This window comes from Canis lupus, chromosome 24 (genome assembly GCF_003254725.2).
Source record: "Canis lupus dingo isolate Sandy chromosome 24, ASM325472v2, whole genome shotgun sequence".
Lineage (NCBI taxonomy): Eukaryota > Metazoa > Chordata > Mammalia > Carnivora > Canidae > Canis > Canis lupus.
The window spans coordinates 17,469,732-18,545,726 of NC_064266.1; the positions used below are offsets into that span (position 1 = coordinate 17,469,732).

The 1,075,995-nt window shown below is 44.2% G+C and overlaps 26 protein-coding genes, 5 long non-coding RNA genes and 4 pseudogenes across 104 annotated transcripts; 20 read left to right on the forward strand and 15 right to left on the reverse strand.

The window, feature by feature from the left end:
• Nucleotides 1–13,029: 13,029 nt before the first annotated feature.
• Nucleotides 13,030–13,222, forward strand: LOC112674301 (U4 spliceosomal RNA; annotated as a pseudogene).
• A 39,990-nt stretch (nucleotides 13,223–53,212) lies between these two features.
• On the forward strand, nucleotides 53,213–134,720 carry RNF24 (ring finger protein 24). 4 transcript variants are annotated; one of them, XR_007405709.1, is made up of 7 exons: nucleotides 53,213–53,453; nucleotides 97,656–97,805; nucleotides 113,145–113,187; nucleotides 115,353–115,394; nucleotides 126,561–126,748; nucleotides 127,720–127,799; nucleotides 128,727–128,785. XR_007405709.1 is itself a non-coding variant. In XM_035706090.2 (7 exons), the coding sequence occupies exons 2-6, from the start codon at nucleotides 97,663–97,665 to the stop codon at nucleotides 127,736–127,738; spliced, it is 435 nt and encodes a 144-aa protein (XP_035561983.1). In that variant the 5' UTR covers nucleotides 53,213–53,453; nucleotides 97,656–97,662; the 3' UTR covers nucleotides 127,739–127,777; nucleotides 128,727–128,865. The 4 variants fall into 4 exon arrangements, 3 of the variants coding, with proteins under 3 accessions (XP_035561983.1, XP_025325187.1, XP_025325186.1); XM_035706090.2 differs by having other exon boundaries at nucleotides 127,720–127,777; nucleotides 128,727–128,865; XM_025469402.3 differs by lacking the exon at nucleotides 126,561–126,748 and adding an exon at nucleotides 79,656–79,791 and having other exon boundaries at nucleotides 53,284–53,453; nucleotides 128,727–134,720.
• Nucleotides 83,506–84,054, reverse strand: LOC112673649 (ATP synthase subunit g, mitochondrial-like). The gene has a single exon (XM_035706091.2). It carries the CDS (start codon nucleotides 84,028–84,030, stop codon nucleotides 83,725–83,727), a length of 306 nt encoding a protein of 101 aa, XP_035561984.1. The 5' UTR covers nucleotides 84,031–84,054; the 3' UTR covers nucleotides 83,506–83,724.
• LOC125753575 (40S ribosomal protein S27-like) lies at nucleotides 115,401–123,731 on the forward strand (annotated as a pseudogene).
• A 2,753-nt stretch (nucleotides 134,721–137,473) lies between the features above and the next one.
• On the reverse strand, nucleotides 137,474–164,276 carry PANK2 (pantothenate kinase 2). Of its 7 annotated transcripts, none has more exons than XM_049100718.1 (7): nucleotides 163,229–163,357; nucleotides 150,608–150,960; nucleotides 146,512–146,765; nucleotides 145,031–145,207; nucleotides 143,278–143,401; nucleotides 141,548–141,673; nucleotides 137,474–138,040 (listed from the first exon to the last, which is right to left on the reverse strand). In XM_049100718.1, the coding sequence occupies exons 2-7, from the start codon at nucleotides 150,713–150,715 to the stop codon at nucleotides 137,990–137,992; spliced, it is 840 nt and encodes a 279-aa protein (XP_048956675.1). In that variant the 5' UTR covers nucleotides 150,716–150,960; nucleotides 163,229–163,357; the 3' UTR covers nucleotides 137,474–137,989. The 7 variants fall into 7 exon arrangements, 5 of the variants coding, with proteins under 5 accessions (XP_048956675.1, XP_035561982.1, XP_048956677.1 ...); XM_035706087.2 differs by lacking the exon at nucleotides 137,474–138,040 and adding an exon at nucleotides 142,234–142,389; XM_035706089.2 differs by lacking the exons at nucleotides 146,512–146,765; nucleotides 163,229–163,357 and adding an exon at nucleotides 164,137–164,276.
• A 21,961-nt stretch (nucleotides 164,277–186,237) lies between these two features.
• Nucleotides 186,238–203,625, reverse strand: MAVS (mitochondrial antiviral signaling protein). 6 transcript variants are annotated; one of them, XM_025469406.3, is made up of 8 exons: nucleotides 198,191–198,268; nucleotides 195,778–195,847; nucleotides 194,783–194,969; nucleotides 193,204–193,378; nucleotides 191,858–192,030; nucleotides 191,042–191,195; nucleotides 188,665–189,167; nucleotides 186,238–187,781 (listed from the first exon to the last, which is right to left on the reverse strand). In XM_025469406.3, the coding sequence occupies exons 3-8, from the start codon at nucleotides 194,897–194,899 to the stop codon at nucleotides 187,341–187,343; spliced, it is 1,563 nt and encodes a 520-aa protein (XP_025325191.1). In that variant the 5' UTR covers nucleotides 194,900–194,969; nucleotides 195,778–195,847; nucleotides 198,191–198,268; the 3' UTR covers nucleotides 186,238–187,340. The 6 variants fall into 6 exon arrangements, with proteins under 6 accessions (XP_025325191.1, XP_048956678.1, XP_025325193.1 ...); XM_049100721.1 differs by having other exon boundaries at nucleotides 195,735–195,847; nucleotides 198,191–198,236; XM_025469408.3 differs by having other exon boundaries at nucleotides 197,480–198,196.
• An 8,313-nt stretch (nucleotides 203,626–211,938) lies between these two features.
• Nucleotides 211,939–218,250, reverse strand: AP5S1 (adaptor related protein complex 5 subunit sigma 1). 6 transcript variants are annotated; one of them, XM_049100723.1, is made up of 4 exons: nucleotides 218,124–218,250; nucleotides 217,481–217,680; nucleotides 216,851–217,042; nucleotides 211,939–215,193 (listed from the first exon to the last, which is right to left on the reverse strand). In XM_049100723.1, the coding sequence occupies exons 3-4, from the start codon at nucleotides 217,024–217,026 to the stop codon at nucleotides 214,767–214,769; spliced, it is 603 nt and encodes a 200-aa protein (XP_048956680.1). In that variant the 5' UTR covers nucleotides 217,027–217,042; nucleotides 217,481–217,680; nucleotides 218,124–218,250; the 3' UTR covers nucleotides 211,939–214,766. The 6 variants fall into 6 exon arrangements, with proteins under 6 accessions (XP_048956680.1, XP_048956681.1, XP_048956682.1 ...); XM_049100724.1 differs by having other exon boundaries at nucleotides 218,114–218,218; XM_049100725.1 differs by lacking the exon at nucleotides 218,124–218,250 and adding an exon at nucleotides 218,039–218,115.
• Nucleotides 218,251–226,671: 8,421 nt separating this feature from the next.
• Nucleotides 226,672–243,269, reverse strand: CDC25B (cell division cycle 25B). 3 transcript variants are annotated; one of them, XM_025469416.3, is made up of 16 exons: nucleotides 235,796–236,095; nucleotides 234,834–234,943; nucleotides 234,157–234,208; nucleotides 232,268–232,309; nucleotides 232,018–232,054; nucleotides 231,670–231,792; nucleotides 231,439–231,561; nucleotides 231,103–231,237; nucleotides 230,669–230,749; nucleotides 230,376–230,552; nucleotides 230,111–230,206; nucleotides 229,558–229,620; nucleotides 229,299–229,397; nucleotides 228,949–229,082; nucleotides 228,156–228,267; nucleotides 226,672–228,008 (listed from the first exon to the last, which is right to left on the reverse strand). In XM_025469416.3, exons 1-16 carry the CDS (start codon nucleotides 235,993–235,995, stop codon nucleotides 227,868–227,870), a joined length of 1,725 nt encoding a protein of 574 aa, XP_025325201.1. In that variant the 5' UTR covers nucleotides 235,996–236,095; the 3' UTR covers nucleotides 226,672–227,867. The 3 variants fall into 3 exon arrangements, with proteins under 3 accessions (XP_025325201.1, XP_048956686.1, XP_025325200.1); XM_049100729.1 differs by lacking the exons at nucleotides 234,834–234,943; nucleotides 235,796–236,095 and adding an exon at nucleotides 243,252–243,269; XM_025469415.3 differs by having other exon boundaries at nucleotides 231,439–231,792; nucleotides 235,796–236,101.
• A 370-nt stretch (nucleotides 243,270–243,639) lies between these two features.
• CENPB (centromere protein B) lies at nucleotides 243,640–246,557 on the forward strand. Its single transcript, XM_025469417.3, is given in 2 exon segments — nucleotides 243,640–244,397; nucleotides 244,399–246,557. Coding segments are annotated over 2 exon segments (1,821 nt in total). The 5' UTR covers nucleotides 243,640–243,905; the 3' UTR covers nucleotides 245,728–246,557.
• A 154-nt stretch (nucleotides 246,558–246,711) lies between these two features.
• On the forward strand, nucleotides 246,712–252,833 carry SPEF1 (sperm flagellar 1). Of its 4 annotated transcripts, none has more exons than XM_049100730.1 (8): nucleotides 246,712–249,094; nucleotides 250,511–250,622; nucleotides 250,958–251,114; nucleotides 251,305–251,344; nucleotides 251,459–251,519; nucleotides 251,727–251,850; nucleotides 251,967–252,070; nucleotides 252,369–252,833. In XM_049100730.1, the coding sequence occupies exons 1-8, from the start codon at nucleotides 248,986–248,988 to the stop codon at nucleotides 252,691–252,693; spliced, it is 1,032 nt and encodes a 343-aa protein (XP_048956687.1). In that variant the 5' UTR covers nucleotides 246,712–248,985; the 3' UTR covers nucleotides 252,694–252,833. The 4 variants fall into 4 exon arrangements, with proteins under 4 accessions (XP_048956687.1, XP_025325204.3, XP_048956688.1 ...); XM_025469419.3 differs by having other exon boundaries at nucleotides 251,967–252,060; nucleotides 252,365–252,833; XM_049100731.1 differs by having other exon boundaries at nucleotides 252,365–252,626.
• A 7,557-nt stretch (nucleotides 252,834–260,390) lies between these two features.
• C24H20orf27 (chromosome 24 C20orf27 homolog) lies at nucleotides 260,391–274,337 on the forward strand. 4 transcript variants are annotated; one of them, XM_025469426.3, is made up of 6 exons: nucleotides 260,391–260,413; nucleotides 268,228–268,344; nucleotides 269,746–269,888; nucleotides 272,321–272,507; nucleotides 273,331–273,453; nucleotides 273,687–274,337. In XM_025469426.3, exons 2-6 carry the CDS (start codon nucleotides 268,326–268,328, stop codon nucleotides 273,785–273,787), a joined length of 573 nt encoding a protein of 190 aa, XP_025325211.1. In that variant the 5' UTR covers nucleotides 260,391–260,413; nucleotides 268,228–268,325; the 3' UTR covers nucleotides 273,788–274,337. The 4 variants fall into 4 exon arrangements, with proteins under 4 accessions (XP_025325211.1, XP_025325210.1, XP_025325213.1 ...); XM_025469425.3 differs by lacking the exon at nucleotides 260,391–260,413 and adding an exon at nucleotides 260,894–261,050; XM_025469428.3 differs by lacking the exon at nucleotides 260,391–260,413 and adding an exon at nucleotides 260,895–261,050 and having other exon boundaries at nucleotides 272,321–272,459.
• A 396-nt stretch (nucleotides 274,338–274,733) lies between these two features.
• Nucleotides 274,734–294,157, reverse strand: HSPA12B (heat shock protein family A (Hsp70) member 12B). 4 transcript variants are annotated; one of them, XM_025469423.3, is made up of 14 exons: nucleotides 294,044–294,157; nucleotides 288,498–288,557; nucleotides 286,718–286,815; nucleotides 286,497–286,547; nucleotides 285,568–285,692; nucleotides 282,322–282,508; nucleotides 281,908–282,012; nucleotides 281,491–281,607; nucleotides 279,474–279,648; nucleotides 278,437–278,523; nucleotides 277,906–278,010; nucleotides 277,531–277,789; nucleotides 276,930–277,033; nucleotides 274,734–276,292 (listed from the first exon to the last, which is right to left on the reverse strand). In XM_025469423.3, exons 2-14 carry the CDS (start codon nucleotides 288,538–288,540, stop codon nucleotides 275,655–275,657), a joined length of 2,094 nt encoding a protein of 697 aa, XP_025325208.1. In that variant the 5' UTR covers nucleotides 288,541–288,557; nucleotides 294,044–294,157; the 3' UTR covers nucleotides 274,734–275,654. The 4 variants fall into 4 exon arrangements, with proteins under 4 accessions (XP_025325208.1, XP_025325207.1, XP_025325209.1 ...); XM_025469422.3 differs by having other exon boundaries at nucleotides 294,040–294,156; XM_025469424.2 differs by lacking the exon at nucleotides 286,497–286,547.
• LOC112673428 (40S ribosomal protein S30-like) lies at nucleotides 282,920–285,317 on the forward strand (annotated as a pseudogene).
• A 16,267-nt stretch (nucleotides 294,158–310,424) lies between the features above and the next one.
• Nucleotides 310,425–341,371, forward strand: SIGLEC1 (sialic acid binding Ig like lectin 1). Of its 6 annotated transcripts, none has more exons than XR_004809217.2 (23): nucleotides 310,425–310,582; nucleotides 316,274–316,348; nucleotides 316,612–316,971; nucleotides 317,229–317,525; nucleotides 318,894–319,160; nucleotides 319,473–319,727; nucleotides 322,157–322,456; nucleotides 323,157–323,414; nucleotides 324,169–324,489; nucleotides 324,749–325,003; nucleotides 325,155–325,457; nucleotides 326,726–326,986; nucleotides 327,148–327,459; nucleotides 328,219–328,470; nucleotides 328,775–329,044; nucleotides 329,134–329,385; nucleotides 329,699–330,001; nucleotides 330,643–330,903; nucleotides 331,914–332,216; nucleotides 332,916–333,018; nucleotides 333,400–333,465; nucleotides 334,169–334,311; nucleotides 341,119–341,371. XR_004809217.2 is itself a non-coding variant. In XM_025469430.3 (23 exons), the coding sequence occupies exons 2-22, from the start codon at nucleotides 316,300–316,302 to the stop codon at nucleotides 334,274–334,276; spliced, it is 5,160 nt and encodes a 1,719-aa protein (XP_025325215.1). In that variant the 5' UTR covers nucleotides 310,425–310,582; nucleotides 316,274–316,299; the 3' UTR covers nucleotides 334,277–334,311; nucleotides 341,119–341,371. The 6 variants fall into 6 exon arrangements, 5 of the variants coding, with proteins under 5 accessions (XP_025325215.1, XP_025325214.1, XP_035561993.1 ...); XM_025469430.3 differs by having other exon boundaries at nucleotides 333,400–333,469; XM_025469429.3 differs by lacking the exon at nucleotides 341,119–341,371 and having other exon boundaries at nucleotides 333,400–333,469; nucleotides 334,169–335,511.
• ADAM33 (ADAM metallopeptidase domain 33) lies at nucleotides 334,305–356,497 on the forward strand. The gene is made up of 23 exons (XM_049100776.1): nucleotides 334,305–334,311; nucleotides 342,298–343,089; nucleotides 345,280–345,359; nucleotides 347,587–347,663; nucleotides 349,399–349,477; nucleotides 349,678–349,754; nucleotides 349,840–350,029; nucleotides 350,471–350,536; nucleotides 350,621–350,692; nucleotides 350,872–351,038; nucleotides 351,123–351,207; nucleotides 351,282–351,424; nucleotides 351,936–352,113; nucleotides 352,226–352,315; nucleotides 352,548–352,743; nucleotides 352,853–352,961; nucleotides 353,051–353,249; nucleotides 353,342–353,419; nucleotides 353,499–353,607; nucleotides 353,687–353,834; nucleotides 355,128–355,219; nucleotides 355,413–355,487; nucleotides 355,757–356,497. Exons 1-22 carry the CDS (start codon nucleotides 334,305–334,307, stop codon nucleotides 355,448–355,450), a joined length of 3,072 nt encoding a protein of 1,023 aa, XP_048956733.1. The 3' UTR covers nucleotides 355,451–355,487; nucleotides 355,757–356,497.
• Nucleotides 356,498–357,055: 558 nt separating this feature from the next.
• LOC112673667 (uncharacterized) lies at nucleotides 357,056–361,987 on the reverse strand. Its single transcript, XR_003144969.3, has 2 exons — nucleotides 361,415–361,987; nucleotides 357,056–357,186 (listed from the first exon to the last, which is right to left on the reverse strand). It is a non-coding gene; the product is annotated as an uncharacterized LOC112673667 (long non-coding RNA).
• Nucleotides 361,988–362,000: 13 nt separating this feature from the next.
• Nucleotides 362,001–365,022, forward strand: GFRA4 (GDNF family receptor alpha 4). The gene is made up of 6 exons (XM_049100778.1): nucleotides 362,001–362,054; nucleotides 362,463–362,827; nucleotides 362,987–363,096; nucleotides 363,191–363,325; nucleotides 363,987–364,078; nucleotides 364,251–365,022. Exons 1-6 carry the CDS (start codon nucleotides 362,001–362,003, stop codon nucleotides 364,329–364,331), a joined length of 837 nt encoding a protein of 278 aa, XP_048956735.1. The 3' UTR covers nucleotides 364,332–365,022.
• A 7,496-nt stretch (nucleotides 365,023–372,518) lies between these two features.
• Nucleotides 372,519–534,075, reverse strand: ATRN (attractin). Of its 4 annotated transcripts, XM_025469459.3 has the most exons (29): nucleotides 533,607–534,074; nucleotides 494,267–494,350; nucleotides 490,197–490,310; nucleotides 483,947–484,075; nucleotides 479,672–479,877; nucleotides 478,419–478,587; nucleotides 467,298–467,388; nucleotides 465,729–465,972; nucleotides 463,773–463,956; nucleotides 462,540–462,694; nucleotides 458,650–458,734; nucleotides 452,503–452,723; nucleotides 450,417–450,538; nucleotides 449,220–449,358; nucleotides 447,384–447,574; nucleotides 444,355–444,574; nucleotides 442,773–442,958; nucleotides 441,747–441,980; nucleotides 436,995–437,132; nucleotides 434,472–434,565; nucleotides 432,279–432,331; nucleotides 427,783–427,877; nucleotides 424,745–424,823; nucleotides 422,768–422,925; nucleotides 405,396–405,457; nucleotides 388,149–388,227; nucleotides 383,801–383,908; nucleotides 379,741–379,855; nucleotides 372,519–377,019 (listed from the first exon to the last, which is right to left on the reverse strand). In XM_025469459.3, exons 1-29 carry the CDS (start codon nucleotides 533,978–533,980, stop codon nucleotides 376,895–376,897), a joined length of 4,254 nt encoding a protein of 1,417 aa, XP_025325244.1. In that variant the 5' UTR covers nucleotides 533,981–534,074; the 3' UTR covers nucleotides 372,519–376,894. The 4 variants fall into 4 exon arrangements, 3 of the variants coding, with proteins under 3 accessions (XP_025325244.1, XP_048956690.1, XP_025325245.1); XM_049100733.1 differs by lacking the exons at nucleotides 494,267–494,350; nucleotides 533,607–534,074 and adding an exon at nucleotides 490,422–491,049; XR_007405710.1 differs by lacking the exons at nucleotides 372,519–377,019; nucleotides 388,149–388,227 and having other exon boundaries at nucleotides 533,607–534,075.
• On the forward strand, nucleotides 409,809–418,541 carry LOC112673429 (protein FAM133B-like; annotated as a pseudogene).
• On the forward strand, nucleotides 475,877–479,454 carry LOC112673670 (uncharacterized). The gene is made up of 3 exons (XR_003144970.3): nucleotides 475,877–475,951; nucleotides 478,250–478,329; nucleotides 478,975–479,454. It is a non-coding gene; the product is annotated as an uncharacterized LOC112673670 (long non-coding RNA).
• Nucleotides 534,076–534,181: 106 nt separating the features above from the next.
• DNAAF9 (dynein axonemal assembly factor 9) lies at nucleotides 534,182–724,388 on the forward strand. Of its 5 annotated transcripts, XM_049100735.1 has the most exons (39): nucleotides 534,182–535,173; nucleotides 549,430–549,848; nucleotides 569,262–569,364; nucleotides 605,555–605,634; nucleotides 608,785–608,904; nucleotides 612,360–612,484; nucleotides 613,575–613,671; nucleotides 614,538–614,644; nucleotides 620,566–620,643; nucleotides 632,496–632,594; nucleotides 636,866–636,921; nucleotides 640,768–640,903; nucleotides 644,475–644,556; nucleotides 645,756–645,792; nucleotides 649,595–649,682; nucleotides 650,850–650,926; nucleotides 652,651–652,695; nucleotides 653,068–653,113; nucleotides 656,292–656,403; nucleotides 657,194–657,264; nucleotides 658,687–658,737; nucleotides 659,328–659,415; nucleotides 669,484–669,587; nucleotides 676,325–676,471; nucleotides 677,561–677,649; nucleotides 678,065–678,166; nucleotides 678,444–678,561; nucleotides 680,539–680,627; nucleotides 682,284–682,442; nucleotides 688,388–688,513; nucleotides 700,066–700,103; nucleotides 708,901–709,036; nucleotides 711,661–711,747; nucleotides 715,415–715,521; nucleotides 715,819–715,893; nucleotides 717,651–717,856; nucleotides 719,152–719,217; nucleotides 720,317–720,410; nucleotides 721,014–724,388. In XM_049100735.1, exons 6-39 carry the CDS (start codon nucleotides 612,470–612,472, stop codon nucleotides 721,124–721,126), a joined length of 3,141 nt encoding a protein of 1,046 aa, XP_048956692.1. In that variant the 5' UTR covers nucleotides 534,182–535,173; nucleotides 549,430–549,848; nucleotides 569,262–569,364; nucleotides 605,555–605,634; nucleotides 608,785–608,904; nucleotides 612,360–612,469; the 3' UTR covers nucleotides 721,127–724,388. The 5 variants fall into 5 exon arrangements, with proteins under 5 accessions (XP_048956692.1, XP_048956693.1, XP_025325246.1 ...); XM_025469461.3 differs by lacking the exons at nucleotides 534,182–535,173; nucleotides 549,430–549,848; nucleotides 569,262–569,364 and adding an exon at nucleotides 583,155–583,319 and having other exon boundaries at nucleotides 721,014–721,169; nucleotides 722,309–724,388; XM_049100734.1 differs by lacking the exons at nucleotides 534,182–535,173; nucleotides 549,430–549,848; nucleotides 569,262–569,364 and adding an exon at nucleotides 583,155–583,319.
• A 7,130-nt stretch (nucleotides 724,389–731,518) lies between these two features.
• Nucleotides 731,519–742,798, forward strand: SLC4A11 (solute carrier family 4 member 11). 8 transcript variants are annotated; one of them, XM_049100737.1, is made up of 20 exons: nucleotides 731,519–731,677; nucleotides 733,471–733,518; nucleotides 735,690–735,842; nucleotides 735,965–736,014; nucleotides 736,308–736,539; nucleotides 736,623–736,704; nucleotides 736,880–737,003; nucleotides 738,799–739,014; nucleotides 739,098–739,191; nucleotides 739,301–739,426; nucleotides 739,503–739,616; nucleotides 739,708–739,840; nucleotides 740,101–740,174; nucleotides 740,520–740,838; nucleotides 740,915–741,021; nucleotides 741,109–741,277; nucleotides 741,375–741,548; nucleotides 741,736–741,931; nucleotides 742,018–742,187; nucleotides 742,349–742,798. In XM_049100737.1, exons 2-20 carry the CDS (start codon nucleotides 733,488–733,490, stop codon nucleotides 742,410–742,412), a joined length of 2,628 nt encoding a protein of 875 aa, XP_048956694.1. In that variant the 5' UTR covers nucleotides 731,519–731,677; nucleotides 733,471–733,487; the 3' UTR covers nucleotides 742,413–742,798. The 8 variants fall into 8 exon arrangements, with proteins under 8 accessions (XP_048956694.1, XP_048956695.1, XP_025325251.1 ...); XM_025469466.3 differs by lacking the exon at nucleotides 731,519–731,677 and adding an exon at nucleotides 731,786–731,947; XM_025469467.3 differs by lacking the exon at nucleotides 731,519–731,677 and adding an exon at nucleotides 731,787–731,947 and having other exon boundaries at nucleotides 740,583–740,838.
• Nucleotides 738,568–740,521, reverse strand: LOC125753576 (uncharacterized). The gene is made up of 2 exons (XR_007405712.1): nucleotides 740,311–740,521; nucleotides 738,568–739,871 (listed from the first exon to the last, which is right to left on the reverse strand). It is a non-coding gene; the product is annotated as an uncharacterized LOC125753576 (long non-coding RNA).
• A 2,568-nt stretch (nucleotides 742,799–745,366) lies between the features above and the next one.
• Nucleotides 745,367–756,334, reverse strand: ITPA (inosine triphosphatase). 5 transcript variants are annotated; one of them, XM_025469473.3, is made up of 8 exons: nucleotides 755,838–755,991; nucleotides 753,301–753,358; nucleotides 753,145–753,209; nucleotides 752,451–752,524; nucleotides 751,608–751,639; nucleotides 750,926–751,041; nucleotides 746,995–747,071; nucleotides 745,367–745,842 (listed from the first exon to the last, which is right to left on the reverse strand). In XM_025469473.3, exons 1-8 carry the CDS (start codon nucleotides 755,901–755,903, stop codon nucleotides 745,701–745,703), a joined length of 630 nt encoding a protein of 209 aa, XP_025325258.1. In that variant the 5' UTR covers nucleotides 755,904–755,991; the 3' UTR covers nucleotides 745,367–745,700. The 5 variants fall into 5 exon arrangements, 4 of the variants coding, with proteins under 4 accessions (XP_025325258.1, XP_025325257.1, XP_035561997.1 ...); XM_025469472.2 differs by lacking the exon at nucleotides 755,838–755,991 and adding an exon at nucleotides 755,575–755,751; XM_035706104.2 differs by lacking the exon at nucleotides 752,451–752,524 and having other exon boundaries at nucleotides 755,788–755,961.
• Nucleotides 745,839–747,654, forward strand: LOC125753577 (uncharacterized). Its single transcript, XR_007405713.1, has 2 exons — nucleotides 745,839–746,241; nucleotides 747,448–747,654. It is a non-coding gene; the product is annotated as an uncharacterized LOC125753577 (long non-coding RNA).
• Nucleotides 756,335–760,026: 3,692 nt separating the features above from the next.
• DDRGK1 (DDRGK domain containing 1) lies at nucleotides 760,027–773,040 on the forward strand. 2 transcript variants are annotated; one of them, XM_049100741.1, is made up of 9 exons: nucleotides 760,027–760,211; nucleotides 761,388–761,594; nucleotides 763,419–763,535; nucleotides 763,765–763,862; nucleotides 766,832–766,954; nucleotides 767,243–767,281; nucleotides 769,866–769,922; nucleotides 770,634–770,682; nucleotides 771,055–773,040. In XM_049100741.1, exons 1-9 carry the CDS (start codon nucleotides 760,121–760,123, stop codon nucleotides 771,219–771,221), a joined length of 948 nt encoding a protein of 315 aa, XP_048956698.1. In that variant the 5' UTR covers nucleotides 760,027–760,120; the 3' UTR covers nucleotides 771,222–773,040. The 2 variants fall into 2 exon arrangements, with proteins under 2 accessions (XP_048956698.1, XP_048956697.1); XM_049100740.1 differs by lacking the exon at nucleotides 760,027–760,211 and adding an exon at nucleotides 760,604–760,861.
• A 13,421-nt stretch (nucleotides 773,041–786,461) lies between these two features.
• Nucleotides 786,462–796,884, forward strand: LZTS3 (leucine zipper tumor suppressor family member 3). 8 transcript variants are annotated; one of them, XM_025469479.3, is made up of 5 exons: nucleotides 786,462–786,681; nucleotides 791,578–791,803; nucleotides 792,312–792,789; nucleotides 793,109–793,972; nucleotides 794,319–796,884. In XM_025469479.3, exons 3-5 carry the CDS (start codon nucleotides 792,331–792,333, stop codon nucleotides 795,015–795,017), a joined length of 2,022 nt encoding a protein of 673 aa, XP_025325264.1. In that variant the 5' UTR covers nucleotides 786,462–786,681; nucleotides 791,578–791,803; nucleotides 792,312–792,330; the 3' UTR covers nucleotides 795,018–796,884. The 8 variants fall into 8 exon arrangements, with proteins under 8 accessions (XP_025325264.1, XP_025325265.1, XP_025325259.1 ...); XM_025469480.3 differs by lacking the exon at nucleotides 786,462–786,681 and adding an exon at nucleotides 786,831–786,967 and having other exon boundaries at nucleotides 791,578–791,838; XM_025469474.3 differs by lacking the exon at nucleotides 786,462–786,681 and adding an exon at nucleotides 786,831–786,967.
• A 1,939-nt stretch (nucleotides 796,885–798,823) lies between these two features.
• On the forward strand, nucleotides 798,824–810,552 carry FASTKD5 (FAST kinase domains 5). Of its 4 annotated transcripts, none has more exons than XM_049100744.1 (3): nucleotides 798,845–798,953; nucleotides 801,374–801,480; nucleotides 807,838–810,552. In XM_049100744.1, the coding sequence occupies exon 3, from the start codon at nucleotides 807,875–807,877 to the stop codon at nucleotides 810,302–810,304; it is 2,430 nt and encodes an 809-aa protein (XP_048956701.1). In that variant the 5' UTR covers nucleotides 798,845–798,953; nucleotides 801,374–801,480; nucleotides 807,838–807,874; the 3' UTR covers nucleotides 810,305–810,552. The 4 variants fall into 4 exon arrangements, with proteins under 4 accessions (XP_025325270.1, XP_048956701.1, XP_048956699.1 ...); XM_049100745.1 differs by lacking the exon at nucleotides 798,845–798,953 and adding an exon at nucleotides 799,235–799,370; XM_025469485.2 differs by lacking the exon at nucleotides 801,374–801,480 and having other exon boundaries at nucleotides 798,824–798,953.
• Nucleotides 798,824–841,284, forward strand: UBOX5 (U-box domain containing 5). 5 transcript variants are annotated; one of them, XM_049100746.1, is made up of 6 exons: nucleotides 798,846–798,953; nucleotides 821,964–822,120; nucleotides 832,223–832,317; nucleotides 834,113–835,313; nucleotides 837,436–837,597; nucleotides 840,554–841,284. In XM_049100746.1, the coding sequence occupies exons 3-6, from the start codon at nucleotides 832,264–832,266 to the stop codon at nucleotides 840,760–840,762; spliced, it is 1,626 nt and encodes a 541-aa protein (XP_048956703.1). In that variant the 5' UTR covers nucleotides 798,846–798,953; nucleotides 821,964–822,120; nucleotides 832,223–832,263; the 3' UTR covers nucleotides 840,763–841,284. The 5 variants fall into 5 exon arrangements, with proteins under 5 accessions (XP_025325274.1, XP_025325277.1, XP_025325278.1 ...); XM_025469489.3 differs by lacking the exon at nucleotides 821,964–822,120 and having other exon boundaries at nucleotides 798,824–798,953; XM_025469492.3 differs by lacking the exon at nucleotides 821,964–822,120 and having other exon boundaries at nucleotides 798,824–798,953; nucleotides 840,559–841,284.
• A 4,601-nt stretch (nucleotides 841,285–845,885) lies between these two features.
• On the reverse strand, nucleotides 845,886–848,552 carry LOC118352308 (uncharacterized). The gene is made up of 2 exons (XR_007405714.1): nucleotides 848,384–848,552; nucleotides 845,886–846,209 (listed from the first exon to the last, which is right to left on the reverse strand). It is a non-coding gene; the product is annotated as an uncharacterized LOC118352308 (long non-coding RNA).
• Nucleotides 848,553–858,211: 9,659 nt separating this feature from the next.
• LOC112673372 (arginine vasopressin) lies at nucleotides 858,212–859,972 on the forward strand. The gene is made up of 3 exons (XM_025469030.3): nucleotides 858,212–858,399; nucleotides 859,475–859,676; nucleotides 859,794–859,972. Exons 1-3 carry the CDS (start codon nucleotides 858,277–858,279, stop codon nucleotides 859,970–859,972), a joined length of 504 nt encoding a protein of 167 aa, XP_025324815.1. The 5' UTR covers nucleotides 858,212–858,276.
• Nucleotides 859,973–868,579: 8,607 nt separating this feature from the next.
• On the reverse strand, nucleotides 868,580–869,623 carry OXT (oxytocin/neurophysin I prepropeptide). Its single transcript, XM_025469031.3, has 3 exons — nucleotides 869,088–869,623; nucleotides 868,809–869,010; nucleotides 868,580–868,683 (listed from the first exon to the last, which is right to left on the reverse strand). Exons 1-3 carry the CDS (start codon nucleotides 869,373–869,375, stop codon nucleotides 868,628–868,630), a joined length of 546 nt encoding a protein of 181 aa, XP_025324816.3. The 5' UTR covers nucleotides 869,376–869,623; the 3' UTR covers nucleotides 868,580–868,627.
• Nucleotides 869,624–890,018: 20,395 nt separating this feature from the next.
• On the reverse strand, nucleotides 890,019–892,073 carry MRPS26 (mitochondrial ribosomal protein S26). Its single transcript, XM_025469494.3, has 4 exons — nucleotides 891,712–892,073; nucleotides 891,471–891,617; nucleotides 891,254–891,377; nucleotides 890,019–890,548 (listed from the first exon to the last, which is right to left on the reverse strand). Exons 1-4 carry the CDS (start codon nucleotides 891,921–891,923, stop codon nucleotides 890,411–890,413), a joined length of 621 nt encoding a protein of 206 aa, XP_025325279.1. The 5' UTR covers nucleotides 891,924–892,073; the 3' UTR covers nucleotides 890,019–890,410.
• Nucleotides 892,074–892,129: 56 nt separating this feature from the next.
• Nucleotides 892,130–897,719, reverse strand: LOC112673447 (uncharacterized). Its single transcript, XM_025469060.3, has 5 exons — nucleotides 897,628–897,719; nucleotides 896,851–897,007; nucleotides 896,532–896,649; nucleotides 893,339–893,488; nucleotides 892,130–893,222 (listed from the first exon to the last, which is right to left on the reverse strand). Exons 1-5 carry the CDS (start codon nucleotides 897,717–897,719, stop codon nucleotides 893,014–893,016), a joined length of 726 nt encoding a protein of 241 aa, XP_025324845.1. The 3' UTR covers nucleotides 892,130–893,013.
• A 1,928-nt stretch (nucleotides 897,720–899,647) lies between these two features.
• Nucleotides 899,648–1,070,804, reverse strand: PTPRA (protein tyrosine phosphatase receptor type A). 6 transcript variants are annotated; one of them, XM_025469495.3, is made up of 22 exons: nucleotides 1,070,560–1,070,784; nucleotides 971,268–971,346; nucleotides 970,249–970,590; nucleotides 961,889–961,915; nucleotides 946,312–946,396; nucleotides 945,024–945,097; nucleotides 944,691–944,827; nucleotides 931,455–931,545; nucleotides 930,435–930,511; nucleotides 926,057–926,093; nucleotides 923,467–923,564; nucleotides 922,212–922,331; nucleotides 921,292–921,458; nucleotides 920,658–920,793; nucleotides 919,819–919,968; nucleotides 918,566–918,659; nucleotides 918,194–918,270; nucleotides 917,584–917,718; nucleotides 907,164–907,289; nucleotides 906,932–907,083; nucleotides 900,717–900,852; nucleotides 899,648–899,957 (listed from the first exon to the last, which is right to left on the reverse strand). In XM_025469495.3, the coding sequence occupies exons 2-22, from the start codon at nucleotides 971,338–971,340 to the stop codon at nucleotides 899,883–899,885; spliced, it is 2,409 nt and encodes an 802-aa protein (XP_025325280.1). In that variant the 5' UTR covers nucleotides 971,341–971,346; nucleotides 1,070,560–1,070,784; the 3' UTR covers nucleotides 899,648–899,882. The 6 variants fall into 6 exon arrangements, with proteins under 6 accessions (XP_025325280.1, XP_025325282.1, XP_025325281.1 ...); XM_025469497.3 differs by lacking the exon at nucleotides 906,932–907,083 and having other exon boundaries at nucleotides 1,070,560–1,070,796; XM_025469496.3 differs by lacking the exon at nucleotides 961,889–961,915 and having other exon boundaries at nucleotides 1,070,560–1,070,782.
• Nucleotides 1,070,805–1,075,995: the final 5,191 nt, after the last annotated feature.

Sequence of the window (1,075,995 nt, forward strand, 5' to 3'; positions counted from 1 at the left end):
CTGGATTTGCTGAGTCCTAGTGAACATCAATAATAGATTTTTCTATATAGGGCAACTAGGTGACAGGTGGGCATTAAAGAGGGTACATGATAAGATGAACACTGGGTGTTATACTATATGTTGGCAAATTGAATTTAAATAAAATTTTAAAAAGTAATAGGTTTTTCCAAACAAAGTTGGAATTTTTAATAGTTAGCATTCAGGAACAGGAGTATGGGATTGGGGCCCTCCTTAATGTGGCCCTGGGTCATGTACCTTGGCCTAGATCTATCTATGTGTCTCATTGCATCATGTTTCAATTTCAGCACAAACCATGACTGATACCAGGCTCAGAGGAACAACTCTTACTCTGTGACCATTGGGTGTGTGGCTAAGCAGTTGCAAGGGACCTGCAGTTGTCATGTGGCCTGCTGAGGTTCACACCTCTAAAAGCAGATGGCTCAGCTTTAAGGGGAAAAGACACCATGGCCCCCTCAAGGCACTGACCCAAAGCTATTCCTTCAAAACTCATTCTTTACCTCCTTCTTCACCTAATACAGCCTGGCCACCTTGGAACCCACCTAAAATGCCCTTCTTTTTTTTGGTAAAGATTTTATTTATTTATTCATGAGAGACACAAGGAAAGAGGCAGAGACATAGGCAGAGGGAGAAGTGATGCAGGACTCGATCCCATAACCTCAGGATCACACCCTGAGCCCAAGGCAGATAGATGTCCAACTACTGAGCCACCCCGGTGTCCCTAAAATGCCCTTCTTAATATGACTTCTTTCACTCAGCATAATTATTTTGAGATTCATCTATGTCGTTGCAGATATTAATAATTTACTTTTATTCCTGGGCAGTGTTCCCTTGTATACCATAATTTGTTTACCTATTCATCTGTTGGCAAACATTTGGGCTGTTTACAATTTTTGCCTATTACAAATAAAGCTGCTATGAACATTCACATCAGGTCTTTGTATGAACATTTTCTTTCTGTTGGTAAATGCATAGGAATGAAATGTCTTGGTCACATGATAGGTGTATCTTTAACTTTTTAAGGAATGCCAAACTCTTTTTCAAAATGGTTGTATAATTTTCATTCCCAACAGTACTGTATGAGAGTCCCAGTTGACCTTCACCCTCAGTGACACATGTTGTGGTCTTTCTCTTTATTTGAATTATTCTAGTAACTGTAAAGTAAGAATTCATTGTGTTTTATTTTACATTTCCCTAATGACTAACTAGGTTGAATGCTGAGCTTTTTTTGTACATTTATTTGCTACCTGTATCCTTTCTTTGGTGAAGTATCAGTTCAAATCTTTTGCCATATTTTGTTGAATTGCTGGTTTTCTAATTAGTTTTAAGAGTCCTTTATGTGTTCTGAATGAGTAATGTATTTTTTAAAGATTTTATTTATTTATTTATGAGAGACACACACACAGAGAGAGAGAGAGAGGAAGAGACACAGGCAGAGGGATAAGCAGGCTCCATGCAGGGAGCCCAACATGGGACTTGATCCCAGGTCTCCAGGATCATGCCCTGGGCTGAAGGCGGTGCTAAACTGCTGAGCCACCTAGGCTGCCCATGAGTAATGTATCTTTTTTTTTTTTTTTTTTTTTTTTAAATTTTTTTATTTATTTATGATAGTCACAGAGAGAGAGAGAGAGAGAGGCAGAGACACAGGCAGAGGGAGAAGCAGGCTCCATGCACCGGGAGCCCGACGTGGGATTCGATCCCGGGTCTCCAGGATCGCGCCCTGGGCCAAAGGCAGGCGCCAAACCGCTGCGCCACCCAGTAATGTATCTTGATGGTCTAAACCTACCTGGCCAATATGGTAGACCCTAGCCATATGCAGCTATTGGGCACTGGAAATGTGACTGATCTGAATTGAGATTTGTTATTATAAGTATAAAATGCACAGCAGATTTTGAAGATTTGGTGCCCAAATATTGTAAAATATATCCTTAATTAATTTGTATATTGATTTCATGTCAAAATAATAATGTTTTGAATAGCTTGGGTTAAATAAAATATATTATTACAAGTGATTCCATTTCTATGTTTTCAATGTGGCTACTAGAAGACTTTGAATTACACATGACTGCTATACAGTACTTTGAACCAATCATAACAATATTATTCTATATTAGGGTTCTCCATAGAAACAGAACCAATAAAAAAAGAACTAGAACCAATAGAATTGATTGATTATAAGGAATTGGCTCATGTGATTTTTTTTTTTAAGATTTATTTATTTATTTACTCAGGGGAAGAAAGAGAGGCAGAGACACAGGCAGAGGGAGAAGCAGGCTCCACGCAGGACTCGATCCTGGGTCTCCAGGATCATGCCCTGAGCCAAAGGCAGCGCTAAACCACTGCACCACCAGGGCTGCCCGGCTCATGTGATTATGGAAGAAGGCAAGTCCCAAGTACTACAGCATGAGTCAGAAAGCTAGAGACCCAAAAGAGACAGTGGTTTAGTTCCAATCCAAGTCCAGAGGCCTGATAACCAGGATCGCTGATGGTGTGGTTCCCATCCAAAGACTGGCAGGCTCCAGACCCAAGAAGAGCTGATGTTTTGGTTCAAACCTGAAAGCAGGAAAAAGTCCATGTCCCAATTTGAAAGCAGCCAGCTAGGAAGAACTCTCTTTCACTAGAGTGACAGTCAGCCTTTCTGTTCTATTCAGATCTTCAACTAAATGAAGCCTACATTAAGGAGGGCAATGTGCTCTACTGAGCCAACCAATTTAAATGTTTATCTCCTAAAAAACAAAAACAAAACAAAAAACCAAAACCTCACAGAAGCACCTAGAATAATATTTGACCAAATATCTGGGCACCCCATGGCCAAGTCAAGTTGACACATAAAATTAAGCATCATATGATCCATTTTTCCAGCCTCCCTTGAAGCTAGAACCAGTGACCCAGTTATGAGTAATGAGATGTGAAGGGAAATCTGCTCAGGGAGTCCTAGAAAAACTTTTGCTCCCATAGAAGGAGACACAATTACCACCTTCTTTATATCTCCCCAGCTTACATGTAGATGTGATGCTTACATCTGGAGTAGCCATCTTATGAACATGAGGTAACAAATAAGGGGAGAGCCATCAACGTGGTAAGAATAATGAAGCAGAAATATGGAAAGAGCCTGAGTGCCTAATGATATTTTGGTTCACTAAAACAATACCAGCAATTGGCTTGCCTTTGGATTTCTTCTTAGGTGGCTAAAATAAACTCCTATTTATTAGGTTCACTGTTTGTCCTATTTTGTTGTTGTTACTGGCAGCCAAACATATTCCTAACTGATTTTAGAAGAACAGTAGGCATTATTTTAGGCATTAGGCATTGCAACAGTAAATAATATCCTTAGGATGGGAAGACTCATTTTATTTATTTTTAAAGGTTTTATTTATTTATTTGAGACAGAGAGCTAGAGAGAGAGTGCAAACAGGGGAAGGGGAGGAGAGCGAGAAGCAGACTCACCCCTGAGCCTGATGTGGAGCTCGATCCCAAGACCCTGGGATCAAGACCTGAGCCAAAGGCAGATGCTTAACAGACTGAGCCACCCAGGTGCCCTGGGAAGATTCATTTATAAGGGGGGGGGAGGGTCAATGTGTAAACAAGATAATGTAAGATTGTGATAATTTCTATGAAGGAAATAAATAGAGGGAAGCTGACTGTAGCTCCTTTGGTTTTTTATTATATTTTATGTATTTATTCATGAGACACACAGAGAGAGGGAGAAGCAGGCTCCTGGGGTGTAGGGGGGAGGAGAGCCTGATGTAGGACTCGATCCCAGGACTCCGGGTCACAACTGGAGCCAAAGGCAGATGCTCAACCACTGAGCCACACAGGTGCCTCAGCTCCTTTGTGATAAAATAGTTAAACTGAGCTATGAAGAACTGAAAAAAGAGCTAGCCACACACACATGAAAAAAGGATTTACCAGGCAGAGGGAATAGCAGGTGATAACACTCTGAGATGGAAAAGGGCTTGGCTGGTTAAGGAACTGAAGGAAGACATGGAACAAGAGGAAGCAAGGGCGAGAGTAAAAGGGGGTGGCTGAGTGGTTGAGCGTCTGCCTTCAGCTCAGGGCTTGATCCTGGAGTCCCAGGATCGAGTTCCGCAGCAGGCTCCCTACAGGGAGCCTGCTTCACTCTCGTGAATAAATAAAATTTTAAAAGTCATCATTTAAAAAAAAAAAAAAAGGAAGAGAGTAAAAGGGTGAGACTGGAGAAACAAGCAAGCCCCAGATCATGAAGGGTTTCAGGGGGCCACAGGACATAATTGGGACCTTAGGTGCAACAGGAAAGTCTTGAGGGCTTTTGTGTCATACATGGTGTTAAGTAAGAGAATTCTAGGTGCAATGTGGAAGCTGGAAGACCAGTAGGAAGAGAATGAGGCAAACAGAAGAAATAAAATAGAAAATCACATATGAAGTTACATATCTAAGATGGGACATAAGATGGAAATTCATAGGCAGCAAGATGGATGCACCTTGAGACACCAACGCTCTCTCAAATTTGTAATTATACTGGGATGCCTGGATAGTCAATTAAGCTCAGATTCTTGATTTCCGCTCAGGTCATGACCTCAGGGCTAAGATCGGGCCAGAGGGGCTCCACATTCAGCCGGTAGTCTGCTAAAAGTTTTCTCCTTCTGCCCCTCCCTCCACTTACTTGCCAGGGCTCTCTCTCTAAAATAAATAAATCTTTTATTAAAAATCTGTAAGTACACTAAATCCACCAATGACCTCAGATTAGAGGAACTGATTCTCTCCACTTGAAAGAAGAGGAATCTGTGATCCAAAGAGGTGATGCCTGGCTCAAGACCACAGAAATCACTCACAGAATGAACCAGCTCCTTCACCCCAGTTTCCATGCCTGGGCCCTCATGAACCCCAAGGTTTTCTGAGCCAATTACCATGCATTTAATGGGGGATTTTAAACCCACCAAGTCCTTTGCTCGGACAACAACCCCCAACTTTGCCAGCAACAAGTGTTTATCCTCTCCCCAATCCCAGCTCTCCTCAGTCCCAATCTTCGTTCCACTTTGGGGGTAAAAAAGTAGGCTAGGGGAGAAAAAAAATCGATTTAGGAGTCACCGAAGTTCTCACCAGATGCACGAGGGGGCGAAAGAGAGCCAGCGGCCGGGCTGCCATCCTTTCCAGGCTCCCAACCCCCGGAGGAAGTGGAATACGGAGCGGATCGGAGGCCCAGCTCTGGGCTGGTTTGCGTATGCAGGGGCCGGGGGGGGGGGCGGGGGCAGGAGTACGGCAACTGCTCGCCTGGCCTCCTATCCACGGTGGGAAGGACCTCGGTCCCCCGCACTGGTAGGCCGAGCGTGGCCGGGGCCGGAGTCCAGCCTCGGCGCTAGGACTCACCTGGGGAAGGGGGCGGGGCCCACGCGACTCAGTCAGCCATTGGCTGCGGGCTATGGGGGTGGGGCCGCAGAGCCGACCGAGCCCGGAGCTGGATTTGGGCAAATTCTCCGGGGAAGAAGGCAGCGGTGACCCAGCGGCCTGCACCGAGCACAGCAGCTGCGGGCGATGCACCAGCTTGTAAAGGAATCTGGGGGAGGTACCAATAAGTGGCCGCTTTAGTCCCCTTTCCAGTGTACTCCTGTCCCCTGCCAGCCTCTCGCGCTCTTTCCAGGGTAGGAACTGGGGAGCCTATCCTCATGCGGACCCAGACACCGGGAGAGAATTTTCATAGCAGCTGGACAAAGTCAGTGGGACTCTAATGGGTCCTGAGACCAGGCCTCCTGCACAGATCCTCTTGCCAAGCCCAGGGGAATCTCTCTTGCACAACATTTGCCGGTCTCCTATTTCCTGCCTGACTACAGAGGGATTAGGTCATGCTTTTAGCTTTTGACCTACTTCTTTTTCTCCAGAGGACCAGACTAACTTTTTCCTTTTTATAGCTTTGTAAAAAAAATAATAATAAGTTTTTTAAAAAGAGTCCCATCCTCACTACTTTATCACTTAAACCAAAATGGGTTTGTGGCTTTTAACTAAAAGAATGCTTGTAACAGCAGGAATACCTCACACCAGCTAAAATATCATTCCTCCTACCCCACCCCTAGTGGCTTTGGGAGCCAGCTAAGCACCATAAAGTTTGAGAAAATAAATGTCTGCATTCTGAATCTCCTGCCTGTGATTGAGGAAACCCCCACTCACTGGGTCAGCACAGAAATTACATGAGATTTTTTTCACTCCCATTTCCAAAATTAGCGGCTTTGGATGTTTCCACCTAGGTCTTTGAGTCCATAGCAAATGATGCAAGGAAGGAAGAACTATAGAGGATTCACACTGGCGGTGGTGTTGGCAGCAATGTGCAGGGGTTAGGGGCATCATAGGTGGTAGTGGTGGCCATGGTGTCTCTCCCCCACTCACCCCCCAGATGCTCCAGCATTGTGGTTTTGATGGTAGTGCTGGCTGTCCAGCCCTCACCACTTGTCCTTGTGTAATCTCTGGGTCTAGTTGTCCAGGGGTCCTGTGAGGTCATCAATACCCTTTGATTAGACTCCTTTTCTGCTTTAGTCACTCAGCCTGTTTCCGCTGCTTGCAACTCTGACCTGACTGATACAGGGTCTTTGAAGGGTTGGGCAAGGAAAGGTGATAGGATCTTGATTTGATCTGACTTGCACTTTGAAGAAATCCAAGCACAAGAGAGGGCAAATGGGAGTAAACCAGTTAGAGCAACATTTAGGGCTCCTTGGGCTCAGGCAGTGGCAGTGGGAAAAGTTGAATGGAGCTTTAAAGGTGAAATCAAATTGCCTTGGTGATGTAGTGGCTCAACCTGTGTGGATCCCCAGAAACCACTTCATTGCACCAACTCAAAGACCCCCAGGCGGCTAGTGGAGCTGGGGAGCTGGGAACTGACCTGGGACCTCTGTTTTGCCTCCTGTGAATAAAGATACCCCAGAACACAGTGAAAAAGGACAACTTATTGGGCAAAACTTCATCAACTGACATAATTTTCACATCTTCATTTTGCATCTTTGCTTGGCAGAGGCATCTAGGCCTGATGGATACATAATTATCCTCTTTCTATTCTGAACTATTCTAATGGGAGGGAGGAGAAGAGGAAGTGAAGACTTTTCCCAAGACCTAGGCAGAACCTGCCCCATGTCTTCTTTCCAGGGTGGGGGAGTGGTTGGGGAGAGGCTATAGATAAAGCAGGTAGACTTGAATGCATGAAGACCTCACACTTCAACCTAGTTATCTGGGATGCCTATCCTTTCTGGCATAAAAAAAAAAATCTATCTTCCCACGCACCTCTTCATCCTCATCCCACCTACCTCAGGTATCCCCACCGTGGAGGCAGCTCATCCTGGGCTTTCTGTCAAACAATGTCAGAACATATTGGGGGATAGATAAATCCATCATTGATCCAGAATATGGGGGCTCAGGACCTCTCTGTCTACTATATCTGCCGGGAGGTAAGGGCCAGCACCAGGTACAGACACAGGGAAAGGATGTCTGAGGGATCTTCTAGGGAAGCCTTGCTGAGAGGCACAGAGCCTTGGGGAGAGAAGGGGGAGCAATGGGAACTGGCAAGACCCTGCCACACTCACCAGTTCAAAGTGTGTGCTCATCTGACTCTCATGAGGCTCTATGCTTGCAATTCTGGGCAGGCACTTGCAGAAGCAGGGGACTTCTGGGGGCTCCCTCATTGATAGAAGCTATAGTCTGGCAAAGACCATGCCGAGAGGAGGAGGCAAAGGGGTGAAGGTCAGGCCAGACGAAGAGGGGCTGAGGAAGGTCATTGCATGACTTGATACTCTTGGAATCTGTCCTGATCATACAGAAGTGGACTTGGACAATAATGAGGGCTGGGGAACTGGCGGTATCTCCAAGGATGCTAGAGGGAGACATGGCCCAAGTCCTCCACTGAGGTCTTCCGTGATGAAGACGCTGCAGAAAGGAGGGCAGAGCAGGAGAGCTGGTGAGCCCTCATTCCTGTTCCCATCTGAGAACTGGAAGGACCCATCCTTGGGATGTGTGGTTGCCTCCTGAGCCTGGGAAGACACTTTATCAGAGAGCTGGAAGGGGCTGAGGCTGGCCACCAGGGGGCAGCTGTGAGCCCCACAGTCTTGCCAACCTGCACAGCTCCTCCCTAGGGAAAGCAAGCCAGGCCCTGGCTGGCTGAGACCTTGCTTTAAAATTCCAGCCAGGGCGCCTGGGTGGCTCAGTGGGTTAAGCGTCCGCCTTAGCTCAGGGCATGATCTCGGCATCCTGGGACTGAGCTCTGCGTTGGGCTCCCTGCTCAGCGGGGAGTCTGCTTTCCCTCTCCCTCTGCCCCTCCCCCCACACTCGTGCTCTCTCGAATAAATAAAATCGTAAAAAAAAAAAAAAAAAAAAATCCCAGCCAGTACTCCACTGACCCCATGAGGTATCCCCAGGTTGGAAGGAGTGAGATGCCCTCCAAGAAACCTTGTCCCAATAGGCAGACCCCTAACTAACCCAACCAGGTTTCAGCACTAAAAATGAAAAACAATGCTATAATAATGTGGCCTTGGTTATCCCTGACCTCAGACTGCCCCTCTAAACCCAATGCAGTCCCTCATTTATTCATGAGCCCTTTCGTGAAGATGATGCCAAAAGCAAAGAAAGAAGCCCCTGCTCCCAAAGCCAAAGCTAAAGCAAAGGCTTTGAAGGCCAAGAAAGCAGCACTGAAAGGCATCCATAGACACATCAGAAAAGAAGATCCACCTGCCTTCTGACAGCCCAAGACACTGTCTCCAAAGTCAGCCCAAATATCTTAGAAAAAGCGCCCCCAGGAGAAACAAGCTTGACCACTATGCCATCTTCAAGTTCCCCCTGACCACTGAGTCAGCCATGAAGAAAGTAGAAGACAACAGCACACTTGTGTTCATCGTGGATGTCAAGGCCAACAAGCACCAGATCAAACAGGCTGTGAAGAAGCTCTGTGACTTGATGTGGCCAAGGTCAACACCTTGATCAGGCTGGAAGGGGAGAAGATGAATGTTCAACTCGCTCTTGACTGTGATGCTTTGGATGTCGCCAACAAAGTTGGGATCATCTAAACTGAGTCCAACTGCCTAAATCAAAATATAAATTGTTTTCACCATAAATAAATAAATAAAAATAAAATCACAATAGGGTGCATTCTTTGACCAGCAATGCGGAGAGGGATTTTGTAGCACTAAATGCTTACATTAGAAAAGAGAAACAAGAAAAAGAAAAGGGGAAAAAATCCAGTAGAAAGAAGGAAATAATAAAGACAAGAGCAGATATCAATAAAATTGAAAGCAAGAAAATCTGAGTGATAAAAGCAATAAATCAAAATGTTGCTTCCTTAAAAATAATTGACAGATAAACCACTAGCAAGACAGACAAAAGAAAAGAAGGAAAAGACAAACTACCAATATTCGGGAAGGAACAGGTGCTGTCATTATGGACTCTGAAGACATTGAAAGAATAATAAAAAAAAAACACCATGAACTCTACACAGAGAAAATTGACAACTGAGATAAAATGGGCCATATTCTCAAAAACCACAAGCTATCACAATTCCCCTTCCCAATATGAAATGGATAATTTAAGCAGACCTTTAACTAGTAAGAACATTGAATTCATAATTTTATTTTTTAATTTTTTAGTGAATTTTTTGTTATGTGAATTATATCTCAATTTCATTTTTTAAAAGATTTTATTTATTTATTCATGAGAGACAGAGAGAGAGAAGCAGAGACACAGGCAAAAGGAGAAGTAGGCCCCATGCAGGGATCCCAATGCGGGACTTGATCCTGGGCCAAAAGCAGGCATTAAACTGCTGAGCCACCCAGGCATCCCGAATTCATAATTTTAAAACTCCTCCCCCAAAAAAGAACTATCTGGACCCAGATGATTTCACTGGAGAATTCTATCCAATGTTTAAAGAAGAAGCAACATCAATTCTAGACAATCTTTTCCAGAAAGTAGAAAAGGAAGGAACATTTCCCAATTCATTTTGTGGATTCAGTATTACCCTAATATCAAAAATAAGCAAAGACAGGACAAAAAAAGAAAACTATAGACCAATATCCTTCATGAATATAGGTGCTAATGTCCTTAACTAAATATTAAGACAGATATTTAATTTTTAAATTTAATTTTTAAACAGAATTTAAAACATATTTTAAAAGACATATATATGTATATCATGACCAGGTGGGGCTTAATCCAGGTAGAAAGCCTGCTTTGGTTCTTGAAAATCAATGTAATTCACCATATTACCAATAAGAAAAATGATATCAGGGCGCCTGGGTGGCACAGTCAGTTGAGCATCAGGCTCCTGGTTTCAGCTCAGGTCATGATCTCACAGTCATGGGATCGGGTCTCACATCAGGCTCTGTGTTCAGCGAGGAGTCTGCTTGAGATTCTCTCCCTCTCCCTTTGCCTCTCCCACTCATGCTCTCTTCCTCTCTGAAATAAATAAATCTTTTTTAAAAATCATTTTTATGTTTTTTAAGATTTTGTTTATTTATGAGAGACAGAGAGAGAGAGGCAGAGACACAGGCAGAGAGAGAAGCAGGCTCCCCACTGGGAGGGGACCCAGGACCTCAGGATCAGGACCCGAGCCAAAGGCAGACACTCAACCACTGAGCCCCACAGGCATCCCTAAAAATCCTTTTAAAAAAAAAGAAGGAAAATATCAATTGATGCAGAAAGGTGTTTGACAAAACCCAACATCTGTTCATAATAAAAACTCTCAGGGGCACATGGGTGACTCAGTCGGTTAAGCATCCCACTTGGCTCACATCATGATCTCAGGGTTCTTTTTTTTTTTTTTTTTTTTTAATTTATTTATTCATGAGAGACCCAGAGAGAGAGACAGAGACATAAGCAGAGGGAGGAGCAGTCTCCATGCAGGGAGCCCGATGTGGGACTCGATCCCGGGACTCTAAGATCATGCCCTGAGCTGAAGGCAGCACTAAACCACTGAGCCACCTGGGCTGCCCTGATCTCAGGGTTCTTGAATCAAGTCCCACCGGGGGCTCCATACTCACTCAGCAGGGAATCTGCTTGAGATTCTCTCTCTCCCTTCGCCCCTCCTCCCACTCACTCATTGTCTCTCTTTCTATCAAATAAACAAATCTTAAAAAAAAAAAAAAAACTCTCAGAAAACTGCGAATAGAGAGAAATTTCCCCAACTTGACAAAACATATCTACAGAAAGGTACCACTACAGAAAGGTACCACTAATATCACAATTAATGGTGACTGAATGCTTTTCCACTATGAAGAGGGACAAGGCAAGGATGTCCGCTCTCACCAGTGCCATCCAACATAGTACCTGGAAGAATTAAACCATGCAAAAAGGCAAGCAAAATAAACAAATAAAACATACAGATTGAAAAGAAAGAAGTAAAAGTCCTCTGTTTGCAGATTACTTGATCACCTATCTAGAAAATCCTAAGGGATTTACCAAAAACAAACAAACACCCCAAACAAACAAAAAAAACCTTCTGGAAGTAATAAGTGAGCTCAGCAAAGTCGTAGCATACAAGACCAACATAAAAAAATCAATTGTATTTTTTTCTATCTCCATGCACTCAGAAAATGTATTGGAAAAACAAAACACCAGCAGGGGTCTGGTGGGAGTCCTCACGACAGAATGTAACAGGCTGGCAAAGAATATACAGAGTGGAAGAGGCAAAAGAGTGAGGGTTAGGCCAGACCAAGGGGGCCTAGTAGGGAGGTAATTCCATGACCTGATACTCTTGGAACCTATCCTGAAGATACAAAAATGTCTTTAGAGAGCAAGTGAGCTTGTGAGCTGGGTTTTTTGGGCATGACACTGAAAGCATAGGCAACAAAAGCAAAAATAAACAGTGGGACTACATAAAACTAAAAAACTTCTGCACACCAAAGGAATCAATCAGAATGAAAAGACAACCTACAAAATGGGAGAAAATATTCACAAACCTATATCTGACCTATCCAAATAGTGGTTAATATCCAAAATATATAAGGAACTCATGCAACTCAATAGCAAAAACAAAACAAATAACCTGATTTAAAAACCAGGCAAAAGGCCTGGAGAGTAAAGGGATATTTTTCCAAATAAGTCATGCAAATGGCCAACAGATACGTGAAAAGATACTTAACATTGCTAATTATTGGGAAAATGCAAATCAAAATCACAATGAGAGATCATCTCACTTCTTTCAGTATGGCTATTATCAAAAACACATGAACTAACAAGTGTTGGCCAGGGTGTAGAGAAAAGGGAACCCTTGTGCAGTGTCAGTAGAAATGTAAATTGGTATAGCCACTATGGAAAATAGTATGGAGGTTCCTCAAAAAGTTAAAAATAGAACCACTGTATGACCTGGAAATCTCCTTTCTGGGTACATATCCAAAGAAAGTGAGATCAATATCTCAAAGAGATATGTGCACTCCTGTGCTCATTGCAGCATTGCCTACGATAGCTAAGATATAGAAACAACCTAAGTGTCTATCTACAGATGAATGGATAAAGAAAATGTGGTATAGGGGAGGCTAGGTGGCTCAGTCCATTAAGTGACCAACTCTTAATTTTGGCTCAGGTCATGATCTCATGGTCCTTGGATCGAGCCCTACGTCTGGCTCCACTTTCAGCAGGGAGTCTGGTTGAGGATTCTCTCTCCCTCCTTCTCCTTCTTCCCCTCTCCTGCTTGTGCACTCTCTTTGTCTCTCTCTCTAAAATAAATAAATAAATCTTTTTTTAAAATGTGGTATTTATATACAATGAAATATTATTGGACATCTTGTCATTCACAATATGGTAAACCTAGAGAACTTCATGCTACGTGAAATAAGCCACACACAGAAAGACAAATACTGTTCAGTCTTACTTACGTGTGGAGTCTAAAAAAGTCTAACTCATAGAACCAGAGAGTAGAGTGGTGTTTACCAAAAACTGGGGAAGGGGGTCAGGGGCAATACTGGGAACTGTTGCTCAAAGGGTACAAACTTTCAATTTTAAGATAAATAAGTTCTGGAGATCTAATTTATAGCATGATGATTATAGTAATATTATATTGTATACTATATGCTAAGCTTTGCACAGTGGCAGTATCCTAGCCAATGAGGTTTATCCAAGGTGGGATTACTGCTAGTTGAAAACTGTATATTATATGTTAAAAGAGTATATTATACGTGTTCTACCACACACAAACCCAGTAACTATGTGAGGTGATGGATGTGTTAACTAACTTGATTGTGGTAATCATTTCACATGTATTAAAACATCATGTTGTACACCTTTAAAAGGAATTATACAATCTAAACACATATAATTTTTATGTGTTAATTATACCTCAATAAAACTGGAAAAAAGGCAATGCAATTTACAGTTGGTATAATTTATTTGTTTATAATAAATGAGACGTTTACATGTAAATTTAAGAAATCATGTATAGAACTTGTATACTTAAAACTACAATACTAGATTAAAGAGATTTTTTTAGATTTTATTTTTTAAGTTATCTCTACACTCAATGTTGGGCTTGAACTTAAAACCCCAAGATCAAGAATTACGTGCTTTACTGACTGAACCAGCCAGCAGCCCCAGAAATTTTTAAAATCTAAATAAATGGAGAAAATGGAGAGAGATCATATGTCCATGGATTGTATTCACTACAGTAAAAAAGTCAATTCTTCCCAAACTGATACGCAAGTTCAATACAATTCCTGTCAAGATCTTTTATATAGACAAGATTATTCTCATATTTGTATGGAAAGGAACTAAGACTTTGAAAAGTAATAATATGGTGGGAAGAGTTAATTCTATTCGATGATAAAGCCTAATATATAGCTATAATCATTGAGACAGTATATTATTGGTGGAGAGATATACACATAGATCAATGAAACAGAATAGATAATGCAGAAATAGCCCCACACAAGCACAGCCAACCTATCTTTTTTCTTTTAAGATTTAATTTTATTTATTTGTTTGTTTGTTTGTTTGTTTGTTTGTTTGTTTGTTTTAGAGATAGAGAGCAGAGGAGCAGAGGGAAAGAGACAAGCAGATTCCAAGCTGAGCTCAGAGCCCAATGCAGGGCTTAATCCCAGACCCTGAGATCAACACCTGAGCTGAAATCAAGAGTTGGTTGGTTAACGACTTAGCCACCAAGACACCTCTAGCCAACTGATCTTTGATGAAAGTAGAAAAGCAATCAAATAGAGAATTTTTCAAAAAATGGTGGTAGAATAATTGGATATCCATGGGCAAAAATATGAACCTAGTCCTAAACCTCACACCTTATACAAAAGAGTTCCTCAAAATGGATCACAGAGTTAAACGTAGAACTATAAAACTTTTAGAGGAGAAAACCATCAGGATCTAGGGCTGGTGATCTAAGAGTTTCTAGATATGACACCAAAATCTTAATTCATAAAATCAATAAGCTGGATATCATCAAAACTAACAACTTTTGCTTTGCAGAAGATACTGTTAAAAGGATGAAAATACAAGCTACACTGTGATAGAAAATATTTGCAGACCACATATCTAACAGAGAATGCAAATCAGTATATATAAGGAACTCTCAAAACTTAATGATTAAAAAAACAAACAATCCAATTTGAAAATAAGCAAAAAGGGGCACCTGGGTGGCTCAGTGGGTTAAACAAGTGACTCCTGGTTTTGGCTCAGGTCATGATCTCAGGGTCATGAGATCCAGCCCCTATCAGGCTCCACGCTCCATATAGAGTCTGCTCAAGATTCTCTCCCTCTCCCTCCCCGCCACTTCTCCCCCTATTCACATGCTCATAATGCTTGCTCTCTCTCACTCTCTCTCTCTTTCTCTCAAATAAATACATAAAATATTTTTTTAACTGAGTAAAAGACATGAAGAAATGTTTCACCAAAGAAGATATACATTATGGTAAATAAGCCCATGGAAAGATGGATAGAGATAGAGATATCTATGTCAAATAAATAAATAATTAAAAAAAAAAAAAAAAAGGCTGTATAGGGGCCACTGGGTGGCTCAGTGGTTGAGCGTCTGCCTTCAGCTCAGGGCGTGATCCTGGAGTCCCGGGATCGAGTCCCATGTCAGGCTCCTTGTATGGAGCCTGCTTTTCCCTCTGCCTGTGTCTCTGCCTCTGTGCGTGTGTGTGTGTGTGTCTCTCATGAATAAATAAACAAAATCTTAAAAAAAAAGGCCATATAAGATATCACCACACACCTATTAGAATAGCTAAAAAAATTTAAATTGTGATAATACCAGATACTTGAAAGGATGCAGAGAATCTGGATCTCTCATGCACTGCTGATAGGAATATAAAATTACAGAGCCACTCCAGAAAATAGCTTGGCAATTTCTCAAAAAATGAAGCATACATTTATTGTACAGCCCAGTCATTGTACTCCTGGACATTTATCCCAAAGAAATAAAGAGTTACATCCACACAAAAGCCTGTCAAAAGTTGATCATTGCAGTTTTCATTATAGTAGCAAAAACTAGAAACCACCAAAAAATCCTACAACAAGTGAATGGTTAAACAAACTGGTACATACACACCAACTGGTACATTCACTACTCAAAAATGAAACAATTGGGGCAGCCCGGGTGGCTCAGTGGTTTAGCGCCGCCTTCGGTCCAGGGTGTGATCCTGGAGATCCGGGATCAAGTCCCATGTGCTCCCTGCATGGAGCCTGCTTCTCCCTCTGCCTTTGTCTCTGCCTCTCTCTCTCTCTATGTCTATCATAAATAAGTAAATAAAATTTTAAAAAAATGAAACAATTGATATATTCAGCAACCTGGAAGGATCTCTGGGATGGGGCAGGGTACAAAGGATCACATCACTGTATGCTTCCACTTGCATAATCTCAAAATGACAAAAATATAGAGATAGAGGACACATTAGTGGCTGCCAGGGATTAGGGATGATAGAGGAGCCAATGTGATTACAAAGGAGTAGCGGGAGGGAGATCTTTGTGTTGATGAAATACTTCTGATTCTTGACATGGGTTGTGCAAATCTATACAAATGACAAAATAACACAGAACTATACATACATTATATCAATGTTAATTTTCCAGTTTTGATACAGTACCACAGTCATGTCAGATGTAACCATTGGGGGGAGCAGGATGAGGGTTACAGGACACATGAGACATTTCTGTACCATCTTTGTAACTCTCTGTGAATCTATAATAATTTCAAAATAAAAAGTTTTTTTTTTTAAATCAATATAGGATAGTTCATAGTGATGACAGCCTGGGTTAGACTGTGTTGGCTTTGAAGTTCCAGAATGGGAGAAAAGCAAGCATATATTTTTGGTATGTGGGAGAGGGGGAGAAGAACAGAACAGACATATGAGTTTCAACTGTGGCTTACACATCTTCCGTCTTGGTGGCAGAAAGTGGCAGGCAGGCTGTAAAGACCTAGAAAGTAAAGGCTCTAAGGACTTCTTACATAGCATTTCCTGGAGCTTAGGCGGGGGGCGGGGGGGTGGGTGGCTTTTACCTCACCATGGGGTTACTCTCTGTCCAGAAGGCAGCCAGCCTCTCAGAGCCATGACGTCCCAGAAACAGATCTGTTTTGGTCCTTGGCAAGCCTCTGGACCAACTTCTGTGACCAGGGAGCTAAGACTCCGAGAAGAGCAGCAACTTTCCAAATATCACACAGTTAGATTATTGCACCAGAGTGAGGACATGAATAACTCTGACATCTGAGCAAAGATTGAAGGAGTTTGGTAGTGAGGTAGCAGGGTAGTAAAAGAGGCTGTGGGGAGACCAGCTAAGAGCCACTGAAATAGTAAAGGGATCAGACAAGAGGATTCAGAACTTAGAGATTGAATGGGGTGGGGAAGGGGGGAAGAGGAGATATGAGAGTAGGAGACATGCCCAGGCTGACCTTAGCCTTCTGGCTTGTACACTAGTTGGATGAGGCAGCCATCTTACCAGGACATGGAGTAGTGTGTGGAATACTCCCCAAAACTGGATTTTGGAAGACTCTGGGTCCTATCTCCAATCTTCTCAGCTTGAGGTCCCTGGGAGACAGACATCCAGGGAGAGTTGGGAGAGTTATTTAGGAAACACTGTGCTACTTGAGTCCAGAGCTCCAGGAAGAGGTCCACATAGGTCATTGGAATAACCTTAGCACCAGGCAAGCACATGAAAAGAATGTCGAATTCCATCAGTCATGAAAAGAATGGCTGAATCCAGGCAGTAAAGGAACACGAAGAGAGGAGTAGTTCACAAAATTCTGAAATAGCCCATCAAGTTGGCAAAAGGTAGCCCAAGAACTGGGCATGGGAATTATTAAAGTGGCATTGATTCCTGCCATCACATTAACAGATTAGAGACAGAAACTAAGAATCAAAGCCATCCTCTAATAAATGTAGAATCATTTAAAAAGTGTGTGGCTCCCAGGTTCAGTTCAGGGACCCTCTATAGCCTCCCACCTCCCCAGCCAGATTGCACCCCCACCCCGAGTGCTTCCTTTATAGAAATTCTGGAGCTGTAGTGCCTCTTCTCACATCCAGCAGGGAACCATGATTCAGGGCTAGGCAAACTGGCACGAGAACCCTTTGGTTCATCCAAGTCCGCTGCCCTGGGTCCCAAGTCTGCTTTCACAGACCATTTGCATGTTAATTTCCACTGCTCTGCAAACCCTGGATTCTTCTATAAAGGGCTAGTGCCTCTTTTTTCATTTCATTCTCATCTCTTCACCCATACTCCTAGGTAATGTGGGCTTTGGTGATGAAAAAAAAAAAAAGAAATTGTCTTGTTTGTGGGGTCCCTAAGTTCCTGTATTCATTCAAAATGTAGGGATCCCTGGGTGGTGCAGCAGTTTAGCGCCTGCCTTTGGCCCAGGGTGCAATCCTGGAGACCTGGGATCGAATCCCACATCGGGCTCCCGGTGCATGGAGCATGCTGCTCCCTCTGCCTGTGTCTCTGCCTCTCTCTCTCTCTCTCTCTCTCTCTCTCTCTCTCTCTGTGTGACTATCATAAATAAATAAAAATGTTTTAAAAATGTCTTATTGAGGCTTAGAAATCCATTATGGGAATGCAGGCTGCCCTCAAGAACTGGGGACTCTGTTATTTTCTCCTACCTCCATTCTCTAACACAGTCCATATCATGGGGAGAGGGCACAACCCCCAGGCTCCTGGGTGGGAAACTGAGCTGGTGGGGTAGGGGGAAAGGATTGTGGTCTAAGGACCCATACGCGCAGTCGAGGATTCAACTCCTGGGGAGGAGCCCACCAATCAGAACTCCCTGCAACTCAGTTGAAGTGACCTATTTATTCATAAAGCCTAAGGCCAGATAATAAAGGTCCTTAACAGGTGAAGGGTGAGTCCTGTTTCCTGTCCTGGAAAGGAGGAAAAGTGTCATGGGACCACACTCTGGAGACTGCCACTGCCTTGGCTTCATGGTACAAAGCAGATCCCTCACACACTCCCTGCCCTGCCAAGGAGACTCCAGTATGAGAAAAAGATAACCCCTTGGCTTTGGAAATCATTCTTCATCAAAGTGTTTCTGTATCCACTGTGCTTGAACTTGACACACCAGCTGAGAGGCTACCTTGAGGATCCTGAACCCTTGTTTCAGGATGTATAAAGTAAAGACCAGATGATTCCTTTAGTCCCTCCCATTGGGCCTAATTAACCCACACCAAGCCACACTGTTCACTGTGGCTGGCCCCTGGGGCAGAGCTACATTCACTCAAGAACCCATATACTCCAGCCTGGCCATGGCCCCTCTGCACAGCCTCTTGAGCACTGCAGTCTTCTTCTTCTTCTTCTTCTTCTTCTTCTTCTTCTTCTTCTTCTTCTTCTTCTTCTTCTTCTGCTGCTGCTTTTACAGCTCCACTGTGAATGAAGCCCCCCCAGGGATACTCAGGACTCAATGCATTAATCTCAAGACGTCAAAATATGTGCATATGCTGCTCTGTGCAGAACAAAGCAGGGATGACTGCATTAATCCCTGAGGCACCAGCCTCCAAAATGGCCCCTATGACCCTCCCTTCCTACTCTTCATGACTTCATGCAGAACCCTACAACACTGAATAGAACTGATAAATAGTTGGTAGGATATACAGAAATGTCAGTATGTATCTTCCAAAGCTAGGTCATGAAAAGCATTGCAGCTTGGCCTCACTTTTTTGGATCACTTGTTCTGGGAGAGGCTAGCCACTATGTCATAAGAACACTCAAACAGCCCTACAGAGAGGCCCATGTGGAGAACAGAAGCCTCTCACTAATAGCACTAACTTGCCATATGAGTGAGCCATATCTTAGGAACAGGTCTTCCAGTCCTATCAAACTTTCCTGTTGGCTGGCCATCAAATTGACTATAACTTTATGAAAGACCTCCAGCCAGAACCACCCAGCTAAGATGCTCCTGGATTCCTGAACCACAGACACTATGAAGATAATAAGTGTTTTTTGTTTTCTTAAGCTGCTAAGTTTGGGCTTAATTTAATACACAGCAGCAGATAACTAATATCTACATCATAACTAACATGGGATGTTTCCATTTCTCCTGGGTAAATACAAGTAGAATGGCTAGGTCCTACAGCATATGTTTAACTTCATAAAAAGCTGCCAGTTTTTCAGTGGTTGTTCTATTTTATACTCCAGCCTACACCACATGCCAATCCAGCTGATTTTCTTCAAGACCCATCTCACCAAAGACAAATAACATTGCCTTTGATTATAGGACCCAGCAAGGTGTGGGACCCTCATCACACCAAACTGCTGTATCTTCCTCCCTAGCTCCTTTTCTTTATGAGCCAACCAATGTTCCATTGCCAGAATTGGAGTGACTCTCTGGTCCTTCCACAGAGTTGGAAACTTCCTGCCATCTGATCATGTGCATGGCCTTGATCATTCTGTACTTTAGAATTGCCAAAACCTTTCCCACATGTGCCTGGAGTTCCTACAGACCTGATCAACACATGGACACAAATGAGGTTGCATTAACAGGAAAGATACACATCTCATGGGCTTTTATTCCCATCTGCAGACCACAGGTGCTTCAGGGCCCCTCAATTGGTCCAGTTATTTCTGAAAGTCTCCGCCATTCCAGATGAACTTAGCATAGTGACTCCTCCTAGAAAGCCAAGTCCTTAGAAGCCGCTGAGGGGCAACACCTCACCACTGCTCCTGCCAGAGTACCCTAAAGATCAGCACTGTGGTCCCTCCTCAATTCCATCCATTCATGCCCTTGCACTCCCCAAGTCGCCAACCCCATGCTGTGATAAATCTGGATATCATGCAGAAATGTGGGGAGGATCCTTGTACTACATTCTGTCAGTGCCCTGACCAGATCCCCTTTCCCAAGACACTGTATTCATCCACCAGCTGCTATGAGGCATCCCCCCCTCCTGAGAATTGCCCTTGACTGATGGTAACCCCAGAAAATCATACTCCTCACCCTCTGCCCAACAACTGATTGAAAAAAGCCTGCCCTGCTTGCTTCAAGGAGGGGACAACCCTCTGGTCCGTTCACACCCGAGAGCTCTCTGTGGGATCAGGGAAAGGCTAGATGCCAGCTGAGACCCCATCTTTGCTGTGCATCTTCTCCTGCCCTGTCCTGCTGTCCTCCCTCTTTTCTACACTTCTCTGAGAGCATGTCCTCAATAAATCACTTGCTCAAGAATTCCCATTTCAGCCTCTTATGCCAGAGAAGGAAACTTTGTGCCCAGTAACCCACTATAACCTCACTTAGGCCCCAGGACCTTCCAAAGGCCCTCATGAAATGAGCTCCTGCCTCTGCCTGTATTCCCCCTCTGCAAGCCTTGGGGCAGTCCATGGGCCAGGTAGGAGTAGAGATACCACACCATTTCTCTCACTCCACTCCTCCTCATCTCCACTCATCTCTCCTCGTGGTAGCCCACCCACCAGCTGCCACATGAGCCATTTCCTGCATGCAAAGCTGTCTTCCTGCTGGATGCCACCCACTAGGACACCCACTATAATATGAATATATGATATATGAATATATAGTGTATTCATCTGACCTTCAAAACAATTCTGTTCAACTGCTATTATTAACTCTCCTATTTTACTAGTGAGGAAGCCAGAAGCAATTTACTGCAAAGCTCACGAAGCTTACGCTCACTTGCCTGGCCTTACAATTTTGTAATCCTAGTCTTGTATCATTCTGCTTAAAGAGGACTCCCAACTTACATCAGCCTTGGGCCCCCAACACCTAACTTCATCCTTGGAGAACCTGAGGCTCTGAATGGTAAGGGATCTTACCTTACCAGGACACACAGTGTACCTTACCAGGTACACACAGCTGCTGAGCAATAGAAGCAGAATTTGGCCCAGGTTTGGTTCCAAGCCTATTCCTGTGCTCTATCCTATGATGCATCCTGAAGCTCTTCCCGGCCTACTGGGCAGACATCGCCCTTGGTCACCCTCAACCCCCAGCATGCACTTTCTTGGCTGCCAGCTGCCAGTTGCCACCCACCCGCTCTGCTCTGGTGTATTACTGTAGGAGCCTGCCAGGCCAGAGTGTGCTTGGCTGAGCTATATTTAAATATCAGGGTGGAAGAATGTCTGCATGCATGCCCTCAAGGATATAGACACCCACAGAGCCTTATTATAATCTGAAACAGGCCCTCTGTTTGCCTCTGTGTCTTCTCCATCAGCCAAGATGACAGGCTGATAGGGCACCGCAGAAGTTGGACTGTGTATCAGTTAGTTTTTGCTTTGTAACAAACCACTCCAGAAACTAAATGGTAACAACAACTACTTATTTAGCTCACAGTTCTGTGGGTCAGCAATTTGGTCTGGGCTCTGCTGGGCAACTTTATCCTGGCTGGGCTCCCTTGTACATATGCAGTCAGCTGCCAGATGGAGTGGTACCTGGCACCAGTTGACATGAGTCATCTCTGCTCCAGATGGTCCCTCGTCCTCCAGTGGTCAGTCTGATTGTTTACATGGTACAGGGCAGAATGCCAAGAAAGTGAGTGGAATTCTTCACTTTCACCACATTCTGTGGCCCAAAGCAAGTGACAGGCCAATCCTGGTGGTTAATTTTAGACTAATAATCTAATTTTAGATAATTCTATCTAGATCTAGGTCAATTAATGGATGGATCCTTTTGGGTCTGTTTCTCTAGAGAACCCTGATACACCAGCCAAAATTCAAAGAATGAAGAATAGATTACTAATGGGAGAAGCTGCAAAGCCACATTGCAAAGGGTGAGGGCATAAGGAGGGAAAGGGTACAGCCATCTTTGATAATCATCAATCATAGGCTAGGTTTAGGAATAGGATGGGATTTCATGGGGGTTCTGCTGGGCCACTCAGGTGGAGCTTCCAATCACCCCTACCTCCTGTTGGGTATCAAAGACTTCAGGAACAAAACTATTTCTAAGCCTCCCTGAGCAAAGAGCAACTCCACATCTGGATTTGAAAGTTTATCCCCCCCTCAGACTAAGGTCTCCCTGAGGGCTGTACTGTTTTCCACTATCCAACTCAGGATTCAATGTAGAATAGAAAATTCAGATGAAAGAAAGCTGATCTTCTCCCCCTACAAGATACAACAGGTTCTGAGAACAGCCAATAGCCTGATTCCTCCATGTTTTCTCCAAGTGGTTGGCACAATGACTGGGATGTACTGAGCCCCCATAGGTGATCCTTGAATGAACAGACAACCAAGTGGTTAACTCATGCTCAATTCTGAATGCACACAGACTTCTGTGCTAAGTCCTGGGATGTCTGCTCCCTACTATACAAAGGGTCCCGGGTCCCAAGTAACCAGGACAAAGGATAGGGGGCTCAGACCTTCCCAACCCACTTCACAGTCCCCTTGAGAGCCTTCCACACTGACTCCATTCCATTCTGTCTCTGCCTCTGCTCAGCACACACTGCCCCCACAGCTTGACCAGTTGGCCACCTCCAAACTCCTGGCCCCACTCTGTTGCTTACCTTCCTCCCAGGCTCCATAAGCCCCACATAGGCACTTGGTAAGGAAGCCAAGTCTTGACACATGTGCATGTTCCTACAACTCTTCCTTTCCCTAGATATGGCTCTGGGCTCTGGGTAGACTAAGGATGTGGGGAATATTCAGGGGAGAGAATGTAGCAGGTGGGCAAGTGGGGCAACTGGAGTTGGCCTATAAGACACTAAGGGCAGGGCCTTTCATGCTTAGAAGACTCATGACGGCAGGGGCTGGTCCCACATGCTCTGAGCTCTGGACTCCCAACTGTCACAAAGCTGCTATGTGATGTGGGCTGTCGCTTTGCTTCTGTTTCCCCATCAGTCAAAAACAGAGGATAATTATCTATAATGTATTTCTACAGGCATCACGCTCATCTCCTTGGGGCCTTACCACTTCACAAAGCTCCAGCTATCTTCCTACTCAGGTCTACACCTGAGAGTTTTCCTTCCTGAGCTGCGGAAAGCCAGGTAGCAGACGGCAAGTGCCAGGGAATTAGCATGCCTTGGAGAGCCCTCCATCTGTAACTCACAGGAATTGATGGGTAAATACCCCAGCTGCCTCACCCCTCAGACAGGATAACTTTGGGGTACATGTTCTACTCTGAGTCCAGAATTCTCCAGCAGGACTAAGCACATGCTGCCGACAGTGGAACTGCCTCCATAACTGCTTCCTTCCTGTCTCACTTCCCCATTCCCCCTCAGTGCGTTGAACTACTTGCAATCAAATCTTTGTCTCTCCCTCCTGAAGACCCCAAACTAAGACATCATTCCAGTCCTGTCTATGCCACAATTAGCCTGTGATCAAGATCATGGAAGGGGCTACCAGCAGGTGTCTGGACTCACAACTGGGCAAGGGACTTCCCAGATCCACTCTGGATCAAAAAGCCATAGAGAGGTCTCACTCATAGTCATCCTGGAATGGCCACCAAGTCCTGAAACTGAGGACAGCAGATGCTCAGCATCAATATTCTAGAATGAGCAGTCAGTGAGTCACCATCAGCTGGGCAGCCCTGACTCCTGGCTTACTAAGAAGCAGCAAGACTTGCTCTTCCATCATCACCCTAAACAAAGGACTGGGGAGGAGTTGAGGAGTGGAGTAGGGAAGTACAAGGGAGCCAGGAGTTCCAAGCTAAGCAGGGGGATATTCACTGTGTCAGTTTGCAAGCTCCTCCAGGCCTGGCCAGAATTTCCTTCTATATCCTGTCCATTCCAAATCTCTACCTCATCCCTTCTCTCCACCATGATGACTCCACGTTGGGCTGCCTGGCATCTTCCACCACCTCCTTTCCCACCTCTCTATCTGCTATCAGCCTCCTATCCACCCCCATCCATCCTTCTAAAGTGGATCTTTCTAAAACAGGCCAGCCAACTACCAAAAGCTGTCCGTGGCCTGTGTTGGTGTGGCCTATGAGCTAAGAATGGCTTTTACATTTTTACATTTTGTTTTTAAACAAAACAAAGAAAGCTATGTGACAAAGACGTTTGCCAAATCCAGTTCTAAACCATAAATCTCAGCCCGCTTAAGGGAGTGGCATTCCTGCTGACCTCGTCCCACACACTCACCCCTGCACACCCTAGGACTTCTCTCTGTGCCTGAAATACCCGTCCTTCCTTCCTCATGTGCCTGGAAACTACCTACACTTCAAGTCTCATTCTAAGTGTCCCTATGACTGAGCATTGGCCTGTTGGCCTCAGGCCATGCCTTGACTTCCCCTACTCAGCTCTATATGATGGGGGCTGGCCCATAGAGACTCCTGTATAGGTTGGATCACAACTAGATTTGGCCAATGGGTGGGAGATGGGAGGGCAAGAAAAAGGAAGAAGCCAGGATATTCCATGGTCTCCAACCACAGCTGAATCTCGTCTATGGTTCCTGCTCCCAGTAAACCCACCATGGTTCCCATTGCCACTGGGTCATCCAAGCCCCAGTAACACTACCTCTTCTCTCCTCCTCCTTCCCAGGGTCATAGCAGCTTCCTGCTGTTGCTTACCTCTGGACTGTCCCTGGATGATTTCTCAGCTCTTCCATTACCTATGTAACCAATTCTCTGCATTTAATTACCTCTATTAAACCCTGGTTTCTGTTTTCCTGGTAGAACTCTGACTAATACACCATTCCTTCAGGCACCACTGACCCCAAGACAAGCTCAGGCCCCTGCAACTGCTCACATAGCACCCTTTACTCATCACTGTAACAAGCAGGCATTGGATGCTTCTGGTGTTCTAGGGCAAGGAGCAGCAAAGCATGGCCTACTGGCCAAATCCGGCCCACTGCCTATTTTGTAAATAAATTTTTACTGGGACACAGCCACACCCACTCATTTAAGTATTGTCCAAGGCTGCTTTCAAAGGCAAAATTGAAGAACTGCAACAGAGACCATGTGGCTCACAAAGCTGAAAATATTTACTATCTGGTCCTTGATAGAAAAAGTTTGTCAATCTTGTTTCAGTTAGGTCCTGGCTACTCAAAACATCACCTGGGGCCCAACAGCCTAGCTTCGCCAAGAGCTTATAAGAACCCCAGAATCCAGGACTCCACCCCACCCCCTAATTGAGAATTTGCATTTTAATAAGATCCTCAGGTTGATGCAAGAACCACTGCTGAAGTTTGAGAAGCACTCTAGAGAATCCACCCCTTTTTCACAGTACTCTTCATGCTCATCAGAAATTATCAACCATCTAATTGTGCATCTTCCTCTACCAGGGGAGAGCACAGGGATTAGACTGAACTTTTCTGCTGGTCCCCAGCACTTGATTAGTGCTGGGTGCTGGCCCAGAGACGATCAACCCATGGACTCACTGATAAATAAATAGTTGAAGAGAGCCATGGAAGCTAAAGGAAGAGAAAGTTTTTCCTTTTTTAAAAAAAAAAAAAAAATTATTTTGGGGGGCACCTGGGTGGCTCAGTGGTTGAGCATCTGCCTTTGGCTCAGGTTGTGATCCTGGGGTCCTGGGATTGAGTCCCACATCAGGAGCCTCCTTCTCCTTCTGCCTATATCTCTGCTTCTCTCTGTGTGTCTCTCATGAATAAATAAATCTTAAAACAAAAAATTTATTTTCTTAAGTACTCCCTATACCCAATGTGGGGATCGAACTCACCACACTGAGATCAAGAGTCATGTGCTCCATTGACTGAGCCAGGCAGGCATTCCCTAAAGGAAAGAGTTTCAAAAAGAAGAGTTACTGGGACACCTGGGTGACTCAGTGGTTGATCGGCTGGCTGCCTTCAGGGCATGATCATGGAGTCCTGGGATCCAGTCCTGCACCAGGCTCCCTGTGGGAAGTGTGCTTCTCCCTCTTCCTGTGTCTCTGCCTTTCTCTGTGTCTCTCATGAATAAATAAATAAAATCCTTTAAAAAAAAAAAAAAGAGCAGTTAATATTTTTTACATTTCAAGTTGGCAAAGATCAGGAATTTGTTCATACATGGAATTGGTAGAATAGGGCAATAGGCCCTCTTACACCTTGTGAGCACAACCTCTGCGGGGAGGTTGATTTGACAATATTCACCAAAATTATAAAAGCATGTTGACTTTGACCCTGCATTTCCACCTGCAAGCCTCTGCCTTCCTGATAGACTCGCACCTGGAGGAAGTAACAGGATACCAAGGTATCCATTGCACTGCTGTCCACAAGGGCAAAAGACTGGACACAACCAAGTGTCCTTCGACAAGCGGTTTGCTCAGTAAGTTATGGTATATAATAAAAGTGTGCAACTTCAAAAAAGAAATAACTGGGGCCTACCTTTGAGGCATGCAGTTAAGTGAAAAAGCAAAATACAGAAGATGACTGTATCAGATAATACCCAGGACAGGGCAGGGAGAGAGGAGAGAATATATGGAGTTATTTGCATATTCATAAAATATCTTGGGAGGGATGTACACGAAAACCAAGAGAAGTGGTTGGCCACAGGAAGGGAGCACTGCATTGTGCCAGGCGAGGATAGGAGATTTTTCCGTTTACCCTTTTATACTTCCGGTCCAGTGCCTTACTACTCAAAATGTGGCCCACAGACCAACCAGCATTGGAATCACCTGAGAACGAGTTAGAAATAAGAAATCCCAGGCCCCATCCCAGAGGGACCGAGCCAGAATCTGCATTTGAACATGAGCCCTAGGGAATTTGAGTGCAGCACACTTTGATACACACGGGTCCATGCAACCAGAAAACTCGCTCCCAGCAGCACCACCTGGTTTTGCATGGCCTGCCACTAATAAAACAGCTGCCTTTCCCCCTGTACTGGGGCTCCGTCCCAGTGAGACACAAGGGGCCAGGCTGTTCCCATTAAGGGGGAGGTTTTCAGCAGCTTCTCTCAGGCCTTGGCTGGCCCAGAGCCCAGTGCCCTGGCAGGTCCCCAGCCAAGGAGACAGCTCACTTCCTCCTCCTGGAGCCACTGGGACTGCTCAGAACGGAAATATTTGAGAGTTCTCCACTCCCCTAGTTATAAGCTCTTTCCAACATGAATAAAGACGCATCTGTCTGGCTCAGGTTTATTCGTAACTGGTATTTATTTATCCATCCATCTGTGCCTCTAGGTCCCTGGTACCCTGACCCAGTGGTGAGAGGAAGGCAGGGGAGGGAGTGCACTGAGCAGGCCCCATTGGAGAAGGAGGGAGAAGGAAAAGCCAGGAGCTTGGTGGCTGCCTCTGCATCCCTGATCTGCCTGACCGACTCCAAGCCACATCTGGAGGCCACATCTGGAAGCAGTGACGCCACTGGACTTCTCAGAGCAGCAGGGAGGAGGATGAAGCAAGGAGTGGAGGAGCTGTGTTGACGTAGGTTCAGACCACCCAGGAGTGTGCAATTGGAAGGCTAAGCAGGGAGACTAACCTTTCCCACCACACTCCCCCCACTGACTCCGGCTCTCTGAGCCCGACATCTGAGGGAGCACGGAGCTGGGAGCTGCCATGAGTGAATGCCCTGCCCTGAGGCTGTCCTAGGCCTTCCCCTTCCCAAGCTGGAGGGACTCCAGAAGGCCAAGACCTCTCTCTTTCTGGATCCTTCTACTCCTTCCACCTCCTAGGCAGCCCTTCCACTCAAACAGAACCCCAAGTCCTCATCTTCTCCCTTCATGCACCCTCCTAGGTCCTCCATAGGTCCCTCAGGGACACCATCCCTAAGTGGCTAATGTCTCTCAAATGAAAAACAAAACCAAGCCATAAAACCACTCAGAAGTGAACAGTCCAGAAGAGTTGACGAAACGCTTCCATGTACTGTGCCTTGGTTTGTGGCACAGAGCCCAGGAAATTTCAGAGGACTTGACAAGGTCTCCCAGCCTAGAGGCGGCAAGGACCACAGGGCTCAGATGCACATGCACACTGCTGTCTCCCACGGCCTCGGGTGCCTTCCAGTGCGGGGCTCCGCATCAGACGGGACTCTCTCCTGTGGCCACCTACCCACATCCCAGCTCTGGGAATGGTTATGCTAAGAGTTCAGTGCGGGATTAGTCATGACTGCCAGGATTGTAAACAGAGCAGTGGGCCTGTCGTAGTGCTCGTTTTCCTCCTGTGTTCCACTGTGAGGAGGCCAGTGTGTGCGTGCATACATGCATGCCCCCGTGAGCTCGCTCTAAGGCACAGTTCACACCTTGGGTTTGGTCTCCTTCTCTTGCTGAGACCCAGGCTCGGTTTTGCCCCAGGTGACATTCCGCAGGTAGGGACATGGGCCCCTCCTTCCTTGAAAGCTGCTCCTGCCCAGTGCTCCGTCTGGATTGTCAGGATCCAGCTCTGTGAGTTCAGGACAGGCCCCTATGTCCAGCGAGATTGGTAGGCCACAGTCTACACCTACCAAGCTGAAACTGGACTCCCTGGCTGGGCCAGCTTGGCCTGCAGCTGCCCTCAGCAGCTCTCCCCACCCTTCCAGGGGGCTCTCCCTGCCCTCTGGCTTTCCCTCGTGAATTGGGCTGGTCATGGGATAAGCTCCCTCTGGCTGCCTGATCACCAGTGTGGCAGGACTTGATGAACCAGAGTGACTTAGGACACTATCCAGGTCTCTCTGACTCAGCCCTGGGCTCTTTCCACACAGCATTTACCAGGCAGGGCGCTTGATCACAAACCACAAAAATGGCTCAAAGTAGCCCAAGCAGAAGAAGGATTTATTAGAAGATTACAGAGTGACTTATGGGATTGATTAGAAGGACTGACCACTGGAGGAATGTGGCTGGGCGCTGCCACTGTTGGCACCTCTGTCTCTGACTGTGGCCGTGTTCTCTGCGCTTTCTGCTTTCTGTGGCCTCATCTCAGACTCTGAGCTCTGGGAAGCGTTCCAGAGAGGCCGAGCTCGTTTCTGGATTTGCACTCTCTCGTCGCTGGAGAAAGCAAGTCCGCAGTGTGAGGTGCCCCAAGTGTAAGGGGAGGCTTCAATATGGTGCAACAAAAGAAGGTGAGAAGTACCCCCACACCACTCCATCCTTTTAGGATCTGTTATAAGGAGCTGGGTATTCCAAATAGACCCTAACTTCAAAGGTCATTTGTTCTTCATTGTGCCTTTTTTTAAAATTGAAGTTTAATTTACACACAGTAAAATGCATGCATCTTAAAGATTCCACTCAATAAATTTTAAAGGCCTGCTTATATACTGAGAAACCACCACCCAGATCAAAATATAGAACATTTCCATCACCCCAGAAAGGTCCTATATGCCCCTCCTGGTTAATCCCAACATCCTCCCCAGAGGAAATGACTGTTCTGATCTTAGCTTAGTTTAGCCTGTTTTTAACTTCATTTAAAAGGAATCATAAGGGGATCCCTGGGTGGCTCAGCAGTTTAGCGCCTGCCTTTGGCCCAGAGTGCGATTCTGGAGTCCTGGGATCGAGTCTCACGTTGGGCTCCCGGCATGGAGCCTGCTTCTCCCTCCTCCTGTCTCTCTCTCTCTCTCTCATAAATAAGTAAATAAATAAATCTTTAAAAATAATAAAATAAAATAAATTAAAATAAAATAAAATAAAATAAAAGGAATCATAAGAGGCGCCTGGGTGGCTCAGTCAGTTAACCATTTGACTCTTGATTTTGGCTCAAGTCATGGTATCAGGTTGATGAGATCAAGCCCCAAGTCAGGCTCCCTGCTCAGCAAGGAATCTACTTGAGAATTCTCTCTCTTTCCCTCTGCCACTCCTCTCACTCACATACATATTCTCTCTCTCTCTCTCTCTCTATGTCTATCATAAATAAATAAATAAATAAATAAATAAATAAATAAATAAATAAATCTTTAAAAAAAAATCCTATATCCTTCAACCAAGCCATCAGCAATCCCATGATACATGCCTTCCAAACACCTGACTACTTATCTCCTCCACTGCTACCAGCCAGTCTGGACCACCATCACCTATCACCTGGCTTGCTGCAGAAACCCTCTCCTTGTTTCTCTCTCCACCCCGAATCCCTATCCCTGGGTGATTTCACCACAGAGCCCCATGTGGAGGTTAAGCAAGACCATGTTCTGCCTTTGCTTGAAAATCTCCCATGACTCCTGCCCCACTCTAAACAAAAGCCACAGATATCCTTCTAATGTCTGCCAAGCCCTTCAGTGATCTCCCCCTGCCACTTCTCTCCTGTCATTACCCCTTCCCTTTCTCCTCGGTCACACCATGCATGTTCTTTTAATACACTAAGGATCCCCCTGCCTCTGGACTTTTGCACTGGCTGTTCCCCTGAATGCAAAGCTCTTCCTCTCATGTCCACATGACTCCCTCCTTTACCTTCCTTCAGCCCTATCAACTTTACCAGCTCTATATATTTTTTAAGATTTTATTTATTTATTCATGAGACACAGAGAGAGAGAGAGAGGCAGAGACACAGGCACAGGGAAAAGCAGGCTCCATGCAGGGAGCCCAACATGGGACTCCATCCCAGGTCTCCAGGATCACACCCTGGGCTGAAGGTGGCACTAAACCACTGATCCACCTGGGCTGCCCCACCAGCTCTATTTGTCTCTAGAGCACTTACCACTGTTTGACACAGTCTGTTTACTAGTTGACGTGTTTGTTGTCTGTCTGTCTATCATCAGTATGTCAGCTCCACAAGGGTAGGGCTTTGTTAGTTTGCACATGTCCCCAGTGCCCCAATATCATCAGCCTTGTCATAGGCACCAAACAGGAGACACAGAAGGGCATAGGGTGCGCACTAAAATGAGAATCAAGTCTGGCATCTTCCTACCCTGAGCTCATTATCTGCATGTTGGATTCTTGAAGAGATTGCTAAGGGCATTGTTTGGGCTCTCTCTGCTCCCCACCTCAGTGATCTAGCTCACTTTGGCCCACAGTCTGACAGCCTGTGCGTGTCCAGCGCAAGCTCAGGGTTTGGATGAGGCTTTGGGAAATGGTGAGGAGGAGCCCAGCCTGGTGTGTAGGTGGAGTGTGGGCAGGCAGCATGAGCTGTTGTGGGGTAGTGCCCCTTAGGTGAGATACGCATAGGGGGTAAGGATTTCAACATCTGAATTTTGGAGGAACACAATCATTCAGTACACAACACTGTCTATATGACCTTGGGTAAGCTACTTAACATCTGAACTTCAGAGATGATAATAGCACCTGTTGGGGACGCCAGGGCAGCTCTGTCGGTTAAGTGTCCAACTCTTGATTTTGGCTCAGATCATGATCTCAGAGTGGTGAGATCAAGCCCCACATTGGGCTCCGCACTGGGCATGGAGCCTGCTTAGGATTCTCTCTCCCTCTCCTTTTGCCCCTCCCCGCTTCCTCTCTAAAAAATAAAAAAGCAATAGCACCTGTTTCATGGGGCTGTCGTGAAAGTAAATGAGATCATTTTTATAAAGCAATTACCACCGCACCTGGTCTATGGTAAATGTAAAATAAATATTTACTATTTTAATCATTAGGGTTCTGGTCATTCAGTCCAGGGACAATGCATTCTATGCCCCTAGGGGGTGGAGCAGAGTGGGGCAGGGTGAGTCTGGCTTTTTAAAGAGAACTACACACTGGAAAAAGTTAGGCTGATCTGATTTTCAATGAATAGACTCACTTGAGCTCCGTGGGATTTGGAGACCACATGAATAGCAGATAACTGCTTTTGACTCTTACCACTTCTGACTGCCAGTACCAATGATTTTTTTCCTTTCTCTCTCTCTCTCTCTTTTTTTTTTTTTTTTTTTTTGCCTGAGAGCTTTCTCTGATTGCTTGACTCCACCCTGTCCATCTATAACCAGGGAGTTAACATCCTACCCTAGTCACTCTCAACTAATGACTGGTGGGGGTTGGCATATAAATAACCCAGCTCCCTTGCCCCTTGGATGCCGTAACACAGATGTGTGCCCTGCACTGTCCCTCAGCCTTTCCTCAGCAGGAGTAAGCTCTAGGCACCTACAATGACAACCTACTTCAAAATCCACCTTGCACAGGCTTCCTTCTCCTCCCTGTCTCACTTCCTGAATTTCCTGTAGGTGGTCCTGGGATCATCTTGCAAATAAGCTACTTTACTCTTGTACTACTTGTACACTCCTTTGTCTCAGGGTCTCCTTCTGAGGGTAGTGAAGCCTAAAAGTCCATCTTTGATGAGACTAGTCCTGCCAAACTAGTGGTCATCTGGAAGGTCCACACCAAGCTTGACCTCTGCCCAGTAATACAAGCTGCCTGAAAAGAATAGACCCTTTGGGCTGCTCAATCAGAACCATCTCCATCCCCAGGCATTTTAGCTAGAAGAAACCTTAAAGACAAATTTTCTCCCCTTTAAATTCCTCCTTGCATACTCACGCAGGGACTCCTACGTGATGGCTGTCAAGCCATCTTGACCTTAGGGCAAGGATGACACATACGTTCTATCTCAAGTGCCACCGCTGATCAAAAAAAGAAGCTACCTGAGGCTCTATCTGGGGTTACAGTTCACAGATATACCTAGTGATGTCTGCCTTGAGCATTGGAGTGAGTGAGCGGTGGCCTTATGTCTACCACCCTGGCTCTGGAAGCAAATTATCTCCTTCATGGTAAAGTTGGAGGAATTTTTCCTTAGCATTCTTCATCCAGCTATCTCTGCCTCTTGATGGTCTACTTCCTTCCTCTGACTTGTCCCATCTCAGACAGCAAGCCTGTCTGATGACCATGGCCACCCATTTCCTGGATGAAGAAACTGAGGCTCTGAAACATTAAGTGAACCTCCCAGCATCACATAATTTATAAGGATAGAACAGAGCTTTTTATTCAGGTCTACGTGACACCAAAACCCCCACACTATATTCTTTCATAGAGAAGGCAGTAATAAAGGTCTTTAACAAAAGAGAAGAGCCCAACATGTCTCTTTTTGTTAAGAGAAGCCTTCAGCCAGGGGTATCTGAGTGGCTCAGTCAGTTAAGTGTTAGACTCTTGATTTTGGCTCAGGTCATGATCTCAGGGTCATGAGATCGAGCCTCACATCAGACTCTGAGATCAACGGGGAGTCAGCTTGGGATTCTCTTCCTCTCCTTCTCCCCTCCCCCACTCTCCCTGCACATGCATATGCGCTCTCTCTCTTTCTCTCTCTCATTCTCTCTCAAAAAGAAGAAGAAGAAGAAGAAGAAGAAGAAGAAGAAGAAGAAGAAGAAGAAGAAGAAGCAGCAGCAACCTTTAGCCAATGGGCACCCCTTTCTTTGTTGTCTCCTCCAGCCAGGTGGAGTGGAAGTTTCTTTGGGGGCCAGCGAGCCCCCCTTTCCAACCGTACCTTCGGTAATTTCTCTGCCAGGCTCTGGCTCCACTTTCTTGGGTCCAGACTCTCTCATCTCTACCTGGGACAGCTTGTTCTCACTTATTTGCTATCCTTGAGCAGCTGACTCTTAGAGTTGGAGCTGGAAGCCTCCTAGGAAAGCTGAAGGCAATATTCTAACTGGAGCAGGCATGACTGGAGCACTCCCAAACCTCTAAGTTATGGAAAAATCCAGCAGAGATCTTCCCAGGGTGATGAGTCAGCATTCCCATAGGCAGGGGGCTGTGAATGGGGGCTCGGACCACAGCCCAGTCCCAGAGCCTGCTGACTAGGCATCCTGCCCACCCGGGTCTGGCTCACACCCACTCCCAAGTTGTAACTCAGGACTTCCAGTACATTCCTATTACTGCACATCTGGCCTCCTGCTATTGAAAGCTGTGATCCTCTGCTCTGAGAAGCCTTAGGCATGAGACCCAGAGACCCATGTTCTCTTTACCCACAAGCCTAGACTTCAACTTGCCCCTCCCTGGCCTGGTGGAGGTACCTAACTGGGCAGCTCATTGCTGGTGCCGGGCTTTATGGAATAAGACAGCAGCAAGGGACAATAAGCAAATGAGGGAAGGAGTGTGACAGAGTCACCACCCTACTAAAAGCTAGGATTCTTCTCTTTTTCTCAGATGAGACCAGAGTCCTTCAAGGATGCATTCACCCCGGCCAGCTTACCACTCCCAGCTATGGACAACGCAGGAGTTCAGTGAGCCATCTTTGAAGTCGACTTGACCTGGCTTTAAATCCCTCACTATCAGGTATCTTAGATTGTACTCTCTAGAATCAGAACCTGAGATGGGGATTCTTGGGCACATGATTTACTGAGGATACAATCTCAAGAGAATGGGAGAGAGGGAGGGAGGCAGGACAAGGTAGGAGAAGATGTTCAGCAAGAGTAGGGTCTCAGCTGGTGACTAACCTCTGACTGATCCCATAGGGAGCTCTGGTGGGTAAATGGTCCAGCAATGTCTCCCTTTGAGGTAAGTAGGCCACACTTTTGTACCCCTATATCAACTAATCATTGTCCATCCCTGGAGGTTGGGAGCCGTGGCAATAGGAGAGGAGGGTGTAGGTTCCCAGAAGGTGCTGATAAAAAGCAATCCCATCAGCGACAAGCCATCCTCCAGAGAGACTCTTAGGTGTCAGTTTTTAGCCATCTCCCTGGCAGCAGCTGGAGGAAGGGGTCACTGGCAGGGAAAAGAGATCCAAGCAGGTCATCCACATTTGCTCTTACACTGGACAAGATTCAATTGACTCCTCTGTGAAAGGAACATAAAACTTACCAGACACATGGTAAGTGTTGGGTAGTAAGCACAAGGCCCCCAATAAAAGCTAAGTAAGTCCTCAGTTACCAAAAGCTACCATTCCTATTGCTTGGTGAAGTCATTTTAGAAAGGTTAATTTTATATGTCAACTTGGCTTATCATAGGGCATCCAGATATTTGGCCAAACATTATTCTGGATATTTCTGTGAGGGTGCTTTTAGATGATACAAACATTCAAATCAGTGGGCTTTGAGGAAAGCAGATTACCTTCGGTAATGTGGATGGGCCTTGTTCAATCAGTTGAAGGCCTGACTAGAGAAAATATCTGACCTTCCCTGAACAAGAGGAAGTTCTGCCAGCAGACGGCCTTTGTACTGGAACTGTAACATCATCTTTTTCCCTGGGTCTCCAGCCTGGTGGCCCACCCTTCAGATTTTGGCCTTATCAGCAGCCTCCAAAATCTCATGAACCAGTCCTTTCCTCTTCCCCTTACCTTCCCCCACACCCTCTTCTATTCTGCATCTCTATGTATATTGAATTGGTCCATTTCTCTGGGGAACCTGGACTTCTACACATAGAAAGGAGAGTAGGATATGGGCAGCTCAGGACTCAACAGCATTGTCCAAGGGCATGGCCCTATATACCACCTAACCGTCCTTGTAGGTAACTTATGATATTCCAAATCCCCACTTGTTCTGAGGCTTAACTCTTGGGAATCAAGACAGAGCCCCACTCTTCCAAACGGCCTGGCATCCACTCAGCCAGCTCCTGAAGCAGCCCCTTCAGGTAGGCACTGTGGTCCTGAGGGACCTTCCACCAGTCCCCACCAGCTCTGCCTCCTGCTTCTGTGCACTCAATCCCTCCCCAGCCTAAAGTGGTAGAGACATGAGCAGAGGGGTGAATCCCCAGAAGAGAGAAAGAGATCCAGAAGGGGCAGCACTTGCCAGAGTGCGCTGCTCCCACTCACTCCTGGTGTTCTCACCAGGATGCTGAGGACTCAGGCCATCTCAAGGGGACACAAAGGAATGCGAGGATGCCCAAATATCCTCCCTAATTAGCTTAGACTCTATAGTGTTCCTTCCTTTCTTCCTGCACTGAGGGCTCCCAACCCTTCCATATGTCATCAGGACCAACAAATGCGTCATTGTGCCCTGCCTCTGGCCTCCACAGAGAAGTTAGCACCTTGGGCAAGGGAACAATGGTGACTACTTTACCCCCAAGAGGACACCCTAGAGCCTTGGAGCGTGACCTTGCTGACACCTTGATTTCAGACTTCTAGCTTCTAGAACTGTGAGAATAATTTTCTCTGGTTTCAAGGCACCCAGTTTGTGGCAGTTTGTAATAGCAGCCCTAGGGACCTGATACAGTGAGTCTACTTGCCAAAGTGCCAACCTCTAAATTTCTGAGGGAAGTCTGAGGATCAGATTCCAGAAATTGGTGGCCACACCCAGGTACTGCCCTCCTTAGGGAATCTGTCAAAGCAGCCAGCTGCACTTGCTCAGGCCAATTTTCTACCTCAAAACCACCATGGCCCTAATGAAATAAAGGTTCAGGGAGGGTTAGTTATTTGCTCAAGGTCACACAGCTAGCAAGCAGTGAGGGTAAGGACTTGAATTCAGGCTGATTTGAAAGCCTAGATTTTCATGACATAAACCCCAGAGAGTATCCCCACCTGAGACCATCTAGGCAGGCTCATCTTCAGAGCTCCATCTCTGCTGGCTCATCTCACAGATGTTTCGTGCCATGAGTCAGAGAAGCCAAAGATTTTATGAGCCCTCTAATGGGCTAACTACCTGATAACTTGATTATGCAAAAAGCCACATGTGAAACTCCCGCCCTCATAACCACATCATTTATAAGGAAATGAGTCTACCTTCTCCTGAGGCCTTTGGCTGCCTGCCTTTCATGAAGGCTTGGTGGAACTTTTCAGGCTCGAAGGAACAACAAAGAGGGGCTCCATTCCATTTCCCTCAGCTCCCAGCTCCAGAGAGCCTCAACTGCCCCAGGCCCAGGTCTCCTTCCAGTCTGGGCCTCTCTGCTGTGGGGACCACAGGGAACAGATGTTGAAGAGAAGACATGATGGGGGTGCTCGAGGGAAAGAAAAGGGAAAAAGGGGAGAAGCTGGTGACAGAATAAAGAGATGGACAGGCAGACAGACGGAAATGGGGCCTTTCAGCTCCTGCTGCTCATAAGCTGGGGCTGAGACAAAGCCTACCAAGTGAAACAGGAGTCTGTCCTCTCTGTTCCGGAACACCAGATCCAGACAGCAAGGCCAGGTCCAGAGCAGGATGGTAGCCAATGTGAGCTGCCCACCTCCCACCACCACCATCTCCACCTCCAGCTTTCAGGGTCTGGACTCCTCATTTTTCTCTGATTCTCTCTGACCGCAGTATCCTTCCCGGCTTCTTCCTGCCCTCCCCATGCACCTTAGGAGTGTTTAGCACATGCCAGGCATGATGCTGGAAAACTGAGATGGGCAAAACCACACAGCCCTGGCCTCTTGGAATCTATAACCAAGTCTTCCATCCTCCTCTTCTTCCTCCAGTTGTCCAGACCCCAGTACTCCCTAGGCAGCTCTCCTGCCCTCCCCCCTACTCTTTTTCTCACTACAATGTCATCCACTCTCCAGATGTCACGTGCCCATCAATGGGAATGTCTGTCCCTAACCAACACTGCCTTCACAGACTAGCCAATTCTCACCCATCTCAAAAGCCATCTCCTGAAAACAAATACTTTTCCTCTTTCTCTTTTTGTTTATGACCTAAAAAAAAGAGAGAAATTCAAAAGAGTTAAAGTTCCCTTTTCTCCCAGAGTTCATCATTCTGCTGATTAACAAGAATATAGCACCTACCACATGCCAGGCCCTGCCCTAAGCCCTTTATATACATTAACTTGTTTAATTTTCCAAATAGCACCCAGGAAGTAGGCACTATTATGCTATTATTTGCTCATAGTTACTTCTCCTCCTGTCCTTGCTCTGGTTCTCTGTGAGTGGAGCATGCTTCCTCTTCTCCACTAATAACAGCCTGGTGATTTGCTTTGGCCAATGGAATGTGGATGGAAGCAACATGCTGTTCTGAGCCAAAGATTTTGGAAAGCATCATGTGTTTCCGCTTTTCTCTCATACACTTGTGACCTTTGCCTTGAAAAGAACACACCCTGGATAGTTACTGATGTAGACACGTGGAACAGACCTTAACCCAACCCGCAGTCTGGAGCCAAGCCCAGTAGAACCACAGACAACCCATAGATGTGAATAAAAAACAAATGCTTATGGTTGTAAGCCACTGAGCTTCAGGGTTGTTTGTTATACAGCATTAGTGCAGCAATTGCTGACTAATATAATTGTCATTTCCCATCTTACATATAAGGAAAGTAAAGCCTGTTGAGGTTAATTAACCTTTCTAAGTTACATAACTAGTAAGAAATGGAATGAGAATGCAAATCCAAGCAATCTGGTTGCAAGTCCTGCTACTCTATGTTGACTCTCTCACCATTCTTGAGCACATTTACACTGATACACACACACACACACACACACACACAAATACATTATATTATTTTGCATGTTTTTAAACTTTGTATAAATTGAAACATTATGCATGTTGTTATGTAGCATGCTTTTTACACTTCAATGATACTTGTAACTCTTATTCCTTTTACCCTGCTGCATTCCATTGTGTGAATGTATCCAATTTCATATGAGATGAACATCTTATTTCCAGTTTCCCCTATTCCAGACTATGCTGCAACAAACGTACTTGTGTTCATATTCTCTTACACATGCAAACATTTCTCTAGGATATATGGCTGAGAGTGGAATTGCTGGGTCATAGGACATGTGAGTTTTCTATTCTACATTACCAAATGGCTCTCCAAAGCCCTATACCAATTTACACTCCATTGAGCTGGGTATGAGATCATTTGCTACTCCACATCCTCATTTTTGTGGACGCTGTGTGGTGCCTCACACAGATCCCCTTTGCTGGCTGGTACACCCCTGGCCCAGCTGCTGTGCATGCTGCTGCTAATGGCTCCCAGATGCCTCCTTGCTGCAGAATTGCCCTTGGCCATGGGAGTCTTCCATCTTGTATATTCCAGGCCCAGAGTAAGCCCCTATTCATCTTTGCTTTTTGAATTGGGTCCAAAGAGTAGGAATTAAAAATAGAAGCAAGAGAAGGAAGTCATGGTCACTGTCTCCTCCAGCCCTGGTCCTCTGAAGCTCTAGGACAAAGGAAGATGTGGAGAGGGAAAGAGGAGGAAGAAAAGAGGGGAAGGCTCCTAGGAAGAAGAGGGTGGGGAACATATGCTTCAAAGCCACTTCCCACGTCAGGTGGGATAGAGGGTGGAAACTGGACAAGCCCCCCTCCGCAGATGATGAGGATACTGAAAACCACACACATCATCCCCTGTTTTGCTTCTGTCACTCCCTCCTCCATACCCTTGTCTTTCCTTTTCTTCCACACTGATCCCCCGAATCCACTCGCTTACCTCACTTGCTCACTGTATCCACCGTGCAGCATCCACCGTGCAGCAAACATTGCCCGGTGCCCTGTTCAATGTTTATTACACGAATTCTCAAATTAATCTAATTTTATATGCACAGAGGACTTTTAATAGGGGACAAAATGCTTTCCTGAAGTGGCAAATATCATTTTCCCCTGCCAGTTAATAAATTCTACACTCATACTCATCACACACAGGCACTTCCAACTGAAACCACAGTCCTATTTCCCATAACAAACCTAGTTTCTCTTTCCTTTCCCCCTCACTGGTCTCAGAGCCCCGCCTGCTCCCTCTCTGCAATGAGAAGGTTCCGCCCACCCTCTGCTCTGCCTGGAGCCTCAGACCACACTCCCTTCCTCTGTTTTTACCACATGTGCACATTCTTGGCAGCCTTTAACACTTCTCTCTGTAAAATCCATGGGCTCCACCCTCACTCCCTCTCTCTGCAGCCCCACCTCAGACAGGGCCACTTCCTCAGAAGTAGACCCGCCCTGCCTGTCTCCTCCTTACTCCTCCTCCTGTTCCCTCCAGGCCCCTTTCACTGTCATGTTCATCTTGCTTCCTCCAGCTCCCTTCCTCACCCACCCCCACCATGATCATGTATGCACACACGTGCACACACTCTATAAATATGTACTATATATAAAGCCAGTGAAATAGGTCTTCTTTGTATCTCTCCATTTCATTTAATAGCCTCTTTTTGCCACCTTTCTCTCCCTCACAGTGCTGACTTCCTCTGGAGAAGTATTGCCATCTCATGGCCTCTTCATTCTAGACTCTTGACCATGGGTGCTATGGTAGGCAGAATAATGGCCCACCAAGATGTTCCTGTCTTAATTCTCAGAACCTGTGAATATGTTACTTTCTATGGCATAATGGTCTTTGTGGTGTGATTAAATCAAGGATCTTGATATGGGGGAGATTATCCTGGATTATCCAGGCTGGGCCCAATGTAATCACAAGGGTCCTTATAAAGGAAAGAGACAGGAGAGTCAGATATATGATGATAGAAATAGAGGACCTGGGTGGCTCAGTTGGCTGAGCATCCAACTCTTGGTTTCAGCACAGGTCATGATCTCAGGGTCCTGAGATTGAGCCTCTAGTCAGGCTCTGTGCTCAGCAGAATCCACTTGAAATTCTCTCCTACCCTCTCCCTCTCCACACACCACGCTCCATGCTCATGCTCTCACTTTCTCTCTCTCTGTGTCTCAAAATAAATAATATTTTAAAAATAAAAAAGAGGGGCACCTGGGTGGCTTAGTGGTTGAGTGTCTGCTTTGGCTTGGGTCGTGATTCCAGGGTCCTGGGATGAAGTCCTACATTGGGCTCCCTGCAGGGAGCCTGCTTCTTCCTCTGCTCTGCCTCTGTCTCTCTCATGAATAAATAAATAAAATTAAAAAAAAAAAGAAAAGAAACAGAGGAGAGAAAAATAAAGAAATTTTAAGCTATTACACTAATGACTTAAAAGATAGAGGGGGCGGGCACAAGCCAAGGAATACCGGAAGACTCAAGAACTGGAAAGAGGCAAGGAAACAGATCATTTCCTAGATAGAACCTCCAGAGGGAACACAGCAGCCCAAACCTTGATTTTAGGGCAGTGAAACCCCTTTTGGACTTCTAATCTCCAGAACTACAAGATAACAAATGTGTGGCATTTTAAGCTACTTTGTTATGCAGCAATAGGAAACCAATTTGCCCAGCTCTGGGTAGTTGTATAGTGTTCTGCCTGAGTAGCTGTTTACCGTCGCCTTGTTCGGTACTGCCCTAGCATGATGCCTTTGCTGGCTGCAATCTCTATATGACTGAAGGACAATGGCACCCATTAGCAGATGGCTTCATTTAGGTTCCCCAGAAGCAGACTTACAGACAAAAAATTGGATCCAAGTAGTTTGAGAGGTGATGCTAAGAAATATTGTTAAGGGAGTGGGGAAGTGAGACAGGGAGGGGGAAGGCAGCCCCTAAGGGTACCTTACCAACCAGTTACCAATACAAGCAACTAGAGTTCCATCCCACAGAGGAATTCTGGGAGCCAATGAAGAACATGCCCTACTCCCCACCCTAGAAGGGAAAGGGAGCTAGAGTGTGATGCATCTGCTCCCATCAGTTATTGGTTGAGGGCTATACGGGGGGGTGGGAGAATGTTTTAATCTCTGGGTACACACACGGAGCCACCTCCATGCTTTGAAAAAAGTGCTCCAGCAAAGAGATGTGGATTTTAGCCACAGAGCACACTAAACTACTGAGTTCCAAGCAGTGAGGTGGGTAACTGTCCAGCCAGCAGTGCATCTTCCCTCAAAGAGGAGGCACCCCCATATCGTTGGCTTCCACATCTTTCTTGACTAAAGTAGAAAGGGTAGGGGCTCTGGTTTCTAATCCAGGCACCTCTGTGGGATTCTGTAACCTGTCTCTCACTTTGGGTTTGTCTGGTGTTTTATCATGATTAGAGTGAGGCAAGAAGCAATACTGTGCCCTTCTCAGCTCATCATGTCAGAGGTATGTAATGTCAATATGACTATTACTCGTGATCTTAACTTTGATCCCTTGGTTATAGTGGTGTCTGCAGGGTTTCTCCATGTCAATATTTTCCCTTTATAATTAATAGGCATGCTGAGGAGATTTTGTTTCTCATCAAATTTTCACCTAATTTTTACAATCATCAATAGATCTTGCCTGCAACTGTTATTACTATAGGGTTTGCCTTGTGGGGATTTTTGACTTCCTGCATTTTAGACCTAATTGTAAATTCTTTTGCACCTCAGTTTCTTCATCTGTAAATAGGGATAATACTTTCTCCTGCTAGAGACAAAGAGTAACACCACATAAAAATAAAAAGATCCATCCAAAAGGAAAGCACGAGGATCCTAAATCTGTACATGCTAAAAAGAGCTTCAAAATATATGATGCAAAAACTGATAGCATTGTAGAAAGAAATAGACAAACTCACAATGCCAAATAGAGACTTCAAGCCCATTCTCAGCAAGCGATAAAACTTTTAGAAAATCCATAAAGATAGAAAAAAACTCAACGTCACCAACTAGCAACATATCCTAAGGCTCTAAGGGGTTCTGCACCCAGCAATAGCAAAACATACATTCCTTTCAAGAATTCATAGGATGTTCACCAAGATAAACCGTATCTGGGACCATAAAACAAACCTCAACTAATTTAAAATAATTGAAAACATACATACAAAGTATGGTCTCTGACCATAATGGGATCAAAGCAAAAAATCAATACTGGAATGACAACATTAAAAGCTCCAAAATTTAGAAGCTGACCACACATCTAAATAATCCATGGGTCAAAGAGGTCTCCAGGGACATTATTTTTAAGTTGAACTAAATTAAAATGAAAACACACACATCAAAATTTGTGGGATTCAACTAAAGCAGTGTTGAATGGGACATTTAAAGCACTAAAGGCTTATATTAGAAAAGAGAAAAAGCCTCAAATCAATAATCTAAGCTCCTACCTCGAGAAATTGGAAAAAAGGACAGCCAAATAAACCCAAATGAGGCTGAAATAATGAAATAATAAAGAGCAAAAATCAATTAAACTGAAAAACAAGAAAACAATAGAGAAAATCATTGAAACAAGAAGCTAGTTCTTTGACGAAATTAATGAAGTTTATGAACTTTAAGAAAAGAAGAGAGAAGACAAGTATTACCAGTTTCAGGAATGAAACAGGATTTCACTTCATTCCTGAATCCATTAAGAAGATAATGAGGGGAATGCTGGTAAAAGATTTATGTTCATGAATTGAACAATTTAAAAGAAATAAACCAATTTCAACCTACCTGGCTACCAAATTTCAATCAAGATGAAGTAGATAATCTGAGTAATCCTAAAACCATTAAAGAAACTGAATCTATAATCTAAAAACTCCTTCAAAAGAAATCTCCAGGTCCATATGGGAATTCCAACAAACATTAAAATTCCAACAAACAATTTATACCATCTCTTCCAGAAAATAGAAGTGGGAACATTTTCCAACTCATTTAGTGAGGCTAATGTTATTCTGATACCAAAACCAGAAAAAGACTAGAAAAAGAAAAAGGAGAAGGTGAGTAGGCAAAGGAAGAGAAAGTGAGAGTTATTAGATGAATACGTTCTGGGGGTCTAATGTACAGCATGGTGAGACTATAGTTAACAACACTGTACTGTATATTCAGAAGCTACTAAGATAATAGATTTTAAAAGTTCTCACCACACATACAAAATATTAAAGGGGTGCCTGAGTGACTCAATCAGTTAAGCTCCCAACTCTTGGTTTCTGCTCAAGGCATGATCTCAAGGTATGAGATTGAATGAACCCTGTGTCAGGCTCAAGATCATCATGGAATCTGTTCAAGATTCTCTCTGTCTCCCGCTCTTCCTGCCCCTCACCCCTGCCCCTACACGCATTCTCTCTTTCTCTCTCTAAAATAAATTTTAAAATCTTTTCAAAAAGTATCCTAACTATGTGAGGTTATAGATGTGTTAACTAATCTTCCTGCGGTAATCATTTTGCAATATATACATATATGAAATCACTATGTTTACACCTTAAATTTACACAATGTAATAAGTCAATTATATCTCAATGAACCTAGGCAAAAGTAAAATAAAATTTATATGGAAAGGCATAGGGCACAGAATAGATAAAATAACTATGTAAAAGAAGAAAAATAAAGAGGAATCAGTCTACCCCATTTAGAGAGTTATTATATAGCTATAGTAACCCAGACTTTGTGGTATTGGCACAAGGATTAGGCATGTATATATGAATGGAAATATGCCCAACTGATTTTTTACAAAGGTACAAAAACAATTCAACAGAGGAAGGATAGCCTTTTCAATGAATGGTGCTGCAACAATTTGACATCCAAAGGCAAATAACAACAAAACTCAACGTAAATATAACACCTTATACAAAAATTAATTCAAAATGAATCATGGAAAAAAAATGAATCATGGACTTAAATGTAAAATGTAAAAGTTTAGAAAAAAACTTAGGAGAAAATATTTAGGATCCAAGGCCTGCTAGAGTTCATAACTTGACACCAAAAGCACAATCCATAAACGGAATATTTGATAAATTGGGCTTCATCAAAATCAAAAACTTTTGCTTGATGAAGGATCTTAAGAGGATGGAAATAAAAGCCACAGACTGGGAGAAAATATTTTAAAATCACATATCCAACAGGAGACTACTATCTAGAATATATAAAGAACCCTGAAAAGTCAACAGTAAAAAATCAAAACCAAACAAAAACCCCACAAATAATACAGTTAGAAAATGAGCAAAAGATTAACTAAGCGTTTTACCAAAGAGGTTCTACAGATAGTTAATAAGCACATGAAAAAAATGTTCGACATCATTAACCACTGGGGAAATGTGTTCAACATCATTAGCCACTGGGGAAATGAAAAAAACAAAACAAAACAAAACACAAAGTTCAACATCTCATTAGCTACAATGAGATATCACTACACATCTACCAGAATGGCTAAAATAAAAAATTGTGACAAACAAAATGCTGGTGAGAATGCAGAGAATTTGGATCACTTCTACATTATGGTGGGAATATCAAATAGTACAGCCACTCTAGAAAACAATTTGGCAGTTTCATCAGACATTGCATTGTTTTGACTATTCATAAGAGCCAAAGTTAGAAACAATCAAGATGGGACCAACTCAGCAGTTGGGCTTCTGCTCAGGGCGTGATCCAGGAGTTCCAGGATCGAGTCCCGCATGGGGCTCCCTGTGAGGAGCCTGCTTCTCCCTCTGCCTGTGTCTCTGCCTTCTCTCTGTGTCTCTCATGAATAAATAAATAAGATAAAAAAAAAAGAAAGAAAGAAAGAAAGAAAGACAGACAGAAAGAAAGAAAGAAAGAAAGAAAGAAAGAAAGAAAAAAAATCGAGAATCTTTCAGTGGGCAAATGGTTAAACTATGGAATACTGCTCAGCAATAAAAAGTAATGAACTATTGATACACACAATTTGGATGAACCTCCAGGGAATTATTACATGTAAGTAAAGCTAATCCCAAAGGCATCACATTGTATAATTTCATTTATATAACATTTTGAGATAACAAAATTATACAGATGGAGAATCTAGTAGTAGGATTTAGGGACAGCATAGAGTGGAGTGGGGTGGCAAGGATATGGGTATGATTTAGAAGGGCAGCACAAGGGATCCTTGTGGTGGTAAAATTCAACTATTGTGGTGATTACATGAATCAACATTTGTGATAAATTTCATAAAATGAAATACATACACATACCTGTCTGTAGAACTGGAGAAAACTGAGTAAGATTGGTATATTGCATAAAGGTCAATTTCCTGGCTCTACTATTGTGCTATAGTTATACAAGATGTTACCTTTGGAGGAAACTGAATGAGGGGTACAAGGATCTTTCTGTATTATTACTTACAATTTCATGTGAATCTATAATTATCTAAAAATAAGAAATTAATTTAGCTGCACCTGGGTGGCTCAGTGGTTGGGTGTCTCCTTTGGTTCAGGTCATGATCCCAGGGTCCTGAGATCAAGTCCCACATCAGGCTCCAAAATCTGGGGGAGAACTGAAAACAAGATTAGTAGTAATTTCTGGCTAGTGTATAAAACTAAATGCATTATGTTAAATGAAAGAAGCTGGACTCAAAAGACTTTATACTGTATGATTCCATGTCTATTATAAAGGAAAGATAAGACTATAAGTAGAGAATAGATGGTTTCCAGGGCTAAGGGGAGGGGAAATGGATTGACTACAAAGCAGTAGCATGAGAGCATTTTTTTAGGGTGATGGAACTGTTTTGTAACATGACTGTGGAGGTGGTTACATAACTATGTAATTTTCAAGACTCATAGAACTGTATATCATGAAGAATAAATTTCACAGAGGCACAGATAGCCTTAAAGACACGTGGAATTCTTGCGCATTCAAGACACATGCCCTTTCCTGACGTTGACAGAGGATGATCTAGAAGTCCAGGAAGGGAAAGAGACTTTCCCTTTCCTGTGAAGTAGCACAGCTACTTCAAGACAAACCCAGGACTAAATACCAAGTTTCAACAGTATTGGCAAGAGCTCTTTCCAATCATAAGTGGGGTCTCTGTCATTTAGCCAAAAGACCATACCTTGAAGAAAAATTTGTTATAAAGTGGTACATTGTCAGTGGTCATCTTGGGAATGACAATATTTAATATATCTGTGTCTTGAGTCCTGTGCAGCAGTCCTCCAACATTCACACTATCTCAGCCTCACAGGGATTCCCAGACTTCCCCACCATGTTGGATCTCCTTCTTCCTGTATTCTGTCATTCTATTTGGTTTACTCCCTCATTTTGGTAGGGTACATCTTTTAGTTACTTCCAAGTAAAGAAAGCATGAGACTGCATATCTGAAAGTCTTTATTCTACTTAGTTCTTGGTTGACAGGTTGGGCGGGTATAGAATTCTAGATTGTAAACAAATTTCCTTTAGAATTAGAAAGATATTACTCTAGTATTCTACTTTTCAGTGTTTCTGGAGCAGTTCCAGTGAAGAGAAGTCTGAAGCCACTCTGATTCTTGAGACTTGGCATATGACTTTTCTTTATTCAAGCTTGTGAGTTTGTCCCCAGGGTTCTGAAATTTCACAAGTATGTGTATTGGTTGGGCCAATTTTATGCAATGGTCTAGGCACACAATGAACCCTTTCAATCCGGAAATTTGTTTTTTTCAGTTTGGGAAAATTTTCCTCGAATTATCTCCTTAGTGATTTCCTCCCCTCTCTGGAATGCCTGGTATTCAGATGTTAAACCTTCTGGACTATTCCTCTTGCATTCCTCTTTTATTTCCTATTTTTCATTGTTTTCAGTCTTTTGGATCTATTTCTGGGAAATACTGAGTTTTTCATTTCCGCTATCATGTTTGTTTTAAAAGCTGATTTTTGTTTTCTGTCTTCTAAAACAGTCTCTTATGCTGTTTCATGTATCATCTCTTACCCTCTTACCCTTGAGAACAAGTCCTGGTTTCTTCCCAGTGACTTTTTTTAATGTTTATTTTTGTTTTTAATTTGCTTGCTTATTTGTTTGTATTATTTGTTCCTTCTCTTGCTGTTAGCCATTTTCCTCAGATATCTGGTAACCTGTAGCAGATGTTACGGTGTCCTACCCAATACCCCAGCTGCTGGGAGTGTTGGTTACTAATGGATCAGAGCTGCCCCCTTCTCTAGAGAATTGACCTCAGCCAGGAGCTGCCTTGCCTGGGAGATTGGCCTCCTCCCTGGCAGCCCACAATCAATGATTGATTAGTGTGTGGCACAAAACAGCCCTCTTACTTCATGGTGAAATCAATCTTGTGGTGCAATTCATACTCCAGGGCTCTCTGTGGGATCAGACTGAGGCCAAGACCACACCCTTGGCTCAGCCACTTCTGGAGGAGGTGAGACATGAGGCATGGGGAAGGCTTCTCCTGAGAGCCCACCTCTCAATACATCACGTGCTCCTGAATCTTCATTTCCATTCTGTTTCTAGGGAACCTAGCACATGATCTTTGGCTGTCTGCTCTTGATTAAGACTAAAGACCTTTCAAAAGCTTATTAAAAGTGTGGTAGTCAGACTTGTCAAGTCAGAGGTTCACCATAGGGAGCAATGGGTTGTCATTTATTGGAAATTCTAATGTCAGTATCCTTAGTTCTTTCCTTTGGGGCCGATCAGAATTCCAGAGACAAGGGGTGGAGTGTGGCTGCAAGGGATTTGGTAAGTGAGCAAAAAAGAAAGCTGAGAATCTATATGCGGTGAGTAAATATGCACTTCATGCCCGTTCTTCACATGAAACCTTTGTTTGAAGCCATCCTGGTGCATGCAATCCAGAGACCTGTTCTACCCTCCCTGGAAACTACATCTCTAGCCATCTGCCCATTGGGAGTTGGGGCTCTACAGCACGGAGGGAGGTAGAAGGGAACCAGGACTTTAAATGCTTTCCAGTCACCTTTCATCTGGTTTTTCTGATTGCAGCTTGCTCCATTCCAGAGCTATTGCAGCTTGCTCCATTCCAGAGCTACCCAGGACACCAATTCCTTTTTTGTTTGTTTGTTTTTTTGAGTTTTTGTTTTGTTTTGTTTTGTTTTGCTTTTAGGATTTTGCTGTGAAAAACGGGCTGTTCTTAGCTTTTCCTGGTTTTTTGCTTTCTTGAGTCTGCTAAGTCAATCACCACTCATCCATCTGTTTTCCAGCTTACAAAATTCTTTTTGCCATGGTTCCCCCTTCTATTCTCTGTCCTTCTCTTTAAAAAAAAAATCCCTCTAGAATAGTTTTAGGATGTTTCAGGGAGGAGCAAAAGTAGATGTGTAGGGTCATTTCACCATCTTAACCAAGGGGGGGTGGGGTGGGGAAAGAAGCCTCTGGTGGTATTGCTCAAACATATTGCCTCCCAGCATTGCTCTTCTGGTGTCCTTCTTTGGATGACAGACAGGCAGGTGAGAACTCTCTGTAAGGGAGCCACAGGCCGGTGATGGAAGTTGTGCCCCATGGTGGAGGACAAACTCCACCACAGAGTTCAAGGTTCTTGCCCCAGTCATGGTCTTTGCCTGTCTCCAAGCCTTCAGTGGGCATGAGGGACTGAGTCCCAATTATGATCATATGGGTTAGAAGGGTGGCAAGACAAGATAAACCAGGGAAGCCTGCTTATAGGAGGTGCTACAGCAGCAGGAGAAGCAAAAGATACTGAGTCTCATCTTTCTAAGGAGATAGTTCATTCCTTCTAGCTCTTCTTCTATGACTCTGTGATGCCAGAAGTCATTCCAAAAAACCTGCCTGCTTTCTTGCTCCCTCTCTTTCTTTCCTGTCCCTTGATTTGGGATGAGGTGATGATGGTAGAGAGCTGTATGGGTAGACTGGATAGGTTCAGATGGGGGAAGAACAACTATAGTTCCTTTTTCCTAGAACACTTTGTGGGCAAAGTGATCACCCTACTTCACTTCCTCTTACAAGCTCAGACCTCAGAACAAAGAGAAAAAGTAGTGATACAATTGGGTAAGAGAACTCAAGAAGGGCAGGAATATGGTGATGGTGGGATTCTGACGGTGGTGGTAGTGGCAGAGGCAGGAAAAGCTGAGCTAGGTAGCTTGCCTTGCTGCACAGCCATAATCAGAAAGTTCCATCATGGTCATCTAGAAGCAACAGGAAGATGAAAGTCAGTAGATAAATATTCCACTCTCCTCATCATTTGAGAGGACTGTGCCACAAGGTTTCTCTGAGTTGCCAGCAGGATGGAAACACTGTTGCCCATGCCAATAACAGGCTCATCAGCCCACGTTGGTATTGGCTTTTCTCCTTTCCATATCCTGCTTTCCCATTTCTTCAGTCTTGTTTCCTGTGGTTACTTTCTAAGTGAATTACCTGCATCCCAGCCCTTGTCTTGGACCTCTTTTGGGGAGAATCCACACTAAGACAGGTGTACTCTAATCCAAGAGTTAGTCTGAGCAGGCTGCACCACCCCCTGGAAAATTGCACCTTCACTTCCTCCATCTGAAGCTAGTCTCAGGTAACTCTTGGCTGGGATCCTGAACACATTTATATTTTCAGGGCTCTGAGTTCTGTTTGAGTGATTGGGCCTGTGGGGGCCAGAAAGGCAGCATGGATTGCTGGTGGCTGAGGACAGAATCTATGACTTCTGTTTCTGAGGGTGGATGCAGTCTTACCCAAAACTACCTTGCCCATAAAAGTCTCCACTTCCTCCCACACTTGCACTGTTTCACAGTTGTGTACACACATCCTGCATCAAGAAGCAATTCAGGGCTCTATGGGCAGGGTCACATCCACATGTGCTACTGGGAGGGTTCTTGGAGGAGGAGGCCCAGTAGGAGACCGGAATTCTCAAATGAAGAGGTTCAGGGAACACAGGAGCATGCCTCAGGCTCTCACAGAAAGGGTGAGACTCCTCTGCTGACCCAGTGCAAAGGGTCAAAGCATTGATTGGCCAGCCCTTGAAAGGGTCATTCAGAGGTCTAGATAGCTAAGCAGCCAAATCATTGGCCAATATGAGGAATGTTTTTCTGGAATAGTGCCCATCACTCAACAGATGAATAGTCCTCACCAAGAGGAGATGATGGGCAGAGGGGTTGGGCTGAGGACAGACAACCTTTGATTTCTAGCTTCTCTTTGACTGACTTTTGCTTTTTTTTTTTTAAGATTTATTTATTTATTCATGATAGACATAGAGAGAGAGAGAGAGAGAAAGAGAGAGGCAGAGACACAGGCAGAGGGAGAAGCGGGCTCCATGCCAGAAGCCCGACGTAGGACTCGATCCCGGGACCCCAGGATCATGCCCTGGGCTGAAGGCAGGCACCAAACCGCTGAGCCACCCAGGGATCCCAGACTTTTGCTTTTATTCATCATATAGTCATTTGGCAAACTTGTGTTGATCCAAGATGACTAGAAGCAGCCCTTGCTCCCATAACAGTTACCATCCAGAAAATTACTGTTCCAAAATTGGTCACTAACACTGGATTTAAAATTCAATGTTATTTATTTTCCAGAAGGTAGAGGAGTCTTGAAACACTTTTGACCATGTAGGTAAGGGCAGTTTTCTGAGTCATGGGGTTGAAGTGAGGAAATGCTTTAAATGAAGTATAATGTAGGAAAAGGACGAGAGGGCTGAGGGAAGAGGAAAGAGAGAGCTATCCTCCGAAGTTCTAAACAGTGAAGCCTTTCCCATTCCTCTACCACAAGGAACAAGGGCCCATGTCAGCTGAGAAAGCCACTACTACTTCAAGTTCTGGATGTCTGCTGTTTGAGGGTACCCCCTGATTGCCCAGATCTTTCTTAATGTGCCCACACTCCACCCCCACATGTGTTTTGCCTAGGTGGGTATAATGATAGGGATGTAGAGTCTTCTGTATTAGTAGGCAGATAGGATCATGGATCATCTTGTGAATCTCCAGCTGGAGACCAGACCACCAAAAAGTCTGACTTCTCTCCCAAGAGGAACAAAGAACAATCCACTACTCGCTCTCTCTTTCTCTCCTGAGTTTCATAAGGACAAAGGACCTGAAGCTAAAAACCACTCCACCCTCCAGCCTACAGCCGGCTTGGACTAGAGAATTTCTAGCTAAGCTTTTTAAACAAACAAAACAGGTTTCCTAACACAAGGCAGTTAAGGAAGCCACAAGAAGGGAGGGAGAAAGAAAAGAGAGTTCAGCTTTTCTTACCCCTGTGGAATCTCCCTGGCCCACCAGGGAACATCACCTCCCCCAGCAACCATTGCTCCCTAATTGTTTGCCAATCACCTGCTAGATCTCGAGGAGACATTGTTCCCACTGTTGGAAGGCTCACATTTTGCTGAGGGAGGAAAATACTAGCAAATGACTATGAATCCTAAGTGTGCATAGGTCTGAGAGGGACTTGGGTACAGGACTCAGGAGGATTCCAAAAGAAAGTCTGTCAACAAGGTGGGGAAAGGAAGGAAGACTTCATTTTAAAAAATGACTCTTGAGTGTTCCTCGAGAAGTTTTGCTTCCCTAGCAAAGAGAACATCATGAACACAGGCACCAAGGGTGAAACACTATGGTACTGTTCTGGAAGTGCCTGGAAAATAAGGGTCAAAGTACTAAGTGGGGCACTTTAGAAAAAGACGGTAACATGGGCAGATCTGCACATCCTGAGAATTGATTTGCATGAGTATCAATGGGCCAGGAGAGAGACCAGGAGGCCTGGTTTAGACAGAGTGACAGGTATCAGCAAATCAGAGCTGGGAAGGCCCTTCTGACAACAGCTCCCATTGAGACCTAGAAGGGAAAGGAGAGAAAGAAAGGGCCCCTGAGGTTCTTGGCTTGAAAGGCTGGGGGTAGGTGTTGACAGCCCAGCTTTAGAGGAAGAGTGGGTCTCCCACATCCTTCCTTTTGCCACACTCTACAGAGCATGTGCCTCCAAACATCTCTCCAACTTTGGGCAACTGTAACAACTGGATAACTTGTTAAGGTGTTCACTGATGTTTCTGTCTTTATTTCCCTTTTGCCTTGGAGGCTTATGGTTTACCAAAGCTCATGGTTTGCCTTGGAGACTTACAGTTTGCCAAAGCAGAAGTAATTTGTCTACAGGCACTTTCCGTGATAACTCTGTGTCCCAAATTTAAGCCATTGAGTTGCTTATGGTTAACGTGAGGGAAGCCTGGAAGGTAGGAAAAGAAGGAAAACCTCAGAGGGGGACATGGAGACTAAGCTGTCCCTCACACTCAACTGAGGAACTTCAGAAGGGAAGGCTGTAAGGCCTCCTGCAGGCTCCCAGCATCACCAAAGATTTCCATGGCCTACGAGTGGCAGAGCTGAAGGGCTAAGACCAGGAGGGTGTCTCCACAGAACACACTGCCTACCAAGGATGAGAGGCCTCTACAGGTCCTTGGAGCTGCAAAACCCTAGGCCTTGATTTTAGAGAAATCAAGGTCAATTTCTTGCCTGCCCTGTGGAATGAGAGCTGGAGGCTGCCAGGTGAATGCAAATAAACAATGTAATGCGCTGTTTCTTGCACACGCTTCTCTCCACCTTCTGGGTGGATTCCGGGTCTCATCTACCGCTGTGGTGCCAGCGTTCAGCGGAGAGGACCTGCTGCTGGAGAGACAGATGGAGGATGGGGGCGGCACGTACGGTCTTTCCGTCAAACTAATATAATGGGCATCCCTGTACCCTCGGAGATTGGGAGGCTGGGTTCTAGGACGGAGGTAGCGTCCCAGACTCTCACTTAAAAAAAAAAAAATGTTCATATACATGTCAAAGTACTAAGCAGACGAGGGAGTCCTCTCACCGCGGCAGCTCAGCGGGTGGAATCGTTCCCCCACCCCCAGGGGGCGGGGCGGAACCAGGCCGGCCACCGAGCGCCGCGCCTGCGCACTGCAGACTCTGAAGGCACGGCACCCTCAGCTGGGTGGGCGGGAGCTGCCCGGGCATCCGGGTCCCTCACCCCGCCCCCGCTGCATGAATGAGAGGCGCGGCGCCCGCCCCTCCCCCGCCGGGCCCGCCCCTCGTCGGGGGCCGCCGAGCGCAGTCCGCCGCCGCCACCTCAGCCGCGCTCGGTCCCGAGCGACGCTCGCCCTCCGCCGCCTTCCTTCTGCCGCCCGGCGCTGACGGTCCCGCACGCCCGCCGCCACAGCCGGCGCGCCCGAGTAAGTGAGGGTGCGAGGGCGGGGCGCCGGGGGCACTTGCCCCCCCACCCCCCCGCCTGAGGCTTAGGGGACCCGGCGGCTCCGGGCTTGGGATGCTGAGGAGACCGTGGGCCCGCGCCGGCCTCCCCCATTCACACTCCGGGCGTTTCGGCGGGGACGAGGAGGGGTGGGGCCGCGGCCCAGGCCGGGAGGGACGCGGAAGGGGGAGTCCACCCGGACCGGAGGCTCGGTCCCTCACAAAGGGCGGCGCGCGGCTGTCACCGGGAGGTCACAGAGGGAAGGCTCGCGGCGCCCCGCGCGCCCGTGCCCGGCGTCGGCCCCCGGGCTGGGGAGGCGAGGACGAGGATGGCGAGGCCGGCTGCCTCCGCGCTGCGGTGGAGAACGCGCCTTGGGGGGCGCGGCGTGGCAGTGTTTTCCTGGTCCCCACCTGCCCCTCCCCTTTCTTTGTGGCGTTTGTCTCGTGCCCGTTTGTCACTGAGGAGGGCTGTGGGCTGGGGTGAGACCTACCGCCTCAGCTTGCTCGTTAAAGTCAGGTGGGGGCCCCTATCAGTGGGCGGGGGGCGTGTGTGCGTCCCCACACCGGGGAATTAAGGACCCTCCTTTGTTTCCGGAGACCTAATTGTGTGTGTGTGTCCGTCCGTCCTCCCCTATGATATGACAGAATCCGAGATCATTAAAAAGGATATGAAGAAAAAGAGATATTACTTTATCAGACCTTCACCCAATTCTGTCCCTGATATTCTTTCAAACAATATTTTGTTTCTTACTGTAAAACCAGTGCGTCTTGTTGATTGAAAATGACTGTTTTTATGTGTTCGTTGGAAATTCGTATTCTCAATATATCTGTATACCTAGAACACTTTACTTTTTGGGGTTTAGGTAATATATGTGTGTGTGGGGGGGGAATACTCCAGAACATACAGGACACTGCTTTCTGGGTTTAGTTCATTGGTAATATGTCCATTTGCCCATATACACGTCTACTGAAATACTCCGATGTATCTAGGACGCTGTCTTCTCAGCTCCTCAGTAGAAGCAGATTTTGTTTCTCCGTCTCCCTGTGTTAAGAAGGTGGTCCAGCAGGTTCTCTCCACCTCCTTGCTTTTTTCTTCTGAGTGCTTTGGCAAAGGGTTTTATTGCATATTACCCTGGCATGCGTCCTTGCTTTGATCTAAATTTTCCTGTGCTCTGTTGTCTGGTTGTGTGGCCCAGCTCAATGGCTCCTCTTACAGGACTACTGGAAAACAGAACACCTTTTATCCTTGTCCTCATCCCCGAGAGAGAAGGAAGCTCTGCAGGTTCCCACAGACTTTGGTTCCAGGGGTTGGACTGCCTGAGTTTGTTGGCTTGATAAAGTTATGAAGAGTTACAGTTGATGCAGACCAATTAAAAGGAGGCATTTGTAATAGTACCAGTTATTCTGTGGTATTTCATTTGGACCTTTTTCTCTTTTTAGACCAGATTTAATTTTTTTTAATTTTTTTTAAAGATTTTATTTATTCATGAGAGACAGAAGAGAAGCAGAGACACAGGCAGAGGGAGAAGCAGGCTCCATTCAGGGACCCCGATGTGGGACTCGATCCCGGGTCTCCAGGATCAGGCCCCGGGCCAAAGGCGGCACTAAACCGCTGAGCTACTACTGGGGCTGCCCTAGACCAGATTTTATAAGTTTTAAAATATTGTTGGTTGCATTTTCAGTTTTTTTTTTTTTTTTTTTTTTACCCTTTTAATTTTGCAGTGATAGGAAATTAGCTAAACTTGTTTATAAGAAACCCATTTCCAGGGACGCCTGGATGGCTCAGCGGTTTAGCACCTACCTTTGGCCCAGGGCATGATCCTGAAGATCCGGGAAGTCCCACATCGGGCTCCCTGCATGGAGCCTGCTTCTCCCTCTGCCTGTGTCTCTGCCTCTCTCTCTCCCTCTCTGTGTCTCTCATGAATAAATAAATAAAATCTTTAAAAAAAAAAAAAAAAAAGGAACCCATTTCCAAAGTAGATTTTTATTCTGATCTTTTATTGAAAATAGTGATGGTAAAATTAAGAGGATCTTATTGGGTGATAGGAATAATTGATCCAGTTTTAAGATTATCTTTAAGATTATTTTTTAATCACATGTATTTTAATTCCTGGTAATTTTTAGTGCAAAATGAAATCCAAACTAAGCGGTCTTCCACAGCATCTGTTTATGAATGTTCCTCTATTAAAAACATTTGCTTTTAATTTGAAGGGGAAATTTTCCATTGGCTGGATAGGAATATATTATTCTTGGTACAAGTTTTATGTTAGCATAGTCAAATTCTTTTTTTGTAAAAGTCAAAATTAGTAAAGGTGGGTTTTTCAATTTGGATAACTTTTGGTTTTATGATGTAGAATTTAAATAAAATTTTAATATCAATGAACTCAAAATAAGTTAACTTAAAAACAAGGGCTTCATTAACTAGTGTCACTAATATCGAAGCAACCCCAATACCTTATAACTGCTTGCATGAGACTTTTTTTTTTTTACGAATTCCCTTAAAACAAACCATAAGGGGAAGTCTTAGATAAACAGTAGTATAACCGGAATAATCACTGAAACAGGCTTGCATAGTACTGCAGTATTGTGGAACTTTATTTTGCAAGAGTGACTTAGCTAGTATCAAGAAAGGAACTTAAAAACATCTTGGCCTTTTTAGTCAGCATTCTGTTAATCAAAATCTTTACCAACCCATAGTTTAGCATTTCTGTAGTATCATGTTTGAAGAAAAATTCTAAAGTAATTTCTGTATCATGAAGATAGATTAAATTAACTGCTGTCTTAGTAGTAAGTATATCCTTTATATTAGCAATACTAATATTGTTATGCCAGTGATGGTGATAGAATGCGTGGTAACACTTTGTTACTTCAAACTGCAAAATATTATTCCCCCAACAATGTCTGATAACAAAAAGTAGAGGGTTTTTTTCTGTTGAGCATTTTCAACTGTTTTTTGTGTCAAATGGCAGCTTATTCTAAAATCAATAATAATGTTATAATGTATTAAGCTATATGAAATTGCCATATTTTAAATTGGGGAGTAGTTTATTTATTTATTTATTCGGGGGGGCGGGGCAGAGACACAGGCAGAGGGAGAAGCAGGCTCCATGCAGGGAGCCCGATGTGGGACTCGATCCCCGGTCTCCAGGATCACACATCGATCGTCGGTCTCCAGGATCACACATCGGGCTGCAGGCGGCACTAAACCGCTGCGCCACCGGGGCTGCCCTAAACTGGGGAGTAGTAAAAAAAAAAAGCAACTTCAGAATGCTGAGCTACTTTCAACTCTGCAGAGAGTATATACCTTTATATTTACTTTGTTCTTAATGTATAAGCTTATTTCTTGATTTTCCATCTTTGAACATCACCTATGGACTTCTATTTTGGAAGTTGAGGACTTGGTTGTCCTACATAACCATCCTTCCATTCCCCACTCATAACTGCAGTTCCGAGTCAAATCAGTATTCAGTATTTATATGACTGTGACAATGTACCTGGTACTCGCAGATGACCCATATAGAGTACTAGTATTACATTTTCTGTCTTTTTTTTTTTAAGATTTTATTTATTTATTTATGAGAGACACAGAGAGAGAAAGGCAGAGACACAGGCAGAAGGAGAAGCAGGCTCCATGCAAGGAGCCTGATTTAGGAATCGATCCCGGACTCCGGGATCATGCCCTGAGCTGAAAGTAGACGCTCAACCGCTGAGCCACCCCGGCATCCCGCATTTTCTGTCTTGTACAACTTTTGTTTCTCTAAATTAATTACCTCTTTTGTTTTTCATTTGCTTAGTTTTCTTTGCACCAATCACTGATTCATCCTCAAATTCTGACAGAACTGATAATCTTTCAGTATTTTCAGGTAATCTGTTTTCATTTTTTTTCTGCCTATTATCTAGGACTTCCTTTGTCGTCATCTTGGGAATTCTTTTTGCCTTTCTCCTATGTTGGATCCTTTATTTCCTGAATCCTATGTCTTCCTTATTCTGTTTTACAGGGCACATATAAACTGAAATTCTTCCTGAATTCAGAAGTTGCATATCTGGAAATGTCTTCATTTAACCCTCACACTTGAATAGTGGTTAAGCTAAATATTGAATTCTAGATTGAAAAGAAGTGTCCCTCTTTTGAAGGCGCTGCTCCAATCCAAGTCTAATCCCCATTCCTATTTTTCTCCTACCCTGGAAGATTTTTAGGATCTTTCTGTTTTAGGATCTCAGTTAACACAGAGAAAGTTTCTTCAAGCAATGAAATGCAGTCACCTCTGGAATGTATAAGAAGACTATCAGATGCATTTTTAAAAATCTACCTTATAATAGTGGCAGAAGCATTCATGAACAAAAAGAAATAATTTTTTTGGGGGGGAGAAATAATATTTAAGCTTCATGACTAAATATGTCATGACTAAGTATGACAAATATATGATTTATAAGAATTTTTTGTGAGATGGTGGAGACAAATGGGGCTACGTGGGCCACTTCTTGATTGAACATTGTTAGTGACTATGACATGGATACATTTTTTTTTTTAAGCCATGATTTTTTTTTTCTATTTACAGCTGTTTTGTCTCTCATCTGGTTTTTCCATGAATGCACATAAGTGGTTGGATATTAGAGAAACTTCAGAGTCATGACCAGAAATCTGAAGTGGACTCACAGCACTATCCGGGAAAGCTATCAGATTCCTAATATTTTTTGTCTGTAACTATTTAGTAATTTCTTTCCACTCCTTAAACTCATGAGCAGCCCACACTTTCCCATGCAGATAAGCAAGCTTCATATTTCATTGAGGTTTAGAAGTGATTGGACAAGGTACCAGTCAACTTCTCATCAAATCTAGGAATCCACCTTCCTTACTGCCCATGTTTTATGTTTTCTTCCTATCAGAGGCAGCTTCCCTCCATTCTATATTCCTCCTCATACCTAGTCAAGGACTTGACTCCTGAATTTGGCTCTCTTTTGCATCATCAGCAGCTCTCCAGGGCACCATCCATGTCAGCATACACACATGTTCTGATGTTGCCCATCTTTAAAAATAATTTTAAGGAGCACCTGAATGGCTCAGCAGGTTGCCTTTGGTTCGGGTCATGGTCCCAGGATCCTGGAATGGAGCCCCAAATCAGGCTCCCTGCTTAGTGGGAGCCTGCTTCTCCCTCTCCTTCTGCCTGCCACTCCCCCTGCTTGTGTGCACTCTCTCTCAAATAAATAAATAAATAAATAAATAAATAAATACGTTTTAAAACAAATCATTTTTAAAATTACAACAAAATTAAAAACAACTTCCCCCTGACCTCCCATCCATCCCCTTTATTTACCTTTATGGTTAAATGTCTTAAAAGAGAAATACACATTTCCTTCCTGTTTCCTCTGCAAAATGTATCACTCTCTGAAATTCTGTTGTTAACTGATTTTTTTTGTGCGTCTTACCCCCACTAGAACATCAGCTCCAAGACAGCAAGGACTTCCATCTGTCCTGTTTACCTGTGTCCCTTAGAATAGCAAACAAGCACCATATCTATTCAATATATGGGCAAAAAGGGGCAAAATGGACATTTTTAATCTGGCAGAATAGCTCTTTTTAAAAATGTCTGACAAAATCAGTGTTTAATTTTTTTAATTACCACTTAAAAAGATTTCTTTATTTGAGATATAGAGAGAAAAAACATGAGCAAGCATGAATGGAGAGAGTGGCAGAGGGCAAGAATCTCAAGCAGACTCTTGCTGAGTGTGCACCCCCTGCCACCCGCATGGAGGTGCTCTATCCCAGAACCCTGAGTTCGTGTCTTGAGCCAAAATCAAGAGTCAGGCACTTAACCGACTGAGCCACCCAGGGGCCTGTAATTATACTTTTCACTAAGAGTTGAAAAAATTACAAAGACTATATTAATGATAGAATTTTTCCCTATATTACATTTCATTCTTTCATAAGTATAACAACACAGGCAGTTTTGCACTGGATTCTTGGAGCAAGACTGCTTGGAACTGAATTCCAGCTGTTGTAATTTAACCATGTGACTTTGGAGGGATTTCCTGAAGACTCTGTTTTTTCATCTGCAAGATAGAAATAATAGTACCCACATCCTATATTTGTTGTGTAGATGAAATGAAATAATATGTAAAATGCTAAAGTCAGTACTTGCAATGGGGGCAGTGAAAATTAAAAGTATAGTTATTATTTATATTAGCCTTCTCCAGTTACTAATATTCAATTTAATATTTTTGCTCAGAGGAAAAAAAAAAAAAATATTTTTGCTCAGAGTACTTCTATCTTATAAAGTCTATTGGCTATAAATGCAACTCACCTGTTTTGTTTTTTTTTCTAATCCCATGTGTTAGATTAGTAAAACGATCAGCAATTGACAAATGAACTCCCCCCCCCCTTTTTTTTTAAGAGAGGGAAGTGAGGAGGGGCAGAGGGAGAGGGAGAATCCTACACAGACTCCATACTTGGCATAGAGCCCAATGTGGAGTCCAATCCTGAGATCATGACCTGAACCCAAATCAAGAGTCTGACGCTTACCTGACTGACTCAGGAATCATGACAGATGAGCACCCTGTAGCACTTCCCAACAGTTTGGTCACTTGATAAATCATTTTCATCACTTGATAAAATATTGTTAATGTCAAGCCAAGTCTTGTTCTTTATTTGGCTTGCATGGAGGAAAGATCCTTTCTTCATGTTATTCCAGATTAAGTTTTCTTATTTCTGGAAATGGAACTTTTAAAGCACCCAATATATCATTAACAGGTTTTTAATTAGCTATAAGAAAAAAAAAGCATCTGGAAGATACTGTTGTCTTCACTTGGTAATTGGCTGGTAAGATGAGTATATGTAGCAATACAAAGTTCACTTTTAGGGCCACTTGAAGGATACAGACAGGCTCTGTAGAAGTTCAGAGTAGTGAGAATCATGTCCTATAAGCCTCAAAGAGTTCTTAACAACTTTGCTACGTGTTAGACATGCTAAACATTTCTGTTTAAGCCTATTTCCTTATTATTTGGCTTGATCTTTGTTTTGAAAGTTTGCTTAATAATCATGGGAATAGTTTAGATTTTAAGGTAGATAATACACAATCTAAAATTGAGAGCAACTTTTAACTTTAGTAATTATTTCGTGAAGTAATTGACTTAGTTATTCTTCCTCTTTCTTTTCTTATCTAGGTAGGCAGTGGGGATTCCTCCAATTATCTGAGCATTTCAGACATCAGAGTATAGTGCTGGGTAAATTGAGGGTTCGAAAAGAATGCCAGATGGTTTGAAAGGAATTGTGAGCACTCCAACTAGTGCGGTCCATCGAAAGCCAGCTGGCTGAGTTTCCTCTGCTCTGGAGGTAGGAACCAGACACTTTGTTCCATGCCAGCTGGCCCAGGAGTAGCTGGCCAGTGGCCTTACTTTTGGTTAGCCATTCCTGGGAAAACCAGCCTGGGCCCTCCATCTGCCCTGAGAACAGTGTAATGCCAGAGAGTTGCTCTGTGCCTCCATGGTACTCCAGACAGTTGGAGCAAGCCTGAGTGGCAAGGAAAGAAAGCCACTTTTTAGATACCATTACAAGTGAACCTCACCTTAAGTTGTAAATTTTCTCTGAAAAAGTGAAATGCAACTTGAATTTTTATGCATTTAGTGTGTTTGGTATATTAGGGTTGCTTACTACTAAAGTAATTATAGTGAATGTTTTTATATTGTAAATAACCTCCATTTTACCCGCTTTCCAAGTTCCTTTTTTTGTTGACTTTGCTTAAAGGGAAGTTTGCCTTTTCTTTTCATTGTCATCTTCAAAAGTTTTGGTCATTCAGGTTAGTAAATTTTCATCCTGTCATAAAGCTTGCTTCTATATAAACTATAGGCTCCTGTGGAAGGTTAATTATGTATGTTGCCTTAAAATCTGTGTCTCATTTTGTCTGTTATTTAGGTTTTTCCAACTAGGTAGGTGTTTGGATCATTACAGTTCTTCCATTAGTAAACTTAATGTCGGAATAATTTAACTGAGAACAAAAGAAGTGCAAATATGGCATTATATAAGCATTCAGTTCATTTGATGATAATGCTTATTGAATTCTAAAAAGTAATAATTTTGCCGCAGTCAGTATGCTTTATGTTACTTTCAATTCTTTTTTCAAATTTGGAGATTGAATATCTATGTTCATTAAGTTCCTATAGGCAAACCAAAAAATTATGAACTTCTTTTTGGTTCTCTCCCAACTCTGAGCATGAGAAATTCTCAGTGGTATAAACTTCAAATAGAATCTAGGTGTCCTATCCAAATAGGCTCTTCATCGTGAACTGAAAAAGCTTGGCAGATAATGAAACACCAAAGTATGAGCTAATGTAGTTTATAGGAAATGGGTGGGAAGGGAAATCGAAGTTGTAGGCTTTCATTCTTTTCCTTTAGCGCAAAAGAAATTGCAGACTTCTTCAGAAATATGCTAGAAATCTCCTGCTTGGCTATAATTAAAGTTTTTACTTAAACTTCTTGTCCCTAAAAAGAGGCCAGAATGAATTTTTGTGGGACTGAGAATGATTTTTTAAAAATCAAATAACAGTATATCAAAAGCCAGGGACAATATTATACCCGGAAAATCATCCTTCACATTAGCTTCACATGCATTGTTTATTTACTTCTTACAGCAGCCCTCAATGAATTGTTTATAGATGATAAAAGGTCAAAGAAGTATATCCTGTTCAGGTTCACAAAGTCAGGAGCTGGATTTAGAACCTGGGCTTTCATCCTCCAATCCACCACATGTCGCAGTTGGTGATGTAAGCTTCACAGGAATATAGCTCTTTCTTAATCAGATGCTATCTATCCTGCACTGGCACTTTCAGAAGACTATTGATAAAGGAAATTCAGAGACTGTTGCAGAAAATAGAATCAATAGAGATTTGGGGAGGCTCTACATATTTTTAAATCTTCTCTGATGCTCTTAAAATAATTAGCCATTGCAGAACAACTGCAATAAACAAAAAATGAAGTAAATAAAAATAATTTCCTATATAGTATCCTAGTGTTGTCACAACATATTACAGCAAAATTGGTGGCCTGTGACAACAGAAATTTATTCTTTCACAGTTCTGGCGGCCAGAAGTCTGAAATCAAAGTGTCAGCAAGGCTGCTGCATTACCTCCAAAGACTGCAGGATAGAATCCTTCCTTCTTCCAGCTTTTGGTGGAACACATTCTTTGGTTTGTGGTTACATAATTCTAATCTCTGCTTCTCTCTTCAAATAGCCTTTTCTTCTTTCTCCTGTAAAGACACTGTCATTGGAGTTTGGGTCCACCGAGATAATCCAAAATGATCTCATCTCCAGACTCGTAACTTAATTATATCTGCAAAGACCCTTTTTCCAGATATGGTCATATTCACAGGTTCTTCAGGTAAAGATGTGGACATACCTTTTGGAGGGCCACCATTAAGCCCACTACCAGGAGTAAGAACTTCTTTGGTAATAATTTTCATTTCCACTGCTGTATCACACAGAATCCCAGATTAGACAAGCTTTTGGTATAGACCATGATACAAAATGGGGAAAGATATTGGAAGTATAGGTTAGAAGACAAGTTTAGAGGAAGGTTTAGGGAATCAAGGAAGATTTCATGAAAGTTGTATTGCTAATGACAGATCATGAAGAATAGAATTGTGATAGCCTGGAATGTGCAGATAGTGGAAATACCCAGAACAAAGATAGTGAGGCATATTCAGGGAACCGTAACTAATGCATTTGACTAAAGTGTGGTGCTTAGAGAAATAGTAACGAATGAGGTTGAAAAGTCTGAGCTAATTCACAGGAGGCCTTTAGTGTTGAGTTGAGGAATTTGTACTTTGTTTAGAGTTGCTTGTCCAGAACACTGTATTACAATGGTTTCTTTTCTGTTTTTAAGATTTTATTTATTTATTCATGAGAGACACAGAGAGGCAGAGACATAGGCAGAGGGAGAAGCGGGGTCCCTGTGGGAAGCCTGATGCGGGACTCGATCCCAGAACTTAGGGATCACAACCTGAGCAGAAAGCAGACCCTCAACCACAGAGCCACCCAGGCATCCCTATATTACAAAGGTTTCTAATAGGGGCCTTCTGAGCTATGATAAAACTTTTGGGAAAAAAATTACATTTTTCTTTCTATAAAAAGATTTTCAGAGGGATTCATAACGCTAAATATAGGTTGAGAACCATTGTTGTATTAGAAATGAAGCGTTTTATGCTTTGAAGGTGTTTCTGGGACATTATTGATTTTCTGTTTGGTTTGCCTTGAACTACTTGGAAGATAATAAAATAGAACTCCAAAGAGCCTTAGTCAGCACTGCAGTGGAATATGTGATGAATGTTGCATACTAAAAGTTAAAATACTATTTCAGGAGAGATGTGAAGTAGGTCCAGGGTTCTTAGGAAAGTGATCAAATGATTACACAAAAGGAAAAATTCACAACATTCAGTTCAAAATGCAGCTGCGACTTCTGTTTTGTGTCTCAATTTTCTCTATTTCAATTCACTACCATTTAGAACTCCAGAATTACATAAAAGCATGACACAATTCTGAGGAGAGGAAACCAACAGCTGCGTTCTTAAAAGTTTTTATTTTTTTAATGTATTCTATAAAACTGCTTGTTCTCTGCTGTGGGTTTTCAGTGGAATAATCTACTTCAGGAATAAAACAATATATTACATAGCTGTTTGAATGTCTTTGTCCATTTAGTTTGCTATAACAAAATACCCTAGCCTTGGTGTCTTATAAACAACAGAAATTTCTCACAGCCCTGAATACTGAAAAGTTCAAGATCAAGGCACCAGCAGATTCAGTGTGTAGTGAGAACCCACTTCCTACTGCATAAATTGTACTTTTCACTATCTTTTTGCTTTGTCATCGTGTAGTAGATAAGGGTAAGGGAGCTATCTGGGCCTCTTTTATAAGGGCACTAATCCGAATCATGAGAGCTTCATCCTCAGATACCATCACATTGGGGATTAGGTTTCAATATATGAATTGAGGGTTGGGAGATACAAGCATTCAATCTATAGCGCTGACCATATGATACAGGGAGAAAATCAGTGTTTTTCTATATAACTCAATTTCTAAATTATCAACTACCATTGATTTTTTTTTTTATTGATCCATTTATTTTCTCCTTTAGATTAGTATTACTTGATAGGTTTACCTGTACTGTTGTTATTCAGGCTTCTCTGCTAGTGAGATTCTTCTTTTTCATTTATTTATTATAAAAAGTTATAAATACACTGAAAAATAGATAGTACAACACACTTCCATATGCCCATCACTTAGGTGTTCAACTGTTATCATGGTTTTGCCACATTGGTTTCATTTATCCTATTTTCTTTCACCTTCATTTGCTAAGGTATTTTAAAGCAAATCTCTAGCATTTCAGTATAGGTATCCTGATATATTTCTAAATGCATCTCTAAAAAAAAAATAAAGATATTATAGAACCAAAATGCCATTCTCACACCTAAAATTAACATTTATTCCCTGGTGTCATCTATTAGACCGAATTCAGGTTTGCTTCATTGTCTCAAGAATATCTTGTTTTAGGGATGTCTTATGCACACCAGGATTCAAAGTTTCTGAACCATATTTGATCATTTTGTCTCTCATGTCTAATATGATCTAGGGCAGTTCCTCTTCTCATCCTCTCTCCCCACCTTTTTAGATGTGTCATGGACTAGTTATAGGAACTGGGTCATTTGCCCTATGAATTTCTCACATTTGAGATTTGTCTGTTTTGTCTTGGTGTCAGTGTGTTGATGATCTATTCCCTGTATTTCTTACAAATGGAAGTTAGCTCTAGGGGCCTGACTAAAATCAGACCTCAGTGTTTTGGCAAGAATGTTTAGGAGGTGGCTAATATTATATCATATCCAGAGGCCTGCTGTATCTGGCTATGCCACTTGTAATGCTACAAGACCCCACTGATGGTCATGTCAGTATCAAATATTCCATCCATTGTGGCAGAATGGTGAAATTGTTATCTCTTCCACATTTATTAACAGGAATTCTGTAAGGAAGACTACCTCATCAAGTACGGCCGTTTGAGGTTACTCTGAAATATGCTTTGTGTGAGAGACTGTCAAGTACTTTCATAATATCATGTTCTTGGTAAAAGATAGTGAGTTGGAATCAGAATAAAAAGAATTGAGAATCTTTCGTTTTAATGAATTTTACAATGAAATTCTGAGTTCTATAGCAAAATGTGAATGAGTGCTTTTCTTTTACAATTAAGAATATGGACCCCAGTTCTCTGAAAGTTAAAGGTTGTATATGTGAAAGCCTGTTACAGACTAGAATCAAGTAGTGGAGAGGAAAGAGTATTAGATTAGGATTTAAAAATCAGGGGATTTCTAGAGTCAATTTGGCCCAGCTCCTGAATGTCTAAATCCATCCATCCTTTATAGGCTGAGTATTTTGTGTAAATTTCCCTAAAATATTGTCAGTGTTTTCATGAAATTGGATGTAGACTAAAGAAATCAAAGTTGTATGTTATAGTACAACTTAATGCTTAAATATCTTTAAAGACAGAATTCTTTATTGAATATCATTCTTTTTATTTAAATTGTACTTTATGGGAGTCTGTTGATCAGCAAGTCTCATAATACCTCGTTTAAACTTCATGTCTTCATGTTCTCATAGAGTAGAACTACTGAATCAAATAGTACTGAAAAATGGCATATTTATTTGTCCTGTTCCATTTTACCTTAAGCCAGATCGTTTTCATTCATCTTCTGAATTTGTTTGTTGTGGGGAAAGTAACCTTGATATCAAATAAAAATTAAAGGGATGCCTGAGTGGCTCAGTTGGTTAAGTGTCTGACTTCGGCTCAGGTCATAATCTCAGGGTCCTGGGATCCAGCCCTGCGTAGAGCCCCATGCGGAGCCCAGCCTTGGGCTCCAGGGTCAGCAGGGAGTCTGCTTTTCCCTTGATCTCTGCCCCTTCCCCCAACCCATGCACTCTCACTCTGTCTCAAATAAATAAATAAAATATTTTAAAAAATGAAAATAAGCCAATGTTCTTAGTTTAGTGACCATCTCTAGAGAGCCTCTAATGTTATTTAAGACGTTTAAAAGTTTATGCTAGTATGATTTCTCATAGGCAAACCCTTGCTATGGTTATACTGTGTATTTTTAAATAATAATACTGTGGGTCTTTTCTGAAAGACAGAGAATGCTGTTATAAAAGGATACCTCAGGGGATCCCTAGGTGGCGCAGTGGTTTGGCGCCTGCCTTTGGCCTAGGGCGTGATCCTGGAGACCAGGGATCAAATCCCACGTCGGGCTCCCGGTGCATGGAGCCTGCTTCTCCCTCTGCCTGTGTCTCTGCCTCTCTCTCTCTCTCTCTCTCTCTATCATAAATAAATTTTAAAAAATTTAAAATAAATAAATAAATAAATAAAAGGATACCTCAAAAGACCATAGATAAAATCAGTATGCTTATTTTTAGTCAGTTGAGCTAAGATTCAAAGCTAATTACTCATCAGGTCTCTAAAATGATTTTAGTATTGAAAATTACATTTTCCCCAGGTTTTAGCATCAAAACAAACCAAGAAACAAAAACAAGAAAAATCCATTGCATTTTCCTACCTGTAGAACAGATGCTTTTGGAACACCTGTTCCAAAGAAAGGTTCTTCCTACTCTCTTTAAGTTGTATTTGCTGAGTAATAGGGTTACTATTTCACTATTTGGATGAAGATAGTGCTATTTTTTATTTAATTTTTTTTTTAAAGAGCTCTCTAGGCAATTGTGTTTCAGCTGTTGCCTCCTCACCTTCATTTAATGCAGCCAGAAGACCCTGGGCTTGGACCCCACCATGCACCCTTTGTCCTGTTCCCTTGCTTGTTAAATGCTGTGTGTGCTAGAAAGTCGTGGAGCACTGAATTAGTGGGGTTGAAACTCTGCTCTTTGAAGGCCACAAAGCTAGTATATTCTCCTTCCTCCCTCTGCCGGACACAGAATGATTTTTGTCTTTTAAGGAATTTCAATTATTTCACCCAGTATGCTGCTTGGATTTACCATCTTACCTTTATTCAGGTCAATAAATGCCTATTGAGTATCTTTTAAGTACCAGGTATTGTTCATTCTGAATTTATAGAAGTTTCATATCTTATGGTAAGAAACTCTTATTGAATAACTTCAGTACATTTAATGAAGTTAAGGTAAAGTTCAGTTCTGAATTTATTAGATTTGAGGTTGTAACTCTAATGTTTTTTTCTGACATTTTAAATATGATCTAACTTAGAAGTTCCTATAAAGCAAATGAAAACTGGCTCCTTATAAGGAATTTCAGTACTTTCTGCAGGCTAAGATAACTAACCACAAATGCAGTGAAATCAGTGGACCTGCATTTAGATTTTATTCAGACTAACTTTCCAACTCTCAAAAACCCAAGCATGTATTTTTTGCATAGTTAGTTCCAAGTTTATTTTCATAAAGTCAAAAAAGGCATGTGATATTTAAGTTTTGGCCCTACTATTTGTTAACTGTCTGGCTTTGGTGAATCACTACCTCTCTTAGCCTCAGATGGAGGTAATTATGATGGAATGCTTCAGAATTATTAAATTTATAGCTGAATTCAGAGATATTGTGAGTATAGTCTATCTCCTTTAATAAAGTGCTCTCCCAATGATTTTTGTTATTAGACAAGGGATGGGACATGGAAAGAGTGAACACAAGACCAAACAATCTTTGCTACATCTCAATTCCCTCCTTTACATAAGGATGGAACCAGTTATGCTGCATTTTAGCCTGGCTACTGAACTGTGGCTGGTTAGAGGTTCCATTCCAGTGGTGGTCAGATGATATTAAAAAAAAAAAAAAAAAAAGTTGTTACTACTTAACTGCTCTACATACTTTCTTAACTTTTTAGGAGACTCTGGATACATCTTTTCTGATGGTTAAGTCGGCTGTCTCTGCCCCACCCCCCTTTTAAAACAGCTTTTACAAGACATTTATAGCCCATATATTTAAAGTGTATAATGCAGTGGCTTTTGGTATATTCAGAGTTAGGCATTCATTACCACAATCACTTTTTTTAGAATATTTTCATTATTACCCAAAAAGAAACCCTTCACCTTAAGCCATCACTCCTCAATCCTGCCACCATCACCCCCCCCCCCCCCCCATTCTCCACCCTAAGCAGTCACTAATCTACTCTTTCAGTCTCTATAGACTTGCCTATTCTGGGCTTTCATATGAAAAGAATCCAGCAAGGGACTCCTGGGTGGCTCAGTGGCTAAGCCTCTGCCTTCAGTGTGATCCTGGAATTCCAGGATCAATTCCTGCATCAGGCTTCTTGCAGGGAGCCTGCTTCTTCCTCTGCCTGTGTCACTGCACCTCTCTCTCTCCGTCTCTCATGAATAAATAAATAAAAATCTTAAAAAAAAAAAAAAGAATCAGACAATATGTAGTCCTTTGTGATTGGCTTTGTTCTACCTACCATGATATTTTCAAGGTCTATCTATGTTTCTCTTTTATAATGAAGAGATATTAAAGTTCCTAGCAGCATACTGACCTATCCTGTGGGAAGAAGAGATTAAATGATTTTTTTTTTAATAAAGTTGATTCATATTCCAGGACTGGTTGTCAGTCACAAATGATGAAAAAAGCACTGTAAATAGTTACTGTAGCTGCAAACCAAAGAATGGTGTTCTAACACTGAATGTGGAAAAGATTCATGTCTCAGCATTCTTTTTAGCTGCATTTGTGTATGTGAATAATGTCATAATTATTGGTACATCATTCAGTATGGATAATAAGATAATAATAACTCTGTGGGACTAATGTAACTAAAACGGTTGCACCACTGTTGTTTTTATTGGCTATTTTCCTCTTGTAACTAATTTTCCTGCTAAATATTCTGCATAATTCAGACATTATTATAAAATGTCTGTGGGTACATGCTAATGTGTTTTTTTTTAAGAGTTTATTTATTCATGAGAGACAGAGAGAGAGGCACAGGCAGAGGGAGGAGCAGGCACCATGCAGGGAGCTGATGGGGGACTCCATCCCAGGTCTTCAGGATCACACCCTGGGCGGAAGGCGACGCTAAACCGCTGAGCCACCCAGGCTGCCCCTAATGTTTATTTTTATGTGAGCTTGATGAGCTAAAGCTTAGGTGTTTTATTTGGGGATAACCAATGATTATTTGTATAAATGTTGGAAGCAGGATGCACAGAAATATAATCTTCAGAGCATATTCCCTCCAATTTTGTGGATGTAGTTTAAAAAGCAGGGTGGTGGTGGGGGGAATAGCCTTTTGACTTTGAAAAACCCAGCCTCTCTGTGCCTCAGGTTCTTCCTCTGTAAAGTAGAGCAGTTGGACTATGATAATTAGTACTGATGATCTTTAACTCTGTGGCTCTCTGAAGGTAATTGGCAAAAGTATTACTGATGGTCCTAGAATACTTCCTACATTGCATCAAGATGTTAGCATTGTAATGCAGATTTCCTGTGCTCTAATTAGTTGTCTAATGTGGTGTCATGACAGAAGGCTAATGATTTGTCTTAGCAAAAATCATATTTTTCTGTACTAGAATTAGAAGCCATGGTCTATTATTCCAAATGGTCTGTTAATACAAAATAATTTAAAATAACACTTACCTAGAACATCTGTATATTAGATAAATTGGTTCAGCTATGAGTGGCAAAAAACCCAAAACAACAAAGTGGCTTAAAACATTAAATTATATTTCTCACTCATGTAAAAGTTAGCATAAGTCTGGTATGGAGCTTCATGGCATCAGGGACCTCTTACCAATTGTCCCTTTTTCCTTTTTGGCACTCTACCCTCTCTCTTGGGTGTAAACCATATTCTTACTGAGCAAGGTGGTGGCATCTGCATTACAGGAAGCAGGATGGAGAAAGGGATGAAGCAGAAAATAGAAGGTACCTTCAGTGCCCTGTAAGCATGATTTCCATATATTTCCATGTAAATCCATGAGACAGGTGGCCATGAGTAGCTTCGAGGAAAGCTAGGAAGTATGGCCATGTGTCTATTTTATTCCAAATTCTACCTACCATGGAAGAAAGGGAGAAAAGATATTGGGAGGTGGGGAGTCTGCTAGTCTGGTTAATGATTAACAAAGGGAAAACTAAGGGGCATTTGCCATTGTATCTTTCCACCAAAGAAGTGTTTTATATTTCTGTACATGATCCTGGTTCTTAAAATGAAAATGTCATTTTACAGGTGAAGAGCTGACAATGTAATGGGAACATCTCAAGAATATATGATTCTCTTTTCTGTAATTGAGTTAATGCACAGAATCTTTCAAGAGAAGACTGCTAGATATATTTCATAGTTTGAATTCATGAACTGATATTATGATTTATGAGCTAGCCTCTTGTGAGTTTGGTTAGTATGGATTTTTCCCACTGAGCCCAGTAGCCCCTAAGAAAACTGATCAAACAGAAAGTAGACCTAACCCTAAATATACAGTGACTTTACTTACTTTTACAGGGCAGGAACATATGCCCTGTAAGACTTCATCTGACCTGAGCCACCCATCTCTTATCCTTGATCTTGAAGGGGGAAAAAATTACAAACTTGTAAATGTCTTTACTATATCCATATACAAAGTCAAAATAATAGTATTTTGCATGATGAAGATTAGTAGTGGTCTTATAAAATGTTTTTATATAGGAAAGAACTTCCAGGGCTAATGATATTGCAAGTCTTGACTCTTAAAAACTCATTTTGAGAGAATTATTCACTGTTCTGGAATGGTTGTGACCTTTTCAGAATTTTTAAAAATCCAAAATCAGCAGAACCAGACTCACCCCCAGAATATTGAACTAACATGTTTCATTTGTGCCATTATCTCAGCTGTTCCATAGTCTGCCTGAAATCAACCTAACGATGAAGTCTTCTCATATCTGTCCTAAAAGAACAAAGTGATCCCAGTAAACAAAGGAGAGACTTTGAGGCCATGCATAGGACCATAATATCTGGGATCCCTGGGTGGCGCAGCGGTTTGGCGCCTGCCTTTGGCCCAGGGCGCGATCCTGGAGACCCGGGATCGAGTCCCACATCGGGCTCCCGGTGCATGGGGCCTGCTTCTCCCTCTGCCTATGTCTCTGCCTCTCTTTCTCTCTCTGTGACTATCATTAATAAATAAAAATTAAAAAAAGGACCATAATATCTAGAAACTTAAGGTAATTATCACCAGTGTCAAAGAACCAGGCAGCCTGAATACTTTGCTGGTTTCATAACTATTTGGGATTTGCTGAGTTAGTTGTGAGCATCTTAGATGCTATTTTATGACTGTAGAATTCTACAAAATTAAGATCTAAAAACTGATAGGCTTTTCATTTACACAGATTAGACATCTAGAAGCAGTTGTTGAAGATATGTAGCTAAACAAATTCAGAATTCCCTACTCCAAATCACTTTAGAAAGCAGTCCACTCATGGCTCAGGCTCAAAGATTTGGGTTGAAACAAAGTGGCGCAGGAAATTGTAGCCTAGGCTCAAATTGTCCTTGATGCAAGAAACCTCAGACACCAACTCAATGCTAACCTCACACCACAGAACTAGAGAAGATCTTGATAATGCTGATGAACACTCTGTACCAGGTACACTTTCCAGAGACAGATGTTGTTAACTTACCACATGAGGAAATTGAGACTTGCCTGCAGTCCTAGCGAGGGGAGTAGCTAAAGTTGACTCTACACTTAATGCCTCTTCTTATGGCATCATCCATAGAGCTTACTTATTGTGATGGAGCCCTCTGATTTACCATCATTTCCTGGCTGGTGAATTTCTAAACCACATATATATTGCTTTCTCTTATTTTTAAGGTTGTACAATAACAGACTCTTCAAACAGAATCTTTTTCATTTGTTAGCTTGTTCCTGTTTTATCACTCTAGAAGTGCTTGTGGTTTATTTAACTTTTTTAGGTTTTAGTACATATAATTTATGCCTTGTAACTTTTCTTCTTCAGGGATTCATAGTTCATGTAAAAATTCTGAAAAACCATTACCTTTACTGGGTAATTGAGAATTCCCCATTAAATTTCTGGAATTAATGTGCTCAAAGAACTCTCAAGAATAGGAGGTAACCTGTAAAGGTTTATAGAGAACCTTCTTGCCATGTATCCCAAAGTAACTTGGATAGGGTCTAGAGACTGCACTTTCTCAGTGGTTCAGGGTTTGAATTAGATCACCCACCACTCAGCCACTTTTATGCTACAATTTACAAAAGGGGTCCCATATATAAAGGAAATTATATATATATATATAAAGGAAATTAGTGCCTTCTAATAACCTTTTGTATACTTGAATGTAATTATTAAGTTAACTTACCTATAGACTGAACAAAATCACATCCTTTAATTTAAAAACAAATTTATCTTTCATGACTGCTCCGTTAAACAGAGTTGTATTGATTTCTGTCTGGTACTCTGTGTTTTTCCAGGGTATTATAATTGTTGATAAATTTTCTGTGGGCAAATGCTTTAAATACAACTGGCTTCTCCAGAAGATGTTTACCCAACATTCCCCTTTATTTAAAGACTGACTCTTTTTCTGTCTTTAGGGCCACTCTTGCTCCTTATTTCAGGATATTTTCTTGGTTATTGCATACACTCAGCAATTCCCAAGGCAAGTTTTCAATATTCAGTGCTGTTTCCAGAAATGCCATGACATTTTCAGAATAAAATAAGCTTTGATTAATTTTAATTTAAAAAAAAAACAGTTCTTTGTCACAGATTGGAGAAGACTAAAGAGACATAACTAAATGTGACATAAGATCTTGGATTGGATCCAAGAAAAGAAAAAGAACATCAATAGAAAAACTAGTGACATTTGAATCTGCAGTTTAGTTAATAGTATTGTACCAGTGTTGATTTCCTGTCCTTATACCATGGTTGTGTAAGAATTTAACTATAGAGGAAGCTAGATGAAGAGTTTATGGTAACTTGTGCAACTTTTCTGTAAATCTAAAGTTATTTCAAAATCAAAAGTTTAAATATATATATATATATATATATTTTTTTTTTTTTTCCACAGTTCCAAATTGGCAATTCTGGTGTTCGCCTTTCTTGAGTTTCTCTCAAAGGCACTGACAGTGACCCAGGATGTATCAGCATACTGACTGCCCAAATGAGCTTGTCATAGAAATCATTTTATTTGTGCATGCATTCAAACACTAATAGTCAGATACAAGCTTAGTAAGGTCTGTGGAAGGCAGCAAAATCTCATGGGATTCAGATAGGAGTTTCAGTCCCTCTTCCACCACTCAGTGGTTTCAGTTGGGAGTTAACTGGACTTTTTAAGTCTTAATTCCATCATCTGAATACAGAGTATAATACCCACCCCACAGTGATTTTAAGGATTAAATAAAATTTATGTAAATGCTACCCATAAACTCTAAAACACTATGCAAAATGCTTATTTTGGTTCATATCCTAAAGAATTGTTTGAAGAAAAAGGATTCTCCAGTTTCAGTAATTTTTGAGGTGATTTTTTTCCTAGATTAATTGTATTGCAGCACTGAGTGCAATCAAAATCCATAGGAGTTAACATTTATAATTGTGCTAATAATATTTTGAATCTTTTTCATTAACAATCATTTTGAGGGCAGCCCCAGTGGTGCAGCAGTTTAGCGCCACCTGCAGCCAGAGGAGTGATCCTGGAGACCCCTGAGTCACATCAGGGTCCCTGCATGGAGCGTGCTTCTCCCTCTGCCTGTGTCTCTGCCTCTCTCTCTGTCTCAATAAATAAATAAATAAATAAATAAATAAATAAATAAATAAATAAAATCTTAAATATATATATATATGAAACATTAAAAAAACAATAATTTGAGCTTGAACCAATATGATTAAGAAACATGAAGCAGTAAACTGAATATTATATATAGTCTATTTAACATAGAGATTTACATGCACATTATTTTTTCTTATTTAAGCCAATGTCTAGCCCTTTTGCTTTAGAAGTCATAACACTAAGAAAAGAATTTCAAATATGAAAGCTCCAAATTTGTTGATTTTTCCTGAAATTTAAAGTAAAAGCCATCAATGGAATCTATGTAGCTATTTTCAAGAAAGACCCTAGAAAGTTAAAATGTTCAGTCTACTAATTATATGAGACTTGTAATCCTGTAGTTTGTTTCCAAAAGTTATTCTATAATAAATTGGAAAAAAGGAGCTCAGTCAGAATATTTAAGTAGTGCTGCCAACTGTCTGTGGTAAAATTTTATTTTTTAATTTTATATCTGAGGGGTGTAAAGTTGGTTCTAGTCCATATTTTAGATGGTTAAATGCTCTGATTCAGTGTCTGGTGGAAGGCTGCTGTGTCACTTCAATCATATGTTAATTCTTCTTGCTGTGTCTGTCTCCTGATTTAGTTGCTTCACTAAAGCAGCCTCACATAGATCAACCAGGTTCTTTTTAAAAAAAAATCCCAATCTAAAGCCAAGACCAAAAGATCAAAGCAATAGAAGATCTTCTAGTGAAGTCAAAGCTGCTCATCAGTAGTCCCCAAGTGCTTACCTTTGAATAAGAGAAAAATGAAAACGATGAATTGTTACTGAATTGGTAAAATAAAGTAAAATCCTCAAGGAATGCATTTTCCAATTCAGTAAAAAGTAGTTTATTAGGAACAAATGGAGACTTCCTTAATATATGGTGTCAATGTGTCTGTCTCTGTGTCTCATGCTATGAACATTCTATTTATTGATAAACAGCAATCTCCTAAGATTACAAATAAGACAACAATATCCATTGTATTTTTAACATTGTTCTAGAAATATTAGACAACTCAGAGAAGAAATATATTTACTTGTAAAGGAAGAATTAAGATCATCATTAAATAATTAAGCAAATGTCGATTTAAGATGGGTAGCTATAGGATATTTATCTAATAAATCTTGTGGAAAATTTTCCTCACCATGTCTATCCAGATAAGGCCAAGATTTTAAACAGGTCCTTGAAATAATAATCAAATTTGAAAAATCCTTACAAATCGTTACAAATAAACACAGGGAACCTTTTTCTATCTCCATTTACAATTAAATTTCTTTTTTATTCTCTTATAATAAGTAATATGTTCACATATTATAAAATACAAAAGGTATTTTAAATAGCTATTCAGTGAAAAATCAGTCTTCCAGCCCTGTCAGAAATAGTCACTGATACCAGTTTTTTATGAATATCCTTCTAAGAGACATGTTTGACATATACAAAGCTAGCTTCTCAATCTTTTTACATTTATGGTAATGTACCACATAAACATTTTTATACCTTGTTTTTATTTTGTTTACTTAGTGATATTATCATGAAATGATGACAGATCAGCACAATCTACATTTTTAAAATCTTTTAGGGGCACCTGAGTGGCTCAGTGGTTGAGGATCTTCCTTTGGCTCAGGTCATGATCCCAGAGTCCTGGGATCAAGTTCCGCATCAGGCTCCCCGCAGGGAACTCGCTTCTCCCTTTGCTTGTGTCTCTGCTTCTCTCTATGTGTCTCTCATGAGTAAATAAATAAAATCTTTTTTTTAATAAATAAAATCTTAATAAATCTTTTTTTAAAGCTTTTTAAAAAATCATCTGGTGCTCATCATGACAAGTGCACTCTTTAATCCCCATCACTTATTGCATCCATGCCCCCACACACCTCTCTTCTCATAGTGGTCAGTTTGTTCTCTATAGTTAAGAGTCTGTTTCTTGGTTTGCCTCTTTTTTTCCCCTTTGTTCATTTGTTTCTTCAATTCTACATATGAATCACTGACCTTCACCTCCGAAACAATAATATGTTATATGTTAATTAACTGAATTTAAATTAAAAGTTTTTTAAATTCCACATGAGTGAAATCATATGGTATTTGTCTTTCTCTAACTGGCTTATTTTGCTTAGTGTTATATTCTTTAGCTCCATCCATGTTGTAAATGGCAAGATTTCATTTTTTATGACTAATATTCCATTGTATATTTATACATCATCTTTATTCATCAATCAATGGACACTTGGGCTGCTTCCAAATTTTGACTATTGTAAATAATGCTGCAATAAACATAGGGGTGCATGTCTCCCTTTGAATTGGTGTCTTTGTATTCTTTGGGTAAGTACCCAGTGGTGTGATTGCTGGATTGTAGGGTAGTTCTATTTTTAACTTTTTGAGGAACCTCCAGAGGCTTTCTAGAGTGGCTGCTCCAGTTTGCATTCCCACCAACAGTGCAGTAGGGTTCCTTTTTCTCCACATTCTCCCCAACACCTGTTGTTTCCTGTGTTGTTGATTTTAGCTGTTCTGACAGGTGTAAGGTGATGAGAGCTCATTGTAGTTTTGATTTGCATTTCCCTAGTGATAAGTAATAGTGAGCATCTTTTCATGTGTCTATTGGCCATCTGTATGTCTTTGGAGAAATATCTGTTCATGTCTTCTGGTCATTTTTAATTGGATTATTTTTTGGGTATTGAGTTTTAGAAGTTCTTTATATATTTTGGATACTAACCCTTTATTGGATATATTATTTGTAAATACCTTCTTCCATTCCATAGGTTGCCTTTTAGTTTTGTTGATTGTTTCCTTCTCTGTGCAGAAGCTTTTCAAAATTTTGGTATAGTCCCAATAGTTATTTTTGCTTTTGTTTCCCTTGCCTCAGGAGACATATCTAGAAAAAAATTGCTACAACTGATGTCAAAGAAGTTACTGCCCATGTTCATTTCTAGGATTTTAATAGCTTCAGGTCTCACATTTTGGTATTTAATCCATTTCAAATTTATTTTTTTATATGTTGCTGTCCAGTTTTCCCAACACCATTTTTTAAAGATTTTTTATTTATTTATTCATAGAGACAAAGAGAGAGACAGAGAGAGAGAGAGGCAGAGATACAGGCAGAGGGAGAAGCAGGCACCACGCAGAGAGCCTGACGTGGGACTCCATCCAGGGTCTCTAGGATCACGCCTGGGGCTGCAGGCGGCGCTAAACCGCTGCGCCACCGGGGCTGCCCAACACCATGTTTTTTGTTCTGTTTTGTTTTTTAAAGATTTTATTTATTTATTCATGAGACACAGAGAAGGAGAGGGAGAAGCAGGCTCCATGCAGGGAGCCTGATGTGGGACTCGATCCCAGGACTCCAAGATCACGCCCTGGGCTAAAGGCAGGCACTTAACCACTGAGCCATCCAGGTGTCCCTTGCAACACCATTTTTTGAAGAGACTGTTTCCCATTGGATATTCCTCCTGCTTTGCCAAAGATTAATTGGTCATGTAATTGTGGCTTTATTTCTGGGTTTTTCATTCTGTTTCATTATCTTTGTGTGTATTTTTGTGCCAGTACCATACTGTTTTGATTGCTACAGCTTTGTAGTATAACTTGAAGTCTGGAATTGTGCCTCCAGCATTGTTTTTCTTTTTCAGGTTCCATACAAATTTTAGGATTGCTTGTTCTGGCTCTATGAAAAATGTTGTTGGTATTTTGATAGGGATTTCATTAAATGTAGATTGCTTCGGGTAGTATAGACATTCTAACAATATTTTTTCTCCCAATCCATGAGCATGGAATGTCTTTACACTTCTTTGTCATTTTCAGTTGCTTTCATCAGTATTTTATAGTTTTCAGAGTATAGGTCTCTCACCTCTTCAGTTAGGTTTATTCCTAAATATCTTATTCATAGCATTTTTTTTTAACAATTGTAAATTTAGGCTGTGGTGATAAACTATAACCAGTTACATATTTAGGTTGCTTCTAGCCTTTTGGCTATTATAAGCAGGGCTGCAAAGACCCTGGTACATATGTGGTTTTGAGTACACATGTAAGCATATTTGACTGTTAAATTATTGGGGCACCTGCATGGCTCAGTCAGTAAGCATCTGACTTTGGCTCAGGTCATGATCTTGAGGCCCTAGGATTAGCCCCATGTCTGACTCCCCACTCAGCAGGGAATCTGCTTGTCCCTCCCTCCCTCTCTGGCCCTCCCCCCAGCTCACAAGTATAGGTACATGCACACTCTCAAGTAAATAAAATCCTTTTTTTTTTTTAAAGGAAGTTAAAATACTAAATGTAGAGTTGCTGAATCAATGTAAATCCATGTATAATTTTGCTAAGTTCTCGTGGAGGCTGATAGTTTTACTAATTGGCAATAATGTATGAGAGTGCTTGCTAATAAGTAATATCAACTATTGGGTAATATCAACTTTATGGTATATTAGATTCCTATATGAATTTGGACTGCTCTTCAGCTTTTTTGTATCTACCAGGGTAGGCTAGGTTATACCATAGTAACAAACAACCTCAGAATCTTAGTGGCTTAAAAAAATCTTAGTGGCTTAAAAAAATCTTAGTGGCTTATAATAAGAAATATCTTTCCTTTTGGTACAAGGCCATTAAAGGTCACTTGGAAGTTCTGTGCCATGACTTTCACTCAAAAACTTTGGCTAACAGAGTTGCTGTCATCTTGAACATTGCTGGTTGTCCCGGCTAAAGGAAAGAGGGCTCTGGAGAGTCTCACACCATCAATACAGTCATGCATGTATTGACTGTACATACAATGTACAGTCAATGTACATGAAAAAATGAAGGTGGAAGATGGAAAGATGAAGGTATTTGGCAAACAGCAGCTATGATTAACTACCATATCTCTATTCTGTCCTGTTAATCTGTCGGTTCATATGGTAGAAACACAAGTTTTTCTTTTTTGGAATGTGTCTGGCTGTTCTCTCATTTTCATATTTCCTATTGAACTAGAATTAGCTTCTCTAACCACCTTCTGCCCTCCAAAAAAGCCAAATTCTGTCAATATTTTTTATTTTGTTTGCATTAGATTTAAAGAAAATTGACATCTTTATAGTATTGAGTTTCCACTGCCAAGAAGTAGATACATGTTTTCAATTATTTACATCTTTTGTGTCTTTCATATTAATATATTGTTTATATTTATTAATAAGTATTCTTTTTTATTTTACTATCATCTGCAAATGGTTATTTTAATACCTTCTTGATAATTAGGTTGGTTTTCTTGAAGAAGTAGAAAAGATATAATTCCTTGAAATAATTTCTCAAATAACATATCCATTACAAAATCGAAAATTTTTTCAAAAAAGTTAATACTGAAGATTTTTCTTTTCATAATCCATCTTTGTATTCTAGTAAATAAGTAGATTACCATTACCCCAACAATAATCTATTTCCTCTGGCAACTGGAAGCTTTTACCAAATTTTTAAGAATTATATTTGTTTTATGCTCTGCAGGTGTCTATTATGCCCACATGCACAGGAACTCAGGAGATGATGAGCCATTAATGTAGAATATGATCTATCTCTAAAGAAAGAGGCTCACTGGCCCATTCATCAAACTTAAGAGATGTTGAAAATTAAACATCCCCAGGTAATTAGAGTTTTGAGTGACATAGGCATTGTTCTCCTATTGCATTTTGAATTCTTTTGTTGTGAGAAAAAACATGTTGTTTTCTTGGGGGAAAAATCCGATTATTTCTAAAAGTAAGCAGGTATTGTATTACACCTAAGGTTTGTTTCATGTTGAGAATGAGAACTTCTCATTGCATCTTATTTCTTTTCACTGCCTTTGTAATTCTGATGTGAAGTATTTTCCTTCCTTACAACTTGTTTCTCATTTCATACTCCTTTTATCTCAGCATTACTCTCCTCTTTTCCTACAATCCATACTCTTTAAGAGTTCCATCCTTAGTTAACCACAAGACTGTGAATTAAATAGAAGTTGGTCATTAAGTGCCGCTAAGAGATTATTTGTGAAATTATAAGGCATTTATGGTTGTGCTTGGGATAAAGGTCAGAGAGGAATAGAAGACATCAAATTTGAATACCTCACTGTTATCAAAGTAAATCTCATAAAAATTTGATGGAATGGGGCACCTGGGTGGCTCACTTGGTTTAAGCATCTTGCCTTCGGCTCAGGTCATGGTCCTGGGGTCCTGGGATGGAGCCCACATCAGGCTTTCCTGCTTAGGGGGAACCTGCTTCTCCCTCTCCCCACCCCCTGCTCATGCTTTCTCTCACTATCTCTCACTATCACTGTCTCAAATAAATAAATAAAATCTTTATAAATAAATAAATAAATAAATATCTGATAGAATGATTTAAACTGAATATGGAGACTTTATCATTACACAAAAATGGAGAAAAAGTCTTTATAGAGCCAACACAAAATAAGTAGTGGGAATATGACAGAGTAAAAAGAGACCCACTAAAATAACAAACATCTGAAATATAAAATGTTTAAGGAGACAGACTTCAGTTGTGGTCAGCAAAGATAGCACCACAGCTTGAATTTAGAACCTGGGCAACACCAACAAAGAGAAAAGCTTTATGTAAACCCAGAGAAAACAATGAATAATGAAAAATAAGAAAAAAAAAACTAAAATGCAGAAGGAATGGGATTATCAATAATAGGGCTGAAAAGGATAAATGACACAGTGACTATTAAAAACTGGCTAGGGGTAGCCCAGGTGGCCCAGCGGTTTAGCGCCGCCTTCGGCCCAGGGCATGATCCTGGAGACCTGGGATAGAGTCCCATGTCGGGCTCCCTGGATGGAGCCTGCTTCTCCCCCTGCCTGTGTCTCTGCCCCCACCCCCCCCCCTCTCTCTGTCTGTCATGAATAAATTAAAAACAAAAAAACAAAAAACAAAAAACCTAGCATTAATAGCATTAAAAAAAAATCCTGGTTAGAATTAAAAAAAAAAAAAACCTGGAAGCATGGTGATAAAAGTATTTAAAAATTTATATCCCTTAATTTTTTATTTATTTATGATAGTCACAGAGAGAGAGAGAGGGGCAGAGACACAGGCAGAGGGAGAAGCAGGCTCCATGCACCAGGAGCCCGACGTGGGATTCGATCCCCGGTCTCCAGGATCGCACCCTGGGCCAAAGGCAGGCACCAAACCGCTGCGCCACCCAGGGATCCCAAAAATTTATATCCCTTAAGAGAAAAAATGTCATAGGAATAGTGGAGTGGTCAATAAAATTGAGGCTAACTGGAAAAGATCAAGATTAAAGTACAGATGGAGGGATGCCTGGGTGGCTCAGCGGTTTGGTGCCTGCCTTCGGCCCAGGGTGTGATCCTGGAGATCTGGGATCCAGTCCCACGTCAGGCTCCCTGCATGGAGCCTGCTTCTCTCTCTCTGCCTGTGTCTCTGCCTCTTTCTCTGTATCTCTCATTAATAAATAAATAAAATCTTTTAAAAAATAAAATGAAATACAGATGGAATGGACAAATAGGTTATAATAAATCCTATATAACTAGTTTTTTGTTTCTGCAACTCTGCTTTAAATAATGGCAGGGGAAGGGGGGTGTTGCAAATAGGAAGAAAACTCCAGTAAAAGAAAATTTGAAGTTATTGTAGAGAAAACCAGACTTTTGCCTACAGATTGAGAGTTTGGCATGTACTTATTTTCCAGACTTGACACTTAAAGCCAGTATACTTATGCAGCCTGGGTAACTCAGTGGTTTAGCGCCGCCTTCAGCCCAGGGCATGATCCTGGAGACCTAGGATGGAGTCCCACATCGGGCTCCCTGAATGGAGCCTGCTTCTCCCTCTGCCTGTGTCTCTGCCTCTCTCTCATTCTCTCTCTCTCTCTCTGTCAATCACGAATAAATAAATAAATCTTTAAAAAAAGATTTATTTTTATGCAAGCAGTTAGTTGCACCTACCCTAAAAAATTTTCCATCTTAGGCTCCAAAATAAATATGCAAAAAGCAGTAGCTTTTTACTATGCCAGGAATGACCAGCTTAGAAAATATAATGGAAGAAAAAAGAAAGAAAATAAAATAGAAGAAAAGATCCCATTTATAATAACAACAAAAATATGTATAATAACTGGAAATAAACTAAAGGAAAGTATAACTCCTATATGAATAAAGCTATACAAATCTATTGAGAAGCGTAAAGTAAAACTAGAATAAATGAAAAATAAGGTCCCTAAAATAAGCTATAAATTTAATATAATTTTAGTCAACTTCCCAACAGTATATATTTTTTAATTTATCTAAATTTAATTTAATTAACATATAGTATATTATTAGTTTCAGAGATAGAATTTAGTGATTCATCAGTTGCACATAATACCCAGTGCTGATTACATCAAGTGCCCTCCTTAATGCCCATTACCCAGTTACCCCATCCCCCACCCACCTCCCCTCCAGTAACATTCGGTTTGTTTCCTATAGTTAACAGTCTCTTATGGTTTGTTTCCCAACAGGCTGCTTTATAAATTGCTTATGTGAAAAAAGATGGTATAAAAAAATAGCCTTGAAAATATTTTTTAAGACTATTAATGGAAATAATGTTCTATTGTGTATGAATTGTTGGTATGCTAGAACTGTATTAAAGCAAAACATTGGGAGCTGAAGCAGGCCATTATCATAGAAAAAGGGGAAGGGACTACAAGATCCAGGAACAGACTCAGGCATATATAAAAGTGACTCTGGGGGATCCCTGGGTGGCTCAGTGGTTTAACGCCTGCCTTTGGCCCAGTGTGTGATCCTGGAGTCCCGGGATCGAGTCCCACATCCAGCGCTCTGCATGGAGCCTGCTTCTCACTCTGCCTATGTCTCTGTCTCTCTGTCTCTGTCTCTCTCTCTCTCTGTCTCTCATGAATAAATAAATAAAATATTGTTTAAAAAAGTGACTCTGAAAAAGGTAGAATTTTTTTTTAAAGATTTTATTTATTTATTCAGGAGAGACACAGGCAGAGATACAGGCAGAGGGAGAAGCAGGCCCCATGCAGGGAACCCGACATGGGACTCCATCCCGGGTCTCCAGGATCACGCCCCAGGCTGAAGGCGGCACTAAACCTCTGAGCTATCCGGGCTGCCCAAAAAGGTAGAATTTTAAGACAGAAGAGAAAGAACTTTATAAATGCTATTGGAACAAATGACTAACCATTTGGAAAACCAATTTTAGGTCTTTTTTCCATGCAGTAGTTTCAAGATGGATTACAAATTTATTTATTTTTAAAGATTTTATTTATTTATTCATGGGAGACACAGAGAGAAAGAGAGAGAGGCAGAGACACAGGCAGAGGGAGAAGCAGGCTCCATGCAGGAAGCCTGACGTGGGACTCGATCCTGGGTCTACCAGGATCAGGCCCTGGGCTGAAGGCAGCGCTAAACCGCTGAGCCACCCGGGCTGCCCAGATTACATATTTAAATAAATTTATTTGTTTGTTTGTTTGTTTATTTAGATACATTATCTTATTTTATTCAAATACCAGTCTGATCACATATGGTCCAAGAACACTCAAATAATAAGCCACATAGAAAGAGATGTTAAAGATTGGTCTTCAAACATTATAGCCAATGATGCCACGCTTGCCTATGATCTCGCCAACATAAAACCACATCCACACCTCGTTGGCCACCAAACCATTCAGCAGAGCTTCCTTAACTGTGAGCTGTTTGAAGCTACCAGTTTGAGCACTCTTGACTATTTTTTTCAAGCTCTGAATAGCTGTTGGGATCTCAGCAGGGGTTGGAGGAACCAGCTCAACCCTGGCATAGTGCCAAAATGTGGCCAATCGAGGCTTCGAGTAAGTCACAGCAGCGTTCAGCAGCGCCAGAGCGGCGAGGTTACGGACGAACTGGGCCATGGCTCCCAGAGGGACGTCCCATCCCCCGCACGGCCGCTGAATACATATTTAAATTTATGATGCAGGGCAGCCCCGGTAGCGCAGCGGTTTAGCGCCGCCTGCAGCCCAGGGCGTGATCCTGGAGACCCTGGATCGAGTCCCACGTCGGGCTCTCTGCATGGTGCCTGTTTCTCCCTCTGCCTGTGTCTCTGCCTCTCTCTCTCTCTCTCTCTCTCTCTGTGTCTCTATGAATAAATAAATAAAGTCTTAAAAAAATAATAAAATAAATTTATGATGCAAAACCATGTTGGTATAAAGAATATAGATGAGAATTTCTATAATCTCAAATCAAAGACAAAAACCATAAGCGAGGGTCACAAACTTTGCGCAACAGGGCCAGGTAGAAAATTGAATTATTCAAGTGCACTTTGGTAGAAAACAAAATCATGTAATCCTTGATTTCTTTTATTTTTTGATAGAAGTAGAAATATTTATCTTCTTTGAGAAAAGTAACAGGATAAGTACAACAATAAGTGACCACTGACATTTGGTTCGGAGTTAGGGAGTGTTAGGGGGTGGTGGAAATTGTGACAAAGGAGAGCATACTGACCAAGGCCCAAGGATGCACTCACCCTAGTATGTAAGAATATCTCCTCCTCTCCTCCCTCCCATTTGTCCAACAACATGGCAGCTTGGAGGCCCCAAGGCCACTGAGCAATTGCTGCCATGCAAGAATGAAGCCCAGAATCATCAGATCTTCTGATCTTTTTCCGTGTAAAGCTAGTAGACATTGCAAATTATATATAAAATCTCCCAAATTTAAACTGTTATCTCAATTTTTATAACTTTGTATAGGCCAAACAAAATATATTCACAAGGCCAGATTCAGCATATAAGCCTCGAGTTTGTGAACTCCACTGTATAGTTTTGGTTTTGGCTTCATGATTATGCTTACCTCTTTAAATGAGTTGGGATGTGTTCTTTCTCTCAACCTCTCTGTCTGTCTGACTATCTCTCTCTGTATCAGTTTATCTGGCAGAGGAATTATCTGTACAAGTTTAGATGGAGTTCCACCTCCATTGCCATCAGGTCTGAGCTTTTATTGTGAAGACAGAGTTCTATATTTTCAGGATTTCTTCTTGAGCCAGTTTTGGTTGTTCATATTCCTGTAAAATGGTACATTTAATCTAGGTTTAAGTAAATTCTCTTATAGTTTTTTTTTAATATCAGCTTATCAGTAGCTTTTATCTCTTCCACACTTTAATATTGTATTGGTTAGTTGGTTGATTTCAGTTCCCCTGTAGATATTTTGTTTGTTTTAATTCACCTATTTTTGTTTGACCTATATTAATATCTTCTGTTTTATTTTGTTTGATTTGTTCTTTTTCTAGCTTCCAAAGTGAATTCTTTTGTTCATTTATTTTGATAATTCTTTTTAGATTGATAATATAAGATTGAAAATACGAATTTTTCTCTTAGTACAAGGCTTTTTCCTCCAATGTGATTAATTTCTAAATGGTCTGTAATTTGTTTTGATTACCTCTTGAACCCACATCATTTCAAAGATTATTTTTTGAATTTCCAAGTAGTTAGTTTTCTTTTGTTTACCTTTTGTTGAGTTAATTTTTCATTATGAGCACAGAATGTGATCTGTTTCTACCCTTTTAAATGTTCCTTATAACATAAACAATCAATTTATCTAAACATAGATATTCCAGAGTCATTTGAAAAGAATGTGTTTTCCTGTAAGACACAAAGTTCTAAATGTATATTATTTGTTAATGATATTTTTATATTCTCTCTCTCTTTTTAGGCTCCCGTGTTTTTACCAAATTCTTAGTGTGTTTCTAATAATGTTTGCTTCTGTATTTTGATGCTGTGTAAAGGTTTGTGTTTGTTATCTTTTTTATTTAAGATTTATTTATTTATTTATTTATTTATTTATTTATTTATTTATTTGAAAAAGAGAAAGAGTGCACAAGTGCAAGGACAGAGGGAGAGAATCTTCAAGCAGACTCCCTACTGAACACAGGGCTCAATATGGGGCTTGATCTCACCACCCATGAGATCTCACTACCCACCCATGAGCCTGAGCTAAAATCGAGTGTCGGATGCTCAACCAGCTGAGCCACCCAGGTGCCCCATTTCTGTTATATCTTATTTGGTTACATATACAGCTCTAATTTTTTAAATCACTATAAGACATCATTGTTCCTTGTAACCTTTTTCTGCCTTCATTTCTACTTGTCTGAAATTGGTACTCCTACAATATTTACCTGCAGTATTTTTACTCATTTTCTTATTGCCACCCTCATTTAGAAGATTCTTAGAATTGTTTTCAGTGTTTTCTTATAAGTAGCATATAGCTGATTATTGTTTTTATGTAGTCTTAGTCTTTTAATAAGGAGATTTAAACCATTTAATACCCTCATAATTAACTGCCTACCATTTTATTTTATATTTCTTTAATTTGCTTTCTTATGCCTACTCCCTTCCCTTTTTATCCATTTTAGATTTTACTAAAATGATCCAGTTTTCTTTGCTTCATTTTCTTCTCTCCTAGTCATGCAAATTATACATCCAATTTGTGGTTCGCTACATTTTAACAAACATATTGTGTTGTTTGATTTTTTTTGTTTAGTTTTTTTTTTGTTTTTTTGTGTAGATGCTTTTTATCAAGTTGATGAAGTTCCCTTCTATTCCTATATTTCTAGGAGTTTTTATATTGGGTGGATGTTGAATTTTGTCAGATGCGTTTTTTTGCATCAATTATCATGGTCATGTGATTTTTAAATTCTTAAGCTATTAATATGGTGATTAAATTGACTTTTAAAAAATATTAAGCCAGCTTTACATCCATGAAATAAGCTCCACTTAGTCCTAGTGTAAAATTCTTTTTATGTTGATGAATTCTACTTGCTAAATTTTGTTGAGAATTTTTGTGTTTATATTCATGAGACACTATCCTTATCTGCTTTGGCATCTGCTTTGGTCTTAAAAAATACCAATTCCTCTCTCTCTGTGTCTCTCATGAATAAATAAAATCTTTTTTAAAAAAAATCACACCTATTTATTGTATTTATAAGATTTTATTTATTTGAGAGAAAAAGAGCATGATCAGGGGGAAGGGGCAGAGGGAGAGGAAGAAGTAGACCCCCTGCTGAGCAGGGAGCCCAATGAGGGACTCAATCCTAGGATCCTGAGATCATGACCTGGGCTAAAAGCACATGCTTAACCAACTGAGCCACCCAGCTGCCCCAATATAGTTGTGATTTTATTTTTTATTTTTCTTTTAAAGATTTATTTATTTATTCATGAGACACAGAGAGATAGAGAGAGAGAGGCAGAGACATAGGCAGAGGGAGAAGCAGGCTCCCTGCAAGGAGCCCCATGCAGGACTCTATCCTGGACCCCAGGATCATGCCCTGACAGAAGGCAGACGCTCAGCCACTGAGCCACCTAGGCATCCCTAGTTGTGAATTTAAACAATTAAATGTTAGCACTGTGGGAAACTTGGCAAAATATAAGAAAGATCTGGGCAGCCCAGGTGGCTCAGCAGGGGCAGCCTGGGGGGGCTCAGCGGTTTAGCACTGCCTTCAGCCCAGGGCGTGATCCTGGAGACCTGGGATCGAGTCCCATGTCGAGCTCCCTACATGGAGCCTGCTTCTACCTCTGCCTGTGTCTCTGCCTCTCTCCCTGTGTCTCTCATGAATAAATAAATAAAATCTTTAAAAAAAAAAAAAAAAAAAGGAAGATCTGTTATTTTTTACAACTACCTATGAATCTACAATTATGTCAATAAAATATCAGGGAAAATTGTTTTATTCAAAAAAGAGAGTGAGAGGACAAATCTGCAAGTCTACAAGTAAAATTGTGGAAGGTTGGAGCTGTGGAGAATTAATTTGGGGGAGATAAGAACTGCAGGTGCTGTGGAGGGGATGGAGCTCTGCTTATGGAAACTACCACAGGTATCATAAGCAGTTTTAGAAGTCCACCACCAAGGTCATGCCTGGCTTAAAGGTGCTTCAGTGGGGAAGGAGGGTAGAGATGTGGGAGCAGACAGCACGGACTGAGGATCCCATGGGTCACAAGAAGGAGTGGTCCCAACATGCTGCACTGTTAACAGGCATAGGAGCAGATAAAATTATGGAAAATAATGAAGCTGAAAAGAAGAGGGAAAGAAAGATAATGGATCACGAAGTTGGACTTAGGGAACTCAGTGACGTATTAAAATGTAATAACATTCATTTCATGGGAGTCCCAGAAGATGCAAAGAGAGAAAAAGGGGCATGTTTATTTGAGCAAATTACAGCTGAAAACTTCCCTAATCTGGGAAAGGACACAGATAGCAAAATCCAAAAAGCACAGAGAACTCCCATTAAATTAAACAAAAGCCAGACATTGCCAAGGCATTTCATAGTCAAAATTCACAAAATACACACACAAGGAAAGAATCCTGAAGGCAGCAAGGGAAAAAAAGTTCTTAACCTACAAGGATAGACACATAGTCGCAACAGCCCTGTCTACAGAATTTGGCAGGCCAGAGGGGATTGGCAAAATATATTCACTGGGCTGAATGGGAAAAATACGCAGCCAAGAATACTTTATCCAGCAAGGCTGTCATTTAGAATAAAAGGAGTGATAATTTCCAAGACAAGCAAAACTAAAGGAGTTCGTGATCACTAAACCAGCCCTGCAAGAAATATTTAGGGGGACTCTGGGGGAAAAAAAGACCAAAAGCAACAGACTAGAAAGGAACAAAGAACATCACCAGAAACACCAACTTTACAGGTAACACAATGGCACTAAAATATCTTTCAATAATCACTCTGAATGTAAATGGATTCAATGCTTCAATCAAAAGACACAGCATATCAGAATGAATAAAAAAAAGAAAAGACCCATTGATATGCTGCTTACAAGAAACTCATTTTACACCCAAGACATCTGCAGATTGAAAGTGAGGTGGTGCAGAACCATCTACATCATGCTAGTGGACAACAAAAGAAAGTTAGAACACCATACTTATATCAGACAAACTAGATTTTAAAACAATTCTGTAACAAGAGATGAAAAAGGGCACTATATTATAATCAAGGGATCTATCCAACAAGAAAATCTAACAAATTGTAAATATTTATGCCCCTAGTGTGGGAACACCCAAATAGATAGGTAGGTAGGTAGGTAGGTAGGTAGATAGATAGATAGATAGATAGATAGATATCAATTATATATATATATCAATTAATAACAAACAACTCATTGATAATAATACAATAATAGTAGAGGATTTTAACACCTCACTTACAGCAATGGACAGATAATCTAAGCAGAAAATGAACAAGGAAAACAATGGCTTTGAATAACATACTGGACCAGATGGACTTAACAGATATATTCAGAACATTTCATCCTAAAGCAGCAGAATGTACATTCTTTATGCATACACATGGAGCATTCTCCAGAATAGATCACATACTGGGTTGCAAATCAGCCCTCAACAAGATCAGAAAGATCAAGATCATACCAAGCATATTTTCAGACCACAATGGTATGAAACTTGAAGTCAACCACAGATTTCATTCTGATTCCCAAGTAATATTCCACTGTGTACATATACCACTCTTCTTTACCCTTTCATCAGTTGATGGACATTTGGACTCTCCATAATTTGACTGTTGTTGATAATGCTGGTATAAGCATCAGGGTGCATGTACCCCTTCGATCTGTATTTTTGTATCCTTTGGGTAAATACCTAGTAGTGCAATTGCTGTGTCATAGGGTAGTTCTATTTTTAACTTTTTGAGGAAGCTTTGTACAGTTTTCAAGAGTGGCTGCCCCCGTTTGATTTTCCCACAAATAGTGCAAGAGGGTTCCCCTTTCTCCACATCCTTACCAACATCTGTTGTTTCATGTGTCTGTTAGACATCTATATGTCTTCTGCCCATCTGTTAACTGGATTATTTGTTTTAGGGGTGTTCAGTTTGATGAGTTCTTTATAGATTTTAGATACTATTTATCAGATATGTCATTTGCAAATATCTTCTCCCATTCGTAGGCTGCCGTTTAGTTTTGTTGATGGTTTCCTTCCTTGTGCAGAAGCTTTTATCTTGATGAAATCCCAGTAGTTCCTTTTTGCTTTTGTTTCCCTTGCCTCAGGAGACGTGTCTAGTAAGAAGTTGCTGCTACTGCTGCTGAGGTCAAAGAGGTTACTACCTGTTTTCTCTTCTAGTATTTTGATGGGTTCCTGTCTCTCATTTAGGTCTTTCATCCATTTTTTTAAAGATTTTATTTATTTATTCATGAGAAACACACACAGAGAGAGAGAGGCAGAGACACAGGCAGAGGGAGAAGCAGGCTCCATGCAGGGAGCTCGATGTGGGACTCCATCCCGGGTCTCCAGGATCACGCACTGGGCTGAAGGCAGAGCTAAACCACTGAGCCACCCGGGCTGCCCCTTTCATCCATTTTGAATTTGTTTTTGTGTATGGTGTAAGAAAGTGGTCTAGTTTCATTCTTCTGCATGTTGCTGTCCAGTTTTCCCAACACCATTTGTTGAAGAGATTGTCCTTTTTCCTTTAGCTATTCTTTCCTGCTGTGTCAAAGATTAGTTGACTATATAGTTGTGGATCCATTCCTGGGTTCTCTATTTTCCATTGATCTATGTGTCTGTTTTTGTACCAGTACCAAACCATCTTGTATGACTACAGCTTTGTAATACAGTTTTTTTTTTAATTTTATTTTATTTATGATAGGCACACAGTGAGAGAGAGAGAGAGGCAGAGACACAGGCAGAGGGAGAAGCAGGCTCCATGCACCGGGAGCCCGACGTGGGATTCGATCCCGGGTCTCCAGGATCGCTCCCTGAGCCAAAGGCAGGCGCCAAACCGCTGCGCCACCCAGGGATCCCTGTAACACAGTTTGAAATCAGGAATTGTAATGCCGGACAGCCTGGGTGGCTCAGCGGTTTAGCGCCACCTTCAGCCCAGAGCGTGATCCTGGAGACCGGAGATGGAGTCCACGTCAAGCTCCCTGCATGGAACCTGCTTCTCCCTCTGCCTGTGTCTCTGCACCCCACCCCTCTCTGTCTCTCTCTCTCTGTGTCTGTCTCTCATGAATAAACAAATAAAAAGATCTTTAAAAAAAAAAAAAAAAGGAATCATAATGCCTCCTTGATTTTCTTTTTCAGGATTGCTTCAAGTGTTCAGGGTCTTTCGTGGTTCCATACAAATTTTAGGATTGTTTGTTCTAGCTCTGTGAAAAATGCTGGTGATAGTTTGATAGGAATTGCACTAAAAGTGTAGAGTGCTTTGGGTAGTATAGACATTTCAAAATTGTTCTTCCAATCCATGAGCATGGCATGTTTTTCCATTTCTTTGTGTCCTCTTTTATTTCTTTTATAAATGTTCTATAGTTTTCAGAGTATAGATCTTTTACCTCTTTGGTTAGGTTTATTCCTAGGTATCTTGTGGTTTTTGGTGCAGTTGTAAATGAGATTGATTCCTTGATATCTTTTTCTGTCTTTTCATGATTGGTGTACAGAAATGCAACAGATGTCTGTATGTTGATTTTATATACTGTGACTTTGCTGAATTCTAGAACTGGTATCAGTTCTAGCAAATTTTTGGTAGAGTGTTTCAGGTTTTTTATATAAAGTATCATGTTGTCTGCAAATAGTGAAAGTTTGACTTCTTCCTTGCTTTTTCTTTCTTTTTGTTGTCTGATTGCTGAGGCTAAGACTTTCAGTACTATGTTAAATACTAATGGTGAGAGTGGACATTATCATCTTGTTCCTGACCATAGAGGAAAGGCTCTGTTTTTCCGATTGAGAATGATATTAGCTGTAGGTCTTTCATATATGGTCTTTATGATGTTAAGGTATGTTCCATCTATCCCTACTTTCTTGAGGGTTTTTATCAAGAATGGATGCTGTACTTTTTCCAATGCTTTTTCTGTATCTATTAAAACAATCATATGGTTCTTATCCTTTCTTTTATTAATGTGGTGTGTCACATTGGTTGATTTGTGAATATTGAACCACCCTTGCAGCCCAGGAATAAATCCCACTGGATCGTGGTGAATAATTCTTTTAATGTATTGTTGGATTCAATTTGCTAGTATCCTGAGAATTTTTACATCCATGTTCATCAGGGATACTGCTATGTAATTCTCCTTTTTAGTGAGGTCTTTGTCTGGTTTTGGAATCAAGGTAATGCTGACCTCAGAAGGTCACAGTAAAAATTTCTTCCACGAAATCAATAACAAAAAAATGGATAACAGGAATTTTGTATAAAAAGAAATATCAAGGGATTAAACCATAACATTGATATATTCAAAGATGAAGTTAATGACCTTTAAGAGACCATAACTATAGATAATATGATAATTAGAGCAAACTGGGAATATAATGTGAAGTATTTTCTATAACTATTTGTTAAGAGTCTTTCAGGGGTGCCCAGGTGGCTCAGTTGGTTGAGTGTCTGACTCTTAGTTTCAGCTCAAGTCGTGATCACAGGGTAATGAGATCAGGCCCCATGTCAGGTTCCACACTCAGTATGGAGTCTGCTCCAGCTTCTTTCTCTCTCCCTCTCTCCCTCCCCTTCCCCCAACTCACTATATCACTTGCTCTCTTTTTTTTTTAATTTCTTTTTTTTTTTTTTATTTATGATAGTCACAGAGAGAGAGAGAGAGAGAGAGAGAGAGGCAGAGACACAGGCAGAGGGAGAAGCAGGCTCCATGCACCGGGAGCCCGATGTGGGACTCGATCCCGGGTCTCCAGGATCGCGTGCTGGGCCAAAGGCAGGCGCCAAACCACTGCACCACCCAGGGATCCCCATCACTTGCTCTCTTTAAAAAAAAGTAAATATTTTATTTTTTAAAGGGTCTTTCAAGGACCTACTGAGTAACCAGATACTGAATGTTAAAGAGTACATACTCTGTGATTCCATTTAGCTCTGAAATTCTAGAATAAGGAAAATTAATCTGTAACGATAAAAATCAGATCAGTGATTGGAAGTGGTGATTAACTGCAAAAGGCTACAAGGGAGCTTTCCAGGTAAATGGAAATGTTTTATGCCTTGATTAGGGTTGTGATTAACATGGGTGTGGTGTGTTCATTTGTCCAAACTCTGACCTGTACACACAATATGGGTGCTTTTTTAAATGTAAATTATGTCTCCTTTTTTTTTTTTAAAAAAAAAAAAAGGTTTTGAAAGCCTAAAATAATTTTTCCTGAGGACTTTTGTGTTATAAGACACAAGTATGTGGGGTTTTTGTTTAATAGTTTGTGAACCATAAATTGTAAAATACAGGGATCCCTGGGTGGCGCAGCGGTTTGGCGCCTGCCTTTGGCCCAGGGCGCGATCCTGGAGACCCGGGATCGAATCCCACGTCCGGCTCCCGGTGCATGGAGCCTGCTTCTCCCTCTGCCTGTGTCTCTGCCTCTCTCTCTCTGTGTGACTATCATAAAAAAAAAAGCTCAGAAAAAGAGACACCAATAATTAGATCACTGTATTTTACAATTTTTTAAAAAATTTTTATTTATTTATGATAGTCACAGAGAGAGAGAGAGGTAGAGACACAGGCAGAGGGAGAAGCAGGCTCCATGCACCGGGAGCCCGACGTGGGATTCGATCCCGGGTCTCCAGGATCGCGCCCTGGGCCAAAGGCAGGCGCCAAACCGCTGCGCCACCCAGGGATCCCTTTCTGAGCATTTTTAAAGCAAAAGTAGAATGCTAACTACTGGGAAGATGATGATGTGGTATTGTCCAGGGAATAGTAACTGGCCTACCTAGGAAGAATGTGGCTTCTAAACACACTTCAAGAAACACTGCTATAGGGGGTCCCTGGGTGGCTCAGTGGTTTAGCGCCTGCCTTTGGCCCAGGGCACGATCCTGGAGTCCAGGGATCGAGTCCCGGGATCGAGTCCCGTGTCAGGCTCCTGGCATGGAGCCTGCTTCTCCTTCCTCTTGTGTCTCTGCCTCTCTCTCTCTCTCTCTCTATCATAAATAATAAATAAATAAATATTAAAAAAAAAAAAAGAAAAGAAACACTGCTGTAGCCTTTCTGGCTGTGGTGCGTTATGTTTAACTCAGGTCTTCTATGCAGCCAAATCTTGTACTCTGTCCCTTTTGTATATCGATGTGAAATCCCATTGCCCATAAAATATTCAGATCTTCCCATCTCTTTCTTTACTTTTTTTAAATAACCTGATTAGATGATTTAAAATTTAGGCTAAGACTAGAGATTTCATAAGGAAGTAAAAGGTTTTTATGTGAATGAAGTCAGAAATGCCAAGTAAGATCCAGCAGTACACTGTATGTTCTGTTTTTCTTCTTTACTTCCACAGGAGCAGTTCCTAAATAATTTTTACATTTGTAATACTTATATAACAAAGTATGCTTATTACTAGGATGTTAATGGTGGCTCTCTTTATTTTATATTTTTAAAGGTTTATTCATTTATTTTAGAAAGTGACTAAGTGGGGGGGGGGGAGTAGCAAAGGGACAGTGAGAGAATCTCAAGCAGACTCCTTGCTAAGCATGGAGCCCAACATGGGGCTCAATCTCCTGACCCTAAGATCATGACCTGAGCTGAAATGAAGAGTCAGCTGCTTAAACAACTGAGTCACCCAGGCATTCCAATAGTGGCTCTCTTTTTAAAGATGACCTTATTTTAAAAGATTATTAATACTCATTGCTGAAAAGATATTATGATGAAAATATTATAAAACTAAAATGTCACTAGACTAGGATTAACATCTTAGAATAATATACCAACTATTTAGACTTTTGGACCAACATTTCGGTTGTATCTAAGCAATTTCATTTATCAAAAGAAATGGAGAAAATTCCTAAAATGTATTTTGCATCAGCATATCCTCTGCCAGCCCTACCCCTAATAGGTTGTAAGGCCCTGCCAAGAAGAGAGAACTCAAAAGAAAGTCTCAACATCCAGGTCTCAGGAGTACGGAGGTAGATGTCTCTTCCCTCTAATGACACCCCTACCTATAATAATACTCTGCTTGTCTGTGTACCTGTTCAGAATTCCTCAAGTTTGTTGGTGGTGCCACCCAGTGTAAGGACTCCTGAAGGGCAACATTCTCACACCACTGACACACTCCTTACTGGCCTATGTTGATGGCTGCCTTTAGCCAGAATAAGTTGCCAGTTCCTGCCTCTGGGGATCAGGTTGGCAGGCCACTTGACACAAAGGTTGACAGTGTGTGCAGAGGAGCTCCCTGAGAAAGGAGGATTTGGTGAAATCCTCACCAGAGACTTGATCTTTGTTAGGGCTTCTTTTATGTTCTTTTACTCAATGTCACCCCTCCTCTTGTCCCTGCCAAAATGTGCATAAACACACACAAACAGACTAAAACCTTTGTATTTTGTCCTAACTCTTAGAGTTTTATCTGAGTGAAAAAACACTTGCAGAAAATGGCTAAAGGCTCTAAACTAAATATTACCCACAACTTCTGTTTGAAAGTTCTCAGAGAAGAGTTTCCATGGGAGGCAATTGTCCTTTCCATTCATGGAATTTGAACTGTGTGGTGATCTGTAAATATCACCAAACAAATTAATAGAAATAGCCCCGTTTTTAACATTTAAACAATATTTACTATTTTCTGATTATAAAAACAGCACATGAGAAAGACCATAGAGTATATATATAGGCTGTGGGTGCACTGGCTTTGGAGTTGGAGAAGGCATGGCTCCTGTACATACTTGGTCAGTCATGAGTATGTGACCAAAACTCTCTAAGCTTTGGTGGCCTTATCTACAAAATGGGAGATACGGTACCTATATATAGAGGTATTTTGTGAAGATAAAATAAAGCCAGTAATAAAATGTTTAGAACAGGGCCTAACTTAATAAAGGGAGCTTAAAAAAAAAAAGGAAAAAAAAAATCAAAATGACTAAACCACAAGCCGCTGTTAACATTTTGACACGTTGGCTTTTTTCTGCCATACACACACATACCAACCAGTATGTTCAGCCTTTTCCAAAATTGGGATCATATTTTATATACAATCTATATAGCCTGCTCAATTTTTCCCACATATCTTTTTTTTTAAGATTTATTTATTTATTTGAGAGAGAGAGAAAGAGCACTTGAGTAGGGAGAGGGAGAGAATCTCTAGCAGACTACCCACTGAGTGCAGATCCTGACTCAGAGCTCAATCCCATGGCCCCAAGATTATGACTTGAGTCAAAATCAAGAGCCAAATACTTAACCAAGCCACACAGGTGCCCCGCACCTTACTACTTTTACTTATTAATTTCCAGCTTCTAATAACTTATACTAAGAAGTCAGCAGCTGCAAAGGACAACTGCATCCCATGGAAACTCTTCTCTGAGAACTTCCAAACATAAGTAATGGGTAATATTTAGTTTAGAACCTTTAGCCATTTTCTGCAAGTGTTTTTTTTTTTTTTTAAAGATTGTATTTATTTATTCATGAGAGACAGACACAGAGAGAGAGAGACAGAGACACAGGCAGAGGGAGAAGCAGGCTCCATGCAGGAAGCCTGATGTGGGACTTGATCCCGGGTCTCCAGGATTACACCCTGAGCTGAAGGCGGCGCTAAACTGCTGAGCCACCCGGACTGCCCTGCAAGTGCTTTTTTACTCAGATACATAAAATTTCCTTTTTCATACACTCAGGCAACCCACCCACATATCTTTATATTTCCCTTGACAGTAAAATTTACAGAAACATGTTCATGACCTCATGGTACTATAACATTGATTCAACATAATTAATCTTTACCTCCTTGTGAGATATCCGTTGTTTCTAATATTTTACCATTATTAATATTGTTACTTTTTAAAAAATATTTTATTTATTTATATGAGAGAGAGAGTCCACAAGCAGGAAGTAGGGGCAGAGGGAGAGGGACAAGCAGATTCCCTGCTAAGCTGCTAAGCATGAAGTCCAACATGGTACTCGATCCCAGGACCCCGAGATCATGACCTAAGCTGAAGTTAGATGCCAACTGACCCAACTGAGCCACCCAGGCACCCCTAAAATTACTGTTTTAAAGGTTACAGAGCTTTTAAAATCTTCAGACTTGGGATCCCTGGGTAGCTCAGCAATTGAGCGCCTGTCTTTGGCCCAGGGTGTGTTCTTGGAGTCCCAGGATAGAGTCCCGCATGGGGCTTCCTGCGTGGAGCCTGCTTCTCTCTCTGCCTGTGTCTCTGCCCCCCACCCCCTGTCTATCATGAAGAAATAAATAAATAATCTTTAAATAAATAAATAAAATAAAATCTTAAGACTTGTTCTGTTTTGGGGGATGTAGGGTACTTTCAGGTTGAACTTTTTCATATGTTTGATGATGCCTGGCATTGTTTCAGTGAAATATCTTTTTATGAATGAATATAACTTGTAAAGGTTTTTTAGGTAGGCTCTCAAGCTTCTAGAATAGTGCCAGATACATAGTAAGTATTCAGTAAATATTTGTGGCATGGTAAATGGATGAATGGAAAGAATATTACCTCTTTATAATATTTGTTTCAGATGGGGTCAAGTCTTTTTTTGGGGGGGGGTCAAGTCTTAATGAAATTGTTGCCTTTGTCTACAAAGATAATGCTATCTTGGTTCTTAGTCTTAACAACCTAATTTTTTTCCATTCTTTTCTTCCCCCACAGTTCATCCATGAGCTCGGATTTCCCACATTACAACTTCAGGATGCCTAATATTGGATTCCAGAATCTGCCTCTCAACATATATATTGTGGTCTTTGGCACTGCAATATTTGTCTTCATCCTTAGTTTACTCTTCTGTTGCTACTTGATTAGGTAATCAATTTTCATTCTATGTTACTTCAATATATGTTAAACAACCAATTATAAATCAGCTATCTGCCCTTATGTTAAAAAATTATATAAGTGCAAATTCTTTTTTAATTCGTTTATTTATTTTTTTTTTAATTTTATTTATTTATGATAGTCACAGAGAGAGAGAGAGAGGCAGAGACATAGGCAGAGGGAGAAGCAGGCTCCATGCACCAGGAGCCCGATGTGGGATTCGATCCGGGGTCTCCAGGATCGCGCCCTGGGCCAAAGGCAGGCGCCAAACCGCTGTGCCACCCAGGGATCCCCAATTCGTTTATTTATTTAAGCAATCTCTACACCCAGTGTGAGGCTCAAACTCATGACCGCAGGATCAAGAGCCACACGCTCCTCTGGGTAAGCCAGCCAGGTACCCCAATAATTAGCAAATTTTCTAAAATTAAGGCTGCTTAACATTTTAACCTCTGTGAGTTACTTACTGATCAGTTAAAACACCTTTATGAAGTCTTCAATCCTATTTGCTGATTAAATGTTTTACTCTATAGAAGAAAATTGTCCTCATTTATTTTTCTAACATATTAACACCTGGTCCAGGTACACTTATGAGATTGTCTGTTCCCAAGATTTAATCTACATTCACAGAGATTTAGTATCTTTTCTTTCTTTTTTTTTAAGATTTTATTTATTTATTCATTAGAGACACCGAGAGAGAGGCAGAGACACAGGCAGAGGGAGAAGCAGGCTCCATGTAGGGAGCCTGATTCAGGACTTGATCCTGGAACTCCAGGATCACTCCCTGAGCCAAAGGCAGATGCTCAACTGCTGAGCCACCCAGGTGTGTCCCTTCATGATGTCTTTTCAAGGAAGGTGTTGCATCATTGTTAGGTAAAATCATTAGGGATCAGAAAACAATGTCCAAGACATGATCTAAGCCTTTGAACAGGTTCTCGTGGTCTCTTAAAATTTTAAGCTCTTTTGGTCAGGTGTTCAGGTGATTGATTTTCTATATAAAACATTAAATATTCTACATGACACATGTACAGAAAATTGATAAAGGATAGAACCTCACTTGAAGGAGTAATAGATTTGGCCAGTAAAGATTCACAGTTGACTTACTCATAATTGTTTAAGCAAACATCTTCCTCTTTTTGAGTTTTAAATTGGGTCTGATTTTCAAAGCAAAAACTCAGACTATAAAAATTCATATTGTTTTGATTGTACTGTATTGTTGAAAGTTTTATGAGTAAAAACTAGAAAGCTGGGTTTTATTAAACAACTATACCTCTAACAATTTTTAGTGTTCACACGGTATGTGATTATGGTTAAGGTAAATACTATCATCACATATCTTTTAGCAATAATTAATTGTTGCCACCAGTGACCACTCACTGATGGACAAATTCAAATGAATTTAGTGTGTATTTCTGATATTCTGACAAGTGAATGTATGTTCTTCATAGAAAGTGAATCTTTTCTGAAGCTCTCACAAACTGTAATCACTTCTTTTTCACAGGTATGCTGGATGGTTATGATTTTTAGGTCTCAGAGTAATAAACACTTTAATATAATTATAGGATTTTAATAAGGAAAAGCTTTTTTAAAAATCTATTTCTAGAAATTTCTTTTTTCCAGCATTTCTTTAATAGTAGTTGATAGGGACCTGGGTAGCTCAGTCTGTTAAACGTCTGCCTTCAACTCAGATCATGATCCTAAGGTCCTGGAATCAAGCCCCACATCTGGCTCCCTGCTCAGTGGGAAGTCTGCTTCTCTCTCTCTCTGATTCTCCCCTGGCTTGTGCACGTGCACGCGCTCTCTATCTCTCGCTTACTCTCTCAACTAAATAAATAAAATCTTGTAAAAAAAAAAGTTTGATAGGGGTGCCTGGGTAGCTCAGTCAGTTAAGCATCTGCCTTTGGCTCAGGTCATGATCCCAGGGTCCTGGGATCAAGCCCTGCACCAGGCTACCTACTCAGCAGGAGAACTTGCTTCTCTCTCTCCCTCTGCTGCTCCCCCTGCTTGTCCACTCTCTCTCTCAAATAAATACATAAAATCTTTAAAAAATAAAACAAAGAGGATGCGGAGAAAAGAGAACCCTCTTACACTGTTGGTGGGAATGTGAACTGGTGCAGCCACTCTGGAAAACTGTGTGGAGGTTCCTCAAAGTGTTAAAAATAGACCTGCCCTACGACCCTGCAATTGCACTGTTGGGGATTTACCCCAAAGATACAGATGCAATGAAACGCCAGGACACCTACACCCCAATGTTTATAGCAGCAATGTCCACAATAGCCAAGCTATGGAAGGAGCCTTGGTGTCCATCGAAAGATGAATGGATAAAGAAGATGTGTTTTATGTATACAATGGAATATTACTCAGCCATTAGAAATGACAAATACCCACCATTTGCTTCAACGTGGATGGAACTGGAGGGTATTATGCTGAGTGAAGTAAGTCAATCGGAGAAGGACAAACATTATATGTTCTCATTCATTTGGGGAATATAAATAATAGTGAAAGGGAATATAAGGGAAGGGAGAAGAAATGTATGGGAAATCTCAGAAAGGGAGACAGAACAAAAAGACTCCTAACTCTAGAAAACGAACTAGGGGTGGTGGAAGGGGAGGAGGGCGGGGGGTGGGGGTGAATGGGTGACGAGCACTGAGGGGGGCACTTGATGGGATGAGCACTGGGTGTTATTCTGTATGTTGGTAAATTGAACACCAATAAAAAATAAATTTATTAAAAAAACAACAACAAAACAAAAAAAAAGTTTGATAAATGCTATGTAAATATTCAGCATTTTTTTAAAATTAGGGAATTAGCCATAGCAAAAATAGGACCTCACAGTCTTAAAATATTTTCTGTGAGGAAGAAAGCACAGGACTGCTGATTCTTTTTGTTCCTTTTCTCAGACCTATTAAATTTTTTGGTAATTGCCCTACAAATAGTGGTTTTTAACTAAGAAATCTGTGAATTTAATATTTGAAACCAAATTATATTTTAAAAGAAGATAAAAATCACAAAAATGTAACAAAATATTTTTAAAGATTCATTAAAGAAAGGGTTTTATTTTTTTTAATTTATTTATTTATTCATGATAGACATGGGGTGGGGCAGAGACACAGGCAGAAGGAGAAGTAGGCTCCATCTCAGGAGCCCGACGAGGGACCCGATCCCAGGACCCCAAGATTACTACTGGGCCAAAGGCAGGTGCTAAACCGCTGAACCATCCAGGGATCCCCAAAAAAAGGGTTTTATATATATAAAATATTCTAAACTAGCTCATAATATAGTTTTTATTACTATGTCAAAGATTTAATTAAGCCTTTAATCTTCTTGTTTTAAGAAAAACACTAATATACCTATTGTGATTCTGAGTAAATTTTTTAAGAAATCAGTTGTGAAACACCATTTTACTTCATTGTATTCCTTTTAATAATCAGGCAAATAGGTAAAGAGAAAGGAAAAATTGATAACATTTGTTTTCATACATTATCAGTATACTTCTTTTCATCCTTTCTGTATGCTTTATTATTTAGCTAACAGAGCAAGTAAATAGGGATCTGCAACACCAAAATAAAATTGTCTTGCCTTATCAGAGGAACAAGTCATGTTCAAACATTTCTAAACTTCATTTACAAGTCAGTGGTACCATTTTGAAAATTAAATCATGATGTAAGGAACTTTTCCTTTCTGATGATCCCAGTTTGTTAACTTTTAACCTTTCCTATGTTAAATTTGGATTTAACAAGTCATTTGCAATTAATTTGGAAATTCATAAATTCAGCTCCTTTAAAATGATCCTAGCCCATTTTTTAACATAACTTAAGCTCTCTAGCACCTTTCCAAGGGGGGCTCTTCTGTTCTTAGGCAGAGATCCCTCTAGACACACCAGATTCATCAGAACCTTAGGAGGAACACAGGAATTAGGTCTGAACAAGACACCCACCACCAACCACAATCTTACACAATACTGTATAATAGAATCTGCTGCCTATGATAGGGTTATGAATAGATCATTACGAAAACACAAAAGGAGGGCATCTTAACTTCCTAGCAATGATACTATTTTATAATGAATCATGTAATAGTCTGTTATCTATTTCTCTGCCCCAGTAAATATTTGTCTATTCTGTTTACTGTATCCCAAACAGTGCAGTGCCTTTGGTACTTAATAAATGTCTGTTGGGTAAATCAAAGAATGGTGTCCCTAGTAGGAAGTTATTAGATATGCATAAAAGTAAAAAAATCAAGAAACAACACAAGAAAGGTATTTAGAAACAGAAATAAACATCAAAATAGTGAGCTAACAGAGATAGGGCAGGGCAGCCCAGGTGGCGCAGCGGTTTGGCGCCGCCTGCAGCCTGGGGTGTGTGATCCTGGAGACCCAGGATCGAGTCCCACATCGGGCTCCCTGCGTGGAGCCCGCTTCTCCCTCTGCCTGTGTCTCTGCCTCTCTGCCTCTCTCTCTCTCTGTGTCTATGAATAAATAAATAAAATCTTTAAAAATAAATAAATAAATAAGTAAATAAATAAATAAATAAATAAATAATAAAGAGATAGGGCAGGGACACCTGGGTGGCTCAGTTGGTTAAGCATCTGCCTTTCACTGGGGTCATGATTCCAGGGTCCTGGGATTGAGCCCTGCATCGGGCTCCCTGCTCAGCAAGGAGTCTGCTTCTCCCTCCCTCTGCCCCTCGTACTTGCTTGTGTTCTCTCTCTCTCTCAAATAAATAAATAAAATATTAAAAAATAAATAAATAAAAGAAAGGGTAGAGGGCTGATTTTTTTGTTACTAATTTTGTAGAACTATATATGACTTTGAAATTTGTGCATATGAAAAAAATTTGTGCATATGTAATTTTGATAAAAATATAAACTAAAATTAGGGGGAAGGCTATGAGTTACCTAATAGAAATTATAAGGTCTTGAATCAAGATAATGACAATAGAGCTAGAGAGAGTGTTATGGATGGTTGTAATATTTGGGAGGTGAAAATGAACAGAATTTGGTGACCAGATTTTTTTTTTAAAGATTTATTTATTTATTCATTCAGAGAGAGTGAGAGAGAGGCAGAGACACAGGCAGAGGGAGAAGCAGGCTCCATACAGGAAGCCCGATGTGTGGGACTCCATCCCGGGTCTCCAGGATCAAACCCCAGGCTGCAGGCGGCGCCAAACCGCTGCACCACCAGGGCTGCCCTGGTGACCAGATTTTAATGATGGACAGGAAAAGATGTGCTTAGAATTTTTCCTGGACTTCTGGTTTAGGGAGCTGGGTAGCAGTCTAGAGATAAAAAATGGATAGGAAAGTTTGGGGTGGAAAGATGATAAATTCCATTTTAGATATGAGAGGACTGAGTTTTCTGTGTAACAGTCAAAATATTTAGTATACAGTTGGATAAATAGGTCTCTAGCTTATAAGAAGTCTGGTCTGGAAATAGGGGGTCATGTAATGAGGTTGAGGTTGAGGTCAGGAGAGTCCTAGAGAGAATGTGTATAGTGAAATAAAATGGCTCCAGGACAGAATCCTAGGGAAACGTTGATATTTAAGAGGAGCCCAAAGAAGAGACTCAGAGGGGACAGCAGAAGATAGGAAGAAAATTATGAAACAGGTACCCCACAATTAGGGTTTCAGTGGATTGAATCAGTTATGTCAACTGCTCCCAGGGATGTCCAGTAAGAAGAATTGAAAAGTTCCCATTACATTTGATAATTAGGTTTGCATCTATAATTTTAGTTTGAAAAGTTTCAGTAGCATGGATATAGGGGTGATGAAAGGTGGGCTGTAATGGGGCAAAGCCTGACCAGCAGGTGAAAATGAATACAAGAAATATGACCTCCTCTCTGAGGAATCTTGGCTGAGAAAAGATGAGGTTGGGTAGTGTAGGGGTGTGGTATGCTGTAGAATCAAGGGAGTATTTTGGTCTTTGTTTTAAGAGATTTGGGCATATTTGTAAATAGATATAATATTAAGGAGAATGAGCTAGTTGTGGAGGATTTGTGAGAAGGAATGAACCATGGAGGTGAGAAGAGACCCACATAAAAGTTATAGTGGTATTAGGTCTGAGCAGGAGAGTACCTTCTTAAGACAGAGATGAAAATAATTGTAGTAGACGATATATGTGTACAGGTCTTCCTCAGCTTATGATGGGATTACATCCCAATAAACTCGTGATAAATTGAGAATATCATAAGTCAAAAATGCATTTAGTATATCTAACCTACTGAATACTATAACTTAGCCTAGCCTACCTTAAACATGCTCAGAACACTTAAGGTAGCTTACAATTAGGCAAAATCATCTAACACAAAGCCTATTTTATAATAAAGTATTGAATATCTCATTTAATTTATTGAATACTGTACTGAAAGGGAAAACTGAAAAAGGTTGTATATGCACAGAATGGTTGTAAACAAATGGCTTGTTTACCCTCATGATTGTGTGGCTGACTGGGAACTGCGACTGCTACCACTGCCCAGCATCCCAAGAGAGCATCAGACAGCATATTGCTAACCTGGAAAAAGATCAAAATTCTAAGTAAGGTTTTTACGGAATACATAGGACTTTTGTACCATCTAAAAGTCGAAAAATGCTAAGTCAAACCATATTAAGTCAAGGACTTGGAAGTATGTGGGGCTGGGAGCCAGAGCTTGCGTATCTGATAGACTCTTCCCTTCACTCTAAAGTAGTTGAAAATGTCATGGAAGGAGGTGGTAGGATAAAGCTTGAAGACAGTGGCAAGTGTTTGAATGACTACTACATGGAAGCCTGAGATACTGAGTGTGAATAGGTGGAATCAGAGGACAATGTGGAGAGTCTAAGCTGAGAGTGATGACCACAGATTTATTGTGGCCATAACCTACATGGTTTTATCATTTTCACCAGCATTCAGCATTGTTAATCACACCCTCTTAGATACTTCTTTAGAAATCGATATTTATTCAGCACTTACTGTGCTTTAGACCCTGTGCTCTGCATTGCAGTTGAACCAGGTAATTTTATTATCTTTATTTTACAGAAGTTAAATAATTATCTTACAATCACACACATAAAAGTTGGTTAAAGCTGAAACTCAGACCAATTTGGGTCTGACCCCAGAGCATGTGCTCTTAACCTTAAAAAATTATTTTTATCAGGCTTCATTTCAAAATAACCATTTCAGAATTTCATAATCACTCTTACAAGACAGATTTGCATATTGGGGATATTCTAAAACTGGTTTCTTTGTTTTAATTTTGAACCTGGAATTTTTTAGTGAAGACAGCACCTATTTTGCTTTTCTTTTAAATACTGGATAACAAACTACATAAGAAAAAAATATTATTCCCCATTCTCGCCTCCTTCACCAAAAAAGTCACAACCTCTATTATTAGTATGTTCCCTGGAAGGAATAGCAAAAAGATAGGTGTTAGATGCATAGCAAATACAACATAAATATTAGGTAATTAATGGGACTTGGAGTAAAGGAATGATCAGAACGGTGAAGTTAATTTAAGTAGGATTTCCTAGAAGGGATAAATGATAAACTATGGATTAAAGAAAAAGGTGAGCACAAATTGGCCCATGCTGTGACTAGAAGTAATGATGCTTTGGGAAAATATGTAGATCCAATTAAAAGAGTCAAATAAGCAAAATAAATACAGATCAAGCCTCATTTTAATGAACTCTGATGGGATTCATTTTATTCCTTTACATAAAAATGTACTGCATGCTTTTCTTGGAAAATAAGCAGACCAAAAAAAAAAAAAAAGCAGTAAGGATTATAGATGATTTGAACTACATGATTAATAAATTTGACCTAATTAAGAGAAATTTTAGTTTTAAAATTATATATTACACAGGGGCACCTGGGTGGCTCAGTAGTTGAGTGTCTGCCTTTGGCTTAGATTGTGATCCCAGGGTCCTGGGATAGAGTTCCACATCAGGCTCCCAGTGGGAGTATCTGCCTGTATCTCTGCCTCTCTCTGTGTGTCTCTCATGAATAAATGAATAAAATCTTTTTAAAAATTATATATTACACAAAGACTGAAAACCAATTACATGTTTTCCTTTAATAGAGCTGTAAAAAAACAATTAAATCCAAAGGAAAGTAGAGGAAGAAAATTTAAAAAGTACAGAAATCAGTGGACTAGAAAACAAATGTATAATAAAATCATTGAAGCCAAAAGCTGATTCTTTGGAAAGATTAACAAAATTAATGAATCTCCAGAAAGATTGTTCAAGAAAAAGAGGAGAAAAAACCTAAATTACTAGTATCAGAAATAAGGGGCCCCTGGCTGGCTCAGTCAGTAAAGTGTGTGACTCTTGATCTCAGAGTTGTGAGTTCAGTCCCATCATAGAAAATAGAGATTACTTAAAAATAAAATCTTTAGGGGATCCCTGGGTGACTCAGCGGTCAGGCTTCCTGCATGGACCCTGCTTCTCCCTCTGCCTATGTCTCTGCCTCTCTCTCTCTCTCTCTCTCTCTCTCATGAATAAATAAATAAAACCTTTAAAAAAATAAAATAATAAAATAAAATCTTTAAAAAAGTAAATGAAAAAGAGGACTGTATACAAATCCTACAGATATTATCAAAATGGATATTATGAACAACTTTATGCCAATAATTTTGAATTTTTAGTTGAATTGGACTTTTTCCTAGAAAGAATATAATACATCAAACTGACACAAGAAATAGCATTTACGAAAACCAACAACTAACATCTTACTCAATGGTGAAAGACTGAAAGCTTTCCCCGTAAGAGCAGTAATAAGACAAAGATGCCTGTTTTCACCACTGCTATTCAGCATTGTACTAGGAGTTCTGGCTAGAGTAGTTAGGCAAGAAAAAGAAATAGAAGGCCTAGGAAAGAAGGAAGAAGGAACTATCTCTTTTTGTAGATAACATGATTCTATTTAGTATTCCAAATCCCATAGAACCCACACACCAAAAAAACTAGACCTAACATATTAAGCAAACTTTCACAGTACAAAATCAACACACAAAAATCAGTTGTGTTTCTATACACCAAGGAATGATCTGAAAAGAAAATAAAAGAAACAATCCCATTTACAATAGCATCCAAAAGAATAAAATTCCTAGGAATAAAATTAACCAAGGAAGAACGAGACTTGTACATTGAAAACTACAAAACACTGCTGAAAAAAAATTAAAGACTTAAATAAATGGAAAGTGTTCTATATGTTCATGGATTAGAAAACTTAATATTATTAAGATGGCAGTACTTCTCTAGGCAACCTACAGATCCAGTATACTTCCTCTCAAAATTCCAGTAGCCTTTTATATGGAAATAGAACTGACCCTCAATTGGTTAGGAACTGCAGTGGCCCCTGAATAGCCAAAACAGTATTGAAAAAGAGAAAAGAGGAAGACTCACGCTTTTCAATTTCAAAACTTACTACAAAGCTATAGTGATCAAAACATTATGGTACTGGCATAAGAATAGACATTTAAAAAAATGAAATGGATTTGAGAGTCCAGAAATAAACCCAACAGCTATGGCAAATTAACTTTTGTCATGGGGAAAGAATAGTCTCTTTAACAAATGATGGGACAACTGAGTAATACATGCAAAAGAATGAAGCTGAACTCCTACCTCACATCCTATATAAAAATCAACTCAGGGACGCCTGGGTGGCTCAGCCGTTGAGCGTCTGCCTTCAGCTCAGGATGTGATCCTGGAGGCCCGGGATCGAGTCCCACATCAGTCTCCCTGCAGGGAGCCTGCTTCTCCCTCTGCCTGTGTCTCTGCCTCTCTCTCTCTCATGAATAAATAAATAAAATCTTTTAAAATAAATCAACTCAAAAATAGATCAACGACCTAAATATTAGAGCTAAAACTATAAAACTCTTGGAAGAAAATAGGTAAGTCCTGGAGCACCTGGGTGGCTCAGTGGTTGAGCATCTGCCTTTGGCTCAGGTCGTGATCCCAGGGTCCTGGGATGGAGTCCTTCATCACGCTCCTTGCAGGAAGCCTACTTCTCCCTCTGCCTTTGTCTCTGCCTCTCTTTGTGTGTCTCTCATGAATAAACAAATTAAATCTTTAAAAAAAGAAAACAGGTAAGTCCTAATGACCTCAGATTGGCAATGACTTAGATTTGACATCAAAAGCACAAGCAACAAAAGAAAAATAGATAAGATTTACAAATATTAAAAACATTCATACATCAAATAATGTTATCAAGCAAGTAAAAATGAAGGGAGCACCTGGGTGGTTCAGTCGTGTCTGACTCTTGATTTCAGCTCAGGTCATGAATTCAGGGTCATGAGCCCCATATCGATTCTGCTCAGCATGGAGTCTACTTGAGATTCTCTTCCTCTGCCCCAATTCTAGCACATTCTCTCTCTCAAATCTTTAATTAAAAAAAAAAGAAGTAAAAAAAAAAAAAAAAGAAAAGTAAAAAGATAACCGACAGAAGAGAAAAATATTTCCAATTCATATGTCTTTTTAAAATATTTTATTTATTTATGTATTTATTTATTTGACAGAGAGTGAGCACAAACAGGGGAGCAAAAGAGGGAGAAGCAGGTACCCCACTAAGCAGGAAGCCCAGTGTGGGGCTTGATCCCAGGGTCCTGGAATCATGAATGGAAGGCAGATACTTAATTGACTGAGCCACCCAGGCGCCCCTCCAATTCATATATCTGATAAGACTTTAATAAGCAATATATTTTTTGAAAATTTTTACAATTCGTCGACAAAAAGACAACTGAATTTTTAAAAAGACAAAGGACTTAAATAAATAACTATTTCCCCCAAAGAAGATATACGAATAGCCAACAAGTACATAGAAAGATCAACATCCTTGGTCATTAAGGAAATGCAAATTAAAACCATTACGAGATAACCACTTCACAACTTCCAGGATGTTGTAATCAGAAATATGGAAAATTATAAGTGTTCTTCATAGAAATTGTGTAGAGAGAAATTAAAGAAGATCTTATAAATAGAGGAATATATTATGTTCATAGGTTGGAAACTGTCTTCCAAAGATGTCAGTTTTTCCATAGCTGATCTATAAATTCTATATACAACCTCAGTTAATAATCCAACAGATTTTTTTGTGGAGACTGACTACCTCATGAAATTTATATGGAAGTGCAGAGGATCAAGAATAGCCAATACAGTAGTTAAGAGCAGAGCGTGACTTACACTGCCAGACCCGAGACTTGTTTCAAAGCCCTACTACTTAAAACAGAATACTATTCACCTAGGACCCAGGACTTGGTTTCTAAATACTATTCTCCAATAAAAGGAGCCAAGATTCCTTCGAAGAAGTAGTTTTCCACAACTGGGGCACGGAAAATACAAAATGAGCCTGGAACACCTTTTGGTACCAGTAACCAAAGACATGCATGGAAACAGATGAGGGCATGTTGAAAGGACACAGGAGTCAACCTGATGGAGCTTCTAAAGGCCAAACCTAGATCAGTTTGAGCAATAAAACAAATGTGACCATATTGAATTATAACCCATAGACTAAAACAAATACAGGGATTAATACTGATAAAAATAAATGAGGAAGAAAGGATATCTCTTCTACACAGAAGAATTCCAATGAATGCACAAGGAATTAGGAAACTGTAAAACCACCACCATGCAAACACTACAGTTCTTGTTACAAGTAAGATGGGTGCTAAAATCAGTGGGCAAAAGATTGAGCAAAAAAAAAAAAAGGATATTTGCATAGTTTCAGCATCTCCCCGCAAGATACTTATCTGTCACAAAGAGAAAAATAGTAACTTTTTACAGTGGAGAGACCCAATAGACACCAGCATAACCAAATGATCATGGTTAGTGTGTCAAAATCTTGAAAGTCAAGGGAAAACTAAAGAATTGTCAGAGATTGGAGGAAGCTAAAGATACATAAATACATGAAAGGTAGGATCTTGGATTGGATAATAAAATAGGAAAAGGACATTAATGGGAAAACAAACTAGTGAAATTCAAATGAAGTCTCCTATTTAATATTATGACAGTATTAATGATATATCCGTACTAATTTCCTGGTTTTGATCATTGTACAATGGTTGTGTAAGATGTGAACATTGGTAAAGCTGGGAGGAAAATATAGATGAATTTTATTTTTTTGCAGCTTTTCTTTAAGTTCAAAATTATTTCAGAATAAAAGTTAAGAGAAAAATTAATGTGGCAATGATACCAGGTGCATTCATTTCCCAGGACTGCTGTAACTAAGTACCACAAAACCAAGTGGCTTAAAAATAACAACTTTCATGTCACAGTTCTGGAGTCTAGAAATTTGAAATCAAGGTGTCAACAGGCCTTGCTCCCCACCTCCTCACCTCTTCCTAGTTTTTAGTAGTTACCAGAAATCTTTGATGTTCTTTGACTGGTACCTTTATGATTTCAGTTTGTCTCTGTCTTTACCTGGCCTTCTTCTCTGTGTCTCTGTGTGTTTTCTCCTCTTCTTCTAAAGGCACCAGTTGTATTTGATTTAGGATCTCCCCTAACCCCAGTAAGACCTCATTTTAACTACTCTACAAAGACTCTATTTCCTTTGAAAAAAAAATTATTTATTCATGAGAGACACAGAGAGAGGCAGAGACATAGGCAGAAGGAGAAGCAGGCTCCCCATGGGGAGCCCGATGCAGGACTCGATTCCAGAACCCTGGGATCATGACCTGAGCCAAAGACAGATGCTCAACCACTGAGGCTCTAGCAGACATGAATTTTTGACACTATTCAACTCAGTATACAAGAATAGGCAAATAGACCGATGGAACAGAATAGAAACTTTAGAAACAGGCCCACATATTGGATCTGATTTACAACAGATGTACCACTGCTATGCAATAGGGAAAATAAGGTCTTCAATAAATGAATCAAGTGAAAATCTGCATGTGGATAAAAAGAATCTTGACGCCTTCCTCGCATCATATATAAAGACTAATTTCAGATGGATCATAAGTAATTTTAGTTGGATACCTAAATGGGAGAAGTAAAATAACAAATTGTTTTCATAATATACATGAGAGAATATCTTCCTAACCAAGGGGTAGGCAAAGATTTCTTCAACTGGACACAAAAAGAACTGACATTATTGGGAAGAGTTTATAAATTAGTGTGAACTTAAATTTTAAATTAAAAGCTTCTGTTCATCAAAAGATACCATCAAGAGGCAGCCCGGGTGGCTCAGCGGTTTGGCGCTGCCTTCCGCCCAGGGTGTGATCCTGGAGACCTGGGATCGAGTCCCACGTCGGGCTCCCTGCATAGAGCCTACTCCTCCCTCTGCCTGTGTCTCTGCCCCTCTCTCTCTCTCTCTCTCTCTCTCTCGTCTCTCTGTGTTTCTCATGAAGAAATAAATAAAATCTAAAAAAAAAAAAAGATACCACCAAGAGAATGAAAATGCAAGCAGGAGTCGGAGATAGTTGCAGTACATAGACCTAACAGAAGACTTATATCTAAAATATATAAAGAACTCCTACAAATCATTAAGAAAAAGGTAACTCATTTTTTAAAGACAGGCATTTTATAAAGGAAGTTATCCAAATGGACAATAAGTATATAAAAGGGTTCTAAACATCATTTGGGAAATTCAAATTAAAACAAATGAGATACCACTGAATAACTTACCAGATTGGCTAAAGTTTTTTAACTGATCCTACCAAATATTGGCAAAGATGTGAAACAGCTAGAGCTCTTGTGCATTACATGTAAGAGTAGGTAGGAATCAGTACAAGCATTTTAACTAGCAGTTCTACTCCTAGGTATGTACTCGACTGAATTGAGTCTATATGTCCACTAAAAGATACTGTAGAATTTATGTAGCAGCTTTATAATAGCCCCAAACTGGAAGTAACCTAAATATTCATCAACAGTGGAATGGATAGTCTTATATTCATATATTGGAATACTATATGTCAAAGAAACTACTGCAACCATGTGTATGGATTTCACAAGTAATTGTTAGCTAAAAGAAGTCAACACAAAAAGTATATATCAAGGGGCAGCCCCAGTGGCGCAGCGGTTTGGTGCCGCCTGCAGCCTGGGGTGTGATCCTGGAGACCGGGATCGAGTCCCGCATCGGGTTCCCTGCATGGAGCCTGCTTCTCCCTCTGCCTGTGTCTCTGCCTCTCTCTCTCTCTGTGTCTATGAATAAATAAATAAAATCTAAAAAAAAAAAGTATATATCAAATGATACATTTATGTGAAGTTCAAAACAAGCACAGTTAATCTGTAATGATAGGAATTAGGATAGCAGGTACCTCTTAGGGATAGATATTGATTGGGAGGAGTCACTTTAGGGGTCCTGGAAATGTTCTATATCTTGAGCTGAGTGATAGTTACGTGTGTGTGTGTGTGTGTGTGTGTGTTTAAACATTTAGCTGTATTTTTTTTTTTTTTTTAGACTTCGAAAGTCCAGATTTCTTTGGGAGAGAGAGAACACAGACGGGAGGGCAGAGGGAAAGGGAGAAGTAGACTCCCCACTGAGCAGGGAGGCTGACATGGGGCTCCATCCTAAGACCCTGGGATCATGACCTGAGCTGAAGGTAGGCTTAACAGACTGAGCCACCCAGGCACCCTATATTTATCTGTATTCTTAAGATTTTCATACATTATTAGATGGATGTTATACTTAATTTTTTCATTAAAAAATTGATATATTGGGCAGCCCAGTTGGCTCAGCGGTTTAGCGCCGCCTTCAGTCTGGGTCATGATCCTGGAGACCTGGGATCGAGTCCTGCGTTGGGCTCCCTGCATGGAGCCTGCTTCTTCTCCCTCTGTCTGTATCTCTGTCTCTGTGTGTGTGTGTGTCTCTCTCATGGGTAAATAAATTTTTAAAAAAATCTTTTTTTAAAAAGTGATATATTAAATATTATTGAAATAAATAGACTATCACCAATATAAATAGAATTGAGGCTTCTTCATTAAAATATTTGTTGTGTTGGGGATCCCTGGGTGGCTCTGCGGTTTGGCGCCTGCCTTTGGCCCAGGGCGTGATCCTGGAGTCCTGGGATCGAGTCCCGCATTGGGCTCCCGGCATGGAGCCTGCTTCTCCCTCCTCCTGTGTCTCTGCCTCTCTCTCTCTCTATGTCTATCATAAATAGATGAATCTTTAAAAAGATTTTTAAAAATATATTTGTTGTGTTAAGATTTGGTTTTAATGAGATTTCACTTAACATTTGGATAACATAACATTTTATGGTTCATTGGCTACTTTCTCATAACATGGTAACAGATATGTCATTTGGGTGTTTTTCAGGATAAATATTTTGGATTTTAAACTAAATGATATAAATTTCAAAAATCTGTTTAAGAATTTTATCAAATTGTTACATTGGAAACCTCAATATTGCATTGCTCATTTCTGTCTTTTAGGCTAAGACATCAAGCTCATAAAGAATTTTATGCCTACAAACAGGTAAGAAATTTATTTCAGATTGGCTTTGATAGTTTTTTTGTTGTTTTTTTAATCAAAAAATGAGAACTTAGATTTCCACTCATATTTTAAACTGGAACTGGATTTACTTGTGTTCATTTTAGCATTTCACTTCCAGTTTGCAAAACAAAATAGATCAACTTCACTTTAAGTATTTTCTATCTTAAGTATTTGAAGTTATATATATATATATATATAGATAGATAGATAGATAGATAGATATAGTTATATATAGTTGTATATAGTTATAACTGTATAACTGATATATATATAGTTCAGATGATATAATAATATAACAGAGAACTTTAGACAACATTGCGAAAAGGAAATGTTATGGCTTATAGTCCTTAAAGTTACTTTTAATCTAATGGAGTTCAGAGATTTCACTAAATGAATTTTTTACCTCTTCCATTAGAAGACATGTCAGTTCCACAGAGGTGACCAGTTGCATTATAGTGATCTCATCTCCTCCTTTCTACTAATGTTACCTTACATCATACCACCAGAAGTCAAACTACTGTGTCATTGCTGTTAACCACTACTCTTTGTACTATCATTCCTTTGTTGATTTGTTCTTTAAGGGAATAAACTTAGCTTTTCCTGATGGCCAAGTAAAATTTGTTTTTTCTTCCATGTGTCATCATCCATGAACATTTTACCACTGACACCAAACAGTGGGCCTAGGTGTTCCTTAATCTTCTTTTGGCCTAAAGTATGAAATTATTTTTATTGTCCTTAGTTGTTTTTTTTGTTTTTGTTTTTGTTTTTTGGTTTTTTTGCTTTCTGGTTTTTGGGGTTTTGTTTTTGTTTTGTTTTGTTCTTGTGGGGTCGTGGAGCAAGCTTTAGTTTATTTGAGTTTTTAACCTTGCTGACACTGATGCTATAGGACCACGTCACCATTTTAGGATTATGTATCTCTGTCTATCTCTTGTTTGTGCCTCTTTGAAATCTGAGCTCATTATCAAGTCTCTTAGATGTCCACACTGATGTTCATAGATAACCCCATGCTCTTCCCCATAGGTCTCATGTGGGATTCATACAAAGTTGAATGTCTTGGTTTTCTAAATGAATGAATCCTTTTGTTTCAATATTATCATAAACTTGACAACCTATAAGATATTTGTATGTAAGCTAACTAGAAAATAAAATTGGCATTGGTGGTCATTTAACAAGTGAAATTGACTGATAGAATTAATAGAGTAACAAGACAGTAAAAGTGGTCTTTAAAACATACTGAATTGGAAATTTAGTAAATCCTTGGATAGCTGGATATAGCTTTTGTTTGTGATTTCTGAAAATGTGATTTTCCTTGAAAACCATTTTTGATTCAGGAATATAAGATATTCAAAACTGGGAGATTTTCCCCAAATTTCACTTGCCTACTTTTTCACTTTAAGAATGGCATATAGTTCTAATAAGCTCAAATTTTTTCTTTTCCTTTTATTTTTTTAAGGATTTTATTTTTTTAAGTAATTGGTATACCCAACATGAGGCTCACACTCACAACCCCGAGATCAAGAGTCACATGCTCTACAAACTGAGCTAGCCAGGCACCCCTGGAAATTTTCCTTCTAAAAAATAATCTACTGCCCTCTTATCACTTGTCATTTTTTTAAATTGGTTATCTAGGCACCACAAAATCAGGTTAGAGACACCTGGGCGAATTTTAACTTAATTTACATAACTCTGGGTAGAGCTAAAATTTTCTAAGGATAATGATGTATAAAAATAAGCAAAACTTCCAAGATTAAGCTTGACCTTGTTTTTTTAATATTTTATAAATTAATAATCAGTTCCCATCCACCAGTACTATGTCTTAGTGAATCATGAGGATCAATCTCATTTATTTTCCTCCTAAATTAGCACTTAGTCCAAATAAGCATTTATTTATGTCTTTTCCTGAATTTTAATCTATACTCAAAAGTATTTTAAAATTGCTTTTCAGGAGAACATTGCTCACTGCTCAAAATTTTTTAAAAATGTTGCTTAAAAAATATATGGCTACAATGTTCTATCTCAATATAAGAGAAATTTGACTGGGAGGAGAAATGAGCTACATATACACAAAAGGAAAATGTATATGAGTATAAAGAGAAAATTTTAAACTATAGATTTAAATGGGCATAACATACTTTTTTGTCTAACAGGTTATATTAAAAGAGAAAGTAAAAGAGCTGAATTTACATGAGGTAAGTTGCCTATAAGTATTTTAATCTTGAACTGTTATCTAATGAAGTAGTATGCTGTGGTATGCTTAACCATCTTTATTTTCAGAAGTTAAAAAATGTTAGGCTTATTTTGATCAACTTGCTAGAATATTTGAGAGTGAGGTCCATAAAAATCAATTGTGAGATGAATCTCAATCATGAGAAGATTTCTAATAGAGATGGTGCTAATATAAGATTTCATCACAGTAGGGATGCTATGTGCTGTCCCTGATATGAGTAGGAAATAGATATAAATTAGGTTTTCTACTCAAGACGAATTTTTTTTAATTTTTTATTGGTGTTCAATTTACTAACATACAGAATAACCCCCAGTGCCCGTCACCCATTCACTCCCACCCCCCGCCCTCCTCCCCTTCTACCACCCCTAGTTCGTTTCCCAGAGTTAGCAGTCTTTACGTTCTGTCTCCCTTTCTGATATTTCCCACACATTTCTTCTCCCTTCCCCTATATTCCCTTTCACTATTATTTATATTCCCCAAATGAATGAGAACATATAATGTTTATCCTTCTCCGACTGACTTACTTCACTCAGCATAATACCCTCCAGTTCCATCCACGTTGAAGCAAATGGTGGGTATTTGTCATTTCTAATAGCTGAGTAATATTCCATTGACTCAAGACGAATTTGCACTAATTTCACTCTTGAAAATGTTCCTAGTAATCTTTTGTATAAATGGTACAAAAGAGGTAGTGATTGCTTCATGGGGGTGGGGTTTCGGGGAGATAAGGCAAGAGGATAGAATAGAGAAGAACCTAAGAGGAGATATGATTCCTTGGGATTGCCTACTAATGTAGTTGCATGGTTGGTTTCCAGGTGTTCATTATGTTATGATGCTTTGTAACATAAATACAAAAGTGTGTGTCTATCCTGCTGTGTGCTTTCAGACACATGCCTGGAAGAATTTCCATTTTACTCCTTGTATTTCTGACTATAATTGTTGAGAATTTTTAATTTCAGGGTCCTTTTCTCTTCCTTCCTCTGAGTTTTTGAATTGGTTTGTAAAACAAGGACTTGGAAAGCTGCACATTACATTATCTATTTTATATAACTGTGGGGCAGCTACACTGCAGTCTCCTCAAAGAGAGTTAATTTGTGAAATTATTTGAATAATAATAAAATAATGGTTTATATTATTGTAAAATATTTTGAAAATGTCTACTACTCCTTTGTTCTTTTTGCATATTTTTTTTTTTATCAAAGAGTTGGTTACAGTGTTTTAGACCTAACCTTGGATTAAACCCAAGCATCATTTACTGTTTGATTTTTAAATTTTCCCAAATTAACATAAAGTAATAGAGGATGATCTCTTTTCTGCTTGGGGTCTCATTGAGGACCATAAATACAAAGATGACATTCTGACAAATGTTATCAATATTAAAGAACCACGTTCCTCATGAGCAGAAGTCTTCCTTATTGGTTTGATCCACTAGTTTAGAATGGGTCTTTATCTGAATGAGTACATTGTGTTGCATCATTATGTATCAAAGTTAGCATCCCATTTGTACCCACCCATTCCAATTTTGCTGAGTCTGACCAGCTACTGATCCCCTCTCCCCATTATTTGAAACTGGTAACTGGGAAAACCTAACTTTGCTCGACAGCTTGTTTCTAGGGGCAATCCTGTATTTTTTGCAATTCATCTGGTCCTTTCCAATTACATTTCTTGGTGATGAAACTATTTTGTCAGACTTGTGTGTGTGTGTGTACATTACTGTAGCCTAATAATATAGCTTGGTCCTGTGTAAGCATGTGGAATTTCAACATGGATACTGTTATTAGTGAATAATTACAATAGTGAAAAATCAAAGACAAGTTAAGTGTCCGTCAGTGGTGGGTGAATACATAAAACACCATATACTGGAATATTATTCACCAAGAGAGGGAGGGAAGGAAGGAAACCTGATACAGTGATTGATTCATACAATGAGGTACTATAAAATAGGTAAAATTAAGTATTGAGCTCTGTCTGTAAATGTGTCAATTGGGATAGATCTTTAGTGGGATGCAAAAAAGCAAGTCACAAAGTGATATAAATGCTTATATCACATATGTAAACTAAAATAAACACTATATTGTTCAAGGATTTATATGCATACTACAAAGTATTTTTTACTGGGTTTGAAAAGGACATACAGTTATCTGGAGGGAGAGAAGAAAAAAGATTAGGGGAAGTTGATCGAAAGAGATGTTAGTTTTGTATGTAATGGATTCTTAAAGAAGGAAAATAAGCTAATATATTACTTTTTTTAAAATTTTTATTTATGATAGTCACACAGAGAGAGAGAGAGGCAGAGACATAGGCAGAGGGAGAAGCAGGCTCCATGCACCAGGAGCCCGACGTGGTATTCAATCCCGGGTCTCCAGGATCGCGCCCTGGGCCAAAGGCAGGCGCCAAACCGCTGCGCCACCCAGGGATCCCGCTAATATATTACTTTTAAAATAATTTTAGAGTTGGGGTACCTGGGTGGCTCAGTTGGTTAGGCATCCAACTCTTGATTTTGGCTCAGGTCATGATACTAGCGTTGTGAGATTGAGCCCACACTGTCAGGCTCCACACTGGGTGTGGAGCATCCTTGGGATTTTCTCTTTCCTTCTTCCTCTGTCTCTACCCACTCCCCTCTTCAAAAAAAATAATAATAATTTTAGAGTTATTGAATACATAAAACATGTCAGACACTGTACTAAACTACAGACACACAAAGAAGCATAAAATACTAATTTCTGCTCTTAACCAGTTAATAGTCTGGTAGAGGAGACTCTAAATGAGAAAGTCACACTGGAGGGTGCAGAAGGGTGCTGTGTGTTATGTGGGATATATGCTGAGAAGTTCTTGAAAAGGGTCTGATATTGCAGTCATACAGCTACTTCTTGGCTATTGCTCCCCTAAGGGAGCTTTCCTGGGACCTTGCAGACTCAGATGCCCAGACACCACCCCCCCCCACCCCAGCTTCTTAGACAGTTGGCTCTGTAGCTGTGACTATATCATTTTTGTTTAACTTTTTCTACCAGTATAGGAGTCAAATAACACTTATACTAAGTGAAGCCAAGGAAATACTATATACATAATCAAAACATAAGAATATATTGTCCTTCTATAAGGAAAAATAATTCTCTCAGTACCCATAGTCTTCCCTGTTTTTATTTCTCCATCTTTTATATATATATAATTGAAGGCCCTTTCTTCAAGTTTTTTTTTTTTTAGAGAGATTTTAATTATTTATTCATGAGAGACACAGAGAGAGGCAGAGACATAGGCAGAGAGAAAAGCAGGCTCCATGCAGGGAGCCCGATGTGGGACTCCATCCTGGGACTCCAGGATCACACCCTGGGCAGATGCTTAACTGCTGAGCCACCCAGGCGTCCCTTCTCCATCTTTTCATAGAGACATAAATCTAAAGGAGATCTCTAAGAGAAACAATAGAACAATCATGCAGGTGGGTTAATAAATGGCATCTAATGAAGTCTTGGTGTCAAGAAAAGGAGAAGGGTGCTGTGGAAGCTGAGACACACTGGGGCATGCAAGTCCTGTTAAAGAAATTGCCAGCATTCAGATCTAGCTGATTGTTGCCATGGGAGAATACAAGCCAGTTGTTGCCAAATCGGTTTCTTCAAGAAAAGCCTGGGAGTCTTGACATTAGTTTATGATCTGCTCTCTATTTGCATTTAGTCTTTGATTTGTTCTCCACAGTCACCCAACTTTAGTTTTGGTGAGTAGTTGCTTTCTCCATTAAATTTCCTTTGTCAGAAATCAAATGGCCATATTTAATGACTCTATTTCTGGATTCTCTATTCTGTTTCATTGATTTATACACTCATTCCTTTTTCAATATCACATCTTAATGTAGATTTACTAATAAAGCTTACTGTAGTTTTATTAGAAGTCTTAAAATGAGGCAGTGTGATTCCTCTAACTTTATTCTTCTTTACTAAAACTGTTATAGCTTGTCTAGTCCCTTGCTCTTCCACATAAATTGTCGCATCAGCTAGTCTATATTTCCAAAAAAGAATAAATCCTTCTGGGATTTTGATTTGTATTGCATTAAATCTGTATAAATCAGGGGGAATTTGGCATCTTTACCATGTTGCGTCTTCTAATCTATAAACACATCATGTCTTTCTGTTTATTTACTTATTTGTATAAGGCTCTGTTAGCTGCATACAGATTTAGGATTCTTAGGATTGTGTCTTCTTGATGAATTGACCCTTTATTGAAATTGTAATATCCCTCTTCATCTCTGGCGGTTTTCTCTGCTTTGAAATATTTGCCTGATATTAATATAGCACCCCCAGCTGGGGCGCCTGGGTGGTTCAGTCAGTTAAGCATCTGACTCTTGATTTTAGCTCAGGTCATTATCTCATGGGTTGTGAGATCAAGCCCTGTGTTGGGCTCCCCGCTCAGTGGGGAGTCTGCTTGAAGATTCTCTCCCTCTGCTTCTCCCCCCTTTCGCTTTCTTTCTCCCTCTCGCTCTCTCAAAAAAAAATAAAATAAAAAGAATGAACTCCTTTTTTTTTTAATTTTTATTTATTTATGATAGTCACACAGAGAGAGAGAGAGGCAGAGACACAGGCAGAGGGAGAAGCAGGCTCCATGCACCGGAAGCCCAACGTGGGATTCGATCCTGGATCCCCAGGATCGCGCCCTGGGCCAAAGGCAGGTGCTAAACCGCTGCGCCACCCAGGGATCCCAAGAATGAATTCCTTTAAAAAAAATACATAGCACCACTAGCTTTCTTTTGATTAATGTTTGCATGGTATGTCTTCTTCCATCTTTCTATTTTCAATCTACCCTATGTAATTATATTTGAAGTGAGTTTTCTTATAGATTGCATAAAGTTGGGTTATGGTGGGGGTTTTTTTCTTTAACCCATTCTGCCAGTCTTTGTTTTAATTGGTGTGTTTAGACAATTTTTGATGTTTGGAATTAGGTCTGCGGCTGTATTGTCTTCTGCTTTTCCCTCTGTCATTCTTTTTCCCTATTCCTGCTTTCTTTGGGTTATTTGAACATTTTTAGTAATCCATTTTAGTAATCAATTTTTAGAATCTATTGTCATTTTGACTTTATCTTTTCTATGTAATATTTTAGTGGATTACAAAGAAAATACTCAGAATCCGGTTTTTAGCACTTCAATTGAAATGTAGAAACCTTCCATATACAGATACCTTCACCTTTTTCCCTTTATGCAATATCTGTCATATTATGTCTGTGTACATTGAAAATCCCATCAGGATGTTATATTTCTTTTTATTTATAACTGTCAAAGCCTATAGAAGGTACTGACAGTATACAGGACCCTAGAGATTGAGTGGGTAGGATATAGTAGTCCCTCCCTTCTATCAAGGAACATTGATCCCATGGGAAAGAAGGTTACAAGTTAATGAGGTATATAGAGTATGGATCAAGGACACAAACACTTAAGGACCATTGAAAGGACTACCCACTATACTTCAGTTTGGAACAGGAAAGTTGGATCTTTCCTGAATAGCACAGCCATATTTAGGTTGCTTTCATAACTCTCAAAGATTCCAACCTTAAATGACTCCTCTGAACTAGAAATGTTGCCTCTGCAGAAGATGTGATACCCTCATAACCATTCAAGGAAAGGTATAATGATATTGAGTGCCCACCATAGGATCTGTTTAAAGAAAACCATTGGGCATCCCGGGTGGCTCAGTGGTTTAGCACTGCCTTCAGCCCAGGGCGTGATCCTGGAGACCCGGGATCGAGTCCCATGTTAGGCTCCCTGCATGGAGCCTGCTTCTCCCTCTGCCTGTATCTCTGCCTACGTGTGTGTGTGTGTGTGTGTGTGTGTGTGTGTGTGTGTCTTATGAATAAATAAATAAAATCTTTTTAAAAAATAAAAATAAAACTATTTTGGCTGAATCACCTGAGCTATGGGTCATTTTCATTGTGTGACATTGTCTTCCCCACATAACTCTCCATTCCCCAGTTTGCATTTGAGGTAAATTTATAGACTGTTATCAGCCACCTGGAAATTATCAAAGCCTGCCTTCTTAGGCATTTTAGAGATCGTGCACTAGTTGGATACTAGTCCAATATACATTCTATAGTCCCCATAAAGCCATTGTTTCCTCAAACATGTCTTATTTACGGATATAATCTCTGTGTCATGGAATGGAATCAGCATACAAGGTGGCAAGATTATCAAGATGTCCATTACTTCATATAATTATCTTTTAAGAGCAAGGGAACTCACATTTAAAAAAAATTTAGATAAGAGAGTATTATTCCTTATTTTGCATTTGTAGAAACTGAGATTTAAGGAAGTTGAGTAGAGGGGCACCTGGGTGGCTCAGTCTGTTAAGTATCTACCTTCAGCTCAGTTCATGATCCTGGGGTCCTGGGATTGAGCTCCTCATTGGGCTCCCTGCTGAGCTCTCTCACAAATTAATTTAATTTAAAAGTCAAGTAGAATGGGCATGGACGTGTTATCCAGCTTCTGAGCATGGAGAAAGAATGTGACTCTAGCTTTTTCCATGGTGACAATCTCCGCACAAGAACATGCCCCTCACAAAGAATCTTCTCCATCCCTGTCCAGAAGAAAAGAGGAAACATAAGATGCACCTAGTGCAGAGCCCCACTTCCTAATTCACAGATGTGATATGCCCAGGTTGCTATAAAATCACCACCAGATTTAACCATGCACAAATGGTAGTTTTGTGTGTTGGCTGCTCCACTGTGTTCTGCCAACCTACAAGAGGAAAAGCAAGGCATACAAAAGGGTGCTCCTTCAGACAAAAGCATCCCTAAAAGCACCCTGAATCAAGATGAGTGGGAAACCATCCCAATAAACACATTTTGGACACAAAACAAAACCAAAAGAGCATGACCCTATCTGTTTGAGTCTGGAGCCATTACATTATGATGCTTACTGCCCCCATAGACTTGAAATGTCTGCTGTTCCCCAAGCTGCAAAAAATTACTTTAGAGGTACTTGACCCACCACCTTCCTTCTGCTTTCTGCAGGTACCCATCAGTTAAGAACTTTTCTGACTTTTAACATGTAAAACGGGCAAACTCAAGTACCTATAGACTGACCAGTCAGTAAATATATATCCCTATCCCAGCTTCTGGCAGAGCTGATATTATCTTAGGATATATTCTTTGACTTAAAAAAAAAAAAAATGAAGAGTGATGAGGAAGTCTTCCTATCTCATTCTATCAGGTCCTTAGTGTCAAAAACAAAGGCATCACAAAAAAAGAGAACTCAAAACCAATATCCCTTATGAATATAGGTGAAAAAAATCTTCAAGAATACTAGCAAACCAAATCCACAAGCATATACAAAGAATTATATACTGTAACCAAATGGAATTTATCCCAGGAATACAAAGTTGGTCAACAAAGGAAAATCAGCCAATATAATACACCCTATTAACAGATAAAGGGAGAAAAAAACCACTTCAATAGATGCGGAAAAAGCACTGGACAATAGTCAACATTCTTTCATGATAAAACCATTCAACAAACTAGGAATAGAAGGGAATTTCCTCAACTTAATAAAGGACATCTATGAAAAACACAGAGCTAATGATGAAAGACTGAAAGCTTTCTCCCCTAAGATCAGAATAAGATGAGGATGTCCCTGCTCTTACCACTTTTATTCAACATTGTACTGCCTAAGCAGTTAGGCAAGAAAAAGTAATAAAAGGCATACAGACTAAAAAGGAAGAAAAAACTATATTTGCAGATGATATAAATTTATAAAAACTGAAAACTCTATAAAATCCACCAAAGATTATGAGAGCAAAGGAATTCAAATGTCTAGAATACAAGACAAAGGAAAAAAATAGATCAATTGAACTTCATCAAAATTTAAAAACCCTTGTACTTCAAAGGACATTATCAAGAAAGCAAAAACAATCCACAGGGAGAAAACATTTGCAGACCTTGTATCTGATAAGAATCTAGTACCCACAATATAAAAAAAACTGTTAGTACTCAATAATAAAAAACCTACAAAATAAAAAGATCTGTAAATATTTTGGATCAGTCCTTTCATCCTAACAAGGTCTTTTGCAGAACAAAAGTTTTAGTTTGATGAATTCCAGTTTATCAATATTTTTTCCTTTGGTTGTTTATGCTTAGGGGTGATATCATGCTTTTGATGTCTATGGATGTCCAGTTGCTCCAACACTCTCTGTTGAGAAAGTTATCCTTCTGCCATTGAAATGCTTTTGCACCTTTGTCAAAATCAGTTGGCTATCTGATAAGGGATTTGTGTCTAGAATATTTATAAAGAACTCTTACAACTAAAAAAAAAAAAAAAAAAAAAGAACTCTTACAACTCAACAATAAAAAGAAAAATAACCCAACCAAAAAAACGGGCAAAGAATTTTGAACATTTCTCCAAAGAAGGTATACAACAGACCAATAAGCACATCATCATTAGTCATTAGAAAAATGCAGATCATGGGCAGCCCGGGTGGCTCAGCGGTTTAGCGCCGCCTTTGGCCCAGGGCCTGATCCTGGAGACCCGGGATCGAGTCCCACGTCGGGCTCCCTGCATGGAGCCTGCTTCTCCCTCTGCCTGTGTCTCTGCCTCTCTCTCTCTCTCTCTCTCTGTGTCTCTCATGAATGAATAAATAAAGGTTTTAAAAAAAAAAGAAAGAAAAATGCAGATCAGAACCTCAATGAAATACCACTTCATACCATCTAGGATAGTTATAATAAAAAATAATAATAATCTGATGATATGGAGGAATTGGACCCTTCCTACACTGCTGGTGGGAATATGAAATTATGTAACCACTTTAGAAAACTGTTTAGTAATTCCTCAAAATTATAAATATAGGGGCACCTGGGTGGCTCAGTCGGTTAAGCGTCTGCCTTCGGTTCAGGTCATGATCCCAGAGTCCTGGGATCAAGCCCCATGTCGGGCTCCCTGCTCTGTGGGGAGCCTACTTCTCCCTCTCCTCCCTGCTCATGCTCTCTCTCACTATCTCACTCTCTCAAATAAATAAATTTTATAAATTTTTTTAAGTTAAATATAGTTACCATATGATCTAGCAATTACTCCTAGCTACATATCCAGAAAATTAAAAACTCAAGTTACTTGTTTAAAGCAACATTATTCACAGTAGCCAAAAGGTAGAAACAATCCAAGTAGCCATCAACAAATGAATGGATAAGAAAATATGGTATATCCGCAATACTATTTAGCTTTAAAAATGAATAAAGTATTGACTCATGATACACCATGAATGAATGTTGAAGGAATTGTGCTAAGTGAAAGAAGGCAGACAAAAAAGACCACATATTGTATGATAGCATTTCATGATTTCATTCCATTCTGGAAATGACCAGAATAGAAAAATCCATCAAAATAGAAAGTTGATTAGTGGTTGCCAGGAACTGAGGAGAAGGGGGAATGGGGAGTGACTATGTATAGGTGTCAGCTTTGGGGGCAGGGAATGAAATGTTCTGGAATTAGACATAGTGGTGATAGTTGCACAATTCTGTGAATATACTAAAAACTGCTGAATTGTATACTTTAAAGGGATGAATATTATGTGACCTACATCTCCATTTTAAAAAGGTATGGGAAATTACACTGGAGAAACAATCTTAGTGAAATACTGAAAGATAAAGCCGATTTGCAAAATATGATCTATAAAGTTGTAAAATTAGGGGATTCCTGGGTGGCTCAGCAGTTTAGCACTTGCCTTCAGCCCAGGGCGTGATCCTGGAGTCCCAGGATCGAGTCCCACATCAGGCTCTCTGCATGGAGCCTGCTTCTCCCTCTGCCTGTGTCTCTGCCTCTCTCTCTCTCTCTCTCTCTCTGTGTGTGTGTCTCTCATGAATAAATAAATAAAATCTTTAAAAATAATAATAATAAATTTGTAAAATTAGAGGGTGCCTGAGTGGCTCAGTCAGCTAAGCATCCGCCTTTGGCTCAGGTCATGATTTCAGGGTCCTGGGATTGAGCCCCTCATCAGGCTCCCTACTCAGCGGAGAGCCTGCTTCTCCTTCACCCTCTGCCACTCTCCCTGCTTATGCACATGCTCTCTGTCAAATAAATAAATTTTTTTTTTAAGTTATAAAATTAGTTCAGCCCTTCACATAACTTGTGAGAGAAGTCAGATCTGAGTCTTTTCTCTTTGTGACTGCCTTTCGCTTCTGGACACCTTTAGCACTTAACATGTCAGAATTTATCTTTTTTTATTTTTTCAGGTGTCTATGGTTTTGGAATTTAAGTACATAATAGTATATTATAACCATTAATCATCCATTTTGAAAAGGCTACAAATCTAATTTTGGATCCTTGAAAAATAAGCAAATTAAAATGAGTGGCTTGACCAACTTCTTGCCCTTTGGTAGGATCAGTGCTGAATCTCCAGAAGCAGAGCCAGCAATCCTGACCCACTTTCCCTCCGTGTGCTAGGAAGAAAGCTTGGTGTTTAAGGCCGAAGGGTCTGTTCATATAGTCTAAAAAGTGGGAACATCATCCCCTTTTATAGATGGGAAGCTAAAGGCCAAAAAGACCATCCCCAAGGCTACTGCTACTGTCCTATCTTTACCCACAGCTTGTTCTCAGCCTTCCTCCAAAGGTCAAAAGTTGCCTTTAAAAAAGTGCTCCCAGGGTGGGGGTGACTGGGTGACGGGCACTGAGGGGGGCCCTTGATGGGATGAGCAATAGGTGTTATGCTATATGTCGGCAAATTGAACTCCAATTAAAAAAAAAAAAAGTGCTCCCATCACGAAATTTAAATAAAAACAACTGGTAATGGTAGACTGCCTTACTGCCTTCTCAGCCTTTCCCTCAGTCTGAACTGATGACAGTAGGGCAGGTAGTGTCCCCACCTTACAGATGAAGGAACAGAACTTGAGAGGCATCATGATGGCAGAGGTCCCACAGCTAGTGGGTGTCTGAGCCAAAGCCAACTGTCTTGCCTTCTCCCCTGCTATCTCCATTGTAATGCTGAACCTGATAAGACAGTTACCTATTTTCCTCTTCCTGTGAAGATCCTAGCTGCTGTATACACAAGGCCCTGTGAGCTCCCCAGAAAAGGGTGCTGGAAAGCCAACATTCACAGCACTGGCCGTGGGGCACCAAAAGCCATGTATCTTGTGACATAACCTAAGAAGACTGGGTTACATGTTACAGGTTAAAAAACGAGCAACAGGGAGGCCATGTCAGCAGGATGGACAAGAAATGATGATAGTTGAACCAGGATCCCTGGAGATGGACAGAGAAGCAGGGAGGAGTTCAACCTTTGGGCAGGAGACAAGTGATACAGCAGCACATAAGTGCAACAGACCTGAGTCCTCAGCCAGGCCCGGCTACTCGTCAAGGTGGTTATGGCTCTGAGCCTCTGTTTCTCATCTGTAAAGTAGGTATATGCAATGATGTTTAATGTCCCTGGGCGCTGTTATATGCCCAAGAAATAGTGGTTGAAACCCAGCACCTGATTGTGAAGGAGGCCTCTTTCCAGGCAGTGGAGCCTGACCACCTGTCAGAATGTGATCCTGGCCCCATCTTACATTTTCAAAAGTTTAACTTCTTGAATAACTTTTTTTTTAATTGCAAAGGACTCTGCTACTTTTTTTGTTTTGTTCTTTAAGATTTATTTGAGAAAGAGAGAGAGCATGAGCCAGGGGGTAGGAGCAGAGAGAGAGGGAGGAGACTCCTTGCTGAGCAGGGAGCCAGATATGGGGCTCCATCCCAGGACCCTGGAATCATGATCTGAGCCAAGACAGCCAGCTTAACTGACTGAGCCACCCAGGCGCCCCAATTGAATAACTTTATATATGACGACGACACTGACAGGACAGGGCCATGCAAGGGGCCCCAGGAACTATAAAAAGCATGTTTCTACAGGCTGTGTCATGGTTTATATTTTCTACCTTTGGTGAAAAACCAAAGGAGAGCCCCAGGGCATTAGCTGTCCCCCTCAGGGGCTGTGCTGCTAAACAGGTAAAGCACTCCTTGGGAAAGTCAGCCCCTCACCCACCACAGGAAAATTGCATTATGTTCAGCCTATCTACTGAGTATAAACCTAAGTCAGAGTCTTCTGACACACCGAAGTAGAGGAAGCTGCCTTTTGCTATCTTCTTCTGTCCATCATCTTGAAGACCTATGACAGGAAGAGCAGGAGACTCTTCTTCAAAAGACCTGGCCCATTCGAGCCTGTTTCTTTCACTTAAGGAGTTATGGAACCTTGTAAGTCCCTTCAAATGGCTGGCCTCAGGGATCTGCACTTTACTTTGGGGCCTGCAAAAGTACCTAACAGACACTTTATCTTATCTGTGAATATGTCTTTCAGCTCTGTGCAGTGTGTCTAGAAGACTTCAAGCCTCGAGATGAGTTGGGCATTTGTCCATGTAAGCATGCCTTCCACAGAAAGTGAGTATTGGTGTGGAATTTTTTAAAGGGACCTCAGTTGGGACGCCTGGGTGGCTCAGCGGTTTGGCGCATGCCTTCAGCCCGGGGCATGATCCTGGGGTCCCAGGATCAGGTCCTACATTGGTCTCCCTGCATGGAGCCTGCTTCTCCCTCTGCCTCTGTCTCTGCCACTCTCCCTCTCTCTGTGTCTCTCATAAATAAATAAAATCTTTTTTAAAAAATAAAAATAAAATAAAGGGACCTCAGTTTGAGGCACATCAAGCAACATGTGGGCTTGGGGCAGTGCCAGGCAAGCTTGACAGCTTCATGATTGATCTATAATGCAGAAAGCTGAACTACTCTATAGGGTGAGGGGTGTGCAATTGTACATGTGACATAAGGGATCCGGGTGGTGGAACATGACCACGAGGCAGGACTTTGGGCACAGGGCCAGATAAGCCCACACCTCCTTAGAGCCCAGGCTAGAAAGAGCTACTTAACTGGAACTTTCCAACAAAAGTTTCTATTACTAAAAACTTATTTTAATCAAAACCATCATTATTTTAAATCAAGATAAAGTTATGAATACAAATAGCGTAAGATCATCTCCCATGCAGACATATTAATATTCCCTCTTCTTTCACAATTTTCTTTTTATTTCTATTAAAAAGTTATTTTTTCTACTTCCCACCACCCTCCTCAGTATATTTCATTCTTTAAAAAGTTGTGGATAATTTGAGGATATTGCACACTGACTGCGGTTTCTTAGTATCACCTTTTGGAAGACTAGGGGCTCTGGTCTGCCTGTTGGTGGAGCTGCTTGGGACCTGGGTGTTCACATGGCCCCCAGCAATAAGGGACAGAGGTGTTCAACCCATGAGGCATGTGGGCAGGGGGCACCATAAGTATGGGCCTCACATCTTCCTCCTGTGTTGTCTTGCCCTGCAGGTGCCTTATTAAGTGGCTGGAGGTTCGGAAGGTGTGTCCACTGTGCAACATGCCAGTTCTGCAGCTGGCCCAGCTGCACAGTAAGCAGGACCGTGGACCACCACAGGGGCCCCTGCCTGGGGCAGAGAACATTGTATAGCTCCCCCAAGGATCAAACTGCTGCGGGATCCGATGTCCATGTGGAGTCAGGAGGAACACAAGCGGTCTCTGTGTTGGCTGCTCTACCTGGGGCACCAGCTGCCACTTCCTTGCCTCATGAAGAACTCGGGCCAGCTAAGCTGGGAACCCAGACTTCTGGGTCTTGTGACAACCAAAGCACGCTGACACTACCCCATGCCAAGAGAAGAGGAGCAGACGATGAATGAGCCTTCAGGTTATGTTCAAGAAATTTCACGAGGGTCTCTTGCTGACGCCATTACTCTGTCTCCCAGATACTTATCTCCGTATCAAGGTGAATCTTTATCAAGCAGAAGGGAAGATAAACAGAACTGTTAGAGAAGGGAACTGAGAGCAGGTCTTTAAAGCCACCCCCACCCCCCACCTTGTGGACAGATGAGCTTCTATGCAGACCATGCATGCCTTTGCAGCAGCAGACCCTCCTGGCAGGCCCTGAGCCAAGTAAAACCAGCAGTTACCTCAGCTGAAGCACGACTGGTTGCCAGTAATTGGTGAGGCAGTGCCAACAAGGCTTTTCACATTATGTTCCTTTGATAAGGTCATCTTGGAACCCAAGGGCTTTGGTTACCAGAGCAGCAGTGCCCCTCGCCACCCCTTTTCCCTCAAGTTCACAACACTTGCTTATCAAATCATCTAAGAACATTAGATGTGCTCAGAAAGGCCTGGTCAGAAGCCATTTCCTCTTATTTACCCCCGTGACTCCCCAATGAGCCCCAGCCAAGCTGCCCATGAGGAGCCCCAGCCAGGCAGGGTTGGGCCTCTGAGCCCATGCTGTCCCTGTGACCCAGGGGACCTCAGAGTGCCACCCATGCCCCCATGTACACAGCGTGGTTCCAGAGCAGCTGCTAGTCTCAGCCCACTGCCTTGGTAAGGAGCTGCTGTGAGCTCCTCATAGGGCTCCCAAAGGGAGCTCCTTCCTGAGAACGACTAGTCTTCCCAGCCCTGCTGAGATGGGAGGATGCTGACCCCCTTGCCTCGCCCCCTCCTTCCCTGTTTTCTTCCCTCTTACCCTGTTTCTACTTTAGAGAAAATGCCTGTCGTGACTTTCTAACAATTTAAAGCATCTGAAATAAGATCCTTATGTAATTCTGAAACCAGGGATCCCCTTGAAATTGTAAATAGTGTCAGGAAGCTCCTGCAGGGTTCACCCGCTGGTGTGTGCCTCACTATTCAGACTTGGAGAGGAGTAATTGAAAGTGTCTTTATAGGAGAGAAGCAAACACATGCTGCTCTTTGGCTTTCTGTCCAATGTTTCTAGAAATGACTCCAGTCTGTTTGGATTCATGAATACTGTACAAATTAGCTATCGGAAGTGGCTTTAGGTCAGCTAGAACGTTCTTTTCCACAGCCCTGCTTTCTACCTCCACCTGTCAAGGGTGGACTCCTAGTCAACAGCTTTGCCTCTGCTCCATGCCCCAGGGGTGAGTGGGAATATCTCATTGGAAATGTGGTCTGCGTGGTTTGGAGAGAGGATGGAAGAAGCTTTGCTATTCTATTCACGGCATGTCTCCAGGGATTTTTCCTGGAATCCGTCTTAGAATGGGAGAGGAAACCTGTCCTTGGCTCAGGTGCCTGGGGTCAGAGGAGGAAAATCCCCCACGAGCCTAGGAAAGTGCTGGGCAGAATCCAGCTTGGAAAATTACAAATCCAGTTGGTCAGCATTGGCGGTTTCCTCCGTGTGACCTATTCATGGCACGCCAACTGGCTGCTGCTTAAACAGGGCAAAGGAAGTGTGGGTATCTTTATATGAAAGCCTTAGCCTGTTGGGCATCCTTGAAGAGAACCTTTCGTGCGCTACCTTCACCATTTCTGGGTTCTGTGTTGGTAGCACGATGGAGTTGAATTCTGCAAAGCACCCAGTTTACAGTGAAAGGTTTCCAGTGACCAATGTGAGAAATAAGCCTGCTTCTGGAGTAGCCTCATTAGTGGCCAACACCATTTCCCATGGAATGGCCCTGGGACAAATCTCACCTTGTCGTTATGGGGTTCAAACAGTAAAGAGAATTTCTCCCCTCAAAGGAGGAATTCTTGTGCTTTAATCTGCAAATGATTTCAGCTCACAGTTTCAGCAGGATTATTACCGATTGGTTGCAGCCTTTTCCTATTCCTGTGCATCAGTATGAGGAGACCGCCCCACAAGTCTCTGAATGTGTAGGGAGGTATGAGGAGTTTGTTTCCCTGTATCCCAGGAAGCCAAAGTCGACATAGTGCATAGTTCCCGCTGGCCGTTTGAGAAAAGCCAAGAATGCTGTGCACTCTCCACTGGGCACCAACCCCCCTGAGGTTCCATTAACATGACCTCGACACCTGTGAGGTAGAGTGCTTTTTAAATGCAGCTCTTCCGTCAGGGTGGGGCTGGCTGTGGAGCGGTCAGTGTTCCTCTGCTCCTACTCACTGTCCTTTCTGGGCTCTGTGTCTCACTGCAGCATGGCTAGTGCCACTCACAGTAGTTCATGCGACTCTTAGTAACACAACCTGAAGCACTCACGCCCCACATTGGGTCCTCCTCCAGGACTCTGCACTGCCAAAACTGCCAATGGCCAGTACTTAATTTACATCTTCCTTTTATTCTGATTAAAACACAGCTTTCTATGGCCAAATTTAAATCTCCATCTGGACATTTTTTTTAAAGAATGAATTAAGGGCCCCTTCGTATTCTTGACACAGGCTAACACAGTGAGGCACCCTAGCCGCATCGGTCTTTTGTTGGTGACCTTTTGTTAACTGTAGACACATGGGGATTCTGCTGTGCTCTTGGGCCACTGGCTGGTGACATGGCAGTTTTTCTACTTTCTCTTAATGTGTCTTAAGCAGGTCAAAGATTGGATGTTACTTGTGTGCTGTGGGTTAAAAGAACCTAACTCAGCCCCAACTGAACTCCATGGGAGGCTGCATCATTACCTAGTTATTGCTAGGGGTACAGATGAACTCAGCTGGCTTCAGAAACAGGGAACAAAACCAGCCTGACTTGATTCCTGAATGAGTAGGCCTAAGATACTGTCCTCTGCCACTTCTCTTTGCCACAGTGTGATTTGGCTGGGCCTGTCCTTAGCCAGCCAGTAAGGTCCTTGTAGCTTGTGCCCACCAAGGTAGGGAACAGGACAAGACAGAAATGGCCAGATGGGAGCAGATGGCCCATGGGGAAGTCTGGGGTGAGGAATACAGGGTACATCCTATCTTTGCCAGATAGCCTGTTCATGATATGTCTTAACAAATGAAGATCCTTTTCCCCAGTGCCAAGTCCCTTGGGCCCATTAGAGGAAGGGTTTGTCCCTTTCCACAGCCCTACTTCAAAGCCTGTCACCTCCATGGCCTGGTCCTGCTCTAAGCTATTCTGAAGAACTGTAGTAATTTTCTGGAAGTCTGAGAATTACAAAATGAACACAGGGAGGTATCCCCAGAGCTCCAGACAGAAAAAGTGCTCAGTGATTTGAATCACCCCATGCCATCCAGCAGCTATTTGTCTTTATGTAAGTTAGCCTCTCAAAGCTGGTTTCCTTATCCACACCTAAGAATTTTAATAGCATCTTCGCAGGTTCTTGTGAGGACCAGCCGTGTCCCAAGTCTGGTGGGCAGTAGGCCTGGGGTTGTGAAAGCTCCTTACTATAGGCAACATCAAGCAGGTCACCTGGGGCTCCTCAGTAGTTCGGGTGGCAACAGAACCTCAGCAGGAGCCTCCTGATGGACACGTGCTCCCCCTGGGGTCTGGGTTTGCCTGACTCCCTTCCTTTTCCTCTTGAGATCTTCCCTAGTCACCTCCGTGAACCGTTGCCCATAGTGCTCCCTGAATGCCATTCCTTAAGTTTTTGAATAGTTCACAAATCATAGTCTTCCTTGCATCCCTGACCTGGCAAGCCCAACTTTATCACCCTTCGAATGCTTTTAGTTTGTTCCATGTAGATCCTTCCAGTGACCACTTGTGCATATACCAGTGAATACACACATGTGCTTGTGTGTACATAATTTTTTTTAACTCATGTGGTACCAGACCAGTATATCCAAGGACCATTCCTGTTAATGGGCGAAGAGCCATCCCAGAAGGCAGAGTATCTATAAAAAGTGAGCCCATAACTGGGGGATGTTTTTGCAATCACATTCCTTTTTGAATAAGGCATTACTTTTTATTGATTGCAGCAGATACTGGAATTCTAGTTTCCATACAAAGCAGAAACATCAATCCCTCCCCGGCCCTTACCACACACATGCTCGGATAATATGTGAGCACAACCAGTTTCCAGACTGGCTTTCTGGTTTGTGACAGGACACTCAAGAGTAGGCTCTGCCCCATTGCTGAGAGCAGCAGTGCAGGCCTCTGGTTCAGGTCCAGCAGCCTTTGCAGGAGCCTGAACAAGCTGCTCCCTGCCACCCCTGCCAAACCCTGAGGAGGTGATGTCCAGCTCCAACTGCCATTTCTTAGGCGAGCTCCTGTGTTTTTGAGGCAGCAGTTTGAGAAACAGCAGCAACTGAAGCCTGACGCAACCTTCTGTTTGGGGGTAGGGGGGAAAGATGTCTCAGATGATGCTAAGCAGGTAGGTGGATGGTCTCCTCAAAATTAACCATAGATCAACACAGTGTCCATATTTGAGGTCATGGTTTTGCTACCTTTCCCTCCCCACTCTATATGCACAAAAGAAAATGCTTCCCATAGAATTTTCTCCATTTGACAATAGAAATGACTCCACCAGTCATATCTTCTTTCAAGGAAAAAAAAAAAAAAGTCCGTTTTTGCCCCTGCAGGAGATAAAGCTGCTTCCTCCAAGTATTCCTGTGAGAAGGGGCAGGACTCCTGCCTTTTGGTCCTCGCCTACATCCCTGGCATCCTGCCTTCCCTAGGATTAAAAGTGCAACGTGGGCCCTAATCTGAAACTTGAAGTTTATATGAAATGCCACCCTTCTGTTACTTGAGTATCTCGTCCTAGGTTCAACGGTCTTCCACATTAGCTGTTACGAACTTAAGAGATGAACAGGTCTAAATTCTGGTGAAATCTGCAGTTGAAAACTGGAAGTGGTTTTTAGTAGATAAAACGAATGAAAGATCCCACAAGCCATGGAATGTGCTTCCATTTGAGTGGGAGTATTAGGAGAAAAATAGAAATAGAGGGGCTTGTTCAGTGTTCACCTTTATAGCCCAACTTGTTGCAAGATGCAAACAGTTCCACTTTTAAACCAAGCATTGCACCCTTGGCTAACTAATCCAGCACTCACTTTGCAGCTCTTGGGTCAGGGAGAACACCCATCCTGCTCCAGGGACATGGACCTAGCATGTGGTCCCCACCAGTGTCAAGGGACCTGTCTAGTCTGCTGAAGCTCCCCTCTGCTCGCTGTGCCAGGACAAGCCTGGTGGACCTGTGTCTAGGGCCAGCTGCACCTGGGCCTTCCATGTGCCCCTCCCCTCCCAGACCCTGCTAGAGCAGGTGGGGCCAGTGTTAGGAAGTCCCTCCTGGTGAGGGCCTGGTCTTCCAAAGTGTTCCTGATAACTGTCCTCTCTGCGTTTCTATGACATCATTGCCGCAAGGGGGGTAGTTTAAGTCCTCTAGTTTAGCCTACTGGGTTTTATTCACTAGATATTATTGTATAATTCCCTCAAAAAAAAAGGTTTATGAAATGCTGAGCCTCAGGTTTCATAGACGTGTTTGTACACTAAGAATTCTGCAGCAGAATATTTTTAAACATTCGCAGTTTTTTGTAAGCTATATTTTTGTATATTTAATTGCTATTTTAAAATTTTAATGCATTTTTTGCTAATTACTCTTGTTTTAAAAACAAAACATGCATGTAATGGACTTAAATGTAAATAAAAAGCAGGTTTTGAAAATACTTTGAGTATGTACCCTTCAACTCCAAGGGGCCTGAGGTCATCTACACCCCACTTAAGCCTGTTTAGCAAGAGTTGGAAAGTCCAGGTGAAGGGCTCTGATCAAAGTGAGCTGGTCACCAACAACACAGGATTGTGATGAAAGAGTTTGTGGCCTGCACCTCCCATGGGGTGGGGTTGCGGGGTCAAGGGTGAGGAGAGCACCAGGTCACAGGGAGAAAGAGGTCAAGGGCCTACCTGCCACCCTGACTTCAGCACTGCAGATATGGCTGGACACACTAGTGCTCTAACCAATATGGACCACAGTGCTCAAGGGGGTTGAGGTGGTGGACTAGCCCACATGTTCCCCCTCTAGCTACAGCTCAGGCTCACAAATATTCGTATTCTGTTAGAAGAAAACACCTCTTGGACCAAAGCCATCCTGTGGCAACTGCCATTGCCCCTCACCACCCCTCACTAGGGTCCCTGCAGGTCAGCTTTGACCTAGTAGCCTGGGGGAAAGCGCTCCCCTCAAGGCCATCCCTGGCCCTGCCACAAATCTGGGCCACTTCTTAAACCCCCTCTGGATGCAGGTGCCTGGAGAACAACTCTTCTCCAGCAGCCGGGGCTGCAGACCCTGCCAGCCCCTTCTCGGACCACTTTCTCTGCAGCCTTTTCCTTCTCTGCCCATCTTGTAACGGTTACTCTCACTCTACCTTCACGCTCACTAGAGTCCCATCTAGATACACATCATTCTCAGGTCTGAAATCTCGAATTCCAAATATCCAGCCGCCTTTCTGTATCAGAATCATGGTCCAAAGCCAAGCCTCCCCAACCAAGCCTGGGTGCCCTCCCAGACTCCCTCATCCTAGCCAATCCCCACGTCCCAGCACTCAGCCCTCTGCGCCGTCTCTTGCCCCAGTCTTGGTTCAGGCCGCCCCTCACACATGGAAGGGGACCCTCGGACTACCTCAAGGGCAGACTGGGAGGAGCGCTGCTGGAAGGGGCAGTGGTGCCTGGAGAGAGGAGTTTGTTTACGAGCATCTCACAAGCCTGACGTAGTGAAGCGACAGTAAACTGGGATCAGGCTCAGGGAAGAGAATGTACAGAGATGGCCTTGGGAACACTCAGTGGTGGAGGGGAAGGCAGTCCCTGCCTGGGGCCACAGCTCAGAGGCAAAGGCTGGGAGGGGCCACCACCTTGACGACTGCTTGGGGAGGTCCGCCACCGCGCCTGTGTCCTCTGAGGAGCAGCCGCCGGCACAGCGCAGGCAGCAGCGGCCCAGGAGGCAGAGGGAACCGCGAGCGGGAGCGGGCCGCTGTGTGAGAACTGAGGGCACGAAGGCTTAGAGGCCACTCACTGGGCGCACAGGAGGCGGCTGAGCACAGAATGCGGCGAAGTCAGGGAGGCAGCTTCTCAGGGGCAGGAAGGGCGGGTGCGCGGAAGTGGAAGGAAGGTCCGCGCTGTGCAGGAGACGGGCTCCGCCTGCCCGAGCTGTGTGACCTCGGGGTTAACACACGCTACAGGGAGGCCAGCCGCGGGAAGCTCTGGCTGCTCACAGCCTCGTGAGCACAGCCCGCGGTGCGGGGGCCAGGGCTCCTAGGAAGCGGGCTCCCTCCCTCCCTCCCTCCACTACCTTCTCTGTGCATCAGCGAGTAGGCAGTGACACTCTCTTTGGAGGTTGCGCAGAATGTGGGGCCTCCAAGCAAGCGTCTGAGGGCTGAGGGACAGGATTAGAGGGGCCTCCGGCTGAGGACCCCAAGCCCCACAGGGGTGGCAGCAGCAGAGAAGCCAATCACCACCCGGAGGCCACAAGTCCCATCCCCGCAGGGTCCCCCCAGTTCTGCTGCCTGTGCCAGGCTGGCAGCACCAACAACCCACAGATGCCCAAGTGCGTGAAGGGGCGCCCGTGGGAAGCTGCTGCCCACAGGTGGCACATGCCTCTGCTGCCCCCACGTGGCCAACACAGGAGGTGCCAAGGGATCCAGCCCTCCTCCCTTAGCGACCAGGCCTGGCCCTTGGGTGGCCCTAGGCCCTGGACCCTTCCCTTCTGACCCTTGGAACCTTCCCTCCAGATCTCCCTCCCCCAGGCACAAAGAGGCTGTAGAGCCTTGAGGCTTCTTTCTAGTTCAAAGGGTGCTTTATACAGACCCTTTGTTACCTTCAACAGCGATGCAGGCACAAAAATACACAGAAGACTCAAACGTTGCTCTATCTCCAAGGGGAAGGGTTTTTTAAATTATTCTGCACAGCAGAAAGAAAACATTCCAAGTCAATCTCTACCAAGACTCCATCTTAAAACCTGACTCTGCTCAAGCGGCCTTTCGAGCCTGCATGTGCAGCCCTCGTGCAGCCCTACCGAGTCAGCCTGCCTGGCAATTTCTGGCAAGTAAAGACCCCAAGTGGGAGGGGAAGGGGCAAGTCTTCGCCCTACCCCCCACAAGTGAATCAATGGACTTCAATTCCTCACTTTCTACCAGCCTGAAACAACCAAATTCTCCCTGGTTCCCTGAAAAGACGGCATTTCAAGTGGCCCCTTTTGTCTGGTTTAGTCTCCAGGTGTGCTTTTTCTACTAGCTTACACTCACTTCTGACAAAATGACCTCCACCCCACCCCCTGCCGTCCCCCAGGAAATTCTGCCTAGGGTAGACGAAGCCCCATCTTTCCAAACAAACCTCCCCAGGATGTGCAGTGTGGAGAGGAACCTGGAACTGCCTTTCCAAAAGTTGCTTAATTGCCAAAGTTTCAAATACAGAATTACTCTGCCCAATCAAGTTCATAGAACCTTGAAATAAAACATGTTTTTCAGTATGTTCACACAAAGGCTAAATAGCACACCAGAGTTAATGCACAGATGATGATCTCCAAGGCCATATTAACATTGTGATTAGATTACAACATGTAGTGCCTGCCTTACATCTAGCAAGTTCGACAGGACACAAAACCGCAGTCAGCTGAACACAGAACAGCCCACCCCTGAAGTGGCTCCAGTAAGGACACTGAATTTCACAAATACGTGGCAGGTGTAACAAAGCTATACTGAAGAGCAACTTCAACACAGCAGATCCTCACTGCCACAGACATGGTCCACTTTTTTTGTATCTTTCCTTACTGGTTAATAGTTTAGGCTGAATTTTTAAGGATTTATCTTCATGACTTAGAAAAATACACTTGTCCTTTCTTGCTTTGATTCGGGTAGTACACAATCACAAAATTGAATAAGTCTCTTAAAAAACAAAAGTTCACAGATCCCATTGTGGAATGTTCCAGGAACCCCTCCCCGGGTAACGATCAGGGGATCTTCAACAGCTCAAGGAGTGCTCCAACGGCTCCAAAATAACCCTGGAAAAAAAGTACACCAAAAATGAGAGCAATTTTCCTTTGACTTACTTATATTACCATAAATATGATTACTAGTATTAAAGCCAACAGTGCCCTTAATTCCTGACACCGGTTCCTTGAGCACCCATTTTGCTGAGCCCAAGGCCAGCCTGGGAGCAGAGCAGCTCTGAGGAGCTCCCAGGCTGGGGAGGAAGACTGGATGTACAGGACACCCTGGCATGCCAGCCTGTGAGACCAAGGCCCATGGTTGGGGCTGCAGGAGCTCTGGGGCCCACACTGGCCCAGTTACCTCTGTGAGCGCCAACTGAGCGGTCTCCTGCAGGAATAGGATGGGAGAAGCTGCAGAGGCCTGGTGCATTTCCAGACAACTAAGGACTGAAGGGAGGATGGGACATGAAGTGCAGCAGAGCAGAAGAGCTGGGGTGGTCGGGGTATGCTGGTAACGTGGGGGAGGGGGAGCTGACAGGGCTGGGGATGGAAGGGAGACCGCGAAGAGGGGGAGGTGGATTCAAGACCTGCCTAAAGACGGGGAAGAAGGCAGCAGGGAGGTTCAGGTCTCTCCCATGCATCCAGTGACAGTGCCCCTGAGAACAAACAAGGACACAGGAGCAAGAGATGCAGTGAATAAGGAGGGGTTCCATCTGGCCTGGGCAAGGCCGAAGGGCCCCAGGTGGCCTAACAGCCACACCCAGGAAGTAACTGGATGTCTGGATCTGGAACAAGACCGTGGGCAGGGCAGCACTGGCAGGAACAGGCAGTGGAGGCATGGACAAGAGTGCCCTGATGCGACACTTGGTGGGGGGCACAGATGGGAAAGCACCATCTGCAGAACAACAGAGGAGCCAGCAGGGAGGGTGGAGGCATGGCTGGAGGAGGACAAGGCTGGACCATCGCCAGAAAGACTCAAAGTCAAATACAATCAAGAACCAAGACATTAAAACCCAGAAATAGAAAGAAAAAGAACTGAATGTAACAAAATATGAGATAAAACCCACGCTGGCAGAAAGGGCAGGACGGCAGGAATCAGAGCAGAGTAATCCTCCGATGGTCCAGAATCCATCAAGGTCTCCAATGGATGATCAGACAGCCAAGCACTTTCAGGAAGAGAGAAAGGACTGAAAAAGGAAAGTGGGAAGGAAGATCCTGAAAGGCCTGCTCGCAGACTGAGAAGGATGAGCTAAGAGGCTAAATATCAGAAGCAACAAAGAAACCAGTCCAGTTTCCCAAAGAAAGCTACTCCAAGAAACTTGTGGCCAAACATAAGAACAGCTGAAGCTGAAGCCTCTCCTCTCCCTGTTTCCTGGCTTAAAAACAGGCAGCCATAAACCATGTGTAATGAGAGTCGGCCCACAACCCCACTGGCCACCCGGCCGAGCAGGAGGAAGGGATGATGAGGAACCCCACCACCACCAGAGGACAGACTCACGGCTTTGTTTTCAGTGGCTTTTTTAATATACATATAAAGATTTTATTTATTCACAAGAGACACAGAGAGAGAGAGAGAGAGAGAGAGAGGCAGAGACAGAGGGAGAAGCAGGCTCCCTACAGGGAGCCCAATGCGGGGACTCCATCACGCCCTGAGCCGAAGGCAGATGCTCAACCACTGAGCCACCCAGGCATCCCTTTCAGTGGCTTTCTGTAACTTCTATTTTACAACAACAAAAGATGAGAAGTTAACCATTATAATGAGCTCCCCTGAAGACCAGGACCCAGCATGAAGCAGAAGCTAGTCAGCTGTTACAAGCTGCCAAATGCTGAGAACAGTACAGAAGGCTGACAGGAACCCAGACAAAGCTCTCACAGTAGTTAAACTGACTTCAGTGTGCGAACAGTTCTCAAGACCTCAAGATGCAGAGAGCCTAAAATATCAACGTTTTCCCTTAGCACAGTAGTCGACACCAGAGTCCAAGGCCTGGACACCATGGGAGGAGAGGCGGCAGGGCTGTGTCAGAGCCAGGGAGGAAAATGAAGTCAGCAGGCAGGAAGGAAGAAAACACGTCAAACCGAGGTTCCAGAAGGTGTTCAAACTTATGGTGTGAAGATTTAAAAAAAGACAAGTTAACCTAAGAAATGAATTCACGTTCCACCTACCAAACGGTTTTCAAGAGGTAGAAATGGAGGAGGAAAGTTCTACTATGATGTGAGATTAAAGAGTTTCTTTTTATTCTAATGTAAAGCAAAATAAAGGATCAAAGATCACAAAAAGATACATATAAAAGGTATACGCAACTTAATGATAATTTGGTACCAATTTATTAATAACATTAAAAGTAAGAAAATGTTTAAGGGTACAAACTCACAAGTGGTAAAGAAGCTGGAAGAGACCTGATGCCCAGCACCCCCACAGCAGCAGCGCACTGATCTCAGGCTGAGCTGCACGTGTGGCGGCACGTAATGCGTCACAGTAACACATACTCCTTCAACTTACACAATGCTACGTGGCAGATTCATTCAATTAGTTTTTAATAAAACACAGTTAAAAATTAGATGACTCAACATGAAGCTTTTGAAAAGGGGTATTTGTGCACTTTGAATTTTAACTCTGAACTGAAACCACTTAAAAAGGAAAAAGAGCAATTTTATAGGGAAAAGCAACCTTGGTGGCAGTTCAGATCTTTTTTTTTTTTTTTTTTTTTAAGATTTTATTTACTTATTCATAGAGACAGAGAGAGAGGCAGAGGGAGAAGCAGGCTCCATGCAGGTCCCCAGGATCACACCCCAGACTGCAGGCGGCGCCAAACCGCTGCGCCACCGGGGCTGCCCATGGCACTTCAGATCTTATTGTCAGTTCACGTAACTACTGGTAAAGTGAACGTGCATGAACAATTCTGAAGCCTTCATGAGAACACTATTTAAAATCCAACAACACTGGAAAGAAACCATTCCACAGCCCCACCACCAAGGGGACAGAAGAAAGGTCCCGCGCCCCAGCTAGGGTTCTTTTTTCACCCGAGCTGGAAAAACAGAAGGGCACCTTCCCACAGATGATACCAGGTTCAGTGATTCAATGATTCTCTTCCATTTTGTCATTTCTAGCTGGTCTAGGTGTTAAGTGTGGTTCTAACCTTGGAATATATTTTTGTTTGTTTTTAGAACATGCGTTTTAAATAAGTGGCCCAGGAACTCTACCAATACACAAAAACTGACATCAAAATGAAAAAAGCAGAACCCAGAGTAAATGCATTTACAAAATAAGCATAATAGGAAAAAATATAAAGAGAGTTCAGAAAAGAACATAACATTTAAGATATAGGTGTTCCTCAAGCTTCCTTTGAAACTGCTGAAGCTCACAATTAAATTAACCAAAAATTTCCCTTGCATTAAATCAGGTAAAAAATGGCTTTTGAATATTACAATCAAGGTTAAACCCTATATCATACTTTTACAAAAAAAAAAACAAAAACAAAAAAAACTGAAGTCTATTTCACGTTTACTTCAAGTTCCAAAACAGTGGGAACTGCATGCCCTGCATGTTAGTAACATATCCCAAGAAGTAAGTCTGCTTACCTCGTGTTCCGAAAAAAGTGCTTTCAACTGCCCCTTGGACCAATAATCCAAAGCATATGCCAAAAGTCGCATGGCGATCGTATTAATTCTCAAGAAATTTCCAACAAATACCACCTGGTTAATGTTCTGAGCACATCAAAAAAAGGCAATTAGTTTTCATCTTAACTTCTGTTCTCTTGTAAAAGCTACCCCAAAACAGAGCACTATGTGCATGGTCTTCAGCAGCAATTTGCTGAGCAAAAAATAAAAAAGTATTTACTTTTAATCCATTTAGTCCAAGGCTACTTAAACTTGAACCCAGACAACTCTGGACCCACTTCAAACCATGCCAGAAAATGTCACAAGAGAAAACAAATTAGGAAAACCATTTGTATTAAATATGACAAATAACTGCTATTAATGTTTTATACAGAAAAGTAAAAAAAAAAAAAAAAAAAAAAAGACCCCAATTCAAAGAAGGAAATTGACAAAAATATGCAAATTGTACAAGAAATACAATGGGAAAAAATTCAATCTCACCAGTAATCCAAAAAAGGAGCATCTTAAACCTATTAAAAGTTAGCAGAACAACTAACTGAAATTTCACCCCAACAATGAGCCCAGTTGTGGTAACTGATCCACTCATTCAGTGCTGAAGAGATCTGAATTAGTACAGCCCTTGTGCAAAGTGCCTTGGCAATACCTACCAAAACTCTTAAGTATGGTCATATTCTTTAGAGAATCTCATCTCACTCCAGAGTTATAAGTTCCTTATCAGGAATAAAATTCAACCAAAGAAAAGCTTCACACTTAAAAATGCCTTCCTGCAGAGCGATCACTGGCAAGCAACCAAATGCCCAGCTCTATGTGAATGATGATACAAAAACAAATCAAATATACAGCAGTGAAATTTTAAGTAAGTAAAAAATATAAAATGGTATGTACACCCACACAACTAACAGATCTTAGAATATATAAGTACAGGAAAAGGAACATGCAATAAAGGAAACAGTAACTTTAACATATTCAAATGAAGAATGCTTTTAATTACTTAATGCTGATACAGTTATCTTTTTAATTAAAAAATGAGACAATCCTTTTGTACCTTTCAAAGCCTCCTTAAACCGCATGCCTACATAATCAAACAGAGTATTTTGAACAAAATTGTGTAAATAAGGACAAGCTGTAAAGCTGCACCTCTGGACCCCCCAGGGAAGGCCATTCTCGGTTCTTTCATAGCCCTGTACAATGCTGCTTGACCTGAATGCTACAAGGCAGCACTGTAAAGAAGCTGAAAGCACAAAGACAGCTCTGCGGCGGTGGATGGGCACTCCTCGGCTGCCCAGTCTTCTCCAGCTTCAGCGACTTCCTCCAGGTGCCTTCCCAGGGACTCCAGGGCTCTATGTGGAGCATGGGACCTCAATCTGACATGGCTAGCCATCACCGCTACCCACAGTCCCCTTCACCCGAAGTTCTGACTGCCTTCCTACCTTCCTACTTTCTCCTCAAAAGATGTACTTTTACTTCTAGACAGTGGCAATATTATTTATCTTCACTGAGAAAAAAAAAAAAAAATCAGTGAAGTTTAGTCTACATTTGAAGAGCTTTAACTTCGCCAATGAAACAACTCCACCCCATACAACTACACTTAGGCACTGTCCGGATAAGACAGACGTTGTACACAAGGTGAGGCCCGCTTAGTAAGTTCTGCATTTTCCTCAGAGCATCTAAAGAAATCCACGTCCCCTTACTTCATTAAGGGCACACATTCTTGCTATTGAGCCAATGTTGTTGGTGATGGTGATCAACATTGCTCTGGCGAGGTCCTCTTTACTGACTGCCTCTCGCTTCTCCTTGCTCATCATGTTTCCAAAGCTGTGAAGGGAAAAAATATATATATATCCACCTGCTGAACCAAAGGCTACACAGCCCAACAGAACTTGAATGTTAACTCTACTAAGATAAATGTGACTTCTAGGGCTACATTGTTCAAATCTTCAAACTTTTTATTACAAAATAACAGAGCATCTGCTCAAAGAGTAATGCAAAAGCCCTCCAGTGTTGTGAATAAGCAAATGCCTTTCCCTCACAGATTCCAATAAAATCTAGCTTTGTTAACAGATCTTTGCACATCTAGTTAGATCTGATCAGATCCACACTAAGGCACCACGGCTCCTTCTGCAGTCAGGGACAGTTCCAGGAATTAGCAATTCATTCCCAAATGCACAGCCATCTTGCTTAGCTGAATGGTCACATTTGCTCTGGAAAACTGCTTCATCAGAGCAATACAAAAGCAGACAGTAAAGTACCAGAGTAAACTCCTTAAGAATTTCAGATTTCCCTGGAAGATAAAGTACTTCAAAGTACTTTACCAGCAGAATTGCTACATTAATAACTGTGAGCAGAACACAAACCCAATCAGAAACCAAAGTGAACAATATGCAAATGCCAAAAATCAGAACATAACATAGATAGCATTTACAAAGTCCTTGGAATTAGTCCACAAGCATGCTATGTATGCTCCTTTTCTATAATTAAAAATCACATTTCAATACAAAGAAAACAACTCTTTTTCTAAACAATCTAGAAATGAAATTTAAAAAACAGTTCCTGGGGCATCTGGGTGGCTCAGTCAGTTGAACATCTGATGCCTTTGGCTCAGGTCATGATCTCAGGGTGCTGGGATCCATCAAGCCTCTGGTCAGGCTCCCTCCTCAGCAGAGAGTCTGCTTCTCCCTCTGCCCACCCCTTGCTTCTCTCTCTCAAATGAATTTTTTTAAATCTTAAAAAGTAATTTAAAAATTAAAAACCATTTTATTTACAATGGCATCAAAGAGAATACTTAGAAATATATTTAACAAAAGTAGTATAACAACTGCACTGAAAATCACAGCTATAAAACATCAGTGAAAAAAAAGCAAAATTCTAAATAAATGGAAAAACACTTTATCTTAGATCAGAAGACTTGATAAGGTTAAGATGGCAATAACTCCCCAATGTAAGCTACAAATTCAGTACAACCCTATCAAAATCCCAGCTGCCATTTTTGCAACCACTGACAAGGTGATCCTAAAATTCACCCAGAGATTCAAAGTATTGATTCATGCCACCATATAGGTAAACCCTGAAAACATGCTAAATGGAAAGAAGCCAGTCACAAAAAACGCATATTATAGGACAAAATTTATATGAAGTGTCCAGAATAGGCAAATCTATAAAGGCAGAAAATATATTGTTTACCAAGGACTGAGGTGGGGAAATGTGGAGTGACAGGTAATGGACAGAAGGTTTCTTTCTGGGATGATGAAAATGTTCTGAAATTAGATTATGGTGATGACCGCACAATTTGGTAAATATACTAGAAACCACTAAATTTTACACTTTACACAGGTGACTGTAGAGTATGTAAACTATAGCTCAATAAACACTGTTTAAAAGAAAAAAGATACACCCAATATTTAGTATCTTATTCCTGTCTTTCTTAGAACACACACACCCCCTTACCTTGATGCCACAGCCCAGCCCGGCAGTCCAAACCTCTCATAGTCCCCTCCATAAATGTCTCGAACTAGTTTATCCACTTTGGTGCTATCTCCACGAGATGCCATTTCAAGAGCTTCTTCAAAAGTGGTACAGCCAGTAAGAAGACAGCAGAGACCAAAAAAAGTTCCTCCTCCAAGACTGATTAAAAACAAACAACACAGTATTTTAAAATTTTAAAAATAAGAACAGGAAGGTAGTATTTATGAGCCCAAAACCACGTTCATACATCAACCCACTCTTGTCCCAACCTAATTAATTGCGCAGATGCCACTGGCAGGCAAGTCTGTGGAAAGATAAAAAACAAGTTGCCTGTCATATACCTTGAGGTTACATATTCACGTGAGCCAACAAACGAAATAGCAAAACACAGGGCCCACATCTCTGCCCACGTCCCCACCCACGTCCCCAGTGCAGTTTGAGCATCTGCTGAGTGTGAGCAGCTTCGGGACCAGGTCCACCCACCATACCCAGGCCATGCTAGCACCTCCCTTCCTTTGTCTCTCCAAAGCCCTGGTCACCCTGGCTTATCAGCCCCCCACTTCACAAAGAATTCCTCCCTTAATGCGTTTTCTCCCCCAAAATTACTCATCTCATTTTTTAATTCACACCTGTTAAAAAAAAAAAAAAAAAAAAAAAACTGGTCTATCCCAATCCCCAGCTCCTTGTTTTGCTTCAAGTGATTCCTAATCCTTAAACTGCAACATATTCTTTTTTGCCTGCCACTTTTCTGCCACTTCTCTTCCCCTTTCAGTCTGCCCAATTATTTATCTGTTGCTGAGTACACCTCACCTTCTAGATCTCAAACCATCCGGTGGATGGGCGGGTTATGTGTGCACATGTGTACCTGTATGTATAAAATATAGGCCAGTTTCAAAGCTGGGTCTTGCCAAGACTTCTTTTTTTTTTTTTTTTAATTTATTTATTTGTGATAGTCACACAGAGAGAGAGAGAGAGAGAGAGAGAGAGAAGCAGAGACACAGGCAGAGGGAGAAGCAGGCTCCATTCACCTGGAGCCCGACGTGGGATTCGATCTTGGGTCTCCAGGATCGCGCCCTGGGCCAAAGGCAGGCGCCAAACCGCTGCGCCACCCAGGGATCCCCCTCGACTTCTTATAAATGCTACCTAGTAGCTTTGGCAACTTTACAATATGTGCACACAATACACTGACTGAGGACAGGGACTTTGGGCTCAAGGAGTCTGTCAATGAGATATTTTATGGAACTATAATAATGAAATCCTAAGCAATACAGATTTTTTAAAAGTAGGTCATGATGTGAGAATTTTCAAAGAGAAACTGCATTTGCTTGCATAATCCCAGAGAAAAAATTTTGACTTAATTTTAACAGATTCTTAAAAGCATATGGATACACAATACCTGAAAATTCACTTGTAACCCATTATGATATCAAGAATAAACAATAACCTTTACATAAAAGACCTACCTGGTACCCGTGACCCGCTTGTAATTATCTTTGGAATATACTGCTAAAATGCTAACCCCAGAGCCAATGTTCACCAGAAGCAGAGGGTATGGATTTTTCAAATCAAATGGTAACTTCTGACATTTTTCAGCATCAGCAGGGTTTTCAAAGTAATAGCACTGTGACCGTCCATTGAATCCAACAGAGTCAATGTATAAAATTCCTTTTACTAAACAATCTAGTTCATCAAGTTTGCAAAGCTGAAGGTCACCTATCTGTAATGAAATAAAAATGTATTCAGACTTTTTAACAAGCCAAACAAATAGAAACTGCTTAATAAGACATCCCTCCACATTAAATAAACCATAGAAGTGCTCACAGATGTGGATTTATAACACAATTCACAGAACAGACCTGAAGACAACAAACATCAGGATGGACTGACGAGACAGACCCAAATCCACCTCCCCCCCCCACCCCCGGAAACCACCACAACAGCGGAGACGCATGCCCAAACCCAAGCAGAGAAAGAGAGGTCTCACAAGGAATGTTGAGTCAGGAGCACAGGGGAGATCACAGCCCTGTAAGAAAGCCGACTCCAAGAAATTCAAGTGACTCAAACACCTGGTGACACACAGCAGGAACTACAAGGACTCTGATATCTGCCTTCCCGAAAGACCATCATCTTCAAGGTTATGGAGCAGTACCAAAGTAGGCCCCACTTTATTATTATCAAACAGACATCAAAGGGCTGAAAAGTGTCCAAATGGAAGACAAGATTTTTTTACTATCTAAACCAATTACAGCCCCTGAAGGATGAAAAGATTTTAGCAGTATAAAAATTTTAAACTGTTATCAATTTAATCCCATTTAAATAAAAGAATGATTATTCTTCATATTAGGGAGCACTGGAAAGCAATTAGAGTGAAGAGGACCTTCAATCAATTAAGAATGAAGTGGAAAAAAAAAAAAAAAAAAAAGAATGAAGTGGAAAGATCCCAAGACATGTTATCAAAAAAACAAGTTGAGAAACATTTCATAAGGATGATACCTGCCTGTTTTTTTTTTTTTTTAAAGATTTATTTATTTATGATAGACATAGAGAGAGAGAGAGATGCAGAGACACAGGAGGAGGGAGAAGCAAGCTCCATGCCGGGAGCCCGACATGGGACTCGATCCCGGGACTCCAGGATCGTGCCCTGGGCCAAAGGCAGGCGCTAAACCAGTGAGCCACCCAGGGATCCCCACCTGCCTGTTTTTAAAGCCAAGTTTATACACAAGTGTATGTGTCATACACAGTCATGCAAAGAAAACTAGAGACATATAAAGTTCTAACAATGGTGACTCTGGAGACACAGCATAAAGAACACCCCCAGGTCACTCCCTGGACTTCCAACCCACGTGACAGATTACGAGCACAAATGCTCCATACACATGACAAAGGTAAAACTGCTTCAACCCACTTAAGGCACCTATTTCTGTTTACAATCAGGTCTAGCCCCGCAAATTTCCCCCCTTTAATTCTACTCACTTGTCAATTTCTTCAGTTCCACAGCAGAGAGGGAAGTTAACAAATACCTTCATCTTAATCCTTAATTAATCCCTAAGTGAGAATATTAAATTACTCCTCTGACCAAACCCAAGCTCCTGGAGTGTTCATCACCATTCCTACTATACCTGCTCATGCCCTCCCTGCCGTCATGAATTCAAAACCAGCCTCCTGACACATGAATCTCAAGTGCCAGCATTTCCATTTCTAGCTTTTCATTTCATCACTTTTCACTGGTAGTCTACTGGAGCCCAAGTAGTTGGTCTCCTTTGTCTTCCTATAATTTCCTCCTTTTCCTTCCTATAATCCCTGTCATCCTGAAATGTCCTCTAATTCCTAATGAATCCCCATCTCTAAATGAAACAGGTGACTGAATGAACAGCTGATTTCACTAACACAAAGTACTGATAATGTATGAGCTACACCAACAAGCACACCCAAGTATGCTAGGAAATCTAATTCACATTAAAAAAGCAACAGGGTAAACTCAATATTTTAAAAAATATTTCACTGTGGTTTACTAAACACTAGTCACTCCTAATACACAAATAGCATTCTATGGGCATTTCACTTTCCTACGATTTTTCAAGGACAAAAATGGTGCATATAAAAGGAAACTCCCCCAGCCTAAGAACAAATTCCCCAGGTCTAAAATCCACTTTGCACCCTCCCCTTGAATTACCACACAATGCTGAACCTCTGGGAACAGCTGAATGGTTTGCAAATATGTTCCAAAGGGCATAAAGGGCATCTCCATTAGGATCCAGGGCCCACGGCAGCCTGGGTGGCTCAGCGATTTAGTGCCTGCCTTCAGCCCAGGGCATGATCCTGGAGTCCCACATCAGGCTCCCTGCATGGAGCCTGCTTCTCCCTCCTCCTGTCTTTGTCTCTCTCTCTCTCTCTCTCTCTCTCTCTGTGTCTATCATTCATAAGTAAGTAAGTAAATAAATAAATAAATAAATAAATCTAAAAAAATAAAATTAAAAAAAAAAAAGGATCCAGGGCCCACTATGAGGCTTCCACAAAGGAGGGAACCATCTCTCCTCCAGCTACACTTCCCTTTTACTCAGAGGTGGAAGAGAAACCACTGAAAACCAACCACCAAAAGAAATTCAAGCAGAGAATATAGAAACTTGTTAAAAAGAAATTCATGTCAATTCTGTATTATGGTCACTGATAAGAGAAAGACAGGAGACAGAAGACCAAGAAAGAGGACAAAGTCACAAACCATACGATGACACACAGAAAAAAAAAAAGGAAAGAATGACAGAGGCAAAGGCAGAACCTCTGGAATCACATTCTCATTAATGGCATTAAAAACATGGTCACTGAAGATATTTTCAATCTATAATGAACCCTGAAGGTCCAGGTCTTGGCCAACCCACTGGTCTACTCTCCCACCGACCCTACCCCCACATCCACCTCAAAGGACATAGCCTCAAGACCTTGCACAGTGTTCACTAAATGAAAAAATCAGATACCCACTGGCATCCCCAGGGTCCACACATGATTCAGAGACTCCTATGACAAGAGCACAAAACGCATCAGAAGGCATCTGGAGAGAGGAGGCTCCTCTGTTAACTATTTCCAACAAGCCCTAAGACCAAAATGCCACTGCTGTGGACCAGAGTTCTTTGGTTTTTTTTTTTTTTTTTTAATAGTAAACCTGCCAAGAAACAATGGAGGGGGACAGGAGAAATTATATAATAGACAAGACTGGAAACAATTTTATGACATGAAATGACATTTTAAAAATTATTTTTTAAATTTTTTTATTATCTTTTTAAGTAGGCTACACACCTAAAGGGGAGCTTGAATTCATGACCCTGAGATCAAGAGTCACATGTTCCACCGACTGAGCAAACCAACTGTCCCCAAATTATCTTTCAATGTCATTGTTGAAGACTTTTTTTTTTTAATAGTGATCTCTACACCCAACATGGGATGGGGCTCAAACTCACAACCCCAGGATCAAGAGTCTCATGTTCTCCCAACTGACCAGCCAGGTGCCCTCATCATTCAAGACTGAATGACATGTTCCTCATTAAGTAGTTCTTTGGTCTGCTTATCAAAGCTTTGCTACTTTTCCACACTGGAAGAACAAAATGCTATGCTTTCATTGCTGCTGATTCTCAACTTAGCTGAATCAGGCAAAAAATAAACTCCACAACAAGCTCTAGATGGCTAACCCCTGGCTACCACTCCTCTAGCTAATCTTAATCTGACTTAAGAAAATTCAAGTTCCATTAAAAACAGAAATGATTCCACCACTTGCTATTGGTATTATTTTTAACAATCAGATTATGCCTGGGTGGCTCAGTTGGTTGAGCACCCGGCTCTTGGTTTTCACTTGGGTCGTGATCTCATGGGTCACAGGTCGTGGGATCAAGCCCCATCTCAGGCTCCATGCTCAGCAGGGAGTCTGCTTAAAGATTCTCTTCTCCTTTCTCCCTCTGCCCCTCCCCTGCACATGCTCATACACACACTTGCTCTTTCAAATAAATAGGTAAATCTTTTTTTAAAAAAATCAGATTACCATAAACTGTATATAAGCTGCAAAATACATACTGTGAGAAAATCCTGCTCAAATTTGTACGCTCCACCTCCAGTGGCACAAAAGACAGTGTGGAGACTTGAGAAGTTTTTATCTCTGCCCATCTGAATAAAAGCAGGCATGTCATGAGTGGGAAAGCGTATAAAGTGCAGATTGCCCTTGCGTCCACACAGAGTCAGGTCCTTCAGTTCCAGGTGCACATCCCGAATACCTGTGGACCCATAAGCCACATTGGAGGTCAGGTACTTCCGAATGCTTTTAAGACTTTCCACCTCTTCCTCCTCTTCTTCAGCAGTGATGTCTTTGGGCTCAAAATAAACCAGCTTGACCAGGGTTCCACCAATATCCAAGCCAAACCATGGAAAAACTAAATGGAGAAAATAAAAAAAAGAACTTTTTTAATGAAAACTAAACATAAATGTACTAGATTAGCAAGCTATTCATACCTTGAGGTTTCCAAGGACTATAAATATAAAAAGGGATTTGGGAAAAGAAATAGGATTCTGATTTGGAAACACAGCTTTAAAAAAAAAAAAACCACAACGATCAGGAAAAAAAAAATCAGATTATTGCGCCAATCAACCCTCTTGTACAAATAAGCCTAAACTGAACTATGAAATATTTAAAAATAACAAAATGACTACCTCAACTCTGGGGGAGGGGGATTGAGAATGAAAATCTACATCCTAAAAAAAAAAAAAAAAAGAAAATCTACATCCTTTCCCTTGGCTTAAAGAAGAAATGTTAAAACTTTTCAGAGCTCCAGTTTATTTTTTAATTTTTTTTAAGATTTATTTATTTACTCATGAGACACAGACTGAAAGAGAGAGGCAGAGACACAGGCAGAGGGAGAAGCAGGCTCCTCGCAGGGAGCCCAACGTGGGATTCGATCCTGGATCCCAGGATCACAACCTGAGCCAAAGGCAGGCACCCAACCACTGAGCCACCCAGGTGTCCCAGAGCTCCAGTGTAATAAGCAACCTGGGGTAGAGGAAATTCCCACGTAACACGTAAGCTCCAATGGTCAATTTGTCTCTTGAAACTTGATGTCCCCAAAATAAAAGGTTTCAATGGGATAGGCATTTCAGAGTTACAGGTGTTCCCAAAAAATCCTTCCCAAAAAATGGCTTCGGGAGATCAGATCAAGGTGGACTGCACAGACATGCATGCCTTGGCTCCCAGCTTAGACCATAGAAATTCTAAAGATAGAGCTTTACTGATATATTATTTTCCAAAATAGTTCTGGGAAACAAGAAATGATACAATCAGCAGAACTAAGTTGATAGAGGCATTAACTGTCCAGAACCATCAAAAGAGGAATGCTATAAAAATTGGGAGCAGCTATGAACATTCAGAACGCATAGGGGTGCTCCACCAACATGTACATAGGGGTGGCTGCCATAGGGAAACAGGGGCAGGCTCTGTGGTCATGGATGATCTGGTGGGGAATGCATCTGGCACAACTAGACAGACCAACTACTTCCCCATCTCCACCGTCCCTGCTCTTTGCACCCCACCTCCACCCCGCCAGGCAAAGTCTTCAATAAACACAGGCACTTAAGCCAAAAACTCAGAATGGCTCCCAAGTAGCTACTATCACTCAGAAGAAATGAGGAGCCCCTATATCTAGCCATATATCCATACAATCCATCCTGAGACACAGGTAAAGAGACATTGCATCTACTGACAGAACAGCAATCCTCAAAATAGAGATGATCACTTTACAAATTAGGATCACCAAAAGGGAAATCTAGAACACAAAAATGAGAAACTAAACATCTGAAGAAAGAATTGCAGGAACAAACAGTAGACTTAAAAATAATCATGATTATCTTCAGAGATAAAATGAGATCTGATCCATGAAAAATGAATAAGCTACCACAAGGAAAAATCAGAAATTAAGAAATGTTGGTCACCTGTGGCTGTGACTGCAAGAATCTACATGTGATAAAATTATACAGAACTAAATATGCATACACAAAAGAGTTTATATAAAATTGATGAAATCTAAGTAAAATCTGTGAACTGTATCAATGTTAACTTTTCAGTTGGGGGGAGGGGAGTGAAGCTTTCCAAAGAAAAAAAAAAAAAAGGACAAACTACTATATACTTAACAGATGAATCATAAAAAACAAGCTAAGTAAAAGAAGCCTTGCACAAAAGGCTACACACCATATGACTGAATTTACATGAAACTCTAGGAAACACAAAGCAATCATTTCTGCATTTGATAGGAAGTAGATCTTGGCTAGGGGAGGAAGGGAGGGAGGGACTGTACAGGTACAGAAGAAAACACTGCAGTGCCCAAATCTTGACTGTTGGAAAGATTTGAGGGGAAAGCTTCACGGGTGTATACAATCTGTCAAAATGTATGGAACTGTACACTTGAAATGGGTACAGCTGCTTGTGTGTAAATTATACCTCAATAAAGAGTTTTATAAAAGAGAAAAAAAGGAACAAATCTATTTCCAAAATAAAACTCACAGATATATTTAACAGCAAAATGGGCACAGAAAAAATAAATGGAAAACAAAAGCAAGAAATTCTCCCAAAATGCCTCTCAAATATAAAGGAAAGGTAAATATATACAGAAATACAAAAAAAAAGAAAGAAAGAAAGAAAAAAGAAAAAAGAAATACAGAACCAGGAAGTCCGGTATATACCTTCTCTGAGTCCCAGAAATTTCCTGGGGGAGACAGGGAGTAAAGACATAAATCTTCAAGTTCACTAAGTGTTAAGAGGAATTAATGGAGAAAGGACAGACTTAAGACACATGCTATTGAAAAAGTCATGAAATCAGGACGCCTGTGTAGCTGAGCTAGTTAAGCGGTTAAGCAGCTGCTGGCTGCCAGCTGCCTTCCAGCTCAGGTCAGGTCATGATCTCCAGGTCGGGCCCCTTGTCAGGCTCCCCAGGGGAGTCGGCTTGTCCCTCTCCGTCTGACCCTCCTCTGCTCATTCTCTTGCTCTCTCTCAAAAAATTGAATAAAATATTTTTTTAAAAAATTTTTAAAGAAATAAAGAAATCCTAAAAACTTCCAAAAAAAAGAACTGAATTCCTTCAAAGATACACAAATCACATAAAAGTGGAATTAGATTTTTCATCACCAACACAGATGCTAGAAGACACTGGAGCACTGGCTTCAAGGTTAAAAGGAAAAAGATTTTGAAACATATCCAGCAAAATCAGCTTTCACGGAGGAATGCAAAAGAAATTTATTTTTAAGATTTATTTATTTAGGGGATCCCTGGGTGGCTCAGCGATTTAGCGCCTACCTTTGGCCCAGGGCACGATCCTGGAGTCCTGGGATCAAGTCCCACATCGGGCTCCCAGCATGGAGCCTGCTTCTCCCTCTGCCAGTCTCTGCCTCTCTCTCTCTCTATCATAAATAAATCTTGGGATCCCTGGGTGGCGCAGCGGTTTGGCGCCTGCCTTTGGCCCATGGCGCGATCCTGAAGACCCGGGATCGAATCCCACATCGGGCTCCCTGCATGGAGCCTGCTTCTCCCTCTGCCTGTGTCTCTGCCTCTCTCTCTCTCTCTGTAACTATCATAAATAAATAAAAATTTTAAAAAAATAAAAATAAATCTTAAAAAAAGGATTATTTATTTATTGATTGATTTTATTTATTTATTCGAGAGAGAGAGGCAGAGGCAGAGGGAGAAGCAGGCTCCATGCTGGGAGCCTGATGTGGGACTCAATCTGATCCCAGAACTCCAACTCCAAGATCCAGCCCTGGGCAGAAGGCAGGTGCTCAACTGCTGAGCCACCCAGGCGTCCTCAAAAGAAATTTTCACACATGAAAGAGCTCAATGTTTACTAGTCAAAAACCTTCTCTAATTAGTAAATGCATTCCAATATTACAAAGAACCCAAAAGGTATGAGCGCTTTAAGAAACAATGATAAGCAAAGGAAGCAGCAATACATGTGACTTTCAAAAAAGTCAGCAATCTGGACTAAAATACATGATTTCAACACAGGAAGTTGAAGAAGGAAGAGAAAGGAGAGGGAAGTGAAGCAAACTGCAGGTTCTGTCTTGATGGAGGAAAGAAGACACACATTCTGATTAATTCTAAATAAAAAGAAAGAAGTGATGGTTTAAATGCATCAAAATTTACAGGTAACTCCAGAAGAAAAAAAAAATGAACATATGACCTTCAAACAACTATGGAAAAAAAATCAGTTCAAAAACAAAAACAGGGCAGCCCAAGTGGCTCAGCGCTCAGCGGTTTAGCGCCTGCCTACGGCCCAGGGCATGATCCTGGAGTCCCGGGATCAAGTCCCACATCGGGCTCCCTGCATGGAGCCTGCTTCTCCCTCTGCCTGTGTCTCTGCCTCTCTCTTTCTCTGTGTCTCTCATGAATAAATAAATAAAATCTTTATTAAAAAAAAAAGATTTCTTTGAGAGAGAGTAGTGAGCATGCACACAAGTGGGAAGGGCAGAGAAAAAAGGGAGAGAGAATCTCAAGCAGACTCTGTGCTAAGCACAGAGCCTGATGCAGGGCTCGATCTCATAAGCCTGAGATCACAACCGGAGCTGAAACCAAGAGTTGGGCAATCAACTGCACCACCCAAGTGCCCCAAGCAGAAGGGCATTATTAAAAATAAAAGCAAGATGTAAATGAAATTAGAAAACACCATCACCATCATGAACAAAGCCACAGTAGAGCTGATCAATAAAATCAAGATTTTAAAAAGCCATTAAAACAGACAAATTTCTGGTATCCAAGAAAGAAGATACAGCTTTTCCTTAAAAAAAAATAATAAAAAATTAAAATAAATAAATTCAAAGTTAAAAGAGTATATACCCATGGGGCACCTGGGTGGCTCAGTCGGTTGGTTAAGTATCTGCCTTCAGCTCAGGTCATGATCCCAGCATCCTAGGATGGAGACCCAAATCCCAGCTCAGCAGGGAGTCTGCTTCTCCCTTTCCCTCTCCCCTGCTTTTGTGCTCTCTCTTGATCCCTCACTCTCAAATAAATGTTTTTTTAATCAAAAAACAAAAGCACTGAGAAATTTTAAAAAGATGTCAAAGATCCATCACCTAAAGAACAAAAAAAGCACCAAGTCCTAATGGTTTCCAGGCAAACTTTTAAGAGCTTCTAGAGCACAGAAAAATCTAAAAAGATTCCTAAGTCATTCTAACCTCATATCAAAACTAGAAAAAAAAATATCTCACAACAAATTGTATTAAATTATTAAACAGGGGGACCCCTGGGTGGCTCAGCAGTTTGGCGCCTGCCTCCGGCCCAGGGTGTAATCCTAGAGACCTAGGATTAAGTCCCGCATCAGGCTCCCTGCATGGAGCCTGCTTCTCCCTCTGCCTGTGTCTCTGCCTCTCTGTGTGTGTCTCTCATCAATAAATAAATAAAATCTTTTTTAAAAAATACATAAATAAAAATTATTAAACAGCAGAATACAGTTATGCAGGAGGAGTAATACATCATGGTCAATAGAGATTTTTCTCAGTACACAAATGATGTTTTTTTCTTTCTTTTTTTTTTTTTTAAGATTTATTTATTCATTCATGAGAGACACACACAGAGAGGCAGAGATACAGGCAGAGGGAGAAGCAGGCTCCTCGCAGGGAGCCTGATGCGGTACTTAATCCCAGATCCCTGGATCATGCCCTGAGCCAAAGGCAGAGGCTCAACCACTGAGCCACCCAGGCATCCCCAAAAGATGGTTTTCACATTAGAAATTACCTCAACAGAGTCCAAAAAATTAAAATTAAGAGTATCAATTAAAATAACAGAACAGAAAAAAAAAAAAAAAAAAAGCCTGTAAAATAACAGAACAGGGCAGCCCCAGTGGCTCAGCGGTTTAGTGCCACCTTCGGCCCAGGGTGTGATCCTGGAGACCCAGGATTGAGTCCCACATCCGGCTCCCTACATGGAGCCTGCTTCTCCCTCTGCCTGTGTCTCTGCCTCTCTCTCACTCTCTATCTCTCATGAATAAATAAAATCTTTAAAAAATAAAGTAACAATAAAAAAATTTTTAGTATGTGGATAAAAAAAATATACAAATACCAATAGCTTTTCCTATATAATAAGCAAAACCCAACAAGAAAATGACATGGAAAATGTCACATATAACAATACCTAGAAATAAATCTTAAAACTATGTACAATCACTATTAAAATAGTGTACTGAAAATCATAGCAGTGTAAAGATGTACATTGTTCCAGGAAAAAGCATTGAGTATTACTAAAATGTCAATTCTCTTGACTAATGTCAAGTTAGTCTAACAATGTCAATGCAATTCTAAAGAGAACACTGTGATTGACTGCCCCCAGCAGCCATTCCACATCAGTCCCAGGGATAGTCCTCAATCTTTTTTCACACCTACAAAAATTCTACGGACAGGCCTAACCCAGCCTGGCACAAGTCATGAAAGTCTGTCCCTGGCACTTACAAGAAAAGTTTCTTCACTTAAGAACACAAGAGCACTGAATATAATGGCAGCAAGGAAATTTGATTCCTGTTTTTCTATCTGCAGCACCATTCTTTAACTATCAACTGCCAACCTTGTGTTTACCAAAGACACAGCACTCCACCAACAAACATATCACATCAACAGGGTTGAAACCTGAAGGTTTGGACATATCTAAGACCAATGGAAGACTGTAAATTAAGCTTTACTCCCATTTCTTTAAGAAACTGAAACATTAATATATGGCTATTATATTTTAAATGATCATCTATTAACAGCCAAGCACTATATTAGACATTTGACTATATTAGCTTATTTAATGTTTGCAACAACCATATAAGGCAATTACTATAATCATCCCACTTTACAGAATAAAAAATGAAACTGTAGGGGCATCTGGGTGGCTCAGTCAGTTAAGCAACCAACTCTTGATTTTGGCTCAGGTCATGATCTCAGGGTCCTGGGATTGAGTACTGCGTCCAGCTCCACATGGGGTGTGGAGCCTGCTTAAGATTCTCTCTCTCCCTCTCCCCCTTCACCCCCCTCCAAAAAAAGCAAAATAAGAAGACAGAAGTGCAAAAGAGCCCAACGTCACAGTCAAGAAAAGGCAGAGGTGGGACTCAATCTTAGACTTGCTAAAAAGCCTCTTTCCACAAGTACCTATACAAACCTAAGAGCACAGAACACATATAAATAAAATTAAAAAGCAGTTGAGTAAAAATCACTTACTTAAATAATTAGGAGGATCGACAATATATATAAAGAAAAATAAGGAGGGATGCCTGGGTGGCTCAGCAGTTGAGCGTTTGCCTTTGGCTCAGGGCAGGACTCTCGAGTCCCGGGATCAAGTCCCACATCAGGCTGCCTGCATGGATCCTGCTTCTCCCCCTGCCTAGGTCTCTGCCCACCTCTCTCTCTCTCTCCCTCACTCTCTCTCTGTGTCTCTCAAGAATAAGTAAAATCTTAAAAAAAAAAAAAAAAGGCTTAACCAAAACTCAGTTCATATGCTCATTATAGCCATTAACCACTTCAGGATTTTTCTGTGTACTCATCAAACCATTTACATATCCAAGAATGGAGAAACACTGAGAAGCATGGGAGGTCCATTAAACACAGGTTCTCTGATAATGGCTGTGAGAATTGTGTCGGACCACAAAATTTTATTTCTCAACATTCAGCCTGTCCAAAGGGGTTTAGATTCCTATCACTGTCAGCAAGAGTGCCCCAGATATTATAATATAATGAACACTGTAATAAGCTTTCCAATACTTGTTCAAAACACTGTGCTTCTGGTGGGAAAAGTCATGGAAAAAGGAACTTTTGCTATATCACCACATTCTTCCTATCTCACCAACAGAACACCTATTTATCACTTCTAATTAGTGAGTCATACCATTAATTTTAGTGCATTTGCAACCCTTAGCCTATTTCCTGATGTAAGGCCTCATGGTACTCAATCTAGACAATCCATACTTGACTTAGGACACATTTCTAGAAAGAATTTACTCTCCATCACAGGTTTTACGTAAAACCATCTGTAGCATCATGTCTGTCTCATAATGGTTCTCAACAATTGAAATGCCTTCCAATGGAAAATAAATGGTTTATAAAAGTGTTCAATTTTCCAACATTACAACTACATCTTTACCAGACCACAACTGGTTAAGATATTGCAAACCCAAACCTCAAGGCTGGTCTATGCAGCAATCCTTGGCCCCACCTTAAAAGACATACTTTAATAATAATTATTCTTATTCCCAAAATAGTTTTAACTTGGTGACTAGATCCTTATAAAATATTATATATTATCAAACCACCAGACTCAATAATAAATTCTACATTCAGGAAATATAAACACACAAAACCTAATAAACTACTTAGAAACTAAAGATGGCTTCCACTTTTAGAAAGAAAACTTCAAGCCATTATTTAGAAAAGGGGTCTTCACATGGTAGTCAGTCTTACTGACATAAACTGATAAAGAACATAATACAATGACAAAGAACAGTACCTAAAAATAAAGATACCCCATGATATGAACCTGAAAAATGCTCACTAGGTTATAAATTTAAGCCCAATAAACATCACTGTTCTTTTAAATGACCAGTCAAAATAACTATTCTTTTCTAACAGCCTACAGTCTATTGTATTCCTTCTCTCTCCTTTTAACATGTGTTTAAGCAAAAGATTTTTAATAGTATACATCACTTCTTGCATACGATACCCCAGTAGATAAAAAGAGGGCAGGGATACCAACACAGAACAAACATATTGCCTAAACGCATGATTCATACATATAGCCCCTAAAATAACATACCGTACCATTTTACACAGCTGCATAATTGGACTATTTTTAGGCCCTGCTTAATGCTTCACATTTGTTGTACATCCAGAATGAAGGGCCAAGTTACTTTGATTTCATTTAGATTTAAAGTTGATAAAGAGGTTAAAAAGCATCCTTTCCCATTCTGTCTCTCAAAAACAGGCTATAAAGCAACAGAAATCTTTTTTCCTGAGCTCCTAACAGGCAGCCTTTCCTAATTCCCCAGCTGAAGATGAAACACTGTACCTAATAAGGGGCAGTCTCCCAGGGCCCCAGCACCACCAATTCCATCCTGCCAATACTGATGCTCCCCAAAAGCCAAGGATAACCAATCCATTTGCCAGGCTAGTATCGTCAAGTTACAAACAAAAGCTTTATTTTCTAGATCAATGGCGGTTAAGGATACTCCATGACTGGTATGAGTCCAAAAGCAGTATGTCCCAAAGATCTCTCTGGCGTGCTACAACATGCTTGAGAGTCCCCTGCAAAGATCCAGCTCATGCCCCGACCCACAAGGCACTCTCATCGCAGGTTCCCACACCTCCTGCACATCTGCTGCACATGTGGGACCCTCAATTAAAATACATGTTCTCTTGTTACATGCCTGTACACATTTGTCAAAATTGCACATTTTGCTGTATGTAACTATGCCTCAATAAAATTTAAAAGGTTAAACAGATGTTTAGACTCTTGCAGACCTGAAGGGTTTTTTTTAAGCTTCTGAGTGATTCCATGCGAGAACTGCTCTGCATTACACTGCATGTACCTTCCCCCACTCAAAAATGGGAAGAGTCAAGAACACTGGTCTGAAGTCAGACATCTAAAAAGACAGCTCCATTATCAACTCACTATTATGCCCTTGGACAAAGGACAAATTTCACTAACATTGTTTCTTCATCTGGAAATCCAGGATAAAAAAATACCTACCACACAGGATAGCTGTAAGACTTGAATGATATGTCTATAAAATATACAGCAGTATCTAACATAAACAAGTAAGCACTATATAGCTATCATTAGCATCTTTGTTTCCATCATGTTAAATCATTCTTTACTTGGTATTTCTCTCAATCTCTCAATCTCTCAATCCTCAATCCTAGGAGACAGTCCACCTAATCTAAAACTTCCAAAGAACTTCTTAGCCAGAGACATGCCTAGCCTCCCTAATGCCTGTGTTAAGTCCAGGATGAGAACAGGTTTGAGAATCACACTGCTCTAGGGAACATGTGTAGCAAACAGGACTGCAACCAGGGCCCACAAGAATTCCTAAAATAAAATGAGTAGCTCCTTCTAGTTTCAAATGACAACTAGTCTCCTTCCTTTAGACAAGTATTGTAAGGACATCAGAACCGGGCTTGTTAATCTCAAAAGAATGGTGGCACCACCCTATACCCAACTTTCCCAAAGATAAAATCAGAGATTTAGTCTTTTTTCAATTTTCTCAAAGTTAAAAACCATTCTTGGAGGGTTCAGCAATCAACAGGATGCCTCTCCATCTAACAGGTACATCCCTGAGTAGTAAAAGAAAAAACAAATGGAAGAACAATACTTTGTTTATTTCTTTGGCAGGTCTCATTACCTGAGAGAGAGCTTTCATGATTTATCACAGAAAGCAGTAAAGGGAACCATGGCAAATATCAGACATAAAAACAAAAAATAAGTCCTACAACGTATTTGTCTTCGTTCCTTAAAAGACATCTCAAAATCACCTTATATGCTACCCCATTCCCCATTATAGTCTAAACCAGAGTTTTCCAGAGCTGTCTAAGCCACCTGTACCTACACAATACGACTTTTAAAATGCAGCTTCTTAGAACTCTCTCCAGATTCTGATTTTTAAAAAAAAGTTGGACCCACGGAATCTTCATTTTTAACTTCCAAGGTCATTTTTATGTTCAAAATTTGGAAGCACTTCCACAGTAGCTAGAAATTTTCACCACCAGGTAAACCTTGAATACAAAAGATGAAGATTATGCTTGGATTTAGAGCAATGAAGAAACAGCTAACAGAATATGAACAATTTAATAAAGCACAGTGGTTAAAGAGGATGTATGAAGCTGGACTTCCTGAATTTACATCTCTATTCCACCTCTCAAAAGCCATTTTACAAGAGGCAAATGTGCCAGAGTTTTTTCATCTGTAAAATGAAATACTACCACCTACCTCAGAGTTATGAGTACTAATGAGTCATTAAAGCTCTCAGAAGAGTTCAAAAAAAAAAAAAATTTTTTTTTGAGGAGTGCTACCCTTGAATTTTTTTTTTTTAAAGATTTATTTATTATAGACAGAGAGAGGCAAAGACACAGGAGGGGGGAGAAGCAGGCCCCATGTCAGGAGCCCGAAGTGGGACTCGCTGGGTGGTTCAGAGGTTTGGCGCCTGCCTTTGGCCTGGGGCGCGATCCTGGAGTGCAAAAATTTTTAAGAGTACCTGAACACTGCAAACACCCAAAATACAATACTCACTTAGAATCCTTATGGCTGGGGATCCCTGGGTGGCTCAGCGGTTTAGCACCTGCCTTCTGTCCAGGGCGTGATCCTGGAGTCCCGGGATCGAGTCCCACATCAGGCTCCCAGCATGGAGCCTGTTTCTCACTCTGCCTGTGTCTCTGCCCCTCTCTCTCTCTCTCTGTGTATCTCATGAATAAATAAATAAAATCTTAAAAAAAAAAAAAAAAAGGAATCCTTATGGCCAATGGCCAAAAAGAGCTGGCTGCACGGCTGGGATTCTTATTTGCTAAGTCTCTGGAATTTACATCCATTTCTAACAATGTAGTACAAAACCATTAAGGAATATTGTACATTGCTTAAAAATCAGATGCTTCTCAAATAAAAAAACAGACCAGGTAACTGGCTCGAAAAATGATATAGGTTGAAAGCAGTTAATCCCTCTTCCAATAGAAAAGGACAAAATAATCGAGACTCCCAAATTTTTCACAGCGAAACAGGGCTACATTTAACATTTAATCATCCAACCGCAGAAGATAAAAGTAAACCAACCAGGTGGTTGGGCTAAGATAGAAGATAAAGACCTCACACTCATCCTGCCACTTTCCCTCACTCTTATAATCTGCATTTAAAACAAGCTGATTTCCTGAAAGAGAAATTTGGCAACGACAGAAAAAAAAATCTAACCCTATGTAAAATGACACTATGTGATAAAGCTCATACTAGAGTATTAAGACAGTGGATACTTTCAACAGTAGCAAGGGCTGCTAGACAAGAGCACCTGAAACGAAGACCTGAAAAGCAAAGGAAATATCTGGACTAGACCACAATGCAGAAAAAGCAGCCTGATAATAAAATGAAGAAACGGATTCTCCGGAAAGAGCACGTGCAACTGCCAAGGCGAGATTCCCTCAAAAGATAAAGCCTTCATGCCCAGAATGCTACAGTCCTGAATCGTGAGTATCAGCAAATAAATGCAAAGAAAACAGACGTATCTGGCGAGAAATGACCCGAATTCTCACGGGAGGAAAAGCAGCCAAAGCTTAAGTGCACAGAATACGGAATCCAGTTTTAGGCCTGCAAGCAACTCAAGGGCCAGTGAATCATTTTCCAGGAAGCCTGAAATCTTCAGATTAAAGGGATTGGAAACCCACGGAAGACAGACATTGGCGATTCAAAGGATTGAGGGGGAGGGGAGGCGGTGGAAAGAGTCAAAAGCAGCCTACCCAGGGATAAAATCACGTGACTCGCGGGCAAAGACTACCCAAGGAGCCAGGAGCTAAGGGGCGGGAGAGTCCTGGGTAAAGCCCCTCCACTTCCCTAACCCGGGAGCGCGGACCAATGCGCGCGAGGGCTGGGGGCGGGCGGGGCCCGAATCCCCGATCCCCCGAGCTTGCACCCAAGGCCTCCAGTCGGCTGACAGCCCCTGCACCAACCTGGGGCCACCGTGCGGGGGCACTGTCCCCGCACCGGCGCGCGGGAAAAACGGCCGCCGGGCCGGAAGGGGGCAGGGCGAGTCGCGAGGACGACCCGCCGGGCACTTACGCTGCCGCTTCTTCCTAAGGCTTTCGACGCGCTGGCGGGAGACCGAGGGGGCGCCGCTGTAGGAGCCAGGCCGGCTTCGCCGAACGCCCTCCGCCGAGGCCGAGGCCGAGGCCGAGGCGCCGACGGGGGGCTCCGACGCGCTGCTCGCCCGGCGCCGCAGCAGCTCCCGCCGCCGCCCACCAGGCCCTCCGGGCGCCGGCTCCCCCGCCGACGAGGCGGAGGCGTCGGCCGCTCTGCCGTGGCGCTCCGTGGCCATGCCGAGCCGGCCCGCTCCCATCCGCAGCAGCCACCGCTGCCGCCCGAGCCAGGCCCCCAGCGCCGAGCCCCTCGTCGCCTCCTCCGCGGCAGCCCAGCCCGAGCAGAAGCGCACCCTCCGCCGGCCGCCTCTTCCGTTGCGCCAACGCGCAGCAAGCCAATCCGCATAGGCCGGGGGCGGCACGACGGCCTCGCGCCCAATCGTCTCCCTCCCTCGAGGCGGATCGACCGCGCCTCCGTCCAATGAAAGGCTCCCGGGCCGGGGCGGGGCGGAGAGCGGCGGGGGAGGGGATCCGCGCTCGGCCGCTGAGAGGCGGTGTTGCCGAGGGGAGCGTGATGGCGGCGCCGCCCAAGGTGGGTGGAGGGGCCGGCGCGCCCGCCCGCGCAGGTGGACGGACAGGTGCGCGCCCGGGCCTCCGCGGCCCCCGCCCCCCCCCCCCCCCGCCGCGGCGGGGCTCTCGCGGCCCGCACCCTCCTCCCGCCCAGCGCTGTGCCCCCCGGCGTCTGGCCGTTGGCGGGGAGGGAGGCTTGAACCGCGGCTGACCTTAGCCTTTGTCCGTCGCCTCGGTGCCGCCGTTGCCGTCGAGACCGCCAGCCCCTCCGCGCTACATTTTTTTTTACCACCGCTCTGTCCCCCAGCGCGGCCACGGGCGCGTCAGCGCCGAGCCCCGCGCCGTTCCGCCTGCGTCGGAGAAATGTTCCGGGTACCAGAAGGAATGAAAGGACTTGGGGCTGGTCTCCATGGCAACTGGGAGAAAGAGGTGGGTTATAAATCCGTCGCCACTCTCCGGTGCTGAAGGCGGGGGTGTGGGAGCCGGGGAGTGGGGTTGGCCTTGAAGGACGGTCTGTTCTCCTTTTCGGTGCGGCGCCCTGGGGGGACGCAGATCTGGTGGCTCCCTTGGAGCCTGGGTCGTTAGGAGTGCGGGCGCGCGCGTTAATCGTTATCTTCCCTTTGCAGGGGGGTGGGAGGCGGCGGGACCATAGTCCTCTCCAGCCCTGAGGTAGTGACCACTCATCTACCGAAGGCCCTTTCAACCATTCCTCTCCAAAGGCTACCCTAGCCTGAAATGATCCCGCCTTGTTCTTTACCCTCAAGGCACTCCCTCGCTCCATCAAGTTGAGCGGGACAGTGGGCTTTTCTAGCTTGCTAATCATTGGTAAGTGCCTCCCTTGGGACGCTGCAATGTTCCTTGGACGATAGCCCTCATTTTCTTCACCTTTCCAGTAGTGACTGCTAGTAGCCGGCTGAACAAAAAAAAAAAAAAAAAAAAAAAAAGATGAGCTTCTCTATTGCCTGTTGAACAAAACTAACCATGTTCCCTCCAAACTAGCCCCCCTCACTGTAGGGATAACTCTGGAAACCCTATATCCAAACTCTGGAAATTCCAGCTCCTGCAAGAAGCCACCCCAGATGGTTACTACAAGAACCAAGAACACCTGTAGCTAGTCTTCTAAATCTCGGTGCCCAGTGTGGCCTGTCTACCACCCCTCCCCCACCACCACCAATATAGTCCTCCTTAACCTGAGGGAGCTTTCATCCAAGCGGTGAGTTCTGAAGAATCAGGAATCACTCTCATCATCCAAGGCTGCCAAGATGACCCCCAAGAGCAAAACAACACCTGAAATATGGTAGTTTGGTTTTTGGCTTTTACAGTGTACAAAGTGCCTTTACATGTCATTTAATCCTCCCAGCATCACTGGGACGATGAAGAAAACTTAACCAGAGGCACACAGCTTAAAAAATGACAGAGCCTGGATTCCTGAGAAGTTCACCTGCTCTCTGCCTTCCAGTAACCAAAAGACACAGATTCAGTAAAATTCCAATAAGTTACTAGAAGGCGTTTTGTCCTCCCAAATAAATATGTCTCTCTACTCTCTGGTGTGAACCTACAGTTTGTGGCTATCATTGAAGTTTATCCAAAATAACAGATGAAGGATACGCTAATGGCAAGACGTTTATAATCCTAAATGAAAACTGCAAATAAATTGAGCAAAAGTAACCGGACATGAAAGAATACATACCGTATGATTTTTATAAAGTTCAACGTTAATAAAAGATGTTAGAAGTCAGGATGATGGTGTTTTGTGGGGGAAAGGGAAGAGTAGTGATGACAGGACAACAGAGAGACTTCTCTAAGACTGGGAGTGTTCATTTTCTGTAGTCTCGGTGGTGGCTACGTAGGTGTGTTCACTGTAATATGTCATCAAGACGTTCACTTGTGCACTTTTCTGTATGTTTTACTTAAATAAAACATTTATTTTAAAAAAATAACTTGAAGATTTGTCCTGGAGCATCGTTGGTTTTTGGGAGTTTTGTTTTTCCAAAAGTTCATACGAAAGTAGTGATTAAGAGGTTTCCTTTCTCTCTGGTTATTATAACAGTTTATAGGGAGAGTATCATTAAGTATCATTTTCTCAGTTATTTACCCTTGGGGAGAACCAGCTTTCTGGTATCACACCAGAATAAGAAGCACTGAGGTCATAGTAAGCATAGTGTTTTGGAGGAACTAATCAAATTCTAAAGTAATAATCTGCAGATCTAGAGCCATTTCAGTGACAAAACATCACACAGAATACACATCTACCATATTAGGTGCCTTTTGCTAGGTCAGAAATAAGCCCAAAACTTAGTGGCTGAGTAATAAATATATATTATCTCAGTTTCTGTGGGTCAAGAATTTAGGAGTAATTAGCTGGGTGGTTCTGGCTGGGGGTGTTTCATGAAGTTGCAGTCATTTGAGGGCATATGGGCTGGAGGATCCACTTCCAAAATGGCTTATTCACGTGACTGGCAAGCTGTAACTAGCTTTTGGCGGGAGGCCTCAGCTCCCACAACATGGGCAGGCCTCTTCATTGGGTTGCTTGAGTGTCCTCACAACATGACAGCTGGCTTCTCCCAAAGGAAAAACATGGAGAAGTCACAGTATCTTTTAAGATCTAGCCTAGGAAGTCATACTCCCATCATTACTGCAATATGCTATTATACAGATCAGCCCTCTTCAAAGTAGTTTATACTACACAAAGATGTGAATACCAGGAGGGAGAGAGTCATTGGAGGCCATGCCCTCTGGCCCCCAGAGGATGTGAAAAGATTCACATCCTCATCTCTTAGAACTTTCTAAGAGCCAGGGGCCAGACCATCTCTGAATGTAGAGCTTTCTTGCAGCTAAAGTAGAGCATCACTGGGGAGTAAAAATTTAAAAGTATGATCACAAGAGTACCAAGCCACAGAGATCTAGACCAACTTCTTTCCCCTTTCACTGGTCTGTATTAGTGCCAGGAAGATGAAAAGCATAAAATCAGGCCCCTTTCAAACACAAGGTCTTTTTTCCAGAGTATAATGGTGTGGAGAATTTGGGAAAACCTTACTTACTATCTCTCCCTATTCATAAAGATGAAAAAAACATAAAGTTAGTAAGCCCCTAGACATTATTCCAGGGCCTGACCCCTGGCCCAGAATCCACTACTGAAGAGGGATAGGAATGTATGTTATATGTGCATGTACACACACACAGTATAGCTAGCATGTGGCATTCTGGTGGTCTCACCAGGGCTCACAGGCAATGTGAAAGTGTTGTCTGCTTTCAGACATAAGGCTTAACTTGTCTCAGGGGAAGAGAGACAGAAATATCCAAGATGAGGGACGGCTGGGTGGCTCAGCGGTTGAGCATCTATCTGCCTTTGGCTCAGGGCGTGATCCTGGGGTCCTGGGATCAAGTCCTGCATCGGGTTTCCTGCATGGAGCCCGCTTCTCCCTCTGCCTGTGTCTCTGCCTCTGTGTGTGTGTGTCTCTCGTGAATAAATAAAATCTTAAAAATCCAAGATGAAATAGAGTTTAGAGCAACTCAGAGTTTCCTAGACATGGAAGATCCTATCCCTTCCCAAGTATTAAAAGGCTTGAAAACTTTTCTTTTTTCAAGCTCACAACCTTTCTTATCTTTTTTTTTTTAAGATTTTATTTATTTATTCATAGAGAGAGAGGCAGAGACACAGGGAGAGGGGGAAGCAGGCTCCATGCAGGGAGCCCGATGTGGGACTTGATCCCCAGTCTCCAGGATCACACCCAAGGCTGCAGGCAACGCCAAACCGCTGTGCCACCAGGGCTGCCCCTTTCTTATCTTTAAATATCCCTGATTTGGATACTATTACCAGATAACAACTAATGACTTAGCACTACGCTCAAATAAGTCTGGGAAATATAAGGTAAGCTTAAGTGCTTCTTCTTAAAGGTTTTTTTTTTTTTTTAATTTTTATTTATTTATTTTATGATAGTCACAGAGAGAGAGAGAGAGAGGCAGAGACACAGGCAGAGGGAGAAGCAGGCTCCATGCACCGGGAGCCCGACGTGGGATTCGATCCCGGGTCTCCAGGATCGCACCCTGGGCCAAAGGCAGGCGCCAAACCGCTGCGCCACCCAGGGATCCCCCTCTTAAAGGTTTTAATACGCTGAAGGGCATGATGTATCTCCAAGAGGAAGCTGAGGTATGTAGCTATCTTCCAAATGTAATTGACCGTGGAATCCTTTTTTTCACAGAATCTTTTCCTTAGACACACTTTGGGAAATTCATCTCTGGATATACAAATCACTCGCATCTCTGTTATATTAAAGACAGGAAAGATCTAGTTCTTTCCGTTTTGAAAGCCTGGTGGTGGGACGCGTGGGTGGCTCAGTGGTTGACCATCTGCCTTCAGCTCGGTCATGATCCCGGGGTCATGGAATCAAGTCCTGCATTGGGTTCCCCATGGGGAGCCGACTTCTCCCTCTGCCTGTGTCTCTGCCTCTCTCTCTGTATGTCTTATGAATAAATAAAATCTTAAAAAAGAAAGCCTAGTGGCTTACTTATTTTTAGAGAGGAAAAGGGGCAGAGAAAGAATTTTTAAGATTTTATTTATTTATTCATGAGAGACACACACACAGAAAGACAGGAAGAGACACAGGCAGAGGGAGAAGCAGGCTCCATGCAGGGAGCCTGATATGGGACTCGATTCTGATGTGGGACTCAATCCCGGGTCTCCAGAATCACCCCCTGGGCTGAAGGCTGAGCCACCCGGGCTGCCCAGAGAGAGAATCTTAAGGTGGCTCATGCCCATCGCTGAGCCCAACATGGGGCTCCATTTCACGACCCTGAGATCATGACCTGAGCCCAAATAAAGAGATGGATGCTTAACTGACTGAGCCATCCAAGTGCCCCAGGTTGACCACTATTATTATCTTTATCCCCAATTAAACCTTCAGTAGCCCACCCCCACCCTACCCCTGTTACCTGCAGCTTCACTTTCCCAGGCTTTAGGGACTTGAAGTAGTCAGCCAGGGCCTTGAGTAGATGATCTTCCTTCTGAAATACTGTCAGAAGGTCACTAGTAGCCAATGGCTACATCACAACACTTACACCATTCCTCTCACTTCATCTCATCACGTTGGTATTTTATTATCACATCATCACAAGGAAAAGGGTGAGTGCAGTCTAATAAGAGGCCACATTGATATAACTTATTATGATAAGCTCTTATAATTGTTCTATTTTGTCATTATTGCATTAATCTCCTACTGTGCCTAATTTATAAATTAAACTTTATCATAGGTGTGTATTGACAGGAAAAACCTGTATATATAGGGTTTGGTACTATCTCTGGTTTCAGGAATTCACTAGGGGTCTTGGAACATATCCATTGCAGACAAGGAGAAACCATCTTTGTAAAAGCATCTATTTTCTGAAAACAAGTTTGTTCTCTTTCAACTTAGCTCCCCTTTCCTCAGTTCTCTTAATAGCGCTGCCATTTCTGTTCCTCTAGGCAAGTGAATCTTCCCTCTCATGTCCCCCTTGAGTCCAGCACTGTTCAATAGAAATATAATGAAAACCACATGTGTAATTTAAATTTCCTAGTGGCCACATATTTAAAAGTAAAAAGAAATGGGCGAGGGGATCCCTGGGTGGCTCAGCAGTTTCGCGCCTGCTTTTGGCCCAGGGCGCGATCCTGGAGTCTCCCATAGAGTCCCGCGTCGAGCTCCCTGCATGGAGCCTGCTTCTCCCTCTGCCTGTGTCTCTGCCTCTCTCTCTCTCTCTATGTCTATCATAAATAAATAAAAATAAATATTTAATAAAAAATGGTCAAAATTAATTTTATTAGTATATTTTATTTAACTCAAAATATCCAAAACGTTAGTATTTCAACATGTGGCACTAGTCACATTAAAAGTGATCAATAAAAAAAAAATAAAAAATAAAAAAAAATTAAAGTGATCAATAGGGGAACCTAGCTGGGTCAGTATGAAAAGCACACAACTCTTGATCTCTGAGTTGTAAGTTCAAGCCCAATATTGGGTATAGAGATTACTAAAACTAAATAAACAACAACAAAAAATATGATCAAGGGACACCTGGGTGGCTCAGCAGTTGGGCACCTGTCTTTGGTTCAGGTAGTGATCCCACGATCCAAGATCAAGTCCTGCATTGGGCTCCCTGGGAAGAGCCTGCTTCTCCCTATGCCTATGTGTCTCTCTCTCACTCTGTGTCTCTCATGAATAAATAAATCTTTACCAAAAAAAAAAAAAAAAAATGTGGTCAATAGCCACAAGTGTCTAATTTGATAAAATTAGACCAAAAAAAAAAAAAAAAAAAAAGCTCTGCTCATTAACTTATTTCAGTTGCCTCCTAAATGTTTGTTCTGCCTCTGGTTTACTTTCCAGGCCCACTGCTCCCAGATTAATCTCATTAAACCAATGTTCTGATATAATCTCTCCTGTTTTAAAGGTCTTCATGAGGGGTGCCTAGGTAGCTAGGTCCGTTGAGCCTCTGACTCTTGATCTCAGCTCAGCTCTTGATCTCAGGGTCACAAATTCATTCCCCACCTTGGGCTCCACGCTATGTGTGGGGCCTACTTAAAAAAAAAAAAAAAGAAAAAAAAAAAACTTTCAGTGGCTTCTTGGCCTACAGAACAAAGTCCAAAACACTTAACATCCAAGGAGTCCCACATTTAGCATCTTTCCATTTTTCCTCATTACTTTCCATATGCTTGCACAGTGTGTTCTAGCAAAATGAATCTCCCAGTTCTCCAGACAGACTCAATTCTTACCCAGATGTAAAACTCATCCTTCATCTATACGAAATTCCTTCCCACCACACTTCTGCATAATCAAAATTCAACCCAACTTCCATGGCTTAGCCCAAAAGATACCTCCTTCTTAAAGTCTTCACTGATTACAACAGTTAGCTATGAACCTTCCAATATTTTATAATGTGTCACTCAATTACATGTATCACATACTTCCCTATTTTAACATTCTTGGTGTACATGTTTTATAATCTCAGATTATGAGAACTATTAGGATAAAAACTGACATCTTCATATTTCCCACAGTGCCTTTCACAGAGTAATACACAGTGTGTTAACAAATGATCACAGTAGCAATAACAATTTTGGGATCCTTTAAAATACTAACATCTTTGTAGTAGACAATGTTTCATACCTAACGCCTCCCAATCATTCCCTCTTCTCCCAGAAATCCCTCTATCTACCTGTCAATTAGACCCCAAGGGCCATGTTTGTATTGGAAAAACACACCACCTTGAAACAGGGACTCACTTCTCAAAGTGTGATGCCACATCCCCCATGCAGGCAAAGGAACAGAGAAAGCTGATCTATGGAGAGACCCAAGAATGAACAGATGCACAGAGCAAAACAGAAAAACAAGAGTACTTTCCCAGTTCTCCCAGTCCTGCCCATTTTCATCCTTTCCTGGGCTGATTACTTTCCTATCTTTGGGTCCCTTCCTATAACATTAAAATATTTTAAAGTATTTTTTGTCTCCCTCACTCTTTTTTTCCTAAGTCTAGCTTAACATTGTTTTCTCTTACTTGGAACCAGAGTCTTAAAAACAATAATGATGGAAACCAAGCCCTCATTTTGAAGGCTACTTATCCTGTCCTCTCCCATGATCCACTATTCTGAGTGAAAGCGTTGCTACCGTAAGGGCTCAGAGCCTATTTCTCAAGGATCCTCAGATTTCAGGCAGCTGAAGAGACAAATACAACAAGAGGAATATTATCTACCTTATTTTGGCAGATGGAGGCTACTGCAGAACTTTATTGTCCTGTCCTTAAAGAATCCCTGTCGCTGGTCAAATTCACTGAAAGAGAACACCCATCTATATTATCACTAAGTTTTTAATACTTCCCAGGTGATCCCAATGTGCAGTCAATGCTCAGATGGAGTTCTCTAGGCTAGCTTTGCTTTGGCATAATTAGTAGTTTGTAAGAAATGCAGAATCTCAAGCCCCACCCCAGACCCACCTTATCTGCAATTGTAGCAAAAGCCACAGGTACATACATACATACACACATACATACATACATACATACATACATACATACATAGATGTATTCAAGTCTGGGAAGCACTAGTTTAGAACACAGGCTTTGGAGTCAGCCAGACCTTGGTCCTGATCCTACCTGCACCAGCTGAGTGATTTGGGGTAAGCTGCTTAACCTAGCTACACCTCAGCTAATAAAGGATGACAGGTCCACACAATGGAATACTATGCAGCCATCAAAAGGAATCTGTAGTATCTTTAGATACTATGGAGGGTTTCCCACACTATTCTAACTGAAAAAAGTGTGAGTGTATATTGTCTATTTTAACAGAGAGATAAATGTAATGAGCTTTGGGGAAAGTTAAGTAAGATAATATATGTAGAGCAGTTAGAACTGTTTCTGGTAGGACACCTGGGTGGCTCAGTCAGTTTAGGTGTCTGTCTTAGCTCAGGTCCTATTCTGAGGGTCGTGAGTTTGAACCCTATGCTCCATGATCAGCATAGAGCCTGCTTAAGATCCTCTCTCTCCCTTTCCCTCTACTCCCCACTCCCTGTGCTCACTCTCTCGCTAAAAAAAATAATAAAATATTTTTTTAAAAATTCAAGTATTATGAAACCTCACATCATTTAACTTTCCCTGATTGTCATTTTTGCTTTTATAATTGCTGTGTTGAATTCATTTTCCAAACAAGGTCAACTTACTGCATTTCATTGCTTTGTCTCTTAAATCTTTTTTAACCTGTTTCCCTCCATTTACTTTCTTTGTACTTTATTTATTGAATAAACCAGGTTGTTTGCCCTACTGGATTCAGCAACTATTACTGATACTGCTTAATGGTGATACAGCCAATATTTTATTAGGGACTGCAAAATTGTGATATTCTAATTCTTTTGTCTCTTCTGCACTTAGTTAACTAGAATTCTTTCATAAAGCAGAAGTTTCCCCATTAGCTCTTTGGTATCATGAAGTACAACTTGTACAAAATTGTCTTTTTCTTTTTTAAGAGTTATTTATTCACTTGAGAGAGAGGGAGAGAGTTGTGGGGAGGGGCACGGGGAGAGCTATAGACTCCCAAGCAGACTCCATGCTGAGTGTAGAACCCAATTCAGGCCTCAACTCCATTATCCCATAATAGAGCCAAAAACAAGAATCAGACTCTCAACTGACTGTGCCACCCAGGGGCCCCTGACTCTTTTTTAATTTTTTTAAAGATTTTATTCTTAAATAATCTCTTCACTCAACATGGTCTTAAAAAAAAAAAAAAGTTAAAAAAAAAAAAAAAAGTTGCATGAGGTACCTTGGGTGGCTCAGTCTGATGAGTGCCTGACTCTTGGTTTTGGCTCAGGTCATGATCTCAGGGTAGTAAGATCAAGCTCCTTGTAGGACTCCAGGCTGGGCATAAAGCCTGTTTGATATTCTCTCTCTCCCTCTCCCTCTGCCCCTATTCAAGCTCACTCTTTCTTTCTCTGTCTCTGTCTCTCTTAAATAAATAAATAAATAAATAAATAAATAAATAAATAAATCTTTAAAAAAAAAAAAAAAAGATCAAGAATTGCATGCTCTACCAACTGAGCCAACCGGGCATCCTGTTTTGTTTTTGTTTTTGTTTTCAAGGCAGGATTGATTCTTTATTTACCAGTTTTCAGAATTTTTTTTTAATTTTTTTTTAATTTTTATTTATTTATGATAGTCACACAGAGAGAGAGAGAGAGAGGCAGAGACACAGGCAGAGGGAGAAGCAGGCTCCATGCACCGAGAGCCCGATGTGGGATTCGATCCCCGGTCTCCAGGATCGCGCCCTGGGCCAAAGGACAGGCGCCAAACCGCTGCGCCACCCAGGGATCCCCCAGTTTTCAGAATTAATTGGTTTTCTAACATCTTCTAGAGGTGACTAATGAATTATTTTCTCTTTAGTGTTATTATGAACTCATGCATTTTAAAACATATTTGATGAATTTCAATCCATTGGAATCACTCTTATTTTTTGATGTTCAAATTGTCCCACATTTGGCCAATGGAAGCCCTTCAGATTGACTCCATTATCATTTAAACATGATACTAGTAGTCTTTTTTAAGATTTTATTTATTTATTCATGAGAGAGAGACAGAGAGAGAGAGAGGCAGAGACACAGGCAGAGAAGCAGGCTCCATGCAAGGACCCCGAGGTGGAACTTGATCCCAGGACTCCAGGATCACACATTGGGCCGAAGGCAGGCACTAAACCACTAGCCACCCAGGGATCCCCAATACTAGTAGTCTTAAATAGCTTTCTTGCTCTCTGGTATGACAAGAGGTTCCAGCCTCACCTCTATAAATTTCCTGTCCAGGTCTTGAATCAGACATTTCTCCGAGGAGTAATTGTTCCTATCGGTAAGAAATGATGTTTAGAAGCCACAATTTGAACAGCAGGAATGCACATTGCTACTGGCTTATTCACTGTTTCTAGGCCCTTTTGACAGAGCTGGAAAATGTATTTTTTTTAATTTTTATTTATTTGACAGAAGGAGAGAGAGAGCACAAGCAGGAGGAGCAGGAAGGGGGGAAGCAGGCTCCCCACTGAGGAAAGAGCCCAATGTGGAGCTCGATCCCAAGACCCTGGGATCATGACCGGAGCTGAAGGCAGACACTTAACTGACTGAGCCACTGAGGAGCCCCAGAAAAAAAAAAAAAAAAATATATATATATATATACACACACACACACATACATATGTATATGTTTTCTTAAGATTTTATTTATTTATTTGAGAGAGAGAGAACAGAGGGAGAGTGAGGGGGAGAAGCAGACTCCCCGCCGAGCAGGGTGTCCGATGCAGAGCTCAATGCCAAGACCCTGAGACCATGACCCAAGCCAAAGGCAGATGTCTAACCAGCTGAGCCACCTAGGTGCTCCAGGAAAGTATATTTTTAAAGAGAAAAATGTATCACACATTTATACTGAAATTGTTCCATTCATTTTTAAGGCTATAGAATTTTTACTTAATTTCTTTGGTTTTATATTTCTCTTTTAGCTTGCCCTGAAAATCTAAGTTCTTAATGATATTCACTACTTATTTGCTTTATCATTAGAGATAATAGCTTCAGAATAAAAATATCAATATTATTACCAAGAAGATGATTACTAAATACTATTGAAGATTTCTTTGCAGTTTTTTTTTTTTTTATCCTAAGGATATATTGCACTAGGAATGAAAAATCAAATTGTTGTACTTTAAAGTTGAAATTAGGGGAACCCTGGGTGGCTCAGCGGTTTAGCACTGCCTTCAGCCCAGGGCCTGATCCTGGAGAGCTGGGATTGAGTCCCGTGTCTAGCTCCCTGCATGGAGCCTGCTTCTCCCTCTGCCTGTGTCTCTGCCTGTCTCTCTCTCTCTCTCCCTCTCTCTCTCCCTCTGTGTGTGTCTCTCTCTGTGTTTCTCATGAATAAATAAATAAAATCTTTAAAAAATTTAAATTAAATTAAAAAGTTGAAATAATTTATCTCTGTGTGATTCAGGCATTAATTCAATACACAATTGAGTTCTTTTTGCCCCATTTTGATTTAATTTTAGAGATATAAAAAATATTTTTAAGTTATATTTATTTAAGTCATCTCTCCACCCAACATGGAAGTGATCACTTCCCATAACTTTTGTAAATTACACTCAAGGACAATTTACCAGGACACAGGGACCATTGGGAGTATCATTGTAGAAGTTTTCTGCTATAGAAAGGGAAGTTGGCTATGGTCTGCAACAGAGCATATGTATTAATTCTTTGTCTCAACAATCCCATTTCTAGAAATCTAAGCCAAAGATACATTGGCAAAAATAAAGATGTATGTACAAGGCCAATCATTATGGCACACTTTGTAAATAACAAAAGACTGGGGGGCATCAAGGTGGCTCAGTTGGTTAAGCGTCTGCCTTCAGCTCAGGTCATGATCCAGGATCCTGGCATAGAGCCTAACATCTATCTCCCTGCTCAGCAGGGAGTCTGCTCCTCCCTCTCCCTCTACTGCTTCCCCCAGCTTGTGCTTTCTCACAGGCATGTGTACTCTCTCTCTCTCAAATAAAATAAAAATAAAATCTTTATTAAAAAAATACCAAAGACTGGAAATAACCCAGGTGTCCATTAATAGGATATCGGCCGAATAAACCATGGTATCAGTGCTTCACAGTTGTACGTGAGAATGAGAAATATCATACTGCTATGGACTGAACTACATGATGTTTAGTTAAAAAAAAGTGGAAAATGTATAATCTTTTATTTAAGAAAAAAGCGAAGCTTTTAGTTGAGTTGGGTCTTGGTATCCCATATGACTACTGGGAGAGGACTTGAAATGCTTGGGCCTGATCTCCTTTGGACTTTGCCCCACATAGCTTTCCCTCTGCTGATTTTGTTTTGCATCCTTTCCTTGTAATAAATCTTAGCCACGAGTATTACTAAAACGAAAAGACTTGGACTGGAATCTCTATTTTCATGAAAGAGTAAACCAAAAATTAATTGAAAAATTGGTTACCTATAAAGAAAGGGCAAAAATGGAAAGGAAGGTTCAAGGATAGAAACTAGACTTTTCTTCATGTACCTTCTTTCGTAGATTTGACTTCGGAACCATGTTACCATTTTATATAACTCTATAACAAAGTTAAATTTATGATGTTTTATATCTTGGGCACCTGGTTGGCTCATTTGGATGAGCATGTGACTCTTAATCTTGGGATCATGAGTTTGAGATCCTGGGGTCATGACCTACTGGGACTTAATCAAGATAAGAAGCTTCTGCACACCGGAGGAAACAACAAAACTAAAAGGCAACCTGTGAAATGGGAGAAGATATTTCCAAACAACATATCAGATAAAGGGCTAGTATCCAAAAATATATAAAGAACTTAACAAACTCAACACCCAAGGAACAAATAATCCAATTTAAAAATGAACAGGAGGGGATCCCTGAGTGGCTCAGTGGTTTAGCACCTGCCTTTGGCCCAGGGCGTGATCCTGGAGTCCCGGGATCAAGTCCCGCATCGGGCTCCCTGCATGAAGCCTGCTTCTCCGTCTGCTTGTGTCTCTGCCTCTCTCTGTGTCTCTCATGAATAAATAAATTAAATCTTAAAGAAAAATAAAAATGAACAGGAGACATGAACAGACATTTCTCCAAAGAAGACCTACAAATGGCTAACAGACACATAAAAAATGCTCCACATTACTCATCATCAGGAAACAACAAACCAAAAGCACAATGAGATGCCACCTCACACCTGTTAGAATAGCTGAAGTTAATGACTCAGCAAACAACAGAAAGGAGAACCCTCTTACACTTTTGGTGGGAATGCAAACTGGTGCAGCTGCTGTGGAGAAGAGTATGGAGGGTCCTCAAAAAGTTAAAAATAGAACTACATAGGTTACATGGGGCACCTGGGTGGCTCAATCAGTTAAGTGTCTGCTTCCAGTTCAGGTCATTATGCTGGGATCCTGGGATTTAGCCCCCATAGGTTCCCTGCTCAGTGGGGAGCTTATTCTCCCTCTCCCTTTACCCCCCGCCCCCTAGGTTGTGCTCTCCCTCTCCCTCTATCTCAAATAAATAAATAAATAAAGTCTTAAAAAAAAAAAAAAAAGAACTACACAGGGCACCTAGGGGGCTCAGTCAGTTAAGTATCTGACTCTTGATTTCCGCTCAGGTCATGATCACAGTGTTGTGGGATCAAGCCCCATGTCAGGCTTTGCCCTCAGCTCAGAGTCTGCTGGAGATGCTCTCTCTCCCTCCCCCTTCATCCCCCGCCCAGCCCCGTGCAATCAATCAATCAATCAATAAAATCTTTTTAAAAATAGAATTACCTTACAACCCAGCAATTGCACTACTAGGTATTTATCCAAAGGATACAAAAATACTGATTCAAAGGGATACATGTAACCCAATGTCTATAGCAGCACTATTAACAATCGTCAAATCGCCTATATATATATATATATATATATATATATAGGCACATTACTCAGCCATCAAAAAGAATGAAATTTTGCCATTTGCAACAACATGGATGGAACTAGAGGTTATTATGCTAAGTGAAATAAGTCAGTCAGAGAAAGAAAAGTATATGATTTACCTCACATGTAGAAACAAAACAGGTGAACATAGAAGAGAAGGAAAAATAAAAACAGAGGGAGACAAATCATAAGAGACTGTTAACTACAGAGAATAAACTGAGGGTTGCTGGAGGGAGGTGGGTGGGGGATGGGCTAGATGGGTGACAGAGGGCACTTGGGATGAGCACTGGGTGTTGTATGTAAGTGATAAATCACTAAATTCTATTCCTGAAACCAATACTACACGATCTGTTAACTAGCCTGAATTTAAATAAAATCTTCAAAGAAAAAAAAGTCTCCTCAGGAATGCAGTGATTCAATGAGTCAACACTCACCTTTAACAAGATCTTTAGAGGAGTGGTATCTAAACAGAAGTTTGAGAAACTCTGGCCTAATAATTCTGTTTGGTTTGGAGTTTTACTCTTTTTTTTACAGCAAGCACATTTTCATGTATTATCTGTATGTAAAATTGAAAGATGTTTTGGGATGCCTGGGTGGCTCTGTGGTTGAGCATCTACCTTTGGCTCAGGGTGTGATTCCGAGGTTCTGGGATCAAGTCCCACATTGGGCTCCCCACAAGGCGCCTGCTTTTCCCTCTGCCTATGTCTCTGCCTCTCTCTCTCTCTGTCTCGTGAATAAATAAATAAAATTTAAAAAAAAAAAGATGTTTTAAAGAGACTAGATTAGGGGTGCCTGGCTGGCTCAGTTAGAAGAGCATACAATGCTTGATCTCAGGGCCATGAGTTTGAACCCTATATGGGGTGTAGAGATTACTTAAATAAATAGAAACCTTTAAAATAAGATAGACAATCGATCGACCAATCGATAGATGATAGATAGATAGATAGATAGATAGATAGATAGATAGATGATAGATAAACAGACTAAATTATAAAGAAGGTGAAAATTCAAGGAGTATTGACCACTGCTGGACTGGGTGGGAAGGAGTCCCCTGAGCCAGACCAGCAAGTAACAGGGTGCCACACACCCTGAGAGCTGAGGTACAGGTCTCTGAATAGAAAACTCCTGACATGAAGGCAGGAGAGAAAAGGAGGAGAGGTCCTAGATGAGCCCCCTAGATTGAAAGTTCTGTACTGCAGTAGCCTCACTACAAGCAGACATCTGGCCATAGTAGACCCTCATAATTGCAAGTTGAATGAAGAAAATATCCAAGGATCTAAAGTTCTAGAAGCCATAACAGCAGAATGACTGCAAATAAAAGTAGGAAAAGAAGTCATTCTTGCAACAATTACCAGTTTCTCTCTCCCATTCCTTTGGACAGGCCTCCTACAAGAAGCCAATTTCCAGCTGCATGTGATAATGGAAGGGTTTTGCTTTCTTCTTATGTTAAATACAAGTGAATTGATTAAATAGAAGACAGTGTCTGATTGCTAGGAAATCAGTGACTCAGATGGCATGGAACGGAACCCGGGGAGTGAGAAAGAGAAAGCAGAAGGGGGAGGAAGTCCATGCAGCCATCCACGCCAAGGACACTCAAGGGCTGATGGGACCAAGCCTTGGAGGAAGAAGGATTCGATATCACTGGGTCCAGCCTCACTATTTCTGGGCCCACAAGGATAAGGGATGCCAGGAGTTGGCTGTGGACCCAGAACTAGAACCCAGGGCCTCCTCCCCTTCTTCACCTTCCCCTCACCCCCTGCTTTCTCTGCCCACCTCCACCCTTCTTGCCGCGATCCCTACCTCCTTTCTGAGTACACTTTCCATTATGGACATTTAACTTCAATAAAAGTTGTATATGGTGGGGGTGGGCACTGTGGGTGCTGTCTTTGTTTATATATATATATATATATATATATATATATATATAACATTGAGTACGTAGAAGAAAGACATTCAGTACAGACTTTTATTTTTTTAAGATTTTATTTATTTATTTATTCGAGACACAGAGGCAGAGAGACAAGCAGGCTCCATGCAGCTAGCCTGACATGGGACTTGATCCTGGGTCCCCCTGGGCTGAAGGCAGTGCTAAACTGCTGAGCCACCCGGGCTGCCTCAGTACAGGCTTTTAAAATACAAGCAAGGAAATGGGAATTTACCCTGCAGAGTTTGAGGCAAGCTGTGGGAACTTAGGAAGCCTAATATAAATGAGAGGGATCTAACTAAAGAAGGCTTCCAATAACAGCTAGGCTTGAAGCCAGGCCTTAAAGAAAAAGACCCTTGGTGGGTGTAGCAGCTCAGCAGTGACTTTGGGCAGAGCACTCTAACTGCAGGACTCACCCTCACAGACAGGCCCCCAGGTTCTGGGGAGGGATGGGGAGCTGGAGGAAATATGTATGTGCCCACTTAGCTGCCATCCCAGCAGGGGAGCCCCCTCTCAGTGTCCATGCTCTTCTCTCTGAGAGACTGAATATACAAAAGGACAGTGGTCAAACCATATATGACATTAGAACTCGGACCCCAAACCTCTGCAGCAACCAGCCTGGAAAGCCAAATCACTGTAGCAGTAAGTGGGCCCGGAACAACCAGGACTCAGTGTTTGCCAGCTTCTTCCCAGTCCCCACCACTCCGTCTCTACCAACTCAGGACCAACCAGAGAAACCAAATATGCTCCCCAACCAATCCCAGAGGTGCCCCTTCTATTAGCCAGTCGCCAGTGTCCGGGGCAAACAACCTCCAATCATAACACATCTGGAGCCTCCCTTTCTTTCCCAGTTTAACACTTACCCCCTCCCTGCCTCTGAATCCCTTCTGGCCAAATGCAAGTGATGGTGGATGACTCTTCTGCAAGCTCTGAATGAACAGCCTGTTTGTTCTCATTTGGGGGATCTTGATTTATTTCTGTATCTCCAACAGGGAGTCTGGACACAAATGGAACATACTCAGGAATCATATTCTACCTCCAGATCAGGAGGCAGAGCCACCTGCCAGAATGTCTCTTCCTGGCTCTATCCCTCCCAAAGGCAACTGGTCTCTCAATGCCATGGACCATTTTTGCTTATTTCTTATTTTTTATGGGAATAGAATCCTATAGTGAGGGCTTTTTGTGTGTGTACTGACTTCTCTGGCTCAACATCAGGTCCGTGATATTTATCCATGTTGTGTAGAGCAATATGTTCATTCGTACTCATTGCTCTATCCTGGTATTCTACTTTGTGACTTCACCACAGCTTATATAGCCACTCTACCTTGGAGAGCCCTTTGGGCTGATACCAGTTTGGGGCTATTATAAACAGTGCGATTAGAAACAGTCTTGCACTAAAAAAAAAAAAAAAAAAAAAAAAAAAAGACAAGAGAAACATTTTTTTAAAAATATTTTTTTATTGGGGTTCAATTTGCCAACATATAGAGTAACACCCAGTGCTCATCCCACCAAGTGCCCCCCTCAGTGCCCATCACCCAGTCAACCCAACCCCCCGCCCAACCTCCCTTTCCACTCCCCCTTGTTTGTTTCCCAGAGTTAGGTGTCTCTCATGTTTTGTCACCCTCACTGATATTTTCACTCCTTTAAGAGAAACATTCTTGCACATATCTTGGTAGACATAAACTCTTGTCACTATTGTGTTCATACCCAACAGCAGAATTGCTACATCCTAAGTTATGCATATGATCAATATCAGCAGGATAAAAAAAATATATCAGCAGGATACTGCCAATTTGCCAACAGTTTTACCAACTTCTCTTCCCCTAAATGTCTATAAAAGTTTCAGCTGTTCTGTTTCCAACACTTGATCTTGTCAGAAACTTTCACTGTAGCCTTTCTGGTTGGGTATGTTTGTAAATTTATACTTTGTAGTCTTCTTATTCCCTATAGGCTCCAAGTGGTACTGTTTCCTGGATTTAGTTGTAGTAATTATTAATATTAAGGAACCAATCAATACAACACCCCACCCTTGCTTTAGGAACACTCCTTTAGACGACCTACTATTGTGTTGGTAACAAAGTAATGGAAGGGGGCCCTTAGAGTGAGGTCTTTGCTTTGTTATTGTATCTCTAATGCCTTTCCCAATACTCTGCACAGAGTAGGTACAAAATATTGTATAAATACGTGAAGGTATGATATGAAAGCCTATTTATCTACACCCCACTTTGTGAGTCATTTCCAACCAGTGGAGGATAGGCAAGGGTCTACCTCATTTTAGGCCTTAGACCTGGTGCTGGAGAATCCTTTACATTTTTAATTATTATTTTTTCTATTTTTAAGTAATCTCTACATCCAACGTGGGGCTCGAAACCATAACCCCGAGATCAAGAGCTGCACTCTCCATTGACTGAGCCAACCAGGCACCCCCTGGAGAACCTTTTTTTTTTTTTTTTTTAAGATTTTATTTATTCATGGGAGACACAGAGAGAGAGAGAGGCAGAGACACAGGCAGAGGGAGAAGCAGGCTCCATGCAGGGAGCCTGACGTGGGACTCGATCCCGGGACTCCAGGATCAGGCCCTGGGCCGAAGGCAGGTGCCAAACCGCTGAGCTACCCAAGGATTCCCTGGAGAACCCTTTAATAAACATTTGCTACACCAAACTGGCTTCCTGAGGCCTGGCATTTTGGCTTGTGCCACCCTGCTTGATCTCACACACCCTCAGGCCATCAAGCCTAGGCCCACACATGATGATTATAGTCCTATTGTGAGACTATTAGGTATAATATTGTACATTATTACACTACTCCAACATCAGGCAGATCTTGGCACAGTGTGCAGGAGAGTGTTGGTGTGAAATCTCACTTTAAATGGGGTCGCCGGGGGCACCTGGGTGGCTCATCAGTTGAGCGTCTACTTCGGCTCAGGTCGTGAGCCCAGGGTCCTGGGATCGAAACCCTTGTCAGGCTCCTGCTTATTGGAGAGCCTGCTTCTCCCTCTCCCTCTACCTGCCATTCTGCCTGCTTGTGCTCTGTCAAATAAATAAATAAAATCCTAAAAAAAATAAAATAAAAGTTAATGGGGTTCCCAGCTCCAGACATGCAATCAGCTGCAGGTCACGAGCAAGCATAGAAAACATCTAGGTCTGGGGCTCAGCAATCAGAACTTTCCTTTGCATTGTCTCCTCTGGTCCTTGCTCCCTCCTGGTCTTGCAGACTAGCTCTACATTGGGTCATAATGGTGCCCCTCACACAGGGTTGAGGACTGAGCAGGTTAATCTGCGTATGGCGCTTAGCCCAGCACCTGGCGCCCAGCAAGGTATGGGGTCAGCAGCAGCCCTGTGTATCCCTTTTGTTGTCACCCGCAGCTGCAGGCATGTGGAATGCTGGGGGACCATGTCCAACACCAGGTGATGTTGAGAGGTGGAGAGGTGCTACACATCTCATCAAAAAATAATAACACCCCACAGAAAGGTGGGGGGAGGGGAGGACATGTGATTTTCATCCATGGAGAGTAATCACTTCAGCACAGATTAGACGGGGAATGCCGAACACTGCTTTCCCTGGCGGGGGGCGGGGGGGGGGAGGGGAGGTGGGAGCAATTCATGGAAAGCAAGTGACCTCAAGGCCTGAATGACTCCATCCTAAGAGATTCCTGTAAGAGCAAGAGACGTGCAATGGAATTTGAATCTGGCCCAGATGGGTAATTTCTGCCCATCAGAACTGGAGGAGGCCCCTGGTGCAACAGGTAAGCTGCCACTGGACACACCCACATGTCGCCTCTGTGGGACAGGAGCAGTAGCCAGACCCCTTAAGGAGCTTGTCAGTGGAGGCACCCCCTTCGGTCTCCTCTAATACAGGGACTCAATGCTCTCACTCTTTGAACTGGTTCAAATGGGATGTCACCCATTTGTCACAGAGGCCAAGAAACTAAGAAGGGAATGCCTAATGCTGCCTTGGGAGGAAATAGGCCTTTATCAAAAAATTCTCCTGATCAAGCATGCCCCTTGGCTGTCTGAAACCCTCAGTCTCTGAGTTACAAAAGGAACCTGAACAGAAAGGGAACTGGGGCAGCCCAGGTGGCTCAGTGGTTTAGCGCCGCCTTCAGCCCAGGGCCCGATCCTGGAGACCCGGGATCAAGTCCCACATCGGGCTCCCTGCATGAAGCCTGCTTCTCCCTCTGCCTGTGTCTCTGCGCCTCTCTCTCTCTCTCTCTCTCTCTCTCTCTGTGTGTGTGTATGTGTATCTCATGAATAAGTGAATAGAATCTTAAAAAAAAAAAAAAGAACTGGGCAGGGGTGAACAAGACTGGCCACTGAGGACATCATTATTGAAGCTGGGTGATGGGCACATGGGGAGGTTTCATCCTATTTCCTCTTATAGATATTTCTTAGATACGTTTCCTTATATTCTATTTTTATTTTTAAAATTTTATTTATGAGAGAGACAGAGAGAGAGGCAGAGACAAAGGCAGAGGGAGACGCAGGCTCCCCGTGGGAAGCCCAATGTGGAACTCGATCCCAGGACTCCGGGATTGTGACCTGAGCCAAAGGCTCAACCACTGAGTCACCCAGGTGTCCTCTATTTTTCTATTTGAAAGTTTTCCAAAATAAACATTTCTTGAGGGCAGCCCTGGTGGCTCAGCAGTTTGGTGCTGCCTTGGGTCCAGGGCCTGATCCTGGGGACCCGGGATCGAGTCCCGCGTGGGGCTCCCAGCATGGAGCCTGCTTCTCCCTCCACCTGTGTCTCTGCCTCTCTCTCTCTCTCTCTCTCTATCATAAATAAATGGATAAATCTTAAAAAAAATTTTTTTTCTTTAAGAAAGCTGTGAATAATCTAAAGCCCAGCAGGGTGAGGAATGTCTTCTTGATCTCTGACCAGAAATTTCCCCTAAATCCAATTACTCTGAGCACATATAGCAAGGAAAATAAGGTGAGGGTATAGCATTGTTCTGGTTCAGTAGAGTCAGTAAACGAGGTCTGTGTTTTCCAGGGGAGAGAAGCTATGGTGGCTCTTGGGTTTTGAGGGAAATATTTCAGCAGGAGAGAGAAGGTAGAGAGGGATTGATAAGCATACTTTGACTGCTGGTGAGTCTGCTTCAAGCGATTGGGATAGCACTAGGCCTCTGGCCCCACCCCAGCCTTTACACTGAAGTGAAGTGTGTTCTCCCAAATCTCCAAGGATAGGGGGCTGGGTCTGACACTGGGGGTAGAGGTTCTCTCTCCCTTCCTAGCCTCCACATGGTCCAGGCCATGGTAATGAGGGTAACCTGTCTGTGTCACCCTCCTACACACACCCTCCTGCAGCTGAAAGCCACACTCCAAATCCGGGATTCCTGGGATCTGACACATCTTATGGACTACCCCAAGCCCTCTCCTGGCCACAGGCCTCATTACGCTGGCCAATTCCCAATTCTGCCTGAAATTGGCATTTTAGAGGCCTTCAGTTGTCCACAGCCAAAATAGGAATGCTGTTCCATGTAAGCCAGATAAGGGCTTCTGGGAAGTATCATTTGAATAGTGCCTGGTAGATCCCTGAATGACTCCCACACACCTTACCTAAAGGGGTCTCCCATACGGCTGGTAATTGTGCTTCAAATTCCACTAGCAAGGGTTACCTGGGTGGCTCAGTGGTTGAGCATCTGCCTTTGGCTCAGGTCATGATCCCAAAGTCCTGAGATCAAGTCCTGCATCGGGCTCCCTATGGGAACCCTGCTTTTCCCTCTGCCTATGTCTCTGCCTCTCTCTCTGTCTCTCATGAATAAATAAAATTTTAAAAAAGACAAGAAATTCCACCATCATAGCAGCATCTTTTGGGACTACACATTGCTTTCTTGAGATACTCTTTTTCCAAAGCTATCCTGGGAGAGCAACACATTAAATTGGCATGAATTGTTTACTGAGCCGGGTATCTGAGAGTGAGGGAGATCACAGAGGTCTAAGAGCAAGGGTGATGGCAAGTGTTGCAGACAGCTTGGGTAGGGACTCTCAGGGTGTAGGCTGTTGGGTTCGGAGTGAGGGTTGAAAAGTTTACAGGGAGAGGTCATTAAAAGTAGAGGTCACTGAGCACCCTAAGGCAGTACAAAGAAAGGCTGTAGTAGCCAAAGCAGGGTATAGAGCCTACCAGCTGACAGTTTGGGGGTGCACCGCTACCATCCCCAGGATCTCTCCAGGGAGCTAGTCTTTGCCTCTTGCAGAGCACAGGAATGGAAGCAGCTCCTGGGGCTCTGGTGCCTGCTTCTTGTCCAGAGATGGCTGCCTCAAAAACTCCATGAAGATATTCCCCAATCTATCTGGCTGCTCGGGGCCAACCCTCCCCCTACCCCAGTAGACATGCCTCACTCCCCTCTCCCAGAGCTGCCTCCTAAGGTGTAACCAAGTGCTGCAGCCCCTCCACATTTGTAACAACACGTATCCAATCCTTAATAAGTGCCAGGGACCATTTTAAGATTGATGTAGATAAACTCATTTAATACACTAGATCTATCTTTATATACCTATAAAATTTTACTATTCATCTCCATTTTACAGCTGAGGAAACAGAGGCACAGAGAGGTTAATCAAAGGCACAGAGTGACAAAACAGAGTGAGTGAAAGTCAGAGTGGGGTGCAGCCCTGGGCCACCCGACACTGCAGAGTAGCACCCTTACCCACCAGGCACTCTGCCTCTTATAACCCTCAAGTCTACCAGGCAGGGCAGGGGACAGGGGGCAGCTGTCAGTGTTTACCTACTCTGAGTCAGGCATTTGACAAACACTCATATGCTTCAATCTCAGAAGAACCAAGTGGAGATGAGCCATGATACTCACTGTCCATGTGGGGAAGCAAGACCAGAGAAGTCTGATCATCTGCCAAGGCCACACAGCCCAGGAAAGGGTGGGCCTGAAATCCAAACCACCCAACAGGCTTCTCCTCCCCAAATCTTCCTCTCCTGACCCCACCAAGCTCAAGAACATGGAGACCAGAAGGGAGGGAAAAGGAAGGGGGATGAGGCGGGTGGAGAAAGACTTCAGAGGCAGGCCTTAGTCTAGCAGCTGCCTTATGTTCCCCAGGGGTCCAGGAGAACCTCTGGACCTCCACCACTTCTTGGGGGACCTCAAGCAGCCATGTCCCTGGAGATAGACCATCCTGATGATCCTACAGTAATGGCTGAGCTTTTGGGGTCTGGAGGAAGGTCCCATGGGGTCCCTCACCCTGCATATCTGGCTAGCCACCGGATGCCAGGGCAGGATGGGGGACACTGCTGATGTTGCTGCACAATCCAGCAGCATCTCCTGATCTGTGGACTTGGGCAAGTGGGTATACAGCCTAGATGGGGGTACCTCACTTCCTCCAGAGAATAAAGGTGACAATCCAGATTGCAGGATAGGCAAGGTCTGGAGCACAGGGGGAGGGCATGAGCTGGGACAGAAATCTGGCCTGAGGCTCCCCTCTGACCCCTGGCTCTGCCAGCCCCACAAAGGGGACAAGGCAGGAAGACAGCATAATCCTTGATGTGGCTAAACATCCCAGGGGGAAGGGAGCTGATCCATGGCAGGGAGGGCCCAGGGGCTTCACTGGAGCAGGCGCCGCCTATATAGCACAGCCAGGAGCATGGCCAGAAACACCCCCGTGGTGGCTACCCCAAGCCACGGAGCCCAGGAGCTGGCCTGGACGGGCTCCTCCTCGACTGTGGGCTGTGGAGTGGCACGTGGCCCAGGATTATGCTCCAGTAGGTCAGCGCTGGGATCCTGGACCACTTGGATCCTGATGGAATCCACCGACTGGTACTCATTCTCCTCTGGGGCATTGTCAGGCCCCGCGCCCAAGGACCTGCTGTAGCTGAGGGCCAGGTCCGCAGAACAGCCCGAGAATGGCTCACTGTCCACCTGGGAGGCCAGCCTGCCTGGCTTGCTCAGCTCCAACTCAGAGCCCCAGCCAGCAGAGCTACGGTCTAGGCCGGGCAAGCTGTCTCTGGTGGAAATGTCTGTGGGTACTGGAGCCGTTGCAGTCTCCTGGGAAAGAAAGGAGGGGCTAGAAGGGACTGGAGATGACTCCATTCCTGGCCAGAGTGTGAACTAGAATCCCAACCCTCTAATTTCCAGCCCATAGTCCAGTGAGGAAGCCACACCCTCTTGGAGACTCAACCCATTGATTCTGCAGGAGGGCAGTGGGGAAGGGGGGGCGGGGCCTGAGGCTCTGCAAAGGTATCAGTAGTGACTTCCTTCAAGGCACCCCTCTCCCTACTCCCCGGCCTGCCTGTGAGCTCACCCTCATGCCCTTCCCTGGGCCCTGGGTGGCTGTGGCATCATCCTTCTGTGACATTTTGCCTAGGCTGAGGGCTATGGAGCAGCCACAGGGTCAGAGGCCTGGCCATGTGCCTGAAGGGTCCAACGGACTTGGTTCCTCTGTCAGACCGCAGCAGCAAGGCCTCAGGTGCAGGCCCAGAGGGGGCAGCTGTGGGGGGCTGGGTCAGTGTGGCTCCCTCAGGCTGCTTTAATCCAGCTTAAGACTGCTGTCTGTAAAGCCCTGGTCACAGAAGGGCAGACTGGATATCCTAGGGGCAAAAATCAAGGCACTGAGGCAGACAGGCCACCCTGCTCTACCCATCACTGTTCCGTCTGCCAAACAGCACTGCTGAGTTTAACCAGGAGCTGCAAGCTCTAAACAGGCCACCCAGCCCTCCTGAGGCAGCAGCACTTAAGAGCTCTAATGATTATTAGTATTCTAAAGGTGGTGGTGTGGTGTCTGGACAAGGCTAGATCTCAGCTCTCTCCCTACACCCTCAAGAAGAAGCCATGGAACAGCCCAGGCTAGAGGCTGAATGGAGACTAGAAAGGGTCCAAGAACAGGGCTTGGGGGGAAAGCCTGGATCACTGCTAGAAGGGAGAGACTCACCCCTGAGGGTACGTTGCTGCTGATGCTGGGCACTGTGTTGGCAGGCCCCTTGCTGGGCACTGTGCTTGCGGACATCTTGTGGTCAGGCACCAGGCCAGCAGGCACTCTGGGGGGCACTGTGCCCGCACGTGTTGAGTTGATGGGCAGTTTGGACGGTGGTAGACTCGTAGTGGGCATTGTACCAGAGGGTTTTGAGCTGGCAGGCAACTTGGAAGGCGCCATCCTGTCAAATGTTGAGTGGGTAGGCACCTTGGAGGGTGCTGTGCTGGTGGTCAGTGCACCAGTGGACACCCCTGCCATGGTGGAGCAGATGGTGGCCTCACCATGGTCGCCAGCAACCCCTGCAGAGGCCGAGCCAGGGGAAGAGGAGGTAGTGCCGGTGGACAGAGCTAATGCTGAGGGTGCAGGCAAACGGCTGGCCCTGGGGATGGAGCGGCTCAGGGGTTTGAAGGAGACAGTTGGAGACACAGGCCCACGGGCTGACGTGAGGCCGGAGGCAGTGCCTACAGGTGGCAAAATAAAAGGGGAAACACAAACCACAGGACCGTTACCCTAAAATCACAGTCGCCTTGGGATCAGAAGGCTGAAGAAAAATCTCTATAGCCTAGCTCAAGTACCTACTGCATCCAGGCCTCCCAACCTCCCAGCCGTGGAGTCCCTCTGGTCATTGTACCCCAGGCCCAACGGTCCAACTACTGCAGGTGCACCTGTGGTCCTCTCTATCCTTAGTTCGGGACCTAAAACTGCATCTATTCTCTCATGAGAGTGAAATGATCCTTTCCCCTGACAGCATCTAGGAGTTTGCAGATCGTTAATTATCCTCCGCTCTTTCTTCTCCTGTCTGGAACACCCCCCCCCCCCTTTCCTCCTGCGTCTACTCCCTAGCTTGGTACAATTTTGGATGCTCCCGCCTCTGCCACCTTCCCCTCCCCGACCAGCAGGAGCCATCCTGGACCAGGGCGAGGTGGCTCTAGTAGAAGAGTTCACAGTAGTCATATGGCACCAGAGGGCCCCCCAGCCCCAAGTATGTGCAAATCTCCCAGGAGGCCTAAGGACTCGAGGGAAAGGGGGGCAGGAACAAAGCCAACCTTGAGAGGAGGGCCTGAACTAGGGCAAACAGGAGGGAGCAGAGGATGATGATTACCCATGGAACCTCTGAGAACACACATGTCAGGCTCTAACGCTGACAAAGGCCTGGAGTAATTCGGATGTACCACCTCACTGCCCCCAAAACCTAACACCACAGAATCTTTCAGGACCCATGTCCATGCATGTCCTGATATCTAAGTGCCCTCTGCCTCCCTGGTCCACTTCAGTCCCCTGAAGCTCCCATTTCCTGAAAGGTGTTCTACTGCAAGCTGACACTGAACAGCATAAATGGGTGCTTGGGAAAGGTTTTTGGAGTGACATGGGCATAGGGCGCTAAGATGGCTTCTCTGAGCCTTTAACTGTTCCCGTGCCTTGTGGCTATCCCAGGGACACCAAAGGCAGGGAAGACCATAGTGCTCCACAGAACACAGTTTAGGAAATAACGATGCAGAGACATGCCAGCCTGAGAGGTCAGAGTGGACAGCTCTATATTCCCAAGGTGGGGGTGCAAAGATCTAGTGTGGGGGTCCGGGCCCTCACCTGATGAAAATAATACTTCCTCTGGGGGCTGAGAGGCTTTAGTGGTTCACTGGCAGCTAGAGCCCCTCTTGGGGCAGGGCAGTGCCTAAGGGTTCCCCTGCCAGGAGATGGCCCCGGCCTTCTGCACCATCCTACAGGTCCTGGAGAACCCCTGCAGTGTCAGTCCCCTTGGAAGAGTCCCTAATCCTTTTCCTCTAGCTATATCCACACCTTCTGCAATGTGAGATGGGGTCTGGCACCCTACTCCTTGACTCTGCTAGCCTCGTGCTTTGCTCTGGCCCACAGAATAAGGTAGGAGGAAAGCTGTCAGTTCTGAGCCTTTGTCCCAGGAGCCTGCTCTCTCAGAATTCTGCTCAGCTGCAATGAAAGAGACTTATCTGGTGAAGGATGAGGACTCACTGAAGCAAACCAAGGGGCCCCAGCCAAAAGGCTTACGCAGAGTGTGCATGTGTGCCAGTGTGTACACAAGAGGGAATTTAGCCAAGATCTGAAGAACTACTCTGAGCCAGCCCAAATTGCTGACCCACAGAATCAGGAGGGAAATAGTCCTATCTTAAGCTACTAGATGCTGGAATGGTTTGTGACATGCAAAATACTGATATGCCCTCTAAGGATTCGGGTTGCTCCCTGAGGTATATCCTCTTTATTCCCACCCTTGCCTCCTGTCCATGGAAGCCAGAGGGGCAACTCTAGTCTTCACCCTCACTGGGAGGTCAGAGAGGCCTGTAACTCCAGATTCCACACATACCTGCTATATGGGCACCGCCCAGCCCTGTATCCTGCTCCTGATGCCCACTGGCAGTCAGAGGGTTGACAGCTGCCATGTCAGAGGAGGGCTCCCGGGGGCCAGCTGGCCTTCTCACAGCCCCAGAATGGGGCATCTGGGGGACTTTCTTTGAACTCTGCAAGAGGGAAAATAGAAATGAGGCAGTTGCTTCTCCCAGAAATGGGCATCTCCTACAGGCCTCAGCCCGTGCCAAAAAGCACAGAAACCAAGGAAGCCCCTGGCCCTGGCTTTGGTCCTTGACAGACCCTCTGCCTACAGAAACCTACCTCATAGAAAACACAAACCATCCCATGGGGAGACTCTATTCATCTGCCTGCCCCATAAAAGGTCTCCCTCTCTGAGGCTGCTGCACAGACCCCTTTCTTGGACTTCAAGTCCATGGTCTGGTGTTTCCTGGACACACCCCATTGTCCGCTTATCACATCCAGATAGAATCAGTCATTTTCCCCCTGAATTTGACTTTGCTGGCAATGATAACTCCATCCATCCCCTTACTTCCAGCTTTCCCAGTATCCCTCCACTCATGGTTCCCCGGTCCCTCAATCTAGTTCAATATCTCATCACATGAACCAGTGCAAAGACCTCAAAACTGTGACCTCACAGCAGGTTGATAAGAGGGTTGGGGGCTGCCACAGGGTGAAGCCCTGGTCAGCAGTCTGAAAGCCAATTTGGAGCATATCTCCATTGAGGAAGCCCTGAGGTTCTGAGCAGAGATTAGGCATGATTTGTGATGGAGACACAAAAGCAGGGGGCCCAAAGTAGACTGTGAGGACGCACCTCTTCCAGGGACTCTGGTAGCTGGGTGTCCTGGACAGGCAAGGGGAAACTTGGCTCCTCCTCTCTGTAGCCGTTGGTGGGTGTACTGGGGGCCACAGCAGGTGCAGGGGGCCCTGGAACCTCAGCAGGAACTAACTGTGGCTCCGCTGGGGCTGGGGGGTGGTTTGAGACCCCTGGGGGACAAAGATATAGTGATGTCAAGGGACACTAGGAATGCTCCCAGTGACAGGAGAGGCCTAGGTGTTCCTGGCCCCCTGGATTGATAACTCTCAGCCCCCTGAAGCTCCCAAAGCTGTCCTGATGTGGGATGTACTTAGAAGAGACAAGATTCACTGAGTGGGAGACAGTAGCAGGAAGGAGAAAGAAGGGAAGGAGGGAGGGAGGGAGGATAACAAGGAGGTAGAAGGGATAGGGCGAGCACATGGGGCACCTCACAAGCCTCTCACCACCTAGACTAGGGTCAGCAGTTGCCATTTCTCTGTCCTCTGGCATTCTGGAACCCAGTGGCTCTCTCTTCCTCGTTGTGGATGGCTGTCACCACTAACTGACCCCTCAGAAAAAAAGAAAGGAAGGGAAGGAAGGAAAAAAGAAAGAAAGCCAACAGGAGACTATTATAAGGCTATAAATCTGAGCAGGGTCTCAGGAGCTGTCTCTAGTTTGAAACATAAGTAGGGCTGGCTTGAGTTTTCTTCCTGTTTTGACCCCTCAGATCTGTCGTCACCAGATCCCTCTGGGCACCTGGCCTGGCAGGGAGCATCGAGAGGGGGCTAAGGAGTAACACAGCTGGGGTGGAGGACCTAGAAAGCTCCAGGGTAAGCTAGGGGGAGAGGAAGAGATGAGGGAAAGAAAAGGAGGAATCTATGAGGGATAAAGAGGAGACAGTGAAGGGAGGGGAAGAGAAGAGAGGAGTGGAGAGAGGAAGGTAAACTGAGGGTGAGATAGGAGGAAGTGAGAAAGAGGTGGGAGGCAAGTGTCGTAGCCACATAAATTAGAGGAAGCCTCATTTGCTGAGCACATGGGAGGTGTCCAGCCCCAGCTAAGCACTCAACACGCCATCCATCATCCCTTGGTATCCACCACAGTCCTACGATGTAGAAGTCTGGTCGTTAGTCCCATTTTACAGAGGAGAAGACTGAGGTTTAAGAGAAATTAAGGGACTTTGCCAAAGAGACATGGTTAGCAAGAGGCTAAGCTGGGATCTACACCCAGGTTTGTCTACTGCCCAGGCATGGTGGGAGGGAGGATGTCAGAGGGAGGCAGGAAGTACAGGGGGGAGGGGACAGGCTGAATGGAGGCCAGGGGAACAGACATGGGTTCCATGAGGAGGGCCAGGGCAGGAAGCTCACCGGACAGGTTGCTCTGGTAGACACGGGCCACTTCGTCAGCCAGACTAGCCAGCTCACAGACCCTCAGCGCCTTGATGAAGGATTCTACCCAGCCGGTCCGCCGCCGAAGGCTGTTAAAGAGCTCCCAGAGGGTGCCCTGGTTCCCCCAGAGCTGGTAAGAGGCCCGCAGTCGATCCTGGAAGACACAGCCAGCTGCCCTGCTCAAGCCAGGTGGCCCTGGCCCCTTTCCCACTCGGGAGAGGATAGCTGCAGAGGCTCCAAGTAGCCCCAAGAGCGAAGCAGCCATCTGAAACTAGGTCAGAGCCTAGGACAAGACCAGTGTTTGAGGCGGGTACCAGGAAATAAGCTCTTACTATGTGCCAGGCCCCACACTTGGGGCGCTGCAAGAATTATCTCATGTAATGCTATTGCCCCTACTCTACTGGTGAGGAAGCCGAAGTAAGTACTTCTTACTTAGCAGAAGTAAAGAGCCTACAGACAGATCCCAGTTAGTCTATCCCCAAAACCTATGGTTTGTTTATGCAGCCCCCAAGGCAAAAAGAAAGGGTTTGGATTAGCAGAGTAGGAAAGGGTGTAGAGGGAACAAAAGATAAAAGGGGGCAAAAGGGACAGTAAGAGAAAGCCAACCCTAATAATCAGGAGCATGGGGCCCTGGAAGATCCTGATAAGGAATCTCAGGGCGACAGGGGTTCTAGATCCACTGAAATCCCACATACAGATGAGCAACCAGACAGCAGAAATGAAAACCCACAGGAAACATTTACTGCAAAATGAGTCACAAGGCATCCCCACAAGCCCCCAGATACAAGGGAGGGGGCCGGACACCACCACCTCCCCCCATCAGCCACAGGCCTGCGGCGCCACCACCACCACAGCTTCGTGGTGGAAGCAGAGTGCTGGTGCCCTCTGGGAGCAGCTAAATCTAGGAGGCGGCCAGCTCCACTTCACTTGGGGCCACAGCAGAGCAGTCTGGCTCTCGTGAACTCTCGAAACAGAGCCCTGGGCTCCCTGTCAGGACAGGGTCCCCTGACAAGGAGAATGGAGTCAACACAGCACGAACAACGATAAGAAAGACAAAGTAAAGTCCCAATGGAAGCAGGAGATGGGACTGAGGCCCAGAAATCTCAGGCAGCCAGCACCCTATATTTTAGCACTACACCATATGGACACGAGAGGGAGCTCAGCCACGTCGCAAAGGCCAGCCTGAATCACACTTCATTCTCCGAGTTAGAGAAGCATCAAGGTCAAGAAGCAGGATGGAGTGCCCAAGTGGCTCAGTTGGTTAAGCAGTTAAGTGCCTGCCTTCAGCTCAGGCCATGATCCCAGGTTCTGGGATCACGCCCCACATCGGGCTTCCTGTGCGGGAAGAGGAAGTCTGCTTCTCCCTCTCCCTCTGCTCTCTATCTCAAATTTAAAAAAAAAATCTTTAAAAAATTTAAAAAGAAAGAAAAGCAGGATGCAGATGACAGAGAAGGAAGGAGTTGGCCCTGGCTCTGGGCAAAGCTCTGGCGCCCCTGCCCCCCCCCCCCCCCCCCCCCCCCCCCCCCCGCCCCGGGTCAGCTGTCACGCCCCTGCTCACCTGGTCGCTTGTTGTAAGGCAGGACAAGTAAGGGAGTATCTCCAGAACATGAATACGGCCAAAATTGCTGAAATGGTGGCGGATATACTCGTAAGTCTTGTCCTCAGCAAACGTCATCGCTGTCTAGGTTCTACAGTGACACAGAGGCTCTGGCCCATAAAAGGATGGACGGAGAGGGAAAAAAGGACTGAAAGAAAACACACCACATATGGCAACAGAGTTGGGAGTGGGGTTGGACAGAAGGCAATCACTTCTCTTTCTCAACTCTCTGCAATGTTTGCTTTTTTCTTTAATCAACCAATTTTATTACTGCCTGAGTCCCAGAGGCCCTCAATAAACCTACTTAAAAATGAAATTGATGACCAAAAGAAATCATATCCGGGAAAGAAAAAAAAAGAAATCATATCCAAAAGAAAGAAAGAAATCAGATCCAGATCTAGGCCCCATTTCTGCCCGCCCTGCAGGTTGGTCAGTGTTGGGGAGGGTTCTGACTCCCTGCCATGGTCCCAAGGTCTGTATGTGTCCCTAGTCGCTGATAGCAAGAGGACTCCACCAAGGACTGCTGCTTCTTTGGGGTACACTAGAAAAAAGAGAAAAAAGCCCCAAAATAATAATAGGATCATCCTACTTTAAAGGTCAAGAAAATGAGGTACCAAGAAATTAAGGGGCTTGCTAGTTAGCAGAAGAGCAAAGATCAGAGGTCAGGTCCTTTCCAGAACATGACCGCAAGCCCACCATTAAAGCTTGCCACATACATGTTCTTAGGATAGGAGGCTAGTTCCACTCACCGTATGATCTAGGGCAAATTACCGGCTTTCTACAGTCTTCTCTTTACCCCTAAAATGACTCAGAGGGCTTGTTTTGACAATACAGTAGCTCAACTGCATAAGCCTGACATTTACAAGTGCCTCAATTACTAGCAATTGCTACTACTTGCTTAGGTAGGACTTACCACAATTTGCAATTATAGATGGGGTTGTCTGTGAGTTCCTTACCTGCCTCCCCCTCAGGGAGAGCTGCAGGGAATAAGAGGGACAAGATCTCTGCCATCATCCAATTTATATTCTATTGGGGTGGGACAGATAACAAATCAGTAAACACGTACATAAATAAGAATTCCAAATAGTAACCAAGTTATGAAGAAAATAAACCAGGGTTTTGAGACAGAATCCCTGGAGAAGGACGTGCTGCATGAACAGAGGTGGTCAGGTAAGTCTTTCTGAATTGGTGACATTTGAGCTGAGCCATTCTGAGCTGCAAGATCAGCATTTTGGGCGGAGGGCACAGCAATTTAAAAGTCCTAAGGTGGAAATGACCTTGGCATGTTTGAAGAACAGAAAGCAGGTCTGGGTGGTCCAGGTTTAGAAAGCTAAGGGGAGGGGAAGGGATCAAGGTCAAGGAGGTTCTGAAAAGTGGTGGCTCATGTGCAGTGTTGCAGGAAAGGACTCTGGGGGTTGTTATTTTTGCTTTGGGGGGTTTCTTGGAGTGAAATGGGAAGCCACTGGGGGTTCTGAGCAGAGAAGGGAGAGGATCTGACTTATGTTAAAGACCTCTCTGGTAGTTGTGAGGACCTGGATTGTACAGAGGCCAGGATGGAAGCAGGGAGACAATTGGGAGGCTGAAGCAGGGGGCCACAGGATGGGTATGGCCAGAATGCTGCCCATGGAGATGGTGAGAGGTGGCTGGATTCCTAGTGGGTCCTGGATGTGGGAAGTGAGGGAGAGAGAAGAATCAAGGATAACTCCTCAGGCACTAGGTAGATGGATGGTGCCATTTAGGCAGGCCAGAGAATCTGGTGGAGAAGCTGTGGTGCAGAGAGGATTCCAAAGCTCCATTTTGATCAGGTGATCATAGTGTCTCAAGTCTGAGACACTATGACATGTCCAAGTGGGTTTTCTGGGAAGAAAGGGGTCAGAAGAGGAGCCAGACTGGAGCAAAAATGTGGGTGTGTGGCTTGGGTGGGACTCTAGAAGATAATGTTGCAGAGCAGAGCTGGGGCCACCAGTCTGTCACCCATATGGGAAATGGGGCAGTAGTCCTGTCTGCTGGCCTCATAGCCTCATGTGGCATGCCTTGCTCTGTCAGCCACCAGGTGCTACATTATTGGTGTGGCAAGTGTCAATGACAGAAGTCAAGAGGTTCAAGAAGATGGGGCAGGGGTCCTCTGAGCGTTCAGGAGATGAGCAAAGAACTCTAAGGTGGCTAAATGACGCTTTTCTCCTTTCTTTCCATGGCATGTGGGGAGGGACAAGGATAGAGTCAGGTGATACATTCTTCTGCATCTGAGCCGCAGCCCTAAGGACAAGAGTTTGGGGGGTATGGAAGTAGAACATGCTCCAACCAAAAAGGAAGGAAGCCCATATTTGTTCATATTTATTCATGATCTACTATAGGCAGGCACATTCTAATTTTCTTTCCTTTAGGAGAGGAGAAATGATGCTGGGTTGTACAAACAGACCAGTGGCCCTAACAGGATTTGAACCCAGGACTTGCTGTCTCATTGCAGTTCACCATACACCTTACAGAACATAGGGGCTGCTGCAACAAGTGAGACTCACAGCCCCAGAGGGACCAAGGCCACTGCCTGGGTGAGGGGAGTCCTCAGATGGGGGTGTGCCAGGGAGGCTGAAAGACGTAGTCCCTTCTCTTGTAGGAATAGTATGTAAATCATTCAGACAAGGCTGACTGCATGCTAACCTGCCCTGTTCGGCAGTCGCAGTTCTCAGATCGCTGACTGTCCTTCCAGAAGTTTTTAAGGCTCCACAGCGTGCACAGAACGTCGTTTTTTGGTTGTGTTTTTTTTTCCCCCAATGTTTTCCTAGCAGCTCCTTCCGGTCTCAGAGAAGGGCGGACTGACGCTGCGAGAAGTTCCTACCTTGAATGCCCCGGACGCGCTGAGTGCGTCCCGGAAAGAAATAACCACCCGGAGGAGAGAGGCGAGGCCTCACTGATTTGGCTCCAATTCCTGGAAGGAACCAGGCCCGCGGAGGGAGGGAGGGAGGCTGTTCTGGTCAGATGTCACCACCGAGAACTGTCAAGGCCCGGGGGAGGACGGCGGCCTCTAGGCGCGGCCGCAGCTCCGGGAGGTTAGGCCTCGCCCCAGGGTCACCCCCGGCCTGCGGGGCGCTGGAGGCACTCAGCAGCCAGCGCCTGTCTGCTCCCCCAACCTCCCCTCCCGCCCGAGCACACGACCCACGCCCCCCCGCCCCGCCCGGCGCTGCCGCGAAGCGCGGCGCCTCGGGACCGGCTCTAACCCAGCCCCGCGCAGCCAGTCCCGTCCCCGGACCCCCGTGCGCCCCGGTGGGCTCCGCGTCCCGCTCCGCTCTTGCCTCCGCTGACCACCGCTCCGAAAGCCATCGGCGCGCCCAGAGCCCAGGGGACCGACCGCGCCCGGGACGGCTAACTTACCTCGGTAGCCACTACCCGGCTACCCGCGGACCTCCGCAGACACCCCGGAACCCTCCCCTGCAGGAGGGGGCGCGGCAGAGAGGGGCGGGACCGCGAGGCCATTGGCCAGGCGGCGGGGGCGGGGCGTGGCGGCCAGCCTGAGCCACTGGGCCGCGGGGGTGGGCGCTTGGCAGTGGTTCGAGGGCCTGGACCCGCGGGACAGGCGCTCCGGGCAGACCTAGGCTCCTGCTGGGGCGCAGAGGATCAGATTATTTTGTTTGTCCAGAACAAACTTCCAGGGGAAATACAGAATCTGGCTAGAACTCAAGTGGATGACCGACCTCGGAGTCAGTGCTCGGCTGGGTCCCCATGCTTCCTACGCCAAGCAATCACTCCTCCTGAGTAATTTGAGGGGGGAGGGTCTTTATGGCATTTGTACCGGGGCACCCAGGGCCTGGCATAAAGTTAGTGCCCAATAAATATCGAGTGATACGCAAAGTGCACAGGAAGCGACACCAATGCTGGGCCTGAGGAAGCAGGATCACAGTGCGAGGAGGCTGGGTAGGTGAGAGCAGGGCAGGGGCGCCAAGTTCGGGCTGCCCAGACTGCTGGCTGTGGGTCTTGAGTGCTGTGTGGGAAAGGCTTCTCTGCCCAAGGGTCTGGACCAGGTACCTCCCCACAGCGCCTGCCAGCTGCCTGGCCCTTCCTCTGTTTGGGGCTGAGGCCAGCAATTACTGAGCCTCCCACTGTGTTCCAGGTACAGGCTTAAAGTCTTATACCTTAGAAGCCACTAAATACTCAGACAATCACCAGGTAGAGGTTTATTTTTCCTGGTTTTAAGAAATATTAAAAGATTCAGGGGTGTCTGGGTGGCTCAGTCAGTTGAGGGTCTGCCTTTGGCTGGGGTCATGATCTCAGGGTCCTAGGGTCAAACCCGCATCTGGCTCCCTCCTCATCGGAGAGCTTGCTTCTCTCTCTCACTCTGCTGCTCCCCCTGCTTGTGCTCTCTCTCTGTCAAATAAATGAATAGAATCTTAAAAAATAAATAAATAAAAGATTCAGAAAATGGCAGTTCTTAAGTGAAACCTATGCCAAGCCTATCACCCAGCCACCACTCCTAGGTGTGTGTCACATGCACAATAGCTAATATTCATAGTGGCTTTGTTCACAATAGGCAAACTCTGGGAACGACCCAAAGGTCCATCAGCAGAATAAAGAGATAAACTGTGGTGTGGTCACATTGTGGAATAGTATGCAGCAGTGAAAAAGAGCAAACAATTCATATACACAGCATGGATGAGTCTCCCCCAGATAAATGGGCACCACTGCTAGCAGAGTCAAGTACAAAAAGTACATGCTGTCTGTTTCCCCAGTTGCAAGGTAAGGCAAGTTTGAAAAACAAGCAAAACTCATCTACATAAAGAAAAATCATTCACTGTTGACTTCTGGGTTGGGGTACAGGGGAACTTTTGCAGGGAATGGAAATGTTCTATATCTTGATGTGAGCAGTGTGCACATGGGCTTGTGCATATGTAAAAATGCATCAGCTGTACACTTAAGATTGTTATACTTTACCCTGCAACTTAAAAATGAAAGAGAGACTGGGAACCTGGATGGCTCAGTCTAACTCTTGATCATGATCTCAGGGTCGGAAGATTGAGCCACTGCCTCAGGCTCTGCACTCAGTGGAGACTCTGCTGAAGATTCTCTCTCTCCCTCTCCCTTTGCCCCTCTCCCCCACACTGTTATTTGTGCGTGCACATGCTCTGTCAAATAAATAAAAATGTTTTTAAAAATCTAGTCTATAGCTGATATAAACCTTTAGGATGGCTATTATAAAACAAAATAACAAGTATTGGCAAGGATATGGAGAGACTGGAACCCTTGAACATTACTGGTGGCAATGTGAAATGGTGCAGTTGCTATGGAACAGTATGGCTATTTTATTGTGGTGTAACATACACATAACATAAAATTTACCATTCTAACCATTTTTAAGTGAACAGTTCTGTGGCATTAAGTACATTCACGTTGTTGTACAGCCATCACCACCATCCATTTCTAGAACTTTTTCATCTTCCCCAGTAAAACTGTCTACCAATTAAACACTCCACTCTCCATTGCACCCAGCTTCTAGAAGCTCCTATTCTACTTTCTGTCTCTGAGTTTGCCTATTCTAGATAGCTTATATAAATGGAATCATATATTTGTCATTTCATGACTGGCTTATTTCACTTAGCATAATGTCTTCAAAGTTCATCCATGTTAAAGTATATACTAGAATTTTCTACCTTTTTAAGATTGAATAATATTCCATTATATGAGTAGACCATGTTTTGTTTATCCATTCATCCACTGCTTTTTACCTTTTGGCAGTTGTGAATAATACTGTTATAAACATGGGTATACAAAATCTGTTCACATCCCTGCTTTCATTTCTTTGGGTATGTATCTAGAAGTAGACTTCCTGGATTATATGGTAATTCTAATTTTAAATTTTAGAGGAAAGGGGTAGAGAGTTTCACTGGGGAAGATGAAAAAGTTCTGGAAATTGATGGTGGTGATGTCTGCACAACAACGTGAATATACTTAATGCCAAGAACTGTACACTTAAAAATGGTCAGAATGATTAATTTTATGTTATGTATATATTACCACAATAAAAATTCTGGCCTACATAGTCTTCTTGCCACCTTTGTCTGGGACCCAAAGGAGGGCACATCATCCCATCTGTGGAATTCTTGCCAAAACTCATAATTTGAAGCCAATCATGGGGAAATTTCAAACCAACCCAAATGAAGGACATTCAACAGGCATCTAGTTCAATACAGTAGCCACTTTGCACAGTAGCCATTTCCCACAAATTAAAATAGCATGTAAAACAGTTCCTCAGCCCCACGAGCCACACTTCAGATGCTGTATTTATGTGGCTGCCATGTTGTACAGAAAATATATTGTGCATTTCTATCATTTTTTAAAAAGATTTTTATATATTTATTCACGAGAGACACTGAGAGAGAGAGGCAGAGACACAGGCAGAGGGAGAAGCAGACTCCATGCAGGAAGCCTGATGTGCGACTCGATTCTGGGATTCCGGGATCCCGCCCTGAACCAAAGGCAGACACAACCGCCAAGCTACACAGGTGTCCTGATGTGCATTTCTATCATTGCATAAAATTCTATTGGAGTTTTTTTTTAAAGTATACTGAACAGCATTGATATACAGAATAACTCCCAAAAAATGTCAAAGCCACCATGGAAAGACAAAGAAAGACTGAGGAACTATTCCTGATTAAACAAGAATAAAGAGAACTGAGAGCAATGTGAGATCCCAAATTGGACCATGAAATCTCTGGATGTTGGTGGGACAAATGAGGAAATCTGACCAAGGCTTTGGGTTAGTTAATAATACTCTATGTTAATTTTCTGGTTTTGATCATTGGGAAATGATTATGTAAGATGTAAACATTTTATTATTTTTGCAACTGGTTTGTAAGTCTAATTATTTCAAAATGAAAAGTTTTAAAGTAAAATACAATATAAAATCATCTTTGGACAATATTGGCTATTTATATTAATTTGCCTTTCACTGTTGACTGCATTCCATTCTGTTTTATGAATAGAATTCATTTATTTTGGCTTCTTAAGTTTTTATTTAAATTCCAGTTAAGGGGGTACCTGGGTGGCTCAGTGGTTGAGTGTCTGTCTTTGGCTCAGGTTGTGATCCTGGAGTCCTGGGATTGAGTCCTGCATCAGGCTCCCTGCAGGGAACCTGCTTCTCCCTCTTGCCTATCTCTCTGCCTCTCTCTCATGAATAAATAAATAAAATCTTTTTTTAAAATGAATAAATAAATTCCAGTTAACATACAGTATAATATTAGTTTCAGGTGTACAATATAGTGCTCCAACACTTCCATCCCTCACCTCATGTTCATCATGACTAAGGAGAGACATCATGCTCTCCTTAATCCCCATCACCTACATCACCCATCCCCCACCCATCTCCCTTCCAGTAACCCTGTTTGTTCTCTATATTTAAGTCTATCAGATTTGTCTCCATGCATAGTTTAATTTTTTTTAAGATTTTATTTATTTATTCATGAGAGAAAGAGGCAGAGACACAGGCAGAGGGAGAAGCAGGCTCCATGCAGGGAAACTGATGTGGGACTCGATCTGGGGTCTCTAGGGTCACGCCCTGGGCTAAAGGTGCCGCTAAACCGCTGAGCCACCCGGGCTGCCCATCCATTTGTAGTTTATTGATCGCTGTCCATTTATTAGTGAAAGGTCAAGAGAGTGATCTATATCCCAGGCTGCAATCCCCTCCAGTGAGTGCCTTTGGAGCACTCCACTTTAAAGCTCATAACCAGGCCAGTGCCACAAGGCCCAAGTCGCCAGGCCAGTGCCACAAGGAGGGCTGTGTGGCTTATATGTGTTGATTCAGCAACCACCAGCTCACATTTCCCCCCAGAGAGCAGAGTCAGGCCCAAAGAATAGTGACAGAGGGCCCCAAAAAGGGAAATGTTCTCATGTCTGAGTCCCTTCAGGGAACTCTCCAAGACTGAAAAACAAAATATAAACCCTGCCTTTACAATCTTGTTTCAGATAGGTTTTTAAACTGTTATTATTTAAACTATTTTATTTCTCACACTGCCAATTTCATTACAAAAAATATATATTCTCAGTGAAGCTGGAGAAAAGTTATATGCTAATATAGTTTAATATAGGGAAAACCAGAATTGCTTGATGAAGAAAACTAAAATCTGTACTCATAAGGCTACCACTCCAGAAAAACAGCGGGTGACACTCCAGTGTCTTCTCTTTCTTAAAAAAGATTTATTTATCAGAGAGAGAGAGTGAGAGATTGAGAGATGAGAGACCAATGGGGGGGGGGAGGAATGGAAAGGGCAGAGAGAGAAAGAATCCCAAGCAGACTCCCTGCTGAGCACAGAGCCCACAGGGGTCTGGACCCCACCACCCTGAGATCACCACCAGAGCAGAAACCAAGAGTCGTACGCTTAACCGACTGAGCCACCCAGGCACCCCACTCCAGTGTCTTTTCTTCTAGAATTTTCTTCCCTACGGTTCAGGGCCTCTGAGTCCTCTGGCTTCCAGGAGAGGACTAAACCAGCCTAAACCAGCTGCATGAGATCTTTGGACATAACAGGGTCTGGTATAAGCTCACCTTATCTCTCAGTGGTCTCAGGAGAAGAGGGCTTGGTCCATGTTACCTTGCAGGTCAGTCCCTGCTACAGGTGGCTCCTCCAAGGCTTAGTTAGCCCCTTTGATCAGCATGGCCTCTTCATCAGCCTCAGGGCATTGTGTTGCTGGTCATGTGTGACTCAGGAACTTCTGTCCTGCCCTTCCTTCCAGAAAATCACTGACATAAGTTGCTTGGCAACAGATATTTACCTGAGATTTGTAGGAAAACAAGTAAATGAGTGCATGGGCAGGATGTGGCTTCCAAGCTACCAGAGTTCCTAAAATTCACAGACCTCCCCCAATACAGGAGCCTTCCCCTGACCACATCCCTCCAAGGCCCCAGCTTCCTGCAACATTGCTGCTGCCCTGCTTGCTTTCAGCCCCTCTTGCTGTCTCATGTCCTAGGGCCCCACCCCTAGGATCTGGAGCCAGTGAAGAAGACAGAAATCACTGTAGTTATTTTGTGCATGAAAGGGCTTTGTTTCTAGAAGCATAATTCTGTGAAATGTATCAATCTTCAGTGTGCCACTTGATTAATCTTTACCTATGTAAATACCTGTGTAACCAGCACCTGAACCAAAATCTGGAATATTTCCATCTCTCCAGAAAGTTCCTTTGTACTCCTTTATCAATCTTAACCCTAACTCACTATTCTGACTCCACCATAGTTTTTGCCTGTTCTTGAATTTAATATAAACAAAATCAAGGGGATCCCTGGGTGGCTCAGCGGTTTAGCGCCTGTCACATTGGGCTCCCTGCGTGGAACCTGCTTCTCCCTCTGCCTGTGTCTCTGCCTCTGTGTGTGTGTGTCTTTCATGAATAAATAAATAAAATATTTTTTTAAAAAAATAAACAAAATCAAATAAATACATGCTGTTTTGTGTCTGGCATCTTTCATGTAGTATTTTTTAAAAAGATTTTTATTTATTTATTCATGAGAGACAGAGAGAGAGAGAGAGAGAGAGAGGCAGAAACACAGGCAGAGGGAGAAGCAGGCTCCATGCAGGGAGCCTGATGCAGGACTCGATCCTGGGACTCCAGGACCACGTCCTAGGCCAAAGGCAGGCGCCAAACCACTGAGCCACCCAGGGATCCCCTAGCATTTTTTTTTTAAGTAATCTCTTACCCTAACATGGTGCTCAAATTCAGAGTTGCATGCTCCACTGACTGAGACAGCCAGGTGCCTCTACCCAACGTGTTTTTGACATTCATCTATGTTGTTGCTTGTTTCAGGAATTTGTTATTTCATTGCTGAGTAGTATTCTATTATATAAATATGCCACAATTTTTTTATTCATTCTATTTTCTATGGAATATTTGGGCCTCTTTGGGTTCGGGCTACTAGCAATAAAGCTGCTATGAACATTCACATATAAATCTTTTTGTGGAGTTATGCACTCATTTAAAAATTGTTGGACAATAGGATATGTTTACTTTATTAGAAGCTTCCAGGGATGGCTAGCTGTCTCAGTTGGTAGAGCATATGACTTTTGGTTTCAAAGTCGTGAGTCAAGCCCCACATTGCAGATGGAGACTACTTAAACAAACAAAAAGCTTCCAAGCAATTTGCCAAAGTGGTTGCATCATTTTACACTCCCACCGGCAGGGTACTGATGGTTTCAGGTGATCCAATTCAGTCCTCTATTTCACCAACACATAACTTGGTCAGTTTCTTTTTTCCCCAACAGGTAGGAATTTTATAGAGAGAATTAGTTTATTTCAAAATTGGAGGTGGCGGGTGTGGGGGGCGGGGGTAGCTGCAGGCAGCAGGAGGCTGCCAAGGGGAGTAACTGAATCAAGAGCACATCACCCAGGCAGAAGCAAGAAGGCCCCTGCTGTCACCCTCAGCCCCACACAGCTCTCTCTCAATATCTAGTCAGTGCAGGAATGCCAAGTCTGGCTGCTGAGACTGGCTCTAGACCCTCACATTTGTGTCCCTGCTGTCGGCAGAAGTGGTAGCAGGAAGATGGCCCCCACCCCCTAAATCTCTGATGGGGGCATCTAATAGATCATATATACCTATGTCTCTATGTCTCTATCATCTATCTATATAATTTAAAATATTTTTTTTATTTAAAAGATTATTTAAGAGAGTGTGTGTGTGAGCAGGAGGAGGGGCAGAAGGAGAGAATCCCAAGCAGATTCCCGCTAAGTACAGAGCCCAACTGGGGACTTGGTCCCATGACCCATGGGATTATGACCTGAGCCAAAATCACAAGTCTGGACATCCAACTCACTGAGGAACCCAGACACCCCTCATTTTATATTCTTTTTTTAAAGATTTATTTATTTATTCATGAGAGACACACAGAGAGAAGCAAAAACATAGGCAGAGGGAGAAGCATCCGCAGGGAGCCCGATGTTGGACTCCATCCCAAGACCCTGGGATCACGCCCTGAGCCAAAGTCAGATTCTCAAACACTGAGCGACCCAGGCATCCCTCATTTTATATTCTTAACTCTAGCTGCAAAGGACTCTGGTAAATGTATTTTTCTACTTTCCAGCCTTTGCAGATATAGGAAAGCCCCCTAAAAGGACTTAGAACTGGTTGTAGCACTTGGCTTTCGGGGAGTAAAAAAGCTATCCCAAAATGTAACTGACTAAAATACCAACCATTTATTTAGCTCACGATTCTGCAGGTTGGTGATCTGATCTGAGGCTCAGCTACACTGTTCTCATCTTAGTCCAGCTCACTCATGCCAGTTCCCAAATTTGTTGGGAACTGACTGGCCAAAGACAATATCAGCTGGGATGGATCATCTCTGTTCCATGTGGTCTCTCACTCTCCAGCAGGCTAGCCTAGGCTTGTTTTCATGATGGCCTGGCAGGTTTCTGAGAGCTCAAAATGTTCTTTGGGCCTCAACTCCAATATGGCCCATCACTTCTGCCACATTCTGCTGGCCAAAGCAAGTCACTAAGACTGGCTCAGATTCAATGGGAGTGGAAATAGATTTCCACCTCTTTCAGAAGGTGATGTAAAGCCACAGGGCAAGGGTGTGAATGAAGGGTGGAATGATAAGTCAGGGCAGTCCACCACATGAGTCCTTGGCACCCACAATATCTCCCACTCCTAGAACTAGCCAGCAAATCTCAAGTACCTTCTTTCTCTTCTGTCCAAAGCAACAAGATTTCCTGTATCTTACCTTTTCTGTTCCTGTATTTTGTCCTGTTTCCTGGGTTCCTTTACTTTCCAGATCTTCAAATTAAATTTTAATGTAAGCAATATCTTTACTTTCTGAGAACTCATTCTTATACTCTGTTGTTCCATAAACCAAACCTTATGGATGTGATATCTTCCTGAATCTAATTACTGAGAATAGTAATTAGAGAGGCTTACTTTTTTTTTTTCTAATGTTCCCTGCATGGTTTTCCTCTAAAGCTACTTTTTGCTCTTTGCTTAGTTTCTTTTTTGTGTTGGCAGTCTTTCCCCTAATGGCTGGAGAACACTGTTTGCATTAAGAATGAGGCAATAAAAAGCACTGGGGAGTTCTGTACACATCCACTGGTTGGCTTCCTATTGGGGCAGCTAGATGGGGATTGGCCTCTACAAAAACCCCACAGGCCAGAACATAAGAAGAGTCTCATGTATGAGACTATTCTGTCTCTTTAGAGCATGGATGCTTAACTTGGTTCAGGCCAATGATTCCTTGCATGAGTAAAGTCCAGAGGCCAGAGCAGCGTGTTTCAAAGCATTTAAAAATACACAGGATTACCCAAATGTCCCAACTGTACTGAAATAGTCACTGAAATATTAAACATTTCCTCTCTGTGGGGGCCAGCGCTCTTTTTGTTGGTGGATTTATTTATCTCCTGAGCACTACACATACTTAACGTGTACAATTTGATGAGATTTGACTTATGTGTATACCTACAAAACCATCATCACAACCAAGATAATGAATACATCCATCATCCCCCAATTCCAAAACTGCCTTTTATAATTTCCTTCCTTTTTATTTTTTTAAAAGATTTTTTAATTTATTCATGAGAGACACACAGAAAGAGAAAGAAAAAGAGAAAGAGAAGAGAAAGAGAAAGAAAGAGGCAGAGACACAGGCAGAGGGAGAAGCAGGCTCCATGCCGGGAGCTCAATGCAGGCAGGACTCGATCCTGGGACTCCAGGATCACGCCTGGGCCAAAGGCAGGTGCTAAACCACTGAGCTACCCAGGGATCCCCTCTCCTTCCTTTTTAAATGCTGGCCACAAGCAACACAGTCTTAGCAGAATCTGAGACTTGTTCACTAAAAGAAATGATAGATATTGTCATATCATGATATGGATACCTCAGATTATTGTTTATACATAATGCTACTTAAGTAGCATTTATTTGTTACTGAAACAAACATTTGTCATAGGGCTTTAATGTCCTTTTTATTTTTGATCAAGTATCGACCCCAAGCAATGCCCAGAGAGTAAATGCTGTGCTGCCAACTCTAGCTTAAGGCAGAGTCTTTGCTGGGCCAAAGATTTCTGCACCCTCAAGCCACCATGGCCCGCATAATTGGGGTGAACATAGAAGGTGTTGCTCTGACTACTGCTAGGCTGTTGCTCCAACCCAGACGATTATTTTGGAGAGAAGAGGAGTTCTGACCACTCTTACTCACCTTTCCTAGGGGCAGAAATCATAGGCCTATGCTAACATCCAATCATAACGCTAACCTCTTTCAGAACACTGAAGAAAAGGATCATTCGTTCCCATGAACAGCAGCAGTGTAAAAAGCAAGCTAAAGTTCTGAACACGAGGAGCTTGTAGCAGGAAAGTTGCAAATGCAACATCACTGCTTCCTTTGCTGTAACAAGCAGCTTATCATCTGGGAAAGAGACATGTGGTTCTGGGCGTACCATCCTTGAGAGATAACAGAGGCAGTCTGTTGTTTCCATCTGCTTCCCAGGAGAAAGAAAAAGTTGTTACACGGTGAGGCTGCAGATTCCCTGGCCTTAAGGGCCTCCTAAAAACTACCTCTCATTCATGCATTCATCCATTTGTTTAATATATTTTGGGTGCCTGCTACATGCCAGGTGCTATGTTTAATTGTAGAAAATAAGAGACACAATGTGAATCCTTCTGGAGGTCCTAGCTTGATGGGAAACAGAAACATGAAACTAAATAACACACAAATAAATATAAGTAATGGCGGGAAGGTAGAGAAAACTGATTTTAAAAAATTTAACAGCTATATCTGCTTCTTAATGGGTATATACAATTCATGTCTGGAAAGATATATCTTTCTATGGGCCCCTTTAAGCCTACAAACATTAGTGGGGAAGGGATTCTTGCTTGAGAATTTAATCATATCCTGTAAAAGTTTGTAAGTTCAAAGCAGAATTGAAAATGTGCTTTGAGTTGCTTCAGATGGGAGACCCAGAACAGTCTTTTTCTTTCTCCTTTTTAAGTGGGCACAAGTATGTCATCAATAGGCAGGCCTGAAGCCAAGCTGGGTGGGGTACACTGCTCAGTATGAACAGGACAGGGGAATGAACATGAATGAAACATGGCTGCTGAGCACAAACAGCACAGAAAGAAGCATGAGAAGGTACCACTTAATGGATGCGGGGTTTCTGCTTCGCATGATAAAACATGCTGGAAACAGAATGTTGTGAATATACTTAATGCCACTAAATTGTACATTTAAAAGTGGTTAAAATGGTCAATTTTATGTTATATATATATTATATAATAAAAAGAAGACAGACAATTTTTAATAAACAGAAGGAAGGCAACAGACTGAAAGTTGATGGGATGCTTAGGCTCCAGGAGGAGCTAGGAGTAAGAAGACCCCTTTAGGGGGAATGATCTAGACACTCAGAAAACAGGAATGTCTCACAATCAATCAAGTTTTTTGCTCTTTGTTGTTTAAGATAATTGTCCTCTATCCTCTTAAACTTTCGTAAAAGTTTGCTACACCCAAATGCATGATTTGAAGGTGTATCAAAGGAAAGAACAGGTATTCTGAGTCTGGACAGACACAGCACCCACGAGAGAAGAGAGGAGCTACATGTCTTGAGACCCAAATGAGTCTGACAATACCACAGAACCAGAGAAGATGAGAAGTGATGGCTCGGAGACACATATGATGTGCCAAGGCAGTGCTGAGTGTCCTACAATGGGTTGGATGAGGGCTCAGGCAACTGCCATTCCAACACTAAGGGATGCACCAAATCCATGCAGTGGAGGACTGGAACAATCAAGAGGTTAGAGGTCTGAGTCACACAGAGCCTCATGAACTTCATAGTCTGCAGGCTCTCTTAGGCCAAGCTGAACTGAGTCCAGTGGAGCCTCAGCCCAGAGTTTCTACCTCATGGAAAAATAAGACATTTTCGGGAAGTCATTTTTCTTTTCCAATGCTTTCTGAGATCTGCCATGTTAAAAGGATTAAGGGGTGGAGGGATGGGTGAAATAAAGGGAAGTAAAAGGTACTCCAGATATAAAATACGTAAGTCAATGGAGATGCAAAGTACAGCATGGGGAATACACCCAATAATACTGTTAACAATGTGTATGGTGACAGATGGTGACTACACTTGTGGGGACCAATGCATAATGTAGAGAATTGCTGAATCACTCTGCTGTACACCTGAAACTAATATAACATTGTGTATCAATTATATTTCAATAATATTTTTAAACTTTTTTTTTTAAGGAGGCTCCATACCTAGTGTGGAGCCCAAGGTGGGGCTTGAACTCACTAGCCTGAGATCAAGATCTGATCTGAGATCAAGAATCGGGTTCTTAGGGCGCCTGGGTGGCTCAGCTGGCTCAGTGTCTGCCTTCAGCTCAGGTGATGATCTCAGGGTCCTGGGATTGAGCCCCAAATTGGTCTCTCTGCTCAGCAAGGAGTCTGCTTCTCCTTCTCACTCTCCCTCTGTGCCCTCTCTCAAGTAAATAGATAAATAAATAAAATCTTAAAAAAAGAATACAAGTTCACATTTGTTTATATTTGTGTAAAGAGATATGTAGAAAACCTAGAAAGCTATTATCCTTGAGGCAGTGGGAGGAACACAGTGAATGGGGACAGAGGTGGGAGCAAGTTTTTTCAATAAAAACTTTATCATTTTGGGCAGCCCGGGTGGCTCAGCGGTTTAGCGCCGCCTTCAGCCCAGGGTGTGATCCTGGAGACCCGGGATCGAGTCCCACGTCAGGCTCCCTGCATGGAGCCTGCTTCTCCCTCTGCCTGTGTCTCTGCCTCTCTCTCTCTCTGTGTGTCTCTCATGAATAAATAAATAAAATCTTAAAAAAAAACAAAAACAAAAACTTTATCATTTTAATTTTTTTAAGGATTTATTTATTCATTTATTTGTTCATAAGAGACACACAGAGTGAATCAGAGACATAGGCAGGGGGAGAAGCAGGTTCCCTGCAGAAAGCCGAATGTGGGACTCAATCCCAGGATCTGGGATCACACCCTGAGCCAAAGGCTGACACTCAACTACTGAGCCACCCAGGCATCCCTATCATTTTGATTTCTAAACCATGTTACCTGTTTGAAAAATAAAATTTAATTAAAAAATAAAATAATAGGGGATCCTTGGGTGGCTCAGTGGTTTAGCGCCTGCCTTTGGCCTGGGGCACGATCCTGGAGTCCCGGGATCGAGTCCCACGTCGGGCTCCCTACATGGAGCCTGCTTCTCCCTCTGCCTGTGTCTCTGCCTCTCTCTCTCTATGTCTGTCATGAATGGATAAATAAAAATCTTTAAAAAATAAAATAAACAAGATAAAATAATAAACGGGGCACCTGTGCACTTCAGTCAGTTAAGTGTCTGCCTTTAGCTCAGGTCATGATCCCAGGGTCCCGGGATTGAACTCCAGGTCAGGGAGTTCAATCCTCCCTGCTCAGAGGGGCTGTCTGCTTCTCCCTCTCCCTCCCCCTGCTTTGTGTTCTTTTTCTATCTCAAATAAATAAAATCTTCAAAATAAAATATAACAGTTTAAAAAGTCAAGGCTGGCCCAGGTGGGTTCTCTGGTAATTCTACCAAATATTTAAGGAAGAAGATATACTGTTTCTCTAAAATCTCTTCCAGAAGACAGAAGCAGAGGGAATATTTCCTAACTCATTCTATGAGGCAAGTATCACACCAATACAAAAACCAGATGATATAAGAAAGTTACAGACCAATATCGGTCATGAACATAGATGTAAAAGTCCTCAACAAATATTAGCAATAAAATCCAACAATGTATAAAAAGAATTATACACTATAACTGACGAAATATGGTCTATCCCAGGTATGCAAGGCTGGTTCAACATTTGAAAAAGTTAATGTAATCCATTATATCAACAGACTAAAGAAGAAAAATCATATGATCATAAAAGTAGATGCAGAAAAGACATTTGACAAAATCCAACACCTATTCATGGTAAAAACTCAGCAAACTAGGGATAGAAGAGAACTTCCTCGACTTAATACAGACTATCTACAAAAATCTGCAGTCAACATCAGTCAATAGCAAGAGACTAGAAGCTTCCCCACTAAGATCAGGAACAAGAAAAGGAGGTCCCATCTCACCCCTCCTTTTCAACACTGCACTGAAAGTGCTACTAATTCAATAAGAAAAGGAAATAAAAGCTAAATACACTGGAAAGGAAGAAATAAAACTTTATTTGTTCACAGATGACACGATTGCCCATGTAGAAAATACGAAAGATTCAGAAGAAAAACTGTTGGATGAATAAATTATCATAGCAAGGTTGCAGGATATAAAATTAATATTTAAAGGTCACTTTCCTCTATATCAAAAATGAACAAATAGAATTGAAAATATATTGTCATTTACACAGCTACCATTAACACCCCCAAAATGAAATTTAAGTATAAATATAACAAAATATGCATAAGATTTATATGAAGAAAACCACAAAACCCTGATGAAAGAAATCAAAGGAGAAAAAAAATAAGTGGAGAGATATTATTCCCCGTTCACGGATCAGAAGACTCAAAATTGTCAAAATGTCAGTTCTTCCCAACTTGATATATTTGGTCTACAGATTTAATGTGATCCCAATCAAATTCCCAACAAGATGTTTTGTGGATGTGACAAACTGATTCTAAAGTATATACGTAGAGGCAAAAGATCCAGAATAGCCAACTCATTATTGAAGAACAAAGAGGACTGATACTACCTGCCTTTAAGACTTACCACTATAGGGGGGCACCTGGGTGGCTCAGCAGTTGAGTGTCTGCCTTCAGCCCAGGGCATGATCCCAAAGTCCTGGGATCGAGTTCCACATCGGGGTCCCTGCATGGAGCCTGCTTCTCCCTCTGCCTGTGTCTGTTCTCTCTCTGTGTCTCTCATGAATAAATAATCTTTAAAAAGAAAAGAAAAATTGGCAGAAAGGTTTCAGACCAGACAAGCTTGAGCCCTTCAAACAAAACCAGAGGAGCCTGTTCTTGTGAGAACATGGGCACCCCACCAGGACCACTAACCTGGAATGAAGGAAAGGGTAGCCCAAGAGAGCCAACTGTATAGAGCACTGGTGTCCCACTAGGATCTGTGGAACATTTCCAGTGGCACGACTTGCCACACACAGAGTAAGGTCCCTTTAGGTCTTCAAAGTCAGAGGGTGATTTGTGGCACCCTTTGATGGAGAAGGTAGCCTTGTCCCAATGGTGATGGTGTAAAACACAGCATGGCTGATGGTGTTGGCTGCAGACTCGAGAAAGCAAAACCTCGATCATAGGTGCTGCCTCCTGAGTGGGTGTGAATGGGTCCTTTTTGGGTGCCAAATGGCACCTGATACTTGGGAAGCATGATGGGGCACAAACCTAAACCATGACCACCTAAGGAGGCTAGTTTTTCCTATCCAAGAAAGCCATGCTTCACAGGTAACATTCAGATCATGAAAACTGATGTTGATGGAGGTTTTTTCCAATGGAATAATTTTAAACCACCACTAGGAGCTGCTGATTAATGACTTTTAATAGGAGTTTGGTGCCCCATGCACATCCCTTTGGGTTCGACCACTGTGCAGCGAGGCCCAGCTCCACACTGCCTTTTTCTGGAGGCAGAAAGAGCCAGGGAATTTGCCCTAGGACCAACTCACAACCACTGACTGAAGGGAATGGCAGACAAACATCCACAGCCCCTCACCCCTCCAATGTTCATTTAGAGCCGACTATTGTATTACAGGTCCCTAGAGGTACAAAGCTCCCTACCTATCCTTGATAATCCAAGTATCCTTGATACTTGTATGGGCTGCCTCCCCTTCCAGTGCTTCCTGGGATCACCTCCCATGTAAACCACTTGTATTTAATCCTTACCTCAGGCTCTGCTTCTCAGAGATCCATGCCAACCCACCACATTTTGGTAGAGAAAACAAGTACTGCTACCCAAAGGAGGCACAGGAGACAAGAGTGATGTGAGGCACAAGAGGTCTCCGCTTCTTGGAGGGCATCTCTGACCATAAAGGCTCAGATATCCAACTCAGAGCCATACAAAGAGGCAAGTACTCATTGAAGCAAATATGCATTAGCCAAACTTAAATAAATAGAGAGTGAAATCACACAATTGGTGCTTTTACTTCAAAATAAGAAAGAACCTCACCCTGGCCAGATCTCTTGCACCCACCTGATGGTACCTTCTCTCCCTGAAGACGAGGGAAACCTATGATTATCTCAAGGCTGCCTGGTTGGCAAGGGCTGGGCCCAAAATGAGTTACAGAATCTCCCTGCTGGGGCAGCCCCAGTGGCCCAGCAGTTTAGCACCACCTTCAGCCCAGGGCGTGATCCTGGGGACCCGGGATCGAGTCCCACATCGGGCTCCCTGAGTGGGGCCTGCTTCTCCCTCTGCCTGTGTCTCTGCCTCTCTCTGTCTCTCTCATGAATAAATAAAATCTTAAAAAAAAAAAAAAAAAAAAAGAATCCCCCTGCTGAATGAATGACACATTTGTGAACTGTGATGGGGCTGGACACCAAGCAGGCCCTCACTGACAAAATCTTTGATAATGCTGCCTAAGTGGGTGTAAAGGCAGCAGCCAGCTCCCCCACCCTGGGAGTCTCTGATTCCTTTTGCACTGCAACAACTGTGGATTTGGAAGAGAAAGTGGGCTGAGTTCCACTCCTCATGCTCCAACACTAGCAACTGGTGGACTGTTTTGGGGGCTGGCTGCTGGAGATGGGAGAAACTGGGGTCAAGGACAGGTGGGGCTGGCCCACTGCAGCAGTCTGAATGAGTCAGATGGCAACTCCAGGGACAGGATGTTCTGGGATTCCTCCCCACCACCCCTTGCCCACCCCCCCTCCTCTCTGCCAACTTGAGCCATCCACCTGTCCTGGGTGTGGTACCACACGAGAGCTGGGAGCAGGCTGGGAAGGAGGCCAATGCCAAGCTTCACCTGGCTGTGTGTCCATCCATCCCTGTCCTCCCTCCTTGCCCCTTCAGAAGTCCCATCCCAGTGAGGAGTCAGCGGGGCCATGCAGCACTGAATTCCTTCTCCAGACCCTGGACAAACTGGTCATTGAGGAAGAGCAGTTGACCATGGGGCAGGAAGCGGGCAAGGATGCCCTCAATGCGATCTGCCCGAAGCAGGAGGTTGGCGCTTGGGGTCAGCAGCCGAAGGTGGTCGAGGAGGAGGCGTACCAGGAGCCGGAGTGTGCCCTCAGCCAGCAGTAGGTTCTCATGGGGATCTAGCACCAAGGCGAAGCCTAATGAGAGCACACCCAGCCACACCACTGTCCGCACCTCCTGGAAAGGGTCCCCTGCTGCCAGACGGAAGGCCCCAACTGGGGCCTCATGCAAGGGCACTGGCTCATCTGAAGACTGAGGCTGCAGGTCCATGGGGGTCCGGCCAGATGCCTGCTGCTGCAGCCGGCACATCGATTCCACCTGCCTGCAGAGAGTGAGTGGGTCAGACTTCTGTCATCCTCACAGCCACCCTGAGAATTGAGAGTTGCTATTAACTCCACATCTCAGATGCAGAAACTGAGTCCTAGAGAAACTAAATGACCTGCTTAGTACCACAAAGCAGGAAGCATGAACCATGACAGGAATCCAGGCTCCTGCCTCCAGGCCTTGAATCATTTCATTCCATGTGTTCAAGATAAGGGGTCTGGGACCCCTGGGTGGCTCAGCAGTTGAGCATCTGCCTTTGGCTCAGGGCATGATCCCAGGATCTGGAATCAAGTTCCACATCGATCCTTGCAAGGAGCCTGCTTCTCCCTCTGCCTGTGTCTCTGCCTCTCTGTGTCTTTCATGAATAAATAAAATCTTTAAAAAAAAAGAGAGAGAGAGAGAGAAGGCAGGTTTTGAACATAGCCCCTTGGGCCAGGAAAGGGCACCAGAAGAAAAAGATCCTGCCCCCACCAATTTCACAGAGGCCTCCTTAACATAAAGAAAAGCAAGCCACAAGAAGTAAAAGCCACACTCAACTGGGCCTCTCCACCCTGTCCCATCCTGCAACCCTCTCCAAACAAAAAAGAAAGACCTTCCACTTGGCCATTTAGGATTTTGTAATCACAGTCTGATCCCTCCTGAATCACCTTCTAATTTGGGCCATGCACAGGCTGGTTTTAAAGACCTTTGGTTTTCTGTGCCAGGCAGGGGCGGGGAAGGCCCAGAGGAAAAAAGGGGTGGCAAAAGGGCTGCCCCAGAATGTTAATCTCTCCACCCCACACAGAATGCAGAGAGGCAAAGAGATTCTGGCACTTACTGGCTCCATCTGGCTCTGTGAGGGGAAGGTCCAAGGTCAGCCACCACATTTGGAACAGTGTTTTCCACACTGTTCTCTGTGGATCCCAGGCTTTCAGGAGGCTCTGGGCTCAGAGTCCCTATGTATCACATTCTCTCTCCTCCTTAGGAGTTCATAAAGCCTGCACATATACTAAAAGCCCTGAGAAATCCTGCACTGCAAAGCATGTTTATTTTTTTTTAATTTTTTAAAATTTTTATTTATTTATGATAGTCACAGAGAGAGAAAGAGAGAGAGGCAGAGACACAGGCAGAGGGAGAAGCAGGCTCCATGCACCGGAAGCCCGATGTGGGATTCGATCCCGGGTCTCCAGGATCGCGCCCTGGGCCAAAGGCAGGCGCCAAACCACTGTGCCACCCAGGGATCCCACAAAGCATGTTTAATCTGTTCCAAGGTTTGCCTGCCTACACTCAAATTCCAGTCTGCCATGTTCTAGTTGCATAACCTTGGGCTGGTTAAATCCCTGTACTTCAGTTTATTCGTCTGTAAAGCAGGGATAATAACTCGATTTATCTCAATAGATTGTTATAAGAATTAATGAGTTCATATACATGAAATGCTCAGAACATAAACACTTAACACATATGTACAAGCTTGATAAATGCTAGCTGTAAGAGTCATTATAATGACAGCAGCATTTCACAAATACTTGTAAATGAGGGACAACTCGTGGAAACACTACTCAGATTTTCTCTCTGCCTCTTAGTCTGATTCTCTGTGCCTCCTCAACCCTCCCACGCACTCCCCCTCCCAAACCCATTACAATCAGGCATGCATTCAGTGAAGGCCTGCGTGTTACCTGGCCACAGCCAAAATCTGCTCCTTTCGGAGGAGCCTGTCCCTCTCAGCACCATGTGGTCGTGGGTCATCGGGTGAATTCTCAGCACCAAAGACACAGGAGTAGAGCACTCGGCAAAGGCCCATGTCCTGGGCCTGTGGAGCCCGCAAGGTGTGGATGAGGAAGGCGTAGACCATGGCTCCAGGGTGGACACTAGAGGGAAGCCAGAGACCTTGGTGAGGTAAGTGTGAAAGCCCAGCAGGGTAGGCAACCATAAAACAGGTCTGGGAGTATATCTGGGGGCTGCTGTGGCTGGTTGGTCACTGGTTCTCCTCCGCCACCCAGGATGTACTCCCTGCCTCTGAATAATGGCATCTGATCAGCAGGACTTCTGTCCATAAGTCAAATAGTGAAGAAATTTCAGGCAACCCCAAACCGGGTTCTACAAAACAAATGGCCAGGAATCTTTAAGAGTGTCAAAGTCACAAGAGTCCAGGGATCCTGGGTTGCTGCTCCAGAGCACTGGACACTAAGGAGACAGGGCAGCTGAACGCAGGGTGTGATGGGGTCCCTGGCCAAAAAAAGGGTAGTTTCAACATAGGCATTATTAGGACAATATACATTTTAGGTTATAGTCTTAATCGATGTTACCTGATCCTGAATATCCTGAATATAGGACAATGTCCTTGTTTTTAGAAAATACACACTGGGGCAGCCCCGGTGGCGGTGGCTCAGCGGTTTAGCGCCGCCTTCAGCCCAGGGTGTGATCCTGGAGGCCGGGGATCGAGTCCCGCGTCGGGCTCCCTGCATGGAGCCTGCTTCTCCCTCTGCCTGTGTCTCTGCCTCTCCCTCTGTCATGAATAAATAAAATCAAGAAAGAAAAGAAAGAAAAGAAGAAAAGAAAAAGAAAAAGAAAAAATACACACTGAAGTAACCTCTAAATACTGCAGGGTAAGTAGATCATCAGCTTAAATTGGTCAAGCAGGAAGGTTCGCGAAGGCGCTTTGAGAACGGCTGCCAGCCGACCTGGCGCAGCCTTCTGGTGGCCCTCCAGCCTCACGAAGAGCGCGTCATCAACCCTCGCCACTGTGTCCCCTCCCCCCCCACATAGACATGATAGCGACCAAAACCTTCACGTCACTGCCTCGCGCAAGCCTGCAGCTGCAGTGCATTTGGGGGATTGTAGTTCCTTGCTCCAGTCAAACACACCTAAGCGAGGCACCCTGCCCCGAGAGTGCTGTCCCTTCAGCCCCGGGGCCGCTGTCCTCCAGGCGTCGTACTCACCCTTCCTTACCTGCCCGAGGACTTCCGCTAACAGGCCGCTCCACTTGGCAGCTGGAGTGCAATGGCGGCTCCTAGGCGCCTGCGCACAGCGGTCGCGGGCGCGCGCCCGGTGACGCGCGTAGGGTCGGCGGGCGGGGCGGGGCGGGGCGGGGCGGGGCGGGCGGGGCGGGGCTCCCCCCGCGCCCCCCCCCGCCCCCCCCCCACGTCGGGTGCTCTGTGTCGGGGAGTGGGGAGGGGTGGCGTTCTGATATCGCGACCTCCGGCGCGGAAGGCTTTGGCCCTCCCACCAGAGATGCCTGCTTCGAACTCCCAGAGGGGCCCACGCCGGTTATTCCCGGAGCGGGTGTGGGGGTTCCCGCTCGGAGCCCTGGACCAGCCAAGCCCCAGGCCACTGCCCCTGGCGACCGCGAGGGGGCGCAGCTGCTCGGCGTCTGAACCTTCCGGAGATCGCCGAGCGGCCGCGTCGTCGCGGGCGGGTTTCGGGCCACCGCGGGCCCTGCTCGTGGGGCTCGTGGGGCCTGAAAGTGGCCGTTTCTCGAACCGGGCAGTGTGCGTGCGAGTCGCTGGGGTGCCTCTTAAAATGCAGATTCCTGGGCTTTTTTGGGGGAAATTGTTATTTTTTTTAGGTGAAAGGTGCTTGTTTAGGCAGGGGTGGGGGAGCTTGGGGTTGTGGACTCCTGCAGCGGATTAAGACCAGCGTTCGGGCTGGAGTAGAATGATTCAAATTCGTCCCCACCCTGTCAGCAGCTGCGTGCCCCTGGCAGGTAGGTCACTCCGCTGGGCCCCAGTGAAGCCCCACAGGGTTTTCAGGCTGACCAGTTCTAACCTTCATATTCCCACTTCTCGCAAGGTGACACCGCCTTGAGGGAGGCTATCAGAGTATAGTGAAGAGACTTCCTCCCTTTTTTTTTTTTTTTTTTGAGATTTTATTTATTCATGAGGGAGACACAGAGAGAGAGGCAGAGACACCGGCAGAGGGAGAAGCAGGCTCCCTGCAGGGAGCCCGACGTGGGACTCGATCCCGGCACTCCAGGATCACGCCCCTGGGCTGCAGGCGGCGCTAAACCGCTGAGCCACCCGGGCTGCCCGAAGAGACTTATTTCAAAGTGAAAGGGGTACTGCCAGGCACCAGCCCCCAGAGCCAAGCAGTGGGGTAAAGCTGCAACTAGAGGCTCCTCCTAGAGGGATGTGGGGCCCTGCAAGAACTGTCCTGAGCCTCACTGCCTCCCTGAGCAGCCCCACACGTGCATGTATACGCTCACCTGTTGGCATGTGAACCACTCAAGACACCCATGTTCTTTGTTTGCCTCAGAGCCTCCACACTGGCTGTTCTCTCAGCCTGGAATGCCCTTTCTTCCCCTTTTTTTGCCCTTCAAAATGCGCTCAGACCAAAACTTAGGGGAAACCTTCTTCCCTGGACTGCCCATTAGCATTCAGTTGCCCCCTTTGCATTGTGGGTCTGCCTGTGGTGGTGATGTGGGCCTGCCCAGGCTGCAGCACTCATCCTCCCTCCCCAGGGCCATGTATAAAACAGACCTGGAGCCAACAAGAACACACTCCTTGGTGACTGAAGAAATGAAGGGCAGGGCAGCTCAGGCAAGGACCCTCCGAGGGCAGGGCATGTACTCTGGGCCCCTCTGGCCATAGGATGTGAGCAGGGGGGCACTGAAGGAAGTCTAGAGGAGGTAGCTGGGGGGCTGGCCAGGGCAGGTGGGCATTTTGACCAAAGGTACAACACATAATATTGTATTTGTAGATGGAGAGGCAGGCCCACAGGCGGTGTGGGGACTCAGTCACAAGGCTGGGGGTCATGTTGGCTCAGTTCCTGGTTCCTGGTCCCTATCACTCTGGGCCAGAACCCATGTCTGCTGGCTGATTACAAGCTGATTATAGCAGAGAGCTGGCAGAGGGCTCTGGTTGCTGGGGGCCACCTGGCATCTGGAAGACAGCATTCCAGCCTCTGTCCATTCCTTAGGCAGTGAATCCACTCCAAGTCCCAGGCCGCCGAGGGGCTGGCTGGCCGGCCCTGTGCGAGGTATGTGAAGGAGGCAGCAGTGAGAAGCTAGCCTGAGCCACTTCCATAGAAGGTTGTGGAAGACTCAGGTTGGGTGTCCTGATAAAAAGCAGAGTTGAGGGATCCCTGGGTGGCGCAGCGGTTTGGCACCTGCCTTTGGCCCAGGGCACGATCCTGGAGACCCGGGATCGAGTCCCACATCGGGTTCCTGGTGCATGGAGCCTGCTTCTCCCTCTGCCTATGTCTCTGCCTCTCTCTCTCTCTCTGTGACTATCATAAATAAATAAAAATTTAAAAAATAAATAAAAAAAAGATAAACTTTATAAAAAAAAAAAAAAGCAGAGTTGAGTCAGGTGCCATTCCCGAATTTTTACAGCCTTCAGCCAACCTGTGCCTTCAGATCAAAAGCCCTATGCTGAGGACAGCGAGGCAGGAAGGAGCCTGGGTCCCCCTAGATGCTGCAGAGCCTTGTGGGAAGAGCACACATGTTGATCTTGCTCAACAGCTGTGTGGAGTTGCTGTCATATACAGTCTAATTCATTCCTAATTGAGGCAGCGTGTGGAGTGGTCAGGATGTTGCCTGGCACATGGTAGGCACTCAGTAAGTCAATAAGTGTTGACAACCCTTAATACAGAGGCAGGATAGGAGAAGGTGTCAGAGAGGTGTTGGTCAGCACTGGAAAGCAAATGGGGCCTTCTGGACGGATGGGAGTCAGGCAGAGGGACGGACAGGCTGAACCTCCTGGTACTTACTTCTTGGAGTTATAAGACCTGCCCTGAAGACAAAATGGAACAGTCTGAGTGTGCTGAAGGTAACTCATGTTGCATGCTCTTGTGTATGAGGCTTTCATAGCAGTTACCTTAGAGATTGCAGCTGAGCCAGGCATACAACAGGTATGGGTTTATGGGATATGAACAGAAGGAGAGAGAGAGTGAGGTAGAAACAGAAACTGAGGAGAGAAGGGGGAAAAAGTAAAATGAAAGCACTACAGGGACCCCTGGGTGGCGCAGCGGTTTGGCGCCTGCCTTTGGCCCAGGGCGTGATCCTGGAGACCCGGGATCGAATCCCACGTCGGGCTCCCGGTGCATGGAGCCTGCTTCTCCCTCTGCCTGTGTCTCTGCCTCTCTCTCTCTCTATCATTAATAAATAAAAAAAAGAAAGAAAGAAAGCACTACAAAAAAATTAGAGGAGCTTCAAGGAAGCAGGTGGCTGGATTTAAGGCCTGGCCCACCTGTCTAGAAGTGGCTGGGGAACCACACCTTCCTGTCTGTCATTTCTCCTCCCCTCCCTCTGGCTGTGGGCAGAGGTGCTCATCACCCCACTCCCCAGCCCTGTTCTTCTCAGTGGTGCTCTGAATTGGGGGGGCGGGGGTGCCTACAAGCTTCTTGCATTGGCCCCTTCCCTATACTCCCACCCTCCACTGCTGTCTGCCCATGTCAGGGTGAGGCCAACCCCACAGTGGCAGGCAGCCTGGTTCCTGCCTTTTCCGATACCCCTTGGTGCCCACCACTATGATGTGTGCACAGTGACATACTGATTTAATTTGGAAAACAGGTTCCATTCCCCACCTACCCAAGCCACAGCAGGGTCCTTATTCGCTGGTGGGCAGCCTGGCTTGGGAAGCTGCGCTGCTTCTCCTGGACATTAGGACCAACCCCTGGGTCCTACTTACACACTTTCAGGTAGGGAGCTCACTCCTCGGAGACAGCCCCATGGGGTCTTGACAGCTAGAAACCCTTATTAGTGATCTTTACAGATCCTGAGTCCTCAGGCCAGACTAGTTGAGCAACCACCTACTTCTGGATGTGGGGAGGGCTGTTGGATGGAATCTGCTAGTCCCAGGCAGTGGATTTTTTGAATCACTCCCAGTTTACGATGTCTAGCTGTTTCTTGAAGAGTAGAGCAGCAAACTAAGAAGGGATCTGGTTTTTTGAGAATCCAGATGAGCTGAGATTAAATAGATAAGGTTGTCTTAGAATAAAGGGGACCAAAGTCAGACAAGCCTTGTCATTGTGTCCTCTTCCTCCTCCTTAGGCCACCTCAGAGATGGCATTGTCCTGTGCAAGCAGCCTCCCACTGGCCACACCAATAGCCTCCTCCTCTGTCTCTGCCACATCTTCCACAACTTCCTAACTGCTGCCTGGACTGGTGCAGTAGGCCACCAGCGTACACATAGCTTCTGGGCTTTTCTCTTACAACCCATCACCCAGGGGCTTGCCCATGCACAGAAAGGAAGGAAACTCTCAGCCTGGAGCCTTTCTTTTAATTGTCTTCAGGCCCATCCCTTCTATCTGTCTGATCTTGTAATCCTCACACTGGCCCTAAGTCATAACAGCCATAGCAGACTCTTGTATGGCACTTGCTGTAGATAGTCTTTGTTCTGAGTGCTTTACATACACTCACTTATTTGATCCAACCCACGACTCTTTGAAGGAGGGGCTTTACAATCCCCATTTTACAGATGCGGCAATTAAGACACAGTGAGATCAAGTAACTTTCCTGATGTGACACATGTGCTAAGGGAGGTATGCACATCAATAGATTTCAGCCTGCTCTCTCCCCTCCCCTGCGTGTTCCCTTCTCTCCTGTCCCCTGATAGTTACCCCAGGGGCTGACTCAGCCCCTGCTCCTGGCTCCAGAAGGTGATAAGCCTCCTCCAACCCCAGCCTTGCTTACCTTCTACAACCCAACCCTAGGAGCTCCATCCCACCCTTGGGGAGCCCCAGGCCCCATGGAAGTAGTCTTGGCTGGGCTCCAGGGGGATGGGGCCATGTGTGATTCGTCCTTTCAAACAGTGGAGCTTCCTGCAGGGCTGACAGCCAGGAGGCCCCACGAGGCAGCTCAAGCCCAGCCACGTGAGGCTCCCTCCCCTCCTGCTGCCCCAGCCCTGCTGACTCAGAGCCTGGCTGCCACTGCAGGCACACCACCCCCTCCCAGGGGTGTGTGCTGATGCTGGCGAGGTGGGGCAGAGGCAGCCCTAGCAGCATACTGCCTGGCACCCACACAAATTCCTGTGTGGGTTGGGTGGGAATACTTCTTACCTTCTGTCCCATAACCAGTTGTCTTCTTTGAACAATTGATTGTGAACAAGTCCACATCCTGCAGCGTTCTCTCAAGGCATGACTTTCCTGGCTGTAGAACGGCAACTTCACCATTACTCAACTTCCCTCTCCTGATTGTTTCCAGATTCCATGAGGCTGTGGACCTCCTTGTCTAAATATCCCTCCTTTCTGTACCAACAGTTTTATTGTCTCTGGAAAATGGGTCCTATGTGTTCAATTCCAAGGATGAAGACCTGGTAAATATCCCAAGTTTTCTAGATGGCTGTGAGCTGTTGTCAGTGGACAGACTCAAGCCAATAACATACAGCCAATTAACTCCAAAGAGTCACTTTAACTTTTTAAAGAATCTGGCCTGAGGAGAAAATTAAGACCATTACTTCAATATAGGAGAGTTGGAAAACAAGCTGGGTTTATAATGCTTGAAACCTTCTGCTGCTATGCCACAATGTGTAGGTTCAGCACTTCACAGAGCCCTTTGTTCTAAACAACAATCACATTTCCTGGCTAAGAGAGAGAAATTAAAATTCACCAATTTTTTAAAGGCTTTATTTCTTTATTTATTCATGAGAGACAGAGAGAGAGGCAGAGACCTAGGCAGAGGGAGAAGCGGGCTCTCTGCAAGGATCCTGATGCAGGACTCGATCCCGGACCCCGGGATCACGCTCTGAGCCAAAGGCAGATACCCAAGCACTGAGCCACCCAGATGTCCCAAAATTCACCAATTTTGAAGAGTATATGGAGCACCAGAACTCTCAGACTCTGCTTGTGGGAAGGTAACATTATAGCAACCATGTGGAAAACACTAAAGCTGCATGGAACGCATCTCGACCCAGCAATTCCACTCCTGAGTATATTCCCAATACCATTTGAGATCACCCCAAAGAATCTAGTGAGGGCAGAATGAAAATGTTCCATATCCTGGTGGTAGTGATGGTGGTTACACAACTGCATCCATTTGTCACAACTCAAAACTGAACCAGATGCTCAAATGGGTGAATTTGACTGCATATAAATTGTATCTTAATTTTTTAATTGAAAACTGAAAGAAAAAAATATAAAACGAACAATTCAATTTAGGAGTGTATTCATATGATGAAATACTATACAACAATGAAAAGAACAAAGCACTGCTAAAGGAAAGATAAACGAATCTCAAAATCTGAAAGAAGCCAGACATAAAACTATGAACTGTAGGATTTTGTGTATACAAAGCTCAAGAATAGGAGAAACGAATCTACCATGATAGAGGTGAGAATACTGGGGGACCCTTGGAGTGAGGGAACACAAGAGACCCCTGTGGGATTCTAGAAAGGTCCTGTATCTTGAGCTGTGTGGTAGTTCCTTGGGTCTATGCTCTATGCTTAAGCATGTGTGCCCTTGAGGAAATGTTGATTATTCTTTAATTTAAAAAGAAAACATTTTTAAAAATTGATATTACAAGTGACCCAGTGAGGGACACCTGGGTGGCTCAGTGGTTGAGCATCTGCCTTTGGCTCAGGGCGTGATCCCGGGATCCTGGGATTGAGTCCCACATCGGGCTCCTCATGGGGAGCCTGCTTCTCTATCTGCCTATGTCTCCATCTCTCTTTCTTCTCTCAAGAATAAATAAAATCTTAAAAAAAAGTGACCCAGTGAGCAATTCAGATGTCCAGATCTCACCAGAGCCCACTGACTTGGCCAGTCCTGGCCCCATGAAGCTCTTTAACCATGGAAGCAGACTGCTCCCAGGCTGGAATTCCTGCCCCGCCCTGGCTCAAGCAAAACAACCTTTAAAACTGGCCAACAGCCCAGGATTTTAAACCGCTTCCTTGCCTGATCTGCTCCCCTTTATGAGCATCCAGGAAGAAAGTTACCGCTCTTGCTGGGGAGGAGGAGGGATTGGAACTCCTCTGCCCCATCTCCTGGATTTCCCAGGAGTAGATAGATGGGGTCCTGGCCTGAGTTGGAGGGACAAACCTCTGGCATTCCCTTTACCAGGCTCAGGCCCACTCCCCTCAGGGTATATGTCGCACCAGGACCCTCTCTGGAGAAAGTTGTGTTCCCTGGGTTGACCAAGGCCCCCTCCCTGCCTCCTCTTCCCTTGCAAAATGAGCTATATACCTACCTGGTAAGCTTAGGAGACAATAGGTAAATGGAACAGTCTAAATGCCTTGTGACCACAGTTATGACTCTGATGGTGTGATATGAAGGGAACAGATGTAGCCTTGAATGTCAGCACCTGGCACACAGCCTGGGCATTGTTAGACACTCAGCACCCATTGCTCTCTCCTCCCCATATGGCCTGATCCTGACCCATGGAGTGGAAAGAGGACACTCAGAGTAGAAGCAAGGCAGCCTAACCCCACCCTGTTGGCTGGGACCAAGGAGTAGGAGAATCCTGGGCAGCTGAAATGCCTGCTCAACGTGTATCTGCTTGTCACTTGGGGGCAAGCATATGTCCTCTCTGGGCATCCCACAGCCTTCCTCCTCTGTATAACCAGGAAGGAGGGAGTGGGGCTTCCTGAGACCATCTAAGCCGAGTGGAGCTGGCAAATCTCAGTATGACAGTGCCCAGGGCTGGGGGCGGGGGGAAGGAGATTCAGTCTTTGGGCATAAGAATCTTGGGGGGGGGGTGGTAAAGCTAGAGATAGGACAAGCATCATTTAGATTCAGCCTGGGAATCTGGAGTCCCTTGTTGCCCTAACAGGAAATGTCTTTCATTTTCCCATCTGCAAAATGAAGTGAATCATCATTGGCACTACCTAGTCAGAAGGTAGGTGGACTTTGACAGAAGTGGTAATGATGCCCAACATGTTGTTTGCACTCTATCAGGAAGTACCTCAGTTGTACATGTGCGAAGGAGGCCCTACCACCAGACTCACATTTGGGGGCAGAGGTCACCTGCAGTGGTATTCTGAGGAAATCTCCTGAGGTACTAGGTTTGGGCTTGGGACCGGTTCTCCTGGATCAGCCCTCTCTTGATCTTGAACTTGGCATCTCCTAGGTGGTGGAACCTCTCTGCTGGGTGCTGGGGATACAGAGAGGAAAGTCATTTCTCTGACAGGGCAGGAAGGCTCCTGGGAGGAGGGGACATTTGAAATTGAGTCTCAAAGGAGGAATAACATCAGGAACATTCCTGATGACGCAACAGATGCAAATGAAGGCAATGCAAAGAGCAAGGTATGGGTATTTGAGTCAAGAGATGAGGAATGGAGCTGGGGAGGGCCCAGGTCCTAAAGGGCCCTGCCAGGAGTCTTCTAAGTTTATCCTGGGGCCAGTGGAGAGTCACTGACAATTCTTGAGCAGTGACAGGGTCATTTTGGCCCCCTTCATACAGTTTAGGAAGGGGGAGTTCAGAGGTGCTGGAGTAGCCACATGATGGATAGGAGAGGCTGCGTTGGGGGCAAGAACATGAGGCCACCTCCACAGGCATCTTCTGGCCTTCAACCCACCCTCATGGTCTGCCAAGTTCTGGCCAAAGGCCCACAGGACATGATGCCAGTTATGTAGCTTGCTCAGTGCTTTATTGAACCAAGGTGCAAACAGATGAATCAACCAACAAGGCCTTGAAGCACAGCCCTCCACACATCCTGAGATTTGGAATCCAGATGTGGCTCCATCCTTGGTTTCATTGCTTCCATGACATTTTGTCTTGAATATTTCCAAACCTTAAAATATGAAGATTTTGTCCACACAAACAGACATGTATATTCTTGCCGCAGGCTGTCATGCTCACTGAAATGCTTCCATTCAGCAGTTTGTGTGTGTGAGACATTGGGCATTCGTGGCCATCCATCCATCCATCCATCATCCATTCATCCATCTGTCCCTCCACAACAAGACAGCAGCGAATTCTGACAAGTCAGGCCCTGGGGTTCACAGCAGTGGGGGCTGGGCTGCCGGGGGCTGAGGATGTAGGCCTTAGCCCTCCCCCAAAGGCCCCTGAGGAGGACATCCCTTTCTGAGGCAACGGAAGCCATGGTCAAGTGGCTAATGAATGTTTGGAGTCTCTAACCCCAAGTGGATAGAAGAACCTAAATATCAGCCTATGCATACCCTGAGATGGGCAACAGATCAGACAAATCAAACATGTAGGTAACACTGAAACAGGAAAGAGTAAGAGCTTCTGTTTGTGCTAGAGGTGTTCATGTGGAAGGACAGGAGAGAGAGAGGAAGAGAAAGGGAACATGGCAGACACAACAGGAGTGCCAACTCCCGGGCCAGGGAGGAGGTCTGCTTTGGCCCATCCCTGCGGGGCTGTGGCATTTCTCCAGCCACATACAAACAAAGCCCCTAGGAAAGAGGGGGCTTTTCTGGACACAAGAAGACAAAGGGCTAACTCAAGGAAGGGGGAAAAAAAAAAAAAGAGCAAAAAGTTTCCACTGGACACAAAATACTTCCTTTGAGCTAGACTTAATCCAATTTCACAAAGTCAACAGACTGGGCTCTTCCAGGGGCAGGGCTGTCCTGGGCTGGGCTGGGCTGAGGTGAGGTGAGGTGGGACAGGGTGGGGTGGGGTGAGGGTGGCATGAAGATATGGAATATGATTAAAGTGAGACATGGGCTGGGGGCAGACAGGACACCCTCGCTGTCCTGCCCCTGGATGGCACCTGGGGCCTCCAGCAGACCCTCGGGCTCCTGGGTGGCTGGCACACAGGCAGTGAGGCAAAGAAGATAGGCAGGACTGGCACTGGCCCTTCACTGGTCCTGCAGGCGGCTACAGAGCTCCCGCCGGCTCCGCTCCCCTGCCCAGCTGCGAGTCTTGAGGCGGAAGGTCTTCAGCTCATCCTTGAAGGCTTCATGGTTCATAGGCCGATAGTCCTGGGGCTCACAAAAAGTCTAAAGCAGGATGGGAGTGCCAGTCAATACAGCGGAATGGGAACTCTGGAAGGAAACCTCCCTTCTCCCTGGGCTACCTGCTAGCTGGGCCCTTTCCCGCAGCCCCGGCCCTCCCATGAAGGCTTCAGCCACCCTGACCCATGGTACCGGGTACTGTGGGAAGAACTCCTTATAGCCGCCCTTAAGGATATACATCTCAGGGTAGTAGAGGCTGGGGTAGTCATTGGCGGTTCTGTCACGTTCCCTGATGAAACGGCACCTGGGACCAGCAGGGATGTGGGAGTCAGAACTGGGTGTGCGGCAGGATATACCTCAGGAGACCAGTTCATTGCACCCACAACTTTGTGGGCCTTGGGGAGCCACAGAAGGCTTGAATGCAGGAATGTCAGCCATAAGAATGTTTTAGATCATTTAGAACATTTTTGGGTCCAGAAGAAGTTGGGGAGATGAGGAGGTAGATCAAAGGAGTTGTTTCTAGAAGGCAATTCACAGTCTTTGTTAGATATAACAGACCTGGACAGATAAAGAAGAAGCATAAAGGAGAGAAGTGGATACAATTTGAGAGATCTGGACAAGACTTAGTGAGCATGAGAGGTGGGGAGCAGAAAGATCAGTCAAACCCTGGAAGGGCCAGAATCACTGAGGAGTGGGACTGGGTCCTTGGGTATTAAGAACACTGCTGGAGACCTAGAACCAGACTTTGGGTGGTGACAATGGATAAAGGTGGACATAAGGCCTGATGAGAAGGATGGGGAGAGGGAGGTGGGAAGAGTGTGCCATGCACAAGAAGGTAGGGTGAGTTCTGTTCCAAGGTGCCAGGAGACTAGGCCCAGGTCTAGGAGGGGCTGAAGCATAGCTTAGGCCTCTTGGGTATCAGATGGCTCCAGCACCCAAAAGCCGGCAGGGAAGGTCAGGAGCAGATACTAGCTAGCTGACTCACATGCGGGGACCACGCTCAGATGAGAATTCACAGTGGAAAATGAGGATGATTCTCTTGTCCAGATTACAGGGTGTGATGGGGCTCTGTAGCAGGAAGGTCTCAGCGTCCCTTTCCAGGGGCAGGTTCACGGCAGTCTGCCAGAGGAGTTAGAGGTCAGACCACAGCCCTGGGGCTGAGTGGCAGGTCCCTCCTTTGCAATCCCCAACTTTCAAACAGGTGATTCCACTTCTTACTAGACAGGATCTTTCCCCTATGAGAGGGTGCAGCCGCCCTCCACTGATTCACCCTCCCCACAGAAGAAGGATAGAACAGATGGATCTTCAGGGCCTGTCCCCATCAGCCCACCTCACCTTGATGTGCCCGCCTTCATACTCGTAGGGGTACCTGCAGTCCACAATCACAAACCTCTCCACGATGTTGCTGAACTTGCCTGCCAGCAGGGCTGCCATCTGTGGGCCACAGAGGTGGGTCCTGGCAAGTCAGGCTGGCAGGAAGGGGCTGACCTCAACCCTACCACCAATTTGGCCTATGCAGCCCATCCCCCCAAGGAAGGTTAACAGGCAAACAGCCACCCTAATTGTGCCTGGAGAATGGCTCATCTCTGTGTACCGTTTCTGGTGAGATGTACTTGAGATCTTGGTGCTTTCCATCCACAGTCTGCAGAAGGAAGGCCTGAAGGGAAGGAGAGAGAGATTGAGAAAGGGAGATGGGAGAAAGAGACAGAGAGGAGGAAAAAGGTGAAATTGGCAAGACTAGTAGCCCAGAGGGCCACACCTGCTTTGACCTTCAAATTCAGCTCTGGTTCCCATAGCAACCAAGAGGCACTTCTCAGTCTGATATCCAGGGAACAACCCCGTTCCCCCCCGGGGAAATGAAGAAGGGAACATAAGAGATGAACTTCTTGCCCCACGAGACAAGGCCAGAGGAGGCTACAAGCTAGATGTGTTTCAACCTTGGAAACTGTTTCCATACTAACAGCTGATGCCCCAGACAGATTTGGGGTAGAATCAGGAAACTAAGGAGAGCCAGAGAGAGGAGTCTAGGTGAGAATAAAGGACAAAGCCTGGGACGTGGGTGGGGAGGGGGAGGTACCAAAGCAGCTGCTGAGCTCAGGGGTCACACAGGGGTCGAGCCTCCTGAGCATCCCCCTCACTGCTAGTACCTTGGAGTAATCCCCAATCAGTTCTCGGTGGTCACTGTCCAGGATGGTCTCAATCTCATCATGACACAAGGACTTGGAGCGGAGCACACGGGCTTTCTGCAGGGTAGATGGTGGCCAGGGTCAGGGGTGAGGCTGCCCCTCAGTGCCCCCGTTTGGCTGGTACCTCTTTCCCTGCACCTGTCCTCTGTCACAGATCCAGCCAAGAAGAGCTTGCAGGGTAGACTTGGACAGTGGCTGCCCCACCCCACCCCAGGAGGGCACCCACAGGTTCTTCGGCCTCCCGTGGCTCCTCTGGAAGAGTCCCACTCCTCCTCCGCTTGTTCTGTATGGGCAGGTCCCGGTCATGGGGCCGCTCCAGCCTCTTGAGGATGGGTCGGATCACGCTGCAGGGCATGGATGGAGAACGGAAGAGCCGCTGGCACTTGCTGTACATGATGAGGTCCTGGCAGGAGTGGCAGGTCGGGGTCAGAGTGCCCAGCCCCTGCCCTCTACCAACCCCATCTGGAGGGTAGGGCCCCACTCCAAGTTCTGAGGGTGGTGGGCCCCCCAGAGACCCACCTGCTCTTCCTCCTTTTCTGAGGTCTTGACCAGTGGGGCGCTAATGAGGCTCTCCATGCCCGGGGGTACCGCATTATCATCCTGAGGCCAAATCAGCAAGTATAGGGTCACACCCTCAGGCAAAGGCAACACTTTAGGCCCCAAGTCCTCCAGCAAGGCCCTCCTTGGCTCTGCCAGCCCATCCACGCAGGGTGGTCCCCTAGGACCAGGAAACCCCCCACTTTGCTTGAGAAGCGCAGCCACGTGGAAGGGTCGGACCTGTCTCTGCCCTGCAGCACCCTCCCTCACTGCAGCACCAGCCACCTGCTGGTCTCTGGTAGGCCAGAGGTCACACTGTGACTCCATCAGCTCCGATTCCTCTTCTGAAATTGGAATGATGTCATAGTCTCACAGGCCTTGGGAGGTGGATGGCCTGGTGGGGCAAGACTGGTTACCTTTAAGTCACTCTCCAGGATGTCCACAAATCCATCATCTTCTTCGGAGGCCCCCCGGGGGGCAATCAAGGAGAAGTGGCATCGGGCCGGAGGACTCAGCTCCTCTACTTCCATCTTCCGCTCAGGGGTGAGACACTGTGCAGGGTGGTGGTGGGGGACAGACACAGGCTGCTCAGGGGTGGGGACTCAAGGCAGCCCCCACCCCCATCCTTCTGAGAAAAAGGCTCCCCACTGCCTAAGGGTTCAGAATCCCCCTCCCCCTCTCCTCAGGCTGCCTTTAAGGGCACCCACCCTACATGCAAGCCCGCCCTGCACGGTTCAGCTCTCCTGATGTACCATCAGGTCAGGGGCTGAGTTTGGTCTCTGGGCAAAGGCTTCTCTGCGGTCAGCCCACTCTGCTGAAGCATGGGCATGGCTGGGATGTGGGGGTTTCCATGGCATCTTGAAGACAAACCCATCCTGTGGGCAACATGGGTGGGTGTCATCAAATGCCAGAGAACCATCCCAGCACACCCCCTTCCTTCTCTCCCTGAAGTGCTCCCACACTCCAGCCTTCTGGAAGCGCACATTCTCTTTGTCCTCCCCAGAGCTCTGGGCAGCTCGGCCACACGCCTCACTCTTCCTCCAGCTGCCAGGTGCTTGGGAGTTGGTGATGTTCCGTAGCACAGGGCTGTGGCCCAGAAGCCTCACCTAGAGAGCCAGGTAGGGCAGCAGATACTGAAGGCTGCATTCCTCTGGCACCAGCCCTGGCCCTACCTTCTCCCGTCCACCTCCAAAACCCCATCTCCCACAGCCAGACCAGGGACACCAGACCCGTTCAAGTCTACCCTCTGGGGAGGTGACCCTGGATCCCTCCTGTTCCTCAAGCCTGGCCAGTGCCTGAGCCTCCAGTGTCAGGCCTCAGAGGACACTCACCGGCAAGGACTGGAAGCGTCGAATGGCAAACTGCTTGCTGCAGGAGGAAACAGGACATGTCAGGGCTGGAGAGTAGGGGGCAGTGAAGGAGAACACACGGAATGCCCCTCCACCACAGAGCTCTGTGCATCCCTTTGGGAGGGAATGGAGGAGCACCCTCCCCATGCCTACTCCATCCAACAGTGGGCATGGGAAGAGCCTGTGGTAGGCAGACCACCAGAGCCTGCATGAGGAAGGCTGGGGTACTTACTTTCGGATGACCCGGCTGGCTGCTTGGATGGCCTGCTCAAACCTAGGAGAGAGAAAAGTCCCATGCAGCCCGCCTCCCACTACAGCCCAGTGCCCACCCCCAGCATCAGGCCCCAGGGTCCACAAGGCCTGGGGCCAGGGCTCAGGCCAGTAGAAAGCAGAGGGAAGAATGATGACTCTCCAGGGTCCAGGTACTGGGGAGGGGGAGAAGCAGCTTGGGATTTTGAAGGCTGCCCTGAATGGAAGAGGACCCAGAGAATGGAGCAACAGAGACAGCTGGGGCAGGTCACAGGGTGGCTAAGGCGCTACCAAGGCAACGGTCTCGCCAGCCTGCCCACAGGCCTTCCACCTGTATGCAAATCATCTCGGCGGGGCCATATGGCCGCCAGGAAAGGCATCCATCCATCCCGTGATGACAGACCGTGGCAGACAATGTGGGTATCTCCAGGGCCTGGATGCCAGCAGGACTGGGCTTTCCTCCCCTTGCATGGGGCTGTCCTGACCCCAGGACAGGGGCCTGGGTTAGTGTGCCATGCCAGACCCCCTAGCGACAAATGTTCAGGGTCACATCCTCTCCTCCCTCCTCTGGAATTCTGCAGGACCCAGCCTCTGTCCCACCCCCTTCTCCTGCCTTAGAAGAGGCCAGCAGGCAAAGAATTCCAACAGATGTTCCTTTTGAGGCTGGGGCACAAGCTTCTGTAGATAAGCCCCACCCCTTAGCTATGTTACCAGAGACCACCTGCCACGCAGGGCTTTTGTGTGTCTATGGGAGTGCAGGCGCGCCACACACACACACACACACACACACACACACACACACACACACACGCTTCTTTCTGAGAAACTGTAACTGTCAAAGCAGGTGTAGAAGTTGGGGTCCCGCTGAGGGCTCATGTCATGGAGATGACTCCCAGGGGTGGGGAGTGGTTGTGCCCAGACAACCTGGCATCAGGAATGATGAATTTTATTGGCTTGGTTTCCAATCTGCACCTGGGCCTCGTGAGTTAAGCAGGAACAGTTCTGTGTTGCCACCAAAACCCAACCTGCAGTTCCCCTGCCCACCCCCCCCCCACCCCCACCGAGTTCTCTCCCTGTTTCCTGTTTGTGAACAAACCCTGTGGCCCAGCCCAGTCTAATCAAAGGCAGTGGGAGGAAAGACAGCCACTACCCTAACCCCAAAGCCATAGTCCCTGAGCCCAGTTTGGGGATGCCCAGCTGTCCCCACTATTGCCTGGCAGCTGCTCTTCCTGCTGGGGCTCTAACAGCTGGATGGGAACAGCTGTGATCCGGGAGATACTACTCACGCCCCACAACCGAGGGGTAAGGATCTGTCCTGAGCAGAAGGCCCTCTCCATTCTCTCTCACAAAGGGCCTGGTCCAGGGGTTGGCCAGAAGGGTTAAGTGTCACTGAAGGCAGAGGTTGCTGAGAGGGCAGCCAAGGGCTGAACCAACCTGCAGCAACTGTTTTGTTTGGACTACAGTGAATTAAAAGTTTTGAACTGGTTGGAGCATAACTTAAAATAGTGATATTTCACAGAAAAAAACAAACAAAACATGTGTAAAGGCAAAAGAAAAACAGGACACACACCAGGCCTATATCCCATAGGCCAAGAGCTGGCTGAAGTATCCACTGCTCCCAGTAGCGACTGTCCCCACTACCTGGCCCTGAGCCCACACTCAGCTGCTCCTTTGGGACCAGGCCCTTCTCTGAGACAGGAAGCAGAATCTCAGGACTTGAGATCAACGAGTCCCCCCCCACCCCCCAACACCACACAGATTAGAAGGGTCTGTCCACTCTCCCAGACTTCCCCAGTGGGTTTATGCTGGAACCAAGATTCCCAAAGGCAGGGGCCAACTCCTTGGTAGTGGGGATCTCTTTTCTCTACTCACGTCTGCTCTGCCATCTGGGGATCCATGGGGCTGGGGGAATCCATACAGAGACCTGGGGGGACAGAGCACTTTGGTCTAAAAGTGGTGGCATCTTCTGCACATATTCCCCCACCATGTCCCAACTCTATTCAGAAAAGGGAGAAACCAGTTTCTATTTTAGATCTTGACACACTTAAAAATAGTGAAACAGAAACCCACGCATGAACCTCAAGGGCTGACACACTGCCCCTGAAATCGTGCAAGGCTCCACTCCCTGTTTACTAGGGAAACTCCTCGGTATAGGTTTTAAACCAAAACTTTGCTAAGCATTTTACTTGAACTGGTTTAAAGCAATATGTTTTAGAAGAGATAACAGCTTTTTTAAAGGAAAAGGTTACAGCTGAAGGCAAGTGAACGCTATAAAATGACCAACTTTCAGCCCTGATGCCTCCCAGGTGGGGCTGTGGTTCAGGGACTTTGGCGCCTGGTTTTAAATAGGTAAGATCTCATCTCCCCCAGAGGGCCCCACCCTACTGCCCGCTCAGCCAGTCTGGGCTGGGTGTGGTGAGCCCCAACAGGGGTGAGCAGGTGGAGGCTCCTGCACCCACCAGGTTGTAGGGGAAATGTTAGTCTGATCAGCAAGGAAGTGGAGAGACTCAGGCAGCCCCCCTAAGTCCCCTGGCACCCCTGAGCCTCACCTGCATCAGAAGATTCAGAAGACTCAGACGACAGGGAGGATTCAGATGCCCGCCTCCGGGACAGGGATAGGCTTGTGAGCAGGCTGCCCACCTGCCGCTTTGGGGTCTCACTGAGAAGGCAACAGGGACCCAGGGAAGGAGGAAGGTAAACTGGGGCTTGAGGGCTGGCTGGCCTATGTGCCCACCACCCACCTACCTCTGAAGGGCCCACCATTGCCCCAGGGAGGCAATGGCCCTGAGGGTCTTGCCCTCTTTTCAGGCCTTCTGCAGAGGCCCTAAGTAGCTTTTCTTTGTTAAGAAAGGTCCTCTTGGGTTCCTCAGGAGGTGAGCCCGGGGCAAGAGCAAGTAGGTAGGTTGAGGGCCATTCTGGGGGATGGCAGCAGAGTAGCCCCTTCCCGGAACCCCTCAGACCCCTACTCATCCACAAGCCTTTCTGGAGCAAGGGCAAGACTTAGCTCTCCACTGCTGCTGAGGGCAACCCAGCCTGGACACTGCAGGTTGCTCAGGAAGCAGGATCAGTGTTTAACCCTTAACCTCCAGAAAGAACTGGGGGTGGAGGGAGCAGGGGCACAGACAGGAGGACATAAGAGAACCAGGCTCCTCTGCCACCCTCAACTTCCCACTCCAGGCTCAGGATCCACTATCTGGGGCAAAATAGTGGTGGTTAGGGCAGAGATTAGAGAGACAGCATGGTGGAGGCACATGAGGGTGTGTGTGGGGGTGGTAGGTGGGACGGGTGTCTCCAGAGGCTCGCGCTGCCAGGAGCAAGCCACCTGGAGGGTGTGGGCAGCACAGACCCGGCCTCATCGCCCTAGTCCCAGATCCCTGAACCAGTCACTCCCCAGGACACCTCCCCACTCCGCTTCTCAGATTCGGCTCCCACGCGGGGGTCCACAGGAGGCCAGGGACCAACACCCTAGTGCCGGCCTCACCCCACACCCAGCGTCGGTGGGGCGCCCTACCTGCCGAGCCCCGCGAGGTTGTGCATGGTCTGGGTGAGGGTGGTGACCGGCGAGGAAGCGGCCGCGCGCTCCGGGGACCCCACGAGGCCGTGAGCTCCCGTCTGGAGGCCCAGGAGGTGGCGGGGACGCTCGGCTCCACGGCCCAGGCAGACCGGACTGAGAGCCGGAGCGGGCGCGGGCTCCGGCTGGGGCAGCTCCATCGCGGCGGGGCCCGCAGGAGGCAGGCGGGAGGGCCGGGCGCGGGGCGACGCGGGGCACAGCTGCCCGGGACGAGGTGGGGAGCAGGCCCGGGGGGGGGGGGGGGGAGAGCCTCGGGGCCGGAGCGAGGGAGGAGGGAGGAGAGGGAAGCGGGGAGGGTGGGGCGGGGTGGAGGGACGCGGGGACCGACCGCCCGTCCGGGAAGCCTCTCGGCAGCAGCTGCCACCTCCACCTCCTTATATATTCGAAAAATAACAGCGGCCGCGCCGCCGGACGCCGCCAATGGGGGCGCGGGGTAGGGGAGGGCGGGGCCGAGGGCGGGGCCGGGGGTGGAAGGCGCGGAGGCTGACCAGCCCGGCCCAGCCCAGTTCCCGGCTTCGGGTGCGGCTAAGGAATTGGGGAACCTCTGAAGCCTCCACGCACCGTCCTGTCGCTCCCCCAGCCAGGACTCGAGGATCCTGGCTTCCCAAATTCTGCCTCTCGGGACGTGGTCTGGAGTTACCCTCGGTGCAGAAAGTCCCTGGGGAAGCCACACCTGCTGGGGTGGCCTCAGAGGGACCTCTCCCCCCACCCCCCGAGATTTAACACCACCTACAGTCTCACCGCCAGGCACCGTGAGAGGCTCCACTCCGCGGCTTCACCGTGCGGTCAGTGTTCGCCACTCCACTTTATCATCCACTCGGATGTTGAGGCGTGAAGAAGTTCATTAACTCGTTCAAGGTCACCCAAGGCAAGTGATAGAGCAAAAATTCACCCCCGGCGCTCCTGCAGCTGGCAGCGCGCTGTGTCCGTGAAGCATCAGTAGCCAGCGGGGCCTCCCCACACACCCGGCACTGGAGGTAGACCCGAGGTGGGGACCTACGTGTAACTCATGGGGCCCCGGGTTACAGATGACCCCAGGGGGTCTTGTTTTCTCCAGCAGTCTCAGTGGAGGCTCTAATGGCTGAGGTTTTGGCGACGGGGGCCAAAGAAAGTGTTCCAACCTCAGAACCAAGTTATGGAAATAATCTCATGCCCACTGACGGTTTGGCTAATGTGATGTCGAGGGCATCACATTGTTTAATTGGTATTTCTTTGATGACCAAGGAAACGGAATCTGTCACTAGTTTAAAATGAGCATCTTATAACTGATGACTTTTCAGCAATCCTGCTTTCCTGGAATGAGCCCTGGAAGGCTACAGTAAAAAGTGAATTAGCAGTAAGTGCTTCTGCATCTCATCTCCCCAGCAAGGAGATGGCCTCTGGCTGGGTGGAACACAGCTCAGGAAAGCAGGAACTGAGGCTTTGCTTCCCTTCTCTGCAGCCTCATCCCTCTGGTTCCACGGGCAGTGGGTGGGAGTGGCAGAAGGGAAGGCCTGGCCTGTGTGGGGCTGAGTGGGCTAGGGGACTTGTGGAAGAAGGGGATACAAAGACCCCAGTCCTATGTAAGAGGGGTAGGATGGTGCAGATCATGACTTTTCCTTCACCCAACATTTTTCTCAGCTTCTGTGATGTGTCAGGTGCTATGCTTCATGCTGAACAGGGCTGAGGTTTCAGGTCCATCCACCCTGGATCAAGGATCCAGTTCCCAGCCTCCAGCCACTACTCACAGCCCAGGATGCAACTGTCCTGAGAGGTCAGAGGGAGGAGGAGACACTCTGTGGGCCTCCCACCTCAAACACCAGAAATAATACCAAGGGGTTGCATTTTCAAAATCAACCCAACAGGTATCCCCTTCCAACACACACACACACACACACACACACACACACACTTCTACAGGGTGTGGGGAGGGTGTGTGTGTGTGGCCAACAAAAAGTGAGGGAGTATTATACCCTTGAATCCTTTGAAATCCCACACTCAGAGGTCACCTCTGGGCCAGTGAGGAAAGGCCAAGACCACAGAAGGGTCATTTCAGAGCATCCTACACGTCGGCTCTTTGTGTCTTCCCCAATCACCAATTAGATCACAGATTATGTGCTCAATTAAAAAAAAAAAGGTAGTCAATAAAAATAAGCTAAAATAAATATTTGCAATTCTATCATAGGAGGAATGACTCCTCCCATCCAACCAAGTCCTGAGTACAATGACAGTTCTTGGCTGCAGAAACCTCCACGTCCCATGAAAAGAATACCCTGGCTCTGGATTGTACACATCAAGCTCTGGGCTTACTTAAGGAGGTCTAGTGTGACCCCAGTACCTTGGCAGAAAAGAAGAAAAAATTATCACGTTTGCAGAATCCTTCTGCTTCTCCAAGCCTGTTCCCACACAGCATCTTTTTTGCAGTATTCACTTTTCCAGTGCCTTTTCTCGTGGCTTCTAACACGATAAATGTTTTTTTTTTAATTGGCACATGGTACCAAAAATTCAAACAAGGGACAAAATTCAAATGGTACAAAACAGCAGTGAAAAGTCAGTCTCCCACCCTACTAAAAACTTTCAGCACCCCTGCCTAGAGGCAGCCACCAATATGAGTTTGTTGCATATTCTGGAGATAGTCTGTGACAGCTGTAGGCAATCGAAACATAATGGGGAGGCACAGATATGAGCCATATTCAGAACTTAAAATTTCCAAGTAGCCACACCAAAAAATATTAAAAGAAGGACGCTTGGGTGGCTCAGGGTTTGAGTGTCTGCCTTTGGCTAAGGTGGTGATCCCGGGATCCTGAGATCAAGTCCGGCATCGGGGAGCCCGCTTCTCCCTCTGCCTATGTCTCTGTGTCTCTCATGAATAAATAAATAAAATCTTTAAAAAAAAATAAAAATAAAGAATAAAAAATATAAAAAGAGACAGCTGAAATTTTAATATTTTATTTAACCTAACATATTCAAAATATTATCATTTCAACACATTATCAATATAAGAGTTATTAATTAGATAGTTTAGGTACCTGGGGATCCCTGGGTGGCGCAGCGGTTTGGCGCCTGCCTTTGGCCCAGGGCACGATCCTGGAGACCCGGGATCGAATCCCACGTCGGTCTCCCGGTGCATGGAGCCTGCTTCTCCCTCTGCCTGTGTCTCTGCCTCTCTCTCTCTCTCTGTGTGTGACTATCACAAATAAATAAAAAATCTAAAAAAATTTAAAAGATAGTTTAGGTACCTTTTTTTTTTGATACCAAGTCTCAAAGTCCAATGTGCATTTGACACTTACAGCACATCTCAGCTTAGACTTGCCACATTTCACATGCTCGATAGCCACATGGGACTCATGGCTACTGGAGTGCACAGTGCAGGTATGTATAAGCATATGTATGTCCATATTTTTACAAATATAGCAAACAGTATGTGAAACATTGTTTTACACCTTGCTTTCTTCATTTTACTTGAAGATGGATCCATATTAATTAGTACCATAATGCCATATATTTAATTCCCTAATGCTGAACATTAGGTTATTAGCTTTCACACTGATGGAACAGGTACACACAGAATTAATTCATAAAAGGGAACTATTAGGGGATGCCTGGGTAGCCCAGTTGGTTAAGCATATGACTCTTGATCTCAGCTCAGGTCTCGATCTTAGGGTTGTGAGTTCAAGACCCACACTGGGCTCTAGGCCCAGCGTGATGCCTACTTAAAAAGAAAAAGAAAAGGGAACTATTGGAAGGTATGGCTTTATTTATTGAAATCTCCTTTTCCCTTTCCTGAACTTCATTTCCTCAAGCTAACTGAGCTGATAAAGAACAGAGACCAAGTCATCTGCCTCTCCTTCCATCTCCTAGCACCTCATATAGGCCCAAGTCCAAGGTTGGCCTTTGACCCAATATAACACTTCTAGGGATTTCTCTTAAAGAGATGATAAAAGTACACACAGATATACGGTCATTGAACCACCATTAATAGCAATGAGATACAGAGAGCTAGCTGGGTGTATTTACAGGGGTGTAGCTAATGAAATGACTCCTCTATACTGCGTAATACCCGCAAATTTTAAAGAGAACAGGCATGGGGGCGAGTAGGGATGCTAATTGTTAATATTTGAATGATTACATATTGGGCTTTCAGAAAATAGTCTTTTGAAGAAAGGGTTCCTAGAGCAAAAGAAGTTTGAAACTCACTGATGGAAATAATTACTGACATGAAAAGATGTTCACAATATGGGCTACAAAATATCATGCCAAGTGTAGTCCCATTAAAAACAATATGCATGATAAAGTATCCCACAAGGATAGTCTCTGAGTAGTGGAATTAAATGTTTATACCCTCAAAATTTTCAGTATTTTCAAATATTTTCAAAAGAACAGGTATAATTTTTAAGTTAATTAAAAGACTGTGATCTCAATCTGGCAGCTCCTCAAACAATTAAACATAGAGTTACCATATGACCCAGCAATTCCACTCCTAGGTATATACCCAAGAAAAATGAAAACATATGTCTGCACAAAAACTAGTAAACAAGTGTTTATAGCAGCATTATTCATAACTGTCAAAACACGGAAATAATCCAAATGTCCATCAAATGACAAATAGATAAAAATGTCATATATCAAGGCACCTGGGTGGCTTACCCAGTTAAGCATCTGCCTTCAGCTCAGGTCAGGATCCCAGAGTCCTGGGATTGAGCCCCATGTCAGGGTCTCTGCTTGCCTGCCACCCCCTCTCCCCCCTGCTTGTGTGCTCCCTGTCAAATAAATAAATAAAACATTTTTTAAGTGTCATGCATCTATACAATACAATATTATTCAGCTGTAAGAAAAGAATAAAGTACCAATTGAGGCTTAATCATGGATGAATGCTGAAAACATGAGGCTAAGTGAAAAAAGCCAGTCATAAAAGACACATATTACTTATCACTTCATTCATATATACACATACACATATCACTTCATTCATATGAAGTGTCCAGAACAGGGAAACCTACAGATGGAAAGTAGATCAGTGGTTGCTTAGGGCTGGGGAAGGGGCAGGGAGTGGATAGGGAGATAGTAGCTAAAGGCTATGGGATTTCTTTCTAAGGTGATAAAAATGTTCTAAAATTGTGATGATAGTTCCATGTGTCAATTAATTGTATATGCTAAATGGGTGAATTGTATGATATGTGAAATATATCTCAATAAAGCTGTTAAAAAATGAAAGCATGAATAGAATTATGGAGGACTGGGGGAGAGATAAGGTATTTCTCTTGGGACTTTTGGCTCTAGGAACTCTGGAGATGTCCTCAAATGGCTGGACAACCTTTTTCCTGTATCCACCTCCATCAGCAGGCCCACATTGTCTTCAATTTCTAGGCCCATTCTTGGTGCCATACAGAGGATACTGGTATGGCCATTTCCAGGACCAAAAAAAAAAAAAAAAAAAAGCCACACACATGTGCTGATTACACAGCCATTTCTAGACATCTCATCTACCCACTGCCTGTAGCCGGGCATAGGGTCCATTTCCACTCCCTCTAAACTGAGCAATCCCCATGCCAATCCACCTGGAACCCTGGGAGCTTTCCGGTCTCCTTTTCATTTTATTTTATTTTTAAGATTTTATTTATTTATTCATGATAGACAGACAGAGAGAGAGAGAGAGAGAGAGAGAGAGAAAGAGGCAGAGACACAGGCAGAGAGAGAAGCAGGCTCCGTGCCGGGAGCCCAGGATCACACCCCGGGCCAAAGGCGGCGCTAAACCGCTGAGCCACCCAGGGATCTCCTCCTTTTCATTTTAAAAGACCTGTTATACTCACTTATTGAAAAAAAAAAAAAAAAAGTGGGAAATTCAGCAAAGTAGGAAAAATAAGCCTACCCACACTGCATTCACCCAAGCACACATTGATTGTAAGCCAGGATGGGTGAAGAGGCAGGAGGGACATATGGATGAAATCACCAAAATGTTGACATAGTTTCCTGAAAATGTATAGCAGGGAGTCTCAGACAGGTAGCCCTACACTCACCTTTGCATACAGACCATCGCCTATTATGGACCAAGAACTGATTTGGCTCCTGTAGGGAAAAGTCTCCCACATTTTCTCCTAGATCTGGTGATTAGAAGAATATTTTTTATGTCTCAGGAGTGGGAAAGGCCTAACTAAGACACAAAACCCTGAAGCAATAAAGGGAAAATTTGACAGACCTGCCTACCTAAAGGTTTACAAACTTTCCATATCTAAGATTTCCCTAGGCTAAATTAAAGGACAGCTGGCAGACTGGAAGAACATATTTGCAACATACTTAACAAAGATTTTGTGTTCAGAGCCTATGAGAGCTCCTAGAAGTCCCCAGAAAGGCAAATACAAGAGAAAAGAGAAAAATCAGCAAAGAGTATGAAAAAAAATCACAGGATTCAAATGGCCAAAACACATATGAAAAGAAAAATACACACGAACACAGCAGTGAGTAAACTTTCTTCACCCGGCCTACAGAAACACCACACTGGCTTGATGTTGCTCTTATCTCTTCAGCTGTTTTTCATGAATTTCTTGTTAGTCGTTTCTTGAACCCTTAACCTTGGAGAGCCCAGGGCACTGTCCCTGGTCCTCTTTTCTTCTTTGTACACGCCCCCTCACTTGAAGCCTTAATCAGCCCCAGGTCCTCAGCCCATGCCCCTGGGTCACAGGCTTCCTCTCTGACTACACCTCAGGCTACCCTAAGAGATTTTTAAAAACACTGCAATGCATTCATTGTTTTAAGAATATCTCATTTTTGGGATCCCTGGGTGGCGCAGCGGTTTGGCGCCTGCCTTTGGCCCAGGGCGCGATCCTGGAGACCCGGGATCGAATCCCACGTCAGGGCTCCCGGTGCATGGAGCCTGCTTCTCCCTCTGCCTGTGTCTCTGCCTCTCTCTCTCTGTGACTATCATAAATAAATAAAAATTAAAAAAAAAAAAGAATATCTCATTTTTATGTGTTCAGTACAGGAGGAGGTTTCAGGGATTCATATACATATATTATTTCTGTAGGTGAAAATACAAACATTTATGTCTGTATGCACGGAAAAGCCCAGAAAGTGACACACAGAGAGAGATGTTACTGGGGTTTACCTATGGATTATGGGATTACTATCAAATAGATTAAAAATTGTAATGTTGCTTATAAAAATAACCTAAATGTATAACAATAGGCTGTACATAGATTGGTGTTCACCCATAATTGGAACAATATACAACCATTAAAAAGTATGTTGGCAATATTTTATCGACGTGGCAAAATTCTCATCATTCGATGCCAGGTAAAACAGCAGGAGATGCCAGATATACAGTCTATACATCTGATGACAGGTTTATGCAATAAGTTTTTAAAAAGAAAACTGCATGAGCCTAGAGAAAAGACTGGAAGGAAACGTATCAAAATGTTACCTGTGCGCATCTCTCCAGGTGTTGAGGTGAAAGGTGATTTTTAGTTTCCCGTATTTTTCAGTTTCCTCAAAAGGCGTGAACTATTTTTGCTGTGACAAAACAAACAAAAGCCCCCCACAAAACACAGTTGTTATTCTTTATGCGCAGCAGATCGCTGCCCGCTGGGTGCAGAGGCCTGTCCGATGCCCCTGCCCGCAGGTCGCCGGCCGCTCGAGCGCCGGCGGGTCCAGCAGGCCGCAGCGCCCCCCCGCGGTCGGCCCGGGGCAGCGTGGCGGGGGGGGGGTGGGCGCGGAGGGCGGGGAGGCGGCGCCGGGCGTCCCCGCGCTTCCCGCGAGATCCCGCTCCGCCCGCTCCGCCCCGCTCGCCGCGCTCCCCGCTCCCCGCGCCGCGGCACTTCCTGCCTTCCGCGCCCGCGCCGCCCGCCCTCGCCCGCGCCCGCCGCCTGCCGCCCGCCGCCCGGCGCCGCGCCCGCCGGCGCCCCCGAAGGTGTCCCCGGCCCGGCCGGGTCGCCGCCCCGCCCGCCGCCCCGCGAGCCGCTTTGTCTCGGGCGGGGCGCGCGGGAGAGGCCGCCAGGTGCCCCCCGCCGCGGGCCCGGGCCCCCCGCCCCGGGGTGGCGGCGGTGGCGCCGGGCCCCGGGGCGGGGGGCGCGCCGGGATGGGCCCCAAGCGGCGGCAGCTGACGTTCCGGGAGAAGTCGCGGATCATCCAGGAGGTGGAGGAGAACCCGGACCTGCGCAAGGGCGAGATCGCGCGGCGCTTCAACATCCCGCCGTCCACGCTGAGCACCATCCTGAAGAACAAGCGCGCCATCCTGGCGTCGGAGCGCAAGTACGGGGTGGCCTCCACCTGCCGCAAGACCAACAAGCTGTCCCCCTACGACAAGCTCGAGGGGCTGCTCATCGCCTGGTTTCAGCAGATCCGCGCCGCTGGCCTACCCGTCAAGGGCATCATCCTCAAGGAGAAGGCGTTGCGTATAGCCGAGGAGCTGGGCATGGACGACTTCACCGCCTCCAACGGTTGGCTGGACCGCTTCCGCCGGCGCCACGGGGTGGTGTCCTGCAGCGGTGTGGCCCGCGCTCGGTCGCGCAGTGCTGCCCCCCGGCCCCCGGCGGCCCCCGCCAGCCCGCCTGCGGTGCCTTCGGAGGGCAGGTGGCGGAGGTTCGACGGGCTGGCGCGCTCGGGAGGAGCAGCCGCCGTCGGTGGCCGAGGGCTACGCCTCCCAGGACGTGTTCAGCGCCATCGAGACCAGCCTATGGTACGACTTCCTGCCCGACCAGGCTGCGGGGCTGTGCGGCAGCGACGGCCGGGCGCGCAGGGCCACCCAGCGCCTGAGTGTCCTGCTGTGCGCCAACGCAGACGGCAGCGAGAAGCTGCCCCCGCTGGTGGCCGGCAAGTCGGCCAAGCCCCGTGCAGGCCAAGCTGGCCTGCCCTGCGACTACACGGCCAACTCTAAGGGTGGTGTTACCACCCAGGCCCTGGCCAAGTACCTGAAGGCCATGGACACTCGCATGGCTGCGGAGTCTCGCCGGGTCCTGCTGCTGGCTGGCCGCCTGGCTGCCCAGTCCCTGGATACCTCGGGCCTGCGGCACGTACAGCTGGCTTTCTTCCCTCCGGGCACCGTGCAGCCGCTGGAGCGGGGAGTGGTCCAACAGGTGAAGGGCCACTACCGCCAGGCTATGCTCCTCAAGGCCATGGCCGCACTAGAGGGCCAGGATCGCTCGGGCCTGCAGCTAGGTTTGATGGAGGCCCTGCACTTTGTGGCTGCTGCCTGGCAGGCAGTGGAGCCTTCGGACATAGCTGCCTGCTTCCGTGAGGCTGGCTTCGGGGGTGGCCCAAATGCCACCATCACCACTGCCCTCAAGAGTGAGGGGGAGGAAGAGGAGGAGGAGGAAGAGGAGGAAGAAGAAGAGGAGGAAGAGGAGGAGGAGGGTGAAGGGGAGGAGGAGGAGGAGGAAGAAGAAGGCGAGGAGGAGGAAGGGGGGGAAGGAGAGGAGTTGGGGGAGGAAGAGGAGGTGGAAGAGGAGGGTGATGTTGATGACAGTGATGAAGAGGAGGAGGAAGAGGAGGAAGAGAGCTCCTCTGAGGGGTTGGAGGCCGAGGACTGGGCCCAGGGGGTAGTGGAAGCCGGTGGCAGCTTTGGGGGCTACGGTGCCCAGGAGGAGGCCCAGTGCCCAACCCTCCATTTCCTGGAGGGTGAAGAGGACTCAGAGTCTGACAGTGAGGAAGAGGAGGAAGAGGAGGAGGATGAGGAGGATGAAGATGATGAAGATGAGGAGGAGGATGGTGATGAGGTGCCTGTTCCTAGCTTTGGGGAGGCCATGGCTTACTTTGCTATGGTCAAGAGGTACCTTACTTCCTTCCCCATCGACGACCGAGTGCAGAGCCACATCCTTCACTTGGAACACGATCTGGTCCACGTGACCAGAAAGAACCACGCCAGACAGGCGGGAGTTCGGGGTCTTGGACATCAGAGTTGAGCCACTGGGCCTAGCCATGCCCTACCCGGATGTGGCAGCACCAGCCCAGGGTGGAGAACTCTCTGGGCGACTGCTGCAGGTGGAGCCAGAGTGGGGAGCTCCAGATCCTTTAGTGATGTTCCCTGGGCCGGGTGACAGGCCCAGCCACCTCCATAGGGCCCAGGGCTGGCGTCAGCCTCACTGCCTGCTTATTGCCTCTTTCTCAGAGTCCTCTTTCCTCCCCATTTGCCCCTGGGCTTGGGGGATCAGGTGGGGAGGGTGGGGAGCTGTCCGGTGCTACCACACCGTGCCATCAGTGGACTAGGCCACAGGAGCAGCCAGGGATGGGCCCTGGCAGCTCCTGGCCGGAGAGTGCCTCTCCCCTCTGCCGTCCACGCCAGGTCTTTGGTAGGGGGGACCCCAAAGCCATTCTGGGAAGGGCTCCAGAGGAAGGTCCAGCCTAGGCCCCCACAAGGCTGGCAGCCCCCCACCCCTGCCCCTGGGCCGCCTTGAGAAGCACAGTCTAACTCACCACAGGCTCCTGAGCCTGCCTCTGCCTGCTTCCCCATCTTCCCAATCCCTTTCTCTGGTCCAGTCCAGGTTACTTTGGCCCTTGGTTTTCTTCCCAGATTGGAGGTTCCCAAGAGGCCCTCCAGGGGAGTGGTAATGGGCACTTCCCTTGTGGGTAGCTGCAGGGGCCATGCCTCTCCTCCCTCTCTGGCAGGGCCCTATCCTGGGCAGGGGGCCTGGGGCTGGGCCCATAGTCCAGCCATCCAGCCGCTCCTTTGCCAGTCTGAATTCAATAAATCCGTCCACCCCCCTTTTGTGGGGGTGAACGTTTTAACAGCCAAGGGTGCATCCTTCATGGTCTGGGCTTGCGTCTGTCTTGGGAACACGTCCTTTCCTGGTTCCCTCTGGTCCTTGTTCTGGTGGGACATGGAGCCAAGTGTTGAGAGGGTAGCCACAGCTGAGGCCCTGACTGGGGTGAGGGGCCACCTCCATATCTAAATACTGTCTAGGCTTGGGGAGGCAGGTGACATATTCACACTGGCTTGGGTTTGAGGAAGGCCAGGCCTTGCACTGTTTTGGGGTTAGAAAGAAGCTGGGGGTCAGTCGGGTAGGAGAGGAGGGAGGGAGCCAACAATCCCTCTTGGGCCAAATTACACCGGCAACCAGGCCTATCAAGCCCAAGAAGATCCTTGCAGGATTGGAGTCAGAAGGCAGAGCAAAAGGGGTGTTGGGGCAACTTCTGTGGTCCAGGTTGGAGTCTGGAGGAACATACAGGGCATCCCTTGGTTTATCTTTGATGCCTTAAGAGGGAACCCTTTAGACCTTTTGGTGATTGGCATCTCCGAGCCTGGTGGCTATCCTGGGGACAGTGGCAGGAGGAAGATAAAATTCCTGGGACAGATTGCACCCCGAAAAAGGCTGGGGGCACCCCAGTCCAAAGGTGAAGACTGGTGTCTCTGCTGATCCTACCCCTTTTCTCCTTTCATGGCTCAGCCCCTCCCTCACTGAGGCCTATAGGCCCCAGCAGTTCCAGCCGGGGGAGGGCCTGGGCTTGAGGCCGCCGGGCAGCTCCAGGCCCCAAACCGGTTTTCCCAGCTCCGCTAAGGCTGGCATGTCACTGCTGCCTTTCCCTCCCTACCACTTCCTTTCAGTTCTTCCTCTCTCCACCCTGGAATGTTGGGGGGTTGTAGACTGTCTAGTTCATCTTTTGTCCCCTGCCTGCGCTGGGTGTGATCTCTTCTAGAAAGGCAAGGCCACCATGTATGACTTTAAAACAAAGTAGAGTGCCAATTCCACACTTGGCCTTCCACACTTCTGGTGCTCAGGCTTCCCCTGTAGACCTTGAAGACAGTAAAACTGAGTGACAGCAAAAAGTAGTTGGGTTCCCCCTTATCATCATCCCCCACCCCCATTTGAGTTGTGGAGGAGGAAACTGGAAAGTCAAAAGGAAGCCCAGCCTACCCCCTGGCCTGCTCTGGAGTAAGGGGGGAGCAGTAGCCTTTCTCCTGTTCAACCCAGCCCCTTACTTCAAATACCAACAAGGCAAATTATTTCCATTTGTCTCCTCTTCTGCTGGAACTGAGGTCATCTCATTAATGGTAGCACCAACTGATGTAAATGGGGCCCTTGCTGTGTGCCAAGCGCTGTGCTAAGCACTTCAGATGCTCATACATCCCCTTTGAGGGAAGTAAAACCATGAGAAAACAGGCACAGAAAGATCCAGGATTGTACCCAAAGCCACATTGGTAGCCTTTGGTGGAAGCAAGCTTTCTTCTCTGGCTCATTGGCTGCTACTGTGTCCCTTCATTAAGGAAGGACCCACATCCCTAACCCTGCTACAATTCGTGCTCTTTTGAAGTGGATTTGGCTACTGAAATCCATTTAATCCTTGGAAGAATAGCTCTTTGAAAGGAGATGGGGGTTGTGAAAGTGTCTACAGGAGCTCTTACAGCTTTTACACCTGTGGCCAACTCCCATCCCCCCAGTCCCCATACAAATGCAGATCTCTGTAAACACCTTTCCCATTTTCCTCCCTATTACCCCATTGGGACAAATATGTGAGAACCATTCCCACTTCACCAAAGAGGAAATAGGGTTAAAGAGTTAAATAACCTGCCCTAGGCACTGGCCTTGAACCTGGGAGTCTGAGTCTCATATTAAAAGCCCTACCAGGACACTGCTGGGAAGGGTAGTAGTGGTGGTGGCCTTAGTAGCACAGAGCTCTGAGGAGGGACCCAGCAGGGAGGCACTGTCACACAGCCTATCACACAATCCAGATGGGAAGCAGCAGATGATTAACAGTGGATGGCCAGATAAAGCTGATAAACATTGGTATACTGCCTTCACTTGGGACTGATCACTAAAGGATCCAGAAGGAGAAATCCCAGCCCTGGGGAGGCTGATGCAGGGATTCTGAGGGTCTGGTTGGCTTTGGCAGGTTCCTGAGTGGGCCAATGGCTGATCAGGTGAAGTGGGCGCAGATGCTGGGAAGACAAGGCCACCTAATCGCCTTTCAAAGCTGGGGCCCGAGAGTAAGGAGAGGGAGAGAACTACAACTCCCAGAAATCCCTGCTCCCTGCCTAGTCAAGGATAGTTGCCATGGTTTCAGGAAACAATATGGCTGCTCCCAGCTGGGAGGAGAGTCTCCGGATTAGAGGGGTGGAGGCAGGTCTCGTCGCCCTCAGTGGCAAGAGAAGAGGAGCCTGAGGGATCTGAGGTTGAGGCTGGACGCTGCACGGCTAGAACAGCCTGGCCTTGCCGACGGTGCCAATGGCGGGCAGCGTGGACGAGGAGGCGTTGCACCAGCTGTACCTGTGGGTAGACAACATACCTCTGTCCCGGCCCAAGCGAAATCTCTCCAGGGATTTCAGTGATGGAGGTGTGCACCTCAGTGTGTGTGCGCTCCTGTGTGTATCCCTTGTGTCCATGTTTGTTGACACGTTCTGTTCTGTGTGTATATGTGTAAGGGGTCTGTATGCATATGTCTCTTTGTGCTTTTGTGGGGGGGGTATGTGTGTTTGTTGGGGGGTGTCTATCTCTTAGAACTTCAGTTGTAGAAGTGTCTGTGTGTGTGTTTCTATCTCTATGGAAATGTGAGTGTGCATGTGTCCATATGTATGTCCCCTTGTTCTATCCTTTATGCATGTGTGGTGTGTTTGTGTGAGTCTGTGACTCCTGAGACTTTAATGACTAAGATGTGTGTCTGTGTATGTTTTTGTCCATTTCTCTGTGTGTTCTTGTTCATTGCTGTATTTTTTAAAAGATTTTATTTATTTTTTCATGAGAGACACAGAGAGAGGCGGAGACATAGGCAGAGGGAGAAGCAGGCTCCCTGCAGGGAACCTGATGCAGGACTCCATCCCACGACCCCAGGATCACACCCTGAGCCTAAGGCAGATGCTCAACCACTGAGCCAAACAGGCATCCCTCATTGCTGCATTCCTTATATCTGTCTTGTGGAAGTCTGAGCATGTGTATATTCATTTGTTTATTGATGATTCTGTCCTGAATGCATGTAGGACGTCTTGTGTACATGTGTGTTTCTTTGTGATTGTTAGGAGTCTCTGTATCTGAGACTCTCTCCTGAGATTTTAAAGACAGAGTATGCATCTCTGTATGCATTTATTGGTCCCTGTGTGACTTATTGTGCTTGTGTATGTTCGTGACTATCTCTTGGAACTTGAGTGATGGAAAAAAATGTGTGTGTATGTGTTTGTGTGTCTCTGTGTTGTGTGTGCGTGTGTGCCTTATGTGGACTTGTGTATGTATGGGCATGTGTGTGTCCTGTATGTCTACACACTTTGTCCTATATGCATCTCTATAGGGGGATCTTATCACATGTGTCTGCTTGTGTGAATCTGTGACTCTTTCCTGGTACTTTAGGGTTGGAGTTTGCGTGTGTGTGTGTGTGTGTGTGTGTGTGTACCTGTGTATGCAGGAGTATCCGTGTAAATGACTAGGGTGGAACCCAGGCTCCTGATGGGCTGTCCTTGAGACTCATTCTCTACTAGAGGACCTGTGACCTTTTCATGTGCCTGAGTTAATGGGGGTGGGATGCCACTCCTCTGGGGAATACTGGAGGCTGATTGCTGATTTCTGATCTTGCTTTCTTGAACACTTTTCCCTCTCCTTCAACACCCCTCCCTCCTGTCATCTTTTCCCTTTCCACATCTCTACCTCTCTGCTTGGTCCTACCACTTTGCAACCCCTGATTCTCCCATTCCGTGCACATCTTCTCCCTACTCCTTCTCCCCCCCCCCCCCACCACTTTCTCTGTCTGCTCGCATTTCCTCAGTCCTGGTCGCAGAAGTCATCAAGTTTTACTTCCCCAAGATGGTGGAGATGCACAATTATGTCCCTGCCAACTCTCTCCAACAGAAGCTCAGCAACTGGGGTCACCTAAACAGGTAGCAGAATACCTGGTGCACTACCGGAATCTCCATCCCCTACCCCCGGATCCCAGGCAGGGCTGCCCCAACACCCCCACCCCCACACACATCTCCTAAGGTCTCCAACGGAGTCCCAGAGCCCAGGCTGGGATTCTGTTGGTGACATAACGCAGACAGAATCTGATAACGAAATCAAGGGACTCTTTTACTGGGGGAGGAGATAAGGAAATGGGATACCTGAGAACCCGGCTTACCCCCCACCCCTCGCCCCAGCCGCACCACTTCCTCCTCCATCACGTCCCTCACTTAATTCCCCGAGGACCCAGTCTGCCATCCCTGTGTCTATCCTCCAGGAAAGTGCTGAACAAACTGAACTTCTCGGTACCAGAGGATGTGATGCGCAAGATCGCTCAATGCGCGCCGGGCGTGGTGGAGCTAGTACTGATTCCGCTGAGGCAGCGCCTGGAGGAACGCCAGAGGCGCAGGAAGCAGGGCACCAGCTCCTTACAGGTGCCACCCTGCTCAAACATCTCCCACTGCTTTGCGGAAGCTTCCCAGGCGGCAGGAAGCCCCACCTTGCTAAGTGTGGGAGAAGGGAGTCTGGCAGAGGGAGCCTGGCCTTGGAGACCATGGAAGAGATATGGGATTCCTTGGGGATGAGCGAGCCCGATCTCACAGTACACCCCGGGGCTTCTTTCAGGAGCTGGCTCCCCAGGATGGCACTGGCTACATGGATGTGGGTAAAGTGGCCTTTATTTTTCTTCCCTCTCAGGAGCAGCTTTCTTCCTGTCCTACCTTCCTATTGGGAAAATAGGACTCTAGCATGGCTAACTCCTCTACTTGCCTTGTCTCAGGTTTGTCCCGGAAGGCCGGAGGGGAAGGTGCCCTGGACCCCCAGGGAGGGGGCCAGCTCAGGTAAGGAAGCTGGGAGTTCCTATCTTACCAGGCCTGGTGATCCCCCAACACTGGCAGGTAAGGGTGGGGCAGGCTGTTCCCGGGAAGGCAGGAACCAGGAGGGGGAGGATTCAGGGGAATGGGGAGGGAGGGCCTGGCCGAGGGACTTTGGAAGGGTGAGAGTGGGGCCCAAGGTCCAAGCCTCTGCTAAGCAGCTTCCCACTCCAGGGAGGGCCGGTTGCCAGGGCCTCGGCCTCCAGGATATAGCCAGGCAGTGCAGGGCGACCCAAGCTTCGTCCTCCAGATCGCCGAAAAAGAGCAGGAGCTGTTGGCCTCTCAGGAGACTGTGCAGGTGAGGGCGCCCTGGGAAGGTGCTGGCAGTGGTGGGGCAATGGGTGCTTAGGGCCTGCGGTGGTGGGGATAGAGGGCAGCAGGCAGCTGACTTAACCTCTGTGCCACACGACCCAGGTCCTGCAGATGAAGGTGAGGCGCTTGGAGCACTTGCTCCAGCTGAAGAACGTGCGCATCGACGACCTCTCGCGGCGGCTCCAGCAGGCAGAGCGTAAGCAGCGGTGAGCGGTGAGCGGTGAGCGGTGAGCCGCGAGCCACAGCCCGGGCCGATCGAGCGGGAAACCCCAGTACCCGCCAGAGCCCAGACACCGCCACCGAAGCACCCACCCACGCACCCACTGGCCTACCGATGGACGAATGGGCGGGCGGAGCCAGCAGGTCCAATGAGCCTCCCTGGGAGCCAACATGTCCCTCCCTTGGGGTGGGGGCGCGTATGGGGTGGGCGGTGGGGCAGCGAGGCAGGAGCCTTTAGAGCGGAGCCTGGAGCTGAGCCACCTTCTTCCACTACATCCGAGTCAGGAGAATGGACCGCTTTCCAGAACCCAGGAGCCACGTGCAGAGACCTGGCATGCTCCCCAAAGCAGCGCCCAGCCCCAGGGGCTCCATCTTGATGCTCCCTGCTCTGGGCCTTGAGAGGCAGTGCTCCCGCTGGGTCCACACTCCTAGAAACAGGTCCAAGCCCAGCTCTGAGGACAGCGTTGTCTCCATCCAGGCTAGTTCTCTGTGCTCTGGGCTGTGCAGGAAGCTGCCCCAGGCAGCTGAGGGAGACCCTTGCCCCTCTCGGGCACTCACCTGGGACCCAGATGGAGGCTGGGGAACACAGCAGCTGGAGAGGAAAGGATGAGTGGGTTCAGCGAGGAGTGGGGAAGACATGGGCTGTGCCTGTCCCAATTACTCTCCCTTCCTGTGGGGCACCTTTGAGAATACTTGGGAGGTATGGTATCACACGGCCCCCATTAAAGAGTTGTGCTATCTTTCCCTTGACTGCCTTCTCTCTCTGTCTAGATTTCTTGCCTCTCTTATGCTGCACTCCGCCACCACCTCCTCCCTTTGAGTGAAAGAGCCTTGTAGGCCCAGAGCAGGGCTCATCTTATGGGCATCTGGGCCCTGGGTAGCCACTGCCTGGTAGGCTGATGATATCATATGGGTCAGGTCTTGTGCACTAGAACAGCCTAACTTCTAACCCTGGTCTTAGACTGACCCCCAAATCCATCCTCACAGTGTCAAAACCCAACTCCAGACCCAGGTCTCAGATTCTCCCCAAATGTAACCACACACCCTCAACTCTGCCCATGGACTGACCCCTAAATCTGTCCTCTGCTTGACTCCCTATCCTGCTCACAGACTCATCCCTAGCTCTGTGAACTGAAGCCAAGCTTGACTCTCAAACATGACCAAGACACTATGGCCATGAAGTGACCCTAACTCTTGATAATTTAGTGACTACTAGAACATTCTGGAACCCCATGATTCTATTTTTGGACATATACCAAGGGAAATTTAAGTTCTTGTGTTTTGTATTTTGGAACACATGTACAGCGATGTTCACAGTGACAGTCTCTGTAATAGAAAATAATTGAAAAGTACTTGTATTAGCATCCATCACTGTATAAGAAATTACCACAAACTTAGTGTCTTAACACACATTTATTATATCATATTTACTGTGGGTCAAGAGTCCAGGCTGGGTCCTCTGCTTCAGAATTTCTCCTAAGGCTGCCATCAAACTGTTGGCTAGAGCTGTGGTTTCATCTGAAGTCCTGACTGGGGAAGAAATCACTTCCAAGTTCATGTGGTTGTTGATAGAGTTCAGTTTTTTTTGTAGGCTGTTGGACTGAGGGTTTCAGTTTCTTACTGGTTGTTAGCTGGTGCTGCCCTCATCTCCTTCCCATGTGGTCCTGTCCAGTAAGTATATTAGCTTACTTCACCAAAGCCAGCGAAGGAGAGAGTTAATGGAGTCTGCTAGCAAGATCACAGTTACAATCTTATCTAATGTAATCAGAGAAGTGACATCCATCACATTTGTTGTATCCTATTTATTAGAAGTAAGTCATGAGGTCCAGCCCACATTCAAGGGATGTGGTACATGTGGGTGTGAATACTAGGAGACAGGGATCCTTGGGATCCATTTTGGAAGCTGTATACCACAAAGAGGAAAAAGTAATAAAAGAGTAAAAGCTAGGAGGGTGGTTACCTCTGAGAGGAAGCGGAGGGCAGAGATGCAAGAAGCATGCAAGTTATTTGTAATGTTTTAGTCCTTGGACAGGTGGTGGGTTTACAGGTGTTCATAGTGGGCTCTTTATGGACAAGCAAGAGAGAATGTCATGAACTAAGGAGTATGTGTAGTCAAATTCTGTTCACCTAAGTTCCTCAAATAATAAATAAAAATAAAAATTGATGACTACTCCTAACCTTGGTCTGAGCTTCTTCTCTGCACTCAGCCTGGTCTCAGGTTAACATTGGCTTTAACCTGACCTTCTACCTTCCCCACATTAACCACCAACCCTCACCTTCCCCAAATTAACCACCAACCCTCACATATATTGACCTCAGCTCTAGCACTGTTATCTTGCTGTAGTCTGCACTGGGTCTCCAGAGTTCTGTTCTCTGGGTCTGTCATCATGGACCACATCTGTAGATTCCTGTGTGTGGAGCTGATAGGAATGGTTTGTAGAGGGGCTTGGGGACCAGGAGGTGGGTTAGGGCATGGTTCTGCCTGACAGAAACACAGTGGTCCCAGAGTACAAGTTTGGTGGCAGGGATCACCCTCTCAAGAAACTGCTGACTCTCTCCATGCTAGAGGCTGAGCCAAGTCCTCCTCTTCCCTGAATTCCAAAGCTGACCCCAGCTATTCCTAGTATCCAGATATGCCTGAATCTAAAATCATATCTGAAACCCTACAAATTAAATCCCCAAAACAATGGAGAATTTTATTGAATGTTTCTTGGGAATAAATATGAAAGTGAATTATATCACACATTATAATCCTATAACTCTTCTTTAAATATCTCTCTTGTTCCCCAAGCTTCCAAACTCCAATAGCCATTGCCATATTTCTCCCCCTCTGATCCTTACCCTACTCTTCCCTTTCTGACCCACACTAAATCTGCTTTCTTCTGGTTCATTCATTCATTAATTCTTCAAATGTGCATTAGTGCCAACGATGTACTAAATTCCAGAAACACAAAGATGAGCATAAAACATGATTTGCCTCCCCAAGCGTTTACAAGCCTAGAAGAGAGGAGAAGGCATGCAAAGTGGCACTTAAAATTTTTTGTAACTTAATGTTTTGCATAGAAAAACACACCTAATTAATGCACATAGAAAAGTAAGAAGTCTCTTTGGTGTCCATACACCTCTAATAGGGTTAACCTTTTAGTTTTTGTGCATTCTGCCAAAACGTCTTTTTGTGAATACAAGCAAATATGCACCCTTATTGTTACTCTCCTCACCATTTTTTAACCATGAAGGGAACACATACTACCCACTCTGTCCTCTATCTTGATTTCCACTCAATATGATCTTTTATAGATATGTAATGGTCACATGCCAACTTGATTGGGCCACAAGGTGCCTAGATATTTGGTCAAATATTCTGTGAGGGTGTTTTCAGATGAGATTAACATTTAAACTTTTTTTTTTTTGAGATTTATTCATGAGAGGCACAGAGAGAAAGAGGCAGAGACATAGGCAGAGGGAGAAGCGGGCTTTGTGCAGGAAGCCCGATGTGGGACTCGATCCTGGGACTCCAGGATCACGCCCTGGGCCTAAGGCAGATGCTCAACTGCTCAGCCACCCAGGCGTCCCTAACATTTAAATTTAAAGGTAGACTGAATAGGGGATCCCTGGGTGGTGCAGCGGTTTGGCGCCTGCCTTTGGCCCAGGGGGCGATGCCGGAGACCCGGGATCGAGTCCCACATCGGGGTCCCGGTGCATGGAGCCTGCTTCTCCCTCTGCCTGTGTCTCTGTCTCTGTCTCTCTCTCTCTGTGACTATCATAAAAAAAAAAAAGGTAGACTGAATAAAGCAGATTGCACTCCCTAATGTGAGTGGGCCTCATTCAATCAGTTGAAGGCATGAATAAAATAAAGAAGATATCTCTTCCCTGAGTCAGAGAAAATTTCTTCTTCTTGGTGGCCTTTGAACTGGGACATTGACTTTTTTTTTCTGTCTCAGACACTAACTGAAATGTCAATTCTTCCTGTGTCTTGAGCCTGCCAGCCTTTGGATTTGACTCTCCTAGGTTCCAACTTGCTGACTCAATTCTGTAGATCAGCCTCTTTCATCATATTAGCTAATTATGTCTTATAAATCTCTATCTGTATCACCTATATAATGTGCCTCCAGGGATCCACAGCGCAGCGGTTTAGCGCCTGCCTTTGGTGGCGCAGCGGTTTAGCGCCTGCCTTTGGCCCAGGGCGCGATCCTGGAGACCCAGGATTGAATCCCACGTCGGGCTCCCGGTGAATGGAGCCTGCTTCTCCCTCTGCCTGTGTCTCTGCCTCTCTCTCTCTCTCTCTCTCTCTCATAAATAAATAAATTAAAAAAATGTGCCTCCATATCATCTGCCATTAGTTCTGTTTCTCCAGAGAACCTCAACTAATAAAAGATTTTTCCATATCAAAACATTGAAATTTCCTGTTTTTAAAGCCATGTATTTTGTATTGTCTGTACAGAATTTAATTAATCAGTCCTCTCTTTGGATATTTAAGCTGTTTCTAACCTTATTTTCTTAATAACAATAATGTAACAATTAATAACCTCATGCATTCATAGTTTAGTATCCTGTGCAAGTATATCTGCATGATCAGTGCCAGAACTGGGGTTGTTAGGACAAAGAATATGTGCATTTGTGATCTTGATATTGTGAAATTTCCTCCACAAGGGCTCAAGGTTCAGAGCAGAGGCTGAAGACTGGCGGCCCATTGCCTTGCCTTGGTTTTGCACAGTATCATGTTTTTACAAAACTAACTGCTGATTTTTGTATTGATGAGAATGTGGAGCAACTGGAACTCTCATACTCTGCTGATGGAGTATGAGTACAACCATTTCAGAGAACAGTTTGTCAGGTTTTTAAAAAAGTTTTTATTTATTTATTCATGAGAGACACAGAGAGGCAGACATAGGCAGAGAGAGAAGCAGGCTCCATGCAGGGAGCCCAACACAGGACTTGATCCTGGGTCTGCAGGGTCATGCCCTGGGCCAAAGACAGGCACCAAACTGCTGAACCACCCAGGCATCCCTGTCAGTTTCATATAAAATGAAATATATGCCTATGCTGTTGTATCAGTTAGGGTTTTATTGGAGAAGCAAAAAGAATTTGTTACAGGAATTTGACTTTGGGTAACTGTTAAATGGTCTCTGTAAGACTATGGTTTTACAACTGATCCTGGAGTTTAAAGCCCACAGGTCAGGCCACTGGGAAGGAAAGAGGGATATAAAGTAGGCGAGAGAAAGGACAAACTGGAATCCATTAGCATAAGCTGGAACCTTTAATCACAAACTAGAACTCGTGTTAGTTCCTACTTGATGATGTGGGTGTCCAGCAGTAGAGGCTGGTGCCCTCTGTTATCTGGCCCAAGAGTCCAAGAAGTTGAAGGAGGATCCAGGGAAAGGGGGAGTAGTTGCAGGCCTGACTGTTATCCCATGTCAATGAAGCGAGCCAGCAGATCAGCAACAAAGTTTATGGGCTACAAAGCTCCTGCCCACATTTTGCAAGTGTACCAATACAGCCACTGCTTTCCTTCCACTCTCCAAATCTCGTGCAAAAATGTCTGTTGTGGCCCACCGTAATCGGAAGGGAATTCTGGAAAATGCAGTTCACCACAGCTAAGGTGATAGATTAAAAAGCTGCCACAGCTATGTTCCAGTAATTTCATTCCTCAATATATACTCAAGAGAAATGCATACATATGTTTACCAAGACAGGTACTAGAATATACAATACAGTTTATACTATTTGGGGGCAGGGGTTCTTTTGCTCAATATTGTCTGTGAGAATCATCCACGTTGTTGCATGCATTCGGTGGAGGTTGTTCTTTGTCATTGCTATAGGAGAGGCCATTGTATGAATACAGTATGGTTTCTTTATTCATTCTGTTGTTGATGGACACTTGGGTTGTCTTCAATTTGGGGTTATTACCAATAGTGCTGCCATGAATATTTGTATTTGTGTCTTTTGGTATATAACCAAACCAGTGGAATTGTCTGTTCAAAGGGTTGGCATTTTCAGCTTTATTAGATACTGCCCAGAAGTTTTCTAACAAGGTTATGGTTGTTTAATTCTTATTAAAAAGAATAGAGTCGGGATGCCTGGGTGGCTCAGTGGTTGGGCGCCTGCCTTCGGCTCAGGTCATGATCCCGGGATCTGGGATTGAGTCCCACATTGGGCTCCCTTCGAGGAGCCTGCTTCTCCCTCTGCCTGTGTCTCTGCCTCTCTCAGTCTGTGTCTCTCAAGAATAAATGAATAAATAATTTTTTTTAAAAGGATAGAGTCCATAATACCACATCTTTGGAACTGGAATGTATTTAATCTGTTCTGCTAAATTGGAGTGGTTCTTTTTTTTAAATTTTTTATTTATTTATGATAGAGAGAGAGAGAGAGAGAGAGAAAGGCAGAGACATAGGCAGAGGGAGAAGCAGGCTCCATGCACCGGGAGCCCGATGTGGGATTTGATCCTCAGTCTCCAGGATCACACCCTGGGCCAAAGGCAGGCTCTAAACCGTTGCGCCACCCAGGGATCCCAATTGGAGTTGTTCATTAACTCCTCCCCATATAGCCCCCAATTTCCAGGGAGCCTGTGGCTTCCCTCAAAGCTCTGTTAAGGCCCTCTGCACAGGAAGTCCCAGGGCCTGGGCATCAATCTGATATTAGCATCCCTCCTCTTGGTGCAGACCCATTGAGCTGCAATGGGGCAGCCATGTACCTTCTAATCTAGCTTCCTCCCAGCACAAAGAATCACATTTTCTCCTGGAAGCTCTCCAGAACCATCTACACTTACTGTGGCCTTGGGACCTTCCCTGAGAGCCTGTAGTATCCCCAGGCATGGATAGCTCTGTATTAGAGGTCCTTCCAATTGGCTAGTCGGCGAGACTGCCCAACACCCAGGAGTGTGAAACGTGTTTGGCAGGGACAAGAAACCACAACTCTTTGTGTGGTATACCTCCCATCCTGAGCTGTGAGTGTCTCTAACTCCAGAGTAATTTGTTTATCCTACCCACTTAGTAAATATTTGTTTAAAGGAGTTGACAGAAAAAAAATAATAAAGGAGTTGACAGTAGGAAATGGCCCCAGGCAGTGCCCAGTAAGCAGCTAGTCTCTGTATTTTGAGGAGGGCTGTAGACATTAAAAAGGCAGGCCTTAACTTGGTCTTGAAGGGAGGGTGAGTTTGGCTATGAGAGGTGAGTGGGGAGGGCATTCTATGTAGAAAGGTAGCATCAGGAGGGTATCAGGAAATCAAATGTCTGCACAGACCCAGAAGGTAAAATCAATGTGAGAAAACAGGGATTAGTGGGGCAACAGCAAGTTGATGTGCCAGACTCTGGTGCCAGGCTAGAATGTGAGTCCATGTTGTTAGATCTTCTGATATTTCAAAAGGTGAATAAGAAGACAAAGAGGATGAAGAGGAAAAAGAGAAAGAGGGAAAGGAGAAAGAAAAAAAGAAGAGGAAGAATTAGAATTTTAAAAAGTCCCGTATAAAAAACAAAATATGTCTGTAGCCCACTTCGAGCCCACTGTCTGCCAACTTTAGACGTTGAAGAATAGTATAGACATGGGAATGCAATTTTTCTTTTGAGGGGGAGCATAGTGGGGCACATAGAACGATGGGGTTGGCAAGTTAGAAAGTATGTGGCAGGAGTCAGAATGTGAAATCTCCTAATGCCCACGCTGGAGGGCAGTATCTCAAACGCCAGAGTGCGCACGAATCACCCAAAATGCTTCCAAAAAGTTTGTGAAGCTCTGCTGGAGACAATTCCAGAGCACGGAGGTTATGGAGCAGGGGAAGATGCGATGGAAACAATAGCTCAGGAAAATTAATTCGCCCACCGTGCGGAGACCAGAGACCGTGAGACAGGGGAGGGACCACAGGGATACAGCGGAAGATAGGAGCCTTGGCCGGTCCTCAAAGGCAGCGGCCGAGGTCCTTCTGAAAGGAAGCCGACCCTCGGAGCCATTACCGTCGCTCTCCTAGTTCCACTGTTCGTAAGGAGGGAACCTAGTGCTCCGGACGGCTCCCCGCAGGAAGTTTAGGGACCCTCTCACGGCCAGCGAAATTGGGGGAGGACAGTCGCTCCAGGCGCGCCAGGGGGGCGGCGGCTGGAACACCTAAAGAGCCTAGGGCCACGCCTCTCGCCCTGGGGCTCCGTGCAGTTGCCCACACCCCACCCCACCCGCGCGAAACTAGGCGCCTCCCGCTGCCATGGCGACCGCCTCCATGGAGACCAGGAGCAGAGGCTGCGGTCCCCGGAGGCTCAGCCCGCGTGCTTTCTTTGTTCTGATGCTTATTCGGGCCGGCCGGGCGAGTCCGTGCGAGAGCGCTTCCTCCTCCTCCGAGAAGGGGGCTGGTGGGTAGATGGGGAGGAGGGTCGCAGAGTGGGAAGGATGGCGGGTTCCTCAGCTCCGGAACAGGACCCAGAGATTCCCATATCGACTGCCGAGGCGGGCTCGGAAGCCTAGTGAGAAAGGCGAGTCCCGCCTCACGGCCGCTCGAGGACACCGAGGCCAGGGGAATCCCATTCCGAGTTAGGGCCCGGGCAGGAGGTGCAAGCTCCGCAGTCGAAGTTGGGACGCAGGCGGGGACTCTTGGAGACGCGCCCCCTTCCCTTCGCCGCTTCTGGCCCACGCCAGCCCCAGGCTGCGTCGCGCGGCCTCGCTGCCTTCATCGCGAGAACTCGCCGGGTCGTGGGTAGGCGTGGGCTAGCCCCGCGCAGCCGCGGGCCCCTTGCACGTGACACGGTGGCGCAACGCCTGTTGGCGGTTCTCTGGCGCCCGCTCATTGGTCGGAAGCGCTCTCGCCCCACCCCCTCGCCCGGCCAATGGGCGGAGGCAGGGGGCGTACCCATGAGGCGGGCGGCGGCGGCGGCGGCGCGGGCGCGGGGCTCGCTCCTCGTGCTCGGCGTTGAGCCCCCGCTGCCGCCGCGACCGCCACGGCCGCCGCTGTGGTGGACCCTTCCCGCCCGGCCCTAGGGTGCGCCCTGCACGGTGAGACTGCTCCTCCTCCCGCCACCTCCCAGTTCCGCTCTGCTCGCCGAGATGCACTCCCGTGCCGGGCAGTCGGTGACTGGGACCCTGCGGGGCTGGGGCGGCGGCTCCGGCGTGGGGCCGCACACGGGAGTGCTCCCTGGCAACGGAGCTGGGGAAATGTCAGGCCCGAAGCCGCGGGTGACCGTTAGGTGGTGGAGCGGGGATGTTTTCCGCGGCGCGCCGTCGGGGGCACGTGTGACAGTGAGGGCGGGGGCGTAATGGGGTCAGCACCGTCAGCATTCCCCCTCCCCCGCTATTGTCACGCCTCGCAGTGTGACCTTGGACAAGTAGCCTCTGAGCCTCTCTTGCCTGGGCACCTACGGGGAGGAGGGAGGAGGGCGGTGATATCGGGGAGTGCAGGCTCCTGAGACTCCTGCGTCAGCAGAGGTGAGGGTGGGAAGGGCACAGGATTATCTCTAAGGGACAAAGCTGCCGCCTAGAAGCCCTGGAGGGGTGTGGTGGAGGGGGAACGTCTAGCTGCATCTGTCCCCCTAGAAAATGAGAAGGGGGCGGTGATGGGCCACCACACCCACGGGGATAGAGGCAGCAGAGGACAGGGTCCTAGACCTGGGCTCCTGATGCCTTTGGGGGCTTGGCCAGCACCTTCCTGTCATCTCAGCTGGAGGGGTTTTATTTAGGTTCTGGACCTGAAGCCCTGCTGGACTGAGAAGAGAATCTTTGGGTTGCCTTTTCTCTTAAGTCTTGGCATTGGGAAGTGGGGGTAGGGCATTTCTCTCCCAGGGAGCTGAAGAAGGTCAGGGGCAAGTGCCACCACCCTCCCCCCCCCCCCACCAGGCCTGGCCTCTACTTCTTGGGGCCTTCAGGTGACAGGCTCAGGGCAAGCACCGGGTGGGGCAGGCAATCTGGAGTTCGAGAAGGTCTAAGGACCCTCTAGCTGGGGGATGGGGGGTTTTGAGAAGGGAATGCTGGGCAGAGGAGGATTGCACATTTTGTGGATACACAAGGGGATGGGATGGTGGGAGTCTCTTCCCTAATTCACCCCTGCTTGTGAGAAAGAGAACACCATACTTATCCTTGCACTTTTGGCCTGGTGGAGGGAGGAGGAAATGGAGTCCCATCCAGACTGAGTTGATGTATAATTGCCACAACCAAACCTGACATCCAGTTTTGCCTTTTCAGGCCTTGTCCTAGGTATGTGGTCCCCTTACTATGTACCCAGTTCTATATCAGGTTCTGGAGTCAGCAGGTCAGTGTGGTCTCAATGGGAGCTCTGTTTACAAGCTTGAGCTTTTTTAAAAATTTATTTATGATAGTCACACAGAGAGAGAGAGAGAGAGGCAGAGACACAGACACAGGCAGAGGGAGAAGCAGGCTCCATGCACTGGGAGCCCGACATGGGATTCGATCCCGGATCTCCATGACCCGGGTCTCCATGATCGCACCCTGGGCCAAAAGCAGGCGCCAAACCGCTTTGCCACCCAGGGATCCCACAAGCTTGAGCTTTAATGAGAGGCTGGACCAGGATTTAGCCGAGGGTTAGGGTGGGGCAGAGTGGGGCCAGGGAGGGGGTGGGGGGTAGGGTGGAAGGTTGTGGAGTATCCTGGCTCAAAGTCCTTGAACAGGTTGAGAATGGAGATGCAGGAACAAATGAAAAATGAGACCCCAGGAGTTTGGGGCCATGCTCCCAGCCATAAACCAGAGGACAAGCTGGGGCTCGCCCTGTGGTGCCTGGGATCTAGGAGCTGCTTCCAGGGCAGGGAGGTGTGGTATAGATGTGCAGCTGTGGAATGGAGGGTATGTTTTGGAGCTCCACTTTGCTGAGGACAGACTGTCCTGGTCCTCCCTCCTGTCTGGAACCTTGGGTCCCAGTGTGGAGCAGCCTGGAGTAGCAGCTAGCACCCTGTGGGGCTGGAGTCTAGGGGGCTGAGAACTCTGGATATCTGTGTAACTGTCTCTTTGTCCATTTGTTTGCTCACTTGCCATGTTCCTGGGTCTTCTCCTGCCAGAAGTTCCACCAGGCCTGGCTGAGCCCTGACCTGGGTAGGGTAACCTTGAAGCAGACTTTCTCTCTAAAGCTGAGAGGGAATTCAGCTCTGTCTCCCAGAGAGAAGCTTCCTTCAATTTCCCTGAGAATAACAGAGCCAGAGAAACCCCCCAAGGCCCTTCCTTGTTCCAGCTTCCGAATGGGCCAGCCCTCCCCATCCTGTGACTGTCCGTGGTATCACTGATGACCTGTTCACAGCCCAGCTAAGCTGGGGTGGGGGCTGTCCTTGGTGTCCTTTTGTTTTTGTTGTTGAGGAGGGGGCATTTCTCAGGATATACACTCCTCACATCTTCCTCTGGTTGAAGGGGACAGCGGACTCTCAGCAGTCTGCTCTCTGGTTATCCCTGGGGGACCTGGCTAGCCTGGGAGTGGGGGAGGAGGGAAGTGGGAGAAGGGAAGGGGGAGGGGGCCTCTCAACCCTTGAGCTGTTTTCTGAGAAGGCTGAAGTCCCTGGGGCCCCCCCTGAGGGCCATTCCTGACTGTTCCAGGATTAGACTGAAGAGCCTCTCCACTGGTGCTGCCCTGAAATTGCTGTTGCTTCAGAAACCAGGCCTTTGGGATTTGCTTTTGCAAAGATGAGGGCAGAGCGGGGAGTGCCAGCAGAGCTTCAGGTATCGCCTGCACCAAACCCTCAGAGGAAGAGATCACTGCTTATTCCTGTGTTATAGACGAGGAAACTGAGGCACAGAGACTCCGAGTTAACTTTCCAAGCTGCCTAAATGTGAACCAGGACTGCTGGGCTCTGGAGCCCACGCTTGTGACCATGTCCCTCCTGTCTCTGTGACTGCAGCTTGGGCCACATTCAGGACGTGGCTGGCACAGGAGGAGGCCTGGGGTTGTGAGGGGACCCAGCAGTTCCTATGGATACAGCTGCAGCAAAGGGAGATGGATCCCCTCTCCTCCCACTTCTGATGAGGAATTGTGTTTGAATGAGAATCTGGCTCCCAGGGGACCTCGACTGACAGGGCTTTCTGCTGAGAAAGGAGGCTTGCTTCTTTCAGCCTCCTCTGGGCCCTTTAAGTCACTTGCCTTCCATCTCTGTTCTCACTGCCCAAGGGTTACAGGCAGGCCTGATTGAGCTCTGGGCAGTGCAGGAGATGCTGGTCTTGCCCTCAGGGGGCATTCCATTTCAAGGGAAGTAACTGATTGTGGCAAGGCCAGAATAATGCCCAGTGGGAAGCCATGTTCTGTGAGATGGGGGGAGGGGAGGACCCTCTGGAGTAAGAGTTGGCTAAGAGAGTGGGGTGGGGTGTTCCTCTTTCTGAGAGCTTCCGGTATAGAGATACTGGCCTTGACATGTCACATCTACCTAGAGGGCCCAACCAAGGCCCATGCTTGGGTTCCCCTTAGTTTGGTTATTCATTCATTTAACAAATATAACTGGACCCAGCTGCTCCCTGCCCCATGCTAGGCTGGGTAGTGTGTACACAGGGTTTGGCACAAACATAGTCATTGCTCTGGCAATGTGGGGAACATAAAATGATCCCAGAAGCTGGGAAAGGGGGTCCTTTTATTTATTTAATTATTTTTTTAAAAAAAAGATTTATTTATTTACTTATTCAGAGAGAGAGAGAGAGAGAGAGAGAGAGAGAGGCAGAGACACAGGCAGAGGGAGAAGCAGGCTCCATGCAGGAAGCCTGATGTGGGACTCGATCCCAGGTCTCCAGGATCACACCCTGGGCTGCAGGCAGTGCTAAACCTATTTAATTAATTAATTTATTTAATTTATTTTTTAAAGGGGGTCCTTTTAAAGATTTTTAGGCCTATCTTGGGATGGGAGGCGGTGAGGTAGAGTTTTGCTACCCTAAAAAAGCCCTTGGGCTGAGAATGAGCTTAGGTATTGGTTGGGGACAAGGGTTGTTCCAGGCCAGAGGGAGAGCCTGGATGAAGACAGGCAGGCAGTAGGCAGTGAGTTAATAGGGAAGACAGGGAGGGGGCTCTGCATGTAGTGGGTCAGAATATTTGTGGAAGGAGTCTCCAGGAGCCTTTGCTTACCAGCCACTGGTTAAGAGTTTCATCTGGGTCTCTGGGAAGTGTCTTGGGAGATGGAGGGACCTTGTAGACATGGAGCTGTCATTCCTGTGTGGCAAGAGCAGCCTCTGCGCAAGGTAGGAAGAGGGCCTGGTATGCTTTTGGCCATTTTTCCCATGTTTTGAATCCACAGCTTCAAGGGATGACTAGAGTGGGTGGGGTTGGGGAGGCTTCACTTTAAGGGCCAGTCTGTCTGGGGACAAGCTGAGCATTCCAGGGCTAAGGGGCTGCCCTTCTGGGACTGACCCCAGAGTGGCCCTGGCCAGAGATAAGTGGGGGCATAGTTCCGTTCCCTATACCCTGGGCCTGGGAGCTAACTTCCAGTGGTGGCGGTGGTGCGGTACTGGCCTGAGACCTGAGACCAAAGTCTTGCCTTTCCCTGTAGCTCCTTAGGCCTTCTGCCTGAGGGTTCTTGGTTCCTGTCTGTTCCTGTCCATCCTGCCCATGAGGTGCTTGGGGCTGGGTGGGCTTCTCTTGCACTGGAAAGTGAAAGGGGAGTTGAGGCCTGCTCCCAGGGCAGCTTGGTACCTAAGGGACCTTGAGGTTGTGTCCTCTACAGCCCAGCCCCCAACTAGGAGGGCACCCTGTGGTTTCTCTTTGCTCCTTGGATTAGCCAAGGTCTTTCATGGTTTACTCATCTCTAAATACTTCAGCCCATTTCTCTGAAAAATAAGGACATATGTCTCTATACGATACAATTCCATTATCTTACCTAACAAAATTAGCTTTTATTTCTTAATGTCACCATGCAAGATCCAGTCCTATTCATGTTTTCCAATTATCTCCAAAATGTCCTTTTTAAATAGGTAGTTACAAACCCCTTACCCCATTTATTTTTCTCCTTGTAGCTGATGTAGTGGAAAAAACCAGGTCAGTTGTCCCATTGAGCACCCTGCCTTCTTGGTCTCTTTGTGTGTTAATTTAGAGCAGTGGTTGGCAAACTTTTTCTGTCAAGGGCCAGACGGTAAATATTTTAGATTTTGCAGGCAGGCCATGTGGTCTCTGTTGCAACTACTCAAAGGAGCTCTGCTTTAGTGCAAAAGCAGTTTTAGACACCATTTAAACAAAGGAGTGCAGTTTTGTCCCTTTTTTTTTTTTAAGATTTTATTTCTTTATTCATGAGACACACACACACACAGAGGCAGAGACACAGAGGAGAAGTAGGCCCGATGCAGGACTCGATGGACTCGATCCTGGGACCTGATCACGGGACCTGATCCTGGGACCCCAGGACCTTGCCCTGGGCTGGAGGCAGGAATCAAACTGCTGAGCCACCCAGGGATCCCCTTGTCCAATACCACTGTAGAAAACAGGCGTCCGTCTCAGGCTCTGGCTGGCCCATCCCCTATCTAGAACAACTACCACTCCCTTAATTTTCTTGTAGTTTGGGGGGAAAAAACCCAAATGATGGGTCAGTTGTCCCATAGAACATTCTGCCTTCTGGATTTGTTTCTTTTCTTCCCCAGGGAGTCATCTCATGTATTCTACTCACCTCAGCCTTTTGAGTCAGCAGGAAGTTGGAACTAGGGGCTTCCTTAGATCCAGATTAGACATTTCAGGCAGGACCTCCTTGTCAGTGATACTGTGACTTCATGCTGCCTCACCTCAGCCTCTATGGTCAGGCTGTCTCAATGTGAGTGACAGGAGACTGACGGGTGTGTGTGGCTGACACCACATCCCTCCACTGCAAACCTGGGTCAGTGCCCTGAAGAAGCTCAGACCATGTGTCAGTGGTACTTGGGTATCTGTGAGCACCTACTTTTGTCAGCCTTTGTTCTCCTGGTTGAGGATCCCCGGACTGCCCCCCACCTCCAGCATTTGTTTCTTCGGTGGCTGCAGCATTTAGCATTTGGTCATTCCTTTGTTATTTAATAGCAAGAATTCTCCTGAAAAGAAGAGGTTTCCTTTAGCCACCTGGATGATTTGGTTACATGAAAGGCTAAGGGGCAGGCCAAATTATTTATCTTTATTGCCAATTTTCTTTAAAAAAAAAAAAAAAAGACTATTTATTTGAGAGAGAGAGAGAGAACTCCTGCTTGGTGGGGAGGAGGGCAGAGGGGCAGAGAGAGAGACAAGCAGACTCTGCGGAGTCTGGAGCTCAACACAAGGCTCAATCCCATGACCCTGAGGTCATGACTGGAGCCGGAGCCATAATCAAAAGTTGGATGCTTAACCAGCTGCGCCACCCAGGCACGCATCTTTATTGCCAATCCTCAGAGTAAAGAGTTAGGGCATTGCTGCTGTCGTGGTGACAAATGAGGGATGGAGTTTATTTAGCTTTGTCTCTTTTTTTGTTATCTCTGTGAATGCTGCAGTTTTATGTATTCCATCTGTTTTCAGCATTTGCGCTCATTATTCTTCTTGAAGCTTAGATGGTCCCAGCTTGGCCCATTAATGGCCAGGCTGCTCACACAGGCTTCCTGGGGGTGCCTCCTGCTGCCCCTGCCCTGAGGCTGCCCTTGGGGCATTGAGCCAGGAGACTAGTTCAGAGACTCAGGCCAGAGGCTGAATGGTGGGTTGCCATCGGGCAGCCCCTTCACCCAGCTCTGTTCTGTTTATGGCTCTGACCTGCTATCAGGAGGGAAGCTCCAAGGGCCCATCTTCTGTGGGCCCTGTTTCTTGCTTTCTTTCATGCATATTGTTGACTCCAACCTGGACCAGCTGCACTGGGTGTTTCACCTGAATAACGGGGCATCTGGCTGTAGGAGGGTGGAGCCCTTGGGGTCACTGGCATGAGAAGTAGCCTCTGAAAAGTGCCAGTGAGGTCCCCTTCCTTTCCAGGCAGCCTTTCCTGCCAGCCTCAGGTGGGTTGGGTACAAGAGTCCTGTACCAACTCTGGCACCCAGAAGCAGCAGCTCAGCACATGCTGGCAAGGCTCTGGGGCAACAGGGCATCAGGCAGGAGTGAGGGCTCTTGGGGAACATGCAGAGTGGGGAGCAGAAGCGCCCCCAGGCTAGAAGGTACAAGCACCCTTTGGCTGGTGAGAATAGCAGGGGGTTGAGTTTTAGTGTCTTCCCTAGAGGGAGATCTCTGCTTTCCCCCAGCCATGGGCCCCGTGGGTGGCTCTGACCCCTGCCCTCTCCACTCCCCACCCTGTAGGCTCCCACTGGTGTCCCTGGAGCATGGGAGGCTGCTGCGCTTGAGTGGCTGAGTCTGGCAGGAGCTGCGTGTCTTACCCTGTGGCAGGGAAGGCATCCATGGCTGCAGCCAACAAGGGTAAGTGCCTTCCTGGCTTGGCAGGGTGTGCATGAGTCTTCCAGTGGGCTCTGGCGGGAGGGGTATTGTTGCATGCGGGGCCTGCATTGGCTGTGTGTGTGTGATATACATTACATCAGTGTAATTATACCACTGTTTGTGCTGGATCCCGGCACTGACCCAAGCCCTAGCAGGGAACCTGAAGACTCATGCTGGCTCCTTGGTGTGCTGGTTTGTGGAGGTATGTGCCCCTATGTCCCCAAGTTCCAGCTTTCCTATTCCATTGCAGTGGCTAGGGGGCAATAGTCTTGGGGTGACGAGGTAGGTAGGGCCACAGGAAGCTACAGAAGGGAATTTGGGCTTCATTTAGCATCCAAAAAGGCTCAGAGAGGGTTTTGGGCGAGGGAGGCTAGGTAAAATTTGAGGGTCAGTTCCCGGGGGCTCAGCAGGGCACCTAGCCTTCATCCCTAGGCTTCCACCAAGTATCTGAGAATTCAGGCCAAGCCTGGCCCAGCCCCTCCCACCACAAGGACTCTGGGCAAAGCTCTTGGGAGGCCTAAGGGCCGTGGCTGTGGGCCAGAGTATTGGGGTCCTGTTCATGGCAAGATGCACCTCCCCCAGCCCAGGCCCTCAGCCCAGTTCTAACTGTTCTGCCTATCTCAACTCCCTGCCTCCTGGCTTTGGAGAACTGGACCCAGGTAGGGACAGCTGATGGCCTTGTGTGTGTGTTAAATAGAGAAGGGAAGGGTGTCTTTGGGAGGAGTCTGAGAGGCTGCCCTGGTACTTCCATCTTTCTTGCTGATGATCAGTGATGAAGTTTAGCGATAGTTGCAGCCTCTTCTGGGTGGGCTCGGTGTGGTTTCTGGCCTCCCTTTGTTTCTCTCACCCTCAGAAGGGTCCCACAGAGCCTATTCCAGTCCCCACTCCCTTCCTCTCTCAGTTTGCAGTCGTCAGGAGGGGCAGGCAGGGGCCTTGGCACTCATAGACCTGTAAGAGATCTCAGCAATGGGGAGCTCGCCACTGTGAAGGAGAGCACTGGGCAGGGTACCCAAGGCCCAGGGCTGAGTCTGCACAACTTGGGGCTTGCTGAGAGTCTGGAGGATTATCTCCTCTTATTATCTCTGTCATCTGCCTCATCTCTAAGTAAGGGGTCATACTAGCCAATCCCTGACACGCCCATTCCCAAGGTGCTTATATTTTGTGGGAGGACTGGGCAGGTAAGGGGCCTTAAGCCTCATGACCCCTAGTATCCAGTAGGATATGGCCTAGCCCTGAAAGGAGCCCAGCTAGTGGGTGCTAAGTGATGTCAAGGGCAATTGCTAGGGGTGTGTGTGGGGGTGTGTGTGGGGGTGTGTGTGACAAGGGCAAGGGGGAGTAGAGGAAGCCCGCAGCCCCTGGAGCCCTTTCTCATTCTCTTCTTAGGCAATAAGCCCAGAGTCCGGAGTATCCGCTTTGCAGCAGGCCATGATGCAGAAGGCTCCCAGAGCCATGTCCACTTTGATGAGAAGCTGCATGACTCTGTGGTCATGGTCACCCAGGAGAGTGACAGCAGCTTTCTGGTCAAGGTACGTGCACACCTCCCCCTACCATCTGCCTGACTCCCTCTGCCCCCTGCCTGGCCCTGCCTGGCTTCCTGGGCCTGTCTGTTCCATTTCTTCTAAGCTGGCTACATAGGCACATCTGTGTCCCTACCTCGGCCTTGGTTTCACTGTTTGTAAATGGGAGGTGGTGAGATTACAATGAAATGAGTACCTTTAGAATGTTACTCAAACAAGTGGTACGGAGCTGTTGTTATCATTGTCATCCCAACAATGACATCCACTCCCCACCCTGTAGATGGTGGTGTCAAGGCAATGGAAGGTGGTGTCAAGGCTTGGGATACCGCACATCAGGTCCAGGCCTGCTATTCTGGAGCTGTGAATTTGGACAGGTCACCTCAGTTTCCTCTTCTCTGAAATGAAGACCGTTTCCATCCCAGAGAGTTGGTGTGAGAATGAGATGAAAGAATGTATGTGTGTCACACAGGTGTGAGGCCAATTCTGGTGATAACAAGGCGTGACTTTACTTACTCTTCTTTGCCAAACCTCTGGCTGCTTAAGGGTTTCTGTGGTATTAATGCTTACTGATCACCCCTATGTTTTCTCCTGGGTGGAGGACCCACTTCTCCCAGTGGTCACACCTCACGCACACCCCAGCATGGCTTCTCCAACTTCTGGGGCACTGTCACATCCCACATCCACTTGGGAGGGGCAGGAGGAAGTGTCTGGAGGGGACAGATTGGTGGAGAAACAGGGAATGAGCCCCTCATGAGGTTGAACAATAAGCCAGGGCTCTGGAGTTGAACAGGAATGCCCTAGCAAGGGGAAGGCATCTGGTCCATGGAGACCTCCCTGAGACGGGGTCCAGATTCATCATTTCTGCCCAACTGTAAAATCCTTGCTCTTTTCCTACAGCTGACAGCTTCCTCAAGGGAATTAACAGAATGAATCAAAACTTTAAAGAATAGCTCCCTCTCCCCTTCTTTCCCCATTGCAAAACCCATTGACATCTATTGGGGAAAACTTGGAAGCTGGAGAAAACTATAAAAAAATTTAAAAGCACACACCATCATACTATCCAGACACAACCATAGTTAATATTTTGGTTTGTGTCATTTCAGCTATTTTTTTTTTTTTTTTTTTTTTTTGCTTCATTTCCAAAAACAGCTGGTATCACAGCAGACACACTATTTTTTGTTTCCTTATGTTGTGAACCATCTCCTGTCTATGTCAGTAAATAATTTTCCATGAGATTTTCCAGTTGCCTGGTATTCCATTAAATGTATCATCATTGATTTAGCCGGTTGCCTATTCCTGGTACTAACGACTGTTTCTATTTTTTACTGTTACAAATGGCGCAGTGGTGAGTGTTTTTTGCACATCTCTTAGGATTCTGCAACTGGTGCAGCTGGACCACAGGGTCACCATTGGTGAGATAGCCAGAAAGCCCTCTTGAGAGGTGGGTCCTCCACCTGCAGCATGAGAGAGCCACATGGACTGACCTTTAGCATACACTGATGTCTGCCTGTCCCATTGAAAAGCTAAACGCTTTATGCAGCCAGTCCTAACAAGCCCCTTGCAACTGTGAGCAAGCCAGTGTGTGTGTACATGAGTTGTAGGTACAGTGTGCACCTCTGTGCCTCCTGGACTGCACTCTGGTTAGCCTGCCCGCTCAGCAGCCACCTCAGCTTGTGTCCCTTCACATGGCTGGACTTACCCAGGTTGGCATCTCTCCCAGGGGGCATTGGTTGCCAGTCACTGTGTATGAACAATAGAAAGGGCTTGGGCCATGAGCTGGGGCTTTGGGCACACTGAGCCTTTGAGTGGGCAGGCAGGCATCCACATTCAGGTGCCAGCAGGGTTCAGTAGCTGGTGCCCAGGGGCCAGCTCTAGACTGACAAGCTGATCTAGTGTCTTCTGTCTCCTCTGCCATCCCGTGTAATCTGTGTTGCCCCTGTCTCCACATGAGTGACTAGAGGACCAGTGTCCCTGACCCCAGGCTATTGGCTCTGGGCAGGTGTTGGCAGTGGTGGAGGGAGGTGAATGATCTGTATTGTGGGACTTTGAGCTTCCCCTTGTGGGCAATGGCAGGTGCCTTGCTATGTGCCACATGTGGCAGGAGTGGCCCAGACGTCTAGGGAGAGCTTTACCCTGGCCACACCGTGCGGATTTCAGCCACTCACTGGCTTCCATCTATAAAATGGGCCACCATTTGCTCTGGGGCCTGTGAAACATGCTGAGCAGCAAGCTGAGGGAATGAGGTCCTCAGGCAAAGGGCCTGGAGCCATTGGGCTTGGGGCGTGTACAGGCTAGAGTGCTGGAGGGAGTTAGGCCCCCTCTGGGATCCCTAAAGCAATGGGTGCAGGGGCCCACAGGATCCTAAGAGGCAGGACCTGGGTGGGCCCTGGGGAGGCTGAGAATGAAGGTGCTCCTCCTTTCCCCCTACCTTTCTGCTATAGGTTGGCTTCCTGAAGATCCTGCACAGGTATGAGATTACCTTCACTCTGCCCCCAGTGCACAGGCTGAGCAAGGACATCCGAGAAGCACCAGTCCCCAGCCTACACCTCAAGCTCCTCAGCATCATGCCTGTCCCAGAAGGTGTGTCCCTTGCTCAGGTGCTGGAGGCCTGTTCTCTTCCAGCAGGAAGTAAGCGGGAGTGAGAGCATGGGTGCTATCCCCCCTTCTAGGGTGGATGGGCAGTTCAGCAACTGGGGAACATGAGGCCTCCTTATGGGCTTGCAGTGTGGCATTTCAGGAGGTCCCATACCTCAGGCCTTGGGGTTATACTATTGGCCCATGCCTGTGTGTCACCTTATAGTTCCCTCAGTGGGGTCATGGAGCCAGTGAATTGGCTCTGGGCTTCCAGCTCTCCCTCCTGCCTGCCCCTTAAGAAAAATCTGCCAGAGCCCCAGGAATCCTGGGCAGCTACCTCCTAGCACCCGCCAGGCACAGGCTTCAGACTTGGGGCTGCTACTCCCTACCCTGCCAACTCTTCAAGTCCTCTCCTGCCCCTGCAGAGGTTAGGGTATCAGTTTCACAGTACGCTGACACCCCAGCTTCAGTTTCATGTCCCCCCTACTTCCTCTTCATGATCTTTCCCTTAAGTGCATTGAGCTCCCTCCCTCTGGCCTTTACCTCTTGCCACCAGATATGCTCAGGGCTTGCCCTGCCCCTCTTTCCCCACCACCCCCTCTCCTTGCTTTCCTTTTTGGGGAGTCAGTGGGTCTTCCTCCTGGAAACTTGAGTTTGACCCTTGGAGCCCTAATGGGGTTGTCCACAGTCTGGAGTCACGTAGAGCTCAGTGAAGAGTGGGAAGTTTCCAAGGCCTATTTGCCCAGCCCTGGGCGGATAGGTCCTAGGCCATCCTTACTCCTTTGGAGGAGGTGGCCAGTCTTGGTGGCATGCTGAGGCCAGTGAGTGCTGGGAGGGGCAGGGGTGGAGACCATGGAAATGCTGATCACCTGTGCAGGTTACAGTGTCAAGTGTGAGTACTCAGCTCACAAGGAGGGCGTCCTGAAGGAGGAGATGCTGCTAGCCTGTGAAGGTGGCGCTGGCACCTGTGTGCGAGTGACAGTGCAGGCCCGCGTCATGGGTGAGTGTGTGAGCCTTGTGTCTGGATAGAGGAGGGAGGTGCCAGCTTGGCTGCAAGGGGTTTCTATCTTCCATGTCTGAAAAAGGGATTCTTACCCTGGCCCCCTGGATACCCGGCTGCCTTTCTCCCCACCCTCCTAGCAGAGCCCAGAGGGAAGGTGGGGGAGGGGCCTCCAAAGAGTGGGTGGGGCCAAGGGGCCAGCCTGGCTTCCTGATTTGTCATCTGCCTTGCAGACCGACACCACGGCACACCCATGCTGCTTGATGGGGTCAAGTGCGTGGGTGCTGAGCTAGAATACGACTCAGAGCACAGCGACTGGCACGGCTTCGACTGAGGCCTGAGGCCCTGCACGCCTCGGGGCCCCACAGCCTTAAACCCCACCTCATCTCCCCGAATGCTGTGTGATGGTGTGGCTTCCTCGCCCCTCCCCGGGGTGGGGGCGGGGGTGGGGTGTCTAGGGGCCTCTCACCTCTGCCTTTATTGTGCCACCTCCCTGCCTCTCCTGCGTCCTCCTCTCCCACTTCCTCCTCTCCGTGTGCCTCAGTCTCCTGCCGGAAGAAATGGGTTGAGCCCCTAAGGAGGCTATCTGAGGAGGGGAGGGGGGCGCCTGGGGTGGGTTCTGCCCACCCCTACCCCAAGCCATAGGGGATCTAGCCAGGGCTTGGGAGAGGAGGGAGCTGGCTCTGTGACGTCGTCACTCCCATTACTGCTGCTGCTGGCTGGCTTTAGCCCTCCCGTGCTCCCTCCCTCTTTCCTACTGCTGTCAGCGCTGAATAGGAGGGAGGCGCAGTCCCCAAGCCCTAGCCCCCAGGTCTGTGTTACTTGGTTTTTAAAGGACTGGTTGGGATAAAACCGTAAAGAAATAAAAGTTTCAGTGGATACCAGGTGCCAGCCAGTGTTTGTTCTTCGTTGCTCTCAGAACACCCACAATCCTCTGCAGACAGGCTAAGGAACAGTTTTGGCTATAATCATTTTTTTAGGAGGCAAGGGCACTCCGTGGTATTCTAGCACCTAGCCTCCAAAGAAGTGTGCACGTGTGGTATTTTAGGCCTGGGAAAAGCTGACTAGAGTAAATGGGGAGGAGCCTTCTGCCTGGGCCTGAGAGAGGTCTTTGGAAGTGGCGAGTTCTGTTTGGGATGTTTGACAGAGAGCAGCGCCCCCTTCTGGTCAGTGTCCAGCTCTGCGCAGAGCCGAAAGCACTCCCTTTTTTGAACCAGCCCCCTCCACTACTCCTCTATTGGGGTCCTTTCTTGTGAGGTATCAGCAGGCTATACCCCACCTGAAGCATAAATGCTTTATTGTCGCCTTAGGGTTCTCAGGCAGGTGGGCAGCTGCACGTCATGGGTGGGGAGGTAATGTCCCAATGGCACACTGAGTTGACGGCAGAGCCAGGATCAGCCCTTAGTTCTCCAGTCTCCCTACAGTCCTCCAACCTCCTACTGTCGGTGGCTGGGAGAGGGTGCAAGAGGGTCATTCATAGGCTGCCCTTGGGGCCTTCTCAGATGAGTCATTTGCCCTGATTGAAGGCCCCCCAGCCGGCTTCCCCCACATCTTCTCATAAGTGCCTTCATCCCGTATCCTTCTCATTATCCTGTTAATTGAGGCACTTTAAAGATTAGCAGTCATACTTGGATGGCCAGTACCACACCCGGGAAGGTCCCATACCCCTGTGCCGCTTGTGCCAGCCTCCAGCCATTTATCTACACCGTAGCGTTTCTCTGTCCAGCGCCCTGTGCTGGCTAAGCCCATCAGTCCATGTGCTGGGCCCTTCAGGCCCAAACTCTGCACATCCCCCGTCCTCCTGCAGCTGCCCTGGCCGGCCTCTCCCAGCTACCTCCACCTCCCACCCCTCCACCCACCCAGTTCAAACCGTGGTTTGGTCTTCTGGTGCATGCTGCCTTCGAGGTCACGTGCCCCCTGTGAGCACACCGTCCTACAAACCTTTTCCCAGTCCTTGACCTCAGCCCTTGGCAGAGGTTTTCAGCCTTCCAGTCAGCGGACCCGGGCCCAATTCCAAAGCTAGAGTCTGTCCCCACCCATCCTGCGACCTCATCTTCCCGGGCAAAAGGGAGGGGGAAGAGGCGCTGACTTCAGAACCAGCAGCTTTGTCCACGCGAGCCGGCGCCCCAGACCCGGGACCGCAAGAGGGCGGGGCCCAGCACAGGGTGGGGCTTGGCACCGCGCCCCGCGCGCGCGCGCCCTCAGTGGGAAAGGAAGTCGATGGCGGCGCGCACGGAGCGATTGGTGCTGACGTCGACGGCGGTGACCTTAATCTCGGTGTCGCCGAACTGCATGGCGGCGCGGATCTCGCGGCGGCCGGGGACCGCGCCTTCGGAGGGCTCCAGCTCGAGGCTGAGCGCGCCGCACTTGCGCACGCCCGGGTCGGTGATGAAGCGCGCGTCCTCGGCGGCGCAGCAGTACAGGTTGATGAGCACGCGCCGCTGGCCCGGCCGCGCTGGGCAGTAGCTGCGTCTCACCTCCTCGCCCAGGGCCACCGACTGCTCGGCGGCCACGAAGCGCTCGAAGACGTCGGTGCACCAGCGGCGGCCGTCGCGGACCAGCAGTTTCTCGGGCGGGTGGCGCCCGGCCACGAAGCGGTTGAGCACGCCCACGCCGTAGGTGAGCGGCGAGCGGCGCACGCGCACCACGCCCGGCGCCTGCCCGAACAGCACGGCGCCCTTGAGGATGGTGAGACCCACGTCGTGCGGGACCACCACGCGCAGGCCGCGGGCGCCCAGCGCCGTCTGCACCGCGTGCTGCAGCACGGCCGACTCGGCAAAGCCGCCCACCAGGAACAGCAGCTTCACGCCCTGCACCTCGGGCCGCGCCAGCAGCGCCTCTGCGGGGGGGGGGGGGGGGGGGGGGGGAGGTGAGAGCTTGGAACAGGAGGTGAGAGAGCACCAGCCGCTAGGCCGCCGCCCTGCGGCCACAGGCCCCTCCCCTCCGCCATCCTGTACACAGCTGGCAACTAGAAACTAGCTATTTCACTCTAAAACAGTAGCCGGGTTCTGATGAAGAAAAAGCGAGAGTTTTCATTTAGTGCTTCTGGCAGTCTTCGCGGGCTCTGCTTCCCCAGCATGCTACCCCCTTTCCTCTCCCACCACAATGTGGAGGGCTAGATAAGGATACGCATTTACACGTACTAAGTGTCTACTGCCGACTGTGTGCGCATCTCTAGATGTTTCAGCTCATTGAAATCCCTGGGATCACAGTTTTGGGAACCCAATACTATCGCCCGATTTTATAAGTAAGGAAACCAAGGCACCGGAGGTTCTGTCACTTGGAGAGACTACGCATATCATCCCTCCTAGTTCTTAATACCCACCACACTGTGTCCTCCAGGTGTTCCAGATGATTCTGGGTCTCATTGCAGTGTATGGATGTGTGGATGTGTCCAGGCACTAATAAGGAAGAATCATTTCTGCACCTGAGTGTGAATGCGGGGGTTAGTGGAGGACCCAAGCTCAGGCACTCACCTATGTGCTGGATGATCCCACTGACGGTGGGCTGAAAGAGCTCGTTCATGGCCTCGCAAGACATCCTGAGCATCCCCTGTGAGGACCACTTCACGAAGTTCACGCTGTTGATGAAGGGGGGCACAGGCTCATGGGTCAGGGTCCAGGGTTCTTCCAGGGTTCCTGGAAGGCCAGTGTGGCTGGGTACTGACTGCAAATTGTGTGTTCTTCCAACCCCACTCCCTCAGGGGCTTTAGCAGCCCGCCTGCGTTCCAGGCATGAAGTCCCAGGAGAGGAGCCTCTCTTTGCTTCTGGGCGGAGGAACAAAGGCACACTGCCTGGTATAGGGTGTGTGTTTGTGTGTGGCTGTCGAGGTGGGTGTGGTGCAAGGAGAAAGTTACTGGCCCTTCCTCCAGGCTCAAGATTTGTGCCCCAGTTGGCACCCGGGTTCTAGCGGATTCTAGCTGGGATGCTCATGCCCTCCGCCTGCTGTCGGCTGGCAAGAAATGTGCACGGGGCAGATGGGGCGGATTCCCACTGTCCTGTGGGACCCACATCCTCCCTTGCAGGGGCTTTCCCCAGCCGCAAACCCTGGTTTGAGTCCGTGGTCCCCGGGCCCCACCTGCTGCGGCGCAGGGCTGTCTCCACGTTGTGCCCTCGCTGCTTGCGGTAGAAGTCGATGAAGGAGAAAGGCAGGGAGATGTTGAGCGCCCCTGCACGGTGCGGGCCTGCCGTGCGTTTGCGGGCCTCGAAGGCGATGGTCAGATCCACCCAGGCTGCCGGCCGTTGCCTTTTGAAGGTGGTGATGAAATCCTCGCCGAAGATGCGGCCCAGCAGCTGCTCAAAGGCCAGGTCCACGCCCACCGCGCCATAAGGGCCGCCTGGGGTCGGGCAGGGGAGAAAGGGGACGTCGGCGCAGACTCCGCCGCCAGAGGGCGGTGGCAGGGCCCGCGAGCCCTGGGTACCCAGCGTGCTGCCTGGCTGGCTACTTACTCACCGGATGCCTTGTAGAGTTCCTTGAGGGTGCCATGTGGCTGCTCCAGCTGGTGCACCGTCAGGTCCACCGTGCCTCCTCCGCAGTCTGCCACCACGTAGCGGTCTCCTGTGGCGGCGAGCGTGAGCACACACTCCTGATCTGCTTTGCACCCTCAGTTCTGCTCCCCTTCCAGATTCACCCAGCCCCCAGCCCTGCCCCACACCAGAGACCCTTGCCTGCGGGGAGGATGGGAGTAGGAGTGGCTGTAAGGGGCTTCAGGTAGTTGAAACTTAGGCCACCGGGAAGGGGCGCAAGGGTTTTGGGGAAAATGTTTCCAGGACTCTATCAGCAGAGAATCCCCCGGAGAAGTGAGAGTTAGGGGCGAGGCTGAGTGACATGGAGGTGCAGGTGACCATGGGAAGACTACCAGGTTAGGTGCAGCTGATGGAGGAGTAGGGGCAGGGTTTCTAGGGTCTGGAACCCACTTCAAGAAGGTTCCCTTGCCCCTACGGTTCCCTTCAGGGCCCAAGAAACATCCCTCTGTCCCCCCACCTGCTTGCATCTCTGCCCACAGCTCTCCAACACCAGACTCCACCAGGAATGTACGGCTGTGGCGGGACTTGCGCAGCTGCTCGCGGGCTGGGGTTGGGGGGGAGGCAGGGAGGGACAGCAGGACAGTGGGGTTAGAGGGAGGTGCCTCAGCTACCAATCTTGACCCCCATCCTCCCACCAGTACCCTCCATGAGTATCTGGACCAGCCAGTTCTCCTGAAACTCCTGCTCTACTACTTCTAACTAGGAGAAGGCAATGTTGAACCTCAGAGGGTCCAGAAAAACCTGATGGGGTAACCAACAGCTGAGGGGAAGTTTTTCTGGCTACAGTACATTCCCTTAACGCTGGCAGGCTTGAGGCATGGCAAAATCAGAGTTGGGACAGTTTGGAGGACCTGTGCGTAGCTGGGGGAGGTGGGGAGAGGTTGGTCCTGGGTGATTCAGGGGAGCCTAGCGTTAGGGACCTCTCCTACTTACAGGAGATGGTATCTGGGAGAGTGACTAAGATTGACCATAGCTGTCTCAGGGCCCAGTCCAGGGACACTGGAGCTGGAGCTTGGTAGCAGGAGCTCAAGGCTATTGTGGGGGAAGGGGAATGACAGCTGATGTGCCAGGATGGGAGAGGCGGCTGATTCAGTGGCTATTTAAGACAAAACCCTTAGAGACCACCTTTGGCTCAGAATGGGAGCTGACTTCCTCATTGTCAGTACCTGAGCACCTCCCCTCAGGACAGTTTGTTTCCCCCTACCCTCAGATTCAGGATGGGGGCTGAGTCCTACCCTCCTCAGACAATGATCCTCCAGGGCAACATGAAATCTCTGTCCTTAGATTGGGCTTCCCCAGGTCAGGGCTGTGCCTCCTCCCTCAGACTGAATTGCACCAGAGATGTTTCTGCCCTCTCAGATTGGGCTGGAGACGGGGGAGGAGGGGTTATCTCCTCTTTATGTTGGACATGGCCAAGCCTCTGGCCTCAGTGACCCTCCAACCCTCCAAGGGCAAATGTAATACCATTGGGTAGTGCCCCTGGGGGAAGCTCACCCTGCCGGAAGCTGGAATCGATGGAGCGACGCTCACCCAGGCGTCCACTGCCTGGAGCCCGGCTGCTTAGGTCCAAGAGCTGGTGTAGACGCAGCTTGCGGCAGTAGACAGAGGCAGCCTCTGGCTCCAGGGCGATGAGTAGTTGCTCTGCATCCTCCCTGGACACCAGGCCAGCCTGGGGAGAGGTGGTGGGCAGGGCCAGGGAGCTCTATGGGTCAAGTGTCACACCTAAGATGGCACCTCTGGGCAGGCAACCAGGGCCTGTGGGGCTCCCACCACCTCTCCATCACACCCCACCCATGGTGGGCCTCTCGCCGCCCCCCCCCCCCAGTGCTGCACACATGTGGAACTGCCTCCCAGCCACCCTGTGACCAGGCTGGGGAGTGGCACCGCCACTGCCAGGAATGCCATGGGGTTACCCAGGAGGAAGAGACCCTAGACAGAGTGAGAAACCTAGAGCACCTGGGCTCTGTCCCTCCAAGCTGCCTAAGGTGGCCCAGGCTGCAGCAAGGTCCCCTTCACATGTGCAGGGCTGGCCAGCTGAGCACCAACTGAAGTGTTAGCCCAGACTCTAGCACAGTGTGTATGGGGGTGTAATGGCCAGACCACCAATTAGAGGAGATGGTATGTGTGGGGGGTCCCCTTTGGCTCCCTGAACCCTTGTCCTTCATGTCCTTCACCAGGCTGGTTGGCAGAGAATACCCATAGGCCTCCTCACTCCCAGAAGAACTTGCTTCCCCAGAGAATCAGATACAGGCACCAAGAGACAACAGTAAAATTCCAGGTGCCAGGACAGGTCAGTTGGGGGGAGAAAAACACTCGGGATCTTCTGCTTCCTGTATCAGGACAGGGGATCCCTGTGGGAAGTACTCTACGGTTTTGTGGGATTCCCTGGATTCTGACTGGGTGGGGGTTGGGGATGGGTGGGTATCTAGACTTCCTGTCCAGGGTCAGCCCTTCCTGAACTGGCAGCCATGGAACAGTGTGGGAGGAACCAGGGTGGATAAACCGGCAGGGTGGGGGGCAGTGCTTATCCTGGCTGGGCACAGCCTTGCTTTCATCCTGGTCTCTGCAGTAGGGATGCCCACTACCTCAGGGTGAGCTCCTATAAGTGCAGGCACACACAGATCTGACACCTGGAGCATACCTGGCCCATGGTGGGTGGGGGTTGGGAGCTCTGATATCTTCCAGGGGGTGCACTGGCAGGCCTTTTGGAGGTCCTAGGATGTCCCCCAAGGACCAAACAATGAGTCTTGCTCTGGGAGGTTGTGCTTCCTTACTTCCTCACTCCATCTCACTGGAGGTAGGGGGACTTGACTTGTCCACCCTTCCCCCCATTCTCCAGACCTTTGGGCATCTCTTATGGTAGGAAGCCCAGCTTTGGTCCAAATCACTTTCCTTCATCGTCTCATAGTCCTGTGTCCCTTGCTCAAGAAATTACAGTGGTTGAGGCATGGTGGTGGAGTCCCTGACAATACTGGTGCTGGCTGAGGTGGAGGAAACCATCTCACTTGGAGAAGTTTCCCACACACCCCCCAGCAACCAAGACAGACTGATGGATATACAGAAAGCCAGGTGCCTTGCCTCACTGTGGTCAACTGCTGGGTACAGTTCTCCCTCTAGCACTCTCCATGGGACCTGGCTGAGGCTAGACTCCAGTTGAGACCACATTCCTGCTCGGGTCTTTATCCTGTCCATTTCCCTCATTCCTCTTTCTCCTGAGAGCCCTTCTTCAATATACCACGTGCACAAGAGTCCCTGTCTTGGGCTCTGCTTCTAGGGAACCTGACTTAAGACACCGGCTAAGCTGGCTTGGCTGTGCCTCTTGTCCCCCTGCTCTCTGTTCCTGCAGACTCACACCCTCTCCTGGGGGCAACAACCATCCAGTGTGCTCAGGAGGAGAAGGCCAGAGGTCTTTACACAATGACTGGTCCCAAGGGTGGTGGGTAAAGGAGGGCCTGGGGTCTCCCTGGAGCCCTCCCCAGTGACACCCCCTGCTTTGCTTGCCCGTCCTCACCAGGTAGGCAGCCTCACGCATGAACTGCTTGGCAGGCTGTTTCCAGATGGCAGGCACTGTCAGCACCCAGCGCACAGTGTCCTTCTCTGGCAGCGATGGACACTGCTCCCTCAGCTCCTGGAGCAGGAGGGGGCAGTGAGGGATAAGCTGGTTTGGGTTGGGGTGTGGGGTGTCTTCAGCCTTTAGGGCTGTATGGGAGCTGGAGGAACTACTCAGGCCTCAGCACGACTTCCCAGCTGAGTAGGAGCAATTCCTAACACCCCCTTCCCCAACACCTGTGTGTCCCCCGCAGGCTTCATCAGATGGGAAGGCAGGGGCCAGAGAAGATAATTTCTGACCCCTGACGGATAGGGTGAGAGGAGAGGATGGACCCCGGGGGTTCCTGCCTCGGTGGGCAGGGGTGGGGCCACAGCGCACCTGAAGGGCATGCTCCTTGAAGAAGCGCAGGGCATGGGCGAACACCTCCAGAGCTGGCATTTTCTTTCCATTTACAGCCTCTAACTGGGTCTTCAAGGTGAGATCCTGGCAGGGATATTGGCAATTCTGCCGAAGGTCATAGCTCTGCCCACATTTCCTGACGACCTCTCTCTAAAAATCCCCCCACTTCCTGGTGCTTCCCTTCTGAAGTGTCCTTGCTAATTCTTTAGTAGCTCTGGCTCCAGCCCCTCTCGTTAGCCCCGCCCCTCATCCAATCCTGGCCCCACCTCTAGCCCCGCCCTCTCAGCCTCTCCCCCACCTCTTACCTCTGCTCCCCCTACAGGAGCCCCTTCCTTTCCCCTCCTGGCCCCGCTTCCCTGGCTGGATTGGTCCCCGAACCGGTGCGTGCCTTACAGTGGCACTGTGGATCTTCATCTTGAACTTCTCGAAGTAGAGCCAGTCTCGCGCCTCCTCAGGGTCCAGATCGTGGTAGTAATCGCGGGCTGTGTAGCCAAAACTGTGAAAGGCGCCCTCCGGGGTCAAAAGCAGGCAGGTGGGGGTCTTCTGGTGGGCCACTCCTGGGTCCCCGCCCTCCCATTTCCTGTGGAGGCACAGGGCTGTCAGTGCGGTCCAGTGAAACCTTCCCTTCCTGGGGTTGGGAACCAGCTCTGTGATCAGCTGTATGACCTTGGGCAGGCCACCTAGCCTTCCTGAGCTTCAGTCTGCCTGCATGTAATATGGAAATAATAATACCCACCTCTTAGGGTTCTTGTGAAGATGGTGCTTGGCATCCACTTAAATCTCCATAAATGCTGCTCATGGGATCCTCCCTATCCCTGGGCCACAGGACCCATCAACATTCTCAGCTCCTGCTTCCACCCATGAGGTGCACCATTGGACTTCACTTTGCTGTACTCTTAAGCAGCAGCAGGCCATTATCCACCTGTCTGGGTCTGGCCTCCTGACGTATCCTTAGAGGACATTAGCAAAAGATTTCTCCCAGCCAGATGGTATGCCCCCTTCTAGGCTGTCTTCCACCGCCAAGGTCCTTCAAGGCATTGGTGATCATTCCTATCTGACCCACCTTTACAGCTATCCCCAAGTTGACTGTACCTCCAGCAGGGCTTCAAAACCTGAATCAGATTCCAAACCTCCCCATCTGCAGGTGCCATCTGGATCTCCAGAACTCCCTGTCTAGTTCATTGGCTTGAAACTTCTTTTTCCCCTCCCTCTGCCTTTCTCTGATGCCTGGACCCCTCTAAGCCAAGCTTGTCCCTGCAGCCTTTAGGGGAAGGAACTGGGAATATAGGCAGAAGGAACAGCATGTGCAAAAGTTTAGAGGTATGAAAGAGCACGGGGAACTAGCTACTGTCCCTTCTGCCTAGATTTGTGGTAGCAGCAGTGGTGACCGCCATTCAGTTTCTGGTTCAGAGCTTTTCATTCACGCCCAGGAGCTACATACCCTTGAGGTGACTGGCTAGGGGCCAATAGCTCAGATCAAGGCTCACATAGACTGGGAAGTAACCATCCACATGCTTGAAGGTAAAGTCCATGGTTCCCTGGGCCATGCTGGGAAAGTAAGAGGGCAGACCCAAAGTGGCCAAATAGAAGAAAAAGAAGATAGGCCAGGCCAAACAGTGGATGCAGAACTGGTGCTTTCTTCTTCTTTTTTATTTTTTTAAAGATTTTATTCATTTATTCATGAAAGACACACAGAGAGAGGCAGAGACACAGGCAGAGGGAGAATCAGGCTCCATACGGGGAGTTCGATGTGGGACTCAATCCTGGAACCCCGGGATCACACCCTGAGCCAAAGGCAGGTGCTCAACCACCGAACCACCCAGGCATCCCAGAACTGGTGCTTTCTTAATGCTGTGTCCACATTTGGCAAGAAGAAGGGCCCTAGTGCCAACTCTTAAGTCCTTTGTAATCCTGTCTTTCTCTAATAAAGCCATTTAGCCCAGTCAAAGAGAGAGAAAAAGGGAGAGAAAGAGAGAGAAAAGGAGGAGGAGATGGGGGAGGAAAGGTCACTGGTCTCCATGTGGCCACAGACTGGAGGGAGAGAAAAATGGAGAAGAAAAACCAGAGAGGAGGATATTGCTACCATCCAGGTGAGAGAGGGGAGAGCTAAACTTAGGAGTGGTGACCATGGAGAGAAGTGTCTGGGTATTCCAGAGATATTAGGGAGATGGAAATGACAGGGCTTGGTGGCTGGTAGGGTTGGGGGAGGGCTTGGGAGGAAGCCAAGAAGTTTTCCAGTTACTTCCCGTGACTGTCTCCTTCATCAGACAGTGTCCTTTCTTGGTCCTCAGCCCCAGCATGGAGTCCAGCATGGTCTCAGCTGTGTGTGTTGACAAGCGTGCCGGCTTGAATGCCCTGCAGCTCCTAGAGGGCTTTAAGTGCCCAGAGCCTTTGTGGCTTGATATGGATGTGGATAGAACAAAGAAAGGGGAAGGACAGTTCATGCAGGTCAAGTCCCTTGTATCTTTGGGGAAGTGACTCTAATGTTTGTCTCTTCATCCACCCTGCCATCTCATCCTCCCAGGCCCTGGGGAAGCCCCGTTGCTCCCCCATCCCAGTCTGGGATGGAGCTTTGGGGTCTTCTAGAAGGGTCTTCCACCTACTGGCTGCAGCTTCACTAAGACGCACTCAAAGAGGGGATCCCTGGGTGGCTCAGTGGTTTAGCGCCTGCCTTTGGCTCAGGGCATGATCCTGGAGTCCCGGGATCGAGTCCCACATCGGGCTCCCTGCACAGAGCCTGCTTCTCCCTCTGCTTCTCCCTCTGCCTGTGTCTCTGCCTCCCTTTCTCTCTCTCTGTGTCTCTCTCATGAATAATAAATAAAATCTTTTTTTTTTTTTTTTTTTTAAGACACACTCAAAGAAAAGATCAGGGTCTTGAGGCCTAGAGGGGAGTGTCAAACAAAGGCATTGTTCAAACAAAACTTATCAGAATGGGTTTTTTGCACATTTCTTTCATAACAACTGTGGCCTGTCAACTCAGTCAAGCCTCTGATCCTTCACATCCCCGACCTTAACTGGGCCTGGTGCTCAATCTAGGAATCTGCCTGTTGACCACACACAAAGCGCAGCACAGGCTTTCAAGGAAGATATTCATTGCAGCACTTTTTGTAATAGTGAAAAATGAGAGGGGAAGAAACCTCCTAAAACTATCAGTAGAAAAATCATGACACATATGTACTTGTGGGATACTATGCAGCTTTTAAAAGAAATTGTGGCTTTAACAGGAGCTGATATGAAGAACAGCTCTGTCAAACAAAATGCACATCTAAATCCCAGGGGAGCCAGGCAGCTACCTTGTTTTTGTTGTTTGTTTGGTTCCTTTTTCTTTTTCCTTTTTTAAGAAAAAATAAAGCAGGTGAATTAAAAAAAAAGAAAAGAAAAGAAAAGAAAAGAAATTGCGGCTTTATGTGTTGACATGAAACATCTACAAAAGAATATTGCAAGTTTAAAAGTAAGGCAAATCTTATGATATCCCACTTTTATTTAAAAAACACATATATGTGCATCTCTGTGTGTGTGCTAAGGATGGAGGGAGCTCTGGGGAGATTCCATGTGTCCTCAGTGACAGTCTTTCTGAGACCAGGCCCATCCCAGGGAGTGAAGACCCCCGCTCCCATCTCCCAGCCCAGCTACCCTCACCTCATCATGTGGATGGCTTCAGGATCACTGGCAAAGCTGAAGGCATAGCCACTGGAGGTGGTGCCAAAGTCGATGGCCACCACCACGGAGAAAGGAGCATGCTGGGGGGCTCGGGCCTCGGGCTTCTGTGAGGGCAAGACCCAGAGTTAAGCAGCAGCCTGAGGGCCTGACTGACTGCATACCCAAGCCCCTCCTCTCCTCTGGCTATGGTCCAGACTGGCCCTGGCTTCTGTTACCTGTCCGGGCTCCCCTCGCCTCCCACCCTCCCACGCTCCAGGCTGAGCCCTGGAGCTGCCAACTGCTCAGAATCTCAAAGGCCTCTCAGGTCGCCCTCTGCAGCTTTTGGCTTAAGCATTGGTTTTCCTCTTTCAGTTCTCTGCCCACCTTCTGCCTGGCCATTCCTGAGCCCCACCCCCATCTCACAGCTCCTTGGGACAGCTTTAGTAACACAAGAATCTGTGTATATTTGACCCTCCAGATCTTTGTGGCCACAGTGAGACAACCAGACTGTGTCGGTTTTGTGGCAGAGAAGAAAGGCCTGTGCACATGCACACAGTGGCTCCTTCCTTCTCCCAGGCCAGGCCTGGGCTCTCTGAGAACAAGGGGGGGTGGTCCTCAGGCTGGATCACTAGGGTGACACCACCTTGGTTGGGGTGACCCAGGGAGTTTGCAGGGGCGGATTATATCCTGTATACTTCAAGTTAATAGTTTCCAAGCTAATTTTTAGCAATGTGTCTTCTCTTCCCCAGATAGAACTTGTATTCGGGGAGGGCTATGGGTGACAGGACGTTGAGAAACTCTGAAAGGCCCAGTGCTCTAAGGCCCTAAAGTAACTACATGCTCAGATGTCCCCCTGCCATAGGTGGGGTCTGGTCCATGGATGTCATCCCAGAGCGGGGCTGTTTGGGTGTTAGTTCTGTGGGGCTCACCTTAGTAGACTTGTTACCTCTATAGTCCAAGGTCACCTGAGGCTGACTCTTCTGGGAGAGACATGACTGGAGTGTGCTGGGGCAAGAGGCATGGCACCACTCCCAGCCCAGCCCAGGCCCCACCAGGACTCTGCTAGACACCAGGCTTTGCTCTCTGGAGCACGACCCATCTCCATAGCATCCAGGCCACCCACCACCAAGATCCTTGCTCCCAGGCTTACTGGAGACTGCGAGGGTGTGAGTGGAGCGATGCCACAGCTTTCCTGGGTCCTTGGGGAGCCCGGCGGGCTGGGCACAGGGGACCGCTCAGGGCTAGAGCCTGCAAAGAGAGGGCAAGTCACTCTGGCACAATCAGGATAGGGGCTGATGGCCTGGCACTAGGAGGTTCTCCATCAGTCCTCACTGGGCTGAGACAAGAGGCACCTTGCTGGGGAAGTGGGTCTAGTGGGGGAGGGAAAAGACAGAAGAAGGGGCAGATGGAGGGCCTGTTTAGTCAATTTGAGGTGATCTACCCCTGAAGGGTGGCTCAGGCCTCACCCGGTGACTCCTTGTCTCCCCCAGCATCCCTCAGACACAGCAAGGGGAGGGGAAAGATGGAGAAGCATTATGGGGGATGGAGGAGACTGAGTCCAGAGCCAGAAGGGCAGAAGAGATGGGGTGAGTGGGCTCCTGGGGCAGAGGTGAGGGTGGAGGGCAGAGAAACCAGGGAAGATGGGGATGCACAGAGGGAACTGAGCAGGAGGTGGGGCTGCTCCCCTCCCCAGTAGCATTTGGCCACATGGTTCTAATCAGGAGCTGAAGGAGCCACCCTCCCACCCTCCCTTCACTAAGGGCCAAGGACGGTCCCAGCCAGCTGCCTGATGAGGACCAAGAAGGGGAATGGAACTCCCCCAGCCCAGCCCTGAGCTGGGGGTGCCCACAACACTAGGACGTTGGCTTCTGAGCCTCCCTTCACAACATGCAGAAACCTGGAGCTGGCATTTGGGGGCAGGAGGCAGAGCAGCTCCGGAAGGCAGCCCCAAGTCTGGCTTGTCAGGCAGCTCAAGGGCCTGCCTGGCCAGACATCCCCTGGGTGGGGGTTGGTGGCTCATCACCACCACACTGGGGGTACTGCGGCTGCCCCGAGATTTAGGTGTGGGGATAGGGAGGCTGGCCCAGGAGGCTCATGGGGTCTGGTGTGCAGACTCATTGGCATGTCAAACATGTCTGGCTGGCTTTAGGCTGAGCCAGGGCCAGGGCCTGTGTTCCTTCAGCAGCTGTCCTGCCCTGAGAGGTCCTAGCTCTCCCTGGCCTTGGGGCACCCCGGGGAACATATGTGAGGCATGGGGTGGGGGGATGCTAGGAAGTGCCTAGGTAGGGTCAGAGTCTGTCCCAAGGTGCTGGAAGGGCAGGGGATGGCGGCCACTCTCCCAGGGCTCCTTTCTCTAGGCGGTCAGTATAGGCCCAGGCCCTGCCACCAGCTCCAGCTTGAGGCGCCAAGTTGCTGTAGCTCAAGCGGAGCGGAGCAGGGGACGGGAGGCAGGAAGGAAGGCCCAGCCCGCCAGGTCTTTGTTAATGGACTTCCTGAGGAGTGTCCCTCCTGCCTCCTGGCTTCCCACCCCTGCAGAGAGCCCAGGGCCCGCCCCCAGGCCAGGCCACAGGCAGAAGTGGGTGCACACATGCAGAATTCTGTGCATGCAGACCCACCTGCCAATATATATGCACTGTCACAAAGGTCCTGCACACAGAGACTTGCCCGCAGGCAGAGAGACAGACAGACAAACTACAAATACACTACTACCAGGTCCCATGTTCACAGAACTTGCTCAAGACATGTACACACATACACATGGTCCTGTGAGTGTTGGGTGCACACACTCACAGACATACACTCACACACACAGTCCTGTGTCTGCTCGCTCAGAGTGGGAGAGACACCCACATGCAGACTGGGGGTGGGTCTCAGTGCCAGGGTGGGTGGGGTGGTGGGTCAGGGCCAAGGTTGGTGAGGCAGAGTCTTACCGATGTAGAGCCCCTGCAGGCCCACGTCCGGGACAGCTAGCATCTCTGCAGGCCCTGTGACTGTGAGCAGGAACAGACAAACAGAACAGCATTTATTTGTTCTTTTGTTTCCTCCTTGAACGCTTATTTATTTTATTTTATTTGTTTTTATTTTATTTGTTTACTTCTGGCTGGAGTCCTCTGAAATGAATCCCAAGCATCATGTTGCTTCACCTATAAAATCTTCAATACATCTCTCCAGTAGATAAAGGCTTTAAAGACAACACTGCAACACCAGTGTCATGTGTAACAATATTAACAGCAATCCCTCAGGCTCATCTAATGTTTAGTTTCACAGTCCCTGCTTGTCTCAAAAATATCTTTTTAACAGTGGCTTTATTGGAATCAAGATGCTCCTAAATGTTTTCAAGCGCTCACTCTGTGCCAGGTGCTAGCAGGCATCAGCGACCCAGAGTGACACTGTTCCTGCCCTGGAGGCCCACAGCCTGGTGGGGAAACTGATTAGAGTCAGATAATCACCCAAGTGAATTTGAGATTACAAAGGATGCTGTCAAGGTCACAGCTGGATACAAACCAGGCAGAAAGGCTGGACTGGTCTGATCCTGTAGGCAGGCCCCCAAGACCCTATCTTATTTTATTTTTTAAATTTTTGAATATTTTATTTGAGAGAGAGAGAAAAAGAGAGACAGAGAGAGGGCATAAGCAGGGGGGACGGGCAAAGGGAGAGGGAGAAGCAGACTCCCCACTGAGCAGGGAGCCTCATGAACTTGATCCCAAAACCCTGAGATCATGACCCAAGCCGAAGGCAGACGACTGAGCCATCCAGGCACCCTTCGGGGACCCTATTTTAGATTTGGTTTTATATGAAGGCCAACAGCAAACCTTGAAAGGTTTGAAGTAGCAGAGCAGAGGTGGAGGCATGACTAAATTGGCATTTTCAAAAGTCCCTCTGGCTGTATGGAGAGTGCAGATTGCAGCAGGCAGCACGGAAGCAGAAGCCCTCTCAGGGCTCCAGGTGATGGATGATAGTGGTGGCTGTATGTCTTGAGACAGAAGCAGAGTTCTCGAGTTAGAGGTTAGAACCAACAGGGCCGATGACAGAAGATGGCCAGATTGGATATGGGGAATTAGGAAGAAGAAGATGTCAAAGGTGACATTGTCCAGTTTGAGCTAGGAGGTGGCCGGTGAGGTGGAGAACACTGGAGAAGGTCAGGCTGGCAGGGGCAAGGGGTAGACTTCTGGGTACAGTTTTGAAACTGCCAAGAGAACAGACAAGGAGCCAGATGACATGAGATGCAGAGGTCAGAGAGAAAGCGGAGGTGGAGATGTGCCTTTGGGAGTCATGGTCAAGGGAGGCCTGGCAGGGAGTGGCGGGGGAAGAGAAGGGAGAATCAGCACAGAAAGGCTGTCTGGAGGAAGGCAGGCTGCCTGAGGAGACTGGACGCCTGCTATGGTTCCAGGGAAGATCTCAGATCTAAGACAAGCACTCGAAGCTAGATGCCTTTAGAAGTTATTAGATGAGCCTCGAAACACTTGTTTTCATTGGCCCAGAGCCAGCATTTCGGTGAATGATGGAGATGGGGTAGAAGTCAAGCGAGCCTCGGCAAGAAGTGAGCAGAGGGTAGGAGAATGCAGTGAGCATCTGCAAGAAGGTTGGCTGAGATCAGGGGCTGGTGTGAGGGCAGTAGCTGCAGGAACACAGAGCTTGAGGAGGGGAGGATGTGTTTTCATTTTCTTTCCTAAGATGGGAGGAACCTGAGTTTGTGCCTGTGAAGTTCTAGGGGCCAGGCTGGAGGCAGCAGCATTTGGACCCCTGGGAGCTGTTAGGCCCTGCCCAAGAACTGCTGAGTCGGAACTTGCATTTTAACAAGATCCTACATGGTTCTATGTGCATTCAAGTTTGAGAGATGCCATGCAACGTACCTCTGGGCCAATCTTCAGATCACCCATGCTACTGTCCTCAGCTATAGGCCGGGCAGCCCCACTATACACAGGGGAGGCTGCTCAGAGCCCACTCCCTCTAGCCAGTGGCCCCATCAGGAGGTGTTGCTAACAGAACACAGGCAGACACACAGAGCTGAGCACTGTCACACGCAAACGCACACACCCTTGCTCACACACAGTTTACACAGCCCAGCCCCAGGAAGGACGGACACTTCGACATGTCCAGAATACTCCCCCATGTCCAGCACCATAGAAATTTCCAGACACTTGGAGCACCTGGGTGGCTCAGCGGTTGAGTATCTGCATTTGGCTCAGGTCATGATCCTGGGGTCCTGGGATTGAGTCTCACATAGGTCTCCCCGTGGAAAGCCTGTTTCCCCCTCTGCCTATGTCTCTGCCTCTCTCTGTATGTCTCTCGTAAATAAATAAATTAAATATTAAAAAAAAATTCCAGACACTTGCAATCCTGCTGTCAGCAGAGGCGCACAATTTGATGCCCAGGAATGAGAATCACGAGAAAGATAGGGGCTGCTTGTGGGTACTCTGAGCAGCAGGGTGGTGCTAAGAAAAGGGAAAGCCAATAGTAGGCATGGGTATGGCTCTTGAGAGCCAGAACAGGGGCTCAGTTTAGGGGGAGGGAGTGGTGTGCTGGAGGTGGTCCTCCCCAGCCCCAAGAGCTGATTCTGCGTCTCCTCCCAACTCTGTATTCATTGACAGCACATGGGTGACTTGAAATCAGCCACAATGTTAGCATTTACACCACAGAAACTGGCAAACCCTCTACATCAGGTTTTTCTCCCTCTGAGAGAGTTGATGGTAAAACATTTACCAGCACACCACTGGAATGAGGACACAAGGGAGAGGCTGACAGCCCTGTTGGTAGTTTATTTCAATTCTTCAGCAAACACTGAGCATTTCTTTGTTTCAGGCTCTGTGGTAGGAGGTTGAAGGAATGAATGAATTTTCTGGACCAATGCTATTGTATTTGGAGGCGAATCAATCTAGAACCACCAGGAGAAAACGACTCAGGAGTTATCACTCTAAGCTGGATTCCATGTCCAAACTGTGTGCCTACAGTCCTCCCAGCTGTCTGAAGCTGCTCCAGTTATCTCCCATCTCTGAGTATGTGGACACAGAGTGCCCCTCCCCTGAGGTCTCAGGGCCAGCAAAGGCCTATGATGGCACCTGGCCAGAGTGATTGTGTCATTTCTGTGCTTCATTGTCTTTCCTGTAAAATGGGTCACACAGGGGACTTGTGAAGACCAACAAGTCCAGGTAAGGAAAGTGGTTGATTAAGGGAGGACTTGTACAGGTGTGAGCAGTTTTCTTTTCCTTCATGGTGTAGGTTTTGAATTTCCTCGTTAGAAGTTTTTGGTCTTTTTTTTTTTAAGATTTTATTTATTTATTCATGAGAGACACAGAGAGAGAGAGAGAGGAAGAGACATAGGCAGAGGCAGGAGAAGCAGGCTCCCTGCAAGGAGCTTGATGCGGGACTTGATCCCAGGAGTCCAGGATCATGCCCCAAGCCAAAGGGGCATGATCACACCCCGAGCCAAAGTGGCTCAACCACTGAGCCACCCAGGTGTCCCAGAAGTTTCTGGTCTTATTAAGACTTTTATTCTAATCATTCTGAGTTCTGGAGGGAGGGAGGGAGGGAGAACTTAAATCAATCTGTGTTAAAGAAGGAGGATCCTGATGATTCCTTGAGAGATGGAAGTAGAAGGGAGTGGCAGCCTCATATGTCTTTGGGACATCCCCCATCGTGCATACATACCCAGAAACACTTAAAAAGAATGTTAATCATGAAGCTCGAGACAACACTGGCTCCCCAAAGCTATGACTGGGCAGTATCCATAGCTGGACATGGGGTAAAGTAGACCCTCACCCCAGGGGCCCACTAATTCAGACTGGTGATGCTTATGGGTTTGAGCATAACTGGGTGTGGTAGTCTGATTTATGCAGAAAGGAACTTCATTTCCTGGCTACAAGCACAGGCTAAACTCTGGCCCCAGCCAGACCCCAACCCTACCCACAGCCAGACCCTTAACCCTCCCATGGACTGACCCCTAGTCCTTGGCTTCATATTGATCTCCAATCTTCAGCTTCACGCTGACCTCTGGCCCTGACTTCTACCCAATAGGTATGATCTACCCGTCACTGGGGACCAGGATGCGGTGTGGGTGAGTCCATGGACTCAAAACAGGAGACTCCCATTCCAGAGTGCTTCCCAGACTCACAAAAGCCTAGGACTTCTGGGCTGATGGAGAACATTTTCCCAGAATCTCTTCCTGGGAAAGGGGATGTTAAGGCTGAGTACTTACACCCCCAAAGAACACTGAGGGTGTGTAGTGTTGCTGGATTTCAGGACTCCACACATACCTGTCCTCTGCCCATGTAGACAAAGAGCCCACCCAGATCTTTACAGTTCCCCTCCCTCCCCTGCCCGCTTCCTTTCACTGGACCCTGCCTCTCCCATCCACTGTTCTCTGCTCAATGTCCTGCTGGCTCTTTAACGGAATAGGCCTCTGTCAGCAGGCAGAGAGGCCACAGGCATTTCTCCCAAGCCACAGATTGGACCAACCAGGGCCAAGGGACAGATTAGAAATGGCACCCAAAGGGCTGCTCCAGTCTGTTTCTGGAGAGGAACCCTCAAGACCACTAGGAGCTGTGGGGTAGGGGGGCTGCCTCTCCTGTGGTGGGGCAGCGGGAGGCATAAATGGCCTCCCACAGCCCCTCCCTGTCCTCAACTTTTCTTTCCATACATCCTGCCCCACCCCTGTTGGGTCCTCATCATTGCAGCAGCCAGTTCACAAACAACCTCTGTCCCACTGAGCCCAGGATCCGAAGCCCCTCCCATCCTCTGCCCACCAGTCCCCCCATCACCTCCCTTACCCTCTGGGGCTCCAGAGCCCCTTCTGCTCGCACAGGGAGGCCATATTTTAGAGCTCCCTCCTTCGCAGTCTCTCTACCCCCCCCCCCCCCCCCCCACGCACGCTTGCTTTAACAGAGCCGCTCCACCGCCTCTGCAGGGAGTGGAGACCCCACCCTACCTGGGCCCCTGAACTGGCCTCACAGAAAGAAACCAGAGGTCCCTGGTCAGGAGGCCTGCCCACGTCTGGAACTGTAGCATCCTGGCCACTCCGCCACTCTCGAGCTTCCCAGACCATAGGCCCTAGGAACCCTTTCCCCCACCAGGTGACCCCCAAACACACACACAGCCGGGTCTCAAGCCCCAGGTCTCCGTGTCTGGTCGAGGCACTGTGTCCTCCACAAACTGGCTTATTGGAGCAGACCTCGGCCCCACTCCAGCCCCGCAGCCCCACCCCTACCTCCGCCCTGGGGTGTCCTCAGCCCCCCCCCCGCCCTCCGCAGAGCCGGTGTGGGGTCCCGAAGCCCGGGTGGGAGCCCACGGTCACCGCTCCGAAGCCCCACTGGAGAGGACGGCGGGCAGGATCCGTCCCCAGCCCGGCCCCACAGGGCTAGGAAGCCTTTTTGGAGGCGGGGGTGGGGGGGGGTCTCAGCGGACAGCCCGGGACCCACCGGACGGCGCACCTCGCCGCCTTTCTCCTCTCGGGGAGCTCGGGCGCCCAGAACTCACCTCCCTCCGCGCTCCCGACAGCTCGACCTCCGTCCCGCCGCCTGGATCCCGGGCCCGCAGCCCGTGGCCGTGCCCCGCCGCGGCGGCCGCAGCCCTCGACGTGCGCCGGCCGGTGCCTCCAGCTCGCCGCGCGCCCCGCCGCCCCCGCCCCCGCCCCCTCCCCCAGGCCGGATGGCCGCGCGCTCCCGGCCCAGATGTGCGAGGCCGGGGCGGGGCCTGCCTGCGCGGGCCTCTCCGAGGGGCCCAGCCCGGCCCGCGCCGCCGCCCCTCCCCGCGCCCCCCCTCCGCCCGCCCGCAGCTCCCGGGTGGGTGTGGGGGGCGGTGAGGAGGGGAGGCGGAGGGAGGGAAGAGGAATTCCAGAACCCTGGTTGGCCTCCTGCGGCCGGCGGCGCGGCGGAGGGGCTCTGTCTCCCCGCCCAAAGGGCCCACCTCGGGGCTCAGCTTAGCCGCTGGTGAGGGAGGGCCCGGCCCAGACCCCTCCTGTCCCCCCGGTCCCGACTCCTCTTACTTACAGTCCCCAATCCATCCCACCTTCCACGTGCCACCCAGCCCTAGCCTAGGCTCCAGGGTCAGACTGAAGGTGAGGTCAGCCCGTTGGGGCCCGGCTGGGCCTGGCTCTCTCCTTGATGAAGCTTGGTCTGCACAGTGGGCCCCCACGAGGACCTCGGCTGGGCGCAGGTGGGACAGGGGCCAAGGGCTGCTTCTCAGCCACGTCTCCCAGCAGTGGGGGGCTGGCCTCCCCCTCCCAGACGAGGGCCCCACAGTTCTTTGGGCATCACAGTTGCCCCACTACCCCAGACCTTTGTAGGGGCCATTTTTTCCCTCCCTAAAAACTGTACCTCCTCCCCTACTGCGCATCTAAAAGTTCCTCAGCTTAAGCATTGCCCCTCCTAGGCATGTTGCCCTTACCATCAGGTCACTGACCTGGAGCGCCCCTGTAGCCAGGTCCGAGGTAGGGATGTGCTGTGCCACTCAGTTTGGGATGGCAGTACCTAGGCCAGTAAGCCAGCAGGGTATCCAATCGGCAGCCTCCCCTGACTGCTCCGGTGAGTGCGTGTCTGTGTGAATGAGTGCATCTCTGTGTGCCAGTGGCTGTATGTGTGTATCTGTGTTCATGTGTTAGTGTGTTCTTGGGACATCTGTGTGACTGCGTCTTTGTGTCTATGTATATTACATAATTGTGTCACTGTATCTTGTGTCTTTGTGCATGTGTTTGTATTTATGTGTGTGACAGGTGTGTGATGGGGGGCTGTTAGGTCTTCATGTCATGCCAGAAGCTGAGCAAAGCTGAGGAGGGTGGGAGTGGCTGCAGGTGAGGGTATGGGGAATGAACGGGCCAAGGGTCTGGCCCCTCCAATATAGCCCAGTCTCTTGTTTTCTTTTGCCCTTCAACTTTGGCTTCTTTCCATCCCCACCCTGAGCTCTACATATTGGATCATCTCTGAGGGCCAGGGCAGCAGGCTCTTGAGCAGGAGTGAAGACTCATGGGAGGGGGTCTCCAGACCTCAGCAGCATCTACTTGGCAGCCTTCACCCCCCATCCCACGATTTCAGGCCTTCTCAGTATGATTTGGGAATTACAGACCCCACCCTTGGGCAGCTTCCAGTCTGACACAGAGAGGACAGCATATAATCCCAGCGAATCCTCAAATTCAGGAATGTTCGATTCAGTTGCCAGCAGGTTTGGCCTCATGAAGGCGTGCACAAGGATCCTGCAGAGCCCCTGCCTTTACCATCCTCTGTGTGCCTGGATGCCCTCCTCTCCCCTCCCAGTGCCATTGTGGGAACCTCCCGCCCCCCACTGACTTTACCAGCTTTCTTTTTTTTTTTTTTTTTTTTTTTTTTTTCTTTACCAGCTTTCTGCTTGGCTTTCTGCTTCTCCCTGGGTGGGGAAGCTGGTGGAAGGATCCACATCTAAGAGTATCCTCCCAGGAGCAGTGTCTCTCCAGGCCAGGCTTCCCACCTCTGGCCTTGGCTCACTCCTTCTTCTGAGATTGCCCTGCCTTTCCAACTATCTCTATTGTGCAACTGAAGGTAACTTTCCAAAGTACAAATCTGGCCCTGTGGCTCTTCATTACCTACAGGAGAAGATCCAAGTGATCCAAGAAGTAGCCTGCCCTTGGTTGACCTCCCAAGCTTCCCTTCCCAGACCTAAGCTGCAACCTTATCTCCTGCCTTTCATTTTTTTAAAATTTTTATTTATTTATGATAGTCACACACACAGAGAGAGAGAGAGAGGCAGAGACATAGGCAGAGGGAGAAGCAGGCTCCATGCACTGGGAGCCCGACGTGGGATTCGATCCGGGGTCTCCAGTATCACGCCCTGGGCCAAAGGCAGGCACTAAACCGCTGTGCCACCCAGGGATCCCATCTCCTGCCTTTCAAACACAATCTTTGTTCCACTTGGGCCAAGCCCCCAGCCCTGACCTACTCAGCAATGTTCTGCTTTTCTTTGGGGCCTCGGGAAGAAACTAGCCCCTTGGACCCTGTTGTGGGTGCTGTGTCCATTCAGAGAGCCTCGAGCCCTGGTTATCACTAGGGGTCTCTCAGGAGAACTCTGGGTTGGGAAGGCAGAAGCAGGGCTCTCCTTTCCCAGTGCCCACCACCTGGCCTAACATGGTAGACCAGCAGGCAGTTTTAGGGCAGAGGGTCTCAATCTCCCTTCCCTCCTGCCCAGGTCCAGCTGCTTGTTCTGCCCCAGCTTGGGGCCCCACACATGCACACACACTCACCACTGGGGAGGGCATGTACCCCCATAGCTGGCCTTGGGAAGGATGGGCAGATGCTTTTATTCACCAGTAGAGCTTATTGGCTGAACCCCACAGTGTACTGATGCCTAGCTGGGTAGCTTACCCTGCCACCTACCCTGCCACCAAACCCTTGGCGGGGAGGGCCCTCCAACCTCATTCTACAGAGGAGAAAGCTGAGGTTTAGGGAGAACAGAGCAATGTCCCATTCAGACCCAACAGTGGCCTCAGGGCCTATGTCCTTGATTGTGCCACATGTGGCAGGAGGCTAGCAGGGGAGGATGATGCCTAGGCATCCAGAGGTGGCTCCCCGATGGTTGCCTAGCCCTGCCTGCCCCTTCCTGGGGACAGGAGGTGGAGAGCTTCTGGGACAGGGGCCTCTAGAGTGTTTCTCTACCGGATTCCTTAGGTGCGAGCTTCCTTCCAGGAATTACTCCGCCTGCCCCCACCCATCTGGACTTCCTTTCTGTGGCCCACAGCCACACCTTTTTCTTCATCAGAGATGGGAGTGTGGGAGGCCCAGTCCGCGGTCAGCCTTGGTAGCGCCCTGCCTCCACTGTTGTAAGAGAAGTTGGTGCCTCTTTTTTCATAAAAGAAAGCCCTGGGGTCCCACCTTCCCACTGAGACTCTCCAGCACCCTGCCCCAAATGACACCCAAAGGACCAGAATCAGCCTCTTTCCTGCAACTCTGCACCAACACTGTCCCACTTGCAGGCCCTTTTCCAGTGTGATATCATTAGGGTTCCCAGCGGGAACATCGGGACGACTTCTTGGAGGAGGTGACCCCTGATCTGAGCCCTGAAGGACGATAGAGAGAGTCATCCGTGTGGAGAAGTGGGAAGGACATTCCAGGAGGAGGAAACAGTGCATATAAAGGCAAGGAGGGCAGAGAGAGCAGGAGGCAGGATGGGATTGACAGGCCCAGTAGCCAGCTGGATGACAAGCTCAGCATGTTTGTCCTTGGCGTCTTCAAGTAGACCTTTGTGTCCTACTCCAGCAGGCATGCTGGTCCTTTGCTCGGGAATCCCCAATCTCGCTTGTTGTTGTTCCACTTGAGTATCTTGTTTAGGATCTTTGGTTTCTATTCCAGACCAAAGGTTGAGATTTATTGCACAATTCTCTCTGCTCAGCCTTTTCCTTAGTTTGAGTGACATCTCCCCTGGCCAGCTGCTATCCCACAGAATTGCCCCTCTGCTAGGGTTCTGTGAGGGTACAGGAAAGGACCAAGACTATAAGGGAACAGGATGTGTTGAGGCAAGATAATACTTCCATTTTAGCCATGTTAAGTTGAGGGAGGCTGTGGAGCTGCCCCCATCTCCCATACCTATTTTCTTATTTTTAACAATAAAATCTCTTTTTTTTGACCATGCACACGGCCACCCAGCATAAAGAAAAGATTTCCCAGCCTTCCTTCTGCTTGGCATGGCCATGGAACTAAGTTCTGGCTAATGAGACACAAACAGAAGTATTACATAGGGTCTTCCAGCCTTTAAACACTGATGAGTGCCTCTTGTTCCTTGTTCCTCATTTTGCTACTCTCCATCCTGTGCCTGGAATGTTGATAGGATGACTGGAGCTCTAACCACCATTTTGGAACATAAAGTTGAGGAACATGCCTGGGCGGTAGAATAGTGACCTGCGGAGAGACTTCCACTTGAACAGTATTCCCATGCCAGCCAAGGGCTGTGTACATCCAGACTCTTAATGCAGAAGAAAGAAACCCCTTTGTTTAGGACACTGCATTTTCAGGCTCTTCTGCTCATAGCCAAATGTAATCCTATCTGATTCGACCCAAAAGAGAAATGTTGACTAGGCAGTTGCTATATGGATCTGGAGCTCAGAACAGAGTTTTGGGTTGTGGGTAGAAATTTGGCAGTCACCCTCATGGAGATAGTAATTGAAGCCACGAGAGTGGATGAGATCACCCAGGCAGGGAGTGCAGTGTGAAAGAGAAGGGTAGAGGGCTTCCCAGGAGGCAGCCTACCCCACCGTTTTGCCCTCAAAAGACAATTCTGGAGCGGCCTGGGTGACTCAGTGGTTGAGCGTCTGCCTTTGGCTCAGGGCATGATCCTGGGGTCCTGGGATCGAGTCCCACATTGGGCTCCTCAAAGGGATCATGCTTCTCCCTCTGCCTGTGTCTCTGTCTCTCTCTCTCTCTGTGTCTCTCATGAATAAATAAATAAAATCTTTAAAAAGGTGATTCTGGCTTTGTTGCTCAGTTTCAACCATCCCCTCCCAACATTGTTGGAGGAGGAAAGTTCTGTCTCTCTGGAACACTTTTTGGTTTTTATGATGCAGACTCAGGATGGAGGGAGGCTAGGGGAAAGACAAGAAGTGTATAGACAGGGTTGGGGGAAATTGTCTTGAGTTTTTCAAGAGAGGGGATCCCTGGGTGACGCAGTGGTTTAGCGCCTGCCTTTGGCCCAGGGCGCGATCCTGGAGACCCGGGATCGAATCCCACGTCGGGCTCCTGGTGCATGGAGCCTGCTTCTTCCTCTCCCTCTGCCTGTGTCTCTGCCTCTCTCTCTATGTGTGACTTTCATAAATAAATAAATAAATAAAATTTAAAAAAAAAGAGAATTGTAGGAGCACGTGTGGTGTGTGGTAAAGGGGGTGGAAGAAGAAAGAAAGGGGTTTTATCATGTGTTGCTTAATCTAAGTATCTCTTTCGTGATGTTTAAGAAAATACGCAGAACTTGAAATTTGTTGAAATTACTTTTTGGTAGCTAGCCTGGACCTCTTCTGTCATAACATCACCTGGAGACTGGGTCAATTTGGGTAATAACTTTAGAAGAGTTTCATAAGTATCAAAACCCATTAGAGCAGCGTGGGTGAAGGAGAAGCTTATGCTCCTTGGTTTGTAGGTTATAGAATCCAGGAGCAGAAGAAGGTGCATCTGGGCCTCATGAGGGCCTGAAACAAAGAACTGGAAATATGTCAGTAGCCAGGGAGCCACCACCTGGCCACTTTCCTCTCTGTTGCTACTTGACTCTCTGTGCTATTCTCTGCACATCTACTAGATTCTTCCTTGTTAAGGATTGCCTTTAAAAAAAAAAAGGGATCCCTGGGTGGCGCAGCGGTTTGGCGCCTGCCTTTGGCCCAGGGCGCGATCCTGGAGACCCGGAATCGAATCCCACGTCGGGCTCCCGGTGCATGGAGCCTGCTTCTCCCTCTGCCTGTGTCTCTGCCTCTCTCTCTCTCTCTCTCTCTGTGTGTGTGACTATCATAAATAAATAAATAAATAAATAAATAAATAAATAAATAAATAAATAAATATTTAAAAAAAAAAATCAGGGGCAGCCTGGGTGGCTCAGCGGTTTAGCGCTGCCTTCGGCCCTAGGCGTGATTCTGGGGACCCGGGATCAAGTCCCACGTCAGGCTCCTTGCATGGAGCTTGCTTCTCCCTCTGGCTGTGTCTCTGCCTCTCTCTCTCTCTCTCTGGATCTCTCATGAATAAATAAATAAAATATTTTTAAAAAATCAATAGATTTTAGTTATTTTTTTTTTAAGATTTTATTTATTTATTCATGAGAGACAGAGAGACAGAGAGAAAGAGGCAGAGACACAGAGGGAGAAGCAGGCTCCATGCAGGGAGCCTAATGTGGGACTCGATCCCTGGACTCCAGGATCACGCCCTGGGCCAAAGGCAGACGCTAAACTGCTGAGCCACCCGGGGATCCCCCAAGTTATGTTTTTTTTTTAAACATTTTAGTTATTTACTCATGAGAGACAGAGAGAGAGGCAGAGACACAGGCTTCTCACAGGGAGCCCGATGTGGGACTTGATCCCCGAACTGGGACCATGCCCTGAGCGAAAGACAGATGCTCAATCACTGAGCCACCCAGGCGTCCCGATTTTAGTTATGTTTTCATTGAAGTGTATCGACATATGATGTTACTTGAGTTTCAGGTATACAACATACTGATTGGACAAGTCTGTACATTATGCTGTGCCCACCTGGAGCGTAGCTGACACTGATCACCACACAAAGCTATTACCATACCACGGGCTCTACTCCCTGTGCTGTACCTTTCATCCCTATGATTTATTCATTCCATGCCTGGGAGCCTGTATCCCCTACTCCGCTTTACTCCTTTTTGCCTATCCCTCACCCCATAGATTTAAAAAAAAATATTTTATTTATTTATTCATGAGAGACACAGAAAGAGAGAGGCAGAGACATAGGCAGAGGGAGAAGCAGGCTTCATGCAGGGAGCCTGACATGAGACTTGATTCCGGGGTCCTGGGATCATGTCCTGAGCCAAAGGCAGACACTCAACCGCTGAGCCACCCAGGCATCCCCCCATAGATTTTATTTATTTATTTTGAGAGGGGGAGGGGAAGAGGGAGACAGGGAGAGAGAATCTTAAGCAGGCTCCATGCTCAACGTGGAGCCCAAGGCGTGGCTCAGTCTCATGACCCTGAGTTCACGACCTGAGCCAAAATCAAGAGTTGCAAGCTTAACCACTGAGCCACTCAGGCGCCCCCCAAAAGATTTTATTTTTAAAAATAGTTGTAAGTTTTCAAAAATGTTGAGCAGAGACTACAGAGTTCCCATGGATCCTTTCCTTGCACAATTTCCCTTATATTAACATCTCAGTTTGGTGTTGCCTGTTTGTCACAATTACTGAACCAACATCGATACATTGTTAACTAAAATCCACAGTTTACATTGTTTCATTCTTTGTGCTTTACATCTATAGGCTTTGTTTTTTTTTTTTAATATTTTATTTATTTATTCATGAGAGACGCACACAGAGAGAGAGAGAGAGGTAGAGACACAGGCAGAGGGAGAAGCAGGCTCCATGCAGGGAGCCCGATGTGGGACTCAATCCCCGGACTGCAGGATCACGCCCTGGGCCAAAGGCAGGCGCCAAACCGCTGAGCCACCCAGGGATCCCTACATCTATAGGCTTTGAAAAATGTATGATATCCTGTATTCATCATGATAATATCATACAGAATAGTTTTTCTGCCATAAAAATCTTGTCCTCCACTTATTTATCTGTTGAGCGCTTGAAAACCCCAGGCAAAATTTTTGCCTTTTTCAGGATCAAATAGTTGGAATCACACAGGAGGTAGTCTTTTTTTTCTCCTCAAAGATTTTATTTATCCATTTGAGAGAGAGAGAGAGAGAGACAGATTGGAGAGGCAGAGGGATAGGTAGAAAGAATCTGAAGCTGACTCTGCACTGAGTGTTTAGTGGTCACAGGGCTCGATCCCACAACGGTTGAGATCACCACCTGAGCTGAAACTGAGAGTCAGACGCTCCACCAAATGAGCCACCCAGGCACTGCCAGAAGGTAGCCTTCTCAGGCTGCCTTCTTCCACCTGGTCCTATGTGTTTAAGTTTCCTCTGTGCCTTTTCATGGCTTGATAGCTCATTTCTTTTTGTTACTAACTTGTATTCCCTTGTATGCATGCAACACAGTTTATTTATTCATTTACTCATTGAAGGACATCTTGGTTGCTTCAGTTTTTGGCAATTATAAGTTAAGCTGCTATAAACATTTGTAGACAGAGTTTTGTGTAGACATGTTTTCAACTCAATTGGGTAAATATCTAGGAGTGTGACTGTAGGATCATATGGTAAGACTATGTTTAACTTTGTAAGAAACCCATCAAACTGTCTTCCAAAGTAGCTATACCATTTTTCATTCCCACCAGCAAAGAATAGATGTTCCTGTTGCTCTACATTCTTATCAGCATTTGGTGTTGTCTGTGTTCTGGATTTTGGCCATTCTGATAGGTATGTAGTGAAATCTCATTTTAATTTGCGATTTCCCAATGACATAAGATGTTGAGCATCTTTTCATTTGTGTGTTTTTGATGATATATCTGTTCAGATCCTTTACGCATTTTTAAAAGATTTAAAAAATTTTAAGTAATCTCTACACCCAATATGGGGCTCGAACTCACAACTCCCAGATCAAGAGTTGCATGTTCCACTGACAGAGCCAACCAGGCACCACCCCCCCTTGTGCATTTAAAAAAAGATTTTTATTTATTTAGTCATGAGAGACATGCAGAGAGAGGCAGAGACATAGGCAGAGGGAGAAGCAGGCTCCCTGCAAGGATCCCGATATGGGACTCGATCCCTCGACCCTGGGATCACACCCTGAACTGAAGACAGATGCTCAACCACTGAGCCACCCAGGTGTCCCCCTTTGTGCATTTTTGCTGGGGTTGTTTGATTTATTATTGTTGAGTTGTAAGACTTCTTTGTATATTTTGGATACAAGTCCTTTATTAGATATGTGTTTTGCAAATATTTTTCCTCAGTATGTGGCGTGTGTTTTTCATGCTGTTAATAGATTGCCTGATTTATTTTTTTCTTCTCCATGCATGTGAGCATTCCTAAATTTATCTGCCTTCTCTTTCAGCTACAAGCAGAAGCCTAAGGGTGTTGGTCCCAGTTCCAGAGTTTTGAGAGACCCTATTATTTGACAGTCTGGTGAAGTGGGAAATTAATTTTGGCTGAACAGCGGTGTAGTGGCATTAAGACAGCTGGAAAGGAGTCTGGGAAATGCAGATGTGGTTTTCCACTCCCTGTGGTATAGGCAGACAAAGTAGAGGGAGATGGGAATGGTGCTGAGTGCTGACCCTCCATAGAAACATAGGAGGTAGAGTAAGGTGGGCTGTGGGGAATCTGTTAGGGTGTAGTCTGTGAAGGTAGAGATTCAGCAGTACAGGATGGGACAAAATGGAAAGCAGAATTTCCTATACCCACTCAACTCCTCAGAACTTTTTCTATTATTAGATATTTCAGAGTTTTAATATTATAGTTCTAAAATAATACACTTTACCTGTTTCTCTGGGTGCCTTTTAAGCAAATGACTCTTGATTTTGCTCAGGTCATGATTTTGGGGTTGTGGGATGGAGCCCTGCATCAGGCTCTGTGCTCATTGGGAAATCAGCGTGGGATTCTCTCTCCCTCTGCCCTTGCACACTCTCAGAAAAATAAGACTACCTCTGTTTCTCAAGTTAGTAACTTGAGAGCATCTAATGATACCTCATTGTTAAAGCAAGAATTTAAATCACAGTATCTCCCATCTCCCCACCCTCCCCCCCGACTTTTTCATTTTGTTGGGTATATTATTATCACAGTCTCATGTTGCTGTTATTTATAGTTCTTGCCAATCTATATTTAAGATTTATTTATTTGTTTATTTATTTATTTATTTGAAAGAGAGAGAGAGAATGTGCACACAAATAGGGGGAGGTGCAAAGGTACAGAGAGAGACAGAGAGGGAGACACAGAGATAGAGATCTTCAAGCAGACCCCCTGGTGAGTGAGGAGCCTGCCCCAGGGGGAACTGATTCCAGGACCCTGAGATCACCACCTGAATTGAGATCAGGAGTTGGCCACTTAACCAACTGCACCACTCAGGTACCCCTGAACAATCTACATTTATTTATTTATTTACTTACTTATTTTTTAAAAATATTTTATTTATTTATTCATGAGACAGAGAGAGAGAGAGAGAGAGAGAGAGGCAGAGACACAGGCAGAGGGAGAAGCAGGTTCCATGCAGGGAGCCCGACGTGGGACTCAATCCAAGGTCTCCAGGATCAGGCTCTGGGTTGAAGGCGGTGCTAAACCGCTGAGCCACCCGGGCTGCCCTACTTACTTACTTATTTATAAAAAGATTTAATTTATTTATTTGACAGAGGCGGGGAGGGGAGCATGAGCACAAGCAAGGGGAGCAGGAGAAACAGACTCCCACAGAGCAGGGAGCCTAGTGTGGGGCCCATCCCAGGACCCCAGGATCATGACCTGAGCTGAAGGCAAACACTTAACTGACTGAGACAGCCAGGTGCCCCAAACAATCTATATTTAAAACTTAGTTCCTTTTCCATCAACTTCAGACAACTTCTTGAGCCCCATCACTATGTAAAGATACTTAGCCTCTAGGCCACCTGCCACCTTCCTTCCCTACTCTCTTCTAATTTCTATTGGTTTTATCTTCACATTTCCATGGTCAAAGTTTATAACATCTACATTCTGTTTTGTAATTATAGTTAAACCATCCATTCTTTATCTTCACATTGATTCTGAAAACAGAGAATAACCAGTTTGGTGATTATATAAACATAACTACAGAACCCAAGTAATGACATAGCTCTGTTGAAAAGGAAATGTAAAGTCATTCCCTTCACCTCCACTGCTTGAAGAATATTTGTTGTCTCCAACATCAAGGTCAAGCCACTTCTCTTTTCTTCTACTCCACTAATTGCTCAAAATCATGCCTCACATGTGTTTGCTTCATATTCAGTCCCTGGAATAGATTTTGTTGTCTCTGGTTTTCTAACTGCTTTTCTTTTTTCTTCCTGAGAGAAGAAACAGATGTTGTTTCCATTATGTTACCGCAAAATCTACTTGCCATGCACACTTTCCCATGCCTGGGCCCTTTGTCTGTCTAGTGAGATATGGTGGCTGCTGTTGTGTTTATCCAGCACCCGTTTTACCTCCTCCTTTCTTTTGGTGAATGGCTGCTTCCCTAGTCCAGTTGTGTGATTTGATTTATTTTTGTATCCAATTGCTGTGCCTTCAGGGGTGGGCTTGTACACAGGCCTGGCAGTTTACCTTGATGGTAACTCATCTGAGGGCTGGAAACACAGCTGAGGAAAGGATAATTGGAGTCTTTCTATAGGATTTGATAGGTAGGTATTGGAAAAGAGAAGCATTCACTCTTTTAGCATCAGGTATGGCTTGATCCAGGGACTGCAATGATGTCATCAAGGACTCGGGGTCACTATATATCTTTCCTCTGCCATCATGGTTGTCTTCATCCCCTGGTTCCTCAGCATGGACTGTCAACAGCAACATGTTCCTTTTGTGTATAAAATGGGGAGGGGGATGGTCCATTCCACCCAATCCACAGTCTTCAGAATAGAGGAGGGAAATCAGAGTAGGTTTTTTGTAATCAAAAGAAGAATGAATTCATTTTGGACATCCAAACCATAGATGCCTGCACTTCTTTCTATTGAATTGGTTTCTCTCAGTGATTCTATTTTAAATTTCCAATAACTATTTCTTGCTTTTCTTCATAGCTTCCTCTTTTTGTTTTATGAACATGATAGAATTGGACTCTTTTATATAAGTTCTGTTATTTGAATTATGTTTCCTCTGGGGTCAGTAGTTCTTTTATTTTATTAAAGTGGCAGTATAAGAAGCAGCCTAAGTGGCATTGAAAGATGAATGGAAAATGTAGTGTGTGTGTGTGTGTGTGTGTGTGTGTATACACATATATATATGAATATATATGATGGAATATTATTCACCCATAAAAAAGACTGAAACCTTGCCCTTTGCAGCAACTTGGATGGAGCTAGAGGGTATTATGGTAAGTGAAATAAGTCAGTCAGAGAAAGACAAATATCATATAATTTCACTCATATGTGGAATCGAAGAAACAAACAAGCAAACAAAAGGAGAGAGAGAGGAAGACAAACCAAGAATCAGACTCTTAACTACAGAGACAAACTGAGGGTTACCAGACGGTAGGGGGGAGAAGGAGGGAGGAAGGAGGGAGGAAGGAGGGAAGCTGGTGAATGGGGGATTAAGAGGACACTTACCATGATAAGCACTGAGCAATGTATAGAATTGTTGAATCATACTGTACACCTGAAACTAATATAACACTGTATGTTAACTGCACTAGAATTAAAATAAAAACTTAATATTAAAAAGAAAAGAGGCAGTGAGCTGAGTAGCTCAGAGTACAGTGCAGGAAACAGGCTGCCTGGGTTCAGAGTCTATGTCTCTGCCCCTTACTAGCTGTGTAAACCTCGGCCAAGTTAATTTACTGTTCTGTGACTCAGTTCCCTGCAAAGTGGAGGTGACAATAGCACCTGGCTCAGGAGGTCGTTAGATGGTTACTTATTGTAAATGCTTAGGCTGCTGCCAGTCAGAGCTCAATAGTGGTTTGTTATGCATTTCTTGATCCTCCTTTTATGGGTTTTTCTCATCTGGCTGGTAATAGCTGGTGGCCACTTTGTGTATTTGAAGGGAGGGCAGGGCTGACTAATCTTGGCATTGATGGAAGGGAATTTCTCTGCCCTGGACTGTTAGCAGTTGGGGGTGGAGAAGTCCATATGTCTTCAAACTCTCCGGGAGCAGACATGGGGGCATGAGCAGGGGTGGAAAGCCAGAGGGACAGACTACAGGCCCTGGGGTGACTGAGTGAGTGACAGTCCAGGGTGTGGCTATGGAAGTGGTTACCTCGGGAGGGGAAGGGGGAACACAGCCTTCAACCACCCCCACTGCACTCACAGAACTCTTCTGATATTCCTGGCATTGTGGCAGGCTCTTCACACAAGCTGCCTCGAAGGCTCTAGGTTCAGAGTGGTTGAGTGACTTCTCCGTGATCACACAGCTCGTGAATGGTATGTCTGCATTTGAACTCAGCTCTATGCAAGGCCCAGGCTCTTACCCACTGAGCTACCAGACTCCCACCTGTCCCCAAGCTGACCACAGCAGGCCCTGAAGATCTTTGGGCCACTGTGGGCTGAGCTGGCTGTACCTCAGATGTTGCAGTTGCATGTGAACGGATAATGGAGTGGAAGCAGAGGGCTCTGGCGCCCTCTATGTGAGATAGGAGGCTCTACAGCGATGCTGTCAGAGTTGAGCAGGGGCCTAGGGCTGGATCCTAACAGTTCCAAGAAATGAGCGATTTAATTAGGATCCTAGTTGCTCCGTAGAAAGGCAGGTCTTCACTTCCCCCCACTCCTTAGTAATGAGTCCCTAATATTTACCTGGGCACATCATCTCTTGGAATAAAGACATAAGGCCGTGTTACTAAGTTCTGGCTAGTGTGATATAAGCAGAAATGAAACCTGCAATTTAAGGAACTATCCTTAAAAGATGGGGGCATGACCTGCTTTGTTCCTTTCACCCTCTTGCTTTCTGGAATGCAGATATAATGGTTGGCATTCCAGCAGCCATCTTAGATCATGAGTGGAAGCAGCCCATTGAAGATGGCAGAACAGAAAAACCTCAAAAGGTTCTGGTACCATATTGATTGGGCTGTTGCCACATCAGCCTTGGATGCCAGCACTTAGTTGAGGGGGAGGGAGAGAGAGAGAGAGAGAGAGAGAGAGAGAGAGAGACAGATGTCTATTTTATTTAAATCCCCATTAATTCTAATTTTCTGCATTTTAGCCAAACTTTTTCTTCATTAAATAATTATGTTTAGGGCAGCCCGGGTGGCTCAGTGGTTTAGCACCTGCCTTCAGCCCAGGGCGTGATCCTGGAGTCCCAGGATCGAGTCCCACGTCAGGCTCCCTGCATGGAGCCTGCTCTTCCCTCTGCTTGTGTCTCTGCCTCTCTCTGTGTGTGTCTCTTATGAATAAATAAATAAAATCTTTAAAAAAATAATTATGCTTATTTATTCCAGAACAAAAGTAAAACACATTTTCCAAATTTTGCTAAGAATAACACTAATAAGCCATGAAATAAATTCATTTATTAGCGAGATTTAATTTCATGTTAAGGATTTCCCATTTCAAGCATTGCCACCAAAAACATATTGTGCGGCATCTCTGCTCATGCTCTTTCCCAGTCCTGAAAGGTTCTATTATTTAGGATCTGCTATTCTCAGGACAGATTTTGATCTGATGTTTTTAATTACAAAGAGATGGAATTCCAGAATACAAAAGTCTGAGAACCTTTAAAAGGGTTTCTCCTCACCAACCTTTATTCCTTCTATTTTACAACTTGCAAACAATAAGGGTATGAAAGTACTGTGCACACCGCCTTCAGCCACCTACCTCAAGGCTGAAACAGCAATGGGGTTCCAGAGTCAAGGGCCTGAGCTGGCATAAGTTTCCAGTGATAGAAAGTGGCTGCCAGGGATCCCTGGGTGGCTCAGAGGTTTGGCACCTGCCTTTGGCCCAGGGCGCGATCCTGGAGTCCTGGGATGGAGTCAGTCCCACGTCGGGGTCCCTCCTCTTGTGTCTCTGCCTCTCTCTCTGTGTGTGTGTCTATAATAAATAAATAATCTTAAAAAAAAAAAAAAGAAAAGAAAATGGCTGCCAGAGTTGTGTACCAGTTATGGTCCAAATTCTTGAGAGAATTTTTGAGCCTTCTCTCCAGTGGCTGTAGAGCAAATGGAATGAACTTTGTCCTTTTAATTATTTTCTTTCTTTTTTAGAACAGTTTTAGGTTCACACCAAAATGAGGGGAAGATTTCCTATATGCCCCTTACCCCCCGACATGCATAGCCTCGCCCCGTTATCAACATCCCCCACTAAGGTATTGTAACTGATGAACCTACATTGACAAATTATAATCACCCCAAGTCCATAGTTTACGTTAGGGTTCACTCAGTTTTGTACATTCTGGTGACTTGGGCAGGTGTATAGCGACATGCATCCATCATTATGGTACCATACAGAACTGCTTCACTGCCCTAAAAAGTCTTCTGTTCAACTATTCATACTCCCCCCCCCCCCGCCCCCACTAACCTCCAGTAACAACGACCTTTTTTACTGTCTTCCTAGTTTGGCCTTGACCAGAATGTCATTTGGTTGGAATCAGTGGCATGGACCTAGAGCAGAACCAACAAGTCTTATGTTGGGGTTGGAGGAGGAAGCAATGGATGAATCCATTATGTCTTGGTCAAAAGAGGAAATGACCTGAGGTTTGGAGAGATAAGGGGCTACAAAGAGGTCAGAGTGAGTGACAGAGCCCTAATTTTTCTGAGGCTTTAATGTCAGGAGACACTTGCTTTGGGCCACTGCATCCTGGGATCCTAGGTTCATCCCAATTCAGGGTTTCATGTCCTTTTTTTGATCTGTATGTGTGGGTTTGCCCACAGAGTACAGGGGACCTGATCTGCTGTGGTTGGGTTCTCCACCACCACAGGTGGGTCCAGGTTGAGTTGAATTAAGTTTGAGTTATGATTATGACATGAGAAATGTGTTGTCACTTGTATCCAGCATTGCTTGGAGCAATTAACACCTTGCTCCATATGTGGAGTATGTGGCGCATAGTAGGCCATCCAGAAAATGGGCTCCAATAAAAACCAGTAATTCGCCATGGTGGGGCCCTTCTTTTTCCACTTCAGTGGGGGTTTGGGGATGCTGAAATCACATATGGGGGTAGTGGGGGGTGTCGGACAGACAGTGGGGAAGGGAGGGGGAACCAGAGACGCTCTTCCAGCCTGAGGAGTATCCCGAAAGGTGGGGACCCTGTGTCTCCCATGACTAGGGCCTACTTCTTGAGGGGTTCTTTTCAGAGTATCCTGGTAGTAATGGGGTTCTGAGAGGCTCCCAAAAGGCTTGGAAAATCAATATTTGCGTCTGGCTACCCTGGAACGACCCCCTCACCCCAGGTTGGGCTTGCCAGCTTCCCAGCTGTCAAGAGGACCACGTTTAGAAAGTTCTCTTCCTCCTCCCTCAGACTCCCTCAAAGGCCAGTGATCGCCAAGAAGAGAAGAATGGATGTGGCTGCTAAGCAGGACCCACCCCCATTTCCCATTTTGCCTGAGAGTACACTCCAGTGTGGCCCCAGCCCCTACTTCTGCTTGCTCAAGCCCCAAAAGGCCTTCCAGGGACCCTTGCCCTGCCTAGGACGCCTTTCCTATCTTGGTATTTCGCAAGGTCTGCAGCTGCCTCCCTGACCAGCCTCCGGGCTGAGGCTTTGGGAAAAGAGGAAGCAGCCCCTGAGGCTGGATCTCCTCTCTTAGGGCAGCAGAGCCCTGGGAAGCCACCAGCACTACAACCACCTGGGCCTCCTTCCTGTTCTTTTCTTCTGTGGTTTACAGCCCTGCAGCCCCTTCCCTGGTGGAGCAGGTACTGTTATCCCTGGAGTATGTGAGGAGGGCTGGGGGAGAGGCTGTGCTGAGATTTGCTGGGAGGTGGGGGGGGGGGTATCGAGGGTGAGTGCTGGACCCCAGACCAATCCAAGCCCTAGACACCAATCAAAGCTGCAGTCATGACCCAAACCCTTCCACACCCCCAGAGCTTCCCCAACCCACATCCTGATCCCAGTCCTCACACCTTCCAGCCCTACCTCGCCCTCAGTTACACTCCAAACATTACTGCATCTCCATCCAGCCTCAACCCTGACCTTCATCCTCTCCCAATCCATCACTGTCCCTTCCACATCCACCCAATTCCATCCCACACTGCAGCCAAAATTGACCTTCACCCTCACCCCACTGCCGCCCACCCATCTTAGCCCCACAGGAGCCCAGTCCACTCACTCCTTTCATCACCACTTCTTCCCCCCAGTAGGACCCCTAGAATCACCTAGCACAGCTTGGGGGAGCTGGTCTTTGGGCTCCAGCCATTTATAGCCAGATTGAAGAACGAGATGTGAGATTTCTATTGCTCATTTAAGCCAGTAGACTTCATTTGTGGATTGTATGGCTTTTCAAGTGAAATCTTTGGCTTATGTTTGGGGCTTTCCACTATTACGAAGATAGTACACTCTGGAAGTGTCTGTCTGTACCCTGATTTCCTATCTGTGGGACAGAGCACTCCAGATGGCCCTGTCACCTCATTTCCCTCCTTCTGCAGCTTGATAGGGAAGTTGAGGGGGAAACCCTGGTGCTAGGAAACAGAAACTGAATCCTGCATCACTGTCTAAGTTTTTTTTTTTAATTTTTATTTATTTATGATAGTCACACACAGAGAGAGAGAGGCAGAGACATAGGCAGAGGGAGAAGCAGGCTCCATGCACTGGGAGCCCGACGTGGCATTCGATCCCGGGTCTCCAGGATCGTGCCCTGGGCCAAAGGCAGGCGCTAAACCGCTGTGCCACCCAGGGATTCCTGCATCACTGTCTGCAATGAAACTACCTCTACCCTTCCTTCCCCAGGCCAGACTGGTCTCTGGGATCAGAGGTCAGGGACCAGCCAGCCCTGCCCAGTTATCTTGGGACACTTGGTCTCACATAGACTTTGCCCACCCACTTGCTCTCACACAGGCAGCAAATATGTGCCCCCACTGTGTGCCAGGCCACCCCAGCCCAACCCTGATGCATCATATACTAGTGGGGATTTAAACCCTATCTTCAGAGCACCCGAGACTTGGAGATACAAAGATGAACCTCAGGGACTTTCTGAGGTCTGGAGAACAATCCTCTCTCAGATGGTCATTGCCTAAGGAAGGTGTTGTTTCAGGGCTGCTCTGTCACCGCCCCGCCCCCCCTCCCCGGCCCAGGACTGGCAATCATCCCTTTACCACCAGGGGGTGCAAGGTCACAGCCACACGTCCAGCTCATTGTCCAAGCCCTAGGAGTAGCACCTACCCCACAGCGGGAGGTTTCAAATAGAGACAAGGGTCTTCCTTTCTGGGGCTCATCTTGACCCTTCTTTTTCCCAGAAAGTTTTCTTGGATGAGGCTGGTCTTTGGGGTGGAACAGTTTGAGACAGTGAGCTGGACTCTGGTGGGACTGACCTCTTGGGTGTTGGGGCTGGGTTAAGTGTAGGTGACATCTACATGATGTGATTTGGGGTGGTTCTAGAAAGGGTCCTCTCACATGTTTCAAAAATCTCTGCTCCATTCTGGGGTTAGTAGGTCTAAAATATCATCATTCCTCTTGTAGTTTCAGCATTGTCCTTTCCTCTTTTTTTTCACATTTTATTTATTTATTCATGAGAGACACAGAGAGAGGAGCAAAGACATAGGCAGAGGGAGAAGCAGGCTCCTCGAGGGTGCCTGATGAGGGACTCGATCCCAGGACCCTGGGGTCACGACTTGAGCCAAAGGCAGAGGCTCAACCACTAAGCCACCCAGATGCCCCAGCATTGTCCTTTCCATGGCCCCAAATGGGAACAGTAGGAACACTGGAGCCAACATGCTGCTACCTTCCTGATGTCTCTGCTACAGCAGAGCTGACCTCATTACCCAGTGCAGCTCTGAGCCCCAGAGCCTGTCCCAAACATGCCCAGTGTTGCCTTCCAGCCCAACATCCAGGCCATACCCCAGCCCAGCATGGGCCTTTCCTACAGCCAAGGACCAGGTGTAGAGGCTGTTGGGTATATCCTCCTGGGAGAGGAACAGGTCTAGAAACACCCAAAGAATCGGGACAAGCCACTGGGCCTCAGCAAATGATCAGGGCTGTCTGCTGTTGGGTCCCCTGAGAAACAGTGTTCTTCCCACATCTTTGCTTTGCCCTGTTCCTGAAAGGATGCCCTTTCTCACATCACACTTGGCTAAGTACCGTCACCCTGATAGACAATTCAGATCCCATCCAGGCCCTGGGTGTCTGCTCAGCCCCTTCCCAGGTATGCCTCCTGGTAGTCGCCAGAATCAGTTGGGCCCCATCCTGTGGCCATGGGCTGGGGGCTGGGAGATGTCATGAGTTTCCTGTACCACTCTCAATCTTCTCAGGCCTGCCCCCTCATTCTGCTGAGTCAGCATGTAGGATCAGGGAGGATTGCAAAATTGACAACATGGATTTTTGTTTTTTGTTTTTTAAAGATTTATTATTTGAGAGAGAGAGAGAGAGGATGAGCAGTGGGAAGGGGCAGAGGGAGAAGGAGAAGTAGACTTCCCCCTGAGCTGGGAGCCTGACAATGGGCTCAATCCCAAGACCCTGAGATTATGACCTGAGCCCAAGGCAAGATGCTTAACTGACTGAGCCACCCAGGTGCCCTAGCACCATGGGTTTTTGTATGCATGTTGTAAAATATACTTAACATAAAACGTACAGTAGTTTTAAACATTTTTAAGTGTACAGTTCAGCAGCATTAAATACATTCACAGTATTGTGTAACCATTACTGCTGTGGATTTCCAGAAATTTTTCATCATCCGAAAAAGAGACTCTGTATTCATTAAACATTAACTCTCCACTCTCTCCTTCACATCCCCTCCTTGCCCCTGTAACCTCTACTTCACTTTCTGTCTCTTTGAATTTGCATACTCCAGGTACCTCATATAAGTAGAATCATACAATATTTGCCTCTTGATATGTGGCTGATTTCACTTAGAATAATGTTTTTAGGGTTCACCCCTGTTGTCACATTAGTCAGAATTTTGTTCCTTCCTATGATTGAATAATATTCTATTGTATGGATAGACCACATCTCTTTTATCCATTTGTCTATTGATGGGCACTTAGGTTGTTTCCATTTTTTGGCTATTGTGAATAATGCTGCTATGAACATGAATATACAAGTATCTGTTTGAGGTTCTGTTTCTTATTTTACTTTATTTTATTTTATTTTATTTTATTTATTTGAGAGAGAGAGAGAGAGAGAGAGAGGCAAAGACACAGGCAGTGAGAGAAGCAGACTCCATGTAGGGAGCCTGATATTTGACTCGATCTCGGGTCTTCAGGATCACACCCTGGGCTAAAGGCAGGTGCTAAACCGCTGAGCCACCCAGGGATCCATGAGGCTCTGTTTTAAAATCCTTTGGGTTGGGGTGCCTGGGTGGCTTAGTGGTTGAGGGTCTGCCTTTGGCTCAGGTTGTGATCCTAGGATCGAGTCCCGAATTGGGCTCCTCAGAGGGAGCCTGCTTCTCCCTTTGCCTATGTCTTTGCCTCTCTCTGTGTGTCTCTTATGAATAAATAAATAAAACCTTAAAAAATAAAATAAAATCTTTGGGGTTGATACCTAGCAGTGAAATTGCTGGAGGCCATGGTAATCTATGTTTGACTTTTGAGGAGCCACCAAACTATTTTCCACAGAGGCTGTGCCATTTTACATTCCCACCAGCAGTGCACGGGGCTTCCAATTTTTCCACATCCTCATCAACACTCATTGTTTTCTGGTTTTGTTTGTTAAGAGCCATTCTGATGGGTATGAAGTGGTAGCTGATTGTGCCTTTAATTTGTATTTCCCTATTGACTAATGATGTTGAACATCTTTTTATGGGCTTATTGGCTACTTGTATATCATCTTTGGATGATGAAGTGTGTATTGAAGTTCTTACCCCATTTTTTGAATTTGGGTTGTTTGGGGTTTTGTTGTTCTTGTTGAGTTGTAGGAGTTCTTTATATATTCTAGATATCAACCCCTTTCAGATAGATAATTTGTAAATGTTTTCTCCCATTCTGTGGGTTCTCTTTTCACTCTCTTGGTAGTGTCCTTTGATGTGTACAAAAGTTTTAAATTTTTATGAAGTCCAATTTAGCTAATTTTTTTTATTTTGTTGCTTATGCTTTTGATGTCATACCTGAGAAATCATTACCTGGTCTTAGGGCAGGGAGATTGTCACCCATGTTTTCTTCTAGTGGTTTTATACTTTAAGTTAAATGTATTTCTGGCATTCCTCCTCCCCAGATTCATATATGTGGCACCCCTTAGGGCCTCATCTCCAGGAGGGCCACTCAAAGGCAGAAACTCACTTTCTTTTTCTTTTTTAAAGGTTTTTAAAAAATTTATTCATGAGAGAGAGAGAGAGAGGCAGAGACACAGGCAGAGAGAGATAAGCAGGCTTCATGCAGGGAGCCCAATGCAGGACTTGATCCCGGGTCTCCAGGATCATGCCCTGGGCCAAAGGCAGGCGCTTAACCACTGAGCCACCCAGGGATCCCGAGAAACTCACCTTCTTATATATGGTATACAGTAGGCATTTAATTCATGTTTGTGGGATACATGTTGTGCAGGGCTTGTGTCCCCTGCCCAGACTTTCCCTGCCACCAACCCCAGGCCCTCAAGGATCACATTCCTCTCTTGTTCACAACTGCAAGGCTTGGGGGGCTCTGCACTGCCTCAGGGCACGTGTCCTCAGTCCTCACTCTTAAGAAATGGGGATCACAAACTGCCAAGGTCCAGGCGAGCACAGAGATGCCTGTGGGGTGACTACAGGGACCCCACAGGGGAAGTTTCAGCTGCCTCTTAAGAGTGAATAAAGAGGGTTCAGCAGGCAAAGATTATTTGTGGTGGGGGCAGAGCTGCTCAGTTGGAAAGTCTATGGGACTGGCCATAGGCTGTGCGTGTGGGGAGCAGGGAATGGGGGCAGAAGTGTGAGTCGGAAGGAGGACCTTTCAGGGATGGAAGTAAGGGCTTAAAGGCAGCACTTTGGTAAGTATTCAGTCCCATTGTGGCCTACAGCTGGTAAGGCTTATTATGGTCAGGAGACAAGTTTTAAACCCTCATTCTTGCAGGGTGCCTTGGAGTGAGTCACTGGGCCTCTCTGGGCTCCTAGCTAGTTCCTGTTGGCTTGAGTGGTGGGAAGAGGTAGGGAAGTGAGAGGAAAGGGAGAAACAGCTGTTCATCTGTTTTGGAGGAGTGCCCTCGAGGGGCTGGGAAAGCAGAACTTGGGGTGGGGCTGAGGGACACACAGAGGGTTTTCTGAGGCATGCCACTGGGTGAAGGTATTCTGGGGTGAGTCTGAGCCAGGAACGTGGGCTCCTGGCTCCCCACTGCTGGCTGCCCTAGAGTCCTTGGCAGCCCTGCCCTTCCACGGGGTCAACTGTCATAGCATGCTGGGGGCACAGAGCTGGACTCTCAGCAGGCCGTGAAGGCTGAGGTGCCCTAGGGTGCCCTTGTGTGCCCAGCCAGCACAGTGTATATCTCCTCCTTAGGCACCAGAGCCAGCATCAAACCTGCTATGGACTTCCTGCTCCAGCTTCTCCAGTTGGTCTCATTTATCTCGGCAGGTGAGCTGCATTGACTTTGCCCATGCCACGGGGCCTGGCCCTGGGCCGTCCAGCCCTCCGTCCAGCCCTGACAGACGGCACTGGGCCCCGTCACAGGTCTGTCCGCAGAACGAAGGAGAGCTCCGGGCAGCAGTGGCTGGGGCGGGGGATGGGGGGTGGGCAGGCTGCTCCAGGTGCGCATTGTTGGGGGCAGGGCAGACCTGAGGGCTTTGCAGTGACACCAGGTCTTCACCACTCTCCTCTCTGTCTTGCCTCACCTGCAGGCCTGGCCTCATGGGGTGTCTCCAGTCCCCAGGATGTGAAGGGCGTGAAGGGGTCCTGCCTCATCATCCCCTGTGTCTTCAGTTTCCCGGCTGACGTGAAAGTGACCAATGGCATCACAGCCATCTGGTACTACGACTACTCGGGCAACCGGCAGGTGGTGAGCCATTCGGAGAACCCCAAGCTGGTGGAGGCACAGTTTCGTGGCCGTGCCCAGTTCCTGGGGCACACGGAGCACAAGATGTGTACCCTGCTGCTGAAGGACCTGCGGCCTGAGGATTCGGGCTCCTACAACTTCCGTTTTGAGATCAGTGACACCAACCGCTGGTCTGATGTTAAAGGCACTGTGGTCACTGTGACAGGTGAGGGCAGAGTGACCTGGCTCCTGGCTGGAAAGGTCTCTCAAGCTGCTTCTGGCCCCATGGGCTCAGAGCCCCAATCCTAAGCCCAACCCCTGCAGCTCCTTTGCATTTACCCTATGTGGGGCTGGGGGTAGGAAGCGGCCTCTCCTTCTTCTTGAGGAACTCTGCCCAGGTCCTGCCCCTCAGCTGGGCTTTCTAGGGCAAGAGGCCTCACGTGTGGTGAAGGGGAGTCCCAAGTCTCCGGTCTTTGTCCCCAGAGACGCCCGAGACACCCACCATTGCCTCGGCGGCAGAGCTTCATGAAGGCACAGAGGCCTACTTCAACTGCTCCACTCCCTACGCCTGCCCGGAGGAGCACATCAGCCTGCAGTGGCAAGGCCAGGACCCCTCACGCTCGGTCACCTCCAGCTTCCAGAATCTCAAGCCCACAGGCATCAGCCACCTGGGGACCCTCCATATGGCCCTGTCCTGGCAGGACCACGGCCGGACCCTACAGTGCGAACTCTCAGTGGCCAAGCAGAAGACTCAGGGCAAGATTCACCTCCAAGTGCAGTGTGAGTGTGCTGGGGGCCATACCCTTGGCACCAAGCACACATCTGTGGCTTCCCCAGTGGAAACCAGTCTCTTCTCCAGCCCTCGCCTCGACCCCGAAAAAAAGTCAGGCACAGTTGGACCTCCAGGGTCAGGCAGGGAGAGAGACACTGCAAAGCCCTAAGACCCACGGCTCAAGGCTCCCTTCTATCTCTTGTCCCTGAGGCCAGGTTGGGCAGAGACGAGGAAACACAGAGAGCCGGAGAATTGGGGGCTCAGACAGAGAGGCCTCTGAGATTTAACACAGCTCTGGAGGATGCTGGGGGTGGTAAGGAGGGTTCATCCCTTTCCTGCCTAAGGCTGCTCATGGTGATCAGGGTATCACCTGGACATGGCAAAGAGATGGTGGAAGAAAACCTGAGTTTCTACTTGATTCTGAGTCTTCCCCTCACAGTAAAACATGAAAGCCTGTTCTAGAACCACTACTATTCACAGACCTCAGGCTGCCTGGATCCACCACTTAGCTGAGCAAACTGGGTGAATTACCTGCCCTTCAGAGCCTCTATGTCTTCCTCTACTAAGCAGACTCCTAGATCTCAAGGAACTGTTATGGAAATTGAAGGAGTGCTTGGCACATACAGAGTGCTCTAAAATATTAGCTTCTGTTATTTTCATATTTACCTAGATTAAGCACTTAAAATGTTAACTTTTATTAGCATATTTACATTTTGGAACAAGATTTATAGAAATGCAGTTGTTTTGTATGGTTGGGACCTTCTTTTTTAAACAATTTTATTTATTTATTTGAGAGAAAGAGATAGCAAGAGAGAGAGTATGAGCAGAGGGAAGAGGGAGAAGCAGGCTCCCTGCTGAGCCAGGAACCCTATATGGGACTCAATCCCAGGACCCTGGGATCATGACCTGAGCCGAAGGCAGACATGTCACCAACTGAGCCACCCAGGTGCCCTGTTGGCACCCTCCTTATGAATGGGTTAACCATTCTCAGAGCTCTCTGGACTCTGCCTTTGGCCCCCTCCATGAAGTGTTTTGTTCCCTGCCAACAGCTACTACAGGCCACCTAAGCAGGCACTATGGTGCTCACGATACCCAAATAGAATTGAGGGCAGTGGACAGTGTCATGAAGCAGAAAGCCATAGAAGGCAATGTAGGCTGGACGCTAAGCCAAGCACTGCATCGTCAGGCCCTCAGTGGAGAAGGAAGGAATCAAGACCTCCTCACGAGGTGGGGGGCAGCGCCTGCCTTGACAGGGGAAGTGAAAGGCCTAATGATTATCTGGGCAGGCTTCGTTAGGCAGAGTGTTGAAAGAGGTGAGAAGCGCCACCACTGCCCTCCCTGGGCCTCTCACCTGATGCCACGATCTTGTCTTACAGATGCCCCTAAGGGCGTGGAGATCCTTCTCAGCCCCTCAGGGCGGAACATCCTTCCAGGCGATCTGGTCATACTCACCTGCCAGGTGAACAGCAGCTACCCTGAGGTCAGTTTTGTGCAGTGGACCAAGGATGGGACGCAGCTCCAAGTCCAGGGTCGTATGCTGAAGTTGTCCCAGGCAACCCTGGGCGATGCTGGTATCTACACCTGCCAAGCTGGAAATGCCGTGGGCTCCTCAGTCTCACCCCCCATCAGCCTCCACATCTTCAGTGAGTCCTGCATGAGCCTGGGTCTTGACCAGAGGGTGGGGAGGGGTCCTGGCCACTGTTGCTGAAGAAAGCCAGTCCAAGGTGCCTCCTGGGACGTGGGTATCGAGTCCTAGCTCTGCCTCAGTCCCTGGCAGGGTGGGATGTCACAAGAATCCCAGTAAACAGAACAAAGAGATATAGCACCCATCCAGAAGCCTCTGCTGCAGAAGGGGTCTGATACAGAACATGCAGGGATTAGGCTGATTGGCTACAACCCCAGTGCATGGGGAGTCAGCTGGGTGTTCCCCAGCATACCTTCTGCTGCCCCCACAGTGGCTGAGGTCCAAGTGAGCCCAGCAGGCCTTATCCTAGAGAACCAGACAGTGACATTGACCTGCAAATTGCCCAAAGAAGCACCCAGCGAGCTGCGCTATAGCTGGTACAAGAACCACGTCTTGCTGGAGGATGCCCACAGCCACATTCTGCAGCTGCGCTCAGCCACCAGGGCCGATACTGGCTTCTACTTCTGTGAGGTGCATAATGCCTATGGCAGAGAGCGCTCCGGCCCTGTCAGTGTGGTGGTCAGCTGTAAGTACCCAGGGCAGGGTGGCACTGGACACTGCCAGGGCCTGGTTGGAGGGTGGGGTCCCCACAAGAGGGTTAGGGTCCTGGGCTTGGTTGGCTCTGAGTTCACATCTTTGCTCTGCATATGTAGGCAAGCTTTGACCTCCCCGGGCTTCAATTTTCTCCTATTTTAGAATACTTTTCTTTTTTTTTTTTTTAATTTTTATTTACTTATGATAGTCACACACAGAGGGAGAGAGGCAGAGACACAGGCAGAGGGAGAAGCAGGCTCCATGCACCGAGAGCCCGACGTGGGATTCGATCCCGGGTCTCCAGGATCGTGCCCTGGGCCAAAGGCAGGCGCCAAACCGCTGCGCCACCCAGGGATCCCTAGAATACTTTTCATGTCGAACAAGTTAAGCTTACAAAAAGTTGCCAGGAGAATACAAAGAATTGCCACATACCTTTAACCTAGATTCCCCATTTGTTAAGAGTTTGGTACATTTGCTTTTTCTATTTTATTTTTGAGAGAGAGAGAGAGAGAGAGAGAGCAAGGGATATGAGGGTCAGAGGGAGAAGGAGAGAGACAATCTTAAGCAGGTCCACACCTGGCCCAGAGCCTCAGAGTGGGCTTGGTCTCATGACCCTGACTGAGATCATGATTTGAGTTGATTTCTTGGTCTCCCTCTAACTGTGTCTCTGCCTCTGTGTGTGTGTATGTCTCTCATGAATAAATAAATAAAAGTCTTTAAAAAAAAAAAGAATTGGACACTTAGCTGACTGAACCCCCAGGAGCCCCCCAGTAGATCTTATTTTTAAAAATAGTTTTATTTTTTTATTTTTTATTTTTAAAAGATTTTATTTATTTATTCATGAGACACACACAGAAAGAGAGAGAGACAGAGACAGAGACAGAGAGAGGCAGAGACACAGGCAGAGGGAGAAGCAGGCTCCATGCAGGGAGCCCAACGTGGGACCCGATCCCGGGTCTCCAGGATCACACCCTGGGCTGAAGGCGGCGCTAAACCGCTGAGCCACCCAGGGTGCCCTAAAAATAGTTTTAAATTTACAAAAATGTTGAGCAGATAGTATAGAGTTCCCATGTATCCTTTCCTTGCAAAGTTTTCCCTATATTTGACATCTTGGATTAGTGTTGTGTTTGTTGCAATTACTGAACCAACACTGTATTCATCATTACAGTACCATACAGAATAGTTTCACTGCCATAAAAATCCCCTGTCCTCCACCTATTTATCTGTTGAGTGCCTGGCAACCACAGGCAAAAAAAATTTGCCTCTTCCAGAATCAAATAGTTGGAATCATACAGAGGTTTTTTTTTTTAAGACTGTATTTATTCATTTGGGAGAGAGAGGGCATGAGCGACCAGGAAGGGAGAGAGAGAGAGAGAGAGAGAGAGCATCTGAAGCAGACTTGCCCTGAGCATGGAGCCAATGCAGACTCCATCCCACAACAGTGAGACCATGACCTGAGCCAAAACCAGGACCCTGCATTACATTCAGTTGTCACATCTCTTTATTTTTCTTTAATCTGAGACCATCTCTCATTCTTTCTTTATCTTTTTTTAATAGCTTTTTATTTACTTATTTAAGAGAGACAGAGCACACGAGTTGGGGGGGGGGCAGAGGGAGAGGGAGAAGCAGACTCCCTGCTGAGCGGGAAGCCCAACATGGGGCTGGATCCTGGGACCCTGAGATCATGACCTGAGCTGAAAGCAGATACTTAACTGAGTCCACCAGGCACCGCTTTCCTTGTATTTCTTGTGAAACTTAAAGAGCACAGGCCAGTTGTTGTGTGGGTGTCCCTTGGTTTACATTTGTCTGAACTGAGTAGACTGAGCCTCTGCACCCGGGCAGCAACACCATGGCTGTGATGCTGTATCTGTCTTGCTATATCCCATCAGGCGGCCCATGATGTCGGTCTGTCCCATTGCTGGTAGTTATTCACCTTGATCACTTAGATGAGGTACTGTCCACTGCCAGGTGCCTCACCAGGTTTCTCATCTTTATTTTGTTTTAAATTTTATTTATTTATTCATGAGAGACTCACAGAGAGAGGCAAAGACATAGGCAGAGAGAGAAGCAGGTCCCCTGCAGGGACCCTGATGCAGGACTCAATCCCAGGACCCCGGGATCACAACCCGAGCCAAAGGAAGACGCTCAACCACTGAGCCACCTACGTGCCCCAGTTTTCTCATCTTTAAAGTAGGGACCCTGACCCCCACTCACAGGGTTGCCACAACTCCTGGTTGAGAAGACAAAGTGATTTGCCCAACCCAGGGACAAAAGTGTATTCAACAGGCACTCAGGATCTGTGGAGTTGCTCCCTTTGCAGAGCCTTGTGGGACAAATGAAGTGCAGGATCATAGCCTATTAAAAGGGGATTCAGGATTGCTCCTGTCTGACGGTGAATGTCATTTCCTCATCTCCACACAGACCCACCCCTTACCCCGGATCTAACTGCCTTCCTGGAGACACAGGAGGGGCTAGTTGGCATCTTTCATTGCTCGGTGGTCAGCGAGCCCCTCGCCACCCTGGTGCTGTCACACAATGGCCTTGTCCTGGCCTCCACCCAAGGGGAGGGTGACCACAGCTCACGCTTCAGTGTCTTCTCCACCCCTAACTCCCTGAATCTGGAGATCCGAAACCTGGGGCCAGCTGACAGTGGGGAATATACATGCTCCGCCACCAACTCCCTTGGGAATTCATCCTCTACCCTGGGCTTCCATGCTAAAGGTAAGACAGGCATGGGGCGAGGGTGTGGGGTAGTGCTGGTGAAGGGCGGGAGGAGACGGCTTGCTCTGGCCTTCCTCCTGGGAGTCCCAAGGACTTAGCTGATGGGATGAACACGCTGGTTGATTATATATATATATATATATATTTTTTTTAAATCACATCAAAGATCTGGGCTATTCAGTCATCCCAACCTGGGAGGTTCCAGAAGTCAAGGCAAAAGGGAAACATGGCAGGTTGCATTATTCCTTTCATGCACATTCTGACTCTGAACTTGAAGGGTCCTTCATATCCATTTGCTTTTTATTTATCAAATGTTTGGGGCAGGCTAAGAGTCAGATGCAGAAGGAAAAATAGAAAAGCACGATTGTCCACATCTTAGTGTATGCACTGCCATTCCCTCCTTCTGAGGCTATGGCAGACATAGCTCAACAACCAGGCCAGGTTTTTGATGTAAGCCGGGGCTCTGGCTCACAATCCTTCTCAATCATGCTGCAGCCAACTACTACCAACAGATCAGAATTGGCTTTCAAGGACACAGCCTCCTGATTATCAAGAGGTTCATGGAGCTGATGCCATGAAGTCCAGACCTACCTGTAGTCATGTGGGGGAGAGGAGAACCCTGGAGGTCTTCCTGCAGTTGGTGGCACAGAGGTGCCAGTGTGCAGGGGACCTGAGCCTCCTTCACTCCCTCTTCTGCCAGTGGCCCACCTTCTCATCAGCCCTGCAGCAGAGGTGGTAGAAGGACAAGGAGTGACACTGAGCTGCAGGAGTGGTCTCAGCCCGACGCCTGACATCCGCTTCTCTTGGTACCGGAACGGAGCTCTGCTTCACCAGGGGCCCCACAGCAGCCTTCAGCTCACGGCGGCCTCCAGCACCGATGCCGGCTCTTACCATTGTCAGGCCGAGGATGGCCACACTGCCAGCGGCCCCTCCTCACCTGCCATCCTCACCGTGCTCTGTGAGCAGTCTTCCCACCAGCCCCTGCCAGCCGTGGGGAGGGTCAACCCACTGGAGCCCACCAGCCACCACGACCTCCCTCAGGCCCTCCTGCCACTGCCCTGCCCTGCCCTGGGGTCTAGATCAGGAAGGCAGCCACAGGTCTGGGCGCCATGCAGCTGTCTGCCCAGGACTGAAATGTGGGGAACAAGGCTGGGGCTTTCTCTACCTCCCCATGTCCCCTCCCTCAGCCTCAGCCCCAGCCCCTATAGTGCCTCTGCTTCTAGCCTCAAATGCATCATGGACACCACATCCAAGCTTTGTCTTGACTGGGCCCTAGGCACCATACTTTGATATATATGTGCTCACCCATAGACTGTGCCCTCACAGGCTCCCATAGCCACAAAGGTAGAACCTCTCAGCACAGGGTCTGTGTCCTGTCAAGAGTGTCTCTCCATATTAGCCTAAGGGGCCAACACTCAGTGTGTCAGAAGCATACGACATTATGCATGTTATGCTAGCCCACATGACGCCCTTGTCCAAAATAGAAAATGGCATTCCTTCCTCTGAAGACTCAAAATAGCACTAGAGCACACCTTAGCATGAGGGGCATGGGCTAATTCCTACTTTGGTTTGGTTGTCCTTGTGCAGCGCACAATCTACACAGCTGTGTATGGCAACTCTGAGTACATGCCCTTGTTTACTGTGCTTTGAGTGGACCTGGAGAACCCTGGTGGAGGCCATGGAATGAATACGTATGATCTTTCTCCCTACAGATGCCCCACGCCAGCCCACGTTCACTGCTCAGCTGGACCCCAATGCCTCAGGAGTTGGGGCTAGACGTCAAGGGCTACTCTTGTGCCGTGTGGACAGCAACCCCCCAGCCCAGCTGCGGCTACTCCACAGGGACCACGTTGTGGCCTCTTCCCTGCCATTGGGCTGTGGGGGCTGTTCCCAGCGGCTAAAGGTTACCAGAGCCCCCAACCTGCTGCGTCTGGAAATTGGTGAGCCGGTGCTGGAGGATGAGGGTGTGTACCTGTGTGAGGCCAGCAATGCCCTGGGCAACACCTCTGCCTCTGCAAACTTCGATGCCCAGGGTGAGTCAGCACAGGGAATGGGCGGCTCAGGGTCAGGGGCTGGTACGTGGGTCCCTGCAACCCTCCCACTCCAAGGCGGGTCTATCAGGTGAAACCACCTCCATTGGGCAGTGGGAGTTGGCTTTTCTCCCCTGCCCCATGGGCACCCCAGGGGTTCTCCTTCCTGTCTTCTCCAGGCTGGGAGGCTGGGTTCTGACTCCAGGGGGGAAGCAGTCAAGGCGAGGCCTGTCTCAGGTGGCCTGTGTTGGCTGCTCTCCAGCCACCACCCTGGTCATCACGCCATCACACACGCTGCCGGAGGGCACTGGAGCCAACCTGACTTGTAGTGTGAGCCGGGAAGCCAGTGGCCCTGCCAACTTCTCCTGGTTCCGGAATGGGGCCCTGTGGACCCAGGGCCCCCTGGAGACTGTGACGCTGCTGCCTGTGGCCAGAACAGATGCTGCCGTCTACGCCTGCCGCATCCTCACAGAGGCTGAGACCCAGCTCTCCACCCCGGTGGTCCTGAGTGTGCTCTGTGGGTGATGTGCAGGATGGGGTTGGGTACTCCGAGGGTGAAGGAGTGGTCAGTGGGGAGGGAGCAAGGTGGGGGGTGGGCAGAGCAGGCTTGGACTGTGTGTGGGGAGAGGGAGGGGCAGGGAGTGGCCTGAACCCCTTCCCGTCTGCAGATCCCCCTGACCCTCCAAAGCTGTCAGCCCTCCTGGACGTGGGCCAGGGTCACATGGTAGTGTTCATCTGCACTGTGGACAGTCGCCCTCTGGCCCAGCTGGCCCTGTTCCATGAGGAGCGCCTCCTGGCCACCAGCCTGGGGCCCCTGCTCTCCCTCCGTGGCCGCCTCCAGGTCAAAGTCTCAGCCAACTTCCTGCAGCTAGAAGTCCGAGACTTGAGCCTTGGGGACTCTGGAAGCTACCGCTGTGAGGCCACAAATGTCCTTGGATCCACCAACACCTCTCTCTTCTTTCAGGTCCGAGGTGAGTGTTAGTTCTCTAAAGATGTGATAGATCCAAATGCCCTGGGGGCGACTCTAGCCAGGCTTTGCATAGAAATGTGAGTCTTTTTCAGTCCTCATTAGGGGAGTTTCTAGCTAGCCAGCAGGCCTTCTGTCTTCAGCTGAATATTTTCACCTGCAATCACTGTGGCAACCACTAGGAGGCAGTGACAATCGCATAGGGTGCCTTGTTCGGTTGGAACACTTACAGAAACTTCTTTTATAGTAATATAATCCTGTTACATAACAAGAATTTTCATACACAACCGAAGACATATGTATACTATGCATACATATACTGTAATACATGTATGTGAATGTGAATATATGCACATATATGTATACACAGAAATATATACACATATAAAAAGAATGTATCATAATCTTTATACATACATATATATAAATTCTATACATAGAATTTATTTCTATAAAATAAAATTTCCTTTTTTAAAAAGGTTTTTTATTTATTTATGAGGGAGAGAGAGAGAGAGAGAGAGAGAGACAGGCAGAGGAAGAATCAGGCTCCAGGGAGCCGGATGTGGGACTCGATCCCGGGTCTCCAGGATCACACCCTGGGCTGCAGGTGGTGATAAACCGCTGCGCCACCAGGGCTGCCCCCTAGGTAGGATTTTTATGGAAATTTTATTTTAGGGCAGCCCCAGCGGCTTAGCGGTTTAGCATCCCCTTCAACCACTGAGCCACCCAGGTGTCCCAAACCAGCGTTTTTTAAAAATTATTTATCTATTCATGAGAGACAGAGAAAGAGAGTCAGAGACACAGGCAGAGGGAGAAGCAGGCTCCCTGCGGGGAACCTGATGCAGAACTCCATCCCAGGATCCTGGGATCACAACCTGAGCTGAAGGCAGACATTCAACCACTGAGCCATCCAGGCGTCTCAAACCAGCATTTGTTAAGAGCAAACTTGTGCAGGCACTGTGCCTGGCACAGGGTTAGAGGTCACGCAAGCTGGGCCTTCTGGTAGGTGAGAGATGAATGACAGAACAAATCTGTTGCTCAAGGTGGTGGGTGCTAAAGGCCAGGAGAAACCCAGTGCAGGGGAGTTGGGAGCAGGACAGGAGGAGGCATGGAGCTGAAGTGGGGCCTTTGCTGGCGGTCTGGTAGAGGGGTTGTGGCTCCATAACATAGAATTGGGATCATGCAGTCCTGGTGTGGACCTACCCACAGTCCCAGACTGGGGGAGGGTGCTGGGCCAGAGGGCCCTTACCTGCCTTTGGTTTCTCCCTACAGAAGCCTGGGTCCAGGTGTCCCCATCACCTGAGCTCCGGGAGGGCCAGGCTGTGGTCTTGAGCTGCCAGGTGCCCCCAGGGGTCCTGGAGGGGACTTCATACCTCTGGTATCAGGATGGCCAACCCCTCCCAGAGTCGAACTCGGCCACACTACGCTTTGCAGCCATTACTTTGAGCCAGGCTGGGGCCTACCATTGCCGAGCCCAGGCTCCAGGCTCAGCCACCATGAGCCTGGCCGCTCCTGTCAGCCTCCACGTGTCCTGTAAGCTCTCATCCTTCTGTTTCTTGGGGGTGGGGGGAGGGTGAAGGAAACAAGGGTACCGCTGGAGGATGGGTTGGGGGAGCTCTGGCCCTGGGCTCTGCCTCCACAAGAGAGCACCTGATGAGGAACCAGGTGTCCTGGCCACTCCCTGCCTCCTGTAGATGCCCCTCGCCAGGCCACGCTTACCACCCTGATGGACACAGGCCCCAGGCGACTGGGCCTCCTCCTGTGCCGTGTGAAGAGTGACCCTCCAGCTCACCTACGACTGCTCCACGGGCACCACCTCATGGCCTCCACCCTACAAGGTGTGGGGGAGCTTGCAAGTAGCTCTCCCCGGCTGCAGGTGACTGTGGCCCGCAACACACTTCGCTTGGAGATCCATGATGTAGTGTTGGAGGATGAGGGCGTCTACACCTGCCAGGCCAACAATACCTTGGGCCAGGCCTCAGCCTCTGCCACCTTCGATGCCCAGGGTCAGTGTCAGAGTGTGAGTGTGTGCATGGGTGGCTCCTTTAAGAGAGGAGAGGAGAGGAGGAGCAACCCGGGTGGCTCAGCGGTTTAGCGCACCTGCCTTCGGCCCAGGGCATGATCCTGGAGACCTGAGATCAAGTCCCATGTTGGGCTCCCTGCACTGAGCCTGCTCTCCCCCTGCCTGTGTCTCTGCCTCTCTCTCTCTCTCTCTCTCTCTCTCTCTCTCTCTGTATCTCTCATGAATAAATAAAGTCTTTAAAAGAGAGAGAGAGAGAGTAGAGGAGGCTGGAGAGCATCCGGAAGCCTGAGGCACGGGCAGGTGGGCAGGCGAGCTAAGCAGGACTGTTCCATTCCCAGCTTCCTTTAAGGGCAGTAGACTCCAGACTTGGCTTTCATGAAAGAGCCTTTTTAAAAACCAGATGATTTCCTCGATGTCCAAGTGATAAAGCTAATCAGAAAGTGGTGGAGGTGGGAGGTATTCAAGGAGAAAATACCACAGGGCAGGGAGGTTCATGTTCTCCCATGTGCCCCCCACCAGGGTCAGGGCGGGCTCAGGGCACTCCGGGGCCCTCCAGAACCATGCTTGGGGCCACCTGAGAGATGGTGAGCTGTTTCCCAAGTTTGACCTCGAGCCCCCTGTGCAGGTGGGCAGCCTGTGCCTCCCAGAGGCAAAAGGCTTCCCTCCCTCATGGAGACAAGTGGCTTGCTTTACACAGCTTTACAAATCTCACTGGTGTCCCCGTGTCTTTCCCTCTCCCCAGCTGTGAGTGTGCATGTGTGGCCCAAGGCCATCGTGCAGGAGGGGCAGCTGGTGAACCTGACCTGCCTTGTGTGGACCACCAACCTGACCCAGCCCACCTACACCTGGTACCGTGATGGGCAGCAGCGCCCAGGTGCCCTCTCCATCCTTCTGCCCAATGTCACAGTCATGGATGCTGCCTCCTACCGCTGTGGTGTGGTGAGGCCTGGCCAGGCACCCCACCTCTCCAGACCTGTCACTCTGGATGTCCTCTGTGAGTTTGGTTGGATGCAGGATAGGGCAAAAAGGAATGACAGCAGCCCACAGGGATCAAGGGCATGGCCAGAGCCCCACAGATGTCCAACCCAGGAACTCAGCCCCCATCCATGTGATGAAGCTCAGGACAGGGAGCACTGAGTTGGGGGTCAGAAGGGAAAGGTTCTCTCTGGGCAGAGGAGCAGAGCCCTCCTTTGGGCAGTTGGGGGCCCTTGGGATGGGGAGTCAGGGCCCTCCCGCTTTGAATCCTGCCAACTGGCCTCCTGACTGCGGTCTTTGAACTTTTCTTTGGGTCCCTGTAGATGCACCCCGCAGCCTGCGCCTCACCTACCTCCTAGAGAGCCGTGGTGGACGGCTGGCCCAGGTACTGTGCACTGTGGACAGCCGCCCACCTGCTCAGCTGGCCCTCAGCCATGCTGGCCGCCTCCTGGCCTCCTCGACCACGGCTTCTGTCCCCAACACCCTGCGCCTGGAGTTGTGGGAGCCTGGGCCCCGTGACGAGGGTCTCTACAGCTGCTCTGCCCACAGTCCACTGGGCCAGGCCAATACATCCCTGGATCTGCAGCTAGAGGGTGAGACAGGGCCCAGGCCACGCCTAGGAGGGGAAGGACCAGCTGTGGCGTCCAGCTGGGCCTCGGTGATCCTGATCTCCCTGGTGCAGGTGTGCAGGTGACCCTGGCTCCATCAGCCGCTGTGCCCGAGGGAACCCCCATCACGGTGACCTGTGAAGACCCTGTTGCCCGCCCGCCCTGTCTCTACACCTGGTACCACAACAGCCGCTGGCTGCAGGAGGGGCCAGCCGCCTCTCTCTCGTTCCCGGCAGCCACACGGGCTCACGCAGGTGCCTACTCCTGCCAGGTCCAGGATGCTCAGGGCACTCGCAGCTCCCGGCCCATAGCCCTGCAAGTCCACTGTGAGTAGGGGTCCTTGGCTGGGGGTGCTGAGGATGAGAGCTGGAGGAGGTCACCTCTGGGCCTTCATGGGGGTGGACACAGGACTGTAGTGGACCTCAGAATGGGCACCTGGGAAAAGAAGGACATAGGTGAGGAGAGGAGAGACCCTAGGGCCCTGTGAACCCTGCCTGGGGGAATCTGCCCACAAGGTGTCACTTCTAGGAAGTGACCGTCTGTCCAGAGGCTTCAGCCTCACCATTGCCAGGCAGGTAGGCTGTAGATGGCACAGGGTTGCCAAACAAGGGCCCTAACTGTGTCCTGTCATGCCCCCAGATGCCCCTCAGGGTGTGATCCTGTCGTCCTTTCGGGACTCGAGGCTCAGCCCCATGGCCGTATTACAGTGTACTGTGGACAGCGAGCCACCTGCTGAGCTGGCCCTGTCCCTCAATGGCAAAGTGTTGGCCACCAGCCATGAGGTCCACGGCTTGGCATCGGGGACAGGCTACGTCCAGGTGGCCCGCAATGCCCTGCGGCTGCAGGTGCCAGATGCATCCTCAGGTGACAAGGACACCTACGTGTGCACAGCCCACAACTTCCTGGGCTCAGTCAGCACCACGGGTCAGCTGCAGGCAGAAGGTGAGTGGGTAAAGGGGGGAGTAGGGACTCAGGCTCAGTGGGGCTCTGGCCATGCCATGTGTTTATATGAGTGGTGGAGCTCCTACAAGAATGGGTAGATGGAGCCTTGCCCCATCTGACGGAAGAGGAACAGCTCTCTGGAAGCGGTTGGCCAGCCTGAAGGGAAGAAACCCTTGTCCTTGGGGAACCCCCTACAAGGGTAGAGCTGTAGCAGTGCCAAGGGTACCCCCAGATGCAGGGGAGACAGCACCCTGCCCTCACAGAACCCATCTGGAGTGAAGGCAGACCTGCCCTGGGGAAGTGTGGGGTGGGAAGAGAGACACAGCCCTACCTTTAGGGAGCTCAGGGTGAGGGATGCGGTGGAGTCCCACCTTTGGGGGCATTCCATTTGAAAGCAGGACCCAACCCAGGCTTGTCCATCAGAAAGCCTGTCTTGTTAAGAGATACACAACCTTGTCTCAGAGGTCCCTAGTGCAAGAGATCGCAGTCTTATGGGAGAGACAGTCTCACCTCCGGGGGCCCCAAATCAGAACAGACCTTCCCATAATGCACAGAGACCTCTCAGATGCCCAGATCCCACCCAGGGACTTCAGCTCCGAGAGCCTGCAGATCCCTGACCGCCTCCTGGCCCCGGCCCACAGGTGTGCGTGTGGTGGCCGAGCCGGGGCTGGACATGCCTGAGGGTGCACCACTGAATCTGAGCTGCCAGCTCCCTGGTGGCCCTGTGCCCACGGGCAACTCCACCTTCACTTGGTTCTGGAATGGCCAGCGGCTAGACGTGGAGCCTGTGGCCACCCTTGCCTTCGCCCACGTGGCTCGTGCCCAAGCTGGGCTGTACCACTGCCAGGCTGAGCTCCCCAGTGGGGCCAGTGTCTCTGCTCCCGTCCTGCTCCGTGTGCTATGTGAGTATGACACCCCACACCCTGCCTCAGTCTATCCACACCTCACCTGCCCACCTCAGATCCTCCTCCTCTTCTCTCTGCAAAGAGCAAAGACTTTGCAGGTGTGGAGTACGGGCTTGGAAGGCTCTCGCTGGCTGACTGTGTGACCTTGTGCATACCTGCCTTGCTTTCCTCATGGGTAAAATGTCAGACAGGAGTATAGAGGATGCTACACGCAGAGTGCCTGGGGCCCTACTCCGTGCCTCGTCAATGCCCCATGCTGTATCAGCCAGTGGTGGCTGCAATAGCAAGCCACTCCAAAATAGAGAGCTTATTTTTTTTTAAGATTTTATTTATTTATTTATTTATTTATTTATTTATTTATTTATTTGAGAGAGAGAGAATGAGACATAGCGAGAGAGAGCATTAGCAGGAGTGGGACAGAGGGAGAGGGAGAAGCAGGCTCCTCACTGAGCAGGGAGACCAATGCAGGACTCGATCCCAGGACCCTGGGATCATGACCTGAGCCGAAGGCATATTCTTAACTGGCTGAGCCACCAGATGTCCCTAAAATACCTTAAAACAGCAGCTGTTTTATTTGCTTACAATTCTCTGGGTCAGAAATTCAGGCTGGGCTGCACTGGGCAGGTCTTTGGCTGGCCTCACCTGATGTGGCTGCAGTTGCCCAAGGGCTGAGCTGAAGCTAGATGGTCGAGGATGGTTTCATCCTTGTGGCTGGCCGTGGGGGCTGGCTGCTGGCTAGGTCCGCATGGGTCCAGCAGGCTGGCCTGGGTTTCCCACATGACTATATTTGTAAGAGGGCAGAAGCTGTGAGGCCCCTTGAGGTCTAGCTCTGAAGCCACATAATGTCACTTCTGCTTTCTAGTGGTCAAAACAAGTCACAGATCAAGGAGTGGGGAATAGATAATACCTCTTAATGCAACAAGTGGCAAAGTCGTCTGCATGGGTACAGGGAAGGGAGGAATTTGTGGTGGTTTTCTGTAAGCATCCTACCCCCTGTGTTCCCACAGACCCTCCCAAGACGCCCACCATGACGGTCTTTGTGGAGCCTGACAGTGGCATCCAGGGCATCCTGGACTGCCGTGTGGACAGTGAGCCCCTAGCCAGCCTGAGCCTCCACCTCGGCAGTAGGCTGGTGGCCTCTAGCCAGCCCTGGGGTGCTCCTGCAGAGCCACACATCCATGTCACAGCCACTGCCAATGCCCTGAGGGTGGACATGGAGGAGCTGAGGCCCAGTGACCAGGGGGAATATGTGTGTTCTGCCTCCAATGCCCTGGGATCTGCATCCGCTTCTACCTATTTCGGAACCAGAGGTAGGTGGCGGGGAGGGGGTCCATCTCCCAGGTCCCTATGTAGAAAGGCCCAGCTCTCGAGTCCAGAGGCTTCCTTCTGAGATCTCTGAATCCCTTCTGCTATAATCAGTTTGTCTGACTAGTCTAGACCTGTTGCGTGAAACTCCTTTGCATGAGGAAGCTTCTTTTTTTTTTTTACAGCTTTCTTTCATATTTATTTATTTATTTATTTGAGACACACACACAGAGAGAGAGAGAGAGACAGAGACAGAGACACAGGCAGAGGGAGAAGCAGGCTCCATGGGCAGCCCCTGTGGTGCAGCAGTTTAGCGCCGCCTGCAGCCCAGGGCATGATCCTGGAGACCTGGGATGGAGTTCCACGTCGGGCTCTCTGCGTGGGGCCTGCTTCTCCCTCTGCCTATGTCTCTGCCTCTCTCTCTCTGTGTGTGTCTCTATGAATAAATAGATAAAATCTTTAAAAAAAAAAAAAAAAAAAAAGAAGCAGGCTCCATGCAGGGAGCCTGACGTGGGACTGGATCCTGGGACTCCAGGATCAGGCCCTGGGCTGAAGGCGGCGCTAAACCTCTGAGCCCCCTGGGCTGCCCCATGAGGAAGCTTCTAAACTAAGATAGTTTTCATCTTGGGGGAGTCACCAGGGAAGGGAGCACTGGAGGCCCCTGGAGCCCTAGCTGCCTCCTGAGCCTCACCTCTGTGTTTCAGCCTTGTATCGCCTGAGTCTGTTCCAGAAGCTAGTCTGGTTTCTGGGGCTGCTGGTGGGCCTCCTCTTCCTGTTGTTGGGCCTGGGGGCCTTCTACACCTGGAGGTAAATTCAGAGCTGGGGGTGGATGGAGTCACCTCATCTTCCCCACCTTCCCCTCAATATCCCCTCCTGTCACTCCTACCAGATGGACGGGTTCTGTATTTCCTAGCCCATCCCTTTTCCTCCCACTGCTCCAAATTTGGGATTGCTTCTAGAATCATCTTTAAATACATCTTGCTATAGTTTTCTTCTTTCTTTATCTGGACCCTGTCTGTATAAAGAAAGAGCTGGGAAGGAAGGAAGAAAGAGAGGGTACCTCACTTCCTCCAATGCCCTCACTGCTCTATTCAGTGAGCAGTCTGGGGCTAAGTACTTGGGGTCACGGGAAGGGACAGGGGTAGGCAGAGGGAGGGGAGAGACCCTCTGAGTCCTCTCTTGTTGCAGGAGGCATTTTCGTAAACTGAACATGGGTGAGAATTTGGTGGAGATGACTTCTCAGAAGGAAACCATGCAGGTATTCATCCACCATGTAGATGCAGGCAGACACAATGCCTGGCTAACCCACGGTGTGGGGCTGGCGCCTAGAGACTGCTCTCATATATAGAATGGCCCCTGGGACTAGCTGGAGATTGGATAGAGAATATAGAGAAAGAGGGGCCCCTGAAAAGATAGGGAAGCCACATTCTGAATGGGGTACATATCAGTGCCATGCTTGTCTCAGGGGCACTTCTTTAGGTATCCTGCAGGCCAGGGTGACTGTTGGGTTCTCTATGGGACCTGTTGGCTGGGTAACTGGGGCAGACATTCCGAATGTAGCCGCTCCCAAGACACATCTTGGAACAGAAAACCCACCTGTGTTTCAGGTTCTCTCTTCCCCACTCCAGAGTCTGCCCACCACCTGGGCAGGGGTGAAAGTCTGTTTTCCCTTCCCTGTGATGTGTCCCCTTCTGCAGATCATCCATTTGGTGGGTCAGGGCTCATAGCCTCATTACCAGCCAGGCACATGCTCACTAATCCTATTGGGACCCCTACCCAAGGTTTGGGGTCTGGGAGACTGCCCTCCAGAGTTAGAGGTCAGACAATGACCACTCTCGGAGTCATCCTGTCACCAGGATTTTCTCTGTGGGAAGCTCATTAGTCCTGATACAGTCACATGTGGGACCTTGTCCCATGCTCTGCCCCTGAACTGACCTGTGGTGCTGTCTAACCTCAGGAGGAGGAGGTCACCAGAATCTCCGATGACTTGGGCCTCGTGAACAAGGCAGCATTGAGTCCCGACTGCCTCTGTGAAAGCAACTCTACATCATCTGACTTTCTATGACCTGGCTCCAAACCCCTTGCCAAGAAAAATGGGCGGTGAGAAGTGGAAGTGAATCCTAATTTACCCAGGAGAGTGCTGACCCTGGGGGACTCTGAGGAGAAATGAACTGGCCATGTTGTCTATTTCTCTTTTCCTTTTCTGATTCCTCTCTTTATCTTCCAGTGGACTTCCCCTCACATCTTCTTCCTCCAAGTCCACCCTGGACTTCTTAGATGGATTAGAAAAGGAGAGGAGCTTCCTACATCCTCACAGGCTGGTCAAAGCACTCTGTATTAGCTAGAGTAGAAGTTAGGCTGCTCTAAGAAGAGACCAAATACAGTAACTTCAACATGAGGGAATTTTATTTTTCTCTCCCATACTAATTTGGGTATGCTATAGTAGTTTAAGGTGTCAGAATTTGAGATCCTTCTATTTGATGTTTCTCCACCCCTGAAATGTTACCTTTGATTGTGAGGTTCACGGTTGGCCCCCCACTGTGTTCACATTTCATCCAGCAAGAAGTGGAAACCATGTAAGTTGAAGGCACACTGATTCCCATTGTGGACACAATCCACAACTCACCAGTCATTTCCAGTCACTCCCCATTGGCTAGAATTGAGTCACGTGGCCACCCCAAAGCTGTAAAGGATTCTCGGAAATGTAGTTTTTATTCTATTTACAAAGGACTCCCAACCATGGCCTCAACCCTGAGACTTCTGACATTGGTGAGGTTGCTGCCAGCAGGCTACATTTTTAGTGCCCATCTACTGAAAGCCAGGACATGTCTCTGGTCATTCTGTTCTTGGGTTTCCCAGAGGAGGTGGTCCCTCTCACACATTAAGGCTGAGGAAATCAGGATGGTTTGGTGGTCTCATCAGTGATCAAGTGTGCCCCCTCCCTCTCCCTCGGGGGCTTGTGTGCCAGAGGCTGTTAAGCGGAATGAGGGTCACAAAGAAGGAATAGCTTGCTCCTGTGAAGTCAGTGCCTGAGAGGAGCTAGTTCTTGGGTGGTCTGGTTACTCCCATCCCAGCCTGGTGGCAAATGATGGGAGGAGCAAAAAGCCTGCCTGGAATTTGGGAGAGTACCGGGGAGTTGTCAGAGAGGCTCACAGATTGGGAGGCCAGGTATGCTCCATGTAATCACAGCCAGTGAGCAGCTTCCTGGTCCCAGGTCCCATTTCTCATAGTGCCTGATTGCCAGACTCTTCCTGGGAGCCTGTCTGGCATGTCCTTCCAATAAACAGCCATTCTGTGGCATGACTGGAGTGAGTCTCCTTCTCACAACACAAACTGCCGCCTGCCGTGAACACAGATCTAAATGTGAATGCAGCTCCTTCTGGCAGACTGCCTGCCGGAACTGGCCAGCAAGTGCAAACGACATGACATGTGCCGCAAACTATCTTGCACTCAAGAGATTTGTGCCCCTTCCTGCTCCTTGAGGCTCTAGGTGTGGCTCACCTCTTCTGTCCACATGACCAACACCCTGCTTGGCATGCAGTACGTGAGGTCTTAGTAAGCACTGATTTTCTGCATTTGTTGTAGAGTGAGGGGGTAGAAAGTGTGCACTAAATCCAGAGGTGGGACAGAGAGAGAGCAAGCCAAATGCAGCCAGATGTTTTTAGGCTGTCCAGGGAAGAGATGGTGAGGGGAGGATTGCATCTGTGCATCTCCACGGAGGCATAGGTCCACCTGGGATTGGAAGGTTCTCAGAGAGGTTAGTTGTGTCCACCCCCAGAGGTACAAGGCCCTCAAGACTTTTTTTAAAAGATTTTATTTATTCATGAGACACACACACATACAGAGGCAGAGACATAGGCAGAGAGAGAAGCAGGCTCCCTGTGGGGGACCTCCATGAGAGACTCGATCCCAGGACCCCAGGATCACCCCTGGAGCCAAAGGCAGATGCTCAACCACTGAGCCACCAAGACATCCAGCACCTCAAGACTTTTTTATTTTTTTTATTTTTATTTTTATTTTAAAAATATTTTATTTATTCATGAGAGATACACAGAGAGAGACAGAGACACAGGCAGAGGGAGAAGCAGGTCCCACGCAGGGAGCCTGATGCGGAACTCGATCCCGGGACCCCAGGATCACGCCCTGAGCCGAAGGGAGGTGCTTAACTGCTGAGCTACCCAGGCATACCTCAAGACTTTTTTAAATGATTTTTTTAAAGATTATTTATTTATTTATTCAGAGAGAGTGAGAGAGAGAGACGTGGAGACACAGAGGGAGAAGCAGACTCCATGCAGGGAGCCCAACCTGGGACTCGATCCTGGGTCTCCAGGATCACACCCCGGGCTGCAGGCGGCTCTAAACCGCTGCGCCACTAGGGCTGTCCCCTCAAGACTTTTTTAAATAGACTTTTAATTCAATGTGGCATGCATACAGAAAACTGCATACATTGTAAGTATACAACTCAATGACTTTCTAAAAAATGAAACCAGCACCCAGATCAAGAAACAAACCATCACCAGCACCCCAGAGTCTCCCTTGAGCACCCTGCCAGTTGCAAGCCCCTCCCTGAGTTAACTACTCTCTTAATATCTAATACCATAGATTTGATTGGCCTCTTTTTGAATTTTATTTTATTTATTTATTATTTTATTTTATAGATTTTATTTATTTATTTATTTATTTGAGAGAGAGAAACCACGATCAGAGTGAGGGGTGGAGGGAGAAGCAGACTCCCCACTGAGCAGGGAGCCCAACAGAATGTGGGGCTTGACCCTGGAACTCCAGGATCATGACCTGAGCTGAAGACAGACACTTAACTGAATGAACCACCCAAGCGCCCCTTGAATTTTATATAAATAGAATCATATAGGGCAGCCTGGGTGGCTCAGTGGTTTGTCGCCTGCCTTCGGCCCAGTGATCCTGGAGTCCCGAGATCGAGTCCCACGTCGGGCTCCCTGCATGGAGCCTGCTTCTCCCTCTGCCTGTCTCTGCCTGTCTCTCTTTGTGTCTCTAATGAATAAATAAATAAAATCTTAAAAAAAAATAGAATCATATAGAATGCATGATGAGTTTGGAAAACTGTCTGACGTAATCTATTAGAGCTAAAATACTCTTGCCCTATGACCCTGACATTCCACCCCAGGGTATTTTACACAGAAGAATTAAGGGCTGCGTTCACTGTGAGACTTGTAGGAAAACGTTTATAGTCACCCTGTTGTGGGTCACTCTTCAGAAGGAGTCCTGTTTACACATGGTGAACGTCACCCATTACGAGAGCACTTCAAAGGTTTAACTCTCATTGGCTTGCCTTCTTCCCGGGACACTCTCCAACGTTCCTCTGGAGAATGACTCTAGCAAGCCACTCGAGAAATCGTCTTTCCCACAGTGGCTACTTGTAGGATCCATCTTCCTTAACTTTGGTTCAGTGGCCCCACCCTCTCTTCTGCAACCGCCAAATAAATAGTTGCTCTGAGATTTCTGCAGAAAATTCCTCAGATATATTTGGGCATAGCTCATCTGGATTGGGGAGGCGTCCACTTTGCAAGGATGGCTCCAATTCCCACATGGCTCTTAGGCTACATGTTCATCTTCTTTTATTAGCACTGTCTGGGTGCCCAATCCTGTGCCAGGCAGTTAACAAAGACAGCCCCAGACCCCATGGAGCTCAGGGTCTGGGGAAGAGAGACAAGGAAATGGGCAGGGAGAAGTATATGCAGGGAAGAGTGACCAGGCGTTGGGTCAGAAAGGACCCCCTTGACAAAGAGGCACCAAAGCCTAGATCTACAGTAGGAAGAGGAGTTCACCAGTTTGCTATTTTCTCCCCCAGAGGACTGGGCCCTGCCTCCCACACTGTAGCCTCCCACTGGTGTTCAGAGTCTGGCTGCTCTGGGAGCCTGCTCTGCTTTCCTGACCCCCAGCTTATTTAAGGCTCAAGCCACCTCCAAGTCTTCACCAGGTCCTTCCAGGCTGAACATTTGGTGTTGTCCTGCTTTCCTAATCTCTGGGGCTTTCTTAGCTGCCTCTCTCTTCTTCCTCTTCAGGACCCCTTTACCATGGTGAGGACTATGTCTCCATCATTTCCCCTTCCTCACGATCCTTTTTTTTTTTTTTTTTTTTGGAATCTCTTGTTCTCCTGGGTCAAGATGGAAGCCTAGATGTCTCGTCCACCCTGATTCTTCCCCAAATCCTCCCTAAAAGATCACAAAATGGATCCAGGGTGTGACAAAATGCCTTGTTCTCTGCCCACCCACCCCCAACCCCTGCTCATGTAGCCCTTGGATCAGGGAATTCTGTGCTGGGAGGGTGGCCTCTGCTGCTAGCAGCACCTGTGGTGAACCCATTTCATCATCCACAAAGGGAGGAGTTGATGTCTCTCCAGCCTTGCCCACATGGGAGCCCCAGCATGACCAAAGCTGTCTATGTCTATATTAGGTCTGGTTCCCCAGCATGAAGTTTCATGTGCAAGCGATGTCAGGCTGTGCTCCAAGGGGGAATCAGTAAAGGGAGCAAGACAGGCAAAGGCAGGAAGGTGAGGCCACATGCATATAAATGTCTATAGCAGCACTTTTTTTGTGTGGCAATGCTCTGTATTTTGTTTTTTAAAAATTTAATTTAATTTAATTTCAATTAATTAACATATAGTGTTTTATTAGTTTCAGAGGTAGAGTTCAGTGACTCATCAGTTGTGTATAATATACAGTGCTCATTCTATCATGTGCCCTCCTTAATGCCCATCACCCAGTTACTCTATCCCCCACCCCTCCAGCAACCCTCAGTTTGTTTTCTATGCTTAAGAGTCTCTTATGGTGTGTCTCCCTCTCTGATTTCATCTTGTTTTATTTTCTCCTCCCTTCCTCTATGCTCCTCTGTTTCGTTTCTTAAATTCTACATGAGTGAGATCATATGATAATTGTCTTTCTCTGATTGACTTATTTTGTTTAGTATAATATCCTCTAGTTCCATCCAGGTTGTTGCAAATGGTAAGATTTCTCCTTTCTTTCTTTCTTTCTTTCTTTCTTTCTTTCTTTCTTTCTTTCTTTCTTTCTTTCTTTCTTTCTTTCTTTCTTTCTTTCTTTCTTTCTTTCTTTCTTTCTTTCTTTCTCTTTCATTTTTTTATGGCTGAGGAATATTCCATTGTATATAAACACCACATCTTCTTTATTCATTCATTTGTCGATGGATATCTGGGCTCTTTCCACAGTTTGGCTATTGTGAACACTGCCACAGCAGCATTTTTTGTTAACATCTCAAAACTAGGAACCACCCTAATGTCCAGCAACAGTAGAATCAATGAAAAAAATGTTATATTCACACAATTGGGTGCTAATTAGCAATGAAAACAACTGAACCTAAAGCCACACACAACAGGCTGAATGCATTTCACAAACTGTGAAAAATATTTGCAGCTCACACTCCAGACAAAAGAGGAATTTCCCTTATAAAAAAGTTCCTTCAAGTTGTTACAAGAAAGATCAACAGCTCAATAGAAATATGAGTTGTGGCTGTGAACGGGCAATTCAGGTAACAGGAAATACAAATGGCTCTTAAATGTTTGAACAGTTATCCAAGCTCACTGCTAGGAGAAATGCAAACATAAGACTGCACTTTCACCTTCAGAGAAGCATAACATGGTTTGAGAACTGTGTTGGTAAGGTTGTGGGCAAAGAAGCACTCTAGATGTTGCTGGCGCAACTATAATTTGCACAAATTGTAGTGCAATTTAAGTGTATCCTCTTAAATCATAAAAATACATATCTTTTGACCCAGGAAACCCATTTGTAGGAAATTATCTCACAGATGAGTTTGTGTATAAAATTATCCATCACCGCATGATTTGCAAGTAGCGGAAGGGCTGGAAACCATTTATATGTCCAAGAGGGGACTATACGAACAAGTGGAAGCATTCAACTATAGAAAAACAGTGGGGATGCACACCCACTAGAATAACTAAGATCACAAAGGCTGACAACACTAAGTGCTGGTGAGGATGCAGAGGAACTAGAACTCTCCTACAATGCTGGTGGGAATGCAACATGGTGCATTCACTTTGGAAAATAGTTTCTTTTTTTAAAAGATGACTTGTTCATTCATTCATTCATTCATTCATTCAAAGAGACGCACAGAGAAAGGCAGAGACATAGGCAGAGGGAGAAGCAGGCTCCCTGCAACGAGCCCAATGTGGGACTCGATCCCAGGACCCTGTGATCACAACTTGAGCCAAAGGCAGATGTTCAACCACTGAGCCACCCAGGTGCCCCTGGAGAAGAATTTCTTTAAAACTTAAATATGTCCTTGCCATGTGACCCATTCGACTTCTGGGTCTTGACAAAGGAGAAATGAGAAACGAAAACATCTATTCATACAAAGACTTCATAGCAGCTGTATGTAGAAGAGTCTCATACCAGAAAAGAACCCAAATGCCAAACTGGAGAATAGAGAATCCCTGCTCCCCTCAGAACATACTTGGCACTACAACAGAACAAATTACTGATCACGAAACGGTGTAAATGAATCTCAAAAACAGAGAGGAGGAAGCCAGACATAAAAGAGTACATGCTTTATGATAACATTTATATGAAGTTCTGGAAAAGGCAAAACTCATGTGTAGGCACAGAGCACATCAGTGGTTTCCTGGGACTGGGAGTGGGAGAGAGTGACTGGGGAGAGACACAGGGGAACTTTTTGGGGGTGATGGAAATTGAAGCCAGCATCCACTTCACCAATGCAGAAAGAATGGTCACTAGAAGTCCTATTGTCTCCAGGCATAGCTGGGTTAGACAGGCCAAGGAACCTGCAGGAATTCAACCCACTAGCTTCCAAGCTTAATTAATCAGCATTATCCTAAAGATATTATCACTGGATGTACTTAATGAAACCTCTATCATAAAGAATAAATATACTTTTCAGATTCCAAGTTGCTTGAGATGAAAAAGACTTCCCAGAGGACCGGACAAAGTTGCACCAGAACACCTGCTCACCTGACCTCATGGGCCTCCAGTCAAAGGCACCCACCTTCTCAAGACACCCCTGTCTCCCAATTTTGCACTTAAACACTTTCACTTGCAAGCTGTTGGGGAGTTTGGGACTTTAGAGCATTAGCTTCCCGTTCTCCTTGGGTGGTGCTATACCAATAAATCGCCTATCCTTCTTCCCTGCAAAAGCTCAGTGTCAGTTTTATTAGCTCACTGTCCAGAGTGTGGACAAACTCTTACTTGGTTTGATTACAGCGGTGATTACAGAGGCATATGAATTTATAACATTCATCTAACTGGACACTTAGAACAGGTGCACTTTATTGTATGTAAATTCTATCTAAAGCCCAAAGTAATAGGATAACAGTAACAACCATAAGGCCACTCTAAACGCACTGATATGAAGGATCTGCAAAGTGTAGTAAGTGGAGGAAAAAAAGTGCAGAGAAAAGTCCCCATCACCTAGCCTGCTATGCAGAGAAGTGCTAAGAGAAAAAATAGGTCTGTATTGTCTTGCGTGCATAAAATAATCTAAAGCCTACACAAGAAGCTAAGGATAGTGGCTTCGCGTTGGTTGGGGGATGTGGGCTGAGAGGATGGGCAGAAAAGGCAGGGCTGACCGCTTAACATCTTACGGTATTTTTAATGTTTGAATCAAACTAACAGAGGTCTCCGTCACTGCAGGAACTCTCCTAACTTGACCACCGCATTTGTTCTCAAAAAACAAGTAGATTTGCCTAAAATTAACAACCCTCCTGGGGCGCCTGGGTGGCTCATTTGGTTGAGCGAGGAACTCTTGGTTTCCACTGAGGTCGCTCTGTCCAGTGGTGAGGCTGAGTCCAGGCTCCTCTCAGCACGGAGTCTGCTTGAGATTCTCTCTCCCTCTCCCTCCCCCTCGTACTTACCTACCCCCTCAATTAATTAATTAATTAACTAATTAATTTCATTTTAAAAAGTTAACATCCCTCGCTATCAGAATCCTGGCTACTCTCCGAGCTTAACTACTCAGTACACAAACAAACCTTTAAAAGAAGAAACAGATGTTGCCAGAGAAGAAAGTATCCCCCGCAGTCTGGGAGTCTGCGGCTTTGCGCAACTCTTCGGCCGCCGCCAGGGCCCAGGGCTACCCCCGCCCCCGCCCCCGCGCGCCCCTGGGCCGCCTCACCTCTGCCGGGACCGAGCCCGCAGCGCGGCGGCGCCCCCGCCCCCCTCCGCGACGCGGGCACCGGGGCAGGCGGCCACCGCCACGCGGACGCGAGCCCGAGACGCCGCGGCACCTGCCCCTCGCCCTCGCGGGTGCCCGCCCCCCGCCCGAGGCATCTCCCGCCGGGCCCTGGCCGGGCCCCCCTGAGCAGGACTGGGGGCCAGGCGGGGCAGAGGTCCTCGCCGGAGACCGCGGAAGGGGGCGCTCCCTGCGCAGACCCGAGCAGCCGCGGGGGGCCCCCAGCCCTGGTCTCCCCCGCACCCCGTGGCCCTCAGAGGCTCCTCCGAGGGGCCCCGCCCCAGCCCCACTCCACCCCCGCTCCGCCCCCGCGAGGAGAGGGCGCTGAGACGTACCGGCGGCCGGCGCGCGCGGGTCCCCGAGGGGCCGCACGGATGCAGCGGGGGCTCCCACCCTTGACGGCCGCGGCGGCCCCCCGAGGGCGCACGAGGTCCGGCGGCCGGGCTGCGGGGCTCCGTGCGGGGCGGCGCTGGGGGGTCGGGAGGCGGCGGGCGGGCGGCTCTGGGTGTGGGTCGGCCGGGAGCCAGCCCGGGCGGAGCAGGAGCCGGGAGCGGCCGCGTGGAGGCCGAGGCGCGCACAGCTGTGGGCCGGGGCCTCCGAGAGCTCGAGGGTCGCGGGCGTGGCTGTTGCTGCTGCTGTTCCTGAGGCTGCCTTTGCCGCTGCGGGGGGCCCAGGCGTTTCAAGGTGAGTGCGAGGCGCCCCGCGGAGCAGGCGGGGTCGCTGTCAGGGGGTGGAGGGCCCGAACCACCCGCACTCCCCCATCGCCCCCCACCCCACGGGGACTGGGAGGCCGGAGAGGGTCTCTGTAGGACTTGCCCAGGGACTCTCAGCTGTACTTGGGCTGGCCTTGGGGCCCAGACTGACACTGCGCAGCTGCCACAGTGGCAATGGCAAAGCCATGGGGGGGTGGGGGGCGGGAGTGGGAGGGCCGCCTCCGAGCAGCTGCCCAAACCCCTCTGCCAGGGTTCTGTGCTCTGACCAGCCCCAGACCCCATCCATCAGTGTGGGCTTTCCTGTACCTCCATCCCTAAGATCCAGCCCATTGGTTCCCTGGAGTCCTTGCTTTGCCCTCAGACTAGGGGACCAGCTGTGGCCTCTACCCTCATGCACACTCACCCTCAGCCCTCAGCATATCCCAGGGCCTTGGGACTGTGTGTGTGTGAGTGTGTGTGTGTGTGTGTGTGTGTGTTGTTGTTGTTGTTGATATTGTTGCCTTGTTTGGAAAGATAAAGAAGAAAAAAAAAAAGGAAAGATAGAGAAGGGCGCTTCAGACAGAAGGGGCCCTGGGATAACCTCCACAACCCTGTGAGTAGGAGGACTGACAGAGTCCTCAGTCCTGTACAGGAAGTGCCTATGGAGGGACTGGGCGGACAGCTGGGAGGAGGCAGGAATGCCCCAGGTGGGCTGGGCACCCTGGGGGCTCTGGGTTCCAGAGCACTGCTGGGGTTACCCAGTAGGGAGACCTGTTCTGTTCTGGGTCTCACTGGAGAGGGTGAGATGACAGCCCTCATGCCTTTGGGGATGGCTTCTCTCTCCTCCTAAGCCTGGGGTCAGGAGAAGTGACATGATCCCTGGGAGGAGTGGAGAGGGGCTCTGTGCTTCCCCAACACCACAGTGGCTCCCCTGGTTTCCCTAACCCTCATCATCACAGCTCCAACTCTGTCTCCTTCTCCCTCCTCAGGGGTGCCATGAAGAGAACCCCAACCCTCACACACACATACACACAGGCACACCCTCCCCTCCCTACCTGGGAGGCCTAGGGCCAGCAAGAGGTAGTTCTCCACACCCAGTTAAGTCCTCTCTGGACTGGTTCCCCCCCCCCACTTCCCTCTCCTCTCAGATTTACTCAAATCCCTCCCCAACTGTGGCAACTTGCTCATCCAAACAGGGAGGGCTTCCTGGAGGAAGAGGACTCCTAGAGCAGCGGGCTGCTATTCTGGGTCTTTGTTGATGGGGTTTGGGGGAGAAGACGGGGGTAGAGAAAGGAGCTGGGGTAGCCTGACAGGAGCTGGGCCACTTCCCAAGTCAGCCATCTCAGCTTAGGGTCAGGGCTGGGTGGGTGCTGGGGAGCTGTCAGTTCTGGGAGCTGGGCTTGCTTCCCTTGGGATTGTGTCAGAGGGCAGGGAGGGCTGCCTATAGGCTCTGGGCTGCCTGGGGCCTGCCTCCTGCAGGGCGGGTGTGGTGAGAGCTGCTGGACCCACTGTGGGGTGGGAGACTGGGAGCATTCCAGGGGAGCATTCCAGAGCCTTCTGAGTAATGCTTGGCTCTGGTACTCCTCCAGAGCCCCCCTAAGCATACCCGGCCTGGGAGCACACAGGCTCTGTCCCCCAGGTCTCTCTCCACCTTGAAGAACCCCGGGAAGGGGCTGCTGACCTAGGGTGCCTGGAAGTCCTGCTTCCAGCATGAAGCCCCCAAGGGGAGCTCTGGGCAAGGTGGGCCTCCTCAGACATCTGGCTGTTGTTTTTCTCATTTGGCGAGAAGACACAAGCGTCCTCTCTACACAGATCGCTCACCCCAAAGGCATCTGCTATCCAGACTAAAAATACCCAAGGCTGCCTTTCCTCTTCCTTCCCTTCTGCACTAGGGGCCTTGAGTTCTTCTTTGTGACCTCTGACCCCCAAGCCTCCCCCAGGTCCGTAGGGTTCCCACTTTCCCCAGCTAAGCTATCCTTCCCAGGCTCCCCTCTCTCCCGTCACTTCCCTGGTGGCTGCTCAGTTCCAGAGCACTGGGTGCCCCATAGGTGGCCACCCTTCTCCAGGCTACACTTTTGAATATTGGAGTCACCCGTCCCACCTGGCTGGTGTCTTGCAACCTCTTTCCTCCTTCATCCCCACTCCCCTGTGTTCCTCATCTTTTACTCTGTCCTTTCCCTAGGAAACAACCCTGGAGAGCCAGTCACCCTGCATTGGATCCTGGATGGACAAATCCGAAGCAAGGTCACCTGGGAGGAGCCGGTCAGTGCCAGGTTCCCCTTCCCTCTGCAGGGGCCCAGGGTCTCCCAGCCCCTTGGCCCCTCCTCCAAACTTCAGCATGGCAGTTTGGCTGGGGTCCTTTAGGCCCCTTTCCCGGAGGGCTGGCAGGTGGGGGTGGGGAGATCTCTCCATCACATGAGCCTGCACACATGGAAGTCATTTTCAGGCTTCTTCCCTCACATCCCTCTGCTCCCTCCATCCCAGAATTATCCAGGCCACCCCCACCCTGCCAGGCAGAGGTGAGGCCAGAATTTGTGGGGCTGAAACTTTTCAGGGACCTCTTAAGAAAACCCCAAAATATCTCCTTTTTGCAAAGTTTAGCAGAACATGTTACCCTGTGGACATATGGTGCCCTCCAGGAAAACTTCAGCCTCCCTGGCTCATGCAGAATCCACTTCCAGACAGGGGGCACTGATCCCTCTCCTAGTGCCCCCAGGTGCCCCTGATTTCTCTTTTCCAGGATGCTCTGACTCAGCTTCCTGCCAACACCCACCCATCATGCACTTCCGGAATAACCATGTCCCCAGCTGTATGCGTCACACACCTGTGCTACAAACCAGGAGGCCCATTTCACAGAGGGGCAAACTGAAGCTCAGAGAGGTTGCAGAAAGGGCCCAAGGTCACACAGCCTGAGACCGGGACCCCAGAAGCCCATTTAGGTCTGAAAGACTTCTAATCATTGACCAATGTCCCCCAAATCTAGAGAGCCATCTTCATCCTGAATATTCAGGCTAGAGAGGACAACCCACTGTCCAAGCCAGCAGGGAGGAAGGCAGGAGAGCACCGTGGAGAAGGCTAGAAGGCCCCCAGAGGCCCAGCAGTTTTTAACCTGGAACCCTTACTGCATCCCCCAGACCCTCAGGGGCCCCCATTCAAGTAGTCAAGCATGGTGCTGGCTCCAGCTCCAAGTGGGTTGTCCTGGACATCACCAGCAGAGGGGAAGGCTGGGTGCACAGGCTGTGGTCACACTGACTGTAGACCTCCTTTCCAGGCCAGCCTGGGCTGTGATGAGGAAGCACATCCCAGAGGGCCTTGCTTTTTCGCCTGCCTCCAGGAAGCCTGCCAAGATGAGGACAGCAGAGTTGAGACAGGGAGTCCTGTCCAAGAGGCAGGAAATACCCACACTTCACGTTAGGGATGGGGTGCAGAGTGAGCAGCAGGGTCACCAAGAGGGCAGGAAGCAAGGACAGCAGGGCTGCAGAAGGAGAGAAAGAGGGGAGCCTGGGCTGGGTTTGAAGTAGGAGGAGGCTTTCCATCTGGGGCTGCTGTTTGTGCTTGGTGCAAACCTTTCTCCAATTAAGTAAGTGGTGTTCTGGCCACCTGAGCTCATGCTTGGGGGCCTTAGTGGTGGTGAGGGGGTGTCTCTTGGCTGGGGTGGGGAGTTGTCTGCTCCCTACCTGCAGAGAAAAGGCCCCCCCAAAGAATCTGAGCCCCTTGGCCTGGGGCCCAGCCCGATGCATGGTGGGATAGAAGGGAAGGGCCAGCGTTCTGGAGACACGCAGCTCTCCAGCACGCTCCTGGGCCAGCTCCAACTCTGGGCCTCCAGCCAGGCAGAGTGGACAAGGCGGGGCAGATGGGGCATTCCCACAGGGTGGGAGAGGCAGAGAGGCTAGCGGGAGGAGAGGCTGGCGGGCTGGGCCGTCTAGCTGAGATGTTTTCCTCGTGGCCTGGAAAGGGGGATTAATGTTTATTTCATGGGCTCAGGGAAGCAGGTGTGGGGCAGGTCTGCAGGAGGCCAGGGAAATTTTCAGTTTGCCAGAATTGTAGGAGGAGGGAGTAAAGTCTGAATTCTATGGGGAGTGGGAGCAGTAAGATGCAGACACAACATATTGTAAGGACCGAGCCCACCCAACCTCCCTCAGCCATCATCTTCAGAACCCCTCCCCACTTGGAGGAAGCTTTCTGGCTGTGAAACAGGAGGGTGGGCCAGAGGAAGGGCCCAGGAACGCAGGGAAACTTTCTGGGACCCCTTGTCTCATCTCTTTGGGGACGCAGTGTTCACCCAGCAGGCCACTGTCAGATGGCTGTCGTCAGAACCAAAACCGTCCTGAGTCTGGGACTGTATTTGTCTGCATGTTCTCTCCCCCACACCTGCCCATACCCTCCGTGGCAGATGGGGAGCCTGCTGCTCCTAGCCTCCTGTGCTCTCCCTTACCTGCCAACTCCACATCCCATCTGGCCCCTCAGCCCTGCTCTCCTTCTTGCCCAGGTCTCGAAGCTAGACACAGGGCTGGTGGCCGTGGAGGCTAAAGGGCAGGAGCTCCTTCTGGAGCTGGAGAAGAACCAGTGAGTACCAGGTCAGGGAGGAGGCTGGGAGCCTAGTACAGCCTCTGCCTGTGGTGCGGATGGGAATCAGTGCTGGGGGCAGGGACTGAGGGAAACATGTGAGCGAGGCTGGAGGGGGCCCTAGAGGCAGAGACAGAGGTGACAGGAAGGGTCATACCAACACATGACCGGCTCCCTCAAGGCTGAAGTAGGCTGCTGTGGGGCACACCCCTCATTCCAGCCCCAGGAGCACCTTGTTAGCTTCCTGACAGAAATGAGTGAGCATCACTCAGTGGGTGCTCACAGGGTGTGCTGAGTGAACGAACAGATAATCCAAGATGGATTCCAAAGATGGGTAAGTGCTCTGGGCTGAAGAATAGCAGGGACAAAGGTGCTGTGGCTATCAAATCAAGACACATTCAGAAGGCAGCAATTTGTCTGGCTTGCCTGGAGGGTCTCCATCTGCAGGGAAGGTAGCAGCAGGGAACAAGTTTGGGAGTCCCTGTAGGGCCAGATCACAGAGGCCATTTTAAGGTTGAGTGTCCAGGGTGGTGCAAAGCTAAAGATTCTGAGCTGGTGAATGAGCAAGCAAAGTAGGGCTGGGTGGGGTGCGTGTCCAAGATGGAGCATGGGGTCTGAAAACTATCCAGATGGAATTACCAACAGCTATTATTCATTGAGTGCTTGCTTCATTGAAGGGACTTGTTCCAAGCACTCTACACATGTTGACTTCTCCCCCATGGAGCCAGATGTACCAGGAACAGACTCTAGTTCCACCACATCTAATCATAGTTCCTCTGGGGTTCAATGTCCCCACACATGAAAGGGGGTGACCACATCATCCACTCTTCCAACTGAGTGTGTGTGGGGATAGGGGAGCCAAGCTGGAGAAGGTGAAGGAAAGACTAGGAGGTAGAAAAGCAGGCATCAAAGCTCTCTGAAGTGTCTGGCAGTAAAGAGATCAAGGGAAGATAGAGGTCGAGGATTTTCTTTACAGAAGAGAAATTGACTCATGGTTGATTCACCTTGGTGGGAAGGGAGAGATGGAGAAGGAAGGTAGAATCATTACTAGAGTGGGGGCTGAAGAAAGTGGGGATGGGGCAGGTGGGCAGGCAGGAGCAGCTGTGGGCAGGTGGGGATTCTCTGGAAGAGTGGGATGAGCATCACTGAAGGATAGTTGGGGAGATATATGGAGTCTAAGGGCCAGAGAAGGCCTGAAGGATCTCGGAGGGAAGAAAAAAGAAGAGAGAGGGTTGATCAGATGCCCACCGAGGCTGAGCATAAGGTAGGGCCACTTGGGGAGGTGGAGGTCACTGCACTTCCCTGGCTCCCACCTCCTCCTTGGTGGGATGCACTTCCCTGGCTCCCACCTCCTCCTCATTGGTGTCTCCTGAATCCTCCCTCCTGCCCCTCCCTAGACCTGTAGACCCAGCCACCTATCACATGCCCCACAAGGAACGGCAACTCTCCCCATTCCTGCTCCTCCGGGGTGCTTCCCACACTCCCACTTCCCACAGCTCTGACATTGCCAAGGCTCCTTCTTGCCCTCCACCTTTTTCCCTAGCCCAGGGTTTTTCTGACCTGGGCAACACACAGTGACTCTTGTCCCTTCCCTAGGATACATTTGGGTGCTTCTGCAGTGCCCTGTGCCTCACTCACTGAGCAATTCAATCAGCATTCAGGGAGGAGGGCTGGAGGACATCCTGGAAGAATTAGGTGGGCAGAATTAGGTGACTCCTACAACACCCCCTCCCAGCAGGCTGCTGGCCCCAGGATACACAGAAACCCACTATAATCCAGATGGGCAGCCAGTGGTGCTGGTCCCCAACCACACGGTGAGATACTTTCATGGGCTCTGAGGACAGGGTAAGAGGTGCTGGGGAGTGAACTTCCTGAAGACCTTTCTACCATTCCTTTCCCATTCTCCTCCTGTTCTTAAGGAGAGGCAGGAGCCAGCCCCCCCACCATGCCCTCTCTCTGGCCCCTCCCAGTTCAGCCCTGGCTGAGCTTTGGGGCTGGGTCCCTTGCTCTCCAGGACCACTGCCACTACCATGGGCACGTGAGGGGCTTCCCTGACTCCTGGGTAGTCTTCAGCACCTGCTCTGGGATGAGGTGAGAAGTTCTGGGGGAGGGGGCTGGACCTGGGGCTGGAGAGACAGTGCCCTCACACCCTCCTCTGCACTCCTCTGCACCCCAGAGGCCTGATTACACTGGGCTGCAATGCCAGTTATTATGTGCATCCATGGTCAGCTGGAGACTCTGAGGACTTCATCACTCACAAGATGTTCCAGACCCAGCAGCTGCTTAGCTGGAAAAGGGCCTGTGGCCACAGGGATGCCAGGAACAAAGGGGATATGGCCAGCCTTTCTCGTGCCACTCAGATCAAGGTCAGGGGCACAGATAGGGGGTGGGAATGGGAATGCAGTATCCATAGCCCCCCAAATTGGAAGAGAGAGGAATACACAGTCCCAGTTCAGGGCCTCTGATCCTGATATTTTTATTTGGAGGCTGAAGAAACACATTCTAGCAATTTTTTTTTTTTAAAGATTTTATTTATTTATTCATGATAGTCACAGAGAGAGAGAACGGCAGAGACACAGGCAGAGGGAGAAGCAGGCTCCATGCAGGGAGCCCGACGTGGGACTCGATCCCGGGTCTCCAGGATCGCGCCCTGGGCCAAAGGCAGGCGCCAAACCGCTGCGCCACCCAGGGATCCCCCCATTCTAGCAATTTTTAAAGTTAGCTTTGTGCTTCCTGGGAATTGGGGTTAGTGGTCAGGACTCAAGCCCAGCAGCCTGCCACTGAGGGTCACCCTTGCCTCTCCCCAGGAGAGGCGGGAGGTCCGCAAGAGCCCAAAGTTCCTGGAGTTGTACATAGTGGCTGACCACACACTGGTGAGCCAGCGGCCCCAGGGGGTTGGCGGTGGGATGGGGCTAGTGCAGCCTGTCACACCCTCTTATGTCTGTCTGCCTTTCCAGTTCTTAACCCAGCACCGGAACTTGAACCACACCAAACAGCGCCTCCTGGAGGTGGCCAACTATGTGGACCAGGTTGGGGTGGGCAGGAAGAGAGCCCTAATGGGGGTGACTCTGACATGGGCTGGCAAGTCCTAGCGGGATGTGGGAGGCGTGGGCATGAGGACAGGGATGGGAGCAGAGAAGAGAGGGCACTACCACGGAGGCGGACGGCACGGTGGCACGTCTTGTCCTCCCCCATGTCCCGTCCACAGATTCTCAGGACTCTGGACATTCAGGTGGCACTGACCGGCCTGGAAGTGTGGACGGAGCAGGACCAGAGCCGCGTCTCGCCGGACGCGAACGCCACGCTCTGGGCCTTCCTGCAGTGGCGCCGGGGGCTGTGGGCACGGCGGCCACACGACTCCGCGCAGTTGCTCACGTGGGTGCCTCCGAGCCCACGCGGGGCCCTCGCCTGGCTGCCCAGAATCCTGGCCCGCCGGGTCACGCTGCATCCCGTCTGCAGGGGCCGCGCCTTCCGGGGCGCCACCGTGGGCCTGGCGCCCATCGAGGGCATGTGTCGCGCCGAGAGCTCGGGAGGCGTGAGCACGGTGAGCTCCAGCCGGACAGGAGGGGGATGAAGCGGCCCCGCGGCCCCGCAGTGACCATCCCCACTCCCTCCCAGGACCACTCAGAGCTCCCCATTGGCGCAGCAGCCACCATGGCCCACGAGATAGGTCACAGCCTTGGCCTCGGCCACGACCCTGAGGGCTGCTGCGTGGAGGCGGCGGCTGAGCAAGGCGGCTGCGTCATGGCTGCGGCCACCGGGTACCAAGGACGCCGCGGCGGTCGGGGTGGGGGGTGGGGGAGGCTCGCTGGCCCCGGGGCCTTCCTCGGGGGCCTTTCTTTGGGAGAAACGCTCATCCCTCTATTTCGTCTTCCCTAAGACGAGGATAGGATCATATCCCCCTCGAGAGTGCTTTATAATGCTTAGAAGGAGGAAACTCGGAAAAAGTGGATTCCCAAAAGTATACGGGTTACTTCCAGAACATTCTAGCGAGGATTCTCCACCCCCGGGAGTCACCGCTCCCAGGTCGCGATTCGCCCTCCTGGGCAGCCTGGTCCTGGCGTCACACCCTCCCACCGCCGGCTCGCCCCGGGACTTTGCGCAGGTCACTTGCCCTCTTTGGGCCCTGCCTCGAGGGGATCCGGGCCGCCTGTCGCTTAGGCGGTGTCCGCGCATCCAGGGGCTGGGTGGCCGAGCACAGCGGGTAGTGGTGGGAGAGGGCCGGGGTGAGGTGGCGGTCCCCGCACGCCCGACGCCCTTGCCCCCTCGTAGGCACCCGTTCCCGCGCGTCTTCAGCGCCTGCAGCCGACGCCAGCTGCGCGCCTTCTTCCGCAAGGGGGGCGGTGCGTGCCTTTCCAACGCGCCGGACTCCAGGCTCCTAGTGCCTCGGGCGCGCTGCGGGAACGGCCTCGTGGAGGAGGGCGAGGAGTGTGACTGCGGCGCCAGCCAGGTCGGGTCCGGGCCCGAGGTTGGCGCCCCGCCCGCCCCCTCCCCCTCCCCCTCTCCCCGAGGTGTGGGGCGCGGCGTCCTCACCTGGTCCCACAACCCCTTTTCGGCTCCAGGAATGCCAGGACGCCTGCTGCCTCGCGCACAACTGCTCGCTGCGCGCGGGGGCCCAGTGCAGCCACGGGGACTGCTGCGCGCGCTGCCTGGTGAGGGCGTGGGAGGCTGGGGTGAGGTTAGGGGGCGCTCGCGAGCAGGCCTGTCGGCCTTGGCTGAGGGGCGCGCTCGGGGTCCCGGGCGAGTGCGGGCTCTGCTCCGCCCCGGGGGCGTCGGCCTCCCGCCTGGCCCTCCGGCTTCTGAACCGCGCTACCGGGGTGGATCTCTCCCTGTCCATTGTCTCTGTGCCTCGGCCACCCTCCCTCCACCCGGTCACCTGCATAGCTGAAGCCGGCCGGCGTGCCGTGCCGCCGAGCTGTGGGCGACTGTGACCTCCCAGAGTTCTGCACCGGCGCCTCCCCCTACTGCCCCCCGGACATTTACCTATTGGACGGCTCGCCCTGTGCCAGCGGCCGGGGCTACTGCTGGGATGGCGCGTGTCCTACACTCGAGGAGCAGTGCCAGCAGCTCTGGGGGCCTGGTGAGACTACCGGGAACACCCGCACCATCCTGGGATCTGCGCTGTTTTCTACTCTAGAGAAGGGGGGGGGGGGACTGAAGCCAGCGCGGTGTCGCCCATGCTTCCTCAGGCTCCAGCCCAGCCCCAGAGCTCTGTTTCCAGATCGTGAACTCGGCGGGAGACGCCCACGGGAACTGTGGCCAGGACGGCAAGGGTGGCTTCGTACCTTGTGCGCCGAGGTGGGGAGTGGAGGGGAGGGAGAGGAAGCTGGGTAGGTTAGGGCAAAGATACTTCTCGCTGTTTGATCACCCTGCACTCTCCTCCCCAGAGATGCGCAGTGCGGGAAGCTGCAGTGCCTGGGAGGGGAGCAGCACCCACTCCCACCACACACGGTGCCCGTGGACTCCTCTGTTGGGCTAGGCAGGGAGGAGGTGACCTGTAGGGGAGTGTTCTTGCTGCCCGGCGTCCAGCTGGACCTGCTGGACTTGGGCCTGGTAGAGCCAGGCACCCCATGTGGACCTAGAATGGTGAGCCCTGCACATCAGGCCCTCTCTAATGCTTGAGACCTCCAGGCCTAAACGTCACTCCCCTTACTGCCCAGTGCACACACTGCCCATAGGTGTGCCAGAACAGGCGCTGCCAAAACACTACCTTCTTGGAGCTGGAGCAATGCCTGACAACCTGCCATGGTCATGGGGTGAGTGGCCAGAAAAGTGATTGGGGGGGTGACCTTGAGGTTCCTTATCCCACGGGATCCTCCTTCTCCTTCCCTGTAGGTTTGCAACAGTAACAAGAACTGCCACTGTGCTCCGGGCTGGGCTCCGCCCTCCTGTGACAAGCCAGGATTTGGTGGCAGTGTGGACAGTGGTCCTATGCAGCCTGAAAGTATGTCCATGGGGCACAAGTGGGGAGGGACTGGGGTGGTGTACCTGCTAAGGACTCAGCCTTACCCCACTGTCCGCAGACCACAAGACCTTCCTGCTGGGGGTAATCCTTAGCTTCCTGCTGCCTCTACTCCCAGGGGCTGGCCTGGCCTGGTGCTGCTGCCGGCAGCCCAGATCCGGTCTCCAGCAATGCCTCTGGGGCTTGAGGAGGGATCCCTCCTGTAGCAGGTATGCTCTGAGCCCACTCCTGTGGTTCCTGCTCTGCAGAGCTCTGCTGGGCCTGGGGGGGCTGGGGTGGGGTCCTCAGCCTTGTGCCCAGCTGCACAGAGGTGGGTAGAGGCAGTGGAAAGGAGCTTTGAGCAGGCTACCTTGGCCTCCCAGTGGATCCGATGGTACAGATCCCCGTGGGGCCTTCAACCCCTCCCCTTGACTGTGGTTCAGCCCCTCTTGTCCACCTCTTCTTTTTCTCCTGCCAGGGGGCTGCCTCACCCTAGACTGCCATTGACCTACCAGTTCATCGTGCACTTCTCGCTCCACTGTGCCCTTCAAGACTTTCCTAGCCTCTCATGACTCTAGCCCTTTCCTACTTCCTCTGCCTAAATCTCTTCTGTACACCTTTCAAGTCCCTAAATGCCCAGCACCTCCTTCCACTCCGTACCGCTGCTTAGGGATCGCTGGCTGCCCTTGTGCCAAGGGCCTGCCCCTTATCCAGTTCTCTGTGAGCCGGCAGGAGGGTCACATAATACCTAAGCATGGCTGCTCTACGCCTGCCCCTTCACTGGGGTGTTGGGCAAGGGAGGCATCCTATGGCACAGCTGACACAGCCTGGCCTTAGGGGTTCTCCGGACAAGCTGCGGGAAAGGACAGGGTTTGGGCTGGAGATTGGACAGAGGGCATCCCAGAGAGGGGCATGTCACCAGCTGGGTCCCAGGTTCCAAGAGGGCTTTGACATGATGAGCACCGATTGCAGGCGTGTGGGGGAGGAACAGGGTAGTCAGAATCTACTGTGTCAGCATAAGGGGGCTTAAGAGGCTGGGCAGGGTCGGGGGCAACCGCACACCATCACTACGGCAGAGTGTCTCGAGGACAGTAGAGACTGTTTCAAGAAATAGCAAGGGAAGTGGTGAGGCACTGGGACGAGGGCAGCTAAGTATGGCTGGGAGTCATCCAGGGCAGCAGGGGCCCCCAGTGGCAAGGGGCACAGGTACAGCTGCTACTGGGGAGGAGGTCCACCCATCTTTGGAACCTGAGTGATGCCACTCTCTGGGGGGTGCCAGGATGCTGGGGTGATGGGAGAGCTTGAGAGAAATGTCAGGGCCAGAGAGAAGTGCCTGTGGATCTGGGAGGGCAGGAGTTGGAACTGGAGCCTGGAACCCAGGGGTCTCTCTCCCAGGAGGGAGCAGGAAGGGAACTGAAGGGAGTGACATGGAAGGGTAGAGGCTCATCCATGGCAGAACTCGGGCTGGTACGCCTGCTCAGGACCGCTGTTCCAATCTCCTGTCTTCTTGCCCTGCTGCTCAGGCCCAAAGATGGCCCAAATAGGGACCGCCCCTCCAGCAGCATTCACCCCATGGAGCTGGGCCCAGCAGCCACTGGAGAGCCCCAGCCTCTGGGTGAGTGAGGCACAGGGGGAGATGGGGAGGGAAGTGAAGGATGGGCTCTTGCCTTCTACCTCCTTCCAGATGGGCCCCCCTCCTTTCCATTCAGCACCCAGGTACCTTGAGGCCCCGAGCCCCACCCTGCCCCACCCTGCCCCAGGGACTCCTGCCGATGGTCACAATATTTGTCCCCCACCCATTGCTTCAGACCTGGAGAACTCTGCCAGAGCCCAGGAGCCACCTTGAGAAGCCTCTGCCTTGCTGCTCTGCCTGCAACCACAAGGTAGGTGGGGCCCTCCCCACCTCACCCACCCACCTCTGTGATGGATGTCCTCTTGTCTTATCTCCCATCCCCTACTCTGAGGTTTCTGAGCTTGGGTTATTATGCAAATGAGATATGACCTGTGGAAAAGCTGTTGTCACAGAGACCAGATGCTGGAAGCCCCCAGGGTGGGAGAGAGAAAAGTTGTATCTCTTTCTGGGTCACTGGCCCTCACTGAGAGAAGAAAGAGGGTCCCAGGACTCAGGGTGACCCCTCCTCTTCATTTTCAGCAGGTCAGGTCCAGAAGCCAAGATCCTGTCTCTGGTGAGAGGAAGCTCCTGAGATGAGGATGCTTATAGCCAGTCGCCTACTGACAGCCTATCCAGGGACTTGGTCTCCCAGGGGCACAGTCAGAGAGTCAGACCTCCTGCACTCTTGCAGCCTGCAAATTTCTGCCCTGCGTTGAGCTTACCCTATCTACTCCAGGACCCCAGAGCCTTAGCAGAAGGTGCCAATGCTATCCCCATTCCTTAGGACTAGGGGATCCAGCCCAAGAATCTATCAGTCCCAGAAACAAAGGTCATGTAGTCACTGACCTCCTATCACCAGGGGAGGCTAGGTCATGCTGGGCATCAGGAGAGGCCTCTGTCCAGGGAGGCTGGGTGTCTCTGCTACATGTGCTTTATATAGACCCAGCTCTGTAGAGGCCAGGGACTATTGGACCAGAAGCCTGGGCTCTGGGGGCCCTACATTTCAGACTCAGTCCACTTCCCTGGAGCCTGGCCTCTGCAAAAAAAAAAAAAAAAAAAAAAAAAATCAAAATCCTTGGGACTCCCCTCCCTCCCCTTTCCTGCTTTGGTTTGTCCCTTGGACACTTCTTCACCATCACCCCTGTTCTTGGTCCTCCACTGGAGACTTTAGAGGAGTGTTGGGTCTGCTGTAGCCCCCTCACTCTGGACACTACTCAGCCTCTCCTCCCTTTCTTGGGAGGAGGCAGAAGGAGCTGTTTTAAAAAGGACACCAAAATAGAAGCCTCTGTGAGTCTTTTCTCTATACAGATTCAACCCCATGGGGTTCCCTGAAAGTCCCAGGGGTGGTAGTTGGTGGGTGGAGCCTCAGATGGCAGCCAGGCCCCCTGACGTACCTGGGCATAGGATGGTGTTACTTAGCTTGAATGATCCCTTTGCTCCATGTCTAATGCCTCCCTTGGAGATTCTCAGAAGCCACTCATTCTCTTCTGTGCTTCATGAAAGAATTGCTGGGTGACCTTCTGTATTGGTCAGCTGTTGCTATATAACAAAACCACTCCCAAAACATAGTAGCTTAAGACAACTAATTCTGTGAATTAGCAAATTAGGTTTAACTCAACACGGGGTTCAGTTGGGCTCATATGTTTGCAATCAGCTGCCGGTTGGTTGGGCAGTTCTGCTTCTGGGTTTGGCCAGCTGTTGGGTAGACTGATAAGGATGAATGGGCTATGCAGTCATTTTTCCAACAGACTAGCCCAGACTAGGGTTCGAGAGAGGGGGACCAGGATTAGGGTAAGGTAAGTGATACACTTAGCTTGAGCACACACACAAAAAAGGCAATCAAGATGAGAGATATTTTAATGTAAAATTTTTAAAAGCAAAATTAATGCCAAAATCAATGATGAACAAAACATCAGAGTTTTAACTGAAGACCAGATCAGTGATTGTGTCATGCCGAGCCACACTGGAACCTGAAGCAGAAGGAGAAATTCGTAAGAGTGATCCTGTCTCACCCCAATCCCAGCCCTGCCAAAAAGTCAGTGGAAGCTTGCAAGGCCTCTGGAAGATTCTACAACTGGCACATTTTACTTCCATAATACCCTATTGGCACAAGCAAGTCACAGGGCCAGCTCAAGCTCTAGGGACTGGGAGAGAAACTCTCTTGATGGGAAGAGCAGCAGAATCATGTTTCAGAGGGCCTGAACACTTGGGGGAATTCTTACAACCCACCATTCCTGCCACTGGCTGCAGAGAAGAGGCAGCTCCAGGCTTGGGCTGGCTTCCACTCCATCAGCCCCAGAGATTGAATGAGACAGTTTTCTAAAACTGCCTTTTATTCTTTTAAGATTTTATTTATTTATTCATGAGAGACAGAGAGAGAGAGAGAGAGAGAGAGAGAGAGGCAGAGACACAGGCAGAGGGAGAAGCAGGCTCCATGCAGGGAGCCAGATGTGGGACTAGATCCTGGGTCTCCAGGATCACGCCCCGGACTGAGGGTGGCGCTAAACTGCTGAGCCACCCGGGATGCCCATATTATTTTTCTTTCTTTCTTTTTTTTTTTTTAAGCTTTATTTGAGAGAGAGAGTGACCGGAGGGAGGGGCAGAGGGAGAGGGAGAGAGAATCTCAAGCAGACTCCCCACCAAGCTTAGAGCCAGATGTGGGGCTCAGTCTCTAAGATCATGACCTGACCTGAAACCAAGAGTCAGACATTCAACCAACTGAGCCACCCAAGTACCCCAAGCTGCCTTTTGTCTTAATTGTACCCATGAGATTTTGATTTACAACAACGACCTGAGTAATGACATGGAGAGGTTAATGAAAGAAGTTTTTATTACTTACAATTTTATTACTTACAATTCCCAATAGAGGGGGTCATGTCATGCCAAGCAGGGCCACATGAGGAAACATGAGGTTCAGGCAGGAGGCAGAAGCAGGAGTGAGGGGAGAGAACTAAAGTTTCTACAGGAAAGGCAAGGCAGGGCAAGATAAGCCACTCAGGATTGGCCAGCTCCAGAATATAGGGGTAGTCTCTAATGGCCTGGTACCTGGCCCTGTGGTGATTTAAGGCAGGGCAAATACAGGCTTGGTAAGGGTTAGGAGAAAGGAGGTGGTTGGGGTATTGACTCAGGATTTGTTGGTCTGCATATGAAAGACATATTCATAGGCAAATATTCCTTAACTCTAGGAATTAAGGTTAGAAGCAGTCTCTTCCCCAGTCACCAAGCTCCCTCGTCCAACCAAGATAGATGTCAAATCATTATAAAATACAGAAAATAAAGAACATGATTAATACATCTCTCCTGGGCAGCCCCGGGTGGCTCAGCGGTTTAACGCTGCCTTCAGCCCAGGACCTGATCCTGGAGACCAGGGATGGAGTCCTGCGTCGGGCTCCCTGCATGGAGCCTGCTTCTCCCTCTGCCTGTGTCTCTGACTCTCTTTCTCCCTCTCTGTGTCTCTAATAAATAAAATCTAAAAAAATAAAAAAAAAAAATCTCTCCGTACTCTCACCCTTGAGGGGGGGTGGTATCTGGATCCCATGAGACTCCCCCTTTAGTGCATGTCTTAAAATACTGAAAATTACATGATAAAGAGGAAAACATCTCATGATAAAAATTGAATGATTAAAAATTGGGTATGCCATGAAAGCAGTACTTTGAGGAGAATTTATAGCCACAGTATTTTTTATACAAAGAGAGCTGAAAGTTAATGGGATAAAGGTCCACATTAAGAAGTTAGAAACCCATGGGATCCCTGGGTGGCGCAGCGGTTTGGCACCTGCCTCTGGCCTAGGGCGCGATCCTGGAGACCCGGGATCGAATCCCACATCGGGCTCCCGGTGCATGGAGCCTGCTTCTCCCTCTGCCTGTGTCTCTGCCTCTCTCTCTCTGTGATTATCATAAATAAATAAAAAAAACCAAGAAGTTAGAAACCCAGGATCAGATGATTTCACTGATTAATTCTACCAAATTTTTTTTTTTAGGATTTATTTATTTATTGATGAGAGAGAGAGGGAGGGAGAGAGAAAGAGAGAGAGAGAGAGAGAGGTAGAGACATACGCAGAGGGAGAAGCAGGCTCCTCACAGGAGCCCAATGTGGGACTCGATCCTGGATTCCAGGATCACTACCTGAGCCAAAGGTGAGCACCCAACCGCTGAACCACCCAGCATCCCTCTACCAAACTTTTAAAGAAGAATTAATGCCAGTCCTTTTCAAACCCTTCCAAAAAATTCAAAGAGGAGGGAACACTTCCAAACTCATTTTAGGAAACCAGCATTGCCCTGATACCAAAGCCAGATAAGGATGATATGAGAAAACTAGAAACCAATATCCCTGATGAGTACAGATGCAAAGATTCTCAACAAAATATTAGCATAGTAAATTCAATAGCACATTAAAGGATCATACACCATGAGCAAATGGGATTTATCCTTGAGATGCAAGGATGGTTTAACATATGCAAATTAATAAATGTGATACACCACATTAATAGAAAGATAAGTCATATAATCATCTCAGTAGATGCAGGACAAGCATTTGACAAAATACATCCTGTCATGATAAAAAAAAAGAAAAAAAAATCAACCAAAAACTGGGTATAGGAGGACTATACGTCAACATAACAAAGGCCAGATACTTACAAACCCATATCTGACATCATACTCAATGGTGAAAGGTTGAAAGTTTTTCTTCTAAGATCAGAAACATGGTAAGGATGGATGCCCATTCCAACCATTCCCATTAAGGATGGTGCTGGAAGTGCTAGTCAGAGCACTTAGGAAGAAAAGGAATAAAGACCTCCAGATCAGACAGGAAGAAGTAAAATTATCTTTGTTTGCAGATGACAGGATTTTATTTTATTCCTTATTTTTTATTTTACTTTAAGATTCTATTTTTAAACAATCCGTACACCCAGTCTGGGGCTTGAAATCACAACTGTGAGATCAAGAGCGACATGCTCTAACTGAGCCAGCCAGGTGCTTCAATGATATGATTTTATATATAGAAAATCCTAAAAACTCCATCAAAAAACTATTAGAACTAATCCCCAAATTCAGCAGTTACAGCATACAAAATCAACGTACAGAAATCAGGGGTGTTTCTAGTCACTGACAAATTATCTTCAAGGGAAATAAAACAATCCCATTTGCAACAGCATAAAAAATATCAACGAATAAATTTAACCGAGGAGGTGAGAGACCTGTACACTGAAAACTCTAACACTTTGATGACAGAAATTGAAGAAGATACAAACAAATGGAGAGATATTCCATGGTCATGAACTGGAAGAATTAATATTCTTCCATCTACTGATTCAGTGCAATCCCTATCAAAGTTCCAATGGTACTTTTCACAGAAATAGAAAAGATAATCCTAAAATTTGTACGGAATCACAAAAGATGCTGAAGAGCCAAAGCCACTCAGGGAAGGATATATGTAAGGGGAACACTAACATTTTTCTTAGCAACTTTCTTCAAGTCTTTAGTTAAAAATAAAAAGTTAGAATTATAAAAGAAGGGAAAGAACAATGATGTTTCATAAAGTTAATGGTTTGGCATGGGAGAGACAAGGTCTCCTTAGGTTGTTGGTGTGTGTGTGTGTGTGTGTGTGTGTGTGAGAGAGAGAGAGAGAGAGAGAGCACACCTAGGCACATTCAGGTGCTGAATTCAGCCACTGGGGGACCTACCCGAAGGCACAGCCTGGAGTAGGGCCTCAGTGGGGCCGGGGATCATTCCCTCTACAAAGGCTCCTCCCTCAGGGAGTGTTCAAGTCAGCACGGACACTTGGGTTCCCAGCACTGGGCTCACGCAGTGCGGGAAGGGGACACCTGTCCCACTGGGACTCTGTTCCAGCTGTCATCTCCTCTGTTTGCTGCCCGGCATGGACCTCTGCTTGGTGCCTATGATGCTGCCGCTGCTGCTGCTGCTGCTGCTTCAGGGTGAGCGGCCATCTCCTTCCCCAGACCCCTGAACTCTGGCCTCTCTGATTTTCACAGACAGGGTGAGGGGGGCAAGAGGACAATCCTGGAAAAACCCAGCACCACAGCAAGGGGCACCAGCAAGAGACCCATGTACTGGGTGTGCAGAGACACCTGGCAGCCCTGCAGTGCACTGTGCAGCCCACCCCTCCCCACCCCCATGTCCCATCATGGTACCCCTGTCCCAGAAACTTTCTTTTTCCTACTCTCCCACTTCACTTACCCTTCCCCCAACCCCTACTCTCCATCTTCAGTCTTGGAGCTTCACACTCATTCCTTGGTGCCACGCATCTGCTGTTCCACCTGCTTGGCTTCCCCTTCCGCAGCAGGGGCATCGTGGAGTTAGGGGTCGCTTTTCCAGATGGATGTGGGGCCTGACTCGAGAACTTCTGCTGAGCGCAGAGCTCCGAGGGGCGGGGGTACCCTGGTTTTGGCGACCCAGATCCTAGGAAGGGGTTGTCAAGTCCCTTCCTCCAGACCCTGGCCTGGCCCCCAGCGGAGTGCCATCCGACATGGACTCTTTGGCTCTTGGGGCTCAGGACAGAGCTCCGTGGCCTGACCGGAAGGACTTTTCTGGAATCCACACCCTGGCAGCCAGGTCTAAATGGGCCCTCCAGTGCCCAGAGCCCTTTCAGGGAATCCCTCTTTTGCTGGCTGGGGGAGAGTGGAGGGACCAGGGGAAGCCAGAGTCTAGGTGGGGCAGTACGGGAAATGGACGAGAAGGGAGCATCAGAGGGAGTGGGAGGGCGAGAGGCGCGGTGAGGGGCTGGAAGGAGGGAGAGCCGGAAACCCAGGGACTCACTCAAACGATGTCCTTGGGCAAGGGCGGAGAAGACAGGAAGAAAGCTCCGGTGTCCCAGCGCGTCAGAGAGAAAGAGGAGTAGCCACCGTTCTCAACGCCATTTCAGATAAAAGTCCATTAGCCAAGTTCCCCAAAGCCCGGCTCTGTTTCCGCGTCGGGCGGGGCCTAGGAGAGTGGCAGGAGCCCCGCGGACCCTCTTTGGACGGGCGTGGCCGTTCTGCGGCAGGACTGGTGCGTGGGGAGGATGGGGAGGCCAAGCTGAGTCTTGGCGCTCCTCACGCGTCCGCAACGTGTTGCAGGACTCCCCAGGGCCCGCCGCCACCCAGCCCCGCGAGGGAAGGCCGGTCAGTGCCAGCCGGTCACGCCTTGGAGCCACACCGCACTCCTCAGTCCGCAGCGCCCCGCATCTTTAGGGGGCGTGCGGGGGACGCAGGTGCAGCGCACCGGTAGGGCTCACTGAGACCAGCAGCTGCCCGCCCCTCCCCTAGGGTCGCCCAGCTCGGCCGGACGGAACCGATGCCTGGACGCGGCCGAGGCTTGCACGGCGGATGCGCGGTGCCAGCGGCTGCGCACCGAGTACGTGGCTCAGTGCCTGGGTCGGGCCGCGCCCGGGGGCTGTCCTCGCGCCCGCTGCCGCCGCGCCCTGCGCCGCTTCTTCTCCCGCGGGCCGCCCGCGCTCACCCACGCGCTGCTCTTTTGCCCGTGCGCCAACGCCCCGTGCGCCGAGCGCCGGCGCCAGACCTTCGTGCCCGCCTGTGCCTTCTCGGGGCCCGGGCCGGCGCCGCCCTCCTGCCTCGCACCCTTAGACGCCTGCGAGCACAGCCGGATCTGCAGGTGCAGGCGCTGGGTGGGACGGGGCGGCGGGCCCCGGTCCGGTCCCGGGTGCTGGGGGTGCGTGGGGGGGCCTGCAGGTGCGGGCGCTGGGTGCGACGGGGCGGGGGGAGACGGGAGGGGGCGGGCCCCGAGCTCACCGCCCCCCGTCGCGCCGCGCAGGCCCCGCCTCCTGGCCTTCCAGGCCTCCTGCGCGCCCGCCCCCGGCGCCCCCGACGGCTGCCTGCTGGACCAGGCCCCTCGCTGCCTGCGCGCCTACGCCGGCCTCGTGGGTACGCACTGCCGGGGTCCGGGCGCGGGCTGGGCCTCTCCCGGGGATGCCTCCGCCAGGGTGGGCCGACTAGCCAGCCTCGGGGTCCTCCGCAGGCACCGCCGTCACCCCCAACTACGTGGACAACGCGAGCGCGCGCGTGGCGCCCTGGTGCGACTGCGGAGCCAGCGGAAACCGGCGTGAGGAGTGCGAAGCCTTCCGGGGGCTCTTCACCAGGAACCGCTGCTTGGGTGAGGGTCCCGGGCGGGAGGCGCCCACCGCCCCTTCCCAGGGTTTGGCGGGCCGGACCTCATGTTAGCGCCGAGGAAACAGGCTGTTTGCGGCAGCCACGCAGGTGCACACCCCTCTGCTGCCGACCTGCCCCTCCACAAACCCGCGCACAGCCCTCTCCGGAGGCCAGATCACAGACCAAAGTAGGATCTTAGGGATGTCTAGGCCTGTGACCCTGCGGACAGGCGGGTGGGGGTGGGGCTGTCAAAACAAGTTTCTGAGTTCCTGGAATGGAACCTGGCCAGATTCCGGCCACGGCCACTTCTGAGGCGGTCCCACCCCCAGGGCACTCCCGATGCCTCCATTGATGATCGTGCCTTTTGGGTCTGAATAAACTGGGCGGCCTGGGTGTGAAGTCCAGCCCAGAGTTAGTTAACTCTGCGAGGCGTTTTTGTGCACATCTGTGCCCTTCCCTGTGAGGATGGCAGTTTGTAAGGCACTATTAGCACAGCTGTTCCTATTTTGTTATTCCTGTCATGCAACTTCCATTCCAGAAGCCAGTCCTCGTCGATGACCTATCCTCCCACCGCAGGATGCTAGAGGTCTCTGTTTGTCCCGGAGGATCCGGGCTTTGTGCTGGGGTTTCCCAGCCTAGCCCACCCTGGACTCTTTCCTCCATAGATGATGCCATACAGGCCTTTGACAGTGGGTGGCCTCTAGTCCTGCGCGACCAGCTAGATGTCCATCAGGATCCTGAGCACCCTCTCCTGCAAGTAGGTATAGGGAGGGGACGCTGAGCTGGGAGCCCCTGCACTGCCTCCTTCCACATACTTCCATTCCTGATAGGCCTGGATGGAGGCATGAGGGGCCTGGGATGGAGGTGGTGGAGGCAGAGAGCAGAACCCAGCTTTTGCCTGAAGTCCACATTTTGCTCCCACCCCCAAGGTGTCCTCTGCAGTTGGGCTCCTGGTTGGGAGCTCCCTGCTCTCCATGCTTCCTGTCTTGGCTCTCCAGCCCCTGCTTTGACTAGGACAGCCGACCTTGGACAACATCACTGTCCCATCCTGCCTGGGGTACAGGGCCCCTTCTGTACCCCACTGCCTCACTGAAAGTGAACTGGCTTGCCTCCCAACCTGGCCCCAGTGCTTTTGCACTGCTACTCTTTTTTACACCCTGTGTACCTGTCCCCTAAAGTGAGGGAGGTGGGCTGAGGGTCTGATGCAAAGCTCTTGGTTTCCCTTTTAGTGGGTTTCTTGGTTTTAGGTCCCTCTCTCCACTGACCTTGGAATAGTGGGGTTGTCCCACAGGGTAGGGATGGGAGGGGGTCACCTGTGTTCCTGAAGCCTCACTGGGGCCCCAGATCACCTAGAAGTCATAAAGCATCCAAATTCCCAGAATTCTAAGGGATTTTATCAGCCTCCCCAAATAGAACATGCCTTAAAGAGTACATATGAACAGGCTTATAGGCAAAACTTTTAACACTTTCCAGCCTTTCATGGCACCCTCTCAAGGAGGCACCACCCATTATGATAGCCACATGTGCCCTATGACTAATGTTGGTAAAGTTCTTCCCATACATGATATGCTGCTCGGTGGGCACCATCTAGAATGAGAATCCAGTCCCCTGCATTGCACTGGTCACATGACCACCTTCCCCATGGTTTAACCTAGCTCTGTGAATGGCATCCGTAGTTCAATAAATCCACATGCGCTGCAACTGGCCTTGCTTTCGTGTGATCTGTCCTAGGAGCCTGGAGACCAAGGTCAGCCATGGAGTATGCCCCTGCTGGCCTGTGTGACCTCAGATGCTCTGAGAACCAATCTGGGCTCCATCTGCTCACCTACAGGTGCTGTAGTTGATTCAAACTGAATCAACTCTCAGATCCTAGTGGCAGAGACTTCTGTTGCTTTGTCTTCTGTGCTAGTACTCAGATTCAGAAGCTATACCTCCCAGCCCCCCTTGCAGCCAGGAGGTGGTTATGTGACACAGTCCTGGTCGTAAGTGGAAGTCACAGAGGGGGCTTGCAGGAGAGTTCTTGAAACAGGAACAGAGTGGTTGACTGGGCCCTTTAGCCATTAGCTCCTCTCTCTTCTTCTTGCCCAGAACTCAGTGGCAGTGCCTGGGGATGTTTGTGCCATTTTGAAAATGGAGCCACGTGACATTGTGGGGCTACTGCCTCAGCCTGCATCTGCCTTCCTCTAGACTCTTCATTATATGAGAAAAATGACATCTTTAGTTTGTTTAAGCCAATTTCTCCACAAACATCTGTTATTTGCAGCCAAACGTAGTCTCAGATTATTCTACTGCCACCTCTGGGGCACCAGGGAGCCCCAGGATAACTTAGGGGACGCCCTGCTCAGTGTACCCAGAGTCTAACCCTGGCAGACACGCTAGAGTGGTGGTCCTGTGCTTTTCTATTCCCACATATTCTGTCTGCTTCTGCCCATGTGGAGAGTTGAATTCTTTCCTGGGGCCTAGGGAAATGTATCAGAAAGGTTTTCACAAGCTTGTGTGTGGCCAGCGCGGACCCAGTGTACGGCAGGGGCATTGTGTTGACTTGCGCAGATGTCTGGGGGGGAGAAGGCACAATGATGGGGGCCGAGTACTAAGTTTCTGCCTGCTTCCTTCTTCCTCAAGACCTTGGAGACTCCTGAGGAGTGAAGGGTTACAGAGTCCCTTGGCCCTCCTTCTCAAACTGAGTTGAGGCTTGTCAGGGGCCGTGAGACAGATGGAGGTGCGTGTTTGTGCCTTGCTCGGAGGCCTCTCTGGACCAAGCTGCTGGGGATGTTGGGTGCTAACACAGCTCACAACTGCCCCCTTCTCTAGAAGAAATGCCTATAAAGTTATACTCTGCTCCCAGAGGGAGACTGCAGCCATGGGTGGAGGGACAATTCTGTGCATCATTCATGTTCCAGAACTCCCAGGGGAATCTGGCTGAAGCCAGATCATGGCTGAGACCACGTCTTCGCCTAGCACCTTCCCCTGCCTGCTCCTGGCTCCCTCACTCAGAGGGTTCCCTGAGGGCACTCCCTCTAATAAATCATGGCCAAGAATCCCTGTCTTGGGCTCAATTTCTGGAGAACCTGACCTAAAAGACAGGGGTTAAGTGCAGATCACAGCAAAGCCCAGGCTTGGGGCTGTCCTGACCGGAAAAAGAGCCCCTGGCTCTGACACTATATATTTAGCAATACTAACAAACCCACAGACACCATATGTGGTAGCTATCAACCAGCCTTCCAGCTTTAGCCAGTAATCTAACTGGAACCAAACACAAATCAAACCTAAGCCTGCTTGGGTATGCAGCTGAGCAGTCCGGGCTTCAGGCACACCTGTCTCCAGGGGTTCAAGTGATGGTGCTTCCTTTGGTCTGTGCATGGCTTCCCTTCATAGCTAGGCAGGCTCTCACTGCAGGGTGGATAAGTAGCTGCAAATCTGCAGTCTCTCCTTTTAGGAATCTCTACAGAGAAAGGCACCTCTCTTTCCCATCACTCATGGACTAAGGCAGGTAAGACCTTGGTAGGCCCAGCATGAGTTATAAGCCTCTTGCTGTGGCCTGGGAGTGGCATCAGCCCATAAAGATCACATGGAATGGGAAGGACAGTTCCCCAAAGGAAAAGAAGGAGGGATGTTGGGAAGAGCGAAGCTCAGAGTTCAGCCTATTCTTGCTTCACAAAGGAGGAATGTTCTTGACTGTCTTCACTTGCATGGGAATGGGCACCTACCTGTATGTGAGCTGGGGAGAAATAGGGTGTTTATGTGTGCTGGAAGCTGCAGTGAAGTGAAAGCTCTTCACCATGATTGCATGGTGGCCCAAATGAAGAGTTAAATATCTCTAAATGACTGGCTGCATTTGTGAGTGTGTGAAACTTTTGCACTTCATTTTTTAAGTTATTTATCTATACCCCACGTGGGGCTCGAACTCAGCACCGCGAGATCAAGAGTCATGTGCTCTACTGACTGAGCCAGTCAGGCACCCCCATCACTTCAGTCTTTTACTCTTATAATTAGAATAAAATATAGGCATATGCCTTTCAAAAGATTGGGAAGGTGAAAAAGAGCAGAACCTAGTTGAAAGGCCCAGCTGGGTGTCTTCCTCTGGTACTTCTCTCCAGCTCAGGCATGGACTTTACCCAAATGCAGCCACTTAAACATCAGACAATGTGCTGCAGAAGAGGCTTCCTTCCTGGGTACGGTGGGAAAATGAAAGTTCACAGGGCTCCTGCTACCTGGCTCTCTGTTCTTCCCCTGAGTGAACATTTCCATGTGGGAGGCTTGAGGCCATTTGGCACAGGGACCCAGGCAGCTCTGAACACAGAAGCCATGAGGAGGGGACCAGGCACTGTGGCTTACAAAGGCCACCAACTTGCCACCCCTGGGCCCACTGACTTTCCGAGGGTTTTGTTGCTGTCATGGGCTGAATGGTGGCCCCAAAGATATGTCCACAGCCTAAGCCCTGGACCCTGTGATCGTTACTTAGATGCAGGCAAAAGAGCAGAGCAAACATTATCTAAAAGAGCAAAAGATGTGATTATGAATCTGGACAGGAGGGGTTTATCTTGGATTATCTGATTGGATCCTAAATGCAGCCACATGCATCCTTATAAGAGAGGCAGGGGGAGATTGGATAGACATGGTCGACGTGAAGACAGAGCAGAGACAGGAGTGCCGGTGGCCACCAGAAGCTAGAAGCAGCTGGGAGTGTGTTCTCCCCAGAGCTTCTGGGGGAGTGTAGGCCTGCCAACACTGGAATTCTGGAGTTTTGGTCTCTAGAACTGTGAGAAGAAATTTCTGTTTTAAGCCATCAAGGTCGGGGAATTTGTTACTCTAGCCCTAGGTAGCCAAGAGTTGTTGGAGTTTCACCTGAGAAGGTCTGGCTCATACATGGTGTTAAGTCTGGCCCAACACTGCAAGGCTGTCCCATTGTGGGCCCCATAACCAGGAACAGGTCCTGCCCTGTCATCTGCATTTGAGTGTTGGCCTCCATGTCCTTCCAGGTAGCCTGCTTGGTGTCACCCTCTCATATGCACTCGGGGAGGCTACAGTCCAGCCCTGGCTTCATCCCTGTGACTGGGCCTCCACCAGCTCTTGTCAACATTGAGCCTCTAGCTGGCAGGTGGCTGGGGGTGGGGGTGGGGGTGGGGGAGTCAGGCAGAAAGGCAGGTGCTGGAAGCATCCATGGATTTATTGGTGGAAACTTCACGGGTCATGAATGTCCACTCTGGCTTAGGGCCTGTTGTCTAGGTGCAAGGTTGATAAGGAATCACCCCTCCCGGCCCCACAGTTGAATCAGCAGTAGCTCAGTTTTACAGGAAATGTGGATATTGTTAGATGAGATTTCCAGAGTAGCAGGAGGACAGGGGCCATGTAGGGCTTCAGGAGACATCCCCCAGCTGGACAGCAACTTGCCAATGAGCCCAGCACATATAGCACAGAGCTGTGGCCCTGTCTTGCTGGACTGCAGGCCCCGGAAGGCCTGAGTTGAAGGATATCTTGGTAAGCTGTTCTGCCAAGAACATATCACCCCACACCCAAAAGAACCTCCAGTCCAAGGCAGAAGATAGAGAGAGAACACTTAAGATGAGTACACGCCAGAACAAAATATAGGACCTCAGAAGCTGAGCCCTCAAAGGATCAGGATGAAGCAAATGAGGAAGGGCCTACTGGGTGTGCAAATGGGTTCTGAGCCAGGCTGTCCCCAGCTACCTGTGCAATACGTTTCATACCGTCAGCAGATCATGTGGTCTAGTCCCTTTCTTGTGTTGGCAACACAGGATGGGAGGGGACTCCTGTCAGGCATGTTACACAATTAGTAACATGAGACTGCAGGGAGTGTCTGTTCATATGAAACCCACACGCATGTGTGGATGGGGCTGGGGACTCAGATCCAGGAATGAGAGTGCCATTGATGAATTTTCCAAAATGATGATCAGCTCTGCATAAAGTTTTGAAGGAAACAGTTTGGTTTTCTCTTGATTTACACATTTCTGGAAAACTGTATCAAACCAGCTCTCAAATCTTTGTAACAGGGCTGGGTTCTACACTAAAATACTTAGGAAATGATTTTTTAAAAAATATTTTATTTATTCATGAGAGACACACATAGAGAGGCAGAGACATAGGCAGAGGGAGAAGCAGGCTTCCTGTGGGGGCCCTATGCGGGACTTGATCCCAATGGGATCACGCCCTGAGCCGAGGGCAGACGCTCAACCACTGAACCACCCAAGTGCCCCAGGAACATATTTTCATCTGCACAAATACTCAGCAAGAGGTTTTAAAATCTAGTGGGAGGTGGGTCAGTTCTTAGGTGGGACAATCCCATGTGTCACAGGTTGACCATCTTCAGGCTCACCCACTAAGTCACAGCAGCACCTCCCTCTGCAACACAATAACCAACATGGCCCCTACCTACTCCCCAAATGTCCCCAGGAGGTAGTCCTATGCCAGTTGAGAACTATGCCCTCCACGGGCCCGACTCCCAGGACTGTTACGGCAGCCCATTTTGTTTTTGCCACTCCGGCAGCTTTGGAACAGCTTAGACCCACCAGGCATGCTCTACCTCTAGGCCTCTGCACCTGCTGCTCTGACTACTTTTGATTGCTCTTCTCCCAGACATCCATGTGCCGGCTCCCACCTTCATTCAGCTCTCTGCTCAGCTGTTACCTGTCGGACTGGCCTTCCCCCGCCCCACTAGTAGAGGAGCAATCCTTCCCCCTCTAGTCCCCACCCTGCACTTTCTGCCCCTACCTCATTCATACTTTCAAAGAACTTACCATCTGACATTGTGTACATTACCTGTCTCCCCAACAGGGATGGGGATTTTTGTTTGTTTCATTCACTGAAATCCTTGGTCCCTATGCAATGTTTGGCCAGCACACAGTGGCCTGACTGGGAAGGACACCCTCATGCAGGGAGGAGGGGGATGGCAGACATACAGCGATTCTGAAATCCTCTGGAGCCCCGCCTTGGGGTGGGAGAAGTTCTTGAAAAGGCTCAAATCCATTGTTGAGGTACTGGGGGTGTGCGCCCTCAGACACACCTGCACAACCACCTCCTACCTGCAGGTCGTTCTAATGAAGGCTCCTCCAATAGGCACAGTGTTGTTCAGTTATTTACATTTTTAGAGGTCAGACTAATTTGCTTCTTTGGCAACATAATTCTCTCAAAAAACTACACTTAAAAAAAAAAGATATAATTACTTATTTTAGAGAGAGAATGGGGAGGAGGGGCAGAGGGAGAGAGAGAGAAACAGACTCCTGGCTGTACAGGGAACCTGACTTGGGGCTCTATCTCATGATCCTGAGATCATGACCTGAGCCGAAATCAAGAATTGGACACTTTGCTGTGCCACCCAAGGGATCCCCAAACCTACACTTTGTATTTCTTTCCCAGGCAGATTCAGGGTCAGTGGTGACATTCCTGGTTCTTTCCTGGATGTAGTCCTCAGGTTGGCTGTCTTGGCTTCCTCATCCACATGCCCCTCCCTCCAAGATGCTGGCCTGGAGGTTCTGAGGAGCAGGCAGGAAGCCCACACCCTCCCTCCACCTGATTCTCACACCTGAGGGAGGCCCCAAGGCTTACTGGGTCTCTGGATCATGAGCACCCCACCACCACCCCAACCCCTGCAAGGCCCTGGATTTCCAGATTCTCCATCCCTTTCCCTTCGGCTTGTGGCTTGTGAATCAGCTAATTCTTTCTGGAAGTCAACTCTTCTTGTGATGCCTGGCCAAAGGCAGCCAATAATAACATATGCAATTCTGGTTTTATTTTTTATTTTTTTGACCTTCTTCCTTCTGAACTGAGAACTCAGTAGACACATAGACTACTTTCCAAGGTGTCAAACTTGAACAGACTCAGCAGATGTCTCGCCACTGCCTGTCAGGGATCCCAGCTGTTCTGCTGTTGCCATCTGTTTGCTCCCTGGCTGCCACCTGGCTGAGACCTAAGCCAAAGCCATGCAGTTTAGGTTTTGGTTACGGATGCAGTATGCTTCAGGGTACCAATTTGTGTATTAGTGAGAGTAAGAAAAGCCACTTGTAATAAAGCCCCAAATCTCGGTGGGTCAGTTAGAGTAGACGTTTCCTTTCAGTGAGGCAAAGACCAGCACACAGCTCTACTGATGTGCAGCTTGCCTCCGATTGGTGATTCAGGGACCTGCGCACCTTCCAACATCGTTGGCATCTGACCTCCAGGGAGTCCCACGCGGGGGCACCGTGTGGGCCAAGTTTGGAACTGGTGTCCGTCATTTCTTCCAACACTCCTTTGGCCGCAGCTCAGTTTATGGCTCCCCACCTAACCTGTGTGTCCAGTGGCAAAATCTAGCAGGTTTGGTGAACACATGGTGTTGTCTCTGCCACAAACCACACTCTCAACAGGTTTTGTCCTGTCTCAAGCAGTTGGTGGCTCCCACAGCCCTCGCCCCAGAACAGTTTCATGGAACCTGGCGGTGGCCACCAGCCCAACCACTGACCTCTCCAGCCCAGTCCCAAGCGCTGGTGGGTCGGCCAGACGTGGTGCCCCAGCCTCCCTTCCCTACACGAACCATGGCATTTGAACCCCTTATGCCCATCTCGTCCTTCTACGGTTCCTGCACTTCACACCAGGGCCCTGAAGCGCTGTTCTGACCCTGCTCCAAGTGCAGGAACCACACCTGCAGACAAAGCTTTGTGGGTGGCAAGAACACCAAAAACTCAAAACCAAGGACAACACTGTGGCCATGGAGTACTCAACCTATCAGCATACCTGAGATTTAGTCTGGAAAACCTAAACATTTAGAAATGCAGGTGAGAACAAGGTGAAAGAGCTAAGGCAGCTGGGCGGTTTGGGTCTCAGCCCAGGCTGTGCCCTGCTCCACCCCACCCCCACCATGGGGAACCCTCCCCACCCTGGAGAACCCTCCCCATGCCAGGGCACAGCTGCTGTACACACCTGTCTCACTCCCCAGCACTGTCATTTCAAGGGCAACACAGGCCACAGTGGGGACACTGGGAGTCTGCTCACAAGCTGTGCAAGGCTCTCTCTACCCCACGAGGCAGCCGAGGTGCCTACCCTACTGGTTTTATACCTTGCCCTTCACCAAATGTCAAGTGTTTACTCATGGACAGTTTGAAAACTGGTAACCATTTAAAATTTTTTTTCCCTTTTCTTAAGGGTCTAATGAGCAAACTGTAAACACAAATGAAACACAATCAAAATTAAACACCCAAAGCATAAACCACATTTTTACCAGATCTACTTTTATTTCAGAAGGAAGTTTGTATTATAGTATTTACTTTTGTTTATATACAAGTTCTTCACATTTGTGTTTAAAATGCACAGACCTCCCTTAATTCTCTCGTTCCTGCTTAAATTAGCTGTTATTTTACAATACAAAAAATACCAAAAAATTGCAGTCCTAAATGTATGTATAACACCCACAGTCCCCAGCAATGAAATAGTTTACAATACTTACTCCATATTTACATGAGTGCAATAGATGCTAAATTATACATATTAACAAACTAAGCTTGAATCCAAACCAAAAATAAAAACAAAAACCGTAAATACCTATAAAACAAAAACATTTCCAGAGCCAGAATTAGTTCAACAAAACAGGCTTCACTAGTGTTTAGAATGTTTTGTGCACAAATTTCAGTTACTGAAAGTCGATTCCATTATTGCCTTTGAAAGAGAAGGCGCGCCAGTTCTCCTCTCTGCTCCACATCATCTCCCTGCAGGTAAGGGTAGTTAGGAGTTTGAACGAATCCGGGCAAATGTCTCTTGGCGGGCCTGCCATCACGGTGATATTTATGGTTGGAGCCGAGTTTGGTAAATTGGGCAAACGTTTCAGACAGAGAGCTGGTGCATGGCCCGAGGACAGACCCTCCACCTTCCTGGGTCTGTCCTCGGGGTGGCCACTTCTCACAGAAACCACCACGAGGAAAGAAAGGTCTCTTGGGATGAGGGGCTCAAGCTGGGTTTTGCTGTTAATTCCAAAGAGCTTCTTTTCCATCTTGGTCACCACTCTAGCATTAGCTTAGGTTGTTAGTAAGTGCTTAGTGAGTATTCATTGTGTGTGGAGGATGACAGAAATTAAAGGATCAAAGGTGTTCTTGAAAATGACACCAGCACCCAAGGAAGTGAATCCCCACGCCCTCCCCAGATACACTCTGTGGGACGATGGAGCAAGTTGCACTAAGATGGGAACGTCTTTTTTCTACAGAGTGCTCTGGCTTTCTCACATGTTAGCTCCAGACTTTGCGGTGCATCTCCAATCTGGCGCTTCAGGCCTCCCCCATGGATGTTGTTTTCCTGTTGCTGACCGTCTTCTGTCCAGGGCTACTTTTCCTCTGGGTTAGCTCAGGGGAGTATAGGTTGCCTTTTCTCCACGTCTCCTCCCATCTTTTAGAGGTGATCTCACAGGAAGCACAGAAGTTCCCCCACACTGTGTGTGTGTAGGATGAGGAGTTGGGGGTGGACAGGAGGTGAGGGTGTGTGTGGTTCTCCAGGAGGAAATGGGAGCTATCTGTCAATGAACTAGCCACCCTACTCCCACCCCTGGTTTTCAGTATGGAAACCACAGTCCTGGGAAATGTTCATTACAATTCTAGACCAAATGGAACAAAAAGCTGCCTGGAAAACCCCTTTCTGGAAAATCTGACACAGTCTTTGAACTTAGAGACTAAGAGAAACACATCTCAGGACAAGATTGGCCATCCCTGGCCATGCACAGCACCAAGAGGCTAAAAGAAAGACTTACGACTCACTTGTAGAGCCAACAACAGTGCCAGCGACATGCCTACTGCCTTCAATTCTCCTCACACAATGCTGTTTAAATGGGCTCAATGCCCAATTTCTCCACTGTGTACTGACAGCTGCCTTCTGTTTTGGAGTCAACCAACTCATACCAGATGCATTTGGACACACTGGCACACTGGGGATGCCTTTTTCTGGCTTTGTTATCAATCAGGGCCCAATGAGAGGACTTCTTCAAACTTGGATATCCGGTATGTGGCACAAAGACATATTAGGTAAAACTCAGACACCATTACGTTTAATAAAAATACCTTAACATAGTTTTCTGTTTTATGTACACTCTGAATGTCTGAACATTCTGGACACTACTGTATAATTATGTACAAGTGCAACATCAATGTTTTCATGACTATTTTAACTTATATACAGGCTCTCCTGTGACCCGGAGGTATTCCTCTGAAGTTCCAGATGATGCCCTCTTGGTAACTGGCTCCTAAACGGAATGCCTCTCTTTCCTGCCACTCTCTTCCTCTGGCCTGGGCCTGGAGGAAGCTGTCTACTGGCTGCAAAGGAGAAGCAGGTGGATTCAGCTGTTTCTTCACTGTTGGAGAATTAAACATCACTTGCTCCTTTTTTCCTTCCTTTTAAAAAATAAACTGTCTTTTAGGAAAAACAAAACAAAACAAAACCAGGTGGCTATGGGACATGGTGCATGTTATTTCAAGGCCTGGGAACCCATGGGGAAGAGACTCATTTGGCCAAAGAAACACTGATCCTTTGAACAAACAAGGATTTTCCTTGTGGGAGGTCCCTCTCCAGTGGCCTCCCTCTCTCTGGCAAGAGGCCTCATGGCAATTACAGGGGTACAGTGCCAGTCTGTGGCAGGCTCTCTGTGGGTGCCGTGATGTGGGGCAGGGATGTGGGAAGCTTGGAAGAGAAGGGGTCTTTTCTAGAATTGTCTGCTCTTTGCCAATGGTGTGAAAAAGCAGCTTTTTGAGAGGTGAGTCTCAAAGTAGAGATGTTTTATGCATCAGACAGTGTTTTAGGGTTCAAATTTCAACTTTAGGGTTTCAACATCTTTCCAGGCAACTCTTCATGGGTGAGGGGTTGGTGTTGGGAAGGAGACAATGTTCCTACCATAGGCACTGCATTTAAAGGTGAAATGCTGCAGGCTTTGCTCTTTAGAGTATTAATTCTCCAAACTGACAAACAAGCATGGTTGTGTAGAGGCCCTACAGGGCAATGCCAGAGAACTCCAAGTTTTGAAGCAGAAGAGAGACCTGGGGAGGCTGCCGCATCCTGCCAGAACACAGAGCACCATACACAGGGACACCATGACACCCAGGTAGTGGCCTGGAGAGAAGAGCAGGATCGCCCTACTCCACTTAAACTTGGTCACCTTCCCCTTAGCATAGTTATTCCTCCTCCTCCATTTTATCTGTGTGCTCTTCATCCTTCTCAGTGGTCACTGCCCTGCACCACCCGGTCTGGGAAGGAGGATGGGAGAGCCTAGCTGAGCCTCTCCTGGAGGAGAGCAGAGGAAACAGTTCCAGGTCCTTCTCCAGGCTTTGAGTGTGAGATTTCCCCTGCAGCCTGAGGATGACCCAGCAGCTCAAGCACTCTACAGGAGCACACTGTTGCTCTTTGATGCAGGGATTCCAAGTGCTGTCATGCTCTTTTCTGCTCAAGGGAGATATGTAACATGAACAAGTCCCTTCCACTGTGGTGTCCTGGCAGGAGTGGCCAGATGGGCTGGAGCAAATGTCAGGCCTGCAGTGGGGGGCAGGGGCCCACGAGGACCACACCTTATTTAGTGCTTCTTTTGACAACAACAGACAGGAGCTTTCACAGTTTGGTCATTTCTTCTTTCCTCTCATTGCCTGCTGCTAGGGTAAATGTTCTCTGGGGTGAGAAAATTCTTTCCTGGCTGCAAATTAGATTTTATAAAAAGAGCAGATTGCCAATGGTAGCTATTTAAATTTTATACGAATGTAGGAATGCAATTATGGAAAACTTAGGCTTACTAACTTTTCAATTGCTAGATCTATTTCAAGTCTAGGCACTTAGTGTGTGTGTATATGTGTGTGTGTGTGTGTGTGTGAGAGAGAGAGAGAGAAAGAGAAAGAGAGAGAGAGAGAGAGAGAGACAGGAAAAGAGAGAAAGGATTTCAAATGGATTAAGACTAAATTAATCAAGTTGCTATAGAAAACTACCTATTACATCATTTTACATTCTAAGTAACACTGCTGACCTTGACATTTAAAATAGCCCCCTTCTACCTTAGTTTGATATGATTCAAAAGAGATGGACCATTATTAATTCTCAACTAGAAAAAAGCTACTCCCTGCAAGAGAGAGATTTGCCTACATCGTGCAAGAATAAGTAGCACATCTTTTAAAAAAGATAGCAGGCTTCAGATGAGAACAAATTCATTCATCTGACTAGTTTTTAAAAGACCATGTTGAAGAACGACTGGTAGTGAATGTCTACTTGTAAACACAACATCTTTTGTTTTTTGCCAAGTTGAGACGGCCCCAAGAACGGTTTTCCACAAGTGAACCTGAGTGTCGTTCCAGCTCTCTCACTCGCTCTACCCCGGCCTCCTCCAGCAAAACTGGATCACCCCTGGACCTGCAACTAAATCAATTATTTCCTATGCAAAAGTAAAAGGTTAGATGCTGGAGCACAGATGGGAGAAACCGGCAAAGAAAGCTCGTGGACATGCAGAGGAGTCGGATGTTTCGAGGGTTTCCAGTCTTCGGCCCGCTCCGCACAGCATCTCCCCGCCTGCCCCCTCCTTGCAGACGGCGCTGGCACGCCGCACCCGGCTCGCTCCTGGACAGTTCCCAGCCCAGCCTCAAATGCAGGTCCCGGGCTGTGCAGGGGGCTGCTGTTTCCGGTTTCTCACGCCTCCTGACTTCTCTTTGTACACTATTGGCATCTGCTGAGAAATGTCCACCAGGGCGCTGGCCACCGCAAGACCTGGGGGAAAGCCCACAGGGAACATGTGGTAAGGAGCAGTTTGCTTTATGTTTAAAAATAATTCCAAAAAACTTTTTTACATTCCCGGGGTGCAATGAGCAAATCAGTAAGTATACAGAGGAAAAGTCTCCCTTCCACGTTGTCCCTCCCTCCACCCACTAATGCTTTCAGCCATTTGTATATATTCTTTCAGGGTTTACTGATGCAAATACAAATATATATTCTTATTCCCTCTCCTACTTTTTACACAAAAGATGTGTAAGCTTGCTGTTCAGCGGATCAATGAAGCAAAGAGCTCTGCCTGGCAGTTGGAGCATTTAAATAAGATTGCAGTCATGCTCTAAGTGCTAAATTTTTCCTGTGGGTCTCCAAAAGGGTGCCAAGAAAAAGCAGCACTCTTTATAAGTAAATTCAGATTCTTTCCTCATCACTCAGCCAGCACTAGTTATTTTTGTATCTATCCTGTGACGCAGGTTAGGACAGACTCTGGGGCCAGGCTTTGGAATAAGCAAGGTTCTTTAACCATACCATACCATACCTCCATTTCTTCATTTGTAAAACGGGGGCAGTAACAGTAGAGGGCATGTGGAAGGAGTCACTGAGTGAATCCATGTAAAAACCTTAGAATGGTACCTGGCTCATCACCTCCCCACCTCCACCACCTCTGCCTTAGGGACAAGTGGTTCCATTCTCCCTTTTTTTCTAGGAACTGATTAACTTGGGTGTTCTGGGGTATGGCATAAGTACAGAGAAGCCATCACCTCAGATGGCAGCTTTAAAAAAAATTTTTTTTCCCCCTCAATACCATGATTCCTTTAACAACATGTTTCCAGCATTCCCAGTTAGGCCAAGGTGTCCTACAGAAAAACCTGGGTTAGACCTACAGGGGGTCTGGCTGGTGTTAACAGAAGGGAAGGCAGAGCTGGTGCGGCTGGCCATGGAGAAAGCTCACTTGGCTGGTGTGGTGCAGAGAAGCCAGCTTGTTTACATGCTTATTCCATGACTGCTTGCCCTAAGCAGAAAGTGCCTTTTAGGATCTATTTCTGGAGGTTTATTATGTATGTCTGGTTCTCAATTCCAACAGTTTAATGCATATCTAAATAAAATGCTAGGTTCTACCTTAAAAAAAAAAACCAAATGTCCCTTGGGGAAGGCACATTTCTGGGGGAGCTGGATCCTCAACACACGTGAGCAAGCCAGTGGAGGCTGAGAGCCCTGCTAAGGTTCTCAGGAGCTGGGTTAGTGCGCTTGTTACTCCACTGCATTGAGCCTATAAAATGAAGGAATGGGGCGAGTGGGGAATCCATATCAGTGACACTGTAGAGCAAAGGCAGAGCGAGGTGTTCTGGGAGTCCAGAGGAAGGGCCACCTAAAATAGGGTACAGAAGAGGTAAAAGGGGTGCAGTGAGCAGGTCTTCATCAGGAATTGAAGGGGATGGGGCAATCAGGCAAAGGGCAGGGCAGGAAAGGCTGCTTTCCTAATTCTAGCCAGGGCCTTGCTCTCAGGGAGCACAGGCCAAGTTTGCTGAGCTGGGAAGTGGCAGGAGACAATGTCCCAGAGTTCAGGTCAGTGGGTCATTCTGCCCTCAACATGGGTAAGGCTGAGTTAGGAGCTGAACTCCTATCCCTAGGTGAAGGCAAATCAAGTTGTTCCCCTAGGAAATGAAGACAATAAAGGCTGGCCTGGCCAAGCCTAAAGGCCTCCTCATGAGGACCCAGAAGTCATTTAGAAAGCTCAACTGGAGGTGGCTCTGAACCTGAGGGCTGCACTTAGGGGGCTATGGAGCTCAGGAGCTGGGCAAGGATTCTGGGACACACTTTATCATAGACACAGGGCTTTCTTTAGCCAAGGCAACCCTGACCCCCAGAATTGTTTCAACTGAAAGCTGTCTAAAACATATTGTGCATCTTGTCTGAAGCATCCCTCCAAAGTACTCCATGATTAATCGGAGTTAATATTTCCACAACTGTATTCCATATCTCCTTAGTGTTTGATAAGAGGATGTTTATCGAAATTATGATTTGTGTACCTGATGGAATTGCATGAAAGACACTGGTAAAGTGTTACATAGTAAACTGCAAACATGTTTATGACAGTTTTATGAAAAAAGAATAAAAATGAGATCTATACAATAATTTCAACAAAGCTGCTGGCCAGGGCTAGAAAGGAAAAAACAATGAACATTGGAGAGTGCGGGATGGTAGGACTGTGAGTACATTTCCAAGACTTCCCTTAAATTATTATAACTGCGGTTTGTGCCTTATATTTAAAAAAGAGCGAAAAAGCAAAAGAAATTTCATAAGGCTGGAAATGCCAATTTGAGAGTGCCAGCTTGGAGGAGCTAGCGAGGAGCCACAAGAGCAGGTAAGATAACTGTGGAAGAGGATATGGATGGAGGGGAGAAGCCCTGAGGAAGGGAGAAGAGACAGGGAAGGGGCGGCAGAGCCAGAGCTGAGGAAAAGCAGCAGCAAGGGAAGGTGTGGCTAGAAGTTTCAATGCCACCAGGAGGGTGTGGGAGCCAGTGCAGGGAGGGGAGCTCTGGGCTCCTCCCTGGGAAGGAATCATGGCCTCAGGATAGACAGTTCAGGGAACACAAGGGACAATGGGATCGTCTCTCTGAATCCTTACAATGACACAAGGCAGGCACATGCCTATGGTTCACTATCACTTCTAGACCCAAGTTCGCAAGTCTAGTTTGTCACTGGCCCTCATCTACTCACCTGACTGTCCAGGAGGAGGGATTCCACCGAGCCCTCGAGGAAGCCTCACAAACACAGAGAGGACAGCAGCTTTGTTGCCAAAACACGGTTCCAGGGCAATGGGTTTGGGAACAGTCTGGTGGAATAAAACAAAGAGTTACCTAAGGTGGAGCTTCTCCAGTGTTAATGATGCAGCCTTCACATGTGATTTTTAAAGATGCCCTCTATGAGTTTCTATTGCTGTGTAGCACAGTAACAAATAAACAAATTACTAACTTAGTTGCAAAACAGCACCTATTTATTATCTATCTCAGTTCGGAAGGTCAGAAATCCAGGCGAGCTCTGAGGGTTCCTGCTTACAGATACAGGTTTGTTCATTTCTTCCATCCATTCTTAATTTCACAGGTGGACTTGGTCAAGTCAGCCTCGGGGCCAGCTCTTATCTGGAGGCTCTAGGGAAGAATCTGTTCAAAACTTATTCAAGAGGCCTCAGGGAGGGCAGCAGAATCCAGTTCCTTGGTGTGGGTCTAAGGTCCCCATTTCCTTCCTAGTGGTCTGCAGGGAGCGCCACTCTCTCCCAGAGGCTTCCTCCTATGGCCCCTCCAGCTTCCAATCCGTGCAAGTGTACCAAGTCTTCTCATGCTTCCTCTTCTGCCACCAGCCAGGGAAAATCCCTCGGTATCTTAAGGTTTCTGCTGTCTAGGGATCTGTATTACTTCTGTCCAATCCCTTTATATAAAGAAGCAACTAGAGTAGTGTTTGACTGAAAAACCATGAGCTGGGAATCTTGGCCGTCTTTAGAATTCTGCCTGCCATACCCCCAAATATGTCATTCATTTCTTCAATCTGCTTGAAGAAAATGACTTCTGGAACCTCTGTGGCTACAACAGAGGGAAGGACGGGGCAGGTGAGAGGACTGTGACCTAGATCATTGTGGTGACAGCAACGGAGGTTGAAGACAGAGCCAAAGCCATGCTGATGTTAAGAGAATGAGAACAACTACGGACTAAGTTTAGCTCCAGGACTTTTGCCTGAGTGGCTAGGATGAGATACCTAGTTGGGGGAGATATGCCAAGGAGAGGTATAGGGGATAATATCCAGAGCTCAGCTTTGGATGCTGAGACATCCATGTGGGGGCACAAGTAAATAAGCAATTGGATATAGGAGTGAAAGGCTCACAGGAGATGTCTGAGCGGAGAGATCATGGTGTTAAAATAAACCCATGATGGAAAAGATCACTTCTGTGGTCTGAATGTGTCCTTCTAAAATTTGTATGTTACATCTGAATGCCCAATAGGATGATATCTGGACGTGAGCCCTTTGAGAGGTGATCAGTGCCCTCATAAAAGGGACCCTACAGAGCTCCCTGCCCTCCGGCATATAAAGGCAGAGCAAGAAAGCCCGTCTACGAACCAGGAAGGCGGCTCTGATCAGACAATGAATCTGCCAGCACCTCAATCCTGGACTTCCTAGCCTTGAGGATTGTGAGAAATTTCTGTTGTTTCTACGATACCCAGTCTCTGGCACTTTGTCATAGCAGCTCAAACAGACTAAGACAGTCACTGGAGTAGTGGGCATAAAAGATGTGAGAGGAGGCCCAAAGACTGAGCCTTCTCTAGAGGTGTGGGGAGATGGAGAAGGTTGAGCAGCCAGAGAGTGAGAGTGTGTGGTGTCCTGGAAGGACAGTCAAGAAAGTGTTTGAAAGAGTAACCAACTGGGTCATACTGGGCTATCAACACAGGACGTATGGTGCTGCTTAGTACTTCAGATTTGTCTATTTTTTTTAATCCTACAAATTGTTATTTTATCATGTTTGCTAGATTCCTTATGTGCTTACCATTTCATTGTCTTGCTATTCCTTCTTATACCTCACTCCATTCTCCTGGCTAGTTTTTCTTTCTTTAACACATCCTATAGACATTTCTCTTATAAGCTTTCAAAATCTTCCTTCTGTCCTTGTTTTTAGGAGACAGTTACTGGGCCTGATGTTCAAGGTTGGCAGTTCTCTTGATGTCATCTGGAGACATTCTTCCAAACTCTTTTGGCTTCTGGTGTTACTAATGAGAAGTCAGCTGTTGCTTTGTCATTTCCTTTAGGTGATTTCTTTTTTTCCCCAGTTATTTTTTTAAATGTAGTCAACACACATAACATTTACCACCCTAACCCTTTTAAGGTGTACACTTCAGAGGTATTAAATAGATTCATACTGTTATGCAACCATCACCACCATCCATCTCCAGAATTGTTTTCATCTTGCAGAACTGAAACCCCACACCCATAGTGACTCCCTATTTCCCTCTCCCCCAACCCCTGATAACCACCATTATACTTTGTCATTATGGATTTGATTACTCTAGGTAACTCAGAAAAGTGGAATCATATAGTATATATTTTTTTGTGGCTAGCTTATTTCAATTAGCATAATGTTCTCAAGGTTCATCCATGTTGTAGCAGGTGTCAGAATTTCCTTCCTTTTTACACTGAATAATATTCCTTTGTATGTGTAGACCACATTTGGCATACCCATTCATCTACTGATGGACATTAGGGATGTTCCCATCTTTTAGCCATTGTGAATAATGCTGTGAACATGGATGCACAAATACATCTTTGAGACCTGGCTTTCAATTCTTGCAGGTATATATCCAGAAGGGGAATTGCAAGATATGGTAATTCTGTTTTTATTTTTTTGAGGAAGAACAATACTGTTCTCCACAGCAGCTCCAACATTTCACATTCCCACTGACATTGCTCAAGGGTTCCAATTTCTTCACATCGTGGCAATCATACAATGTATATATAAAATACATGTTAGGTCTTCTCATTTTATTCTCCATATTCTTATCTGTCATATTTTTCATCTTCTTGTCTCTCTGTTCTGCATTCTGTGTAATTTCTTCAGATTCATCTTCCAGTTCAAAAGTTCTCTTCACTAGTGTCTGATGTGCTATTTATTTAGCATGTAAACTGAGTTATTTTAGAAATTTTAACCACTATATATTCCATTTTTTTGGTAAGGTTACTTATTTAAGTAATCTTTATACCCAACGTGGGGTTTGAATCATGACACAGATCAAGAGTCACGTGCTCTACCGACTGAGCCAGCCAGATGCCCCTAAATGTTCCATTTCATTCTTTTTTTTGATCTAGTCATTGATTCATGGTATCCTCATCTTTATGATTCCATCTTTCCCACCTTCAAACATTTCATAAAGAGCTAGCTATATTATACTCTTTAGATGACACTCTAACATGCGAAGTCCTGTCTACACCCTCTGTCTACAGTGTCTGCTAACTCATATTCCTAGTGGCTTGTCTCTCTTGTCCTTGGTGATCTCTGACTGCTTGATCTTGATCGGTGGGGATCCTACATGGCTGAACTGGGGAAGCTTTCCCACAGAGAGGATCTGCACCTATGTCAGCTGGGAGTCATGGTGTGTTACCAATCTGGAACAACTTCAGATCACACATCATTCTGGTTTGGTTCATGATTTGTTCTTTTTTGGGGGGAAGGATAGGAGAGTATTCCCTGGGAATTTCACCTACTTCCTATGAACTCAGTAATGCATTAGTAAGTATTTTAAAATTCAGGATCTAAAGCTGTTTCCCCAGAGTATATGGTACATTTCATCATTTTGCCAAAATAGAAACTTTTATAACTTTCCTCATCTTTTTTTTTTTTTTTTGGAGGAGTCAGAAATATTTACATTCCATAGAATGTATAGTGAATTATAATATTTGCCCATTGAAGAAAATTCCCTAAACTACTTAGAAGCAATGATTCAATTTAGCTCTTTTCCAATACAAGTTTTAAAGTATTATGTCACAGAATACTTACAAGAATTTGAGACAAACCATTTACATATTAAAATTCCTTGAACATGGGAATGCTTAACAACATGAATGAAACACTGAAAAATGAAAGCAAAAGAACACCTGACAATGTCAGTGTGTTGCCTTATTGTTAAAGAGAGAAAGGAAAACATAATTACGAGGCAACGGAACAAGTTTCTTGTTCTTTGTGGTTTCTCAGAAGCCTGAGTTCTGACAAGTTTTCGGGGCTTTTGAATCACATTCTCACCTTTATACTCCCTCCAATAAGATCAGGAGGCTCTTCATCTGTTTCCAAGGCAACGTTTACAGAGGCAAAGGGGCGACTGGCCATCTGCTGCATCTCTCGAAGAAGTTGCTATGGGGTAATATGGCAAATGTTAGAGCACCGAGTGCTGAGGGGATTTTATTAAGGAATACTACATATTAAAAGTACCTCAACCTCCCTGGTTCAAACAAAGAAGTCCAAAATGATATTTTTGAGATAGCTGGAGAAAACTGGACACAGACCAGGTATCAGATAACATTAGGACCTACTAAATTTTGTTGAATGTGATAACAGCACTATCATCATATCAGAAAGTCCTTACCTGACCTGTTAGAGATACACGCTAAAATACTGATGGACAGGATGTTATGATGCCTGCTTATTAAATATATAAAATAAATGATGTAGCCCTATCTCCTCATATTTTCATGTCTAGATTAAAGCCTTTCCTACTTCTTTCTTTCTACTGAAACCTGAACCAAATGTTGACACCGCAGATAGCAACAGAAAGAGCTCTTTGTTCACAGAGGTGATATAAGCTGAAAACAAACAAGTGTGAAGTTTGGCAGAGTTAGAGGGACAAGCAGGGGCCTTGGATTTAGGGGAGGCTTGGATGTGAATCCTTGATCCAATTTCCAGCTGCATCACCTTAAGAAAGGTGTTTAAAGTCTCTGGGTTTCAGTTTCCTCTTCTCTGTATTAGGAATTTTAAACCTGTGTTACTAGGATTAAAGGAGACACTAACCAGCTGAGTGCCCAGCACATGGTGGATCAATCTATATCATTCATGTATCATTAAGGATATTGGAGATCCAGGCATATCATTGAAGCCTGGAGGTCATGCCATGGAAGACAACCAGGCCTTCCTGCAAACCACCAATGTGGAACTATGGTAGGAGACAGAATCTTAGTCTGGGTAGACAATGGCTCTGGTATAGAAGGATATTTTTATGTTAAACATTTTCTTAAAATACTAATAACAACATTCTAGATCTCATCAAACTGTTGGTCCATTTACTCAACAAATATGTGGAGCAACCCTACTTTGGGTTCTGTGCTACCCCAAGAGCTAGAGTCCCAGTAGGACAGAACACTTCTGCTCTTCCAGTTTGGAAGTTCCTTTACGAAGAGTGCATGAGATAATGTGTGGACAAACAAGTAAAATGGGGCCTGGCATAGAGCAAGCACTTAAGCAGTGTTAGTTGTTATTATTTTTGTTGTTACAAATCTCATTAAGTCATTTCTTCTACAATTCTGAGAGGGATAAACATGACTAACAGTGTAGAAATGTAGAAATATATTCTGAATAGTCGGGTTCACAGAAATTTCAAATCACAAGGGTAAAAGCTTAATTTGTTGATCAACTGTCATAAGCTACTTTTTTTGGTGGTGGTGGGGAGAGAATTTTAAAAGAAGTATAACCTGGAATTTTTAAAGAAATTTAAATGATTTAAAAAATAAAATGCTGGGCAGCCTGGGTGGCTCAGCGGTTTAGTGCTGCCTTCGGCCCAGGACATGATCCTGGAGACCTAGGATCGAGTCCCATATCAGGCTCCCTGCATGGAGCCTGCTTCTCCCTCTGCCTGTGTCTCTGCCTCTCACTCTCTCTCTCTCCCATGAATAAATAAATAAAATCTTTAAAAAAATATGCTGAAGAAATTGTTATTCTTAATGAGCCTAAATAAAGCCTATCATAACCCTGGGAGGTAGGGATCTTCTAATTCTTCCTTCTTATTTAATTAAGCATGCTCTCTGGTATGGCAAAAGAAAATTTCCTTCACCATACATTCACCATTCCTATTATAGAATGAGTAAATATCTTTTAAAAATTTCATTTAAATTCATAAGCATACATTTTAAAAACCTTTTTTCTACAAGGTATTCATCCTCTTCATATTTTCTTTCAAGTATGTTGCAAACATTTTCTAGTTGGCTGTTTGTCTTCCTTGATTTATTTTTGATCTACTTAAGTATTACTTTTTATGCATGCAAATTGCTGCTATACTATGCTTTAATCATCTTATCTGAAAGTAATAATTTTGCCTCCTTTTCAATAGTAATAAAACTTATTTCTTTTTCTTTGAGTGCACAGCCGAGAATATCCAGAGCAGAAATAAGTGACGATGGGGACTCCAGGACTGTATTTACATAGCCTGTAAAGACCAAAGTCCCAAGTTTAAAGCCCAGTTTGGTCTCTTAGTAACTGTGTGATGATGGGTAAGTTATTCTGCTTCTTTGAGCCTCAGTTTCCTCCTATTTCATAAGCTTGTTATGAAGAGTAAATTAGTTAATCTATATAAAACCTTTAAGAATAGTGCCTGGAATTTAGAAATGCTCAAATGTCAGCTCTTATTATGACAAACCTGTCATAATACTGATTTTCTCAGTACAACTTCTAGTGTTTTCATATCATGAGTGATGTTGGTTATTTGGATATTCCTTATAGTGTTAATAAGGAGGTATTATTTTTGAGTTTACAAAGAGTTTTGTTTTATTTGTTTGTTTGTTTATTTATTTATTTAAGATTTTATTTATTTATTCATGAGAGACACAGAGAGAACCAGAGACACAGACACAGGGAGTCTGATGTGGGACTCGATCCCAGGACCTTGGGATCACGCCCTGAGCCAAAGGCAGACCCTCAACCACTGAGCCACCCAGGCATCCCAAGAGTTTTGCTTTTAAACCAGGAACTGATGTTGAATTTCAACAAATGACTAAGTGATTACTTGGCCATTACTAAAAATTTAGGTTCTATTTTTACCCACTGATATAACCTATTCTGTAGGTTTTCCTGTAGTAAATGATCCCATTATTACACTGGTAAATTAGAACTGTTCCACATAAAGTCACTGTGTGACTGGTCTTTGTTTTTTGGTGCTTTTTCTCAGGTTTGGGATTCAAAGTTTCTATGGATACCATGAATTAGGACTCTTTTAAGCTTTCCATCTTTTCCCTTACTTGAGAACAGTTTATGTATTTTAGAAATAAACAATTCTCCTAAGCACTCAAGGAAAAATAGACTTACTATTTCCATAAGCTCATCTCAAATGTAAACTCCCTGGGTAATGCCCTTTGTGGAGAGAGTATATTCTGAGAAGTTTTCAATTCCTTCCCTGGCCATGTTTATTGAGTCTTCCCACTTCTTTCTTACTCTATTTGGATCACTTCTACTTTTTTTTAGAATACTGTACAATTCATTGGGATTTTAAAATGTCTTAGTAATGGAGCTATTAGAAAATTCCTTCTGGGGACACCTGGGTGGCTCAGTGTTTGGGCACCTGCCTGCCTTTGGCTCAGGTCATGATCCTGGAGTCCCAGGATCAAGTCCCACATTGAGCTCCCTGCATGGAGCCTGCTTCTCCCTCTGCCTATGTCTCTGCCTCTCTCTCAGTTTGTGTCTCTGATGAATAAATAAATAAATCTTTAAAAAAAATCCCTCTGAATATGTTACCCACTGAATTTAAAAACGATAATAAAAAGGATGCAACATTACCTTTATGCTAACATTACTTTTATATGGGTCAGAAAAGGGGTCATGACCTCCAGGAGGAGGCCCTCATTACAGACACTAATATTCAGGGAATAGGGCTGTGTGCTTCTAAGTTTTGATTTGCGATATTCTTGTTCTCTTCTAAATCTTGTCCATAGATAAATTTTTATATAGAAAAGGGCAAGAATAGATACAGAAGACGGAGGAGCATATATCAGCCTAGAGCTCAGTGCCCTTCCATTATCAACAATGCAACAGACAGGACTCTAGAAGGCAGAGTAATAACACTAGTGAAAGTTGTGAAAAACAAGATTTTATGTTGTCACTTTTAAGCAAGTTTATTTATTTGGTCAATCATAAAAATATTTGCTTGACTTATTGATACCACTTTAGGAACGGAGCTCTGGAAATAAATCAAGACTCATTAAAAAATAAAACTCAAGCAAAAACTTGACTAGACACTGATTTATCTTTGCGTGATGAGATATTTCAGAGATGGTTTAGCTGGCTGATTTTACTCTCGTTCTCATGAAAAACTCTGCTCCTGAGCCCTCAGATCTGCCTGAGCTAAGGACAGAGCACTGGTAGAATGGGCGGAACTGGCAGCTATAAGTCAATACTAAAGTTCCCTTTTAGAAAGTTAAAAGTATGTGGTGCAGAATTATACTTTATATCACACTAGTCGAAATCTACTGACCATACTCTGCAGAAATGGCAGCATTAGTCTCCCTGTGGTATGTCTATAAATTATCACTAATTAGCTAAAACGGACTTGCTTTAGAGAAAGAGAAAGGAAGAACTGACAGGCATTCAGGAACCTTTATCCATTGAGGCTTACCTCTCTACGCCTGGAGGCCCAACAACTTTGTTTGATCTTCCAAACCACAGCAGCCACCAGGAGCAAAGAGAGGAAACAACTGTGAGAAAGGAGAGTACTGAGTTATTATCCCAGCCCCCAGAATCAGCACTGTCACCCCCACCTCAGGCCAGGCAGGGAGAATCCCCCAAATACCATTCCAAGTACCTTTCTCATCACTTATCATAACCATGTACCTGGTTCACAGGAAGCAAGTGTAAAAAGACTGATAAGCTGAGCTTCCTGACCTGACCTCTAGACTGTAGTGTCCCCAAAGGCACTGGGAGAGAGCTCTGACCTCCCACTGGGCCTTTTATCGAGATGGCCCATCATGGCTTATCCCAAATAAGAAAAATAATTCTAGGATAATAATAATGAATGACAAGCAAGCTATCTAATTGAATTAGCAAACCTTTACTGATAAAAGTCTAAGAAAATGAGAAAAGTTATTAAAGAACAACCAGCTTTTCATACAGAAGAGGTACACACAAGAATAAACATATATATATATATATATATATATATATATATATATATATATATATAAAATACACATTCAATTGTATTTTTAGAAAGGAAATTCATCTAATTTTTATAAAATAAAATGATCAACCTCAAACCGACAACTTTCTTAACTCCTACTGGTAGGCAGAGAGTAACTCCTACTGGTCTTGTAACTGTAAACGCTTTCAACATGCCTTCATCTGTAAACCAGGTGTGAAGGGTTTGAAAAGCTACCCTGACAATGGAGAGAAAGACTGACTTCTGTTATTTGCAGATACAAGGCATCTGCAGCATGGGGTTGGTTTCCAGAATGGCAGCCTCAGTGAACCCAAGAGCCAACCGACCAGAGGCAGGCCCTCAGGCTGGCTGGAGAGGGCACTCTGAGGTGTGGGGATGACTAACTTCTGCCTTCCCAGTGGGCTCCCACAGCCCACTGCTGCCCCAACAAGAACAGGGGGAAAGATCCCTCCAGTGGATTCCCGGATTCAAGAGAAGGGGCTTTCCACAGTCATCATCATTCAGGGGAGAGGCTTCAATTCCTGCCTGACTGGGCCTCTTGGCTGTCCTGACTCTCCTGGTCCTTCCTCCTCTCTGACAGTCTCTATTTTCCTTTATTTTTTTTTTTAAGATTTCATTTATTTGTTTATTTTTAAAAGATTTTATTTATTTATTCATGAGAAACACACAGAGGGGCAGAGATGTAGGCAGAGGGAGAAGCAGACTCCCTGCAGGGAGCCCGATGTGGGACTTGATCCCAGGACCCCAAGATCATGCCCTGAGCTGAAGGCAGACGCTCAACCACTGAGCCACCCAGGTGCCCCAAGATTTCAATTATTTATTCATGAGAGACACACAGAGAGAGGCAGAGACATAGGCAGGCAGAGGGAGAAGCAGGCTTCTCCAAAAGGCAGACAGACGCTCAACCACTGAGCCACCGAGGTGCCTATTTTCCTTTCAATCAGACAGACCAAAGGCAGACAGACGCTCAACCACTGAGCCACCGAGGTGCCTATTTTCCTTTCAATCAATATTTTATTGACATAGGTCCTGTTGTTCTAGGCCCATAAAATACACTGATGAACTGAACAAAAGACTGCAGTTTTCATGGAGTGGACATTCCATCAGCTGGAGATAAAAAGTAAACAAAACAAACAAGCAAATTATAGGGCATGTGAGAAGGTAGTAAATGCTACAGAAATAGAAAGATGGTAAGGGAAAGTGGGTTCAGGGGTGCCACTGGCACTCTAAAGCAGAATGGTCAGAGTGGGTGAGCCTTACTTCTTGAGAAGGTGATATCTGAGCAAGATTTGAAGGAGGCATGAGAGGTGGATCAGGGGATGTCTACAGAAACACACCTGGGCAATGGGCTTGGCTGTGCAAAGCCAGAGGCAAGGACATACCTAGGACTGCCTGAGGAACCTCAGGAGGCCACCATGGCTGGAGTGGGGGCAGTTGGGTCACAGATAAAGGCAGAGAGATAAAGAGAAGCAGACCATGGAAGGCCTGCAGGCACTGTAAGGGTATTGGGTTTTACTGAATGAGATGAGGAACTAACTTAGGTATTTGAGCAGATAAATATCATTTAACTTAGGCTAAGAACTTTAGGTCTGCAGCAGCAGAAATAGGGAGACCAGTAGGTCTAAGAGAGATGATGGTGGCTCAAGCCAGGGTGGTTGTAGCATGGGTGTGGAAAGCACTTTGGAATCTGGACATAATTTGAAGGTTGAGACCATAGAATTTGCTGATGTGCTGGATGTAGAGTATGGAATGGAGAAGTCAGGGATTTTGATCTGAGGAACTTGCCATCAACCTAGAGAGGGAAGGTTCTGGGTGGAGCAGGTACAAGACAGCAGACAGACAGTAAGAGACATGCTGACTTCTGAGATATCCACCTAACCACCGAAAGGAGATGTAGGCAGCTATGGGTCAGGAGGCTAGGAGGTGGCATTTGGGAATCATAAGCATACACAGTAAACCCTTGAATAATGAGAGGATTAGGGGTGCTGACCCTCTGCACAGTTGAAAACCCATATATAACTTTTGACTGCCCCAAAACTTTACTACTAATAATCTACTGTTGATAGGAAGCCTTACTGATAATATAGTTGATTAACTCATATTTTGTATGTTATATGTATTATATGCTGTATTCTTACAATAAGGAAAGACAGAGAAAATAAAATGTTATTAAGAAAATCATAAGGTGGCACCTGGGTGGCACAGTTAGTTAAACGTGACTCTTGGTTTTGGCTCAGGTCATGACTGCAGGGTCATGAGATCAAGCCTCATGTCGGTTGCTCAACATGGAGTCCACTTGAGATTCTCTCTCCCTCTCCCTACCCTTCCTGCTTGTGCTCTCTCTCAAATAAATACATAAATCTTAAAAAAAGGGGGGGGAATCATAAGGAAATTACATTTACTATACTGTACTTATTGAAAAAAATCCACATATAAGTGGACCTGCAGAGTTCAAACCTATACTGTTCAAGGGTAAACTCTTTAATGCATTTGAAGTAATAAATCTGGATGAGGTGACCCAGGGGGTGAAAACAAATACAGAAGAATGTCCTGGGTTGGGGGATCCACCCTTGAGAAGTTGGGGAGAAGAGGAAGAAACAGTAAAGGAGTCTGAGAAGAATAATTTGTCTTTCTTGGTTTCCATGCATAATCCTGCTTTTTGTTATTTTTATTCTAATAGAAACACAAGGAGGCAGCAAATCCACATGGAAGGGCAAGGAGGGACTAAGAGCTTCCAAGTGGGTCTGGATGCTACTGATGCAGTTGAGTACAGGACTATCCTCAGGAGCAGGTGCCCTGGTGTTGCTCAGAGGCCTCTCCCGGGACTACCCTCAATCCAGAGATGTAAGAGAGTGCAGCTCAGAAGGTCTGTGTCCCCTTCCCCCCAGGCCCAGGTGGGGCTTCTGTCTTCATCACAGACTTGTTAAAAACACCACCAAGCCCATTCCTTCCACAGATCCCAGCTTTTCTAAGAAGTGAAACAAGGAGCACACTGACACACAGTGGTCATCCCTCAAAGCTGATATGATTTCTCCCAGGGTAATACAACAACAAAGGACATTCTAATTATTTCTAATAAGGGGCACTCACTGATTCACCTCCCTTTTCTTCCTACCACTGATTTTAGGACAGGTCATGCTATAACCCAGTATTCACCTTCCTACAGTCCCTCTTGTCAACTGTTTTCTGGATTTTTCTATGTGAAGGTAATTTAAAGAAATATTAAACCATGAAAATTTTCAAACATACACACAAGTAGAGAGAATGATCTAGTGAATTCCTATGTGTCCATTAATTAGCCTTTAATTATTGTTTTGTCAATGTCATTCAAAGATCATCAAAGAAGTGTACTTCTCTCTTTCAAAACTAGGACACTAGCCCCAGGCTAAGGGTCTCTCCTGTCCTGTCAGCTCTGTACCTTAGGAGAAAACAAGAATCCTCTCACCTTTTTTGTCCTAAATCTGTTCCTGCTTTCAAAGGCTTGTACTTTCCTGAGGCTATTCTCCAAAAAATCCATGCCTTGATTCTAAGTTTTTCTTTTTACTTTTTGTATATGCCTTTTGAAAACTCAAAATTTGTGTGAGAGCTCAGTGTTGGGGGCATCTGTTTTTCACCAGCTTAACTGTAATTGTGCAGTTAGAATGATATTTTTGAGAGCGTCCTGAACTTTCCCCCAGAGGGTAAGACTATTAACTAATGGTTATCGTTTTCTGCTCTTACAAGCCTGGCTTTTCTAAAACTATGTATGCATTTTCTTGGCCTGGCCTTGACCTCCAAGTCAGCTTGAACACAGAGATACCACTGCTTCTCCCAAGTTCCTGTGATGTGCACTTCCACACTCTGGTCAGAATTAGATCCAGAGTGGCAGGAACTCATAATCACTTCTATCTTCAGGAATATGAAGGACTTGACAAAGTGTCTGCTGTCAATCTGGCAAGGTCTAGCAGTAGTTCAAGTAATTAAGTTTTACAAGAATATCCTATTGAGTCTGTAACAGAAATTCTCATTACATGGCCTCCTTGTGGCCAGGTGATGTGACATCACTTACTTCTCCTTTTTATCCTCACTTAGACATTGCCCTCTGAGAGCCACAAAGACTGCCACAGTGTCAGTCCTCTACGGCTACCAGCTGTCCTAAACACTCTAGAGCCTCACTCCCAGATACAAAGCCCTTTCATGTACACGACCTCATCTGACTCTCACAGTGAGTGAGCAAGTGGGTCTTATTATTTCTCTCTTCATATACAAGGCCCCTACTGGAGTCTAGAATAGCATCTCATTAAGATATAAAATGACTTAATGGACTTGTCGGGATCTAGAGTTTACTTTAGATGCCTGTGCCTGAGTCTGGAAGTACTCTCACCTCACGCTGATTTTCTCACTTGAATCACTGAGTGCCCTGCCCCACACCACCCCACTCTAATTCTCTTTTCTGTGTTATCTGAGCTGTTCTTCAGAGTGCTTAAGATTGTCTGGATCCCTTCTTCTCTCCTTCTTTTCACTTGGATCCTTTGGAACCTGGTTAACCTGCTTGGGGAAAACATTTTCTCCCTTATGCTCATAAAAGGGACTCTGTTGTCAGATCATCATTCTTAGTTCTTAAACAAAATCCAGAAAGAAAAAAAAAAAGCAGCTGTGGATTCTTTTCAAAGGTTCCACTCTCAAAAAGAAGAAATGACAAAAACACCATCTGTCCTTGTTTACTACATAAGATTCCAAGGTCCCTAAAGATCTTCCCAATCAATTCTGATTGTGTCATTCTGTCTTCTACCTGTCAGCATTAGGGACTACTCCTTACTGGGCTAGTGCTTGGCAGCAGGGTCATCTCATTCTGTACACATGTTCCAAGAATATTCAGAACACCTGCTGACTGGAGATACTGAATTACTGTATTAGCATGCAGCCTCTATGTCCCCTTGAAAGTGGGCCATCAACCAGCACCATTAGCTTTCTTCCTTCAGAGAGGCTGGTGCCTCTGGCTCCTCAAGACTCAGTGCTTCTCCCGAAGGCCTGGTTTAGTTTCCACATATATTTGCACATGACTGTGTGCCAGGTGCTGAAGGTCTGTGTGTGCATAGGGATGACCAAAAGAGACAGTGCCCCTGCTCTCTTGAAGCTTAGAGTCTAACTGTGGGCACAGATAGGAAGTGAGTAAACAGCTGTGAGAAGTACCATGATGAAAATATGGTTCTGTGGGAGAGAACAAGGGAAGACAATTTAGTTTGGGGGTTCCGGGATGAAATCTTGGAGGAAGTGACACTCTGCCAAGACCTGAAGGATGAGTGTGGTATAATAAAAGAAATATATATATTTGGTCTTTGTCCCGAGTTCCTGGTACAGAGCTCCCAAAATTCTTAAAATTTCTTGAGTGATAGGAGTTCCCCTTCCCCATCTTTTACACAAACGTTCTTTATTTATTTATAATAGCCCCAAACTGAAAACAGCCCAAATGTCCAACTCCATCAAGAAGTGAAGAAATTGCGTTGATCTTTTCATAGAATATCCTTAGTGATAAAGGAATGAGCTATTTTTAAATTTAAAAAGTTAAAAAAATTATATTTTTAATAGTTTTTTGTACAAAGTAATTTATACAAAGGAAGATATAATTTTTAAAATGAATGGTCTCTGAGTCTGAATGAGCTGTGTTTTTTTTTTTTAATAACAAGTGTATTGAGATATAATTGAGGAGTGTCCTTTGTATGCTAATGATGACTCATGGGAGGGAGGGACCCAGATAGCTTTGGGATGGTGGTTGGTCACTGGAAAAACCAATCACATGATTAGAAAGTTAAACTGTTCAGTACCCTGTCCCATCCCCCCAGCCTGAGGGAAGGGAGAGGGCTAGAGATTGAGTTCCTTAGTCACACCTATGTAATGAAACCTTGAAGGAAACAAGGAATAAGAGGTTTGAGGGAACATCTGGGTTGGTGAACATGTCCATGTGCTGGGAAGGTGGCACACCCAGAGAGGGAGTGCGGAAGCTCTGTGCTCTCCACCTACTCCTACACCTTATGCATGCTTTCCATGTGGCTGTTCCTCAATTATACTCTTTGTAATAAAACTAATTTTAAGTACTGTGCTTTTCTGAGTTCTGTGAATCATTTTAGTAAACTGTCAAATCTGAAGAGGGTCATGGGAACCCCCAAATCTGTGGATGGCCAGCCAGAAGCATGGGTGGCTTGGGGACCCACTGGTGGTTGACATCTGAAGTGGAGGCAGTCATGTCAGACTGAGCCCTTAACCTATGGGGTCTGTGCCATTTCCAGGTAGTGTCAGAACTCAACTGAACTGTAGGACAACCAGTTGGGTGTCAGAGAACTGGGTGTTGTTTGAAAAAGCCAAACAACGAGTAAATGTATACAGATGAAGGGTAGGGAGAAGAAAGAAGGAAAGCATTTTCCAGAAAAAAAAAGGATAAGCACGTGCAAATGGTAAAGAGCCTGGTGCTTTAAAAAAAAACAGAAGTGGGAATACAGGGGAGAGTAGCATAAGATGAGTATGGAGGGGTGAGCAAAGGTCAGTTCACCTTGGTTTTTATTTGAGATACGATGAAAAGCCTCTGAGTATGAGACAAGGGAATATGTTTAGATGCATTCATTTTCAAGGTCTCTTCTGGACTTTCTAGTAGAGGGGCTCTGACTGCTGGGATGTGGTGGGAGAGTGTCTACTGCATGGGAGAGAAGTGACTTGGAAGTGGCAGGGTGATGCTGTGAAGACTGGTGAGGAAGGGCTGAAGAAGAGTTTGCTTCTGGGCATGTTAAGCTGCAGATGGGATGGCAGAGTTCAACCAGGAATACAGAATGAGAAGATGGCCAGAGTTAAGCTCTGGAAGAACATCAACAGGAAGAGGTTGGTCAGAAAAGTTCAACAGAAGAGTGGCCTCAGGGCAGTCTGGGGTCAGAGAAGGCCAGAAGAGTGTCAGTGATGGGTGGTCAGTTGCTTGTTACTGCTGAGAATGAAAAATATGCAAACTGAAAAATATCTTTTGGATTTGGCAATAGAGATGTTCTTGCTGCCTTCCATACATACACAAATTTAGGTGGGGTGTGGGGATGGAAGTCAGATTAGAGAGGGCTGGAAAGCAAAAAGGTCTCCAACAGAAGGATTTTTAGGGTAGTGAAAATACTCTGCATGATATTATGATGCTGGATCTATGTCATGACGTATTTGTCTAAACCCATAGAATGTCCAACACCAAGAGTGAACTCTAAGGTCAACTCTGGGCTTTGGATGATTATGATGTGTCAATGTAGGTTCACCCTTAGTAGGAAATGTCCAATTCTGGGGGGTAATGCTGATAACAGGAGAGGCTGTACATGTTTGGAGGCAGGGGGGTCTATGGGAAATCTCTATACCTTCTTCTCTAGTTTTGTTGTAAAACCTAAAATTGCTTTAAACAAAGCTTTTTAAAAATTTGAACAAAAAAACAAAGTAAAATAAAACCAAATGTGCTCTAAGCCCCTTATGGACATAAGGAGGGAGGGGAACTGCCAGAGTGATCAAGGGGAGCCACATTCAGAGTGGCCGCACCAGCTGGCTTCTTCCCCCTTCTCTGTCAGTGCTGAGCAATGGGAGACAGGCCTTAAGGCAGTAAGTTCTGGGCCTGGGGCCAGGGAGGCCAGACAGGATGGCTGCTCTCTCATTCAGAAGACAAACTAACAGTACAGCCCACCCAACAGCATGTTCTGCCCCTACTCCACACACACTGGAGGCTGTGACACACAGAAACAGCATTCACACACAGGCAAACAGCAATCTTCAACACAAAACAAGGGCAGATATCTCAAGGAAACCAACAGTGTGAAGAGAGATATCAAACAAAACAAAACCCAAACATCTGGGCAGCCTGGGTGGCTCAGCAGTTTAGCGCCGCCTTCAGCTCCTGGAGACCCAGGATCGAGTCCCACGTCAGGCTCCCTGCATGGAGCCTGCTTCACCCTCTGCCTGTGTCTCTGCCTCTCTCTCACTCTGTGTCTATTATGAATAAATAAATAAAATCTTAAAAAAAAACAACCCAAACATCTGAGGAGAGGTATTAATAAGAGCACAAAATAAGACTTCAAAATAAAATATTAATCTCACAAAGGAATATGAGAGGAAACTGCATTCATAAAACAGACTCAAGTTATAAGGAAAAACATATTAGAAGTAAAATGCAAATGTTAAAATAAAAAATAGTCTTTATCAGATGGGCTCAACAAAACAAACAGATCCAATTTTGGATTAAATTAATGAGCTAGAAAATACTGCTACAGAGCTCACCTAGAACACAGAACAAAAGGAAAATGAAAGAATATGTGGGTTCAGTAAAGAAATATAAAGGACAGATCTGGAATCCCTCTCATTAATTGAATAGAGAATTCTAGAATTCAAAAAAAAAAAAAAAAAAAAGAACTGAAGGAGGGGAAACAAGCAAAGAGACAGAAGACAGTGTTGCAAAGCTCAAGACTCTATAGAACCATCCCCTCCTCCTCATCCCCAGTATCAAATTCTTTCTCAGGTCCTTTCTCAATGAACTCCTAAGTCTTGCACAACAGCAATATCCAACAAAGGGGAAGACATGGGACACATAAGATAGTGCAAGGAAAAAAAAAGGTAAAACTTACAAAAATTGTTCCTATATAATGTAAAATAATTACAATCTAGAATTTAAATCCCAGATAACCACTACCTCAGAGGCCACTTAGATGGCTGTGGGGGAATGACTGTGGGGTTCTCTTAGACCTTAAAGCAGCCAGCTCTTGTAGGAACTGGAATCATGAAGCTGCCAGCTGAAGCTATGGTCCTATCCTCTTGGGAATTACATGAAATTCTTTCCCATCTGACCTCCTATTGTTTTAGCTTGCATGTGGATGGATGTAATAAGGCCCCAGGCTCTGAATTCACACAACTTTCAGCTAATTCTGGGTTTCTCAATGCCAAATGAATGTAAGAATCACTGGAGAGTCTTTAAAATATCACAAGGATCAGATCGGGTTCCATAGGAAACCAATGTAATCAGCATCTCTGGGGCATAGGGTCCAGGCTGCTGCTGCTGCTGCTGCTGCTTTTTAAGCTTCCCAGGGAGTTCTAGGGACAGACAGCACTGCAAGACATGAAGTAATTGTTTCAGGCTCTGAAACCCAATTTTAAACTTGTAGGAGAGGGTTCTAACTGGCCCTGTTAATCTTTGTATGTCAAAGTTTGTATGTAGGTTCATCTATGTATGAGCTGATGAAACTCTAGACTGCTGCACAATTGCATTAAAGGGTGATTAAGTGCTATAATAGGAATAGGAGTAGGGCAGAGTTTCAAAAGGGATGGACTTTGGAGTGAATGTGTCAGAAGACTTCAGGGAGTAGGCAACTGCGTTGGGTTCTGAAGGAGTAAGACTATGACAGGTCAGTGGGACTGGGTAAGTATCTTTGAGGTAAACACAGAGGAGAACCAAGTTGAGTCCACCACCCCTCCTCCAGGCCCTGCAGCTCACATGGTCAACAAGGAAGGAAATGATGGCTATCTTGGAGGGGCCCATAATCTGGTGGGAGTCACTACAGGACAAAGTCTCATGAAATACTGAACCTGCAAGAATATAGAGTGATGTTTTGGCCCCACTCTGGGAGAAAATGCAAATGTTAAAATAAAAAATAGTCTTTATCAGATGGGCTCAACAAAACAAACAGATCCAATTTTATATTAAATTAATGAGCTAGAAAAACTGCTACAGAGCTCACCTAGAACACAGAACAAAAGGAAAATGAAAGAATATGGCAGGTGGCTCATGTCAGTGACTCTTGGTTGCCCAGCACTAAGTAGAATGAAAAACTGCTGGAGGAGTGGGAAGGGATCTTGGGATTTTAATTTTATGTGGTAACATCAGAGAGGGCAGTTTTCTTTTGGAATCTATACTTCTGTGGAATGAAGAGATTTTTTTTTTTTGTGAATGGGAAGTCGTTTCATCAAAATTCCAGCACTCCATGTTACTGGCATTACCTCATTTGACACAGAGGTTCTGTGCTACCCACTCAGCTCCAATGAGCTATGCTGAGCATTCTCTAAATAAGGGAATGACATAGTGAATTCCTGGCCTAATGGATGGTGTGGCCTTTGAGTTGAAGCCATTAGTATCTCGTCCTAATTCACTGACAAGTTTCTGAAGGATATAGTAAAGTAATACTCAAACAGATTCCAGATGGACATAGGAACACCTAAACATGAAAAGACAAACAGGTAAAATACCCATGAAGAAAACAGGGAAGGACTAAGAGACCTGCTTGGAAAATACCATAAATGGGGTCTGAAGACAAACAAGTGAACACACACACACCTGTTAATAGTTGCAAAATAAAACAAAGTCCTAAATTTCAGCAAGAAAAAGGCAAATATCCCAATAGAAATATGAACAAATGATAAGGACCGGTATTTCAAAACAAGAATTGGAAGACATCAGTAAATGTCAGTCATAATTAAAGAAATCCAGATTTAAAATATCAGTGATACCTTCGAGACTAATGAAATAAAAAATAATGACAATTTCTAGTGTTGCTGAGAACTAATAAGATAAATAGGTGGAAATAGCAAGAGAAATTGTATTCCAGCTTTTAGGAGTGTAAATTCATGAAACTATTCTTAAGGGCCATGGCAGTGTTTCTGCATTTTGATATAGCAATTATAGGACAAAAAAAAACTATCCCAGAGAGATCATCATAGAAAAAAGTAAAAGCATATAATGTAACAAAAATTGAGGACAATCTAAGAGTCAGTCAAAAGAAAATATGGTATTTGTACTACGAAAAAAGCTGTTTAAAAGTTAAGTGAATCCCCACATGGGAAAAGTTACCCATAGAACATTGAGTGAAAAAACAATAGAACAACATGTAAGGAGGGAACCCATTTTATAAACCAAAGAATCAGAAAAACCACAACTTGTGTGCAGTGTATATGCAAAGAGAAAAAATTGTGGAAACACATACATCAAAATATTAACAGTTGGGATCCCTGGGTGGCGCAGCAGTTTGGCGCCTGCCTTTGGCCCAGGGCACGATCCTGGAGACCCAGGATCGAATCCCATGTCGGGCTCCCGGTGCCTGGAGCCTGCTTCTCCCTCTGCCTATGTCTCTGCCTCTCTCTCTCTCTCTCTCTGTGACTATCATAAATAAATAAAAATTAAAAAAAAAAAAAGAAAAGCAAAATCTTAAAAAAAAATATTAACAGTGATAATTTCTAAAGAGGAGGATTAGGGGAAGTTTGAATTTTAGTTTTTACATGAAATTTTACAATGAACATAAACTACTTTTGGTATTTATAATAAGAGAATTATCTTCAGGGATCCCTGGGTGGCGCAGCGGTTTAGCGCCTGCCTTTGGCCCAGGGCACGATCCTGGAGACCTGGGATCGAATCCCACATCGGGCTCCCGGTGCATGGAGCCTGCTTCTCCCTCTGCCTATGTCTCTGCCTCTCTCTCTCTCTCTCTCTCTCTCTGTGTGACTATCATAAATAAATAAAAATTAAAAACAAACAAACAAAAAAGAGAATTATCTTTATGCTGATTTTCTACTTTAAAAGTCTGAATGAAATCTTAACTATTTTGTTTTCAAATCCTTGGGATTAGTTTAGCATTATTTTATCATATCTTTTTATGTTGTCCCTAAAAAATTTTCCCTTTACTTTATATAGGTCATTGTTCAACAGAAATTTAATGTGAGCCACATAAGTATTTTTAAAAGTTCTATGAGCCACAGCGAAAAAAAAAAAAAAAAAGACAGGTGAAATTAGTTTTAATAAAATAAGTTTTATTTAACCCAAGATCGCCAAAACATCATTCGAACACATGACCAATATAAAAATTGAGATATCTTATGTTCTAATATTCGATTAAGTCTTCAAAATCCAGTGTATATTTTATAATAAGCACATCTCAATTTGGACACTAAATTTTTATCAGAAAATATTTGATCTACTATATTTAAATTTCATAACATTTACATTTGAAAAAGTAGATTCACATATCCAGATTGTTCTAAACACACAAGTTCTCTGGTAACTGAATCAAGTAGCAAATTTATTTACTTATTTTTAAAAATTATATTTAAATCAGTTAAAATTAGGTAAAATGAAAAATTCAGTTTCTCAGTCACATTAGCTATATTCAAGAGCTCATGAGCTACATGTGACTGGTGGCTATTAAGTCTATATTACTCTTTTAAGCTTCTTGTTTATAACTGTCTACTTTTTATTTATATTTAGTTTTTCATCATATCAAATCTGAGGCTTCACAGATTTTAACAAATCTTCACATCACTAACAAATCTGAGGCTTCACATCACCAACAAATCTGAGGCTTTTAAACTTTGTTTCCTTGGTTATGTACATATTCCACTGGTTAATCTGATTTTGTGCCAGTGCCTCACTGATCACTGGAGTTTGAAAAAGCAGACTGTCAGTAGACTGTCTCCCTGCCCTCTCCATTTTTTTCTTGGTAATTCTTTCTTTTTTTTTTTTTTTTTGTATTTTTTTTGTATTTTTTTTTTTTTTTTGTAATTCTTTCTTGATTCTGTTATGCTGTAATTTTGAACAATTTCATTTACTGAAGTAACACAAACACGTAAATTTCATTTTTTGTTAGTGCAATATAGAAATGTAATTGACTTATCCCCCTAGAAACACTGAATGCTTTTGTCAGATTCTTTTCTCTCCCTCCAAGACTGGAGGGACGCAACAGTTACTTCTTGGTGGAGATGTCATCATCATCCAAAAACTAAAGGCTACAGTTTATAGCAGACAGAAGTGGGCCCATCAGGACGTGGCTGAATCTTAACGCGAGGCCATCTGCTCCCCAGCATCACTCAGGAAGGGATTGCTTTCATGGTCGAAAGGGGAGGGCACCTAATGGCTCACTATGGGAAATACAATTAATTATATGGTTTTCATGCCAGCATCTGCCTTTACCAATAAGAGCTGCAAAAGATGTATGCTTCTGTACAACACAGAACTAATTTTTTAATATTGCCTTTGTGTCTAGCAATTTTGAATTCACCTATCAATTCTAATATTTTTTCTGCAGATTTTTTTTGACTTCCTATAAATACAATCACACTGTTGCATGATGATTTTTTTTCTTTTCCAATTCTTATGTATTTTATTTTTGTCTTACTGTATTGACTAGAATCTTTGCCATAATGTTGAATGAAATAACAGATGGAATTTTTTTTTTTTTTTTTTTTTAAGTAGGCTCTATGCCCCAATGTGGGGCTTCAACTTACGACCTTGTGATCAAGAGTCTCATGCTCCACTGACTGAGTCAGCCAAGTGGCTCTGATAGAATCTCTGCCTTGTTCCCAAACTCAAAGGGAAAGTTTATAACATCTTACTATTAAGAATGTGGTTTGTTGGGGCACCTGGGTGGCTCAGTGGTTGTGTGTCTGCCTTTGGCTCAGGTTATGATCCTGGGGTCCTACATCAGGCTTCCTGCAGGGAGCCCGCATCTCCCTCTGCCTATGTCTCTGGCTCTCTCTGTGTCTCTCATGAATAAACAAAATCTTTAAAAAAAAAAAAAAGAACTTGGTTTTATTTTTTGCTTTATATATTGGTCCTTTATCAAATGCTTATCCTCATTGATTAAGATGACCATATTATTCTCCTCCCTTATTAAGCAATTAATGTAAATAACATGGATTGATTTTCTAATGCTAAATCAAATTTGCAATTTCTGGAATGAACCCAACTAGGTCACAGTATAGTTGCCTTTTTGTATTACAGGTGGATTTTTGCTTCTTCATTCATTCATAAGACTGGCTTGTAAATTCCATTCTCATAATATTCTTGTCAGGTTATGCTAAGTTCATAAAACGAATTGGGATGTATTCCTTTTTTTTTCTGTTCTCTAGAAGATTTGGTTACTAATGACATTTCTTTCTTAAAAGGCTGTAGGTTACCAATAAAGCCACCTGGGCCTAGAGTTATCTTTGTGGGAAAATGTTAAATTATATATTGTTTTTAAACAGATATAGGGCTATTCAGTATTCAAGTTCCTATTCTGTATCAGTTTCAGTAAGTAGTATATATTCTTTGTTTTTCTAATTGTCTACTCCATCTGTTCCGTTTTCAAATTTATTTGCACAAAGTTGCTCATAAAATATTCTTATGGAGGAAAAAATTGTCTTTTTTTTTTAATTGTCTGTGTGATTTGGAGTAATGCCTCCTGTTATGTTTCTGACTTTATCTCTTCTCTCTTTTTTCTTGGTCAATCTTGCCAAGGGTTTATCAATATTATTCTTATTATTTCAAAGATCCAACTTTGTGGTTCTTTTAATCCTCTCTACTGTACTTCTTCCCCTACATCATTAATTTTACTCTATTTATATTGCTTTCTTCTACTTTCTTTAGATTTAATTAGTTCTTTTTCTGACTTATTGAGAAAGGTATCCCCCCCGCCCCCCCCGCCCCAAGAAAAAGCAGTGATCCTCAACCCTAGCTGCATGTTGCAATCACCTGGGGAGCTTTCAAATGCTTGAGTCCCATCCCCAGAGATTCTGATGTGACTAGTCTGGGCATCAGAAGCTCCTCAAGTGATTCTACTGTGCAGCTACAGTTGAGAACCACAGATTTAAAGCCATACCCTCTAAGTACAACTTTAACTATATCCCACAAGTTTTTAATTTTTTTTGATTAAACTGTTTTAAAATTTCTGCAGTGATTTGACATAAATTTTTTAAATGGGCAAATACAATATATAATTTTAGAAGTCAGGTAAATAGTTACTTTGGGGGAAGAAGGCAGTTGTGATTGATGAAACGGGAGCTTCTAAAGTACGTGTTCAATTTGTGATAATTCACTGAGCTAGATACTTATAAGTGTTTCTGTGATTTTATAATATACTTTAATACATTTTTAAAAGAGAGAAATAGATCTCATGCAAAGATTGGGAGTTATAATGGCAATAGTCTTCTCAATATTAATACTGGAAGCTAGAAGAAACAGCATAATGCCTTCTCAATTCTAGTGGAAAATTATTTCCAACCTAGAATTCTGTATGCAAACTTTTGATCAAATGGGAGGGTAAAAATTAAAAACTTTTCAGAGTAGGTTACAGAAAAGTTACCTTCCCTGTACCTTTTCTCAAAAATCTCCTGGAGAATGTGCCCCACTAAATAGAGGAAACAAGGGACGCCTGGGTGGCTCAGTGGTTGAGTGCCTGCCTTCTGCCCAGGGCATGATCCTGGAGTCCCGGGATCGAGTCCCAAATTGGGCTCCCTGCATGGAGCCTGCTTCTCTCTCTGCCTATGTCTCTCTCTCTCTCTCATGAATAAATAAATAACATTAAAAAAAAGAGGAAATAAATAGAGAGATGAAGACACAAGATCCAGGAAACAGATTTCAATATAAAAGGAAGGCGAGGGGATCCCTGGGTGGCGCAGCGGTTTGGCGCCTGCCTTTGGCCCAGGGTGCGATCCTGGAGACCCGGGATCGAATCCCACGTCGGGCTCCCGGTGCATGGAGCCTGCTTCTCCCTCTGCCTATGTCTCTGCCTCTCTCTCTCTCTCTCTCTGTGACTATCATAAATAAATAAAAAATTAAAAAAAAAAAAAAAAGGAAGGCGAAAGAAATTCCCAAGATGACAATCATACAGCAGGCCTCAAGAACTAGTAGTACACCTGGGAGCAAAAAGTTGGAGGGTTTTAGGGCAGACATCTCCAAGAGAAACTAAAACCAGGTCAGTACTTACTTGTGTTTGACCCAGACAGATTTTCCCATTCTGTCAGAGTACAGGGATAAATCAGGGGTAACCTCTTAGAAAACCAAACAATTAAAAAAATAAAAATTAGGGTAAGAAAACCAAACAACTAAAAAAGTCAAAATTAGGGTAAGAAAAGAATGATGCCCCACCCATCCAAAAAATGGGTAAGAACAATCATAGTTCAACTCAGCTGTGAATAGGGGTTTTACAGTTATAACAACATAACAGAGAGCAGTGATTCAGGCAAGCACTGTGATCTAACTTTATGAGGGGATAGGAAGGGGATTTTGTTTGTACTCATAGTGTGTGAGGAGTTGCTGGGTGAGGTTACATGGGATAATAAATCCTCATCTACAGTGGGACATCAAAAGATAAACTGAACTGAAAAATCAAGAAATAGTGTAAGCATAGAGAAGTTAAAAATAGCTAAAATAATTTAAAATTAGGGAAGGTAAAGAATGGCAAGGTGTGGGGCAGGATGCTCCTACTTTCTCTTATGAGCACTGAAGCATGTATTTTTTTCAATTATGCGTAGACAGTATTTTCATAAAAATAAAATTAAACTTAAAAACCCATAAAAATAAAAGAATCCCAAGGCCTAACAAGTCACTTTTAGCTTTAAAACTCTGGATAATCACCAGAATAATCCTTGAACAAGAGGAAGTGTATCTGTAGCACATATCAGTGATCATTATTAATTGTTGTTTCAACCCTGAAATCTCCCCAAATGAAGAACCAGATTTATCTGTATTTTAGTACAGAGTACAGGAAAAGCTGTCCCCTAAAGCCAGAATGTACAAAGTAAATGTTTTCATTTATCAGGTTAGGCTGAATTTACACTATTGCACGTAACTTTTCAGAAAGGTCTATAAAGTTAGTTTGATCTGTTGTGCCAACACAGGATTACTCAATTATCTTCTGTACGTTGATAATTAAGGGGATTAAGTACCTGAATCAAAAGAGAAGATATAGTTTGTAGAAGTGAAATTACCTGAAGAAAGTCACGAAGAACTGTACCAGGTCCATAAAATTGCTGTGCTGGGAGAAGGCGATCTGTGAGGGAGAAACAGGTAGTGTGAGGAGGTAGGCTACACAGGAGCACTGGCAAACTTGGCCTTCTCAGTTTAAGAGACACACTGGAAATGTTCAAGAAGAGATTAATGAAATTGTTTTTCTTGAGGGCAAGTGGCTCATCTCTTTCTTTTCTGGCTTAACTGCCAGCCCAAAAGCAATATTCTGAGGCTTCAAGGCAAACTCCCAGGGCACCCACCTCTCTGCTCTTGATACCAGATCTAAGTTCTTTTAGTGTGACCTAGAAGAATTCTCAGATCCCAACATGAAAACCCCAATGCCAGGCAAGCCAGTCTGCTTGCTACCTCCTTGTGCCTTTCTCTGGACAAAATGCTCTCCTTGTTTGCTTCAAGTTCAAGTTCTTGGATCCACCCCAAGGTAAGGAGCCTCATCTGTGCCCTTTATCTCTTTGATACTTACGTGCTCAGTGAAAACTCACTTCAGGACAGTGTCCTTTTTAAAATTATTATTATTAAAAAAAGGTATCTCATTTGACTACATTGAGTATCATTTGACAGTCAATATAACACCAGTTGGGACCTAAATAATTTTATTATACAGTTAATAGTTTTATACCAAGAATATAAAAAAATCCCTAATGTAGATCATCTAAGACACCACTGACAGAAATAGACATTTTGTATACTATCAAGGAAAAACATTACCAATTATATGATGACAAGATACTTTAAAAATCATTGGCTGGAAGATGCGTTGTGCTATCAGAGCTATTAGAACATGAAAAAAATGAGCATGTCAGGATTTATTAGTAAATATAACTGTCTTTATTATTTATAATACTCATGGTACTAGCCAGATGTTATGGTGTATTCTTCGCTTTCTTAAAGGGTATATAGCTCTTCTCCTTGCAGAGACAATGGTACTGTAAGTAAAACGTTTATTGAATAAGGTGAAAATTGCTCCAGTACAGACCATGAGTATGACAAAAATCAGGGAAATAAATGATTAGCAGCTTCTTTTTCTAATCTCACCCAACTTCCTATCTTTCCAGGCAGCAGTTCCCATCCTATGGTAAAGCAAGAAAAGTGCTGGACCCAGACACTGGCAATGGGACAATTCAATGTTTTGTATTCTTTTTATGGCCAGACTCAAAGAGGCAGAAGAGGTTTCCAGTAATGGCCTTTTTTGATGGTCTTATTTTGACATTCCATAAATAAAGTTCCAATACTACCTGTTCAGGCTAAGGACACTACGGGGCACAGAATTTGCAGTTCTGGTGTCTCTTTAGCTACCATTTATAATCAGAAACAAAGATACATAGACTTTATACCATAGGTAAGGAAAAACTCACATTCTTTGCTTTTCCTTAATTTTTAAATAGTACCTAGTCACTAGTAAGAAGACTCCTCAAGAATATGGCCACTGCCCTCACATAAAGTTTTTTAATAAAACTAGTGAAGGATAATTATTTAAACAATGTTATTCAATCTTGACAAGTGAAGGTTCTAGGTTATAACATAAAGAACGAGAAGGAAACCGATTCTAGTGCGTCCAATTCTGTTTATAGATTTTAATCTTTTAAAGCACTAGTATGTCCTCAGTGTTTATACTTAAAGAGATCCTGAGATGCTTTTACTGTTGAATGCCAGAAAGTTTGGATGCTAATAGCATCCTCTGAGAATTACCAGGTGTCTGTATGCCCTGTGCCACGTAATACTCCGCAGTGCTGGGATCACCACCTTTAGCCTTCTTGCTGAAGCAGGGCCACACCATGTTCATGTCTAATTCAAAACCACAATGAACCAATATAAACTGGCCACCAGTGTGGCTGCTACCCAAGACTCACATTACTCTAAAAGGTGACCTCTTTTGTTAAATGTTATTCACCCAAGTCTCCAGTTATGAGGTTTGGTAGGGAAGCAAAAGTCCTAACATAAAACTGTTTATGAATAGACTGACCACTTAGAAACATTTAGCCTTGCTCAACATCCCACCCACCATGACAGTTGATTAATATTTGACTGACAGAGTGATGAGCTTCTTGTCCAAACTGAGAACTTCTGAGAGAGAAAGGGAATGCTATTAAAAATTATACTAGGACAGGGAATCCCTGGGTGGCTCAGCGGTTTAGCGCCTGCCTTTGGCCCAGGGTGTGATTCTGGAGTCCTGGGATCGAGTCCCACATCGGGCTCCCAGCATGGAGCCTGCTTCTCCCTCCTCCTGTGTCTCTGCCTCTCTCTCTATATATATGTCTGTCATAAATAAATAAATAAATAAATAAATAAATAAATAAATAATAATATATCTATCTATCTATCTATCTATCTATCTATCTATCTATCTATCTATCTTAAAAAAAATTATACTAGGACAACAAGCATGAATTGGGCTGCCCCGACTCAGACCCCAGACATACAAACTAACCGCAAAAGCAATCTAGCAAAGGCAAGACTCTACTGAAAGTGCTGTTGGAGAACTGATCCCACAGAATCACTGGTAAATGCAGACCCAGCAGGGTTATCAACTGAAGAGGGATGAAGGTAAAGATGTAAGTCCTTCAAAATACTCCAAAGATACTAAGAGAGGACCCTGGGAACACTGATGAGGTGCTTGACTCATGGCATGCAATCAAATCTGAAGTGAAGACTGTTAATGCTGTCTAAGCTCCCAGCACCATCTGCACAACTGAAGCCACACCTCTACTTATCTTGCTCAATTTTTCTTCATAGCCCTTATATGTCCATTTACTTATAGTTTTTTTCTTTCATTAGAAAATAAGATCTGAAAAAAAAAAAAAAAAAGAAAGAAAATAAGATCCGTGAGGACAGGGACCTTGCTGCTGACTCCTGTGTCTCCAGTGCCTAAAGCAGTGACTGGCATGGAAGAGGTGTTTAATAAATATGTGCTGAATAAAGGAAAAGGGTAATTGGAAAAACAATGACCTGACCTCCACCTTCCCCTGAAAGTAAGAAAGACCTGATTGAGTTTTCTTTCTTCTAAGAATTGGCTCATGGTTGCAATCGTAACTTAAATTTTGTTAACTGTAAAATTAAACATTTTTCGTGCCTTTGAACTTCATTTTTTTAAGACAATATTCTGATCAGGTCTTTCTTCCATGATTTTTTATAAAATAAACATTGAAACAGACATTGAAGTATTTGGTGGCTTTTTTGACACTGAAGATAAAAGGGACTTCCTATAATAAGATATGCTTATTACAGAAAAAGAAAATGTCATTACAATTTATAAATAAAACTCAGTGTCATTCTTCTCCCTTTCTAAACAGTAGGGATCACCCCCACACTCCAGCAAACCTAGAATTTATGTCCCCTTACATTTCCACAAGGTGCTTTTGCCTTACTCTCAGCAATAAGTTTGATTAAGGTGTGCCTGCCCAGGGGACCCTCTGGGTGTGTTGAATAAATCTGAGAAACAACTCAGAAGCCCAGCTAGACACAGAATTTAGGGTAAGATATGGTGGACCTACATTTCCCAAGCACTAATTTTGTGCGTTAGCCAAACACGGGTTTTCAGACTGCTCTACTGCTGCACTTGGTCCTTCAATCACCAGAGGGCTCTGCTCACCCACCTACAGTACCCCGCCACCACCTTAGCCCCACCTAAACACTCCCTTCCTCATTCAGCGGCTGGAAATCAGCTCTCTCTTCTCTACACTCCCAGTGCCCAATCTGCTTCCTTCTCAGGGTATGGGACAGTCATATTCCACCTTGTACTATGTCTGTGTATCCAGAGATGTCCTGGAAAAAAAGATTCCTGCACTCTTCTGTCAACAAAAAATCAATTTCTGACTTTCTAACCATTGTAGGAGAAAGAATGGAAAGGCAATTCCCTACCACCCATAGAGGCAGATATACCTACCTCCAGAGAGCAAATAACATCATCATATTCCAAGAACTAGACCATAGTTCTCAAACTCTGGAGAGCCTGCAATGAAGTGTGAGTCGTAGGCCCTATTCCTACTCCTGAAGCTTTAAGTTCCCCAGGTGATTCTGATGCCAGTGTCCAAAGATCATACTTTAGGAAATTCTGAAACAAGGAATTAAGGAAAAAAAATTTTTTTTTTAAGGGTACTGCTCCTTACCCCAAACAATTCCTTTAGTGTTTCAGGAATAGGGCTGAAAAAATGTGTCATTTTTACTTAGAAGGTTTGGCCCCCAAAGAAATTAACCTGGATCTTCCCCAGGGATGGGGGTATGGTGGGTACTGGGAGTGGGGGGGAAGGTGACGGTAGAGAAAGAGAGGGTAATGCATTGAAACAAACAGAGAAGCATGACCCAAACTTTGAGGCCAGGAAATGGAAGCAGGGCAGATGTTCTAGTTTTGAAAGTGCCAAGGAATATAAGGAGACTGCATGGCAGGCCTGGGGAGGCTCTTGGACCTCACAGACTATTCTGTACCCAATGGCCAAGCCTGTCACACATGGGAATTAGGACAGCTGCCTTCAAACAACCCTGTGGGCCATAAGCCAGGGTGCTGGGAGCATCAGTCAGTGAATGAAGATCAGAGGCCTGCCCCAGATCTCTGGGCACGGGTAAGCCCTAAGGTTCCTATAGTTCCTGCAAGAAGGTGATGGCACTCTTTGGGAATGAATTTCTTATCAACTAAGGTAGGGAGGGCACTCTAAAAATAAAAGTAAGACATTTCTTATAGCCAACTACCACAAATTATTTTTTTAACATGTGTATTTCTAACATTGCATTTCTAATGTTTGTGTAATCAACAAGGTAGGTATTTGGAAACAAGTGAATGAATGGATGAACAAATACTAGCCTCAAGGCTAGTTAATTCTACTGAGCCACTCACTCCTGATGTGTAAGCTAACACTCACCATCTGCGCACACCCAACCTCCCACCCCAATAGTGCTCTGTGCTTGCTTTCCCACAGAGCCTTTCAGCCATTCTTTTCACCACTCTCCAGAATTCCTATTCCATCTTATCATGATCGTTAATAATTTAAAAATCATTAAGAACTAGATACATTTGGTTGAAATCGCTACCAGAACAAACAGCTAATCATGCAAAGCAATGGTTCCTGCTCCCTACATCCTCTCCACAAGGTTTCTCTCCAGAGGCCCCCACCTTTATTTCAGTTTTTTTTTTTTTAATGTTCTTCTGGGGGGTTATCTTTTTATCACTAAGAAGTTTTTTTTTTAATTTTTAAAAAAGATTTTATTTATTTATTCATGAGAGACAGAGAGAGAGGCAGAGACATAGGCAGTGGGAGAAGCAATATCTCCACAGGTGCCCAATGTGGGACTCGATCCTGGACCCTGGGATCATGCCCCGAGTCAAAGGCAAATGCTCAACCACTGAGCCACCCAGGTGTCCCAAAGGTTTTTTTTTTCTTTTTTTTTTAATTTGCTATTTCTTGACTTAGCCATTTTGGGCATCACTTACTGACTTCCTACTATAAAGGAGGGTAACTGAGGCCACCATTCCCACTTGCCCCTTCCAGTCTAGTTACATCAATGTTGTCATTCTGAGGGTGACAGTGCTAGAAGGATGCCAACAGAGACAGGAAATGGATAGAACACCTCTAATACAGGGGAAGGATATCCCTGTTACCCACAGGCAGCTGCAAAAAAGCAGGAGACATTGTAGCCATGGCCCACTGCAAGGCAGCTTCCTGGGCCTCACTGCCCACAAGGAGGAGCCATCAGGACTCTTCTGCAACCCTGCGTGGAGGTGAAGTCAGTGGCTCCCAGGGAAGCTCCCGCCATTTCACCAGTGTGAGGTGTGTTAGACAGAGTTTTGTCCCTGACTCCTTCCTGACTGTTCTAGACACTGTCCAACAGCAGTCAATAACTGGTAAAACCCTAGTAAAATACTGTGCACTTCCTGCAAAGTAAAAGATAAGGTCAGTTCCAAGATACATCCCAGCTGGTCTTGATGTGCTAAGGTCCCAGCTAGCCTAGGCTGCAGACCCAGTTTGAGGCTACCTTCAGGAGGTTAAATAATACACTTGGGTCTTTATTTTTTTTCTATCACCTGTTTTATCTTTCATTTTTTTATTATGGAAAATTTTAAACTTTTAAAAAAGTACAGAGAATAGGATAATGAACTCAATGTGGTCACACCCACCTGTAATAATCACCAGCTCAAGTCCAGTCTTGTTTCATCCACAGGCTACCCACTTTCCCCACAATCATATTATTTCGAAGCAAATCCCAGGTTACCTATCATTTCATTATTTTTTTTTAAAGATTTTATTTATTTATTCATGAGAGACACAGAGAGACAGAGACACAGGCAGAGGGAGAAGCAGGCTCCGTGCAGGAAGCCCAATGTGGGACTCAATCCCAGGACTCCAGGCGCATTTAACTGCTGAACCACCCAGGCTTCCCCCATCATTTCATTCTTAAATATTTCAATATATATATCCTCTTAACTATCCTGTTTGTAAAATTAGAATGTTTATGTTTTCATCTCTGTCCTTTCTTCTACCTCTCAACTCTTACGACAACATGCTAAGAGCAATTCAATCCTCTAACACAGGACTGTGCCGACTGACATGACAAATTCTTGCTCTCCAACCCTAGCTGGCACCTTAGCACTGGTTGGCAATCAGTCTGACAATATCAGAAAAAGCTGTCAGCACCTTCAGAAAAGTTGCAAAAAAGAACAAAGTTCTGATACCAGCCCAAAAGCTCCCATATACCTACAACTACACATTCATCTAGTACACATTTGCGACGTGTCTACTGCTGATCAACACTATGCTGCAACACTGAAGACACAGAAATAGAAGACACTGTCCTTGCCCTTGAGGAAATCTTTGTAGAGTGAAAAGACAGACAAGAGTCTACAGTGATAGAGAAACAGATGAGGAAAGAAAGTTTCTAAAGGATATGCCTGAGGGTCACCAGACCCCTCCCCTGGGTTTCTAAACAAGAATTCTACCTGGACTCCCCAACTCATGCCCAGCTCCTTCCAATCCATTCTCCCAACTGATGCCAAAGGGGTCTTTTGAAAATACCCATCTTCAGTCACTTCTTGGCTTACATTTCAGCAACTCCCAGTGCTTTTCAAGCTATAGTTGCCACTGCTCAGCTGAAGCCTCCAGTCTCTTTACGACAGCCTCTGCCCAGTTCTCCAGCACCTTGGTCACAGCGTTACCACTCTACCTCTGCTAAACTCCCAGTAGTCCCTTGCAAGAACTACTGGGAGTAGTTGGGTATGTCCTTTCCCCAGCCCAAACACCCCTGCTCTCCAACCTCATGCCCCTGAGACTCCACTCAGCACTGCCCATCCTCACTCAGACTCAGGTGGCACGAGATACTCCCCCCTCTCCTCCCAGGGCTCCCAGGAACATGGGGGCACAGCCTGCCACCCAGCATCTGACAGCTACTCTCATCCGTTCAAGGCTACAAAGTCTGCGGAGTGAGCAGATGTTAAAGGAAGCCTCCTGGCTATGGAGATCATGGGAGAGATCTACTAGCAAGGGAGATCTACCCATCCCTACCATACGTGGTATTCACAGATGGTGTGGATGAGACTGTCCAGGGAGAAAGGGTCCAGAGTAAATTCAAGGGAGCAACAGCCAAAGCCATGGGTGAAAAGTAGAAGAGAAGAGGCTTTCAGGAAGGAGGAATAATAAATAATGATCCTAGTAAAAACCACAAGGTAGTACAAGAACCTTAAATGCCACTTTGAAACAAAGAAAGATTTATACTTTAAGTAGTTCAGTTCTAAATGTATTCCATAGTTTTATCATTCTTAAGACTCTTATGGTACAGATATCTAACAGGAGATATGTACATACACCACCATTATTATCACTATACAAAAATATAAACATTAAAAGTGTATCTGGCATTATTCATAATAGCAAAAGGGTGAAAACAACCCAAGTATCCATCAACAGAAAAATAGATAAACAAAGTGTGGCATATCCATACAATAAAGTATCATTCAATATTTAAGAAGAGTTAAGAACTCAAACGTACTAAATATGGATGAATCTTGAAAACATTATGCTAAGTCAAAGAAGCCAGCCACAAAGCACCATATGTTATGTAACCCAATTAACACAAAATGCCAGACTAGGCAAGTCTATGGCTACAGAACACAGACTGGTGGTTGCCAGGGTCTAGGCGGAAGGAGGAATTGGGAGTGACTGCTAATGAGTACAGGATTTCTTTTTGGGCTGATGGAAATATTCCAAAATTTATTGTGGTCGTGGTCATACAACTCTGTGAATATACTAAAACTACTAAATTGTGTGCTTTAAATGGGTGAATTGTATGGTATGTGAATTATATTCCAATAAAGTGGTCACAAAAAAAAGTATATCTGAGTTAATAAAAGTTTCATACATCCTTTGCTTAGGAGAGCAATCCTGTTAGCACTCATAAACATAATTCTGAAGTCTAAATGAATGCTCAGTTCTCAATACAAATTCTGTGCTGCCTTCACTTGCGAACACTAGCCTCTTACATAAACCAGCAGATGAAACACCCGGCATGGAGAGGGCTTTAATATTAGTTCCACATTACAATAACAACCTCTGTTGCAGAGCCATTAACAAGCCAGAACCCGAGCTTCACCGCCCACCTTCCCACCTTACATAAAAAATGGTCTGCCTGTCCATTCTCTATCTTGAATCCCTACCCTCCCAAACTATGGGCATGGCTATGCCTGCTGAGTCCCTGCTTCTTGGTGAGGACATCCAGGATCGCTTTCAGAAAGCAGAGGCTGAGGGAGCGGTGCTCACCCACAGGAGCAACTCACCAGAAAACAGGCACAACTGACCCCAATACCCCCATCACCCTCTTGCTCACAAGGCCTTTTCAATCTGGGTGGGTTTTTTTTTTTTTTTAAATTTTAAACTGCATCTACAAAGATTTTTATAGTTGGTTTCAAATTCCCTCAGTTAGCAGTTAAAAGTTTTGATCTGTTCCTAATTATGGAAAAGAATCCTGGGACTGGTTCAGAGTGAAGGAACTTGAGTTTAACATTACCATTTTTAAAGCATCAAGGTTTACATGAATTCTGAGTAAAGAATGAGATTTCCTTCATTATTTTGCTTTAAAAAATGAGAATCAGGGACAAAATGGCTTTTGCCTACACTGAAAGCCAAACTAAAATTTAACTGAATGGCCTACACTGCACCTATTCTTTTCGTTCAATTAGTCTCTACCTTTTTACTGAATCTGGATAGTCTCTAAGTATGCATGGGTGTGTTTAAGAATGAACTACATCTAGGAAAGCTAAGGCTCTGAGGAAATTAGAGCAGTACAGAAACGCAAAGCCTCCTCTGTTGAACACACCACTTCACATGCCCAGGAAGACACAAGCTCAGCCCTCCACACACATACAGCCACATACGGTCCCAAGTCCACAGAGAACCAGTGTCATGTGAAGACAGCGAGAACACACAATGCCACAGGTCTAGATAAGTGCCTGCAAATACTACAGTTAGTTCTACCAAAGAGCAAAAAGACATAGTTCCAACAGAACTTACCTTCTTGTTCAAGGAGAGCTTGGCAAACTAAATGGTGAACATGCCATAGTTTTTTTTTCAAAAGTGCTCCTGAATATAGCTTTCATAAGTGGATCTTATTCAAGTAAGTGATCTAGCCCACGTAAAGAGCCCCCCAAATCAGGCAGCAAATCAACATATCTTTGACTCTTAAACTTAAAATTAGTACTTTAAAAAGTAAGTGTGGGTAAGAGATCCCTCTAGAAGGAAATGCTCTAAAACCATTTCAGTGGCTTTCAGAGGGTGGAGCAACAGGGCATTGGGAGGAAAAAAACTAGAGCTCAGCATTGGCAACAGCACGACTATCTCCAGCACAAGAGCTTGTTTATATGCACGGAGCCCTCTTTCCAAATAGGAAAAATGTCAGTAGCATAAGTTAAGATTTTCACTAAAAATCTTAAAAATGTTAAAAAAAAAAAAAAAAAAAATGTTAATCATTTTTCAGTTTTACACAACAAAGCCTGAAGTTCAATCAGATTCAGAAATAATAAGGTATGTCAGTTTGAAAACAATCTCAACTTAAAACAACTCAAGAAATAATATGTACTAGACTTCAAATCAAATATTTTATATATGTATCTCATCTATAATTAGTGTTAGGAGACATTACCAAATTGAAATTGTCTGACTGAAGCCTAGAGTTCAACCTCTATGGAGTCAAACAATCTAAATCCCTGGTTGACATCTAAGATTCCCCTTACCTTAGTGTGTACACCATATAATCTCTCCCTTTGAGTGTAGGTGGGCCTGACCTAATCAGGTGACTGCGTTTGTTTGTTTGTTTGGTTGTTTTTAAACGCAGGGCCTGAATTCATGACCTCACATCACTACCTGAACTGAGATTAAGATTTGAACACTTAAATGACTGAGCCACCCAAGCACTCCCAGATGACGTTTTTTTTTTTTTTTTTTAAGATTTTATTTATTTATTCATGAGAGACACAGAGACAGGAGAGGCAGAGACACAGGCAGAGGGAGAAGTAGGCTCCATGCAGGGAGCCCGATACAGGACTTGATCCTGGGACCCCAGGATCCCACCCTGGGCTGAGGGCAGGCACCCAACCACCAAGCCACCCGGGATTCCCCCAGATGACTTTTTAAAAGAGGGTCTTGAGGTCAGTCAGGAAAAGTAAAAAAGTTGAAGCTTCAGTAGATATATCTGTATTTTTGGTCTAAAATTTAAATTTTCAAATGTTATAGAAATGGAATCATACAGTATGTAAATTTCTAAGATTGTTACCCCCTCCTCAGCAAAATTTTCTTGGGATTTATCCAGATTGTTGTATCAACAGTTCGTTTCTTATTTCTGAGTGTTACTCTATGATATGTATGCATGTAGCACAGTTTAGCCATTTACCTGCTAAAGAATACTTGGGTCGTTTTTAGTTTGGGACTATTATGAATAAAGCTGCTTAATGTTGCTGGACAGGTGCTATGAACATTGGTGTATAGGTAGTCTTTGTAAACACTGGTTTTCATTTTTCTGGGATAAATGCCCAATAATGCAACTGCTGGGTTGTATATTAAGTACAAATTTAGTTTCATAAGAAAATGCAGAACTATCTTCCAAGTGGCTAAACTATCTTACTTTCCCACCAGGAATATATGTGTGATCCAATTTCTCTGTATTCTCTCTAGCATTTGGTATTATCACTGTTTTAATTTTAGCTACTCTGATAGGTATGCAGTGATGTCTCACTCTGGTTTTAATTTGCATTACTAAATCTAAGTATCTTTTCATATAGCTTGTATGCCATAGTGTATATTCTCCTTGGTGAATTATCTCTTCATATCTTTTGTCCATTTTTTAATAAAAGTATTTCTTTTTGAATGCTGAGATTTTTTTAAAAGCTTTATTTATTTATTTAGGTGGGGGAGGGGCAGAGGAAGAGGGTGAGGGTGTCCTAAGCAGACTCCATGTTGAGTGTGAACCCTGACACAGGGCTCAATCTCACCATCCTGAGATCAGGACCTGAGCCAAAACTGAGAGTTGGATGCTAACCTGATTGTGCCACCCAGGTGCCCCTAATATTGAATTTTAAGAATTCTTATATTCTAGATTCAAGTGCTTGGTTAGAAATAATGATTTTCAAATATTTTCTCAGTATGTAGCTTATTTTTTCATCCTCTTGCCAGGGTCTTTCACAGAACAAAAGCTTTTGGTCTTGATGTGGTCCAATTTATTGATTTTTCCCTTTGTTGTTGAGTCTAAAAACCTTTTGCTTAGCCTTAGGATGTGAAGTTCTACCACTATTTTTTTTTCTAAAAGTTTTATAGTTTTACATTTCACATTTAAAGCTGTGATCACAAGTCGACAGAAGGTCCTGCAGCAGGTCCTCTCCGGTGGCCTCTTTGGCCTGACTGCCCTTGGTGTCTGATCGTATCTTTAGCCCTGCACCCTGGGGAAGTGACACAATCGGGTGGCCTACATGAACCCAACAGCAATGGCCAGATTAAGGGGTTCAATCCAGCCTTCAGAGTCAACAATCCCAGATTATCTGAATTGACCAGGGCCTACCTGGGAAAAAGTAGTAGAAAAGAAAAAAGCTCTAAGGCATTGGCTGAATTTGAAGAAAAAAAAGAATGAGAACTGGAAGAAAGAACTAGAAAAACACAGGGAGAAATTACTAACTGGAAGTGAGAGCTCATCCAAAAAAAAAAAAAGAGAAAGATAAAAGAAAAGAAATCTGGTAGGTATTTATCTTCTTCTCTATCAATTCTTCTAGCAGTTCTTCAGATTCTGAAGAGGAGGATAAAAAAACAAGGAAACAGGAAAAAGAAGAAACATTCACATAAATTTTCTGAAAGCTCCACTTCAGAAACTGAAGTGGACAGTAAGGATAATTTATAAAAGAAGTCAAGGGCTGCCTGGGTGGTTCAGTTAGTTGAGTGTCTAGCTCTTGATTTTGGCTCAGGTCATGATCTCAGGGTCCTGGGATCAAGCCCCATGTTGGACTCTGTGCTCAGCGAGGAGTCTGCTTGAGATTCTCTCTCTCCCTCATGTATGTATACTCATGTCCTTGCTCTAAAATAAATAAATCTTAAAAACTGTTAAAAAATACATCAAAGTATGCAAATGAGAAAAGGACATGAAAGGACTCAGTAAAAAAAAAAGAAAAAGATGAATTCTGATGATAAACCTTTGTCACTGGAGTACGTATCAGAATCAGATTATATTGAGGAGGTTTGGGCAAAAAAGAAAGCAATGAAGAAAAAGTAGCAGTAAGAAAAAAAAGAAAAAGAAAAAGAAGCATATAAAACATGGTAAGGAGAAAAAGAAGGCTGCAGTTCAAGTCCTGACTGGCCATAACATTATAAGAAAAATCAGGATTCCCTTGTAAAGAAAGAGCTATGTTTAAGGAAATTTCAACTGTGAGAATCAAGACATAATTACAAAAATGCATGAATGTTCCTATTTTTCGAATTAGTCCTGGACTATTCAGTACCACACAGATGCTGCTGTGTGAAAGGGCCATCATTGTTGCCTGCTGCTTGAACATCTATTTTTTTCTCTTCCAGGACTTAACAACTCTGGGAGATAGTACACTACCAGTTGTGCTAGTCATTAAGATATTTGGGGATAAAGTTAACATTTTTGACTAGAAGTGTGCCATGATAAATGAAAGAAGTTGAATCTGGATACATCATTAAGATGTAATCAGAAATGACCCAATGACTCCAGAGAACATTTTTGAAATAGGGATCACATTGATATTTCAAAATCCGTACTCTATAGATAAGTTATTTTAATTTCCCCCCTTATATACTTTTATTTATCTGGGGAAGGAGCTTTTGTTGGGGGGCAACCTCTTCAGATGGCAGAACAGCATGCCTATTTATTTATTTATTTATTTATTTATTTATTCGTTCATTCATTCATTCATTTATTTATTTTTATGATAGATATTGAGAGAGAGAGAGAGAGAGGCAGAGACACAGGAGGAGGGAGAAGCAGGCTCCATGCCGGGAGCCCGACATGGGACTCGATCCCGGGACTCCAGGATCGCGCCCTGGGCCAAAGGCAGGCGCCAAACCGCTGAGCCACCCAGGGATCCCCGAATAGCATGCCTCTTATACACACACATCCTATTTCTGTGGACGTATAGCCATGCTTCATGGGGAGGTCAGAGCTGGGCATAGCAATCTTGCCCTCTGACATTCTTGGACTCTGTCATTTGCTGCTTTGTTTATTTATTTATTTATTTTTCATTTGCTGCTTTAAATGAACCAAAGAAACAGCCCTTTGCGGCATGACAGTGCCACAAAGCGCCTGGAATTTAGCTCCACTTCAATAATGCTGAACGTTTTTTAGCATTAGAAAGTTTTACAACATTTGAATTAATTTTGACTACAGTTTGGCTTTGGAGAGGAATATTTCAAATAGACACTACTTTTTGAGCCTGACTGCTAAATATTCTAAAATGTATGTTTTATACTGTTAAGTTTTAACTAGTCAGGAATATTTTATGTAACCAGTGATAGTTATTTTTGTATGAATTTTGTTTAGGTTGTAATGTTTAGCTTTTATTAACTCTTGATTTTTGCTATCTTAAATTTCTTGCTGTGTTTAATGGCATACTTGCCAAGACACTTAGCAGGTAAAAAACAAAACAAAACAAAAAAGCAACCCAGGCTTTTGACTTTTTTTTTTAAACAGCTTCATATTGAGGCTGAGACTTATGATAAACAAGTCAAGTGGCAGGTCTGGTATGTTATGTCTTACTACAAAAAGCAATTGCCAGAATCTTAGTAAACACAACATTTTAACAAGTTGCCTTTGTATATTTTTTTTTTTTTTAAAGATTTTATTTATTTATTCGTGATAGTTACACAGAGAGAGACAGAGAGGCAGATACACAGGCAGAGGGAGAAGCAGGCTCCATGCAGGGAGCCCGACGTGGGATTCGATCCCAGGCCTCCAGGATCGTGCCCCGAGCCAAAGGCAGGCGCCAAACCGCTGCGCCACCCAGGGATCCCAACCTTTGTATATTCATAACAAATTATGACAAGTGGGAATTACATTATGCTCTTCCTGTGTCATATTTTACTATGATTTTGTACCTCATATCTACTGCTGAGCTGTTTATTAGTAATATTAAATGGAATTGAAAAATCATTTTTACTTTATATTTTTACATAATCAGGTAACATGAAATATAATTTGATGTACAATTTTGCCTGTTAGAGAGGGCGTGCTAATTATAGTGGTATATACATAAAATATTTTGGCATGACAAGAGGCTGAATAAATATTTCACTTTAAAAGAAAAGAGCTGTGATCCATAAAGAGTTGATTTTGTGTAAGATGAAATGTTTAGGTTGAAGTTCATTTATTTGTCTATAGTTGTTCAATTGTTCCAGCACTACTTATTTGAAAAGGCTATCCTTCTTCCACTGAATTAACTGTCTTTGTTTCTTTGTCAAAAATTGGTTGGACATATTTGTGTGGTTCTATTTCAAGGTTCTTTATTCCATTCCTTGATCTGTGTATATCCGTCCACCAATAACCACAGTCTTGATTGCTGTAGCTAAACAGCAAGCCTTAACATTGTGTACAGTGATTCTTCCCACATTACTCCTCTATTTCACACCAGTTATAGCTATTCTAGAATCTCTGCCTTTTTGTATAAATTGTAGAATAAGCTTGTCTGTATCTACAAAAAAAAAATCTTGCTGTGATATTTAAATTTTTATAATTGGGTTAAAAAATATTTAAGGTAAAATTTACTGTTTTACCCACTTTTAGGTGTATGATTCAGTACTCTTAAGCACAGATGCTCCAAAGATTGGAGGATAGTGTGAAAATCACTTTGTGCCAATACATTTTAAAAAATGAAATAAGTTAATGCCTAGAAAAAATTATCTTAAATGGCTGGAATAGAAAGAGAAAATCCAAAATATCTTATAACTTTTAAAGAAGTTGAATCAACAGTTTAAAAAAAAAAAAAATCTCCACAAATAAAATACTAATGATTTTATAAGAGAGATCTATCAAGTATTCAAGGTTCACATAATTCTAATCTTATATAATCTCTTCCAGAAATGAGAAAACTCCTCAATTTATAATTATTAACAGTTAATTTAACCTTGATATAAAAACCGAACAAGGACAGCAAAAGAAAACGGGATGAACGGTGATGTCATTCATTGAGAAAGGAAGCATGGGCCTTGGGGTTAGGGTCACAAGAGTGACTAAATGCTGATGGCAGGAGCTTGTGATCATCCAATTAGAGCTGTCTAGGCAGCAACCAAGAATACTGGTCTGCAGTGCTCGTTGAAGCTGAGCTGGAGACAGAACTGAGAATCACTAATACAGAAATAGTACCATAAGTCCTACAACAGTGGGATGGAATTACAGGGAAACTGGGATGAAGACTAAAGAGAACCAATGCCTGATTCCCAAACAACCTCAATGTTTAAGGAAGGAGATTCTCTAAAGAGCCTGGTCAGAGGATGTGGTGAGGGGAGGAGGTTTTGTAGCGGGCTGATAGGTGAATGGATAAGAGGAAACACAAATGGGGAGCCAACACCACAAGAGGGCTGGCTGAGGAGGGAAGCAGGAAGTGTGTAAGATTAAAGGGAAAAGCAGGAGGACACCTGGGTGGCTCAGCAGTTGAGCATCTGCCTTTGGCTCAGGATATGATCCCGATCCTGGGATCAAGTCCCGTTTCGGGCTCCCTGTAAGGAGCCTGCTTCTCTCTCTGCCTATGTCTCTGCCTCTCTCTCTGTCATGAATAAATAAATAAAATCTTTAAAAAAATAAAATAAAGGGAAAAGCAGATAGAGGATGAACACGTTTGTGGACCATCTAGACAGAAAAGGAAGCGGCTGGTGAGAAAAAAACACAACACAGAGCCTATTCCCACATTCCAGGAATGAAAAGATTGTTCTTTAGTCATCCTCCCAAGGGATGAACACAAAACCACCAGGATTCGGTTGCACACCCATCCTAACTGATCAGTAATGGCTTGCTTCTGAGAGTCGGCAAACGGCCACAGACCAAGCCCGGGACCACGCTTCTACGGCTAAAGGCACACCAGTCCCTGGAAAATCCACCCAACCCTGAATTCCACATTTACCCAAAATAGAGGGAGTATACGCAAAAAGTACTGAGGCAAGGCCTGGAGAGCAAAATAAGGCCATGCATCTTGGTCTTTAAGAGGGAGTCCACTGGTCCCCTGAGAACAGAGAGAAGGTTCGAGGCTGGTAACATCGGTGGCAGCAGCAGGTCAAGTCACATACCGAAAATCTGAGATGTGGAGAGGCTACATGATCTGTCTAGGAGAGGCCAGGACTCACACCCACATCTGTCTGACCACAGGGCCTATGCTTTTACACGCAACCTTATGCTGCCATGCACCACACTCTATCTTCCTTTAAAGATGCCATAAAATAAAAAAAAATAAAAATAAAAAATAAAGATGCCATAAATGCTGTGGCATCTTTTTGTATGGCACTCCTCACACTGACTCACTGGTTTCAGTGTGTTTGCTTCATTATACCCTCCTAATTCACTCCAGAACAGCTCTCCAGGCTTTTACAGGGCAAGCGCTCAGTGAAGAGATGAATACAGCTATAATTAACAAATTTGTAACAGGCCAACTTGCTTTCAAAAGTGCTTATAAGTCTCTTTCTTAAGTGATTTAAGCCATCCCTACACCACAACCTTCTTTATGGTGTTCGTGTGCTTGGCACTCTTCTGCCATAGATACTACAAAGGCAAAGCAATATCATACGCCTCATTTACCTCAAGTTCCAAATTAGTGGATTGAGTCTCCACTGGAGTGATTTCAGTATGTCTGCAGGTTGAGACCAAAAACACTTCTTACCTGAATTTTGATGGGCCAGGTGAAATTACTGACATAAACGAAGAAAGTGATATTTGGGTGGTTGCGAAAATCGAACTTCTCATTAGAAAAGCTATCTTTGTACTCCTTAATGTTGGTTTTTGAAACAACAGGCATCTCTTCTCCAGCCTGGGTTCCCGCTATCAGGAAGAAAAGAATGAAATGCAAGAGTCTTTTTTTTATTTTTCTGGACAGAATCTGCCCTCATTAATAATAACAGTTAACATGTACTGAACACACTGCATTCCAGGAATAGCCTCTGAGAGTACAACCTCATTTAATTCTAACAATAACTCTTATTATTCTCGTTTACAGATCAGAACACTGAGGTTTGGAGAAACTAAGTAACTTGATTCAGGTCACATAGCCAGGAATAAGCAGAGTTGAGATTTGCAGTGGGAAGGCTGATATGCAAGGCTGTGCCCTTAACTAGAATGGTTCTGCCAGGAGGCTCTGCAACTCCTCTCCACCTCAATGGATGACACATAGTTGTGAAAATGCAGATACCACTAGAATCCTATTAACAAGCAACAGCTTTCATTCTGCATGGAGCACTTAAACTGCTTTGCATTTCCCCTTTAGACCTGTTTGTCCATGCTTCTGATCTCTCATGCCAGGGACACTGATTCACCTCCCACTTCCTAACTACCAGTGACCTCATGTCTCAGCAACAGGAAGGAAGGAGCTCTAGAGGGTCACTCAGTCCCTTCTGCTATCAGCTCCAACTGTATTTAAACCCCCCAATTGGTATAAACCCATCCTACTTCCAAATGGTCCTTCAACATTCCATATTCTCTCTCAGCCAGGAATTCTGGTGTCTACAAAGATTCATAAAATAGATTTTTTCCATGTCTGCATTAACTTGAGTGTGACTTGAGTCCAGACTGCTGGGTGCTCACTGAAAATAATCATTGAAAAGCATTCACATGTTCAGAGATGTTGCCCTTCTCCCAGTGTTCTGATAATTCAGACTTTTTCTTCAAAGTGTTTCCTTACTGCAAGTTTCCAAACCTTTTCTGAATTCCATACAATCTTTTAAGACATGATAACATAAGACATGCAAAGGTAATGTTTAATTTTGCTTCAGTCTAACTGGTTGTGTTTTGACCAAAAACTAGTACCGGAAGACTAATGATAAAGAAGCGCAGTTTTAGCATCCAATGAGAAACCGCTGTGTTTCAAGCACTATGTGGACTACTTCCTTTATTGTCTCATTTCAGCCTCACCATCCCATGTACAGCTAGATGTTTCTTGCATTCCCTGTATCCATGAGGAAAGTGGCTCAGAAAGCTTAATCTGCCCAATTGCACAGTGCAGCATGGGTGGTAACAGGCAGAGTTCAAACCCACATTTGTTGTGCTATGTTTGTAGGCATTACATCAGGCCCACCTGTTAGATCCTCAGTAGATCTTTTGCCCAGATCTTCTTTAGTGAATTGCAGCAACACAGATGGGAGCAAACACTATGTTTTTCGAGCCTGATTTAATTTCCAAAGTATACTTCCCTTTGTCTACCAAGATCTCATTCTATTTTAAATATTTCCATTTCTTGAAACTCTTGAGTCATTTCCATTTTCCATTTCTGAAGCCTGAACAGGGATGACGATGGGAGTGCCAGAGCAGTGTCTGCAGCAGTGCTATCATAGCTGATAGCAGGGCAGGGGTGATGAGCATGAACTGAGCCTGATACCACTGGAGGTGCTAGCATGTATAACCTGATTTAATCGATACAACAATTCTAGGAGATAAGTATTGCTATCTTTTCTTTATGACAGATAACATTACCTAAGGTCTAGAAAGGGGTTTAGACACTTGTTCAAGGTCTCCTAGGTAATCAGTGGCAAAGGTGGGTTTCAAGCCCATCTGTCTCCAGAGCCCCTTTTCTCAACAACTACATTCTATTTCTCAATCTGTTACCAATCTACTCTACTTGGAAGATCTTCTCTAGTTATGTCTTTACCTGAGAAGCTGGCAGCCCAGGTGATGTTGAGGTTGAAGTTTTTGGAGGCATTGATGAACATGTCCAAATCCCTGTTTTGCTGATGAGCAGTGCAAATAGTTAGAAAATTAATTACAACAGTTTTCAGATTTTAAAATAAAGTAGTAATTAAAATTTGCTAATTAAAATCTAAATCTAAAATGCTTTAAATTTTAATTTGCTAATTAAAATCTAAATCTAAAATGCTAATTAAAATTAAAATCTCAATTTTCTTAACTACAAAACAGATATTTTACAGTGTCTTAAAAGAAACTCACACTTGTAAGAGAGTTACATTTCTGACCAACATAAACAATATATCCCAAATAAATTTCATTTCTCTCCCATAAATGTGTATGTAATTTAATGCTTATCAAATGCTTAACTCCATAAAAAAGTATGTTTTAAAAAAGTCCCTGACCAGAGCACGATGACTTAAATCCTATGACCTATGTTAAGGGAGTCAGCCTCCTAAGGATCCTCTGGGCAGCTGTTTCCAAATGTCTGGAGAGCTCATGCTGATAAGTAAACATTGAACCAAGTCTTCAATTTATATGTATTTATAAATTAAACCTATGTACTTCTGAACTGATAGACTACATACAGTGTAAAGTTCTCCAAAGTGAAAATGGTTTTTAAAAAAAAGCATAAAAAGCTGAAATAAAGTAACTTAAAAAAATATTTTGACTGTATTCATTCAAGATTTAAAAAACATTTTTCTCTCACTAAAAATATTATTTCTAGAGAAATATGACTGAATTTTTTTTATTAGCTTTGAAAACCTTATTTACTTATTTATCTCTTATCGAGATACAATAATTTGAAGAACTAGTTTAATTTATTTGATTCTTGGTTGAATGACTGAGAAAGAAATCTCTGGGAAATGTGCTGAGCCAATAGATAAAAGTGCACTACTGGGTACACTCGGTAAATTGTAATACTAATTTTTAGTTTTCACTGAAATTTGACTAATCTCTTTCTTGTGGTCAAATAATTATTTTTGCTAATGAATCAGATGTTGTATTTTTATATTTTATAAATGGACCCAATCCTGCTGAAATTCTTCATCTTGAGAGACCAAAAAAACAAATGAGAACAACAGATTTTTAAGGGTATTGTTTTGATGGTATTTACAGCACAAAATCATAACAATGGAAACATTTCCAAACAGTGATTTTGAAACCAGAAGTTTCTCTCTCAAAGCAGTTAATTACCTTCTTGTTTATTGATACAATCTCACCTTCCTCTTGCAGGAGAAGCTCAAGTGTTTGTTTATTTTTAATATATGCTGGAAGAACACTACTAACAATTACTTGTTTCCATGGAAAGGATCAATAAACTTGTGCTTTAATAAAAGACAGAACATACACTTTAGCTAACACTATGAAATATTCTGTCATAAGAAAACAGGGAACTCCAAAGAGGTCAAAAGATTTTCATGATCACTCTCCTTATTAATATGTATTACCAATAGTTTATTATGTTTATTTAAAATAAAATTAACAAGGGATCCCTGGGTGGCGCAGCGGTTTGGCGCCTGCCTTTGGCTCAGGGCGCGATCCTGGAGACCCAGGATCGAATCCCACATCAGGCTCCTGGTGCGTGGAGCCTGCTTCTCCCTCTGCCTGTGTCTCTGCCTCTCTCTCTCTCTCTGTGTGACTATCATAAATAAATAAAAATTAAAAAATTAAAAAATAAAAAAAAAATTAACAAAATAAATAAATAAATAAATAAATAAATAAATAAAATAAAATTAACAACATCAATTACTTTGTGAAAGACTGAGTATTTCAACCACCTGCTTATGAATAAAATATTAAATAAATTTCATGTGTGGTACTTTTGCTATAATCTTATCCTAAAGTCTTTTTTTTTTTTAATTCTAGTCAACACAGCCATTCAAATGATATGATACACAGTCTGTGCATATAATATTTTCATTTAAGGTTATTTATTATTTTTACTTAAAAAGAAATTCACTAATACATTTCTTCTTAATTTTATTATTAAAATGGAATATAAAAACAGAACTTACTTTCATATAATTGTAAACATTCCACACTCTGGATTTTGTTCTGCTATTAATTTATTTTTTAGATTTAGCAATGTTTGTTAACAATAACATTTGTTAACAAAGGAATATAACCTGGCTTACTGTCATACTATTTTCCATGAATTATTCATCATGTTTATTGTGACAGGCATTTTTTAATGCTTTGTGTATGTTGATGAGAAATAAGAAACCATTAAGGAAGTTCCTAAATAATTTATCATCAAGTTTAGTAAAATGTCATTATTTACTGGAGTGGCCATTGACTTCATATTTCGTTAAAGAAATCGTATAGGTATGTCTTCATGTTTTAGACATTTCACTTTTAAATGTCATGCTATATTGGCTCCCTGCTACTACCAGGTAGTACCTTATGTCAGGATAGGGTTCATCGTTAATGAAAGTAGATATAAATCCACCTTTCAATTAGTTGTCCTAATAATTCCAATTATTTCAGGTTAACTTCTGGTTGGACCTGACTACATCTTCACTGTTTTTACCTCTTAATAAGGCTAACAACTTTGTCTGGGTACAGATCACCTCAGAAGCCTTCCATACAACACTGGCATTAATTTCATTCTGCAGTCTTTTTGCAGATATTTGTTAACTCTGGTCTGTTTTGAGAGAGTAAATCTGGGCTCTGCTATGTGCCCCACTGATGGGGGAAGTCCCCTTCCAGTCTCCTCTCCTTTTCTGTGGGAGCTGCGATGGGCTGATGGAAAAGCAAGTATGTGTGGAGTCAGTGGCAGTCTGGGTATCAGATCCTGGTAAATCTGAACAATACCATTCTGGCCTCTGAGATGGACAGGAGATAAAGTGTAGATTCTAACATTTCTTTCCTGAACCTCTAAACATAGTCCTGTGTACTCCACTCTGAAGGCCACTGCTAATGCAGTGCTTCTATTCACAAAGATCAAGAAAAAGATCCACACGAATTCAAAACAAAGCAAGAAAACTTTTAAAATCTTACTTCATCGGGAGTAGCCACAAAATTGATGGCTGTATAATAGCGGTCATCTTCCTGGGACAGGCTAAAAGTGAACTGATAGTCAATAAGAAGAGTATCTATGGAAAGAAAGAAATGTATATTTAAAAATGAAAACAAAACACAACAGGTCTCTAGAGATACAGATTGATTTTCTTCTAAATATTCAATAGCCAGGAAACATTTAGCTCATTTATACCTGGTGGCTGGGAGGCTTTTCAAAGGAAGTCAAGTCTGTGGGCAGTATTGTTTTATTTAGAATAACCTATCAAACTCTCTTTATATCATGATCCTGATTGAGATTTTAGGCTCTAACCTAGCTCACCTGCAAATATTAATTGTAGCTCTATTATATGCTAGGTTTGTTTAGGGATTCAAAGTTACAAATTTTTTTTAAAGATTTTATTTATTTATTCATGAGAGACACAGAGAGAGAGAGGCAGAGACACAGGCAGAGGGAGAAGCAGGCTCCATGCAGGGAGCCCAATGTGGGTCTCGATCCCGGGACTCCAGGATCACGCCCTGAGTGGAAGGCAGGCGCTCAACCATTGAGCCACCCAGACATCCCCAAAGTTATAATTCAATGGTATAAAAGAAACTAAGACTCCATGGAAAAATGGTTGATTCCAGGTCTGGGGCAATGAATATGTGCCTTGATTACTTATTTTTGAAAGCAAGAAAGTCTTCAAAGACTAAAGTGATGTAGCAAAAGAAAAGAGCTTTATAGAAAGCCTACTGGGCAAAGATGGTGGAATTTTCTTTTTTTTTTTTTTTTTTGGTACAAAAAGGTGGTTTTATTAAACCACAAGGACAGGACCTGTGGGCAGAAAGAGCTGCCCAAAGATGGCATAATTTAATTCTAAAAAGTCAATTGTAAAAAATAAAATAAAAAATAAAAAGTCAATTGTACAACTCAACAACCTGATTTAAAAATGGACAGAGGAGTTGAACAGATATTTCTCACAAGAGGGTATACAAATGGCCAGTAAGCATATGAGAAGATGCTCAACATCATAAATCATTAGGAAAATACAAATCAGTTAAATTACAATGAGATACCACCTCACACACAATAGGATGGCCACTATCTGGCACAGTGGTTTAGCGCCTGCCTTTGGCCAGGGTGCGATCCTGGAGACCCGGGATCGAATCCCACGTCGGGCTCCCGGTGCATGGAGCCTGCTTCTCCCTCTGCCTGTGTCTCTGCCTCTCTCTCTCTCTCTCTGTGTGTGTGACTATCATAAATAAATAAAATTAAAAAAAAAAAAAAAACAGAAGATGGTAAATGTTGGTGGGGATGTGGAGAAACTGGAAACCTTGTGCACTGCTAGTAGGAGGGTGAAATGGTACAGCTAATGTGGAAAACAGTATGGTAGTTTCTCAGAAAACTTAAAAACAGAATTATCAAATGATCCAGCAGTTCTACTCTGGAGTACATACCCAAAGAACTGAAAGCAGGATCTTGAAGTGATATATATAAACCATGTTCACAGTAGCCACACAGATCACAGCTATTATTCACAAAAGCCAAAAGATGGAAGCAACCCAAAGGTCCATCAATAGTATACATAAAGTGTAATATTAAAAAGGAAGGAAATTCTGATATACATTACAGCCTGGAACAACTTTGAAGACACTATGCCAAATGAATAAGCCAGTCACAAAAGACCAGTATTATATTATTGTACTTATATGAGATGTCTAGAATAGTCAACATTATAGAAACAGAATGATGACTGCCAGGGGCTAGGGGAAGAGGGGGATGGAGAGTTTTGGGTAAGTTTATTTTTAACTGTTTAAGAAACTGCCAAATGGTTTGCCAAAGTGCCTACACCATTTTAAATTCACACAAAGAATGTTCATTGGGACTTTTATCAAAAGTTAAAACTTGTATTTTTTTTTAATTTAAAAGTAAAAAGCAAGCCACAGAGAAGAGAAAATGTTTGCAAATCATGTATTTGAGGAGGAGCTTATATCCAGGTTATATTGCCCATTTCACTACTAAATCCTGGTATTTGGTACTGGCTTTATTTTTTCAAGATAGGTTACAATGTACCAAGTTACAAAAAATTCACTGATATGGTGGGGCATCTGGGTGGCTTAGTTGGGTAAGTGTCCAACCCTTGGTTTCGGCTCTAGTCATGATAGTGTCATGAGATTTAGCCCTCAGTGCACAGTCTGTTTGGGATTCTTTCCCTGTCCCCTTCTCTCCCCCTCTGCTCCTCCTGCTTGTGAGCTCTCTCTCTTTCTTTAAAATGAAATAAATAAATAAAATCTTTTTAAAAATTCACCAAAGTAGTTCCAGGTTCCACATTTAACCTTTAAGAAACAACCAGTTGTCTAGTTTTGGTATGGTTATCAAAGGATATTATCCATAATTATCTGAAGAGGTTATTAAATATCCCACCCCTTTCCAATTACATCTGGTGAGGCCAGGTTTTTTTAAATGTACTTTTAACCAAAGAGATGTATTCGATAGACTGAATGTAGAGCAAATGTGAAAACCTGTTACCTTCTATTAAGGTAATTAGCCAGTGTTGGCTATTGACTCTAGTTATTCTAAGGGCGTATCTCAATGTGGTTTTAAAACACATACCCTAAATGTATAACGATGTTACACATTTTGTTCCTGTTGGCCAATCATCTATCTTCTTTGGTGAAATGTCTATTCAAATCATTGTCTGTTTTCAATTAGAATTGTCTCCTCATTCAGTTGTAAGAGTTTTTAAAAATACATCCTGGATACAAGCTCCTCAAATACATAATTTGCAAACATTTTCTCTTCTCCATGGCTTGCATTTTACTTTTTAAATGGTGTTTTTTTTAACAAAACACAAGTTTTAACTTTTTCTTAAAGATTTTATTTATTTATTCATGAGAGACAGAGAGAGAGGCACACAGGCAGGGGGAGAAGCAGGCTCCATGCAGGGAGCCCGATGCAGGACTCAATCCTGGGACTCTAGGATCACACTCCGGGCCAAAGGCAGGCGCCAAACTGCCGAGCCACCCAGGCGTCCAACAAGTGTTAACTTTTGATAAAGTCCTAATAATTTTTTCTTATGAGTCGTGCTTTTGGAATCACATCTAAGAACTCTTTCTACTACACAGTAATGAAGTTTTTCTCTTCTTTTCTTCTAGAAGAAATATAGGTATATGTTTATGTGGTTTGTATACAGACACACACACACATAAGATATATATCATGTTTATAGTTTCCAGGTGGACATGAATTGTGAGTGGATGCTGTTCAACCCAGGAAAGGAGGTACATAATTATAGTGGATATGCCAAAATATTAACTCCTTTTCTCTGGTTTCATAATTTTGCCTACTATGTGGATGGATTCTTATAGGAAGAAAACCACATTTACCCAGAAGGACCTAGTTCCTGTGCCAGATTTACCTTTCACTGAATGTCAGTCATTAGATATTTTATTTATTAATTCCTAAAGAGGTGATTAACACAAATAAGTTTCAGAGAGAATCATTACTTCAACTATATTTAAAAAATTATTTCTGAGGGAGCACCTGGGTGGCTCAGTTGGTTAAGCCTCTGACTCTTGATTTCAGGGTCATGAGACTGAGCCTTCCCTCAAGCTCAGCAGTCAGTGGGGAATCTGCTTGTGATTCTCTCCCTCTCTCTGCTCCCATGCCCTCTTCTTCCCCTCCCCCCAGCTATTTCTCTGTCTCTCTAAAATAAATAAATAAATCTTTTAAAAAATTTTGTTTCTGGAGACACTGGTGACTCAGTCAGTTGAGCAACCAACTCTTGAGTTCATCTCAGGGTGCTGGGATTGAGCCCCACGTTCAGTTCCACATTCAGTGTGGAGTCAACCAGAGATTCCTTCTCTTCCTCTTCTTCTGCCCTGCCCGTGGACTGTGCTCTCTAAATAAATAAAATATTAAAAATAAAATGTGTTTCTGATCTATACATCCTAAAATGTGAAATGTGTTAACGCCAAAAAGGTAATGGCAAATGAAATAAGGTTTCAAAGGAATATAAACAGAGGAAAGCCAGAGATGCCTATCTCTGTATTCTCCCCTGATATCTTCCATGGACATATTAACATAAACCACAATCATAATTAACACAATTTAAAATGGCATTGCTATATGTCATAAGTGTAATAGAATGCAAATACATCAAATTGGGACACACTTGGGACACCTGGGTGGCTCAGTGGTTGGGTGCCTGCCTTGGGCTCAGGTCATGATCCCGGGATCCGGGATCGGGTCCCGCATCAGGCTTCCTGTGGGGAGCCTGCTTCTCCCTCTGCCTACGTCTCTGCCTCTCTCTCTCAGTCTGTGTCTCTCATGAATAAATAAATAAATCTTAAAAAAAAAAACTAGGACACACTTTCACTAATGGCTTCTATATTCTTTTAGCACTTACCATTCTCAAACCATGTTAAAGCAAATAACAAAGTTTTAGTAGACTACTCTACTCTGCTTCTAGACAAATATGTATTGTGAAGACACTTACAGTAACATGTTCCTTTGAGAGGATTTCCCTGGTATCGATTTTCCACCTCACACCTAGAAGGATAAAAATAAAGATTATTTTCTATTGCTAGGTAAAACAAAATCAACATTCATTTTATTTTTTATTTTTTTTAAAGATTTTATTTGTTTATTCATGAGAGACAGAAGAGAGAGAGAGGCAGAGACATAGGCAGAGGGAGAAGCAGGCTCCACGCAGGGAGCCTGATGTGGGACTGACCCCAGGACTCCAGGATCACGCCCTGGGCGGAAGGCAGGCGCTTAAACCACTGAGCCACCCAGAGATCCCCTCAACATTCATTTTAAAACCAAGCAGATCCTTTTATATAAAACTAAACTACAAACAAGTGTGAATCAGTATAATCACATTTTTCACTGTCACTTAGATCAGGTAAGCTGATGAGGGTGTGTATCCATGTTGAGTACAGACCGCCCAGCAGTTTCACACCACCTGCCAACTGATAAACATTTGCCAAAGTGCAGGAGACAAGTCCAAATTTAATAAACCTAGATACTATTTATTATCTTGAAAAACACATTTCCACTTTTGTGTGGACTATTTAGTCCTCTAAAAGTGAAGTCAAAATATTTTTCAAATATTCATCTTATTTCCTTCCTACTCTCCCTGGATAAAACTGATCCTGTTCTTTAATAAGAAAAGAATGAGAATCACTTTCACTTAAAAAAAAAAAAAAAACAACTCCTTGAACATGGTTTGCCAGTCTGGAAAAAAAAATAAGTTCTAATAAAAAAAAAATTGTTACTTCCCCCCACAAATATCATCTGTGAATATCGGCAAAGCCCAGTCTCTCACTTCACAAAGCCATTCATACTGGCAGGCCCAGTAACTAAGAGCTACTAAGAAAGGGGGGAAAGCTTGGGTCAAGCACTTTTCTCAGATAAATAATACATGATATTGTGTCCTTTAATCCAGGATGATTCTCAGCACTTGCTTCTTTCTAAAATCTCTTGAAGAGAAAGTCTTCCACTGGACCTATGCCTCATTTTGTTATTGCATGCCTAACTAAGGGCAGGAGTGATTAATTTTGCCCTATTGTTCTGTTTGAACCTAGGTCCAAAAGCTAAGCTTAATCTTTGATTAGACATTTCTTCATGTATTGGGTTTAAGGCATCATGAAATCAGTAAATATGACTAATGGTATAAACTATAAAATGCAGACAGAGCAATTCCTTCCTTGAACATCATGATCAACATCTCAACCACTGATGACCTCATTATTAGTGTTTTTTGAAAAAAAAAAAAAAAAAACCAAAGTTTACTAATGAGGTACCTGCTTGTATCAGCCCAATGTTGTGATACTACTAAACATCTCTCTCTCTTAAGTCTCTTCTTGAGAGAATGAGTAAACCTGGAGCATGTGTTTTATGAGGTTTTCTGGTGAGGCAGATAGATATATATTTGTCAGGGAACAATCTCTTGTTTCAACTCACCAAGGCACTAAAAACAATTATTGCTAGTCCTGCTATTGATAGGGAAACTGAGGCTCAGCTCAGTTAAGTGATATGTCTCAAGAGTGCTCTGCTTCATCGCGGCAGAGCCGGGACTAAAACTCTGTGTCTATCTGACGCTATCTGCATCTTCATGTATGGGAACTCCAGACTCTTCCCTGGAAGATGTCTAACATACTTCACCACGTAAAATGCTAGAACAGGGAGTGTTGATGAGCCTCTCCAAGCCAGAGGATCATCTCCACTATTAGACAACCAAAATGCTAAATAAAAGATTGTCCTGGAATACCAACTCTTCCAGGTCTTTCTCAGGAAAGGGTGCAATCTCCTGATATGACAAAAACTGAACAATGGTTGAAGTTAAAAGACTCATCCAAGTCAGCAACACAGGAAATGTCAGTGTCACTCAAACATAAAAATGTGAACTGAAGAGCCATCAAGGAATTGCTGCTGAACTTGTGACCTCCTCAGTTTGGAGGCTAACTGAATGAGACCTGTTGAAATAGAAAAGGCAGAATTCCGAATTCATCAACCTGGGGATCCCCCAGAGACCATGACAAAAGGGCACAGGGAAGGGGTGGCTCTTGTGGTCCAGCAGCTTCATAGCCCCTTGACCTTCCTGGCTGTACAGACCTAGCTGGCCTGGCTCTCAGTCACTAAATCCAGGTGTGGCCTGTGGCAGAGGTCCCAGGAGTGTGGTACTCACAGCTGGCACTCGTCCCCCTTGACGCCCTTGGTGGTGCAGAAGCACTTGCCCGTGTTGGTGTTACAGAGAGAGGCATGCCCATTGCACTTGCATGCTGGAGAGAAGGAAAAGGAATGGAGGTCACAATTGGCTTAAAAGATTACCACTATCACAGAAAACACATAATTTTATCTGAATTGGATTTGATAGGAAAGGTAGATTAAAATGAAAGCATTTAATGGATAAGATTCAAGTTTTCCAGCTAATGATTTATCTCAAATAATGTTAAGGTAACATTAAAAGAAGCAAAGTCCAAGGACAGGAGGAAAGTAGAGTGCTGGTTTCCACTGCCATCTGAAGCAACCATTTTGATCTAATTTTATCTTTACAATAGGCTGTTTTGCACTATGATGACTCTTTCATTCAACCAGTAAACATTTATTTTATTTTTTAAAAAAGATTTTATTTATTTATTCATGAGAGACAGAGAGAGAGAGAGAGAGAGAGAGAGAGAGAAAGAGAGAGAGAGAGGAGAGAGAGAGAGGCAAAGACACAGGCAGAGGGAGAAGCAGGCTCCATACAGGAAGCCTTATGTGGGACTCGATCCCAGGTCTCCAGGATCAGGCCCTGGGCAGAAGGCGGCGCTAAACCACTGAGCCACCCGGGCTGCCCCCAGTAAACATTTATGAAGCATCTCTAGTGTACCAGCTGCTGGGTATGGGGACACAGACACAGGCCCTGCCCCCACAGAGATGCTCTGAGCAATAACTGCCCCCGAGGGGGAGGCTTGATTTGGCTGCACTCAGCCTCAGATGAGGTGCCTCCTCCACAAAGGCCATGTTTCAAATCCTAGCAGGGCTCAGAAGTGGGGTGAAACTGCAATGGTAGGTCAGTGTTTCAGAGGCCTTACAGGACACACCACCCTGGCTTTCTCTTTGGCTTCTGCAGAAAACTCCTGTCACCTCCTCCTCTAGCCATCAACTCATCACCTTCTTTATCCAACACATAAGTGTGAACCAGGACACATTTTATTTGCCAGGTAAAACGTGTCTTTTGCTCAATACCTTTTCACCTTACACTTTATTTTTCTGTAAATAAATTAACGGCATTGTACTTTAAAAATAAATCCAGGGGAAAAAATAAACCACATCCAGGTTCCCTGTGTGGCCACATGTTGCAGTAAGTCTTTGGGCAGGGGGTCTTATGCACAGTCCCCACCCAGTAATGCCAAGTACTGTGACTACTGTCAAACTCATGAATTCCAGTCACAAGGACTAGGAAAATGTTTTTATTAAAAAACCTTTTAATTGGAGCAGGAAATGTTCTTTAAGAGTGGTGGGAAATAGGAGTAAAAGAGTACTTACGACTGCCTACATTTCCTGAGGGCTTACTATGTGTCATGCACTGCTCTGACCACTTCCATTTCAACCACCAACCTTTTATCCCCATTTTACGGATGAGGAAACTGAATCCCAGAGAGGTTAAGGGATATACTGCTAAAATGCCAGCTCTCTCTTGACTTCTCTGGGATCAGATTCTCAAGGGCCATGCTAAGGAGTTTGGAGGTGGGATTTGGGGAGGAGGTAGAGATTTTCCTTTCTTATTTATTTTCCTGCTCAGAACCCGAAGGGTCTTCCCACTGGAAATAAGAACAAGCCAAAAGGCAGTTTGTCAGTCTCACTGGTCATTTAATAAAAAATGTATTAATTTACGTTCTAACACTAAAAAGTCCTTACTTGCAGGAATCCATTTGATGTGTATGGGGAAATAGGGGATGATTTAAATCTTTAAATATCCTAGAAGTACTGAGGAGTCCAGCTCCTGGTTAAAACCCTATGTGTGATTTTTCAGACCTGACCACAGGCCATTACCCAGGCTTAGCTGGCTGGCCTCCCACACCTGCCTGGGGGCAGTCTTTGAGAGGAGCTGCAATCAGGGTCTCAGGCACCCCACCACCCAGCAGAGTTCTCTCTCAGGCTTGCATTCCTACCAGGAGTCTTCATTCCTGAGTCTCTTTATCTGAGGCCTTGGGCAGACCTTTGGGAGCCTCTGCCAAGCCTCCTGGGGAAGGAGGGGGGAACCCTGAAGACACTGTCCCCACTCTCTGTCCCCAATACATTTCCCCTCGTTCTCGCCTCCCCTCTCCTCTCCAGGGTCCATGACAGGCTTTTGCTAGAGCCTTTTGTTCAGGGCTCTTCCCACCTCTGTGCGGATCCACCTGGTGCTCAGCCAGCACCCTGTCCAGGAGGGAAAGGAACGAGGGCACTCGGAGCTTTCTAGGGTTTAGGTTAAGCCTCTTGCTTTATTACCACAGTAAGTGATTAAAGGCTTAACTCTTCCATTTTTGGCTTGTTGCTTTAACTGGCTACTCTGCTACTTGGCAGCTCTGCTCACTCTCTCCCAGGCTCAATTGAGCTCATAACAAGTATGATAACAAATGCAGTATCCAAAACCAAGTGCCTTTTTCCTCCTACATACTCAAGTCAAACTGAGGACTGTGTTCCACCTGGTTTGCAATCAGTAGCCCTGAGGGATCTGACTTACGCTGACATCTTCCCCCATTGGTGGGATCACCATAGAAGCCAGATATGCAGGTCTCGCAGTGCTTGCCTGTGGTCAGGTTCTCACACTTCTCACAGATACTCTGATTAATGCATTTGCTGTGGCCATTGCACTGGCAAGCTGAAAGAAAAAGAATTTTAAGAGGCCTTTCCCGTGGTAGAACAGGGTGGAGTATGTTCCACAAGATTTACTTGCAACTATCTAAGTTCCTTATGACCTCTAAATACCTCAAAAATCATTAAAAGTGGCCCACTAAAGAGTAGTTTGAGAAATAAGATCAAAACATCCATACAGGGCTAGTCCAGGAAAATCAGAAATATACCACAGCAAGGTGAAAGTCTACAGCCATTAAAAAAATAATTTGTTGTTGTTCAGAAAAATAATGCATGTTCATGATAGTAAATTTGGAAAACATAAGTGGGGAAAATCATATTCAACTGCATCATGCAGAGAACACTGTGCACATCTGGAATTTTCAGTTCCAGGGATTTATTTTTTCTATATGGTTTTACACAGTTGTGCTCATATTAATACTCAACATTGATTTTTTTTTACTTACAGCACAATGACTTTACCACATTATTTCATCTATCATAAAACCTTAAAAGACAGAATGAGTTCTATGAATCACATAACAGCTTTTAACCATTCCCATATATTCTGATATTTAGTTTGCTTTCAATATTTTTTAGAAAAATAACCATTTTTATATATAAAAACATTTTCACAAGCGGAATTAGTTAAGATTCTTGATGCACACAGGACTTTACACCTAGAAAGGCATATGAAACTTGAACTTCTCAGGACTGCTTAGGACAGCTGTTCAGGCTGTGCACTGCAGACTCTAGTGGGGCCACTCACAGAATACACAATCTACACCACTGTAGGCAGAAGACTGGAATTTGCAAATCTGTCTTTCTCCCCCTGCTTCACTGAGATACTACTGACACATAATATTGCATAAAGAATGTAATGCATTGATTTGATACACTTAAATATTGCAAAACGATTACTACCCACAGTGTTAGCAAATGCTTGCATCATGTCACATAACTATTTCTTTTTTGTGATGTGAACATGTAAGGTTTACTTTTTTTTTAGCAACTTTTGCAGATCTCTGTTGGTTGATAAATGTGATACAGCTTTCTGCCATCGTGGCAACTTTCCAATAGCCTTCCACCTATTGTTCACCCACCTGTTTTCTACCCCATTCCTGCAGGTATTTGAGTTGTTCTATATAGACTGCAAGTGAGAGACTTCAAAATGACTATAGCAGTTATTATTGCACCAAAAATACTTAAGAGGTGTGGGAAATGCAAGTTGTTCCTGTGAAGATGAACAACTGTATATGTATCAAAAGGCACAACACACACACAAAAAGCATACCTAAAACCATTTACCAATAAAATTTGTATTCTGGTTCAAGATAAAAAGACTAGAAAAATGCTTCTCTTTTTCTCTTCCTCTTCAAAATCCCACTGAAATTAACCAGAAAAATGTAAAAACAAGGATAAATCAACTAGAATATGGGGTAAGAGGAAACGGTCCTATCAGATGCACTGAGACATACTTCTGAATTACTGAGCAATTTCTAGAAATTGTAAAACAGTGTCAATCTGACAGAGAAAGAGGAGTTGAGACATCTGTCTCCTAATGTAGAAGGAGGGAACAGTCAAAGCAATGAGATGGACTTTACCAACTGACACCTGAGCAATCCAGCTGAGGCTGGAAGACAGAGCAGGCCTCCAGAAAGGGGTAGACAGCAAGAAGTGCCTCCTGACCAGCTCTGCATCTGTTCAGTCTCACACTGTATACAAAAATAAACCCAAAATGGGATTATGGATGACCTAAATATAAGAGAAAAATCTATGAAACTTTAAAAAGAAAACATAGGAGTAAATCTTTGTGATCCTTGGTTAGCTAGGCACAGATTTCTTAGCTACCATACCAAAAGCCCATGGTATAAAAAAACACTGATACCTTGGATTTCACAAATTTAGAACTTTTATATATCAAAAAATATCACCAAAAAATAAAAAAAATAAAAATAAAAAACCCACAGAATGGGAGAAAGTATTTGCAAATCACATGATCAATAAGGAACATGTACCTAGACTTCATAAAGAATTCTACAGGTCAATAAAAAACAAAAAAAAATTAAAATGGGCAAAGAATTCGAATAGACATTTCTCCAAAGAAGACACAGATGGCCTGTAAGATGCTCGACTTCATCAGTCTAGAGAAATGCAAATCAAAACCAGAGATATAATTTCTCACACACTGTATCTGATATCAAAAAAAAGGACACAAGTATTAATGTGTGGAGAAGTTGCAACCTTTTCAGACTGGCCAGTGATGTTGAAAATGGTACTGTTATTTTGGAAAACCTCGTGCCTTATTCCTCATTCCCACCCCCAGCCCTAGGTGATCACTAAGCTATTTTTTTGTCTTCATATATTTGCTCTTTTTTGGATATTTCATATAAATGACATCATATAATATGCAGTCTGCATCTGACTGCTTCTGAGGCTCATCTGTGTCAGAGACTACAGTACTCCCCCCCGCCCATTATCATCTAGCAGTATTCCATCATATGAAGATATCACATTTTGTTTATCCATTCACCAGGTGACAGACACTGGTTATTTCCACTTGTATTATGAATAACGTTGCTATGAGCATTCACTGCAAGTTTTGTGTGGACGTGTGTTTTCAATTCTCTTGGATATATACTGGGCCATATGATAACTCTATGTTTAACTTTCTGAGAAACTGCCAAACTGTTTTGCAGAGTGGCCGCACCATTTTACATTCCTTCCAGCAATATGTGAGGGTTCCAATTTCTCCAATGTTGTTGAACATCTTTTCCTGTGCTTTTGGCCATTTGTGTATCTTCTCTGGAGAAATGTCTATTTCAATCCTTTACCCATTTCTTAATTGGGTTGTCTTTTTGCTGCTGAGTTTTAAGAGTTCTTTGTAAGTATTCTAGACATTAGACTCTTCCAAATTTGCAAGTATTTTCTCCCATTCTGTGGGCTGCCATTTCTTTTTTTCTTTTTTCTTTATGATAGTCACACAGTTTGAGAGAGAGAGAGGCAGAGACATAGGCAGAGGGAGAAGCAGGCTCCATGCACCGGGAGCCCGACGTGGGATTTGATCCCGGGTCTCCAGGATCGCGCCCCGGGCCAAAGGCAGGCGCCAAACCGCTGCGCCACCCAGGGATCCCTGGGCTGCCATTTCACCTCCTATATTCTCAATATTAATAAAAATGCACCGACTTAAATATTTCATGAATCAAACTAGTAGATAAGAAACAGAATTATAGATCCTTTGACATCTTAGAAAAAAAGGGAACACAGAAAATTTGTTTGGTAGACAAAAGACTGGTTTCTTATCTTATTTTACATTTCCCTGCTTTGTTTCCTTTTCTGAGAAAGACTTCTTAACATCCTTTGCCCACTTTTTTTTTTTTTTAAAGACTTTATTTATTCATGAGAGACACAGAGAAAGAGAGGCAGAGACACATGCAGAGGGAGAAGCAGGCTCCCTGTGGGGAGCCTGATGTGGGACTCAATCCCAGGACCTGGGATCACCACCTGAGCCAAAGTTCAATCACTGAACCACCCAGGTGCTCCTGCCCACTTCTTCTGTTGAGCTGACAGGGCTTTTTTTCTGGAGGGCAGAGGTTTACATACTCTGAATGATAATCACTTATTACACGCACAGCAGAAATGTTCCTCCAGCCTGTCTCTTGCCTTTTACCATTGCTCACAGTGGTCTTTCCCTTACAGAAGTCCTCACAAAGAGCCCTGTTGCCAGTGGCACCTCAGACAGACTCTTGGGGAAGTTCCTACTCACTAACCTCCTGGGGGTCTTAGCACCTGCCTAACCTCCCCCAACTGTTCTGGAGGCCCATCAGCACATTCCTGAGTATTTACTGCAAGTCTGAATCAAAGGCCAATTTCTCAGGGCAGCCTCCCCAGCAGGTGTAGACTCAGGCTGTAGGCTAACTCATGGTCTATTCCTTCTGGTACCAACTACTGGAAAGAAGAGTGGGGAAGAGAACAGAGGGAGAGTGGGAGGGAAGAAAGGACACAGAGGAGGCAGATAGGCTTAATTTTTCCTCTTGCCAAAAGGGATAGGGACCTTCTTCCCTCTCCTTTTTCTTACAATTTTTCAAGAACCTGTATTTACAAATCCTTTCTCTGGGGGAAAAAATCCTTTCTCTATTCCTTTGACATGTATATGTATGCAAATCTTTTTTAAAAAACTAAATAAGCCTCTAGTCAGCACAACAATCCAGGAATGTTTTTCTTAAGGGCTTGGGAGCCATCACTTTGAAATGTAAACACCAATGAAGACAGTACCCTATATCCCTGTCACTTTGGGAATTCAGTCTTAGGTGCATTTGTGCCAAACTAACAATCATCTGCTTGCCATAAAGATACAAGAAATTTTATTGTTTTGGATAAAGGCAATCAACTAACACAGGTGGCCATCCCAAATACCAGGTAAATTCATAATGAACTATGAAAGAAGGTACAGCAAATGGTGCTGTCAAACCCTCTCATATGAGGACAAGTTATTCATCTTAAGAACATTTATATAATGGATTGTATGTGCCTGGATATTTAAAAGGGTGATATTTCTCTCTGTTTCTGCAATCTTACCAGTGGACTGCCTGTAGGGTGCACTACAGTCTGGTTTGATTTTTGGATACACAAGACATCTTACCTGGACAATGAATGAAAGACCAGTTGTATCTGCTGTCCTCCAGGCACATGCTGGAATTGAGAAGGGGCTGTGGGTAGGAATTTCCTGCAGGGGCCTGAGAAGGCATCTTCACTGGTCCTTTATAAGAGCCCTCTATGCATTTCCCTTTGCCAGTATTGCTGGGATCGGTGCACCAGCCGCAGCCTGGCTGCTCCAAGCAATGGCTGCAGGTACAGTAGCCCGAACAATTTTCAGCTGTAAAAGAATACAAGTTACCATTCACTACCACAGGTAGCTTTGAATTCATTGTATTAAATTACCTTTTTAAAAAAGTTTTTAAAAAATGTATTCATTTAACTAATCTCTATGCCCAACATGGGGCTTGAACTTACCACCTCAAGATCAAGAGACGTATGCTCTTCTGACTGAACCAGGCAGGCACTCCTAAATTACCTTCTATTTAAAGACTATTCTGTCAGTCAAAATTCCTATTCTGAGGTGACTGCTTAAATGACACAATAAATTTAAAGAGCCCCCCCCCAAAATTTAAAGAGCCCCAAATCTTGCCCAACATAGAAAAGCGGTTTCTCCCTTCCTCTATTAATCCCAGGATGTGGACGATGAAGGGGGCTTAGCAGAAAGCACTTATTTCATGAATCAGGAAAGGAAGATGTGTAGACATTACATGGGTTGAGCAATATGATCCTAAAGCTGGGCAAGCTATTTCTGTACTCTGTCCTACAGTACTTGCTTTTTTAAAAAGTTTTTACTTATTTGAGGGGGGAGGTGAGGAGGGGCAAAGGGAAAGAATTTCCAGCAGATGCCCCCTGAACACAGAGCCCAAGGCAGGGCTCAATCTCCTGACCCTGAGTTCACAAAATGAGTCAGAATCAAGAGTCAGATGCTTAACTGACTGAGCCACCCAGTGCCCCTACAGGGCTTGATCTTGCATGAAGGTTCTCCTCGGGCAGTCTCTGATCTTGTCCTTAGAATGTTCAGAGGCTGACAGCACTGCCCCACAGCGGGAGCTGCACCCTCTTCACTTACGGGGGCAGCTGCTCATGGTGTACCACTCCATACACTGGCCAAAAGGGAAGGAGGCCACATAGGCATTGGAGTCCACACACTGCTTCATGTTGCTGCACCACATGCACTCAGAGCTGCCACTGGTGCACTCGCCACACGCTGTCCGCAGGGCACACGGCGTCCGGCACTGCTTGGCGCTGTGGTTCGCTGAAAAGAAACCCAAAAGAGACAGACACTTAGAGCTCTCACCATGTTGGCTAAGATCAAGGGCTTTCAGGATAGGTTATGATCCATTAGTGTGCCATGAAATCAAACCAGTGGGCTACATTAAATGTAGGAGAAAACAGAAAACACAGAGTCACCATGTACTGGTTAGTCAAGTATATTCAGACACTTGGGAAAAAACTCTTTTCAAAGAGCATTAAGGACAGATATGAGGAAATAAGCTAATCTTTCCATAAGAGTAGTTTTTTTTTAAAGATTTTATGTATTTATTCATGAGACAGAGAGAGAGAGACAGAGAGAGAGAGAGACAGAGAGAGACAGAGACATAGGCAGAGGGAGAAGCAGGTTCCCTGTAGGGACCCCAATTCGGGACTTGATCCCCAGACCCAGGATCATGCCCTGAGCCGAAGGCAGATGCTCAACCGCTGAGCCATCCAGGCCTCCCAAGAGTAGCAGTTCTAAAACTCATTACAATATATGGGACTCAGGATGAACTTCAGGGGTTTTAAAATCCACCTGAACATGAAACTTGTATCTTTTCGGGGGGGGGGGGGGGGGGGGAGACGGACCACCACATTCACTAAATGCAGCACCAAAGCATTTAGGACTCCAAATGGCTGAAAAACTTCCCTACAGGAAGTTTAGAAACTATATTTTAGTAGGACGCTTACAGGGCTATGGATTTTTGTCTACACCTCTGTACTCTTCAGACAACTTACAATACCTTCCTACAATGAGACACGGTGTCATCGGAGTGCAGTGTCCCAAAAAGCACCCACAGAACTCCACCTACTGTGTGTGAGTCCCTCTGCAGGAGTAAGATGCTTGTCTCTGTGCTGCAGGTGCTGCCCCCGTGCTGCCCACGGCAAGCCTGAATGTAGCCCAGTGGAGAGACATGAACCTGAGGAGCTATTTGTTGTGTAGTCCTCAGCACTGTCCTATAGCTCTAGCGTGGGTCAGGTTAGCTTCTGCTATCATGTAACCGCTCTCACTTTTCTACCTACTGACACTTTTCTTTGTACTGTCCCTGCAGTGACCTGCATGCATTTTTATCTTTTCTCTGCATTTTCTGTTCTTTCTTCCAGTGTTTCTCTGCCAACCTCAGGACATTGGCCTTTCAGAGTAATTCTCAGTATGTTTTATGGTCAACATACCAATCAATCTCACTGTTAATTAGAATGTTAGGTTCTCTGAGTAGTGTTATGCTTATGGCTCATACTATTCAGGGCAGTATAGTATGGCTCATACTATACTCTGCTTCATATGCTTGAAATCAATACCTCATCTGTTATCTCACACCTTTCAACATTTCACTATGCCTCTGACAGTTTCTCTTTCAGTGAACCTCCAATGACACACTATTCACCCATATACTTACCAGGCCTTTCACAGACACTACCATTGAGTGGGTTGATGCAGGTTGCAGCCTTCAAGCCCCGAGTACTGGGTTCTGACAAGATTCCACAGAATCCAGCATCACTGGGCTCAGATGGCATCCACTGTAGCAAACTATTTGTGAATGGGGACATATCTTCCCAGCACCAGTACGACACATTGATCTTCCGAAGGCCAACCCATGGGGTTAAGGTGAGCTTGGACTATAGGCAAAAGAGACACAGCTTTGAATACAAGCAACATCTTGAGCAAAAGTGCCTTACAGATAAAAACCACTAAGTTACAGATAAAGGAAAGTCTCCCCATCCCAATTCAGCCATGGCAGATTAGGACAGACTATCATTTCTAATGTTACATATCATGCCTGGCATTTCAATATGGCCATTTTACAAAGGACAGAAATATAACTCAGAGAAGATAAAACCTTCAGAGATTAGTGGCAAAGCAGTAATTAAGTCCCTAAAGTACTATACTGTAATGACAGATGTTATAAAGAGATGGCCATCCCCTAACATTGGTTTAAATAATAACTCATACACGAAGTCATCTTACCAATATTTATGAAATACTGGTTATATGCCTATCCTAGGATCATTATTTAAGCCTATGTTGGGGCTTTGGCCAGTTCAGATGATTGAAGATTCCCGCTTTCAGCTGGGGTGTGCTGGCTGGCATTGAATTTTCTAGGGAATAATAGGGGAGCAAACCTTTGGGGAGTCTGTGTTTTCTGTTCTACTAAAATTTCCTTCTCATTACAATTTTAAAAATTTATAAATCAAAGTACAAAGTTTAGTCCAGAAATGGAAGATATTCCTAGTATTGACAGTTATAAAACAAAATGTAAAATGTATTTCTATTTTTGAGAGGAAAAAATACATTTGCCAATTAAAGACCTAAAAGGGATAAACACACCCAGAAGTTATTTTTAGTTGTAATAAGTAGGCTCCATGCTCAACATGGGGCTTGAACTCACAACCCTAAGAACAACACTTGAGCTGAGATCAAGAGTCAGTCAGATGCTTAACCGACTGAGCCACCCAGGTGCCTCAAGTGATATTTATTTTCTGATTTTAATGCTAGTAACTTCTAAATTTCCTTTGAAATATGTATTCTTTAAGGAAAGAAAGATAATCAAAACTAGTATCTCTTAAATTAAAAAAAAAAATTTTAGGTAGGCTCAATGTCCAATGTGGGGCTTACACTCACAACCCTGAAATTAAGAGTCGCATGCTCTACTGATTGAGCCAGCCAGGTACCCCAAACTTAATACCTTTTAAAGTCCTTCAATATCTTCCACTGGCTTTCATGACAAAATTCATAGCAATTAGCATTACACACAAGGCCTCTCAGGATCTGGCCTTGATCTCTTGTGAGGCTCGGAAATAAGAACCCCCTTCCCCCAGCCTACACCAGCCATGCAAACATACCAGCAGCTCATCCCTCAATTTCTGCATCTTGCATGTGGGGGTAACAAGGCAAAGACAGTGCTTCCCTCTCCACCTTCCCACTCCCTCTCTCATCTTCAGGGGTTACTTCTCTGGCTGTCTACCAGCTAGCCTTTACCCTACAGGCCGGGTCCAGTGCTCATGCTTGTTCTTCCGTGCAAGCCTGGGCTCTAGGTCTAGACTTGCAGCTATGGAAGCACATATGTTATAGTTGTCTTTCGTCTGTAAGTCTCACAAGACTGTGAATTCCTGTTGTTCAAATGTGCTCCCAACAGACCTGAGTAGGCAGAACCTGCTGGAGCTAGAAAACTAAAAGAAGAGGGAAGAGGGACCAGGAGATATATCTATATATCTGTGGCCAGCTGGGAGAGCAGGACCCTTCTAATCAGGTGTTCTTTCAAAAACACTGAATTGGGGGGTCATTGGTAATGTGAAAGGCCGTAAGTCCTCAATTTTCTGAGAGAGTGACTATAGGTAAGACCAACCAACAGCCAAGGACAAAACATTAGAAGAGGCCCATATTTGGGGGTGAGAAAAGAGAAACAACAAACCTCTAACAGAAATTATAAAATGTGAAAAAGCTTTCAAAATATCATAAAACATCAAATGGGGGCCATAATGTCCCGAGGTTACATTTATAGCATATTACCAATGTGTAGCTGTCTATACCATACCAAAGTTACACTGGAGAAAAGACCAATTGGAGAAAAATAAAATACTATAGGGCTCTTGCCACTAGTATCACAACAGGTGGTATACCGAGGCCAATACAGCCAGGACTCAGACCACACTTTCTGTGTCCTTCCCTGAAGAAGGCTGCACCCAATGAAATGCTGCTCATTCCTCCTTCCTGCCTGATGAAAAACATTTCCCCCGAAGAGCTCTGTACGAAAGCCAATACTGTTGAAAAAGATTTTGTCTTGTAAATACCTACTTAACTGAGAGTAGGACCACAGTTCTAGGGTTTTGGACCCAAAAAAGGGCAAAATGTGGTTGTGGAATATTAACAACAAGCCACTTGAAAGCACAGGGAAGACAGGAAGAGAATTTGGGGCCTTTCTGTGCTCAGAAACTCTTGATAAGAAGGTGACCTCTCCTCTGGAGCTGGCCAGACCTAAAAAAGACTTAATGAACATCTAGTCCTTAAGGTGATCACTATTAATTATTACATACTGTAACAATATCTGAAATGTGACAGACTCAAGTGGCTTCATTCAACCTAGTTCATCAGTAGTGACATCCCTTCTCCTTCTCCCCAAGCAGAACACAGGGAACAAACAGATACGAAAGCATCAACTGATGTCACAAGGATACGTGACACACATGTTACTATTTAATACACATGTAATTATTCATTTATACTCTAATCTAATAGATATGACTAATAAAATGTTAACAATTTTAAGGTAAGAAAGAAAGCATTAAAGGAAGAGATTCTGATGGTGCTGAACCCCGGTCTACTATGCTCATACTATGACTCTGCTTGCCAGGCATACCACAGGGAAGCTGCACTGGAGCTCTCAGTACAAGGGTGGGTACTAGAAGCTTAAGATCTAGGTTAACTCACCATGCTCTGTGATGACTGCATTATTCTCAGCTGCTTAAGGACAAATTCTACCTTCTTCTGGGTTGTAAGAGAAGCCAAAAAGGCATTGTGGTTTCTACAGGACAATTTAGCATTGTCATAATTCTCCTTGGCAGTAGTAATTTTCAAACACGAGTTTCCAACCAAATGCCAGCCAATGCCACAGATATTTTCTTTTGTAAAGGAGGGAGAAAAAAAAGAGTTTTAGAAATCATACAAAACTACTACGTTACCAGTTCAAATCACCTGAAAGGTTTTTGCAATTTGAATTCCATAGTACTTCTCTAGGATGTGGTGAGGGTATCCCACACATTACTGAAGACCAATGAAGAATATAAGAATGTTAGACTTCACCAGTCCTATTTCCTGGATCTCAAGAGGCATATTCTAAGGTCAACTCTTTATGTCTTGGAGGAAGAAATCTTAGGTGCCAATGCTAGATTTCTAAACCCCCCTTTGAAGGACAATTAGAAATAAGACTAAAATCCTAAGTAAAGAACAGAAAAATGAATATGCATATTGAAAGGGTGGGGAAGAAAACCAGAGGGTGGAAATGAGTTGGTGAGTAAACAAGACTACAGTCTTCCAAAGATGCATTGTTTTCACATCAAGTGGAAGGTAAAATCAAGGGTACAAAATATCCCAAAAGTGAGGTGGAAAGATACTTTTTAGGAAAAAAAAAAAAAACCCTAAAACAAAACAACCCCAAAGTGATACAGGTGCAGCACACAAGGCAAGACTGTAACATGCTCCTGTGATTGCCCTGAATCCACCCAGTTCAGCTCTGTGCCCTGAAATGCACAGAAGCTATGTATGTTTCCTGGAAGACAGGGAATGAGCAGGACAACTCTGCCAGAACCAAGTACCCTGGAGACACCACCAACAATGCCCATTACCAGTCAATGAAGTAAGTGGAAAGTGCCATAGGAAAGGGATCATTTAAGAGCACATCAAGATCTGCTCTGCCAAGTGTGGCATCAGTATCACTATTCATTAAAAGGTAGATTCTAGGGCCCCACCCCCAATGAGTACCAGAATCTGACTTCTGACAAGACTCCCAGGTACTCTGCAGTGCACTGAAGTTTGATGCAATGAGATAAAGAATGAGAAGCTCACACTCATGCAAGCTGAATCAAGTACTTTCAAAGGATATTCAAATGGAGACTAGCAGACCCTGCTACCCTGGGCATGCTTCATCTGCCATGCAGAACCAAAGATGTCCCCTTTCTTCAAAATCCTGGTTGGGCAAATATATTACAGAACTCTTGTTGTGGTTGTCTGGCCTGAGGCCTCAACTCTCTTTCATCTTGAACACCTCAGATGGCATAAACTGAGGTATTCAGGACAGGAGATCACCTCAGGGAGTGCTACTGATAAAAGCATCTCTCCTCCTTCATGCCAGAAGGTGCCTAGTCCCAGTGGTCTGTAAGAAGTACTCTTCATAAAGTGTCCCGCAGACTGGCTGCCAAGGCTGTTGCATTCTACTGCCAGGTGACTATAGCAGAGATGAATGAGGACAATGGAGCAGGCTTGATGATATGGAGCTAAGCTGTCATTCCATTCTCCAGAGCAGCAGATGATACTTCACTTTATTTCAAAGCACAGGAGGAGCAAATGCTTAAGAACTCTATTTTCATTTTTTTTAAATAACAATAGTGATATGGGGAATGAATGGATAAAATAAATTTGTTCCTTCTGCTGGATTCAATCAAGGCTGCACAGTATTGGGTGTGTGTGTATGTGTGTGTGTGTGTGTGTGTGTGTGTGTGTGTGTAGTCTCTGGACCCACACATATTAAGACGCCCCTACAAGGCCTACCAGGCAGGGCAATGCACTCCTGATTCCGGGGCTCCCACTGGCAGTTCTGGTCCAGGGCACAGCTCCTGCAGCTGGTCTTCTTGTTACAGTAGTACATGGGGTTATCCTTGGGACAATTCTCATATCTGGAAATGGAGATCTAGAACACAGTGGGCAAAAGCTTTTCTTTTAATACATGGACAGAACTCCAACTGAGGATAAATAGAATACTAAAATCAACAAAATCTAATTGAGGAAGCAAATTACAAATAAATTAATTAATTAATCAATCAAAGAAATAAGATGCAGATGAAGTGGCCCTGCAGTGAAAACAGTATGCTGAAATCTTCTGCACAGGGCATGCCTGACCCAGCAAGGAGGCAATATGCTCTTTTAAATACCATGCTTTAACCTACTTTACTGTAAAGTGGTGGTGTTCAACCTGCTGCTTTTCAAACGCCTCCCAAACAGACTGAAACTTTTATATTTTATGAACTGCTTTATAGAATAAACTGTCAAAAACTACGCTGAATCACTGTACCTTTTTTTGCCCTATAACCTGAATTTAAAAAATCACAAATGGTGGGACACCTGGGTGGCTCAGCAGTTGAGTGTCTGCCTTTGGCTCAGGGCATGGTCCTGGAGTCCCGGGATTGAGTCCCACATTGGGCTTCCTGCAGGGAGCCTGCTTCTCTCTCAGCCTGTGTCTCTGCCTCTCTCTGTGTGTCTCTCATGAATAAATAAACAAAATCTTTAAAAAATAAAATTTAAATTTAAAAAATCACAAATGGTGAGCATAAATTATATTGAGCCAAGATATAAGACAAGGAGATTTTGTTAAGTCATCTCATTCACCTTCAGTCTCAAGTTCTAACTTGCTTCCAAAAGCTTGTACAGCTAGAGTGAGGTCACCATGACAAGCCTCACACCAAGCATCTAGGATCTAGCTATAGCCATGCCTACCTAGGGAGAAGGGAGTACACAGAATAACAGTCCTGCCTTCTTCTAAAATACTACATACCAATCCTTGTGGCTAGGAGGACCTTTGAAATTAGGATGTTTATAGCATCCCTTCCAATAATAAACTCCAAACCTACACTAGAGGTCTTAAAAATATCTCTGGGATAGTATTTATATCATACACACTACAATCTTACACCGAACCGCTCCCCCTGGAGTGTTTTCATCCTCTGCAACCCTTGAACAGTGACCCCTGACCTGGCCTTCTGTGCAGCTGTGGTTCACAGGGACACAATGGTCACTGCACCAGTGGCAGTCATTGGTGTTGGCTGTGCAGCTGTAACAATCCGTGTGCTGGTCACATCTGTCATGGTCAAGGGCTATGAAAAGAAGAAAAACTTATCAACTATGACCGCTTCTCCTTAGAAAAGTCACAGGCTATTTACAGCTGCTGTTGAGCACAATCTGAGACTAAGATTTAAAAAAAAAAAAAAAAAAAAAAAAGGTAACAAGGGTCAGGAAATAAAAACTGGCAGGAAAATATATTGGTGTGTTCGGGTTAAAATAACATTTAGAAATAAGTAAACAATCTGAAGAAACACTATTTTGTAAACCTCCTCACCCCTGACAAAAGTACACAGAGAGGGAAAAACAAAGATAGGTTAATTTAATTCAATGATAGTGAGATATAATAGAAGTAGGTGTGGTTCTCTGAATACTTCTCTTCCCAAGAAAAAAAGCAACTAGCAAATAGAATGAATACCAAGAGTTGCCTGAGAGCCAAACAAAGTAATGCAGAAGACCAAGCCATTCCTCCCATCTACAAACGCAAGGCTAATCTGTACACAGGAAGCAGACAGCACCACAGAACCCCAAAGGAGGCACTAGGCCAAGCTACAACCTGTACACATGTCTGTAAGAGTACAAGTTTGAGACCTTCTGGGCTACTACAGATCTGCTGTATCTCCTATTGACCCTAGACAGGTCAAGTTCAGCAACAAGAGAGGCTGCACAACCTGTTGCTTTATCTACCAATCCACTTGTGGACATGGCACATGGTAGAACCCATGGGCAAGACAAGGTAGGGCTGACCCCCACAAAGCACTCTCCTTAGGTTACTCTACCTGCCCTGGTCATCAGTTCAATGACTGGGCCCATACACAAGGCAAAGTAACCAGGGATGTGACATTTGAGATGAGTTCATAGCAAAGGGGTTCATGTTGAACCACCTGAGGTAATTAAATATTATTTCCAATAATCTTGGACATTTAACTTGAACTTTTACAATTTGGTTTAAAAAAAAACAACCCCAATTTCACAGATTTTATCCCTTTGAAGAGACAGTGTCTAAACCGACCAAGTTCTGGTCCTCTTAGTTCTCCAGCACTCATTGGACAGTTGCCTGGGTGTCCTTTTTAGGGATTTATGCTCATCTTAATTTGGAACATTCCAGTAGAGTGTAAGCTGACTCTATCCACCATAACCTTCAAGGTAACTTGCTACACCAACACTAACAGTTAAGAAATTCAACCAACACTCTTTAAAATAATTGAAGTGAACAAATATTTTGCAAATCCTTTTTTTAAAAGGATTTCTTGGGTATTACATCACTGTATTACACTGTGCTATACTGTCAAAGCAAAACTAAGTAGGCAAGATGAAGAAAACCTGGAAAACAAGGGATGGTTTTAAAAAGCCAGGACCACTGTTCATCCTTAGCAGCTCTCTGTCTTGCTATCACTGCTGTGCCCAACTAGAGAAGCTAGAAAAGAATACTTTGCAAAGAGAGCAACTCTACCTGTCTACTCCAACATAACTTTTCTGGGTTGGCCTTCTTAATCTCATCCTTAACATTAGAACTGCATAATCCAGTAATGGTAGCCACCAGCCTCATGTAGTTCTTAACTTAAAGTTTACAATTCAGTTCATTGGTCACACCAGTCTCATTTCAAGTGTCTCTGGCTAGTAGCTCTTATACTGGGGCAATGCATATATAACACAGTTCCATCATCACAAAAAGGTCCTACAGGATTGCATCACCTGAGACCAACTGCCAGGTTCAGGTGTTGGTATACAAAATCTATGCAATGCCAAGGAGGTTTTATCTCCATCATTCACAGATAGCTTCTAGGAGCCATATGGCATGTTCCCATCCATTGTAAAGATGTTAACAAAACAATTTTCAAACACCCCTAAAACCTTTGTACCAGTTATTATCAAACAATTCTGGATAATAAAATGAACATAAAAATGCACATAAAATATGCTAAATACCTTCTTAATTCTTAATTCAGACAAAATGAGATTTCAAATTAAATTTTAAGAAGAGAAAAAAAAAACTTACTTCTTTTGGAAAAACATTCTGATTTTAACTTTTCTTCTTGTGCTTCAGTTGCCAACTCCCAGGAGATACAGTGAGATGAAACTGTATCCCACACACACCGGATGCCAGGTCCTGCTGCTAGACAAGCAGCTTCACTCCGGTGTGCTTCACACTGTTCTGAGGTGAATACCAGGATGTCACTGAGAAGGAGACTATTGAAACCACCAAACACATACATGGTGCTAAAAGGAAAAAAAAAATAAAAGGAGAGGAGTAGTTTACCGAAACTTTTATATATAAATGCATGATATGTTTTTTATAATCTTCAGACAAAATGTCCCTGAAGGTCCATCAATTCAGGATGTGATGTGAGTAAACTATAATACATCTACACAACAGCAGTTGGTAGATACAAAAAGGAATGTAGATGATTTCTATATACTGCTATGAAGGATATAGTGCTATGTGGAAAAAAAGAAATACAAAGAAAAGTATATAATGTATGTGACCATTTATCTAATCTAGTGAGGGAAAAAGGAAAATACACACACAAATTCATTTTTCATTTTAAAAACAAGAACAACAGAGTGCTTGGGTGGTGCAATTGGTTAAGCATCCAACTCTTGGTTTCAGCTCAGGTCATGACCTCAGGGTGGTGGGATCAAGGCCTGTGTTGGGCTCCATGCTCAGCATGGAGTCTGCTTGGAGCTCTTTTTCCCTCTCCCCTGCCCCTCCTCCTCCCTCAAATAAATAAATCTTTAAGAAATTAGAAAATTAAAACAAGAACAACAATGAAGCTTCTCTTTGACTTCTCTTCTTAAAAGGACTAAAGACAATAATCAACCTAGGAGCAACGAATATGACTAGTACTTAGACTGTGGTATCTAAAAAACCCTTCCCTCCCTGACCCCTCAAAAAAACCCTAGGACTCTTTAGAAGCAATCCCTAGGAAGTAAGGTTTAAAAATAAAAACAAGAAAAAACAACTGGGCTGAAAAAATCAGCAGTGGTACACTGGGGAGACAGACTCTACAGAATTAGTCTAGGCAAGACACTAAACAAACAGTAACAACAATCCCCAGAGTGATGGTGGGGGAATCAGAATCCACATCTGATATTATCTAAAAGGTCTGTTTTTCAACAAAATGTTACAATATATGCAGGGGCGCCCAGGCAGCTCAATCAGTTAAGCACCTGCCCTTGGCATCTTAAAAGCAACAAAAGCAGGATAGCTCACCACATATAAGAGAATCACATTAATATTAATAGCTAAGACACAATGGAGGCCAGAATGCATAAGAATGAGAAACTGAAAGTAATGGAAAGAAAAAGTCAAATAAGAATTCTCTATCCAGGGGCAAAAAAAAACCCCCAGTAAGTGTTTCATTTTGTTTTGTTTTAGGAAAGGAAATCTTCAAAGTATGTTCTCTGATCGTCAAAATGGAATTAAATTAGAAATCAATAGGCAGAAATCTGTGAACTCCACATATATTTGAAAAATAAACAACATATTCTAAATAACTTATCGGTCAAAGAAGAAATCACAAGGGAAATTAGAAAATATTTTTAATTAAATGAAAACAAAAATATGCCATTTCAAAATCTATGGGATAGGGTTAAAGTAGTACTTAGAGACTAACTTACAGCTTTAAATACAGATGTTAAAAAAAAAACAACAAATAAACCAATCTAAACTCAATTATCTAAGCTTCCACCTTTAGAAAAAGAAAAACAAACTAAACTCAAAGCAATCAGAAGGGAGAAAATGATATAGAGAATAAACAAAATATATACAGAAAAATAACAGAGAAAAATTAATGAAATCAGAAGTTCGTTTTTTGAAAAGATCGAGAAAATTGACAACCCTTTATCTAGACTGACCAAGAACAAAGACAGAAGCTAAATTAAAATCAGAAATGAAGAAGGGACATCATCATTGATTTTATAGAGATTAAAAAGCATATAAAGAAATATTAGGAGCTTTTATACCAACAAATTAGATGATTTAAATGAAACAAATTCCTATTATCAAAACTAATTGCTCAAAAAATTAAAAATAGAACTATAATCTGATCTAAAAATTCTACTTCTGGGTATATATTCAACAGAACTGAATGCTAGGACTCAGGCAGATATTTGTACATCCATGTTTATAGCAGCATTATTTGTAATAGGCAAAAGTTGGAAGCAAACCAAGCATCTACTGATAGAAGAATGGAAAAACAAAATGCGGTACACATACACAAGAATGTTATTTAGACTCAAAAAGGAAAGAAATTCTGACACCTGCTACAACATGGATGAATGAACCTTAACAATATTATACTAAGTGAAATAAGCTAGCCACTATAGGACAAATACTGTATGATTCCAACTAAAGGTACCTAAAGTAATCAATTCATAAAGACAGAAAATAGAATGCTGGTTGCCAAAGAGAGAGGGAGCAGGGTAGTACGGGAAGTTATTGGTTAATGAGTAGAGTTTCAGCTTTGCACAATGAAAACAGTTCAGGAGATGAATGGCAGTGACGGTAGTACTTACAATGTGTGCCACTAAACCATACACTAAAAAATGGTTAAGATGGTAAATTTTATGTTATAAAAATTTTATCACAATTTAAAAAACACACACCTAAAAAACCTGCTTAGCATGAAACATAAAATCTGAACAGATAAACCTATCACAACTAAAGACTGAATTTGAAATTTTAATCTTTCCACAAAAAAAGCCCCAGACCCAGATGAATTCCACCAAGTCCCAGAATTCCACCGAACATCAAATATTTAAAGTGTAATACCAATCCTTTACAAATCCTTCCCGTAACTAGAGGGGAAAAGAATATTTCTCAACTTATTCTGTCCAGTATTAATCAGACAAATGTATCACAAACACCCCACAAAACTATGGAGCAATATCCCTCATGAATATATATAGGACATTTTTGAACAAGGACATTTTGTGGGTGAGGGATATGTTATCCTGATTGTGGTGATGATTTCAGAAGTGTATACTTATCAAAGTTATCACTTTAAGTATATTTAATTTTTGTGTACAACTCTACTTCAATAAAGCTGGTAACAGGTCATATATGCAGAATCACACATTTAAAACAAAAGCAATTGTGTAGTAGCTCCAAGGAAAGTTCTTAAAATGCTATTGTGGGAGGCCAATACCACCAAATGATGCAGTTTGTATCATGGAGAACACTGGGCCATATTTGCCATATACATGGTATCTCTCTGCCTGTGGAGTGACATTTGCTGGGATATCCTCAATCCTGTCAACCACTGTGCCAGATTAGAACCTAAAGGAAGAGTTAGGCTGGGGACTGTATAGGCAGGAGACATAACACTATCCTTACATATAATAATCTCTTGCGAAAATCTGAAGAACAGAAACAAAATAGTTTGGCACAAAAGACAGAACAGAGGATTCTAGAAAATATAAAGGAGAACTTGCTAATAACTGATGTGTACAGAAAAGGAAGGAGCTTCCTTCTTAGGTGAGTTCTCCATCCCTGGACATGTTTAAAGAGGATAACTGCATTAAGTGGAAGTTTTGAACAAATGACTTCAGGATCTCTTCCAACTCTGAGATCTTATGACCTGCCAGGAAGTTTAGAACTAACTCACAGTGAGGCATCAAGTAATTCACTCTCACTTATCTCAATTTCCTTCAAATATACACAAGACTAACTTATTAAAACATAGAGATTTTGTGGCTCTCTAAGCATCTGTTATATCTAAAAATGGACACATTTCAATTACCAAAAATGAACTTCATGTTTAATCTTTAGTCTATTGGTTTAGTATTGTGTTAAGCAGTCTGGATTCAACTTGTCAATCTGCTGCTTAAACCAAGTAAGCTCTATCCCCCTCCCAGCTGAAAACAGCTGGTGTTTTCAGCAATTCTGAATCCATCTGGTTATACGTAGGCTATGTGAGGTACACAGAGCCCTTCAAAAAAAGGCCTGGAGCAGGCAACTGAAAGGAACAGCTGCATCTCCGCAGCCCCGGTGCCTCACAGCCAGCTCTTCATCCCACTCCCCTCACAAAAACAGCAACAAAGTGCGGCATGGCTGACCCAATGCTGTGGATCCATCACTTGGAATACAAAGAAATGGTATGAATCAAAGTTTCTCTCTCAGTAAATTCTTTCAAAAACTGAAACTAGCCATGGCCTCTCTCATCATCTGCTGCCCCCTCCAACTCTGCCCCATACACACACAGATTATTCATAGGCCCAAACATACCAGTGGAATTACACAACAAATGAAAACATTATTATAAGTCAGGCAGCCATTACTAATTTTGAATAGTGGTTAAACTATATCATATGGAAACTGGCAATCTTCTTTGAGTTTGTATAAAACCTCAGAATGTTTTAATAGAAGATCCATTTATTTGCTAATTACCACCACCATACTAAGAGCTGCCACAATTTAGCTAACACCTATTATGTGCCAAATCCTGTACTAGGAGAACCAAGAGGGCAGATGAATAAAGCAGTGGCCAGGTACCCATAGGCAAGATGATGAAAAAATAGCCCCACTGCTTTTCAGATGAAAGCATTAAGAGGTACTCATTAGAAAACTTCAAGGTTTTCCTCACTGAGGAAGTATCAACTTACAATTTAAGATGACACTTCAAATTAATAACGGTTTCAGTCTATACTATCACATGTTCTCACAGAAAAACCACATTTATCACTAAATTACAGCTAAGTGAGTACTTTAAAAAGTTGTCACCTTTTCCCAACATCTAAATTCTCAATTTATTTTGAATAAATTGAATTCTGTCAATTCTTCCTTCCTGAAATCCCCAAGACATGTTGCTGGCTCATCTTTCCTAATTCCAGGTCTTCATCTCATCTTGCATCATAACAGAAATTCTGAAAGCCAAAGGAAACCTAACATAATGTAGGCATTATAGCATCTAAATAGTTTTAGGACTGATAAGGCTCAGAATTTTAGGTGAAATAAGCAACATTCATAAAAGCTGAAACAAAATGGGAAAAATTAAGAACATGATTAGGCTGTTTAACAAATCACAAATCTTTATTTTTATTATTTTTTTAAGATTTTATTTTTAAGTAATCTCTACACCCAATATGGGCTCAAAATCACAACCCTGAGATCAAGAATTGTATGCTCTACCAGGGGGCAGCCCCGGTGGCTCAGCGGTTTAGTGCTGCCTTCAGCCCAGGGCCTGATCCTGGAGACACGGCATCGAGTCCCACATCGGGCTCTCTGCATGGGGCCTGCTTCTCCCTCTGCCTGTGTCTCTGCGCCTCTCTCTGTGTCTCTCATGTATGCTCTACCAACTGAGCCAGCCAGGTGCCCCAACAAATCAGAGATCTTTTTTTTTTTTTTAAGATTTTATTTATTCATGAGAATACACAGAGAGGAGAGAGAGAGAGAGAGAGAGAGGCAGAAACACAGGCAGAGGGAGAAGCAGGCTCCATGCAGGGAGCCTGACGTGGGACTCGATCCCAGGTCTCCAGGATGATGCCCTGGGCCAAAGGCGGTGCTAAACTGCTGAGCCACCCGGGCTGCCCTAAATCAGAGAAGAACTGTGAAGAACAGGCAGAGTGGCCATTCTGGATCTTCCTTCTCCTGGGGCAGATTTATTTAGCTCAGGCCAGGCCTTTTTGAGCGATGAGGGATGCAATGAAATGAAATACAGAATTCAGAATACCCAAAGACTACAGATTTATCTATATGAATCTTCACAATCTCCCCATCTCTGTTCCTCTATCTTATCCTCCATCTGAAGTGCCCTCTCTTTTTTTAAATCTCTCATTACCACTCAGATACAACTATGAGAAACCTGATAACCCAAGTACCACAAACAACAGTGAATAGCAGAGGGCATAAGATAGTAACTGCATGTAACTCTTGTTGTCCCGTGCATTCAGATAGCACCAAACATGGCATACTCCTACATGCTAACAAAATCACCCAACAAACTTGGCATTATAAGTAAGTAAATCCACACCAGATATTTTAAATATAAATCAGGAAATTCATACCTACATAATTCTGCAAAAATACTAATGGGTTGAGGGAATCCTCCAAATAATATGTAAGTCCCATTCCACTTTTTCATGTTCAACTTCATTTTCATTTTAAACACAAGAGAAAAGGAGCAAGTGTTTCTTTAACATCTACCTGTTGTGTAAGACTGCTGAATGGCCAAATCTGTTGACATCATGGTGGAGATCAGGTCTGGGAAGCACTGACCAGCGGTCACAAGCTAGGAGCAAGAAAAACACATTTCAGAAAGAACCACTCTTCAAGATCAGTAGGAACTGGCATCTTCTTTGGGGAGAAGACTGTGACAAGTACAACCTCATAAGATGTATTTCTTGGTTTTTCTTAATCACACCATTATTTCTGAGGTAAAATGTGGCAACAGCAGAGGAGCAGGGCATGGAAGAAGGGTAGGACGATACAGTAATTCTAATTCATGAATGCATCTAACATCCATGATACTCACATCACTCACTCTGTTGCCCATCAATTTTAACTAAAACGCTTCTTAACAAGAAATTTTATAATTTGCAAAACTCATTTAAGTAAAATATGTGGGTTTCATAATTTTTTCCACTCCATATTGATTTGTCCAAATTCAGTAGGTAAAACAGGAAAATACATGCAAAAAATGAAAATAAATAAATAAATAAATAAATAAATTTCCAACTTCATCTAATGTTTTAAAAGTCCTTTCCTTTTTATTTTTTAAAGATTTTATTTATTTAATCATGAGAGACACAGAGACAGAGAGAGGCAGAGACACAGGCAGAGGGAGAAGCAGGCTCCATGCAGGGAGCCTGATGTGGGACTCGATCCCAGGACTCCAGGATCACGCCTTGGGCCAAAGGCAGGCACTCAACCGCTGAGCCACCCAGGCGTCCCAGTCCTTTCCTTTTTAGAACACCTAGGATCTACTGATTTTCCTTTGTTCTGATTCATGCTATCAATTCTTTTCTGGACCTTAATCCAACTAGCACTGCAGTACCCTGCTAACCTCACTCACACTCCCTCTCTGAAACACTCATACATTCACACTCACTAAGCAACCATTTTACTTGGTCCAGACTTTTACCCAACCTTAACAGCAGCTTTCACTTCCTTTCCCCAGCCTAGACTCTGTGGTCTTCTTCACATGGAGAAGAGGCCATCAACTCTCATAGCTTTCTGCCCACCCACTTTGTTTCCCTTCCTAAAACCACAGGGTGGCAGGGACTCCTTCCTTTTGTTACACCTGACTTTTAACACAGCATTATGCCTTCTCTTCCCTTCACAAAGAAAGTGGGGGTTATTTTTTTTTTTACTAAAATAGTCAACATTCATGGTGTACATCTCATCTTACATTATTGCAGTCTGGATTACTCCTCCCTGTCTAGAGGCTAACAAACGACATCTTTGTTGCTAAATCCAAAAGGCTCTCCAAAAAAAAAACAAAAAAAAAAACAAAAGGCTCTCCAGTCCTTGTTCTCCTTAAGTCCTCTGCAGCCATTATTAACCACTCTCTCATGGGTCACCAATCTTACCTTAAGTTCCTCCTGCTTCTCTGATATGCCTGCATAGTGTTCACTCTCCTTCAGACTGCTTTATCCATCCATTCTCTGGCTCTCTGCTCATCCCTGATCATACATGCTCCCTAGAGGCTCACCCTTGCGTAGGGCTTCCCAATGACTTTGGTATGGCTCGGTCCCATAGTCATCTCCAGCTGAACATGGCCCCAAACCCAAATTACTCCCTTCCTCCCAACCCAGACCCTCTCTTTCTACTTCCAGCCTTGGTAAAAAGCACCATTTACCACGGCCACACCAATTACCTGGCCATAAAGATGTGCACCCCAACAATCCTCAAGTTCCCAGCAGTTCTCAAACCCATCTCTCTCTTTACCCTTACTGCCACTTCAACAGCCTTGGTTCCAACACTCCTCAGGACTTTGCAACAGCCTCCTAACTCCTATCTTGCCCCTTCCCAATTACTCACCACAATGCCACAAAAAGATCTTCTTAAGGTACAAATATCCTATGACCTCTTCTGTAAGATTCTTCAAAACCCCAAACTCCTCAGCATGACATAACAGGTCTCTCAAGATCTGACTAGACTGGTAGCTGCTTTCTTCTCTAGTTCTGCTGGAAGCCATTTCTCCTTGATGTGCAACTGATAGAGCCAAAACTACTCAAAGGCCTCAAGTATGTGGTAGGGTCTCTTTTTCCCTCTGTGTCTCTGTACAAGGGCTTGCTTCACGTGGGAAGTGTTACCTAACTTCACCTAGCTGACTTCCTCAGAATCCAGACCCTACTCAAGACGGCTTTCCCTGCCCATAACTCTTACTCTCTTGAATTAAGGCATGCCCACAGATACTGTCAGATATTCATCTCAGAGCAAGTAACACCCTGAATTGCAATTGTATTGTCTGCTCAGTTCTCTGCCTCCACCATTATGAGGCCAAGCTCTGTAATTTACTCATCTTATAATCCCCAAGCTCAGGGGTGGGCACATATACATCTGTTAAAAAAAAAAAAAAAAAATTGATGATACTTGCACAAGAGAATTTCTCGTATTTATTTTGCATGAACAAATACTGCCCTCTTATGGTCAAATATATTACCACACCAAAAAATTTAAAATTCCAAGTCAGGGGATCCCTGGGTGGCTCAGCGTATAGCGCCTGCCTTCAGCTGGGGGCGTGATCCTGAGGTCCCAGGATCAAGTCCCATGTCTCCCATGTCAGGCTCCCTGCATGGAGCCTGCTTCTCCCTCTGCCTGTGTCTCTGCCTCTTTCTCTCTCTGTGTCTCTCATGAATAAATAAATAAAATCTTTTAAAAATAAATAAAATAAAATTCCAAGTCAAAGTATTACTTCAGGAATATGTTTTTTAGGGAATGAGATAAAGCTATTAGTTAAACCAACTTAACGTAATGCTAGTGGTCACAACTACATACAACTATTATATAAGGCATTCACCTGTAACATAGGAGAGGCTGGTCACCCAACTCACCCTCAAAAATTAACATCCAACCAATTAATGGGAGTGATTTCACTTAAAAGAACTTAATATAGAAAAATATATTAAACAGTGAAAGGGAGTATAAGGGAAAGGAGGGAAACTGAGTGGGGAAAAATTAGAGAGGAAGACAAACAATGAGAGACTCCTAATGCTGGGAAACAAACAAAAGGTTGCCGGAGGGGAGGCTGGAGGGGGGGATGGGGTAACTGGGTGACAGGCACTAAGGGGAGCATGTGATCGGATGAGAACTGGGTGTTTTACTATATATTGGCAAATTAAATTTAAATATTTTTTTTTAAAAAGAAATCAAATACATTAAAAACATAAGAAACATAAACAAGAACCTAATACATTAGTAATGCTTTTTCAAAAAATAGATTTACAATATTTGCCACATGAATGTTAAAAAATACCATTTGGACCTCTTTCAAATGGCCTGACCATTTTTAACTAGTGCTATTTTCAGTTTGTTTTAAAATGTTGCTTACAGGCACACCTGGGTGGCTCAGCTGGTTAAGCATCCAACTCTTGATTTTGGCTTTAGTCATAATCTCAGGGTTATGAGATCAAGCCCCCAGTCTGGTTCTGTGCTGAGCATGGAGCCTGCTTAAAGATTCTTTCTTTTCCTCTCCCTCTACCCCTCCATCTCCTGCTCTTGCTCTTTCTCTTAAAAAAAAAAAAAAAAGAAGAAGAAAAGAAAAGAAAAGAAAAGAAAAGAAAGGAAAGGAAAGGAAAGGAAAGGAAAGGAAAGGAAAGGAAAGGAAAGGAAAGGAAAGGAAAGAAAAAATGTTGCTTATAGATAAAAATTCTTGAAGGGACGCCTGGGTGGCTCAGCGGCTGAGTGTCTGCCTTCGGCTCAGGGCATGATCCCAGGTCTGGGGATCAAGCCGCATGGGGATCCATTGAGGAGCCTGCTTCTGCCTCTGCCTGTGTGTCTGCCTCTCTCTCTGTGTATCTCACGAATAAATAAATAAAATCTTAAAAAAAAAAAAAAGATTCTTGAAGTTAAAATGGCTTTGGGAAACTTACCAAGGTCATAAGCCATGAAATCTGAAGAGAAGCATTTGGCACCATGGCTCATGGATGTGTCATTGTGTGTGTTTCCTCCAAACACCAGCATGGTTCCACTCACTATTACAGCTGTGTGCAAGTAACGGAAAAATCGGCTGTCCTTAAGAATGGTCCTTTTGAGTTTATTTAAAAATAATAAATACAAGGTTAGTTTTGTAGAATGTTTATCATCTATTTGCTAATACAAACACAACCATTTTTTAAACTTCAGATCCAAATGTGCAAATACTTCTAGATTTTTCTCTCTATATAAGTAACTTTCTCAACAACAAATAGTAAAATCTTAAATTAGGCCTACCAGAATTTTTATTAAAATTAGAATTTTTATTAGAATTTTAATAAAACATTTTAAGAGTCTTAAGAGTATTCAGTCATAAGGTCTGAATATGTTATAATCCCAGTTTCTGGGTAGAAATCACAAAAAATAGAGACAAAAGCTTATATGCAATGCCTTAATAATAAGACAAAGGCTAGAAACCAAAACTTCCAACTGCCCAGTCTCTGTACATCCACATGACAGAGTATATACACAGCCTGTAAAAATGACAGACATTTTAATGAGAGACAGAATGTAAAATGATATCTACAGCATGGTCTCAAATATGTAAAGAAATACAAAAAGAAAGAAGAGAAACCACTGCTTTATATAATGACATCATTTCATAAATAAATTTGCTTTACATTTGTTAAAATTAGCATACTTTATATAGTTCACTTTATAGCAGAGGGAAGAGACCATCTCTGTTTGATGATGTCATGCAACGATGCCACTAGCTAACCCCAATGATGACACCTTAGTCATCAAGAGAAGGTTAAAAAATGGATATATTTTACTTAATTATAGCAATGTGCGTACGTTACAGCTTTGTAGAACAATTTATTCCTCAGGATTTTGACCAGCTAAAATTTTATAGAGGTATGGAGAATGTGAAAATTGAAAAACCAGTCAAAAAAATATCAAGCATTTTCTAATCAATTTTCTAATCAATCTACTACAAAATTATAAAATAATGCTACAAAATAAATACTGGCTACATTATGACCTTCTGCTTCTTTCCCATCCCAATTTCTCTATCTACAGCACTGAAGAGAATAATCTGCTAGGCCTGAAAACAAAAATATTGCCCAATATTTTCCCGATGAGTGCCAGAACTCACACCTTAGAGTAAAAGCTCAAGAAAAAGCACCCACCACATCTGGGTATCCACATCATATCTGTAGAGATCATCTGCGAGCCGGTATTTATTGGCGCTGAAAGCCTTGTAGCCCCCATGAACATATAGAGCCCTGGTCTTTCGGTCATAGACACTGCTATGGCCATAGCCCCCTTGGACAAGGGCACCCTGGGTAGGTAATATACTCCATGTGTTCTTAGCTAGAAGAGGAAAACAGTTAAAGGCAAATGTTGTAGGCTCCTACTCTAATACTTAAAATAACCAATTAGTTTAAATAAGGGATTTCAGGAGACTTGACACTTAAAAATTTCTTTTATCTTTTTATTTTTAAAGGAAGGCTATTTAAATCTTATAACAAAGCCAGCAAAAGAAACAGTCAACAAAACTAAAAGACAACCTACAGAATGGGAGAAGATATTTGCAAATGACATATCCAAGATCTATAATGAACTTATCCAACTCAACACCCAAGAGACAAACAATCCAATCATGAAATGGGCAAAAGACATGAACAGAAATTTCACCAAAGAAGACATACACATGGCCAACAAGCACATGAGAAAATGCTCCGCATCCCTTGACATCAGGGAAATACAAATCAAAACCACAATGAGATACCACCTCACACCAGTGAGAATGGTGAAAATTAATAAGACAGGAAACAACAAATGTTGGAGAGGATGTGGAGAAAGGGGAACCCTCTTGCACTGTTGGTGGGAATGTGAACTGGTATAGCCACTCTGGAAAACTATGTGGAGGTTCCTCAAAGAGTTAAAAATAGAGCTACCCTACGACCCAGCAATTGCACTACTGGGGATTTACCCCAAAGATACAGATGCAGTGAAAAACCGAGACACCTGCACCCCAATGTTTCTAGCAGTCATGTCCGCAGTAGCCGAACTGTGGAAGGGGCCTCGGTGTCCGTATCAAAAGATGAATGGATAAAGAAGATGTGGTCTATGTATACATTGGAATATTACTCAGCCATTAGAAACAACGAATAGCCATCATTTGCTTCAACGTGGATAGAACTGGAGGGTATTATGCTGAGGGAAGTAAGTCAATCGGAGAAGGACAAACATTATATGGTTTCATTCATTCAGGGAATATAAAAAATAGTGAAAGGGATTATAGGGAAAAGGAGAGAAAATGAGTGGGAAATATCAGAGGGTGACATAACATGAGAGACACCTAATTCTGGGAAACGAACAAGGGGTAGTAGAAAGGGAAGTGGGCGGGGGGTTGGGGTGACCGGGTGACGTGCACTGAGGGGAGGCACTTGACAGGATGAGCACTGGGTGTTAATACTATATGTTGGCAAATCGAACTCCAATAAAAAAATATACAAAAAAAATTAACAAAGCCAGGTGGCCAAACATCAATCTGTTAAACGTTCTAATGTATCATGTAGGAAAATAATTAAATTTAAAAGACTCAGATTTCCTGCAATTGAACACTTAATACCCCGTGACCTTCAGTGACCAATATACAGATATACTTTATGGACCTACTTTCTCAAACTATCAATTTATAGGTGATGCTCCCATACCACCACAAGAGATATAATAAAATTTAACCAATGGAAAGATTACACACTAAGGGGAAATCATGGTCCATTAAACCAATTCCTCAAGGGTTATCTAAATTTTTATTTCTTCAGAATACTTGTTGTTCCAAACTGTTTTTATTTATTTATTCTCAACACTGAAAGCATTAAAAAAAAAAAAAAAAAAAACACTGAAAGCATTTAGTGCCATCTTTGACTCCTCACCAAATTGACGGTAACAAGTATATCCTACATAGTAGCAACAATAATCTGAATTTCACTGGTAACACAACAACATTAACTGCATTCCAAGACAAAGTACTGGGTCAGAGTTAGGTGGAATCTTGTTAAACAGTCATAATAATAAGCATAAAGGTTTTAAATTTGACATTCAAAAATGATCCACTAGAAAAAAAAAATACCTACCCAAGTCATATTCCTGTACATTGCTTATATAGCCATAGAGAGGGCAATGACCAAAGATGACCAGCATGACTACTCGGCCAGTTTTCAATGTGACAATGTGTGCTGAGTGTCCGACCACTGCATACTGCTCCTTTGCTTTGGGAGTCAACAATACCCATGACTCATTATGAATATGGAACACTCTCAACTCATTGGTCACATTCCCTGTTGAATCAATTTTTCCTCCATACATGTATATTTTATCCTAGGGAAAAAATGTAAACAGAATTATAAAAAACATCAAAAGCATCAAATCTAAGAATGAAAAAGAGAAGTTCAAAACCTCGATATTATTCTTAGCTTAAGAAGTGCTAGTAGGGATCCCTGGGTGGCGCAGCGGTTTAGCGCCTGCTTTGGCCCAGGGCGCGATCCTGGAGACCCGGGATCGAATCCCACATCGGGCTCTCGGTGCATGGAGCCTGCTTCTCCCTCTGCCTATGTCTCTGCCTCTCTCTCTCTGTGACTATCGTAAATAAATAAAAATTAAAAAAAAAAAGAAGTGCTAGTAAAAAATGTACCTTTCAGTGAATTATTAAGAGAAGAATGAAAGGCACAAAATAAAACATCATACTCTGTATCTCCAACACTTCACCACTGTTCTTGGACTTCCTCATATGAGATCTCTTACTGTATAAAATGGCTTGGAAAAATTAAGTTGAAGAGTTCCCTCACCCTCCCATAATCCAAAAAAAAAAAAAAAAGGAAATGAAAGTGATTATTCAGCTATATTGCAATGTGGCTATTCTTGGCTAAACCCGCTCATTAACATAATAGCTAATTTAAACAGTATTAATTTTTAACCATTTAGTACGACAATCATAATATCCTGGTACAATTTCAATCCATTAAAATCTGTCAGGTTAAATTGGTTTCAACTTCAATTTTCCACTTACAACTTAGCCAGTTATATACACTCCTCCATAATAGAAAGTTTCCCTTTAACTAAAAACCAAAACTGAAGTTAAAATTATAGAGACATAGAGTAGAATGGTGGTTCCCAGGGACTTGGGGCGGGGGCAGGAGGGGAGAAGGGATATGGGAAATTATTGTTCCATGGGCAAGAGTTGTAGTTTTACAAGGTGAAAATAATTACAGAGATGCATGGTGGTGATAGTTATAATTAGGAATGTATTTAATACCACTGAACTGTATACTTAAAAATGATTGAGACAGGGGCGCCTGGGTGGCTCAGTTGGTTAAGTGCCCGCCTTTGGCTCAGGTCACGATCTCAGGATTCTGGGGATCCAGCTCCATGTCAGGCTCCCTGCTGGGCAGGGAGTTTGCTTCCCTCTCTCCCCGCTTCCCCACTGCTTGTGCTTGGGCATGCATGCTCTCTCTCTCAAATAAATAAAAAAAAAAATTTTTTTTAAAATGGTTAAGACAGTCAATTTTACGTTATGTGTATTTTACACAAGAAAAAAACCTTAGAGACAAAACCCCAATACTATATAGCTTTTCAACCACATAATACAATAAAGTAAGTGTGGAAGACTTGAGTTTCTAGCCTGGTACAAAATGGAGACATTTTACCTTGTATAATGCTAAAGAATGGCCATATCTGACAACCACACTGTTCACAGAACGGTTCAAGGCAAGCCACTCCCTAGAAGCAAGGTCATACCTACAAAACAAACAGATCACATTTTCACCCAAATGACACAACAGAGTATCTTATATTCTTCTATTTGTGATATCATGCAATTGGGAGATGCTCATTACACGTGCCATGCAGATAAGGCATCTCTGAAAACAAACAAACAAACCTCACAGCTGTGTCCACAGAGCATATCAGAACTTGAGTAGGAGGGCTGGACTGCACAGCCTTGGGATGAGGGGAAAAAAAAAACCTACTGGAAGTTTCTAGTGCTTCCTGAAAACATCTTCTAGACACACAGTCTAAATCACTTGCAAGTTGTGTTATAATGAAGGGACATTTACTGCCATAAATTCTCTTGTTTAACCATGTGAAATTGAAGACAAGTACTGAAAAAGGAATGATGATTAAGTAAAAGATAATTCCTAACTTTTCCTTTTCTTTATCTCATTGATTTCTTAAAGTCATATTTTTAAGAAAGCTAGAATATCATTTGGCATTTCAATTTTATTATGAATTCACTTAAAGATTTTTAAAATACAAACATTAAGTAAACATCATACCAGACATTTTTCAATGCATATATACAAACAGGAGAATACATTGACAGTATATATTTATACAAAGGGGATCATGCTATAGATGATACTTTTAATAAATGGTGTTAATTTGTATTTAATTTAATAGAAAAAAGAAACCCAAAAGAAACCAATGCTTTTGTTCTACTTTAGAAATGTTTGTTTTCACTAAGTTTCCCTGACTAATCTGAGTTTTTTGTTTTATGGAAAACATTATTATGCAAACAAGATATAAGAAAGTCTTGATATAATAAGCAAAAAAGGATAAAACAAATGTCCATCAAGAGAAAATGGATCAATAAATGATAGCATAACCATATAATAGAATTTTAGAGTGAAAAATAAATACACTCAAACAATACCTTCTCAACACAAATCTCAAAACAATGTTAAGCCTAAAAATCAAACTGCAGAATACTGTTTCTGTAATAACTAAACAGAAAATTTATTAACTCTAACATATGTTCGTATATATTAAAAGTCTAAAGATATGTAAGTGAACAAATGACAGCACAAAAGCAAGATACTGATTATCTTTGAGACTGGAAGGGGGCATGGCAGGGGTCTTTCATTAGATTAGCAGTGTCTTACTTCCTAACCTAGGTGGTGTATTCATCATTCTTCTCCAAATCTTTCCTTCTGTCTTAAATATTTTATACATGATCTAAAACAAAATAGTCAGGGGCGCCTGGGTAGCTCAGTAATTGAGTATCTGCCTTTGGCTCAGGTTGTGACCCAGGGTCCTGGGATTAAGTGCCGAATTAGGCTCCCCACAAGGAGCCTGCTTCTCCCTCTGCCTATGTCTCTGCCTCTGTGTGTCTCTCATGAATAATTAAATAAAACCTTAAAAAAAAAGAAGTGACATTTATTGAATACGAATACTATATTAATACCAGCTATTATTTTTTGCATTCTTTGAATATTCCACATTTTAAAAAATACATGAAAAATTATTTAGAAGTTAGATTCACTTTTGTTTTTAAGTTACATACAAAATTAAGTTAATTTTGGACAGAATCCATTAACTTCCTGCTTTGAAAGTTGAAAATCTTACATTTCCTCCCATTTCTTCTCCCAGTTTTTATGTAAACTTTACCCTGTCCAAGTTTATAATATTCACATTCCACTCTATTACTATGATTCCATATCATATATTTTAGCTGAAGCAATCTCTTCACCATCGTCCTCTTACCACAACTTCTCCTTGAGTCTTTAATTCTTATTTGGCTGTATTTTACTGCCAAGTGGTTGTTTTCTGGTGGCGCTCACATGTGCTCCTTCTCCTAAGTTCTCTTATGTTTACGAGTATCTCCTTGCTAGCTCTACAGGTGAATGACGTCTTGGCTGGGTATAATATCTCAGCCATCCTTTCTTGACATCAGGACTTTGCAGATGCTGCTCCCTTTTTTTTTTTTTTTTCAGATGCTGCTCCCTTGAATAACAGTGGTAGTAAATGCTGTGATGGAGAACCCAAGGCCAGTAAGACTTTTTCTCCTTCCATGTGCTTTGCTTTTCTGTTTGGAAGGCTGAAGAACTCTCAGTTACTTTCATTCTCTCTCCTTCTCCCTCTCCCTCCTTTCTTCTCTATTTTTTTAAAATCACAGTATTATATTTTACTTAGGTAGAAATAACTAAAATCCATGCAGGGTAATGTCTTTACAAAATGGACTACATACCACTGCAATAATTTTATGGAGCTCTGGCTATAGAAGGTCTTTCCTGAGGACTAGCCTGGCTTCTGAAAACATATAATACCCCTAATGCTCAAGTCTGTCTCTGTAAGCTTGAAAGAGAGGAAAGAAAACAAAGGGAGCCCAAATCTCTAGATGGTTTAATTCACTTCTCTTTCAAGTGACATGGAGGGTGCTCAATCTGTATCTTAATTAATTTTGCTCCTCTTAGTCAATGACAGGTCAGCTCACGAGCTTGTTAGAGACAGTAAGGCACTGGCAGGTCCCGATAACCTGGCACAGATGAACTACCAAAAGATCTTACATAACAGGTTGTGACTCTTTTCACAAACCAGAGACGCAAACACAAGTCAAGAACAATACTGATGCAATAAAACATAAGAAATTCTAATCACCAAAATTCTCGTGGGAGCTTAGTCCAAGAAAACAGAATACTGAATAACTAGTTCTAAGACCTGGACAAATCGATAAGCAAAGGCAAATTTCTGGAATGCAGAAACAGATGTCTTCCAGAACTGCAGCCATCTCTCTCACAAATTCCTCCTTGATGACTGGTATCATGATAACCATCATGGCACAGGGTACATTCTTCCACCACCCATAGTGGCCTGGTATTCCAATCACAGTGTCTGACCATCCAAAGACCATGGCAAAGGCTTAAACATGACCCTAGCCAGAGGAGGCACAGAACTACCTGAGGCTTCCCACCCAAGAATTTGTCCTTTGTTCTAAAAAGGACAAAGAACTTCTAAAATAACTTGATCAAATCAGATCTTGTTGGACAGCTATACAATTTTCCTAAAACTTCTTGTGCTATTTCAATCTGTCCTATTTGTTAGGTTCTTTACTTCACTGACAGCAATTATCTTTATATTAGATCTCTTGTCTTCCAGGTGTCTTTGCTCTACTAATTATTTCAACCTGTATTTGCTGGAATGTCTATAAAGCTGTAATTCAATTTTCATTCTAGTTTTTGCTGTATATAATTTTTTTACATTTCCTTAGATATGTAATCTCCCATTTCATCTTTGTTATTATTTTCATGTCTTTCGCTTTTTTTTTAATTCAAATTCTCATTAAATTGATATGCAGCATGAAGCAGTTGGAAGCAATCTCCCTATTTTTCTTCTATGACCAGTTGTCAGCATTTACATGCTGCTTTCTTCCTCTTTATTTTTCCATCATAGAATAATTGCGTTAGCTATAGCATCATTTCTTTCATCTTGCTTGTGGTTAGATAGATATTGCTCTCCAGACATTTGCAAAGTGCAGGTGATTTCTTAATTCTTTTTCTGTAATATCTAAGATAAACTTGTCTTAGCTTATCCTTCCATTTTAGCTTTAGTGTGAAAGATGGTATTTTAAGTTCTATCCACTGTTCTGAAGTCTGAGGATATGCTGAGACTCAGATGGGGGAGTACGCAGCCTATTAGTATAAATCATCCAGACTCTGCTCTCCTTGGAAATTTTAAGTGTCCTAGGTCGAGGCATAACCCAAATCAGAAGCAGCTCTGACATGTGGGCAGAGTCAACCACTCAATCAATTTCCCCTCTTTTCACCCAGACTTTCTCAGCAATAACTTCTCCTACCCCTCCATTACAAGAGCGAAAAAACAATGATTCCCCACGCAGTTTTTGTCTTTCCATATTTGGGGTTATTTGTAGAGTTCTCAGAATCTCACCCATACGGTTTCCATGGGGTAAAAAAGGGGTCAGTTGTACAGTTCCTGTGAGTCTGTTTTAAAATTTACTGGATTAGATGATACCCTTCTCCTCATTTGATTACCTGCTGTTCAATTTTAATCAGGCTCCACACTCAGTGCAGAGCCCAACGCAGGGCTCGATCTCATGCCCCTGAGATCATGACCCGAGCCGAAATCGAGAGTCGGGTATTTAACCGACCGAGCCACCCAAATGCCCCCTTACTTTTTCTTTTTAAACATTTTTTTTAAAAACTCTTTTTTGCTTAAGGAAATTCAGTGATGAAGTTTCAATTGGAAATATTAACCTACGAGACCAAGACCATTTGTGTAAGAGGACTCTTGGGTGACATAAAATGGGGACTACTTTTTAATGTAAGTTAAAAGTTTTGGGTTAACAGGATTGTGGAAAAAAATAGCTCAATTGCTGAAATATGCTTATGTAAGAATATAAATGATGATAAAACTTATAAGCTAAGTTCCAGAAATACTTTTTCTAAAAGGAGTCACTGTATTTTTACTTTCCATGAGTTAGTAAAAATTTATTTGAAACTACATTAACATTTACATGAAATACATAAAGCTGTGAAAATCATGTTTTGATTAAGTACAAGCAGAAAAAAAATATTACAAATGTAGCTCGTGAGGTACACCAGTCACATAAAAGAAGTGACATTAATATTCCCAGAAACAAATATTTGTGAAGGAAATAAATAATTCATTTACTCTTCCGTTCACCTGATAAACACTTATTTGAGCACATTCTATGAGCAAAGCTCTGAGCTAAGTGAGCAAATAAGGTCTCCAACCTTGGAGAACGTAGAGTGGAAAAGGCAAAAAATGAGCAAATGCAACAAGGGGCACACACAGCACTAAAAATGATGCATGCTGCTCTAAAGGAAAAGAGAACTATGAAAAATAACAGGGAGAACCTGCCTGAACTGGATGATCAGGGAAGGTCTCTTGTGGTATAACTGAGATCTAACGGGTGAAAAGAAAACAGCCCTAGGGTACAACAGCAAGAAGAGTCTGGACTGAGGGAGGGGTGAGTACAAAAGGCTTTAGAGTAAGGATGCACCTGGAGTTTTAGGTAAAGCTAGAAGGCTGAGGAGGCAGGAAAGGAACACGGTGAGACTGGGAAGGTGAGCAGTAATCAGATCAGGGAGGCCCAAGAGGTCCAATGGGAAAAGCCACTGATGGGTTTTAAGAAGGTAGTACATGATATGACTTACACTTTAAAAAAAAAAAAAAAACCCAGCTGATATTTAAAAAATAGATTAAGAGGAATGCATGGAAACACACAGACTTGCTAAGAATCTAGTGCTGAAGCTAGGTGAGCAACAATGGCAGGCTGGTCACAGAGAGAAAAGAATGAATATGACATTTATTTGGTGGGCTTGATATGAGAATAGGATATAAGGAGGTGAAGGAAAGGATCAAAATCACTCCCAGATTTTTTGCTTTAAAAGAGGATGATGCCAAATACAAGGGTAAAAATCACATAAATGGTAGAATACTCAACTCTCATAATATCTGTATCATAGCAGAAGGGATAATCACTTTCACGCCTTTAATTTTACCTTCTCAGAGTGGTGGCACAAGTAGTGAAAAGTAGAGTGGGGATAGATTTTCTAGGTAGAGCTAACAAGATCTACTGATATACTGTAGCAGGTAGACACTATGGTGGTGGTATTCAAGATTTCTGCTTCTGGATATTTATACTCATGTATAATACCCTCCCCTCAAGTGTGAGCAGGATCTAGGACTTGTTTCTAACCAACAGAACATGGCAAAGATGATGAGACATCATTTCCATGATATCTATCCTGCCAGGAGACTCAGTCTAGAGACTCCCCTCGTGACCTAATGAAGCAAACAGCCACACTAGAAAAGTCAAAGTAATAAGGAACTGTGAATGGCCTCTAGAGTAGAGGGCAGCCTCCACTTGACAGCCAGCAAAAAGCTGGGGCCCTGAGTCCTAAACCACAAGAGAATGGATCCTGCCAACAATTCTAATGAACTTGGAAGTAGACTCTTCCCCAGTGGAATCTCTAGATGAGAACACAGGCCAGGTGACACCTTGATGGCAGAGCATGGAGTTAAGACATGCCCAGACTCCTGACCAGCAAAAACGATGAAGTAATAAATATGTGCTGTTTTAAGCTGCTACATTTGTGGTCATTTGTTATGTAGCAAGGGATAGCTAATACATGCACTGATATGGAGAGTGTAAAAACAAGAAGTCAAGGATGACTCCAAAATTCTGGGATTAAGCAAACAGAAGTATGAAGTAGTCATTAACTGAGATAGGCACATCTAGGGCAAGAACTGGCGTAGAGGAAAGATCAATTTTGGACACATACAGTTTAAGATGCCTTTCAGACAGCCAAAAGATTGAGATGTCAAATAAAAAGGTGGTGATATGGGTTCAGGTGAAAAGTCTAGGATGCAGACTTCAATCTGGGAGTCACCAACACACAAGTCAAGATATTACATAAGACTCCCAGGAGAGTAAATATACACTCCCACGGAAGAGGACTAAGAGCTGAGCCGTGGGACACATCATCATTCAGAAGTCAGTCAGTTGAAGAGGAACCAGCTAAAGAAGCTGAAAAGGAATAAGTAGTTGGAACAAATATGAAGAGAATGTGGAATCCTGGAAGACAGCTGAAGAAAGTGTTTAAAAGTGGAGGGAGGGGGTGCCTGGGTGGCTCAGTCAGTTCAGTGTCCAACTCTTAATTTCAGCTCAGGACATGATCTCAGGTTCCTGGGATCAAGCCCCACCTCGGGCTCTACCCTCACAGGGAGGCCACTTGAGGATTCTCTCCCTCACCCTCTGCCCCTCCTCCCACTTGTGTGTGCACTCACTCTCAAATGAAAGAATAAATCTTAAAAGAAAAAAAAAAAGGAGGGAGGAACTAGTATTATATCAAATGTTGGTGAAAGATCAAATAAGATGAGGACTAAGAATTCAAACTTTAAAATTCAGCTCCCCAGGGGGATCCCTGGGTGGCTCAGCAGTTTGGCACCTGCCTTTGGCCCAGGGCACGATCCTGGAGTCCCGGGATGGAGCCTGCTTCTCCCTCCTCCTGTGTCTCTGCCTCTCTTTCTCTATGTCTATCATAAATAAATAAATAAATCTTTAAAAAAATAAATAAATAAAATAAAATAAAATAAAATAAAATAAAATAAAATAAAATAAAATAAAATAAAATAAAATAAAATAAAATTCAGCTCCTCAGTCACATTAGCCACCTTTCAAGCACTCAATGACCACACATGACTAGTGACAGGATAGTGCCCCACTGGATAGTGCTGATGCACAGAACAGAAGATAGGATAAATGAGCAGAGATGAAGGTAACAGCTAAATGTGGTGGTGGGAGTTTGAGGAAGTCTTCTTTGGATAACTGTTACCTTTCAACATAGAAACAGGAAGCAAGGCCATAAGCTGAGAATGAAAACTAGGAGAATATGTGGTGGAGATTCGAAAACTGAAAAGAAATACGGCAGCTGAGCAGGAGAATGAGAGCAAGTCTGAGACAAAACCAAGGACTGTGAAGCCCTGTGGGAGCCAAGAATTGCTGATGTTCACCCAACTGCTCGCATGTACATGCATGTCTTCTGTCAAATTTGGACAATTCTCTGCCATTATTTCTTCAAATTCCTTTTCCGACACTCTCTTGCTCCTCTCCTTCCAGGACTCCTCCAGTGACAGAAATGTTAAGATTTTTTGTTATAGCCAGAGACCTTCAGGTCTCTGAAGTTCTATTTAAATCTTAAGTATTCTGGGATCCCTGGGTGGCGCAGCGGTTTGGCGCCTGCCTTTGGCCCAGGGCGCGATCCTGGAGACCCAGAATCGAATCCCACATCCGGCTCCCGGTGCATGGAGCCTGCTTCTCCCTCTGCCTGTGTCTCTGCCTCTCTCTCTCTCTCTGTGACTATCATAAATAAATAAATCATTTAAAAATAAAAAAATAAAAAAAATAAATCTTAAGTATTCTATTTTCTCTCTGGTTTAGATTGAGGGATATCTATTGTTCTATCTTCAAGTTCACTAATTCTTGCCTCTGTCCTCTCCATTCTGCTATTGACCCTGTCCACTGGGATTTTTGTTTTGGTTACTGTATTTTTCAGTTCTAATTTCCATTTGATTCTTCCTTAAATCTTCTATGTCTTTGATGAAGTTCTATTATTCATTCGATTTAGGTGTGTCTATAATCACACACCAAAGCATTTTTATAATGGCTGTTTAAAATCTTGTCAGATAATTCTAGTATCTATGTCATCCTGCTGTCAGCATCTCAACTGTCTTCTTCATTCAAGTTGGGATTTTCCTGGCTCTTTGCATGAGAAATGATTTTCAATTGAAATCTGAACATTTTGGATATCATAGGATGAGGCTCTGATCTTATTTACATCTACTGTTATAGCAGGCTTCATCTGACACCCCAGTAGGGAAGGGGAAAGGCCAACTCATTACTGTTGTTACTACCAGGTGTGGGTAGAATCCAGGTTCCCCACAGAGTCTCCTGTGACATCACAGCGGGGGAGGAAGCCTCATTTATGCCTAGTGGAGAAGAAAGTCCCAGTTCCCTAACTGGTCTTCAGAAGTTAAGACTGTAAGCAAATAACAAATGCAAAAACAAAAACCAAATGGCTAAATATTAACTAGGTTACATAAAAACTAGATTGCTGAGAAAGTCTCAGTTCCCTAATTGGCCTTTCCTAACACTGGTAGTGAGGAGGAGTTGGGGGCGGGGGGCGGAGTTGTTGAAGCACCTCACTAGATCCTGGCAAGAGTGGGAATCTAGACTCTGCTAGCATCAGACTTTGTTGACAGGAATGAAGGTGAGGCCACAGTTCTTTCTGTAGTGTTTGGCTATAGTAGAGTGGTTATTTGTGTCTAATAAAAGTTTTCCTTCTCACTAAGCTGCTCCTTTCCTAGTCCTTAGGCTAAAGAGAACAGGCAGGCTTATTCTTGGGGCTTTTTCAGCTTGTGCCTATTGGCATTTCCAGATTGCTGCTTTTTCCAACATCAAATCTGAGATATATGAGATAAAAAGAAAACTCCTGGAATTTTCCATTACATCGTTCCTTAGGTTCCGAGGTCCCTAGCCAGACTGCCTTCTCTCTACCTTTCAGAGTAGAAAGGTACTCATGTACCTTTCATGTTTGCTTTATATATAATGGTTTCATGTTTGCTTTATAGATAATGTTCAAGATTTTTAACTATACTTACCATAAAGAATAGGGGAAATCATTTCTTTATGATTTTTTAATAATTTCCTTTTTCATATTCTATTACTACAGGAATATCAGGCCACCTGAGTGGCTTAGTCAGTTAAGCATCTGGCTCTTGGTTTCAGCTCAGGTTATGATCTTGGGATTCTGAGAACTAGACCCACATCATGCTCTGCACTCAGTGAGGAGTCTGCTTCTCTCTCCCTGCCTCTCTGTGTGCATATGCATGCACTCTCTCTCTCTAAAATAAAGAAATAAATCTTGAAAAAAAAAAAAAAAAGGAGCATCTTATTTACTCTGCATTCTTCCTGGGTTTGACTTCAATTCTAAAATTATTTTAAAATTCTTTCCTAACTTCTATCATCTCATTTCTCGATTTTTCTGTTTCTGATTATATTATTCTTTCATGTCTTGCATCATTTTTTTTTGTCGTATTTTAGCTTGCTTGGGAATAGTAAGTTCTCACTTTTCTCAGTTTTGTGAGTATATTTTTCTATTATGCTTTCATGTACAAAGGGGGGTTATTCTACCAGGCAGTCTCTTTTTCTTTTCTATGTTACTTTAACTTTTAATTTTTTATGTCATTAAATCTTGATACTTTTCTGTTGCTCAATTTTAAGTAAAACTACTTTTCCCTGAACTCATACAGAAGAGGCCTGGGTTAGGACCATCTTCCTAGCTGAGATTTTAATCTCAGCTCTCTAGCTCACTCTTCTGTTGTCAACAGTGTGGTGTTCAAATACATGGCAGCGTATGTGTTGAGATATTTGGCTCTGTTCACCTTCCTTACTGTTAACTGGACACTCTTTTAACCTTTTCTCTATGGTCCCTATCCTTTTCGATTTGAATTCTAATTCCAGCAGTTTCTCCTTACTGTAGAACTTTCTCTTGTGATAACACTTTGGCTAGTTCATTTTGAGAGCTAAAAAGGCACAAACTGCTCAAGCCCCTTCAAATCCTATTATCAATTCCCATGAGTTTAGCCCTTACTAGAATACACAAATCTTTCCAATTCCAGCTGCTGTTCTCAAAGCAGCTTCTTTTAGGAATGCTGGAGCCTGTCAGTTGGCCTCTTGCTCCCCTTTGCTTACTTCTGCTCAGATGCCAATACCACACAGGTCCTGTGGCTGTGAACGGTTAGCCCCACCTATCTGTGTAGATACCTTTTGACCAAGTTTTGTTTTGTTACTCATGTGTTTTTTCATTTTGCCATACTAGTTGTCTATGTGCTTTAATGACTATTTGGGGGATTCAGAAATTATGCTGTTGCTGCCATAGTTCCAGAATCCCTTAAAGAACAGATGCTGGTTTTTTACAATCTTCATTAATAAAAAATGCCTAGAAAAAATTTCCAGGGCACAAAATCAGCATGAGTACGTGTTCATAAATTTCTCTCTCTAAAATCAATCCTCATAACTAACTTCATAACTCCACTGTGATAACATATATTCTCCCTTCAAGATGAGCAATGTGGGACCCACAAATGGACCTTGAACTCTGGGTCAAGTATTAGATAATGGCATAATTTCCTCTGGCAAACTATAAATTCAAATAATCTGACCTACAGAAATGCTAATTAAATTTACATGTAAATTTATATAGAGCCTAAAGCAAAATATGAGATGGTATCTAGAAAAGATGAATTATTGCTTATTTTAACAATGTATCCTTTGCAGCTCTCAACTTCAAAAACTAAGAATACATAAAAAAATTCTGGAACAACTACTACTAAAATATTAACAGAGATTTTCCTCAGGTAATGGAATTACTGATTTCATTTATCTCTATAAATTTTCAAAATGGAAAACTAGTAAGCTTCTTGCAAAAATGTTTAAAACTACTTACGCTAGAACCATGTTGTAATCTGAGTGATTGAACATATATCCTCCAACAACCCACATTATATTTCCATTGACCACTGCTTTGTGAGAGGCTCTGGGGAGCTTTAGGTTAGAATATTCCTCTCGAGTCCAAAATGACTGGTTAGCTGGTACAGGAATTGAACATCCGGGACCTAATAAAACAGAATAAATTAGCTTCACAAAATGCAGCTTTAAAATTACTGCACTTCAAGTTTTAATCACATAAATGTAACAAATACCTAAAGAATATTTAGTCTTTCCTTTAGCATCTAAATATCAGACAAAGCCCTTTCATTGATACTTTCAATACACTCAAAGCTTGTGACCAAGGGTCACCTCCAGTAAAATTCAAAATCATATACTTCCTAATGATAACCTGACCGTATGTAGGGTAGGATTTTTTTGTAATGAAATATTTGCTTAAGCAGCTCTGAGAGGAAAAGAGTAGACAAAGGAATTATTAACTCAAATGAAAAGCTTTAGGGCTAAAATGTAAAAACTAGTCCTAGGAGTAATAATACAACCCATTCATTTCCCAGAAAATCAAGAAACTCCATTCTTGGGAGTATGGCTCCTGCTGCAACCTGTGCACAGAGGTAAGAACTCAAAGACTTCAGTTACTTAACTCCTTGATGTCAGCCAAAGCACACACACAAAAGCATTTGAACAAGGGCATTTCCTTTCAAAATAAAAGTACTCTAAAGAAAAGGCAAATGAATAAAGAAAATTACTAAATCACTAACAGCTGTTACTACACAACCCTTAAAGAATTTGCTAAAGGTTCTTTGATAACCTCTCTATCTGCAGATAATTCCACTTGCTGACTGTTTCAGGATTCTACTGTATAACTGACCCCCATTTTTTCTGAATTTACTGAAAGTTTCTGAGAGATACCATTATTGTTAGTTCTCATCCCACTTCCTAGCTTGGTTCTCTGTTACGTTTTCTTGAGGCTGAGACCAAGTCCTCCAATTTTCATGAATGAATTGCAAAGAATGTCAAACCCCTCCATGATTCTAAAGCTTGGAACCAAGAAGCTAATTTCACACATATATGAAATGAAAGACTTGTAAAAATCTGAATAAAAAGATGCAAAAACTTAAATGCTACCTGATATCTAACTAACATAAGTGGTATATATGCTAGGTCATATAGGTACATATAAGGTCAATATACAAATTATTGAACTAGGAAGATGCTGTCAAATGAAGAGAAACAGATTAAAGAAGCTCCTACCCTGCCATTCCGGGAAGCAAGAGCATCCCCTGTCATCACTTGAATTGCAAACGCCTCGATCAGGAAAACCACAATCATGGACACAGTGAGGAACATCGCAGGCCTCCCCTTTCCAGTTTTCCAAACACTCACATTGGACAGTGTTGCTGCTATTACTGCTTTTACACTCTCCTCGGCCTGAGCAATTGTTCGGACACATGTCAAAACTATTAAAACAGTGGGGGAAATGAAATCAACACAAGAGACACATTAATTTAGCAGAATTTTCAACTCCCCAAACTTTAAGATTCTTACTGAGTCTCCAGTTCACTCACAAGCACAAAGGCAGTACTTACCGGTTGGCCTAACTGGGGTCACTCAACACTGTGTAGCTAACACGGGTAATGAAATCAAATCAACCCTGCTGGATTTTCATAAGGGGAGACAAGTTAAAAAACCTAAGGGGAGAAGAAATTCTTGCAAAGCTTCCAGGCTTAGCTTCTCAAGGGTGGGATGACTATACTATTCTTGGTGGCCCCAACAGTAATGAGCATTAGAAAACTGTCAAATGCAAGCTTGCAAGTTTGGAGAAGAGGATAAAACAAAGTACTAACTATATACTCCCCATCTTTATGGTATGTATACCTCTGGACAATCTCTCAAAGTTCAGCGAAGTAAAGATTATTGCCCAGATTGGTGTATTTAAAATCCTCAGTAAGTTTATCTACTCATGTCAGATGGAAGAAAAGGGAGGACCAGAGACACCTGGATGGCTCAATGGTTGAGCGCCTGTCTTCGGCTCAGGTGTGATCCCAGGGTCTGGGGACCAGGTCCCATATTGGGCTCCCTGAAAAGAGCCTGCTTCTCCCTCTGCCTATGTCTCTGCCTCTCTCCCTGTGTCTCTCATGAATAAATAAATAAAATATATAAAAAAAAAAAAAGAAAATGGACCAGTTTAACTCAATAGTTTATAATGTGTCTTGTAATAACATAAGAGAACTATATTGACAGCACTCTGAGAAGACATAATTCAGATTTTAAAAGGGGAGGAGTAATAACTGGACTATCAGGATACTTTTAAGGATGTAGATTTCTTCTAAGGCCTATGAAGAAAACTAAAAAATTTTGTAGCAAAGAATGTCAGAAAATCAGAAATTAATTATTAAAAACAAGCTAATTAATGCTCACACCTACACCCAAATATCAGCTTATCACATATTTATAATAAAATACTATAAATATTTATATGCAGTATTTTTAAATCTATATAGTTGTAATGTAAGAAATATGTTATGCCTACTTTTCAAGCCCCAGTAAGCAGAAGAATACACAAAGTATTTGGTTCAAAAAGCTGAATGACATTCTTATAGGCCAGAAAGTAGTGTCTACTAGCTCTAGAATAATACAAACAGTAAGTGAAGCTTCAATTTCATCTTTATTAAGAAAAAGGTTTTGCAAGACAAGAGTTTATAAAAACTAAAGTTTAAATCTCAGATTGGATCTTTAACAGTAAAACAGTTACTACAGTAATCACACTTTGTTTCTATAAAAGGCCTAGAATAAAACTGTAGTATTGCCATGATGTGCTCACCCCTATGCCTCATACCAAAAATATGTCAAATTATAATTTCCTATGGACATATTTATTAATCGTATAGGAGGGCATGGCACACAATCAGAACTTAATGTTACTGGAAAACGAAGAGGAGGGAGTAACCCTTAGGTCCTTTTAAACTAAAGAAGGGCAAATATAACAACTTCTCCACTCCAGTGTCCTCAGGCATAGGTTTATTTCATGTGCCAAAAATTAATTATGAGTTCTCTTTAAAATTACATAAAATCTCAAAACACAAAAATCATTTTTTGAATCTCTGAAAAATGAAAGTAGCAGGTAGTATATCAAAACATCTGCTTGTATGTCTAAATTGGAATAATGGGAAAATTAGTCTAATTATCCATGCTTAAAATGTGACTTGGAAATAAGATGAAGTACCAATTTGTGTGAAAATAAAACATAACTATTATTTTCTTCTTTTACAAAGAAAATTAGGGAACACAGAAGCTGTGGGTACTACTCTCAAGGGTCCCCAAGGTGAGGTCACCCCAAAGCTAGGATTCAGTGCAACCTGAGGACACCTGGAAAATGAATGACAATGTTTTATGTAGATCTTTCTGGACAGTCTTCTGGGAATAAAGACCATCATTTTATTTGGCTTTTTAAAGGGTATGGAAGCCCCAGAATGGTTTAGGGATCCTTTTTAAAAAACAGAGGTCTTGGGATACCTGGGTGGCTCAGTGGTTGAGCATCTGCCTTTGGCTCAGGGTGTGATCCCCGTCCAGGGATCGAGTCCTATATTGGGCTCCCTGCAAGGAGCCTGCTTCTCCCTCTGCCTATGTCTCTGCCTCTTTCTGTGTGAAATCTTTAAAAAATAAAGAAAGAACAGAGGTCTTAGAACCAAGAAGCTAATAAAATCTAGGATAACCTCAACATTCCTTCACTTAACAAATAAATACTAATTCTGGTCTCCAGGAGAGATCAAGGCTTCCCCAACACCAATGAGGGTTAAGAATAACATGCATTTCTTGGGAAGAGCTCTTCAGTGATGGGTCAAAGGACTTCTGGTGTCAAGGAGTACTTGAATTATCCTCTCTCTAGGGGTGCTCCCTCCCTGGAGTTTGTCTTCTCCCCTAAGGCTGCTACTATGAGGGGCCTTGAAAGAGCAAAAAGACTATGCCTAAGAACCCAAAGGGAACCCAGAATGGGTTGAATGACTAGAGCAATGCTATTCAGCATGTGAACCATAAAGAGGCATCAGCAGCATCAGAAGAGGCATCAGCAGCATCATCCAGGAACTAATCAGAAATTTGGATTCTCAAGCCCCAGCTCTGCTGGAATTACGATCTCTGGAGAAGACCCAGGAATCTGCATCTTAACAAGCCCCCCAGGAGATCCCTGTGCATGTGAAGTTTCAAAAGTAACGGCCTCAACCTCTCCCCTTCCCTTCAGAACTGAACTTCTTCCCAGAGTGTGCCAATCTTAGTACCGTAACTTTCTAACCTTCCATTCTGAACTGTGCCCCTACCAGGCCCCTGACTCCACCTCCCCAGTTAGGGTCATCTAGGGCTCCCTCTGCTTACTCAACCTCATATAGCTGTCGGTTCCCTCCTTATAAAACTTTCTTTTCTGAGCTTCTGTGACAATGCAGCCCCCTGACATTCCTCTGCTCCTTAATTTAGCTGCTTCTACTGCCCCTTTCCTCACGGTGCCCACGCCCCATAAGCCACTCACTGTCCATGTGCCAGTGATTCCCAGATGACATGCCCAACCCTGTCAGCTCTTCTGGGCCCTATATCTGGGTATCAATGTCCTGCTTGGACATCTCACGTGTACCCAACTGCCCTCATCAGTCTTTCCCCTCAAACCAGCCTTTATGCCTGCCTGGTTCACTAAAAATCACCTTGTTAGTACTGTGATATGCTGCCCAGACTGCCAAGTCACAAACCTTGGGAGCCTGAAAAGCTAAATCAGTGTACCAAACAAGACAGAGATGGCTCTAAATAGGCTTGAAAGAATCCAGAGACCCTGAGAAAATGGGCAGAAAAAGAATCCAGCAGAAAGGTTATACATGGAGCTCGCTGCCTCTGCCAGGAGTTAGCAAACTTATTCTGTAAAAAAACAAATAGCATCTTAGGCTCCATGGGCTGCAGCATCTCTTTATCACAGACTCCTTGTTTAGGGCACTTTATGAATTTAACTACTTATGAAAACAAACATTTCTTAATAGAAAAAAAGAAAAGACAAAAGTTAGCCTCTCTCCTACCACAACAAATTCCCAAAGCTGCCTAGGACTGTTTGTCTAGATTTCCTTCATAACTTCAACTCAGTCCTCATCAATGGGCTAACCACTTATTACATGAAAATGACTAACATCTGTTAAACTGCACTCAAACAAACAAAAAACAAAAACAACAAAAAAACAATGTTTTCAACAATTAGCAGAAAAATGTACCTCTTTTCCAGGAGAAGCTCCAAAGCAGTAAGACCTGGGTTGAGATTGTAGTCCTACCACTTTGACAATGTATTTTAACCATTTCCTACAAGTTTCCTCAATTATGGGACAAGGGAAAACACAGTGCCCATACCTCACTGAGTTTTGAACTTGAAATGAGAAAATCCATGCATACTGCTTAGTGCAACACCTGGCACAATGTCAGCCCTCAATACGTGTTAGTTATTATTATTGTTAAAATATAGTCTCTGAATAAAATCACAAAGATTAGACTTAAATATCTTACTTGTAAGTGATATTAAATCCAGTCAAATTATAAGCAGCATCACTAAAAAAATGCAGCAGGGCATAACCTGATGTGGCAACAACCTCAGGGACAGTCTCGTTGCCATCTCTCTCAGGAACGATGAGGCCACTGAAACGAAAACACACTTCTTACAAAGGGGAGCATTTTCACCAGGCACATCACATGGCAACACACAAATTCAAAACTGGAATTCATCCTTATAATTAAAAAAAAAACACTTCCAGGAAATTCTTATAATAAATTATTATAATAAATGCATGGTACTACCCTATTAGTTCTGGATCCAGTTCTGAATCCTCTGAGGAACAGATCTGAATCTTTCACGAGGCTCTCCTTTATCTGAGGTTGTATTTCTAATGAGATTTGCAATCAATGGCCCTATTCTTTTTTATTTTTTTGCATATAAAACTGCTTATAATGCTTCTTCAAAAAAGTGAGTAAACTTCAAAATCACAGAAAGTAACAAACTTTATGAGCTGATGAATGCCAAACATATACATACTGAAAAGTATGAAAAGTAAAAATGTGATAAATATAAACACAGTCCTAACACTATTATTCTGATGTACTTTCTTTGCCTAATTGATACCATATAATATCTTATACTCTATCTCACAGGTAACCTACTATAAGCATTTCCCCTCTCATTCAGTCCAACACACAATAGTATTTGCTGGGTGTCTGGAGAGCCTTAAAAATTATCAAGTCAAAGGGTCCAAATGGTGGCTTTAAGTCTCTTGTTCCATAAAACCAACTTGCTTTCCAGAAGCAATATGCCAACTTGAAATCTCATCAACATGAGAAGGGAAAGATCCATCCTACCTCACTTGCCAATAGGAAGGATTACCAGTCCTATTTTAGCTTTGGCAATTTAATAAATGAAAAGTAATTCTTTTATATAGTGGTTTTGAGTTTCTTTTATATTCCTGAGGTTAATCATTTTTCCTATGTTTACTTGCCTTTTGGATTTCTTCATATGTGAACTTCTTTTGCCCAATTATCAATTCACTATCACCAGCCCCACCACCGCATTCAGTGAAAACTTGAATCCTTATCAGGCTCTATGCAATCTGCTCCACACACACAACCCCTCCAATGAACAAACATGTCATCTATTACTCTCTTCCCTTTACTCACTCAACGTCAGCCACACTGGCCTCTTTGCTTTCCTATAGCACACACCACATCAATTCCCCCCTCAGGGCACCTGACTACCTTAAATGGTCATTCACTCTGATCTAGCAATTCCAAGTTCTTTGCAGAACTAACACTTGCTCATGTACATAAAGACAAATATACAACAATCCTCACTGCAGCACTATTCAGAATGACAACAGGTTGAAACCCACCTAGGGGCACCTGGCTGGCTCAGTTGGTAGGGCATGTGACTCTTGATCTAGGGGTCATGAGTTCAAGCCCCATGTTGTATATAGTGATTACTTAATAGAAAAGGAGGAGGAAGAGAAAACTACCTAAATGCTCATCTGCAGGGAGTCAGATAGATGATTCATTCCATATCTGCAGGTCTGCAGAACAAACCAGGAACTCGTCAAGGCATTCTGATAAGTCGGAGAAAAAACAAGCTGCAAAACAATGAGCCTAGTGTATGTGTATATTTACACATATTTAGATAAGTGCATATAAAAATAATGAAATGGAAGAATACAGAAGTGGGAAATAAGCAGGAGGGGGAGGGATTTTCATTCAATAAGCCTCTTAAATATAAAGACAGAATTCTAGGAACTCTAGGACTCTGAAGGTGCTCAGAGTTCACTACAAAACAGTGAAGCATTTTACACTGCGTAGTCAATTAACCAATATTTACTGATGCTACATGTAAGGCACTGTTCTAGGTACCAGGAATACAGCAGTGAAAAGCTCCCTGCCTTCACAGAGTTCACATTAGAGAAACAACAAATAAGCCTAGATATACCACCCCCCTCGCAACACACGTATACATAACACCAAGCAGAAATAAATGCTATGAAAAGAAAAAAAAACAGCGAAAGAACAAAAGGTGCTACTTTAGAAAGGGGCAACTAGGGAAGGCCTCTTGGAAAGGTGACATTTGGTAAGAGACCTACCAGGAAGTTTCAATCATCATCATCATGCTTTCTTCAAATTTATGTACCAGAACCCCTTGAAATGCCGTACAGGCAAGTACTTGTAAGAGGGCCACCTAGAAACAGGTATGTTGAAAGCAATCTTCTCCTACGAAACACTGGCCCAGGAATGACTGGGGGCTTCAGTCACATATAGAAGACCTGCACTCAATCCTAACATGACCTTTAGGACCAGAGATGGGAACACTGATCCTCACTCCACATGACTGGGCATGTCATGGATATCTGGGAACCTGTGTCCTCAAATGCACAAGGACAGAAATCCTATCTGCCCTGCAGTGACAGAATGAGAAGCAAATTCTTACAGCATGTGAAGTTGGCTCATACTACTAGGTGCTCAGTAAGTGATGGGTAATGATATTTATCACTCAGATGGTGGGACATTTAAGTGTGCAGGATGAATAGTAGAATGGGTGGAGGGAGGAAAGACTGGGTCAAGGCAGAGGTGGAAGGCTGTCTGCACTAGATGCCATTATACCAGAGAAAGGGAGCCAGCTTCTCCACTTCAGAGAGACTCGGGCATTGGCTTCTTTTCACTTTGAAAACCTGACATTATGACAGCATTGGAATGTGCCACTTTCTCCCAGTGTGAAAATAAAACAACTGGTTTACGACAAAAATAAACTTCTACAGAGTAAATGAAGACAAACACAGCCTCAACCCAGCACGCAAGGCAATGGAAAGTGCGTGGGTGAGAAAGCGATGCTGCAGGCGTGCCATTCAACTGTCACCCTGAGCCGTCTCCCACTCCCCCGCCCCCCCATCTCCTACCCCCAGGTAGATAAATACATACAGGCACAGCTTCGGTGGCAGCCACTTGTTCAACTTGATCAAATCAAGAAATGCCTTCCCCTGAGTTCTGTATAATCTTACATTTTAAACACAGAGTACCATTGTTTAGAACTATTCTTGAAAATCACTGTTCAAGGTATTTTCTTAATTCAGTATAACAGTGCTAGGTGGACATGGGCTCTCTGAACACACATGGGGTATACCTTGACTTCAACTACACTAGCCAAGTTTTTTTTTGTTTGTTTGTTTTAAGATTTTATTTCTTTATTCATGAGAGACACACACAGAGAGAGGCAGAGACACAGGCAGAGGAAGAAGCAGGCTCCTCACAGGGAGCCCAATGTGGGATTCGATCCCAGGACCCTGTGAGCACACCCTGAGCCAAAGGCAGATGCTCAACATCTAAGCCACCCAGGCATCCCACTAGCCAAGTTTATTAGCAATCCTAGGTTTATACACCTATCTCCTTGCAAGACTAGATACTCCCTGAGGGCAGGGAGTTGTGGAAGAGAAGCCAGATTCTTAAAGTCAGGGGTCAGAGACTGGCAATGGGGTCAGGCAGGGTCTGTACTCCTGTCTGGTGAAGGAAGGTCCAAGAACCTGAGAGGTCCTGCCTTTGACTGCTTCTCTGTGTGCCATGGTCTGACCACAGCATCAACTGGTTCAGCTGAGTGCTGGACAACTGACTCCTGCTTTCACAAAGCTCTTCCAACGGCTCTTTGTCAGTCAAAACAATTGCCTTATCCATAAATGACCCCACAACCACCAAGAAGAAAACAACCAACTCTATAAGGAACAACCTTCTGATGAAGAATGTTCTCAGAAAGGAACTCTTCTCCCTGATTCATCACCACAACCACCTCTGCATCTCTGACCACAGATCACAGACCCTAGCAGAGGAGCTGCTCCACCAAAGAGCTCCATATTTAAACATGTGTTGAACTGGATGCAGCACAAATCAAAGTGTGGTAGAGCTGGAAGAGTCTTGCTCCAGTGGTTCTCAGATCTGTCTACTAATGAAACTTGGTTTTTTTTTTTTTTTTTTTTGAAACTTGGTTTGATACACAGATTTTATACAGAACTTCAATGTGTAAAATATAAATGAGATCGACCAGTTCAGAATCAAATGAGACTTTTTAGTCTGCAACACACCTAGAGAAAACACAGCACAACACTGTCACCTGGGGTAGCAGAAGCTGAGGACTAGAGCACTTACATGACCTGTCTGAGTTCACACAAAGACTTGAGCAGAACTGAGATAAACAGTCCTCACCTTCTGGATCTCACGTAGTTCTTTTGTTATTAGCTGGGCTGTATGCAGGCTCTCACCATTCTGCACCCCACCCCTGCACCCTATACATCACCATTGGGTTGATTTCTTCCCTCCAAAGCTCTCCTGACCCAGCACACTCCTCAGCCCCCATCTTGTGACAGGGCCCTTACGGATTTCAACAGCAGTTTTCAAGGTGTTCTGCACATCACTGCTTTTAGGGATTTTGTGTTTCAGGTAAATTTCAATTTTGTTTCTTGTTATTTGTGAAAGTATTTATTTATTCATTATAAGCATGGAGGAAAAAAACCCAAAAGGGACACTCAGGGTGTCTTATGTGAATTACACTGGAAAACTTGCATTTGGGATTAAATTTCAATTTTTAAACACATATTTTTTTTCACTGTCATTTTAGAAAATTCACATTAAATATAAGTTTAAATTTTAAAATTATCAAAGCACTAATTTATATTATTAGTTTATCAGCTTTTTTAGAGAAACACAAAAACCCTCCAGTTATTTGTATACATACTCTGGCTTCTCTCAGAAGTCACTGACTAGAAGAAAATTCATAGCCTCCTGCTTGTTTTTTGTTGCTGTTGCTTCACATGTATGCTCATCAAATACACGGTCCAGGTGAGCCACAGGATGGTGCACACTTGCTTGGCTGATGTCCCCACAAGGGCTACTGGCAAGCTGATTCTAAGTGCTCAGCACATAATAGGGACTCCATGAATTTTGATTTATGAACTTCAGTTCAAGTGAATCCCCAGTGAGTACTATCATTTTAACATCATAATATAGCTTCCATGCTTGTGTTGAAGTGCCTCTTGCCATAACCCAAGGCATGCTTCAAATTTTGGCATAAAAATACATATACCCCACACTTGGACAATGACATTTTACTACTTAGCATGGCCTATCTACCCTGTTCTTTGGCTCCATTAGTGAACCTTTGAAACCCAGAAAATGACCTTGGTTCTCAGTTCAAAGATATGCTGGAGAGAATTCTAAGCCAAAGGAAGTGGAGAAATATAAGGGCATATTAGTCCCCTGATTTCCTGTGTCCTTCAGCTGCTTGTGTATTGTTTACTCTTGTTACCTCCTCACTGACGTGAAACATCAACTAGACTAGCCCCATGTGAGGAATACAAAAAATATTTGTTGAATTGATTTCTTTCAAAGTCAGAGAAATAAAATGTCTGAAATTCCAGAAAGTCAGCTGCAGATGAAAAACTGACAGCTATGGCTCTCTAATGGGATGTACATGTTAGAAAAATATATTTTATAAATCCTCTATCAAGTAAAAGGGAGAAAAATTGGATGGTTTTGAATTCCCATGTAGTCTAAAACGTAATAACAGAGCTACTTATTCTTAATAAAAACTAAAATGCCAAAACAATACAGAACACTCTGTATGTTTAGTGTTCAGCTGTTTTTTTTTAAGTAATAGAGAACACACTTGTTAAAAAAAAAAAGACACTTTCTTCATTTTCCACAGGTTACTCTTCATTTTCTATGTATTCTTCCAAAAAGTTTCCCTCACTCATATTAATGCATATACATAAACACACACACACACACGCGAGTGCATGTACACACACACACACACACACACACACACGCATGCCCACAACTATATCTGGATTCAACAAATAACTCCTTAAGGCCTGCACAATGAGATACAAGGATCGGGGTGACTGTGGTTCATGATTTAAAATTTTCACAGAATATTCAACATATTACTAACAAAACATCTTTTAAACGTAAACTTCATCACCACCAAAGAAGTAAGTAAACTTAATACTACTACCACAATTTTAGAGATCAGGAAATTCAAAGGAGAGGTCCAGTGCTCTGCCCAGAAATTTACCCAGTAGCTACAGGAAACCAAGTCAGGCCTAGAACACAAGTGGTAGAGGACTCCAGAACTACTTACCCTCTCCATGAAATAAAGGTAGTAAGTGATATTTGCAATCTAGGAGATAAGGCTGAATTCAGAAATCAAACAATGATTAACTAGTACTTATGTGACAAAACTTACCTAAAGGCAGCAATAAGTGGTGCATAAATTGAGTCTCCATCATAAACATATAAATGGTCCCAACTACATTCTGTAGCAAAATGATTGAAACGAAGTCTCATTATTCTATTTGGCCTGAAAAGAACAAGAAGAGCAGTTTATAATAATCATCATAACTATAAAACATTTGAGAGTTGAGAGAGATAAATTTTTTTTTTGAGAGAGATAAATTTTTAAGGAACTTACAGGGAAAGAAGAAATGAATAGTACATAAATGACATTCCTTCATTTGCCGAAGACTTATTTCATAGTTTATTTCATACTTAGGGTGAGAGACCACTAAGCATGCAACAGTAAACAAAATCGCCACGGTCCATGCCACTCTGGACCTCACAGTCCGTACAGTGGCTGTTCTTTAACACCCTGTGAGCCAACCCATTAGCCCTTCCGTTTCTGCACTTCCTTCCTTACTCAATTTCAAGTTCCACACTACATCATTTCACAAACACAACTGCCAGTTCTCTATACTTGCCTACCCTCTGCCTTTCCATGGACCTACCTGGCAAAAGGTATCTAGAGGACACCTGTTATCTGCTTTGACTTAGATTAAATGCAAAGAAAACTAAGCCTACTACTTGGTAGACTGTTTTCAGGACTGGTCACAGCTCACCAACTTCAAATTGGCACTTCAATTCTGCCAGCAGTGATACCACTCATTCTCCTTCTCTTTCTCCACAATTGCTGCTCACTCCCGATTACTATTTCAAACCATTCGGTCCCACTTCCCTGCTTAAGCTCAGCACCCAGACAAAAAAAATCTCTCAACTCCCCATTTTCCAAAACAGATACACCTACTCATTCCTCCATCCATCTCTCAAACACTTCATATCTCCCTCTCATCTGAAACTTCCCACACTCTCCTTTAAACTTCCTTAAGCATCATATATTTTCAAAAAACAGCAGATCAGAAAAACTTTAAATCTCAATTCTCCTTCCAGCTATTACCCAACCTATCTCTATCCCTCTCTCCTCTGAAGAGAGTGAACCTCCACACAAGATTTTACTTTCTCTGCTTCCTCACATCCTACTCACCCTCTTTGCTCTCCAAACCTGGCTTTCACCAAAACACTCCACTCAAAAACCTCTTGATACTATCAGCACCATTTATATCCTGATGATACCCAATTATATGTCTCCAGCCTAGGCCTTCCCTCTACCCCACACTTGTCAACCTAACATGTATAAGCAAACAAATAAGTTCATAAACAAGTTAACTCAGCTGATGATGACTACAGTGAAGATATGAATGGAATATGATGTGTAGAACAGGAATTACTGTTCTACAGTAATTCTACTGATGTGTAGGTCAGGAATTACTCCAGAAAGCTTTGAAAAGATGAGAATGACAAGAGCTAAGCCATGTGAAAAGGAAAGGGAACAGTGTTTTGGACAAAGGGAACAGCACAGTCTTAAAGTCCAAGTGAGAAAGAGGCTGATGCATCTGAGCAACATGAAGAAAACCAATGTGTCTCAAACACAGCAAACAGAAGACACCACATGACATAAGACACGAGAGATGAGCAAGAAGCGAGAGCAAAAGCTGGGAGGCCAATTATCAAGCCATCACAGCAGCCCAGGAAAGACAGGATGGTTGGTGTCTTAAAACAACTGCAGAGATGAGGATGAAAAGGAGCATGTAGATGGGCTGGGAAGACATTCTAGAGGAAAGGGAAAATGGGCAGAACTCACCAACAGGCTGAATATAGGCATAAGGGAAAGAAGGAGCTAAAGTTTTTCCTTAGGCTGAGTAGTAACAGCCACCAAAAGGAATGCTGCAGGAGGGCATCAGATAGGAATGAAAGGAGAGAATGGGGAGGGGCAAACAACTCCTGAGGCAGCAGGTCCTCAACTGCTAAACTGCAGGTCTCACAGCGTCGGGTGGGGCCCTGGGGCCCTTTGAGGCTGTCTAGGAGGCTAAATCTATGTTCACAATAATCCTAAAATAGCACATGACTATCAGTGGATTGGCATTTACTAATGGAGCAATGGTGGGTAAATGTGCTAGCACCTCGGGACAGAGCAAGGCAGAAACACCAGAGTGTCCCAGTGATCACTGTTATTCTTCACCACTACACACTCACAGAAAAAGGAAAAACTGGGTTTCATTTAAGGATATCCTCCTTTATTAAGTGGTGAAAAAAATCTTAATTTCATAAAAACTTGACCCTGGAGGACACATCTTTTGAATATTCCACATGACAAGACAGGAAGTACGCACAAACCACTTCTGCCTAACAGAACCACGGCCTCAGGGAAAATCACTCGTGTAACCGTTTGGGTGGTGAGCTGAACTAGTTGCTTTTTTCCCAGAGTGTCATCTATCATTTTCACTTGAAAGAACGACTAACAAACTATGATGAGTCAGACTTACTTATCTGGTAGATACTTTCTTAGAAATGAACAAAGCACGTCTATCACTTCAAAGAAAACAACGGACACTATTTGTTGCCAAAGATAAAATTTAGGTTTTTAAGTAGTAATTAGAGTTTTGGAAAATTTGCCTCTGCCACCCAGATACAACTTCCCAATACTTAAAACTCTCTGATGAGATTAATGGTAATGTTAACCAAATTTATTTTTTTCACGTTATATCATGAAATATATCAAAGTTTGGAAGATCTACATAATTCAGTGAACCATGATTTTCCAAATAACCCATATATCTTGTTACAAAACCATGTAAGGGTTAAAGATCCATTCCAAAGTACAAGAAAACCAACAGATTTTAACTGTTCCAAAAGTTCACATTGTTTCAGATTCCCCACTGCAATTTACTTTTAAGAAATTAGCACTTGTCAAGCTTTGATGTAGTATCAAAGAAGGCCACCCAAAATTATGTAAAAGGATTACTAAAATCTCCTTCTCTTTCCTACTACATATTCAAGTGAATACTGATTCTCTTGACATACTTCAACAATAACAACATATTGTAATGAAGTGAATGTAGAAGAAAATCTATGGAGCCAGACAGAAGAGATTTTACAAAAATGTAAAACAGTATCATTCTTCTCACTGATTTAATGTAAGATTTCCTTTTTCATAAAAAGATGTCATTTGTGCTGACACATAGTAGGTTTGTCATTGCTTTTAAATGAGTTAATGAAGAATATCCTTAGTATTAATTTATAATATGAACAGATATAACCCACATAAATAAAAGTTATTTGGAATTCTCAAAATTTAAGAGTGTAAAGGGGTCCTGAGACCACAAAATTTGAGAAACACTGCTTTAAAGATTTGCCATGAAGAGAGACACCTGGGTGCTTAGTCAAATATGCATCCAATTCTTGATTTTGGCTCAGGTCTGGATCTCACGGTCACAAGTTCAAGCCCCACACCAGGCTCCACATTCTGCGTGGAGCCTACTTTTTTTTTTAATTTTTATTTATTTTATGATAGTCACAGAGAGAAAGAGAGAGAGAGGGGCAGAGACATAGGCAGGGGGAGAAGCAGGCTCCACGCACCGGGAGCCCGATGTGGGATTCGATCCCGGGTCTCCAGGATCGCGCCCTGGGCCTAAGGCAGGCGCCAAACTGCTGCGCCACCCAGGGATCCCTGCGTGGAGCCTACTTTAAGAAAAAAATATATATATTGTCATGAAGAGAAGAAGGAAAAGGCAAGAGCTGGAGGGTACAGGAGGCCTAGAGAAGCAGCCATTTGAAGAATAATAGTTATTTTCATTTTCCTGCTCACAATAAAAATAGGTACTTAAAAAATAACATAATATTTTAATTTTCTACTGCTTTAAGCAAACCATTTCAAATATTCAACAGTTTTAACTATTATAATTGACGATATACATATTTCTAGTGTGTACAATTCATTCACAGCTTTAAATCAACACAAAACCTTTTTTCAAATTAACAATGAAGATTAAGAAAAATAAAACCAAATTCACTTATTAGATGAAGTTATCAAACAAAAAATATTTTAAGTACTTTATGTTAGAATGTTAATTTTACTTGTAAAAAACAAAAGGTTTGCCACACTGAGCTCAGAAGAAAAAAAAAAAACCAGCTATTACTACTTACTGTCCTTCAATAAGCCATGTGCACTTCGTTTTATATTTATAATTTCCAGGGCCATCTGTTACAAACCCAGAAGATCCAGTTAGTCTGTAATGCAAATAAAAAAAAATTAAGTCCATCAAAATTTCACATATTAATATCTTTAATTCCCAATACAATGCAAGTTAAGCATAATAGGTACATTAATACATAACCAGAAGAAAATCACTGGATAGTTATACTCAAATTATACAAATCTGAGTGAAAAGACTATTTGCCATATACTCTAGAAAAGGGGGATACAAACATTAAAACCAAGAGTAATAAAGAAAAATATATCTAAATCTTTCTAGCAGAGATAAGAAATTCATACTTTGTACCAAGAAAATGACTACAAGAATTTACTTATAAATGTGAATTGCTGTGTTTTTTTTTTTAAGATTTTATTTATTCATGAGAGATGCAGAGAGCGAGGCAGAGACTAGACAGAGGGAGAAGCAGGCTCCATGCAGGGAGCCCAATGTGAGACTCAATCCTAGGACTACAGGGTCACACCCTCAGCCAAAGGCAGACACTCAACCGCTGAGCCACCCAGGTGTCCCTAATTGGTTTTTTAAAAGATCACATGGTTACAGTTACCACTGAAGTGTATTTAATACAATAACACTGTGGAGAATATAACTGTAATGGGCAAACACATCAAGTCCCAACACACAATGGACCCCCGCACTCATCTAGCTGCTGCTTCTGAAGGTAATCTACCATACCCCATGAGCAGTGTCCATCAGCACCTGTCTTCCCATATTCGTGCCAAGTCTGAAGTTTGTCAATATTTTTAGGTCTTGCCAATATGATAGGCATATCCTGATATTTCATTAATGTTTTGACTGGTACTAACTCTGATGCTCGAGTACCTTTTTTTTAAGATTTTATATATTTATTCATGAGAGACACAGAAAGAGAGAGGCAGAGACACAGGCAGAGGGAGAAGCACGCTCCATGCTGGGAGCCCAATGTGGGACTCAATCCCACGACTCCAGGATCACGCCCTAAACCAAAGGCAGAGACTCAACCACTGAGCCACCCACATGTCCCGCTTGAATATCTTCTTATATATTTTGGTCATTTGTATTTCCTCCTTTGTGAATTAAAATTCCATATTCTTTTGCCTACTTTGCCACCAAGTTGTCTTTTTTCAAATTACTGTTTAGGAGCTCTTTTTATATTAAAGAGCTCCCATCTGCATGTTAAATATACTGTGTTTTCTCAGTTTACTTTTCTCTTTATATTTTCTGTCTGCTATCTTTTGCTATATATAACTTTTTAATATTTAAGAAGGATGCTATTTCCTTCCTCACCGTTTTCAAATCATTTTTCCTCCATCTACATCACCAATGTCAGCCTCTCTGAAACAGATGCTCCCCTCCGGGTCTTTTCCCCTTCTTTCTGAGTTAACTATTAACATTCCACTTATTCCTTCTCACCCACTGATACTAGCATCAGTTCATTGCCTTCCATTCAACTACATCAACATCCAAGATGTTCTAAATCAAAAACCAGGCTCTCCATTTCTTAACTTCACCATTAATGATCTCTTCCTCCATCCCACATTAGTCACCCAGTCCTCTGGGTCATGACATTACCTTTAACAGCAAGAGTACCAAAATCTTCATTTTAGGCATCCTACATTATGACTCTTATGTCTCAAGTTAATTTAGCCTAGCTCACCCTTTCCAGTGAGTCATCGGCCCCATGGGGACCTCCAATCCACTAAGCACTTCTTCATGTCCATCATCTACCACCCACACACTTGACTTTCCCACTTACCTAGTTAAGATTCCATGGTCCATCACAATTATCATCACCTGCAGATCCCTTGGCTTCTTTCCCCTTCTCTCCCTCTGCTGTACTTACCTGGATATTGATATCTCCATGTCTTACTCCCAATATCCATTTTACCCCCAAAATGTTAGTCTAAACTAATCATGGTTTCCTGTGCCCCCTGTTAATAACTAATTAGAAATGTGTATCAGTTAAGATTAGGTCCTAATGCAACTGGCAGAAAAATGTAAGTAATAATGCCTTACCCAAGATATAAAGTCCAAAAGAAAGAAATACAGAGCACCTATGGAATTTCTATAATCATCAAGGACCTGATGCTCTTCTATCTTGTTGCTCTGTTATCCTCAACATGTGGCTTCCACCATAATCCAAGATGACTGCTCAAACTCTAGCTTTTATTCCCACATTCTATCCAGCAGGAAGGAGGAAAGAAAACCAGGTGCACATCTTCTCCTTCTAAGTCAAATAAGACAAAACATCCCATCAGCCAAAAGTTACTAACATATCTAAATGTAGACAGAGACTGAGAAATGTACCTATTATTCCAGATGACCATGTACTCAATGAAAAATCAGGATTTCCTTTACTAGTAAAGTGAAGAAAGGCAACGAAGGGTCATTATTAGTCTCTGTCACAGCGCATAATCTAAGATTTAGATGTGAGAGGAAGTCTTGATGGATGGCTTCCAGGAAGTATTTTTTTCATTCTTAAAAAAGACAGTGTGGTTGACAGAGAGATACTTCACATAACTTCCCTTTTGAGGAAGGACTTACTGCCTGGTCAAGAGGCAATCTCCAGCTATCAGTTTCTTGAGGAGCTGCCTTGCCCCAGGTCCCACCCTGGTTAGGGCAGCTCACACAGAGGATAGAGAGGCCAGAGCATTTCAATCCAACATGAAACAACTTTGACAGACAATCCTTGACAGACAATCCCCTTTGCTGGCCTGCAGTGAAGCTCTACTTCTTCCTTTGCCCATTTCTGCTTCCTGCTCCTTCCTCTCACAGGTGTTATAACCAATCTGTGCCCCAAACTCCATCTCAGCAAGGCAGCCATCATCCTATGAGGTTGAACACAAAGCCAACCCAAGGATGACAAACCAAAGGAATGCAAAGGTTGATGAAGAGCAGTACCAACCAACCAGAGACCACTCTAGGTTTATGGACTAATTAATTTCCTACTGGTTACTGATTCATAGTGTGTGTGTGGATACACTTTAGGCCCTTCTGGCTCCGAAGGTTTTCAAGCTTTCTACTATGCTTGTTTTGCTCCTAAGAGTTTCTGTGGATTTCACATACATAGATGTGCTCGGGTCTTTGCAAACCAGCATCACTCTTAGAAAAGAAATAGGTGGGCAGCCTGGGTGGCTCAGCGGTTTAGCACCACCTTTGGCCCACGGCGTGATCCTGGAGTCCCAGGATCAAGTCCCACATCAGGCTCCCTGCATGGAGCCTGCTCCTCTCTCTGCCTGTGTCTCTGCATGCCTCTCTCTCTCTCTGTCTCTCATGAATAAATAAATAAAATCTTAAAAAAAAAATAGGTCACTTTAATTTTAAATATTCACTTAGTACCTTTAAATCTAGCATTTATAAAATTTTACAGATAATGAATAGTTATGATCACAGATAGGCTTTTTTTTCACAGATAGGCTTTTTGTCAACTAAAGGACAATTCTCCTTTTGTAATTTCTCTCCCCAAGTACTCCCACTCACCTCATACTAAGATAAACATTTAATCACCTAGTAAGCATTCTTAACTATTTTTCTTCATACTCATGAGCCCATGATATATGCAAAGTTCTCTTCAATTAGTTTTTGGCTACACAAATTATTATACAAACTTTTCTGCATCTTCCTTTTATAATGCAACAAAACTTTGTGAGAATCTCTCCAACTAAACAGATATTAGTCTAATTCACTTTTTCCATGAAGCATAATATTATAACCTATTGAAGTAGGATTTTTTTTCTGCCTTTCTCCTACTGACATTCATTTTGTTTTCAGTCAGCTAGCATTATGCACATTGCTGCAATAAATATCCCTATACATATGGCCTTACTTGTGCTTTAATTTCTAAGAATAGAATCTTAGGAGGAGGATTACTGGGCCAAAGGAATATGAATTTTAATTGTTAACGAAGCTGCCAAATTATTTTCAAAAAGGCTGTAACAATTCACATTTCCACTAACAATATGTGAGAGTATGCTATTTTCCACATCCCCTCTGTATTAGATATTCTTGTTTCTTTTAAATTGTTAAGTTGAAATTCCCTATGTTCCAGTGAATGGCCGATAAACGTTTACTGAAAATTTAGAGAGATTTGAAAGGGGAAGGTTAGGAATATCAACTATACTTTCAGGTCAACCTTTATTTTATCACTAGTGATCCAGGTACAGACACCAGTACTGCCTGTGCTCACTTCACCAGCAGTCACATAAAGGCATTCAATCGAAACATAAAGACTCTTCAACAATAGAAAACCAGAAATATAAAGAATTAATAACTTCTTGCTTCCACCTAGTTTCCAATTCAAGAATACATCAAGGGTGATTCTGCCGTAGAAACAGATACAGGAAAATAGGGAAACCCTTTATAGGAGGCAGATTTCAAAGGAGTCACCTTTTAATTATTTCTAATTTATTAGTATTATTACCAGGTAACACAGCCTGTAAAAAAAAAAAAAAAAATTTCTCACAGGTTTAGGTTTTTTTTTTTGTGCTCAAGTATATTGGACATCAATAAACTTTGACCAAAGTTCCTTGAACATTTAAGAAAAAAAAAAAAAAAAAGGGCAGTATATCATAGGAATGTAAACTACTAACGATGTATAATTATTCACTTATTGAATGCCCTATTCAACTTATATTCCTTATATTCTTACCTGTTACCTACTAGATTTCTAAGAAAGGTATATTGAAATCCCATACCATGACACATTTGCCAAGTTATTTTTCCTTTATGTATTTATCTATTTAGCCACATAAGCTTGTAACCATTAGATCCTCATAAATTGTCCCTTTTATCACAATAATAAGCATTTATATAGTTTGATGTTCATGTTTCACCTTGTTTATTATTATAATTACTAGTTTTTTGTTGTTGTTTTCTTGGGCCATAGATCTTTATCCAACTCTTTTTCATATTTCCTCATCAAATTTTCAAAAATGTCTTTCTTCTAAACAGGACGTGGTTATTAGGTTTTGTTTCTTAACCTAGTCTAATGGTTTTAGTGGCACAATATAATTTTTCACATTTAGTGTGACTGCTTATACTAATTTGATTCCTTCCAATCAACATTTTATTTTAAAGATTTTACTTATTTATTCATGAGAGACACAGAGAGAGAGGCAGAGACACAGGCAGAGGAAGAAGCAGGCTCCCCATGGGGAGCCCGATGTAGGACTCGATCCTGGGACTCCAGGATCATGCCCTGAGCCGAAGGCAGACGCTCAACCACTGAGCCACCCAGGCATCCCCCAACCAACATTTTAAATCAATCTTAGCGAGGAGTAATTTATATACAATAAATGGTATCTTAAATGTACAATTTCTTAAGTTTTGACAAATGTATACCCATGTGGAATCTTCCAAAACAACACATAAAACAGGTCTGTTACCCCCAAAGTTCCTTCACACCACTTTGGAGTTAATCTCTCCCAACATTGATCTTATTTCTATCACTATAGACCAGTTTTATACAACATGATTTAATAAAAGCAAAGAGGGACACTCTTGTGCCTTCTTTTGATCGGCATAAATGTTTCTCAGTATTGTATGTATCAGTAGTTTGTTCCTTCCTATTGCTGAGTAGCATTCTACTGCGTGAATATACCACAACTTGTTTATTCATTCTCCTGTTGATGGACACTTGGATTATGGAGTCACAAGCTCTTATAAATAAAGCTGCACTTGTGTACAAGACTTCATGTGGACATGTGCAGACATTCCTCTTGGATAAATACATAAAAGATAGATCAAATTACAGATATATGCCAAATTTAAAGAAATTACCAAAATTGTTTCCTAAATTGTTGTATCCTCTTAAACTTTCATCATCAAGGTATGAATCTTCACTGTTCCCAGGTGTCCCAGTATTCCCCTGGCCTCAAGCGCAGGTAAGATTCTGGCTGTCCATTTAGTCGTATGCTGATCTTGTGGAGGTCAGGAATATCTACTCTACATCACACTATCCAGGATCTGCAGCTTCATGGTCCTTGTCCTTTGCCACAATGGCCCATACACACACCAGTTCTGTCTGGGAGGATCACAACAGATCCTAGATCTTATAGTTTTCTATAGGTCCCCACAGCAAGCTGGCTCAAGAAAAGCAGAGTGCTTTTCTGCAGATGCAGTTGGGAGAGCCAGGGAAGCAAGACTCATTTAGACTGCCATGTTCCTCATGTTCCTCTTGGCTCCTCTTCATAGCTAAAGTCCCTTTAAGTTTGGATTTTCTGTTGCTTTCAAGTAAAATCATCCCAACTACTAATTCCACCAATTCTAAGATGAACACTTTTCCCCTAATAACTCAGAAATCAGGATGAAAAATAGAAATATAGAAAAATAGAAATAAAGAAATATATATAAAGAAAATATAAAGAAATATTTATATATTTATAGAAAGAAATATTTATATATTAAATATAATAGAAATATAAAGAAATATATATTAAGAAAAAAATATAGAAAAATAGAAATCAGGATAAAATCAATAGCATGTCACAGTTTAAAAGAAGTGTTTTTTCCTTCTTTGTAGTAAACAAGATAAGGGCACATTTCACACTCAATGACATCTTAGCAAGCTGAAGTTACACATATGGCAAACTCTAGATCTGGTTGAACCCAACTCTGCTTACTCTGTATGTATGTGCAATGAAGTAGCTGAATAAGACTAGAAACACAACATTGTACTGACTGGTCTCACTTTACATTTATAAACACACACCTCGAACAGGCTCTGAGCACTGTAGGACAACAGTCCTTCCATTTCCCTGTCCAATTCACTTGTACACCTTTTATCTTTCAACTTCCCAAACACTCTCCCCTCTCTTCAATTTTAACTAATGATCAGTGGATTACTTTACTCATTTCAAGTGTATTTTCCCCCAGCAGAATGTAAACTTCATGACAGTAAAGATTTTTGTCTGTTCTGTTCACTATTTCCCGTGCCTAGAAGTGTGCCTAGCATCTTAACAGCACTAAGTGAATAACAGTAGAAGAAATAAATTAGGCAAACCATATTTTCTCCCCATTACTAAATACACGTATGTTCCTCTAGTTACAATGGATAAACTATCTAAATTCATCTAGAGTTAAACCATCTACCTGGGTCTAGAAGTCTCATATTCTACTCAGTCAAGGGCACCAGCAGAACAAACTAATTCCAACCCCAACCCTACAATTCTATCCACTGGATCAGCATGAGATGAGCTGTCAGACTTCCTTCTTGAAAAACAAACTTCCTTCAACTCATGTTCCTCTCATGCTATTGCCACTTCTGTGCTCACTTTTACAGCAAAAATCTTGAGAATTATCTACTCTCTCAGACAACATTCTCACCTACTAATTTCTTAACTCATTCTAGCTAGGCTTTAACCTAACCTCCCTTGCCCCTCAAAATCCTTTAGTTACGGGATCCCTGGGTGGCGCAGCGGTTTGGCGCCTGCCTTTGGCCCAGGGCCTGATCCTGGAGACCCGGGATCGAATCCCACGTCGGGCTCCCGGTGTATGGAGCCTGCTTCTCCCTCTGTCTGTGTCTCTGCCTCTCTCTCTCTCTCTCTCTCTCTGTGTGACTATCATAAATAAATAAAAATTTAAAAAAAATAATTAAAAAAAAAATCCTTTAGTTACATTATATAACCATTGGAAATAGAGGATGCCTTCCTCTTTCTTAAAACATTTTCTTCAACAATAGCCAAACTGTGGAAGGAGCCTCGGTGTCCATCGAAAGATGAATGGATAAAGAAGATGTGGTTTATGTATACAATGGAATATTACTCAGCCATTAAAAATGACAAATACCCACCATTTGCTTCAACGTGGATGGAACTGGAGGGTATTATGCTGAGTGAAGTAAGTCAATCGGAGAAGGACAAACATTATATGTTCTCATTCTTTTGGGGAATATAAATAATAGTGAAAGGGAATATAAGGTAAGGGAGAAGAAATGTGCGGGAAATATCAGAAAGGGAGACAGAACAAAAAGACTCCTAACTCTGGGAAACGAACTAGGGGTGGTGAAAGGGGAGGAGGGCAGGGGGTGGGGGTGAATGCGTGACGGGCACTGAGGGGGGCACTTGACGGGATGAGCACTGGGTGTTATTCTGTATGTTGGTAAATTGAACACCAATAAAAAATAAATTTATTTAAAAAAAAAAAACATTTTCTTCACTTGGTTTCCAAAATCTCCACTCTCAATTTACAGCTTCTTCTCAGTCACCTCTGGTAAGTCCACCTGCTTGTCCCAGTCTCTAGTTGTAGGAATGCCCCAGGGCTCCACCTCAATCTGATTCTCTGCATGAAGTCATCCTGATCTCATATTGTTGCAAAACTTTAAACTTTCCACCAATATGTATTTTTAACAATGAAATTTTCATCTCTGATGGTAACACCATTCTCCTGGTTAACCCAGGCAAAAACTATGAATAATACAAGCATATCCTCTGTCAAAAAAATTGTTTTCATTTTTTCCTTCCCAATATTTATGACTTTATTATTTTTCTGGCCTTACTACAATTAGTTAAGATGTCCATTATGATATGGAAAAGAATTGGTGTCGGTAAATATCCCTGTCCTGTTCTCAATCTCAGGAGAAAGCTTTCAGTATTTCACCAGTGTGATGTTTACCCTAAGTCCTTTGCAAAATCCTTAACACCAGATTAAGGAAGTACCTTTCTATTTCTAGTTTACTAAGGATTTTCAACATTAGTGAGTATTGAATTCTAGTTTTTTAAAAAAACTCTAGTTTCTAAAAAAAGACCTAATGATCATTTTCCTTTTCTCCCTTATTCTATTAATGCTGTGAATGATACTCATTTTCAAATATTAAATTGATCTTGAATTTCTCAAATAAACCTATATTAGTCATGATTCTTTTTATATTTTGCTGGATACAGCTTGCAAATACTTTAAAATTTTTTACATCTTCATAAGTTAGACTGACCTGCTTTTTCTCTGTCAGGTTTTGATAACAAAATTATGCTGGTTGTATAAAAACACCTGTTTTCCTATGCTGTAGAAGAGTCTGTGTAAGACTGCTGATATTTCTCTCATAACAGTTTGGAAATTTTCACTGGTAAAGCCATTTGGGCCTGGAGTTTTCTTTTAAGCAAGTTGGTTTTACTAGAGTTTGCCATTCTATCTAAATTTTTCAAATTTATTGGAATAAACTTATTACTAATATCCTACGATTTTTCCAATGCATGTAGGAACTATAGTGAGGTCCTCTTTATCATTATTGATATCATTAATTTGTGTTTTTTCTCTTTATCAATCTATCCAGCAGCTTAACAATTTTGTCCCTTTTTAAAATATTTTATTTATTTATTTGGCAGAGAGAGAGACAGCGCAAGCAGGTGGAGCAGCTGGTAGAGGGAGAGGCAGAAGCAGGCTTTTCGCTGAGCAGGGAGTCCAACCTGGAGCTCGATCTCAGGACCCTGGGATCATGACCAAAATTGAAGACAGTTGCTTAACCAAATGAGCCACACAGACACCCCTAGATTTCACTTTATTTTAAGATTTATTTATTTATTCATGAGAGATACACAGAGAGAGGCAGAGACATAGGCAGAGGGAGAAGCAGGCTTCATGCAGGAAGCCTGATGTGGGACTCGATCCCGGGACTCCAGGATCACGCCCTAACCCAAAGGCAGATGCTCAACTGCTGAGGCACCCAGGCATCCCTAGAATTTATTTTTTATTTTTTTAATAATCTCTACACCCAAATGGGGCTCAAATTTAAAACCCTGAGATCAAGAGTCGCACACTCCACCAACTGAGCCAGCTAGGTGCCCCTCAATTTTGTTTTTTCTACTCTAATGACTTTGAGTATATTTTGCAGTTCTTCTATTTTCTCGAGTTGAAAACAGACCACTGATCTTCAATCTTTCTTCTTTCTTAGTATATGCAATTAAAGCCCTAACTTTCATTCTCATCACTACAGGAGATGTATCCCCTTGTTCTGACATATAATACTTTCACATATCATTCAGTTCAAATTTTCAAATTTCCAGTGTGACTTCTATTTTGATTTATGAATATTTTGAAGAGCACAGTAACTACAGGTGCAGTATTCTCCATATGTTAGTTAGGACAAGTGTTTTAAAATCTTTGTTTTATTAATAACAGGAGTGTTAAAATATTTTTTAACATCAATAGATGTTAAAAGAGAGGAGGAAAACCTAATGAACAGGATAAATACATGGTTTTTAAATGTTTCCCCACATATTGCTTATTGGTTATAAGGAGGGAATAAAATAGTAATTCGTGAAAAAAAAAAAAAAGACAACACCTCAAACAGGAGAACAAAATTAATATAAAAAATAAGGGAGATATAGCCCTCCAGGTATGGTATCCTGAGAAAGGTCATCCCTTCACCTATGCAGTATTCTGACCAAGAATGCATAACTTGAATCGAACCATGAGGAAACATGAAACAAAAGCAAAAATAAAGAACAGGAATAAAATGAGGTGGGGGGGAGTGTATTCATGAAAGAGCATCAATATCATTTTTTTTTTAATGGGGGGTGGCTCGGTGGCTCAGTGGCTCAGTGGTTGAGCATCGGTCTTTGGCCCAGGGCGTGATCCCAGAGTTCCGGGATCAAGTCCCACATCTGGCTCCCCGTGAGGAGCCTGCTTCTCCCTCTGCCTATGTCTCTGCGTTCTCTCTGTGTCTCTCATGAATAAATAAATAAAACCTTTAAAAAAATAAAAAATAAGAAACAAAAAATAATTAAAAAATTAAAAATTTTAAAAAGGAAGAAAGTCAGTAGAAATGTTCTACATCATGAGTCAGCAAACTACAGTTCTCAGGCCAAATCCTGCCTGCTGATTATTCATGTAAATAAATTTTATTGGAACACAGCCATGCCCTTTTGCTTATTTATGGTCAATGGCTACTTCACGTTACAAGAGCAGAAGTGAGTAACTGTAGACAGACTAAGCAGAAAATACTATCTGGCTCTTTCTAGAAAGATTTGCTGACCAGGTTCTAAATTAAAGTAGGCTATAGAGACATAACAATTAGATGCAGTGTCCAACCTTAGACTGGGTCTGGTACTAGAAGGTGGGGGGAAGCAAATAATATAAAGAACATTATTGGGATCCCTGGGTGGCTCAGCAGTTTAGCGCCTGCCTTCGGCCCAGGGCGTGGTCCTGGAGTCCCGGTATCAAGTCCCGCATCGGGCTCCCTGCATGGAGCCTGCTTCTCCTCCTGCCTGTGTCTCTGCCTCTCTCTCTCTCTCATAAATAAATAAAATCTTAAAACAACAACAACAACAAAAAAAACCGGGATCCCTGGGTGGCTCAGCGGTTTAGTGCCTGCCTTCCGTCCAGGGCGTGGTCCTGGAGTCCCAGGATTGAGTACCACATAGGGCTCCCTGCATGGAGCCTGCTTCTGCTTCTCCCTCTACATGTGTCTCTCATGAATAAATAAATAAAATCTTAAAAAAAAAAAAAAAGATTATTATTAGGTCAATTGACAAAATGTAGTACAAACAATAAAGATATTATATCAATGTTAAGTATACTGAAGCTGAAAACTACCTTAAGACTTGTCTCTTAAAACTACCCTTAGAAAATATACACTAAAGTATTTTATTTAAAGGGTCAAGAGCCATGAGATATATATATTACTCTCAAATGGCTCAAAGGAAAATCAATATATGAATGTGTGAGGAAGAAAGAGAGCACAAGCAAGATCACAAATGACAGACTATTTTTTATCCCTTTGTCTCGTTGTGCTTCTGTCTAGGAATGTTTTCCTAACGTATCTTACAGTTCATTGATTCTCTCTTCATCTACATCTAAGATTCCTAAAATCAGTTACCATATCTTCAGTTTGTTAATTCTTTTTTATATTTTCTAATTCTTTGCTGAAATTGTTGATCTAGTCATTTAAATTCTTAAAGCGATCATTTATTGCAGTCTGTTTCTAATCATTCTAATTACTTACTGTGTCTCCACTAATGTCCTTTTTCAATTCCAAGATCTAATCTAAAACCCAACACTGCAGTAGTTATCATGTCGTCTTGCCTCCCTGAATCTGTTTCTTTTTAACAATTTAAATTTTAGTTGAGGTAACAGATTTACATACAGTTATAAGAAATAACACAGAGTGATTATTACCAGGTTCCCTAACTGGTAACATTTTTCCAAAGTACAGTATATATCACAACTAGAATACTGATGTTGATAAATCAATCTTATTCAGATGTCCAGAGTTTTACCTATAGTCACTTTTAAGTTCACCACAATTTTGTCACCTGTATCGGTTTATGCATCCACCACCCTAGTCAAGATACTAAACGGATCCAGCACACCAAGGATTCTTCATACCTTTGTAACCATATAGCTCCCTCCCACATCCCCCCACCCCACTCCACATTCTCAATCTCTGGCAACATTTAATCTTTTAATCTTTTTGCAATGTTCCTTTGTCTTGGTAATTTTCTTTGCTCTAAAGTATAACCTGTCAATTATTAGTATAGCCATTCCTACTTTTTTTTTCCCAATTAATGTTTGCATGGTATAACTTTTTCTATTCTTTTACTTTCTACCTACATACATTGTTAAATTTGAAGTGACTTTCCTACAGTAAACAGCATAGAGTTGGGTCATATTTTTTCATCCAATTTGCATTTACATTTTAGGTAATTATTACATTTATAGTAATTATGGATATTTTTTTTGTTTTTTTTTAATTATGGATATGTTAAGGCTTAAGTTGGCCACTCTATTATTTGCTCTATATTTATTTTCTCTGGTCCTCATTCTTCTGTTTCTCTCCTTTTGTCTTCTTGTGGGTCATCTGAACATTTTTTAAGATTCTACCTTGATTTACTTATGTCATTTTTATCTTTTCATATAGTTTTCTTAGTGGTTACTCTTGGCACCAGAATACACATATGTGACTTAGAACAACCTACCGGTAATAATGTTCTATCACTTTTAGTGGAGCGTGGCCACCTCTCTCTTTCATTTAGGTCCATTATCCTCACCATTTTATTTTTTAAAATATTTTAGTTATTTGAGAGAGCTGGGGGGCAAGGAATTTCAAGCAGACTTCCTGTTAGGCTCGGAGCCCAATGTGGGGCTCAATCCCACAACCCCGAGATCACAAACCTACCCAAAACCATTAGTCAGACGCTCAACTGACTGAGCCATCCAAGTGCCCATATCTTCACCATTTCAAATATTATTATATTTAGTATCAGAGATTTTATATTTTTTTAAGATTTTATTTATTTATTTGAGAGAGAGCACAAGGTAGGGGGAGGAGCAGAGGGAGAGGGAAAAGCAGACTCCCTCTGAGCAGGGAGCCAACACTCAATCCTAGGACCTTCAGATCATGACCTGAGCCGAAGGCACTTAACTGACAGCCACCTCGGTGTCCCTGGTTTTATATTTTTAAAAGGACTTTATTTATTTGAGAGAGAGCAAGGGGAGAGGGAGAATGAGAATCTTGAGCAGACTCCCCACTGAGCAAGGATCCAACACAGGGCTCAACCTGGAGATCATGACCAGAGCCAAAATCAATAGTCAGATGCTTAACCAACTAAGCCATCCAGGCATCCCTGGCTTTATTATTTTTTATTCAGTCAACAAACACGATTGCTAACACTCAGGAGGAAAAGGAGAGTCTATCATCATATATACCTGTGTTTCTGCTCTCTCCATTGTTCCTTCCTTCTTCTTGATGCTACAAGATTCAGTCTTTTATCATTTCTCTTCTGTTTAAAGAACTTCCTTTAGCCAATCTTTAATGATAGATCTGCTAGCAACAAATTCTTTTCATTTTCCACCATCTGAGAATGTTTTTATTTCCTTCTAAGTCATGAGGGACAGTTTTGCTGAACACAGAATTCACAAATAACAGTTGTTTTATTTCAACACTTGTGAAATAATGTGCAGCTTCCACTGACCCCCATTTTCAGACGAGAAATCTGTTATCTGCATGTGTGTTCCCCATCATTTCTCTCTGGTTGCTTTCAAGACTTTTTCTTTGCCCTTAGGCTTCTAGGCTTTTATACCGCATATATTTATGTAAGCATATATTTATCGATTTGTAAATATATACTTGATGTATTTGTCTATTATTTAACCAATACCACAGTATTTTGATCACTATAGCTTTATAGTAAGTCTTGATGTCAGGTAGTGTTGGTCCTCCAACTTTGTTCTTCTACTTCAATATTGTGCTGACTACTCTGAGTCTTTTGTTTCTCCATATAAATATATTAGAATCAACTTGTCAATATCCATGAAATAATTCAGTAGGATTTTGATTGTATAGATCAAGTTGGAAAGAAGGGAAGAACTGATACCTTGACAATATTGAGCCTTCTTATCCATGAGCAGGGAATATATCTCCATGTACTTACTTCTTTGATTCTGTTCATCACAGTTTATAGTTTTCCTCATACAGATCTTACACATATTTTGCTAGACCTATGCCTAAGTATTTCACTTTTGATAGTGCTAATATAAATGGTATTATACTTTTAATTTTAAATCCCACTTCTTCATTGCTGGTATATAGGAAAGCAACTGAATTCTGTGTTTTTTTAAAAAAAGATTATTTATTCATAAGACACACACAGAGAGAGAGAGAGAGAGAGAGAGAGAGAGAGAGAGAGAGAGAGAGGCAGAGACATAGGCAGAGGGAGAAGCAGGCTCCTCACAGGGGGCCTGATGCGGAACTCGATCCTGGATCCTGGGAGGATCACGACCTGAGCCAAAGGCAGACACCCAACTGCTAAGCCACCCAGGCTTCCCTGAATTCTGTGTATTAACCTTGTATCTATCTCACACCTTAGACTTCAATAAGAGTTTAAGTATGATGCATCTCGGTGCAGATTTGAGTTTTTCTTGTATAGGGTTTGTAATTTCCTGAATTTGCAGGTTTGTTTCTTTTGCCAAATTTGGTACATTTTCAGACATTATTTCTTTCAAATATTCTTTCAGCCCCACTCTCATTTCTTCCTGAGACTCCAATTATACAAGTATTAGAACTTTTGTTCCACAGATCATTTTTTTTCAAGTATGTTTTCTCTGTTATTTAGACTGGAAGATCTCTAATTGTTCAATTCTCAAGTTTAGAACTCTATCATCTGTCACTGTCATTCTACTAATTGAACAAGTTGGGGGAGGGATTGTTACTGTTTTCCAATTCTAAAATTTCCATTTGGTTTTTTTTCTAATTTCATTTGTAATTTGGTTCTAATTAATTTTATTTAGGTCTTTGTTGAGATTATGTCCATTTCTCTCAAGACAATTTTTAATTAATTTTAAAGCATTTTTTATGACAGCTGCTTTAAAATTCTTGTGAGAAAACTCCAATATCTGATTCATCTTGGGTTGACATCTGTTGATTGCCTTTTCAATCCAAGTTGCAATTTACTTCATTATTGGTATGACAGGTAATTTTCTACCCTATCTCGGACATTTTGTCTATTATGTTAGAAGTCACTAACACAGAGTCTTATTAAATATTTTATTTTAGCAGGTAGTCACCCTGTTTATTTTTAGCATATGGATCTTGATCCAGTTTTCTGGGATATTATTCCAATGGTAGATTAATTTTCAGATTCTGCACGGTGTTATTTGGCCTGCTCTGTTTATCTGGTACCACTGGCCCTGCTGCTTTCATAGGTCCCTGCTGCTGCTGCTGCCTGAGGGGATAAAAGGAGTTCCCCAAGCCAGGCTGCCAGGAGCTTCTTGGTGGGAAATGAGTGTGATGGCCCAAGGTTTCCCCCCAACCCCCCCAGGGTTGATCCCCCTTGCTGATATTAAGCTTGCCTGCCGTTTTCAGAGGGAGTTCCATTTGATTCATGGAAGAAATGAGCCTACCTGGACTATATTCTATTCTGTATTCTCAGAGAGTCAGGATGCCCTGGGTCTGGGAGGCCTTCTTCTGTTGGGTGGGGGGAATGCAAGATGCCCTATGGCTATATTGTTCTTCTGGTCCTGTGAAGAACCAGCTTACCTTCTAACAACATTTCAGAGTTCTCATTTGGCTGTCTTCTGCACCAATTCCAGGATTTATAGCTAGAATTAGCAAAGAAAACGAGTCTATACTATCTCACATGTACTGGAAATCTCCCTATGAGTCCACTTCAATTATGTTTTCTCTCTTGATTTTTCATGAATTTTTTTATTTTTATATATCGGGTTATTTTTTAGTGTAATGCCAGACTAAGTTGGGTTTTTTTTAAAGATTTTATTTATTTATTCATGAGAGACAGAGAGAGAGAGAGGCAGAGACATAGGCAGAGGGAAAAGTAGGCTCCCTGCTGGTGCCTGATGTAGGACTTGATCCTAGGACCTTAGGATCATGCCCTCAGCCAAAGGCAGATGAGATGTTCAACCACTGAGCCACCCAGGTGTCCCAGACTAAGTTTTATGATATGTTATAAATATAACGTATATAGTTATCTTTGGGCTAAATCCCCGAGTAATGATTGCATTACTGATTGCTGGGTCGTAGGGTAGCTCTATTTTTAACTCTTTGAGGAACCTCCACACAGTTTTCCAGAGTGGCTGTACCAGTTCACATTCCCACCAACAGTGCAAAAGGGTTCCCCTTTCTCCACATCCTCTCCAACATTTGTTGTTTCCTGTCTTATTAATTTTCACCATTCTCACTGGTGTGAGGTGGTATCTCGTCATGGTTTTGATTTGTATTTCCCTGATGGCAAATGATGCAGAGCATTTTCTCATGTGCTTGTTGGCCATGTGTATGTCTTCTTTGGTGAAATTTCTGTTCATGTCTTTTGCCCATTTCATGATTGGATTGTTTGTTTCTCTGTGGGTGTTTTACCCCAAAGATACAGATGCAGTGAAAAACCGAGACACCTGCACCCCAATGTTTATAGCAGTAATGTCCACAATAGCCAAACTGTGGAAGGAGCCTCAGTGTTCATCAAAAGATGAATGGATAAAGATGATGTGGTATATATATACAATGGAATATTACTCAGCCATTTGAAATGACGAATACCCACCATGTGCTTCAACATGGATGGAACTGGAGGGCATTGTCTACGGCCATACCACCCTGAACCCGCCCGATCTCGTCTGATCTTGGAACTAGAGGGCATTATGCTGAGTGAAATAAGTCAATTGGAGAAGGATAAACATTATAGGGTTTCATTCATTCAGGGAATATAAAAAATAGTGAAAGGGATTATAGGGAAAAGGAGAGAAAATGAGTGGGAAAAATCAGAAAGGGTGACAAAACATGAGAGACTCCTAACTCTGGGAAACGAACAAGGGGTAGTGGAAGGGGAGGTGGGCGGGGGGATGGGGTGACTGGGTGATGGGCACTGAGGGGAGCACTTGACAAGATGAGCACTGGGTGTTGTACTATATGTTGGCAAATGAACTCCAATTTTAAAAATACCATAAATAAATAAATAAAATGATGTATATAGTAACATGTAAATACATATTACATATTCTCACTAAATATATAAAAACATACAGATAACTTGAATCAATGGCTGATGGTCTTTCTCCAGAGAAAACATTTACTTCTAGCAAGTAATAAAGCTAGGAGGAGCTCTCCTTAATCCAATCAAGGACTGGGGTGATTTGAAAGTTGGTTTCAGCCTCTGTGAGAGCTAATCCTTAAGGTGTAGCCTATCCTTCAGAGTTCCCAACTAAAAGCCTGCGATGGTTTCCAGCGCCCTTCCTACTTTGCAGGCTCTGAACCCCAATTTTGTCCCTGACCTCTACATAACTACCAAAAACTCTACTTAGAATCTCAGCCTCCCTGCCACCACCTTCTTCAATTTCTTAGATGCAGACTTCGAATCAGCCAATCACTCCAAGGAAAAAGCCATACCAAAAGCGGGCCTCACCTCTGAGCTTTCCCTCTCCAAAATACAGATCTCTCAAGTCCTTGCTGTTTGTCTTGCTTACTTTGCAAAGTCTTTAAACAGATTTTTAAAAAAATATTTTCCAATTTTTTCAGTTGTTCTCAGTTGGGAGTGTTGGCTTAGAAAAAGGTATTCTACCACTGATATGAACAGAAATATCCCCCAGTAGTTTGTTTTGTGATGTGAAAAAGATATTCCAAGCTCATTTTATAGATTTCCTGGCTCCCTTTTTCCAAGGTACCCTAGGTTCCTTTTACTGGGAATTATTATTTAGAGAACAGAGTCTGGAACTAGAAGTGTTTGATGCTATCTAAGTGGGTTTCTGAGATTCTTTAGTAGAGAGAACTAGAAAATACATTTTTTAAAAAAGAAAATATAGGGATGCCTGACTAGCTCAGTTGGCAGAGTATGCAACTCTTGATCTCAGAGTTGTGAGTTCAAGCCCCACACTGGGCATGAAGGCTACCTAAAAAAATAAAGAAAGAAAATAAAAAAATACATAGGACGCCTGGGTGGCTCAGCAGCTGAGCACCTGCCTTTGGGTCAGGGCATGATCCCGTGGTCCCAGGATAGGGTCCCATATCGGGCTCCCTGCATGGAGCCTGCGTCTCCCTCTGCCTATGTCTCTGCCTCTCTCTCTGTATCTCCCATGAATGAATAAATAAAATCTTTAAAATAAATTTAAAAATAAAAATAAATTTAAAAAAAATTAAAAATAAAATACATCATGAATTCATACTGACACTTCTAAGTCAAATTAAGGATTCCAGAACTCTCACCCAATTTCTCTGGGTCTCTTTCTCCCACCAAAATCTATGGCCTCAATCCAATGTAACTATCCACTTGCTTAAAAGCTTACAATACATACCTCCAGAATAATATCAATATTACTACCAGTTATCTGATTACTAAAAAGAGCTTATGATATCTTTGCAGTCCTTTGTCCTTAGGGGTATCTATTACTAGAAACTTACAGACGAATGATTATGTTTCAAAGTCACTTGAAATACTCTTTATGCTTCAGCCTCAAACCTGATATACATTTAGGTTCACTTATTTTATTTTGCATTTGATTTTTCTGAATTCCTTTTTTCCTCTCATTTTAATTTATTCTTGTTTTATAATGTGGCAAGACATTTATATGATCCTAAGGCATAATCCACAAAACAAAGTATACTCTAAGTTTAGGTTCTATACCTATTTCTTCCACCAACTCCCTCCCTCCCTCTCTTCAGAGTAACCATTTTTAGTAGTTTCTGGTTTACCATTCCTTTGGTGGGTCTATGTATATACAAAACAATATATATTTGCAAATGTATAGTCCCCTTTCTTTGAAAAATGGTAGCAGATAACACTACTATTCTGCTCCTTGCTTTTTTCATTCAACAATATATTCTCAAGATGACGACACAACATACAGAGATAGTCTCTGTTCCTTTTTAGAACTATTCCCTTTATAGTACTCCATTGTACAGATATGCTATATTTCACCTAAACAGTCTTCCAACAATCTGACTAAACTGCTATTCAATTTTGCTTCATAATTTAAATTCACACAAAAATTCAAATAGTTGGGCAGCCCCGGTGGCTCAGCGGTTTAGTGCCGCCTTCGGCCTGAGGTGTGATCCTGGAGACCCAGGATCGAGTCCCACGTTGGGTTCCCTGCATGGAGCCTGCTTCTCCCTCTGCCTGTGTCTCTGCCTCTCTCTCTCTGTCATGAGTAAATAAATAAAATCTAAAAAAAAAAAAAATTCAAATAGTCTTACTGTGATGGCCAGATCAACCAATTTACTGCTACTCTGGCCTTTGCAGTTACAGTATAAAGCAAAGAAACTAATTACATAAGCAAGAAGCAAAACATATTAACAAAGCCCCCCACTCAAATCCCTGATACAGAGTTTTCAACTAGAATACACATCAAAATTGCCCACAGAGCTTTAAAAAACACAAATGATGGGGCCCCAACACCAACCCCTCTCAGCTGGGATCTAGCACTGCATTTGGTGACTTTAAAAGCTCCACAATTTTCTTTTTTTAAGATTTTATTTATTTACTTGAGAGAGTGAGTGAGAGTGCATGCACACAAGGTGAGGGGAGGGGTAAAGAGAGAGGGACTCCATCTCAGGACCTCAGGATTATGACCTAAGCTGAAGGCAGCCACTTAACCACTGAGCCACCCAGGCACCCCAATGATTCTAACACATATGACAAATTAAGAACAAATCTTCCATATACAACCTTGGAATTTCTAGATGTTAAAGTAGCTGAATTTTTGGCACTGAAACATTAAAAATATTTCCACATTCCCAAATTTCACCTTTAGTCAAAAATGTTTAATTCCTTAAAATCAAAATACAATGAAGAGCACCTGGCTGGCTGTTAGTGGAACAAGTAACTCTTATCTTGGAGTTCTGCTTTCAAGCCCCACACTGGGTGTAGAGATTACTTAAATAAGTATTTTTTAAAAATACAATGTAAAAAGTTCATCATGAAAATGTTATTCATACTGATAACCCTAATACCCTAACATGTAACGACTTAAGCATTTGTCCTAATTAGTTAAAAAATAATAAATCTACTAGAATAAATCATATAACATTATAAATGAGTGCTATATGCTTAAATGTTTAGGATATCCTACCATACTCACCCATGATGATAATTAAAACTACCACAAAATAATATGGCTCCCTCATATTTTTAAAAATAAATCATCTACCTTGAAAGACTCAATAAAATCAAAGGACAATTCCTTTGCTCAAATCCTGGGCTCTGTCCTAGGAGTTGTCCTGGATCAAGTTCTCCATGATCCCCCTTAGAGTAATAGTATCTGCATTCAAGGCTTCTCTTCCCATCTATATGCTGGTAACTACTCAAGGTACATTTCCGGCACAAAGTTAGACCCATGTTTCAGACAAATATTTCCTATGTCAAAAAATTAAATTAAATTCTGGTCCTTTACTTTTCTAACAGTTTGTCACCATGCACCTTTATGTTTCAAAACTTATCAACTGTTCCTTGACTTCACTCCATTATTCATTTAGCCTACAAAACCACTGCCATTTTTGTTCTTCTCCTATTCCCACTGCCACTGCCAATACCCTGGTCCAAAATTCTCTGCACCCAAGCTTGGTCTCCTGTGACACCTCAGCCTAGCTCCCCAAACTGGCCAGTTCTCCACAGGGCAATCTGTTATCTTCCTCAAATGCCAATCTGATCATTCAAACATGCCTGGAAACCTTTGCCTGCCTTAGCTTAGTTGGGGCCCCATCATTTGTGTTTTTTAAAGCTCTGTGGGCAATTTTGATGTGTATTCTAGTTGAAAACTCTGTATCAGGGATTTGAGTGGGGGGCTTTGTTAATATGTTTTGCTTCTTGCTTATGTAATTAGTTTCTTTGCTTAATACTGTAACTGCAAAGGCCAGAGTAGCAGTAAATTGGTTGATCTGGCCATCACAGTAAGACTATTTGAATTTTTTTTTTTTTTTAGATTTTATTTATTTACTCATGACAAAGAGAGAGAGAGAGAGAGGCAGAGACACAGGCAGAGGGAGCAGCAGGCTCCATGCAGGGAACCCAACGTGGGACTCGATCCTGGGTCTCCAGGATCACACCTCAGGCCGAAGGCGGCACTAAACCGCTGAGCCACCGGGGCTGCCCAACTATTTGAATTTTTGTGTGAATTTAAATTATGAAGCAAAATTGAATAGCAGTTTAGTCAGATTGTTGGAAGACTGTTTAGGTGAAATATAGCATATCTGGACTTTATACAAGGTCTATCACAATCCAACCCCACCTTACCTCTCCTGCTCCACCTCTAGCCACTGCTCCCCAGACTGAGCAGTCCAAAGTGCCACAATATTGAATGTCACTCTCCTCCCTCAACTCACCTGTCCTTAAGTCCCCATGCTTTAGCACATTCTATCTCTACCTTCCTTCTCTCTTGCTTCCCCTCCTAGTAAACTCCTAACCACCCTTTCAGATCTCAGTTTAAATGTCCCTTGGAACTCTGGAAACTGTACCCAACATATTTGATATTGAGCTGAGTGATGCATTTTCTGGGTTCAGACTTACCATCTGGTCTGTTACTGATACAGAGAAACATCTCTGCCCATTAGGCAACCATTATTTTCTCAAGAACGTATCTCATTCACTTCTTTTTCTCCAGTGCCTAAAATATCATAGATGATCATGTAACATTTGCTGCCTAATGGATAACAACATCAATTCCAAGAAAGTTCCTAACAACAAAAATTCTCAAGCTCTTACTATCAGCAGTTTAGTAGAAAGAAAGTCTAGGATAAACTTTTATGTGTATCCATGATGTTTTAGAGAGAAGAGTATTTCAGAAGCTAAAAAACTAGAGACAGAGCCTTTGTTCAAAGACATCTAAACACTGACTCTACTATATTGCCTCAGATAAGGAGGTGCCTTGTAGATGTCTAGTTTGGCTCAGGAACCAGGAAAGTCCAATAGTTTATGTAAAGCATTTCCTTAAACATCCATATGAAGATTATTTGTATTATGTTTTGAATACAAATAGAAATGAAGGGGCGCCAGGTTGGCGCAGTCGGTTAAGAGTCTAACTCTTGGTTTCAGCTCAAATCTTGATCTCAGGATCATGAGATCGAGCCCTGCATCGGGCTCCCTACTCACTGCAGTCTGCTTAAGAGTCTCTCTTTCCCTCTCCAAGGGTCTCTCTCCTTCCACCCGCACCCACTCATTCTTTCAAATAAGTAAATAAATCTTGGAAAAAATAAATAGAAATGAAAACTCATAGCTTAACAGGGTAGTGCAACAGCAAAAACTGAGAGTTCTAGAATTGACAAAACTCAACCCTGCAAAGAAACCAGGAGTCGAGGGCAGCCCCAGTGGCGCAGTGGTTTAGCACTGCCTGCAGCCTAGGGCATGATCCTGGAGACCCTGGATTGAGTCCAACGTCGGGCTCTCTGCATGGAGCCTGCTTCTCCCTCTGCCTGTGTCTCTGCCTCTCTCTCTCTCTGTGTCTCTATGAATAAATAAATAAATAATCTTTAAAAAAAGAAAAAAAAAAAAAAAGAAACCAGGAGTCGAAAAATATGGTTCTAACACAAGCTATATTTGGCTCTGCTTTAATGTAGCCTTCTCATTTCTTACAGGTTTCTAGATACATTCTTAGCTAATACTTTTAAATATTACATTAATCTTGTGGGAGGGATATTTCTTCTCATTCAACTGTATAGTCTACCTCAAATGATAAAACAGCCCCATTCTCCTAGGCTCAAAATGTTGGTGTGACATTTATTAGCTTCTTTCTCTACTATATCCTCTTTATCAAATGTATGACCAATTCATGCTACAATCAATTGCCATCAAAGGCTTCCTCAGATTCATCCCTTCATCTCCATTCCCACTGCTATGCTCTACCCCAAGACCAAAATAATTTATAGTAGTCTTACTGCCAAAGCCCTATCTTCTTTCCAGGTTCAGAGACCTGACCACAAGTCTACTAAGCATCCCACAGCCAGAACAACATTCCTAGAGCACCGATGTCACCATGTTACTACCCTTGTCTAGTGTATACAATGACTGCACAGACAAGGTTTCTTGGGTTTCTATTTACTAAAGGGGGAGAAAGGAATAAAATTTATACTGAACTCTGCCTCATTCTAGCAGTAAATTCTATCATTCCCAGATTCTTTAAAAAGTACTATCCAAAAAAAAAAAGTACTATCCATCTCAATAACAGATATTTTTCCAACAAAAATCTACCTATTATGTTTAAATATTACTTCTAAAAATGTCCATTGCATGTATATGGTTTGCTCAATTGTGCACTAAGTATAATCATAATGATTAGTTAATATAGAAAAAAATTTCATATAAGTTTCATGGTAATATGAAACTGAAAAAAATTCATTTATACACTAATCCTTGTTTTAAAGAAATATAACATACTCAACTATCTTAAATATAGAGATTATTAGAATAGGGGTGCCTGGGTGGCTCAGTTGGTTAAGCGTCTGCCTTTGGCTCAGATCATGATCCCAGGGTCCTAGGATCGAGCCTCGCACTGGGCTCCCTGCTTGGCGGGAAGCTTGCTTCTCCCTCTCTACCAGCCACTCCCCCTGCTTGTGCTCTCTATCAAATACATTTTTTAAAATCTTAAAAAAAATCTATTAAAATAAAATCCAATATCAGAAATACATGTACATAAATTAGTGCATTAAAAAAACTGGTAAAATCTGAATAAGATCGGGATCCCTGGGTGGCGCAGCGGTTTGGCGCCTGCCTTTGGCCTAGGGCGCGATCCTGGAGACCCAGGATCGAATCCCACATCGGGCTCCCGGTGCATGGAGCCTGCTTCTCCCTCTGCCTGTGTCTCTGCCTCTCTCTCTCTCTCTCTGTGACTATCATAAATAAATAAAAATTTAAAAAAAAAAAAAAAAAAAAATCTGAATAAGATCAATAAAATTGTATCAATACAAATTTTCTAGTTGTGCTCTTATACTATTGTTATGCAAGCTGTTACCAGTAAGAGAAAGAGGTGAAAGGATAGGATATCACTCTACTATTTCTTATAACCTTATGCAAATCTGCAATTATCTCAAAATAAAACATTTAAAAAGTTACATAGGATTTTGAAACATATTACAGAGTAATCAAGATAGGCTTGTACTGACGTAAGAATAGACAAACAGGTCAATGGAATATAATTGAGAGTCTAGAAATAAACTTATACATCTAGAGTCAATTGACAAGGGGACCAGGACCATTCAATAGAGAAAAACAGTCTCTTCAATAAATGGCACTGGAACAACTGGATATCTGCATCCAAAAGAATAAAGTGGTACCTCTACTTCACAGCATGTACAAAATTAATTCAAAATGGATCAAAGATCAAAATGTAAGAACTAAACCCATAAAACTCTTAAAAATAAAAGATGTAAATCTTCATGATCTTGGATTAGTAAATGGTTTCTTAGGTAAGACAAAGTACAAGCAACCAGAGAAAAAGTAAATTAGATTTCACCAAAATGAAAACTTTTGTATGTCAAAAGACACTACCAAGGTTGTTGGGGGTTTTTTGTATGTGTGAAAAACAACCAAAAAATTAGAAGAAATTACTTTTAAATCACATTTCTGATTATATTAGAATATCCAGAATATATAAAGAACACTTGCAACTCAACAATAAAAATCTATATAAAAACCTCATAGAACCTCATTTAAAAATGGGCAAAGGATCAGAGTAGACATTTCTCCAGAGATGTATAAATGGCCAATAAGCACATGAAAATATACTCAAAATCAACAAACATTAAGGAAATGCAAATCAAAGTCATAATGGATACCAGCTACATGGCATAAAACCACAGAAAATAAGTATTGGTGAGAATGTGGAGAAAATGAAACCCTCATAAACTGCTGGTAAGAATATAACTAGTACAGAGGCACCTGGGTGGCTCAGTCGATTAAGCATCTGGTTTTGGCTCATATCATGATCCCAGGGCCCTGGGATTGAGCCCCACATTGGGCTCCCTCCATGGACAGCCTGCTTTTCCTTTTCCCCCTGCCTGCCACTCCCTCTGCTTGTTCATTCTCTCTGTCAAATAAATAAATAAAATCTTTTAAAAAAAAATGTAACTGGTACAGTCTCTGTGAAAAAAGTTTGGCACTCTGTCAAAAAGTAAAACACTGAGGGGCACCTGGATGGCTCAGTCAGCTAAGTGTCAGAATCTTGATTTCAGTTCAGTATATGATCTCACGGTCATGAGATCAAACCCTGTGTCGTCAGCCCCCTGCTGGACATGGAGCCTGTTTGGATTCTCTCTCTGCTCCTCTCTGACCTTCCTCATCCCTCCTTCTCAAAAAAGGAAGAAGAAGAAGAAGAAGAAGAAGAAGAAGAAGGAGGAGAAGGAGAAGGAGAAAGAGAAGGAGAAGGAGAAGAAGAAGAAGAAGGAGGAGGAGGAGGAGGAGGAGGAGGAGGAGGAGGAGGAGGAGAAGAAGAAGGAGAAGGAGAAGGAGAAGAAGGAGAAGGAGAAGGAGAAGGAGAAGAAGAAGAAGAAGAAGAAGAAGAAGAGAAGAAGAAGAAGAAGAAGAAGAAGAAGAAGAAGAAGAAGAAGAAGAAGAAGAAGAAGAAGAAAGAAGAAAGAAGAAGAAAGAAGAAAGAAGGAAGAAGGAAGAAGGAAGAAGGAAGAAGAAGAAGAAAAAAAAAACTCTGAGCTGCCATATGACCCAGCAATTCTACTCCTAGGTATACACCCAAGAGACATCCCCTGATGTCCACACAAAAACATGTACATGAACTTTCAGAGCAGCATTATTCACAATAGCCAAAGGTGAAAATTATCTAAATGTTCTTCAAATGATGAATGGATAAATAAGATGTGGGGGACGCCTGGGTGGCTCAGCGGTTGGGCACCTGCCTTCAGCCCAGGGTGTCATCCTGGAGTCCCAGGATCAAGTCCCGCATCGGGCTCCCTGCATGGAGCCTGCTTCTCTCTCTCTGCCTATGTCTCTGCCTCTCTCTCCCTGTGTCTCTCATAAATAAATAAATGTTAAAAATCTTAAAAAAAAAAGATGTGGTTTATACATACAACGGAATTATTATTCAGCCACAAAAAGGAATGGAGTACTGATCCACTGATCCAAGATGCAAAGATGAATCTTTCAGACATTATGCTAAGTAAAAGTCAGTCAAAGCAATCGCATATTATATAGCAATATTTATATGTGATGTCTACAATAGACAAATCCATAGACAGAAAGCTGACCTTCTTTCTGGGTGGAATGGGCTGGGTGAAAGGAGGAATGGGGAGTGACTGCTAATAGGTACAGTGTTTCCATCTGACATAATGAAAGTATTCTGGAATTAGATGATAATGGTTGCACAACTTTATGAATATACTAAAAGTCACTGACTTGTACACTTTAAACTGGTAAGCTTTATGGCAATGATATCTAAATCAGCAAGCAGAATTCATAACCTAGAAAAAATTATAAAATTATACGGGGCTCAGCAGCCTGAGTGGCTCCGCGGTTTAGCACCGCCTTCAGCCCAGGGCCTGATCCTGGAAACCTGGGATCAAGTCCCACATCGGGCTCCCTGCATGGAGCCTGCTTCTCCCTCTGCCTGTGTCTCTACCCCTCTCTCTGTGTCTCTCATGAATAAATAAAATCTTTAAAAAAAATTATATGGGACTATTAGGATGAAAATAAGAATTTAAGCAAAAAAAAGGGGGGGCGGGAACAGTGCAAAAATTGACTATTAAGAAGACAACGTGTATTTTTTTTAAATGAAGGAGAAAGGTTATAACAGCTATGGACTTTGGAGTCTACCCAATAAGTTTTTTTAATAATGTAGTTTTCTTTAGTAACTATTCTTTGCAACTATATAAATCCATTTTTTAAAAATGGTAATGTCAACTGCTTGTCAACCTAAAAGCATGCAAAGAAGTAAAAAGAATTTTAAAATTATTTCAGAGGTGCTTCAAAAGTTTGAAGATAACTACCCTAGATAAAAATCATACACAGGTGCACAAAGAGATATGTAAAGAATGTTAATTGTAGCTGTTTTGTAACAAGACAAACTGGAAAAATCTAAATGCCTATCAATAGGAAAATGGGTAAATAAGTTGGAGTTCTATAGTGATATAGATATGAACTAGCTATATCAACTAAAGCTACATTTATCAATACAAACAAATCTCAAAAGCATTAAAAAATGGGGCTTTGGGTGAAAAAAAAGGTATAGAATAGTTACTTTTTTGAAGTCTGAAACAGGATCTTATTTTTGGAAATAAGACTGTGTGTGTGTGTGTGTGTGTGTGTGTGTGTCTGTAATAAAGTAGAAATGTTCAAGGGGAATAATAAACATCAACTTCACCATACTAATTGCCTCTGGGAAGAGAGTAAGGGGAACAGGGAGGAGTAACACAGGGGCATTGGCTGGTATTTATAACTTTGTTACATAACTTAATAGTATAATACCCTAAAAATAATATTAATATGAAAGAAATTCAGCAAATATAGGTTGTAGGTAGAGAGATGTTCATTTTATTACTCTTTGTAACTCTTCCAAAGGCTTGAAATGTTTCAGATTAAAAGGAAGTAAAGTTACCCCAGAGACTGAGCCAGTGTCAAACATAATTGCTTTAAAGCAACTGTCATGGTTGGTCAATATTTCTCAACAGTGGCCCAAATGATGTTCTGATTAAAAGATAGTACTGGTATCTACTAAAAGAGAAGCAAAGAACACAACATTTAAATACACATTACAGGAGGGCATAAAATAAATCTTAATTCTGCAAATTTGCCTGAAGATCATCTTGCTAAATAAACCTTCTGATCAAAATCCTTGTATAGCTTTGCAAGATGTCTCTAGTACTCCAAAAAATAATGTTAAAAGGGGAAAATTAAGTGACAATTATAGTCAATCTGGCCTTTCCGCTCAATTTTGAAAAAACCATCCACACTGGAAATATGCTATCTACAGAGAAATGCTTACAAAGAGCTTGAACCACTATTATTTTATGATTTAGAAACAAAACACCAAAAAAATTTTCTAAGACAGAATTTTTAAGGCACAAATGCATAAATGCCAAACATGAGGATGAAAAGTCTATTTCTTTAGCACAGTCTGATTCAATCTCTACTGTAATATAAATTCAATCCAAACTTAAGTGCCATTTTTTGGTCTATAAATCATGCTTTTCCTTGCAAAATTAATTTAAAATACATTAAACAACATGTACAACATGTTAAGCAGTGAGGTCAAATTTTTCTTTAATATTATGAATACCATTACAAATTATATTTGAAATTACTTTTTAGTCTATTTAAAACCAACTATGAGAACTCCAATTATCTTACCAAAAATAGGATACTTTTTTTAAAAAAATATTATTTTTTTAATTCCTAAAAGAGTCCACAAGATTACACACTTCTGTGAAGGGATGTGTGAATCAAAAAATACAGGAAATACTGGTCAAGAAAGGTGGCTTATGTGTCTCTTAGCAGCACCTGATATAGTTCCAGCCCCTAATGCTTATAGACTTATGAGTAAACAAATTAGAAAATTCTTAATTAGAATGCAAAAAAGACCAAGAAGAATTAATTAGAAAATTCATTCGACTCATAACTATATACTATTAATGTCAAATTCTAAAAAGATAAATAGGCATTTCAGCCATGACTAAATTAACCTCTGTAAGTGCAAGAGAATTCTAGATGAGTAAACATGTAAATACACAGCTAGAATTGAAATTTGCTCAAAATTTTAACTTGAAAAAACAGAAAACTTAAGAGAATTAAAAATTGTGAGAATAAGGGGCACCTGGGTGGCTGAGAAGGTTGAGTGTTGGACTCTTGGCTTCGGCTCAGGTCATGATCTCAAGGTTGTGAGATCAAGCCCCAAGTTGGGCTCGATGATCAGCTGGGAGTCTGCAGGAGATTCTTTCCCTCTCCCTCTGCCCCTCCCCCTCAGCTCCTACGTGCATGCTCCTTCCCTCTCAAATAAATAAATCTTAAAAAAAAAAAGAAGAGAGGGCAGCCCCAGTGGCCCAGTGGTTTAGCGCCGCCTTCAGCCCGGCATGTGATCCTGGAGACCAGGGATCCCATGTCGGGCTTCCTGCACAGAACCTGCTTCTCCCTCTGCCTGTGTGTGTGCGTGTATGTGTGTGTGTGTCTGTCTGTCTGTGTCTCTGTCATGAATAAATAAATAAAATTTTAAAAAAGGAAGAAAGACTAAAATCAAACTAGAGTCTCAAATGATAAAAAAAAAAAGCATTCAAGGAAGAGGATATCCATAAAATGGTAAGAAAGGAAAAAACAAGACAAACAGGAGAAAGCCACCCTCAAAAGGGAAAATGAGACATCTAGCTGATTATAAAGGGCTAGTCTGAAAGTAAAGGGAGAAGAGGGAAATGGAAGGAAGAAGAGTCTCGAACTGAAGAACAAGATTAGTATACGATACATGGATGGGGCTCACTTTTGCCACAATGCCCTGGAGAAATCACAAAGCGATAAAGAGTGTAAGTGAGAAACAAATTTCATCATAGGCCTGCAGCCCATAAATTTCCCAACACAAATACTCTGAAAAGTACAACAGTGGTTTCATTTTAGTTTTAAAAACCAGATTGAGGGATCCCTGGGTGGCACAGAGGTTTAGCGCCTGCCTTTGGCCCAGGGCGCGATCCTGGAGACCCGGGATCGAATCCCACGTCGGGCTCCCGGTGCATGGAGCCTGCTTCTCCCTCTGCCTCTCTCTCTCTCTCTCTCTCTCTCTGTGACTATCATAAATAAATAAATAAAAATTAAAAAAATAAAAAAATAAAAAAATAAAAACCAGATTGAGAGGATCCCTGGCTGGCTCAGCAGTTTAGAGCCTGCCTTTGGCCCAGGGCGTGATCCTGGAGTCCCGGGATCGAGTCCCACGTCGGGCTCCCTGCATGGGGCCTGCTTCTCCCTCTGCCTGTGTCTCTGCCTCTCTCCCTCTCTCTGTGTCTCTCATGAATAAAATCTTAAAAAAAAAAAAGAATTAAAAAAAAAAAAAACAGATTGTGTTATAGAGAAAAACCAGTTTAATTTGTTCAACCACAGTACAAGATACCGAGTTCTGTATTTAACACTCAAGATAAATATAACCTACAAATTTATTAAATCAGTTCTTCATATTTAGAAAAAAACGTTTTGGTCATACATACTCTGTTTTTCTCCAGTATATTTATCCAACCTCTATTTACTGTAGTAAATAAAAAGCATTTGCCTACCTTGGGAAACGTTCACAGAGGTAAAGTTTAAATGTCAGATATCTGCTTTCAAACGTATGCTTTGTGCAATATTATATTACATCATGCCCAATTTTTCTTTTTACTTAAGCATATTTTCACCTTTTTCAAATAAGTAAACTCTATCTTTTAGGAATCAGCAAAAATGTCAGATGTTTATTATGTAAATATTTCACATAGTTAAGTTTTTAGCCAATATAACATAATTTCATCCCATATAAGCATGTATTTAGTTGATTCTTCCCAGAATTCTATTTCCCCCATCGCAAAATCAGAGGACAAATTACTTTTATTCAGTGACTTGACTCTGCTAGACCGAAATTCAGTATGGCACAGTCCTCACTGCAGTCATCTCCACGAGCCAGCATAATGCATTCCACATAGTGGGACCCTCACAATCCCTAGTAATGACTGAGTGAATTCCTGGTAAACTGGGAAACTGGCGTTTTATTACTTAATACAGTATTTTCCAGAACATTCCTAATTTTTATCACCAACACTTATTGAGTATTCACCAAATGGCAGGTTCTAGGAAAATGCAGCAATATCACTGTTCTTACCTGCCCAACATAAGCCCCACTTTTCTGGTACAGTATGTGTGTTTTCCTTTCTCTTTTCCTGCTCCCCCTTCCTCAGTCCATGCCACTTATTCCATCCAATGGAACCTCATACCCCAGCTCCACAGCAGGTACTCAAGTCAGGTCTGATGAATCAGGACATTCCCATGACCCAAACACAGAGACCATTTCAGTAAAGGACAAGGGACCAGTGAGATTCTCAGCACTCTTTATTTTGCAACAAGCTTCTAAGAAAGGGTCATTCTTTTCCAGTAGAGGATGTTAAGCCAGTTTGATTTAACCTCTGGAGATATCACCTGAAGACAGCCTGCCTGAAAATGAAGCCATCAGAGAACAGATCAAAGCTAAGAGATGGAGGGAGACAGACCAAATGGTGCCCTGGATCCAGCCACACACAAAGCCAACAATATTCCCTTGACTCTTCTGTCACATGAACCAATAAATCTGGTTTTTTTTTCTCTTAAACTTGTCTGAGTTGAGTGTCGCTAAAAGAACCTTGACAGAAACTGTATCCAATACGATTTACAAATACAAATTAATGAACCCTCATATGGGAAATTGGCTAAATAGAGCTGAGGTACAAGAGAGTGAGAACAGCCTCTTTCCCAGGAGAAGTTGGCAATCTGAGTTATGCAGTATCAAACAAGCTAAAACTACTGCCTGTGGTAACTTAGGGTTCAGATCATGTGCCCATCAACATTGGAAAACTAAGAGACTTGGCAGAAAAATGTCAGGAATTTAGACCATGTTATCAATTCTAGAGAGAAAGGCTCAAACTTCCTGGTGCAAAATACGAAGATTTTCATGATCCAGCACTATGTTCCTCTGCATAGGAATTGTTCTGTATTGTAAAGAACAGGAAATCCAACTGTAATTGGCTTAAGAAAAACATGGACTGCAGGACTTCATAAAACTAAAAAGTATACTTCAGGCAATGTTTGACCCAGAGCTTCAGAAAAGTCATCAGGACTTCAGCTCCATTTCTCTGATATCCTCCCTCTTCTAGAAGTTGCTCTGACTACAGGTGGGCTCCTATCACAACAACAATGCTAGTTATAACAATTCTAGGTTTTAGATCCTCAGCACACAAAGCAAAAGACGACAAAGCATCTCCTTCATAAACATCCAGAAGAGAGAGGTCTCCAGCAAAAGTCCTGAGAGTCACTTTGACTGAGTCAGCTTAGATCACATGCCTACCTCAAAACAATCATTACAACAAGAGGCTGGAATCCCCTGATGGCTTAGCCCGGTCAAGGATGCATCCTGAGACTGGAAGGTGATGGGAAAGGAAGAGGGAAGGCCATTACCACCTTCCAGTCTCACACCTTTCCAAGACATTCCTCACAAGTTATGTTCCAACAATATCCACTTATGTTCAGTTCTCTAAGTGCTGTGGGTTGAACTGTGTACCACCAAAAGCTACTCTGAAATCCTAACCCTTGGTACCTGGAAAGATGACCTTATCTGGAAACAGTTTTTGCAGATGATCAAATTAAGATGAAGTCATATTCATACGTCCAACATGACTGATGCCCTCACAACAGAAGAGACACAAAGAGAGAATACTATGTGAGTTTAAAGTGATGGGGGCAGAGACTAGAGTGATGCATGTACAAGCCAAGAATGCTAAGGACTGCTGTCCATCCCAGCAGCTAAGAGAAAGGGATGGAACAGATTCTCCTTTAGAGCTTTCAGAGAGAACATGGCCCTGCTGACACTTTATTTCAGGCTTGTGACCTCCAGAACTATAAAAGATTAAACTTCTGCTGGCTTAAGCCACCCAGTTTGTAATACTTTGTTACAACAAACCTAGGAAACTAATACACTTAAGTAAGCATGAAAGTCCATGATTCTTTCCCTTTGTACATGCTCTTTTCTCCTTCCGGAATGCCCATCTCACCCAGATTGTCTATTTACACTAAACCTCGGATCTGCCCAAATGTTCCTGTCTTTGCGATGCCTCAACAATGGCCCTCAAAAGAGTTAGTCTCTCCCCACATCTTAGTCCAGCACCACATATTACTTGTATTTTTATTATTAATTCTAATTGCCTGTGCACCATAGCTGTCTTCCCTTCAGAATTATGAGCTCTCCGATGGGAAAGCAAGGCCTGATTCTTACCCACCTTCATATTCTCAAGGCAGTGCATGGTACCTAACACATAACAATCATTCAAAAGCTATCTATGAATTGAATAGGCTGATGACTCATCTCAAAAGAAGAGAATGGGTATGATTTCAGAGAATTGGCTATTATAGGAAACTGAAGATAGGCCTTGAGGTAGAATCTTGATAAGTAGAAAGGAAAGAACATGGGAGCAAGGAGCAAGAAAGGTGTTAAATTTAGGAAATATGTATAAAAACTACAAAGTAAAAGAATTTGGGTAGGGAGAAAGGAATGTGTATGAGGCAGTGGAAGCCTTCTGTTGAGGATCATTTTACAGGTAATAAGAGGAGTAGGGGAAAAAAGTTTCTGAGCAGGACAGTGACATATGTTTCAGAGGATTTCTATGACAAAGTGTAGAATGGACTCTGGAGGTGCAAGAGCCCAGTCAGGGCACAACAGAGGCAGGTCAGCAAGGAGGTAAAGGGCCAGGTGTGCCCTAGGATGGCAGGAGCAAAAGTGGAAAGGAACAAAATTTTAAGATTTTAGAGAAAAAGAATACCCAGAAAGAGCAAAGGATTACTCCTATGTTTTGACCTTTAGTTATCTCAGGTAAGATTTACTACTGAAATAAGGGAGGATAAAGGGAGAGACTATTTTTTTCAAGAAGCATTTGTCTCAGATGGCTTACTATGAGGTGACAGTAAAACATCCCCAAAAAGATGCCCAGCAAACAGAAGACAATGAAGTTCATGAGGTTTATGAGGACAAAAGACAGATATGGCAGTTATACAGGTAAAGGTGACTTTTCTTCATCTTTTCATTCAACAAACATTTATTGCACACCATGTCCTAGGCATATTCTAGGCTCTGGGAATAGAACAGCAAGAAAAACTGATGAAAATCCTTGCCCTCATGGAGTTTATATCCTACTGAGGAAAACAGACAAGCCTATTTGATTTATGAACATAAATTTAGGGCTTTAGGCTAATACTACTTCTATAGTTACTATAACCAAAAAATAAAAAATTAATTTTTTTATTTTTAAAATTTTATTTTCCAGAATTTTCATTTCACTATAGGGATTTATGTCCTTGTACTATAGGGATTTATGTCCTTGACTAGTAGTCAAACATATTCAAGTGAGTTAAAGTTTTGTTTTGTTTTAAAGATTTTATTTATTTATTCAAGAGACACACAAAGAGAGAGGCACAGACCAGGCAGAGGGAGAAGCAGGCTCCATACAGGGACTCGATCCCGAGTCTCCAGGATCACACCCTGGGCTGAAGGCAGACACTTAACCACTGAGCCACCCAGGTGTCCCTGTTTTGTTTTTTTTAATGCTAGCTTTAGAGTTGTAATAAATCTATTTTCCTCTTGTTTCTCAATGGCATTAGACAGCTCTTCCAAAGAATATTTGTAAAGGGTGACTGGACTCAGAAAAAATCAGACGCCAAATGGTACAATGGAAAGCAAGGGTGTGGGAATTAACAAGGCCTGAATTCAAATCCCAGTCCAGCTTTTCACAAGTTGTATGAGCTGGTGCAAGTTACTCAGTATCTCTAAGCTTCAGTTCACCCATCTGTGAAATGGGAATAACTTCACTCTAAGGATTAAAAAGAGTAATTGCTAAAAGGCAATTGACACAACACCTAGGAAAAAAATGGAGAAATGTTGGTGGCAGGTAGTGCTGGGACTACCATGACCACCATTATTCCATATGCCGGGAACAAAACAGATGCTCAATAAATGCCTACTTCTTTCCTTATTCTTCTGGAGAAGGTAAGTTCTTAACATCCTGGGTAATTATAAGGCTCCCATTCACTAGGCTCTTATAGTCTATCCTCCCCAAACTTCTGACAGCAGGAACATAGAAGAATTAAATGCATATTAACTTCATAGATGGGCTTAATATCTTTACTTCTAATTTGATGGAATGTATTTATTATCAACCAAAGAAAAATTTCCATGGTGATGTCACAAGTAGAAAAAAATGATCACATTGGGATCCCTGGGTGGCGCAGCAGTTTGGCGCCTGCCTTTGGCCCAGGGCGCGATCCTGGATATCCGGGATCGAATCCCACGTCCCGGTGCATGGAGCCTGCTTCTCCCTCTGCCTGTGTCTCTGCCTCTCTCTCTCACTGTGTGCCTATCATAAATAAATAAAAGTTTAAAAAAAAAAAATGATCACTGAATTATGAACAGTAACATAAAAATGAATGAAACTGGCATTGCTTTAGAAGTCATCCACCAAAGATTCCATAGTTAATTTCCATAGTTAATTTTACTAAACTGACACCAATAATATTCTCCTCTGTGATAATCATTTCTGTAGTATCTTTTGTTTGAAAAAAAAAAAACAAACTTATTTTCCAACTGTCTAACCATACAATAACACAAACTTTACACAACACTCTCAGAGTTGTCCAGAAGTTAAATGGCATGATGTACATAAAAATGTTTGACCAGATCCCTGGCATATAGTATGCATTCAGTGATAACTTTGGTAAGATCTAATCCTCTTATTATCCTACATTCTTTTCAATTAATAGAAAAGACTCATAACAACAATTATAACACAGGATTTATGCAACGAAAAAGATTTAAAAACACACTGACTTGATGCCATTCTATACCGGAAAGGTATTCATTTGAATGTCTCTCCATTTAATAACAAACAGGTCTGTGAGTTAAATCAAGATGTGTACCACTTTAATCAAAACCAACATTTCTGTCTTCCCCTAAAATAATCCTTCCACTAACAATTTAATGAGAGTTTTTTTAAAAGGCCAGAGACATTAAGTTCCTCTTACTTTCGTTTTTAAAAATGCAAATTCTAGCAGCCCACAAAATATAATGGAATTATCAGGACCAAAGTCATAACTGTTTGCCCAGGAAAGAGCACTGACAACCAGGGTGAACCTGCTCAAATGGAGCATCCACGATAATCAGGGGAGACCCCTCACTCACGCCTGATACCATCTGAGACAACCAGTGTCAGGACTGCTTATTCCCTATAACAAATGGCTCTTCTCAATCCTCTGGACTAGAGAGAGACCTGCTCTTTCTCCCTGGCTATGTCCCTCTCTACACTGATAACTCCAACACTAACACTTGTCCTGCCAAGTGGATACCCTGAGAGCACCTAATCTCAGTGGGTATAAAACCAGCTTCTCCTATGTCCCTGTGTCTGTTAATGGTATCACTATTCTCTCAGTCACCGAAGATAGGATCTAGCTTTCTTTCCCTCACCATCCCCCTTCCTTCCCAAGAATAAACCAGTTTCCAAGCAAGACCCGTCTTTTACCTCTGCAATTACCACCTAGCATCCACCCTGCCTCCACTCCCACAGCCTATCTTAGGTTCTCCTTACTTCTGTCCTGATCGGGGCCAATAGCTCCCACCCAACTGCCCACCATGTCTCAGGCTTACAATGAGTCCTCCTACTCCGAACAGTACTGACAGACTGATCTTGCTATGCATGTCCCTTGGCGCCCTATGGGCCTCCATTGCCTTCCATTGCATTCCAGATACTCAGAACTTAAAGGGCTCTCATCTGACACAACCATCCAGTCATTTGATTTTAGAAGCTCCTCAAATTCAAAATGCTCTGGCCTTACCTAAAGGCCATTCCTGCTCTGGCTCCAATCTAAAAGCCTATAATGTCATGAAAATTCAAGTTAACTGTGCCATTCCACTGCTCAAGAGTTAAAGGTCAAAATTCTCAACCCAACCCACAGGGCTTCACATGGCCTGGCCCCTGTCTGTCTCTCCAGTCTTGCCATGCTCCCATTTGTGCTCTGCTTCAGCTATCTGGCCTTCTATTCAGCTTACCATGATGCCCCTCATCCCCAAGCCTCTGTACATGTTGGCTCCTTAGTACTCCACCCCTCATGTAGGTAGTGCTATCCTACCCCTCAGATCTCAACTCAAAATTCACTTGTTCAGCCACTAAGCCTTAACGTTTCAAACTCAAGCCCTCTGTTTGCCCCCGTTCCTTTCCTCCATAGCCTCAAGCAAGATAATAACAAATTATTAGATTTCTTATTCCCAAACTAGAACATACACTCCCCAAGAGTAGGACTGTGTGGTCTTTTCTTTGCCATTGTATCTTACAACTTACCCCAGAGCAGCCCTCAACAAATATGCATAGATTAATGTAATTCGTAAATCAGAACGCCCTAGGTTACAAAGCGAGACACACTACACACTGGGCATGAAATCACTTGATTTCTCCATAACAATAAAGAGCTCATCTCGGGGCAGCCCCGGTGGCGCAGCGGTTTAGCGCCGCCTGCAGCCCAGGGCGTGATCCTGGAGACCCGGGATCGAGTCCCACGTCAGGCTCTTTGTATGATGCCTGCTTCTCCCTTGCCTGTGTCTCTGTTTCTCTCTCTCTCTCTCTGTGTCTATCATGAATAAATATATAAAATCTTTTAAAAAAAAGAGAGATACTATTGTGACACTATTAAATGTATAGTTTAAAAAAAAAAAAAAAGAGCTCATCTCCTCAATGTTCTCTAAGTTTCCGCGAAGATGTGACATTACAGGAGTCTACAACTCTACCATTCTAAATCTTCCCCTTACAACTCTCTTCTGTTCTATATACCCTAGTACCAGCAATACTTTACTTTGTGGTCTCCACAATTTTGTTTGCACCCTTGCTCCCATCTGGAATTTTTTTCCCAGCTACATATTTCCAAGTCCTACTTTGCTTCAAATGCTGAAATCCAATGTCACTTTCTCCTCGAAGTCTTCCTTGCACTCCCCCTGCTAGTCACAATCTCCCTCCTTGAATTCCCACAGGTACTACTACATTGCCTCATTCAGGTCAGATCAAGTGTCACTTCAAATGAGGGGTTTCTCCTAAAGTTACTCACTCTTTATAATCCTTTATAGTCCTCTTTATAATCAGGACATTCTGTATTATTTTCTTGACAGCACTATTAACTAAAATTATCGCAGTCATTTCTTTATTTCTTTATTTACTTATTAACTGCCTGTCTTCCCCACTAGAATGTAAGATCCATGAGAGCAGGGCCTGTGTGCCTTGGTCCCTATATCCCCACTCCTCCACATCTGACATCAAAAATGTTTAGTAAAATCTGCCAAAGGCATGAATGATTCTGTAGTGCTTATGACTAGGGTCACTTGTGTACCTATCTTTCTCTTGCTGTATTCCAAACTGTGTGGACTAGGCCAAAGTCTGGCTAATCTATTTGTTTCTGTGTATTACCTGGAAATCCTCCCACAACTGAAGCAAATAATAGATAACTATTAATTAATGAATTAATGATCTCTCCAGGAGGTAATGTCCTGAACCAGGCCAACTCAGAACTCCATATTCTCCAGAAACCAGGGCAAACAGGAACCTCCTTCTATGCCCTCTCCACCCTGTTCCAATCAGCCAGCTCTAGTGAGCTTCAAAAGGCTAGTTTCTTCACTTTCTTCTACCCAACAACCCTGATTCTTCTACCTCTAATATCTCACAATCCTAACCTTTCCCTTCTATCTTCAGCCAACAAATCACTGCCAAGGCCCTGTTTCTTCTGAGTACCCTGCATTGTCAATGAGTGAGAGAACTCATCAGGCCCTAGGGAACAAGGGAATGTTAAAAGAAAGTGTTTAAGTAAGACTAGCTCTCTCATCTTTTCTCATATACCTCATTTATCCGAAAGAGGCCCAGTTTCAGGGACTGGCTTTGATACTCTATGGGACTCTGAGCTTTCTTCTCATGTACCCACCGCACCCAAAATCCGTCTGGGGTGCCTCCACCCTTGCCTCAAACCTTTTCATCTTCCAGTAGACGACCCTGGGCCAGAGACGATGATCTCAGAAGCAAATGGTCCTCAAACACTGTGGGACGGCCCTCCCGTCCCCACTTTCCGTCCGGCGACTGCCTCCGGCCTGGAGCCATCTCGTGCTCCCCGTAGCCTCAGCCTCCCTCCGGGCCCGACCCTCCAACACCACCCCCCACTCACCTGAAGCGGCCCCCGCAGTGCTGGCATTGCTCGCCCACCCAGCCAGCGGGGCAGACGCACTGGCCGGTACCAGGGTTGCAGCGGCCGCCGTTGACACAGGGTCGGTCACATTCCTTGGCCTCGGCTGCGGCTGAGCCCGACACCGCCGCCGCTGCCGCCGCGGCCTCGGCCGCCCAGGGCAGCAGCAGCAGCGGCGGGAGCAGCAGCAGCAGCAGCCGCCGCCGCGGGAGGCGCAGCCCGGCCCCCAGCCCCGGCCTCTCAGCCCCGGCCGCGTCCCAGTCCCGGCGCTGCCCGCCGTTCCTGCCCGCAGGCGCTGTCGTCGCCGCCGTCCTCCTCCTCAGCCTAGCCTGAGTCGCCGCCGCCGCCGCCACCATCTTCCCGGGGCTGAGACGGCGCCCCGCGCGCACATACACACACACCGCACGGCCGGCTCCGCTTTGCCTGGCCGTGCGGGGCGGGGCTGGGCGGACGGTGGCTCGGGCGGTCAATCCTGAGGGCGGGGCCGGAGCTGCGCGGCGGGCGGAGCGACGCGTGCGTGCACAGGCGGGGCGGGGCGGGGCGGGGCGCGGCGCGGCCCTGGAGGCGGGTCCCGGACGCTGGGTCAGCGGGTTGTTGAGACCTTCCGAGGCTCCTTAGCCCTCCAGTATTTGCCCTTCGGGCGGCACGGCAGCGGCAGGTTAGCATCCCTGAGGCGACCTCTTCCCGTTGCCTGCCTAGGAGCCGTCCGCTCTGCTAGCCTTGCCGGCCGTGTTGGGCACGCCCTCCCCGAGACCCCGGCGCGCGGCGTCGCTCTGCTCCGAACCCACCTGCGGGGCAGAAAGGGCCCAGGAGCTTTCGTCGTGGTGTGTGGGCGTGTACCGTGGTGTGCGGTACTGGAGGAGGAGTGCTGCGTCCCAGCCTTCGCTCTCTCCTCTGTAAAGTAGGGATACGAAATAGCACGTGTGTTAAGAACTCAGCGCATAGGTTGTGCGCAATAAACGCCTGATAGACTGAGTGAAGACACACACAGCCCAGCCCTGCCTTGTTGGAGGCTGATCTAGGGGCCTTTAATTCTGTGGAGGTAATGTGGGATTATTTTACTCCGCACTATTCTCAAACATCTCTGAAGAGAGGCCAGCATAAAATTAGGAGTTGGAGCACCCTCAGCCCACACACATCCGCTCCTAGAGCTCTTCTTGTCAGGTAGTTTGTCACTTTGGTGGCCCCACAGAAACTTGCCTCCTGACAGTAATCGATCCTGGAATCTGGACTGGACCTGTGACTCGATTTAACCAATGGAAGAATGTGGCAGAAGTGACTACCAATTACAGAGATGAGCTTTGAGAATACCTGGTGACCTTGATTTTGAGCTCTTGATGACCCTGAGCTGCTCCCCTTCTTCCACCTTGCTGTAGAAAGAGGACACACACAGACCACATGGAGGAAAAGGACCCAGTTACTACCAAGAACTGAGGTTCCAGACACATGAACCTGATGAACCCATCCCAGCTAAAGGACAGTCGTTGAGGGAAGAAGCCATCTAGGTTGCTCTAGCCATCTGAGCTCTTCCTCATTACCTAAAACAGAGGTAAGTCTTTCCTACTGTGCCTTTTCCAAAATCCTGAGAAGTGATAACCTGGCTGCTGGTTTAAGCCTCTGTTTTAGAGAGGTTTGTTACTCAGCAATGGATAACCAGAACATTGTCATACAAGCCTTGTGTTGTGAGGAATATTCCTGTGGCAGCTACCTCAGAGTTTGACCACCCTGCAGTCCCTGGGAAGCAAAGAAATCCCCTCATATACCTGTGGAGACTTGCAGCTTTACCTTAGAGCACAGAATTCTAAGATTCTAAGGCATACCCCCACATTCATGCCTAGGTCCTGATCTACCTTACTGTCCATCCACTTCAAGCCTGGTGAAGCTTAGCAACACCCCAGCCTCACACCCAGCCCTCCACCCATACATCCCTCCTATTCCTATATGAAATGTATTGTTCAGCCTAGGCCCTACCACTGGCATTCTGGTTTGCAGGTGGTTGTGGCTCGAGTGTCCTACAGGGACTGTGTAGGATGAAGTAGGAAATGTAAGATATGGCCCTACCCTCTGGCAAGGACCCAGTCAGATGGAGGTGGCTTACGTGAGGCCACCACCTGACTTCAGGAGGCACTGCTCCCTCTACTCCTCTACACCAGAAGTGGAACCAGCCTTTTCCTTCATTCCCCATGGCAAAACTGAACCCAGACTGTGAAGTTTCAAATAATTTTACCAACGCTCAGGGATAACAGAAAACAGTTTGCATCTACAGAGGAGCAATATGGCTGCCCTAGAATCTTGCTGCAGCAAATTTTTTTTTCTTCTTTAATCTATTCCCTTATCTGGTTCTCTCTCTTTCCTTAGCCATGTTTTGCTCAAATTATCTTGCTTTAAAAAACAAAATCGGGACACCCGGGTGGCTCAGCAGTTAAGCGTCTGCCTTTGGCTCAGGGCATGATCCCGGCGTCCTGGGATCGAGTCCCACATCAGGATCCCTGAGGGAAGCCTACTTCTTCCTCTGCCTGTGTCTCTGCCTCTCTCTCTCTCTGAGTCTCATAAATAAATACAAATAAAATCTTAAAAAAAAATCTTATCTTGACCTATGAAGGGAAGTATTGCTATCTTTCTCCATTACTGTTGTTGTCAGAGTCCCCTGCACTTTATACTTCTGCATAGTGGATTAAAGATGGCTGATTCAAGTCCCTGTTTAGGCACCAAATGCACCTTTTGGGGCACCTGGGTGGCTCAGCCAGTTAAGTGTCTGACTCCTGATTTTGGCTCAGGTCATGATCTCAGGGTTGTGAGATGGAACCCTGTGTTAGGCTCTGTGCTGGGCATGGAGCCTGCTTAAGATTCTCTCCCTCTCCCTGACCCCAATAAATAAATATATAATGGCTGCAGATTGTTTTACACTCCTTCCACGGAGAGATAGGGACTCATTCCCCCCACTCCTTGAATCTGGGCTGGTCTTAGTGTTTGCTGAACCAGTAAACTGTGGTGGAAGTGATATACTGGAACTTCTGAGTCTAGATCCAGGAAGTTTTACCACTTCTTTCTGAGTGCCTTTGCACACTTGCTCTAAGGAAATCTAGCTGCTGTAAAAGAAGCCCAGCTACTCTGAGATTGCTGTACTGCGGGGAGACCAGCCCCAGCGGCTCCAGACCCCAGTGGTCCAGGTCTTCCCAGTTAAGCCCCCATAACTAATTAAGTAGAGGGGTGTCATCTCTGCTGAACTCACCCCAAACTGCAGATAGATGAACAAAATAAAGAAGTATACTTCTTTAAGCCACTAAGTTTGGGGATGATTTATTTTGGGACCACAATAGATTATCAACATACTCTGTATCTTGCTTCCTCCAAAGATAAGTCTTTTGAGGTAGACTTGGTTAAGAATTGATTAAAAATGGCTGTATAAGGGTACCTTGCTCGCTTAGTCTGTATTCAACTCTTAATCTCAAGATTATAAATTCAAGCCCATGCTGGGTGTAGAGATTACTTAAAAATAAAATCTTTAAAAAAGAAAGAATGGCTGTACAATTATATATACATATGCATCTATATATAACACACAGGCAAGTTCTGATATTATCATCTGGTCGTTCTGACGAAAAGCATCATTGCAGTTCCAGAAGTATGTCTGTTGGACCCCTCACGCCTTATCACCAACACTCTGTGACTGTTCTACCTGAAATCCCACACCATCTTTTTCTCCACTAGTCCTTTCAAGTGACCACTACCATGGCCTGGAAATTGTAATGTCAATGGTAAAGAATTCTAATGGCAGAGAATTTTTGGAACAGCTCTAACTGAATGGCCAAGGAGATTTGTATCCACTAAGATGGTTTGAAGTTACCTCATCTTTTTTAAAAAAATAAACTCAAGAAAGGCATTCTCTCTGCTTGTGTGACCCTTTGCTCTCTCTGATTTCATGTCATCATTTTCTGTATCTTTGCATTGTCTCCAGGTCAGGGACATGGATGGTTTTACAATTTTTTGGCTTTTACTCATGCATTGTCTTAGGTCGGTTTCCTTAGCAGCAGAGCCTGAAACAGGATTTGAATGCATGATTTTTTATGAGAGTGCTCTCTGGAGGCAATGAAGGAAGTAGGACAGAACAGGGAAAGGAGTTAAGCAAGGATATAGTCTTATCTGGAGTCAAGCCTCAGCCTGATCCTATGGAGAGCCTTAGGACATGAATTATATTATAGAATTGATTCCACCTTGAGGCAAGAGAGCAGTGTTTTGTATACATAGCTTATTCAGCAGCCAGCCAGCACTCACACCTGTAAGAAGGATCTAATAAAGGAAATTTGGGAGAGGTATCAGTCCACTATATACAACAGATATTTATTGAGCACTAGATTGCAAGGATGAATGTTGCCCTGGTAAAATATATCTGATCAGCTGTCTAACCTTCCTTAAGTATGAAAGGACCTTACTCTGTGCTATTTGAAACATCAACATTTTTTCATAAGTCAAAGATCTTATACTTTTGGTGCTCACTTCGGCAGCACATCTACAAAGATCTTAATACTTTTAGTCTACATGGAACAAAGCAATTCCCTGATTATAAATGTCAGGATCTTACCTAACATATAAGTTACTATATTGCCTGTAAAAAAGGTTGATCCTGAGGGTTTGAAACAAACAAAACTGGGAGGGTTTTAGGTAGGAAGGAAGCTCCATTGGGTAGCAACTTCCATGGAGAGATAAGTGAACTTACAAATATAAAATCCCAGTAGTCCTTGGCAGGCTCTACAGGAAAATGTTTAGGGATCCTTGATCTAGGAGCACAGGATTAGGCCCCTTAGCTGTTGGCAGAGCTCCTGGTGGCCTCCATAGGCAAGCCCCACAAATATAGGAAGTAGCCTTTATATTAACTCAATGGACAAGATCCAGTGTTGGGAGGAAATCACTAATTTAAAGGCAGAGAACTTGGAATTTCTGTTAGAGGTGTTGGATGCCCTCTCCCTCAAATTTCTACAATAGAGAACCAAGATTTTTCTCCTGTACATGGATAAGACATTAGGAAAACAGTAATAGGGACACCTAGGTGGCTCAGCAGTTGAGCGTCTGTCTGCCTTTGGCTCGGGGTGTGATCCTGGAGTTCCAGGATCAAGTTCTGCATCGGGCTCCCGATGCGGAGCCCGTTTCTTCCTCTGCCTGTGTCTCTGCCTCTCTCTCTGTGCCTCTCATGAATAAATAAATAAAATCTTAAAAAAAAAAAAAAGGAAAACAGTAATAGTGTTAAAAGACAACTGACCTTCCTAAGTTTCCTGTGACTGCCAAAACAAATTACCATAAACTCAGTGGCAAAAACAAACAAACAAAAACAAAAAACAAAACAAAAAAAAAACTAATTTATTCTCTCATGTTTCTGGAGACCAGAAGTCCAAAATCAGAGTGTAAGCAGGGCTGTATTCACTCTGGAAACTCTAGAGGAAAATCCTTCCTCACCTGTTCCAGCTTCTGATGGAAGTTGGCATTCCTTGCCTTCTTGGCTTGTGGCCACATCACTCCAGTCTCTGTCTCTGTCATCACATTGCCCTGTCCTCTGTGTTGTCTTTTCCCGTGTGTGTCTCTTATGAGAACACTTGTCATTGGATTTAGGGCCCATCTGGATAATTTAGGATGATTTTGTCATCTCAAGAGCATTAATTAATTACATCTACAAAGACCCTTTTCCTAAATATGACAATATTCACAGGTTATGTGGATTAGGATATGAATATATCTTTTGGGAGCCACTATTCAACCCACTACCCAACCCTATACAAAATGTCAACTCATTCAATTCATTCACTTATGCAACTAATATTTATTGAGGCTACTATATACCAGAGACTGATCTAGGTTCTGGGGAGGCAGCAGTGAAAAAGCATATAAAAATCTCAGCCTTTCTTCACACTTGTTAAAGATGACTACTATTAAAATAAAACCAAAAATAGCAAATGGCAAGAATATGGATAAATGGGAACTGTTGTATACTATTAATGGGAATGGTAGTGTACTGTAGAAAACAGTTTGGCAGTTCCAGACATTAAAAATAGAATTCATGGGGCACCTGGCTGACTCAGTAGAGCATGTGACTCTTGATCTCAGGGTTGTGAGTTCAAACTCCATGTTGGGCATGGAGCTTACATTAAAAAAAAAAAAAAATACCTTATGATCCAGCAATCCAATTTTGTGGATATACCCAAAATAATTGAAAGCAGGATCTTGAAGAGATATTTGTATATTCACTGAGGCATTATTCACAATAGCCAGGAGGTGGAAGCAACTTAAATGTCCATTGACAGATGAGTAGATAAACAAAACATGGTATATGTATATACAATAAAATATTACTCAGGGACACCTGGCCAGCTCAGTCAGTGGAGCATGCAACTCTTTTTTTTTTTTTTTTTTTTTTTTTAGCATGCAACTCTTGATCATGGTGTTTTAAGTTTGAACCCCATGTTGGGTGTAGAGATTACTTAAAAATAAAATCTTTAAAAAATAAATAAAAATAATAAAATATTGGAACACCTGGGTGGCTCAGTGGTTGAGTGTCTGTCTACCTTTGGCTCAGGGTATGATCGTGGAGTTCCAGGATCGAGTTCCACATCGGGCTCCCCATGGGGAGCCTGTTTCTTCCTCTGGCTATGTTTCTGCCTCTCTCTCTGTCTCTCATGAATAAATAAATAAAATTGTTTTAAAAAAATAAAATATTACTTAGACTTAAAAAGGAAAGACACAAGCTTTTTTAAAGACACATGGATAAATTTTGAAGACATTGAATATTGTATTATTTCACTTACATGAGATAACTAAAGTAGCAAAGTTCATAGAAACAAAGTAGAATGGAAAAAACAGGCAGTGGTTTAATGAGTACAGAGTGTCAGTTTTGTAGTATTAAAAAGTTCTGGAGATCTTTTGTACAATAATGTGAATATACTTAACACTACTGAACAGTACACTTAAGAATGGTTGATGGGAACACCTGGGTGGCTCAGTGGTTGAGCGCCTCCCTTCGGCCCACGGCATGATTCTGGAGTCCTGGGGTTGAGTCCCACATCGGGCTCCCTACATGGAGCCTGTTTCTCTCTCTGCCTATGTCTCCGCCTCTCTCTCTCTCTATGTCTCTCATGAATAAATAAATAAAAATCTTTAAAAAAAATCGTTTAAGATGGTAAATTTTATGTTATGTGTTTTTTTCTATCACTATTTTAAAAAAATATTTTTTGAGAGAGAGTGAGCAGAATGGGGGGCTTTGGAGAGGGGCAGAGGGAGAGAGAATCTTAAGCAGGCTTCACACTTAGCATAGGGTCCAACATGGAACTTGATCTCACGACCCTGAGATCATGACCTGATCCAAAATCAAGAATCAGACACTTAGCCAATAATTTTTAAATTATTTTTTTTAAATCACTGCCTTTGGGCACCTAGGTGGCTCAGTCGATTAAGTATCTGCCTTCAGCTCAGATTATGATCTCAAGGTGCTGGGATCGAGCCCCATATCAGGCTACCTGCTTAGCGGAGAGTCTGCCGCTCCCTCTGCTTGTGCTTTCTCACTCATTCTTTCTCTCTCTCAATTAAATGAATAAAAAAAAAAAAAAATCTTAAAAAAAAATAAAATAAAATCACTTCTTTCATGGAACAACTAATTATATATACTTTTTAATAAACTCCATTAGGGGGATCCCTGGGTGGCTCAGCAGTTTGGCGCCTGCCTTTGGCCCAGGGCGCGATCCTGGAGTCCTGGGATCGAGTCCCGCGTCAGGCTCCTGGCATAGAGCCTGCTTCTCCCTCATCCTGTATCTCTGCCTCTCTTTCTCTCTATGTCTATCATAAATAAATAAATAAATCTTTAAAAAAAAATAATAAAAATAATAAACTCCATTAGTATTACATACAGAAAAATGAAGAGAACATCCATATATAGCTTAGTGAATTTTCGAAGTAAACATACTCATAAGTAGGGCCCGGGTCAAAAAATAGAAGATCATAGGATCCCTCTTGGGACTCTCCTAGTCGCTACCTCTGTGAAGGAGCCACTTTCCTAACTTCATACATTGTGGATTGGTATTGCCAGTTTTTCACTTCGTATAAATGAGATACTACAATATGGAATCTTTTGTGTCTAGATTCTTTCATTCAGCATTGTATTTGTGAAATTCATCCATGTTATTGTGTATAGTAAGTAATTTGTTTTCATTTTTATATTCCATTGGCTCAATATATTTATGCCATAATATGACAGTTTATTTATCTATCCTAGTGCTGATGGACATTTGGGCAGTTTCCAGTTTGAGGGAACTATGAATAATGATGCTATGAACAGCCTGGGAATCCAGAACAGGTCTCTTGGTTTCTGTTGGGTATATGAGATATGCTGATAAATGTTTATCAACCAGCTCCCTGGGGAAGAAGCACCCTCATGTGTAGCATTTGTTAATTTCTATGGTGTAAATACTCCCACCATGGCCTCTTTCAAGCTACCAACATGATGTCACTGAATGAAGAATTGGGAAGGTACACAGACTGTGCTCTCAGAAGCCAGCAGGAACCAACTCCAGCACTGTGTATGCCTGGGAGATCTACTAATGCCCAAACAGACCTGCAAGAGACTAGGAGAAACATCTGAGAGGGATAAAGAGGAAATAAAGAGGAAAAGGCAAAGAGAAGATTCAGACGGAAAGAAAAACCTGACAACTGTGAGGGAAAGGGGGAAGGAAAGATCCGTTAAGAAGAGTCTCAGAGGGGATCCCTGGGTGGCGCAGCGGTTTGGCACCTGCCTTTGGCCCAGGACGCGATCCTGGAGACCCGGGATCGAATCCCACGTCGGGCTCCCGGTGCATGGAGCCTGCTTCTCCCTCTGCCTGTGTCTCTGCCTCTCTCTTTCTCTCTGTGACTATCATAAATAAATTAAATTAAATAAAAATAAATAAATAAAAAATTGAAAAAAATTAAAAAAAAGAAGAGTCTCAGAGTGTGACGCAGTTCTGAGAAAGACTTGTCCAGGTTGAAGGGGAGTGCTGGTGCCAAAGTTGCCAGTTGGAGTAGCCCTGCATGTCTCAGGAAAGGGCCTTCATCAGCACAGCAGCAGCTGGGCTTCTAGTCAATTACATTCCCCACAGTAGGAGGTCTGAGCAATGCATTTTCTTGGCCCCAACACCTGGCAGTATTTCTTTGCATCACCTCCCTGGGGATGAGTGGGACAGCTTCTCAAATGTCCTCTCTAGATGCCTTACTTTTCACAAGTTAACTGTACAACCCTGGCCTAGCTGACTTGTTGGAAGTTGGAGTGGCCACTATAGACAATAAGCCCCAGGTTTTTTGGGTAGTGTGCTAGAAAAGAGAGAGGGATTGAAGAACAGGTAACTGTTCTAATTATTATTTTGGGGGGGTTTTTTGTTCTAATTATTAATTAAAGAAATAGAAGTTGACCATACTATATCCCCAACTAATTTAAACCTTACTGCTTAAATAAGGAAAGAATAGATAAGTAGAGTTAGTTAGAAATAGAAGCTGGAAAAGACCTTATAATCCATGTTACAGTTAGCTATTAAAGTAAAACCAATATGATATTTTTTTTTCCAATATGATATTTTTAAAAATATCTACAAATTCTTTGATATTCTAGTTAAAAGTTTAATTCCTCTCTGTAGAATGGAAGCCAGACGTAGTGACTCTCTTCTAACAAATAGGATGTAGTAGAATTGTGCTACATGACTTCTAAGGCTAGGTCATGCAAAGGAGAGCTTCTCTTCCTCTCCTCCCTGTCTTTCTCTCTTCACTTGCTTTGGAGGAAATCAGCCATCACTTCATGAGGATGCTTGAGCAGCTTGTGAAAAGGCACAGGTGAAGAGGAACTGGGGGGCCTGCCACCTAAAACTAGCACATACTTACCAAACATGTATGTTAACCAGCCTGGAAATGGATCCTTTGGCCCATCAAGGCTTCAGATGACAGAAGTCCTGGGCAATATTTAAGATCTCACAAAAGACCCTGAGCTAGAATTGCTAGTCAAGCTGTTCTTGAATTTCTGGCCCACAGAAAATGTAAGGATAATAAATTGTTGTAGGCCACTAAATTGGGCAGTTTGTCTTATGGCAATAGGTAATGAATACAGGCCACAAGAATTTGGAAGTCCGCCTACACATACCCAGTACTATAAAAGAAAATATTACCACTGAGACAATATGGCAAACCCATGGAGGATAGCCATGTCCTTGTTTCCTGCTTTGACTCATAGAGAAGCTGACTCCTCTCTAAGATGACTCCCATCAAAGCCCACCATCCTGGTGCAGCCAGACGCCATCTCTATTCCTAGTGCTGGCCCAAGGCATTGATACTGACTGCTGCCAGTGTTGTGGTCAAGGCTTCTGATGCCCACACAGAGGTCTCTATCTCATGTTGCTGCCAAGCCACTGGCACCAACTCCCATCATCTGAGAAGCCACTGGCAGCAATGCAGCCTTCAATAGGGGGAAGTGGTTCTTGTGTTCACTTGTGCTATGACCGTGCCAGAACCCCAGTGTGGGGGAGGGGTGACAGATAACCATGTGTACAGAACCAGCTCACCAAAAGCTTGGCCTGTGACTAAAGGTGTGGTCCAGATTGCAGTGTTTACCAAGTTAAACAGTCTAAAGCTAGATCAGCATATCAAAAATGACTCAAGCAACAAAGAGAGTTTAGCTATGAACCTGAGCAAGTTAGGGCTAAGGGCATTAATTATGGACAGGGTTCAAAGAGGACAGAAACAAAGCAGACCTGGAAGAGTTCTGGACTTGGGAAGCTTAGAAGTATATACCTATGGCCATGGTCTGGGCCCCTGACCCTAAGGGCTGGCTTGAAGCCATCAGGCCCCTTTTTCCCCTATGCATTGCAAGGCTGTAGCTTTTTTTTTCATGTGTAAAGTTCTCACAGAATTGCCAGGGCTCACTCAAACTTGGTCTGATACTGGCAAGGAAGCTTGAAAACTCTTATATTAGTTTAGGTTTCCCCAAAAGAAAGCCCCAAGGCAAGAATTCAAGGTTAATATGGGATGTAATTCCAGGAAGCAGATAGGAGAATAGGGAAGTGAGACTGGGAAGGGAGGCCAGTCAATAAAGAGTGTGTTATCAAGCCAGTGACTACTGCGAACAATTCCACAGGGGAATTCCACAGGGGAAACTCTGGGAGGTGGATGAAGTAGGATGCCTCAGAGAAGCAAGAGGGCTAGAGTATTTGAGGGTATTTATATACTAATTCCAGTCAGCCATTGTTGAAGGCTGCTAGGAGAGGGAGTGTTAATTACTGTGGGGATCAACAGGGATGCCAGATAACTGGTTGATCAGTATTTTATTTGTTTATTGGTCATTTAGTTCTCCCCTTCTGTGAATTGAGCATTCATATCCTTTGCCCATTTTTCTATTGGGCTGCTTATCTTTTTCTTACGGATGTGTGGGAATCACATACATAGTCAGATACTAGTCTTTTCTTTATTATGTGTATAACAAATATCACTTTCCAGATTCTGGTTTATCTTTTCACTTTCTTTATAGTATCATCCAATAAGTAGTTCTTATCTTTAATGCATATGAACTTATCAGTCTTTTCTCAATAGTCTATGCTTTTCATATCTCGTTTAAGAAATCCTTTCCTGGGGATCCCTGGGTGGTGCAGCGGTTTGGTGCCTGCCTTTGGCCCAGGGCGCGATCCTGGAGACCCGGGATCCAGTCCCACGTCGGGCTCCCGGTGCATGGAGCCTGCTTCTCCCTCTGCCTGTGTCTCTGCCTCTCTCTCTCTCCCTCTGTGTGACTATCATAAATAAATAAATAAATAAATAATTTAAAAAAAAAGAAATCCTTTCCTACCTTGAGGTAATAAAGATGATAATTTACCAGGAATTTTTATTTTTTATAGATGGTCTTTAATCCACTTGGAAATGACTTATATGAAGATGTAATATAGGAATTCACTATTCAATTTTTACCATGAAAAATCTCAAACATATACAAAAATAGAATAGTACAGGGGCTCCTGGGTGGCTCAGTGATTGAGCATCTGCCTTTGGCTCAGATCGTGATCCTGGGATCACATGGTCCTGGGATGGATCCCGGGGTCCTGGGATGGAGTCCCACATCAGGCTCCCTGCAGGGAGCCTGCTTCTCCCTCTGCTTATGTCTTTATCTCTCTCTGTGTATCTCTCATGAATAATAAATAAAATCTTAAAAAAAAATTGGATAGAACAATGAACTCAATACCCAGCTTCAACAATTATTAACTTACTTCAGTTGACCACTGCTGTATAACAGATTATCCCCAAATTTAGCAAATTAAAACAGTTATAAACATTTATTATCTTACACAGTTTCTGAGAGAATTTTAGGACTTTAGGGTGGCTCAGGATCTGTCATGAAGTTGCTGTCATGTTGTTGGCCTGGCTTGCAGACATCTGAAGCCTTAGCTGGGGTTAAAGGATATATACCAAGGTGGCCCTCACCTCTGGCTGGTAAGGTGTTGCTAGGAAGGATCTGTTTCTTGCCACATGGCCACCTCTGCAGAGCAGCTGAAGCGTCCTCACAGCATGGTAGCTGGCTTCCCCCAGGACAAATGATGCAAAAGAGAGCAAGGTAGAAATTGCAGTCACTTTTATAACATAGTCTTGGAAGACACACAAAATCACTTCTACCACACTGTATTTGATAAAAATATTCAAGGGGAATATTCAATATTCCCCACATTCAAGGGGAGAGAAATTAGGTTCTACTTTTTAAAGGGAAGAATATCAACCTTAGTGGATGTTTTTAAAATCCATATATAACTCACAACCAGTCTTATTTCAGCTATGCTTCCATCCACTCTCCCTTATAAACTGGATTATTTTGAAGAAAATTTCAGACATATTATTCAGTATAAATACTTTAGCATGAATTACTAAAAGGGTAAGCCTTAAAGAAATGTCATAAACACCATACCATAATCACACAGAAAGTTAACAATAATTTCTAACGTCGCCAAATATATCCAATCAAAATTCAATAGCATTCATTTTCCCCTGATACATTCCTTCTCCTTCTCTCCCTCTCTCTCTTAAAAAAAAAAGTTTAAGACACTTCTGCATAACTCCAGATCCTTTCAGGCTCACCTGTCATTTAATCTAACATTGCTGCCCAGATCAGTTCTGCACAGGCTCCAGCCAGCTGCATACAGGTGTGGCCTGGCACTTCTTCAGGGCTTCTCTTTAATGCTGCAGTGTGGGATACTGTAGAAATATGCCTAGTATGTACAACCCAGAAGTGCCATAGACTTAAAACTTTTTTTAAAAAGATTTATTTATTTATTCAGAGAGAGAGAGAGAGAGAGAAGCAGAGACACAGGCAGAGGGAGAAGCAGGCTCCATGCAGGCAGCCCGACATGGGACTCGATCCCAGGTCCCCAGGATCACACCCTGGGCTGCAGGCGACGCTAAACCACTGCACCACCGGGGCTGCCCTGGACTTAAAACTTTTTGAGGCACACTTTGACCAATGGAGATGAGAACCAATGGACAATTGCTTTCCCTTTCATCCCCAGATCAACAGTCTGAAGACACAGTGTATGTAACTTCTCACAAGGTCAGTGGGATTAAGGAATCACACTCTTCATGGTGGCCAATTTAATCATGTGCTCCCCCTTAATTCTTGTGCTCCCCTGTTTCACTTATTGTCCCTCATTCCTGCCCTCTGAGATTGCACTCCTCAATAAAGTATTTGCTCATAGCTTTACTGTCAGGTTCTGCTTTCTGGGAGACCCAGGCTAAGACACGGTTGGTTCTAAGCAAGGTCTCCCTGATCATAGGTTTCATCCCCTCCCACTTCTTTTCCCTTGCAATTGTTTGATTATCCTAGTAAATCATAGTTTGTCCACATTTAGATTTTGCTGACCTCTCTTGCTGTGGTGTTTATCATGTTCTCTCATTCCATATATTTCCAAAACTGGTAGTTAGATCTAGAAGCTGGATCATATTTAGGTTTGATATTTTTGGCAAGAATATTTCATGGGTGGAGTTACATACTTCCCATTGCATCACATCAGAAGATATAATGTCAGTTTGTATCTTTATCCATTTTAAGATGGATCAGTAAATTCTGGAGTAGCAATTCTAACCTACCCATTATAAATTCCCCACCAGTTTTTCACCTGATGATTTTAGCAGCCAAACATAATCATGCCCTAGAACTGTACTGTTCAACAGTACAAAGCAACAAGCCACATGTGGCTAAAGGTAATGAAAATTGAACAAAATTAGAAATTTAATTCCTTAGTTACACTAGCCACATTTTAAGGGCTCAACAGCTACAATGGCTACTCTGTTGAACGATGCAAATATAGAATTTTTCCATTATCATGGAATGTTATATTTGACAAAGCTAGCCTAGAACCATTGCTTTATTTCAATTCTGATACTTATTATTTCTAGTATTTAATTTAAATCTATCATCCTTTATATGTTTACCAGCTGTTATTGTACATTCCCTTGTCAACTATTTAGTTGCTCTGAGGTATAGTTCATGGAGTAAAAGCATGATAAATCCTTATTTGCCTTTATGTACCAGTATTCAGGATGATGACATCATTGCCTAGTATCCTCCAGTGTTGACGGAAGCATTTTGTTGTTTTTATTGTTTTAAATATCATCATGGATTCACAAACAACATACCTGCTGTCTTTCAGTTCATTGTAGGTACTGTTCTTTTTGATGTTCACATTTTCCCATGTGCTAAAGGTTGTTTCTTACAGTAGTATTGTATGGGTTTATCTGTTTGAGTTTTTTTTTTATTTCAAACAAGATATTTCAGGCTCTTCCTGTACATTTTATACTCCAGATATGAAATCAAATATTTCAAGTATCCTTGGCTCCTTTTAGAGAAAAATAGTATTTAGAGACCACAATCTGGATGCTAGGGGTACCCCTTCCCAGTGACTTGTGGTTTGGGTTTTTTTTTAAGTTTACGGAAGTAGAAAATAATCTTTTCTGTTTTTTAAAGAAAATATACCTTAGGTTCACACTGATGTTCCAAATTCAAATTTAGGTCTATGGAGTTGTGGGACCCCTGGCTGGCTCAGGAGAGCATATGACTCTTAATCCTGGGGTTTTGAGTTCAAGCTCCATGTTAGGGGGTAGAGATTAAATAAATAAATATTAAAAAGAAAAGAAAAGGATTATGGGGTTATACTTAATTTCTTGGAGTTCATGTTTGTATCTCCTGGACTTAAATGAGAATCTTAGTTTTTCATGTCATCAAAACAAGTATTCATTTTCTTTGTCCTATACTACTGATAACAATTTCTCATTCACTATCTTGACTGTCATCCCTTAACCTGTGACCTCCAAATTTTATGAATCAATTATTCTCTACCTGCATTTCCTCATTTGAGGAAGTTGCTATTCTCCCACCACCCATGACTTCGTGAACCAGTCAGTCAAGGAACTTAGCCTCCTCTTCTGTGAGAGTGGGAAAGAATCTCAGCTGTGAAGGATTAACACTCCAAGGGTGAAAAAACAAAAACAGAAACAAGACACTCCATGTGTGAAGTTTGGCCAGTGCAAGGTGAGAGGAGGGAACAAGCAAATAATTTTTTCCTTTCACCATTTCAAAACATGGTGGGTTTGCATAACTTTTTAAGAAGACTCCTATGTAACTAAGCAACCAAATATGTTATCTTGAAGCTACAGTGAGCTCAAAAATATACCACCCTGTGGTTGCTTTCCTTCCTTCTCCTTGTCTCTAACTTTTGTTTTGGGATAGCACCTCCCATTAAGACCCTACCATGAAACCTTTGCCTCTTGCTCTGTTCACTAGGAAATCCAAGTAAGGACAATTTCCAAGGATCTTCTCTTCAGAAATGTGAAGAGCAGTGCTGGGAACTTATGTATTTAATAAGCATTCCAGGTGAGTCTTATGATCAGACAAGTATGGCTGACATTACCATTAAGCATCCTCAATCTTCAGATCTCACATCAACAGAAAATGAGCTGCTCGCATTGTACAGAATTCAGAAGAGGAATCCATGCCGGGAACCCTTTAGATATAGCCATGGAGGACAATGAACAAGAGCGATGAGCGCAGAGAATAGCCTGGAGGCAGTGAGATGGACTGAACAAGGATGTTGTCTGCTGCCAAACCAAAGAGCCTTTGCTGCTCCTGTCTTGCAGGAGGAAGTATGCATTATGAACTGGTGACTACTTCCTGATGTTCTCTCTCTGTCTCCTGTTCCAAATGTGAGTATTTATTGAGTGAGGTCTTCCAGTCTTCTTCCAACAATTTGTATGTTTGTGTTATTTGTATGTTGCTAGACAGTGGGGAGCCACAGCTGGCCCTAAATTCGAAGAATGCAGCAAGCTCACAACTGAAGGAACCCCTCTTGCCCTGACCACACACACCTTGCAGCAGACAGGACATGACTTGAGCTATTTCTGTTTGGAAAGGGGGTGTTTTCATTTCTGTACCCCCAGAAGCATATCATGAGACTGTAAGTATCTTATATGGAATTTAAAAAATTACTGGTAGAGGAGTGGGAAAGTGAGACAAAGAAAGTAAGGCAACCAATATAGGATTCATTATCAAGCCAGCTACTGTTGTGTACAATGGGGGCTTAATCCCATGGGAAACTCTGAGAGCCAGTGTAGAACATGCACTGCAGTGTTAATCCACTGCAAGGAGTTAGGGAGCTGGGGTGTCCATATATCAAGTCCCATGAGTCGTTGGTTGAGAGGAGCTCCCAGGGAGGATGAAATATTAATTCCTCTACACTTTGGGCCTGCTGTGTAAGTGACAAAGACAGAGTAGGAAATAATCAGAGAAAGGCATCATACAAAGGAGCGCACGTGCTGGCAGCTGGAAGCCAGGCCAGTATACGTGAAAGTGGTAAGGACAAGGGGATATAGGCAAAGCATCTGCTTTAAGAACTCAGAGGGGGTCTCATCATTTATGAGCTAGCTTCAGTACCTTAAATGGGGACATTCATTTAAAGTGTAGGCACATGTGTGTGAATGCTGGACAGTTAAAGAAAATGCAAACTATCTGATTCTGCTTTTCAGAATCACTTTCTCCCATTCCATAGGATTCTGGGGGGACTGTCCCTCCAAAGGCCTCCCCGTCACAGAGTGTACAAATGACCCAAGCGGACCAATCATTGTAGTCATTATAGCAGATACTATTGGTGCCCCAGTCAGATCCCCTTTACTGGCCAGTGCACCCATCCTGCAGTTCAGGTGAGTGTTGCCATTAGAGGCTCACTGCCACAAACTTCTTCAGAGAATTTCCCTCAGGAGGAGGGGGCCAATTTGGCTGGGATATTGTCCCCTCCCACCAGGGGGCATTCCACATCTAAAAGGAGGTACAAAGACAGCTCATCTATCTCATGGGAAGGTGAGGGAGACAATTCTGCAGGCAATTTATACATCAGAACTCCCCCAAGAGATCAGCTGGATCCTCACCTTTGTTAGTTTTTTCCCTGACCCTATCCTGCTTCCCATGCTCCCTTATAGGATTTTCCTGAGAGCATTCCTCCGTTGCTCAGGTTTAAGTCTCAGGCTCTGCGTCCTGGATGCCCAGCTAGGACACAATGATGAATTGGCCCAAAGAAGACATATGGCCCCAGCATAGCTAGAGCCTTTGGGATCATCTCAGAAAGCAGATCTGTCTTTCTCTAAGATTATGAGCTATATATAAGAACAATGTAGTAGATACATGTTCACTCCCTGAAATGTACTTCACTCTACTTCTGATAATATTACATTGGGGATCCCTGGGTAGCTCAGCGGTTTAGTGCCTGCCTTTGGCCTAGGGCGTGATCCTGGAGTCCCTGGATTGAGTCCCACATCAGGCTCCCTGTGTGGAGCCTGCTTGTGTCTCTGCCTCTCACTCTCTGTCTCTCATGAATAAATAAATAAAATCTTAAAAAAAAAAACAAAACACAGTACATTGATTTTGGAGGAAGGAAGAAGGAACTACTTTTTTCTTTTATTCTTAGTTCTTTTACTCTGGGTGAAGATGACTTCTTTTTGAGTCCATAGGTGGGCATATGACTCACTATAGCTAATCACATTCTTCAGTGGCCACAGAGATTGTTTGGGGGGTGTCTTATGACCCAGTCAGAGCCACCGAAATATGAGTGAATAGAAAAATTTTCCCACCCCCACCCTCACCCCCATTTTTAGAGCATCAAGGATGGGGGGAACCTAGGGCTACTAGAGGCCAATCATGAGGAACCTGAGTATAAAACCAACACAGAAGAAGGCAGGATATTGTGGAAAGGCAAAATGAGTTCTGCTTTGACAATGTTGGAGCTCTTGGTTCAAGTTCCACTCAAAGACAATCTCCCTTTAGATGATACTTCTTTGATTTCATAGGCTAATGAGTTCTCTTTTTTGTTTAAACCAGTTTGGGTTGGGTTTTATAACACTTAAAACCAAAGCAGTTATGATGAAATGATGCAAGAAAACATATTGCTGCCATGTGCAGAGCCCCTTGGTGACAATGAAACCTACACACACAAAAAAGAAAGAACTAAGAGAAGGAGAAAGAACACGTAGTTGTGGGCTTACCTAAGCATCAGGATCCTGACATTCCTGAAGCATATTGCTCCTTTGGGTTCCTAGTTATTTGAACACCAACTTCCCTTTTTTGCTTAAAGGAGTAAGAGCTAAGCTTTATCATTTTCAAAGGAAAGAATTCTTTTTTTTTCCAAAGGAAAGAGTTTTGACGGACAATACCTTTTTCTCAATTTTCCTTTGAGTCATTTTTTCTTTATTGAATTACTCACTATTTATATATTAGACATTGATCTTTTGCCCATTGTTTACTGTAAATAATTTATTCCAATCCACCACTTGTCTTTACTTTGTTTATAATATTTCTCATTATCTATAAGATTGTAATTTTATGGGTTCTAGATCAATAAGCTTAACCTTTATCATGTTTGGATTATTAGACATGATTCTTTTGGTTGAGAGTATTAGAAACCCAACTCAATTTAGTTCAAATTAAAAAGTTTATTGGCTAACAAAATTGGGAAATCTAGATGTATTTGGTCCTGAGCCACAACTAGATCATAATTCCAACAATGTCATTTAGGATAACTTCTCTCTTAGTCTAGGAGCTCTCTGGGTTTCTTTCCTATTAAAGTTCTTTTTGGGGGATCCCTGGGTGGCGCAGCGGTTTGGCGCCTGCCTTTGGCCCAGGGCGCGATCCTGGAGACCCGGGATCGAATCCCACATCGGGCTCCCGGTGCATGGAGCCTGCTTCTCCCTCTGCCTATGTCTCTGCCTCTCTCTCTCTCTCTCTGTGACTATCATAAATTAAAAATAAAATAAAATAAAGTTCTTTTTGCCTTGTTGGAAACATGGGCCATATTCTTTTTTTTTTTTTTAAGATTCTATTTATTTATTCATGAGAGACAGAGAGAGAGGTATAGATATAGGCAGAGGAAGAAGCAGGCTCCATGCAGGAAGCCCAATGTGGGACTTGATCCCAGAACCCCAGGATCACGCCCTGAGCTGAAAGCAGACGCTCAACCACTGAGCCACCCAAGTATCCCATGGGGCATATTCTTACACTTGATGGTTCCAAAGGAAGAGAGAAAGACTGTATGATGGTTTAGATATAGGAATCCCGGGAAAGCCTGTTAACCTGTTATGGGAACTCTGGCCAATATGTATTATATATTGATTCCTGTGTCTAATGGCTGGATCAGTCATTTCAAACTGTTCAGAATCTGCTCCACATGGATTGTAAGAGTTTTGTCATGGAAGAATGAAGGAAAGGAAAACTTGATAAGCATACAGTAGCTATCAACTCTGCCTCTTGTGTTTTGCTTATGAAAACCTTTTTCTCCTCAAATTATGGTTATATATATTTATATGTATATGTGTGTGTTTATTCTTTTCTAATTCTATCTATCCTTAACTTTTATTTATTTATTTTTAAAATTTTATTTATTTATTCATGAGAGAGAGAGAGGCAGAGACAAAAGCAGGAGGAGAAGCAGGCTCTATGCAGGTACCCCGATGTGGCACTTGATCCCGGAATCATGCCCTGAGCCAAAGGCAGACACTCAACTGCTGAGCCGCCCAGGCATCCCTCTTTTACTTTTAGAAAATCTGTGGGGCACCTGGCTAGCTCAATCAGTGGAACACATGACTCTTGATCTTAGGGTTGTGGGTTCAAATCCTACATTGGGTGTAGAGATTACTTAAAAATAAAATCTTTTAAAAATTTTTGTATTTTCATTTTAGATCTGTATTCTACTTGGAAGGTATTTTTATTGCTGGCACAAGGTAGGAAATCTAACTTAATCTTTTCCCATATGTAAGACCTATTATTTCAAAATCAAAACCATATGTTGAATAGTGTCCTTTTCCCCACCAATTAGAAATGACACATTCATTTCAAACTAAATTCTACATTTTTGTGAGTCTGTTTCTTGACTAGGCATTGTTCCATTGATCTAGCTTTCTATTTCTGTAATAATACAATGTTGTGGGCAGCCCCGGTGGTGCAGCGGTTTGGCGCTGCCTGCAGCCTGGGGTGTGATCCTGGAGACCCGGGATTGAGTCCCACATCATGCTCCCTGTGTGGAGCCTGCTTCTCCCTCTGCCTGTGTCTCTGCCTCTCTCTCTCTGTGTCTATAACTAAATAAATAAAATCTTTAAAAAAAATTAATAATAATACAATGTTGTTTAAGTAACAGTTAACTTCTTTGGGAAGTTAACTTTTTTGCTTGGTATTAAACTACTTCTAACAGGCATGTTTTGGGATGTTCTCTTTGCTTCTATTCTCCATTGATCTGATTCTGTCAAATTTTTTAAATTTATTCAATAATTTTATTTTTTAAAAGATTTATTTATTTATTTATTTATTTATTCATGATAGACATAGAGAGAGAGGCAGAGACACAGGCAGAGGGAGAAGCAGGCTCCATGCCGGGAGCCCGACGAGGGACTCGATCCCGGGACTCCAGGATCGCGCCCTGGGCCAAAGGCAGGCACTAAACCGCTGAGCCACCCAGGGATCCCTATTCAATAATTTAAAATTTCATTTTAATTTGTTAATTTTTACCAAAGCAACAAATTAAAATGATTTAAAAGGTAAAATAGCATCACAAAGCTCATAATGAAAAGCGTAACTCTCCTTCTTGATCCCGCCTAACCTATGTGCTGAAATTATTTTGCCTGGTCTTTCTTTCTTTCTTTCTTTCTTTCTTTCTTTCTTTCTTTCTTTCTTTCTTTCTTTCTTTCTCTCTTTCTTTCCTGCTCTCCTTATTTTTTTCTTTCTTTCTTTTTTTAGATTTTATTATTTTTTTAAGTAATCTCTACACTCAACATGGGGCTGGAAGTCACAACCCCTAAGATCAAGAGTCGCACGCTCCACTAACTGAGCCAGCCAGGTGTCCCTATCCTTATTTCTTTTTATTGTTTTTATTTTTAAGATTTTTATTTATTTGAGAGAGAGAGAATGAGGTAGGAAGGGACAAGGGAGAAAGAGAGAGAAACCCCAGCACGCTCCACATTCAGCACAGAGCCTGATGCAGGACTCAGTGTCATGACCCTGAGATCATGACCTGAGCTAAAATCAAGAGCCCAGGTGCTCAGCTAACTGCTCTACCCAGATGCCCCTCCATCCTTATTTTTATTTATTTATTTTTTAATTTTTTAAATTTATTTATGATAGTCACACAGAGAGAGAGAGAGAGAGAGAGGCAGATGGGAGAAGCAGGCTCCATGCACCGGGAGCCCGACGTGGGATTCGATCCCGGGTCTCCAGGATCGTGCCCTGGGCCAAAGGCAGGCGCTAAACCACTGCGCCACCCAGGGATCCCAATCCTTATTTTTAATGAGAATGCTTATAATGCTAATTTTTTACTTTTTAATAAATTAACAAGTCAGCAAGAAAGTAAAGCAGAGAAAGGAAAAAAAGAAGAAAAGAGGGATCCCTGGGTGGCGCAGCAGTTTGGTGCCTGCCTTTGGCCCAGGGCGTGATCCTGGAGACCCGGGATCGAATCCCACATCGGGCTCCCAGTGCATGGAGCCTGCTTCTCCCTCTGCCTGTGTCTCTGCCTCTCTCTCTCTCTCTGTGACTATCATAAATAAAAAATAAATAAAAAAAGAAAAGAAAAAAAGAAGAAAAGAAAAGAGAAAAGAAAGGAAAAGGCAAACCATAGGCATACTTATCTATTTTGTCCATTCTGTCAGTTCCCGAAAGATGCTAAAATGGCTCATTATGATTGTGGAAATTTCTACTTTTTCTTCTAGTTCTATTTAGCTTTTCATATTGAGGACCACATTAGGTACCTACAAATTTAGAATAATTATATTTTCCTGGAAAATTGAACATTTCAGCATTAAGGAAAGTCTCTAGAAATACTGTTTGCCTTAAAGTCTATTTTGTCTGATATGAATATATCTACACTAGTTTTCTTTTGGTTAGCATTTACCCATCCTTTTATATTCAGCTTTTCTCCATCTTTCTTTGTGTTTTCATGACCTTTATGAAGAGTACTAGCTAGATATTTTATAGAATTGTCCTTCAGTTTGAGTTTTGCCTGATGTTTGCTATTTGGGGGAAGAATAGCACAGAGGTGAAATGTCTTTCTGATCATGTGATATCAGGGAACACATAATATCAACACAACTTCTTACTGATAATGTTAACCTCAATCATTTGGTCAAGGTGTAATTTGTCATGTTTCTATGTTGTAAAGTTACTGTTTTTTCTGCTTTCCATATTCTGTTATTTGGAAATGAGTCACAAAGTTGAAGGGAACAAGGAAAGGAACTAAACTCTACCTTCTGCAAAAAAGGGAGAATGTCTACTTATATTATTTGAAATTCTTCTATAAAGATTTGTCCCTTCTCCCCCATTTGTTTATTTATTCAACCATCTTATTTATACAAGTATGTACTCATGTATATTTGTTTTATACTTTGGGTTATAATTCAGTACCACATTATGTATTTTGTTTCCCACTTTATATTATTTTATTTTTTAGCTTTGGCCATTGGGAACACCTCCAAGTTGGCTCTGGTATCCCTCTGATATGTCCCATCCTTTATTGTTGTTTTTGTAGTTTTTGAACACTTCCTTAATTTCTAGTACTACAAAATGCTCCGGGCTCATCTTATATTTTCCTTGTCTGAGCTTTAAATTTAGGCATTTCTCCAAAGAGCCCAGAGAGTTATACTGGTGGAGAGTATTAGAAACCAAGATCTGGGCACTGAGGGTACTTGTTTCTCCTGGGATGTCACTGCTCCCAGGATCTCTTAGCAAGAATTAGGAAATATGTATGTATACTGACCTGCATAGGTACACGTTTGTTTCTAAATTTATCTCTATATCTATCTGTGTGTGTGTCTGTGTGTGTATACATATATATATGAGTTCATGTTGATTGTCTATATTGTGCTGAGTTCCTGAGACCTTTCCAACTAGAACCTTGTGACCTTTGATTCTGGGAAATTGGATTATCCCCTTGACAATTTCCTCTCCTGATTTTCTCATCTCATCTATCTCTGTATGTCTTTCTATGTGTCTGTCCTTCTCCTTTCTCTGTCTCTATCTCTGTGTTTCTGCCTTTCTGTTTTTGTCTGTCTCTCTGTTTTTCTGTCTCTGTCCCTATCTTTTTGTCTCTGTCTCTTCTTCTATCTCAGTTTAGCTGGTGTTTCAAGGATGTGCTGGGCAGGTTCTTATTTGCTCATGTACTCATTCCCTGCCTGGCCCTACTGTGCTTACATCCTTTGAGCTATGGGAGGCTGTGACAGAAAACGGAAAGGTGAAAAGAGTGGAGACCAGGGTATTCCTCCCTGTTTCTATCTGTGTTCAGTGGTGTCTCTAGCAAAGGCCGAATCTCCTGCTGGGTTACTCCTACCATGATTTCCCTTTCTGCTGGCAGACTCCAGCTTCTGGAGTAACATCACCTCTAGTAATATCACTTCATACCTTTCTCTTCCAGTCCTGGAGATGATGGTAGCTTCATGCTGCAGCTAATCTCTTGGCATCTCATTTGGCTCTTGTAACTCTTCTGCCACTATTGCGTTGAATTCTCTAAATTAATGTTCTTCTGTTGAACTACCTTGCCTCTGATCGATTTTCTTATCTGAACTTTGATAAAAAGGGCAAAGAGGACTTGGGCTTCCTGACCTATTCTTCTAGTAATCATATTATTTTTCTCCTGTTTAATCTCTCTCTCTCTCTCTCTCTCTCTCGGTACTTTCTATGGAGATTTTTTTCAATGTAATCTTTTAAACTTTCAATTTTTAAAAAAGTTTTTGCTATAACATTTTGACATCTAAAATCTTTTTTATGCTTGTTAAATGTTCCTTTTTATATATAGCATCCTAATCTTGTTTCATGGATATAAGATCTCTAATTTCTCTGGGAATATTAATTATAGTAGATTCTTACAAATTTTTTTTCTGTTCTTTGTCATTTTTTTCTGTTTCCTCAAGTTCCTTTTCTTTCTGTTTGTTCAGGTCTCTGATTTCCATATTAGCAGCTTTCCATATTAGGTGACCTATGGCCCTCTGTTCATATGCACAAGAACTGGAGCTTTGTGTTTGTAGATGTTTATTGATTGTGGCTTCATAGGCTTGGGGGAAACCTAGAGGTTTCATTGGGGGATCCCCCAAAATGCCAATTTTTGAATGTATTTTTCTCCAGACCCATCAATTTCTCTAGCAAAGGCACTTCCTATCTTCTGCCTGCTGGTGGGGAGCATTTGTGTGAGTAGGAAAGAAAGAGTGGTGGTATCTGTCTGGCTCAGAGGAGGGGATGACGCCAGGCTCTCCATTCATAATACAGACTTCACTCCATTCCCCAGTATCCACTCCAACAGCCTCATTCTCTGCTATGTGTCTCATCTCCCTAAAGTGAGAGTTTGGGGTCCAACCTTTCCAAATGGCAAATTTTAGTTTTCTGTCCTAGTAGAGAAGGACCAAGATTTTCAACTGTGTCTTCCTGTTCCAGCTTGAACCTTCACTCATGACATCAGAGCTATGTGGTATTTCCAGTCTCTGAGCATTTCTGGGGGTACTGAAGCACAAATTGGTTTTCCTCTTGTTGGCTCACTCCCATTTACCTGGCACAACTGAGAAAACTAAAAGAAATGTTAAAGCAAACTTCTGAAATCAAGAGATTATGAACATATATCGAATCTTATTTAAATCCTTAAGGAAGGAACCAGCACGTTAAAAAAAAAAAAAGAAAAGTGGTTTGCCAATGCTTGAAAAACAGAAGTGTGTGAGTGTTTGTGCACAAACATAGAGTTAATGAAAGGAATGCCAAAGATAATTTGTTAGGTAAGATTCAAGTCTGGCTAACTTTCTACAGGGCAATAAAGTTCGGTATTTAGCTACACAGCAGTCTATAACACCACAGAATCGATTGGTTTCTAAAGTTAAACTATAACTATATAGGACCAAAAAACTGGCCCTTCCTTCAATAGCTGCAGATCCATTAGATACATTGTGGTAATGAATTACATTCCCCATACACAAGGTTCTACTTCCATTAAACAGGGTTTGTGGAGGTGTTTTTCAAGGTACGAGAAAGCAGTCAACTATAACTTTACCTCTTTTCCAAGTGTAGACTCATTTTCTCTTTCTCCCCTATGTCAGGTGAGAACATCTAATATATTATTGACATTTGTTAGCCTGGGCTTGCCTGCCTCAATACCTGTTCTTTTTATCTTTGTGGAGTCTGTGCTATTTTCTTTTCTTTTTAATTTACTGTTATTTTAGTGAGGTTTGGAAAGGAAGCAGGCAAAAACACCTCAGCACAATTCCTCTTTTTTTAGACTACACATTTCTTTCTGCTCTCTGTTTTCCAAGACTTTTTTGGAAGCACCTGGCCTACTACTATAGACTTATTATTACTTTCCCTCTTTCATACCTTTTCTGGATTTTGTTTGGCCTCTTCAGTAGGAATGACAGTGTGTATTCATATATTCTGTTTGCCAGCTTGTTTTCAGCATTTTCCTGATCATATCAGCTGTTTGGTCTCAAATATCAAACAACTCCCTACCGTTGTGGATGGAAGCAACTGGTTCCCATTATTCAGAAAAACAGTCCTGTATCATTGCAAGAATTAGTAGGTATCTTGTCTCCCAACCTCTTCACCCACTTCTTACTTGTTCCTTTCCACCTGTGGAAGGTAGACATTTGTTTGATGGTATTCTGGCCCTTTTTTTTTTTTTTTTTTGTCTCAGAAGAATAACCTTTTTACATTTTAACTGTATTGCCTTATGGGTGTGGGACCACTATTCACATAAATTGCTCACAGAGTCCTTTGGAAGCGCCTCCCCTCGGCTTTTCAAACTTGAATGGGCATAAGTAGCACTAGAGGGAGCCAGTTACAAATGTCAAATCCCAGACTCCACCCCCCAGAAAATACACCTTGTATTCTACCTTATATGTCAAACGTGGGGCAGCACCAGCCTCAAATGAGTAATGCACCAGATGGATTACAATTTGTTGAACGAAAATAAATATATTCATGTATATTAACACAAAACATTTTAGAGAGCACAGAAAAGAAAGTTCTTCATAGAAGAATGCCAACTAACCAATGTAGAAGGAATGACAGAAATGGAAAAGTCATTTTAGAAACATTCTAGTAATATGTAGCTCAGACAGGAATCATCAAGTAAAGATAAACCCATTACAATGAAAGGGGTTGAGAAAAAGGATAATCAAAAGATCTCAAAGTATCACCCAAAGAATATTTACTAATAGCAAAGAGGAAAAGGTACCTTTACCATCTGGTACCAGGTCACTATCTTGACCAGTGGGTTACACTTAGCAACATTGCTAATGTGACATACTGGCAGTTGATGATGGAGATGGACACAGGTCACTTAATATTTCAACCAAAAACATGAACCCAGATTTACTTTTTTAAAGATTTTATTTATTTTATTTTAGAGAGAGAGTCCACAAGTGGGGAGAGGAGCAGATGGGGAGGGAAAGGTCAGAGAGGGAGGAAGAGGGACAAGGAGACTCTGCACTGAGCACGGAACCCAACTCGGAGCTCAGTCCCGGGACCCTGAGATGATAACCTGAGCTAAAACCAAGAGTTAAGTGCTTAACTGACTAAGCCACCCAGGCACCTCAAGTCTAGATTTATTTTTAAGAAAATCAAGTAAAATCAGGGCCCTCTGCATTATAATGTCATAGCGATTTTATTTTTTTTAAGATTTTATTTATTTATTCATAGAGATACAGAGAGAGAGAGAGAGGCAGAGACATAGGCAGAGGGAGAAGCAGGCTCCATGCAGAGAGCCCGACGCGGGACTCGATCCAGGGTCTCCAGATCACACCCCGGGCTGCAGGCGGCACTAAACCACTGCGCCACCGGGGCTGCCCCTCATGGCGATTTTAAACACAATGGCTTATTTAATGGACACAATCAATACTTGGAAATTTTCAGTTCCATTCTACTACAGCCTCCTTTATTTTCTGAAAGTGACCAGGGAAGATTCATGCAGTCCCTTCAGGATCCTTCATTCTCCCTCTGGAAATGTTACCATCCAGGACTCTGTCATATGAAAAGAATGAGCATGATCTCTGCCCCATTTCTTATGTCTTTGTTAAGTGTATCCAATGTCAAGGTCACTCTGTGCTAATGCTGCTGAAATATACCTTGAGGGCACTTTCTTTATGATGGTCCTAAAGGGACCAGTTTAGACTTTTAGCATCTCACCAAGATTTCCTGATATTTAACCATCCTTTTATTTCATAAACTTGCCTGTAGTGTGTAATTCTTTGACTTATAGCTGACTTTTTAAAAAAAGATTTTATTTATTTATTTATGAGAGGCAGAGAGAGAGAGAGAGGCAGAGACACAGGCAGAGGGAGAAGCAGGCTCCATGCAGGGAGCCCGATGTGGGACTCAATCCCAGGACTCGATTCCGGGACTCCAGGATCACACCCTGGGCTGAACAAAGGCAGGCGCTAAACCACTGAGCCACTCAGGAATCCCCTATAGCTGACTTTTAAAACAAGTTTGTTGTGATGAAATATACATAACATAAAATTTACCAATTTTAAGTGTGTAGCTCGGTGGCCTTAAGTAAACTCACATTGTCGTGCAACCATCACAATATGCATCTCCACAATGGTTTTTATCTTCCCCAAATAAAACTGTGTACCTATTAAACAGTATCTCACCATTTCCCCCTCTGACCCTAGCAACCATCATTTTATTTTATGTCTCTATGACTACTTGGAATCCCTCAGCTAAGTAGAATCATATGGTATGTTTTTTTGGGTGTGTGTGGCCGGCTTATTTCACTTGGCATAATTTCCTCAACATTCATCTATGTTTCAGCAGATGTCAGAATTTCTTTACTTTTTGAGGCTGAATAGTACTCCCTTGTATTTATAAGGATATTTATGTTCAGCCCAAAGTGTCTCTATCATAGGTTGAAATTAGATTCTGAGATGGAGCTTGGGATGCAAGATATTTATTATGGGAAAGAAGGAGGCAGAAGCCAGACTGAGAGAAGGAAGAAGTCCAAATGTGGTGCAGGCCCAGTAAAACCTCCGCCAGTCCAGCAGGGAATTTCTGAATGAGCACTGCCCAGTAGTGTGTGCTGGTTTATGACCCTGGGAGCTTCCTGAGTGTAATCTGAAACTGGGTCCCAAATGCAAAGAGCAGGGAAAGACCAAAGAAAGAAGCAGAGCACTTCAAGTTGGTAGGTGGCAGTTTTAATAAGCAAAAGGGAAATTACATATAAGGTTTATCTTGAGCAGCAGCAAGACAAGTAGACCCCCACACCTGCCCACCAAATCTTCAAAGTTTATACAGAGGTCTTAACTGGGTTCAGGCACATATACCATGCACATATTCTCAACACCACATCACTATCTCAAGGCTATGTCCTTGGAGCAAACTCTGGAAGTAAGAAGGGCAAGCGGAACCCATATTCCAAGGAGAGGGGAGGGAGGGAGGAGCCTTCAATTGCCCAGGTCCAGCTCACAGGTCAACTGGTGGTCATGTCTTTTCGATGACCTTTCTCAGCAGAGTGTCCCACGTTGAGCCAAAAAAGCCAGGCCTGTACACCCTCCATCTGATCCAGTCTCTAGGTAGGCTGCTTCAGGAAGGGCATGACCTTGGAAGAGTCAACTATGGCTGAGGTAGACACCCTGAAGGAGCTGACAGCTAGCTGCTGACCATGCTGTCTGCAGCTGGGCAGCAAGTCTTCCTTATTGGAGCAGTAAATCTCCATGTCTGCCACAATTCACCCATCTTACTGGGGTGGTGAGGATTTGATTTATTGCAGAAAATAAGTAAAGAGGATTTTTTTTTTCAGCTTTGGGCATTTACAATAGATTATAGCATAATAGATTATGCTGCAGATTGATAAGCTTCAAAGCAGGGCATCGTCAAAAGGGAAATAATTTTCTAAATTCCTATAGCTCTCATTTGATATACCAAGAGCTACTAGATTGGAGCATTACTTCCATTGTGTGCTTTCAAAACCTAGGCCTTGGGATCCCTGGGTGGCGCAGCGGTTTAGCGCCTGCCTTTGGCCCAGGGCGTGATCCTGGAGACCCGGGATCGAATCCCACGTAGGGCTCCCGGTGCATGGAGCCTTCTTCTCCCTCTGCCTATGTCTCTGCCTCTCTCTCTCTCTCACTGTGTGCCTATCATAAATAAATAAAATTAAAAAAAAAAAAAAAAAAAAAAAACAAAACCTAGGCCTTGGAATGTCCACCGGAAAAAGGACAGACTCTTCAATAAATGGTGTTGGGAAAATTGGACAGCCACATACAGAATGAAACTGGACCATTCTCTTACACCATACAGAAAGATAAAATGGTTGAAAGATATAAATGTGAGACGAGAATACCTCAAAATCCTAGAGGAGAACACAGGCAACAACCTTTTTGAACTTGGCCATGGCAACTTCTTGCAAGATACATCTATGAAGGCAAGGAAAACAAAAACAAAAATGAACTATTGGGATTTAATCAAGATAAAAAGCTTCTGCACAGCAAAAGAAACAGTCAACAAAACTAAAAGACAACATACAGAATGGGAGAAGATATTTCCAAATGACATACAGATAAAGGGTTAGTATCCAAGATCTCTAAAGAACTTATCCAAGTCAACACCCAAGAAATAAATAATCCAATCATGAAATGGGCAGAAGACATGAACAGAAATTTCTCCAAAGAAGACATACACATGGCCAACAAGCACATGAGAAAATGCTCCACATCAGGGAAATACAAATCAAAACCACAACAAGATACCACCTCACACCAGTAAGAATGGTGAAAATTAGCAAAACAGGAAACAACAAATGTTGGCGAGGATGTGGAGAAAGGGGAACCCTCTTGCACTGTTGGTGGAAATGCAAACTGGTACAGCCACTCTGGAAAACAGTGTGGAAGTTCCTCAAGAAGTTAAAAATAGAGCTACCCTATGACTCGGCAATTGCACTACTGGGTATTTACCCCAAAGATACCAATGTAGTGAAACGCTGGGACATCTGCACCCCAATGTTCATAGCAGCAATGTCCACAATAGCCAAACTGTGGAAGGAGCCACAGTGTCCTTCGACAGATGAATGGATACAGAAGATGTGGGATATATATATATAGGTATATTATTCAGCCATCAGAGAAAATGAAAACCCACCATTTGCTTTGATGTGGATGGAACTGGAGGGTATTATGCTGAGTGAAATAAGTCAGTCGGAGAAGGACAATCATCATATGGTTTCAGTCATATGTAGAATATAAGAAATAGTGAAAGGGATTATAAGGGAAAGGAGGGGAGGTGAGTGGGAAAAATTAGAGAGGGAGACAAACCATGAGAGACTCCTAACTCTGGGAAACAAACAAAGGATTGCAGAAGGGGAGGTGGGTGGGGGGAAGGAGTAACTGGGTGATGGGCATTGAGGAGGGCACTTGATGGGATGAGCACTGGGTGTTACACTGTATGTTGGCAAATTGAATTTAAAAAATGTAAAAAAAATACCATATGAGTCCCCTCATATGTAGAATTTTAGAAACAATACAAACTAATATGGTGGGAAAAAGGGAGGCAAACCAAGAAACAGATTCTTAACTATAGAGAACAAAGTGATAGTTACCAGAGGGAAGGTAGGTGGGGAGATGGGTTAGAGAGGGGATGGGTATTAGGGAGTGCACTTGTGCACTGAGTGTTGTGTGCATGTGTTGAATTACTAAATTCTAAACCTGAAGCTAAGGATGCCTGGGTGGCACAGAGGTTAAGCATCTGCCTTCAGCCTGGAGCATGATTCTGGAGTCCCAGGATCGAGTCCCACGTCAAATTCCCTTTATGGAGCCTGCTTCTCTATATGCCTATGTCTCTGCCTCTGTGTGTGTGTGTCTCTCATGAATAAATCTTTAGGAAAAAAAAATAAACCTGAAGTTAATATTACACTAAATGTTAACTAACTGAAACTTAAATAAAAACTTGAGAGAAATAAAATAAAATAAAAATCCCTTTACTCATTAAAAACAAACAAAAAACAAAACCTAGGCCTTGGCCTGAAGGTATTATGGAGAGGAAGGGGAGAGAGAGGACGTGGAATGCATGGGCCCTAGTCTCTCCATTCTAGGCTTTAGCCTGGAGAAAAAGACAGTTTGAGAATTCAGCTAGGCCCCAGGGGCAGGAGGAATCACTCCATCCCACATTGGGGTTCTAGGAGAAAGCCATGTAGAAAAGTGATTCTTGAACCTGGTCAAGGGCAGTGTGTAAAGGGGCCAAGAAGGGATACGGCTTTTACTGGGCTCTTGTGATTCCCATGATCCCTGGTGAAGCAAATGCTAGCTAAGAGCCCGGGGGTCTGTCATGGAGCAGCAAGCAGGGGCTTCTGGGTAGACTGATCACTAAGGAGGGGGCAGAGGAGGCAGGACAGGGACTCAGAAGTGTCCAAAAGGCAAGCAAAAGCCAATGAGATGCTAAGTCATCAGACCCAGCTCAAACTGAGAAAGAAAATGGGTTTTATCAGCTATGGATGCCAGCAGGTAGAAGATAAGTCCACTTCCCCTTGGTCACCCAGATGTCTTCTTTGAGAACAGGATGGATGAGAAAACTTAAGAATCTGAACTTTAATTCCTAAAAAGATTCTTTTAGTCATGCTTCTACTCTATAACAAACTATCTCAAAACCCAATGACTTTGAACAAGCTTAGATTCATAGGTTTGAGGTTCCATTGCAGCTCTGTTGCTTCAATTAGAATCAACTGGAGTTGGCTCCAGGCCATGGGTACAATTCAAGTAGGTTCCACAAGTCTCCTCATTATGGGACTAGCAGTTACTAGGATATGCTCTTCTCGTGACAGAAGACAGGATTGCAAAAGGCCAAGCCGTACTATACTCACATTTAAATCCTCTTCTCAGAGCACCTGGGTGGCCCAGTCTGTTAAGTGTCTGACCCTTGTGGTTTCTGCCCAGGTCCTGATCTCAGGGTTGTGAGATCAAGCCCCATGTCAGGCTCCTTGCTTGGCTTGGAGTCTGCTTAGGATTCTCACTCCCTCTCCCTCTGCCCCTCTCACTCGTGCTCATTTTCTCTCTAAAGTAAATAAATCTTTAAAAATAAAGCCTCTATTCTCATGGGGTGGCTGGGTGGCTCAGTCAGTTAAGGTCCAACTCTTGGTTTTGGCTCAGGTCATGATCTCAGAATCATGATATGGAGCCCCCAGTGCAGAGTTCTCTCCCTCTCCCTCCCCATATGCCCCTTCCCATGCTCTCACTCTCTCTCTCTCAAATAAATAAAATCTTTAAAGCCTCTTTTCTCATACCATATCTACTAACATTCCATTGGCCAAAGTAAGTCTCAGCCAAGTCCAAAGTCCATGGCAAAGGAATGAATAATGTATGCCAGGGAGGGAATAAATAATTGGGAATAATAATCCATTCTATTACAGGAACTAGGCATTACCTAAAAGAACTATCCAGATAATTATATTAGACTGTTTTTTTCTTGCTATCCAGTAGATGAGACTTGTCTTGGGTCAAGTTCCCCAAAAAACAGAACTTGAAGTGGGCTTTTTTTTTTTTTTTTTCACCCAACATCACCAAATAATTTATTTGGAACCAGAATTAAAAGAACATTTGACAGTTCTCTGAACATTTGACAGTTATGAAACATGTTTATTCTGATCCAGTTGTACAACTAATCCAGGACAAATTGCCAAATAAATTTTACATTATTTCTTCATGACGGGTTTGTCCAAGATTTGGGATCTTCAAATTTGAAGTCAGGGAACGTATTCATGTCTGCTTTACCATACATTTGCTTAAGCTTAAAAAGCTCCTTCTCCAGGTCTTGCTGATACTCTGGGCCAGTATCAACAGGTCCTCCAGATGTCTGGCGTTTAGTTCTATATTCTCTAATCTTGTCCACGAAGAGTTTCTGTACAGGATCAAGTTCCTTGGTAAATGCCACTGCTGTAACACCAATGTTTTTCCTCAAATGGACTGAGACTGCAGATCGAATGAGAGAGGAGAACCTGAAGAGCCTCTGAAGAATCATGGTGATTCTGTTACTTGCACTCAGCGTGGAGCCGCCGGAGTCGAAGTGGGCATTTTTGTACCTAATTTACTGAGAAAGTACTCTCAGAAGAACCATGTCAGGAGAAAAGACAAGGATAAACGGGGAAGGGGGAAGATCAGGAATGAAGAATGTATCAAGGAAAGTACTCTCAGAAGAAACATGTCAGGAGAAAAGACAAGGATAAACAGGGGGAAGGAGGAAGATCAGGAATGAAGAATGTATCAGGGAGAGACTGATGAGTGGAATGTCAACTGGAGACTGGCTTCAGCCTAATTCCACAGGAGAGCTCTGGAGTGAGAATCATACCATCAAGTTATCCCCTTTGAGGCCAGAGCTAGGCTTTTTTTACCCCTATGTCAGTACATCATAGGTTGTCTCCCTCTTCCTGGGGCGAGTTTAACCTCCCAGGCATTTCTTTGTGAGGTGGCAGCTATAGACCAACGGCAATTCTCTGAAGAAGTGTGCAGCTATGATCCCAGGTCAAAATTCAGCAACTAGGAGTTGTGTGTGCTAGCTAGGTTAAGGGGATCTGGCAGGGGCACAACATCATCTCTAATACATGGCCTGTGAAAGGCCATATCAAAATAAAATCACTTTGTTTTCTTTCTATGTTTCATAGCAAATACTGCTGTTTCTTTCCATTCTCCCCATTCCTTTACCAAAAAGAAAAATGAACAAGATAATCTTGCTGATCCAGATTAAAAATTCAATTTCTCATACTCCTTTCTAACTAGGCATGGCCATATAACTAGGTTCTGGACATCACATGAAAGCAAACTGTCATATGGAAGCTTCCTGAGGAGAGAGCTGGTGTCACCCTTTGCTCCTTTTTGTCCTTCCCTCCACTCTGCTGGATTGGATGCATATTTGAAGTTTGGGCTTTTTGTTTTGTTTTTTTTTTTTTTTTTGAGAGACAGTGAATGAGCGTGAGAGAGAGAGAACATGAGCAGGCAAGAAGGGTAGACAGAGAAGCAGACTCCCCGCTGAGCAGGGAACCTGATGCAGGGCTCAATCCCAGCTCTCTGGGATCCTGACCTGAGCCAAAGGCAGCTGCTTAACTAACTTGAGCCACTCAGGCGCCCTTGAATGCACATTTGATGGCTGGTACCGACACAGCCATTAGACACCATAAGGTGACCTGAGAAATGAATGCCGCAGAACCGCAACTTAGAAGGGGCCCTGGTTCCTCAGACTGCCATGACCTACAGCTACCACACCTTCAATATAGGAAGATACAATCTTCTACCCAGGTTAAACTACTGTTTTAGTACTTCTAACTTTTACAGGGTAACTTTTACAGGTTAAAACTTATTCACAGCATATTGTAACCCTAGTCTAACATTCAAGCCAAATTGAAAATGGATCTGAGAACCTGCTACATATATTTTGCCAAAGCACCCTCCAGAAAGATTGTGCCCATTTACACTCCATTCAGCAGGCATCAGAAAATTCAATTCTCCATACTGGTTTTTATTTTTTTTTTTTAGGATAAGTTAATTTTATAAGCAAAATCCATCTTCTTGTTTTAATTTTCCTTTCCTGGTTTCTGGTCAGGTTGAATATGTTTTCATCTTTTGTTTTTGGTGGGTATTTTTAGCTATTTGTATTTCTTCCTTTGTAAACCGCCTGTTTGTATCATTTGTCCGTTTTCTTTAGGGAGTTTATATTTTCATACTGAAGTGTTTGGTAAAAACAAAGATTTATATAATAAATACCTGGGTACCAATCACCTAAATGGACAAATATATATATTTTTCATATTTAAATCAAATTTTCTTTTAAAGAAATACAACATTGTAGATGAAGATGTATCCACCAAGTTTACCTTCCCTAGTCTCAGAAATAGCAACTATCAGGATCCCTGGGTGGTGCAGCGGTTTGGCACCTGCCTTTGGCCCAGGTGCGATCCTGGAGACCCGGGATCGAATCCCACGTCGGGCTCCCAATGCATGGAGCCTGCTTCTTCCTCTGCCTATGTCTCTGCCTCTCTCTCTCTCTCTCTCTGTGACTATCATAAATAAATAAAAATTAAAAAAAAGAAAAAAAGAAATAGCAACTATCATGCTTTTTTGTTTAATACTAGGACTTATTTGTTATTGTAGGCTCTACACCAAGAGTCATATGCTCTCCAGAATGAGCCAGCCAGGCACCCCACAACTATCATGATTTTATACTTTTGCTGCAATATACATAGTATCAATTCAGGTATGTTTATTTTAATTTACATCAATGGTATTGTGATCATTAATTTTATGTGTCAACTAGACTGGGTCACAGGCTGCCCAGATACTTGGTTAAATCATACTTCTAGATGTGTCTGTGAGAGTGTTTCTGGATGAGATTAACATTTTAATCAGTAGACTGAGTAAAGATTGCCCTCCCAATGTAGGTGGGCATAAGCCAATCCATTGTGAGCCTGAATAAAACAAAAGATGAAGAATTTCTTCTACCTGACTGAATGAGTTAGGACATCAGTCTTCTGCTCTGAGACTGGAATTTTCATGCCATCAGGATTCCTGGTTCTCAAGCCTCAGACTCAAACTGAAACTACACTACTAGGTTTCCTGTCTCTAGTTTAGACAGGTGGCCCATGAGACTTCTTAGCCTCTACAATTGCATGAACAAATTCCTCATAATAATTCATTTATGTGTGTGTATAGATAGATAAAGTTCTATATCTAAGATATAGATATAGATATAGATATAGTTTTTTGGAATTTACAGATATAGTTCTATATCTATTTATATATATAGTTCCCTTGTGGTAGAGACACAGGCAGAGGGAGAAGCAGGCTCAATGCGGGGAGCCCGATGTGGGATTCGATCCCATGACTCCAGGATCACACCCCAGGCTGAAAGCAGACAGTTAACCGCTGAGCCACCCAGGCATCCCTGTATTTCTGAGACTTATTCATATTCATTTAAGTATATAACAGTGAATGAATATTCCACATTTGATTTATATATATTTCACATTTGGTCTCCTGTTGCTGGATATTAAATCCCTTGTTCCACATTTTACTATTACAAACAGTGTGCCATAAACATCTTTGGATTTACTTCATGTGTTCCCCTGTGAAAGAGTTTCTTAAGGGGTGCCTGGCTGGCTCAGTGGGAAGAGTGTGTGGTTCTTGATCTGGGGGTTGTGGTTCAAGCCCCACATTGAGTATAGAGATTACTAAAAAAAAAAAAAAAAATGAACCTAAAAAAAAAGTTTATTTGGACGTGAAATTGCTGGCTTATCGGGATGTACAAGCATCTTCTACTTTACTAGATATTATTAAATTACTGTCCAAGGTGGGTATATCAGTTTAGACACCCACCAAAAGTATATGAGAGTTTTCATTTTTCCATATCCTGGCAACACTAAATAATGTCAAGCTTTTAAATATTGTTTCCCCCAAAAAATACTGTTTTCCAAATTAATGGGTGTAATGTTATCTCATTATTTTAATTTTCTTATTTTCTTTTTCTTTTTTTTTTAAATTTATTTATTTACGATAGTCACACTCAGAGAGAGAGAGAGAGAGAGAGAGAGAGGCAGAGACACAGGCAGAGGGAGAAGCAGGGTCCATGCACCGGGAGCCTGACGTGGGATTCAATCCCGGGTCTCCAGGATCGCGCCCTGGGCCAAAGGCAGGCGCCAAACCACTGCGCCACCCAGGGATCCCTTCTTATTTTCTTTTTTTTTTTTTTTTTTTTTTTTTAAAGATGAAGAACTTTTTTTTTTTTTTTTTCTTTTTAAATTTATTTATTCATGATAGTCACACGGAGAGAAAGAGAGAGGCAGAGACACAGGCAGAGGGAGAAGCAGGCTCCAAGCACCGGGAGCCCGATGTGGGATTCGATCCCAGGTCTCCAGGATCGCGCCCTGGGCCAAAGGCAGGCGCCAAACCGCTGCGCCACCCAGGGATCCCCCTTCTTATTTTCTTATTTATTTTATTTTACTCATTCCTAATGATGCTGAGCCTACTTATGTATGTTTATTGAGTTTCTGCATCTTTGAATTGCCAGTTCTTTGTGCATCTTTATATTTGGGTGGCTTGTCATTTTTATTTATTTTATTTTATTTTTTTAAATATTTTATTTATTTATTCATGAGAGACACACAGAGAGAAAGGCACAGACACAGGCAGAGGGGTAAGCAGGCTCCATGCAGGGAGCCTGACGTGAGACTCGATCCCGGGTCTCCAGGATCACACCCTGGGCTGAAGGCGGTGCTAAGCCACCCAGGCTGCCCATTTTTATTGCTTTTTAGATTAGATATAATTTGTCAGTAGTATTAATTGCAAATACTTTCTCCCAGTGTGTGTCTTGCCTTTAAAAAAAAGTTTTATTCAGAAATAATTCACATACCATAGAATTCATCCATTTAAAGTGTACAATTCATTGGGTTTTAGTTATAATCACAGAGTTGTGCAACCATCACCACAGTCTAATTTTAGAGTATGTTCATCATCCCTAAAAGAAATCCTGTACTTATTAGCAGTGACTGTTCATTCTCGCTCTCCTCCTAGCCCCTAGCAACTATTAATTTACCTTCTGTCTTTATAGATTTGCTTACTTCGAGCCTTTCATAAAAATGGAATCATACAGGGGCGCCTGGGTGGCTTAGTCAGCTAAACATCTGACTCTTGATTTCAGCTCAGGTCATGATCTCAAGGTCCTAGGATCCAGCCCCATGTGGGGCTCCCCACTCAGTGGGAAGTTTGCTTCTTTCTCTGCCCCTCCTCTCGCTTATGCTCTCTCTCTCTCTCTCTCAAATAAATAAATCTTTTGGGAAAAAAAATGCAGTCATACAATGTGCAGTGTTTTGCAACTGGCATCATTCACTTAGCAAAACGCTTTCAAGTTACATCCATGTTATAGTATAGATGGATAATTTGGTTGACTATACCATGTGTTGTACATGTGTCTTAAATTTTGATTTAATCAGATATGTCTGCCTTTTCTTTAGATTTCTGACTTTTGTCTTGTTAAGAAATCCTTCCCTTTCCCTGAGTTATAAAGATATTTTCTAATAATTTTAAGTTTCAGTTTTTCATATTTAAATTATCTGCAGTTTACTTTGTATATTACACAGATTTAATCTGTGTATCACATAGAGATTTAATTCTTTTCACATAGGTAGTCAGTTGTTCAGTACTGCTTATTGAATAGTCTACCAATTCCCCCATGCTTTGTAATGCCTCATTTATTATACAGTGAGGTCTCATATATGTTTAGATCTGTTTGCCCCTCCCAATGCCATTATGACAGCTTTAGGGTAAATCTTTTTTTTTTTTTTTTTTTTTGCTTTAGAGTAAATCTTAACTACAAACAGCTTTATAACAAATCCAACTACTTGGATTTGTTAGGGAAAGTTCCCTCTCCTTGTTCTTCTTTTCCATAACCAACTTTGCTATTAATGACCATAGGGATCAGTTACATTCCATTAAAAATATCCTGTTAGGATTTTGTTGGAAATTGCATTTAACTTCTAGAGTAATTTGGGAAAAGTCACCATTTTAACGAGTATTTGAATAAACATTCAATATATTACCTCTTTATCTATTTCATTTTGTAGTCCTCCTTTTCCCTTTGCTCAGAAGTAAATCCTGAGATAAAAATTTGAGTGCAAGTACCTATTTTGAGTGTGGGGGGGGCGGGGGGGGAGGTAATCCCAGGAAAACCCAGCTGGAGGGTTGGGAAGATTCAGGGCAAGCAAAGCAGCCAATGAAGTGCACATTCTCAAGCAAGTTATCACTGTGGGCAACTGATACTTAATGCAACTGGGGAACCGTGAGAAACACTGTAGAGTGTGTGCCTCCGAATCATTCTATCTAAGGAGTGAGAAGTCAGGGTATTCATCTATCAACTCCTGTCAGTCATGATTTGAGGGTCTCTAGCCCACATGGAAGGGTAAGTACCAAGGAACACCAACAGTGTCTGCTAAACCACCAGAGGGTCTTTTGAAAACACAGAAAACAGCATATCTTTATCCTACCTAAAGTCTTTTACTGTAGAGAAATCCAAAATTGCTGGCATGGAGTATAGGTTTCTCCATATTTCTCCTTTCCTGCTTCACCCCACCACCTCTTTTTCCTGGAAGTTTATCTCTAGCCACAGTGAGCCACTGTCCATCTGTCCCCTCAGAAGTTGACATTTCCGTCAAACTCTCACTTCCTTGCATTTGTTGTTTTCTCTGCCTCTAATGCCCATCCCTTATTCTCTTCCTAGAAACCCTTTCTAGAAAACAGTAATTAGGAAATAGGCCTTGTGGAAAGATAGAGCTAGAATCAAAATGCAGTTCTTTTTTTTTTTTTAAGATTTTATTTATTTAATTCATGAGAGACACACAGAGAGGCAGAGATATAGGCAGAGGAAGCAGCAGGCTCCATGCAGGAAGTCCGATGTGGGACTCAATCCTGGGACTCCAGGATCACTCCCTGAGCCAAAGGCATAGGCTCAACTGCTGAGCCACCCAGCCACCGCTCAAAACTCAGTTCTCCTGTAGTCAGCATTTGTTTTCCTTAGTGAACACTCTCAGATGACAGGATATGGAGAAGTTGGGCAGGACTGAGGGTTTGTGAGAGAAGATGATGGAACACTGGGGAAAAATAAAAGAGGTTTGGGGCACTTGGGTGGCTCATTGGTTGAGCTGGTTTTGGCTCAGGTCATCAGGGTTCATGAGATCCAGCCCTGCATCAGCGCTATGCTCAGTGCAAAGTCAGCTTGAAGATTCTCCCTCCCCCCCTCTGGCCCTCTCCCACCTCTGCCCCATGCTTGTTCTCTCTCTAAAATCAATAAATAAAATCTTAAAAAAATAAAAAGTTCAAGGAGGGCTAAGGAGATTTGCTATCTGAGCTGTGATATTTTTCTTCATTGTTTCTCCATGGAAATGTAAATTATTTGTCAAGGGAAAAACCTGCTCTGATACTTACTTGGCAAGTCACTTAACCTTTCTGAAACTCAGTTTCCTTGTTTGCTAGGAAATATCCCTAATTCTTACCTTTTAGAACTAGAGTGAGATATGTTAGTTACCTGTTGTTGCGTTACAAATTCCCCCAACTGCAGTGACTTGTAACAACAACAAAAACAAAACATTTATTACCTGAAGTAATTTTTGTGGGTCAGGAATCCAGGAGCAGCTTAGTAGATTGTTTCTACCACTGGGTCTCTGAGGCTGCAGTCAGGATGTCAATGGAGGCTGTAGTCAGTCGTATGTTTCACATACTGAAAGATGTGGTTCCAAGATAACAGTCACATGACTGGCAAGTTGGTACTGGGTTGACAGGAGGTCTCAGTTTCTCACCATACAGGTCTCTTAATAGAGCTTTTTTTTTTTTTTAATAATGTATTTATTTGAGATAGAGTGTGCACTGGGGGAAGGGACAGAGGGAAAGAAAGAAGGAGGCTCCATGATCCCTCAGGTCAGGATTCTGTCCTGAGCTGAAGGCAGATGCTTAACCAGCTGAGCCTCCTAAGCACCCCTTAAAAGAGCTTCTTGAGCGTCCTCACAGAATAACAGCTGCCTCTCTCTAGAATAGGGGTATATACCCTTTACGACCAAGCTTTGGAAGTCACACAGTGTGACTTCTGCCATACTCTATTGGTCATAGGCCAGAAATGATTCAGTGTGGGAGAAGACTATACAAAGGTTGAATACAGGAGCTGAGGATCTTTGGAGGCCATCTTGGAGGTTGGCTACCACAAAGGTTTTTATGAAAGGTGCTTAGAACACTATGTTATTCAAATAATAGCTCTGAAAAAAAAAATAATAGCTCTGTATTATCACTCATCCTTTGGACTCCTGCACAAATGTCACTTCTTCTGAGAAGCTTTCCAGACCACCATAGGCAGTTATGAAATCACCTTACTAAAAAACCTTCAAAATTTAATCTGTTCAAACATTTATTACTTTGCTTCTTCAGCATTGTGATTTGAGGCATTGAGGGAAAGGGGAATCATATCCAAACAAGGTCTCTTAGCTGGTCCAGGCCTTCCCACCTCACCCTGTTCCCGTACTCCCAGACACCATAGCCAGCCACATTCACCAATTAAATAAGTGAAAAAAGATTAAACTTCATTAAAACATTCTGCTCCACAAAAGACACCCTTAAGAAAGTGAAAATGCAATTCCCAACTGGGAGAAACTGTTCCCAATGCATCCTAACCACGTGACCACCACGGAGCATCTTTCCTGATGCTGGCAAGTTGGTACATCCAAGAAATGATACATATCCAAAATACATACAGAATTCCTTTACCTCAGCAACAAACAACCCAGTTTTTAAAAGTGGGCAAAATACTTGAAAGGCACTTAATAACTAAAGATATTCAGCAAGTAAATAAGAACATGAAAAAGTGCCCAACATCATTAATTATTAGGGGAAAATACAAATTAAAACTGAAATGGGAACCACTGCATACCAAGGAGGATGGCTAAAATTAAAGATTGACACTGCTAAGTGTTAGTGAGGATATAGAGCAACTGCAATTGTCATACACTACTGGTGAGAGTGTAAAATGGCACAACCACTTTGGAAAACTGTTTGATGGTTTTTTATAGATAAATAAATATACATGGACCATATGATGCAGCAATTCCACTCCTAAGTATTTACCTAAGCAAAATAAAACATACGGTCCCACAAAGACTTAACATGAATGTTTATAGTTTATATATCATTTCCCGAAACCGGAAACAACTCAAATGTCTATCAACCAGTAAATGGATACATTGTTACATCCAAACTATGGAATACTACTCATCAGTAAAAAGTAATAATCTAATGATATATACAACAAGATGAATCAATCTCAAATCATGATGCTTACTCCATTTATATAAATTTCAAAAGAAGACAAAACTACTCTATGGCCATTAGGATCTATCAGTGGTTGTCTGGGACCAGGGTTGGGGATTTGACTGCAAAGAGGCCCCAGGGAACTTTCTGTCATCATGGAAATGTTCTGTATCCTGACTAGGGAGCAATGATTTACAACTGTATACATTCGTCAAAAATCATAGGACTGTGTATTATCCATTTTATTCTAGGGAAATTGTACCTCCATAAAAAAAGATTATTGGGAATAAACCTTTCAAAAGACCCTCATTTTTTTTTATTTATGATAGTCACACAGAGAAAGAGAGAGAGAGGCAGAGACATAGGCAGAGGGAGAAGCAGGCTCCATGCACCGGGAGCCCGACGTGGGATTCGATCCCGGGTCTCCAGGATTGCACCCTGGGCCAAAGGCAGGCGCCAAACCGCTGCGCCACCCAGAGATCCCTCAAAAGGCCCTCATTAAATGGATTTCATACAGTACTTCAGATCATCCATGAGAAGGGTTGCCAGATTTAGCAATTAAAAAAAACAGGGAGCCCTGTTAAATGTGAATTATAGCTAATTGTTTATGCATATGTACATTCATATAAAACTATTGCACAGGATATATACTAAGAGGTACTTGTTATTTAAAGGAAATAAAAATAAGTTATATACTTCTTTCAAATATTTTTCTGATCTTTTGGTTCTTTTTAATAGTTCCTTGTTTTGTTGAATTTGCTTATGAAATTCCTTGCAGCTATAATCTATATTAATTTTCTTTGTATCATAGCTTCTACAATGTTCACATATAACTTCCTTAGTTCTTTTGTCTATTGACCATTCATTAATGAGAATACATGCTTAATATTAGCATTATGAGCCAGTATACTGAACATGTACTAGGATGAAGTTAACAACCTTGAAAATTGCTCTTCAAATCTGGTTTGTTGAAGCAGATACCAACTTTCATGGCATGACTTGCTTTTCCATTCTTCAGCATTATTTTGCATCTCTTAGTCAATAACTTTTTAAAAAATATTTATTTATTATTTATGTATTTATTGCGGGGGGAGACAGAGGGAAAGAGAGTTTTAAGCAGACTGTGCTGAGCGTAGAGCCCAGTGTGGGCCTGGATCTCACAGCCCTGAGATCAAGATCTGAGATGAAACCAAGAGTTGAGACTGCACCACCCAGGCACCCCAATCAAGAACTTTTTAAAACATTGTCCACTGACAAAAAACAACAACAACATTGTAATGAATTTCTATTCCTTTCTTCTGCAATACTATACATGATGATTCCACTTGTTTCCATGCTGTCAGGTGTGAATATTAAACAATATCCCTGTAAAAGAATCAAATTCCTCATGAGATTAAATCCATTTCAAAAGGCAGTCATGACAAGTGCTGAAAGAATTTCCACGTCTAGTCAGAATTTCTCTTCCTTTTCATGTCTCTTTTAAGAACAGTATTGATACTTAAAGGGAAAGCTTTTGCTTCATCAGTCACTCCTTTCATACATTCAACAGTTCCCTTAAGCAATGGGGTGCAGCAATGTAATACTTTTCTTTCAGTTTGCATAATCCTATTGCTAAGGAGCTATGGTGAACTACAAACAAGAAATAAATTGGTTTATCTTAAAGTATTATTTCTAAAATCAGTAAGAATTTTGGGGGCTTTTAAAAAAAATAAAGTGCAATTCCAGTGCTTTAAACAAATGGAGGATTCTCTCAATTCCATCTGTTAAAGGGTTCTAACAAGAGAAATGAAGAATACTGAATGCCAGCAAAATCACAAAAATCCCTTGACAGAACATGAGAGACTCCTAACTCTGGGAAACAAACAAGGGGTAGTGGAAGAGGAGGTGGGCAGGGGGATGGGGTGACTGGGTGACGGGCACTGAGGGGGGCACTTGACGGGATGAGCACTGGGTGTTATACTATATGTTGGCAAATTGAACTCCAATAAAAAATATACAAAAAAATCACAAAAATCCCTTAATTGTTCAGTTTGAACTATAAAAATGCTGAGAGAAGAGAACAAGATCATGACAATTACATCAAAGTAATGGAAGGACATGAGCTGCCATCTGAGCAGCCTCATGTATAATATGAGCAGGACAGCCAACAGCTTCCATAGAGTCATTCATGCTTTACTTTCCACTTTGAATAAACAACATCTGCACTTCTTGTAAACATCTACCAACATCTCTATTTGTATTATCTCCACCAAAAGCAGTACGATTTTCCTCATTAACACCTAACTCAGCAAGAGAGTCTACAAAAGTTTGCTCTTGTTTCTGAAGTCTTATCTGGGAGGGATTTTACTCAAAAGAGCCTTACAAGTGAGCCTTTTCACAAGAAGAATATTGCACAAAGGGAAAATTCTACTACACTGTCATTACTTGCATTCATGATGCTGCTGTAAAAAGATGAAGCATTTAGAGCTCTGATAATGGAGTTATCACATTTTTATTGCAGTAGACTTTGTCCTGGCATTTGAAATCTTGCTTACTGTTTTGGAATTAGAAAATACTTCTGGTATCAATACATTCTGTCATTTGAGCCGAAAGACTGATGGCAGTATGCAGTGTGGGAAGCCATTATAACTTCTGCTATGATTATTTTATCATATTCATCTGAATTTCTCTTAATTAAAAAATTGTATGGAAGTATTAAATTCCTATATTGGACACATGAAACTAATATTACACTTGTATGTTAACTGACTGAAAACTTAAATAAAAACTTTTTAAAAATTGTTAGTCACCTTCTTTGATACAAGTTAAAGAAATCATATCTTTTATGCTTAGCTGTTAGTATATGCTAGTTTATATCCGACTTTTCACCATTTTAAGATTTTAATTTTTTTTTTTTTTTTTTTTTTTTCATTTTAAGATTTTATTATAAAGATTTATTTATTCCAGAGGAGAGATCATGCACACAAATGGGAGGAACAGGGAGGGGGAAAGAGAGAATCTCAAGCAGATTCCAAACTGAGCACCAAGCCCTACATGGGGTTTGATCCCATGATCCTGAGATCATGATCTGAGCCAAAACCAACAGACACTCAACCGACTGTGCCACCCAGGCACCCCTAACATTTTACTTTTAAGTAATCTCTACATCCAACGTGGTACTGACCCTGAGATCAAGAGTTGCATACTCTATCAACTGAGCCAGCCAGGCGCCCCTCCATCACTTTCAATATTGAATGAACACTTAACATACTGCACATATAGCTTCAAAAGCACTTTTTCCGAATTTAATAAATGTTCCCTGTTCAGAAAATTCATCATGAATTTCACACTTGCATTTTGGGATTCAAATGTACACAAGTAAAAAGGAAGTAACAATTGATTTTTAACAAGAGTGCCAAGACCATTCAATGAGAAAAGAACAGTCTGTTCAAGAAATGGTGCTGAGAGAACTGGATAACCTCATGCAAAAGAATGAAGTTGGACCCCTGCCTCACATGACATACAAAAATTAACTCAAAACGTACCAAATGCCTACATTTAAGAGCCCAAACTGTTAAATTCTTAGAAGAAAATGTGGGGGTAAATTCTCATGACCTGGAATTAGGCAATGGTTTCTTAGATATGACCTCAAAATATAAGCAACAAAAGGAAAAAATGGAGGGGTGCCTGAATGGCTCAGTCTGTTGGGTGTCCAATTCTTTTTTTTTTAAGTTTTAAAAATTTGACAGAGAGCACACACAAGAGAGCACAAACAGAGGGAGAGCGAGAAGCAGGTCCCTGCTGAGCAGGGATTCCCAATGTAAGACTTAATCCCAGGACCCCAGGATCACAACCTGAGCCAAAGACCGATGCTTAACTGACTAAGCCACCCAGGAGCCTCGTGTTGGGTGTCCAACTCTTGATCTCAGCTCATCTTGAGCTCAGGGTTGTGAAGTCAGGCCCCACATTGGAGCCTACTTAAATATATATATATATATATATATATATATATATATATATACACACACACACACACACACACACACATACACACACATATATATTGCATATCATATAAATTAAATTTTTTTTCTTTAAAGGACACTATTAGGAGTGTGAGAACACAATCCAGAGAACGGAAGAAACGGAAGAATTTTTTGTAAATCATATAGCTGATAAGGGACTTGTATCTATAATATATAAAGAACTATTACAACTTAATAAAAAGAAAAATAAGGCAATAAAATGGCCAGAAGATCTAAACAAACATTTCTCCAAAAAGATGTACAAATGACTAATAAGTAGATGAAAAGATTCTCAATATCATTAGCTATCAGAGAAATGCAGATCAAAACCACAATGAGGACAGCCCTGGTGGTTCAGCGGTTTAGCGCCGCCTTCAGTCAGGGGCCTGATCCTGGAGACCTAGGATTGAGTCCCACATCAGGCTCCCTGCATGGAGCCTGCTTCTCCATCTGCCTGTGTCTCTGCCTCTCTCTTTCCCTCTCATGAATAAATAAATAAAATCTTAAAAAAAAAACCACAATGAGATTCCACTTCACACCTACTAAGATGGCTAGAATCAATCAAAAAGACAAGTAGTGGAGAGGATTTATAGAAATTGGGACTCATATGTATTGCTGGTAAAAATGTAAATGGTGCAGCTACTTTGAAAAGTAGTTTGGAAGATTCTCAAAAGGTTAGAGTTAACATGACCCAGTAATTTTATGCCATGAGATAATATAACCATGAGAACTGAAAATCTATGTCCACACTAGAACTTGTACGCTAATGTTCATAGCAGCATTAGCTAAAAAAATAGTAAAAATGTGGAAAAAAACAAATGTACATTAACTGGTAAGTGGATACGAAAGATGCGATTTATCTATGCAATGAAGTATTATTTGACCATAAAAGTGAAATCCTAATATATGTTACAACATGGATGAACCTTGCAAACATTATGCTAAGTGAAATAAGTCAGGCACAAAGGACCTATACTGTATGGCTCAGTTTATTTATTTATTTTTTAAATGTTTATTTATTTATGATAGTCACAGAGAGAGAAAGAGAGAGAGGCAGAGACACAGGCAGAGGGAGAAGCAGGCTCCATGCACCAGAAGCCTGATGTGGGATTCGATCCCGGGTCTCCAGGATCGCGCCCTGGGCCAAAGGCAGGCGCCAAACCGCTGCGCCACCCAGGGATCCCTATGGCTCAGTTTATAGGAAATGTTGAGAATGGGCAAATCCATAGAAAGATTAATGGTTGCCTAAGGCTAGGATCATTGGAGAGAAATGGGGGAATGGCTGCTTTTATAAAAGGTGTAGGTTTTCTTGTTGGGGTGATGAAAATGTTCTAAAATTGGCTGAGGTGACTGTACAACTTTGTGAACATACCCACAGAACTGCAAAAAATAAACTGGGGGCACCTGGTTGGGTCAGTGGAGCATGAGACTCCAGGTTGTGGGTCTGGGCCCTCATGTTGGGTATAGAGATTTGTTTAAAATAAAATCTTTATAAAGAAAAATAAAAAAACAGCAACCATCCCAAGACTTGAAAAGGTAGTATTTGATAAATCTCACTGCGGAGATTGAGTTGTCACAAGTCCAAACTCATAACTAATGGTAGCTGGGAGCTGAATCTTAAAGGATTGCACACTTCAGATTTAAAAAAAAAAAATTGAACTCAGTTATTTTAATGCAGAAAAAGATGAATTTCTCTTGCCTGCAAAGGAGAGCTATATTTGTAAGGCACAGTCCACAGTCTCGTTGAACAAAGGCAGAGCTGATCTTACATAATGTTTTCAGAAGCCTTGCGTTGGGGGATAGGAGGTATTTCAGAAACGCGAGCATCCAGCTCTCTATCCACCAACTTCCAGCTCCGTTAGTGTGGTCACCAAGGCTGCTGAACACCCGGCTAACTTCTGAAGCCTGGTCACCGGAGCGAGGCACTTGCTGATTGGCTGTTGTCTAAAAGCGTGGAGCTGTCAATGATTGGCTGACTTTCAGAAGCTTGGAGCTGTCATTGATTTACTAACTTGAAGAAGCATAGTTACTGGAGTGAGGTTGTTGTTGACTGGCTGATTTTCGGAAGCATAGCCACTGGAGTGAAACTGTCGCTGATTGGCTGATTTTCAGCGCTTGTGTTTTGATGCGAATTTATCTCTAAATAATGGTGGTTACTTGTTCATGACTTGAAACTTGAGCCAAGAAAAGCCCTTTTTTGAAAATGAATAATAGGTACTTTTAATTTCTAGTCTTTTTTTTCCCCCCCTCAGCTAAACCTGCTGGAGGAACCATAGGAATTATCCAGATCTTTTTAGTTGCGGAGGTAGAATATTTCAACTAGTGTTGCCATTTAAGTGATTTAAACTCAGATTACCTTGGCGGAAAAATAGCTCCATATTTTTGTATTTGATTGCAAAAAGGTCAATACGGGGCACGTAAGGCACCTTGACAAGGTCAATATGCGACACAAGACAAAATCAAAATACGTCCCCGCCTAAGCGAAACTCCTAATGACCCTAAAAATTACGTATTTCCCCCATTTTACACACGAAGACTAAGCCTCGGTTGGATTAGACCCTGATGTCGGAAACAGGTCGCACCAGGATGTGACCTGTAAGACAGGGATCCTCTGGAAACCCTTGAGCCCCTGACGCCCCAGCCCTGCGCATGTGTGCGCGCAGTGCTAACCTGGGGTCGACTAGGGATCGGCCGGATGTTTGAAGGGAGGGTGCGCAGCTGATTAGCAGCGGGTGAAGAAAGAACAGCCAGGCACCCACGCCTGGGACATCTGGGGAAGCGAGCCGGGAACGCGGGAAATTCTCCGGTCCCCGCAGAGTCCCGGGACCCGGCTGCCGCTGCGGAAGGCTTCGCTGGAGGCCGAAGCCGGCAGAACGGGGCGGGGCGGACAAAAGCCCCGCCCCCGGGCGCGTCCGCGTGCGTGGCTGGGGGCGCCGCAGAGAGCCCCGCTCCATGATGCGGGGTCTGAGGACAGGGCGGAGCCGCGGCGTGCAAGCCCTCACCCTGGGGACCAGCGCTCCCAACCTCCGGCCCAGCTGCGTGGCAGCTTAAGGAGGGCGCGGCCCTGCGGCGGTGCGCCCACCCCCATCCCAGCGGGTCCCGACGCCCCCGTCCGCGCTCCGGGCGCGCGTCGGGCCCCACCCCCGCCTCCGACGTGCCCCCGCGCGCCGCGCCCCCCGCCCACCCGGCACGCCCCGCCGCCCGCCGCCCCGCCCGGCCGCAGCGGGCCTGGAGCTGCCCCGCGGGCCTGAACGACCCTCGCAGCGGCAGCGTCCTCCTCCGCCATGGACGTGTACCCCCCGCAGCGGCTGGGGCTGCCTCGCGCTCGGTCCCTGGGCGGCCCCGGCCGCGGGTCGCCCTCCGTCAGGTACGCGGGGCCGAGGCCACAGAGGGGCGGCCGGGCCGGGGGTTGCGGGCTGTTGGGGTCCGGCGACGCCTCCGCCGCAGGGCGTGGTCCGACATGGCTTCCTTGCGGACGGTTTGCCCTAAACGGCTGCCTAAGGGACGTTTCCCCGGGAACTGCGCCCTGGGTAGCGGCTCCCACAATGGCTCCCCTGGAGACAGCTCCACAGCGACTCCTCCGTGGAGACCCCCTACTATGACATCCTCATCCCCGTAGGTTTCTCCCAGGAAAGATTCCCGCATGGAGAACCTCTGCAGTGGGTTCTCTATGCGTAAATCCCTTCCCTCCCTCTTAGAATATTTCCCCCAGAAACGGCTATCTGTGGAGAGCCCCCCTACAATAGCTGCTTTGGGTAGAAAACCCCCAAATGAGTGTACCCAGAGACGTTTTACCTATAATACCTCACAGTAGGTCTCCTCTAGAGCCTTTCCCCTTGACAGCAGCATCCCTAAGGAGTGCCCCCCTCCCGCCCCCTGCATACAGACGGGCTGACAGCATCTTCCCTATTGCGTGTTCCCCCACCTCCCTGTGCCCCAGCCTGCATCGCGACGCTCCCTCATTCCACAATAGGAAGCTCAGGTTGGGGGGGAGGCGCAGGAGAGAAAACTAACTGGATGAATAGGAAAAAGAGGCCCAGAACCCCCGAAACTGGCAAACCCCAAGCCCCTGAGGAATTGGTGGACCCTGCGTTCTTGAGGCCAAAGACAGAGCCACTGGGTGCCTCGGTGCGGGGAGGGTGATAATGGGGAGGGTCCCCGCGCCTTTGGTTATAGGAAGACCCGTTTCCGATTTCTGCTCCCAGTGCCTTTGGGCCTGACCTTGATAGTCTGGGCATTGTTTGCGATGGAGCTGTTCTGGGGCCGCCAGCTGAGTGTGGAGGTTGGAATGAAGGAGCATTTGTGGCAGAGATTGTTGGGAGGGAAGAAAGGAGAGAGAGAGAGAAAAATGGGCTTTGGGGCTGCTAAACTGTCATTAAAACAGAAGAGGGTTTTTTGTTTTGTTTTGTTTTGCTTTTTCTCTATTTTAGCAACTTAGCAAAGCAGATATGTTGTTTCCTTGAAAGGAGGTTGTTAACTTACACGTTAAAATGGCTTTTCTTGGGTACTTAAGGCGTTGTATTTTTAACTTTCTGCTTGCCAATCTGGTTTTTTTGTTTTTGTTTTTGTTTTTAACAAGAACAAATTCATGGAGAGCAAGAACTAAATCTTAAAATCCTGTCTATTACTTCCTGACCTTCCTTCCTCCACCTCTGTTTGTTGAATGAATAAAGGTTGGGGGAGATAGGACTATATACCCATGGTTGCACTTGAGGGTCCTAATTTGCTTCTAATTTAGCAGATGACATTGAACTCCTGCTCTGCTCTTCAGTGGAATTCCTTGTGTTCCAAGTGTTTAGCTGCCTATGGTAACCAACTCCAATCTGTCCTAACATTTCTGGCAGCCACTTTCACTGTTAGAAAATATTTGAACTTTGTACAGGGTAGAAACTGCACAAGATACTTCTTTTTTCTTTTTTTTAAGTAGGCTCCATGCCCAATGTGAGGCTTGAGCTCAAGACCCTGAGATCTAGAATTACGCGCTCTATGGACTGAGCTAGCCAGGTGCCCCTGCACGGGATACTTTGGAATTTGGAGCAGCCATCCATTAAATCTAAGCTCTAGGTAGACTTGGGGTTCATCCCAGATCATTTTAAGCTTAAGAATCATGAGTCTTTGAAACTTTTAGGAGAAAAACTTCCCAGTGAAATCCATCTCTAAAATAACTGCTGCCTTCTTTGTTCCTAGGAGTATGGCAGTACACAGCATTTTTTAAAAGTGTTTTTATAAAAAATAAAATAAAATAAAATAAAATAAAATAAAAGTGTTTTTATGTTAGATGAATGTTGGCTAACTTTATTAATCATAAACTCTGAATCTTAAAACAAGTGGTGTGAGTGAAACTTGTTGGTCTTCAGACAAGGTAGTGTAAGGAACCCCAAAGCTTGGCTGTTCTATATACCTTTGATAAAAGAAATTGAGTAGAGGTTCTCCTTTACCCTACTTCTGTATAACTGAACATGCTTTTCTTACCCATTCAAGCCTTTTCCTGTCTTTGACATTGAATGGCAGGTATGGGCTCAGCACTTTCCTGTCACCCATATTTGGATTCTTTGCAGCACTCTGACTCCTGAGTGATGAAAGAGGCAGGCCTAACTGGTGAAGTTACATTCCTAAAGACCCATAGATAGTACTTTGCTAGTGTGTGGTTCCCTTCTAGCAATAGAGTTCATTTTTACAGATGAGGAATAGAGATCAGAAGTTAAAATGTTGCTAAGAACCAGAAGCTGCTTTTTTAGGATGTGGTAGTCATCAATGCTGCCCATCAGCTATTTTTGGTTTCCACTTCCTCGGCATGTGGTACAATTATACTTACGTCCCCCCTTGAAGCTGGGTATAGATTTCTGAGTTCCTTTTGGTTAGTGTCTTCAGGAATAATGTGTATTCCTTCACTTGAAGAGCTTCTAGTGTATAATTTGCCACTATCTTTCCCCCTGTTGTGATGACTATTGGTGCTCTAGGTGATGACTAATCCATCAGTCTGGGACTCAGACTAAACTTCCAGGTGACCTATGTTTGACTTGTAGAACAAGTGGTAAACCTTCATTGTTTCAAGCCACTGAGATTTTGGAGTTGTTACCAAATAACTATCTTGATTTGTACTAAGGAGCCAGTGGAAATAGCTGAAATATGCTTTCCTACTTCAAATTTTTTTTTCTGCAGAGGGACCTGATCCTGCTCAGGACTTGTTTATCAGTTTAAAATTGTACTGTTCTGGGCAGCGCCAGTGGCCCAGCAGTTTAGCACCGCCTTCAGCCCAGGGTATGATCCTGGAGACTGGGGATCGAGTCCCACATCAGGCTCCCTGCGTGGAGCCTGCTTCTCCCTCTGCCTGTGTCTCTCTCTCTCTGTCATGAATAAATAAATAAAAATCTTTAAAAAAATAAATTTTACTGTTCTTTATACAAATAATCCAATATCCACTTGTGCTAGGTGTTGTGAGACAAATAAAGCTGGCCACTGCTGTCAGAGAGCTCCTTTGTAAGTGGAAAGAGACAAAAACAGTACAAATCAAAATACAGAGTGTTGAGAAATAAGTACCAAGGTAAAAATAGGAGCTGAAGGAACAATAATGTAAGAAGGCATAGTTGGTTTTGAGCTCAACTCTTGGAAGAATGAAATTGTCATTTACTGATACTGTGAACACTGGAATTAGAGCAGTTTTGTGGAGAAAATAGAGTTCAGGTTTGGCCTTACTCATTTTGAGTTACCTGACAGATATCTCTTTGGAGAGATTGAATAGACAGTTTGGATATATTAATCTGGAGTTCAGCAGAAAGATTGGGACTGGAAGTACTGTGCTGATGACTCCCACGTTTTTATTTAAATCTATGAGACTGGGTAGAGATCCTGGGAGTAAAGGTAGATGGAGAAGACCAACATCCAAGCCCTGGGATATCCTGTCTAGGAAAGACAGTGTAGCAGTGGTTTCCAAATTCTGGTGGAAAGTGACTTCCTGCCTCAGAGGGGAGAAGAATCCAGGACAGTCATGGAAAGCCAAATAATAAGTACTATTGATGGGCTGATGAGGACCAAGAAGAGAATATTAGATTTGGTAACATAGAGGTCATCGGTGACCTTGACAAGAACAGGTTTGATGCAGTAGGTTCAAGAGAAAATGGGAGAATTGAAGACAGTGGGTATAGTCAGTCAAAATGATGTTTCAAAGGTGTAGAGCAGAGCAATAGTGTTGGGGCTATAAGAGAGCAGAATAATAGGACTGTGGCTATCAGAGAAAGCAGAGTAATAGGGCTCTCATTGGAAGGGTAGAGGTGTTTGAGTTCTTTTTGTTTTTAGGTCGACAGACCTTATAGCCCACCTAAAACATTTGAAGTTGATGGGAATGATGGAGTACAGAAGGAAAATTAATGATTAAAAGAAGGGACAATTGCAGGGGTGAAGTCCTTGAGGTGTGAGGGAATGGCATCTAGGACACCAATGGATATGTTGGCCTCAGGCTAGATAAGTGTGTGGACTGTTCATCTATGGTGAATATATAGACCCAAATGTTCGTGCATTGGTAGCTTGATGGTACGAGAAGGTAAAAATTCTCTTCTGTTTACTTCTGCATTTGCAGTTAAATAAGGCAGATCTTCAGCTAAAAATGAGGAATAGAGAAGGTGTTAGAAGTTTGCAAAGGTGTAAAATCATCCAGGAGAGTTGGGAAAAATGAGTTGAATAAGGAAATGTTTTAGGATTGCCAGGCAACTACAAGTGTCCATTTACTGTTTGTTGTCATAAATTTAAGGTGAGACCCAGTTAGAATGGTTGTATGCTTTTCCTTCAGCTATGTTGAGCTGTTTGGATGTGTACATTGTAGAAGGATGTGGCTCAAGGAGGATAGAGAACATCATTGGAAGACAGGAGTAAAGGAACTGAGAGGTAAGGATAGTGGGAAGATTGTCTTAGTGCTTACTGAAATTATCATGAATGAAGATGGGAGTAGTAATAGCAAAAGAGATAGTGACCAAGAAGCTAAAAATCTTTAGGGAATGTGAAGAACTGAGTAATGACCCAGAGGTTTGTAGCTATTTGTAACAAGAAGGACTAGTGGGTGTTATTTGATGGCATGAAGAAATGAGCCACATGAAATAAAGAAGTTAAATAAAATAATTAAGTGATTGATTTTCTCAAAACCGGAGGGCATGAGTTTCCAGATCAAAAGGAATCTCCATGAAATTTTTGAGTGCTATAAAGTCAAAAGAAGGGATGCGTGGGTGGCTCAGCAGTTGAGCATTTGCCTTCAGCTCAGGGCGTAATCCCGGGGTCCAGGATGGAGTCCCACATCGGGCTCCCTGCATGGAGCCTGCTTCTCCCTCTGCCTGTGTCTCTGCCTCTGTCTCTCTGTGTCTCTCATGAATAAATAAATAAAATCTTTAAAAAAAATAAAGTCAAAAGAATATCTACAAATTTCATAGATAGGGTCAGGAATCATGGGATTGTAGAAAGATTGGAAACTAGAAAATAGTGGAGAAGCAGTGCCTTCTGAAGGAAAATGGATTCCTTCCCAGAATTCAGCCATACTCTCAAGCAGGTAGGAGGGATGGATAAAGACGCTTCACACATGCAAATTCTCAAAGTTTGACCTTCCACTCACCCTTTATTAAGAAGCCACTGGAAGATGTTCTTTAGCAAAACAATCTGATTAAGGGGTTCCTGTGCTGGAGATCCTCTCTACCATCTACAGGTGGAATTTCTTCCTTGCTAAGGGACTCATAAGGAAGGACTTTTCTTTGTTACCCCTGGAAATTACCAAAAGCCTGGGACCATTTTTTATTGCCATTTCCCACATTGCTTGCCCTAGTACTTAGATCAATGTCTGGCACATAGACAGCATTCACTAAATATGAACTGCTGTTGTAAGCTATTATGAAATATTGCTTGCACTAATTATTTATTGAATAAATAGAGAATAATTAGAGTTGAAGCTGTGGGCTATATTAAATTTCATGAGTGTTCAGAGAATAATCATGTGAGCTAGATGGTGAGAAGTGGTTTACGACAGTGATGTTCTACAGAGAGCACTTCAGTAAAGCCTCACAAAGGCAAATTATCTCTTTGGGTGATATTTATTGGCCAGTGGCAAATACTCATGGTACTCTTTTGGGTTTACAGATTTACAGAAGTAATTATTGCTATTGTATAGATGGTCCCTGCCTTAAGAAAACTCAGAATGCAAAGCAAGACTATGACTTTGTATATCTGAAAATGCAAAGCTTTATCTCCAATATACTTGCTTAGATACTGGCCAGCGGGGCTTGGTGTGGTACCTATAGAAGCAAAGAGGGTTTGCTTAGTTAGGCTATTATGGTCTTATTTCTGGCCCAGAGGTAGAGGTCTGAGTATCTGCCTTTTCAGTTGTGTCTGGAATGACTGTGTGCTGAGATCTCTTAGTGAATATGGTGGCATTAATAGTTTATAGTATCTTGAAAGTATTTCATAGCTCTTGGGCTTTTCTGTGATATTCTCATTTTTAGAGAAGGGAGTGAATGAGATACAGATGTCCTCCAGAGTTACACAGCTTAAAATATTGTTGTTTTTGCAAGTTTTAAAAAATGAAAAGAAAAAGTTTTCAATGTGGGTATTTAAAACTTTTATCTGTGATTTTGAGCCCCAGTTTGAGGAGAGGTCAGCTCATTTGGCATGCCTTTTGTTTTCAATTTCTTATTTTGAAATGATTTTAGATTTATAGATGAGTTGCAAATATGGTACAGAGTGTTCCTATATAGCTTTCGTCCAGCTTACTCTAATATTAACATCTTAATGTGTAACCATGCACATTTATCAAAATTAAGAAATTAATACTGGTATTGTGCTTTAATTTACTAAGTAAACTTTTGTTTACTTGGCTTTTAGTACTCTAGACTACTTGTTTCAATTTCCCCAGTTTTCCCACTAACGTCTTTTTTCTACTCTAAGATCCAATCAAGATCCCACATTGCATTAAGATTTGGCATGCATTTAATAGAAAAATGAGGGAAAGTGATTTGTGGATGCTTTCTGAATGAAGTCCTGTGAAACTAACTTTATAAAGAACAGATTGTGTTAGGAAGTGCTCAGAGAAAGCTGGAGAAAAGGAATAAAATGGAAAATAAGATGTTGTTACCCAGAATATCGTGAACAGACTTCCAGATAATATTTTCCATTTGTGGTAGATAACATTTTCTGAAGTTCTTGAATTTAGTTTAAGTGTCTTATAAACCCCAGTTCATGAAATATGTGTAGATTTAAATTGCAGGACACCAATTTTAACCATTTTAGATAAGATGGCCTATTGGTTAGGAACTACGTTTGGCAGCTGGTAAAAGATGCTTAACAGCAAAGACTTAACTATGGGGTTTATTTTTTCTTGCACAAGGTGTCTGTCTAAGAGCAGGCTAGTTCTGGTATAAAGTCATGGGGGGGGGGGGAGAACCAGGCCTCTTCTGTGTGTTTTGTTTTTCTTAGCAAGTGGATTCCATTGCTTCATGGTCACAAAATGGTTGGAAGAACTCCAGCCTTAATGTCTGTCAAGCAAGTGGAAAGAGAAGGGACAGTTCTCCTAGTTAAAAGTCAGTTCTTTGCCTTCAGAGCTTCCCCAGAAGCTTCCACATGATGGCTTCTGCATGTCTCATTGGTTACCTCTAGAGGCATAGAAACTGGGCCATCGCTGCCCCAAATAAAATTGGGGTACTGTGAGTGAAAAAGAAGGGGAGAATGGATACGGATTAGGTAATTGATTGTCTCTCCTACAGGGAGGTAATAATGTGGAATGAAAGGTATTGTTTAGGATTACTAATAGCTCTGATGAATTACATGAAAGTGCTGGGAGAAAATTAAAGTCATCAAGTATTTAATGATGCCAGTGTATTTCTCATTCATATCCTGTGTGTGTATGTATGTGTCCTTTCAGTTTGAGTCACTTATGGTCAGTGGTTAACCATGTTTTAATGTTGGCTTTGTTTTTTCCATTGCAAGTTATTGCTCCAGCAAAGATATTGATGGGAAAATGACATATATTGCCTTGCTACACATCCTGCCTTTTTGTTTTTGCCTTTCTTCCAAGTTCTAGTTTTTTTTTTTTTGGTGGGGGGGCAGAGGTTGTCTTTTTCTTTTTAAGATATTAGTGTTAAGTAATCTACACCCAACGTGGGGCTTGAATTTACAACCCTGAGATCAGGAGTCACGTGCTCCCCCTGACTGAGCAGCCAGACACCCCTCAAGTCTCTGGTTTTGCAAGGGGAATAAATAATTGCCACTTTAAATCAGGGCCAAGTTTCTTAAACACTAATAGTCCTACAGTAGCTCCTTTTAATCAATACTTGAAGTCCAAATTAATGCTGATAAGGCTTGTTTGTATTACTCTTGCAGTTGATTTTTCCCTCAGAATTTTATTATGAAAATGTTCATAAATGCAGAAAATTTGAAAGAATTATTCAGTAGCATTCATGTGTATCTATACTTAAGAGTCTACATTTTTAATGTATTTGCTGTATTTGCCTTATATATCCATTCCTCTATCCATCGATCCATCCTATATTTTAATGCTTCTTTTTTTTTTAAAGATTTTATTTATTTATTCATAGAAACACAGAGAGAGAATGAGAGGCAGAGACACAGGCAGAGGGAGAAGCAGGCTCCATGTAGAGAGCCTGACATGGGACTTGATCCAGGGTCTCCAGGATCACGCCCTGGGCTGCAGGCAGCGCTAAACTGCTGCACCACCGGGGCTGCCCTATTTTAATGCTTCTTAAAGTAAGTTATAGATATTAGTATGCTTCAACCCGAAATGTTTTCTGGGATTGATTTTGTATTAAGAAGAATGCTTTCTGTTGCAAGTAACAGAAACCTAACTCAAAGGTTTTAAGTTAAAAGGATGTATTTATTGCCTTGTGTGGCTGGAAGGAATAATAGGGAGATAGATTTCCTGTAGGTAGAGGTGAGAAAATTAGGGCCTCAAGAACTGGAACCAAAACTCTTCTACCAGAATAGTTGCCTCTCTGTATACAGCCCCAAATCTGCGTTCTTCCTGCATTATGACCCTAGAGGCCATTTCTCTTCCAGGTCTAAAATTGGAGTCCTAGTTTCCCTGCCTTGCTCCTGGGTAAGTCACAATTAGAAACTGTGGCCAAGAAGGAGCACTGTGTTTGTTAGCAGGGGAGATAGAAGTGGAAAGCATGCTGAGTTAAGTGCATACTTCAGAAAAACTTCCCACTTGTTTTCTTAGGCTGGCGTAATCCTGGTACTTGACAAGGAGAACGACAACTGCAAAACTTCTAAATAAAACAATAGTATATTGAATCTAGAAGTATGGTAAAAACAATTTTACACACAAGTTGAATTTGTCCCAGAAATGCAAGAGTTGTTTGTCATTAGGAAATTTGTTGGGCGCCTGGGTGGCTCAGTGGTTGAGCATCTGCCTTTGGCTCAGGGTGTGATCCCAGAGTCCTGGGATTGAGTCCCACATCAGGATCCTTGTATGGAGCCTGTTTCTCCCTCTGTCTGTGTCTCTGCCTCTCTCTTTGCGTCTCTCATAAATAAATAAATAAAATCTTAAAAAAGGAAATTTGTCAATGAAATTAAGATTAGTAGATGCCCCACCTCCCAAAATCTACTTAATAATTAATATTCATTCTTGATTTAAGCCAACTAACATAGTAAGGTTTCAGCCAATATAATAAGATAAGCAAAATAGGGACACCTGGGTGGCTCAGTCAGTTAAATATCTGACTCTTGATATCAGCCCAAGTCTTGATTCAGGGTTGTGAGTTTAAGCCCCCACATTGGTGGAGCCTACTTTAAAAAAAGACAATAAGCAAAAGAAATAATCATCTACTGCCTGTATTGTTGCAGTAGGCTCTTAACTGGTCTCTTAGGTTTAACTCTTGTTCTCCCCACCCCCAACCCCCATGGTCTCTTTCCAATACAGTAAATAAAGTGATTTTATGAAAATATAAGTCCTCTCATATAAATCATCCCTCTTTTCAAAACACTTCAAAAAAAGTCTCAAATCATGAGTTCTGACATGATTTGATATGACATGACAAGACTCTAATCTGATTTCCACCCTTTTTTTCCCCCTTTATATCCTATTACTACTGTCTTCCTCACTTTGCTGCAAACACACAGGTCTCAGGAACATTCCGGCTTTGGGACCTTTCACTTACTGTACAGCTTGCTCTCTAGTTTCCTTCAGGTCTTTATGCAAATGTCCTCTCAGTAAAGCCTTTTCTAATCTTTCTCTTTAAAATGGCAACCCACTCTCCTATGTATTTTTCCTATTTATTTGTGTTTCTCCCTCACTCATTTCCCAATTAGAATGTAAGTTCCAGGAGCTCCTGGGTGTCTCAGTTAAGCGTCTAACTCTTGATATCAGCTCAGCGCAGGTCTTGATCCCAGAGTCATGAGTTCGAGCCCCATGTAAAAAAAGAAAATGTAAGTCCTGAAAAATAAATAAACAAATGCATGCATGCATGAATGAATGAATAAATAAATAGATGTAAATGCTGATATTTTCATCCCAAGGGTTTTTGCCCTTTTATTCATTGCTAAGTCCCCCCACCTGGCTCTTGGACAACCAATGCCTAATACACAGTAGGTGCTCAATAAAAACATGATGAATTAATGTATAAATAAAAATATAAAACTTGACAGAAGGCCATAAAATAGGAGAGGACTGAAAGGAGAGATAAATCATGTTCCTGAGTGAGGAGTTCAGTGCTATCCAGATTAAGTATGATCACAATACAGATTCTCAATGGGAATTTTTCTGGAACTTAACAAATTAATTTTATAATTCATCTCGAAAACAAAATGTTCAGGGGTGCCTGGATGGCTCAGATGGTTAAGTGTCTGCCTTCAGCTTAGGTCATGACCTCCGGGTTGTGGGATCCAGCAACATAGGGCTCCCCGCTCAGTGGGGAGTCTGCTTCTCCCTCTCCCTCTGCCTCTCTCCTCCGTGAGTGCTCATTCTCCCTCGCTAATTAATAAAGTATTTAAAAAAAAAAAAAAAGGAGGGCAGCCCGGGTGGCTCAACAGTTTAGCGCCATCTTCAGCCCAGGGCCTGATCCTGGAGACCCAGTATCGAGTCCTATATCAGGCTCCCTGCATGGAGCCTGCTTCTCCCTCTGCCTGTGTCTCTCTGCCTCTCATGAATAAATAAATAAAATCTTAAAAAAAAAAAAAAAGAAAATGTTCAATAAAAGCCATGCATGATCTTTGAAACTGATATAACTCGCTTTCTCAGATAAAATGATTCACTTATTACAAAATTCAAGTAATAACTTTGATTATTTTTTTAAATATACTGTATGTGAGAAATTAGATACATAGGTCAAATAAGAACCAAAAATAGGGATCCCTCTTGATATAATAATGTAGCATATGCCAAAAGTGGCATTCAATTCAGAGGATTAAAAGGATCAACATGTGGTTTTGGGACAATCATATTTTGGAGAAAAATACTGTTATATTGAGGTGCCTGAGTGGCTGAGTTAAGCGTCTGCCTTCAGCTCAGGTCATGATCTCAGTCAGGGTCCTGGGATGCAGCAGTGTCAGCTTCTGGCTCCCTGCTCAGTAGGGAGTCTGCTTCTCCCTCCCCCCAGCTTGTGCTTTCTCTCTCTCTCTCAAATAATTAATTAAATAAAATAATATAGCTATACTCCTGCTTCACAAAGGTAAAAAAGCAAGTTCCAGAGGAGCAGTTAAATGTTTAAAACACAAAATTAAATTATTGGCTTTTTTTTTTTTTTTTTTATAATATTGAGTGGGGAAGACACAAAAAGACCTAAAACTCCTAAGCCTAAAGGTAGAGTTAGGCAGATTTAGTTAAATAAAACCTGACAGCTCTTGCATGAAAAAGAAACCATAAAGTCTAAAAGTTTAAAGAAAATATTTGCAACATATGGCCAAAGCACAACTTTTAAAATATGGAATATATAAATTATTCATAGCCCCCCCCCCATGACTATGGGACAAAAACAAGACTATGCATTCACAGAAAAGGAAATAAAGATGACCAATAAACATTTGATAGTTTCCCTAGTGATTAGGGAAAAATGTAAATTATGATAATGAAAATTAGTTGAGTGATAACATGTGGTTTAGAAAGTTGTGGGGAAACAGGTACTCTGGTGTATTGTAGGTGACTGTTTTAAGAAAACAGTTTAGCGGGGGATCCCTGGATGGCTCAGCGGTTTAGCGCCTGCCTTCAGCCCAAGGTGTGGTCCTAGAGTCCCAGGATCGAGTCCCACATTGGGCTCCCTGCATGGAGCCTGCTTCTCCTCCTGCCTATTTCTCTGCCTCTCTCTCTCTCTCTCACTCATGAATAAATAAATAAAATCTTAAAAAAAAAAAAGAAAACAGTTTAGCAAGATCTATCAAAATTTAAAATGCAGGTACCTCTTAACCTTGCAGTGCTACTTTTTAGGTCTCTACCTTGCAGAAACTTGTAGTGCCAAAGATGGATATAGTTATTCTTTGAAGCATTGTTTGCTGTTGTAAAAACAATAAATATCCTGAATATTCCATCAGAGTGGCTGGTTAAATAAAAACAGAAGAATATGTATGGCACATACTTAAAAGTATGGCACTTTTAAAAATGCAGTTGAGTTCTATGTACTAACTTGGAAAGATCATAAGGTATGATGTTAAGGGAAAAAAGCAAGTTGCAGAGCAGTTACTTATCTCTCGATTATGATTTATGTAAAAACAATCCACGTCCCGAAAAACCCACCCAAACTATATGTTACTGAGTCACACCAAATTGTTCACAGCAGTTTTCTATAATAAGGTGAATCAGATTGGTATGAGGATTCACTTTGTAAAACAGTCAAAACACAAGCATTACAGAATATAAGGACGATGTGTTCATTTAATTATTTAATTTTTAAAGTAAAAAAGTTAACATAAAGTAATTTATGGAGGAAAAAACAAGCAAAAATAAAATTTTCAAGTATTTTTCTTTTCATTTCCAAGAAACCAACATAATGAAATACAAACAAGAAAATATACATGGTTGTGTATATAGTAACTTGTAAAAGCAGTGAGCAGTGAATTAATTATTACATATAAAACTGAAGATGGGAAAAACATGACTGTTCAGGATTCAGAAATACTGTGTCTGTGGCAAACTTTATTGTTAGGACATCAGTGAGGTGTAGCAGAAAGGAAAAGTTCAGAATTAAGGTATCTGGTGGCTCATATTTTGGCACTGCTAATCTTCGCCCAGCCTTGTGATTTTGGATAAACTTTTATTTAGGTCTTGGCTTCTTCACTTTATCATCAGTCATGTTTGGATTCTGAGTCTGAACCCAAGGAAAGTCAGAAATAAAGTATATACAAGCAGTGTATGACATAAACCACATTAGTGGGTCTACTGAGACTACAGATACTCTGAAAGAGGAACTTTGTAAAGTCGTGGTGACCTCAGGTCATATACCCAGGATGTGCCAGCTGTGCGCCCAGGTAAACCTGGAAGTTAGAAGGCAGTGCTCTTGCTGGATTTGGTGTACGTTTGAAAGTTTCTATTGGAAAAAAAAAAAAAAAAAAAAGACTGGCAGATATACAACAAGCTCAGTGGTGACATCTGGGGGTCGGGAACAATGACAATTTTAGTTATATATAATATTCTACTTTTTTTCCATCAAACAAAGGATAATGAATATTTTACATGTGGCACTAAGGTAGACAAAAGCCAAGTATGACAAAATGTCTAATTATGGGTGCTGGGAATACCAGTGATTGTGGTTTTCTCTATACATACTGGATTTTTTTTTAATAGGTAAGTATTTCAATAAGTGACAAGTTTAATGGTTCAGTGACAAATAATAGGCTATGTTCTGGTTAAGAATTAAATTTGGGGGGGATCCCTGGGTGGCTCAGCGGTTTCGCGCCTGCCTTTGGCCCAGGGCACGATCCTGGAGTCCCAGGATTGAGTCCCGCGCCGGGCTCCCGGCATGGAGCCTGCTTCTCCCTCTGCCTGTGTCTCTGCTTCTCTCTCTCTCTCTCTCTCTGTGTCAATCATAAATAAATAAAAATAAATCTTTAAAAATAAATAAATAAATTTGGGGGGATCCCTGGGTGGCTCAGCGGTTTAGCGCCTGCCTTTGGCCTGGGCATGATCCTGGAGTCCCGGGATCTAGTCCCATATCGGGCTCCTGGCACGGAGCCTGCTTCTCCCTCCTCCTATGTCTCTGCCTCTCTCTCTCTGTGTGTCTATCATAAATAAACAAATAAATCTTTAAAAAAAAAAAAAGAATTTGGGAAGCAGGAAAATGTATAAAGGAAAGAACTGAATTTAGTTTTACTCATTTGACAAAATAAGAAATACTAATTAGGATAATGTTTTACTCTGGAAAGAGGAAGTTCTGTCAATATTGTATATACTTCCACTTTATTTGACCAAGATACTTGTGGAAAAGAAATGCTTTTTGCTCCTATTCTCAGTATTGTCTTGTTGGGGGAGCTGTTTGTTTCTTGGTCACGTGACATCCCCCCCCCCTTTTTTGTCACTGGCTGGTAGTTAATTTGAAAACCAAAGAGCTTTTCCTAACTTTGGCAGTCTGTTGCTGTTCATATGGGTTAGGAAATGGGTCAAAGGACCAGCTTGATGAAATATTTTTAGTGCAGAGAATGATTGCAACATGAAAGAGTGGGGAGGGACAGACAGCCACTTCTCAGGAAAAGCACATTTCTTACTTTAATCTTCATCGTCTTGGCAATTTCTGTTCTGCCACTTATTTTTTTTAATTAACATATATTTTTAATTTTTTTTTTATTTTTATTTATTTATGATAGTCACAGAGAGAGAGAGAGAGAGGCAGAGACACAGACAGAGGGAGAAGCAGGCTCCATGCACCGGGAGCCCGACGTGGGATTCGATCCCAAGTCTCCAGGATCGCGCCCTGGGCCAAAGGCAGGCGCCAAACCGCTGCGCCACCCAGGGATCCCAATTAACATATATTTTTAAGATTTTATTTATTTGACAGAGAGAACAAGGACGGGGAGTGGCAGAGAGAGAAGCAGGCTCCCTACCCAGCAGGTAGCCCTCTCTTGGGCTCCATCCCAAGACCCTGAGATCATGACCAGAGCAAAAGGCAGACCTGTTCTGCTGCTTTTAAAACCCTAAATTTGGCAGCCCAGGTGACTCAGCGGTTTAGCACTGACTTTAGCGGTTTAGCTCCTGCATGGAGCCTGCTTCTCTCTCTGCCCCCCCCCCGCCCCCCTGTGTCTCTCATGAATAAATAAATAAAATCTTAAAAAAAAAAAAAAACTAAATTGCTCTACCATTACCTCCAGATTTTATTTAAAAAATATTCAAAAAAAAATATTCAAACAATACGGAAAAGGTGAAAGAATAGTACGGTGAATACTTGATATACCCACCACTTAGAGTCAATAATTTTTAACATCTTTGCTGTGTGTTATCTTTATTATTTTTTTCTTTTCCTCGTTCTCGTTTTCTGTTAAACCCTTTTTTTTCATCTGTTTTTATTTAAATTCGATTTGCCAACATATAGTATAACACCTAGTGCTTTCCTCAGTGCCCATTACCCCATTACCCCAACACCCTGCCCACCTCTCCTTTTGCAACCCTTTGTTCTCTCATGGTTTGTCTCCCTAATTTTTCCCACTCAGTTCCCCTCCTTTCCTTTATAATCCCTTTCACTCTTTCTTATATTCCCAGTATGAGTGAAACCACATGATGACTGTCCTTTTCCAGTTGACTGACTTCACTCAGCATAATACCCACTAGTTCCATCCCCGTCGAAGGAAATGGTGGGTTTTCGTCCTTTCTGATGGCTGAATAATATTCCATTGTGTGTGTGTGTGTGTGTGTGTGTGTGTGTATACGCACATATATATATCACATCTTCTTTATCCATTCATCTGTTGAAGGACATTGTGGCTTCTTCCACAGTTTGACTATTGTGGACATTTCTGCTATGAACATTGGAGTGCAAGTGTCCTGGCATTTCACTACATCTGTGTCTTCAGGGTAAATACCCAGTAGTGCAATTGCTGGGTCATAGGGAAGCTCTATTTTTAACTTTTTGAGGAACCTCCACACTGTTTTCCAGAGTGGCTGTACCAGTTTGCATTCCCACCAACAGTGCAAGAGGGTTCCCCCTTCTCCACATCCTCTCCAACATTTGTTGTTTTCCTGTCTTGTTCATTTTCGCCCTTCTGTTAAACCCTTTTCTTTTTTCTTTTTTTTTTTTTTAAAGATTTATTTATTTATTCAGAGAGAGAGAGAGGCAGAGACACAGACAGAGGAGAAGCAGGCTCCATGCAGGAAGCCTGACGTGGGACTCGATCCTGGGTCTCCAGGATCATGCCCTAGCTAGGCTGCAGGCGGCGCTAAACCGCTGCGCCACCGGGGCTGCCCAGTTAAACCCTTTTCAAGTGAGTTACAGATATCATGACATTCCTAAGTACTTATGTATCTGTTAAAAGAAAAAAAAAGGACATAGAAGGTATAAATACAATAATATCTCACCTAAGAAAATTAACAGTGATTCTCTACTACCATCAACTACCCAGTACGTATTCAAATTTTTCCAGATGTCTTATGGATATTTAATCTCTCACACTAGAAGAGATCTCCCTCTCTGTTCTTTTTGTTTTACATGACATTGACTTTTTTTAACTTAAAATTTTTTTAAGATTTTATTTATTTATTCATGGGAGACACAGAGAGAGAGAGAGGCAGAGACACAGGCAGAAGCAGGCTCCATGCAGGGAGTCCGACGTGGAACTCGATCCCGGGTCTCCAGGATCAGGCCCTGGGCCGAAGGCGGCGCTAAACCGCTGAGCCTCCCAGGCTACCCTTAACTTAAATTTTTTAATTGTGGTGAAATACCTGGTAACAAAATTTACCATCTTAACCATTTTTTAAATGTATGATTTAGTGACATTAAGTGCTTCATATTGTGCTACAATCCCACTCTTCACCCATGGAACTCTTTTCATCTTTGAAACTCTGTACCTATTAAACAATAATCCCACTTGTTTCCCCCAGCCCAACACCACCACTGTACTTTCTATCTATATAAATTTGAATATTGTAGGTATCTCATAAACATGGAATCATATATTTGTCTTTTTTTAAATGGCTTATTTTTCACTTACTATAATGTCTTCAAGGTTCATCCATGTTTTTAGCATGTTTCAGAATCTTCTTTCTTTTAAGATTGAATAATATTCCACTGTATGTATATACCAGAGTTTGTTTATTCATATCAAAATATACCCACTTCTATCTTTTGACTGTGGGGAATAATGCTACTATGAACATGGGTACACAAATCTCTCTTCAAATCCTTGCTTTCAGTTTTTTTGAATATATATTTGGAAGTGGAATTTCTAGATTATAAAATAATTCTATTTTTAAATTTTACCTACCCTCCCCTGTCCCTCTATTTTTAATTTTTTGGGGAACTACCAAACTGTTTTCCACAGTGGCTACAGTTTTACATTCCCACCAACAGTGGCCAAAGGTTCCAATTTCTCCAGATCCTTGCTTGTCGTTTTCTTTTTTTAATAGTAGCTATCCTAATTTGTGTGCAATTAGTATCTCTTTGTGGTTTTTGATTTGCATTTCTCTCATGATTAGTGATGCTAAGCATCTTTTCATGTGCTTATTGGCCATTGATTTATCTTCTTTGGAGAAATGTGTATTTGAGTCTTTTGCCCATTTTGAATTTTTTTTTTTTGCGTGTGTGTGTGTGTGTGTGTGTGTGTGTGTGTGTGGTTGAATTGTAGGAGTGCTTTTATGTATTCTGGATATTAGCCTCTTATCAGATATATGATTTGCAGATAATCTCCTCCCATTCTGTGGGTTGCCTTTTCACTCTGTTGATTGTATCCTTTTATGAACATAAGTTTCTAATTTTGATAAAGTCTAATTTATGTATTTTTTTACTTTATTGTCTGTACTTTTGGTGTCACAGCAATAAATCATTGCCAAATGTAGTTTCATCAAGCTTTTCTCGTATGTTTCCTTCTAAAAGTTTTATAGTTTCAGGTTTACATTTAGGTCTTTTTTCTGTTTTGGGTTAAATTTTGTATATGCTATAAAGTAAGGATCCAAATGTATTCTTTCTCATGTGAATATACAGTATTCCCAAAGCCATTTGTTGGAAAGATTGTCCTTTCTCAGTGCATGGTCTTGGTACCTTTGTGAAAAATCATTTGACTGTGAGGATATTATAGTGAGTGAAATAAGCTAGTCGCAAAAAGAATTTATTTCTGAGCTCTCTATTCCTTTGTTCAATATGTCTATCTTTATGCCAGTACCACACTGTTTTGATTACCATAGCTTTGTAGTTACTTATGTAATCTTGAAGTGTGTCCTCCAGCTTTGTCCTTCTTTTTCTGTGTTTTTTTTTTTTTTTTAAGATTTTATTTACTTACTCATGAGAGACACAGAGAGAGAGGCAGAGACACAGGCAGAGGGAGAAGCAGGCTCCATGTAGGGAGCCCAATGTGGGACTTGATCCTGGGACTCCGGGATCATGCCCTGAGCCAAAGGCAGACGCCCAACCGCTGAGCCACTCAGGTGTCCCTGTCCTTCTTTTTCAATATGGTTTTGACTATTTAGGATCCCTTGAGATTTCTTATGAATTTTAGGATGGATTTTTCTATTTTTACAAAAAACATCATTGGGATTTTGGTAGGGACTGTGCTGAATCTGTAGATCATTTTCTGTAGTATTGGCAGTTTATAACAATATGAAGTGCATGAACATGGATGTATTTTCATTATTGGTGTCTTTAATTTTCTTTAGAAATGAATGAATGATCTAGTTTCTCTGAATCCTCCCTAGCATTTTGGTATTGTCACTGTTTGTTATTTTAGCTTTTTTACTAGATGTATAGTGATATCTTATTGTGGTTTTAATTTGTATTTCTGTAATGTATAATAATGTAGTGAACATGTTTTCAGGTGCTTACCTGCCATCTCTATGTCCTCTTTGAGGAATTATTTCTTCATGTCTTTTGCCCTTTTCCTAATTGGATTTTAATTTTTTTACTGTTGTTTTAAAAATTCTTTATGTATTCTACTTTGTCAGATAGGTGATATGCAGATATGTTCTCCCAGTCTGTAGCTTATCTTCTCATTATCTCAGCAGGGTCTTCCACAAAGCAAAAGTTTACAATTTCGATGAAGTCCAGTTTATTGATTTTTTTTCCTTTAATGGATTATACTATTGGTATCAAGACTAAGAATTTCATTAAATCAGGGCAGCCCCAGTGGCACAGCGGTTTAGTGCCGCCTGCAGCCCGGGGTCTGATCCTGGAGACCTGGGATCGAGTCCTGCGTCAGGCTTCCTGCATGGAGCCTGCTTCTCCCTCTGCCTGTGTCTCTGCCTCTCTCTGTGTGTCTCTATGAATAAATAAATAAAAATATTTGAAAAAAAAAAAGAATTTCATTAAATCATAAGTTCTGAATATTTTCTTTTATTAGCCTCTAAAGATTTTATAGTTTCACATTTAAAATTTTAAATCTAAAAAAATAAAAATAAAAAAATAAAATAAAAATTTAAATCTGTGATCTATCTTGAGTTATTTTTTTTAAAGATTTTATTTATTCATGAGAGACACACAGATAGAAGGCAGAGACCTAGGCAGAGGGAGAAGCAGGCCCTTCGCAGGGAGCCTGATGTGGGACTCGATCCCAGAACCACACCCTGAGCTGAAGGCAGATGCCCAACTGCTGAGCCACCCAGGTGTCCCTATCTTAAGTTATTTTTTGTGTAAGGTACAAAATTTATGTTGAGTTTCATGTTTTTGTCTGTGGCTCTCCACTTGCTCCAACACTATTTGTTGAAAAGACTATCATTGACTTGCTTTTGAACCTTTATCAAAAATTAATTAACTGTATTTGTGTAGGTCTGTTTCTGGTAATTCTGTTCTACCAGTATATGTGTCTGTCTCTCAGTCACTACCACTCTTGCTGACTTCAGCTGTATAATAAGTCTTGACATCAGAGTGATTCTTCTATTTTTTCTTCTTCCAAAAACTTAGCTATTCTAGTTCTTTTGCTTTCCCATGTAAGTTTGTGTTAATCTTGTCTATATCTACAGAAAGTCTTACTGGAATTTTGAAGGAATTGTGTTAAACCTGTACATCAATATAGAGAGAATTGATATCAATACTGTCTTGAGTCTTCCAATCCATGGACACAGTGTCTCTCCATTTACTTAGATCTTCTTCAATTTCCTTAAAAAAAAAAAAAAAAAAGATTTTATTTATTTATTGAGAGGGAAAGAGCATATGTGAGCAGGAGGAGGGAAAGAGGAGGAGGCAGAGGGAGAGAATCTCCAGCATGCTGAGTGTGGAGCCCAACATGGGGCTCTATCTCACTACCCTGAGCCAAAACCAAGAGTCTAATGCTCAACTGACTGAGCCACCCAGGTGCCCCTTCTTTGATTTCCTTAATCAGTGTTTTACTGTTTTTAGCATGTAAATCCTATACATGTTTTCTTAAATTTATATTTAAACGATAGTCTGTTTTTAATTTTGGTTTCCATGTGTTCATTGCTTTGATATAGAAATAGAGTTGATTTTTTTTTTTTAAGATTTTATTTATTCATGAGAGACATAGAGAGGCAGAGACACAGGCAGAGGGAGAAGCAGGCTCCATGCAGGGAGCCCAGTGTGGGACTCGATCCCGGGTCTCCAGGATCAGGCCCTGGGCCGAAGGCGGCGCTAAACCACTGATTCACCTGGGCTGCCCTAGAGTTTTTATAGTTGACCTTGCAACCTTGTTGAACTCACTTAGTAATTCTAGGATTTTTTTTTATGGATTCCATGAGATTCCCTACATAAGCCATATGTCATCCACAAATAAGGATAGTTTTCCTCCTTTTCAGTCTCTGTGTCTCTTATTTCCTTTTTTTTGCCTTATTACACTAGCTATAACTTCCAATATCATTTTGAATAGGAGTGATAAGAGCAGACATTTTTTCTTGTTCCTCCTTTTAGGACAAGAACATTCAGTCTTTCACTATCATAATCTTAATTCCTAGTTTTCTGAGGGTTTTTACTGTGAATGAGTGTTGAATTTTGTCAAATGATTTTTCTGCATCAATATAGTTGTTTGTTTTTTTCTTCTGTAGCCTGTTAGGATGATGGATTATACTGATTGATTTACCAATAATAAACCAATCTTGTTTCCCTGGGGCAAACCCCTCTTCGTTATGGTGTATAATTCTTCTTATATGTTGTTGAATTCTATTTACTAATATTTTCTTAAAAGTTTTTACAGCTATATTCATGATGAATATTGGTTGGTAGCTTTTTTTCTTGGGAGTACTGTCTTTGATTTTTTTTTTTTAAGATTTATTTATTCATGAGAGACAAGGAGAGAGAGAGAGAGAGGCAGAGTCACAGGCAGAGGGAGAAGCAGGCTCCATGCAGGAAGCCCGTTGTAGGATTCCATCCCAGGACTCCAGGATCATGCCCTGAGCCAGAAGGCATACTCTTAACCTCTGAGCCACCCAGGCATCCCAACTGTCTTTGATTTTGATGTTAGGTGGTATATGCAAACATCTTGAGGGAAGATAATAATAATGACCAGTAAGTCAGGAATGGATAACTTGAATGAAAATATCAGAAAGAATCTGGGGGGGGAAATAATTCAGGAAAGAGAAATAGTGTTGTTTGGCTGAACACTTGTTTCAGTGAGTAGTAGTATAATGGAGCAGATTCAACAAGGAGTGGGGATGAAGTCTGATTGTCATAGATGAAACAGTAAAGTTGGTTTGTGGAGGATCTTAGTTAGTAATGATGTGGTAAGGCTGGAAATATGTTGACCATAAGGGAAAAATTAAATATAGGAGTGTTAGGGAATAAATAGTGGAGGCAGATCCTGAACCTGGAGATGACAGGGAGAGATCTAGTAGAAGGATCAGTCTTAAGCAGGAAATTGAGCACCTTTTTCTGAAACTGCTAGGAAGGAGGAGGGGCTGGTATGGAGAGCAGGGAATCCTTAGAAGTGATATTAATGTCTGGGAGTGCCTCTCATGCTTTGTTTGGGAGGAGGATGTACCCCTGAGGCCACAGGAATAGACCTGCACAGAAATGGGAACAAATATCCTTTGCTGACACTCTGACTGAGATTAGTTGTGGTAATGAATCAGAGCTTCATTTAAGTCCTTAAGCCAGGTTTTTTTTTTTTTTTTTTTTTTTCAGTTTTTTGGTTTTTATATGTTTTTCATTTTTGTTTTTGGCAAACTGATGGGGACCACGGTTAGGGCAAATCAGTGTGGAAACCTTTCTTTGATAATCCTCAAAACTGAGAAGTCCTTGGAGAGCCTTCTGGTCAGCTGCTAAAGTCCAGTCCTGTCCAGCATTGATCATGAGAGGGCCTTTGGCTGGAGCCTGTATTGAACTACAGAGCCACAGACTGTCCAGTTTGTAATCAGCAGTTCAGATTCAGGCTTCAGGTCAATCTGCATAATCTCTTCCAGAAAATAGAAGAGAAGGAAGAACTTCCCAGTTCGTGTTATAGTTCTGATACCAAAACCAGGCAAGGACAAGTTTCCATTCCTAGCATCAATCCTCTTCTTCATGTCTTCTTGTGCTGACACTTAGGAGTTAACTTCTGTTCTTGTTGCAGCTGCAGCCGACTCCGCCAGGTTCAGAGCATCTTGACCCAGAGCAGCAAGTCTCAACCTGATGGGATCCTCTGCATCCTTGGTCAGTACTTTAACAAGTTGGGGTAACTTAGCTTCTGTTCAAGGAAGATATTAATAATAGTATCATTGTGAGATAAGCTTTGACTTAGTCTCCTTCTCCAAGCTCTTGTTCCTGTGAAATCTGTTGCTGCTCTAATGAGGTCAGGTGAGATGTCAATGGGATGAGGAGCCTCTATCACAGGGCAGGCACTTTGTACATACTATCTCATTTCTCCTCACAACATCCTTAGAGGGGAGCAGTGTTATCTCTTTTTTACAGAGGGAGAAACTGAAACAGGAGATGGAACAGACTTGCTCGGGACCATTGAGTGGGAGAACTGGGCATTTACTTGTTCTTTACATTTTTTATTATGAAAATGCATCATATAATTTAAAAATTAAGACAGTGCTCCAATGATAATGAACAGAGCTTCGTAACCATCCCAGATACCCAATTCCACTCTTGGGAAATAGCATTGTCAGTTGTATCTTTTTTTTTAAACACAAATGGAAATATTTTATTCACACTGTTGTTAACCTAATTTTTAAATTTTCATTTGACAATAAATCCTGGTGATTTTTCTTTTTTTTTTTTTCTTGGAGATTTTTCTATATCTAATTGGTCTTCTTTGGGTACATAGATACATTCTGAGTGACTTCAGAAAACAGATAATGTTGAGGCATGAGAATATGAACATATGTAGTAAAATTGGTGGATAGCTTTTAGCAAAAAAACCAGAGTAGAATGTTGGAAGGTAAGTATATTAAATAGATTTGAGGAGGCAAATAGTGATAGGAGAGATTTTTTACCTGTTTTGTTCACTCTTGAATTCCCAACACCTAAAATTGTGCCTGACATAGAGAATACCTCAATAAATACTATTGAATGAATTAATGTATAAGAGGTAGTTTCATGACACAGATGTTTGTGAACAGTGTGGAATACTGACCAAAAGGGAAAGAATATAGGTGTTTTGTGTTTAGGAGGTCAACACTGATCTCTGAAAGATCAGATTCAGATATTTCATTTTCATTTATATCCATAGTATTGAGTCGTGGAAGTAGAATTGTTAGGTCTGGTGGTTTGTCTATCAGCCACCCAATTTCCTTCCCAGAAGCAGACCATTACTAGGTTCTTATTTGTCTTTCCTCAGATATTCTATGCATAATTTCGTGTTTTCACTTAACAGCACTTGCATTTAGGCTTAGGAGAGGCAGTGGGCAGAGTAGTTAAAAACATGCACTCTGGAGCTAGGCAGGTTTTGGGTTTGAATCCTGGTTCCACTACTCAGCCCAGAGGTTGGTGGGTCTCCATAAAAACATAGTTGTGGTGGACCTGGAATTCCTGCCAGAGGTTTCAGATGTTTAAACAACACTCATTGGATTCTCTCTCCAGCTCCAACTCTCAGAAGAGTGGAGGCTGTCTTTGCCATGAATTTACCTATGAATAAAAGCACCTGTTCATTACTTAAGCTGTTATATCAGTTGATTTTGTGTACCTCCATTTGAAATATGCCCCCCCACCAAAGTTTTGTTTGTTTAGTACTTCTGTACTTTTTGGCACTGTAAGATCCTCTAGGCTTATTTTGTATTTCTGTTCCAGTCCTAGAATCAGCATTTCTCTAAGGAGTGCTGGGGTTCCTTCTATTGGAGAATGGTATTAGAAGCCAGGATCTGGGCATTGGATACACTCTTGTTACTACTGGGATGTCATTGCTTTTAGGCCATAGGGTAGCTGACAAAAATAACAAAATACTTATGTGTACATTACCTGTAAATGTTATGAGTCATCTGTATCTATATTAAGTTAAACATGAATTAATATTAATATCTCAAGCCTACCCAATTACCAGATAGATTATTCTAGCTTTCCCCTTCTGAATGTCTATAAACTACTTCACCAGTAAAAAAATTGGCAGCCATCATCTACTGTCAGTTTACTGAATTCCAATAGACATATATATCCATATCAGAATTATTAACCCCTATGATCCCTATGAGAAACAACTTTGTCAGCTAAAGCATGGTGCCTACATATAGTTTCTTTTGCCTTTAAGTTTACATGGTCAGTCTTTTTCATGTCAGCAATTTATGTGGCTGGAACTATTAGAAGTGGACATGCTGAGGCTAGGTCTGCCCAGTCTACTATTTATTTTTAACTCTGTGGCCTTCTAAACTTTGGGACTTGGATAAGCGAGTCCATTCTGGCTTTTGATTCTTTTTCACCCCTCCCTTCACTGAAGCACTGAATGGGGTAGAACAGGGCTGTGCTGCTTTTATCTCAACTGAGAAGGGAGTTCTCTTATAGTAGAATTCCTTGCCACAGGTAGTCCCTGGACCCCTGTGGTCTAAGTGACCATTACTTTTTATTTTTCACTTGTCTGAGCTACCATTAATGGTCCTTTTCCCAGGCTCCAGCCATATTTCTATTCTTGGAGCTGTTTCTGCTCTAACTCCTTCCTCAGCCTCATGTAGACAGCTACCTACCACCTGCCTGTGACACGTTCTGTTTGCCGAGAGTCATAGCTCTGGGCTTTCATAGATACTCAGGAACCAGGTAGTACATATGCCCATGCCATTGACAGGTAGAAGTGGAAGCAGTATTGTTTAATTTCTTTGTCTTTGACCTCAGCCCAACTAGACTGTAAGCTTCATGGTGGCCATTTGCAGGCATGTTTACCACACACTCCAGCATCCAACACAGTTCTGGGCCTTGAGCCTGATAAATATTTGTGAAATGATGGGTGTCATTTGTCCTCTTTTTCACTTCTTTGAGTACTTTTCAAGCCACCTTAATCTACTTTTACTTATCTTTCATGTTTTAGTAAAGCTGTCTTTGAGAAGTGAATATTTTTTATCCCATATACCTATTCCATCTGAAAAAGATTCCATGCCAGAACCTGGACCATATTTTCTGCTTTCTATACTCAAAAATTGTGTTTTAGAATTAATAACTTCAATAATGTATGCTATTTAACTGTCTAAACTATATAGATTTTGAAGTCCAAGTAAGAGTACTTGATGCTTCTTTCACAGAGTTGCTTAATTTGATTTCTGGATAAAACTGATGTGAGCTTCTGCCTTAATCATCAGGGTCTGGTAAGCAGGGCAAATCATTAGGATTCATTTGTGTCCCATAGTACAGCTGATCAGAGCCTTCTTTGCCTTGCAGGAATTGATAGCAGGTACAATGAAGGCTGCAGAGAGCTGGCAAATTATCTTCTGTTTGGTTTGTACAATCAGAATACAAGTGATTTTGAGAAAACAGGGTTTTCTGAAGAAGTTCTAGATGGTAAGTATGTATAGTATTATGTAGTACACTCCTGTTAGTAACCTGCTGGTTGATACAAAACTAGTGACAAGTAGTTTTAAGAATATGTTTAGTGGGTAAAACGGCTTTAGGGGAAAAAGTGTGTATCAGTTTGACTTTATATCTTCTTGGCAAGATAGACCAGTTTTCCTCTGAATTGCCCACTGCCTTTACTTGTTGGGAGGTTCACATTATATGCTGTTGTCCTGTGAAAGCACATTCAGTTGTGAGTAAAGGATGAGCCTCCAGGCTACTCCTACAAGGAAGACTTCATGTGGATTTTCAGCTTAGGAACAAAGGCTCTTTGTCCTGCTCTGTCTTTGGGAATTGTTTTCTGTGTGACTTTAATTCATGAGGATGCCCATGATTACAATGGAGGCTTTCTGCTTACATTCCCCTTTCTTCAGCTCTGAGACACTCTCCCTGTGTAGATGCTGTTGTGGGCTGATGCCCAGGAGCTGTCTCTGATATCACATACTTAGCATCATGACTTGTCTGCCAGATGGATCAGGAGACACAGGAATAGACAGATCAAACTGGTCAAGAGACAGACAGCTCTTGTCAAGCAGCTGGGGAGTACATGAAAGCAAACATATGATATTGAATATTGACATTGGAGTAATCTTGCAGTGGATATTGTGCAGTGGTTTTAAAGTAGGGGCAGTTTTATTCCCCAATGGACATTTGGCAATATCTGAAGACATTTTTGATTGTCAAAACTGGACAGAGTAGCTACTAAACATCTACAGTGCACAGGACAGCGCTACTCTCCCCTCCCGCAACAAAGAATGATCTGGTTTAAACTGTCAGTAGTTCTAAGGTTAAGGAACCCTGGTCTAATGTGTATGAAAATTCTTCTGTGGTAAAATCCTTAACAATGTTTATTCTTATTGATTAAAGATTTCCTTTTTACTAGGAAGTACAGAAAAAGCAGGCTGCAATTATAACTTCCATTAAATTTTTTTCACTTTCAGGGACGCCTGGGTGACTTAATGGTTGAGCGTCTGCCTTTGGCTCAGGGTGTGATCCCAGGGTCCCAGTATCAAGTCCCCGCATTGGGCTCCCTACAGGGAGCTTGCTTCTCCCCCTGCCTGTGTCTCTGCCTCTCTGTGTGTATCTCTCATGAATAAATAAATAAAATCTTTTTAAAAAAAATTCTTTCAATTTCAGATTTTTATTTTTTTAAAAGATTTTATTTATTTATTCATGAGAGACACACACAGAGAGAGAGGCAGAAACACAGGCAGAGGGAGAAGCAGGCTCCATGCAGGGAGCCTGACATGGGACTAGATCCTGGGACTCTAGGATCACGCCCTGGGCCAAAGGCAGGTACCAAACCGCTGAGCCACCCAGGGGATCCCCTAGATTTTGATTTTTAAAAATGCTGCTTTATGCTGACAACATCTGCTGGTTTAGAAAGAGTTCGTCTTGGAGTGCCTGGGTGGCTCAGTCAGTTAAGTGTCTCTTGATCTCAGCTCGGGTCTTCATCTCATGGTCCTGAGTTCCAGCCTTGCATGCAGCCTACTTAAAAAAAAAAAAAAAAAAAAAAAAAAAAAAGGAATTCATCTTGGCAGCCATTTAGAATTACAGAAAGACAGATGCTTATACCAGCCACATATTTCACTGCAGCCAAAATTGCTAAGGATATTGTAGTACTGAAATTAAAGAAATAGTTTAAATCCTCAAAGGTGTGCTTTTTGTTTATCATTGTCTTTATTCTGCCACATGGCACAATGGTTGCTTATGAAATGAGTATTTTCTTTGACTGAATTAATCATTAATGAATTGAAAATGAATTAGTAAATTCATTTTTTAAATCCAAGTAGTTGGCAAGCTGAGATCACAGGCTTTATGCGTTTACATTGTGATCTCTATATGAGAGGAAAAGAAGCCTACATGAAGGATTTATTTTTTAAAAAGCTTTAAAAATAGTTTACATATTCATCCAATTTTCTTACACTTTCATCTTTTACTCTGTTAATTTAGTTCAGAGCAATGATATCAGAGTCCTATGAGATTCTGAGAAGGCTTAATTTTAGTAATTGTTGCACTATTTCTTTTACTGGATCCTAATTCCTTGTGAAGTGTTACACATTAGTGTAGAACACAGTCTATGCAGGAAGCCCCCTCAGGCTCTCCAGGTGACTTCAAACTCATTCCTCAGCAGACAATCTACAAGTGATTCAGGGCAAGGTTCTTAGAAGGCCTATATGAAGATCAACAGGGTAAGAGGTGACCTGTGTCCCATCCCTTGCCCCCTTTTGATTCTAGTGCTTAACTGAGAGTCAGCAGTGAATACGCTACTCCAGACTGTGTTCCCTGGACACCTGCGTCTAACTGGGTGTGAGACACAGAATGATTTTTGAAAAATCAAAAGTGAGCATCATGGAGTTTTAAGAGGCCACCCAGTGGTGTGGTCAGCTGCAGTCCATATTCATCAGACTTAGGTTTTTGTAGAATATGGGCTGTCAGACATTTGTAGAATATGGCTGTGACTGTGTTGGCATTGCCCTAACCCTGCTGTTTCAGATGCTCCTTGCCTCCACGCTTTGCTTACTTCCAGCCGCCTCCTCCAGCAACTTCCCTAGCATCATCTTATTAGAGAGATGCCTCAGATTGCTCTGGTTTCTGAGGAGCCATGCAATGGAGCTCTGCTTTTCTTCTAGAATTATGACTGCTTTCTTTCTCAATCTTAAAACTGCTTTAATATTCCTGCCCCATTTCATGGCTCTTCTATTAACTTATTTAGGTTTATTTGCACCCTTGGGATTGTTTTATTTATTTGACCCACCAATATCCATGGTTATTCCTTAAGTCTGTAAGCTGCTAATCTATTTATAGAAGCTTTATCCACTTGGCCCCTACTTCCTTCCTCTCAGCCTTTCCTGTGTACAGAGTTCACCCCTTACACAGTAACCCTTCCCAGAGCTGAACAGTGATGTTGTTAGGCCCATGATTGCCTTGAACCGATAGCCAGGAGATTTAGACATTGACGTCTGCAGAAGAACCATCATTGGCCATATTTGATGATATTTCCTGCCTCGGTGGCTTTAGGAAGGCTATCAAGCTTCCATTTGGTATTATCTGTGTAGCAAAGTACACAGCTAAGTCTGGTACCACAGATTTGACAGTGTTCAACTTTGCAAAAGCAGAACACCCCAAAGGCTGTTCTTTTGACTTATTCTGTGCCTCCATTGTCGTAACCAGAGAGTCACAGTAGTGGGAGCATTTCATGGGAACTAGAAAATCCTTGCTCCCCACATGTGAGTGTTCCACAAGTCACTTTGAGGCAAGTTGCCTAGTTAAAGAACTTTCAGTTTAGAGTTTTGTTCCATGTCTCTGAAATAGTTTTAGTGGTATTATTAGTTATGTGAGTAGAAAATGTGTAAAGGAAATGCCTTTGACAGGGTTGTGATTTAATTGTGTTTTCCTTACAGATGTAATTATATTGATTAAATCAGATAGTGTCCATCTGTATTGTAATCCTGTAAACTATCGCTATCTCATACCCTATGTGGCACATTGGAGAAATCTGCATTTCCACTGCATGACCGAAAATGAGGTAAGGAGAAAAGATAGAATAGGCACTTAGAGACACTAAGGGTACTCTTTCAGGAAAGTATAGATCTGGAACAGGAGGCCCCTTAAAAAAATCAAATTGCAGGATATCATTACACAAAAAAAGTTGTTCTCGTGGAACTTTTTATAATTCGTTATGAGGCTACTTTATAGATGAATTGTATGCTTGATAGACAAAGGGACTCTTCAAATTGGGACCTAGTCATAGGCTTGTCACCCTAGCTTCCTGTCCTGCTTATCACCAGCCTGCACCCATTCTCTTAGGGGGACTAGTGCCATGGATTGCCTCAGGAGAGTTTGATAAGCTTTTTTTTTTTTTTTAAAGATTTTATTTATTTATTCTGAGAATACACAGAGAGAAGAGAGAGAGAGAGAGGCAGAAACAAAGGCAGAGGGAGAAGCAGGCTCAATGCAGGGAGCCCGACGTGGGACTCGATCCCGGGTCTGCAGGATCACGCCCTGGGCTGTAGGCGGCGCTAAACCGCTGAGCCACCGGGGCTGCCCTTGATAAGCTTTTGTAACAGTTCTGTGTTTGGATTTTTTTGGTATTTGTTTCCTTTTGAGCTCTTTGGAAGAATTTGGCTGGCAATTGGAACTTGAGATTTAGGATTTCATGGAAATGGTGACCTAATATGGGTCAAAAACCTTTACTTCTTTTTTTTAAGTTAAAGATATTTATTATAAATCCTAAGCAATCACTAAAATAACACAACAGACTTATAATCTAACAAAAAAATAAAAATCATAAAAGATACTGATGTACAGTTGACCCTTGAACAACTTGGGAAGAACCCTTCTTTCCATATGAGCTTTTGGGGAATTTTTGAAGCAAGTTTTCTGTCTTGCATATAGGTATCTGATCCATTTTGAGTGATTTTTATGCATGGTGTTAAGACAAAGGAATGACAAGTGTTTCTGACCAGCAAACACAAAAATTTGGCTTTGGAAACACCCTCTTAGGTGCTGTCCTCTATAAAAGTCATTTGAGAGAACTCTGATAAAATACCAAGAAAGTAGGGGGTTTTGCATGATATCTCCTCAGAGCCTGTTTTCCTCTCAATTTCCTTCTTCAGTATGAAGATGAGGAAGCTGCAGAAGAATTTAAAATTGCCAGCTTTGTGGACATGGTTCGAGACTGTAGTAGAATTGGCATTCCTTACAGCTCCCAAGGTAAGTATCTGACAGCAAGCTGTATCAGAACCTTGCTTAGATGTGTGAATCCAGTGTTTCTACTTCTCCTTCCATTGGAAGCATTCAGCTGGGAAATGCATTGATCTATTTTCACTAAAGGCAGAGAATCAAGCAGAATGAAATTTGGGGATTTTTCTGTGCAAGCTGGTACTCATAACTGAAATTTCTATAACAACACAGCAGGCCATCTAGTCAGATACAAGAACTATAAGGGATTTATCATAGTTGCCATCTAGCTGTGCCACTTAACTATAGTAGAGTATAGCTGTGGAGCCTGTTGTTAATAAGAAATAGTAATTCCGGTAGCTATTAAAAATATGCTTACAGTAAGGCTCGAAAATGATGTGTAAAAATAAAGGAAAAAATCAACAAGTTTAGTGGTGCTTATATCTTACTTAAAAAAAAAACTTTATGCAATGGAGCTATTGCTCTAAGAAAGGAAAATTTTTGATTGGGTACTTTTCCCTTGAGGAAGTTGATTGGCTATGTTTCTTAAGGGGGAAGAGCCAAGTTTGGGTCTGTTATTAATTATATCCACTAAGTGATGCAAATCAGATGTAATAGACCACTATTTATTTACTAACTTACTTACTTAGGAAGCCAGAATGTGAATATATACTATAGAGAAATCTGCATTTATGTAACTTGTTATGGTTTGAATTTTCTTTGGCTTTCATTTTATATTTCTAGTTTTAATATCTAACCACTTTATCTGTTTTATTTTGCTAAATATGGCTGTTGGTGAACTTGTAAGATATGATGCCTGTCTAACCACATTAGATCAGGTGTAGACTGTTATATCCAGGATGGTATTTGATACATGTTGTTTTATTTGATTCCTGTAGGTCATTTGCAGATATTTGATATGTTTGTAGTAGAGAAATGGCCAATTGTACAAGCCTTTGCACTTGAGGGCATTGGAGGGGATGGATTTTTTACCATGAAATATGAGGTATGTATGAAAAGCAGTATGCCTGACTTTTGTCTGCCATTTGCTGTCTTTATGACAGGCCCCTACAGTGTGAGTGTGATCATTATAACACTCTGAAAAGCTAGCAGTGGTCTCTCAAGAGTATGGAGCAAGTTAAAGAACCTGAAATGGAAAATAGATGCTATGCAAAGCTAGTCCTAAAACTAAACTCCTGTGTCCTTTCTTTTAGGAGTTTCTCTCTGTCCTCTTTTCTCTCTTTTCCCCATTCCGAATCCACTGTTTTTCTGTGTACTTCTGTAGCACTGTAGGCTGATTCCTCTTGCAGCTTTTTTTGTCCTGTTTTTTTTTTTTTTTTTTTTTTTTAAGATTTTATTTATTTATTCATGAGAGACACAGAGGCAGAGATCAGGCAGAGGGAGAAGCAGGCTCCCTGTGGGGAGCCTGATGTGGGACTTCATTCCAGCACTCCAGGATCATGCTCTGAGCTGAAGGCAGGTGCTCAACCACTGAGCCATCCAGGTGTCCCTTTTTTTGTCCTATATAACACATTTTCACACACCCCTGCTCATGTACCCACCACTCTTGGCCTCTGGATTGGAAGCTCCTTGAGAACAAAAACAGTTTTTTCATTGTTGTTCGTATCTCAGAAATTCATATAATTGAAGAACTGTTCAAGAGCAATGAAAAGGACAGTGCAGAATTTTGGATAAGTACAGCATACTAGAGGAATAAAAAGGTTATCTTTTGGGCAGCCCGATGGCTCAGCGGTTTAGTGCCACCTTCGGCCCAGGGCGAGACCCAGGATCAAGTCCCGTGTCAGGCTCCCTGAATGGGGCCTGCTTCTCCCTCTCTATGTCTCTCATAAATAAATAAAATCTTTAAAAAAAAAAAAGGGTTATCTTTTGTGTCAAGAACTGTGTCTTATTTCAGGCAGCCTGGGTGGCTCAGCAGTTTAGCGTTGTCTTCAGCCCAGAGCCTGATCCTGGAGACCCAGGATCGAGTCCCATGTCAGGCTCCCTGCATAGAGCCTGCGTCTCCCTCTGCCTGTGTCTCTGCCTCTCTCTGTGTGTGTCTCATGAATAAATAAATAAAATCTTAAAAAAAAAAAAAAAAGAACTGTATCTTATTTCACTAATCCTTCCATCTAGGAGATGACACATAGATCTTTGTTAACTGAATTAATGATTGAGTCTAGGAGGAGGCCACCCAGAGTGCATATTAAGGAGGATGGCCTCATAGGTTAGCCTCATCACTATAGGTGTCTCCCAGTGAGATGACCTGCCCCCAGCAAGAAAACAAGAAGTGAGCATTGACATGCTCAAAATGGGGACATACTATTAGGCATAAAGTAGGTGGAACCTTTGGAGGCATGACCCAGGGCTAATTACTACCCTTCCTTCCAAGAAGCAGCATTGTCCCTATCAGTTGAGTGAATTCTTGTCTGATTTCCACATTACAGGATTTCCACATCTATAATGTGGAAAGAACATAGGATGTAGGGTTGAAGAGAAGTACACCAGTTGGACTCTACTTTTCTTGCTCCAAACTATAGTATTCTCACATTGACTATAAGTAGCAGAACTTCAGCAAAGCTATGGGAGCTGCCTCTGCTAGGAAGTAAAGCTCTCTTATTTATTTGTTTATTTAATTTTATTTTTTGAGATGTATTTATTTATTTGAGAGAGAGAGAGCAAGCAAGCACGAGTGGGAGGAGGGGCAATGGGAGAGGGAAGGAAGTAGACTCCCTGCTAAGCATGGAGCCTGCCACCATTTGCTCTCACTACCATGAGATCACAACCTGAGCCAAAATCAAGAGTCAGCCAACTGAGCCACCCAGGCCCCTCTATGCTCTTTAATTTAGAAGAGTAGGGACATGAGGTGGCTAGGTGGCTCAGTTAAATGTCCGATTGTTGATCACAGGTCAGGTCTTGATCTCAGGGTCTTGAGTTCAAGCCTTGCATTGGGCTCTACACTGGATTCTTTTTTTTTTTTTTTTAAGAATTTATTTATTTATTCATAGAGAGCAGAGAGAGAGAGAGAGGCAGAGACACAGGCAGAGGGAGAAGCAGGCTCCATGCAGAGAGCCTGACGTGGGACTCGATCCCGGGACTCCAGGATCATGCCCTGGGCTGCAGGCGGCGCTAAACCGCTGCGCCACCGGGGCTGCCCTTTACACTGGATTCTATGCTGGGTGTGGGGCCTACTTATAAAAAAAAAAAAAGTAGTACACTAGGAGGCTGCAGGGTTAATGCAAACCAAATGGGGCAGGCCTTCTGGCTCCTGCCTTAAGGTGCATTGCACTATATAGACATACCCAAAAGGAGCAAAATGCCCTTCCTTTCTTTAAGTAGGTTCCATGGCCAGCATGGGCCTTGAACTCATGACCCTGTGGTCAAGAATCTCACGCTCTGCGTAGACTGAGCTAGCCAGGCACCCCAGTAAAATCCTCTTCCAAAAAAAATTTAAAAGATAATGCAGGGGATCCCTGGGTGGCTTAGCGGTTTAGCGCTTGCCTTTGGCCCAGGGCGTGATCCTAGAGTTCTGGGATCGAGTTCCGCGTCGGGCTCCCGGCATGGAGCCTGCTTCTCCCTCTGCTTGTGTCTCTGCCTCTCTCTCTCTCTCTATGTCATAAATAAATAAATAAATAAATAAATAAATAAATAAATAAATAAATAAATATTAAAAATAAAAAAGATAATAGATAATGCAGATCTTTCCTGTAGGGTGGTGTTTTAATGGGGTAGAATGGACAGTGAGGAGGAAACTGCACAGGTCATATAGTGAGGCTATTATAAGTCTTCTCTCAAGATCACTTTCTCTAGATCCTGCCTTTCTTTGTAGCTGCTAATTGTCATTCTCTCAAATACTTTCCTTTTGTTTTTCTCTCATTCTCCCCTACCTTGGTTCCCTTCCTTACCAGCCTATAGGATATGGAGCAGTATTCCACTCTGGATCACACACCTAAGGCCTGATAACTGCCTGTGTCAGAAAGACTCTGGAGCCTTAATGAAGGCCAAGAGGAGAACTACAGACACTTAAAGCTTAATTTTTAAAAATTCTTTTAAGAATTTTAAAGAAGTCATTAACCCAGAGGATGTTTTGTCCCAGATGTACTGAACTGCATGCCAGCATGAGAAAGGAAGCCATATCCACATAAGATTTACTTGGCATTTAGGCTGGGCCAAACTGAATTATAAGTATAGAGAACTCTTCCTGGAAACAGCACAGGGAAGTTCCTCTGATAGGGCTTTCCCTGCCTCCAGCTTCCTCTTATTCAACTCTCCAGCTGCTGATACTGTGACCTAGTAATGGAAATTTGTATCAACCAGCTCTCCAGGGAGAGAATTCTAATAGGAAACTTCTGAATAATGAGAGTAACTATAGAGCAGACATTCGTTTACCCTTTTATGGACAAACAGAAGATCTTCATATTGAAAAGTAGAGTAAAACTTATGAAAAGATTCAACAAAATACAAGCAAGAAACCATAGCATATTAGATGCAGAGATAGGTCAGCATGCTTTTTAAAAAGATTTTCTCCAGGAACTGGAATTAAAAAAGGAGAAAAATACCTCTTTTGTACCTTTTAAGAATGGAGTTTGTAAAAAGAGAAATGAGATACAGTAGGTAGAGCACACAGAAAAAGGGAGAAGGATGACATATGAACTATTATAAGTCTCAGAATTACTAGTAAAATCAAAGTTTGCATTTAAAATTAGAAATTAGATTCAGCACTGTCAAAAAATCAAATCCAGGGACACCTGGGTGACTCAGTGGTTGAGTACCTGCCTTCGGCCCAGGGCGTGATTCTGGGAGTCCCGGAATGGAGTCCCACATGGGCTCCCTGTGTGGAGCCTGCTTCTCCTGCTGCTTATGTCTTTGCCTTTCTCTGTGTGTGTCTTTCATGAATTAATAAATAAAGTCTTTAAAAAAAAAAAATCTGTTGATGCTTAAAAAGCTGTTCCAGAATACAAAGAGGCCAAATATATTCATTCAGTCTTTTGGAATTTAGAATATAAGGGAGTAGGGCTCCTGAATAACTGCCTTCTCCCTATCTGCTCTCCCTAAAACACTTTCTAGTAGTTGACAAACTCTGCTGAGAGCATAAAGCTTCCAGTTAGCCTTTCCATTTGGAAGTAAACCCAGGCAACCAAAGATCACCAGACATTTGATTATATACCTATAACTTGGGGGCACCTGGGTGTCTCAGTCAGTTGAGTGTCTGCCTTCTGCTTGGGTCATGATCCCAGGGTCCTGGGATTGAGCCCTGGAGACCCGGGATCAAGTCCCTCCTGCTTGGTGGGGAGTCTGCTTGTCCCTCTCCCATTCTCCTTGCTTGTGCTTCCCTCTATTGGTCAAATAAATAAATAAATAAATAAATAAGTAATCTAAACATATATAAATAAATAAATACCTATAACTTGAAAAGAACAAGATTTAAAAAAAAGAAGAAAAAAAAGACCAATTGAATAAGACCCAAAGGTAATTAAAATAGAGCAAAATTTAAGACATAAAACTCTCATTAGTATATCCAGACAAGATTTGGTGACCATAGAACAAGTGTTATGTTGTAAAAGATTAATATAAAGAAAAATAAGAGCTCTGGGAAATTATGATTGATAAAAATTAATAGAGGGGCGAGGAGGTAAAGTTAGGAAATTCTCTAAAAATGTAAAATTAAAAATTGAAGGAGATAGAAAATAGGAATAAAAAGTTAGAAGACATAGAGAACCAATCCAAGAAGCTTCATATCCAACAAATAATAGTTGCAGAAAGATAGAGCAGAGCTATCAGAAAGAAATTTTTAAAAAAGAATAAACATTTTCAGTGATAAAGAATTAAAAATTTTAAATTAAATGACTGAACAAATATAAATGGGAAGGAAAAAGCCTTAAGCCTGCCTGTGCCTTTTTTGAACACTAAGGATAAAAGAAAATCACAAAAAGCTGCCAGAAAGAGAAAAGTAAGTCACTTACATAAGACAATAGGAACCAGATTTCTCTTGTTCCCAAGAGAGAACTCAACCTAACCAAAAGAACAAACAAAAAACAAAATATGTGAAGCAATGGTTTTCAAGACACTAGACATCAAACAATGAAAAATAGTTATTCCTTGAGAGAGAGAAATAGACAAGGTCAGCTCTATGATTGTACTAGCTTACTACTTTAAGAAAATTTCCAGGCCTATGACACAGGGAGGGTGTACCCAGTGTATTTCCTAAGTTGAGAAGATGCAGTGGAGAGTCAGGTGAGAGTAAGGCAACTAGAGTACTAAAAAGAAAAGTGCCCAGAGAGAGAACTCCAAAGATCTGCCAAGATTCCCCCACCCTGTACCCATCCCAAGTATTCAACAGAGTATTAATGCTGATTCATGTGTCAGGTTAACTACCCAGGGCAGTTAAAAAAATCTGATGAAAAGTAATCAAGAAGAATGCCTGATGCATGTTCAGGGCTAGGAACAGTACCTGTTCCCACCAGTTGGACTGGAAAAACACACAGTTCAAAGGGCACTGAGTAGAGTCCTCAGAATGGTATTCAAAAGATGTACCAAGGGCAGTCCCAGTGGCACAGCAGTTTAGCGCCGCCTGCAGCCCAGGGCGTGATCCTGGAGACCCGGGATCAAGTCCCACGTCAGGCTCTCTGCATGGAGCTTGTTTCTCCCTCTGCCTGTGTGTGTGTCTGCGCCTCTCTGTCTCGGTGTCTCTATGAATAAATAAATAAAAATCTTAAAAAAAAAAAAAAAAAAGATGTACCAAAGTTTCTGTAAAGATAGCTTCCTTGAATGGGACAGCATCTTAATATGTATTGGTTCTAATATAATTGACAAAAATTTGATTTATTATTCTAATCACTGAGTTTTCACCAAGATAGTCATTTATGATAGTTCTGATTGTCTTAATGATATTGACTCTTTTATTTCAATGTTTTTGCCCTTATGTTGCAGTTGCAGGATGTGAGTTTGAGTCTATGGAATGTCTACAGCAAGATGGATCCTATGTCTCTGGAGAATTTGCTTTCAGAAGTAAGGAGCCAAATTGTATTTAACTTCTAAATATTAGAGCCACTTCAGTTACCCACTAACAGTATTTAACTTGAAAATGCAAGATATATTTTTGTTTGTACAGTTTCTTCCCTGATTGTTATCTCAAACTACTTGGGGATACAAGGGGACCTGGAAAAGTGATATTGCCTCTTTTGCTCTGAGGAAATCTCACCTGAGGCGAGACCAAGGCTGCCTACCAGGGTTTACATTTCCAGTTAAAGACATTCTTTCAGTTGGGGTGGACTTCAGAAAAACAAGACAGAGGGTATCTTTTTGTACACTTTCCCTGAAACAAAAAGATGAAAAAGATGGGGTTTGGCTTAAAAGAATCAAGAATTAGAGCAGAGGTTGGCAAACATAGGCTTTGTGTGCTTCCATCCTGTTAGAACTATGTTTGAGCTACTAGCAGTGTCATTGTAGCCTGAGAGCAACCATGGACAATGCTTAAATGAATGGGTGTGTCTCTGTTCCAAGGAAACTTTATTTGCAAAAATATGTGACCTAAAAAAAAAATATATGTGGCCTGCCCACAAGCCATAACTTGCTGACTCCTGAATTAGAGGGTCGGGCATTAATGTCTGGACTTGGAAGAAAACATGAAGTTGGGTGGAGCAATTTGCAGTGAGGAGCAATAGATAAAGCTGAGGCTATAGGAACAGGTGCTGTGATTAGGCAGCTCATTGGTGTCTCTCAGTGGCTATGGCTAGACATGCATGGAAAAATAACAGTGTGTAGCCTTTTAATTAAATTATTATATTAAAGGATGCTTGGGTGGCTCAGGAGTTGAGTAGGTCTGCCTTTGGCTCAGGGCGTGATCCTGGAATCCCGGGATCAAGTCCCACATCGGGCTCCCTGCATAGAGCCTGCTTCTTCCTCTGCCTATGTCTCTGCCCCTCCCTCTCTCTCTCTTTCTCTCTCTCTCTCTCATGAATAAATAAAATCTTTAAAAAAAATTTAGTTCTATTAAAACCTAACAAAAGTAACAAAAATAACAACTATAGCCCAGTCTCACTTGTCAGTGTTAATGCCTGTATTTTAAGTAAAATATTAGCAAGTAGAATCCAGTATCATGTTAGAATATTCTCTGATGAAGTACAGCTTAATAAGGGTGTACTATTTAATTTAGTATCAAAAAATCTATTAATGTAAATCACTATACCAATTTTTCTCCTTAGAACCATTTGTGATGACTCTATAGATGCCTAAAAGGCATTTGATAAAATTGAATATCCATTCTGTTTAAACATTTTTTTAAAAGATTTTATTTATTCAGGAGAGACACAGAGAGAGAGACAGAGACATAGGCAGAGGAAGAAGGAGGCTCACTGTGGGGAGCCTGATGTGGGACTCCATCCCAGGACCCTAGGATCACAACCTGAGCCAAAGGCAGATGGTCAACCACTGAGCCACCCAGACGCCCCTCTGTTTAAACATTTCTAATTAAATAGGAATATAAAAGAATAATAAAACTGAACTTTTTGTACTTGGAAAAGACCTAATCATCATCATCATTAATCCATGGTTAGCCTAATTATGGAAAAAAGTGAAAATGTAAAAATTTATAAGAATGCAAAAATATGATAAAATTTAACCACAAAGAAAGAAGAAAAGTAGTTTAGGAGTTTCTAGAAGTGTCTGAGACCCATACCCCACTCGCATGCAGTGCTCTGAATGTGAGGATGCTATAGGTCACACATGGAGGCTAAACACAGAACTGTATTTTTTTTAATAAATTTATTTTTTATTGGTGTTCAATTTACCAACATACAGAATAACACCCAGTGCTCATCCCGTCAAGTGCCCCCCTCAGTGCCCGTCACCCATTCACCGCCACCACCCCCTCCTCCCCTTCCACCACCCCTAGTTCATTTCCCAGAGTTAGGAGTCTTTATGTTCTGTCTCCCTTTCTGATATTTCCCACACATTTCTTTTCCCTTCCCTTATATTCCCTTTCACTATTATTTATATTCCCCAAATGAATGAGAACATATACTGTTTGTCCTTCTCTGATTGACTTACTTCACTCAGCATAATACCCTCCAGTTCCATCCACATTGAAGCAAATGGTGGGTATTTGTCATTTCTAATGGCTGAGTAATATTCCATTGTATACATAAACCACATCTTTATCCATTCATCTTTCGATGGACACCGAGGCTCCTTCCACAGTTTGGCTATTGTGGCCATTGCTGCTATAAACATCGGGGTGCAGGTGTCCTGGCGTTTCATTGCATCTGTATCTTTGGGGTAAATCCTCAACAGTGCAATTGCTGGGTCATAGGGCAGGTCTATTTTTAACTGTTTGAGGAACCTCCACACAGTTTTCCAGAGTGGCTGCACCAGTTCACATTCCCACCAACAGTGTAAGAGGGTTCCCTTTTCTCCACATCCTCTCCGACAATTGTGGTTTCCTGCCTTGTTAATTTTCCCTATTCTCACTGGTGTGAGGTAGTATCTCATTATGGTTTTGATTTGTATTTCCCTGATGGCAAGTGATGCAGAGCATTTTCTCATGTGCATGTTGGCCATGTCTGTGTCTTCCTCTGTGAGATTTCTCTTCATGTCTTTTGCCCATTTCACGATTGGATTGTTTGTTTCTTTGGTTTTGAGTTTAATAAGTTCTTTATAGATCTTGGAAAGTAGCCCTTTATCTGATACGTCATTTGCAAATATCTTCTCCCATTCTGTAGGTTGTCTTTTAGTTTTGTTGACTGTATCCTTTGCTGTGCAAAAGCTTCTTATCTTGATGAAGTCCCAGTAGTTCATTTTTGCTTTTATTTCTTTTGCCTTTGTGGATGTATCTTGCAAGAAGTTACTGTGGCTGAGTTCAAAAAGGGTGTTGCCTGTGTTCTCCTCTAGGATTTTGATGGAGTCTTGTCTCACATTTAGATCTTTCATCCATTTTGAGTTTATCTTTGTGTATGGTGAAAGAGAGTGGTGAGACTGAAGAAAGAGAAATTAAGGAGTCAATCCCATTTACAATTGCACCCAAAAGCATAAGATACCTAGGAATAAACCTAACCAAAGAGGTAAAGGATCTATACCCTAGGGCAGCCCCGGTGGCACAGCGGTTTAGCGCCGCCTGCAGCCCAGGACATGATCCTGGAGACCCTGGAGCGAGTCCCACGTCAGGCTCTCTGCGTGGAACCTGCTTCTCCCTCTGCCTGTATCTCTGCCTCTCTCTCTGTGTGTCTCTATGAATAAATAAATAAAATCTTTTTTAAAAAAAAAGGATCTATACCCTAAAAACTATAGAACACTTCTGAAAGAAATTGAGGAAGACACAAAGAGATGGAAAAATATTCCATGCTCATGGATTGGCAGAATTAATATTGTGAAAATGTCAATGTTACCCAGGGCAATTTACACGTTTAATGCAATCCCTATCAAAATACCATGGACTTTCTTCAGAGAGTTAGAACAAATTATTTTAAGATTTGTGTGGAATCAGAAAAGACCCCGAATAGCCAGGGGAATTTTAAAAAAGAAAACCATATCTGGGGGCATCACAATGCCAGATTTCAGGTTGTACTACAAAGCTGTGGTCATCAAGACAGTGTGGTACTGGCACAAAAACAGACACATAGATCAATGGAACAGAATAGAGAACCCAGAAATGGACCCTCAACTTTATGGTCAACTAATATTTGATAAAGGAGGAAAGACTATCCATTGGAAGAAAGACAGTCTCTTCAATAAATGGTGCTGGGAAAATTGGACATCCACATGCAGAAGAATGAAACTAGACCACTCTCTTTCACCATACAGAACTGTATTTTTTAGAACATTGGAAGCATTTCTGGATTCAGTTGAAAGGGACCATTCAGAAAGACACTTTTTTTTTTTAATTTTTTTTTTATTATTTATTTATGATAGGCACACAGTGAGAGAGAGAGGCAGAGACACAGGCAGAGGGAGAAGCAGGCTCCATGCACCGGGAGCCCGACATGGGATTCGATCCCGGGTCTCCAGGATCGCGCCCTGGGCCAAAGGCAGGCGCCAAACTGCTGCGCCACCCAGGGATCCCCAGAAAGACACTTTTAATTGCACCTGAACCAATAGTGACATCTTATAGCTGAAGAAGCAATGGTGGTAATCACCATGGGCTATAGGCCAGACCCTTCCCTGGTTTTTCTGACTTCCCATGAGCAAAGTCTGCTGAAGTTCAGACCCTACCCCCAAAATTCAATTTAATGATCAACAGATGTACAAATGCAGTAAGACCCAGACCCAGATCAGTTACACATCAAAATTACTTAGATTCCTACTTTAATAGCCTGATAAAAGAAAGGGTAAACTTTTCTAGAGGTATTATGTACTTCAGTTTCTCAGTAAAAACTTTTATAACAAAATGTCTAGTATATGATAAGAAAAATAAGATACTAAGCAAGAAAATTTCATTATCAACAAACAGTCCATTCAACAGTCAAGGGGCACCTTGCTGGCTTAGTTGGTAGAGCATGCAGCTCTTGATCTCAGTGTTGTGAGTTCAAGCCCCACATTGGGTGTAGAGATTACTCAAAAATGAAGTCTTGGAACACCTGGGTGGTTCAGTGGTTAACCATCTGCCTTCACCTTGGGCGTGATCCTGGGCCTGGGGATTGAGTCTGACATCAGGCTCCCCACAGGGAGTCTGCTTCTCCTCTATCTGTGTCTCTGCCTCTCTCTCTGTATCTTTCGTGAATAAATAAATGAAATCTTTAAAAAAAATTAAGTCTTAAGAAAACGGTCAAGAGAAATACAAACAGTAAAATTAACTAATGAAGAGTTTTAAATAACTAATAAAAATGCTAAAGAATTTCAGCAGAGGGGCACCTGGGTGGCCCAGTCGGTTAAGCGTCTGACTTCTGCTCAGCTCATGATCCCTCATCAGGCTCCCTGCTCAGCAGGGAGTCTGCTTCTCCCTCTCCCTTTGCCTGCTGGTCCCCCCTGCTTGTGCTCTCTCTGTGAAATAAATAAAATCTAATAACAATTTCAGCAGAGACTGAAAACTATAAAAAGAAATAAATGGAGATGTTAGAAATGAAAAATACTGTGTCTAAAATAAAAAGAATATATTAGATTGTCTTAACAGCAGGCTAGATACAAATGAAGAAAAGTTCTGTGAACTTGAAGATCAGAGGGTTTCTAAACTGAAGGGCCAGGAGAAAAAGATCAAGGGGAGTAAAACAACATCTTGTATCTGCCAAACAATGTCAGATGACCTGATATAATATAGTTGAAGTCCCAGTAGAAAGAAAATGCTGCAGGAAATCTGAATTGTAATGTCTAAGAACTTTCCAAGTTGATGAAATCAAATCAATCCACAAATCCATGAAGCTCATTGAATCTTACATGGGATACAAATTACTATAAACGTGTAAAAATGACCATAAACTTGTGCAGGGATCTCTTGTGGTAAATCAACAAATGTCCTTCACAAAATTTGAATCCAACAACCAAAAGTATTTAGAATGCAATTCTAGTCTTTATTTGTATCTCTAGAAAAATTATGGAAAAGGGAGCAATTCATATCTATATTGCTTTTTGCTTTTTAAAAATCTGCCTTATTTTCTTCTCCCTTCTCTCAGCTGTCTCAGAGCCTACAGACTTCTCTAAAACCATCTTTTCTGTCCACCAGCCATATACTTTTTCTGCTTTCTTCTATTTCCTCTTTGCCAAGACTTGTAATCTTAAACCAGAATTGACATCTAGGCTTTAATTCCCACTGGCCAATCACCTGCTGCTCTTTGATGGCCAGAGACCCTACAGTTCCATGCTTCCTGGTCAGATCCCACAGAGGGAGAGTGCAGACTCCTCTGAGATGTTTATTTTTTCTTTTATTGATTATTTTTTCCATGAGATATTCCTTATAGATGAACTGCATTAGTACTCACAGATACACAAAATTACAAGGAGGTGCTACTTTTTCATCTACTAAAATGCTAGAAATTTGTTAAAGGGGGAGACTAGAGTTGCCAGTGGCCAAAGAGTAAGAGTAAAGCCTTCAGTGAGCATTTGGTATCCCTATCCAGCAATTTCTTTTTTTTTTTTAATATTAAAAAAAAATTATTCATCAGAGACACAGAGAGAGGCAGAGACATAGAGGGAGAAGCAGGCTCCTCGCAGGGAGTCCAATGCGAGACTTGATCCCCAGACCCCCAGGATCACACTCTGAGCCAAAGGCTCAGCTGCTGAGCCACCCAGGCAACGTCCTGTCCAGCAATTTTAACCTAGTAATTTATCTCAAGAAAATAATTAAAGATGCCAGTGAAGGATAAGGATGTTCAGTGAAGCATTATTTACAAAAACTGTTAATAAAAAGTGAAGACAGGGATCCCTGGGTGGCGCAGCGGCTTAGCGCCTGTCTTTGGCCCAGGGCGCGATCCTGGAGACCCGGGATCAAATCCCACATCGGGCTCCCAGTGCATGGAGCCTGCTCCTCCCTCTGCCTGTGTCTCTGCCTCTCTCTCTCTCTCTTTCTGTATGTGACTATCATAAATAAATAAAAATTTAAAAAATTAATAAAAACTGAAGACAAAATAAATGTTCAACAATAGGAATTTGATTAAGTAAATCTATTCAGTGGCCCATTATACTGTCATTTAAAATCATGTTTGGGGGCACCTGGGTGGCTTAGTTGGTTTAATGTCTGGCTTTGGCTCAAGTCATGGTCCTGGAGTCCCAGGATTAAGCCCCACATTGGGCTCCCTACTCAGTGGCAAGTCTTCTTCTCCCAACTCATGCTTGCTCTCTCGCTCTCTCTCAAATACATAAATAAAATCTTTAAAAATAAATAAAATCATGTTTTAGAATTGGATTTGATATAGAAGTTCAAAATGTGTGGCAAAAGTAAATGGTACTATTTCCATCTTTGTAAAATAATTTGTGTCTGTGACTATCATAAATAAATAAAAATTTAAAAAATTAAAAAAAATAATAATTTGTGTCTGTGTCTTAGAAACGCCAGGTAGTAGTCTTATCATATTATTTTATTTTCATTTTCTCATTTTTATTGTATTATATAATTCTTTAAAATACTTTTAAATATTGAAATTGAGTATTTTTCCCCTTATTAGTCAGTATAGTGCCTTTGGGGGTTTTTGCTTGCTTGTTTGTTTGTTTATTTAATTGAGGGGGGGCATGAATGGAGGTGGGGGGCAGAGGGAGAGGGAGAGAATCTTGAACAGGCTTCACGCTAAGCGTGGAGCCTGACACAGAGCTCAAACTCACAACCCTGAAATCACGACCTGAGCCAAAATCAGTAGTCAGATGCTCAACCAACTGGGCCACCAAGGACCCCCTGCTTGTTGTTTTGTTTGTTTGTTTTTAAAGATTTTATTTATTTATTCATGAGAGAGACACAGAAAGAGAGAGAGGCAGAGACACAGGCCGAGGGAGAAGCAGGCTCCATGCAGGAAGCCCGACGTGGGACTCCATCCCAGGTCTCCAGGATCACACCCTGGGCCAAAGGCGGCACTAAACCACTGAGACCCGGGCTAGCCTGCTTGTTGGTTTATTAAACAAATAGTCCTTGATCCCTGCTATTTCTTGGATATTGCTTATGCTAAAGTTGCAGAAATAGGTAGACCTGCCCCCCACTTATACTGTTTAATGGGCTATTAGACCAATAATAGCAGTACAGTTTAGTAACTGCAGTGGAACATAGAAGACAAGGAAAATAACTCTTCCTGGAATTGCTCAAGATTGCTTTTCAAAGGAGTCATGTGTGGTGATCAGAGGTTTTCCAGACAGAGGAGGAGGTGGTATGAGCATTGTAACTACAGAGAAGGAACATATGTGAAAGCCCCAGAAATACACAGAACGCCCCCAGAATCCTCTCCTTTTGAACATTGAGAGGAACTGTTCAAATGTGGCTGCTTTCCCTTGCCTAGTCCTTAAGCCAGATCCACTTGCCAGTGATGCCATGGATATGGACTTTGAGCCACCAGAGAGCAGGATGCCAGCCTAGAGCCAAGAGTTCTGTCTAAAGTTCAGTATCCTTCCCTACCAGCCAAGAACCAAGGCACACTGGCATGGGTCTTGGGGTTTACAGACTTCTGCTGCTTATCTGACCTTGATATCTATCTGGGCCTGTCTTCTGGATTTGGCCTCAAAGGGTCTGAGCAGATAAACTTTCCCTTCATCATCAGATGCAACTGACCAGTTCCACCTACATACACAAGTATCTATTTCCACAAGTGCACCATTTGTTTAAGGGAAAAGTTGGAGAATAGTGTGTCTAGTGGAAAAAACACCGCTCTGAGTATCTCTTAACTAGATGTAATTCTGCTTCTGCTGTTCTTTATTATTCCATCCTCAGGCAGGTCACTTTACCTCTTCAGTGCCTTAGTCTCATTTATAAAGTGGGCATAGAGAAATACAAGGATGTTAGGATATTTTAAGACTCTGTGTGTGTGTGTATGTGTATCTAAATGGGGAAATTTCATATATAATGCTAGTTATTTTATTTTTTAAATTTTATTTATTTATTCATGAGAGACAGAGGGCAGAGACAGAGGCAGAGACATAGACAGAGGGAGAAGCAGGTTCCCTGCATGGAGCCCAATGCGGGACTGCATCCCAGGACCCCAGGAGACGACCTGAGCCAAAGACAGACACTCAACCACTGAGCCACTCAGGTGCCCAACTAGTTATTTTTAGTATAAGAATTCATTGCGTCTTTTATTTCACTCATAGCATGGAGCTGAAAGCAGTATTTAATGATTCATTCTACTTTATTCTGTAATTAGTACTGACACATCCAGCTCTCTCAGGGAATTTTTTTGGAACAGAATGCTCCATCTTTTTTTGTGTATTCCCCAAAACACACAGACTGCCTTGGACCCTGGATCAGGGTTACTGATTGGACCCGATAGCAGCAGGTCAGGATCCCAAACTCAGAAGGTCTGGTTAACTGTGCCAAGGCACAGAGGTGGTATGGGAAGGCAGTCTGACCTAGGTAATTATAGATTACCAGTTACAAGTATGCACATATTTGTATGTGTGTGTACACATAACATATATAATACATCTATAAAAATAGAATATTTTCTAAAATGTTAAGTGATTTTTGTTCTATATTTTTTGAGTTTTCTGTAGTGAATATATATTACTTACATGTCTGTTTTTATTTTTTTAAAGATTTTATTTATTCATGAGAGACACACAGAGAGAGGCAGAGACATAGGCAGAGGGAGAAGCAGGCTCCCTGCGGGGAGCCTGGTGCAGGACTCAATCCCAGGATCCTGAGATCACACCCTGAGCTGAAGGCAGATGCTCAACCGCTGAGCCACCCAGGCATCCCCGGAATATGGGATTACAGAATTGGAATACTATCATTTTACAATGCTGAATAAAGGATCTAATGAATTAAAGCTCTAAGGATTGCATATCAATGACTGTTCACAAAATAATCAGTTAAACATATGTACTTTTTTTTAAAAAAAGATTTCATTTATTTATTTGAGAGAGAAAGTGAGCATGAGTGGGGTGAGGGGCAAAGGGAGAAGCAGATGCCTTGCTGAGCAGGGAGCCCAATGCAGGGCTCAATCTCAGGACTCTGAGATCATGACCTGAACCAAGGGCAGATTCTTAACCAACTGAGCCACCCAAGCGCTCCTTTTTTTTTTTTTTTTTTTTTTTAAGACAAACTGTGACAAGATTTTCCTGGATTATCTTATACATTTCCTGTCCCAGATCTGAATCCATCATTTCTCTAGTAAGTTCCGGTTTCTTTGAGTGAGGAATGGTATTTCAGCACAACAGTCTAGGTGCTAGAAATGCTCACTGGTATTGGTTTGGTCATTGTTTCTGGATCTCTTCAGTGGGTACAGTTAGGACATTATCTGTGTTTGTCTCTTCGTATGTATGTATATACATACACATATAGCTGATTTTTTTTTTTTAGATTTTATTTATTCATGAGAGACACAGAGAGAGACAGAGAGGCAGAGACCCAGGCAGAAGGAGAAGCAGGCTCCATGCAGGGAGCCCGACATGGGACTCGATCCCGGGTCTCCAGGATCAGGTCCTGCCTGGGCTGAAGGCGGTGCTAAACTGCAGAGCCACCTGGGCTGCCCCATATAGCTGATTTTTTTTATCCCACATTATATATAAAACATATACAGAAAACAATATCAGAAAAACCTACATGATTACTGAAAATAACTTTAGAGATATGTATACACATACACATCTGTATCTAAATTGTAGATCACCTGGGCAATAAGCAGTGGAACCATTAATAAGAATGTTGTTTAGGGGATCCCTGGGTGGCGCAGCGGTTTAGCGCCGCCTTCAGCCCAGGGCGTGATCCTGGAGACCCAGATGGAGTCCCACGTCAGGCTCCCTGCATGGAGCCTGCTTCTCCCTCTGCCTGTGTCTCTGCCTCTCTCTCTCTCTCTCTGTGACTATTATAAATAAATAAATAAATAAAATAAAAAATAAAAAAAAAGAATGTTGTTTATACCAGATATTCCCAGCAGAAGTCCTTTTTTGTGCTTTATACCTAGGGCCAGATGTAGATTCAGTACATGGGTAACACAGAGCCCATAAGTCTGAGTACTTATCAACTGGAAGAGAATGGAGGAGAGCATAGATCCAGCCAGTCGGTTTTAGTGCAGCAAACAGAATGCCTGTGGGCAAGGCACTAGGCCAGTGCCCAGTATATAAACACACTGTGTGAGATGGACAGTGAAGATGACTTATATGAGTACAAATTATTAGCAACTTCAAGTAAGACAAAGATGTTATTTGAGTATCTTAGGCAACTCATAGCTGATGTGTTTTGGTTAACTGATGATGTTTTAGAGGAAAGCCAGAAGCACAAAGGAATGTATGGTGATTGCAAACAGGAGTGAATTCAGAGAGGAGGCTGAAAAGCAGCTGGGGTGGGGGACAGAGAGAGGTTGCACAAAGAGGAGAGTCAACTGGGAGACACAGAGTTCTGCAATTCTCCCACTGCCACTAGGGAAGAGTGTAAGGGAGCAGAAGGCTCTGGGCCACCCATGGCACCACTCAACTCCTAACTGAGGTTATGATTTGTCCTTAAACAAAGCTTTATTGATGTGACCACCTTTTGTCACTGGATATACCATCTTTTAGGTACCTCATAAATAGGTCCCCCTCTCCAGCAAAGATTGCTAAAGTAAGGCACTGGGTGGCCATTACTGTCCTTTTTTAAAAACAACTTTATTAGAATATAATTTCTTTTTTTTTAGATTTTATTTATTTATTCATGAGAGACACACAGAAAGAGAGAGAGAGAGAGAGGCAGAGACACAGGCAGAGGGAGAAGCAGGCTCCATGCAGGGAGCCTGACGTGGGACTCCATCTGGGTCTCCAGGATCACGCCCTGGGCTGAAGGCGGCGCTAAACCGCTGAGCCACCCAGGCTGCCCTAGACTGTAATTGCTATACCATAAAATTCACCAGTTTTAAGCGTACAATTTAGTAATTTTTAGTGACATTTATAGATTTATACAATCAGATTTTAGAACATTTTCATCAACCCCCAAAACTCCCTGTGTTAATTTGCAGTCAACCTCTATCCCTGCCTGGCCTCATTCAAACCACTAATCTACTTTCTGTCTCTCTAGATTTGCCTTTTCTGGATATTTCATAGAAATAGAGCACACACCAGGTGGTCATTTATATCTAGCCTCTTTTCCTTGGCATAATATTTTTGAGATTCATCTATGTGATAACACTTATCTATAGTTTGCTATTAACTTTTAAAACATATATTTAAATGGTCTGGTATTTTGATATCTGATACAGTTTCATGATTTTGATTTTCTAAAGTACTCCTTAATATGAACAAACACATTATTCTTTTCATTTTCTTCCTAGGATTTGGTGGCTTTTGAACATCAGTGGACTAGCTTCTTTGCTAATTTTGACACAGAAATTCCTTTCCTGCTGGAGCTTTCTGAATCTCAGGCGGGTGAGGTATGTAAGGAAAGGGTCAAAGAGAAAAAGTTGATTAACTTATTTATTGTTTCTGTTTTTGTTTTGTTAATTTTTTTCAGAATACAATACTACCAATCCTAATATGTTTTGGTTATTATTTCTTTAAGCTTGTTATATGCTGTAAAGAAGTTTTTAACCCTCATGCCAACCTGCTAACCTCTGTAAAGATTTTTTTTCTGTGCCAGTTTCTGTACAAGAAAGATACTCAATTTATAGTGTGGTGGTACCTCTGGCAGCAAGGAATGCTATTAGGCACTAGTTAATAAACCTAGAAATAATTCTCCACATGTGAGTAGCATACCTTTCCTCAGTCGAACCTCTAGGTAAGCTTTCTTTCCAGGCAAACAATGTAAAGTTACTAGATTCAATCTAAGACTCACTCCATAAGTAAACTGAGGTATCTAGATCAAGAACCAAAGCTAGTCAACAGGAAGGATCAGAAGAGCAACCCTGAGCTTACACTTGAGCCTACGTTGGGCTTGCACCGCTAGTCCTCAGCTCTCCTGCACTGCACTAACCTTTGGATCTGGTGTTGATCTTTGTTGTTGTCATGCATTTCACTTTTACATATGCTATAAACCCCACCAATATGTTGCTATTATTTTTGTTTGAGCAGTCAGTTCTCTTTTTAATGTTGTTTAATCTTTTTTAACAAGATTTAAATAATTTAAAATTTAATTTAAAAATTTTTTTAAAAATCTTATGTATTTGCCCTTGTAGTTATTGTGTTTGATGCTCTTCATTCCTTTGTTTAGATTCAGATTTCCATTTGGTATGATTTCCTTCTCCCTGGAGAGTGTCCATTAATATTTTTCATAGTGCAAATCTTCTGATGATGAATTCTTCCAGTTTTTATATGTCTGAAAAAATATCTTTATTTTACCTTCATTTTTGAAAGATATTTTTGCCACGTATAGAATTCTTGGTTGACAGTTTTTCCAGTACCTGGAAGATGCTGTTTGACCATCTTTCTTTTCCCTTGCATTGTTTGATGTTCTCCTCTTTATTTTTTTTTAAGAGATGTTATTTGTTTGTTTGAGACAGAGAGAGAGAGAGAATGAATAAGTGAGGGGAGGGGCACAGGGAGAAGCAGACTCCCCGCTGAGCAGGGAGCCCAATGCAAGGCTCAACCCCAGGACCCTGGGATCATGACCTGAGCTGAGCCAAAGGCAGATGCTTAACCATTAGACTGAGCCACCCAGATGCCCTGTCTCCTCTTTAATATTCATCTTTATTTTTATTCTTTATTCCTTTGTACATGTCTTTTTTTTTTTCCTGTAGCAGATTTTAAGATTTTCTCTTTTATTACTGGTTTTGAGCAGTTTCTTCATTTCTTGTGCTTGGCTTTTGTTGAGCTTCTTGGATCTGTGGATTTATAGTTTTCATCAAGTTTGGAAAGCTGGGGATGCCTGGGTGGCTCAATGGTTGGGCGCCTGCCTTCAGCTCAGGTTGTGATCCCGGGATCTGCGAGGAGCCTGCTTCTCTCTCTGCCTGTGTCTCTGCCTCTCTCTCTCTCAGTCTGTGTCTCTCATGAATAAATAAATAAATCTTAAAAAAAAAAAAGTTTGGAAAGCTTTTGGCCATTTTTTATTCAGACATGTTTTCTGTCCACCTTTTTCTCAGAAACTCTTAATTACCTCTGCATTAGGCCACTTGAAGTAGTCCAGCATCTCACTGATGCCCTTTTCAGTTTTCTGGATTCTTTTTTCTTCTCTCATTACTCTGGTTCCAAGAATGAAAGATCAAAAAGGTATATTCTGTAACATATCACTACTTTTTTCCTATAACCCCCTCTCATTCCCTCCCTCTCTTCACCATTTTCCACTTACTCTACTACCAGTAGGTAACAATTCTCTTTATTTCTGATTTACTTTTTTTTTCTTTTTACAAATGAACAAATACATGTGTATTTTCTCTTGTTTCTTTCATTGAAGGACAAGATACATGTAGTCATTTCCACTTAGCTTTTTTTCACTCAACAATAATACATCCTGGAACTTTCTCCAAGCCAGTTCATTGAGGTCTTCTTCATTCTTTGTTATGATTCATTCTACTCTATTGTGTGGATTTATCTTTATTTATTCAATCATTCTCTTATGTATGCTTATTTAGGTTTTCAGTATTCTACCATTGCAAACAATGCCACAGTAAATAACTTTGTGCTTATGTGTTTTCATATTGTTGGAGGTTTGTATACCTAGTAATGTGATTGCTGGGTCAAAAGGTAAGTGCATATTTAGTTGTGTTAGCTATTGCCAAATTTCTCAAAGGGTTGACCAGTTTCCATTCCCACCAGCTCTATATGAGAGTACCTGTTTCACCACAGCCTCACCAACAGGATGTATTGTCACACTTTTTAATTTTCAGTCTCATAATTAAGAAATAGTATTTTTCTAATTAGGAGCAAGCTTGAACATTTTTTCATATTTGAAGGCCACTTTATATTTTATTTTCATATTTTTTCCCATTTTAGTATTAGTACAGTATTTTTAACTGAACTAGAGGAGTTTGTGATTGAATGAACCTTGTAAGTTATTAGGATTACTTGAGATAAGTGTCTATCACAATTTACATGGTGAACCTTCAGTAAAATGTAACTATTTTATTTAATTTTTTAAAGGATTTTATTTATTTATTTGTTTATTTGACAAAGAGCACAAGCAGAGGGAGCAGCAGGCAGAGGGAGAGGGAAAAACAAGCTCCCCACAGAGCAGAGAGCCCAATGTGGGACTCAATCTCAGGACCCTGGGATCATAACCCAATCCAAAGGTAGATGCCCAACCGACCAAGCCACCCAGGGTGCCCCAAAATTTAGCTGTTTTAATATATAAAGAGTTTTTGCAGATTAGTAAGATCTGTGAGCACCAAAACTCCAATTGATGATCGTCCAGAGGATATAAGTAAACAGTTAACCAAAGGGAAATCCAGATGGCCATTGAATATATCTGAAATACTCTATTTCATTAGAAATCAAAGGAATGTATAATAAAACAGCAATGAGATACCATTTTTCATTTATCAACTTGGCAAGTATATTTCTAAATGAACATTTAATCGCCAGTGCTTATGAGGATACCCTGAGATAGACACACTTATATATTATAAGTGGAAGTGTATATTGATAAAACTTTCTTTTTCAAAGATTTTATTTATTCATGAGAGACACACAGAGAGAGGCAGAGACACAAGCAGAGGGAGAAGCAGGCTCCATGCAGGGAGCCGGATGTGGGACTCCATCCAGGGTCTCCAGGATCACACCCTGGGCTGGAAGCGGCGCTAAACCACTGAGCCACTGGGGCTGCCCTTGATAAAACTTTTTTGAAAAACAATTTGGCAACATAATTCTGCCTTTTTACCCTATAATTTCATTTCCAGATCTGCTTTACAGAAATAATCAGAGCTGCAAATAAAATTTATGGAAGTATTATTTATGATGTGAGAGAGCAGCAATATAAATCTCCAAGAATAGAGGGCTATTTAACAGAATTTGGTACAACTATATACTACGGTTGTATTGTAGAAAAAAAATAGGAAGAAAATATACCAGAATGTTAGCAATTATTAGAGATAATAGGTGGCTTTTATTAAATTCTAAAATAAGCATATACTACCTACATAATCAGGGTGAGGGGAGAACAATAGATGTTATTTAAGTGGATTAAAATTGCCTTTTGGAGTTTTTAACGCCTTTGATATAGATGCTACATATTAATTTTTGGTTAGTATTTAGCCTAATACTATACACTCAGGCTAAGAAGTACTTCTGTGGTTTCCTGAGAAACTTCTTTTGGTATACTTCTAAATTCCATGGATTTGTTCTCAATGCTGATTTTAAATTAGTAAGTTAGAATTAATATATATTCCTTTATTAGAAATGTAGAGAAACACAATTTTAATAGAAGGAAAATTCTTACATGATTAGTAACTTTGGCCATAGATGATGATTGGTCTTATTTTCTTTCAGTAATTAAAAATTCTAAAATTTAACAAGAATTTTTCCTCACCTTCCTTTTTCTTTTGCAGCCTCATCTTATTTTTTTTGCTGTTTTTTGTTTGTTTGCTACTTGTCCCCAAAATTCATGTTGCTTTCTACCACATATGTCCTTCCATGGTCTTATAATAATCTATAAACATCTCCTTCTCAAACACATAGCACACTCTATACCTACTTGCCTACATCTGTACATATATGAGGGGTTTTGTGATTATAAAATGATGATCTTAACATATGCAATGTTGTCTTTTTTTAGCCATTCAGAAGTTACTTCAGTCATGGAATGATCTCCAGCCATATAACTGAAAACAGGTAAGTTTATTGGAAAAGAAGGTAAATAATAATAGAGAAAAGTAGATCGACTAAGGGGTTGCTTAGAGAGCATCTAAGTCCAGAAGGTATAGTCAGGAAAATACAGATTGACTTAGTCATCACAGGGTAAGAAATTCATATTCTGAAAAGTCATCCGTTTCACTACTTTTGTATTTATATACATATATATTTTTAAAATACAGTTTTATAGCAAACTAGCTCTTAAAACATTGTAGCTTACTGAAATGTAAAGGAAGGAAGTTTCTCTTTCATCCCTACACCAGGAAAGCTAGGAAGCAGAATGTCCAAGGGCTAGGCAGGATGAATAACGTTTTGTGGGGAGTCAAAGAGCCCTGGCGTAAAGGCCCAGCCCCAGCAATCTGGGGTGCTGCTTTTGTCTTCTTGAAGTGTTTTCTTTAGCACTTCTCTTGTCATGGTAATTAAGAGGGCCCAGCTGGTGATAGTTCCTCTGCTAGAGAGATGAGAATAGATCTCTTTTCTTTCCTAATTCTTTTTTTTTTTTTAAGATTTTATTTATTTATTCATGAAATAGAGAGAGAGAGAGAGAGAGAGACAGACAGACACAGGTGAGGGAGAAGCAGGCTCCATGCAGGGAGCCTGACGTGGGACTTGATCCTGGGTCTCCAGGATCACATCCTGGGCCGAAGGAGGTGCTAAACCGCTGAGCCATCCGGGCTGCCCTCCTTTCCTAATTCTAATCCAATCTGAAATGAGACAGATTGCTCTGGCTGGAACTCAGAGTCATCTTTTTCTGCCTGAAAAGTCACTTAGTTTGAATTAAGCTTCAGAAAAAAAATCAGAGTTATATTTACTTTTAAGAGCCCCTATTTGCCTAAAGCTTAAGAGGAGGTATTTTTAAGAATAATACAAAGAAATGTAAAGAATTTTCCACATGACACACACTAAGAGCAATTTAAGGAAAGGGTAGGGGTTAAAGGAAACTGTCTTTTTTTTTTTTTTAACATTTTATTTATTTATTCTTGAAAAACACAGAGAGGAGAGAGAGAGAGGCAGAGACACAGGCAAAGGGAGAACCAGGCTCCATGGAGGGAGCCTGACGTGGGACTTGATCCCAGGACTCCAGGATCACGCCCTGGGCTGAAGGCGGCACTAAACCGCTAAGCCACCTGGGTTGCCCTAAAGGAAACTGCCTTAATCTATTTAGCTGCTGTGACAAAAATACCATAAACTGAGTGGTTTATAAACAAAAAATATTTATTTCCCAAAGTTCTGGAGGCTAAAAAGTCCAGGATCATGGCACTGTCAGATCCAATGTCTGGTGAGAGCCCACTTCTTCCTCTTAGATACTAGCAGTCATTTTACTATAACCTTACATGGCAGAGAGGGCAAGGGATCTCTCAGGAGCCTCTCTTGTAAGAGCCTTTTTTATAATCCCATTTATGTAGGATCTGCCCTTATGACTTAATCACCTCCCAAAGGCCCTATCTCTTAATACCATCACTTTGGGTGTTAGGATTTTAACATATGAATTCTGTGGGAACACAGACATTCAGTCCATAGCAGAAATTATCTTTTAAAAATATCCTTTAATCACTATTTTTGAGAATATATGACATCCTAAGTAAGAGATACATGATTAAAAAAAATCCAGCCACAGTGCCCAGCTGGCTCAGTTGGTAGAGTATTTGACTCTTGATCTCAGAGTCATTAGTTTGAGCCCCATGTTGAGCATAGAGATTACTTAAAAAATAAAAAGAAAAATAAACAACCAGTCATGGTCTCTGCCCTCATGGAGTGTGTATATAGTGTGGTAGAGAAGTAAGACATTAATCAGGCAACCTCATAAAAAAAAACGTAATTACAAATTCTAATTGGTGCCATGAAGGAGAAAAGAACATGGCACTGTGAAGACCATAGCTGGCGAACATGGCCTTCTCTAGGGGAAAATCTGAATGATGAGTAAAGATAATTAAGGAAGGGATGCCTTGTTGGCTCAGTCATTGAAATGTGTGACTCTTGATCTCAGGGTTGTGGGTTTGAGCCCCATGTTGGGTGTAGAGATTACTTAAAAATAAAATCTTTTTTTAAAAAAAAAAGATGACTGGGATGCCTGGGTGGCTCAGCGGTTGAGCCATCTCCTTTGGCTCAGGGCATGATCCTGGGGTCCAGGATCGAGTCCCACATTGGGCTCCTTGCAGGGAGCCTGCTTCTCTTTCTGCCTGGGCCTCTGCCTCTCTCTCCCGCTCTGTCTCTCTCATGAATAAATAAAATCTTAAAAAAAAAAAAAAGAAAGAAAGAAAAGATGATTAAGGGAAAGAGCATCCTGAGATGAGAGCATAAGGAACATAAAATAACATGGGTTTGGTGGAATATAAGAGTTAGAAGTAAGTGGCCTCCTGTGGAGACAAAAAAGTTGGCCAGGCCAGACCATGCAAGTCTTCTTTGGCCATGTGAAAGATTTCAGTCCTTCTCCTGAAAATAACATAAAGGCATTAAAGGCTTTGCATGTATAAAAGGTTGTCCTCTCTGCACAGTGGAGAATAGATTATAGGAGAGCGGAAGTGGAAGCAGGGTCACTGTGAGGAAGCATTGCAATTGCCTGGAGAAAAAATGATGGCAGCATGGATGAGGCTTGTGACCATGTGAACTGAGGGAAATGAACAAATAGGAATGAAATGTGGGTGGTTGATTGGATTTGGAAGGTAAGGGGCAGGGGACACCTCGGTGGTTCAGTGGTTGGGCCATCTGCCTTCGGCTCAGGGAGTGATCCCAGGATCTGGGATTGAGTCCCATATCGGGCTCCTTGCAGGAGGCCTGCTTCTCCCTCTGCCTGTGTCTCTGCCTCTATCTCTCTGTGTCTCTCACGAATAAATAAATAAAATCTTTAAAAAAAAAAAAAAAAAAAAGGTAAGGGGCAGGAGAAGTCAGGGAGGCCTAAGGAGGTATCTCAGGTCTGGCTCAGTCCCTAGATGGATGATGATGACATTTATTTACTGCAAGAACTGGAAAGGGAACAGGTGTTGGGTAGATCATGAAAGAGGAGAGGAAAGGCAGGCAACTAAAAGTAAAACCCTAGGAATATTCAGAGGCAGATAGAGAAGGAGAATGGCTGATGACACAACAGCTTTAGCAGGGAGAGGGTACCAGGTGCTTCTGAGAGACCAAGGAAGGTCAACCTGAAGCCTATCCATTGGATATGCTATTTGCGTGCTTGCTTTGGCAACACATATACTAAAATTGGATTTGCTATTTGCTACATGAAAGTCACTTGGTGACTTTTGCAAGAGTGATTGGAGTGAAATGACTTAGGGGTCAATTGAAGTAACTGAGAAGTGAGCAGAAAGTAACAACAAAAAACTAAAATAAAAAGACAAGTCTCACCAAGAGATAGAAGAAGGGATGCATGCAGGGTAAGTGGATATGGCAGTGAGACATTTGCAACCCCACTCTCTTCCTCCCATCCTAAAAGCTACTCCCGAATGGTTTATGCCTCTATTGTCTGCCTATCACAACTGCTGTCATCCTTTAAAATTTCTATTAAAATGCTATCATAAAAATCTCGAATCTTGCTCCATCTCTTCATCATGGACAGCAGACTTAATGGAACTTTCTCCTTAAATAGAACAAGCTGAAATTATAAATCCACTTGGATTTAGTTATGTCCCTAAATGTCCCTGTGAGTTAGTAGGAGTCAGAGACATCTGGCATCGCTTCCCAACAAGCAAGGAGTGTGAGGGGGACTATATTGACCACTTGACTCGGACCACATAACACCACCCTGAAAACCCCAAGAGCCCACTTGCTGAGAAGTTGCCCTAGCTAGGAGGACTCTTTTCTAATCATGTTTTTGGTTTGCCACTCCAGCCCTAATAGGCAGCCATTTGTTCTCTTTGGTAATCATTCCACACGAGAAAATCTGAATGCCGGCAACTTTAACTTCCCTTCTGAAGGGCATCTGGTACGCAGCACTGGTCCCAGTGGGAGCTTTGCCAAACACATGGTGAGTGGCTTGACTACCTGGTGCTCAATTGGTTTTATTATTAAATAAGGAGGAGGGGAGAATAAGGGGAAGCTTTCCAGTTAGTATATTGATTTAACCTTGAACTTGAAATTGTTTTGGAGTGAGAGAAGTGATTGCAAACTGACTGTATTTTTATGTAAGTTCTAGGTATAATTTGAAAACATCATGTTTAATTTTTAAATATTTGAAGGAAAAAGGTTAAAAAAATACTTTCTCAAACTAAACTCTTTAAATTGTCATAGAACTATTGTCAGCAGAATAAGAATTTTAAGTTAACTTGCAAATAGACTTATACTAAGGTTTGATGTGTCTTGACTGTTACATTTCAGGACATAAACATTGAGGATCATTATTCTTTTATTGAGCGTGCCAGGGAGAAGACTTTTGCATTTGGTGGTAAATTGTCTGCTGCTAGCTACATTCTTTTAAAGGAAAGATGAGACTGAAATAGGAGACTCTGGTGTTATAAAAGGCTGTAGAAGTTTAAGTATTTTCAAAATGCTTATATATCCCATACTGGAAACAGAGAAACTGACAGCCCAGAAATACCAATAGACACAGACATAAAAAGCCCCTTCTGCTCTCTCTGGCAGAAGGACTCGGGAGGGAACAGCCTAGCAGGATGGAAAACTTTTAGACAACAGTTACTCTATTCCAGCCAAAACCCTTAGAAAAAAACTGCATCTCCATCTACCTGTACTGATATGGGCTAAGTGAAGAACCTAGGTATCCACCTTACCAGTCTATAATGGGGTACCATTGCCTTACCCTACCCCTGGTAGGATTAGTGTTAGAGAAGCCCATTAGGGAGCCATGACTTTCATCCCCACTGGGCACCAACGAGCCCTCCCTACCCCTGCGGTATCAGTAAAGAATGTGGGAGCCTCAACATCCACCCCTACCTAGCAGTAACAAGGTGTTCTTCCTTGGGTAGTATCATTAGAGGCCCGGGAAGAGTCAGGACTTTTACTACCACTCAGCCATGACAAGGCCACCACCTACCCAGAGTGTGTGTCACTCTCCTAAGCCAGGGTGGCATCAGTAGAGGAATACCAGAGAATCTGAACTCCTGTTCTTGCCCAGCACTTACAAATAACTTGTACACACACACACACACACACACACACACACACACACACACACACTGGGTGTCAGTAGAGGCTGTGTGGAGAACCTGGACTTAGCTTCAACAAAGCAACATGCTCCCCTGTTCACCCATGGAAACAGTGTCAAAGGAGGTCTGCTAAAATGCAAAATTTAAGTAAGTTCCAGGGCAGCTTACATTCTCGGCACTAACATGTAGAGAGCTTGGAAATCATTTCTCCCATCCTTACAAGAAAAAATTGAAAAACTGAAAACCAATAACTTTTCTTATACTCATCAAAGAACTGTAGTATCAAAGCAAACCCACTCCAAGATCTAGAGAGGTGAATCTAGAGAGTCACAGCTAGTGCCTGCTTACCTGGAGCAGAAACCACACTTAAAGAATACTTTTTTTTTTTTTAGATTTTAGTTATTTATTCATGAGAATACACAGAGAGGAGAGAGAGAGGCAGAGACACAGGCAGAGGGAGAAGCAGGCTCCATGCAGGGAGCCCGACGTGGGATTCGATCCCGGGTCTCCAGGATCGCACCCCGGGCCAAAGGCAGGCACTAAACCGCTGCGCCACCCAGGGATCCCTTAAAGAATACTTTTGATGAATTCTTAGAGGCTGAATGTGGACTAGAGGGAGAGTGGGAAACTCCTAAAGTACACAGTCCCCACACATCTCTGGGTTTACTTCTTTCTATAAACCTAAAACTCCTCTTAAAAATAATCTATTTTTTTAATTTAGCAAATTCTTTTTTATATAACTTATTATAATTGAGGATCTTTATTTAATAAACATGAAATTTAATGAAGTCATGGAACTTACCTGAGATCTGGTCCTGTGGTGGGATGGGGTTGGGGGGATCCTGGATTCTGACCTTTCATCTTCATTCATCTCTTTTTTCAATATAACACAATTAACCTTTCCATTTCTGTGCCTTTGTGAATAATTTGAAGATTAGTAGGTGACATGTAAAACATGCAAATCCAGATAATCTGAGCAGTTGTACATTATATATGTAAAATATATTGTACCAGTTTCTTTTAACATGTCAATAAATTAGATACTAATCTATACTTAAACAAACTTATGATAGGATCCAAGGAAGCAGGTTTGAAACAAATGGCACCTTTAAAAAAAAACTTTAAATTTTTTTTATTTATTTATGATAGTCACACACACAGAAAGAGAGAGAGAGAGAGAGAGAGGCAGAGACACAGGCAGAGGGAGAAGCAGGCTCCATGCACCGGGAGCCCGACGTGGGATTCGATCCCGGGTCTCCAGGATCGCACCCTGGGCCAAAGGCAGGCGCCAAACCGCTGCGCCACTCAGGGATCCCCTAAAAAAGAAACTTTAATCAAAATTTTGAAATCCAAATAACATGTTTTATTGAAGAAATAAGCCTATCAACCAACAATTAGAAATACGTACATGCATTTTTTTATTTAGGGTCATGGCAATATTGATCACATTCACTATGGTAAATTATAGAGTAGTCCTAACAAGTTCTTTTTTTTTTTTAAGATTTTATTTATTTATTTATTCAGAGACAGAGAGAAAGAGAGAGAGAGAGGCAGAGACACAGGAGGAGGGAGAAGCAGGCTCCATGCAGGCAGCCTGATGTGCGACTGGATCCAGGGTCTCCAGGATCACGCCCCGGGCTGCAGGCGGCGCTAAACCGCTGCACCACCGGGGCTGCCCCCTAACAAGTTCTTATTACACATCTTTAACTTGGATTCATAGTGTTCACAATATTACAGAAAAATGCCATGAATTTTTCTCTTGTGACTCTTTGAACATTGGAGTAGAATGAATATTTGCGTCACATTTAGCAATTTTTTAATATATTGCAAATTTTTCCCTTTAGTTCTTATGATAGCATTTTTGTGTTTTATAACTGATATTATGGGAACCATGAGATACTGGATTTTCAAAAGAAAAAGACATCTGTATTCATCTTTGTATAAATTAAACAGGGAAGAAGAATAAGAATTTTTAAATCTAGGGAATTTATTTTCTCTTCTTCAAGGCCTATGTACAGAGAAGAATTACAAACAAGGGTGGGGGCCTGGGAAGCACCCTCCTTTCCTGAATTTGTAGCGGCCCCCGCACATCTGCCCATCCTGTCAGCCAAGATTCTCACTTTGAAAGTTCTGGACTCTTAGTAGCAGTCAAAACCCAAGCACATTTCCTCTTTTCCTTCTTAGTTGTGAATTCGTTAGCATCATGGGCTGACCTAGCAATGACCTCACAGTATAGCTAAGGTTAAAAACAACACAAAATACATTTAGAAAAGCAACAGTTAAAGGTGATCTTTTCCCCTTTGCCTTTAAAAAATAATAAATCAGCAGTTGGTGAGATAAAACTGATTTCCACTAACTATATACTTTTCATTCTTAAATAGTACACACCTGAGTCCCTGCTCCTTTTTTCACTTGTATATTTTCTCTGACATCCAGGTAGTACAGTGCGTCTCACCAAAGGGACCCCTTGCTTGTTCAAGAACATACTTTTTTGGAGCTACTCACATTCCTTACTTGGGTAAGTCCCTGTAACTTGTCATCTCATCAGCTTTCCTTTTTTTTTTTTTTTTTTTAATTTTTATTTATTTATGATAGTCACACAGAGAGAGAGAGAGAGGCAGAGACATAGGCAGAGGGAGAAGCAGGCTCCATGCACTGGGAGCCCGACGTGGGATTCGATCCCGGGTCTCCAGGATCGCGCCCTGGGCCAAAGGCCAGCGCTAAACCGCTGCGCCACCCAGGGATCCCCTCATCAGCTTTCCTAATGAAGAATTTCCCCCATGAACTAGAAATGGATCCATAATTTACTGCTTTCCTCAGAAGCTCATGATACCCAATTTGTAGGCTTCCAACTCCCTCTCTGATTCTAGATGGAGACTTTATACGCCTAACACATTTTTCAAAGAATGTACTTCAGGAGGAGTAATTATCAACTCAACATGTATATAGTTTAACCATTGTGAGACCATGTGATCAGTGTCAGAGGGAAGGCAAAGATGAGTAAGTTCCATATCTCCAGCAGGAGATATGGGCTACAGTGGGAGTTTGTATGAGTCAACCAGGTGCCTGCTGTTCTGGTGAAGAAGATCCATGGTAGAAGAGTACCTGTGAACTGGGAATATTCACAGGAGCAAGGGCTCCATGCTGCAGGGCCATCCAGAAAGATTAGGCCCACTGGGGCTGCCCTTCTTGCTAGGGTAACAAGAAGTTACCATAGAGAAGAGACTAAGGTAACCAGAAGAGACATAGAGAAGAGCCTGTAGAATGAAGGAGGATTTCAGCACTGCTCCACAATGCAGAATGCTGCAGAAACCAGGTTTTCATCTGGGTGTTGCCATATAGACTGGAAAACTCTGAAAGAAACATGATAATTAAGAGTCAGCTAATTAAGGAGATGATAAAGAGTCAAAACTGAGCCTACTTAATTATACCTCTTAACTTGAAAATTTAAAAATAAAGGCAAAAACTTTCCAGAGATTCCCTGTCTTCTCTGGTGTTTAGGGGTGATAGTGAGTGAGTTGTCAAAATCAGTGTCAAGAGTAAAAGTCTAAGAGGATGCTGGGAGAAGCTATTGTTTGTGATTGTACTGTATTTCATCCAAAAGAAAAAAAAATGTAGTACTTGACATCTCCTTTGAATTAAGAAATTCTAACCTCCTTGTGAAGTGTTTGTATGTCCCGTGATCTTGCCACACTTAATTCTGGTCCTCTTTCACAGGTGATGAGAATAAGCTGCCCAAGAAAACTGAACAAATGTAAGTCTTCATTTTTAATTTATTTTTTCTTTCTCAAAGTTGAGTTACTTACAAGTTGTGGCTGTCCTGTCTAACTCCTTTGAGATTAGCAGTGGGTAGGACATTTGATGAACAGAGCTGTGGTTTCTTAGACCCTGTCTCTCAGCTTGGAGTCCTGCCAGCTTTGCTATGCACTCCTCTCTCCAGAACTCACAGACTTCCTACCTGCAAACTCATGCATTTCAATGGCGTAATTCTTAATATATCTTCTACATAATATATATTTTTACCAGGGGCTTTCCCAAAAATAAAATATCCTGAAACATTGGGAGAATCTGTGTGAAACCTCGTCTGCTCAGAGCAGTGTTTCCTCCTCTGGATTTGACTCTTAGGCTTAAGGAACAGAGCTGGGATCTGAACTCATGCTGCACATTATTTAAAAAGGTCCTAGTGTTGACTTCGCTCCCCTCACTTATGACAGGAAACCAAAGATAAGAAATAAACTCATTAATGTTTATGTTAGTCTGCTTGGGCTGCCATAACAAAATATCATAGATTGGGTCACTTAAACAGCAGAAATTAAATTTCTCACAATTCTGGTGGCTAGAAGTGTCAAGTTCCAGGTACCAGCAGTGTTGGTCTCTGGTGAGACCTGTCTCCTTGAGTTGCAGACAACCACCATCTTGCTGTGTCCTCACCCAGCCTTTCTTTTGAGTTCTTGTGGAGCAACAAATATCTCCTGTGTCTCTTCCTTTTCTCATAAGGGAAAAAAAGTCCTATTGGATTAAGTCCCTACTCTATGACTTCATTTAACTTTAATGACCTCCAAATACAATCACATTGAGGGTTAGAGCTCAGCATGAGTTTTAGAAAGACACAATTCAGTCTATAACAATGCTGCAACTACTGAATTCCAATAAGGAATTTTTCTTCAAAATATGAACATAATTGAGTTCTATTATTACCTAACTGAATATTCCTGCATAAAATACCTCAGTCTAGATGAGTGCTTCCCAAAGGCCAATAGTGACAAGCCACAAAGAATCATCTAAGGATCTTTTTATAAATACATGATCCCCAGGCTATAGTAGTTCCCAGAATTACTGAGAATCTCTGGGGTGGGAACCACTAAGTTGTATTAAAAAATATATATAGTATAAGGAATGTAATCAATCATACACAGGAAATTTGGAAAATAGAAAAGAAAAAAAAAAAAACCAGATCAGCCATAATTCCTCCTCTTTAGCACTGCCCATTAGTATCTTTCTGCATTTAAAAAAATTACACATTTAGGTTTTGTATAGCTATAATTAATGTGTAAGCAGTGTTTTAGTGTGTGAATTTTCTGCCCTTTAGCAACAAGTCCATTACACTCACATTTGGTGGGTATATATAGTCTTGCTTTGTAACTGCTAGTGATTCTTTTCTATTAATTTATTAATTTATTTTTATAGAAAGAGTGCATACACATAAGCAGTGTAGGGAGGGGTTAAGAGAGAGAGAGAGAATCTTAAGCAGGCTCCAGCCCAGCATAGAGCCTAATGTGGGGCTCAATCTCACAACCCTGAGATCATGACCTGAGCCAAAATCAAGAGTTGGATGCTTAACCAGCTGAGCCACCCAGGCGCCCCTGTACCTGCTGGTACTTCTGTGCCAGCTGTGCTTATCTACTGTATCTTCATTCTGAACCCCTAGGCATTTCTCCTAAACCAAATTCATTGGTGCCTTGCTTCAAGGACTAGTATTAACCGATGCTTGAGACTACATCCAGAGACTTGCCCCTAGTGGAACCTGGGTGTTATGGAGAGTCCTAGGGAAGGCAGCAGCAGCACCATCTGAGGCATAGAGCAGACCATCCCTTGTCATGAGTCTCAAGCCTCCCATTCATTTTATGAGTTCATAGCCAGGCAGCTTTGCATTCAGCTCTTGTCTGAGGGTATGTATAGGAAGATGGCCAAGCAGTGGGGAGGCCTGAACAGTGTTGGTACTGAGTGATGTCTGAGTCAAGCTGGGTGGAGAAAGGAGGAAGGATCTTTATATGTCTTTGATATTGGTGTCAAGATGTAGGATTCTGGTCTACCTGTAAGTAGCCAAATTCATTGTCAGTATCCCTACCAGGCCCCTTCCTATCAGGACACACCTCTCTGTTGTAAGCTGGCCAGCAATCTCAAGGATATGTTAATCCTTGGAGTTGTCATTTTGTTATGTATGCTTTTTCTGTTTTTTTTTTGTTTTTTTTGTTTTTTTTTTTTCTTCTACCCAATTCAGATCTCTTACCTAAAATGTAGAGGTGTGATGCATGAGCCAAGGAAGACATAAAGGAGTTGGCAGTGTGATGTGGCTGGTAGAAAATAACCAGGGTGACAGCAGATCTGAATTCAAGTCTGCCATTCATTTTCTGTGCCTTGGGCAGTTTATTCTGCCATCAGAGGTCCTACCTGCTTCTTCTCTAAGATGAGAGCATTAGACTGGATCAATTCTGTGTTCCTTCCTACTTTCCAACTCCTGCCACCTTCCTTTACTGGTTACAAGATTCTCAGGCATAAAAATAGACATATTCTTAGGCAAGTTTTTATCAGTTTCTTGCCAGGCACCTCCCCTGTCATTGAGGGTCTTGTGGATAAACCCCTTCTGTCTATAATTATCCTGATAAGATCCCAGATCTCTCTCCCCTAAAGTAGTGATTCCCAACTAAAGGCAGTCTTACTGCTTCTCTTCCCCCAGCCCCACCCCTGGGAGACATTTTTGTTATCCCAGGTGGGGGTACTACTGGCATCTAATGGATAGAGACCAGGGGTGCTGCTAAACATCCTGTAGTGTACAGGACAGACTCCATGACAAAGAATTATCTGGCCCAAAATGCTGAGATTGAAAATTTCTACTTAAGGGAAACCAATCTTGAATTTTCTAGGGACCTTCAAAGCAGTTCCACTCTGGCAAAGGAAGAAACCTTATAATCACGTTGGGAAGTGAGAAGTCTAAGAAAAAGGGCAAGATTGGTGGTCAGGGAGCAGGGAGGCTTTAGGAAAGGAATCTTTGCCCTCAGAAGCACACTCTATTCTCTAGATCGGGCAAGCTGCTTGAAAAGTGATGTGCAACGATAATTTGAATTTAAGTGGAGCTCATCTTTTCCAAGTAATCTCTTTTACTCCGGAGGTCTCCCACTCTGAGGTTCCAGTAGCAGTCAGCCTTTAGCATGCCTGGGAGGAGACGACATGAAAGTGTGGTGTGGTTGGTCCTGGAAAAGCAGGAAGTCTGTACCATGACACTGAAGGGATTCAGGCTCCTGACCTAGAGGGGCTTAGGAGCCCACAGAGTTCATTTTTGTTGGATCACAAGCAGGGAGGGTTGGTCTTCTGAGCAGAGCTGGCTTTTCTTATCATGGTTTAATAAGAGTAAATTTTAAATCAGGTGAGGCACATGACTTGTAAAAGATTTAGAAATCAGGGACACCTAGATGGCTTAGTCAGGTAAGCATCTGATTCTCAGTTTCGGCTCAGGTCGTGATCTCAAGATCCTGGGATCTAGCTCCTCATCAGGCTCCACACTCAGCAAGGAGTTTGCTTGAGATTCTCTATCCCTCTCCCTTTACTCCTCCCTGCCTCACCATGCATAAGCATACTTTCTCTCTCTCTCTCTCTCTCTCTCTCTCTCTCTCTGAAATAATAAATAAATATAAAAGATTTATAAATCAATGAGTTCCATTTTTGCACTTTTCTCATTCTTTTTAAAAATCAGTTTCTCAGGCAATGTCATTTATGTGCATGCAGCTTTTGTTGAAACCCTGTGATGCTGTAGTTAACCCATATTTTTTGTTCTAAAGTAGGCTCTTGTCCCAGGTGTATGCTGCTGTTATAGAGGCTGTTTTGGCTGGCATTGCATGTTATGCTAAAACTTCCAGTCTAACAAAGGTAATTTAAATACCACATTTCTCTTTCCTTAGTAATTTCAACATAAAACTTCCTATCTGTTTGTTTTGGTTTTGGACACCTGGTAGTCAGTTTTGTGCCTCATTGGAGTTGGCACCAGACAAAGAGGTGCCTGAAGAGGGCTGAACTGTTGCTGCCTGTGACAGAACTGCCATTGTTCTAGGAGTGACAGCTAATCAGCACTTCTCTGTAGATATCTGGTTGTGTTAAAGAAAAGTCATTCTGTAGTGTATTGTTTTACTTAATAGCTTAATAGCTTTTAACTTTTAAAGTTAAAAAATAAAAAATATAGGTTTTTCTATTATGAATTCAATGAAGTTAGGTAAGTTTGTCTTGAGCTACGTAGTGTGATTTTCTATAATTCAGTGTTAAAAAAAAAAAAAAAACTAAATTAGAAAATCTCACTTGCTTATCCTAGACAAGCACATGTGTTCTCGTTCTCTGACCGTTCTCTTCCTTGCTGTTTTGCGGTTAACCTGCCCTGCTGAGTTGGATTCCTATATCTGACCCAGTAAGGAGATGAGAAGAGTCGGCTTGATGCCTCCCAATGCCAATAGGACCTTTCCTGAAGGAGCCATTTGACATTGGAAAGGTTGTGTATGATGTAGATACCAGAGAGACTGTAGCCATAGTCACCAGCTCCCTGCCATCTCCCCTCCTCACTGAACTTAAATCCCTGGTACAACTTGGGATTTGTCAGCCCTTTAGCTGTAGGCTTGTGCAATATTAGTTCTCACACTTATGTTTTTTTTAACTGATCTTTTGTAACTCTAGGTATTTGAATATTCTTAGCGTCTGGCAGAAACTCCAAGGGCAGTAGTCCCTCCCCCAGGGCCAGGGGAGAGGGGAGGAGAAAACCCTTTTCCAGACCTCACAATGGCATCACCCCAGCTGGTTACAGTTCCTGGCAGATCAGGTTTCAGTGCCCACCTGCCTGAATGAAGTGTTTCCTGGGAACCTAGCCCAAAGAAAGCAGGCACCTGTTTCCCTTAACAATGTTTTCACGTCGATCTTTTGATGTATATGAAGCAGTTATGTAGAGGGGAAGGGCACAGTGTTCTGGCCAAATGTTAGAAGGGTACTTCCTGTCCATGAGGTCTACGTTTTTCCTGCTGTTAAGGCTAATTGTCTTGTCATTGCTTTTTACAGGCAAAGGAAGTAGCTGAGCAGACCCTGGGATCTGGGTTAGATTCCTTCGAATTGATGCAGTTTAAGGCAGCCCTACGGTAAGCAATGGCTGCTATTCTCTATAAGGAATCATTCTTAATGTTTGTTTTATAAAGACCCTTTTCTGCCTTGCATTTGATATTCCATCTCCCCTCTAAGAAATGTGCCAGTAAATAAGGAGTTATGTGAGGGAGAAACATTCATGATCAGGGCTTTGAGAGGCCAAGGATCCAGAGATGGAGGAACTGTATGATAAAGAGTCAGACACATTTCCTGATGCCGGAATGTGAGGCAGAAGTGTCAGAGACCTGAAGGACCCAGGTTCAGAGGTTAGAAAGGTGAAGCTGGGAACATCAGGAATGAAGTTTGTTAGGGTCAGGGTCCCTAGGCACATAGAAACAGTTACTGCTTAGAAGAGCCTGGCTCTGCGCCTCTGCTACCTCTCAGGTATAGATACCCTGAGCCTGCTCTTGTCTCAGGGGCTAGATGCTCTGGGAATCAGGCTTGCTGGCAATCTAACCATCATACATGTCCTGGCACATCACAAGGGCCCTCTGTGTGGTCTGTATCCATAGCTAAACTTTCACAAACCCAGTCTACCTAACCCTCCACCTGTCCTGTATGAGGACCACTAGGTGTACTTTTTTTTGCAAAGGAGGCAAAAGATACCAACATGGGGGAGTTTTTTGGGAACACATATGGGATGTGCCCTGGGGTGCCTCAGCTCCATGACCCACATCTTTTTACATCTATAGCCCTGGGTAATAAGAAAAAAAACATTGAGAAAGATAAATCAGTCAGTTGATCTAACAAGAATTCTATTGCTGCAGCTCTAGGAGCAGAAGGAAGAGCCAGGTTTCTTTGGTGGAGACTTCAGCCCCTTTCCTCTGGGTCTTCTGGATCTTGTAGCTCTGGAGGAGGGAGGGGGATAGAAGGAGTTTTTTCCCTTAAGGCCTTGTGCTGGCCTGCACTGCCTATTCCTGGCAGACTTGAGTTTGAGGAATCTCCTTTGCTTTCTGGCTGTGAGTGACTTTGGGTAAGACGAGGAGCTCTTTTTACATCTGCTTCCTTGTCTTCCCACCATGCAGAGTTACTAAGCATGTAAATGTTAGCTGCTGTCACATGGGGGTCTTCTGTGTCACCATCAACATGGCTGGCATAGTCATTCCCTGCCTCCTTTCCTTGGGGCCTTATATAGGCTACTCACCTTTTGGAGAGCAGGCCACTTTTCCATCCCAAGGCCTTTTAGGCCTGGGCATACCTCCCCAGCTGAAGGAGGGAATACCAGGCAATGAGGAGCGTCTCCCAGGGCAGCCCTCCATTTGGAGCCCCACTCCTTTTTCTCCACAAAGTCACTTCACTGAGTACACCTCACACTAATCAGATTAGCTGATCATCTCCTGAGAGGAACACAGGACTTTACCTCTGCTCAGGCTCTGAGCAGGGGATGGCAACTTGACCCAAAGGTAGTAAAGAGGAGGATCAGAACAATATGTCACAGCTGTGGAGCAGGCAGCCGTGGGCCAATAGAGGATCTTCCCAGCCTGCAGTAGACAATGGTTCTGTCACATTGTTCTCTCCTGCTCTATCCAAGAGTCAAGACAGCCCTGAGAATCTGCACAGAGGCGGAGCTATGACTAGAGTCAGATGCTGGCCCCACACTTGGCAAATGTGCCGTGAGGGCCCAGCACAGGTGCACTGTAGCAGCAGGTGTCTGGGGAGTAGCCAACAGTGTGGTTATTAGCAAGAGCAGACTAACTTTTTATTTTGTTTGGATCTACAGCTCCAAGATGGCTTTTCATATTCATGCTGTGAATAATCAGGGAAGGTAAGTGTATGTTTGTGGTGCATGCTCACTTGGGGCAAGTCTTAGAAACAAAAAGAGAAGAGAGGCTATCTTGTAGCTGCCAGCGTGGATGGCATAAGACCAAGATTGGGCCTGGGACTGGCCATACTCTGCTGAGATCCTATACCCTGATCTTTTCAGTGCTTCCAACTGAAAGACTGAGGCATGGGAGTAGGAGGTGGATCTAATTCCTTCCAGTGGCCTATGTACTACTTCTGCATACATGCAATCCAGTGCTTTGAAAAGCCCTGAAAGAAATCTGGGCTAGGGGTGCTGCCATATTGACAAAAAAAAAAAACAAAAAAAACATTGTAAATGTAATACATGTCTCTCCTGTCTCTTTTTCTCTTGTAGGATTGTGCCTCTGGACATTGAAGATAGCTTATACTTCGTGAAGACGGTAAGTAGAGCTGCTATAAGCCAGCTGGCAGGAAGTAACCTATAGAAGAACATCTACAAAGGGTGAGATAGGAGTAGGTGAGAGTCTTGGGTAGACCTTAGCTGAAGAAATTGGTCAATTCTCAGGAGTGTTCCAGCTGCAGCTGTGATGAGCCTGTGATTTTGAGGGTGTCCAGGCAGCTGTACCAGGCCCACATCATACTCCCATGCCTTGGCTTCCCAGTGTCCAGGGTTTTAGCTGAGAGCTGAGAGAGACACTTCTTCCTAAGGTTAGGGAGGCTTCCTCCAAATGACTGAGACTTCTGTGACCTAGTGTGAAAATGAGCTGAGTACTAGCCTGGCTCAACACAGACTGCTGGATTCTCTGTGTTTCAGGGCCTGTGTTGATGTCCTTAATAGGGATCTGTGAAAATAAATTTTAAAAACTGGGGGCCTAAGTCTCCAGCGAAGTGGGTAGTCAGAGCTGAACTTTCTGACCCATGTGCTGAGGGCACCCTGATAGGACAGGGGCATGGTTTAGAAATGCAGAAATATTGGTCCCCAGGTGGACTGGCCAGCATGGCCTGGGGTAGCAGTTTCTAGAACAGTTGCTCCTGGTCACAAGCAAGTTTTCTATTTAGCCCAGTGCATCCTGATGTGCAGAAGATTGGCAAGGGATGCATGAGAGGATGATAGCCATCTACCAAGATTCTGGTTGCAGTAGATATGGGCACAGATTATACCTTGAGTCTGTTCTGTAGCTACTGCCCAAGCCTTAAATCCAGTGAGCTTTTGGTCACTAGGAACTTGGTGCACAGGTATGGATGACTCAGTGCAAATGCATGCCTACACCATCACCAGTGGAAAAGCAGTAGTGTTGTCCTATCTACAGAGAGTTGTCTACTCTACAAAGAGTAGAACAACATAGTAACTTTTTAAGGTTGTGACTAATTTCTCTTTTTATAATGTGTCTGCTTCCTGTACCTGTCAACAAAATGTGTTGATGTTTGTTTAGAACTGAGACTTTATTGTGACATCATCAAGATGCTAGGAGATGTTTTTTGATATCAGGTGGTAGTACTTTATCTCCTTGCCAGACTGTAAGACCTGACTTCTCTATTTAGACCCTTCTGCAGTGCTCTGGAAGGTCCTTTGCACAATAGAAGGCAATCAGGAGTCCGGTGGAATCATACTGTTGTGTTAAGTATGCATTCAGCAGCCACTAATGAAATAAGAAAGAAGAGAGAGAAAATTGTTTTCTGTCCAAATCCTGTCCTCCTTTCCAAATAGAGATAAAGTTCTGCCTTTTGATTTTCTCTCTCCTCTTCCTCAATATCAAATGCTGAGTATAAAAGTAAGGCATTGGATATAACCTACTGGATTGTCTTTGATCTGGAAACCAAAGTGGGGTTCCCATTGTCATTTAAGAGAAACCATGCTGCCCAGCAAGGTTTTATGTCTTCACGTGTTCAAAATTCTTTGAAGCAGATTTTGCTTCAAAAAAAGCAGGGGTTTTTTTATAATAAATTTATTTTTTATTGGTGTTCAATTTACCAACATACAGAATAACACCCAGTGCTCATCCCGTCAAGTGCCCCCCTCAGTGCCCGTCACCCATTCACCCCCACCTCCCCCTCCCCTTCCACCACCCCTAGTTCGTTTCCCAGAGTTAGGAGTCTTTATATTCTGTCTCCCTTTCTGATATTTCCCACACATTTCTTCTCCCTTCCCTTCTATTCCCTTTCACTATTATTTATATTCCCCAAATGAATGAGACCATATAATGTTTGTCCTTCTCCGATTGACTTACTTCACTCAGCATAATACCCTCCAGTTCCATCCACATTGAAGCAAATGGTGGGTATTTGTTGTTTTTAATGGCTGAGTAACATTCCATTGTATACATAAACCACATCTTCTTTATCCATTCATCTTTCGATGGACACCGAGGCTCCTTCCACAGTTTGACTATTGTGGACATTGCTGCTATAAACATCAGGGTGCAGGTGTCCCAGCATTTCATTGCATCTGTATCTTTGGGGTAAATCCCCAACAGTGCAATAGCTGGGTCGTAGGGCAGGTCTATTTTTAACTCTTACCCCTTCCAGTTGTCAGGCCTAATCAGAAGGTTAACTAAAATATAAAAGCCTATCTGTCACTTTTATACATCCTTATTTCATGACAACATGAGAAATTAACCACTTTGGCTTTAAATGTTTCTTTCTCAACTCTTCTGGCTTTCTTTTGTGTTTGGGAATCTAGCAATTTCTTCAAGAGCCCTACAGCTTTTATCTCTCTCCTGAGGCTAGAGGTCCCAAGCTAGGACAATAATGTATGAAAATGAGCCCTATTTCAGGAGCTCTGCACCTGGCCATTCAGCAATATAAGGCCAAGAGGAGACAGGACCTGAGAGGGCTCATTGTGGTACTCATTTCATGTCCCTCACCAGATCTTCAGTCATTCCAGACCCTGGCTCTAGTTCATACCATTTTCTGCATTTCTTCTGCTAGATTCCTCCCCCAGATTGTCCCATTTCCATTAGTTTTAACATAAATTAGGGCTTCTTTACCAGCCATTCAAGAACTCTGTCGGTATTGCTCCAATTTTTTTTTCCAGCCTACTGAAGCCTCTATTTTTGTCTTGCCATAAAAGCTTAAATAGTTTCTTTTAATTTTTTTGGTACTGAAAGAACATTTGTAGGTATTGACATGTACCCAGAAATATCCATGAAGACATGTGTACTGAATGAATGACTGCCTTCCTAGACTTGTTCAGAACTTGAGCCCAAATCAAAGAAGGAGTTGGTGAGCATGTAGATATGCCAGGATGTGAAGAGTGTACAAGTGTACAAAAGCCTGGAAGAAACACCTCCAACTCAGAGGTCAGGGCTTCATCACAATTAAGGAAGGCTATTATCTTAGGAAAGATAAGCAATTTGAGGGAATTTATAGAAACATAAAAATATTCCTGTGGCCCGAGTGTGTCTCTGATGCAGAAGCAGTTGCAGGGGAGCTTGGGTGATGCTGAAGTCCTCTGCTAGTTCTGAGATGTAGTTCAGGATAACTTGTTTTCCTTAGAAACTCTGAGGTACTCTGTCAGAATGTACCTCAGAGCAATATTTTGTGGTCTGTTTCTTAAGGTCTCTTCCTGGAAGTTTAAGACTGACAACCAATCTAACTCTGTTTTCTCATTTGATATAGGCTTGTATGACTGTCTATGACATTCCTGACTTACTGGGAGGAAGGGGATGCTTAGGGTCTGTGGTCTTCTCAGAATCCTTTTTGACATCTCAGATCTTGGTTAAAGAAAAGGGTAAGTGTTTATAAGGTATTTAGAAAGCAAAACTTTCAGTTTTTTTTAACAAAACAAGTTATAGACATAGTTACATAGTTCATATGTATATTGTATTACAATATTATTGTATATTGTAATTGTATATAATGTACTGTTAATGTATTAGTGTATTAACATTATCATCACATATATATTTGTGTGTGTGTATATATATATGAATATATGCAGCCTTACTGTTAGGAAGAAGCAAAATGAGTAATTTTTGTTTATTTTGGCAAAATAAGTTATCTGGTTTCATAGTTCATATGCATATATAAATCATAATATATAATAATAATACATTATTGTATATTGTAATTATAACATGTATTAATATATTGATGTATAACATCATTACACACACACATATATGTATATATGAATATGTACAGCCTTACTGTTAATCAGGAAGAACAATTTGAAATAATAACTAGATCCTGTTTTTTAACCTTGCACTACCTTGATAAAAATTAAAAGTGTAGATAAAAAGGACAATTCCCAGGACTCTCCATTTAAATGTGTGTTTCTATTGTTGTAAAAAAAAAAAAAAAAGATAGAGTTAATCATATGGGGAAAACCTTTCTCCTTCCTCTCATTAGTCTCCCTGTCTCCAAGTAAGGAAGTTTTCAGTTTCTGAGGGCACAAGATTTTTGTATACAAGTAAGAGGAGCCCTCATTCCTGAGAAAGGGAGGGGTGTAAATTGTTGGGCCTACAAGGTGGGCCTAGGTATTGTGGGCAGTAACTGGCATGTCTGTGGTCTTCCTGCAGATGGCACTGTTACCACAGAAACCAGCTTCATAGTCCTGACGGCCGCCATACCCAGATTCTGCTCCTGGCTGGTTAGTGTCATTCATCCGATGGAAGTGGACTTAAATGTGGAAAAATCGGGGAGAACATTGAGGAAGAGCCTCTTCATTGGGTCCCTGGTGGGATGTTGGATCCTAAACTAGCTATTGTTTTTTTTTTTTTTTTTAAGATTTATTTATTTATTCATGAGAGAGAGAGAGAGCGAGAGAGAGAGAGAGAGAGAGAGAGAGAGAGAGAGAGAGGCAGAGATACAGGAGGGAGAAGCAGGCTCCATGCCAGGAGCCCGACGTGGGACTCGATCCCGGGACTCCAGGATCGCACCCTGGGCCAAAGGCAGGTGCTAAACCGCTGAGCCACCCAGGGATCCCCCTAGCTATTGTTCAGGGATAGAAATTTTTATCTCAGCTCTTTGTCTTTATACACACGAATCTAGTTTCTTTAACTCTGTTCTAATCTTGGAAAAGTGCCAAAAGAAACAAACTTAAGTGTTTGGGTCCCTGTTAAATTATGAAAGGAAGAAATTAAACCTTCATTTTACAAGGACAGTTGAGGACACTAAGGCTTAGAAACTGACCAGCCTGTCCAAAGTCACACAGATAGTGAGCAGTAGACCATGTGGCACCCTTCTCTGGTCAGAATGATTGTTGCTGAGTTTTTACAGCAAAGGCTCTCTACATGTAGAAGGGTCCCATCTTCATCAGTGAGAGCTGGTCTAAAACTCTAGTGCCAGGGCCCTGGGTGGCTCAGTCAGTTAAGTGTCTGCCTTGAACTCAGATCATGATTCCAGGGTCCTGGGATCGAGCCCCGCAATTGGGCTCCCTGTTCAGCAGGGAGCCTGCTTCTCCCTCTCCCTCTGCCTGCTGCTCCCCCTGCTTGTGCTTGCTCTCTCTCTCTCTCTCTTTCTCTGTCAAATAAATAAATAAAATCTTTACATTAAAAAGAAAAAGAAAGAAAGAAGCTCTGGTGCCTTGGGACACACAAAGTATGACAGCAGAGAGTCTGGTAATGGTCTAAGTACCTATTTTAAAATCTGTTTATATTCTGTTTCTACAATTCTGACATGAATGAGGAAGAACAAGAATCATTCTCTGACATTAATACATTTAAATTAGAATACATTCAAAATATTTTAATATGCTCTCTTCCCTTTGTCCTTACAAATAGTTGTTTTTTTCTGAAGTGAAATATGGTGGAGACTAATATATCATTTCCACATCTTGTAGGCTCATTTAGCTGGGCCTCAGGTCCCAGGAAGAGAGTGCACCATGACCTTGGGCTCTGAGCCTTGATGACTGGTAGCCAGCCAGCTCTGCCAGCCATCAGGGCCTGAGTACACAGGATTTGCTGGAGGAACCGCCCAGTCAGTCTTCTAGAAATATTGAACATGAGGGAGACCTAGTAGAGTTATGCCCTTGAAGTAGGAAACTGAAAATTTGCACTCCTTTTGGATACAGGTAGAAGATAATGAAATAAAATTGTCTGAGAAAACCCAACAAGCAGTGAAGGTAAGCAGCCTTCTTATCCTCAATGTCAACATTGTATCAAAATGAAATGTAAACAGTTTATGAAAATAATCTAGACTATTTCATTTTATGGCACATTTGAAGGATATGTTCCTCCTTGTCTCAATTCCTATTTGCATTCTTCCTCTCCCAGCAAAGCTTTAGACGTAGCCATTTAATGGGGTACACAGAGGGATTCGTTCTGCCATGTTGGCCTTTTAGTGAGTTTCTTTTAAATCTGCCAGTACCATTAAAAGCAGATCTCAGATTGGCCTAGACATATAGAACTGAGAGGTCAGGGCTTTAGGCCAAAGAGAGTTGCCTCCACTGGCTAGACATCCACTGGAACATGAACAAGCATAGTAGGCATTGGTACCTGGACTCAGAGAGGACCTTACACATTCTTTTCCTTGGCACAAGTTAAAAATGCCAGTAACGTGACAAAGAGCTAGGCAATGACAAAGGAATGGAAGAAGTTGGGTCTATTTGAGGCTAACTTAGCAGTTTTTATAGACAGACAAAAGGGCAGGACTTTTGATTCTGAAAGTTCATGGTATAAATCATATGCTCTTTGTGACTGGTTGTTTTTAAAGGGGGATGCCTGTTTCCTGGGCACTTTTCTAACAGGAGGAGAAGGAGCATATCTTTATTCCAGCAATCCACATTCCTGGCCTGAGGAAGGTGAGCCAGCTATTATTTTTCTTGATTGTGTCTGGGTCCCTCTTTTGCATGTATTGGCATGAATGTTGTGATTAGTGAAACATCTGATATTTGAAAAGACTTGTTGGTGTAGAAGTGTTTTCTTACAGCTTTTGTCTTTATCCACCCATTTTGCAGATGAGGAAACTTGTGCTAGGAAGGCATGACCCCAGAACCACAGTCTGGTCCTCTTGTTGCCATCTGAGGATTGTTCTCAGAATAGGCTAGAGTAGTGGCATGTCCAGAAATAGAATCTGTCTGGATTCATTTTTCTTTTTCTTTTTTAAGATTTTATTTATTCATGATAGAAACAGAGAGAGAGAGAGACAGAGACACATGCAGGCTCCATGCAGAGAGCCTGATGCAGGACTCCATTCCAGGACCCCAGGATCACACCCTGGGCCAAAGGCAGGCGCTAAACCACTGAGCCACCCAGGGATCCCCTGGATTCATTTTTCTATTGCTGTATAATAAATTACCACAAATTTAATAGCTTAAAACAACACATAATTATTATCTCACAGTTCTGTAGGTCAGAAGTCCAGGTAGACTTGGCTGGATTTATTTGTGTTAGGGACTCTGAAGTTAAGGCATCAGTCAGACTAGGCTCTTGTCTGGAGACTCTGGAGAAGAATTCACTCCCAGGCTCACTTAGACTATCAGCAGAATTCAATTCCTTCGGATTGTAGGAATGAGGTCCCCATCTTGTTGCTAGCTATCAGCCAGGACCATGCTTAGCTACCTCTCCCAAAAATCTCTGCCCTGTGACAGCCCTCCTCCATCTCAGCATTGAAAACCTCTCTAGTGTTGTTGCATCTATCTTACCCTTCCAATCTGTATAAATTTCTTCTCTATACCAGCCAGAGAAAATTCTGCCTATGAAGAACTGCTTGTGATTAGAGGAAGCCCACTCAAATAATGTCCATTTTGCCATATAATATTACTTGAACACAGGAGTAACATCAGGAGATGAAGATCATGGGAGTCATCCTAAATTTCTGCCTATCACAGTCTAGCCTCTGGCCTCACATTCATGTCCCGCCCACATGCAAAATACAATCAACCTTTCCTAAGGGCTCCATCTCATTATGATAACAGTTCAAAGTCCTAAATCTCACTAGCTCAAAAATCCAAAATCTCATCAAGATTATCTAAACCAGATGTAGATAAGGCTCTGGCTTTAAATCTATTTAAAGTGTAGTTCCTAAACTTGTACTGTAGCTGTGGCCTTGTGACACTAATCAGATAAGTTATCTGCCCTGCCCTCCCAACACTCAGGGTACCACTAGCATAGGATAACAGTTGTAGATCTTCAACTTCAGAAGAGGGGGAATGGAAAATAAAAAGGAGTCATCAGCCTGAGGTAGCTTTAAAATCCAGCTGGGCAAACTCCAGAGTCTGGATTAGGTTTCAAGACCTGGGAATAGTCCTCCATGGCTCTTACCTCTGCCACCTGGGCTCTTGATTTCACCTTCTAAAGTCTTAGTTTTCCCTTCCAAGCTTGTGGCTACACCTCATCCATCCTTCCTTTTTCACAAAGGTGGCACTGTGTACGTGAGTTTTATCAGCCTACTTCTTGCCAGTAGCATTTGGGGGCCCAGTAATCCCCTTTGATTTCATGCTCTTTGTGTCTCTTTCAGTCCAAGGGGCAATGTTCTGTTGACCTAAGATTCTCAAAAGCCTTGTTGGTTTTGCATGGATTTCGTGGGGATTCATTCCATGCTCCTTTTTGGTTTCCTCAAAATAATTTTCTTAGGAGTCCTGTTTCTTTCCCTGGTTGATATAGCCATTTTGTGAAGAAAGAGTTGTGACTTAACTCCACAAATTTTTCAGCCTCTACTGAGCAATCTCCTTTCTGGATAATTTGTTTTTCTTGAAAATATTCTGTCTGGTGGCAGGTTCCTTTCCCTGTTATCAGATCACTGGTTCAGCTTCTGCTCCTCCATTCACATAGGAGACAAAGCACAAGAAGTCTTGGTTCTCCACAAAATGCTGAGGTGTAGTAAGTAATGCATTTGTTACTGTGCCTGTGCTACAGCCCCTACATTTGTGCCTGTGCTACAGCCCCTACAGCCCCTACATTTGTGCCTGTGTGATCCTGGTGCAGAAGACCAAAATTAGGAACACTTGTTGAGGGCAGGGAGTATGTGACAGTACTACTAGTGTTGGGGCAAGATTGCCTGGTGTTTCTGAAGCAGGTTGTAGAAGCAACAGAGGTGATTGTGCTCTGTCATAGTTGAGCCAATTATAATATTTAGCAAGGATATTTGCCAAAATTAGTTTGTACTTAGCAAAGGGCCTTATTAGAAAAGTAATCTTATGCTATATTGAGTTATCCAGCAAGATTCAGTGTATCCTGAGGTCTTACACAAAGGGGACAGCCAGGGATTTCTGGAGTCCTGTTCATCCCATTCGTCCCATTCTATTGAGAGCATGCCCTTAGTTCCTGGAGGAAATGTAGTTTGAATTAGGAGGTGGTTTTCTGAGACAGGAAAATTAATTAGGAACAGAGAATTTAAACAGAAATCTCCTCTGGCTATCTGTTAAGCTTTTTGCCACTTTGGAGCTCAAGTCAAGTGGGGCTTAAAGTTTATACCACTTAAGGCTCTTTCAAAGAAAAATAACACTAAATAGGGCTCTTCTGAGGGCCTTGGAAGAGGGCTTGGGCAGGTGAGGGGTTCTGAAGCTTAAGTGTCATTAGTGTCTTGATAAATCTGTCTCTGCTTGACACTATGATGAGCTTGAAATTTATCTGTTCCCATTCCTTAAAGGCATTTAAAAAGCTCTTCAGCATGCATTATCTTAATTGAGCTTCATGTCCTAAGACCCAAAGGTGAAAACTTGCCTGAGGTTATAGTGCAAGTTCACAGTAGGTCTGGAGGGTAGTCCAAGTCTTCTGATTCTCAGTCCAGGGTTGGCACAACATGTAGATAGAGAATAGAACTTCCTTTACTTTGAAATGCTTCCAGCTCTGGAACTTTTTTTCTTCCCCAGTTAGTGATTTCTGCTATCACAGGATTTCTTGCTATTCAGCTTCCTATTCATTTATGTCCTTCATGTGCCCTTCTCTTCCTCACCCTGCTGACCTTGGTCAGGCAGTCTGCCCAGCCCCAGATCCTCAGGAGCCCACTTTAGAGTTTTACCACATATGCCTATATCCCTAAACAATGTCTTGCTTTTGAGTACAAATATAATCACACTGTGTTCTTTAGGGATATGCTTTCTTTTTTGCTTCCTATTCTATTCTTAAGATTCATCCAGATTGTTGTGGATAGCCATATAGTTCATTCACTTGCATGGCTCCATGGGATTCCTTTGTATGAAAATGTACAGTTTATTCTTTGGACATTGATGGACATTTGGAGTTTATTACAGATAGTCCTGTCATGAGCGTTCTTGTACATGTCTCCTGCTGCACATGGCACCAGGAAGATGCCTTAAAACACAGCTTTCTTGCTGTATAATATTTGACATCTGATGTCTCAGTCTCCTGACTTTCCTGTTGCATTCTGGCTCATTGGACCAGCCAGCACTGATATCTCTGGCTAGTTGGTATGTTGACATTCCCTGAATATTTACCCCTTTGATTGCTGTCGTTTTTTGACATTTGTGTATAGAATTTTCTGTGCTTTGCCTCAAACAAAGTCAATCCCTGTCCCTTGTAAGATCTTTGTACACCATGGAACTAAAGGGGAGGTCATGCGAATTAGCCCCTGGCTGAAACACCACAGATTTCCACTGCTGTCACCAGTCTTCCGTAGAATTTCTCAAATAGATTTCTCAGTTTTGTTGTACAACTTTGGTGCATTACCAGAGCCCTTAAATAGTTGTCTTAACAATTAGACCAGTTTCATCACTATTTTATGTGGAGAGGATCTGCCAGAATCTTCACAGTCATTTCAGAAGTCCCACCCCTCAGTGGTTTTGAAAGGTATTTTCACTTGGTAAAAATTCTAGGTCGGTAGTTTTTTTCTTTCTTTCTTTTTTTTTTAAAGTAAGCTCTATGCCCAATGTGGGACTTGAACTCACAATCCCAAGATCAAGAGTTGCTGACTGGGCCAGCCAGGCCTCCTGACAGTTTCCTTCTTTCTAGAAAGATGTTGCTCTGCTTTACTCTCTTGCTTGCACCAACCATTCCTGAGCAGAAATCCGCTGCCATCCTTATTTGTGTTCCTTCTAATAAAGTTACTTTTTTTTCTCTTCAGCTGCTTTTAAGATTTTCTTTCCTTCTTCTTCTTTTTTTTTTTTTTTTTTAAGATTTTTAAAATTTGGAGATCCCTGGGTGACTCAGTGGTTGACTCCCGATCCCGGGACTCCAGGATCACACCCTGCGCTGAAGGCAGGCACTAAACCGCTGAGCCACCCAGGGATCCCCAGGGAGAGAGAATCTCAAGCAGATTCTGCACTAAGCCGCAGAGCCTAATGCAGAGCTTGATCTCAGGACCCTGAGATCATGACCTGAGCTGAAATCAAGCCACCCAAGCACCCTGATTTTCTTTCTTTCTATCAAATATTTTAAGCAATTTTATTTTTATGAATTGGTGTGTGTGTGTGTGTGTTTTAACATGTTCCTTGTGCTTGGAATTCATTTTGCTTCTTCAATGGATGGATTTAATTTTCCTCAAATTGGGAGTATTTTTGGCCTTTTTTTTTTTTTTTTTTTTTTTTTTTTTAGTTTTTGCACTCCTATTCTGGGGCTCCAGTCACATATCTTTGCTACCTAGAATTATCCCACAGCCCCTTTTTGCTCTGTACAATTATTTTCAGTCTTTTTTCTCTTTGTGTTTCATTTTGCATAGTTCTATATATGCTAATTTACTAACCTTTTCTGCATTGTTGTTATGAATTTGTTAACATTTGTGAAGTGGAGCACAGGGTATTGAATGGTGAGCCAAGTTCAACAAAAGACCATGAAAGAAATTGAAATAGAAAATTTTATTTGTCATAAGTCCTGGAGGAAGTACACGGCAATGGCATGCCTTATGCCTGCAGGGCACACAGGAAGTTCAAAGCAGAGTGCAGACAGAGAGTGGCAGGATCTAGGGCACATGCCTTTATTAGGGTTTGTGGGTAGAGTGGTTCAGGTTTCTCAGGCTAAGGCCAGATTGGTCAATTCAAACCAAAAGAGCAGGGTTTTGGTAAGCTCCACAGGGGTACACAAGGAGATGGCCCTAGGAGACAAGGGAGACTTGATCACAAGGGCTGTTGAGCTCATATCAGGAACTTACATCTTGTGACTCTCTGCAGGCTGCTACATAGGGCTTGTCTGAGGGACCGTGTCATTTTAAGCACCACCACCACTCCCGCCCCCTAGGCCACTTGGCCAAACAAAAGATATGCCAGGGCAGCAATACCTTGGAGTAGCTTAGCTAAACTTTCACAACTGTCTAATGTCGTTAATCTCATTCAGTGTATTTTTCTTCTCAGACATAGTGTTTTTCATCTCTAGAAGTTGATTTAGAGATCTTTTACATCTTTCATGTCTCAAGTTAACATGGTTCAGTCTTCTAGCTTTTTGAATATATGGGATACAGTTATAATAATTGTTTTAATATGTTTTTCTTCTAGTTTTATCATATGGCCTTGCTTTTAAGCTTTGTTAGCCTGGAGACAGAATAACATTTAATTTAGGGCTAATTTTACCCCACTGCTGAGGCAGAATTCTTCTGAGTACTCTACCTGACATGTCTGTGAAGTGTGAGGTTTTCTACTGTGGCTGGTGCAAATGGGCAGAAAGTCTCGTTCAAGGTATGGGTTGATGTTCATTGTTTTACGTAGGAATATCCAGTTTTTCCGGTACCATGTATTGAAAAGACTTTCCTTTTTCTTTGATCTGTTAGTACACCTTTGTTGAATATCAGTTGACTGTGTATTTACCATTTCCTGCAGGCCTCCATGAATGTTTGGCACTCAGGCAGCTCCTTCATTGTCCCTGTAGTGATTTACAATTTGTAGAGTGTTTTTTTCCATTGGGCAGAGATTATTCAGCAGTGAGGAACAGGGACACTGGTCCCATTGACACATGGGGCAGTGGACACATCCTGAGAACTCCGGTAACCATGCTGAGTCCCACCTTCTTATGATGGGAAGGCCCAGGCAGTGGTCATCTGCTGTCTGCTGACTTCATGCTCAACCCTCTTGTGTATTCCCTTGTGTCCACATGAAGTTTGTCAGGGACATTTTAGAAGAGAAAGTCATCTGCAGCTCTGAATGTGAATGAATTATTCAGCTGCATATTATCTACAGTGCATGGATGACTCGGGATCAGAGGTCAAGAGTAGTGAGCAAGTTACAGAAGGACATGTGTATTAAGATTCTATTATACAAAAGCAAAACAGGGACAGCCTGGGTGGCTCAGCAGTTTAGCGCCACCTTCAGCCCAGGGTGTGATCTTGGAGACCTGGAATCGAGTCCCATGTCGGGCTTCCTGCATGGAGCCTGCTTCTCCATCTGCCTGTGTCTCTGCCTCTCTCTTTCTCTCTATTCTGTGTGTGTGTGTGTGTGTGTGTGTGTGTGTGTGTGTCTCATGAATAAATATAATCTTAAAAAAAAAAGCAAAACAGACAAGATCAAATAATATATAGTTTATAGATACATTGAAGTGTGGTAAAACTGTACAGAATTTGGGATGGGTCCCTCTGAGCAGAAAAGAGAAGGCCATTGAGGAAGGACATTTAGGAGGCTTCAGAGGTCCTAGTAATACTTGATTTCTTAGGCTGAGTGGTGAGTGTACAGGGATTGAGATTGTGTTGCTAGATTGTGTTGCTATTGTTTTTCTTTTTTTTTTTTTTTTAAGGATTTTATTGATTTATTCATGAGAGACACACACACACACACAGAGAGAGGCAGAGACACAGACAGAGGGAAAAGCAGGCTCCACTCAGGGAACCTGATATGGGACCCCATCCTGGGACTCCAGGATCACGCCCTGGGCCAAAGGCAGGTGCTAAAGCACTGAGCCACCGAGGCATCCCATTATTGTTTTTCTTTAAACTATATGTGTACATTTCACATATTGTCATATAGAATGAAAATTATCTAGCCATTGCATCATATTTCCCCAGCAGTGATAAATGTTCCCTCTTCACACAGGCTGAACCATTGGAGGAGCTTTATTTGTACAGCCAGGTGTCTAAAGGAGGAAAACCAAATTCTTCATTGACACTTGGTATCTTGTTTTGCCCTGAGGTCTCATCCTTCTTTTGGACTCCTGGTGATGCAGAGGTCAATCAGAGACAGAACCATGCCTCAGTCCCTTGCTGCTTCTTGGATAGTGAGGGGGAACTTCCTCTTACCTTGGGTTTTTAGATTCACAGAACAGAGAAGGAATGACAGGCCTTTCAGTAAGGGCACCAGGGACAAGACAAGGAGCCAAGGAGATCTCAAGAGTTAGCTACCTTGGTCACTGAGAAACCTCTGCAAAGGTACATCTCTTCAGACCAAAGTCTGACAGTCACGAATCCAAAGCAAATACTAGAAGTGTCATCACTTCAAGGGGATTAGGATCTGAGAGACCAGGTAACAGGTACTGGACACCCAGTGAGTCACTTCAGTTATTTCATGTGTGCTCTGAGGATAATGATAGTTACTGCTCCCAGAGTCAGGCTAATGGGTAGCTGTGACACAAGACAGCCTCTCTGCACCAGTAGTAAAATCATCTTCCATTTATTGAGTTCCTGCCCTGGGCCATGCCCCATAATGAGTGCTTTTCCAGCACTGCCTTGTGAATTTCTGTCTTCCTCTTTTCCATTTTGTTTCAAGGCTTCAGAGTATATATAGAGAGGAAATGCTGGAGGTAACCTCTTTTATCTGTGCTCTTTTCTGGAAGCTTTGGAAGGATGTTGTCCAGGAGACCTTTAAGTGGTATTTGACTTACTTCTGAGAAACTTCACGTTAGAGCTACACAGGTGGAGGGCGAGCCCAGGTCCTGGAAGGGTACAAGTAGCAAGCAGTAGGAGAGCAGTTCTTATCTCCTAATACCTATTGATCCCTCTTTTCTCTATAAACAGTAGGTAGAGTTATCTTGTGGCTGGAATTGATGAGGTCATAGCGTGAGAAGAGTGCTGAAAATCTTGGCTGGGCCCTGGGGAAGCTGGTGGAGGAGCTTAGACAGAAGAGGAGAGACTCCAGACAGCACTGTAGGTCTCTTGAGGCTAAGAAGCAAAGAGAGGTAGTTGTCAGATAGGCCATTTGGAGAGGGCAAGGGCAAAGGGGGAGGAAACCAGGTAAGAACTCAAGGAGCCCAGATGCCACAGCACCTTGACCCCCTACAGACCTCTGCTCTGTACCTGGCTCCACCGCGAGTAGTTCTGTGACCTTGGGAGAAACTTCTCTACCATATTTTTTTTTTTTTTTTTTTTTTTTTTTTTTTGTGATAGTCACACAAAGAGAGAGAGAGAGGCAGAGACACAGGCAGAGGGAGAAGCAGGCTCCATGCACTGGGAGCCCGACGTGGGATTCGATCCCGGGTCTCCAAGATCACGCCCTGGGCCAAAGGCAGGCGCTAAACCGCTGCACCACCCAGGGATCCCTCTTTTTTTTTTTTTTTTTTTTTTTTTTTTTTTTTTTTTTTGTGATAGGGAGAAACTTCTCTAAGCTTGAGTCTCCCCATCAGTCCTGAAGAAGATTACCTCTTTGAATTGTTGGAAAGATGGAAAACTATGATGTATAGGACATGCATGGCACAATGGCAAAATATGTTCCTGTCCCTTTCCCTGACAAAACAGAGATTAAAGCATGTCCCATTCTGATGTGGGTGAGAGGAAAATCAGCAATTTCTGAGCTATTGGGGAAAACTGAGGGACTGAGGCTTCAAAAGTTCAGTGATGTCAAAGGATGAGATCGGGGAATGAGATAGCTAAAAGGCTGATGAGATGCTGTAGTCCAAGAGTGGGTTCTAGAGCTGAAGATTTCAGAGGTCATGATGTTCTGGATGCTGTTTTATTGCTGTAGCATTGGAATTGTCCCTACAATCTCCAGAGCTTTGGGGCTACCTTCCTAGAGTTACAGCTCAAGGAATCGGTCCCTCTTCTTTGTCTTCTGTCCTCTACCTTAGCAGTTAAGATATTAATGATAGTATTCCCAAGCTTGTGCCTTGAGCTCCCAAGAAGAATTTTCTCTCTTCTGCAGATGTGAAAACAAAGAAAGGCTGTTAGAAGAATGGAAAGGATATAGCTTGGACCAGCTCCAGAGAACAGCTTTACCAAGAGTCTTACGGGGGCTCTGGGTGCTTCATTTAAGCCTCCAAAGCAAGCCTAGTCTTTTTTTTTTTTTTTAATTTATTTTTTATTGGTGTTCAATAGCAAGCCTAGTCTTAACACTTCTCGTCTTAACTATCCATCCTTTCTTTGGTCTTTCCCCTAGGGCCCCTAACAAGCTATTCTGTATAACCTTGGCCACCTAGGAAAAACAGCTCTCCTTAGACCTGAATCTTTGAACTGAAGAACCCACAACCAGTGTCCACATCCCACCCATCTTGCTTTTGTGAATGTAGAGGAGCAGGCCTCCAGTGTCTACAGAATCCCCTTATTGCCTAACTCAGATGTTCCTTTGCTGGCTACAGAGACCCTTAGGTCTCCTCATCAGTCCTTCAGCTGAGATGCTAGTGCTCTTTGCTGGGCTTTAGGTTAGGGACGTGGTATCATTATAGCCAAGGCACCTTCTGCCAAAATAGGACGAAGGAGAGTCTATAAACTCAGTGGTGGAGCAGACATACCCAGAGTCTTTTTGAGTGTGTTTCCCTGGAAGACAACCAAAAGTGAATGTGAATTTTGCCTCTCCCCCAGCAGTTGGTAGCTTATTCACTTGGTTTTTTTTTTTTTTTTTTTAATTCTTAATGCAGACTCTGATGCCTCTTTTCTCTCTGAAACTCTGGGAGTGTACATTAGCTTCCCCAGAGCACAAGACTCAGCATAAAAATTGTGTGACTTAAGCATCACAAATACGAGGCTCCAGTCACCAGTGTGGTGTGCCCTGGTACCTGCAAAGACACTGAGATCTGGCCCCTAGGATCCAGCCCTCCAGCTCTGACCGCCTCTCTTTTCCTTCCAGGGAAAGTGCACTTCTTCTCTAGTGGTCTTCTGTTTTTTCACCGTCATCACGGAAGTATCATCCTTTCCAAGGATCACATGAATTCCATTTCGTTCTATGATGGGGTAGGTGTGTTTTACCAGTCCATGGCTTTGACATTCAGAAGAATACTCACACCTCTGACATGAAAACCAAGTAACTCCCTGTCCCTCCTTCACCACCATGGGTTAGGGTATCAGGAACCAGCATTGCCCTTGAGGCAGGCAAGCAGGGAGTTCCTGGAGAGGCCTGTCTGCTTGTCACCTTCACTGCTCCATTAAGGACTTAGCTAGAGGGATCCACCCTTAGCGCCTGCCTTTGGCCCAGGGCGCGATCCTGGAGACCAGGGATCGAATCCCACGTTGGGCTCCCGGTGCATGGAGCCTGCTTCTCCCTCTGCCTATGTCTCTGCCTCTCTCTCTCTCTCTCTCTCTCTCTGTGTGTGTGACTATCATAAATAAATAAAAATTTAAAAAAAAAAAAAAAGGACTTAACTAGAAAAGACTTCTGGGTCAGGAGGGCCAACTGCTACCTATATCCAATTAACTCATCCCCAAAAGGACCAGAAAGTAGGCTAAAGAAGGCCTCAAATGACCCCCTTCACACCCAGGGACACAAAAGCTCACCCACTTAAGACTGGGAAACTGTTCCTCTAGCACTGATAGGACTCCACTTACCCATTAGCATGAGAAAGAATTATAAGTGAACCAGAGAGAAGAGAAATGGCTCACTTTCCCCTTGAGGGCTCAGCCCCACCCACTGACACACTCAGACTTCCCCTCTACCTCTGTGAAAGTTCCACCCCCAGAACCATCCTTTAACTTCATCAGTTTATTTAACACTTTTCCCTCCCCTCACAAGGAAGAAAGCAGCTATGAGTTCTCCCTAGGCTGTACCTCTTGGCCAAGGCACAGCTCATCTCTCAGTATGACATCAGAGTGGAGGGCAGGCCCTCTAACTCTTTGGTTTCAGCCTCAAAACCAGCCTGTTTGGGAGCCAAGACAGAGACTAGGTAAGGTGGTTTGGTCAGATGGCTCCGAAAATAAGTTCTATGAACAATTCAGAGAAAATTTTTTCTTCCACATATAACCTACCACCTTAAAGGGTGTACAGAAATGCAAGCAGGCCAACGAGACAGAAACCATGGCTTTATTAGATGAAAACTCTGATGAGGGAAGAAAAGGTGATTCATTCAAGTTCTGGGCCAGTAAGTTAGCTAATTTGGGGCGGGGGGAATGGATTCTTACCTCATAATCAAAAATCAAAATTAACTTCTGATAGATTAAAATTAAATATTTTTAAATTTTACAAGAAGAAAGAGGAATATAAGAATATAAAATGAATATATATTAAACTTCCAGGGACAGGAAGACTCTGTAAGCTTAGAAATGATATAAGAAATTCTGAAGGAAAAGTCAGATTTGACCACTTAAGGATTTAAAAAATTGGGATGAAAAAAAAATAAATAAATAAAAATAAAAATAAAAATAAAAAATAAAAAATTGGGATGCCTAGGTGGCTCAGTGGTTGAGCATTTGCCTTTAGTTCAGGTCATGATCCTGGGGTCCTGGGATCAAGTCCCACATGGGGCTCTCTGAGGGGAGCCTGCCTCTCCTTCTGCCTATGTCCCTGCTTCTCTCTCTCTGTGTCTCTCATGAATAAATAAATAAAATCTTAAAAATAAAAAAAAAAAGATTTTAAAAATTTTGCCAAAAATTTAAATTATTGACATGTACTTTATATACAATTAACTATGCCCATTTAAAGTTTTGACAGAATGTATACACTCATGAAACCACTGTTATAATTAAAAACAGACAACTTTCATCACCCCTAAAGTTTTCTTTTTTTAAAATATTTATTTTTTCATGAGAGACACAAGAGGCAGAATTTAAAATATTTTATTTATTTTTTCATGAGAGACACAAGAGGCAGAAACATAGGTAGAGGGAGAAGCAGGCTCCCTGTGGGGAGCCGAATGTGGGACCTGATCCCAGGACCCTGGGATTACGCCTTGAGCTGAAGGCAGAAGCTCAACCACTGAACCACCCAGGTACCTCAGCCCTAAAATTTTTTAATACCCTTTTGCAGTTCCTCCTTCTGTCCACTTCTGGCTTTCTGTTACTAGATCAGTTTGCAGTTCTAAAATGTTATATAAATGGGGGTGCCTGGATGGCTCAGTCATTTAAGCATCTGACTCTTGATTTCAGCTCCGGTCATGATCTCAAGGTGCTGGAATGGAATCCTGTGTTGGGTTCCAGAATCAGCAGGGAGTCTGCTTGCAGATTTTCTCCCTCTCCCTCGAACCCTCCCCGTGCTTTCACATGTGCTTGCTCTCTCTCTCAAATGAATAAATAAATCTTTAAGTAAAATGAAGTTATATAAATAGGCATCATACATTCTATACCCTTTTAAGTCTGTCATTTTTCACTCAGTATAATGATTTTTAGATTCATCCATGTCGTTTATATCAAAAGTCTGCTCCTTTTCATTGCTGAGTAGTATTCCATTGTTTGGATATAGCATAAAATTTATCAAACTAATTTTTTTTAAAGATTTTATTTACTTATTCATGAGAGACCCACAGAGAGCGAGGCAGAGACAAAGGCAGAGGGAGAGGTAGGTTCTTCGGGGAGCCTGATACAGGACTCAATCCCAGGACTCTGGGATCATGCCTTGAGCTGAAAGCAAACGCTCAACCACTGAGCCACCCAGGTATCCCTATCAAACTAATTTATGATTTGAAACTCTAAAACGTCAAAGAATTTATTAAAAAGCAAAAAAATAAACTGGATAAAACATTTTTGGTGATTAAAACAAATGAGTTAATATTTCTTTTCCATGAAGAACTCTGTCTTTATTAACATGAGACTAGTTAACAGATATATGGAAGTATATCAGAGACAGCCTCTCACTACTATATATAACAATAAATTGGCAAAAAGTCAATAAAAAGGTCCTGTTGGCAAGGAGAAATGTAATACGAATTTCCAGCCATAGGGGAGGCTTTAGAGTAATGTAGAATACAATCTTTGAAAATATTTACTGATAGTTTGTAGCAAGTTGGCAGATGCTGATACCACTGATCAGTTTTGACAGAATGTATACGCTCATGAAACCACTGTTATAATTAAAAACAGACAACTTTCATCACCCCTAAAGTTTTCTTTTTGTATTTTTATTTATTTATTTATTTATTTAATTTTTTTTATTTATGATAGTCATACAGAGAGAGAGAGAGAGAGAGAGGCAGAGACATAGGCAGAGAGAGAAGCAGGCTCCATGCACCGGGAGCCCGACGTGGGACTCGATCCCGGGTCTCCAGGGATCCGTGTCCTGGGCCAAAGGCAGGCGCCAAACCGCTGCGCCACCCAGGGATCCCTAAAGTTTTCTTTTTTTAAAGATTTTATTTATTTATGATAGTATCATAAATTTATGATACTATTATGATACTATCATAAATTAAGTTTTAAAACTTAATTTAGTTTTAAAAGCAAGATACAGAATTAAAAAAGAAGATACAGAATTAAAAAAATAGTATTTTATACTGCCTTAAAAAAGCAATTAGGGGATCCCTGGGTGGCTCAGCAGTTTGCCGCCTGCCTTCAGCCTGGGACGTGATCCTGGAGTCCTGGGATCAAGTTCCGCGTCAGGCTCCCTGCATGGAGCCTGCTTCTCCCTCTGCCTGTGTCTTTGCTCTCTCTCTCTGTGTCTCTCATGAATAAATAAATAAAATCTTAAAAAAAAAAAAAAAGAATTAAGTAAGTGAATAGGAAAAAAAGACTAGAAGGAAAACTACTAAAATGTTAGTTCTGGTTGAGTTTAGGCAATGGGACTTTGACTTGATTTTTTTAATCTCCTCTATTCTATTTACTACTTTTTCAAAATTTTAATTAGTGAACATGTATTACTTTTATAATGAAAATTTAGGGATTCCTGGGTGGCGCAGCGGTTTGGCGCCTGCCTTTGGCCCAGGGCGCGATCCTGGAGACCCAGGATCGAATCCCACATCGGGCTGCCGGTGCATGGAGCCTGCTTCTCCCTCTGCCTGTGTCTCTGCCTCTCTCTCTCTCTCTCTCTGTATCTGTCATAAATAAATAAAATATTTTTAAAAAATTTATAATGAAAATTTAAATGTTAAAAGATCCTTTTCCCTAAGATCAGGACCATGACAAAGATGCTCATTTTTGCCATTTCTTTTTTTCTTTTTTTCTTTTTTTTTTTTTTTTTTTTATTGTTAAAAGAGTTTAGGGCAGCCCGGGTGGCTCAGCAGTTTAGCACCTGCCTTCATCCCAGGGTGTGATCCTGGAGACCCGGGATCGAGTCCCACGTCAGACTCCCTGCATGGAGCCTATTTTTCCCTCTGCCTGTGTCTCTGCCTCACTCTCTCTCTCTCTCTGTGTCTCTCATGAATAAATAAATAAAATCTTTTTTAAAAGATTTTAAAAGAGAGTAAGAGAGAGAGATCACGAGCAGTGGGGTGAGGGGCAGAGGGAGAAGTAGACTCTCTGCTGAGCAGGGAGCCTGATTCAGGGCTCGATCCCAGGATTCCAGGATCATGACCTTAGCCAAAGGCAGATACTTAACTGAGCCACCCAAGGGCCCCCATTTTTGCCATTTATATTCAATATAGTATTGGAAGTTATAGCTAGAGCAATTAGGCAAGAGAAAGAATCAGAAGGCATCTAAATTGAAAGGGAAGAAGTTCTCTCTTCACAGATGACATGATCTTACATGTAGAAAACCCTAAAGATTCCACACAACAAAACTGCTAGAATTAATTAAATGATTTCACCAAAGTTGCAGGATACAAAATTGACACAATAAAATCAGTTGCACCCTAGCATTGGCCAATCTGAAAAAGTAAGAAAACAATTCCATTTACAGTAACACCAAAAAGAATAAATTACTTAAGAATAAATTTAACCAAAGAGGTGAAAGACTTGCGCACTAAAAACTACAAAACAAAATAGAGAAGTTCTAGATAAATGGAAAGACACCCCATGTTCATAGATAGAAAGACTTAACATTGTTAAGACCACAATTCTACCCAAAGCAGTCTACAGATTCAGTGCAATTCCTATCAAAATTCAGTGGTATTTTTTACAGAAATAGAAAAATCCATTCTGAAATTCATATGGAATCTCATGGTATCCCCAAATAATCAAAATAATCTTAAAAAAGAATAAAGTTAGAAGACTCACACTTTCTTATTTCAAAACTTACTACAAAGCTACAGTAATTAAACAACAGTGTGGTATTGGCATAAAGTCAGACGTATAGACCAATGTAATAGATCAGAAATAAACTTTCACCTGTGTAGCCAAATGATTTTCTACAAGGGTGCCACGGCCGTTCAATGGGGAAAGGACAGTCTTTTCAACAAATGTGCTAGGAAAATTAGACATCCACATGGAAAAGAATGAAGTTAGATCCTTACTTTATGCCATATAAAAAAAATTAACTCAACATGCAGCATAGGCTTAAATGTAAGAGCCAACGCTATTAAACTCTTAGAAGAAAACATAGAAATAAAGCCCTCGTGACCTTGAAGTAGGCAGTGATTTCTTGGATATGACACCAAAACACAACAAAAGAAAAAATATATAAAAACTTATGTGTATCAAAGTACATTATCAAGAAAGTGAAAACAGGGTACCTGGGCAGCTTAGTTGGTTAAGTGTCTGCCTTCAGTTCAGGTCATGATCCCAGGGTCCTGGGATGAAGTTCTGCATCAGGTCTCTGCTCAGCAGCAAGTTGACTTCTCCCTCTCCTTCTGTGATCTCTTTCACTCTCTCTCTCAAATCAATTAATTAATTTTTTAAATAAGAAAGTGAAAACAAACCCACAAAATGGGAGAAAATATTTACAAATCATGGTTCATCTGGCCGGCTTGGTAGAGCATGTGAGTCTTGATTCTGGGGTCATGAGTTCAAGCCTCACATTGGGTATAGAGCCTACTTTTTAAAAGAATCCTGGGGGGCGGGGAAAAAAAAAGGAAAAGAATCCTGGGCAGCATGGGTGGCTCAGCAGGGGCAGCCTGGGTGGCTCAGCAGTTTAGCGCCACCTGCAGCCCCAGGCGTGATCCTGGAGACCCAGGATCGAGTCCCATGTCGGGTTCCCTGCATGGAACCTGCTTCTCTCTCTGCCTGTGTAAATAAAATCTTAAAAAAAAAAAAAAAAAAAAAAAGATTCCTGTATCAGGGCACCTGGGTGGCTCAGCATTTGGGCACCCAGTTTGACTTTGGTTCAGGTCATGATCTCAGGGTTGTGAGATCGAGCCCCGCATTGGTCTCTGTGCTTGGTGGGGGTCTCCTTGAGATTCTCTCTCTCCCTCTTTTTTCCTCCCCCCCTCCGCCATTAAAATAAAAAAAAAATTTTAGGTTTTTATTTATTTATTTATTCATTCAGAGAGAGCGAGAGAGAGGCAGAGACACAGGCAGAGGGAGAAGCAGGCTCCATGCCGGAAGCCTGACGTGGGACTCGATCCCGGGTCTCCAGGATCACACCCCGGGCTGCAGGCGGCGCTAAACCGCTGCGCCACCAGGGCTACCCAAATTTTTAAAGAATATATATCTGATTAGAGATTGATACCATAGAAAAAATTTTGAGATGACTTTTTCAGTTTAGTAGAAAAGACCCTTGCACTTCCTGTATCTCCCCTAACTGGGTATTGGAAAGCACATCTATCACTGGACCCCAGTGAACCACTTAATGTGAAATAAATTACAGTGAAATTCACCACACGTGTTCTGACAGTGTTGTGAGGGTTAGTGTCATGCAAATAATTTTTCTCACTGATGCTCCATCTTTTTCTCTTCAGGATTCCACAAGTGTTGTTGCTGTCCTTCTGATAGACTTCAAAAGCTCATTGCTTCCTCATCTCCCAGTTCATTTCCGTGGATCAAGCAATTTTCTGATGATTGCCCTTTTCCCCAAATCAAAGATATACCAAGCATTTTACTCAGAGGTAACACCAATCATCAGCAAAACAAATACTACTTTTTTTTCCCTTAGGAGTTTCGATGGTAAGGCCATATCTCAGGACTAACAATGAAGTGATGAGAGGTAGAACTGGGAGGGCTGATAGAGGTGGCTGCTTCTAATCCCCTTGGGTCCTGGAATGGTGCTTTTGTTATCTCTCATTTGAGAGATGAGAACCTAAAGGAACTTAACAAAAGGCTTTTTAGCTGCTAAGACAAATCTTTGTCCTTTTAAATCCTAATTAGACACCTTTTTCTTTTAGCTACTTTATTGAATTATTTGGCCCTATCTGCTGGATCAGAGCTCTCTACCCTACCCTGGTCTCTCCCTTCCCATGGTTTACAGGCCCTCCCCTTGTTAATGGTCCCACCTGGCAGGCTGCATGTTATAGGCAATTCCATACAGATTGCATAAGTGAGGGAGCTTACCAAGAATTATACAACCCACTTGGAGACCAAGCAGTAGCCAAAGTTAAACAGATGGCCAGCCTCATGACTGCTGGCAGTGCTCAGAAAGATCTGATTACAGCAGCTTGTGAGGAGACAGTATCCCTCTCTCAGGCCAGATTGATGGAACACGGAAGAGAGAAGAACTGGCCTGGCTACAGAATGGCATCTCAGGCTAGGCCTTGTCTCCTTCTTACTGCCTACTGGTCCTTCCTACCTTTATGTGCTTATCCTTTCAATCCAGGAGCACATAGAGACAGCCCTTTCGATTCTCTTCAGTCATCCCTCTGCCCCTAGGCAGGACTTGTGTGAACTGCTCCTTCTGGTCTTGTCCCCAGGGAAGAACATGCCTCTGCTGCCAGAACAGTGTTACCTGACACCTTTCTCCATGCTTCCTGGCCTCTAAAGAAGCAGAATCCCTAGGAGAGGAACCCAGAAAGAAATTCTAGTTTTGAAAAATACAGAACAAAATTGCTCCAGGCCTCTATTTTTGAAACAAACTTGTTTGTTATGATGGTTTTTCTCTGTACTGACAGTCTAGATTTTCAACAACCATCAAATCCCCATGTGGATTCCATATCCTGTTGTTGGGTTTAAAGTGTTCTTTGCTCAAATTCTGTTTTGTTTAGGTCTTCTCCCCCTGGCAACAGCAGGCTAACTCAGGGCTGTCTTTAAAAGTGATCCAGGAAGATGGATTATCTGTGGAACAAAAGAGATTGTAAGTGGCTGCCTTCAGTGTTTATGCTTGTTTCCTTAAGCTGTGTGTGTCTGTTCTCTCTGCAGGACAACTTATGTAACACAGGGGTCTTGGCTTCTGAAAGGGCCAGCACAGTCATTTCAGTGCTGCCACTTGCAGGTAGCCAGTGCCCTAGGGGAAATAGAAGTCAGGAGAGATGAAATCCACCAAGAATCAGAAACCCATAATATTACCAAGGGTTTCAGGTGAAACTTCCTCCGTGCACACACCAATCATCACATACTAATGCCGTATTGTATTTAAGTCAGTGAGATGCTTGTTTTGGAAGTGTTGACTCTGTCACGGGACCCTGGCTTGAAAGCATCAGAACAAGTTATGTAAAGTATGTATGCTATAGGGAGATGGAGTTCTAATCTGTGAACTTTTGATATTCCAGACACTCCAGTGCCCAGAAGCTCTTCAGTGTCCTAAGCCATTCTACTGGGGAGAAACAGAGTCCTCTAAAACTACTCCCAGCCAAACTTCCAGAGCTAGACTGGTGAGCTCTGGTTTTCTATTTATAGGTATTTAATTTCTGGCTTTTGAAATGTCAGAAACCTCAGTGTTGGTCCTTTCTAAGCTCCTTTTTCTTCATAGCTTCTTAGGGATCAGCATAAAAGGTAGTAGTGACATACCATGTACAATTTTATTCTGTAGAGAGAATCTCTAAGGTTTCTTTTTTAGCAACAAAATAATGACTTTCTCATGTAAAAGAACACATGCAGGCAGGCAAGGCTGGTGATGGTAACATAATAGCATTGTCGTTGATTTTCTAGGTTTCTTCAGCATTTTGCCATCAGCAGCATTAGTCGGGAGCCAGTAATGAGAACCCATCTCCCTGTTCTGCTGCAGCAAGCTGAAATCAACCCTACTCACCAAGTAGAAAATGACAAGGTACAGCAGCTCAGCAAATATGCTGGGAATTCACAGGAAGATAATCCTAATAGGCTGCCCTTGGATCTTCTTTGTCAGTTAACAAAAAGAGCTCCGGTGGAATCCCTTTTGTAAGACTCTCCACCTCCTAGGGTATTGGTAGAATAATACACATGAAACCTGCTCTATACAATGAGTATGTACAGGCGTCTGCAGTGTCCCCAGCCAAGTCCCTCAGCAGCCATAAAAGCCTGGCACCCCTGGCTGTGTCTCCCCTGGCTTCTCCATGTCTTTCAAATTCTTGCTCAGTGCTCTCATGCTGTCAGCTTTTTCTGTTTGTGACAAGGACTTACCTGGCAGTAGGTGACACATTGAAGTTAATAAGACGAGGAAGGGCCTTATTAGTTGGCCTTGCTGGCATCACTAGAGTAAGGTGATACTTCATAAATATTGTCTTCCCAAGAGTGGATTTTAATCCGCTCCCATCTCACATGCCTCTTCTCCTTACCCCTCCCACCATTTCTTCAGAACCAGATGTCATAAGATGCTCAGAGAGGGCATTTATTTATATGCAAACCTAGAAGACAGCTGCAAAAGATAATAGGAACACTGGGGTACCTGGGTGGCTGAGTGGTTGAGCGTCTGCTTTTGGCTCAGGTAATGATCCCGGGATCCAGGGATCAAGTCCCGCACCAGGTTCCCTGCAGGGAGCCTGCTTTTCCCTCTGCCTACGTCTCTCCCTCTGTGTGTGTGTGTCTCCCTCATGAATCAATAAATAAAATCTTTAAAAAGAGAGATAATAGGAGCACTAAGCATGTAGAAGCCTTGATTTTCCCTTAGGCAAGAGTTTAAAAATGAAAACGTCTCCCAGTTGTATTTTATTAAAAGGGTGCTATAGAACTGATCTGAAAGTAAGGTATCTGGCTCTAAGCACAGATGCTGTGATTTGAGAGGCAGGGGCCTGGGTGCCGAGGAATAGGAACCAAGGTAAGGAGGAGATAAAGAAAAAGTTTCAGGGATCCCTGGGTGGCCCAGTGGTTTAGTGCCTGCCTTTGGCCCAGGGTCTGATCCTGGAGACCCAGGATCGAGTCCAACGTCGGGCTCCCTGCATGGAGCCTGCTTCTCCCTCTGCCTGTGTCTCTGCCTCTCTCTCTCTCTCTCTCTCTCTCTCATGAATAAACAAATAAAATCTTAAAAAAAAAAAGTTGCATGGAGTATAGTCCAAAGGGGCAGAAAGGGACACAGAGTAGGGGCCTGGTTGGAGGGGAATAAGAAGAACTTCTGGTTCCCAGAAAAGAAGAGGGATCCTCAGCCATCTCTGTACTGAAGTGAACTAGCTCAAGTGATGAGTGCCACCATGCTGAGCTTTAGTCTGAGTTATCTGTGACCTGGCCTGTTCCTGGTGAGTCTTTTATATTGTGAAAGAAAACACATGCTTTGTCCTTTATGCCAATACCATTCAGGGATTGCAGGGTTCCTTCCCTCCCTTCCTCAACCCCTGTCAATACCATTCAGGGATTGCACAGTCCAATCTGCTCCTCTTCTGCTAGTCATGACTCAAGAGTGCTTCCTACACTCTGTTTCCTTAGGACAGATTGGGCAGCCAGATGGAAATATCCCCATGCCACTCCTTCGCTGAGCTTACTTACCACACCAGTTTAGCCTGTGGCATTTTGTCTCAGACCTCCTTTCTGCCTAGTGTTTTCTGTTGTATTTTAACTGATCTAGTCAAACCTGCTCTGTGGAAATTGTATTAGTAACACTACATTGTATATGGTGTTTGCTATTCTAAGCACTTTACATATATTAACTCATTTAATCATCACACCCACCTTGCAAGATAGGTTCTGTTATTAGCCCAAGGTCACATAGCTAGGAGAGTACTGGTGCTGAGTTTCAGACCCATGGAACCTGGCTCCAGAAATCAATTCTCTTAACTTTTCACACAATGCCATCTCACAGTTGAATGACAAACCCACATAACTTTTCTTTTTGTAGGTAATTATCAGCATTGTAACTGGCCTCCCAGGCTGTCATGCTAGCGAGCTCTGTGCTTTTCTGGTCACTCTGCATAAGGAATATGGCAGGTTAGTATGGCTGCTGCCTTTGCTTTGGGGAAAGGGATACTTTGCCCGGGCCTCATAGGGACTGGGAAACCTTCAACATGTACTGGCTTTTGGTGTGATTGGTGTCAGCATAGTAGCCAATTAACATATTTGTGCGGAGCACTTCCTGTATGTCAGGCACTGTTCTAAGTGTGGGTGACAAATGAAACAAACGGACTAGAAAGTCTCTGCCCTTGTGGAACTTACATTCTAGTTTGGGAATACTATTAACCAGATAAGGAAAGTAGTAGCAGCTAGTGCAAAGTGCTATGGACAAAACAAAGCAGAAAAGAGAGTAGAGGGAGTGCCGAGCTGGGGGAGGGATTCCAGTTTTAAATTGGGGGCTCAGGGAACGTCTCACTGAGAAGGGGACATTTGAGCAGAAGCCTGAGGAAGGGCAGCCCCAGTGGCTCAGGTTTGGCACCGCCTTCCGCCCAGGGCCTGATTCTGGAGACCCGGGATCAAGTCCCATGTCGGGCTCCGTGCCTGAAGCCTGCTTCTCCCTCTGCCTGTGTCTCTGCCTCTCTCTGTGTGTTTCTCACATGAATAAATAAATAAAATCTTAGAAAAAAAAAAAAAGAAGCCTGAGGAAATGAGTGAACCTTTGGAAATCTGGAGACGAGCACCGTAGAGCACTTTGCCAGCACAGGCAAAAGCCTGAGAGTGTGCCTAGTCAGCAGGGCAGTTCAGGACCAGGGTGATTAGAACTTGGGAGATGCTGGTGGATGTGATCTGTCCCTGACCACAAGGGGACTGCGTCAATTCCAGTGTAGCTAGGACATGTCGACTTAGGGGAAATTGAGGAAATCATTTCATCCATCACTTTCATATGGCCAGCAGATTATTAAACAACCCTGGCTAACTGAACAGACATTTATTTATTTAGTTAGTTAGTTAGTTAGTTAGTTAGTTAGTAGTTTTAACTTATTCATGAGAGACACAGAGAGAGGCAGAGACACGGGCAGAGGGAGAAGCAGGCTCCATGCAGGGAGCCCAACATGGGACTCGACCCTGGGTCTCTAGGATCACGCCCCTGGCTGAAGGTGGCACCAAACCGCTGAGCCACCCGGGCTGCCCTGAACAGACATTTAATATCTAGTCAGTCTATCTTGAAGTAAGGCATCCTGCAGGAGGCTGTAAAGAATGGAGAAGATGGAAATCACCTAGAAGTTTGAGAGTTCAGAGAAATTTGGGAGGCTGGACAGGTTTTAGATGCTAGGGAAATATTGGGCCTTATCTAAATACTAAGTAGCTAGCCAATTCCTCCCTCATATCCATTGCTTTTGTTGTAGAAATAATCTGAATTCTTCACCCTTCTCACTGCACCAGACTGAAACCATTTTACTGGATAGTCCTTCAGGAAATGACTGCCTGGTCAGGGGTCTTTCTCCACTCCAAAGTCTGATTAATGGTCATGTGCTTAACCGCTGTGGCAAGGCATTTCCTATCAAAAGTTCCAGTGATAGTGGTTTCAAGATAATGGAGCTCCCCAGCCAGTGCTAGGATTGCTTTCTCCTGTGCAGGGTTACTGGGCAGAATGTCTGTAGGACTTCTGGTCACATTTGTATCCACTGGCTGAGCCTGTGGGGCCAGGCCATCAGGTGGCCCCCACACTGAGATTATACTTGCCATTTCCAGGTGGATGGTATACCGCCAAATCATGGACAGCTCCGAATGTTTTCATGCTGCCCACTTTCAGAGATACCTTGCCAGTGTCCTGGAGGCCCAGCAGAACCGCTCTGCCCGCCAGTCAGCCTACATCCGCAAGAAGACCCGACTGCTGGTGATATTACAAGGGTGAGTACTAAAAGTCTTCTGCGGACAATGGGGTGTGATGATGACCTTGCCATTACTGTTATTTGTACACAGCTAGCCTAGGGCATAGAACAATCTCTACATATTCATGATCAGAGTCTGCACCACCCAGAAAGACCTTAGAGAAGTAAAGACTCTGGTTACTGTCTTGTGGCCCAGAGTGACTGCTATAGCTTGCACAGAAGTTTTAAGTTTGGTTTCAGGGCATCTGGGTGGCTCAGTCAGTTAAGTATCTAACTCTTGATTTTATCTCAGGTCATGATTTCAGGGCTATGAGATCAAGCTCCACATCAGGTTCCACACTGGGCATGGAGCTTGCTTAAGATTCTCTCTCTCCCTCTCTCTCAACCTTCCCCCTCCTCTAAAAAATTAAATTAAATTAAAATTAAGTTTGGTTTCAGTATTATGGTATCCCCAGAAGGTAGAGAATTAGAGAAGAGATTTTCAGGGCAAGAGTTTTTGATAATTCTCATAACAACAGTAAACCCTAAGCCTCTTCCTTTGCCATCTGTTTTAGTACTTCCTCATGTGGAGTTGCAGAGACAGCCCCCACACTCTGCAGTCTTGAGCCCCACCATCCCCAGGATGGCTGGTCCAGAAAGGTTTCTTGGGACCATCAGTGGGGAGCATAAATAGTCCAGCTGGGCAGTGGGGGGGGCTCCCTGTGAGGACAGGTTTGACAGAGTGAGTACTAATACTTTAAGGACCCTGGCTGCAAGGAGCTTACCTTGATCTATTCTAAGGCCTTCCAGGGAGGAGTCCTGTGCAGGCCCACCACTTACCAGGCCCAGAGGAGAACATGCCAGGTCAGGAAAACACAGGCTATGGGTCTTCACAATGGCTAGTAATACAGAAGCTTTTGGCAGTTCTCACAAAGTGCTTTTATGCTATGCTGTGTTTTTTGTGCTTAGAATTACTATTTGCAGGGATCCCTGGGTGGCGCAGCGGTTTGGCGCCTGCCTTTGGCCCAGGGTGCGATCCTGGAGACCCCGGATCGAATCCCATGTCAGGCTCCCGGTGCATGGAGCCTGCTTCTCCCTCTGCCTGTGTCTCTGCCTCTCTCTCTCTCTATGTGACTATCATAAATAAATAAAAAAAAATAAAAAAAAAAAGAATTACTATTTGCAGTTGGCTAATTGTTTCCAGTAAAGAGTAGGCCCAGATCCAAAGCCCTATTGAGTCTCCTGGGTGGATGGTGAGAAATGGAGAAAAGCCAGGCTGATGGTCCTGAGGCCACAGGTGGGCAGGACAGTGTACCCACCAGGCCATCATTTCTCTCTTTCAGTCCTTGGGCTTCCTTTCTCAGATCTTTTGTCCTGCTTATGGTCCAAGGTCATGAAAGCCACAGAGCAAGAGTCAAGGCTTGAAACCACTTGTGTATGTATTGTCATTTTTAAAGTAGGCTCCATGCCCAGCTTAGAGCCCAACACGGGGCTTGAACTCACAACCCTGAGATCAAGACCTGGGCTGAAATCAAGAGTCAAATGTTCAACCGACTGAGCCACCCAGGTGCCCCAAAACCACTTGTTTTCTTCTGGTTTTCCACTGCTTCTAATGGTCAAAGGAATGGATCGGCCCCTGCTAGAGTTGAGTCATTAGGGATGTGGACCTAGAATCAAATTCAGCAGTTTGACATTGTATAGCTAAGGGCATCGCCATCTTCTGTCACTTGAGAGAGCATCATTGACTCCTTGTCTCTGACAATACTCATCTGCAAGTGTCAGGTGCGTTGGCTGCTCTAGATTGCAGTGACAATGTGTGGCTAGCCCCATCTGGTACTCAGACCCAGCCTTGCCCAGTTGCAGTTCCAGGATGCTAGGGGACCTTAGACTTCCTGAAGGACTCAAGTGGAAATATCAGCTAAATGCTATGGCTCTCGCTAAGACTCCTTTTACAGGCTGGGCCCATTCTCTTGAGGCTCAGCAGGGAGCTCATGGCAACCTCCTTTTTGCATCTCTTTGGGGCTGGACCTTTAAGCCCAGTATTCAGAGGTTGCCGGTGAAGGGAAACTCCAGAGGCTTCTCCAGTTAAGAACTGTATTTCCTAAATGCGACTTTTATCTTCATTTATAGGATTCTTGGGGGAATGCTATGGTATAGGGCAGAGTTTTCTTTTGCCCCCAGAGTGTCTTGGTTCTGTTTGGCTTTCTGTAGCCGTAGCGGTTGAGCTTTAACATCCAGTGGAGTTGTTGTTTTTAAAATTAATCTATTTTGAAATGATAAAATTTTAGAAATAGAGGACATATTGGTGGTTGCCCAGAGTTAGGGATGGGAATGGGAGGCAGGAGGCATGGTTATAAAAGCAGCACAAGGGATCCTAGTGGTGTTTGAACTGTTCAGTGTCTTGACTGTGGTAGTAGATGTGGATATAGGAACCTATACAGGTGACAAAATTGTCTAGAATTTATGTGCAGGCATGCACACACACAAAAAAAACCTGAAGAAATCTGAATTTTTAAAAATGAACTTTAAGGAATTTAAGGGATTGTATTTCTTTATACTCCAGAATGTTGTAAAATCATTCTTTAAATTATTTAAAACATTTAAAAACAAAGTCTCTCTCAAAACAAAAATTGAATTAATCTAAAACACATGCCCAAATTGTAGGCTTAGGTTGCAAACATAAAACAGAGGCCAAAGGACACCTGAATAGGATATCTGTTGTTTAAAAAGAAAGTTAAAGTCCTGCTGGGGTTTTGTTTTGGTTTTTGTTTTGCTTTTATTTTTAATAAAGAGACAACTGACAAGAAAGAGGCAAACATGAAAAGCCAGGTTTTTTTTGCCTTCATCCTGCATTTGAGACAGTTCAGACACAAGTGATCAAGTACAAGCTCTGGTAGCTGGAGCAATGTGCTTCCTTCTGTAGTGAGGGCTGTTTCCTCTTGTTTGGAGGCCCGGGCCAGGATGATTATAGAGCAAGGGCTAGGGAGGGAGAAAGGGCCTAGCAGCCTCCCTCTCTTAGCAAGTATAGTGAATGACCCCGAGAGCCTCTTCTCTTGCCACAGCAGTTCCTGGTTGCAGTGCCCAGGTGCATCACCTACATACGCTGGTCTCACCAAAGACTTGGGGGCCTATTTTCTCTCCCATCCTTTTCCATTAAATAGAATGCTCTGAAAACCCAGGAATTTTCTAGCCACTCTCTCTAAAGAATAACCCCTGGTATTAAAATGACCAAAATCTGCAGGACTGGTAAATCTTTCAGTTCTTTTCTTCCCTAAGAAATGAGTCTCTAGGCTCATACCAAACATAGAAAATGAGAAGCTTCCAAAATTTATTTTTAGAAGAGGGGGAAAGCTAATGCTTAGGAGCAAAACTGGGGCACTTAACCAGGATAGTTAAATCTGGTAACATGACCACAAAGAGTTTGGGGCAGTATAGACATCATTCAGTCCTGCCTAACAAGTGTGCATAAGGCCTGGAAGTGCAAGCAGTGTGGGGGCTCTACTGAATCCGGGCCCAATGAGACACTGCACAACCGAGAAACGGAACCCCATGTTGCGATACACACCATGCCTAGGCAGGGAGAGAAACCAGGGAGCAGAGAGCTCATTCTAACAGCTCCCTGGGTGGCCCAGCAGTTTAGCACCTGCCTTTGGCCCAGGCTGCGATCCTGGAGTCCCGGGATCGAGTCCCGCGATGGGCTCCCGGCATGGAGCCTGCTTCTCCCTCTGCCTGTGTCTCTGCCTCTCCCCCCCAGCACCTCTCTCTATGTCTATCATGAATAAATAAATAAAATCTTAAAAAATAATAATAACAGCTCTCTGGCTGCTGGGCCCTCATGGGGGTGCTCTAGAAGCAGGCACACCCTATTCTTGATTGAAGCACTGCTAGTTGATCAGGACTGGGGCAGACCTGGGGGTTGGGATGTGAATATTGTAGTCTGGGGGAAAGCCAAGTACCATTTTGCAGATGAGTTATTTATAGGAACTCAGGAAATGGTTCAGGCAGGCTATACCTATCCCCCCAGCCACCACCACTAGCTTCCCAAGGGCCCAGGGTAGGACCCAGGCCCATATGATCAGCAAGGCTGCCTTCAGATTTGCCTTCCGTCCATAGGAATAGACCTTTTAAAAAAATTAAAAAAAAAAAAAAGGAATAGACCTTTTTAGTGATAGGCTAGATCAGTTGGGAAAATGTGCTCTACAAGGAAAAGAGTGGAGGCCCCTTCTTGGAGTGGCCATGGGTCTATCCAGGATTGAACATCCAGTTCATTCATCTGTCCTGCTTAGGCACCACAGATAATACCATTCAACAACTACTTTACATTATTACTGCAGAGACAGACTATGAACACATGAATGAGAAAATACAGTGTATGTAGCTGATGTTCAGTGCTATAGCGAAGGATTGAGGTAGGAGCAGGTTGTGCAGAAGGAGGGTTGCTATATCACATAGGCTATAGGAAGTCAAAGGATACCTCTCTCATAAGATGCCATTTGAGCAGAGACCTGAAGGAAGCAAGGGAGCAAGCCTGGCAGACATTTGAGGAAAAGAGCATCATAGGAGAGGGGACAGAGAGTTCCAGGGAGGAAGTATGCCTGGTATGTTCAGGGAAGAGCCAGGAGGTCACAGTGGGTAGATTCAGGTAAGGGAAGGAATAGTAGGAGGAGAAACTCCTTGCGGTTTGGGAATCAGATCATGGACAGCTGTGGGGGCTGTTGTAAAGGCTTTAAAAGCTTTGATGCTGAGTGGGACGGAAGCCACTCACTCAGTGGCTTAGCACAGTAGGATTAGCACAATCTCTCTGGCTTCTCTGTTAAAAACAGGTTGGGCAGGGGCAGGAACAGAAACCAATGAGGCCAGTGAGGAGGCTGTGGGGTGATCTGTACAAGAAATAACCATTTGGATCCAGTAGTGGAGAATGTGAGCAGCAATCTCATTCTAGTTATATTTTGAAAATTGAGAAAAAATTAAGTCAGTGATGACTCCAAAGTTTTTGGTCTAGCAGCTGAAAGAATGAGTCCCCTCTGCTGAGAAGGACAAGGCATTGGGAGGAACAGGCATGGGGAAATTGTATCATGAATATGTTAAGTTCTAAGAAAAAAAAAAATGTTTTTAATATTTTATTTATTCATGAGACACAGAGAGAGAATCAGAGACATAGGCAGAGGGAGAAGCAGGCTCCCTCTGGGGAACCCAATGTGGGACTCCATCCCAGAACCAGGATCATGCCCTGAGCCGAAGGCAGACGCTCAACCACTGAGCCACCCAAGCGTCCCCTAACTAAAAATATTAAATTGGCTCTGGAAGTCTGGAATTCGGAGGAAGTTCCAGGCAGGAAATACAAATGCAGGTGGAGTGGGGCACCTGGATGCCTGAGTGTTGAGCATCTGCCTTTGGCTCAGGTCGTGATCCCAGGGTCCTGGGATTGAGTCCCGCATCAGACTCCCCTCGGGGAGCCTGCTTCTTCCTCTGCCTATGTCTCTGCCTCTATGTGTCTCTGGTGAATAAATAAATAAAATCTTAAAAAAAAAAATGCAGGTGGGGTTTGACATGTGTCTGCTGACCTACAGGAGTGTATCATGGTCCCCATTTCTCTCTTGTCTGCGTTTTCTATGAGGTAGAAAGAGAGAAAAAGATATTAAAGGAAATAAGCCAACAGAGGAGCTCCTAAATTGATTGGAAAACAGGCCTAAGGACACCACGTCCCATCCTTAGAGCACCAGGGTCATCTACAGGCTTCTCTTTATTCCTGGAAGTGGTGGGGGATTTTCCACTTAATTCTTGCAGAGTTAGGAGTGCTAATGAAGTTTGAGAATGCAAGAACATTGTAGAATGCAGGGAAGGGCTCTAAATCATTAAGTGGTTGACCCCAAGGAACCCAGTCACAGGCTCCTCCTTGTAGTTTTCCTTCCATGCTTGCCCAATTAGCCCCTCAGCATTCTGCAGTCACAGTCAATAAACCAATCTTTTTCTTTTTCCTCCCAGCTACACAGATGTCATTGATGTCGTCCAGGCCCTGCAGACCCATCCAGACTCCATCGTCAAGTCCTCCTTCATCATTGGTGCCATCACAGTGTGCGTGGAGCCCCTGAGCTGCTACATGGAACACAGGTACAAACTTTGGATCCTCTACAGCCCACAGGATGTGGTGGGTTTAAGTGTACAGAAAGTGATTTTCTTCCACCCACCAGAAGGAGACACATCTTAATGTGTGTTTGTGTTTTGGAACGTGTTAGTCTACCTATGTACAATGAATACTCAGTTGTTTGATTAGTGCTAGGTTCTCAGAAGACACCTATAGACCAAAGCCTCTCACCACTTTGTGCACTGAAAAGTTGTCCATCTAGGCAGTGGGACTTGAAAGAACTTCTCCCAGAAAGAAAGAATGTTCATGACCACCTTTTCTTTCCCTCTTTACTACAGGGGGTATGCTTGGTTTCCCATGGTACTCAGAGTATCTCAGAGATAATTTTTCCTGTGGTGAAGCTTTTTTTTTTTTTTTTTCAGATTTATTTGTTTATTTGAGAGAGAGAAAGAGAGAGTATGAGCAGATAGAAGGGCAGAGAGAGAGGGGGAGAGAGAGAATCTTTTTTTTTTTTTTTTTTTTTTTGAGAGAGAGAAAATCTTAAGATGACTTTCTGCTGAGGGGGGAGCCCACACAGGGCTTGATCACACAACCCATGAGATCACGACCTGAGTTGAAATCAAGAGTTGGCTGTTCAGTTGACTGAGCCATCCAGATACCCCTATGGTTAAGCCATCTTAAAGTTGTCTTACATCAGTTAATGACATTCATTCTCACTGCTAATAAGTGAGCATCTGCCTCTTGGTTTCAGCTCAGATCATGATCTCAGAGTAATGAGATCCAGCCCTGTATTGGGCTCTGCAATCAGTGAGGTGTCTGCTTGAAAGATTCTCTCGCTTTGCTCCTTACCACACTCGCATGCATGTGCTCTCTCTCTCAAATAAATAAATAAATCTTTAAAAAAAAAAAAAAAGAAAAGAAAACTGGGCAATAATATACCCATAATCTAACTAACTCAGCATCATTTTTGTGAATTCCTTGCCTTTTTTCTCCGCATTTTTTTACAGTTGTATACATATAATTTTATATTTTCCTTCTTAGATTAACATAAACATATTCAGTAACTTAACATATGTATGTTCTAGTATCACTGTGGTAATTGCATTTTGATTAATTATGTAATTATATGTGTGGATATACATGCTTGTCTTAACAGTTTCCCTGCTGTTAGGCACATAGGTTGTCTCCAACTTTTCTCTATTATAAATAATGCTGTGGGAACATCTTTATCCATATAAATTTCAGATAATTTCCTTAGGAAAGGTTCTTCAAAGAGATACTAATTAATGATATGATCAGTTTTATAACTTTCTTTCCAAGTTTTTATTTAAAGATGAACTAAAGGGCACATGGTTGACTCAGTCAGAGGAGCATGCACCTCTTGATCTCAGGGTTATGAATTCAAGCCTCACATTAGGTGTAGAGATTACTTAAAAATAGAATCTTCTAAAAAAAAATAAAGACGAATTAAAACAGAAAGATGTTTAATGTGTAACTAGATACGAACATTTTTAAAAGGTAGGAAAAGATAGTAATAAGCAAACAACAGATGGAGGTTAATAAAAAAAAAAAATAGGGACACTTGGGTGGCTCAGTGGTTGAGCTTCTGCCTTTGGCTCAGGTTATGATCCCAGGATCCTGGGATTGAGTCCCACATCAGGCTCCCCACTGGGAGCCTGCTTCTCCCTCTGCCTGTGTCTCTTCCTCTCTATCTTTGTCTCTCATGAGTAAATAAATAAAATTTTTAAAAATATAAAATAATAAAAAAATTAAGGAGAAGAGGAGTTAACAGGGTAGGTGGGAAGAGCTCAAAGAAGAGATATAAAAGGTCTGGGGAAATGGGATCTTCTTGGGGTGATGTAATGTTCTAAAATTGAATTGTGATAGTTGCACAATTCTGTAAATTTACTTTTTATAAACCATTGAAATATACACATTAAAATGAGTAAATTTTATGATATGCAAGTTATACCTGAATAAAATGAAATGATTGGGGGGACAGAAGAGTTTAGCTAGCAGAAGCAGGTGGAAAATGCACTGCTAGAGCCCTAGAAAGAAAACAAAGATAGTGGAACACCTGGGTGGCTCAGTGGTTGAGCATCTGCCTTCACCTCAGGGCATGATCTTGAGGTCCTAGGATTGAGTCCCACATCAGGAGCCCACTTCTCCCTCTGCCTATGTCTCTACCACTCTCTATGTGGGTCTCTCATGAATAAAGAAAGAAAATCTTAAAAAAAAAAAAAAAAAAAACTACTATGGCAATGAAAATCTCAAAGCAGTGAGAAGTAGAATAGACACTGCAAAAACTTAAGTCTGTGTCAGAGCGCCTCAAGCTTGAAAAAATAACAAAATGAAGAGGAAAAATCAGCAAAGAAATGAAGATCATTAGAGAAAAGAGAGGGACTATAAAATATAGACTTAGCTTTTGTGATGCAGATACCCATTTCTGTTTAATGTTTATGAAATGTTGAATAATGAGTGTGCCAACATATGAGGAATAAGGGTCCTTAAGAGAATTCAAATGAAGAAATAAATGAGAAATATATAAAAGGACTGAAGATGAGCATATAATCTAAGTATAGAAATAAGGCTATATATCATGTATAAATTAGGGTCATGGGATATAAAAATATAAGTAACAAAATCATGGGTGTTAGGAATATGAGTATACTAATTTCCTTGTTTTTTTCATATTGGAGACCAAAAGTATTGAGTCAATAAGAGTTACTGATTTGCTCATTTTTTAGAAATTAATGAGAAATTTCCAAATTTACCTTTGAACTCCTTCCAGAAAATAATTTCAGTAGTAGCTTACTAATGACCTGTTGGAAAACTAATGATTAGTCCCTGTCCATGGGCTATGGGGCTGTTATATTCCATGTGCAAGAGATTCATATGAAGTAGAATAAGAGAACTGTGGCACCCATGGCCAGTATTAACCATAAAATTTTTTTTTAATCTTTTTTTTACATGGCCATCTGTGGAAATTTAAAGTATGGCCACAGGCGCCGCCTGTAGCCGGGTGTGATCCTGGAGACCTGGGATCGAGTCCCATGTCAGGCTTCCTGTATGGAGCCTACTTCTCCCTCTGCCTGTGTCTCTGCCCTCTCTCCCTCTGTCTCTATGAATAATAAAATCTTTAAAAAAATAAAGTATGGCCACAGCAAAAACATCCCCTTCCATCAAGAGTTGAAGAGTTTTGTTTTTCTTTTTTTAAAGATTTTTAATTTAGGGCAGCCCTGGTGGCGCAGCGGTTTAGCACTGCCTGCAGTCCAGGGCGTGATCCTGGAGACCATGGATTGAGTCCCGCGTCAGGCTCTCTGCGTGGAGCCTGCTTCTCCCTCTGCCTGTGTCTCTGCCTCTCTCTCTCTCTCTCTGTCTCTCTCTCTGTGTCTCTATGAATAAATAAATAAAATCTTTAAAAAAAAAGGTTTTTAATTTATTTATTCATGAGAGCCACAGATTGAGAGAGGCAGAGACACAGGCAGAGGGAGAAGCAGGCTCCATGCAGGGAGCCTGACGTGGGACTCAATCGCAGGACTCCAGGATCACGCCCTGGGCTGAAGGCAGGCACTAAACTGCTAAGCCACCCAGGGATTCCCCGAAGAGTTGAAGAGTTTAATCTACTTTTTATACTTTGAATTTGGGCTTGGGCATATGAGTTGCTTTGAACAGTGGGACATCAAAAAGCAAGAAATAAGCAAAGGCTTAAAAAGCATTTACACATTTGGGTTTTCCCTCTCTTGCCTCTAAGAGCTGAGACCACCATGTAAATAAGCCTGGGCTAGGCTGATAGAGGGTGAGAGATCATGTGGAGAAATAGGCCTAGCCATCCATTCCTCCCATCTGAGCCGAGGCCCCAGTTGGTTATGCGTGAGACCATCTTAGACCATCAACCCCAGCTGAGCTGTCCAAGCCAAAACAACTGCCCATTTAATCCACAGAATCATGAGGAACAAATACATTGTCATTATTTGAAGCCACTTTAGTTTTGGGGTTATTACATAGCAACAGTGTAGGAAAATAGGTACATGCATACAGTGTTGATAGAAATATAAAATGATATAATCTATTTGAAGACAAAGTTGACCATTCCATTGCTGGAATTTTGTATAATTATATTTATACAAATGTTCAAAAACGTGTGTGTGTGTGTGTGTGTGTAGGGGAGTTTGTTTCAGATGGAATTCTTAATTCCCAACAGTAGAGCCTACTCCAGTATGTTTTAATGGAAAGGGATTTACCAAAGGACATTATAGCTTGCAGAGTCTCCAGGACAGCCAGGCTATATTGGCTAGGCAGCCAGGGAGCAATGCTCAAACCTCTTAGGGCTGCCCTGGTAAGGGGGATACCCAGCCACTTCCTTCATGAGAAAATGGGGTCTGCTTATTCATCCTCTTAATCACCTTGCTCACTGCCGTTGGGAGTCTTGTAATAATCTGGTTAGTGGAACATAGGTATGTGCTTACACTACACTGCAAGAAAGGCTGGAAAAGTAGTTTTGTGTTGTTTACAAAAGAGATGGACTTCCTAAGTTCAAGCCTAGGAAAGTTGTTTAGAAATACTGACCAGGCTGAAACATGACAGATGTGCTCTGCAATATTCAAAACAGCACCGTTTATAGTATCAGAGCGCCTGGCTGGCTCAGTTGATAGAGCATGTGACTCTTGATCTTGGGGTTGTGAGTTCAAGCCCACGTTGGGTGTAGAGATTACTTAAAAAATAAAAATCTTTACTAAAAATATCCCACTGTTTAGGGGTGCCTGGGTGTCTTAGTTGAATGTGCAACTCTTGATTTCAACTCAGGTCATGATCTCAGAGTTGAGATCGAGCCCTGCATTAGGTTCTGCACTCAGCATAGAGTCTGCTTGTCCCTTTCCCTCTGCTCCTCCTCCCACTCACACTCTCTCTAAAATAAATAAATAAAATCTTAAAAAAAAATACTATCATGTCACAGAACTGGAGATAATCCAAATACTCATTAGTAACAAATTGGTTAAATTTGGGGATAGTCATATAATGGAATACTATGCAGGCATTAAAAAAAAATCAAGTAGAGGGGATCCCTGGGTGGCTCAGCAGTTTAGTGCCTGCTTTCAGCCCAGGGCATGATCCTGGAGTCCTGGGATCGAGTCCCACATCCGGCTCCCTACAGGGAGCCTGCTTCTCCTTCTGCCTGTGTCTGCGCCTCTTTCTCTCTCTCTCTCTCTCTCTCTCTCATGAATAAATAAATAAATAATTTTAAAAAATAAATAAATAAAATTTTAAAATCAAATAGATTTTTATGTACTAATGCATAACAACGTCCACAATATTTTGTGAAGTGAGAAAAGTAAATTGTCAAAATAATATGTATTTTTTTAACGTTTATTTGTATGCACAAAGGAACAATCTAAGAGGATACATACCAAACTGTTAGTGGTTCCTTCTGGGAAATGGCCACTTTCTTGGAGGCAGGTTCTGGATAATGAGTAAACCATTTAATATTTCGTAGTATGTATTTTGCTTTTTAAAATAACTTTATTGGAATATAACTCACATACCATAAAATTTACCCTTTAAAGTATATAATTCAGGGGCTCAGTTGGTTAAGCATCTGAACTCTTGATTTTGACTCAGGTCATAACTCAGGGTCTTGAGATCAAGCCCCGTGGTGAGCCCCACGTTGATCTCTGCCTTGAGCGTGGAGCTTGCTTAAGATTCTCTCTCTCCCACTGTACCTCCCCCCAACCCTGCTCGTGCTCTGTCTCTATCTTAAAAAAAAAGTATACAATTCAGTCACTCCCCATTTCTTCTTCCTCCCAACCCCTGGCGGCTATTATTAGTCTATTTTCTGTGAATTTGCTTATTCTGGACATTTCATACAAATGTAATCATGTAACATGCAATGTTTTGTGTCTGGCTTTTTCACTTAGCAAAATGTTTTCAGGGTGCATACATGTTTTAGCATGTGAGTAACTTCATTCCTTTTAATGGCCAAATAATATTCCATTGTTGGGATATACCATATCCTATTTTTTTTTCTTTCTTTTTTAAGATTTTATTTATTCATGAGACACACACACAGAGAGAGAGAGAGAGAGAGAGGCAGAGACATAGTCAGGGAGAAGCAGGCTCCATGCAGAGAACCCAATGCGGGACTTGATCCCGGGCCTCCAGGATCAGGCCCTGGGCCAAAGGCAGCGCTAAAGCGCTGAGCCACCCGCTGCGCTGCCCTACCACATCTTATTCATTCACTCATCAGTTGATGGACATTTTGGGGCTATTATAAATAATGCTGCTAGAAAAAAAATAATAATGCTGCTAGAAATATTTGTGTACAAGTTTTCATATGGTCATGTTTTCTATTCTCTTGGGTACCTAGAAGTAGAATTGCTGGGTCATGTGGTAACTGTACTTTTAACTTTGAGGAACTGCTGTTATCCAAAGCCACTATACCAGTTGTTTTTTCACTGCAGTGCATGAGGATTCCAAGTTTCTCCACATCCTCACCAACACTTTTTGTTTTCTGTCTGTTTTGTGTAGAGTAGTATATCCTTGCAGTTTTGCTTTTCCTTTCCGTAATACTAATGATATTAAGCATCTTTTCATTTGCTTATGAGCCATTTTTATGTGGTTTTTTTATAGAAAAGTCTATTAAATCCTTTGCCCATTTTTAAATTGGGTTGTCTCTTTTTTTTCCTTTTACTTTTTTTTTAAGTAATCTCTATACCTACCATGAGGCTTGAATTTACAACCCCAAGGTCAAGTATCACATGCTCTACCAACTGAGCTTGCCATGTGCCCCTGAGTTGTCTTTTTTTGAGTTGCAAAAGTGCTTCCTATATTCTGAATCCAAGTCCTTTATCAGATATTTGGTTTGCAAAAATTCTCTCCCATGGTTATCGTTTTACTTTCTAGATAGTATCCTCTACATCACAAAAGTTGTCAATTTTAATGAAGTCGAATTTATTTTTTTCTTTCATTGTTTGTGCTTATGGTATTATATCTAAGAAAGTACTGCCTAATCCAAAGTCACAAAGATTGGGATGCCTGGGTGGCTCAGCAGTTAAGCATCTGCCTTTGGCTCAGGGCATGATTCTGGAGTCCCGGGATTGAGTCCCACGTAGGGTTCCCTGCAAGGAGCCTGCTTCTCCCTCCGCCTGTGTTTCTGCCTCTCTCTCTATGTCTGTCATAAATAAATAAATAATTTTTTTTTAAAAAGTCACAAAGATTTATCCCAGTGTTTTCTTCTAAGCATTTTAGAGTTTTATATTTAGACCTGTGTTCCATCTTGAGTTAATTTTTACATGTAGTGTGAAGTAGGTGCCCAACTTCATTATTTCAGATGTTGATATCCAGTTGTCCTCACACCATTTGTTGGAAAGACTTCTTTCCCCACTGAATTGTCTTGGCATTTTTGTCAAAAACCAGTTGACTATAAATGCGAAGGCTTATTTTTTGGTCTCTCAGTTATATTCCACTGACAGACCTGTCTGTCCTGCTGGTACCTCATTGTTTTGATTATTGTAGCTTTGTAATAAATTGGAAAATTGAGAAGTGAGAATCTATCAAATCTGTTCTTTTGCAATATTGTTTTGACTAGAAGCGCCTGGGTGGCTCAGTGGTTGAGCATCTGCCTTCAGTTCAAGTCATGATCCCAGGGTCCTGAGATCAAGTCCCACATCAGGCTCCAGCAAGGAGCCTGCTTCTCCCTCTACCTAGGTCTCTGCCTCTCTCTCCCTCTGTGTCTCTCATGAATAAATAAAATCTTTAAAAAAAAAAAAAAAAAGGTTGTTTTGACTATTCTGAGTTCCTTGAATTTCCATGTAAATTTAAGGATCAGCTTGTCAGTTTCTATAAGAAAAGACAATGAGATTCAAATTCAAGATATGGGGATGCCTAGGTGGCTCAGCGGTTGAGCGGCTGCCTTTGGCTCAGGGCATGATCCTGGGGTCCTAGGTTTGAGTCCCACATCAGGCTCCCTGTGTGTGGAGCCTGCTTCTCCCTCTGCCTGTGTCTCTGCCTCTATGTCCTCTCTGTCTATGAATAAATTTAAAAAAATCTTTGGGATGCCTGGGTGGTTCAGTGGTTGAGTGTCGGCCTTTGGCTCAGGTCATGATCCTGGAGTCCTGGGATCGAGTCCCTAATTGGGCTCCTCACAGGGAGCCTGCTTCTCCCTCTGCCTGTGTGTGTCTCTCTCTCTGTATGTGTGTCTCTCATGAATAAGTAAATAAAATCTTTAAAAAAAATCTTTAAAAACAAATTCAAGATATGATTGTATACATCTGTTTGAGAAATACTGCCATCTTATATTTTTTTTAAAGATTTATTTATTTATTTATTCAGAGAGAGCGAGAGAGAGACACAGACACAGGCAGAGGGAGAGGAAGAGGGAGAAGCAGGCCCCATGCAGGGAGCCCGACATGGCGATCCCGGGTCTCCAGGATCACACCTAAACCGCTGCGCCACCGGGGCTGCCCGCCATCTTATAAATATTAAAGTCTTAACAATCCATGAACCTGGCTCTGTCTTTCCATTTATTTAGGTCTTGAGTTCCTTTTAGCAATGTTTTATAGTTTTCAGTGTACCAATTTTATGCTTCTTTTGTTTAATTTATTCCTAAGTATTTTGTTATTTGTATGTTGTTATAAATGGAACTGTTTCCAAATACTATTTTTGGATTGTTCATTGCTAGTGTATGGACATGCAGTTGACTTTTTTATTTTTTAAGATTTTATTTATTTATTCATGAGAGACACACAGAGAGAGAGGCAGAGACATAGCCAGAGGGAAAAGCAAGCTCCTTGGAGGGAGCCTGATGCAGGACTCGATCCTGGGATCCTGAGATCAGGCCCTAAGCTGAAGACAGACACCCAGGCATCCCTGATTTTTTGTATATTGATCTTACATCCTACAGCCTTGGCTGAACACATTGATTAGTTCTGTTCGTGTTTTATATATACTCTCTAGGATTTTCTATATACAAAAGTGTGTCATGAGTAAACAGAGATAGCTTTACTTTTTTTCTTTTCAACTGGATGCCTTTTATTTGTTTTTCTTGTCTAATTGCCCTGACTAGAACCTCCAGTATGAGTAGAAGTAGTGAGCATAGACATCCTGTCTTGTTCCTGATCTGAAAGGGAAAACATCTAGTCTTTAACATTAAGTATGGTGTTAGCTGTGGATTGTATATTGCTTTTATAATAAAAGTTTTTTGAGAATCAAATTTTTAAAACTCTTCAATATTTTTTTTTTTTTTTTTTTTTTTTTTTGCTAAATGGCTGCCTTAGCAAAAATAAAATTTACACCAGTGCTTCTAGATCGTGGTTAAAAAAAAAACAGGTAGGACAGAGTGTAGTAGGGCTTCTTTTTCCATTCTGTGAGGTGGGGATTAGTGTGTCTTCTTTAATTCAAGGATAGGCTCAGTTTAGATTCAGGATGGGTCTATGTGAGATTTGCCTGGTATCTTTATTTTACTGGATTTCATTCCGTGAGTATCTATCTATTGTGTCTGCTGTGTGCCAGGGACTATTCTAATCATTGAGGGGGCAGCAAGGAACAAATCATCCCAGATCTCTGCTCATGTAGTATTTACAGTTTTGAGGATATGCATGTAGGAATTATGGGGCCCATGTTTTGAGTTAGATTGGATCAGTATTTACTAGAACTTTATATAAACCAGGTAGTTGGTTGGCAAACTACAAAATGCGGGATAGCTTTTTTTTTTTTTTTTTTTTTTTTCAGATTTTATTTATTCATGAGAGACAGACAGAGAGAGGCAGAGACATAGGCAGAGGGAGAAGCAGGCTCCTTGCGGGGAGCCCAATGCAGGACTCCATCCCAGGACTCCGGGATCATGACCTGAACCAAAGGCAGATGCTCAGTCACTGAGCCATGCAGGTGCCCCAGCAGGATAACATATTATGTGAGATTTATGACCACATTTTTTTCTGTTACTTAGAGGAAGAGCTGGCCAATAACATAAACATAATTGTATATACATTATTTTAGCATTTATTGTCACAGAACTTGTCTGCTCTGTTTAAGAGTCCTATGCCAGGCATCATCAAAACTACCACTATTTTAAAAAAAAAATACTACAGCTTAGTAGGGAGGATGATAGGTAGAGAAGGAAAGCCGAGAGCCAACATTCACTTTATACTATTTGTCTTGCACTGTGATACTTTACCCCTCTTAATCTTCAAAATACCCTTTTAAGGTAGACATCATTACCACGTTTTACTGTGAGGGAGCTGATGCTTAGAAAAGTCAAATAATTTTCCAGATGTCACACCAATGCCATGTACACAATCATGATATAGAATAAGAAGTGTCATAGTAAAAGATTTAATGCAATTTTATAAGAATTATAAAGAAGCGGGCAGCCCGGGTGGCTCAACGGTTTAGCACAGCCTTCAGCTCAGGACATGATCCTGGGGTCCTGGGATTGAGTCCTACGTCAGGCTCCCTGCGTGGAGCCTGCTTCTCCCTCTGCCTGTGTTTCTCTGTCTCTCTTTCTCTCTGTCTCTCATGAATAAATGAAATCTTTTAAAAAAAAAGAATTAAAAAGAAGCAATGATAACTTCTGGTTGGATTCGGAAAGAAAGCCAGCGTGAATTTGAACGACAGAGATGCCAAAGATGCCAAGATATGAGAAATTGCATTCCAGTTTTAGAGAGCCATATATATGTGTTCCATGTGTTCCATATATATGCAGTTCCATGTGTTCTGAATATTTTCTTTGCAGTCGTCAGAGGTTGAAAGCATGAACATCCAGCCTTTGATTGGATAAGATGCCTTGAGGGAGAACTTTGCTTGTCTTGTCTAAGAAGTGTGTCATGTGAATTGCTGCGGGCTGCTGTGAGGAAACAAGCAGGGTGCTGAGAAGGGCCGTTAAGGGCATGTACTGTAAAAGTCACAGACACTGATGGGGACAGACACTTTCTAAGAATATATTTGCTTTGTGTCAGGTCATTCAGACTAAGTGCAGTGAAGTCAGTGAGTTCTGTTCTTGGGAGACTCTAGTGTTGTTGGATGGTTGTCTTTTCCCTGTTCCAGGGCTCTTGATCTTGCTCAGAGCATATGGGAGTTCCTTCTTGGAATTCCTCAGAAACCATGAGGAAGTCAAGCAAGAGCTCTACATCAACAGTCCAAGGTGGTATTCGTCCAGCTCACTTATCCACCAAATTTGGTTCCAAATGGTATTTTCAGAAAATAAAACTTGCCAACACCAAGGAGGTTGTGGGAGAGAAATTACCCCCTGGTGTTTTGAACATCATTACTACCTGCACCTAGAGGAGCAATAGTTCAGAAGTGTGGCTTCAGCAAGCATCTCATTTATAGGGACAAAAACCATAGGAGTTCTCTGGTGCTAAACAGACCTGCGTCCGTCCCTATATAAGCCCTCCCACTTCTTAGCTTTGTGTGAGGCCTTGGGCAAAGTGCTTAGACTGCTTAGCTATTATACTTAGTACTGCCTACCATATGCCCTGACTTATTGAATAATTCAGCTTGGATATTCACATTTTTGTGGGAAATAATAAATAACAATTCTGACATTAATAGTTTTTAAATATTTCTTTTCTACCCCCTCCAGATTTCTCTTTCCTAAATGTCTTGACCAGTGTTCACAAGGTAAGCAATATGTTTTATTTCCTGCTTTTGCATGCCTTTCAAATTCTGTTGTTGTTTTTAAGATTTTATTTATTTACTTGAGAAGGAGAGAGACAGAGGGAGAGTGCATAGGAGGAGGGGGAGGGAGAAGCAGACTCATCACTGAGCAGGGAGCCCAATGTGGGGCACAGTCCCAGAATCCTGGGATCACGACCTGAACCAAAGGCAGATGCTTAATCAAGTAAGCCACCCAGGTGCCCCTCAGATTCTGTTTAGATGCAACAGAGTTTTCTTCACATTCCTTCCTCTCATTCTAAAATCTAAAACAAACAAAATTGGTCCAGGAAAAACTTTGACATCTTTTTCTTTTATCATATTTGATAGGCAGATTTATTCCTGAGTTTGTCTCTTAAGATGATAAGCCCCAAGCTGGGCTTAAGTCTGCCCTGGCCTTCCAACTAATATCAATGGACAGAAAAGGTATTAGATATTCCTAGCTTCTAAATCAACAAGATCTTGATACACCTCTCCTGTCCCATGAGTGCATAGTGTGGTCCAATAGGACCTTCTCCCTTAATCCCCTCCTACACACACTGGAATTTTCCACACCTCCTTGGTAGTGTTTAGAAAAATCCACCCATCCTGTAGGTTATATTCAACCTTGCATTGTCCTCCCATCTGGCAACCCTGCCAGCAGCACTTTTTAGTCATATTAACTATGGTGCCTAGAGACCCAGAATAAATTCTGAATTTCCTGTACTGATGATAAAATGTTCATTGTTGTCAGAAGACCTGGGGTCTGAGCTTCCTGAGCCAGCCCAGCAAGAAGAAATCAGACAGAAGAAAATAACGTGGTGTCCCCAACACAGTTTTACCCTCCTGACCCCATTGCCAGTCCACAGGGAGCGGAGACAACTGAGCATACCAGAGCTATTGTCTTGGGAAACAGCTGAGCTGGGTGCTGCACAGGACGGGAGCCGGGTCACTGGAGGGAGGAATGTATGTTTTGGACTGCTCCGCCAGGGAGTCTCAAGTCCAACTTTTAGAGGTCCTTGTTGCTTTCCCAGAAGCAGAGTAGAACAGAGGTGGCTGGGTCTACCCAAAGTATCCACTCCAGGTAGAGGAAGGAGATTTTTTGGAGGTTGGGGGATTAGGAACTGATGATAGACTAGATATGGGGCATGACTGGAAGAAAGAGGTATCTAGTATGATGAACTGCTTTAAGTTTTGAGGTTGGAAGTTTGGGAAGGTTGGTGGTACCTGTCCTTGAGATAGAAAGCATAGGCAAAAGCATAGACGGATGGGATAACCAAGGATCACTGTCTGGTCCTTGGATGTATGTTTGCAAGTCATGGTCAAAGCTAAGGGTATGGGGCATTAGTCATCCCCTGTCCATCACATGATTATTTCCACCCTAATGCACCTTGGCTTCTTGGCACTTTCTTCCTCAGTGCCCCTTTGTTTTTTTTTGCACACAAAGCACAGATGGTCAGACTGCCCTGGCAGAGAGCCTTGGGGAGGTGCTCTGTCTTCATTGTCTGTGAACCTTAGGCCAATGTTATAGGAGGAAAGCCCTTTTAGGCCAAGACAGACTGGATTCTCTCTGGCATTTGGTAGACAAATTTCATTAACACTACTTACTCAGTGTTTAAAAGCAACTGTGTCAGATTCTGTGCATGTGTAAAGACAGGGATATGATCAGATGGGGGTAGATGACCTTGAGGCCATAGAAGCTGTTTTTCTGAACTCCAAATCACTTGCAGAGTGACAGTGTCTTAGTAATTATCTTACCTTTGCGTCTGGGCCCAAAGGACCCTATGAACTAGTATGACCTGGCTTACCATGGGCATGGGCTATCCAAGGAGGGAAGAAATAAAAGGCAAGTATTTCTTTTATCCTCAGAGATTTGGTGGCTAGCTTGGCGGTGGGATCTGCTACCAGTAGACAAACACTTCATGTCCTGAGGGAACATATTGCCTCCCTTTGCTCCTGTTCATGAGTCATGCTCCCTGATTCATTGCTTTTACAACAAAGGATTGTTTTACAATGAGAAAAGGACTATATTGCAGCCCCAAGATGATGTGTGTTACAGAAATCCAAGGATTAGGAAATAATCTCAGCGCTTAACCAGCAAATAAGACTCAGTATAATGCTGATTTGAAAGAAGAGTGAAGACATTTTACTACCATGTCTTGCTTTTAGAAGTATCTATAGGTAATAAACAAACTGCTTTCTCCTGGGCTTCTTCTAGAAGCCTTTAGCCCATACTAGGACAGTCAGACCTCAGGTGTTTCTCCACTCTAGGGAATGGGCAGGCCAGGCTACCCGCTCACTCACAGCCCAGACTGGTAAGACCTTGGCCGAATATAGGTATCCATTCTTTGATACAGAGCAGAAGGAAGCTCCTGGCCCAAGCAAGATGAAACTGTCCCCGGTGGCCTCTTCACCCTGTGCTCCAGATAACTGCTGTACCTGCCTCGAAGATGGCATTTCCTTTTGGCAGGTGGTAGTTTGCATAGCTGGCCTAAGGAATGCTGAGGATAATCCTTTTGCTTGTTTCCCTATAAAGCAAAGCCCCTTTTCTGTATCTAATTCCTGACCTAGAATCCCAGCCCCACAGGGTTTATCTACATGATACTGATGAGGCAGACAGGACTTTGGGCAAGGTATCCATCAGAAATCCAGACCCCAGCCTTTTTAATGGACAGGACAGTTCTGTGCTTGTGACCCTGGTGCATGCCACTTAAGTTGCCACATTTGCACAAATCTGATTCTCCAGTTTCTTTTGCCCAAGAAGATACGAAACAAGAGTCCTAGGGCCTTTAAAAGTCTTCACTCAGCTTTTACTGATTCCTTGCTGCAAGATCCATCACAACCATTCTTGTCTTCTACTCCTGGCAGTCTCCTAGATCTCTTGCAGGACTCTGGCTCTTGTGTCTGCCACCTCTGGAATGTGCTGAGTCTTCTAGAACCCTGTTTTGCTTCCCCACTGTGCCACATTCTGGGTCTACCCTCCTGAACTTGCCTTACTCTGTTTCCAAAGGCCCCAGTTAGGCCTTGGTGCAGCCATAGGACATGGAGGTCTAGCATTAGGCTCAGCAGGCTCACCCTCGGTGCTTCCCCTACAGCCTCCAGAGTGACATTTCTAAATGGGACTGAGTGCACAGGCACAACCAGTGTCACCTTCATTAGGATCCTTCTCTGACACTGTGGCTGAAGGATAGTACATCTTAATGTTACAGCTTCCGAACAGAAATTTTTAAAATATTTTATTTTTTTAAAATTTTTATTTATTTATGATAGCACACAGTGAGAGAGAGAGAGACAGAGACACAGGCAGAGGGAGAAGCAGGTTCCATGCACCAGGAGCCCGACGTGGGATTCGATCCCGGGTCTCCAGGATCGCGCCCTGGGCCAAAGGCAGGCGCTAAACCGCTGCGCCACCCAGGGATCCCTTTAAAATATTTTAAAACAGAATAAACAAAATGCTGACATATTCTCCATTTGAATTCCTAAGTCTCTGCTGTTACCACAACTAGGTCATATGTGGAGACATTGGGAATAGAGGTTTTGTGTGGGAGAGGCTCATAAGAAAAATGTGATTCTGTATATTCTTATATACTTTCATAGACTATCTGAGAAAGCATACCCCAAATCTGGTTGTCAGTGGTTGCCTCTGGGGAGGAGAACTAGGACTCAGGGTGCCAGAGGAGGGACAAAGAAGCTTGGTTTGAATACCTTTTTGTAGTTTATGAATTTTCTATCAAAAATGTATATATACCAGTAAGTCTTAGAAACCTTTCAGATGGCTGTTTGATGAATGGGATTTGCCCAGACTTAGAAGTGGGAAAAACTCTGGCATGTGAGTACCCACAGCTTAGCTGCTTAGAAGCTGCCCTGGAAATCAGGTTGCATGTATCTTTTATAACACTTGATTCATTTGTTCATTTATTCAGCAAATCTGTATCCAATGCCTGTAGCCAGTCCTGGGAGATTGGGGAAGGCTTCTGGAAGAGGTGCTTTTCAAATTGTCTACAGCCTGAAGGAAGAGTTGAGCCAAAAAAGAGGAGGGGAAAGATGGTTCCAGGCAGAAGGAACAGCAATAGCAAAGGCCTGATGGTGACCAGAGCACACCCAGGGCACTGAGGAAACACAGCATGGCAGATAGATCAGGCAGGCCAAGAAGTTGACAGTCATTGGAACGCATTGAAATATTTTAAGTAGGGAAATGATATGATCAGATTTTGTTTTTTGAAAGAATGCTCTGACTACATTAGTTAGAATGAATTGTAGTAAGAGAAGCCTGAAAGTGCACAGAATCAGCAGTGGCCTGGCAAAGAGACCGGTAGTCTGAATTAGACAAACGGTAGCAGGGGTTTCTTTAGCACTCACCAGGCCTGGAGGAAGACTCAGGTGCCTCCACAGCCCACATTTCGGGAACTGGGCAGCCTTTCACCAAGTGACAGGAGGAGGCAGAGCTGTACTTAGCACTTGGATGTCAAAGAAGACCATTTAGGAAACTCATCCTTGAATCCTGAGAGGTCTCTCAAACACTGTGCAGAGACCTAAGGGCAGCTTAGTAGCTGAGCACTAACAGATACCTGAGAAGAATAGGACCTACATCTCAGAACCAAGGAACTGATAGATACTCAAACTGTCCATAAGCACTTAGGGAGGAGGTTCTGTGCTCAGCAGGTGAGCTGTAAGTCCTGGTGTCTGTGGTCCCAAGCACCTGGTATAACTAACTGTGTGTGTCTTTTCCCCATGGTAACAAGGTTGGCATGAACCTCCAAATCCCTGCTCCCTGATCATGAATGCATCTGGACTGTTTATGAGGTTAGATTCAGTCTTTAGCAATTTTGGAACACTTTTTTCATTAGTATGAGTGGTGAGAGGAAGAAAGTATCATTTACTTCTGCCTCAGACTAGAGGATCCTGGAAGTCACCTTAAATCTAGTGATGGCCACTTGTTTAAACCATGGACTCAGTAGGCTCTTCTGGTGGGAGTCACATGACCTAGCTTCCTGCTGGGAAGCTGTGACACTGTGGCTGAAGATGGTCTATTTTAAAGCTTCCTAACAGAAATTTTTAAAAACTTTAAAATAGAAATGGATTTTGTCAGTCTGAGAAATGGATCCCCCCCAGTGTACATGTAGAGGTCTCATTCTTAGGCCGTTGCTCTGCTGACAGTGAGGATGGTGGTAGTGGTGTTGGCTGTAAGTTGCATTTAATGAGTTCTCACTATCTGTAGGTCCTGTGATAAGCATTTATTGATAACCTGCGGGTATGTGTTATTATTCCCATCTAACAGAGGAGGAAATTTGGCTCAGAGAGAAAGTTGAGCAATTTGCCCCTGATGTCATTCATTAGTAATTAGTGGAACACCACTTCAACTCATGGTCTGCCTGACTCTAAAACCCGTGTTTTAATTTTTACATTATGCTGTCTTTTTACATCTATGAAGAAGATAAATAAGACTGAGAGTCCTTATTTTAAATACCACCTGTGTTATTCATAGGAGCTTTTATAGTTTAGAGAAGGGGAGAGAGCCAGGTGGCATGAGGGAAGGATTGAGATGGTAAGGTAATAGGGAAGGTTTTAATGAAAAAGCAAGCTTTACCAAAATTAAAAAGTTAAAGAGCTTAAGTCAAAAAACAAGGTGCAGAACAGTGTAAGATGGAACTATTTGTGGAAAAAAAAAAGGCATACACACATTTACTTGTGTATACAAAGCACATCCTGGAAGAAGATATCATAATAGTAATTGTCTCCAGGGAAAGGAATAGGTGGCTGGGGAGGAAGGTAATTTATTTATTTTCTTTGTGAACCCTTCTTTACATTGTATGAGTTTTGCCCTCAAAAACTAAATACAGCTATTTGTTTGTTTTTTTATCTACACACTCAACTGAAATAGTATTAGTATAGAGTCCACTATACTGAATATTCATTATTCAGGATCCTACAATTACAAAGTCAAAGTCTGCAATTTAGAGATAACCACTTAGGAACAAATCATTTATAAAAGCTAGTCTCTATTAAAAAAAATTAATGCTGAGAATTTAATCTTAGATATAGAGTTAATGATAATACCCATGAGAATTCTATTACAAAATAGAATATAAACATTGAAAATCTTGAAAACCTATAAATGAAATTCTATTTAATGAATAATAAGGAGGCAGCAGGAGATACTCTCTTTATATCTTCCAAAGTAGGAGATGAATAAAGTTTAGAGTTGTAAAATCATTATAAAGAAGTGAAGTATATGGGGGATCCCTGGGTGGCGCAGCGGTTTAGCGCCTGCCTTTGGCCCAGGGCGCGATCCTGGAGACCCGGGATCGAATCCCACGTCGGGCTCCCGGTGCATGGAGCCTGCTTCTCCCTCTGCCTATGTCTCTGCCTCTCTCTCTCTCTATCTCTGTGTGACTATCATAAATAAAAAAAAAATAAAAAATAAACTTAAAAAAAAAAGAGTGAAGTATATTCCTAGTATATAGTTAGTTTTAAAGGTATAAAAGCTTTTACTGGAGGGACTAAAATTACTAATATAACCAATCAGAATATGATGGCAAAGTGGAAAAGAGCACTTTGAGATATACCAGCTTCCTCATCTGTCATGTAGGAAAGCTGATAGGTTTTGTCTAAAAATGACATAAGAAACAGTGATTTAGATCTATCAAAAAGCTATACGAGGTGGGGGCGGGCACCTTGGTGGCTCAATCAATTAAGAGGCCAACTCTTGATTTTTTTTTTTTCCAACCTCGATTTCACCTCAGGTCCTGATCTCCAGGTATCTCCAGGTCATGAGATCAAGCCCCGTGTCCAGCTCTGTGCTCAACCCAGAGTCTGCTTAAGATTCTCTCTCTGTCTCTGGGTGGCTTAGTTAAATGGCCAACTCCAGGTTTCAGCTCAGGCCAGGATTTCAGGGTCCTGGCATGGAGCCCCCATTAGGCTCCATATTCAGCAGGGAGTCTGCTTCAGGATTCTCTATCCCCCACTCTCAGGCATTCTCTCTCTCTCTTTCTCTCTCTCTAAAATGAATTTTTTTTTTAAAGCCTTATCTTAAAAAAAAAAAAAAAAAGCCTTATCTCTCTCCCTCTGCCCCTACACCTTGCTCTAAGATAAATAAATAAATCTTTTTTTAAAAAGAGAAAGAAGAAAAAACTTTAAATAGTTTATATTTTAAAAGATTGAATCTATAGGGAACCTGGGTGGTTCAGTGGTTGAGTGTCAGCCTGTGGCTCAGGTCGTGATCCTGGGGTACTGAGATCAAGTCCCACATCGGGCTCTTCACAGGGAGCCTGCTTCTCCCTCTGCCTGTGTCTCTGCCTCTCTCTTCTGTGTCTCTAATGAATTAAAAATATTATTTTTAAAAAAGATTGAATCTATAAAAGAGATCTAGCTGCTGGTAAAAGCAACATTATAAGGCTACAATCAGCAAAATCCATACTGTCAGAAATTTACACAGTTTTTCAACAAATAAATTACAAAGAAATGAGACACTGAAGATTAAAGGAAAATTATGAGATATATTAACGAGATACAATGTGTAGACTTTGGTTCCTGGTTTAAAAAATTAACTCTAAGAAAACATTAATGAGACAGAGAAGTTTAAGCATAGGCTATATTTTCTATGTTGGATGTGTTACTTATTAATTTTTTAAAGGGTTCTTATTAAAAAATAAATAAATAAAGGGTTCTTATTTTATGGAGATATATACTAAAATATTTTTGGATGAAATAATAGGATGTCTAGGATTGACTTCAAAATCATCCAGGGGGAAAAAAGAATCATCCAGGGGGTATGCCTGGATGGCTCAGCAGTTAAGCTCTGCTTTCGTCTCCAGGCGTGATCCTGGAGTTCAGGGATCAAGTCCCACATCAGGCTCCCTGAGGGGAGCCTGCTTCTCCCTCTCTGTGTGTCTCTAATGAATAAATAAATAAAATCTTTTTAAAAAATCATCCAGGGGAAAGGGGAAAAGGCTGGTATATGGTATGAAAGAAATACAGTTAGCTAAGTGTTGTTAATTCTTGAAGCCAAGTAATGGGCACATGGGAATTCATGGTGTTACTTTAAACACTTTTGTGTATTTCTGAAGTTTTCATAATATTAATAAGTGAAGAAAAATAGTTGAATAATAAAAATGTAAGTGATCTTATAGTGGAAATGATGTATATGCTCTGATCATAACTATGTCAAAACAGAAATGAGTATGGAAGAGGTCTTATAATTATGGTGGCATGGTAGGATATGTTAACTTCTCTGATTTCCAGATTCTCTGTAGCATAGGTTTTCCTAAGGGTTGGGAGGGATTGTTACCCACTCCACAATCCCTCATTGTCTGCACCACTCTTCCTTACTGTATGACTATGTGAATATCTGTATTAGCACTTATCTTGGAATTTTGTGTGTGTGTGTGAGTGACTCCTTGGCTGTGCACTCCTTGAGAATCTAATGGTGAGTTCCTGACATGTGGTTAGTGTTTGATAAATGTCTGTGGCCTAAACTGGTAACAGTGTGTAGCACAGGTTCCCAAAGAGGTTAAATATAAGGGATGTAGAAAGGGCCCTTTGATGAAGAAACTCTAAGTGTCAGCTGGAGAGCAGAATTGAGAAAGTAGAGAAGGTTAAGAAGTGAGGCAGCTACAGGGTTGAGGTCATTCACTCCAAGAAGTGGCAGTGATAGGGGTGCGGGTGTTGGGGGTCAGGGGTGTCAACTGGAAGGGATGATCAGGGAGGGAGCAATGGCTCATTTGTGTGAGCCCTCAGCCCCAATCAGGAGTCCAAAGCCTGAACCATTCTTGGTTTTATTCCCCAGGCCTGGTGAGTAATGTGGTGTTCACCAGTCACACCATGGAGCAGAGGCACCCTCTCCTTGTCCAGCTGCAGAGCCTCATCAGGGCTGCCAACCCTACTGCAGCCTTCATTCTTGCAGAAAATGGGATTGTCACCAGGTAAACTTACCAAGTTTACTTTATCCTATAGGACCAGCCACTTTCTCAAGGCAGAACCCTGGCAGAATGGCCCATAGGGTCTTTCATTTGTATCTAAGACCTACACATTTATATAAGTGCTTTTGATGTTGTGTAAAAATCAGCAAGAGGACCTCATGTGTCCGTATCCTGTACTGTTTTGAAATACTTTGTTTTGTTTTTTTAAGATTTTGTTTATTTAGAGAGGGAGAGAACATAAGCAAGGGGAGGGGCAAAAGGAGAGAGAATTCCAAGCCAACTCCATGCTGAGCAAAGAGCCTGACATTGGGCTCTATCTCACGATCCTAAGATCATGACCTGAGCTAAAATCAAGAGTCAGAGGCTTAACCAACTGAGCCATGCAGATGCCCCAAGATTTTATTTTTAAGTAATCTCTGCACTCAACATGGTGCTTAGACTTTTAACCCAAGACCAAGAGTTGCATGTTTTACCTGGGCCAGCCAGGTACCCAGAGATATTTTGTTTTGATACATTCACATTTTCATGCCTTCAAAGGATGAAGTCAAGACTCTTTCAGTATTCCTTGTGTTAAGATGTGAAAGAAATGTCCAAGAGAACATAGAGAAATGACCTTTTTACTTCATGGACTTAAATCCAAATTAAAAATTAAAAATAGAGAATTGATTGACTTTGTGTGTGTGTGTATGAAGAGAAAACATTTGGTCATTTAGAATATTTATTTGCTCAACAAAGATACACCAAAAGGTATATATTTTTATATAATTTTGACTTTGAGCAATGTAAAATATTTTACATATTCAGAAATTAAATTAACCAAGAAGGGTAAAACTAAAAACAAAAAAGTGAATCCATCTGTAGATCAAAGTAATAACAACCACACACACACACACACACACACACACACCAATTAAAGTAACTTTTAAACATAATCCTCTGTTGAAATCCTGATTTCAAACAACATCACTTGTTAGATAAGAAAGATTATAAATATGAAGTGAGAAAGGTGAAGAAAAACCCTGTGGATGGTGGATTTGAATTGTGGAAGTCAATATAAATTAATTATTTCAAAACAAATGTATATTTCCTAGCTCTTCCCATTGAAAGGGATCAGAAATATTAATACCACAGTAGAATAAACACCTCTACTGCCAGATCTTGGTTTCTATATACCAGTTCCCAATATAAGGTATCAGGACTCCTTGGAGAATTAGCTGATTGCAGGTTTAGGGCAGGGAAAGTCCAAGGTGAGCCTGGTACATTTCGTGCTAAAAAAGCAAAGAGGTACCAAACGTTAGTAGAGATATATCAAAACGATACTGGAGCTAGCTCAAGAAGCTCTCATTAGCCAAATTTGGGACAACTTAAGTATAAGAGAAAACAAATGTAATATCAAATTATAGCATATGATATAAAATGAGTCCATGGTGATACTAAAAAAATGGGGACAGGCAAGATACAAATCTTTTTTTTTTTTTTTAATTTATTTATGATAGTCTCACAGAGAGAGAGAGAGAGAGGCAGAGACATAGGCAGAGGGAGAAGCAGGCTCCATGCACCGGGAGCCCGACATGGGATTCGATCCCGAGTCTCCAGGATCATGCCCTGGGCCAAAGGCAGGTGCTAAACCGCTGCACCACCCAGGGATCCCCAAATCTCTTTAAACACTAATAAATAAATAAAGATTTATAGAACTAAAAAGTCACTACTTTGTAACCGTTGGTATAATATAGTACTTCATCTAGGCAAGAATCATCAGTGGATATTAAAAGCAGTGGGTGACAGATTATTGATGAAAAGGATATGAACTGGTCTCAAAGTATCACTGCATGGACCACTTAGTGCTTCCAGTGAGAGGAAAGTACCTTCACAGTGGAGAGATCTAGTAGACATGACATTGACTACGTGATTAAACTTAGCAAGATCACTAAGTGGACAGACTGACATTATGTGCCTCCTTCGTGTGATACTCTGGAAAGCACACAACCTCACCTGGATATTAATCTTACCAAAAATGTTTGACTGAATCTAACCATAAGAAAAGAACCAGACAAATCCAGATTGTGGGACACAATGGCACCGGCTTTATATCTTCAAAAACGTCAGCTCCATGAGAAACAGAACAAAAATTGGAAGAATTATTCTATCTTAAAGGGAAATAGAGATTATAAATTCAGTAAGCATTCCCCGATTGTATCCTGGGTTGTCCTTCTGGCAAAACAGGGAAAATTTGAAAATGAATTAGATTTGTACTTCTCCAACTTTAATGTGCATATAGATCTCTTAGGATCTTATAAAAATGAGAATTCTAAAAAAAAAAAAAAAAAAAAAAAAAAAAAAAGCTGATTCAGCGGGTCTGGAATGGGGCCTGGGATCTTGTGTTCTGATGAGCCTCCGGGTGATACCAGTACTGCTGGTCTACAGTATTAAATTCCTTGGGTATGATAATCGTAGTGTGGTTCTAAAAGAAAATGTCTTTGTTCTTAGGAGAGGTATACTTTAGGTGTGTGGTAAGAGAGAAGAGTGGATGCGTATGTGCTGGTGCATCTGTGGAGGGGAGGAAGCAAAATGGGTAGATGAAGATTGATTGTCCTAGTTAACCTGGGTTTTTCTGTATGTTTTCAAAGGAATGAAGACATTGAGCTGATTCTCTCAGAAAATAGTTTTTCAAGTCCTCAGATGCTACGATCTCGATATTTAATGTACCCTGGCTGGCAAGTATCATCACTAAAAAGTAGCTAAGATTTCTTTGTAAATGCAACGACTTAATCATTTACAGAAAAAAAGAAAGTGACATTTCAAGTGTTCTATGAGGGTGGGATGGCCTGCCATGTCCCAACAGCTGCTGGTCTTACCAGTAGCCCACTGCTCCACACATCTTGGGACCCACTTGGGAGCCTTACTGGATATTGAGACTTAGGGAGTGGCCCTGTGGGCACCAAGCACACCGTGTCCTTTGTTTCCTCTGGCCTCTAGTGAGGGTGAGATGGCTGGCCTGGAACCAGGGAGTTACGGCCTTCCCAGGTGAAAGAGTTGCTCCTGAGAATACAGTGAGTCCTTTGAGGGGTCCCCCCTGACAGGTAGGCTCCCTGCCCTTGTGGCCCAGGGAATGTTTATTCTCTCCTGCAGACTCCCAAGTACATGAACCTCTCCTCCAAAAGGGAGAGGAGGAGGAAAGAGTGCCAAGGGTGCTGTAGTCATGCCAGTGCCAATATCACTTGAGCACTCACTGTGTGCTACACATTGTTCTAAGTTCCCCAGGACAGTAGCCACCAGCCACATTTGGCTATTTAATAAAATGTAAATTAACAAAAATTAAGTAAAATCAGTCTCTCAGTCATACAAGCCACACTTCAAGTGCTTAGTAGTTACCTGTGGCCAACAGCTACCACATTGGACAGCACAGATCCAGAACATTTCCATCACAGAAAGTTCTGTTGGAAAGTGCCCTAAGAGCTCTATCTGTGTTATCTCATTAATCCTCAAACCAAGCCTATGAGGTAGGGTCCATTATTTTCCTTCTTTTAAGGATAAGGTAAGTGAGGAAGTGAGGAGTTAAGTGGCATATTCAAATTCATACAGCCAGTAAGTGTGAAAGAGCTGCATTTCAAATGCAGCTTGTGTGACTCCAGAGCCCTCACACTATGTTGTGCTTGTCTCTGTATAGAATGGATTGTTCTGCTCTCTTGAAAGTTCTGGGAAAGATAATTACTAAAGCTTAGCCAAATATATTCTCTTATGTTGATTTGGATTATCTTTGTTATCCTTACTCACTTCCCCCAGACACCTATGTGTCCTCCATATCACCCCTTTCATCACCAGTGTTTTATACCAGCAAAAAACTGATTGCACTATGCTGATAAAACAAACAAATCCAGTTTGTGAAATTGAAGATTGAGGCATATTCTTAGAAGGACCGTCTGATTTGAGTTACATCATACTTGCTTAAACAGTGGGTAGGTGGATCATTTCTTATGCCTGATCAAGACAATTATATCTTAGCTAAAAAGAAACAGATGGAGCTTCTGAGGTGAAACCTTCCTCTCCAGTGACTGCAGTTACTGACCCTTTTCCAGCCATACCTCTGGGCCTGGTCGTGAGATTCCTGCTGTCTCCACCTAGTGCCTAGGAAAGCACGCATTCCAAGCACTGAGTCCATGGTGACTCATTCTGGGCATCGTGCATGTGACCCAGCTCAGGGCACAGACTTTCCTGGAGGTAGAATGATCCAAGAGAGAGCCAGGTATAAAAGGTTCATTAGAAACCTCTATGAAAAAAAAAAAAAAAAAAAGAAACCTCTATGAATCTAAAGCCTGAAGCCTTCTCTTTACCAGGAAGATCAATGCTTATAGAGAATCAGAGATGGAAGGGCCTTAGAGTCACCCTTCAGGCTCTCCCCCTTCTGAATCCCTTCCTAGGATTCAGATAATTTAATCTTTTAACAAGGTGGCAGCCATGAGACTCCTACATATCTCTGTATATTTTTCCCTTCCCTCACTGAATCAGGACCCACCACCTCAGAGTGAATAGGCTTTAGCTCTGGATGTGCTCAGCTCTGTGCTGTGCAGATTCTCAGCCATTCCCCTCCCACCAACCCTCTCTGTGCTCATCAACCCATCCCCATCTCCTCTGGTAGAAGGCTTATTTCTAGTTTTGTAGGAAACTTTCACTTTTCCCTTGGCCCCTCCCAATTTCCTTAAGGATTCAGGCTCTGAACAAAGAGCCAGAGAAGCAGATGGTCTCCCATGACTTATTTAGGTGGGGAGAGGGCAAGTGAACATGTCAGTATTACAAAATTATCATGCCAGCACCTTACTTTAAAGAAAGCATAAGGAGTAAGCTATTCTCAATACATATGATGTAAAATTCAAATAGGTAGAGCTATTGTAAAGCAAAGGAAACTAATAAGAAAATATAATGGACTGGAAGAATATGTTCCCATCATATGTGGCAAAGCATTAATATAATATTTGAGAAGCTTATTTTGATACCAAAGAAAACAACCCAGTTCATATAGATGTGGACAGTTCACTTTTTCTTTTTTTTAAGATTTTATTTATTTTAGACAATGCATGAGCCGGGAGAGGGACAGAGAGAGAGGGAGAGGGAATCTCAAGCAGACTCCTCTCTTGAGTGTGGAGTCCAAGCAGTGCTCAATCCCAAGACCCTGAGATCATGACGTGAGCTGGACACTTAACTGACCGAGCCACCCAGGTACCCTTGGACAGTTCACTTTAGAACAAATATAAATGCCAGCCATGATAACAGAATTCCATTTTAGTAATATTCAGAAATGTAAAATGATGGCTTACTGTTGTTTTGATTGACACCTGTTATACTTTACCAAAAATATCTATAAGAATCATTGCTGGGGGAATTGTGAAACTGAAACGCTCTTCTATTGGGAGTGGTGTAAATTATTACCCATGAGGTGGTTACTACCTTTCCTGGATTGATTCTATCATGGAGACTCATCTCAAAGAATAATTTTTAAAAAATGACAATTCCATAATTTTGGAAGTTAGGTGATGGGGATTTATTGTACTCTCTGTCTTTGCATGTCTTTGAAATTTTCCATAATATAAACTTAAACTTTTTAAATGCTCTAATATGGCATGTTCTTTTTTTTCTTTTTTTTTTTTTTTTTAAGACTTTCTTTAGGGGTGCCTGCCTTCAGCACAGTCATGATCTCAGGGTCTTGGGATCAGGCCCTGCATCAGGCTCCCTGCTCAGCGAGGAGACTGCTTCTCCTTCTCCCTCTGCCATTACCCCCACTTGTGCTCTCTGGCTCTCTCTGTCAAATAAATAAGTGAAATCTTTAAAAAAAAAAAAAAAAAAGACTTTTTTATTATTAAGTGATCTCTATACCCAGTGTGGGGCTTGAGCTCACAACCCCAAGATCAAGAGTCACATCCTCCACCAGCTGAGCCAGCCAGGTATTCCTGAACTTGTTAATAAGTCTGTGGTTGGCATGATGTCTGCTGAATTCAAAACAGAAAGTAGAGCAGAGGTGCCCCAGCTCTTTAGTTCCTTCTGGAAAATGTGCACATCCAAATGTACAGTCTGTTAAACTGCCCTCAGCAATGGTGGGATATAGTTGAGGCCCTGAGGAAGAGCTCTAAGGGTGTCAGCCCCAATCTCAGGTGGCACACTAGTAAGCTTCAAAGATAGATGGCCTGCAGTTGTATGTGCAACCATGCTTCCCAGTCTCAAGCTGAAAGAGACATACATGTATTTAAAACAAGTGTTTTGTACCCAAAAAGGCACATAAGAAACAACCCAAATATTATAGGATAAATGATACGTAATTCATCCCAGAGCAGTATATAACAAAACCCAAAGCCCCAATTACTTGTACTTAGAATTTTTTAAACCTTTTAGGTATGAAGGTAAATTTGATGCTGGGTCAGTCTTTCCACTGATGGTTCAAATCTGCGTATGGTTTGGTCGCCCCCTGGAGAAGACTCGCTTCGTGGCCAAGTGTAAAGGTAAACCTTGATTGACACGTCTCAGACCCTGATAAAACAGTACCACAGAGTTGTTCCTGCTTCCTGGTACCATTTTAGTATTACGTGTGCTATGTTTTCTGTTCACCATTAGGGTCCAAAAACAGGCAGAGGGATTTGAGGACCCGGGAGTGCCCCACCCCTGGGAACAGTGGCAGAGCCCCTGCGGAGGGTCTGATAGAGGGAGAACCTGTGAGCTCAGGTTCCTCTAGTGGGAATCCTTCCCAGTCCCTAACCCTCCCAGCTGTGTGCCCTGAACTTGTCCTCTTCTTCCACCAGCAATTCAGTCTTCCATCAAGCCAAGTCCCTTCTCTGGAAACATCTACCATATCCTGGGCAAAGTGAAGTTTTCAGGTAACTGGGGAATTGGATATGGGAGTCCTGTACTATGGAATGCTCATATCTCATGATATGGGTTCATAGCTTCCCACAGATGCTGGTCAGACTCTCTCAAAAACCCTCCCATCTGGGCTTGACACCAGTGGCTTTTCTAGCCCTCCCCGCCTCCCCCCCCCTTTCTGCAGATCCTGCTCCACAGTGGAGGATATGTCCTATCTTCCCCTGGATGGCCTGCCTAGGACCTCTCCTCACAGTTCCTTGACTTCCTTGTTCCAGAGACTCGCACTTCCCCCAACCCCTTCAAGCCATCCATGGCCTCTTAGACCTCTTACTCGGAGTTGCCCCAGTGCTAAGCTCTTCAGCTCCATATCCATTGCTGCCAGAGTTTTCAAGACTTCACTTGCCTTCTCCCTATTTATCAGCCTTAGACTTCTGGAACCCTCATGATCTGAAGTCTGTCCATCCTGGGCTGGAGATCAGAGAAGGCCTCAAAACAAGAAGTTATTCAACTCAACATTGAGAAAGGGGAGAATATTCTAGGGAAAAGGCACAGCATGTGCTTTGGAACCATGGCACATTGCAACAACCAGGAAGGGTTCACTGTGATTGACACCTAATGGGAATATCTCTATTAAGGCATTTTTAGCTATTATAACAGAAAACCTCAACTCAGCTAGCAGGTGTTAGCTATATAATAAGAAGTGAAGAGGTCAGGCAGCATAGCAAGGCCACAGAGGACACAGGTAATATGTGTTCTTCTATTCTTGATGTGTCAGCCTGCCCTCAGGTTCCCACCTCTCATTGCCAGGTAGTTCTACAGGTCTAGGTGTCACATCCAAACATAACACCCACCTGATAGGATAGGCTCTTCCTGTGGGTGGTTTTATCAATACTGACACCAATTATTGAAGCACCTCCTGCCACTTCTCCAAAGACTTCTCTCTTTGGCCACAGTTGAGTTGCCATGACTTCTAGGGAATTAGTATTGGAGGAAGAGTGGGATGCTGGCAGGCAACCATCAGTGTCTGCCATAGGGAGTCACTGAGAGTTGTAAACATGGAACCATCTGAGTTCAGATGAAAGATGACACCAAAAAAAAAAAAAAATAGATGACATCACCCATACAAAAGAATCTCTCAGGGTCCTTAACTCATGCTTTTGGCCTAATTTATGTTGCTGATTTTGAAACTTTGGCCCCATACTCAAGCCTACTTAACTCAAGCTCCAGTAGAGTCCCCCAGTTGCTTCAGAGGTCATAAAACCTCCTTCCCTCTCACCCTGTATTCTTCTTTATTTAGACCTTCTCTTGGCCCCTTTCTTATTTAAGTTATTCTCTCTTTGTTTTAGATCCCTTTCTCACCCTGCTTTTTAGGGGGACCTTGCCCTTATGTCTCCAGTCTAAGAAGCCCCTGGCTTCTCAGTCAATAAGCCCAGTCCCATCTCTCCTGTTCCTATCACATGACCCTTCTGCAGCACTTGTATGTTGACAGCCTCTTCCCTTGGCTTGTCTCAGGCCTCCACTGAGACCAAAGGGGCTTTCCTCTCATAGTCCCCTTCTGGGCTAGTGATGTCCACCTGATTACCAAATCAACCAAGCCAGAAATTTACATTGCTCCTCCCTCTCTTACTTCCTCTTTTCTAACTTGACACCAATCATGGCAGTTCTCCCTCCTGCATATGTCACAGGAATCTGTCCCCAACCATCGACACATTACATCTTAGTGTAGCTTTATCCTTTCAGGACTCAGGAACTCCGTGTGTTCTCCTTGCAGACTCTGAGAGGGCCATGGAGGTCTGCCACAACACTCTAGCCAATTCTCTGAGCATTGTCCCGGTTTTGGAGGGACCCTCACCACCGCCCGATTCCAGAAGCACACCTCAAGATAGCAGCGGGCAGCAGGAGTGTTACCTTGTGTTCATCGGCTGCTCCCTGAAGGAAGAAAGTGTCAAGGACTGGCTGCGGCAGTCAGCTAAGCAGGTGGTTCCCAAAGCCCAGATACGTTTGGCACAAATGTGCCCAGCACACCCAGAGCTGCTCCTGGCCTTGGGCTAGGAGCCCCTCCGTGACCTCCCTCCTGGTCTGCCCGTCACAGGCTCAGCCAGCACTTTCAGAAATGCTTTGAGAGTGAGAGGAAGCCACTCAGGGTAACCTCAAGGCAGACCTATTCTTACAGCCATTTCTAATTCTTTTGCTAAGGCAAATTGCAGTTATTAGGTGGCTTAACCGGGACCTGGGTGAAACCTCATGGTTCCATGTGGATCCTGGGTCAGCCTGGTGTCTAAATGCAAAATATCTTTTCTTAGCTGAACCTAATTCAGGGACTGTCCTGTGTTCTGAACCTAGAATCCTTCTATACTTGGGTACTCTCTCTAGAAAAGAGAGGCAACAAAGATATGCTTACAATGATTTGCAAACCAAGACTTCAGGCATTGATAGCAGTGAGCCCAGGGCCCTAGAAACAGGTGCAGGGAAAAAGATTCTTACCTGTAGAGGCCCACAAGCATCTTTAGCCCAGTAATGCAAAGAAAAATAAAACCCAGACTGGAATTAAAATCCTCTAATATGAGACACCTGAGTGGCTCAGTGGTTGAGTGTCTGCCTTTGGCTCAGGTTATGATCCTGGGGTCCTAGAATCAAGTCCCTCATCAGGCTACCCACAGGGAGCCTGCTTCTCCCTCTGCCTATGTCTCTGCCTCTCTCTGTGTCTCTCATGAATAAATAAAAGCTTTAAAAAAAATCCTCTAATATGACACAAGCCTTGGGTGCTAGGCCTCTTAGCACAGCCTCAGGGGTTTACCTTGACTTAGAATTCTGGAAATAGTGTTGGTTGGGCCCTGCCTGGATCCTTTGTAGATGCTTAGTTGAAACCTGTCTGTTATACTGAGGAATGGCTACTTGTAGGCTATGTCTTTCTCAGATAAACTGGATGAACTCCTAAATGGTTGACCAGGGGACTTCCTTTTGTCCCTTTGTCTGTGTGTCTGGCACTGACGGGGTTTAGAGTCGAGGATCTGCTATCTGCAAAAGCACTAGTGTTTCCTCCGCTGCTTGTTTGCCCTGGCACACAGCGTTCTGTGGTAGTAAGTGGTCTCCTTAAGGGGAGGCAGTCAGGATACTGTGTCCAGGCCGTAAGAGTGCTTATGCTTGTCTTTCCCTGCTTCTGGGATCTTAGTCATGTAAGTGGTCCCCAGAGCCCTGAGCCCTTCACCTGTTCATGTACTTCCATCAGTTCTGTTGGGACCTGACCCCTCCCTCCCTATATCTTTACACAGAAGCCTCAGAGGAAAGCCCTGAAGACCAGGGGGATGCTGACCCAGCAGGAGATCAGGAACATCCACGTGAGTCCCCTAAGAAACCCAGAGCTATCCTTCTGGGCTGGCACAGTTCCATCCTTTAGGATCCCCTGAGTGAGAGAGCTCTTTGTAGGGCATTCTGGAGGTCTTGCTTCTCTCAAGCCATAGAGGGAAACTGGGTGTAGAGGAACCTTAGCCCATCCAGCCTTGTAGCCTGAGAGAGGAAGAGAATAGAATGACCTCTCATGTGACCTGGGCATGAGGTTGAGGAGAAGCAGTGCCTGTGGGAGGAAGGGATGATGTGAAGTCCTGTTTTGACATGCTGTTGAAGTAGGCACAGAAGTCCTTTCTCCTCCCATCCGTCTGTGCTAGGTAAACCACAGATAAAGCAACAGGGCCCAGGAAGAACTCAAGGTCCAGAAGCTGCTGATAAGCAGGTGGTAGAATCTTGGGACCAGCAGGAGAGGTGCTTTGATGACCCCCATCCCAGCCTCTTCCCCAGTCCTCACCTCACTGGGGCCTTTTCCTGAGGGGTTTGGAGGCAAAGGCTAAAAGGGACAGAGTCCAGGCTCAAGCACAGGCTATATCACTTCCTGTAGTGTAATGAGTGAATGGGAGAGGATCTGGGACTCCAGGAGCCCCTGCTTTGGACTTGAGGAGGTCCCTTCATATCCAGCTTCTGTCCTGGGCAACCCTGGGTGCTCTGGAGAAGAGACTGTGGGTACCTCAGAAGGCAGTCCTTGTAGTGTGTAGTCCTTGTAGTCCTTGTTGCTCTAAAAGAACATTTGGAGCAACATGGATTTGAGTACAAGTAGCTTACTTTTGGAAGTGATTCTAGGAGACACTAGCAGGGACGTGGGAAACTAAGGGAGAGAATGAAGGAGAGACAGCTAACGAAGGGTATGTTATCAAACCAGTACCACTGAGGACAAGTGGAGCTTAATCCCGTGAGGAGCTCCCAGAGTTCCTTCTGTCAGTTACTCTGTGAGGACTGCTGTGGGAGCCATTTCCTCACATGTCTAGCCTTCCATGGGGCAGAGTGGGCCATCATGCTAAGGTCATAGGCTTGTTTATTTGTCTCTAATAAATAAGCAAATGATAGAAAGTGGTCAGATCATTTTAACAGGACTCTTTTTTCCTACAGGTGAAACGCCACCTGGACCCCCTGCCCGCGGGCTATTTTTACAATGGCACCCAGTTTGTCAACTTCTTTGGTGACAAGACTGATTTTCATCCACGTATCCTTAGAATCTATGGTGGGAAGGTTGGGGGTGTGTGGAAGCCTGATCATAAAAAGGGTGGGTGTCTGCTGGAGCCACAGCAACCTAACCCCTAGAGTAGGCTGCGTTCTGGGAACACACGACAAGCCACAGAGGCAGGCTTTTCATTTTGGCCTTCTAATGTCATTAACAATAATTTTGCCTTCATTCAGCGATTGCTAATACACCTGTGGGTTGTAGTTTAATGTAGCTGTGGTGGCATCCTGCGTTCTGGGTTGTAGTTTAAATGTAGCTCTGGTGACATCCTGCGTTCTGTGGTCATCAGGATCATAATTGACAAATTGGAGACTAGATGTGATTACAATAGTTAACCTGTGAGAAAATGGACAGGAGTCCTGCTATGTGCTCATGAATGCTGAAGGGCTCAGCACTAACACCTCAAGAAGGAACCATGCCAACCCTGACCTCTTCTCTATAGCTGTGGTGCTGCCAGTATATAAAAAAAGCCCAGTAGGTAGGCTTTGTGTGGGCTGAGCACTCACCTGCCCACAGATCCCTCTGGGCCTGGGCAGGCTCCCTTGTCCTCCTGGCACAGGGCTCTCTTCCTTAATAAGATGCCAGTTATGGACCAGTTCATGAATGACTATGTGGAAGAAGCCAACCGGGAAATCGAGAAGTATAACCGAGAGCTGGATCAGCAGGAGTACCATGACCTCTTTGAGCAGAAGCCCTAGGGGAAGGCTGGGCCATACATCCTGCAGAATGTCCACCCTAAAGGTGGATGTTCAGAAATGTGGTTACTGAACCTCAGCTCTCCCAGAGGCCCCTCCCTAAAGGGGCTGTCCTTGTTCTTCTTGGCCTTTGTATACTGGCTTGAGTGCATGTTGTCTTTATCTCCACACAGCGCTGAAGAGCATCACCTGCACCACTGATGGGGGGGGGGGGGGGGGGCTCATGGAGGATGAACAGATAAGGACTGCCCTGTGTATGCGGCTGGCAGCCCAGAACCTCTTGGTCTCTCGTCACAGTACCTCCTTTGGGCTATTGAGGCACTGTGACAGAGGGCAGCATTTGTACACAGAGGAGCTTTTGGGATGTAGAAGGAACCCTGGCTGCCTGAACTGTGGCCATGCCTAGAGGAGCAAGCCACCACAGGCTTTGGGCCTCAGACACTGCCCCAGGAGAACTGTGTTCCCAGGGGAATGCCTGCCTTCCCACTTAGGCCCCTTGCATTGAAGGAGCTGGCCCTGCTGGCCCTGGGGAGTAGCCCCAGGGGAGTAGCCCAAGCCCAACCCACAGAGCCACAGCTTGGGCTGAGGTCAACAGCTTATTCTAAGATGAAGGGATGTCCCCTTATAGACTAACTGAGGGGAAAGGCATGTTGCTTTCCAGAGGCATGAGGCTTTTGAATTATTATAAGCAGTCTCCCTGGAAGTTGGTTTTGTGCTCCCCTCATGGCATCACTCTGGTTTGCCTCATTCAGCCCTTCTGATGATGCTTCACCTTATTTTTGAGGGGAGCATCCTGCAACTGCTTACTCTTAGGCCCAGGGCTCTGATCACTTGTGGAGCCTCCCTGAAGGGGGCTTACTCTCCAGCAGCCATCCCTCACTTGAGCCTTGCCAGGGAAGGCTTGGTCTTCAGCCACAAACTTCAGGAAACTTATGTCCCCAAGCATTGTTTCAAAGAATTCCAATATCTAGTTTAGAAAGGCTTTGTTTTCAGCTGAACCATAAAGCAGAGGGGAATTACAAATGTACCCATACCTGACTTCCAGAATCACTATGGGGGAGGGGGGGGTCACAGGCACTGATATTTGGGTGATGCCTGTTAGGACTTTAGCGCCTCAGCGGCCTAGATTGTAAATGCTTTCTGAATTTTACTTTTTTTTTTTTTTTTTTTTTTTGCATGTCTTAGGAAGAAGCACATAGATGAAACCAGCAAAGTTTCCAGTAATGTAGAGGGGTTTTTGAGAATGGCCCCTGGCACAGAGGAGAGATTAAGAAAGGATGGAGCACATGTGGCCTATGTGCCTGGTCACTCAGAGGCCTCCATGCAAGTAGCAAAGCAGGTGTTAAGGGCTTGTCAATAAAATGTACTTGTATTAGAAAAAAATAATCTGTATTTGAAGCCAAATGAACAAAACCCCAAATACCACTCAATAAGAAATCTTGCATGAAGAAAGCCTTCTGAAAAGGCCCATGTACTCCAGTTCCAGCTCCCAAAGCTGGTGGTGACAAGGGCCCAGATATGGAGCCCAAGTCTGGGAGCACCTCATTTCTGGTTGGCCAGAGGCTGGGGTTCCATAGTGGGCCTGTCTCTACTTCAGAATCAATAACATAGATCTTAAGTGCAATTGATTAAATAAGCAATGAGTTACTGTAGCTTCCTTTAGCTCTACCGAGCTCTTTTTAAAAACTCAGACTTGAGCAGCCTTAGAAAAAGGAGAAGTGGGGTGGGTGGGGAGGGTAGGGGAACCATAGGCCATTTACTCCAAGTGGGTTGCTGTGAACTTTTAAATGAAAGCTCTAGATTGAGGAGCTCGAGCCATTTCCTGGCTGCTGCACAAAAGAGTTTTTAAAGAGGGTTCAGAGCCCGCACATAAAAGCGGGTCTTCCCACTGCGTGGGGCTCTACTACGTGGTGGTCTTGGTTTCTGACCATTGTCCACAGAAATGCTCTCTCACCAACTTGCCCCACTGTCCCAATTCCTCTACTGTTAGAGGGAATACTGTGATTACCTCAACTTGAATATGAAACTGTGATTGAAAAAAGTCAAAACGTTAAGTTCCAAAGCCAAAAAGGCAGAACTGGCTGAGGCCTCTGGTGACGCTCCTCAGCTTTCTCGGGAGTGTAAAGGGGCACATTGGCGAAAGGGCATTCCTTGGGGGCACACTTGCTGTGCCCCTGGTGAAGAGGCACACTAGCTGTGTAAGCTCTTTGAGGACTGAAGCAGGGAGGATGCTCCCCCCTTGCACTGCCCCTTCTAGAACCTGCTGGGTGCCTATGGGTTCTGACTGTGAAGTTTTAATATCCACTTAACTCCTCTGGGAGCTCCAGGTGGAGGGACAGGGTCTTAGGCTGTCTCCAGAGGAAGGGCCATGACACTGTGTTGTAGATTTTGACCTTAGGAGTGGATGCCAGGGACCCAGCAGTGACATCAGGTGTAGTAGATTCCTTAGGGAGAGGCAGAAGTCCTCCAGGGGTTTACGTGCTTTTTGCCAACTTTCCTATTAGCAGCTTCAGTTTTATATCACCCAGAGTGAGTGTGATAACATTGAAGTCGCTGAAGTTATGGGTTATTTTACGTTTTGATATGGGATTTTTTTTTCTTTTTTTGATTGGAAGGAGGAGGCAGAAATTGGAGAAAAGGGATCACCCTGGGAAGGGGCTGCTGGCAAGGAGTCCAACTGGCCCCATCCGAGCCCTTGTGGCTCTCTGACCTGAGGCCAGGACACTGGGCCTTGCTGGTAGCAAGAAAAAGTTCCCTCCTAAATTCTCTTAGGATTTTGGAGAATTTTTGCACAGTAATAAGCTCTGGGTTTGCTCTTTGGGCTTATCAAAAGGGAAAAGTTAACTCAAAGATTGTAAACTATTAAGTATTCCAGCATGTTGCTGACCTAGTTGGATAGTTGTACCTCAAAAAGTAGGTGAGAAAAGGCTTCCTTGTCCCAGGTTGTCAAATAATGACAGAAGAGCTCACTTACGTGCCAAAATTCACTTTTATACTAGTTTTTCAGTGCTTTAATATTTGTAACTTAAATTTTAAAACTCATATTTACAAACACTACTGTAACTTCAGTGAAACTGAATTGTGTGATTGAAGCTTTTTGCTTATTATAGTATTTATTACACTACTTAATTCAGTAAATATATAAAAGTAGCTTTCAATTTATTTTTATATTATTTTACATGTTTTTACCTGCAGTTGTGTATGTGAATTTACCTTGGTAACTGAGATATCATGCTAAGGACCAATAAACTCACTGAACAAGCAAGACCTGGCACTGTTACCTGTTGCTGTGGACTCAGCCCCAAGGTGGGGCGGAGTTTGGGAAGGCCAATCCCCTGGGACTAGAGCCCTTCCTTGGGCCTCCCAGGGAAACAAATGCTCTGCTGGGCAGCTGGGGAGAGGTCCTTGGGGCACACATTCCCACCCCCAGGCCCCAGAAGGCTCACAGAGGGTAAGGTTCATGAAGAGACCCCCCTGCATGGGAGCGGGCACTCTCGACTCTCAGAACCCAAAGAGGGAATCAAGGAAGCTGGCTGGGGCCCTGGGAGGAGCTGCATCCATGGCTGACCTTGTGCTCTTCCTGGATAGCGGGGCACTGGTGTCAGTTTGCAACCCACACCCCAACTTGGCCAGGGTGCTTTACAAGCTGGTCGCCCCAGGTAACTCCAGCCAAAGCTCCATGAGATGGCCCTTGTTACCCCTTTACAAATGGGAACAATCGAAAATGAAGGGCCCAGGGGGTGGAGGGGTGGGCCCGAGCCACTGCCCTGGCTCAGGGTCCCTCCAGGACGCTGCTCTGATGTTGCCCTGCCCCAGGAGCCTGGGAGCCACACATGCCCACCCAGAGAGAGGCTGCCCACAGGCCTGTAGCTCTAACAGAGTGCTCACAGCACCCCTCTCCAAGAGCGGCAGGGGTCCCAAAACCAGTGAGGCAGGCGCCACCCACACCCGCCTCTGGCCTCTGGCCTTGTGGAGAAAGAGCTGATTGCCAAGCAGAGACCCTGCTTTCTGTCCCGCTCTTGAGGCGAGGGGCCTCTGGACAGGAGAAGGGCTCCACAGGGGGATGGAGATCTGGCCCTAGGGGAGGAGGCAGCCTCTGCAGGCAGCCTCCCTCAGATGGTGGGGAAGGTAGTCTGAGGTTTGGAGGTTCTGTGCACTCAAGTAGTCATGTACAAACCAAGGCAAAACTGCATGTGAGAAGCCCAGGGAATTGGGAGAGAGGGGGTGGCAGAAGCATCCCTTTCCTCAACAGCCCCCTTCCCCAGAGTCTCCCACCTGGAGTCCCGCAAGGCCAGATGTGAACCTTGAGGAGCTCCTGTGCTTGGAATTGCTAGGAAACCACCAGGGTTTCGGGATGACCCTCAGAGTCGTCAGGGAGATGGGGGAAACAGTACATGTGTGTGTGTGGGGGGGGGGGGGTGCTCCTGGACGGGATGATCTTTGAGGGCCAAGAAGACTCAGAGGCCAGGAAGCCTGGAACTGGGAAGGGGGCCTGTCCCCACTTGATGGGAAGTGACTTGGAGCAGAGGGTCTCAGGTGGAGCTGCGGAGTATCACAGAGCCCTCTTGGGAAGCACGAGAAATAGTTATGTATTCATTTCTATCACACAGTCTAGGAAACAGTCATGCCCAAAGGAAACATGGCAATATGCCCCACTGCCAGCCCATGATGGAAAGGGCATGGCTCCGTTGCTGTAAGAAGAGTCTAGGGTGGTCCCAGCTTCAAGCTGGCCTTAGGCACTCAGATGTCATCAGAGCCTCTCTCCATACTTGGTGGCCTTACCCCCTCCCCGCCCCCCCAGCAGTGAGCTTCCTTTATGCAACCAGCAGCTCCAACACCCTAAAGGGAAGACCCAGCCTCCTCCAGAGGCAGCACCAAAGTCTGGGATCACATTCCCATCCCTGAACCAGTCACAATGGTCAGGAATATTCTGACTGGCCTGACCATGGGTCACTGTGCACTTCCAAGGGCTCCCAATATCAGGCCCACTGGGGAATCTCAGGCCCTCAAAACAGGCCTTGCTCCCTAGACCCGCATAGCAGGCTGTTTCTGAGCTTCTCTGTTAAAATCAAATACATACTTGATTTTTTAAATTTTGCTTTCTGCTAGTCTTTTCTAGTACAAATGATAGCAAGCACAAAGTTGTCCTCTTGTGGTGGTAGTGATTTTTAACCAAAGGGAAAAAATATTTTCATCAAAAACATTCTTTGCAATAGGACCATTTCCCCCTGCAAACTGAGAAAAGACCACCATTGTGTGGTTTTCTAGTGCCTTAGCATACTCAGGGACACCGATGTTCCACAGGAACATGTTTTGAGAATCTTTTTTTTTTTTTTCCTCTAAATAATAGGGACGCCTGGGTGGCTCAGTGGTTGAGTGTCTGCCTTCGGTTCAGGTCATGATCCGAGGGTCCTGGAATCGAGTCCTGCATCAGGCTCCCCGCAGGGAGCCTGCTTCTCCCTCTGCCTGTGTCTCTGCCGCTCTCTCTCTCTGTCTCTGCCGCTCTCTCTCTCTCTGTCTCTCATGAATAACTAATATCTTGAAAGAAAAGAAAAAAGGAAAAGGAAAGAAAGAGAAAGAAGAAAAGAAGAAGAAAGAAAGGGAAAAAAAAAAGAAAAAGAAAAAGAAGAGGAAAGAAAGATCATATAGACTGTAATGTGGGGGTGGACCCATTGCTCCACACTGCCGGGGATGAGAAGAGGACTAACTGGAGAGTGATTCCGAAGGAACAATTGACAAGTCAAAATGATTAACTAGACGGGAATGAGGGGGTGACCTCCAGGTAGAAGTGGAAAAAAACCAAAGTGGAAAAAAACCCAATGTTGTGAAACACTTCCAAAAACTTTTTTTATTATCCAAAAATTTGGAGAAAAATAAATTTATCCACAAATTATTCCTGTTTTCCCCAGGCTTCTGAAGTGCTAAAGTGACCAGCCAAAATAATTTGGTAAAAGGGATCAGGGTCAATACATTTTATGTCAAACTAATAAATGACTATAAATCTGTTTTTAAAAGCTGCTATTCAGGGATGCCTGGGTGGCTCAATGGTTGAGCGTCTGCCTTCGGCTCAGGGAGTGATCCTGGAGTCCTGGGATCGAGTCTCACGTTGGGCTCCCTGCATGGAGTCTGCTTGTATCTCTGCCTCTCTTTCTCTGTGTCTCTCATGAATAAGTCTTTAAAATAAATTTAAAAAGCTGCTAATCAAATAAAATGTATGTGTCCATTTTAGCCTACAATTACTACTGTTTTTACCATATCAATAAAGAGGTGTTTTTTTTTTTTTTCTCTCTCTCTCTCTCACATGGCTGCAAATCTTTAAGAAACTTTTTATACATATTTACTCAGAAGTTTCATGCCTGGGAACTCCTGGGTGGCTCATCGGTTGAGCGCCTGCCTTAGGCCCAGGGCGTGATCCTGGAGTCCCAGGATCGAGTCCCGCATCAGGCTCCCGGCATGGAGCCTGCTTGTCTCTCTGCCTATGTCTCTGCCGCTCTCTCTCTCTCTCTCTCTCTCTCTCATGAATAAATAAATAAAATCTTAAAAAAAAAAGTTTCATGCCTGGATGAATGTACAATAGCAAAATAAGGACAACAGGAAGAGGAAAGATGATTTGATAACCAAGACTTCATGGAATTTTCTAGCTAAAAAGACTCCATTTCAACCTCTAGATTGTGACTGTAAGTTAATGGGGTCAGGGGTGGCTCAAAGAGCTGTCCTGCTAAGGGGAAGAGGTCCTTGTTGGCCTCCACAGGGCTTCTTGCCCTCCTGCCTGCCCTCATAGGAGCTTAGATCTTTCAGTATGGATAGAGAGCAACAGGGAGAGGGTTTAATGCTGTATTAGCTGAGCACTAAAAGGTCTCCCTCCACCCACTGCCCATGGGGCTTGGAGATGCCCACAGGAGAGGAGCTGGGTGGAGACTAGGTTCCTTCCTCCAGGCCACCAGCATCAGCAAGGGATAATGTGGGAACAACATCCCTCTTCCCAGGATTGTGAGGGGCTAGGAAGGCTGGTCAGGGCAGCAGGAACCCCAAGAGGCTTGTAAAACCCCAAATGACTCAAGGGAAGCCTGATGTCTGCAAGGTGTGGGGAGCCACACTTGCCAAAGGTCCAAGGAAGGGGAAAGCGGGGGGATGGGGGGACCAGAAGTAGAAATAAAAGGTTTTGGTGCCCTGACTGAGGGGTCTGGGGTGAGAGGAAGGGAGCCATCAGGAATCAGGGCTATCCGGCTGGCCCCCTATTACATGCAGCTGGAAAACTAGAGCAGGGTGGAGGATGGAAGGCTGCGCTGGCTTGAGAACTGGGGAGCTATAGGTGGAGACATGGCACAGGTTTACCGAGCACCTCCTCCACTGCGTGCTATGCTGGGGGAAGGCAACACAGCCTTGCTCTCAGGGAGCTTCCCGTCTAGCCGGGGAGATGGGGCCCTGGCAGGAAAGTGGGAAGCGATGGAGAAGGATGTGCTGGAGTTAGGGGCCATGGGGGTGTGTGAGGAAAGGAAACGGGAACCACTCTAGGTGATACAAGCAGGGAAGGCCCCCAAGAGCCGAAGCACGAAAGGAGCGGTGGTAAGGGCTCCAGACACACCCTCCAGGCACCCAGAGGATCAGGGCCCTGAGGCAGGCCTAGAGCTGGTTGTGCTGAAGGAAGAGCTGGCAGCCAGTGTGGCAGAAGCGGTGCTCCCCAGGGAGCAGGAGGTACAGGATGAGGTGGGAAATGGGCCCGGGGCCACGTTGTACCGCACCCCCTATGCCACACCCCTAGGCCTACAGCAGGGAGACTGCTTCGCTGTATTTATTCAGTTTTTATTTTCCTAACCACCATGAGAAGCCATTGTTGGTGGAGGATGGGTAGGGGTGGGGGCAAGTCAAAAGGCCAGATGGTGGACGGGGCTGGAGGTGACAGTGGGCAGGACTGTGCTCTGTTCTGAAGGTAAACCCCACAAAATTTGCTCATGGATCAGACGTGGATGCCCAGGTCCAGAGCAGCCAGGTGGATGGTGGACTTGGAAGCTCTGTTTGGCCTGGGTTCCCTCAGAATTGCCTAGTAGCCATCCAGGCTGGAGGGACAGAGGAAGTACTTGTGGTGCCTTGAAGGCAGGAGCTCAGTGACAGGACTCATGAAATCTGAAGGTTGGCTGTGGCCAGTCTGGTCGAGAGCCACGGAGCCAGGGGAAGCTCTCCCGTGCTAGAGCTCCGTCCAGGAGGAGAGAGAGGAGGAGGGATGGATGGCATTGGGTCCTGCTGGGGGAGGAGGGAGAGCTGAGGCAGCTCCAGTGCAGGAGTGAGGACCAGAGCCCTATGAGGGGGTGGAAGAGAAGTAAGGAGACAGCACGAAGACAGAAGAGCAGAGATAACTCTGGAGAAATGTGCTCTGTGAAGCACAGCTGAGGAATCGGATGGTACCTGGAAGGGGAAGGGTGTCCAAGGGAGTGGTTTTGGTTTTGTGCTTTTATTTTTCTTAAAGATTTTATTTTTAAGTAATCTCTACACCCAACGTGGGGCTCGAACTCACATCCCTGAGATTGAGAGTTGCATGCTGCATGGCCTGAGCCAGCCTCGTGCCCCTGTCTTGTTTTGTATTTTTGAATGAGATGCGATAGTTACTTCTCACTCCAGATTCCACAATCTATAGGCCCAATCTATAGTGGAAACTCCTTTGCAAAGCCATTAAGTGCCCTGTGGAACCCAGCACTCAGGAAAGTCTAAGACCCCAAGGGAGGGGATGAGAGGAAGTGTGTGTGCCTATATTTGGATCCCTAACTCCCTGCCCCTGTAAGGACCCAAGGGGGCACAGGTGCTGACAGCCAAGGCAGCCCAGCCTCTGATCCACCAAAGTAGTGGGTGGGAGATCCAAAGGCAACAGCTTCTCATGTTGAGAGGCTGGGGGAGCTACAGGGGTTCTGGGGCTCTCTCCAGAGCAACTAGGGGGACGGGACCTGCAGGCACAGAGGGCAGGAAGCAGAGAAGGCTCAGTGGCAGTTCAGAGTCAGGTCCATCCACCACTGGGTGAACTGGTAGCTGGGGACTCCTGTTTCCTCAGTGAGCTAATGGTGAGGTCCCAAATGAGGGGTGAGGCTGCCCCCCCCCCCCCAATCCAGAGTGGCTCCCTGGAAGAGAGTTGGAAGGTCTGGGTATTTGAGAGCTGCTGCTGACTCAGGCAGACAGAGGCAGAAGCCTAGGCATTCCTAGAAGGGAGAGGCTGGGGGCAAAACAGGTGGTTTTTCAGGGGTCCAGCCCTGGTACCCACCCACCCCATCCAACCTTGCTTCTTCCTTGGCTGTCATTCTGTCTCCACCCCCCCACCCCGGACGACTCTGGAAGTCTGTGCAATGGTAAGGGTCTAGCTACAGGGCGTGGAAAGAAGGTCCCAAGGGTGGAGTACAGGGGTTCCCAGGAAGATCCTGTGTCTCTCCCGGGCCCTGTGCTCAGCCCCAAGGGAACCTGCGGCCCGCCCCCAGTGAGTCCTCTGCACGTGGTGGCGATCTTCTGGGGCATGTCGCCGGGTACTCCCGGCCATCTGCATTCCGTCCCAGTGCACTGGCTCGCGGGAGGGGTTGGAATGGGTACCGCGGCCCACCGGGTGCGCACGGGGCTCCCCCGACGCGCCAGAAGCGCAAGCCCGCCTTCTGCTGAACCAGACCGCTCTGCCCCCTTCCAGCCTGGGGAACGTGGCTGAGGACTCCTTCCCAGCAGGAGGTTGGGGGGGTCGCTGGCAGCCAGAGTGCGGAGGGCGAGGGGCTGACACTGGTGGGGGGAGCTCCTGAGTCAAACCGGGGCTCAAGGGCCGAGAAGACCCCGAGGGCCAGGCCCGGGGTTCGCGGCGTGGGCTGGATCTGCCCGATCGGTCGCCGGGCACGCCGGCCGGCCCGCGCGTACACCGCCTCCCGACACCAACGCGCGCGTCCACACACACACACACACACACACACACACTCGATCCACAGAAGCCACGCGCCGGCGAACGCGCGTCCCCGGGTCGGGCTCCCCCTGTTCGGGAAGGGAAAGCCGGCGGCAGGCCCACCTCGGGAAGGAAAGCAGCTGCGAGCCAAGCCCGCGACCCAAGAGAGCCGCGGGCGCGCGGAGGCCAGAAGAGAAGCCGCGAGGCGCGCAGGAGCAGCCCCGACGCCGCCCAGCGGGGAGCGCCTCAGGCTCTGCGCGCGAGGGCGTCGCCCCGGGAATGCGCGCCGGCCCGTCTAGTTAGTCCGGGCGTGCTTCCCGGAGGAGGAGGAGGGCTTACCAGCGGGCGGCCGGGATGAATGGGAGGGGCGGGGCAGCTGGCCGGCTAGGCCCTGCCTAGGCGCGGGGCGGGGGGCGGGGGGCGCGGGGCGGGGGGCGGGCCACGCGCTTAAAGCCGGCGCCGGGGGAGTCCTCCCGCGACCCGCGGCGGAGGCGCGACTTCGTGGGGGCCCTGGGCCCGTCGAGCTTCCTCCCAGAAACTTCCCGGCCCCGCCCAGCCCCTAATCCGGCGACGCCTGGGCGGGCACGCGGGCTCCTAGGAGCCCGATCTCCGCGTTCTGGCCGCGTCGCCCCGGGCTCCCGGGAGCAGCCAGCCGGGTACGGGCCGGAGCGCGGGCGAGGGCGCGGGCGGGACCCGCCCAGGGCGGCACCGGGGCGGGGCGTCGGGCGGCACTAGGACCCAGGCGCGGCGCGGAGGTGTGTCGCCGGCCCCCGCCGCCCGCCCGCCCGAGACGCCCCGCTCGGGGTCCCGGGGCTCGGGAGTGAGGAGCCCGCAGCCCGGGCGTACGCGCGCGTGTGCATCCGTCCGGCCGATCGCCGGGGCCATGGCCGCGGCCACCCAGCGCATGTTCCACCTCCAGCCGTGCGGTGGGTGCCCGAGCCGGGAGGCGCGGCGGGGACGCGACGGGAGGGCCGTGGTCCTCCGCGACCGACGGGTGCCAGGCGGGGACGCGGGGCCGTCGGAGCACCGGGGGAAAGCGGCCGCCGGCGGCCTGCAGGGCCCCGGGCCGCGGTGGGCGAGGCGCTCGTGGGAGCTTCCCAGGCCTGGGACCGGGTGTGCTTGCGGCGGAGAGACAGCGGGAGCCCGGGGGTGCGCTGCGGGTGGCGGGGCTCGGGGCCTCGTGGACGCTGCGTGCTTGGCTTAATGCTCCGTCGCCGACTTGAAACTCCGTCTGGGAACCGACGAGGTAGCCAGGGGAGGGGTGGGGCGTGCAGGTGGGCGGGACGGGGCTGTGCGGGCCCCCGCGGGTGCGCTGCCGCCTCGCGCCTCGTTCGCCGGGACCGCCGCGCCCCCCGCCCGGGGAGGCCTGCCCGCTCTTCGGGATCCCGGGGCCCCCGGCTGCCCCCTGCGAGGCCGCAGCGGTCTTTACCTCTTGACCTCGCGGCTCTGGCCCCGAGGGCCAGCCGGGGGCTTGTACTGCCGTTTATTTACCTGCACGTGGGGGCCCAGGATGGGAGTGAGGTGTGCACCGGCCCCGCCCTTCCGGACCCTCGGCCCCGCGTCCTCGGCCCATCCCTGCGGCCTCGGGTCTAGCTTCACCGCCCCCGCCCCTCCCTCCTGGATGCAGCTCGGGCTCCGGTCCGCGCGTCGGTTCGCATCCTGCCCCTCCGACCCCCAGGGTCTCCGCGTCTGGAGGCGCTTTCCTCTCGCGCACGCGGCCCCTCCCGTCGCTTCCTTCCTCGCACAGAGCCGCACAAACAGTCGGGACCATCCGGGGCCCCGCGCGGTGAGCGCGCCCGGCGCTCCCCGCCCCCTCCTCCCCGGGGGACCAACGGCTCCGCCTCCCAGGAGGCCTGGGACGCGGGTAGCACCCAGGGGAGGAGGCCGTTGCCAAGTGGGCCCCCTGTGGCCCCGGGCGCGCGCAGTTGGGGGCGACTGCACGTGTGATGGGTGTTGATGGCCCCAGGGACCGATGTGGGAGTGAAAGGCGCGATGTGCCGGCAGGAGGCCCCCCGCCCAGGGCCTGGGCCTGGCCGCGAAACAGCGAGAGAGGGAGGCCAGAGAGACCGGCCACCCCAAGGACAGTGGAGGCACAGGCCCCCTCCCTCCAGCCCTGGCTGCCCGTGCCCAGGAACACAGCCCACCAACCGTGCCAGGGTACTGTGAATGATAGCTCGTGGAGGAAACATGCTGAGGTTTCCCCTGGCCTGGCTCACTCCCGGCGGAGCACACAGGCTGAGGGACAGCAGCCTTGGCTTCCTCTGGCTCCACAGGGGCCCCTGCCTAGGTCTAGCCCCTGCTCCCTTTGGCCTCGGTTGGCCTGTGCTGGGTACCTGGGAAGAGTAAGGAGGAGTCCGCAGGGTTGGTGTAGGGTGGGGAGCAGCTGGCACAGGACGCCGTCCAGGGCTGGTTCGTGTAGCTGGTAACGATTGTTGGGCTTCCCTTACAGAGTACTCGCCTTCCATCATGTCGCAGAATGGATACCTTGAGGATGTAGGTGAGTACCTCTGTGAGGGTGTGTATATAGAGAGCTCCTTGGTCAGGAGTCTCTAGACCTAGTCCCTCCACCTGGTACACAGGGCATTGACTACCCAGCTGTGGTCTTCTGCTGGTGCTGGGATGCCTTTAGATCCTGCCCTCCAGGAGGTCGTGGTAGGGTCAGGGGAGCAGCTGACACCACCTTAGCGGTCATGGACAGGTCTCTCCGGTGGTCCCGGGTGTGTGTGTGGACCATCTGGTGACCTCCCTTGGTTCGCTGTTAGAATGCTCTGGTTACCTGGCCCGCCTTAGGTCGTGTCCTATATGCCCATACCCCTCAGTCCCCACCCAGCCCTCTGAGGCTGCCATCGCCCCTCTAAAGAAATGCAACCTAACAGTTCTGCACTTCAGCTTTCCTGCTTGCTCGAGACCAGCTCCTCCCTTTTCTCCGTGTCTCTGGGTTTTCCTGTGCCCAGACCTGGAGGCTGGCCTGATCATTGCTGGGGTGTTTAGTGGGATGGTGCTTGGACACAGTGGTGATATGCTCTCATCCTCCCCAGGGCCGGGGGACTGTGTGTACCAGGCTGCTGGCAGGCAGGTTAGGTTATGTGTTGGGCTTATAGGATGGAGGTGGGGATATGGCCTCCTAGGAGCATTGCAGGGACCCAGTAGTATCAGCTAGGCAGGCCCTAGGTAGAGCCCAGAATAGGGGGAGAAGAGGGCGGTGTGAAGGGAAGTACCCAGGAGTAACAGGGTGCTGGTGGGGGGACAGAAGGAGGCTGGGGAGCCAGGTAGTGTAAGCAAAGCAGGCCTGGGACTGGGGAGGAAGGGGATTTTCATGGACATGAGCTCCATGACAAAAATGGGAAGGACATCTTTTGACTCTGAGCTCAGTGCAGACCTAGCACCTCCTGCCCAAAGGGCTCAGGATGAGCACAGGACACTGAGGGGACAGGGCCTGGGATGTGCAGAGGAAGCCGGCGGGCCAGAGTGGAAGTGAGTCAGGGTGAGTCACTGCCTGGCAGGTGTAGGCGTGCTGCTGACCCTTCCCCGTCCCTGCACAGGTGTTTGTCAGGCACTGGTGGGGTCTGGGCTCTCAGAACCCCCTTCATGGGAGCACTCACAAGTGGTAAACCATAGAGGACCCACAGGAGTCAGGAGGGAGTGCCAGCAGGGCCCTAGGAGGACTTGCCAGAAGAGGAAGCTTCCATGGCACCTCAAAGAAGGCCCTCTGGGGAGGGAAGCCCTCTGCTCAAAGGACAGGTGCTGGCATGCCTGGGTGTTGGCCAGCTGGCCTGAGGAGTGACAGATCAGCCATGGCGAGTGGGCCTAGGCTTGATGGACCAGGGGTCAGGACAGGGGTAGCACGGCCAGCCCAAACTGTCATCTCAGAGGCCGAGAGGAGCCCAAGCAAGAGCGGAACATTTGCATGTCACCAGGAAGGCTTCCTCTGTAGGAGGAGGGGTCCTGGGCTGCGAGCCGTGGTAGGAACTAACCTGCCACCCCTCGAAAGACTCTGCTCTGGAAGGAATCATGCTGTGACACTCCTCATGCCCACCCTTGGGTCTCCCCTGGGGCTCCCCTTATCAGTCCCCGACTGTACCTCTGGCTCCCCTGCTTCCGGGGCCTTGTCAGATGTCTGGACCGAGTCTTTCAGCCTCCATGCCTTGCCCCACATGCCCTCACTGAAAGAAGGCATTCCCCATAAGGTGGGGAGTGGGCTGGATACCACAATGGTTCTGGCTCCCCTTGGGTTCCACCCAGGGAGCCGGGCGTGCCTGGGTCCCATAACTGGGGGGTCTGGGGGGGCAGGGCCAGGTTAACTGTACGACTGCACCACCTACCTGGCCCAGAGTTGCGGCGCCACCGTATGTTTCTGTAGCTGGAGGGTCCCCGTGGGTCAGCGTGCAGGGCCCCGGCTCCTGCAGCTCACGGTTGTTGGAGAAAGCCGTCGGGTGAGGGCTGCCGGCTGGCGGCCGCTGTTCTCCGACGGGGGCCGGGCCGGGACTAGGTGTCTGCCTCCCCCGGCTTGAGGCTTCCTTCCTGGCCGACGAGAGGCCTCCGTCACCACTCCCTGGGACAGCCCAGGGGCCCCTGCTCCGTGGACTGGGACTCCCACCCTCTGGTGTGTAGCACTGACAGCCGGGTCCTCTTCCGGGGGGTCTCTCTCGGTGGTGGCTGGGTCTCTAGGCTACCTCAAGTGTGACATGGATGATGCCTCTGAAACCCGTGAGGAGAGCCTGGGGGATGAGGCCTTCGACACGGTCAACTCCTCCATTGTGTCTGGCGAGAGCGTCCGTTTTTTTGTCAACGTCAACCTCGAGGTGCAGCCCAGCCAGGCTGGTATGGGGGTTGTAGCAGGGACCTGCCTGGGGGAGGGCAGGGGACTGAGGACTGGGCCCCGCTCCACCTAGAGAGGCCTGGACAGGTGGGGTGGCACCCTGAGCCCTCCTGCTTTCCTCTAGCTGAGAGTGACTCGCCTGGCGGCTGTGGGCTCCTACACACCTCCCGCAAGGTGAGCGGCCCTTCAAGGACAGGAGACGCTTGGTCCTGGGCCACTAATTGGGGGGAGGGGGGTGGCTGCTTCCCTGGGATAGCTCCCGCTGCCCCCACTCACACCAAACAGGTGTTCCACGCCAGCCCTTGACCTGGCCTTGGGCCAGCCAGGCTGGGCCCTCCCTCTTGGAGGGGGTGTTGGTGCCAGTGGGCAGAGGCAGCCGGGGATCCCCCCGTGGAGGAGGGGCCCAGGTCACGGCCACAGATCTTACTCATGGGCCTGCGTGATTCTGTGCGCGGGGGTCCCCGCAGTACCTGAAGTTAAAGAACTTTGAGTTGGAGATACGTGCACACCGGGACCTGGATGGCTTCCTGGCTCGGGCCAGCATCATCCTGAATGAGACGGCCACCTCGCTGGATGACGTGCTGCGGGCCATGCTCTGCCGCTTGGCCCACGACCCCAACAACACCGAGCCTGACTGCAACGTGGACCTGTTTATGGCCATGCTTTTCACCGATGCCGGGGCCCCCACGGAGGGGAAAGGTCTGACCTGGCTCCACGGTGGGGCACGGGAGGACAGGGAGGTGGGCCAGCAGATCCTCTGACCCCCCTCCCTCTGTCCTCAGCCCACTTGCTATCAGATACCATCCAAGGAGTCACTGCCACGGTCACAGGGGTGCAATACCAGCAGTCGTGGATCTGCATCATGTGAGTGGTCAGCCTGGCCCACCCAGTTTGGGGGTGGAGAGCATGAGCACTCTATTCTGTTTGGTCTTCTTCGCTCCCTAAGAGGTCACGGGGCGGGGGGGTCAGTTTGGGGTCCTGGGGTGTGGGGGAGCCCAGCTCCCAGGGTGGCAACTGTGTGCCCTCCTGCCCCCGGCAGCTGTACCTCCAAGGCCCTGCTGAAGCGGCACGTGTGCATCAGCCGCCTGGTTCGCCCACAGAACTGGGGGGAAAACTCATGTGAGGTGCGGTTTGTCATCCTGGTGCTGGCTCCACCGAAGATGGTGAGTAGGGGCCTGCAGGGGTCTCTGTTTCCAGAGAAGGAAGGTTCCAGGGAACTTGGCCCTCCCTCTTCCTGGGGGCATCTCTCTCATGTCCCAGAGGCCCCCATAGACTACTAGGCCCCTGCAGGCCTCATGCTCACACTGTCCTTCCTCTCTACCCTGTTGGGTCTCCCCAAAGCCAACTTGCGTCCTCATCAAGCCCTCATTTCCCTAGTCATTGCCCAGAAAGTTGTATTTCCCTCTCGGCTGAAAAGAGATAACTTGTTAAGATTATTATTTTTTCAAAAGATTTTATTTATTATTCGTGAGAGACACAGAGAGAGAGGCAGAGACAGAGGCAGAGGGAGAAGCAGGCTCCATGCAGGGAGCTCGATGTGGAACTTGATCCCAGGATTTTAAAATGTCCTGACCCAAGACAGATGCTCAACTGCTGAGCCACTCAGGGGTCCCACTTCTTAAGACTAGTATTAGTCAAACGTGGGGGCTTTTCATCAGCCTGCCCGGACCCTGATCCTCCTTCCACTTGGCTGGCTTTATGACTTGCTGGCCAAGAATCCCCACTTCTGCCCGGGTCCCACACCCCCTGGTCAGGCGTCTGGCTTTTGTGGTAGTTGAAACTGATATAGTCTGGGGAGCCTTATTTGAGGGAAAATCATAAACAGAAAATGGTTAGGGTGGGGCACCTGGGTGGCTCAGTGGTTGAGCATTTGCCTTTGGCTCAGGGCGTGACCCAGGGGTCCTGGGATCGAGTCCCTCCTCGGGCTCCCTGCAGGGAGCCTGCTTCTCCCTCTGCCTGTATCTGCCTCTCTCTGTGTCTCTCATGAATAAAAACAATCTTTAAAAAAGAAAAGAAAGAAGGAAAGAAAGGAAAGAAAGAAAATGGTTAGAGCCCCTCTCCAGGGGCTTAACTTCCACTAGCTTCTTGATCCTGCCCAGGCCTCTGATACAGGCTAAAGCTTCGCACGGGCTTCCTCAACAGGTTTTCTCTTAGGCAAAGTGGGCACCGAGGGGAATGCCCTCCGGGGACTTCATAGATGTGCTGTGAACCTCCCCGAGTGCTGCAGTGCTGGGGAGAGGGAAAGGGCATTTAGGGAAGTGGGCAGCACATGGGTCAGAGGGAGTGACAGCTGGTGAGGTGGATAGGGAAGTGGAAGGGGCAGTAGCCCGGGGGGCTGAGTAGCTACACTGTGCCTTGTGACGGGCCAACCAGCCCAGCACCTGGCTCCTGCGGAAAATGAGCCTGACTGAGCTGACAGGAAAGCCAGGTGTGGGTGGGCCCAGCCCTGTGACTGCGGCTTCAGGCAACACCTAGGGGCGGACACTGCTCCCAGAGGACAGGTTGGTGTGGGGGAGGCTGGGCCCTGGGTTCACAGAGGGGACTTTGGTCAGGCAGGAGAGAGCAGGCTTGACAGGCCTGGAATCCCCCTGAAAAAATCAAATCAACCAGCAGACACTACAAATACCACTAGTCAAGTGGAGCTGGGTAAACATTTTTCTCCATCACTGTGATCTCTATCCACGATTATACATATTTGTGTTCCTCGGGACCATACCCATACCTCAGTTTCTGGGCACATGAGTTTATTAAGGAAATTTGGGGGCTCTAGTGATCTGCCAACCTGGTGGAAATCACTGCAGACTCCACTGATGCTTGAACTTTGAGACAAAACTTGCTGCCAGCTCATATGGGGGCACCTGCGTGTGCTCAGGCCTGTCAGTGACGTCCGGGGCCGGGGAGGGGTGCCCTCCACTGTCCAGGAGCTCCAGGTGGGATTCTCCTGTCTCCTGCCCCCAGAAAAGCACCAAGACAGCCACAGAGGTGGGGCGCACGTTCGCCACCATGTTCTTGGACATCACTTTCCGCCAGAAGCTCCTGAACACCCGCACGGAGGAAGAATTCAAGGAGGCTCTGGTCCATCAGAGGCAGCTGCTCACCATGGTGAGCCAGTATCCGACCCTGGGCCCAAAGGGCTACAACATGAACTCCATCTGTGTGCACAGATCCCCGCAGGTACTGGGAGAGAGGGCCTGGGCAGGGGTGTGGGGCCTGGGCCGCGGACCTCCCAGCTGACAGACGTCTGTCCTCTTCCCCAGCCCCTGAAGCACAAGGACTTCCTCCCTGTGGGGAAGGGCATCCGGGAGGATATCGCTCGCAGGTTCCCCGTATACCCACTGGACTTCACAGACGGTACGTGGCCCCGTGGTCCCCATCAGAGCTCAGCCGTGGCTCAGGTCCCTGGATGACACACGCGCCTGCCCTGCAGCCCCAGCACACTTTCCGTCCTGTCCTGTCCTAGGCATTATCGGGAAGAACAAGGCTGTGGGCAAATACATCACCACCACCCTGTTCCTTTACTTCGCCTGCCTGCTGCCCACCATCGCTTTTGGGTCCCTCAACGATGAGAACACAAACGGGGCCATCGGTGAGGGGCGGGAGGCTGTGGGGGTGTGGGGGGAGCCCCGAGGCTGCAGTGTCCCCCTGACTCCCCACTGGCGCAGATGTGCAGAAGACCATAGCGGGGCAGAGCATCGGAGGCCTCCTATACGCCCTCTTCTCTGGGCAGCCGCTGGTGGTGCTGCTGACCACCGCGCCCCTGGCTCTCTACATCCAAGGTGCGGTGGCACTTGGGGCGGCGGGGAGGTGGCTCCCGAGGTCCCTGGTCCCAGCACGCCCTGACCAGCCCCCTTGTCCTGCTGCCTGCAGTAATTTGTGGCATCTGTGACGACTACAATCTGGACTTCAACACCTTCTACGCGTGGACGGGCCTGTGGAACAGTTTCTTTCTCGTGCTTTATGCCATCTTCAACCTCAGTCTGATCATGCAGCTCTTCAAGAGGTGACTGGGCTTTCCCCGAGCTGTTGGGATCCTGGAGCGGGAGGGAGACCAAGGCCGGGGATCTGGATCAGCCCCCATGCCACCCGCCGAGGTCCTGTGCCCCCACTATATCACTGCCCCAGAGAAGCGAGGGACCCTGGCTTTCATGGCAGGAGGAGGTGGGAGGCTGTGTAGAGCCTCAGGGAAGCCTCCCCCTCCTCCTGGCTCCCTGACAAACCCTCCCCCCCGCCATTTGATGAAGCATTACACTTCCACGGCAGGTCGACAGAAGAGATAATTGCCTTGTTCATTTCCATCACATTCATGCTGGATGCTGTCAAGGGCATGGTCAAAAGTGAGTGTCTAGCTGGTGGCTGCCTGCTGCCAGGGAAACGGAGCTGAGCTGGGGGACTTGGGCCTGTGGCCAGAGCAGCCCAGCAGCACGCAAGCTACGACTACTTCCATGGTCCAGGGTGCTCTCGGGAGCTTACCGGCAGAGAGCAGCAGTGTCATGGGCTGGAGGGTGACGGGGCTGCCTCAGGTAGGATCAGAGGAATGAGGCCAGGTGTGAGGCACTGTCAGAGATGGGGGTGGGTGGACAGGCAGGTCAGTGGGGTCCTCTTGGCTGACAGAGGCAGCTCCCTCCCCTTCCCCCCAGAAGCCCTTTCTTCCCACAGGGCCCCTTCTCTCCCACATCCAGGAGGAAGCTGGGCCTCAGCCCCCAGAGCCCAGATGGCTGAGGCCTGGTGGCCTGTATCCACAGTCTTCCAGAAGTACTACTATGACAACTTTGGAGACAACACAGACAGCACTTCCTTGGTGAGCCTGCTGGGCCTCAGCACCAGCCTCAACACAACCCTCCACACTGCCCTCAACACCAGCCTCCTCGCCAGCCCACCAGAGCTGACCTCCACGGGCCGCCACGCTGAGCACCCAGGCCGGGAGACCGCTGTGCTCAGCCTCCTCATCATGCTGGGCACGCTGTGGCTGAGCTACACCCTCTACCAGTTCAAAAAGAGGTGAAGGGGGTCTAGGAGTGATGGGAAGGAAGCACAAGCCCCTGGGCCACACTGACACACCCACCTGTGTCCCCAGCCCCTACCTACACCCCTGCATGCGGGAGATCCTGTCAGACTGTGCCTTGCCCATCTCGGTGCTCACCTTCTCCCTCATCTGCTCCTACGGCTTCCGGGAAATTAAGAGTGAGTCGGGATCAAGCAGGGGGTGCAGTGGGGTGGGATTGCCCTTGGGAACTGCAGGCTTGAGCAGGGGCCTATACTCTGCTGCAGTGAGCCAGTTCCGCTACAACCCCAGCAAGAGCCTCTTTGATGTAGCCGAGATGCACTCCCTGTCCCTGGGGGCCATCGCCAGCGCCATGGGCCTGGGCTTCCTGCTCTCCTTGCTCTTCTTCATTGAGCAGAACTTGGTGGCTGCCCTGGCTAACGCCCCAGAGAACAGGTTCGCAGGGCCGGGGTGGGGCGGTGAGAGGGGAGTGTGCAGCCGGTCCTCCAAGGGGCCACGGGTGTCCGGCCACATGTGCCCTTGTCTGCTGCAGGTTGGTGAAGGGCACTGCCTACCACTGGGACCTCCTGCTCATCGCCATCATCAACAGTGGGCTGTCTCTGTTTGGGCTGCCCTGGATCCATGCTGCCTACCCCCACTCCCCACTGCACGTGCGGGCACTGGCTTTGGTGGAGGAACGTGTGGAGAATGGACACATTTATGAGACGTGAGTGGTCCCTTGAGATGGGAGGCAAGTCACGTGGACCCTGAGGTTGGGAGGGGGGCGGGGTAGCCCTGGGCCACATGTGACCTCAGAAGGAGTGAAAATGCCCAGGGAGCAATATGTGGCCTGCGATGGGACCCGGCCCTGTGGACCAGGGCTGGAGGCGATCTGGTGCTCTGGGCCCATGCAGGATTGTGAATGTGAAGGAGACACGGCTGACCTCCCTGGGTGCCAGCATCCTGGTGGGCTTCTCCCTCCTGCTGCTACCCTTTCCGCTGCAGTGGATCCCCAAGCCCGTGCTCTATGGCCTCTTCCTCTACATCGCGCTGACATCCATTGATGGCAACCAGCTCTTTGAACGTGTGGCTCTGCTGCTCAAGGACCAGGTTAGTGTCCTGCCGAGAGGTCGAGAGGTGGGGGGGGCTGGGGTGGGTACGGCTCCAGACCCACAGCTGGTCCCGGCCACCTGCAGACCTCGTACCCGCCTACCCACTACATCCGGAGAGTGCCCCAGAGGAAGATCCACTACTTCACAGGCCTGCAGGTCCTACAGCTGCTGCTGCTCTGTGCCTTTGGCATGAGCACCCTGCCCTACATGAAGATGATCTTCCCTCTCATCATGATTGCCATGATCCCTATCCGGTACGGGAGGATGGGCAGTGGCAGGAGGGACCCAGCTGGCGGGGAAAGAATGGGTTAGGGCAGGGGCAATGGGGCAGGATGTGCCCAGCCTGGCTCTGCGAGGGGAGCTGGGGCAGATCTGACCCAACGCTCATCTTGGGGTCTGTTCTCCCTCCCCCCAGCTACAACCTGCTGCCCCGAATCATTGAAGCCAAATATCTGGATGCCATGGATGCTGAGCACTAAGGCCCTACCTGGAAGGGCCAGACATATTCTATTCACCTGTCCCCCTGGCTCTTCCCAGGCTGATTCTGGCCATGTGGGGAGAGGTCTGGGTGTCTTTTGGGGTGTTGCTCTCTGCCGCACCCCCTCCCAGCTGCTCCAACAGGCCTAGGGCATCTAGGCATGGGGGAGGGCGGGTTCCCACAGTATGTGCCTATCCCAGTCCCCATTAGCCTTTCACTTGGATCTCTAACACTGCTCAGGACAACTTCTGTCCAGAATGGGACTAAGCAGGACGGATTTTCTTTTGATAAAAGAGTCAGATGTCTGAAAGAGAAACCATTTCCTTGATTGTGTAAGGAACTTGCTGTATGCACACTAGAGAATAAAGCTCCTATTTCTATGCTTCATCTCTGCTGTCCCGTCGTGCCCCAGCCTGAGGGCCACTGGAGAATAACAGTAGAATGTAAAGGGGAGGTAGAATGAAAAAGACCAGTGTTAGTGGAGTGCCACAGGCTGTCACCTCCAACCCCACACAGTGGATATTGGCTTGATGGGGAATGGTGGAAGATCCGGGAGGCCCCAGCGCTGCCATGATGCCAAGAAACTACAGGGGAAGTATTCCAGGAAGTGCAAGGGCCCTGAGGAGAGGGGTTGGGGCCAGTGAGGAGCCACTGCTGGTGAAGAGATAAATGGGGCTGACAGCCCTGGACCTGGGTTCCCAAAGGCAGCAGAAGAACAGCCTAACAGATTGAAAAACAGCCTCATGTAGGTCAGAGCCACCACGGCAACATATGCCCTGCTAGGTGCTCTGTGCAGGAGGGAGGCACAGGGAAGGGAGCATGGTGGGGGCGATGCAGGGGCTGCACCTTGCACCAGGGCACGGATAGTGGGGGTGAACAGAAGTGGAGGAATCCAATGGCAGGATGTGAGGACTGGTTTGATGGAGGCGAGAAGGTGCCATGTTTCTGGCTTGGTCACTTGGTGATTGGCCAGAGTCCGCGGCAGCAGGGAATAGGGATCTGGGACTCAGGAGCACGCCCTGTGCACATCTGGGAGCACCAGCAGTGGTAGAGCAAAGGGCAAACAGGACTTTGGCTTGACAGATACACCACAGACCACGGAAGTAGACGGGGGAAGACATAATAAAAAGACTAATATCTGGATATGCTAGGAATTCCTGCAAGCCAACACATTTAAAAAAACTCCGATTTCAATAGAGGAGGCAAACCTGTGAAGGGGTGGGGCCTAGGGGGCACCCAAACAGTAACAGGGGCAGCAGGAATGCTCAATGCCCTTGGCCATTTGAGGAATGCAGCCCAACAGTGAGATGGCATCTTCCACTTGTAACTGGCAACAACAAGCCTACCAAGTCCAGATGGGTGGCCGAGTGGGAGAGGTGTGTGCCCTGGTGCACAGATGAGGGGAGTAGAGGCTGGTACCCAATCAACATCGCTCATCCTCCCACTGTGCAGCTCTGCTTCCAGGCAGGTGGGTGTGGGGATGAGCATGTTCACAGTGTTCACAGGGATGGGTGGCTGAAAGTTAACAGAGGGGGACAGTGCCTGTGGCCTTACCCCACCCATGTGGCACATGATCCTTGGGGGCCTCTCCCCAGTGGCCTGGGTGTTCCCTCCAGGTAAAACCATATCCAGCATCACCAGGTGGGGAGAAGACGACTCAGAGGAGACTGGGCCATTGGCACTTCCTGGGGAAACAACCCAGCTGAGCCTCACTGACAATGGGAAGCAAAGGAATGATGTTCTCTCTTCACACACACACACACACACACACACACACACACACACACACACACGGCTGCAATTTAGGGGAGGAAACTATAGTTAAACTCAGGCCCCCCCAAAAAATAAATAAATAAAAATAAACTCAGGCCCCGAGGATCCCTGGGTGGCTCAGCAGTTTAGCACACCTGCCTTCGGCCCAGGGTGTGATCCTGGAGTCCCGGGATCAAGTCCCCACATCAGGCTCCCCGCATGGAGCCTGCTTCTCCCTCTGCCTGCCTGTCTCTCTCTCTCTGTCTCTCATGAATAAATAAATACAAAATCTAAACAAACAAACAAACAAAAAAACAACCTCCTCAGGCCCCAGCCACATTGCTAGGACTGAGCAACAGAGACTGGAAGTGCCATTCTCTGGAGCTGACTACGAGCAAAGAAAATAAGCCTGGGAGTGACACCCCCCACCGAGCACTGTGTTCCCTCCTCCCACATTGCATACAACAGGTTTCTCTGAATATCCTTGGGGTGGGGACCTCCTCCTCACCAAAGAAACACCTGCAGGAAAGGCCCCTCAGGTCCCTCCTAGGACCTGGGGCAGCTGAGACCCACTTCCTGAGGGGCTGAACCATGTCAAGTTAATGCAACTGGGATCGGGACTCCATGCACCCCCTCCATAAAAATGAACTTCGCATTATGATCAAAAATCAACATTTTAGGGGCACCTGGATGGCTCTATCAATTAAACATCCGACTCTTGATTTCAGCTCAGGTCATAATCTCAGGGTCACGAGATCAAACCCCACGTACGGCTCTGCACCCAGCAAGAAGCCTGCTTGAGATTCTCTCTTCCTCTGCCCTTACCCACTACAGTTTTTCTTAAAAAAAATAAAATAAAAAAAAGAGAAACCCCACCCCAACATTTTAGCTGCTCTAATGTTATAATGAAATACAGCCCAAGCATTCACCATCCTGTACTGCCCACCCCCAACCCAGCAAAAAGCATGGAGATCAGCTAGAGGGTGGCATCCCTCCGTGGATGAGTGGGCAGCACAGGTCTGGGATGGAAAAGGTCAGTACCTGAGCTGAGACAGATGCAGTACTCCAGCGAGTAGGGTCATGCAAACACCTTCGGCTGCTACTCTTGTCCCACCATTGCCCCCAGACCCTAGAGGTTTCCTGCTCCTGCCAGACGGCTCAGGAGACAGACAACCTCCGGGAGCAAGTTTCAAAGCTGATATATCCAGTTTATTCTGGAGGCAAGTGCCTTCCAGTATTTTTATTTCTTCCACTTTAAAAATGTCAAGGGCTATTTGTGTGGTTCTTCCCAAACCCTGGATCCTGCCATGACCAGTTTAACATCCAAGGTCCTTTCAGGATCCCAGGCCAGGAGGCTATAGGAGGGACCACTGAATCCCCGAGGGCAAGAAAATAGTGTCCCTTATCCCAAGTTTCTACAAGCAGAGCCAGCTGCTCCTCCAAACAAGGCTGGTGAGGTTGTCTCAACACCCCTAGGAAGGTCTAACCCTGAAGGCAGTACCTGGAGGGCTGCCTGTCTGATGGGAGAGATGGCAAGCTAGCCTTCCCCAGATCCCCTGCCAGGGCAATCATCACGAACTACCAGAGGAGTGAGGCTGCCAAAGTATTTCTGTAGCTCAAGCAGGGCCCGGAAGCGATGGGAGATGGCATTCTTCTTGGCTTTGGGCATCTCTGCATACCTAAGGGGTGACAAGAGCAGTTCAGAGGAGCCTAGATTCAGGGTTCCCTCACCTGTCTTGTAGCCCAAAGCTCCAGGAGTTGCCACGAAAGGGTGGTGGGGCCATGAGCTCCCAGTAGCCAGAGTTAATTTTTAAAAAACTAGAGAGAGTTTTAAATTCCCCTATAGGCAGAAACCCGTATTAACGAATGTGGAAGGATGTTAGGCTTGCTCTAGTGTGTCCAAAAGTCATTAAGGGAAACTAGGGACAGGGGGATGAGCTGCATGTTTGATCAGCTTTGTCATCTGTTGACAGGAAGCAGTGGGGCCTGACAGAGCAAACACAACAGTCTCCTGTACTGTGGGGGTGGCATGGGACAGCCGGCCAGCGGCCTCGCCTCCATATCAGGACTTCAGTGAGGTGAGAATCCCACACCCTACTGTGTGCTTCAGATCTGTGCTGTCCTGTATGTGGCCACTAGCCACAAGGGGCCATGTAAACTGAAATCAACCAGAGCTGAATAAAAATAATTTCGGTTCCTAAGTCACCCTAACCACATGTTAGATTGAACAGTGTAGAGATAGAGCACTTCTCTATCTTGCATTCTTGGATGGTGCTACTTCATGTTACCCTCAACTCTGTCTGGCTACTGTGAGGCCTCAGGTCACCCTCCCTAAGGGCCCCTGGAACACTTGATTCTAATAATGGCCAATGTACATGGCCAGTGTAAGTAGAGGGGGGTGGAGGGGTCAGTGTGAAGTACTGAGAACACGTGGCACTGTGGGGGTTTCACGAGGTGCCCACCAAAGGCTGCAAGTGTTAACATTTTTCCAAACTGAACGGGGAGATCAGATCATCCCACAAAACTGTCCAGTTCATACATAACAAGCCAAGGGCAGAGAGCAGAAGACACTAAAGTCACACAGCTGCTATGTGGCGAACTGGAGCCCAAGAGCCCAAGAGCTCCCAGCTGTGCCTGGCTGCCGCCTACACTGGAGACTGGCCCACTCACATTCCTTGCATCCACCCCCGCAGAACCGCCTTCAGCTGGAGCAGCACCTTGGAACCTGTTCCCACCCAGATATGCATGCCCACACCTGGACAGGGTGCTGAGCCAGCCCCAACCGTGGTTCTCCCAACCCCATATCCCTGGAGGAAAATGTGGCTCCTTACGTCTGCTCATATCCATCAGGCTGAAAGCAGGGGTCCCAGCCAAAGTCTCGGCAGCCTCGGGGCACTACAATCCGGCCCTGCCAGAGGAAAAGGGGGGGACAGGTCTGTCACTGAACATGCAGTAGTTGGCTTGGGAGGAGGGTGGTAGCCAGTTGGGAGTCTGGTTAGGTTATGTATTTGGCTAAGCCCCATTTACTCAAAATATGTGGTTTCAAGAGGTCCATGGTACCTGAAAATATTTACCAAGTACATAAATAAAACACAGTGGGACAACTCTCTCCCATCGCACACATAAACACGCACATGCACACACACACACAGAAAACCACAAACGTGCTCAGCCCACTGGTGTCCCTGGAGCTGCTCTCCATCTCTACAGCTTGACAAACTGTGAACTCACTGAAGAAGAGAGTCAGCTTGGAAAAACTGACAGAAAACATTTTCTCTTCCTAGGAAGTTATGACGAGGCACCTGAGGGGCTCAGTCGGTCAAGCGTCTGCCTTTGGCTTGGGTCATGATCCCAGGGTCCTAGGATGGAGCTCTGTGTGGGGCTCCCTGCTCTGCAGGGAGCCTGCTTCTCCCTCTCCCTCTTGCTCCCCCTGCTTGTGCCCTTTCTCTGTCAGGTAAGTAAATAAAATCGTAAAAAAAAAAAAAAAGGAAGTTATGAGGCCCTGAACTATACAGACATGCCTGCTACTCATTTTTATTATGTTAAGTGTGAAATAAATTGCTACATTTCTCAAAATGCAACTGAGGCTCTAACAATTAAATGAAGAAATTATTTACCACACTGTCCAATACATCAATGAGTTCAGTAAATACTGACTATAATAGGCAAATTCCAACGGGAAAATGTTACCAAGAGAACCAATTTAATTCAACACCATGAGATGTCATGTTGCCATGAAGGTTAAAAAATAAAAATTTAAAAAATACAAGGGAGGTACACCCGGGTGGCTTGGTTGAATGTCTGCCTTCACCTCAGGTCATGATCCTGGGATCCAGGATTTAGCCCATCTCAACAGGGAGTCTGCTTCCTGCTTCTCCTTCTCCCTTTCCCTCAGCCTCTTCCCCTGCTTATGCACATGTGCTCTCTCAAATAAGTAAAATCTTTTTTTTTAAGTTTTTTTTTTAAAGGTTTTATTTATTTATTCATGAGAGACAGAGACACAGGCAGAGGGAGAAGCAGGCTCCACACAGGGAGCCTGATGTGGGACTCGATCCCGGGTCTCCAGGATCACGCCCTGGGCCAAAGGCGGGCGCCAAACCACTGAGCCACCCAGGGATCCCAAATAAGTAAAATATTAAAAAAAAAAAAATTTTTTTTAAAGATTGTATTTAAGGAGACAAAAAATGAGCATAGTTTTACCAAAGATAATGAAATACCGCATAATGTCTGCATCTTACCATTGATTTGAGTGCATCCTTAGAAAACTGAATGTAACAAAAAAAAAAAAAAACAACAAAACAAACCCAGGACATTTTTGGAAATTGTATGCTCTCTAGCAACTTTGTGTGAATTTTTATACAAGCACTGTTTTATGAGTTATATAAAATGTTATAAAAATTTTAAAAAAAAATAAAGATTGTATTTATTTATTCATGAGAGGCACAGAGAGAGGGAGAGAGACAGAGACACAGGCAGAGGGAGAAGCAGGCTCCATGCAGGGAGCCTGACGTGGGACTCCATCCCAGGTCTACAGGATCATGCCTTGGGCTGAAGGTGGCGCTAAACCGCTGGGCCGCTGGGGCTGCCCTAAAAAAAATTTTTTAAATATATAAGGAAGGGGAAGAAAATGGGGATTAGCCACATAACTGCCACCCTGTTCAAACCAAGGCAGATTCTGCTAGTGCTGGTGGGTAGCTACGTGACTGAGGCCCATTACTGAGCCACTCTGGACCTCATCCACACCACAAAGGGTTTTTGAACATCCACAGTGGGGCAGGTAGTGCTCTCAGCACTGGGATCCTAACAAACCTGGCCCTGCCCTCATCAAATGGACCTCTTAAGCAAAACAGGCTTTTCACTAGTAAACAAATTAACAATTACAAAATGCAAAGTGCCTTAGAAGGAACAGGGAGCTGGGCTCAGGAATAACAGGATGGAGTGACCCAGATGGGGAACTCAGGAGATGCTTTGAGGAGATACTTTGGCCACATAAAGTGATGGGCAAGAACACTCCAGGTGGAGGACACAGCTGCTGTTGGGACCCAAGATGGGCAAGGCTTCAGCATACGTATTGTTGAACGGACAATGTGACTGGGTTTATAAAGCTTGAGTGAGAACAAAACAAAAAGAAACAAAGCCACCTCAGGTAAAGTAGAGGCTGGGAAGCAACAAAGTACATGAAGCAGCCAGAGCTGGGGAGACAATTAGGCCTCAATGACCAGGCCCCATCAGCAGGGATAGGACTGTGGTTGCTCACACTTCTGATTTTTTAGAGAATATTTTTGTGAAAGTAGCAAATGACTATATTCAACCCAGCAATTATGTATGACCCAATAGTCCTGGTTCTGGGTATATATCCAAAAGAACCGAACACAAGATTTCAAGAGATAACTGGCGCACCCACGTTCATAGCAGCATTATTCACAATGGCCAAATGTGGAAGCAATCTACATGTCCATCAACAGATAAATGGACAAAACAAATGGGTATATACATACAATGGATGTTACTCAGCTGCAATAAAAAGGAGAAACTCTGTCACGAGCTACAACACAAATGATCCTTGGAAGGACATCATGCCAAGAAATAAGCTGGCCACAAAAAGACAAATATTGTATGAAAGATTCCGATTGTATGAGGGGTCTGAAGTTGCCAAAGTCTTAGACATAGAAGTGGAATGGCAGTTGCCAGGGATTGGTGGGGAGAGGGAAAGGGGAGTTTTTGTTCTATAGGTATAGTTTCAATTTTGCAGGATGGAAAAAGTTTGAGCTCTGTTGCATAACAGTGCACATATAGTTAATACTACTGTACCGAACACCTAAAAATGGTGAAGATGGTAATTTTTATTTTTATTTTTTTTCCACTATTAAAAAAAAAAAATTGGGATGTCTGAGTGGCCCAGGGGTTGAGCATCTGCCTTTGGCTCAGGGCGTGGTCCCAGAGTCTTGGGATCCAGTCCCACATTGGGCTCCTTGTGAGGAGCCTGCTTCTCCCCTGCCTATATCTCTGCCTCTTTCTCTCTCTCTCATGAATAAATAAAATCTTAAAAACAAATAAGAACCATTAACCAAGCAGGGCATCACAAAATGTCTGTGGACAACCCCCAGTGGAGCCTCTGCGGTAGGACTCTGTAGGCTACTCAGGACTCTGGATTTTATCATGAGCAGAAGGGACTGGCGGAGGAGTGACGTGCCAGAAGGCACAAGGTGGGAATGACTGTGCTGGGGATGGGGAGCAGGCCAGCTCTGAGGGTGGTGTGCACTCTGGGAGAAGTGACTGAACACAAGGGTCTGACAAGCAGACGTGGCTGTGGTGAAGGGTAGCTAGGGAAGGAATGAGCAGAGGAAAGTAAGATTCTACAGGAACGTGAAAAATTGGAAGGATGGGAGATTCTTACGAGAAGCTGTAACCTCAGCACTTGGATAAAATGTGAGCTGAAAAAAAAACTGGGTTGTCCATGTAGTTCTGTTCAGCTTTCACGTCTGCTTCTTAGGAAGGCACACAGCGCAGAGCTCTGGCTATGCCAGCCCTCAACAGCCATGAGCCAGTGTGTATCCCTGAAACGCCAGCTCAGAAGTCAGATAGATTTCAGGACTGATGGCACTTCTAGGTGTGATGCCCAGGGGCATGTCTGGGCAAAGCTCTGGGAACTAACTGGCCACCAGGGCCCTTCCCACCACCCTCCTGCCTTAGGCCCTGTGCCATTGGCTCGTGCCGCAGCGCCCTCTGGCGGCACATGGGGGAATCACAGTAGGTACGCACGGAGGTCTGGCCCCTGAACAGGCGCACTGGCTCACTGGGGTCCCCGGTGCTGAATGCGAAAGTGCAAAGTGCATAGGCAGACTTGTCCTCGAACCCTGCCAGGAGCTGGTGTAGACCTGCGAGAGGAGTATAGTGATGTCTGTTCAGCTCAACTCCCAACCTTACTCCCCACCCCTAAGGTCCTGGAGGGGTAGTCACCAAATTTGGGGAGCTTATCAGATAGATTCTCTTCTATTACATGTCTGAAAAGTTCCATAACCTAAAGTGTTTTTACAACTACCCAAGGAGGGAACATTCTGGCCCACAACCGTGACAGGGTATGCACTGTCAGAGCCCCAGAGAGGCAGCCAGCTCCCACCCCCTCGGCCAGGCCCTGGTTGAGGCAGACAGGCCAGCAGTCAGTAGGACTAGCTCTCTCAGCCAGAATCAACTGCAGCCTTTCAAACTCACAGCCCCCAACACCCTTCCCATCCACTCTTTACACATCTCAGCGCTCCCTGGAGCCAGGTATGTGGGGAAAGTCTAAGCCACAGGTTATAGATGGGAAAACTGAGGTGAACACAGGCTCCGTGGTGGGGGCTGGAACCTGAGATTCCTGATTACTAGTTGGGACCCCTCCCCTGGACCACTTCTGGATTCTCAATTCCCAACAGATAAAGGAAGAAATAAACGAGCTTAATACCTTCAGGCTTTAACTTCTCCAGAAACCACTTTCTGCAAGAGAAATAAAGGTGAGTCAGACACCAGGAGCAGACAGATCTTCCTACCATCTTCTCCAGGCTGCACCCCCCCCCCAAAGGGGCATGATAATGTCTTAGCTCAAAATGAAGAGAAATAACCCAATAGAAAAAGGGATGGAGGTAAACAAGCAATGCACAGAAAAATAAATAAAACCTATTAAGGCCTTAACCTCATTGGTAATTAGGAAAATGCAAATCCAAACCAAATGTGGTAACATTTCACATTCCCCATACTACAGAACACTAAAGTCCCAATACTCAGTGCTGGTGAGGATATGGAGCAATACATATGGGTGCTGTTGCCTTGGCAAACATACTGGCAATCCAGAAGTTCAAACTAAACATACCCAAAACCCAAAAAGCACCTCTGTGCACATGTCTTCCAACCCCAGCAAGGAATATTTAAAGTGGAGATATGTGTACCCTAGAGACACACAAAGACCATCTGAGGGTGTCCAGGGCATTGGATAGTTTTAAAGAAATCCATTTTCAGATATCAACTTCCTTATTTCCTTTTTCCTGAAATTGATCTGCCATGAATGGATTTCTCTAGGGGGGGAGTGGGGGTTCCATTTGCCCATCTCCAATTACACAATCACATTCTCACACTTTACAAAAGAAAGAAAGGCATGCCTCTCCCGAATCCCTAATCCTTCCTCAGGACAATGTGAAATATTGGTATTGACACCAAGGCCATGAATGACCCACAATATCAGGTAACCAATCAGTTCAAAGTTTGGGTGATTTGTGGCCAGGGCCCTGCAAGGGGGTCAGGGACCACTCACATGTAGGGGCCAGGGAGGCCCCCAAGGGCGTTGAAGCACAGACAGGTGTCCTCCACCAGTACAGGCCCCTGTACCTGCAACACAGGGGAGCAGAGCCTGGGACCTGTGACCAAGAGTAATCCCTGCCCTAAACCTGAATTCTCAGGCCACCCCAGCTGGGGCCAGACCCACGGCTAATTGGGATCCATAGTAGTAGCAGTGAACAGCTATAGAAAACAGCCCTTGGCTAATCTCTTATCCTCATTTTACAGATAGGAATACCAAAAACTTGGCAGATTGTAAAGCTTACTCCAGGCACAGCAAGAGCAGTGGGATTCACACTCAAGACACTGTGACTCTCCATAAAGTGCTCTTTCCCAATTCCAGAGATGTGTGAGTGCAGGGGTTGATGTGTGTGGGGAGAATGTAGGCATTGGAATATATGTATCTGAAGTTGGAGACAAGTGTGTGCATGTGTACGTGTGTGAGCGCACACAAGTGCTCATCTAGGAGAATTAGGAAGTAAAGGTGGAGAAAGAAAGGTAGTATTCCTGGGTCGACATTAACTGACTCCAATCTAGCTAGGCCTGGACAGGTCCTTGAAGTTATGACCAACTGTGCCCACCCTATTATTCTCTGCTGAGCCCAGCAGGCACAGCACCCAGAAGCCACCAGGACAAGAGGGGCAAGTATGGGACACGTAAGGAGCAAGCACCTGGCGAGCTGCTTCCTGACACTTCTGTATGGAAATCTCATCAGGCTCTCCCTGGTACTCCGGCACTTATTGGAGAAACATATACAAAGAGAGTCAGGTCACAGGGAAACAGAAATCAAACCATCTTTCAAAAAATAAAACAAAAGACAAACATACGGTCAATTTTCTGTGCCACCAAAGTGCATGGAAACTTATCTCCCAGAATCTGAATGACCTGTTCCAAAATGAAAGAATATTTATCACCATTTGTTACAATTCCCTGTTACTACAGAAGCTGTCACCCACCTTTCTCTTCAGGTAACTCTCCTGCCAGCCCCCTAAAGCTTAGCAAGTTAGGCCCAGGGGCCTCACTGCAGACTGCATGGTCCCACTCTAGCAGGTCAGCTCCCCCAATTCCTCAGTCTCCTACCCCTCCTACTTTAGGTCTCTCTGCTAATGTTAAATCCCCACCCAAAATACCCTCATCCTTTCTCCCTGCTCCCTAAAACTCTACATAACCTCCTATTCTGGCAATTCTCTATGAGGGGTTATCCAGAATTCAAGAGGCCTATGAACCCAGATGGGGAAAAAAAAAATGCCTTTATTATCACTAAACCCAAGTTGAATTTAGCATCTCTTTCAGCTGTGAATATGAAAAACCAAAATAGCATCAGCAGTTCCTGTGACCTTTCAATCCATTAAAATCACAGATGTATCTCATTACAGCTGTAGTAGATTCTCTCGAAATATTTTCAACCCTATTTTAAAATTATAGTAACTACACACATGGGTAGACTGGCTCCTTTAATACATTAATAAAGCATATGTTAACTAGATCACAAATATTTACATTGAGAATTGTATTTTAGGAGAATTTCCTTTATAATTGCATGTATTTTACTTTGTACATTTATTTTACTTATTTATTTTTTTATGATAGTCACAGAGAGAGAGAGAGAGGCAGAGACACAGGCAGAGGGAGAAGCAGGCTCCATGCACCGGGAGCCCGACGTGGGACTCGATCCCAGGTCTCCAGGATCGCGCCCTGGGCCAAAGGCAGGCGCCAAACCGCTGCGCCACCCAGGGATCCCCTACTTTGTACATTTAAAAATATTTTCCTGAAAAAGGGTCCATAGGCTTCATCAGCCTGTCTTTTTTTTTTTTAAAGATTTTATTTATTCATTCATAGAGACACATAGAGAGATAGAGAGAGAGAGAGAGAGAGGCAGAGACACAGGCAGAGGGAGAAGCAGGCATCATGCAGACAGCCTGATGTGGGACTGGATCCAGGGTCCCCAGGATCACGCCCTGGGCTGCAGGCGCCACTAAACCGCTGTGCCACTGGGGCCGCCCTTCATCAGCCTGTCAATGGAATACTATGAGATAGGGGCAACTGGGTGGCTCAGTCGGTTAAGTACCTGCCTTTGGCTTGGGTCATGATCCCAGGATCCTGGGTTCAAGCCTCACATAAGGCTCCCTGCATGGAGCCTGCTTCTCCCTCTGCCTATGTCTCTGCTTCTCTCAGCCTGTGTCTCTTATGAATAAATAAATCAATCTCAAAAAAAAAAAAAAAGAAAAAAAAGGAAGACTATGAGATAAAGAGTTAAGACACCCTGTTCTAAGACAACTTCATCTTTTCCAGTAAGCCTCCTCTGGCCATTCTAGCCCCTTAAAATGTAGGTGGCCACATTCGCAACCAGAGACGGGTTTGGGAACTGGGCATCCACTATCCTGCATGGGGCTCTTTTCAGGGTGGCACTACTTGTCTGTTGGACCGGCCTGGCCCGGCCTCAGGATCCCAAACTTTTTATCAGCCCAGGGCTCTGGTTCATGACCCACCTCCTTGGCCATAAATGAGCACGGACAAACCCTTTTCCCAAGCAAGGCTAGCGAGAGCTAATGTATGGCAGAAGCCTCACTGTCCACTCCACCAGGAGGGAAGTAAGCAGAAAAACGCTTACTAGGAAAGGGATGAGCATTCAGAGAACTACAAAGGCAAGATAGGCCCTTGGGACACTCAAGTCCTGGGGGGCATCCTTACACTGGTATTCCCATAAGAGTCACCTGGTGGTTTACATGAGTTCCCTGTGTGTCTCTATTACTTGCACCCAAAGGCTATCAATCCACCCGCAGAATCCTCACTGCTAGCCACAAAATTCCCAGAAGCAGTAACTTTGAATTTTTTTTTTTTGCCTTCTTCTTCACTCCTCCCCATTGCGCTGTGAAAAAGATGTTCCAAATCATCCCCATTTCACAGAAGAGGAAGGAGGCTGAGGATCACATTTCTGGACAGTGGTGGGGCGTGGACCGCCCAGTTTGGCTGCCGGTCCCACGCTCTGACCCCTGCCACCCCAGGTCGGCAGCGGGGTCTGGATCAGCTCCAGAATTGTGTCAAGAGCCCCGGTTTGGGGTCCAGCCTAATCGGGGATCTTTGGGGCAGGTACTGAGGACCTGGCACTCCTTTGGCTCCCGCAGCTTCCGCGCTCGCACGGCCGGATTTGTCAACGCCCTAGCTCTATCAAGGCCAACCACCGGCCGTCCCCACTGTGCACGCACGGCCGTTTCACTCAGCGCGGCGCAGCCTGTTCCACGCGCCCGGGGCCGCCCCTCCATGCGCACTCCGCCTGGAGGCTGCTTCTCCGCCCGGTCCCCAGGGGGCCCTACCACGCGCTACCCCAGCCGCCACTGGTCGGCCTCCCGCGCCCTCCCGGCACCTCCTCCAGCTTCTTGGCGTTCCCGGTGACAAACACGATCTTTTTCCCCGCCAAGGGGGCCGCCATGCTGACTCCGATGACCAAGCCGACCCACCGGAAGCCCTTTGCCTCGAGTGGCAGGCACTTCCGCTGACGCGGAACCGGGCGGCGCAGCTTCCGGCGTAGGGCCCCAGGCCGGGGAACGCTGGGCATCCGGCTTCCCTGCTCAGACCCTGGGGAGCGCCGCTTGAGCAGCCTGGGGCCCCGAGCGCTAGAAGGGAGGACGGCCCGGCCACTCCCGTCCTCAGTGCTAGCCACAAGATTCCCAGAAGCAGGAACTTTGGATTCCGTCTGCGCCGGAATGGCGGGGTCTTCCCGAGACTGGCGGTCGAGCGCGTTGAGACCATGCCCTTCCGCCAAGGGGACGTCTCTTCGAAGACCGGAAGAGACCACTGCAGCCGCCGGCCCCACCTCTGCTTTCTCCCCTCTCTGGGAAGGGGGCATCGAGGGAAGCAAAGAACCTGCACGGTAATGAGCTGCTGTCCGGTGCTCTGGGCGGTTCGCCTTCTCCGCGGGCACCTCCAAATCTACCTGCGAGAGCTGTGTCCTTCTGGGCAGGGGCTGCAAATCTGGATCTTTATCCTGACCTCACCTCCAGCCCCACTCCGTTCTTTCCTTGCCCGCCAGCTCTGATTACTTTGTGGATTAAAAAAGGAATTTGTTTTAAGATGTAACTAACATAACGCTATGTTAGTTTCAGTGTACGGCTTATAATTTGGTATCTGTATACACTTGGAAGCATTCACCTCAGTAAGTCTGGTTAACATCGATCACTTTACATAGTTACCTGTTTTTTTTCTTGTGAGGAGAACCTTTAGATTTTACTCTCGCAGCAACCTTCAAATATGCAGTACAATATTGTTAACTACAGTCAACATGCTACCACGCTGTACGTCTCCAGGATTACTTTATAACTGGAAATTTATGCCTTTCAACCTCCTTCACCCATTCTCCCAGCTCCCAACTACCAATCTGTTCTCGGTATCTTTGAAATTATTTTCTTTTCAGATGACTACTTGCCTCTGAATTTAAATTTAGCACAGCCTAAAGCAAGCCAGGTCTTTTCACCCATCTTCCAGGCTTGGGAACTCAGTATTTCAACTCCCTCATTCCCTCATCCCTACACCTTCTCGCATCCATCATGCCTTCTCCATGCCCGCTCCCTCAGCCAGATCTTTGCATCCCGAACACAGTGGAGGAGTGCAGAATGAGATGCCTCAACATGTGCCCCTTTGGCATAAAGATTATTTTGAGTTAAAAGTAATAAAAACAGCAGATGCAGGAAAGGTTCTTGCCTCCACCATAACTGCAAAAATTTACATTGGAGAGCTTGCAACTGGAAGAAAAGTATTAGCAGACTCACACCCACACACCATGAAGTAATTATCTGTATAACAGAGCAACCTTGTTTCCCAAACATCCCTTTTCACCTTCTCGCTAATGAGTTTTTTCCCCTTTGTATGCTCGAGCCCCTACCCCTTCTTAGTTCTTTTAAGCATCCTGTTGCTTCATTGTCATTGGAATCTTGTCTTCGTGGATTCCGTTTACACACACCTATTAAATTTGATTTTCTCCTCTTAATCTGTCTCATGTCAATTTGATTGTAAGTCCAGGTAGAAGGACCAGAGGCAGAGGAGAAAGTCTTCCCCTCCACCACAGCAGCAAAGGATAGAAAGTGCCCCCAGCAGACCCACCTGTGACAGGCCTTGATCCACTGCTGACACCCCCATTGAACAAGCCACCTGTCTCCTTCCTCCAGGGACTCAGCAAGCACAGACTAACAGCAAGGGCAGATTCAGGGCCCCTTTCTCCTGGTGAGGAAATCCCTGACAGAGGAAACTCAAGTCAGAGGTCTCTCAGTGCCTGGATGAGTTATTTTGCTTAATGTTCTTGTCTCCTGATAATCTCAAAATCTTGTAGACCCCAGGATTTGTCAGGGAATATCAAAAAACCTTTGCTCAATGACCTTACCATAGCAAGATATTGCATAGGCCAAAACGCATTGTCCTTAGGTAGTCCTGAAGTTCAGGCAGTCTGATGAGGCAATGTGGTCTGAATGTAGTGGTTGGTTTTGGTTTTGGGTTTTTTTTTTTTTTTTTTTTTTTTTTTTTTTTTTTTTGAGAGAGCGTGCAAGTGATAGAACATGTACGTGGTGGAGGGCAGAGAGAAGGAGAAGCAGACTCCCCGCTGAGCAGGGAGCCCACAGGGCTGAATGCCAGGACCCTGGAATCATGACCGAGCTGCAGGTAAGATGTTTAACCCACCGAGCCACGCAGATGCCCCAAGATCAGACCGAGTCGAAGGCAGATGCTCAACCGCTGAGCTACCCAGGAGTCCCTAATTTTTAGTTTAGTTTTTTTTTTTTTTTTTAAGATTTTATTTATTCATGATAGACACACACAGAGAGGCAGAGACACAGGCAGAGGGAGAAGCAGGCTCCATGCAGGGAGCCTGACGTGGGACTCAATCCCAGGGATCCCCTAATTTTTAGTTTTTAATAAAACTTTTTATTGTGGGAAATCTCAAACTTAACAAAAAATACAAAAGAGCACTATAATGAGCCCAAATATACCTATTACCCAATTTTAATAATTTTGAAATTTGCTATTTTCATTTCACCCATCCTGGCTTATTTGCTTGCTTAAAATTTAAAAATGTAAGGTTTTTTTTTTTAAGATTTTATTTATTTATGAGAGAGAGGCAGAGACATAGGCAGAGGGAGAAGCAGGATCCCTGCGGGAAGCCTGATGCAGGGACTCCATCCCTGGACCCCCAGGATCACAACCTGAGTCAAAGGCAGAGGCTCAACCACTGAACCACCCAGGTGCCCCCAAAAATGTAAATTATGAAATATTCCAGAGTTAGAGAAAATAATAAAATAGATGCAGAAGTTCCCATTATTCCAGTTTAACAAATACTGAGATGCTCACATGGTGCCATCTTTTTTCAAATCTTCCACTTCATACCGTTTGTCCTTGGATCTTTGTGTTACACACACACACACACACACACACACAAAGTTTCATATTGCTGTTACAGCAAATTCCCAGTGGTTGCTATTTGCTTTTTCAAAAATTTTGAGTTTATATCCTGTCCTGTTTTTTTTTCCCAAACAACTTTGCTGAGGTATAATTAGTTCCTAGTTTCTAAATAATTCTTAAGAATTAAAGAGAAGTTCATTGACAGATGAGTGAATAAATATGTGATATATATATACACACATACATACACAATGGAATATTACTCAGACATCAGAAAGGATGAATACTTACCATTTATTTACATTGATGTGGATGGAACAGAGGAACTGAGTGAGATAACTTAATCAGAGAAAGACAGTTATATGGTTTCACTCCTATGTGGAATATAAGAAAAAGTGCAGAGGATCACAGGGTAAGGGAGAGAAAACTCAATAGGAAGTTATCAGGGAGAAAACCCATGAGACTGTTAACTAAGTTGAAGGAGGGGAGGTGGGTGAGGGGGATGGAGTACCTCTGTGATGGTCTGTGATGGGCATTAAGGGGGGGGCACATGATGTGATGAGCACTGAGTATTACACGCAACTGATAAATAACAACACATCTGAAACTAATTTATGTTGGCTAATTTAAGTTAAAAAACAGGGAAATTTAAATTCCCTGTGGGTACTTAAATTTTGAGTGTTTACTCTGGAAAACTGGGTTACTAATTCTTGTATTAGTCTAATAAGGCTAATTTTATACTAAAATAGGTCTAAAATTGCAGGTCTGGTCACAAAACTATATCACAATTTATTTAAATAGAAGACTTGAAAACCAAAATAAATATAAGATTTGGTCTCTTCCCCTCCCCTCTCCTAAAGAAATTATATGTCACAGATACAGGCAAAGCTCTGCCCTTAATCCCATTAATCCTTGTTCCTCTTCATAACATCCATCCTGAAGTTGACTGTATCATTCCTACGCATTTTTTGTACTTTTTCTACATGTGTTTACATAAATACGCTGATATTGCTTAACGCTTTTTAAAGCCATGTATAAATGTTGCACCGCATAAAATCGTTTGCGATAATTTCCATTTATGAGTATGCGTCTGCCCCCCAAATTCCTTTTAGAAAACGGAGGCGTCCGTCTGGAGTGTGCGGCCTGGGCGGGGCCCCGCTGGGTGGGCGGAGCCTGTGGTGGGAGGGGCCAAGCGGGCTTGGGCGGGGTCCGGGAGATCCGGGGCCTGGGTGGACGCGCGGGTTCAGACTGGAAGCCCTCGTCATGGTGACCCCCGTGGTATACCTGGTGGCGGCGGCTTTGCTTGTCGGCCTTATCCTTTTTCTGACTCGCAGCCGGGGCCGGACAGCAGCAGGTAGGAGATGCCGCCGCTCCAGGGCCGGTGGGGCCGCGTTCTTTGGCCTCCTGAGGCTTTGTAGGCCGTCGCACCGCGGCTCTTGCGCATGCGCCGGCCTGCTGGCTGGGCTGCCGGAAAGCTCTGCGCGGAATCGCGCTCGTCGCGCTTCAGGCCAGCTGCGCGCGTGCGCGTACCTGCTCGTGGGGGAGCCGGCGGAGCTGCGGTACCGCAGCCCTACTCCGGGACGGGATGGCCCCGCTCCTACACCTTTCTCCCAGCCTCAGAGAGAGCCTCGCTCCAATCCCCTTCTCGGCTCCTCCCTACCCCGCCCCCCTCCTCCCTCCTCGCCCCCCCGCCCCCCCCCGCATCTCCTGACGGACATTCTCCCATCCCTCACTGGGGCTGTCCCCTTGTGCGCCCTTAGCAGAGGCCGTAGGGGTGTCCCGTCGTACCCAGGCTGGCTCCAGAGCAGGTGCCAAGAAGGGAGCACCTGAGTCTTTTGTGTCTACCCACGAGCTGTAACTCCCTGAAGCTCTTTCCTTCCCCCTCAAAGACAGCACCAATGCACCCTCCTCCCTCATCTGCACCCCGACCAGGAGCCCGTGTCTTTTGCCATGGTACAGAACAGATATGCCTGTCACCCTGCATCCTCTATTTCTTGTCAGTCGGTAGGTTTGTGTGTACATCTCTCCTCGTCTCTGAGCCCACAAGCAACTTCAGAGCACCTACATGCTCCCAGGTGCAGGGGAGAGAAAGCTGAAGTAAGGCAGATAGCCAAGAAATCTTCTTGAAAGGGAAGACTCAGCTCCCAGCTGTGCTCCCCGTTGGGATGCTTTATAAAACTACGGCAGGTGGTTTTAGGGAAGAAATAAATGCAGTCTTGCAGTAGGCATGCAGATGTGGTCTGGAGAAGTCAGGGTGAGCTTCCTGGAGGAGGTAGGGCTTCATCTCCTCTTGTAGGCTGGTAGTCTTCTGACATACCAGCTGGAAAGGTATCAACAAAGTCAAGGGTGAACTGGTGATCTTGCATTAGGACCAAGGCGTGAGTCTGGGTTATAAAGGACTCTTTGAGAAATTTAGGCTTTGTGCTTTGGGCAGCTGGAGTAGGGAGGAAGTTGAGTTCCAGGGTGCTAGTCGTCTGCCATCAGGTGGGTTGAGCTGCTAGACAGTGTTTTGTTCCTCTCATCCCTACAGCTGGCCAAGACCCATTGCACAATGAGGAGCAGCCCATAGTAGCAGGCTCAGTGGCCCAGCCTCGGCCCCTGGAGCCTGAGGAGCAGAGAGCCGGGGGCAGGCCCCGGCGCCGAAGGGACCTGGGCAGCCGCCTGCAGGCCCAGCGTCGAGCCCAGCGTGTCGCCTGGGCAGAGGTGGAGGAGAATGAGGAGGAGGTCATCATCCCAGGTGAGAGGGGCCCAGCCTGGAGGAGACAGGGGCTGGTTTAGGGCATGAGGGGACCTCCAAAGTTGGGTGGAAGAGTGGGTTGTGAAGGTACAATGTAAGAAACATGTTTGGGGGATCCCTGGGTGGCGCAGCGGTTTAGCGCCTGCCTTTGGCCCAGGGCGTGATCCTGGAGACCCAGGATCGAATCCCACGTCGGGCTCCTGGTGCATGGAGCCTGCTTCTCCCTCTGCCTATGTCTCTGCCTCTCTCTCTGTGTGACTATCATAAATAAATAAAAATTATTAAAAAAAAAGAAAAGAAACATGTTTGGGAGCCACAGGATAGAGTTAGAGGAGGGGAGACTTGGGACCCATCCTTTGATCACAGAGAGCAGCAGTTCTGGACCCTGACCCCTGTTCCATTGGGCCAGCCCTCTCTTCCTCCATGGCTTTCAGTGTGTCTAAGTAAGAGGGTAGGGTCTTCAGATTGACCCAGAGTTCCTCAGACCACTTTTTTATATCCCCGCACCTTACTGGTATGGGCACATGCATTATCTGAGAGCCTCACGCTAGGGCCAGAGTGCCTAGGCAGGAGCTTCTGAAGTGAGGTCACGTGTAACCCTAGAGAAAGAATTTGGAGATAGAGACATATTGTTGACATAGCTTCCATATTCCTGGCAGACCAACAGAGCCCCTGGGATTGTGGGGCAAAAATATATCTTCTCTTGGTTTGAGCCTGAGGAAGGGGCATTTGGGCCTTTTACCCTTCTACTTTTGGGAATTAGCCCCTTTGGCTCAAAAAGGAGGCACTGTAGTGCCATCCCTCTTGTCTTAGACTTGGGATCAGACATTTCTGCTGCTCGATCATCAATAAGTTTTGTTTTGAAGATTTTATTTTTTTATTTGGGAGAGAGAAAAAAAACACAAGTGGAAAAGGGGAGAGGGAGAAGCAGATCCCCTGCTGAGCAAGGGCTCCTATGTGAGGTTCAGTCCTGGGACTCTGGGATCACATCTGCTCCGAAGGCAGGTACTTAACCAACTGAGCCACCTGGGCCCCATTTATTTATTTATTTACTTACTTACTTATTTGAAAGAGAGAGAGTGTGCGTGCGCACATGCCTGGTGAGAGCCCATGCAGGGGCAGGAGTGAGGGAAAGGGGAGGGGGAAAGTATCTCAAGCAAACTCTACAAGCTGGAAGGGCTAAGGGGTTCTTGAGATCATGACCTGAGCCAAAATTAGGAGTGGGTGCTTAACCAGCTGAGCCACCCAGGTGCCCCAACAGGTCTTTAACTTTTAGCTGACCCTAATTTTAGGTAGTCTTGGGGTTGGAGCTGTCTTTTTGGCCAGGGGCTGAGGCCAGAGCCCACTGCAGTTCCTGACTGCAGTGAGGACAGATTCAGATATGAGGCAGGGATACATTTCCCCATGAGGCCAGCCTTCCCTGGAGGTTTGGCTCAGAGACAAACCAGAGAACTCTGCAAGCCCAAACATCCCTGCCTGTGATTTTCAGACACTCAGATATTGGAACCTGACACCTCCCTTTTTGTGGCTATGCAGCATCCAAAGTTACTATCTGTTCCCTTGCCCCATAATTCCCTCACCATTCTCCCACCTAATCCTCTACCCTCAACACATACACACTCCTTATACACTCTCACATACACACACTCAGAGTGTTAATTTCTGCATTCATGGTAGATGTCTTTGGAGGACAGAGCTGGGCTAGTGATATTTACAGATGGGAGAAGGGATTTGCCACCATATGGAGAGGGATGAGGCAGGGGATGAACCCATCATCATCAGCCCTCTCCAGGACCTGAAATGCCTTTTTTGGACTGTATGCAGCCCAGGAGGAAGAAAGTATTGAGAAGCCGGTGGAAAGTCACCTGTCAGGGAAAATCGGAGCTAAGAAACTACGGAAACTAGAGGAGAAACAGGCGCGAAAAGCCCAGCGTGAGGCAAGTAGAAGGGTTGGGGTGCAGCTCTGGGAAATGGGAAAGGGTCCTGCCTTCCTTTGTTCCCTGTGTCAGGCCCTCCTCTTGGGCTCTTTGCATGCTGCTTGCCTGACTGTCTCCTACAGCCTTGGTCAGTGGTCTGACCCAGTCATTGCCTGCTGTGGCCTGTTTGTGAGGTTGGAAAGCTCTAGCTGGGGATGGGGATGTGCTCCCAATGGAGGCCTCTTTCCAGGCAGAGGAGGCTGAGCGTGAGGAGCGGAAACGCCTTGAGTCCCAGCGTGAGGCAGAGTGGAAGAAAGAGGAGGAGCGGCTTCGTCTGGAGGAGGAACAAAAGGTGAGCCGACCCTTCCCTCCTGACTTCTGACCCCTGCCCAGACAGCCTTGCTTCTCATGCAGTTCCTCACACCTCTAACCTAGAAGATGGGCCACAGACTCATCCTGGGTTCAGGAACAGGCTCTGGTTTATTTGGTTCCTGGATTCTAAACACAACCTGTGTAAAACTGCTGAAAAGCAAAGTGTGAGGTGGGAACTTTTGTGTATGTGATTTATTGAACATGCCCAGAGCAATGAAAGAAAATTGAGATGGTTGGAGTGGCTGAAACAAGATAAGGAAGAAGGAGAAGGGTCGGAGAGGGATCAGAGAGGGGAGTGGAATCTGGAACCTAAAAGACTTAAAATTGTTAAAGGTCATCGTAAGAGCTGGTGGGTCCTGCCTGAGCTGGGTCCTGTTCAGGGTCTGGCATGGAGGAGATAGATGCCCAGAGAAGGTAGAGGTGGTTAATGAGCATTTGTTTGTTGGATACTTCCTTCTTTCTTTCTGAGAACCGATGCCCACATCAGAACATCACAGAGGTGTGACGTGTAAACAGGGCTGCCCCAGTTAGGAAGACCTCGCTGGTGCCTTTGGCCTCTCACTGGCCCTGGATGGCAGAGAGCCTGGCTTTGGGTGCACTAGCAGATGGGCCAGAGCACAGCAGAGAGGAGGCCTTAGTGGAGAGGGTTGTTTTTTTTTGTTTTTGTTTTTTAAGATCTTATTTGTTTATAAGACACACAAAGAGAGAGGCGGAGACATAAGCAGGGGGAGAAGCAGACTCCCTGTGGGGATCCTGATGTAGGACTTGATCCCAGGACCCCAGGATCACGAGCTAGCCAAAGGCAGACAGACACTCAACCACTGAGCCACCTAGGTGCCCCAGTGGAGAAGGTTTTTTACCTTTCTGAACATTTTCTTCTTAAGATTTTATTTATTCATGAGAGACACAGAGGCAGAGACCTAGGCAGAGGGAGAAGCAGACTCCATGCAGGGAGCCCAATGTGGGACTCGATCCCAGGACTCCAGGATCACACCCTAAGCTGAAGGCAGATGCTTAACCACTGAGCCATCTAGGCATCCCTGCCTTTCTGAACATTGATCCTGTCTGATGGACCATAAATGTCAGAGTTCTCCACAGTCACATCCAGGATAGCATGTTACACTTAGTTACTGCGTCTCTTTAGACTCCTTCAGGTTATGACATTTTCTCAGATTTTCCTTGCTTTTAATGATCTTGATAGTGTTGAGGAGTATTGGGTACTGAGAAGTATTTTGTAGAATATTTCTCAGTTTGCATTCAGTTGATTTTTTTTTCCTCATGGTTAGACTGGGGTTGTGGATTTTTCAGAAGATCACAGGTGAAGTGCCATTCTCAACACAGCATGTGAAGGTTATGTGTTGTCGACTTGTCATTACTGATGTCGACCTTGATTGCTTGGCTCAGGTTTTACTTGCCAGATTTCTCCGCTATAATGTTACTCCCTCCTTTCTGTACTTCTTCGGAAACAGGAACAGTTATTGTACATAGCCCACACTTAATGGAATGGGGAGTTATTCTCCGCCTCCTTGAGAGATGAGTATGAATTGCTTTGTATGGAAGATTTACCTTTTCTACTCTGCGTATAAAATTTTTTTTTTTTTAAGATTTTATTTATTCGTGACAGACAGAGAGGCAGAGACAGAAGCAGGCTCCATGCAGGGAGCCCAACATGGGACTCGATCCTGGATCTCCAGGATCACGTCCTGAGCTGAAGCGGCGCTAAACCGCTGAGCCACCTGGGCTGCCCTGCGTTTAAATTTAATTGTTTTTATCTACATGGACTCATGGATATTTATTTTATGTTGCAGTCAGGTACTATCTTTACTATGTAGGTCATCAGGAGCTCTTGCAGCTGGGCCCCGTGTACCTTTGATGTAACCTGTTTTGTTTTCTGAGTACTTTTCTTACTTTTTGGCACTGCCAAGATGCTCCAGGCTTATTTTGTATATTCTCTGTCCCAGCTTTAGCTACATGGTTTAAAAAAATCTTTTTGAGAACTCTGGAAAATAGGATGACTTGGAGAGAAGCTCTGGTGGTGGTGGTGGTGGTGGTGGAGTGACATGGATGGACTGAGAAGTTTTTCGGAAGTTGAAGGCAGAAGTGGTAGATAGGACTTTATTTCTGACCAGCTAGCCAGATGGCTGTGTGACTCACTGAGCCAGGGACCCATGAGGAACACCGGACATGTGGGGAGTAGATCACAAAATCTTTCTGGACATACTCAATTTGAGGTGCCTGTGAGGTGGCCCAGTGGGTGTGTCACATGGAAGGAGAGATTTGGGCAGGGGTACCACTGTGGCGGTCACGGGCAAGGAGATGGTTGTGTGATGCATGCCGGGTGGCCTGAGGAAGAAGGATGGAGGAGGGACTGAGTAATGGAGGAGGTGGGGAGAATGGCCCAAGGAGCAAGAGGAAATCCAAGAGGGTGGGTGTCCCAGCCAAGTGAAGGAAGAGGAAATGATTGGCTCTCTCAGCAGCACCGAGACAACAGGGTGATGAGGCACAGTTGTCCCACTGGATTTGGTGGGATGGAGGGCCTGGGTGAGACTGTAGCACTTGTTTGGGCAGAATTGAGTATCAGAAGCCACTGGAGTGCGCAGGTAGGGTGAATGGATGATGAGGAAATGTAGCCTGAGTGTCCACGAAGTTTAGATGAGACAGACAGGAAGAGGAGGAAGGAAGGTGATAGCAAGATACTGTGGATTGAAGTCATTGGCAGAATTTTAAAGGTGAGGGGGCTGAACAGCATGCATCTGGGAGGTGATGGAACTGATGAAAACAAGGGCCTCTGCCTGCAGCTCAGCTTGGGATTGAAGGAAAAATGTCCTGAAGGAACTGTGTTCCTGAGAAAAGGCCAGGTTGTATGCCCTGGTGCCCTGTGGGGGCAGCACAGCCCAGAACACGGATGGAGTGGTCACCCGCCCCAAAGTACCCAACTCTTGTCCACAGGAGGAGGAAGAGAGGAAGGCCCGGGAGGAGCAGGCCCAGCGAGAGCATGAAGAGTACCTGAAACTGAAAGAAGCCTTCGTGGTGGAGGAGGAAGGTGTGGGCGACACCATGACTGAAGAACAGGTGGGCCCGCTGCCCCTGGGAAGCCCATCCCTGTGCCCACCAAGCCTGCCACCACATCCCAGATACCCAATTGTTCCTTGCCTGCCACCCTTGTCAGGCATTGAGAGGTGGGTAGGCAGCAGGCTCAGCAGGCTCTAGTGGCCAAAGGCCTCGTCCTCAGGAGAGGCCATGCCTCCAAATCTCTCACTATGGGGAGCTCTGCTCACGCAGGTGGCAAGCAGGTGGGTAGGCATAGACCCCTGTGGCCCCTAAAAGGCGACACTCACCCTGATTTCTCTACTCCTCTAGTCCAACAGCTTCCTGACTGAATTCATCAACTACATTAAGGTAAGAAGCTGCAGGACAGAGCTTGGGCATCCGCTCCCTGCCTCACGCATGCATGTTATGTATAGGGTGTAGGGTGTGTGAGAGTGCACGCATGCGTGCACTTTCAGGGGCTGGGGGACTAAGTGGACCCAAGGCAGGGTTCTAGGCGGCTTGCTGAAGCTCATGCAGGAGAGGGCAGGGGACCTGAGAATCTAAGCTGCCCTGCCCGGTCCTGGGCAAAAGAGCCCTTTCTTTTTTGACAGTGAAGAGGGACCCGGTCTGTGTGGGAGGCCTGAGCCCCCAGTCTCTTCTCACATTTAGGGTTTGACAGTCTTCCTGCTTCTCAGACCCCACGCTCTGTGAGTCACTGTTTTCAAGTTTCTTCATATGTGTTTTCTGTCACTTCTGTCACACTGAGGCTCTACTGAGTTGAAACAAGCATCCCCTGCCACGTGTTCCTGACCAGAGACTTGGGTCTTCAGGGAAACAGGATGATGTTTCCTTTGGAATCTAGGGCGGGGCAGCACGTGTGTCCCCCTCTGCCTGTAGCCACACTGGATACTGCTCCAGGTTGCATAAGCACGTCCTGCTCTGCTATGCTGCTAAGCAACTTCTCTCCCACGAAGGATGCGAGAGGGGAGAGGTTTCCAAGTGCAGCTCAGAGGTGCAGAGGCGGCTGAGGGAAGGCGTGCAGAGGGAGTGGGGGCGGCAGTGGGGGTGCTCCTAGGGGGTGCCAAGGAGCCAGGCCTTGCATAATCCTCCCCCTGCCTCTTCCAAATGGAGCAGAATTCGAACTCCTCCCAGCGGTGAGGGGCGGGGCTCACCGCCTGGGGGCCCAGTGGTATTCCTGGGAGGGAGGCAGCCCATTCTCCACCCTGGCACCCTCAGGGCTGGCAAGATCTCTCTCTCTCTCACTCTCCTGCTGCTGTTTGGAACTCCCCATCCCCCCCTCCCCAGCGGGCAGCGACCAGCCCAGCCTTGAGTCTTCCTCCAGGAAGGTCTCCTCCACCAGTTTCATCTCCCCTCTTCTCTACAGACATTTGAGTAAAGGCCCTAGGGGCAGTTCCAGCCCTTGCTTTCAGAGGCTCTCTGGAGAGGTCCTTTTCTGGGGGTTCTCCAGACTCTTCTGGACCATAGAGGTCTTTCCAGCCTGTGCAGACTGGTCCTTCTAGAGTTGCTGTCTACATGGAGAAGGAAGACTTCAGAATTCAGCCCACCTGCCTTCTTCCAGGGTCCAGGGGAATGGGCCCTGTAATCCTAGGATTTTAGAACTAGAGGCATGTTTTTGTGCCAAGCAGAGTTTATGTGCAGCGTAGGCATGACTTGTTCTTGTTGATTCCCTCTTTTTTTCTGAGCAGAGCTGAGTGGGTTGGTTTGTTTTTCCAAGCACACTTTTGGCCCAGCAGCTCCCCCAGGCCAGGTCTTCAGGGACACCTGGGGTGACTCTGCATTCTGAGCTGTCCTAAGACCCCAGTGTTTGCTCCCTGCTTGGTAGGTAGAGGCCAGCTGGCCAGGTCACCTTGTGCTTGCCACCTCTTGGCCCAACTGCGACTCACTTACCTCCCTGCTTGCACATTCATTTTGGCATTTTGAAGAGTCACATGCCATCTGCAGCTGAGGAGGTGTCACCATGTCACTCCTCCCCCAGCTCATTTGCTGTGGAAGATTCCTAGAAACGCAACAGACCGCCTTCTCTCAAGTCACATGCCGTCTGTGTGGGGGGAGGCAGGGCAGATGCATGGGTAGGACCCGGCAGTGGACCCTCGGCCACACCCCAACTCCCCTCCTGTCCCAACCCACCCAACTAGGAACCAAAGTTTCTACTGAGAGTGTGAGGGAAGCACTGAGCAGATTTAGTGATAGTTATCTTACGGGTAGATGCAGTACCTCAACAGCCTGAAGAGGATGGTGCACAGTGTGGCATGTCAGGCTTGTGGGGATCTCTAGGCAGAGAGGGCAGTGAACAAAGGTGAGACACGAATGAGCTATACTGTTCCCACCAAGACCCTGGCTCGTCAGGGCTTCCCATCTGCTCTCTTCTTGTCCATATTCTCGTCTGTCTTCTGCGCTGGCTGTGAGGTCAAGGGCAGGAACTGTGTCTTGTGGACCACCGTACCCCCCACACCTTCTCTGCTCCTTGTCCTAGCAGACCTTCAGCAAACATAGGCCCTAGTGACAGTTTTTTAATAAGCTTTTGGCAATTGTCAGCCCTTCCTTTCATCTCTGTGGCGCTTCCCCTTGCAGCCATTCATGATAAAATGATACGGCTGGCTGCAGAGGAGGAAGGTAGCAGCTGTGCTTTAGCTCTCCATGCATATCGGTCCCAGGGTAGTCTCTAGGCCAGGACATGACTACTTGGGGCAGGTGGTGGTTTGGGCACATCCTTCCCAGTAATTAGGGACACGAGAGTTCATGAGAGTGTGTGTATCTGTGTCCAGGCAGCTGGGAGAACATGTGAATAGTGTATGAAGGGAACGAGGTTCTCCCTTGGGAGCACGTATCCTGCTTAGCCATCCACCCAGAGCAGAGCAGGTCGGTGTGCCAACCTTAGAGGGCTCCCATGCGGAGAGCCTTTGCCCAAGGTCCCCCTTTCTCCCCTTCGCAGCAGTCCAAGGTCGTGCTCTTGGAAGACCTGGCTTCCCAGGTGGGCCTGCGGACGCAGGTAAGTACTTGAAGGTGGCCTCCTCTGTGGAATGTGGCCAGGGGGTCTGTACAGCTGTCAGAGGGGGACTGCCTTAAAGATGGAGTCTTTTTTTTTTTTTTTTTAGATTTTATTTATTCATAAAAGAGAGGGGCGGCCCAGGTGGGAGGGCGGGGCAGAGACACAGGCAGAAGGAAAAGCAGGCTCCATGCAGAAAGCCTGATGTGGGACTCGATCCCAGTACTCCAGGGTCATGCCCTGAGCTGAAGGCAGATGCTCAACCACTGAGCCACCCAGGCGTCCCAAAGATAGAGTCTTACTGCCTTCAAACAAGAGTAGACTATAGGTAGTTTTTGGCACCTCAGGAATCTTGTCTTTCTACTAGACAGAGGAAAGAAAAAAGCCCAAACTCCCATCACTCCAGCAGCCCCTGTCACCGAGGCAGCCCAGACCCAGTTACCTTGACAACTCCCTTGCAAACAGGCTGTGCCAGCCTTCACGGCCAAATGTCCCCACCACTCCTCTCCTGCCTTGAAGAAAGCTTCTCTCAGAGGTCCTCCAGTGCCCTGGGATCAGAGCCCTGTGTCCTCTGAGCCCTTCTGCAGAAGCACACAGTCACATTGTGGGTGGCCGTGAAGAGGAGAGGAGAGTTGGCGGTGGTGGGAGGGAAAGTGTAGTTGTCTACTGGGATGGTAGTGCCCATCTCTGCTCTGAGACTTGTTCTTCTCATAGGATACCATAAACCGCATCCAGGATCTGCTGGCTGAGGGGACTCTGACAGGTGAGGGGATGAGAAGCAGTCACTATAGGCCCTGGCCTTGGGGAGTGTCTTGTCACAGAGGGCCTGCAGGGATTTGTTGCAGAGGCAGGATGACCCCTCTCCCAGCCCTGGGTCAGGAGGTGGTGTGCAGGAGGGGCACTGAACAGAGGGACTTGCCCAGGCCTGAGAGTGGCTCAGGGTAACAGGGACAGGCAAGGAAGCCTGATTTGACTCACAAAAGCCAGGATTGGATGTTGCCAGGAGAGACTAGGCAGGTACACAGGCCTGGAGAGCTCTGAGCCAGTTGTGAAGAGGTGGCTGGGTGGGCATTTTCTGGTAGTAGGGGGAGAGGGCCCTAGAGGGCTCAGCTCTACAACCATCCTGTCCCCACAGGTGTGATTGACGACCGGGGCAAGTTCATCTACATAACTCCCGAGGAACTGGCTGCTGTGGCTAACTTCATCCGACAGCGGGGCCGGGTGTCCATCACTGAGCTTGCCCAGGCCAGCAACTCCCTCATCTCCTGGGGCCAGGAGCCTTCTCTCCAGTCCCCCGCCTGATCTAGCCCTTCCCTTTTGGACTGGGAGCTAGCACAGCCTACCTGGCCATACATCTTGATCCCTCCCCACCACCCTGGGGGAGAGATGGAATGTGGCCAGGCAGTTCTAGATTAAAGCCCTGTGAGCATTGCTGAGCTTGGTGTGGCTTGGTGTGACAGAAGACCTGGCCTGGGATCCCAGATGATCAACTAAAGTCTAGTGCTCAGAATATTTCTGGGGGATGGGTGGGAGAAGCCCTGTGGAAGCAGATGAAAGTTCCATTCTTATGTGTTCATTTATTTAAAAAGAATATTGAGTGTTTACTGTGTTTCTTTGTATCCTACAAAGATGAATTCTTTCTCTTCCTTACCCATGTCCCAGAGCAAACCTTAGGACATCTCCCCTAACTGGCAAGGGAGGTCTCACTTTTGTTTATATGGATGGTTTTAGGAGCCCCACAGAGGGCTGAGAGCCCTTAAAGAGGAGAGGGAAGTGCCAAGGTAGAGTCCTAAGCATCTTTGAGAAGGAGAGAGGGGTGGTCAGGGAGGGACAGAGGCTGGGCAGGTGGAAGGAAGCGAGGAACCTGCTTGAGCTGAATTCTGCAGTAGAGAGATGCACTTCCTATGGTCCATCACGTGAATTTAGCTCTCCATCCTGGACAGAAAGTTTAAACGGTGCGGGTGATTCCACCCACTGGTGGATGTAAGGACCATATGCTCAGGAGTGGGTATGAGATGGGAGATGTGTAACTCCTGTAGGGTCAGTCACTCTAGTTCCTGTGGGCTCTTGGTGGTGTGAGCATCCTGCTGTGCTGAGGGTGAGGCATGAGTTTAAATGTGTATTTTTCTACAAGGTACCCCTTAAACATAAACCACCCACTTCTGATGCCTGGTAGGGGAGGCAGCTTTCTGTTCCCACCGTGGAAGACACTACCTATAGATGGTGATGGAGACAGGACATCAGGCTGTAGGGTAGAGCCTTCCTGAGTGTTATCAAGGATGATTTTGATTTACTTGGTGCTATAGACACTAACTATAGTACTTAAAATTCCAAGTGAGACATGACTGCTGCTTCTGTCAGCAACAGGCATTTGGAGTCACCTGGAGCTGGAAAGAGCCACGTGCATTGTTTGGAAAGCCATCTGGGAGCCCATAATCCAGTAGGAGAGGGAAGAAACAGGTAAAGGTACTGATAGTATGAGAAAGAAACAAAATTATAAAGGGAAAAGAAGGCTTACAGTTTAAGTGATGTTTCTCAACCCTGGTTGCTCATTAGAAGCCCCTGAGAGGTGGTGAGAAGCCCCTGGGGAATTGTCAAATTGTCAACAGTCTCATGCCAGGCTGCATCCTAGACCAGTGGAATCAGAATCTTGGGGGGTAAGACCCAGGAGGCATCAGTCGGAGATTCCAGTGTGTGCCTAAGTTGAGAAGGCAGTGGGGGTGGAGTGGAGAGACAGGCCATCAAGTTACAAGTAATTAAAATCCCCACTGGAAAGGGATTCTCCCAAAACAAGACAGCAGATCCAGGTCTCCTCCTTCCGTTGTCCTCAGCCACTGCCACCTCCAGTGGCAGGAGGACTGTAGCACTCCCACCTCCTCATTCCACAGGCCAGAAGGGAGGAAAAGGCACATCCCTTTCTCATGTCCTGGAAGCATTCTAAAACCCTTTGTATCCCAAGGGCATGGTGGGGGTGAGGGGGAACCTATGACCCTTGTGCATTTTTTAGTGATCTGTCCACTAATCTAATAAATTTCTCAAATAAGCAGTTCTTGAAATAGTGATTAACATTTTTCTAAGTTTGTATATATTATTCTCAATAAATGAAAACTTTTGGGTTTAACCACTTGTAATTTTTCAAGCTTAATTTAAACAGTTATTACTTAAATATTTCTCAGCATTTAAAGTTTCCAAATTAAAAAATAAATAAAGTTCCCAAATTAATGATGGAATTACTTTAAATAACTTTCACATCTCAAAAAGTAGACCAGATACATCTAGTAGTAGTAACAATGACATTATTGATCTGTATGTGTAATATTGAAGTTGATTATAAACCTCTCAATACCACGGATTTACATTTGCTAATTCACCAGCTCTGTTTTGAAATAAACCCTCTTCCTGAGGGTACTGGAGCCTCAGGGTGATTATCTCAGGTGGCTGAGGATGTATATATGTCAGGTGGCTGAGGGATGTATATATGATGGATGGTGATTCAGAAGCAGGGACCCAGGACTTTACATTGACTGTGACCCTGAGTCCTTTAGTAGTGTGGCCCCTTTTTCATGGTTAGCATCCCCCCACCCCCTACCCCCTACCCCCCACCGTCACCATAAGAAACACTTGACTGTTTCCAACTCATTGGGTTAATTCTGGTTTTGGAGCTCCCAATATACAAAATGCTCATTTGCTTGTTCTAGGTGCCTGTCTTTATGGGCCAGCTCAACAGGCCTGGTTTGATACCACTTGCTCCCAGTAGAGTCCAGCCCAGTTCAGTTTTGTTCTATCACAACCTCTTTCTTTCTTTCTTTCTTTCTTTCTTTCTTTTTCTTTCTTTCTTTCTTTCTTTCTTTCTTTCTTTCTTTCTTTCTTTCTTTCTTTCTTTCTTTCTCTTTCTTTCTTTCTTTCTCTTTCTTTCTTTCTTTCTCTTTCTTTCTTTCTTTTTCTTTCTTTCTTTCTTTCTTTCTTTTCTTTCTTTCTTTCTTTCTTTCTTTCTTTCTTTCTTTCTTTCTTTCTCTTTCTTTCTTTCTTTCTTTTTCTTTCTTTCTTTCTTTCTTTTTCTTTCTTTCTTCTTTCTCTTTTTCTTTTCTTTTTTCTTTCTTTCTTTCTTTCTTTCTTTCTTTCTTTCTTTCTTTCTTTCTTTCTTTCTTAATTTTTCTCTTTTCTTTCTAAGATTTTATTTATTTGAGACAGTGAACTCAAGCACAAGCGGGAAGGAGGGACAGAGAGAGAGGGAAAAGCAGACTCCTGCTGAGCAGGGAACTTGATGTGGGGCTCACTCCCAGGACTCTGAGATCAAGACCTGAGCCATAGGCAGATGCTTAACTGACTGAGCCAGCCAGGCACCCTACAACTTCTCTTTTTTATGGACCTTCAAGGCCTAATACTGATTACCCATGGTTAGGAAGCCACAGAATACAACTTGTCATTTCAAAAGTGGTTATAAGATTGGCCATGAGTTGAAAAATTATAAAAACTGAGTACATGGAAGTTATCCTCCTTTATTTTTATATTGAAAGTTTCTCATAGGGATGCCTGGGTGGCTCACTGGTTGAGCGTCTGCCTTCAGCTGTGGGCGTGATCTTGGAGTCCTGGGATCGAGTCCCACGTCGGGCTCCCTGCGTGGAGGATCCTGCTTCTCCCTCTGCCTGTGTCTCTGACTCTCTCTCCCTCTGTTTCTCATGAATAAGTAAATAAAATCTTTAGGGATCCCTGGGTGGCGCAGCGGTTTAGCGCCTGTCTTTGGCCCAGGGCGCAATCCTGGAGACGCGGGATCGAATCCCACGTCGGGCTCCCGGTACGTGGAGCCTGCTTCTCCCTCTGCCTATGTCTCTGTCTCTCTCTCTCTCTCTGTGACTATCATAAATAAATAAAAATTAAAAAAAAAACATTTAAAAAAAAATAAAAATAAAAAAAAAATAAAATCTTTAAAAAAAAAAAAGTTTCTCATAACTAAAAGCTTAAACACAGTGAGGGGGCCTGGCTGGCTCAGTTTGGAGTGTGTGACTCTCAGTCTTGGGGTTGTGAGTTTGAGCCCCATGTTGAGTATAGAGATTACTTAAAAATATTTTTTTTTTTCAGTTTGAAAGTAGCCATTTAGGGATCCCTGGGTGGCGCAGCAGTTTGGCGCTTACCTTCGGCCCAGGGCGTGATCCTGGAGACCCAGGATCGAATCCCACGTCAGGCTCCCGGTGCATGGAGCCTGCTTCTCTCTCTGCCTGTGTCTCTGCCTCTCTCTCTCTCTCATGAATAAATAAAATCTTAAAAAAAAAAAAAGAATGAAAGTAGCCATTTATTAATTGACCAGATTACAAAAATAAAAGCAGTAGATGCTTTACTTCATCCTTCTAATAAGCTTATTGATCTGGTCTTCCCTGTTGCCAGCATTTCTACCTTCTAAAAAATGAGTGGTCCTTTTCTTCATTCCCATTCATGGAGAAGACAATTTGTAGGCCCTAAAAATTAAATAAATAAATAAATAAATAAATAAATAAGGGTCTCTGGGTGATGCAGTTGGTTGAACATCTGACTCTTGATTTCAGCTCAGGTCATGATCTCAGGGTCATGAGATTGAGCCCCTTGTTGGGCCCTGCACTTGGCATGGGGTCTGCTTGAGATTATCTCTCCCTCTCCCTCTTCCCCTCCCACTCTCTCTCTCTCTCAAATTTTTTAAAAGTAAATAAACAAAAAATAAAGTAAATAAACACAGTGAGTCCTAGATGGCCTCATGATCCTGATTCTAGGTAAGCTTCAGAAAAGAGGCTAAAAAAGCTGGGCCTGTAAAGCCACTAGTAGCCCCTCCCCATTAACCTGGCAATTGAGTGACCCCCAGGCTACACATTGGCACCAGCGTAGGATGCATGTTGGATCTTTGTTAACAAATTATTCAACACATTCAAAGTGGGTTTAAAAAAGCAAAACTAGGGGATCCCTGGGTGGCTCAGCGGTTCAGCGCCTGCCTTTGGCCCAGGGCATGATCCTGGAGTCTCGGGATCAAGTCCCATGTCAGGCTTCTGGTATGGAGCCTGCTTCTCCCTCTGCCTGCATCTCTGTCTCTGTCTCTGTCTCTCTCTATCATGAATAAATAAAAAATCTTAAAAAAAAAAAAAAAGCAAAACTAACAATCTGTAAGTTGAGTATGAGGCAGGATGCTAAACATGACCCCATCCACAGGTGGGGAATGGGGCAGTGGTACTAATCTGATAGAGAAACCAGCCAGGGGCAGCCCCGGTGGCGCAGCGGTTTAGTGCCGCCTGCAGCCTGGGGTGTGATCCTGGAGACCTGGGATCAAGTCCCATGTTGGGCTTCCTGCATGGAGCCTGCTTCTCCCTCTGCCTGTGTCTCTGCCTGTGTCTCTGCCTCTCTCTCGCTCTCTCTGAATAAATAAATAAATCTTTAAAAAAAAAAAAAAAAGAGGGATCCCTGGGTGGCGCAGTGGTTTGGCGCCTGCCTTTGGCCCAGGGCGCGATCCTGGTAGACCCGGGATCGAATCCCACATCAGGCTCCCGGTGCAGGGAGCCTGCTTCTCCCTCTGCCTGTGTCTCTGCGCCTCTCTCTCTCTCTGTGACTATCATAAATAAATTAAAATTAAAAAAAAAATTAAAAAAAAAAATTAAAAAGAAAAGAAACCAGCCAGCCAGCAAGTGCACTGCCAAACTGATATATGAAAGGGACCAGTGGCTTACAAGGAGAGGCCTTCTGGGCTGAGGGGAGGACAGGTATGAGAATGTAAAGGCTTAGGATTCACTGAGGGGACAGGAAGTGTTGGCTGGAGGAACAGGAAAGCCTGGGGCAAAGAAGAGAGAAGGTGGAAAGGAAGAGATTGCTGAGCCCAGAAATACGGGTTGTATTTGGTGAAGGGGGGGTGGGTGTTTAGTGTTTTGAATCAATAATTCATTTCTTAACCCTTCTTTGCAATCATCCTACAAATCATCATTATACCATCAGCCCCCTCCCTACACCTTCATTATAACATCAGAGCATACCACATCAAGCCTTCATGAGTGCTTGCCCCAGACATCTCCAGTCCCAAGCCCCAGCCCCAAGATTGGAAATGACTATTCCACTAAGGCGGTGTTTTTGACAGTATCTCTTAGTAAGAAATCCATTTTTCATTGAAGACTTGGTCCATGTCTGTATACCCATGCATAGAGAGAACTGAAGCTGTGGTTGATGCATGTTGATGTTTGCTTCTCTATTTTGTACCACTACTGATAGTGACTCCATTGATTTCATAAACCACTAACAGAACTCAGCCAACAGTTTGAATAATAGGGATCTAAGGAGCCTGTTCCTTTTACATTGAGGACAGGAACAAGGGTCAATATCTGGGCGCAGAGTTGTGTGTCATATATAACTTGCTAGTCACACAGCTGTACCAAAAGCAATTTAGACTACAGTGGTGACACTGAAAAATACTGTTACTTGGTTTACCCTGATACCATAATTTTTGGCTTATTATATGTTATTTGATTACTCATTGTGGCAAAATGCATAAGGCAAACCTTAGAAGAGAACCTATCAAATACCAATACTGTAACATTAAACTTGTTTAAATATAACCTTTTGGACATAACCTGCTAGACTTACTAGCTGTTTTTAATTAATTCATTTTAACTTTTTTTTTTTTAACATTTTATCTATTTATTCATGAGAGACACAGTGAGAGAGAGAGGGGCAGAGACATAGGCAGAGGGAGAAGCAGGCTCCATGCAGGAAGGCCAATGTGGGACTGTATCCTGGGACTCCAGGATCACACCCTGAGTCAAAGGCAGATAGATGCTCAACCACTGAACCACCCAGGCGTCCCTCATTTTAACTTTCTTGACTTACATTCCTAATGTCACATCTGTAATAATTGTAATACAAAAACTACAACTAGTAATGCTCCAACTGTATTGTAACTGAGTAACAGATTTATTTCCTTTGTTTCTTTTCTCTTTTTGACCATTTCTCATCAGTGAGGTAAGTCAGGCCATTTTGCTGTTGAGCTCAACCCTACAGTTTACAGAACAGTGTAGCTGGGTGGACGCAGGCTTGATGTCTACTTTGGCAGCTGTCTTTATGTATTTTGTAGCTTGTGCATATTGCCTCATATCAAAATAGACCATAGTAACAAATATGAATAGATGAGAAATTATTGAACATATAATCCATCATTGCTGGATTGTAGTAACTCGAGAGGAAAAGTTGACGAGTGGTAAGGGAAGGACGCATGGGAAATTTGGTAGGAAGTTTATTACTTACCCCAAAGGCAGGTAATAAAAGTTTCACCTAGCTGTTTCATTTTGTCTACGATAATATCATCTGAAACATAAAAAAAGTTTACAAAGAAGGCTTTCTGCTAAACAAATGTACTCCAGCTTTTACAAAAATTAAATCTGGGAACATTCTTCGAGTCTGCATTCTCCATAAAATTAATTAACGATTTGGGTATAACCATAATTCCATGATGCAATAATCATTACTATTCTGCTTAGGACATTAGGAAGAACAACGTGCTGCACAAATAGATGTGGGTTCATAAAACTCACTTAAGATAGTGGTAGGGTGAAAAAAAAAAAGATAGTGGTAGGGTGGTGGCTTATATTCTTTTATACTTTATTTCTAAATGTCTTGCAATAAGGTTTATACTATATAGATACAAAGAAGTTTCTTTGTTAGTATTATATAAACAAAGCATCAATTATGTGAAAACAAAAGAAAAGTGTTAGAGACCCTTGAGAATATAAAAGCAAAAACCATGTTCTATTGGGAAAAATGTACAATTAGTAGAGAAGAGTGGTTAAAAGGAGAATATAGTCTAATAAGTTTTTAATATTTTTGTCTTTAACTTTTATTTTTCAAGGGTCCCATGAGTGTGTGTATAAACATCAGCTCATCAATTTATAAAACCGAGTGTAAAAGACCCCAGCAGACTTGAATCATAAATGTTTCAGTTACAGTTTTAGATTGGTCTGGATAACTCCTAGGACCTTTACTAGTCATGCCCAGGAATTTTGGGCCTAATTCCAGAGGTTTTTATTTCTTCATAAAGCAAGCACAACTGTAAAAAGCTTTAGTACAAACATCCAAACTTAAGCATGGATTACAGTGCCTTGTCTGCCCCCACCCAACCCCCCACCACGCCCCTGTTTGGCATTTGGAGGTCACTGCCCAGTCATCCCAGAGAAGCCCCATGTCCCAGTCTGGATAACTTGGTGGGTAGGACCTTAAAGGATCATAATAGTCTGTTAATTGGTAGGTTTTCTTTTGCATCTTTTCAATATCAGCAGGGCTGGGTATGTATTGAATGGCTTGTTGGACATTTGTATTCTGTGAATGATTTATTTCTCTTTTACCCATTTGTCAGTAGACCCAAGGGTTTTTGCAATTTCATTCATCATTCAACAAATGAATGTTGAGTGTCTATTATGCTTTTGCATTCGTTTTCTAGTACTGCTGTAACAAATTACCCACAAACTTAGTGGCATAAAACAGCACAAATTTATCTCTTGGTTCTGTACAAGTCCAACATGGGTCTTACTGGGCTGAAATCAACATAGAACTGTTTCTTTCTGAAGGCTCTACTCCATCTTCAAACCACATCCCTTGGCTTGTGGTCCTTTTCCTTCATTTGTAAAGCTAGCTAGCTACCTTGCATCTGTAACTGTTCTTCTGTAGTTACATGTCCCTCACCCCGACTTCTGCCTTCCTCATCCACTTTTCTAAAAAATATTTATTTATTCATGAGAGACACAGAGAGAGAGAGAGAGAGGCAGAGACACAGGCAGAGGGAGAAGCAGGCTCCATGCAGGGAGCCCGATGTGGGACTCAATCCCGAAACTCCAGAATCACATGGTGGGCTGAAGGCAGGTGCTAAACTGCTGAGCCACCCAGGCATCCCCCTCATCCACTTTTAAGGATCCTATAATTACATTGGGCCCACCTAGATAATCCAGGATAATCTCTTTTTTTAATAAAGATTTTTATTTTTAAGTAATCTCTACACCCAACATGGGGCTCAAACTTACAACCGCAAGATCAGGATCACACGCTGTACTAACTGAGCCAGCCATGCACTCCTAATCTCCCTATTTTAAGGTTAGCTGATTAGAAACCTTAATTCTATCTACAAACTTAATTCTCCTTTGCCAGGTAACCTAGCATGTTTACAGGTTCAGGGGATTAGGACTTGGATATCTTTGGGGGTTCATTAATTCTGCTTACCAGAGTATTAAGATGGGATATGGAATTTTTTTTAAAGATTTATTTGAGAGGACACCTGGATGGCTCAGCAGTTGAGTGTCTGCCTTTGGCTCAGGGTGTGATCCTGGAGTCCCGGGATCGAGTCCCACACTGGGCTCCCTGCATGGGGCCTGCTTCTCTATCTGCCTATGTCTCTGCCTCTTTCTCAGTGTCTCTCATGAATAAATAAATAAAATCTTTAAAAATAATAAAATAAAAAGATTTATTTGAGAGAGAGCTTGTAAGTTTGAGGGCAGAGGGAGAGGGAGAGAATCTCAGCAGACTCCCCACTGCATGCTGAGCCGGACTTGGAGCTCCATCGCACAACCCTGAGACATGACCTGAGCCCAAATCAAAAGTCAGATGCCTAACCTACTGAGCCACCCAGGCACCCCGGGATATGGAATTTTAAAGTATCCTGTCTACATAGACACAAGTTAGTGAGGAGGACATGATTAATCAATCACCATTTTCTTCTTTTATATTATTTTTCAGATTTTCATATTAAGATTATTCTACCTTTATAAAATAAATTAGGGAGCTTTTCATCTTTTCCTGTGATTTAGAATGATTTCTTCATAGATTGGGTAGAACTCAGCTGTAAAACAGTCTAGGGAGAATGCCATTTAAAAGGGTAAACCGGGGATCCCTGGGTGGCTCAGCAGTTTAGCGCCTGCCTTTGGCCCAGGGCGTGATCCTGGAGTCCCGGGATCGCGTTCCGCATCAGGCTCCCGGCATGGAGCCCGCTTCTCCCTCTGCCTGTGTCTCTGCCGATCTCTCTCTCTATGTCTCTCATGAATAAATAAATAAAATCTTTAAAAGAAAAATAAAATAAAAGGGTAAACCTGGGACGCCTGGGTGGCTCAGTGGTTTAGCGCCTGCCTTCGGCCCAGGGCGTGATCCTGGAGTCCCAGGATCAATACCTGCATCGGGCTTCCTGTGTGGAGCCTGCTTCTCCTTCTGCCTGTGTCTCTGCTTGTCTCTCTGTGTCTCTCAGGAATAAATAATAAAAATCTTTTTTAAAAAATAAAAATAAAAGGGTAAACCTTAGGCACCTGGGTGGCTCAGTGATTGAGCATCTGCCTTTGGCTCAGGTCCTGATCCTGGGGTTCTGGGATTGAGTCCCACATCAGGCTCCTGGCGGGGATCCTGCTTCTCCCTCTGCCTGTATCTCTGCCTCTCTGTGTCTCTCATGAATAAATAAAATCTTAAAAAAATAATAATAAAAGGGCAAACCTTAACAATGTTAATTCCTTTTGTAGTTATTGATCTTGCTAAAACCTAATTAAATCACGTTTAAGTACCTTTTTCTACTGGAAGCTTTAGTTGTACAAAAACAAGGAAATAGAGATCCCTGGGTGGCTCAGCGGTTTAGTGCCTGCCTTTGGCCCAGGGCGGGATCCTGGAGAACCAGGATCAGGTCCCACGTCGGGCTCCTAGCATGGAGCCTGCTTCTCCCTCTGCCTGTGTCTCTGCCTCTCTCTCTCTCTCTCTCTCTCTCTCTGTGTCTATCATGAATAAATAAATAAGATCTTTAAAAAAAACAACAACAACAAGGAAATACTGACTAGGAGCTCATTTCATTATAGATAACATGATTGCATCCAGGAAACCTCCACATTTACACTTGGCTTCCTCCCCCATCTCCAAGTCTTTGACTTGAATGTTACTTCCTTACAGAGGCCTTCCACCTCATTCAGAATTGGATCCCCCAACAATCTCCACTTCTTTTAGTATTTGCCACTTTCTAATCCACTATATATTTTACTGTCTCCTCCCACTAGAATGCAAACTCCCACTGGGCAGGGGTTTTTGAGCAGATATTTAATATATTAATAGCTTGCTCTTTCTACATTTTCAGAGCTTATTCACCTGTTTATTCTTCCAGGCAAACTGCATTATCTCTTCATTTTTTTTTTTTTTTTTTTTTTTTTTTTTTTACAAAGTAATACATGCTTGTTGTAAAAAAAACGCAAACAGGGGGATCCCTGGGTGGCTCAGCAGTTTGGTGCCTGCCTTTGGCCCAGGGCGCGATTCTGGAGTCCCGGGATCGAGTCCCATGTCAGGCTCCCGGCATGGAGCCTGCTTCTCCCTCCTCCTGTGTCTCTGCCTCTCTCTCTCTCTGTCTATGTCTATCATAAATAAATAAATAAATAAATAAATAAATAAATAAATAAATAAATAACTCTAAGAAAAAAAAAACGCAAACATTACAGAACTGCCTAGAATCTTCCACCCTCCTTCCTGCAATCCCACCATCTCAAAGTAGCCACTATTAATAGTTTGATGTTCATTTTTCACTTTTCTATGCATATACATATTCTTACTAAAATAATAGAAGATGGGGGGATCCCTGGGTGGCGCAGCGGTTTGGTGCCTGCCTTTGGCCCAGGGCACAATCCTGGAGACCCGGGATCAAGTCCCGCATCGAGCTCCCAGTGCATGGAGCCTGCTTCTCCCTCTGCCTGTGTCTCTGCCTCTCTCTCTCTCTCTGTGTGACTATCATAAATAAATAAAAATTAAAAAAAAAAAAAAAGAAGAAGATGGGGCGCCTGGCTGGCTCAGTCAGAACATGTGACTTGGATCTCAGGGTTGCAAGTTTGAGCCCCACATTGGGTGTAAAGATTACATAAATAAATAAATAAATAAATAAATAAATAAATAAATAAATAAATAAATTTTTAAAGATTATATTTATTTATTCATGAGAGACACAGAGAGAGAGAGAGAGGCAGAGGGAAAAGCAGACTCCATGCAGGGAACCTGACATGGGACTCGATCCTGAGACTCCAGGATCACTCCCTGAGCTGAAGGCAGAAGCTTAACCACTGTGCCATCCAGGCGTCCCATAAAATAAATATTTTTAAAAATATTTTATTTTTTTATTTGAGAGCGAGACAGAAAGCAAGTCGGGATTGGCAGAGGGAAAGGGACAAGCAAGACTGTGCTGAGCACTGAGCCCAACATGGGGCTTAATCTTACAACCTTGAGATCCTGAGCTGAGCTGAAATCAAGAGGCAGATCCTTAACCAACTGAGCCACCCAAGTGCCCCTAAATAAATAAATATTTTAAAAATAAGTAAAATAATAGAGTTTGCATACGTATGATTCTGCTCCTTGGTTTTTCACTTAATGTAGTCATCTTTCTATGTCAATACATAGACACCTTTGCCATTATTTTACATTGCTATTGTTACATTGCACTGGATGCACGGATTAATTTACTCAATATTCCATTAATAGATTGATGTATTTAGGTTTAAATTTTTCTATTACAGTCAGCATGGCAGTCAGCATGGCATATTATGGCAGTGACTTACCTTTGAACATCTGTCATATTACTCATGATGACATTTCTTCCCAGAATGGAATTGCAAAGTCTGGGGATATACACATTTCACATTTTTACATATTGTCCTCCCGAAAGGTTGTACTGATTTATACTCTCAAAAATACTGTGAGTTCCTTTTGCCCTACAGCTTCACCAACATGTGATATCACTTTTTAAGTTGTCAGTCTGATAGACTCTTCCCCCTACTCCCATTTTATTGAAATGATAGATTTGTTTTAATGGCCTTCTCTTTCTCATTGGTGAGGAAGAGTTTCCCACTCTAGGGTTATGGGAAGGGCCAAACACAGCACCTGACCCTGGACAGGTGAGACTGACAGTTTATTAGTCACATATTTTCATAGCTCTGGGAAGGAGGACCCCACAAGCCACCTGGGACCGTCCAGGTGTTGCACTCAGAAATGTAGTGAACAACCAGAAGCTGTGGAGGACAGGCTTTATAGCAGCAAGAGAGTGAGGTGTGCCTGCTATTCCTGCAGGAAATGTGATTGGCTTGTTTGAATGATTCTGAAGGCTGGCAGAGAACTGAAACCTGCTCTGAGATAAGCAGAAACTGCACCTGGTTGATTTGATAAGGAGGATTATTTGGCTAGGGCAATGTTCAGTTAAGCTATTTGAGGCACTCCAGATTTTACCAGATGTCAAGGCCAAAATATTGAATCTTCATTTCAGCAGTTCCTGGTTCATTATGAGGGTTCTTTTTGGGCACTGATTTTTTAGTGACTTTTTGGCAAAAAAATATTGTTAATATTATACTTAAATTCAATTTTGCCATATATTATGACGATTTTTTTTTCTCATTTAACAAAATCATGGACTAATTTCACATACAATAAAACTTTACTTCCTTGAGTTGTATGTAGTAATTTTATCCCCTGAATTGATAAGTATGATTGGTTTGCAGTTTTCTTTTTTTATGCTATCTTTATTAGGAATTGGCATAAGGAGAATTGTAGCTTCATAAAGTGAAATAGCTTTCTAATTTTTCTGGGCTATAATACCGATTTGCAGAGTAAGGATTATCTGTTCACTGAAAGTTTGAGAGAATTCTCCCATTAAACCATCTGAGCCCAGAGCCTTTCTTGAATATATTTCTTAGATAATGTTTTCAACGTCGTTCTTACTTTTTAAATTTTATTTCCCAGAAAATGGTCCACTTTATCAGGGCTTTCATATGCATTAGAACAGAGTCAGCTATGGTATTCCCTTATTTTCCTATTCTCAAAATGTTAAACCACATCCTCTATGAAATAGGAATAGAAAACTAAAAAGAGATTAAGTGAAACCAAGACAGAGGTGGAGTGGAAATTGGCTAAAATCAAAGGAAGATAAAACAAGCAGAATTAAATATCTTATTGGAGAAAACAAAGAGTACCCTTGACTCTGAAGAAAATTAAATCTGTGATGTTGGAGAAAAACATAAGATACTCTCCCAAGATGCAGAGAAAAAGGAGGAAGAGATTTCAATGACAACATTGATCTAATGTGATAATTTTAGGGGAGAAAAAAACACCAAATCAACCCTGTTCACAGAATGGACAGGAACATATTAGAATTTGTTAGAAACTTTCGTAAGCTGAAAAGACCACTCAAGAATTCTGTAAACTATCAAGCCACAAAGACGTATTAGTATGTAAAGACAGTAAAAAGGCATTCTTACTAGGGCAAAGGCCTAGGAAAAAAACATTCAGGAGCCCTCCCTGAAATCACCAGTAAAATGAGAGATGGGTCCGAATGAGAAAAAAATGAGAGCATAGAAAACTGGCAGTGACATTGATACCAATTAAAGAGTTGGCAAAAGCCAAAGATAATGATTGAAAAACAGGATTTTGTGGCTTGAAAAAAAGTGTAAACAAAACTGGGTCTATCATCCTATAAAAATAGGTGTGAGGGCAGCAGGCCTAGAGATAGAAAAGCACATTAAAATTTTCGTTACAGGGATCCCTGGGTGGCTCAGCGGTTTAGCACCTGTCTTTGGCCGAGGGCGTGATCCTGGGACCCCGGGATCGGGTCCCCTGTCGGGCTCCTGGCATGGAGCCTGTCTCTCCCTCTGCCAGTGCCTTTGCCTCTCTCTCTCTATGTCTATCACAAATAAATAAAATATCTTAAAAAAAAATTTCGTTACATAAAATGGAATATAAAAATGAATGAGTTGTCATTTACTTTAATGATTTGTGAAATAAAAATTATTTTTACTTTATAAACTCAAAAGCAACCGCCAGGCTTTCTATCTTGCAGACTACTATAGAAGATAAAAGCAAATATGGAAAAAATCCAGAAAACAGCAAGAAATATATACTATAAAATAGGACGACTGATGACCAAACAAATTAGCAATGACCAAATTATAGCAATGATACAATGGGTTAAATCCCAGCTGGAGTGGAGGCGCAGAAGTTTTTAGGACTGACCCTTTGTGCCTCCAGCTTTTTTTAACGCTGAACCCTAGGCCTGGTTTGCTTCCCCGCAATATTCGTGGTATTCTAGGCTAAGACCTCCAGCCCGAGCCGGCTTCCTCCCGGCAGTCCTCCCGGGCCAACCGGGGCGGAATGAGCATTGACGGTACAGAATGAAGAACGCGCGTGCAAAACTGGTGCTCTGGGTGAGGGACGAAGTCCTCACCTCACCTCCTCTCACCCTCGGTTGCAGCGTGGGAGTCGGGGCCGGGTCTCGTGCAGGTGTGGGGCACGGGGTGAAAGCACTCACACCTTGCTGGGTTATATGTACATCTTTCCTTCGTCGCCTTCCTTTTCCTCCCGGACAGTGAGCCTCCGCAAGCAGCAAGTTTCAGACCGGCTCTCCTTACTGCCAGACTGAGTCACGGCCCCTCCAAGCCTCTAACACACCTGCCTGCGGTCCCCGCGCTCGCGCGGGTCTTCGCTCCGCGGTGTCGGATACCCACGGGAGGGCTCGCCCCGCCCCCACCTTGCAGACTTGCAGTCTCACGGCGTCCGCTGGGAGGCCGCGTCCGGAAGAGCTGGAGCGGGAGAGGAATGAGGCTCGGGGTCGGCATCGCGAGCCCCTTCCCCAAACCGGAGGGGCTCCTCCCAATGGCCAAAGAAGAGGCGGAGGGTGCGGTCCCACTGGATTTGTTAGAGATTAGAGCCTGGGGGCCGAACCCAAGGGGCTTGGGAGAGTAAGCGGCGACGAGCAGAGGGGCTCCGGCCGACCTACGGAGCCCTGGAGAAGGTGAAATAGAGGGGTCCCACGCGTGAACCGGGGCGCAGCTACAAAGGGGTTAAGACACTGCGCCCCGCCCCAGCCTGGGGATTGGCGGCCCCGGGGGGCGTGGCCGGGGGGCGGGCCCGCGTTTGCCGCAGCCGCGGGTGGGCGGGGCCCGGGCGGGGAGCGGGAGGGGCGCGGAGCGGAGCCGGGCCCGCGCCTCGCGCCCCGCCGGGCGGGCTTCGGGCTGCGCCAGCGAGCCGGGCCGGTGGCGGCCGCGCCGAGGACCCCGCACTGGACCCTGAGGTAGCGAGTAAGTGAGGCCGGCCGACCGCGGCACCCCTCCCGGCTCCGACCTGTCGCCGTGCCCGCTGCACCGCGGTGTTCGTCCTGCCGGACCCGGAGCTGGGGAGGGGGCGCGTCCCGCTGCTGGGGTCCCGGGGCGGGGGAGGGGAGTGGAGATAAGGCCGATGATGTCATGGATGCTTCACCAGGCCTGGGGGGAGGTGGCGGCCGGAGGGGGTGCGGCCGGGATTATGTCACCTCTTCCCTCTGCGCCCCGCCCCCCGGGGCCACACGCGCTGGTAGGGAGCAAGGGAAGGTGCTTGAGGGGTTTCCTGCACCACAGAGACCCTTGGGCACCTCCTCGGGACAGCCTGTGGCCGGGGTCTCTATCTTGTTGGCGCTGCGGGTCGTGGACTGCTGGTGAATGGCGAACACCCCCACTCCCCTGCGCGGAAGCTCGTGTGTGCGCGCGTGTGTGTGCTGGGGTGGGGGGGGCGCTGTCAGCCCCCTCAGTCCTTAAAACACCAGCTTCACCAGAGCCAGAATTTAGGAGATGGTTCTCTTCCCCCGTTTACACCAAGGGAAGGTGGATCTCTCCTCACACATCCCAACCAAGAAGTTCTGAAGACCTCTGCACCCCCAAAGCCCTACAGTGCCCCCAATCCCCATTCACCCTCAGTCCTTCCCAGAAGCCCTTCCTGATTTTCCTGTCCGGATTCATTGCCTCTTTGCATTGCTCATAACTAGCGTTCCCATGGCATTCTCTCTGCATCTCCTCGGGGTCAGGGCCCAGAGACCCTCAGGACTCTGCCATCTGTGCCCCAGGAGCATCCCCAGGCCAGCCCCTGGGGAAGCCTCAGAGTGCAATCTCCCTGGAGTAGCCTGAGCCAAGTGCTCCAAGGCCCCTGCTCCCCAGGGGCGATCGGGGATGCTGTCCTGGGAGGCAGCATTTGGATTGGTCCTTGAAGGATGCAGGGTGGACATAGCTGGGAAGAGATTTTCTGTGGAGTGGAAAGGATCTCGGGTCAGGAGAAATAGGATGGGCAGCGGGAGATGTCTTGGAGGCTCTGCTGCAAGCTCTGCTCTGGTTCTGGAGATTGAGAGAAATGCCAGGCCTTTTACCCATAATACATTGACTTCTTAAGATTCCTGTAAGGTAGGTGTGAGAACCTGAGGTGAAATAACCGGCATGCATTCACCCCTAATCAGTTCAGCTGGGCTTTACACTTGAGCTGATGCCTCTAGAACTCTCTTCGACTGTTCTTGGTGTTGCTCATGGAAGAATTTGGGCAGAGCAGAGACAAGATCATCTTTGCCCTTTAGAAAGAGTCCCTTAGCAGCTGGGTGTGGGAGGGAGTGCAGGAGGGGAAAGGCCAGTGAGAAGCCCCCAGCAAGGGTGCTGGCAAGAGGGGCTACTGAAAGCTTTAGGGGACAGATGGGCTGGTATAGGGGCCTCTGAGACCACAAGAGAAGGGTAGAGTGTTTTTAGCTTTGAGAGGGACACAGATAGGGAGGAGTGGAGTGTCACAGTGGATTGGAGAGATGTCCTCATGTACAGCCCACATACAGTTCATTTGACCCCTTTGTGACCATCAGTACTATGCATAAAGTCCCAGGCACTGAAGGCTGATGGCACAGAGATAGAAGCAGAGTTGGGCAACAGGCAGTCATCCCCAGTTATTGAGCTGATGCCTTGAGGCTGCCTATACAGACCATGCTCAGCTACAGTGAGCCAGTTCAGGACTAACCCATCCAGGAAGCTCAAACCCCTGGGGTCAGGTTCTGCCTATCAGGGAAACAAATGCCCCTCTTTGTCCTGCCAGCTCCCTGCTGGGGTTTTGAGAAAGCTGCAGCAGCCCAAACTCAGGAGAGGCAAGGGGCAGAGAACACTTGCATAGGGTTTATCATGACAGGTTACAATTATGGCAAGAGACTCTTTGGGGAATGAGGCTCTAGGGAGAGCTGCTGTGGGTTGACAGTCAAGGATTCCCCAGGTAGAGAAGGAGATGGTCCCAGGAGACAGTCCTGGGAACACTTCATTTCCATCTAAGACTCTGGGCATTGAACTTGTCTGGGGACCACACACATTCCAGGGAAACAGTGGGGCAGAGTGCCATATAACTAGCCTCAACCTATGGTCAGATCCTCTTTTCCTGGATCACAGAGAAGGTAGTACGGCATGTTTGTACAGACCTACATATCATAAAGCATCCTCCCAAACACTATCCCCTGTCACTCTCAATGATCAACACAATCACTCTTGAGGTTTGCTCCTGCCCACATCCAGACATCTCTGGTGGAGCCCCCTCGCCTCTCTATCTCTCATCTCACTATTGGCGCCTTCCTTCAGCAGAGCAACATACTCAGGTTTCTACCATGCTTAATATAAAATTTAAAAAGAGCCTTTGGATCCCAAACCACTTTAAATCACTGCCTTCTCTTTCACGAGGATACTATCCCATCTTTCTCTCCAGACTCATCAACTCTTGTAGTCTGGCTTTGCCATGCACCACTTTTCTGAAACCATTCTCTCATAGACACCAGTGAGGTTTCCACCTGCCAAATCTACTGGGAGTTGCTCCCACATTCTTGAAGCCCCCCAGCTTGTTCTGCAGGACTGGCCACCTTCTGGGCTGCTTCTTTCATCCACACTGCCCCAGGCTCTTGGGGATCTGCCACCTTAGCTTGATGCTGGGCTCCAGCCACACTGCCCTTGAATGCTGACCACCCCAATCTCTTTCTGCTCCAGTATATAAGTGAGATCTCTGTCTGGTCTTTCCCAAAGTATCTGTTTTCCCCAGATATTCTCCCCCTCTTTTGTTAAGGAAGTCACACACCCTGGTTCCCCATCTGGGACTCCTCCCTTGCCCTCACTTCTGAACCCCATCTTTGTGTTTTGTCACTTCTTCCTCCCAGACCCTGCCCAGGCCTTCCCACTGGTTTCAAGCCTCAGGCCACTCAGCCTTCATCCTCCTAGTCCCCAGCTGCTCCCTACGCTGTACCCAGGGATGCTGAGAAAAGGGTCCTGCTTAGGGTGAGAGGGGGATTTTTGAATTGCAGGGTAGCTGGGCTCAAGAATGTGGGGAGCAGAGGCAGAGCAGAGACTGGAGTGAGGCCTGAGAGGCACTAGAGCACCAGAGGTAAGGAGGTACTGGCTCTTAGGGTCCTGCACTTGCTGACACTGCACTGAAATGCCAGCACCACCTGCCTCGCTTGCCTCACCCTAGTCTCAGCCCTGCATTCGAGGACGATTGGGTCAAGGGAAGAAGGTGGTAAAGTGCTGTTCTCCACCCCTTGGAAGGGGGATGGACAGATGCTGAGGGAATGGAATTTTACAAAGGCAGTGAGGACTGGCTTGGTGGTGAACTTTCCAACCACTTAGGGCTGTAATTCCAGGTGTGGTGGCCAAAAGATTCCTGAAGGGCAAGAGTTTTGTCAGGTTCCCCTGATCCGGGGCCTAATAGGAAGGACTCGGCATCAGAATGGGCATCTGGGTAGAAGACAGTCTGAGGGCACTCAAGGGGCATGGGGTGCCACTTGAACCCCTTCACCTTGGTAGAGAAGAAGGGCTCCTTGCCTGGTTTCTCTCTCTCTCTCGCTCGCTCTCTCTTTTTAATTTTATTTATTTATTCATGAGAGAGACAGGGACATAGGCAGAGAGAGAAGCTGGCTCCATGCAGGAAGCCCGATGTGGGACTCGATCCTGGGTCTCGATCCTGGGACTCGATCCTGGGACTCGATCCTGGGACTCCAGGATCACGCCCTCAGCCGAAGGCAGACAGGTTTAACCCCTGAGCCACCCAGGCGTCCCATCCTTGCCTGGTTTCTCATGGGAGTAGAAGGCAAAAGCTTGAAGGGTGCCCCTACCACCGCTGGCAGACGTATTCGAGGGTCTACATGCGCGGCAGACACTGCCTGGTGCCTTTGCCCCGCTAGATTATGCAGATCTCTAGGGCAGGTGTTCCCCGGTGTTGAGACAAAGGAACCAGGAAGCAGGGCCTCCCTGAACACAGGTAACCCGAGGCCCTGTCGCCGTGCTTGCGTTCCCCCCCGCCCCCCCGCTCTTGTGGGCTGGCCTTGGGGAAGGGGGGCGCACGCTCTCGGAAGGGCTCGGAGGACTTCACGGTTCAAGGTCCAAAGGGAAGGTGGGGGAGAGGGAATAATCCAGGAAGTCTTCCCGGTGGCAGTGAGTTCTTGGAGGGGATCAGAGGCGCGGAATCCCCTGCGGGCGCCGCCGGGCGCGGAAGCCCCGCCCCTCCCCCCGCCCCCCTGTGGGACACGCTGGAGCAGAGGGAGGCTCAGCCAGCGCCCGCACCTTGCGGGCGCCCGCCCCGGCCTCAGACTGCCGCCGAAGCTTCTGCGGAGGCACCGGCCGTGGGGAAGGGGCTTCTGGTGAGGCCGCGTTGGGAAGACATCGGGAAGGTCCCCTCGCAACGCGCTACGGCCACGGTCCCCGGCCGTCCGCTGAGGGCGGGGCGAGCCCTAGGTGGTGCCCACGTGCGACCCAGGGGCGCACACCGGTGGCACCTCCCGCCCACCCCCCACCGAGACCCCAGTATCTTCCCGTGCCCGCCGCCTCGGGGTGCCTGGCACATGGCAGCCCCACGAGGTAGGTCCTTCATTCCTCCCATTTCGCAGAGGAGGACACTGCAGTCCAGGATGGCTCAGCCGGCCCGTCCAAAGTCGCACAGCTGCTTCGGGCCGAGCCCCGACTGCAAGAGTGAGGCACATGGCCCCTGCAGACCAGGCCTCGGAGGGTCCCAGGCTTGAGGACCCGTCGGCCACCCACCCCCGTGGAAAGGCAAGGAGAGGAGCCTGCGCTGGTAGTGAGCCTCCACTTCTGCCCTTGACTGCGACACCCTAGGTTAGGGCGGGAAGGACCCCTGCTCACAGGTTTCGGTGAGGGGTGGGTTCTCTCCTTCCCTTAGTTTCTGAGGTACCCTACTGAGCTCAAGTATTGTTGTACCCTTCCAACCCCATCTCCCCAGCCCACAAGGGTGGGTTATAGGCATCCAGACCCAAGGTGAAGAAAACCTGAGTTTTGGGGGTTACAGTGAAGAATCGGGGCTCATGGTGGAGGTGAGGTTGAGGCAGGAGCTGAGGAGTGGAATGTTGAACTGAGCAAAACTGGGAGGGTATGTGCATGGTGCCTTGGGCTCCATCAGGTGGGCCACAGGTGCCCCATTACCAAGCTGTCACTGTAACTTACCCCAGCCCCATTCCTTCATCCTGGGTGTCTGGGAACTCTTGTACCCACTGAAGGGAAGGGGGCACAGAAGGGCAGGGTGCAAGTGGCGCTGAGGCTGACTCGGCTGGGATGGTGGGAGTGGGGGTGGGGCTGACCCATCTTTGCCTTCCACCTATGCCTACAGTGTCCCCCCTGGCTTAGTCATGGCGAAGCTGGAGACACTGCCTGTGCGCGCTGACCCAGGGCGGGATCCTCTCCTGGCCTTTGCCCCTCGGCCTTCTGAGCTCGGACCCCCAGACCCTCGCCTGGCCATGGGCAGTGTGGGCAGTGGGGTAGCCCACGCCCAGGAGTTCGCCATGAAGAGTGTGGGCACCCGCACAGGGGGTGGAGGCAGCCAGGGCAGTTTCCCTGGCTCACGCAGCAGCGGGGGTGGAGCCGGCAGGGAGAGGCCAAGCCGCTATCCCTCAGAAGACAAGGCTCTCGCCAACTCCCTCTACCTCAACGGCGAGCTGCGGGGCAGTGACCACACTGATGTCTGCGGCAATGTGGTGGGCAGCAGTGGTGGCAGTAGCAGCAGCGGTGGCAGTGACAAGGCCCCACCACAGTATCGTGAGCCCAGCCATCCACCTAAGCTCTTGGCCACCTCTGGCAAACTAGACCAGGTCAGTACCCAGGGCATTTTTCTGAGGGGTGGGGGGAGCGAAATCCAGAGAGGAAGGTATAGTGGATCCTGGAGGCTGGGTTGTAGGGGCCGGAATTGAGGTTGGGCTGGGGAGCCCTGGGGTGGGATGTTAGGGGTCAAGTCTAACTGGTGGTTCCAGAGCAGAGACTTGGCTTTTGGGTGCCATGAGGTGGAAACCCAGCTGGGAGGGACTTCCAGGATTATGAGGCTGAACGTATCTTGGCCAGAGGGAAGAGGCTGGAGCCAAGACTAAGGCCCCATTCTGATGCCCACTCCTTCTTGCTTGCTTTTTTACTCAGTGCTCAGAGCCGCTAGTTAGGCCTTCGGCCTTCAAACCTGTTGTACCCAAGAACTTCCACTCCATGCAGAACCTGTGCCCCCCGCAGACCAATGGTACTCCTGAGGGACGACAGGGTCCTGGTGGTCTCAAGGGTGGACTGGACAAGTCTCGGACCATGACCCCAGCAGGTGGGGGTGGGGGTGGCCTCTCAGACTCAGGCCGGAACTCACTCACGAGCCTGCCCACCTACAGCTCCAGCTATAGCCAGCACCTGGCGCCCCTCAGTGCCTCCACCAGCCACATCAACCGCATTGGCACTGCCAGCTATGGTAGTGGCAGCGGCGGCAGCAGCGGTGGTGGTTCGGGCTACCAGGACCTGGGGACCTCTGACAGTGGGCGGGCCTCCAGCAAGAGTGGGTCGTCCTCCTCCATGGGGCGGCCGGGCCATCTGGGATCGGGGGAGGGAGGAGGTGGAGGCCTGCCGTTCGCGGCCTGCTCACCACCCTCGCCCAGTGCTCTGATCCAGGAGCTAGAGGAGCGGCTGTGGGAGAAGGAGCAGGAGGTGGCAGCTCTGCGGCGTAGCCTGGAGCAGAGCGAGGCAGCGGTGGCCCAGGTGCTGGAGGAGCGGCAGAAGGCGTGGGAGCGAGAGCTGGCCGAGCTGCGCCAGGGCTGCAGCGGGAAGCTGCAGCAGGTGGCCCGCCGTGCCCAGCGTGCCCAGCAGGGCCTACAGCTGCAGGTGCTGCGGCTGCAGCAGGACAAGAAGCAGCTGCAGGAGGAGGCAGCTCGGCTGATGCGGCAGCGGGAAGAGCTTGAGGACAAGGTGGCCGCCTGCCAGAAGGAGCAGGCTGACTTCCTGCCCCGGATGGAGGAAACTAAGTGGGAGGTGCGGGCAGGGGGCTTGGGCTTTCCCCCTGAGTCTCCTTCCTTCTGTCTGTCACTCTGGAGAAACCCAGAGCAGTGGCCCACGTCTCAAGGGTCATGAAGGGGAGGGGGACAAAGGTGATTAGGAGGGTCCGTGAGGATAGGAGTGGCCCTGGGCTGTGTGAGATTAGCCAGCCAGGTGTGCCCTGAGTCCAGGGAGGAGGGCCCTTTGTGTCATTGCTGCATGTTCCATGAGCTAACCCTGCGTCAAGGGCCACTCAGTGCCTCGAGCTGGATGCAGGGGCAAGGGTGATGGCCAGTAGGGCTCTGTTGTGACCCCGGTCCTCTTCGCCCCTGCCCCTGCCCAGGTGTGCCAGAAGGCGGGGGAGATCTCCCTCCTGAAGCAGCAGCTGAAGGACTCGCAGGCCGATGTGTCCCAGAAGCTGAGTGAGATCGTGGGGCTGCGCTCGCAGCTGCGGGAGGGCCGGGCTTCGCTGCGGGAGAAGGAGGAGCAGCTGCTCAGTCTGAGGGACTCCTTCGGCAGCAAGCAGGCCAGCCTGGAGCTGAGTGAGGCCGAACTGCCCGCGGCCTGCCTCAAGCCGGCTCTGACGCCCGTAGACCCGGCGGAGCCCCAGGATGCCCTGGCCACATGCGAGAGCGACGAGGCCAAGATGCGCCGGCAGGCCGGGGTGGCGGCCGCCGCCTCGCTGGTGTCCTTGGACGGGGAGGTGGATGCTGGTGGGGATAGCGGGACGCGGGCCCTGCGGCGGGAGGTGGGGCGGCTGCAGGCCGAGCTGGCTGCCGAGCGGCGAGCCCGGGAGCGCCAGGGGGCCAGCTTCGCAGAGGAGCGCCGCGTGTGGCTGGAGGAGAAGGAGAAGGTCATCGAGTACCAGAAGCAGCTGCAGCTGAGTTACGTGGAGATGTACCAGCGCAACCAGCAGCTGGAGCGGCGGCTTCGGGAGCGTGGGGCAGCGGGGGGTGCTAGCACACCCACCCCCCAACACGGCGAGGAGAAGAAAGCCTGGACGCCCTCCCGCCTCGAGCGCATTGAGTCCACAGAAATCTGATCCCCTACCTGGGCACGTGGCCTTTTGACAAATGTCCTGTCAAAGGCCAGAGTCCCCCGTGTCCCCTCCCTGCCATCCTTCTTCCCCATGTCCCCTATGTCCCCAGACCAAAGAAGTTCTCAAAGCAGCTGTGACCAGGTTCCTCCCCTTCCCAGACTGGGTGCCCTTCGGGCTTTACCACTGACCCTCTGGGCAGCCCACTTGGACCCTCCTCCCAAGGAGGGGATAGAAGGAGGCAGAGTGAGTGCAGGTTGAAGGGCCCAGGAAGCAGGGGAGCACATGCTCCCTGTCTTGGCACTGCTTTGTTGGAGATGGGAGGTGGCAGGCCTGCAGTGCCATGAGGTGTCCCAGCCCCTTGGTAGGTCTGGGCTGCTACTGTTGGCCATCCTGGTGCCCAGTGACACTTTCTGTGGTCACCTCAAGGCCACGTAGTGAGGGGGCCTGCATGGGGTCTGCCGAAGCTGACAGACCTTGGGCTCCTGGCCTCTCTACTTCCTGCCCTGTTATCCTTCCCTGGGCAGATTGGCAGGACAAGTGAGAGCAGATGGCCTGTATGTGGTTGAGAGGGCTACCTGCCCAGCCCCTCCCCCCCTCAAGGTCTCTTGGGCTGAGGCCTCAGAGCCTGGCGTGGTCCTGCGTGTATGTCCATATGTGCGAATCGGGCCTGAGGGAGGGCTGGAGGTGGAGACTCAGTGCCCAAGAAAGATCTGCCCTCCTGTTCTTGAGAGGGGTCACCTGGAGGCTTTTTAGCTCTACCGCACCCTTTTGGCCAGGATCCCATAGGGTGGTAGCCCCATCTGCTTGGCTCACCCCACACCCAGGGCCGCTGTCCGGCTCTAACTACAGCTATTAAGTGCTACCTGCCTCTCAGGCACTCCCCTCACCCAGTTTCTGAGGTCATATGAGTGTCTGTGATGTCTTCCTGTGTCTTCTCCCACTTGATTCCCCCAGCCTCCCTCTGCTTTCACGCTCAGAACATCATCGTCCTAGGCCGCCTCTTTCCCAAAACCTCACCTTTTCTTCCAGTAGAAAATTCTGCTTGATCTTTGGTGCACTGCCCACTTCCAAGCTCCAATGGGCCCAAGCCTGAGCCAGAGGCCTTTGTTTTGGGGGGCAAGGGGAGATGGTTGTGATTGCCCTTGAAGGACAAGGCTGACCTGAGAGGAACACTGACCCCTGAGTTCCCAGGACCCCAAGGTAGCCCAGGGTTTGCCTAGGGTAGGCCTGGCATGGCCATCAGTGGGGGGTCGGGACAGCACTGTCACTTCCCTCCTCCTCTTGGCATCCTCTATCTCCCTAAGATAGGAAGGGAAAGGCAAATTTCTAATTCACCAGCAATAAAAATTAGAGGAGGCTTGGCCCTCAGCCCTTGTATTTCTCTCTTTTCAGTCTCTTCCTCCCACCCCCAAGACTGGGTTTGGAGGGCAGGGTGGAGAGAGCTGGCAACTACTGTGAGCAAGTTCCCCAATCCCTGACCAGCCTCCTCCCATGACTGGTGACTGTTTAATGAGCTGTGCATCCCCCACAAAAACAAGAGCGCCCCTCTGTGTGGCCTCTATCCTTCTGCACAGCCCCTTCCCGGTGACCCTCACCAGATCTCTGAGCTGGGTGGGGGGCCATCTGGTAATCACTGCCTGTTCCACTCACCCCTCACTGCACCTGTCCCAGAACCTGGGCCTGGGCCAGGGGCAGGAGGAAGAGAAGGCATTAGTAGGAAAAAAATAATAGAAAAATATGAACAGACTCAGCTTTGGGACTTCCAACCACAAAAGAAATTATATATAAATATATATAAATATATATCTCTACCATATGTGATGAAAAGACTTCGTTTTCTTTTCCCAAAGAAATAAAATGGAGAAAGCCTCTTGAGTGGCATTCTTTGGCCTGCTTGGGTCTTTGCAGGCTTGGGAGGTGAAGCCTGGGTGAGGTGGGGGTGGGGTGGAGGGCAAAGCTGGAGTAAACATTTCCCAGAGGAGGCATGAGACCAGAGTTGCTCACTGGGCCATGCAAGAAGATTGGCCCAAAGCCCAAGCTCCTCTGTTGCCCAGGAGAAGTCGTGGTTCCAAGTTTCTGCCCGATGGGGCTTTCTCTTCAGCTCAGATCGTCACCCTGAGGGTTTCAAGGCAGTTCCAATCTAGCATCTGGACCGCAGGCTGCAGGATGAGAGGCAGGCAGGTGGTGCAGGAAAGCTAGATATGGCGTCCTGAGCCACCTTAAAGCAATTGGCCAGTATTCGAGGGCAAAAGACAAAAACCTGAAGGTTGAGAACGAGGTTGTAATTATTGGTGAAGCCCCAAAGGTGGAATGGACCCAAGAGTGCTGTGAGCAGGGAGCTGTTCTTGAGAGGTGTTGTCCTTTATGATAATTGCCTGTCTTCTTTACAAAGCCCCCTGCTCAAGAATGCACCCCATTACAGGTAACCTGATTTACAAGACCCTAAAGAGTGGTTTATTTTTCCCCACCTGACAATTGTGGTCACAAGCATCCCATCAGAGGTATTGGTTCACCAAGGACCTAAGACTTCATTCTCCCACTCTCCCATCCTTAGCAAGTAGTTCCCTCCATGCCACAAGATGGCTGCCACAGCTCCAGGAAGGGATTCAGGCAGGACCACTTTATCACAAAAGTAAAAGCTTTCCCACGATCCTGCCAGTATGTTTCCCTTTAAGTGTTGTTGGCCAGACCTGAGTTGCATCCTCTTCTCACTTCAAGGGAGGCTGGGAAATTGAATATTTGGCAAAGAAGAATGGGATTGTCATGGATGTCTAGGAGCAATGTGGCTTACTCCCTGGGGGATAGACCCCCTGCTCTCTCTGTTTTTTTTGTTTTTGTTTTTTTTAAGTTTTTTATTTACTTATTCATGGAGATGCAGAGAGAGAGAGAGGCAGAGACACAGGCAGAGGGAGAAGCAGGCTCCATGCAGAGAGCCCGACTTGGGACTCGATCCAGGGTCTCCAGGATCACGCCCTGAGCTGCAGCCGGCGCTAAACCGCTGCGCCACCGGGGCTGCCCTCTCTCTGGGTTCTTTTTTTTTTTTTTTTTTCTCTCTGGGTTCTAATGGCAAAGTCATAGTCAGCAACTAGGAATATTTGCTCTGGCCTAAGTGAGAGGACCAGGCAAAGTGGGACCCAGGCTTGCCCCTTCTTACAGTTAAGTGTCCTCCCTGCGTTGGTTTTTGTCTCCCGACAAGATAAGGCCCTGGAGGGAATGTCAGTTCTCAAGTCTCCTTCACAGCACTTAGGATAGGTGCACCAGCAACCGAGGCACTGAGAAGGTATGACAAACACCATACAGCAGTGCTCGTTTCCCCAGAACAGCGGTCCAGGACCAAGCCCTCCTGGGGCGTCTCTTTCTTGCCTAGTTGCTGATAGCAGCTCAGGTGGGAGTCCCTCTACAAGGGAGGGGAAGGATGACCTTGGCGCACAGGCCTCCTCCAGCTCCAGCTCCTCACATCCATTTCTCCTAACAGGCTCGGCTATCCATCACTAACTCTTCTCCTGAGAGCACTTGATTGGCGTATATCTTGTAGATGCGTGATTACCCTCACCATACAGTTGAGAAACTCGGCTTAGACAGTTGATGTGATTTCTCCAAGGCTATAAAACCTTGAGTGGTGGTCTGGGATTCGAACCGGTTGTCTAGGCTATTCAGCGACTTCCAGAGCGGTCCATCCACGGCGCTGTTTCCCCTCCGCAGGTCCTAGATTTCCCAGTTCTCTCAACAACGTCCTCCGCTGGAAAACGTCCTTGGAAAACGCTGATAGGGTCTTTTGAGCCTCGGCCGCACCCGTCCCTAGCGCGGCAGGCGGAAGTAGCGGGCAATTGGCCGGAAGTGGGGCGGTGAGGTCCGGGTGTTGCTGGAGGAGTCGTGGTGGCGCGGCAGCCCGCGGGGTCCGGGGTTTGGTGTTGCGGCGCCCGCGTTCGCCAGGCTCAGGTGAGTGGCGGCGGCCGGGTAGGAGGTCGCGGCGGCTGCTCTCTGCCCACCTGGGCCTCGGTCCGCCTCTCCCGTCCTGCGCGGCGCAGGGTCGGGCGCGCGCCGAGGCCGGCTGCTCGCTTCCGGGCCTGGCCGCGGACCCCGCTGGCAGGCACGCTTCGGGCTGTATCTCGGCGACCCCGCCCCTCCAGAGTCCTGTGACCTTGGGCACACGGTTCGTCTGAACCTTGACTTTTCCCTCTGGGAGACGGAGATAATAACTGCCTGTCTCATAGGGCCGTTGGGGGGAATGCAGTGAGGTTTTTTGTCGCACTTGTCATTACACTTTCACGTGCGTGCTAACTTGGGGATCTGGAGATTGAGGTGGTAGGCCTGTGGCAGAGCCCGAGATTTTGCATTCCTGACCAGCGCTTCCAGGTGAGGATGATGCCGCTGGTCCGCAGGCCAGTTTGAGTAGCAAATTCTACATTATTTTGCTTAGTACCGGGTCAACCTGAGTCTTCAGTAAATATCAATACGATGTATACCTATTCCCCATTTTTAACAGATGGTTTCTAGTTGCACAAACCTGAGGGTATTATTGATGTCTTCCTCACTTTTTTCCTCCAGAGATAAAAATAATTGCCCTTTCTCTTTCTGTGCAAATCATGACACAGCTCTTCTGTCCTGACTCAGGGAGCTTTGGGCCCTCGTTACACCAGTTACTCATCCACTTCCTTAGGCCATGCTTCATTGCTCGCTCACTGTAAACCGTGGGCCAGTGCTTCATCCTATTGAGCTGGGTAGCCAAGGGCTTTAGCACCAGTGTGGCTGGTGTTCTGTGCTTTCAAGTCATTCGTTGCAGCTGGAATGTAAATTCCTGTTTTCTGCACTTTGCTCACACTTTGTGAGTAGTAAGAACAGCTGCTTTTCCAGAGCTAGATTTTACAACTCAGTGCTCTGAATGGCCTCAGGCAAGCTTTGGGATGAATTCACTGATGCCTAGTAGACCATAATACAGTCTGAAGACTCAGTGTTGCATAATACAATGGAGAAAGTGAGGCTTTCGGCAGTTGTGCAGGCCTAGTTTATTTGACAGTAGCACTTTCTTCCCCATTCATTGGTTTACTTTTCTGATTCCCAACAGGGTCTTGTTATTTGTCATGCAAGTATGCCACCTTTGATATCAGAGCATTCTGAAGTTTTCCCTTCAACTGTCTGAGAAACTATACTGTGCAGCCTTGCAAACCTAGAATAGATAAAAACCAAGAATTTGGTTGAGTTGACCAGTTGACATAACTTTGGGTGCATATATTTCTCTTTGGTCATTCCTTTAGTTTCACTCACATGGGCTGAGAGGACATGAGTGTCTGCTCTATATTGGTTTTTTTTTTAATTTTTTTATTTATTTATGATAGTCACACACACAGAGAGAGAGAGAGACAGAGATATAGTCAGAGGGAGAAGCAGGCTCCATGCACCGGGAGCCCGACATGGGATTCGATCCCGAGTCTCCAGGATCACACCCTGGGCCAAAGGCAGGCACCAAACCGCTGCACCACCCAGGGATCCCTGCTCTATATTGTTAAACCCAGAGATTTCCTAAAGACAGATTGTTATGAATCCTTTCAGGGTAGTGCCTCTAACAGAATCATTTGTGGGGTCTTATCAGACTGTATCTAGCCAGACCCTTCTTGCCATTCTGATAGAGGAATAGCGGAGTCTTAAAAAAGGGTAGGAGAGGGCTATCTGTATATAAACTGAAAATATTTCACAAGTAATTGTAATGTGCTGTTTTCTCCAATAAGAATGGAAACTAGAGGGTGCCTGGGTGGCTCAGTTCATGATCTTAGGGTTGTGAGATCCAGCCGGGTTTGAGTTCTGTGCTGGGCATTGAGCCTAAGATTCTCTCTCTCCCTCTCTTTAAAAAAAAAAAAAAGAATGTTAACTTGAACGAAGTGGAGAGGATGGGCTGTTAGACTTGGTTTTGATTTGGCTTAACTCTGGGTGATACTTATCTTGACCTGAACACCTTACCATAGCACTAGTGTTTGACCTTCATAGTATTAGTAGATCCCTCACTTGTAGGCTCTGCTTCTGTTTGGAAACCGAAGCACGGAAGAGTTTAGCCCAGTTGGCATTTGTATTAACAGCTAAGGGTTCTTAGGTCAGTCGCTAAGCCCTCATCAGGGGCATTAAAGCTTTGCAAACTCTCAACACCTAGAGAAATTTAATTTTTTGTTTTTTTCAATTCTCAGGATTGCTCAACAAATTATTTGCTAAGACAAGATTAGAGTTTGAAGTATCCATTTATTTGTGGCAATTTATCAGGACATAAGGGGGTTAAACCTTTCTAACAAAAAGATAAATCAGAATTAAGAGAGGAGATCCAGTAACTGGTGAATTGAATATGCTGAGAGTGTCATATACTTAATCTACAGTTAGCATGGCTGTCTTTCACCATCTGGCTCCCTTCCTCTAACTTCTGGACTATAGTTTAAACGAAGCTATTCGGCTTTGCTCAGACCTGTATCTGGAAGGTGGAAAGGTAAGAGTCCTCATTCCTGTGAAATAACATCATTCAGGGTGGTTAGGCAGTGCCAGGGGTCTCTGAGGCTCCATGCTGGTTTGTTAGACCCCCTAAAGAGAGATGGGGAATAGGATATACATGTAGTTAAGTTTATACACTTAAACTAGGAAAGGAGCTTTGTGCTGATGTCATATGTCTTTGAACCTCTAGAGATGGTATCAGGAGTTACTGATTGGGCATCTCATAGTATTCCCTTTCCAGCTTTCTTATGGATTCTCTGGGAGTCCTTAAGTAGGGAGGAACTAACTCTCTCAGCTATTCTCTATCTGGACAAACATATCCTGGCAGCCTTTCCTTTGCAGTGCCTTTCCTCCTTACCGTACTGCTTTATTGGTTCTGTATCTTCCCTTTGTTTCTTTCCTTTCCTTCTCCACAGTACTCAAGACTAGACTTCTGAAGTGGTTATATTTCAGACCTATATATGTAGATATGGTGTCTATACAGTTATGCTAAAAGTTGCATGGTGAAAAAGTAAGTAGCTCCTACTTGCCATTTGCAGTTGGCTCTGCATACCTCTACGATTCTTTATTTTGTCATCATTTCTGTTACTGGGCATCCTTAAGGAAGTTCTGTAGAGAGTAGGAATTGCTTTGACTAGAAAAACTTCAACATATTCCTTGAAACTTAAGGTTACTTTCTTTACTGATTGTCTTGAAGAATACCTTAATTTCTTGTTAGTGCATGCACAAACTTAATTTTTGTCAAACTTGGACGTGGTTTACACAGTCCCAATAGTTTTATGGGATTTATGACACTAAATATTTTTTAAAATATTTTATTTATTCATTCATGAGAGACAGAGAGAGAGAGAGAGAGAGGCAGAGACACAGGCAGAGGGAGAAGCAGGCTCCATGCCAGGAGCCTGATGTGGGACTCGATCCCGGGTCTCCAGGATCACGCCCTGGACTGAAGGCAGTGCTAAAATGCTGAGCCACCTGGGCTGCCCTATGACACTAAATATTAATTCTCTTTATTTTTCCTTCAATTTTTTTTTTAATTTATTTATGATAGTCACACAGAGAGAGAGAGAGAGAGGGGCAGAGACATAGGCAGAGGGAGAAGCAGGCTCCATGCCCTGGGAGCCCGACGTGGGATTCAATCCCAGGTCTCCAGGATCGCGCCCTGGGCGAAAGGCAGGCGCTAAACTGCTGCGCCACCCAGGGATCCCCATTTTCCTTCAATTTTTATTCTGTGGAGGCACTTTCAACTCTTGGCTTCTTTTGGCATTTATCAGTATATTTATGAATAATATATTTGTGTTGCTGTTTCTTGGTTTCTAGGAGATATCTGTGTCTATAAAATCTTTGGCGACTTTATTATGGGCTTTGAGACTCTGGGTCTCTTGTGTCCCTACCCAACCTCCTCTATTCCTCTTCCTCTCCCTGCATCCTCCATATATAATTTGCTCAAACTTTTTTTTTTTTAAGATTTTATTTATTTATTCATGAGAGACACACAGAGAGAGAGAGGCAGAGACACAGGCAGAAGGAGAAGCAGGCACTGTGAGGGAGCCGGATGCAGGACTCGATCCTGGTACTCTAGGATCACGCCGTGGGCCAAAAGCAGATGCTCAACCACTGAGCCACCCAGGCGTCCCAGTTTGCTCAAACTTTTAAATTAAGCTGATATTCAAGGTTTGTTATCTATAAATTATGTAAATATTCATAGCTGAGCAGGGAGTATAATATAACATTTTCTTCTTATACAACTTTTTTGTTTTCCTGAAGTTAATAATTTTTGTCACTGTTATGGGCTTGGTTTTTTGTTTACCTATTGCTTGTCTGTCCCCAGATTATTCCTCAGAAGTATACATCTCCCCTCTTTGGTAATATTTACTTCCTCTGGCATGAACTGGTTGTTCTCTATGTCTGCTCACAGTTCTAGTCTTGGGATCTTCAGTATCCTGGGGTTTCCTTGCTTCTCTCCTGCTCAGTTGAACCTTAAATTCAGGAGCCCTTATGTTTCCTGCCAACGTCTAGGTCTTCAGTTATGGTACATCTCCTTACCTTGATGATGGAATATCTTCCAGCCTTCCTGTAGATTTCGGTCTTTTTTGTCTTCTCTTTGTTCTTTTTTGTGAGTACTATAAACTAGCTGTAGTGATAGCTCAAGTCTTAGACTATAGACATAGCTCATTTTGCACTTTTTTTTTTTTTAAGATTTTATTTATTTATTCATGAGAGAGAGAGAGAGAGAGAAGGCACAGACACAGACACAGGCAGAGGGAGAAGCAGGCTCCGTGCAGGGAGCCTGTCATGGGACTCGATCCCGGGTCTCCAGGATCAGGCCCTGGACCCAAGGTGGCACTAAACCGCTGAGCCACCCGGGCTGCCCCATTTTGCACTTTATTGTACTTCACAGAGAGCATGTTTTTTACAGATTGAAGATTTGGGGCAACCCTGTGTCAAACAAGCCTGTTGGTACCATTCTTCCGACAGCATTTCCGACCACACTTATCTTTGTGTCACATTTTAGTAATTCTTAGAATATTTCACATGTTTTTGTTACTATTGTGTTTGTTAGGGTGGTCTGTGATCAGTGATTATGACTTGCTGAAAGCTCAGATGATGGTTAGCATTTTGTAGCAATAAAGTATTTTATAATTAAGATACGTATATTGTGTTTTAGATATAATGCTATTGCGCATGTAACAGACTATAGTATGGTGTAAACATAACTTTTCCATGCATTGGGAAACCAGAAAATTCTTTGACTCGCTTTATCGCGACCCTTACTTTATTGCAGTGGTCTGGAACTGAATAACACTGAGCACACCTCAGAGGTGCCAGTGTTAGAGATGAGAGGGGCTTTTGAGTTCACTCAGTTTTAACCCTCCAGCTCCCTGGTATCTGGAAATCCTGTAGATTGTTTAGGGTCCTCCCTACTTCTTTGTCTGGAATCTCACTCCTCCTCTTATACACCAGGAATGTGGATTTTAGAATCAGACAATCTTTGATACCAAACTCCACTTCATCCTTTAGCTGTGTAGCCTTCAGCAGGTTTCTTAGTCTTGTGAAGTTCCTTTTCCTCATCCACAATGTAGAGAAAAATAAGACCTACCTTTCAGAGATTGTGAGGATTGGAGCTAATGCAGATTTAACATGTGCATAGTAGGCTTGGCACAGAGAAGGCTCTAAGATAATTGTGGCTGTTGTTTCTTCTATCTTGGAATTTAACCTGTATTTTTGCAAATCAAAAAAGAGCCACATTAATTCAAAATACAGAGTCAGTACCACTCAAACATTGATGTTCAAGGAAATGGTTCTTTTGTTCATCTGGTGACCATGCGCAATAAGTTCATTAAGTACTCTTAGGTAGTATTTATTGAAGTAATTTAAGTTATTTAATGTGCTTTTAAAGTTATTTATAAAGATATTTGTTTAATTCATATACTTTTCTGTTATTTTTTTTTAATTTTTATTTATTATTTATGATAGTCACACAGAGAGAGAGAGAGAGAGAGGCAGAGACACAGGCAGAGGGAGAAGCAGGCTCCATGCACCGGGAGCCCAATGTGGGATTAGATCCCGGGTCTCCAGGATCGCGCCCTGGGCCAAAGGCAGGCGCCAAACCGCTGCGCCACCCAGGGATCCCTACTTTTCTGTTATTAACAGTTCCAATGCCAGTTGAAAGGGGAAAAAAGTTTATCAAAGATATAGCAGAAAGTCTCTCCACCAAAAAGCTAGATAGTTACTTTCCTTTTATACAAGTATTTTAGGTGATGGCACTCATTTGTGTTCTCTTTGTTTCAATGAATGTTTGTATGTACTTTTTCTCATATTGATGCCTCCCACACGCTTATCTTGTAAACCAAGCCTCCTCCTTCCGGATGGACATTTGGATTATTTTCAGGGTTTTTGTTTGTTCGTTTGTTTTTAAGATTTTATTTTTAAGTGATGTACACCCAATGTGGGGCTCAAACTTAAAACCCTCAAGATCAAGAGTCACACATTCTACCAATTGAGCCAGCCAGGTGTCCCAGTTTTTCTTTAGAGCAGTTATTTTGTTAAAAAAACAAAAATTTTTTTTTCCTTCCAGTTTTTCCAGACTTGTTTCCAAGATGAGATAGATATATATAGATTTGAATAGTTTAGGCTTTAGTTGCAGATTGTGTTGAGCCAAATATAGATTCCAGGTTCTAAAGCAGGTCTTCTTAAAACCCCTGTTCCGTCGCGGCACCCTGATGGCTCAGTTGGTTAAGTCTTGGACTCTTGGTTTCAGCTAAGGTGGTGAGATCGAGCCCCACATCAGGTTCCTCGCTCAGTGTAGACCCTGCTAGAGATTCGCTGCCTTTCCCTCTCCCATCTGCCCCACCCCCTACTCACGTTCTCTCTCTTTTTCTCTCTCCCCAAAAAAAGAAAGACAAAATCTTTTTTTTTTTTTTTTTTTTTTTTAAGTGGGGGATGCCTGGGTGGCTCAGCAGTTGAGTGTCTGCCTTCAGCTCAGGGCATGATCCTGGGGTCCTGGATCGAATCCCACATCTCATGAATCTCATGAATAAATAAATCTCATGAATAAATAAATAATTTTTTTTTTAAAGCCCTATTCTATCAACTGGAGAGTTTCATTACTTCTGTTTTGTTCCTACCATACCTGTGGTGCAATATTGGTTGAGGCAAAAATCTTTAATTATCTCTAACTATTAAAGGAAGAGTTATTTTAGTACTATTTTCCTCATGTTTTCTAATTTTTAAAAAGTTGGCATCTGGGGGCACCTGGACCTGGGTGGCTGTCGGTTAAGTGCCTTCAGCTCAGGTCATGAGGTCCTGGTATTGAGCCCTACATCGGACTCCCTGCTCAGTGGGGAACCTGCATCTCTCTCTTCTCCTCACTCTTGTGCTCTTTCACTCTTTCTATTGCTGCCCGGCACTCTCTCTCTGTCTCTCAAATAAATAAATAAAATCTTAAAAAAAAAAAAAAAAGATTGGCTATCTGAATCCATAGGACTAAACTTAATGGTTTATAGCAAAGTTTTTCTGTAAAGGGCCATATAGTAAATATTATATTTTCTTTCATGGCTACTCAGTTCTGCTCTTGTACTGAGAAAGCAGGCAGAAACAATATGTAATGTGTGGCCTGGATATTTTCAGATAAAACTTTACCTAAAAAATAGGTGGAGGGGTGGATTTGGACCCCTGAACCATAGTTTTATGACACCTGGTCTGTAGTATCTGGGCCCATAGATTGAAACTTAGTAGACAACATGGTCCATAGTCCACAGTAAAGAATTTAGTGTATAAAGATTTAATGTGATAGAATTCTGCTCTGGTTTACAAAGAAATTAGAGCATACATTCCTGCCATCTAGAGAAGCCTACATAGCTGGACTACCTGAACAAAGCTACTGGCCTGCCCTGTGGCCACCTGGTTTTCCTCCTGTGGGCTCTGGAGGGAAGGGGCTGCCAGGGGAGTTAGGCAGGGATTTCTGAAAGTCCCTGTGGCACCCTCAGAACCTACAAGGGATTATGTGTAGCAACAACCTCATCTGGTCCACATTGTGGCAGCTCAGGGCTCACTGGGTTTTGCATGTCAGGCTTTGGGATTTCTCAAGTGGAAGGAAAACTAAAAGCCTTTAGAGAAAGCAGGAGTATAGCAGAGTCAGTGTTACAGCCTCTCATGGTTTCTACTGTGGGGGACAGTGGGTCCTGCACAGCTCAGAAGCAGGGTGGTCAATACCTGACTCATTGGCGACATTGCTCATCAGCCGCCTCCAGAGGAAAGCTGTGCTGCTCCTCTTGCACGTCAGCAGGGCAGGCATGTGAATTGGTGTTCCCTGAACCGTGAGCCCGACTTTGAGATGCTTTTTGCTTCCCATCCGTGAATTGACAGCAGAGCACATCCGCCTTCTGCCTTCTCCCACCAAAATGCGTTTTTGAGTATACATTCCAATTGCCTGACTACTCTGTGGTAGTGATTCAGTATCTGATAAGCTACCTGGAGAGAACAGGCACCTTCTAGAAGGTGTAGGAGCAGCATCAGAAGACAATCCCATAGTCAAAAACTTCATACTTTAGGAACAGGGAGGGTTATCGTGGGTATAATTAATTAAACTTTTACACCAGATCCCACTTTCTACTTTTGGTTTTAGCACAATAACTTTTACCGACTTTCTTATTCTCCAAGTGGGCCCCTTTCTGCCTTGATATCAAAGAGAGGGAGTTTATCCTAGATGTGTGCTGTCTTGTGGTTTGGCCATTCACCAGCATGGCACTTATTTGAGTGGAGAGCAGTGTAGCTTAATCCATTTCTTATAATGTGTACATTTTGGTACTGTGATAGGTGGAAGCCACTTATTCTTCATCTACCCTTTTTTCAGTATCTGGCACCAATTCTGGCCCAGTCATTTGTGACCCATGGCTCTTGCGATATGCCGAAGATTTCCAGGCAGTTTCTGTGGAACGCCTCCCCGTCCAGCTCTAATCAAGCACCATATAAACAAGAAATTGCCTGGACAGACCTGTGAGGACTGTGTTCTGACTGGCAGAATGATCCATACTGACGCCAGAATGGCAGCCACCCTCAAGTTGTTAAAACCTTTAGGATATCAAGCGTTTTGCAACCCTTTTGCCTACAGTGCTACCCAAAGTGTGACATACTGGAATGTGGGAAGCTGCACATGGCAGACAGAACAGGACCCTCCAGAACACAGCAGCCTCTGCCATCCTGCCAAAAAAGTTGAGAACATTAATAGCACTTCCTCTTCTCAGAGACTTCTGACAACCAGCAGTGCCCTCCCAGGTTCGGAAACCAGCAGGGCTCCTGCCTCTCAGGCCAGCACGTTAAAGTCGGGCTCACCCAGGGCTGCAGGAGTTGTTGAAGAGGATATAGAAATTTTTGATTCCTTTGAAGACCCCCGAGGTTTCCTACAGCTAAGGCCAGAGTACCAGCTTCACAGCTATAACAGATCTGAGACTTGTCAGCCCCTTTCTGTTTCAGAAGGTGAATTAATTTTGCACAAAGTCACAGTTTATCAAGGTAATCTCCAGCCTCAAGTCATTGCTGAGTATTTCTGTAAGCTGAGCTCTCTGCCTGCAGAGCAGCATCATGTTGTGCTGTCCAGTACCAGGTTTGCTTTGCTCTGCCAGCTAAGTGTGAAAAATATACAACTCTTTGATGTCCCAGATCTGATCAATATTTTGAAAGCCTTTGTCAACCTAGGAATCCCTCCATCCCATTCAATGCTAGGTGTGTATGAAACCAGATTTTGCAATAAGGTGTGGGAGATGAGTGTGGATCAACTTCTCTTGGTGGCTGACCTCTGGCGTTACTTGGGCCGCAGAGTACCTCGGTTTTTAAAAATCTTCTTTAGTTATCTTAATTTACACTGGAAAGAGCTATCCTTGTCCCAGCTGATTCACTTAATTTATATTATAGGTGAGAGTCGTCAGGTACCCCAAGACCTCATGCAAAAATTGGAATCGTTGGTTCTCAAATACATAGATTTGATCAATTTAGAGGAGATTGGTACAATCTGTTTGGGATTCTTTAAATCAAGTAGTAGTCTCTCTGAATATGTCATGCGGAAAATTGGAGACTTGGCTTGTGCTGACATGCAGCATCTGAGTAATTATGCCTTAGTGAATATTCTAAAAATGTTCCGTTTCACGCACGTGGATCACGTAAATTTCATGAAGCATTTTGGCCAGATTGCTCCTCAACGAATTCCTTTTCTTGGAGTTCAGGGTGTCATGCATCTGACTCTTGCTTGCTCAGCCCTACGTGTCCTGGATGAAGGGCTAATGAATGCTGTGGCTGCTTCTTTGCCTACGAGGGTGGCATACTGTCGAAGTAAAGATATAGCCAAGATCCTGTGGTCATTTGGAACTCTGAATTATAAGCCACCCAATACAGAAGAGTTTTATTCTGCCCTGATAAATGAGATTCACAGAAAGATGCCTGAGTTCAATCGATACCCAGAGCACCTGCTCACTTGCCTGTTGGGCCTGGCATTTTCTGAGTACTTTCCATTTGAGCTCATCAACTTCGCTTTGAGTCCAGAGTTCGTCAAGTTAGCTCAGGCGAGAAGTAAGTTTGAACTCACTAAGGAACTGTATACTCTTGATGGTATAGTTGGCACTGAGTGTCTAGATTACAGAGGCAATCGTCTTAGTGCTCATCTTCAGCAAGAAGGGTCAGAAATGCTGTGGAATTTAGCAAGGAAGGATATGTGCTCAAAGCCTGAATTCCTAGAAGCTCTCTTTTTACTTGAGACCATGTTGGGTGGGTCTCAGTACATCAAACACCATATGATTTTGCCTCATACCCGATCTTCTGACTTAGAGGTCCAGCTTGATGTTAACATGAAGCCATTGCCATTTAACAGAGAAGCCATACCAGTTGAAGAAGAAGCCACATTAAAGCTTAAGCATGTGGGAGTCAGCCTTACAGATGATTTGATGAATCAGCTACTCCAAGGAAAATCAAGAAAACATACCCAGGGAGAAACTGAGTCAGAAACTGAGCCACGGGCAAGAGAATTAGAGAAGACAGCCATACATTTAGGGAGCTCCCCTTGCAGTATGGCAGACAGATTAGGGGCAGACAGATTAGCCTGCATGCAGGCCCCACAGGTGAAGCTGGCCATTCAGTTGACAAACAAAAACCAATATTGCTATGCTTCCAGAGATCTACTTGGACTGCACAATATGAAGAGGCGGCAATTGAATCAGCTTGGGTACCGTGTGGTAGAGTTATTCCACTGGGAGTGGCTCCCACTACTGAAACGAACTCGCTTAGAAAAGCTGATGTTCCTCCATGAGAAGGTTTTCACTTCTACTTTCTGAACGGCTTTAAGGGACATTGTTACTCATAAATGCCCTAGAGGTACACTATACAAGGTGTTGGGAAACAGTTATAAAAGCTAGAATATAGGTTTGGTAATAAAATCATCTGTTGAGGAGACTTAGCTGTGTTCTTATCTATGGCAAAGTGAAGTTACTGTGTGTTACCATGAATTAATTGTAACCTGGTCCAGTTGTACAAGTTGTTGCTAATTTGTGCAGGTAATGAATAAACCTCTTAATATGCCCTATTTTCAAGCAATTCCTATCATATTTTTCTTCCTCTCTTTACTGGCCTTACTTCATCATGATTTTGATTTTTAAAGATAAAAGTATAGCCAGACATTGTCAAAGCCAATTTTTTAAAAGTGGTTTTCATGTACTTTATTTTTTTAAAGATTTTTATTTATTTATTTGACAGAGCGCACAAGCAGGGGGTTAGGGAGAGGGAGAAGCAGATTCCCTGCTGAGCAGGGAGTCAGACATTAGGCCTAATTCCAGGACTCTGGGATCATGCCCTGAACCAAAGGCAGATAGATGCTCAACCGACTGAGCCACCCAGGTGCTCCTCATATGCTTTATTTTATTTTTTAAAGATTTTTATTTATTTATTCATGAGAGACAGAGAGAAAGGGAGAGACACAGAGAGAGGCAGAGACGCAGAGGCAGAGGGAGAAGCAGGCTCCATACAGGGAGCCTGATGCGGAACTCCGTCCCGGGACTCCAGGATCATGCCCTGGGCCGAAGGCAGACGCTAAACCACTAAGCCACCCAGGGATCCCATATACTTGATTTTAAAATAAGAATCTTTTTTGAGTTGTCTGGTTGGCTCAGTCAGCTTAGTGTCTGCCTTCAGCTCAGGGCATGATCCCAGGGTTCTGGGATCGAGCCTTGCATTGGACTCCCTGATCATAGGGGAGTCTGCTTCACCCTCTCTGCCCCTCCACCTGCTTATGTTCTCTTGTCAAATAAATAAATAAAATCTTAAAAAAAAAAACAATCTTTTGAGGCACCTAACTGGGTCAGTTGGTGAAGCATGTGACTCGATCTCAGGATTGTGGGTTCAAGCCGCCCATTGGGTGTGGAGCATACTTAAAAAATAAATAGGAATCTTTACAACTTCATTTACATTTCATGATTTCCCCCCCATGCATGTTTTCTTCACATCCTTTAAAGTCTCATTCTTATTTAGATTTTGTTGGTTGTCCTTAGTTGATGGTTCTTCCTGCTTTCAAGAGCCATTTCAGAATTAGTGAGCTTGGGATCCCTGGGTGGCGCAGCGGTTTGGCGCCTGCCTTTGGCCCAGGGCGCGATCCTGGAGACCCGGGATCGAATCCCACATCGGGCTCCTGGTGCATGGAGCCTGCTTCTCCCTCTGCCTGTGTCTCTGCCTCTCTCTCTCTGTGTGACTATCATAAAATAAATAAAAATTAAAAAAAAAAATTAGTGAGCTTAATGTCCTCTAGCCCCCTCTACTGCATTTCTACTTCTCTTGCATAAATTCTTCCCCCTACCTTTCCCTCCAAATATTTTTTCCCTAAAATTGGATGTAGAAAAGTGGAATTAAATGAATGTCTGTTGGGTCAGTGATTCCCAAATCCAATGACCAGGTGGAATGTTTTTCATGAGAAGTGGTTCAAACAAGAAGGAAATGCATTACCTTCCATTAGAAGTCTAGTGGGGGGATCCCTGGGTGGCGCAGCGGTTTGGCGCCTGCCTTTGGCCCAGGGCGCGATCCTGGAGACCCCGGATCGAATCCCACGTCAGGCTCCCGGTGCATGGAGCCTGCTTCTCCCTCTGCCTATGTCTCTGCCTCTCTCTCTCTCTCTCTCTCTCTATGTGACTATCATAAATAAATAAAATAAAAAAAATAAAAAAAATAAAAAAAAACTTAATTTAAAAAAAAAAAAAAAAAAAAAAAAAAAAAAAAAGAAGTCTAGTGGGCTTCAGGTTTGGTTGTATTAGCACCATAAACATAAAGAGGTTATATATAAAGAGATCCTATGTATATGGATCCTATATATGTGTAAGCAACTTAATACAAGTAACCTTTGTAAACATTTAGGGGTGAGAATTTTAAAAAAGATCCCTCCCACCCTTATTCAGATTTCCTCTCAAAGGTCGCTTCCCTTCCCAGGCAAAACAGTACCTTGGTTGGCTTTTGATCATGCTCTGTCATCTTCAGCTTCATTTTCCTCACTGCACTTAGCAGTATCAGAAATTATTCTGGGGACACCGGGGTGGCTCAGCAGTGGAGTGTCTGCCTTTGGCTCAGGGCATGATCCCAGTTCATGGATCGAGTCCCACATTGGGCTCCTGCAAGGAGCCTGCTTCTCCCTCTGCCTGTGTCTCTGCCTCTCTCTGTCTCTCATGAATAAATAAATAAAATCTTAATTAAAAAAAAAAAGAATTAACAATAGCCCTTTGAGTTAACTGTGTTTTGTTAACTAATTAATCTCCAGTGCACGTAGTGGGTTGCAGCACAGAAATGATAATGTTTAGTGAATATGGTCTGGGAATTTAGACTGGTTAGGCATTGCTGGGGAGTTGAGGTGGAAAGAAGGCAGAGGGTGGGGGTAGAGAGGTAGAGCAGATCTGGGTCACAGTTAACAGCGTTACTAAAGAGCCTAAGTATATAGGGGCTGGGTGCTTCTAAGGGAGTCTTAAGTAGGAATAATTGGGCAGATTCATGTTTTAGAACTGTTAGGTAAAAAGGATAGAATGAGATTGAGGAAGGGTATATGAGATATATTAGGGAGAATATTTCACAAATGAGTGTAAGAGCTCAGGTGAGACATAATGAGGGCCAGAACTATGGGAATGGAAAGTCTGAGTTTCAGAGGTGATTGGAAGGAGAAAGGCAAGACTTGCTGATTGGTTGGATTAGGGAATGGGGATTTTAGTGTTGACCACATTGATATGGAGTCAGCAACTAAAATTGGAACCAAAGCAGGAAAGGTGTTTGGGTAGAGGGTTAGTTAATCTCACCTGGTCACCTCTAAGATGAGCTTCCAGGCAGAAATAGCCAGGCTGAGGTCTCAGATGGGGATCTGGGCAGGTGGCAGAACCACAAGTGAGTGAAATCGCCTGGACAGGTGGATAGGATGTTATTGCAGTTTGGGGATCAGGGAAGAAAAGATAACCAAGAATAGAAAGAATACCAGCATTTATAGGGAGAGCAAAGCGAAGGGGACCCAGTGGTAAAGATAAAAAAAGAAGAAATAACCACACTTAGGGAAAATGGTAACACAAGTTTGTCAAGGGTCCTCAAACTACCCTCACAAAAAGGATTCACAGAACTTGTAAAAGCTGTTATACTCACAGTTATGGTTTATTACAGTGAAAGGATACAGATTCAACTCAGCAAAGGAAAAAGGCACATAATGTAGAGTTTAGGAGAGACCAGGTACAAGCTTTCAGTTGTCCTTTTCCAGTGCGGTCACATGGGCAGGTCTTAATTTCATCCCAACGGTGATATTTGCCAACATTTATCCATATTACTAATCAGGGTAGCTCACCTGAGCCTGTGCAGGGTTTTTATTGGGGGAGGGGGGAGTCATGTAGGCATGGAGTGCCCACGTGGCTGGCCTTAGTTATTCAGTCCCCACCCCCTTCAGAGGTCCAACTGACATGCCCAAGCCCCCACCATAAATCACATTGGTAGTGTAAGCTGTCTGGTGTAGCTCAAGGTCTCAGGTGTATGCAGACAGTCTTAACAGGAAGGATGTTCCAAGGGCTTAGAGATGATCTCCAAGGAGCTAGTAAAGGACCAGTTTTTTGGGAATGTGCAGGGTTTGAACCCCCCCCCCGCCGCCCCAAACCTGCCGAGTTAACCTTTCATTGCACAGAAGCCAATAGGAAAGGAGAGGATTTGCACCATGTCAGTTGCTAGGGAGAGAGCAGTGAGGGCAAGAACCAAAAATCTCCAACTTGGTCATCACTGATGACATTAACAATAGCAGTTTGAATTGGATTGTCAGAGCAAAAACCAGACTGCACACCTGTTGAATATTGAGAATTAAGGAATGGGTTGCAAATGTTGGGGCAATTCCTTGAGAACCTTTGAAGAGAAGGGAAACCTTGAGCAGGATACAGAGTGGGAGTAGGATTGCCAATATAATACAGAATGCCGGGGATCCCTGGGTGGCGCAGTGGTTTAGCGCCTGCCTTTGGCCCAGGGTGCGATCCTGGAGACCCGGGATCAAATCCCACGTCGCGCTCCTGGTGCATGGAGCCTGCTTCTCCCTCTGCCTATGTCTCTGCCTCTCTCTGACTATCATAAATAAATAAAAATTAAAAAAAAATACAGAATGCCTGGTTAAATTTGAATTTTGGGGACACCTGGGTGGCTCAGCCATTTAGGGCCTGCCTTCGGCTCAGTGCGTGATCCTGGAGTCCCAGGATTGAGTCCCACATTGGGCTCTTTGTGTGAAGCCTGCTTCTCCTTCTGCCTGTGTCTCTGCCTCTCTGTCTGTCATGAATAAATAAAATCTTTAAAAAAAATTTGAATTTCAGATAAGTAATAATGTTTTGTGGTAAAATACGGATAAAATTGGCCTTTTCAAGTGTGCAATTCAGTGACAGTACATTGATGATGTGCAACCAATCAGCACTGTCTAGTTCAAGAACATTTTTTTCACCCCCCAAAAAAACTCCATGCCCATTAAGCAAAGATTCCACGTGTACCCCTCTCCCCAGACCCTGGCAACTATCTATCTGCTTTCCATTTCTGTGGATTTACCTATTCTAGATATTTCCAAAAAGTGGAATCCTACAGTATGTGGCTTCTTACACTTAGTATAATGTTACTAAGATTCACCCATGTTATGCATGTGCCAGTACATCATTACGTATAGCTGAATAATAGTCCACTGTTTGGACATACCCTATCTTGTTTATCCATTCATCAGTTGATTGACACTGCATTTTTCCACTTTTTTGACTATTGTGACTGGTGCTGTTATGAGCATTGATGTGGCATATTTTTTTGAATGCCTGTTTCTAGTACTCTGGATATATACCTACAAATGAAATTGTTGGGTTATATGTTAATTTGATATTTAACCTACTGAAGAACTGCCAGGCTTTTCCACAGTGGCAATAACATTTTACATTTCTAACAGCAATGTATTAGGGTTCCACTTTCTCCACATCTTTGCTAACACTTTGTGTGTGTGTGTGTGTGTTTTAAATAGTTGTTCTAGTGAGTGTGAAGTGGTATCTCATTGTGGTTTTGATTCATATTTCCCTGATGACTAATAGTGCTTAGTATCTTTCTTTTCTTTCTCCGTCTCTCTTTTTTTTAATGTTTTTTTTTTAATTTTTATTTATTTATGATAGTCACAGAGAGAGAGAGAGAGAGAGAGAGGCAGAGACATAGGCAGAAGGAGAAGCAGGCTCCATGCACCGGGAGCCCGACGTGGGACTCGATCCCGGCTCTCCAGGATCGCGCCCTGGGCCAAAGGCAGGCGCTAAACCGCTGCGCCACCCAGGGATCCCTCCGTCTCTCTTTTTAAGTAGACTCCACACCCAGTGTGGCGCTTGAACTCATGACCCTGTGATCAAGAGTTGCATGCTCTATTCACTGCACCAACCCGGCACCCTTAGCATCTTTCAATCTTAACAATACTGAGTCTTTAATCCATGAACAGGAGATGTCTTTCTATTTATTTAGGTCTTTTTTAATTTCTTTCAGCAGCATTTTATTTTATTTTAAAGATTTAATTTATTTATTCATGAGAGACACAGAGAGAGAGAGGCAGAGACACAGTCAGAGGGAGAAGCAGGCTCCATGCAAGGAGCCCGATGTGGGACTCGATCCGGGGACTCCAGGATTACACCCTGTGCCAAAGGCAGGTGCTAAACTGCTGAGCCACCCAGGGATCCCCTTCAGCAGCATTTTATAGTTTTCGGTGTATAATTCTTGCTCTCCCATAGTTACATTTATTCCTTAGTATTTTTTTTTTTTTAAGATTTTATTTACTTATTCATGAGAGAGAGAGAGAGAGAGAGAGAGGCAGGCTCCCTGCAGGGAGTCCGATGTGGGACTCAGTCCCAGGACTTCAGGATCACACCCTGGGCCTAAGGCAGACACTCAACTACTGAGCCACCCAGGCATCCCAGTATTTTTATTTTTAATGCTACTATAAATGGAAGTTTTATTTTCACTTTTTTTCTTTTATTTTTTTAAGATTTTATTTATTTGACTGGGGAAGAGAGAGTGAGAGAGAACACAGGCAAGAGCAGCAGGCAGAGGGCAAGGGAGAAGCAAGCTCCCCACTAAACAGGCAACCAGATGTGGGGCTCGGTCCTAGGACCGTGGGATCATGACCTGAGCTAAAGACAGACACTTAACCAACTGAACCACCCAGGCACCCCTGTTTTAACATCTCTATGAATTGCTTGTTACAAGTGGTTAGAAATATGAATGATTTGTCCTGCATTTTTGCCTAATTCTTTTACGAGCTATAAGAGTTTTTGTGTATGTGTTGATTCTTTAGAATTTTCTATATACAGGATCATATAATCTGTGGATAAAGGTAGTTTTCCTTCTTTCTTTCTGCTTTGGAGACCTTTTTATTTCTTTTTCTTGCCTACTTTCTCTGGCTTGAGCTGCTTATATGAAATTGAATAGAAGTGGTAAAAGTGGGCATCCTTCTCTTGTTCCTGATCTTCTGGAGGATTCTTTCAGTCTTTCACCATTGAATATATTAGCTGTGGGTTTCGCATGAATACCCTTATCATGTTAAGGAAGTTCCTTTCTGTTCTTAGTTTTCTGAATGTGCAATAAATAATTTTTTAGCATATGTCACAGATAGTACATAGGACATTCTTTTTTTTTTTTTTTTAAATTTATTTATTTAGGGCAGCCCCCGTGGCGCAATGGTTTAGCGCCGCCTGCAGCCTGGTGGGTGGTCCTGGAGACCCAGGATCGAGTCCCACATCAGGCTCCCTGCATGGAGCCTGCTTCTCCCTCTGCCTGTCTCTCTGTCTCTCTGTCTCTCTGTCTCCCCCTCCGTGTGTGTCTCACATTAATAAATAAATAAAATCTAAAAAAAAAAAAGATTTATTTATGTATTTATTTATTTATTAGAGATACAGAGATTGAGAGAGAGAGAGAGACAGGCAGAGGGAGAAGCAGGTTCCATGCTGGGACTCGATCCTGGGTCTCCAGGATCACACCCTGGGCTGAAGGCGGCACTAAACTGCTAAGCCACTGGGGCTGCCCCATAGGACATTCTTAAAGAAAAAAATCTATTGTTCATCTGATTTCCAGATTTAAGTGGGCAGTTTTTATTTTTATTTGCCAAGTTGGCAACACTAAGAAAAACTCAGCACCAAGGCAAGGTTTTTTTGAGGACACTGTTGAGGACAGAAGAGACTTACATGTTGAGGAGGGTCCAGCAGTAGTCAGAGATAAGCATTCAGGAGAGAGGTGAGAACAGATGGAATAAGGTCCAATGGTCACGTTTATACATGAAGAACATGGCTACTCCACCTGGCGTCCCATAGAATTTTGCTGACTCTATTAAGGTGGTGAGTAAATGGTATTAGAACCCTTAGTTTAGGGGATCCCTGGGTGGCTCAGCAGTTCAGCGCCTGCCTTTGGCCCAGGGCATGGTCCTGGGGTCCCAGGATGGAGTCCCACGTTGGGCTCCCTGCATGGAGCCTGCTTCTCCCTCTGCCTGTGTCTCTTTCTCTCTCTCTCTCTCTCTCTCTCTCCCCCTATGTCTATCATGAATAAATAAAATCTTAAAAAAAAAAAAAAACCCTTTGTTTATCTCTTTGTTTTGAGACTGTGAGTCTCTTAAAATTAAGAGACCCATTTGTGCCTTGATTTGAGTTTATGAGGGTTTTTTTTTTTTTTTTAAGATTTTATGTATATATTAGGGAGAGAGAGCAAGCATGAGAAGAGGGGTAGGATCAAAGGGAGAGGGAGAAGGAGGCCCACCACTGAGCAAGGAACCTGATGTGGGGCTCCATCCTAGGACCCTGGGATCATGACTTGAGCCAAAGGCAGATGCTTTTCAACCCTTCCCTTGAACCTTTCTCAACCCTTCCCTTGAACTTTCCCTTATTCAGCCTGCATACAGGGAGGCAAAGGAGAAAGGTCTGTCTCTGTCTGGCCATCCAGACCTGTAGGAACTGTCAGATGCAAGAAAGCCAAAGGCAGATGGCCCACTGAGCCACCCAGGCACCCCAAGCCTATGATTTCTTAAGAGTAAAAATTGTGCCTACCTGTGCCTAGCAGAGAGCCGTGCACATATTAAGCCATTGAAGGGTGAATGGGCTCCAACCATATAGGATTGCAAGTTGCTTCTGGGTGCACACACCTCTGTTCTGGTCTTCTGTGCACCTCTCACTGATGGATGACTGTGTGGGATGTGCTAGGACAGCTGTCTTTCATTTTAACCAGCTCGAAGAAAAATGAACACAAGTCACATTTTTTTCATGGATGGACAAGTAACTCAATTTAGAAATTATAAGAAGTATTGTTCTTCTTTAAAAGCTGAAGTGCCCAATTTATAAAATTGCTCAGTGCATTGGTATTCCACCCACTCTTTGAGGTTAAATGCTTTTCTCTTATTTGACAGGTAATCTTTTCTTCTTTTTTTCCCTCTGTAACCTGTTTGAGCCTAGTCTTTAAAATATGTGTATCTGCCAGAATTACTTTCCATTACATTTTTGTGAGACTCAGAAATCCGGTTGTATAACTCAGCTGTGGCAACTTCTTTTTAGGCCAAAGGAAGATGGATGCTCAGGTGTTCAGAAAGTGTCATGGTCACCTTATTCTCTTCTAAATCATCCCCCCACACTCCTTACCCCCATGTTCTGGGTCCTCAACCACAAAAAGGCTTACTTAGCTGCTTCAAGCTACAAGGAAGCACAGATAGAAACCTTCCAGAAAAGATGACCAACTTGTCCCAGTTTGCCTGGGACTTTTCTGGTATTAGCACAGAAAGTTCCACATTCTGGAAAAACCCTCAATCCTGGATAGACCAGAAGATTGATCACCCTACCTCTGTATCCCTTCTCAACCCTTCCCTTGAACTTTCCCTTATTCAGCCTGTGTACAGGGAGGCAAAGGAGAAAGGTCTGTCTCTATCTGGCCATCCAGACCTGTAGGAACTGTCAGATGCAAGAAATACTCTGAGCATTTTTTTTTTTTTTTTAAGAGCATTATATCTATACGCTCAGTCCTCTCTGGTATCATCCTGCAACCCCAGGAACCTAGTCCGATTGTTTAACTACTTACATGTACTTTAAACACACAAAAGGAAAAACAGTGTGGCCCATCACTCTAAATCTGTTGCCTATTTTAAATTTCTGCATGGGCACCATTGCTCCCAAACTATTCATGTATATGATAGATTTTTAAAGAGATTTATTTATTTATTTGAGAGAGAGTGTGGGCAAATGGAGGAGACGGGCAGAGGGAGAGGAGAGAGTATTCTCAAGCAGACTCCCAGCTTGGAGTAGAGCCCCACATGGGTCTGATCCCAGGACCCTGAGATCGTGACCTGAGCTGAAATCAAAGAGTCAGACATTCAATCAACTGAGCCACCGAGGCACACTCTTAGATACAGATTTTTAGCAGATATGTGATCATAATACTTATACTATTTTGTGTTCTTTTTTAAATTTTATATATACTTTTACAGTTTTTCTACATAGTCATATTTATCATTTAAGTATCAGGTATACCAAGAATAAATGTGTCACTGAAGTGTTTCTTACAATGTGGGTAGACGGATTCACTGGACTCTTGAGTTGGCCTCAGGAACCTAGTTCTGGCCTTAGGTTCTGGGTAAAGAACTTTAAGACTTCTGTGATAATAGAGTTGAATTTAGGGGCTCAGTGGGTAGAACATGTGACTCTTGATCTTGAGATTGTAAGTTCGAATCCCACATTGGATGTAGAGAATACTTAAAATCTTTAGGGCAGCCCCGGTGGCTCAGCGGTTTAGCACTGCCTTCAGCCCAGGGTGTGATCCTGGAGACCCGGGACCGAGTTCCACGTCAGGCCCCCTGCATGGAGCCTGCTTCTCCCTCTGCGTGTCTCTGCTTCTCTCTCTCTCTCTCTCTCTCTCTCTCTCTCTCAATAAATAAATAAATAATCTTTAAAAAAAATCTTTAAAATAAAATAAAAGGCTTCTTAGAGGACAATACCAGGGATCCTTGTGATGGAACTGTTCTGTCTTGACTGTGGTGGTGATTATACATGTCTCTACATGTGTTAACATTGCATAGAACTGAATCCATATAGGCACACATGCCTAACTAAGTACATGTAAACTTGGGAAATTGAGTAAGATCATGGATTGTGTCATTGTCAGCTTCCTGCTTGTGACACACTGTGTTGTAGCTATGCAATTACTGGTTAAAGTGTGGTTACTGGTAACCGACACTGGTTAAAGGGTACATGGGATCTCTGTGTTGTTTCTTACAACTGCACATGAATCTACAATGATCTTAAAATAAAAAGTTTATTTTTTTAAAAAGATTTTATTTATTTATTCATAGAGATAGAGAGAGAGGCAGAGACACAGGCAGAGGGAGAAGCAGGCGTCATACAGAGAGCCCGACGTGGGACTTGATCCAGGGTCTCCAGGATCACGCCCCGGGCTGCAGGTGGCGCTAAACCGCTACGCCACCGGGGCTGCCAAAATAAAAAGTTTAATTAAAATCTTGAAAAGTAAAATATTTTTTCAGGCTGGCTGGCTGGCTCAGTTAGTAGAGAACACGACTCTTAATCTCAAGATCATGAGTTTGAACCCCACATCGGAGATAGCTTACTTTAAAAATTTTTTTTTCCTTGAAGGTACTTTTGAAATCCTTGTGAGACAATAATATGTTATACTTAGTTCATTTTCCTCCTTCTTCCTCTTTAGACACCTTTCCCTCAAAAAGAAAAATATTAAAGGAAGAAAATGCCCAGGGAGAAACTGAGATTGCTAGTGTATTTCTTGGTACTGTATACTTTGATGCCTTCAGGAAGCCATTTGCAAAGATAGCCCCTCATGTAGAACAAAAAGATAGTGGGAACTCCTTGAAGGGTGAATTGCCTCTAAGTGGTTCAGAATTGCTTTGTCATCTAGGAGGTTAATGGCAGCCTTTTCATTAGTGTCATTTCTTTCCCTGGTTATAAGCCTTCTGTGACTTCCTTCTGTCCAGTAGCTTTCAAACTTTTTTTTAAAATCACAGTCCTCAGTAAGAAATGCTTTTTATAATAGTGAAAAGGATTAAAGGGGAAAGGAGAGAAAATGAGTGGGAAATATCAGAGAGGGTGACTGAACATGAGAGACTCCTGACTCTGGGAAACGAACAAGGGGTAGTGGAAGGGGAGGTGGGCGGGGGGATGGGTGACTGGGTGACAGGCACTGAGGAGGGGGGCACTTGACGGGATGAGCACTGGGTGTTATGCTATATGTTGGCAAATCGAACTCCAATTTAAAAAATATACAAAAAAGAAAGAAAGGCATGCTTTTTACATCAAAACCCAGACTAATGGTGCTGTTTCAGGTGATAGAGCATGTGACTCTTGATTTGGGGTCTGTGAGTTTGAGCCCCATGTGGGGTGTAGAGATTACTTAAAAAAAAAATCAGAATAATAGATAGAAATATAGTTCCCTTTTTTAAAAAAAATTATTTATTTATTTTAGAGAAAGCATGCATGCACATGAGAGGAGAGTGAGGGGCAGAGGGAGAGGGAGAGAGAAACCATGAGCAAACTCCCTGCTGAGTATGGAGTCCCAGGACTCTGAGATCCTGACCTGAGCCTAGACCAAGCGTTGGACCTTAATCAACAAAGCCACCCAGGTACCCTAGAAATATAGTTTCAATTATACTGAAACAAAAGTTTCACAAAACACTGCCCATCCTTATGTATGGTGCCCTCCGACTCTATTCTACTTCATTAAAAAAAAAAAAATTCTGGTATGTCTCAGTAATGTGAGTTCTTGCTTCTTGATCTGCAGTTTGGGAGAAAAATACTACCTCAGACCACAGGTAAAGTAGCCTGAAGCCCCTTGGTGTAAGATTCACTGCCTTCCTCATCTGACTGCATCTGCTTTTCTGGCCCTGCCTCCTCCTCCCCTTCTAAGAAGCTAAGTGGTATATTCAGCATTTCCTAAACCAACATCACTGTCCCATCTCTATGCTTTAGCTATTACTGGTTCCTGTCTTAGTGTCCTTCCTCTGCTCCTGTTCTGCCTCCTGACTCCCATGTCAAGTACATATTGTCCATTGTTCATTAGTATGTAGTAAGTCCCATTTCAGAGTTGTCCATGAGGTCAGACATGTTCTTTGTTGTCTCCAGTTCAAACATTACTCCTGTGAATTCTTCCCTAAATTCTGGGTATACTTTTGGCCAGTGTTTATCCATTTTTTTTCATGAGGAGCCACATTAAAAAATTTTATATTGAACCTAGTATATAATTTCTTATATGTATTTGTATAAAACTGAAGCAGAAGTTTCATAAAATAGGGGCTCCTGGCTGGTTCAGTTGGTGGAACATACTACTTGATCTCAAGGTTGTGAGTTCAAGGCCCATGTTGGGTGTAGCGATTACTTGAAATCCTAAGAAATAATTTCATAAGTTTTCCATATTATGTACACTTTGATATTTTATCTTCTCTTCCAGTTAATATTTCTTTTCTTCAACCCATAACTTGATTTCAAAACCACAAATTGATAACATTCACTTAGGCCATCCTTCCCTACACTGAATGTCATTTGCAGAAAGCTCTGTTACAAACTTATATTCCATAGTCACTGTTGAAAAGAGGTCCATCATGCCTCAAGACTTGAGGACAAGACCATTTCATTTCATTTATTTTTTATTTTCCTTTTCTTCTTTTTTTCACAAGATAACTTGTAGAGAATATTTATTACAGCATTTTTTTCATAGTAAAAAATTATAAACGTACATAAAAAAGCAATGAAAAAATAAACTGTTTTAGTCATGTAACTGAATACTACGAAGGGGGCACCTGGGTACCTTAGTTGGTTGAACATCTGCCTTCTGCTCAGGTCATGATCCTGAGGTCCTAGGATCAAGCCCTGCATCAGACTCCCTACTGAATGGGGAGCCTGCTTCTTGCTCTTCCTCTCCTTCTGCCCCTCTCCTGCCACTCATGTTCTCTCTCTCTCTCTCTGTGTCTCAAATAAATAAAATTTGAAAAAAAATACTATGAAAATTTTAAAATGAATAAACCAGATACCCACATTTAAACATGGAAAACCTTAGAATGATAATGCTGAATGGAAAAGCCAGTTGTAAGATGATGTGCATGGTATATCCTTAAGGTACATTAAAAATACGTAAGACTGGGGGATCCCTGGGTGGCTCAGTGGTTTAGCGCCTGCCTTTGGCCAAGGGCGTGATTCTGGAGTCCCCGGATTGAGTCCCGCATTGGGCTCCCTGCATGGAGCCTGCTTCTCCCTCTGCCTGTGTCTCTGCCTCTCTCTCTCTCTCTCTCGGATAGATAAATAAAATCTTAAAAAATATACCTAAGACTACTACATATTGATTATAGATACACACTTACCAATACTGATTTGAATGAGAGACACCAACTTCAGATTAGAGTTCACCTCTTGGTAAAAAAGGAAAGGAAATGGGAATAGTGATGATTTTTGTTGGTATCTTTTCAGTTTTGTCCTTAATACTGAAATGAGAAGCAAATGTGGCAGTGTTTATATCTGCTAAATCTAGGTAGTGGATATAAGAGTGTTTACTATATTCTTTTTTATCTGAAATATTTTGTTTAAAAAAGGAAAAAAATCTTCGTAATGAAAATTGACTTGTGTCTTATCTGTTTATAAACCTGTATTATCTTGCTGTCTTGTAATGCTTCAATTATCTGGCTCCAGGCTACTTGTCTGAACTGCAGGGCACTTTAGCCATGATCCATGGCCTTCAATTTATACTCAGATGCAGTCTCTCTTTTATTTAGATGCCAAATTTGGAAAAGAAGCTCTCATTTGTACATATTTACTAGAGTAAATATATAAGTAAGTACTGTAAGTATTTGCAAGAGTTCAGGTAAACGGCCATTTCTCAGGCAGGGCTGAGGAGAGTCTTCCTGGGTGAGGCTGTCTGCATTTTCATATGTTGAAGCATTCTTTTTTTCTGGATTAAGCATTAAGGCAGGAGGAACTTGACCTTAAAAGATCAGGGGTATTGGAATCAGAGGTGATAAGATCACAGAAAGACCTTGATGGCAACCAGAGTCCTATAGAATCCTATAGTGTTTGGATATCACTATTTGTCAAAGAAACAGATACTATCATTTGTAATGTGTTTTAAAATAGTCTGTCACTGGGATCCCTGGGTGGCGCAGCGGTTTAGCGCCTGCCTTTGGCCCAGGGCGCGATCCTGGAGACCCGGGATCGAATCCCACGTCAGGCTCCCGGTGCATGGAGCCTGCTTCTCCCTCTGCCTGTGTCTCTGCCTCTCTCTCTCTCTCTCTCTCTCTCTCATGAATAAATAAATTAAAAATCTTTAAAAAAAAAAAAAATAAAAAAAAAAATAAATAAAATAGTCTGTCACTTACATGGCACACTCATTTGTTTCAATTTGATCTCCAGTTTTTTATTTGTTTCAGTCACTTTTCTCCCCATTCTTATTATTAATAGGCTTTTTTTTTTAGGGGCACCTGGCTGGCTCAATTGGTAGAGCAACCGACTTGATCTTGGGCATGTGAATTCGAGCCCTGCATTGAGCATGGAGATTACTTAAATAAAATGTTAAAAAAAAAAAAAGATTTAAAATGAAAAAAAAAAACATTATTTTTTAGAATGGTTTCTGGTTTACAGAGAAAGTGAGCAGATAATATGAAGAATTCCCATATACTTTCTCTTGCTTGCATGTCATTTCTTCTATTACTAGCATCTTGCATTAGTGTGGTACATTTGTTATAATAGGTGAGCCAATATTAATACATTATTATTATTATTATTATTATTATTATTATTTTAAAGATTTTATTTATTTATTCATGGGAGACAGAGAGAGAGAGAGGCAGAGACAGAGGCAGAGGCAGAAGCAGGCTCCATGTAGGGAGCCCCACGCAGGGACTCAACCCCGGGACTCCAGGATCACGCCCTGGGCCAAAGGCAGACGCTAATCCACCGAGCCACCCAGGGATCCTCTTAATACGTTATTATTAACTGAAGTTCATAATTTACATCAAGGATCACTGTGTTGTTGATTCTGTGGATTTTGACAAATGCCTAATGTCACATATCTACCTACCATTACAATATCATACAGAATAGTTTCACCACCTCACCATTTCATTTTTATCTCTATATTCCAGTGCCTAGCATGGGGCTTATAAATGTTATATGAATGTGCAATAATATCTCATCTAAAATTAGATATGAGCAATCAAATTCAGTAGAATTTGAAAAACATTTGAAGAACAATCTGCCACAACCAAATAGAGCCTATCCTAGGAATAAAAGGATGGTTTAAAATTAGAAACATGTGCTATCTCTCATTAGTCTGTCAGATAAGAAAAATAATAAAACTCAATATATAGAGAAAATCAGAATTCAAAGCATATCCCTGATTTTCAAAAAAAAAAACTCTGAAAGTTAGAATGCTTTATTAACATAAAAAGAATATTTCAATTAGCATTATTTCAAAGATGATACACTGGAAGCATTTTCTAATGGAACAAAACAAGTATGGCAACTCTATTATTATTTCATGTAATTCTGGAAGTTCTAGCTAATGAGGTAAAATGAGAGAAGGATTACCATTTTGAGAAAGAGGCTCTAATTATTATTGAGATTATAGAACCCCCCCCCCCCCGCAAAAAGAAACCTGAAAATCTATTAAAATCAATTGAACACATCATAGGTACACAAGTGAAAAAGTTTCCTCTATATAGCAAAACTGGTTAGAAAAATTAATGGGATAAAAGGATCCTATTAATAAATAGCCACCTTAACAAGAAATATGTTGGATATCTTAAGAAAAAAAGTCAAAATTGTATTAAGACAAAAATCGACTTGGGGCACCTGGGTGGCTCAGTGGTTAAGCATCTGCCTTTGGCTCAGGTTGGTTCCCTGGGTCCTGAGATCAAGTTCCACATCAGGCTCCCCGTCGGGAGCCTGCTTCTCCCTCTACCTATGTCTCTACTTTCTCTGTCTCTCATGAATAAATGAATAAATCTTTTTTAAAAAATTGACTTAAAATTGTTATATCTTTTTTTTTTTAATTTTATTTATTTGAGAGAGCGAGTAAGAGAGCATGAGCGGGTTGGGGGTTGTTGAGGCAGTGGGAGAGGGATAAGTAGACTTCCTGCTGAGCTGGGCTCCATCCTAAGAACCTGGGATCATGACCTGAGCCAAAGGGAGACACTTAATTGACTGAGCCACTCAGGTGCCCCAAGATTTTTATCTTAATATTATAATAGTAAAAAGTTGCCAGCAGACTAAATGTTTACCAAAAAGAATGGTTTGTTAATTTTACTCCATCTTGTTCCATAATGATTTTGAGATAGTGTTCATGATGTAAATACATTATGACATGAAAATAACTGAAGAAACAACTTTTCCTAGTATTGAGACCAAAGAGAGAATTTTCTCATGGGTCTCAAAGAGAGGATATCATGCAGAGTAAAGAATGATCATCTTGATAACTTAAAAAAAGGAGCCAGCTTCCTAGAGGTGTTTCTTATGAAATTCCTTGCTACTGGGCCACACAGAAAGTGAATAGTTGATAAAGCTATTTGTGGTGGGGCCAGGAGTGTGGTGATGGTTGTGTATGGAATTTGTTTTTTGGTTTTTGTTTTTGTTTTTTTTTTTAAGATTTTTTTTTTTTTTAAGATTTTATTTATTTACTCTGAGAGACAGATGCCCTGTGTATGGGATTTGAACATGAGATGTGAGTGAAATTCCTTGTGTTATTTGGTCCAGTATACAGCCCTGAGGAGCAGCCCAGTGGGAGGATACATTATAGAGACCAAAATTATGATTCCCAGCTGATGTGTCATGCCACCCTGGTGTCCTATGAATTTTCAGATAGGCCACTAAATTTTTATTACTGTGTTACATTTATCTTTGCTATAGCTGGGAATCCACATTGCTAAGGAGTGTGTCAAATGGTGGTGTGTGTTATGAGTGCAGCAGCCACCAAGAGGGCCAAGCAGGAAACTCCAGGTGCCACTTAGGCTCCCATTACAAAGAATTTAATGTGGATGGACTGAATAGTCTCTGTAAATATTCTCTCAAATTAGATTTTGGTAAGTGCTATCTTACCAAGAGAACAAGTAAGCTATGTCTGGTCAGATGTAAGTTCATATATGTTAATATTTGGCTAATGGTATTAACAACCTCTTAAAAAGGAGGGGCCTCATGAGGAGCCTCATGAGGTAAGATGCTTAAATAGAGGGCTACCTTATCTAAAAAAAAATTGAGTCTTGATGTTGGAAGGAGTAGTCAAAGTTTCCAAAATTCTACATTGTAGAGCATGGCTACATTAATTTAGGTTTGGGAGAATTGATTTTTTAAAAATGAATGATACAGGACAGCCCGGGTGGCTCAGCGGTTTAGCACTGCCTTCAGCCCAGGGCCTGATCCTGGAGACCCAGGATCGAGTCCCACGTCGGGCTCCCTACATGGGGCCTGCTTCTCCCTCTGCTGTGTCTCTGCCTCTCTCTCTCTCTTTCTGTGTCTCTCATGAATAAATAAATAAAATCTTAAAAAAAAAATGAATGATATGAAAACCTGACCAAAAAAAAAAAAAGAAAAAGAAAACCTGACCTAAGTAAGAGGGGAAAAAACCCAAAGTTGTAAATTGTCCATGTACACTCCTGCTAAGGGGCTCCTGGGTGGCTCAGTCGGTTAAGCGTCTGACTCTTGGTTTCAGCTGAGGTCACAATCTCATGGGTCATGGGATCGAGTCCCATATCAGGCTCTGTGCTCTAAGGGGGGGGGGGGGGACATGCTCCTTGAGGAATCTGCTTAAAGATTCTCTTCTTCTCTCCTGCCCCTCCACTTGAGTATGTGTTCTCTCCTTTGTCTCAAATAAATTTTAAAAATCTTTGAAAAAGGGATCCCTGGGTGGCGCAGCGGTTTGGCGCCTGCCTTTGGCCTAGGGCGCGATCCTGGAGACCCGGGATCGATTCCCACGTCGGGCTCCCGGTGCATGGAGCCTGCTTCTCCCTCTGCCTGTGTCTCTGCCTCTCCTTCTCTCTCTGTGACTATCATAAATAAATAAAAATTAAAAAAAAAAAAAAAATCTTTGAAAAAAGGTAAGTTCCTGGTAAATCCTTCAAGATAAATAGTATCCAGGTAGATAGTAACCAGAATGGTTTGGAAGGTTTAGAATCTGGCTTTACTCTCTTTAAGCCACAGTGTCTTCATCTGCAAACTAAGGGTATTAGTATCCACTTGAAGGCTAACCAGTTAGTATGATTAAAACTGAATAAAACCCCTGGGGATCTCCTCTAGCCAGAGATGTATGTGCCTTTCTAGCTGGAGTTGTGTTTTGCTACTAGAGGGTCCTTGTGTCATAACTCACTAGGAGTTGTTTGTGTTGGCTGAGACAAAGTGCAAATAAAACCTTGAAAATTGTCAAACCAATTGGAGGGACAGTCAGATTCTCCCCTCTCAGGTATCTAAAGAGGGATTTTTTAAAGTTATGAGATAGCTGAAGGTTGGAAGCCCTTTGGCTTGCCCTCATCCTGGTCACCTCTCCAGTCCGACCATGGGAACAAGTGTCTGGTGAGAACTGAGCCAGGGTGAAAGGCAAAAGGCAGAGTGGTCCTCAGGGTGGTCACTTCTGGGCAACTTCATTTCACGCTGCCATTTACAACTGAGTTGGGTCCTCAGATATTTTGAAGGCTTTTCCCTTTGGCTTCCTACTCACAGGGAGCCCTTTATCATGCCTTCAAGAGGACGACCCCTGCCGGACTTGTTCTGATCCTGGCGTTTAAGTTCTCAGAGAAATTAACTTGTGATCTGTAGAATAAATGAAAGTTAGAAGCCCACCATGTGAAATGTGCCAAGAAGATACCAAGGAGATAGGAAGAAGATAAGGGTTAGTGAAGTCAGTGCCTCCCACTGGGAAATCAAGTCAGCACTTCAAGGGGACTGACAGTATTTGCCTGTAGGTTTGTTTTTGTCCCTAAAAGTTGGGGGGAGAACAGGCCTAAGAAGTGGACAGCGGGGGACGCCTGACTGGCTCAGTGGTTGGGCGCCTGCCTTCGGCTCGGGCTGTGATCCCGGGATCCCGGATCGGGTCCCACTCCGGGCTCCCTGCATGGAGCCTGCTTCTCCCTCTGCCTGTGTCTCTGTCTCTCTCTCAGTCTGTGTCTCTCATGAATAAATAAATAAATCTTAAAAAAAAAAATGGACAGCGGGGTGGAGGCAATTACGGACTAAGGGCCCTTTTATCTGACTAATCTCAACCACCTCTCATTATTTTGATGTTACAACACAGCTTCTGTCTCTTTGGTTGTTCTTACCAAAGCCTTGTCCCATCAGGACAAAAGCTGGGAGGAGAGGACTGCCTGCTGCAGTGCCTGACCTCGCCATTTGCTCAGGGCTAGCCCAGTTCTGCACTTGCACATCTATTATGTCACCGTCTGTGTCACTATCATCTGTTTTTCTTTGGCATTTTAGGCTGGCTTTTTCCAGGAGAAATGTTTTGTTTCCTTGTTCTGGGCTTTATATTCATTTTACTACTACTATGTTCAATTAAAGTTATTGGCTTAATTATGCATTTAAAACAAAACAAAACAAAATAACAAGAAGCCACTAATTGGGCAGGAGAATTGAGGGCAGTGCTACTCTGAATGTGCTCTGGTTTCCTGGCCAAGAGAGGCCATACAAGGGCCCTGAGAATATTTGCAGGCGCAATTCCTCATACACTCACTTCTGAGTTGTGGAGAACAAGGAATGTCAGAAGCCAGAGACATTGTTAACACAGTCTTCCCTGGGGGAAGAAAAATAATTCTTTAAGCTAGTCCATGTTGATTCCAGGCCAGATTTTAGAATATTCTGACAGAGAGATGACATAGATGCCTCAAAAATGAAGTATTAAGAGTTTCAACACAGGTTCACAAAGAATAGGAAACTTTAGGCTTTTTAGGGTTTGGCTCAGGTTGTGATCCCATGGGTCATGAGATCATAAGAGGGTCTCCTCCCTCTGCCCCTCCCCCTGCTCATTCTCTCTTTCTCTGAAATAAATATATAAATCTTTTAAAAAATATATTATAGGATGCCCAAACCTAGCCTCTGCAAGTGGGTACCTACTGATCATTATAATACAGACCTCAGAGGGTGGCCCTGTCCCTTTTGGGCTAACAGTTTTTGTTGTCTTGTCTGCCGGATGGAAAAACATAGAATGGCTGGCTGACCTTACCCAAGGAGTTCAGAACCATTGGCAAGGACTGCCACTAGGAGGGATATTTCTGTGTCTTCCCTGCTTCTGTACAAAGAGTACCAAAGGCTGTTGGACATTGATCTTTGTTTTTCTTCCAGTTTTATTGTGCTATTAATTGACATGTCATGTTGAATACATTTAAGTACCACATAATGATTTCAATATTTGTATATAATACAAAGTGCTTATCATGGTAAGTTTAAAATATCCATTACCTCACAGTTAATAGCTTTTTTTCTTGTGATGAGATCTTTTTTTTTATTTTAATTTTTAATTTTTTATTTTTTATTTTTTTGTGATGAGATCTTTTAAGTCTACTTTCAGCAGCCTTCAAATATACAATACGGTGTTGTAAACCATGCTGTACACTATGTCGTCAGAACATATTGGTACCTTTTGACCATCTTCACCCATTTCCCCCAGCCTGGACATAGGTCATTGAATTGCTGTTGGAATTATATGTCCTTTTAAGGTGCTTTCTAAGTCTAGATTTTCTGTTTCTAAATGACAGTGTTTTGGATTCTTCTAATTGTTTTCGTTTTAATAAGAAAATGCAGGGATGTCTGGGTGGCTCAGCCGTTGAGTGCCTGCCTTTAGCCCAGGGCATGATCCTGGAGTCCTGGGATGGAGTTCCACATCAGACTCCCTGCATGGGGTCTGCTTCTCTCTCTGCCTATGTCTCTGCCTCTTTCTCTGTGTCTCTCATGAAAAAATAAATAAAATCTTAAAGAAAATGCAATTGCGGGGCCCCTGGGTGGCTCAGTTGGTTAAGCGTCTACCTTCGGCTCAGGTCATATTATCTCAGGGTCCGGGGATCGAACCCTGCATCAGGCTCTCTGCTCAGCGGGAGTCTGCTTCTTTCTTTCTCTCTTTCTGAGCTTTCTCACTCACTCACTCAAATAAATAAATAAATAAATAAATAAATAAATAAATAAATAAATAAATTTTAAAAAGACAGAAAATGCAATTGTATTGGTAGGTGTTAAATGACAAAGATGCCTAGCACTGTGATTATTTTCTGCGACCTGTTCCTTTTAGAACCTCTGGCTGAGTAGTTCTGTTCTCTGAGCCCTGCCACTTTTGACCCTCTCTTTCCCATGGGGAGCCCCTTGCAGAGCTAACAGGCTCTTGCCTTCACCGGGTTCAGATATCAGCAGGAGAACCAGCAGTCCTGGCCAAACAGCTCGGGCTGCAAGAGAAAGCTCCTCTGTTGGGGCACCTGGCTGGCTCAATTTGGGGAGCATGGGACTTTTGATCGCAGGGTTGTGAGTTTGAGCCCCACGTTGAGGGTAGAGATGACTTAAATAAATAAATTTTTTTAAAAAGTTCCTCTGCAATTTTCATTCTTCCCCAGCATCACGTACACGTACAATATGATGAGACTGTATGTAGACCATGGTCATGTGCATAGAAGTCTTTGTTACCCTGTTTGATTCTCTTCGCTTAAAAATCAGCTCCTAAAAGTTTTAGAATTGAGCTGTAACTTGTCTAATACCAAGTTTTGTTTTTTATTGAAGGCTATTTCTGATGCTTGGAAGCTACCCTTTCAGCCACAAAGATGGTCATCAATCTTTGCCTCCCACAGTTCAGACCAAGAATTTATTGCAACAAGGTAAACAAAAAAAGTATATGCACATAAATATACAATGGCTAGTTTTCATGTTTTTCCCCATTCCTGCCTGTGTATGTGGACTTACTTTGGACATAATGTGCTTTTACCTTCTCTGTTTTAGATCCCACCAGGTGATACGTAGGTAAGTATGGGTCAGGCCACACCTCTAGAATCATACACCGCTGTTAGAAGGAGAGCTGTGGCTCATTTTCTGGAGGGTCTTACTCATTGTGCTCTTCTCTCTGATGATAAAATTTAATTCCATTCAAAGTCAGTGAAGGTAGAGATTCTCTCCCTGCTGTTCTTCCCCCTTCTCACACTAGAAATAATAGCTTGTATTTGTTATTTGGATTCCTTCTTTATTATTTGAATTAAACTGCTTCCCCTTTTGTGCAAAGGAGGTTATCTTTGCATAGCTCGGAGCAAGGAGTAAGGAAACTGCAAGGGGAGAACTGAACCCTCCCCTAATTTGGACCTTCTGCATTCAGCATACTATATCAAGTTCTTAGATTGTGAAACTAATTTCTGTCAACAGAGACACAAGTGCCCTCCACCCCTGGCTATGTGAAAAGAATATTCCCATGAAACCTTTTGTAAGGTGAAATGGCATAAAATGAAGAGTATCCCCTGCCTTCTGAAAGTTCACGTTAGGCCACTTTGCTTTTATGAAAGACCTACATTAGTGGTTAGTTTGATAATGACTTTTTTCTGTAAAGGTAAAAATTCTCTTTGGATTTCTTTTGGTTAGCAAAAACAAGTACTAATATAGGTCTTCGGTAAAAGCAAAGTGATGTGATGTGAACTTTCAGATGGGGTGGGGAGTACCTGTATCTTATAATCTCTACAAGTTATAACAGATATTAGAAATACTGGAGGGGTGTGCCTGGGTGGCTTACTCAGTTAAGCATCTGCCTTCAGCTCAGGTCATGATTCCAGGTCATGATCCCATGATCAAGTCATGATCCCCCTCCCTCAAAAAAGAAATATTACAAGAGGAAAAAGTTACATTCCCACTTCCATAGTATAATCACTATTCTAGATTTCCCAGTCTTTTGTGGTCCTTGTTTCTGAACACACTTTTTTTTTTTATCCAAGATCCGTCACTCATAGATTTACAAGAAGAATGTTCATTGGCCTTGCTAGGGAACCTGTTACAATTTATAGAGTCCAAATACAAAGTTAAGAACTTTATCTTTTTTAAATATTTTATTTAAAAAATTATTTATTTATTTATTTGAGAGAGAGAGAGAGAGAACAAGCAGGGGGAGGGGCAGAGGGAGAAGGGGGAGCAGACTCTCCGCTGAGCAGGGATCCTGATGCAGGACTCTATCCCAGGACTGTAGGATCATGACCTGAGCTGAAGGCAGATGCCTAACCAATTGAGCTGCCCAGGTGCCCCCAAATTAAGAACTTTAAGAGGCACCTTTGTTTTCCCCTAAATCTCTATGGTTTCATCCTCTGAAATAAAAAACCACTAGTATATCTGCCCTTTTTTCTCAGAGTCATTATTTTGAAGGGATTTTTGGTTGGGTTGAGCAGAGTTTTGTTGCTCATATTTTTTAAGGATGGGTCATACTTGGGAACAAGTTGCTTTGACCTGATCTTGAGTGCCTACCCTTCAAAAAAAAAAAAAAAAAAAAAACCAAGAGAATTTGATGTAATAGAGGACATTTTAAATGAGGAACTTAAGACTTTCTTTAAATAATTTTCTTAGAAGTGGCAAGTTCTTGAAAACTAGTTGTCTTCATTTGGATCTCATCAAATGAATGCATCTCCTATTTGTCATTAACTCTAGATATCAGCTGATGGTTATGAAGTAGAAAATCTCATCTCTGAAGACCTCACAAAGAGAAGTCATGGTTTTAGGACAGAGTATTTCATTAAGCCACCGGTCTATGTGACAGTTTCCTTTCCCTTCAGTGTGGAAATCTGTAGGATTAACATAGACCTCACAGCTGGGGGAGGCCAGAATGTCACTGGCCTGGAAATGTACACATCTGCCTTATCCAGCAGAGCATCTTGGAATGCCTCCGAGTGCCGAACCCTGGGCCCAGCTGAGCCGGCCATCCCAGACAAGGAGGCATTCACCTTGGTAGGCAAAGTCTTACTGAAAAACCAGAGCCAGGTGGTGTTTAGTCACAGGGGCTTCAAGGCCAGGCCACCTTTTGGCCCAATGGAAGCCACACTGCCCTCTCCTGCAGTTGTGGCCCAGGAGCTCTGGAATAAAGGGGCTCTTTCCCTCAGCCACGTGGCCCATCTCAAGATCTGTATCACCCACGTGACAGGCAGTGGTATCCCTTGCATCAAACGATTGGAAGTGTGGGGTCAGCCAGCTAAAACCTGCTCTCAGGAGGTGATAGATAGTGTCATGCTGGTTGCCTCCGAGAGCCTCCCTCAGGACTTGGCTCTGCAGGCTCCTGCCTTGCCCATGGAGAGTGACTGCGATTCTGGGGGCCTGCCTGAGCACCAGCAGGCCCCCACCAGCCTGCAGGAGCTGGCCGAGGTAATTCAAGATGTGCCCGAGGAGTTCCTGGACCCCATCACCCTAGAGATCATGCCTTGCCCAATGCTGCTGCCCTCGGGCAAGGTCATTGACCAGAGCACATTGGAGAAGTGTAACCGCAGCGAAGCCACTTGGGGCCGAGTGCCCAGCGACCCTTTCACGGGGGTCGCCTTTACTCCGCACTCCCAGCCCCTGCCTCACCCCTCCCTGAAGGCCCGGATCGACCATTTCCTGCTCCAGCACTCTGTTCCTGGCTGCCATCTGCTCGGGAGAGCACAGACTGCATTAGCAGTGACGCCTTCTTCCATTGCTCTGCCGTCTCGGAAAAGGAAGATGGAGCAGCCTGAACACCTCCCAGACGGTAGCCTTGGTATCAGTGCTTCCGGTTTTTCTACCACGAATCTTCTGGTCTCACCCACTACCTCAGAGCACACCGCCAAGAAAATGAAAGCTGCCAGCGAGCTTGGGCTGACGCATATGGACTGCTCAACAGGTATTCCACGTCCTGCGTCCATGTCCTATGTCATCCCTATGCTTCCCAGGTGACAGTTGGCACTGTTGCCCTGTGCTTTATGCTTTGCCACCTTAAATTACCCCCAAATATACTGGCTTAGAGCACCATACATGCATGCTCTCATAGCTTCTCTGGTCAGGAACGTGGGCATGGTTTGGCTGGGTCACCTGCTTCTGGGTCTTCCGCAGCCACACTCAGTGTGGCTGGGCCCACAACCCCCTTACACCTTGCCTGGAGAAGGATTCACTTGCTAGCTCACTCCTGGGATTGTTACAGGATTCAGTTCCTGGCTGAATTGTCGTGCTGAGGGTCTCTCTTCCTTGTTGGCTGGTGGCCAGTGTGTGTCCTCAGCTCCTTGCTATGTGGGCCTCTTGAGGGCAGCACATAACATGGTAGCTGTGTACACCAGGGCGTGTGCAAGCAAGGTGGAAGTCACGGTCTTGTATAACCCACTTGTGGAGGTGACATCCATCATTTTTGCTATATTCTATTAGAAGCAAGTCACTGAGTCCAGCCCATACCCTAGGGGAGGGGGGACCCAAGGCATGGGTATCTGGAGATGGGTCCCATGGGGAGCCATTTCAGACACTCCCACACCATTGATTCTTATTTTATTTAGTGGTGGTTTTTGTATTTGTTTTTGTCTAGGATAGGTGGTTTAATTTTGTCTCATGCCTTTTCAATGTCAATGGAGGTGATACTATGATTTTTTATCCTTAGATCTTTTAATGTGAAAAAATACATTAGTAGGCTTCTTAATATTGAGCCAGTCTTAACATTCCTGGAAGAAACTCCATTTGGTTATGCTTCTTTTAATATTCAGCTTGGCTCTGTTTATGGCATTTTATTCTGGATAAATAATTTGGACTGTTGTGTATGTATGTATATGTGTATGTATGCATGTATACATGGGCAGATGCCATCTTTGGTCATGTTTTGTTATCAAAGATTTATTTGCTCCATAAGAATAATTAGGAAATTTTCCTTAACTAAATTTTAGAACAATAGTATTAGAATCATTTACTCTCTTAAATATTTGGTAGAATTTACCCATGATTGTCCAAGCCTGGTGCTTTTTGGAGGTAACTCTTTGACACTTTCTTTTCTTTTATGAAAATTAGTCTTTCAGTTTTATCATTCTTTTAATTTCCTCTCATACTGTAAAAACCCTATACAAATAGTATGCTTAAAGGTTACATGTGGTTTTGAGTATAAGTTTTCGTTAACATGACCCTTGGAAACTTCTGGAAGCAATTGAGGTGCCGTGGGGTGAGACAAGGAAAGGGTCCTTAGACCCTGATGTCTGGGAGGTCTCCAGTGGTGTTGGCCTTGGCAGATTTGTTGGTGACATAGGACTGTGCTGTCCTGTGCTTCGAGGCCCAGAGCAAGTCCTACAAACTGTAGACAAAATGTTCTACTCCCTCCTTTGGGGCAGTTTGGTGAGCTTTGCTACCAGGCAGGTCTCTGGGTTCTTTCTGGGACAGCCTCCCCCCTCCCCCATTGCCTTCACCCTCAGCCTACTGCTCAGCTTTCTGTGGACCACACAGAGAAGGTCCCTTAGGTCCTGGAATAGGTGGGGTGCGGTCTTTGCTACTCACTCAGTAACAACTACTTTGCTTTACTCAGCAGGAGAGAGAGAGCACACAGAGGCCCAGAGGTGCAGGCCAGCAGCTTTGCGAGGTGGGGGGAGCCCAGAAGGGAGGAGGTGGGGAGAAGTTGCTGGTGAGGGAGTGGATAGGGAGCAAGGGCTCAAAGCTGGGCGCAGGCCCAATCATTTCCTTGGCCTGCAGGACCTGCCGAAAGTAGGGTGCAGTTCTGCAGGCTAGCCACCAGGTGGCCCAAGCCTGCTCGGCAAACTGTCCAGGAGCAGGAAAGCAAGAGCAGGGCGCAGGAGCCCTGAGAGCCGTGTGGATGGGTCTCCAGAGCCTTCACTGCTGGTGTTCTGTCATCACAATTCACTAGTGGACGTTAGGGAGGAGTTTCTGTACACTTGTGTCAATTTAGAGCTGGAAGTGTTCTCGTAGTCCTCCAAGGACATATGGCTTGGTCTTCTCTTTTGCTGAACCTCTCTGGATATTGTGGTCTGTGCGTCTCTTATCAGATCCAGTGTCCCATGAGCAGAAGCTGTCACAAAGCTTGGAAGTTGCCTTGACGTCGACCCTCGGCTCCATGCCCTCTTTCACAGCTCGGCTGACCAGGGGACAGCTCCAGCACCTGGGCACGAGAGAAAGCTGCACCTCCTGGAGGCCAGCCACTGGCTCGGGTAACCAGGGCCCCCTCTGTCTCCTGGGAGCCCTGGAACGGGAGGCTGGGCCACGCATCCAGGGTTCTGCGGACCTCCATGCCCAGCCTCCTCTGCCCCAGCACCCGGGCCTTGGGGAGAACCAGTCTCTTTCCTTCTCCAGGGAGAGTTGAGGGGTTCCTGTCACTTCACAAGAAGGACTTTCTTTAGTTAAGTCTTAGTAATTCTGTAGACTTAGAGCTTGGCAGCTCTGTGGTGTTTCTGGTAAGATCTAATTGTTCTGTCCTGAGAACTTTTGGTTGTTTCTCCTTCGTTTAGTTTTCGGATCTAGTCTGTCTCCCATCTGACACTTGGGTTTATTTTATATAACTGGGGTTGTCCTCTTCATCCCTTCCTGTCAACATTGTTACTGGTGTTTCGGCAAAGAACTGGGGCAGCTTACTGAGCCAGTTTTTGTCTCCCTTGAATCTGGGACTACATTAGACGATAGAATCAATTAAGATGCAAAGTGAGAGAACCTGCTGGAATGCTGGGGCAGTTTTTACAAAATGAAGCCTGAAGGAGCTCATGATAAGGTGTATGCTCTGTTCCTGTTGCCCATCCAAAGCCAGGCTGTTCTCTTATCTGGATCCTGGGCTATCTTACCTCTTCTGCTTCTCATCCCTACCTCCCTAGCTCTCTGATTATGTTTCCACCCTGGCAAGCCCCAAGAACCTTCTTGTCCAGGTGACCAGTGGTTTCCATGGACTCCAAGCCCAGTAGTCCCTCACCCTCTCAGCAGTATCTGATGCATCTAGCCAGCGCTCCTTCCCGAAAGGCCTTCCCTCTTGGCCTTCCAGAGGGTACATTCTTTTTCTGATATTTTCACCATCCCTTTGCAGTTTTCACTGCTGACTCTTTCTTCTGTTCCAGACTCTGGTCCTGGACCCTCTTCTCTGTCCTCTGTTATCCTAACAAGAGCCTATCGGACAGTGACTATCCATGCGCACCTGTAACTCCTTCTTCTCCTGGGAGCTCAGATCCCAACTTCCCTGACAGCTGCCTGGCTACCCCCACGTGGGAAACCCATGGATGTATCTTAAGTGAAATTCTAATTTAGGGACGCCTGGGTGGCTCAGCAACTGAGCATCTGCCTCTGGCTCAGGTCATGATCCTGGGGTCTTGGGATTGAGTCCTGCATCTGGCTCCCTGCAAGGCGTCTGCTTCTCCCTCTGCCTATGTCTCTGCCTCTCTCTGTGTCTCTCATGAATAAATAAATAAAATCTAAAAAAAATTTCTAACTCAGAACTACAAACACCTTCCAGAGATTTCCCCCACCTCCCATAATGCCATTGCGGATAAAGAACAGCATCTTCTATCCTCTGGTCAGGTCTCTAAAGTGTATATCATCTTTGATTTCCTTCAACATTCCTTTTTTTTTTAAGATTTTATTTATTCATGAGAAAGAGAGAGGCAGAGACATAGGAAGAGGGAGAATCAGGCTCCTCACAGGGAGCTCAGTGTAGGACTCGAACCCAGGACTCTGTGATCACGCCCTGATCCAGCATTCCTGGCTTCAGCATTCCTGATATCCGTTCACCCTCACGTCCTGCTGGTGCTCCTCCAGAGTGGACCTCAGAGTGCTCTTCTCTGCTGCCACCTGGCCCCAGCTCCTGAGCTGTGTCCCTGGCCTCTTGGAGCAGTCCTGCTGCCCCCTGGCAGCCACCCTTGCCAGTCACTCACAGGGGCCAGAGGGATCTTCTTATGCTATCAACCAGCTTGCGGCACTGCACTTCTTAGACACCTCTTAGGGTATTGATTGAACTTGGAATAAAATCTAAACTCCCGCTGCTATGAAGTCCTGTGGCATGCCCCAGCCTGCCCCCCTTTGTAGTCTCACCTGAGAAGCCAGTCTCATATGTCACACCTCTGTTTCCTGTCTTTCTTTAATGGACCAGCCATTCTCTTGGTTTGGTTTGGTTTGGTTTAGTTCTGGAACAATTCTTTGTACTCGCTGTCCCTTTCTTTCTGCATGGCTGGTCTCTCTCTTCCTCCCAGGAGGCCACCCTTGCCCTTTCCAGAGGGGTGTGGACTGGGGAAAAGAGGCCCCAAGAGAAGGAAGTACAGCAGGTACAGCTTGGGAAGGTGGTGGCAGGTCTTGGCCACTGTGGCCCTCATCCAGGGAGCCCAGTGCGAAGCAGGGAACGAGAGAGCCAGTGGCATGGGAAGGGGATTGGCAGGTCAGGAGGAAGGCTGCCGGGCTGAAGAGAAGCAGGTGCCGGGCTCAGCGGGCAGATCTGCTGCAGACAGACCTCAGCCTTGCCCCAACCTCTGGTGCCCTCCTTCCTCCACTGACCTACCCAACCCTGCTGCACTTGACCACTCTCAGCTTTTTTTTTTTTTTTAAAGATTTTATTTATTTATTCACGAGAGAGAGAGAGAGAGAGAGAGAGAGAGAGTGCAGAGACACAGGCAGAGGGAGAAACAGGCTCCATGCAGGGAGCCCAACGTGGGACTCAATCCCGGGTCTCCAGGATCAGGCCTTGGGCTGATGGTGGCGCTAAACCACTGAGCCACCCGGGCTGCCTCCACTCTCAGCTTTTGCCTTTTCTTGTGGCACCTCACCTTTCTTGTAGTTTGTTGTCAGGATGGGCTTTTGCCCCACTCTGACCCTCCCAGTCTGTCCCAGTGGAAAGTAAGTCCTGCTCAGAGACCAGGAGGGAGGGCTCAGTGTGGCCCACCTGCCCTCAGAAGCCAGCGTTTCTTGAGCACTCATTGGAGCATCAAGATTTGATCATCGAGGGGAGGCCTCCTAGGTCTCCATACTTCCAGATCAGCCAGAAGGGGACTCAGGAGAGATAAAGCCAGGTTGCTGCAGGGATGGAGGGTAGGGAAGCTTGTTGTCCCACTCCAGGCATAGGCCCTGCCATCAGGACGGAGCCTGCACTGGGGGGCGGTTTTCCCTAACCTTGGCCTATTTTCCTCCCTGATTTACCAGAGCAGCCTGGGAGCATCCCAGGCCCCGAATGCGCCTCCTGCAAAAGAGTGTTCTCTCCGTACTTCAAAAAGGAGCCTGTGTACCAGCTTCCCTGTGGCCACCTGCTATGCCGGCCCTGCCTGGGTGAGAAACAGCGCTCCCTGCCCGTGGCCTGCACAGCCTGCCAGCGGCCGTTCGCCAGCCAGGACGTACTGCGGGTCCACTTCTGAGTGACCAGCCTCAACCCGAGAAGACCCATCGAGGGGAGTAGCTGAGGGAGTGGGGGGTCAGGGTCCCTTGAGGGCTGGCCAGATCCCAAGCACAGAGGGGCCCTTTCTTCCCCACGGGCTTTTTCCCTCTGTCTCCTTCCACAGTGTAGCACATGGGCCTGAGTCGGGGTAGGAGGGGGCACTCCACTCCTGCTCAAGTGGCACTAGGATAACAAAGCCATAGTCTGGGCCGGGAGGGATGGAGGACATATTCCTGCCCTCCCAGGCCTCCCTGCCTCCCCCTCCCCGCCCCGCCCCACCAGAGCCCAGGCCTGTTAGAGCCGGCCCCACCCTGCTGGCACCCACCCCAGTCCTGCAGGGCAGATACAAGTGGAGCACCACAGACCATGGCTCGGGATCTCAAAGACCGCCTCTGCCTTCAGTGTCATCCATGAGGGCTCCATGGCGGGGCTGTGGAGTGAATGACTCAGTTCCCGACTGGCAGGCCACTCTGAGCCTTAATAAAGCGATGGTTGACGTCTACTGTGGGCTTCCTCCTGACAAAGTGCCTGTCTGTGTCATACTGCTGTCCCCCACCGGCACCCACACAATGCGGGGCTGTCACAGGGCAGCCTTAAGTGGCCACGACAACCCTATCAGGCGACAATTGAGGTCAGTGGCCTGAAGGGATGAGAAGTCACATTTCCAGATGCATCTGCCGCATGAGGGTTTGCATGTGGGCGTGCATGCGAGTGGGGGGCCTGAGTGTCCTCCCTGAGGCCAGCTCACATGGGGCTGGGGCTGCACTGCATTCAGCCCAGCCGGCTGCAGCTGCGCTGCCCTCTGACGGGGACAGAGCTTTACCCACCCAGCCTGTTTCAGGAGGAGTACTTAAACAAGTAGGCTGCATTCTTTTCATTCAGAATTTAGTTTATGGAGTCCCAGAGAGAAACTATTCCTACAACTGTTTACTGTGTGGAAAAGATTCTAGTCGCTGAAAGAATGTCCTCATGTGAGAAAGCACACCGGGATCTTCCCCGCTCCCTTGTGAGTAGGTCAGGCAGGGACCAGCACCTGTGGACAGGCCCTGGGGCCTCCAGCCACCTATTCTTCTCCCCTTCCCTAGGCCTGCCACCTCCTCTGTACTCCAGGGGGACCCCAGGGAATGAGGCAGAGCTATAGTCCTTCGGCTGGTGGGAAAGAAGGAAGCTTAGCAAAACCTCTGATTCTTGGACTCCAGTCCAGACCCAGGAATTTAGAGATCTGCGGGTGGGGTTAGAGCTTCCTAGGGGATTTGTATGTCCCCAAAGGAAATTCCCACCTTCTGCCGCTCTGTGGCGCTTCCCTTGATACAACATCACCTGGGACTTGGGGGGTCTGCACTGGTGGGCTTTCCTCTCAGCTCCTGTGTGCTCTTTGACTTTAAAGGTCTGGGCCAGTCCAGACTCTTGCCTTATCCTCATGGCATCCTTGTAAGAAAAGCTCCACTTAGGGATCCCTGGGTGGCGCAGCGGTTTGGCGCCTGCCTTTGGCCCAGGGCGCGATCCTGGAGACCCGGGATCGAATCCCACGTCGGGCTCCCGGTGCATGGAGCCTGCTTCTCCCTCTGCCTGTGTCTCTGCGCCTCTCTCTCTCTCTCTGTGGCTATCATAAATAAATAAAAAATTTAAAAAAAAAAAAAAAAAAAAAAAAAAAAAAAAGAAAAGCTCCACTTAGCATTTGTAGCAAAATCACCATGGGGGCACAGGGGAGGGTACCTGTCATCAACCTGTGGTGGCCTCGGGGTAGCTTAAAGGGTGGGAACCCTTCCCTCGGGCCATCCCGTCCACCCCATCCCAGGGAGTCAGAGACAGCTGTTTCCAGCCTGGGGTCTACATAAGGCACAATCAGATACGACCAGAGCTGCCTCCCCTTCTATGGAGGGGCCTGGTGATCTGCATTTCAAATTGGCTCCTGCTCCCCAGATGGCCCTGGGGAGAAACCTGGCTTGGGAGCTACTGGGGTAGACAGTTCTGTCCTATGACCAAGGGGAGCCATACCACATCCTTGGAGAAACATCCCTTTTTATCTCTTTTTTTTTAAGTTGTGCACCCAACATGGGGCTTGAACTCATGACCTCAAGATCAAGAGTCACATGCTCTACTGACTGAGCCGGCCCAGTGCCCCTTTATCTTTATTCTAAAGAGTCCCCCAAAAGGATGTGATCTTTTACCACCCTTGCCAGAAACAACACTAAGCAGGGCTACACCGTTTGTCTCCCCTAGAAAATGGGAATAACAGCGCTCTTGCTGCCAACGAGGCTCAAAGGGCAGTTTATTTCTCAGCGGCGCCCCGGAGCCAGGCCCAGGGCAGCGGACCGGAACATGGCGTGGACCCCAGGGGCTCTGAGACGACTCAGGTCCGCGGAGCCTTGATGTGGCCTGCCGCCCCCTCGCCCGCTGCAGGTCCCGTGGGGCACACGTCTTCCCCTTTCCTCCGTCGTGTGCTCAACACCAAGCCCATTTGGGGTGCGCAGCCCTGGGCCCTCCGAGAGCAGGGTGCTGAGCCCCAAATCTCCATCCCCGAGATGCAGGGCGACCTGGCATCCCGGCCGTCCTCCCTGCGGGGCTAAGGCCTCAGTCCTTGGCCACTCTGTGGCCCAGCTGGGGGACTGGGCCAGCTCACTCAGGGCTGTGGCCCGCCAGCCCCGGGAGCAGTGGGTGGAAGGGCCACTCAGAAGAAGTCCTGAAGGTAGAAGAAGTAGAAGAACCAGACGACTAGGAAGAAGATGAGCATCTGCTCGGTGCTCACCGAGTACTCCATCTCCTGGCAGCCGGGCCGCAGGGCCCCGCAGCACCTGGGTCCCCGAGCCCCGGGCCGCACTGTGGCCTCCCGAGGGTCTCCAGCTCGAGGCCGCCCAGCCGCCAGGAGCTTTTCCATCCCCCAGGAGACCAGTCCTCTGCCGCAGGGGTTGCTGTAAGTAGGTCTGCAGACAAAGCCACCTGCCCCGGAGGAAGCTGCCACTGCCTGCCTCCCGCCTGGCCTGCAGGGTTGTAATACTGGGCCAGCTGCCATTGTGAGGGCTGTGGACAGGGCGGGGCACCTCAGGGCTGTCCCCTCCCTCGGAGGTGCCCCCCCACCCCCATCCTCTCCCCACAACCACCACCCCGCCCCTCAGCCGCACTGGCCCACTGGGCCCCCAGCCCGCTTGTTCTGGCAGGATCTTTCCTTCCAGTTCCAGGCTGAAAGGGGCTGGCTGGGTTGGGAATCAGCCAAAGATGCTCTGCCAGCCACCAGTGGCAGAGGCCGTACCCCAGGCTCCACCCCGCGGTAACGCCTTCCCTGTTACAAAGAAGTGCCATGGTCCGGAGGAGTGACAAGATCTCCAGAGTGGCACAGTAAGGATGAAGGAAGGAGAGGCAGCCTGGTGGCCGCTGGCAAGTTTTCTCCACTGAGATTTGTGCCAATAGCAAGATGATGCTACTCATAACCATGTTATCAAGATGTGACCAAACATTTGGGTACCCTCCCCTTTACAATATCTTTCTAAAAGGGAAAAGAAAAAGTGAATGTGTATGCTGTGTGGTTCTGTTGCCTGCTCATTCCCTTAGCATTTTTTTCATGGACATTTGCCCTTTTAAATCTTAAAAAAAAAAAAAAAAAAAGAAAGAAAGAAAGAAAGAAAGAAAGAAGAGGGATGACTGGGAACCTGGGAGTGAGGAAAACCCTCTTCATTCAAAATCCAGATAAGTGGGATGCCTGGGTGGCTCAGTGGTTGAGCATCTGCCTTTGGCTCAGGACATGATCCTGGGATCCAGGATCAAGTCCTATATCGGGCTCCCTTCGGGGAGCCTGCTCTCCCTCTGCCTCTCTCTGTGTATCTCTCAGGAATAAATAAATAAATCTATTTTAAAAATTCAGATAAGTAAGGGAGAAGACTGACAAATTTGACTACCTTGAAATTAAAAACAAAAATCTTTGTACATAGAAAAAAAAGCGACATTAGCAAAGTAAAAAATTGTAAGCTGGGAAAATGTAATTTGTATTACAATGGTTAATATATAGCTTCTAAAATTAAATGTACATAATGTGTTAAACTTGTCGAAAGATGCTCAACCTTGCTCATGATATGGTAAAATGAAAGCAAGCCTAAAATACCATCTCTTGTCTAGCAGATCGGCACTCAGAGTCAGGCCACAGTCTGCCGGTGGGCAGGTGCTGTCATGCACCGGTGGCAAGCTCTGTGGAGGGCAACGTGACAGTTTCTAGCAGTTACATGTTCGTGGACCCTCTGACCAAGCCGTCCCACTCCCAGGATTCTAGCTCAAAGATTCTCTGCAAAACTAGAAAAAGAAAAATCTTGGCCTCACTGGAAGCAGCAAGCAACCTGAGCAGCGGGTGCAGGTCCCTTGGGAGGGTGGGGGGGTGCAGAGGAGCTACGTCGCCCCCCTGCGGAGGGAGGGGCCAGCTGTATCGGGAAGCTGGGCCCAGGAACAAGTGGTTTACACGCACATGATCATGCATATATGATCATCAAGGAGGTTATGGAGACTCTGAAGGCCAAATTTGTGTTTAAAAAAACACAAATTTTGCATTAAAAAAATTTTTTTTAAGTTTCTATGTATTGAGTACACTGCCCCAGGGTGGGGGCGAGGGACAACCTGCTGAGTGCTTTATGTGTATGACCTCATTTAATCCTTGCAGCTCTTTTTTTAAAGTAAGGTCTCCAGCCAAGGTGGGGCTTGAAATCAACGACCCCAAGAACTAGGGTCACAAACTCTACAGACTGAGCCAGCTAGGGCCCCCATCCTTAACTCCCAAAGGAGGAAACAGGTCCGTGAAAAGCTCAGGTGATGACTCCAAGGCTACTCCTAACCCCTGAGATGCTCTACTTGTGGCAGAGGCTGCCAAAGAGCAGACTCAGTCCCCTCTATAAGGGTGGCCCGTATGTTGTCACTGCATGGCCCCTAGGGACGCCTCCATTGAACTAGGACCCCAGGCAGTGCACAGAGGCACTGCTAGGACTGATCTGGTGGGAGCCCATGCAACTCCTCGACCTACAGGAACCTTTCTGCTGAGGCCCAAGTCTACCATGCAAAATAGAACCTGAGGCATACAAAAGTCTAATTGTGGAATAACAACTCACGACCAAGCTACAGCATAGCTTTCGAAAATTAAAAAATATTACACCTCTCAGCACAAAAATAAAAGTTGCTCACCCCAGCAAAGACTCAGCACAATTCCCTTCGTGTATGTGGAGAAAACTGGCTGAAATGTGAATGGAAAAGTACCCATCCTGTGTGGCTGCTGAAGGAGGAGAACGTGGGATGGAGCAAGGAGCCAGACAGGGAAGGAGCAGGTGCAGAGTGGCCCCGGAATGGTCTTTGGCAGGCTGTAGTCACGGCAGTGGGGACCGGCCTTCCCCGAGTGGGCATGCCACACTGCAGATGGCAACCCCAGGTGTGTGATGTGTGTGGCTGGGGGAGACGCTGTGTGAAAGAGAAACAGTGGGAAAACAGTCAGTGAGTGGGAAACAGTCACCAAATGAGCCCTGCGTGATCCTGGTGGGATCAAATGCATGAGGGATGGCCAGATTGGGGGGCCGTCCCAGAAAGGTGTTGGGAAGCAGAGGCAGGAATAGGGAGGAAGGCAGGCAGTCTGATACCCTCTAAACCAGTGGAGAGAACTAGATTGGGGGCGCTTGGCTGGCTCAGCTGGTGGAACATTAGACTCAATCTTGGGGTTATGGGTTCGAGCCCCATGTTGGATGTAGAGATTACTTAAAAATAAAATCTTAAAAAAAGAGAGAGAGAGAGAAGGGGTAGAGAATCAGGGTCAGGGGAGGCAGAGACACAGGTTGGCCTCCCCTCCCATGGTTCCTGATACCTCCCCTTGGGTCCAGGGCGCAGACATCAATCGTGACTCAGCTGATGAAATGCAACCTGATGGCTCATTAATTAGGAAGCCTGTAATTAGCCTGTCTCAGGAACCAGGATCCTCCAGAGAGAACCCCTCTCTCCTGCCTTCCTCTCCCTCCCACCCAAAGGATGAGATCAGGCTTGGGGGGATCTGGCCCCTGGGAACGAGGAGGGGCAGGGGAGCATGAACACCAGGGGAAATGAGATGCCGGAGCACGCATTTATGCATGAGATGGCCCTGCAGATTGACCCTAGGCAATGAGACGACGGAAATGACAGTAGGCGCCTCCACCCTGAAAGTTTCTGGGGGCAAGCTGGGTGCGGCTGGCTAGACCTGGCCCAGCTTGGTCCAGAGCAAAAGAAACATTCAGCAACTGAAATGCCATTTCACACCGGGTGTTACTCAGCAGCACTTCCTAAACCCCCTCTTTCTTCCATCCACCTCCAGTCCACCTCCCACACTACTTCTTCTGCAGCTGCTCCGTCACCTCCCTTTCCAAGAGTCCTTGGGAAAATGGATCTCAAACCTTAGTCTTCATCCTTTCCTCCTGACTCCATGCCACTGTGACTGTTTTATTTTTTTTTTAAGTTTATTTATTTTTAAGTAATCTCTACCCTCAGTGTGGGGCTCGAACTCACAACTGAGATCAAGAGTCGTATGCTCTTCTGACTAAGTCAGCCAGGCGCCCCCACAGTGACTATTTTAAATGACCAGTTGCCAATCAGAGTGCCAAGTTCTCCTTCATCCAAAGGAGCACTCTGTTCCTTCTCTTGACTCTGGATCGGCTTGTAGCTGCTGGGACCAATTGCATATAGTAGCAGCAGTGACCCTATGTGATTTCTGAGGCTGTCATAAGATGCCACATCACTTCTGCCTCATTTGCTGGAACACTGTTAAAACCCTTGTTTGCTAGAACACTCTAAAGCACTCTGGAAGCTGGAACACTCAAGAAGTGCAACTATCCCGAGGTCACCAAGCTGCAAAAAGCCACACAAAGGGGCCAGATAGGCAGGTACCCTGGTCGGCAGTCCCAGTGGAGCCCAGCCTTTGGGTTATCCCAGCCCAGGTGCCCAGGCATGTGAGTGGAGAGGTGTCCAGATGATTCCAGCCCTTAGCCATTCACACTTTCCAAAAGAGGCCCCCAGTCACTTTGGAGCAGAGAAAAGCTGTCCTTGCTGTGCCCTGTTTAGACTCCTGACCTTCAGAATCCAGGATCATAAGATGGTGGTTTTGTGTCACTGCCTTTGGTAGCAAGTGGACCAATGACAAGATCCTGGACAGCTACTAAGGAGAAAGCTGGGGTGGGGGATGGGGAGCCAGGAAGGCAAAGCACAGAGCAGGAGGGGAAGGCCAGCACAGAGAGGAAGGTGACACTCACTGGGGCTGGCCACTAACTCAGGCATTGACTCAAGACCCACCACAGGGTCTGGGGACTCACTGAAGAAAGGAACATGGTCTCCGAGGCAGAGAGAATGAAGCATTTTTAGGGTACCATGTCAGCCTGGAAGAGGAGAAGGAGGATTTCAAGCTTTGAGGGCTTCAAGAACCAGTGCTGCCTAAGAGACCCTGGTCTTGGCCTCGTCCCTTAGAGGGCCAGCTCTGACCCTCCTCTGGGTGAGACCAGGGGATACGCCCTCCTCAAATGTGGATCCTGCAGACTATGGCCTGGAACACTCTACCTAATGTTCCCATGACCTTTTCTAGGGCAGGAGGGGCCCTCTTCTCTGTGCCCAGGTGGACCCACCTGAAGTGTGCAAACATGCCTGCATAGTGTCAAGAGGAGGCAGTTTGTGAAGCACACAGAGAGAACCCAAGCCTGCAGCCTGGAGCGCCCACTTGCATGCTTGGGGTGTGGGATAGAATAAGGCTGTTGGGAGAGACCAGCCACCCAGCTGCCGAGCTCTGCTGCAGAACTCCCAAGAGAACCAGATTCCAAATTTGAACCTGGGCTTCCAGGTTATTATGAGCACATATTTTTCAAGAGGATAGAACAGGAGCACCTGGGTGGCTCAGTGGTTGAGCATCGGTCTTTGGCTCAGGTCATGATCCCAGGGTCCTGGGATCAAGTCCTGCATCAGGCTCCTCACAGGAAGCCTACTTCTCCCTCTGCCTGTGTCTCTGCCTCTTTGTGTCTCTCGTAAATAAATAAATAAATAAATAAATAAATAAATAAATAAATAAAATCTTAAAAAAAAAAAGGATAGAACATACTTTACTTAACATTTTGTTAGCTTGACTTACAACTTTTAAATATTTGATCATATTTTACCTCAGGTCCCACAAAAGCTGGAGCTAATACTTAAAAAAAAAGAAAAACACAACTTTGGGGCACCTGGTGGGTCAGTCGATTAAGTGTCTGCCTTCGGCTCAAGTCATGATCCTCGGGGCTCCTGGGTGGCTTGGTGGTTTAGCGCCTGCCTTTGGCCCAGGGCATGATCCTGGATTCCCGGGATCAAGTCCCACATCGGGCTCCCTGCATGGAGCCTGCTTCTCCCTCTGCCTGTTTCTCTGCCTCTCTCTGTGTCTCTCATGAATAAATAAATAAAATATTAAAAAAAAGTCATGATCCTGGAGTCTCAGGCTTGAGCCCCACATGGGGATCCCCTCTCAGCAGGGAGTCTGCTTGTCCCTCTGACCCTCTCCCCTCTCATGTTCTCTCTCACTCTCTTTCTCAAATAAATAAAATCTTTTTAAAAAATAAAGCTTTTTTACTATGGAAAATTTCACACCTACACAAAAAGATGGATTAATATAATCAACTCTTGTGTGCCTCTGATCCAGTTTCAAAACTCACCTCATGGCTAGTCTAATTTCTTCTATACTTACCCCAGCCCGATTCGGCCTTCTCAGGTTGTTTTGCAGCGAGTTCGGGCGGCACCAGATGAACAAGTTGAGGGCATGATGGTGGGAGATCCCGGAGTCTCCTCATCAAAATGGCAGATCTAGGGCAGCCTCGGTGGCTCAGTGGTGTGGTCCTACCTTCAGCCCAGGGCATGATCCTGGGGACCTGGCATCGAGTCCCACGTCGGGCTCCCTCCGGGGAGCCTGCTTCTCCCTCTGCCTGTGTCTCTGCGTCTCTCTCTGTGTGTCTCTCATAAATAAATAAAATCTATAAAAAATGTTTAAAAAAATGGCAGATCTGAACTTGGGCAAACCCATCAAAGCCTCGAAAGACATGGATGGCGAGCCCTCTTAGGGCTGCTCTGAAAGCACAATGCTGCTTGGGGTCCTGCTCCTGCTCCCTACCTGCTATGGCACTTCAGGAAATTTGCTTAACCCTTTGGTGCCTCAGTTTCCACACCAACAAAATGGTGACGTTTGTCATGTCATATGACATATGGCTTATAGTATATAAGCTGAGAACTCATTGTCAGCATGTGGTAAATGTTAGCTATTCTTGACGTTATGCCATGTGCCCTGTTTGGTGCAGAAGATGGATAGGTCTTGGAAAATGAGGAGAGTTTTCCTGAATTTAATCGAGACACATCTCCAGGAGACTAGTCTTTCCACGGGAGTAAATCCTATGCAGCTCCCGATCTGGGAAACAGTTATTTTTTCTTCTCTCCTCTGGGGGTTAAGAATATCTAGTCCTCAGAGGAACGCTGAGTGGAGTTTCCATCCATTTCATTTTTAATAACAGTGAGTAGTGAGGAGTCTTAAAATCAAGGTGACACTAAAATATTAGCAACAATATAATGGATGATGAGAATGAAGGAATTCCTTGTTAAACATTCTAGAGGGACGCCTGGGTGGCTCAGTCGATTAAGTATCTGCCTTTGGCTCAGGTCATGATCCCAGGGTTCTGAGATGGAGCCCCATGTTGGGATCCCTGCTCACTGGGGAGTCGGCTTCTCCCTCTGCCTCTCCCTCTGTGTGCTCTCTCCTTCTCTCTCTCTCTCTCCCTCAAATAAATAAATCTTAAAAAAAAAAAAAAACATTCTAGGGAATTCATCTTGCTCTGGAGGAGGAGAGGAAGATGACCAACCTCAGACCTTGGTTAGGTATGGTACTAAAAGAATAGAAATAAAATTTAAAGATAACCAATCTAAGGGCTTGGGTGGCTCAGTTAAACATCCAACTCTTGATCTCAGCTCAGGTCTTGATCTCAGGGTTGTGAGTTCAAAAGCCCCACATCGGGCTCCTGGCTCAGTGGGAAGTCTGCTTCTCCCTCTCCCTCTGCCCCCCCCCCCACCTCATGCTCTCCCTCCCTCTATCTCAAATAAATAAATAAAATATTTTTTGAAAAAGATTTATTTATTTGAGAGAGCATGCACGAAGGGAGAAGGAGAGAAGCAGACTCTGTGCTGAGCGGGAGCCCTATGTGGGGCTCAATCCCACGACCCTGAGATCACAACCTGAGCCGAAACCAAGAGTCAGATGCCCAACCAATTGAGACACCTAGGCACCCTGGGTATAGAGATGACCCAGACATAAGATCTTCAAAAAGAAAAAAAAAGATAGCCAATCTATTAGAAGACAAGAAAGAAGGGAGAAGAAGTGAGATGTCATAGTAAATAGATAACAAAAGCTAAATGTGCACAAATGAGTCCAAGCGATCACCGCAAATGCCACTGGATTAACTCCACCTTGTGAAAAAAACAGGAACGCTCAGGGGTGATAAATCAAATCCTGGCGTGTAGTTTCAACAGACATTCCTAAAACACAAAGATGGGATGTGAAGGGATGAGGGAAAGGAAGGAGAATGTAGCAGCAGTAATATTAGGCAAATAGAATTTAAGGCAAAAATACTAATAAGGATAAAGAGATTTTATTTAATGATAACAGAAATAATCCATCAAGAATACACAGCAGTCAGAACCTGTCTGCACCGAACAGCATATCTTCAAAGCAGGACAACCGCACAACTGCAGCGAAAGGCATTGGCAGATCTCTCCATCCCTCCGAGGAGAGGACCGCTAAGGAGGGCCGAGAAGGTTCCAATCATTCAAATCAGTCTTGACCACCCGATTCTTGCTTTTCAAGGATTTGTGTAACATTAGCAGACACGATCATCAAACAGGACCACCCACTTTGCCATGACGAGGTTCTCGACACATTCCAGAGAATCCATAGAACATAGGCTACATTTTCTGGCTACAGAAACAGTAAAAAATAATGATAAAACAAAAACCTGGAGCTCTTGTAAATAGAAGGAAAAAGGGTAAATCAGTGTGGATATTATGAAATGTTTAGAACCCAATGACAGTAAGGGAGCTACAAATCAAAATTCATGGGACAAAGGAAGTTTTATAGCCTTAAAATGTATTAGTTAAGGGATGCCTGGGTGGCTCAGTGGTTGAGGGGCTGCCTTTGGCTCAGGTCATGTTCCCAGGGTCCTGGGCATAGGGCTTCCTGCGAGGAGCCTGCTTCTTCCTCTGCCTATGTCTCTGCCTCTGTCTCTGTGTGTCTCATGAATAAATAAATACAATCTCTTAAATATATACATATATTTAAAAGTGTGACTCAGTCAGTTGTCTGTCTTTAGCTCAGGGTCACGATCTTGGAGTCCCGGGATCAAGTCCCACATCAGGCTCCTTGCTTGGCAGAGAGCCCATTTCTCCCTCCCCCCTGCCTGCTGCTCCTCCTGCTTGTGTGCTCTCTCTGTGTCAAATAAATAAATAAAATATTTTTAAAAAATTAATAAGAAGAGGGGTGCCTGGTTGGCTCAGTTGGTGGAGCATGTGACTTTTGATCTCAGGGTTGTGAGTCCGAGCACCATGTTGGGTGTAGGGATTACTTGAATAGATAAAATCTTTTTTTTTTTTTAATTTTTTTTTATTTATTTGTGATAGTCACAGAGAGAGAGAGAGAGAGAGGCAGAGACACAGGCAGAGGGAGAAGCAGGCTCCATGCACCGGGAGCCCGACGTGGGATTCGATCCCGGGTCTCCAGGATCGTGCCCTGGGCCAAAGGCAGGTGCCAAACCGCTGTGCCACCCAGGGATCCCTAAAATCTTTAAAAAAAAAATTTTAAAGGGAGAAAGATTGAAAATTTATAAGCCAAAAAAATAAATAAAAATAAAATTTTAAAAAAAGAAAAAAAATTTATAAGCCAAGCATGCAACTCAGTCAGAAAAGAAGTACGGAATTAACTCAAAGACAAGAGATAAAATTAAATTAATGAAGATAAAGGTAGAAATTAATGAAACAAATCGGACCTTCAATAAAAGCAGAAGGTTGATTCTCTTTTTTTTTTTTTTTATGATAGGCACGCAGTGAGAGAGAGAGAGAGAGAGAGAGAGGCAGAGGGAGAAGCAGGCTCCATGCACCGGGAGCCCGACGTGGGACTCGATCCCAGGTCTCCAGAATCGCGCCCTGGGCCAAAGGCAGGCGCCAAACAGCTGCGCCACCCAGGGATCCCCCTTTTTTTTTTTAAGATTTTGTTTATTCATAGGGACACACACAGAGAGAGAGGCTGAGACACAGGCAGAGGGAGAAGCAGGCTTCATGCGGGGAGCCTGTCGTGGGACTTGATCCTGGGTCTCCCAGGATCATGCCCTGGGCTACAGGCGGCGCTAAACCGCTGTGCCACTGGGGCTGCCCCAGAAGGTTGATTCTTTGAAAAACTGAGTAAAAGGCACCAAGAGAGGAGGGCCCTGCAGTCCTGGCTGGGAGAAGCATAACCTTGGGGTTGAGGGCGCCATGGACGAAGGTGATGCTAAAATGCTTGGACATTGTCCAGTAGGCCAGGGGGAGCCATGGACGGGTCTTGAAGTGGGAAAGGGAAGTGGTGTGATCAGTCTGGGTAGTTGATGTGTGAGATCCTGGGCTGAGACCAGTTGCAGCCTGGGGAGGTGTAGGAATTGGGGGCTGAGGGTTCCTCACCCAGTAGCCCTGTTAAGGCTTAGCTGTGTGACCCTGAACAAGACACTGAGCTTCTCTGTGCCACAGGGTCCTCCCACTTTAAGTGATCTATAGGATCCTACAAATCCATCCCAGCCTGGGGCCAGCAGCCACTCCCTCCTGTTCCTCGCTAACAGAACCCCATTTTAGAAGGAGCCTGCGGATACACCCAGCCCTGGGATGAACCTTGCCTGACCTAACACACAGCCAGATGCCTGCCCAGCCCGGAGAGCCTTGGGAGTGGGGCCCCTGGGCCAGAGTGAGAGTCCCTGAGAGGGGAAAGGCTCCAAGGAGGGAACCACTTGGGCTGCCCCCTTGCCATAAGGAGAGATACCCAGACACGTAGAGGGTGCCAGAGAGAGTTAGGCAGCCCCGGGTGACACCCCTGAACCGTGAGCCCGCCACAAGATCACCGACCTCCAGCTCTGAATCCCAGTAAATATTAATGTTCTGGTGGTTTAATGCCCGTTGGTACAAGGCAGTGGAGTGCTGAAGAACACAGGTGCCGGGGCCCAGTCCTGCTGGTTTTTACCTGTGCCTCCTTGGGCAAGTGCCTCAACCTCTCTGTCCCTGTTTCCTGTCTGCAAATGTCAATAAATAATACTGTCTCCTTCTCAGGGTTTTATGCAGATTCAAGAAGGAAATGCATGTGAACAGTTTGGCCCAGCGCTGGCACAGGCTCAGTGCTATGGGAGTCTTTGTTGCGGTCTGTGGGTCAACGTGCTCTATAGCCTGTGTGTGTCCTGTGCGTGCACACACATATACTTGCCACCTGCTCCTTCACACCTTACCCTGCCAGGTGTGCCCATCCAGGCTTCTTCTCAGAACTCCCCATTTAACCTTCAGTGCCAGACTACAGGTGAGGACAGGGAAAGGTGGACTTACTGCTGGCAGCAGAGGCCCTTTGAAAATGAGACCAACCACCTTCCGACAGGTAGTATGCATGTCATGTGGTATGGGCACAAGGTTGATCTGAGAAAAGAATAAAGAACAGGAGTGGACAGACACCAGGCAGTTAATTGTTACCTGTTCTCAGAAAAGATGGTTTAACGGGAAAGAAGTACTTTAAAGACAGTTCTGAGATTTGAGTTTAACCTGGAGACTTGCAACTCTTTGTTTTCAGGAAATATTAACCTTTCTAGCACATTCATCTGATTCCCTTAAGTCCTCAGTGAGATGGGAAGTGAGGTTAGTACATCAAGCAGGTGACCCAAGAACAGGTGTGGCTTGCCCAAGGTGATGTGTAGTTTTATTTTATTTATTTTATTTTATTTATTTTATTTTATTTTATTTTTTGTTTTATTTTATTTTAAAGATTTTATTCTAAGTAATCTCTACATCCAATGTGGGGCTTGAACTCACAACTCTGAGATTAAGAGTTGCACGCTCTACTGACTGAGACAGCTAGGAGCCCCTGAAGTATAGTTTTAAAAAGGACAAGTAATCTTAAAAAAAAAAAAAAAAAAAAAGGCAGCCGGGTGACTCCGCAGTTTAGCGCCGCCTTCAGCCCAGGTTGTGATCCTGGAGACCCGGGATTGAGTTCTAGTCAGGCTCCCTGTGTGGAGCCTGCTGCTCCCTCTGCCTGTGTCTCTGCCTCTATCTCTCATGTTCCGTGTCTCCCATGAATCAATAAATAAAATCTTAAAAAATAAATACATAAAAAGGACAAGTGCTCAGGACGCTTGGGTGGCTCAGCTGTTGGGCATTTGCCTTTGGCTCAGGGCATGATCCCCATCTGGGGATCCAGTCCTGTATTGGGCTCCCCGCAAGGAGCCTGCTTCTCCCTCTATGTCTCTGCCTCTCTATGTCTCCCATGAATAAATAAATAAAATGAAATAAAGAAGAAAGAAAGAAGAAAGAAAGAAAGAAAGAAAGAAAGAAAAGAAGAAAGAAAGAAAGAAAGAAAAGAAAGGAAGGAAGGAAGGAAGGAAGGAAGGAAGGAAGGAAGGAAGGAAGGAAGGAGAAAGAAGAAAGAAAGGAGAAAGAAAGAAAATAAAGAAAAGGAAGAAAGAAAGAAAGAAAAAGAAAGAAAGAAAGAAAGAAAGAAAGAAAGAAAGAAAGAAAGAAAGAAAGAAAGAAAGAGACAAGTGCTCAACCATGTCAAATGCTGCTAGAGAATTATGTTAAAAGAGGACATTGGCATGACCACAAAATTTGGCAATATAGAGGGAATGTATGACCTTAATGCTAGGAGTTTCAGTGCATTGGTTTGGGCAGAGCCTAGATGGAGAGAGTTGAAGAGTAAATATTGACTTCTGGATGAAAATAGTAGATGGACCACAATGAAAACCCAAGACAATCACTAACTTCAGAGAACACAGAAAGTTGTTCAAGGATGAAAAGATTATCAGAATATACCATAGGACTTAGCTTGGAGAGTATATTTGAAGTCTAACTCATAATACTGATCTAACCATCATGACATCATTATATCCAGAAAATGGTGGGTGAGAGAGCATGTGGCCAGGGGTGGGGTGGAGAGGGACTGGTAAAAGAGCTAAGTCCTCCCTTTTAAAATGACATGTGGGAACGCCTGGGTGGCTCAGCGGTTGAGCATCTGCCTTTGGCTCAGAGCATGATCCTGGAGTCCCAGGATTGAGTCCTGCACTGGGCTCCCTGCATGAAGCCTGCTTCTCCCTCTGCCTATGTCTCTGACTCTCTCTCTCTCTCTCTCATGAATAAACAAAATCTTAAAAAAAAAACAAATTAAAATGACATGACATGTGAATAAAGATCCATGAGCTCAGGTGTAGGAGATGTAAGGATAGAGAGAGTGTGAAAAAGTAGATTTGAAAATATGAAGGGAGTATAGGAATGTGGGGTGTCCAAAAGGTCCATGCGACATGTGAGGTGATACATTTGAAATGACAGCACAGTAACAAGACTTTTTCTAGCCCATGCATGTTCCAAGAAGGTGGGTACTGGAAGAAGCAGGCCCCCTGGCATCTCAATGGCAGTGGTATTTGGGGTCTTCAAGGGGGCCTGGTGTGGGAGGCAACTCTTAGACTGATGATCCTGGTAGACACAGATAGTTGGCACATGGGTGTCCTGGCCTGTCCCAGGCCCTGACCCCTTCAGTTAGTATAGCCCCGTTCATTTTCAGATGATAACTTGGACCTGAAGTGCAGAGAGGGTAAGGTGCCAGGCCAAAGCCACACAGCTGGCCTAAATGAGGCATGTGGCCTCTACCATAACCAAGAGTTTCAAGGGAGCAATAATTTGGGCCCAGCTTCTCTCTAAGCCCCATAACAGGAATGAAAATGTCCCTCCTGGGTTAGCCCAGGAAGCTGTTCTCTCTGGAAGACTCTCTTCAGCTCTTAATAAGAATAATGGCATCAATAACACAACACTGTTATTACTTAGCTTTATGATGGTGCAGGAACTTTCCTAAAGCTCTTATATATTCCATTATTTCAGTCTTCACAACCCTATAAGGTGGCTACTAGTTAGTAAATTCCTGACATTACACTGGGAGAGGATGAGGCACAGAGAAGTCAGGTAACCTGCCTGAGTCATGAAGTTTTGAGCAACAGAGGCCAGATTCTGACAGGCTTCAGGCTCCAGGATCCTCACAGTCTGTAGGGGATGTTCCTGAAAAGCCTGGCATCAGATCTTGAGTGTGAGAGGTCCCTCCCTGGGACGCCAGATCCCTTACAGCACTTGGTGGGGAGAAGGCAGCCAGAACTTTCCTGTGGCACCCCGAAGAGGAGGCAAAGAGCCCGGGGCTGGGAGAGCTGGGAGCGGAACAGATCCTGAGAGGAGGAGGATGGCCAGCCTGGCTCCAAGGACCAGCAGGGCACTCCGGCAGCCCAGGAAATGGAGATTGTACCTTTATCCCACCAGCTTGGGGGCATGAACCAAAGTTTGTTTTCTCAGGCAAGGCTCAATGGGCAGTGGCTCCTCCAGTCCCCCTACACCAAAGCTCCTGTGCCTCCACTTCCACCCTAGGCCTGAGATGGTACCTGCCCGGGGCCGCATAAACTGGGGTCCTTGTAGGGCTGGGAATTGCAGCAGGTGGCTTTCCCCCCACCTTTGAACCTTACTGGGTCTGAATCCTGCTCTGGGTGTGTGTGTGTGAGGGGGTGTCCTCAGCTTCCCCCACAAGCCTGCCCACTCCCCAGAATCCATGTTGGTCCCTTGCTTCATGGCTGCAGTTGCTCTGTCTGACGTTAAGCTGCAGACAGCCATTTCCTTTGCTAATGCAGTGGGGACAAAGCCCCCTGGGTGTGTGCTGTCCTTGGTCACTTATCCTCTCCTGAGGCTGTCTCCTGATGGGGTTTTGCACACCTGACCCTGTTCCATCCTTTCTGGGCCGGGGCCGACCATGCTCCTTGCACACTAGCCCCTCAGGCCCCCTCCACCTCCTCAGGGGGCTGTGTCTGGGGCCGGGCCCACTGACCCCAAGCCTCTTCTGGGCAGCCAGAAAGGTCGGGGATGGTCTCCACAAGACCCCCTGCTCCCATCCGTCTGTCTCCCCAGATCCAGAGAACCACAGTCATGGTCACAGCAGCTCCTGTCACACCGCAGCCACACGCCTGCCAGTGACAGCACGGAGGCCCGCACCCCTCCCCATCAGGCCCCCCCACAGACAGGTCCACGTGCATCCCCAGATGCCTGAATCACTGCTGACGCCTGGGGACCTGGCGGTCGTGGGCTCCTGGGGAGTCGCTGGGGAGGGGGGGTGGCGACCACGTCGTCTCCAAGGGAATACCTGCGGACATAAATAGGCAGCCAGCGAGGGCAGCGCAGCACAGTCGGCACAGCAGCCTCGCACACTGTGCCCACCTGCACCAGGATGCCGGACACCATGCTGCTACCCGCCTGCTTCCTGGGCCTGCTGGCCTTCACCTCCGCCTGCTACTTCCAGAACTGTCCTAGGGGTGGCAAGAGGGCCATGTCTGATCTGGAGCTGAGACAGGTACGACCGTGGCCCATCTCAGGGCTGCCTGAGGGGACAGAGCTCCTGGGCTGGCTCTACAGTGACGGGCTGGGAAGGAGGGAAGTGGTGGGAGAGGCAGGCTTTAGGGGAAGAGCCCCGCAGAAAGGAGGCTTGGCATGGCTGGGCAGAGGGGGCCAGGCTGCCGGGCAGGCGAGGACGGGCTGCAGGACTTCCTGGGCACCATCCCCATCCGGGCAAGGGCTGCAGGCAAGACGGTGTTTCTCCAGGAATGGGGCTTGGGGCAGATCAGGACAACTGGACAGCAAGGCATCCTGTGTGAGGGAGGGAGGGCCTCGCAGCAACGACCGCCTCTGTCCTAGCCAGTATGGAGGCCTTCCCCCTCTACTAGCCACAGGCCCCCCGGGGGCCCCACACAGAAGCTGGCCATTGCTCTGAGCTTGTGGTAGTGAGGGTGCCACCTCCTGCCAGGAAGTTCTGCTGGGAACCTAGCCCAATTCTCCTGCGCTGCATGTCCAGTCAATTCCCTTTTATTCCATTTTCAGCAGAGCCAAAGGAAATCCAATGACCAGGCTCAGTCAGGCCCAGGCCACAGGTGGCTTCATTTTGAGCTATCGAACAAACTAGAGTGGGTCCGAGGGCCGCCCCCACAGACTACCCTTCCCTCTGCTTGGCACCTTTGGAAGCCTGAGTCAGTGAGGTGCCCCATGCCTGTACCTGGGGGCTTGGGCTGATGCCACCCACAGTTAGGGCACTGCGGCCGGGAGCTGAGGTCTGGACCCAGAGGCCCAGCAGCTTGCGACGCTGGACAGGAAACCGGAGGAAGGACCCTCTGCTGGGGCCGTGGGTACTAGAGACCGAGTTTGAGTGATGGGGGCAGGGGAAGGAGGCCTGCCTTGGGGCAAGGGTGGCAGCTGGGTGGCGGTGCACCCCAGAGCCGAGAGAAAGGGCTGGGGCCCACCGAGGGAGCCTCGCTCAACGAAAGGGGAGCATGCTGAGGGCCTGTCCTCAGTCACCTGAAATCCCGGGGACTGGGGCGGCCTGCGCCCCGGCCTCGCGGGCCCCCGCGCTCACCCCGCTCCCGCCCTCCCGCCAGTGCCTCCCCTGCGGCCCCGGGGGCAAAGGGCGCTGCTTCGGGCCCAGCATCTGCTGCGGCGACGAGCTGGGCTGCTTCGTGGGCACGGCCGAGGCGCTGCGCTGCCAGGAGGAGAACTACCTGCCGTCGCCCTGCCAGTCGGGCCGCACGCCGTGCGGGAGCGGGGGTCGCTGCGCCGCCGCCGGCATCTGCTGCAACGACGGTGGGTGGCCCGGGGTCAGGGCGGGGGCCAGGGGGTGGCGGGCGCGGCGGCCCCCGGGTGCGGGGGGGGGGCGACCTGGGTCCCGCCCGCGCCGCGCTCAGCCCGTGGCCCCCGCAGAGAGCTGCGTGACCGAGCCCGAGTGCCGGGAGGGAGCCGGCTTGCACCGCCGCGCCCGCGCCAGCGACCGGAGCAACGCGACCCAGCTGGACGGGCCGACCGGAGCCTTGCTGCTGCGGCTGGTGCAGCTGGCGGGGGCGCCCGAGCCCGCCGAGCCCGCGCCGCCCGGCGTCTACTGAGCCGCCCGCCCGGCCCGGCCCCCGCCCCCCCCCCCCCAGCCTGCAGAAATAAACCTTTTAAAATGCACCCGCGAGTGTCTGTGTCGGTGTCCGGGGGTGGGGAGCGGGCGCGGACACCCCTCCCTCACCCGCCCCAGCCAGTCCGGGATCCGCGGGGGAAGTGGTCTTGGCTGGGCACAGTCCTTGGGGGGAACCGGGCCCGGCGACCGGGGGGGATGGCGGAGGGGCAGGGGGCTGGGTAGGGAACACTCCGGCAGGGGGACAGAAGGGAAGGCAAGGAGAGGGAAAGACGGTGGACAAGATTCCAAAAGAACACAGAGAAAGCCCAATGATGGAGAGAGAGATGTTCAGAGCGTCAGAGGGAAGAGTGAGAAAGGCCAAAGGGGAGCCACGGGGTGACCAGGTTCCGGTCCCCATCTACCTCCCAAGAGACTGAGGCACAGCTTCAGGAATCCACCAACTCCCCAGATTTCTAGTCTTCTAGTTCATCCAGGGCTGTGCTCTGTGCGTGTATGTGTGTGTGTTCAGGGGTGAGCAGGGGGCAGCAAAATCACCTCAGACCCAGCAGAGAGAGGGCAGGTAGTGTCTGTCCAGGAAGAAGGTAAGGGAGCCCTTCAGCCAGAGTGGGAGGCAGAGCCCACTGACACCCTAGCTACATGCCCCCCCCTTCCATGCAGCCACACGAATCACACACTAACCCAGACACGGACTAGTAAATAATCATTAGCCACATGCCTGGTGATTCTTGACCCGTTACAGGTAGAGACCCTGAGATACACATTCAGGACCACAGACCCTCAGAGAAACACGGCGGACTTGATCTTGGACAGTCACACACACACACACACACACACACACACACACACGTGCACACACACGCACACACCGAGCACACTCACATTAGGACCTTCTACCCTTTGACACATGCAGCTTCAGGGCAGATGTTCACTGGCATTTAACCGATGAGTTAAATTCTGTGTCCTTCTGTCCTTCTCTGTCCACTCTATTCCCTTTATCCTCTTTGCTCTTCACTTGGCTGTCTTCCCCCATCCCTCAGCTCCTGGGCTCTCTTTTGCTTCCCTCCTTGTCCCATTACATCCCCCTGCCCTCTCACCTTCCTCCCTCTCTCTCTGCCTCCTCTGTTCTTTACATCCTGTCCTTGGGATTTCTTGGTGCAGGCCTTGGGGCAACAAGAGGCTGCATCCCCTCTGGAACCTTCCACTGATTTAGAGGCCAGGAGGAAGCGCAGGCAGAGAGCAGTCACTCTGAGCCCTGGCACCAACACCCAGCCTTAGGGTAGAGTGTCATGAGTCAGCCTCAGTCAGACCTGGCCAGGGTCCTGGTGTCAACCCAAGGTCAGGCTCTTTTCTGGTCCTAGAGCTCCAGTTTGCTGTCACCCCTGACCTGGCTCAGTGCTCAGCGGGATTAAGTGTCGAGGGAGGGCAGGAGCCATGTGGGCTTCTATCCCTGCCATGGACTCCTGGTGTGGCCTATCTGGCACCTGTCCCCAGGTCTTGGTAGGACAGGGGCAGGACCAGACCTAATAGGATCTTAGTAACCCTCCAGGACACAGGGAGATGGAAAGAGGCAGCTGGTTTAAGTAAAAATGGATCGTATACCCTAAATATAAAACCTAAAACTCTAAAGCATCTTGAAGAAATCATGGGAGAAATCATTTACAAACTTGAAAAATGCAAAGATTTCTTAGCTCTGACACCAAAAGGACGGTCCGTAAAAGAATAAATTTGATATGTTTGGAATTCACCAAAATTAAGAACTTCTGTTCTTCAAAAGAATGAAGAGGTAAGACACAGACTGGAAGGAAAGATTTACAACTCACAGAGCTTATCAGGGACTGACACACAGAATATATAAGGACTTCTCAAAACTCCATACTCAGAAAACAATTCAACATTTTAATTTTTAATTTTATTATAATTTTTAAGATTTTAAGTAATCTCTACACCCGACATGGGGCTTGAATTCACAACCTCGAGATCAAGAGTCATATGCTCTAGCAACTGAGCCTGCTGGGCATCCTAAATCTTTTGTCCATTTAAAAAGTTGGATTGAGGGATCCCTGGGTGGTGCAGCGGTTTAGCGCCTGCCTTTGGCCCAGGGCGTGATCCTGGAGACCCTGGATCGAGTCCCATGTCGGGCTCCCGGTGCATGGAGCCTGCTTCTCCCTCTGCCTATGTCTCTGCCTCTCTCTCTCTCTCTCTCTGTGACTATCATAAAAAATAAAAATAAAATAAAATAAAATAAAATAAAATAAAATAAATAAAATAAAATAAAATAAAATAAAAAGTTGGATTGGGGACGCCGGGGTGGCTCAGTGGTTGGTTGAGAGTCTTCTTTCAGCTCTGGGCATATGTAATCCTGGAGTCCCAGGATGGGATCAAGTCCCACATCAGGCTCCCTGCAGGGAGCCTGCTTCTCCCTCTGCCTGTGTCTCTGCCTCTCTCTCTCTGTGTGTCTCTCATGAATAAATAAATACAATCTTAAAAAAAGAAAGTTGGATTGTTGGGGCATTTGGCTGGCTCAGTAGGTAGAGCATGTGATTATTGATCTCGTGGTTGTGAGTTCAAGCCCCACCCATGTTGGATGTAGAGAGAGATTAAATTAAATAAATGGGCAAAAGATGTAAAAAGATACATCACCTAACAAGATCTGTAGATGGCAAATAAAGACATGTCAAGATGTTGAACATCATTAGTTGTTAAGGAAATGCAAGTTAAAATCACAATGAGAGATTCATTACAAAGACTTTTAAAAATGCTGACAATATCAGGTGCTGACAAGGATAGGGAGTAATTGGGACTCTCATATATTGCTGGTGAAGATGCAAATTCATTCAACCACTCTGGAAAAATGTTCAATAGTTTTTCACAAAGTTATGCTTTTCCTTACCATTTAACCCAACAAATCCCAGTACTCATCCAAGTGAAATAACTAGCTATATTCACACAATAACTTTTACGTAAATGTTTGGAGTGGCTGTATTGGTAATCACCGAAACTGTGTAAGTTTTAAACAGAGTAGAATTTGAACATTGATCCATTCTGAGTTGTGTTGGTGCAAGTTAGGGTTGCAGTTCATTTTTTGCATCTGGATATCCATTTGTTCCATCACTGCTTGTTGAAAGGACTACTTTTTTCCCTTTGAATTATCTTTTTTTTTTAAAGATTTATTTATTTATTCATGAAAGAGACAGAGGCAGAGACACAGGCAGAGAGAGAAGCAGGCTCCTCGCAGGGAGCGTGATGTGGGACTCGATCCCAGAACTCCAGGATCATGCCCTGGGCTGAAGGCAGATGTTCAATTACTGAGCCACCCAGGCATCCCCCCTTTGAATTATCATAATAACTTCCTCAAAATCATTTGATCATATACGTGAAGATCTATTTCTGGATTCCTTTGTCCATTCTATTGGTCTGTAGCGCTATCATTTATCCACTACCATCTTGTCTTCAATATGGTAGCTTTATGGTAAGTCTGGAAATCAGGTAGCGTGACTCTTCCAACTTTGTTCTCTTGCAGAATTGGTTTGGCTATTTTAGTTCTGCTGCCATATAAATTTTGGAATCAACTTAATGATTTCTACAGCCCCTCCCCCCAGCAAACAAGCAAACGAACAAACAAACGTTTCTGGGAGTTTGATTGGAATTCATAGCAACAGAATTATAGCCACATTTTCCAGCTTTCTTTGCAGTGAGGTGTGTCTGTATGACAATGCTTTTGTTAATAAAGTGTGAGCAAAAGGGATAGTGAACTTGAGGTCTTAAAACAGTGGGTGTGTCTCCTCTATGCTCTTTCCTTTCCCACCTGTTGGAGTCTGCAGCATCCTCACCTCAAGCATCAGACAATGACAAGGACTAGAAGGTGCCAGAACTATGACAGAAGAAATCTGGATCCTTAAGTAACAGGGTGGGACAAAGCCAGGAATGCTCATCTCAGGCTGATAGGAGACAGAGAAACATCTACCTTCTAGAAGCCCCTGAAGCCTCCTTACTATTTCGGTGGGGGTTTTTTGTTTTGTTTTAAGATTTTATTTACTTATTCATGAGAGACACAGAGAGAGAGAGGCAGAGACATAGGCAGAGGGAGAAGCAGGGTCCATGCAGGGAGCCCGATCCTGGGACCGTGGGATTTGGACCTGGGCCGAAGGCAGGCTGAGCCACCCAGGCGTCCCATTATTTCAGTGTTTTTATTACAGCAGCCTCACCTTACCTTAAGCCCTGAATTCTGCAACAACTGAAAAATGACACAAAAGAACCTGACATATGGAGATTACAATACTAATTTTTTTTTTAGATTTTATTTATTAATTCATGAGAGACACACAGAGAGAGACAGAGACATAGGCAGAGGGAGAAGCAGATTCCCTGCGGGGGGAGCCTGTTGTGGAGCTTGATCTCAGGACTCCCGGATCATGACCTGAACTGAAGGCAGGTGCTCAACAGCTAAGACACCCAGGTGCCCCCCCTTTTAAAGATTTTATTTCACAATACTACTTCTATTATTGGTAGAGCTGATGTCAGAGAATGTGATTTCTGCTGCTGGCAAGTGGGCTCCATAAGGATGATGGTTGGAGATGTTTACTGTCCTAGGCACAGGGAGCTGGACCCTCTTACCAAGGCTTTCCTGCTCCTTTGCTTTTCCACGCACTTGCTCTGTTGCCAGCACCTGCTTCCTGGGCTAGCAGCCTGATCCCAAGAGGCCGGAGAGGAAGGGGTGGACTGTATGCATCATTCCTTCTCTGCAAGCCCACTTCGGCTACTTTCTCCCCTTGGAGGAGTGTTACCTCAGGGATGCAAAAAGGAAATGTTAGGAATGGGAAAGAAATATCCCTGAACTCTGCCCCATGGAAAATCATGATGCTGGAAAACTTTTGGTATATTTTCATACCACTCCAGATTTAAAGACTAAACTACACTAAACTTAGATATGGAAGAGAAGCCAGCTTGCTTAACCTATGCATAGGGACCCCTACAGAAAATTGAAATTACTGCCCTTAGGAATTGTACTGGAGGTCCTCGATAAGACTGTATGGCAGAAAAATCAATCATAGAAATACAAAAAAAAATCATAGAAATACATGTTCAATGATGAAGTTGCTGTTTATAATTTTCAGACTGGGGCGGCCCAACTGGCTCAGTCAGTGAAGCATGTGACTTTTAATCTCTGGGTCATGAGTTCAGCCTCACATTGGGCTTAGAGCTTACACTAAAAAAAAAAAAAAGAAAGAAAGTATAGCTTTCAGACTGGAACACCTTTGTCCTAAAGCTTCACACAGCTGTTGTTTTACAAATTAGTATTATTTACATAATCTATATGTCCTAATTTACATTATTTTTGACAAAGTAAATTTGGGGTATCTTTTCATATCAAAACATTTACCTTTGCCACAGTCTTTCTGGTTTTTAGCTTTTGTTATGAGATTATGGAAGCAACCCAAATGTCCATCTATTGATAGATGGATAAAGAAGATGTGGTATAGGGGATCCCTGGGTGGCGCAGCGGTTTGGCGCCTGCCTTTGGCCCAGGGCGTGATCCTGGAGACCCGGGATCGAATCCCACGTCAGGCTCCCGGTGCAAGGAGCCTGCTTCTCCCTCTGCCTGTGTCTCTGCCTCTCTCTCTCTATATATATATGACTATCATAAATAAATAAAATAAAATAAATTTTTTAAAAAAGAAGATGCGGTATATATATACAATGGAATATTATTCAACCATAAGAAAGAATGAAATCTTGCCATTTGCAACAACTTGGATGGAGCTAGAAAGTATAATGCTAAGTGAAATAAATCAGAGAAAGACAAATACCATATGATTTCACTCATATGTGGAATTTTAAGAAACAAAACAAATAAGCAAGGAGACAAAAAAAAAGAGACAAACCAAGAAACAGACTCTTAACCATAAAGAACAAAGGGGTGGTCACCAGAGGGGAGGTGAGTGGGGGGATGGGTGAAGCAGGTGATCTGGATGAGGGAGTGCACTTGTGATAAGCACTGGGTATTGTATGGAAGTGTTGAATCACTGTATTGTACACCAAAACTAATATGTTAACATACAGTTAACTGTATGTTAACTATACTGGAATTAAAATAAGAATAACTAATTTTGATACTATATTAATAATCATATATGATAATAATATATTAATTAAATTTTAAATACTACAACAACAAAAACCATGACCACAGACTGTTATCACACACACGCAAGCTGCAAAACAAAATTCAACAATATATTAATATCATGAAGTAGGGCACCTGGTGGCTCAGTGGTTGAGCATCTGCCTTTGGCTCAGGTTGTGATCCTGGGGTCTTGGGATTGAGTCCCACATCAGGCTCCTTGCAGGGAGCCTGTTTCTCTCTCAGGGGAGAGAAAGAGGTCTCAGAGGGGAGATCTCAGACTTCCTGCTAAGGCGGTGAGTGAACATTCCAACTTGGAAAACACAAATCCGTCACCTGATGTCTGTAAGTGAGGAGCACAGTCACCCCTCGCTCTAGCCCTCCCAGCTGTGTGGTTCCTGAAGGACACAGAACTCTGCAACCATCCTCAAATATCCAATTGTGGGCCACCTGGGTGGCTCAGTGGTTGAGCATCTGCCTTTGGCTCAGGTTGTGATCCCGGGGTCCTGGGATCCAGTTCTGCAACTGGCTCCCCACAGGAAGCCTATGTCTCTGCCTCTCTCTCTGTGTCTCTTATGAATAAATAATAAAATATTTTTAAAAATCCATTTATGTGCATCACATCCTTCACCATAGTTGGTTTGAACTTTGAGTCATCTTGTGTCCCTTTCAGTGACTAATTCCCCTGGATGTGGGGTGGAAGGAGGGCCTGCTCTCATGGCCTCAGCAAGAACCACAGTCTATCCAGTGGAATATTGTTCAGTCATGAAAAAGGGTGAGATCTTGCCATTTGTGACAACATGGATAGACCTAGAAGGTATTACGCCAAGTGAAATAAGCCAAACAGAAAAAGATAAACATCATATGGTTTCACTTATATGTGAAATCTAAAAACAAAAATCAATAAACTAAAAGCAAAAAACCTCCAAAAGAACAAAAAGAACCATGGACCAGGTTGCAAAAGGCCACTGGAGTTTTCAAAAGCCTTATGTCAGGGACACTTGGCTGGCTGAGTCTGTGGAGCACGTGACTCTTGATCTCAGGGTCATGAATTCAAGTCCCACTTTGGGTGTAGCGATGACTTAATAAAAAATAAAATGATAAGCACTTAAAAAACCCCAAAAGCTTCATCTCTATTCTCTCCATTCATCTTAGCAGTAATGATACTTTTTTCATTTTTAAAACCTTTTATTCAAATATAATATACATATAAAAGTCAACAAATCACATGCATACTGAGTTGTTTTCTGAAAATAACCACTCCTGTTCCACCAGCTCGCAGACCAGGAAACAGAATATGACAAGCACTCTGGAACTGCCCTTGGGTCCCCTCCAGTCACCACTCCACCCAAGACTTCTAGCACCATAGCTTAGTTTTGCCTGTTTTTGTAATTTATATAAAGAAAACCTTAACAGTTCTCTTCAGTATGTTTTTTTCTCTCTATCCTGTGAAACCCACATACTGGGGCAGTGCTCTGTAGTTCTCCAGTTCGAGAGAAAGCCATAAAAATTACATTTTTTTCCCCTCACTAACAGGGAGTGATCTGTTCCTGTTTTACTTAGAGTAGGAGTGTGGCCATGCACCTTCTGAAGTTGCTTGCCCAGTGGCATGGATAAGTGACAGCATGTTTTGGGGAAGAGGAATTAAGCTCTCTTGATTCCCAATAGGGTTTTTGGTCCAGGAACAGATGACAAACGGTTGAGGATTCTGTTTGTAGGAAGCTTTTGCATCTTGTGGTCATTTCTGTGGTTGCGGGCTCTCCTGAACCCCTGTCCTGCAAGAGGCCCAGCACTGCCAAGTTCCTCTCCCGCACAGGCCAGAGCAGGCCAGCTGGGGGCACCGCAGCCTGGCCACCTTGTCTGAGCACCTGTGGCCTCCGGGGCTTTGGAGTCCAGCTCCGTGGAGACTGAAGGCCCGTCAGGGGCGCTCACGCCTCCTTCCAAAGGCAGGGGAGTCACTCAGGCGCCGCCGGCCGCCTCCCGCTCCTCTGGGTGCCGTCAGGCCCACCCCACCTTATCCTTTGGGTTTTTGAACGTTCCTCCCGGGGCACCTGAGTGGCTCAGTCCGCCAAGCGGCTGCCTTGGGCTCTGGCCATGATCCCAGGGCCTGGGGACGGAGCCCCACATCAGGCTCCCTGCTGAGCGGGTAAGTCGGCTTCTCCCTTCCCCTCTGCTCCTCCCCGTTTGTATTCTCTTTCTTTCAAATAAATAAAATCTTAAAAAAAAAAAAGAAATCTCTTCAGTCCACCCGCGGTGCGCTCCCAGCTCTGTTTGGAAGCGGAGATTACTCTCCTCGCAGCCCGCCCTGCTGCCCCCTCCCTCGCCCCCTGCGGGATTCCGGCGGCGGGGACCGCGCCCGGACCGGGGCCCTGAACCGCGGGGAGCCAGAGACGCAGGCCCCAGGCGCGACCGTCGGGGTCCCCCGGCGCCCTCCCTCCCATTTCCGACACCAAGACGCCAGTCGAGTTGGGGGGGAAACTCTGCTTTATTGTGTTCACTACTTCTGCAATGAGCTCAGCGCTGGGAGAAGGCGGCGTCGGGGTCGCAGGCGGGGTCGGCGCGGCAGCCGTCTGGGAGGAGAGACGCCGGATCAGGGTCCGCCCCGCGGGGGCCCGGCCCCGGCCCCGGCCCCGGCCCCGGCCCCCGGCCCTGTGCCCGGGCGCCCCCTCCCGGGCCCTCCCCGGCGCCAGCTCACCCGGGCTGCAGCAGATGCCGGCGGCGGCGCAGCGACCCCCGCTCCCGCACGGCGTGCGGCCCGACTGGCAGGGCGACGGCAGGTAGTTCTCCTCCTGGCAGCGCAGCGCCTCGGCCGTGCCCACGAAGCAGCCCAGCTCGTCGCCGCAGCAGATGCTGGGCCCGAAGCAGCGCCCTTGGCCCCCGGGGCCGCAGGGGAGGCACTGGCGGGAGGGCGGGAGCGGGGTGAGCGCGGGGCCCGCGAGGCGGGGGGCGCGGGGCCCGTAGGGGCGGGGCTCACCTGGCGCACGTCGAGGTCCAGCGCGGCCCTCTTGCCGCCCAGGGGGCAGTTCTGGATGTAGCAGGCGGAGGTCAGCGCCAGGAGGCCGAGCAGGCAGCAGGCGAGGCCGGGGCCGGCCATGGTGCGGGCGCGGGGGGTCGCGGCGGGCGGCTGCGGCGGCGGCGGCGCCCGACCCGCCTTTTTATGGCCGGGGCCGGCCGGGCGGGGCCTGCCTAAGAGGGCCGCCGCATGGCTGGTCACAGCGGGTCGCTGCGGGTCAGGCCCCGGGCGCCCGGCGCGCCCCCTCATTTGCAGGGGCCTGGCCGGGTCAGGTCCCCGCGTCGGCTACAGGCCTGGGGCCGGGGAAGCAGCTAGAGGGGCCGCGCGGGGGCGGGGGGCGGGGCGCCTGCGGGGGGACACGGAGCGTGGGGCCTGAGGCCCAAGCTGGGACCCTGGAGCCGGACTCCCAGCATCTGGGGGAAGGGTTACATGGCAAACACTTGGACCCCCAGGTCAGAAGAGGCTGGGCGGGCCTCCCCATCTGCCCTCTTGGCGAGTTTTGGGTTGGGAGCATCCTGGTCTCTCTTGCTGGGGGTGGGGGTGGGGAGTGTCCTCTGCCAGAACCTAATTTCCTGGAACCCACCCTCCGCCTTCACACCAATACCCACATTCCTACACCTGGAATTGATATAGGGAAAGATCTTTATTTTCTGTAACTTCTAACTGACATTTAGCCTTTGCTTCAACTCTGAGGTGGGCAACAGACCACAGAGGGATTTGTAACACGTGTGACTTTGTCATAAATCAAAATGACAGATATTCTCCCATCACATTACAACGTTGTCTAGATTAATCATCACTTTGAAATTATGGCAGTTATTGGACCTGCCGCTGAATCTTACTTAATGCTTTATTTATATTTTTAAATGTATTTTTAAAACTGTTAATATCTAATGCTTTAAATAAAGATGCATATTTCTGACTATATCACAAATTTGTTTTAACATTTCAATACCTGAATATAAATACAATTGGTAAAAATACGTACATACATACATACATACATACATACAATTGGTTTCTGTTGTAATTCTGTGTCTTTTGTCTTATGGATTTTAAAGAGTGCTTTTTTGCATTTTTTAATATATCTTTTTAAAAAATATTTTATTTATTTGAGAGAGAGAGATAGGGAGCGAGGGAGAGCGCAAGCCAGCAGGGAGAGGCAGAGGAAGATGGAGAAGCAGAATCCCTGCTGAGCAGGGAGCCTGATGAGGGGGCTCCATCCCAGGACCCCGATATCATGAGCTGAGCTCTGTCTAACCAACTGAGCCACCCAGGTACCCCTTAATATATCTTTTTAAAAATATTTATTTATTTATTTGAGAGAGAGAGTGCGCACATGAGCAGTGCTGGAGTAGGGCAGGGGGAGGGATGGAGGAAGAGGGAGAGGCCGATCTGCAGACTACCCACGGAGCAGGGACTTTGATGCAGGGCTTGATCTCAGGGCCCTTAGATCCTGACCTAAGCCCTAAGTGAAGGCATGCTTAACAGACTGAACCACCTAGGCACTCTGCATTTTTAATATATCTTAAAATGAAAATAATTACAAATAAAAGAGAGGGCCTCAATGGAAGGGATGTTGGCCAATGTCACAAACAGGGAGATGCTCAGCACTGATCATTCTTCCAAGAAGGGACCTGCCATTGGCTCCGTCCTACTCTTGGTTTCTGCTCCTGTTATGGACCTCAGGGTTGTGAGTTTGAGCCTCATTTTGGGTGTAGAGATTACATCAATCAATCTATCAATCAATCTTAAAAAAATAATAAAAGAAGGGACTTGCCACCCAGCTGCTGGTACTGCGGTCAGTAGACAGCCTTTGGCTGGCAGCCCATCCAGGGCCTGCCTCAGCTGCAGAGAGCCACCTGGCCCAAGGTCACACTCTTCCCTGGTGGCTCACATCCAAATAACTGGTCTGGCCCAATGGTGGGCAACTACAAAGGACTATTTCAGCTCTGGAGCTTCACATAGAGTTACCTGAGGCTCTCATGGCAGTTTTCCTTATACTTAATCTGGTTTCCACCCTTCCCTTCCACAAGAGTGGGTCCCCTGGACTCCTGGTAATAAGCACCCTGCATGTTTAACTCCATCTCAGAGTGCTCTCGGGGAGCCCATCTTGCAGTAGCACAGAAGAAATGAGGCCAATGTCAGAAGGAATAGACTCAGCGCAGCCCAGCTGGTCCCTACGTGTTGCCTTCAGGGAGGAGGAGGCTGGGATGGCCCCAGCCACTCTAGCACTCTTGTTGACCCTCCCCAAAGAGGGGGCTGCGGCTGCTAGGGCTGAACAGGTCACAGGGCCCGGCTGACCCTGAGCCACTCATGTGAGCTGCCCGGCCCTGAGGAGCTGGTCAGGCTGCCCTGATTACCAGTCAGCAGCTAATCTTGTTTCTCAGCCAAATCAGCTCATTGGCATTGCCGGGGCTAGAAGGCCAAGGGCTTGACCCTAGAGGCAGCCCCAGAAAGGCCTCCTGCCTGTCCTCTGAGCACATAACCTCACCCAAGTTAACACATGCACATAAATTACCTTAGCATAATGGCCCCCACAGTGCTGCCATTTCTTTAGCTGTTTCAGGACTCCTCATCTGAAGATGCATGGGGTCCCAGTACAGACGCCTGAAACACCAGTGAACCAAACAAAAATCCCTGTTCTCAGGGGCTTATATTCTGGTAGAGAGAGGAGGCATCAAACAATAAATATATTTCAGTAGGTTAGGAGGTAGTGAGTGTAATGAAGAAAAGGGGGGGGGGTGTTTTGCAGTTTTTCACCCTTATCATATAATGAACTATAATCATGGGAGTTATATTTCACTATTTTTGCCATAATCTTCTATTGGTTAAAAGGAAGTTATATGTCCTCAAGGACATATAACTCATGGGTGGCTCAGTTGGTTGAGCATCTGATTCGATTTTGGCTCAGGTCATGATCTCAGGGTCCTGGGATAGAGCCTCTGTCTAGCTCAGTGCTCATTGGGGGGTCTGCATGAGATTCTCTCCCTCTGCCCTGCCTCCTGCTTGTGCATGCACATGTCCTCTCTCTCTCTCTCTCTCTTAAATAAATAAAATAAATATATTTTTTAATTTTTTAATTTTATTTTATTTATGATAGGGACACAGTGAGAGAGAGAGAGAGAGGCAGAGACACAAGCAGAGGGAGAAGCAGGCTCCATGCACTGGGAGCCCGACGTGGGATTTGATCCCGGGTCTCCAGGATCACGCCCTGGGCCAAGCAGGCGCCAAACTGCTGCGCCACCCAGGGATCCCTAAAATAAATATTTAAAAAAATACTTTATTTACTTATTCATGAGAGACACAGAGAGAGACCGAGAGAGAGGCAGAGATAGGAGAAGCAGGCTCCATGCAAGGAGCCCGATATGGGACTCAACCCCAGGACTCTGAGATCACACCCTGGGATGAAGGCAGATGCTCAACCGCTGAGCCAACCAGGCGTCCCAAATAAAATAAATCTAAGAAGAAGAAGAAGAAGGAGGAGAAGGAGAAGGAGAAGAAGAAAAGAAAGAAAGAAAGAAAGAAAGAAAGAAAGAAAGAAAGAAAGAAAGAAGAAAGAAAGAAAGAAAGAAAGAAGAAGAAAGAAAGAAAGAGAAAGAAAGAAAGAAAGAAAAGAAGAAGAAGAAGAAGAAGAAGAAGAAGAAGAAGAAGAAGAAGAAGAAGAAGAAGAAGAAGAAGAAGAAGAAGAAGAAGAAGAAGAAGAAGAAGAAAGAAGGAGGAAGAAGGAGGAAGAAGGAGGAAGAAGGAAGAAGAAGGAGAAGAAGGAGGAGGAGGAGGAGGAGGAGGAGGAGAAAGCTTGGACATGTAGTCCTATTCATATACAACAGGAGATTACATAAAGATGTGGCTACCAGGAGTAAGAATCACAGGGGTCAATTTAGAATTCTCCCTGTCATGGGAGGGGAGTATTCTAGGCAGGGGAAATCACAAGTGCAAAGGTCCTAAGCTGGAAATGTGTCTGGCATGTTCAAGTATCAGCAAGGAGGCCAGACAGGATGAAGCAGAGTGACCAAAATCTTGGGGTCAAAATGGTAATGCATGGCTGGGTCACATAGGGCCAAATGAAATGTGGAACCAGGAGAGCTCTGCATAGAGGAATGATGTGATCGGATTTAGTTATAGGACAACATTGGGTATTATATTGTGAAAAGATGCAGGGCAAAGGTGGAAGCAGGGAGGCTGTGAGGAGGCTACCGTAGCAATCCCCACAAGGGATGACAGTGGGCTGCACCACGGTGGTGGGGGTGTGGAGGGAGAAATGATTTGATTCCAGACCTGTTTAGAAGGAGGTGCCAATTGGGGGTTGCTTATGGGTTGGATGTAGGTGAAAGAGAAAAAGAAATGTCCAAGATGATTCCAAGCTTCTAGAGCTGAGCAGTGGGAAGGATGGAGCTGCCACCAACTGAGATGAGGACCCTGAGTGTGGCACAGCTTTGTGTTCAGAAGGACAGGAGCTCAGTGGGGCACATGATGTTTGAGATGCCCATTACACATCGGAAGGAATCTTTAAGCAGGCATTTAGATATAAAGTTCTGGAGTTCAGGAGAGAGAGCTAGGCTGAAGATCCACATCTAGACATCATCAGGACCAATACTTAAAGGTGCAGATCTGAGTGAGCTCACCCAGGGGGAGGAGAGATGGAGAAAGGATTGAATCATGTTCTTAGGGGCAGCCCCGGTGGCTCAGCGGTTTAGCACCGCCTTCAGCCCAGGACGTGATCCTGGAGTCCCTGGATCAAGTCCCACGTCGGGCTCGCTGCATGGAGCCTGCTTCTCCCTCTGCCTGTGTCTCTGCCTCTCTCTCTCTGTCTCTCATGAATAAATAGATTTAAAAAAATCATGCTCTTATTCCATGGATGGAACATAGGAGAGAACAAGAGTGTGGTGGGGAAGACAGGGTTTCAAGGAGGAGGAGATGATCAGCTGTGCCAAATGCTGCTGACATGAAGGTTTAACTTCATTATTTAAATAATTTCAGGGATCCCTGGGTGGCGCAGCGGTTTGGCGCCTGCCTTTGGCCCAGGGCGCGATCCTGGAGACCCGGGATCGAATCCCACGTCGGGCTCCCGGTGCACGGAGCCTGCTTCTCCCTCTGCCTGTGTCTCTGAGCCTCTCTCTCTCTCTGTGGCTATCATGAATAAATAAATAAAATCTTTAAAAAAAAATAAATAAATAATTTCAATAAGGTATAATTTATGTAGCATAAAACCCATCCAATGTAAGCACACAGTCTGATGATTTTTAGTAAACAGTTGTTCAACCATTACCACAATTCAGTTTTAGAACACTTCCATCCCCTGAAAACATCTCTCATACCTGGTTACCATTACTCCCTGCTCCCATTCCCAGCCCCAGGAAACCACTGATATGGAAATTTCCTATAAATGGAAGTATATGGTATGTAATTTTTTGTGTCTGGCTTCTTTCATTTGCCATGGTGTTTTTGAGGTTCATCCAAGTGATTGCATGTACCAGTAGTTCATTCTTTTGTATCGCTGTGTAGTCCATGGATGTACCTTATTTTGCTTATCTATTATTCACCAGTTGATGAACATTTAATTGTTTCCTGTTTTGACCATCATAATAATCTTGCTGTGAATATTTCTGTATGAATCTTTGTGTGGACATGTTTTCATTTCTTTTGGGTAGTTACCTAAGAGTAAACTTGCTGGGTCATATGATATATGTCCCAATAACTTTTTAAGAGGTGAGCAGTGTCAGGACACAAGGGTGTTTCAATATTTGCAAATAAATCAATGTGATACATTGCATAAACAAAAGAAAGAATAAAATCAATATGATAATTTCAATATATACAGAAAAAGCATTTGACAAAGTACAATATCCATTTATGATAAAAACACTCCACAAAATAGGTTTAGAGGGAACATACCTCAACATAATAAAGGCCATATATGAAAAACCCACAGCTAACATTATACTCAAAGGTTAAAAACTGGGAGCTTTTCCCTTAGGACTGGGAACAAGACAAGGATGTCCACTCTCACTACTTTTATTCAGCATAGTACCAGAAGTCCTAGCCATAGCACTCAGACAAGGAAAAGAAATAAAAGACATCCAAATTGGTAAAGAAACAAAACTTTCACTATTTGCAGATGACATGATACTATATATACAGAACCCCAAAGACTCCACCAAAAAACTACTAACAGTGATAAATGACTCTAGTAAGATTGCAGGATACAAAATCAATGTACAGAAACCCATTGCGTTTCTAAATACTAGTAATGAAGAAACAGGGACATTAAGAAAATAATCCCATTTACAGTTGAACCAAAAATAATAAAATACCCAGGTATTGTGATGCCTGGGTAGCTCAGTGGTTGAGCGCCTGCTTTTGTTCCAGGGCGTGATCCTGGATTACTGGGGTCGAGTCCTACATTGGGCTCCCTGAGTGGAGTCTGCTTCTCTCTCTCTGCCTATGTCTCTGCCTCTCTTTCTCTGTGTGTCTCATGAATAAATAAATAAAATCTTAAAAAAACAAACAAACAGGAATAAACTTAACCAGGAAGGTGAAAGACCTGTACTGTGAAAACTATAAAACTGGATGAAAGAAAGTGAAGATGACACAAACAAATGAAAGGATAGTCCATGTTCGTGGATTGGAAGAAGAAATATTGTTAAAAAGTTCATACTAGGGATCCCTGGGTGGCGCAGCGGTTTGGCGCCTGCCTTTGGCCCAGGGCGTGATCCTGGAGACCCGGGATCGAATCCCACGTCGGGCTCCCGGTGCATGGAGCCTGCTTCTCCCTCTGCCTATGTCTCTGCCTCTCTCTCTCTCTCTCTCTCTCTCTCTCTCTGTGTGTGACTATCATAAATAAATAAATAAAAATTAAAAAAAAAGCTCATACTACCCAAAGCAATCTACAGATTTAATGCATTCCCTATCAAAATATCAATAGCATTTTTCACAGAACAAGAACAAATAATCCTAAAATCTGTATGGAACCACAAAAGACCCTTAATAGTCAAAGCAATCTTGGAAAAGAAGAACAAAACTGAAAATATCACAAACTCAGATTTCAAGGTATACTACAAAGCTGTAATCAAAACAGTATAATACTGGCACAAAAACAGACACATAGAACAGAATAGAGAGCCCAGAGTAAACCCACAATTATCTGGTCAATTGATCTTTGATAAAGGAGGCAAGATTATGCAATGGGAAAAAGATAATCTTTTTAACAAATGGTGTTGGAAAAATTGAACACCTACATGCAAAATAATGAAACCAGACCATTTTGTTACACCATACACAAAAATAAACTCAAAATGAATTAAAGACCTAAATGTGAGACCTGAGACAATGAAAATCCTAGAAAAGAGCATAGGCAGTAATCTCTCTGACATTTTTCTCAATATGTATCCTGTAGCAACATTTTTCTTGATATGTCTCCTGAAGCAAGGGACACAAAAACAAAAACAAAAATAAACTATTGTGACTACCTCAAAATAAAATTTTCTCTACAGCAAAGGAAACAATCAACAAAACTAAGACAACTTTCTGAATGGGAAAAGATATGCAAATGACACATCTGATAAAGGGGTTAGTACCCAAAATATATGAAGAACTTATACAACTCAACACCAAAAAACCAAATAATGCACTTTAAAAATGGGCAGAAGAGATGAACAGACATTTCTCTAAAGAAGACATACAGATGGCCAACAGACACATGAAAAGATGCTCAACATCACTTATCATCAGGGAAATGAAAATCAAAACCACAATGAATTATTACCTCACATCTGTCAGAATGGCTAAAAAACCCTCCAAGAAACAACAAGTGTTGGGGAGGATGTGGAGAAAAAGGAACCTTCCTGCACTGTTGGTGGGAATGCAGACTGGTAATCCACCGTAAAAAACAGGATGGGGTTCCTCATAAAAATTGAAAATAGAATTACCATATGATCCAGTAATTCCATTCCTGGGTATTTACCAAGAGAAAATGTGAGTATATGCAATAGAATATTACCAGCCATAAAAAGAAATGAAATCTTGCCATTTGCAACAACATGGATGCATCTAGAGAATATAATGCAAATAAGTCCGTCAGAGAAAGACAGATACAGTATGATTTCACTCATATTTGGAATTTAAGAAACAAATGAGCAAAGGGGAAAAAAAGAGGCAAACCAAGAAACAGATTCTTTTTTTTAAAGATGTTATCTATTTATTCATGATAGACAGAGAGAGAGAGAGAGAGAGAGAGAGAGAGAGAGGCAGAGACACAGGCAGAGGGAGAAGCAGGCTCCATGCCAGGAGCCCAATGCGGGACTCAATCCTGGGACTCCAGGATCACGCCCTGGGCCAAAGGCAGGCGCCAAACTGCTGAGCGACCCAGGGATCCCCAGATTCTTTTTTTTTTTTTTTTAAGATTTTATTTATTTATTTGACAGAGAGAAATAATGAGCGCACAAGCAGAGGGAATTATAGAGGGAGAAGCAGGCTACTCATTGATCAGGGAACCCGATGCAGGGCCCAATCCCAGACCCTGGGATCACGACCTGAGCTGAAGGCAGTTGCTCAACTGACTGAGCCACCCAGTCGCCTCCAAGAAACAGATTCTTAACTACAGAGAACAAACTTATGGTTACCCAAGGGGAGGTGGGAGGAGGGATGGGTGAAATAGCTGAAGGGGACTAAGAGGACAGTTATAGTGATGAGCACAGTAATGTATAGAATTGCTGAATCACTATATGGTACACCCGAAACTAATATAACACTGTATCTTAACTAAGCAGGAATACAAATAAAGATAAAACAAGGGTGCCAGGCTGGGACACCTGGGTGGCTTAGCAGTTGAGCATCTGCCTTTGGTTCAGGACATGATCCTGGAGTCCAGGGATCGAGTCCCACCTCAGGTTCCCTGCATGGTGCCCGCTTCTCCCTTTGCCTAGGTCTATGCCTCTCTCTGTGTGTCTCTCATGAATAAATAAATAAAATCTTAAAAAAAATAAGGGTGCCAGGCTGACTCAGTTGGTGGAGCATGGGACTCTTTATCTCAGGGCTGTCAGTTCGAGTTCCATGGTGTAGAGATTACTTAAAAATAAAATATTTTTTAAAAAGGGTAAAATAAAATAGAATGCTGTAGAGCAGTAACCTTAAAAAAACAAACAAACAAACAAAAAAGGTGAGCAGTGTCACCTCCACCTAAGTGGAAGTGCTGCCTGATGGTCCTGGTGTGGAGCCAGCCTACAGGGAATGGACTCCCAGCAGCAGCAGGAGAAGGGGTAGGGCTGAGAGGATGCGGAGATGGTGCATGCACGCGTCCTGCACAACTTTGGTCTAAGAGGCTGAAGCTGCCTTCTCGATTCTTGAGCCAGAGTGGCTGAGCAGTTCTCATGGAAATCACGCAGCCACAAAGAATGACAGCAGCACTAGTGAGCAGCTTCTAGTTTCAGCTAGGCTTTCAGGACTGCTCATGATTTTTCTTTGTTGAAGCTAACCATTCTCTCCATGCCACTCCTGTGGGGAGACAGCCCCACACATTGTTTACATATTCAGAATATAATCCACCCTGTGGTGTGGTCTTTGGGCTGCCATGGTACGTCTGCCTTCAGTAGGCTGTTTCGTTGTTCTCCGAGGCCACGGTGTGGATGGGTGCATGCTAAGACCAGAGAATCCATTGTCCTCCTTCTTTTCCTAGAAAGGGAGTTCCTTGATCACAAGCAATTTGGTGGGATGTCCATCATGCTGCATGAGGCATTCAGTGCGTCTCTGAAGGTCGGTGCTGGCAGTGGTCTCTGCTGGTGCTGGGTTAGGCTCTCAGCAGTGATGGTAGCCAGGTCAGCCTTGGTGAAGGGAAGTCCATGTGGTTGAGCCCCACACAGCTGCAATCCCTGTCACCATGACCACGTTGTTCATGGGTCCAATGAGCAAGAAGTGGGGTGGATAGGAATAGAGGATGCCTGACATGCACAGGCATGGAGTCATCTTGTTCACTTGCTTATTGACAGCCACCTCTGCAGTAGGTCCTTTTGGGGATCTTCCTAAAGAGACACAAATAGGGGCACCTGGGTGGCTCAGTCGGTTAAGCATCTGCCTTCAGCTCATGTCATGATCTCAGGATCCTGAGATCGAGTCCCAGGTCTCCGCTCAGTGAGGAGTCGGCTTCTTCCTCTTCACCTCCCCCCTGCTTGTGCTCTCTCTCTCGCTACCACTTTCTCATAAATAAATAAACTAACAAACAAATAAAATCTTGTTTAAAAAAGAGACACATAAATATTCTCCAACTTCAGGTCCATTCTGACAGAGCCACCCACATGCTTTTCCACGGGTCTCCAAGTTAACATCCCTCCTATCCTATTGCTGCTAGTGCCAAGTCCCTTATCATGCAGCCAAACCATTATCATGCAGCTACTTGTCTGTCCCTAAGGCTCTCCTTCCAGTCCAGGTAAAGTGGTTGTGATGCTGCTGTATCAGTCCTTTGAAGGACTGTTAGCTGGGGAAAGTCATCTCCTTACTGTCCTTCAGGACCACTTATGAGCAAGACAGCAGCACCACAGCCAGCTGCCATCTGGATTATGAGCCGTCTGAAAACAGGACTCCATTTTTCCCTCTTTGATCAACTGGCCACCTAAGACTCTCCATGAGATCACAAACAGGAGTTGAGGATGGAGCATGAGTTCGGGACGAGTCCATTTGCACATGCTGCTAATTGACCCAAAACTGACCACACATGCATGAGAAAGCCCACCCAAAAGCAGAAGAAACATGCAGACACAGACTCCTGAACAGTAATAAGTATTTATTGTTTCAGACCATAAAGGTTTGGGGTGGTTTGTTATACAGAACAAGCTAACTGAAACATCCCTGGGGGCTCAACATCAGGTAGTCTCTAACAGGGCAGGGGACTAGGAAAGATAGGTTTTTCAGAAGGAGTTAGTGACTTGTCAAAAAGAGTTATAGCTTTGTTCTGAAACCCTAGGGACTTCTGGGGCCCCTGGTTGGCTTGGCCAGTTCAGCGTCTGACTCTTGATTTCAGTTCAAGTCATGATCTCAGGGTCATGAGATCCAGTCTTGTGTTAGCTCCATGCTAGGCATGGAGGCTGCTTAAGATTCTCTCTTCCTCCCTGCCCCTCCAATCCTTTGTACATGCATGTGCACTCTCTCTCTCTCAAAATAAAATAAAATAAAATAAAATAAAATAAAATAAAATAAAATAAAATAAAATAAAATAAACATCTAGGGACTTCTGATGTAAGATCCCATTGGAGCTTGTTGCAGGCTTCCCCAGCATTCTGATCAACTGTGGACATCTTGAGCATGAGGGGACTCTTTGCATCATAGGCGTAAAAGGCAGAACCGCCTATCATGCAGCTGGATCGCCTGTGGTTGCCTCTTGCCCTAGATGACTCTCAGAGCCCATAGCCATTCTGTTCTGGCAAATGGGTCAGAGCAGCACATTCAAGGGTGGCCAACGTGGACTCCAAAATCCAGAGGGTCACCATGCACAGCATCCCCTTTTCAGGGATAAAAAGGTACAGGGTATAGCAATTTGTCCATCATTTTTGGGAGTAGTTAACCGGAAAAGCAACACACATATAAAGAAGACATTCATATGATGCCCTCTCTACTTTCATGGCCAACAAATTCATGCAGTCACTTCTCACTATGTCATCTTGTCTTTGTGCTGGGAAATATTTTTCCTTCACTTTTATTAACCAGAATAATATTTACATAAAGTGTACAAATCTTAAGTGTACAGTTCAATGGATTTTTACCTGTTGCTACACTATGAAAACAGCACAATGACCAGCACTCTCTAAAAGATTCACCGTGTATGCACTCTCCCGTTGAGCTTCCTGAGATGGCCCCAGCCTAATATCATAATTGAGTATTATAATTGATTAGTCTTGCCTGTTTCTGAACCTATCTAGATGTAATCATAGAGTAGGTACTGTTTTGTGTTTGGCTTTCTCTGCTCTACACCATCTCACAGAGACTCACGCATGCTGTTGTACAGCAGTGGCTCAATTCTTTGTTATTGCTGAGTAGTATTCAGTTGTAAGAATATACTAGAATCTGTTTATCCATTACTCTGTTGGTGGGCTTTTGGGTTGTTTTCTGTTTCTAGATATTATGAATAAAGCTTCTATGAACATTCTTCTACATGTCTTTTGAGACATAAGCATCATTTCTCTTGGGTATATATCTGCAAGTGGAATTGCTAGATTCAATAGTTTTTTATGTTTATCTTTTCCTGTCAGCACAGTGTGAGAATTCTCTCACTTTCGACAGGAAAGTGCATGCCCAGTGCATGCCCCAGCCCAGTGATTCCCAGAAATGTCACTGACATGGCAAGCCTTTGTATTTTCATGGGATTTATCTCTCACCCTCCAACATACATATTTTATAAAGGCATGAGGCTACTTCCTGCTTTCTAGGTCCTACTTCTCTCCTGACTGCCACAAGCCCTGGCTCTGCTTAGTGGGCCCCAGTAGAACTCTGGGTCCCCAGGGATTAGAAATTCCTGGAAGATCTGGATATTTTTCCTTCCCTGCTTCAGTTACATAGGTAACATCTCTCCTTGGCAAACACTAGGATGAAGGTTTTTTGTTTTGTTTTAAGATTTATTTATTGATTCATGAGAGAGAGACAGAGAGACAGAGAGGCAGAGACTAGGCAGAGGGAGAAGCAGGCTCCCTGTAAGGAGCCCTTTGTGGGACTCAATCCTGGACCCCAGGATCATGTCCTGAACTGAAAGCCTCTGCTCAACCGCTGAGCCACCCAGGAGGAAGATTTATAGTACAAATATAATGTTATTGCAGGGTTTTCCCTTTATCCAAGTGGCTCTGGTCCATGACTGAAAACAGGTTTGGTAAGGGACTAGGATGCTATATTGCAGTGGCACACATTAGGTCCCACAGACAGAGTATTTTGGTCATTTAGAATAAGTGGACCTTAGTGGGCTTCCTGATTATTTCAGTCCTGGGAGACCCATGACCAATTAGTACATCTCAAAGATCCTTGTGGATCAAACTATTATTAGTACAGTATATGTACTCAGCAAAGGGCTCATAATCACAATCTAAAATCAACTCCTACAAATCAACTGAAGAAGACAAATAAGCCAAGAAAAAAAAACACAAAAGAAGCTATACAGTTGTCCAGGGGTGCCTGGCTGTCTCAGTTGAAAGAGCAGGTGGATCTTGATGTTGGGGTTGTGAGTTCAAGACCCACAATGGGTGTAGAGATTACTTAAAGAAACTTAAAAAAAGAAGATATACAGAGGTACCTAGGTGGCTCTGTTGGTTGAGCATCCAACTCTTGGTTTTGGCTCAGGTCATGATCTTCGGGTCGTGGGATTGAGCCCCGCGCCAGGCTCTAAGCTCAGTGTAGCTTCTTCAGATTCTCTCTCCCTCTCCCTTCTGCTCATGCTCTCTCAAATAAAGAAATAAAACCTTTTTAAAAAGGAGCTATACAATTGTCCATTAAAAACAGAAAGGTGGGCAGCCCGGGTGGCTCAGTGGCTTAGCACCACCTTTGGCCTAGGGTGCAATCCTGGAGACCCGGTGTCGGATCCCACGTCGGGCTCCCTGCATGGAGCCTGCTTCTCTCTCTGACTGTGTCTCTGCCTCTCTCTGTGTCTCTCATGAATAAATAAAGTCTTTTAAAAAAATAAAAAATAAATAAAAATAAAAATAAAAACAGAAAGGTAGGGATGCCTGGGTGGCTCAGTGGTTGGGCATCTGCCTTTGGCTCAGGTCACGGTCCCAGAGACTTGGGATCGAGTCCCACATTGGGCTCCCTGCATGAAGCCTGCTTCTCTCTCTGCCTATGTCTCTGCCATTCTCTCGGGATATTCATGTGTGTCTCTCATGAATAAATATATAAAATCTTAAAAAAAACCCAGAAAGGCATTTATCCCATTAGTTATTGGGGAAATTAAAATTAAAATCATAGGGAGATACATGACTAGAAGGATAGCTAAAATTTAAAAGGCTAGCATTACCACATGAATGCATAACAGCAGGAACCTTCATACACTACTGGCAGGAGTGTGAACTGTTTCAATACTTGGGAAATCTCTTTGGCAGTGTTACTAAAGCTGAACATGTACTTACCACACGACCCAGCAATTCCACTCCAAAAACACACCTGAGCATCAAAAGATGTCTGAGAGTGCTTATCGTGGTGGCACTATTTGTAACAGCCCCAACCCAGACGTGGAAACAATCTGGGTGTCCGTCAACAGCAAAGTGGACTAAATAAATTTTGCACAGAACACCATAAAGCAATGAAAATAAACTATTACTATGTGTGAAAACGTCCTATGGTCACTGTATTAAAAATTTTTTTTAAAGATTTATTTATTTATTTATTTATGATAGACATAGATAGAGAGAGAGGCAGAGACAAAGGAGGAGGGAGAAGCAGGCTCCATGCTGGGAGCCTGACGTGGGACTCGATCCCGGGACTCCAGGATCGCGCCCTGGGCCAAAGGCAGGCGCCAAACCGCTGAGCTACCCAGGGATCCCTGGTCACTGTATTAAATGGAAGAATGTGTATGAAGAGAAAGGTGTGATTTCATTTATAGGAGGTTCAAAGAGAGACACACTCAACTTGCGTTAGAAATGAGAGAAGAAGGGGTCTCATTAGGAGGTCTTGCTTGAGAAGGCATGAGAGGTAGTTAAATTTTAAAAAAAGATTATTAATTTAAGAGAGAAAGAGAAAGAGTGGGGGGGAGGGCAGAGGAAGAGAGGGAGTAGACTCCTCACTGAGCGCAGAACCCAGGACCACACTGGATCCCAAGACCCTGCGATCATGACCTGGGCTGAAATGGAGAGTCAGATGCCTAACCGACTGAGCCACCCAGATGCCCCAGAGGCTTCGATTTCTTGATCTGGTGTTTATTTTGCAGTATGCTTACTTTGTAGATGTTGTGCACTTTTAAGTATGTATGTTTTAGTTAAAACGTTTAAAACAAAAGAAGTTTCTTGTTCTGCAGAAGATCAAACATGTATACTCCATCCTGCGTCTCTCACTGAAATGCCAGTATGCTATAATTTTGCACAGAATGCATGGAGTGGCTAAATGAGGACTCTGAAACGTAAATGGTAGCAGGTGGGTGGGAAGAGAGAGTGGAATTTGAAGTTCCAGGCCACTAGTGATGAGTTGACCATTTTATTCCCTTCCAGTATAGCCCAGCCAGGACTCAAAGTGTGTATCAGGTGTGGACAGAAATTATTCCAAGAGAAGTCCTCTCTGGTTTGAGGAGTAAGGAAATTGTCTCCGAAAGTCAAAGTGAGGAAGTCCCCCCACTTTTTCATTTACTCCCCACCCCCTGATGCTATGGCAGCCAAAATGGTGGCAAAGGTGGCAGCAGAGTAACAGCAGTGGCACCCAGATGGTCACCTAAACCTCTGAGAGAGGGGAAACCTTGCAGCTGCTGCCCAGCAAAATCAAAGTATCAGATCGCATGTCGCTGGTCCAACGAAAAATCAAAATTCAAAATTCAAACTGTGGCTTCTACTGAAGGTGTATTGCTACATAATACCATTGTAAAGTTGAGCCATCCTAAATCAGGGATTACAGCCGTCAAATTTTACTTTTGAGGGCCCTGTCACCACCTTGATAAGACTGCCCTCTGCTGGAGATAAGGGGAGCTGCAGGTCAGATCTTCGCCTCTTCCAGCAATTCATTCCCAGTTTGACGGTATTTAGCAAGTAATTCTTCTTGGTCCATTGTACGATCTGATGCCATTATCTAGTTTCATTAAAAAAATAATAACACTGGGGACGCCTGGGTGACTCAGCGGTTTAGCGCCTGCCTTTGGCCCAGGGCACGATCCTGGAGTCCCAGGGTCGAATCCTGCATTGGGCTCCCTGCATGGAGCCTGCTTCTCTCTCTGCTTGTGTCTCTGCCTCTCTCTTTCTGTGTGTGTCTCTCATGAATAAATAAATAAAATCTAAAAAAACAAAAAAACAAAAAACAAAAAACAAAAACACCAAAAAACCCAAATAATCATATTTAAAAATAGGCAGAGAATGTGAATAGGCATTTTTCCAAAGAAGACATACGGTAGGGCAGCCCGGGTGGCTCAGCAGTTTAGTGCTGCCTTCAGCCCAGGGCGTGATCCTGGAGACCTGGGATTGAGTCCCAAGGGCTCCCTGCAAGGAGCCTGCTTCTCTCTCTGCCTCTGCCTCTGTCTCTGTCTCTGCCTCTCTCTCTCTCTCTCTGTGTCTCTCATGAATAAATAAATAAAATCTTTAAAAAAAGATCTTCTATAAAAAAAAGAAGACATACAATAGATGGCCAAGAAACACTTGAAAAGATGCTCAGCATTACTTATCAGAAAAATGCAAATCAAAACTACAATGAGAGATCACTTTACACCTGTCAGAATGGCTAGAATCAAAAAGAAAAGGGGAACCTGGGAGGCTCAGTCAGGCATCTCTTGATTTTGGCTCAGGTAATGATTTCAAGGTCCTTTTTTTTTTTTTAAAGATTTTATTTACTTATTCATGAGAGACACAGAGAGAGAGGCAGAGACACAGGCAGAGGGAGAAGCAGGCTCCATGCCGGGAGCCCGATGTGTGACTCGATCCCGGGACTCCAGGATCAGGTCCTGGGCTGAAGGCAGGTGCTAAACCGCTGAGCCACCCAGGGATCCCATGGATCCTTGAGTTAGAGTCCCTTGTTGGACTCCATGCTAGGCATGCAATCTGCTTAAGATTCTCTTTTCCTCTGCCCCTCCCCACTCTTAAAAAATCCAAAAAACACAAGTGATGTAGCTATCAATACGTTTTACAGAAATTCAGAAAACATAAATTCCTAATTTTCAGAATGTATTACACTCCCACAGTTCATTTCACCTTATTTTTAAAAAGTCCCTGCAATACAATTCAGCGTATTTTGCCCTAAATACTTTAAGTTGTGAGAAACAGTGCTTCTACGTTGTTCATCCATAACACTCCGTTCCACAGGTGGCTTGGAAGTTTGTACACCATATTCTCAGGCTTTCCTTGCCAGCTGGTTTTCATTATGACAGTAACCTAGGAGTCTCTAGCAAGATTTGTTTTTACAGCCAAAGGATGAATTCATGTTTTCCCTCAGATTCCGGGGCACTCTGGAAGCCCTGAGTGGTTCCTGCCTTTCTGCCTGGGCACTGCAATTCTGACAGCAGCAGCAGATAAGCCAACATCAGCAGTTGAGGGCTTGGGGTCTGGCAGTGGTGGGCAAAGGTGCAGTAGCCAGGACTGACATTTAGGTGTCAAACTCAAAAGACCTTGACCAGCCACTCATAGGATGTCACAGTGGTTATGAAATCATCAGACACAAAATCCCACTCCTGGACCATCTCTCTCCTCCAGGAGGCAGCATTGAAAAGAAAAAAGAAGGGACACCTGGGTGGCTCAGCAGTTGAGTGTCTACCTTTGGCTCAGGGCGTGATCCCGGGATCTGGGATTGAATCCTGGATCGGGCTTCCTGCATGAAGCTTGATTCTTCGTCTATGTCTCTGCTTCTCTCTGTGTGTCTCTCATGAATACACAAATAATCTTTAAAAAAATACTGTAAAATGTAACACAACTTCCCAGAGACTTTCAACCACTTACTTGTGTGTTTTTGTTTTTTAAAGATTTATTCATTTGATAGAGAGATCACACACAAGCAAGGGCAACTGCAGAAGGAAGAAGCACTCCTCACTGAGCAAGAAGGGAGCCTGACTCAGGGCTCCATCCGAGGATCCTGAAATCATGACCTGAGCTGAAAGGCAGATGCTTACTTGACTGAGCCACCCAGGTGCCCCAACCACTTATCCGTGTTTTTACCCTTGGCAAGGAGAAATGCCAAAACATTTGGGGAAGATTATCAGATCTATGACTCACAGGGCCACTGTGGAGTACTGGTGAGGGTCGACCTATGCAGCTCTGACCTTGTCTTTATTGGGCACTTTTACGACAGCAGTGTTTTTCCTTACAGATTCCTGATTTCAAGGCCTTGGAAATGGAACAATGAATTGGGACCGTATTCTGTTTCTTGACATGGATGTTCACATATATGGATTATGCACTTACTTGCACTAAGGAAATATTTGTTGAAGCAACCAATGAGAGAAATGCCGGTCTCAGGACTTGGGGTTGTAAACATTGCTTTTGATTTCCTGTCTGGGAAAGCAAGAGAGTTCCAAGCTGACTCTTCCTGCCAGAATTCAGAATGGTCTTGATTTCATCAGTCAGCGGGACTTGTTTCCCAGGAAGAAACTGTACTTGTGCCAGGGACAATCAGGGGCCTAAGTTCAGGGGGAAACTCCCAAAGATTTCAGGGAATATTTGACACCTGTAAGTATGTTCCACACAGAAAATTTGGAGTATATTGGAAAAATATGGGGAATGACCTAAGGCTTACTCAGGTCTACTGTGGCCTCTTTGATGGAAGAGATTAAGAAGTACCCAGTGCCCATTCATGTGGCAAATGCATTCTTCTTTTCCCTGTCCACTTGGACTAGTACAAGCAGTTTGCTTCTACCTAGCAGCAGTATACCATTGCCATCCAGTCCAAGAGATGAACAACTCTGCAGTGTTTTATTTTTAAAGATTTTATTTATTCATGAGAGAGAGAGAGAGAGAGAGAGAGAGGCAGAGACACAGGCAGAGGGAGAAGCAGGCTCCATGCAGGGAGCCTGATGTGGGACTCGATCCCGGGTCTCCAGGATCAGGCCCTGGGCTGAAGGCGGCGCTAAACCGCTGAGCCACCAGGGATGCCCTATTTTTAAAGATTTTAAGTAATCTCTACACCCAATGTGGGGCTTGAGCCTATTACCCCAAGATCTACCAACTGAGCCAGCCAGGCACCCCAACAGCTCTAGTTTTGTACAACCTAATCCCTAAGACCTTGGCCACCCACCCCAGGACATCATGGTCGTCCACTTCACTGATGTCATGTTCCTTATCTTGGAGAATTGGAAAGGACAGGAATCCAGGTGTAAAACACCCATGCTTGACTCAAGAGATAAATCCCAGGGAAAAATTGCCCACCCAGCAAAGTTCCTGGGGGGTCAGCATACCTCTCCAAGTGAAACACAAATCTTGTCCCTCAATCTACCCTCACAATGCATAAATCATGGTAGGTAGGCCTCAAGTCTTGGTGAAAGCACTTACGTTTGCATATTGCCCACAAAATAGAAGAGGCCCTGGTGTTTCTGAGGCCATCAGGGTTCTATTGGAGATAAAGCATTCTTCTGTGGGACACCACATAACTCTGCAACCTGGACCAGGTAAGATCTGAGCTTACCTGTGCACCTAACAGCACTCTATGATCCATGAGATGCAGGTACAGATGAGATTGGGCTTGCTTTAACCCTGAAGGTACCAGTAAGCTGCCTAATCTGTGTCTATACCAGTAAGAAGATGGCCGTGGGTGAAGGATAAAAACATTGAAGCTTGGTTTACAGGTGGCTCCACATGATATACTGACATCAGCAGTGAATGCTAAGGACTTATAGCCTCATGGAGGACACTAAAGGACAGCTGTAAAGGAAAAGCTGCCCAAAGACAGAGTTTCAAGAAAGTTTGACACAGTTTTTTCTACCTGAAGAGAAATAGCTTGTGTCCAAATTCTGGTGCAGAAAGCCAGGGACTTTAACAAGAATGAAACTGGACTTTCTGACACAGGCTGTGTCCCATGTGTAAAGCTCACCAAACACTTCCACTGCAGGGGACCAAATGGTCCACTTCTCACAACAAATCCCAAGGCTACGGGCACAGTTGTCTTGATCCATGGTCTATGATGTGCACCCATCAGCTTTCACTTCAGAAGTTATACTGAGCATCTGAAACTAAAGACTACACCGTCCTGTGCCTGGGCTCAGCACCAGAGGAAAGATGACCCACATCAGCCTGGGGAGGGAGGTTATTGCCTTCAGGGGTGCAGGGCCTGATGGAGGCTGGGTGTAAGGCAGTATAACTATTAGCCCTCTGCTTGTACCTCTATACCTGCTACCTCACTTGAATGTTGAAGGATGGCACATATTCCCTAAAAGGTTTTCATGTTTTAGGGGTTTCCAGACTGTCTCCACAACCTGGGAGTTGGGGAAAGAAACTAGGATTCTGTTCATTTTCCTCTGGTGGTATCTGGGCAAGTTCAGGTGAATTAGTGACAAAGGGCCAGCAGCTCTGACTCTGAAAGACACGAGGACTTATGCTTGAATAGGGGCCATAAATCTATATGTTCACTTGTTGAACCTTGTGAATTTCAATTACAATTCTGGTACCCATAGCGTTTGGTCCAAGTGCTAGATAAGCCACATTGATCTTCTAAAGGTCAATCAGGCCTCTTGCCAGTACCAATATGGTGTGTAGTCCAAGGAAGCTGGTAGTGCCAGGGCCATGTGGGTCATGGAAGCCTTGGGTAGAAAGGGCCACTGATAAAGAAATGGGGTTTCTTCCTTACTTCTGTGCCTTGGGCACACCAGACCTCAGCTGGCAAATCTTAGGATCAAGCAGAAGCGGGTCTTTGGCCAGTGGTTAGCTTGTGTCTCTGCTGCCCTTTTGTTACCTGGATACTCTGGCTAGAGTCCTAAAGCTCTAGATCAGGAGTTGGCAAACTTCTCTAAAAACCCACGTAACATGGGACACCTGGGTGGCTCAGTAGTTGAGCGTCTGCCTTCAGCCCAGGGTGTGATCCTGGAGTCCCAGTATCGAGTTCCACATTGGGCTCCCCGCATGAAGTCTGCTTCTCCCTCTCCCTGTGTCTCTGCCTCTCTCTTTCTGTTTCTCATGAATAAATAAATAAAATCTTAAAAAAAAAAAAAAAACAAAAACCCATGTAACAAATATTTTTTACACTTTGCAAGTCAAATAGTCTGTTACACAGCTCATTTCTGCCATTATAGTGTGAAAGTAGTCAATGAATGAATGTAGCTGTGTTCCAATAAAATTTATTTACAAAAACAGGCAGTAGGACAAACTGGGCCAAAGGACTGTAATTTGCCAACCTCTGTCCATGTCCTTGATGACACTTAGACCGAGTTGATCGAGGGGACTGTGGTCCATTCTGCGCCACTGTGAGCCACTGTGAGCTGGAAACCTCTAAGGTCTGCTGCTTTGCTGAGTCGTACATGGGTGTAGAACAGGACAGTATGTATGGGAACTGCCAACCAGGTGGTGGGTGCAGGGCAGAATGTGAGGAGGACACTGGAATAGGCTGAGCCTCCTTCTTCCTAAGCAACATCAACAGATCTATTCCAGATCAGGCCCAACCCTCCTACCCCATACACACATGGTCCCTGGGTGGGCACTGTCCTTACTGGACCCTTACGAGCCCTTATGCTGTGGTCTGACCACCAGCCCTTCCCTGGTGATAGCCCAATTGTAGCTCTTCGGCGGCGAGTCCAATGCTTCTTCCACCCGTGCCTCCAGGTTCTCTCGGGTAATGAAATTTTTTGCTTCCTCCTATTGGGAGACAGAAAGCTACTGAATGGAAGTCTCCAGCACAGGCCTGCTGACCTTTAGCCCACTGAGTCTCCAGTTCTCCCTCTGGATGGATGCTTGGAGCCCAGGTCCTCTGTGACCTTCCAGTGGAAGAGTATCAGGCAGCCTTATCATATTCCTCTTAGATAATTATCCACTGGACATCTCAGCCAGAACTCCAAGCACACCAGTTGTGACAATCTCGAGTCCCACTGGGTTGAATGTTGCCTCAATGTCCCTCGTTAATCTCTGTCAAACTTGTTCTCCGCACCCCCCCATTACTTTAATTCAGACCTCATCCACTCTTAATGGATCACTCCCAAATGGTCTCCCTGCTTTTTAGTCTCACACCTGCCACCCTAGCCCAAAATATTAACACTTCAATGACTATACCCGCAAAACAAAATACCAACTCCTTGTGGAACTGGGGGCCCTTCCGGGGTAAGAGGCGGGCTTACCGCCACCTAGCTACTCGGATACTTTACAATTCTAATGTCAACTCTCACCTCTGGGTGTCTGCGCCCGTCACTCTCTTTGCACTCCTCCCCCAAATCCTCACCTGCTAACTGAGCCTCAAGGCTGCTCGCTCCCTCAGTGCGCTGGCCAGTGTCCCACTGCGCCGCGCCCAGGACTGCCGCCCAGGAGTTGTTCCCGGCCCTTAGCTCCAGGCCCGGAGACGCGACCCACCTGCAGCTGCAGCACTTCCTGCTCCTTGAGCTGCGCCCAGGCCTGGGCCTCTCGGGCCCGCCGGGCTTCTTCCTCCGCCTGCCGCTGCTGCTGCTCCCGCGCCTCCTGCCGCAGCCTAGCTAACCTGGGGTGGGGGCGAGGGCAAGAGGCTGAGACTGCGCGCGGCTGGGTCTGCCCCGCGCCACCAGCGGCCTGCCCCGCCTCCCGGCCCACTCACCGCAGCTCGTGGAGCCGCTGGTTCTCCGCCTGGTTCCAGGCCATCAGGTCGCGGTGCTCGGTGGCATCCTGCAGCGCCTTGCGCTCTGCCAAGACCCCGGCCCGGGCCTCGTGCGCCTTCTTCCGCACCTCAGTCACGAACTCCAGCCTGGGCGGAGACAGGCCCGCGGTCGGCACCCTCTCCGCCCGCCCTCCGCCTCACAGCCCACCGCGCCGGCGGCCGCCCCCGCCGTCACACACACCTGAGGGCGCGCACCGTCTGGCGGTACTGCCGGTAACGCTCCGTCAGCACGAAGAACTCTACGGGATCCACCGTGGGCGGGGTCGCCACGCGCCCGACCTTGGACTTGGCCGGAAGGTCGTGGCGGGTCTTGCGGCCGCGCACGAGGAGCAGCAGCGGGGCCGGAGGCCCCCACCGGGGACCCGCGCCCCAAACTCTCAGCGCGCAAAGCATGGCCGCAGCCTTCCCGGTTCCGGCGCGCCGCAGGGCATCACGGGGCCCGGAGACGACCGCGGGGCACCACGGGACGCGTAGTCCGCGGGCCCCGCCCCCACCCCCGGGAGCCCGTAGGGCGGGGCGGCGCGCGCAGGCACACCTCCGCGGGGTCCTCGGGCCCGGGCCTTGGCCGCACCCTCCCTGCAGGGCCTGCCCCGCCCCGCCCCGCGTCCCTCCCGCCGGCGGGCGGGGCCCACGTCCCCCAACCCCCGCGCTGGAGAGTCTCAGAGCGGGTGGGCGAGGGACGGGACAGAGGAGAGAGCTCGAAGCAGCAGCTTCAGGGGCTTCGTATCTTTATTGGAAGGCGACAGGGCGCGGTGCTCTAGGTCCAGTCTGTGGGGGGAGGAGGTGATCATTTCAGAGGACGCCCTGGTCACCAGGCTGCTCGCCTGCGACCTTGCCCGCCCTCACCTCTCCCGACCTGGTCCGCCAGGCGGCCAGCTTGCTCTCTCGTCCTGAGGACCCCCTTGCCGGCTAGGGAACCCAGCGTGGGGGCTCTGGAGCTCCCTGGGCGTTGCCCACCCCAAACAAACCTGGTTTGTAAAAACCTGAGCTCACACCAACTTAAATTACGTAATGTTTTTGCCTAATACGAATTTACTTTTTCTCCTTCAGTTATGGCTTTCCCGTGCACTTTAAAATAAATGCAAAATAGTAATAATAATCCATCGCTGCACACTGGTCTTCTGCAATCACTGCATTTCTAGTGCGTCAGCCTTGGTTCTTGGGACCCCCTTACCTAATAGTGTAAGTTCACACCCCTCACCTCTTTTCACTGAGGGGCTGCTCACCTCCGGACATATGGGCTTCTCTTGACAAGAAAGAAGCCTGGAGGACCCTAGTACAGCCACTGTCTTATGGAGGTTTTCAGTAGAATTCTCTCCACTCCACTAGTTACTTCTTTTAATTTAACATAAGTATCTTATCATAAATTGTCTAGAATTCTGGGAAATAGGAAGGATAGCAGATAGCATCCTGCTGTGTGCCCAGGGGTCGTCTCAGTTTTAGCTCATTACTCCCCTCTTTTGTCCACATATCCCCCAAGTCCTTAGCCACAATGGCCCCTGCTGGCCAATGCCAGGCCTCTCCCTGTACTTACTAGCAGTGTTTGCACCAGGTGCTGCTTTCTACAGAGGGGCCACCAGCCTGTAGTTCTGCCCTCCCAGGGCACACTGTTCTCAGGGGGAGCCAGGGAATTGCTTGGGAGGTTATGGGCGGTCTGGTCTGGGCCGTTTGCTGCAGTGCCCAGGACCCTTCCTCAGAAACGAGCCAAGGCTGTGGCCTGCCCACTGCTCCCACCCTAGGCTCACAGTAGGTGAAGGAGCCCCAGCTAATACCTTCTTCCTCCCACTCAGGCGGGGGATACCTTTAACCCACCTTGGGGGCAGGTGGGGGTGGCTGGGCTGAGCTGGAAGCTCCCTTTCCTCCAGGGTACCAGCCATGGGACCAGTGCTGAGCCTTCGAGGGTCCAAAATGAACAGTCAGCAGCAGCAGCAGCAGGAAGCCTAGCCTGGATAACAGCACTCAAGACGACAGGCGCTTCCATCCATAACTCTTTCCATTTCTTCCAGGGCCCCTTAGACACCTGGCACTTCAAGGATAGCTTGTGTTTCCTAATGCCCTTCCCTCTTCCCTCACTGCCCCTCATCCAAAGACTCTTGGGATCTGGACCCCAAAGGCTCCTGGCAACTAGCCTTCCCCAGAACCTCCTGGGACACAGAGGGTCCCAGCCTTGCCAGCAGAGGGCCTTCCTTTGTCTGTCAGGCCTACCCCTCCCTCCTTCAGGGATTCTAGAAGTGGGAGAAGGTTGGGAAGAGGAACAGAGGTAAGGGAAGCTCTCCAAGGGCCAGGCAGCAGTGTAGGGGCATTTGGGGCACCTGGTGCATGGCATGCTGCCTCTGTCCTTTGTCATCTCTCTTCCATGGCAGTTGGGGGTGTGGAATGGATGTGGTGGTGACATGGACAAGTGTTTTTTTTTTTTTTTTAAGATTTTATTTATTTATTCATGAGAGACAGAGAGAGAGAGAGAGAGAGGCAGAGACACAGGCAGACACTTGCCCGGGGTTGGGCAAGTGCTTCCACCCCTCATCCCTCCTATGCTAAAAGCAGCAGGCACAGGGACAGTGGTGCAGAGAGAAAGGTAAAGGGTTTTTTCCTGGGACATGGTTCGGGGTAGAGGGACTTGGGAGGGAGAAGAAGAACAGTGTGTCATACACGCAGGACAGACTTCCATCCAGGAGTCCCAGCCTTTGGGGAGAACAGCCTCTTTACTTACTGAGGGAAAGCTATGGAGGAGCTGGCTCCTTGAGGTGGCTCCTCCAGGTGACAGTGGATCCCCCGCCACCCTGGAGACAGCCAGTGCTAGGATTTATTGATCAGGAGACACTACACTGTTCCTGGTCCACGCACTTCAGTGATGTCTCAAAGAGGGAGGGGGCGCAGCCTGCCACCCAACACCCTTCTCTTATCAGTGTATGTTCCTAGTGTATTTTTAGCCACTGGCCCTGGGGTCACCAAATTGCTCCCTCTCCCTCCCAGGGATCTGAAGTACTAAGACTCCTGCTCCAGCCTGGCCAGGCCCTGAAAAATCACTTCCCTTCTCCCAGGTTGCATCCTCAAGCTCCTGCCCTTTGGCCTACAAAGCCTGGTCTTCTCTGATCCAGAAACAAACAGTAGCCTAGGGGGCGGGAAATGCCTGGGGGAGTCTACGAGGGCCTGAAGGCTTGTCTGCCAAACTGCAAAATAGGCTGGATGGAGCAGTCCTCATCCATACACCTGGGCACTAGTGATGAATCATTCCAGATGGAGGCAGGTTTGGGTGGGGCACACCTACCCCCAGGCAGCTTCTCTTTCCTCCCAGCCAGCCCATGGGGGGGGGGGGGCTGCTAAGGGGGTAGTACAGCATCTGCAGGCTAGTAGCTGGTAGGACTATGAATGAGCAGGAGGTAGGAATAGTTTTGCCTCTCAGGGTTCCAAGCCCTCCCCATTCTGTGCTCAGCCAAGGGACTATTCATGGACTTGGACACAGCTAACCTAGGGCACTTGAAACATGCCCCCACCTATCAATCTGCGTCAGCCCAGCTTTTCACCACCAGCTATTAGCATGGGGGACAGGAGGAGGGCAGAGGCCTGTTTATAGGATTAATAGCCAATCTCTGCATTTGGGCTAAACAAATGCAAGAGCCAGGGTCAGGCTTGGTGTTGTGGTAGCCAGTCATTAGGAGAATAGGTGTGTGGGCAGCCCGGGCGGCCCAGTGGTTTAGCGCTGCCTTTGGCCCAGGGCCTGATCCTGGAGACCCAGGTTTGAGTCCCACGTCGGGCTCCCTGCATGGAGCCTGCTTCTCCCTCTGCCTGTGTCTCTGCCCCTCTCTCTCTCTCTGTCTCTCATGGATAAATAAATAAAATCTTAAAAAAAAAAAAAAAGAGTAGGTGTGTCAAATCTTGTGGCAAAGATGGGGGAGGGGATGGCCTAATGGGCACCAGTCATTCATGGGTGCCTGGACATGAATTTCCAAAATGATTTATATTTAGTGGAGACCAGAGACAATATGTGGATTATATAGTTAAATTGTTTGGAGAAATAATACACTTTGTTCCTATATGTGTTGGTTAACCAAGTAATTTTTAGAGAAACATTTGTGGTTTAGTAAAAATGATGGAGTTCAATAAACTAGCTTAGTTCTGGTTTGGGCTTACAGAATGTTTTATTCAAAGTCCCCTGTGTTTATTTTATTTTATTTTTTATTTTATTTTTTTAAATTTTTATTTATTTATGATAGTCACAGAGAGAGAGAGAGAGAGAGAGAGGCAGAGACATAGGCAGAGGGAGAAGCAGGCTCCATGCACCGGGAGCCCGACGTGGGATTCGATCCTGGGTCTCCAGGATCGCGCCCTGGGCCAAAGGCAGGCGCTAAAACGCTGCGCTACCCAGGGATCCCCCCTGTGTTTATTTTAAAAGAGGAATGGGGTGCCTTTTTTTTCTGTAATTTGTTTGTAGTTTTTCCTAAAAAATTCAAATCAGAATTAAGCTTCCCAGGGGACGCTCTGGTTCCTTTCTTTCTGGCAACATACATAGCTTTTCAAGAATGTTTCTGTCCTCTTCCAGATTACAGACTCTAAAATTCATCCTCGTATCCCTCTCAGCAGGGCACAGAAAGCTGGTTGTTCACCACTGAGCTCCAACTCATGCTTGCCTGGAGGACAGGACTTCATCTGTCTGGGAGCTGCTTGTAGTCAGTTGGGAAAGCAGAGGCTTAGAGCTGAGTGCTCAGGTGCTGCTGGAGCAGAGGGACACAAACCCCTGATCAGATGGTCTGGGCAAAGGATGACAATGAGTTAGCTAGGGTCTGCACACAGGGTAGCTGCGGTGCTCCCACGTAAGAACGAAATGGAGAAGAGTCCACACAAGAACTGCCAGTGGGTCTGGATCCCCGGGCTAGGGGTGGAGGGAGAGAGGTGCAGAGAATGCTGGAAGGCTGCAGGAAGGGATGGTAGACTCTGGAGAGACCAGGTGAACCCCTCAACCATGGGTGAGACAGGTACCTGTGGGTCACCTTTTGCAGTCACTTGGCAGGAAGCAGGCTATGCCGACCTGTAGCTCAGGGCTGGGGTAGGGCTGAAGGTCCACAGCATACAGATCACAGGAATGCTTGGGCTCTGAGGATGGAGAGAGGAGGAGCAGAGGCTACAGAGTGAGGATAAAGTCAGAAGGGAGGAAGGAGCCAGAGGGCAGAGAGTGGATCCTTGGCAAGAGGTAACAAGGGAATCTGGGATAGGATTCTGGATAAAGTGTGACAGAAGATCGAGTGAGTCTATCACAAAGGCAGAGGACTACAGGCCTGGTGGAGGTGCCTTTTTTTTTTTAAAATTAAAACCAAAGACTTACGCTTTTGGTGGTGGAGTGCTGAGGGAAACTGAACGCCCATGAGGGCGCTGACTTGATGAACTGGGGTCTGAGCACAGTGGGCACTGGATGCCTCGCTCCCTGTTCTGAGAAGTCCTCACAGGCTCTAGCTTTAACTCCATGCAGCACAGCTGACCAACTGAGGGGCGGGCACTGGATGAAGCAGTCACCCCTGCTGTGCCCACACAATTGTGTGGTGTGAACCCTGATACACTTACCCCTTAGCCTTGACTAGTTCCTGTCAGGTTTATGTCTCTTTCAACAGTGCAAGTCCTGCTTGAAGACATCTGTTTAGCAGCCAGGTGATATTTAAAATACTGGCCCAGAGGCGCCTAGGTGGCTCAGTTGGTAAAGCATCTACCTTTGGCTCAGGTCATGATCTTAGGTTCCTGGTATGGAGCCCCACATTGGGCTCCCTGCTCAGTGGGGAGTCTGCTTCTCCCTCTCCCTCTGGCCCTCCACCCTGCTCATGTTTTGTTTCTCTCTCTCTCAAATAATAATCTTAAATTTTATATATATATACACACACACACACACACAGCCACCAAGCAAATCTGCATGGATTTCAACAGAAAGGGGAAGTAGCCAGGCCACTCTGGTGAGCTGGTAATCAGTCCTTCGGTAGGAACCCTTGTACACACTAGTAAGCTGCTCCACACCAGCCCTAGCAACAGGAGGTAGGCAGCCTGCTGGGAGGTAAGGAGGCAACCCAGGACACGTGAGGGGCTCTCCTACAGATTTGCTATATAGCTTGCTGACCCAAGGCCTGTGGCCTCCTCCACCTGCCAGGACTTGGTCACAGAGGCACCAAACTGTAGCTTGCATAGAGCCAGGGTCTCCTTCTCAAACATGGCACCTCTCATCAGAAATCCTTCTCAGATTGCTTAATTTGCCCATGCTTCTTTGAAAACCACTGAGTTTTGAATTTATTGTTACTTGGAGTTCCTTAGTTCTTACAGAAGGACTAAGTACTTCTGACACCCACTCACTTCTCAGAAACTTCCAGAGGTTGTCTGTTATGGTGCCCCTGCCTCCTGAAGATATCCTGAGTATGTGCTGAACCTGGCTCCCATCTTAAAGCCACCACACCTGTTCACCTTCTGTAGGGTTCTGAGGCCTTCAGTAATGTGGTTCCATGTGACTTTGCCTCCTTTCACTCATCCGCATTTCTGGCATCCCTTGGATCCAGCTCAAGTCCCACCTCTGCCAACAAGTACAGCAGCAATGACCTCTGACTGTGCTTCCCATGGCTTGGGCTGTGGTGCCACTTCTTACTCCTGACAGCCTGAGTAGCCCAGGGCCTGACCCTGCTCTTTGAGAAAGTCCCCATGGGTTGTAAGACTCTCTTAGCCCTGTATTGACAGCTGTGGCAACCAGTTCACATTCCTGTTCCCACGATGAGCTGCTCATGAGGGTAAGAGGCAATGAACAGACCCACCCTCCCAGCTGTGCCAACTAAAGACTACATTTCCCAACATTCCTATAGTCACACAGTGTAGCCTTATGACTAGGTTTTGGCCAATAGGATAGGAGTGAAAATGGAAAGAACTTTTCTTCATGTCCTTAAAAATGAAGTTGCTTGCTCTCTATTTTCTTTTTGCTTGTCCATAAGAAAAGACCGTGATCCAGCTTCAGCTGTGAGGACAATAACAACATTCTAAGGGCACCAGAGTAGCTCAGTAGTTGAGCATCTGCCTTTGATTCAAGTCGTGATCCTGGGGTCCTGGGATCAAGCCCTGTAGCAGGCTCCCTGCCTTTCTGTCTCTCATGAACCAAAAAATAAAATCTTACAAAACAAAACAAAAAGGAATAACATTCTAAGGGGCACTGGGACAAGATGGGAGAATACTGGGTCTCTGGACTGAGCACACCATTACATGAGAAATAAATGAACATCCACATGACTTAAAACACAAATGCCAGACATTTTTATATAATGTCAGGCTTGCTATCAAGTTGGAATTGAAGACTCCTACTATCCTGGCCTCTGGATCTGAGACACTTCCATATAAAAGTCCAGGAAATGAGGGCAGATATAAAAGGAAATGAAAGCTATTTAATCTAGTAAGTGTGGGTATAAAGACTTATCCTGGATAGTGACACAATCCAGACAATTTTATAGCAAAGCACCAGTGAAGTTGGACTGGACTTAGTCAGCTATCTCCTCTTTCTTCCATGCCCCTGTGCCAGGGAAACACTGAGGATGTTGGCCATCTTCCAGGGAGCAAGGCTGGCTGGGATCACTGTACCAAAGATGTGTTGGGAACGAAAGGTGAGTCCTGGCAACTAGCTGAGAGCTGGAGAGGCTGTGCCATTGGAAAGGAGTTGAGAGGATGGCGGTTTGTGAGACCAGTTGAGACAGAACACTAATAAGCAGGGCCAGGAGTGGCCTAGGTAAGAGCCCCAGCCCTGGTATGGCTGCCCCACCCCAGACAAAGGGAGACGCTTCCTCAGGGAGTCAAAGCTTTTATTACCTGATAATCCCTAGTGTGTTGCCAGAGATACCGCTCTGGTTCCTTTACTCCCCACAGTAGGTTGTGGTGGTGGTGGTGGGGAGGGTGGAATGGGGAGGGATTATTTACAGAGCAGGAAGGGAATAAGAACCTGAAAGGGGTGAGGGAGTGGGGGCACCAGGACAACCAATTTCCTCAAGAGCTCTGAGAACTTTGTGCTTTTTTTCTTAGTTGATGCTGAGCTACCTGGAATGAATTTTGTGTTCCTTCTTTAGGAAAAGATGTCTAAACCAAAGAATAATACAGCTCAATTTCCAGGCAGAGGATTTCACGATATCAATCCAAACATCACACTATTTAATTCCCCAATAAAACATTGGAAAAAGGACTATCAGTACTAACACATTTACATATAAAATCTCCACCTAATAGGTAATAGAAGCCTATGTACCAATTTCTAAAACAGTTATAAGATATATACACAATTTTGGGTATATTAACAAAACAGAATATTACAAAATATTAAAGGCAAATTTCCTGTCCACTGGATCTCATCACCTCTTACTTGAAGTTGGCATAATCTGAGAATGCATCAATATATTCCTGCACCACCTTGTAGCAGAACTCATACTGTTCCTGTAGAGCAAAAGGAGGGGAAAAGCCACCGTTATTGAAGAGAATCAGGTACGTGCAATTCCTGACAGACCAGTTTTTTAAAAGATGGGAACCTGAGGGAAGTGAATGTTTTTGGACTTGCACCTGAGCCCTGACCTGCCTGCGAAGTTCTGATAGCGTTCCCCTTCTGGGTTGAGTATAGCTAATTTTGTCCTGATGGAGGTGACCAGAAAGGAAGATGTGGTCCTAGGTTTGCAGCAGTTAGACAGGAGTGTGCAGGGCTGGCAGACCAAGCAGCTGGGGAGATGGCTGGGTGTGGCCTGCACCTCACCATGGTTGCCAGACTGCAGGTGCTCTGGCTCTCAAAGCCTCACCAATTCTGAAACCTCTTAAAATGTATTTTTCTTTCCCCTCATACATGTCTTGCTCTCCGAGGTTCAGGGGCCCTTTTGGGTGCTTGTCCCCATACTCAGTGGTTACTGGTTAATGAGACAGTCAGGAGCCTGAGCAGTAGAGGCGGCATACCTGAGTCTTCCTATCCCAGGACCCATGGAAGAGTGCAGACAAGCCCTATGGGGTACCCAAGCACCTCTTTCTAGTCTTCACGAGGCCACTCAATTCTCTTCCTGGTGATAGGGCTGTGTCCCTCTGCTCTGTCACCAAGGCTTATTCTAGCTGGGGCACCTTGGGGGAACGATGGGCCCCCTGGAAGAGCCTCCCCCACTGGGCTAGCCCTCACAGAGAAGGTCTGTAGATGCGGTGGTAGTGCAGGCAGCTTACCAGTGTCTGGACCATGTGTGGCCTCTGTAGCCTCAGGCTCTTGACGGTTTGGAAGACGTCCAAAATCCCCTCTGCTTTCACCCGTTCCAGGACTGTGCTTAGGGCACAGAAGGTCCCCGTCCGTCCTGCCCCCGCGCTATAATAGAGCAGACATACCACATCTGTTACAGTCCACTGTGCTGATCAGGTGAAGACAGTGGCACTGAGCACAAAAAGGCCAAGGTGGAGGCTGGTGCTCATGGGAAGGGCTGTCATCTAATGGAGATGGTGGGGTAGGGTAGAGACAGGGGCCGATTTGCTCCTCTCCACATAAGCCCCATACTCATACTGCTCTGGAGAGGAAGGAGTACCCCTGCTGCCTTTTCTGATGCCCCACTTTGTCTGCTTGCGGGACTTGCCCACTGGACAGTGGTGGAAGAACCTCTTGCACACTCCCTCTCACCCAGCACTGAGCCTTCACTGTCTATCTATAAATGTGCCTGAGTTGTCCTGCTGCCCACTCCTGTTGGGATTCTAGTCTTCTCTTTCTTTTCCTGATAAACCCTGAGCCTCTACAGGGTGTGTGTGTGCGCATGCTGATTCTTTTCCATGCCTCTCATTTGCTTCCTAAATCCCAGGAACCCAGACTCTATGACACTATCCACCATGTTCAGTGTCATCAGGTGATTCACTAGACCCTTATTGAGTGCCTGCTGTGTGGCAGGAGTTGTGGTAGGGAGCAATATGCCCAAACAATAAGATATATAGTGTGGGAAGGAAAAAGAGGAACAGGAGTTCTAGGCAGGGTGGTCAGGGAAGGCTCTCTAAGTGAGTGTCACATGAGCAGAGACCTGAAGGTGAGGACAAGGCCCAACAGCTGTCTGGGAGAGGAGTATCTCAGGCACGAGGCAGGATATCTAGGTGTGGGAGCTGTGTAGCTGGATTTGATAGACGGAAGGACAGAAAGAAGGAAGGAGAATGATAAGGGTGAGGTCAGTGCCCTCAGGGAGATTGTCAACCCCCTGGTACACCTGCCTGGCCTGGGCAAGAGCTCAGATCAAGTTGGGCCTTGTGAGCCACTGTCAGGATTCTAAGTGATGTGGCCTGACTGAAGGTTTTAGAAGGATTTCTCTAGTTCTCTAGCTACTGTGTTGTGAACAGGGGGAAGGTTGGGATAGGGAAACGAATGAGGCCAGTATAACTACTGGGAAGAGCGGATGGTGGCTTAGACAGAGGGGTGCTGCTGGTGGATGGAATGAGAAATAATTCTCAAACTATTTTCCATGTAGAGCAAGGCTGGAGATTTGATGTACATGTGTGAGGAAATAAGAACAGTATGGCTTCAAGGCTTCTCATCTGAGTTAGCTGGGGGACTGAAATGCCACTTGTTGATTGGGGGAAGGCTGAGCAAATAGTAGGCTTAGAAGTAAAGATGAGAAGTTCTGATCTCAACTATTTTTTAATATATTTTTTTATTTTTTAAAGATTTTATATATTTATTCATGAGAAACTCAGAAAGGCAGAGACATAGGCAGAGGGAGAAGCAGGCTCCCTGCAGTGAGCCTGATGTGGGACTTGACTTCAGGACCCCGGGATCACACCCCGAGCCAAAGTCAGATGCTCAACCACTGAGCCACCCAGGTGCCCCTGATCTGAACTCCTTCAACTGAAGATACCCTAGTGGAAATGTTGAGTAGGTAACTAGACATATAAATCTGGTGTTTAGGGGAGAGGGTGAAATGGTGGTAATGACACAGGAGTTGGTACGAAATCCAGCAGACAAGATGGGCTCACCTAGGGGAGTGGCTGTTAGTTGACAAAGAAGAGATCTAAGGAAGTCTATCTTGGTCCTGGACCACAAATGGAGAGGATCAGCCAATGAGGACACAAACCAGGAGAGAAGCTCTGCTGAAAGCATTCCATAGAGAAGTGAGTGGTCAACTGTGTTTGATATTGATAAAGGTAACAAGACAGAATAATCTCTGGATCGGCAATGTGGAGGTCACCAAGTAGCCCTCATAGAGGCAGCTGCAATGGAATGTGGGGGGCGGGTAGAATGGGTTCAAGAGAGAATGAGAAGAAAGGAAGTGGGGAGTTAGTTGGAACAAATCTTTTGAGAAGCTTTACTATTAAGGAAAACAGAGGAATAGATGGTACCTGGAAGGGAATGAGAGGTAAGAGTTTTTAAAATATTAAAATGAGAGAAATTATAGCATATTTGTATGAAGATGGTAGTTATCCAGAGGAAAGGACAAAAGGGGATGGAACCAATATCCAAGTGGACAGTGGGTATGGCAGACAAACCCTACCGTGGCCCCCCAAACCCCACCCCCTGGTGTTCATGCCCTTGTGCAATCTCTTCCCCAAAAATGTAGGCGGGATGTGTGAGGTGCTTCTAACCAGCGTCAATGGCAAGTGTGATGAGATGCATGTAACCACATGTATGTGATTATGTTACATGGGATCATAATGCCTGTCTTGCAGGGAGACATTCTCTTTTTTGCTGACTTAGAAGCAAGCAACCACCCTGGGAAGGTCCAGGTGGCAAGGAACTTCCACTTGGACTTTCAAACAACAGAGGCCCTTAGTCCAGCAGCCCACAGGGATCTGAATGCTACCAACAACCAAGGAAGCTTAGAAATGGATCCTTCCTGATTGAGCCTCAGATGGGAACACAGCCCTGGCTAACACCTTGGTTGCAGTCTTGTGAGACCCTGAAGCACAGGACTAACCTAAGATGTGCTCAATTGCTGACCACAGAGACTGTGAGATAAATGTGTGTTGTTTTCAGATGCTAAGTTTAAGATGCCAAGTTATAATATTATTACATAGCAATAGATAATTAATGATTAATGCAGCTGGCTTCAGAGAGGGGTCAGACAACTCATCCACTGAACAGGAGGGAATCAGGGTCCACAGCACCACTGCAGGGAGATGGGCAGTAGTGTGCTGGGAGCATATGGAAGTTCTGATTGCTTCTCTATTCTTAGTCAAACAGAAACAGCGTCTTTTCTTAAATATGATGACAGAAAAGGTGGTGATAGTATCTAGGTTTGAGAGGAGGTGTGAACTAATCATCTAGGACAAAGGCTGGCAAGGTTTTCTGTAAAGGGCCAGATAGAAAATATCTTCGGTTTTGCCAAGAAGAGAAAAAAATCAAGTTCTAATTGCACAATTCTGACTTCTTGTATGCTGGGCAGCAGTGTGAGACAAGGAGGGCACCACATATGGTCTCAATTCTTTGCTGCTGGAGCACGAGAGCAGCCAGTACATAAACAAAAGGGCAGAGCTATGTTACAATAAACCTTATATATAGACAATGAAATTTGAATTTCATGCAATCTTCATATCATTAAATACGTCTTCTGATTTTTTTTTTTTTTTTTAAATTTTAAAACGTGAAAACAGTTCTTGGCTCGCAGATCCACACAAAACCAGGCAGCAGGCCAGATTTGGCACCAGGCCCTAATATGTCCAGCCATGGTCTGGAAGAATGGAGGGTGCAGAAACTAAGGGCCTAATACAAGGCCAGTGGTCAGGAAGGTAAAACGAAGCCTGCAACCTGGTGCTTTTTTTCAGCCTCATTCAGCTGCATGGTGCTGATGCAGGGCAGCTAGAGAATCTGGGGTTTGCAGAGAGAGGGTGACCAAGGGAGACAATAAAAGTGTAGGGAAGGAAGGATTTATCTGGACAAGCCAAAGAATTATTTTTTCTTAAGTTTTTAATTTTTTTAAAGTAATCTCTGCCCCCAGGGTGGGGCTCAAACTCACAACCTCGAGTTCAGGAGTTGCATGTTCTACTGACTGAGCCAGCCAGGCGTGCCGCCAAGGAATCTTTGTGATTTTGCCAATCCAATGGGCACAAAGCCATGCTGTGCTGTTTTCATTCTCACTTCTCAGAATATTACTAGTAAAGTTTAGCATCTTTTCATGTTTACTGTCCATTTGTATTAGTTGGTGCACTTTGCCATTTCTTTCTTTCTTTCTTTCTTTTTTCCATATCATTATTTTTAATGTCCAACATTTATAATATGAAGGCCAGGGTTTTCTCAACTCAAGTTTATAAATTTTCAATTGGCTTGTGAGGCCAATAGGGATACTTCTTCTTGTCTAATTTGGTTTCTGGGAAGACTTCATTCAGGTCCTCAATGGTCATCTGATCAAACGGAATTATGTTCTTCATCTTCTCCAGCTCTTTTTCATATTCTTCAATCCTGGCCTTTGAGAGGGACAAAAACTCAGCACAGCTTTTCACATCTTCTTTTTCCTCAGCATCCACCTGGACAGTGTATTTATCCTCTGGCACAGGAACCTTCAGGGCATTAAACTTCTTCTCAAAGTCATCTACCAAGCCAGCCTTTGCCACATTGGCCTTGTAGTAAGCCCAGTTGATAGCAGGTGGTTTCTCAGGAAGAATAGCCAACCTGGAGGTAAGCATCTCATTCCAGGATTTCAGGGAGTTGGCAATGGTCTTCTGGTTTCGGGGTATGATCTCCCCAAAAGCTACCCAGTCAATGGTTTTTAGAGCAAGTTTTTGCCCAGCCACCTTGAGATCCTTCACCGACCCCGGCGGCCCACAGTCCACAGCCCATTTATTTCTTTAAAATATTTTTAAAGTACTTTCTTTTGTATAGGTAATAAATTAGCATAGTTCAAATTTCAAAACAGCCCCCCAAATGAAAAGCTTCTTTCATATTCCATTTTTTTGCTTTCGGATGCATTCCTGGGAAAGTGCCAATGTCCTCAGATCCTCACCTGTCTGTCCTTCCAGAGATATTTTTATGCATATACCAATAGAAAAATATATTGTTTTCAAAAGTTTATTTATTTAAATGATCTCTATACCCCATATGGGGCTCAAACTCACAACCCAAGATCAAAAGTTGCATGCTCTACCCACTGAGCTAGCCAGGTGCCCCCCAACAGAAACACATGTTCTTTCCCTATGTCCCATTTATTTTTTTTTTTTTTTTTTTTTTTTTTTTTTTTTAATTTTATTATTTATGATAGTCACATAGAGAGAGAAAGAGAGGCAGAGACACAGGCAGAGGGAGAAGCAGGCTCCATGCACCGGGAGCCCGACGTGGGATTCGATCCCGGGTCTCCAGGATCGCGCCCTGGGCCAAAGGCAGGCGCCAAACCGCTGCGCCACCCAGGGATCCCTCCCTATGTCCCATTTATTTTGCTCACAAAGCAATACATCTAGAGGATTAACCCATACTCAGTATATAAGCAGATTCCTCATTAATTTTTGCAGCTCTGTAGCATGAGATCCATCATAGCTTATTGAGTCAGCTACCTATTAATATGTTTAGATAATTTACAATCTTTTACTATTATAAGCAGCACTTTAATCCTAGTGATTATTTCCTTTTGGCCACTTGAAGCATATTGACTGGATATATTCTTAGAAGTTTCTTTGCTCATTTCTCTTTCTCTAAAGGTTTTTTGAGAGAGAGTGCACATGAACACTCCCTGCTGAGCAGAGAGCCTGACATGGGGCTTGATTCCAGGACCCTGGGATCATGACCTGAGCTGAAGGCAGCTGTAAGCCACTTAGACACACCCCCCCCCCCATTTTTCTCTTTTTAAAAACCAATTTGTAGTGATTTATAATATATTCTTTCTTCTCTAAGACTTCTTCCCCCAATTATAAAAGCAATTCAAACTCATTGTAAATTTTTTTCCTAAAGTGCAATCTCAAACAACATGCCCCAAACAAAATTCACCTCTGCCCCCCAAAATGAGTCCCCTTACCATAATTCTTCTGTCAGTGACGGCAATCATGACCAGTAACCCTGGTTTAAATTTGGGATACACTCTACACACTTGACTCCTCTTTCACAACTATGTTTTCAGTCTTGCTCATTTTTCTTCAAACTTTCTCAAAATAGTTACCCTTTTCTCTTTTCCTCTGTCTCTTAAGAAGGCCAGACCCTCACCCCCACTAGTGCCCATGGTCTCTCCACTGTCAGTATCCTCTGCTGCTCTCCTGTACCACCCCATCACCATCCCAAATGCTTCCCTGTCCAATATTTTAATATCACTGGTTCCCTAGTACTTAATGCAAAGTTCAAACACCATGATCTTCTCTTATTATCTGGCCCTGTGCTGGCCACCAAACTCAACTGCCAGGTGCTCCTCAGTACCCTGCTGTTGTCTGGCTTTCCTCACTGTCGCTTCCCCTGCCTGCCTCTCATTGCTTTCTCTCCCACTCTGAGGGCTGGGGAGAGGTACCTGCAGTGCACGGTGATGGGGTGGTTCCCTGACTGCTGCTGCTGCTTCTGTACGGCCGCAATGATGCTGATCATGCCCTTTCCATCGCTGGGGATGCCCACTTCAGGCCAGCCGTGGAAGTGGAACTGCCGGATCTGCCGGCTCTTGTTCTCCTTTGGAAGAAGTGGGATCAGAGAGGCAGGGCACCCTGGCTTTTCCCTGCGGGAGGAGCTGCACCCCCCAGCCACCTTACCCTGGTGTTGGTGACCAGGAGGTCTCTGACAGTGTAGCTCTCACATTCCTCCTCTTTCTTCAGCTCCACTGTGATGTCTCCATAGGACACCACTCCATCGGAGGGCCAGTACTGGGCACACTTTTCCTGGAGGGACAAACGGGAGATGTGAGGTGCTTGGAATACCATGAATAGAAGCATGGCTGTCCTTTGAGCTGCCTGCTCCTGTCTTCCAATTACCACCTCTTATAGAACATCCTTCATCTCCAAAGTGTCAAAAACTCAGAGTGTCATTACGTTACTTAATATCACTCTAATTAACTTCTGATCCTCACTAGGACACCTACAGCTGACCCTTGAACAACACAGGGTTGGACTGCATGGGCCCACTTATACATGGATTCTTCTGGATAAACACAGTACAGTAATATAAAGTACCAATTTTCTCTTCCTTATGACTTTCTTTCTTTTTTTTTAGGATTTTATTTATTCATAAGAGGCACAGAGAGAGAGACAGAGACACAAGCAGAGGGAGAAGCAGGCTCCCTGTAGGGAGCCCGATGTAGACCTCAATCCCAGGGCCCCGGGATCCCACCCTAAGCCAAAGGTAGACGCTCAACCGCTGGGCCATCCAGGTGTTCCCCTTATGATTTTTTTAATATTTTCTTTTCTCTAGTTTGCTTTATGGTAAGAATACAGTATATAGGGATCCCTGGGTGGCGCAGCGGTTTGGCGCCTGCCTTTGGCCCAGGGCGCGATCCTGGAGACCCGGGATCGAATCCCACATCGGGCTCCCGGTGCATGGAGCCTGCTTCTCCCTCTGCCTGTGTCTCTGTCTCTCTCTCTCTCTCTGTGACTATCATGAATAAATAAATAAAATCTTAAAAAAAAAAAAAAGAATACAGTATATAATAGATAAAACATACAAAATATATGCTATTAATGTCACTGATCAGTCCTCAGGTCAGCAGTAGGCTATTAATTATGTTTTTGATAAGTCAAAAGTTATATATGGATTTTTTTTAATTGAAGTATAGTTGACACATGCTACATATGTTTCAGGTATACAATATAGTAATTTGGAAAATCTATATACCAGTGTAGCTACCATCTGTCACCAAAGAACACTATTACCAGACCACTGACTAGATTCCCTATGCTGCAGCTTTCATCCCTGTGATATATGCAAGTTTTCGACTACACAAGGTAGAAAGAAGGGGCTGGGAGTCAGTGCCTACCTAACCCCTGTGTTGTTCAAGAGTCAATCGTATATTTAAAAACTTAATTCCCGGGGTAGCCCGGGTGGCTCAGCGGTTTAGCGCCGCCTTCGCCCCAGGGCCTGATCCTGGAGACCCAGGATCGAGTCCCACGTCGGCTTCCTGCATGGAGCCCGCTTCTCCCTCTGCCTGTGTGTCTGCCTGCCTCTCTCTCTCTCTGTGTCTGTCATGAATAAATAAATAAATATGTAAAAAAAAAACCTTAATTCCCTTACTGGACATAATCACTTAGCCTTTTGGTTTACTTATTTACAGTTTAATTTGCAACACGTGACAGATCTCTGAAGAGCTCTGACCATCATTTCAGCTGCATTCAACACTTAATAGGGTGGAGGAAGAGGAATGAATGTTTTTGCTCCAATTTCTTTTCCCCTCTCCTTTGCTCCCTCGGGGTGTTTCCACCTCTTATAGGAGCTTACATATGTCAGACTGCTAACCCAGAAAAACAGAGCCCCACTGAAAGTACCATCCAGCCATGGTGCTTCAGTAGAGCCCAGGGCACAGCATCCACCCATCCCTCCTTTCCTTCCTCTTGATTTTTCTTTTTTTTTTTTTTTTTTAAACATTTTTATTTATTTATGACAGTCACAGAGAGAGAGAGAGGCAGGGACATAGGCAGAGGGAGAAGCAGGCTCCATGCACCGAGAGCCCGACATGGGATTCGATCCCGGGTCTCCAGGATCACGCCCTGGACCAAAGGCAGGCGCCAAACCGCTGCGCCACCCAGGGATCCCTCCTCTTGATTTTTCAATTTGCAATGGCACCTGCATTTCTGTCCTTGCAAGTGAATAGGAGAGTTTACAGCTTGTCTTTGCTGGCACCTGGCTCAGTTTCTTCTACAGCTCTTTGTGGGCAGGGGCTGCCTCTTTTCATCTTTATCTCTCTAGCACCCTGCACACTGCCTGCGTGTGTGGTAGGCTCTCAGTAACTGCTAAATGAATCTGTTCAATGTTTGCAGAACAAGTCAGGCTATAAATACGTAAATAAAACAATATAGCCGACTGTCCATTTCTTTAGAGCATTTGGGAGAAGATCTTAGATTTCCACTATTGGCACTTTTAAAATCTTCAACCATAAACATACTTTATATTCATTAGGAAAATTATGAAGAGTAGAAAAATAAAAATAACAATCTCTTAGTCCAAATAAAATCATTACTAAAAGTCCATTTTAGTGACTCTTTTCGCTTTTCCTATGTGTGATAATTCATTTTCTCCTTTATAAATGATGCTGAGCTCATTTTAAACCACAGAATTATCAAAGTGGTAGATCAGGGAAATGTCACAGACCAGTGCTTTTCTACATGTACCCACTCAGAGCCCTGGAGATGCTATGGGGGTTGGGGCTCTGGGCCCTCTCCTCAACCAGAATGCCTTAAAAAAAATTCTAATTAAGGCTCTTAAACAGAGATTATGTTGGTTTTCAGGTCACTGGTGGGAGGAATAAATTTTGCTACTCCATTTTCTTCCCAAATCTGCCCTCACACAGTTTACCAGCCAGGACTAACAACTGGGGCTTTAAAACTGTTACAAGTGCTAAGATTTAAATGGGCTTGAGAGAAACGGGGTGTATGACCCAGAATCACACTATGACTAGAAAAAGTGTGGTCCCACACTTTATGGCTTGAGACCTTAATTTTGGCAGTGGGGTATGACAAAAAGGGCAGACTGGAAGAGGGCCACCATAGATACAGAGCTAGGGAACTAGAGCTGTGGACAGGCAGTCAGTCCACAGTAAAAGCAAATGGGGAGTCTACTGTGGCTGGTCTAAGGGGTACAATTTCTCAAAGTGATTATATGTGGTTGGGACTGACCAAGGGGTTAGATCAAGGCCACAAAGTGAGTTTCAGTTCTATAGGTAAGCAAGTAAGGTGTGCCAAGAGGAGACAACCCTGGTAAACTTCTGGGGTTAGGATTTAAGGGATGATGTAAAGAGAAGCCACAAAAAACAATTACAGATATTGGACAAATGGCAGCAACTCATTCTCCTCAGCCAGGAGAAAGTACAGGGTTTATTTAATTTAGCTCTCCCAGTGGGCACAACGCAAACAGAGGAAGCAGGCTGGACTTAAAAACAAAGCCAGGGGATCCCCTGGGTGGTGCAGCGGTTTAGCGCCTGCCTTTGGCCCAGGGCATGATCCTGGAGACCCGGGATCGAATCCCACGTCGGGCTTCCGGTGCATGGAGCCTGCTTCTCCCTCTGCCTGTGTCTCTGCCTCTCTCTCTCTCTGTGTGTGTGTGACTCATAAAGAAAATAAAAAAATAAAAAAGAAAAGATTAAAAAAACAAACAAAAACAAACAAACAAAAAAAAACAAAGCCAGCTACTTAAGAGGAAAAAGGTACCATGTGAGGGCAACAGCAGTCCAGAGGCGCCTCTCACATTTGTGGGGAGGATAATGGTAGAGAGAGTGGACCCTGAAGCAGCACTAGTTCAGGAGGCTGAGTTAAGCTGCTGGAAGGCAAAGTTTTGAGGGAGGTTTTGGAATACTCAACAAGAGCAGCTTCAGTTTAGAGAGAGACCTATTGGGGTGATCCTCCTCTGGGTCAAAGGAGAGGAACCCCCTTCCTCAGGAGGCAGAACGTGGGCCTGGGAATCCGAAGCAGGGACCAGCAGTGGCTGTACCTACTGATGCCCACGGCTACAGAGGCCTGGGGATCTTGCTGAGTGGGGAGACTCACATGAGAGCACAGAGTTGGAGACCAGGCCTGTGCAGAACACAAAGCAGTGACAAATACGGGACCCTCCTGTCAACGAGTAGTAGGCTGTGACCCATCAGAAGCCATGCCCCACTTAGCAGCTAGATGGCAAAAGGGAATGAGGGAAAATGGAAAGGAGATTTAAATTAAGCAAGTGACACAATAAGGAAAGAGGGCCCAATTCAAGTCTTGGGACTAGATGTCAACATGAAAGGCTCTTAAATTTTGTATGCTGGGTATTTTCCCTCAGGACCTCAGGAAGCTCAGAGAAGATTTTAAGGAGTGACTATAGTTAGAATTCTATTTTTTTAAAAAAAGAATTTATTTATTCATAAGAGACACAGAGAGAGGCAGAGACATAGGCAGAGGGAGAAGCAGGCTCCATGCAGGAAGTCTGATGTGGAACTCGATCCCGGGACTCCGCGATCATGCCTTGAGCCAAAGGCAGATGCTCAACCACTGTACCACCCAGGCGTCCCAGGAAGGGAGCCGGACATGGGACTTGATCCCAGGTCTCCAGGATCACGCCCCGGGCTGAAGGTGGTGCTAAATCGCTGAGCCACCTGGGCTGCCCCAGAATTCTATTTTCAAAATGATCTCTGGCTGCCATGCGAAGAAGTGACTAAAAGTGGGTGGGAGTGGAATCGGATAGATGGCTGTCAGGCTACTTCAGTGGTGCAGGTGAGTGCATGATGGTTTCAAGGAGGGGTCTGTTGCTGCACTGGAGAGAAGTGGACATGCTCAGTGTATGTTAGATCTCACTGATGTGGGAAGAGAGGATAATGTGGGAAGTGAGGAAAGGGCAGTAATGAAGGTAAACTACTGGGCGGAAGGTGGGACCACTTACTGAGATGGTAAGAGCAGGGTGGACTAGTATGGGGGAAGGAGGAAAATCATGTTTCATCTGGGCCAGGTGGAGTCTGAGATCCTTATCAGTCGTGCGAAGATATCCAGTGGGCACATGGATACACCAGTCCACAACTGGGAAGCAGAGGCTGCATTAGAGACACAGATTTGGGGACCTCTGGCATACAGATAGCATTTCAACCCACAGGACTATATGAAGCCCTCAAGGGATAGTGTGTTAAAACAAACAACAAAGGGTTAAGGCCTAAGTCAACTTCAACAATTAGAGGACACAAAAAGGAGGAGGTGGTCACAAAGGAAACGAAAGTTGCTGCCAGGCCAGTGAGGGGTTGACATCATGGAATTCAAAGGAAGAAAGTGTTTTGAGGAGGAGGGAGGCGTTGAGTATTTCAGATGCTGCTGTAAAGGGTCAGAAAGACGAGAGGAGGAGGAATGGCAACAAGGCAGTCATCAGTGATGCTGATGGGAGTATTCTCAGAAGGAACAGGATGAGGAGAGAACCAAAAGGAGGAAGCCAATTCTTCAAAGGTGTTGTGCTAGGAAGGAAGGGGGTGCAGAAAAATAGGATATAGAAGGAAGAAACCATGGGACACGAGAGAGATTTTTGTTTTGTAAAGACAGGAAATGCAACAAGGCACAGGCTGGTTAGAGTAATGCAGCAGAGAGGGAACTGCTGATGGAGGTGAAGGAGGACTGCAGTAACATGCCGGAGGCGGCAGGAGGGGAGCATGCAGGCACACTGGACACGTGGATGGAGGGGTGAAGGAACCTTTTCCCACCGCAATAGGAGAGGTGAAAGAATGGGTACAGATCTGAGGAGGCTGGTTGCTTGCAGGAGGGAAGGTGAGTGCATTCTCATCTGATTTCTTAGAGAAGAATGGGCCAGGCTGTGAGATAAAGTGCCAAGAAAGTAAAAGACCAGGAGGGAATAATGGATGTTAGCAAGGGAGGGATTATAATAATGACATGTCATAAAAACTCTAAAGGGAATAAGGAAGAAAGTGAGAACATGAGGGGAGTTGGGGGCTGAGAAGGTGGAGGAGTCCATGGCTCTGAAAGAGGACTTCAACTACCTCCATTTTGATCTCAGTCTGTACTTTCTTTCTTTCTTTCTTTTTTTTTTTTTTTTAAGATTTTATTTATTTACCCATGAGAACACACAGAGAGGATTGAGAGAGAGAGGCAGAGACACAGGCAGAGGGAGAAGCAGGCCCCACACAGGGAGCCCGACATGGGACCCGATCCCGGGTCCCCAGGATTACAACCTGGGCCGAAGGCAGCGCTAAACCGCTGAGCCACCCTGGCTGCCCTCAGTCTGTACTTTCTGATTAAGTTTTTATTTCCAGTTTCTCTCTTAACTCAGGCAAAAGACCTGACAGGAAAGCATCTAGGGATGGAAACTGACATTATCCCTCAAGCAATAATGACTGTCCTGACCTCTGCAGATGACTGACCCCAAGACAGTGATCAACCTGACCTTTCTGCCACCTGCATGCATCCACTGACCTTTGTCTCACAGCTCCCTTATGTGAACCTAGAAATGTCTTCAGCACTTTGGACACAATCTTTGAGACACTAACCCAGTATCTTCCCCATGCTGGCCTCACTGAAATGAATTCCTGTTTTATCTCCACTCATCTCTCTGCCTTTGGACTGTGGCAAGTGGCAAGTGGCCGAATCTGGCCTGTTTGGGAGCCCCGGAGCTAGGTGCTCTGTGCCCTTGGGCCGTGGTCACAGCTCTAGAGATGTGATGGAAGATAAAAACTTAATGTAGGGGCAGCCTGGGTGGCTCAGTGGTTTAGTGTCGCCTTCAAACCAGGGTGTGATCCTGGAGACCTGGGATCGAGACCTGCGTCGGGCTCTCTGCATGGAGCCTGCTTCTCCCTCTGCCTATGTCTCTGCCTCTCTCTCTCTCTCTGTGTCTCTCATAAATGAATAAATAAATCTTAAAAAAATAAATAAATAAAAACTTACTGTAATAAGAGGGAAGTAGTGAGAGGGGGCGTGCTCTCAGCAGATATTAAGCTGGGCAGGATGTGGGGTGCCTGGCGTTGAGATCCCAAAGGCAGCACAGATATGATATGGGTAATTTGTCATTGCTGTGATTTGAGTGGGTGGCTGGGGGAGCTGAGAGGCCAAAGACCAATGGTAGGACCAATGGATCACCCTCATGGATACTTATGGCTTCCAGAGGTAGGCATAGAGGCCAGCAAGAGGCAGTAAGCCAAAATCATCAGTAGTTGAGGATGGGAGATGGGAATAAGTACTCAAGTCCAGTAGCAGAATTTTCGGGAAAAGGGCTTTAATCTCAGATTTTTTTTTTCTTAAGATTTTATTTATTCATTCATGAGAGACACAGAGAGAGAGACAGAGACACAGGCAGAGGGAGAAGCAGGCTCCATGCAAGGAGCGTGACGTGGGACTTGATCCCGGGTCTCCAGCATCAGGCCCTGGGCTGAAGGTGGCGCTAAACCACTGAGCCACCTGGGCTGCCCTAATCTCAGATTTGTTTTCAGGTTATGGACTCTAGATAATAATATCCTGAAAGCTACAGTAGAAGCATTTGTGTATTTTCTCCAACTGCTTTTAACCTCCTCCTCCTCCTAAATAGCACCTAGTTTCTTGCATGGTATGAAGCTGACAAAAGTGATGGGGACACACAGCTTCGTGGCAGGTGTCTAATGCAATCTCGTTCTACTGACTCTTGGATAAGTGGAACACAACCTCGGGTTGGGCTGACCCCATGCAGAAACTGCTGGTACTGCTCGGATGAATAGTCCAACCTAAACTACTAAGGGAATGCAAGCCTTACCAAGCATGTTGGTGGATCCCTCATAGTTAAGATGGAGTTGGAAAAAAACAAAAACAAAAACAAAAAACAGGGAGAAAAGAGGATTTTAAGTTTTAATTCCTTTTGGGATTTTAATATATATAAAATTTACAATTTGGGATTAAGACTTTTTCCTTGGGGGACACCTGGGTGGCTCAGCGGTTGAGTGTCTGCCTCCGGCTCAGGGTGTGATCCCAGAGTTCTGGGATCAAGTCCCACACTGGGCTCCCAGCGAGGAGCCTGCTTCTCCCTCTGCCTATATCTCTGTCTTCTCTGTGTCTCTCATGAATAAATAAATAAATCTCTAAAAAATTTTTAAAAAGACTTTTTTCCTTGGGAATTTAAAACCAGGTGTGGGGAGTGGTGGTGTCACAGTTGTATACGTATAAACACCTTTCACTGTATCATTTAGGCTTACTGTGTTAGTATCTCTGGAGGCGACACTTGACAAGATGGATGGAGGATGGAACAGGAAGTGAAATTCTGTCAGGGGCAGTGAGGCCTTATAAAGAATGTCATTAATATCCTGTTCTGATTCATTTCAGAAGCTTCTGAGGGCAAGAACTGCCGCCTGTCTCACTGGCCATGCAGAGAGGCATAAGGCACAGTGGTGGGTAGAGGGGACTGCAGGCTTGGTCAGTGGCAGGAGACTGTGTGTATGTGGCCCTTTCTCCCATTTCCACCCTTTATTCTCACTAGGTTTTCTTCGAGGATGAAGAGCCTGATAAGCTGAAGGACAAAGTCTGAGATATTCACTGGGCCACATTTTATTGCAGGGCAGTGGACTGAGAGATACTTTTGCTTGCTGCCCCAGTACTTCTGCCTGCAGCATGGGCCTGCCCATCATAGACCTGGAGGCAGGGAGTGTGGGGATAATCTCATGCAGGTTCATGGTTTATCTGCACCTTCCATTCTGGCTTATTAGAGAGGGCTGGGAGACATGCACCTAGCTCTTGATAACACAGTAGTTGGCTGCCTTATTGCAGAGCCAGAAACTGTGCCCCAAACCTCTCATCTCATCGGGATTGTTATTAATGGTGAGTGAAGACTTAAGAAGTATGTCTGTTGATGTAGGGACATGATGGAAATTGGAAAGAATAGCTAGTGAGTTAAATGATTAAAATTGAAAAAAATCTTGACATAAAGAACATCAGGGTGTGCAAATATGTTTAAAGCCATGTCAAAGGACGCCTGGGTGGCTCAGCAGTTTAGTGCCTGCCTTTGGCCCAGGGTTTGATCCTGGAGTCCCTGGATCAAGTCTTGCATCAGGCTCCCTGCATGGACTCTGCTTCTCCCTCTGCCTGTGTCTCTGCCTCTCTCTGTGTCTCTCATGAATAAATAAATTAAATCTTAAAAAAAAAAAAAAAGCCATATCAAAGTTAAACTATACAAGTAGGATCCCTGGGTGGCGCAGCGGTTTGGCGCCTGCCTTTGGCCCAGGGCGCGATCCTGGAGACCCCGGATCGAATCCCACATCAGGCTCCCGGTGCATGGAGCCTGCTTCTCCCTCTGCCTGTGTCTCTGCCTCTCTCTCTCTCTCTCTCTCTCTGTCTCTGTGACTATCATAAATAAATAAAAATTAAAAAAAAAATTAAAAAAAAATAAACTATACAAGTACAGAATGGGAAAGGTGTAGTTTTTATAATAACAAATAATATAAAATACACTTAGTGATTTTTATTTTTAAATGGTTGTAAATTCAGTGAATTATCAGTGGGCGCCACCCTTAATTCTTCATGCTACCTCTTCACTATCTTTTGGGACAGACCCCTTGTCACCATCCCTGCTGAGTCCAGGCCATCATCAGTACTGCCACAGCCTCCTCTCTGCTTGTGGTTGCTCATTCCGAATTTGTCCTCTTCACTAAGCCAGAGGGACTTTCAAAAAAACACAAATTTGATATTGTTAAGGGCTCTTACACTGCTCTATAAAATTCAAAATCTTCACTATGGCTCAGAAAGACTTTTATCAGGCCCTTGCTGGCTTCTCCAGGGTCCTCAATTCTGAAGTCACATGCCAGGTATAACGAAGCTCCCATTTACTGCACTGTGCAGCCACAACAGTTTTTAGGATCATAAACACTGTGTAAACACAGACTAAGCCACCCAGCAGTACAGTGAGAGGTGGGGGCAAGAAGGTAGGCAGAGAAAGAGAGACCCCTGACATGGAAAGTGCTCAGCAGAGGCTGTATAGTTGTGACTCAGGAACAGGTTAGGAGATACCCCACACTGAGTGGGGCTGACCCAAGAGGGCCTCTAGGGTTCCTTACATTCTGAATTCTCAGACAATTCTTTTTTTTTTTTCTTTAAAAGATTTCCTTGCTATTGAATTTTAACAGAAGAAACATCTAAGTTATTTCTCAAGTTCTTCTGTCTTCTTTTCTGTAGTCTGCAAAGAGGCCACTCATCTTCCCACAGTTCATTTTTCTGGCCTACAAGGCACCCTCTTCTTAGGGACACTCAGGAGTTCCACATTAGAGCCTTGGTCTGGCTCTGCATCCCTCGTTTCACTAGCTCTGCCCTGCCTGGGAGGTGGGAGGAGGAGGTGTGCATAAAGCTAGGCACTGGGAAAACCATCTTTAGGAGAGAAGAGGCAGGAACTGTCTGGCAGCTCAGACCGCATTGCTCTTCCAGTCCTGAGAGAAACTTCTGACTGCTCAGGTCAACTGCTTGAATATGGCTCTTTGGACAGTTTAAGCTAAACATTTCTTCTTAGCCCCTCACCTTTTCCTGTGCTGTTTCCCACAGCCCAGGACCTGACTGAGCTCACCTGTCCTCGCTCCTCCAGTTCTGTCAGCATTACGATAGAGCAGGATTTCCACTCCCAGATCATTCGCCAGAAGTCCTCAATGGTGTGGAGAAGAGGGCCCTGGCTGGCGATGTAGGAGTCCTTCTGTCGGTAGCCCTGTACAAGCCAGGTCAATGGTAGGAGTAAGGTGTTTTAATCAGGGAGGGGCTAGCGAAGAAGACAGACCACTAGGATGGGATGGGGCTGCTTGGAGGCAAACTCAACCCAGGCAGACCTCCCCTTTGGTCAAGGACCAAACCCTGTCTGACATGCTGGTCTCCTTCTACAAGGGTGGGGGAAAAGGGGACTGGGGCTGGGATGAAGAAAACAAGAATGGGAAAGGCCAGAGGCTTTCAGCCCTTGGCCATGGTCTGTGCTATGAAATTTCCCCTCAAGTTATTACTCTGGTGTGTGCCCTCTGTATTCCACATCACATTCTGTTTTCTAGGGCCTGACAGACCTAATGTGCAGGCTGGGTAAGGTTCTGTATTTGACGACGGACTCAAACACAATACTCCCACCCACTGGCACTGCAAGGCCCAGCCAAATCTCATGGAGCAGGGGCAGTCCTGGGGACACAGCCATCACTTACGTCAATGAAGGATGCATTCACGTAGTCCGTGTTCTCCTCACCCCTCTTAACTGGAATGATCACTCTGTTGAATTCATCTGCAGGAAGGACAGAAGCTGTGGCTCCCCAACATCATCTGTCCTCTCTAAATCTTTCCTTTCTCGCCAGGCCCTGGGTAGGTATAATCCCAGCTGCAATAACATGCCTGTTCCCAGCCCGAGAGAGAGAAACCTCTTGGCCTTCATGCTTTTCTCATTTCCAGAAGCCACTAAAGAACTAAGAGCAAAAAAAAGGCAGTGCCCTAATTCTGGTCTCCAAGTCGATAATGAATTAGTAACCTCAGAAGTGGAAGGAGGGAATACTAAGGCTTTGGAGAGGGGGGAGGGCTCTTACATGGAATGATCTGTAAAACCCGGTTCTTCTTCATGTTGGCTGGAAGGTTTCCAGTCCGCATCTTGTCATTCTGGATTTTGATTGATGTTAACTTCTGAATCGGGAAGGAGAGGGGAAACATTACTGATCCCTGTAACTTGGCAAGATTATGCCTGTCAGACATGGATCTTCAGGCTACTCTGATTGCATACTGTTCCTCACTGGGGCCCTGACCTCCACTTCCACATGTTCTTGCTGGAACACTATTTCTTCTGTCATAAGCTCAATGAACAAGCCAAGAGTGTTTGGGGAACACTGCCTTGTGGGCTCCTGTGGACCCTTCTGGGATTCCCCGGGACTGGAATTATATGATCCTGGAGCAAGGATCCTAGCTTCATAGGAAGGAGTGTGTCTGCCTTTCTTCTCTCCCTGCTGTTCTACCCCAAAGGCTAGCTTGGACTCTTTAGAAAATCTTATTTTCAAATGCATATGCTCCCTTCTCCTGATTCTGAGGCTCCTTTCTGATCCTTGCTACTTAAAGTGTAGTCCATAAACCAGCAATAGTCTTGTTATGTTAGTAATGCAGAATCTCAGGCCCTAAGTGTTTCCCCTTGCCAAATCAGAACCTGCATCTTAACAAGATTCTGTGGTTATTCCTGTGCATATTATAGTTTGAGAAGAACTGCTTTAAGGGATTTGATCTTTCCCACTGCTGCCCAGAATCTCTTTGGAGAACACTTTATTGACAGAGGTGTGACATGTTCCTTAGGTGTGCTGAGAACCACTGTCTAATGGCAACAGCAGAGGTCAGCAACCACGGGCCAAATTTGGCTTGCTGCCTATAAACAGACTTTTATGGAAACACAGCCATGCTCAATTGGTTTATGTAGCATCTATGGTTGCTCTTTAAAAGTTTTAAGCAGTTGCAACAGAGACCAAACAGCCTGCAATCCTAAAATATATACTGTCTGGTCCTTATAGAAAAAGTTTAGGTTGCTGTAGATTATAATCACCTGTGTATGTGCGTGTGTGTGTGTGTGTGGGGGGGGAGTGTGCAGGGTGGGTTGGGTGCCTCAGAATCACCCAAGCAATTCTAACATGCAGGATGGGTTGAAAATGACGAGGTTACGAGTAAAGGGCCAGAAACTCACCTCTTAAAACCATGCACAAGGGGATTCCCCATTTGTTGCTAAATCTCTGAGAGCCAAGCATCCCATATTCCCCAAAGCACGTGGATTCTTCAGTCTGGAAGAGGGAGTTCAGCTCCAACTCACCTTAAACTCTTCCTCTAATCCATTGTTGCTGGTCCCTGGGATTTTGTTGTAAATTTTCTGCAGATGTGTTTCTAAAGAGGTCACCTCTAGTTCTGTATCTCCATAGAGATAATGCTCCAGAAGGGCTTGGTATATGAAGACATACTGCATCTGAAATGCCACGATGCCCGAGTTCCCAGTTACACACTACATGGTCTCTGTGGTGCCAGATTTCCCCTTACCCTCAATTCACTCCAGTTCACTTCTCCTTTGCCCTTAACAAGTATAAAATTATTCACCCTTGTTGTGCCAGTTTAGTGAGGCAGGACTATAATGCATGAGTCCTCTGGGGGTGCTTAACTTGGGAGGGAGGGTCCTACTCTGGCAGCCTCCTAGGGCAGAAGCCTGAAGATAAGGACAAATCCAATTCCTGCTCATTCTGACAGTATAGTCTGAAGGGGTTGTCTAAATCTGGTGACACACAAAACCTGTGCCAGCCTCCGGTGCTGCGCCCTTTGTACCCCATGCCTCAACCACAGAGCTGATCCTACTGCTGCTCTTGGATATGGTTGAGCTGAGTCACACCTTCGTGGGCACTGGTTTTCTCAGCTGCCTGCACGTGTGCTTCTCTCAGGACCTGTTTCGTGTCCTTAGAGTCTAGTGCAAATGACACCTGCCTCCCAACTCCAGTAGGTGTAACCTCCCCTGTGCTCTATGTCTCTTTAACACAATTCTTAAGAGTCCTTCATCACACTGCATGATGATCATTTACAGTAACCTAGGAGGCTGAGTAATCCATACGGCTATGATGTTTTGATCTTGGAATGTCCCCACCCTCACCTTACCCACAAATCACTCACATCTGTTTGCACCATCTGGCAGCGCTGTGCCCGGATCCGGCTCACAAAGCCATACACGTCCACTTTCCGCTCTGTATGCATCATGTCCAGCATGGCATCAATGACAACAAAGGTACCTGTACGCCCTACACCCGCACTGTAGCCAGAGAGCAGGGGTGTTACTGGGATGGCCAGCATGCCTTGTGAGAGCATACAGGGAGGGGGCAGCAGAAGCCAGGGCTCTTTCTTCAGGCCACCAAATTCTAATTCTGAATGGGGAATAGCTGGAACACTCATAGAGCCAACAGCCCCACCATACCCTGGACTCCATATCTTTAGTTATCAGGACCAGGACCATGCACTTAGAAAGGTGTGAAGGCTCCAAGCACACAAAGCAGCACTCACTCTAGCTTTCTGGCTTCACAGCAGTGGTTTCCCCACCCCCAATCTTGGAAGACTGCCCTTCCCTCTTTCCTCAAATGCTCTATACCCAGCACCAAAACTTAGTCTCTTTGGCTGCTGCCCTGGGACCCTAACAGCTTAGCTGCTCTTTGTTAGTGTCCTGTCCTCAGCCAGGGCCCTTGTGCTTTCCCTTGCTCTGACCATAGGAACAGAATATGGTATAAGCGGGGAGCCAAGGGTCAGCCACACTGACCTGCAGTGGACTACGATGGCCCCTGCAAACTGAGGGTTACAGGCTTTCACCTTCTTGAGGAACTTGAGCATGCCGATAGGGGTGAAAGGCACCCCAAAGTCTGGCCAGCTGGTAAAGTGGAACTGAGTGATGAGGCGCTGTGGCTTCCTGTTGGTCACGTCGCCCACCTGTGGATGTGAGGAGATCCTGTGTGTTGGCCCTGATAACCTGGGGTAGGGCAGTGCCAGGGGAGGGAAGGGGAGGCTTTGGGGCTGGGGCCCGGGCCAGCTGTGGTAGTCAGTGACAATGGAGAAGTGAGAGTGTATCCAAGGAAGTGTTAACCATGGAGAGAGGACTTCTTCCCAGGAACTCCATGAGGTAACACAGGGCTGTTACAATTATTCTCAGCTGACAGAGGTGAAATGTGAAGTTCAGAGAAGTTAAGTGACCCTGTCAAGGCCTCAGAACTAACTCATGGCAAGGTCAGAACTAAAATACAGGTCTCCTGACTCTTGGTAAGCCCTCTTTTCATAGTACCACATAGCCCCTCACCTGAAGGCAACCTTTGCTCAAGCCTCCAGAGTCACTCTAGAGGACCAAGAGCAGGAGCCACCACATCCTTAATGTCAGGAGCCTTTGAGGTAAGAAGAGGTAAGCCAAGTACCCAGAAGATTATACCACTTCCTGATGCACTTGGTTTATACCTATGATGATCAAATTCTATCTCAATAAAAATTTTTTCTCTTAGTCATGAAAATGCTCCTTCTTAAACTTTGATAAAGTTCCCTGGGAGTTCAGATCTCTGGTTTCAGAGTCTAAACATACCTCACACTCAGTGAGACTCCCGACCACCCTAAACTGGGGGATGACCCAGTCTATTCCACCCTCTTAGTGTCAACAGATCCTAAACAAGAGCAGAGAAATGAGGTAGGAGACAGTACCTGCTGAATGCAGAACTTCCGCACTGTGTAGTCCACCAGGACAGTCACATCCTCTACTGACACACGGATATTCCCATAGGTCCAGCAGCCTTGGTCTGGCCAGTACTGGGCACACTTACACTGGAAAGGAACAGACATGCATCCCCTGATGACCTCAGACCTCCCGCCCTCAGCGTATGTGAAGGACATGAAGGAAAGGACCACAAAAGCCCAGACAGAAGTCTCCAGAAAGCCCCCAGAGAAGGCCTCTTCTCTCACTTTGGTCAGCTGCGGACTTATTTAACTGTTCTTTTTTCAAGTTTCTCAGCTTCCATATTGGTAGCAGTATGTCTTGACTTTTACATAGCCCCAGCCCTATACTTCTCATTCTTTCCCACCTGTTTCCTCAGTTTATGGCAAACTGGAAGTTACTTTACCTACGTAAGGTGCTCTTCTACAATATCCCCAGTAATGATCTAGGGACAGGACTGTCTGAACTCCTGGAACCAGCAACCTATGAGTGGGTTACCAGGGTGGAGTGATGCCTTCTCTGATGCCTGGGCCTTAAATAGCTTCCAAGAATCAGAGGTCAGGTCAGAGGAAACGAACCTATAGCCTAGCCCTAGTGCTGTCCCTCCGAAGCACTGCAGTGCTGCTGATTAACATATCCAATACCCCAGGGTGGGGATCAAGGTAACTTGATCTGGGAAAAGACAGTCATGAATGGGAGTTCCTCTCTGGGGCTTGATCCAGGGCTCAGGACTCATTCTGGCTGTGACACAGTGATAGGGCTGGCCAGGCATGGACTTGGCAGCCCCAGCCACAAAAAGAAAAGGACTAGTCAGAAAGCTGCTTGCACAAGGATCAGGCAAGGGCCTCAGATTCCATTGTACTCCACAGGGTCTCAGTTTATATAGCTCCCACTGCTAACTCAGAGGAGGTAGAGGAAACCAGGAGAATGAGGGATTGGAGAGGCCAGGGGAAAAAAAAGATCCTCTGTGGCTTTTCCTTGCAAAATGGCCCAAGTCTTTCTCCCAGGTTGCTTTGAAACCAGGGTGAGTTGTCTGACTCACAGACACAGGAAATGTGACCTAGGCACAACTCTGAGGTTCATCTGAGGTTTCCAGGCCCTAGGAAAGTCTGGTAAGCACACTGGCTTGGGTTCTGCCTGGATGAACGAATGACTGGCACAGGAGCCACAAAGGATGGACAGCCCAGGCTCAAACACAGGAGTTCCTCTGCTGGTCATGCCTACCTACCTAATTTCTTCACTCACCTCCTTTCTCTCCTTCAGATTGGTCACCATGACAATGGTGGCTGTGTTTTGTTCCCAGATCATCCTCCAGAAATCATTCACTGTTTCTTCTTTTGGTCCTAAAGTAGCCAATAGCAAAGATGAGGAGAACACACACCAAGGGGAAGAAATCTGCTGGGAAATTGGGAACATTCATTCCTGACTTTTGGAAGCCTGTGCCCACATGTTCAGTTAAATATCCAATCCATCTATCCATCTACCCACCTACAATGAACATTTCCCATCCACCCTGTGTCAGGCACTTCACTAGTTAGTGAAGGGGGGTGGAGATTGTCAAAATGTAAAGAGAACACAGGTAAGTCTCCCAAGGATTTTATAGATGAGAATTGGAAACCGTAACTGCTCACTAAATACCTATGCTATTGGCTACACAGTGAGCTAAGTGCTGGGACCTAGAGGATCCATCAGTAGGTTACTACAACAAACTGGAAGAAAAATGGGGAATAAGGCATGTGTCAAAGAGATTTCGGAGAAAGAAATAAGAGGACCACAAATATTCAGGGCAAGGAACAGGTAGGAGATCTGCATGATCCCAAATCTGGTGTGGTTGATTAGACGGACTGCCTTCCAGTCATGGAGACAGCCAGAGAATAGAGGAGAAAAAGCAATTTGGGGGCTGAAGAAGAGGCATATTTTAGTGAGTTTTTTTTAATTCAAAGATTTTATTTTTAAGTAACCTCTACACCCAACCTGGGGCTCAAATCCACAACCCTGAGATCAAGAGTCTCATACTCTACTAATAAGCCTGCCAGGCGCACCTAAGGCATATTTTAGTTTTTGATGCTGAAGTATCTGTGGAGGTATCCAGGTGATGGGGTAGAAAATTAGTTTGAAAAAGTGGCTCAAAAAGTTTAAGAGTCAAAAAAAAAAAAAGTTTAAGAGTCAGCAGTCACTCAAACAGAGGTGGATATTAGATGAGGTCTCTCAAAGAGAATACAGAGGGTGAGAAGAAAAGAAGAGGTCAAACAGAGAATGTGGAGATCTTCAGCACTGTTCAAGTTTAGACAGAAAAAGCCTGAGAGGAAGACTAAGGAGGAGCAGATGGAGAAGCAGAACTGAGAAATGGTGCCATGAAAGACAAGAACGGAGTTTCAAGGAAGTAGTCATCCACAGATTTGGGGAGAAACTATATTTAAGAAGGCAGAAAGAAGAATAAGAGCCAGAGAAGGAATATTTAGGAAAGTGAGAAAAACTGAGAACTGAATGTCAGGAAGTAACAGGAAAATTTCAAGGAGTGTGAAGTATTATGGAGAGGTTCAAAAGGATGGGAGTCTGGGAAAAGGTCCATCAGAAAATTATAGGTGACCTTAATTTAACAAATATTTTAGCATCAACAAGGCCCCATGGCAAATACAGAGAGGAAGAGATTGTACATGACTGTTGGTGCTAAAAGGAACATTAAGTAGGTTGGCAGCTGAGCTGGGTTTCAGAGGGTAGATCTGACTTGACAGATGGCTACAGAGGGTAAGAGAAAGCAGGGCCTGGTTAGGCAGTGGCTAGGCTCCAGTGGGAGACTGCAAGGGCAAGAAGGATCTAAGGTTTTTCTCAGCCACCTTATTTTACCTAACTCTGTTTAATCTCTACAATGGTACTTGTCCAATAGAACTTTCTGCAATAATGAAAATGTTTCGTATGTGCGCTAATCTGATAGTCTCTAGCCACATGTAGCTATTAAACCTTAAAATGTAACTAATATGATTGAGAAACTGAATTTTAAATTTTACTTAATTAAAACTTTAATTTAAAATAGCCACTTGTGGCTAGTGGCTATTGTACTGAACAGCTAGCTAGCTACTTACCAGAACTTCTGTTAATTTTGGTAAATATTGTCCTCTACCAACTAAGGACCCCAAAAAGGCATGAAACATTTCCTGTTTTATTCCTCTACATATCCCTATCACCTAGGCCAGTGCCTGGCACATAACAGATGATCAATAAACATTTGCTAAATGGCTAAGTAAATGGGCTTTAATGGACTATAATAACATTAATTACTTTGTAGTGCGGTAAACATCATGACATTTTTGCTAGGATCCCAAAGGTAGAGGACACTTGTTAAAACGTAGGTCTATGGAAATGTGTATAGAGTATGTATAACACAATGGCACTGGGTCCCTATGAGGGGGGACCCATCATCTGGCTGGCTCATCTCTGAGATGAGCCAGCCAGAACCTTGGGAGGTAGCCAACCCTCTCTGGAGACTGAATCCAAATTCAAACTTTGAGAAGCCTGACTTGAACCTAAGGTTCCCATTTGGCCCCAAGACAGATGACCTTATTAGACTGTGTTACGTGTGTATGTGTAGACTTCTCTAGTCTTTTCTATGCACCTACACAAAAGGACTTAACAGGAACCCTAGATACTAAGTCATTAAGATGAAGGCCCTTAGTTATAAATGTGCAAGGCAGATTGTATTTCTTTCAGTGATAGTAATTACAGAAAAGTTACTGCATTCTGAGTCATCTATTTAGCATTTGGAAGAAAAAAAAATCCAAACCCACTAATGAACTCATGGTTAAGCCCAAAAGTAAAAAAATTATCATTACTTTACCTTGTGCAGCAATGAATTTGTTCTTTTCTTGGTAGCCCTGAGGGCAGGGTGGGGGAGAAGTGAGGGAGAAAAAGAAAGTGAGAACTAAAAATGGATAGGAATGAAATTCTCCAGACTCCCAACCAGTTAACAAAGGCTTCCTTGTGAAATGGTCCAGGCAATTAAAAAGATTTCCATTCTAGAAATTTCCAAAGGATTAGCTTTGACTACTAGGAATCAAAGATTTCAAAGATCACATGGTTGAAGTAGCCTTCTCAAAGTGAATTATTAATTAACACTGGTCTAAAAACATCCAAATATCTAGTGAAATGCAGGGGCACCTGCACTGCAATGTTCATAGCATCAATTCCACAATAGCCAAACTGTGGAAGGAGCCAAGATGTCCTTCAACAGATGAATGGATAAAAAAGATAAGGGTAGCCCGGGTGGCTCAGCGGTTTAACACCGCCTTCAGCCCAAGGCATGATCCTGGAGACCTGGGATCAAGTTCTGCATTGGACTCCCTGCATGGAGCCTGCTTCTCACTCTGCCTCTCTCTGTGTGTCTCTCATGAATAAATAAATACAATCTTAAAAAAAAAAAAAAGTGTATATATACACACAATAGAATATTACTCAGCCATCAGAAAGGATCGATACCCACCAGTTATGTTGATGTGGATGGAACTGGAATGTATTATGTTAAATGAAATAAGTCAATTGGAGAAAGACAATTATTATATGGTTTCATTCACATGTGGAATATAAGAAATAGTGTGGAGGACCATAAGGGGAGGGAAGGGAGGAATGCTGAATGGGAAGAAATCAGAGAGGGAGGCAAACCATGAAAGACTCTTAACTCTAGGAAACAAACTGAGGGTTACTGGAGGGGAGGTGGGTGGGAGGATGGGGTAACTGGGTGATAGGCATTAAGGAGGGCACGTGATGTGATGAACACTGTGTGTCATACTCAACTGATGAATTACTGAAAACTACATCTGAAACTAATGATGTACTATATGTTGGCTAATTGGATTAAAAAAAAAAAAAAAAAAGAACATCCAGAGGCCTAGGCTAGACCCTGTTTCTGATGCTTTCTCAACAGGTGACAATCTAGGTCTTAGTGTTAATGGCTAAGAGCCCTCCAAGGCAGAAGCTGTATGTGGTGGTTGGATCCAGGAATGAAGCTGGGCCCACATTAGGAAGGAAAAGGGGGTTCTTTTCTTCTCTTTTAAGGGGTTCTTTCCTTCATAATGCTTTACTCAGGTGCAAAAACCTTTGGAAAAGAGCCTGTGGGTATGTGGAACAGTTCCCAGTGTCAGACAACAGGGTTCTTCATTACAGTAGTGGGAGACAAGAAGCAAAAGGGCCTGGGAATGTCATTTGATAAGGAGTGTCAGAGAAACTAACAACTGGCAGATATTTCTTTTTCAGTCTTTGTTTTAGTTATTTATCTTTTCAACCTCACTGTTTAAATGTAGTTTAGTGTTCACTTGAGAAGTCCTAGGTAAGTGAAAAGAAAAATCATCTGATTTAAGGATTATAAATCACCCTCTGCTGCTTGAAGACAGCTATAAGATTGTCAGTGAGGGAGGAGGCAGCTTCATGTGACCATGTCACATCAAGATGATGATGCAAAATACAAGTCTGCAAGGCAGTGGCAGAATAAAGGAAGGACTTGAGTCTGAGAAGCCACATCCTATTCTAGTTCAAACAAGAGCGGGACAGGGTTGTTTCCTGGCACAGAAGGAGAAAGCTTTAGGCCCTGAGCTGGGCAAAAAGTCAGTAACAAGAAGCTTGTTAAAATTTTTACTGAGAGGGGGAATTTAAGTTTCCACAAATGTTTTTAATCATTAGAAGATGGAAACTGAGAAAAGCTTAATTTTTTGTAACTAGTCATTAAAACTGAGCAGCTCTTGGAATGTGGTAAGCCATGTCATATCCCTGCTCCATGAGAAGACACTGCTAATTTCTCACAGGAGCATGTGGGCCATGAACAGTTTAAAAGCACTGTTGGAAAAAAAAAAATAATAAGAATAAAAAAATAAAAGCACTGTTGGAGGGCCCAGCCCCAAAGTGCTTCCTGTGCCAACTAAGAGTGTGCCATATGTACCCTATGAATGCATGCTGACATTGTGATATGGCAGCATTGCTTAATCAATATCATTTAACTAGAATGAGACCAATCTACTGCTTTTCCTTGTGTTATGATCAAGGGAAAGAGGACATGTGGCTCCCTGGTTCCTAAGATGTCTTTGGATTCTGAAATCCTAGGTCAGCTCTAGGTGATAGCTACCTTCCTATCCGTTAAAAATAAAAACATTTTATAATTGTTTTAGAGACCCTACTCTTAGATCTAAATTTAGAGGGAGTGAAGATACTGGTCCCTCTTAAGACTCCAGTTTGGAAGCCCACTTGCCAACTTTGCCACTGTTTCATCACCTCCTGTGACCAATGTCAGGTTTGCTTTTGGACTTTTGTGTTCTCCAAACTACAGGTCTCACTCTCCTCTGCCTTTTGCTACCACTCCATGGTGCTGGGTACCACTTTTCTTCAAGATTCCCATCTTGAGGGGAAAAGGGCTTGTAAGGGGTTGCCAAGGGTAGAAAGGGATCGATAGTAAAAGGACAATAAGGTTCTAATCGGGGTGAACAAAAAGTAAGAGGCAGGGTGCCTGGGTGACTCGGTTAAGCATCTGACTTTGACTCAGGTCATGATCTAGGGGTCCTGGGATTGAGCCCCCGAGTCAGGCTCCCTGCTCAGTGAGGGGTCTGCTTGTCCTTCTCCCCTGCTTATGCTCTCACTCTCTCTCTCAAATAAATAAATAAAACCTTAAAAAAAAAAAAAAAAAAGGCCATAGCTAGGCGGTACAAGTTTCTTTGAGGTGATAAAAATGTTCTAAAGTTGACTAGTGATGGTTGTACATATCTGTGAATATACTAAAAACTAGAGTCGTGGGATCCCTGGGTGGCGCAGTGGTTTAGCACCTGTCTTTGGCCCAGGGTGCGATCCTGGAGACCCGGGATCGAATCCCACATCGGGCTCCCAGTACATGGAGACTGCTCCTCCCTCCGCCTGTGTCTCTGCCTCTCTCTCTCTCTCTCTCTCTCTGTGATGACTATCATAAATAAATAAAAATTAAAAAAAAAAAACTAGAGTCGTAAACTTTAAACGAGTGAAAATTATGGTATGTGAATTATACCTCAAAAAAGCTGTTTTGTGACTAGCTTATTTCACTTAGCAAGTCTTCAAAGTTGTAACATATGTCAGAATTTCCTCTTTTTTGAGACTGAATAATATTCCATTATATGTATATACAACATTTTACTTACCTATTCATCCACTGAGGGACATTTGTGTTGCTTCTACCTTTTGTTGGCTATTGGGACTAATGCTGCTGTGAACATGGTGTACAAATTCTATTGATATTCTCTTCACATATTCTTCTTCAGTAGTCAGGCTTGCTCTTGCTAGCTTCTGATCTTTTTCAAATTTCCTTTACTGGATCCTCACACAGCCTTATAAAACATACTCAAGTCTCTTGCACCATTTCTGTAAATATTCTCTAAATCACTACTAAAAAAATCTCCTCCCAATTTCAGCTCTTTACTCAGGCTTGGTTCATAACCAGACTTACCTGGTGTCAGATATTCTCATCCTGTTCTCTCTTGCTTTTACTAAAGATGGCAAGACCTGCTTTTGTTCTTAGTTATCTGAGTAATAAGCTCAATGAAGGATTCACCGACTCTTACAGAAAAGTACACATTTAGATTTGCACGAGAAATCTCTGAGAATGACGAGAGAGTAGACATAAGAATACATATGAAACTATCTGATCTTTAAAAAAGATTTTTGTAGGGACGCCTGGGTGGCTCAGTGGCTGAGCATCTGTCTTTGGCTCAGGGCATGATCCCGGGATCAGGGATCGAGTCCCGCATTGGGCTCCCCTTGGGGAGCCTGTTTCTCCCACTGCCTGTTTCTGCTTCTCTCTCTGTATGTCTCTGATGAATATATAAATCTTAAAAAATATAATAAATAAAAAAAATTTTTTTTTAATCTTGGGGTGCCTAGGTGGCTCAGTCGGTTGAGCCTCTGTCTTCAGCTGAGGTCATGATTTCAGAGTTCCAGAATCAACCCCTGCATTACATTACTGAGCCCCCACTGCTCAGTGGGGAACCTGCTTCTCCCTCTCTCTCTGCCTTCTGCTCCTCTGCTTGTGCTCTCTCTCTCTCTCCAATAAATTAATTTAAAAAAATATTTTTTTCAGTCTCTTTAAAAAGATTAGACTCCCCAGGGAAAACCTGAAATGAGAAATATTTTAATGTGCAGCTGGAAAGGAGCCAGTAGATGGTAGCCAATGGTCATTCAAAGTAATAATGAGAAGAGATCAAGTTCCTTACATTGATGAATGAAGCATTGATGTAATCAGAATCTGGAACGCCTTCAACTGGTGTCAGATGGACTCTAGAGTGATCATCTGGAAAAAAAACATTAATGTTTCAGTTAATGATACAACCAGACCAGTTGAGACATCTGTGCCTCTGTGCCCAGAGACACACATGTATTAAGATGTCACTGTAGCGCTGTTTGTGACAGCAATAATTTGGACATGTCTCAGCCATCATTCAGGGACTAGTTAAATAAATTATGATATATCCGCAACATGAAACAGTTAGGAGCTGAAAAAAAGGAAAGCGAATACTTCTGTTTCTTGACAGATGAACTGCCAATATACACTGCTAAAAGGAACACGTCAGAGCAATGTAATCAGGATACTAATTACATTCTAAAAATATATGTAATATGCATATATTCATACATGAATAAGACATAAATATCTGTAAAAACCTAGTATAGTGGTCTCTAATATATTATGCACGAAAAATACACCAGAAATTTTTTTAAAGGATAATTTTTTTTTTGAAAAGGCAATTACAAAAACAAAAACTTCAAGCATTTTGAACCGGATTACACATATCCCACTGGATTACACATATCCCATTTTGGAGACCACTGGTTTAGACAAATGTCTATTATGAGGTTATGAATCAACTGATTAGCAATGACTAACTCTGGGAAGGGGTTACAAAGACAACTCTATATTAGGGTTTCTTTTCCCTAAGTACCACAAAAAACTGTAACAATCATGCATATCCTATGTGGTCCTAGTAAAACTACTCCTCTTGACCTAGATAGAAACTTTAGGCCTGCCACAAAAAACCTGGTCAAGCTCCGTGATTGAACTTTATGAGCACCCGGGTTACTATGGGTGATCATACAGGCTCTTCTAGTCCAAAAGCTTGACCCTACTCTCATTACCAACCTTTCTATGATCAGCCACAAAATTCTTTCCACCCTCAAAAAATCTGGCTAGAGATGCAGTTTCAGATCATATGCCACGAAACTCTATGAACACTCACAAGGCAAGATGTTTACATATCGGTTTTTTTCCTTGTTTTCCTCCTTGGAAGCAGCTTCACAGGTGGCTTGGATAGGACAAGCAGGGAGAGCCTGAAAGGTTAAGAGAAATTAGAGTAAGTTACTAACAGGGATAAACACCAAACATGCAAAATGCTCCACCATCCCTTGATCTAACAGCAAGTTCTACCCTTACTTGGGGGGAAAAAAATGGGCCCAGGTGAACACCTGAGCCTAACACAGAGAGGCTCTCTTCTAAATAGCCTGCAAGCTTCCTGGAGTTTAACACCAAGAATCCCCAGGAGGCAGAATGCCCTTCCTGTTACTATAAGTGCAGCAAGCTTGATTACTGTGTAGTTAGGAACATGTTAAATGCTGGATCAAAATGGACCACCCCTGTAAATAGGAATGGGGACATAACTGAAGGGATGGGCCATTTATCCCCATGTTAAGCAACCTGCAAAGACGAGAAGCATCTCAGAGTGAACCACACAGGAGGGGTCTGGATGGTCAGCTGAGTTAGGCCCTTTCTAGAGACTTGAAGGGAATGACAACCCAGCCTCTAGTATCATGTGGCAAGGAAGCAAGGATGGGCAGGTGGATGGAGGACATTCACATGGATGCAGCAGTTAGGAAGCAGAGATCTGAGCGAGGTGACATTGAATCTGTAGCAGTTTGGGAGCAAATGTAAATTTGCTAGCATTGGGAAGTGTGTGGGTAAAAATAAATGGTTTGACATGAGATAGTTCTGGATTGTATCAACTTGAGAAAATCTGTTAAACTTCTAGGACCACATTTCCTCATCTGTAAAACTAGGTTAATAATATCTGCCATATAAGGAGTAAATACCATAATCTAATGTGTAGCACAGGATAAGCATTCAGTAAGCTAGTTTTTATAGGAGTGGGAAGCTAAGCTTTATTATTTGAACTGCTTTCTTATGTGTTCCATATATTTTAAATTAAGAAAGCACAAAAGGAAACTGTTCAAATTTCCAACCTAGACAACTTTTCTGACATGTGATTTGGAAGTACATTTTATGAGCCTTAAAAAGATCCATACTCTGACCTAGCAACTCCACTTCTGAGAATCTAGCTTAAAGAAATAAAAATCTCTTTGTTCACATTCTTTTCTTTATTGCTGTTTGGAATGACCCAAAACTGAAAACAACCTTAGTATTCAGCAGTAGGGGAACAGTTAAGTAAATTATGGTTCATGTATTACTTTCTTTTTTTTTTTTTTTTTTCCAACAGATATAGATAGGTACCTATTAGGTTCCAGGATAAATACAAAGCAAATAGTGGTGAATCAATCATATACATAGTTCTTGTTCTCAAGGACAATACAAACTTGTGAGTGAAAGACATTAAACAAATAAAACAAATATAAATTACATACCATAATAAATACAATGAAAGAATAGAATGTTATTACAGAAAGTATCACAATGCCTAAGAAATACCCAAATTTAGATTAAGGGTAGGTCTCTGTGAGGAAGGAGTGTGGAAACAGTATTCTAGGCACAGACCAGCATCTGTGATGACCCAGAAGCAGAAGGCCTCACTTTGTGAGCTAACAGGAAGGTCAGTGAGGGTATTATGTAGACAATGTGGGTATGGAGATGTCAAGAGGAAGTGGACAAGAGGGGCTTAGCAAAGTTAGATCACACAATTCCATGTTGGTCCTTGAACAGGGATTTTGAATTTTAAGTGCATGAGGAAACCATTCACAATTTTTCAACTGTTATCCAGTTTACATATTAAAGAACCACTCTGGCTGCTATGTGGGAAAGGGACCAGGAGGAGAGTAAGAATAGGAGAACAGAAGGATGATGGTATAAGGAAAGATGCATCTGACATACATTTTAGAGTTAGAATCAGATATGGTATGAAAGGAAAGTGGGCTGGGGAGAGAAAGAGATAAAGGAAATAAAGGATGACTCTCAGGTTTCTAGCTTTGACAATAAAAAAAAAATGTATCATTAAATAAAAGAAATGCCAGCCTAAAAGCAACTTATTTTTCTAGGTAGATGCAAAAACTTTAAGAAGGGAGCAAATACACTTCCTGGGAATAAGCAAGATCACGGTAGGAGAAATTAAAGTCAAAGACCCTAAGAGGACTCAGGGTCTCATAGTCCATCTGCCTTCACTTACTCAGGAGAGTTTCTTTTCAGAGTTAAAATGCTGCAGGTTCTGCATGTCATTTTACTGAGAGAGGCAATTGGTTGGACCCTATGCTGCCAATATATAAAGGGGAAAAGGGAGTTTCCTGGGCTGGACTCTTACACATGAAACAGAGACCTCACTTAAGACTGGAATTTCTCAGTTTACTTTTGCTTTGCCTTCTTCCAGACAAGCTATATTTCCACAGGTTTCCACCCTGATACAGGCCAGGATGAGACATATAAGTTTTTAAAGCTCTCATGACTAAGCCAGAGGAATTATTTTTCCTGTACACCCTTGTCTAAAACGACATAGAGCAGAAGTAGTGATAGCAAGACTCTTGAAAATAGTCCTCAGGGGTCAGTTATGACAATGACTATACCTCATAGTCCTATCAGCATTCCTAGCTCCCCATAGTCAATGTGAAGGAAAACTAGGGTCTCCAGCCAGGCTGAGACCCCTAAAAGGAGAGTCAGGAAGAAACAGGAGCCACTGTTTGGCAAAAGAAAACAAAGAAGCCTGCCCTAGAGAACTTGGTGGTAACATGCAAAGGGTCAGACTGAAGAGCCTATGGCAGGGATAGAAACAAAGTGAACCCTACTCTTTTATTTTCTATTCTGAAAAATCTAGCTCACAGAGCTAGGTGCAAGCAGCTTGACGCAGAAGGCTACCAGATGTTAAAATCTCTAGGAACACTAGGTGGCATCAAAGACCATTTCATCCCTTGCTTAAGCCTTTACTGGGGACAAAGCTATGTATGAAATCATTTTTTTTTTAATGTCAGGTTTTTTTTTTTTAAATTTGTTTTTCAAAGTCTACATTTATAAAAAAAAAAAAAAAAAAAAAAGAAGGATATCCATCACACAATTTAACTTAGAAGTTCTCTTTGGGCCCTTCCTCTTCCTATCTTTTTTTTTTTTTAACTCCCACAAGTAAACTTAGAATTTTGTGTTATCATCACATTACTTTATTTGTATCCCATACATTTTGTATCCTCAAACAATATACATACTCTTTGTTCAGTCTATTTTTTTTTTTTTTTTAGAAAAGTGGAAGTGTAATCAAGTGTGACTTTTTTTCTTGCCACATTATATTCTGAAGATTCATTCAGGCTATTCTACTAGGTAGCCAAAGTTCATTTACTTCGACTACTCTGTAGCACTCTGTTTTAAGACCATACCAACATTTATTTATCCATTCTACTACTGATGAATATTTGGGTTGTTTACAGTTAACAATCCTGCTCTGAACACTAATTTGCATGTGTTTCCTCATGCACATGTACAATCACTTCAAGTATGAGAATCTAACCTTTCCAGATAAGGTCAAACGGTTTTTTGTGATAGTTGTACAAATTCATACTTTCATCAGCAATATAAAGCATTCCAGTTGGATCTTCACCAACGTTTGCTACTTTCAGACTTTCAATATATCAAATGTAGGTTTAATTTACATTTCTGATTACTAATGAGATTCACCATCATTGTTTACTGGTAAACAGGGTTCCCCTTTCTGTGAAGTACCTAGTCAAGTGTTTCCTTTTTTTCAACTGGATTGCTTATTTTCTTATTAATTTGTGGGAGTTCTTTATATATTCTTTATATTACTCATCCTTTGTCAGTACAAGTGTTACATATACATTTTACTAAGTTTGTGGCCTGCCATTTCATTTCCTTTATCATATTTTATTTATGGAGTCAAGTTGATTGATCTTTCCTTTTGTCAATATTTTAAATCTTAAATACTTTTTTGCTGTGAGATCATAAGCATATTTCACTCTATTATTGTCTTTATGTTTCACTGTTTTGTTTTTTAAATTTCAGTGTCTATACCAACTGGGACCAATTTTTTGTTTGGTATGAAACAAGAATTTAATTTCATTTCTTCCCATAGGGTTACCCAACTGTCCCAGCACTACTCATTGTAAAGACCATCCTTTCCCCCACCAAAACTGCCACAGCATTTCTGCCATAAATTGGTTTCCACTCACACATGAATCGGCCTGAGGGCTATTCTGTTCCAATGGTCAATCCATCTATCCCAGTGCCAATACGAAACTGTCTTAATTTTATAATAACTCTTTATATCTGGTAAGGCAGGTCTCCTCACCTTGTTCTTCTTCTTCAGGAATGTCTTGGCTATTCTTGAATCTTTTCTCCTCCATATAAATTTTAGAATCAGCTTGTCAAGTTCCACAAAAAACCTGTTGGGATTTTTATTGGAATTGCATTGAATCTATATATCAGTTTGGGGAGAATTGACATCTTTACAATACTGAGCCTTGTAATCCACTGATCTTACTCTTCATGAGTTTGGGCTTTTTAATGTCTTCAAACATTTTTATAATTTTTTCTTTCCAAAGATTTTGCAAATATTTTGTTAAATTTATTCCTAAGTACTCTACATTTTAGATGGCATCTTCTAAAAATTATTATTAGATTTTCTGATTGTGGCTCATGTATAGAAATGCATTAATTTTTATGCTGTTTTTTTTAATCTATCAACCTTGCTAAAGTAACTTATTAATTCTAATAATTTATCTGATGAGTACTTGGATTTCTCCAAGGACAGTATTATCCTCTGTAAAAAAAAAAAAATGTATATTTTATTTCTTCCTCTCTAATCCTTAATACCTTTCTTTTCTTGCCTCATTGTGCTAAGATCTCCAGTCCAATGCTGGGTTTCATTCTCTTCTAAATCCGAATTCCCCCTGCAAACACTCTAACCTGGTAGTCATCAGTGCCTGAGCACTCTGGAATCTATTCCCTTTTAAGGCACTTCATCACATCTTAGAAAGTTCTGTTTAGAAGGACCCAACACCCAGATACACATTTCCCTTGTACTGACTGATGGAAAACCCAGAGGTCAGCTGAAGCCTTCTCTGTCCCATGGAAACCCTTAACTTCCAATTCCCTGGACTACTGAATTCCAAAGACCCTGACACAGTTCCTGCTGATTCCCATAGGCCTTTGGCTCTGATTCATATATTTAGGGACAACTCATCAACGTAGAGGCTATTTTACCTCCCTCTCTCTCAGATGCCACACAGTTCTGTCAAAAAATTACACACACATGCTTCTCCACCTGGAAGTCCGAGAACTAAGCTGTCTCTACAAGGACACAGACTTGCAGGGGGGGAGGGTGTCACTCTTGCAATGCATAGATTTGGACCATCTCACTGTCTCCACTCTTCCCTCTCTTCTCTGTCACCTATCCCCTTCTTCTCGAACTAACTGAATTTTGCTTTTTTTTTTAAACCTTGAACATGCTTTAGGGAACCTCAATAAGTGACTTTTCAAAGTGTTTCTTTTAGATAAACTCAATGCTTCTAAGACAAAAGCTGATCAATAAAAATATTCCAGTTTATAACTCTAGGATGAAGGCCATCGCCTGGAACTTTCAACCATCGTGGGGCTTCACAGAACTGCTAAACACTCTCCTTTTAGCCTGTTAAATATCTGAAAACAGCTGTCATGTCCTATGCTTATTATTCCTTCAGCTGTTCACCTCTATGGTCCAATTTTTCTTCAGAACAACTTCCCATTTAAGTGATATTCTTTGATCACAAGCCTCCTGGCACAGCTCACATTGGGGACATTAACTCTTTATTCTACATGCTATAAATCCATTAAACATTAAAGTACAGTGGATATTATGCTAAAGATGAGCTCCATTAGTTTCATTTCCCATATTAAAAAACTTTGCTTTTTAACATGCTATGAAAAGAATATGCTTATTAAAAGTAAAATAAATAAATAGGGGATCCCTGGGTGGCGCAGCGGTTTAGCACCTGCCTTTGGCCCAGGGCGCGATCCTGGAGACCCGGGATCGAATCCCACATCAGGCTCCCGGTGCATGGAGCCTGCTTCTCCCTCTGCCTATGTCTCTGCCTCTCTCTCTCTCTGTGTGACTATCATAAATAAATAAAAAATTAAAATAAATAAATAAATAAATAGATGTCAAATAATTCAGTAAAAAGTCAAAAGTTCCCTATCATGTCTCTCATGTCCTCTATTCCTCTACCCCCTTGTAGAGAAGCCACTGCTCATAGCTCACAGTATTCTTCCAGACTTTAAAGTATTTTGGGGGACACATGGTGGCTCAGTTGGTGGAGCATGCGACTCTTGATCTTGGAGTTGTGAGTTTGAGCCCCACGTTAGGTGTAGAGATTACTTAAAAAAAGAAATGTAAAAAAAATATTTTTTTAAAAGGAGGATTATACATTGTATAGTCTCTGCAATGTCTTTTCTCCTATAACAATGACTTAGAGACCTAGAGAAACACATTTATTTTAATGGTAGTATAGAATTTTGTAACAGATGCAAGAAATCATTTAGCCTATCTGCTATTTGACAGATTTTTGCTTCTCATTTTATTTTCTTTGATATTATAAATAATGCTGTAATCAACAACCTTGTACAAATACATATTTGGTTTTCTGTCAGAGTCCCAAAAGTTAGGTCAAATAGTGTAAACATTTAAAATTTGGTTGATACTGCCAAATCATCCTTCTAATGCTATACCGATTTAAACTTGCCCTACTTGTGCATAAGAATATCTGTACCCCCATACATTTGCCCATATTTGATATCAATATTCTTAAATTTTCAACTCTAACAGGCCCAAAATAATGGTTAGTTTTAATCTAGAGTTCCTTGATTACTATATTTAGTTGAGCTTTTCATATGTTTATAGACCATTTGCTTTTTTTCTGTAAGCTATTAACTTTTCTATTACAATGTTTACTTTTGCCTCACAGGTTTGTAACAGCTTTTTATGTATTATGAAAAACTCTCTACCTGTGGCAAACAGTTTCTCCCAGTTGGCCACTTTTTAAAGATTTTATTTATTTTAGAGAGAGAGAGAGAGAGAGAAAGAGAAAGCATGCAAGTGCCCATGACTTGGGGTGTGTGTGGGGGGGTATGTGGGAAAGGCAGAGGGAGATGGAGAAGCAGGCTCCCCACTGAGCAGGGAGTCAAGATGCAGGGTGTGATCCCAGGGCCCTGAGATCATGACCTGAACTGAAGGCACACACTTAATCAACTGAGCCACTGAGGCTCTCAGCTGGCCACATTTTTATGGTGTCATTTTTCATAGGAATATTTCATATTTTATTTATTACCTTCCAATCTATTCCACTGTGGCTTCTGAATCTTGTGTTTTGCTTAAAAAGGCCTTCTCAACTCATGATTATAAGCATATTATTGATAGTAGACACAAATTGGAATGTTTGCCCTAAGTATTGTTCCTTCCCTTCCCTGCCAGGCCTGGATGCAGGCGCAGTCGCATCTGAGCTGCACTGTGCCAAACCAGATTCCCAGGATTGTGAAACCAAAAAAGCAACCAGATTTCCCTAGAGGGCCCCAGGGCCACCAGGATAGGATTTGTTCTGCCCAAGGTTTGGCAGTCCACCTTGGCTCTCGATTCTGTCGAGCTTCCCCAGTCTTCCCAATTGATGGTTTGGGGTGTTGTAGGGTGTTTTTTTTTTTTTTGCTCAATAAGCTTGAGTTGACTTCTCAAATTGTTCTTTTTTTTTTTTAATTTTTATTTACTTATGATAGTCACAGAGAGAGAGAGAGAGAGAGAGAGGCAGAGACACAGGCAGATGGAGAAGCAGGCTCCATGCACCGGGAGCCCGACGTGGGATTCGATCCCGGGTCTCCAGGATCGCGCCCTGGGCCAAAGACAGGCGCCAAACCGCTGCGCCACCCAGGGATCCCTCAAATTGTTCTTAAACAAAACCTTAACTGAGTTAGCAGTTTCGTATCAGAGAGGGGTTGTGGTTGGGAGACTGATAGGGGAAATGTAGGTGATGTGAACCTGGTTACTGGGTTCAGCCGAAGGGAAAGGAACTATCAACCAGTTTTCAGGATGGGAAAAGAGGAAGCCACTCCTAGTTCACAACTGTAACAACCGCACAACAGTTACTTAGGTTATTACTTGTAGTCACCTGGGTTATGTTCTAGCTGGTGGTAACAAGGTAGGGAATATCCCAATCAAACAATGAGGAATGTTGAAACCAAGAGGTAGGGTAATTCTGATAATATTAGATATAGATAATGAAATAAGGAAAAGACAAGCTCTAGTATCAAATGCTTATCTCCAAAGACAGCAAAAAACTTAGGGTCTTCCTGACTGTGTCACGTATTTTGCTGAGCCAAATGTTAAGATTTCAGTATTTTGCCTGCTGCTGAATGTTAATGCCAGTGGGATTCCCAAGTTTCCTGGGCCACTCACGTGAAAGGCCAGGGCCTTAAGTGAAACAACAATGGTGCTGAAATAGAGGAGTTGGAGAAAGCCAACTTCTAAAACTCTCTAGTATGCTCTCTACCGCGCATTCCTTTCATGAGGAAGACAACTGCCCCAAGACTCAACTCTCATCGCTCATGGATAATCAGGATGCAAGCACAACACAATGTGGAGGTTAAAACACATAAAAAGAAAAGCAAAGAGCTAATACTTAGAAGAAACCGTAGGAATTCATTGAGTTGGATCATCAAAAATCATAGGAATAGTTATTGATACAGATATTAGAGATCTTAGACCAAGGAAGGAAGAGGATCATTTTCAGACAAGGCCAAATTTCTAGCTATGGTATGGTTAACCGAATTTCTGCATGTAGTGTAACAGCTCAGGAAACTGGCCACAAAATGGCAGGCTAGGTTGGCCATTGGAAACCTGGACTGAATACTAAATTTAGGCAGATAATGATGGAAAGCCAGAAAGCCCCTGGCACAAAGTGGAGGGATATCAGTGTTACAGGGGTTCCAAGAGGCTCAATCTTCCTACTGACACCTTCACTATGTCCCTGATGGGATCCACAACACATGCCTTGCCAGAGAGGGCACACATGTGAGGAAAGCAATGAAATCTTTCAGAAGTGCTTTCCTGACTGTCTTTACCAGAGTGAGATGCCGGTGGAAGGGACTGGCTTCAAAATGGGATTCTCGATCTTAGTGGGATGGAAGGAGCCTCAGAGGCCATAGTCACCAGGGCTCAGATATCTCTAGTTCTGGCTAAGTTACTGTGAAGCTCCCAGTGATACAAATGGGAGGCCGCCAGCACAAATCAATTAAGGAGGTCTGACTAGACCGCCAAACTACAGAAAGGGCCCTTTCACATCCAACTCCCAGCGTGGGTCAGTCCACAACCCAGAACCCTTCAATGTTAGGCATGTGTAAGGAAGAACGTAACATCAACACTCATGCACCATGAACTTCCTCTTCATCTTCCCTTAAGAATCTATAGCCATTTATCATGGTAACTCCACTGGTTAAAGAAGATAAACCTTTTGTGATCTACTAGGTTCTGGCCTTGGGCTACCTAATTCCTAGGAACCCAGAATGCCACTATCTTATGCTAGTTAGAATGGAGCCTCTGCTGGCCAGGTGATGGAAGGAGTTTTGGCCCAAACTGTACTTAAATCAGAAACTACCTATTTTGCCAATGCATGGTTGCAATAGCTCTCTACGGCAAGCGGCAGAATACTCACACTGGTCTCTTAACCCAATGGATAAGAAGGACCATTAAAGTAGCAAGAGCAAATGCAAGCTGGAGAAGTAATCTCTTTACCAAAAGGCTAAGATGAATTAGAGAGGTCCTCAATGCTACAGAAGATTACAAGTTGCAGTATGAAATAATACATTTACATGTGTGAGTTTAGGGAGTGCTAAGTGACTACTAGTATTAGCCATTCTGATGCTTCCTATTACCACCTCCCCACATGCAAGCTACAAAAGACTAGCATAAGAAATCAACGGTGTTTAAGGATGTCAGTGGATTATAACATACAAATCGAATCATGTGGAGCTGCAAATTGGCAGGTGCTTTTCAGGATGCATTCTCTCTTCTATAGATTAACATAACCGTTGGTACCTGGAATACGGCTACTAATTAATGGCTGTATTTTTTTCCTTTATGGCGCACAAAGACTACAAGAAGCAGTTTCCATCCATGTGGCAGGAGCAGCCTCAGTAATAAATCATCTTGACATCTCTCTGATGTGATCTGGTTCATCAGGATTTTGTCTGTTTCATAGGACTTCACCCTGACAACTATGCTGATGACATCAAGCTGACAGGACTTGAAGAGCAGGAATTTATGTATGTTAGATGTACTGGTTGGACGTAAAAATAGAAAACACAGTGGCCTGCCACTTCTGCCAAGTTTTCTGAAAGTCAAAGGCATGTGGCATGTCAGGCTATCCCCTCCAGTGTAAAAGACATATTGCTGCTCCTTCTTCCTTCCCCTCCATCCCTCAGGAAAGACTCATGCTTGCTAAGCCATTTTTGGATTTTGAAGACAGCACATACCACATGCTGGTGTCCTGTTCTGACTCATTTACTAAGTGATGTGAAAAATAAAGGCTGTCCAGTTAACCTACACCACAGAGAAATAGGTTCTGATTGATCTTCTCAGGCCCTAAGTGTCTGTGCTTAAGGCTGAGCAGGAAAATCATATGAAAAACTTTAGGATTTGGGGACAAAACCATAATCCTATCAGCAAGATCATGTTCCTAGCTTAGCACTATGCTCTGGTAGAGACTATATGCCTGACCACAGGTTACTAGATATCCAAATGGCTTCAGCTGCCCATCAACAACTAAGTATTACAGAATTCCATTGGCCATAAATCTGGACATGTCCAACAGAATTCCACTACCAGATGGAAGCGATGTGTCCATAACACTTGCCATATAGCCACTCCTTCAACAGACACAAGTGATTTCCCAAGGATATCAACAGTTAATGAACAAAAAAAGTCCAGCCTAGTGCACAAATGGTTCTGTGAGACAGACTGGCCCACTCTGGAAGTGGACTGCTATGGGATAATCTACTTAAGGGATGACTCTGAAGGAGTATAAAAGAGAAATCCTTCCAGGAAACAGAACTTCAAGCAAGGTATCACACTACCTCACTGGAGGTCAGAATCTAAACCAATCCCTGGGTGGTAGATAACTGGAACAAGAAAGACAGGAAATAATCATACTCCATGTGTATACTCAGCAGACAGTACTGTTAAAAACCCAGGAGATGTTGCTCAGCTCTTTCATTAGCTACCCCAGTGCTGGCCCAATGAGCCCATGAATATAGTGGCCATGGTAGCATGGCAATGGACTCTGACCACAATATTTGTCTCAATTTGCCTACTATGCCTCTAGGAACACCACCTGCATGCAGGAATTTACCAGACTGCCTCACCTCTGGCAAGATTTTCCAAATAAAAAGCTCACTTCACAGACAAAGAAGTTTGGTCACAGGGTCACATACTCTATTATGCAGAAGCAGTGGGCATTTTAGATGATGAAACAGTAGAGTGTCTACTGGGGAGATCTTGCTCTGGTGCTAAGGCTAGGATGTTATCTTGGGGGATGAAGTGAATGTTCTCAATCAATAATGAGCATTAAAAGGTGCCATGTTTTTAACAGCCAAAAAATGAGTCCAAGTTATCCCATTAACTCCTGTCTAGTAAACGGTCTCCTATTTGAACTTTTGCCTCCTTCCTATCCATTCTCCACTCTGTTAGTGATTTTCTCTGAATGCAAAGACCACATCACTCTCCACTCCCCTAAGTCCTTCGGTGACAGGAAAGAGTGGTGACTCACCTACCCAATAACTATCCCTCCTTTCCTCCTTGCTAGTATGGCTCTCATTCTGTGGGGTCGTCTGCCTCTCCCCTACATGCCACAGGAATCATCTGCATTATCTGAATCAGCTGCAGTAAGCCTATTTCTTCCTTGCTTGTGACTGACTTAAGGAGCATGCAACAGGAAGTCTTCAGAAGCTCCTGGGAAAGTTTTCCTTGCTGATAAAAAGAGACACACAGGAAGAAACAGTCATCCTTTCCCTGTTGGACCTTGTTATACCTCCACATGGCACTCAGAACTGGGGAAGTTTTGGCAACAGGATGGGAGTCAGCCTAAGAGGCCAAGCTGATGTGCAACTGAGCGGGAGATGTAAAGGAGACGGAGTCAGCTCACGCCCAAGCTGGTGAGCTAGCTAGACCTGGAACAACTAACTACTCCATGTCCACCCCCTTCTCCCATCAGTACCACCTCACGCCATCAGCACCTCCGCTCTTAAACACTGTTGCAGCCCCTAACTGTACTCCCTGCATCTATTCTGGTCTCCCCATGGAAGCTTTTCTATTTAGCAGCCAGAGATCTTTTTATAAGGTCTGTTTGATCCATGACTTTACACCTCTCTCATGATAATCCACATATACAGTCTAGCCTCATCTTCCAGTTTCTTCTCTCATTGCCTCCACAAGCCTCTGCCCTTAAGCCACACATAGCCCTTCTTTCTTTTTTGAATGTGCCCTTCTCTTACCCACCCTCAATACTGATGTTTGGCTCCTGCTATTTCTAGTGCCTGGAACATTCCCCGCTCTCCTTTTCCAATGCCCTTGCCTAAGATTAGGTCTCAATTAAAACATAATTTCTTCAAGGAAGTTCTGAACTGGGATCAAAACTGGTAGATCCACAAACATGTTCAGCTTCCTTAAGGTAGTTATGCAAAAAAATACAACTATATCCCACATGAGGCCTCTGCCTGGTGATCTTCCATGATCCTCATTTTTATACTGATTTACTCCTACTGTCTATTATTTAAGACATGATGGGACCCCTGCTCCAGACTCTAAAAGGCCACCTCCTACTACTATGCACCAGTCTTTCATGTCCTATAATGCTGTCTGAATTTAAATAGTTATTTCTGGTCTTGTTTATGGGGATTTCCCTACCAGACCACCAGTTGAGTTCCCGGAGTGTAGGGACTGGATCTGTTTTTGCTTCCCAGCAAATCCCTGGCACCTAGCACATATCAGATGCTTGATAAGTATTTATTCAACAAAGTAACAGATACGATGATGAATGGATAAATGGGTAGATGAGAGAGGTGAGAAATCTTATTTCATTTCCTGTCTATGATCACACAGGAAAGGAGTCAAATGAACCTGGTAGAAAATTTCTCACCTCTTAACCCATTAGAAACTTGTTTTCTACCCCATGACTCAAAAGGGCTGACCTTCAGTCTGCCTTCCTCCCTGCTGACACACCAGCCTCAGCAAAGAACTCACGTTGAATTCCTCTCTGAAGAGCTTATTGTCATCAGCCATTCTCCGGTTAATCTCCTCTTCCAGCTTGTCCACGGGCAGGGGTGGATACTTCCTGTTGGTGCTTGGGGACCTGGCCAGAAGTGGCACGCTCTGGGGTTCTGCAGTATATAAGGAGGGAGGTTGGTCAGGTGCTCTGGAGATCAAACTGGGGATTCTATCTCATGCATCAGGCCTCCAAGAACTAGGACTCTTTCTTCAAAAGTCTTCCCCCCACCCCTTTTAGAATGAGAACACCCCTAATTTCTTGATTTTCTTCTCCATGAAGGTCCCCCAGGTTATTAAGGGGGGCCTTACCCACATCCTCAGTGCGGCCATTGGATAAACGGAAAGAATTGGAATGGCTTCCAGCTTGCTTGTATTTCTTAAACCTAATGAGAAAATGTTCACAGTGAAAAAGTAAGCACAGAGTTAAGAGAGACCAACCACTGGTTATATTTCCATGTATCAATTCAGCTTCCTAAATCTCCTTTACCAAATAAACATGTTCTTTTAGAGACAAGCCCTGTACATGCTGAGGCAATTCCATTCCATGGTGGCCGAGTGCCTCTGGATGTTCCTGCTCATCCTCAGCACGCTAGAATCCAACCCAGGTGTCATATAGTATATTCTGGCTTGTCTGGTTCCTCTGTATGCCTCTAATTCCAGGACCCACTGGAGAGGACGGCCAAACCAGGTAGAGAGGGGTAAGTGGGTAGAATACAGTGGAGAGGAGATAAGAATATCCCTATCAAACTAAAATCCTGGTATTTCCCCTGTGCAATCAGGGAGAAGCCCAGAGCTTCAGACTGGGTGGGCACAGGTCTGGCTACAAGTCTCCTGAAGAATGGTAGAGACACGTGACAGATTGTAGGGCTGTATAAGGTTCCCACCTCTTTATCCCTGCAAAAGAACGGAGGGAGCAGAGCAGCTTTAGCCAAAGATAAGGGTGGAGTTAATCCCAATTAGCCAGGGCAGTAACTTCAGCAGAAAGAGGAAAAATGCATCTCCTTTTTCTTTCCCCTGGGTTCCCCTTCCTTGTTTTTTCTCCCTGTTTGAGTACTAAGATCTAGAGGACCCTGAAGAAAGTCAGAAAGGGGAACTCTATAATTCACACGGTTCAGTTTAGCACACCATGGCCAGGGATCCTAAATCCTAGGTTTGTCCCAAACCTCCCAAGTAGAAATAGAGTAGGTTTCTATTTATCACATCCTCTCCAGCTGGGTACCTTTAGGGGTGCTTCAATAGAGCTAGATTTGAGGATCTTAAATCACCTATCAGTAATAACACAAACTATACAGCTCTTCCCTCAACCTCAAACCACCATCCTGGGCTTTAGGTCAAACTAGAGTTGGGGAACTGGATTTGGGCAGATGGAAGCAAAGGGTAAGGCTGGGTCTTGAGGAAAACTATGTGGAGCTTTTAAACCATTTATATGTAGAATTTTAAGCTTAGTATCATAAACCATTCCCCTCTATTCCATTCACTGTCCTTATCCTACTATCTTCTGAACCGTGTGGGCTCACTGAGACCCTGGGGTATTGAAAAAGAGTCCACAAGAATGCAGAAGCTTTAGCATTCTCACCTTAGCATTTAGCATGCTCACCTTAACATGTACAGAACTATGATAATAAACACGATCACTAGCAGAGAGGACAGAGCCACCATCACTGCAATAATTGGCGTCTCATCTGAAATCGAGAGAAAACACATCATTACCATTGTGTGCAATGGAAGGGTCAAGTCAGATGCTGAGGGAAACAACCAGATAAGAAAGAAGGGCTCATGCAATGCTTCTGTAGATGGCAGGGTATGGACAACTTGAGCGAGTGAGAGACAGAACATTTCCCATGGCCACCCGAGGACCACTGTAGGTAGAAGGCAAGGGAAAGGATAGGATGAGGACCTAGGGTGATACACCCATCCATCTCTAACTTGTATAATTGTTTACTCTCTGTCTCCCTGCATTAGAATAAAAGCCCTCTGAAGGCAGAGACTTTGTTTCCTTCATTGCTATAGAGCTTGAAACAGTGCTTAGTACACAAAAATTACTCATATATTTGAAAGTATGAACACATCAATCCTAATGGCAAGCTGGGTGTGCAGGGCCAACCATGTGCTCTGTCCCAGCCTCAATGGGCTCCATCTAGAGGAGGACAGGAGAAGAAGAAAAAAGGACAGTTTCTCTATTGTAAACCCAAATGGTTTCCTAGCATGGAAAATACTGCTCCTGATTAAAGCAATGGGATATTGTTAGATCCTCAAGTACTATGTATCTAAGAATGCTGGGTACTCTGTTCTATCTCTTTCCACAGGCACCTTTTACAGTCCAACTAGAGCGATATCTGGCTTGGAGACAGAACAACTCCTCCCTTCATTCCACAGAGCCTGGCTTTCTATCCACCCAATACTTAGCCTCCTTTCTCATGGCAGCTGACCAGGTGCTAACTCATCCTCCCCAGTCCCATATCCCCACCATAAACCAAACAACCAATGTGAGTTTGTAACTATCTTCACCATTTCCCCTTCTGCTTAAAGGGAGGGCATGTCCCTCCCATGTAAAGGTCAATCTTGTCACATACGGTCTGAATTACATCCATTACTGTCACTTCAATGACTTGTCTTTTTGACCAGTAACTGTATGCCAGGCACTGCTCCAGACTCTGGGAATAGAGCAGTGATCAAGCAGATGAGGGATGTGTGAGCCTACATTCTAGGGGAAGCAGCAGCACACTACTCAGAAACAAGTGAACATACAATTTCAGTTAGGGACAAGTGCTATGAAGAAAAGAAGAGTAGTGGGTTAGAGACGGATGGGTTGGAGGGAGTTATTTTAGAGTAGTGTGGGAAGGTCTGAAGCGCTTATACTGAGGAAAGGTCCAAATAACATAAAGAAGTAAACCATGCAAAGATCTGGGCAAAGAACTTTCTAGGCACAGGGAATAGTAAGCATAATACCCCTTGGCAGCTTGGTAGGTTCAAGAAATAGAACGAAGGCCAGTTTTAGTACAGGACATGATGGGAGAGGTAGGCAGGAGCCAGGAGACTTGGGCCTTTGTAGGCCATGGTAAGCAGTATAGATTTAATTTTGAATGTGATGAGAAGCACTATGTGATTGGAGGGCTCTGAATAGGGCAGAAATTTAACAGGATTTACAGTCTTTTAAAAGATCAGCTAACTAAATTGACTCATAAGCAGCAGTCATGAGGTAGGAAGTAATCCAGCAGAATATGGTGTCAAAAAAAAAGTCAAAAAAAGTTTTTCAAGGAGAGGGTAATTAACTCAATCAGATACTACTGACAGATTAAGTAGGTGAGTTTTACAGAGAAGTGAAACTGGATTTGGCAAGACAGCAGCTATTGGTGACCTTTTTTTTTTTTTAAAGTTTTTTTTTTTTAATTTTTATTTATTTATGATAGTCACACACAGAGAGAGAGAGAGAGAGAGGCAGAGACACAGGCAGAGGGAGAAGCAGGCTCCATGCACCGGGAGCCTGATGTGGGATTCGATCCCGGGTCTCCAGGATCGCGCCCTGGGCCAAAGGCAGGCGCCAAACCGCTGCACCACCCAGGGATCCCTATTGGTGACCTTTTTAAGAGTGATCTTCGTTGAGTAGTTGGTGAAGAAGCATAAATCCAGTGATATAAAGATGGAAAGGGAAGACAGATACCAGACTCTTTATTTGAGGTGATGACTTCTACTATAAACAGGTGCAGAGAGAAGTAAGAGCAACTGGAGGGAGATGTGGAATGGAAAGGTTTTTTTTGTTTTTTTTTTTTAAGAGATAGGAGGTATTATACCATGCTTCTTTGTTGATGGCAATTTTCAAACATACCTTGGCATGTGGCTCTCATCTGAAAATAAGCAAACTGGCTAACTCCTTTTTGAAGAGCTTTCATCTCTTGGCTTCCACAACAAACATGCTTCTGATTTTCTATCTGTTGGCTGCTCCATCTCATTTTAACCTCACTAGCTGTTCCTCTTCTTCTTCTTTTTTTTTTTTTCCCCTGTTTCTAACACCAGTCTCAAAGAGTCTGCCTTCCTCGGGGCTCCATCCCTAGCACTCTTCTCTGCACTCTAGCTGATCTGATCAGATGGCTGTAAGTGCAAATGATACACTAGCAATTCCCACATTTGCAATGCTTGCTCAGACCTCTCTTCTGAGTCTACGTGTCATCCCACTTAAATTTCACAGGCAATGCAAACTTCATGTGTTTAAGGCCTTCCCCTCACCATTCAGTTATAAGGACTGCCATCCACCCTGCTGCTCAAGTAAGAAATGTGGGTATCCCCCTCAATCTCCTTTTACTTATCATCTATATCCAACCCAGTTACAAGTGGTTCAGGGCTAAAATCAATGCCTTAAATTTGTCCACCTTTTTCCATTCTGTTGCCATCACTGTAGTCTCAATCCCTATCCTCTCTTATCTGTATCACAGTAAGCCTCTGTCCAATGCCAATCCATTCTCCACAAAGCAGGCAGAGTGGTCTCTAAGAAAGCGAGCCAGATCATGTTCCTCTCACATAAAACCTTTTGGTTTTAGAGGCACCTGGGTGGCTCAGTGGCTGAGCATCTGCCTTTGGCTCAGGTTGTGATCCTGGGGTCCTGGAATCAAGTCCTGCATCAGGATCCTTGCAGGGACCCTGCTTCTCCTGCCTATATCTCTGCCTTTCTGTGTGTGTCTCTCATGAATGAATAAATAAAATCTTAAAACTAAACAAACAAAACCTTTTGGTTCTAGAATGAAATCTAATATCCTTACCCTGGCCGAGAATGATCTTCCTGACCTATCTCCTCCACTATCTCATGCTGCACTCACTCCACTTTGGCCACCACTCTGAGTTCATTCCTTCCTTAGGCCTTCAAATACGTTACTCCTTTCTGCTTTACATAGCCTCCCTCCATTCTTTGCTTGGCTACCTCCTAGTCATCCAGTTCTCATTTTAAGTGTTACTTTTCCCAGACAGGTCTCTCCTAACTTCCTAAAACTAACTACAATCCTAAATTTTAGTTTCCTTAATGCTAAAATAAGTTATCTGAAGATTAAATGAGATCATTCATATAAAATTCTTGGCGCAATAAGCAGCACACATTATGTACTTGCAGTCAGTATCAGCTATTATCTTCCTTGTTATTCTAACGAGGCACTGTTATTGCCCTTGATAATACCTCCCACACTTTGTAATTATATATTTATTTGAGTACAGTTGATTAGTAAGTGTTTCTCTTTATATCATAAATTCCACAAGGTCAAGAATTACATATCTGCTTTCTTTCTCACCATATACCTAAAACCCAGAATTTCTCACACATCTGGCACTAAACAAATACTAGATTAATGATTTATCATTAAATATGTCTTTGTTAAATGCTAATCACAAAGGAGTGCACACCAGGCATTAAAAGAAGGTAATTAGAGACATCTGGCTCAAGATAGTGAACTGAATCCATAATTTTACTTCTTTCTTCCCAAAAGTATGTTGAAATGCTAGAGGAAATATAGATCTACTAATGAATGAAAAGCATATCTGGGGCAGCCCGGGGAGCTCAGCGGTTTAGCACCGCCTTCAGCCCGGGGCCTGATCCTGGAGACCCAGGATTGAGTTCCACATTGGGCTCCCTGCATGGAGCCTGCTTCTCCCTCTGCCTGGGTCTCTGCCTCTCTCTGTCTCTCTCTCTGTCTCTCTCTCTGTCTCTCATGAATAAATAAATAAAATCTTTTTTAAAAAAAAAGTGTATCTGGAAGGCAAGAAAGAGTGTCATTAGTAGACCTAAACCAGGGATTTATAGAAGACCATGCAGAGGGATTAGACTATTGCAGAGATCAATCAGAGCTACAGAGCCTCCGGTTCAAAGGTGAGCACTAGTTCAACCAGTCTGGGCCTGGAAATACCGCAAGCTTAGAGTCAACCAGGCCTGGGGATGAGAGTGGGCCTTGGGGTAGTGAGATAGTATTTATTTTTTTTAAGATTTTATTTATTTATTCATGACAGAGAGAGAGAGAGAGAGAGAGAGAGAGGCAGGCAGAGACACAGGTAGAGGGAGAAGCAGGCTCCATGCAGGGAGCCCGACATGGGACTTGATCGCGGGTCTCCAGGATCATGTTCTGGGCTGCAGGCGGCACCAAACCGCTAAGCCACCCAGGCTGCCCATGAGATAGTATTTAACCAAAGGTATGTTGATGCAGGGACAGTACATCCATAGGCTGGGTAACAAGCTATAGTGCCCCATCCAAACTCAGCTGGGAAAACAGCACCCCATACACGGTGCAGGATTAGAGTGCTGCTAGCTTTTTTTTTCTTTCAATATAAGTTGTAAATATATTTTTAAACTCTGTATTATGCAAAACTTTCAAACTCACATATGTGTAAAGAGAATACTACAATGAATCCTTGTGTACTTTCACTTTACTTCACCATTTCACTTATATGCCAGTTTTCTTCATCTCTACCAGGATTTCTCAACCTCAGGCTAATGACAGTTTGGACCAGATAATTCTCTGTTGTAGGGGACTGTCATGTGCACTGTAAAATGTTTGCAACATTCCCTAGCACCTCTACCTTCTAGGTGCCAATAGAAAACCTCAACTGTAATGACCAAAGTCATCTGTAGACATTGCTAAATGTCGTCTGGTGGGGGAAAACCACCCTGAATTGAGAACTACTGGTCCATACCCACTCCACTGATTATTATTTTTAAAGATTTTCTTTCTTTCTTTCTTTATTTTTTTTAATATTTTATTTATTTATTCATGATAGTCGCACAGAGAGAGACAGAGAGGCAGAGACACAGGCAGAGGGAGAAGCAGGCTCCATGCAGGGAAGCCTGATGTGGGATTCGATCCCGGGTCTCTAGGATCGCGCCCCGGGCCAAAGGCAGGCGCCAAACCGCTGCGCCACCCAGGGATCCCCTTATTTCTTTATTTTAGAGAAAGTGAGAGAGCATGAGCAGAAGGGGAGGAACAGACACAGAGGGAGAAGTGGGACTTGATCCAGAACTCTGGGATCACACCCAGAGCCAAAGGCAGAAGCTCAACCACTAAGGCACCCAGTAGGCTCCCTCTACTGGATTTTTTTTTTTTTTTAAGATTTTATTTATTTATTCATGATAGACACACAGAGAGAGGCAGAGACACAGGAAGAGGGAGAAGCAGGCTCCATGCAGGGAGCTGGATGTGGGACTCGATCCCGGGTCTCCAGGATCACGCCCTGGGCTGAAGGCGGTGCTAAACCGCTGAGCCATCTGGGGTACCCTACTGGATTATTTTAAAGCAAAGCTGAGACATATAATTTCAACTATAATTACTTCAATATGTAGCACTAAGAGAGAATTCTTAACATAATCACATTATCCTAAAGCAACGCTAATTCCTTAATATAATTTAATATACGATTACTATTTAAATATCCCTGTTTCATAAAGGTCTTTTCTAATTTGGTTAGAATTGGCATCCAGAGGGGCACCTGGGTGGCTGTGTTGAGCAACTGCCTTTGGCTCAGGTTGTGATCCCAGGATCCTGGGATAAAGTCCCACCATCAGGCTCCCCATGGAGAACCTGCTTCTCTCTCTACCTATGTCTCTGTCTCTGTGTGTCTCTCACAAATAAAATCTTAAAAAAAAAAAAAAAGATTTGGCATCTAGAAAGGGTCTTTACATTGCATGTGATTGCTAGGTACACTAGCCCACAGAGGGTTTCCTGGGTCAGCCCTGATGACAGAAAGGACAAGGGTGGGGCCTGAGATAATTCTAGTAGGCCACAAGATATGAAGAAGGGGAAAAATTAAAGGAAGGCAGCTCCACCTAGAGGATAATTATATCCAACTTCCTAAACCATGACTGAACCCCTAGGTTAGGATATGTTCTTGTTTCTCCTCTTGAAGGGGGATACCTACTATGAGCACATGCTAATCCACTCAATGCTCCAGAGCAACCTCAACCACAGCTTTACAAGTGACCTTCATAAATACCAAGGACATCAAATAGTAGTCCTGGGAAACAGACGTTAAAAGAAGAAATAGAATAAATCTTTAAAAATATATTGCAAGGGCACCTAGATGGCTCAGTTGGTTCAGTGTCTCCCTCAGGCTCAGGTCACAAACCCAGAACCCTGGAATCAAGCCTCGAGAGCAAGCCTCAAGTTGGGCTCCCTGCGCAGCGGGGAGGCATGCTTCTCCCTCTCCCTCTGCCCCTCTCTCCAACTCGTGCTCAAGCATTCTTTCTCAATAAAATCTTTTTAAAAACTAAATAATTAAAAATTAAAAGAAAATACATTGCAATTTGTGTAAGAGGACACTACACTGATCTGATTTTTTTTTCAAAAAGCCACTACAAAATAAGAAGCTATCTTGCAAAAAGCCACTACAAAGTAAGAAGCAATCTTGCACCTATCAGGGACTGCTACTAACAAAAAAACTCAGAAAATAACAGGTGTTAGCCAGGATGTGGAGAAACTAGAACCCTTGTGCACTCTTGATGGAAATGTAAAATGGAAGAGAATTACTATATTATCCAGCAATTCCACTTCTGGGTATATACCCCCAAACTGAAAGCAGGGTCTCAAAGAAATATCTATACACCCATGTTCATGGCAGCATTAGTCATAATAGCCAAAATGCAGAAGCAAACCAAATGTCCATTTGTGGATGAACAGACAAGCAAAATGTAGACAGACACAATGGAACATTTTCAGCCTTAAAAAGAGAGGAATTTCTAACATGCATACAAAATGGATGAACCTTAAAGACTCATGTGAGGTGAATAAGGCAGTCACCCAAAGACAACTACAGTATGAGTCCACTTACATGAAGTGCCTAGAGTAGTGAAACTCAGTCAGAAAGTAGAATGGTGGTTGCTAGGGGCCTCAGGGAGGGAGGAGTGGGGAGTTACAGTTTAATGGATATGGAGCTTCAAGCTTTTCATCTTTACAAGATGAAAATAATTATGGAGATGGATGGTAGAGATGACTGCACAACAGTGTCAATAAACTCAATGCCAGTGAACCACACTTAGAGATGGTTGAAATAGTAAATTTTGTTATGTGACTTTTACCACAGTAAAAAAAATTGGGAAAAAAGGGAGTAATTTGGGAATTAAGGAAGTTCTTAGAAACTTAAAACACAATTAGGGGAGAAACAATCTCAAATAGGAAGGCTGAACAGAAGAAAAGACGAAACAGAAAAACACATTAGTAACGTGAAAGACCAAATCATGGACGTTCCCAAAACACAGAGTAGTAAGAGTGAGAAGAAAAGTGTGACAATAAAGAGACATGTGGGACAGATCTAGGAGTTCCCAAAGAAGAAAACAGTAAGGAAGGAGGGAAAGAAATTATACGATAAAGTTTTCTAAGTTAGCAGGCCAAATTGAGCATCAAGTTTGAATGACAACATTGGAAAAGGAGCTAGTTTTACCTAAAAACATCCTGACAAAGTTTTTGAAACTCTGGATCGAAATCAACCAACCAACCAGAAGCCACTCTTAAAAACTTTCAGCCGAAGGGATCCCTAGGTGGCGCAGCGGTTTGGCGCCTGCCTTTGGCCCAGGGCGCGATCCCGGAGACCCGGGATCGAATCCCACGTCGGGCTCCCGGTGCATGGAGCCTGCTTCTCCCTCTGCCTCTCTCTCTCTCTCTGTGACTATCATAAATAAATAAAAATTAAAAAAAAATTAAAAAAAAAACTTTCAGCAGAAGAAAAAAGGTTCCCTACAGAGAAACAAGAATCAGATTTATGTAGGACTGCACATCTAAAATACCACCACCAAAGTCAATGGTGCCACAGTCTACCAAGTTCTTAGGAAGAACTTTGAACCTGGAGTTATTACTCATCTAGCCAAATTTTCATTTCAGCATGAGGACAAAAGAAAGCAATTTCCAAAGTGTGGGGCTTTGGGGTCAGATAAACCTAAGAGTTCTAAACCTTATTCTCCTACTTAGTCGTAGTGTGACAATCTCTTGGAAACTTTGTGGAATGCCTTATGAAATGTAAATCTATTACTACTCTCTACTTCTTACACTTACTGATTTAAAAGAAACATCTCCAAAATGCTTGATATCAAGAAAAAAGATTTGGCCTTGGCATCCAGAATCTCACATGCTAGTAGAAAACCTCAGTCCAGATTTTAGGATGAGGCAGGTCCCTTTGTCTAAAACAGGGAAACTACAGCCCAAATGCAGCTCACTGACAGTTTGTATAAATAAAATGTTATTGGAGTAGAGCTGTATGTATTCATATTGCCCCTGACCGCTTTTGCACTACAAAGGCAGGGCTGAATAAATGTAACACAGTAGTAGGATTGCAAAAAACTGAAATTCTTTATTATGCAGCTCTTGATAGAAAAAGTCCACTGAATCCTATCTAGAATGTTATTACCACCTCTGCTCTTACACAATTCTAGATCAAATACTACTTTTTGTAGGTAATTGCTCATTTCTTGTACTTCCATAACACTATATATCTAATCTGCTATAACATTAATCACATTAAATTAAAGTCATTCATTATATGTCCATTAAATTACAAATTTCTGGAAGGTATGGATTCAAGATCACACACAGATATTCCTGCATTCAATATTTATTCTTTCATTCAATAAATATTGACTGAGTGACTTATTGTGCCAGGCAGGTCTTTTTTTTTTTTTTTTTGTGCCAGGCAGGTCTTGAGGGTACAGTAGTGAATAAATCAAAATTCCTTACTCTTTTTTTTTTTTTAAATTTTTATTTATTTATTTATGATAGTCACACAGAGAGAGAGAGAGAGAGGCGGAGACGTAGGCAGAGGGAGAAGAAGGCTCCATGCACCAGGAGCCCGATATGGGATTCGATCCTGGGTCTCCAGGATCGCGCCCTGGGCCAAAGGCAGGCGCCAAACCGCTGCACCACACAGGGATCCCCAAAATTCCTTACTCTTAAGAAGATTATATTCTAACAAAGGAGAAAGAATAAAAGGTAAGTAAAGAAATATATCACACAGGTATTAATGAGTGCTATGAAGAAAAATAAGGCAGGGTAAAAGAGGAAATGGGGGGGGGGAATCAGGACAAGTCCTGAATGAATAGATGGATGGAATAAATATCAGGAGGCATGAACGGTACAGTATTGTTTATGACCAATAGTAGTAGAGTTGACAACTATAAGCAATATGACAAGAAGAGACTCAGCTAGGTAGATAACTTAGAAATTAATAAAAAAGATTACAGTTAATATTTTAGCATTTATATAGCAGACACAGAGCACAGTGCCATACATGTATTATATCATTCATTTATCCTAAGAACCCTAAGATAGATACCATTATTAACCCTGTTGTGTCAGTGAGGAAATTGAGCATAGAGATTAACCTGTCTGTATTACAAAGCTAAAGCAAAACCACAAAGTTACACTATTCTCCAGACTCTTCATAAACTGCACGACCAATACCACTTTAAGTCTTCCAAACTTTCAGGCCAGAACATCTCTCTGGCATGGAAGTAAGATTTTAACATGTTAAAACATGTTAAAAAAAAGCTCCTTTTCCAATGTTGTCATTCAACATAAAAGTAACCTTTTAACATTTGAATTACATCCATGTTTCTGATACAGTTAAGGACAATACAAATAGTGACGATGTCCCCAAGCCTCTGTAAGGGAAGGACACGTAGATCTATTACAAAAACAAGAGAGAGGGGCACCTGGGTGGCTCAGTGGTTGAGACTGCCTTTGGCTCAGGTTGTGATCCTGGGGTCCTGGGATGGAGTTCCGCATCAGGCTCCCTTCAGGGAGCCTGCTTCTCTCTCTGCCTATGTCTCTGCCTCTCATGAATAGATTAAAATCTAGAAAGCAAGAAGGAGAAGAGAGGAGAGGAGGGGAGGGGAGGGGAGAAGGGAGGGGAGAGGAGGGGAGAAAAGAGGGGAGGGGAAGGAGGGGAGAGAGAGAAGAGAGAGAGAGGAGAGAGAGAGGAGAGAGAGGAGAGAGAGGAGAGGAGAGGAGAGGAGAGGGGAAAGGAAAAAGAAAACAGAAGAGAACTTACAGTTCCCACTGTAAAATCTCAGTTTTGGAGATAGGCTCAGGGATCAAATCACTTTCCTAGGGTCCCTCCCTAAATGGACAGTCATCACTTCATCTCTCAGGCTTGTCCTGCTCGAGGTCTTCTGGAGGTGGCCTTGCATGACTCAGGCTGATGCTGGCAAGGCAAGCACAATGGTCTATTCTTTGCCCTACCCCCACCTCCTCTCCACTATCCACTCTTGCAAAATCTCACTTCCTAGACTCAGGCTATGGGGTAGCATTTCAAAAATACTAAAATGGTGTTCTGGGACAACAGATGTTTATTTGCTATATCCTTTTCCCATGAAAACAAAGGGTCATGTTATTCTAAGAGCTTACATGTAGACAGGTGAGTCACCTAAAGACTCAGACACACCTTGGTCAACTACAAAAATAATCACTGAAGTAAAAGCCATATTCCTCGATCTTCAATTCCTAAAGTCCATTTATTTGTCTCGTTCCTACACTTTCTGATAGAAGTATTTATCAGTTCTCAAAGGCAGAGTTGTAATGTTAAGTGCTTCATAGTGGCTCTAAAAACAGCAAAAAAATCAGGTTGCCTCTAGAGCCTGAACCACTAGGTTGAGCCAATTCTTGACTTGGGGCAAATTATCATTCAGAAACTATTTTCTACTGCCCACCTATCTTCCATAAGGCCTCTGGAATTATCTTTCTAAAACAAAAATCTGACCATGTCATTTCCTTCCTTCCCATCACCAGGAGACACCCTGACCCTTGTGCTCACTGTACCAGCAGGTCCACTGTGCTGAGGCTAGCTCTGGCCACTCCCTACCTCAACTATGCACGGTTCCTCAAATACCTCACTTGCTCCTTCATGTTTCCTTGCTTTCACCCTATCTGGCACATCCTCATTTTCCTTAGTCACTATATTAATTAAAACTGCTCAGAGCTCACCCCCATGCCTCCTTCCCACTCTCCAGGCATGAGTCTTTTACACTCTCAAGCAGCACTTACTGTGGAATATAGCCAAATAATATGTAGCTGAGTAGACCTTGATGCTTGCTGTTCACACATTTCTTCCATGAGACAGAGAATATATATTTCTTTCTTTCTGGAATCCTTAGCATCTAACAGGTACTGAATGAACCTATGATACTTAGGGAAAGCTATGGAGTTCACAATAATAATGTCACTTGCTATGATGATAAAAAAAAATACTTCTTTAAACAAGAATGTGAACTCCTTTATAGATTCCAACTTTGAGCAAAGTATTAAAGGAGAAAGCTGGGGGGAGCAGGTGATCTGATTTGAGAGCTGAGAAACTTGAATGAGTTTCAGGGCTTCCATAGAATGTTTATCGTGTCTGGTTCTAGAACTCTGTAGTTCAAAGACTCCTTCACAAATGTTTAGAGGATACTATTTCCAGATTTAAAAAAAACAGTTATATAAACTATTATATCTGAAATAATTTATTTTTTTAAATTGTATTTATTTATTCATGAGAGACAGAGAGAGAGAGAGAGAGAGAGAGAGAGAGAGAGAGAGAGAGAGGCAGAGACCCAGGCAGAGGGAGAAGCAGGCTTCATGCAGGGAGTCCGACGTGGGACTCGATCTTGGGTCTCCAGGACCACATCCTGGGCTGAAGGTGGCGCTAAACCGCTAAACCACCTGGGATGCCCCAATCTGAAATAATTTAAAGTATGATTACAATAGCTTTACCTTGTATTCCTGCTTAACAATTATTGGTGATAAGGTCTTTATGTGAAAATCCTATTATTAAAAAAAGCTGTTGAAATAAAAGACAGGATGAGATGGGTCGATGCAGGACTTTGTTTAAAAGGTAGAGGGCAGAAGAACAGCTAAATGTCTGCAGTCGTAGTGGTACTGCTGCCAAGATGACCCTGCCTTGGGAGTTGCCTCAAATCCTAGCCTCCAAGAGGCCTTGACATGAGTCTTGACTGACCAGTTAAGATTCTTGACTTCCTTAGTCTCCCATCAATAGTAACAGAATGGTGGGATGGTAGGAGTAGCAATATGATACCCAGCACTTGCTGAGTGACTGCTATGTGCTGACCCAGCACTAGGCCAAGCACTTCATTTGTGTTACTTCTTTCTCCAAAACAACTCTATGAAGGAAATTGTGTTCCTATCCTATTTTGCAAATGGTGAAAAGACACATAGAGAAGTCAGACACGTACCTCCCCCTGCTGCTAAGTTTAAGTGCCAACTCACAAACCCAGATGGTCTAGCCCCAGAGCACAGGCTTTTAACCATTGCATACAGGGCTTCTCCAAATATTCCACTAGGCTGCTCACTCTCCAGCCTTAATATATATAATCTCAAGATCATTCAGTAGCATTTTCTTTTTTTAAAGATTTATTTATTTATTCATTGATTCAAGACACAGAGAGAGAGAGAGACAGAGAGACAGAGAGGCAGAGACATAGGCAGAGGGAGAAGCAGGCTCCATGCAGGGAGTCCGATGCGAGACTCAATCCCGGGACTCCAGGATCACACCCTGGGCCCAAGGCAGGCACTAAACAGCTGAGCCACCCAGGGATCCCCTCAGTAGCGTTTTCTTACACAGGAAAACCTCTAAATAGTTGAATGAGAGTATGCATCACTATGTTGCTCAAACTTCATGAGAACGGAAACAGAGGTTCCTCTTCAAGACCAAAGAACCCATTCCTATAGCTGCTGGGAGGGTTAGTGGCTAACAGTTCTCAGCAAGTGCTTTCCCAGGAGCTGTCCTTGGCCTGAGAGAGTAGCCTGGCAAAGGGAAAAGCCTCTGCAATGCTCATTCTACCTCTAGACCTTCCTGCAGGATTGACTGAGGCCTTCGCTGCCTTTGCTCTGATCATGTGACATTTCATGTCCCCACTCTCCTCAATACTAATGCCTTCAGTGTTTCGAAGGTGCTGTGTAGAGAGAAAGTACTCTCCAGTAAACTTGCTATCTCAGAGTCTGTTCTCTCTAGATCAAAACTAATAAAATCAAGATGTAAAATTAGTAAAAACTAAAGAACAACTAGAAATTGTATTCATGACCACTGACTTCATGGGGAAGAGGTACTCAGAAGATAATGCTAGAACTGGATTTAATGCTTTAGTATATGTAACACAAATCATCCGAATTAACAGCAGTAAAAATGCTTTAAAAGAAAAGCTGGTTATATAAGGAAAAGTATTATTGTGATTCCACTTAAATTAGGTAGCTAGAATAGACAAATTTATAGAGACAGAAAGAGTTACCAGGGGCTGGGAGAAGGGGGCGAGTTACTGCTTAATGTTTAGAGTTTTAGTTGGGGATTATAAAAAAGAATTCTAGAGGTGGATGGTGGTGACAGCTCAACAATGTCTTAATTTCACTGAACCATACAGTTAAGTTGGGAAAATTTATATGATGTATATTTTATTACAATTAGGAAAAAAGTTAGTTCTACTCAATAATTAATGTGGAATGCTTTTTAAAAAGAATACACATGAGAAAATAACCAGTTACTTAGACTTCAAAAGAAAGGAAGCAAAGTTGCCTGTCTACCTTCCTTTTCATTCCTTTCTGTTTTGACAATTAAAACACCAGCCGTTGCTGTTCAAAAGCATCCCAGAGACCAAGGCAGAAAAACTTATAATTTAATTCATCTGCTTAAGACATACTTTGCTTAGCAAACCCATTATGATGCAAATATTTTAAAATAATTGGCCTCATTTCTCAGAAAGCATTTGGTTTTAAAATTAGAATGTGATATCAAAATTTACAGAAATACTTCTAAAGATCTGCTCTGGTAAAAATGTCATTACATTTTTTCAACATTGGAAGGAATATGTAAGCCTCTTCATTTTCCTGTTTAGTCAAAACCAATTATACAAAATTATTTTTTAACTTAAAAAGGATATGTGCCAATACATATTAATGTCACAATTAGCAATATTCTAGATGATTAAGATAGTTTCCTTTCTTTTTAACCACAATATTGAAACTATTAAAATCCATGTTAGTTAGCTATGTAAAACGGATAATATTGGGGCAAGAAAAGGCTGAATATTAAGAAAATACACCCTATGTAGAGGAATAAATCAAAGTTTGTATGTTTAATTTTAAAGCCTATACCATTTTGACTTTAAGACTGGGGAAAAGAGAAGTTTTAGGGAGCAAATATAAGTTATCTACTGCATTATTAATCTATTTAAGTCTGCACTTGGTACTGAGAATCTAGTAACCAAATGTGAATAGCAAATATACTACTTGATAGAATCTAGTTCCTGAGTTAAAGAAACTGAGAGCTAGAAAATCAAAAGAAATCTGTGCATAAAATAATACCTCATTAATCCTGACCAAATACAGTGGCAGATGACAACACATAAAGGATTATAGTACCCTACTTTTCTGATTCAAATGCTCCCCTACTTAGTGGAAATTCATCAGCCTTCAAATGTTCTATTAATTATGCAGGAAAAACTGTGCATGGTTAAATAATAGAATGAGAAAAAAAGCCTCAGAAAGCTCATTTAATAAAATAGGAAATCATAAGAGAAAAATTGGTTCACAGATAAATATTTTCCAAACTCAAATGCAATGATCATTTCTTAAGACTTTTGGATGATCTCCCTTTCTCTTACACTCTCTGATGATAGTCCTACTACTGTCCAAAGCAAAGTGTGCCACTACACATAAGTACCTACACTCATTCTGTTCTCTGGTGACCAGGGATTTGGAAGCCCTGCTTAGACCTGCTTAGATCACTGACAGCATCTCCAGCCATAGGGAATGTCACACTAGAGAGGTGAAAACTCATAAAATCCATATAAAATGACAAAAGGTCAACATTTTATAGACTAGGAAAAACAACACAAAAAGCTAGGATGTTTATAGGCAATTATTGACTAGACATTAGAAATTAACTGTGGTGTAGAAATTATGGCCTAGTATCACCAAGGATGATATTAGCAAGGTGACATGATAAAGATACAGCTTTTATTACTTGTTAAAAGACATCCTGTTAGATTCCATAATCTATATTTAAAAACACAATGAACACCTATTTCTATTATTCTTCACTACAAGGTTAATATGGACACAATATAAGAGAAAGTAAACACAACCATATAGATGCACAAGGTTACCACAGACTGTGAGCAAACATGATGAATATTGTACATTATTAAAGGGGACAACAGACATAGGTGAGTGGCTCACCTCTTCTGTCCTTCGAGTCAGAATTACCTGTATAATAAGTGAAAAATAGAAACATTCACTCAAATTAAAGAAATACATTACAATTTAACCGAAATTAAGACAAAATAAGCCCTAGGGATACAGATATTTTCTTGTTTATATATGTTGGAGCTAGAATGAGGTACCCTCCAATAAATGGGTAATGAGATTGCTGAAACTCACTAAACATTAATCAGTGGTTTGTCCTTCTGAGTACAAAAACAACACAGCATCAATCTTCCTAAAAAGTACAAGAACATAAAAAGAAATACAAACACAATAGTATTAGAGGTCATTATGTCTTTTAGGCCATTAAAATGCAACAGGACAAAATTAAGGATATTAAAGACAAATGGTAATAAAATCTAATTAGTGTAAAAAAAAAAAAAGTCTAACCAATGTAGACAAATTCTATACACTAACAGAAAACTTTTTTAAAGGCTTGTGGAATATCCACAAGCCCTTATAAATTATTGCCCATTGTAGAAATAACAGACAATACTATTTTATCATGATGCAATAAAACTAGAAATTAACAAAGAAAACAGCTGAAAATTAAAAGCAAAGCCAAATTACAAAATACCTCAGAAATAATAAAATCATTCTTTGGCAGAATCTACCAACTCTCCCCTAGTAATTGTCTCCTCTTCTTGCTTTTGGTACAGAAACCATGTTTTGTTTTTGTTTTTTGTTTTCTTTTAGCCGAGCACAAAGCTGTCCAGCTACAGACTGCGTTTCTAAGACTCCTTTGTGCCAAATGCAGTTATATGAAGAATTCCAGGCAATGACATGTAAGCAAAAGTGATGAGGGTAACTTCTGGATCACATTCTTTAGAAAAGAAATCCCCATTTCCTCTGTTCCCCTTTCTCAAGGGCTGGAACCAGAACCCAATGATGAGAGCCATCCATCTCTGATCAAGCAGATGAGGGCAATCTTGCCGAAATGGCAGAGCCAAGAAGAAAAAAAGAACTTGGTGCACCTGGTTGGCTCAGTTGGTTAAGTGGCTGACTCGATTTCGGCTCAAATCATGAATATCAAGGTTGTGAGATTGAGCCCCTTTATCGAGCTCTGCAGTGGAGCCTGCTTAAAATTCTTTCGGGGTGCCTGGGGGCTCAGTCAGTTGAGCATCTGACTCTTGGTTTCAGCTCAGGTCATGATCTCGGGGTCCTGGGATCAAGCCCCAAGTTGGCCTCTGCACTCAGTGTGGAGTCAGCTTATCCCTCTCTTGCTCCCCGCTCCCAAATGAGTAAATAAATAAAATCTTTAAAACAACAACAACAACAACACTTCTCTCTTTTCTTCTGCCCCTTTCCCCCTTAAAAAAAAAGAAAAGAAAAAAGGAACTCAGTCCTTGATTAGGCAAAGCCCTCTGGTCTACCTCTGGAATATGAAAGGGGAGAAAAGGCTTTTGTCTACTTAAGCCACCGAATTTTGGTCTGTCTGTATCAGAGTACTTTAGACTGCACCATAACTAATTCAATTACCTACAAGAACACTGATGGAATGTGGCTAAAGCTGTGCTTATAAAAATTCATAGCATTAAATATATAACTGGGAAGAAGGAAAATAAAAACAAGTTAAGCATTCAATTTAGGAAGAAAGAAAAAGCACAAAATAAATCTAAGCAGAAAGAGTAAGAATAAGAAAGAAATTAATGAAATAAAAACTGAAAAATGACAGGACCAATAAATATACAATAGGAGGCTCTTTGGAAGAAAAAAGCAACAAACTATGAAACATATACATGGTTACTCAACTCAAGCATGAAAATAGACAAACATATAACAAATATTAACAGCTATGTAGGAAATGAATCTTAAGAGATGACTTTTCCTCAGACCTATTCAAGTAATTTTGAACACATGAACGAGATGCATAGCTAGGTAAAGTTCAATTCTTTCTGTGAAGCAAAACAAAACACTGACAACTAAGACTTCCCAAAAATAGCACACATATATTAAAACAAAACAAAACAAAACAAAAAGCACACATATGAAGGAAACAGACCAATTTAATTTAGAAATAACTTATGAATGTCATTAGAAAAATCCCAAATACAGTAGTATCAAACAAATTGCTACAGTTCATTCAAGGAAAATCCAAGTAGGGTTGTTTTTGCAGAAAAGTAAATAGTTCAAAGTTCAGAAATCTATTAAAATGATTCACCACAGTATATTATATAAAGACAAAAAATCATAAAGATCTTGTTCATTGATGCTAAACAGACAGTTGGTAAAATTTAATATCCATTCTTGACACATATGTTCTTGAAAGCAGGAATAAATTAATAAAACCTAACCATGATAAATAGGTTTACCTCAACACAAGAGTCAGCATATTTAATGGAAAACCACTTAGCGTCCTCCTGAGAGTCCGGTACAAGACAAAGCTGTCTGCTTTAACCATTGCTTGCTTCCTAACTTTATTCTGAAGGTATTCACCAATCATTTATTTTTTTTTATTTTTATTCATTTATGATAGTCACAGAGAGAGAGAGGCAGAGACACAGGCAGAGGGAGAAGCAGGCTCCATGCACCGGGAGCCCGATGTGGGACTCGATCCCGGGTCACCAGGATCGCGCCCTGGGCCAAAGGCAGGCGCCAAACCGCTGCGCCACCCAGGGATCCCTCACCAATCATTTAAAGAGAAAAAGACTGATTTGAAGACTTATGATAATTGAAGTAAATTATGTCAAACACTGAGGAAATTTATTAAGATGACCAGCATAAAATAAACTTACAAAAGTCAATAGCTTTATGTAGTATACCCAAAACTAAAAAAGTGATCTATATTAATTACGTCTTAAAAAAAAAAAAAAAAGGATGCCTGGGTGGCTCAGCGGTTGGGATCTGCCTTCGGCTCAGGGTGTGATCCTGGGGTGCCAGGTCCACATCGGGCTCCCTGCATGGAGCCTGCTTCTCCCTCTGCCTCTATGTCTCTCATGAATAAATAAAATACTTAAAACAAAACAAAACAAAACGGTCAATAGCCTTCATAGCCTCAAGAGCAGCCAGTTAGAAGACATAGTGGAAGAAAATAATCCATTTATACTAACAATAAACAAAACACCAAAATAGCAACAACAACAACAACAACCCTCTGATATATCTAGAAATAAGCTGAATAAAACATATGCAACATCAGTGGCAAAAACTTTAACAGTTCCAAGAAATGCAAAGACTTCAGCAAATGGAATACACTGCATTCTTGGATAGACTTAAAGATGTCAATTGTCCCTGTTAATCTATAAATGTGACATAACTTTTCTCCTGCTATATAAGTTGATTCTACTGTTCGTAAAGAAAAATAATCAAGAATCGGTAACAAAATTCTGAAAAATAAGATTAACAAGGGATGATTAACCTTATCAAATACTATTTTAGAGTTAAAATTATAGTAGTGGGGTTCTGTTCATGGACAGAGAAAACAAATAACAGAAAATACAAATGTTAAGAAACAGAACTCAAATATATACATGGGAACCTAAATAGATACAGAATTCAATATATGATAAGGTAGCATTTCAAATTAGTGAGGAAAAAATAGATTATTCATTAAAAGGTATTGGGACAAGTCATTAACCATTTTGAAAAAAAAAAAAAAACAGATGTATAGTTCACACTTCACATTAGAATAAATTCCAGATGGATCAGATTTAACCATACACCTACATGCACACACACATATATATACAGAAAAAGGAAATCATGTCTAGAAGAAATCATAAGGAAGTTATTTTGTGGGCAGCCTGGGTGGCTCAGCGGTTTAGTGCCGCCTTCAGCCCAGGGCCTGATCCTGGAAACTCGAGGTCAAGTCCTGCGTCGGGCTCCCTGCATGGAGCCTGCTTCTCCCTCTGCCTGTGTCTCTGCCTCTCTCTCTCTCTCCGTCTCTCATGAATAAATAAATAAATAAAATATATATAAAAAAAGAAAGTTATTTCGTAATGATGAAGTAAGAAAAGCCTTCTTAGGGGAGCCTGGGTGGCACCATCAGTTATTCGCTGGACTCTTGGTTTCAGCTCAGGTCATGATCTCAGGGTCCTGGGATCAAGCCCCACGTTAGGCTTGATCTGCTTAGAGCCAAGTCTGCTTGAGATTCTCTCTGCTTCTCCCTCCATCCCTCCCACTCGTGCTCTCGCTCTCTCTCAAATAAATAAGTAAATCTTAAAAAAAAAAAAAAAAGCCTTGCTATATATGATCCAATACATAGAAAACGTTTAGTTAAAACAAACTGACAATTTTTTTAATTAAAAGAAGTTTAAATTACTTATGATAGTTTCTGCAACGCAGAAAAGCTAGATGAGCAACTGGGGGAAATATCTGCAACTTTTAATAGGTAGGCAAAGGTTCATTTCCTAACATTAAAGAGCTTCTATAAATAAGTCAGAAAAACCTGACATTCTAAGAAGAAAAACAGATAAAGGATACCAGCAGAGTTCTTAAGAAATACAAGTGATCTTTCCAAATATGGAAAGATGCTCAACCTTACTCAGTGATACGCAATTAAGGCTACACTGAGATGCTAATTTTCACCTGTCAGACTGGCATAGATCCAGAAGTGTGATAATTTACTGCACTGAAGACAGCATAGGAAAACAGGCATTCTGACACACTGTTTATAGGAATAAATTTCCCAACAGAGGAAAATCTGGCAATATTTACCAGTTTATAAATGCACACTTAAAAATAATTTATCCAGGACGCCTGGGTGGCTCACCAGTTAAGCGTCTGCCTTTTTGGCTCAGGGCGTGAACCTAGAGTCCCGGGATCAAGTTCCACATTGGGCTCCCTGCATGGAGCCTGCTTTTCCCTCTGCCTATGTCTCTGCCTCTCACTCTGTGTGTCTCTCATGAATAAGTAAATAAAATATTAAAAAATAATTCATCCTATCAATATTCCCACATATGCTTGAAATGACAAATTATATTGTTTGTAACAGTACTCTGAAAACAGCTTTAACATATACTGATAAGGAAGACTGGATAAATACATTACGGCATGTCTACACTATGAAGCAGCTCTTTATTATAGTACAGAACAAGGATGACAGGCTAACGGAAAAAAAGTGATGTGTAGAAATATACACAATATATATGTCTATTATTTGTATGAGAAATAAAAGAAAAAAATATATAAAATATATGCTTATTTTAAAAAGGAGAACAGAGACTCAAAGCAAAGGTCAATAGGAGAGAAAAATTTTAAAGATTAAAGAATTATTCTAGGATATGTCCAATATCCAAATAGCAAGAGTCTTAGAAGAAGAAAACAGAGAAAATGAACAATGGAAAAAATTTCCAAATATAAGACAAATTTCCCCAACTGAAGAACCAAAAATTTTCAGATTTGAAGAACCAAAGCTCCAAAGGTCCTATCAAGTATCCAGCATAACGAGTGAAAAAGACCCACATCAACATTTCCATGAAATTTCAGAACATGAATGATAAAGAAAAGATCTTTCAAAAACACACCAAAGTGTGATTAAGAATCAGGATAGCATTAGAATCCTCCAAGCCTGGGAATTAGAAGTCAGGGCAATGCTTTCAACATTCTAGAGAAAAAAATACATCCTCAAATTCTATACATAGCCCTACAGACATTTTTAGACATTAAGGCCTCATGCAATGTATCTCCCATGGACCTCTATATCTCAAGAAGCTACTGGAGGATATAGTCTATCAAATAATGGGGTAATCCAAGAAAGAGGTCAATATAGAAGCCAGGAAGCCAGAAGCGCTTCTCTATTATATTTCCCAAAAAATAAAGAAGGAAAATCCCAGATCAACGCCTGGGCAGCAGCCCTGATGATCAAGCCTAGACTTGAGTAAGACAATAGATGAGTCAGGAGGAAGACCTCTAGGAAATAAATCTGTAGATTACCTTACAGATCTGACTTTACTGAAAACTGTATTGAGAGGCTATGAAAAGTATGGGAAGAATTGGCTAGCAATAGGCAAAAAGAAAACTAAAACAGAAATATAAGGCAACTGGGGCACCTGGGTGGCTCAGATCAGGTCATGATCTCATGGGTTGTGAGACTGAGCCCTGTGATGGGCTCCACGCTCAATGGGGAGTCTGCTTGAGATTCCCTCCTCCTGCCCCTTCCCTCACTTGTATGCATATGCTTGTGCTTGCTCTCTAATAAATAAATCTTTAAAAAAGGAACTGTACGGCAATTATAAAATCCAGAAAAAAAATTGTCCAAAGAAAAGAAAAATCACATTATACTTACAGCTCAGCAGGGAATAACATTACAGTTATAATAATAAAAAATATCAAATACTGATTCAATAAAAAATTAAGATGTAACAATTAATGGGAGGATTGGTCAGATGGTAGTGATGAAGATGTGGGGGGTTCAGACTGTGACCTGATGTAACATAAAGGTTTCCTTGTTTTACTGATCTTGAAAAAAAAAAGTCACCAGTGAAATGTAGTCTCAGTCTCCCCTGAGACATGAAATGTATTAAGAGTACAATAACCAGCTTCTTATTTATGGAATAATTTGGACCTAAGGCAGAGTATGTAAAACTCAGTTCCCTAACAGCAGAGTGCAAAGACCACAAAAGTGAGAAATAGGCCTTGACAACCCTGAGATCTAAGACAAATCATTTAACCTCTTAGTCTTATATTAAGCATATATTAAAAGGAAATAATTATCCACGTTCACATCACAGAACTGTTAAATGAAGACAGTAGAGAACAGAAGTAAAGAATACAGGCTGCAAAGTCAAGCAGGCCTGGGTTACCCTCTCACCTATCCCACTGACTACTTCAGCTTGTTCAAGTCATTTTGTCTTCCTTCCTGAAGTAATGGCCATAACTCACAGCAAGAAATATATTCTATACCGTTAACTCTGTGTTTCCGTATAACTGAAACAAAAGTTTGACAATACATATAACACAAAAAGAATAGAAATGAACAGGACCATCCACTTAAAACAAAATATGATGCCCCACTAAACTGATTTCATGAATTGGTCATGACCTGTACTTTGAAAAAACATTCCCCTAAATTACAGTTTCATCACTGTAAAATTCTTCCACCCGCAAAACATAAAACAGAACCTACTTCAGAGGATTCATAGGATACTTCATAGGATTACTCTAAATAAAACTCTCCGTACAATGTCTACCACTTAAAAACAGTGCTTGCCATGTGCATGTATACACTGTAAATGCCATACCTATATCAACTCACTTAATTCTGATAATTCCTCTATGACATAAGTATTATTACTATCACTTGTTCTTATTTTACAGATGAAGAAACTGCAGTACAGAGCTTAAATAATTTGCCTGTGGTCACACAGCCAGTGTATGGCAGAGATGGGATTCAAACTCAGGTGGTGCGGCTCAGCAGACTGTGCCCTTAACTGCAAATGCTGTACACCATTTATAGAGGAAAACATCGGATCAAAGCAGGCAGGTGCAGGGTCTGGGTTGTACAGTCTAGCTAAAAGAGGTCATCTGTAGTAAGCAAATGATATTCAATTCAGCAAATATTTTCTGAATGCTCCCCATGAGCACAATGTGATTCCAAGCTAGAGGCCCTCACCATTTAATGGAGAAGAAATATGAGCCATGGGGATGAGACCACAGAAGAGGGAAAGTGATTCTTGCTAGAAAAGGAATGACAGTTACAGCTGTCAGGGAACGAAGTCATACTTCTCACAGAATCCCTCTAAGGGACCCCTTCTCTTTTACAGACCAGGACCTGAGGCTCCAAGGGGTCAGAAACTTATTCTGCCCTACTTAAGTCTCTGACACAGGGCCGATTCTATCTTTGCTGCCTCTTCCCATTCAACCACTGATGGACTGAAGGAAAGAAGTGGGCAGGGCTGAGGCCCTGAACAAACTGACATTGCAACTTAACTATTTCCCAGAGCTCCTCTAACTCCACCCCTGGCCACGGGCTTCCCACACCCTGTTACAGATACCCAGACCCACTCTCCTTCCCATGGTCTCCATGGGTCCCTTCTTTTCAAGGCTAATCCTATTACTCAGCTTCTGCAGTCTTTTATCTTCAGTCTCTTGCATTATCAATTAGCTCCCAGTTCTCTTGCATTTTCAAAATTCTTCCTCTGCCTTTAACACTTAAGCCTCCTCAGTCTAACCAGAATGCCAGGCAAAGCAGGATATCCTCTAGAATATTTCTTATTTCCTCTTAACTCTGTGGTAACCAGGTATTCCTGAGAATTCTCTATATCTAAGTTTCATTAGTTTACAATTTTAATAATTTCAAGAAATTTTACGGCTAGAAAACACGCAAAAAAAAGTAGTAAAACAGTGAATAACCTCAAAGAGAAAAAGAAACAGCAAACAGAAACCATCTCTAGTACCTGAAGGAGGAAAAGTTTCGGGAGTGGTTGCCACAGTGCTAGAATTCCCCTCCCAAGATTCTGTGCCGGCATCTGTGAACTGGTTATCTGGAAGCCACGTTCCATTTGGTGAAAGTGTAGTGACTACAGAATTGGTACTTGCTGTTCTTGTGGTCCCATTGTCAGAGTCTGAAGAATTGACAGTGGTTACATAGGTGGTTCCTAGAGTTAGATTTGAGCTGAATGTTGGTACCACAGAGAGAGAAGTTACTGAAGAAGTAGGATTTGAAGCTTTGGTCTCTTCTTTGACTGATTCTGCTGTCAATGTTTTCATGGATTTTGTAACGCCTACTGAAGGTGAAACTATAAACAAGGGGGGAAAAAAACACCGCATAAAGAACGTAATAGTTCAAAAGTTGTGAGGCACAAAACAGCAAGCCTTAATAGACTCTCAAGCAGGGGTGCCCAGGTGGCTCAGTTAATTAAATGGCCAACTCTCGATTTCAGGTCATGATCTCAGGGTCCTGGGATCAAGCCCCACGTTGGGCTCTACCTTTAGTAGGGAGTCTGCTTGAGACTCTCTCTCCCTCTCCCTTTGCCTGCTTGCATTTTCTCTCTCAAATAAATAAATTTTAAAAATAAATTCTCAAACACCTGGGGACCAATGAAAAACCAGACACACACACAGACACACACACTTTTATCTAACACAGGACTCTTTCTACCACCTTCAAAGGACCACTGTTTAAGGGACAAGGAAAACTGGACTCATTACTTATTTGCTCAAAATCAATATATAGGGATCTTACGTAGCAACAATTTTTAACTTTTCAAGGATGAGCATATAATCAATTAATTTAAAGTAGTGTATTGTCAATAGGACTCAGAGAGTTCCAAAGATAATTATTTTATACCATCACTTTTAAGTAAAACTTTAATATTTTTTCGTTCTTTAAAAGCACTCAGGTCTCCAATTTAGGTCATTAAAGGTGATTGCAAAATTCTGTTCAGAACACCAGCCTTATCAAATGACAAATTACCTGTGGTTGCATTGTTGGCACCTACACGTGTCAGACTACTGCCAAGCAGAACAAGAATGAACCAGGAATCCATGCTGACCTAGAAAAGAGACAGCCATGTTAGACAAGGTCCTATATTATTGTAACTACGTCCAAAATACCAAAAGGAGTATTTTAGATAAGATCTTCCCAGCAATTAAAAGTACACACAAGACCAATGATCTTTTGGGAGTTTGATTAGCACATTTGCCCCCAAATCCAACTACTTTCTTGAATATTTATATCAATACAAATAAAACTTACCAAGAACACACTTTTAAATGCCTTATTCTAAACTTTGGCTATACTTTAGAATCACCCAAAGAACTTTTAAAAGTCCCCCTGCATCTCTAGGTATGAGAGCTAGGTAGGGGTCCTATGAAAAGCTGCCCTTGCGTTCGCCATGTGCGGCTTTAGAATCTTTGGCATGAGAAGCATGGAGAAGGTAGGGTGACTGCATGAATGTAATATTCTTTGAAACAGACCTCATACAGCTTTCCCTTTATTTCATCTCAAACCACATCAGAGGGCTGTGGAACATTCCTACTGCTCTTAGTGGCTCATCTGTCCATTCAGATTTCTGTGCCCTACAGTGAGTTAGGTACTAGGGGAAGAACTGGGGAGAGATACACACATATATCTCATCTTCAGAAGACTCATACACTGGTGGTAACTGAATATGGTAGTGACTCTCCAAGGGAAACAAGACAGGCCTCACCAAGGCATACATGAGAATCTCTGAGGAAGGGTAGGGAGATGCAGGTGGTTCACAATCCAAGAGTTTGCCTCTAGTACTAGCAAACATGCCTAGTAGGGAAATGGGTTCAATAGGTGGCCTTCTCAAGGTGCAGCCATTCAAGATTTGACCACTTCCTCAGTCTTCCCACCTGACCATAATCTAAAATTGCGAAAGCATGCAATTTCCTCCAAAAGGGTTAGAAAACAAACTGGAAGGCTGGGGCAGCCCCAGTGGCACTGCAGTTTAGTGCTGCCTGCAGCCCAGGGTGTGATCCTGGAGACTCTGGATTGAGTCCCACATCAAGTTCCCTGCATGGAGCCTGCTTCTGTCCCTGCCTCTCTCTCTATGAATAAATAAATAAAATTAAAAAAAAAAAAAAGAGTCTCTCAAACTGGAAGGCTGATTATTTGTATACATAGCTATTCTTGATAGGAAATGGCTTGAGGAAAAATAACTGTGTTTAGGAGGAGATAGTAAGACTGCCATCTCATTCCACATACAAAAAAAAAAAAAAAAAAAAAAATCCAGATGGGAAGAATTAAATGTTTAACAGTGCATTTTAAAAGCAAATAAATGAATATTTATGTGAGCTCAGGATGAGGATTTTCTGATGTAAGAAATCACAAAGGTAAAAATGGCATATCTGATGATAGCAAAAAATAATAGCTACTAAATGTAAAAGAAATCTATTATAAATAATGTTCATGGACAGGGAGACTCAATATTATCAAGATGTCAGTCTTCCGGGCAGCACGGGTGGCTCAGGGTTTAGCGCCGCCTTCGACCCAGGGTGTGACCCTGGAGACCGGGGACCGAGGCCCACGTCGGGCTCCCTGCATGGAGCCTGCTTCTCCCTCTGCCTGTGTCTCTGCCTCTCTCGCTCTGTGTCTCTCATGAATTAAAAAAAAAAAAAAAAAGATGTCAGTCTTCCCAGCTCGTTCTATAGATTTGATGCAATTTCTTTTTTTTTTTTTTTAAAGATTTTGTTTTTATTTATTCATAGAGACAGAGAGAGAGAGAGAGGTAGAGGAACAGGCAGAGGGAGAAGCAGACCCCCTACAGGAAGCCCGACGTGGGACTCGATCCAGGGTCTCCATGATCACACCCCAGGCTGCAGGCGGCACTAAACCCCACGCCACCAGGGCTGCCCTGATGCAATTTCAATCACAATCCTAGCAAGTTACTTTGTGGATTTTGAAAAACTGTTTCTAAAGATTATGTAAGAGGCAAAAGACATAGAATAGCCAGCTCAATACAGAAGAAGAACAAAATTGGAAGACTAACACTACCTGACTTCAAGACTTACAATAAAGCTACAGTAATCAAGATTGTGTGGTACTGGTAAAAGAAATGAAAAAAAAGAGCAATATGACAGAAGAGAGAGCCCAGATACAGACTCACATAAACACAGTCAACTGGTATTTGACAAAGAAGCAATGGCAATACAACAGAGTAAAGACAGTCTTTTTTTTTTTTTTTAATTTTATTTATTTATTCATGAGAGACATGGGGGAGTAGGGGCAGAGACATAGGCAGAGAAAAGCAGGCTCCATGCAGAGAGTGCGATGTGGGACTCGATCCTGGGACTCCAGGATCACGTGCTGGGCCAGAGGCAGGCACTCAACCACTGAGCCACCCAGGCGTCCCTAAAGATAGTCTTTCAATAAACGGTGCTAGAACTGGGCATATGTGTACAACAAAAAAATCTGGACACAGACCTTATATTTTCACAAAAATTTATTCAAAATGTATTACAGACCTAAATGTAAACACAACACTATAAAACACCTAGAAGATAACAGAGGAGAATATCAAATAACCTGGTATGGAGAGTATGGAGAGGACTTTTTGGATGTAACAGTAAAGGTTCAATCCATGAAAGAAATAATCAATAAGCTGGACTTCATTTAAATTAAAAACTTCCACTTTGCAAAAGACAGTATCAAGAGAACATGAAGACAGCACACAGCCTGGGATAAAATATTTGCAAAAGGCACATCTGATAAAGGACTGTTATCCAAAATTTACAAGGAACTCTTAAAAATCAACAATTAAGAAAACTGACCAATTAAAATATAGACCAAATATCTTGACACCATACTAGAGAAGATAGATTGCAAAGAAACATATGGAAGCTATTCAACATGTGTAAGGAATTGCAAATCAAAACAATGAAATGCCACAACACATCTATCAGAATGGCCAGAATCCAAAATACTACCACCACCAAATACTGGTGAGCATGTGAAGCAACAAGAACTCTCATACATTGCTGGTGGGAATGCGAAGTGATACAGCCACTTTGGAAAACAGTTTAGTGGTTTCTTACAAAATTGAACATTTTGCATAAGATCTAGCAATTGTACTCCTTGTTATTTACCTAAGAAAGTTGAAAACTACACAGAAATCTGAAAGCAGATGTTTACAGTAACTTTATTCTTTGTTGCCAAAACTTGGAAGCAACAACCAAGATGCCCTTCAGTAGATGAATGGATAAAGAAACTATACTACATCCAGACAATGTAGTATCATGCAATACTAAAAGGATATGAATTAATTATCAAGCCATGAAGAGACATAAAGGGACTCTAAATGCATATTAGTAGGTGAAAGAAAGCAATCTGGAAAAGCTATATACTGTATGATTGCAACTATATGACATTTTTTAAAAGGCAAGCTCCTGGAGACAGTAAAAAGATCAGTGATTGTAGGGCTAGGAAGGTGGGAGGGAATGAAAAGGCAGTGGATTTTTAAGGGCAGTAAAACCATTCTGCATGGTAATATAAGGGTAAACACCTGTCATTATCTATTTGTCCAAAACCATAGAACATACAACACCAAGACTGAACCTGAATGTAAATAAGACTTTGGGTGATAAGGACAGGTCAGTGCAGATTCATCTACCATAATAAGCGTACCACTGTGGTGCAGGATGACAAATCTGGGAGGCTGCGTGGGGGCAGGGAGTATTTGGGAACTCTAATTTGTGCTTAATTTTACCATGAGCATAAAACTGCTCTTTAAAAAGTGTATATTTTTAAGGAGGGAAATAAATTAGGGAATTTGTTACAAATAAGACAAAGGATTAAAACAAGAAGTCCTATTGATATGGAAAACAGTAAGACTTCAATTTTGAAAAATCTAAAGAACCTAAATAGATAATTTACAGAAGAGAAAAATAACAGCTAAAAAAATATGTGAAAAAGTGTTGACCATCCCTTAATCAAAGGAATATAATGACGAGATAACATTTTTGCCTTTCAAATCAGAAAAGATCAATCATATGAAATATTCAATGCTGGCAAGAGACTCATGAGAAGGCATCAAATACTGGTAGGAACAGCCGTTAGCCTGTAATAACAAATTCCTTCCCAGAAAGATTATACAAGAATCTTAAACATGTCCATATTGTTTTGTGACCCATTTCCAAGGTTCTATTCTGAAGTAAATGTAAATAATCTGAAACTCGGGCTAAAATGATACAGAGATATTCATTAAGTGGAAAGCAGAAACAATCCAAATACCCAGCAGCAAGGAAAACAGGAAAAAGTTGAAGTAAGTGCTATGCTGCTATTCAAGATGATATACTGCTACTATTCAAAATGCTATCTTCAAAAAATTTGAGGAAATGGAACAAGCCCTTCATTTTTTAAGCTTAAAAAAAAATCAAAACTGAATATACCATACAATCTCAAATAAATTCATGTATATACATGAATGTATATGCATGAAAAACTAGAAGGAAAAATAGGTAAACGTTTAGCATAGCACTTTATGATATTTTCTTCTTTACACTGTACTTCATTCTCTAAATTTAAAAAATGGACGGGACAGGATGCCTGGGTAGCTCAGCAGTTGAGCATCTGCCTTCAGCTCAGGTCGTGATCCTGCTGTCCTGGGATAGAGTCCCGTATCGGACTCCCTGTGAGGAGCCTGCTTCTCCCTCTGCCTATGTCTCTGCCTCTCTCTGTGTCTCTCTCATGAATAAATAAAATATTTAAAAATAATAATAATTTAAAATGGAGAAGAGTATTTTTATAAATAAAAATAATGCATAAAATTAAGTTAAAAGAAAAACAGATTTCACTACAGAGCATGAATATACAAATCAAAACTAAAAGGAAACTGCAGAAGACAACCTGAGAGGCTGCAAGGGAAAAGAACAAGTGTACAGTGAATGGAAACTGGAGTATGCGTAAACTGGGCAGTGAGAAATATGTCAATGTAAAAAGATCTATTTAACTAAAAAGGTGTATCTATTGACCACAACCAGGAACAACGTAGACAAGGCCTCATTCTTCTCAAAGGATATAAAGACCATCAGGCAAATTCCTGTAATTTCCTGCCTCCCAGACTAAACTGCATCCATACCTATGCTTGTTTCCTTCCTCTTCCAGTCTCTAATCTTCTATATTACAAGTATCGCAAGATCCATGTCAGGAAGGAAAACTGAAGTTTCCTCACTTTTCAAGGATCTCATATGCAAACTATTCTTCCTAGAGTCTGCTCTAATGGTCCCTGTTCTTGAGGGCATTCATCACTGAAGACACTGAAATGTGGCTCACAGTTTTCTTCCCATCCCCAGGTCCTGATACTTCTCCTTGAAGAGACAGTTCAACATCCTCATAGATGACAGCCACCACAATTCACATTTGAGCCAGCCTATGAGTTCCTTGACTTCCTCTCTACTTTTTTTATCCATTATCTCTGTCCTATTTCCTTCTCTGTCTAACCAAGAAAACTTGGTATCAATTTCATCACTCCCTTGCTAACATCCTAATTCCTTTACAACACTGTTCGATTCTACCTACATGGGGAAAACCAAAAACAGCCCAACCCTAAACTAATTCAACCATTAGCCCTACACTTGGAACTGCCCCAAATGCCGCTTAAGATAATCAAACTACTGATAAGGCTGATATCACTTCTGCCTCGACAGAAGTCCAAACAATTTCTGCAATCTTTCTGTATTTCCTTACTCAGCTCTCTCCAATTCCCCATAGCAGTGATTTCAAAGAACCCCCTCTCCTCTCATACCCTTGCGCTGCTGGCCCTGCCTTTACTTCAGAGAAAATAGAAGCCACTGGACTGTATGACATCCATAACTCCCAATCAACATACTTACAAATGTCCTCCTTCTCTACAATTCCTTCCAAGAATCTCAGTCCATCAGAAACCCTGTCCTGTAGATCGCCAACTACTATTTCCTCCCTTTCATAACAGCATTTAAACACAAGAATTTCTAAAAGAAAAGGAGAACTCCTGTGACTCTACATCAATCCTTCAGCTAGCATTCTCTGTATTCTACTTTGCAGCCAATTTTCTAGAAAGAGTTGTCTCCATGGCAATCTGGCTTCTTTTTTCCACCATTCCACTAAAACTAACTACTTCTGTATTTTTAAAGAATGAGCTCTTCAAAAATATTTCTAATTCATTCACCAAGGTCTTATTTCCCAATATATGAGAATCCTACAGATTAATAAAAAAGGAATCAATAATCCAAAAGAAAAATGGGCAAGACATTAAACTGACAACGTACAGAAAAGCAAATGTTTCTCTTAAATATACAAAAAAACCACAAAACACAAAAACAAAAACCACACCCTGCACCTAATCTCATTTATGAGTAGAGTAACACAAATTAAGGCTATACTGTGATACCAGTTTCCACCTATCAGACAGGCAAATATAAAAAAACTTTACCAATAATGCATCGGCAAGGATTTGAATAAACAGGTACTCTCATGATCTGTAAATATTTAGTAGAATTACAAAAGCCCAAACCCTCTGACATAATTCCACTTGAGAATTTTACAGATATGCCCATACTTTTAAAGTGCAAACTTACTCAATGCAACACTGTTTGCAACAGAAAAACATTAGAAATAACCTGAATGTTTACCAACAGGAGAGGGGAATAAATATTTATTAATAAATAAAAGATGGCATATTCATAAAATGGAATACTATGAAGCCTGTTAAACAGAAAGGAGGCTCTTTGGAGATCATTTCATTTCAGTACACAGACATCTTTTGATTTTGAACCATCTTAAAAATAACCTTTTCAAAATACTAAATTAAAATTCATGGGGCAGGGCAGCCCCGGTGGCGCAGCGGTTTAGTGCCGCCTGCAGCCCAGGGCGTGATCCTGGAGACCCTGAATCGAGTCCTACATCAGGCTCTCTGCATGGAGCCTGCTTCTCCCTCTGCCTGTGTCTCTGCCCCCCTCCCCCTGCATCTCTATGAACAAATAAATAAATAAATCTTTAAAAAAAATAAAATAAAATTCTTGGGGCAGAGAAGCCATTGGTATTTCTCTCCCTCCCCTGCTCCGCCTTCTTTCTCTCACACACACAACCTCTTTGTTGTTAAATTCCTCAATCTCCCACTGTCACATCTGATTTACTGACACCACATATGCTCCGAAATTCATCTCTTCCCCACACCTCTCTCTGAATTGATTTTAAAAGCTGGTTCTATGATAAAGATCTAGCCTTAGATGAATACAGATACAGATGAATAGTTAAGTAGTTTGAATTCAACGGAAATATGTATTATCAAATGTCAGAAGGAAACTAGCACTACCAGCTGTAGTTTGCACAATGCCAGAAACCTTGTATATATATTCTAACGGTGGGAATGGTTTTGCCTTTCACAGAATGATTTTTAGGATGAGCTACTATTTGTGATATTTTTATTTTATTTTAAAAATTAGTTTGTCTCTCAGCTTCTTATAAAACTAAAGATTCACCTACTTCACAATCCAATAATTCCACTCCTATATATTTACCCAAGAGAAATTAAAACATATGTCCACAAAAAGACTACTACAAAAATGTTCATAACAAAAAACTGAAAATAACACAAGTAACCATCAATAAGAAATTATATAAACAATGGTATTTTCTCACAATGGAACATTAACAATTGAAAGAATTACTGATACACACAACAACACGAATCTAAAAAAAACATCATGCTGAGTAAAAAAAGCCTTACAGAAGAGTATATAAATGTATGATTCCACGTCTGTGAAATACTGAAACAAGCAAATCTACTCTGTAGTGGGGAGCGGGGGCATCTGGCTGGCTTGGTCAAGTAGAGCATGTGACTCCTAATCTTAGGGTTGTGAGTTTGAGCCCCACATTAGGCAGAGAGACAACTTAAAAAAAATTTTTTTGGGGGGGATCCCTGGGTGGCACAGCGGTTTAGCACCTGCCTTTGGCCCAGGGCTTGATCCTGGAGACCTGGGATCGAGTCCCACATTGGGGTCCCTGCATGGAGCCTGCTTCTCCTTCTGCCTGTGTCTCTGTTCCCCTCTCTCTCTCTCATTAATAAATAAATAAAATCTTTTAAAAAATAAAATAAAATGTTAATTATAGAGTCTAGGTAGTGGGGAGGGTATAAAATTCAATTTTTCTTTATATTTGAACATTTTTATAATAAAAGACAGATAAAATAATTAGTTCTGGGAGAACTGGTATTTTATTGTACTGAATTTTATAACCCTAGGATTTATAACCTAGCATTTTTTCCATTTACTTTTAAGATTTTTTTTTAATTTTTATTTATTTATGATAGAGAGAGAGGCAGAGACACAGGCAGAGGGAGAAGCAGGCTCCATGCACCGAGAGCCCGATGTGGGATTCGATCCAGGGTCTCCAGGATCGCACCCTGGGCCAAAGGCAGGGGCCAAACCGCTGCGCCACCCAGGGATCCCTCCATTTGCTTTTATTTATTTATTTTTTGGTGTTCCTCAAAGTGTTACTGTATTTATTGTAATTTTCGTCCTATTCATTTCTTCCTGCATTAATTCCTGATTATTTTCTATTATGCTGGTATTATGAATGGAAACATTGTTTTAATTTCAGCTATGAGGTATAAATGACATATAAATTGTGAGATATTTAAAGTGTACATCATAGAGATTTGATATACAAGCACAATGTAAAAGGATCCTCCCCTATTCAGTTAATTAACACATTGATCATCTCACATCTTTTTTGGGGGTGAGAATGTTTAAATCCTACTCTCTCAACAAATTTAAATTATACAACATAGTGTCATTAACTACAGTCACCATGTTTCACATTAGATCCTCAGATCTCAGGCAGCCCGGGTGGCTCAGCAATTTAGCGCCATCTTCAGCCCAGGGCGTGATTCTGGAGTCCTGGGATCGAGTTCCCTATCGGGTTCCCTGCGTGGAGCCCGCTTCTCCCTCTGCGTGTGTCTCTGCCTCTCTCTCTCTCTCTCTCTCTGTATCTCATGAATAAATGAAGTCTTAAAAAAAAAATCCTCAGATCTTATTCATCTTCTAGCTGAATGAATGGAATCTTCTAATGTTGTTTATTAAAATACTACTTTTGTTATATAGGAAGGACACTGGTCTACTTCCCTTTCACCGCAAATAGAAACTACTCAAAAAATGATAAACTCTGTTCATTAAAAAAAAAAAAAAAAAAAAATACAGAGGGAATATAGAGTAAAACGTAGGTCTCATTCACCTTCTTGCCAGTCCATTTCCCAAAAGTAATCACTAAATACTTTCTTCCATAACCTTTTAGAAATTTTCTAGGCTATTTCAACATAAAACTACACATTTTTAAAAAAATCTATAAATAGGGGCAGCCCTGGTGGCTCAGTGGTTTAGCGCCACCTTCAGCCCGGGGTGTGATCCTGGAGACCTGGGATTGAGTCCCACGTCAGGCTCCCTGCATGGAGCCTGCTTCTCCCTTGCCTGGGTCTCTGCCTCTCTCGGTCTCTCTGTGTCTCTCTCATGAATAAATAAATAAATAAAATCTTTAAAAAAAAAAATCTAAGGCAGGCCGGGTGGCTCAGCGGTTTAGGGCCACCTTCAGCCCACGGCCTGATCCTGGAGACCCGGGATCAAGTCCCACATCGGGCTCCCTGCATGGAGCCTGCTTCTCACTCTCCCTGTGTCTCTGCCTCTTTCTCTGTCTCTCATGAATAGATAAATAAAATCTTTTTAAAAAAAATCTATAAATAGGATCATATTATAGGTACTACCTACAGCTTGCATTTTTACTTAAATAAAAAGTCCTGGACATCTCCCATATCAATATATCTACCTACCTTTCTTTTCAGTGGCTACAGTGTTTCATCATGTCTATGTATCATTTGTTTTAACCAGTCTTTGTTTGCTTTTGTTAAGAGTGAATTGTATATGATTTCTTCCTCTGTCCCATACATCATGTTTGATTAGGCAAGACTGGCCTGAGTAAAGACAGAATTACATATTTCAGGAAAGCCAAAATAATGGAAGAAACTCAAATTTATACATTGTTCATTTTTCAAAAAGCACTTGTGAATCATAATCCTTTGGTTAACTGTGAATTAGAGAATACTGAGCAGGGAGGCTTTGGGAGATGAGTCATGAATTCTGGGCAGCTCCCCGATTTATCAGACACGATGGCACACACATTGTGTTTTCTCTCCTATACTACCACACCCAGAAAAAGGGCCAATATACAGTCCTTATTTCATTACAAAAGCATTTCTTAGTAAAAAAAAAAGAAAGAAAATGGTTCTACTGCATATATATTAGGGTGCTCAGTCAGGAGAGTTTAACATTCAAACAACAGAGGAAAACCAAGACACCACTGACAATACTTAAAAGCCCTAGCATATATGACAAAGGAAGTTCTGAAAAACTTCCTGATATTTGAGTATCTAAGAGCATTTCCTAAATTTGAATTCAGCATAGGTCTGAGACATTCTCTTTAGGGATAGATGTGGAGGCTCCATACTCAGTGGTGGAGACATGTATGGTGGGCAGTGCCTACTAGCTGTAAAATCACTCATTCTTGCCCTCCTGTCTCAAAGCCTCATCTGCACTGAGCGCTTTGTATGCCTCCTTTCAGTTAACCCTCCCCAACCCTATGATACTGGTGTTACTGCAACTTACTGTGTTGTGTACCTTTGGGGATAGGGGCGTTTCTCCTAAACTACAAAAATCTTGGATGTTAACTTTATAAACAGTCAATTATAGATCCTTACATGCATTTCAGGGGTAAATTATTCCAAATTTACAACTTGTACCATTACAGGCATACTTAATATCTGCTAGAGAAAAGGTTCCTTTGGCTCGGGCCAAAGAAAAACACTCCTTGCCCGAACATACACTCCCTGTCACTGTCCCAGGAGACATGGCAACCTTATCTAAGAGGAAGAAGGAAGAAAGCTGGGTGCTAATACTAAGAAGAGAGAACATGTCCCTTCCTGCGTTGGTTGTAGAGAAGTGACTAAATTCTGGCCAAGGAGTTATAACCTCAAGCATATGATGAGATTTCTAGGAAAGTGGTCTTAAAGGAAAGGAAGGGAAACCCCTCCCCCCTTCTCTGCCCCTCATTCCTCTCTCCTGTAATCTGGAATTTAGATGTGAAAATTAGAGCCCTAGCAGCCATTACAGACTCTGAAGTGACCTAAGGATAGCAGAATAGAAAGCTAGAAAGAAATCAAGTTCTCTGATGATACTGTCCAACTGCCATACCAGTCCTGCTTATTTTCAGTTTTCATATATATGAGAAAGGAAAAAATCTATCTTATCAACCAACTCCAATCCTGAATAAGGATTGTTTTAAGGAATAAGGCTAGTTATAAGGAATAAGAAGACCAATTCCTAATATTATGACTTGTGATGATATAGGAATGAGAATGATGAAGGTGTTCTGGAATGTATTTTTCTCAGCCCTCTTGCTGTTAAGTACAATGCTGCATTCATTTGCTAATGAAAAAAAATGTTTGAAGGTATAAATAAATATTGTGAAGCCCCAACAAGCAAAGGAAAGCTCAGCCAATCTGCACATTTCCCAGAGTATAGACTTTGGCTGTAATAGCTTCTATTAAGAGAATATCTACTCCAAGGTAAGCATTCAATATTCAATACATTAGTGCTGATAAAATGTGATCAATTGTCGGATACTAATTATCTCAATATTTGGCATTTTATCTCAGTTAAATCTCACAGCAACTCTACAAGTTACATATTCTTCTTAACTCCCACTTTGCAGATAAAGAAATTGAGAGATGATCACATAGCTGGTAAGTCGTGTAGGTAGAATTCAAATTCAGGACTACCAGACTTCTCTTCATAAATCTTATCACCACTTGATCTTTTTAAAGTGCAAAGACTAAGGGTGCCCAGATGGCACTGTTGTTTAGACAACCGACTCTTGGTTTCAGCTCAGGTCTTGATCTTTAGAAGTTAGGAGTTCGAGCCCTGAGCCAGGCTCCATGCTCAGTGCAGAATCTGCTTAAGACTCTGTCTCCCTTGGGCAGCCCCGGTGGCGCAGCAGTTTAGCACCACCTGCAGCCCAGGGCGTGATCCTGGAGCCCCTGGATTGAGTCCCATGTTGGGCTCTCTGCATGGAGCCTGCTTCTCCCTCTGCCTGTGTCTCTGCCTCTCTCTGTCTCTATGAATAAATAAATAAAATCTTAAAAAAAAAAAAACCTCTCTCTCCCTCTGCCCCCACCCTCCAAAACAAATACATCTTTAAAAAAAAAATCGTGTAATGGAGGGACACCTGGGTGGCTCAGCACTAGAGCATCTACCTTTGGTTCAGGATGTGATCCCCAGGTCCAAGATGGAGTCCTGCATCAGGCTCCCTTCGGGGAGTCTGCTTCTCCCTCTGCCTATGTCTCTGCCTCTATGTCTCTCATGAATAAATAAATAAAATCTTAAAAAAAACTTCTAAAAAGACTATGGGAGAAACATAAATCTTCTTAATGCCACCTAAAACTAATTAAAGATTATTTCTATTTTATAGATTTCTAAGCAAAGCAACAGTGACTGTTTTAAATATGCTCACATTAACCAATCACGGGTTTTCAGATATTCAATACAGATAACTGTTCAAGTACTAATCTTGATTCAAGTAAACTCACCTCTTTCACAGAGATGAAGCTCTCTGGAAGAAAGATAGGTATTCTAATCTCAGCCTTACTGAGGATGGCTCCCAGGTGCGGAAGAAATAAAGAAGTGGCAGCTAGGAGTGTTAAGCTCTGTCTGGGCCTTCTCCTAGAGCTGTTCAGGTTCTCTTGATTTGAGTAAAAGGCACCCAGAAGGAGGATTCAATTTCTTCAGCTAATTGTTCACTCAATCAACGTTATATTATTATTAAAAACAAAAACTATTTTTGCAACTATAATCTTTGGTTGCTGCTATGTGCTTGGCACTAGTACCAAGCATTCTATACTTTAATCCATTTAATCTTCACAACCACATGATGAGTTAGATACCACTTTTCCATTCTACAGATGAAGAATCTAAAATCACAGAGGTTAAGGAATTTCCTCAAGGCCACACACCTAATGAGTGGCTACTAGGATTCAAAATCAAAGCTTTCAAAAAATTCCAAAGCTCATGTCTTTGTTTTCATGCTTAACCTAATGCTGGGAATACCACCAGACATTAGATATGGACACTATCATCCAGTAGTTCCATAGCCAGTAATGAGGCCCAAATAAACAATTTGTTCAAACTCTGAATTATCACCTGCCATAATGTTAGCTGATAGCACTGAAGTGAGGTGGTGAAACTGCAGACCAGAGAAGGAATTTTCAGGGGAGGTAATGCTTGAGCTGAACTTGGGAGGATAAAGAGTAGTAAGCTAAGAAAATGGTCATAAACAGTCTTTTAAGTGAGAGGACTTGGAGGTGTGAACAAGCCTATCTGGTTCCAGGAATGGCAAAGAGCTAGGTAAGGCATCAAGCAGGACCTCAATAAGTATGTATTAAATGAATGTGAAAATGACAGACATGAATGACTGGGGTCTGTGAGGCCACGTGGAAGTAATGCAGGGGGTGAGATGACAGGAAAAGCAGTGATCAGATCCTAGAGGGGCTCATAGGCCACAATAATAAGTTTTTAAAGATTTATTTATTTGAGAGAGAAGGTGTAGACGCACAAGTAGGGTGGGGGCAGCCGCGGAGGATAGCAAGCCAACTCTGGGCCAAGCACAGAGCCCTAGGTGGGGCTCAATCCCAAGACCCTGAGATCACGACCCCAGCCAAAACCAAGAGGCAGCTGCTCAACTGACTGAGCCAGCCAGGTGCCCCCACAATAGAAAAGTTTTCATCTCGCATTGAACACACTAAGGAACCACCAAAGGCTGAAGGACAAGATTGACTGGAACAATTTAAATTTTAAAAACAATGACAGCGGGGTGGAGGATCAACTAACTGATGGGGTTTGATGTTAGGAGGGCCACTAACTGAAGCCTTCAGGAGTAATCTAGCCCAAAAACCTCAGAGCAAGACAATCTCTTATCTAGAGACTGATAAGAGGGCTTAAAGGGCATGATGTTGTGATTTATAAGAAACATATATAAATGTAAAGATTGGTGAATCACAATGTTGTATACCTAAAAGTAATGTAACATTGCAAGTCAACTATACTTCAATTAAAAAAAAAAAAAGGAAATATATATATTTGGTCACTTAGATGACCAAAATATATTTCTCACATCTAGTTGATCTTCATTCACAGTTCCTGATGCACAGCTCCCAAACCCTTAAAATGTCCTGAGAGATAAGAACAAGGAGCATCTTTTGTTATACTTGGTCTCTTGCCCTCAGTTCCTAAAAATGCTTCAGAGCCATAAAGGTGAGATGTGTCTTACATTTCATAATAAACTCTTTCCACCATAACCAGGTTTATATTAATAAAGGCGACTTTTGCAAAGCACCCAGGAATGGAGACTGGCTGTGAGGGGAACGAACCATGAACAGAACATTGGAATATTCAGTCCCGCCCTGATTTCCTGGGAAGAGCAGCTGGAGGTTGAAATCAATCACCAGTGACCAATGAATTAATCAACTGTGCCCAAGTTATGAAGTCTCTATAAAAAAAAAAAAAAAAAAAGAAGGGGGTTCAGAGAGCTTCCACACAGGGAAACTAGAACACCCCACCGTGCCAGGCACCAAGTTCCACAAGGAAAAAAGCTCCTTTGCTTGGGACTTCTCTTATGTATCTCTTCATCTGGCTGTTGATTTGTATCTTTTAATATCTTTTGTAACAGATCAATTACCTAGTAAGGAAACAGGTTTTCCTGAGTACTGGGAGCTATTACAGCAAATTAAGGGAACCCATGTAGACAGTCTTGGAAACCTTTGATTTACAGCCAATTGGTAACAACTTGGTCTTGTGACTGGCATCTTGAGTTGGAGGGGGTCATTGGAACCACCCATTTGTAGCCAGTTGTCTGAACCAGAGGGATGCTTTGTGGGACTGACCCTTTACCTGTGCAATCTGATTCTATCGCTGAGTAGACAGTGTCAGAATTGAGTTGATTTCTTGAACACACTGCTGGTGTCCAAAAATTGCTTGTTGGTGTGGCAAAGCCAACAGACAGACAGACAGACACACATACATGTTGAATTGGGTCCAGGAACCCTTTTACAGGGATAGAACTGAAGACTTAACAATATGATGCTAGAGATAAGGAGGACCCAGGTGTCCGACTTAGGTAAATCATAATGCTATACGCAAGAGGATGACATACCATGGGGGAAGGTGATAAGCTTAGTTCTGAACATGGAGAATGCACATGACGTACCTACATGGGGCAGAGGTGCAGGATATGAGGATGGGAGAGGGGGCAGAATGGCAGACAAGCAATAACAGAGCAGCTGCCACGGAAGTTAGGCAATAAGCCAAAGAAAAGAAGAAGACAGCTGTAAGAGTGACAAAAGCAGCAATGAGAGAGCCAGGCAAGAGACATCTGACAGGCGCAGGAGGCAACAGTAGGGGGGTGTGGATGAGCAGAAAACTGATACACGCGATCAAGGGAGAGTGGGGTAGGAATAGCACACTGAATACTTGCCAGTAAGAGAAAAGAGCTTGAAAAACTGAAGGTTTCCGAAGAAGGCCTAGTACACCAGACATCAACTTTCATTACTCTAGGTCTTCTCTTAAGAAAAGCAATGTTGGGAACACCTGGGTGGCTCAGTGGTTGAGCGTGTCTGCCTTTGGCTCAGGGCATGGTCCCGAGATTCGGAATCAAGTCCCACATTGGGGTCCTTGCAGGGAAACTGCTTTTCCCTCTCTGCCAGTGTCTCTGCCTCTCTGTCTCTCTCATGGATAAATAAATAAAATCTTTAAAAAAAAAAAAAGGCAATGTGGTAGAGAGGTTTAAAATAAAAGGAAGAGGACCCCCTCCCTAAAATTAGCAAAAGTCTGAGATCCTGATGAATTGCTCACTTCCACAATGAAATTCAGGACCACCAAAGCCATAAAATAAATTAAGTTAGACCTAAGGCAAGATTCAGTTTCAGGCCTGGAGAGAGATGAGCCTGGAGGCAAGAAGTCAATCAGATTACTTCAATGATTAAACAAATAAATTTAGTTTAAATTTATATTGCAGATTAATTATGACAAAGAAGAATGTGGAAAAGTATTTGTTCTGTTTAAGCACACTTTGGAATAAATTTCTGGATATATAAAACCCTAGCACAGGTTACATGCATAAAATAAGAAACAAAAACAAACCAAAGGTAATTCTGAAAAGGAAAAATAAAATAGGAGAAAGCCATTTACCCAATGTTAAGGCTTAGTAAAACAGCTACCATAATTAAGACAGTATGGTATTAGCAAAGGGATAAACATACAGACCTATGAAATAAAACAGAACCAGAAACAAATCCACAGAAATATACCCAAATATTTTTGACAAGGACATAAAAATGGAGGAAGGACAGCCTTTTCAACAAATGGTGCTGAGAAAACTGGATACTGTATCCACATACAAAAGAATGAAGTTGGTTCCTTACCTAACACCTAACCTTTGAACAATGGTTCAAAGACCTAAACATAAGGGCTAAAACTGTAAAACTCTTAGAAGAAAATATGGGGGGGAAAGCTCCATGGCAGTGGATTTGACAGTGCTTTTTAAAGTATGGTGCTAGAAGCAGAGTTCAATAAAACAAAATAGGTAAGTGGACTTCATCAAAATAAAAAAAAAATCTTTGCATCAAAGGTCACTATTAACAAAATAAAAAGGAAACCAAGAGATGGGAGAAAATGTGCAAATCATCTGATACGGGATTGAAAATCAATATATAAAGAACTCCTCAACTCAACAACCAAGAAAGCCAATCTGATATAAAAATGGGTAAAGGACTTGAACAGATATTTCTCCAGGGAAGACAAATGGCCAATAAGCATACAAAAAGATGCTCAACTTGATGGGATGAACACTGGGTATTATACCATATGTTCGTAAATTGAATTTAAATTTAAAAATGTAATAAAAAATGCTCAAATCACTAATCACTAGGGAAATGCAAATCAAAATCCTACGAGACAACACTTCATGCCCATTAGAATGGCTATTACTTAGAGAGAGGGAGGGAGAGAGAGAAAGGGGAAAATAACAAGTGTTGACAAGGATATAGAAAAATTAAAAACCTGTACACTGTCAGTAGGAATATAAACTGGTGCAGTCACTGTGGAAAACAGGTGATTACTCAAAAAATACAGAATTACCACATGACAGAGCAATTCTACTGCTGGGTATATATCCAAAAGGCCTGAAAGTGGGGACTCACAAAGATATTATGTACACCAATATTTATGGCAGCATTATTCACAACAGCCAAAAGGTAGAAGCAACCGAAGTACCCACTGATGGAAGAATGGATAAAAAAGATGTGGTATACACATATACTGGAGTACTATTCAGTCTTAAAAGGTAAATCCGGACACTTGAAGACATCCTACTAAATGCAACAAGCCAGTTGCGTAAGGACAAATACTGTCTGATTTCATTTATATTAAGGACATAGTCCAATTCATATAGACAGAAAGTACAAGAGTGGTCACCAGAGGTTGTGGCAGAGAATATAAGAGCTGCTCAACAGGTACACAGTTTCAGTTTTGCATGATGAAAAACTTTTAGAGATGGACAGGGATCATGGTTACCCAACAATGTGAAGAAACTCAATGCTGTACTACACACTTAAAAATGGTTAAAATGGTAAATGTATTTATTTATTTTTAAAGATTTTATTTATTTATTTATTTATGAGAGACAAAGAGAGAAAGCAGAGACATAGGCAGAGGGAGAAGCAGGCTCCCCGGGAGGAGCCCAACTTGGGACTCAATCCCAGGACTCCGGGATCACGACTTGAGCCAAAGGCAAGTGCTCAACCACTGAGCCACCCAGGCATCCCAAATACTAATTTAATGTTATACAGACAACAATAAGAAAACAAGCATCCCAGTAAAATAACAAGTAAAAAACCTGAACAGACATTTTCTTTATTTTTTTTTTAAGATTTTATTAATTTATTCATGAAAGACACAGAGAGAGAGAGAGAGAGAGAGAGAGAGAGAGAGAGAGGCAGAGACACAAGCAGGGAGAAGCAGGCTCCATGCAGGGAGCCTGATGTGGGACTCGATCCTGGGACTTCAGGATCACGCCCTGGGCTGAAAGCGGCGCTAAACTGCTGCGCCACCGGGCTGCCCATGAACAGACATTTTTAACAAAGAAGACATATGTAAGGCAAACAAGCACATGAAAGACGTCACAAATCATTAATCATTATGGAAATGCAGAATAAAACAGAAAATACTGCACTGAAGTGGCTAAAATCAAAAGACTGGTAATACCAAGTATTCCCAAGAATATGGAGAAATCACAACCATCACACATTGCTCATGGGAATGTAAAATGGCATAACTCCTTTGAAAAACCATTTGCCCGTTTCTTTTTCTTTTAAGATCTTATTTATTTGAGAGAAAGAGATAGTGAGAGAGAGCATAAGCAGCTGGGAGAGGGAGAAGCAGGCTCCCTGTTGAGCAGGAAGCACTTCATTCGAGGAACTGGGATCACAACCTGAACTGAAGGCAGACGCTTAACCAACTGAGCCACTCAGGCTCCCCCATTTGTCAGTTTCTTTAAAAGTTAAACACAAACCTGCTATACAGTCCAGCCATTCCACTCTTGGGTATTTATCCAAGAGGAATGTATGTTCATACAAAAGCTTGTACATTCATGTTCATAGAAGCTTTATTTGTAATAGCTGAAAATTGGAAACGACCCCAAAATCCATCAATGTATCAACAGATAAACAAATTTTGTTATATCTATATAATAGAATACTACTCATCAATAAAAATGAATGACCTACTGATACAACATGGATGAATCTCAAAATAGTTATGCTAAGAAATAAGAGAAAGTACATACTTGTTTTAAAACATAGGTTTTATTATTATTCAGTTATGATAAGACCAACAAATAAATGATTGCAACTGAAAAGACAGTTTGTTATTCACAATTCCCAAGAGGAAGCGGAATGCCATGCCACACAGGGGCCACATGGGGAAGCACTAGGGTTAGGTAGGAAGCAGGAAGAGTGAGGAGAAATGAGTGAGAATGATGATTTGGTTATTGCGGTTTCTGCAGGAAGAAATAGGTAGAGGCAAGGCAAACAGGTTTATTATGATTAGATTATCTGAATAACAACAGTGGGCTCTGGGGTTTAGAGGCTATCCCTAAGTGCATGGTACCTGGCGGCGGGGGGGGGGGGGGGGGGGGGGGGTGAACTGGGCAGATAGTGACCTAGAATGTGAAAGCCCCATAAAGGAGGTAGTTGGGGTATGGGCTCTGAATTGGCTGTTTGCATATGAAGGCACACTAGCAGGTAAGTTGTTTATGATCTCTAGAAAATGGCTAACCTTGAGAGGGGCAGTCTCTCCAGGGTATCCAAGGCCCCAGATGTCAAAGCATCAGAAACACAATACAATACAATATACATTGTATAGTTATTACAATAATGTCTTATTTCATTTACATAAAACCCTAGCAAATATAAACCAATCTAGGGCAACAGAAAATAGATCAGTAGTTGCTTGGAGACAGAGGAATGGGCATCACAAGAGGGAGGAATTACAAAGGTGCATAAGAAAAATTTGGGAGATGATGGATATGTCATCTCCTGATTGACATGATAGTTTCACCACATACTATGTCAAAACTTAATACACTTTATGCTTTATTTTTTTTAAAGATTTTATTATTTATTCATGAGAAACACAGAGAGAGAGAGAGACAGGCAGAGGGAGAAGCAGGCTCCATGCAGGGAGCCTGACGTAGGACTCGATCCTGGGACTTCAGGATCACGCCCTGGGCTGAAGATAGGCACCAAACCGCTGAGCCACCTGGGCTGCCCACTTTATGCTTTAAATGTGTATACAGTTTATTGTACGTCAGTTATAAAGCTGTTTAAAATCACAGGAATAATCAATAATACATAAAATATACAATAAAAATTAAACAAGACCAAAGGATGGTTATTTGACAAATTAACAAAACAGATAAAAAGAGAAGGCACAAATTAACATTGTAAGTAGAAATACCTACAAATATAGCAGATGTACACAGAGATTATTATCAATAACTATTGGCAAATTTTGAAAACCTAAAAAAATGGACAAATCTCTACAAAAACAGAACTTAAAATTAGCTCAGAAAGAAATAAAAAACCTGAGTATTATTTTTTTAAAAAGATTTTATTTCGGGGATCCCTGGGTGGCGCAGCGGTTTGGCGCCTGCCTTTGGCCCAGGGCGCGATCCTGGAGACCCGGGATCGAATCCCACATCAGGCTCCCGGTGCATGGAGCCTGCTTCTCCCTCTGCCTATGTCTCTGCCTCTCTCTCTCTCTGTCTCTCTGTGACTATCATAAATAAAAAAAAAAAAAAAAAAAAATTAAAAAAAAAATAAAATAAATAAAAAGATTTTATTTCTTTGAGAGACAGTGAGTGAGAAAGAACAGAAGCAGGAAGGGGCAGGAGGAGAGGGAGAAGCATACTCCCTCTGTTAAGCAGGGAGCCAGACATGACGCTAAATCCTGGGACTTCAGGGTCATTACCTGAGCTGAATGCAGACACTTAACCAAATGAACCAGCCAGGCGCCCCCAAAACCTGAATATTCTTAATAACTATTAAAGAAGTTGAATCAAAAGTTAAATTTTCCTCACAAAGAAAACACTATGCCAAGATGACAGATGAGGAAAAAAAGAGGGACTAATCTCTAATTTGTTCTAAGAGGTGAATGAAACTTGGCACTAAAATTAAACAAAAACATTACAAGAAAGTATAGTCCCTCTTCCACTCAATAATCAATAGTATAGATTCAAAAATCTTAAAATTTTAACAAGTTGAATCTGGTACATAAAAAAGACAAACCACAATCAATCAGAGTTTACCCAAGGTGTACAAATATGTGTTGACACATATAAATATAGTTCACTTACATTAAAGAAGAAAGATCATATAATCATTTTAATTGACATAGAAGAAATACTGGATAAAAACACATGAATTCATGATTTTTAAAACCCCTCTAATTAGGAACAGAAGACTTCCTTCACCTGATAAAATGGTTCCTGGTTTTTCTTTTTAAAAGATTTTATCTATCTATCTATCTATCTATCTATCTATCTATCTATCTATCTATCTATTTATTTGAGAGAGAGCACAAGCAGGGGGATGGGCAGTAGCATGGGCAGAGGGAGAGGCAGGCTCCCACTGAGCAGGAAGCCCAATATGGGCCATGGGATCCCAGGCCCCTGGGATCATGGAGTGAGCTTCAGCTCACTGAGGCAGATATTCAACCGACTAAGCCATCCACGTGTCCCAACAGTTCTTGTTTTAAAACAACAATCCTAACACTGCAGCTATCATCTTCAGTAGGGAAACACTGGAAGTATTCCCTTTAAAACCAGGAATAAGACAAGATGACCCATTATCACTTCTTCTATTCAATAATTTATGAGAGGGGCACCTGGGTGGCAGAGTTGGTTAAATGTCCAACTCTTGGTTTTGGCTCAGGTCAAGCCCCAGCTCCATTCTCAGTGTAGAGTCTGCTTGAGATTCTCCATCCGTTTCCCTCAGCCATCTTGCTCATGCCCTCTGTCTCTCTAAAATAAATAAATAAGGGCAGCCCGGGTGGCTCAGTGGTTTAGCGCTGCCTTCAGCCTAGGGCCTGATCCTGGAGACCCGGGATCAAGTCCTGCATCAGGCTCCCTGCATGGAGAGCCTGCTTCTCCCTCTGCCTATGTCTCTACCTCTTTTTCTCTCTGTGTCTGTCATGAATACATAAATAAAATCTTTATAAATACATAAATACATTAATTAATTAATTAATATAAATAGATAGATAGATAGATAGATAGATAGATAGATAGATAAATGCATCTTTAAAAGAAGTTTATGAGAGGTCCTAGCCTTGGCAATAAAAATAGAACTATAGGACATCTGGGTGACTCAGCAGTTAAGTATCTGCCTTTGGCTCAAGGTGTGATCCCATGCTCCTGGGATCGAGTCCCACATTCAGCTCCCCATGGGAAGCCTGCTTCTCCTTCTGCCTATGTCTCTGCCTCTCTTTCTGTGTGTCTCTCATGAATAAATAAAATCTAAAAAAAAAGAAAAAAAATCATAAAAATCAGATAGGTTATAGGGGCACCTGGGTGGGTCAGTTGATTAGTCTGACTCTTGATTTCAGCTCAGGTCATGATCTCTGAGTTGTGAGATCCAGCGCCTACCTCATGGAGTCCACTTGAGATTCTCTTTCTCCCTCTGCCCTCTTCTGCCCTCCCCCACCCCCACTCATGTGCATGTTCTCTCTAAATAAATAAATACCTAAAAAAAAAAAAAAAAAAAGATAGGACTTTTTTTTTGTAGAAAATATGACTGGTTACATAGAAAATTCACAACCTCCAGGCAAGTCCTAAGAAACAATGGGGGTGGGTGGGTATCAAGGTGACTACAGAGAGGATTTTTATACCCTAGCAAAACTAGCCACTGATTTAAACGGGGGGGGGGGGGGGGGCGGGGGGGCAGTTGTTAGGTTGAGAAAGAATTAATCAAATGTAAATGCTGAAAAGGACTCAGTGAGAAGGAAAGGAAGGTAGGAAGAGATGAGAGAAAGAGTGAAAAAGTGAAGGAGAGTCAATCTGTCATCGTTGAGATTTCCTGTGAAGTATGTAGCAAAGTCAAAGGCTAAATAAAAAAGAGGGAGAGACTGTGGGATTAAGTTGTAAGAAGTGATAAGACTAACAGTGCTCCTGCAGAAAAAAAGCAGGAAAAAAAAGAAAAGGGCCCAATTGAGATGAGATACACTTTTCAAGAATTCTTTTCTGGAAAAATTCTCTAAGCAATAATGGTTTGGAAAACACAGAATTAAGATTTGCTGGGTGAATGTAATAGAACTATAAGCAACAGGGTTGAGTACTAGCAAGAGAATTGCTGAACCAGAGCTTACCTTTGATAGGAATGGATGGTAGATATTAAAAACGATTCGTGAAAATAAAGGGCCTAAGTGACTAAAGATTCAGAAGATGTCAGAGAATATTTTACAGGGGCAAAAACAGGGTAGGTAAACTAGAAGGCCCCAAGAGACTAATTTCACCAGAATCATTTGGAATCTGTTATAACTGACAAGCTAGAGTCCTTGAAAAAAATCAAGTTTTTTTTTTTGACGTATTCAAGTTTTATATATATATATATATACACACACACATTTATATATATATATATATAGATTTATAAAATAATTTCCTGAAGATGTACAGATCTCAATACCAGTACAACGCAAATCCTTTACTACCTCCAGATTGTACCATAAGCAGCTTGCTAAATACCCCTCCACTGAGATGCCTGGGTGGCTCAGCAGTTGAGCAACTGCCTTAGGCTCAGGCTCAGGCTTAGGATCTGAGATGGAGTCCCACATTGGGCTCCCTGCGAGGAGTCTGCTTCTCCCTCTGCCTGTCTCTCTCTGCCTCTCTGTGTCTCTCATGAATAAATAAAATCTTAAAAAAAAATACCCCTCCATAATTCCATGTTTACTTTCTTCCTTTCTTCCTGTAGGCAAAACTTATTTAAACCTGCAGTGCTGGGCAGCCCCGGTGGCTCAGCGGTTTAGCACTGCCTTCAGTCCAGGGTGTAATCCTGGAGACCTGGGATCGAGTCCCATCCCATGTCGGGCTTCCTGCATGGAGCCTGCTTCACCCTCTCTCTACCTGTGTCTCTGCTTCTCTTTCTGTTTCTCTCATGAATAAATAAAATCTTTTAAAAAATAAAATAAAATAAAATAAATCTGCAGTGCTGATTCTCTCCTTCAAAAAAAAGGGGGAAGGTTATCTAAAGCATTCATCAGCCTCCTAGCCAACTGATTAAACAGAATTATCTAGAGGCAAATTTTATATAAAAATAATTTTAATACGGACATTTAAATTTTGGCTTAACAAACTTGGCAAAAATTAGACTGCCAAGTCAGTATATCAGATACTGGCAGACACTAACTTCTATGCTGCAACATTAATCAATACTAAAATCTCTTATCTGGAAGGAGGGCTGTTCATATACTCAGTGTCTGCACAGAGTCCCTGCTGAGCTACACACAGAGCAGTGTGTACTCTACGAAAGAGTCCTGAGACTGTCATTGCAGGGGGAGGGTAGTTTAATTCTTTCACAATGCCTGTGGAGAGTCTGGGAGTGATGAAAGCCTAGAAAACTCATGAAAGGCCCTTTTATAACTGGGGTGAATGTGGTGCACAAAAGCAAAGTCAGATGACCTACTTAAAGCTTTGCATTTACTGATGAGAATTAATTCTCATTCCACATTAGTCTCTTTCTAGAAAAAGAAAGCCTTACATAATTGTTGGAAAGTTAAGATACAGGGAGTATAACTCCACTAAGTTCCAATCTTTCCCTCTCAAATATCAGCTCAAGACCTAGAGTCTGTGACCAGAAACAATATACTTCATAAGGCTCTGAGAGGTATGCTCTTGTTTACCTCAGAGTAACAATGTGTTCTCTGACTGCTGGGTTTTGAGGGAATTTAAGTTCCACGATCCATTGATCAGATCAGGCTAATAGTAGTATGAGGGAAAATCTTAATCTCTTCCTGGACCTTATACAAAGCAAATGGATGGTAAATCTCTCCTATAAGGCAAGGAAGCCCAAGATCCTCAAAGTGGGGGAACCAATCATTTGCTTCATTTGTTCAACTAAGTTCCCTCTCTTGTGCCGCACAAGGATGCAGAGAGAGAAACTCCTGCCCTGAAGAAGCTCACATCTCAAGTGTTTTCTTACCTACCTTTTTCATGTTACCGAAAACAGTTCAGGTTAGTCAGCAGAACTCATATCATCCAGGAGGTAGATAAATACAGTCTTTCTTTTTCTTCATTTTGATGCATTTACTCTCCTTTAAACAGAAGACTAAGATGGAAAATTCTTATCTTACTCTTCTCTTCTATGATTAATTTCCCATTAAAAAAATTTCTCTGATCTGTTCTAATTTTGTTAAATTAACAGGCACTTACAGAATGCCTACTGTATGTGCTAAACTGTGTGAACACTTATGAGGAATATGAAGAAACTGGACATCGTCTCTCTCCTCACATACTCCTTTCATTACTTTCCATCCCACTTCCATGTAGTGTCCTCGCTTTCCTCCTTTCCCTCCAAGTTTTGCTTTGAATGAAGAATCAGATTAACTAGTCCAAGATCACAGAGCTAGATCTAGCGCCTAGATTCATCAACTCCTAGTTCACTAATCTTCTGAAGAAATTGGGAGAAAAATGATGGGGGATGTGGGACATCTCCCAGAACTCATCAATATAGTTCTTCAAATTAATCTCAATTCTCCCTCCACTACTCCCCCTACCTCTACCCCTACTTTTTTGGTGTCATTCAGTATTTATATTGGCAACTGCTTCTGTTTGGAAGCTTCCAGTCTCAGTTCTCTCACATCAGCCAGGTCTCAGCTTAACTGAAACCTGTTAAGTTAGTTATGGTAGGACCATTCTCATACTCTCCCCAATCCAAATATTCACTACCATAGCAACCTTCTCATTGTTTTCACAGAACTTGATTGTATATATATTTATCTGTCATTTATTTTATCTTTTAAAAAGATTTTATTTATCCATGAGAGACACAGAGAAAGAGAGGCAGAGACATAGACAGAGGGAGAAGCAGGGTCCCTACAAGGAGCCCGATATGGGACTCAATCCCAGACCCTGGGATCACGCCCCAAGCTGAAGGCAGACTCTCAACCAATGAGCCACCCAGATGCCCCTTATCTGTCATTTAATCAAGACTCTGTGCTCCAATGTAGATTAAAGACCATGTCTGCTCATCTAACAAAATCTACCCAGCATTAGCAAAGTGCCCCACACAAAACCAGTATCCTAGGCAATGGACTGAAGAAAGGAATAAACAAAGGCTAAAAATTCTCCAAAACTGACAAAAGACATCAAGCCACAGATTCAGGAAATCCTAAGAACTTCAAACAGATAAAAGAAGAAAAATCTGTCTTTATATACCACTGAATATTTCTGAAAACCAAAGAATTAAAAAAACATTTTTTAAGTAGTCAGAAGGGGGGGGGGGAGGCAATGTGGTAGACTATTTGTGAAGATGGCTATAAAAATTCTGCACATACCTTTTATAGTAAGAATCTAGTACTCCTATCTAAAGGAAGAGCTTATGTCCCCCATCCCTTGAATTTGAGCTGGCCTTGTGACTTAAGCCAATAAAATGCAGAAGAAGTGATGATATAACTTCCAAGCTATCACCTCAAGAGACCCTGCAGTTTCCAATTTGTTCTCTGGGAACACTGCTGCCATAATATGAAGCCCTGGCTATGTAAAAAGCCCTAACTTTTTTACATAGAGAAGTCTAGCAGACTGCCAACACCAACTGCCAGACATGTCCTTGAGACAATCTCAGCCCGATTAACCAGGAGCTGACTACAGCTGCATAAATGACTCTAGTCAAGACCAGAGAAGAACCAGACACCTAACCCAGTACAGTTTACTGATTCAAAGAATGGTAAGCTAATTAGATGGTTGTTGCTTTACCCTAATAAGTTTTAATGTCTTCTGCAATAGAAAATAGACAGCAAATGGGGCACCTGGGGTAGCTCAGTAGGTTAAGTGTCTGACTCATGATTTCAGCTCAGGTCATGATCTCATGGGTTGGGAGACTGAGCTTGGCATCAAGCTGTGCACTCAGCAGGGAGTTTGCCTAAAATTCTCCCCCTCTGCCCTACTCGGGCATGAAGGCATGCATACTTTCTCTCTCTCAAAAATATATAGATAAATCTTTTTTTAAAAATGGGCAGCAATAGAAGATAGATATGTAAATATTTCCTTCAGGGAAAAATATCAGATTAAATAGCTGATCATCGTACTCAAGTACTGTTAACTACATCACAGTAGTTAAGTGTTAACAGTAGTTAAGTTACAGGTTATCAAGAAGAAAAGTAAACATCATCCAAGGACTTTGCATCCTCTGCTAGGGAAAAGATTAGTGAGTTTTTGGTTGTATGTAGGGTAGCTCTATCACGCTAGGTAGAAGCATAACCTTGTTATTGTCTTTATTCAGAAATTAAGTATGGTTTAAGGAGATGCATATGGGTGCAAGTTGGTAAAACATTAGTCTGATGTTTCTGTGAAGGTATTTCTGGATGAGATTTACATTTAAACTACTGGATTTCAAGTAATTCAGATTGTCCTTCATCATATGGGCAGGTTGTATCCAATCAGTTGAAGGTGTGTACAGAAGACTGTTCCTCCCCCAAGCCAAAAAAAATTCTCCTGATCTGTCTTTGAACTGCATCTTTTTCTTGAGTCTCCACCCTGCTAGAGATTTACTTCAGAAATCTAGCTGTGGTCTATTATTAAAGAACATATTAATAAAAATCATCATTAAAATAATTCAGAATAAAAAACACACAATTATCCTAATGAATGCCCAAAAAGCTACTTGTAAAACTGATTTTTTTTCATGCATTCATTAGAAAAAAAATTTATTGAGGATTTACTGTATGTCAGGTCCTGCTCTTGGTACTAGAAATGAAATAGTAACAAGCAAAATCTAACGAAATCCCTACCTTCATGAAGCTTACAGTCTAAGAAAAAAAAAGACATTAAACAAATGGACAATTGTGACAAGTGATAGGAGAAGAATTACGGGACTCAAAGACCCTGTAAGTTAACAGGAAAGGAGGAGAGGGAACAATTCTAGCTAGTAGTCTCAGAAATGGAGGGAGCAGGGCCTGAAAGAAGCCACTGTAACTGGAGCATGAAGAGCATGGTGCCAGAGAAGGTTGAAGATGCAGAACAGGACCATATAAAGAGGATTTTTCTTTGTTCTACAAGCATTTAGATGCCTTTGGAGAATGGAAGCATGAGGGAATGAGCACTCTGGCTAGGTAGAATGTGAGCAGCCCAGTAAGGTTAGACTACTGGCAAAGATGTAAAAGCATTACAAGCAGGGAGCTATTAGGAGGTAAACTGAACAGGACTTGATAGTGGATTTGCTCTTGAGGCGACAGAGAGAGAGGTGTCGAGGGCTACTGCTCTTAGATTTTTCTCTTACCTAGCAGGTAGCATTCAACAAATCAGGAAATGGAAGAAAAAAACCATATTTGTGAGGGAAAGTTCTCAAGAATCTTTAGAAACCAGAAACAAATTATCTTTCAGGTGAAAATATTATCTTAGCCTAATCGGCAACAACATACTGAAAAGCAGTATGCAGTGAAATCAATTATCCATAAAGGAAAACAAGGAAAACACGTTGACTATCACCACTATGGTTTACTTATCTTCAAAACGCTGGCATAGGCTCTCTGTTCCAACACTCAACTCTGCTGCTATACCATGAAAGCAGCCATGGACAATATGGAAAGTATAAATATGACCATGTTCCAATTAAACTTTATATATGAACACTGAAATTTGAATTTAATATAACTTGTATTTAATATAATTTTCATATATTATTCCTCTTTTGAGGTTTTTCCCAACCATTTAAAAATATAAAACCCATTTTGAGCTCATACATCATACAAAAGGCAGAAGGCTGAATAACGGAGGCAGGCCACAGTTTGCTGACTTCTGCTCTAGAAGCTGTAACTAATGGGATGAGAAAACAAAATGAGATGTAATCATCAGGGAAAATCCTCCCAGGGAAACACTGCACACTTAGAAAAAAATACTGTAGGTAAAAAACGGGCATGAAGGAACTAAGTACATTAGTTCCTCAACTAATGTACTAATGTTCATAATTTAAAACTGAAACAAGGTCTTCTAGGCCAGGACAATATGGAATATGCATATTCTATCCATATTTCAGCATAAACATACTGTAATTCAACAACAAAAAACCACCCCAGACAAAATTCATAAAGCAAATGACAGAAGATTCTGAAAAGTGGAATAAAGAAGTGGAATAAAGAAGATGGCCTGGGACCATGGACATAAGGACTAACCCAGGAAGCAGTTTCCTAGTTTCTCTTTGATTTGGTTTGGTCTGACTTCTAGTATGTCCTGGTCTGAGCTCTGGAGAGGCTCACAACCTGAAAACAGTAATGAGCACAACCAAAAAAGTGTCAAGAAAAGACTTTCTGGTTTCTCTAGACAAAGGACTGGGAAAGGGGCAGCTCAGCCAAGACAAAAACATTTTGACCATACATGTCCTACTCTAGGCAAACAACGACAAAAGTGGTACTCCTCTCCCTCCTCACCAGGCACTGTGGCCCAGAAACTGTGGGCTGAGTTCCGTCTTCTAATTCTGTGTTAAGGTCCTGCATTAATGAGGCAATATCTTTTCTCTCTCCACACTGCAGCTATGGAGAACATGGGGGGAGCCCTGTCTTCCAGCACCACCCTGGAATAATAAAACAGATTTCTGACCCCAGCTCAACTAGGTAGTAGGGGGAAGATTATAATGAAGAAGGAGCTAGAGAAACAAATCCTCTAAATACATGTACAAAATCCTAGACATATTTCTGAGCCCGACTCATGTGTAAAAATGACCAGAAACAACACAGCAAAAAGTTTCAGAACTAAACAATGGTCTAAAATAATACTCAGGTTTTGGGTTGGGCTCTTGGTAGCATATAAGTAGAGCAGACCAGAATGGCACAGCAAGACTTGAAAACTAAACTGATCTTTGAACCACAACCAAAAAAGTTCCCTGTTAAGTATAACAATTTAAATGGGAACCAGAATACTAAAAAAAGTCTAGAATGCAATCCAAAATTACTTGTCATACCAAGAACCTTACGAAAGTCTCAACTTGAGAAGAAAAGGCAACCAGTAGACCCAACACCAAGATGATATAGATGTTAGAATTATTTGAAAAGGGTTTTTTTAAGGTTTTTTATTTATTCATTTGAGAGAGAGAGAAAGAAAATGAGCAGGGGGGAAGGTCAGAGGGAGAGGGAGAAGCAGAATCCCTGCTGAAACAGGATACCCAACACAGGGCTCAATCCCAGGACCGATATCACGACCTGAGACAATGCAGATGATTAACTGTTTGTTTGAGCCACCCAGGAAACCCTGAAAAGGATTTTAAAGCAGCTATCATCAAAATTCTCCAACAAGAAAATTTAAACTCTCAGCAAGAGAATATATAGAGTCCCAAATGGAAATTTTAAAACTAATTAATGTATGAAACTGAAAAAACTCACTGGACAGGCTCAACAGCAGAATGGAAATGACAGAGGAAACAATCAATTAACTTAAAAATGAATCAAAAGAAAATATCCAAACTGTACAACAAAGAGAATAGACTAAAAAGAAATGAAGAGAGCCTTAGAGTAATACAGGACAACAATAAAGATTGAACATTTCTGTCATCAGAGTCACACAAGAACAAGAAAAGAGTGCACATGTGAAAAAATATTTGAAGAAATAATAGCTGAAAACTTTTCAAAGTTAAAGATGTTTACTTTCAAACTGCTGAAAACTAAAGACAAAGTCCTGAAAGCAGCTAGTGAAAAGCAAAATATTACTTATAGAAGAACAATCATTTAAAGGACAGCATAAAAATAATAATAAAAAATAAAGGACAGCATATTTTTTAAATCAGGAACCATGCAAGCCACAAGGAAGTATACAATATTTTTCAAATTCTGAAAGAAAGGACCAAGCCAAAATTCTATATAGAGTAAAAATATCCTTCAGGAATGGAGATGAAATAATCACATTGGCAGATGAAGAAAATTAAGAATGCTACCAGTAGACCAGCTCTAAAAGAATGGCTAAAGGAATTTCTTCAGAAAGGAAGTAAATGATAACAGTAGGAAATCTCTAACATCAAGAATGAATAAGTGTAAGGGGTATACACATACACACATGTACATATGTTATACATCTATATGCATACCTAAACACACATGTACTAAACATTAAACAATATTTGAGTTTTAAAAAATGTGTTTGATGGTTGAAAGTAAAAATTATAACCTTGCCTTGTGGTTCTCAATGTATATAGAGCTAATATTTAAGCCAATTGTACCATAAAGTGGGGGGAAGGTAGAATGATCTAAAAGGTGGTAAGGTTTCTACCTTCCACTTAAAGCAGTTAAAAAAAAAAAAAGTTGTTATTAATGGACTGTGATATTATATACATATATTGTAACCTGTAGAGCAATTACATAAAATTATACAAAGAGATACAGTGGAAACACTATAGATAAACGGAGATAGAATACAAAAAAGATGTTCAAGCAACTCACAGGAAAACAAGAAAGGGAAAACAGAACAAAAATAAGAGGAAAAAAACAAAATAATAAAGTTGCAAACTTAAATGTAAAATATCAATAATTATATTAAATGGTTTAAACATACCAACTAGAAGAGAGAGATGGGCAGGATTGGTTAAAAAAAGGAAGACAATTTCATGCTGTTTATAAGAAATTCACTTCAAATATGATATAATAGTATAAGTAGGTTAGAAAAAATGGATTCAGGGATCCCTGGGTGGCGCAGTGGTTTGGCGCCTGCCTTTGGCCCGGGGCACGATCCTGGAGACCCGGGATCGAATCCCACGTCGGGCTCCCGGTGCATGGAGCCTGCTTCTCCCTCTGCCTGTGTCTCTGCCTCTCTCTCTCTCTCTGTGACTATCATAAATAAATAAAAATTAAAAAAATTAAAAAAAAAATGGATTCAGTGTTTTGGGGGAGGGAGGGACAAATAAGGGGAGCACAGAGAATTCTTAGGGTAGTGAACCTATTCTGTATGATACTGTAATAGATACATGTCGTCATACATTTGTCAAAATCCATAAAATGTACAAGACAAAGAATGAACCGTAATATAAACTGTGGACTTCAGTTAGTAATAATGTATCAATACTGGCTTATCAATTATAACAAATCACACTAATGCAAAATAATAATAGGGGAAACTGGGGGTGGGGACATGGGAAGGGAACTATGAGAAATGTATTTTCTACTCAATTTTTCTAGAAGACAAACTGTTTAAATTTTTGTCTATTAATTTTTTTAAATGAAGATAAATACTGATCAAAAGAAAACTGAATTATATATTTTTTTGATGAAGCAGTGATATTAATAACAGATAAAGTATTCTTCAGAGCAAGAAAAATTATCAGGGACAAAGAGAAACAATATACAATGATAAAAGGCTAATACCCGTACCCCAAGAAGACATAAAAATTCTAAATGTGTATGTATTAAGGAACAGAGCTTCAAAAACTGACAGAACTGAAAGGAGATACAGACAAATCAACAACTGTAGTTTGGGAATTCAATAATCCTCTCTCAGTAAATTGACAAAAACCACTGGATGGAAAATCATCAAGGATACAGTACTGAACAATACTATCAACCAACAAGTTCTAATTAAAGCTTATAGGACACTCCATCCTACACTAGCAGGATAGGTATTTTTTTTTCAAACTCCCATGGAACATTCTCCAAGACAGACCATATCCTGGTTCATATAACAAATCTTCCAGACTTTAAGAAAAGAAGGGATAGCACTATAGACCCCACGGACATTACCATGGACATTAAAAGGATAGAGAATACTATGAAAAACTGAAGATACAGAAATTTATCAATTTAAACAAGATAAGCCAATTCTTTGAAAATCACACATTCCCAAAACTCCTGTAACTATTAAAGAAATGTTTAATTTCTGAAAAATATTATCTTCAGGCCAGAAGTCTTCACTGTCAAAACCACCAAATATTTAAAGAAGGAAATAACACCAATTCTACAAATCTCATCCAAAAAATAGGAGGGAACATTTTCTTTCATTTTAATTTACCAGCGTTATACTGATAAAACCAGAAAGTAAACAAAAAGAAAACCATAGCCCAATTTCCCTCATGAACATAGGAACAAAAATTCTCAACAAAGAATCAAGTGCAGCAACATGTAAAAAGAATAATCTGGGATCCCTAGGTGGCTCAGCGGTTTAGCGCCTGCCTTCAGCCCAGGGTGTGACCCTGGAGACCTGGGATGGAGTCCCATGTTGGGCTTCCTGCAGGGAGTGTACTTCTCCCTCTGCCTGTGTCTCTCTCTGCCTCTCTCTCTCTGTGACTCTCATGAATAAATAAATAAAATCTTTAAAAAAAAATTTAAAAAAATAAAGTGTTAAAAAAAAAAGAATAATCTACCATGACCAAATGGGGTTTATCCCAGGAATGTAAGGCTGGTTCAATTAAAAAACATAATCAATGTGAATTTCAAACAGTCTAAAAGAAAAAAAAAAAACCCACATGATCCTATCAATTGATGTAAAAAAAAGCATTTGACATACTCCCATACTCAGTTCAAGAAAAACCCTTAGTAAGGTAGGAAGAGAAGGAATCTTCTACCTGCTAAAAGGCATCTAAAAGCAAAGTGGGAAAAAAAAAAAAAAAGGAAAAAAAAAATACAAACAAAACAAAACGAAACAAAAAACCTAAAGTCTGAATAGTCTCCTCCTAACATGAACAAGGCCAGGATGTCTGCTCTCATCACTCCTATTCAAAATAGTAAAAAGTCTCAGCCAGTGCAATAAATTAAGAAAAGGAAATAAAAACTTCCAAAGACTGTAAAGTAAGAACCAAAACTGTCCCTATTTGTAAAGGGCATGATAATCTACATAGAAAATACCAAGGAATCTACAAAAAGAAACTCTTGAAACTAGTGAGTTTAGCAATGTCACAGGATAAAAGGTCAACATAGAAAAATCAATAGTATTTCTATATATTACCAATGACTAACTGAAAAACAAACTTGAGGGGTGCTTGGGTGGCTCGGCTGAACAACTGCCTTCAGCTCAGGTCATGATCCTGGGGCCCTGGGATGGGCCCAACGACTTCTAGCTTGGTGGAGAGTCTGCATCTCCCTTTCCCTCTGCCTGCTGTCCCTCCTGCTTGTGCTCTCTCAAATAAATAAATAAAATCTTGAAAAAAGAAAAACAAACTTAAAAACATAATACCATTTACAATCATTCCTTAAAATAGGAAATAGGTATAAATCTAACAAAACATGTTTTGGATTTTAACACTAAAAATTATAAAACACTGCTGAAAGAAGTCAAATTAGATGTAAATAAATGGAAATACATACTGTGTTCATGTTTTAGAAAACTCAACATTAGTACAACTGTCAATTCTCTCCAAAATGATCTATAGGTTTAATATAATACCTATCAAAATCACAGCAGTTTCTTTTTTGGTAGATCCTGACAACTTGATTCTAAAATTTATATGGAAAGGCAGGGATCCCTGGGTGGCGCAGCGGTTTGGCGCCTGCCTTTGGCCCAGGGCGCGATCCTGGAGCGATCCTGGAGACCCGGGATCGAATCCCACGTCGGGCTCCCGGTGCATGGAGCCTGCTTCTCCCTCTGCCTGTGTCTCTGCCTCTCTCTCTCTCTCTCTCTCTGTGACTATCATAAATAAATAAAATTTAAAAAATAAAAAAAAAAAGGAAAGGCAAAGGAATTAGAATAAAACAATTCTTTGAAAAATAAACTTAGAGGAATCATACTATCCAATTTTAAGATTGTTTGTCTACAATAAACAAGACTGCATGGTACTGAAGAAGGAATAAACAGAGATCAATAAAACAGGATAGAGAGTTCACAAATGGACTCACAAGTATGCCTGATTTTTTTTTCCCAAAGATACAAAAGCAATTCAATGGAGGAAGGAATTTAATGGCTTGGAACAACTGGATTTAGGCAAAGACAAAAAGAAACCTTGACCAAAATATTGTAACTTATATAAAAATTAACTCAAAATGGATCCCAGAAGTAAATATAAAATGTAAAACTATAAACATTTTTGAAGAAAATCTGAGACCTAAAGTTAGACAAAGAGTTCTTAGACATGACACTAAAAGCCAAGACCTATAGAAGAAATTCATAAATTGGACTCCATCAAAACTAAAACCACATCTATGAAAGACTAAAGGAGCATAAAGAGACAAGATACAAACTGGGAGAAAATATTAGCAAAATACATATCCAAATAAGAACTTTTATCCAAAAAGTATTATTAATTCTCTAAACTAAACAGTAAGAAGAAAAAGACAAAGAATCTCTTTAGAAAATGAGAACAATGAAGAGACATTTCATTGAAAAATATATTCAGAGGGTAAATATGGACATAATAAGATGTTCATCATAATTAGCCATCAGGAAAATATAAATTAAATCCAGGATGAGATACTACTACCTACTAGAACAACTAAAATTAAAAAATGGCAACAAGGGATCCCCGGGTGGCTCAGCAGTTTGGAGCCTGCCTTTGGCCCAGGGCATGATCCTGGAATCCCAGGATCAAATCCCACATCAGGCTCCCTGCATGGTGCCTGCTTCTCCCTCTGGCCTGTGTCTCTGACTCTCTCTCCCTCTCTGTCTCTCATGAATAAATAAATAAAATCTTTAAAAAAAAAAAAAAAAAAAGAACAATACCAAATGCTAATAAGGATACAGAGAAATTGAATCTCTCATATGATGTTATGGGAATGTAAAATGTTATATACAGCCAGTCTGGAAAACATTTTGGCAGTTTCTTTAAAAAACTAAACTTAGGGGGATCCCTGGGTGGTGCAGCGGTTTGGCGCCTGCCTTTGGCCCAGGGCACGATCCTGGGGATCCGGGATCGAATCCCACGTCGGGCTCCCGGTGCATGGAGCCTGCTTCTCCCTCTGCCTGTGTCTCTGCCTCTCTCTCTCTCTCACTGTGTGCCTATCATGAATAAATAAAAATTAAAAAAAAAAAAAAAAACTAAACTTAGGGATCCCTGGGTGGCTCAGTGGTTTAGTGCCTGCCTTTGGCCTGGGGCGTGATCATGGAGTCCCAGGATCAAGTCTGACGTCGGGCTCCATGCATGGAGCCTGCTTCTTCCCTCTGTGTCTCTGCCTCTCTCTCATTCTCTCATGAATAAAAAAACAAAACAAAACAAAAACAAAAACAAAAAAAACCCCTGAATTTATACTAACCATTTGACCCAGGAATGGCACTTCTGGACATTTATCCCAGAAAAATAGAAAATACGTCCACACAAAAACATGTACATTAATGTTTACAACAGTCTTGTTAATAGCTCCAAACTGGAAGCAATACAAATGTCCTTCACAAGCAGATGGATCAGTTGTGGTACATCCATACAATGGAATACTATACTAAGACATTTAAAAAAAAAGAACCATTGATACTACAAAAACTTGGATGAATCTCAAAGGCATTATGCTAAGTGAAAAATTTTAGAAGGCTACATACTGCATAATTCTGTTTAAATGACACTCACTAAATGAAAAAATTATAGCAGTAAGTTACGAAGTTTAAGAGGATTGGGAAGAGGATCTAATTATAATGGAGTAGCATGAGGGATTTTTTTTTTCTTTGTGGTGATAGAAGAGTTCTGTATCCTGATTGTTATTGTGGTTATACAAATCTAAATATCTAATAAAATTTCACAGCAGTATACACCAAAAACATATATACATACAGACATAAATGTAAAATTCAGCAAAAAAATCCCAAAACACTCTGTTTTTTAGTTAACAGTATTATACCAATAACAATTTTCTGCTTTTGAAAATGTACTGTGGTAAGATGTTATCATTGGAGCATACTGGATGACATGTAAATGGGAACCTTGTACTATTTTACAGCTTTTGAGTTTTACATTATTTTAAAAATAAGAAGTGAAAAAAAGAAAGGGTTGCCTGGGTGGCACAGCCAATTAAGCGTCCAACTCCTGATTTTGGCTATAGTCAAGATCTCAGGGTCCTGGGATTGAGCCCCGCGCAGAGTCTACTTGAAATTCTCTCTCCCTCTTCTCTCTGCCTCTCCCATTCATGCTAACTCTCTCGCTTTCTCTCTCAAATAAATAAATCTTGAAAGAAAGAAAAGAGAAAGAAAGAAAGAAAGAAAGAAAGAAAGAAAGAAAGAAAGAAAGAAAGAAAGAAAGAAAGAAAGAAAGAAAAGTTGTAAGTATACAGTTAAGCATTGTCTAGGCATTGTTTTAAAACAAAAAATGAGGGCAGCCCAGGTGGCTCAGCGGTTTAGCGCAGCCTTCAGCCAAGGGCCTGATCCTGGAGACCTGCAATCGAGTCCCATGTCGGGCTCCCTGCATGGGGCCTACTTCTCCCTCTGCCTTGTGTCTTTGCCTCTCTCTCTGTGTCTCTCATGAATAAATGAATAAAATCTTAAAAATAAAGAATAAAAAAATAAAATAAATAAAACAAATAATGAGGGACGCCTGAGTGGCTCAGCAGTTGATCATCTGCCTTCGGCTCAGGTCGAGATCCTGGGGTCCGGGGATCGAGTCCCACATCAGGCTCCCTCCATGGAGCCGGCTTCTCCCTCTGTGTCTCTCCCTTTGTGTGTGTCTCTCATGAATAAATAAATAAAATACTTTAAAAAATAAATAAAACAAATAATGAAAAGGTATTCATACTATGAGATATTACATAATTCACTTCATTAAAACTCTCTGGTAATGGTGCAGAAACAAATTAACAAGCAAGAAAATCTGTATACCCAAGTATTCCATAAATGATAAAGAATTTCCAATCAGGAGAAAAATGAATGGATTACTTAATAAGCAGTACTAGGAAAATTGCTAAATTAATTGAGCAAAAAGCAAATTAAAAATTACCTCATTTCGTGCAATATTCCAAAAACACATATTCCAAATGGTTTAAAGTTTTAAGTAGAAATAACAATAAGTAATATGATGTATGTAGTATAAATAAGCTATAAAATATCTTTTTTTTTTTAGTTTCCAGTTCTTTTTTTTTTTTTTTTTCCCATTTTCATTTTATTTACTCATGAGAGATACAAAACGAGAGAGAGGCAGAGACACAGGCAGAGGAAGAAGCAGGCTCCATGCAGGGAGCCTGACGTGGGACTTGATCCCGGGTCTCCAGGATCACGCCCTGGGCTGCAGGCGGCACTAAACCGCTGCACCACCGGGGCTGCCCAAGCTATAAAATATCTTGAAGAAAACATTTGTAAGTATTTGTCTGTTCTTGAGGTACATTAGCACTTTCTAAACATAAAGAGAAACTGGATAATTTCAAATACAAAAAATGTTTAAACTCCTATATGTTAACAAAACATCATAAAATTTAAATCAAAATAAGAAACAATGAAAAAGCACTTTCAAAATTTTACAAAGGACTAAATAATCTTACTAAAATGTTTACAAATCAGTAAGTACAAACACATCCATCCATAGAAGAATGGACAAAAAGCATGAATAGGCAATTTATAAAAATGTGAAATAATAATGATAAATTTTAAAAAGTGGTCTTTACTAACAATTTTTTTAAAAAGCAAATTAAAGCAACTAGGTGTTTTTTCACCTCTCAAACTGGCACAATATTCATAAAAGTGATAACATTTAAATGTTCATAAGCTACAGGGAAATGAATCTCAAAGTATACTGCTATAATCTGACATGTGTCTATTCTACTCATTTTGCACTTAAGTCTACAATGCTATGTGCTATATGATAATTTAGCTTTATATATATATGATCTAGCTCCTCAATACGACCAGAAACTTCCATACAGGAATTTTCTTACTTTGTTGTTTTTCCCAGCACTAAAATAAAAACCTACAAATAACAGGTATCCAAACTGTTGGTTAATGATATTACTGAAAATTATTTAAAAACTCTGAACCATTTAAGAGAGGAACAAATAGGGACACCTGGGTGGCTTAGCAGTTTAGCGCCTGCCTTTGGCTCAGGGTGTGATCCTGGAGTCCTGGGATCAAGTCCCACATCAGGCTCCCTGCATGGAGCCTGCTTCTCCCTCCGCCTATGTCTCTGCCTCTCTCTGTGTGTCTCTCATGAATAAATAAAATCTTAAAAAAAAAAAATAAGAGAGGAGCAAATAAAACTATATATCTGTTACAGACTGAATGTTTGTTTGCTTCCCAAATTCTCATACTGAAGCTCTAATCCCCAATATGATATTTGGAGATAGGTCCTTTAGGAGGTAATTAGAGTTAGATTAGATCATGGGGGTGAGGCTCTGTTGATAGGATTAGTGGCCTTATAAGAAAAGAAAGAGAGCTCCCTCTCTCTCCCCTCACCCCTCCCTTGCCCCCCATGCACCACAGAAAGGCCATGTGAGGACATACTAAGTCATCGGGTATCTGCAATCCAAGGAGTGTGTTCTAACCAGACACCAATTCTGTTAACATCTTGATCTTGGACTACCAGTCTCTAGAACTGTGAGAAATAAATTTCAGTTGTTTAAGCCACCCAGCTATAGTGTTTTGTTATGCAGCCTTAATGGACTAAGACAATCTCCATCCCATAAGTCCCTAATCTACAAAAAAGTGCCATCTTGATTTATGTATTTTCCACACCATCTGGTTTCACCATTCCTGTCTCAGGCTGCCAACCATAGCTCCCAAGTATCACACTCAGGGTCTCAGTGCTATGCAGAAAACATCCTTTCTTTGTCAGTTTCTAGCACAGTAGCTGCTCAGAGCTCCCTCTGGACAGATGGCTTTAGTGACAAGAGGACATCACCTCTCCCTTCTTCTCTACAGAGACTCTGTTCTCTCTGTTTAGACTAGAAGAAGAGATTCCCTCATCCTTTCAAAGCCTTCTAATCTGTGTCCTTGATCCCATTTGAGATCTTTCCCCTACAGTATGCCTTTCCTTCTGGTACCTTCAAATTTTCCTCTCCAGCCCTCATTTTCCTCTGCTTACAAATAGGCACAGATGTTCCAAACAGATTTTTAAAATGCAAACAACTACCCCCATTTAACCTTACAGCCTCATTTCCCTTCTTTCCTCATACCACCAACTAGGGTAAGATGTACTTTGTTTTTGGGGTGCCTGGGTGGCTCAATAAATTAAGCATCTACCTTCAGCTTAGGTCATGATCCCACGGTCCTGGGATGGAGCCCCATGTCGAGCTCCCTGCTCAGCAAGGCATCTGCTTCTACTTCTCCCCCTCTCTCCCCCACCTTCCTACACGCACACACACATGCTCTCTAATAAATAAAATCTTTAAAGAGATGTGCTTTGCTTTTAGTTCCTCACTATCTACCTCCCATTAAGGACCTCACTGTATGCCTTCACTCTCAAATCTACAAATAACCTTCTCATCAAATCCAATTTTTTCCCAGTTTTTATTCTCTTGGAACTTGCATTTGACATGTGATAGTTATCTCCCTTCTCAAAAGTTTCTCAGGTTCCCAGTTCTCTGGACACAACTACAAGTAAATTTTAGCTCCCACAGCTTTTTTTCCTCTACTACTCACACATCGACATTTTATTTGAGTCCCATTATAGGCCAGGCATTGCATTAAATGTTAGGAATGCAAGAAAAGAAAAAGGCAAAGTCTTGCATTCATTTTCCAGTTTAGCCACTGACCCAACAAATTTTCACTGAAAAGCCAGACACTGTGCCACGTGCTGGGTTTAGAAAGCCAATTAAGACCTGTCCCATCTTCAATGAGCTCCTGGCCCATATGCAAACATCTTGTACACCCAACATACACTAGATACTCTTTGAGAGCAGAATCCAAGCTTACTTCTCTGAATCCCCCAAAGTGCTTACCCTCAGCAAATGCCCAATACAGGTGAAGACCAAAGGACTAACACTGCTCAGGTTAGAGACATATGTGAAAAATTAAGGAAGCGATTATTTCCTTAGAGAGGCAACAGGGCAGAGTCACACAAACTTTAATTTCAATCTTAGCTCTGTCACTTAGCTTGGTATCTAACTTTTGAGTTTTCATTTCCTCATCTTTATTTTTTTTAAAGATGTTATTTATTTATTTATAAGAGACAGAGACAGACAGACAGACAGACACAGGCAGAGGGAGAAGCAGGCTCCATGCAGGGAGCCTGACATGGGACTCAATCCTGAGCCTCCAGGATCACAACCGGGGCTGAAGGCGGCGCTAAACCCCTGAGCCACCCAGGCTGCCCTATTTCCTCATCTTAAAAACAACAATCTCTCCCCACTAGTATCAGCGGACTGCTGTACTATAAAATATATATGTGTAAGTATATCTATATGTAGTACTGTAAAACCTCTATCATTGAATCTAGTACACAGCAGGTACTGTCCAAGTGTTCCCCCCTAGTGTGTTCCTAATTTTCCTTTGTATTCACTAATCCTTTACCATGACCAAAATGACGACTGGCATTCAAATTATACATCTCGGGCAGCCTGGGTGGCTCAGCTGTTCTATTCAGCACCCCCCTCCCGTTTTTTTCTAAAGTAGGCTCCATGCCCTACGTGGGACTGAAACTCACAACCCTGAGATCAAGAGTCTGATCTAAAGAGTCTAAAAACTCTACTGACTGAGCCAGCCAGGGACCCCCTCCTCTGCCTATTTTTAAATCAGGTTTGTTCTGGTGTTGAGTTGTAAAAGTTCTTTATGTATCTTGGATATTAACCCCTTATTGAATATATCATTTGCAAACATATTCTCCCATTCAATTGTTTGATTGTGGATGGTTTGTTTTTCTGTGCAAAGCTTTTCATTTTGGGGCAGTCCCATTTAATCTTTCATTCTTAAAGAAGAAAGAATAGGCAAGGATCACCAGACCAAGATAAATAGGAAAAAAAAAAAAAATGGAGGAAATAGGGATCATTTCAGAAAAACAAACTTTTAAAACTTACTATCTTCAGAAATAAAAAATAAATGCACTTTTTAAAATTCAGAAAAAAATAAAATAAAATAAAATAAAATAAAATAAAATAAAATAAAATAAAATAAAATTCAGAAAACAAGGGGTGCCTGGATGGCTCAGTCAGTTCAGCATCCAACTCTTGGTTTTGGCTCAGGTCGTGATCTCAGGGTTGTGAGAGAGAGCCCCACCTCAGGCTCTGCACTCAGTGGGGAGTTGGCTTGAGATTCTCTCTCTCCCCCTCTTCCCTTACTTGCCCTCTCTCCAAAATAAATACATCTTTTAAAAAAGAATAAAAAAAATTCATTAAAGGTGAAAATAGTAATCTTCAGATTAAGAGGGCCTATCCAGTGCACACTATGGAATTCTGGAAAATATAGAATATAAAAGATAAGCTTCCAGAGATGGAAGATTAATTTCCTACAGGAAACAAAAATGAGGATAAATTTCTACATCTCATAAACAACAATGTATATCAGAAAAAGCAGAACAAGGACTTCGAAGCTCTGATGGAAAATAACCTGCAACTTAGAATTCTATACTCAATCAAACCATCACATAAACATAAGGGAAGGGGATCCCTGGGTGGCGCAGCTGTTTGACGCCTGTCTTTGGCCCAGGGCGCGATCCTGGAGACCCGGGATCGAATCCCACATCAGGCTCCCGGTGCATGGAGACTGCTTCTCCCTCTGCCTGTGTCTCTGCCTCTCTCTCTCTCTCTCTCTCTCTCTCTCTGTGACTATCATAAATTTAAAAAATAAATAAACAAACAAACAAACAAACATAAGGGAAGGACAGACATTAGAAGGCATCAAAGTTTATTTGCCATGTACCCCTTCTGTCAAGAAGTTACCTGAGAATGAACTCCAAAAAAACTTTAAAAAAAACGAAAAGAAAAAAAAATGGGGTGCCAGAGTGGTTCAATCAGTTGGATGTTCAACTCTTGATTTCAGCTTGGGTCTGATCTCTGTGGTCATGAGCCCCATGTTGGCTCCACACTCAGTGTAGAGTCTGCTTGGGAGTCTCTCTCTCCCTCTCCCTCTGCTCCTCCCGTCCCCTGCTCATTCTCTCTCTAAAATAAATAAATAAATAAAATTTAAAAGAAAAAAAAAAAAAAGGAAAGACTGAGATCAAAGATCAATTGAGTGGGTCCAACTCAAAAATGTAGGGTAAATCTCAAGAATGCAGTTGTGCAGATGGCCTGAAAACAATCAGTATAAATGTGAGCAAGGTCTTAATAGACTAGAATGTGTATGACTGAGAGCTTGGGGAAAAGTGAGATAACAATAAAGTCAGACAAGAAAAAAAGAAAATTAGAATCAACAAGAAAAAACTGTATGAGGGGGCACTTGGGTGGCTCAGTAATTAAGTGTCTGCCTTCAGTTCAGGTCATGATCTCAGGGTCCTGGGATCCAGCCCCGTGTGGGGCTCCTTGCTCAGTGGGGAGTCTGTTTCTCCCTCTCCCTCTGACCCTCCCCCCACTCCTCATGCTCTCTCAAATGAATACATTAAAAATAGTTTAAAAGTGTATGAGTCTCTCTCAAGTAAATAAATAAAATACTTTAAAAATATATGACTGGAAATAATGGATACTTTCAAAAAAGAATTAATTTTTTTTCTTCATTTTCTCCTTTGAATAGCCCAGGGTCCACAACATTAAACTTACAGGGAAAAATATATAAACCCACAAAACAATACTTGGCCTGAGAATGAGTAATATTTACTTAGCTATAGTAATGTAAATGCTGTTTATGGGCTTTTTCAGTTTTATTTATTTATCTTTAAAGACTTTGTTTGTTTGTTCGTTCATTCATTCATTCATTCATTCATTCATTCATTCATGAGAGATGCAGAGAGACAATGGTAGAGACACAGGCAGAGGGAGAAGCAGGTTCCGTGCAGGGAGCCTGATGAGGGACTCAATCCAGGGACTCCAGGAGACAAAGGGAGACATTCAACCACTGAGCCACCCAGGCATCCCCGGCTTTTTCAGTTTTAGAGATAACCTATGGATAGACCATGAAAAGCTTAGCAGTGTTTTGAGGACAGTATAGAGAGGTTAAAATTTTGACAGGTTAAACTGAAAACTGCATCTGACAGAAAGAAAGGGATGTTAATATCATCTGACAAAGTGGGAAAGGTAAAAAATACTGCTGAAAATTAACACAACAAAAGATAGAGGCTCAAGAGTATTTCTAGTAGTTAGAAAGTTAACTGACTTGTAATGGGTTAAAATTTTGTCTCTTCAAAAGATGTTAAAGTCCCAATCCCCCAATACCTGTGAATATGATCTTATTTGGAAACAGGGTCTTTGCAAATGATCAAGTTAAAATGAGGTCATCAAAATGGGCCCTAATCCAATACGAATGGTATACATGTAAAAACAGGACATTTGGACCCAGAGAAAGACACGTATAGAGGAAAATGATGCGAAGTCACAGGGAGAACATCATGTATAAGGCCAAGAATGTCTGAGGCTACCAAGAGTTAAGAGAGGCAAGAACAGATTCTCTTCTCCAGCCCTCAAAAGGAAGCAGCTGACACCTTAATTTTTTACTTCTAGCCTCCAGAACTGTGAAATAAAAAATTTCCGTTGTTTGAACCACCCAGTTTATGGTACTTTGTCATGGCTGCCCCAGGAAACTAATACACAAAAGAAGAAAAAAATCATGCACACAACAATTTGGAGAGGGGAGAGCAGCATATGGTAAATCTTCATCATTCATACTGATGTAGAAAATCAGGTAAGGTGATTTTTTTTAAGGTTAAAAAAACAAACAGCAATATAAGTATATAATTTAGCTTTATAAATGGAGGTCATCAATAAAACAGACTCGGGGTGCCTGGGGTGGCTCAGTTGGTGAAGTATCTGCCTTCAACTCAGGTCATGATATCAGGATCCTGGGATCGAGCCCCGTGTCCAGCTCCCTGATCAGTGAGGAGCCTACTTCTCCCTCTCCCTCTGCCGCTCCTCCTGCTTGTGCTCTCTCGCTTGTGCTCTCTAATAAATATAATCTTAATAAAAAAACAATAACAACAAACCAGTCTTAAAGAAAACAATTATAGCATATCACAACCGATAGGATAGGGAGCTGAAGAACATGTTTATTTCAGGCTCTTTTGCAGTATCTTCTTTATAACCTTGTGTGCATATTACAGTAAGAATTAAAAACTTTTTAAAGTTATAGAACATGCATAGTATAATCTCATCTTTACAAAAAAATTATGACAACTGGATTTTTAAAACAGGTAAAGTACTTCAATAGACATTTCTCCAAAGAAGATATCCAAATGGCCAATAAGCAGATGAAAAGATGCTCTCAACATCACTAATCACTAGGGAAATAAAAACCAAAACCACAACAGGATACCATTTCACACCCATTAATATGGTTATTATTAAAAAAAATGAGATCACCTCACACCTGTCAGAATGGCTAAAATAAAAAACACAAGAAACAAGTGTTGGAGAGGATGTGGAGAAAAAGGAACCCTCTAGCATTGTTGGTGGCAACCCAAAATGGTACAGGCACTGTTGAAAACATTATAGAGGTTCCTCAAAAAGTTATCCTATAGGGTGCCTGGGTGGCTCAGTGGTTGAGTGTCTGCCTTTGGCTCAGGTTATTATTCCAGGGTCCTGGGATTGAGTTCTGCATTGGGCTCCCTATGTAGAGCCTGCTTCTCCCTCTCCCTTTGCCTATGTCTCTGCTTCTGTCTCTCATAAATAAATAAATAAAATCTTAAAAAAAATTAAAAAAAAAGTTACCCTATGATCCAGTAATTGCACTACTGGGTATTTACCCAAGACATACAAATACACTAATTCAAAGGGATATGTGTACCCCTATGTTTACAGCAGCATTATTGACAATAGCCAAATTATGGAAGCACCCCGAGAGTCTATTGATACATGAATGGATAAAGAAGATTTGCCATGTAAACACACATGTATACACACACATGCACACATGTACAAACACACACACACACGGGAATATTATTCAGCCATTAAAATAAATGATTATTCAGCCATTAAATTAAAATAAAATGAAGGGCAGCCCCGGTGGCCCAGTGGTTTAGCACCGCCTTCAGCCCAGGGTATGATCCTGGAGACTCGGGATCGAGTCCCATGTCAAGCTCTCTGTATGGAGTCTGCTTATCCCTCTGCCTGTGTTTCTGCCTCTCTCTCTCTCTCTCTCTGTCTCTCATGAATAAATAAAATCTTTAAAAAATATATTAAAAACAAATAAAATGATATCCTGCCACTTGGAATGACATGGGATGGAGCTAGAGAATATTATGCTAAGTGAAATAAGTCCGAGAAATAAGTCAGTCAGAGAAAGACAAATAAATACCATATGATTTCACTCATGTGTGGAATTTAAGAAACAAAACAAATGAGCAAACAAAAGAAAAGAGAGAGAGAAACCAAGAAACAGACTCTCCTAACTATACAGAACAAATGATGGTCACCAGAGGGGAGGTGGGCAGGGGATGGATGAAATAGGTGATGGGGATTAGGGAGTGCTCATCACTAGATGAGCACTGGATGATGTATGGAAATGTTAAATCACTTATATTGTACCCTTGAAACTAATAACACTATATGTTAACTATATTAGAATTAAAATTTTTTAAAAATGAATGAATAAAAAAATACAAAGTAAGTGCTGGTATGGATATAGAAAAATCAGAAATCTTGTGCAATGCTGATGGGATTGTAAAATAGTGCAGCCACTGTGGAAAACAGTATGGTGGGCAGCCCCGGTGGCGCAGCGGTTTGGTGCCGCCTACAGCCTGGGGTGTGATCCTGGAGACCCGGGATCGAGTCCCACATCGGGCTCCCTGCGTGGAGCCTGCTTCTCCCTCTGCCTGTGTCTCTGCCTCTCTCTCTCTCTCTCTGAATAAAATAAATAAATCTTTTAAAAAAAAAAAAAAAAAGGGAAAACAGTATGGTGGTTAAAAAAAAAAACCTGAACATGGAATTAATGACTATCTGATCTAGCAATTCCACTTCTAAGTAGATACCTCAAAGAAATGAAAGCAGGGACTTGAGATATCTGTATACCAATATTCATTATGGCATTATTCACAACAGACAAAAGGTGGAGACAACTCAAATGTCCACCAAAGGATAAAGGAATGAATAAAATGTGGTATATACATACAACAGAATATTATTCAGTCCTAAAAAGGATATAAATTGATACATGCTACAATATGGATGAACCTTGAAAACACTGTGATAACTGAAATAAGCCAGACACAAAAAGATAAATATTGTATACTTCTACTTACATGAGGTACCTACAGTAATTGAATTCATAGAGAAAGAAAGTATAATGAACAGTGGTTGCCAGGGTTTGAAGAAAAGGAAGAATGAGATTTAGTTTATAATGAGTTGGTTTCAGTGGGGAAGATGAAAAAGTTCTGGAGATGGATGGTGGTGATGGCTGTACATCAATGCAAATATACATGATGCCAGTGAATTGTACACTTAAAAATGATGAAAATGAAAAGTTTTAGGTGTGTATAAGAAATAACAAAAAATATGTATACAAACACATTAACCTATAAACCTAACCTATAAACCTAACCTAACCTATAAACATTAACCTCTTCAGTGCTACAGAGGCTCTCATGCATCCATCCAGTGACAACCTCTCACCTCCTGCTCAAGGAGCCACTAGTCTGACTACCATCATATCTCATCTTCCAGTATCTAAACTACATTTACTTTTGCTTGTCTGGCTTCTTTCACTTAACATTATACGTCTGAGATTCATCCATGCTATTATGTGTATTGGTAGTCTGGTCTTTTCTATTGTTGAAAAAGATTCCATTATATGAATATATCACAATTTATATTTATCTATTCACCTATTTTTGGACATTTGATTATTTCTATTTTTTTTAGCTATTATAAATAAAGCTTCAGTGTACATTTATATGCGAGTACTTTTATAGACCTACATTTTCACTTCCCAATGGTAAGTACGCAGGAATGGAATTGTAGAAAATATCCAACAGTTTTCCAAAGCTGCAGTGCCGATTTACACTTCTACTTTAAAACCTGGAGCAATGGGAAGCTTGAATAATAAAAATCCACTTTTCCTTTATTAATACAAGTTACTTAATGCTACACATAAGGCAGAGTATTGCACTCTTTGACTGTTTCCATGCATCAGTTCTTCAACAAGTATGGAGATTAGAATTACTTGTGCTCTATCCACAGAAACTTTTTTTTTTTTTTTTTTTGGTATCCACAGAAACTTTAATTCAACATTCAACAAGGGCAGGGTGACAGGGCATAGATTTTGTTGTTGTTTTTTTTTTTTTTTTAAAGCTCTTTAATTCAAATTCATGAGCAGTTTGAGAGCCATTATATTGTTTTGAAACGCAAAAAATAACCTACTCGTACAGCGTAGAAATAAACTGGAGTGGAAGAGAATCTGATTTTAGCTTTATTTTGTGAGGACACTAACTCAGGTGACAAAGCCTCCTTGCAGCTCTAATTTCTCTTACCTTAGTTACTTGAACCACATCTATCACCACTCATTGGAATTCCATTAAATACCTTTTTTGGGGGGAAGGGGGAGGTGCCACCTGCAACTAGTAAAGGAAAAAACCTTTAGAAAGACAAAACAGCCCAATTTAAACCCATGGATTGTTCCCAGGGAGAGGAATACACTTTAACAAGATGTTTCATAGAGCTCCATCTGAAGAGCTCATGAGAACTTGATTCAATGGGAAATCAGATCTTTCCAGGGAAGGCAGGAGTACTCCCCTCTTGTCCTCCAAACTAGGACTCTTCTACTGCACTGTTCCTCTAGGGAACATGTGGCAATAACTGAAAATACTTTTGATTGATTGATTGCTTTTAAGTACTGCAAGTGATTCCACTGTGCAACCAGAGCTGAGAACCACTCTCCCATCCATTCTTCTGGATCTCATCCTTTCTTCTCCATCTATCTTCAGCCTTGGCTGTCTTCAGAACCTTAGATCTATATATACCCTTGTCTTCTAGACCTACGTATCTCACAAGCACCTCTGATTCAAATAACCAATACTGAAAGAAATACGTTATTTTATTTTGTATCTGTTCCCCTAATTGCTTATCCCAGTGGATAAAGATCACCATCTACCCCAGGAGTCAGCCGACTTTTTCTATAAAGAGCCACACAGTAAATATTTGGCTTTGCAGATAATGGAGCCTCTGTCACAATTATTCAGCTCTGGTGTTTAGCACAAAAGTAGCCACAGACAACAAGTTTGAATACAGATGTAGTCCAACAAAGCTTTATAAACACTGACATTTGAATTTTATGTAATTTCTCCATGTCCATGTTATAAAATATACTTCCGATTTTTTCAACCACTTCAAAAGGTAAAAACAATTCTTTGTTTATAGGCTGTGCAAAAGCTATCAGCAGGTCACAGTTTGCCAACTATCCCTTTGCCCAAATCAGAAATCCCAGTTGTCCCAATTTTGTCCTTTCTCTTAGTCACCAGAGTCCATCACTACCTCCAGCAAAGTACTTGTCACAAACCACTGCAACTGTTCATGGCCTGCCTCCACAGGCATTAAGATCCTTGATTAAGAACTATGTCTTAATAATATTCATAGAGGAGTGCCTGGGTGGCTCAGTTAGTTAAGCACCCAACTCTTGATTTTGACTTAAATCATGATCTCAGGGTCATGAGATCCAGCTCTGCAAGGCTCCAGGCTGGGTGTAGAGCCTGCTTAAGATTCTCTCTCTCCCTCTCCCTCTGCCCCTCCCTGCTCACTCTCTCTAAAAATAATAATAATAATATTCATAGAGCCTAGCAGAGTTCTTAGAACACACACATTAAGCAATCTACAAAAAGGCTCTTTTTAGAGGGTGCCTGGGTGGCTCAGTCAGTTAAGTGTCTGACTTCAGCTCAAGTCATGATCTCAGGATCCTGGGATGGATCCCCAGGTCAGGGTCCCCACTCTGCAGGGAGTCTGCTTGTCTTTCTCCCTCTGCCTCTCCACTTGCCTCTCCCCCTGCTCATACTCTCTTCTCAAGTAAGTAAATAAAATCCTTTTTAAAAAAAAAAAAAGGCTTTTTTGAAGATTTTTTTTTTTAAGATTTTATTTATTTATTCATGAAAGACAGAGAGAGACAGAGACAGAGACATAGGCAGAGGGAGAAGCAGGCTCCATGCAGGAAGCCCGATGTGGGACTCGATCCCAGAATCCTGGGACTGAGCCACCCAAGCATCCCGAAGATTTTATTTTTTTAAGTAATCTCTATACTCCACATGGGGCATGAACACACAACCCTGAGATCAAGAGTGGCATGTTCTACCAACCAAGCCAGCCAGGCAACCCAGGCTCTTTGTTCCCAAATTTTTCCCTAGTTCAAAACAAAGAAAATTCCACCACCATGAAAGTTAATGGTATATCCTACGAATTTGACTCTTTCCTATTAGAAGACTCCAGTTTCTTTTTTAGTTTAGCTTATTCTTGAACTTGGTAATAGTAAGATTTAAAGAGAAAAGAGAATCAGCAAATTTTAAAAAGCATTAAATAAAGGCCCAGGCAAACATGGATCATATACCTTATTAAGTACAAATAATAATGATCATTAATATCCAATGACTTAATTAATAATTGCTTATTTTCTGTTTTCTGGGTGGCTTTTCTGCTTTTCAAAGCCAACAAATATTGCTTGCATCGTTGAAATAATCGACTTGGTCAAATCTTGGAAGATGCCAGCTCTATGGCTGATTATCAATTAGAAATAACCAGGCACATGAAAAAGTAGCAACTCAACAAGGATTACAATAACCACTTATTAAGCGCTTATTATGTGCCAGGCATTGTGTCAAACTGTATAATCTACAATATTTATTTTTTTAATCTACATTATTTAACATTATCTCTGAAACAAGCACAGGAAATAAATGCTTCATTTTGCAGATGAAAACACTGTGGCATAGAACTATTAAATAACCTGTCTGCAGTTACAAACAACTGGTAAACTGCAGTACAAACAGTGCAAACAACTGGTAAGTTACAAAAAGGAGACTCAAATCCAGATATATCTGATTCCAAAATCTGTTCTCACTCCCTAGTTGAATAGAGCCTATAACCAATATACGTCAATAGCCACTTGAGAAGGGCTTCCCTCCAGAAGGAGCTAAACAGAACAAAGACCATTTGAAATGTATCATAACTGTCATATAATTAGAAAACTCCTAAGTATGATGCAATGTACAAAGCCAGTCTAATCACTGTCTAACTGAATAAAATATACTGGAAGAGCCAATTCTTGATATAGCAGAACATCCTACTCTGAAGATAGAACCAAACCTTGTAGCAAATTAAAGAGACACTGCCATGATTTCATTTCCTACCGTTAATAAAGCCATTGCCAGGAAGTCTCACGCTTACTATAGCAACAACTGGTCTAACTGTTCACCAAGTCTCTGCCTTTTTACTTCCTCAGGAAGTAGACAGGAAAATCAAGCTCCTGATCTTTTTTAAAGCAGAACTGCCATTTAAAAATAGAAATTAATAAATGAACATGTAAAAAGTAGTTTTGTGGTTTGGCTGATATCCAATCTGTGTATATTAAGGTCAATCTTTTCTTTTTTAAGATTTATTTTTTTGAGAAAGAGAACAAGAGAGAGAGCACAAATAGAAGGGAGGGGCAGAGGGAAAAGCAGACTCCCTGCTGAGCAGGTAGCCCAATGCAGGGCTTGATCTCAGGACCCTAGGATATGACCTGAGCTGAAAGCAGAGGCTTAACCAACTGAGCCACCCAGGCTCCCCTAAGCTCAATCTTTAAAGCACAGTCATCTTTTTTTTATCTTGCAACACAACAATCTAGAAAATGTACTAAAACTCTCTAGCTACTCTAATCTAGAAGTGCTGGATAAATATTAACATACTTTGAGAACCTTAGCTAAGTTCTCAAGAAACTGAACAAAACTGCCAGTGGCATGAAACAAAATGTGAACCAAAAGCCAGAGCTGGAGGGCACCTAGCCAGCTCAGTCAGTGGAGAGCACAATTCTCGATCTCGGGGCTGAGAGTTCGAGCCCCACATTGGGTTTAGGGATTACTTTAAAATAAAACTAAAACAAGACAAAACAAAACCCCAAAAAACAAAGACAGAACTGGAAGTATGAGCTGACTTCTGTAGTGGCCCCAGAAGCATCGGTGAAGACATGTGAATAAATTAGGCAAGTAGAAGAAAGGAGATAGGAAGCAGGCTCCTGAGAAAGATGAGAAATTGGATCCAAGACCTCTTGCAAAGTTGTAGCCCTAGGGCAGCCCCAGTGGCTCAGCAGTTTAGTGCAGCCTTCAGCATGATACTGGAGACCAGGGATAGAGTCCCACGTCAGGCTCCCTGCATGGAGCCTGTTTCTCCCTCTGCCTGTGTCTCTGCCTCTCTGTGTGTGTGTGTGTCTCATGAATAAATAAAATCTTAAAAAAAAAATGTAGCCCTAAAAGGACTACATTCTCAGTGAAAATCTGCAAGAAAAAAATCTACCTGTATAAACAAGACGAGAAAGTTTGTCTTCTACCTCAGTTTGAGCTGTGGGTAAGGGGAAGAAAGGCTCCCTTTGAGAATGAAACCAGATTTGAGGTCTAAATTTACTGTATCTTATGATCCAGGACCCACTTCCCCCATGGAAAATTAATAAAACTGGCCTGTGCCAATGATGCCACTAGACATCTCTAGTACAAATAAAAGTAAAACCACTGTGGAAAGGCAAGCCCTCAACATAAAATGCACAGGATTCAGAAAAGAGAACAGTCTCATAAAGACTATAAAATGAGTTTAACAATGATTAAGATAGGGATGCATGTGTGGCTCAGCGGTTGAGTGTCTGCCTTCGGTTCAGGGCGTGATTCCAGGATCTGGGGATCAAGTGCCACATCAGGCTTCCTGCCAGAAGCCTCCTTCTCTATGTCTCAATTTCTCTCTCTGCATGTCTTGTGAATTAATAAATAAAAATCTTTTTAAAAAATGGTTAAGATAAAAGCATCAAAACCATAAGGAAGGCATAAAACACTTTAAAAAGAAGAAAACAGAACAACCAAATGGAACTTCCAGAATAAAAATATTCACTGAAATCTTTTCACTTTTTAAAGCCTCTCTTCACAGAGAGATAAACATACCCTGCCTTAGGGACACCTGGGTGGCTCAGTGGTTGAGCGTCTGCCTTTGGATCGGGGTGTGATCCCTGGTCAGGGGATCAAGTCCCACATCGGACTCCCTGTGAGGAGCCTGCCTCTCCCTCTGCCTATGTCTCTGTCCCTCTCTCTGTGTCTCATGAATAAATAAATAAAATCTTAAAAATATATATATATCTTGCCCTAGACAAATAACCGCAGAGCTAAAAGTTGTAAAGCTGATGATAAAATTTACACAGAGGGGTCCTAGATGGCTCAGTCAGTTAAGGGTCTGCCTTCAGCTCAGGTCATGATCCCTAAGCCCTGCATGGGGCTCCCCACTCAGAGGGGAGCCTGTTTCTCCTTCTCCCTCTGCGTGCTGCTCCCTCTGCTTGTGCACTCTCTGTCAAATAAATAAATATTTAAAATATACAAAATAGAATTTACATAGAAATGCAAAGAACATAAAATAACCAAAACAATTGTTGATTTAAAGAGAGAAGAATATCTGAATCCAGAAAACAAGGCCACTTTGCACTCTTTTCCCTATGGTCCAAGCCATTCCAACAAACTTCTTTCAGCAAATTATGAATCATAAGAAAACTGTTACCTTGATAGAAACTCTCTATGAAAAACTAAAGCTAATGACACATTTAATGGTGAAATATTGAATGCTTCCTCCCTAAAATCAGTAACAAGGCAAGAATACCTATTTTACCATTTTTTAAAAAGATTGTATTTATTTATTCATGAGAGGCAGAGACACAGGCAGAGAGAGGAGCAGGCTCCACACAGGGAGCTTGATGTGGGACTCAATCCTAGGACTCCAGGATCAAGCCCTGAGCTGAAGGCAGATGCTCAACTGCTGAGCCACCCAGGGATCCCCTATTTTACCATTTTTTATTCAGCATTATATTGGAAGGTCATAGCTAATGTAACAAAGTGAGAAAAATAAATTAAAAACTAGCTGTATTAGGAAAGTAGTAATGAAACTGTATTCACAGAGATCTTATAGATAGAAAACTTTAAGTCCACAAAATAGTAGAAACATAAGTTTAACAGTAGCAGAATGTAAGGTCAAAATAAAATAAATATATATGTAAACATCAATTGTATCTTTAGATATTAGTAATAAAGAGTTGGAAATTGAAATTTCTTAAAATACCATTTATAACAGGATTTTAAAAACACACTAATTACTTAGGGATAACTATTAACATAAGATGTACAACACCTGTACTACAAAACCCTACTGAACTTACATAATACTTAAATAGACATATATAATCTGTTCATGGATGAAAAGACTCAATGTTGTAAAAGATGTCAATGCATCCCAAGCTAATTTACAGATTCTCAGGTTTTTTCATGGAAACTGACAGGCTGATTCTAAAATTTACATGAAAACCCAAAGATCTTATAATAACCAAAAAATATTGATAAAGAAAAAAAAAGTTTGGAAAACTACCTAGCAGTAAGCAAAACAATGCTATGGGTATACGGACATATAAATCAAAAGAATAGACCACAGAGTCCAGAAATAGAACCACATATATTTGACCATCTGATTTTCTACAAAGATGCAAAGGTAATTCAACAGGGGCAGTAGAATCTTTTCCACAAGTAGGGCTAGTACAACTGGATACCCATACAGGGGAAAAATGAACTTTGCATCTTATTCTCACGCCACTAACATTAACTGGAAAGGATTAGATCTAAACCTAAATATAACAGCTAAAAGCATAAGAACAATAAGAAAAAACTTCACAATCTCGAGACAGTGTATTAATTTGATATTACAGAGTAACAAATTACCAAAAAATTGGAGGTGAGAAGTCCATGGCTGCATTTTCTGTGAAGGATCTCACAATGATAAACTCAAGGTGTCTGCCAGGCTGTGTTCCCATGGTGTTCAGGATCCTCATCTAATTTCACCTAGTTGGGGCAGAATTCAGCTCTCTACAGCTGTAGAACTAAGATCGCTGTTTCTTTGCTACTTCTTACTCAGGAGCCATTCTCCGCTGTTAGAGACCATCTGCAATCTTCGCCATATAGGACCTCTATCATCAAAGCCAGCAATGGAAAAATTTCCCTCTTGCTGAAGTCTCATGTTTCAAACCTTTTGACTTCTCCTGGCTCTGGCTTCTAGACCCATATTTTAAGGGTTCATGTGATTAGTCTGCCTTTAAATGACTCAGTCAAATGCTTAACTTAATTACATCTTTAACATCTTTTGCTATGTAATATAATCACTGGAGTAAAATCTCATCATATTCACTGATCCTGCCCACACTCACAGGAAAGAAATAATAGAAGTGTGCAGGTCCTTAAGACCCCTGAGGCCCTTTTTTTTTTTTCCCCCCAAAGATTCTATTTATTCATTCATGAGAGACACACAGAGAGAGGCAGAGACACAGGCAGAGGGAGGAGCAGGCTCTATGCAGGGAGCCCGACGTGGGATTTGATCCGGGGTCTCCAGGATCACACCCTGGGCTGAAGACGGTACCAAACCGCTGAGCCACCGGGGCTGCCCAAGCCCCCTGAGGTCTTATTAGAATTCAGTCTATTACAGATAGACTGAACAATAGATTGCACACACAAAAAAAAACATGAACTCGGGATCCCTGGGTGGCGCAGCGGTTTAGCGCCTGCCTTTGGCCCAGGGCGCGATCCTGGAGACCCGGGATCGAATCCCACGTCGGGCTCCCGGTGCATGGAGCCTGCTTCTCCCTCTGCCTGTGTCTCTGCCTCTCTCTCTCTCTGTGTGTGTGACTATCATAAATAAATAAAAATTTAAAAAAAAAAAAAAAACATGAACTCTTAAAAAAAAAAAGTGGTAATTTGAACTTCATCAAAACTACAAATTTCTGCTCTTTGGGAGACACCATTAAAAAACAAAAGCCCAGGCAGCCCTGGTGGCTCAGAGGTTTAGCGCCACCTTCAGCCTGGGGTGTGATCCTGGAGACCCGGGATAGAGTCCCACGTCGGGCTCCCTGTATGGAACCTGCTTCTCCCTTTGCCTGTGTCTCTGCCTCTCTCTGTGTGTGTGCCTCTTATGGAGGAAAAAAAAAAAAGCCCAAGGGTACCTGGCTGGCTCAGTTGGAGGAACATATGACTCAATCTTGGGATCATGAGTGCAAGCCCCAGGATGGCTGTAGAGATTAAATAAATAAAACTTTTTAAATAAAAAACAAAAACAAGCCACAGGCTGGGAGAGAATATCTGTATACATATACATAATTAATGACTGTATCCAGAATAGACAAAGAACCTCTGGGGGCACCTGGGTGGCACAGTAGGTTAAGCATCAGCCTTCAGCTTAGGTCATGATCCCAGAGTCCTGGGATTGAGCCCTGCGTCAGGGTCTCCTGCTCAGTGAGGAGATTGCTTCTCTCTCCTCTCCCCCTACTCCTGCACACTCTCTCGCTCTTTCAAATAAAATCTTAAAAAAAAATAAAAGAACCTTACAACTCAAGCATAAGATACTATTAACAAAAAAATCCAACAAATGGGCAAAGGATTTAAGGTGACCCTTTACAAAAGTAAATACACAAATGGCCAATAAGGACATAAACAGATATCCAACATCACTAGTCACTAGGAAAATGCAAACCATAATGAGACATCCATAATGGCTAAAAAGTAAAAGACTGACAATACCAAGTGTTGGTGAGGATGTGGAAGAAATGAAACTCTTGCACACCACTGATGAGAACGTAAAGCATAAAACTACAAATATAAAAAAAAAACAACAGATATAAAACAGTTTGGAAAAAAAAACAAACAAAAAAAAACAGTTTGGCAGGTTCTTATAAAATTAAACACACACTTAAAACCATAAAACCCAGCAGCAATTCTACTTCTAAGATTTACCCAAAAAAAAAAAAAAAGATTTACCCAAAAAAAACAAAGACCTATATCTAAACAAAGACTTGAACACATATGCTCCTAGCAGCTTTATGCATAAGGGAATCAAACTAAAAAAAAAAACCCTAAATGCTTATTAACATATGGAAGATAAACTATAGTATATTCACACAATGGAATACTAATCAGAAAAAAGAAAAAAAGAAACTGACACCTAGCAACATGGATGAATGTCAAAAACATCATGCTCACTAAGTGGCCTGAGGTGATCTCTGAAAACGGTTTGCTATTCACTAGACCCAGAAAACCCTACAAAATCATGCAATCAAGAAGTTCGAGGGGCACCTGAGTGGCTCGGTGATTGAATGTCTGTCTTTGGCTCAGGTAATGATCCCAGAGTCCTGGGATCAAATCCCACACCGGGCTCGGCTCCTCCCTCAGGGAGCCTGTTCCTTGCTCTGCCTATATCTCAGCCTCTCTCTGTGTGTCTCATGAATACAAAAATAAATCCTTAAAAAAAAAAAAAAAAGTTCAAATCTTCGTCCAGGCCCTCAAGGGTATGCATATCCGAAAAGCCACCAAGTATCACTCTGCAGAAATCAAGTGTGCCATTCCATGGCTACACTGGTGGAGTTGGTAGATATGCCCAGGCCAAATAGTGGGGCTGCACACAGGGTCAGTGGCCCAAAAGGAGTGCTGAATTTTTTTTTTTTTAATTTTTATTTATTTATGATAGTCACAGAGAGAGAAAGAGAGGCAGAGACACAGGCAGAGAGAAGCAGGCTCCATGCACCAGGAGCCCGACGTGGGAATCGATCCTAGGTCTCCAGGATCGCGCCCTAGGCCAAAGGCAGGCGCCAAACCGCTGCGCCACCCAGGGATCCCTGGAGTGCTGAATTTTTACTGCACATGCTTAAAAATGCAGAGAGTAATGCTGAACTGAAGGGTTTAGATGTTGATTCTTTGGTCACTGAGAGCAGTCAGGTGAACAAAGCCTCCAAGTTGCGGGGTAGAACTTACAGGGCTCATAGTTGGACTGACCCATTCATGAGGTCTCTCTGACACACTGAGATGATCCTTGCTGAAAAAGAGCAGACTTGTTTCTAAATCAGAGAAGGTTACAGAGAAGTAAAAGATATTCCAAAAGAGACTGAAGAAACAAAAACTTATGGCGCAAGAGTAAATTCTGCATAAATGCAAATACAAGTAAAAAAAGGGCGGGGGGGGGGGGGGGAATCCCTGGATGGCTCAGCAGTTTAGTGCCTGCCTTTGGCCCAGGGCATGGTCCTGGAGTCCCGGGATCGAGTCCCACATCAGGCTCCCTGCGTGGAGCCTGCTTCTCCCTCTGCCTGTGTCTCTGCCTCTCTCTCTCTCTCTCTCTGTGTCTCTCATGAATAAATAAAATCTTAATAATAATAATAATAATAAAACAAAACCAAAAAACACCATGCTCGACAAAAGGGTACATACTATACATAATACTCTAGAAAAGACAAATGTAGGGGTGCCTGGGTGGCTCAGTAGGTTGTGTCCAACTCTCGGTTTCAGCTCTGGTCATGACATCAAGCCCCATGTTGGGCCCTGCACTAAGCATGGAGTCTGCTTGTGATTCTCTCCCCCCTCCCTCTCCCTATGGCCCTCTCCCTGCTCATATGCACACTCTCTAAAGCAAACAAACAGGGATCCCTGGGTGGCACAGCGGTTTGGCGCCTGCCTTTGGCCCAGGGTGCGATCCTGGAGACCCGGGATCGAATGCCACGTCGGGCTCCCGGTGCATGGAGCCTGCTTCTCTCTCTGCCTCTCTCTCTCTCTGTGTGTGTGTGTGTGTGTGTGACTATCATAAATAAATAAAAATTAAAAAAAAATTTAAAGCAAACAAACACAAATTCTTAAAAAAAAGAAAAAAAAAGAAAAAGGTAAATGTAGTCTATAGTGACAGAGAGCATATCCCTAATGGCTAGGGGCCCAAGAAAGGGATGGAGAGGAATAACTGTCAAGGGCACAAGGGAACATTTTGGGGTTAAAGAAATGCTATGTATCTTCATTTGGTGGAATGGTCACTTTGATAAATTTGGCAAAACTCATCCAATTGTGTATGGAAAAATGGGTACATTTTATTGTAAGAAAATTTATTATACCTCAATGAAGTTGATTTTAAAAGATAATCTCAATATTTGATATCCTGAAGATGTGCTTGCAATACGATCTTACCCAACAGTCATTCATAACAAACTCAAATACAAGGCAAAAAAATGAAATTAAACAGAAGCTAACAGCTAATTAATCGCTATTTAAAAGTCCATGTATCAGTGTTATCCATCACATTAATAAAGAAGCGAAACACATGATCATCTCAATGCAGAAAAAGCATTTAACAAAATCACTTCATCACAAAAATGCTTCACAATACTCAGAGTGCACAACACTGTCCACTACACCTTTTTTGTCATCTCACAAATCCACAAATTTACTCACTTTTCCATAGATTCATCATGTACTACATAAGTTACCTTAGCTCTTTCTGAAGTGACCTCATGTACAAACCAGCAAATATTCCCTTCATTTTTCTGGATATATTTTATTGTTGATTCATTAACACTGAACTAACAGCCAATAGCACTTTAACTTATGATTGAACAAAGCTTATCTAATGTACATGCATGTGTGCACACATACATATAGATGCATGTATGTTTAAGTATACATATATGTTTATGTATGCATACATATGCGTATATTAGCTAGTAGCTCTGTCCACTGAGAGGGCCTAGGTGCACTGATTCCCCAGGAGAACAATCATATCTGGCATCTAGATTTGGTTTCTAAATACATTCTATTCTTCAATAAAAGGAATCATTTCACTTCTTGGTGAAATGACTGATTTCAGGGCTGGGGCAGGAAAAGTACAGGAAGAGACTGGAACATCTCGTACCACAAAGTCAGGAAGGGAAGTTATCAAAGAATGATAGAATGTGTCAAAAGGATACAGAAGCCAGCTTGAAGCCAGGAGCATCCTACTAGCCAAATCTGGGACAAATTTAGCATCAAAGTAACATTAATAGACAATAACTCACTGAATAAACTAGAAATGCATAAATACATATTAATATAAGTTAATACATAAAAGGAGAGAAGAGACTTTTCCTTATGTCAATAAATGTGATAAATTTGTGAAAGAAATGATAAAAACAGAAAAATCAGGGCAGCTCAGCTCTGGTTGTGATCCTGGAGTCCCAGGATTGAGTCCAACATCCAGCTCCCTGCATGGAGCCTGCTTCTCCCTCTGCCTGTGTCTCTGCCTCTCTCTCTCTGTCTCTCATGAATAAATAAATAAAATAAAATCTTTTTAAAAAATTGTTTAAAATAGAAAAATCATCATTTGGTAACCACTGGTAACCAAGAAATACCAATGATGCTAAAACCAGTGGGGAAAAGCTTGACAGAAATAAGATGTTTACAGGGTCTCAAAGTGCTTCCTCCTCACAAAATACTTACTGATTACACCAAGGAAAAAATACGTAAATTTACAGTAAGGAAAACCAGCAGACTTTATCTTAATCACATGATCCCAATTAACATCATAAAAATGAGACAAACAGAAACTGTGTACCTCATGACAGAACAAAATAAGAATACAGCACAATATATGTGGTTTTCAGGACAATATGCATATTCTGAATCTAATCAGACCCAAACTGAGAAACAATCTTCAAAATAATTAGCCTATACTCTTCAAAAATATCAAGATGATCAAGTCAAAGACAGGACAACAAAATTTAATGTGCGATTCTCAACTGAATTCTTCTGCTCTACAGGTTATTATTGGGACAACTGGTAAAACTTGAATGGGATCTGAGGATTAGCTGGTACTACTGTATCACTGCTAAGCTCCGGATTTTAATGGATGTATTGTGGTTCCATGGCAGAATGTCCCCATTTGTAGGAAATACACACTGAAGTATTCAAAGCTAATGGAGCATCAAGTGAGCAACTTACTCTAATGGCTCAAGGAAGGAAAAGGCTCTTTGTATTATTACTGCAACTTCTCTGTAAACTTATTTTAAAATAAAAGACAAAATGCAAATATTAACCAAAAAAGCACACATCAATGTCTCAGGATTATAAAAACATAATTCTGCTTCAGCAAAATTTCTGGATAAAAAAATACCCTATGGGGCAGCCCCAGTGGCCCAGTGGATTAGTGCCGCCTTCAGCCTGGGGTGTGATCCTGGAGTCCCAGGATCGAGTCCCACATCAGGGTCTTTGCATGAAGCCCACTTCTCCCTCTGCCTCTCTCTGTGTCATGAATAAATAAAATCTTTAAAAATAAAATTAAATAAACAAACAAATAAATAAATGGAAAAATACCCCATTATCCTCACTTACTTTTACTAGCTTTTCTAATAACATGTCTCATTTTCACAGTACTTCCAAACAGAAATTTCTGTGATGGTGGAAATGTTCCACATACATGCTGTCCAATACACTAGCACACAGCGCTGAGGACTATCATATTTAAAGTACAGGACTAAGGACGCCCGGATGGCTCAGTGGTTGGGCATCTGCCTTCCGCCCACAGCGTGATCCTGGGATCCGGGATCAGGTCCCACATCAGGCTTCCTGCATGGAGCCTGCTTCTCCCTCTGTCTATGTCTCTGCCCTTCTCTCTCTCTGTCATGAATAAATAAATAAAATCTTAAAAAAAAAAAAAAAAGGGAAAATCGTTTTTTAAAAAAGTACAGGACTAGAGAACAGCAGTAAAACCCATAAAAGATTAAGGAATTTTTCATTAAAAAAAAATTGTTTGTTTGTTTTTAAAGATTTTAAAGGGACTCCAGGATCATGCACTGAGCCGAAGACAGCTCACCTGCTGAGCTACCCAGGCGTCCCTAAAAAAATAGCTTAATATTAATTAAATTTTAAAACAAATTGAGTTACTTTTTATATACTTGCAGATAGACTAATGGCCTATATTTTTCCAAATTCCTGTCTCCTAATTTCTTTTTTTTTCTTTTTAAAGATTTTATTAATTTATTCATGAGAGACACTGAGAGAGAGAGGCAGAGACACAGGCAGAGTTCGGAGAAGCAGGCTTCTCACAGGGAACCCAACATGGGTCTCGATCCTGAACCTCGGGATCACGACCTGAGCCGAAGGCAGAAACCCAACCACTGAGCCACCCAGGCGTCCCACTTACTCTCTTTTCTCTACCTCCTTTGAAAATAGAAAATTTGGGGACCAGGAAGCCAACCAACAATTCAAAAATTTTATAAGGCTTTTTTTTTTTTTTTTTGGCTTTTTAAATACTAATAAATACAGTATCTGCTTGCTGTAAAAATCTCAAACAATGGGGCACCTTGCTGGCTCAGTTCGCAGGCACGGGACTCTCAATTTCAGGGTCTTGAGTTCAACCCTCACATTAGGCATAAGTTTACTTAAAAAAATAAAAAAAGGAAATATTTTTAAATAAGCAGCTTTAAAAAAAATCTCAGGCAATACCAAAGCGTATAAAGCATAAAGGAAAGTCTCCCATGGTTTCTTTCTCCTTTTGTGGTTCAGTACTGGATCAACAGTTGATATAATTACCAACATTAAGTTCTAGTTGGTGAACTGTCATTCTGCGCCCTTTGCCCATTTTTCTAATAATGTTTCAGTCTGTTTCTTACTTGCAGGTATTGTTTCATACTAGGATGACATTAACCTTATCCTGACACACGGTTCCAAATATGTTTTCCCAATGTGCGGCTTATATTATCTTTTTAAGCAGTCAAATCTTATGCTATCTTTTCCTTCTTGATTTTGGCCTTGGTGTAATGCTTTACGCTAAATGGAGATGAGCACACCATCTGTTTTAGTAAGGACTGCAAGCTAAGAATGATCTTACACTTTTTAATAGTTGAAAAAAATCAAAAGAATATTATTTCATGACATGAAAATTATGTGAAATTAAAATTCCAGTGTCCAAAAATAACATCAAACACAGCTGCACTCACTCATTTACATTTTGTCTACCGACGGCATCAACACTACACTGGCAGAATTGAGTGGCTACTTGTATATGTGATGCTCACAGAGCTTTTCACTGCTGCTCAGTGCACTATGAATCACAGTGAGAGAGCTATAACTCAACAGCATTTTCACCGCTACATATGCATATTGGCACACTCCACTGTGAGTTTCTTTCTTTGTATTACAGTGCATGGCCATCATGTCAAAATAAGAAGAGAAAGTGTACAGTGTCATGATTTAAGGCACAGAGGAGAATGTGGATTATTCTGCTATGAAGTAATATGAGAAGGCTTCGTGTTTATTATGCAATGACCCTATAGCTATGTTAGAAGTCAATATACATCAATATTAGCACAGTAAGTAGTTACCCAATATTCTCAATTCACAGGAAAGCCAAGTCCGAAAAATCCAAGAGGCAGGTCTATTAGCCAAGCACAAAGCAAGTAATTTGCCAATGGTGAAATGGTTAAACCACACTCAGCTCTAGGCACTGAAGAAATATATTCAGAGATAATAAATTTAAGATTACTAGCTTAGGGCAGCTCAGGTGGCTCAGTGGTTTAGCGCTGCCTTTGGCCCAGGGTGTGATCCTGGAGGCCCAGGATCGGGTCCCACGTCAGGCTCCCTGCATGGAGCCTGCTTCTCCCTCTGCCTGTGTCTCTGCCTCTCTCTCTCTCTGCATCTCTGTCATGAATAAATAAATAAAATCTTTAAAAAAAATAAAAATACTAGCTTATTAGCAAGACCACTTGCTAAAAGCTGAGGACAAAGAAGAAGAATAATAATCTATTATATTAAAAAGGCAAATTAATTCATGTAGATTCCCTGTTTCTCTACGGGTTGACAGATGTTATCAATACTGCTCAGTTGTTTACTCAAAGAGTCAATGAACGAGTAAGGGTGCCTGGAGCTCAGTTGGTGGAGCATGCAATTCTTGATCTCAGGGTTTTGAGTGCAAGCCCCACATTGACTATAGAGATTACTTTAAAAAAATTTTTTAAAAGAAACTTTAGAACCGGGAATCCCTGGGTGGCTCAGCGGTTTAGCGCCTGCCTTTGGCCCAGGGCACAATCCTGCAGTCCCGAGATCGAGTCCCACGTCAGGAACCCGGCATGGAGCCGGCTTCTCCCTCTTCCTGTGTCTCTGCCTCTCTCTCTCTATCATAAATAAATAAATCTTGAAAAAAAAAAAAAACTTTAGAACCAATAAAATGAATGAAGATTTAGCTTCCATGAAAAAAGTCTGTTGAACACCTGTAGTTTAACTACAGGTCAGAAGTTGAGAAGATACTAATTCAGTATAACTTGAAGTGGAATCTGCTAAAATGTGTTATAACTAATGATGGTAAAAATATGTGTGGAGTAAATAAAAGCTTAGTTGGATAATCTAAAAGTTTGTTAAGACATATGGCACTTAATTCATTATATTTTTCATCAGCAAGTACTCTGAAAAATATTTTAAATTTATGTTGTTATTAAACAACGTGTTGATGGTGAACTTCATTTGCTGTCATGGACTTAATTACTGCCAAAATAAAAGCTAAATAACCGGGCAACCCCGGTGGTGCAGCGGTTTAGCACCGCCTGCAGCCCAGGGCATGATCCTGGAGACCCTGGATCGAGTCCCACCGTCAGGCTCTCTGCATGGAGCCTGCTTCTCCCTCTGCCTGTATCTCTGCCTCTCTCTCTGTGTGTCTCTATGAATAAATAAATAAAAATCTTAAAAAAAAAGCTAAATAGCCTGACTTACCTGACCACAGAGCAGTTTGGTGATTTTGCTGTATTAAAGTTTGGTGATTTTTAATCTTTTAAGCTTGGGGCTGAGAAAGTTTTCAGAACAATAACCTCTTGCTGATACTATTATCAAATAACGAATGGCTCTAAAACTTAGCTTTTGTTGCAGATTTACAGTATTTAATAAATTAAATCTAAAATAACCAGGACAAGGGGTACCTGGCTGGATCCGTCAGTAAAGCACGCAACTCCTGATCTCATGGATGTGGGTTCAAGCCCCATGTTGGATACAGAGATTACTTAAAAATAAAATCTTAAAAGATTTGTTTAAACAAATAAAATTAGGGTTGCCTGGGTGGTTCAGTCGGTTAACCATCTGCCTTAGGCTCAGGTCATGATCCCAGAGTTAGGCTCCCTGCTCAGCAGGAAGTCGGCTTCTCCCTCTGCCCTTCCCCCTGCTCATGCGCGTATGCATGATTTCTTTCTCCCTCACTCTCTCAAATAAAATAAATCTTCAAAAATTAAATAAATATCCAAGGCAGATTAGCACTTATATGTGAAACTTAAACTGCAATTAAGTCATTCAGACAAAAACTAATATTTGAATCATCACAAATGTCAAATTGCTTTATACACTTCCCATGCTGTCAAATTTAAATTTTTTTTAAACATTTTTATTTATTTATGACAGTCACAGAGAGAGAGAGAGAGGCAGGGACATAGGCAGAGGGAGAAGCAGGCTCCATGCACCGAGAGCCCGACGTGGGATTCGATCCCGGGTCTCCAGGATTGCGCCCTGGGCCAAAGGCAGGCGCCAAACCGCTGCGCCACCCAGGGATCCCCCATGCTGTCAAATTTAAAACAAGAAGTGAGGAACGCCTGAGTGGCTCAGTGGTTGGGCACCTGTCTTTGGCTCAGGGCGTGATCCCGTGGTCCCAGGATCAAGTCCCACATCACGCTCCCTGCATGGAGCCTGCTTTCTCCCTCTGCCTATGTCTCTGTCTCTCTCTCTCTCTGTGTCGCTCATGAATAAATAAAATCTTAAAAAATAAATAAACAAGAAGTGAGATCTCCATTCCCAAACAAATTTGCAGTGGATATATTTTCTTAGCTCAAAACTACAGTTCCAGGGACACCTGGGTGGCTCAGTGGTTGAGCATCTGCCTTCACCTTAGGGCATGATTCCAGAGTCCTGGGTTCAAGTCCCTGCGTTGAGCTCCCAGCAGGAAGCCTGCTTCTCCCACTACCTGTGTCTCTGCCTCTCGGTGTCATTCATAACTAAATATGTAAATATTTAAATATTTAAAAAACAAAACCAAAATCTACAGTTCCAGAAGCATTTTTAAGATTTCAACATTCGTACAAAGAAAATTTCCATATTTCAAAGTGTATTTCATAGTGAAATTACAGAGCTTCCATCTAACCTTCAATTGGAAGTAACCAATCTGCTATGTAATGACATACTAAAAGGCAAATATTAAAAGAGAAATCTAATTCTATAAAGGCATCCCAAGTGATTAATATGCTCAATTAAGATCACATGCTTGGGAGCTATACCAATATTTGGCCACGGTACCTGGGTGGCTCAGTTAAGCATCCAACTCTTGGTTCAAGCTCCTGTCATTATCTCAGGATCCTAGGATTGAGCCCCGTGTCCAACTCCCTGCTGGGTAGGGAGTCTGCTTGAGATTCTTTCTCTCCCTCTTCCCTTCCCCTCATCTGTGGACACGAGTGTGTGCTCTCTCTCTTTAAAATAAATAAATAAAACTTAAAAAAATATCTGGCTATCCATCTGTGTAGAGACATTTTCAAAGATGAAATATAAAATCTCATTATAGATCATCAACATTTGCAATCAGTTTTGATGATAGGAAACACCAACTCTGAAACCAATTAAGCAAAATGTATCACCTTAAAAAAGAATTCCACTTTTCTCATTAGTATACCTCTTATTACAAAAAGCTGTATTCAATAATTATATTTTAATTTCATCAATAAGAAATCTGTGGATTTTTTTTAAGTACCTATATAATAGGTATGATTATAGAATGATTTTGCTTTGTGGCTCACAAATCCTAAAATATTTACTATAAATAAATTAGTTAATTAAAAATAAATAAATATAAAAAATAAAATAAAATAAAATAAAATAAAATAAAATAAAATAAAATAAAATAAAATAAAATAAAATAATAAAATATTTACTCTTTGGCTCTTTACAGAAAATGTTTGATGATCCCTGCTTTGGAAAAAGGTTTTCTTTAGCCTAAGCATATAAAAGCATCTCCTCTAGTTCCTTCAGGGATTGGTAAAAATTTGTTTACCAAATACAAACAGGTCTTGGGGTTAGTTGCTTACATGAAAAAATGCAGTAAATCAGGTAATCAAAAAAATATATATATATAATGTAAATATCTGATTTTTACTTAAAAAAATATATGCACATTTGACTGCCAACATATTGGTAAAGAATCGAGGTCTCTGTGATACAGATCTGCTAATTTACGTCTTACATGTATCATATCCATGATTTCAAATTTCAATTTAAGATGGAACAAGAATTCAGACAACTGTGAGACAACTGAGTATAGAATCTTTAACAAGATTTTTATGATTTTTCCACAACTAAAAAAGATAGTAATGGGGGAGGGCAGTGCCTGGCTGGCTCAGTCAGAAGAGCACTCAACTCTTGATATCTTGGGGTAGTGAGTTCAAGCCCCATGCTGGGTGTAAAGATTACTAAAAATAAACTTTTTCAAAAAGACAGTAATTTTGGGGAGAAGGGAACTTACTTATATTTCACTAACTTAAGATCTCAAGATCTTCAACTTTTTTTTTTTTTAAGATTTTATTTATTTGAGAGAGAGAGGGAGAGCACATGTGAGAGAGTACAGTGAGGGGGAGGGATAAAGGGAGAGACTAAGCAGAGAGCCTGACGTGGGGCTTGATCTCAGGACCCCAGGATCACAACCTGAGCAGAAGGCAGACGCTTAACTGAGTCCTCCAGGCATCCTTCAACTTAACTTTCTTAAAAACAACTACTTTTATACTCATATTTCATTATACTCATATAATATTAGGTTGCAAAATTAGAGTAAGCATAACTGGCATAAGCAGATTTAGAACATACTGACCCCTGAAAGTATAAAATTCAACTTGTGATTGTAAAAGGCAAGGTATACAAGGAAGTAGTTTACTAGCCATGAGTGTTGAGCTTATTTTAAGAATCATTCAGTACACTCCAGAGAAAGAATGAAGAATGTGGTTAATTCAGTAATTCGGTTAAGCATACCCTGTAATCTGGCGATTACTTGAGCACAGTCTAAATTAGTGATCTTTATATATTTTTGTCCAAAAACAGACCACTGTTGCAGGACCATTTATTGAATACTCCACTCTTTGCTCCCTGATTTTTATTTTTTTATTTTTTTATTTTTTATTTTTTGCTCCCTGATTTTTACTCATCTTTATTTTTTTTTAAAGATTTTATTATTTACTCATGAGGGACAGAGAGAGAGAGAGAGAGAAGAGAGAGGCAGAGACACAGGCAGAGGGAGAAGCAGGCTCCTTGCAGGGAGCCTGACGTGGGACTCGATCCCAGGGCCCCAGGATCATGCCCTTGGCTGAAGGCGGCGCTAAACCCCTGAGCCACCGGGCTGCCCGCTCCCTGATTTTTAAATGCTACTTTTATCACATCCTAAATTCCAACACATATCCTAGTCTGCTCTAAATACTTAGTTTGTCTATTCTAACATGAATGCCACACTGTCTTAAATATCTTTTTTTTAAGGTTTTATTTTTTAAGTAATCTCTATACCATACGTGGGACTCAAACTCAGAACCTCAAGATCAAGAGTCACAGGATGCTCTACTGACTGAGCCAGCCAGGCACTTACTTTAATTCCTTTAACCTGCGATATATTTTGCTATCCAGAGAGTCAACTGTCACATACCTTCCTCCCACATCTATGGCTCTCCAACTATTGTTCTTTTTCAAAAATTTTCTCAACTACTGAATTTACTCTTCCAAATGAACTGTACTGTGCAATCTGTCAAGCTTTTATGTACCCCACTGGGCTTATAAAACAATATGCATTAAATCTGCAGAATAATTTGGGGAATACCCCTACTACACATCTGTACGATATCTTTATAATATATCTTTGGGGATCCCTGGATGGCTCAGTGGTTTAGCATCTGCCTTCAGCCCAGGGTGTGATCCTGGGGTCCCAGAATTGAGTCCTGCATCAGGCTCCCTGTATGGAGCCTGCTTCTCCCTCTGCTTGTGTCTCTAAGAGACCTGCCTCTCTCTCTCTCTCTCTCATGAATAAATAAATAAAATCTTAAAAAAAAATCTAAGTCTTTTCACATTCAGGAACATAGCATGAATATTGAATTTTATCTTTTTTTTTTAATTTTTTTTTATTTGTTTATAATAGTCACAGAGAGAGAGAGAGAGGTGCAGAGACACAGGCAGAGGGAGAAGCAGGCTCCATGCACCGGGAGCCCGACGTGGGATTCGATCCCGGGTCTCCAGGATCGCGCCCTGGGCCAAAGGCAGGCGCCAAACCGCTGCGCCACCCAGGGATCCCTGAATTTTATCTTTTAAAAAACCTTCCAGGGATCCCTGGGTGGCGCAGCAGTTTGGCGCCTGCCTTTGGCCCAGGGCGCGATCCTGGAGACCCGGGATCGAATCCCACGTCGGGCTTCCGGTGCATGGAGCCTGCTTCTCCCTCTGCCTGTGTCTCTGCCTCCCTCTCTCTCCCTGTGTGACTATCATAAATAAATTTAAAAAAAAAATTTAAAAAAATAAAAGTAAAAAAATCCTTCCATAAGACTCTATAGTTTTCTTCATATTAGTCTTGTGTGCTTCCTTTTTCTTATTTTTTGAAGATTTGCCCACTTATTTTAAGAGAGAGATAACATGAGCCGGGGGGTGGGGGGGGGGACCAAGAGACAGAGAGACAAGCAGACTCCCCACTGAGCAGGGAGCCTGACACAGGACTATATCCCTTGTCCCTGAGACCATGACCTAAGCCAAAACCCAGAGTCCAAACCAAGAGTCCAATGCTCAACCAACTGAGCCACTCAAGTACCCTTTGCAAGTTTCTTAAGTTAATTTGTGCTATTTCCGTATCATTTTTTATACTTAAAATTCTGCTAGTGTAGCACTTAACACAATGTATAAAGAATTAAGTTGTATAATAGGTCATCTTCACTTCTTCACCCTTTTCCATCTACACTCCTCCAAAACAGGAAGCTCTCCAGGGAAGAGGATGTCTCTCATCCACCTCTGAAATCTCAGCACCTACTTAACATGCAGCAAACAATCAATATTTCTCAAATCAACAAATATCTTGCTAAATTATGTAAGCCCAATACTGAATCTTTACAAAGGATCTGAAAACAGATGATTTCGTCATTTGCAGCAGGGAAGAGACTCCTCAATCAGCCACTACTCTTGTTAACCTAAAAAATAACGCACATGTCAAAAATGCCTTTCTTCTTTTAAATCTTATGTGTAAATGGAATAGTCAGCATTTGCTGAATGCTCCCAACCAATTAGGCATGTGACATAATTTGGCTCATTTACCCTGCATGACAACCCTATGAAGTGGACATTATTATCTTCCATTTTGCAGATAAAAAAAACTAAGGCACAGGGAGGTTAAGTAACTTGTCCATGTTACATACCTAATAAATAGTAGAGACAGGATTTGAATCAAGGCAGTCAGCTTCAGAATCCACAAAATATTGTTGTTGTTGTTTTTTAAAGTATGTGGACACACGTGTGCATGAGAGGGGGGGGTGGAGGGAGAGAGAATTTCAAGCAGACTCCTTGCTCGCTGTGGAGCCTAATACAGGGCTCAATCTCATAACCCTGAGATCATAACCTGAGCCAAAACTGTTGGACGCTTAACTGACTAAGCCACTCAGGCATCCTTTAAAATGACTTTTAGGGACGCCAGAGTGTAGAGCATCTGCTTTCAGCTCAGGCATGATCCTGTGGTCCTGGGATCAAGTCCCACATCCGGCTCCTTGCAGGGAGCCTGCTTCTCCCTCTGCCTATGTCTCTGCATCTCTCTGTGTGTCTCTCATGAATAAATAAATAATCCTTTTTTAAAAATAAATAAGAAGACTTTTAAAGAGTCATTATTTCATATTTTCAGTTCATCAGCAGACAGACTTTAGTGGGCCAGATGAAAACCTTCATTATGTTAAATAAAGTTCAGCTCTACAACTCTTAATATTTTGAATTCATAAAGTTGAAAACAAAATCCTCAAATCAGGAATGTTTTAAAGTATTATAAACAATGACTAAACATTAATAATTCTGTATAATCCTTCTGGTTAAACTAAACATAAAAATCTTTAGGTAAATAATTGCAGTTTTGTTTAGCAACCTGTTAATATTTAACTGAGTCACTTAAGACTATTCAACAAAATTCTCACTCCCTTTGAGATGTCCTGGAATCATTTAATAGCAACCTTCTCAAAATGTATTATTAAAGAATCTCATGCTTTTAAAAGAAAAGATCAGACCAGTGCTAGCAGCTGCCAAGAATGAGTTTACTGCCTGGTTTCCATGACTGCATCAATCTGAAACCAGCATAAGAGAGAAGATGTATCCTTGGAAACCAACTCTTTGCTTCCCTCAATTAAGAAAGGGAGTAGGAAAAAGAGAAAAAGCTTCAGAATAATTCAACTTGTATTTAACGTGCCCATTGCACACGATACTCATGGGCAAAAGCCCTGTCCCAATCAAACTTGTAAGAAAGTTATGTGATGCCCAGTGGAGAACCCCAAAATGATTTTACAGAAACTATCTTATGATCCATATACAATATTTGATTTCAATCTTTGAAGAAAACCATAACAGAAGCTGTACCAGTAAGAGATTTATGAATAATATCTACTTGTGACAATATTTAGTACTCCCTTAATATCCTTACTATACAACTATGCTACCATCTGATTCTCTGCACACATCCTGTAGCATCCTTTGTTTTAGGCACGGTGGATAGTGAAATTTCAAAACGGAAGATTTTTCCAAATTCAGAAGCAGACTGAATTATACTTATGGAAATACCTATACTGGAATGCCTGGGTGGCTCAGTGGTTGAGCATCTGCCTTTGGCTCAGGGTGTGATCCCAGCGACCTGGATGAGTCCCACATCAGGCTCCCTGCAGGGAGCCTACTTCTTCCTCTGCCTATGTCTCTGCCTCTCTGTGTCTCTCTCATGAATAAATAAAATCTTAACAACAACAACAAAAAACCCTATACTTCATAACAAATCCATCCATCTCAACTACTACACATCTAAGGCAAGAACTTCCTATGAAGTACAAATGAACTTTAATGAAACATATTAAGCAGTCTGCCAGGTTTTCTTAAACCAGGGCCATCCTTCCTTGAAGCTATAAATATACTTCCTGTCATCAATAGCAATGGCTGGAGCAATCCCTCGGTTCAAAAGAACTAAAAATACATTATTGTACATATCCTCTCTTCTGCTACCCACCCACCATTCCAAGAGGAACTGACAGAGGGAAATGCAGAGCTGTGTAAAGTTCAGCTGAGAGCAGAACCTTTTTTTTTCCTTAAAAAAAAGGGGGGGTGGGGGGTTACCTTCAATTGGATGATGTCTAGGAAGGATTAATCAGCTCTTAGAGAGTTGGAATAAATTTTAAAATCTTTGGAGAAGCTATTCCTGATCACAGGTTATATTTTGTATTTCATGAACAGTTATTTGTGGACTAGTGTCATTTAATTAAACCATGTTAGGGGCATCTGGCTGGCTCAGCTGGTGGAGCATGCAACTCCTGATCTCAGGGTTTTAAGTCTGAGTCCCATGCTAGGTGCAGAGATTACTTACAAATAAAAATATGTAAAACCATGTTAACAGAAATTCATGCGTGAGAACAGGGCAAAGTGAAAACTCTATATATATAAAAATGTCTCATGGAACTAGATGGGGGTACTCAGCCAGCACTTTCAGTGGGGCTGGGGTCAATGAGATGGCCCTCATAGGGGATTGTTACCTAAGGAAGATGGAGCAAAAAGGACAGAGACCCAGATTCTCAATGTCAGAGAAAGGAAGAACAAATTCAAAAAGGGGAAAGACTAAAGGTACCTGGTGGCTCAGTGGTTGAGCATCTGCCTTCAGCTTGGGTGGTGATCCCAGGGTCCTGGGATCAAGTCCTGTATCGGAATCCGCACATGGAGCCTGCTTCTCCCTCTGCCTATGTCTCTGCCTCTTTCTCTGTCTCTCATGAATAAATAGAATATCTTTAAAAGGGGGGAGGAGGGACTAGGAAAAAAATGCTGTGGTATTAGAATGGAATCGGTGAAGATATCACAGTGAAATCATGTCTTTCAACATTCTTGAGCAGATACAGATGCTTATATATCTTTATAGGTACATGTATAAAAACATTACAAATCTTCCAATCACAAACACAACATCTGTGTTTCACTTCCCACCTAACAACCTCCCACCATTATAAAGGCTCTCACCCATGCTTTCTTTCTTCTTGCTCCTTTTGCCTTCTGACTGACCCTGGTGCTTCCCCCATGTGGCCCTGCATGGTGTCCCTCCTGCTTCTGGGAAATTAGAAGTAAACTTCAATGGCATTGACCTCTTCATGGCATCACTCAGTCATACTTATAAATTAAATCCTGGGTACATTTTAAAACAATATGCTATTTCTGACCTGTAAGAGAGCTTAAAGGCAATGACTCCCCAGTAGCAAGGAACACATCTAGTGTCCTGATCATGTTTTCTAAATATATCCTCAGGGTGCCTAGGTGGTTCAGTCGGTTAAGCATCTGATCTCAGCTCAGGTCATGATCTCGGGGTCCTGGATCAAACCCCACACTGGGCTTCCTATTCAGCAAGGAGTCTGCTTTTGCCTCTTCCTCTGCCCCTCCTCACTGCTCGTGCTCTCTCTCTCACATATCCTCTCTCAAATAAGTAAAATCTTAAAAAGCAAAACAAACATAAATAAATATATCCTCTAACAAAAGAAACCAGAGTTCATTTATGAAATGGTTGATTCTAGGAGTGGGTATGGAAAACCTTGTTGTGTCAAAGTTAGAAAAGGAAGTGATCAAAGAATGATGAGGACATGAAAAAAAGACTTAGGAGCCAGCTTGAAAGGGTTCCCACTGGCCAAATCAGAGGTAATTTAAGCATCAAAACAAATGAAAAATTAATAAAATAGGAATCCAGGAGTCCATGTTGATATGTTTAAATGATTTTTTTAAAACAGGAAGAGAGGGATCCCTGGGTGGCGCAGCGGTTTGGCGCCTGCCTTTGGCCCAGGGCGTGATCCCGGAGACCCGGGATCGAATCCCACATCGGGCTCCTGGTGCATGGAGCCTGCTTCTCCCTCTGCCTGTGTCTCTGCCTCCCTCTCTCTCTCTATCATAAATAAATAAAAATTAAAAAAATAAAAAATAAAAATAAATAAAACAGGAAGAGAAAGCTTTTCTTTACAGTGAAATGCCAAATTATGAATGCTGAAGTAATGATGAAACTTTTAAAAATCACCATCTGGCCAACCACTTAGTAATAACTGATTCAGGGACAAATCATCAATGGAGTCAAACACTACTGGGTAAAAAATTGTTGAGAAATGGGCTGCTTATATAGCCTCAAAGTAACATGCTACAAAATGTGTATCATTTACTTATTAATTAGTAAATGCAAAATACTTTTGAACTAACTTACAGTATAGAAACCTCTCATCTTAACCAAGTGATAAAATTGCACATAACGAGTTAACAGGACAAGGTGGCATGTGTGCTTCCTAACATGATGTAGTGAAAAGAATACAACATCATGTCTGTGGTGTTCCTGCCAAAAATGCAAAACCTAAACCTATTTATGTGGAAACATCAGACTAACCCAAACTGAGGAACATTTTACAAAGTAAATGGCCTATTCTTCAAAACTGTCAAGATAACTAAGCAAGACCACGGAACTATTCAAAATTGAAGGAGGCTAAAGAGGCATGAAAACTAAAGGCATGGCTGTAAATGGTCTCCGATTCTGAGTTACAAGGAGAAAGGGAAGAGGTTTGTCTTTTTTTGTTTTTGGAGGGAGGCCTGACTTTTTGTTGTTCTTTCAGGGTTTTTTTTTTGTTGTTTTTGCTGTAAAGAACATAATTGTGAGATAAGTGAAATCTGAGTGGTGTCTGTGAATTAGATAGCAGTATTATATCAGTATTTCCTGATTTTAATGAGCATGCTATGGTTATACATGAGAGTATACTTGTTTTTAGGAAATACTGATTTAGAAGTAACAGCATTATATCTGCAACTTATTTCTCAAATGATTAAAAAAAAAAACTCTATAAACAGGAACATCTGAGTAGCTCAGTTGGGTGGCAGACTCTTGATTTCAGCTCAGGTCATGATCTCAGGGTCCTGGGATCAAGCCCCACGATGGTCTCTACACTCAATCAGGAGTCTGCTCAAGGATTTTCTCTCTCTTCCTCTCCCTCTGCCCCTCCCCACTGTCACTTCCATGCATGCACATACATGCACACTCTCCCTCTAATAAATAAATCTTTTCTTAAATTTAATTATTCAAGAGAGACACAGAGAGAGAGGCAGAGACACAGGCAGAGGGAGAAGCAGGCTCCCTGCAAGGAGCTAGATGCGGTACTCAATCTCGGATCCCAGGATCATGCTCCGAGCTGAAGGCAGCCGCTCAACCGCTGAGCCATCCAGGCGTCCCTCCTTTATTGTTTTTTAAAGATTTATTTATGGGACGCCTGCTTCTTCTCCCTCTCCCTCTGCCTGCCGCTCCCCCTGCTTGTGCTCTCTACTTGTCTCTCTCTAAAATAAATCTTTAAAAAAAAAAAAAAATCCATCACTTTCTCATTCAAACAACCGCAATGAAGTTGTTGCCCTATGTGCCCAGCACAACTTGACCTTCCACTGGTCCCACAAACAACTTACTTACAAATAAAGATGTAACCGATGATCCTAAAATACAAACACAAGTACTGACATTGTGTGGCAATACTCAGTCACAAGGTGGGTAATCATCATATTCTAATATTTCTGAATACTGAAATTTAAAACACTCTAAGTCTACTCAGAGAAACTTCTCTCCAAAATATATCCAAGGACTCCCATTTGAGATCCTGCACTACAGTATGACTGCACAGGTATTACTGAAAACATCCTCCACCATATCACACAATGCCCTTTTTTAAGAGGAGAATACCTCAAAACCTTAGTGCCAGGAAAGACTATTTTTCACTACCGATGATGGTTTATAGCACGGAAGCCCCGTCAATCTCTTGGAACCTCTTTGCCGTGACTATTTTAACTTGAGAGGTCAATACATAGGCTTCTTTTTCAAATGACTGCTCAGGGGGCACCTGGATGGTTCAGTCATTAAGCAGCCAACTCCTGATTGGCATCAGGCTCTGTGCTCAACACGGAGTCGCCTTGTCCATCTCCCTCTGCTCTTCCCCCTGCTTCTGTGCATGCACTCTATCCCTAAAATAAATAAAACCTTAAAAAAATAAAATAAATGATTGTTAAGGATCTAACAGACTGTACTCTCTGTACTAACATCCCCAGCCTGCCTCTCTTACCATGAGACCTTTATTTTCCCTTTACTCTTTCTTAATGTATATCTGTATATATTTAAAATTTATTTGTCCTTATTGAGTAGGTAGTCAGACACACATCATAAAATTCAAAAATATAAAAGAGGGATCCCTGGGTGGCGCAGCGGTTGGCGCCTGCCTTTGGCCTAGGGCGCGATCCTAGAGACCCAGGATCGATTCCCACGTCAGGCTCCCGGTGCATGGAGTCTGCTTCTCCCTCTGCCTGTGTCTCTGCCTCTCTTTCTCTCTCTCTGTGACTATCATAAATAAATAAAAATTTAAAAAAAATATATAAAAGAAAATACACTTACTAGAAGGTATCCTTCCCCTCAGCCATCCACAACCCCAGCCCCCAGAGGTAATTATTATTATTGCCAGTTTCTTTAGTATCTTTCTAGAGAGCTACACACACACACACACACACACACACACACAGGTTTTATATACTTCAGCAAATCACTTCAAATTTTCCTCAGAATGAGCTAGACCATAATAAGTACTTCCTTCCCTGGCCATAAATTTTAGAAATTACAGTATTTTAGAATTAAGTAATTTTAGAGATGGATCTTTTTTTTTTTTTTTAGAGATGGATCTTAAATCATCAAGTTTCTTATCACTTTACAAATGAAGAAACTGTGACCCAATAGAGACTTGTGTTAAGTCAGATGGCTAATTAGTATCTCCAGAAATAGAGTTGAAGTCTGCTAACTCCAAATCCCTCTTCATCCAAGGGTACTCAAATTCCTTCACATTTTCCATAATCATCAGGTGTTTAATCTTTCTTAACCATATAAAAGTGGAAAGTGGAAGCAGGAAGTTCCCCCTTGCAATGGCTCTTTTCTCAGAGAGACAAGACACTGTTTATTTTTAAGTTGTTTAGTTACCATCTGTACAAACACAGATTTGTCGATCTCAAATCCAACAAGAAATACATCATCACTAATATTCTCAGTAATTTCCAAGAAACAAAGCTGAAATTTAGTGTAGACATAGCCCTACAAACATTAAAAGAAAAAAATATTATATTCTTGACCTCTGCATTTTGGTTTTAATCAGTATCTGTTGCCTAGCACTTCACTCAATGCAACATAAACGCACTAAACTCTTAGTAGAAATAAGACATGCTCAGGGCCCCTGGGTGGCTCAGTCAGTTAAGAATCTGCCTTCAGCTCAGGTCATCATCCCAGGGTTCTGGGATGGAACCTCACATGGGGCTCCCTGCTCAGTGGGGAGTCTGCTTCTCCCTCTCCCTTAGACCCTTATCTCTCTGGCACTATCTCTCTCTCTCAAATGAATACATTTTTTTTTAAGATTTTATTTATTTATTCATGAGAGACACAGAGACAGAGAGGCAGAGACACAGGCAAAGGGAGAAGCAGGCTCCATGCAGGAAGCCCGATGTGGGACTCGATCCTGGGACTCTGGGATCACACCCTGAGCAAAAGGCAGACGCTCACCTGCTGAGCTACTCTGGCATCCCTCAAATGAATACATTGAAAAATATGTATTTTAAGAAATAAAATATAAAATGAAATAAAAAAAGACATGCTCATCAATAATCATCATCAATAAACTACCAGGAAATCAGACATGAAAACAAGGATAAAAATACATTGTGATCAACACTACAGTTGCCATGCTGATCCTAAAAGAAAAATATAATCCCTGGGTAAATTCAGGAAACTTCACTAAGTAGGTGATACACTACTGGGCCTAGAAGAGTAAGTAATATTATTGGTTAAGTTTTTGTTTAATGAATTCAATTTCAAGGAGAAAGATAAATTGAATCACATATGTACAGTCTTTGGCAGTTCGAGTGACAGTCACAAACTAGTAGCAAAGTGTTAAAAATCGAATGTGAACTTTTTTGACTCTTACTTTTTTTAAAGATTTTATTTACTTGAGAGAGAGAGAGAGAGAGAGAGAGCGTGCGTGTGCACACGAGCAAGGGGGAGGGGCAGGGACAGAGAGAGAAGCTGACTTCCTCGTTGATCAGGGAGCCTGACACATGATCTCACAGAACCCTGAGATCATGACTTGAGCCAAAGGCAGATGCTTAACCTACTGAGCCACCCAGGCAACCTGAATGTGAACTCTTTTAGACAGGCCATAGAACCTCCAGTGTGGCACAGGACCCAGGAGATCTATTTCTCTCATACACATTGCCTGTATGGCCCTCAAAGACATATTTGAGTTTGCATCCCCTGACAAAATGCCAAAGATAATGAGGATGGGAGGAGGGGAAAAAAGGTACCTCAAAAACCTTGAGTTTTGAGGGCACATTAGGGGTTTAAAGTTTCTTGTTTAAAACTATTTACCAGTTTTGGAATCAGAAAATAAAACCTATAAAAAGAAAAGATGAATAGGAAAAAGCAGGAAATAATAAAAGACAGCTTTAGATGCTGAACAAGGTTAGGTTCATTGAAGAGCTAAGTAAACTCACTTGCTGCCAAATTTAAGGTGCAAGTTATATGATATTGTGCCTCAGCAAAATTACATATTACTACACATTTTGAACTACCAGCATCATTTTAAGATCATTAATCTGCATGTGCTAATGTGTGGATTATTATACAATATAAATGTATCACACAATATAAGTGACTTGACAGAAATAAGCATAGGATTTAGGGTGCTTGGCTGGCTCAGTCAGTTAAGTGTGCCTTCGGCTCAGGTCATGATCCCAGGATCTTGGGATAGATTCCCCAGTCAGGCTCTTTGCTCAGTGAGGGGCCTGCTTCTCCCTCTCCCTCTGCCTGCTGCTCCCCCTGCTTGTGTGCTCTCTCTCTCCCCCTGTCAAATAAATAAATAAAATCTTTAAAAAAAAAAAGTGTAAGATTTATACCTAGATCAGACATAGAGCAGTCAGTCACATAATGCTGACTGGAAGAGGAGAGCCTCATATAAGAAATTATAATGCCAGATAAAGGAGGGAGATGGGCAGTCAAGCCAAAGGCGAAGGATCTGAAGGAGAACAGCACAGTGGGCACAGGAGAAAGGTAAGATTAAAAGACTAAAAGGGGATGAACTGCCAAAGCACAGTCTGATAAGGAGTTTGGATTTTACCCAGAAGATTTTAAGCTGGAGAGTGCTGTGATTAGATAAGGAAGTCAAAAAGAGTACTCTTGGTAGCAATGTGATAAATGACCTGCAACAAGGAAACAATAACGAGTAGACATCTAGGGAACCTGCAGCAGTCCTCTAAGTGAGAAAAAACCTGAGCTAAGAGACAAAAGAGATGGAGGAAATTAGGCAAATATGCGAAAAACTGAAGGTAAAACAGGAATGCATCACTAATGAGATGAACACAATCATCCAAGTTTCTGGTCTGGGTTACTGGGTTGTGCCACTCATCAAAATAGAGAATATAAAAATAACACATTTAAAGGGAAGATGAAGAGATACCTAGGTGGCTCAGCAGTTGAGTACCTGCCTTCGGCACAGGGCGTGATCCTGGAGTCCCGGGATCGTCCCACATCAGGCTCCCTACATGGAGCCTGCTTCTCTCTCTGCCTATGACTCTGCCTCTCTCTCTCTCTGTGTCTCTCATGAATAAATAAATAAAATCTTTAAATAAATAAATAAATAAATAAATAAATAAATAAATAAATAAATAAATAAATAAAATAAATAAATAAATAAATAAATGGAAGATGAGGGCAATTCTGAGCCTGCTGGTGCCTAGGAAACAGTCCAACAGAGACAGCCAGTAGATTGTTGGGTATCATCCAGTCTGTGCTGAGGACAAATTTTCTAATTAGCAAGGAGCTGGAAGCTGAAACCATGGGCATAGGCATGTGCTTCCAGGAAGATTATGTAGGATAAAACACAAGAGGGCAGAGGATGAAAATACCTGGTAAGTCCAAGAATGATCAGAGAAGAGGGGCCTAAAGGGAACTGAGCAACAGAGGTAGAAAAAACCAGGACAGTGTGTCAGAACTCCCAGAAAGACAGTTCAGAGAGTAAATGTACAGTTTATAACATTTATGGAGCTCTTCCCTTTCCCATCCCTTCTGTATTTCCCTGATTCCTCCTTAGTTAGGTAAATGACATTATGACTCTAGAAGAAAAAGATATGAACAACAAAGAAGTATATCAAACACACAATACTAACACTTTTGGTTAAGTTTGGATATGTCATTTTTACATGTAAGTAATTCAGATTCAGCTAATGAAAAGCACTGGAAGTCTTAGAGTGTGCTTTACTAAATGTATAAGTTTAATTTCTCAGTACTATTCAAGTGCTTAAGGAGATTCTGCTTGTTAAGGTGGTAAACTCTGAACTATCAGGATTGATTGTGGTTGACAAAATATATAAGCGTTTTTAAACATCTAAGGAAATTGGGCAGCCCGGGTGGTGCGGTTTAGCGCCGCCTTCAGCCCAGGGCGTGATCCTGGGGACCTGGGATTGAGTCCCATGTCGGGCTCCCTGCATGGAGCCTGCTTCCCCCTCTGCCTGTGTCTCTGCCTCTCTCTCTGTCTCTCATGAATAAATAAATTTTTAAAAATATTTTAAAAATAAATAAAAATAAACATCTAAGGAAATTTAATTTACTAGCAAAGGAATATGGAGGAATTTAATCTGTTAAATTTGAATTAACATTAATTAAAGAGTGAGTACAAGTTATTGCTCTTATTTCCTTTTTTTTTTTTTTTTAAAGATTTTATTTATTTATTCATGAGAGACACAGAGAGGCAGAGGCATAGAGGGAGAAGCAGGCTCCCTGCAGAGAGCCCAATATGGGACTCGATCTCCAGACTTGGGATCAAGACCTGAGCCAAAGACAGACTCTCAACCACTGAGCCACCCAGGCGTCCCATATTGCTCTTATTTCCATATAAAAATTACAATGCTATGGGGCGCCTGGATGGCTCAACTGGTTAAATGTCTTATTTCAGGTCAGGTCATGATCTCGGGGTCCTGGGATGGAGCCCCACCTCAGCTCCCAGCTCAGTGTGGAGTCTGTTTGTCATTCTCCCCCTGCCCTTCCCTCCACTCATGCTCTCTCTCCCTCTCTCTCGATCCCAGGACTCCGGCATCATGACCTGAAGGCAGATACTCAACCACTGAGCCACTTAGGCGTCCCTCAAATAAATAAAATCTTAAAATTATAATACTTACAATAACAAGAGTAAAGGAAAACTAAATTTTTAATTTGGCATTTAAATAATTGAATATTAATTTAAACCCAAGTAATTTTAAGTAGTCCTTTCTGTGCACAAAAGCCCCACTCAGACATTAAAAAACACACAGATAATTTAGCTGCTATTAACCACTACTTGCTCTACAAGAGCCTTCTTCAAAGTAAAACCTTTGAAAACTAAGTACAACTGAATAAGTATTAACTGTTTAAGCAATCTCTCCCACTAACACTGGAGAAACTGAACTCCATATAACCCCTACCACCTCTCGCCCAAAGCTAAGAACAGTACATCTCAATCTGCTTTAACACCCCTTTTCATAAACATAAAACACTCATACTCTTCATTAATGTTAGCTGAAATGTCAAACTTAAATACTGGATGGGGTAGAGCACCTGAGTGGCTCAGTTAAGCACTGGACTGGGTTTCAGCTCAGCTCATGACCGCAGGGTCATAAGATTAGGCCTCATGCCAGGTAGTCACTCAGTGTGGAGTCTGCTTAAGGTTCTTTACCCCTCCCTCTCCCTCCTCAGGCACACTCTCTTGCTCACATGCGTATGAACTCTCTTTCAAATAAATAAAATCTTAAAAAGCAGGAGGGGCATCCGGGTAGCTCAGTGAGTTGAGTAGCTAGCTGACTCTTGATTTGGCTCAGGTGATGATCTTGGGGCCCTAGGATCCAACCCTCCACAGGCTCCAAGCTCAGCACAGAGTCTGAGCTTGGAGCCTGCTTAAGGATGCTCTCTCCCTCTGCACACTACAACCGCCCCCCAAGCTGGTGCACCCCCTCCCTCCCTGTAAAATAAATAAATCTTTTTTTTAATTTTTATTTATTTATGATAGTCACAGAGAGAGAGAGAGAGGCAGAGACACAGGCAGAGGGAGAAGCAGGCTCCATGCACCAGGAGCCCGATGTGGGATTCGATCCCGGGTCTCCAGGATCGCGCCCTGGGCCAAAGGCAAGCGCCAAACCGCTGCGCCACCCAGGGATCCCAATAAATCTTATTTTAAAAAAGAAATAAACACACACATTGTATGGACATGTACTATTTCTGGAAAGTTGCACAAGTTTCATAGTACCTGGGGATGCCTCTGGAAAGAGGAACCTAAAAGATGGGGAGAATTACATTTTATTGTGTATTTTTAGTACACAATAAAAATACTGGAATATTTTATTTTTTTAAAAGATTTTATTTATTTATTCATAGAGAGAGAGAGAGAGAGAGAGGGAGGCAGAGACACAGGCAGAGGGAGAAGCAGGCTCCATGCAGGGAGCCTGACATGGGACTCGATCCCTGGTCTCCATGATCACACCCCAGGCTGCAGGTGGCTCTAAACCACTGCACCACAGGGGCTGCCCAATACTGGAATATTTTAATAGGTACATGTATTAATTATTCAAATGCATACATGATTTTAAATGAAGCAAATTTTAAAAATACACTGATTTAAAAACATAAAACTAATTTTTCTTTTTAAAAAATTTTTTCAAACTTACCTCCTCTCTACCATAGACAAGCCACTACTGAAAATCATGGCCTTAGAGGTTCACAACTGCTGCCAACAGCACTACCGCTGAGTATGAACTACAAGAAGAAAAAGAATCCTCTATGACTTCTATCAACTGATAGCAAAACCCTGAGCAGGCTAGCACCTCAGATTGAGAAAAGAGAAAGACACCAGCTGAAAGTCACTGTGAATTTAGCCCCTCTTAACATGAGCAGGTTTAAGCAGGCAATAAGGAGCACTGCAGAGCAATGGTCTCACAGAGAAAGCAGGCAGAGGCACTGAATCAGGAACTGGCCTCAGTCCCTGAAAGGAGAATAAAGCATTCACATCACTGGAGACACGAAAAGGACCACCAGGAGAACAGAAGCATCCCTGTAAAAGCTCTGCCACCCCTCCCTCAGTTCCTTTTAGAAGAACAGTTGAAGTCCTGGAACTATTCCACATTGCTCTGGTAACAGTACTGCTGATACATCACTGGTGAAACACACTATCTTTATTAATGGATAGTATTAATGTATTTACAGTATTATATTAAGCCACCGGAAAAAAAATATTAAGCCACCGGTCAACCAATGTTTGAAAGCTAATTGCTGGTTAAGTTACTTCTCAATCAATGTTTGAGAATTCCTTGCACCAGTTCACAGCAATCAGATTTCAAGTTCTTCCCACACACAGCAGCTCAGTTCACCAACATCTCTCCTAAAAAGCCTGGGTTCTGGAACCCTACTAACATTTCTATTGCTTAAATCATACACCTATCTCCCTCCCCATCTCCATCCCCACTCCCCAACCCCAAACCAGTCCAGAACACCACCATTCCTGGCCAAATCTACTCTAACAATCACCAATTAGTCTTTATGTCCTGTGCAGTTCATTCTCCACAGTAATGACTAACCTTCTGACTACACATTAGCCAATCAACCCATGTGCACACCCCCAACAAATGTTCACTTATAAGTATGATAAAAGGGGATCCCTGGGTGGCGCAGCGGTTTGGCGCCTGCCTTTGGCCCAGGGCGCGATCCTGGAGACCCGGGATCGAATCCCATGTCGGGCTCCCGGTGCATGGAGCCTGCTTCTCCCTCTGCCTGTGTCTCTGCCTCTCTCGCTCTCTCTGTGTGACTATCATGAATAAATAAATAAAATCTTTAAAAAAAAAAAAAGTATGATAAAGGTACTAATACATGTGAATGTTATAAAACATTATTTTCAAATGTAATAAAATGATCCCAATAATGGTTTTTACATGGATAAGTATAATGGTAATTATAAAAAACTATTGCTATTATTAATATATTAGTATTAAACTTATTTTTTAAATATTAGTGTGACCATATAATCACGTATTTCTCACTGTGCTTGAAAAACCTCATTCCAGAGATCCCTGGGTGGCTCAGCGGTTTAGCACTTGCCTTTGGCCCAGGGCGTGATCCTGGAGTCCCTGGATCGATTCCCACATCGGGCTCCCAGCATGGAGCCTGCTTCTGTCTCCTCCTGTGTCTCTGCCTCTCTCTCTCTATCTATCTCTATCATAAATAAATAAATAAATCTTTAAAAAGAAAAAAAGAAAAACCTCATTCCAATACTTTGTGACAGAGCAATCTATAAGTTGGTCTCAAGTCAATACTTGGTTTTAATGGCTATCATAGCCAAAGAGAAACATGGGATCAAAAAGAAAAGAATACTGGATGCCTGGGTGGCTCAGTGGTTGAGTGTCTGCCTTTGGCTCAGGGCTTTGGCTCAGGGCGTGATCCTGGGGTTTTGGGATCCAGTCCCGCATCAGGCTCCCTGGGGGTAGTCTGCTTCTCCCTCTGCTTATGTCTCTGCCTCTCTCTCTCATGAAAAAGGAAAGGAAAAAGGAAAAAGAAAGAAAACAAACACTTATGGCAGTGCTTACTAAATCATGGTATTTATTTTCCAACCCCAACCATTTCATAAACATTTTTCCTTTAAATCTGACTAGCAAATGTCCATCTTCCCCGATGCAATTATTCTTGAAAACTAATCAGAAGATTAGAAATCCATTTCTAACAAATGGATTTGAAACCCACTAAAACTATTGGGAGTATTTTCTAACTTTTTACTATGGGAAATTTAAAACATACACAAAAGAAGTGCAAGCTCTATAATAAGTTTTTTTTTTAAGATTTTATTTATTCATGAGAGACAGAGAGACAGACAGGCAGAGTCAAGGCAGAGGGAAAAGCAGGCTCTCCTTGGGGAGCCTGCTGCAGGACTTGATCCCAGGACTCTGGAGTCACGACCAGAGCCAAAGGGACATGCTCAACCTCTGAGCCACCCAGGTGCCACTATAATAAATTCTTTTATGTCTTTTAACCAGCTTCAATAACTATCAATAAATGGTAAAGTATTCAAATATTTATGGTAAAGTAATAAGTTAAAGTTTGGTAGGGGGATCCCTGGGTGGCTCAGCAGTTTCGCACCTGCCTTTGGCCCAGGGCACGATCCTGGAGTCCCGGGATCGAGTCCTGCATCAGGCTCCTGGCATGGAGCCTGCTTCTCCCTCTGCCTGTGTCTCTGCCTCTCTCTCTCTCTCTCTCTCTCTCTCTCTCTCTGTCTATCATAAATAAATAAAAATAAATCTTTAAAATAAATAAATAAAGTTTGGTAAACGTCCAAATACAATGAATTTTTTTTCAGAAAGATACTTCTGTATTTATCCCTAAGAGAAAGGAATCTTTCCTTTTATTTTTTTTAAACGTTTTATTTATTTATTCATGACAGACACACAGAGAGGCAGAGACACAGGCAGAGGGAGAAGCAGGCTCCATGCAGGGAGCCCGATGTGGGACTCGATCCTGAGTCTCCAGGATCACGCCCTGGGCCACCGGGGCTGCCCCAGAATCTTTCCTTTTAATAGAATACCATTATCATACTTTAAAATAACTAAAACAATTGTTTAAAAATCATCTAATATACAATGATATTCAAATTATTCCCAATGGTTTCATAAACATCTTTTTAAAATTTTACTTAAGGGGCAGTCCCGATGGCTTAGCGGTTTAGCACCGCCTTCAGCCCAGGGTGTGATCCTGGAGGCCCTGAATCAAGTCCCATATCAAGCTCCCTGCATGGAGCCTGCTTCTCCCTCTGCCTGTGTCTCTGCCTCTCTCTTTCTCTCTCTGTTTCTAATAAATAAATAAAATCTTTAAAAAAAATAAAAGAAAAAATAAAATAAAATAAAATAAAATAAAATAAAATAAAATAAAATAAAATAAAATAAAATAAAATTTTACTTAAGGAATCTCTACATCCCATGTGGGGCTCAAGCTCACAATCCCAAGATCAAGATTCAGACACTTTTCCAACTGAGCCAGCCAGGTGCCCCTCATAAATATATTTTTATTGTTGGTCTGTATGAAACAGGATCTAAACAAGGTCAACACATTAATCATATTGAAATAGTATGTCTCGGGGATCCCTGGGTGGCTCAGCGGTTTGGCGCCTGCCTTTGGCCCAGGGCGCTATCCTGGAGACCTGGGATCGAGTCCCACATTGGGCTCCCGGCATGGAGTCTGCTTCTCCCTCTGCCTGTGTCTCTGCGCCCCTCTCTCTCTCTCTCTCTCTCTCTCTCTATCGTAAATAATAAATAAATTTTTTTAAAAAGGATTTAAAAAATGAAATAGTATGTCTCTAGTCTTTTCTAATCTGTAATAATTTATCTGGGGTTTTTTGCATTTATTTGAAGTAACTGGGTTCTTCTACAGAATTTCCCATATTATGATATTCTTTTTTTTTTTTTTTTTTTTTTTTTTTTTTAAGATTTTATGTATTCATGAGAGACACAGGCAGAGGGAGAAGCAGGCTCCATGCAGGGAGCCCAACATGGGACTCAATCCCAGGTCCCCAGGCTCAGGCCCTAGGTTGAAGGCAGATGCTCAACCGCTGAGCCACCCGGGCTGCCCCATATTATGATATTCTTTTTTTTTTTTATGATATTCTAATCACATTCTGTGAACTCATAGTTAGATCTAGAAGTTAAGAGTCTGGCTTGATGGGTGCCTGGGTGGCTCAAGTCAGTTTAAGTGTCTGCCTTCACCTCAGGTCATGATCTCAGGGTCCTGAGGTCCTGGGATTGAGCCCCACGATGGGCTCCATGCTTAGCAAGGAGCCTGCTTCTCCCCATTCCTCTGCTCTCTCAAATAAATGTATTTTTAAAATAAAATTTTTTAAAAAGTTTAATTTTGTAGGAGGGAGAGTATTTCATGAATGGTATTATATTTTTTCCTATTGTACCACACAAGAGGAACAAAAGGTTTACTGGTATCCATTATGAAGATGATATAATTGATCAGAAGATTGTCAGTCCTATCCTTCTATTATTATAAAATTCCCTAATGGCTTTAACAACCAATGATGATCAATCTCTAGGTCTTTTATTTCATTAGATCACCTGGAAATTTTTTAGAAACACATTTGGAGATTTTTATCAGGTAACAAACTTATGTTTCCAAGTTTTTCATTTGTAAAATTATGAGAGTTTTTATAGGTGTAACAAAATAACAATGAGATCATGAGTCATCAGGGAAATGCAAATCAAAACCACAATGAGATACCACTTCACACCCACTAAGATAGCTATAATCAAAAAGACAGAGGGGGTGCTTAGCTGGCCTAGTCGGTGGAGCATGCAATTCTTGATCCTAGGGTGTGGAAGAGAGAGAGAGAGAGACAGACAGACAGACAGAAAGAGAGAGAGAGAGAGAGAGAAAAGAGAAATGAAAAGAAAGAAGAAAAGAAAAGAAAAGAGAAGAAAAGAGAAGAAAGAAAAGAAAAGAAAAGAAAAGAAAAGAAAAGAAAAGAAAAGAAAAGAAAAGAAAAGAAAAGAAAAGAACAAATGTTGGTGAGGACATGGAGAAACTGGAACCCTTGTGCATTGCTGCTGGAAACCGTAAAATGGTGTAGCTGCTTTAGAAAACAGTTTTGGCAGCTCCTCTAAAAGTTAAACAGTATTACCACTTAATCCAGCAATTCCACTCCTAGGTATATACCCAAAAGAAATGAAAACATGTTCACACAGAAACTTATACATGTTCATGACAGCATTATTCATAATAGACAAAAAATGGAAACAACTCAAATGTTCACTGATTAATGGATAACAAAATGTGGTATACTCATACAGTGGAATGGAATGGAATGGAATGGAATGGAATGGAATGGAATGGATTATTTAGCTACAAAAAGCAATAAGTACTGATAGATGCTACAACATGGATGAATCCCAAAAACATTATGCCACATGCCATATGACTCCATTTACATGATGCCTCCAGACCAGGCACATCCATAGAGACAGAAGATAACTGACTCCCAGAAGCTAGGGGAAAGGCTGAATGGGGAACGAAGCTACTGGGTACAGAACTTCTTCTTGGAATAATGAAAACCTTCTGAAATTAGATGGTGGTGATGACTGCACAACTTCAAGAATATATTAAAAACCACTGAACTTGGGACACCTGGGTGGCTCAGCAGTTGAGCATCTGCCTTTGGCTCGGGGAGTGATCCCAGAGTGCCAGGATCGAGTCCCGTGTCGGGCTTCCTGCATGGAGCCTGCTTCTTCCTCTGCCTGTGTCTCTGCCTCTCTCTCTCAGTCTCTGTCTCAAATAAATAAAATCTTTAGGGGATCCCTGGGTGGCGCAGCGGTTTAGCACCTGCCTTTGGCCCAGGGCGCGATCCTGGAGACCCGGGATCGAATCCCACGTCGGGCTCCCGGTGCATGGAGCCTGCTTCTCCCTCGGCCTATGTCTCTGCCTCTCTCTCTCTCTCTCTCTGTGACTATCATAAATAAATAAAAATTAAAAAATAAATAAATAAATAAAAATAAAATCTTTAGAAACCACTGAACTTGTATGTTTTATTTTTTAAGATTTTACTTATTTATTTATAAGAGACACAGGAGAAAGGCAGAAACTTAGGCAAACGGGGAAGCAGCCTCCCCATGGGGGGCCCAATGTGAGACTCAATCCCAGGACCCCAGGATCATCACCCGAGCCAAAGGCAGATGCTCAACCACTGAGCCACCCAGGTGTCCCTGAACTGTACGTTTTAAAACGGTGAATTTATTTTTTAAGATTAATTTATTCTTAATAAAGAGAGAGAGAGAGAGAGAAAGAAAGAAAAGAGATCACATGCATGAGTGGGAGGAGGGGCAGAGGGAGAGAATTTAAGCCGACTCTCCACGAAGGAGGGCAGTACTCAATCTCACAACCCTGAGATCATGACTTGAGCTGAAACCAAGAGTAAGACACTTAACTGACTGAGCCACCCAGGTAGCCCTAAAAGGGTGAATTTATGGTATGTAAATTATATTTCAATAAAGCTGTTTTTTTTTAATTACTAGGAAAGGCTATTCCATAGCACACTTCTTTGTAAGAAAAAAATTACTTTTCACTGTTTAAATAACCATTTTACTTGAAAACACAGATTAAGGATATTAATTTTTCAAATAGTATTTGCCAGGTAGCACACACAGGAAAAGTCAGCAAGTTTTTGGGAAAGAAAAATGAAAAAAAAAAAAAAAAAGGAAAAAATATCGACTCTACAAAATAGCCAAAAAAGGATAACTTGCCTCAATAATCCATTAAGTGGCAGTGAATGAATTTCATCTTTTTATTCAGTCAATGCAACTGTTCTGTCACTAGCTTACATTTAGACAATTATTCCATATAGCAATGTTATGAAGGCAGTCATTTCCTACTAAGAATATATCTTCTCGGGATCCCTGGGTGGCTCAGGAGTTGAGCGTCTGCCTTTGGCCCAGGGCTTGATCCTGGAGTCCCAGGACAGGGTCCTGCATCAGGCTCCCTGCATGGAGCCTGCTTCTCCCTCTGCCTGTGTCTCTGAGCGCCTCTCTCTCTCTCTCTCTCTCTCTGTCTTATGAATAAATAAATAAAATCTTTTAAAAATAAATAAAATAAATTTAAAAAGAAAAAAAGAGGGATCCCTGGTTGGCTCAGTGGTTTGGCGCCTGCCTTTGGCTCAGGGCGCGATCCTGGAGTCCCGGGATCAAGTCCCACATCTGGCCCCTGCATGGAACCTGCTTCTCCCTCTGCCTGTGTCTCTGCCTCTCTTTCTCTTTCTCTCTCTATCATGAATAAATAAATAAAATCTTTAAAAAGAAAAAAGAAAAAGAAAAAAAGAAAACATCTTCTCCAGTACAATCTTCCTCCAGTAGCTCACAAAAGATGTGACTTTGGGGAGATTTAATTATTAAAAGAGGGGCAGCCCTGGTGGCGCAGCGGTTTGGCGCCGCCTGCAGCCTGGGGCGTGATCCTGGAGACCCGGGATCGAGTCCCACATCAGGCTCCCTGCATGGAGCCTGCTTCTCCCTCTGCCTGTGTCTCTGCCTCTCTCTCTCTGTGTCTATGAGTAAATAAATAAAATCTTTAAAAAAAAAAAAATTATTAAAAGAAAATCTAGCAAATACTAAGACATGATAGAAGCTTCTATACTTTTATAACTACATATGTAGCAAACCTACCACACTGTAAAATTTGTCTCAATATTGTTCAAATCTTCACAACATTTTCCATTCATTGTATGAGTATTTGCTGAAAAAGGAATGCATTTTGGCTTCTTGACATAGCTTTCCGGTCTTTTTTTAAAGCAAGCCTTTTCGGGAGGTGGGGTACAACAGGAAGAACCTGTCAATGTTATGTGCTTTTTTGTCTTTCATAAGAACAACAAATATATACTTTAATCACTAGGTTAGTAAAATTGTTAAAGAATCGCATAGAACAGCCTATGACTAAACATCATTGGAAGAGAAAAATGCAGAGGTTCTCTTTAAGCTCTGTATGCTTAGTTTTCAAGGGTCTTGGTACTAATGACAGCCTTGTATATTATTATTTTATATCTCAATGTTCTACAAACTCTTAAAACAAGATTCCTATTAAGGACAGAGGATGTGGGCAACCCTGGTGGCTTAGCGGTTTAGCGCCGCTTGCAGCCCGGGGTGTGATCCTGGAGACCCGGGATTGAGTCCCACGTCAGGCTCCCTGCATGGAGCCTGCTTCTCCCTCTGCCTGTGTCTCTGCCTCTCTCTCTCTCTCCCTCTGTGTGTGTGTGTGTCTATGAATAAATAAATAAAATATTTTTTTAAATAAAATCTTTAAAAAAATGACAGAGGATATGAATCCATATTTCAAGGAGGCTTCCAGGGGTGTATGAGTGACTCAGTCAGTTAAGTGCCTGCCTTCGGCTCAGGTTATGATCTCAGGGACCTGGGACAGAGCCCTACATTGGGCTTCTTGCTCAGGAGGGGAGTCTGCTTGTCCCTCTCCCGCCGTCCCTCACTCCAGCGAAGGGAAGGGGAAGGGGAAGGGGAAGGGGAAGGGGAAGGGGAAGGGGAAGGGGAAGGGAGGCTTTAAAAAAAAAAAAAAGGTCCTGGGATAGAGCCCTACTCTGGGCTCCTTGCTCAGCAGGGGAGTCGGCTTGTCCTCTCCCACTGTCCTTCACTCCAGCTAATGCACTCTCTCAATAAATAAATAAATAAAATCCTTTTTTTTTTTTAAAGATTTTATTTATTTATTCATGAGAGACACACACACACACAGAGGCAGACACGCCGGGCTGCCCTAAAATCTTAAAAAAAAAGAAAAAAAAAGGCTTCCTGATACTTTCTAATGTAATAAAAGCTGACTTATTTAATCTGATTTAACAGCTCAGGGATCCCTGGGTGGCGCAGCGGTTTGGCGCCTGCCTTTGGCCCAGGGCGCAATCCTGGAGACCCGGGATCGAATCCCACATCGGGCTCCCGGTGCATGGAGCCTGCTTCTCCCTCTGCCTATGTCTCTGCCTCTCTCTCTTTCTCTCTGTGTGACTATCATAAATAAAAAAAAATAAAAATAAAAAAATAACAGCTCAGCAACAGTTTGTAATAGGAGTTGAACAAGGGTCAACTCTGCCATTGTTTGTGCTTACATTATTAGTATTTTCTTCAATCACTGGTTTATTTGCAGAAATTGTTTTAAGCAGGCCCCTGGGTGACTCAGTGCTTGAGCATCTACCTTTGGCTCAGCTTGTGATGCCGGGTCCTGGAATCGAGTCCCACATCAGGCTCCCCACAGGGAGCCTGCTTCTCTCTCTGCCTATGTCTTTGCCTCTTTCTCTCTCTCATGAATAAATATATAAAATCTTTTTTAAAAATTGTTTTAAGCCACTTGTCCATTTTGTGAAGGTTTAATAAAAAATATGTATAAACTGTTATTAATGTTTACACTAAATGGAAATTATTAATGAATACACTAAAAGGAAATGCATGATTATGGCTCTGCTTGCTCACCGCAGAACTCCTTTCTCTTCCTTCAGGACACCCAAAGTTCTATAGCTAACACAGGAACACTGACTTACAGACCCAAGAAGATGCCGGTAACAATCCCTGAATTTAATTTTTACCATTTTTTAGATAAAAATAATAAAAGCTCTAAAATTGTCTTCCAGCATCCCAGCGAGTCATCTTATCTACCTCACTTTGAAAATTACTGCACTAGTTTGAAGGCAACAGTGAACTTTTTAAAACTGCAAATCAGATCAGTTCACTCTCCTCCTTATCATCCTATAATGGCTTAGTTCTGCCTTCAGGATAAAGTCCAAAATCCTCGCATGTTATATAGGGCCCTCAACTCTGGCTCCTGCCTCTCTCTAGTCAAGTGGTTCTCAACCACTGCATATGGGTATCACCTGGGAACTTAAAAATATTTATACATTCTCAGGTCCCACCCTAGACCAATTAAATCAAAATACCTGGGGGTAGGGTATTTGCATCCTTGATTTTTTAAGTTCCCCAGGTGAATCTAAAGTACAGCCAGTATGAAGAGCTACCCCTCTTACCAAAGTTTCAATTAGACCTTGTTACTCCAAGTGTGATCCACCCACCAGCAGCATCTGCCTCATTAGGGAGCTGGTTAGTAATGCAGAATCCCAAGTCCCACCCTAGACATAATGAATCAGGACTTGGCATCTTAACAAGGTCCCCAGATGGTTATGTGAACATTCAAGTTAGAGAAGCAATGCCCTAAGGTACCAAACCCCTTCCCAGCTCAGGGCCTTTTAATAAGTACTAACATTGAACTTCTCTGACATTAGCCCACAAGTGGGAAAGGACAGACATCACATCCACGTTCTTCTGGGATATCCCAACTCCAGGCACAATGTCTAGTATTTTCAGTTGAACAGCATCTAGTCTTCTATTTCATACCAGTATGATCTTATCCTAAATTTCCACAATATTTCTGACCTATTAATCATGTCTTTCCTCAAAAAACAAGTTGCCTTTAGGTACATAACTCTTGGATACATATCATAGCACTCTATTTCAAATTCTAAATAAACTACTGGTCTCTTTTTCTAGAGAAATGTAAATTAAGCCTAATTCAAAATACCATTACATTTTGAGTGAATTAATAAAATCAAATATTAGGTTTTGTTTGTAATAGTATTGGCTGGACTGGCAGGAAACAGGGCCACATAAATTTTTATGGTGTTATAATTTAGTTCAACCTTTCCAGATAGCAATTTGGCACTGAAACTGTAACCCGACTCAAGTGAACCCATTTTAGGAGCAAGACTCCAAGAAAATAATCCAGAAGTAGTATTTAAGCAAAGGTGTTCAAAAGTACCATTTGTTGGGTGCCTAGCTGGCTCAGTCAGAGCGTGCAACTCTTGATCTTGGGGTTGTGAATTCGCCCCCCACGCTGGTTGCAGAAATCACTTAAAAATAAAATCTTCTTTTTAAAGCCTTTTTTAATTTAATTATTATTTCTTTCAAGGTGAGGCAGGTACAGAGGAAGAGGAAGAGAATCAAGCAGCTTCCAGGCTCAGCATGTGAGCCTGACAAGGAGTTCAATCCCCTGACCCATAGAATCATGACCTAACCCAAAACCAAGATTATTTTAAGATTTCAAGGGGGCGGGGGGGGGGGGGGGGGGGGGAGGGCATCCAAAAGGCTCAGTGGGTTAAGTGCCCTACTCTTGGTTTTGGCTCAGGTGGTAATCTCATGAGTTGGGAGGTGGAGCCTGCTTAAGATTCTCTCCCCTTCTCCCTACCCACCCCTCCGCCTGCTCACACCAGTACACTTACACTCTCAAATCTTTTTAAAAAGTATAATTGTAAAAAGGATAAAGTAAAGGAAAAAATTTAAAAGATTGCACAAACTAGTTATCAATGCATAGTTTACTATTCTGTGATTTAAATTAGATACATAGGGCAGCCCCAGTGGCACAGCGGTTTGGCGCTGCCTGCAGCCTGGGGTGTGATCCTGGAGACCCGGGATCGAGTCCCATGTCGGGCTCCCTGCATGGAGCCTGCTTCTCCCTCTGCCTGTGTCTCTGCCTCTCAGTCTCTCTCTCTCTCTGAATAAAAATAAATAAATCTTAAAAAAAATAAATAAAAATAAATAAATCTTTAAAAAAAAAAGATTTAAAAAAATAAATTAGATACATAGATAAGTATGAAATATTTTATGCCATTCAAAAATACAACAATCAGGGCAGCCCGGGTGGCTCAGCGGTTTAGCGCTGCCTTCAGCCCAGGGTGTGATCCTGGAGACCTGGGATCGAGTCCCACGTCAGGCTCTCTGCATGGAGCCTGCTTCTCCCTCCCTCTGCCTATGTCTCTGCCTCTCTTTCTCTCTGTGTCTCTCATAAATAAAATAAAATAAAAAAATAAAATAAAATAAAATAAAATAAAATAAAATAAAATAAAATAAAATAAATACAACAATCATATTCTGTATGCACTGACTACAAGTATTAAAAAAAAAAAAAAAAAGCCATGCCTAAATAATGACCCAAATGAATGTGAACTTAAAGTCAATATAGGGGCACCTGGCTGGCTTAGTTGGTAGAACATGTGACTCTCAATCTTAAGGTCTACGAGTTCAAGCCCCATGTTGGGTGCGGAGCCTACTTAAAAATAAATACGTATATACATACAATTTGGCCAGGGGGACAGGCTGGCTAAATAGGTGATGGGGATTAAAGAGTGTGCCTGTCATGAGGAGCACCAAGTGATGTATGGAAATGTTGAATCACTATATCATATGCTTAAAACTAATATAACACTATAAATTAACTGGAATTAAAATTAAAACAAAAAATAAAGCAAATACAGTTTCACACTTAACAAATTCTCTTTTCTATAGAGAATATATATACAAACGTGTATATATATACATATATATTTTTAAGTGAACTCAACACACAATGTGGGGCTTGACCTCAGGACCCCAAGATCAAGAGTTGCATGCTCTACTGAGTGAGCCAGCCAGGTGTCCCTATAAAGAATATATTAAAACAAATTTTGGCACACCCAAGTGGTTCCACGGGTTAGGTACCCAACTCTTGGTTTCAGCTCAGGTCATGATCTCAGGGTTGGGAGATCGAGGCCCACATCAGGCTCTACTCTCAGCATGGAGTCTCCCTGAGATTCTCTCTTTCCCTCTCTTCCCCTCCCTCTCCTGCTCAGGCACCCCTGCTCGTTCACATTCTCTCAAGCTCTCACTCTAAGATAAAGAAGTAAATCTTTTTAATAATAAATAAGTAAAAACACATCTTATTATTGGGTTATTTATGGATTTGCTGTTCAGTTTGGTTTTTTTTTTTTTTAAGATTTTATTTATTCATGAGAAACAGAGAGAGAGGCAGAGACATAGGCAGAGGGAGAAGCAGGCTCCTCACAGAGAGCCAGATGCGGGACTCGATCCCAAGACCTGGGATCATGCCCTGAGCCAAAGGCAAATGCTCAATGGCTGAGCCACACAGGTGTCCCTGCTATTCAGTTTAATAAGTGTTACACAGTCTATTTTTGTTGTACTCAAGCTCACTAAAAAGTCATTTCTTCAGCTTTGGTATTTAGGAACATTAGTTATTGCACTAGAAGTAAAAAGACAAGATTCTGTATTTGGCCAGCTTCCTGCTTATAACTCAAATTCAAACTTCACCTGCATCTCACTTTTTCCACATGACCATGAAGAAAAATAATGCAACAATGTTTACAAATCAACTGAGTGCCTCCAATGAAAGGAACTGAGCAAATACAAATATCAGAACTGCTTGAAAAACAACCACCACCCACACTGACAAGTCACAAAAGTCATTTATCCTCCTGAACCTCAATGTCTCCCTCTGTAAACTGAAAGAAATCAGTTAAAATCACATGGGGGGAGATTAGTTGAGGGAAAAGTAGGTATAGATATATGAAAAAGCATCCCAGGGGATCCTGATGTACACTCTGATGAAGATCTACTAAGTCTCGTTCACATTTTGGGAGGAGAATGATTTAGTACAAACACCTTGAAGCAGTGGTGATTTGGATATAGGTCTAAAAATTTTAAATGGGCATATATCCTCTGACCCAGTAATTCCATTTCTAGAAATACATTGTTCAGATAACCTTACATATGAGCTCCTTACAAACTACTATGTACAAAAACATTCATTATAACACTGTAATAGAAAAATCTGGAAAATTAAATGTTGTTTAACTTAAAGACTAGTTACAGATTATGATGCAGCCACACAATGAAGAGCAAAAAATGTCAACAGAAAGAATGAACAGCTTTATACCTACCAATACGGAATGATTTCCTAAATACATTAAGGAAAAAGGTGTGACTGGTATGTACCATGAGGGGAAGAATACGAATAGGTACACACGTTTATAAAAGTACAGTGTCTATGTAAAGCCATAGAAACTGGAAAGCCCAGTCATCTCTGAAGAGGTTAAGATAGGAGGGAGACAGTATATTCCCTTTTATACTGCTGGGGTGTTTTTTTTGTTTTGTTTTGTTTTTTCCTCTTTTCTGCTGGAGTGTTTCATCACATTTATTTATCTTTTCCTGAAACTGAGGATTCTCTCTAGCCCTCCCTGGGTCTAAGAGGCTATAACTCCACCTCTGTGGGGCCTGAGCATTGCCTCCAAATTGAGGGGCATCAGCTTCTGGCCCCACACTGACCCTAAATGACCTTTCCAAAGCCCAGCCAGTCGAGGTCCCTAACCATCTTTAAAATCCTTCAGTGGCTCGGGCAGCCCGGGTGGCTCAGCGGTTTAGCACCGCCTTCAGCCCAGGGCATGATCCTGGAGACCGGGGATCGAGTCCCACAACAGGCTCCCTGCCGTCACTGCCTCTCCCCCCACCCCCGTGTCTCTCATGAATAAATAAAATCTTAAAAAAAAAAAAAAATCCTTCAGTGGCTCTCCACTGCCCAAACTCAAAAACAGCACAGAGAGCCCTGCAAGCTCACTCTAATCTCATCTCCCTTCCTTCTCCCCTCTACCCAACTCAGTTGTTTTAACCTCTGCTCCCCAAGGACAGTGGACTCTTTCCACCTCCAAGCCCTCACATGATGCTTCTTCTTTCCTACAATCTGTCCACAACACACAAACTCAGTACGCATCCTTTGTGACCCAAAGGTCCCCTCCCAGGAAAGGAATGCTCTCTATACAGCCTGGCAGATGTTCTGGAACTAGACTGCCAAGATTCAAATCCTGACTATTCCCTCATGTGCCCTTTATATGGCCTCAGTTTCCACCTTGCCAAATAGGAATAAGCCCCTAATCGACCACTGAAATGATTAAATAAGATAATTCATGGAATGAATTTATTACACAGTCTCTCACAAGGCAAATAAAAGACAACAGTTATTATCATTACTACATTCTCATAGCACCTGTGAGGTTTTTGTATCCACCTGTCCTGAGAGCTCCTAAAAAGTAAAGATTTGACTTCTTTGCTTCTATTTTGTATTCCAAGCTCTTTACCTGGCAAATAGAAGGCACATGAACACCTTTACTTAAGTCAGCTGATTGGCTTTTCTGGTTCTGAATTTCATCCAGATGGTAAGTAAGTGACTAAAAGGTACCCACCCAGCGAATTGCCTCCTGGATCCCACATGCCTTGGAATACACATAGTAGCCAGGCCACCTGGGGCAGGCAGAGGTGAAAAGAGATCATGGGGCTTTGAGGCTTTCAGAGACAGTCAAGCAGATTGGAAACCAGTGGGATATGAGATCTGCCAGTTCCTGCCTGCTGACTACTTATGGCGACTGGATGAGAACAGACACAAGAGATGGGCAATCTGAGATACTAAATATCCTAGATGTGCCATACACTCCAAGTAGGCCTTTGGGAAACACTCAGGAAAAGATTCTCTCAGCAAGTGGGTACCTGGAAGTAAACAGAGACGAGACATATGGGGAAAGAGCTGGAATGGGACCTACAAGACAATTGAGAAGAAGAATCGTCTTGGCATGGGGGATGGAAAGGTAAACATGACACAGCTCCTGGCCTCAAGAAGCTTCTCAAATCAGAAGATCTTTAAAGACAGAGGCAGAGCTTGGCAGATTAAAGAAGGGGGAAGAAAGAGGATCACACAAGCACATCCAAACATGTGAGGAGGCAGTCAAGCAGCTCCAAAGGGCTAGGAAAGAGGGAAAGGAAAATCGAAAAACTAAGCTATGAGTAAATAGAGGCAAGACCGTCCAGGGCCTTGTATGACTTGATAAGACATTTTGGGCTTCATTCATCCCATGGGAAAAGGAGAGCGAGGAGTTTTTAAGTAAACAAGTGACAGCATCAGATCCGTGTTTTTTTGCAGGAGTGGCCAGGCAGGAAGATGTTCGCCCATCTTCCACCCTCAGCTCTCTCTTCGCCCACCATCTTCTGGTTCTAGGCTGCCTTAAACAGCAAGCAGGTGGCAAATGAAGACATCTCCTGGGAGATGCGACTGGTTCTAGAGCACAAATCCCTACCCTGGGTACAGGTTTCTGAAGGCATTTTACCCGCCGAGGGAGGTTTTGAACATTCCTCTTTTCCAATCTTACAAACATCATCACTGATCTCGGGGGGGGGGGGTACCTCAGCTCTGCCATTATTATTTTCATCTTCAAGAAATACAATCAAGAACTAATTTAAAATTAAAACACACGTTATTCTTTATTTACCAAAAGTAAAAAAAAAAAAAAAAAAAAAAAAAGAAGGGGAATCCGCATTCCCGACTGGCTCATTTTGAATTCTGGGCAGCTCTGACCCCCTATTTCCCTTCTTAAGCAGCCTCGACAGTTGGGAGTGGGCGGAAAAGAAAGGGGCCTGGGCCAGAGGCCAGGGGGGTTAAGGCAAAGAAAAGTTAGTCTCCGCAAGAGCAAATTTTCTCATGCCAGGAGTCTTCGCCTTTCTTCCCATTACATGGACCGGCGCAAATTCTGTCTTCACTGTTCCAAGTTTCTCCCTTCAGAATGAACTACGGCAGCACCCTGGCCTGGCCCCAGAAGGACGCACGCGAAGTTCTCGGGCCGTCGAGAGGGGTCGGCGCCCTGTCCCGCACGTTTCCGGGGACACCCCCCCCCCCGCACCGACAGCGCAAGGACGCGGGGTCCCACTGGAGCTGCCTGACGGGTTCTGCCGGGAACAGAGGACCTGGGGCTCCGGCCGGCGAGCCCTCCCACACGCAGCCTGGAGCCGCCCCCCCTCGCGGAGCCCACCCGGGCGGCGGCGGCCGCGAGCACTCACCGAGTCCAGCGCTGGGCGGGACCGCTGGGAACGAGGACGGCGGCTCCGCCTCGACTCCGCGGCGGCGTCTCGGCCCGCCACACGCCCTCAGGGCCGCCGCCCGGCCCGCGGCTCGGAGCTCCGCGGCGGCGGCGGCGGCCTCGCCTCCATGGCGAGGGGAAGCGGCTGAGGGGCGACTGGGCGGGCGGCGGTGATGGCGGCCGCGGCCCGGGGTCCGAACTGGCTGGCGCGCGCGCGTCTCTGTCAGCGCCGCACTCGCCGCAGCCTCGCTCCCGACCCGGCCTTGGCTGTAAGGTGGGCCCTGATTGGCGGTTCAGAGACAGGCGCTGATTGGCCCACACCGAACGGGCGTCTCCCAGCCCTAGCGGGCCCCGCCCTGCGCGCCTCCGAGCGCTCGCTTGCAAGCACGCCTGGGGTGCTGAGCTGGGTCTCACGGTCTCGACCGCTTCTGCGCGGCGTGGGAGGTGTGCGTGCACCCCGCGGCCGCCCAGACCCCGGGAGCACTGGCAGCCCGTGCACCACGCCTTCCGCCTCTTTACAGTCCCAGCCCCTTGGACGTGGGCCTTCCAGTTTACAGATGAGGAAACTGAGGCCAAATACGAATTGTGCCAATGTCTAGAAACCAAGACGGACTGCGACTCAAAAGCTATCTTTCCATCCCTCTCTCCAAATGTATTCCATTCCTACTCCCCCGCCCCTCCCCATTGCTGCAAGGTATTCAAAGGACGTAGGCTTTCTCGGCGAGAAGAACCCGCGAAGTGCCTGGAATGGACCTGGCGCCATAGATGTCGTCTTACATCAAGTCAGCTCACACCATCCCCACCCAAGCCCCAGGGAAATCACTCCCGCCTTCTAGTTGCGCGTACCGGGGCCTGCTTTGCCACCGAGCCGACTAGAAATGTGACACATGGTGTTCTGCCGTTGGGGGCGGGGGGGAGGTTCAAAGGGAGAGAGGATCCGGAGATGCGTCCCGCTGTTGCGGTCGGGGTCGGGATTGCGCGCGCGGACCCCTTCCCAGGGGTCCCTACCGCACGCGTGGTGCCCCAAAGCTATGCATACGTCTTGTCCCGCAGCTGTGGTTCCCAGGCTACGGGACTTGGGCATACGCGGCTGAAGGCCAGGGGACATGGTCGAGGTGGGTGGCGGGTGACACATTCCGCTGATTGTGGCCCCCATACAAGGGCCCTCAGACGCTCCAGGCCCCGCTCCACGGCGAGTGGTTGGGCATCTGCAGGCTGGAGACAGATTGCACAGCAGTGTGCAAGCAGAGCTTGCTGGGTGACCCTCAATTCCGGACCCCAAGTCCGCGCCGCCTGCGTTGGGTGGAGGAGCGCCCCAGGGGAAGAATCTGTGGCCAGCGGCAACTCTTCTGACAAGGGGTACCTGGGGGTACATTTTGGTGCAGAAGGAGCCCACATATCGGCAACTATTTCCTCGGGTTGGTGCCCCTATCACCTCCAGTCCCCACCACTGCCTAAGGTTGAGGCGCCAATTTAGGACTGTTTACACTCTCCCCTCTCATTTATGGGAGAAGTGACTGTATGCTGACCGGACCCAAGGCCTGGGAATACGCGCAGCGGTGGGCCGCCCTCAGGCCCTCCCAGGCAGGGAAGTTCCTTCTCCAACTACAATTGTCTCTTGCTGTCAGCAGGGCCAGAGGGGTCACGAAATGGCCAAACCCTAGGCGCTTCTGCCCAATAAACACTGTGGCGGGAAGGCCCAGAGACCACGTGCCCAGTCTCTTAGACCCCAGGGGCAGCCAATGAGGGCAGGTTCTTCCATACCTTTCCCAGGAAGTCCCAACTCAATCCATCCACACACCAAAAGGAAAACATTAAAGCCAGAACTCAAAGCATTTGGAAGCCTGAAAAATAAAGACCATATGTGCAGGAGGTACCTGGGTATCTAGGGTAGCAGTGGCACCTTAAGAACAAACCCCACCAGCTTAGTTTTGCTTTATATACATCTACCCTATTATCTTCTAGTATGCTTCTTTTGGTTGGTTTATTTCTTTATAGTTTTACTTATCTTACCATAAAAAGGTTTGACATGCTACTTATATGTTCTAACAAATATTAAAGTATATATTAAAATAAAAAGCGTTAAGGCATCTGGCTGCTCAGTGGGTAGAGCATAGGACACTTGATCGCAGGGTGGTGAGTTTAAGCCCCTTGTTGGGGGTAGAGTTTACTTAAGAAATAATAATAAAATAAAAAGTGTTCATCCTCAAGATCATCTATAGGACCTCTCCTCACACACACACACACACACACACACACACACACACACACCCCATGTGGCCACACTTGGGAAAACACAGGGTGGGTGTGGGAGTCAGAGAGCCCTGGGGCTCAAACCCCTGCAATTGTCTGGATGACCTGAATATTCCTCTGCTACTCTTCCTGGAACCTCCCAGCCTCTGATAAACACATACAGCTTGGAAGATAACCCATTCTCAGGAAATGCAGTTCCTCTCTTTATGAGATAGCAGCACTGTGGTCAAGGCATTTGTGGTGCCTAAGGAATGAGACAACCTTAGACCTAGGAGAGGCAGGGGCTTAGGCACCCCATTCCCACCCTGGGAAGGAGAGTTCAGGTCTGTAACCACGAAGACCATTTCCAGTGGGAAAGGACAGAGTCCCATTCCCATCCCCATCTGGCCATGTGTGGATAGCTGCCCAGCCTCCCCACCCCATCTGATGCCCAGGGTTTCCACATTTTTGCCCCATCACCACAGGACAAAGGGCTGTCTTTGAAGAGGACAGCATAAAGGAGGCTTAGAGAGGGAGCGGAGGCAGGCTTCCTGTACTCAGGCCCACCAGCTTGGGAGGCTGAAGTCCTGCTCTCAGTTCTCCTTTTGGCCCAGCTTATTGGAGCATACACCCCCAGATAGGCACTTGAGGACCACACCACAGGCCCCCCAAGGAGTCACAGGGCTCATGACAAGAGGACTGGACTGAAGAAAAGCTGGAGGATGGGGGTAAAAGACTCTCGTTTCATTAGGTAAACCACTTCCCCTCCCTGGGCCTTTTTTCACCATCTAATAAATGGAACGATGAATCATTCGTGCAACACATACTGAGTGCAAACCATGTGCTGGACCCAGCAGGAATAAGACAGAAAAGGTCTCTGCTCTCAGGAATTTACATTCTGGATTGGGAGACAGACAATAAACAAACAAGTAAAAATAAAATTTCCTAAGTGCTCTAATGAAAATAAAGCAAGGCAGGGATCGCTGGGTGGCGCAGCGGTTTAGCGCCTCCCTTTGACCCAGGGCGTGATCCTGGAGACCCGGGATCGAATCCCACGTCGAGCTCCTGGTGCATGGAGCCTGCTTCTCCCTCTGCCTATGTCTCTGCCTCTCTCTCTGTGTGTGTGACTATCATAAATAAATTAAAAAAAAAAAAAAGGAAGGCAATAAGACAGAAGGTTGGAGGAGAGGAGAGCCAAGTGCCTTTCCAGGCCATTGTTCTATTTCCAAGGGTCTATTTACTGCAGCTTTGTACCTAAGAGATCATAGCCCCCTTGTCTTGAGGCCTTTGACTGACTCTCACTCCAGGACTGCTGTTGATATCCTAAACTAGAAGAAAGATTCCCAAATTTTCTGCTTCCAACCCTGCCCCAATCCCAAAATCCTTGTCCTAGGTATAAGCCTAGCCTCATCCATTGGCCAAGCCTTGGCCCCATCTATGACAGTAGACCCAGGGTGGCTGTGCAAACCATTCAGAGTAGGCTTTTTACATTAATTTTAATTGGGCAATTGAGGACTTGGGAGAAAAAAAAAGCCTATTTATTCTTTTTTTTAAGATTATTTATTTATTTATTTATTTATTTATTCATGATAGACATAGGGGGAGAGAGAGGCAGAGACACAGGCAGAGGGAGAAGCAGGCTCCATACAGGGAGTCTGATGTGGGACTTGATCCCGGAACTCCAGGATCGCTCCCTGGGCCAAAGGCAGGCGTTAACTGCTGAGCCACCCAGGGATCCCCCAAAAAAACCTATTTAAAAAATATCACTGGGATCCCTGGGTGGCGCAGCGGTTTGGCGCCTGCCTTTGGCCCAGGGCGCGATCCTGGAGACCCCGGATCGAATCCCACATCGGGCTCCCGGTGCATGGAGCCTGCTTCTCCCTCTGCCTGTGTCTCTGCCTCTCTCTCTCTCTCTCTCTCTCTGTCTCTGTCTCTGTGACTATCATAAATAAATAAAAATTAAAAAAAATTTAAAAAAAATATCACTGTGTATGCATTTGTCAAAACCCCGTAAATGTAAACTTAAGATCTGAGCATTATAAATAAATTCTATCTAAAAAGGAAAAAAAAGGGATCCCTGGGTGGCGCAGCGGTTTAGCGCCTGCCTTTGGCCCAGGGCGTGATCCTGGAGACCCGGGATCGAATCCCACGTCGGGTTCCCGGTGCATGGAGCCTGCTTCTCCCTCCTCCTGTGTCTCTGCCTCTCTCTCTCTCTCTCTCTCTCTCTCTCTCTCTCTGTGTGTGACTATCATAAATAAATAAAATAAAAAAAATAAAAATAAAAAAATAAAAAGGAAAAAAAAGCAAACAAATAATGAACTCTAGTTACTGAAATTCTGAAATATTTAGAGGGAAGTGTCCTAAGGACTGCAACTTAGAAGTGCATCAAAAATAAGGTAGGTAAGATGGACAGAGAGATGTTATGATAAAGTAAGTATAGTAAAATGCTAATAGCAAAATCCAGGTGGTAGGTGTATAGGTGTTCACTGTCAAATGCTTTCAATTTAGCTGTATGTATGAACGTTTTCATAATAAAATGTGAAATCAGGTTTTCACTCAACAAAAACGTACACCAAGCTGCTGTTCATTTTCAGACAACTCTCTTTGGACAATTCTGGTGTTTCTCCACCTGCATACACACTTTTTAGGAAGTTGGGATTATTCTATTTGTATGTCATCATTGTTATTTCTCATTATTTCTAAAACTTCCTATGTACAGTGCTTAACATTTGCACATTGCAGAATATATGACTCATGTGACTTTGGGGGTGTAAGTTTTTTATTGTGTACATTCTCAAAACAGGGCTCAGGGCTCCCTTTCCAGAGAGGGCACATTGGATTGGATAATCCCAACACTTTTTCACTGAGAACAACTAGGAAAAACTGGAGAAAATGTTCTTAAAAGGCATCAAAGAGCTGGCAGGGCAATGAGGAATTGTGAAGCCAAGGCTGGGAGGAAAAGAGCCCCAAATCATGAGCCTAGTATTAGGATCTCTCTTCCTCTCCCTGGAGGTCTGCTGATTCGGAGATAGAAGGCTGATAGGCCGTGCCTATCCGTGATTCCAAAAACTGGCCACATCACCAGTTCTACACACTCTGCCAGAGCCTTGCCTCTCCCCTTTGAAGAGATGGAGTCCATCTCCCCTTGAAATGGGGTGGGACTGCCCTGACCAACAGAATGTGG

Excerpts from the sequence above, each read along its gene's own strand:
- SLC4A11 (XM_025469463.3), top strand. The coding sequence starts at position 732,968 with ATGGGTGTTGATGGCCCCAGGGACCGATGTGGGAGTGAAAGGCGCGAT. Across the intron at positions 737,004-738,798 it reads TGCTGGCTCCACCGAAGATG|AAAAGCACCAAGACAGCCAC; the intron begins GTGAGTAGGGGC and ends TCCTGCCCCCAG. Across the intron at positions 741,022-741,108 it reads CGGCTTCCGGGAAATTAAGA|TGAGCCAGTTCCGCTACAAC; the intron begins GTGAGTCGGGAT and ends ACTCTGCTGCAG.
- ATRN (XM_025469459.3), bottom strand. The coding sequence starts at position 533,980 with ATGGTGGCGGCGGCGGCGGCGACTCAGGCTAGGCTGAGGAGGAGGACG. Across the intron at positions 427,878-432,278 it reads TCTCAAAGGAACATGTTACT|ATACTCTTCTTATTGACTAT; the intron begins GTAAGTGTCTTC and ends TTCTTTCCATAG. Across the intron at positions 379,856-383,800 it reads TTATTGGAGGGAGTATAAAG|ACTGTTCCCAAACCCATTGC; the intron begins GTGAGAATGTGA and ends TTATTCCACCAG.
- OXT (XM_025469031.3), bottom strand. The coding sequence starts at position 869,375 with ATGAGGGGGCGCGCCGGGCGCCCGGGGCCTGACCCGCAGCGACCCGCT. Across the intron at positions 869,011-869,087 it reads TGGACCTCGACGTGCGCCAG|TGCCTCCCCTGCGGCCCCGG; the intron begins GTGAGCCCCGCC and ends CCCTCCCGCCAG. Across the intron at positions 868,684-868,808 it reads CGGCATCTGCTGCAGCCCGG|ACGGCTGCCGCGCCGACCCC; the intron begins GTGAGCTGGCGC and ends CTCTCCTCCCAG.
- LOC112673649 (XM_035706091.2), bottom strand. The coding sequence starts at position 84,030 with ATGGCCCAGTTCGTCCGTAACCTCGCCGCTCTGGCGCTGCTGAACGCT.
- DNAAF9 (XM_049100734.1), top strand. The coding sequence starts at position 583,237 with ATGGACGTGTACCCCCCGCAGCGGCTGGGGCTGCCTCGCGCTCGGTCC. Across the intron at positions 583,320-605,554 it reads CGCGGGTCGCCCTCCGTCAG|CTGCAGCCGACTCCGCCAGG; the intron begins GTACGCGGGGCC and ends TTCTTGTTGCAG. Across the intron at positions 645,793-649,594 it reads CCCAAGAAAACTGAACAAAT|TAGGCTCTTGTCCCAGGTGT; the intron begins GTAAGTCTTCAT and ends TTTGTTCTAAAG.
- SPEF1 (XM_049100730.1), top strand. The coding sequence starts at position 248,986 with ATGGCGGGCAGCGTGGACGAGGAGGCGTTGCACCAGCTGTACCTGTGG. Across the intron at positions 251,115-251,304 it reads AGGGCACCAGCTCCTTACAG|GAGCTGGCTCCCCAGGATGG; the intron begins GTGCCACCCTGC and ends GGCTTCTTTCAG. Across the intron at positions 251,345-251,458 it reads CACTGGCTACATGGATGTGG|GTTTGTCCCGGAAGGCCGGA; the intron begins GTAAAGTGGCCT and ends GCCTTGTCTCAG.
- MAVS (XM_025469410.3), bottom strand. The coding sequence starts at position 194,899 with ATGACGTTTGCTGAGGACAAGACTTACGAGTATATCCGCCACCATTTC. Across the intron at positions 193,379-194,782 it reads GCCTTACAACAAGCGACCAG|GATCGACTGCGGGCCTCTTA; the intron begins GTGAGCAGGGGC and ends TGTGTCTTCCAG. Across the intron at positions 191,196-191,857 it reads TACCAGAGTCCCTGGAAGAG|AGTTCAAAGAAAGTCCCCCA; the intron begins GTGCGTCCTCAC and ends TCCCTCTTGCAG.
- C24H20orf27 (XM_025469426.3), top strand. Across the intron at positions 272,508-273,330 it reads CTGTTCTCTTCCAGCAGGAA|GTTACAGTGTCAAGTGTGAG; the intron begins GTAAGCGGGAGT and ends TCACCTGTGCAG. Across the intron at positions 273,454-273,686 it reads AGTGCAGGCCCGCGTCATGG|ACCGACACCACGGCACACCC; the intron begins GTGAGTGTGTGA and ends TCTGCCTTGCAG.
- CDC25B (XM_025469415.3), bottom strand. The coding sequence starts at position 235,995 with ATGGAGCTGCCCCAGCCGGAGCCCGCGCCCGCTCCGGCTCTCAGTCCG. Across the intron at positions 234,209-234,833 it reads TTCTGAATCTTCTGATGCAG|GTCTCTGTATGGATTCCCCC; the intron begins GTGAGGCTCAGG and ends CTGTCCCCCCAG. Across the intron at positions 230,207-230,375 it reads CACGGGAGGCCGAAGAACCT|AAAGCCCGTGTGCTCCGCTC; the intron begins GTGGGTGCCCTC and ends TCTACCCTGCAG.
- LOC112673447 (XM_025469060.3), bottom strand. The coding sequence starts at position 897,719 with ATGTTTGAGAAGGAGACCCTGGCTCTATGCAAGCTACAGTTTGGTGCC. Across the intron at positions 897,008-897,627 it reads GAGGAGGCCACAGGCCTTGG|TTGGTCAGCTGTGCTGCATG; the intron begins GTCAGCAAGCTA and ends CCCGCCCCTCAG. Across the intron at positions 893,223-893,338 it reads CCCACCTGCCCCCAAGGTGG|GAAGGGTCCTGGGCACTGCA; the intron begins GTTAAAGGTATC and ends CTCGTTTCTGAG.
- LOC112673372 (XM_025469030.3), top strand. The coding sequence starts at position 858,277 with ATGCCGGACACCATGCTGCTACCCGCCTGCTTCCTGGGCCTGCTGGCC. Across the intron at positions 858,400-859,474 it reads CTGATCTGGAGCTGAGACAG|TGCCTCCCCTGCGGCCCCGG; the intron begins GTACGACCGTGG and ends CCCTCCCGCCAG. Across the intron at positions 859,677-859,793 it reads CGGCATCTGCTGCAACGACG|AGAGCTGCGTGACCGAGCCC; the intron begins GTGGGTGGCCCG and ends TGGCCCCCGCAG.
- ADAM33 (XM_049100776.1), top strand. Across the intron at positions 352,114-352,225 it reads GTGACTGCGGCGCCAGCCAG|GAATGCCAGGACGCCTGCTG; the intron begins GTCGGGTCCGGG and ends TTTCGGCTCCAG. Across the intron at positions 355,220-355,412 it reads TGGAGAGCCCCAGCCTCTGG|ACCTGGAGAACTCTGCCAGA; the intron begins GTGAGTGAGGCA and ends CCATTGCTTCAG.
- HSPA12B (XM_025469423.3), bottom strand. The coding sequence starts at position 288,540 with ATGCTAGCTGTCCCGGACGTGGGCCTGCAGGGGCTCTACATCG. Across the intron at positions 286,548-286,717 it reads TCACACCCTCGCAGTCTCCA|AAGAGTCAGCCTCAGGTGAC; the intron begins GTAAGCCTGGGA and ends TGTCTCTCCCAG. Across the intron at positions 276,293-276,929 it reads TGGGATCATCCAGCACATAG|AGGCGCTGCTGGCGCGGCCC; the intron begins GTGAGTGCCTGA and ends CCCCCCCCGCAG.
- PTPRA (XM_025469495.3), bottom strand. The coding sequence starts at position 971,340 with ATGGATTCCTGGTTCATTCTTGTTCTGCTTGGCAGTAGTCTGACACGT. Across the intron at positions 922,332-923,466 it reads ATCTGAAGGAGAGAAAGGAG|TGTAAGTGTGCCCAGTACTG; the intron begins GTGAGTGAAGAA and ends GTTCCTTTCCAG. Across the intron at positions 919,969-920,657 it reads GCCAGATGGTGCAAACAGAT|ATGCAGTATGTCTTCATATA; the intron begins GTGAGTGATTTG and ends GTGGCATTTCAG.
- DDRGK1 (XM_049100740.1), top strand. The coding sequence starts at position 760,756 with ATGCACCCTCCTCCCTCATCTGCACCCCGACCAGGAGCCCGTGTCTTT. Across the intron at positions 763,536-763,764 it reads AAAAGCCCAGCGTGAGGCAA|AGGAGGCTGAGCGTGAGGAG; the intron begins GTAGAAGGGTTG and ends CTTTCCAGGCAG. Across the intron at positions 763,863-766,831 it reads GTCTGGAGGAGGAACAAAAG|GAGGAGGAAGAGAGGAAGGC; the intron begins GTGAGCCGACCC and ends TCTTGTCCACAG.
- PANK2 (XM_049100719.1), bottom strand. The coding sequence starts at position 163,760 with ATGCGGATTGGCTTGCTGCGCGTTGGCGCAACGGAAGAGGCGGCCGGC. Across the intron at positions 150,961-163,228 it reads CCCCCGCACGGTGGCCCCAG|TTTTTCCATGGTTTGGCTTG; the intron begins GTTGGTGCAGGG and ends TTCTCCATTTAG.
- AP5S1 (XM_049100723.1), bottom strand. The coding sequence starts at position 217,026 with ATGGTCTACGCCTTCCTCATCCACACCTTGCGGGCTCCACAGGCCCAG. Across the intron at positions 215,194-216,850 it reads CAGATTTTGGCTGTGGCCAG|GCAGGTGGAATCGATGTGCC; the intron begins GTAACACGCAGG and ends CACTCTCTGCAG.
- GFRA4 (XM_049100778.1), top strand. The coding sequence starts at position 362,001 with ATGTCCTTGGGCAAGGGCGGAGAAGACAGGAAGAAAGCTCCGGTGTCC. Across the intron at positions 362,055-362,462 it reads AAGCTCCGGTGTCCCAGCGC|CTGCCCGCCCCTCCCCTAGG; the intron begins GTCAGAGAGAAA and ends TGAGACCAGCAG. Across the intron at positions 362,828-362,986 it reads GAGCACAGCCGGATCTGCAG|GCCCCGCCTCCTGGCCTTCC; the intron begins GTGCAGGCGCTG and ends CGCGCCGCGCAG.
- RNF24 (XM_025469402.3), top strand. The coding sequence starts at position 97,663 with ATGAGCTCGGATTTCCCACATTACAACTTCAGGATGCCTAATATTGGA. Across the intron at positions 113,188-115,352 it reads AATTTTATGCCTACAAACAG|GTTATATTAAAAGAGAAAGT; the intron begins GTAAGAAATTTA and ends TTTGTCTAACAG. Across the intron at positions 127,800-128,726 it reads AAGCATGCCTTCCACAGAAA|GTGCCTTATTAAGTGGCTGG; the intron begins GTGAGTATTGGT and ends CTTGCCCTGCAG.
- UBOX5 (XM_025469489.3), top strand. The coding sequence starts at position 832,264 with ATGGTCATCAATCTTTGCCTCCCACAGTTCAGACCAAGAATTTATTGC. Across the intron at positions 832,318-834,112 it reads CAAGAATTTATTGCAACAAG|ATATCAGCTGATGGTTATGA; the intron begins GTAAACAAAAAA and ends CATTAACTCTAG. Across the intron at positions 837,598-840,553 it reads GAGGCCAGCCACTGGCTCGG|AGCAGCCTGGGAGCATCCCA; the intron begins GTAACCAGGGCC and ends CTGATTTACCAG.
- LZTS3 (XM_025469479.3), top strand. The coding sequence starts at position 792,331 with ATGGCGAAGCTGGAGACACTGCCTGTGCGCGCTGACCCAGGGCGGGAT. Across the intron at positions 792,790-793,108 it reads CCTCTGGCAAACTAGACCAG|TGCTCAGAGCCGCTAGTTAG; the intron begins GTCAGTACCCAG and ends TTTTTTACTCAG. Across the intron at positions 793,973-794,318 it reads TGGAGGAAACTAAGTGGGAG|GTGTGCCAGAAGGCGGGGGA; the intron begins GTGCGGGCAGGG and ends GCCCCTGCCCAG.
- SIGLEC1 (XM_025469430.3), top strand. The coding sequence starts at position 316,300 with ATGGACTTCCTGCTCCAGCTTCTCCAGTTGGTCTCATTTATCTCGGCA. Across the intron at positions 317,526-318,893 it reads GATTCACCTCCAAGTGCAGT|ATGCCCCTAAGGGCGTGGAG; the intron begins GTGAGTGTGCTG and ends CTTGTCTTACAG. Across the intron at positions 322,457-323,156 it reads CCTGGGCTTCCATGCTAAAG|TGGCCCACCTTCTCATCAGC; the intron begins GTAAGACAGGCA and ends CTCTTCTGCCAG.
- ITPA (XM_025469472.2), bottom strand. The coding sequence starts at position 755,736 with ATGGAGGGGCGGCCCCGGGCGCGTGGAACAGGCTGCGCCGCGCTGAGT. Across the intron at positions 753,210-753,300 it reads GGTGGCACAGAAAATTGACC|TGCCGGAGTACCAGGGAGAG; the intron begins GTATGTTTGTCT and ends TTCTCCAATAAG. Across the intron at positions 747,072-750,925 it reads TGTTCAGGGGCCAGACCTCC|GGCCGGATTGTAGTGCCCCG; the intron begins GTGCGTACCTAC and ends TTCCTCTGGCAG.
- MRPS26 (XM_025469494.3), bottom strand. The coding sequence starts at position 891,923 with ATGCTTTGCGCGCTGAGAGTTTGGGGCGCGGGTCCCCGGTGGGGGCCT. Across the intron at positions 891,618-891,711 it reads CAGACGGTGCGCGCCCTCAG|GCTGGAGTTCGTGACTGAGG; the intron begins GTGTGTGTGACG and ends GTCTCCGCCCAG. Across the intron at positions 891,378-891,470 it reads CAGCGGCTCCACGAGCTGCG|GTTAGCTAGGCTGCGGCAGG; the intron begins GTGAGTGGGCCG and ends CCCCCACCCCAG.
- FASTKD5 (XM_025469485.2), top strand. The coding sequence starts at position 807,875 with ATGGCTCTTGCGATATGCCGAAGATTTCCAGGCAGTTTCTGTGGAACG.